Here is a 1,077,276-nt window from a genome sequence, read left to right as displayed (position 1 = left end):
GTCATGGCATTCCTTATCCGTACTAGTCAAACTTCATTAATCTTCCGTGCTTTATACTTCGAATGTAATACGAATTTCTTGATGGATCGACGCGACGCGACGACGCGGAACGCTCGCCTCGATTCTCCGTTATAGACCCTATTCGACTCTTCGTGATACGAACATCGCAGGACAAGTTTACGACGCGGAAAAATATAAAACAAGCGGAGGAAACGAGTCGTACGCGAAAAGTACTACGACGCTTTTACCTCGCGATTATTCCTCGAAAATCGCTCGACGTACCAATGTGCTCGGCTTCCCCGAATATCTTATGGTTTTATGTTCCCTTTCATAGGAAACTCTCATCCACTATCACTGTTAGTTTTATGAAAACCATAAAAGTGGTCGCGACGAAACGCAATAAAAGCGTCAGCTTCCCTTTCAGCGGTCTAGCAAAAATTTCGAGCGAAAGAAACGCACGAGTGTGAATTACCGACCGGCAGCTAGGTGGTATCGCATGGGCGAAAAATCGATATTGTCGTTGTTCGTTTTCGAGTGTTCTTATGGCGGACGCTTTCATCGCTAAGCAACGAAATGCTTCAATCGTTAAATTACGTTCGAAAAAAGAATTAATCTCAACGTATCGATCAACGAAATATCAACGATACAATATATAATACGAACATTTCCACTTTCGCGTTAGAGTACATGTAACAGAGGAAAGAAATATCGTTTCGTTTTTCGAGCGTTTTGCTGCGTTCGACCAACCGAGTACAAAGAAAATCAACATTCTCTAGAACCGACGCGTATCTCCAATTCGTAGAAGAGCCAAGTGGATTTTATCGAAATTAAAACTGTCCTCGTCTACGCTTCATTTTATCAAAAAAGCCTTTATGAACGTCCACTTCACCGGAAATTGAGGGCTAAGTCGAAAGTACCCGGATATTTTTAACGCTGTGATTTCGTTTAGCATCGTCGTTTCCGCGAAAAAGTGTCGTCGTTCTTTCTCGCTCGCATTATTTATTTTATTATTATATTTTCCCATTTTTGTTCTATGCGTATCTGTATGAAACCCGACGACCGCAAATCCATTTCTATCTTCTCGTATGAATAATGGCGGCAATGTTGTTCCAAATTGCGATCGTAAAAGGAACTCGATGGCACTAAATCTTTAGATTATATATTGCAATCGACAGTGTATTATAATCGGAAGCGAGGGAATTAAAATGAAGGGAGAGAAAAGAGAAAAAGAAATCGATCGTGCCAAAGGAGACGCGACATCCCGGAAACTATCACGGCCGCTGACACTTAATTTCGTTCTGCGTGCGAAACTCTCGAATACCGATATGTTGAACGCGTCCCATCCGCGCAAACAAGACCATCGCGGATCCATCGAGAAACCGGGAAGCTTCCCATTTTTCTACATCGATTCTCCGGCAATTCGTTTCCTGCGTCTACCCTCTGGAAATCTTTTCATCGTTGTTGACTCTTGTACTCGAGTATGGTTTTGCAGGGATTACAGTTTACTCTCCTTCCATTACTTCCACTGACAGACGCGTATCTCTCTTACGATTCCAAGCCATCCGCGATACGATCCAAGAGCCATCCTGCTAAGAAAAATAAAATTTACTCAAATATCAAAGCATATATCGCGCAAGGACTAGGTATAAAGCGATTTTCAAGTATCTTTGGGCGGTCTTCGTTATCTTCGATTGTTCGTTGGATTAGGCTGTTTATCAATTTGCGTGAAAACGCAGCGTATCGCGCTCGTATCCTGGAGATATCGCTCGTTATATAATACGTCGTTAGTGGACACCTGGGGTGACGCGTCTCAAGAAACAGCTTTGCTTTACGCGTGTCCGTTCGAGATTCACCGACACGAACTTACGACGTTCGCCGCGGAATTACGCGCGTTCCTTGCATCGATCGTTGCGTTTGTTTCTTTTCGGATGACGGGAATCCGAGCTGAATTACGCGAGCCAGGAGATGACCGTGTCGCGCGCGATAGAGACAGACTTTCGTAGAAACTTTCTGTCGCATGCAGAGATTAATGGTGTGCGTCGCGCTTTGTGTTCCACCGATCTATGGGTGGGTTCATTCCGTAGGTGTCGGATGCACCGACAGGATGGTAAACGAACGGATTCTACGAGATTCCAACCGGCAGATCTTCCTCTTGCCCGTTAATAGTCAACGAGGTCGACGATCGGGAGAGAAGGAAAATTAAATCCTATTAGCGAGAGAAATATAGAGCCGGCGTAGGGACAAAGCGAAGGAGAAGAAGAGAGAAAGGGTATGGAACGTGGACGAAGAAGAAGCAGGATAGCGGTGAAAATAACGGACCAATGACTAGATAATTCTAGCATGTTTCCGCGAATGCACCTATTGCGTCGTATCTCTTGTGCGAACTGTATTAGATCGTCGCGAGTATAATGAGATTTTTTGTTTTAAATAGAAAAATCGAAACACGTAGGAGGAATAACTATCTCCGGATGTAATACACCCTCTCCTTCGTTGGAACGGAAAATTATCATATTGGGAAAAAAGGTTGTCTCGTTTCTCCAGATGTATTACAATTCGTTTTGCGAGCAATTCTTCTTGCGAGACACATCGCGTCGCCTTATCTTCGTTCCAGCATTATTTGTCATCCTCGAAACGACTTCCATCCTCCAATTTAAAGAAAAAAAAAAAAAAAAAATGATGGTCGGGCTGGTTTCTCCATGGCAGGTAACATATACGGTCGATTCTTGACCGGAACTTTCCGCTCAAAGCCTCGGTAGAATTTCAGCTTTCCTCGTTGGCTGTAGTAGTCCGAACTTCGCCGTTATAACTGCATGCACTATACGAAGGAACGAATGTTGCATCTTGTGGAAGTAAAATCGAAATGGGATGCGATGGAAAAATGGTCGGACAAGCCTAGCCAGATTTCGAGTCCCAGAATTCGTAATTATCGAAGCATATGTTTCGCTGTAAAAGTCGTGCAAAGGCGACGTGCCCAAATGGAAACGTAATTTCTCCCTTCTTCGTCGTTGGCAACTCGTGATTTACACGGCGATACGTTCGCGTTTGAAATTCCAGGCATCTCGCCAAACAGAGCGCCGTTACGACGAACAATCCTGTCACGATCGTACGGATAAACGAAGAGAGAGCAAGCCGAGCCTGGCGACGAACGCACCATCGAAAGATTAACGAGGATCGTACAGGCAATATTTGGTTCTGCGATCACGAGAGATCGATTGATATGGCGGCATTTCTGTTTCAACGAGGGCTCGGGTATATTTGTTTTCTTTCCTCGTCCCTAACGTCGGCGTTATCACGAAGCCCTCGAAGGGATTTTCAAGCCCCGATTTCAGCCTCGGACCAGCTCCCTCGACAACGTTTTACGCGAGGGCTCTACGATGGAACTAATTTCACGGCGAACCGCTCGATCCCTCCGATTCGTTATTAGATTTCCCACGGCTAGTGTACACGAGCCGAATGAACCGATCCGTGAGCCAGGCTAAGGAACGGGGGAAAAACGGAAGGAAAACTGGCTAGGAGGGGCAAATAAAACGGTATTCCGGGCGAGGAAATGTCGCCGGAAGAGAAAGGAAAAGCTAGTGAGAATAAGAAACGAGGTGGCAAGGCGTGAGGGGAGGGTGAAAGAGTAACTGGAGGAAAAAGCGTAAAGTTGGTGAAAATATAGCTTGGTGTCTGTGGCGAGAGGAAACGCTATCGCGTGGTACGACGACGTCTTACGAGGATAGACACACGATGCTGTAATAAACGATCAGAACCTTAAGCCGAGTAAAACTCGTTAGAATCCTATTAACGCGGCATAATCGAAGCGAACGTGGTAAAATATCATGAGTTTGCAACGAGTCTGAAATTAAATCGAATTTTACGCGTTTCGACCGCGCTCGAATTCGAATAATCCAGGAACAGCGTAGCGTCGGAATACATCGCGGCAATTTGCATGGTAAGTTATCTAAATTTTCGTTAATTCAGTTTCCCTGTCGCTGCGGGACGTCCGGAGAGGAGATAAATTTGCAACAGCCGTAAAGAAGTTGGGGGAAGAACGAGGTGGCAACGAATTCGAACAGAGAAGATGGGACAGAGACGAACCGGGAGACCTTACGGATATTCTGTACACGTCAACGGAGGAGGGTTGATGTACAGACGAGCGGGCAGAGAGGGGGTATCAGGGGTTGCCGGGTAACAGAGAGGTGGGATAAGAGTTCCCAGGGGTGCCTAGCAACAGGTTGCTACCCTAAAATTTCGACCGGCGGGAATGAAGTGGCTGGGTGGGGATGACAGTACCTATAAATGTACTGGGTGGTCTTACTAAAATTGTAAGCGGTTCTTCGCCGGAACGAGACCAACTATGATAAATTCTGATCAAATGAAACCGCGAACGAACAAACGGTGGAACGTGAAAAGGAGCGTAACACTTTTTTCTTATATTTTTAACGGCGATTTCTTTGACCAAAAGAAAAGGTTTCTTTCGCGATTCGTAAGGATTCCTCGAGCTTTAAAAGGAAATACGTCGCTGTTCGAAGTACGTTTTACACTAGATATTGAAATGGCGCTGTGTGTTCGATAAATATTCGCGCGAATTCTGTCGACGCACACGCCTCGATGCGTTCCTCGTTACTCTGCCGAAAGCCGTTGCCGGAACAGGTCTACGAGCGTAGATTAGCGCATTGTTGTTCGGTAGTTCTGCCACCATAACGTCAATTGCACTATTATTGACAAAGCGACGCGGCGACAGACTGTCAGCACTGGTATATTTCGTGCTACGTGCAACTTTACGACTAGCAACATAGAAAATACGCGAATTTCCAATGAAAACGGAGAAAATAAACGAGAAAGTCGATATTTTGCAACGTTTCCACAGAGAAGTCGAGTATGGGAAATATTTGATACGAATTTCGATAAACGTTCCGAGAATGTATTTAAAAGACGCGTAAATAAGTTTGAAATTGTAACGAGTACGAGAAAATGGAGATTAGCTTTACAACGAGACGGACGGTGTTCTTAACGTTTTTAACGTTTCGTACGATGACAATTAAAAATGGATAAATTGGCGTTCGAGATTATCGACAGTGCGGTTACGATTGGATGACTATTACTTTCGGATAGATGGACGTAAGTTGGTTATACGTGTAATGGATTGAAATTCATTTTGCGCGGGCAATGGAAGAGCCAGATATTAATTCGTTCGTGCAAATAACGTGTGTTGGCGCGGAAATCATCGTCGATGAATATTCCGCGCCGCGATTCGATCTACCGGTTGGCCGAATCAAACTGAGAATCACGTACAGCTGCCTTTGTCGAGATCATCGTACGGATCGAATAATTTTTCGTCCATCGGGAAGCGCTTGGTACGGAAACACCGTCGTTTTTATCAAAAAGCTTTATACCCGTTGTTTCGGATTTTTTATTACAACGGCCGTGTTCAGCAACGCTGGCGTAATGTCGGAACGAGGCGCGTCGCGATAGCGATCCTCGATACAATTTACTTATAGCGGAAATCGAAGAAACTCTTAATGAGATTTCAAAGCTGCCGGATGCACGCAACCGTGGATTCTGCCAGTTACTTGTTACCACGAACCCCGTGGGTAACGTATATAATTTTCGAACGAACGTTGGAACTTTGGAGAGGATGGTTAATCGAAGAAGTACGCCGATATCGATTCGACGATCGGTCGACGACCAATAAAGATCGAAATTTGCGATGCGTGCTTGCAGCAAAATATTTGCTTCGCCCTGGCTGGCATCGGTTCGTTTTCGATTCCTTTTGAGCTGAAAGCAGACGAAGGACATACGGCCGCTTGCACATGGGTTCGCTATGAAACGTAATAAGGACAAATGGCCAGGATGGGACTATGTATAAAGAAACTAAGTTGCTGGAATAAATGGAACACACTTTAGAGAAGGCTCGAGGAAAAATCCATAAGGATAACAAGGGTTTGCGTGGCGACAGATGACTAAAATGGAATTTACGGTGGCCACTGACTCTTTCCTCTTTTCTCCGTCTCTATAAATTATAATTATCGAGGCCGTGGACATCGCGATAATCGGTCTGCTTGCCCGTCCTTCGCCTTTATTTTAACTACCCCGATAAACTCCGGCGAAGAATCGTCTCGACCCCGAAAAATTCGTAAAACGATATCTACGCATCGTTGCGTATAACTCTTCCGTTGTCTGCTCTGTTGATAATTAAGCTTCTGATATTTTTAACCCGAAGGTACTTTGCTCGTAACGCAGGTTCTTAAAGTATCGCGAATTATTTCCAAGCGTTGGTTTTCGTGCTGAAAAATATTCCACGAAAGCGTCTCAGTTAGGAAAAACATTGAACGCTTTTTACCGTTTTTCCCTGGGGAGACGAAGCGGCCCCAAACATCGTATTCCTACAGGAAGGAGATAGCATCTCGAAATATTTCCATCCCGTTGAAACGTTCGTCAACTTTGAGAACCGCTTAGACGGGACAACGAAGAAGTTTTAACCGCATGGTAGGCCGTTGTCTGACTATATACGGAGCCTAGTCACTTTCGATAGCGACTAGCACCGAGCGACAAAATTATGGCAAGGAGATAAGTTGGTTGGCCACGACGAATATTTCTTTCGCTCGCCACCGTTTACGAGTACGTTATCGCGATTGCTAGGGAAAAAATTAATCGTCGTCGTGCCCGCCATACGCGAGAGTCGACTGTTTTAATATATAACGACGTCCGTATTTGTTGTTAATATGCTATTGTAGTTCTTTTAAATAGGTTCTACGATCTTGGTTGAGAGAACGAGAGAATGGAAGAGTCAAAGATAGGGAGAATCGAGTGTCCGAGGAAACGCGAAATCCAATATTCCGAGGACAGTTGTAATTGAACGAATATTTCATACACGAATTCACCGTTAGTTAAATTGATTTCAGCGGCGTGATATCGGAGTATTCCATCGTGGCTCGTCGATGATAAACATAGTTACGATTAAATTAAACGAAACGAGCCGGCTGTCTGACGTGCGTGTTTCTTCGCGTCGGAGCTAGGCGACCGGACGGCGAGCAACGTTATCAAATTATTCCATGGAACGGAGATAAGCTGATATCGGCGATCGTATAAAATTGGCGTTAGAAGCGTATAAAAACTGGTGATCGGATTCGGTGTATAGCTGTTCTATATCGGAGCTGGCGCAGAGGCAAGGTAGAAACGAAATTGAAAAAGGGAAAGCCTATCGATGGTCGCCGGTATGCGAGGAAGTTGGGCAAACGCGCGAGTACGAGCGGTAGATCGCGTGACTTGACGTGCTCTTGATACTTTGAGATTAGGCTAGTCAACCTAACCCAATTAAGGAGAAACGGTTTTACCGAGTTTCTTCCTAATCTTCTCGATCCTCGTACAGTCTGTCGTCTCGTCGGATGTGCTAATTTCGCATTGACGGGGCCTTTGAATATTCAAGCGACTTTTCCTCTCTGTTCGCCTTCGTCTCCCGTTTTTCATTCGTGTTAAAAGCATCGTCGCTTTGTAATTTTCGAAACGGTACCGTATAAGGATTTGCAAAGATTCGTAAACGTTACGAAACGAGTCGGACACTTTTATTAAAAAATGACGGTGGTTTTTCTCTTTCCAGGATGTTGGGTGGCGTGGGAGGCCGGCACATGTCTACGCGTCGGCGTGGCAGTAGCCCGCTGGTGCGTGGAGGTGCGGGCCTCGTTGGATACGCTGGACCGGGGGCCTCTGGAAATTCCAACGATGCTGCTATACCACCGGATGTGCAGAGATACGCTGCCAGAAGGCGCGGGGCTGTTACCACCAGTGATCACAAGAGTTGCGCTCTTGTGCAGACCCGTATTAAACTCGGCGATATCATGTGAGTTTTATTCGCTTGATACGTTTCCTCGCGAACGGCCTCTCTTCCTGCGTAGTAAGCCAGGCAGGATGGCAGGGTGAGATGGTAAGGTAGTTCGTGCCCTACCGTCGGTATCGACTTACCGGGAAGGCTGTGCAAGAGGATGCTAAACTGGTCGATAACACAACAGCCCTCTCGATGTTCTTCTTTAGTAGATTAAATCACTTGGTCAATGATATCGAGTCCATCTTTATCGCTTTCGGCGATCGGATTGGATCGGATAATTCCCTATATTCGTCGTGGCAAATCGTAGGGGGCGTAAGAAACGCTCCGACGTTTTTCCAGGTCGGTATTTCAGAACGTGAAACACGAAGAGCCGTATAACGTTCGGCCTATCTTGTATCTAGTCGGTGATGCGGGATACCGCTGATTACGGACTAGAGAGATAGTAGTTACCCTCGTATCGAACTTATCAACGAGTAGTATCAGGTTATCAGCTATCGCGAACGGTATTCGCAGAGCAGTGTTTATGGCGGAGTGTAATCGGTAGGAGGTATAGCAGAATTCGCGAGTCGACCGATCATAGGTTGCTTATACCACTGACAGTAACGCGAAGGACCTGTGGTCTCCGTAAATTTTATCGCACCGTCGTTCTCGCTGTCTATGCGACGTTTGCAACGACGCTTAATCGGCGTATCGTAATCGATTCATTGCCACGAAAGCGTTTCACGCGGTACAAGATGGCGACAGGCATAGGTTGCGGCTGACCACATTAGAGTATGCACTACTGCGGCTGAATTAAGGTCTAACGCGACGAGGTGTCTGCACTCCCGGCGCTTTTTACGTTATCGATCAGCCTTCGATCGTTTGGCTATTACTTATTATTTTTAGCACAGACCGATGTTGTCCGTTCCATTAAATTTAATTACGATTCCTCTACGCATCAGCGTAGTTATTTCCAAAACAATCCTTCGATGAATCAAACGACCGAATCTTTCTGCGTATTCTGAACTTCTTATAGATTTTTTTTTCGTAATGAACTCTAGATAACGACGTGTGTAAATAACGAGAATCTACGTTACGCGCAAGCAGATCCGAGCTGTCGCGAACAAAATCGTCGTCAAGGTTCTCGACCTTTGCTATTAAAACGGTCGCTAATATCGATTTCACGATTTCATTCCTCCTCGATTTTATTCTTAGCCACGTTCGGTTTTTCGAATCGACGTTATCCTAGTTGCCATTCGTCGACGAGCGAATCGATGCTGGCGCACGTACCATCGTCGATCTCGCAAAGACGCGTGCTGGTTCCGGCACACGCGTTTCTCGGATTCTCGGTGATACCGAGTGGCTACAATCGCGCAGAGTTTCCCAACCAAATCAAAGCCCTCCGAAATTAGTGTCGTGCAACGAGGTGCGAAACCGATAAACCTGTTAACGTCGTCTGTTTCACCGACGTATCGTCATTCGAACGTATTAAAACGAACGCGCAATAACGAAATCAACGAGGGAACACGAGGCAAGATATTTCATAGAAGTAAATAGGTCGCGATCGAATCCGTGCATTCTTGGCCGATCGCCGTTCGATACGAGACTTTGACTCGGAGGGGGCAGCGTGCTTTGCAACCTCTTAGGGATTTCTGGTTACACGGTCGGTTTATCGATGCGTTGGGCTTGGCGAAGAATAGGGCTGGTCGGTTCTCTGTGGAACCGCAAATAGATTCGGGGACGTCCGACATACGACCGTCGCTTTGTACGCGATCGGTAGGACAGCGTACAGCCAAATCGTGTCTCGGTCTCTCTCCTTCTATGGTTGCTGATGTGTTACTGTGCGGTGAATCGAGTCGGGGTCTCAGAGTCGCGAAGTCGAGTCGACTCGGTCGTGTGTTTCAGGCTGGTTGCCTGCTGCCGCCGTGAATCAATACCCGCATTGCGCGTGCCACCTCTCTTTCTCTTTCCTTCGTTTTCCTTCTCGCTCTCTTTACCCCTCCCAGCCCTGTTCCCTGCGTGGCCGTCTCTGTCTCGCACGATGCCATTCTCCCTTTCCACACCGGCTCTCTCCGTCTCTCTCCGTCTCTCTCCGTCTCTACCTTTTTCCCTCTTCTCTCCTTTCAACCCATCTCCACGTGTTTTTCTCCCGCTTTCTCCTTACAGTCGTTGGACGTCTTTCGACCCTCTTTCGCTATCGCAGCCTTCCTTCGTTTCTCGCGCACCGCTCTGTATCTTTGCTCGGCCGTCTCTTTTCCCCCTTCGCTTACCGTCTGTCTTCGTCGCTCTATATTTTCTATCTCGATCGCGTTGTCACAGTGTCCGTTTCATCGACCCTCTCCCTTTCTGTCTACGAACGCGTTCGTTCGACTTTCTTCCTGCTTGTTCGGAGAGAACGGACGTAGCAAGAAGAAGTAGGGGTAGGAAAAAGGGGCGAGAACCGGAGACAGGCGAGCAGAGAAAGTGACGAGCATGGGACGTGTAAGGTCTGATCGGTGGTGCACGCACCGCGGAGAGGATTGGCCGACGACGCACGGATCTCCGACGGTTATGCGAGTCTGGCAACTATGTTTCTTCGACTTTCACCGAGTTTCGATCCTGTCACCGGTTCGAACAAATCGAACAGAAACAGTGGAAACAGAATTTGCTAAACAAACGAAGGTGGTGTAGCAACCGTTGCCAACTCGTACGATAAAATCCTAGAAAGATCGTAGCGCGTGTCCTACCGTTCGTCGTACTTATTTGTTGCCGTATCTAAAATAGCAACAAGATCTTCTCCGAATAATCGTGGAATCGGAAAAAAATAAGCGTCGAAACGGAAAGGCCAAGGAGACAGATAGGACGAAAGCTGCTCCGACATACTCGACGCTGACTTCTCAACGTTTAACCGATATTCGCAGAGAAGTCGGAGCACCTTATCGCTATGCTCGAACGTTCAAAGATTTTCGTGGTTGCGATGAAAACAAGCGCAACGTGGCGAGGTCGGTAAACTCGAGAACCGAGGTTGCTGGCTGCGGTGGCAGGCATAGGTTGGCGCAACCTCTTCTGGGAATGATATTTTCTCATAAGACGGCGAGACCGTAACGGGTGTCCGGCTACTCGGCCGGATTTTATTTCGAAAAATAAAACGATGCTCTCTCAAACGTTGCTCCAGACCCATAAATCCTAGGGAGAAACGCGAGCTCGAAAGATACGCGGTTGACTCGTTATACGATGTCCACCGAATAACGAACGAGTCGGGAAAATTACCGATCGACAACGATATACGAATAACAGAAGCGTTTCGACTCGAATTTCGTCGTATCGAATATTCGTGGTTACTCTCGATTAATTCGGGTGCACGGGATCCTGACAACCAGCGAGAAAACATCTGATTATCGTTCACGGCTACCAGTGGAGGTAGTCGGTTTTGCGGTATTAGGACGGCGTTACTCGCGAGATGTGGAATCGATGACTCAGCTGTACGTGAAAGCAGCGAGACGACCAAGGTGTCGGCAAAGGAAGAGAGTTTTGCGAGGACGTGTGAGCATCACGTGTACCGATAAGTACGTTAACGCGAGAGAAACGGATTAATTTGCGAATGACCGATCGGAAGCGAAAGAGATGGTACGACGCGGAAACCTTATGGTTCTATTCTCGGTATAAGGAGACGTAAATCCGTTTGACTTTGCTTCGATGCAGAGCAGCCCTTACGTTAGAAGACCGATAGATGACGAAGCTAACGGGGTTCAGATGACTTGACTTACGAAGCCCCGATCGTGCTCTCTCGGTGCAACGCACCGTTTTCCTTTCGCCGTGCCCAGCAACGAAGTCGTCGCGAATGCAGGTCACAGAATGCGCTCTACTTTTTCTCGACGTTGCTCCGACGTTGCTCGACGCTCGTCGCCGAGTTACGTTGGCTGTCGGTCGATTTTCACGGTTTAAGACGATCGTAGGAGAACGACGATGTTACTCGGGTTATCGGAAGGTCGACGCGGAGGCCAGCCTTGCTCTTGATCGGTGGAGCATCTTCGAGCAATCCCTTCGCGTGCCTACGTCGGCCGCGGCGACTCGATCCAAAGCGTGCGAACGACGGAGAAGGCGCGAAACGATCAACGTCGGATCGATCGATGGATGGATACGGAATTAACGGAGCGCGTTTTTGTCGTGGACGATTTTAGCCAGGCTGCGCGATCGGCCGTGTTACATCCGACGCCCTCGGCCGATCTCGATTGGCGACCGACCCAGTGACGTCACCTGTACGCTTTGACAGACCGATCGAATGATTCGATTAAAATTCTGCCGGTCCGGCCCTGCCTCTGATTAACCGCAATTCGACGGAGGTTGTCTCGTTTCGCCTCGCTTTACCTCTTTTCGTCTCTCCGCACCTACGGTTACGTTGTTTTCGTCGTTCGGCTCGCGTCCTTCCCGCCCCTCGACCTCCGCATCGATGGAAATTCACACCCCTTCGACAAGAGGGAAAGCACCGACACCGGAATAACACGAAATTTCGTCGCGACAGAACGCGCGACTGCCGAAAGAGCTTTCGGTCTCGTCGACCGAGCCTTTCAACGAAAGTGGAAAATCTTATTTTTCCAAGAGACGAAACCAACAGAGCTCGATAACGCGGGCATCGCTTTACGCGAGTCGTGCGCGCGTACGCGCTCGAAGGTCGAAGCTGCGTCGCGCTATAAACAGCACGGCCGCGATTAATAGGTCGAAATTAACCCTTCGAGCTCGAATATAGAGTCGCAGCCGATAAACGGGGCAGCGTAGCTTCCGTACAAATTTCACATCGAGCGTATTGCGCCGTACGCTCTTTGCTTCGAAACGATCGTGCTCGCGACGTATCGCGGTTCTTCGCTCCGATACAAAGTCGTAAACAAGTTGCCCCGTTTTAAGGAAATTTATACAGGGTGGTTGGTAGCTGATGGTACAAGCGGAAAGGGGGTGATACTACGCGAAAAAAGAAGTCGAAAATATAGAATAAAAATTTTTTTTTTAATTTTTTCCATCGAGACAACGATCTACAGCGAGATGCGTTATAACGAGACGCGATAAAGTGCACGCGTACCGAGCGAAAATTCAAAGTCGATTTTCTCGAAAACGAAGCCTCGAACGAAAAATTGTTATTCTATATCTTCGACTTCTTTTTTCGCGTAGAATCACCCCCTTTCCGCTTGTACCACCAGTTACCAACCACCCTGTATATTCACCGGCAGGATAAGAAAAGAGCCTTTCGTCCGTTTTTCTTTCGAGTTTCGTCGATCGCTTTGCCTCGATCCAAGCGATATCGGCTCTGTCTAGTGGAATAGGGTGAAAACAGTCGGACACGCGGACGCCGTCGAGAGTAACTCGCGTCGTCGATGTCATCGTCGTTGTTCTTACGCGTCGACGAACCGTGTACAGTCGATGTTCGATGGAAACCTATGGAAAGCCGTACTTTGCCCCGTCGCAAGCTACGACCTTTCACGCGAGGATGAACTCGACCTCTTGTCGAAAACGAAGAACCAAATTCGAGCTCTGGTTCGAAGAATAAATTACGCGAGGAGACGGAAAATTTCAGGCCAAGGTTTCTTCGACTCTGATAATTCGTTCTTGATCGAGGCGCTTCCTGGAAATATTATTTCTCTTTCTTGGAAGTATTCGACGGGGATACTTTGGATATTATCCAAAGTACGGAATGCGATCCGCGTTGCCGACGGAATCGAGAAATAAGGACGACGAATGCGTGGATTTAAAGATCAGCCTGGTAGAAATTCGAACGACGTGTTTTAAAGAGAAATCTATTTTCCAGTTAAGCAACGTAGGAATGAGCTATCGATCTAACGGCGGAGGGGGAGGGGCAAGTAAATTTTTTATCCGCCTCTGGCTAATCCAGTTTTCCCGGTATAATTTTCGTCTTAACGACGGAAAATCATCGGGCTACGCGACTCCTACGCACCCGTGCACGAGCATATCGGGCAAAGCGATGGCGTGCACGAAAGCGAATAAAGAAACGACAGAAACGTTTCTTTCGTCGAGTTATCGGCAAGCGAATACGATACAAATAGAAATCGTGCAGCGTATGGATAAGAAATGAAATACGTTCGAGGATCGTTCTTTCGTCTCGCGAGAAGAATCGTTTCTTACGCTCGCTGAAATGGTAATCTGGATTTTCGTTAACGACAGTCTGGTAATTAAGTCGTTCCACTTCGTCGTGGATCTCGGCTTTCATCGGCGGTTTCCGATGTTATCGCTCGGTTAATTTCGTTCGTCGCCAACGGCGAAAAGCAATAAGGCAGAGATATAATTTTAATTATCGCCATTTCGGGCCGTGTGTAGCCGTCAACGAGGGAAAGTCGTCGACCAAGTTCACGATGGCAAATTCGACGAACGTGACGCCAACGTGACGGACGTATCTCGTGTCATTCTTCGCTATCTCCTCTCTCCGAGCCGTATCGCTGTGATTCTTCGAAAACGACGCTCGTGTTCCGCTGGAAAGTTTCACGGCCGTTTCAACCGAGATCAACCAGCGAGGAGAACGTGGCGGAAACAGCGACCGATGATTTTTCCAATCGGACTTACTCGGAGCACCGCGACGCGACACGCTAAGAGCAATAAGCAAGAGTAATATCTCGGAAACGATAATACCGATGGTATTGGTATCGCACGGCGTTGTACGGTCGTCGTTGGCTTCGTACGCGCGACCGTCGCTCGCTATAGAACGGATTGAACGAGGCGAAAAGAGCTGTTTGCGAGCGAAGGGTGGATGTAGCGAGCGCGCTCGTCGGAGGAGCAAGGGGATGGCTGGGTAGAGGTAGTCCAGGAGAGTTCGACGTCCCACATTTTCTCCAACCCCTGCCAACACCGAGACCGCCACCTACGGCTCCTCTTCCATCTATTCCACCCGTTCGCCCTTCTCCCTCTACTCATCCCTTCTAACGGCCTGCTACGCCACCCCCTCTTCCACCGCCACTCGCTTTCCCAGTCTCGACAGCGTTTCGCGATCCCATCAACGAATAAAGGTCTACCAGCACATCGGAGACACGACGACGTGGCGCGCTTGCGACGTCGCGTTTATCGTCTTCTCGGGACGAAATAGAATAGTGGAAAGGACGAAGGCGATGAACCGCGGTGGTAGGCCGGGCGAAACGATCGCGCTCCTCGCGAAAAGTCTATGCCTATATCGTCGTTGTGCCGACGAGTAACGCGTGCTTCCGCGAAAATACCTTCGTTTCGAACAGTTTGCACGATAGATGGCCATTCGTTGTTCGATATTCGCGATCGATAGGAAAATTTGCTACGTGCCGAGCCGTATAAACCGAATGAGAAATAACAAAGGCGGGTCTCGATGGAATCGAGTTGCTTCGGTTTACACGGTGGTTCGTTAATCGTCGTGTTTACCTAGCTTCGGGTTATTTTGGCGACGAGGAAAGAAAGTAAGTCGATCTACGTGCAAACGTATGCTTTCGTTTCTACCTGGATGGTCGAGGAGATGGGAAATTGTAGGCTGAGATTTGCTTTGTTTAGCGGAAGAAGGAAAGAGGGGAAGAAAAAGAAAGGACAGGAACGGATGTAATGGTGCATCGAATGCATCCCCGTAGTCACGTTGTCAAAGTGCACGCGTACTTGGCATCGATTTCTTTCGCCCTCTCCGTCCTTCTCTGTCGCTTTCCTCCGTCGCTCGTCGCTTTTGTCCCTTTTCATCCCAGTTTCGCGAAAATACTCACCGATGCACTGTGTACGGACGGCTGCATAGGAAAAAGAGATTTCTTCGTCTCTGGCCGGCTAGTCGGTCTCGTTCGTCCGGGTCGCGGCACGAAAGAGCACAGAGACCGCGGTAATTAAGATAATTGGGCTAATCATTTTTCGCAGAGATCGATATCACGCGATATACTTACCAATGGCTCGGTTTCGTTCGCTTTCGCTCTACTCGATTCCAGCTTTCCGCTCGCTCCTCCTTGTTCGAAATAGCGTAGAACGTTGTCACCCACCTCGTGCATTCGATTGTTCCAAGTAACCAGCAAGGATAACCGCATGGCGAATCGAAGCCGCGTTTGCCCCGCAGACGATAGCGCGTAGTAGTTAACCGTTTCATTGTTCCGTACGAGCACGCGTGATCCGATCGAAACTTTCGTACCAGCTGAGCCGTAATTGCAGAATCGAGCCGTTCGCTTAACTTTGTCTCGATTTGGGGCGGCCCTTTCGCAATATCCCCTGCCTATTCCACTTTGCTAATTTCCACTCGATTCTTTGCTTCCGTGAAATTTCACGACGAGCTGTGTGAAGTTTCGATCGTCTGGCGATCGATTTGCTCCAAATTTCCGAAAATTTCCCTCTTATTTCGACAACGCGATTCGATGGAACGCGTGCGATTGCACGTTTCTAGGATCAAATCACGGCCAGGCAGGCCAGTTACATCGAAGGCTCCGAGAATTAATTCTACTCGAATTAACATTAACAAGACTGCAGGGTCGGAGTCCTTCGAAACGTTCGTCCTTATCCTACTTGCGGAAACTCGACGTTTCCTACTCGAGAATTTTGATAAAACCGCCGAGTACGAACTCGCGAGTAGCTTGCGAATATCGGAAACACGATACCGTGGAAGCTGTTGAAAAATGCTCGAAGAATTTCGCGTGTTTTCCGTAGTTTTGGAAAAAAAAAAAAAAAAACAGGCGAGTACAGGCGTACTCGCGCAGAATGGCAAGCTAGCGGAATACAATATGGGTTATGGTGTTTATAGGCTGGCCGACAGACCGTTGGGAAGCGGCAGCAGGTTCGAACCTGGGCAAGCAGCCATTAGCAATCGATACTCGCGTAAACATCGGACCGCTGCGCTCCAAGACGAACCAATTAATTTGCCACTTAATTAGCGTGCCGGTCGGAACTGCGCATTCGCGTAAATGTTTGCACGCGATTGCCCTTTCATCCTTAAAAATCATTATCGTTATCACCGCGTCGTTCGACGTTTATTTCGGAACGCGAATTGCGCGTCGAGATCGGTTTCAGATTCTCGAGGTCGACTTGGTTTCGATCCACGGCCTGTGCTGCCCCTCGAAAGCACGAAAAAGCACGAATTGCAAATTAATATGGAAATCGAGGACGATCGTGGTAAAAAGTTCGATGCTACGAGGCGATGTCCAAACGGGCTGGAATCCTTGCGACGAGACGTCACGGCCGAGATCGCGCAGAACTTTCCTCTCCGTCGTGTAGGATACATCGCACCCGGTAGCTGACTCCAAACGAGGACGAGCGTGTTTTATAGCACGGACCCGGTTAAAGGATGTCCGAGGGGTTCGTTAGCGATCGTCACGGTCCTGATACGCCTGAGCCGTTCCACTACCGATACAGAGATAAAAAAATTACGTGGAAACGAGATCGTAACGATGTCGAACGATGTCTACCGATAGAGATATTGCGAGTTTCGCTCGATAAATCGGTGACTCCAATTTGAAACGAAGGGATAATATCACGAGCGATCGGTGTCGTTGGACCGGTTCCTCGGCGGGTTTCCGCAGCGGATTTCCAGCTGATGTGTCAGCGAGGACGCGGATAGAAGAGCGAAGACGACAACGTTGCTTTGTGTGGTAGAGAGAAAGAGAGACAGAGAGAGAGAGAGAGGGGTAGTAGACTATATCGCAACTAGAAAAAGTACGGCGATGAAGACCGTGGCGAATGTCCCGGCGTTCGACCTGCAGGTGCAGAAAACTTGACCGAGTTTTCGAGGTACACGCGGTGCAGGGCGACCCAGATTTCAGCCCGTCGCTCCCTCTCCGTCGCTCGCTTCGCCGTTTCCCCTTGTTAGCAGCCTTTGCGTATGAAAACTCCCATGCCCGCGTCGAGTGCGTGTCACGACCCTCCCATAACCTATAAACCCTGTATATACCGTGACCATCGAGGCTGAATTTATCTCGGCGCGCTCGTTCCCTCGTAACTCGAGCCTCGCGCCTCGATCGTATTCGCATTTTTTTTTAATATTTTTCTATATATATATATATACATATCTATATAGATAGGTAGATATTATGCATAGACGGGTCGGTTTCTAAACATTTCGAAGAACGTTGTACGGCGCAATCGATGAAAAACCAATTTTAACGAGATTTTTCGAACGAATGCAGGGTCTGACGCAGTTTGAAATTTGTTACTCCGTCGGCTTCTCGTTCAAAGTTCGTTTTTCGCTAGTGTTTTTGCGCTTATAAATAGAACGTATTTATATCGCGTTTAGCGTACGGCAGAAAAACAGATCGATGAGCGACGACGGTCCGTCGGTTTCCCTCGGATATCACTGGCAGTGATAACATCGATCGTCGTTCAACTGACGTCACGTGTACGTTGAAAACGTGTAAATCAGCCGGCCGATCGTATTTTATCCCTTTCGGGAACCTGTTCTCCGTGGATTCTCCGTGTCCGATGGACTCTGAAAATCTGCTCCCAAATAGATAGTCGCGCACGACTTCCTACCAAGCAAATAGAGCACAGAAATTGCCGCGTGTAAAAATTGTACGAGCAAAGTTTGCCACGTACGTCGGAAAGGCAGCAAACAGAGAGAAAGAGAGAGAGAGAGAGAGAGAAAGAAAGAGAAAAAGAGGCGTTTTAAGCTTCTTTCGGCGCTTGGACTTTACGCGCTCGTAAGCCGCGAGAAATTCGATTAAGCGTTTCTTCGAAACGATCGCGAGTTCCGTCATCGCCTAACGCGCGCTAGACGTCTTTCCGGCGGTGGAAGATGCTACGAGTTTTCTTCGACGCGCTATCTGCGACTCGTCGGCTTTCATTTTGGCACGTACATAGAACGTAGAACCGGCTGTCGCGTTGAAAACTTTCGGACGGTCGATCGAGTTTCGATCGGACGTTCGAGAAACGTAAAAGTAACCAACGTCGACGAAAATAGTTTGGGTCGGAAACTAGATGTTGGTAACGTTTAGTCGGTAACGGTAAAGGCAGATCGTTCCCTTTATTTGCTTCTACGCAAATTTTTATCAACGTCTGCTCCGATCTATCGAGGCGTCGGTCGAATCGGTTTCAGTCGCAGATCCGAATGGAAAACCTATAAATGGCCAATTTATCGGGCTTAATATCCAGGGTGTTTCGTCGAGTCAAAAATGGAAGTTATTCGAGGAAAAGTCACTCGGTGAAACAACGTGGAATCAATCGCGGTGCTTCTCGATCGGCTGATCGTTAATTATAAATACGAGAAACGATCGTTCGTTGGTTCTGGAACGACCGCTGGTTTTAGTTTAGTTAGCAGAGTACGAAGAAACGCGAGATTTCTGGCAAGTTGGCACGAACGATCGGTCTTTCGTATTCCTGGAAGCAATACGTTCCAAGGACGGTGTTTCCGCGAAAATCTAATGGGCTGTTCTAATATCTCTGGAACGAGAATGTCATGCGACGGAACTGCGTGGGCGGCCAGTGCAGAAGCGATTACGATGCGTCACCGAAAACCCGCGGGCGTCGTATTTTATATTACAGATTTATTTCGAGGTCGGTGACGACGTTGCAGAATCGTTGCGCTACATTTTTCTCGGTAGAACGGCGTCACCGACCATACGACGATGGGAACCGGCATCGGTCCGATGTCTGCCAGCGAGCGACCGAGTTACGATCCGTTTGGCCGTGTGCTCGAAAGGATTATACATTTTCTTCGAGAGCGTGAAGATCGAACGCGTTTCACCGCCGTGATCGAAGCCTGTCTATCCGATCGAACATCCTGGCGAGTGTTTTACCCGCTTCCATTCAAATTCCACGAATTTCCAATCATCGGCGTAGATCGACTCGGTACGCGCGCTCCGAGTCTAAATAATTCATTTTCCGAACGGATTTTACACGATCGTTTGGATACGCGTTCGACGACGGCTGGACGATGCGAACGATAGCATCGCGATGTCGAAATATGGCAGTCCGATGGTGCATCGTAAATCGTCGATCGTCCGGTGGTTGGAACGAGGCAAGTTTCTCGAATTGCACGAGCAACGGGACGGGGCGAGGACGAGAAAAGATTCAGGTGGTTTTTAGTACCTGTCGCGCATCGATCCCCACCTAGCAGCCAACCGGTAGCCGAACTTGGGCAAGTTTAATCGATGGCGTCGCGACGCGAATTCGGCCAGGAACGAGGAAAGAGAAATAATAAAGCGTGCGGAACAAAAGAGAGAGAGAGAGAGAGGAGAGGAGCAGACATATTGATTTTATCGCGTTGGCGTTCGCGTGCACCGGATAGTATCGTCTCGGTCCGCGAGCAAGTCGCGCGTATCGCGAACGATAGTTCGCTAAACGACCCAAATAAAAGCGGCGAGAGAGGAGCATGCCGGCGTGGTCGACTGGCTCGACTTGGCTCGATTAAATCGTACAAATTTTGCAAAACCGTACGCACGAACGAGCGTCCACGGTTTCGTACGCCGGCGGTCGAAGCGACCAGCGAGTCACCGGTTACGCGGCGGCCAGCGTAACATCGCCGAACGTTTTCCTTCGAGATGATAAAACGACGATCGATGCCAGGAATTGAACGTCGGACGAACGATGCGCACGAGCCGAAAACGCTTGGAGCAGAGGCGTACGAGTCGATAACCGGAACGATCACCTGCATTCGAACGAGAAACGGAGACGACGACAAACTCCGGTTCGATCTGGTGCCGCTTATCGGTCGCGGTGGTCGAATCTCTGACACGCGTAACCAGAGTCGGTTACCCTCTCGAGGTTCGTTCGAGGAATCGAAAAGAACGACTCGCTAATCTCGTAGAACGTACCGCGCGATCGGTCCAACACTATGCGTTCGCGCGGAACGTACATAGCTGGTAACGTAGCGTAAGGTAACGCGATCGGTCAGAAGGAAGGAGGAAACGGAAAACGGGAGGAGGAGAGGATCGGCGAGGGCGAGAGGGAGAGACGAGAGCGAACGAACGCGCGCAAGCAGGAGAGAATCGTCGAGTGGAAGGCAGGGAGAAAGAAAGAAAGAGAGAAATGGGGGAGGAGGAGGGGGGGGGACGGACGGCGGAGGGAAGGGAAGCAGCGGGAGAATCGGAGGGTCGTACGTATCGCATCAGGGTGTATGCACCGAAGAGGGGTAGGCCGCGGCGGGGGTCACGGAGTGCGCTGACCTACTGTTCCACATTCGTCGTACAGAGCAGCCTTTCCGAACTTCGTAGCGGAGCGAACCCAGAAACCCAGAACTCTGCCTGCCCCTGCACACCCTTCGGCTTCGCTGTCCCTCGACCGCTAACCCTCTCTCGTTCCTTCCTACGAACCCGTCTCTCTTTTACTTCCTCTTTCTCGTTTCCACTCCCTCCCCGCCGCTACCGCTATACCCTTGCTTCCATACAGTCTCGCGGATTTAAAACCGAATCCTTTATACCGTGGAATCGCGCGAAACGGCGCAGCCATCCGAGCGCATCGCATCGCGACGCTATGACTCTCTTTCTTTTTCCTCTCTCTTGCTTTTTTTTCCTCTCCCCTAAATAAACGAGCGCACACACGGGCACACGCACTCCAGCGAGCACTCCAAACCGTGCGTTTGTTTCTTCCGCCTAAAGACCTGCCGACTCTGTCCGCCCGAGATTACGTCGACGATGGACCGTCGTTTATCGGAAAATAACGACTTTACGGCGTTCCAAGATTTATCGACGAGCCATTGATCGCGTTTGTTCTCGCGCCGCGTTGGTAATCCGGTTCGATTTCGGCCGGAAGCTACTTTGTATCCGATAGATAACCCGATATACGGCGCACCGAGAGAACCTTGATCAATTAGAACCGATTAAAAGAATACACGGAATTATATTTCGATCGGTGACGTGTGATCGCGAGTACGTAACCTGTTTCGCATGAGACTTACATACTCGTAGAACGCGTTACACGCGACGAACAAGTCTTCGAAGGAAATGACAGGGAAGGAGACGAGTCGGTTTATCGAGAAACGGGAGGAAATCGGTCGTCGGATAAGCGAGAGGTTTCTTTCGGCAACGAGACCAGGAGTCGTTACCTGGTTTCGTTCGCAAGGGCGATTAGCGATATCGGTGCTATGGGATCGTTGAACCAGCCGATGTTTTCCTCGTAGCCGACAGCATGTTAAATAATCATTGTCGGACGGTGTTCCGTGATCTTGAAGCGCCAAATGCGAATCACGATTGCCGGTATTGGCAAAGATGGTTTTCTATGAATTATTCGACAGGCGGAAAGGGTGGACGGGGCGCCGGCATTGCATGGAACGTTCGTGCACCCCGAAAGCTCGTCTCTCCCTTCCCTGCGTTTGCAAGCGCAGTGGCGCATGTCTGTTGACGGTGCCGGCAGTATCGGTTCGACGTACACCTACGAGAGCGAAAGCTCACTTACGGTCACGAATTCTTACGCACACCGGCGATCCAGCCGTGCGTTCCAACACCTGGTCGCAACAACGGCTAAACGTCTTTTCTTACGCGTCCGTTGCTGTCGAAAATGCCTCGCCACCGAACCATCTTCTTCGATCAGTCGTCTCGCTCGAGTCGTCTATTTCGAACAATTTTCTAGCGAGAAACGGAGCAACGGAGGGGAAATTATTCCGCGTGGTTCGATCGTTGTCTCGGTAAATGGAAAAGTCGTGGAAAAAGGCCGTCTATCTTACGAGAAACCGTATCAGGGCTTTGCAGAGTCGTTCGAATTCAAGCGGTTCGAGCGTAACGCGTGACGTAAACGACACGTGTTTCCAACGGACTAATAAGCGTTGAACACGTTGCGCGCGAACTATAAGCGAGAAGTAGTTTACAAACTTTGCACGCGGCTTGATTTACGACACGGTCTTACTCTGCGACCACAATAGTAGAAAAAGTATGCTCGTTACCTATCGACAGGTCGTTGGAATCTACCGAGCAACGATCATAATTCAAAACAACGTAAACAATGTCGAAGGAAGAACGCCAGGTACATGGCAAACCGATATGTAAACTGGTTGGAAAGACGCGCACGCGAAACAACGACATCGACGCGTGCTTTCGAATTCCCGTCAAATTTCGAACGAAACGTTTCGGAGGGTGCCTGGTGGATGGCGATACGCACCTGTTCCTCCCCACTTGGGGGCGAAAGGCGAGGAGAGACGAGGACGAAGCAACGTGGCGAACGAGAGCGAACTCGTGGATTGAAAAGAGAGGGTAACAACTCGGTTCTGGGAAGGGACGGGAGTGAAAGAGGAGCGCGCGCGCGCGCGCGCGCGAAAGACAGAGAGGGAAAGAGAGACGGATATATAGCGAAGGGGGAAAAATCGCGAGAGAAAGAGAGAAAGAGAGAAAGAGAGAATGAGAGAATGAGAGAACGAGAGAGGAGAGGGAGGTGGAAAGTAGCGGACAGAGGAACGGAAACGCTGAACCGCGGAATTTCGAGGCGGACGAGGAGAGAAGCTCGCGAGGCCACGAGGCTAGAGAGCGACGAAGAAGCGGCGCGAAAATCGGTTGAAGAGAGGAGGACGAAGCGCGGCAAGGAGGAAGGAGGCGGATCGAGAAGAAGCGAGAGGGTGAATTCGCGGAGGAGGACGAAGAGCCGCGGAGCCGAGAGGGAAGCGAGAGGGAAGGATATCGAGGGAGAGGAAGAAGAAGAGAGCGAGCGAGAGAAAGGGGGCGCAAACGGTCGGTAGTGGTGGCGGCGAAGGAGAAAGAGAGCGGGAGAGAGAAGGCAGGTACAGCGAAAAGGGACGGAGAAGGCGTGTGTAGGTGGTGGTGGAAGTGCGAGAGAACGTAGTCGAGCGACCGTCCCGCTGTGGCCACGAGCTCCGACGCTCGGGGAACGTAGGTAGTGCGTGAACTTCCGGCCGAGTGAAACGGACAAGAGAGAAAGGGGAAAGGAGCAGAGAGAAGGGCCATTCGATTCCCTTGGAAAGTTCGTTCGGAAACCTCCCTTTGGCTCGGTTGGACTCTGGGATCGCGCGCATCGCCGATGATCCGCGACCACGGGCCTTGAAAAGCGCTCGCGGCGCGCCGACGACGACGAGGACGAGAGACGAGAGGGCGCGAGCACGAAATACGAAGAGAGCGTAGTTTGTTTCGTAAGTTGGGAAACGCGGGGGAGCAGGAGCAGGCGGAAGGATCGGGATAGGCAGCTGGATAGGGATAGGGATAGGGATTGGGATAGGGATAGGGATAGGGATAGGAATAGGGATCGTAGGAAGGAGGACACGGAAACGACGCGGACGCGGACGTGAACGTGAACGTGGACCCGGAGGTGGACGCGTGGACGCGAAGCAGCGTGAATCGGATCGAATACGGTGGAAAGACGAGAGCGGGCGAGTGATTACGCGACGAGGAGAGGGAGAGAAAGTGTGCGACGAGTGTCGGTGAAGGGGTTTTCGTGGTCGCCGCTCGGTCGCCCTCGGGGACGCTGAGGGGCGCGAGTGCGTTTGTTATGCGTACCAGAACGTGGTACAGTGGCGGTTGACGGCGGCGGTGACGAAGACGAGGACGAGAACGAGGACGAGGACGAGGACGAGAATCGACAGGCGAGGAGAAAGTACGTGGAGGAGAAGGAGGAGAAGGAGGAGGAGGAGAAGGACGACGACGACGACGACGACGACGACGACGACGACCACGTCGACGAGGAGGAGGAAGAACAGGAACGGCAGGATCGGAAGCAGCGACCGCTTCCAAGGAGGACGTGGACGCGAACGAGGAGGCGGAGGAGGAGCTGGAGGAGGAGGAAGCGGCGGTGGAAGAGGAACAGGTGCGAGTGCGAGTACGAGTGCAAGCGCGGGTGCGGGTGTGGGTGCGAGTTCGGGATCGGGACCGGGATCGAGATCGGGATCGAGAACGGAAGCAGGAGCCGAGGAGAGAAAGGAATCGACGTCGTTGCGAGACCGATCGAGAGTGCGTTCTTGTGTGTTGTCGCACGGGAGGAGGGGAGGGAGACTCGAAAGGGAGGAAAGGCGACGACATCGGCGACGAGGAGGAAGAAGGAGAGGAAGAGAGGTGCTGGAGGAAGACGAGGAAGAAGAAAAGGAAGGTAGTGGTTGGTTTCGCTTGTCTCGTCGTCGAGATCCACGGAGTTTAGAGCTTAGGAGAGAGGAAGAGGCACATCCCCCCTTCTCTTCTCTCTCTCCCTCTCTCCAGTTTGTCTGAGTCTCTGCGAGCGATCGTATTTGCGCGAACGAGCGGTCAACAGGAAGAAGAAACGATCGGAACGACGCGCGTACGTCGACGGTTCGACCACCGACCATACGAAGAAACGAAGAAACGAAGAAACGAAAAAGGATATCGAAGAGAAAAAGTGGTACGTGGTGATTTTTTTCCGTTTCCGTTTCTTTCTGTTCGTTTTTACTGGCAAGGGCTACTCTGTGTTCGTCGTGCAGACGAAACCTTTCGTCGAGTGTAGTGTGGTTTCTTAAAGTGGTGCCTCAGCACGAAGAGGGAATCGCCAGCAGGGCAGAGGCTCGAACGCATGTAGGAACATGGCCGCAACCAGCCCCTGCCTCCCTCTAGAGGTGAGTTCAGCGAAACCGGGACGGCTCTCGTTCCGATTCTTCGCTCTAGCGATTTCGTTGCCAGATCGTTCTCCGTCGTCTGCAACGCTCTTTCCTTCTCTGTCGCTCGAACGTCGTCGACCAACGTTGATCGTCGTTACGCGTTACGATCTGTCGCTGTCGGTACATCACCTTCGATACCGTTCGCTTCGCTTTCTTCCTATTTATCTTGTTCGACGTCGACGAACCTTCCCGTTCTGGATGCAGCCGTTTGCTCGTGCTCCGCGTTCGAGTCGGACTACCGGTGTGTTCGTTTTACCGCACCAGCGTGTACCGACTCGTCGCGCTCCGTCGACCAGCTTCTCCACGCTTCGCTCTGCTCGATCCGCACGAAACGAATCGCTTTGTCCATCGACGTATCAACTCGAGAGATCCGTTGCACGTCGTCGAGTTTTCGCAACTCGAATCAACGATTCGAAGCATCGAACGCGGTGCCGTTTCCCATTTGACCTCTTTACGAGGCAGCGTAGCACGGCGAGGATCAATCGGCCCTTATCCGTTCGACGTATAAACATTTCAAGAACGCCGGCTTACCTTACCTTCGAGTATCTCGTTCGTTCGTTCGTTCGTTCGTTCGTTCGTTCGTTCGTTCGTTCGTTCGTTCGTACGAAAGATTCGAACCAAAGGGAAACGAACGTCCGAGATCGATACTAATTCCGATTCTTTGAAAAATTCTGTTCATCGACTCGATGCTCGTTCGATGGATCAGAAAAAACAAAAATTACCGGCAAACGACGTGTCACGATACATCGACGAGTCGTTTCCCCGGCTCTGTCTGTCGTATCGCGTTGACCCCGTTTATCCCACCGTTCTTATCGAGCTTTCATCGCGTCGCTTATCAGCCACTGCTGTCTGTTCGTGTCCGCGAATGCAACGTAGCCGACCAGTTAAAGGGAACGCCACGATCGCTACGCGGAAGTCGCGAACGCTCATTCTCGCCGATATTTTGCGTCTGTCGTTCGTCTCCCCGCGTTGCTTTCGATATTCTCTCTCTCTCTCTCTCTCTCTCTCTCTCTTTGCTACCTTCCTTCGTTAAGCATCCGTCAAAGAAGCGATCGTATTTCCCGAAGGAGACAGGAATCCTCGAGTTTCTGCGACAGACCTACGCTCACGCCTACGCACAGGCTGTCCTCTTTTTGCCCTTTAATCGTATCGATTAAATTCTGATGCGTCGCTTAATGGATCGAACCTTTGAACCTAACTTCTCCGTGAATAATTGCTTTAACGTTGTTCGGTGTTACGGTTGCGCGACTCGCTGGAAAAAATGTTGAACAAGTATTTTCAAATTAATACCGTCTGCGAGGAAAGGTAACGTAAGGAGAGGTACGTGTATCGTAAAATTTGTACCGTTTAAAGGCAGAGTCTGGTCGCACGCTCGGTCGCAGCGACATTGCCGTAATACGGCGAAAAATGATTTAAAGTTTTTGCCATGTTACCAGGTCGTAAGGACGCGCGTTTAAACGGCCAACGGATCCCGCTAACGAAATATCTAGAGTACCGTGCTACTCTCGTATCAGAAAATATCTGTAAACACGAGCGTATCGACATTCAGAGTCACGATCGACCAAGAAAATTAACTGCCGAACCATTAGGCTTTCAACGTGAATTCCATTGCCCGCAAAGAATACTTGGCTGCGGTGGAAATCTCTGGTCAGACGGTAGCGTTCGATTTTCGTCGAACGAGAATTCCACTTTTATTAGCGTCGTTTTACGACGGAGTACGCGCGGCAGGTGTCCGCGTCGCGTAATCGTCCGTGTTAAATAATCGGCGAGAGAACGAGATCAATTAGAAACGGGTAGCGACGTTCATCCTGCACCGCGTCATTTTTCTTTCGTGCGCTCGCCACTTGCAAATACGTAAAGGGCATCCGCTCGGAATTTTTCGTCGAGCCGGTCGTAATTTGGCAAGCCGCGTTGGAAATTTATTTTATACGGAGCGATTTATCGTCTTCGTTGAAACGTCGAGCGATCGCAAGCGTTCGTAGCCACGCGACCGATCGAGCTTCGTCTCTGAAATGCCCGGGCTAACCGGCTGCTGCGACTGCCTCAAATTTTTACGCGTCTCCATCGAAAATACCTGAAAACGAAGGTCGACGACCCGAATCCAAACTGCTTTCGACGTGTCGCCTCTGTCTTTGACTCGATCGTCGACTTTGAATCGGCGCACCATCGTGCGCTTTCGAAGACGAAATTCCTGGCCTGATATTTGGCGAAACGGACGGACGGGGGGAAGAGGAATCGCACGAATTGTTGTTAAGGCGATGCCTCGAGAATATCGAAGACAGCGCTCGAAGCAATTCGAGTTTGGAAAAGTACACGCACGATGTTTGGGCTTCGTGGAATACGTAAAAGTGAAAACTCGCTGCATCCGAGCAACGAGCGAACCGTCGAACGCCAGGATAATTCGCGTGCGATCAAAATTTCCACGCTCGTATGTATAACGTACAGCGTATAGATACGGGCAACGTAATATCCGTTTTGAAAGGTTGTGTCGAGGATTGCGAAAGGAGGTCGAAGATCCCGGTTCGAGTGTCCGACTGGACGTTAATTTATTAGAGATCCGTAAGGCTGGTTTGTCACGTAAAAGCCGGCGTTACGTAACTGTCAATTAAATAATGGCTGGAAGCGTGCCGGCCGGTCGTTTTGTCGTTCGTTCGGTTAATCGCGTCCCCCGTGCATCCAATCTCGATTCGATCGATCTAATGGACACGTTCGAGCGTGACTATTTCCAAGATAATACCGGCGAATCGCGCGAAAAAGCGAATCGCCTTTCCATTCGTGTCACGTAAGTCGTCGCATTGTTTCGTCGGCGGTGAATTTTTACGAACTTCGACTCGAGATTCTCGATTCCTTCTCTTTCTCGTTGGAATTGTTTCCGCTAACCTGGTCGTTGCCAGAGAGCGCGCGCGTGTGTGTGTGTGTGTGTGTGTGTGTGTGAGAGAGAGAGAGAGGCGAAAATTTCTTACGTAGGCGAGAGAAGAGTCTCGACGATCTCGAGGAAGAAAGCTGGTGCCTAACCGACGATCCAAAAATTGCATCGGACGTTTCGGAATGGCGAAGGAGGACAGCCCCTGTGGCGGAACGCTCTCTCGCCCCCTCGTCGCCAACGTCTCGGATCGTAAAAAGCCGCGAAATTGGGTCGAAATTTCTAGGAAAGCGTTACGTCGACTCGTATCAGGCCGATTGTCGAGGCTGATTGCTTTGCCGAGATGGGCCGAGCTAGCTGGCACGGAGGTTGGCAAGAATGGCGAAGGCAGTTGGTGCGCGGCACGTGTGAGAGCGGGCAGGCTTGGATTCGCAGTTGGTAGGACTGGCTCTGACGCCCGTAAAACGGGGAGTACGACGACGCTGGAGGAGTCATGGACGAAGGAAGAGGACGCGCGACGGGGGTGGAAGAGGATCGCTCGAGCGGCCGAGGAGGGGCCGAAAGGGCGGTATGAATGAACGATCGATAGATATATAGTTACTTGCTGCCAGGTATCCACCTCTCCGTGTATTTTCTCGGCAGACGCGAGACTATTCTTCCCAAAAGAATCTCGATTCCCTTCCAACGACGTGGCTTTTATCCTCGGGGTTTGCCTACAACGGGATTAAACTCGCCTGTGTATCTTCGACAGGTTTTTTTCCTTCCGAACGGTTTTCTTCTCTCAAAACGCAGACTCCTCTCTGTTCGCTGCGCTCTATTTTTTCCTTCTTTCGCTCTTTCGCCACTTTAATCGACCGTTCGACGCGAACCTCGCAGGAAGTTGCCTGGTTATGAGGCGCGTGTCATTCCATTTTGCGAGTTGGCTTGGTCGAGCGAAGATTTATTCGTTCGAAACTGTCCAACGACGGAGGAAATAAACTCTAACTGTAGAAAGTGGCATCTCGATCGTGGTATCGCCAGAGTAATTACGAGTCGCTGTCGGTGACAGCGCGTAGATCGGTCGCGGCGTGTTTCGCGTTCGGTGGAAGCAGTCCGTTGGCCCGCGTAAGTACACCGACGTTACGCTGGCGATTCTACCATGAAACTAAATGGTTGCTCGGGCCGGAAACTTTGGCAACGGATCGGTCCGCTGTCAGAACGAACCGTGGCTCCGTAGAATCCGATCTCGTTTTGCGTTTCAAACGAACGGAGATTACGCTCGAATTTCATCGATCGCTTTTCAAAGCGATCGCTGTAAATGGGCAAATACGTTTTCACGGGCTGCGCGATCGCCAGCGTTCTTAGACACGCGAAAGAACGGAGCGCCGTACGACTCCCAACGACAAATTTAATAATTCGAAAGCCGGCACGAAGCCTTCGGTTCCGCCCTGTACCGGTGATCGACTAGATCGATATCGCGAAAGTTTCTTTGTGCAGCAGGTCAGCGGTAGGACGCGTAGTGTGCGTGCACACGTTTCGACTATACCAGGCTAGTTCGCACATACACGTCCTTCGTACATAATAAAGCTCGCATATTCCCTGGGGTCGACTATGCCACCGTAGGGATGCCTTTTACATCCATGATGATATCGCGCGCGCGCGTGCGTTTAATACTCACGGCTAGATCCGCTTCGTTCGTTTAACCTAATTGCCATCGTAGTTTCGTTGGATACAATGGGCGTCGGGCATACACGTACGTAGACATCGCGTGCAGTGTTTTTATTATCACCGGATAAAGAACCTCGAGGTTAGTTTCATCGGATCGGGCGCCGGAGAACGTTTCAGGAAAGAGGCGAGGGTGAAAGCGGCGAGGGTGAAAGCGGGGCGGTATCGTGGACGAGCGGCGCGTGGCCGTCAACATTTTCCGCGCAACTGCTACCCGTGTCTTTCGAACTCGTTGGTTTGCGAATCCGACAAAGTCAAAGGTCCTTTGCCTAAGTAGGAAAATCGTAGATCGGAGAGAGTCGAGCGAAACGTGGCAACCTCGACCGGCATTCGTCCACGTTTCCACGTTCTTATTTCCTGGAATATCGTGCGAGATGCGGAGAGTTGAAATTCCAGCGACAAAAGGGGCAAGCTGACATACGTAAGGCACGTTGCGTGGCGAAGGACGCGGGTTCTCGCTTCCCCTCTGCCGATGGCCAATGGCGCTCGAACGCTTGGTGACCTCGTGGCGTAGGCGAAAGAGAATCCTGCCAGCGAATGCGTATATTATTGCGTGTTTGCGTGTGTGCGTACGTACACTGCGCATACGTCGACTTCGCCTGTGTTCCGGCTCGTCCAACTCTCTTCCACTCCGCCCCACGCCTCTCGATCCTCCGTGCCCTCCTCTTGGCTCTCTTCTTCTATCTTTTCTCGTACCACTTGGCAAAAGCTGGAGACACCGAGTCGCCCCGGTTGACCTTACTATTGACAAGGGCGACATCCCTGATTTATAAACCTTGGGCAGCGTAAGCAAACGAGCGTCGCGTTCTACGATACGAATACGTGGTTAGAGCGGATGTAGAGACAAACGGGGGTGAGACTTTGTTCTTAAGAATTCTCCGTCCTCGCGCTCGTTCATCCGGAAGGGGTTGTTCGTCGTTCGACTCGCGTCTCTACGAACAGCGATAGGATTAACGGGGATCAACACCGGAGGGATACCGAAGTCGCACGTAGCGAGGAGTATCTCGGTGGAAGAAATCTTTCCGATCGAATTTGTACAGCGCTTCGCCGCGAAAGAAACGCAATTGATCCGGCGCTACGAGCGCGGTGGAAAGTTTGAGCAGCGGTAATTTATCGTGCGTCGTATCGGAAAAGTAAGAACGCTAATGTAAAAAACTGTGTCGGCGCTTCCTTCTCCCTCCTCCCGCGCGCTATCTCCACGATCTAAATAATCGTTTAAGTTACGTCGGTGTTATAACGTCATAGTTCAAGGATTTGAAAAGCGCGATTCAGCGTTCCAGCGACGCGTCTGGTTTCGTGGAACGTGGACGGCACGCGTCGCGTTCCCGCGTCCAACGATTCGCTTTCGGTTCGGCGAAGCCGACTAGCCGCGCTTTCAATTAGACGAATCGCGATTCATCGAAGGCCAAGAGTCGTATCATTCGTGCTAGAATGTTATAGTTCAAGGATCCCGTTGTCTACATCGAATGGCCTCGCCATCTATTTATTCGAGTTGCATTCCCCAGCGTTTTCTAGAATTCATCGCGTAACGACAATGCGAATCGACGCGCTCGAAACGTTGGAATTTGTCTCGGGATCGAGGTAAAATCTTTGGTCGAGAATGCTGCGTTGCACGATCAAGTAGAAAGAGATCGATTCGGAGCAGACGCGTCCTGCCAAAAGCGCTACGAGAAGCCGATACGTTTGGAAGGTGCGGTAGAAAGGGCAGCGCTTGGCACGTCCGGTCTTTTAAGTAGTACAAGTACGTGCGTGGTCGGACTAGCGAGAACAGCTACGGAAACGAGTTTGGCACACGCGTTACCGTAAGTACCGACTTTGCGCTCGTAGTTTCTTTAATGGGTCGTTGGAATATTCAAACCTTCGCGAACATTATCATTTACAGCTTTCCCCGTTGCGATTGGCGAGATTTACAACGCAACGATAACGTTCCGCCAAGCCGAACGTCGCGAAATTTTAATAAAAAAAAAGGGGAAAAAAGTGGCAACGTCCGTCGGGTTGATATCGAACATTCTCCGGTTACGGGTCCCTTGTACGTATAAAATTTTAGTTGAAAATATTTGAGATAGATTGGTAGGTCAACCGGTCAACTTCGAAGGGGAAAAGCGGCACGGTAAATCATCGGACTAGTTGTTTGACGCGCGCCAACTTCCCGGCGAAATCTAAATTCGATTTTCCAACTTTATCGCTGTGAAAACAAACTCGTAATCGTTTCCACGTCGAGATATTGCGCGGAATTTGCACGAGTACGTCGCGTTATCGCATCATCCATTGACTCGGCAAAAATTGTTTTTAGTCGCAGAAATTTCTAGGAATTATACGTGTAACCGAATTTGCATATTCTAATTAGCATCCCTCGGCGAACAGTGAACGGTCGGTTAATCGGTTCCCCTTATCAATGAATACGAGCTTCTTGGAACGGTTGTTTCACGGTCGCGTGTTTCGCTCATTCACTCGCGTCAGTCACCAAATCATCCGTTCGAATACGTGGAACGACCGTTGCCGCCTCGTGCTTTATTTTCCGATTCACGAAACCTTCCTTCGACCTCCCGCCACCTTCCTCCCGCCTCTTTCTTCCGCTGCGAGTCACGTAGGATTTCGCAATCCTCGAGCTGCCACGCGCGTTTCCCGCCGACCGCCGCGATACGCGTAGGAGGAAATTTCGAGAGGTAGCCAGCAACGTCACCTCTGTAATGCCTGTCTTTGGTTACGTGTCCTAGGTTCGATAGGAATCGAACGGCAACGTCTCGCCAACGTTCGGCTTCGCTGGACGAAAATAGGTCACTCGGGTCCTAGATACATAGGTATCGAAGTGGTTCGTCTTTGGTAGCTCCGTACGTATCGTCGATCAACGGCCGATTTTACCGATGTCCGCTCTAACCGAGGAATCGAGGGAGGACGAAGCGGCGGCTGATCTTCTCTGGAGCTCTAAAACGAAACGTATCCGCACTGGTTGGTGCAACTTCTTCGGAAATGGCGTGTGTGGCGAGGAGCGTGGGCGTGGGACGAGTCAGACGTCTGGCCATGACGTTGTTCCATCCCCTTCCCTTCTCTTTCTCTCGATTCCTCCTTCTCGGTCGCTGTTCGTCCGAAAGAGTTAAAATCATAGATGCGCGTCTCGCAGCAGCGTTTCGAGACGTTCTCGGGCGCCAGACGATCTCGCTCGTTTATAGCCGTCCCCTTTCGTCTCGACGTTACGAGCCACATAGTTATACGGCTTTATCCTCGGTCGTGACTGGTGCTCGAGCACTCGCCAATCTGGAGACACCCCTGCCAGGAACCCTCTTTCCCTTGCCCGAACGTTCGCTCGTCCTTCTTTCAGATTCTCATTCACTTTTTTCCATCGCCGTTGCTCGTCGTCGAATCGGCAAACCGTCGGCCACCGCGAACGATCCAAACATCGTCCTCGCTAGGAATTTTTGTGTCGCGCAAATCGAATTAATTCTGCGATCTGATCGGATCGACTCGCACACGTCGAGCAGAGAACAGTTTCGATCGACAGTTTCTCGACTGTTGACAAGTTTACGCGAAGGATTTCTTCGCGTTTGGGAGTCAGGCGAATGTTTGCAGGGCCAGCGATCGCGCCTCTCTTTCGCGCGTTTGCCCTGGACTTGTCAGGGCTGTTTCGCGCCTCGGAAATCGTTTTTCGACTCGATATCACCGGCTGCGACATTCGATTTCATATGATTTATGGCATTCCACCGTGTAGTGTCAGTTAACCGGTCGTAAATTACCGCGACGATATCGATCTTTCGCGCGTAAATCAACTCGCATCATTTTCAAGTAGACGTGCAATTTGTTAAATCATTCGATGAAAATGAACGTTCGATTTTTCGTTACACTCGTTCGTAGCTTTCGATCTACGAAAGTACGTTCGAGGAACAAAGAGTCGAATACTCCATGGGACGATCTAACGTCTAATTCGTCGTAAGAAACTGCCTCCGAGAGTCTGTAATTCGGTGTGTATCGGAGCGTAACGGTTTCTCTCGAGTGTCCTTTACGATCGCGAGCAGAAGTTTATCTTCGGGACGTGGCTGTCGCAAGTTTGGAAAATCTCGAGGAAAATTTGAACGTTCGAAACGACGGCTGCTACAGTCGGAACGCGATTCGCGTTTTCGATCGACGCATCGCGGCGAAGCTAGAGTACGCGGTGTAATCGTTGCTGACCGACGAGCTGCTCTAAAACGCATGCGTTTAGACGCAGACGATGCGTTTATAGCAGCGACGACGAATAAACGCGTTAAAACGAACTCGTGTATCCGCTTTCTTCGCCACCGTGGTCAATTAAATTTGCATGTTACTGCCACTTTTGCAAACGCTTGTTGCCTACGCTCTACACGCGTGAATTTCTATTTTCTTCGATAAAAAAATTGCTTCCTCGCGATCGACGATTCATCCGCGAATATTCGATATCCGTTTGCTACTCGAAATTTCGTCTTCTTCCACGAACGTGACATTTTTGTCGTACTCGATAACAACGGCAGGATCATCGTCGATAATTTATTCTCGCCGCCCGAAATTTCGATTCTATCGGACGAGTGGCAAATTTCCGTTGCAATTAATAACATCGTCAGGTTAATACGAGAGTGATGTATATCGTAGGTATGTGACAAGAGTCGGCAGGAAGGTAGAGAAGTCGAGGGGATGCGGCTGCGATTAGGCAGTGCACGTAGATCGACGTACTCGCACACGAGGCACACGAGGTGCGCTCGTAAACGTACGCAGTGACATAACGCGCGATCGCAGAACAATTCGCCAGGGGTGGTGGTAGCGGCAGGGCAAGGGCGCGTTAGGGGAACGGAGGGGAAATGTCGAAACGAAACGGATACACGTATTCGTCGCACACGTGTACAGCTGACGTAACCCCGGTTTCTGGGGGCAAATAGACCGAAAGGTAATTTTACCGGGCTATGTAGGCGGTTATTATGGCTAGGTGGCTCTTTAACGCTGGCCTTCCCTCGCTTTCCAACACCCGTTTCTCACCGACGTCCGCCTGCGTTTACACGGGTTTAACGCGCAGACAATGCTATTAGCGCTATTTATGGTGCCTCAGCTTCGTATCAGGCTCCGTCCGCATTAGACCGTGGGTATTCCAATTGCGCTCCATCTCTCCGTCTCTCTCCTTTTTGTCCACCGGAGCGTAAATTTGGATAAAATCTGGCTTTGCCCGGTAACCGTGTTTTCGAAGGATCGGTATCGGCGAAGTTCCGAGATAATTTCGAGATTTCGCCGAGATTTCTATTAACGTTTTCGAATCGGACCTAACGACGTCGTCACGAGGCAGTCGTAATAGCGTCATCGATCTGTCCCTGTTTTTGCATCAGGGTAGTCGATGCATGTTCTTGGCGAACGATTCGGTAGGAATTCGCGTGGACGAAATACGGCGAAGTTAGAACCGACGCGAACTTCATCGCCGAGTAGTCGAGCAATCTACAGGCTGACGCAAAGTAGCAACGTATTGGTCGCTACGTTGGCAGCGATAGCTTCCGTTGACGAGAAGCTATCGCAACTACCGTTTCAGTGACGGTAGCGACGTCGCGCGACAGACACAGTCGTCCGTTGAATAAAGTCTGAATACGAGAGACGAGCCGAGAGACCGCGCGCAACCGGTGATTTCTATATCCTCGTTAAAAGAATCGATAACACCTGGCGTACTATCGATGGAGCAAGTATAGTATCCTTTGCGACATGGCAAAGTTGCGAGTCGAGGCGTCGAATAACGATTGACAGCAGCATTGACGTTCGACGTGTCTCTCCGCTTAACGTCGTGCAAATTTCATTTCCTATGGTAATTTCTCAAATAGAATGGTTTCCAGACGAACGTCGAACGTTCTTCCTGTCGTTAATTTCGGCTTCCACGCGTCCTACTCGTCGCTACGCGTTTGCAAATGGCATCTCGTCGTTGAACGAGGTGCTGGGAATTTCTTTCCTCTGGAAGTTTATCCGGTACACGTGACACAAAGTGTCGTAGCATCGGATAGGTGGTACCGCGTGACGCGTGTCCGTTGGCGAAAAGTCTTGGCACGCCGTGACCGGCTGATGCGATTACCGCGGTCGATCGAGTGCTGCCTGGAGCGTTTCGAATCGAATAATTAAGACGAACGTTATGCGGGGTGATCGCGTCGCTCGACGCCGAGCATAAGCGAACCGCTGCATCGAATTCCCCCGAATGCCGTTGCCCACGGCCGTACTACCTCGACCTAGATTTACGCACTCTAGCCACCGGTGTACTGGGACGCTTGGACGTTCGTACAACCGCGACTGGCCCAACGACACCAGCTTTTTCGCGTTTACGAACACGTACGGTCGATCGGCGGATCGCATCGTCGAACCCTAAACGCCTAGACCCAATGTTACAGTCGCGTTCGTGTCGTTGTTTGGTTCTATGGACACGTTGCCTCGTCGGAGGTAGTTCGAAATTTCGAAAACGCAAAAAAGGAAAATAGCCGTAGACAGGCGCGGTGGTAGATCGGAAGGAGGTAGTAGGCAAAAGCCGGTTGACGGAAGAATCCTGCGAAAACGTAGAGAGCAGGCTGGAAGGTACGCGGCCGGTAGTGGCGGTCGTGATGGTTGTGGCTCGGTTGACGTCACCGGACAAAATGGCGGAGAGGTGACGTCACCAGGAACCCCCTCTCTCTAGGTGGCTCCGCAACGTCGCCGACTGTAGCCTCGATATCGCGGAGATGCCAGAGAATCGAGGTGTGTGTGTCGGAGAGAAAACGCGACGGGGAGAGAGAGAGTGAGAGAGAGAGTGAGAAAGAGTGAGAGAGAGAGAGAGAAAGAGAGAAAACGCGAGGACGGTGGAGGTGTCGAACGGGTGGGCGCCGTGATGCTCGCGTCACAGCGCTTTCGGTGCTCCGGTGCTTTTTGGCAAGATCGTTTCGCGCATTTAGAGGGCGACATTAGCCGGCTTTTCGGGTAACGATCGCGGTCGCAGCGCGGCACAGCTGGCTGCCGGGAGACGCCCCGGAGACGCGTTCTCGTGGAGAGCGACGATCGCAGCCTGTGAACGAGTCGGCGACGATGCTTCGACCGGTGCTCGTAATCCTAAGGATCGTACGATCGGCATTGGTAGCGTGCACGTGGTGGAAAAATACGGGACGAGGCAAAGGGTAGGTAGACGGACGTTGGCAGAGGTTGAAAGGTAGGAAGGTAAGCAGCAGACAGCAAGATGCCGGACACACAGGCGGCAGATATACTGCGCACGTGGCGCAGAGCGGCGATTCGGCTGCGCGCCAGCCCGAATCCCTGCGACCCAGGGTGGTGCGACCGGCGCACTCGAGCTGCTGCGATTCTTAGTCGGCCGCCAATTTCATCCCCCTCTATCTTCTCATCCCTCTTGCCTGTTTTCTCGCTCTCTCGCTCTTCCTTCGCCCTCTACCCTTTCTTCCGCTCGAATATATTCCTCTCGACCGTTCTCGGTTTAACGTTAACCTCTATTCGGGCTGCGCCTCGTACCGCGTGGGAGCTGCTTCAAGGATGAATCAGGACTCGAGCGCGATAACGCCTACCCCCCACCCGCATCGCGCTTATTCCATATCGCGTTTTTCCAACCCTCGACGATTCCTCCGTGATTTCTCCACGATTTACCTTTCTCTTTCTTCGGACGAGTCTCGTCGCGCTTCTTCCGCCCGAGACTCCGCTTTTCGAGAGTAATCGCGACTGGCACGAGAAATCGAGAAATCGAACGTTCGCGATACCTTGCTCTCGCGGATGTTTGACTTTCGCTCGTAAACGGCACGCCTGCGCCGATTAGTCGCGTTATAGATATATCGTGCGATATTACCGTGCTTGTTTCGAGAGCGTCGAGGCTAGGAAGTTTCTCGTTGCGTGCAAACCCGGTTGCTTAAAAAGCACGACACGGTTGATATGGTTGATAAACTTGGCCCTAATTCGCTCGACTTTCTTTTACGCGTTACCGAAAACGCGTCGTTACGCCGGGAATAACGCCCACCTATAACCATGATGTGTACTGCAACGGCTAGAACGTCGAGACCGTTGGTCCGTCGATCGTTTGTAGAAATTAAGGGTAACAGGGATAGTCTCTCGTATCAGTGGCTGACTAAACGACTTCGGGAAGGGTTAACGCGAGAATCATGCACACCGATACAACGATTTTCAAGGAGATCCGTTATAGCGCGGCGTCACGTCTTTCATATTGATTTCCCGAAAGATATTAATAACTCTCGAGAAGTATCGTCGATAACTGATGAGCCATAATAAACTTTTAAGTGCCGTCCCAGTTGCTACGAATAGACACTAATCTCGATGCTTCTCGACGCTGGAACGCTGTTCCGTCGACTAGGACGTCGGACGAGACGCCGCCACACGTTTGCTTTCTTTTATAGCGTCCAGATAATTGTTCGTTGCCCGAGAGCAGAGATTCAAAGGACCGATCATCGAAAATCGAAACGAACGAATATCGCGCACCTCGAACGTTTTCTCGCGATAGTTCGGGTCGGAAAATTCGATATCGCGCGTATTTATACCCGCAACGAGATGAAAAAAATGGCCTTCTCTCACGACTGCTCCCTCGTTAGTTCACGATCTGGAATCGAAGGCCAATTATTTTTGCGTGCACCTTCCTTGTCCCGTTCGCCGGTTCGCGAACGTTCCATCTTCTTCGGGCCGCGTAACCCGACCAGCTATTTTCACGTTCCTTCGCGAATTTTTCTAAAGCAAATTCGCGAGCTCTGCAAATTCGTCGGTTCGATCGGTAAGAGCCAAGGATGGTATTTGTGCAGCAAAAATACGCCGTTCCACCTTCCTTCGTTCCCACGTTTCTCCGTCCCGGTAAACATTTTACGACCTTTCGCATTTAAGAACCGCGACGTTCCCCTCCGTTCTCCTCGACAAACTGGACGACGTGATCAATCGGTTACGGTCAACCAGACTTTAGGTTTTGCGTCGCTGGTCCGACCGTACGTCGGCCAATTCTAGCCAACTACGATCCGCGGCGCCCGATATATTCGATCGATAGGATTTCAGCCTTTCGCGGGAAATCGTCCACGCCGAAACGATCTCGAGTTCGTTGATCCCGTTGGTAACGAGTCCGTGGACTTTGCCCCGCGTCGCTCGCAGAAACGATCGAATCGCGAACATTCGGACGACGTAGCGCGCTTGGGCATGCGCGAACGAAACGATCGAGATCGTCGGAAAGACGAACGCGTCGAAGAGAGAGAGAGAGAGAGAGGCGAAAGAGCCCTTGTATTAATTACCGCGAAGAAAAAACACGGGTGGCCGGCGACACGAGGGTTTGGCACGGATCTCGGTGCTCCGGATCGCGGCTCGGTAACCGGTAACCGGTAAAAAGTCCTTTTGGACGGCGTTGCCTAGCATAAATCGCGATTAACCTTCGTCACGGGTTTTTAACTCGGATTTTTAGCTCGACGACGCAAAGTTAATTCGTCCTCTCGCAATTTCGAACGGGAGAGCAGCATGGTGTCGCGACTCGTTCCTCGGCAATTTACCGAGAAATCTCGGGGATCCTCGGGTCAGCAACGATTTCTATGGTGAATCGCTCGGAGGCACGACGTTCCTCGGGCTCGATCGCCAGCCATTCGCAGGAGCGAAACCCGGTTGCTCGTGCAGAATCGGCCGTTAACCGAGGCCGGTTTGTTCGACGGAGAAAAGCGCGAACGATTTCGACTCGACACGCGTCCGATCGGTTAAATCCCGAAAGTCTTCGCCCGTGCGTAATCGGCGATAGGTTACACCTGTTGCTGGCGTAACGATCATCGAGGCGGCTCGAACGAGGACCGAGCGGTGTTAGGCGATGCGACGCGTCGTTCTCCGCCGTCGAACTGTTCGGAGGCGGACCGTGCTAGCTCATTTTCGAGAGTACTATCGATCTTACCGATATACGGGCTACGCTCTATCAATTATTCGCGCTTCGATTTCAATAATTCAGAGACGTTCCGTCGGGCCGAACGGACGAACGAACAGTCAATCTGACAGGGAGTCGCTTGCAATTCTAACGCGCTTCCTTCGCGTTTAACCAGCCTGTCCGAGGGACCTCGTACGGAGAGGAAACGACGATTTTTGACGAGACGAGTTATTTCGATTTGCGCAAGACGGATTGGATTTCAAACGTAAACGGTCGAAAAGTCGACTTTCTGGTTCGAACGTGGTTAATTAAACGTTGACGCAACGAATGAGAGTATAACAGCGATGATTGCGTCGATAGGTAACGTTGTTATCGTTATTGCGACACCGTGGCTGACTGATAATGCCGTGTTGATGCGTTTCGCGTGTACGAGGTCGGCGTAGGTGGCAAATTACCGCTTGCATCGACAATGGACTTCGTATCTACGGCTTGATTAAATTAAATCGTTATTAATTGATCGACGAGATTGCGCGCATCCTCTCGTTTCGATTACGCTGTTCCTGTACGCGTAGAGCGTAGATTTGAGAAACGCCGAGGACATTGGGATTTTTAGATCCCGAGAAATCGTGGAAAACACGTGCCGGATGCCGGTCTCGTGGAATTTCAAGTCGTCGCAATCAGACTACGTTCGTAGTTTGCGTTGATCGAACGGTTCGAGCAACGGTTGTATCGACGAATCAATTGCACCGATTCGGTGAGTTGAAACGCGTTTACGCGATGTATCGTTTCACGCAGTTTCGCCAACTGTCGTAGTCTCTGCCGTATCACGAATCATCGTAAAGGATATAACCTAACAAACACGAAGATGGTACCCCGCTGGGGGTAGCCAGCCACATGATAATCAAACAACTAAAAAATTCTACCAAATGTCCAAATTGGACAAATTGTGAATGTGAAATATTAAACAAAAAAAAAAAAAAAAAAGAAACGAATCACGCAAAGACGTCTTGATCGACGAAGGTAAATCGCGAACCGAGTTACAAAGGGATACGACCGAACGAATTCGATGTCGGATGTTAAAACGGCGAAACGTGGATACCATTTTTTAAAGGGCAAACTCGTCGTCGTTAGAAATTTTGCATTGTTCGATCACTCTCGTTGTAGAACGAAGGACATCGAAGGCATTCTCGAGTTCCAGCGTTGTCGGAAGAACTTAAGGAGCACTTTAGCGGGTTCGCAGGAACATCCCCGGTGTGACTACCGTCGATCCAGAATATATTTTTTCGCGCGTTGTGCAAATTCAGCAGCCAATCCTACTTTTCCTAGAATCGGTGAATTGAGAGAGGAAAGGTTGGCTAATCGAAATGCTTCTCTTATGGGTATCCGTTAGGTATCGTCGGAGAAACGTTGGATCGTCACAGAGGAACGATATCGACGGTAAACGATCTGCTCGCGGTTCGACGCAACAAGGAGTCGATCGTCCTGTTCGTAAACGAGCTAGATCTCGTTAAGGATGGAAACGCTGATCGCGGCTGAATAGAGAGAATCAAGGCTCGATGAATAGAACGTAATCTGGCAACGAGGCTAGCCAGCTACGTATCGAGCTAGAAGGCACGCAGCACGCGACAAAATGCACGGATGTCCTATGCGGTATCCTTGTCGCGAGTTATTGCATTACCGGCTACCTTGATTGCACTTTCCTACGAGTAGAAGCCACGCACGTGGCAGGCTTCTAGCTGCAAAAGTCTCGGCTAATGTAGTTAATTAGCCCCAGCGGCGTATTATATGCTCGCGCTGGCCATTAACGACCTCTCTGGCGAAACACTTGGCAACTACCATCCGACCAGGCGATTCTTATCCTCCGAAAAATAATCACGCTCTGTACGTATATTGCTGGCGTATTTGATCGCGTCGCAATGCCTCGGTAGCGTGACTTTGCATTTCTTATCTCGACAGGCGGAATCTCTCGCCGAAATTGCTCGATCGAATGTCGCGTATCACGAAAGTCGAACGCGATCGCGTCCGCTTCTCGCGGTCGCGTATTCGTTTCCGTGTTTGCCGGTGACACGCCGTGAACTACAAGTTTGCAAAATCGATGGTATCCTCTGGTGGCAAGGTGTGCTGTCACATACGCGTGCCCGATAACAGCATATCGTGAGTTTCGCTCGCTGGCTAACACCTTTTATCTTGCGTGATTTGCAGGTTGGCAGCGCAAGAGGCGGCACAAAGGGACCCTGGATACGCGAGTCAGTACAGGAGAAGGCCGAGGTTGGCCGGACTGAGTGGTCTCGGTGACTGGACTAGCTTTGGAGGGGAGGTAAGAGGCGAACTCGGAAAATCTACGTGCCAGTTTCTTTGCTTCGCCGCGGGGGGATCGGGTTATCCCTGGGCATTCGCCCCCCCCCCCCCCGAGGGCAGGTATCGTCCGTCTTGCTTGTTCGTGTCGTAGCGAGGAAACATTCGGTTTCTCGGGGATAAGCGGTCGTTATCGATCGGAAAAGAATCGCGTTCGGTTTATAGAGTATCGAGGAGGGATACAGATGGTAAGAAACGGGGGGTAGGATGAGATTAAACGGAAGGAAAACGTTGTAAACAGGTACCTGGTCTGGTGGACATGGCGCCAGGCCGGGATCAGGGCGGAGGGGCGGGTGGCGGTGGGGCAGGTGGCAAGGGCACTACGTCGTTGTTCATCCTGTCGGAGGATAACTGCATCAGGAAGCATACTCGCTTCATAATCGAATGGCCGCCCTTCGAGTACGCCGTCCTGCTCACCATCATCGCCAATTGCGTAGTCCTCGCCCTCGAGGAGCACCTGCCGAAGCAGGACAAAACCATACTCGCGCAGAAGCTCGAGGCCACGGAAATCTACTTCCTCGGGATCTTCTGCGTCGAGGCGAGCCTCAAGATCCTCGCCCTTGGCTTCGTCCTCCACCGTGGCTCCTATCTGCGCAACATCTGGAACATCATGGATTTCTTCGTCGTGGTGACCGGGTGAGCGAATCGTTTTCTATTATTCTACTCTACCGATACTCTCCCCTTTCTTCTCCGGGACGATCTTTGACAACGGGAGATCTCGCTTTTCCGTATTCCGTCGCTCTCGGTTCGAGTTCGAAAGCCTCGTCGATCGATTTCCGCGCGTGCGAGAAAGAGAGAGAGAGAGAGAGAGAGAGAGAGAGAGATGTAAAACAGCCGAGGAATACGGAAAACAGGGACCATCCTTAGTTAAAATTCGCGAAAGCTCATCGCTCGAGTTTTACGTACTTTCGTTTCCTTCTACTTTTCTCGTTACTTTGTTTCATCGCGAGCTCGCTCATCATTTCATTCTCCATCCCCCCCGTGTTCTTCTACTCCGTGCAAACGAACGAGCGCATTCTTGCTCTTTCCACTTTTTTCCATCCTCCGCTGTCTCTTTGTCTCTCTGTTCGTCGTTGGACGCTTCGTCCCGTAAGAAAACGCACGGAGAGGAAAACAGTGGACGAGGAGAATGGTCTCGTACTTGGTCAGGCTTTGATCGAATTTCCAGCGCGTTCCGTTTCGATGATTTCGCGTTAAACGACCACCTCTCTTATCCCTCCGATTACGCTCGCCTCGAGGAGCCCTGTTTACGGAGAAAGCCTTTCTTCGCGCGTCGTTCGCCGCGTCCTACGCATTTCGATTTCCTAGCCGACGATCGATTCGACGTCGAAGTGAGAAACGTTTACGCGCGAACGAATACTCGATTGAAATTCAACGACGACGCGACGAAAGGATCTTTCTCCGCATTGATTTAAGATTTAAGGAGATCGCACGTCGATCGGTTTTTTTCGGCCGAGCAGATAGATTCTAGAGTAATCCTTGGATTAGGTCGATGACCGTGTTCGCCGAAACAAACGTGGACGTCGACCTGCGTATGCTACGTTCCTTCAGGGTCCTCAGACCGCTAAAGCTGGTTTCGAAAATTCCAAGTGAGTCAGTCACAGTTCTGCGAAACGGCAAACGATACAAACGCCATAAGTAACAGTACAGAGTGCAGTAACAGAGAACAGTCGAGCAGCAGATTGATAACTAACTAACTAACTAACTAACTAACTAACTAATCCCCCGTTGTTCCTGGCAGTTTGTGTGCGTTCGACTAGTCTCCTTAGTTTTATATACGTTTCATCTTTCTATAACAGATTTATTAGTTTCTATCCTTTTAGTTTCCTTCTTTAGTTCTCCCGATTATTTATACACGTTTTTTCACGTCGTTTAAGCGTTCCGTTTTTTATCGTTGATTGACCACCACTTAGAGGCTATGGGTGTATTAGAAACAGTTGATTGACGCTAGATGATCGTTGGCAGTTTGATGATCGATATTAATTGAACATAATATCTATATATATATATATTCTGTGTCCACGTGGTTTGCGTAATTCGAGTGTCTTATACGTTATACATATATATATATATCTATGCGTATTATTGATATTCTACTGTCTCTATAGAGGACTTGCGTGAATTAGTCGCTAGTGTTATATTGCGTTACTATTTGCTCTATATCTTCTGTCGTTATGTTCAGTTTTGTGCACAAGTTATTCGTACATTTAGAGAGTTTCAAAGTCGACAAATTAGACACGTACATACGCACACGCATACACACACGCACGCGCACACACACACGCACACACACACACGCGCGCACACACACACAGACACACACACACACACACACAAGCACGCACGGACACGCACGCACACACTTACGTAACACACGAAGCGTACGGTGCGAATATACCGGCGCGTCGAGTCATCGACGAAATCTTTGACTTTTCATTAGGGAAGGAAAAGTTATCGGACGTGCGGTGAATTTTCGTTGCCGCGATGCGCGACGAGTATCTTTAATTCGCCGTTCGAATCTTTTTTCGTATTCTGCTCACGTAGCGTCTACCACGACAGGTGTATCGAAAATTTCGAGAAAATATTTCGCTCGCACACGACGCGATAATAAACGCCCGAAGACGAACGAACGACCGAAGCAAATTCGATTTAATCGGTGTAAACGGTCTCGCCGACGTTTCGATGCTCGTTGGACAGCGTACGGATTATATATACGTTAGACTTCTTTCGATTCGAAACTTGTCGCGTAACGCGGAATACGCACGCGTATACTTGATACACGTACACACGCAAAAAAATGAACACGAAACTACTGGCCTGCAGGTGTCTCTATATTTAGCAAACTCTATCTTTAGTCACAGTCACTGATTGATAGAATTGACTATACGTTGGTAAATAGGTACATGTTCTAGAACAGTAACGTATTCGAGCAAGCTCGTGTTTGCTAGAGAGTGGTACCTTTAGACATCCTCGAGAGACCGAGTCATAGTCCTACACAGACTTTTAGACTTCGACCGAGATATCCTCTCTCTTGTCTGCTTTCCCTTCGATCACGGTCCTCGAAATTTCTCTTCCCCACGATTACTCCGCAACACGAATCATAGCGTGCGAACGAATTCGGACTCCTCTTACCAAAAAGAAAAAGAGAAAAAGAAAAGAAAAAAAAAAAGAAAAAGAAAAAAAGAAAAAAAGATACCAGGATGCAAATTCAACGTTCGAGAATGAAATCAATTTTTCTTCCACGCTGACCAAGATTCTGCGATGATTCGACGAAGATTTCACGAAGATTTTACGAAGAATGCAAACTCTGCAGTATGGGAAATCTTCCTATTTCGCTTCTAATTTATAGACATTCCCAATTAGCGGTGTATTTTAGGGCCCGAGCAATCCCAGCTATATTTAGGACGCCAACGCTATCGACGATCCGTCGTGGTCGTTTCGAACGATAAAAGCAGAACGAAATAAGCGGATGATTAAACGAAACGATCCGTCGATATTTTTGCGATCGACAGAGAACAGGGGTAAAAGCTTTGTACGACGAACGAGTTGAACGACCGCGACGGATGTTACGTTTATTATCTTCGTGGAACTAGAGTTATAGTTAGCAGAGGATTGTATTCAACGGCATCTAGAATTAGAATCTCGCGTGAGTAACTTAATAAGAATTTCCTCTCTATCCAAGCGTCGAAATCCTCCTGATAAAAGAAATCATTAAACGTTTAATCTCTTAGCGTAGTTGCTCCATCCCGTCGAATCGTTAACCCGTCTCCATGCTTTCGATATTAAGCCGAATTGATCGAACTTGGAAACCGTTTTCTCCGCCTTTCGCGATTATAGTTTAAAGGGTGATCCAACGATGCGCTAATTCGATAAGCTAATCCGACGCTGTGAGAATCGAGAGTCGAGCTTTTTGTCTTTGAATTCGACCGTGTACGTACGATCGAGGTGCGCGAAGGGTTGACTTTCACGTTCAGTCGCCATCGATCGCGGCACATACGCGGAAATACACGACGAGTTAAAAGTTTTATTATTCGCGCCTTCGCTCAAAAGTCCTAGGGCTTCGAAAGTTATTGTATTTGCTTGAACATTGAAAAAAGGTGGAAAGTAGCGCGATACGTTGATAAGTTTATCGAAAGATTTAAACGAAAGATCGCGTTGTATTATCCGTTGTTTATATTTAACGTTATCGATGGTACAATTATTAACGATAGAAGATGTCTCCTAGTACTTTTGAGCGTATATCGGATCCGCTTATCAGCACGCAATTTAGTCATAGTCGGCATAGACGTAGTAAGAAACGGTAAAGAACGGTCGCGTTTAAAGTCGCCACTCGTAGAATTTCATCCCCTGTCCGGCCGACCTACATAGTTTGGAAAGGCTATAGAGAACGTACGTTGAGATAAAATTGATTTCGTGCGGTATATATTATAAAGAAGAAAAAGAAGCGAAGATATATCGGTCCCCGACGAGCTTCACCCCGATTAGACATTCTCCCATTTTCCCATCGGTTAGGTCATAGAACGCTAGTTACCACATAGTTGTGTAGCTTAAGTACTTAAGTAGCGTGAGTATTAGTGTAATAGAGTAGAAAGTAGTAAAGTGTGGCGGGGTGTGTGTGTTTTGGGGCAGGTTCATCACGGCGTTCTCGCAAGGCATAGAACTGGATATGGATCTGCGCACGTTGCGTGCGATACGCGTGTTGCGACCGCTCAAACTTGTCTCCGGCATACCGAGTGAGTAGCGTTTCAATACAATCGGCCATGAAAATCCAGCCGAATCGAACGAAACGGCCTCTCCGTCATTCTTCCTTTTTTTCTCTATTCTTTATTTTTTTTTTCTTTTTTTTTTCTTAAATTGTCACTCGCTCGTCAAATGTTTTGGCACTTTTCGAACGATCAGTTCGCTTTCGAGTCGCTATTGAAAATAATTTCCAGCCACGAAGAAAATTAAAGTATATCGCACGTTCGATTCCGTTCGGTATACGGAGCGAGCAAATTTTTTTCTTAGAAGAGAAAACGCGAAAACACGAGGCTCGGTGCTCGAGGAACGCGCATTCTGATTTCCCTCTGCCTCTGCAATTCGGATACTTCGGGGATCGATCGGATCTTCGATTCTTCGAAACGTTTCCATTGATCGATAGCTGCTACGTAGATCCGATTACGAGCGAACCGACGACTAAACGTTTCAGACATAAAGCTCGTAGTTCAGTTGTAGTATTAACGTTATTTGCAAGTATATATTTTTATATCTATATATCTACACGTAGATGCCTTGCAACGTTAGAACGACTATTTTGTTTTACGTAGCACCACCCAAATAGCTATATCTTTTGAGAGTTGTATGCTGTGTCCATGTAACAAGAACGAAGTATCTCAATTGTTTAGCCGCTGTGGATCCTCGTATCGATAATACAAACGCCTTTGTTTGAACACGATAGTCGAGCGTTGATTTCGTTTCGGGAGCTTCGCTTCGGGAAAAAAAGAAAAGAAAAAAGAAAAAAGAAAAAAGAAAAAAGAAAAAAAAGAGAAAAGACAGTACGGCACGCACGCTTCCCCGAGCAGCGAGGAAAAGTAAAGAGACGCGAAACGAGTAAAAAGAGAGTAAATAAACGCTTGGAGGGCGCGGTGGTTGGGCCTGAATTACTCCTGTCGAATTTCTTTCAAACAGGTCTCCAGGTGGTGCTCAAGTCTATTATCAAGGCAATGGCGCCGCTTCTGCAGATCGGTCTGCTGGTGCTCTTCGCCATCGTGATATTCGCCATCATCGGGCTCGAATTCTATTCGGGAACCCTGCATAAAACGTGTTACAGCATCAGGGATATCAGTGAGTAAACCGTGTCGAGAGAAGCGTTTCTTTTCTTTCGTTACCGATACGTTCGGAAAACAAGAGCCGGAGAGAGAAAGCGATCCGTCCAAGTACTAGAGTCGTTGACGAATGGAAAGGATGGAAGGAAAGAACGAAGGAGAACCGATCGGTCTGACGTTCACTCTGTTGTAGATGTAATCGTGAAGGAGGGCGAACAGGCGAGCCCGTGTAACACGGACAACAAATCCGAGGCGCCATTCGGGGCCCACGTGTGCGACGCGAACATCTCGACGTGCATGGATCACTGGGAGGGACCAAACTTCGGCATCACCAGCTTCGACAACATCGGATTCGCCATGCTCACTGTCTTCCAGTGCATCACTATGGAGGGCTGGACTGCCATATTGTACTGGGTAAAGCAAGAGATATGTCCCTCAGTGTTAAGAACTCTCTGTCTCTTTCTCTCTCTGTTTCCTATATACGTACGTTTCTCTGTTGCGTGTCGTCACGTCGCGCACGTATCCCGAGTCAACGCGTATCAAACTTTCTCCGTCTTCGCGTTTCCCCGTTCCACGTCCAGTCGACTCCCTTTGTTTCCCTGTGTTCGCATCCGTCGTTCGTTTTTGCCAAATTTCTCTCCTTCGGTTCGAAATCGACCGCACAACGAACGCTTGGTTTCGCCAAGGGGAAAAGCGACCTGGCGTTGCGAGTGGTCGTCGATTCGACGAGAGTACGTTCCATTCTCTCTGTCGTTTCACTTACCTACCGTATACACGTATACCTTTCTTCCATTGCTTGCCGTCGTTCGCTACTTTTAATACGTCTGTTGAAATTTCTAAATGTGATCGTATATTTTTACATCCCTTCGTAACCGTCCTTCTATCCTCGTCCGATCGTCCCTTGTCTGTGTGTCCGTGTTTATTTCTCACCCCCTTCTTTTCACTTTATATCTGTGTCTGTGCCCTATGACGTCTCGCTTCCGCCCGTTTCATTCTTGTTCGTCGGAACCGAAGAGAAATGCTTGCAGATGTTTTACAGCTAACACTGACCTACATGTTCACCTTGCTCAGTATAACACTGTCAGTTTCAGCCCTCTTTGCAAATCTTGGTGTTAATTGCATTTCTTTTTGTAAGCTTCGTACTCTGCGCTACCGGAACTCGAAGAACTTCGAACCACGCGATCCTCCGTCAGAGGATCTTGAATTTCTTCGATTCGGTTCCGCGCACAACGATCGATATCTTTCATTTCTCGGTACGATGGAAATTCCTTGTCTATTTTTTTTTATTTTTTTATTTTTTTTGTTTTTTTTTGGCAAATCGTATCTTACAAATAATACATGCCTGTTGTATGAGAAATGGCACTGCGATATCCATGAAACTGTTGACCGTTGTCTCTTTGTATAGTGTTAATATGTTCTCTCTTCTTTCTTTATTTTTTTTTTTTTTTTTTTCGTTTTCTAATCACTGTCACCTTAAGTGTTGTGTGTAATCAACTAGTCGTGTTACTCGCGATTCGTAACGCTGCACGATGAGCGTACGGATCGACGAGCGTGTACCTTGAGTTTCATTCTTACAACTTGAAACGAAATTGGCCTTCGCGACGAGGGAAATTAGTGCTGTTTCTTGCAAGGAAGAGTTAAAAACGAAAGCTTCGATTCTTAAGAGATAGATTCCCAGCGGGACGAGAACAATTGAGAAAGGGAAAGGTGGGAGGGGGGGGGGGGAGAGGAACGAAGGGTTAAATGTCTCGATGTTTGTACGTCGTATGCCAACTGTTTGGTTTCGATCATCGCGATCGATGCGCGTGACAGCTGCGTGGAATCGGTGACTCGCGCTCGCACACGTAACGTGGGCTTCACGTGGCTCTGGTCAAATTTGCAGACAAACGACGCTCTTGGCAGCACGTACAACTGGATTTACTTTATACCATTGATCGTCCTTGGCTCGTTCTTCATGCTGAACTTAGTTCTCGGTGTCCTGAGCGGGTGAGTATCTTCATTTTCGATTATCGCGATCCTCGTTCACGTTCTGTCTCTCTGATTTACCAATTTGCCGGATCTTTACGAATTTTACGAACGCGTAACGAATCCACGGTGAACGTTGAAACGTTATTTGCGTCCTTACCGAACTACGTAAAAGAGGACCTTGGTACTTGCGCGTCGAAGAAACGTGTCTCGTGGATTCGTCGCGTCGACGAGAATTCGTTTGTTCGAAGTACGAACGGCTCGACGACTCGGGTCAGGCCGTCGCGGTTCCAACGAAGAACGGCCGATTACGTTTCTTTCTGTTCGTCAGGGAGTTTTCGAACGAAAGAACACGCGTCGAGAGGCGGGCGGCTTATCAGAAAACAAAGAGAAAGCGTCTATTCACGACTGCGTTCAGTGCCTACTTAAAATGGATCACTCAAGCAGGTTTCGAAACGATCGATCTTTCCTTAAGTTCGTCGCGCTAGCCGTTTACTCGCTGGGCGAGTAGGCGAGTCGCCGGTAGCAGTAGTAGAGCCAGAGTAACGCGTCGTCGCGCTAACTACCTACCGCTAGTAGTACAACCTGTAGTTGTTCGCCCCGGTAGACGCCGCGTCGCGGCTAATACGATACGCGTTGCGTAAAACGTCTCGAATCGCCCCGTTTATAGAATCCTCGCTAGATCCGCTCGCTAGGTTAGAGTATACTCGGCGACAACCCGGATATTCGCTGGCTAAAGTAACGCGCTTAAAGAAAGAAAAGAGGAAAGGCGTATTTATGTGGAAACGATCCCCTGTCGCCCCATGTAACGCTGCTCTATCATCTTTGTAACGCTTGTAGAGAGTTTGCGAAGGAGAGGGAAAAGGTGGAGAACAGGCAGTCCTTCCTGAAATTGCGAAGACAGCAGCAGCTCGAGCATGAACTGTACTGTTACCTGAATTGGATCTGCAAAGCAGGTTAGAAAGTCAACATGCCAGCTACATCGTTTATCGATCTTGCACCCTTTACGGCTAACGTCTTTTTTAGGCTCTAAACTCTCGTAGCTTTTGTCCTTTTTGTATCGGTCATTTTACGCATCGTCTAACGATGGGTCGATCCTTTTTCGTTCGACCGAGTTCGCTTTCGTCTTCTTCGTGTGTTCCACCGTATAGAGAGTAAATATACGTTGTTATTTGTAGAGGAGGTAATACTCGCGGAAGAAAGGACCACGGAAGAGGAGAAGAAGCACATATTAGAAGGTAGGTGGCTGGGTCTCGTTGCGAGTTTCTCCCGGTCGACGAGAACGTTAAGGCGTATCGAGCGAGTGACAGAGGAGAAAAAATGTACGTATGTTTGCAGGAAGGAAAAGAGCCGAGGCGAAAAAGAAGAAGCTTGGCAAGAGCAAAAGCACGGACACGGAGGAAGAGGAAGGTGACGACGACCAGGACGACGGTGAGTTGTATTTTTCCCGCTCGACCTTACTTCTAACGCGACATTATCTTTGATTCCTCTTCGATCGAAGATCGAAACGTCGATAATCTTTGAAACGATTCGGTCTCTAACGAAGGATCTCGCATTGACCTTCGGTAAACCGACCGTCGTTCGTGCGTCGTTCGTAATCGGATGGAAGACGTTAAAGAATATTTTTACGTCTTACGATCATTCCCTGTTCGCATTGGGGAGAGAGCGTCGTTTCGAAACGTTCGCTCGCTTTCTCTTTCATTTCCAAGTCTCCCTCGGCGTTACTTTCTATTTTGCATATTCGTGTTCATCGGCGTTGCAATCGACGCGTTAATAAACCAAAGTCGGATGGTCTCACGAGTAATAAGTTTACTGTCCACGATCGAACGAACGAACGAACGAACGAACGAAGAAGAAAGGCAGAAGTTGGCGCGAGCGAGAATTGCTCGTGGGACGATCTGACGTTCCTTCTGATTTCTGTTTCGCATCCGATAAAGAGCGACACTTTAATTCCCTCGACCACGGCGACGAACATTCTAGACACACGCTATCAGATGCTCCTCTTGTTTCAGTGCCTAAGAAAAAACTGAAAGGTAACTACAACCAGACAGTGTTACGATTCGCAAAGAGCAACGTAAACGAGGCTGTATTCGTAACTTGTTTTCGTATCTGTTTCCTCTGTGTTTTTCCTTTCAAAGGTTCTTTCGTTTCACCTGTGACGCACGCGACCAACCGCATCGGTACTCGCAACACGCACATACGCCCACTCATGTACACACGTAGATCAACGAGATCGCGATCGTTGGAGATTTTTGCACGTGCTGAGCGCGAAACGCGAATTCGAACGTGATTCTGACGACACGTGGACGGGCGAATCGTTTCCGAGACGTATAATCGACTTTACGTCGTTGCATATCTCGCATCTTCGCACCGAAGAATTACCGTCGCGCAGTTAAAGTACATACATATCCATATACGGCAGCGGGAAAAGACAGCGCGACAAAGCGAGCGTAATCATCGTAATTGCGAAGAAACTCAAACGTATGTAGGAGCGAGTCGGGTTCCAGTCGTCTTCGAAATTCTCAACACTCGGAAATTACGACACACTACTCGGTGAATCGAGACGTTTTATCTTCCTTTTTCTAGGAATTGCTTCTGTTGGCTGGTGTAATTGTGTATACTTGTATCTATGTATATTTATACTTAACGATCAGCCTGGGACATTCGCGAGAATCGCCGATACCCGTCGTTCTTTCCGTTCGTTGACGAGTATTTCACGTTTCATCGATATCGATAAAACGACGAGTGGCGAATGTGCCAGGCGAACGTGTATCCACGTGGTCTAGGTACGTCCAGCAGTGGAGGAGTACCGATATCGATGTTTTAGTAGTGTACGGCGAGAAATCTGTTTGACGAAATAGAGCGCCGTAAGAAACTGGTTAAGTGGTAGCGTTCGACATCTAGTCGTAGATTAGCTTCACGCATCGTCGATCACGAATAGATAGAAACAGCCGCTTGTGTTTAGAGTAATCTCTAGAATAGATGTGTCTCTGTCCGCTATATATCCGTCCGCTAAATAATCGAAGAACGAGAGAAAAAAAGGAAAGAGTAAAAGACAAAGATAAACAGGATCTTCCAGACGAACTTGGTAGAACCTATTATCAGCGAGAGTTATGGAAGAAAGTTTCTGGAATCGGATCGCGATATCGAATACATCACCGAGTGCCGACAAACTTCTGGCGTTCTGCGATGCAACATTTTTCCGGGAAGAAATTCGTTGTATCGCATTACGATATATATTATCGGGAAAGCGTTGGTTAAATAAAGCGTTGGTTGGATAAATTCGTTGGAAAAATTACTCGATATCTTTGTTGTAGCAAACAAAAAAAAAAAAAAAAAAAAAAGAAAAAAAAGAAAAAGAAAAAATTGAAAAAGAAAAGACGACAGGCACGAGGAAAATCGGTGGAGCGGTATCGAAGAGATACGAGTATGCTGAAATTATTGTTAAAACGATCGATGTACGGTTTATAGGGTTTTCGAGGGCTTCCTCGACGAAAGAAAAGGGACCTTGCAAGCAGTTTTGGCTGGCCGAGAGAAGATTCAGGTACTGGATACGAAAGTCCGTAAAATCGCAAAAGTTCTACTGGTTCGTCATCGTTCTTGTGTTCTTCAACACCGTCTGCGTAGCCGTGGAGCATTACGGCCAGCCGCAATGGCTGACCGATTTCCTCTGTAAGTAAACAATTCCGGCAGATCCAAACGATCAGTGCAGGGTAATCTTTTCGTCGAGTAGTTAACTCAGCGACAGTGCCGCCAATTACACACTCTCGCTATCTTTAGTACAGTATAATATAGCGTATAGTATAGCGTAGCGTAGCATAGCATAGTATAATATAGCGTATATAGTATAGCGTAGCATATACGGTATAGTATAGTAGAATGTATCATCGTGACGTAATTGGCGCTCATTGCCTCTGAATTAACCAGCAAAAGAATCATTCTGTACGAAAGCAATTTCATTGGTGTCTCCGGTTTGTGAACGGTGTTAAAACGGATGTTGACAGACTTCGCAGAGTTCGTGTTCCTGGCTCTGTTCATGTTGGAGATGTTCATAAAGGTGTACGCGCTCGGTCCTCGCACATACTTCGACTCGAGCTTCAATCGTTTCGACTGCGTGGTCATCTCAGGATCGATCTTCGAAGTGATCTGGTCCGAGGTGAAGTCCGGCTCTTTCGGCCTCTCCGTCCTACGTGCCCTTAGACTCCTGCGAATTTTTAAGGTCACCAAATACTGGAAGAGCCTGAGAAACCTCGTAATATCGCTGCTCAGCTCGATGCGTAGCATCATTTCCCTGCTCTTCCTGCTCTTCCTCTTCATTCTCATATTCGCGCTGCTCGGTATGCAGCTGTTTGGCGGCCAGTTCAACTTCGATTACGGCACGCCGCCCACCAACTTCAACACCTTTCCCATCGCGCTGCTCACTGTCTTCCAAGTAAGTTTCGTTCGACCGCTATCTAACTCGCGTATTTGCTTCGAACGTTCGACTGCGAAGGAAAGAGTTACACGAGACATGGTCTTTCCGTCGGCGCAATCTTTAGACGAAATGTTTGGACGAAAGTAGCTTCGATAGTTGTAGAAAGAGAAACGACGCGTTGTCGGCGATGCCGTTTGTAATTCGGTGTAACTTGGTGCACGCAGATCCTGACCGGAGAAGATTGGAACGAAGTGATGTACCAGGGTATAGAGTCGCAAGGCGGTCACAAGAGGGGCATGATCTACTCGTTGTACTTCATCGTGTTGGTGCTGTTCGGCAACTACACTCTGCTGAACGTATTCTTGGCTATCGCCGTCGACAATCTGGCAAACGCACAGGAGCTGAGCGCCGCCGAGGACGAGGAGGAAGTAGAGGATAAACAGAAACAGGCGCAGGAACTCGAGAAAGAGATCCAATCTCTGCAGAATCCGAAAGACGGTGGCGCGCCCAAGGTAGAAATTTGCCCTCCGAGCCCCAACCAGAATTTGTAAGTGTCCCCTTGGTTTCTACGGAATGTGAAACACGCGGTGCGAACGAATCGCTGCCAACGGTAACTGTTGCCTTTGAATTTCAGCAAAGACGGAAAAGGTGGTAAACAGTCGTCCGAAGAAGAGAAAAAGCAGGATGAAGACGATGACACGGGACCAAAACCAATGCTGCCATACTCCTCCATGTTTATACTGTCCCCTACGAATCCGTAAGTTGACCGTTCCGATAGCCCGTTTAGATCTCTACGATTGGTATGTAAAATACGAAATTCGAAAATTCGTGTTTGACGACAGCGTAAGAAGAGCCGCCCATTGGGTCGTCAACCTGAGGTACTTCGACTTCTTCATAATGGTGGTGATATCTCTGTCGAGTATCGCGTTGGCCGCCGAAGATCCCGTAAAGGAGAACTCGCCGAGGAACGAAATTCTGAATTACTTCGATTACGCGTTCACCGGTGTCTTCACCGTCGAGATGATACTGAAGATCATCGATCTAGGGATTATCCTTCACCCGGGCTCGTATCTGCGCGAGTTCTGGAACATTATGGACGCGGTGGTTGTGATATGCGCCGCGGTTTCGTTCGCCTTCGACATGACCGGTAGTTCGGCTGGACAAAATCTCTCGACGATCAAGTCGTTGAGAGTGCTCCGAGTACTTAGGCCGTTAAAGACGATCAAGAGAGTGCCGAAGCTGAAGGCGGTGTTCGACTGCGTGGTGAACAGTCTTAAAAACGTCATCAACATTCTCATAGTGTATATATTGTTCCAATTCATATTCGCTGTGATCGCGGTGCAGCTTTTCAACGGCAAGTTCTTCTACTGCAACGACGAGAGCAAATATACGGAACAGGATTGCCAGTGAGTATTTCGTTTCTTTTTCCTTTGCCGGCGAAACCGATCGACCAACGTCGTCGAGGTACTGGTCATTTTTATCGTAAACATTGTCCTCGTTTTTTTTTGCGACCGTCCAAATAAATTCTAATCGTTAAATTTCACCATGCTCTCCTCGCTGTGCCTCGCAGGGGTCAATATTTCGTTTTCGAAGAGGGCGCCCTATTGCCAGAGCCAAGGAAACGAGAGTGGCAGTCGCAGTTTTTTCACTACGACAACGTGATGGCCGCGATGCTGACGTTGTTCGCGGTCCAAACTGGCGAGGGTTGGCCACAAATCCTGCAGAATTCGATGGCGGCCACGTACGAGGACAAAGGCCCCATTCAAAATTTTCGTATAGAGATGTCCATTTTCTACATCGTCTACTTCATCGTATTTCCATTCTTCTTCGTCAACATCTTCGTGGCCTTGATTATCATCACTTTCCAGGAGCAGGGAGAGGCTGAATTGCAAGACGGCGAAATCGACAAAAATCAGGTTGGTTGGCTGGACTACCGTTAACCGGATCTCTATGTCAGTCGTATACTAACGAGAGGATGTGCTGGCTCGTCTAACGCTAAGAGAAAAATCGGATACGAAAGCGTGGATCGATCGACGCGGTAGAATCGTCGCGCGTAATCGATTTATTCCTTTCGTTTCCATTCGTTTCAGAAATCTTGCATAGACTTCACGATACAAGCTCGCCCCTTGGAGAGGTACATGCCGAAAGAACGAAACAGCGTAAAGTACAAAATCTGGAGAATAGTGGTATCGACGCCGTTCGAATATTTTATCATGGGTCTCATCGTATTAAACACAGTACTGCTCATGATGAAGGTAAGCGTCAATGATCAGCTGGTTTGCTGCCCCTCTTTCTCTTTCTCTCCGAAAACGTCTCGAAGAGAAGCGTAATTAGATTTTCTTGTGGACGTTACGCGCCTGATAACAGCGATAACGCACGACGGAGAAGACCGAATAACGAACGCCTGAACGAAGCACGCGTTTCGTATCCTTCGTGCGTAGCCGTGTAACTTTACGAACAACGATCGATTCAACGTTTCTTTCCCCTTTCTCTGTACTCGATCTTCTCGGGTTTCGTCGAGTCTCGATCTCGCGTTTGGCAACTTTAACCAATCGAAAAGCAGCCTAACACCGATTCTCGTGGTTTCGAGAGTCGCGAGAACGTATCTATCACTCGTCGTTATCGACAAACGTGCACAATGGAGAGTTCGAGGCAACTGTAAGATATATAACGTTATATCTGTACGAGGACATTGTTGTTCTTGCCTGCCAATTTACTTATTGTTCTCTGTATAATTGTCATCCCTGTACCCACTGATACGTGTACACAGCTGTGTTGAATACTCTTGCGTTTCCCTCTGGAAAACCAAACGCTCCTCCTTCTCTTCTTTCTCCTTCTTTCGTCATTTTGAATCCATTCGGAGCAGACTTTAGTTGAACAATCGCGATTCACCACGTGTCTCGATGCTTTTTACTTTATGCTCTTTCCCGTTCGTTCCAGTATCGGGACACTTTTATTTCCATGCCAGGCATGCGCGAGTGCCTTCGCATCTTCCGGCACGCTGCTCTGTCTCGCTCGTCCATTGAATTTGCAATCGGTTCGAACGACTAAAGCCGATTGGATCTTCCATGGAAGTAGCTACTTTTCGAATATATCGATCTCTTGTAATCGGTCTCTCTCTCTCTCTCTCTCTCTCTCTCTCTCTCTCATCTCGTACAAGCGACCGAATTCGAACGCGTTGAAAGGTAAAGGAAACGTTTCACGGCACTCGCGCTCTGCTCTATCCTATCCTACCACCTACCTCTGTCTCGCGCGTTTATCCTACGTTTCTTTTCGCTTTCCTCCGATATTTTATTTTCCCTTTGTATATCGGTTTTTTCCGTTTCGCTTCTTTTCATTTCGTTCGATTTTCATTACGTTCGGTAAAGTTCTGCGTTCCGCGACCGTTTTGTTTTCTCTGTGCCGTTCTTCTTCTACTCCTTGCTCCTCTTTTTATTGCATGCCCGCTGCTGTGTCCTCGTCTTGATAGTAGACGTACTCGAAGATGCGTGGAAAAACCGATATCGAATATCGATGTGTTCCCACGACCACACACACACACCCACACATACACACACGACGTGCGTTCGACTCGTACGCCTTGACAAGCCCATGTTTGAACTGGTGGCGGGGTTCGAAGCGTTGCACAAGTAACTGGCTTGATTCGATCGAAGATCAACGAGAATAGAAAGTACACGGTCGAAATAACGAGAGAAAACGCTGCGGCATACGACAGCCCTGCACGCCAATCCACGCGCCTTTCTTTACTCTCTCTCTCTCTCTCTCTCTCTCTCTCTCTCTCTCTCTCCTCTGCTCTTTTCGCTATCGTTTTCTCGATTCGTTCGTTTCCTCGAACGCCGGGTCTGTTCGCCTGGCGCGCGCACCACTGTCTTCGCGGTCTTCGCACGAGCTGTCTCTCGCGTTCCAGCGTTACACTCGTTAGAAGGCCGATCGTTGCGAACGCAGAGAGATACGCTTCTTCTCGCCACGGTCGATCGCGATTACGTCGCAGACGCGAGCAAACTCACGCTCTTCGGTGTTGCAGCGCTCGAACAACGCGATCGTAGAAGTTTTAGAGGACGCACGCGACACGTGTACGATGATGCTTAGCGACTCGGCTAGTCGAGTCGATCCACGCGATACAGACATACATCTGCGTATACTTCCGCAGTTACCGAGGTCGAATCCACGCCAAAAGTTCGATCGGGTACACAGCATCGCTCGTTTCCTTTCGACTCCTTTTCGTTTTTGAAAATGCTGCCTGACGATGCGAAACAACATCGACCGATCATTTTCTACACCGTACTGCACATGGTTTTGTGAATGCGAAGCACACACAAGCGACACACGATATTTAAATATCGCGGCCAAGAGAAACGAGATCGTCGTTCTTCCGTGACATTCTCGTCGGTGCGTCGTCGACTCTTTCGAGTTGGACGATCGTCGACGAAAGTCGAGGGAAGAAACAACGAGGCTGGATCTCTTTGCCCGAAGGCACGTATTTGTTCCCGACACGTTCCGCAGCACGTATCGCACACAAGATGTCACATCCGTTGTTCGTTACACACGTACTTACAAAACTGCGTGTCGCATGCTGGCTGCTCGCAAGCGAATCCAACTCGACTGGACTGTGTGTCGAGCGAACCAACCAACACGAGGTCTACCGAATGTGTGTGTGTGTGTTTGTTCCAATACCAAAGAAAAAGACACGTTTCTTGCACGGGGCGCCCGCACGATTCGATCCTTCCAATCCCCTCCTCGAAATCGAACAGACGAAAAAGAGGAAAGAAAGATTATTTTAGTACCTCGAGCGAACCGATCCTTTTCGTACACCGTCCGTCCCCTTTCCTTCCACGAACCACCGTTATTTTTTTCTTTCGATCGTGCCTTAGCTCGCTCTCCATATCTTAATTCCTTTCGGTTCGTCGTTTCGTTTCCTTTCGTCGTTTTTCTTTTCGCCGACTTACGATTCGTTCTTCCTCTAGTTTCTCACGACTCTCTGACTCTCTCTTCCAGCACACCAAACTCTCGTATCGCTCCACTCTAGAAACAAATCCTAACGCGAACGACCGAGAGATACCGTTTTTTTTGTAGTCTTTTCGTAAGTTCCTACTTTGTCGAAAACGCGGAATCGTTTGCCTGTATTTGCTATTAATTCGGACATCGATAACCAAGACAATTCGCATCGTTTCAAAGCCGCGAATTCTATGAAATAACGCGATCGTTGCAAAGTTTACGATCAGCGTCGTAGAGCCGCGGTTTCGTCCCCTCGGTCGTTGCGTCTCGTCAAACGCGATCGATCATCGTCGGAGCTCTCGATGTGCGATTGATCGCCAGGATATCGCGCAATCGGTACGAAGATCCAATTTTTCCACGTAATTTCATTCTAGAAGACGGGAAGATCGCCGTGTCGCGACATCCAGTTTGTACCGGCATGGTCATGTGCGCAAGTTAGCTCCACGCTTGATACGGTACCGCCCGCCTAAAGCCACCCCCGCCCCCCTCACTTTACCGTTATAAAAGAGGAAACAATCCCTTTAATGTCACCGTTACCGTACACACCCTGTACGGTCGTACAGATACACGTATCTAGGTTAACGCTAATATTATACGCCTATGTGTCTCCCTTTTTCTGTCGACTGGAAAGTCCCTCGCTATACATATATATCTATATCTATATATCCATATATATACGTATACATATCTATATATATATATGTGTATATATATATATACATATATACACACGTCTTTTATATATTTGTAATACCGTGTCACACCGGGGGAACCGTCCAACGATACGCGACGCTTCGATCGTCGTCGCGATATCCTAAGCCAGAGGATGCTAAATTTATCAACGCGCTAAACTTGGAACGAGTCGATTTCCAGCACGTTCAACGATTCTTCCTCGACTTTACGGCAAAATACGTGCACGTACGTCGTCCGTAGATGGTGTTCGGCAAGCGTGTCGATGGACGGATCGCTTGATCATCGAGAAGAGCCCTTGCCCTTTCTCCGATTCTCGGTGTTTTGCCGTTGCTGCTGGTTTCCGGGAGACACGGAGAAAGACGAGAAACGGCGAAAGGGGGGAATCGCGGTGGTTATAGAAGCGTCGATTCCCACCGTGTGGCTCGTGGTCGGAATACGCGGCAATTCATAGGCTTGTACGTCCGTTTGTCTGTCTCTCTCGGCCGTGTGTTTGTCAGTGTATGCATTGCAGTTCCATCGGCAAAGCGACGCGTACAAGAACGCGCTGAAGTACATGAACATGTGCTTCACGGGGATGTTCACCGTCGAGTGCATACTGAAGATCGCCGCATTCGGCGTCAGGGTAAGCTCCACTATACCAACAAATCCCACCTCCCCTCATCGAACAGATTATCGAAAGAACGTACTCGCTTAGAGTAGCCAGCTCGAGCGTGCGATCACGCTTCGAGCGGCATTTTCCTCGAAAAATGATGTCTGCGACTTTGTCTTCGTCGTATTCGTCGTTCCGCGCCGATAATGTTTGCACGATTAAAAAAAAAAAAAAAAGAAATCCATTTAGCAACGACTTTAGAGTTACCAAATTTGAGAAGACGATCGCAGAATCAGTTTTCGAAGTAGACTGGTAAGTTTCGCTTGTTAGAGTGCAATTAGAGCTCTTTTTTTTTTCTTGGAAGAATAGGTAGTATCTTGTCTACTCGAGTACTCGAAAATATCCGTGTATCGCAAGGATACGTGTATGTACGAGTGTAGTAGATCGCTACTTATTGTTGGAGAACCTTTCGTGTCCAGAGCCGAACAGACGCTAAACGTCCGTAGCACACGCGCGTCTTTTATCGATCTTTTGTTCGATTCGAAACGGTTGTCCGTTTACGTGGAAACTTACGTACTTTTGCCTGCTTCGTCGATATCGAGAATCGGTAGATCGCAGCGGATGCTCCGGCTCTGAACACCGATCGAACGCGTTGCGCGTTCGTGTACACGCATTCTCTTGTTGTACGAGGATCGTGGAATCGAGAAATATGGAAGAAAAGTTCGTGGAACGTTTGTCTTCGAAATTTTTCGATCCGCGGTCTTCGTCGATTCGACGCTCTCAGAATCATCGAACACGAAACATCGAAATAGAATTTTCCAAAATCCGTAGTGTCTGTAGATGCAATTGTACGCGTAACGAGAACGGAAAACGCGTTTAACCGCGAGTTGTTTCGAAAACAAGACGTGAAACGTTAGTTTCGAAACTGAACCGCATCTACGTCGCGTCGTACCTCGCTGTTAAACGCGTCCTCGAAATACCGCTATGAAAGGTAGTTTATAAAACATACACGCAACCCACATACACGCAACACCACACTACACGACACACTAGCGTTTCACATTGGCCGGTATTCAGACACGAAGATACAAAAATCATAACGATCACGTCAATTTGTTCTTTCGTTCATATCTCTCACTCTCTCTCTCTCTCTCTCTCACACACACATACACTCTCTCTCTTTCTCTCTCTCTCTCTCTCTCTCTATTCTTTTTTCGGCTCGTTGTTTTAATTTTTCGACCAAACTTTTCCCACGAGATACTACGTCGAACGGAGGGGACCGCCTCGAGGAAGTAAATCCGGCTAGCACGCACGATGAACGTAACTCTAAAGCTCCCCGTATGCTCATTGCCTGGTTGCATCCGCACGTAATCACCGCACGTTGATGTATTTTTTTATTCTCGCATGCGTGCACCGTTGCTTGGACTCGAAGCATCGATTTCTCTCGATCGTCGTTCTTCGCTAGTTATCGTCCACCGAGATAAAAGCGAGACGATAAAATCGACGAAGGTAGTACGCGGACGATCGCGTCTAAAATCGATGTTCGACGTCGAACGGTGTCTCTGTTGTTTGCAAAGATTGCGTGTTATGGGCCAACGACGGATATCACTGTCACGATCGCCGCTTCGTCGAGATACGATCGTGAACGACAGTACCGAACGAACGTCGGTACGTTCCGAGTTTCGATACGCGTCGGTGGAGTCACGAAACGGTAAAACGAAGTACAAACTCGTACTCGTTCGTGAAACTCCGTTGGCGATGGAACGCGACGTAACGTTCGGTGCTTCGACATGGAACGGTCGATTTCAAAGTATAACGAGAAGAACGGAAGGCTCGACGACTGTCACCGATTTCCGCCACACGCATGCCGTTTTACCACCACCGGGAACGACCAGCTACGGGTTCTACGCACACCCATCGCACACACAGTTACACACACGTACACCAAATGGGTCGTTTCGGGTGCGCCGATGAAGCGCGCGGGAACGATCGGTTACTTGGAAAGATCGCTCTGTCGAAGATTGGTTAGACTTGCTCGAATACTTTGGGGAGGCGAAAATAAGAGGATAGGTCGATCGAACGGTTGTTCGATCGAAAGAGGGAGCCGCCGGTTCCCGTTTATCGCAAAGGGATTACTTCGATCTTGCGAAAATTGCTTGCCGCGCGAGCCACAGTCGCGAGTATCGAAATTTCCTCGCGTTTCTCTCCTCTTTATCGCTAGAAGCTGTCGCGCCGATGTATCTGTGATACGAGAGCGCGGTAAAAAGTGGCAGAAATGTAGAAAAGAGTCGATGGTGATATCGAAGTAACCCCGTTGCGAGCCAACTTCGAACCTCGACGAACGAATCGAGCAAACTTTCTTTCGTTCGAGGTTTCAATTTCTCTCTCTCTGTTCTTTCTCTTTCTTGTTCTTTTTCTTTTCGTACGACTGCTTACGAGCGAGAAACGAATGGGAAGCATCTCGCGCGGAGAAAGAGAATTTGCTCGAGTCGTCGAACGACGAAGGAAAACGGAAGAGTAAAACGGCTGGGGGTTTGATACGAGGTAAACGACGAGAGTAAGGAAAATCGAACCGATACGAGTAGAAAATGTACGCGAATTATTGGCAAACACGGCGTGACTGTGTGTAGCCCGTCTGGAAAGTTGACGAGAAGTTGCGTGAAATCGAGTTTAACGAACGGAAGACTCGCGACGTAGAAAAGAATCGTAGTGGGGAAATAAAGAAAAAAAAAAAAAAAAAAGAAAAAAAAGACGGGCAACGATACAAAATCTAGGCTTGTGTTACGTCTGTGTGTTGGGTGTATTTTATAGTATCACGAGGCGCCGCCAAAACTTGTGGACGCCTTGACCATCGTGAACTTCGCCGTCACATTCCTTTTCCTCATTGAGTGCATCCTCAAACTCGTCGCCTTCGGATACAAGGTATAGAAAAATCCTCTTAATCACTAACTCCACCAATTTCAATCACACGCAACTATATATTTCTATAGCCTATACAGTGTTACCACATTTTTTACTTTTTTTTTTTTTTTTTTTTTTTTTTACGTAAATCTCTTCTTCGAATCTGTTCGCTGTACCGAACTTGGTACCAGCCTGCGCGTTATCGACATCGCGCGAGGGAAATTCAAACGCCGGTAACTGGCGAGAGGATTAAGCGTTCGCGTGGCCGCGATTTGGAGATCGAACGATCGTCGTCGATCGAGAAACGTACGTAAAACGAAATGTACGACTAGCGCCAGAAAAGAGGAATATATCGAGCGTGTATCGTATCGAGGAGCGATCGAAACGTTGAAATTCAAGCGAGAGGACCGTGTGTGGCTTTCTCGAGTCGGTCTGTCCGCGTAATTCGATCGACGCGGTGACAAGTAGACAGTTTTGTGAACGTAAGATCCCCCCTGTTGTTTGATCTGTTTCAGAGTTACGATGCAAGTGCGATCGAAACGTGTACCGATTAACTTCGAGCGGTACTCGTAAAAATGGGGGGAACGAGTATTAATAATTGGTCTCCCACTGTGGTGAAATACTGCGAAATGCTCGTAGAAAAAAACCTTATCCGTGTGCGTAGCGGTCGATACTGCCGCGGCGAAGAAGCGACCGACCGAGATAAAACTAAAGTATTTACCTCGTCAGCGAATGACCAGTAGAATGTTTTTCGTTGGTTTTTATCGACCATACTCGACTTGCCGTACGCTTGCCGTAAAGTTTAGTCGCTTTGTAATTTCTCCCACCTTCCTGCTGTTTTTACGCGTACTGTTCGCAAACGGTCGTGAAACGAAACAAAGTTCGTCGGTATACCTTTGAATCGCCCTGTATTTAGAAGTAAAAGCTAGAGGTAAACTGTAACTGGCGATAGTACCGAGAAGCTGCGATAGAGTTGAGATTGTTACGCTGATTAATCTCTACTACTGGCTTGCGTATATTTTTCTACCATTAGACGAAAGTGACCTCTTTCCTGGCCCCCGGGAAAAGGTGGAAAAAGTAGAGCTTCTCGCGATAGAACCGCGTCTCTATCTCTCTCTAGTTTGCTTGCTATTATACCTATTACGGCATGCTCCCGTAGTAGATACATCTTTAGAAGAGATCCCGTCACTTATAGTTCAGCCGATCATCGATCACCGAACCGTGCGACTCGGCTATCTCGTAATCGCCTAAAGACCCTCTCAGCCAAGTCTCTTCATCTTGTCACACAACACTGTAACTACGAGCGAGAAGAAATTGGAGAGATATCGTTAGATTATTTCTTTTCGATGTTTTATCTCTTAGCCGACGACGCGTTGTAGCCAACCGTACGACTCTCTATCGCATCTATCTACCGACGAACGATACCTTTTTTTGTTTTACGTACACGACGTTACTACGGTATCGGGTTACATCGACCGCTTTCGTCGACTACGCGCATACGACAGACCACTTTTTTTTCCCTATTTCTTTGACCGACGTATCGTTCCAAAGCACAGCTCTGTTGTGTATTTACCTCTGAAACCGACATTCACACCCGTGAAAATGTGCGTAGCGATGCACACGTGCGCATACACGAGTACACACACAGCTACACACAGAAGCACACTAGAATACACTAGGAGACACGAAGGACGAACGAATGGAAAGGTCGGTCCCGTTGTCGCGGGTCCGAGCTTCCTTCTTTTTCTTTTTCCAACCGAGTTTTGGTAGTTTTTTTAGCGCTAGTTTCGCGAACCATTTACACACTTGCAAACCGTCTCCGAGTTTCTTCCAACGTTCTACTCGTTGGAAATCCGATTACCGGTTCTCACGGAGAAGAGAACAAAAAGACGAAGACGCGGACGAACGAAGATCGTTTGGCGAGCGAAAATGGGTAAATAGGTTGGAAGAAGCTTGGACGCGAAAGGATAGGCAAGATCGATAGCGCGATGGTTTCTAATCGATTTCTTCTTTGATCCCCCGCGAACAGAATTTCTTCAAGGATGCCTGGAACATGTTCGACTTCGTCACGGTGATCGGCAGCATCGTGGACGCCCTCGTGATCGAGTTCGGGGTACGTAGAGCTTCGGCGAGAATGGCCGTTTAAAGTCGCTGAGTCGAGTAAATGTTCAGAGTGAAGTAGTTTTACGAAAGGAGAAGTAGAATGTCCAGGCGTTTGATTTACCTAACGAGAAACCCGATTATACGGAACCTTTCGTTCCCGTCCTCTTAACTGTGTTCTCGATCCCCAATGTTTGCTTGACTGTACATTATCGAGTGTTGTCTTTCCTTTAACCCTTTTGCTGCTTCTTTAGTTTCAGCAAAGTGTACAAATATAATAACACGTTAGCAGGTAAAATCAACGATTTTATTCGAGCCCCTACAATCTCATGTATCTGCGTAGCTTTATGCTGCATTCATACGCTACACATGCACACTGTACATTGTCACACCTGTACGTTATCACACCTGTACGTTATACGATTACCAGGATTACACACGTATACGCAGTATACATGTACGTTACGATGTCAGAGTGGCCTTTCGAAGGGAGGAAACGCTTTCGAAGATAAATCATTTGCAACGACGGTCGACGGTCGAAAGAAAAGAAAAGGAAAGAAGAGAAGGGAGAAGATGTTGTTTTTCGAGAAAGCTTCGCCAGCGTTTTCCTTCGAAAGATTCGTTCTTGTTCACTGCGTATAGTAAAGACGACGTTCTTTCGAACGATCAACGTAAATACAGCACTATCCATCAAGTATTTCTTTACTCCTCTGTAGTAGAAGTGTATTTACCAAGACCCGAAGTAACATCGTGCTATACTTCCACATGCCGTAATTATAATCCAGTAAAAGCGTCAGACACATAGTTGAGCGTCGATGCCACATCGAGGCTGTCGAGTCGAGATCTCCCTTAAATGCTTGCACTCCCAGTAGGTTTGCTGAATCGACAACGATTAACGTGATATTTTGGCTGAAACTTACTTTTAGATATCGAGGTAAGCCAAAGCCATACATACCTTTGTCCACCAAGCTTCGCGTAAACGACAGTTGTTACAAGCGTCAGTCTCAGTGGCCGCCAGACTAAGCTTCGTTTATATCTATATGTATATATATATTTATACATATATACATATACATACATACAAACATGCATACATACATACATACGTACATACATACATACATACATACATACATACATACATACATACAAACATGCATACATACATACGTACATACATACATACATGTAAATCTCCGCTAGTTTGTTCTATATTCGCATATTAAGAGATCAGTGTGCATACCGTCCGGTCGATCCAATAATCTTGCAATATCGTGTATTTTTGTACTAGGAGCGGTTTTCGAGTATGCCCAGTGGCGGCCAACTAGGCGAAAAAAAGGTATAACTTTCGTCACATTTACACCCACAGACGTAAGTTGTCGCCGGTTATACGTTTAAGAAACTTCGTTCGATCGATGTATCGAAGACGGAATACGTAATTACACGTACGAACGATTCTTTGTTATCCCGAAGAACGAACGATCACGGTTGCTCGTTCGTTGCACGTATAAATTATACGATACAACGAACGATAGAACGCATAAACATTCTCGAGATCCTTCTTACTACTGCACACGACATATACTCAACGCGAGTACACAGGGCAGCAGCACACGAGAACAAACCAACCTCGAATGGCATATGGATGCGGTATTAACGCGCGAATCGAATCTTTCACCTTGCTTCACCGTGCATTCGTCGCTCGATAACAGAGGCTTGACTGCGGCAAATGGGTTTAACGAACGACCTACCGAACACTCTCGTACACCAATCCGCGTGATTCTAACGCTTTAACGAAAACACGTCTCGCGTTAAAATCACGTTCCGATAAATAAATATTTCGATGCCCGGAAGGCACGTCGGAGCGAAAGCGCCGCAAGATCCCGCAGATTCCTTCGTAGCTTCGTTCGCGCATCGAAACGGTGTCGAAGGCGGCGTCTAACTGCGTTTAAACGCGTTTGAACGGGTTTGAAGCAGGCCAACGACACTGTGCACGTTGCACGCGCGAAGCCTTCCTCTTATCGCGATAAGGAGCCGGCATCTTTGGGGATTAAGTGCAATTTCCTGTGTCCTCCGCAGGAGAACTTCATCAACGTCGGCTTCCTGAGACTGTTTCGCGCCGCCAGGCTGATCAAACTACTCAGACAGGGCTACACGATACGAATTTTACTCTGGACCTTTGTACAATCCTTCAAAGTAAGTGGACGTCGAATGTTCTTATTCGATCGAATCGATTTAATTCTAAACTTATTGCAGGCTCTGCCTTACGTTTGTCTTCTCATAGCGATGTTGTTTTTCATCTACGCGATCATCGGTATGCAGGTACGTACGTTCCCGTCGGAGAAATTACTTCGATGTTCGTTACACGCTCGTCAGCAGTTTTCTAATTTCGTCTTTGATATCACGGACACGACCGTCGAGTCGTACCGAGAGTTTCCAATGCGCGACAATTCGAAAAGTCGACATCGGAGACGGCTCGGTCGGGAACAGGGCGAGTCATGCTATTTACAGGAACAGAATGTTAAACGATACTCGGTCGTGAGTGGGACCATTAGTGACCATGAAATTCCGTTGTCAGGTCTTTGGAAATATATCGAACGATCCAGGAACAGCGATCGATGATCACAACAACTTTCAGTCCTTCTTCGCTGGTCTTATGTTGCTTTTTCGGTGAGTCGAGCAGCTAAACGGAGCAAGTTCCAAGTTGGGTTAAAGTGAACTTTTGTCCACGAGAAAGCTACCGATCGGTCACGCGTTTATCTGGTTTGCCTCGTGAAAGAATCCCGCGTTTCTGCGAAAGAGCAGCGTGTAAAACGTACAGAGTCCGTAAGACGAGCGAAAACAGCCAAAAAACACGAACGATCGGTAGCGACTGACCATTATGGTAGAGTACTGGGCTGTTGGCATGAGGTTTAACAAAAGTAAGCTGCTCGACGTGTCAATCTCTGTTGTAATCGAACCCTGCAATTAGATTTCCCCTAGACAGTTGTTCCATAGAGATGCTTGCCCTAGTTTATTCAAGTTGATCAAGTTATAGCGATGTTTAAGAGAGAGAGAGAGAGAGAGAGAGAGAGAGAGAGAGAGGGAATCTCTGCAAAATTGAATTTTATAAAAAAATTGGTGAACGAAATTCTCTCTGTCTCTCTCTCACACACACACACACTCTCTCTCTCTCTCTCTCTCTCTCTCTCTCTCTTTCTCGAGGGTATCGCGGTGTCAAGACGAAGAAGAGAGTTAAAAAGACCGTAGATCGTAATTAATGTGGTGGATGCGTATTGTTAGAGAGTAGATCGACGCTATCGCTGTGTACACTGGTTAATCGTAACGTGAAATCGTCGTAGAAACTAAAGAACGTGTACGATCACTTGGTCACTCGGCGAGTGTCGAACGACGAACGTGTCAATTTCGCGGTGCGTTAAAGTTAAATCGAATCGAATCGATCGGAAGGAAAAACGTTGCTAATACCGTGCTGGCCCTTTGGCCACGGTCTTTTTCTTTCTGTCGGACTCAGGTATTCGGTAACATCGCGCTGGATGCTGATAGTTCTATTACCAAGCACAACAATTTCCAAAGCTTCATTCAAGGTCTGATGTTGCTTTTTCGGTAAGTAACACGTCACAAACTACGATTAAAGAAATACAAAAATGAAACCAGCTACTTACGTTTCGTTCCCTTTGTATTTATTTTTCTTTTCTGTCGTTTTATATTTTCGTCGGTGTTTCGTTTGTTTGCGAAAAGAGCACTGCGCTGAAACTTAAACACACGCAAATTTCAAAGTCAGAGGAACTTGAATTCTCGAGGAACTTAATTCTCGTTGGACGATGTTTCGGAGAATAAGAAAGAAAGAAAGAAAGATATGCGTATAAGGATCGAGGTGATTACTTTTACGTTCTATCGGTTCAATTAACTAACACACTAAACACGAACAGGCTGAACTACGCCTATTTCGTACAACTTCAAACTGACACTGTAGTAGAGCAGTCGAGTAGAGAATTGAGTTACTAAAACCAGTATTCGCTTTTGGTGTTGCATCTAATTACGAGGAAACCAGAGTTCTATGCATGAACCGTCTTCTCAGTGATATATTCGATAGATTCGATATATGACGTATCGAAACACTCGTGTAACTCGAGTCTAACGTTAAACGTTTGTAGTTTGATACCGATAAAGTGGAAATATTTACAAAAGTTCCCGTTGACGACGTATCGTATGCTTCGAGTTGAGTAATTTGCATGCAAGTTCCGATCGACGAATTCTGAAATTCCATTATCCACTTCCATTTAACGGCGATCTCCCAACGAGAAAGACATAGAAACGGAAGCAAGACGAATTTCACGAGTCGTCGATTACAGCACAAATGTCTATCAACTTTCGATGGCTATAGCTTTCAAATTGTAGTATAGAGGTTCGACGAAGAGACGCCGTCGTCTTCGAATTTCCGATTTTGACGAAAGTTTGTCGATGTAACCTCGTAAAAATTCCAAGCTTTCGAAACGTTTCGCCCCATCGTTCTCATCGTTCTCATCGTTCGCGATATTTATCGCGAGTATTGCCAGCAATTATCGTTGAAAATTGTACGCGTGCCAAAAGTTTCGTAAAAGTCGGACATTCGAAGATAGGAATCTCTCGTTAAAAACGATTTATTCGCGAGAAGCGATTGAAACGTGAATTATTATCAGGTGTGCGACTGGCGAGGCATGGCCGAATATCATGCTGTCCTGCGTGAAAGGTCGTCCGTGCGACGTGAAGGCCGGAAAGCAAGAACCTGGTGGCTGTGGCTCGAACATCGCGTACGCCTACTTCGTCTCGTTCATCTTCTTCTGTTCGTTCCTAATGCTGAATCTCTTCGTTGCCGTCATTATGGATAATTTCGATTATTTAACGAGAGACTCGTCGATCCTGGGCGCTCATCACTTGGACGAGTTCGTTCGGATCTGGGCCGAATACGATCCAAACGCAACGGGCAAGATTCATTACACCGAGATGTACGACATGCTGAAGAACATGGATCCACCGTTGGGGTTTGGTAACAAATGTCCAAACAGGCTTGCCTATAAGAAGCTCATCAGGATGAACATGCCGGTGGACGTCGACTTGAAGGTGAACTTCACTACCACTCTGTTCGCCTTGATTCGCGAGAATCTCAATATCAAAGTGAGAAGGGGTGAGTGTTATCATCGGCTTCGTTGATAAGCGTTAATAAGCCTTATTAACGTCGGTGTCGCGTTGGGTGATCGAGCGATTCGCAAAATTGAAATTTCGTCATGTCGATCGACTTTAATTTGTATTGCGAATTTTAGCAAACTATCGCAATCGCTTTCGTATCACCGAACGATACCGATGTAGGCTCGATCCGTACGTTGGAACGTTGCTTCACGATTCGTATTCGCTTTTAGCTTCCGAAAGGAACCAAGCGAACGAAGAACTGAGAGACACGATCAGAAGCATTTGGCCTCTGCAGGCAAAAAAGATGTTGGACCTTTTGATACCTAGGAACGAAGGTGAGAATTTTATGGAACTTGGAACGGTATCGCTGTTCGAGACACTCTACAAACAAGCGTCTTAATTTTTTCGATTTTAGAATTAGGCAAAGATAAGATGACCGTTGGTAAGATATACGTCTGCCTTCTGATACTCGAAAGTTGGAGGACGACCAGGTTTGGTCAGATAGAATCAACCGGACAGGTGAGTTTATCGTTGGTTACGGTTCGAGTGTAACTCGTACGAAAATGAAAGTCCCTAGCGATATTTCCCTGTTCAAACAACGAACCTCTGTGTTGCACTTCCACGTGGTTTGTTCGTCGCCTTGCTGATCCTCGTTAGATCGTCGATTTGCACTGTTTCCCAATGAAAGTGGTTAACTTGGTTAGAACGAAGCGAGTCGACCAGGCGAACCTCGTAGGAATGCAGTCGAGGATTGAGTTCGAATGGATGTTTGTCGTTCGCTTCTTCGTGGTAGGATTTCACATGGACGGTGTGAAAATCACGTTTCGAATAGACGATTTCCAAGATTCCAAGTAGCTTCTTGATTGCCCACGAAAGCTTAGCATCGCAGAGACTCGAAAATTCCCCGAAACGAACGGATAAGACGAACGGAACTACCTCGAGGACGATTTTCATCGGAAATATCAAGATGCCTTTGGAAATACGGACGCGATTCTAAGCTTTCTTCCCGTTTCCCAACATTCTCACGCTATATTAATGTGTGCTCAGTAGTGCTGAGAATTTCTCGAACATTCTAACGAGTAAAGAATATTCGAAATTTGTTTGCTGAACTCTTTATCCCAGCGTAGCCGTGCTGCGACGAATAAAACGAACGAGATGTCGATAAACGGAAGTGTGGTTGTTCGGATAGCTTCGAACGGTCTCGCTGGGATAACGAATCGGCATGATTTATCGTTAGTCGAATATTACGAACAAGGAAGACGTTCAATCTCTGTCTGTTAAGTTGAATTAGCCGAGTCGATATGTGTAGAAGCAGTTCGATGTGTCACCCTTCCTGAACGTCACGATTCAAATTTCATGCAAATGACTAAACGTAGATTATCTAGAGTCGATACGTCGATCGCTGCTACGCGTTAATTATCGGGAAGATCGATAAATTCGACGGCCGTAACGATACGACGACGATCCGAAATTTATTTCGGTCGATGTTACGTAGCGTACGGCGTATCGACGCAAATACGGATTACACATAGAAAATTAGGACGATATAAGTCTTGAATGAGTTACGATTAGAATATTAGAAAAGAATCTGTGTGTTGAATTTATACGTGTTTCCATTGAAAAGTCATAGAAAGAGAGTACGACAACGAGGTTTGAACCTTCGAATTATCGATAAATAGAATTACGTTGTTGTTCTTATTGTTATCGTTACTATTATCTTTATTATTATTACTGTTATGGTTATGATTATGATTATGATTATCGTTATTATTGCGACATTAGCGTAGGAGTAATTTATGAAAACTGGATATTAATCACAGATACTGTATTATGTTTATGTAGTTATTATATACCCAGACAAGAGGATGTTCACGCAGCTATCAATCATCTCTTTGTGTCTTTTCTCTTTGTTTTCCAGAACGATAACGATCTTATCGATAACGATAATGCCGGGCAAAGTCCTGCAGCCCAGGCGGTAGTACTTACTTTTTCTCTTACTTATCTTATCATCTTAATACGGTCTTTCCGTTTTATTTTTTCTTTGTACAGAGTTACATTACGTTTCACCAATACGATCGTTCACGTGTTTCGTCGTTCGCTGCAAGGTGGATCGTCGAAACGTTTTAACGAAAATTTCAAACAGATACGTTTTAATCGACAGTGCATACAGAAGCGAAGTAACGGCGAAAACTTTGCAGCGAATGATCTACCTTTCTTGTACATAATAACATTAATGATACGTTCCTTTTATATTTCAATCGCTATCTCCTGCAGAGACACAGTAGCCTATCGTGTACCGTATCCTTTGTACATATTACAAAGTATACTCGATCGATCGATTTCGATCCTTGATAAAAGTATAATTCTTCTTTTTCTTCTTTTCGTTTTTCTTTTTCCTTCGTTTACGAATCGGCGGTTGTATCTCTGCCCTTTTTCTTAATCTTGTACGTTTCTTTCTATGTATCGACACAGATCCACGATACAGACGCGTGCACACACTATGACATCTATCACACATGTACATTTTCGTTAGAGTTACTTTCCTCTCACATCGTAGACCTTTGTTCTTTCCTTAACTGTTCAACTGTCACTGAATCACAGATCGATAGAGGATAACGCAACGGCAATTGATGCGAACACCGTATAATCGCCGCCGCGCACGTTATCGGCAATTCGAACTTTGCGAAAAGAAAAAGCAGAAAAATGAAAAGGATGAAATCAACGGCAGTTGCGTTCTATATAGAATCACAATCACACGAGCGAACTTTTCTTCTTTCTTAGGCACTTAATATATTAGTGGAAGTAATTGCTAGAGCATCTGTCGAGTTTACACTATATAGAACTTTTAGATATTTTAGTCTTTCCTTTTAAACGAATTTCCTTTCTTTAATGGCACGTTTCCTCTTCAAACAATAAGCAACTAGTCTAGGATAATATTTGAATCTAGTTAAATTCGTTCGATTCTATGCATCGTCAACCTCTGATCGACGTTTCGTCTCTGCCTCTTCTTTCCGCTTTCGACGAAAGAAGGTTTTTACTTTTAACGAAAAACCGTACTACGAAAGGTACTCGCGACGATGCATAGAATTGCGACGTTTTGAGTTTTCTAGTGGTGGTGTCGATGTCACGTGGGCGATCGTTCGCACGTTGTTCCCACGTGAATCGGCTCTTTGCCCCGAGAACACGATATAGCTGTGTGTAAGTAAATCACCTAGTACGTGGAACCTCCTATAGAAAAATACCGGAGACACTGGATCCTCGAACATAGCTCGCCTTTTGCCTCGAGTATCATTCCATTAATTAGGTCGCAATTAGTGATCACCAATTTCCGATTTCATCTCTTAGAGCGATAGTTCTCCAAGCCCAAACGTATTTGATAGTTGGTGTCCGACATAGTCGATCTTAGATCAAGCATTAAAAGTTGTTTCTTTTGGAATTTTTTCGAAACGATGTATATCCTTGTTACGAAACTTTGCTACAGCTCTGATTGTACCTTTTCTTCTTACTTCTTTTCCTTTCTATTCTCTCGTTATCGCCGCCCCCTACAGCAGCTCTTAGACAAAATATCGAGGAATTCACTCTCGATTCGAACCAGATTCTCCGGGACCGTGTTCTGGAGAGAACGAACGATCGAATCGAGGTGCGTTCGTCGAGTTAGATTTTCTCGTTATATGTATCGAACTGTATATTATTTTCTTTCTTATCTACCTGTTACTCTCTCTAACGACGTAGCGTAGTGATTACTCTTAGAGAATCTACAATTTCCTTAGACTCGTTGCCTTGCTGATTCTCTTCCGATGGCTTACCTTCTCACACGGTTTTACAACAAGGACACACGATTCAGCATCCCGTTACTCGGTTACACGCATACAACACGACTACGACTACCATATACTCTTTTTTAACTAGCTAGATTTCAAGTTTTTCTACGGAAGATTCGGTGACGGCCTGTTTTTTTTTTTTTTTTTTTTGTTTCTCTCGAAACGAACGATGCTGTGAACAACCAAATGTTTCTTTTTCGCGATGCAACCACGATCGTTCGCCGGACCACGTAAGAACGTATCGTACGAGGTACGATGGTTCGAAGTACGGCGAATATTCGCGTTGCTTCTCGATCATCGAGGGGAAAAGGGCCTCCGCGAGGATGCGCTTTTCGTCGTATTTAAAGTATCTAAATATTTGTAGACCAAGTATTTGAGCAGTTAAAAATTCTGTCCTATCGTATTCGGAGTATTTGAACGAAGATAATCGACGGTAGATGAAACCTAGCCAAATATGGCGTACGTAGGCATGTTGGTAATTCGAGTGAAATGTACACCCGCGTCCAGTTTATGTGTACGTATACGATAAACGAATAGAGTTAGTCTAGTACCCCCAAAGTAGTTCTGTTCGCTATGGTTGGCTTGTGTACTGTGTTTGTCCACGACCTGTTCGCATATGTATGTATCGATATGTCGAAGAAAATATTCGCCAATCGTGCATCTTCCTCTGCGACCAATTTACAAATTGATTTGCTCGAAGAATTACAGGGGACTAGGGAATATTGCGCGCGTCCATCCAATATCGAGGAATATGAACGATTCGCTTATTACGTTGCATGCCTACTAACGTTTGCATTTCTACAGTACCGTAACCGTGACGAGTAATTAAATGTCTTCGTTTGCATATAGTTCCTTACGCTCACTTGTAAACACTCGACAAGTAAATAAGAAAAATAATTGATATACGTACGTAAGAATCTAGCTTTTGAGAAACATATACAGGCTTTGCCAGAGTGATCCACCGTCACAGATTACAGTTACCACTTTTACTACAATTTCTTTCGATGCTCGACATTTTTTGCAATTCTCTGCACACGCATCTCAAAAAGCAAATAGAAAAAAAGTAAACGAAAAAAAAAAAAAAAAAACAGAAACGTGTACTTTCTTGCCGTTGGAGGAAAAAATCTTTTTCTTAGCGACACTCTCAAGTGCACCATGTCACGTAATACTCTTTCTAGCATGGCCTCTGTTTTTTGGCGAAAATTTCTCTACTGCCGTTTCGTTGCTACAACTCGTGCTCTATCTTAATCGTTCTTTTTTTCCTTCTAACTCGAAAGCACGCAACAGAGAGATAAAACAAATAAAAAAAAAAAAAAAAAGAAAAGAGGTAAAGCGAGGAGAACGAAAGAAAGCCTGTATGTGCCTGTACATACTGTACGATATTACGAGTTGGTTCGAAGATCGAAACGTCTGTAAACGACGATCGATAAAACGACAAAGTAAAAATATAAAAACACATACATAAAAGAAATATCGATCAACTCTGATAGTCGGTGTGGTTTCGCACGTTCGACTTTAGCAATCGGCCTTATTCAACTGCATACTGGACGTGACGGCGGTAAATCATACCGGAAATAATCACGCAGCCGGAAGTAGGGCGAACAGCCTCGAACACGTGGTACGGCCGACGCCGGAAACGAAGCTCGATCAACGCAAGGAGCACATGGAGGAAGACGACGAGCACAGTAGACGTCAACGTAGCATCAGGTACTTGGTCTCCGTTTTAATCCGAATCGGGTATCGACTTCGTTTTGCGACAGACCGTATTTCTCCATTGAACGCTGCATAAGAACGAGAACTCGTGACAACTTAAAATGCCAGTACAGAGAAACTACGGATACGTTGGAAATAATAAGGGGGAAATTCGATTTGTGTCGAAACGAAGAACGAAACGGAAAGGAGTATTTGTAATCGCGACGACGATTTTCTTGTTCTCTTTCGGTTTGATTTCAGAAATAAAAAGGTGAACTGGAAGATGTCCCACCAGTACGATATACTAGGCAGCAGCGGAGAGAGTAGCCAGGGAGGGGGTGGGTCTGGGGTTGTACCCGTAGTTATTGACGAGGATCGCGCCCCCGAGCTAGAGCCATTGCTGGCTGAGGTGCCCTCCCAGCAGGATCAAAACTACTACTACCACCATCACCATCACGACCAATACTACGATACCGACAATGATCTATACTATGACCATCACCACCACCACCACCACCATCACCATCACCATCATCATCATGCTCACCGACCACCCTCGTACTATCAACACCAGAATACCTACGCACCTCGCTCCTCGATCCGTTATCACAAGGTCTCTCGGCTCGATTCAATTAAAATCCTCCTCGATTTCGAATGAATCTCGATTCCCACGAAATCCGCCTCGATCGGTTGCGATACAGAACGAATCGACTTAGCTCGTTGGGTTTATCACGCTCGCGAGCTAAGGGATTTCCACTTGCTGTGCGCTTGGTTCTACTTCGCCTCGGGACACGTGTCTAGATCGCGGTAGATCGAGGATACTTCGCTTCGATCGGGATGTACAGATATTTTCACGTCGTTGCGATTTCTAGATCGAACCGACCGATTGTACATAGATCTCGGTGTGTGACGTTACGCTTTATTAGACTTAGATCGATTATCGTTAGAGCGGGATATATCGTTTGTTTCGTGGAATTAGTTTGAACGATGTGGTAGTAAGCCGCGAGTGATCTCTTATTTACCGAAGATTAGACGAAGAAGCAGCTCCCTTAGTCTAGTTCGTGAATAACCAAAGAAATTCCTTATAGACGGACTCGAGGACACCCTTAGATCGGGATTAGATTTTAGACGACTAGATCGTATTGTAGTAGATAGACTGGCGTTCGCGAGGTTAGCGAAAACGTTGTTCGATTCGCGCACGGTTGTCCGAAACACGGCTGAGAAAGCACATGCCAGGCTATGTGACTCGGCAAAGATCAAGATCGATTTACGAATCGATGTTGAACGGCCTTCGCCTCGGCACACGCGCAAATACGAGGAACAAACAAGAAGCGAAATTCTTTAGCGAAAGTTCAACGCGAATGTTTAGAGAAACCCCACCCTTATCCCTAGCTGCTTTCAGCCTTGAGATTACACTCGAGAGTAACGAAGCACTCGTGTATTCGTCGACGATTGCCTCGTTCTCCGTGTGTCTCGTTGTTCGTTATAATTCCATGTATATCCGTGCGCCGGTAAGTAAGAAGCATCCGTGAGACGAGCGACGGCTCGTCGCAACGGTAGTGCAAACACGACTAACTGGTTTCTCTTCTTCTCTCACCTAAACCGCTCCGAACGAAACTAAATCAGCAAAGCATGTGCATGCCCGAAACTTTTATCTCGCATGCTTCTACACGCGCGTACATGTGCCTGTATATCGACTTCTCTGCTCCTCCTCGCTGACTGTTCTTCTCATGTTCGAAATCGTCGAGACAGTTTCTCGAGACAAAACCAGACAAACGAGAAGAAGACGAATCTCGGCGCGAATTTCCATCCGGTATCTTGATCGATGCGCGTCGCGTGTACACGCGCGGAGAATGGCTCGCAGACACTTTCGATTTACGCTCGTTGCTCTTTGCGTTGCTCTTTGGGAAACTCGCGCGGAGATTCGCGTTCCGGAGGCAAAAGGCGTCTCGATTCGGAAAAAGACGTTTTGTTCGAGTCGCGAATCGTTAGTAACGAAGGCAAAGAATCGGCGGCACCCCGACTCTCCTTAAACTCCTGATTTATTCCGTTTCTCGGGGCGGTCCTCTAATCGACGAGTCTGTTCGTTTAGATGGAGCTTCAGGACGTTGTAGTTAGCGACTCGCGTGCCGGTAGTCTCGAGAGTCTTACCCACGCCGGCAAAAGACTTCATCCACCCGTGCAACCTGTTAGACATCCATCGCGTTCACCCAGTTTAAGGTAATAACAAGACGCAAGTAACTATGAGATTAATGGAAAGCATGGAATTCGTGTAAAATACGAACAGGTGTCCTGACGCTTATCGTCGACAGGAGGACGATACGCACGATGATGCGAATATGAAATTAATTCGTCGTTTTTTCAGGAGACACTCGCCAGGTCGACCTGGATACGATCATCATGGTCATTATTACCACGAAGGACCAGGGTTTAGCGACACGGTTAGCAACGTCGTCGAGATTCAGAGACACACGCATCATCCCCATCCGACACAGTACAATCATCGGCACAGGATCCGAGGTACAAGACAGCAATGATAATTTCGTCGAAGAAAACACGGTGCAACGATAAGTCCTTTTTACGAAATCCAACCTACGAATCTCTTTTGCGAACGTTTCTCGTACACGGATCGTATTTCAAAACGATCGTAAAAGTCTCGAACGAACTCGCTCCGGTCTCTGTTCGATGCTGGCACCGTGGAACGGACGAGAGATTCGTAGTTACGATTTAGAAAAAATATGAATGTCGCTATAAATGGTTTACTCGCAAGAGGCAGAAGCTCTGTGTCACTCGATGTAATATGTTTCTTCGTTTTGTTCTGTTATGCGCCTACAAAGACTATTACGACCACTGCGACTATTACGACGATGGTAATTTCTTTCGCAACTCCGTTTCATTCCCTGTTCCAAAGCAATCTCATTATTATTATTATTATTATTATCATCATTATCATTATCATCATCATCGTCATTATTATTATCATTGTTCTTATTATTACCATTATTACTATTGTTATTATTACCCTTATTATTAATATTATTATCATTATCGATATATCATCAGCATCGTTATCTTCATCGTCGTCGTCGTTGTTACCGTTATATCATCATCGTCATTATCATCGTTACTTTCATCGATTATCGTTTGGCTTTCACGGTTGTACATTTTCCAGCCACATCGTTCACCGATACAACAAACAGATACAGATTAGTACGCAATCGACACAGTATCGCACAAAACAGACACTCGAATACGAACGATCATACTTTTCCTCGTTGTTGCTGTTCCAAAATCTCCTTTACGATCGGATACGTCGAGAACGTTTCGAAAATTCGAAACGCAAAAATTCGAAAGAAATCGGTTCTTCTCGACCGTTCTTCGTCGACTACTATCTAACACGTCATTCTGTCTTTCTTGTATTCGTTGATTACTTACTCGCGATTCCTTCTGATTCGTTCGAGACACCGCACTGCACGAAATGGATAACACAGGCTTTCGATATCGAGCACTCTTGCACACTGACGACACATGCACTCTGTCCCTCCCATCTAGAAACATCGTTGATTAGACGCTCGTTGGTTGTTTGTACTTAGCTATATAGTATAACTGCACGCACCGCGGTCCCTAGAATCCTTGGTGGAGCTAGAGAGTTGAGCATGCGGCATGTTGTCCGATGTGGCACTCTGTTAACGAACAGCTAGACCGACTCCGACTCTAGTCGAACTCCACCGTTGCTATAAAACGACTCCATATCTATAGTATCGATGCCGGTATCCTCCTAGACGCGCGAACAACGTTCGTTCCCTCGGCTACGACCATGTTCCCTCCGATAGTCCTCGAACAATCCCGTTTCGTCGAATGATCTCCTAGGGCAGGTAGAAGATAGCGATCGCGTAGAGAGACTGGGAACGCAAACGCTAACGACTATATTCGTCAGGTCCGTGGAGCGCTTCGACCAGTCCAGCGAGGACGCCGAGTCCCATTCACCACATCGATCGAGGCCGGCATTACGGGACGACAAGCTTGGAACAACGATCGAGAAGCCCGAGTCCGATCGGTGGTCGCCAACCTGCTCATTCCCACCAGCACTATCATCGGCATCATCCCCATCAGCACAGTTATCCGGTGTTAGTAACCAGACGGGGACAGGGTCGTCTACTGCCTCCAACGCCCAACAAACCTTCGACTCTGCAACTGAAACCGGCGAACATCAATTTCCCCAAGTTGAACGCTTCGCCGACTCACGGCTCGCACATGCACGTGACGCTCCCGGCTGGCATGCAACATCCGCCACCAGGACAACATTTGCCACCGATGCAACCAAGCCACTGTCCGTTGAGCTTCGAGCAGGCGGTGGCAATGGGCCGCGGCGGCCGTCTCTTGCCCAGTCCTGTACCAAACGGGTACAAGCCTCAGCCGCAGGCTAAGCAAAGGACACCCAGGTGAGCGTTCCTTCGATTTTCTTCGAGTCGTTCGATATAAGCTAGACGTTGTACGAAACATCGAGTCGCGTTATCGCGCGATAGCTGTTCCCAGCGGCCCAATTCACGAATTCCATGCATCGATTCCATGAATCGAGTCGTGGAATAAAATATTTAAAGCAAAATGCAGCCATCGAGCGTAGAATTAAAGAAGGAAATAAAACGTGAATTTTCGATAGCCAAACTGGGGACACGATCGCGTTAAGACACCGCGATATGGAAGATCGCGTCGAGGACAAAAGATCGCAAGTTAACTATCGTCGGATCGTTACAGATCGAGACACTCTGACAGCGACGAAGACGACTGGTGCTAGCCAAAGTGGGACCCTGGACGGTGGTCCGGTGACGTGGACGCCCCCAGGCGTCTTAGGGTTTGCGCGTGAATCTTCCACGTCGGGAGGCGCATCGATTTAACCGCGAACGCGGAAGCGATGAAGATCGATCGATCAGCTTCGAGCTTGGCAACTACGTCAGAGTTAATGTCCGTTCGTCGAGTCGGACGAGGCAGGTGTACGAAACGAAGGTGAAGGAAGCGGAGGTGAAGGAAACGAAGCTACGTGTTACAGCAACGTCGCTAACCAGTACGACCGAGCAGAAGAGACGGTACACCTTGAAATACGATGATCAGCTGGTTCGAAGGAAGACTCGACCGAACGGATCGAATCGTGTTTCTCGAACGGTGCGGAAACAGGACAGGCGAAGGATTTCAAAGGAAATGAAGCGACCGAAACGAAAGCAACATCGGATGATCGTTACAGGGATAACAAAGCAACGTACGTATAACACTAAAACGAGCAGTCGTCACGGTGGCCACCATCGAACAGTCTATGTGCCACGAATACGATGATCGTCGGTTTAACGCGCAAAACGATCAAAACTAAACGAAAAATACAGAAAGAGAAAAAGGGAAAAAATATTCGCAATCTCCGCCTGTCGTGCAGTATTCTTAGGAAGAAGTTGAAGCGTCGTCGGAGTTACCATTCGTGGGAACTTTCTGAACTTTTCTTTCGTCTCGAACTCCGAGGCTTCCTTCGCTGTGCTCTTTAATCGACGGACCGAGCCGAGGAGGATCCACTTTTTATACGATGAATTATACGACGAGGGAAGCGCTCTTGTACGATTGAGCGCGTTCGCTTCGGATCCCTCTCCGCGCGAATCTACCAAATTCTTCACGGCTGTATCGAACAGTCGCGCCCTACGCGACGCCCTCTCACCGACTCGGATACAGCGAGTTTCCACGTGTCTCCCCACGTTTGGAGGAACTGGTCGGCGATGCGAAGGCGCCTTCGCCAACGAAACATCTCCTCTTCTTGATTTTTCTATAAGCTGCGCCCAACTCGAGCGACTTGTCAGGGAGGTTCTCGATGCGAACCAACAGGCGGAATCGATCAACGGGAACGAATTTCGTCTGACGAGTAAAGCGTTTTCGTACGTGCAAAAATATTAAACGAGATATAATCGTATAGGCGTAGAAAAAAGGCACCGTTCGATACGTTCGATGCGATATAGACCACGAGGCACAAGTTCTTCTTCGCGAGTCACTGTTAGCGCGCAGTTGGTTCGATTTCGCTCGGAATATCTCTCGTCGCAGTAGCGTTCGATTTACCGAACGAGTAGGCAAACATCTCGATCGAACCTATCGAAATTTCTTACAGGTCCGTTCTATCGTTGATCAAGCCGCGGGCAAGAAAGAAAGAAGCGTATCGGAAAAGCGGATGAGAAATGCAACAAGAACCGTGGCTACGAACATCCGATATCTCGTACGTTTGCAAATTGGTAGCCGCGGTTCTTGCGCCGGTGCAACGTTCTCTCTTTAGTTTACTTTCGCGAAGATTTACGACCAGCCGACAACGTTGCGCAAAAAACGAAGCACGATCACCCTATAAAAATGTATCGAACACGAGGAAAAAAAAAAGATACCGTTGCTAAAATTATGCAAATAATCGGTTGCTGATAGAGGGGTAGAGCTATTAAAAAAAAAGTAAAAAAAAAAGGAGGTACTCGAAGATATACATGCTAAACGATACATCGAACTAAATACGTAGGAATTTTTACTAAATCGTCAAGATCGTTTCGATTCTCTTCCATCGTAAGAAGCATTCGTGGCTCGCGACTGCTGGCTGCTTTGTCGCGATCGCGACCACCGATCCTCCGTTAAAACGCTTAAACGAAAGAACACGCGGTGCGTACTGCGTTGAACGCATAAACGAACGAACGAACGAACGAACGAACGAACGAAGGACCGGCGAACGAGACTTTGCTCGCGAGAAGAAAACAAAAAGAAACGAACAACGTCGAAATGAACGATCGCGGTGTCGTTGTTCCGTATTCTCGTAGCTCGTGCCAATAAGAAGTCGACGGAAAGGAAAGGGAAAAATGGACCATTTATCACGATCAATCGTTGAAAGGAGAAACCAAGAAAGAAAATGAAAAAAATCTAGCGAAATAACGGAGCGGCGGAGAGCGCCATGTTCGCCTTCTTCTCGAAAAGGAACAAGTGCAGAGGCGACTTACAACTCACGAGCATATGTAAATTATCGCATACTTTTAACTTTAAAAACGTTTACCATCGCTGCTACTACCGTTACTGTCGCCATCTACGAGAAAAGAAACTATTCCACTACTATTATTACCGCGACTACTATAACTACGACTACTGCTGTAACTTACTAATACTATCACTATTATCGCTATTACTATTACTATTACAATTTATTACCGCCGTCGATAATACCGCTACTATTACTATTTACCACTGCAATTACTATTACCAGTGTTATTAAATACCATTACCACCACCAAACACCGCCGCCTCTACTGTCGCTGCTGCTGCTGCTGCTGCTTCACTACTTACTATCACTACTACTACCACTACTACTACTACTAATATTACTACTACTGCTACTACTAATACTACTATACTATACTACTATTACTATTACTACTACCACTACCACTACCGCTACCACTACTACCACTACTACCGCTGCTGCTGCTGCTGCCGCTGTTGCTACTACTGCTACTACTACTACTACTACTACTACTACTACTACTACTACTACTACTGCTATTACTATCACTACTACTACTGCTACTACTACTACTACTACTACTACTATCACTACTACTAACACTACTACTATTACTACTATTACTACCACCACCACTACCACTACAACCACTACTACTACTACTACTACCACTACTACTACCACTACTACTACTACTACCACCACCACCACCACCACCATCACCACCACTACTACTACTACTACTATTACTATTACTATTACTACTACTACTACTACTATTACTACTACAACTACCACTACTACTGTTACTGCTACTACTACTACTACTACTACTACTACTACTACTACTACTACTACTACTACTACTACCACTACCACTACTACTACTACTACTACTACTACTACTACTACTACTACTACTACTACTACTACTACTACTACTACTACTACTACTACTACTACCACCACCACCACTACTGCTGTTATTACAAGTACCACTACTACTGTTATTACTATCGCTGCTATTACTACTAACTACATTATGACTATGGTTACTATTACTGATAGCATTATTATTACTACTTTTACCAACGTTACGAATACTGAAACGTTTTATTAAATCAAATGCATTGTTAGTACCGTTATGACTACCATTAAAACTGTATAGTTTATCGTAATCGTCGTTCTTCGGTGCAAGGTGGAGAAGATACATCGATCGATCGATTAACCGTCAGTCATACGTACTCGACGTACAAATGCATTAGAAGAAAAAAAGCGAGAAAAAAAAGAATAATTGAAACGAACGAACAAACGTCATTTCGAATTCCATAATGCGCTTAAACGAAGGAATAAGGCAAAACAATAGTGGCCGGAAAAAGCATGTACACATGTATACATAACATATACACGTATGCGCATATGTTACATATAAGAGGGACGATCGCTAAATTAAAGTGCGCGGATAGTCGGAGTTATGTAATTATAGAAACAAGAGAATTTCAAGCGGAATGGAAGAAGCTGAAAAACACGTATAACATACTGCCAATCATACGGAGTGTTTTAAGCAGAAACACACGCGAGATACGTGAATGTATATAAAAATAACATGCGTCTTTTTTCACAGCACGTATACACACAGGCATCTATGCGTAGATAGATGTAAATAAGAAAAAAAAAATACGTCGGGGGTGGTGCGATGGAGCGTGAGAAAGGGAGAATGCGTGACTGTGAACGAAAGCAGGATGAATGGAGATAAAAGTCTCGTGAAGCAAAAGCAACCGGAAAAAAAAAGAAGAAAAAAGATGGTTCAAAAATCATATTTCAATGCCACTTCACGCTTGTCTGCGTAATCTGCGTGCGTGGATTTCGACTGAACATGTGCAACTATGTAATACTATCGTATAATTAATGTAAGTATCTAAGGATCGGGAAGAACGAGAGAGAAAAAGAGGCGGAGCGAAAGACGAGGAAAAGGAAAGACGATAGATACGTGGACAATACGCGAACGGTTCTCGTGGCTCGAGGTTCTCGGTGATCGAACATCTTCCTTTTCCATTGGATATAGCGTGTTTATCATTCTTTCTATATTTTTCTCCTTGGACTTTTTTATTGGCGGTTTTTACATCGGTCGAAAGAATCGAGAAGAACGATCGAACTGACGAGTTGAGATCGACATCGAAACGAAACAGGAGACACATTCGCGTTCGTGTTATAGATATTTAATTACGCTCTACAATGCCGAAGAAAGTGCCATTACGGTAAAAAGATAGGGAAGCGGGAAATAAAATAATATATACGAATTAAAGAAGGAAAAAAGCGTATAAAACTATGAAAAAAGCATCGAGAATCTCGCGAGGGTGAGTTTTATGATGTGCAGTCGAGCGTGCTGAGCGTGATTTTTTCCCTTAAGTGCTTTATAAACTCAATCGTATTTCGTATCGTCACGTTTAAACGTCGCTGTAAAGAGAATGCATAAATATAATAAAAAGGAAAAGAGAAGAAACGAACGAATGCGTGGGAATTTCGGATACTCGGGCATGCCAACGTTTACACTCCTCGAAACAAGGAACGAAATGGAAGATCGTTCTAACACTTCCGCTTTCGTTTTTCTTATCGAAGAAGATGTTTATCCCTCCTTTTCTTCTTCTTACTTTATTTATTGCGTCCAAAAATTGCGCTTTACTTTTCTTTATCCGCCACCATTGTCTTTATATTTATTCGCCTAATTATAAATATTAAATATTTCATTTTCGTTATACCTTACGGAAGCCTGTTTTTATTTTCTAATTTACACGTTATCGCAAGTTATCGAAGAAGCATTGAATTTCACGTTTGCATGCTTCACGGATACGAAAGTGTTAGAAAACGTATCCCAACACGCGCGAGTGAAGTAAAATGGAATATTATTAAAACTGTTTTTCTGTGATAAATCCAAAGAATCTAGCCAGATCGACGATGGCGTTGCGTCGATAAACAATGTTCTAGCTCCAAAATGTGTTTGTACCAATGTCGAGTAAGAAAGCGTGAGGAAGTGTAACGAACGAAAAGTAGAGTATCTGAGCGAATGAATGGAAGATTGCGAAAGAAAGGGAAGAAAGTGCTAAAAAGATCGACTGCCGAGGGTTGGACAGAGGGGGAGGGGGAGAGAGAGAGAGAGAGAGAGAGAGAGAGAGAAAGAGGGCGAAAGAGATGAAGAGAGAGAGAGAGAGAGAGAGAGAGAGAGAAGACGAAAAATAAGATCAACTTTCGCGTGCGCGTGAGCGATACAAGTCGAAATCTTCAAACTTACAAAACTCTTTAGCATCGTAAAGGCAAAGCATATGACCAAGCTCTTAACGATGACTTAGCGTAAACGACAAACAAGTAAATATAAATATAAATAAAATATGAATATAGGTATAAATTGAGATATAAATATACACTACACACACGCGCGCGCACATACGTACGTGTGTGTGTGGGGAGGGAGGGGGCGGGGGGTTAGTTGTAATTCAAGAGTGTACGTATAAATATACATAATAAGTATAAATATATACATACATACATACATACATATAAATAACTACGAAGCAAGCTAGGTTAATGAACGGTTAATAACGATAATAACATAGTAATAACGATAACGTTGATAATATTGATCACGATGCTTGAGAACGATACTTGTAACGATAAGTGACGCACGATTCGAACAACTTTCTCGATCCCTGTCTCGCAGTATACGAAGCAGTGTACGAAGCAGTGTACGAAACAGTGTACGAAGCGGTGTACGAAGCAGTGTACAAGAACAGCAGAACGCTGCGAGTTGAGATAACAAGTGGTCGGTAATGAAGCGAGAATAGTAGGCGCGAACAACGATGCTGATTAGCGTAGTGGAATGGAAGCAGAGATATTTGCGCGGAGAGGAAAGACGACGGAACGTGTTGAAAACAACGGGGATCTCGAAAATGGCATTTGAACGTTTTACGAAAGAACGATGGAACATTTAGATGGATTCGATACTGCTAACAAGTCCAAGTGGACGTTAAAATCGGTCAAATTATCAATTTTTCCAATTTATTGTATCTTTCTATTCGCATTTCGTGAAATTCAGCTACGCGTGGTTCAGTTTTACGAAACGGGTGTACACGAGGGTGTTAGCGAGCGTTACGTGTTGGGATTAATCGTAAAACGTTTGCCGTTTGCCAGCTATCTAGTCGTCAAAGTTAAACATCTATTCGTACTACAAACGCACGAATCCCTGTCGTCGATCCAAAGATCGAGTTCTATTCGAGGCATGGATTAGCACGAGCTTGTTCCGTCAATCGTTGAAAGCGGTGCTCGAGAATCGTGATTATCCGATAACGACGGATACAGCTATATTCGACGAGGCGCGTGTAAAATGGTCCGATCGTTATTGGATGAGCATGAAGGGAAGAAAAGTAGAGGAAAGCGGGAAAGCGAGTGCGAGTAAGAGAGGAGAAACGACGAATGCTAACGAACAAAAGGAGATAGAAGGAGATAGAAGGAGATAGAAGGAGATAGAAGGAGATAGAAGGAGATGGAAGGAGATAAAAGGAGATAGAAGGATAGAGATGGACACTGGTGAAAAGGGAAAGGCTAAAGACAGCCGTTGAATGGGCAGACGGGTATCGCGATGAGACACGCGAGGCCCGTGATCTCGTTCGGGCTGAATTTGTAATAAACGTGAGACACGTAAAGACACTTCTCGGCTCGTTCGTAGAAACCGCGTTAGCGATTAAAGAAACTATGCAGAGTAACGTGAACTCGCGATCGGATTGTGTATTTCCATCGGTTTCCAGGCAGCAGACACTTGGAAGCGTCATTTATTTGGTCGATCGTGAAAACTAGAGAATCTATATATGATTTCATTATTTGTGTTTATTTCTAATAACGCTAAGCGAATAAAGGATATAATAAACGACGATGATAGGAGGGCGTCGAACGAGATAACACGTAAATACTACGATTAAGAGTTTTTCTACTTATCTATGCATATTATGCATGTGTGTGTGGGTGTGTGTTGTATATACATATACATATGTATGTATATATACGCATATGTAGTGTTGTGTATGTACATATACATACATATACATATACATATGAACAATATACATGTATAAATATGTACACGTAAAAGATAACGCGTATATGCATTTTACATGTATATATTTATACGTAAGTACATGGATACGTATATATGTATAAATATATGCATACTAAGCGAGTACGAACGAATAATGAAAGCGTATATCGATACTAAATGCCCCGTTGATAATAAATAATCACGAGAAAGAAAAGATATAAAAGAAATAAAAGTTCGTCACTAGACCTCTCGGCTGTTGGACGAGCCGACGAGCTCCGTAGAGTTTCATACTTTTGCAAATAATCGAAATCCCGTCGATACACTATTACACACCGATCTCTCTATGTATAAAATAGACGTATAAATATATTTGAACGGTTTAAGAAGAGAACATTCGTGTCGATCCGAGTCTGAATCTTCGTCTGATCAGGCGCCTTTTGCAGCCCGCGCGGTTCGAACGAATCGGAGAGACCATTTAACGCGACGGATGTACGTGCATGTCGATGTATTTGTTCGGGTTTGACCAGTCGACGCATTTTCCAGCATCGGTTTCGCGCTGCGAGTCGAATCAGCGTGGCGCGGACCAACGTCCGCTCCGTCGAGTCGAGCGATCGACCCTTCCGATTTTTGACTCTTTGAGAAGCACAGGGATTGTTTTGCCAATGCCGTACTCGTAGCATATAGTAGGAAAGAAAATGACGAAAAAGAAAGCTGATCGTTTCTCGATTTAAACCTCGTTTCTTCGCTGTAGAATCGCTGCTAAGCATCTCGACACTCCGATTTCCTCTCAAAGGGTTAAACGATCGCGCGACCGTCGCGGTATCGCGTTTGTTCGTCGACGTTATTTCGCTGAAACTTTGTATCCAGATGTCGCTCGACTAGACGGTTTCGCGTCACGAGAATGCTAAAACATACTATGTACAGAAAAGAGCGTAAATGTATTTTCCAGAGAGAGAGAGAGAGAGAGAGAGAGAGAGAGAGAGCGAGAAAGCTTTGCGTAGCTCGCGTCGAGACAAAGGCTGGTATCCTTTCGGAATATCGAGGAGGAGGGTGAACGGTAGTAAAAGAAAGAGCGATAGGAAAGGGGAAAAATCGCGATAAATCATTAAATAGTAACAAGAGTTGCCTTAATATTACACGTTCACAAAACTAGGATACGCGAACGAACAAAAAAAAAAAGAAAAAAAAAGAAAAAACAAAACAAAACAGAGGAGCGGAGATTATAAGAGAAGAAATTCGAACAGTCGTATCTTCTGGTCGAACGTCACGACGAACACGCGACGGATACACGGCCGGTCGCGAGTGGCGTTTCCTTTCTTTCGACGACATACATACGTATTCCATCGATGATTTTCCATACGAATCTCGTCGCCAACACCTCTCAATTTTCGTCGATTTAACGATAGCGTAGCGTATTCCACCAACCTGTTCGTTAATCAACTGTAATTTTCTTCCGAATTGACGTTGATCCGTGTACGAGGCAACCGTTTCCGTGTAAACGTTTGGAAACGCGATCGCGACCGGTTCCAATATCGCTTGTAAAGAAAACTTACTGTACGCTGTTGTTCGCGAACGATGTACTTCACGGAAAACATCGAATTACGAAAATCGAAATACTATTTATTCCTCTTGCACGTTCGTTCGATCCACGCTTGTCCATCCATCGTTCGTCCGTTCTACGTCGCGAACCTTCATTCTTTATATTTCGCGTCAACGTCGCTGGCGAACAATAGCGTATCGACTCGGTGTTGAACGCACGTAAGAAATCAAAAAGAATGTGACAGTGAAAGAGAGAGAGAGGAGGGGGAGGGAGAGAGAGAGAGAGAGATAAAAATAGAGAGCAACATGGGAGGAAACTCGAACAAGAGAAAGAAGGAAGAACGAATCGAGAAGAAATTGATACGGAAAGCGAAGCGAACAATGGCTGGCTGTGTATAATGAGGCGTGCAATGAATCTCGAATGCGTCTATGAAAAAAAATGAGTGCATGAGAGTCGAGAGCGTACCTAGCGACGAAAACCTGGCAATGAATGACAGGCTACGTGACAGCCGGTGCCTGCTTCAACAAACGACAGAACGAACGAACGAACGAACGAAAGTGCGTGCGTGTGTGCCTGCGTGCAAGTGAAAGAGCAAGAATATACGCGAGATCGGAAAAATCTAGCGAGCTCGAGCGACAGAGTACGAAATCTGTAAACGTTTAATAGTCGCGTGTACCATTGTTATAAAAAAACAGACGTTATGTAAAAGAGGAGAGAAAATAAGTAAAAAAAAAAAAAAACCATTGAAAGCTTTAACTTTGACTAAACTAACTTTAAAAGGGTATATAGCGATATAACGCAGTAATTGTTGCTGCCAGTTGTGTGAATGGCGGACGATTGGCGGATGATTCTGCGCGAAATTATTACCGACGATCGATAAAAAAATACATTCGTATATGATAATATAAAAATATATATATATAAATACATGCATATATATGTATATATATGTATATGTATATGTATATATATGTATATATGTATAGTTTAATCTACCTCGATGTACTACATTCGTGTTTTGACGCACGTGCGCGCGCGCGCGCGGGCATCCAAATTCAATTCTTTCTTTGATATTCTTACAATCTCGCGGGTATATCTCGTTCGCGCAATGTCCTGCCAATCTCTGCGTTACTGTAAACTTACTGTATATTACTTATACATATATACATACACACATGTGCGCGCGCGCGCGTGTATGTATGTGTGTGTGCGTATATATATATGTATATGTACATATATATATATACATATATACATAGATGTATGCATATGTGAAAATGCAAAGGAACACTCGTTTTTCTCAGAGAATGCAGTCGAATGCAGATTGTACCTTTATACGTATTTCATTGTTCGCGCGCACCGTTCGCGTCGCGTCGAGAACACGGGCGACGATTAGCCAAAACGAAGAAGCCGTATCACCAATATTTGTCGATCGGGAACGAGTTCTTTTTTTCACGATCGAAACGACCCATTTTTATCGATGAAAAAATCGAGCCGACACGTATTTCTTAAGAAGCGCATTCACGACAACGTTCTCACCGTTCACGACTGACGAACAATTTATTCTCGTAGTTTAAAAGAAGCACGCATCAGTTTCGCGTGTTCGTCGTGACGCGAACATTCGTTTGTATCATTTCTCTTCTTTAAATGAAAAATAAGTATTCTATATGTGTGTGAACGTATCTGCCAGTGAGGAACTCTCGTATGTTAGAAAGAAACAAGAAAGAAAAACGAGGAAACGAAAGGATAAACTCGATTATTCTTTGAAATTGCGAAAACGACCGGTTCGGTGTCGAGCATGAATGTGTGAGTGAAAGTGCAAAGAAAGAAAGCGAGCGCAAGAGGAAGAATGAAAACGAAGACGTAAGCATGCATTATTACTTATGTATTATGCAGTAAACGAGGAAAAAGATACTTACCTTATACATATATATATATATATATATGTATACAAATATATATATATAAATATTATATATATATACATAGCTAGTTCAATTTGCAAATTAGTGTGTATCGTCGCTTTCAGATGTCATTATTTCTCAAAACTTAAACCCAACAACCAATTTCAAGTTCATTCTTTTTTTAAGGAAAAAACCAATAAAATAATGTGTTAAAATATTTCAAGATACTCGTGTTTTTCACTTAAGCTTAAGACATTACGAAGGCTAATTAAAACTTTCAAAGTTTTTCCACTTTTAACGGATACGCGATCTCTGCGTTTCCGATGTTTCGAAATTAGTGCAGGTACTTCAAAGAGGGCGCACTGAATTGTTTTTTTCGATCATCTTCTTGTATATTATCCGAGGCTCGACAGATGGCAGCACCAAAAGCCTCGTGAAGTTCTTTTATACGAAATATAAAGATAATCGCATAGAAACAACAAGATTCCTTCCGAACCCGCAGCTTTCGCTTAGTAAAAATGTTTATTTTTTATGAAAACTAAGTAGTATATACTTGTAACCTTCCAAATATAAATTTTTACTCCATTCGTATTTCATTCAATCCTAATCAATTCCCCCGTTAACAAATACTTTTCTCTGCAAAAGTTGACGTAAATAGTACCAACAAAAAAAAAAAAAAAAAAAAAAAAAACACGTTGATAATTCAAAGCGTTAAGGAACTAAAAGAATATGTAAAAGGTAATACTTTATGCGAGTAACGTGAAACAGTTGTACAAATCGAACCGATATTACTTTTGAGCGTTTTATTATGTTTACCATGATTTTAATCGATACAATGATTTCTGTGGTATACTGTTGTACATATCGAGACGTGATTTCAACTTGCTTTCCGTTTTTGAAACTTTTAAAGATATTTACTTATTTTCCGAATATATTTGAGAAAGCTGGCGAGAAAAGAAAAAGAAGGAATATCGGTTTCGAAAAAGCGCGACGTTTAAAATTTTCACATTACGAAATTTTAGTAACTTTATAAAATTGTAGATTCGCTATTGAAACGATCGAGATTTCTTCCCCTTTTATTAATTAGAAAACGAATCTCTTCGAAAACGCTTCGAAAGGAAAGCAAGTTGAAATTTCATCCGACAACGAGAAACATAAATGCAATAATAACCAGCGTCGGCGTGCGGTTCGGTAAATTTTACAGATGACCTTTTCTTTCTCTGGTTATCTTGAACGAAAGTTAGACGATTGAAGGAAGGGATCGAGCGGAGGGGGAGCGGGGAATATGAATATATAGTATCTTATATCGTGTATCCATAAATGTTAAACGTTATTTCTTATTCTTATTTTTTTTTTTTTTTACTTCGTCTTATCGATCTCGTACTCGTGACTCGTTTTCATTTCGTTTTATTAAATGTTAGGTAGAGCTTATTAAGGAACGCTTGAAGCCGGTCTCGCGGCGAACTTCAGGCGCTCTTTTGTCGTATACTAGCTGTGCCAAACGCACTTGTACTGGTCGCATGGTTGGTGAAAAAATTGGCTGAAGATTGACTTTTGAGACGAGGACATGAAATTTCCCTTTTTCTTACAACTGTCTTGTCTGTGAGTTCTTTGAGTGAACAAAGTAACGTAGTCTAAATTTTAATATATATAATTTTAACAAATAAATAAATAAGTAGCAAATTGACGAATCGCGTTAGGAGTAGAAAAGGATATAAATTAAAGGGGAATATTTCTCAATGTTCGATCTTCAGTCGATAGTTTCACCAGCGACATATTATTTAACAACAGAATTTAACCACCTAATCTTCTGCAGGATACTCGTAATTCTCATCTTCGCCTCATCTTCGTTTATACAATAAATGGATATCCTTTTTTCTTTTTTCCTACGTGCTAAGTAATAAATCGTCGGGCCGCAATTCATCACGACAATCAATAGTTAATAAATCCATAAAAATTATCTAGCTGTTGATCGACTTTCTTCTGTCTTCAAAAGGTACGTCCAACGCGTTTTGGGCATAATAATAAATTTCAATAATAATAATAATAATAATAAAAATAATCCATGAGCCTAATAATTAAATTGGAACGCGATCACCACAATACGAAGATCACAAATATCAATAATATTAGTAATGATAATAATAACGGCGATAGTAATAGTAACAGTAGCAGTAGAAGTAGTAGAAGTAGTAGTATTAGTAGTAGTAGTAGTAGTAGCAGTAGCAGTAGTAGTAGTAGTAGTAGCAGTAGTGGTAGTAGTAGCAGTAGTAGTAGTAGTAGTAGCAGTAGTGGTAGTAGTAGCAGTAGTAGTAGTAGTAGAAGTAGTAGAAGTAGTAGTAGTAGTAGTAGTTGTTGTTGTAGTAGTTGTAGTAGCTGTAGTACTAGTAGCAGTAGTAGTAGTTGTAGTAGTAGTTGTAGTAGTGGTGGTAGTAGCAGTAATAGTAGTAGCAGCAACAGTCGTAGTAGTAGTAGTAGTAATTAATAGCGGCAGTACTAGTGGTAGTGGTGTTAGTAGCAGCAGCTGCAACCGCAGCAGCAGCTGCAAACGGATGCGGCAGCAGGAGCAGTAACAGTAACGGCAGAAGCAGTAGAAGCAATAGTGGTATCAATAATAAGGAAAGTGGCAGTACCAGTAGCAGTCGTAGTAGGCATAATGGAAATAGTGGTATTAAGAACATAAGCAGCAGGAACAGTCGTAATAATAGCAATAGAAGGATTTGCAGGAACAGTCGTAGTAGTAGCAGCAGCAGGAACAGTCGTAGGAGTAGCACTCGTAGTAGTAATAGCAGCAGCAGCAGGAGCAGTCATAGGAGGAATAGTATTACTAATAGTAACCTCAGCGTTCGTAGCAGTAGTAACAGTTTTCATAGCAATAACAGTAGTAGTAGCAGTAATATGGTTGGTAGCAATAGTGGTGATAGTAGTACCAGCAGAATTAGCAGTACTAATAGCAGCACGAGCAGTCCTAATAATAGTAGATTCAGCAACAGGAATAGTCGCAGTAGTAGTAGTAGTAGTAGTAGTAATAGTAGCACCGTTCACAGCAGTAACAATAGTTTTGGCAGTAAGAACAGTATTAGTAGTAGTAGCACGGATGGTGATGGTGTTGGTGATAGTAGTATCAGGAGGATCAGTAGCGGTAATACTTCTAGTACTTGTAGTAGTAGTAATCATGGTAGTTGTAGTAGTAGTAGGGGTAGTAGTAGTAGCAGCAGTAGGGGTAGTAGTAGTAGTAGTAGTAGTAGTAGTAGTAGTAGTAGTAGTAGTAGTAGTAGTAGTAGTGGTAGGGGTAGTAGTGGTAGTAGTAGTAGTAGTAGTAGTAGTAGTAGTAGTAGTAGTAGTAGGGGTAGTAGTAGTAGTAGTAGTAGTAGTAGTAGTAGTAGTAGTAGTAGTAGCAGTAGTAGTAGTAGTAGGGGTAGTAGTAGTAGCAGCAGTAGGGGTAGTAGTAGTAGTAGTAGGGGTAGTAGTAGTAGCAGCTGTAGGGGTAGTAGTAGTCGTAGTAGTAGTAGCGGTGAGTATTAGCAGTAGTAGTGGTCATTAATAATAATGATGATGATGACGATGACGACGATGATAATGATGATAATAATAATAATAATAATAATAATAATAATAATAATAATAATAATAATAATAATAATGATAATAATAATAGTGATGATAATAATAACAATAATAATTATAATAATACTAATAATAATAATAAACAACAGCGACCATGATAATAATAAAATAAATCTCGTTTTACTAGTTAGTATCGTCGTTACAATGATGTACTTAGCTATTACATTTTTGCCTATGGACTATTCTCTTTTATATACCTCTATATGTATAGCTACAATATATAATATTTTCATGTTGAAAAATCGTATACATTAGTGTTGTGTCGCGGGACCATTGCTTCGTTTCTATTCTGTTTCCCGATCGTACTTTTTTATCTGCTTGCTCATCACGTTTCTATATGTTCATCCCTTTTTCCGTTCACTGTCTTTTCATTTCGACCATCTTCGCTCGATGAGTCTCGCTGAGAGGGAGAAAGGTGGCGTCGATGCATAGAAGCGTTCACGCTTGATCTTCGCAAAACAGTGTGGAACAAAAAGAGGAAACGATGAAGTGGGAGAAAAAGAGGACGAAGAAGCAGTTGTCGTACAAGTCGAAGAAGTGAAAAAGGTAAAGGACGATAAACCGACTAGGAACGGGTATCTGCCGTTTCTGGCCGCTTCTTTCTTTCGCAAGCACAAACAACCAACCCTTTCGCTTAATCCTATCACGTATATTGCGAATGTTGGGTGAACTTCTCGTATCGCGGTGGTGTGTTGTTCGTTAGCTTTCGATCGTAAACCAAAGCTCGACAACGTATCGTTCGTTCGTCGAATTCTGGTGCGACTTTCTTTTTACGCGTCGCTTAGGAACGTGAACGCTTCTCGCTTAGAGAATCTGTATTACATAACATTAATAGCTTAATATCGATTTTTAGTTCGTATTACTCGCCGCGTTAACGACGAGCCTCGGATCACAGATAGTGAGGTGATCGGATTGCGCGAGCATTTTCACGATACATCTTATACATATGCGTTTCTACATCTTAATTTCATTCTCGTAATTGTCTGTTTCGCGCATCTTCTTGCGATTCCTCTAAGTATTTCAAGGCGACAGCTCCTGAAAGCAAACAGTACCGGCCGTGTACGCGAGCGTGATCACACAGTCGCGTGAAAAAGCACTATTAACAATTCCTCGCGATTCGTTTTTCCACTCGTTAAGTTAACTCGAGCGTCAAGAAATATCCGATAGTGTCCACTTTTTCAAAGAATCGAAGAAATAAAGCGACGAAGATGATTTGCAACGTTATTGCGTCAACTAGAATTTATCCGAAATATCTTTTTCCGGCGACTATTCAGATTCATGCACGCATACGGTCGAAGGAAAACTTGGTCGGAACGCAATCTTTACGTTTCTGCCCAGTTCATCGTAGGAATTTACCATCGCAATGATGACATACGGAGTAATACAGATACGAAAGTATAGAATATATATTTTTATACACATGTATACGTATACACAATACATATGTACCTACGTACGTACGACCAACTAAGGATAGACAGGCGCAATCGTATATTTTAAATGTCGAATCCAGTTGAATCGCGTTGTCTCGCGCCGCTTTCGAAACCTATATTTCCGTTCGACCGGAAGAAGCGCAGCAGTATCGATAAAAATCCGACTTCGATTCGTTTCTCTACGCTCCGACGGATTAGCCGATTAGCCGATTAGCCGATTAGCCGATTAGCCAATTAGCAACCATGTAAACGACGACGTTTTACTTCACTAGAAAATATACTTTGATTTGCAAAAAGTTGCGTGATCGAAGCCGAATGAACAAGTTTGGTCGAGAAGAGTGGCCGAAAGTTTGGCGCTTCGCGACTACCAATCAAATGGCGCAGTTCGAATTCTGGATTCGACACCTGTGTCTCTGTACGTGTGTCGGCTGTTGAAATCGACGAAACAAAACAAAAGAGACAAAGGAAAGAATTTTTAATAAGATCTCGTGCTGAATCGTTGTTTTACAGAGAAAAAACGAAGAAAAAAAAAAACGAAAAAAGAAATGTAGAAAACGGATCGAGTTTTTCGGCCCGCTCATAGGTACAATCATGCACACAATTTTTCAACGTAACAAAGTGTACGATACTAAGCTTTGTACAGCGAGGACACCGACAAATCGTCTTCTTATATACCTATGAAACACATGCGCGTACTCAAATTTCAGTAAATAAATAATAATGCTGGAAAATTATTACAATGATCGTGATCTGTTTCTTAGCACAGAAACACTAAATGGTGTCCTCGCGTTCGAACGAAATTGAACAAATCAGCACTCAAACATCGTCAACGTATCGCTATAAAAGTATAATTCGAAGCGAAACTTAAGACTCGGAACTTAAACCATAATCGAACGTAAGAAACATTCGCTAGCATTACACGATACTCGGGATACTGCTGGGATTAGATTTAAAAGGAATTACATGAAAAATCTAGCTGGAAAATTTCTAGAAATGTCTGTCTCGTCGAGAAATAGAGAAACGAAAAAAGAAACGATATATATATATTTCTTTATGTACGTCCAAAATATTATTCTCTTAAATCCTTACCCAGCAAAAAATTACGCTACGTATTATAATGGGGGCGGGGGGGGGGGATATACATAACATGAGGGTAAAAATGATTACAAAGACAAAGTTAAATATTTAAAATCAAATCGTCCGATCAATCGTAGGGTATCGGGATAGGGACGATAATAAGAATAAAAATATCTGTACAAGCTACGTCCATCTACGTATGCGTGTATGTAGCATACGTAAAAAATAAAACAATTAGTTGATTGTATACGCTCTCTCCCTCTCTCTCCTTAGCTAGGCGCCTGTACGCTACCGTATTGTCTTAATAGAAGCGAACCTACGTTTCTTAAGAGCACATTGCCCTACGGATTCTTATCGTTCGCCGTCCTTTCCACTCTCTCATACTCTCGCACTCTCTCTCTCTTTCTCTCTCTCTCTCTCTCTCGCTCTCTCTCTCTCTTTCTTTCTTTCTTTCTTTCTACCCGCCTTTTCTCTTTTAATTCCTCTCACACGTTTCGCTCTTTAAATCCTCTGTAAATAGGTGACGTGGATGCCCGTGCACAGTCACTCGATAAGGCAAGATTAAGGTATCAAGATCGAAGGGCAGAAGCAAAGAAGTTGCGAACGCGCGTATGAAATCGTTCCTGTTCGGTGCGCGAATCATCGAATAACTAACATTCTCTCATGGTCGTATTTATCTCGAGAAATTGCTAAAAGTGTACTACGGATTAATTCGCGATAGACTAATTAATATCGTCGCATCCTTCGGTGCGTTTGGCCTTCTCTCTTGACGGAAAAAGAGAAAAATGTTTCAAAATCGGAAACTAATGTTATTATTAATCGTAGGAACACCAACGAACATTATTTCCTTGTGTGTGGCTCGGAGGTGCGCGTTATCGCAAATGTGTATACGTATGTTGGTGTATGTGGCTGTGTGCCGACGAGAGCGTGTGCGTGTCGGTAGTGGGTGACGACGTGGTTCCTGGTTGTCCGGTAGCGGTACGTCTGCTCTTTTTTTTCCCCTCTTTCTCTGACATACACTCTACTCTATGCTTTTTTCCCTTTTTTCTCTCTCAATTTTGTTGCTGCGTTTTTTTGCATGTATTTTGTTTTATTAGTTTCGTTACCATGCTAGGTCGTTCATCCCAAAAGTAATTTTAGACGCGCGGTCGTTTTTCATTTTCTCGGTCGGAATCAGAGTCCGCTGAATCGTGGAGTGGCGGAAATTCCGGCACCGCCTCGCGTTGTTGCATCCATCCGGCCGCACCGGGCCCTCCGGTCAGTGATTTTCCCTGCGTCATTTTTTTTCGATTTTTTTTTCAATTGATTTTTAGCTCTCTGTCTTTATTCCCTGCAGGTGGCGACAAAATTGCGTGTCATTGGTCACTAAGCATCGCCTTCGTTTCACAACTTTACGCATTTTTTTGTCAGCACAGACAGACGTTTTTCGAATAACCATGATATACAAATTATATGGAATTTTACGAAAGCGCGGGCTATTTGAATTGGCTGCTCGTATCAGGATATCGATCTACCTTCTTGCTTCGCAACGTCCTTCTTTTTTTCTTTTCTTTTCTTTTTTAACAACTGTCTTTTCTCTTTTCTTTCCTTATTTATTTATTTATTTATTTTTTTTTTGTTTCATAAAAAGAATACGTTCGACTCCCGTTACGAGCACGAAAGGATTTGCTACATAACACGAAAGATTCTAATGATCGAGATGATGATTGCAGAACAAAGGAACAAACAGCAAAACTAGGAAATCCTTTCACTCTAATTTGCCAATGCAACAAACCGGCGCCTATTCTACTATCTACGCGAAAAATGTATAACTCTGCAAATGAACTAAATATGAAATCTTTGACATCCGCCCTCTTTCACGCTCTCTCATCTCCTCTTTCGCCTTTTATCTATTCACCCAGAAAACCCCAGCCAATCGTCCCGCAAAAACAAAAAAAAAAAAGAAAAAACAACAACAAAAAAATAATAATAGAATATGTAGAAGTAATGATAAACGCACACACGTACTACTGTGTAAGACCAGTATAAACGTATAAACTGTAATTCTACATGCAGCCATGCATGCCACGATGATGTCTCTCGAGGAATTATCCATCCGTAAAGAATTCTCTGATCTGCGTAATTCTTTCTATATCACTTTGTAAGTCAGCGTATGTGTGTCGTGTATTCTTAAACGTGAATGTGTATATGTAACGAATACATTGCAGTGCGATGCGAAACTCTGTAGAAGATATTCTAATTGTAAGATTAAGTATCGAAAGCCATACGAGAGCGACAAGAAACCGCATGGTGCGTTCTTCGAGGATGTATCTGCATAGCACAGATAGTCTATAAGTAGCTGTAGCACGGACAGAGATCGTCGTACTCGTTCGCCTGATCTCGTGCTATTATGCGCAACGAACAGGCGTGGTTGATCGCGTACGAAAAACTGCTAGGGGACGATTTGTTTCGAAAGTAACGTGACGATACGCGTTTACGATATGCTTGCAGTCTACTTGCCCGTATTTCTGCGATATCGTAAGCTGCCTAGTTTCAAACATCGATTCGTTAATCCTTTCGGAACCATCGTTATCGGTCAAATACAGCGAACCGTTAGCGAAATAAAAAGTAAAAGGCGCGACGGAACGTTCGTTCTTTGATCGACCGTGTTCCACCGATACGATTGGCTCGGATTAATTTACTACTCGCTGCCACCAATTCGGTAACCTACCTATAAACGAGCTACCTCGTGCTTTTCTCGCTCAAAGAAGGCCTGCTACAGAAGTTTTATTGCACATTCGGCAAAGTCTAAATCTAGAAACGAGCTCGAAGGCGAGAACGTCGCTGCGAAAGCGTCTCAGGCAGAACAACGAACGAACAAAGTTCGATAAAAATTCGTCGCTTTAAAAATATCTCATTTCCAGTTGATTCGTTAATCGTCAGTTCCCGGCTTCGAGCGAGGCGACAAAAACGACACGATACGTGAGAAAGGCTCGAAAAATCAAGCGCCAAGAATAATATCAACAAAAAAAAAAAAAAAAAAAAAAGAAAAGAAAAAAAGAACGCGTATAAATGTATTTATATAGTAATTATGAGTATATTGCACTATCTACGAGTCGATGTCTCGATTCTATGCGAATCAGTTTGTTCGAAATTTCGTCTGTCTCTTTTCGAAACTCGTCGTTTCGACCGTTCGAGGGAAAGAGACCTGTGCTTGTTGCAACGAAGGATGATACATCCTGAACGGCTCGTCGATTTCTAATCTCGAACATCGTTCGCGAATCTCTCTCAGACATACTTCACGCATTCCTCCAATCTCTCGTGAAACGCAAGCGGATTCACGCGTTCGCGTAAAGCCAGCACACGTCGAGCTCGATGACGAATCTACGATCGCAATTGGATTTTTCGTTGGCACGGCGCGTCACTGTGAACACAACAGAAAGCACATAAGGCTGAGATCAGTGGACACGCACCAGCCGTCTGGCTTTTTTTTTCTTTTAATCTCTCGTTTACTTTAGCCAGGTCGCGCGATTCTCGTCTTTTCCTTTCTTTCCGCGATGCTTCTTACTTGCTCTCTCAATTTTTTTTTTCTTTCGCTCTCTAATTGCGTACTCTTTTTGCGTGAAGTCTGATTCGATGTCTCTCTCACTCTCTGTCGCCTTCTATGAATTTCGTTTCATCTGCATCAAGAGAGAAAGAAAAAAGGATCTAAGTGAATTTAAACGGGACGAATTTGGATTCAGCTTGTGTTCGAGAGCAAACAGCCGACCACCCTAGCAGTCCACCGAACCGTACATCTTCCTCGGAGCAACGAAATTCACCAGTGAAATCGAATAGAGAAACATATTTCTCGCAGGACTGTAGCAAAATCGCATAAACAGAACTCTAGTTCTAGTGGATCGCGAGTCGCGTTCCGCGAAGATGGACGGTTCGTCGACGAAATTCGTGTATCAGCCAAATCGTTAGGTGATGGAGAGTAGAAGAGACCAAGGAACAGACGACTGATCAATCGTAACGATATTATTACAGGTGCAAGACCGTGCGAACTGTGCTTGTAACAATGCGCTTGAAAGCGCGCGGCCGTCAGTGCATTTTTGCCAATCGATCCCCCTTTCCGGGTCGCCTTACCTTCTCTCGAGATACAAACTCGCGCCATATCTCGTTGAAATGAAATTTCCCCCTTCGCTATCCCACGTAAATACACCGCGGATATATATCGTACGATATGTGATCGCGAAATTACGAACGAATCGCCCAATTAATAAATCGAGTTACGTACGTTCCAAGTTGCGTACTTTCTATATAGGAAAAATCGTGAAACGAGTCCGAATATCGAGAGAAGTAAGTTGGTATCTACTGAGAAACTTTAGATTTCATTCAAGAGTTCTCCGACACGCTATAGTTGTAGCGTAAATTATATTTAGCGAGTCTACGTTTAAAATTATCCGTTATCAGTAGATATCTTCCCGACAAGCGTACGAAAAGCAGGTGCGATTATCCGACAGTCGATATTACTTGAAAAATTACAAAGAAAAAAAAAAAAGAAAAAAAAAGAAGACAGAGATGTATCAAGCTCGTGATCTTAAAGATTTGTTCGTTTTTTGTCGTTGAGCCAAGAAAATACAGTTGGAAATCGTGCGAACACACGTTAGACACTCCGCACCCCAATTTCTTGTTGCAACAAACACAGTTCTTTGCTTCGTTTTGTTAGATTCGGGGTACCAACCAACAGCGATTAAAAATCGGGGTTATAAAAAAGATCAAATGAAACCACAGACAAAAGTGTAGCAACGGGAAAACGGATTATAGATCGGCGAAACGGGCGTTATGTTAGACAGATCCGACACGATGTGTAAAAAATAGTCTTGGTGCTTATACATTATACATATAATCGTGTGCAAGCAATTGCCTTTTTGTTATGTATGCGATTATGGAAACGTTAGTGCCAGTTGCAGCAGCAAGGGCGTTTTTATCATTGCTACGAGGTCTTTTTTTTTAGTGCCAATTGCCGGTGAAAGCGCAATTCGAAGCACGTTTATTCCGTACTCTAAACTCTTTGGGTAGATATAACACGTAGGGGGGAAAGAAGAAAATTCAAAGTTGATTTGGATGGATATTGAGTTGGTGGAGAATTCAAAGCGAGACAGAAGAAGCACGAGCGTTCGACTCGAGAAAATTCTTGGACGTTCGCGGTAACGAGAAAGAAGTGAAGAATAGGCAAGTTCAGACGTAGCCGAACCAGACGAAGGTAGAAAACGAAACGAGAAGCAGAGGTGATTTGAAAACGCGGCAGCTAGGAGAAAGCATGCATTTTAGTCGCTTCATTTCGAGCGGGTTCTCGCCCCTGGGACTGGAGCCATGGCCGAACCGGATGAACCGCGAAATTAATTTTCCTGCGAACTTCTCCGGTTTTCCTGGTCGATTCGAATTTCTGGAAATGCAATGGTAATGAGAAAAATACGAACGGAGAAGATAACGTAAGAGCGGAATAGCTCTCAGTGCGGATCGCTTTAAAGACGATACACGTTAACCAAACGATTCCTTTTGCTTTTTCGATTCTCCCTTTTCAATTTATATATACGATAATATAAAATATCATATATATATGTAAATCGATAGAGGAGAATGTTTTAAGAGCAGCGTGAATAAACGAGGTATTGCAAGTATTCTCGACATAGGTAATAGAACAAAGCATAGAATGAAGATGCACTTTTCATTCGATACAGATTCGAACGTCCGGCATCAGAACGTATTTTGAAGCGAGTCAACGATGACGCGGTGCAACATTTGTAACGAAGTACGCACAGACAAACGGCTGGCGTATCGACAAGGGGGATATTTAATCTAGCAATTGAGAATATCTACAAATTTCCCAGCTAGTCGAGCAACCGGCTCGCGCGTTTGTATATGTGCATGAATTTAATTCAACGTCACTCTTTATCACGTGACACCGTCGAAATTGCATGTCAGAAAGATTTACTGGATTCGAAGAACCGGACGCAAGCTGTACGATACATTTTGTTCCTTTGTTTTGAAACAACGCGAATACAAGGGGAAACCATAAGGACAGAAATTGCTAACGCATAGTTACAATTTCAAACATCGATCCTTTTGTCCTTTGACGCGACTTTATTTTTTTCACTACTGTCCTTCTAAAGGCTGTCACTGAAAACCTAATAAAAGGAGAAACAACAAACGAGATTTAGGGAAATCATGACACTGCCGTTCGCTTACGTGCCAGATACAGAGGAATTTTGGATCTCGGAAGATACAGTCCCGTTGCGTTTCATCGGTCGAATAGAGGCAGCTCGTTAGAAGCAGGGCCGCGCACCTACCAAGTCTATTAATATGTGAGGGAGCAGCCCTACCTAAAAAGTGACTTAGCAACTCCAATGCATACTAAGCAACCCTTATGCTACTGGCTGCTGCTGGCTCCGTGTGCACTCCCTGATACTCTTTCTCCTCCAACCTTTCGCTCCTGCCACCACTATCGGCTTCCTCTAAGCTCGTATTTATGGGCCAGCAACAGCATATCCAATCCAGTCCTATATATTCTAACAACACGCACCTACTTGCACCTACAGACGCACGCGCCGTTCTTTACAAGCTATCATAACACGGCATTCACGCGCGCTCAACTCCATACAGAGTGTTCGATCGATAATAGAAATCACCAGCCTGTAATTACACTTATGGTGTGTATATATTTAACGTTTACACTATTTTTTATGTTTTTGATTTGCTTGAAACTGAATCACCCTGTATATAAGCACGAGCTCAAATTTTCTTTCACCATCACCAATACCACATTCGCTGCATCTTCCTTTCGCCTCCTTGCTCTTTCTTTCGTTCCCTCGTTCTCTTCCCCATTCAAACGTCCTTTCTCACAATATGTGTGAATATGCGGTGAGATGCGCATGCGTTTATAATAGAAGCACAATGCTATGGCTTGAAAATGGATGGAAATCGAGAGCAGTGTTCCAACGTTATTACATCCAAATACGATGATTATTCGTTGAAGATGAAAAAAAAAAAAAAACGAAACGAAACGGAAACGATACGAAAAGAACCATTTTGCCGTCTCTTTCCATTCATTCGAACCACGCGAAAGATCCCTCGACATCGGGGTTAAGCGTTATCAAGACTTATCTAACATGCTCAAAGAATGCAAGAGGGCATTGATGAAAGCGAGGCAATGATTGCTGACTACGAGGTAGAAATGAATTTACTTAGAAAGAGAAGTTCTGACGGTTACCTGGTGCATAGGATCGTAGCCCATGGAGCCGTCGTTGTACGGCTGCGAGCCGTAGTCGCTACCGTTTATGCCCATCCCGTATCCGGCCATGTCTTGTGGCCCGCCGGGTGGCGCCGGCGACATCATCGGCGTCGGGGTGCCTTGACTGGCACCACCCATACTGTACGGCGACGCTCCTGCAAAAGCTGCTGTAGAAACAATCGCGGTGCATACAAAATTCGAGGGTGCGTCTTTTAAGTTCTTCCGCCTCACTGATTAACATCTTCGTTTATCGCAAAAAAAAGACGTGAGCTCGTTTCTAATTTTGTATCTCGTGTAATCGGTGGCGTCGTCGATGCTCATCTTTCCCTCGAATTTCATTGACTTTTTAACACGATACATATATAATTCCCAATAGGACTAGTTACAGACGCCACCGATTAATTCAATCGACATACGTATCGTGAAATCGTCTTTCGACGATTCCGCATCGAATGAACGAATTATCGGATGAAAGCGAAATTTCAACGAATTTTCCATTATCGAGAACTACGTGTAAAGTATCGATAGGAATATTTGAACGACAACGGAATAACTTGGAAATTAGCTTGGTTACTTCAGAATGTAACAGCGGTAATTTTTCCTTCGAAACGCGAAAACATTTCCGCTATCCGAGACGAAGTACTGGGTTCCGCAGTGCTGGCGCCAGTATCGCTGGAATTCCGTTTCTTTAATTACGAGAAGACTGCGGCCCGTTTACCAGGAGCGTGGCTGAGGAAAGACAAATGCATGGAGGGTGTCGAAAGAAACGCGAGAATGCCGGCATCTCATCGTCCTCCTGCACTCGTGTATTCTCCTACGCTCTTCTCATCTTTCGTTCCCTCTTTCTCCGTATAATTGGTAAGTTAAAAATATCTCGCCTTGCCCTCTAAAATAAAGAAACGTCTCGGTTGTTAAGAAAAGTACGCGTAATCGCGACCAGCAAGTTGTGCGAATGCGAAGAATTTCCAGAAGAAACACCCTCGGAATTTTTATTCTAATTTCATGGAGAATGCGAAAAAGTAAATACGAATGAACCGAGATGACGTGTCGTTATCGAAGAAAATCGTGTCGTGTCGTGTTTGCGAGAGATACGTTAAGACAGTTGCATAATTTAAGATGGTTATACAGCTCCAAGTTGAGCGTATCTTTTTATATAGCGAAAAGAAAAAAAAGAAAAAGGCTACGAACCCCAGTCGATAATTTTGTTTCCTCCTAAAAGATTTATTAGTCAGCCGGAACGACAACGGTGACAGAGCCAGAGTAACGAGTAACTGAATCTCACGATAATTTACGATAATGAGAAACCGCTATGCCACGTAAACTTTTCCTTTACACCAATATCGAGTTTGATATAAAAATGATCGCGACGATGAAGAGAAGATGATGCGAAGTAGTGTTACCGGTGTTGAGTGGAAATTTCACTAAATAATAATCTATCCGAGTATGTAAAAGGAGTTTGCTCTCGCGCAGTTGTCGTTTTCTCAGCAACACTCCGCCGGTATCAACTGTGGCTACTAAAAAGAATCGTATTTTTCAACCGTTTAACTTTCATATTATAATTTATTGTTCATTTTTATCGATATCCTTAATACGAGCAAGCTATCGAAACGAACTCTTCAAGGAACACCCGTCGCTCATTTGCGAAGGACGGAACTTACCAGCTGCCTTTTTGGCTGCGTACAAGTTCGCCTCCTCCTGTGCTTTACCTATGTTTTTCTTGTAGCGTATCCTCTTGTTGCCAAACCAATTGGAAACCTACAAATACGACGAACAACTTTTATTATTATCATTATTTAGTATTATTTAAAAAATGCCTTAAACTAATCGGTTATCGTATTTAGTAAATCTTCGGCCGATGTTAAAAAATGTTCGATCGGGAATAGTTGTTTCAGTAACTTCCGTTATTTTAAAATAATTATTGACACACACACGAATTACCGTTACGCGGTAGCAACGAGTCCAAGTTACAAGAAATATTTTGATTTACTTTACCTGACTCACGGTGATTCCACACTTTCGTGCGAGCTCTTCTTTCGCTTCTTCGCTCGGATACGGATTACTGAGGTGCGAATAAAAGTATTCGTTTAGAATTTCCGACGCTTGTTTGCTGAAATTCCGTCTCTTACGCCTGTAACGTAACAATCGATTTCCTTTTCACAACGGATAACACTCGCCTTTCACTTACTGTACACTACTACACAACATCGGTCCTAATCCATATGATTTTAATCAACGATGGTTTTGTTTGACAATATCAGTGCCCGACAACGTTCGACCGTAGGAGACCTTGATCAGGCTATAAGCGATTACGTTTAATTCAAACTTAATCCAATCTTAATTACCTCAAAATCTGTGTCTTTATCTATCTAGAAAATCTACTGACAGATGAATATTTGTATTTTACATTCCTTTATAGAAATATTTCTTTCTATTCCTATTTCTTCTTTCGAACGTGCCTATCTGCTACTAAATCGCCTATCGTTATACGTTATTGATGATGTATATAATTCATAGAGAATATATGTCGTTCAAAACTGTTGCCGATAACCTCTTGTCCTACAGGCTAACTGCCGATTGGTCAGGCCACAATAAACAAGAAGGTCGATCACACGTCGAGCCAGTTAGCTGTTTAGTCGTGTGTTCGAACTGGCGCAAAATTTACGCGTCTTCTAACATGTACATTTCGGTGTAACGAAAGGAATTGTGAAATAATAAACACGTTTGTGCGCGACTAATACTTTCAAGATGTCCGGTAAGTAATTACGATCGATTCATTGGTGAAGAAAAATGATTTATTGTTTGATAGTGGATAATGTAAAAGTAGCAATTTGTAAATTAATACTTGGTTCAAATTAATAATATTTTGAGAAAACTCGTAGAAAATTAGTAATCTTCAACTGTGTGATATTTTTCGAAACAATGAAACATAATAGGAAACACAATATCGTTGGCATTCGTTATTATGAGAATCTATCGAATCACTATTCGCAATAGTAACATACTTCTTACTATATTCTCACTATCGTCAATATTAGATTTTCTTTTTACTGTCATGATAGGTATAAGGGTTGTTTAATTCTTTCAGGGGATTATAACCTAAACGTGTGAACGTAACAAAGAATTACGCGTAGATAAAGTAACAAAATATCGAGGACAATCGAACCAGGAGTCTGACTCGCGTTGTTTACGTTTGTCGCGGCTCAAGTACCACGATTCAGGCTCGTGCTTATTGTTCTTCGCTCAAATTTCTTATCACGAATCTCGCTCGTTGTTGTAGGACGAAGAATTAAGACAGTGTCGATGCGTTTAATCAATTCATCGGTGAAAACCACGTCGGTGAAAACCGTGACGGAGATTTTAACGTAATAAAAATAAATGAACAACGTTTATGGAACGAACACTCGCCTTGCGTCGAGGAATCGACTCCTCAGAATCATCACCGCCTCGCAGGTAGACTGTTTAAGCTGCATTTGAATGCTGGAGAACTTCTTGTGAATAATCTGAACCATCCTCTCGATCTCCTTCGGCGTGATTGGCCTGGTACGACTTTGTTCCCTCAGTAGATTCATTACGTGGGTTGTGAACTCGTTACACGCCTGGGACAAAATGAAAAAATCACCTCGTTATTAACGAACACTCAAGGACCGTGTTTCCGCGCTTCAAAACCTAAAATGGATAAAAATCGAGGGCAAACGCTAACGGTTCAGGTAAGAAGAGGCACGCTATGTATCGTCTAAAGGACTTCACGAGTTTTCTTTGGATACAGGAAAAGCGGAAAGAAAGGTCGTCTCAACGTGAAAAGTCGGCTTGGAAGATCGCTGACGTTTCGAGGTAAGGACGAAATCGCAAAGAGAAGCGGAGAAAAGCCTCGGGAGAAGCAGGACGGAAGACCGAAAAATGAGAGAGAAGGGGCGAGGATCGAGAGTAAAAAAAAAAGCGAGAAGAAAGGCGCGTACGTATAATGCATTATTCCTGGTGGCTGCTCGGTTTAAGGGAAAAAGGACTTTGCTCGATATCAGTATTCGAGACGAGCACGCTACCTTCGGAAGGGAGCGAAGAAAGGACACGGGCGCCTGGTGGAAAGAAAGGGAGAAGGTAAGGTGGTAGGAAAAGGAAAGAGGTAAAGGGAGCGAGCGAGGGGGGCGAAGGGTACCGGAGGAGGGTGGATTTTCCTGAGGGAAGGCGTTAGAAGGAAGAGGTTGGCAGGGGAGAAGTCGGACAGGGTGGCTCGCAATTTCGAAATGGATTCCACTCTGCCGCCATACCCTGGTACTCTCCTCGTCTTTCTTCCATCCACCCCCGTTTCTCTTCGTTCTCTTCTCTTCCTTTCTGCTCTTCTCTCTCTTTGCACGAGCGCACCACCGACTTGGTGGGGTGGATCAGCTTCGTTCCTGCCTCGCTGTTCACCTAGGACGAGGGGTTTGGGACGATCTCGAGTAGGTGGATTGGATGGAAAACCCACTGAGAATTATGCTCTTCTCCGCGTATTTGTGTTTCCTTCGATTTTCAAATTATCGGAACGACGAACCAAAAAGTAATATTTTCTTAAGTAATTGAGCGGGAATTTCTAAATTGACCAGTGAACCGACAGGTGTTGTTGCAGCGCTCTATCGAACAAAGGGCAATCGCGAGGCAAATGCCAGTTTCTCTTTCAAGCGAAATATTTGTCGTTCGCTAAGGAAAAATACCGCACGCAAAAGATATAGTTAGAGATGGTAATGAAAACTTGCGCCGCAAGTAGGTGGTACTATAGATGGCTTATAAAAGGCGAGGTAACGCACGAAGACGAAGGGAGGAACGAGGTCGTGAATTCTTGTACAACCGTATCGTATCAATCAAGACGTGCTAGATAGTTTGAGGAAGGTTAGGGAATCGCGAAACGTCGATATTCATCTCCTGAAACGGCAAAGCCAACAAGTGTCCCGATGACGACCGTTAATTCGTCTCCGTGGAAAATGAAATTTCTCGTGATGGCTCTAATTTTACTGCAGTTCCCTCTATTAATATGCGTGTAATATTTCGCGGATATAGCGGATATAGTGAGGGTTTTGGCTCGCGAGCGTTATCGAAATTCCAACCTGCATGCTGCTAAATATACCTGATCGTGGTTACGTCTGCCGCGGTTGTTGTGCGGTTACCGCAATATACGATAGCCTTCCTTTCTTACGTAATCGAATTTAGCAAAGTTCGCGGTAATTTTCATGAACGGATTGCCGCAATCCCCATTTATCCTGAATTATGATAACGAGACAAGACGAGAAGAAGGAAAAAAAAAGGAAAGAGGAAGAAGAAACGGAAAAACAAAATGGATTGAACTTTACGAAATATTAGGAAAAAAAGTGTGTACGACTTTGCGTAAATTTCGTTCACCGAAGAAAAGACGATGGTTTAACGCGCAGAAAGCTCGCAGAGAAAAGGTTAAAATCTGTAGGAAGAATCGGGCAAAACAAAGGAGGGCATGCACCAGTAAGATTCATGCCAGACGGTATTTGTTGGCCGTGATCACGCGATCTCGTAAAACTCGATGCGGTTCTATTCTCGTACTTGTCACGCCATTTTGCATAGTCAGGCAGACGTTCACCCTAATGCAGTGACTCGGGCGGCGAGTTTGAATAGTAAATTTCGGTTATGATAAAACTTTTGGCCACGACGATATCAACCGGTAATAACGTTACTTTTAATCGCGGCAATATATTCTACGGCAGAACTCGATACATTGTATTATCCGAGCTCACCAAACTGCACGGCTATCCGAATACCGTTCGGAACAAGGGTATACGTTGTTCCTTTAAATAACAATCGCGAGCTTGCACGCGATACGAATAGAGCGGCGTAAAAAAAGAGAGAATTTCTCCCACAAGTGGATTTTATTTTGCAGCGAATCTGAAAGAGGAACGAAAACCGAATTTAACGTCGGACAAAGAGATAAAAGATCGGCTGTGTGGTTAAAGCTAAACGCTGGAAGAAAGACGAAAAACGGAAGTAAAACGAAACCACCATCGAACTCGATAACGTTTGACTCTTAGAAGAAGGGAAAAAGCAGGATGGGGTTTAAACTTGTTGATGACCAGGCTTATCGATAGAGCGTCAACTACCCCCCGGTAACTGGAGTTACAGCGGCGTGTGTGCACGCGAGCGCATACATCTCGACACGAACCGCGTCCATATTGTTGCGTCTACAAAGAATTCCACACGCGTCCATATACAGGCCGGTGGACCTCAAAGCAAGGGTGTGCGTATTTACTGCGGGGAGACATCAAGACCGCTGACACACGGTGAAATATGGGGTCGAAACGGGTGTGGCAATTAAAGCACGCTCTCACCCCCCACTCTCTCTCACTCTCTGTCTATCTTATTCTCTCTCTCTCTCTCTCTCTCTTTCACGCTGAACTCGAGCACGAGTTATTTGGTATTTATGTACGCGCGAATACACGAGCCGAGCCAGTACGAATGACGGGCCACGGTTATTTGCAAAGTATGCAAAAGGGAGAGAAAACACGAGAGGCGTTAAAAAGAATTATGCTTTTATCGTTGATAAGTGAGTGGTGGCGAGTGGGAGAGAGATCATGCGCGTTGCACGCCACCGATGCTTTTCGTTTCAATCGCGCGCATATTAATGAGCTGGAATTGAATGCGTTACAACGAACGTTCCGTGGCACGGTGCTAGCAAATAACGTTGAATTTTCGCGACAGAAATAACGAAACTGGAAACCGGATACGAAATAGCTTGCATGAAAAACCAAATCGATATTCCGGTTGATATACGCGATGATTGAATATTCGTGCAGGCGATTTTAAGGATCTTCGAACGGTCTAATCGATCTCGCAAAGGAATCGAGCGTTAACGGATTATCAGAAAGGTGGAACGTTTTACAAAAGTATTAGGACAGGCTGGTGGTAAAGTTTTACAAGTTCGTCGAATTTCGAGCGCGAAACACAATAGCCTGTAGGGAATTTCCTGACATTATAGAGATCCGCAGTTCGTGATACAGCCGTTAACCTGGCCGACACGCGAGATTTTACTTAACACGAGTGAGTCGGTTCATTAGCACGCAAATCGTCGAACAGAGACGAGTCTCGTACTCCGCCGCTACCCTTAAACTGGCCTCTTATCGCTTAGCCCGAAGGTAGAAAAAAATCCCGCGGAAAAACTACACAGTGACCCCTTATATTCGATTACATCGAGCATTCGGAAACACTTTACTTTTTCCAGAATTTAACGACGAGCGCAGAAAAAAGAATACCTGAAATTCCAGTAACAGTCTGCGATGTATGGAAGATAAGAGAATGACCATTTACGAACCTGTTCGTATTTCTCCAGCTCCTGATGGTAAATCTGCCTAATTTGGGCAAGTTTGGCTCTGTAATCCGAATGTTCGATGGCGTTGTCGGGTTGTCCAGGTGGTCCAGCCGCGGCTGCCGCCGCGGCAGAGGCTGCAGCTCCCGCGCCACCACCCTTTTCCGGTCCTGCGACACCCTCCGCGATCAACATGTTGTCCAACCTCATTAGCTGCGGGTCGGGCGGTTCCTCTTCCTGAGTATTTCGTAAAGATAGGACTGAAACAGTAAAAAATCGTCAAAGCTTTGATATAAAATGTATCATACTTGTGTCAATTATGAACGATCGAACGAGCAAAGTTCGATATGAACGTAGAAACATCGCACCGGATCTTTCCCTAATTATCAAAATCTTTGACTAATCGAGAAAAATATTAAAAGCATCCCCGTGTGGTTGCAGGCGCATCGAAGTGGTTGACTTTGCTATCGTGACAATTTTTCTCGACGGACGAGGAGCAACGGCGAACCCCTAGCGCGAGATCGTGTTTCCACGAGAAAAGAGACAGAGCAGGTTGGGAAAAGTCGCGTGCGTTTATCGATCATAAAAGAATCAATTTTACTTCGATGTTCGCTCGTATCTTCATCCCGGTCTCTCGATCCTTTCGTTCCTTTTGTCTTAAGGGCCGATGCACGCAGTGCTTTAAAACGGGGGTGGTTTTCCACGGTATAACAGTGGTTTTATCGTACTTTTACGGCGCATGATGGAGCTGGACGACCCATAAAACCACAGAGAGCGAGGCACTTTCTCTTTCCTTTTCTTTCCTTCCGTTGTTCGCCTCGTGTGACAGTTCTTCCAGAAAGATGCATCTTTCGACAGTTTTCACCCCCTTCTTGCTACATAAACCAACACGTGCACGCACGAGTAAGCACGGCGAGGGGATGAACGACAGCCCAGGAAACTCGTGCAAACTGCCGCGAGATATACTTCCCCACGGAACCGATTATTCTTCCTGTGATTTTAAAAAGTGACGAGTACGTTGTTTGTCGAGCAGGAAAGTTAGCCAAAACAAAGACTCGGGCGTGAAAGTAGCTGTTTGGAGAGAAACTCGTCGCGGGACTAAAAAGGCATGCGAACGTAAACGAAAAGACGAATGTCATTGAACGATTGTGACTATCGATAGAAGAAACGAAAGAAGTAAAAATATAAAAAGCCATTCAAATAGCTTGACTCAAGTAAGAGTTAAATAAAATACTAGGTTGCGTTTTTGAACGAACGACGCGATGTTTCGACCCCACGTATCCCCCGACTGAGATTTGAAGATTGAATTAATTACATTTGCGGTTATTTGAGCGGCATTTAAATTCGTTAGGACCTTTCTCTCCTGACTCTATATAGTTCCTGGTTACTGGGAAAAAAGTCTCCAGAGACGAAAGAGAAACGAAGAAGGGTGTGAAAGTTCGCCGGGATTCGTGGGACCGTGAAACGAATGCGCGGAACTAATGCATTTATACGAAGTGTAACAATTAGGTCTGCCGCGCCGGCGAAGGGGTTGAAGTTTCAAATTCCTCCAGGGACTTGACTGAAAGGGCGAAGACACAAAGTCGATCACTGGGGAACCGTTTCTTTGAGAAAGATGTTACTACGGTTACGCGCTGACTCTGTCAGTGCCTTCCCGTTCGTTAACGAATCTCCCTTACACAAGGGAGAATCGTCCTCAAACTTCCCCCGTTGATTCTCGAGAAAGCTGAATTTGGAATCCGGTTGGTTTAGCGGTGGCGAGCTAACTTTTTAAGATCGTTACGAAAAGTTCTATATATTCGATAACTAAAAAGAACGTTTGCAATGCGATACGGAAGATGTTGCGAACAAGTAGTCGCCAGTTTTCGAGGACCAGTTAGGGGGAGGAGGTTACCAGCAGTCAGCAGGATATCGTTAAAACTTTGCTGGCTGTGGTACAGCGGCCGAGAACTTTTCACGCTACTGTTGGTAATTAAAAATGAAAAACCTTCACCCGCGTCGTTCGCTCAGGTAGCAAAGAAATAAAACGTACGTTTACGGTGATGCTGTAAGGAGGAAGTTGTTCCATTGAAAGTTAAACGATCGTCAACTATCGGCGGTACTTTCGTTTATTTCATGGCAGGAGAGGTTAGCTACCGAGGTCTATCGAAACTTGCAACATTTTTCTGGTCGAACGCATCTTGGACAATTCAAATGGCACGTAAAGTATGGAAATTATCTCCAGTTACAAAAATAAAATCCACGCGGAAGCGTCTTAGAAACGTGTGGGGTTATATTTTACAGAGCGGAACAAGAGTTTGCGCATCCGTGAAAGGGAAACATGTGCCGCGGCGTGCAAAATTAAGCGCTCGACCGAAATTATTTTCGGGTATCGAGCGGGAAGAAAGTAATCGGGGGTGGCTTACGGGCAATAATCTGGCTATTAAGGGGTGTAAGGGGAGGCCCTTGGTACCGAGTCGGCAAGGCGCAGAGACTGCTAACCTCCAGCGGGGGTCCTTACAAGCACGTAAACTCAGTTTTACTAGCAGTTAACATTTTACGACTCAAACGGTCTGCCTGACTCTGTACTCCCTGTTTCTTTCCCAGTCCCGCTCACGCGAGTACGCGTACTTTCCTGTTCCCCTCCTTCTCTGGCTTCCCGTCGGCCGTAGCACACGGATTCGTCACACGGGTTCGGGTGAAACACCGGCTATACAAAGCCGCGACGACGTAACGTTCGTCGTTTTCGAGGGTCGTTAGCGAGCGAACTACATTAATATGACACCCCGTTGAAGATCGAGCTAATTGTCCGACTAATTCGCGTCCTGTTACGCGTCACCACGACCAAGACAAAGTTTGCCTCGTTTCAAAAATCGTCCAGGCTCTGTCTGCTTCGTTCATCGGTCCCGTGGCAACGATAACCATGGAATTTTTATGGATCTTTTCTACGTAATAAATCGAACCAACTAACGTTCTCCGTACTGTTCGATCGAAGATAGACGAACGATCGTATTTTGGTAATTATCTCGCAACGGAATCACGTGGATATATTTGTAGAATAAACGTGTCCAGCCAATGCGATAAATCAGATTGAGCGAACGAGCTGAACGGGGCGGGAGATTCAGGCGAACGGTCCTAAAATATGCAAGGGCTGCGTACACAGGGGCGGAAGAACGAGAGAAGGGAGAAAAGAGAAAATCGAAAATCCCTCGTCGAAACAACCCTTGGGATAATTTAGATTCGCGAAGCGGAGCCGAGTGGTGCGGAGGTATGGCAACAGCCAGAGCTGGCGGTGGAACGCCGCTGGTGTGTATTGATCTAAACGGGAACCCGTGAAAGCAATTAAGATAAGGCACGGTAACAAAGGGTTGTCGGCTGCTACCCGCTTTTCACCGTAGGAAAACAGAAAGAGAGAGGAAAGAGGGAAAGGAAATAGAAAGAGCCACGAGCTTGGTGGAAGTAGATACGCGATAGAGAAAGAACACAGGTCGAATCACCAGAGGGTCAAAAAGCTTTTCGAACGCGCGTATCGTTCTCGTACCGAGTGAGATTTCCTTTGCTGCCACGGCAACGGGAATATTTCAATTCGTTAAATAATCGTTCGATTCGTTGCCTTTGTCAAAAACACGCGGTGTATCGTGTGCAGCGAGTAAAACGGTATCGGCGGGTGTAAACAAACAAAGAAGAAAATCAGTTATGATTAGTCGACGCTAATTTGTATCGTGGCAAAATACATGAACCAAACTCGCAAATTTTACCTTTGCAAACATGGAAGTAATTGTAATTAATAAAGTATGGCTGGTGGTGGGAGTATAATCGGAACTTGAATAACGACCCTATCGATTCTATCAGGGTTGGTAACGTGACACGGGGACCGGCGTTTATTTGAAATATGAATTCGCTAGAAAATCTAGGTAGGCAAACGAATACTACCGCAACACTAATCCGTTCGTCGGTTTTATAGGTTTTGCGTCATACACGCCGTTAGCATACCCTTGGTATGATGTTTCATATCGTGTTATATGCAAAACATACATTTTTTTTTTAAGAATATCGTGTAATCAAACGAATAAAGAACGCGAAGGAATACCGGAAACTGTAAATAAACGGAACCGGTCGTGTAAACCAACAAACTAAAACGCGTACAAAAAATTTACCTACGACGGTCGATATATTTTATCGACAGAACGTTCGGTTTAAAATTTAGCAGACAATCGCGTACCACCACCGTAGACGATATTTTCGAGTAACATAAAATTATATTCGGAGGGGAACATTAATACCAAGTAGATTCCACGATCCTGACCCAGTTCAACGGTGCTTCCAGACGTCTGCTCGCATCCGAAGGAATCGATTCCCAAAATCCATTCAATTTTTTCCTCCATCTCTTTTTTTCGCCCTCGACCTTCTCGTAGTTCTTATACACAGCATCGCGCGCGAACCATCCCAAATGTAAGACATACCAGACCGGAAAAAGGTAGAAGAGAAGAAAAGTAAGGAGAGGAAAAGAGAAAAAGGGGCTGGAATGGCTGCTCTTTTAATTCGAGGGTGAATCCGGCCGGCAGGGCTGAGCTTCTACAGGGGTGCGAAGGGAAAGATCCTAGAAGAAGACGACTGCGCGTTACCCCAGAGATCTGATATCGACACCGAGCTGTAAGAATATCCGGCCCTCTTCTGATTTACGAAAGAAATCGAGCCAAGAGGTATTCTACCTTGTTGATATCGTGTTTCGCTTCGTTACGGACGCTAGTTCTGCTCGAGTGCTTTCAGAAAGGTAGCATCGTCGCGTGTCAAGCATTATCGTATTGTCAGATCCTGAGAAAGACGATCGTTGCTACAAGTCCTTGAGCCATTTCCTTTGCGTTCTCAAAGGTAGAATCCTCCTCCTTTCCTTACCATTTACTGTTACTTGCACAGAATATCAAATCGACGCGTCGTCTAGTTAATTTGTATTTTATTTAACGAACTACGATCGCGTGAAAACACGTTGAAAAAAAAATATATATATATATAATAGTGAAAGAAAAAAAAAGTTAATGAAACGAGGCGTCCAGCCGAAACCGGTTTTTAAAAATTGCATACCACCGGCTATATCGCGCAGGATGTTAATATAACGTAGCGCATCCCGCGATACGCAATCTCGAATTCCTTCACGTAATTCGACGACAGAAGAAATGGGGGAAAAAAAATAAAAAAAAAAAGCAACAAGGACGAAGAAGTAAGTAAAATATTAATTTTAATCCAGTGGTGTTATAATACTGGGCGTAAACCGAGGAGCGTGTTTCCGAGCGTGGAAAAAGCGAACACAGAGACCAAAGTTCCTGGCCACATTCTAAATTTCTTTGCACGGATAATAATAACGTTTCGGATAGACGACAGGGTGCGCCGCGTTTCCGGCTGGGACGCGCGTCCGCTCCTCGTTTCCCGTTCCTCGTGAGGCAGAACTTTTCTACGATTTCTTTCGCGCTTTGGCAATTTCGTGCTTCCGTTTCCCAAAAAGAATCCTGTGCGAACGATTTCTCGCGCACGCTCGTTCGTGGCGATGTTTTTCCATCGCCGTCACGGCTCCGTTTTCGCCTCGCTCCGCTTCGTCCCTCTACTTTTTCCCTTCTCCCTTCGTCCCTTTTCCGTCTTTTTCTCATCCAGGCGTCGTTTCCTTTGCGAGTTCCGCGCGTCGAATTCGCTCGACCATATCTTCGATGTGTTCCACTCGTTCTCTCCTTTTGCTGCTTTTATTATTTTCTTCCTTTCTCGCGCCACTTCCGCCGCGGGAAGGGGTACTCGTCTCTTTTCCGCTCGCCGCCGCGGCTTTTCCAACCGCCGTAAATCAAATCACTCCAAGAGAAAACGCGGCCAAACCTACAATACGCGCGAAATCCCAGGGTGTACCGGGTGTCCCGAACGACCCTCGATCCCACCTCGACTTCGTGCCATACCGCGGGTCGAGCGATGATCAAGAAATATCTCTAGAATTTCGCTTTTCGATGACCTCTCCGCGTGACACGAAGCGTAAAATAGAATATCCAATTGCACATCACGGCTACCTAATTACATTCTACGAACTGGTGGGAAAACAAAAATATCCGAAGAAAACGATCAAAAGTATAAATCTTTGTCGGGATACTGTGAGTCTCTTATTACATGGTATCCTGTAAAATCGCGAGGAATATCGTATTACAGCGGAGGTTGACAGTGAACAGAAGGAAAAGCATACGAGAAGCGCGAAACATCCCCTCCAGTGATTGCGAAAGAAAAGAGGGTGGAATCGCCGACGGAGGAGACTGTGGGATCGAATAAAATTTTACGGCCGCGAAATCGTCCAATAATTGTTACGGCTCGCTTTGATCGCGTAAAACACGTCGTAAATGTCGAAAGGGACGACCCCCTGGCCGACAGGAATTACTCTTAACCCCCTTACGGGGGTATTATGCCGCATTACTGGCGATGCTGCGTTTGCGTTTGCACGCTTCCTCGCTTTCTCTCCCACCGCTGTCCGCCGTATCCTTTCGAAAATCTTATCCGTCGGCTCAGGCTGACGGTTCGATTACATCAACACTCCATAAAGTAGTCGAAAGGAGCAATAACCTTCGCGTATTCCGTGCTGCGGCTCGTCTAATGTCAGCGAATCTTACTCGGTCGTTAATTAACTACCGGTGGAAACGACGCATTTACTCAGGCCATTTCGATCTCCGCGATCCTGCACGACCCTTGGCTCCCAAGCATCCACGATATATTTAGATTTGAATTTCAAAAGTGATTTACTCTACGTTACTGTCTTATATCTTGGCGTATAAATAGATTCGACAGTTTGTCGTAAAATATAAAGAAATATAAAAAATATACAATTGAGACTGGGTCCAACTTCAACTTTCCACAGATCGGACTAACGACAGTTGCTCTGTCTCTATGAAATCTTATCATCGAAAGTCAACGTCCAAACTTTCTAAACGAAGAACCAGCGGTTCTTTCGCCGTTGCGAATAAAGCCGTTGGCGGAGAACGTAGCCGCGAAACGAGCATCGGAAGCGTCGCTTCGCAAAAGTTGACGCGATGAACTTCGAACCCGACGCTGGCCACATGTTTCTTTTCAGCCAGACTAGGAGTAATCTGCTGGGTTAAAAAAAACACCGTTAATATATTCAAGCAAAATGATTACACGGTGTAGAAATATCTCAAGCGGGAGTCCGCGGCGCGCTTACGTGGCCTCTGCTCTGCTCGGTTGTCCGTTTCTCTCTCTTATTTCTAGATAGTAGACGCTGCGACTCGAGCAAACGTCTCTCGGTGTGTTAGGCCGTAGGGCGTGCGCCTGTGTGCAAGTACACCAAGAGGTCGGGCAAGATCTTTTAATGAAACGCGGATGTTAGAATGGCAGGAATGCTGCAAAATGGTCTAGGCGTGCTATGTACTCTACGTGGAACGTACACAAGCGCGGGATCCGGCTGAGCACGCTCGAGTACGCGTAGACGGCTCGCTCGCGTGTATAGGTACGGGCGTGCACACAAAGGTGGCAGAAGCATCCACGTAAAGATATATGTATACGTATACGACGAGCGAGCGCTCGGTAGAACGTACATGGCGGCGTCTCGAGGCAAATTAAGCCCCTCGACTCCTCCGCTTCGGCTTCGTTATTGAAGTGGCATTCCTGCTTGGGAACCCTCGACGACTCGTCTCCTGTATACGCCACGACAACGATAACTAGACTTTTTAATAGCTTAATAACGACCGAAGATATTCGCTACGGGTTAACGAGGAACGAGAGAGCCGCGGATCGCGCACGATTCCACCCTGTCCCTTGTTACCACACGACGAAATTTACTTTCTCCGTCGACCATCGTCGACCAATGAGCTAAATAATCTTTCCGCCGCACGATCTTCTTCCTTTACGACACGGATACATCCGAATCTCCTGTGTCGTCCCATTGGTCTTCTTTCCGACAAAGCCGGTCGCATTTTGCCAATAGCGACGCCCGATGAACGACGACCGAGTAGTCTGCCGTGTCGTCCCGTCGGTCTTCTTTCTAGCTCAGCTACCGATCTTCTCAGCAGCTCCGTGTTATTCTGCCCTTTTCGAACGACCTTTTTTACTTTCGTACCTTCCACTATTGTTCGCGAGGAATTTCATTAAAAAGACGCGAGCTTCCTTTCGGTACTTAGGCGACGAGAGATTTTCCGTCGAACGAGCTGCGATCGAGCGTTGTAGCAGCGACGACGTTAACGCAGCTATAACAAACGACAGGAGAATGAAAAGCCAGTTCATTACGCAACGAAGACGAAACAAAGATATAGCGTAACGGAGTTACGGAGGATGAAGGCGAGGGACGAGAATGATCGCGGGTACGACAAGAACGAATACGCGAGAAAAGAGAAAGAAGGAGTATTAAGAAAATGTTACAAGATTAAAGGAGAACGGGATGCGGGAGAAAAAGGCGGGGAAAGAAGGAACGCGCTAGCGGATCGAGAAAGAAATTCTTATTGCCTGGCAAGTCCGGCTTTTCCGCAATATACAGCACAGGTGTACCGAATGTGTACACCCCATCCCACCGTCCGTCGTACACGCTCTCGTCCGTAAGGGTGGAAACAGCGCTCCGTGCACGCATGGTCAGGACCGTATTCTGTCTAGTGAAACCCATTACTCTTTGCTCTTGTTTCGTTTCTCTCGACCATAATATCCAGCCTTTTTTTCTTCTTCCTTCTTTTTTTTCAATGCGATACACTGGACGTATCGTTTATAAAAAGAAAAGGTACAAGTTATCGTTTTCCCGGCCGTTATTGCGCTCTTTCTTCGCCAGGTGACTGAAACGCGTAATTCACAACGGAAGCTACGTCGAACGTTTACTTCCTTATCCGTATCGATACGATCGGACAAATATCCAGTAACAAGGAACCGAGTTTTTAACCCGATGAAATTATAGCCCCGACGACGGAAATAGTTGCGATAGAATGAAAGAGTGGAACGCTGTTATTACCAAGAGAATGGTACACGCTTCGTAAGTGGAACGTACAAAAATAGCAATCAATTTATATATTTAAAGCCGTTGTAAAATTCAGCGCAAGTCGTAATCGATGAAGCGAAGTTGACAAGAAGCGGCCGTATACACCGACGAACCTAAAGTCTACGAACCGCGTGATCTATAGCGCCTAATGACTTTATAACCTGGTTTATTTCAACGGCGAGGCAAGCATTCGCGAGAAACCGGTAAACCAGTTTTCGCGGACACCGTTCCAAGCTGTGTAAATCATTTGGTCTCGGTAACCTAACTGGAAAACCGAGCAGAGGACAGGGGACTACCGACTTCTACCGAAGGGTCACCAAAGCGTAATCTGCTTCCAACGATCAGAAATAGGAAACGAGGGAATAACTTCCGATACCGATCGAGTAAGTGCTCTTCGATAAATTTCGAATCGCCGCGAAACGAAACGAAGGCCGTTCTCCTCCGATGACGCTTCCTTCGAAAGGACTGAGACAAAGAAAAAATTTATATTTTCGCGCCGATCTTTCCCAAGAAGAAGAAAAACTATCGGGGTTAATTAGATCGAGTAGATGTCCGTCGATCGTAGTAGATACGCGTATCCAGTCACAACTCGTTTTTGCCTCGATACCGAATCGTTCGCGACGTCTCACGAATTTCGCATTAAAATCTGCTCGTTTCTCCTAGAAGCGTATATTTGTTATTTCCTGGCTGGAAAAATCCTGCTGAGCCGCGGAGTATTTCCTTTCGAGTTCTCGTTCGGAGACCGGAGAAAGAGAGGGAGAGAATGTTTCCTCCGTCGTTCCTTTTTCAAAGGGTGGGGGCGAACAGCACATCGAGCAGAAGGAGAGAGAGAGGGCTAGCTGGCTGGTACGCGAGAGGAGGGCGAGAGGCGACAGGGGTAGACCGACGTTCCTGGGGGTGGAGGCGCAAGAGGCAACGTGGCGTATTGATCGAGTGGCTCTCGCGTCGACCACCACCGCTTTCGAGCCACCCGGTATAGGCGAGCGTCTGCGTTCGTGTTCCTAGACGAGGATTCGTGCGTGTGTCGCAACGTCGTTCAAATGCATGCTCGTGCACCACACTGTCATGCTATTGTTTATGTAGCCACCATAGTCACAGGGTGATTCAAAAATTAGATTTTATCGGATCTCGATTCCCAGACGTTTTCACGTACAGCGAGCAAAAGATGTTTGAATTGTACGCGTTGCGAATGTGAAATAGCTTATCAACGAAATATATTTACGCTCTGTATCGTGTTTTTATTTGAACAAAGTCGACGATCATATCTTCGAGATTCCGTTTAATCGCCGATACGATATTTGTCCTTGTTATTAACGTATATTTAGTCCCTATCTTTATTCTCCATATCGAAGACGAAATAACCCTTTGGTATTTTAATTACAAAAGATCAGCTCGAGAATCGCAACTCTGGCAAAACGTTACTCTGCGAGACAGCGAGGCCTCCCATTAACTTTGTTCCCAGTAGAATCGATCGTGCCTTCGGGAATCGACGATACCTCTCTAAACGTATCTTTGACGTTTGTCAACTCCAGAATCAGCGTATACGTTGCTGTATATACACGGATATACGTGGATCGAGGCGCGTAACCGCGGTGCACCAAACTGTACACGAGCGTGCTTCGTGTGGGGAGGACAAGAGGCAATGGTCAGAAAATAACTCAGTCGCGGCGTTCCCATGTACACGGACGTACGTGTGCGTATGGAGGTTGTGAGCGTTGAAAACACCATGATCTATGGTGTGTGCATCCTACGAATAACGCGGTGATACTTGGCCTGGAAAATCTGCGAGGCGCGTTCGCACGATCGGGCAGAGTTTTGCAAATACGTCGGCTCGCGAAGTCGCCTTAGCAACGGTGTAACGCGTTTCGATATCGTATTTAAAGATTTTTAATTACCGAAAGAATTAGTCTCTATAGCATTAGGATACGCGACATACAGAGTGAGGTTCGATTTTGTAACGGAGATGTTATTAGCAATAAAACGTTAACGTTGTAGCGTCTGTAAACTTTATTCGTAATCGGAGCATCGATTCTATCAAACGGATCGAACACTCTGCAGAGAGGACTGGAATTTAACGTTCCGCGAAAGTTATCCAAATCGTTGAAAAATTCAAAGTTGAATTCAACGAACCAGTTTAGATACTAACGCATTTCGTTCATTCCCATACGCGTTCTCTCGTTAACTCGAGCAAATAAAGAAATCGGATTACACAGGCAGAACGGTGTGCACGATTTTTACGATAAGTTTTATAACTGGTAAAATCGTAAAACCTGTACTCTTCGGTAGGTTTTGAAAGTTTCCACGTAGACGAGCGGTATCTGTTTTCGCGGATGGACAGGATACGGAGACTTTGGCGTTTCATTTTCATGCCGGTGGCTCCCGTGGGCGTCATAAACGCACGCCTCGCGTCTGTGCATCACCATTGGAAAAACTACCCTCACCTTTTCGACTCTCGCACCGATTCGGTTTCCAACTAACGAGACGAACCCTCGCCCCCTCTTACGCGTCAAACACCGAAAACCCACGCTAAACGTATCGATGATAAAAACTTTGCCCCGAGGGACAATCTCGTTATCCTCGCCATCTATAAACTATCGCGAAACTTTCCTCTCGAAACTCGTTTTATCCGGCAAGAATTAAAAAGCGACCAAAAGATTGTTGGCTACGAGAGCCCGTCTCGTAACTTTCGCCCAGTTACCAAAGCACATGGCGGAAGACCGTTTGAAAAATGTTATCGTAAACGTACATTGTTAACGTTTTATGAAACAAGGCGCCCGAAGGCGGTACACGCCTCTCTTTGCGAATTCTTTCCGATTGTTGTACGAGTAGGAAGGAAAAAATCGGATAATACGGTCCTTCGTGGAAGCTCTAATGGAGCCATAGAGATCAGGCATGGCTTCTAGAGAGACTAGAGAGGGTAATCCGTCCCTGAGGAAGGGTGGACCGACGCCACTGTCGGCTCAGCTTCATCCCCGCCAGCCGTTCATCGAAGGGGAGGGCAAGGCGCTCGATATCAAATCGTCGAAAAACCATTGCGAAGGTATCGAGGTCGAAACCATCGCTACGAAATACGTTAATCCATGGAATCTCACAGCCGAACAATTTTTCAATTTACCTTGCCCATACCGATTAACCGCGATGGAAACGATAACCTTACCATCGTTGGCCGGTAGCAACGATCAATTTAATTCTTATCCGATTACTTCCGAGCGATTACCTCGTTGGACAAACCTTTTGCAATTGCGGCCGAAAGGGGCGTGATTACGGCAAAGAGGAAAAATTCGCGTTCGTTGCGAGAGACGCGTAGAGCTACGATATTAAAAATTTGTGTGCTAAGCGAAAAGACGTAGACGAGGATACGTGTCTACACGCACGCAGGTAGAAGCGTCGCGCACGTAAACGCAACCCTCTTTTGCGGTTGCAGAGACATTTTTCTCGTGGCATCCCTGTACATGCATAATGCATGCAGCCAGGATGCCGCAGACTCTTTACGCGTCGAGAATTCGAAATCGTTCGTGGCGAAAATTCTCGCTGTGGGAGAGACTTCCCGTTGACTCCTGTAACGACTGGCTTTGCCGTCGGATCAACGAAACAACGTATTCGTCGTATCTTTGAATTGCCTACGAAACACAGTTTTGACACAAATAATAAAACGAAATACATCGCCTTTGACTAAAATTTCATGAAATTTTCTACGTTCACGATACTAACGTCCTTCGCCGTTTGAGTAAAAAAAGATAATACAGCGTCGTTTATCGAAGATTCGTACCGCGCTCGGCGCATTAAACGATATCAAATATTTTCACTTTCTCTTGGCGCAATTTTTATGGAACGTCTATCCTGGCGGATAAAATCAGTGTCTCCTACGATCGCGTTATGCCATCGTGGTTTTCGCGCGTTGCAATACAAATAGAAAATCGGTTGCGATAGAAGCGAGGAATTAAAGCAGGGCCGTGATACGACAACGGGGAGCCCCGTACGCTGGAAACGTCATATTCGCGGCTGCCGTTTCTGTACCAGACACACGGGACCTGTTGCTGTCGAGTTTACGGTGTTTTTACGAGCGACGTTACAGCCACCCCTGAGTACGGGGGCTGAACACACCCTCCCCGCAGGAACGATATCCCTCTTCTCATTGCTAGTACCTCTATGTGAAAGCTAGAACTGGAGAAAGGGAGGAATAGAAACCGAAACGACTATCCGTTTATCTCTTCCCTTACAACTTTCTCTCTCCTATTCGATCGAAAGAAACGACTGGACGAACGATCACTCGGACGAATCGTCGCTCGACGATCAAGTCACAATCGCCTGTTAATCAAAGATCGTGCGTAGATTACCAAACACGGTACGCAATATGCTTCGTCGTATATGGTATATTCTTCGAGTCGGCAGCGATATGCAAATTCCGGGCGTACCTTTAGCCTAAATTCGTCCGGTCTCGGGCGATTTCTCGAAGGAGATCAAACTCGCGAGCAATTGAGTCACGTCGACGCGACTCGACGCGACTCGACGGCACGAAATTTCGTTGCGACGGTCTACTCAAGGCGAGAAAAGTCGAAGGGGAGAGATTCGGTGCGGCTGACTTCCGACGAGACAGTGCCGCGTATATGGAGGGTCGGTAGAAACAAGCGATAAGTTTAGCGAGAGTTGAGAAAGTTTCTGGTCGTTGCCGGCACTGGCTACGAAACTTTCCAACTACCGAGTTTTGTCTCGCGCAATTAGAAGTTCCCTGTATTATTCATAGCTAACGTTGCTCTTCCTCGTTCCACGGTTACTCCTCCTTCCTCTGTCTAAGCTTCTTGCCGTTCCGCTTTCGCCCGATTCTCTTTCGGCATGGCAGCTCGGCACTGGATGTCCCGACCGCTTCTTCGTAACGCGCAAAACTCAAAGACAACCACGAAGAGGCGCAAGTCGCGCACGGTTCATGAATTTTAATGAAATCTCCGGCCAGAGATGGAAGCTCTTTCGTGTTTCCCTCTGTCCTCTCTTCTACGCTCCTCTCTCTTTTTCTCTTTTATTCGCGCGAATACACGCGCGCCTGTTGGTGCTTTTCGTCCTGATCTATGCTCTTTACGTGCTGCTCGATATTCGCCGCAACATAGCGCCAGCCCGCCTCCTTTCGCAACTATTCCGCGAGCCTGCGGCTCACGAGCGAACTCGCCAGCTCGTATCCGCTTGTATTCCCATCTCGGGCATTAGTGGAATTCAAAGCATCGAAATTCTAATCGCATCCGCGAACCGCGTATTATCAAAACCTATCAGATATCCGTAACGTTAACGAGATAACGTACGCTCGGCTTACGTCGCGAAACAACCGCGAATATTCGAGAATCGGCGAACCGCAGCGCCAAACATTCTCGATAGAGCGACGGTGTGTGTCTCGGTATCGAGACGATAAGTTCGAACGATTGGCTGAACGTCGTGTTCTCGTTCGATCGCGCGCGAAGCCTCGCAATAACACCGCTCGAACGTTGGCCGATCGATCGATTAACGACAAAGTAACGTGCACGCGATAAAACGTAGTATTCTAGTCGCGCCGATGCTTCTCTCCTATACACGCCAGCAATTCATCCCGCGATAAAATTATCCTGATACGCTTTTCCAATGAAAGACGTACGACGTTTCGCTCAAGGACGAGCTGTCACTCTCTTGTCATCTTGCGCTGCGACGGAATTGAAATGGAATTAAATTAACGATAACAGTGGCGGCTGTATGTACGGCACGTAATAAAGTACGTGTACGAGCGCGCAGCCTCTACTTGTCGTGCTACAGACTAGAGTAGAAGCTCGGCATCGCGTGTCTTGGATTTTCTCCGCCGAAACAAGGCACAATGATACTTATTTCGTGACGAGAAACACGCGGTTATTGTTATTCCCGAGGGTGGAAAGGGCATTCGCCCGTCACCTTGCGCGTCCAACCCCTCGAACTAGGCGTCGAGGCGATGCAAGTGCACGATTCTGCCGCAACTACGAAGAAATCGTCGACTTCTTTATAATACTCGTTAGCCGAATCACTGGAGATTAATTAGGACGAGAACGAATCGCTAATGAGAAAATATGGTTAAACGAGAAAAGACTGGAGCGAAGAAAGCGGCGACCGGTAAGGAGAAACTGATTAGAATTCGAAGAACGAGAAGGCGACGAATCGAAGAAAAAAGGGCAAGGTTATATTCCATCGGGAACGAAAAGGGCCTAACGATCCACGGTACGAGCTTCTCTTCGCCCCATGCAATCTCCATAGAATTACCATACGATTAAGAGAATACCGACCTCCGGTGTACGTACACTGGAGCCAACATTAGCCCTTGAGAGTCTTCCAATTAGCCTCTCGAAAGATCGTTCGTCTCTTGTCTATATAGATCGCGCCAGAGTTACCGTAGAGGACATAAGATGTCGGATATATGCCAGCCAGATAATCAGGATACACCAGGATACGCCAGGATACGCCAGGATACAGGATAAGTGGCGTAAAAAGCTGGACGCCAACGCGAAAGGTCGTATTTTTTATAAGAACGAATGTCACTTACCTCCGATTGTCTTTTAACATGGTTGCAAGCGTTACAACGTACGTACATGTTTAAGTATATCCACGATGCAGAGAAATCGAAGGTACGGTCGCTATCGTTGTCAGATTGTCTTATCGAAAAAGGTGAGTCGTAAAGGGGCGTACTATACCCTTTGGATTAATAATCACCGACAATAGCCAGGATTGCGTACCTAGTGGAAACGCGTGTGGGCCAGGGTGACGTTCACACGCAGGCGCGTGTTAAACACGTGAGGGCACGTACACGCGAGCAGAAAGGAGTATATTGCGTGGCGGACATGGCGGTACTCCCGGTGCGTTCTCCTTCTTTCTTTCCCCGTCTTTCTCTCTGTCTTTCGGTTTACGAGCTTATTTTACTGGATTTTTATGATATAACGTACCCGCACCTAGCTCGAGCCCGAAGTTTATAGGTTTGCGAGATTTTATCGTGGCGTAACGTATGGTTTGTTAAATCGACCCCCTGCGCAACACACGCGTGCCCGCCGATTCATATACAAGCACGCTCGGAACACGCACGATGAATTCCGCAAAGGGGCCTCTTGCCGGTAGATATTTATCGCGCGGTACGACGACCCAAGTGGATCGCTTGTTTATTTTTCCAAACCCTTTCGCGTTTTTCGTTTTCCGGCTCGAACGCCAGAACTCTCTGGAACTCTACGACCGTCGTGCTGAAAATCAGCGGACGAAGCTCACGATTAACAAGGGAAACTTGCGAATAACGATACGTCGATAGCGGAGTTACCGCTTGCTAACGTTTCGCTTGGACGGCGATAAAACCGAGTCGTACCGAGTAATTATACCGCGTATTACGTGCGCGTATATTGCCGCGCGAATACTTTTACGCGCTGGCACAATGCGTTAATTGTACATTCAGCGACGTATTGCAAGATCGGGATCGCTATCGATCGGATTGCAAAAGGGTGAAGGGAGATACTTTTGCGAGGGCGATGACCATAACGACGACTTCCGGTCAGCAACTCCGCGCAATTAAAGCGACTTAAGTGCAATTCCGTTAACGGGACAGCCAGTGTAACTGTCGTGTACGACTTGACAGCACAATGCCTATTCGCTCTCTTGGATTTTCTTTTGTTCTCTCGGTATCGTTACTTGCGTGTACGCGACTCGCTACGTGTCTTCCTCCTACTTTTTCCATCGCGTTTCCCAACGAAATCCAAGCTCACGTACTCGAATCCGTGACGTTTTGCTCGTAACCGAACATATGGTTGCTCCAAAAATACCAACGATGCAAGGTTATCTCGGTGCCGCGGGTATTTTTGGATTTTCCCTCTTCAACGATGTTCCACTTGTTTTCCGAACAAAAACGCCTGCGTCAAGCCTCGTTAACAAATACGCGTGTATCTTATCTACGACCAAGCATTACGGTAACATTATTGCTTGATAATGCAATAAGCTTTTATCTTCGCCTATAAATATGCGACGTAGTGCAGTGCGAGTAAATGTTTCGTGCAATTTCCTGCATTTACGACCTGTGCCCGAATACTTTCCTTTCTTTCGTTTAACGTACTTCTTCTTCGAACAAACTGATTATCGCTTAACGAGCCTACGATTACGAAACGGTCGCCTATTGTAAGTTTAACCTTAAAATCACAATAGCTTCACTTTCGCCTATACCTGACTTGAAATTTCAACGCCATAAATTTCTCCGATTCTTCGAACAAAGAGAAGCATCGAACAAATACGAAAGCTTTCCCCGTAGCAACAGGAACCATCGCAAACCTTCTTGATAATAAGTAATAAAAGCTCTCGCCTCGACGTTCATGAGTAAATATACCGAAGCTTGGTACAACCTTAAAAACTTTTCGTAATAAATCAGTGCACAATACGACAGGCTGGAATCGGACAAATCTCGTTAGTCGAGTCGAAGAAGTTTGTGCCCGAGAGAAAGAGAGAAAGAGAGAAAGGGAGTGCGAGAGTGAGAGAGCAGAATGGCCGGTTCACCTTGGTTGCTGGAGCCCATCTGCATGCGGGGACCGCGGATGAAGAAGAGGGAGAAGAAAAGGACAAACGAAAGAGAAGAGGAGGAGGAAGAAGAAGAAAAGGAAATCGAAGCTAGGGGAACGACATTCCAACCGGGGTCGGGACGAGAAGCGTCATCTCTTGGAAAACCGACGCTATCTTTCTATATTTCGCCAACTATGGCACCAACGATCAAATCTCGTCGATCGAAACACAACCGATTCCGCCGATTTATTTAGTTCTTCGGCGTGATAATCGATACCTGCATACGTTTTCGGGCAGACAGAAAAATCTGAACGAAACGGACGATCAAACTAATTAGAGAGTCTGTCTGTTTCGCTCGCCGGAAAATTTCTCCGTTCGAATTACAAAACGGATTGCGATCGGATAACAGAAATCGCGCAAACGCGGGAATATTTTAATCCCGATCCGCGATATAACCTCCGTAAATCAGATTACAGGGAATAACGCGTTAAATCATAATGTACGACGCATATTACGTCAAACGAGTAAATTACGTACGTTATTAATTCTTCAAATGCGATGCTTCATTTAGCGGCTGTCCCTGTGACGAAGAACATTACGAATCGTTAATACGAACGTTGATAATCGTAATAATAGATCGCAATCGTATCGGGATAGAAGAGATTTCATCTTATCTTGGCAAACTTGGAATAAATCTTTCGGCAAATACGATAGCCGGAAGATTGCGAGAATTTTTACCAGATACACGATCGTAATAAAGGGAAAGGTGCAAATACAACAAATTTTCATGCGCAAAAGAAAAAGAGAACTACGCTTAAATCACCATAGCATAGCGTGTAGAATCGCGTGAGACAAACAAATACGCGGAACGTTGCGCAAGCCTTAATTAAAGTGCGCGCTGTCTAATTAACGTACAACATACAGTTTACTCTTATCAGAACACGATGTTCATTAGGAAAATTGTAGAGTGGCCCGTTAAATTACTTTTCGAACCTATCGATAGAATTGAATGCGTATATTGCCATTGTGTAAGCTTCGCTCGTATCGCGTTAAGAAGTTAATAATTGAACGGCTATCTTTTACCATTAAACCGTTCATATGTACATAAAGGAATATCTTTATTCGTAGACAGAAGATTCGTCGAAAGATCTACGCAGTTTCGTCAATCGCGGAGACGTATAGTAAGCATTTCGCGGGAACAGTGGCACTCTGGCCCAAAGGTGCTCTTGCGAAAACACTTAAAGCATGGCTGTGCGAAATAAAACCGAATTACTACTGGAAAGCGTCCAAATTGAATATGGATTTTTAATTGTTACGAGAGAACGCGACGGCGACAGCGTCGTTTCAGAAATACGGAGAATCGAGAGTAACGCGGTGCCGCGCTTCGATGCGACGCAGTCTCCGTGTCGGTTTAATTAAATGACGATAAATCGAAAGAGATAGGGAAAGAGTTGACAGCGAGACAGGGGTGGTAGAGAGAGGCAGAGCTGCATAACCGATTGCAGTCAAGTTGTATTTCCAAACTCGCGTACGTTACGCGCGCTGACAAACAATAAATAAAGTTGACCGCCAATCGGACAACCAAGCTAGCAATCGATAGCGACCGGTCTTTGATTAATTACACGGCCACACGCGACCGTTCGTAGGAATTAACTATTTGCTATTTTGAAATTTAGCCCGATATAATAGGACGTAGGTAGAATGATTTGTCGTCCCGATTCATCGTTCACATTTCATTTTACGCGATACCCTCGCACCAATCGTATTACAAATTTGACAAAAGAGTGGAAGCATTTTTTAAAAGGATATCGCCCTCCGAAAATTACTGTATCTCTCGCGTTGGATCCACGTCGATAGCGGCGAGAATATTTTTAGGTGGCAACGGTATGTGGCGTCGACGATTATACCACCGCTGTGAGGAACTATCCGGAGGAAAGGTCTCTGAACGTCGAAGAAGAAGAAAAAACGGATTAGAGGTTGGTAGAAAGACAGGTTCGAGAAATCCCGCGGATTTTCAGCTCCCTCCCCTGTTTCCCCCTCCACTCTGTATCTTTCTCTTTCTCTTTTTCTTTCTGCTACCCTTCGGGATCTTCGTACGCCCCATGGGAAATCGGCCTAAACGGAGTCGTCCAAAACAGGTTTTCAAAGATCTCCACGTTTCGAAGAATAGCTATTTCGGATGACCGTGACAAATCGTTACTACGAGACTAACGCAACGAAACTATGAGTCACGATACCAGATATTCAAATGAACAAAAACCATTAAAAACAATATAGTTCATCCTCAACCGGTCAGAGAGAGAGAGAGAGAGAGAGAGAGAGAGAGAAACGATTCATTTTTTGTTTCGATGAGCCAAGCGTTTGTAGTAGCTGAAAGATAGGGAAAAGATCGAATCGATCGGCGACTACAATAACAATCGAATATAACATTGGTAATGTCGGTACAAGCTGGTACGACGTTTATCAGTTGTGGATAAAAGAGAGAGAGAAAAAATATCGAATGGGGAGAAATCTGAGTTGGTACGGTCCTGATCCGAAGTTATCCGAGCTCCGCGAGAGAGCCGATTATATTAAATGGCTGGTAAAACGGTCTGCTTAACATAGCGTTTATCTGCTCCTCTTGGTTTTAGTACTTTTTCACTGCCTCGTCAGCCATTGCCCATAAACTCTACTACAAGCCTTGCCTCTTTTTCTCTCTTCATCCCCTGTCGCTCGCTCTCCGCTACCCCGTACATTTTTCTCTGTACCTTCGTCTGACCTACGCGTACATGCGCAACCATGTGTCTGCGCGAGAACACGCGTGTATACTTAGCACGACTCATAAAGAATATAGAACCATTAAAACGACTCATCCTCTTGAGTGTGCTCATCATACTTTGACGCCTTTTTTGTTTACATAAATCCTCTTTACGCTCTCGACTCTGTTTCACGTTTTATATCAGCCATCGAAAGAGTTCTTTCATGAATGTAATTAAGAATGGCCATTGAAGCCTGGCCGAAAGTATTGCCGAACGTTTTTCTAGACAACTGTACTGCTGTTACGGGATAATCGCGTAGAACGTAACGTTTGATTCCTATGTTCAAAGAAAACATTCGTAAAAAATGCAAACGGCCGATACGTAATCAATAATTACAACAACCTTGAATTTTTAATCATGCACCTACAATACGATAGAAACATACGTGGCGTCCGTTTCTTTCTCGACGAACGAAACCACGATCGAACGATTTCTACTTCTTCGAATGTTAGGAATAAATCGAGAGATAACCAACCCTGCAGAAATATGATCAACGACCACGTGCTTTTTAACCTATAAAACGGGCATCGTTTCGCAACGAAGAGCAGCGTGCCTTTTCCCAATCTTATCAAAGAAACGTATATAACGGGCGCCGTACGTGGAATGTCGTCGATGTCCAACCCTCCACCAGCACAATACCACCCTCGCCGCGAGAAAGGAGAAAACTAGCGAGCCGCTCGAAAAAGGGAGAAACGAGAGAGAAAAATAGAAAAAGAGAGTGTGTAGAGATATACACATATACTTACAGCGGAACGACGTGAAAGAGGGTGGCTTAGCATGAGGGGCGTGGTGGCCCCACCACCCCCATCAAACGACCAGGCAGAAACTACTTTTGGGGTAGCCGACCCACACACCTCCTTCTCCAATCCATCCCTCCCCCTCGGTTCCTCCCCATCCCCCGAAGCAGTTCGAGCCAAGCCAGCCACCCCTCGCACCCCAAAAATAATTGCACGTTTCGTGGTCTCTTGATCCGCGCGTAAAAGTAATCCAAACATCGCATAAAAATTATGTTTACGAGTTTCGAATGGGCGCAGGGGTCGACCCTGCAGGGTAGACGACACTGCACTGCACGCCGAAAACATATCAACAGTCTCTCTCCTCTCGCCTAGATAGGGATCTCTTTCTAGGAATTTCTCGGATTGTTTAGAACTCGAATGTGAACCACCAGAGCGACCGCGCGAGTTACGAGGTGATCTTCCGCACTTTTATGGAGTGTTCTCTTATCTTAGTGGCGTACATATAATCGGAAATTATTTACTGCGATTTTCGATAGACTAATTACTAATATCAGTAATTACTAATATAGAACCGGATTTTCTTGTATTATTTAAAGCTACCTGCGAGAATAACAATAACTGTGATCTTTAAGGTTTATTGGTGAAGTAATATTTATCAGCGTTATTTGCTTCCTTGCAAGAAACTAGATCAATTAACAGCAACAACAATAAATAGATAGTAAAACTCACCTGTTTTCTCTTTGATTTCACACAGGACCGAAAACAAGGCTGGCTTCATTCTGTGACAGTTTAATGTATGTTTTCTGAAAGAAAGAATATAAATTATTAATTGCATGATATAAATTAAATATTGAGTAATTGGCAAAAAATTTATATTGCTTGATATCATTCATTATAAAGAAATACGCGTCTAAAATTAATATAACATTACGTATGCGTAACATAGTTGAACATAATAGATATAAACATTTTGGTAAACTTGTATAATCGTGCAAGTACCAATAGTGCGAAGATAACCGTCTTATCGCGTATTCGGACGCCTATATATAACTTACTGTTGTAGCTTGTCATTACCAGTATATCTACTATATTCGTTACTTAACAGTTTGCACTTAACAGTTACCAAGCTATAAAATGATAAAAAGACATTATAAGAATAATATTTACTCTCTTCGACCGAAATCCTAATATAAAACATTATAAAGCGATGAACATAACCTGCATTTATCGTTATTTGATACGTTTACTACATGCTTTAACAGCTAATAAAAAAATTCTAGAGTAACTGATTTCAATGTAATGTTGTAAAAGAGCCATTGAAAAAATTAAAAGAAGCGTGTCAAATAAGTAAATGAAATACTGCGAAAAAGTTGATGAAAGAATTATTAAAGTAATGATGCATCTTAGAAGTATTAAAAAATGGCGGCTGATCGGATCACGAATGGGACCAACCTCGCTTGCGCCTCGTCCAAGCTTTGATCAGTGATGTTCATAATTTGCTGAAGAATTTCACTGATGTCCTGTTTTCTAGCCTCGACGGCTTGATCCGGACCTTGTGTCGCAGTTCCATCCACAGGCCCCATACTACCGTATCCGGTCGTATTTTGGGCCCCTTGACCCTGGTTTCCTCCCATCAAACCAACACCTGATCCGCCGTGTTGCAGCATCCTGCCAGTTTCATCCATCAACTGTAGACTGCAGCACTAAGAATATTATTCGCCTCTTTCCGTCTTTTTTTTCCTCTTTTTTCCTTTTTCTCTTTCCTGTAGCAAGAGTAAATTTCGTTCACACAACACTCGCGGATGTAAGTATATCGTATACCAGGTGTCGCAGAAAAACACGACTGTACAAACAACCGTCCCGCTCTTTCACTTTATGACGACTCCTGTATCTCGAGGAAAATATGTTTCACGCACGTGCTCTATCTCTCTCTCTCACACTCGTGCGACACTTCATATGGAAGCCCGAGCAGGCATGCACTTGCAAAAATAGAATTTTTCATGAATAATGTACCAAATTTCTTGAGAATACGAAGAAATCTATGAGAATGAGAGATTCCCGTAATGCGCCGTACGGTTGGCTTGGAGGTTATGCCGCCGTGGCCTTTGTCTCTTACGTATCGTTTGGCGTTTTAACTTGTTCTGCTCCTCTTTCCCGGTTGCTCTCTTGCTCTTTCTCTTTTTCTCTCTTGGTTATTCGTTCGCTTGCTCGCTCTTTCGCTTTTCTTTTTTCTCTCTTTTCTTGCTGTATCTATCCTTCTCTTTCGATGCCCTTCGGTATCCTTTTTACTTCTATTCCCCCTCTCTCTCTCTCTCTTTCTCTCTCTCTCTCTCTGTCTCCGTTTCTTTTCTCACTAATATATATTTCCTTGCTGATTCAAGAACACTCACGTTGCGTCTAGTAATCGGTTTCTAGTTTGCTATACACACTATAGAGATGATGAAAATGGTGCCTTCGGCAGCTTTAAACTTGACGGATTGTCGGATTTTACGTATACGCGGTTATGTCGACGGTCGGCGTCGCGCCCGGTCCGCACTCTCCTTTCACTCGTTCTTTCCTCTGCTCAGTAAGGATACTCGTACAAGCTGAGGAAAATCGGCGTTCTTCGAGCCATCCGCGCACGGACGTCACACACCAACTCTCCGCCTTACAAGGCAACGCGCGGACCGACCGTTTCTGTCGCTCTTTTCACTCTTCTCGGCCGCGAGCGACTGCTACGCTCCTGAAGCACGCGCGTGTTCGTGCGTTGGTGTGTGCACCGAGCCTTGGTGTGCGTACGTGCATGCGCCAATCGGCGGCCATAATAGCCGCCTCGACCAATCAGAATGGCTGATTCATTTCCTTCTTTCTTCGTTTAAAGCGGTTCATTCGCTCGCTCTCCCATGTTATTGTCCGCGTGCGCATCCACTCTATTTATGATGCGATTTCGCCGCTTTTCCTAATCCCGTTCCCTTAACCTGTATCCGTCAACTTCGAATTTTCCCCAAATTGCATAAAGCTACCTTGAAACTGATCTTTCCAGACACTATTCGTTACATCGGAGATAGAAGCTTTCGTAAAACAACCTCCTTTACCTTGTATTCCAGGAGGCGCAAACTCCGCCCATTCCTTCAATTTCTTTTCTTTTTTTTCCGATCACCACTAATGTTCAATCGTAAACGTTTGCGCCATTATTATGTAAAGTTTGACCAGAAAGATTGAACAAAACCAAATATTTGATGGTACTTTTGCCTTGTTGAATGGCGTATAAATAAAACGAAGGTACCTACTTCGTATACTTGGGAAATGTAAATTATGAGGACGGCATGCGCAAGTCCATCGTACAACATGGCTACGTAATCAGCCATTTTTATAACGCGGGAAAACTCGAATGCTCAATTATAATATTTATTTAGCGACGGTTGAGTTAAATTATTTTAACCTGAATATTAAAATGTAAAAGACAAACGTTTCATAATATTATTTGATAAATACGTCTAAACATATCAATGTGTATGATTTATTATCTTAACGTTCGAACATATTATATGCTGTTTGTAACGGACATTTTAGGTATATATATTTAGGTTTTTTTTCCCCATGTTTATAAGTTACTCGATATTTCGAATTTCAAGGCTTATAGACGATACGATTGCTTTATTATATTGTGATATATTGATTTATTGGCATTGAAGTGGCTTTATTCATTGACTGTGATAATATATATTAAGGACTAATACAGTTCATTTACATTAATAAACTTTAACGATAAGGAGCGCGTGTTGCCCGACAAAAAATAGGTTACATGTTTAAATATATTATACTTCATTAATTAAAAATCGCTAATTGATTGATTTAAACGATATTTTACATAAATATGGATCATGAAAAATATTACGACAAAAAATCAGATGGAAGCTATGTTATACATTTTCTTAATAAAAAGGGATTAAATTTGCAAGAGGTTAATAAAAAGTTTTCTGTTTTTGGCAAAGTTTTATCTGTGGATGATAATGGAAAAGCTAATGAATTATGTTTTATAAAATATGGAACAGTTGAAGATGCGATAAAATGCATTGACGGCTTTAAAAATGACAAATCTATCAAGATTTTGCCACATATACATAAAATAAATAATACTAATGGAAAGCGTTTGAGCCGTAATAATACTACAGGCAAAATATCGCACAGTAGAAAAAAAAGAACATCTAATCAAGATTCTTCTAAACATTGTTCTGAGAAAAGTAATCTCATTAGTAATTTCTCACAAATAAAACAGTTTCAAGACACAGAAACGGACTGCCAATCCGGTGCTAATATATCAAAATCATTATCTAGCGATAGCAACTTTAATAATGATACGGTAGATGATAAAGACAGCGTTAATCGTCCTCCTCCTAAACAAATATCATCTTCAAAACATATTTCAAAATATATAAACCTACAAAGAATTGCATCAAATAGTTCAATTTCATTAGGAGTTACTAATGGAAATGTAAAAGAATCAAAAAAGATATTTGATGAAACAGAGATTCCAGCTTTGATGTCTATTGATCAAAAATATATGCAAAATGGTAAAATCATTCCATCATCCTCAAAAATTATTCCAGCAAAAGAAATAATCGTAGCTAATGTCAATCCAAGTTTAAGTATACATTATATATTACATCTTTTTAACAAGTTTAATCCAATAGCGGTATCATCTATGATGCTAATACCAGAAACTGGTATATCATACTGCTATGTTTATTATGAAACATACAGTGAAGCATATGCAGCTATGAAAGAATTTGACATGTATCATCTACATGGAAGAAAGCTGATTGTTTTAACAACAAGTGAATTGATGAAAGAGATCTCTTTATTATAAATATATTAATTCTGTTGTGCATATATTATACAATAAAGTAAATATGAATAAAACCTTCTACTTTAATACTTTATTTTCCTTTTTTATTGGTTTCTATTTAATAAATATAGTAAAGTTTTAAAACGTAAATATATAAATATTATCTATTATTAGCGGTTACTACCAGCGTTTCTTGCAGTATGACACGAATTAAAAAAAATGTGGAAATAAAAAGAATTCCAATGTTCACGAGTTTGCGCGTTAAGCTGTAATTTCTAACCTACGTTCTTTTAAAGCGTGGAAAACGTGTCTATAGTTTACGATTGTGAGACGTTTACACTCTGGTACTAGCAGTAGTAGGAAGTAATTGCACGCGTGTGTGCTGAAGAACATGCAATTAAAAATGTCAAAACCATTTAAAGAAAATGCTGTGAAGCAATTATTGCTGCAAGAAAATGAGTTTATTTCGAATATATTTTCAAAAATGCCATTGCCTATGTCTGAATTAGGTAAGAATATAAAAAGATAACGTAACCTTAAAGTACTCATGATTTTTGCAATTATAATAAAAATTGTCATGTTATCAGTTTCAGATGACAAGAATAAATTAGTTACACACGAGAAAAAGAACATGTCAAAAGGTATTTATTCTCTGCTATTGTTGTATATTATTTAATTTAGTTTCAAATTTCTATCTTCTATCGTAGATAATATTTCTCCAAATTCAAGCGGAAAGAAAAAGAGGGCACAAACATTTGAGGAGTTACATGCTAAATTGGAGGGATTAAAGAATGTTAAACGATTGGGATATAAAGAAAAGCAATTAAAAAAAAATTTGAAAACCAGAATGAAAAAAATGTCAAAGAAAAAAGAACGGATAATGCAAAAGAAACTAGTAAAAATAGAGCAAAATGGGGATACTTTGTCTAATATAAAAGAAGAAGATAGTGAAGTACCAAAGGTTCCAAGACCAAAGCCTGTGTTTAATTCAGAAGGCAAAATGGTATTCAGTAAATTTGATTTTTCTGAAATTGGAACAAGAAAAAAGCTGCCTAAAAAAGATGCAAAAAAGATGTTACTAGAGTTGAAACAAAAAAAAGAAAAGTTAAAAGCAATGGAACAATCAGGTGAAAAAGAAAGAGTAGAAGAAATTAAAGAAAAGGATGCATGGCAGACTGCCCTGGCAAAAGCTGGTGGTGAGAAGGTAATAAAGATATATTTAAATTTGAAAATTTTTTTTATAATTTCAGGAAAAGTAGATTTAGAATAATGGTTTACAAATAGCATGTTGAGTAAACGTTATACTTTTCGATAGGTGAAAAATGATATAGATTTACTTAAGCGAACATTAAAAAGGAAAGAAAATAAAAAAAGACAGAGTGCTAAAAAATGGGAATCTAGGTTAGACAATGTACAGAAAGGAATTCGAGAAAAACAAGAAAAAAGACAGGATAACATTATGAAGAGAAAGAAAGAGAAAAAGATGCATAAATTAAAAAAAGCGGCTAAAAGGGGACGGATTATACCTGGATTTTAAATATAACATAAAGGATTATAGATAAAAGACATTTATTTCTAAAAGAGTTATTTTATATGGTATGCAGTTTTATTCTGCATAATTTAATTAAATTTTTACATTCAGACGAATTCAACATTTACGTAAATGATATTCATTAATTGAATAATACTCCATAGGACAAATTTGTACTAACTTATTGTTGATATCAGAATACAAGAGAATTGTTTTCAAACAAATCATTTTTTGTTGTTTATAATTATATTATATACACTCATAACTGTGGATTAATATCTTACACTGACAATGCAAAAATCAATTGTAATGTGTACATGTTGTATAAATTTCGTAAAAACTGAATGTAGGTGTTGTATAGACAGTGTTTTATAATCATTTATTTACATATTGTGATTTTTGTTTGTACATGGTATTAACAATTTTTTATTTACACTAACGATGTAGCGTTTGTTGCCTCGTTATAAGTTTTTCATGATATAAAAAGCGGCATGTTCATAGAATCTTGTACAGTTTGACAGTATAAAATTTAGTCATTAATTTTATATACGAGTGCAAAACTTGCTTGTAAAGATCGATATTCCATATAATGACCTTAGACTTCAAATTGTTTTGTATCGAAGATCTCCTTACGATCAGTTTCATTATTGTTCACGATCTCATATACTAATTCGTCGTAATACATATATATCTTATAAATCTCTTAATAGATTATGGGTAAGTCGAGTACGAGAGCTTCGATGTAGCCGCCCTCTTCCACTTCCTGCTAGGTATCACCAAGAGCAGAGGATACAGCGTTAGCGTGTGTTAATGCTGTCCATAGAGGGCTATGATCCACGGATAATGGTACCACCGATTTAGATGGTCGTGGAGACCTAGATAGAAAGATAAATAATTAGCTTAAATTACTATTCTTTTACAAATATGGCATCTGTTATAAATACATAATAGATATTTTCGCAAAGTTGCAAGTTGCAACTCCTAACGATATATCGGTAATGCAGGAATTCTAAATATTAAGAAAATTTTCTAGAAACAAGTCGATGGAAAAAGAAGCAATCTTTGTTGCGAATGATACATGATTCGTATGAATCTTTTTTCTCATGTTTAATTTAAGGAAATAAGAATGATATTTCAATATGTATTACACGTACAGAAAATAAGAATCTGACCTAGGCGGTACCAAAACTGGATGCTAATCTGGGCTACTAAGTTCCAGTGCAGTGCTCTGTTCAGGATCCGATCGTTCTTCAACGACAGTGTCTAGTTCCAGTGATGGAAAAGCTCTAGATCCTCGATCGCTTCGTAACGATACTGTTCTCGTTGGACGATCAATTCCAGCTATCACATAAAAATATATATGAATATGTATTAATATTTCACAACAACAAAGGTACTTGATTATATAGAAAATCTTGTCTAACAATTCTGTAAGTGAATTTTTAGATTACCAATAATAAAGATTAATACTGTCTAAATGCATTCTAATGTCAAGATTATGTGGTAAAAGTTATTAATTTGATTTGTACAGTTATTAACAAATTGTTGTATACGAAATGCATTGAGATATACGCTGCATAGGCTTGCATAGCAAACAATTTAAAGTCATGCGACTAGAACTATGTTAAATACATAAGAAGTAAATACATGCCTTTCGATTAAGATTAAAATGTAGCCAAGCTGCATATATTATTTGCATAAAAATGCTCAACTTTTCTTATTTTCGATTTTCATGATCGCGTTGGAAATCTTAAGCTGCTGAATTATAATATTCTTAACAAAGTATTATTTAAGTACGTTTGAATGTAGCCTGCATGATCAATCTCACACGAATTGTTTTTATCATTTTTATTCTTGTCCACGCTTCTGGCGGAACTTCAATTAAGTTCTGTAAGTTGTCTTCTAAGTATGCAGCGGTAGTAGTGGCGGCGGCGGCAAATGATTATGCATTAAGTAAAAGAAACTATGGTTGTTCTGTGAAATTCTAAAATCTCTAGAGACCAAGTCAAGCAACAATCAGGTTGATAAAAGGCTTTACCTAAATCCTCTTTCGATGCTGCACTTGACGGGATAATAAAATAACAAGTATATATTTCAGTTTGAAGATTTTTCAAATGTTTAATTTATATTAGGATGCTGCAAATTAATTTTACGATCTAGGTATACAATAAAGTTCGAAGAGCAAATATTATCCTTTGTACCATCGTCCGATAACTATGTATTTCCTATTAATTAAAACCTTCATGCTTGTATAGAGTAAGTAGTAACTAAACCGTCTATTTATCACATTTCAGGGGCCGTAAATCAAGAGTTAGATTGTCATGACTGGTCGCGGTAGTCGTGTACCTTCAGAGTTAGCCACATATCATAGGTATCATACTGCGTCGGTGTTCGACAAACGAAATACGTATGTCGTGTTCCATGAACGTTTTACGTTCATTGTTACGAGTGTAAAGTAACATACTTAGAAAAGTTCAACGTTATATTTCGGGATTAAAAATTAGATAGAGTAAGCAATTGAAAACTATGAAAAATCAATAGAAACCTATAGGTTTGGCCACTTAGTTTCTCGATACTTTGTTGAAAACTAAACGTTTTTAGTCGTGTAAACACGAACTCGATTAAATTCGAAATATCTAAAATCGGTGTATGAACTCGGATATTCAGGGCAACATTCGATCTGGTTTAATGCTTCTTCCACTCTCTTTGTATACGTTGCACAGCCGTGTGTCTGAATGCGTGTATATATATATACGCCCCGTTTACAAAGGTATACGACTATACACGTCTACGTGACTATATGTAGGAGTCTATTTGAATATACAGGTACGGATAAGTATGTATTCAACGTTTCTGGGGAGAAAAGCGACCACGGAGTAGCGGTTGTTAAAGAGGTTAGGGTGCTACACAATGCGAACGCAAATGTTTTGTGACCTTAATCCATTTTCGTTATAAAATTGCTTTCAAGGATGTGTACGCTTTAATTCCAAATTTAATTGTAGCAGTGATTTTTAAAATAAGGAGAGGGTTGACTCGATTTTATCGTTGAAACTTACCTAAACGGTGGACAGGACTAAAACGAACGAGACTGAGTGCTCCGTGATCTAGATCACAATTCCTTCTTCGTGCTCGCTCTCTGGCGAGCTTTGCTCTTCTTCTTAAACAACAGATGACCATTAGAGCCAACAATGGAAATCCGAGTATGCATGATACTATTGGGATGATGATACTCTCTGGAGTTACTAAAAAAAAAGCAAAATAATTTGTAATTCACTCGTGAAGATGTGTCAGAAAACGTTTACGTGTCAATTCTATTGGTTTCACTATCAGTCGAGTTACTACTAGATCTAGCAACGAGTATTCTTAACGAAGTTTTATAATAAATTTATTTACATTTACGACATTTATAATAAATGAATCTTTTAGTAAAAATTGGAACGAGTATTGTCAATCTTCTAAACAACAGTTTAGACCCCAAGAAAAGAAAAATGTTTCATTCAACAGGATAGAATAGAAGGGATAGTATAACGGCATGGTTGTATAAATATACGTTGAATAATATAGCGATGTAATACAAATATTTTTTATTATAATCAAGACTATGTTATCTCGTGTAACAATATCATTTTAAATTACAACGTCAAAATAATGCTTTAATGTCACTTTTCCAGTTATGCGTCTAGACGATTTGTAATTGTATTAACCTTTACTCTCCATTACTCTTAGACCCTTGAGATTGGGAAGCAATTACTTGCTTGGTTGCTTCCTTAAGTACGACGAAGATATTCTCTGTCACAGAAGGACTTTAACGAAATATTTCATCCTTTCGCAAATCTTTGAACTTTGCAAAGCTATTGGCTTCTGCGTCAGGAAATCTGATAATTTGATTTGTTTCCTCTTATATAGTTCATGATAATTAAATTTTCGCGTTATCAAAATATGAGTCTTATTCCCATGGATTCAGTAAAATTGAATATTATTGTTATGAGTATTACATTAGTTGAGAATGTGCATTACGTTTTATAAAAAATTTATGCAAGCGTGTTTTCACCTGTTGGATAAACTAGAATTGTTGGTCTCTTGGATTGTGGAATCGTTGGCATTGTTGGTCGACCCCCTCTCACTTCGATCGACATTTTGCTCTCGATCTGGAACAAGATTAGCTGAGGGTTAATCAGGGTTCTGGTATAACGAAAAATTGATCGATAATAACGATTACATCTTTTTCGCAAAAATCGTTCATTATTCAAGTGTCTCTGTTGTTTGTTATGTTTTATCTCATAGAAATGAAAAATCAAAGTAGCCTCTAGCGTTCCGAGATCTTTTAATTTCATCTTTGTTCTTTCTATTTTTTCCAACGAAATGTCGAGGTCGAAAGAAAGACTGCAGCAAAAAGTATCAAATTCCAGTGTTTTGCTTTGAAATTTCTTCCTATACTAATTATACCTGTACACCCTGTTCCTTTATCCATTCCACGCAACAGAATTATACATACTGTGTGCTGTTTGATTTCATTTTAAAAACATTCGTCTCGATTTTACCACGCAAAGGTAACAATTGTAAACATTCCGTGACGTCGATATACGAAAAACATGTTATTTTTCTAAAATAAATACAATTTACAATTCTTAAATAAATACCGTTTCGCGACAATCTGTGATATATATAGAAAATATATATATCATTTTATATTATATATATACATATATATTATTTTATATATAGATATATATAAAAATATATATATTTTCGTTGTGAAAATATAGAAAGTAAACCATCGCTAGTTCCGTAGAATTAGTTTAAACAAAGCGCCAGTTTATGTGCCATCAAACATCGCGTGATATCTTTATTTACCTATTTTATTAAAATAATGATTTTTCGCGGTCGTTTAAATTTTACGTACACGTACCAATAGTTACAGTTTCTGCCGTTACGTGGCGCGCACGTAGTGATTAATCAAAATGGCGAGTGTAAGCGCGGCGTGTATAAAGTAACGGACGGTAATAGGTTTATCTCGATGAGAAGTGATTCTGTCGTGGTAATATTACGTGTTCGGGTAATATTTTCACTATGACAAATGTTTCCGATCGCGTATGCTCGTGTGGCGACTGTTTCAGTGAAGTGATCAAACGAAAACACATCCACTCGTTCCCGCCACTTTTAGTGTTTCGAGCTTGGAGGGATCTAATCAAAAGCGACATGTAATCGAATTTTCGAGGTAAGATATTCGCTGTTACGTAAAATAAACAGGCATTTACGTAATTCTTTAAAATTGAAAATAAAGCTGAAAATTCCATTGGCTAACGACGTATAAATGCGTACAAGAGTACGTAAACATTGTCTTGTCTTAGTAGTCGAGAAGAAAAGGCTATTTACTTCGGTTCCTTTATTTTTGTGACGTTTTCCCGGTTGTTCTTTCCTCTCTCTGTGCTCTGAAAAGCAATAACGTGAGCCGTATCGGTGTGAATATCAACATAGACAGAAAGCAAAAGCTCTGTTTTCTGCACAGACTTTTAGAATTTCTTCGTTTTTGTATTCCCTGCGGTATTGAGAGTGGACTTAATTCCCATTGGCCGAGATCCACAAAGAGTATAGAGGGCCATACTGGTCTCAGTCTTTCGACTAGAGACGCGTGTGTACTCCAAAGAAGACGAGCAAGAAATTAAGTTAGATTATTCCTTTTCTCGTATCTCGCTATTAAATTTGGAAACGTGAGATCGCAATAATCAAGTATATTCGTCCTTGTGTCGCAATTTCGATTTTTCAAAGATATGTATAATACGTATTGCATGAACCTGAATTTTCTTTTATTCTATGAATTACGGTATACACACTATAACTTAAGCAACCGTGTTCCTCGCGTGTTTAATTAATTCGTTGCAGAGAAAATGGTACTAGACTGGTTGGAGCAAGCGAATGAGTTTAATTTCTCTTCTACTGCGTTGGATGTAACTCGTTAGCTATCGAAGCAGCACAGGAGAAGAATAGCTCGTTATTTTTAAGCCGCGTCAGATATCAGGCATTTACTTTTTGCTTTTAATCTTCGATTAGTTTTTGTCGTACTGGCATGTCGAATATTACCTCCATAAATTGTCCTACATATTCGAGTTCGATTGAAGAAGGCTGGCCGGGCAGCAGCCCTTTGGAGGGCGAAACTCGATGGAGGCACTCTGTTATCGTATCTCAAAGGGCCAGTTCGAGAAGGACCACCTCTCCTTTTTTCTGCGATTACTTTATCTATCGAAGGATACCATCGTGAAAATAGCTCGACCTATCTCTTTGGCCAGTTTTCCACCTACGTCTATGATTAAAATCACGTTCCTGTATTTGCGCCCGCTATATATACATTACGATGCTTATAAGACGCGCCCAGGAAACACCGTTTCCGGTTAAATGCTAAATTTGTTCAGCCTGGAGGGTATTCGATCGAAATTTTTGGAGTGCCTCCAGAACAAAGATCGCGATGTTTCTTCCAGTTCTTCGTTATCTTTGGACTTCCGTTGTAAGACGTTCCGCGGCATACGAAATTTATCCGATGCGGTGTGAAAATTCACAATCGTATCCAACCGAATTCAGGATTCCGCGGTGTCCTTGCGCGAAAGTAGGTCGTTCAATTTTCAGCGAGGCGCAACTCCAGCTGACGATGTCTTTATGAAAAAAGCAGATGAAACTGTTTCGTAATCGGCAAACTATTCGACTCGATTTCGCGAGTTCTAGGAGTTTCGGAGCGGTGGGTCGGTTTAAACGTCGGAGACTCGTCGGGATGCTTATCGATCTTCCAGTATGCAGACCCACACTGAGTTTTATTGCTAGCCGCCAGTCTGTCCTCGCCTTCTCTTCGCAGAAAACGATGTTCAAACGCGTAAAAACCGTGGCCATTATAGCCGCGAGAAGAAGTTTCATCTGCATTATCCTCCAATTATCTCTGCCTTATCGTCGTCTTCGCAGCGTGTCGTTCCCTTTTCCGTCTATTTAGCAGCCTGGCTTCTAGCACAGTTAATTTAGCAAATCTGTGGCTCACGAGGAAAAGCAGATTCGACTCGAGTCACGTTGCATCAACGTTATTTACATACGTACCTACATGCTACCGTGGCGGAGTACATACGCCGATATACCGCGCATTATTGCCAAATTATTTGGATTTTCTCGTATACGGGCTCGTTATAAAGCGAATAGATTCGTATTAATCATAGACTGGTGAGTGGCCGCTCCAACTGCGCTTGAAACTATGTTTTAATGCAGCCCGTACACCGGTGCGCAGTTATTCAATGGTAATATGCGAACAAGCGAATTTTAGTGAATTTCAAAAGCAAACACGCGCGTGCATGCTTACAATGCACCCTATCAGGATTGTTTCGATTTTCTCCGGACCGTGCAACGCGGCTTGTCGAATAATTCCGAATAATTCAACCGCGATGTTAGCCAAAGGATTACACCGATTTACCGTAATCAGCGGAATGTTATGTAAAAGCTGATACTATTTCATTGATAGGCTGCCGCGTCGGTATTAAAAGACGTTACAGACGCGCTGGATTTTCGCTTCATTTTCATTTCAAACGATCATTAGCACGATTCGTGGCAGACTAGAGATCGGTACGCGGATTACGCTAATTTCTCCAGTCGTGCTCAACCGTCCACGTACTAGCGCCATTCTTGGGAAATCCGTGCGAGATCTCAGCTCGAGTGCCACAGTTTTCCATTGAAGACTGTTTAAGGGGGACGGAGTGGCCGATCGCCGTCACTTTTATTCTCGGAGCTTCCATTAATTAAACCTCTCGCGATTACACAGCAGATAAACTGCCTCCGCTACTTTCCCTTCTCATTCCCGCAATTCGATCCCTTTCTTGTTGTTCGTGTACCTGTTTTTATGCCAGGCCAATCTTCCGTTAAATCACAGCAACGTGAAATTTCATCTTTGACCTTTTCAAAGGACTCGTAGGATGAAGTTGGAACGTAACTCGTCGTCGTCGTTTAAAGCTTCGTGTCGCGCAACGAGCGGAAAGTCGTTTTGTTAAGCTCCATCTTCATTGACAAGCGAAGCTTCTAATTAAACTATCGCGTAGAATTCCTACGAGATTTACGGACCACTTTGAGCATTGCAAACATAATTTTGTTTGGTTAAAATGTTATCGATAAAACGTGTCGATAAAGGCTTCGCAGTTGTTAAAACAACGTATCGACTAAAATCTAGTCGATTCGCAAGAGGACCGCAACGAATATTATGCGTCGCTTTTGATGAAGTTTCGTACACGGTAAAGGAGCAAAATGTGGTTAGTCCCTTGTTCGGTTATTTTTGGAAACTTTCTATATTTACGAAATAACGTTGCAAAAGGAATTTTTCAATAATTATACGATGAAAAAAAATATATTCCTCGTTATAGTATTAGGTTGTCTGAAAAGTTTCTTTCAAAAGGTTTCTTGTTTTATATCAGTTTATTGAATTATGCGCGAACATAATAACAGAGATATAGCGAAATTGATCATACCTGATTCAATAAAATAATATAAAACAGAAATTGTTGTTCATCTATTATCACCTTATGAAACTTTTCGGACAACCTAATAAGTTAAAATTCAGCGAATAAATTTCTCCCATAAATGTAAAGAATTTTTTAAAGAAAAAAAAACAGGATATCACTGTTTCATCGAGCCAAAAATATTAATAAGACTCAGAAATCTTTGCGGATGTTACATTTGGACGTGCACAAAATATCTTTCCTTGTGTATAGATCGTGTGGAATGGTACATTACGGAAACTTGTGCCGAAAGGGTTAAGTCTAATCTAACAGCTGGTATTAGTATACATTGAAATTTTGAGACTGGCGAACCGCTCGGTGACATTAATGGAACTTTAATTTCAGCGTTAGTGCTCCCTTTAACCTTTTATCGCCAGATGAAATCCTCTAGAAAGGTCATGCACGATTAGAGACAAAATATTCTCGCGAAACTAAAAAATAGGACAACGCGGTTTCGAACCACGAAGGATAGCATAACTTTTGTTGTTAGATATTTCGATAATTATCGAATATTGAAACATAAAGAGAATATTTCTGCTTCTCTTTTCTCTATATTTTTCATACGTTTGTAAAATTTGATCATTTCGCAACACCTGACAATATCCGCTTGTTAATTCCACGAAATTTAACGCCAGAAATTTTATTGATCGAGCACGTGTAAAGCACTCCAACTCTCCGAGCACGAGAAAAATTAATTAACGGCTTGAAGTATTGATTGCATAGTTATAATTGGATAAAGAATGCTGTCAGCGAATTAATCGAATTTCTTGCCCAGTCGAATTTACAGTGTAATTGAAAGATTACGCGGAACAGGCATACAATTGGGTTAAGATATCCAGAAAATCCTGCTTTCATCGACTCTGTCTACGTAAAAACGAGAAATAAGCAAGCATCTTGACACAAGGAGAAGAAAATTCATTAGTTAGGTAATTATAAAATTAACGATGTTTTCAACGCGTTAAACACAAACTCACTAGATCGTCGTTCGCAAAACTGATAACTTGCTGCGTAGAACGATCTAAATAATCACGACAGTTTATGGAACGTGATGTAAAACGCGAGAGGGGATTACTTAATCCCAGCTTTTACGAACCAAGTCTAAAACCCGATCGATATTCGGTATCGTGTATCAAATTGCGTTCTCATTGTGTCGTCGTTGATATCCTTGCGGTTATCTTGTTAATTAAGCATTTTATCAATTATAAAACCTCATCACGCCGATCGAGTAGACGTCAGTCTTTCGGTTAACAGAAATATGCGGATGGAATTGCGAAAGATACACGTTTGCTCGTCTATCGACGCGTTTTCGATCGATTTGAAAAGTTAGCGAGTACGTTGCGGTTAATCGTATAGACAAGTCGATCAGCCTTCGATCAGCGAAACGACTCCAATCGGAGAATTTGGATTATACTCTAACTCGTTTCTTTCGATTTCGCGTCAGTTGAAGCATTGCAGCAAGATCGATCGGAGTATGTTTGCAGCATGTGCGAAAGAACCGTGAAACGTGATACGATATATGCCAGAAGGAACTTGTCTTCGACCCATATTCTTTCTCAGCAGGAAATTTGTCCTTACATCGAGCTTTCGCGTTTCCCTTTCTCTTCTTCCCAATACGAACAGATAGAAAACGGCGAAGTATCGATAAAACAGTCGCAGATAGCCGGAAAATCTGAATAATCGTAGGAATTTCTCATGTACAATTTCTCCACTCGACGCAGCCTATCTTCAATCTGCTTCGATTTCTTGTAAATAAATAGAAAGCCTGGACTAACCCCCCTTTGAATTTTTATTTCGAAACATGCATAGCGGCATATGCTTCTTAGGACGTTTCGATTCGAAGATGTCTCGCGTAGCTGTTTTGTCACAAAGAATTAACACTCTACGACGCACATAATGTAATAAACAAATTCTGGACAAAGCAATTTCGCTGCTACGAGCAACCTACAACCGGCGACAAGTTCAAACCTTTCGGTACCCCTCTCGATCAGTTTAAATAGATGACCATGTTCTCCAGAAGTCAGTCAGTCGAACGAATCAGCGTAACAATCAGTATCGGTAGCGCAGTATCGCGCAATCTTACAACGAATATCGTCAAGCGAGCAACGCTTGCGATTAACTTTGTATTTTACATTTTAAAATATCTGTAAATATAGTTAACGAAATCAATTCGTCTCGTTGTTAATTTAACCAACAGCACGTCACACCGTCCACCACCGTCTGTTCAGATCCTAGTTTCTCTGGCCTTGGCGATTATTTCCTTCTGGCAATCGAAACCAGGTGGTGCCTATACCAGTCTAGTAATGACGTTTAGTGGAATTGGTTATCGGAGGTCCTTTGTCTACTTCTTGTCAGATGCAGATCCAACGATTGTAGTCCTGTAGCCTCGTAGCTTAGGAGGACAGTAATGGCGGCGGTGGCCCGAATTTCGTTATGAATACACCTACCTAGCTATATCACTGCGATAAGGTTCTCGCTTTGGCTGCTCGATGAAGACTTTTTACAGAGGAAATGGCACAACGACGAGCTACGCGCCAACGAACGGACTTTCGAATATCTTACGAGGGTTCTTGTTGCTCGTTGAAGCGCGAACGAACCGTCACGCTGTTGTCTGTAATTCAACGGACCGCGTGTGCCCTGATTTCTGGTCCGCAATCGGAAATGCATGCTCCCAGGACAGCTCTTCTCTTCCGCTCGGCTCACAGATTCGAACGCTCTGATCGGAAATTTACGCGTTTGATTCAATCCCATGGTCGAACCACGGTTGCTTCGTCGAATGGATAATTTTCAAACGATTCGACGAAATATATTAGAAGCAACTCGATCGGTTTAATTAAACGACGTTGGCGTTTTCATAAGAAATTATATCCCCGATGAAAGGAATACTCGTTGTAGTTTGCTTCTTTGTACGCTCCGTTAGCTTATCTCGGTTTTCCTGACTACGGTAAAAGAAGAAAAAATATCTTTCAGTTTGCACGACTGCCATCTCGATATTTCACGTGTCTATTTTATAGTTATATATTATTTCCCCGTGGCAATGGTATAGCTTCACGGTCTCTGGAGGTTCTCGCGTTAGCCAAGGGACGACAAATTTTCAAACTCTTTGCGACTCGAGTCTCCGAAGACGAAAGATTCTGTGCTCGAATTTCTGTCGTGCGAGAAACAACAGAGAATTCCTTATATCCGACTCGCTACAGATTTTAAACAGAAAGCCACTCTATCTTCTCGCACAGAACATTGCGTGCTCGGTATTTCGAGAACCGTACTCGACCTCTGTAAAATACGGTCGACTCGATTTAAAAACGTTCGCACGAGTTAGTTCCTTCCGTGCGAGATTTTCTTAATCGCGCGGTAAATAATTCCAGTTATTCGATCGTACACATTTTCATCGACCATCGCTCGAAATATCGAGGAACGGGGAAGCGTTAGGGATTGTGATGGCCTGTGATATTACGCTCGCAAATTGATCGACACGACAAGGCAGCGACGTCAAAGAGTGCGAAACGAAGTTTTATCGACAGTCCAGTCGATATTTTAGTTTGGTATCCACGTTATGTCATGACGTCGTTCTTGAATGAACGCTTCGCGTTTTTTAACGGGTGCACTAACATTGGCCGAGACGTTCGGTATTGGTGGAAAATCGACGAAAAAATAATCGTTTGTATGTTTGTGCGCGCGAAGTCGATGCATTTTCAAAGCACGAAAGAACGTAACGATTTATTATGAAAACATCGACCGTTTCTTTGTCAGCGATCTCCATAATACGTTTGTTTAAACGCGTTTCTTTTATTTATGAAAGTTTTTATTCTCTGTCGAGAAGGAATAAAAGAGATCTCGAACCTGTAAATCTCGGGCGTAAGAGCAATATTTTCATCGACAAATATTTTTCTCGTCTATTGAATCGCCGCGAAGAAATATTAGTTGGAATAACGTGTCGCGTCCATTCGGAGGTGCATTACGCCGAATCGCCTCTATGCATAAATCCAGATTTCTGGTCGTAATTGGTAGGTACGTCGCGTGAAACTCGAATTTCAGAAGTTTAGTCGGAATATAATCGTAGCATGGTCCCTCGGCGTGTCCTAACTCGTAATACCGACTCATCGCTCATTTATAATTTTAGTTTATCGCTTGAAACACAGTCGGATCTCGTTTCGCAAACTCCGAAAGCACCAGCTAAAGTCCAAGACACGCTTCTCTTGGCGAGGTTAACGTTCAAACGATTCAGCGTCAGATCCCGTTCAGAATTGTAACGATAGACGAAAATCTGTTCGAGACCGCTGCAGTCTCGCATTCCTTGGATTGAGAACGATGATATCGACGCTAGACGTTATCCCGATCGTTGTTTTACAACCGTGATTATCATTATTGAAACAAACAAGTGGGTCTTTCTTTCTTCGTTGCTCTTTTCAACGCAGTTTTATACCATTTTTCTCTTCTTCGGTTTATGCGAAATTCACAATTCGTCAAAGCAAAGTATTTCGTTCATTGGTTCGAGTTACGGTTTCCCGAACGTGATTCGAAATTACGATTTTTATGGTAAAAATATCTCTAGACGTCGAATCGCAACCTCATAGAAAAAAAAGTCTGCGACTATGGATTTTTCGACCGACTAGAAAAACCAGAGTGGCGATAACTCTTACGCGAAGCACGAGCCCAGAGCCTAGAGGATATTTCGCTCGTTCTTCGGCCGGTACATACGGCCAGCTACGAAGCACGTGTACGTACCAGGTGCATGTATTAAGTAGAGAACAAGTACAGCGTTGGGCACGTATGGTTGTACGTAAGTACGCGCTATAGGTACCACGTGTGCCGTGGCGTAATTTTCGGAGATCGTCGTAAACCTTGGATCCATTAGTCGATCCCAAAACGTTTGTGTAACGTTGGAGTATTAATGGTTTTAATAGCCACTTCGCCACATCCTTCACGGTTAGTTTGCGTGAATTTTCAGTTCACACTTTCGATCGATCGTTTACCGTAATCTATTTAAGTCAATCACCCGTCTATTCACCGACGAGTTTCATATATCTTCGTTCGTACGCTGAAAACGAAAAGTATCAGATAGAATATTAATCTCGCGTTGGCAAATAGTGGCTCGATCGCGAGACGCTATTAATTTTAAATACGAATAGCTTGCTCATCGTGGTTCCCAGCACGCTGTGCGCTCGTTCCATTAGCACTCGAATGGTTAATTCGACGAATAATCTGGCGAGTGAGCGAGTAATTATCTGCCATTAACGTCTCATTGTTCGAAGATTATATTCGATTATTTAACTTATTTACTGGCGAGTTTCCCTGTCTCTGTCGCAATCGCAATATTCGTTTAGATTTTGCCGAATGACAACGTAATTCGCAGCGGATAATAGGTTATTTGATATATTACGATTCCAATCGATACTTAATCTTCGTCGTGTCAAATGAGAGAGAAATACGCGCGTGTCCTCCAATATGTGTCGCGTTGTTCGTAAATTGTCCAACGAAGAATTAAACGAAGTGCATTGACGCTAATGCGTCGGTACTTTCCGGAAACCCATCTGAGTACAACGACGGTAATATTCTTTCCATTTGGCCGACTCGAAATAAAGTTGCGCGAGGATATATCATTAGGAAAGAATGCGCGTGCCGGAAATATTAAATTCCGACTCGTTCGAGCGAAATTAACTCTAATATCGCGGATAAGGTCTTTGCACTTTTAATTCTGTCTGTCTGTCTGTCTGTCTCTCTCTCTCTCTCTCTCTCTGCCTCTTTTAATTCCACCGCTTTAAAAGAGTAACCTTATCGGTATTCTTTCTTTCTCAGCACGTATTGAAACTCGTGTAAAAGTAGTAAAAGGATTTCGATATAACCGAGGGATATCGCGATAAACGATACTAGTTCTTCGATGAATCTTTGATTTTTATTCGGGGCTTGGCAAAAACGAACGCGGTACGGGATATGAAACTTGAAATTGAACAATTGGAAAACGAGAGAGCGTTCTAGGAATAAAATATCTATCGTAGCTCGTGTTTGCAATAACTCCGATTATAACGACGCGCTGTTTCAAACGCGTTCGACTAAATGGACCCTTGGTTCTCTCGTAAGAAAGAAGACCGCACACTAGTGATCCAGCTGCAAATATTTATGGCCCACTAGTCACGCCAGTGTTCCTTGGTTCGATTAATTGCGATTCATAAATTCTCAGCCAGTTTATTGGAATTTTTCACGACGAAGATTGCGAAGGTGGAATAGTGTCTCTGTGAGAAGTATCGTCGGCACGTAAAATTGCAAATTTGTACGCGTATTCTCGTTACCTTTGCAAATCTTAGATCGAGTAGTTTCGTTTGGAGGCTCGTTAAGAGGTGGACGATTATAAAATAATCGCAGCAACTTCTTACACGGTGCACCATGAATTTCAAGCGTTCTATGGAAAGAAAGAATGGTATGGATAAAAAGGGATAATAATAATAGGAACCGAGTAGCGGCATCAAATAAGCTTAATGGACTACTTTTTACGTTCGTCCCAGCGACGAGCATTTAGAGGTTCACGGAAACGCCTGAAGATGTGTCAGCGAATATAAACGTGGCTTAATCGCGTCGCTTCCTTCAACGAGGAGAAGGAATAATTTTTTGCGTTTCTATAAAAATGTTAAATTTATAACGTAACTTTTTCACATACTTGTCTCTCGAGTCGCATTGTCGTTCATCTTCGTCGTTACGAAGAACATCGATAAAATTTTATGCGGTCATTTCTATTTTGTTCCAATTTACGAGGTTCATTTTCAATCATATCTGGCCGCGTTGTTCCGTATACTTTGTCGTCGGAAGTTATATGCAGTTCTATGGACTATTGAACTCGAACTAGCTGCAAGATTTCATTCAACGTATCCATTCGCTAAACAATAATCAAGTATGCGAATGATATTCCGGAGAACAATGCTTGATCAGTTTTCGTAGCGAGTACGCACAAAGAGGCAGTGTAGCTTTGTGTTTAAATTATAGCGATAAATTTACCGGCAGAAATGCGAAACAGTTTGTCTCGAGAAAGTTAAAGTATGGTGGATGTACGATTCCGTGACAGGGCGTATCTCGTGAATAGAATTCGCGTGCTGTTCAAATAAATTGCTTTTACCGTTAAACAAAGCTCCGACGCATATTTTATGAATGACGTTCGAATCGTTACGAAATTTCACCGAAGGGCACTATTTTTTCTAGTATATTTTCGTTTTTCTATCGCGTTATTCTCTACGCAGGATATGGTCGGTATCTCGATTAAATTTTCGTCGTTTCAAACTGTCGTTTTTTCATTTATTTATCTATGTTTTTTATCAATTTCGAACGAATCGCGCAGCTCTCGCGTCGACAGACAGAAAACCGTTTTCTCACCTTGTTTTCCCATTCTCAGAAACATGTAAAAGGCGCGATAACAAAGTTTTCCGACATCGTCTTACTTCGGTGAAATCACCGAAATCGATTGTCGTACGCGTCGCTTCGATAATACATGCAAATTCGAAGCATTTTCTTTTCCCGGAGATTACTCCTGTCCTATAACAACAAAGCGAGATATAGCAAAGAATGGAAGATGAAAAGTAAACAGAAAATGGGTACTAGGCTAACTGGTCGGTGGAACGAAAGAATTTGGTCACGGAAAAACGAGACACGTCGAATCCCTGCGAGATGATATTTCTGAGTCTTGTAATAGCTCAGGCATTATGAGAAATGGAGGCGCGAAAGTTGAACGTTTATAAGATAAAGCAGAGATCACGGCTTGAATTCAGAAACACGTTTGACGCGCTGTGAATCACTGATGTGACTCTCCACGGATTTTCGACGAGTAATTTGCATAAAATGTTCAGGGTCATGGTCAGAATAAGAAAATACCCATTTCGGCCACTAACTTTTACAATATCGCGATATTTCATTTATTCATTTCTTCTACTTCTAACTTTTTTCCAAGCGAATGCCGAAACAGAATTACCCTTTGCGAAGTGCTTATTCGCCATACAATAGCACTCGCGGTAACACAAGATAAACACGAAATAATTCCATCGTTGTAAAAAGATAACACGTTGTCTCTTCTCACGAACGTATTCCAAGCTGCTCGAACTATTTCAAACACAACGCAGTTGTACGATACATGTGACTAATACAGATTTTATTTGCACGAGTAAATATACAGGGTGGTTGGTAACTGGTGGTACAAGCGGAAAGGGGGTGATTCTACGCGAAAAAAGAAGTCGAAGATATAGAATAAAAATTTTTCGTTCGAGGCTTTGTTTTCGAGATTTTTCGCTCGGTACGCGTGCACTATATCGCGCCTCGTTATAACGGATCTCACTGTAGATCGTTGTCTCGATGGAAAAATTAAAAAAAAAACAAAAAATGTCTTTTTTCGCATAGAAGCACTCCCTTTCCGCTTGTACCACCAGTTACCAACCACCCTGTATAATTCGAATTTATATCCGATACATTGGCCACACCGCCGAGTTTAACTTCACATCTATTGTGTGTTGTCTATGCGATCGATCGATTTCTTTAAATTTATCCTTTCGCTAAAAAAAAAATGATTTAGTAAATTTCACGAAACCCTGTGTGTAATTTATTACGCTCGTAACAAACTTACGCTTGAATGCGATGTTTATACCGAAATTGGTTGATACCGTATTTATTAAAGTTTCCAAAGAACGAACATATTACACGGAGAAAGTAAAAGATGGTGTGTACGGAGAAATTACGAGTTTACTTGCCACGTGTCAGAAAATTTCTGCCCTTGCTATATGTTCTACCATTGGCCTAGATAACTTCACTTTCTAGGTATTCTTCCTTTATTCGTCTTTGACCTGGCGCGTGGTCGCGCCACATTTTTGGAACCACAATTATCAGCCCGTGAGATTCCTTTATCAGCGTGTCCTTGGAAAGCTAAACCAACCATTCTCGACGCTTGCAGCTAAATTACTCGGTGGAACCAGTGGAGCGTGATTCGTCGAATGGTGCTCTGAGCGCGTGAAAAGCTCGCGTTTTAAGAATGCTTCTATATGTATAGCCAGAGGCATTTTTTACTATAGTACAGGCCTCAAAAAGAATGTACCGTGTTACCCTTGAATGAGTGGAAGAGCAAGGAAACGAACAGCTACGCGCGTGTTAGGATACGTTGTATCGTCTCGTTAGCGCGATTCTGATTTACCGAACGCGGTCCAACGGTTTCGAAAACTGGGTTAACGAGATCGTAATATGTGGAAAAAAGGCTCTCGATGCTCCGCCGATTAGCGCATTAAAAGTCATCAACTCGGTATATCTGATTCGATTGATCGAAGCTACGTATGTGATCGTTTCGAAGATTAAAGCCTTCGTCGACGCATTTTCGCGAGAAACACGACGGTCAAATCGAAGGATAAAAATCGGCAACCCTTTAACAAATAATCTGAATATTTTGAGAAAAAAACCAAGTGTTTTTTGAGCTGAGGATCGTTCTAGGCACGATACGAGGTTCCCAACGAGTTCCAAAGTAGATAACGTCACGGGACGGATTCTCGATAGGAGAGCTTAGGGCACGAGATTTGAATAGGCGCGAAGAAATCCATCGAGCGAGGAATAAAAAGGACGTTGAATCGGAACAATGAATCGCTGATATTCGCTCGAATAAATCTATCGGGTTCTATCTTCTTTCCACTAGCGAACTTTGACCTGCAAATACAATAGATCTCGCTATGACAAATCGAGGAATAAAACGAGAAAGATTCGATGCCTTCTGTAGCCCAACGAAGATAATTGGCGCATAAAAACTAACCACATTGATACAATCGCCTCACCTAAACACTAAATGAACTTTAGCCGACTGATTCGCCTTTGATAGTTCTATCTCGGTAAAAGGCGGTAAAGACGCAGATCAGAAATGCGTTAATTAATCGATATCGATAGAGGAAGTAGATATAAAACCGAGATAAATCGCTGCTCCAAGCATTATACAAAGAAGACAGATAGTTTTCTCTCCTTGTTTTCTCAAGCTTTCCCGTTTTCTCCTGGCAAGAAGAACGAACGCTTTTCATTCTGTCCGCAGTCGATCGCACCTTTTCAGAGGCGAACCACCGTCTAATATCGCTGACTGATGCGCCACGATGATTACGCGAAAAGATAGACGAACGCGATATCGTATTTTCATCGCGAATCGACCGCACGATGCGATCGGTTAGTAAAACATTACCAGGCGACCAATTCATTTCCGCGTGTCCAGCCGATAGGAAAAAAGGAAGTCGATGGGAACGAGGAACGATACAGATGGAAAAGACAAAACAGGACGAACGGAAACAGTTGGAACGTTTAGTTTCATCTATCTCGGCGTTCCACAACGGTTCGCTTTCCAGTTGTCCCTTTTTGCCACGTGGAAAAGCCTAGCCGATTCTATTATATCGTACTCGGCCATCGGTCCACGTTGCGCTACTTCCCTTCATTCCCTTTTCTTCTGCTCCACCGTCTCTCTCCGCCTCTCTTTCTCACTGCGTATCTGCTGTTTCAGTGATATCGTTTATCGGGTTCTGCGAGTGTCCGTGATTTTGATTGCGCCGGTTCTCGTGACCGATTCAGATAGTCGCTATCGGTGCAGTTCGTTTAAAGTAACTAAGAGCTTCCTTAATGGACCGTGTTAAGATTCGCGATCGATATGAACGGTGTCGCTTTACGTGTCATTAACGCGCGAACGCGCCATCTGTAACGTCGCGATTTTCGCGTTATATCCAATGAATGCGCCCACGGTAGATATCGTTAATTAGGTCTCTTTCCTTTGAAATACTATTTACGGATCGTCTCGTTCGTGGTAATTCTCGCAGTTGTAAACGGTACTCGCGTCCAAAACCACGAAGCCAAAAAGAGGAAGCAAAATCGTTGAAATAGAACGCTGTTACCGTAGTCTCGTTAGTCCCTCTCACGATGCTCGAAATAGGGGTTGAAAGCGCCCTTGGGAGAGCAACTGACAGTCTTTCCATCCCCGTTCCTCTGCCTCTTCTGTTTTCTTGCTTTCACTCGAGCATTTTGTAAAGGATATTTCTACCCAACCGGGTCGTTCTCGAATCCCATCTACGTCAAACGACATTCCGTTTCCTATTTCATGGCGTTGCGGACCGACGCTGGATTATTGCTAGAGTTTGATCGTTGAAGGTTCCAGGCTTTATTCGTTCTATCCTTTCCTTTTCTTATTTTACCTTCCTATCCGTTGTTCGATATCAAAGGAATAGAAAATAGGACGGGAGGAAATTTGGAAGCTGTGCGGTTCTCCTGGACTTTTCGAGCAGCCGTAATTAACCGTCTGTACATGTACATATGTATATGCACGTATGTATCGCATTCGATTGTGCGACTTGTACCGAAATGCCAACGAAACACAGGGGATCGGTTTCCGTCTCGAGCGAGGAGACGACAGCTGCGTTTCTATATCGCATCGGTGGAATTAATTAAAATTTATCCGAATCGATTCCTTGGTTAAGCATATTTCTGCCGCGTCTGCGTCGAAACAGTGAATATCGAAGAATGGCTAGAAGCAAGGGAGAAAATACAATTCCCGATTCTCGTAGTTGGCGAGGCATTGTTCGTTCAAATTTTTAATTTAACCAGAGCAAACGTGTAGCTACCATATCGCGGCGTTGTTGTATTTTTTAGCTTGTTCGGAGTGCTCGTCCCACGTACGAACTAGCTCGTACAAGGACGACCTGAAATTCTGGCACGGATGGTAACACATTCTTGTCGAAGGTTTCGTCTCTACGGAAAGGCCGTCGCCCTTTCATTCTGAAATATGTAAGAAAGCGTACCAATTTTCTGCTCTGGATCTTAGCAAATGCTCTTTAGCAAAAATTCTCTTCTTTCCTCCTGCATCTTTCACCAACACGACGCATTATTAATTAACCGTTCTCGCTCGCGTCGCTTCGTAAACGTACATTGGCAGGCGTAATCGTTTTTGGTCGGGGACATATTTTTCGATGTGCTACGCGTGCAAAAATTCCCGAATCCCTCTGTTACTTAGGCTATTTAATATTTAATGTTGAATATTTAATATTCTTTTCGCGCTCGAATCTTTGTCATTCGAGGGCTTTCAAGGGATCAATGAGAATATTCATGAGCCTTCTCTGGCGCATTATTTCCTCTTAAATTCTTCAGAATCTGATTTTACTGCAGGTTCAAAGATTGAACTTTCCGCTGATCTTATCATTCACGATTCCGTCGATTCAGACAGTTCGCAGAATTAGAATTTCACGTTTATTATTTAGATCGCTCGGATTTCTTAGATCAAAGTACCTTGGGCTTCGATAAAATTCGTTGTTCTTTATCTTCGGAAAGAGAAATCCTGTTCTGTGCATCGATTGCCTCTCGTTCGCACTACGTGGTGCGGTATCCTTTTGACAATAGCACATAAATGCGACATTTATTAGCACGTGAAAACAATTTATCCTCCTTTGGAACGAAGGCGAATTTGTAATCTCAGTCGCGATGCAAACTACTCTCCTTTCTCTCTCTCTCTCTCTCCTACTTTCTCATTTTTACGTGCAGCTTTATTAATAACCTCATTCAGAGAGTAAGTGCTAAAGCCTGTAATTCGTTCACGTTATTCTATTGTTCAGTTTCAATTACAAGCCAGAGGAAACAGATGTCTATTTCTTCTTTTCTGCTGTTATTTCTCGAAATATGGAAGTCCGCGGGAAAGAAATGGAACAGAAGATTAATAGGAACAGAAAACGAACGTTGCGTGTAAAGTATTGGAAGGTTGATGCGCACGTAGACTTTCGAAAATTGTAGATTATCGCGCTCGTATGACCCATAACTAAGCGAGTTTGTACCAATTGTACGTGTTCTCGCGTTTTTCCGGTTTCTATAATTTACTTCTATCAGCGTATTCGACGTTACAAGGCTTTTCTTCGCGAAAAGTCTGTTCTTTCTTTTTGTTTCATCGGACTTGATAGTCGCAAGATCGTTAAAGGACTAGAGAGTTAGTTATCAAGTTGCAAGGTATTGGATAAGAGAAATATTCGTTAGAAATTTTGATATTGTGAAAGTGACGTATTTCGTTCGGATAATTTCTAAAATTTACGGATGCTGACGAAAGCTGCCGTCTTATCTAAGCGTATTGGATATAATTTCCAAGATGGAGGAACGATTAGATGGTTCTAAAGTAGTTATATCGTAATCACTTCGGACTCCTACCAGACTCTATCGATGTTTACTTGGTGTTACTGGCGAAAAGCGCATTGCAATTTGAACGAAAGCTTGGTCTACTTGTTATCGCGGTTTATTCATTCTCACTTAGTTTGCATTTCACTCGGAACGTGAAATATTTACGTTGCGGTACACGAAAAGTTTCAAAGCGAAATTTGGGTTGTAAATGGAAGAAAAATCCAACGCGAACCATTTGAAACTCACGAAAAATATCTTTCTGGGTTGTTCGGAATTTTAGTTGGCCGTTTATGGCACGGACAGACCCATTTCCCTCATTAGAAAATTCCGAATTACCGGTCCTCCCAGGGCTGCAATTCGAAATTTGAATGACCGTCCGTTTACGACACGGACAGATCCCATTCCTCTCGTTAGGAGATTCCGAATTACATGTCCTCCCAGGGCGGTAAACGTAATGACTCGAGGTCAGGAAAGAACCCAGGAAACGACCAGCCGGAAGGGCTCGGTGGCGAGAAGAAATCCAACGGCGGGAGGAGAGAATCAGGAACGGGGGAGTTAGTTCATCTTCGACCATCGGACAGTACAGACTTAGGATGACAGTAGTCCTCGCTTAGTTCGGCTAAGTGCTACAACTAGTACAAATAAAGTGCCGTCTAAATCCAACACTCGAGTTATTTCATCTCCCCCACCTTGAACGTTATGTCATACGAGGTACGCGATATCGACCGATCGGTTTGACCCGACCGATTGCTCTTTAGTCGATAATACGCAACACGGGCAAATCGGCGAACGGTCGAGTATATTTTCGGCAGCAGCTACGACGTCGCGCAATCTTTTTTTGCGTTTAGATGATCATTTCTCTGGACGAGCGAGTAAATAGAAATAAATTACGGAGGAGGAAATGGAACAAACAGAACGATATATTTAGGGAACTGCTCGTCGGTTCGTTACTAATGTTTACGATGCTCGTGATAAATTAAGATTGAATCAAGGTGTATGTACGTACTCCGAGGAAACTCGATGGCGCAACGCGTATAATTTGCCGAGAAAGGGAGAATCGAAGGAACGGAAATCAATGTGTTTAGTTTCTTGTTTCGTAGAGACGAAAGTTCCTCCACGATGGAACGATATAATTGCAGGGCGCGGCGTGTTTACTGTCGGGAGAAGAAAATAGAAAGGGAAAGCGGAGGAAACCGGAGGCAAACGAATGAATCCGAAATCTCTCGAAAACAAGAACGCTACTAACAAAAGTTAGCGATTTAGAATCTTATTGCTACCGTTGCGAGCATAACGCTCGTTAAAGCAGGCCGATTCTTAGAGACAGAAAACAGCGAATGCGATTCCGACTAGTTGTTAGCAATCGGATCCGCCGGTCTGACGAAGTTTTAACGAAATTCGACCTCCGACGAAACGCGGAAACAAAAACGCGAGCCAAATTAAAGCTCCGACTCGGCTTTCTCGTTTCACCCCTATCTCTGCGAAATTTAATCGCTCGCGGATGCGAAATCTTCCCGTGTTTGCAGAAATTTTCTATACGCGTATTCGGTATAAGGCGCGCTCCGAGTTTCCGCGACTTTCTGGTCGAAATGAGCGTGACGCGATACGGCGATTCGCGTAATACGAGGTGATCCCTTGAAAATTCTGCTCGCGGCGGAGCCACGTTTTTCCTTTCTTGGACGGAAACCATGCCCAAGAGTGTACAGAATCTCTGAATTCGAGAATCGCGCACCGCCACTCGCTAACCTTGTGACCTCGTCTCGGTCAATTTTAGATGGAATTTCACTTAAGTGGAGCTCGAAACTTGAAACCATTACGATAGAAACAGGAAATTACTTTATGAAACCGTAGCCTGCTTAGCAAAGAGTTCTACCATTTCCACCATCGACTAGTGAACGCGGAAGCACGATGGACGTAAAATTATCGATTGACAAGCATCGGTCGGTTCGTGTTTGCCGATTCCTAAGCGATAACGCACCGTTGAATTAACGCGAATGCATATCGAGGTGCGGCCGGTGGTCGATTCGCGCAATAATATTCAAACGGTTCTTCTCGCTGCCTACGTATCGATTTCATTCGGCTGGAAAGAACGAGAGCGGTCGAGTTTCAGATAATTAAATCGAATCGACGATGCACATAGATAGCGCACCGCGTCCCGATCTGTACCTGGTACTCGACCAACTCTTTCCAAGAATATCTCCGACTAGTTGCATCGACCGTTGCATTCTACGTGGTATACGCGTTTCCTTTTCACTGCGGGTCGGCTCGATCGAAGTCGCTCGTGTCCCTTTTAATTTCGAACGCACACGAAGATAAATAGCCCGAATCCTGTTTTGATAAAGCAACCTGCTCGTAGTAGTCCAGATCCAACGTATCAAAAAATCCGTCTGTACAGCGTTTATTTATTCAGGAGTATCGCTGGAGCGGCAGCGATCGAACAGCCGGCTGATTAACATATTCGCATAAACGGAATTCTTTAGGAAGAAAAGGAAAATATTTAGGGAGTATCTTCTGTCTGATCCATCTAGGGTGAATATCCAGGAATATCTGCTCGTACAAGTAGAATCCTAAAATTTGTTCGAGGGTGATCAACATTTTATTATTTTTTTTCTTTACGCATCGTCTAGTAGCAACTATATTTCGGAGTAACGAGAATGACGGAATACCCAATTTTCGTTTAGTAGATATTTTGCCCTTAGAAAGAACTTGATTGAACGGGTGGTTGCCTAACATGATACTAGTAGAATTTAATAAAGGTAGAAAGAAGGTTTCGAGCGATTCGTTGACGTAGAGGTGTGGAGGGTGCGTCGATGTAATCAGGTCGCGATGTGCCCAACCACGAGGTTCGAAAAAGGCAGACAGAGCCGTGCGTTTTAAAATGTTGGAACACATTTGGATTATCTAGTTTATTCGCCACGAAAATTCCTCAAAATCAACGCGATATCGATCGCAGTCGAAATTTCCGCGAGGCTCTCGTAACGTTCTCTTTCTAACGACGCCAACGAGTACTCTGGAGTAAATAAAACGTGGAAATTAATGCCATTCGAGCGATAAAAATAAAGTATAGGCAGGCTCGTCGCTAGAAATTCGTAAACGGGCAAATTTCCAGCAAACGGAATAAGTTCGATAGACGCGAAGGTGGATTATTGTATATTATCGATAGATCATGGAACAACGGCGAACGGAGAACAAAGCACGGGTGCCGTATAAAACCCCCGGTGTCGTGAATTACCAGTGAAATTGACTATCGAAAGCCGATACATCAGTATGAAATGCGGGGACCCGAACAGTTGACGCTAAGCTGCGTCGATGAAGTGAAAAGAATATGAAACGATGGTTCCATGCATACGAACGACGCGGCACACGCTAGCTCGCGACGAGCACAATCGATTCGCTAAACTCGAATACCACCGTATCTTTCGAAAACGTTTGACAGCGGTCTCTCTCGTCCCTTTTTTGCGGCTATCTCGCGCCAACGACAACGGAACAACGAACGCGTTTAAGCAATGCTCGTACCTTCGTGTTTTAGCTGGCAGACAATTTATACGGTGTAAACTGGCCGGATTGTGCACGTTTTTTCGATGCTAAATCCCCGGTTGTTCATCGTTCCAGCGATCGAGTTTGGTCGAACTTGGTCGGACTTCTGTTGGCAATGCAGAGATTCGTTCGATTCATTGACCGGTGAATATCTCGGACGAACAGTTGTTTCTCGGCTTGGATAGATCAACGGATAATTCGTAGATCAGGCCGAGATGGACGTCTTTAAAGTTCTAAGTTCTATATACGATCTTCGTCTATCGATAAATACGACCGCTAAATCTCTTTCGATGCGTTGCTTGTTGTATTACTGGCAGGAAACGTTTTCCGCTGGTATTTCAAGTATTTCAAGTTTGTTCCGAACTTGGATTTTAGATTCTTCTCGACGACACGTGTTTCTATTTATTCTATTTATTTTTGAATCGATGCCACGTCGTAGGAAGATCGAGAGGCGTACATTGCTTGCTCGCTTGCTTGTCAGCGGCACGATGTACCACGTCAGTGTGTCTGGGAAAGTTGGTCGAACCCTGGGACTTGCGCGATCTCGTTACTTCGAGTCGAGTCACGTTTCGCGTCACGTTTCGCGTCCTGTTCGAAATACTTCACCGTGACCAAATTTCACGTATCGCGCAGGCTGGTCCTATCCATGGACGATTGATCGTGGCTTCCTTCGACCTTCCAGAAAATTTCATACGTTCCGCTCACCAGCGAAAACCATCGTTCGTCGTAGCTTACGCGAGCGGTCAAATTGTTTCCGCGAGCATTTCGATGATATTCAAATCGGTAGTCGATTATTTTCGGAATTTATTTATCGTCAATCCGGTCCAAGCGAAATAAGTTTTTGGTATTTCGAAAACACTTATCTGCAAGTTGGGATAGCGACGTCACGCGAAACCTCGTGTCTTTCGACCGATACTGGGCGACTCGTGTTTCGCGTGCTCGATCTGCGACGCCTTTAGGCCAACTGCTCGTGAAAATGCGGCTCTTGCTGCGCGCCACGTTCCCCGCGCCTGCGCCACCATCAATTTCTTCGATACTCTCCTCTACGTGTTTTCGATATCGCGAGCTTCTGATTAATTCATCTTCCTTCGGGTACCTTGATCGACGATTTCCTCGAACTGCAGTTCTTTCCGTCGTTGCAGCCCCTTTCTGCCTCGTTCCACTTTTTCGATAAAGCTTTCCTTTAACTTTGGACCCGTGTAACGATGTAAATCGTCAAGATGTAACAACCGTGTGTTGCACGTACAATCGGCAGTAAAATATAGCAGCGAAAGCGTTAAGATCTTCCGCTTCCGTATCTCGTTAAGCAGTCCTTGCTCCAGTAACTCGTGGAAAATAGGCCTGTTCGTATATCATACACAACTTTGCTCCAATTATTTCACGAGGACGACCTGGTTTCAGGGCGAATTCGCGAAACAGACGTCGGATACAGTTCATCTTGGACGTTTCCACTTTTCGTCATGCATACGAGCAAATGAAATCACAGAAACTACGTAAAATTTTCTCCAACATCGTTGGTATTGGTCGGTGATGGATTCGAAACGCGAATAAGAACAAATTGGACGAAATAGGGACGGAAATGGTTGCAAGAGCGCGGCATTCTTATTCCTTCTCGGTACTAACATACGTATATTTCCGGCTGTGCATATCGATACGAATATATCTCCTTTAAAACGAAATATTTTGGAATACGCGCGGTATTTCCCTGTGCTGTGCTGTCCCGGAAATATTTTTACCGAAACGAGGAAAATACAGATGCGTTAGACTCGCTCGAACTGGATTATTACTCGCACGATCGGAAATACGTTGCGTTTCATCAACGATGAAATATTTAGGCGAGACCATTAACCGTAATGCCCCTCGAAGCCTTAATTGGCTACCGACAATAGGTGCGTGCGCATTAACCGGTTGGACGCAGAGAGGAACGCGCGATGATTAACGCACTGTATATCGATTCGGTTAACGAGGCGTCTAGCTCGTACCATTACGTTATCGTTTGTTCATCTTTCGCTTACGTCGTCAACTTAATCCGATGACGTTTGCGTGACAATACGAAAACGGGTACACCTGCGGCAAAGCACGGCCTTCTATGCATACGCGAGCGTGTACCCGTGCTGACACGTGCAACCGCGAAATCACTCGAAACGGACGGCATGTGATAGGACGCTCATACCGTAACATCGTATTCGCCTTGGATATTCACCTCTGACCACTGGCCCGAATATAGCGGCTGGCGAGAATATTTAGACATTTACCGTACCGAACTTTTATATCTATGTACTTATTGTATACCTATATCGTATCTGTATATATGCGTGTACATGCATGCATGCGTATATCGTTCGAACAGGACGTGCATGAAACGCGTAACTTCTGAAAATCGAGTCGAGAATAACGAGTAGAATTACGAGTACATTAAATGGAGCAGTAGTCGAGAATAACATAAATTCGATGATCGAAACATCGAAAGTTCGTGAAACTTTGCAGCCATGTACGTTACACGTACATGCGAATAATCGAGAGAACAATGAAAAATTAAGCGGGTCGAAGTTGCGCGCAACTTGTTACCGCCTCTAACGAGCGAGTATAAAATATTCGATCCTAAATTACCGATCATATCGTCCGATTCGTTATCTGCAATTGATCAACGACATGCAACGTTTCATTAATAATCTTCGTTAACGCATTAAATCGTTATTCGTTACACGGTATTTGCTCGATTAAAACGATGGTCGAGAAGTCGGCCGAAAACCGACGCGCATTTCGAATTCGATTTAGACGATGCACTTTAGAAGCTACACAGGATATATACGTAAATTGGATTGTCAATGGAGGGATGCTCGTACTTGTATTAGCATTAGACTCTGGTTGCTGTAGGGCCGACTATGCCGATTAACCGTATCTATTTGCTCGACTACAAATACGAAATACAGGCCTGCCTGATCTGCATTCGATTCCATTAACGAACTAGTTATCCGACCGAGGATCCTCGTAAATTTTTACTCTTCTCGTCTCATTTCTTTCCAACCTTCGATTCCAGTTATCGGATATCGCTATTTCGGAGATGAAAATTCGCTTCTAAAATCACTTGGAAATTTGACTGCCTCGAAAATCATATTCCATGATATTCGATTTCCGAACGTTCCGGCTCGTAAAAGTTCCATTGATTTTTTTTTTTTTTTTTCGTAATCGTTATTAGAAGCGGAACGAGAAAAGGCACGTGGAAGACAGTTGGCAGAATTTCGGTTTGGCTCGAGCCACGAGCGTGTCATCTCGATTTCTGACTACTGTTTGATGGCTACAGTTTCGTGATAAATCGTAAACCGTACTAGACGACTCTGATCTTGGATTCTCCGGATTCTCCGGGACTGGAATGAAACTAGAATTTCCTCGAAAATACGTCGCGATCTTTGCTCGAAGATTTTTCAACACTGCGCTGCAAATAGTTTAATAATAGCGTCGAAATAGCGGAATCGCGAGGCGAATCAAAGTATTCCCGAAGAGGAAGCGAGAAATGAAAAAGCGAAAGGGAAAGAAGCGAAGTTTATAAGCAGGTTTCGAGAATACGCAGAAAGAGAAGGCAAACGTCATGGCATTGATATACGCGACAGATGATGCAAGTGCGAGACAGTCGGTCGCGTTGCGATAATCGCGTGAAATGGACGTTATACGGCCGTAATTGACGGGACGTTAATTGCATTACTAATCGTGTGCTTCCGAGCACGTAGCACCGCGCAAAGATCGAACACGCGTGCACCAGTACTAGGCCAGAATTACTCCGTGCGCTGTTTACATATTTTCCTTCGTGCTCGTTTCTGCCCGCATATATTTACTTGCTTTTTCCGTTACGTTTTTACGTCAAAGGATGAAAAAAAGGTAAGGTTACTTTTTACCGCCGTGTGGCGAAACACCGCGAACGTTGGTTCACGAGTAAACGAGAAACTCCTTTTTACTATTAATCTTTTACTCCAAATATCAATTACGTTTCAGTGATTTTTAATTTAGCCGTTGGCAGCAGAAGAGATTCGGCACGCTTTGCATAATATTTTTCTTTTTCCTAACAGTTATAACGCCTACGTGACGACAGTTTTTCATTTCATTTTGCGGTAAACAGACGCGTATCGAGTTAGTATCTAAGAAAGAATGACGCGAAAAAAACGTACTCGTTTTTCAACTGCTTTTTGTAATTTAACGAAGCAACGATCACTTTAAACGAATCACGTCCGTCTAACATTAAATTTCGTCCAGGCGTGAAACAGCGTCAGAGATTGCGCAAATATCGATTTATTTTTTCTTCGATCTAAGTTTAACGCGCTTTCCTATTTCTGTCGTTTTGGCGCACACGCAGACAAGATATTCGTCGCTCGGGAAATACCAGTACGTTTAAAATGAAACGCTTTTTTCAATTTTTTGTACAAACATTTTCTTTCGTTATTGACACTCGCGAACAGGTGTGCTATCGATCTTAGTTATTTAAAGTTCGGTCTTAAGCTACAATTGTTTCGCCGCCTTTATCGTTTTCCGATTTCCTCTGCTTTCGTCGAACTGGACTAGCGATGGCTGTACACGGCTCCCGATCGTTTCTTCTTTCGATCTTCGCTCGATTTCCAACTTTTGTCCAAGTTTCCTTACTGCACCAATCGTAAATATTCTCGTGGCACATGATCGACGGTAAAAACGCTATTGGAATCGTATAAAATAACACGCGAGAAGCCTATCGTTTCGGCGATGCTTTGCGAAGAATCTTTCTCACACTCTTGACACGAACGATGAGCGAGACAAAATGAACGCCCGCTTTTTCTGTGAAATTACGAATTTAATACGCTTTGATCGCCTGTATTCTACGGAAGACGCATTTGCCTTTGATTTATACTTTACGACAGTCATAAGCGCCTGTGCAAACATATTCCTATTAAGTACGACGAAATCGCATTGATTTCGCATCATCTAAATTGTCAAAGCACGGCAGCAGTGTATTGTATCGTTGTCGAGAAAAATAGATGCACGAAAGCGGCTTTTATCTTTGTCCCGAAAATATCTGCCAGAGAGTCGGGGATTCTTTCCTCTTGCACTGGAGAGCTACGATTAAATCCTGAGGAACAAGGAAGTCGATAGCAGGTTTTTAATAACGCGCCTATTGTAAGGAAAATCGAAACGTCCATTACCTAGCGTCGATCGCGCGATACGCTACGTTCGATCTTTCTCTATCTTATCCTCTTCTTCGATATGAAAGCGATCTTGAGCAGATTGACGATGGGCGCCTCGAACGCGATGGAAATGCAGAACGACATCAAGTAGGAGGCGACCAGATTGCCAAAGTACAAGATCAGCTGGAAAACCATATGAAAAGTGAGCATTTCGAGAAAGTACGAAGGTAAAAATAGTTGTTTATGTCTGATTCGAACCATCCGACACTTTGAGATTCACCCAAGCACACATTGTCGCCGTTCGGACCCGAAGACAGCTGGCTCGTTCTGCCTAGACTTACCACGATATTGTTGTGAAGATGGAGCGGACCATCCATCTGGGATACAGTGACCATCATGATGACAGGATGCACCAAGTACGCGCAGTAAGTCAACCTCGATAGCGGATATATCAGTTTGAGCGACAGCAGACTGTCGATCATTCTAGCGTACCCGGTGCAGCATTGAATCACGATGAAGGATACACCGATCGCCCAGGCGGTGTGTCCTAAGGCGGCGTACACGGAACTCACCGGCACGGTTAAGTTTCCGGGATATAGACCGTAGACTACCGAGAACATTATGGCAGTAGATAACACCCAGCCGATTACTCGTACGATCTGCAACAGTGGCGTTTAAGCTCGCTAGCTCGATCTCGTCTCGGTTACGAGTATCAGCTGACGACCAAATAATTTATCAAAGATTAACTGGAACAGGTTTCCTTGATTTTAAACTCGTCGGGATATCTGCCACGTTGGTCCACCAAGGGGAATTTACGTTTCACTTTCCGAGATCAAACGGAGCATCTTTTACCTTATTAAGGTGCCGGATTAAGCTACTTACCAGAGGCAATTTCAATTTGCAATTCGTTCTGAACAAAATGTAACCGGTGATGATGCCAACGAAGTAAGGCCCAGCTCTCAGCCAAGGCTTATCGTACAGCTCGTCGAAAAGCGCAAACGGTTCTTGGATTCTAACCGGGGAAGAAACAAAAAGAGAGAATGAAGATTTACGCGGCAGAGATAGCCGGCAAGTGCGGTATAAGTGGAAAGTACGGGACTCGCTAAGTTATTATAATTAGCGAGTAATCGCGTTATAACCGTTCGCAAAGCTAGAAATCTGACGTTTAATTATAACGGGTCGAAATTTAAAGCGGTGGTGTTTCATTTATAAATGGAATACCGTTAAATCCAGTCTAAAAGTAGGTGGTTGAAATTACACGTTCTGACAATGGACACGACACGCGACAAAAAAGGAGAAAAAGAGAGAACGAAGGGGTTTCACTGCTGAACAGAGGTAAACCGGAACGTTTAATCGACGTTAAACGTGCAATCGACAAATTTTTAACGCTTAACGAATTAATTACCTGGCGATGTAATCGTTGGAATAGGCGACGGAGAAGGTGGTAAACCACGAAGAGGCGATCAACAGCAAAATCACGACGACGATGGCCTTCAGGTATTTGATAGATAGAAGAAGCAAAAGTATTCCGAGAACGTAGAACTGTGTGTCGTTCGCCATATACCAGCTCCACAGCATACACTGGAAAGTTGTTAATCAAGTATTCATAGGATAATCACGTCAAGGTTCAACGTACTGAGAATAGGTCATACTATCGGGGAGTATCGGAAAAAAAATACTTGTTCCATGGAAAATCTATAGCCGAGAAAAACTTGATAGCTAATGGATCAAACGTCGTACTCGTTCGATCAAGTAGAACCGTTTTCATAGACGTTACATAGACACGACGATCTTTTCCTCTGGTTTGACAGTGGCAGCTCGTAATTTCTCGCTACGGATCTTTGAAATGCGAGGAAGCAAACGGTCGGCTGTTTAACCAATGATTAACCCACTCTTTCTCATGGACGATGAAATTAATTCTAGAACGGTTAGACACTCTCCGCGTTGTCCCGGCACTTTGGAACTTTCTCCGAACGATAGAATTAATTATCGGAAAACGATCGAGACGCTGACACCTTCCCGCCCCGTAATCTCCGCGACTCGTACTTCCTCCTGGAAATTTTGCCGCATCCTCCTCTCGCTATGCATCGTCGTTCTTTGATTTAATTGTATTTGCGTTCGTGTTAAGAGCTACGTCAATATTAACCAACGACTCTGTTAATTCGCTAACGAGTCTATTAATTTTCTAAATGGTAAAAATGTTGATCCAATATCCTTACCATCTCGGTACGAGGGTAGAGCGAGTTAAGGTACAATGCGTTTCTCCACCAAAACTTTTCGCACGTCAAATGGTCGACGATCACTGGCGAGAACACCGTCCTTGATAGCGCATACTTGATGGCGATCTCGTTTATTCCCAGGACAAAGAGATACGCCGGTGTCAATCTTGGTAAAAGAAAACGAAAAGAGATCGGTATGCGAATTCGCTTGACCGAGGTTTGACAGTCGTTTATTGGAAGAGATTTCTCCTTATTTGAAATTTGTATGCTCGATCGAATCGTGTATCGGATTTTATCGTGGATCTCTTCGTTATCGACTTGGAATAGAACCACGTGCGAAACTTTTACAATTTTAATCCGTTCTGTTTTCGTATCGTAGAATAGTTCGATCTTTTTTACCTGATAAATCTGTAGAGGATCATGATGATAAATTTGGTGAAACACGTCTTCCAGAAAATGCCCTTGTCATTTTTCAAGCTACCGGAAGACCGATAGAAGAGGATCGTAACTAACAAGCCACTGAAACAGTCGCATTCGTATGGATTAGGCGATTGATTATCTCGTAACGAGGATGCTTGTCATCGGATGTGTCTTACCTGATGAAGAAAAATGTGTCTACGGAGAAGGTGGCGTTGCTGATAGTTTGGAACATAAAATTCCGCTCTGTCACCGAACGCAGAGTTTTGTTCTCTGTAAGGCGATAGAGAAAGTCATCTCATCTCGAAATTATCAGAGAAAGTTCGAGGTAACGCGTTATATCGAGACGAAGAAAATTCGATTACGGTGAACCAGCAGACCGGTACACGTATTCCGTTACGTCACAATATGTCGCACAGAGAAATTAATCGGATCTATATTAATAAATAATTTTTCCAGCCGTGAAAGCTACTCTAAATTCTAATTGCTTGCAATCTTTTTCCATCGAATCTCATCTATCGTCGACGAGGATGATTCTCGGTGTTCTTAATAGCAACGTCGCAATTACGACAATTATTATTTTCACGAACGACTAATAACAATGTTCCTTGTACTCGTAAATTATAGCGATCAGAAAATCACTCGAGTTCTACTAAAACATAGTGGCCCAAAGTGGTCCAAACGGACGTTCACCGATATTACTCGAACGTCGTGATGTTGTTTCTGAAAAGGGATGATCACTTTACCAGCAATGGAGAAGACTTGAAGATAGGTGTGCACCATGACCACCCATCCCAGCGAGAACACTCTGAGCCCATGCAGACAAGTCAGGCTGTCTCTCGCGGCAGGTTCGGTGCTAACGATCTTGCTGCCGTTCGCGATAGGATTGAAGGCTGTTAGACACGTTAGCCAGAAGCCTGGAAAGAAATGGACGAGAAAGAAAACTGTTAGAGGATCCAAAGATTATTAGCGAGTAACGCGAACCGCTGAGCATGCGTCACCTTTCTTGCTCTCCTTTTCAGAACGATCAGGCGATTCTTTTTGCAAGTTCTTCCCCTTTTCGATCAGCTCCTCCCCGTTTTCTTGGATCACTTCGCCATCTTGGTTTAGATTCTTGTTGGAAAAATTGCTCAGTCTCTCGTTGTTATTCGATACGCTAGATGATTCCACATCCTTGACATTCGGTTGTACTCCTGTTCTGTACTCGTACATAGTCGCACAGATCATCAGAAATAGTAGCGCGCCTGCAACTCCGCTGAAAAACCAGTCGGAAATATGTTTCGCGAACGTAACGTGCAAAAGCAGGATGAATTAAAGAAACGTATCCTCTTTAGAGGATGATTCGAGAAAACTAATCGCGTAATCTCCGTTGGTTAACGTAACCTCCATAAGCTGTCTCTTTCGCGATGATAATTTTAATGGAGCAATCTTTTTATCGGACAAATTTACATTTCTTCGAGTGGTTAAAATTATATCGAGGAGATTACAGCGAAGCATTAAAGCGTATATTAAAATGTAAAATTGATGGTAGTACCGCTAAACCGCTCTTAAATCACGAAGGGATATAGGAAATTTCCCGTGGCATATTCGTTTTCCGTCTCCTGCTCCTTTTTCCACGACATTTCGCTGCTCGCTTTAAAACGCGATTAACCTACGCTGATATCCCTGTAAACAGTTGCCTCCATTATACGTATAAATAATGTAGTATCGTGGACAAATGGCCTAAGAAATATCGGGTGAACCATAAACAATGTTGCGAGAAAGCCTAAGTGCCGACAGGCTCATCAGTGTGTCGTGGACCCTTCGATCGAACAGTTACGCGAAAAAAGGCCTATGCGACCATGTTAAACCTTTCGCTTCGAGCGCAGCATATATCCGGCATCCAAATGATGCATATAAATACAAGTGCTATCTGTAGTCAATAGTATATTTTTTCGTTATCGGCGGAACATTTTTTGCTGATTTTATTGACATATTGGATTAATCACTTCTTCAAGTTACTCATTATCGAAACAACATCAAAACGTTTCACGCAATATATTTCAAATATCCAGACGATCGTATACTGTTTCATGCTAAAAAATCTATTAGATCCATTGACAATGAAACGATATTTCATATACGGTTCTTACAAGAATTATAGTTATTTAAGACTTAGGAAAACGTGTATACAGCAACCACGCACACTGTGCGTATTTCTGGCGCGCGTTTCCGTTCAGTAACAGTACTTCGACAGACTGGACTGTCGAAGCGAAAGGGTTAAGGGAGAAAGACGAATTAACGGTCGATAGTTAGTCGAGAAATCAGAGTGTTGTCAGCGTCGTCAGAGAGTGTCGTCAACGTTGTCGAGGAGGATGGTCCGCGTGAGAGAGAGAGAGAGAGAGAGCGTTGGAACCGTGGTGACGAGAGTTGTAAACGAACTATTTAGTTGTCTTAGTCATGGCACATTGCTGTATTTCCATTCCAATCCATTCCAAATAAATAAGAAAATCTTACAATAATAATTCGGGTTTACGAACAGCTAATCGCTCGTGTTTTTTAGAAAGTAGAACTGAGCATTAAACGAATTACGAATTGTACGATTAAGCACATTTAGCCGCAATAATTTTTATCATATTGATCAATCAATTTGAAACGCGAGGTAATCTAAACGAGCATGACCAAACGTGAACACTGCGAATGCAATTAACATCTCTTTAAAGCAATTGGGTTACGTCTATCCTCGATAGCGATGTTACTGCTATTAAACATACGAACGGTTTTACATTATCGAAAATTTATGACCCAAGTTCCAATGCGAATTGACAATAAATTTAGACTTTAAAGATCGAACAAAATTTTTTCAAAATTAAAATAATGGACGACCAAGGAGCAAATTAATCGCGTCGTTAATGAATATTCATAACGCGGTTACTTGATACGTAACGGTAGATTTCTCGCGGAATTTTTAGAGATAGCTACGTAACGTAGATTTCTAAGCATCGATAGAGGCCAAGTATATCGATACAGACGAAGGAAAACCAATAAAGTTTGCGAGATTTATGTATAGCGCGTGTTCCAGATTTCTGGAACGCTTCCCACAAAATCGAACCACCTGCGGAATCATTACCCGTCGACGGTGACTTTACGTCGGTCATAAAGATTCGTAACGACTCAATCACTCTAACTGGAAATTGGTCGTTTCGAGGTTTATTTCGTAGCTCGCGATTCATCGAAGAATTACTTTTGAATATACGGTAGAACATTGATCGTCGGAACGATTAACGGTACGATCGATCATCGGATCACCGATTAAGAGAAAATTGAAATGGGGGAACGACGATAAAACTTGAAAGAGCTTGCCACATTTTTATTAGAAAGCTTCTGTTACTGCTTGATACGGAAACGTTTCATTTTATACGACAGCGAGATGTACGATAATTAATTTGGATAATTAACGTTCCGTTATACTAAGAAAAATCGCGATGAAGCGCAATCGGGTTCACCGTGCGATATCGACTTCGTGACTTTCTTTCCTTGCTTAACCTTTTTAATCGACGTGCAACGACGCTTCGCGGAAAACATTCTCCCCATCGAGCGTTCCTCCTCCCGGGGGAAAGCGAACAATAAATAATGCTCGTCTTTCTCTTTCTCATTTTTTCCAGTTAAAGTAGCGAGCTATGGCAGAGAACAAAGAAATCGATACTCGAGGGATCGACTCGCGGTACAACTTGGAACAGAAGGCGAACTATGCCAGAACCGAGTAATCGTAAGTAAAGTATTTCGGTTTGTCAAAGTTGGTGGAAGAAAGAGAGCTTATTCCGCTTGGCGCGGGACAAACGACAAAAAGTTCGTCATTTTTCTACGTTAATAGGCCCTTAAACGCGAATCACGATGCGCTGGGGGAGAACAAAACGGGGGACAAGTTTTTCCCTCGGCTTTAAGGGGACTCTCTCGTCGTCATTTTATATTACGATGGAAGGCAGCGGTATAAAACTTGCCAGATTTAAATTATGCCGTGACTCATTTGCATTTCTCCTATTTATTTCGAGATTTTTCCGGAGTCACGCGGTAGTTTGTTCGCATGTCCGAGGAAAGCTCATCGAAGGAAAATCGAGGAAAAGAAAGAAGAGCAGGATTACCGTGAAAATTGGTAAAGCAGTTTCATCCTCGTGTCCGAAAAGCATCGAAACCGGCTGGAAACTTTCGGTTAATGCGTTACTTATATAGGATCGTTTCTAGGTCGAAGATTAGGTACCTTTACCAACCTTTCAGAACCTTTATCCGAATCTCTCGGGGGCGTAACCGTAACGCGGCGATAAAAATTTTCAATTTATCCAGAAATTGAACCGTGCAACGTCTTTATCCCTCGAGAAAACTGGCTACTCCGAGTCGAATCGGAGATCCAATATGACCATCTCCATTGACAACACGACGCTTGAGAATCCTAAGGATAATAAGCGCAATTTGATTTCGTCCGTCATGGTTTCCTACGTACTATGTTCGTCATACTTTGTATCCCATGAATAAGATTTCGTTCCGCACGGCGTTATCTCAGTACTTTTCCTTTCTCCTTTAATACATGCAAATGAAAAATTGTGGCAACACAGTTTTTTGTTGTTGGACAGCGTGGAAAACTTTTCATCTAATTTTATTCATAAATGTAAATTATCTAAGAACGCGCGGAGCGGTGATTCGCTTATTCATCGAGTCGGCCCTTATTATGCGTCGTTTCTTGCATTTTCGTGTAATTAAATTCGGACGATTACGCGTGCATTTTCATTGCAGATTTGCTGGCTCCTTTGCATAACGAGTGTATATGTTATTCGATGGTACGTTAGAGCGAAGTTAGCGGTATTAACGCGATAAAACTTCACCATTCTGTAGTCGTATTTCGATAGCCTTTATGTAATTTCTGCTGAAACGATCGTTCGATCCGGCAAGCAGCTTTCAAAATCGATCCAGCTGGAGCAATGCTAACCTTAATGTGAGAAAACCGATGGCCGTGGTACCCTCTTCTGGACGTTGAACGATTAAAATCGGTAGAGAGACGCGAATCGAATCAATTCCGCCTTCGAGTGGAATGCACACAATAGCGAATCTACTTTCACGTGTCGACGCTTTCAGCCTTTCTACGATCTTGCGTAATACATTCGAGGCACACGTGCGACCGTGCACACCTGCCGATACGCGCTCTAACACGAACTTCCAAGCAAATCGATCGCCGGAAGAAGCGAAACTCCAGAATGTATCTATTCAGAAGTCGGACAGGGTGTCCAATTCGAGAGCTTTGATCTCAGTGGATGCGATGTAAACACGGGCTCGGAATCTCTCTCGCGTTCATTAAACTGCAAATGCAATGCTCATTGCATAATTGCTGTAAACCGGTTCGTTGCTAATATAAATACGTGGCTCATCGAGAGGGGGAGAGAGTGTAAAACGATGATCGTAAATGGACGATTAAAACCTACATATTTGCGCAATCTGGAAAGCAACGAAATTGCTAATACATCGATGCAAATACCGATCGTATTTGCAAAAATCGCGCAGTTTGTTCGAAACACTTTCTTCGAACGTGGTTACGCCGAAACGTACGTACATTTTTGCAACGATTAAGCTACAAGTAAATAGGTCGTAAACTTTTGATTCGGACTATCGAGAAAATCGATCAATTCGTACAATTCTACGAAAAGTTAGTAAGAAAGAGGATCGTAACCCTGACCTTAGACGAAAGCTGAAAGATCTAGCGACTGTTGTGGATGGAGCTTAATAATCTCGAGGTGCACGATCTTATCTAAACGGAGATCGTTTTAAGGCCATAAGATTGTAACTTGCCTTGGAACTTGGACGCGCTACTTGTTGTATTATAGTTAACAGGTATATATGCATCGCGTGCAAGGACGCGACGAGGTGCGAATTCCTATTTATAGTTGGAGCAGGTTAACACTGACGTAATTTGCAGTTAGGAGAAAATTACAAGTTCGAAGGTAGCGAACCCTTCGGAAGCATCTTGCTGCTAGTTCTGTTCATCGAGCGACCGATCAAGTACAGCCGAACGATTCGAATATTTATGACCCAAGTTTTTCGATTAAAATCGGACTTTTACTATTTTTAGCGGAAGTAGAGCGACGCGGCGAGCTTTCTCCGGTATTTACGCGATCGTCGATCTTTCGTTCATTTTGCATAGTTTCTCGTTTTACCGAGAGCGACTTAAGTCGTTGGCATGCGATAAAGGCGCTTCCTCTCTCGGCATCTATCAAAGTTCATCGTGGCGAATCAAGCCGCTGTTCGAAACTTGCGAAAAATTCTGTACAAAGTAGCGAGGTATTCGGCGGTTGAATGTATACGACGTTGCTTTGTGTTCGTTATGATTTACGCAGAGTAATTCCTTTTAGCACGAGCTCGTTTCTGTCTTCGATCGAACAACGATCCTCGAATGCATTTAGAGATTCGCATCGATTACCAATCTCTCGCTTTCTCCCGTTCTTTCCACCGGTGACATAACGTCGTTTATCGAGATTTAATTGGCCCGGTGCAAGGACGCAGCGATAGAATCGCTACGAGATATTATCTCGGATCCGAAGGCAAGTTTCTCCAGGAAAAATCGGCGGATGACGTTCGAAAGTTAAGTGTCTTTTGGTACAACTTTCGAGTTGAGTTGTTAAAGTAGCGACGCAGCCGCGTTGCATAATTCGCGATCCGATGGCTTTGCAAAAACCGTTCTGGCATCGCCACAGACACGGCGAATATGAATCTAAGTTGTGCAAGTAATGCAACCAACGATCTGCGTGCAGCGTATTTTTCGTATTTTTCTTCTGTTCGCACTGTCATTGACGCAATCGTTGTTCTATGGCGCTTTCGTGTAACTGTGACATGGCTCGCATAATATTCCATCGAGGCGTGTTCGATCTTTTCTTTCGATTTGTCGCAACTACTCAAAAGTAGAACGGATGTGGCAACATATTTTTTTCGAAGAGATCTGCTTTTTCAGAAAATTGCCGAGTTGTGTACGAAAGGGAATGTCGCGATGGACTGAATCGGTGCGAGCGTTTCTGCATCGGGCGAGCAAAACGCGTTCTAAAAAAGTTTTGCAGCGATGGTTTACGCGGAGACCGTAATTCCATTCCAGAAGAAAGTACAGAAAGCGTATCGCGCCCGTAGATGAACGAGCTTGCGTACGTGCACCGTGATGGATCATTAAGCGTGCTATCGTACGGACGATAAACCTGTGATACAGGCTCGCTGTAACTAGACAAATTTACAACGTCGTACAATTAAAAATACTACCACCTGCTCCAGTGCCTTCGACGCTGCTTTTAGGAACAAGAAAGTTAACGAACTATCGGGTTATACGTGTGCAGGATCAAAAACCCTCGAGCTCGCTTCTCTTCGCGTATCGTTTAAAAATAGGCACTTGTAACCGACGATCGAGAAAACTTAATTTTGTTTCGTTTCTTCGCGCGAATTCCTCTTTACGCGAACGGAGACGCGCGTCTAATCGGACAACGAGGAAAAGTTTTTCTTATATAAGCCAATACATTGGAACATATCGTAATGTTAGCGCGAGTTAGCTAGCCATCTCGACACGTAGTTACGTGAACGCGTGTGTAAGTTATTCGTGCTAAGTTATCGAAGTGAATGTAACCATTGCGCAAATTCCGGTCGTGTAACCGAAGAAATCGCGGCAAAAAATATATTTCTATGCGTTGTTAGGTCTTCAATGGAATTTCGTAATTAGCGTAATTTCGTTGAAACGCCGGTCGCTGATTGCGTTGCACCGAGCATGCTCGTATTTCGAATTCTGAAATTTCGTAATTTGACCACGAAAAGTTAAACCGCAGAAACTCGTGGTTTGCTAATGGCTTGAAACACGTCGAACGAGCTTTGCAAATGCAGCGGGGTCTTAAAAATTGTCTCGTCGGAGTTTAACTGCAGGTAAACCGCGCCACTGATCTTTTACGAGTATTTAAATACATATGTATGTCCTCATCACGTAGTTGCTTCATACGCGGAAACGTTCGAATATTTTTTACGTAAGTAAACAGACGCGAATTCGCGTAAGAGTGTCATGCATGGAAATTCTTGTTGATCGAAGATACGTATCCCGTAATATCTCGCGATATCTTGTTCCACGCGGTTACGCCGTTTCTCCGACTTCTCAGCTACTTTTATCCGTCGTTCGAAGTTTCTTTCGACCTTTGCAATTATTTGCTCGTAATCTAAAGCTGATATAAGAAAATGTGTCGGTTTGTTCGAGTTGGCGATCTAGTGGAACGAAGCCGATAAACGCGGCAGCCTCGCAAACGAAAAAATAATTGAGATCGCGCGATAGATTATCGGATGGTGGAGTTCGATGGAAAATTTGATCGGTCGACTTACGATTTACGCGGGCCACGGCGAAAGAAAAGTTCTTGCGTTACTTACAAGAGAACGTACGACTTGGGATCGCGCCAAGGGTTGTAATTGCTCGAAGGCACAGATTTCACCGCAACGATGTGGATCTTCGGGCCGGTCGATCGATAAGTCGAGTTACCTTCTCGTTCGACTCGATCGGCGTTCGCTCTTAGCATCGAGGTCAGGGATGCTTGGTCGCACGTAGCTGGCAGGCAAAGACCCAAAAATACTTGTCTCGTCTGAAAACAAATTGGTTCTAGTTCGATCTACGATGTGGCTCGACAAGCATGGAATTACGTCGCCGAGATACGAAGAAGCAGGAAAAAAACTATCGAGGCGTCTTAATTAAATTTCAGACGCTGAATCGCAAGATAAATCAGAGCAGGAAGATTCAATTTCAAGATTAATTAAACTTTTATGCCCTCGCATTTCGCTCGGTTTACTTTGCGCCATGATTTCCAAACTGCCTCGAAGTTCGACGGGCTTTTAAAATTCAATTTCTTTCTAGGTTTTCTTCCTTCGTTGCTCCGTCCGTTTCTGCTACCCGTTTTTCCAGCGCGATCATGCCACCCATCGCACGTCTGACGGGAAAGTCGCGAAACGATTTCGAACTCGCCCGACGTACAGCTGCATCTGCCCTCGCGATAATCTTCCCATGTAGAAACTCTTCCGTATCGGTCGCGCTGTAAACGATTTCTAGGAACCACCTTAGTGGACACCGTGAAACACTAACTATCAACTACTCTGTTACGGGAGAAGTCGTTGATTTTCGCCACGCGAGAACTTCCCGCGTCTTAGATTTCCCACGTGCTACTCTTTACCTCGGCTTCTCGATCTTCGAATAGCATTCCAAGAACGATAGCCACCTTGCAGCGTTTCTATCCTGATTAGCTTGATTCTCGCGCCGGACGCGTCGCAACGAGGAAGGAAAATAACTACGAAGCACGGGGTTGTTTCTCTAGAATCGCGAAATACGGAGCGTCGTGTAATCCGATTAAGCTAAACGATGCAACTCGGATTCTCGGTAGCGACAAAGTTCTTCGAGTATTTACGCTACGATCAAAACGCTAATAATCGCCAGGTTGTCGCGGTAGTTGCGTTAATTTTCCCTCTTGCCGTATAAATAACTCGCTTTATTAATCTCGTCGCGCGGGCGAAGACGACGCAGTCGGCGGATTCTTCGACTCGTAAATATTTAACAGAGGCTAAATAATCGTTTGCGATTAATTATTCGTCGACTAATTCCGTTCGGAGGATAAACGTTTCGTGCGTTTGCCGAAGCCGGTTTCTTCGAACTATGCGTTTAATTAATCCGTCTAATAATTCATTCGCTGTCGGAGTTATCGCGCTATTCGACTTACGAAGGCTGGTTAAAGGATGGTTTAATTAAACGAATTAGGAATACCTTTGTGCAAAACGATAATTCCGCGCGAATTTATCCGACGAAGACAAGAGTTAACGATGGAAAAGTTGAAACGATCGGGAAGAAACAAGCAGAAGTACTTACCGAGAATTCGAGTTCCTTGGGCAACGTCAAGTACATCCTCGCTACGTGAAATTTCAACGCATAGGGCGGAGTATCGTCGAGTTCCTGGCGAATACTTCCTCTGGTGGCATTTAGCTCTTTGCAGAGGGTGCTCGAACCAAGCCAGAAACCGTTCCCGAAATGGAACTGCGACGAGTAACGGCCACTGGCGTCCGACACTGCGAAGAAAGGAGCACGTTGAGGAATCAAACGCGATAAAGAAAGCGTTCTTCCGGAAAAGAGAGGAAGATAACCGCACGTCGCAAACACCGTCGTTTCTCTGCAATGAATCTCCGTCTCGAATAGGTTTACGAATTGCCTGCTGAAAGATAAGATTTCAAAGTTGAAAGAACAATAGCGACGAAGAGATTTCAAAAGGTTTTTTCTATCGTGAAAAGACGTGCCGCGCCGAGAGAAGATCCTTTTCCTTCTCCTCTGTTTTCATTGTTTTTGCTCGAGACTCGCGCGAAAAGCCCGGCATTCTAGTTTCCGACGGTTGGATTATACGACCACGCCTGAAAGGTTCATTGTCAGTTACGTAAAGCCAGATTGTGACCGCAGTAGCGGAGAAAGTACAGTCGACTGCCATTACGAGAAAACACGACTCACTGGCGACAACGCGTATTTAAGCGGACGTAATTTCGCGTGAATCTTGGATCGTCGAGATATTAGAAGTAAACGATAAAATCGACCAGATGGAATCTCGCGTGCAACAGTTGGGATGCTTCTCGAGAAAAGAATTCTAGCAAGCGGGAATCGCGTTCGACGCTTTTCTTCCAATTTTCTAATGTTAGCTACGTTCGAATTGACAATTAGAATGGCTTTTACAGAACTTTGTTCTTTCCATATTCGCGTAATAAATAAAATTCTCATAAAACCGTTCAAATATTTGACTAGAAACTACATTCGTATTTACTACGTGTATATTTACTAGGCTCTTTTTCAGCAAGCTATTCAATTACACTTTGTTCGTCGAGTGCACAGACGATTAACAGTTTGCGTCGGAAAAAGGAGGATCGGTGAACAGACTCGAGCTTTCGAAACACTGCGGTGACGGGTGGTGTCGGTCTGTTTCGACGTACGAGCAAAGTAGTCTGCGACATTATCGTCCGACGTAACAGCTTGTGTGCGTTCAATGAGAATTTGTCAAAGGAGTAATTTCTGGAAAATCAGCGTTCGCCGGTTACTCCTCGAGGGCTACGTTCACTCACCGAGTTTGAAACGAGTGTTCCATAATTTCTTAGCGTCTTTGCGAGCTTTTAATCGTTCCCTGTATCTACGCGACTACGTTAAAATCCAATTTTTAACTGGAGCGTCGAAATACGTACAATACGCGCATAACGCGTGTGTTTCATAAGGCTCGTTGACTCCCTGAATCCCCTCGTACGAGCTACGAGTTTGTTAATTTTTAATATCGATATTTTTCACGATATTGTCAAATGTCAAACGTAGAACTCGTAGGATATAGTAACTGCCTTTTATACGTTCGACGGGGCACCGCCTACGCGCGATATTTTGCGCGTTCGAAACAGATAGAAATTATCAGTATGAACGAAGTATTTGGGATATCATTACGTCGGTCGGAAATCATCGTATTTTATTTGTTTACAACTTCGGCGATGTCTGTACACCGTAGGCAGATAAAATTGCTGCGTATTTGAATCGAAATATAAATAATAAAGCGATGGTGTAATATTGTTGGAGAAATGAATCGTTCGATGAATTATTCCGTAATAGAGAGAATCTCTCGAACGCAGCATGTTGTACGAATATCTGATAAAAGGAGCTTGCAATGGGAGCGATCCTCGCAGTCTTTTTTAGACGCTTTATACAATTTTTCGAGCTTAGAAAAAGTATTTAATATTGCGAGTCAAATCGTAAAGCCATTGAAAGAGTATTTCGACGACAAACAAAGCAACAACAAAAATGAAAAATGAAAAATAATATAACAAATAAATAGGTGAATAAATATAACGAATATAATAAGTATAATAAAATAAAAAATATAACAATATCAAAAATGAAAAATTTAACAGTAGAGAGATAAATGAATCGCTACGCGAATAAATGGAAAAGAATAACAGAAAATTCAATAAAATCCGAATTATTTCTTTCCTTCTGAAGAACGAAAAACGACAGATCAGCTTAGTAGATTAAAAGCACAAAACTCGTAAGTCGTTGGAACAGGTTCGTTGGTTGAATCAGTGGCGATGAAAAAAAAAATATAGCGATCGTATGGCCATGGAGCGGATCTCTCGTGTTTCTCTGTTCCTCCACGACCAGCATGTCGCAATGAATGCGACGTATCTCTGCGGAAAGGGGTCGAACAGTGTCAGAGAGCGTTTACGTCGCGTTGGAAAGTGAATCTGCCTGTACGAGTGCGAGAAAGATAACGTCGTATGCGGTTTGTCGGCTATCGAATCGGCGCGCATATTCGCGTTGCAGTTTGACCGACCGTTTCGCCATAATCCGATCTTTGCTTATTGCCGGAAGCAATCGCGAATCTGGAAAATCATGCGATTCTATTGGATTCGCGCAATCCAGAGCACCGATCGGTTCGTCGAATGATCCTTCGCGCGTCTTTCTCTCTTTCTACCAACCAGTAATGATCGCACGACTTCCATCGTGATGGAATTTGGACTTCGAGGTAGAAAAGTAGCATTTTCAGACTGTTTTGAGACGAATCCTATCGTTTTAAGATCTCTGTATCGATGTCCAAAGCGAAGTAACGGTCGTCGAAAAAAATGCGTCTGATCGTAAATTAGGAACTCGAGACCTTCGGATTGAAAATCGCCAGAAATTCTGCCAATTCTAGCATTCGTCGAGGAATATTCAAAGATACGAGCGACGATTCGGCGATCGTGCGTTAAGTGCGTTTAACAAGGAACCGCGATGATCGAGATAAGCGATCATTGCGAAAAGACCGGTGTACGGAATTCACGCATAAATCAAATTATATAAAGAGTTAGCTGTTCCGTGGTATAGAAAGCAAATCTATTCGTAATGCACGTTATACCGTTATCGGGCGAATGCCACGGTTTATGGAAATAAATCAATTACGTAATGCTGGACGGCGTCGAGTGGCATTAATCCAGCGAAACACAAACTTTCGATTCACCCGATTCAGAGTCACTCTGGGTCAGAATTAATGGAAAGGGAATATTTCGAATTTCCAACTTTCTTCGACGAGTTTGCCAGTGATCGAAACGACCACCCACCCTGACGTTGGCTTCGTGACACGGCAGAAGCGGGAAACTTTACAACTACGAGGTGTTGGTTCGCTTCCATTGCGATTTACGATAATAACTTCGCGTTCCTAGCTCGAGACCTAAATTTCGCAGTAACTTGGCTTGGAACATCGTAATAGACTGCCCATTCAACTTGGCTTTTTGCATCGTCCCGAGCCGCAAGAATTCTCTCATTGCTTTATCCACGGTGGAATAAGGTCGAAAATTCGTTTAACGATAAAGCGTTCGTTCCGGTGCTATTAGAGGAACGTGACAAAAGCCTTGCGAAAATCAAGCGGTAAATTGCTGTTTCACATCGTAGTAACGCCGATTTAGCGATCGGCTCTGCCAACGACACGCCGCTCGCAAACACAGCGAAACACGACTTTCTCTGAACGCTCGTTATTAATTGCGGGCAACGTGCGAGTACCAAAGTATCGGTTCCAGAAATGTTCGACACATACTAAAACGCAAACGTTGCAACGTCGCGAGTGCGATTGTTAATCGCGTGACACGACGGTGGATCTGCGCGAGGCGGGAAACGACCCGAGCGTTGGCCTGCTGCTTTCTCGATCGTTTACCGATCGTTTTCGAGCGAGCTTGTTCTACTCACTCTTGGCGGCCCATAGCTTTCCATCCTTCAGAGACTTCAGAAACAATTCTAGTTCGTTCCTGCAGTCGTGGCCGAGTTTACCAGGTACTCTGGACCACTCGAGGGGATCGTAAAGATCCACCAGCCATTGGATACTGTTCGCCGTCTTCTGCAACTTTTCTTTCATAAAATCGATATCCAGATCTTCGTGTTCCTCTTGCTTCTCGTCGAACAACTTCAGATACTTCTTCCAATCAAGTTCCGGATTGTTTTTGCTGAATTCGATTAACGGGCCGCGCCTATCTTTCGACGTCTGCTTCTCCGCCTCGTAATCGGTGCTGTTCAAATTTGTCACCCTGGCCGTTATCGACGACGCGTCTTGAGGTCTGCCGATTCGCAGAATGTTGGAATCGTTCCTCGAAACTGGACCCGCGTCCACGACGCAGTTCAGCACGAATAAAAAGCAGCCAAAGTAAAGCGACATTTTTCGGCCGATTTTACGAAACGGTCCGACCGTCTCGTATTTTGTATCGCGTTTTCCGATATCGATCGACGCTGCGCTTCTCTCTCGGTTCCTAAACATGTCGTCGGTTTCTTTCGTCGAAATCTCCAGACGTCATATTAAATTAGAACAGCGACTGAACTTGCCTCGATGGGCAATTTTCGTTTCTCGATTGCTCAGCTGTTCAAATCATCGAGCATGTTTAAGGACGCGGAAGGTCGATCGTGACAGGAATGCAACCGGGTTATCCCAGACAGTTTACGATCGTAGAACGAGACTCACTTTCGTTTCTCACTAACCACCGGTTCGACTCTATTTCCAATGCGAATTACCGCTTAGCGTAACAACGATCCAGTAACGACAAGAAAATAAATCGCACGAATAGAGCCCGGATTCGCTTATTCCCTCTCGAGATATTGGACACGAGTGAAAAAATCGAGTCTCCGGGGGGCAAAGTTAGACGCACACACGAGACTAAGGATCACGCACTGAATGAAGCGAATCGAGTTAGCAGTCACGTTTACCTGCCGACTTGGGGCCCCCCTTTCTCTTCGCGATATACTTTACCGTGGTAAATACATTTCCTTCTTCGGCCCTCCGACAACGGTCGCCGACGAGTGGCGTTCTGTCTCTTTTGAAAAAGACCCCTTCGGAAATCCCGACGATCCTGCTATCAGGATTCTCTCTGTATTTAGGAAATCCTTTCGCCTTCTTCTTCGTTTCGTGGCTCGATTCGTTCAACTTTACGATCCCACTTTTCCATACGAAATACTACTTTCATTCTGTAAAAAATTATACTCGGTAGTTGTGCTGGGTATGAACGCTACTCGATGCAATTATCAAACAAATTACAAGACTTTTACACAGGTCTTTGCAGCATATGGAAACACCATAATTCATGGATACTTTGCGCGAACGTAAACCGTTTTTTCGTTCGTTAACGGTGTTTGGAGAAAGCGATGAATATTACGTTGATTACTCGAGTTATAGTTTCTAGAGTGGCTCGTTACTATCGCCTCGGCGAACTAACGCTTACCATTAGAATGCACGTTTCTTTTTTTCCCATCTGTCATTCTTCCGTCCAAACGCTTATTACTTTCGCAAGGTCGAACGTACATCTTCTTTAGAAATTTACATATAAAGAAGTTCGTGGCTCGTAAATCTTCACATTTGCGTCGTAGTGAATCGTATCGTAGGAATATGGGAAAGATGTTAGAGTATTTCGTCACTGGCGAAGTCACTTTTTCGAATCCATGTAAAGATTAAAATACTACGTATGATAAGATAGGAAGATAGAAAAGACAGGACAGAAAAAAGGGGCAGGTTTTTCGCTGCAACGGCGGCCTTCCTTCGATCAGCGACTTCTTTCTTCTATCGTAGAATATTCGGCGTAAAAACACGCAACTTCTGCGGAAAAAAAAGCGAGATGCGGAGCCGGTGACAAATTTTTGCGAAAACCTCGTAATGTCTAAGATAAAGGCAAAGAAAGGGAAGCGCGCAAATTTGCGCGAGAGTTCATCGAATCAGCGAGCCATCTGTTTTCTTTCGACTTTTGCGCGAAGTGCTCGGATTAAATCCCACGGGTGCCTGAAAGAGAAGCGTTTAAACGAAGTTCACGTTTCTAACTTTTAGATCTTCTTGGGGAAATTGCATCTTCCACTTGCGCCCAAAGCCCGAGACGCGGCAAAGGGTTTGATGAAATCTTGTTCCGCGATAATAGAGAAGCTTCTGGCTGCGTAGCTCCTCGAAATAAGATTTAACAAACGAGGTTTTAAAAGAAACTTTCACCCAAAGTGAAACTGCTTCTTCGTTCCCTCGAAATATTTGCGTTTTCATCGAGTAGCTTGCCAAGTGCCTCGTCATTGTCAACCCCGCGTACAAATCGGGACATCGCGAGACCCTTCGATCGCGTTCTTCAACGTTCGTTAGGTCATCCAGGACACGGCTGTTGCATATTTTCACTTTTATTTGACATTTACGTAACGCTAGCGCCAGTAAAACCGCCGCGAAAGACTTTCGACCGCGGCTCTCACTCGTCAGCTCGATTCTCGTTCGCGTTACGAAGCTTCCAAGGTTTCTCCAAATTTCTCGATCGCTCCCTCTTCCGACGATTTCCCGGAATCATCGGGGTTCGGTTGGTTCCACGGCACGGAAACTGCCTCTCGAGGAGATCCGGTTGTCTGTTACGCAACGGAGCTTTCTACGCTCTCGGTAACGACTCGCAACCGGTCCCCTCATAGGAAGCGGCAGCTGAGTCTCGGAGCCGCCGCTTTAGCGACTTGGAACCGGCGAGAAAGCAATTTACCATCGATTCGAATTCGTGTTATTGCTACGCGGGGCAACGCCGCTACCCGCGACTACTGCAACAATCGCTCTTTTTTTTTTAAAGTCGATTAACCTTCGACGATCTCGATCGAGCAGTTTTGCAAAATTGGATTCCCGCCAATTGGAATTTAGACTACAGCGTTTAGCGATATACAAAGTTTTAGAAAGCATTGCAAAATAGATGGGTTTGTACGCGAAAGGCATCGGAACAAACGGAACGCGTTTGAGTAACACGAGCTCGTGTATCGAATGATATTTTGGCGTGGTATTTTTCTGGCGAACTTTTTTATTCAGACAGAAACGATGTCCGACGTGAAAAGCGTGAAAAGTGAAAAATCGCGCGCGAGCAACGGTAAATATTTCGCTGGAGTGTCGTATGGCACGTAAGATATTTTTTGGCAAATATTGCATTTACGTACATTAAGTATGTAAAAAGAAGAATATCAAACATCTTCTCGACGAGAGTTTCATTAAAAAGCAAATATTAAGAAAACGTACGAAAGGACTGATTAGTAGACAATACATATAAAAGACGCGTGGATGTAATTGCGTTTGCAAATACCACGTATCGCGGAAGTGAAAGGCCCAAGTATTGTTAGAAAATTCTATTACTATTTCCAAGTGTGTTTTTGCATACCGTGAATTTATCTCACGCATAAATTCAGGTAGCGAACTACATGTTCTGCAGATGGTACTTTTTGCCGTTCTGAAATATCGATCGTGTGAAAAGTTATAGACGCAAACGATATTCGCGCAAACAAGATACGTACGTAAATTTTCAAATTAAAATTTTCGAATTTATACACATTTAGTTTGAGTCCAGGCTGCTAGTTTGTAATCTTATCATTCCTATATTCGTCGTAGGAAATCGTAGGGGGCGTAAGAAACATTCTGATTTTTTCCAGTCGATGATCTTATCGTGTTCTCCATCGGTAACGTCGGTGCCATCGCTACAATGGTAAAAAGAATCGAGCCTTGGAGCAATAGAAAAATGTAGACACGGGCAGATAATATTATTTTATCACAAAGTTTAATTTGTAACTTGCAATCGTTTCGAAACTAAATTCCATTTTGCGATTAGATTTTTTTCTTATATCTATCAAATTCCAAATATAAAAGCATTCTGTACAATTTCTGATACATTTTGAAAACGTTGCATCGAGTCAGGATGGCCGAGCGGTCTAAGGCGCTGCGTTCAGGTCGCAGTCCACTCTGTGGGCGTGGGTTCGAATCCCACTTCTGACAAGTTTCTTTTTTTCTTTCCACCTCGACGTTTCTATCAAATCATTATTCACTACAGATATCATCAACCTCTTCTATTTTAAACTGCGTTACGAAACAAATTACGATATCGTATATTTTTTAATCTCTTCAATCCACGTAAGAATCGCTGCACGTTCGATGAAACGAAAGCTAAATGAGAAAAGAAAACAAACCGATGAATGGTCGCTGTCGAAGTGCAAAAGATCTTATCGCGTGTAAATATTATCGCGTTACCAGTTAAAGTATCGTGCTCTGAATCTCATGTATTTACGATTTTAATGTTTACGATAACGAGTAGCGACGAAGATAACTGTTTCACGGCGCAAACAGTTAAACAAGCAGGAAAGAGGAGAAAATCGAGAGAGGAAGTACTATTCGCCGTTTGATCGATGACGTGCAAACTCGAATCGCAACGTCGCGAATTTGTAGCATCGTCGCGGTCTTCGGTACAAGAGAAATACGAGGATACTGGCAAATTCTTAAGCGCAATCCACGTTGCACGACCGATACGCGAGACCAAGAGAAGCGTCGATAGGGCAAACGAGTCATTGACTGGCACGGTCGTAACATTCGAGCCAGCGAAAGAGACAAAGACGAGAAGGAAGCGAGCCTGGTCTCTGGTTTTGTTCGTAGATATCGAGAATTGGTTGTGCGATTCCATTTGCACACAAAGCGTAGAAAATATCGCGCCATTTCGAAAAGGAAATCGCGACACGTTCGACTCACTGGTTTACGCGTGTCGATTAATTTTGATAGAGAGATCGCAGTTCCCATTTATTCGTTTATTCGTCGATCCTTGGCTTACGCAACAGTTACAATTATAGAACACGATCGTGAGTAGATAAAATGCAGAAGAGATTCCGCACAAAGGTAACATGGGAACAGAAAACGTTAATTGATCCATCGAACTCACTTACGTTAACGATGTTACGCGAATGGAATGGAATTCGTCGTAAAGATTTCGGCGATAATCTTGAAACGAAAAGAGTCTCGTTTTAAAGCAGTCGAGGACGCGTGTAGGTTGAAACGCGATAAATTTTCAGTTTCCATGACTACGCTATTAGAGACACTTTATTATAGACGATACCACGATATCACCAGAGCGATCTAAATCGTTGCATTGCTATTGCGATTTGACCGGCGTTCTCTCGACCCCGTGGATATTTTTTCGTAACGTCGAACGTACGATCACCAAGCGGGACGACAGGCGACATACGGTCGTACACATTCGTGAAAGTTACATCGCGGAGCCCGCATTGCGCGTCTCGTGGAAACTCGTTACACCAGGCTCCGTATAAACAACTGGATTTGTAGCTAACGACGCTCGGCACCGCGATGCAGCTCGGCGATTAAGATTGATGCGCCGTGTTTCTATGCACGGATTGTTTACACGCTGCAGGCGCATGATTTCGCAGGTTTCGCACCATCTGGCGCACAAGTAGCGGTGTACCGTCGCGACGAGCTTCCTCCCGCGACCGCGAGGACCCACTTTCCAGATATCGCAAATACACGTTCAACGAAGCATCGATAAACGATGTCCGGTCGCCTAATTGCCCGTAATCGCTTGGAAATCCCGAAAACGTTTCCCCGCTCCTATATGCTAATACCGAGAGCTATCATCGGGAAATACAACGATTACGAGCGATCCGGTAACAGATCGAATCCGAAATACCATCAAACGTTACATCAAGGAGAAGCGTGTTTTACGCGTCAAACGCCTACGACGTCGTTCCGATGAATAGAACGTTGGAACAATCGATATACAGGTGTTTGTAAGTGTATGGATTTTAGCTTAACGCGAACATGGTAGCTGAACATTCTTTGGAATTGGCCATGACCCGTTTTGCTACTCGCTACGCGACGGAGGCAACGAAACGGTATCGGTGGCGATCGAACGTAATTAAATGGCACGTCGGTTCGCGCGTCGAGGACCATCTGGCGCCTGCTACCAGTGGAATATGCGAACGCGCGCGAGCATAGCGGTCCATGGGTCGCGTGTTCCGCAGCATCGAGCTCGCTCTTTCGGTACCGAGATTCCGTTTTCAGGGGACCTACTTTCAGCGGATACCTTCGCGCGGTCGATGAAACATCGCGTCGTTCGATTAAATTCCACGTTCGCGGCTGGACGAATCGAGGAGGCTAACCTCCGCTAATCTCGCGCGCCGTACGATCGTTTGAATAAATTTCAATGTTCTCGCGTCGCAGGTTTACAGCGGCGATTTGCCTCGCAACGAAAACCAGGTACCGTTCCCACGAAGCAAACGCGTAACGAGCAAACGCACGCATATTGAATTATATTTGCGGCGACACTGGATCGGAATGCGATTGCACCGATGACGAAACGCGGCGAAAAAAGGCTATTAGATTAGCGATAATTTCGAAGAACTCGTAGGATGCGTGGTTTCGTTGCGAATTTTCAATTTTTCGGAACAATGGAAAGTGCGGTGAAGCACTCGGCCGATAAATCATCCACCCATGAGGTTTAACCAGGTTGGCTCCTAAGGCGGTTCGCCTGAAAGATAATCCTGCTGCTTGGAAACGTGCTGGAATCTCGATAAGCCGCGCCGAGACGAGCCTCTCGTGTACGTGCACGGGTGATTGTTAAAAACTTTTTTTCAAGATGAGCAGCGATAACCGGCGGATAGTTGCACGAATCAACGCTTAACCCTGGATTTTTTCACGCCGGTTCCTAAGGGTCCGGCGAAACTTCGTGTCAGCTCCAAACACCGCTGTCGAAGCGTAACATCGAAAGCGTGACCGCGTTGTTCGGTCTAATATCGTCCGTATCCTGTCTCTTTTCGATGAGCGTTCCACTTAGTTTTATACGAAAACGTCTCCGTTGTCTAACGTCGATCGTAGTTCCGCTCGGAAACGAGCGATCGTTCGACGATGTAATCGCGACACGGTGACTGAAATCTCGCGAAACGAACACCCAAGGCAGTGGAACGCGCAGCTACCGCGGCATCCTCGCTGGAAATAACCACGCCACGGCAACTCGGTCGATTCTTCGATATTCTCGGTAAGTTTCGCGTCCTCGTTCGCGGCCGTGGAACGATAACCCATGGCTCGAGGATAAAAGGCAAGATATTATCTGGCCCACGAAAACACAAACGGAATTTTCAACGACACGGCTAACTACGATGTTGCAGATATAGGCGTTGTGTAACGACAGGGACTTAACCGGATAGGCGATAACTGGGAGAAGGAAAGGATCACAGGCTGCGGATATCTCGTAAGTACGAACCGCGAAGTCTTAGCTGCGATTCGATGCATTGCCGGCCGCTTCTTGCCGCTTTAAAGGGAATGGGGGAACCTCGTTCGGCCAATTTCGACGAGGAAACGATCGCGATGCGTTTCACGGGGAAAATATTCAACGTTTCTAGAGATAGACACGGTCCGTGGATGGTCCAAATAGCTGGTCGATATCCTGGTGACCCGATTGACCGTCTTCAACGCATGACCGCGTATGCGGAATATTAATTATCGCGTATTCAGCGGCAGCACGCCGTGCCGGCGAATCGTATTGACACGGCGGAAGTAGGTCCACCGGCGATAAATGCCACGCTAAACGTCATCGCGATGGCGACACGAATAATTTGGCGCGATAATTGTCCGGCTAAACAGTGGCGAACGTGGCGAAGAACGCGGGGCAAAAAGGCATCCACGGAATACCGGCGCGAATGTACCGTTTACGAGAACGGAACGGAACGGAACGGACGCGATAATAGGGAGCGAACGAGCGTCGAGATATCCGACAGGGTTCTGAAAGAGAGCTTCGCGTCGTTCAATCGTATTTGAAGAAACGTTAATTGCATGACAGTGCGGAAATCGTGGCTGCGTCGTTGGCGCGGCTGAACGGTGCAAGGTGCTCGAGCCGTGCGCCTGGAAATCTGCTTAGCTCACGCGTGTATTCTTCTCTCTAGTCGTCTCGGGCTAAAATGTTTTCGCCTATTATCGACGAATTATCGAAGCAGCAAGCTGCGAGCAACGACCGACTCGAGGTTGTCTCGCGAGTGGCTAAATTAAATCGCGCGGAGAGGATCGCGCGATCGGAAGTCGATGATACGTCGAGGGTCGATCAGCGACGCGCCGTTGTTGATTTACGAAGAACGAAACTAGGGTATCGTCGACCGGGGGATGCGTCGCCGAAGCGATAATGGAATCGAAACTACGCATTCGATCGAAGATACATATGGCACGCGGGCGCCAAGACGTATAAAGTATTCATCGCGCCGATCGGTCGTTTAGCTCGGACGAGCGTCATTAACCCGAATAATCTTCTCTCGTATCCGTTTTTGCCGCGTCACGAAAGCGGTCGAGCCGATAATGAGTTCATCGACGATTACGGCAGCGGTACGACGCGGTTCGCGTGCAAATACGCTTATGTCACCAAGTTGGCGGCCAGCAGGTTAGTCGTTTTCGGACCATCTTTATTTCGGTCATTCCGCTCTCCTCTCACCTTCTCCTTCTCTTTCCTCGATCTGTTTCGCCGTCCACGTTGCTCGCACTTTACGTTTACGACTCGTTTGCGCAGCCGAGATCTTGAACTTGACTGGAGTCGAGAGCCCTGAACGCGGCAGCCTTGCCGATCGTTACCGTTACTCGTCATATCAAGCGAATTCCCGCGCGGTCGAAACTAATTACGAGACTTTTCCGCGTCGGCATCGTCGCCAGATCGAATCGCCAAGACCATATACCGGCCACTGCGCGACCCTTCCAGCGGATTCTTTATCGCGCGTGGGAAACCGCGAATAACAAGATTCTCAATCGTCGGTTTGGAAAAGCTCGCGTCTTCTTCTCTGCCGCGCAATTTCAGCGCATTGCGCGCTATGCAAGCCATTCTCCAGACTAATAACGAGGATTAATTGGTCGTGCATACATGGCCGAGGTTAACGATCCGTACTCCCCTCCAACCTGATCTTCGCTTCCTCTGTCGTTCCTTCGGTTCTTTATTTAGATACCGTTCATTAATCACACGTGGTTAATTCTTATTACCTCGTAACCACGTCCGAACGAAAATACATCGCGATAGATAGCCGCCATACAACGTTCCAATGTTTGCAGTCTGACGCGCGTATTTCTAGTATCGCGTTCTACTAAGGCGTTATCCTCCGATTGAAATAAGTCTAGCGCGACGAACGAGGTCAGTGGAGTGGATCGCAGGAAGAAGCGAACAGACGCGGAAAATAGAGTTTCGAGCGCGACGAACCGGGTGATATCCACTCGATACCATAGCTGTCTCTGGACGAACGCTTCGCGTACGTAGATTTATTTCGTCGAACGTCCAAACCATCGTTGCAAATCTCTGCCGATCGTAGATTAACAGACCAGCCACGAGTTCGACGATATCGCGCGCGTTGGTCGTTTGTCCGATCGTTTTAATCGCCGTTCGTTTAATGCCTAACGTTGATCGAGTCTGCCACGTTTGTCGCCACGATCCATCACCCGAGATACTCGTCTCTTTGCAGTCGATAAACGCGGACAAATTGCTATTGTAAACTGTAATAAGGAGAAATTGCGTGGATAACGGTATGGACGCGAAGCACTCGTGGAAACGAAATTCAATTAAACGGTAAATTAGACGATAGTTCGCGGGATCGATCCGCGCGTCATTTCCATCTTGACGAACGCTCTGCGAGTAAATTAATCCGATCGCCGGTTAATTTCACGGTCTTTTCGACGGACGATCGCCTTCGCGAAAGGTTAGCCACGATGAGCCTGTCCGATCGTTTCGTTGCTACGCACAACCTACCGTTGCGCGCAAACTCTATTATCCGGTAAATCGCTGCGGCGCGTTCCGGACGATTCAAACGCGATTCGAGGGACGGTGGCGCGTCGAACGCTTTTTCAATTATCGAATCGTCGATTCCGCGAAGCCTCGTTCGTTGTTTGCTAAGCGTTATTTCACTCTCGATCGCGTTGCGCAGGCGGACGTTTAGAACCAGTTCGTAAAGTTTGGAACAGATTCGACGACTGTCTACGCTACGATGTCTCGCTGCATGGGAAAATCAGGGTTCTAAATCACGGTAAACCTGTTGTTCGATGTACTCGAAGCTTTACGAATTTGCGAGCTGCTCGTAAAGCGAAACGATCGATTCGATGGAGTTGTAATCGCGCAGGAAGGTACGATGTCCCAATAACGCGGACGAAACACACTCGATCCACGAAGATCGAACGAGCGAGTCGGTCGTAACAGCGATCGTTTCGATAAAAACGTCGGCTCGAGCACCCTATCTAAATATACACCGGCGATAAACGTCCGTCGTAACGAAAACAGCATCCTGCCGACAACTCGTGGCGAGTCACGTGAAATTCCCGTTCTAATTCTCCCATGATCTTCGATCTCGACGATCCTCGGTACGCGTTCCACTGTTCTCACGCCAGTCGTTTTCTCGCCCCTCCTCGTCTCCGAGATGATAAAACTGGAATTCGTGGGAGGACGAAGGCTGGGTGCTAGCAGGCAGACAAACAGAAAGCGGGAAACGCGGAAATCGCGCGGCGAAATCTCGCGTTCGTCGGCTCCAAACGACTGGCCCATATTCCACCGACTTTCCAACCGACGTACAGTTATCTGGACGCGGTTTCTACGCACCGGCGCTGCGTTCTTTCAGCCGATACCCGAGATTCTTTGGATCTCGTAAAATCGACGGACAACTGTGGCAACGGTTTCGTGCCTCTGTTCTTTCCTTCGTGTCTACTCGACTGCCTCGTGGGCGCGGTGGTATTCAGATTCCTGCGTCTTCTTCGTTTTACAGACGATCCGATGAAACGTATTTTCATAGGTCTTCGTGACTTTTCCGTAAAACCTCGAACCACCGTAATTTCTAACCAGCGCACGAGGCGATTATATCAGAATTTCCAAGTAAAGATACGGGTGGTCGAACGCGGACAGGCATTCCGTGGAATCTTGGCTTCGTTTAGAATTTGAAATTCGCGGATCGAAAGTGCGCAGACCGCCTCGATGTTCCGTTAGTCGAATATCACCGACGTGTAGCTCATCTTTCAATTTCATAGACAACGAAGTCACGTTACCGTGCCAACTACGATTGCCAGCAACGAAAGTTAAAAGGCGACCGCTACGTTTCGTGGCACGACGGCGTGTCCCCTGATTCGCGATCCAGCATTTCAAGCAGCTTGCATAAGCATCGTAATTTCTTCGCGCGGGGCAAACAGAATCCCGTACGAAGCGACATTTCCGAGAAAGCGTTGCTCGCTGAGGTGGCCGAACGCCGCTGACGCGTAACCTGTTACGCACGCCCATCACGACCCGTGCACGCGTACATATTCCGCAAATTTCCGAGCGTTCGTTTCCCATCAGCGGCTATTCTAATCGTTAGGCCGTGACGCGTTCCGTGTCACCGGTATTTCAGCTTCGTCCACCGTTTGTCCCCGTCCATCGCGGTTAATACTCGACGCACGAGAGTTTTACATTCGACGTGCCAACGAACATTCGGTTTCGTGCGAACGACCAGTGCTGTCTTTCTCTTCGCTGTCCGAGCCGCCTTGCCCGATCGAACCGATATACCAGCGAAATTTGACAACTTACGAGTTACCTTTGCCTCTTTCCAGCGCTATCGCGTAGTCGCATATCGTTTTCACGTATACCGTTGCCGCTATTCGCGGTCTGACGATGCGTTTTCTCTGCTTGAAGATATGCGTGCGTGATCGAGAGAGAGAGAGAGAGAGAGGTTCTCGAGCAGAGGAATGTCGAGAAATCATACGATTTCGTGCTTTCGACGTCGATAAGCGGAAGACTGGCGATCGTCGACACACCTAGTTGAGATTTCCGATACGATCGCGGTACAACAGGAACACGAGAAACGCGCGCATACAGGCAACGACAACTATTTCAACCGTATGACGCTAACTAAGCGAACGGAGTAGGCGTTCGTCCGACAGACTCGACATTACCGAATGACTTCCGTAAGTTTCGAAGTAACGGTCTCTGCCTTGCACATTTTAACCCTTGAACGCATATTCTGGCCAGTTAGAAAAGCGAAAACTGCGTTTTTTACGGTTTATGACAATTCGCGCTTCGTTCAAACGAGAATCGAGAAGATATAAACACAGGGGACGTTAAATCGCGGTCGGTACCCTGCGTAGAAAGCGAGAGCGGAACCGACGACAAACTAGCCGAGCATTCGGAAATCTTAATTAAGCGTATCGGGGAAACAGTGGTAAAAAGACGGGCCTCGTAAGAGCCTTTACAACTGGCGATATCATTTCCACTTGCCACCGGCTATACGGTCAGCCACGAACCAGTACAGTTAACTGCAAGACCGGGGACTTGAAATATTGCGCGGCTTTTTTGCCGCCGTTCGCGCGAGAAACTAATGGATTGTACGCTGGCTGCGCACCGAGGGCGCGCCACCGACTTCCATTCGAATGCGCGTTTAAGCGTCGTTACCGGCAAAGCCGGTCGTTATTCGTGTAACACGTAGCTCGAGTAACCGATACTCCGCTCCCTCCTTCCTTATAAGCTTCGGTTAAAAATCGTTCGATTCTCCTCTGTCGTCGTTTTCCTCTCTCTTCTTTTTTTTTCCATCGGCGGCCCCTTCTTTCGACCAGCGACTCTTTCGGATAACTCGAGGCGACGAATAGCAGGTCCCCATCCCGGTTGCGGCGTGATACGCGAATAAGACAGAGAAACGGCGGAATAAAGAGTAGCAGTCCGTTATTTAAAATATCCCGGAATGACCTCGCGGGTCGCGCAACTCGCAGCTCGCGCATTCAGTTTCCGGAAAAATGTCGCCTCGACTGTGTTTGAGCCTGGATCGTGGCACGTTCGGAAGTGGCGGAGGATCGTGAAACGATCGCGAATTAAGTTACGCCGCGAGTGTTCGAAGTTAATTTGAGTTCGATCGTACATCGATCGAGTACGTGGTTAGTTTCTAAAATATGCGCGCATCATGCTCGTAAACTTGGCAAATAGTTTCTTTCAACGAGATAGGATCGACCAGATATATAAATAATAATTTGACCTTTGCCATTCGCCTAAATCTAACGTAAGCGCGGGTTACGTGGCTTCCTGGCATCGGACTCGAGCTTCCTCGTAGTTACCTATAAAACGTTCGCCATAACTAATACCACGGTGAATTTTAATGCTTCGTAGGTTAGGCTATGTAGCTACCGATCTCTTGCCACGACTCCGCCGGAGAACGGACACGTTCGACTCTTCCGCTCTGAGAAAAACACTTGTTAGATAGCCCTTAAAAGCCTCTTGTTAGATTAGTCCTGTAAATCGCAGGAAGTCTACCAACGTTTTCCATTCAGCTTCGGTTAACGAGCATCGCTGACCGTTTTTGTCATTTGATAACGGGGCAAAACGATGCGGTTTGACACGCCGCTTTCCACCCACTCCTTTACGTTCGATGTCGATGGCTCGTGTCTCGCAACGAAGATGCCTTGGTCGACTACAGCACGGGTCAGCGCCGCGTGCCTCGCACAGAGGAAAACTCACGCGACAAGAACGCCGTGTTCTCTCGTTTGTATCGGCGATGTTGACAACGTCGTGTCGGAAATCTTCCGAAAATGTACTTTAACCAGGAAGTCGTACCCTTTATGTGGAAGATCAGGACGTAACAATGGTATCTTCGGGTCGAACGCGTAACAGGCTCGCGTAGAATCGCGTTTACGACGAATAGGGTAATAATAACCGTGGATCGGGATCGTAAAATTCTTGGCCGTTGCTTTTATCGTTGATACGCAAGAGTTGAATACTCGTCAGTGACCTTGCTGACTGAACCTATACTATGCACGAACGTAAATCCAATCGGCTTTAACGGATCAGGCCTAACTCGATCTTATACGCATTTTCGACCGTAGCTCGTTATTAGGCAAAGTGCTCGCATCTACCGATCGTATGGTCCGACGAATAACGCGACTCCATCTCCCGTATTGTCCCGCCAGTCTTCTTCTCAGCTTTGTGCGCATGCTAACGCGTCGAAGAGAAAACTGTACGTACTTAAAAAACTAACATGATTGATGAGGTAGGGTATAACGATTTCTTGATTACATCGAAGGTTGGCAGAATATATCGATAGATGGTGCGTTAATAATCGTACGATTAACTGCAACGAGGTAGCCAAACACCGTATCGCGAGATTCTCAATACGTGGAACTCCGTTTCGCGCCGTAGATTTCTCGCTCCAACGTTAACTTTTTTTCTCCGTAATTCGGCGACTGTCTATCGAATCACGGAATAGCTTTATATTCATATAGGGTGTCGCGAGATTTTCTTGTACTTTTCAATCTGGCGAGACTTGGCTAAGATTGGGCAACGCGAGTCGATAGTTACGTCGCTTCGAAAAACGAAGCAAGATTTTCCCTTCGTAGTCAGATGGGATGGTCCATTCCGACGCGAAACCAATACAATGCCCGGAGCAGATCGCTGCGATAATTCCGAACAACCGTTCCACTGTAATTACGATTTCGATGTTCGGTCGACGAAGGCTGGACAAAGTCGAAAGCCTCGGACAACGAATCGAATGTGCCTGCGATAGGTTCGCGACGATACGGCCACCCAGGAAGACAAAAGGACGAACACACGGGGTCGAGAGAAAAACCTGCTGAGACGCGTAGCGCGATTCCTGCATAGTACACACCCACGCACGCGGCCGCGCGTTGCGTCGTCCCGATTACATCGTGGTTTCACGGACTGGCTACGATCGCGTAACCATGCGTCGAGTCGATTAACCTGTCGGTTAGAATCGCGCGAGCGAGCCATAGCTCCGTTTCTATAACGCGATTCGTCGCGTGGGATCCAGCGAGCAGGGTGCTCGACTCGCGCGTACGCGTCTTGGGAAATTGTACGTTGCGCGCGCCACTGCGATGCGCGTACACAGGAGTGCGAGTTTGACGTAATAAATTCCACCTTGGCCTCCTATAATTAATACGAAATAAACAATTTCTTATAATTGGATTTCGATGTTTGAGAACCTGGTGTCCTGTTTTTCGAATCTGTAGTAGCGATATCATGTACTCGATAGACGTAATATTTCTTCCTCGTGCGTATAATTAAATTCTAATAAAATTCTTATCGATTCTAACGGCCCAACGATCCTGCTACGAAGTTGACAAATATCTACTTAAGATTCGCGACAGTGGTGTTTCTTCTCTTTCAAACAATTTTCCGACTTTACGTCTCTTCAAAGACGCTCGCGATTCTTTAGAAACATCGACCGCGTATCTTCGTTCTCAGAGGCGTCTTCACCGATGAATGTTCTCGCCAAGTGACGTAACTGTCATAGACGAAGATTTTTTCGATTTTGAAAGAGAGAATACGCGGATGAGTAACGAGCGAGTGAGGCAGCTGTCGGAACGTTGAGAATCGTCGAGCAAAGCCAATATTTTTCTCGTGGCGTAGAAACCTGCTTCACGCAGAGAACAACCGTTAGAGCACAACTATATGCATATTTTCAGGAAGCGTTCCGTGAAGTATCTAGAAAACGCGCGGAAGATTACGCGAGAGGAGCAAGAAAACTGTCCCAGTCGTGTCAAACGTGTTACGGACTGGTGTCAAACGTGTTACGGACTGGGTGTCAGGACGGCTCGAGGACGTCGTCGTATCGGAAAATGCGCGATTAATTCCAAGCTGACAGTAATTAAAGACAATGATTACAGCTTAACGGCACTGAAAACGTTCGGTGTATGACGTTCCATTACTTCGCGGAGAATTCCAGCCACTGCTAACGATTCTTTGTTTAATATCATAAGACGGATGTGCGATTGCATCAAGCTCCGCTTTACTGTTAACCGACCTAGAAAAGAACGGTCGCTCGTTCGAAAGTTCGCTGCCTTCCAATTACGTTTTGAACCAAGTTTTTGATTAATCGACGCGCCGAACTTAGAGAGATGTAGCAACGCGTTGATCGACGAAACGCGAGCATCCGTTTCCCTCCGTTTCTTCCTTCTGCCATTATCTTCGAGCATGGGAAATGTAATGCCCCGTGATACGACCTCGCGCTACAGCATGACCCGTTGTTATTTCCGTGAACATTGTGTGGAAGCGACGAACCATGCCGAAGAAACAGGACCACGGCCACGGAGGTCGTCCCTAAATACCTGAATCTCCATTTCCTGCGCTCTGCGCCGCGCATCCCGCTTCCACCTCTTTTACCTAATCACCGAATTATGTAAAACGAATCAGGCGTGTACGTAAATACGGTTTCGCGTATGGTGATTGTTAAACGCGTGGCTCGACTCGAGAAGCGGGAAACCTGTTTGGCCTGTGAATAATGAAGGCAAAAAGCACGGCCAACTTTAATGAAAATATAATGAGGTTTTCGACGTACGAGCGTAATTCCATTAAATTCGCCGAACGAAAGAGACCCATGGTATGTGGCTTCGTTAATCAAGTTTCTCGGTACACGTGCCGTTACGAGCAGCAAGACAAATTGAAAGGAAAAACCGTGCGTCCAGTTTCATTACGCGTTTTACCGCGCCGTATTATCGAGGAAAAACGCTTACTCGCCGCTTCTTGCCGGATATTAATTTTCTTCCGAACGAGTCGATTCGTTGTACGCACAATGACACAATTACCACGCGTCGATGCGTAACTGTACGAGTCGTTCGAACGATCTTCTTCGAGTACGATCGGTCTGGTTGTTACGAGGCGTAGAGAAGAACCGAGATAAAACGCGAAGACCTCGCGTCTCGAGTTAATTAGCGAGACACCTTCCGTTCGTACGGCGCGTCGACGGAGCACGCGGCCCTCGTGAAAACGAGAAGCGACGACCCTAGGTCGCCATTCCGTACGTCATTAACGCACGCGCTCGCGCGCTTCCAACGCGCCTACACGCTGCACCCTCGAGTTGACGTGGGATCGTGCGATCGAGTCTAGTTAATTGCCACTCAGAATGCAATCTTGCGAAATTGCTCGCTTCCATGCATTCCTTTCAAGGACGGAAAAACATCGGAACTCTGGAGCGGTGAATCGAGGGAGTCGAAGACCCTCCGCGCCTCGAGCTTCCACTTTTTTCCCAAGCTTGCCGCGCTCTTCCAACTCCGAAGATTACAAAGCGAGTGGCAACAGATCGTATCTATTCCCGTAAATATACCGCGACCGTGAAATCAACGTAAAGGTGCTCGATACGAGCTGGCAGATTGCAGCGTTATTTGCAAAATCGTCGGGCGCCGCGATTACTTTAAATCACATCATAAACCGTGCAGTTGCGATTTACGTCCTCCGACGCGTTTTACCGAAGCGCAAAGTGTATCCTTGCTCTTGATACGCGGAGGAATACCAGAAGACTCGAACGCATGGTGTTGCAAAATCGGTCGATCTCTCTTTTCTTCCTCGGACCCTTCTTTCGTTGCATCGCAGTCGTGCGAAGGCAGGCCGCAAAAATCACCTTCCTCGCCGTACAAGGTCTGCCTGCGCGGCTAGAAATATAACTACGAATAGCACGACCGACCACGCGTGCCTTTGGAGGAACAGTCGCGGGATCGATTTTTATACCGTTTGGACGCTCGCTGGATCGAGAAAAGATTCGCAAGACGTCGAACAAGAAGCCGATAAATCACTCTCGCTGCTTCGAGAACAAAAGCGAGAACAAAAGAGAAAAATCGTTCCATTTCTTTTTTTTTTTTTTTTTTCTTTTCCCTTCAGTCCCACTTGCCGCGTCGAGGGAGCGTACGCGGCGCGGCAGCTGGCAGGATAATTGCCGATTAGAGTAAGAAACCGCTTTCGAACGAAGCCGAAGGGTTGGGTGATTTCGAGTAAATTCCCGTCTGCTTGTAGACAAAAAATTGTTAATTTAAGAAACGTCTGTAGCGACTAATTTATCGATGAAGACCGTTGGCGAGACGAGCCGTTGTTAATCACGACGAAAGAGGCAGACGTAATTTTACACGATCGCGATTTACACGAATTCGAAGAACCGGTAAAAGTAAATAAGTAATAAGTGGATGTAGAATAGGTAGATAAGTGGACAACGTCCAACACCTGTTGTCAAGGCACAAGTCTCTCAAGAATCGGACTTGGAGCCTCTTCGACAGTGACGGTACTGTTACTTCGACCAAGATCCACATCCTTTAAGGTCACCTACTCCTAACTGGACCTGGCGTTCATTATCGGATGTCGAACGGCAATTCGAACGCAAACGTTCGATCATATCGTCCTTTGGATATCGAATGCGACGAAATTACATGCGCGTTCTCGAGGATGAGCATCGATTTGATGATGGTGATAAAAGGACCCTTCCATATTCAGCAAACACTCCGTATTTGTCGATCCTTTCTTTCCTTTTTTAACAGGAACGTTGAATCGCGAGAGGGAATGGAGCTCGGAGAAGGAATTATAATAATTAATGGACAGAAGAGGAGGACTTCTCGTTCGAAGAATTGGTCCAAAGATACCGTGACTGTTATCGATTTGTCTTCCAGCCGAGAAAAACCAAGACATCCGCCGCGTTCTCTTTTTCTTCCTCCCTCTTCTTCGTCCTGCTGCGTCTCAACGTTCGTTACATCGAGCCTCGCACACGATGCTAAATCGGTGCCAAACGATCGAACGCGCGACGAACCCTCGTCACAAAATTTCGATTAACCGACGCTCGACTCGGAAAACCTTCGTTCGCAATATCGAAGAAATATTAATTTACTCGAGTGTTTGTACATAAAGAGAGCAAAGATGATTCGAAGCTTGGAAAGTTGGAGGAGACGAGGTGGAGATCGCGTTCTCGAAAGTCAAGGCCATTCGTAGGTCGCGCAAGGTTGCGCCAGCAATAGCTGGCTTATTAGAAGCTATGCTTCATATACGGATTTTTCGTAGAATTTTTCCTGGAAATCCGTTCGTTCAATTTGCAATTACGCAAATGATGCTGCCGTTCGATTTAAATATGCTTTACATGAATTACATCGTATCGCACGGATCACCTTCCTGCATCAGTTTTCGTTACGGTCTTTGCGTCGAAGAAATTCCTGTTTCGCCAACCTCCCCTAATTGCCGACAATTTCGCTAATTAAGCTAATCGAAGCTGCGGTAGCGTGAACAGCAGCTAACACGGGTTACAATGAGTTCTTGCTCCGTGAAAATACGCGACGTAATTTCAATATTTGGACGTGGTTCGTTTCGCGTACCAGCAAACTCCCGCCAAGATGTCGGATATTTGCATCGAACGGACGATGATTCTCGTGGAGGATGCTCAACGAGATAGAATGTATTAAGGATATTGTAAGCGCCGCGATTCTTCCTTCCAACTCGCTTCATTTTTTCCAACGCCTTTAAGCGAAGTACGAATTATTCGTTCCCCTCGATTCACCTTGTTCGCTCGTTAACACCGGCGATGCAGCCGATCGCGCGGTTCCCCGAAAATTCGTCGATCAACGCGGATCGATCGGACGAAGAATCGCGCGATTAATCATCGAAGCGTGGTCTTATCGTAACCGAGGCAGCTGCGATTAACGACGATCGTTAATCAGTCGGATCGTGTCCTTTTCTCTCGTGGCGGAGACACGCGAGACGATGTTCCACGTGCGTCTGTGGGTGTCGTGGGTGTATTCGTAGAAAACGCGGTATGGATAACCGGGACTGGTGAGCGAAGCGAACGGCGAAAGAAGAAGGGAGAGATCATAAATCTGTATAATTGACAGGTCCCGCAGAAAATGTTCATGCTCCATAGATGCTCGAACAGATAGCTCGCTAATAACGCCGCGCGAGATGTACGAACATATATAATAGCCGGAGAAAAAATTCGTACGTCGACTTAGTATAATACGAAATCGTAGGACGCTCAGTGGCTTTGAGCTTCCCTTAAAGAAACCGCTGTCGCAACGAACGATTCCCTTCGCGGCTGTATCGCCGACGATCTCAGCTTTCGCGTTTCTCCGAAAGAACTTGGGCGTCGTTTTCGAGAATGCCAGAATACCAGTTGGCCGTGAATCGATAAATAATTAAACGATCCAGCTACGCGATACGAGATCCGCGTAGCTGGTCAATTACGTCCACGCGAATAAACCAAGTCGGCCCGCGCACGTCGAGATTCCTCGGCAACTGCAGCTGCGAACACGCGTTACACGGTGTTGCTCTATGCCTCGTAAACGAACGAAATTGACAGGGCAGCGTGGCGCGGTGATGCTTGAAAATTATCGTCAGCTCGTGCAACGCGCGCGCAGATACGACGATCGGAACGACGAAGGCTAATTTAATTTTAGATCAAAGATCCATGGGATTGTGCGGAAGGAAACCGAGAGTCTCGGCGCGTACGCGTTACTCCCTGAAAAAGAAAAGAACACCTCTGAAATTATGTACCTGTCCATTAGGCGGACACTTAACTCGGTCCTGTGTGCATACGCATAATTTTCCACGCAACACGCTGCCCTTCCTCGGCGGCATTCGCGCCCCGTTCGCGGTTACCCAACTAAGAGGCTAATAATTTCATTCAAGATCGGGTATAAACCCGTCCGAGGGAATAGGATGCGGTCGTTGCCTCGTTTCAGCGAATTCTCCGCGTCAGCTGCTACAGGCTGCTCCAGCGAACCAGTAGATTTGTGGGAGAAAAACATCGTGCAAACCTGTAGAATATGTTGCGCGCCCGTATCTCGAGCAAAGTACAAACGTTCCAGAGTACTCCCGGTAGATCGGAAGAGAAACAGGCTACCGAATAGCCTACGATACATCCACGTTCCATCGTGGACGCGTCTTTTCTTGCTATTTCAATAAGCGCGAGCGAGCCGGATCGAATTTCTCGGATTGCTCGAGCTGCGGTGCAAACGGTGAAATCAGCCTCGATTTAACGTCGGTAATCGACCGGAATAAGCGAAGAAACGTGAATCGCTGGTGGTTAGCGCCACGCGTGCGCGATCCTCTACGCCTTACGGACGATCGCGGATCGGCCGAGGCATCCACGAAAACGTAAGTTTGCTCTGACATTAGTCACGAGGGCCGCATGCAGCGAGTTCGTCGACAAGGATCAGGTAAGCCGGGCGATGCTCGCGACGAAGGATCGCCTGGACTCGGCGTCGGATACAGCTTCCTCGAACTACTTCGCGTGTGTAACGCTAACGAACGTATAATTACTCGCCCGACATTTCCACCTTTTTTTCTCCTACTTCTCCTCGCCATATAATAAACACATCCGGGAGCACGGAGGGACGAAGTCCGTCTGGTGAACGCGTCGTAATCGCGTCATCAAGTTCCAAAGTCACATCGTCGGGGAAAGCGGAGGACGCAGGCGAAAGTATCGGAGACGAGACGAGTAGCTGTTGCCAGGATGTCGACGATTACGGTAACCAGGTAATTGAATCCCGTCGATCGCAAGATCACCTGCATAGAATGCAATCGACGTAAATTCGCGACGGAGCGTGCTCGAAACACAAGGATGAACGAGCTGGAAAGAATCAATTAGATGGACGCGGTTCGATGGATCGACGAATCGCCTTTGGCCCGAGTACTAGACATCTTCGCAAGGCCAATAATTCATTGTTCAAACGTCGATTATGCTTCTCCGGGGCGGTTTATTTACGATCGAGAAGACGCAACTCGTCGACGAGACTGACCCATTAAAAGCGTCTACGCCTGTAAGGGCCTGCTTGGAGCGGGATAATTCGTTCGAATCGCCCGGAGAATAGCACCGATGGCGCCGTTCCCCTTGTAATCGCATCTGGATCGGCCGACAGCTTCCTGTGCCTGCGGTTCTCCGCTCGAATCTTTGCAGCGTGGTAACGCGGTAAAAGCGGACATCGACGAGAAGCCACGTTCCGCTCGTTCGCTCGGAAATTTCTAATTTTTCTCGTAACAGAGAACGGAGGCTAGCTGGCGGGGTAATTATGAGACATTTGACGCCGAGCATCACGAACATTTGCAGCGGAAACGTAGCATTACCGTCACGGTTATAGCTTCCCTCGAGACTTCGGCGAGTATTTCTCGGTTCGTCTACCTCGAATGACGAATCAATTCTGAAAAGCAGAAGAACTGGAGGCGTAGATCGACGATCGAAAGTATCGAATATACGCTCGAGGAAACGTCGAACGACGAACGCCATTGTAATTTCGAATAAAGTCGAAAGACGAGGAATAAATAATAAGTCGACGAGTAAACAACGACGAGTCGAGATCGTCGCGTAAATTCATCGAAGCACGTGCACGCGTAGTTACTGCTCGTTTGCGATAAACTATGCGCGTACAGTTTGTCAGATTGCTTTCATTGGTTTCGCCGACTCGACAAAGTAGGGCAGGTCGAAAGCGTGAAATTGGAAAAGTATTAGCATCGACGTGTAAATGGCGGTGTCACAGAAACACCGATAATAGGAAACGACAAAAAGGCGTGCCACGGAATCCATCTTCTCGGTCCATCTCGTTTATTTATCTCTTACCTTCAATTTAGCGTAACGATCACTCTTCTTTTGACGAGTAACGAGATCTCCATTATCATTTGCGATTTTAATGGGAGGACAGAGCGTGCGAGCAACGCTCGAACATCTGCAGTTTGTACGATTTGTTCGTCGTTGTTCGTGTTTCCAGCCTCGGTTTCTTTGGTCTAGCGTTGGCGCGATTAACGCCGGTCGTTAACGTTTCGTGTTCGACTGGGAATACCGATTGCTCGCGCGGCTCTATCGGGCCTGGACTCGCAGTGACCGTTACCTTGGGTCGACCTTAGTCGATTTATCGAGGCCGGCGAAATCAGACGTTCGGTATCGGATTCAGGTCCCGTTCGGTGAAACGCTCGATCGAGTTTGTTTCGATTTGTCGAAGGCGATCGCGTGGTACGTGTAACGTCCTTGAACGTGCACGCGAGTATTGCCACACGCCGAGCGGAGAAAATTCCTAAGAAATTGAAGGATGAATTCGAGGAAGGCGAAAAACATCGTCGATTCTTACGATTCTAAGATGGTAAATTAAGGCGAGGTTGAACGCGATCGGAAGAAACATTAACCGGTCGTTGGTAGGATATAGAAATCCGCAATTATTAATCGGGTGGTTTTGCCGGGACGCATTAGCCAGGAATTTCGCTGTTAATCGGAGGAAAAAGATAATCGAGTCGCGTTAAAACCGATAACCGCGTCATACCCGTCAAGTATTTTATGATATACATATGTTCACGACAGGGAAAATAAATGGCAGATCACGGGGCAAAATGGCAAGCTATGAATTACGTAATTATCGCGAATAACACGGATCACATCCGGCAGCAAGAAATCGCGCTCTAACGAAGGAAACGAAAGAAAGATCCAGTTTGATAGTGTGTGTGGTATCTGTCGTTACCACTGGTTGTAATATCGAGAAACGGTAAAATTAACCACAAATATGCATTACGCTAGCCATAGGTACGCGTATGCAGACCGCTTTACGATCACGAGCGCGAATCTCATTTGCTCTGGTTCCAAAACGTTCAAACCTCCTTATCAGCGAGAGATCGCATTTACCAATTTATAGTAATTTTAAAAGAAAACCAAACGGACATTGTGGTTACACGATTCTCGATCTCGAGTAAACAAAGACGTTAGTCTGGTGAGAAACGAGGACACGGTCAGCGACCAAACGCAAGAGAAGAAAAAGCCCTAGCCAAAGATATCGCGGTGTAATACCATTGCCAGGCAGAACGCTACACGACTTCACGAACGGTGAACACATGGACCGAACCAGAATCGTAAGCAATCTCCGGGTTGCGAGTTCTCCGGGCCGAAATAACTCGAAATTAATCGGTCGTGACCGGTAGCCCGAAGAAAGAAGAGAGGTAGGATGGAAAACGTGTCCGCGTCGGAAGCTCGTTCGTTCGTCTGTCGACGTAGCTTTTATCCGGTGACAAAAAACCGATAGGAAACGCGTTCCGCGTGCAGGGTAATATCTCTGGGTCTGGTAGGTGGGACCAATTGCAACCGGCAAACCTAATCGCAGCCTGGTCGCAATCGACAAAACGATCGGTAAAACTATACGTATCCAACTGGCCATCGGGAGAGTCGACGAGCTCTCTCGAAGGTTGTTATGTGGAACGGCGTTGATCGCGGTACAGTTACCTTAACGCCATCGAGCACATCCTTGCGGATTCTTTAACAGAACAGGCATGCGAACAGTTCGTCGTTTTATTACAGCTTCTTAACGAAACGGGAATAAATCGGCGAATCCGCGGGCTCTTGCTCCATTATCGTAAGGAGGTCTTCTTCTTCGATCGCACGTATTATCGATCTTATCTTTCAGCTTTTACGATAGTTCGATTTACGTCGTTTCGTCCAATTTTCCCTAATTGGATACGAAACGATCGACTTTGCCGATTTCAATGGCCTTGGTATATGGTGTCAAGGTCAATGTACCGAGCAGTCTCATTTACGTAGACAGCGTTGGTTTTTGCTTTTGCAGGTATTGGCGGATGTCAAACCTGACTGGATACGATAATCGCCGAATTTTTTCAGGCGACATCGGACGTTTATTAAAATACCACGTTGTTCGCGTGGCAAGAAGAAAGACGTAACAGTAGCCCTCGATCAATTTGAGTCGTCTTTTCTTGCAATCTCTGTACAGGTGTTCGTCCCAATAATACGCGTAACGAACGAAGGTGCTGGGAGAAAAAAGGCTGACGAAGAAGCGCGACGACAGTCGGCGGTATCTTAGCCCAGACCGCACACGGCAATCTTCGAGATGATATTTCAATTACGGCGGACGCCGCGAGTCGAACGGAAGTTGCCAGGATGGGAGTGAAATTAAAGATGATTCGCCTGGTTGGAGCGTTATGTTCGACGCGTTGAATTCGAAATTGTTCGCGCGATTTCGATCGAAGAAGGTTCTCCGATGGCTTGATCGGATTCGTAGTTAAGAAAATACACGATCGCTAGAGTTTCGTCGTTTTGGCCGCGTTTCACGTGGAAGAGATGTATCGTCTTTTGATCGCGGAACACGTCCGTTGAGATGGTACTCGTCGAAGTTAAAATTAGCACGGGTGGTCGGAGAAATGGAGGCGAACGTAATGGAGCACTCAGAAGTAAGGGAATGAAATTTGCAAACGATTCGGTCGTAATCGCTTTCGAAATTGTAGACGGCAGATGCGAGTTGGAATTAACACAGGAAACGTATCTTACGATGAATGTACAACGGTTCTAGAGCAATTATCGTTGTTGTACAGCGTACCGAAGCTATGGGAATCGAAAGGAAATTACTCGCGAGCGAGACGGAAGATTTCAAAATCGAGAACACATCGGTTCGAATACGCGTGATATTCAATATCAATGGTTCGTCTTCCATTCAAAATCGTGATTTAACGACCACGGTGAACGCGGTGGTAGCCGTTGAAGCGTCAAGCTGGAAAAAGCTACTCGGAACCGACGAACTTCGGCGCTCCAATTCGACACGATCTTCGTGCTTGAACGATGATTGGCCGCATTCCGTGTAGCGTGCCGTTTTTGCGGCAAATAAGTCTACAATCCGAGACGTCGGCGACAAATTTGCGGAGAAACAACTACGAGGCGTGAAGCTGTACGTAAAACGCGGCGAAAGAACGACTCCCGGTGGAAAAAACGAAGACGCTACCCGATGAAAAACGGATCTAAAATTCGCGGGATTTATCTCCCATAGTAACCGTGAAATTCTTCAATTATGTACGCGATTTACAGCCGGGCAATTACCCCCGGTGCATCGTCGATGCTCGTTTTTCCAACCTCTTTTTTCCCTGCTCTCCTACCACAAAGCCAGCGTAGCTTCTTTCTGTTGGTTTTGCTATTGTCTTGGTCGTCACGCAACTTTTACCCGCTACACCGTGAAGCATAGAACGAGTGTCTCTGCTCCGCCACATCCCTCTGCGATCGAGTAAAAGTATCGTTCTACGTCGACCGAATCGTCGACTTAAACATCTCGTTTTACCGCGCACAACCGTATCTTCCTGAATCTCCGTTGGACGTTAATTTCCTATAATTATACCGGTTGTGACTCGGCCACGAAAAACAAGAGTTCGGCCATTAAACCTAGCTGCGTCTCGCGCCGATCTCGACGATCTATTAGTCGCATCTACATCCGTGGAACAGGGCCGATAAGCGCGCGACGGTGTCCTCGACTAGTTACGTAGAAATCGAGCCGCGTATCTCGATCCACGAAGCTCCTGATGTACCAAAGAGAAGCGAGAAAACCGAGAGAAGCTTTGGAGATACCAACGGTAAATCCTGCCCACGAGCGTCGCGCCGCTGCGATCCACAGAGGTGACAACGAATAGATAGACTCGAACGCTTCGACCAGACGAATCGAGCACGATCTAAGAAGCGGCCCTCGGATCTCGAGCCTCGAGAGAGCCTTCTACCGTCACGTCCGACCGTGATTAATTAAGCGTCAGCGGATCCGGTGTAGCTGCAGAATGTCCTTGTGGCTGAACGCGAGGACAAAAATCGTCGTGCCGAGTCCTCGGGGTCGCTCGCTCGAAGATAACCAGCGCCCACGCGCTTTCTATCGAAACGCCCGATAAGATGGCAAACGAGATGTCATTTTTCTCACTGAACGGGAGGAAGAAGCGGTTATAGAATTTTAATAGGCACGGAAATTGATTCGTATCGGTGTGGAATTTTTCCGAGAAACCCGAAAGCGGCTCGTTCCACCGATTTAACGAGATACAAGTGACAAGGTAACGGCTTGCAGCTTGCACATAAGCGGGTTTACATCTTCTCACTTGTACTTGGAGTCTTGTTCCTCTTCTTCGGTCCCTCTTACCCTTCGTACGTTGTACGTCTACGCGATAATAGTCGTGCGAGTTCAGGAAGGTCGACAGGTGATGCTTTATAAATCGCCAACGATTAATTCACGTGGCATACGCGACCCGAATACGAGCGATCCAATCTGAGATCGCGTGACCAACAGACAGGTCTATTAAGAAATAGACCTTGTCGATCACATGCTCGAGTATTTTTTCCTCGTTTCATCGTTGATGAGACGTCGTGCGACCTAGAATATCGCTTTGGTCGTTGATTATCGTCTAGGAAGTCGATTCAACTGTACGTAAATATTAGACGCGTGATATTCCAACGACGCGAGAGATTGGAAACATGGAATTTGCTACGTTTCCACGAAGGGAAGCGAGTTTCCTAATCTAATGTAAAGCGGTTTTTGCACGAGCACGTGCGTATAGTATTACGTTTCGAAGAAACGAACCCATCGATGCCGCCTCTCTTCGGCGTGGGGCCATTTCCTCGGCCAATGGAGAGGATGTTCGATTTCGTGGATTCTTTCTACGCGAACCTACTCGCGGAGCGATTATATTTTTCGAGAATCGTATTTAAAAGGCAATAATCGAGGAGCGATCGTCGGTTAATGCTTAGAACCTGCGTACCGCCCGCTCTTTACATCCGACAGCAATTTAAAACAGTCGTTATCGAGATCGGCACAACGTACGGTTGTCGGTTAAATTCCATTTCCAGTGACGGATAATCGATTTCTGTCGCAACCCGTAAATTCACAGTTGTGGAGGAGGAATGCAGCAAATTTAAAGAATCTTTCAACAATGTGCCGTTCAAGCAGACAGTCAGGATCGTAAAGTTCGTGCAGGCTCGTCAGCGAGTTCATTAACGAGGTTTCGCTGCGTCCGAAAATGCCGCGCGTGCAGATTGCAAATATATACATATATATATGTGTGTCTCGTAAGAAATATCTTCGCACACGTGAGAAACGCGTAGCGGTATCTTTCGCTGGTTGGGCTGATTTTTGGGTCAAGAATTTTTGGTGATTCGTCAGATTCTTGTACGTTTCGTTGTAAATTATTACAGTGTTCCGCGACACGAAGGCATTAACACGGTAAACATGCTTCCGAAAGAATTCCCGGTAACCCGGAGCCATCTTCCACCGCGTTCCGTCATCCGCTACGATGGCGGCAAATCACGAACGCCGGAGGACGAGCCGCGCTACGATACAAGCTGCGGAAATCACTCAGCGACGAAAACGAAGAAATCCCAATCTCCGTAGATCTTATTAGCGAGTACCGTTGCCGGTGCTGCGCGTCACGGGAAATCGGCAGAAAATATATACGCGCAGGGGAGGCAGGCAACGCTTAAGGTCGTTTACACCGAGTCGCGAGGGAGGGGCAGTTGCCTGACTAGGAGAGATCGTTTCTCCATTAAATGGAAGCGGCCGACCTCAGGCCCGATAATGCCGCATGCAGTCGCCAGGATCTGCGATTTACGGCCAGTTATTCGATCGTTAGCGGATCGTCGAGGGAGCGCCGACAAACGCGCGCTCGCAGCCACGAAACTGTAATAGTTTTCGGAAAAACGATCGACTACCGATTAAACCTTCTTCGTATTTTTCTTTACGACGGCAGAATTCACCGACGAAACGGTTCTACGAAGATGATTCGAATAGAACGCGACTGGTAAAAGGTTATTTACACCGCGGTGGATAAGAAACGGCGGCGGTCGGACCGCGGGATCGGCGCGTCATCGAAAGAAAGCATCCACCGTCTCGCTGATCCCGCGTTGCGTTGAAAACCGCGAGGGCGTGCGACCGTGGGCCAATTATTCAGATCCCTGGTGATTACGAAACAATCGAGCGATGCCGGTACAAAACCGACGACTAAGCGGCGAGCAAACCACGCGGAAACTTTCCGTGCGAAACTTGCAAATTTCTTTTCGTCTGCCTGCCTCGCCGCTTCTCTCAAGCGCTGCCCTTGATAGCTGGCAAAAGTATAGTTCGCGCGTCTCTATCGAATAAAATAAAACAAGATATCGCGTCGAGGTACGCGTAATTATACGCCGCTGTTTCGCTCTTTTTATAAATGAAATTAGCCATTGAAACAGCGGCAAACGATTCGAGAGTCATTCCGTTTGATATATTATGACGCAGGATGGTATTCACTTAGGCATTCGCCGCGAGAATAACGCACACACGGCGGTCAATAGTTTTACCATCTGGCCTCAAGTTGGAACAATGGAAGGAGAGAACGTTCTCATAGCTCGGTGCCACGGTCAAAGCAATTAGCATCTAATATACCTCGAACTTCATTAGCGACGTGTTCCTCTCGCGGTTCTCGAGCTCTTTGCGATCGACCTCCGACCGGATGAAATCTTCGACCAAGTTCAAAGAGTGTACCGTCTTGCGTAATAAGAGAGGAACACTCGGCGAAGAACAGAGGAAAGTTGGAAAAGCATGGAAAATCATCGGCGATATGGAAGAGACGCTCGAGCTGTGACGCGCACGAGAACGAAGAGGAAAGTACCGTAACCGCGCTCGGTCGGGAGGACGCGTGGCTCCTATCCGCGCATTGTCCGCGAGCGTGTGCAGCTCGCGGCTCGAGCGGCTTCAAACTGGGCCCTGTTCCCTCAATTAATAAAAGTACTGCAAAAAAACGGGACCGTAGTTGTAATTAAAGCGCGATACGGAAGACGGTGTTCTACCGGGACGGTCTCTCGACCGAGCTGAGAGGAAGAAAGAGACGACACGGGGAGAAGAAGCGTTGGACACCGGTCACGCTTCGTGCCGATTTAACTCGTCCTCGGTCAGAGCGAGAGAATCGGCCCGTCCGAGCGAAACGGACGATCTACACGCGGAAATCAGCTACGATGCCGAACGTGTTCGAGGGTCGCTGCCGCCAATGTCCTTTGGCGAGTTCGACCACCAAAGAAGGTGAAGATTCCTCCTCCAGCAACATATTCTGATCTATTCGCGTGGTAATTACAGCTATATACTTCTCGGCGAGATTGCTGCGAAGACGATGATCGTAACTCTGAATTGCTGCCGCGAGGGATATCGGCGTACAGATTCAGCGAAACAGAGGGAACGCCTTTGCTTCCCCCTCGACGAAACAGCAGCGGTTTTCCGCGACGATCGAACCGTGCCTCGTTTAATTACTGTAATCCGAAACGCGGTAATTGGCGCGGTAATTATGCAGCGAGATCGGCTTAGCACGCGGCCACTATCGAGAGAAGGGGCGGCGAGGTCGATCGGTGCTCGAACACGGTGGACACGCGGAAGCGCGAACAAGAGGAAGGAGGAAAAGCGCGTGGCGACAGAGGAAGAGACGCGAGGGCGTGGAGAGCGGGAAAAGAGCACGTGCAAGAGCACGGAGAGCGAACGGAGGTAACGAGGCAACGAGCCGGGGCGCACGAGTGAACCGGATGGCGAACGGACTTTTTTGACCGAGTAAATACTCGCGTGACACTGGAGCACGACGGTGTACCGTTTTTTCCGTGGCGACCCCGTCGTTTCGCTTACCATTCGCGAATAATAACGCGGAATAAAAGTTGGCGACGCGGCGCGCGTCGTCTCGTAGGCTAGTTCGTTCTTTCTCGCGCCACTGACGGGATAATCGACCGGAACAGAGGACTCTGTATTATTATCGTTATTGCAAACGGAACGTGTACACAGCCGACGGAGAATGGAGTGGGATAATGAAGCGAATTACCAGCTGGGAATCATTGTTGCACGAGGGTAACGACTGCGAGCGGATTCGAGCGAAACCACCATAAGAACGCGTATAAATCTTCCAACGTGGATGCGTATAATCTCCGTTTCGATAGCAAAACACGCGCGATTCTTTTCGCTCGCGTATCGCGCCTGATTTCGCTTAATACGGCGTAAATAAACGATTTTCTCATTTTCCGTGTCGATTTCAAACGTTGTTAGACGTCGAGATTCGTCCGTGTCGCTAACAGCGATCGAAGCAATTTACAAACCACTTTCGTAGGGGATCTTCGTGGCTGAATTCGAAGGAGAAAAAGGACCGGAGCGGCTCGTGCGCTCCGCGTTCCTGACCGCAATCGACAAACGACTTGCTTCGTGTCCCAAGGAATATCAGAAGCTCGGTATTCCATTGTTCCTGTCCACGAGTCGATCGATCGGGCAAAATGTACGTTTTCCCGCTCGGCCGTTCCATCGGCGGAATGATAAAGTCATTCGAGGAGGCGAAAAGAGGAGGGCACGCGCGGAATAATTACGACGCTTAGATACGTTACATTATCGTTACTAGCGAGCGGTCGAACCAAACCGGTACACGCGGCAATTTATACGACCAGCCGGAAGATTTATGTGACACGAGAAACGTGTAATATCGCGAGGCGCGAATACGCGCCAACTATAGTTTTTTCCGCGGAACGAACGCGAACGCGATCAGGCCGATCGATCATACAAAGAGAGAGAGAGAGAATGGAATGGAATCGTGGAATGGCCAGCACGTTTTTCGTAAAGTACGCGGGCTGACTGGTAGCTACGCTGATCGATCGGTGTGGATCGATCCATGAACCGAGCTGGCATTTCCAGATATTCTCAGGATAGTTAGGTCTATATTTAAACGCGGAAATAAAAGCGAACGTTTTCGCGGTAATGCGTACTTCGCTCGCTCGATTCGTTCCAACGTACTTGAGAACCGGCGATGATCCTCTTTTTTTCGATGCTGAAAGTGAATGAAATACACACCGCGCCGTAGTCAAAGCAACCGTAACGAGTAGAGTCGATATTAAAATCCGCGATACCGTTAGTCGATGGCTCGTACACAGGCAAAAATGGCTCGCGTTACGACCGATAGCGAATCTTCGAATCAGGTTCTGCCATCGTCCTTCCGGCTGCGTAATGATTCTACGAGTACGGTTAAAGCACGGTTATGAGTGAAAAAGACGAAAGAGCGAGAATTACGGAGCGGTCCAGGACGAGTGATAGAGGCGGAAAAATAATCGGACGATGAAGGAACGAGGGGACGGGACTCTCTCGTGGACCGATGCAACGTGTCGAGCGTGACACAGGCTCGACCGGATTCCATCCCGGTATTTTCCTCGGCGCTTCTTACGGTGTTCGTTCGTGCGTGAACCGTGCTTCGCTCGGTAATATGTAAGAGGATCGGCCGTTTTATTATTACTCGCGAGAAACGGAGGATAGAGCGGAACGCGCGCGCCGCGCAGCCAAGTCCGACGAAGATAAGGGGCCGGCAACCCCTCTTCTGCAAACGGGACGCGGCGTGCAGGGGAAAAGATCGCGAGCGATGAAACACGAGGAGCAAAACTATCGAACGGTTAAGAAGTTTCGAGCATCTTGGACGAGCCTGCCGAGAGTTTGCGCAAATAACGTGTCGTAAAAAACAAGAGACGCGAGACGGTCGCGATGCAGGAAGTCGGAGGCGGTTCCTATAACGCCGTTCTCCCCGCTGTTCTAGAGCGATCCTAGAAGCGCCAACCCATTAAACTAACCGTACATCGCGTCGTTGCTGTTGTATGTTTTCTTTGGTAATGCGACCGTCTCTCTCTCTCCTTCCTCAAACCAACGGCTATTTAACTACCGAGTCGGCAATCTGGCTCTGATAAAAAGCGCGAATACTGTCGGGAGAAATTCTATTTTTGAAACGTTTCTTTCGCATTCCACCACCCCCCCAGAACGTCGCATTACCGGTAGCAATTTGCGTTCCCGCACCGTCATCCTTCCACTCTTCGTTCCAAGCGTCCACGAGCGAATATAACCTACCTGGACGACGATAGAATAGGCGAGAAACGAGGAAGGAAAGAAACGAGAAAGATGAAGATGAAGAAGAAAGGTCGAGGGGGAGACGACGTTCCGATTTTCACAGACCTGTTACTCTCGTTCTTTTCAAGGGGGAAGGCTACGCGGAGAGACCAGTTTGTTGCACGGGTTTCTGTAACCCAAGGTCCTTGCGTCTCTCGATCGACCTTGGACGACCTTGGACAGACCGACGACCGGTGGCTGTTGCTACACTCGCCTTTCGATTCCCGCATTCGACCGTGGCTTATCCCGTAATCGGCCGCGCAAAATATCCGTCGCACGCCAGTCACTCGTTGTTGCAGCAACGAGTATTTTATCAGCGATGAAATCGAGCGAGTACGAACGAATCGACGCGCTTTCCCGTTTCGCCGTTTCCACTCTTGGAGCGCGCCGCCTGGTTTCCACGTGGTTCTCCTCGCGACTTTTCAGACGCAGGGAAAATTCCGACGCTGGAATTCAGGAAGGATCATCAGGAATGGCGTTCCAGATCGGATCCATATTTCAAGGAATAAATGTACTCGGTATACCCAGAGATTAAGGAAATTTCTTGGTCGGACTAATCGAGCCACGCGATACTTAAAAGCGTTACCGTGTCGTCGCGTCAGCGGAAATTGACGACGTTAAGCAAAGGGACAGAGACGACTAAAAAGCGCTTAGGCTCGGATTAACTCCTTGCAGGAAGATTTAGAATCGAAATGCTTCTCCGTTGGCTCGTACGGTTGGCGTGAAAGAGGGCGGGAGAGGAAATTGGCGGCTGTTTGCGAGACGAGCGGTATCTTATTTTTCCTGCTGCCAAATCGTCTCTCTATTCAGCGAAACGATTAGGTAATCGAAGGCCACCTAAGCGCTGAATCGCGTACGCCGAAAGTCACGCGGTTCTCGTTACCTCGTTGCGACACGGTTCGTCGTATGCGTAGTATCATTATGGTTCCGTTATCGGCTGAAAGTGGCGAGGAAAATTGCCGGCTTCCACGAGCTTTGTGTGCGTCCTCGCTGCCAACGTACGTACGCCCCGGGCTCCTAATCGTTCCTGATGTTCCATCGTGAGATACAAGTTCCTGAAAATCCCGACACGACCTCCCGAAGATGAATTCCCTCGACGATAGCAACGAACCATTACCGCCGGATAAAAAGCATCGGACAAGTCGAAGTCGATGCACGAAAGCCGCGTAATTATCGGTTACGCGTTGAAAGGCTAGATTTCAGGGACGATTCCGACCGACTGCCTCTCCGACGGCTAGAAAGTTGTCGCGAGCGTTCGCGACTGCGTTTCGTTTCCTGCGCGAAACGCTCGCTCGAATCAAAGGCTAATGAAAGTGCACGACTCGTCGTGCGTTTCTCGCGGCTGAGTATCGAGTATCGAATGGCCGCGAGAAACTGAATAAGATGGTACTTGGACCGGACGATGAACATATTCGCTTGGGAAAATTGCAGCCATTTCAACGGAGTCGGTATTGCTGGCTAACTTATCGCCCGCAGTTTCTATAGAATTAGCGTAACGTATATGCGCGGTTATCGCCGACGATTTCTTCCAATTGATCGTTTCAATTATCGTTTCTTGCCTTTTCTTTATTCCACTGTGCTCTAATCGCGTTGCGCGTCTATTTTCGACGATTCTAAGCAAAGATAACCGATCCGTGTATGCCGCTTCTCTACGTTAATCGATTTGTTTCCACAGCGATAAACACGCTCGATCGAGAGAGCAACGACGATCGATGTGCCTGCTTGTCGGCCGAAGCCACCACTCGTCCATCATCGATCGATCAAAGTCTCGTGTAATTCCTGATTCTTATCTGGCTTAAAAAGTTTGCCGCCAACGACGACGTCTTTCGATCTTCCTCACTCTGTTTACTTTCGATCTTCCGTATAAACTGGTCGCAGACCTCTTCTCCGATCTCAGGTCACTCGAAACAACATTGAGTCTGGCCGCGCGTAACAAGTGGTCCGGTGTGCGTGCACGCACTCGAGCCTTATATTCCAGACCTAGCCTCAACTAACGCGACATCCTCGAACCGTGTCGTCCCGTTCGCGATACGCCTGACGTGGACCGACCGGTGGTGACATCCGAGACTCACCGTAGCTTCCTCCTCTTTACAGTTTCCTCATTCCATCGCGAACCAGCGTCTCTCTCTTCTCTCGCTCCTACTTCGCCTCTTTCACTACCCGCTTCCCTCGATCTGCCATCTTTTTTTCTCCTCTTCTCGTTCGTCTTTTTTCTGCTGCTTCTATAGCAAACGTTTCCTCTTCTGCGGGCTGCGACGGAGAGAACGATGCGGTTAAGACGAATCGTTCGTCATACCGCGGTTCGAATAACGCGTCACCGCAATCTCGGCTCGCCGTGGCCACGGAAAATTTGCATTTACTTGGAAACGAGTTACTCCGTACCTCTTCCGTTCTACGATTGCGAAATAGAAGAAGATTCAGCGTCGCAGATGCTGTGAATATCGCGAAGCGTGAAAAATCTGCCTCCAGAAGCGGAATTCGAGAGACAAGAGTAGACAAGGTACGTTCGTTTCCGCGGATGCTGTCCAGATGCTAAGAGGAACGCGCGCCTAGCGTTTGAATAATCGCGTGCTAGACAGATACGGATCGAACGCGATACTCCTCTCGTTTTTCTTCGACAACTTTAATCCTCGCGTTTCCCGACAGGATACGTTCGGAACACGCGCAACGTTTTTCTGCTGCCTCTTCTGCTTCCCCTCCCCGTTCTTGCTTCTATCGTGATAAACATGTACGAACCAACGATTGCCCGGACGTTGAGAGAATCGTAAGGGACGCCGATATCCCGATTCAACTGTTCCCGCTATCGATTCAGGAAGGAGACCGTACTTGCGGGATGTTGTTTCGAATGGATTCTCTGTATCTTTCGATATATCTTTCGACATATATTTCGTCGAACTTGTCGGACAAGCTTGGCTGTAAAAATTAGTAAGACGAATAAACGTAAATGTTAAGTAAAATATTTATATCGGAGAAGAGACAGAGAGTTGACTGGAGAAATCGAGTTTGCTGATGACGATGACTCGAGCCAATTAGTCTTGAGCGTGGAACAGTGGGTAGCATCGAGGATTCCGTTCACGTGCCTGTCCTACGAAAGCACGTAGTTCCAATTTAAAGACTGAAAGTTTTACGAAGGCGAAGAGAATAACGAAACGACCAACTATAATTCTTGAGAGGAGAGGAAAATTAACGGACTTGGTGCTAGTAAAACTCATACGGGAAATTTGCAGGAGTGTGGCGAGTCAGTAACGAAGATGATTTTACGAGGGTAAAGAGAACGATAAATCCTGCGTTAAATTATTAGAAGACGATAAACCTGTAGGTAAAAAAAAAAAAAAAACGACAAAATCAGAGATCGGTCAGGAAATAACGAGAAACAAGAAAAATTGTTCCGATTCGAGCTTCGGAAATCGTTTGCAACATCGTCGTGTGTTTTTACCGAGACGATCGAAACTTCCTTTAAAATCGTACGAGATGTCGATAAAAGTCAACGCATGCAGCTTGTGACAGAATTCTTTGCTTGCACCGATGTTGGATGAACCCGTGAAACTGGCAGCCCGTTATATCACGCAGGCGTAATTTTCTCGGTGAACAACGAGGCAGAACGCGTGCAGGGTTAACAACGCGAAGAAGGATGAAAGCGAAGGGATAGAGAGGAGAGAAGAATAAAAAAGAAATTTGATGAACGGACAGTCGATGAACAGGCAAATAGAATCGACGTTCACGGCACACTTGTCCGGTCGACGCGTTCTGCTCGTTCGAGTCGACGAGCGGGAAATAAACGCGGAGAAACTGATGAGAAGAAGGAAGGGAGAAAAGGAAGCGAACGAAGACTGGAAAAGACGGCTATGCGGATTGTTAAATAGTTCGCGGCCGAACGAATCGTTCGAGACTCGTTAAACGTGGTAAAGAAAATACAAGCGTGACCGCACTCGTAAAAACGGAGCAGAAAGGACTATTTTCGATTCACTACGCGGACAAATAGCTGCACGCAACGAGTTTCCTCCCTTTGTTCATTTTTTCCGCTTGTCAACGATGACTTCCCGACTACGCTTCTGATCGAGAATCACCGGTCGCCAGATACTTGTTTTTTCCGTGATTTCGATACTCATAGAAAACGTGCTTACTTGTTCGGAGGAGCAATAGTCGGACGAGCTTTCTCATGAACACGGTTTACAGGCTCGATACCTTTCATCCGGCGCGCTAGCTAGTTAACCTTCGAGGCCGACGTGTGTCTGACCAAACGGTGACAATCTACTTTCCGCGTAAGAGGTCTCGTAATGCTTCGATAATATGACGCTTACACTGCCAAGTTTGTCGCGTCTCCCTTCTTACTTCCGAGTGTACAACAGTAAACATCTCGCCACGACTGTGTCTTCTTCTTCTTTTACCGTAGCAAGAAGCAGAAACACTGGTTTGGTATCTGGTAAAAAGGGCGATGCTTCGTCGATTCTGTAAAATTTGTAAGTTCTACCGTGGCTGGATCTGTGACTAGAACAGGTTACCATCGTAAACCATCGTGTTACAGACCAAAGCGACGTTTACTTTCCAAACGACCGCTTGATATCTATAGGATAGTCTATGAAAGATACTTCCATCGAACTGTTCTTAGACTTTCGTGTCGAAGCAGTCGACTGCTCTTCGAAATGTACCTTTCCCCTTATTTTTTTTTTTTTTTTTTTTTTCGTACTTACCAGGGTTCGATAAAGATATCTTTGGATTCCTTGGGTATCGGTAACAGTTGTTCGTAAAACTAGCTACATACGCAAAATACTAAATAACAAGTTTACATTCGCTCGTGGAATAAAACCAAGTGGATCTACCACTCTTAATTAGCTTCTTCCATTAAAATCGTCCTTAAAAGCCCCGCCGAGTATCCTGAATCCGCTGAGTTTTTGCCAAACATTCTAGGAAGTTTATAGCAAAAATTCCGAAGGGAACTGGCTTCTGTTGTTTTCGAGATGGCACGAACAGCGGAGCAGAACGAAGCGGAGCGAAGCAGAGGACTCGCAGGGAGGAAAAACAGCCGAACGAGAGAAGAGGACGATCGTGGATGCACGTGGGCTTCGACACGGCCGCAAAGAGCCGGCAAAAAGGCGCGACGGAGAGGGCACGGTTGGTTGGTGGCACATAATGCAACCGCATCGAGCACGATTCGAGTGGCTACGCCGATAATGGCCGTTGCCAAGGGGGAATAGCCGAGCAACAGTGTGAGCATTTCGTGCGGAAATCGATTACGCAGATTTCGCGACGATACAAAAAGAAACGGAACGCCGCGCTAGTCCGCGCTGCATCGCGGCGTGAAAATGCGCTCTGGAATCCAACCTGCTGCCCGCCACGTGACGTTCCACCGGCTGCCAATTTCGTCTCGCTTCGAAATATCGCGCGCGAGAATTGTACCGTTCGACAACGTGATTTGAATTTGGGCGCGACTAAACTGCGACACACGACTGTTACCGATTAGAGGATTAACCTGGCTTTCCTCGATAAGTGTGTTTACCCTAGAAAAGGTCCATTTCGGTGCATACATAGCGAAAGCGTTTGCACGTTTGTCAGAGAAAATCTTCGTAAATATATTGTCTTCGTTGTACGAGTCTCTTCGAAATTTTACCGAACCTGTGGCTTAACGACGCTATCGTAATTATATCGATAAAATTTGAAATCGAAAAGATTATAAAATACAAACATATATTTATCGTCCTTTTTTAATAATCCAGTTTCTTTCCTGTGTAATCCATTCGGTGTTCGTTGCAATATTTACAAGGCTGTATACGAAGGTAGACTGATGTAGACGAATAGTGGAGATGTGTATCGAAGGGTATAACGAAAGCTAAGAAAACCGTGTTCATCTTTCTTCTTCGCGATGATTCTGGACCTATAGTCGCGAATCTGAACGAGATAACGCAAGTTTTTCCAACTGACACACATCTACGTATCTCGAGCAGGCGAATCGTAAAGTCTGGAGCTTGTCGAGAATATCCGTTTACGGGTAATAGAAATATCCGGAGTAAGAAGAGAGGTAAGGCGGTACAAGTGGCATAAATTAATTTTATTAGGGGAGAAAACATTCGATATCGGCGAACGACAAAGAGACTCGGCCGGAACATGTTCACCGTATCGCGTTACGACGTTGTACGCGTTTCTTCCTTAACGCCGAGCGTTCGGTATCGTGCGAACGACACCCGCCACGGTAATTGCTCGGACGCGGCATGATTCCGTCGTAAACGTTAATAATCGCGGAACAAATGGAAAGCGATAGGCAAGTAAACGCGCGAGGCTGAAAGCGGCAGGACGCGCGAAGCAAAAAGCTAGGCATTTACGAGCCATCACCACGGAAGACGGTAACGCTCTTCTTGTCGCTCCGAGGTGCCTCCGGTTTTTGCGCCTCACGGGGCAGCCGTAAAACGAAAGGTCGTTCGCGAACAAGCGATAAAGCCGCACGAGGAAGTCGATCGGTAATTACGGCATCGATTAATTTTTTTTTAATCGCGCCTCTGCCACGGATTTAATCGATAACCTAACAGGTTTTGTGCAGATTTCTTTCGAACGAAAGCGACGCGGCGATCGGAAGGAATCGAGCAATCGATTTTCTGCAACTCTGGGATACCGACAACGAGTCGACTGACCGATCGTTCGTTAAAGCGAATCGTCGCGGAGGGTAAATGTCGTGAATTTATACCCCGCTGCGATTACCCTTCTCCAATGGAGCGTCATAAAGGATAGCTTGCTCGAACGGAACGCGGATTCGCGTCGTACAACCGATTCAATAGACCAGACGATGCATACCTTCTGTGACTTCCGGCCTCTGTACACCACGGTGCAATCGGGTTGTAACCGCGTAGCGCGGACATCCTTGAATCGCATTCATCGTCTTCTAATTACAGGTCCGCGTTATAAATCACGCTGCAGCGCGAACCAATAACGGTTTCGGCCACGACGACGAGTCACGTTTGCACGGGATGCAACGAATTGCACCCGAGGTTAAGACTCTATACTTGGGACCTACCGTCTCATCCCACGACATCCGTCAAACTGGATCTTGATCGGAAAACCGGTGTCTATTTGCGAGTACGTGCAGCCCTAAATTTGACTAAAGCTGAGGAAGAGCGAGCATACCATTACGATCCAACGCGCCATTGCGAGCTCGAGGAGAAGGAAACGTATTAGCTAAAAGTTGGAGTATATCGTTGGCCGGCAGCCAGCCGCCGAGCCGGCTCCATAGGATATCGTGCTCCCTTTGAATCGAGCGTTAGAATGGGCCGAGGGAGAGACGTTGCCGAGGAATAGCTCCTTTCGAAGCATACACGGAGGCGGATAAGCGATTCGACGTAGCCTACAAAGCACCTAACTCGACTTCCGGGCTGCTGGTAGACGCGTGCAAAGGGCTGCCTCGGCCTTTTACGCCGCTTCGCCGCGCCATGTATGGGGAAACTCCAGCGAGAATCATTTTCATGTCCGGCTCGTGCGGGGAGACGATCCTTGCTCGTTTTCAAACGGATATATCGATTATCTTGCCGAATGTCGCTGAATCGAGCAAACTGAGATTCGAAGCAAACGTTATTCCTTTCGTGGACGACTTTGCCAAGTTGGATTCGAAGAGAATTCTTGCGCGGTAACGATTCGTTCGGAAACGACGTACCTCTTGCCGCTTATTCTATGGCGAATTCAACGTTTGGAATAGTCCAGTTCACGGACTTAGTCACGGTACTAAGAAGATGGCGATGCCAGATAGAAATAAAACATATTCCGGGCACGAGAACAAGAGATACGATAGAAGTCGATTTATACAAAACTTTGTCGGAGGACAAACGGTTTATGTAATTGGAGGTCGTACGGTAGAAGAAGGTCGTTGCTACTTGCCGACAGTGTTTAATTCACGACCTCGCTACATCGTGACCAAACTCTATCGTATTCCGTTTTATCGAGCCCTGAAATGCGACAGCAAAGCGCAGCGCGACTGGTTCTGGCGTTTCACGGCGATCAATCTGATCGTCGAAGCGTTCCCGTTTGCGAGCTGGCAGCTCGCGACGACTCTCATCCGCGCGTACCTATAAATAGACCCGTTCTGACTGAACGCGTGACCTTGACGAGAAATCGCCGATAGATCGAGCGGAATCGAGGCAGCGAAAAAGAAGGCCAAGAAACCGAGAGGAAGCACGGAAGAGAAGCAAAGAGAGAATCGAGAGCATCCCTATCGAGCATGTTATTACATATTCGTACGAACTGATCAGCGAGTATCATGAACGGAAATAACGCGAGGAGCTGCTGCTAGTGCGTGTTATCCTTTTTGGAAGCTTCGAGAGCTAAACTCGAGCGTTCCGACGTCGAACCGACGAGGCGGTCGGTTTGTTGGTCTGGGCGAGGCTGCCTACGGCTAGATCGCTCGAGGCAACGTGTGAGAACGAAGGTGCGCGACGACGGAAGTCTCCGAGGAGGAGAACACGCCGGCCTGATAGCAGTAACGAAGCTGGATAAGCGAGCCTTTGAGCCGTGTTTATCGCATCCTGAGGAAAAATGGAAATGGAGTGAAACGGTAGGCGAACGAAGCGATACGAGCGGAGAAGCGAGCGCGAAACGACCGGTGTACGAACGCCGGTTGTCTGGCGCTGCGGCGAATTTGCCGGTCGAATGGAAACTCGGAGAGAAGTTGTCGGACAGTGTTTCGTTCGGAGGTTGCGATTAACGATGACCTTGGGCAATAAACTACGGTCTAATGAGTAATAACAGTAATTAGCATCGGTGACGAGTGTTGAAGGAGATTAACGGATGAGCTGCTTTGGTCGGAGGAAATCGCGTACCAGGGAAGATAGGCAGGAACAGACTCCTCTGCGATCGTGGCTGCTCGTTGTTTGCGAGGACGGCGGCAACGGCGTCGTGCCGGCACTTCGCGAGTCCTTGACCGACCCTGAACCTCGAGGAAGAGTGGAAAGCCGGCTAGTACCTGATTGGCTGCCGCGCGCCACACTCGATGCCTCTCGAACCGGCCAACTAAAATATAGTGATTACGAGAGAAGCTGGTGTGGGAGGAGGCGGCGTAGGAGGAGAACGCCGCGGAAGAGCCAAGAAACGACCGAGCCGACGGCCGATCGAAAGGAACATCTTCCGACGCTGTTCCTGCTCGAATACGATAGTCCTTGTTATTTCCAACCGCTATCGTTTCCATTTATTTATTACGTTTCGCGTACTTTGTCGAGAGATCGAAAAAGATCGTTTCACAGTCGCTTCTTACCTCGTTGGGAAACAATTAGAAACGCAGTACGATCTCGTTCGCCTTTGACGCTCCTGTTTATCGATCGATAGGCGTGCCATCGATCGCCTCCTTTGTTCGCCACCTCCGACAAACACGGCGTTTCCTCGCGAACCCGGAGAAGAATGGGCAATTAAAGTAACGCGATAAAGAATAATCATAAGAACAGCACGGCCGACGTCGGATCGCGGAACCGACTATAGCGGGATAACGTAACGTAAATTAAAAGTAGCAGAGAACGACCTTTCTCCTCCTTTCGACTTCCTCTCTGTACACGGTGCCGAGCATCTCTCACCGGGAGATTCCCGTTGCGGGAGCCTCTTTCGTCTCCTTCTCTGGGTAATTTCGGTGATGATCCCTAGTTTTCTAACGGTACCGCGAGAGTCGAGTCAAATCGGCCAACCGGTAGCCACCCGAAAATCACTCGACGACGTGCCGTCGATAATTTCGTCCCAATTCGAACGAAACCGAACGAAACTCCGCGTGACTACGCCGAGAGATGGGGGGCACATTATTCTCGATCATCCAAGCGTTGCTCGAAATACCGGCGAATCCATCATCGAAACAGCGAAATAAGAAGATACAAACGAAGCGTCTGTGCGACGGTTTCCGAGTCATCCGACAGAATTGTCGTTCTTCGTTCATCGATTGATAAAGACGCGCTGGAATTCGCTCTCATCCTCTTTGGAAAAATCACCTAAAGCGATTTATATCGTGGAACGAATCGTGCCTCTACAACGACAAAAAAGAAGTTTCTCTTCCCTTAATCCCCGATTATCCACGGTGTTCGGGACAATGCTCCGATCCGGTTATTATTTCTTCGCCGTACGCACTGCTCGATTCCGTCCAGCTTCGAGAAACCATCCGAACGGATGCCATTATATCGATCCGATTAATTATGGGAAAGAGCTAGGTACGCTGGCACGTAACGCGCTTCGTATGAAATATTGCAGCGTAATCAGTCGCGCTTCCGACCCGGCTTCACGCAAATCTATTTGCACGCGTAACGATGATTGAGACGCACAAAGCACCAGAGGTTAGAGTCGTGGCATTTTTTCGACGAGAGGAGGAGGCGCGGAACGAGCAATGGCATTAACCGATCTCGTTTGTACGTAGTTGGTAAACGCAACCTCTCAAGGCCTCGCAATATACGCGCTTTTTCGATTCAACGAGCCTCGACTACTTACGTCCAAGCACCGCGAATCAACGATCTACCAAGCGATGCTTGCTTTTTGTAGTTTTCGCACCAACCGCCGTTGGCTCCGCTACTCTCCTTCCCTTTCTCGCTTTCTCTCTTCTTCTCTCTTTTTCTCGTCCCGTCGATTCGTCTCAGAGGCAAAGCTCGGAAATCGTAATCGAGTGGCATCCATCGCAAACGATCGCGAACGATCGCAAACGAAGCCGCGCTCATGCCCGAGGAAAGGTAAACGAGACGAGGAAAAGAAAGGAGTTAAACGGCGGGAACGGAAGGTAAGATGGGTGAAATCGCAGGGGGCGGGATAATTAAGAGGTTAACCCGCGGTGACCTCGTCGACACGGCGATTCTCCATATCTGTAAACGCGTGGTACTTAGTTACACGACGTTTCCTCGGGCGAACGCGAGGACTCGGAGGAGCTCGTAAAGCATGGAACGGCGGGGCCACAGCCCGAACCCGTATGCCCGATCATCGTCGTGGAATAACTTCGCACGACCCACGGGGAATCGTATACACGCCCGCGTGCAACGATGGATGAACGGATAGACAGATAAATAGATACTTTATTACAGGCTGTAAGAACCGTAAGACCAATCCGCCGCGGGATGGATCGATGCGAGCCCTCTACCACTGGGACAGCGAATGGATGTTCGAAATTAAAGGTATGGGCGAGTGCGCGTGACAGATGAATGCCTAGATAAATGAGCTGATTTTATCCGACGGAGATTCGACCGGCGGCGCGATGGACACTTTGACCCGGCCACCGGACAGAACAGAACTTCCTGCGATTCAGGAGCGTTTAATTGGAAATCTATCTAGCCGCCGCGACGTGTTACGTCCACGGTACGACTATAAGTCCACCGGAGGGAAGATTCGACCGGCCCGACGCCGACAAAGAGAAATCGTCGAGAGACGAGCTGGACGAGGAAAAAATTAGGCGAAAAATGCGCGGACACGGTACGGAGGATCGCGGTCTAGCAAGGCATAAAAGTCTACAGTTAACCAACGGTGACTGGCTGGGACAGAGGAAGGGTCATTTGCATGGTGGCCACGTGGTCGCAAAACTCGACGTATGCAAGTTAGATCAACGAGCATAAAACGCTACAGTTAGGCACTTAGGCTGACCAGCGGCGCTGATTTCGGCTGATTGTTTTCCACGGTTCTCTTCATGGTACGCTGATCACGCTGTCACCGGGCAAACCTGTTCCGCGGACATGTCGCTGTTTGTTCTTAATCACGAACAATGCCGAGACCGTATCTCTCGCCAACGTCTAGGCGTTGCTTAGACCGTAGTCTCCAAACCAGTGACACGCGATCGCCTCCTCCACGCGCTCGTCCTCCAGCATTCGTCGTAAGAAGGTTACGTGGGATCGTCATACTGCAATTACTAGATCGCGGATATCTGTGCGCATATGAGAAATTTCAAGATGCAAAGATATTCAGGTTATAGCACTTTCCCTCCGAAAGAGAAAGTAAAAGAAAAAATGCCCTGATCGAAAATAGAGGACCACCGTGTAACGCATTATTGCTGCCTAACTGCTTGAAACGTTACTTCGCTATTGCTCGATCGAGCAACGAGTGAAATTGATCTTCTTTTACATCGCGTTACTTTAATTACATTTGCAAAAACATGGAATTGCATAAATATCCATGGTATAACGACGCGATCGAGCAACGTCTCTCCTCAAACTCTAAATCTATCGCGTCGTTTCTTCGAGTAATGGCCATTCGACGTTCCTTCAGTCCGATGATACCGGAGTCACGCGAAACGACTTACACGCGTCGCGTGTTTAATTAACGACGCGATTCCACGATGTCCAGAGAACGCGGGCATCTCGTTCGTTGAGACCCGTGACCCAGCGTGGAACGCGCGACATTGGTCGACTGTTAAACAGAGGGATCGCGTGTAATAAAGAACAATTAGGAAGGACGAGGAACGCAGGAACGCGAGATCACGGAACGAGATGGGACTCGCTCGTGGTCGGGGAATGTCGAATATCGCGCCTAAATCGGTGGAAAACCGGGAAGTTTCCTTGGTTCGTCCGTTGGTCGGTGAGCGCCGAGATCGTCGAGAACGTTGCGTGTACATAACGACGACCATTAACGACGAACCGCTTCGATTTGCTCTCGTGGCGTTTCGTAGAAGAAAAAACCATTATCCGACAGAGGCGTAACGAGTCTACGTCGTTTCGTAGAACTCGAGTCGCGCAGGCATCCCTCTCGAAAGCTCGTGATTCGTTGCATCACGAAAATTTACTCTCGAATCCAAGCGGTTTACGAGCACGGTCGCGCGGCAAACATTTTTCCCGCCCCATAAATATCCCGACGCCAACGTTAATGCGCTATACATGCTATTCGTGCTGCAGGACCACGACTCTCTTATGACGTATACGTCCGTTAACGATCCACCTGCACGGCTAACGAGTAGAAAGAAACTTGGTACTGGTGAACCAGATACGTTGTTCGCAATCGAGTCGTAAATCAAGGTCGACTCGTTGTTCGATTCCTTCGTTCGATCACTGCTCCAGGTTCGCTCGCATCTCCTCGAATTCGATCGTTCCTCGAAGGTAAATCGCGATACTAATAAATTTCCATTTCGACGCAAGAGTCCCGTCGACGAGCCATAACCGGACATCGATCTTCTTGTCTACCTATAGTCACGATAGATACGTGGAAGCAACACGTGTTCTCCAACTAAAAATCCGACATCGCGTTCGAACGTCGAGCTTGACCTTTCCCGTTTGAAGAACGTACGATCGATGGACGTCGGCGGTTTGGATCTTCGGACGGATCTTCGCATGGGAGATTTCCACTCGCTTTTCGGTCAGCTATCGTTGCTTCGCATCGCGATGCATCCTATCTGCAGGGCGAAATACCTTCTTCGAGAGTATTTCTTTAAAATAACAGTTTCATGCAGCGGTGATTGTCATCAAGGGCCATTACGGAGTTAGAGAGCCGGTTGGTATCCTCGTAAATGGCGCAGTTAGGATATTCACGGTAGTTTGATATCTACGGCGAAGGGTTCGATCGGAGGTGACGTTGGTTCGGTCGCTCGAGGCGATGATCATCGTCGTTTCGTAGGAATACTGTGATCAGGCTCGAGGCTCTCGCGTCCGCAAGATAGCTCGTTAGCGACAGTTATGTTTATTTAGTGGTCGATTTATCTGAATGGGAATTATGTGGAATTGCGTGCACGCGTGGATTGTACACGCGCGCCACCGCTGCGAGCCGAGCGGGACGTTACGCTCGCCTCTCGCTTCGCTTAATAGCCTTGTTAGCAGCGAACCGACGCTATCGAAACAACTGTATTTGCCCAATGCTAGCTTCCGCGCGGAATACGCATGGAATGTCCAAGATCGATCTTTTGCTCCTTCGAGGAAGCGAAGAAATGGAAAAAAGACAGATGGCGTGGGTTGATGCAACGTGCGTAATTCGATCGTGTCTTTTTCCTCCCACACTTCCGATGGAGCTGCGGCTCGAACATCTTGCCGATGCTTCTCAATATCGTGTTTCAACATCCCCTCTCAACGACATACAGTAAGAGAAGTTCGGTTTCGATTATTGTTCAACGGCGGGGGATAACGAGCAATCGACGTAAGCAGGCATACCGTGCGCGCTCGGTACAAGAGTCAGCGAATACGGCCATACGGAATCGCAGAGACTCGCGGTTTCTAATCGGAGATCGCGTCGCCTCGCACGACCAGCCATCGTCTCCATCGTTGAAGTTCGCCGCCCGACGCACCGAATTAATCTTGCTTATTACCTCGACTTGACCCTCTGCCACGAAGTACGAACGTCGCTCGGGCTTCCTGGTTGCGATCATCTTGCGATCGATCTTGGAAAAATCCTTCCCTCCCTCCGCCCCATCTTCTCTTACTTTTCTTCCACCCTCCTATCTCTTTGCGGGACAGCGTGATCGCCGATACCGTCGCGTCAGCGGGATAATAGTTGCAAGGTGGGTCGTCGAGGGCGGCCCATTTCTCGAATTCTTGGTCGGTTGGCTGCAGCGTTTCGTCGCCAAGCAAATGACGCGGCGAACGATTCGGTAGCGGTTGACGCGACCGTCGCACGGAAGTCGAGGCGAGATACGAAGAGAAGGAGGAAGACCAAAGTGAAGAAGAGAGAAAGGGAGGGAAAAAGCGGTAAAATGTCACTGTTCCCTAATTACGCGAAATAACTAGCCTGTACTGGGTTCGAGAGGAAAGCGAGAAGACAGAAGGGAAGGACGGAGAGAAAGAAGAAGGAAGAACGAGATAGAGACGCACGGAAACATCGTAGCCACGAAGAAGCGAGAGATCCCCCTTGGATGGAGCCACGGTACCGCTAGATCTCGCGGCCAATCGCGCGACCTGTTTACGCGAACGCGTCCAATCACCGGCTAGGTTTGACCGGCAAGCAAACGCGACCACCACCCGACCAACTCCGTTTATAAAGTGAGCCCGATGCGCCGCCTCGAAGACAGAGCCGTGCCGACAGCCCAACCATCAGGAACGTTGTTTTTTTTTCTATCCATCAACCCGTCCGAGACGAGTGTTCCGTCGTGTGTGATCGACCGGTGAACGAAAATTCGGTGAAGGTTTCTCCGTCCTCTCTGTCCTCCCTCCTTCTTCTCCTCCGGTTCTCCAAAGATTTCCGGTTCCGCGAAGTTTCGGCACAAGTTCGAGCGGGAATCCAGTGATAACCGAGAGTGATAAGAGAGAGCTGGTGAACCGAAGAATTCAAGTTCGATACCGAGTGAATTTCCAACCAAGGTACGTGCGTACCCAAAGTGTTGTCCAACCTATTCCTGGTGGAATAAGTGTTCGAACGCATCGGTGTCGAAGATTCTCCCAGGTTGATAAGGAATATTCGATGATAAGGAGTCCACCACGATCGATCGAAACGATCCATGGATCGATTAATCACCGCGAAGACGTGATAAGCAGAGTGACGAGTCCGCGACGGCATTTACGCGATGAGAATCTTCCTCGCCGTTGCTTTCGGATACATGTTCGTCCATTGGATGGCTTGGCACGGTTTGCGAGAATAGATAGAATGTTTTGAAGCAGAAACGACGCGATGGTGGTCGTAAACGGTGTAATACGCGACGCGAAAAATATTCCAGTTGTAAATCGTACGAATGCGATTTGTTCTTGCCGAAGAGATTCTTCTCGGAGAGCAGAGGTTAGATGGAAAAACAGATAGATGGATAGACGCGAGCGATGATCGATCGAGTCGGGAAAATAAAAACCTGTGCGATCGGCGCGATGCCTCGTGGTCGCCATTCCCACGGTTCAGAGTCGAGCAAACGCGGTTCAAAGTCAGGGCCGTGTTGAGCAACAGTCGAGACCCGTAATATCGAGCGAACGCGAAACCGCGCATAAAACCGAAACGCGTTGCTCCACCACGCTCGTTTCGCCACGCCGGTACGCTTAAATTGCCTGCTAAAACTAGCTACGAAATTGCGAACGTCCAACACTCGCGGACGATACCGATCCGACCATTTTCATTGCGAGTAGAGAGAGAGAGAGAGAGAGAAAGAGAGAAAGAGAAAGAGCGAGAGAGAGAACAAACATTTCTCATAGACAACGCTACTGTAAGCTGCGTCGTGTCGTGTAAATAACACGTCCGTGTTTCGAATAGATCGAGTATTTTTAGTCATTTCAATGATACATCGAGCTATTGAATCGTTTGCTGTATTATGCCAAGCGAATCGTTGCATAGAAAGAAGACAAGTATTTCGAATAGGTGGAGTATTTTTAGTCGTACACGGACACTCGGCCGTCAAATCGTTCGTATTCTCGATAGACGTCCGATTTCGTGTCGGCCCGCGACGCCGGTCGAATATTCATGCTGGTACCTTGTTTCGACTGGTCGGAAGTCCGTCGACCCTTCGAACAACGAGTTAGTCTTTCGATATGTAAATTCCGCGAAGCCAACGATATCGCGTTAAATATGATTCCAGTTAGGAATTTCGGAGAAGAAGTTATAAAAATCCAAGTAAGATAGACAGATCTTAACGAGAGATACGCGAAGAGAGCTTTTCGAAGAATCGCGCAAGTAGTTTCGTACCGCGAAACGTTTAGGAATGGAAGTCCGATGTGTCGCGAGCAGGTGCGCGTTTTCTAAGGTAGAAGCGCGGTCCAAGTCGGTGAGTTCAATGCCAGAGAGGCGTGACGCCTGCCAATACTCGCAACGCCGGCGTCGTTATTCCGCGTACTCGCACTTTCGCGAAGATCACGAATCGTCGAGTCGAGGAAGTGCTCGCGCCTCGATACTATCGTCGATCGTCCTTTCTGCCGAATGCAAGTTGAAACGCAACGAGACACGATCGACCGTACGCGATTCTATCGTCCCTTCGGTGAGTCATTAAAGATAGAGCGGCGTTCGCGTAAACTCTTCTGGCGGAACGTTCGAACAATGGTTAATGTTATTCACGACTGAGAAACGGAGCAAATGAAAGATCCGAATGAAAGTGTAATTGTCGGGTGACCGGAAACGTTATTACGTCCATTATGGTTCTCACGAAAGGTTCAACAACCATTAAATCATCGGGTATGTTCGTATATTTAATTACATAACTCGAGCACACTTAATTACCTTTTTGTCACGCACATCTTACGCCGCGTGAAAGAATCCTGATTAACTCTGAAAACAATAAAACTAGAGGTTTTACTCTACCACGGTGAAACGATCACACGTATACACGTACGTATATCTCGTGTATCGGAAGAAGAAGGATGCACAGAGGGATTCGCATAATGTTATAGCACGTTATAATTTCACAGTCTCGTAAGAGGACGATGAATAATCTCTCTCTGCTCTGTACTTTCATAAATCGCCAGTCATCGTCGGTCAGAAAATTTCAGCGAGATCCGCATCGGCTCGTCCAGGTGCTATATTTAAACGACCAACGATGCGATGCTCGAATGGTCGCTGACAAAAAACTCTAATTCGTGTCCCCAAGATCTGACGCAGCATCCACGGTACTTGCACGGAGAATCGTTTCGTCTTGAAACGATCAACGCATCTCGGAAGATGGTAACGTTCGCGGGACTGCTGTTCTTGCACGATATAAAGTCCAAGAGAGAAGAGACTCGCTGGTAGAAATAGCGTGCGCGCGCAAGCTCACCGCTCCGTGACGGACTCCTTCTTCATCGCCGCCACCATCATCATCACCGCGATCATCATCCTCGTCGTTGCGATCGTCGCCGTCATCGTTCCTATGCTTTTCTTAAAGCAGCCCCACTTTTTGCCTTATCGCCGCTATGAATCGCCGAGTTACCAGCACCAATCCCATCAACGAAGTTGAACGAACTTGAAAACCATATTCGCCGCTTCACACGGGCTTTGCAAGGGAGTTTGCGAATTCCCATGCTCCTTGCTAGTCTCGTATTTTCTTCTAACATCCGTCGTCGTTCGATTCGAGCTTTTACGCGTAATTGCGTTTGAACAGGAAACGATTCGTTTCTTTCGCAGCTTTGATCTTATTCGTTAAATCGAGCGATTCGAGCGTTGCCGAGCGAAGATCGTTTCGCTTCGCTCGCGCTTTCGCTGCCGCGATCCTGAATGGCCAGCGAAGAAGAAAAGTGGAGCCCGCGAGAGGACACCCCGAGGTGACAAGCGTGACGTTTTTCATTTGGCGATTCGCGCGAATCTGCCATTCGAGTCGGCGGTGTTCTCTTCTATCCTGTCGGTGCCTTTCCTTTTTCCTTTTTCCCCGGACTCGTAGCCACGACCTGCCCCACTATCTCGCGTTCAGCCGATGGAGGATCTTCCAGGCGCCGCCTGGCCGTTGACCCCGAAGCTGCCTACGGCCCTGACCATCTTAGTAGCTCCGCGCTTCGCTCGCTTAGATCATCGTCGAACGACCTGCTTCTTCGGCGACCCTTTGGAATTTTATCCCGCGGAATCTTTTCAGTTAATTAACGTTTCCTCGTCGAGCGTTCTTCCAACGGCAATCGCTCGCCTTCGTCGACCTTCTCGCCTCGCGCGATCCGCGTCAACCGGTCCGCTCGTCACCGAGAAAGATACCAACAGGTGTGAGACATTCCGCTCAGGAAACTCTTATCCCCGTTGCTACTCCGCTGCTACTCCGCTCTGTAAATCTGACCAAGAATCTGGCGTATCTTTTTCGGTGATATCTCTTGGAATATCTCGGATCTTAAAGAATTTCGGGCTCCGGCTAACTTTGAACTTGCTGCGAGGTTCGACGAACGAAGTTCGTTTGGCTGGAGTCCAACGTTCGACAAAGACGCGATCGACTAGAAATAGCGATCCGTCAGTTCGCCACGGTATAGTCGCCAGGGGAATATATATGTGAACCGCATAACGGATGTCGGATTCATAAATGAGACGCGTGGAATGTCGTAACAAACGACCGGTTAGAGAGCGGCAAAGAAATTCTCATTTGCGAACAATGAGGACGGGACACAGGTTTCGCGGACGCGCCGAACAAAAGTCGGATTACGATCGTATTAGATTGCTTCGATTTGTGCGTCTCCGTGCGACGACCTCGCGACGTCGTTCGGGTGATCGTGAAGAAGGATTGCAGCTTGGACGCGTTCACGGAAGACACGAACGTTCGCAGAAGGTATTTAAGGTATCTCATTATGGCTAACAATATCCTCGAACGCGCTCTACCCATTATCTCTTCCGCCCTTAATCAGTAACGCTCAATTTCTAACTCGTAATTTGCGCGGACGGTGTGTACACGCTCGAAAGGAAGAAGGTACGCAGTCGGCGGGAAAGTGAAAAGGAAGCGAGCCGAAGGAGAAACCAATTACTCGAACAGACTAGATTAGTTCTCTAAAACAAACGGACCTGCCTGTCTGGGAAAAGCAAAAGGAACGTAGCTCTCGACGAAGTTTCGATCAACGACTACGAGAATAGAAGGAAAATGAGAAAGATGGGAACGAGGATCGTGCTGAGAGTCGATGAAAAGTGTCGATACGGGGATCGAAACTGAGCAACGAGCAGTCGAAGGTAAACTCGTAAAGGCGAACGAACCCGAGGAGTGAACGCGAAAGAAAAGGGGGAAGAGGACGACAGGAGCTCATTATTGAACACTTAGCACGTTTTAAAGCTACTTCCTGGCCATACTGCACAGATAGGCGTGGACGCGCGCCGCCGCATCTCTTCGATTCGCTCGACACAACCTTTAACGATTCCACGCTGCCTGCCATCGTCGGCAGTTCCTCGCGATTACAACCGAAGGCGAACACCTGTGTTCCCTGCACGGTCTAAAAATAAGGCGGAACCTCCGGATAAAGTATTCCACTCGCGTTCGAGGAAAATTACGCTTTAACTTAAGGCGATCGACCGTTTAGATTTCCTGCTTTCCTAGTCCCGCCAACGATCTCTCGCGAAAGGAGCCTGCCCGCCAGTCAGCCTTAATCAGCTCAGAACGCTTCGTCCTTCGGAATAAAGTAAAAATAAAGCGTCGGGGTGTTCCCTGGCCCGTCTGAGAACACCTGCACGATCGGTCGTTTAGGGCGTACTGAAAAACGAAAACAGGAAGGATTAACAGCCTGTGTAATTTCGGCGGCCTGTGTAATACACGGAGAAAAGAAACACCGTAATCTCGAAGCGTTCACTTTGCCCGTGGTTATGGGGGCAATACATCCGGCAATTTTGGCCCGATTTTCAATCGCTAAATGGAGATCGCCGATGAAGATCTCCAACGAAGAACGCGCAAAGTACAGGATCGACGATGAACGTTATGCACCCTCGCTTGATCGCGTAAAAATCGCCTGACGGAAACTCGAAATGCAGAGAATACGCGATATCGCGTCAGATGCAGCTCGCGGTTCGCGTTATTTGCAAATTGCTCGATCAACGGTACCATGTTCGATTCTCGTGGAGGAAGAAGGTCGCGATGGAGGTACGCGACCTGGATGACTGGCACGATCAGGAGAAAAGGAAAGAAAAACCTCGTACCGATAGTTTGGTCTTCTCGTCACGAACAAATATTTGAACCCGTACGACTGGTAATGTTGGAACGTTCTGTTTGAAAGTCGTTCCGGTGAGTGCCCTCCGTTCGTTTCAGCCACCCTCGCTCGTAACTTTCCGTGGGCCGAATATGTGGGTAAAACGGTTCTACCGGTCTCCGATCCGGTTCTTGGGCCGTCCTTACATTTCGATAGACTACGCCACGCTCCACTGCGCTAAAAACACGCTTTAGCTCCCTCCCTTCGTTCGATTTTCCAAACTTTTCCAACGACCGTTACGCTTATCGGCGTCCGCCTAACGTTGGCGGCATTCTTTGCTCGATTTTCACGAGTCGAAGAATTACGAGGCCGCAGGAATATACGGCGGAAGAATCGATTCGACCGCTTGAAAGAACGAGCGTGCCGAAACCGTTCGCTGCAAATCCGTTAGAAGGCCGGCCATCGAAACCGTGTCGTTCGCGGAAGGAACGCCGGAAAGAAAAAGCCGGTTCCTGTTCAGCGATCGCGTTTGTTCGTCGACCGCAGGCGCCACGAGAGAAGGAAGTGCTACAGTTTGACCGTGATCTTTCGACGCCGATCTTTCGCCGTTTCTTTCAAAAGCGACACTCTACCTACCCGAAACCATATTGGACTATCAGGCTTCGCGATCCCGGAAAAGTCTGGCGAAGGAGTAGATTTCGCAATGAGCTTTCGCCGTATTCGGTTTATCGGAAGGATCGAGTAGCGCGTCCCATAAATGGCAGAACGAAGACGCAGGGGATTAACGGGAAGGAACGGATACGGACGCGGTTCGGACGAACGCGAGCTGATATCGTCGAACGGTAACCAAGTTTTTGCGACATCTACACGCGATAACAACCGCCTCGCAACGGCTTTTAACTTCACGTGGGTGTGAAAATGGAGCACCTTGGACGTAGACGTCCTCGTTACCTCTATTGCACCGTATCGCGACCAACAGACTCTAACGTCTCTGGGCTTCGAAATCGTTTCGCGCAGCAGCGTTTAAAAATCCAGACGAAGTATCGTCTTCGCCGAAGTATCGATTCACGAAGCTGATTTAAATCGTGCCGGGGAAAGGACGTATTCTCGGCGTTCGTGATCCAACTTGCACGATACGTTAAGTAGCCGTGATGGTCACGCGGCCTATAACAATGCCATAAACGAAGAAGAAAGATACGAAACGAGGGGAAGAACGAGACGAAGATGGAGATGGAAAAGCAAACGGAGACACGCGATTCCTGGAGAATATCGACTGTAAGGAGTTTGTGGACCACGCAACGGTAACCGCTCCTCTGGAGCGCGAATCGCGGAGCTTGTGTTCGAACACCGTTACACTTATGAGCGCGAACTCCATAAAACGCCACGACCTTAGTTATCGGAGTTGGCCGGCGAGGCCACGGCCACGGCCGCCAACGACGCCCACCGCTCGCCTTTATTTTCTCTCGCCACTGTGTTACCGTTAACCGTTGTGTTTCCTTGCGAATCTGATTTCGCGTCCCTCTCTGCTCACGACTTTCTCTATCGCCAATTTGTGCAAATCGGCGGCTGCTCGCAACTGTCGTCTTCCGGCGAAAGGGCACAGGCCAAGAAGATGTAGGACGAGAAGCTACGACGTAATGCCGAATCGTAAATTGAAACGCGCCAAGTAACGATAGAAACCTAACAGGCGATATCAGAAAATTCTATTTAACAATCGGTAAATCGATAAAAGTAAAATGAAAGATAAACGTTACAACGATAGAAAGCATAATAGAAGCAGATAATGACGAAGAGTTCTACCGAAAGAATCGACGAATCTCTTGGCAATTTGTGGACTAAGATTAAAAAACGCGAAGGATTGAGAAAACGAAAGATGGAAACCAAACCGGAAACGAGGAGCCGCCATCGCGGGTGAATCGGTTCTCTGCCATCTATATACAACATCCTGTTGATTCCTGGCAGGGCTCGCGAGAGGCAACCTTGTCCTTAATGGCAATGCCGACGTCGAACGAGTATTTATCTGCGATCTCGTTCGAGCATAGGAAGGAAGACTCGGAGGGGAAAAAAGAAAGGACATTCCAGGCAACGATCTGTTAAGTGGCCGTTCGCGATCGAATTTCCCATTCGATCGATTATAATATTTTGAACACGGCCTCTCTGTCGTTGCCGAGCGTATCGAGTACGCGGTTATCGACGATAACGATCATGATAATGGACCATCAAAGTTTTACGACTGATTCGACCGTTCGCTTCTGGAAAATGACATTTGCTCTACGAGCTTTTTTCGCGACTCTCGTCTATCGAACGATACGCATACGGTAGCCAGCAGTGCATAGCTTCCCGTTTCTGCCAATAACGCCACGCAACGGTGCTTCTGCCTCTGGTCGCGGCATTTGCGAACGCCGATATATAAATATCGAGCAATGGCAGATGGTGTACGAGTGTGTCACGTTCCGATTGCCCATTAACGGTACATCTTATGGATAGGATAGGATGGGATAGTCGTGGGATCGCGATCGCGGTCTTTAATCGACCGTTCTGACAGATGCCACATAACTTCACGCATCGAGCATTCTACCGATGGAAAGCGTTTCTCGTCGCTTCGACCTACCACCGATAGATCGTGTATTAAAACGTTTTCGTCTAAACGGCGATCCGAGCGAACTCCCGCCGGCTGAAAGTAAGTAATTACCGAGTCGACAGGCTACAAGCGGGCGTACGTAATTGCTAAGAATTTACGACGCCACCGTGGACGATTAATCGAGCAAAAGGAGGAATGTAGCCGCGGGGGGATCGTGCACTCGAATTTAACGGGGGTCGCTATTCGATTCGGCTGGCCAGTTTCGACGATTTCTTGGAAAACGATCGTATCGAGGCGAATAAGCGTAGCGACCTGTAACGACACAGCGGAAAATTAATAACGCGATCGAAACGGCGATAAGCGTCTCCTTTTCCTGTGAAATCTCGAGGGAAGAGCGAAGAAGAGATAACGAGTCTCCGGTCTTAACGCGAATCTGTGATTTCTTAAGGTAAGTAGGGAAAAATTAATTGCTCTGATTAATGCTGTCAGATTGACTACCTCGTAAAAGATTAAAAACACTGTCGTCGACCCTCATCGATCGCATCCGTTTTTATCTTTCCCGTTGTTCGTACGATTCGTTGCTTCGTTCGTCGTTTCGTCGTTTCGTTCTCGACCGCGTACACGACCGCGTAAGAAGACAATCGGCGGTGTCGAGTGTACGCGCGATTCCACGAACAGGCTTAATTAAGTAAAACAAGTAACTGTATCAATTAGGGACACGCTTTAGCCGATTGTTCCGTCCGACGAGAATATTTTGTGATTTATAATCGTTCAAGACCGTTACCTTTCTCTTCTCGCGACGAGGTATATCGCGGCGAAGGAAGAGAAAGAGAAGGAGAGGCGAACGCGAGAACCGCGACGAACCGAGCCGAAGAGAAGGGACGAGATAAAATCGTCGATTCTAATTCCACGCGATGCGCGCCTAACTGTATGCAATAACTGTGGCACAAGGTGAACAATCTTTGTCGACTTTAATGCGACTTTAACGACAGCCGCTCGCACCGTTACCGGTATAGGAATTTCCTGAGAATCAGTCGACAGAGAATTATTGTTTTCCCGCGGATTACACGTTGCAGCTTTATACCGTATCCTACGATCGTCGTTGCCGCGGAGATTCATCGCGTCAACTAACGTTTCGGAACGGGTTTCCGGCTTAAAAGCCTGGCGGTAGGCGTGCGCTATCTGGATCCGTGACGATTCAAGAGTTTGTCGTTTCGATTTACGTCTCTGCGAGACGAATCGCGTCGAACTTGCATGGACACCGTTGTATGCGAAACCCGCGATATACGCGTCATTTTTGCAGACGTGTCTATCAGACGCCGCGTTTCCGCCTTCGAACGAGACGATGAGAAGGTTAGCGCGTACGGAATGACACAAAGAATCACGTTCTTTTTATATCTGTACATTTATTCTTCAACGGTACGTGTTTTCTTAAAACCGTCGCGTTCGCATCTCAGCCGTATCGTGTTCGTTTAAAAAAGGACGCAACCGTAACACGAAATTACGATGCGCGTGCGTATCTTCGAATCGACGCTGCTGCAACAAGCGTAAAAGCAGACTCGTTCGAAAACGATCGGCCGGCCTAACGAAAGAATTTTAGCCGAATCGCCGGTTCGTTCCTTGGCCCGGCAGGGCTCTCGCTTCTCCTCTTTCTCCTCGATTTTACGACGAGCTCCACCCCATCGTCTAGAGGCTGTTTATCATGGCGAGGAACTTTTATCGACCTTATTTTCATTAGGAGGGAAAAAAAGAGGCAGGTCTGCCGACCTCGCAACGTATAATTTAGGAACGATCGAATCTGCGCGGAACAGGGCCCACTAACGTGTTCTATCTTTCGCATGACGATCCTGGGAAGGAGCGTCGTTCGGTATAATTTTATGTTTGACTATCGAAGCACCGAACATCGAGCGCGCAACTTTCGTTCCTGGGCGCGCTATTAATATTCAACGAACGGCGCGACCGGTCCCTCCGCTTGGTTGCTTCTTACACGACGAGTCGCGTCCGTGGCAAATTAAATCACGGCTACATCGATACAAACAGAGATATTGACCGACTTAGACCGTTCCGTATCTGTAAAGTTGCATCTGCCTGAATTTCATTAATTATAACGCTAAATGGAACGGGAGAGACTGGATCGCACACTCGACCGCACGGTAGTATTCTCGCTCGCTGTGCAACCGTAAAGGGAGGCTGATTCTCCTTCAATACCGTTAAAAGCAAGCAGACGCAACTTCCATCGTCCCGTTCCCTTTTCCATGGTAAACCTCCGATCGCCGACGCTTCGACGCGGCAGAAGTTCTTATCTCCCGTCGAATCTTCGAATTCGCCACGCCCTCCCATAATTTATGGATAATAGAAAGAGAGGATGATCGATACGAATTTTTTGCGCATATCCATATCTAATTAACGCTACCGAATTTATCGACCCCGACGATTTATCGACGATCGTGCCCCGACGCCGTGACTCTGCGTTATCGACCGACGTGCGAACGAGACTACGGTTGCGCGAAAATCGCACGGCTATAGCGACGATCGACGAATCTGTGGAATTTTTCTGAAACCCGTAGTTGTCGCTCGAAGCGAAGAAATCGAGGCGAAGCGTCAGCGAACAGTCACAACCGCAAATCGACGCTTCGAGTTTAACGGTAAATCGCGTAACAAATCGAACGGCCGCGACCGATGAGAAATGGTCAATGAAACGCGGCACGACTAGTTTGGTAACTCGAATGGTCACCCGATTAAAACCGTTGTTCGGTCAACTTTTGCTCGACCTAATTCCAACCGACCCTGTACGAAGTTCAAGGCGAATTTCGGGACGAAAGTGGGCCTTCCCTTCTCCTTCCAGCGAAATACCATCGAGCCGGTAGAACCGCCGCAAAAGGAAGTAACCTTTCTCGATTGTTCTCCTGCCGCGAAAAGGTCACGAACCTCGGTCGGTATAGAACAAGTTCTCCATCACCCGAACAGATCTCGTAAATAACGTATCTACATATGTAATAATCATTTTATTACGCCGTTTTATCGGTAAATCCATCACGGGGTTCCTATCGTCAGACAACGCTCGCGAGTTTCTATGATCAGGCAATTCGCTGGATTTAAATGCCATCGAAAATGGCATAGAAACTGCTGAAATCGTTTGTGTATTCATTTTCAATCGCCGTATTATCCAACTCGAAGGCAAGCGCGCAAGATGTGTGACGAAATAACGAAAATATGTAGCGCGCGATACGAGAAAAATGCATGTCACGATCGTGGCAATGGAATGAAATACAAATTATTAAAGATCGTTAACCATTTCCAATTCGATGGCCAAGAATATTACGTGGATAGTTGATTTTATGTGCACGTGAGATCGCGCGCGTTATTACGATAATTTCCATAGAGTGGCGATTCTTCCGCGAGCTGGCCGTGTCCGCGAATAGAAGAGGAGAATCCGCCTCGGGGATCGGATGAACTTGACACCGAGATTGCTTGTCTACCCTCGGCCGTCAGCCGTCGACCACCCAGATGGAGCAGTCTATTAGCTCTTAACTACGCGATTATTTTCAAAGAACGTTCGTTTCGTTAAAAACGATCGGATCGACTGGTTTGTTGAGTTGCGTACAAGCTTGCCACAATTTCAGAGGGGATCGTTAAACGGAGCATTACCTTGATCGTATAAAATGCTCTCGTGGGCTACTCGTGTTTGCCATAGTCGCTTGGATTCTCCTCGACTTCGCCACGGAACAGAGCACGACGGTACCTACGGTTAGACACTCCTTCTCGAGATTCGTTCCTGTTGAGGTTATTCGGTGTGTAAACAGAGAAAACACGTGGATAAATTGTAAGGTAGAAAATATATTTAAATAGAAGTGTAATAAGTAAAAATACAATTTGAGCTGGTCCAGATCCGCACGCTAGCTGTGTTACCTAATAACTGAAAACCCCGAAGCCAACGTCGCCTGTCTACTGTTTATGGCCTGACTTCGTCGCAGTCTTTTGTCTACGCGCTGTCGATGGCTTCAGTGTTTGAGAAAACTAAAAAAGACCAGATGTAGAGTTTTCTTAGAAGTGGTAACCACTTCAACAGTTCCATTTTCTGTTTGTAGCTCCAAATCTTGATCGTCGAATGTAACGGTCGACTGTTTTGATAATCGCCGTTTCCTGCGATCGCAAAACGAACGAAAGAAAAGGCATCGATGGAGAAAGGAGACGAGGCTCCCAACGTTTTCTCCTCCTTTCGACTCTAGTGTCGTGCTCGTCTTCGCTTAACGGTATAAACTTCCTCGAAACGAGGTCGAAACCGAGCGTTCGAAAAATCTTGGAATTGCGCAACCAGGCTTGGGTCTCCGGCGATCGATCGTTTCGTGAACACCCAGTCGCATCCATCGACTCATAATAAATCGGCGTACTTTCTTTCCGCGCGATGAACCGCCGCGTACCGTTAGCCTCTTCTTTCCGATTCTTTCCAAGAAACTGCAGTCCTCCGTGCAGAGTTTTAGATTCGTGGAAAAGAATCGTTCCGGTCATCCAGACTATCCCTGAACGTCAGTTAACGCCCGCGTTTCCCAACTACCTATATCCTGTTCTTTATCTTGCAGGGATCATTCTTCGAAGAAATTTCTTTGGTCAACTCTTTCGCAGCTATCGACGCATATGTTACGTCGCATTAACTATATTCTTCTCTCCACTTCTTCTTCGCGTTCGTATCTTTTACAGATATGTGAGGCTGATGGAAGGAGAGTGAGAGAGTGCGTTTCGTCCCGGGACTACCGGTGGACTCGTCAGTAAGGCTATGCCCGGTAGTCCCTGCCTTAGACGTAGAGGGAGTCTCGCTAGGTGCGGTATTTCTATCAATCGCTCGTATATTCAACCCGCTAGCGAGTTAGACAGACAGACTCGTTGTCGTCGTAGCCCTCTAGTGTTGGCGGTTGGTACCCGCGGATCGCCCGGGAGGTGTTGCGCCGCGTTGATGCCTCGACCTGTCGGCGTCCTGTTGATACCGATCCGCCACATATGTCTTTTTTTTGGGAGGGGGGGAAATGCGTGTGCTAGTGATGGCACAACTGAACATTGATCGCTAACGTTAGAAACAAGCAGATCTGCTCAGTGGGTGTTGTCACGTGGTCGCTTCAAGTAGCTTGTGTCGGCTCCCGATTGCGCGTGTAAGTTCGTGGTGCGTTTTTCATAATTCACCTCGGATTTGCACGCCTGCACGGTCGAGTCTTTCACGTCGCTCCTCGAACTACCTTTTTTTGGGATACTTCATTCATAAAAAGCGTAGGATACGCAAGAGGTAATAAAATTATATTCGATACTAAAAGCAAATATTAAAATATGGTACTTATTTGGGATTATACAGGCCAGAGGAGAATAGCTGATTCGATACTATAACGGAGTATACTTTGTTTCCGTTTGACGCATGTCTAGCTCTATTCGTGAATACATCGCGCCATATTAACGTTGTCCAATACTAGCGACGCAACAGGTGCATCTTTGTTTTCGTGCGGCTTTAAAAACCACGTTGTATATAGTCATACTGTAAACATCTTTATGGATGAACAGACTTCTCAGAAAACACTCTTGCCCGCGACGTGCAACATAACGAGAGAGTGCTTCAAGGACAAGGTGATGACTCGTTCGCGGCGCGCGAGATGCTCCAAAGAAAATGTGTTAATCTCTCGAGCGTTTTGCCGGTATACCGTTCTAACGGACTCGAACTTCGCAAGTGCGTCACGTTTGCTCGTGCCTCACAGAAACGTTAAGATCGCTACTGTGAAAACAGCGACGGTGACGTGTGTCGAAGGTAAACAACGTGCAACGTGGATCCTCCGTCGCGATAACGAAGCCGATAACCCTATGATCCGATTCGAGACGCGGAAACATCGAAACTGGCTTCTGCCGTTTTTGTCGCGATTAAACTCGACGTCTCGCGATATTATTTTCTTCGTTGATTCTACCCTTTCAATGGCATGGAAATTCTACGAGCTTACTATTCGTGGTACTCGATTGACGAGTCTCCCAAATTGCTTCGACCAGCGATACATCCACGTTCTACATAATAAATGTATATAGGGAATGTGGTTGTACTCGTAAATCGACCAAGAAGAAAATGTAGCGTAAATAGTTAATCCAAACAGCGAAGCGAGATCCTTGATTATAAAAGGCGACGTTCAACTGCGCGGACTCGGTTGCCCTTTAATTTGGTGTTTACCGCGAATGGATACGGAACGGGATGCCTAGGGAATGAGGATGTTTGTTCACAATAGCGAGCATGGTTGCTCGTGGCTGGAGAAGGTACGTAGCGCGCCTGCGGATTGATTACAAGGCATGCAGCCCTGCTTGCAGCGCGCCGCTGTTGCTTTGCCACGGAGCTACGAAAGAGTAATAACGCAAGTGATTTTGGTCCAGAATTGCCACGTCCTACGTAATTCTATTTAACCGCCGTCCACGAAATGGATGCAATCGACCGGATTCTGTCGGCACGATGACGCGATTCGTGAAATGCAACCGTAAACGACGAGCATTTAAAATTGTGAAATATACGTACGTATAACCAATGCCATCTTCTTTTCGTATAATTTTATAGTCTTCCTTTTGTACAAATGTAATCGTTTATTTGTCGAATACGAAAGTAAAGAGCAATAGCGACGAATAGACCAAAGAACGGTTAATTCAGTACTGTATCTTTCAATTTCGGTGAAGACAATCGATTTCCGCGCGCCATTAAGCACGCAGAAAGCAAGGATCGGTAGTGAACGAGTCGTTCTAGCATCGGTCCAGCTCGTCCTCGGCAGAGAGGAACAAAAGTTTATTTGAAAGTTTTTCTACCCCGGAGCTGGACGTGCCGATCTTGCCAGACGATCCCTCGACTGTTCTGCAATTTCACGGCTGATATCGGGTATTACGAACCGTTTGCTCCTTTGGATTCCTTTCCCGAGATGATAACGAATATGCACGGGAATGCGAGCTTGCCGATTTTTCCTGACATTGAAAAAAAAATGTCGCGATGAACCGGGAAACATCGAAGATGCGTAGTTAGCGAACGAACCGTAGAAATCGACATGTTCTTGACTCTCGTCTAGTTCGATGCTTTCTTGGTTTTTCATTCGCGTTTCTACCAATTAACTCTTTCTTATGGACTCGATCTTCGCTCGCGTTCGACGAAACTGATCGACGATGGAAAGATCGAAACGCGTAACAGCGAACTCGCCTTCGCGATACTTGGATCGATTAGGGGGCGTTAAACTCGTTTTCTCTTCGTCTTTCGACATCGAAAGCGCGTGGCTTGTCAGATTCTTGTTTAAACAAAAACTAGACGCGCCGAACCACGAGAGGCACGTCCAACGGTGCCCTTTGATTTCCAACGATCGCCGCATCCGCCATTCGTGCTGCACGCACGCGGTGGTGCACGCGTTGGTCAGTGCCGCGAAACGAGCGCACCATGGTTCGTGCTTCTTTCACGTGCTCTGTGCGAGCTTCGTCAACCATCCAGTTCATTAACTCCAAATGATCTCTCGTTCCATAGCGCACGAGTCGTAATTGCGTAAAAGCTATCGCGGGTAATAAGAAGACAGACTCGCTCCTTGCCATCGTCTTTGAGAACCAGGATATATCGATTTTACCAGCCAGCTCTTTCTTTTCTTCCTTTTTCCATGCGCGACTGGTTTACAAACCTCGAGTGGTTTACGAAAAGGAACGGAGCAGTCTCGCAAAGCAATCTTCGCTTAAAAAGAACGCGTAATGTTGATATCGGATAACCTCGCTCCTCGTTTAACTGGATATTGCGAGCAATATCGAAGCTAACAACTAAATCCAGGATATTTAACCTCGGTCGTGTTGTTTCACCCGGCCCACGGCTATATTGCCGAACTTTATCAACGAAATTGCCAGCAATTTCGTTCTTTTAGTACGTGTCGTGTTCTTCGTGCTTCGAGGATAACATAACATGATACGTACGTTTTGATGGAGATGAGAAACATACCGGACAAGGTAGAGTCGCGTGCCCGACGTTTCTGCGGCTTTCGAGTTACGTAAACGCAATCACGATTACCTGCAAGTCTCGTAAGCATGGTGAAAGTACATCTTCCATCTTCCACTCGACACTGACCCGCTTTTTCAGCGACCGTGAAACAGACTCCTGAAACTTTCTTTACGCGAGCTCGTGCGGTTTTGTACGATGATCCTGAAAGCTGATGAAAACGAATTCGTGGCGCCTACACTGGATGCGTGTTCCGACGAACTCGGCACGTCGTATCGATATGTAGACGTATTCGAATGTGTGCATTTCGACCTTCGGATGCTCCGTTCCTCGAGACGTGCATCTACCGTTAGCATCTGTCGTAAGTCGAAAATCCACGCTTTAGCGTTGTTTCTCAGTTTCCTTCCAACTTGATCGACTTTAGCTCTTTATCGATATTTATCGATTCAGGTGTCCAGATTATGTTAAGTATGTCGTAGAAATTAGCAGGTATCCATCGACGATCTCGATGGTCGATCAACATCGCTAGATATATTTCAATGACCGTAGAAGAGAAACGAAGATAATTACGCGAGCTGATAAACGAGCCAGTCATCGTATCGTCGTCGTGAGTCGAGATCAACCGGTAGGTTAATCGCGTAGTTTAAACGTTATGCAGGCGAACACGGTTGAAACGTCGAGAGAAACTGGATTCCGAGACCATTCCCGCCGATACATCCGAGTCTCTCGAGCTTGACTAATTGATCGGCGCTCGTTGCACACTTCCTTATGCCGAGTAATCTACGCTTATCCGCAGCCGTTTAACTCGAATTATGCAAAAGTCCAGCCGGCTCGCAAATCATCGAACAACGAGCTCGCCGAGAAAATTACATGGCCAACTACGAAATCATACGCGATTTCCTTTACTGCCGGGTCATCGCTTATCGCCTGGCGAGCATTCCCATGGACGTTCGATTACAGGCTGTTTCGCGGCACGTGGGAGCCGCTTCGAATGCGCTTTCACGAAGTAAAACGAATCCATGAAATCCTTAAACATTCTAAACGATCGGAACATTATCTTTCGAACGAAACTTCGCGCCTCTTGTAACACCCTGGATGTAGACTTTCCTACGAGCATCGACGCGCATGGGGTTACGAATAACAATCGCTTTTCTTGATAGCAAATCGAGATAGAAATTTCAACGAAAGGTCTTCCCTCGACCAATTCTTTGTAGTTCGTTAAAGCGTTCCACTTGTACGACGAAGACGAAGGTGCACAATTGCCGTGAAATCTTTAAATATCGTAAATTACGAAAGGGATAGCTTCGACATCCTGTACATAGACTATCCTACAAGCGCACACGCGCATAGCGTTGTAGACAAACGTTGCGTTGCTTCCCTTGATGGCAAATTGAGATAAAAATTTCTTCGAAGTGTTCCGTCTCGAAAAATTCTTCGTGGTTCGTTAAAGAATTCCACCCACGCGACGAAGAAAGGAGAGAAGAGGGAACCTCGAGCAGTCGACTCGATGGCCGTGCATCGTCGTCGGCGAACGTCCTAAGGAGAATCATTAGTTTCGAATCTCGACAGTGTCGGGACTGGAATAGCGAATTTAAAAGAACTCCACCGAACAAGCAGTTTCGTGTAACCGAGATCCACGAATGACTCTCCCCGGTGGATCCTTTCGTTCTTCTCGCGTTCCGAGCTGCATTCTTCCTCCTTGTTCGCCGGCTTGGGCATCCTTGTCACGGAGCTCGGTGTTGCGGTAGATCGTGTCCTTGAGCGGTACATCTCCGGCTCTTCCTCGGGCTCCTTTTTCCTTCCTCGTGTTCTTTTTCTACCGCCGGCTGCCGGCGTTGCTTCGTGGCGGGTTTCTTTCGCTCGCCTATTCCTGGCCACTCCATTTGCATGGAGCGCAACAAGAAGAAGACAAAAGGAAAGAGAGAGAAAGAGAGAGAGGGGGAGCGAGGGAGAAGAAGAAGCAGAAGAAACAGGAGGTGGAGGGAACGGAGAAAAGTCGAGAGATCCGCTTAGACGGCTGGAAAAATCGCGAAACACGAAAGCGAGCCGCTCGTGCATCGAGGGAAGAAGACAAAATGTCGCGGGCGATGGTTTTACATGGTCGTGGCTACGTAATATCTGCCGGCCGGCTGCACGACCGGATGCTGCGTCTCCGGCTCCGAGTTGCCTCGTTTCGCGGCCGAACACCGTGTCTTGAATTTGCAACCGGCGTTTCCTGCGCGCTCCGAGCCATCTGATAAGCCGCCCTCCGCCTCCGACTCCATCCTTTGCTCGTTTGCTTCTGCCTTTTTACAAGATCGTGCCCTTCGACTCTTCTTGTTCCTTGCGCGGGTCCCACCGCCGCCACCACACCGCGGCTACCGATCATGCCGCCAATAATCTATAGCTGCCTCGCGACTCGTGGCAACTATACGATTCCACCAAAGCCATCAACTCGTTCCGCGACACAGGTTCCACGGCGACAGAACCAACGGCACAAACTCGACGACCACCCTTGCAGTCGCACCGCTGCAAACACACCGTCATGCACTTTTACCTCGCGCCGTTCACCTACCAGAGTCACGTTAGGTCGCGACAGTGGCACCGATCTAACGGACCACCCGCGGTCGTCTTGCTTGCAATTCCACATATTATACCTACTATTGTACATCTACGTAGCAACCCTTTACAAGCAACGGCTCTCGCTTGCGGTTCCTCGTCCGGCCAGGCTGCGTACCATTGTCCTATCGCGAACATCCGCAACTTCTAGCTGTATAACGGAGTCCCCTGGTGTTCTTGTTCGGTCGTTGCGAAGTAAGTGGTAACGTTACGAATCTCTGTAGACTGCTTTCTCGGCGCGTATCGCGTGCTCGATCCACGAAGCGTTCTCGGTAGGTCGATCAGAGGCATCGAATCTCACTTCCAAGCACTTGATACTTTCTCACCGAATGCGCGCGTTTAGCCTGCCATTTTGAATCGTATAAACGCTTCTATCGGTAGCGATGACATTCACCGTCAGTTGCGGTCAGTTGTCCATTGAAAATTCAACAGATTCCCGGTAATCCTGTGCATTCCATCGTAAAGCGTTCCGAAGGTGCAGTCACGCGACGTATAGCGCCATTTCGATTCGCTACGTCGATAGGCTACTTTATCCGGGCGGCAAGCGTTCCCGCGCGAACATCCATTCGTCGACTAAACACAGTAATCGGACGAAAGAGGACGATCCAAAACGGAATCGACTCGCCACCACCTTCCACCAGCTTCTTCGAACGATGAGACAGACCTTCGACAACTGCCAATTTACTTGATTCTCCAACGAAGAACGATCTTGTCTCGTAGCTCCTTTCCGCGCCAAGCAATCGGGCGAACGCTTCATCGAACTCTGAAATCACGCGATTCGAATCGTCGATAATAAGCACAGCCAGAGTACCGATCGCTCGCGTGCAATCTGACGGAAGAAACGGATGGAAACTCGCCAACTTTGCGAATCGATTCCACGATTTGCCATTCCCAGAACGCAAGTCCAGCGGAGATCTACGAGAGATTTATGCGCTCGGTGATTCTGTTTGCGCATCGAGGCGTGACGAAAGTCGTAGAATATGGAAGAAAGACTCGTTCGACGTGGATTCGCGGTTTCCAGCCCGATACGTTGCCTGGTTCGTCCTCGGCGGTCGATCGAAGGGCTATCGGAGGTTCGCGTACAGAGAGTGACGTGTTTTGTGCGATTGAAATATTACGGCGTTCGGCGGGACGCTTTCGAGGATCGTTCGGAGGAGAAGGAAGCTAGTCTTGGCGCACAGCGTTCACCGCGATGATTAAATTTACATGAAAAACGAAAAGCCCGAAGCTGGCAGGCCGACGTCTCTGCCTGGCGGATGTTACGTCGGCGTTGACGTGGCAGCGTGAAGAGGAGCTGACAAGCTGGAATAGAGTTCTCATCCGTGGATCCGCGCCGGTTCGACGAGCGTTCACCTTTCAAAGTCGATTCTCGTTTCTGCCGACCCGGGAGTAGCTCGATCGCGTTGCCCCCGTCCAATTAAAGCGTTTTCTCGTTAATGACCGCGCGCTCCCGTCGCCCTATCGAATAAATCAAGCGAACGCGCGACCCCGAATAACATTCGTGGCAAAAAGTCGACAGCGCGCAACGCTACGAGCGCGTTCGATTAAAATCATAATTAACGCAGAAGCGGCAGGGCCTATTTGCGGAACGAAAGATAATCGGACGTGGATCGAGGTCGAGGCGGACGATAGCGCTAATCCGATGATCTTGAGTAAATTCGAAGGCGTAGATCGAAGCGAAGAGGTCGCGGTCGCGCTGCCCCCTCGTATTATTATTCCCGCGGTACGAGAGCGCGCAAGGGAAGCGAAGGGCTTCTTCTCTAGCGGGACGAGGTCGTTGCTCCGTGCATCTCTCACCGGCAGAAGGTATAATCATATTTCTTACCGCGTCCCCTTCGTCTATCGACTCCCCTTCGTCCGTCCACTCTTATTTCGTTTACACCGTCTCGCGTGTCTCGAAACGGCCATGAAGACAACCACGATGCAACCGCTAATTACTTCGAAGATTTATCGAGATCGGTTGCCGCGCCTGTGTACCTTCGCCGGATCGATCGTTATCACCGAGCCTTGTGCTTTTCCGTCGGACAACGTTCTGCTCGCGACAAAATCGATCGTAGTCTGGACTTGGCGCGAACGAAGAGTAATTTCTCCCGTTCCAGACGGACGTTGCAAGGTCGATGTTAAAGCGATGTGAAGACAAGATGTCGCGGTACGCTTCGTCGATTCCTAGGTGTCTACTCGCGGAGAAACTATCGGAATTAGAACGTCTTCGTTCCTCCAGCCGCGCGTGATATAACTAACTATGTATGATCGTATAGCTGGCCGCGTGCTTTCTCACGGAAGACGAACCCAGATTCCAGAGACGGAACGCGCGTTTTATACGATCGACGAAACGGCGGAAAAATCATCGAACTCGGTTGGCGGAGATCGCGACCGTGCGGAAGAGCTTCCGTGGAACGAGATCCATTGCACGGTGGAGGATCGAGGCAGCCAGCTCGGCACCGATTTACGTGCCTTCGTTGTTTATGAATCTCTTATTCTCCGAAAGGAAATCGCTGCTCGACCGCTCTACCCCCTCCGTCCATCGTCTCATTATTTATGAATCTACTCGCGAGCTACCGTTCGCCGCGGTGCTCGTCGAGATGCACTCGTAAATCAGATGGTTGAAGTTGACCGTTGCAGGGATCGCGGCGTGATAACCCTGCGAATGCCGGGCAAGCCAGGCCAGGCATCCCTCTTCGATCGATGCGATCGCTCCGAGGCTACAGCTACCGACTCTATGTCACTGACCATAATATTCTCGTCGACCGTTTACGATCCGCGCCGAATGAGCGTCTATAGGAAATGGTCCGCGTCGTTAAAAGGAAAATTGAATACTCGTCCATGGTTGGTTGGCGGAATGGCTGTTGGAATGCGTTCTGTTGCTGCGCAGGGACGCGAGAGGGCGGCACGATTTACGAGCGAACACATCGTCTTCCCGTTTGACTCGCACCTACGTAACTTCCATCCATGACTCTCGACGATGAATTTGTTTATCGCGATCGGCGTAGATCCGATCTTTACGCTGACGCGAACGTTCGTTCGCGAAGGGAGGCTGCGTGTCGTGACGGAGAACGCGTTCGTGGTCCAAGCGGTCTTAAGCGAAGACCGAGTCCCGGTTCGGGCTCGGGGCTCGCAATCGGCGACGATCTACCATCGAGTAAAATATGTAAATGACGTAGACCATGCCGGAAACGACGGGTGGGACGAAATTAGCCGACGGAAACGATGGTATCGCGGTTTTTAATCCGCCATGCTCTATCCTCCGCGAATTCCCTTTCGCCTTCGAGCATACGTTTCCACGGAACGCGAGCAACGAACGAGCCCGCTAATCCGCGCTGCTTCGCGCCTCGCTCTTGACCTCGTAATTACACCTCATATTTCGGACATCTCGAACGAATCGATTAATCGTACCAGGTGCTGATGAATTTGTGGCGTTTCTCTTTCGAACGATCGATTCTGGACGCGAAAACTAAAACTTAGGCAAAAATATACGTCGAGGCTTCTCCGTCGTTCGAGTTTATAAGATATACGTGTCGGAGTCAGGTTGGCGCTTTGGGGCGTTCTATGAACCTTATATGGGGCATTACAAGAGGCTATGAGTAACGGCAATAGGATGTCCGAGATGATGGTGACAACGAATCCACGATTCGATTCGATAACGAATCCACGGTCCACGGGATGACCAGTATCGGCAATTCGCTCAACGACTAACTAACTAAAAACTCTGCCAATCCAGACGAACCTACCCTTATATACTCCTGTCCACGCTTCTCGGGGTCAATCCTTGTTTTTAAGGAGAGTCATAAAATCATTCCGTACCTCTGTCAGGTACGCGGCCCTCCCGTGGCCGTGGCTACGTCTGGTGACCCGTTATGTTACCTTAAACCTGAACCCATCGTCGTAACGCCAGGTTGAAACATCGAAAGTTGTTTTCCTTATTTTTATTGCTTAAATATTAAAATCTTGACTATGGTGATGGGAGGTCTTTCCCAGCATTCCCGACGGAAAGTCCCGCTGTCCTTCCATCTCCGACATACGTATAAGGATATCCAAGAGCGAAGCTCGAGTAACCTGCGAACGTGCGAGTATCTCGCGCCAGTGTTGCTGCGTTGTGCGAATAAATTATCGAAACGTACCGTGAAATGACCGAACGTACGATTGGAAAAAAGGGTCGATGTAAAATCGATGGACTCGAAGGACTCGTTAGCGAGAAGGCCATGGTGCGCGGTGATCGCTGTGCGAGAAAGACTACGCGGAAAGACCACGGACGACCATTAATCTAAAGAGCGGAGACGTTGCAAGGAGCATAAATCTGCATGTTGCAGTAGCTGTGCTCGCGCAGCATCTTCCCGCTATCCGTCCAGGACGCACGATCGCGATCTCGCGATCGTACGCTCCAAGAGTTTATCTCGATGCGCGAACTAGATTTATCCGGCTAATGTTGGCCCCGTCGTTTTACACCGCCGTTTTACATCGCCGTTTTACACCGCCGTTTTACACCGCCGGTTTACCCCGTCGAATGGAGACCGCTGAAAATCGTTCGAATTACGTGGGAATACCTGGCGATGGAGAAACGATGCTCAAAAATCTTCGAAAATAATCCCGTGAGCAATTTTCTCGAGGCACGTCTCCGCACCGTTACCATCCGCGTAATTTGTCGGTAATAGGCGGTAGATAACCGTCGATCGACACACTTTTGGCGGTGCGGCTACGGCTAGATGGGACGGGAAACAGATACAAAGTGCTTAGGATCAATTTCGAGTCAAAGACCTCGAGAAACAACTGCGTGGATTATTCTATACTCTGTTGGATCGTGTCGCATTGCGTCAGGTCATTTTATACTCTAGCTTTTCCAGTCTACGATCCCTACAAAAGGTATTCGTACACCATTGTATTTACTATTGTACCATTTACGTACTAATCAATTAGATCCAAGTATATTAAATTACGTATCGATCCTCGGTACTTTCGTACGATTATAAAATTTTGATACTGTAGCGGCACGCGAACTAGAGGACGATTCGAGTCGCGTTGTGTCTTGCCTCGGAGTATTAACATCGTTAGGACATACATAGTGCAATAATAAGTAAACTCCGGGCAAAAACAATGTCGCCGCTACGTGTAAAACCGTCTAACAAAGGCGAATGGAAATTTACCGGTAAGGTGACGAGTTTATCGATCTGAATCTCGTGCGATCTTTTTAGCGATTTATACACAGTCTTTAGCGTATTTATTAATTGTTTATTAACTATTTTAAACACGCTTGACGGTTTTAACATCGAGTCACCTCGTCGTTTAAAACCAACGACCAACCATCCTGCACGATGCTGTGAAAATGAAACGTAGAATCGAATAAAAAGATGCTCTTCCTCTTCTCTTTTCCGCGACACGGTAGCACAGATTGTGAAAGTTAAATCGCAAATCGCGATGGTTTAACGGACGGAATAAAAATGTGTGCGACGATTCGCGTGTAAACGATTCGACGGACGTTCATTTTCGGTACCGTGAACGGAGAGGTGTGCCGGGTAATTGATTCTTCACGGAACCCAAAGATCCCATCGCGTAATGGCGCGGACGGATCGCCGCGAGTGCTCCGCATAATTCGCCGAGAACAGGCGATCGTGACTTTGTAATTAACCGCCGCCGAGAAGTAGCCGATTCTAATAAATGCCGTGATCCGCTCTCTTATCTCGTCTAATGATTAACAATTTACCGGAATCGCTGGATTTAATTAAAACGACATGGAACGCCGACCCCTGTTCCTGCGTCCCAGCGGCGGTCTCGCGAACGCGTCCTTAGGATGCGCGTCGTGGTGTAGAATGTCGCTCGATTCGACACAGTGCTCCGACTACAGTCTCGGTTACCAACGGCAAAACCGATTAACTCGGAGCTGGACAAGTCCGTTCGCGTAGCCTGCCTCGGGCAATTTTCTCATCCGTTACGAATATCGTCTGCGAAGCATTTTTCAAACGTTCTTCGCGAAGAACGCTGAGCGCTCTGCGAATAGCCGTGGCACGTTGAGTCGCTCGATCGAGTCTTCGCGCGGTGCTCGGTTCGCGTCGATGAAAAATTATCGCTATCGCCATCGAGGAGAAAAGATTTCGAGGCAACTGTCGGAAGAGCTGAAACGAACGATATCGGCGACTGAAAATCCTCTTCTCCCAGCGAGCAAATGGATTTTCGAGAAATTAATTAGCGGATTGTTTTACGATCGCGCTAGGGAACGAATAACGCGCGGTCGGATTCTGAGATGCGCAGGCTACACGCGTAGGCAAGAACCTAATTGGAACTATCTACTCGCGAGAGTAATTGCTTACGGTAGCGGGAGAATGCGAAATTATTAAGCCCGCTTTAAAAGCACGATGACGCGTAGCAACTGGACGTTCTAAACGCAGAAACAAAAGGTAGAAAAATGCACATAAGCGCAATTACATCGCTCATTACCGTTCGTCATTCTCGTTCGAAGCTTCGAAAAAATCGCTGGCGAAAGAACACGTGGCTGAGGATGCGCGTCGCTTATGCATGCAGACGTAATCGCCGCTCACCGTTCGTTCGTTTAACGAACGCCAGATAGATAACCGTTTAATTGCCCCTGCTCGAGTTCGCAGGCTTTTTCTGGGTCGAGGGAGGAAACGCGCGGTTGGCGACCTGTTTAGTATCGACGATTCGATCGGTTTCTGGGTTGGGAACGGCCGCTTATTGGCCTTCGAGGGCCACGGATCTCTAAAACTAGTTCGTTACCGGTGGACGAGTTAATAAGGGGGATAGATTCGCTCAGGGCGATCTCGTCGACGTCCCAAGGATACGACGGGGGAACGCCTCCGCGAGAGTCGAGTGCATTTGTTACGAGATCGTTGTGCCTAGTCACGAGGCTGGCCACGAGAAAGCCAAGACAAATGGAAATTCGTGCTCTCCCCGGGACGCCAAGGAGGAGGTCATGATTCACGAAGCGATTTCGAGCGAGAAGGAGAAGAAGGCTCGAAGGTAATCCTGGGGACCCATGCCTTTCATAAACAGGATAATTAACTGACCAGAGTTGCAGCCCGCAACGGTGTCCGAGTCCGGATATCAATTACGCCACTCCGAACTATCGCTGGGCCGATTCTACCGACCGTTTCTATACGAACGAATCCAGTGGTGAATCCGAGCTGCTAATATATTATTCCGGCCGATGCTATCCGTTTCGATCACTGGCCGATTCGTTACGATTTTTCTTACATTTTTCACGCTTTCGTTAATCGACGAGTTGTTAATTAACAACGAAACGATAATAACAGTTGCTTTTAACGAAACTGTTCGCAAACATTAGCGCGTCCTGTCTCCTTTATTCACCAGGCCGAAACAGTTTGTTTCTATCGCTCGTGATCGATAAAAGACAAATTTTTCTACGAATTAACACGATGTTCGGACGTGGAAGAGCCAAAGAGTTCAAGCTTTTTGGCTACGTGGAATATTATAGGTCCGTACACTCGATCACCAATTCGTATACCAATAACGTGGAATTTACGTATTTTACCAATTAACCGCCACACTTGTCTTCTTTTCGTGTTTGCTGTTATTCCAGATAAAGTCGTACAATTTTAAGAGACGATATACTTGCACCTTGCTTGTTAATCTGTTCGACGTTTGACTTTCTTCAACGCAAAGACAGTACGTTCGCGTTTTGCATTTCGGTATTTCCCTTGCATTTTTCTAAATTGGCTCCGTGCAATGTACTTGCATACACACCCTTCGCTCCGTAAATTTACGGAACGTCTGAAACGTAGAATTCTTATTGTTCTCTGTCGAGTAATCCGAAATTCGTAAAATCGATGAACAATGTCGGAGCGATTTTGCTTGCATAGAAACGTACTGACTGAGATAGCGTTTTGTAAGGACGATATCCTTCGTAAAAGCGGAGGGTTAAGAACGAGGGGTCCGGAAGCGGCGTCGTTCGCGGAACGAAATACCGGAAGCCACTCTCTATGCTGGCAGGGCCTTGAAAAGCCGTGGAACATCTCGCGAGAACTCGTCGGCCAGGTTTCTCGCTCGTATCGCCGGTAGGGACCGGTTGTGACGTAAAGGTCAGGGATACGTGTGCACACGAAACGACTTTTCCTGCGGGTGGAACGCCAGTTAGGACAATGCGCTCGGAGAAGTTCGCACGTCTGCTTTCAGCTGTTTCTCTCGTCTGCACCTTTCGATCTTCCTTTCTCCCTTTAACGATAAAACATATGACTATAGGAGTTCGTAAAAGATCGGAGAAAATCTTCGAGAAGAATTTACACAAACTGAGAGAATAGCTGGAACACTGCGAAGAGCTTAAGGAGGATTAAGGACCTTTCTTAATCCCTCCAAATGAGAATAGGAATAGAAGCCAATTGTCTCCATTATTTACGATTCCTCGCTCGTATATCAGCAATTTATCGATCAGAATTCGTTAAATCGGACAATAACTGAAATTTCGTTCGAATAAACGAACGAAGTTCCACTGTGCTCCGTTAGACCAGAGGAACCTTGCCTCTCCGATAGGAAATCGAAGTTATATGTCTCGGTGCGCTGCCACATGTGGAAGGAAATGTCCCGGTTGTTTGGTGGTGACGTGTTACGCGACGCGTGTGACGTTAGAGCACTTGGACTGTCCCGTACTCGAGATGAAAGTAACGCAGTGTCGAACGGTAACGCGATAAAGTACCGCGTTCCCCTCGATACCGACGTTCCTAGAAAACCCAGTGTTCTCAGATAACTCGGTAACCAGCCGCGCGCCGGAAGAAAACCGCGCTTCTTCTCTCGGTTTCTTTCGCGGCGACCGCAACGAGAACATTAATCTTCGTAACAGTGCATCAACCCGTCCGCCGAGAGAAACACGCGCATTCCTTGTCGTTAGCGGGTGCAACTTCGCAACGCTCGCAACTTTATCGCAAATGTCAGAAAGAAATTCGCGAATCTGCGAAATCAAATGCGTATCTTCGAGTCGTAGGCGCGTAATCGGCGTACTCTCGACGATTCTCGATAGCGATTCGCGACACGTTCGACGCGATTTCTACGTGCGATAATCGTTAATTCCGACAAACGACTGACGACGTCGTTTCGACCAATACGGATAGATAGATTCTGACGAGTATATGCAATTCGATCGTTCGTACGTCAGGACACGGGCGATTCGCCGGTACACGTATCCGCTGCAACCATAGTCTAAAACGTGTGTACAACGAAGAGATTGAAATCGATTGCACCGAAGCTCGAAACCCGTCGTCACGGGGCGGTCCGGGGGAGGAGACGAGAAAGAAACGAAGAAGAGGAGAAGGTGGGGATCCAGGCTGAACCTTTGACCTCGGTGCAAGACACGACAAAGCTCTCCTCCTCTGTTACACGGTCCTCGGCTATTGCAGGCTCGATGACCTCGAACCGAGGCTACGAAACACCGAAGCCTAGACTCCATCGTCCGAGGTCCTAACGCGCCGTTATCGCATTACGTTCGTTTCAGCTCGAGCAATCTCGCGTCATTTACGTGCTGCCGCAATTACCAGAGAGCACGTCGCACGACACTGAAACGTGTACACCGAATCCCTTGGATTTTAGCGAAGGCGAACCAACAACTCGCGTTTCAATCGCGCTTCGAACGAAGATAACCGACGGATGAACCGCGGGTGAACGAACCAGCTGCTCGCTCGAGGCAATAACCACGTTTCGAACGATCGTTCGAGGAGGAAACGAGTCGGTTGATTTTGGAAGGATCTAACCAACACGCGGGAAACGAAAATGAACGGCGATCGGCGTAATCACCGGTCTCGAAGCAGGATTTACGTGCTCTCGAAGCAGGATTCCGGAGATCGACAGAGAAGAAGAACCTAGAACAAACCTGCGAAATGGCGAGCCTTACACGGCAGCCTACCGTAAGTATCGCTGGATCGCTCAATCGACCGGCAGGAAAAACGAGGATCGAGTGGAAGGGGGAGGCGAACGATCGCGGACGCGCTATCCTCGCTCGAAGACGAAGAAAGAGAAATAGAGGGAAATAGAAGAGGAAGGGAAGAGAAAGAAGCTGGGTAGATACAGGAGAGAAGAAACAGGGAGAGGTGGAAAGGGAGCAAAAACCGAGGGAAAGAAGAAATCCAGGAAGCAGTCAGTTGTTGAAACACGAGCAAAAGGTACACGGGAAGCCGGTGACTTGCGTGCTTCCCGGCCAGCTTGCACGGGCGAATTACTCGACCGACGCCGGCAATCTCGAACGACTTCCTCGAGCTGAGATCGTCTCTTAACACTTTTACGAACGGACTGGCTCGTCGAGCGGCTATCGACTTCCAACGATTTATTCTTCGCTCGATTGATTTACGAACACTGTGCGCCTGCCGTGGAAAACGAGTTATCGGGAACCTCTCACCTCTCGCCTTTTACCTCTTATCTCTTATCTCTCGCCCCTCTAGCGTATGCCATCGACGTTTTGCCAATGCAAAAGGATAGAAAAGAAAGAGATCGCGTGGCAAACCGACCGCGTTACGCGCTACGGCGGTAAACGAATTTCAAATTCACGCCATCGATTAGATGCTCGTTTGACTCGTCTTGGAACGAGCGGAACTTCGCTTGGTGAACTATTTTAAACGCGCAAACGTTTCATTACTCTGTCTGTCCCTGTTACGCGCGCGCAACGTTCATTAAACGACTCGCATAGGAGCGGAGGCACCTTGGGAACGAAGGACGAGCACCAGAGAATCGAGCCGAGCGCGAGGGGGTAATTGCGCTTCTAACCGATATCCATTGCTTCTGTTGCAGATGGGCTCGTCCGCGATCGGTACGATGGCGACTGTGGTCGCTGGCGTCACGCTGCTGGCTTTCGCCACCGTCGCTCACGCTGCTCTAGGTAAGTACCTGTACCTCTGTTAGTCCCTCGAAAGTACCGAACCAGATGCTCGAGAACCACTTGTAAACAAGTAATTCCAGTTACGCCGTTCCTCGCAACGTTTTCAAAGGAGTCGCGTTCACGTTTCAGCTAGGACAGCGTTCGAGAAGCTGACAGACTACGATTACCGCGGAACGACGTACTACAGCGTGAGGAACCTGTCTTTGTACGAGTGTCAGGGCTGGTGCCGCGAGGAGTCCGAGTGTCAGGCGGCGGCGTTCTCGTTCGTCGTAAATCCTTTGGCGCCGATGCAGGACACCCTGTGCCAGCTGCAGAACGAGACAGCGGCGACGAATCCCGCGGCACAACCGCAGAGAGCTGCGAACATGTACTACATGACGAAGCTTCAGATCAGATCAGGTGAGCGGACTCGACCGACAACACGCTTCGAAACTTCGCAACGCGAGATCGATCGAACACGGCCGAGAGAACGCCTGCTAAATGCTATTAGGGGCATTTTTTTCGACCAGAGAGTCCACGATGCTCGTGCACCTGTCTAGAAGATTCGACCTTGAGCGGCTGATACACTCGGGAATAATCGAGCCACCAGCACGTCTCCTTTAACGAACGTTAATACGTCGATACCTTCGGCCGTAACCTTCTACCTCGCACCAGACGGTAAACTCTTTCGAGAGGTCGGTGAGGGAACAAAAAGAAACTAACAGGGCTACAGGTCGAAGCAAAACCCCGCAATATGAGCGGCACTGCCGGAAAGGAAACAGGCAAAGAGAGGCACCGGGTACGATAATCCGGGTTTAAACGCTAGTGGCAAAGTCGTCCGGGAGCAGGTAGATGCGCAAATAAGCACGGATACCGGTAGCCGTTAGATCGCGTTGCACGGTAACCTAACACAATATCGTGGAGACAACGATGCCAGATCCTTTCTTTCCTAGATTCCACCTTTTCTTAAACTTCCGTCTTTTTAGGTTTTGAAAATAAACAAAAAAATAAAGGATAAAGTCGAACGAAAGATCGAAGTTGACAAAAATACAACAAGAAAAACGCGAAACTGAATTTTAGTGAAACGTTCCTAACGTTTAAACGTACAGTACGCTCGTCCCTTGTTCGTCGTACTCGAGAAACGAGCGTGGAGGAGCCGTCAAACCCCTAGACCCTAATGCAAAAGCCGTATCCTGCGTGGGTATAGGCGGTCAAATTTTCACCAAGGAAAGGTACGATTTTACAGAAAGGGCAGGTCGAGTGGCAGTAAACCACCTAAAAGATTTATCGGTACCTTTCGGGTAGTACGGAAAATATCTTAAGTACGGTCGCCGTTGTAAATATGTACCTGCAGCCACTTCCAAAGTGTCGAAAAGATCCCAGGGGTGTCTAAGAAACCTCTAATATTAGTTTAACGAGCCTGCTGGTACCTCCGATAACGCCAACTATCTTGACACGATCGTAAAATTCACAGCGACGAGTCCCCGGATACTCTCAGCGATACCTTCCAGGTTTGGGCCTGGGTCACGCTCCGAAGGACAACGCACGTAAAATCGTTCGTTTTCTCGAAACGCGCCAACGCTTTTCAAGCACATTGACGATCCTGTCGACTGGATAGAAAATAGGTCATTATACAACGAATAGTCTGCGAACGTTGATGCGTATTGATATTTTAGAGAATTTATAACTAGAGAAACTGAACGTAAATAGAGATCTGTTTCGTCTGCTAAATATTTTCCTCGCGTCTATAAAAAAAGAAGCGATCGCGGAGCGAAGAAAATTTAGTAGCGACTTTTAGTATCGAAACGACACGTTTTTCAGCTGGTAACTTCCGTTCGAAATCCTTCCTCCCTTAAAATAACCGAGAACAGACGAAACAGACCTCCGTCATCGAGGTCTCGACACGTTAAGAATTTGCATGGGCGCGGTCGATCGGCCTCTCGACGACAGAAACTCGAGCGTAAGCACTTGGCTCGTGCAAAATTTTACGCAACGAGCCCCGTTCCGTTCCCGTATCCCGAAGTTTAATTCGAGAAAATAAAGCAACCCGCAACGGCGATTAATTTTAGCGAATTCGCGTGAGTCACAGATAACAGAGTTCAACGTCGGTTCGCTCTGTATACAAAATATATTCGGCGAATAAAAATTACCGCCCGTTTCCTCCGTCGTCGTACGCGCGTTTCGGTCGTCTGAAAATAGCGAGCGACTGAAAACAAGCGGCCGGCGTATTTTTAAACATTCCAACTGTAATATTCGTGGCGCGATTGCAATTACACCCGTGTTTAATTCTCTCCACTCTTGGCAAACCTTTATCGACGAATGATCGGATTACGTAGTCGCAAAGAAACCAAAAATGAACGAATAAATAAATCGGAATATGTAAAAAGTCTTAAAAAAAAAAAAAAAAAAAAAATGGAACAATTATATTCCATAGGGCGTCATTGTCGAAGAAACGAGGCTAATATATCGGCTGGTATATTTCGATGATCGTCGTTCGATCGTACGAAACGAGGAATTCGCTCGACCGTGGTGAATCATCGGTGTCGTCGTGACGCGTCGATTCGTTGGCATCGGTCCCCGGTGTTCGTCGACATTAGCGCCGGTTTCGAGGGCGGAACAAAAGAAATTGGAACGGTCGGCCGGTCCTCGACGAAGTGTATTCTCGTTTCTCGGCTGAAAGTCGCGCGGTCGTGCGTCACGAAGCGGCGGATCGTTCCATCTGCCAAGTCACATGTTCTCCACTCGTGATTTCGGCATCGAGGCAACGCGCGCGCGCTTCAACTCGTGCCCGTCTCGCGGCCGTCACGCTCGCGTGATCGGCCAACCGAGAAATTCGCCACACTTCCTCGGACTGGCCGGATATAGTATAACTGTTCTTCGATCGACGATCCGTGCCCCGAGCGTACGCCTCGCATTCTTTTCGTTTTTCACGCAGCCGTGCTTCCCTCTCGACGAATACGAATTACCATATTTCACGGACGTTGTCCTGTCCTACACGCAACTCCGTATCTGCTTTGGAGTTAAAAATAAGAACGACCTTGAAGTGGCCTTGACTTTCAAGAAATAGTTCGAAAGAGGAATCTCGAGTAATTCGTAGAAATATTATTTACACTGCGCTGCACATTGTGTGCACTGTAGACGCTTTGCCGATAGGATTCTTGAAGTTTGAAATGTCGCAATGTCGAGGATGCCAACGTCGATCGTTTCTCGCTTAGCTACAGGTGTCGATATATGAGGCTCGTGTGGCATACTCGAGCGTTACGTAAGGAAGAACTCCCAGCAGCCTGCATGTGCTTCATCAGGTGTGCAAACGTCGCGTCTGCGGTCAGGCGTACGCACGTGCTCTGCCTCTCTATAAACAAAAACATTTCGCTCGTTATAAAATTATACAACGACGATATACGGCACGAGACACTGTTCCTCTCGGGTCTCTTTTTAATTTCCTCTACTTGAAAGTGGAACGTTCTTAAAGTTTCTTCGCTTTCTCGTCCAACTTTTTCAGAGAACGTCTGTCTGCGACCATGGTCCTTCGAACGTGTTCCAAACAAGATGATTCGTGGCCTGGACAATGCTTTGATCTATACATCGACGAAAGAGGCTTGTCTCGCGGCTTGTCTCAACGAACATCGATTCACCTGCCGCTCCGTCGAATACAACTACGTAACTTTACAATGTCATTTGAGCGATTCCGATCGAAGAACGACCGGCCAGTATGTGCAATTTGTAGACGCCCAGGGCGTGGATTATTTCGAGAATCTATGCTTGAAAGGTACGACGCAACAGACGTTCGTGTATCAAAATATGTCGTACGAATCGACGAGAAAAGTTACTCGAGGTATCGCAATTTTCAGGCAAAGAAGCGTGCAAGTCGCAGAGGAACTTTCAGATGCCACGAATCGGAGTGGCCGACGATAAGGTCGCGCAATACGCGGGATTACATTATTACACGGACAAAGAGCTGCAGGTTCAGAGCGAATCCGCGTGTAGGTTGGCTTGCGAAATTGAGAACGAGTTCCTCTGTAGATCGTTCCTCTATCGCGGTGCTCCTCAAGGATCGGCATACAATTGTCAGTTATTCCATCTGGATCACTGGACTCTTCCTGATGGACCTTCCACGTACCTCAATGCGGAACGACCTCTGATCGATAACGGAGAAAGAGTTGGAACTTATTTCGAGAATTATTGCGAGAGTAAGAGAGAAATTTCAAATTTCCGTTATATTTCTTCCATCGTACGATCGAGCCCGTCGTTCGATATATTTAAATTGATCCACAGAGGGTACAGGACCATTAGCGGATCCGCCAGTCGTTTTCGAGACCACGGAAGACCCCACTATCAATAACCTTACGAGAAACGATATAAACTGCGATAAAACTGGTACCTGTTACGACGGTATGTACATATTAAACAGACATTAGCTAAGGAAGGAATATGCTATTAATCGATTGAAAAATGACAAACTATTCTTCGGAGCTATCCCCGTTATCGTGAAGCTGAAAATAACGGATCGTAAAATATTATTGCAGTATCGGTGGACTGTAAAGACACGCGAATTGCCGTCCAAGTTCGTACGAACAAGCCGTTTAATGGTCGGATTTACGCTCTCGGCCGTTCGGAGACCTGCAACATTGATGTGATTAATAGCGATCTCTTCAGGCTCGACCTGACCATGAGTGGGCAGGACTGTAACACCCAGAGCGTGGTAAGTGATTGGTATTACCCGTTCACACTCTGGCCATGTATCCGCTCGAGTCGTTAAATCCTGTTCAAACTCTCTGTTCACTATGGCAGCGTGACGGTTTTCAGACTGGCATCTACTCGAATACGGTCGTCCTCCAGCATCATTCCGTGGTGATGACCAAGGCGGACAAAATTTACAAAGTGAAGTGCACTTACGACATGTCCTCCAAAAATATCACATTCGGGATGATGCCTATCAGGGACCCGGAAATGATAAGTATCACCAGCGCGCCGGAAGCCCCTCCACCAAGGATCCGCATTCTGGACAGCAGGTCCAGGGAAGTCGAGACTGTTCGTATCGGAGACAAGCTAACATTCAGAATCGAAATCCCGGAAGATAGTGAGTTTTTATCGTCGTTACGTCGAGATACTTTAATGTTTCTGATCGTGACCTTCGTTTTTTTCGATCCATAGCTCCCTATGGAATTTTCGCAAGAAGTTGCGTCGCCATGGCCAAAGACTCAAAAAGTACCTTCCAGATCATCGATGACGAAGGGTTGGTGATCTTTCTATGCAGAAAATATCGTCGCAACAATTAATAAGTTACTTGAACGAGTAATTATTTGATTTTCAGATGTCCAGTAGATCCATCCATCTTTCCAAGCTTCACGCCCGACGGAAACGCTCTTCAATCTGTCTACGAGGCATTTAGATTCACCGAGTCTTACGGTGTGATCTTCCAGTGCAACGTCAAGTACTGTTTGGGACCGTGCGAACCGGTGATTGAACGAACATCGAACATAATTTATATATCATACATATTTCGTCGACGGCTGACGAAGATGTTTAATTGATTATAGGCTGTCTGCGAATGGGGACGAGAGTCGGTGGAATCGTGGGGCAAGAGGCGTCGAAGAAGCATCGCGAATGCCACTGAGGAAAAAGCAGAGGACATGACGTTGTCTCAGGAAATCCTTGTTCTCGATTTTGGCGACGAGAAACAGTCAGACTTCTTGAAAAGTGACGCCAGTATAGACTTCAACGAAGCCGGTAATCGTACGACAGACGATTTCAGTTGTCTCGAAGTTTTCGTTTTTCTTTGCAATTATTCCGATATATTATAAAGGATATTTTCTAAAAAATATTTATTTTCATCTTCCAGATAAAACGGTAACCATAATAGAACCCTGTCCAACGAAGACTTCGGTACTTATCCTAGGAGTGACGTGCGCCCTGTTGGTTCTTATTTACGTTTCCACGATCTTTTGCTACTACATGAAGAAATGGCTGTCACCTCGCAAGATGATGCCCTGAAAAATTCTCATCTAGGCTGGGGATCCACCGAGTTGCTCAGGTGGTGACGAAAGAAGCGACAAGGAAAACTCCAGATAAAGTGCAAACTCACCTCGCGTAACGCGTCATACGTGTTACATGATAGCATGCGGTGAACCCGATGGACACGTGTTCGCGTAGACGCATGGAAAATTTGCAGTTTCGCGCTGTCATTCTCGATATTACTCACGGTTCGCGCCTCTCTCACAAAGCTAGCAGCCGTACGGTAAAAACATTCGTGTTTCCATACGGGCTACGCGAACATATTTTTCATTCAGACGGCGCGGTTTCGGGTTTGTCGCGATGCTTCGTTACTGTCGAGGACTTATCATTTATACATTAGGCGAGAACACGATATTCGAACGTTGCGTTTAACTCGTGAAGCAATTTAATTAATCGCAGTACAGATGCCCCTTACCCTCGAAGCTTCCAAGCATAATTCACGATGAATGTAACGTTAGAAAGGCGAGGCAAAATTAAACAGAAGAGGAAAAACAAGGAGTATCTCTAAAAAAAGAAAGCTAAATCGAAGATCTATTGTTCGCCGTTAAATCGAGGACTTGCACATGGCGGAAGTCACAGGTCGGTTATGCAACGCTCTGAAGAAAATCATTTCATTGACGATGTTAAAGCACACTCATTATAGAACACTTTAAATATAATTTCACACGGACACGCGACATTAAACGATGTGGCGTGTGACGAGAATCACGAGGCTCGCCGCTTGTGCAACGCCTCGAAAGGGGGATTAGTTTTACATACAGCTGAGGATCGATGTCGTATACAACGACAGAGGCAGACACGTTGGTTTCAGAATATCTTACGGGACAAGCTCTACACTTACGCATTTTACGTCTGACATTCCACTCATTTATACATAATATTTATCATACATATCGGATCTTTTAGATCGCATGGGTCGAAGATCGCAGGGATCTTGCGTGCAATATTTCGTAGGGAGTCGCGGAACATCCATTTTCTCGACAACGATGAAACAATGGGAGATAAAGGAATCACGCCTCGCGTGGACGTCCCTCTGACGTCGTGTTCCTCGTATCGAGAAAAGAAATGATACATTTGATCGAGGATCGTCGATTGGACGAAAATTGTTCCCCGATCCGCGATTACTACGTTCTTTTCGCTAAGAACAACCAGGGACACCCTGACGACAAACGTTGTAATAAGTACACTTTATTTAAGGACATCTTAGACACAGCTAACTGTCTTATCTCTTAAGGGCTACTTCTGATCGGGTTGCAAGGGAAATAAGATGTAACGAGCGACAATTCTTTCCCCCTTCGTTGCTCGGTACAATCTCTGTGAACTTTTCAGGTTGTTGCCGAACGAGATAGGTTTCTCGTCGATCATATATCGTTCGGCACAGCCCTAGCCACGTTTTATATCCCACGGAAATCTACTTATAACCCGTATCAAGACTAGCGATATTTAAAGGTTCACGCTTCACTAACGTTTCTAACGATACAACTAGCGTTTAAGGTAGAAAATAAACGAAGCATGTAAGCATAGGTAGAAGCAAGAACAAAAGAACGAACGAGAAAGAGCATTTTTTCATCACGATTAATAGGTACGCCGTTGAAGTCATGCTGGCGCCTTTATCGACCGCACAGAACTGTCTTCCCTGTTTTTATGTAATCAACTATCAGGATCATTGAAAAATTACAGTTACCGTGGCAGTACAAAAAGACGAACGGTAAATTCAACGTCCCCGGTAATTGGAAGATTAATGCACTAGAAGTCTAGCATGAACTCCGATCACGAAATTGAAGTTGATGAAAATGTCGATCGCTCGAAACAAACTGCGAGAAAAACCGAGCTTTCGGGATTATTAGGTGCAGATAATTTGATCCTCGATATCGAATCACAGATATTCCAATGCCGAATCACGCTAAATTTCCATTCCATCTTATAACTATAGGTCGTCGAAACAAACGACACCATCGCTCCAAAATGACAGATACGAGTGAATCGTTTTAATGAAAATTTCGTGTAGGATCGATGTTGAAACATATTTTTAATAAAGCCCGAATGATCCATATCTTACGTAATTCACACGCATGAGGAGTTATATGTCAATCATAAAGTGCATGGAATATTAGCAACATTGATCATACTTCTGTATAAATTGCATCAAATATTCTCGAAGCATTGCTTCAGAGGATCGAAAAGGAAGAGGGAAGGGACAATACATTTGCAACAAATGCAAGCAAGCATCCATAAACTTTCTCCGTATGTCATTCTTAATTGTTCCTGACTTCGTTTATCGGCGTGATGATTAAAGTGGATTTTAAAAAGGGTCGAATCTCAAGGGTAGAAATGGAAAAATACAAATGTATATATTATTGGATCGTAATAGGTATTGAGATGAAGAAGACATACATACACGCATCAATATCACATGTATTTGTACTCTATTTATGTACGCGAATGTTCTAATAATTAAACGAAGATCAATTTCCAAAACACCCTGTTCCTCTTTCTTTCTGTTCCACGGTCAATCATTCGTGGTTACGTTACGCGAATTGCTGTTAGATTGCAAATAATCTGATAAATTAGTGATAAAATTTCACAGATCTCCGTTGCAATATGCATTCGAAATCGCTATCGGCAATCGTACCACAAGATTCCTCAACAACCAGACGTGTAAACAAATTAAAACAATTGGTCGACGGCCAACGATCGGTTCGAACTTGTGATTAATCGAGCTGTGTAGAAGCACGTACTAAAGATGCACGTGTGTGAGTTTATTATTGCGACAAGTAATAATATGAATCACTTGATACGGTTGCTGTCGATGAATAGTCAGTTGACTCTAGATAAAAATAATTACGGAATTTTTGTCTAAAAATAGACTGCAATTGCATCCATCGAAAACATATTTTTAAATCTTCTCTGTAACGTTAACGTAAATCGATCGATCGAATTTTTAAAATTCGCGTCGAATGAATTAAATGAAAAACATATTTATCCTTAATCGAGAACAAATTGTAATCGACGTGTAAATTTCAACGTATCCGGTGTATTGTAGACGTTCCGCAGAACTGCATATCGATGACGAGTCATGTTTTAATGAGGTTTCAAAGGCTAGCATTAATCGATAACAAATTTAACGAGCTTAACTGCTCTCGACCCTCGAAGACAGCGGTTATCTAAACGATAGATATTTTCAGCTGCTCGTTAAAAGAGATTTTGCAATACCAATGAAACGACTGAATCATTTGAACGGCGAACGAATATCATTGGCCACATTTAACTTCATGGTTAATCTAATTTGAGGATTAAAAGTACATTTGAAAGCGCTGAAGCAACATGAGCGGTCTTAAAAAGTTTAGTGTGATTAAAAAAACCCTACTATACATTGATATGTAAACACCGCAAGAAAATAAATGAATCGATAATATCATTAAATCAAAAAAGTGAGAAAAGAATTGAATGAAAAATAGGATCAAAAGTAGCATTCAAACGTCGATAAAGCAAATAACGGATAATACGTGGCTTTTAATCCTTTAATTTTTTACCGCTCGGTCGATAAAGCAAATCGCGAGGCGGTAACCATCGAGGTCAGAGGGAGACTACACCCGTAACGATCCCCGTGTTCGAATTCAAGGTTTTCGCGAAAACCAAATACGAAAGATGCTAGTAATCGTTTCGAATTGTGGTCATCCGCATCGTCGTTGTCTTTCATCGTCGTATCAAAAGCAAACGCATGGCAACCTCGTCAACCTCGATACGCCTTCGCCAATGATAAGATAAAGGTTAGCATGTGTACGTTTCTCGTATAGTTGCAAATGTGGGCGTTATTGTATTTCACTTACTCGTGTGCACTTCGATCCTTGCGTTCGTTCTCGATAACGTTTCTTTCTACGCGTTGTTGTCTTTTTGTTCTTTTATTCCATCCTTCTTTGTCTTGGCGATAACACGAAAGAAAGCGAGTGGATTGTGCAAAGGAACGAATCGAAGAATCTCGATGAAACGAGAGTTTGCGAGGTTAGCCTCGGGCTCACACAGGTATGCGCAGGTATGCGCGAGTAGGCGCCATCGTGTGACCGCCCACGGAGAAGGTATATTTCTGCATTCGTACGTGGGCAAACGAGCGATGCGACCAACTGTGACGCTTAACCTACGTATACGTATAGATAATAATCAGGGCTGCTTTTATCTGTCAAGGTACGAGGCGACATGTTTCGTTCCCTGATGCACTAAATTCATTTCGTTACGAATTGTTCAAGCTTCGAAATTTTGCATCGAAACCCCGCTGTGATTAGAAATTCTTACGGACACACAATCTGTTACGGTTCATCTATGCGACTAGATTTAAAATACACAAGCGTTCACACATATGCACGTAGAATAACGTATACAACGCAAACACCAACACGTAGCAATGGAACTGTATGTGCTGGTGCACGTGTGGCGCTCTCCCAGTTAGCATGTACGTAAATAAACTCAGGTTATAAACTCGGACCTGCAATTTTAGCAAGTGTCGCTCTTCATTCTGGACAAAAGAACTTACATACGTATTATCGTCCTAAATTGTCTACAATTATTCGTTATACTACACGATGTAGAGTATACGGAGTTGATACTTCTTTTCTCCAACTCCGATCATAAGGCCCAAAAACGAAGACAAACGAAGGTATAATTAGTTGAATGAAGGAACAAAGCGTTGCTTGACAGAGGCTCGTTCGAAACGTATACGTATACACAGCGAAGTGATATTACGTACTGGACAGAAGCCAATTATACGAAAACTTGGACAGTGCAGCCTCAGACAGGATTCGATCAATCGTCCGAGCAAAATAAGTATCATAGGCGACTGTTTGTCTCGTGTTTGCCAAGAAGCCTTGAACGATGCCTCTATACGCGTGTAACGCAGACAAAGATAACGGAGAGAACTGTCTAATGCGTTTTTTGCAAGGAATTGCAACCGGTACGCCCTTTTCTTTTACGCTGGTATTCTCACGTGACTTTTGCCCCGCAAGTAAGGTAGGTAAGGGCTATATGAGTATAGTATGGTACACAGAACTCAAAGGTGAGGTGTCGCAAGTCGGAGCAATGGTAAATAGAAGCGTCTTATCTCGCTTACTCTTACTTTCAATCCGGTGACTCTGTCCTTTGACTGTCGCGCGCGAGCGCGCGCACACACACGCACACACACGCACGCGCACACACACACACACATATACACACGCGCACAAGTACAAATGCGTGAAAAGAGAGCAAGGAAAGCGAAGGCTACGAAACCGAAGCAAACGAACATGGGGGAGAAAGAGGGAAAGAGAATGGTCGGCGTACATCATTTGGGCGCCGAGAAGTCTGGCGCGACCAGGCCAAGCCAGGCCAGGCCAGGCCAGAGGCGCGTCTCTGGTTACGCGACCATTTGGGGCGCCAAGCATGGAACGCCGCAGAGACGAGAAGAGCGAGAGGATGGGCAGATAGAAGAGGAAACCATAGAAAGGCAAAGAGGGAGAGAGAGAAAAGAGGGCCCCAGGAGGACCAGTGCTGAGGAAGGTAGGCGTTCGAGCATCGTCGTCGAGCTTTGAACCGGGGAATCGCGTAGGGTGACGTTGAGGAAGGAGAGGAAGGGAGGAATCAACGATGGGGCCCCTGCAGGCTACATTCCAGCGGGACGCGAGTTTTCAAACATGGCTACCCGCGTGAATGTAGGTCCACGACCGATCGTATAACACGCACACACGTTCGACCTTACGAACTACAAGATCCCTCTTTCCTTCCTTCTCCTTCCTATACTCGGTCTTCTCCGTTTCGCCTGTGTAATCTGTTCGGAACGATTCCCTCTCATAAACGTGCTCCTTCCCCCTAATGCTTGCTCCGTCACACGCTTATACAGACACTAACCCACAGAATCCCCCTGCCCCTTTACACCATCGGGTTGTTCGTTTCCCCTCTCCCCTCGTAGCAACCCGGACGGCCAGGCCGACCGAGCTGGCGACACCCTGTCTGGCAAGACCGGCCGGCGGACAAAGGAGGGGGAGCCTGGCCGCTGCGTTGCCACGTCCTCGGACTTCGAGCTGCACCTACCTTCGGCCCCAAGGACAAATCCGATGAACGTGCCAGCCATCGTGGCGTACTTAGGCGACTGTCGGTCTGCTACTGCTATGCCTCTTACCGATATTATTCCACGATCGGCTCTGCTCTCGTTTCTTTTCCATAGACCCAGAGCTCGACTACGATCATGAGACGTCCGATGATAGAGGAAAACAACATTGAGTTCGGTAAAAAAGGAAAGAAGATACGATCTCGTGATTTGAACGACAAGCATAAAATACCAAAAAGATGAGACACGCTCGCGAAACTATGCGAAGGTCGTATCGCTTCAGGAGGCACGTTCCTCTCGTCGCGATGTTAATGATTGTCAGATGTATTTAGAAGCGGTTCGGAGTTGGAATGATCGACGGAGCGAGAATAAGCAGGCAGATTCTTAGAAACGCAGTAGGGTGCTCCTTCGTGGAACGACAGGAGGATCGGTCGAGTCTCAGTTTCTGCTAGTGGCGCGAATCGTGGAAATTTACGAGGCCTCGGTTCGTTTCTTTCTACAAGGCCCGTCTCTCTCACTCCTGTTTCTCCAAAGTACATATATACTAACACGAGGCTTGCGTCATTGCTTGCAGGTCTCTCCGCGTCCGTATACGTTGCGGCCTACGTGCGGCTCAGCGACATGGCAACCGCGCGTAAAGCTAAACATATTAACTGTCGGCTCACGCCACAAAAACAACATGATCTCATTCCACTACGTATATGCGAGGAACGTGTGATCCGTATGCACGCTTCGAAATCTCATTCAGTGATAACCAAGAAGTGAATAGGACGAGCATTCGAGAAACGAAAAATAAGAATGCGACGAAAACTATGAATAGCCACCGTAGTGACTGGTAACGGTAAGTCGGTAGAATGCTGGTAATAACCAGGAAAGAACAATACAGATCACATTACCCTACCGGGATTATAATGGGAACGGTACTTCAACCCTAACGAGACCTACCACTACCTGGCAAAGCTGACACGGCCACAAGCATTTTTCCTGGAAGGCAAAATCCCCTTGCCTCACCGGCCTTTCCCCTTATTCGATGCCAATAAAACTTCCTAGACGACGGTCGCTGTGTTGGCGCTCGGTACGGCAAACTTTCAAGAATCGTACCGTATGCGAAGTCTGACGTAGGTCTTCAACGATTTAACCTAGATAACACGCCTAATCTCAGCCGCGCGAGAAAACATCGTAGCTCGTCGGGTCGAGTCGAGTCGAGTCGCGCGTCCACAATTCTTTTGACGCTTTAATTCGATTCGAATCGATTCGATCGCAATTCACGGACATTGGAAAAGATTCTGCGTAGCATATGCCAGTATAGCGAGTGCCGAGAAAAGATATGATCGAGTCGCACTAGGAGAAAGGCGAACAAAAATCACGGCTCCATGCTGGCTAGTGCGAGCCGAGAGTTGGTAAGCAACGAGCGAGTGAGCGAGCGGGCGAGCGAACGGCAGAGGCAGGCAGGCAGGCAGGCAAGCAGGCAAGCAGGCAGGCAGGCAGTCAGACGAGTACGGCAGACAACATGGCGCCGAGAGCGTCGTCACGCTGGCGTGACGTTTCCCGCGCGCGTCATTAACGGAAGTGAGCACACAAAATGGCGGAGTTTTACGGAGCTGAGGTGTGAAAGGGAGGAGAGAAAGGCGAGAGGGTGCGACGGGGGGGAGGGGCGGGTGGGGCGCCTACGGGTGCGGGCAGTCAGGCAGGATGACGAGAGCCGTAGAAAGAGAGAAGTTGGTGGAGGTTAGGTCGGTGGCGCAAAGAAAGAAGAATGACTGGTGGCCGACGGCGGTGGACTAGCGCCTGTGCTACTCGAGTGGGATGCGGGACGTCGAGGGGCGCTTACTGAATACGGAGAGTAAAGGACAGAGAATGGATCGGTGGTAGGAAAGAGAGAGAAAGCGCGAGAGTACGGTCGATGCGGGAGTGGGGGTAGTACGGTGAGAGACCGAGAGTGCGGCAATGAGAAGGGAGACGCGCGGCAAGGGGTGAGCGAGCGAGAGCGCGAGCTTGGGACGAGGGAGGGGAAGGGAAAGATCGTTTCAGTGGGAAGCAGCCGCATTCGTCGCCGGTGGTGGGGATGAAAATTAGTTACGGCATCTACCAAGACCTAAAAGGAACTCCGTGCGCGGCGCGGCCAGGCCACTTCGTGCAATGTTACGCGTTAAGGTACCCCCGTGCGTCGTTGGCAGTGCCCGGTTTCGAAGCTCATCGTCGTGTTCTCGTTCTCGTGTTCGACGTGACGGTCATCGTCACGCTGCGAAGGAGTTCGGTTCGTGAAATATAACACGCGTTATGGCTCATGGAGTAAGCGAAGTGCTCGGTGAGGGAAACACAGCAGTGAAAATGGTGCATCAAAAACAGCAACAACAGCAATCAGTGCATCAACATCAGCAGCAACAGAATGCGAGGAAATCGGTCGGTGTGATGGGAAGCAGACGGATATTTGCTCCGGCCTTCAAGCTCAAGGTTCTCGATTCGTACAGAAACGACATCGACTGTCGTGGAAATCAGCGTGCCACCGCGAGGAAGTACGGGATTCATCGACGCCAAATACAGAAATGGCTGCAGTGCGAGGATAATTTGAGAAACAGTTGTGCCGAGACTGGAAATACCAGTGGTGGAGTGGTCTCGACAACGGCGATCTCTCCCGTGGGTGTTTCCAAGCCGGACGGTACCGTGACGGAAGCCACGGGGCCTGCCGTGACTCCAGCAGCGCCGGCCTTGAACCTCAGCCTCGCCAGACTGCACGGCGACGAGCTGGCTACACAGCAAGGGCCCCCACCTCTTCTTTCTCATCCTCCTCATGGTGGTTCACCCTCTTCGCCCCAATATGCTTCCCAATCTGGAACGGCGACGGCGCCGGTTTTGCCCGTTCGTCTCGGATATCAAGAATATTCCGGCAGCAATTCCGAGCAGCATCATTCTTGTCGGGAAACGGAGGATCGAGTACAGGTAACGGTGGACGTTCACGGTTACTCAGAGACACGCGCAGATCAGGAATCCACCTACTACGTTCTAAATTCGGACGGCCAACGAGAACACGAAAATTCTATTGACGGTCGAAACGAAGCGAAAGTGTATCAGACTCTGACGGCGTATCGAGTACCTGTTCATCAGGAACATCACCGATACGGTGCTAACGAGGCTAGCAACGAGATTGCGATCGCCACATCGTCGTTACATCGACATCGTTCTTCGACACCTAGTGCTACTCATCATCATCATCATCGATCTCAGCAAAATTACGGGGACGTGGATTCGTCGTCGTCGATGGACGGGAAATCATCGTCACCGCCGTCGTACGGATCGCTGCTAGCGCCGTCGATGATAAAGACGGAACGAGCGAGCCCAGACTCGGCGGCGACGCCAGGGCCGTGCGAGTCGACGAGTTCCCCCGGTGTCTCGAGGGTCCCTCTCTCGCCCATTTCGTATCCAGCCAACGGCACCGGTTCCAACTCTAGCTCCAGCTCCACCACGTCCGTTCACTTGGATTCCCCACGGGCCTCCGCGAGTCCATGCTTGCACGTGCACGTCCACGAACACGCACACGCACACGCGTCACCAACGTTGGATTCCGAGAAGCCAATCCCGTCCCTGCACCACCGATCGGCGCAGCAGCAACACCAGAGAGAGTCCAGGGAAACGACGACCACCGCGGTTCGTATCCACGCAGAGAAGGAAACGGAGAACATCGCTGAAGAACCGGAAATCGGTAGGGCGATGGTCAAGGAAGAGATCCAGCTGGAGGAGGATGTCGCAGCACCGATCGTGGAAGAAGGAAGAGAAGCCGTTGTCGCGTCTTCGTACGTCGATTACCAACGACCACCTGCCGCTACCTCGACACTCGCCGACTCCTGTCCGATAAGCCCCGTACACGATCGAGAAGGGTACTCTTTACCCTCGAGCCCTCAGGAACCAGTCAGCTCCGGTAGATCAAGCACAAGTTGCTCCGACAGCGAGATGGACCCTCTCGACTGCTCTTCCGGCGGCCACAATTCATCCAACGACCTCGCTCGTCGACGATCTTTCTCCCTTCGATTCAAATTGGACGTCCTCGACGCTTTTCATCGAGACGTCGGCGTGGCGGGCAATCAACGTGCCACCGCCAGGAAATTTGGCATAAACCGTCGTCAGGTACAGAAGTGGCTCGGGCAGGAGACGGAACTGCGAGGCGAGATCGCCCTCCGTGGAAACTCCAGACAACGGCTCGGCCCTATCCAGGATGCCGCTTCCGGTGACTCACCGGTAGATCTGAGGACGTCGAACTACGTTTCGAGCTTATCGCACGATCGAATTGAAATCGAGTTCGAGCGATCGCCTCCGCCTCTTTACTGTTGCGACGTTGGTTCCTCCTCTTCGCACCATTTTCCGTACTACCAGCATCCAGCCGCGGTCGATGTATCTTCCGAGAACGAGCCCGTCGTTTCTTGCAATCTCGCCTGTTGCATGGACGGCCACGTCGTAACACCGGTCGCTTCGTGCTACCAGGAAACCTCCTTAAGAGGATCTTGCTACTCCAACTCGCACACCAGACTGTACTGTTATTCGCCTCGAGAATATTCCTCGGAGATCGCCTCGGCTCCCGAGCACTCGGAGGAATTGTCCCCTGCGTTTAAGAGACAGCACTGCACGCTTTCCTGCTGTTACGAAACTCTGCCGTCGCCGAAGAGGCTCTGCCTGGAAGCCGAAGACCCGATCAGGACGAACTCCTGTCACGAAGTGCCTCCTCAGGAAACGCCGCTCTGTTTGGTGAAGCCAAAGAGGCTCGTCGTCGCCTCTCCGTCGAGGACGGAGCCGGTATCGAGCACCGTGCCAACACCACCGGCGTCCACCGCGCCTCCGCCACCGGGACCAACGTTGAAGAAGGACGCAATTCTATTCAAGCCGTATTTGGACAATCCTGTGACCAAACCCATCAAGGAACACGCGATCCAAAGAGGCTTGTCGCCAGTCAGTAGCCACAGTATAATCGTGAACAACAACAACAACAACAACTGCCAAAGTATCTGTAATTTGAACGAAGGCAGGGGTCACGACTATGCTCTCGAGCTGAGCCTGAGATTGCCGGTATCCTGGAGGGCTCACCCAAGTCCGTACACTGAGTTCCCACAGGTCAGGAGTGCGTTTGTTAGGTATCCAGCGAGTCCTCATTACACTTAATTGGTAAATCACGTTTGATCCTCGATTGCGCGAAACAGGAGCGACGGTTTGTTCTATCTTGACGGGATATAGTATCCATCGAAATTAATCGAATATCAAGGAGTCGATATTTGATATGAAAGCAATTTTTTAAAGCCGATATCTCCGTTCAATGTAACCGTTATCGATGACATTTAATTCGGAAACAAAAAAAAAAAATTATAGTTAATATTTTATCCGTATCGAGGACGTTTCAATCGATTCGTAGATATTCGTTGGATAGCAAAAGACCTTCCACAAAGGATTTAGCCGGGCAGGATCGATTGGTACGTGATCTACGACACGTCGTATGCCACGTAAGCGTTTATCATTTCTTCGATCATCGGTGTCGCGTTATACATCACGATAAGTCTTAATCGACCATTGGACGAGCCGGGATATGGAAGGAGATTATACACGGTCGCGTCTTCGTTCGGCATGTTCCAACTTCTTCGGATCTGGCCTTTTTTTCTCCCGCTGCCCTCCGCAAGGTTTCTTCACTTCTCCCCTTCTACTCTCCCTCCTTCTCCCCACCCATGAAAATCGTCGAGAAGTACACACACGAAGAAGTTTTTTCTCGCGCCGGCTTTATCGACGAGATTAGCTCGTTCGACGGCTATCGGCTAGGCCGTTTAGAGGTCGAGTGTGCTCGCTATAATTACGGAATTATGTCAGTCTCGGTATGATATCGATCATGAGGAAAACTCGGTAGCGTGGTCTCGCGCGCGGCACCGTGCCGTTCCGCAACGCAACACCACGAAACCGCCTTTATTTCGCCGCCAATTGCCTTCGCGGAAAACGCTCGATTCGTAATCGACCATGGGAAACGGCTACCGGTTTTTCTTTTTCGAGCCCGGTTCGATTTCTCGGTAGAAGCAGATCGGTGTCGCGACACCGGACTTTTCCACGAACCGACGCCGCTCCTCTCGTTTCGCGTTCAATCGAGGATCGATCTCTTAATATCGTTTAATTGCTCAAACAATTTCTTCCATACGCGCACCCGTGTGCCACGCATGGTGCGCAAGTATTACGACAGGGTTTCGTCTCAGTTTTTCCTCTCTAATTTTCCGGAACTCTCTCCCCTCTCGAACAGCCAGGCGATTTATTTCCTTAGGTATCTCGTTTCCTTCATCCTGGATCGAATTTTCTGTAAATATGTATATAGGATGGTATGGGAAGATCGAGCCGAGTAAACTCGGATTTCGAACATATCGATGCATCTTTGATAATAATTTGGCTCGATCTCCTCGCTAGCATCATCATTCGTGGTTATTTTTGTATCGAATGTGCGATCCCGAGGAAGAAGGAAAGGGACGAAATGTCGAAGAAGGACTTCGCGAGAAATTCGCCGTACACGTTTCCCTTCGAGGCCGCCATCCGTGCCTTTCTTCTCGCTGATCCTAGAACAAACGTGTCGCCCAATTTAGAGCAAACTTACACGTAGACTTAGTCGTATATAGAGCTATATTTTGTACAAATTTGTGTCTCGATTCCGCTAAGAAATCGACAAGGATAAAAAGGGAATGTAAAACGGCGAATCGATTCCGCGTGGAGAAACTTAAAAATATGTATTTGTTGCGATAAAGTAATTGTAAATATTTTTATTGCTATTGATCGATGAAATTTTGACGATCCAATGTTCTACGTCGAAACGATTCGTTCGTTGATCGCACATATACGTATACTCCAAGTCGGGATACGAGACTGATCGTACGGGGAGACTTTCAAAAAGACACACACACGAAAACGTTCCGTAAAATCCGCGTGCCTTACACGATATACATATAATATAGAAATTAGAATCACACAGGGACTCAACGTCGTTATAGCATCGAGTGTTTAGAAAATATGGTCGCGATTCTAATTTAGGTTAGCGCACTCGTTCGCGGTACAAAACCACGAGAGTAATGTTCTTAATTATTCTTATAAATTATTCACGCGTTTACATCGTTTCATGCGTTCGTTCTCCGCTTGGTATTCCGCCGGCTTATTTCGATTCTCGAGTCGATAACGCGTTCATTTTTATCGTCGAACGACCTTCGAGCTATCACGGCGAAGAAAGTTTCTGAATCAGCGGTCGGTCGCGAAGCGAAAAAAAAAGAAAAACTCGGAAATGCCCCGTTCCGTTTTCTGTGTCTGATAATCGATCGCTATCTGCCCGAATCGATTGGAACGAGATAATCTACGCGTACAGCGTGTGCCCCACGGTCTGCGAAAATAGAGTACGATCCGGCGAGAAAGTTTCCCTCGGATGGGAAACCGAAAATAGCGTTCCACGAATGTTCTGCGATCCGGCAATTGAGCACGTCGCGGCAAAGAAGGGCAATTTTGTAAATTACCATCGCAGACAGAGCAGTTACGTCAATGTTTCAATATTCAGACTCAATCGAGCTCGTTCCAAGCGCAACTAATCTCACGCGTTGCGATAGCCGCGTGTATTATCAGCCAGAAAGATGCACTTGCGTTCCTCGTGGATAGTGCTACGCACGGGTCAACGGTATTTACCTGGATTCATGCCTTCATGGAGCAGAAACTAAATTCCTCCGGTTTCCTACCTCTATTGGTAGATGGAATTTCATCTACCAAACGTACCGCTAATCTCTTTCTTTTATTCATTTTCTAACTGAGATCTTTTTAACGAATTTCTTTGGCAAAGAATAAACCTCGAGAATCGAATATCGCCAAAGTGGGAGAAGAAACCGTATTAACCTTGTCCGCGTTCGCCGATAGGGTCAAGGTGGCAATGTACAATAAAATATAGCGTAATCTTAAGCCATAATGAATTACATAATGCCATAACAACGTTTTACATAATAAACGTACTGTCGAACCGACTGACGAGAGAGAGAGTGTGTGTGTGTGTATGCGCGCCCGCGTGTTGTGTGTGTGTGTGTGTGTGTGAAAGAGAGAGAGAGAGAGAGAGAGCGTGCGCGTTCGATAGCGCGAGAAATAAATGCGTGATTGCGTGTATGTCGGCGCGCGTTTTGAACGTGCGCACGCGTGTGTTCCATGTGCACAGCCCACAAGAGTCTATTAAACGAGGCATAAAGCGTTGTATAAGCAATATTTTTTAAGTGCATCAAACTGTGTGAACAGAAAGTAAAAGAGAGGGGAAGGAGACACGGAGAGAACGAACGGTTGGTTCGAAGTGGGGAGAAAAACTTCGTGGGCGAACCCCCACGTTTTAAACCCACGTGCAGGGAGATGATGTATATACACAAACCATACATACATACACACACACACACACACACACAGAAATAATTACGTTGTAAGCATAATGCTCGTGTATCTTATATGTGTAAAGAAATATATATATATATATGTAGTGTTGAACGATAGAGACAAAGTGACTTTATATATATATATATAAATAAATATGTATATGTATACATAATTATTATATTTTAATATGATCAAATTGTATGTAACGAAGCGCTTGAAAACTCGCCCGGTGCCTTTTAAAGATCGCTCGTGCCTTATAGCTTCGCTGGCGCGAGAAAGAATCAAGGACCAAAATGTCTCGCGTCCTTAGAACGAGCCACGTATTTTTACGTCCTCTCCGCGGCAAAGAAGCGTTCCCGTGCGGGTTGTTGGCAAGGATACGCTCCGCGAAAGAGAACACCGGTGACTCGTCCAAGCGTGTAATAATATCAGTATTCACATTTATTCTTTTATTTATTTGGTCGCTAATTCGACGCGTCAAAATCATCATCTTGTTTCTCTTCTCTGTTTTCTAATCGGATAAACCAGATCGATCTAGATGTCGTATAAATTCGATAGATCATACTTTTGTTCGTTTCTTTTTTTTTTTCTTCCCTCCTTTTTAATATATATCTTCCGCTCGTCCACTGTACATCTCCAGTCATTCTGATCGGTTGGCATTTAATTCGCATTCGATCATAAATCATCCGGATGATATATGGAAAACTGTGTTAGTCGAACGTGAACTCGTTCTGAGGGTTGATCGAGAGCTAGAAACGAACGAATCGGATTCCCTCGCCAAGAGAGGCAGCTCAAAGTGTGATAATCGTAGAATCGTTGATACCTAGCCTCGAGGGCTTATCCATTTTTTTTTCCTCTCTTTGTACGGTCGAAATTCTCAGCGGACGTTAAAAACAGCGGCGAAAGCAACGATATACTGCGCATCGCCCGATCCGCATATTTCTCAATTTGTCGGCAAAATTCGACCGATTACCAAGCATATCCGCTATTGTGATTCACCGAGAACAACGTAGCGACAGCGTGAGAGGGAGAGACTGAATTTATTCGGAGAGAAAGGGAGAGAGAATGCTTGAGAACGATTTTAATGTACGGTGAGACAGGCATCATGAATCTGTCGTTTATTTCACTTTTTTTGTACGCTCGAAGAAAGAAAAATTACTGTATTAAATATTGTATTATATACACACGCGTAGATTATGAGAATTTGAGAGAAAATATAAGAGACTATTTTAAAAGAAACCTTCGTGTATTATTTTCATTTTTCGAAGTAATTAACAACTTAACGTAACAACTTAATTATAGTGGCACGACCTTTCCCTTTAACCCTGACTCCACAGTACGTGTTTATCGTGGAATACAAATTCGCAACCGTTTTTGTATCACGTTTTGCCGCCATCGAAAATATAATGCAATCAGTACATCCTTTTCTTTTATTTCTTGTAGCTTTAGATAATTCTAATCGTACGAGATTACGTGATTGTGAAAACGCATTTGATTATGTATATACATTTCTCAGAGGCGCTTACACGCGTGGCAGACTGAGCGTCTCGAGATAACCGGGAAACTGATAATTTGAGAAAAGTTGACAGAGTCGAACAAAGATACATACACACGCCGATTTACAAGTTGACTTCGAGGGAGCGGTACAGTCTTTGATCTCGATCTTGTTTCATCCCATTATTTATTACGCGACGTATCGATACATCGAGGACGAGAATATAATTAGAAATGCATTCGAGGAAATAACAGACATGGCTTACAAAGTAACTTTTGTCTCATCGACCCCACAACTTTCCTTTGCCTTATGCCTTTCTTTTTTGTGACAATAACGCGAATAATGTTCCAATATTTTGAGAAATAACTCTAGAAATAAGGTGAGAAATAAATCCAATCACTTATGTCGTTTGAAGAGGTTTGATGTTGAAAGCTCGTACGAAGAAAAATGTCGCAAATCGGTATCATTCCTGCTATTGTTCCAACGATTGTTCTTCTTTTCTTTTTCAGCAAAGATGGTAATCTTATCTAACGAAACGTTTCGCACGCTGAAGAAACTCGTGAAATACTACTGCAACGTTCTACCTCGAATTACGCCAAATTCAACTTAAAACCTACAACTGCGATACAAGCTTGCAATATGCCGACGTCATTCGGTTCGAAATTTCGTCATATTCTGAAATACCGGCGTTACACACGTGTTACATTTATCGTTAAAGTACACTTCTCCGCGATACTTTTAAATAATTCTGTCGCATTTGAACGAGGACTGAAGTCATATCGAAGATAAGGACAAGTCAACTTAGTGATTCGTATACTGAAAGTAGTCACGTCGGATGCACACTCATACAGTCGTGCGATCTGCAATCGATGCAACCGATGCATTGTTTCCGTTATCGTGGTTGATTGGTAGTATCCGAGGATCGACGATCGCACACGTACTCGCTAAACTTTCTAGGCACGCAATCGCACGCCTGCCTGCACGCCATGCAGTTGCTGTTCATCGGCTATGCACTTGTGTCGATAAATGACGTAAAAGATCTTTAACTTATCGTAGTTGTTTTTTCAAATTGCTAAATGTCTTCTCATTCTTAAAACTCGACGAGTTTTTTTACGATATAAAGACTACATGTTTATTTATAAATCACCGTTAATGCAGCAGGCTAATGCGGGGAGAAAAATTGAATTGCTGTTTTTATTGACTGTTTCCTTGAACTTATGTAGCAGGGGCTAAAAAATGTAGCGCGGGCAGCTGCATACATGCATGTGATGCGATACATATATTCCTATATATCTCTAGAGTAGACGTATAATTGGATTGGAATACATGATAATTAAACCGGAAGCGCGATTAGTTTCGTGCGATAAACTTGTACTAATTGTTGCATTCCTATCTAAATGTGACTTTAACAGCTTATTTAAAATTGTAATGTCCCGAATGACGTTGATCAAACAAGTTTTGAATCCCTCTGCAGGTTTATGGAAGCTCTTAACGTCAATCGTATAGTCCAGGCATTTTTGTTATCGACGGTGGTAGCATAGTTGCACTGATTTATCGATACTACTCTCTACGATTTTTTGAAAGATTATTAAATATCTTATCGTTCTTATTGTAGGCCATATTGCGTTCTCCCGGTACGTAATTAGCTTAAAATCACTTGGCATGATTAACATTGCAAATGGGAAGAAAATGAAATCCGCGATAACTCTGTTTGTAAGTGGTGTTCATTCTAGCCGATAATTTCGGCTGTATTAAGGAATAAACGATGTTTATCGATAGTTCCTAATATTAAATCGCGATTCGTTTTTATTGAGGCCACCGTGTGCGCGCAAAACAGACCTTGAATCAAAGTATGACTGATGCAACGCTTCAATCAACGCCAATAAATGTCACCGACTGTTACAATGCAATTAGGAAGGGTACAGTGGTATATGCACACGAAAATTCATACTAACGTTACATATTTACTTCGATCGTGTAACCTTGCAAATGAATCTGTTCGAATTAAAGTTACGATTGCGTGGACCCAGTTAATTTCCTCTCAGTAAGTTGTACAACTGCATAGCACTGTATCTTTTGCTAAATCGTTTCGCATTCAAAGGTAATAAGCTACTGTCTACAACGCTAAAAAATTCACGACAGGATTCCACGCGTCTGGCGTTCTCAACCGGAAGTTCGAAAGGGATACCAAAAAGTTTCTGGCTTCATTCCAATAGACGAATAACGTGTCTTCTCTGTTTGCGAGTTAAAGATCAGCGTGACGACAAAGTCTCAAGTTTCGCTGATTATTCTTACCGTGTACTTCTTGTCCGTCCGCCGATACCATCAGACAGTGCTTGCTTATAAATTGTCAGCGACTTTAGAAACCGCCGACCTGGACCGTATTTTATCAACCATCGTCCGTACAACAAAGTTGTTTGAAAAAGCTGGGCATCGTGTTCAATTTACCGGTATATAGATTGCATGTTCTCAAACTCGATTAGAATCATAGTAGAGTCATCTGTTAGACGTAGACGTTAAAGAGAAAAAACGTAGCAGAAACATTCAACCATTATCATTTTGATTGAACAATAATTTAGTGCTGAAGGAGGGAAAAAGAGAAAATCTCTCTCAAGAAACGGAAAAAGAAAAGACCAGATTGCGTAGCTAATCAAAAAGAGGAGGAGAAAAAAGTAGAGAATATTAATTCTGAAAATAGTTGGAAGACAGCGTTTACTGCGTTGTGAAAGTCCAGCCTGAGTTTATTTTTACCCTAGACGAACGTGTGCCTTCTCTCCATCGTTTCTCCTGCTTGTTTTCGTTCTCTCGTTCTCCTCGGAACATGCCTCTTTTCCCCACTGTCTTTTATCTCTCTTCTCCTTTGGTAGACAATAATTTTCGAGAGACAGATCGTACAGTTCTTTCGATCGATGATTTCGCTGGTTCGTTAAACACAGGACATTTTATGATGATTGTCATTCAATGATTGTCGTTCAATCGCCGATCCCATTTGTATATCGTAATTTGTAAATCGATACGTGTTACAGGTTTCCTATACAAAGACCATTGAAAAAAAGAGTTGTAAATGACGGAGCGCTATGAATCGCCCGAAGTGAAGGCCGTAGTGACCAAGGAAGAGATTCACAAGAGATACCAAGACGCTGCTCTGATTATATTTAAAGTAATTATTTATTTACGACGCACAGGTCTACCAATTGAAAACGTCATATTTAAATTGTAATTAAATATAGAAACAACATTTTATTAATCTTCTATTTCAACTTAGAATCGTCTTAATACATAAATTGTATTTTAAGAACACATTGTATATGGTTTTGTACATTGTTCCGAGTAATAATTATTTCAATGTCTCGTAAATCTCTACATTTCAGGAGCAACAAAGTAAAAAGGAACTTGTTAACTATTTAACCTTTGGGACGAGTCGCAGAACCATGGAATATAGTAGCTACGGAAACCAGCCTGTTATTGTGCGGAGACCAGTCGGCTCTTTGGCAACTCGTAACGATAGTACCGTATCCTCGCAAATATTAAGGATATATCGAAAGCCTCGAGATAGCTGTGCAATAAACTAATTTATAACACAATTATGGTTCTCGATTGTAAATTAAACGACCATGTCTCTATTTTATAGTTTAGTGTCTTTAATGTTTTCGCTCCCTTCACTTCCCTCTTTTTCAAGTAAGGTAGCAATCAATTTTCGTTTCATTTCCTACCTATGATATTCACATTGATTTTATACGATATCCAATACAATCGTAATTAATACGTTTATATACATAAATGATTCTTTAAATATTTATATAATTATATTTATACAATATATTTCCTTCCGGGTACAATATTGCGAATTGAATTACAATCCGATCGATCTGTAATAAACATGGTCCAATATCGATTCGATTTTAGCACAAGTCCAACGTTGCCATTACGACAGAGTTTGAGTATGTTCGTGCGTTACAAGAATATAAGCAACAGTAACAGCTTTGCGTTTAACCGATATCATCCAGGAAAAATTAGAGGGTCAGTTATGATTTCGTATAAAATAAATATACGACAAAGCACATAACATTAAAAAGACCCGTGGTAAAGCGATCTTGATTAAAATACCAGTAATACTGGTGAGAGAAAACAGCACTTAACTCACGATTTCATCGATAATTAGTCAATTGGCTGTTTCATTGTGGGTTATGATGTCACGATCAAATGTAAAAAATTGTCAGGATAGCTCATGTGTTCTGACATCCATTGGAGGGGTGTTTCCAAAGGTGGGCTAATACCATGAGTGAACACTGTAACTATACAAGAAAAACGATACATATAACTCATAAAATATTCACAAACAAACAAAATATTTACCATTTTCATTGTCTGGGAATACTTCGTTCAGCAAATGCCTTAACGTCTTCCTTTGGCCTTCCTCGTTTACAGGTTTTACAAGTTTTTGTACGTATTTGTCCTCGCTCGTATAACATCGAAATGGTATATACTTAAAACCTTCCTCCGTGTTACTGGCCTCCATAAGTTTTCGATTTACAGACCAGAATTGATCGAACTTATCGTTGAGTAAACCAGACCATAATTGATTGTGATCTTTCTTTTGCATACTGGATACAACCTGGCTTCTGTGCTTTAATACATCTGCTTCCTTTACACAGGAGAGAAAATACGCTTCCACTACTTCTCTATAATTGAAATTTAAACGTCTCGTCAAATCGAGTATCTTATTAGAAACAGATATTCGACTATTTGCAGATATACTCACTTATTTTGACAGTGCATCAGCACATTTTCTGGGAACCTATCAAAATGAACGACGATATTCCAAGGTAATTCAACGTCGTTGGAATAGATATCCAAAAGAACACCAATCGGATAGTGCCACTTTAGGGGGATACCATTAAATTCTAACCACATCTCGTGCTCCTGCTTACTGTCACTTTGTATATGTCTTATAAAATGTTTTCGTATCTAATAAAAAAAATGTGGAAAATGGAGCAATTAAAAATTATAGAGATAATTGTTATTGATAGCACTTTACTTACATCTTTTATATTATTTATGTTATTTATTTACCTTATCTGTGCAGAGTGGGAAATAACTTAACCTAGGCACCATAAGATAAAATGGGTCGGGTCCTTGTAATTCACATATTTCTTCGGAATCAAGCGTAAAACAAACAGGAATTTTACCATCCCAAATTTCTCTCAGTACCTCCCGGTCATTCGCCATTATGCATACGGCAATAAATAACCTCTATTCTAATTCATTCGAACTTTTAATAACAATCGAGTATCTTGAAATAAAAGGTTATGTTTTTCGTCTGCTACAAAAATTAACTAAGTCCATTCAGATAATGCCAGATAGTGTCCAAAGATGAGTAGGATGGTTGTCAATGAGCATGAGAGAAATTTGGCCAAAGGTACGCTCCACGAATTACCGCCTCTAACGGTCAAACGGCCGAACTATACACACATTTCTTCGCCCGATGCTTTTGGTGGGAGCATACACGGCGAATGGAGAAACGTGCGTTCGTACCGAGCCGTACGGAGTTACCCGAAAGTAAGCGCTTAGTCTATAGTGAGATTCGAAAGAAAGCGATAGAACGCTACGCCCGTTACTATGATCACGATTTTCACGTTATTTTCGTCACTTTTGTGAGAAAAGAGTTGTTCCAGATCCATCGGTCGAACAAAGAAGTCAAATTTATAGAAGATTATTGTAAACCTGCAAATGGAATTAAATAAAACGATCTTATTTTGCAAATGAACAAAGCGTTTAATAATTTAAAATCCTTCCGACGTCCACAATCCTCGCGTAAAAGGTATTCGAATCCTTGTGAAATTTCTAGTAACAACGTCGTCGTTTTATGAGAAAATCGGGGAGCAAAATCTTTTCTGACCAGTTTTGGGATTTCGTATCAAGAGAGAACATGATAACGTACGAAGTGACACAATTTCGCGATCATTTTTTAATGATCTGACTACTTATGATATGCCGATTGTCGTTACTGTCCCACTTCCCCCACCGAAATGGCACTTTTATACTCAATACAAAAAAAGCAATTTATTTCTAATTACTAATTAATTTTCTAAGCAATTATTATGTTTATTCTTCTTTATCCTTCACTGGTCGTTGTGCCGGTACGAATGTACACTTCTCCTTACGCCGTACATACGCTCGTTTCTCCTGCCAAGAACGTTGAAGAAGAAGCGTGCGTATATTTCGGTCGTTGGCCACCAGAGGTCTTTATTCTTAGTGCGCATTTATTGGCTGACTTTTTTAACATTGTACAGGCGATCTCCCTATTCGTCTCTGTAGCGTTTATAACACGCAAGTCTCTTAATGTCGTTAAGTGTGCTTTACAAATTGATCGTTACTCATAGAGCCGCTGCGATCTAGCAGGTATTTTCATTCATTTATCGATTTATGTATGCAACGAAATATGCATCGAACAATTGATACGCCAGAAATCGAATACGTACGTCTGCGCTTAAAATATTTCCAAGCGTTACCAGGAGATGGCAGCACAAACGTAAAAAATCTAGTTGATAGGCTAGGAATCTGTGACACCGTCGGTCGGATAGCTCGGATAAAGTTGCGATACAAAAATACAGTGTACATATCTACGTAAATAGATACATAAATGTATATAAAAAAATATTTTTCGTGTATTTATTTTAAACATACATTGGTCAGGTTTCTGTCGAACATTTACGTTCTTCGTAAAGCTGAACATTTTCGATAAAAGATACTATTTTGCGATGAAATTGTCAAAATCCGAAGAGGAACTTGAGCATAAAAGGAAGCGTGATAACGCACGAGAGTATCGGACACGTGGTTATATCAAATATCAAATGTAAATAAGCAAGGCAGATTTCTTATCAGTTAAGCGATGTCGGGCGAGTGAACGTATTATCGGTCGAACCTTTGAACTTTGAGAGGGCAGTAAGAAAATTCACTCTCTTCGTCCCGATAAAAGCTTCTGCTTCGTTTCGACTGCTTCGACAGCCGTGCATGCACGTCCATTTCACCGATCATTAACACGCGTATCATTAACAGTCGTAACGCGACTAAACGCAACATCGATTTTAACCACCTGTTGCTCCTTCAGCTCGGAACGAACAGTATTAAATCTCACAGTGCCATGTGTTACAACGCGTTTAAAGAGATAAAGGAAACGTCGCATTTCCGATGGTTAATCCTTTAACCGTTTATCTTGCATAATCCATCGCGTAATTTGCAAACTTTCACGTATAATGTGTGCATTAAACGTGAACGTTGTTTTCCAACGTTTAATTCAGTGTGGCGGTAATACTCGAAATGTTTTTACGTAAAATCGTTGTATCGTTGTGTCGTAGGCAAAGTATGCCGAGCACAACGCGCATTACAGAAATTCCGAAAGAAAACACTGGTAAAATACACGATCCACCGTCAAAGTGGCTAAACTGCGGCATATCTCGTAAGACGCGCTAATCAGTAGGAAATTCCGTGGCTCGATAATCGAGGCATACACGTTGCTTTATTTACCCGGCAGCGATGGTGGATTCGTAGCGGCGGTAGTATCGGTCGACAGTTTAGTTTATCGTTACACCGTTTTTTCCAAAGGCAGAATTTTTGATCGATCAGTCCGGTAATAACTAGCGCGCCTTCTTACGTAGAAATTGCAAATGGGCGGGCGGCACGACATCAATTTCGCGTACAGCTGCACGCAGTGCCGCGTGTGCGTGTTTCGCTCGCTCGTGTCTCCATCGACTGTCTGACCCGACTGTCTGTCCCGATAAACGAAACCTTCTGATAAATTCCTCTTATAAACAGCAGCTCGAGACCGACCAACGATCCGGCATGAAAACTTTATCGCGAAGCACTTACATCATGCCGGGGAGAGGGATATCCAACTAACGTCGTATTACTAATACGCGTATTATAATCGACGATAAAACTGTCACCGAGAAGATTTTTCTCTTCCGTCACTTTTAATTAGGCACGATACGACAACGATGACGAAGAAACGTTTTCATCGCGTTTACAAATAAAACGGTTCGCATACACCGCAGAAAAGAAGTTGCACGCGGTTTTACGTTTACGAGAGCTCTACCGACAGAAAATCGCTACAGGAAATACGTTATTGTTATTAATTGGGTTATCATATCGGTCGATTTATGCGTATTCGGCGATCAAAAAGACAGTACGCCCACGCAGCCAGACAATCTGGCTAAGGTCATCGACGAGTTTATTGTGGACTATGGCTCTCGATCGGAAACCAATGCCTCTCGGCGATAAACGTATGAAAAAACGATCTGGAATCTGGAATCAGCGAAGGGTGGACAAAGCGGAGTACGTATAAATATATCCGCAGTGCGGATAAAAGCGACGTCTTTGTCAAGAGAGGCGCACCGACCTATCCTTCAATAACGAGCACGGTTTGTTAACAAAAATCGCCAGAAGGAAAATAAGAGGGCATTTATTCCTTCCTCTTCTTCCTTCGTTCGCCACTGTTCCATCAAAATGGAATTTTAAATTGTTTCTCGCTGTTACGCGAAATTTAATGCTCTCGACGACGTTGAGATCGTTGGTCGACAGAAATTTTAATATCGTCGGAAATTGTATACGCACGTGTCTGTGAATTTGAGTATTTGAATGTTCGCGTTTAAACTCTTCGAGTACTGGAATATTCTTCGAATTTGAATTTCTCAAAGAGAGAGTTTCCGAAGGAAGAAATCGAACGACGATGCTTTCCGCTGCAATCTCCGTTCGATCTGCTTCTGACTGGTTTTCGCGATAAAAACGTGGCAATATAAGGCAACGAGAAAAGGGGAGAATCTATCGCTGGAATAAAAGTCATTTCGTCTGTGCTGACACGAACTGCAATAAAAGCTCGATTTATAAGACAACCTTCGACCCCGGTAAATGGTTCGCAGTTATCGTTACCGCGTTACAACGTCGAGCAATACGATCGCGAATATAAATAGCAAAGTTCCACGAGCTTCCAGTAAAACCTCGTGAAAGTTGAATTGGAAAACCGGAGAAGTTGAAAAAAGTCACCATCTACCACGACAGATAGGCGCAGTTGACCAACGACGAAACAAAGAGGCGGTACGACGGCAAATCCTTGGGGAATTTCGCTCGAAGGATCTCTGGTTCGAGTTTCGTCGTAATTTTCGGCTCGCAGTTGCTGCCTCGCAGGCAACCTTTAATTCCGAATAAAACCGATGTTTTCGGAGTCACTGGCCGCGCCCACTGAAATCCTCGATGCCACTGATTGCCAGAGGAATGAGTTTCCGGCTAGTCGATTTACTAAACCGAAATTATACCAGCGAAATCCACCTTGTCGCAGTCGATATTCGCCAGAAATTGGTCAGAAAGAAAATTAAGGCGATCGGATTAAGGTGATCGAGGTTACGAAACGGGTCGCCCGACTTAATAACGAATCGAACGGGACGAATCCGCGGCTATTTGGATAGTTGGAATCGGAACGAGGTTACGCGACGACGCGTCAAAGCGATGTAGACGCGAATAGCCGATGTATGAGCCGGCGCTTCCGGTGTCCCGGTGCCGGAACTGCACGCCCGGCCGGTTCGCTGTCGCGACGAGGACAGACCGCTCGCGGCAGAACTCGCCCAAAGTCATTTCACGCCCGGCGGAGCGCGGAAACGGGCGTTTACTCGAGATTTTCGTTCATAAATCAAGCGTCGAGCTTTCATGCAGCCCCTCTTTTCATCGACCAGGCACCGACCCACTCTCACGGGGGGTTTACGCCGCCATTCAGTCGCTTAATCGACGCTCTTGTTCGTCGAGATCGTAATCGTGGAATTCGTCCATACACCGGAAACGGAAGAGTTGCGATCACGGCGCAGTTCCGTCGTGTGGCCAAGAAGAATTTCCAAACGGAAGTGGCAACTTGTACCTTCGCGTCGCGGGTTACAACGTTGGCAAACGGACGGAAAATATTCGCGCTGCCTGGAAAGATATTCCGCAGTTGCGACATCCAAACGATCGATCGTTGGTGACGGTGACTCGTGAACGCGCTCTGGCAAACCGGAAGAGGCATCGAGTTTTTTCATAGTCGTATTCACCCTTCCCTTCGGAGGAAAAGCCACTGTGCGCCGACTGCTCACCGAGCGTGGAAACTCGTAGAACGTGATATTATTTTGATTTAAAGGAAATCAACAGGTGATCGCCGACAGACGGGTAGCGAGTGTCGAAACCCGTGTAGATAGAGCCTCTGCTATCCTCTACCTGTTTCGGATCATTTTCGATGTTATCCCGCAACATATGCCCGACAAGGGGCAGATGGTAAAAAAGCGTTGAGCTGGAGCAGCAGCGTGTGACACGGGACAGTTTAAAGGACCCCGTTGCTGCTCATCGAGCCAGCCACCAATCACTGTTCCCTTTTGATTCGGCGACGCTGCACGAACGCGACGGCCGTTGCACCCTAATTATTATCCGTGAATGCTCCTTTTAACGGGGACGAGCGCGTCGGCCAAGCCTCCGATTAAACGATTCGCCGAAGCCGAAGCCAAAGCCAAAGCCGAACTCGCATCACCGGGGGGCGCGTCCCGTCTCGCAGGGGAAAGATCTGCCTTCCTTCGAAGCAACGTATTTCTCGAGAGTTTCTATCGTTCTTCTTGGAGAGGCTGCCACGACCGCGTAATTTCCCTAGAACGAGACGGAAATCTCAAAGATTCGTAAGTGGTACGTACCTACGCTCGTCTCGTCGTTTAACGAACACCACGACCGATTTAGCCGACGTTCGTCGATCCCTACCGCGTCGATCTACACCGCGGCAATTTCTAGGTCGTTGTCGCTTCACCCGTTCGCCATCCAACGGAATTTCCAACGGATGGAAACTCGATTTCGCCGTAGGCGGCGAGTATTACTTCGCACTTGCCTGCGATCTTCCACGCTTTACTACGCGATACTTCCTCCTTCTTCGTGCTCGCCCTTGTTATTATACCACCCGGCACCATTGCCGTCGTTTCACGCGTCCATCGACGATGTATCGCCCGACTCGATTATTAAAGAGCGAGCAAAAAAGACGGATCCCTTCTCGGGCGTTCGTATCGAGAGACGTTCGAGGCATGGTCGAACGAAGCGATTCGATTCTAACGACGACGACGACGAGGAACGGTACGTGGACGGAGATCGATGGGGAGCGGTGGTCGTGGAGCAGCGATCGTTGGGCAGCGGTCGATAGCTCGAATTCGAGCTTGGCCAGGAAACGAGAGAAAATTTATGATAAGGACGGGAAGATGGTGCGAGCCGTTCGAAGAGAAGGATGATGACTCCGTCCCACCTGTACGTACACGAACGCGTATCGGTATACCGTGTGCGCGACACGCGCGCCCGTGCATGCCAGCCCCAGCTGCCATCCATCCCAGCCGCGCTCTAGCGAGGAGAAAGGAACGTACAGGTGCAATCGTTAACTCAATTGAACTTTGATAAGTAAGTAAAAGTGCGCCAACATACGCGTGTGTTTACTGGCGCGAGCGCGACTGCTTTATCGTCGCGTCTTTTATCGCGGTCCGCCTCCGTTCGATTAATTGCTCTATCCATAAATGGACGCGTCGGTGGTGCCGGACCACCTCGTGCCTCCCGTTTCCATAAATTCACGAGGCAGCAAATTGCGCGCACCAAGCTTTCTTCCTATCTCGCTTCACGGCCAACGTCGTTTCCTTCGGACTCTTTAAAAATTGTCCTTCGTTTAACGATTATGACGGCTGTTACTCGCTGCTTCTTAACTCGTTAATTACTCGTTGATCGCTCTCACTTATTACGTACGCAGATATACGAAGACGCATTAGCGGGCGAGAAGCTTCTCGAAGGTTTCGCAAAAGTTTGTCGATGGGAAATTTGAACGCGTCGGTAGGACGTTTGTGCGTCATCGCGTTGACGCGAGTCGAAAAACCCGAGTTCGCAACAAGTTTCCATGACGATCGCTCGCTCGAACGGTGGTCGGCAACGGCGAATAGAACGAAACGGAATGGAAACGGAAATCCGGGAAGAGAAGTCCGAGAAGAAAGGCCATCCACGCTCGCGTGGGACAACGTGTCATTAATTCGAGAAAGCACTCGCGCCGCCTGCACTTGTCCGTCCAGGAAGAAGCACCTGACGGTGAGCCACCACGACACAGGGTGGAATTTCAACAGTCGGAAACATAGCGACGCATAGTGATTTCGAGGGTAGCGCCGACTGGAGGCCCCGTTCGATAGATGATCGATAATGGGACGCAGGTGTTTCTCTCCGACTGGCATCCTCGCACTCTTCCAACGTATCCTCTACCTTCCTCTTCTCCTCCTTCTTCTCGCCTCTTCCGGTATTCGTTCGTGTCTTCTTTCGTCGTTACCGTCTTTGGATTTTCTCTCTTTGCCTTTACAGGGGCAATTTTAAAAGGATGGTTCATCCGTGGCGACCGATCTACGCTTCTAACTAGAGGAATTCGCGTATTTCCAAGGAATACGCGTTGAATTGCCCATTTCTAGAAATACGTGCTACGATCTTTACTATTTTAACGTGTAAAACACGGGTCTCTAGGTTGCTCTAGTTCTGGACGTAGAGATCTTACGTCCGATTAGGTTGTCCTAGTAGCGCCGTCAAAGACGTACAGCGCATAGGACGACCTGACTCCGGTTTTCCGGTGTTATGGATTTCCGAGGAAAACAAGCTTTTGCGAAATTCTGAATATCGACGAATATTCGGCGTAAAAGCAGGCCGCCTCTTTTAATACGGTAAAAGTAGTACAAAGGCAGATACTCGATCGTTATACCGATACTTTAAAGTTGTCTTGACCGTACGCGATATGCTTCTGCTCTTAATGAGAAATGGTTTTAATAAGATCGGGCAATTCTACCGACGCGTCCACTAGCACGCTGCAAACCGAGTGCGCCCTCCGTTTCTTCGTCTATTTCGTGGATAGCGCCACAACAGCGAGTTAACCAGCTAGATAACGAGATGGAGTTGCGGGGTGGGTGGAAAGTTGCGTTGCTAACGCAGAAGGCAACGAATTGGAGGATCGAACTCGAGTATCGGGCCTATCGATTGTTTCTTTGCTGCCGTATGGCATTGTGCTGTCGCGGCAAGACGAAGAACGAGTGGGTTCGTCGGATGGTTTCTTCGGTCGTTCGGCACCGTACACGGCGAGTGTAGCTTCGTGGGGTGGGAGTCGAGGGGTGGTGGCGCTGAAGAAAACGACGGTTGAAAGTCGCCCGGTTTCTCGTGTGGGACCTTCAGGTGGACGTGAAACTTTTTAGCTCTCCACGGCACTCTCGATGCCGCTCGGGGTGTGCACCTGCTATACACCTGTTGGCCGTTGGTTGCTCCTGCTGGCTGCCGTGAAACAAATGCGACCGCGGCTCTCTCGCCGCCGCACCGCGCCGACTCCTCTAGCTCGTCCGTTAGAGGGAAAAATCGCTTTGACCTTCTTCGCCGCCACCTTCTCTCGCCTGTCTCCAAGGAGGCGCCCGCGCCTTCTGCGTGGATCACTCCACGACTCCACTCCCCTTCCTTCCTGCCTTCGTTCTCCCTTTTTTATTTCCACCGCTTTCAACGTGTTTGGTAAATTCTCGAAAGTTCCTACGGCTCGTGGCGAGGCGAGCAAGCGGGAAATGTCATCGAAGCACCTACGTATCGAATCGGTATTAAGCCGGCGCGACGTTGAGAAATGGAGGCAGCGGATAATGCCTATGCGATGCCGAGATTTCTCGATAGAACGCTCGTAAAACGGCGACTACCGTTGCGAAGCGTAACTAAGCGTCTCCAGCGACGAAAATGAGGGGAAAAAGGAAGGAGAGGACGATTGCGTCGGAAGAAATCCCGGCTGCTCCGATTATGTAATTACCCTTGACTTCGTTTTGGTCGGTTCGGTCGATCGGCAGTCTTGTCCCGTTGGTCGGTGCTCGAGCATCGAGCCGATCGGAATTAATGTAAAAAACACGAGGAGCCGAGTTAGCGGCACGGTGAACGGAGAGAGGCGGTCGAGACGATCGTAATGGTCGACAGTTTCCGGCCGTGGAACATCGCCGCGCCCATTCTTAGACCGTTTCCAGCAAAAGCACACAGCTAACAGTCGGCTCAACCGGGATAATTATCGGCAGAGTAGAATCATCGGGTATTTTCAAGTGGGAGGAGTACGAGTACGTGCAGGCCAAAGTGAAATCGAATGGAGGCTCGCGAGCGGGAGCATGCCATGACTACGGAGCAGCGAACTAAAGAAGAGGAGCAATACAAGAAGAAGAAGAGGAAGAAGAAGATGAAGGCGAAGAAGAAGCAGAAGGGAACGAAGAAGAAGAAGAAGGAGAAGGAGAAGGAGAAGAGGAAGGAGGTGGAGGAGGAGGAGGAAGGCCTGATACACTTTTAATACGGGACCAAAGGAGCCCCCTGCACAGCAGGTGCACCGCAGGTGATTCTGCTCGTCCTTCTCTCGCTGCGCAGGCTTCCTCTCACGACTTCTCGACCGGCCTGCACCCTGCGTACGCGATCTCCCACAGTGGTAGACTCGTCTTTTTTCCGCGAGAAGCACACACGGCGATCCTTTTTCGTGAGACTTCCTCCTCCTCTTCGACTCTTCTTCCTACGTCTCTTTCTCTCTTTCGCTCTTTCGCGAATCGAAAACCAAGGGTTCGATCGGCCGCTTACATCTCGGACCAACGACTCGCCGTTTTCACGAAGAGTCGACGATCGCGATATCGATTAAACGGGTGATTTCTACCTTTTATCGCGGTCTCGAAGTCGCGCCAAACTCTTCCTTCTTTCGCGGACGTACCCTCGTTTCCTCAGAACTTTCGGACAAGTAAACGTTCTGAATGCAACGTATCAAGTGCTATACCGTATAGAAGGTAGGACTAATAACGGAAGAGACTCGTTAGCGCGGCAAACGCAAGGAGGGTTCGAGTGGAACAAGGTCCCGAAGGAGTTGGCTACGACGAAAGTCGGAGTGTCGGCGACGCGTGGGAAAGTCGAGGGGCGCCAACCGTTTTTCGAGAGAGTAGAACGGCGAGACCAGAGACGCTGGGGGTGGACGCGTAATTGATACGCTTCGCAGGGCCGTGTTTTGAATTTCATTAAGACCCTGACGCCATCTCGAAATCCATTCCGCTTCACTGGTTCGTCCACTCGAACGATCAAGAATCCGCTAGCCAGCCACTCTCATTCTCTCTCTCTCTCTCTCTCTTTTTCTCACTCTTCTGGTAGCGATCGAAACAGTCTCACGACCGAAAAGTGCATCGCTCCTCGAGCTTCCCTACCGGAGGATTAGCTTCCCTGAACGCGCAAAAATCGTATGGGAAAGTTTAGGGTGAAAGAGGATAACCCTCTGATAGTTTTTGCGCGTAACCTGCGGAGGTCAGGCGGATTACGTTGCATACTCGTGAGATTTGCTGACGAGTAACCGTTTATAACGAAATGTCACGAATCTCGCCCGTTAAATATCGTTTAAACGGTGCTTTTCGCAATTTTTGGAGATGTACACGTCTGGAGAATAGGCTTTCGCGCGTCGATAAAAATAAGACTTGCGCATCTTTGCGGTTACGTACAATACTAGAATATAGGAATAGAACTAGAATACAAAAAGTTATATCGGGCAGGAAATTACATCTTTGCTAAAGGCGTCGTTCAAAGTTCGTACTATTCGAAACAAGGATGGGCAAGCGCACAAACATCTCTGTTAAACGCTAATAAATAAATGGCACGTTTGTGTCGATAGAGTGCCCTGGCAGAGTACCATAGAGGATTTCGTTTGTACATGTCCAACCATATACGTACGACCATACACCGCTGAAAGGATTAATGAAGTTGCAAAGCGATGGAAAAGAATGAAAAAGAAGTGGAAAAAGCCATCGATATTTCAACGGAATGATGCCTGGCGATCTCTGTAAGGAAAGCTCGGATCGAATCTCCCTTATTCCGGTCGCGCCGCCGACGCAAATGGGCATCGACCGGTCCGCAAAAAGACAGTGACGTTACGGGTTGTCGAGGAGCAGGCGCGTGCTGCTCGCGTCCGTCAAATTACTAAGCTTTTCTTTCGCCAGCGGCGAATTCGTCGCCCCGACGAACACACTGAGCATGTGCACTCGTGAAAAATGTCGGTTGCACGCGAATCGTGCGACGCGGCTCATTGTCCGACTCTGGCTCACCTGCTGCCCTGCCGATGAAGAAATTCTGACAAAGAACCTCACAGGTGCCATTCGTTTTTCTCGCAATGTTACCGAGGTGCCTAAAGCATACAATTTTATAACTCGCTGGCCGCCGCGTTGCGCAACGATCGACCGGCGAAAAAAGTGTCAAACTCTCTTCCTTCGCTTCGCCCGAGTATTATCGAGCGAAAATCGCCCGGAGATCCGCGCAGGATTCTGCTTCGGGGCCGCTAAAGGACTGGCACGGTGGAACGACGCGAGGGACGTGGATCGTCTAGCGGCCGCTACCTCCGAGATCAACGCCGTCGCCGAGACGCAATATCCCCACGAGTAATTGCGTATTTAATGAGGAATGAAGCAGCGATCGCGGGCCGCGCGTGTCGGTTAATTACAGACAGGGTCGATGCCGAAAGGAACGGAGGCTGGTGTGGTGTCGGTAGAGAGCTCGGAAAAGGCGAAACACGCGTGTCACAGGCGTGCAAGGTGCACGCTGTTCGCGTTCGATGCGTCTTGCATAGCCAACGGACCCCCATAAAAGAGCAGCGCAGCTGTGTTTTTTTTCGAAAAAATCCGAGCCGTGTGTGCGGGGGCATGCGGTCGATACGAGAAGACAGTCACGAAGAAAGAAGAAGGAGGAAGAGGAGAAGAGGAGGAGAAGAGAAGAAGAGAAGAAGAGAAGAAGAAGGAGAAGAAGAAGAAGAAACAGAAGCGCGGAAGGAGGCCGAGGCAGGGAGAGAGGCAGAGGCGATGGAAAAAGAAACGAGCTGTCGCGAGCAGAGGGTTGAAGAACGGGTTGAAGAAGTGGAAAAAGAAGGACGAGAAGAAGCGATGCAACAGGCCGAGGGTACCGGCGGCGGAGGTGAAGGAGGATAGCGAAGGGGCAAGGTGCTGCCAAGGTGGCGGTTAGGGCAGCTGATCTTCGAATAGCAGCAGGTGAATGCGAAGAAGCTCGCGCTCGTAGAACGAGCGAGACAACCGAGATGGTAGTTGCGGTAGATGCGCCGCTGGCTGTGGAGGAGGAAGAGGTAGAATCCACGCGTGCATAAAAGGTGTTTCGTTATTGTTACCAAGCGCGCGCGCTACCCGGCTCCTTTCGATTTATTAATCTTGTTCTCGTGGCAACGAAGTTTCTCAACGCCCAGACCGATCGAATCAAACTCCGACGTATCCTGTCTGCCGTCCCCGATTCGTCTATTCGTAATGTCAAGCCGCCAGAAATTCGTCGTTCGTTTAAAATATACTGCAGTAGAATTTCGTTCGTCCGAATCGACGGACGAGTAGTTCGTGTAACAGTTCGCCGTTTCCGTCATCCGTGCTCTTTTCAATTATGTAGTCGGGAACAAAAACAAGTGGATAGCTATCGTGACAATAAAACAAACGACTACGTTCAAGATAAATACATTCCCGAGATAGGAGTTAATTTAATCAGAAATTTCGAGTAAAATCTCGTTCGAACGAATCAAGTAGCACTGTAGCACATTTTAATCTACCCGCCACGCTTGTTATCTATCCACGCGTCGGTTATTGGCAACGGAACCGGTCATAGGGTACGTTTTCAAATCGCCGGCGGTAAAAAATCTCATCGAGAAATCGACAGATACGAATTACCGATCGCTATCTAAAAATAGTGCCCGATTCTTGCAGCGTGGATCCCGTTAGCGCCGCGCATGGAGAAACACGCGTTTCAAGCGAATCGCTGATGAATTTATGACCGGTTCCGCGGCGCGAAAAGGCTCTCGATGCGCGTGCACGTACTCGATCAACGACATTCTTTCCCATGCCGAGTCTTCCGTAGACGACGCGAAGGACGAAGCCACGTCGTCGAGGGTACACCGATGCCTGCTGCTTCTCGAAACCTTTTTCCCCTGATTGCGGTTTTCAGGCTCAACCATCGTTCGAAACTTATCCGTTACGTAATTCCGCGCGTCGAGCACAAACTACGTGCTTTTTTAACGGAATTACGTGGTAGATACGTATTTCACCATGTCGCTACTCTCCTCTTTACGCGATTGAGATTCTTCCGCGCGATATTCAACCTTCACCTTCGACCAGATATTCTTCTCTTTCGTTCGTCAATTTGTTTCTGGATAACGACAGAAAATCCGTTCGTTCCATCGATCATGATCGATTCTGATATCGACCATATTTGCATGATTATATGTTAATCTTAATTCGTTTCTATACAAGTTTGCAATTAAATGTAGCGTGAATGACAAAAATTCGTAGCTTGCTTCGCGTTTACTTAGAAATTACTGCTACCAATTAGGAATTGCGCTTACCAAAGGATATTCGCAGCCGTTTAACCACGGTGAGCAAAAGATTCGTTGCGAAAGTTTAGTCCCATCAGTTTCACGGTAGAAGTCAAAGGACCGGAAAAGTAACCTCTTGGAAGTATCCGCGATCGGTGATCGTCGTTTCCTTGCGGTCACTTAACACCGAGAAGGAGTAGCTCGCATCTACGCGCTCCTTCTCCTCTTCTTCTCTATTTGGCGGAAGACGAGAGGGACGAGGAACATCGTGCGTAAGACCGTGTAACTTTCTTGCGAACGCTCGTTCCCATGTCCTCGACCGTTTATGGGGCTTTCCGTTGTCGCCGCTTCCCATGGACTTCCTAAACATTGACTTCCTCGAAGGAGCCAGCAAGAAGCAGATGGCCTATTAATTCGACGACCACGAAGGAGAACCCACCACCTTCGTGCACCCTCTGCGGCACAACTTGCGTCCAGGGAACACCATTGGCCTTCTTCCCACAAGTGTGTCGTGCACTTGTTCCGTGGCGTGTTCGACCGTTAAGTTTCACAGATTCCTTGGCCACCTTGCGCCCGCACTTCCTCCCCAACGGCCAGTCCAACTTTCTTCCTCCACACCTTTCAAACTTTTCCATGGAACTTGACGGTACAACCGTTACGAACGAACGTATTTTAGTTGGAACTGGCCGATCTCCGTCTTGGCGTATGTCGTTTTCGCCTATCTTTCGGTATCTTTGCCATTTTCGTTATTAGCCGAACGAATGAGAAATTTGAAGAATTTCGGCTGGTCTCGATTCGATACACCCAGCCAGAAGATGAGAATCCCCCCGGATGGCTGCGGCGAGCGTAGCGCGTTTCTTTGCACTTTCTCGTAACATCACGGCCGCAGGGAAAAAGTCGAGAGTTCGGGGTGAAAACTATCAATATACGATAACTTCGGTGAAATTCCTGCGAAAGGTTAAGTCGAGAGAGCGATCCGTCGTCGCGTGTGTTCGCGATCGGAGAAATCGTCGAGCGCCTCGAGTAGCTAGCTTACGCAATCGAGCTACTGTTACGCAATTAATCTTCGTTGTGTCGTTGATGATTTCTGACGTGGCCACGTGAACGGTCGTGACACCGTAATTTGTCACCATTAACAGGCACCAGCCAATTTCTATCTTCGAAAGATCGATTTTCCAAATCGTGGGTCCGAACTTAACCTAAATTCCGGCGTGAAAAGAAGCCGATCGACTCTGTATTTTTAGCAAGACTGGAAAAAATGACCCGTGGACGCAAGATCCGAGATCAGATCTTTAACTACCTGGCGCCAATATGTTTCTGCCCGACGAAGAACCTCCGTGGCCACGGCTGACGTTGTCCCTGGCTATTCTGCGGTTGATGGAAGGTCTGGATGAATTGGTGGAACGAAATAATGCGATCGGCAGGGACTGTGAAGGGTGAAAAGGGGCCACGAGACAACAAGATAACCGAGCAAGAGGACGGAGGAAAGGAACGAGAAAGATGAAAGAAGGACGGAGATGAAGAGGACGAGAGAGGAAAGTGGTGTTAGAAGGTTACGCGATAGCATCTACGAGGGCTCCTGTTTTCAGCGTGACCGGTAAAGCACTCGGATCTTTGGGCCGACCTTTGACGATAGGCGACCAGCAAGATCGCATTTACACGTGTACACCGATCTTCTACCGGTATTGTTTTGACGTACAATTACGCTTACTTCTGCTTCTTCTATCTAATAGACGGTCGTATCTAATTGCACCGTCGACGGTACGTTACGTTATAGGAGACTGAGAAAGAAATATGTAGATACCGCGAGTATCGATCCACGAAACAGACAGATCAAATTATCTAGCAGTTTGGAATTCGTAGACATAACCGTCCGCGAAACGATAGCAACGCTCCAGCAATTTCTTGGACAATTGTACCATTTCCCGTTATATCACATGCGCAATTATATTACTTGCTATTGTTTTCTTATTATTTTACAGTATTATTATCGCTCTTACTAAGATCATCGGACTTTAACACGGTGGAGGGACCGAGACAGAAATATGCTATGGGGAAGACCGCTATCTGATATTTATGAAAGTTAATCCTAACGGTAGATGAGACCTACGAAACGAAAACAAGTCAGTTTATTCCGAGAAGGTATCAGATAAACGCCATTATATCATAACAGGTCTGAGAGACTCGGTCAGTCGCACGACGATACCTACTCACGAAGGGTTAAACGATTCGATAATGATAATTATACACGACGCTTTGGCGTAGCTGTTCGTCAGAGTGTTAGAAAGACCTCTTATGGAAATCAGGCGTACGCGTGCAAAGAGAGTCGTAGCTGGAAGCAATTGGGAAAATTCCATGGATGAAAGTCGACCACGAAGGGACGGGTCAGGTGGGCTGGTTATCTCCGTTGTATCTAGTCAATCGTTCGTGGCAGATGGTAACGACGAACAAATTCGGATATACGCGTTCGCCGCGTAATTATTGGTCGCGGTAGATGTCAGATAAGATGCACAATCGAATTATTAACGAAACGGCGCAACGGCGCCCGCGCAAGAGAAATCGGCCGGAAAAGGAAAAAAGAGGCGGACAGGCGGTGGAACTTGTTACATCATCGCGCTTCCTTGACCCTGGGTCCGAAACTCGTCTCGCGATACTTTTGTATCATTCCAATAAACTGGTTATGCGTCCAGTTCGAGGATCGCCATTACGTCAGTGAGCAAAAGATAGCGAAAGGAAGTTTGCTGAAAACGTACCTTTGCGATTCGAATGCTCGACTTTGTTCGACAAAGTCGATATTTCTTTCCAACTGACTGACATCGGCGTACGATGTTCATCGTATTTGAACGAAATTTTAATTAGTGGCCGATCGGATCGAAAAGTACGCAACCAGGTGGCGAAGAGAATGAGCGGACTCTTATTACGCGTTTAAATAAACTGCTACTTTTCTCCATCGGAAAGTCCATATAAGCAAAATTCTACCGTACATGTGCCAATAAAATCTAAGGACACGGATACGTAGAAAGACCAGGACACTCGCGTGAGCGTATCTTTCCGCGGCAACTCGGCGGAAAGAGCGTGAAAAGGAGATCCGAGATGGAAACTGGTTGGCGTGTGCACAATGGCGGGCAGGGTTACGTAGGCGCCCTTGGGATCCCTATTCAGGGTCAGCCTCGTCGAATAGGAGCTCAAAAAGGATACGATGGGTTCGGTATCGTGATGTCCGCGTGCACCCACGCGAGACACAGGGAATCATCGTGAAAAAAAGGGACGGAGTAACGGTAAGGGAAAGGTAACCGTCTTTATTCCGTCTCCATCTATTTCCATTTACGAGAATTTAATTTAACGTTAAAGAAGCGACGTTTATTACGTCGGATATAAGTTTTTAATCGATCGATGTTCTTATTGATGAGACAATTTGAGAAGCTCGGGGCGGGCAAATTAAATTACTGGCTGGTAACAGGAGGCAACGTGGCGAAAACACTCGACGATGGTATCGCGACGTGAACTTCGCGAAGAGAGATGGAAGTAGAAGAAGAAGAACGGCTGTACATTATGGATGTGCATGATAAACGGCCGTTCTACTATCGTTATTTATTTGACCGATACCGGGCAAACTGCGAATTAAACGACCAACTGCTCGACGCGGTTGCGGGAGTAGCGGTAATTGAGATAAACCGGCCCGCTCTTTGTATCTATAGTATACAACTATCAGCGCGCATACTCCGTTCCAACTTTATCGCAAGAATTCTAGACACGAACGTCGACGATAAAAAGCTAGCAACGAGTTGAGAAAACGGCGTAACGGGACGAAATTGTTGCTGACCGCGATATAAAAAAGTTATAGGGGTATCAAAGTCACGAGCTCTGTCAAAAAATCGAGGCGAGAGATTCGCTATGCCTTACTCCTTCCTCCTAACGTTCTTCGCTCGCGAGACAACGTTAGCGCGCTTCCTTTGTTCGTGTAAGACCAACGATCCGAACGAAATGGCAATAGAACAACGACGTATCAGTCGGTGAGTAAAAAAATTGTTAACGAACGAATGGGAACAACAGAAACGACCAAGTTGCCTACTAAAAAAGGCAATGACGTGGTCCACGATGGCATCGATAACGAAGACGTAAGTTTCATGACTTGCCCCTATTTTTCGGTCGGCGTACATGCTCGTCCACCTGTTGCTCCCTCCTCTCGAACACGAACGTGCAGACCCGTTTCCTAGAGGTACCGCGCGTGTCCTGGCTCGAAGAGTGAACGTGGAGGATCACGAGCCGCTTTCGAGAGGCAACCGTCGCTCGATCGTCTAGTTCGGAGGAACAAGGAGGGGAGAAGCTGTTGAAGAGAAACGACGGAGAAAGGATCTCGAGAGGAAGGAGACGAGCAAGCCGCCCCCAGCAGAGCATGCAGCCTCCGCGGATCGTCCTGTCCCACGTCTGGCTACGCTTTGCTCGGATCGAGTTCCCTTTTCTAATTTCTCATCTTGTATCTCCAGATCGTAACACTGAGCTCTGATGAGTTTGAAGTAACGCGGCTAGATTTACCAACGGAGAGAGGCTGCAAATGTTTAAAACAGGTTAGAGAGAAATTTGTCGTTATTTTATAGAAACTTTCAGAGATGATCGAAGAGGCGTGCGATCGGAGAAATAAAATCGTAGACGATAGCCTTGTCGATAAATATCTATCAAGGTAGCAGAACTGAGTGGAGAAGAGGAGAAGTTTAAACAGAAGTTAAAGTAGAAATGAAATAACTTTGAAGAAGTAGTTCGTGGTTGGTCCAGACATCGCGGAGTATATCGTCGAAAGCGAGGCAGACGCGTCCTGGCTCCTTAAATCAATCATTTTGTGGGCGTTTCAAGAGTACAGCGTGCTTTCGTTGCTCCATTCGGAGCAAAGTGGTCGGAGGGAAAAAAGAAACGCAAGTGGGACAAGATGGAACGGGAGGGAGCGAGAAATAAAAAGGGAACGCGAGGAGGAAAAAGTGAAGAAGCAAGAAGCCGCCCCCAGCAGAGCACGCAGCCTCCGTGGCTGGTCCTGTCCCACGCAATATCACGGTTTACTCCGCACAAGCTCCGCTATACTTCTACCTTGCGTCCCCAACGGTGTCAAGATAAATAATCTTCGCGTCGTTACAGTCTTCTAAATTTCTTCCTCAAACTCATCGAGTACCGTACAGTGAAACGTGTACACACATATAAGCTCCATATGGAAGACGACCGTCTGTAAAAAATTTTCCAGTCTCTTTCCAACGGACGAAGAAATCCTCGGGTCAGGAAAATTTGGCGGAGCATCAACGTTGAGCGATCGTCGATCGGCTGGTCATAGTCCCAAAGGACGGTAACGCGAGTCCTTTTTTGGCGTCCCGACTGACCTAATTGGGACCACCATGCTCGTGTCCGCTCATTCACCGATCGCGGCACACCACTGCTCGTGTAATTAACCCGATTTACTGCGGTAGGTCTTTCGAAATTTTAGCAACCGACTGGTATCATCGGAATCGCCAGAGAACGAATTCTTCGTTCTAAGAGCTAGGAAATGTGATCTCGTCGAATATATGTATATGTACGTTGTTTCGCCACGGGCGAAGGTTTTTCCAAGGAAATTTCGCGCGGTTCGACTCTTTGCGCGGGAGCATTTTCGATAAAATTGGAGAAAAAGTACGCTTACCGGCGTGATCGAAGGTGGTCAATGACTGCTAGGTAATTTACAGGACATTTCGACGAGCGGGCGTCGCGAGACGTTGAGAAATAAATTTTGATTCTGTCAGCGAGGATGCGGCGCGCCGTGAAAGCAGCCTGGAGCTGGAATAAATCTCCGAGCCGCGATCGTCGTTGCTTCACGAATGACAAATGCACGGCCGTATAAAAAGGGAGGCAAACCTGACCGAGACGAGAAGGTGAATCGAGATGGCCGGATCGATCCGAAGCGCGTCCAGCCTCGCGATTAAAATAATCAAATAAACTGGAGGGAACGTCGCTGAATAACGGTACGTTGTCAATCGCGTTGATCGCCAACGAAATCTTGCGTGGTCGATCGGACGATAATCGTCGACTTTCTTCGGAAACGAAAGAGAAACGCACGAGAAACGATAATGGATCTTTTCGACGATCCAGAAAAAGGGGGAAAACCGTTCAACGAATATTGTCGTGTCGATCGCATCGATCTCGATCCAGATGTGAATTCGAGGGAGAGCGGTCAACGAGACTCGACGAATGGCAGTGGCGGACAAGCGCGATTTTCTGCGCAACAAATTAAAGTCGATTTAAATTTAAACTCGGCCAGCAAATCTTTCAGGCTACGTTAAATCTTGGGAGACTCGCGGGATCTCGCACGGTGAATGTAACGCGGTACGAAAGCACGCACTCGTGCGTGCACAGAGACGAGTTGGACGGACGCGTGTGTCCGTGTGCGTACACGCTGCTCGCAGCAATGCACACAGAGGCACACGCACACGAGTAGCGAAACGCATTCGAAGCAGGGGGCAGGTCTGCCTACGTCTTCCCGGGGTATATTAGGATGATTCTCCATCTGCGATGCATTTCCCCGCATTACACGACGCATGCTCGCTCGTTCAAGTCCGAACAAAGTATCGGGTCCAGATCGTCGACCGGTTGCGTGTCTAGGAGATCTTGGAATTAAATCGTCTCCGAGTCTCTAGAATTACGAAATTACGACTCGATACGGAATCGTTCTAAGTTCCGACATCGCGGTTCGTTCAACCTCGCGATCCGTTCGGCAATTTTCGTTATTCGTCGAGATTCTCGTTCCACCAAATCGGCCGCAGTTCGGGACAGTTCGGGCAAAGGGGAAGACCTCACGGACAAAGATCTTCCTCGCGCATACAAAGTCCGCACTTGGGACGACGATCGGCGGCGAAATAAAATTTCCCTCGATTCCGTTACGCACCGCGTGCGCGATCCACGCAGCGCCACCTAACCGAACGAACGCACACGGCCAGACGACCGCGCTCGAACGCGAGAACCCGATGTGTCCTTTCCTTTCGACCGTGTGGGTTGCCCTGTGGGAGTCCCTTGCGGAGCTTTCTTATTCCCGGCTGCTCCTTCCTCTCCTTCTCTCTCTTTTTCCCAGCCGCCGCCTCTTCTGGAGACGGACGCAACGGATCCGTGTGCGTGAGGCTTGGCCGCGCGACACGAGCTCCCGTACGAATATATTACTACCGCGTTCGAAAAAGAACGCAACCGCAATAACTCTTTCGTCGCGAGGCCGCGACCGAGCGCTGCCGTCTCCTCTCTCTCTCTCTCTCTCTTTTTTCCTCCTTCCTTTCTCTCGACAATGCCCACTTGTTTTTCGTCCGATCGACTGGCCCGAATTAAAGGCGACGCGAGCGCCGGCTGCCCCCTCGAGTACGGCCAACCACGAGTTTCGACGTTTAGAGAGAGGATGGACGTCGATCGATCGGAGATCGCGCCGCGGTAGGTCCGCGACAGCGAATCTGGAATTCATGTAAATAGATTCGGCGAACTTGATCGATCCCTTCCATCGTACTCGTCGCCGTGAGTAGACGCATCGTCTCGTCGGTTGAGAAGCAGCGGCTCGTTTCCGCAACCACTGCATTTTAATCACACGTTTCTATTAATTGCACGTAATTACCACGTTCCTGCCGCGACGCATCCAGGTCACGAAAAATGTCTCGCCTGATAAATGATTCATCGAGCCGTAAGAGAGAGGAACCGAGAAAAAGAGACGATCGAGGTATTCCTGTCGCAGCTGCATCGCGCATCGGCAAACCGAGACACGATCGCGATCGGTACACGCGACACACGTAGAAACGGCTCGGTTCTTTCCTTGGGATCTACAGCGGTTCGAAGAGCAAGGGGAGAAAAGGAGAGACCGAAGATGAGAAAGAGAGGCATCGAGGTAGAAGAGACACGTCTCGGCTAGGTGGAAGGGATAAGGGTTGAGGGTGTGAGGTGGTGGGGGCTGTTTGGTCCGGGTTAAGTTAGGTTAGGGGTCTCCCCACTCTAGCCGCGTGGCGACCGCCTCCCAGGGGCCCTGGGGGCCCACAAACGCCGCACCATCGTCGGCCCTGACGAGAGAGAACGCAAGTGGGACAAGGATAGAAGCGACAGGAAGAAGCGAGAACGAAATCGAGAGAAGGAGAAAGAGAAGACGACGCCACGAGAACCCACGTAGACAGAGAGAGAAACCGAGGCCGGAGGAAGACAGAGACGGAGGGAAAAAACGGGAAAGACGAACCGAAAACCCACACCCGAGGCAGGGACTCGTGAGGAACCTCTTGGTGCTCTCAGTTCGAACCGAGCATCCTTGGAAACTGGCGGTTCGATTCAGACTTGGACTTTTCGTGACTCACTCGCGTTGCGTTTCTCTTCTTCTCCTTCCTCTTCTTTTTCACCTTTTCCTCTTTTTTCTTCTTCTTCCTCCTCTTCCTGCGAGTTCTTCCTCCCTTTTCCGCCACTTGTCATCGCCCGTCGTCCTTTTCGTTCCTCCGATCGTCGCCTCCTCGTTCGCTGCCTCGTACGCGCACGTGTCTTGGACGAGAGCGTGAAATTGCCGTTATCAGACGAGAACGTCGTGGAAAAGTTGAAAAGCACGCAAATCGGGCGCTGCCTCGGCCTGGACATCCGACAACTGGACGATTCTCGCCCCTTAGGACGTGTATCCGAACGAGCACGTGGTGCCTCGAACCTCTTCTACCTGGTGTTTGCGGTCTGCTACCTGGTCGGATATGCCGCCTGCCGTATAGCCGATTGTTTATCACCGACGATTCCGTGTCAAGACTGACTTCCGGATTCTTCTTGAGGATTTTTCTCGTCGTTTCGATCACCGAGGGAGCCCGATGTATCAAAGGAAATACCGGCGGATCGCCTCCACTCGTTGTTGGTGAGTTTCTAAGATTCTCTTTCCGCTCTTAGCGAGCTTAAAGACGAGTCGGCAGAGCTCTTGCTTCCAAATGTCGTGCCTTTCCCCCTTGCGAGAGGGGAGATACTACGCGGTGACGCGAACGTTTCGAATCAGTCGCGTCTGATCCATTCCATTGATACATATTCTTGACAAGCGATTACGTAATCACGTATATTTATCGAAACGTCATCTATTCAAACGCAGTTGCGACAATCGATAATTTCGCTGTAATACGAGAATGTGTCGCTTGGGAAAGGAATAGTACATACATAGCGATAGTTAAATAATCTACGCGCGGAAGGGTCTTCAAGTGCGTAGCTCGAGCTCTGGCCGAGGATTTCGTGGCTGTCGTTTTCGATTCTCTTCTCCCTTGTCGTTCGACGTTTCGAAAATGATCCGAAGATTTATCGCGATTGAATTTTCGAGAGAAGCTATCGATCTCCCGGAGGTTCTACGAAACGACAGCTTCGAAGGACCTTTCAAACCAGTTTCCCAAATTTCTGCGGACGGGAGAGAGAGATGCGAAGAACGAGTCGCCTGTAAAATGTTTACGGAACTCGCAAAATTCGACCGAAGACGTGCAAATTATAATACCTGCTCGCCTTCCACCGATGGCTCGTCGGAAAGACGAGCAAATTCTCGGAACTTGATTTACCGCCGGCAAATAAATACTGCGGCGAAGGTGTCGCTCGCTCGACGACTGCCAAATCCTTCGACAAACGATTCCATGAATTTCGTTTTGTCGGTGAATCGGTGCAGTCGCTTTTACGGGATGATTCTCTTGACAGTTAACTCAAAAAAGCACATTGTACAACGCACGATCTCGCTTCTATTTTATACGCATACAGATGCACCGTTTACCTAAACACGAGTAAAGTCTTCAACGTGTGCGAAGAAATAGCAAATGGATAAATAGCGATAAGATGGAATACCAGCCTTCGGTGTTCCACTTTATCTTAGTTCCCCTTGATCGAATTGGCTGAAGGCTCGAATCTCTGATCGGTGCGGTCCTTGCACTGGGACGATATTAATTTCTAACAAAGAATCGCACGTATCGGTACGGTGTTAACTCCGCAGTTTTTCAATTAGATCGAGAATCATCGTGTATCTTAACGACGCAACAACTAGATATTTCTCGGTTATCGCTGCTCGCGTGATACGTTCGATCGTCGGATAGACGTGGAAAAAAAGGGAACAAAACGGAATGAAACCAATGGTAGAGAACCGGGTAAGATCATAGATTAGATTTTAAACTCTACGGGAACCAGACCTGGGCCCGATTTTGACCTCGCTTTAATTAATGAAGATTGACAACGAGCACGGCTCTATCCTTTACCCCGCTTCCCTTTCTTCGATCCTCGAGATATCACGAGCGGGAAAGGAACGGCCGAGACCAAACATGGAAAGACCCACGCGGACCAAAGATCTACGCGCCCACGCCACTGATCCGGAATCTCGTGCGTGTATTTTAATCAGCTGTATAGAAAGCACCAGCCTGAACCTTTCTAGACCTGACTGTTTTCCCAGGTTGCTCGAAAATTCGTTACCTGGTTTTGTGTATATACAACCATCGTTTCTAATTCCAAACAGCCGCCTGTCCTGCGCTATTCGTGCGACGGTTGTACGTACCCCATATATCGAAAATTCAATTCTCTCTTCCCTCTTGGCCCGTTGTCGCGAGAAAAATAGGGGGTGACGAACGTCACCGCGGCGAGATTCGCCGCAGCGTGACAATGACGCTCTACGGAGGACGAATAAAAGAGAAAAATCGGCCAACGATGCATCCGAGGAAAGAAGATGGGGGACTGCTCATCGTAAAACCCCTATAGTAAGGGTATTTTCGAGTCCATGGGGGGGACTAGGTCCCCTAGGACAATGTCCCCATGCTCCCAGGATGGGATTATCCTCGGATCAGGTAGGAGGAGAAAGGTCCCGAGCTCTCGATTCGGTGCATCGATGCAACAATATGACCCGCAGGTCATGTTCAATGGGATTGCGTAAAAATCGGTCAGGCTCGTTGGTATGTGTGGGAGTCTAGACTGCATTCGGATCTTTCGAATCGAGTTCGAGAAGAACTGGGAGGCGGGGATCGATGTTCCGGCTGTAACGTACTTTTGCCGCTGGCACCGGAAGCCCGCTAACAATTTCGAGGCTTCGACACCTGCATGCTGGTAAACGACCGATTCGTCCTGAGAACACGTTCGAATGGTTTAGGTCGTAGGTAGATGCGTAGGTAGGTTCACAAATATCATTCCTATCTTAGCGATGGGATAAATTTTAAAGGGAACTCTCTCTCTCTCTCTCACACACACTTTCTCTCTTTGAATGTCGTAGAAGCAATCTACATGCGAAATTAGGAAAGGACTCGTGTTGGTTGCCTGAGTATTGCCGGTGGGAAAGATACGGCGAGGTGCGTTATCGATCAGGCGTTAATGTTTACGTGTTTCGAGAGACGAAACAATAATTTGGGATACACAGGGCGGAAGATAAGAAGCTCGAGACATAGTTCGGGATTGTACGACGTCGAGTCAGAATTATTTCCTCCTTGTTACGTTTAAAAAGATCGTATCTGGACTTCGAAATGGCAAGGTTATGTTATAAACGTTACACAGAAATGAAATGTACCGATGCACGAACGATCCTCAGAGACTCCAGATGTTTTGCTACAAGATACGTACGACTGTAGGTGCTATTGCTTACGCGATCGTCGATTGCGTCGTCGATTAATACGTCGATCTATTACCTGGTTAATATCTCTTGCGCGAAATATACGTTTCTCGCATATTAAATCGACCCACTCCCAACCACGCTATTTCATCCTGTCCGTTAGACAAAAGTCCCTGGAAACTACATAGCAGGAAGAAGCTAACGTATTTTTTCAGCCTCCGACTGGTCCTTGGTCTGGTCCCCGGTTCCGCGATCCCTTGACCGTTAACGTACAGAAGACGAAATAAAAAATTATATAGAAGGAAGCGATCATGTAGGAAGTTAGTCCCGCGACCGTTAGATCCGTTCTTTTCGGAGTCAGATTCACGGGCCTAATCTTCGCTAGACAAAAGGACACTTCACGTGTCCCGGTCGCAGGACGAATCGTCCCGGTCCGGGATACAGGACGAACCGGTATCCTGTCGCAGGACCGTTGGCAGCCAAGTTTCGCTTCTCTCGCGCGGTCGAACGAAGAAGGATAACGGGGCACGTGGAAGGGAATCGAAGGAAAGTTGGCCCCCGAGAAGATGCATATGTATGTCCACGTAGACACGCATAGGAGTCCCCTTTTGTGCTTCGTCGTGATTGTTCCATTGTTACGGGGGAATAGAAGAGACAGGTTTCATTTATGGTCACGTATGGTAATGACTGGAAGAGGAAAGAGAGGAAGAAGGGGAGACAGCCAGCGAGAAAAAGAAGGTTGGTCGTCGAGGTTCGTGCAAGTGAGTAAACCAGGCAGCCCAGTCAGGCAGGATGAGGAATCGTGTCCCGGGATACGAATATAAATTTGCATATTTTCGGCCCGCATCCTTCGACGCGCGTCCCACGTGGGAATCCGCCAACTTCTGACTAACCGGTGAGTCCGTGAGCGGAGTGACGATGCTTTAACGGTTCCTTTTGTCAAGGAACCCTCGTCGCGAATCTTTGTCGCGGTGTATCCTCGTTTTAATAATGGCATTATCTAAGCGTACCTCGTCTTTCTTCGTTTCAACGTTTCAACTTTACAGAGAGTATCCGTTTCGCGTTCCGTCTCGATATCGTCCCTGAAGAATTTGGTACTTTTTGGCGACCGATAAAACGAGGATGGCAATACGTACGTGGAAAGCTTTCAGAGGTCGATCATCGATGTCGATGGCCTCCATCCGCGCAACGTCAACGCACACCTTCCTCCGTTCTCCGCATTGTTCGTGTTCCGATAGTTTCTTTTTGTCGGTCACCTCCATTCGCTCGTTTCGAATCGGAACGCGTTAGTAAAACTCGGCATCGGAATCGGTGTAGCCCCACCGCGCTCCGATTCGGAACTCTGATTGCGCTCGACGCATCCTGCGTTCCAGCGACTTTCTTGCCAGCCGTCTGCATCGATTGCGCTTAAATGTAACCTCGGTCTCTCGGCGCTGGCCTTCGTGAACGGAGGTCGTGGTCCAATGTGAAACGCACACCAGCAAATCGAACAATGAATCGTTTCCAACGGTCCTTTCCTTTTCCTGTATTTACCAACATGTTAGCTTACGCTGAGAAGATCGTACGATTGTTCGACTTTACGTCCAAAGATCTCTTCACGACCCTCGCGTACTCGTTTAGTTTAAAACTACTTTACCTAGAAAATGTTTCGACAATGAACGCACGATATATCTAGTTCTCGAGATGTACTATTACCTTCGTTGTAAACGCATTCTCCAGTTTATAAAAGTACGGAAACACGCCATAAATCGTTCAATGACTTGTTTTCGTAGCTCGTCGGACCTTTCCTCTTTTCCTCGGCTGGTAAAAGCGAATTGCACGCAGGTCATAAAAAGGAAGGTCCTTTGTGAGGTGTTTACGGGCTGAACTTCGAGGATGACGGCTGGTTCGTAGGTGACAGCGAACGGTTCGCTTCGTCGTTGACGCTCGTCGAACCTCTCTATAGCCTCGTCGTATAATGGACCACCAAGACGGTGTTTTCACCGCTAAGACGCGCAATTAGCAACAATGCGGGAAACCCCCTGCCGAGAAAGCCACCGTTAGCCGACGACCTTTTCAACCCGCATAAATCTTTCTCGAGAGTAGAGTCTCTTCTTCGTTGCTTCTTGTCCCCTCGATCTTCGTGTATTCGCGTCGCGCTAGGACTCTACCACCCATCGATTCTGTTTTGCCAACATCGTGATATTAGGATTCCAAAGGAATCACTTCCCTACCAGGAAGAATTTCAAGCCAGAACTTGGCTCCCAGGGGTCTCGAGACGTCGAGTGCCGAGATACGTGCGTGCAAAAGGCCCGAGACTCGAGCGTTACGCGTACCATCTGCTAAGAGAATCAACGGAATCGGCGAATCCTCCGTCTCTTTTTCGATTTGGCCGTTTAAACGATCGTTGCGCGTCTCACGAATCAAATTGCCTCGCGAGGGGAAATTGATTGCACGTTTCTGCGAACAGCGTGCGCGCTCGATCCGGCAAAAAATCGCGCTTCCGGCCACTGGTCAATGTCACGAGTGCGATTTCGTAACGAGCCGGTTCGCGAGCGTATCGCGCCTTTATGGCTACTTCCCGGGCGCGTTTAATAGCAAGGTGGTTAAGTGACTCCTCTCGGTTTTCAGACGGTCGGTCTCTCGCTCGCTCGTTCGCTCGCTCGCTCGCGCGTCCTTCTCCCGTTCGGGCTGCCGGCTTTTTTTCTTTGGTTTCGCGTGGAAGATGGAAGGAGGAAGGCCATGGTGGTGTGGACGGAGAAAGAAAAAGCGGGAGGGGGAAAGGGCGATCCTTCGTGTGTGGTCCTCGTGGAGTCCTCGGTCAACTCGGAGCCGAGGTGTCGCGTTGTGTGTGGTATGCTACGGTGTCTTGCGTCGCGCTGCCGTCTCGTCCCACGTGAACCACCATAAGCATCGAGCAGTTCGGCCATCTCTCTATGCGCGTACTTACAACAACCGGGATAGCTTGTAAGATGAGTTCTGTTCGTCCCTCGCTACACCGACCCCCTATAGAGCTTCGCAACGTCCGCGTTCGATCCTTTTCTCTTTTCGTCTTAGCGCGTTCGGTGCCACTCTCTGCTCCCTGATCCCGTACACGTTGTATATCGACCCAAGAAGTCCCTAAACCGGCCAATTTGTTACGATATAGAGAAACATTTACATCTCGACTAGGTCGAGACTCTCCTCGACGAACGAACGTGCGATTGTCGTAGCGAAGTGACATATCGTTTCTTTCCATGCTACTCTTTTCTACTCGTTGGGTAGTTGAATAATCGCTTCTCTGATCGGAACGTTTGATCTTTTTATCCTACCATCTTAGCGAATCGAAGAGCTTCGCTTAGGAAGAACCAATTAGCTAGGGGATTCTCGCAAGAGCCGATGGGTTCGAGCGGATTTCTAAGGAACGGTTACGACGACCACGAGCCACGTATTATCGTCCAACCTTGCAAAATTTACGAACTTTCGGCCGGATTCACTCACGCACCTCTACAGCCTCGCGAATCTGTGGAAGTTCGTTTACGTTCGGTGAACCGAGATTGCGACGATCCGCCATTGGGACGCGGAGGAAATAGCGAAAACGCGGAGTCCAAGTTGGTCGTCGTGATGCTATTTTTAATCCGGGAGGACCGTGTCATTCGGGAACGTGTCCGCAACCTTGAGCAGCGGAAAGAAAAGAGGAGAAAGAGGGAAAGGGAGGCACGACGAGGAACCACGAAAGCTCGAGGGACGAGGCGTGTGCAGGCTCGATGTGGGAGGTCCTCCGGTTTCGTAGCTACAAACCGTTCGAATCATTTGTCAATGCAGCCCAGTTTAGCGATTCGTCTCACCGACACCAAACTTCCACGGTTCCGTTGCACGCTCGAGCTCCCCTCCTCGGTGCGGTGTGTGTTCTATTCATTGCACGGGACCGCGTAGGTCCGGTCGAGACGCGGCAAAGAAGCCTCGAAGAATCCTCCCACCTTTCCTCTGCCTTCCTTTCTTCTCTACGCTCCGATCGTGGTGTGAAATTCGTGATTAATTGTCAGGTCTCGGGGGCGGGTTGAACAGCGAGATTAAAGACCCTTCGGGAGATGCGCGAACTCTGGCTGCCTCGTCGCGTATGCTGGAGATCGAAGGTCCGAGGGATTCTCAGAAACGTCCGATCGACCGTATTCGAGAACCGATAAATTCTCCCTGCTCGGCACTCGGATTTTTCTTCGCCGCTGATCTCCATCGATCTCGGATGCTTGTTGACGGAAAAATTGGTGAAACGACCGAAGAGGAATTTCTGTACGACAGAAAGCCGAGTAAACAGGGGAAAGTTGGCAAATATTTTCCTTCCTATCCGGTGCGCGCGTACTTGCATTCCTTCCAGAAATCGAGAAACGTGCGAAGGACGTTTGGATGTTCGGAACCGGCACGGCCCACGGGGAGGGGCCCACGAAACGTGTTTGAGGAAAGTAAAACTTTGCCTGTTTATTTTTGACCTCGTGAACCATCCAAGGGGTCCCGTCAGGTTCTCGGACAAGGTAAAACTCACGGTCTCCCCTGGATCGTTCGACGACGTTCGCGACGTTCACGACGAAGAAAATACTCCGAAATAGCCGTACGCGTTTCTGCTTGAACGATTCTCGACAATTTCTATCTTTTCATCGAGTAACTCTGCACCGGCGTAACTTTAAACATTTAAACGCCGAAAGGCTAAACGGCGAAGAAGAAAACAACGTATCGTAGCCGAGGCAGCGGCAAACCGTTAACCGATCGCATCGTTACGACGCTGGAGGAGCTTTACAACTTCCTAGTGAGGTGCGGCGGGGGTAGGCTCGCTATCGTAGCGAATGAAACACGCGATGAAGATGTCATCGGGGTCACGGATAAAGGGCAACGGAAGTTTAAGCGACACTGTGTAGTCTCGACGGGGGTCTGCCGGTGACTCGTCTCTGGACCTTAAGCCGTCGTTGTTGACTCGGAGGAACGAACAACGGATAGAAACGGACAGAGAAAAAGACAGAGAAGCTAAAGCCCTGTTCGCTCGGCGCCAGGGGCCTATTAAAAATGATGCTTAAAGAACGAATTATGGAAATGAGCCGTTATACCAGCTCTGGGTTCCCATATTACCGACGACTTAGTCCGCTCGCGTTGAAATTACAGGTTGCGCTCGTCTCCCTCGTACTTCCCCCTCCTGTTCTAAGTCGGGAACAGGCCGAGCCCCTCGGGGAGGAATACATTACGTTGATTTTCGGAATTGAAGATTAAAACCTCCCGCCGCGGGGGCTTCTTCTCGATCTTCTTCCTGCCTCGGCGAGTGGAACCACCTATCCCGCGCGCGCTCTCTCTCTTCACGTGATCTAAACGATCTTCGCTCGTCTTGTCGGTTCTTGGATTCGATGCCCTCGGACTAGCAACTTCGTAACCGAGCCGCTGTTCGCGTCGTTCCCGTAACTTCCACGCATCCGTCTTCCTCGCCTCTTCGTAATTGGGCCTATCGAACGAGATCGCGCGTCGCGCGCCCATCGCTCTTCGTATTCGTCGCGTGAAACACAGCCACGTTTTCCACGAGTCTTTCGTCGGTGTTCGTACGGCCAGAGAAACACGGTTCGGAATAACGGTCGAGAGCAGGGGATCGACAACGCGATTCGGTTCACGCGCGATATTTAACGCAGAATCGGTGTATCGCGCGTGAGAAAGTCTAACGGTCGAGAGCGTTGTTCGCGGCTCGCGATTTCTCGCGGTCTTCTAATCACCCGAGATCTGGAAAGGTCGACGAGATTTTCGAGAAGCTCGAAAAGGAGAGCGCGTCGAGTCGATGGCCGAGACGAACGCGTAAAGCGAGAAGCTTTCGGGCCGAACGTTGCCGTCGTATTGGCTTCTTCGAGTAAAGTTCAACGCGTCCGATCGAACTCGACGTCGATTTATTTACGTTCGCGTCTAGACTGGAATTCGATCGAGGTTCAGTCGGCTCCCGCTCGGCCTGTTATCGCGTGCTCCATCATCTCGAGCCGACTTACAAACATCCTTATAGAAAAATAAAGCGTTATCTCGCGATCGTCCCCGTAGCGGCGCGATACATAGCCGTTCGTTGCTGCGTTTAAAGAGGGCGATAAGATAGATGCGATCGCGTCGTTGTTGTTGCTTGTACGACTCCTCGTCGTCGGCTGTGAACTGGAAAGCGTCGACGCAACGCCAACGGAAACGTTGATAACGCGGATAAGAACCCGCGATCTTAGCCTGGTCATCGATGTTAACGAGCTTCTAAAGACAGGTGTTGCAAAATCGACGGCAAACAAAGCGTGCGCAACGCGAAACGTAGGAAAGCTAGGAGAAGAAGCAACTTGCGAAAGGAAGCGCAGCGGGCGAGTGTCGCGATCGACGGCGCCGTGTTCCTTATAAAGCGGTCACGTGACCGCACAGGCTCGACGAATCAGCAGACGGTAGCGCCGTCGCCGGGAAGGGAACGGGAGGAACGCGAAGCGGGACCACGAAGAGGAGAAAGAAGAACAAGAAGAAGAGACAGCCGCGGAGGAGCGAAGGGCTGGGAATGGGAGGGCAGTGAAGGGGAAGGGGAGGGAAGGGAAGGGAAGAGAGGAAAAGAGAGAAGAAACGAAAGTTCGCTTCTTTCTCGGTAGCAAGGTTCGAGTCGGCAGAGAGGTAGAGGACCCCCGGCGTGCTCTCCTGCTGTGACCGGTAGCTATCCTCTGTCCCGTTCGTAATACCTACGGAGAAGGTGTGTGCGTGCATCGTGATCCAGAGACGTGTGCACACGTACACGGTGCACGGTGGTTGGACGCGACTCGGTGTGCGCGATCGAGGACGCTCGTGACGCCTGGAAAAGGACCGGAGGCGCACGCCATACCGATATTAATATTCCATCCTGAAACGTGATAAATCACCAAAGGATACGTCGTTCATCCCCGGCGGCGTCCTCGTCGCCCATCTCGTGTTACCCCGCAAGGTCACCGCGGTTCGACTCTCCCGGCCGTGGTTCCGTGGATTCCGTGCGAGTGACGCGATCCTCGAGACGGGTTCGACCGAACGATCGCTCGAGAGACGACAATTATTCTAATTGGTTCGGCTACCTGGCTGAGACGCCCGGCAACGCCTTCCTTCTTCTCGCGTTCGAGAAAAGCTAGGGAATAATCCGACCTGTTAGACCGATGGAGGGTCCGTGCTCGGCATTCAGACGAAATCGTTCGACGATGGCGACTAGGGTTCCTCGAGTTTGCTTAATAAGTAGACGGATCCGGTGGTTGCACTCGAATTAGTCCAAACTCGGTTCCGTGAGACAAAGCTGATCGTCGACGGTCGTGAGCCGACAGCCCGACGTTGGTCACTTCGCTGAGAGTTGTGGGAAAGAAACGGAAACGGTTCGGCTAGGAAGCACTCGTAGGCGAAATTTGCCGGGAATGAGATCGATCGAACGGGGATCGAAGTAGCGTGGAGAGTCATCGAAGGTAGAGGAACCGCGGGGGTTTCACGGAACACATCGGCGTTGGCCGTCGCGAAAGACGAGAGGCCACGACGGTCTTCCCTCGACGGCCGTGCTTCTCTCACGGCACTCGAGGCTCGCGTCGGTATCGGTTGCCGGCGAGGCAGCGAGAGAAAAAAAGAGCAGAACCACGATCGTTCCGGCCCCCAACAGCGCGATCGAATAAAAATGTGCGCCGAGGACGTCTACGTTAGACGACGCGGTACCCCGATCGAACCACGGGAATTTCAACCCCCGCTGCGCCACCGACTGCGACCCTCTACCGTCCTCGCGAGCTCCGATACCCTGCACCCTCTCCGTTCACAGGGTATTTCTGTAGCGGCAGCCACACGCAAAGTGCCACGCGTTCTATATATGCGTTTCGTTGCTTTGGTGCGAGTTAAAACGCCGCAAACACACGGGTGCCGTGTAAATTCTTGCTTGGAGGTCCGTGAACCGCCGCGTCCTTCTCCTCTACCTTCGACCCAGCATCCAACAGACGACCACGGATCTTTAAACTAGCCGATGAATCGTGTTTCCTCCGTAATCCCCTTGTTGCTCGAGGAAAGCTATAATTCGTGTGCGAGGCCTTGGATACCGATCCGGTGCCCGTGTCCATTAGTAAATAAAAGACAAGACCAGCTACCGAAAACGATTCTCTCGTTGGCGAGTCGGGGATCTCGGAAATTCCCTCTGGGCCTGTGGAAGACGTTTCGCCGGTGGAATACCGAAATCAAATCTAAATGAAAGATCGGAGAGGCTGACGGCGGGGGCAGAGGGTGGAGAAACCTCTTTCGGCGTTCCATGGACGCGTAAGCTGCGCGACAAGGAGGGGTACGCAGAGAGTAGAGAGAAAAAAGAAGAGAGAAAGAGAAGGAAGGAGAGGTGGAAGGATCAAGGGAAAGGGCTATCTCCGGCGGATCTCAATCTAAAAACTCCGAACATATTTTCTCGAGTTTAGAGCCGGGTCCGGATCTCATTGGTCCCGCTGGAATCTCCGTCTTTGGCTGTCCGTCTTTCTCCTTCAACCTTTTCATCCTTTCCCTTCCTTTTCTCCGTCTCTTCTACCTGTTCGCCGCGTTCTTCGAGATCAAAGCGCGCCGACGCCGGCAGTTCGGTCCGTGGGGTGTCATGCGAGACGAGGGGTGGCGATCCATCCGATGCAAGGGACGAGAGAAAGCTGTTGGTACCATATTCGTTAATATCCTTGCGTAGGGCCGCTGGGGGTATCTAAGGCCGGCGGCCGGTATCACGGTTCCACGCAACGATTCGCGATGTCGAATCGTCGAAAACGCCTCTTAGAAATTTTCGTTCTCGCGCGTTTCACGCGATACGATCCATCGATGGTGTACCGTCTGCTATACGTTTTATGCACGGCTGTTCGTGGTCGTCGATGATAAATTTATTCGTCGAACTTCGCGTCTCCAGATATCCGAGATCTTAGACAGATTGGTAACGCTACTCTGCCAACATCGCGCGCGATACACGCCGTATACGGTTTCGTCGTCAATGTGGAATGGACGTCGCGACTCGTCGACTTGTATATCTGTACACGTCGATCGAATTGTCGCGGAAAAAATGAAAAGCGACGTGCCGAAAATTTATAAGATACGATCGGATGGAAGCGGAGACACCAGGTATATACCGGACGTTGATCATCCTCGAGTTAAGATCGACGGACAATGGCAGCCCGCGCTCCTCGGGAAATCCTTAATTTTTTTCTTCCTTTTAACGTCTATCTTCCGTCTGGCATCTGCCGTGTCGCCATCAGGATGTCGCTCGCGCCACCACTCTTTGTCCCCTTATTACGTCCAACCCCCTAATGCCTTCTTGATCGTTTCTTAATCTCTCCACGAGCGTAGTTTCTTTCATCCATGTGTACAATGTGTACGATACGGCTTCTTGCGACGTAACGCAAGTTGGACGGTGAACGATACGTGGAACGAAGCGAACACGTGATTCCGAAGGGGGGAAAGAAGTAACTTTTTCGAATCGCTCGTGCGCCGCAACTATATCGGTGATATCACAGCGTGACAACGACGCGGAACGACATCCTGCTTGTACTACGTCAAAATTCGTATCTTACAACGAGCGATACCGGAGAACCACCCGCGGTCTTCTTATCTAACAAGCAGCGAGATGTGCCACTTCTCACGTAGATAGGTTTTCTCCTCTTACGAAGATCGCGAGCATCGGTTCTTCGACGATCTCGAGTAGCCCGCTGGCATGATCGATCGTCCAGAAAAATCCGATACACGTAACGTTAGAAAAATGCAAACAACACCGCGACATAAAAAATGCGTCGCCATTCTTTTCTACGCTTATCTGGATTACCGTGTTATTTAGCGCGTAGATCCATCGAAATGGAATGTTTTCGTCGCGATACAGATAAGAAAGAAGAAACGATGCTATGACGAAAGTTTGCCTTAAAAACCGTTTGAGAACCACTGCCGCTGATAGCAACAGGTGGATCTTGATCTTGACTCTGGTGCTTGTTTACCAACGCGCACGAGACCAATTCTGACCCGCGATTCCAGATTAGATCGCCGTTCGATTAGCATCCTGACGAAGAAACGTCCATCGTTTCGCGTCGATAAATTACTGCGTGAAGGCCGGGCACCGTTCGATCCGAAATTGGCAAATAGGTACTTGCACGCGAAAATCCAAAATTTTGCCTGTAACAAAGGAAACGTGGTTGAAAATTTTCTCATGGAGCGTAAAGTTCGTCCGCTTTTGAAGGCTCACAAATCTCGCCTAGTTTCCCCGGTTTTGTTCGCGAAAGATCGAACCGTGGGGAACAAGCGAACAGCGACGTTCGATTTTTCATTTCACAGAGAATGGTCCATTTATCGTAACGTTCAGGGTCGGTTGGCACGCATCTGCTGCGGAAACGTCGCTTTCCTCTCGAAGATAGTTTCGTAAGCGATTCTTGTTTGCTCGTTCGAAAGCAAAAGCCAGATGATTCTCGTAATCGTAACCTTGACACACTATAGTTTATCGATATTTTCATTGACATTTGTAAGATATTTTCGGTAGCGTTGAGAATCGTCGCAGATACGATCCGAGTCGGATAAATCTGTCTGTAATACCAGAGATACGCGATCGCTCGACCCATGATCCAACCCACGATGATTATTGACGGCTCGTTGATCTTTTCAGTCGCACGCAAGGTTGTTTGCGCGCGATGATCGAACGCTGGAGGATCGGAATAAATTCAAGGTCGGCCCATCAACGGAAACAGGCTCGAATCGATCGTCTCGACCGGTCCGAATGCACCCACGGACATATTCGACTTTCGAGCAGCTGCCCCCTACTCGCATCGAACGCGATTAGTTTCGTGTAATCTGTTCGATACCGCGAATCCGGCAGCGCTTGCGGGACAACTAGCCGTCGCGATTGGTGGTCCGTGACGAGAACACTTGCGTAACTCGAAATTTTTTCTTCGTTAAGATAGCTCGAGACCCGACGTCAGACGTTTACTGCGACGCACCTCGCCGCTTGTTCCACTGAAACTTCGTAGAGGGGGTCCGGTTTTATTTGCCCGTCGCTATTCCGTGTCAAATTCCTTCCTCTTCCTTGAAATCGTCGCTGTTCGAACGTGCTCGACGTGTTTTATTTCGCAAGTTCTTTCGATAGGCTCGGCCACGTGACGATCGATTCACGATCCCTCTGTTCTAACTTTTATCGAGGCGATTCTCGGTCCGAGAATCGGCTGGTCCCCGATTATCGTCGATCGAATCGCGATCGTTAATATCGTTACGATACGATCACGGAAAAACACGCGTTCGCGCACGATGGCGACGAGACCTTGGTCCAACGAAGGATTTTGAAACGTAAGCGCGAGGGGGCCCACCCACGGTGCTACCGCGTGCTACTTGCGATGCTGAAATTTTGACTCGTGGGAGGGAATTACTCGAGTCGAGGTCTATTGACTCAGCTTGCGAGCGCCCATTCGCGGCAAAGCGTTAATGCGAGTCGCGATAACGTTGCGCAGGCATCTCAGAGATACCTACGCAGAACTTTGTTCTCATTCACTCGGCGGGGAAAGGGGTATACTTTGAATAGGATTCACGGGTGCGAATCCTAAACGATTGTAGCACCTGTCGCCGTCTTTTTCCTCGCTCAAGGCACAGAACCATCGGTTTTCGTTGCAACGACTGGTTACAGATCGACTCGGAAGCTGCTACCGATGATTAAACGTGGCGTCGTTCGAATAATCCAGCTGACGTCCGAGTTTCAAGAATTCCGAGTTATTTCAAGATAGCTTCTCGACGATTCTCTACGATTCCTCGAAACATTAGCTGACGTACCGTTACTCGAAGACACGACAAATCGGAAGATTTTGGGGATATTCTTTCGTTTTTTTTGAACGTGTAAATTTGGAAAATGAAAAAGAAAAGTTATTCGACTAAGAGTAAACGTTCGTATAAATCGTGTTTGTCAAAGCGTATCGTCTTTCGAGATAAGCAACCGACAAACAATCGTCGATGATCCTGTAAATTCCAAATGTTGGCAAAACTGGCGCCGTTTTCATCTTCCGTAACATAACGAGTTATCCAACGTTGCTTTCGAAGATATCGGTAAGTCCACACGGTTCCGTCCACTGACGCATTGCAGTCGGTTGTTATCAACGTGGATGTATTGGTGCGCCCGGGCGGAGAGGCGTGGGACGTTATCGGCGACGATAGCGCGGCTATATATAAAGCGGCTGGTTCGTCGTTGACATTAGTTCCACGTTCGTTGCAGCCTTTTCGCAACAGACGGCTTCCTCTTGTTCTTCGACTGCCTTTCTTCTCCCTTCTCTGTGCTACGCTGCGCGCTCTCTGTCTATCAGTCTTTGGCTCTTGAGTTACTCGACGAGGATCATCGATACGCGTCTGCGCCAGTAGTCGACCACCGTGGTACGCGATTCATCGACGTCCCTGGGGGGTAACTCCGACCACCTGATCATCGACGCGTCACGCTGCCAACCGGAGCCGAGATCTTCGCTCCGAGATAAAGAGGGAAGTCGAGGCAGAGAGATCCAACGACGAGATACGAGGAAAGAGAAACGAAAAGATGGAGGCGACGTTGTTCTAGCGTCAACAGGAACCGATCTGTGGAACGTTTGACAGACCAGCAGTAGGCTGTCAGAGGGGGCTGTTCCGTGCGCCACGGAAGCCTCAAGTCGATTCGATCGGGCTTGCAAATCGAATCGGTGGTATCGTTCGGCGAAAGCGACGGCCTCCACGAGGAAAGGGTGCTCGCGTTTGATGAGTCTGTCACGGGCCAGCCTAGTTATGTTCTCGATCGAGTACAGCAAACAATTCCTGAGCTACCGTATACTCAAGTCGAACCGGTTCAAGTACATCTGACGATACGGACTCGGACTAAGTGTGATAAAAGTGTGCGCGCTACGGCGAAAGTGTGTATGTGAGCGTACTGTGCCGTGCTCGACTTGTCGTTGGCGACGGTGTTCAGGAAAAGGAATCGAAAGCGCGACCAGGTTCGAAAGAGAGCCCACGAGGATACGGCAAGACCTGGAAAGTCTTGTTCACGATTTTCATCGATGCGCCGATCGTTCTCTCGGTTCGTTACGAATTGAGATAAACGAGACGTCACCTTCGAAACTCGTTGATAAGACGACATTTTCGAAGGCGTTCGAGGTCGCGATTCGAGGAAAGGACGATTCCGATCAACGGGTGGCACGAGTCGATCACAGCCAGATAGATATAGGCAGCCGATGAAACAAAATTACATTCCTAAAACTTACGTATTTCCTTTCCATCCTGCAAATCCATTCCAAATTCTATCAAATTGTCTATCAAAGTGAACGCGATAGTTGTTCGATTTTTCCGATCCTTTCTCACCTAAGTTCTCGTTGATCCAGACGACGTACACGGCGAACCGGTATCAGGAAAATTTGCACGTTTTTCGATCAAATTGGCGAGTTCCTCGACATAACGAAATTAAAGGCAACAGATAAATACAAGAAAGAATAAAACATGATCGTTTACGTTCCGGGTAGAATGCCAAGCCACGTTGGTCCGTACGGCTCTGTTCGCTATCCGGGCACGCTGCTAGGAGTGGTGCCGGGTTTTTACAGCCCGATTTCCGGTTACTCGACCAGCCCAAACCCCAGCTACTACGAGAGCCTCAGCCTGCAACAACAAGCACCGCTGGACCTTCCGGTTTGGCCACGAAGCATGCCGATCGAGGAAGAACTCGCAACTTCCCCGTCGGCCGTGATACCGGGTTTGGGAGTCTCGCCGGATGGTTTGGCAAACGGTGGACCACCTAGTCCAGCTCACAGCGACTCGGACGCCTCCAATTCCAGCTTGGAACTTGGCTCCATTCGACGCGGCGAAAATGCTCAACTAAAATGCAGGTAAATTGTACACCGCTATTTCCATTCTAAAATAGTCCTAAGCTAGAGTTTCGTAACAAATTTTCAGAGACAGTTCGTGACGCTGTTCGTTCGAGTAAAGATATTTTGCCAACACCTAGTGTCGTTACCGTACGCTCGTCCGGAACGGAATTTACGAATACGCGATCGTTATCTGAATCGAACGCGGATATGTCAGACCCGACCGAGTCTGAAACGCCTGTTTATTTTCGGTTGTGCATCTCGTTATCAGAAAAATAGCCTGATGCGCAATTACGTTTTCTTTCGCTCGTCCTTCGCCCAAACGACTCGTTTCGAGCGACTGTTCACACGAAGAACGGTTTTAGTCGACGATGGTCACCGGACGATGAGTTTCTACGCGAAACGCGCGCAATTCACGCGCAACTCTCTTAAGTGACGCTAATTTATCCGCGGCGTGCGCGCGCGGTTACGTTCGCAGCACGCGTCCCATTCCGGTTCTAACCAGTTTCCCGTATCCGTCGCGATATCAAACGGCATTCTGCTCTTTTTCCACATCTTTCCTTCTCTTTCTTTGCTCTCCCCTTCCCGCTAGATTCGACCGAGACTCTAAGAGTTGTCTAGCAGCTCTTCGATCGAAATTCGCGCGAATCGATCGAGGGAAACACCTTATCGCGCGAGTTTCACAAACTCGAACAAGAATCCAGCAAGCGAGAACCGCAAGTTGGAGAAAGAAAAAAAAGACAAAGTATAAAAATAAAGTAAAGCCAGCGGGGGGTGGGGATAGCGAGATATCGAAGCGGTTAACGAAGCTAAGTGATTACAATACTAGAAACAAATGTCAAATTTCGATAACCCTGAAACAACGATACGCGATTACACGGTAAGATGGCATTCAGCTTCGTCGAGAAGATTTCGGCTGGCGAAACGGTGCGATCGTTTATCGCGTCAACAACTCGTTACGTGCTCGCGCTTTGCATGTGGTAGCCTCGTGCACTCGGGAATGCCTGCTTTGTTATCACCGTGGCAATCGTGGACGATGTTGTCGTCGCATCGTTGTAATTGCGACGCTCGTACGCGTCACACGCCGAATCTTTCGTTTTCCTTGAAATTCGATAAACGCTGAATTTTCCGTGAATTCGCGGGATCGCGAACGTGAGTCTGATAAAAACGAGAAAATTCTACCGGCGATTACGCGAGTATGTAAGAGCGGTTCCGAGGGATTAGCTGACGTCGCCTTGATCCACAACCTTTTACGCGAGCATATCGTTCACGGATGCGACGTCGTTTGCTGTGATAGTATCAAAGCCCATGTGTCCAGATAAACTGGTGTCAAGCGACGCCAATTGCACAACGGACGGAATTGGTATCAATTGGTCGGTTGAACGGATGTTCTTGACGTAAATCGCGCGTCGATATTTCAACCGAACGCCCGCGTCGCGTCGTTTCAATCCCACTATTTACGTTTATGTACGTCGACTCTGGTTCACGTGATAGCGTGCTACTGGCGGCGCAACCTTGAAAACCAGGGAACAACTCGAGTCGATCTCGAAGCGAACGAGACTTTTCGTAGGTTTCACGAGCGTTCCTCTCGAGTTCGAAGCGTAGGGATACAGCGACGCGCGAATCGATCGAACGATCAAGATGCACGGGGCGACTCTTCTCGCGCGTGTTGGTTATATTTAGAAATTCCCGGTATATGAGCGACAGGGTGAATAAGTAATATAAATAGATCGATTGACGGGAAGAATACAAGATTCGAGATATTGGCCTTAAACGATAATCATCTTATGAACGGCACGATTGATGGGAACGATCCAGCGATCAAAGATCAATAGCCCTAAACGTTTCGCGACTATTCCCGTGCGATCGCTTAATACGTAGTTACTTACGTTCCCGATGCTGACGGACGACACAGCGAGTCGAATTAAAATCGTACTGGCGAGACCAAAGGCTAACGCGTCTTGCTCCAATTCGCAGATGGCAAAATTGTGGTCGTTGGTTCACATCCTTGGAACAGCTGGCAGGACACGTTGCGCGACTTCATGCTGCGCCCGGACCACGTGGTCTTTTTTACTGTGGCTGGGAAGGGTGTGCCAGAGGTGAACGTGGATTTAACGCCAGGTAAAACCTTCTTTTTATTTTTCTAGAATTTAAAACCGATCGAGTTTCGAGTTTCGAGTTTTACCTCGCTACTTCTTTCGTTATCCAGGTACAAGATGCTGGTGCACGTTCGAACGCACACGAACGAGAAACCGCATCACTGTTTCCAATGCGACAAAAGCTTCAGCAGAGCGGAAAACCTAAAGATTCACGCTCGTTCTCATACCGGTGAACGCCCTTACGTCTGCCCCGTTGAAGGCTGCAACAAAGCTTACTCCAACTCCTCGGACAGGTTCAAGCACACCAGAACTCACGCCGTGGACAAGCCTTACTGCTGCAAGGTACCTGGCTGTCCCAAGAGGTACACCGATCCTTCCTCCCTGCGTAAACACGTGAAAACCTACAGACACTACGTGAATAATAACGACAAGGTGCAAGAGAAAAGTTTCGAGGAAAACAATTCACAGGAGAAGGCGAGATTCGATACCGTAACGCCGGAGAAGCAGAGCAGCAGTACCCATTCCGAGTCGTCCGACAAGAAAGACAGCAGCATCGAGAGCAGCGTATCAGGGTCTAGTCCAAAGGCCAGCAATAGCTTCGAGGAGCAAAGGAATTTCGTCGAGTGGAATAACATGTACAACCTGCAAGACCAGCGCAAGGAACAGGAGCACATCACGCCGAGAAAGACCTACGAACAAGAAGTGAAGATCTATCCGAGAATTTATGACGAGAGTTACATAATACCGGACAGAATTCAGGTGAATCCCATGTACGTATCCAACAACCCGATCATCAAGGAGAGCCCACCTCAATCGGTTCAGTCGGTCTCGCCTCGAACCAGTCCGCACCATGTCCCCGACACGTTGCCTCATATCGGAATGCAGTCGACGCCCATCAAAATCGAGGAACCCATCGAATGCCCCAGTAAGGTCAGCACGGTCGATTACAGGAACATCGAGTCGATTATCAACAGCACGCCCTGCAAAAAGGAAAACGTCGTTATTTGCGATCCAGTGAGACATTCTGTGATAAAACGAGCTGAAGACCTGAAAATGGAGGTCGAGCAAATACCGACCAAGGAGGATATGTGCAAAGACACCACCGATTGCTGTTGTCGTCACAAGTGTTGCGTGCACAGTAACGACAATATCTTGGAGAAAACGAAGATCCTGTCGGATTTAATCCTCAAGACGCAGAATCCTCTGTTCAGACACCTGTTGGGCACGGTGGATCTGCAATACGGATTACAGAATATGTGGGGCAACATTGTGGACACGAACAATACATGCGGACAAGACCTTCGAGTCAAGAACGAGAATGTGGTAGAGATGGAGCAGGATCTTCCATTGGATTTGACAATCAATAAATAAGGAGAATTTTTCACATCGTATCGAAGTTAGCGTTGCAACGAGTAAAATTAGAACGCTCGGAACTATGTAGAGGTATATTTTTCTCGCAACGAATCGATGAATTTTTTGAAATTCTGGAGAAGCCTTAAACTACCGACCGTGGCCAGGGTTCGAACATCTTCGAGGCCGTCCTGGAATCGAGTGCCTCGAGTCTTAGGTCGTAACGTCTTATTCGGTATTTTCTATAAATCCAGGGCGACTTTGAACATTGGAGAATTTGAATTTCTACTCGGGCCATGGTTTTTACTTCCGTCATTTTACGTCAAATTACTCTTTCGAGATTAGCGAGGCTGCGTAAAACGTTTGAGGATTATTAGTTTTGCCTAGTTTATTCGATTCGATGATAACTAAAAACTATAAAAGTTGATTAATACTAGAGACAGATAAAGGTTGATAAAATATATCGGTTTGAAGGAAGGTTTGTTGTTGGCGAAAAGAAAGTTGTCCGTTTTCGTTAGACTGTGAAGCCAAATATATTGTAATACGTTAATGTCTGTCGAACGATGAAGTTAGTCGAAGCAGAGATAGTTTGATATCGAATGAGGTTTGCTCAATCTTAATTCGTTAATAACTCCTTTAGCAACGTAATTAGAAGAGTCTCAGATTTAGATTTACGGGTAGTTCGAACGATCGTCTAGAACGAAATCATCGTCGATACCTGTATATACACACGTTAAACCAAAACCTAACAAACAAAATAGAGTAAAGTAAATGAGAACATAAAACGTGTTTCATAAAACTCCCAAGTAATATTACGGTCAAACGACCGCTGTATCATAATGTGTCTGAAAAAAGTGATCCGATATGTAATGTTCAACATCTATGTATAATATGTATATAAAGTTGTATTATGTATAAGGTATTCAAGATGTTAGACGTATGAAGGAAAGTACTGCAATGAGAAAAGCGTGTTTAACGACATTAAACTATTCAATAAAAACATTATTTATGTAAAAAATGTTTATTCTTTTCTTAGCACATAACAAGTTTTGTCTTACCCTCGATGTTGGAAGTATTGTATAACCGCATTTTTGATAATATCAGCAAAACGGTCACGTCTATAAAAAACTTCTCTCTTGTTAAATATCGCCAAAACAGGTTGATTCGATATTGACACCACTCATTTAATACGTGGGAAATTATCATAATTGATAAACGTTATCTTCGAGCAAAATAAAGTTTAACATCGTAAAGACACGTGTTTAACTCATAATAAAAAAAAATTAATAGTAGCAGTTAGGAAGTAGATTCAGAATGAATATGGCATCGATTTTACGGAGGTGCAGCGTCTCTGTTGTTAGCTGGATTTACAATCTTATTATCGGCGATAATAATGACCATATCTCTTTAAGTAGGTTGACAAAAATACGCAAGAAAATTGCGTTGCTATATATAATTCTCACGATATATTATGACTCATTAAGAGTTCAGACATGCCGTCTTTAATGATTTTCAAACTTTCTAGATCGGAGTTTATCGTTGCTATAAGTTGTGCCATGCCCTGTTGCTCCATTGTTAGGTACTAATAAAAAAAAAAGCACCGATTACGTATGTAGTCTGCGATAACTTTTTCGTAAACATTTTCTTTACGTACCGCTTTTATGTCATCCTGTGCTATGGGGTCCATCGCATACCTTTCCTGATTTTGTGTGTCTATATGATTTCTCATTCTCAATTGAGAAAGCATTTCACTAATTCTACCTTTGAACTGAGTTGGAGCGCTAACTTGGGAATGCATAGATTCGAACCTACGTGTTAGAACTTCTTCCTCCGGTTGCAGAGACAACCCAACTTTACGTGTAATTTCTTGACGTACCAGTACCTAAAGAAATATTTAAATATATAAATTGAATGTATGCTAATTGAAATAATTACCAGAAAGTACATTTACATACCTGCAACACCCTGTGTTGTAGTTCTAACAGAGTCCTCCGATGTTCCTTTAATCTAGCTTGTATCGCCGTATGTTGTCTCTGTAATCTTTGTATTTCATCAGCCGCCATGTCTAGGAAATTTCTATGCCTTGTTGTTTCTTCTTCTTGACACTTTAACCTGTGTTTAACTTGTTGGAAGCCGATCATTGGCACAGGTATATAAAGTTCTGGATTGGGATTGTCCAGTTGAGCCTGTTTCCATAATCGTGGATCGATTGAACAAGGCGGATTGTCTAAGTATTCCTTAAGCTGTGCAGGATCTAATTTTACTAAAGGTAACATATCTTCTACACCATTTTGCACTAATTGTTGCTTTTGCATCGGTTGCGATAAATACGCAACTAACTCGCTGGCAGGGATTTTTCTTGGAGCTCCGGTAATTCCTTTTTCAGTGATAAAAATGGTCACCTGACTTTTGTCTTCTCCAGTTGCTTTAATATTGTCTATTGTAAGCGATAAATTCGGTTTATTTCCCAAAATATTATTCATAAAACCGATCAATTGTGCCTCGCCCTCTTTAACATCCTTTTTCTTTTTATTGAAACAGAGTACTACCAGACCGTCGTTGTTATCAGCATCGGGCATCCGACTGTACCCGATAGCTTTGAATCTACATAGTGGATTTTCTTGATTAAGCTCTATAGGTGGAGCATTCATATAATAATAAGCTTTTCCAGTTCCCCATAAAGCTTGTATGAGGTTCCATCTCGCGATAATATTGTCACGTTCATCGTTATATAACTGGCAATTAAATACGGCATTGTATAACGCTTCGGATATGGTATTAACGGGCTGTTGCTGCTGTTGTTGTTGCTGAAACTGTTGTTGAGTCTGTGCTAACCCAGATCCAAACCCCGCAAATCCTGTACCTGCATAGATAATTTAATCTGAGTAAAAAATACGTTGATAAGTAAAGGAATGGCGCAGCTACCACCAACCTGTACCAAAACCACCAAAGCCAGTGGTTGTAGTTGTTGCCGTTGGTTTTGCGCCGAAAGCACCAAAACCTGTAGATGTACCAAAAGTAGGGGCTGTACTTGTAGTACCAAATCCTCCAAAGAGGGAAGGCGCAGAGGTGGTTGTTGTAGTCCCAAATCCACTGAAACCACCAAAGCCTAAAGAGGATGTTGTAGTGGTTCCAAATGTACCGAATCCAGTGGTAGAGGCTGGTGTGCTACCAAAAGCAGAAGTGGTGCCGAATGCAGTGCCCGATGAAGCAGGCGTACCAAACACTGGAGTAGTTCCAAAACTAGTAGCGGAAGCAGCAAAAGTAGGTGCCGAGGCAAAACCACCTGTTGCTGTGTTGCCAAAACCAGTTGCAGCTGGTGTACCAAAAGTGGTACCACTTCCAAATCCTCCTGTTGCTGGAGTTGAAGAGGAACCGAAGAGACTTGGCGCTGAGGTAGCCGGCGTACTAAATCCAAAAGATGGCGTTCCAAACCCTGAAAAAGTGTTTGGTTTCAATATTTAATAACGATACGGCATATAACTATATAAGCAATATATATAGAAACGAGACGTTCGAGGTACATAAATACGTCGGTTATGAAAAAATGTAAAGATATACATATATATATATAAATATATATATATATATATATTATGAAGTTGTACAATTTTCTTACTGAAAAGTTGACTTTTGTTTTTACTGATTTGAAACTGCTTCAAGTAGAAAAACTAGTATATGGCAGAAATGTCTTGCACCAGATCGCAATAATAATTTGCGCTGTATTCGTTCGTAAAGTTTAACTACACGCGTTCAAACGCATCGAAAAAATCATATAATTCGTGTTCACATGATAAAAATTTATTAAAAGTTCCTGAATTATAGATAATTGCATAGCAAAAAACAATATGTCGTATATAAATGAGCAAAATCAGGTAAGGCTGTTAATAAAGCAAAAGTATAGTGAAAATCTAATTCGACTAATGAAATTAAATAGGGAGGCAAATATGGACAACTTGCTAAAAAATTATTAAAGATAGCTTCAATATCTGGTAGGAAGGTTGCACTTCGTCATGTTGGTGAACCTATCGATTATTCTACTGAATTGTTGCACGAATTTGGTACTACAGATATAACAATTGGAGTATGTTTTAGAATTTTTTTATACATTTTATTACATTCTATATTATAGCATAAATTATAACATGTTCCATTGCAATTTGCGAAGGACGTTACAGCAGATGTTATGATAACAACAATGGGTAAAATTCCAAGTGAAATGTTTTACTTAGAGGATACAGTTGCTACCGTAGTTCCACAGAGAATACAAGAAACATCTACATTTGCAAAAGCTATTGTGGCAACGCAAGAGTATTATCGACCAACGGAGTCCTCCAGCCATTCGCCGGTCTTAATTGCTTTATTAACCGCTCTTTTTATAATATTGTTATTATGCTGTATTACGGCATGTATCGTAACTAAGTCAAAGAGGAGAAATAATTTCTTTGGGAAGGGAAACATGGAATGCGAACCAGGATGTACAGGACTGAATCAGCCTCTGCTAGGAAAACTTTCAACCACTACAAATAAAACCAGCATTAGCTCTTTGAGAAATTAAAACTGATTTTGACACTAACTTGCATAAAACTTGCAATAACTTTTTATCGAATAAAACACAGTTTTGAGGAATTATTAACGTGCGACGTAAAAGTGTAATGCAAGCTGATTATATTATGAGTAGGCATTGTGATGAAACAACACATTGAAAAGTGGAGTGTTCTTCGAATTGATATTCCAAGAATATCTACAAAGACAAGTTTTGGAAAAGTTATAAGACATATGATAGATTTCGGACCAATGGAAAATACAAAATGATAACTTTAATGAAAATACGTTTGAAAAGGTCACATGTAACTATAGAACGAGCGAAATGTGACTTAACCTATAAACTAGACAACTTACCCGGTTTTACTGGTGTCGCCGTAGTGGAAGCCGTTGCACCAAAGCTAAACGCAGGAGCGGGTGTCGAAGTTGTTCCTCCGAATCCCGTACCAAATGACATTTCTCAAATTAAACTAAATTTAACGTATTACGAAAACAGTATTTACCGCGCGCGCCTTATAATTTCGTATAAGCGACAATGTAAGGAATATGGCGGCTGACATGCGCCGCGAATACGAATTTCCGTTTTGGTGCAGACACGATGTCACGTGATCATGCTAAATGCTGATTATTCAAATCACAATACGCGGCAAAATCATGCTCTTAAATTGTAACTAAGTTTATTTGATTTTTTAATACAATTGTATTTCATTTGTACTACATATTTTTCATAATCGCCATATGGATCTATGATGTATTAAATATACGTATTTCTTTAGAGAATCATACGTGTCGTCCCCTAATATCTCTTAAACAAAGTTCGTTTGATTTCCTGGAAACTTTTTAAAGTTCACGATAGTAAAATTGCGATGCATTCACGCGAATTAAATACTTCCGATTTTAAATTCGAAAGCACGTTGTTTCGATTATGTAACTGTAACACAGCAAAGATCCGTGAACGATTAATGGATTCGAGAGCGAACGCTTTTCCGATAAGCGCAGGGTTATCAATAACAGATACAATATGAATTTTTAACGAATTTTATAATTTAAAAACTTAAAAATAAATATATCTCCATATTCTAACGTATATATATATGATACTTTCTTTAACAGTTTGATAAGACTAGTATATGTATATCGTATAATAATATAGTAGTCAAGCGCAATTCGCGCGACAGTCGATCGAAGAAATATAGTAAAAAATACGTGGATGAGCGCGATAATGATTATACGAGAAACAATTCAACAGAAGTTCGTAAAATCTCTCTAAACGTCGTATATACGTGGAATGGTGAAATTGAAACGCAAGTACGAAAAAGTTGTGCTTCGTGGCTTGTTCAATCTACGTTATACATACACGTAAGTCGTCTTGTGTACCGATAAAATTTGAATTGCAGTCAAATCACATTATTTTCCCATTGATAACGTGAAATAGTTTCTGAACTCAAGATTTTCAAATATTTCAACGTTCGTGTTTGTAAAATTTGAACTTAAATGAATTTAAATTTAACTTGATCTTGAATTTAAATCGTAACGTTAACTGAATTGCACATTTATAAATTCAAGGGGCTTTTCCAAGCCGCCACTCTGAAGAAATCTCATTCCGTTGAAATAATCTCTTCTATAGACGAGATATGAGTGGCAAAATAACTCATCGACGATGCAATGATAGAATTGAATTTTTATCGCTACAAACACGATTTCCGGTTTGTTTCCGATCACAAAATAAGAACATGCAGTTCCATTGGAATTACGCATGTGTACATTTAACACTAGTTTTAGAAGAGAAAGAGAAATAGAGCGTTTTGTCGCGAGCTTTTAGCCCGTTCGTACGTTCGTATTGCTTTTGTCATCCTAATCGTCGGGGCTCTTGTGTTCAGCCAACCTGGTCCGTTTCTAAAAAGAAGAATTCAAAAACGATAATCCCTCAGATATCATGCGGGGTAAACGTAGAAAGTTTCTTTGCCCATTCATAAATAATTAATATTTGATCAGACTCGAGCATCCGAGCACCTTTACGTTTAGATCAGTCGTCAGAGGGTGCAATCTGAAAGATTAAGCGTTAACCGGCCATAAAGCACGTCGATCCACCTCATCAAGACTCCCAAATTATTTATGAATGGCGCAATGTTTGAAGCGTTTAAATCTCGTTAGCACGTTCACTGTTTTACGTGTGTACCTTGTTGCCCGCGATCGAACACCAATTTCGCGTACCGTGCAACGTTTCGTACAATTTGGGAGCAGACTTCATGAGGTTCACATCGATTCGCTGTCTCGGAAACGACCAGGTTATCGTCTAACGAGATTTAACTGCAATCGTTGCAAATCATGCGTAGACTATGTAAAAAGATTTAGGCCTGCGGCAAACGAAACGTTCGTGATGCTTCTTACGTTTTGACTAAACGGATCGCGATTCAAATTATACAATATCCCGTAATTTAAGCGATCTTCTGTACCTCGTGTGGAACGTGTATAATATTCGCGAATAAACGAAAACGTTCCTCTCTTTTATGTTTCTCTATTCGTTTCTTGGACCCGTATAAACGTGCGCGAAGAAATTCGGATCGTCGTGCATTGTCGCGTTTCGCACCAATACAATGCATGATAATAATGCACGGACAATCGAGTATTTTGCATAAAGTATTCGAAAGTCAACAGGAAATATTTTACGAAGTGTTTGGTCCGTGTTACGTAATCGGTTTATGCGACCAATGCGATTAGTGTAAATTTATCTAACCATGATTTAATTAAGAATCGATTCGTTCGATAAAACTTCTCTGTACAAATATCTGTATAATAATAAAATCTCGATAACAGGTAACGAAAAAGATCGTTGTAAACGAGAACGGCGCGATAGTCGTAGGCCAACTTGCGATCTATGATACCTAACAATATCTCGCGCGTATGCATTTGTTTTACACAGAGAGCTACTAATCGTACTACGCATACGCACACCTATTACTTTGTTTGTTATATACATACATCCAACATTTATACGTTTAGACACCGAGTACACGACACAGAGTGCGCCGCCTCGGGAGGAGGCAGCGCATCCTACGAACTATGAACTTAGAAACAAAGCTGTCTCGAGCTAACGAGTCGCCCGTTTGCATTTCAGAACTTTGGTGCGCCGTTTCCCTTTCGAAGTTTCACTAAAAATTGCAACGAGTGTCATTCGGTGTGCGATAGTATGTAATAGTACTTTGCAAAAAAGAGACAAGCAACGAGAAAATACGTCGCGTGATTCGATAGCCTCTAAAAAGAACTTCAAAGTAAACGTCGTCGTAAGAAGAGAACAACATATGTACTTTTATCCATTTAGGTCCCAGTTTCTTAAATTCGTTACGATCCAGCCAGAAAGGGCAGAAACTTAACGCACGGCGAATCTACAAGTACGATCCTGAAAACTCAAAGTCAGAAGCAGAAGCTCGAGATGATTGAGTATAAACAGAAATACCCCCACCGATTGCGCTATCCGAAGTCCCCTCGCCGGTTACAAAATCGGCGACTATCAACGAATCCTTCGGAACGTTTCCGCTGCCACCTTTCAGCGCGTCTCGCTCGGCCAACGTCTGTTTTAGAAGTTTGATCTTCTCTTCCTTCTGCAAAAGAATCGTCCATTCTTCGTAACAGCCAATCGTTGACAACTGTAATCTCGAAGCCGAACAGTGAAAAGTTTCCTTACCGCGGCGATCAGTTTCTGAAGCTCGTCGTTCTCGCTAAGCAGCTTCTGATACCTTTCCTCGTCTTCCTTCGACATGCCCACGTCCGGATTGTACTTGGATTCGGCCTTGTCTTTCGGATGCCTGATCACTTCGATCACTTTAGGCACGAAGATCAGCGCCATGCTTAAGAAACAGCAGAAAATAATGGCGAGTGCAACGAAAGCGAAATTAGCATCTTGCTGGCTGGCGATCACCATCGTCACCGGTGCTGTGATCAAACAGAGAACAACCACGTTGTATATCGACATGCCGACGTATCTGGAATCATTGATCTGTTTAACTTTGATGCTCCTCGTTTCGTACGCCAAAAACAGCCCGAATACCAGGATTATTCCTTTGTAGCTGTAAACCAAACCTGAAACAAGGACGCAGATGATAATCTTTGCTCGGTAATCAAAGATAAGTTTCACGTTGATCAGCTTACCAAGCCAAATATTATTGTGTACGCTCTCACAATGCTCTAACTCGGGTCTGATCATTGCATCGTCATCGCCAAACCAAGACGACTCCAACGGAAAGGTTTCCATCTTTCTTTGCAAAGGATCGAATACTTGCCAGGAGACTAGCAACGCTATATCCACCGCTAACAGTCCGCTTACCATCGTATACAGCTTCCACGGTTGAACTTTCTTCTGTATGGACGAAACTTTTTGTTTAGCCATGAACAACTAGAAAGAATCGAGAATACGTTAAAGTCGAGGGTCATACGAGCAGGATCTGCAAACCATGCACGGGGCGGGCACACTGCGTGACTAGAAACATTAATTAGATCGTTAATCGGTTAATCGATCGCACGTGATTACCGTGGGTGACTCTCTAAAACGATTTCAAGCAATCGAGCGCGTTGAATCGTTGTTTCCGGTACTTACTTTCGCTTGATCGGCTTTCGTCTTTGTCGTGAGTCTGTGGACCCGCCACACTTTGCTAAACATCGCGCCGAACGCCAGAGTAAATCCCGTGGATAACATCCAGGATCTGGCCTGGCAGATAGCTGGATATTCCCAGGGTGCAACGAATCTACCATCGATTCCCAACAGAAACACCGACACCAGACACGCTATCACTCCAACAAGCATTATTGTATTGCACACAGGATGCGACGACATTATAACCCTAGAAAGGGGGATACCAGCGTTCTCAAATATTTAGAGAAGAAAGAAATAAATATGGAACGAGCAGATGTACCTTCTGTGCCTGTTCCATATATTAAAAATTATTAATGCCAGCGCTATTACGATTCCCACCGAGGATATAGTTCCCATGCAAATAAACAAAGGCAACGAGACTGTCCTTAGAACGGTCTTTACGATGGTCCTATCCTGAGGTATTTTACCACCGATCCACCTTTCCATATTCCTCCAAGTCAGATTGTCGCTTTGCGTATCGTAATATCCCAACTTAACGTACTTTCCATCGACCACTTGCTCGATTTGGGTCAATGCGATTCTGTCACCTTGCGAACTAAACGCAACGTATCCCTATAGCACATACAGGATCGATTAAAGATCGGCCTCTTATTAAAGATAAAGCCTTCGTTTTATTTCTAGTTCTAGCCGAGTCACGTACAGATACCCCTAGAAACTGAGTGGAGTTGATCGCCGAGTAAATTTCGTCTGCTATCTCCTTGTTGGTGTAGGTGAAGTTCTTTAGACTCTTCCCTTGCTTACTCAGCTTCTCCATCGTTTTATTGAAAGCTGTAGTTCAAATACGAAGAATACAAAACTGTGGTAAAAATTCAACTCTTCTACGACCGGCACTTTTACGTAGCAATTCGAATTCATACCTAACGCCACCGACCAAACCGCGTCGTAAGCGAGGGGCGCTTCTTGATATCCTTCGGGGTAGTGATTGTTATCGATGTCAAAGCTGCTTTCCTTCAGCACTTTGTTTAATCTCTGTCTAAAATCCTCGGAAGTCATCCCGCTGATTGTCGTGTCGTTATTTTGATTCCACATGAGAGCCTCGGTCGTCAAGTGTCCTTCAGCCGCCCGCCTCATTTGTTCTATCGTGCACGTGATTCCCTCCGTTTCCAAGTTCTTCTCGAACCAATTATCCTCGTACCAACCGATGAAGAACCACACGTAACTTTTGCCGTAGAGATTCTGATGATACAATTCGCAGAGAACTCTTCTCGCGGCCACCACGTAGAACAAACCGACGATGATTCTGGCATCTTGGCGACGCAGATTTCTCACCGCGTCCGACGGGTCGGACAGGAAGCTCTGACGCGTAACTATTTCTATTCCCGCTTCCTTGCAACGTGCCTCTAAATCTTCTACGGTCTATAAACATAGGGGAAAACAGAACGATAAATTACCATGTTTGAAGGTTTCGATGGATTTGTGCGAGAGTGAGATGTTACAGATATGAACACTTCTTCGGCTTGCTGCAAGATTGCCACTCGAGACCAGCCAAATTTTTGCAGCAGTTTAATTCTCGTGGGATTGTGCACCGTGGCTGACGGGTGTGTCCTGAAAAGTGTCGGGAACCGATTTCGATCCGACAACGCAGGAGATGATGCACCGTAACACAACTAAAGACGACACCAGTCAGTTTCCTTTTCGTATCTGTTTATTTAAATAACAAATTTCATCGACACTCACCACTACCAGGTTCCACATCTTCGCTGCTTCAGCGACGGTCGTACATACCGTACTACATCCGGCTAACAACATTAATTTGTGTGGTTTATAGTATAATAAATTGTACATCACCGAGGCACCGAGTCCTGGCTCGCACTGAAACGACGATATAATCAATTAACGAAGTTCCTCCGTCGTGATTTCCCTACGGTGCTTCTCAAACTTCTCGACAAACATTTTGTATACCTCGCTATCGTTCGAGTGAAGCTTCAGTATGAATCCAGGTAACAAATTTTTTTCACGGTTAACATCTTCTAGAGCCAGGTTCACTGCTGGCATGCAAGCCTGTTGAACGAAGTATACGTTGACCGATGCAACTTTTATACATTTAGCAAAGAATAAAAATTAATACTCGCCTGGCCACCCTGCCATCCACCCTTTCCTCGTATGGGAAAAATGCCACCGATATGCAACACATTGTCGGCGTCGTCGGGAGGTAACGAACCCCCGATCGCTCCCGTCAACGTTAAAAATATAACAAGCCCTATCATCACGTCGTTTGCCAAATTTTGTCATTTATTCGATCGAGCAGGCTTAAACCTTCTATACTTTCTGTTTGCCCTACGACACACCCCAACAGCACGATGCCGAGTATCGTAATTTCTTTACGTGAATCACAGCCATCGTCGTTGACCGTTGATCGTTTTCGAACGACAATCACTGATCCGTGGAACGATGATTTTACCACCGTTCGGGACTTTGCGAACGGAGAGCGATACACTCGAGGGAATGTTCCGATATTCTCGGTGTCCCTAACGAAACGCGACGTACGCGGCATTAAAATCGTGTGTTCGCGTTCTCCATCGCGTTCGCCCGGTCTCGACGCTCCCTCCTGCGCGATACGCCGTGAAATTTCGCGTGCGAATGAATTTACCGAAGACGGAGAGGAGTTCGCGTGAGCTTTCTATTGATTTCATCCCGGCTTTCAAGGATCGTAGTGGGGATAGGGTGGCTCTGTGCCCTAGGTTTCTTCTAGAAGATCGATATATAAACGATTAGAACTTACGGTTCACTCGTGACCGAAGGTCACGTTGAAAATCGAATCTTCAGATTTTCCGTGCTTTTAAAAAGACGAGCGATCGCCCGTTACCGAGATGATTAGCAGAGATTTCGAATTGAGGTGCACTAGCGACCATTTTGGTTCGGTCGGTAAAATCGCATCAGGCAATGACGTTGTTATGATCCCGTCATGAAGTGCCCTAAACAGTTCGTGTTGTCGCAACGTGTGGAGTTCGTCGTTGTAAATAAAGGCCTGTTAATTTTTATTTGAAATAATGGCAGCACAGCGAGCATTGCCACAAAGCAAGGAGGCTTTGTTAAAGTCTTATACAACGAGATTAAAAGAGGATGTGAAATCCATGTTGGAGAATTTCGAAGGTATACTATATAACCTCACTTTTTGCACGGTACATAATAATAAGAGAATCGATGGTTTTTTTTAATGAAAAAACGATGTTACGTTATGCAAGTATAACAAGTATTGTTTGATGGATATTTTCGTTGAACTCAAACGATTGGTTTTATTCAATATACTAATGATATTTAAAACCTAACCTCTAATTACTCGCGAACGTTCAGTTAGTTTGATTGTTATTTTACAGAGATTGTAAAGCTAGCGAAAGGAGAAAGCGATTCCCAATTATCTCGGATGACACAATGCGAACAAGATACGTATGAAATGCACGTCAGGGCGGCGAATATCGTTCGCGCGGGAGAATCCCTGATGAAGCTAGTTTCCGATATAAAGCAATATTTGATACTCAACGATTTCCCATCTGTGAACGAAGCCATAGCACAAAATAGTAAATTATTCAGGACGAAACAAGCAGAATGTGATCAAAAGTTAGCGTCCTTGCGAGACGACATGGCCGCCGATTTATACGATTTGGAAGAGGAATATTACACGTCGATATACAAATAACACAAACTTCGGTTAGGTTTTTCAAGGATGTACAGTTGCGTACTTGTCTGGACCACGAATTCACCGAAATGTGATTTATTTGTTCAATAAACTGTATATATTTATTTAAATAAATAAGAATAGTTTTGATAGTACATTCTTACTTCTTAATTGGGAGCCTGACGAGACACGCGAAAAAGATAGGCTTGACGATATAATAATTCGGGCATACTTGTTTCATTTTATTACTTGAATACCTTAATAACACACAGACGATACATCACACAATACTTCTAACTGGTAAGTATACTCAATAAGGTAATTGTGGATTCAAGCTTCGGATAATGATAACGATAATAAGAATAATGAGAGTAATCATAATCATAAGAAGAACAATAAGAATAATCTTAGGATAATACTATTTCCTTCTTTTTAATCCTTTACTTGAACGACGATGCCTCTCCATACTGTACAGCAATAATTTACAGAAATAATACGGAGTTCCCTCGACCGGAGCAGCGAGATTACCGACATCGATTCGCAATCAATCGACCGATTGGGTTAAACGCAAAAACGCGTGCTATTAGAATTTGGAATGTTTCGTCCATCGTAATCTCGCTCACTCCGATACGTAGTACATACTGCGAAAATACAAACTGAGCGGTCGACACGGTTCTGGTTCCTTAAAATATTCGGAAGCAATTATTATATGTCGTTATTAGAGAAAGTAAGAAAAATATCACAGTGTAAAATGCAACGCTGTGACACAGACCCATCAAGCATCGATCAAACGATAACGTGAAATCAAATGAAAATAGTATGAGAATACTAGCGTCTACTAAATACAGCGACGAAAACTGGAACACAGTTGTTGTTTCGGTGTATAAATGCATCGTTATCGGTAATTATTATCATCGTATCGCACGTTTACCCTTGAATCAGTCCGCGATCACGCGATTAAATCTTAGTAGAAAGTTAACCATACTGCCGCAATCATACTTCGAACATTTACGCGATTCAACATAACATTTTTAATTTCTCGACGTTCGTGTAACCACTTCAAACATAATACGGACAACAAAAAAGAAAAACAGAAAAGCACGCGTAATAAGTCGATCTCAAAGCAATTTAATTGTTCCGTGTACAAACTTTGCGAAACTTTGAGATCGATAATAATTTAATATGTACAAAATTTGATTCGCTTAAAATTAACGCTCGTATTCATCAACAAATCGATATTTTCCCTCGTATCTTTCTTATTGATTATTAGTTTTTTTCTTTTCTTTTTTTTTCTTTTTGCTTGGTCCACGTCTAAATGTAAGAAACGAAAAGTGAAACAAACTCAACAAAACAAATATCGTGTATACATCTATCGTCTTATCTTGAGCATTCGTAAAGGATATCTGTATGATCTATCATACATTTGGTATAAATAACGAATTTCTCGGAATTTACAATTGCAATGTTATTCCTGGACCAAAACTTTCGCTTATTGTACATATACATATTATTAAGTATATCAAGTAGACTTACATTCTACTTTGGCTAAAACTTTTACAAAAATCTAAACTCCGGTGTTCCAATGTTTTCTTTTTTTCTGCAACGATTCTTTCTTATTGCGTTTAATTGTTTTTGTTTTTTTCTTTTCTAAAAATCCTGCATACAACTCTGGCCTTTGACTGGCAGCTTGAACGTTGAAGGGTTCAGCATTAAAGTAATCTCAAAAAGGTTACAAAATGTTCAGTTCCATCGTCGACTTCTCTTCGTTTGTTATAAAAATGTACCAAAAAGGTGATATGCTCGTTTTTTTTTTCTTTCTTTCTTTTTCTCACCGATCACTGGGCTCTCCGTTTTAGGTGCTATCGAAAAAAGAAATGCACTGACATATCTTGGCAGTTATAGTTACGCGTCACTTAGGAAAAGTCTGTTCACTTCGTTATCGTAATAATACAAAGAAATGCATATACTTGGAATGATACCGTCTTTTCGCTTAATTACCTAAGAAAAGGATTGCCTCTGCTTCGACGCGTTCGCGAACGAATATTTACTCCCCTTTCCTGCTTTTGATTCGTACCCTATGTCGGGAAAAAGTATTGCGCGCAGTTCTTACGACAGCGAACTATCTACGTAACACACGTAACGCTCGCTCCGACCGCGAACGCGTCGGGTGATGCGTATCTCGAAAAGTTGCAGTTCTGCTTATACTCATAGGGCGAGCAATCGTCACGTTGAAACGTTCGAAGGAACTCTCGACATGCTTCTCTTCTTTGTTCGTAACGACTTGTTTACTTCCTTCTTATAAAAGACTGTTTCCGCGACTCTGCCTACGAAAAAAGGAAAGAAAAATACTTTGCCATTAGTCTTCTGAGTAGTCGGGATTTTCGGATCGCCTGCACTCTCTTCCAAGGAGAGAGAGCTCTCCTTTGAGCTTTTTAGCGAGTTTCCCGCTTCACGCGTCTTTCTCTGATCTTCGAGTTTTTCGGTCGCGTCAGTAGAGGAGATCACCGGTCGTTTCTGAGCCCCACGCGCCCCCGTCTTGAGCCGGTTTCAGGTAATCCACTTCGGTTTCGTTGTCCGCTTGGCTCGACGCGGTGGTTGTCGGCGTCGACGACGATGTCGATGTTGCCAGCAAGCTCGAGGATACGGCTCTGGTCACGCCCAGCTCGAACCCTTCGGACGTCAAGTCCACTTTGCTAGGAGTGTAACTGGCAAGGCCACCACCACCACCTGCGGGGAACAAGCACTAGCTTTCAGCACGCTACGCGATCTAGGCGAGTTGGACGAGAGAAACGTGTACGACGTATACAGAGCGAGGGACTAACGAAATGTTTCGAAAGTGATATAGCGGCGAGAAAGACACGGAAAGTTTTTTCAACAAAAATAAGGAAAAACTGTCACTAAGTGAAAAAGTCGGTGTAGGGAAAGTGAAGCGTTTCTAGAAACTATGGAACTAATTTATACTAGAGACTCTTTTACGGGGTCGACATTCAAAAGGAATTGCAATTGTCTGCAGCGGTTCACGGGAGACATAACGTGGTGTATGAACGTCGCCTCTGGAAAAAACCGAAAAGAACGAGATACGTTGTTAGTGAAGGAACGAATGTACTCGATAAAAGCTACGTTCTTTCCTAAGTAAAAGTAAAAAAAAAAAAAAAAGTAGTCTGATCGCGACGCTGGTTCGTGGTAACGAGAAACAACGATTAAAATTACCGAGTAGGGTCGGCATGTTGGTCGTCGAATTGGTCGAGGACGTTTTACCGCTGATCAGAGTTGATTGCTCGACGGAACCGGAAGTTTCGCCATCCACGCTGCTCTCACCCTCTAGCATCGACGCCTCGCTCGGATATTCGAAGGTACGGGTAGCCGTATCATCAAATTGTATTCGATGCTGAAACAAAACGCAATATATCGGTCAGTTCGATAGCACATCGAATTGGCAAGCTGTTCGATAGAGAAGTTTCGCGTCTAACGGAAATGCACCGAATTCAACCATTTGACGAGACAAAGGTCTCTTGCAACGATCGAAATATATCGATACCACGCGATTATTGCGAATCAGACGGTTACACGACGCGGAAAGGACCGTGTCTTTTGCCGGTTACAAATAAGACACGGGAAGAACAAACAACGGCACACAGCCTGGAATAACAGTAACCCGTCACACTCGATGCTTTTTCGACTGCGAGCGAGGACATCGCCTCCTCGTCCGTTTCTTGTCCACGAACGCGATCGTCAAAAGAGAAAGCAATTCTTTTTCTAGAGAGTCGTTGGAGCTCGCCGTTCATCGTGCATCCGATATTTCGGTCCACGAGGACCTTCAACGTGCCAGCAGACTATCATAGCCTTGTTTACTGAAAAAAAAAGTGGAGAGAACCTTCTCTTTTGAATGTTCGTGGGACGGGCATCGATCAGTTCGTTTCATAGTGACGCTTGTGTCCGCGACGATAGCGCTACTAGATCGCGGGAGCAAATAAATCCTTGGTCTTTGGACTTGCCGAGCTGGTAACAGTATCTGCGATTATTTCGAGCAGAGGATGACTACTCGCTGGTTAACTGCGTGTACGGAATTTTCAAAGCCGCGAAACTGTTTCGGACACAACAGCAGAGAACGCTGGTTCGTCGTTTCACGAACAAAGGAAGGAGATCGTTGAGAAGAGCGGCGACAATGGCGAATGCCTTCGAACGAGTTTCCGGCACGCACCAAACAAAGCGTACACGCGTTATCCTTTCGCGTATATCGTTTCCCAATGAAAGAACGTTCGATAGGATCGCACGCGCATGCTTTACGAGCAAATTTTTAATCCACTCGTCGACGAACTGTTTGAAAAGAGCACTCTGGCCGATCAAGGTCAGCGACGTCCGGAACGTCCTAGTTAATTAATGGTGCCAGTTAATTACGAACTGCCATCCGTCTCGGGTCATCGACAGCGATCAGAAGAACTTGCATCGTATAATCACCTGTTTCCAGCCGGTATAACAGCCTATCGACTGGTTAGCAGAGTCTCTTGTTCGAGCATCTATCGACTCGTTCGAAAGAAAATATCGCTCGAGTTTAATAAGCGTTTGTTCTCGAGCGTAATTTTTTCCGTAATAAAGTTTCTTTCGGCGAAACAACTTGAAACGACTTTGAACGAACGACCGGAACGTTTAGAATCCGTGTACGTACGCCTAAGCAGAAGCGACCATCGCAGCGAACGCGAAGAAAAGGTTTTCTTCTTGGCGCGAAAATCGCGACACTATGTCGATAAACAGAACACGAGCGTCATTGGCAAAAGGCAAATATCAAGATGGAAAGTTACATTCTGGACGTTTGGCTGGCAGGGACGAGCGTGTTTCGCGTGCAACGAGCGTCAAATCGTTCCTCGAACCGAGATACATGGGAGCCATCGGAGGCTCGCGCTCATTGGTCGCCGGTATATTGATTTTTAGGAAGAAAACGGCGAACCGAACTACCCTCGAAAGAGCGTAAACCTTTTGTTGCGTCGCGCGTGTGCTTTCTCGACCATAAAATCATCCTCGAGAGTACGCTGCCGGTGAATATCCGTTTAAACCTTGCACGTATAACCGTTGGCGAACGTTTGGGAGGAGAAATTCACGGACGAAACCGAGGCGCGCGAAACGCGTTTCTAAACGCGTAGAAACAATGTACAATGTCGCGTGATTTCGAGAGACAGATTCGCGTTTTTCTGCGGTCTCCTTAAGAAACGGACAAATAGGAATTTCGATAACGAGTCGTTTGGTTTCTGCTTCGCATCTTTACGATCGATAAAGAGAGGAAAACCGCCTCGTTTAGAGATCGTGTTCGCGTTGCACATTCGTTCCTCCCCGACAAGCTCGGGAACCTCGAAGAATTTTTCGACTTCGATGGCAACGACTCTCCGGAGGAAGGAATCGGTCGTAGAAAAAGTGCGTCTACAATGTCGCGGACAAGCCATCGCTACTTTCGACCACAGCCGGAGAAACAATGCGCCTCTTATCGTCCTCGAGAAAGGAAACCGTTTATCGCGGCGGACAATAGAAAGAGGAAGCCAGGCGGACTTTTACGTATTATGCGTTACATTTTACGTCCCACATGCGCCGCGTCGCTTCGTAATGCCTTTGAAATGCCGTGTCGCGTCGCTTCGCGGATAGCAACGTGGTTCGCTCTAAATTTTATTTCAAGATTATTCGCAGTCGAAACAATGTCCGACGCTGCAACGGAGAACCATGCGGGACTAATTCGAGAAAATGAGTCGACGAAGTCGTAATGGCGCGCGATAAATTATTCGCGCAAGTTTCACGGACGTAGCGCTTAACCTGGGGGATAGGCGATCGTTCGGGGATAATTTGCAAACGCGAGGGAGACATAAAGTTTAACGCGGCGCGAACCCTAGGATAGGTCGACCAGTGAAACTCAAAGGGGAGACGCGGACTTGTAAAGTCTTTTCTCCGCGTCGCTTTGGCCAGGTCGTGCACGGCAGGCAACATAAAAGCATCGAGGAATTTATCGTCGTGACGCCCCGTTCCCGTGAACACCCGCGTATCTCACCGCACGACCGCGTCAAATGGACGCATAAAGCATGTTGCACGCGGTAAAAACTAGACGCGTACGTATCCGTTATGTCTGGCAAAACCTGTGATCTTTCTCGCGCTGACAAGATTAAACGGCCCATGAGGTATCGCGCATTCGAAAAGCGGACAAACAGCCAATTGTTCTTTGATTCTCCGTTTAAGCGATCGCTGTTCGAACGTTCAACTCCGTAGCGTCAAACCGCGCTGAACCACAGGCTTCGACTTTTCGTAGAGATCCTTTAAATATGATCTCAACTGGTTCGAAACGAATTTTTCTTTCGATAAATCCAATGATACGACAACGTGAACTTTCATGCATATTCTAAATGTAATTTTTACTCTTTGCGAACTCGTTGCTCGTCAGTCCTGAAAGGGTCAAATTTTGCGATAATCGATACCCATCGATAACGAGATCCAAAGTTATTCGTCGCGATTAACGTTATGCACGACGAGCGATTCGCGTGAATTTTTCAAAGATTATTTACACCGGTATTCGGCGTCGATCGAATGGATCGTTTCGAATACCGTTACCGTATAAACGGTCACATACACGTTCGCATGCACGGTCCCACGAGCACGTTAGAAGCAAATTGCCCGCGTCTACGAGTGTTTACATTATTTCTTCATTTGCATACGCGCCGAGCGACCTGTTCAATGGCGATGCACGCGGGGTGCATTCCTCGAAAAGAACTTACAAAGCGATGGTGTATTTACGAGGCAACACCGGCTGAATTTATTAGCGTACAGAGAGTCTCGATCGACCAGCCAATGTCACAAACATTTTCGTTGTTTCTTACAGCATCGAAGAGATCCTTGGCGAGCGCAGTTGTTCGTACTGCGACGGTACAATTTTCATTTTTGCAAATCGTTTTAGATCGTTTTCGGATAAACTAAAACAGCCATGGATTGGAATCGTCTTCGAGCGACATTGAACGAGAAACACCTTACTCGCATCGATGTTAACCATGCGAAGCATATTACGACGACCGAACGAAAAAACGTATCTCAGAAGCTCGTAGAGACAAACGGCTAGGAGAAACGCGCCTTACAACGATAAAAACTTCGATACTCGAAATAATCTTTTTTCTCACGAGGTTAGCCAAGTTGAACGCGGAAGATGGAATGCCCTGTACGCAGCTCTTTTCGACAAGATACTAACGGTCCGTAAACGCAATTACCCGTCGGGTTTTCCGCAACGTGGTAAAATTAGAAATTCAAATTCACCTTTTTTCTCCCTGCTACCGATCCGGAACAACGTTCCTGCGCGGTAGCAAGCGAAGTAGAAAAAAATCCCGCCGCGCTTCGTCCAGCCCACGAATTACAATTGATTTTCGTATATTTTCCAGCGGCTGCGGCGTTGAAACGCTCGCAACTGTATTACAATCAAAGCCGAGGAGAATTACCGGTCGTGCAATTTTCTCTAGAATGGTATGATTTCGCAATTGTTGCGGGAGGTGACGGCACCATAGGGTCGACGACCACGATGACGCTAGAGCGTTAAATAACCAAAATATGCATACAATAGGCAGACGTTGCTTCGCAAAGATATTCTTCGCTTTTTGAAATATTATCGTCGGACGTAAATCACCTGTCGTTGGACGTGACAACACCGATCGAACTCCAACTTATGAAATTCGACGATAAAACAATGGCGTAACGATCTGTTCGATATAAGCGAAGAAATCGCGTAAACAAAGTTTCAAATCGTTGACCTACCTTTTAATCAAGGACGACGAACGTTGCAAAATCGCTGACGAATCGTTAACAAATCGGCGACGAGTCCGCGAAGAGAATCGCAGGCTAGCCGATTCAGCGAATAAAGGTGCTCGGTTACGACGTCGCATCGTTCGCGAACGTCGCGATTATTTGGAACCGATGTCATTTGCGTTTTATTCGAGTCGATTATGCAACATGATTCTGCCATCGTCGTAACGATCCGTTATCGCGGTACAGCTTCCGAGAATTTTGTTAATTGTTCGCCGAAGCGATCTTTAACGCGCTTGTTTGCCCGTCGTAGATGTTTACGCCTTCGACCAATTTTCATGCACACGTTGTTTGTATCGCGACGATTCGGTAATCGCGTTGATAAGCGGCGTTATCAGCGTGAAATTTTAAAATATCGCGTTTAGCTGTAATTTAGATAACCGTGGAGACACAACTAAGTGTTTGAAAACTCCTTGTTTCGTTTAACACGCCATTAATCGTAGTCGTAAGCAGGATTTCACGCGGAAGATAGATGGCTGCGAGGAATCGACGTCCATCGGTCGAATGGTCGATGTCGCTTGTCGCGCGGTACAAAGACCGCAGCCCTGAAGCGTGCGCGAATGTGCCATCAATCGCGCTCGCGATTATTCGCATTATCAGATGCTGCACGCGTAATGGCTTTACACCGGAGCGCCGGTCATTACCTTTCACGGATCGCTATTAAATAAAAGAAGCACGAGCAACGGTGATGTTGATCGCGGATTCTCGCGGAACCACTTACCACTCCATTAAGAATCAAGCGATGATATTCCTTTGATCAACGTCTCAATGTATTAAACGGTTAATTAATTGGTATATAATTCGTTCGTCAATTCGATGGTAGGCATCGGAACGTGTCTTAAGATTCGTCGATATGTTTCTTTGAAAATAGTTCGAACGTTCCTCTCGAACGTTACGTCGATACTCGAATTGTGCCTACTACTTGCCTACTATCAACGTATGGATACGTTAGATTCTTCTTGTAGCAAATACGCAAATACTGTTAGTGAAAGAGATACAACGAGGCTATAAAATCGGTCAGGCGGTGAAGTTTATGCGTTTCGATGCTCGAAACGATTTGAAATGATTATAACGTATGATGCGAAAGAAAAGAACGGATTCTAGAAACAGGCAACTGGCTGTTTTTCGTACGGCGAACGTATCGATTCGAAAATGATTCGCAGCTTGAGATTCAAAGCGCTCTTCGATTTACGACCTCGTTATACTTTTCCTAGCAAACGTAAGTACGTTAAATGTGGCTGATTTTAGCCAACGTTCGATTTGATAATTCTTGTCAACGTATGTATGTTGAATTTTTACGGGACGCCAGATATTTGTGTATCGCTGTACGTTACGGGAAACAAGAGAACTGTATTCCCGCGGTTGCTACGGTTGCGTTATTGTTCGCGCGTCTTCGATTTCAGGAGAGAAATTTCCAACGGTGCTGAAATATTCGACCGGGAACAGGGTCAGTGAATTTCGCACGAGCCTCCTCTTTGTTTCACCTATTTCCCTATCGAGCGACGTGCACGCACGCCGACACATGCCGCGTGTGCTTTATCGTCGAACGACTCCGTACGTGGCTAGTATCGGTAATAAAACCGATTGTTTGCGAGGTGAAACTGTACGATACGCGGCCGGAGGCAAAGTGGATCGTAAAGAACAAATTATCTGCAGCAGCGTGCTGCGACGACCGCCGGTGTTTGTCAGACGAGGACGACAATTTCGCGCTCGAAAGTTCCTCCTTTCGCGTGCTTTTTCAGTGCACCGAGTCGGAAAATCAAGCAATTTTCTCCTGCACTTTGATGCAGTACGTGCCGTGTTCGTCTCGCTCGTTCCGACGAAAACCTTCGTTCCGGGAATTATACGCGTGTCTTCTAAAACGCGTTTGGAAAATACCATCGACGCGTTTCGCTATTTGGATCAGGTTGCAGTAACGAAACGACGAGCGTAACAGGCGAGAATTTGCGCAAAAATGCTGCGGGTTACGTAGCGAAGCAACGAGCTAGCCATCGGGTAATTTGAAGAATTTTTCTAACACGGCATGCAAACAGGGTTGCGCAACTCGTCATCTCGCGCCGCTGTTTTCAGCCGTGTAATTTTTCACCGTTAGAATTCCTGTACGTCCAATAAAATTAAAATATAGCATAGAAGCAATCGCCGTACGCGTTCTCCGTGACTAGTCGCGATTTCTAAGCTAACACGTTTCGAGTGCGCGGAAACGCTTTCGCGTCGCGAAGATAAACTTTACGCGATACTTACTTTTATGGGTAGGTACGCGGCTTTGCTTTCGGTCAGCGCCGTTTTAAGGTAATGGTATTTAAGCCGAGCTAACTGTGAAACCTCCGACCGCCGACGTACCGTCCGATTCGCCAGCAGTTCGCGCAACTTTGTCCTTAATCATCCCGTTATCCTATCGAATTCAATTTCGTACGAGCCTAAACTCTCTTTATAGACTTGGCAGCGTGGTTCGAAGTAGGAATTAGCTGGTAGCTTGGACGACGCCTCGTCGAGCGAGGAACAACGCCCGCGTTTTCTACTCGAGAAGAATTATTCGCCGATAACTCAGGCCACAATGGAATTCCACGTCGTATAATAGCTTGTTCGCAGTTTCTATCGATCCGATACGCTCGACGGACGGCGGAATAAATCCGAGAAAGAAAATACGATGCATCGGCGAACAATCGATTCAGGAGATATCGGTTTTCTCGAGACGCGACCCGAAAGATCGATCGCTGGACAATAAGCGTGACGAAGCGGCACTCGAGTCGTTTCGTTTCGATCGCTTTTACAATGAAATATTGCGCACCGGTTTCTCCAAAATCCGCCTACCCCCATCCGCCAATCCAACTTTCCAATATGCAAATTGCCTCTTTTACCGGTTTTGATTTTTCATAACGCTCGTTACGTAATCCGTTATTAAAGGTTACTGCCTGTGCAACGTTAATTGGATACCAAAATTGAAACTTAGGCGGAGCTCCGTGAAATCGATTTACTCGACGGTGACTCAAGCATCGATGCATCATTATTGACTCAGATCGATAGAAAACACGTTGCGTAAGGTTCAATTTCCAGAGAATCACGATCATCGCTTCTCCGTCGTTTCGCCCGTAAACCGATCGAACAAAAGAAAAACGCGAATCGTTCCTCGCCTTTGACTTTTAGACACCGTCGCCTGTTGCGTAAAACAAACAAAGATTTCCGCCGAATCCGAAAGCAACGCGTGCTTGTGCCTCGTGAAAGACATATCGTGCTGCTCGGTTTCGCGACGACCATGAAACGGAATTTGCGCGTGTTTCGCCGCATTCCCACGAGGCACGGTAGATTAACTCCTTGGACGAGTCGCTGCTCGAAAATCATTGCCGGTTCGTGCATCGGCTACTACTTTTACTTTGCAAATCGACGCTGGTAACAGGTAGGCTACCTACGGATCGTCACGGGAATCCGCGTGTACTCGAGCCCGTGAGAAAGTCGTCCATCGACGCGTTTCCATCTTTTAACGTGCTAATAATTATCGACACCGACAACAAGACGAAAACAATCTACGATTTCTGTGCTACTCGGTTTCTGTGCTTTTACGTTTACTTTGGATCTACTTTAAACGGTCGACACGGCGACGCGGATCCGCCGTTTCGGCCTGCAGCAGCATATGCTTGGCATCGTAAGAGGAACAGACCGGCAGACTGCTTCCCTGGAGATTCGCAAATACCACGATGAGTCACGTGGTGTCGAAACGTAGAATTCCATGGGATAAGACGTCGTAATCGCAGTCGATTAACCAGAGACGAATCGATCGTCGAAACTGTACAAGAGCAATTTCATCTTTAATGGCAACTCGCCGGGAGAAGCTGGGCCGTGAAAATTAATGACGCGCCTGTACAATGTTATAGCACATTAATTATTTGGAACGATTATCTATAGTTCGAAAGGAGAGTATCGTTTAATCCGCTTTCGAGCTAGAACGAGCCTTCGGGTACCGGGGATACTTGTTCTACCGAAACTCGTTGATCGGTAAGTTTTCGCTTTGGCGAGTAGTTCGTTGAACCTTCGCGAGTATAAAAATCCAAAGTACCTGCATATCTGGAAAAGGTAGGATCGTGGAGCGAAAAAGTTTTTTTCGTATCTTGTCACGACGCTCGACAGATACGACTGTGACTGAAAGAATGACGCGATAAAAGGAAACGTTCAGCGTGTAAATCCTAAATTGTATAGAATCAAACATGACTCTGCATAACTACCTTGCAAATCGATATACATATATACATATACAAAGATAAGCTATCAGGATGATGAACGGTTGCTGGATCTAGCATGCAAGCTGTAATAAGTTTATCGGTGACACAACGCAAATAACGTCTTTTGATTTTCATCCGGTTTAATATACAACGATACCGCGGCGTCTTATGATTTTCGACCGAGAGACGTAACGTAATTTCGGCACGCCTGTTTTCAGGCAGGGACGAAAAATGCATTAAAAATTCGGGTTGAGGGAACAGGAAATAAAGGAGGGACCGAACGAAGGGAGAGAAGAGACGAAAGGCTCGGTGCGCATTGTCCTTGAATATTTTACAATCTCTCTCAGGAGGGAAAGCGCATTCCCACGGCGAGCCAAGGGCCTTGGTTACAGTATTGCGTCGCTTGCTTTTTCACTTAAACCAGCTCCCGCCGCGCGATCCCAACTATAGAGCTGCAGTTGATTAGATTAGATAGCGTGCCTTTTCGTCCGATAACCAGATGTTAACTTATCTTTCGAAGAGAAAAAAAAAGGAGCAAAAGTAATAGAACGTATCGGTAAACGCGACATCCTTGTGTTTAACAGGCTTTCGTATAGTTTTCGAACTTAACCCAAATTATCGCGCATCAGATAACGCTCGATCTTGTAATACACGCGCGTCGCAGATCAACAAACAGATTATTCCGAGCTTTTTGCGTCATTGCCTTTTCGTGTTTTTAGTCAACGTTGTTATTGTTAGATCGCGGATTCTCATGCGATATTATTAAAGAAATTAAACAAAGGGTTACTTGACGTACTTTAGACGTACGTTTCCACAGACTTAAATTTTCCACAAATGCATAAACATTTGATCATTTGAGGACTCTCGCGAGTCAGAAAACTGGTCGAAAATACTCAACCACGCGTTTTGCTTACCTTGTGATTTCGCGGTGTCCTCGAGAGATTGCTGCGACCGTTGATGAGGACGTTATCGTTGAAGAAAGACACGTCGCAGGGCGATGGTGGACCACCGGCGAGTTCCCATTCGGCGTCGTCGGTCGTCGACGCGTCCAACGTGGTGTCCAACACTATGATGCCACCGTCGCCGACCTGCGGGCCCAGCAAAAAAGAGGAGTGAGCTCTCGAAATCGGAACGTGATGCGTGGAATCCGGCGAGGTGACTTTCGAGTCTCGTCGACCGAGTTCCGAGGAAACGCGCTGCCTCGCGTTTCTCACCTCCGATCGTTGCTTCGTCGAGCCACGAAAAATCACCTCCGGCTACGAGTATCGACTTTCCTTAAAAAATTTCCGCGTATATCGACGCAAAGCCCGTTTCGAAACCGGCTGTCCAGAGTCTGTTACGGCCAAAGTGGATTTCGCGATCGTCTATATGCACGTTGGCGCGTGAGACGCGCCCACGTGCTCGCTTGGCTGCAATTTGCGTGCGCGATGCAAACGTGTTCGCTCGCTGAACAAACAGCGCCAGGTGTCTCGAAGAATAAGAAAGACTGTTTAAAGCGTCTCGAAGAACACTCGACGCGCAAATATCGAAAGAGTATCGAGATGTCGAGGCGAGATGTCGAGGCGAGATCGAGTGTGCCGCAGATTAACGCAGAGACGACTACAAGCGTCGTAACTTCCTCGATACGCTTCCCTCGAGCCCTCGATGTCGGATACGCTCGCACGGGACGACACGCGTCTCGACCGCGCGTTATTCATCGACATCCGCTGCCTTTCAATTATTTCGTGAATGAACATCCTGTCGATTTGGAAACCGAGTCGAACGAAAAGCGACACGAACGCGTCTTTGACACGCACCATCGTCCGTCTGTCCTACTATTTCGAGTTCCACTACTTTTTCGCACACGGCTGTCTCTTTATCTACCGACACGAACATAAAGATACGAACACGCGACTGTTTCCACGCGTATCTCTCGCGATGACGCGTTTAATCCCGAGCGCGTGACAAAATCTGCGCGATTCACGGAGTACGTCGCTCTATCGTTTCGTTGAACGATCGATAGAACGGAATCGCGTTCTTCGACAACGAGACGACACACTCGTACGAGCAATTTCTCGTACGAGTTGCCACGAATCTCTGGAACCGTACGCCAGAGAAGAAATAATCGCGCGCGAAACGAAACGATGTGTCGATTTCCGGTCCAGTTCCGACCTCGGGTCTTTCGAAAGTGATTCTTTCCTGTTCGCGACAATTTCTTTCGCTCGTTCTTTTCCGTTTCCCACTCTCTCTCTCTCCGCGCGACCGAAAGAATTCGGGTTGAACGGCGAGATCTAAGAAAAAATGCGGTCACGGATCATAACGCGAAGCCACATTACGGACGAGCAGAAATCGGGGCCGCGTAACGCAATATCTATCTGGATTTGAATATAACGTGCCGCGGATGCACTGGAACGAAAAGATATCGATCACGGATCGCGGTGGATCATCGATCACCGGATGGAAGACACAGAGTCGTCGCTGTGCGATCCAATCTGGTTTGCCGTTTCAAAAGCTATGGCGTTCAGATTATTTCAATTACGAACCTGTGTTCCTGGTGAAAGAGATACGACAAGGTTATAAATTAAAACGTTAAGTAGGTACGTCGATTGATCTAGCTGCGGTCGGACAAACGTAGCCTCGTCGGTAGATTGCGAATTCACGAGAAATTTAGACGCGTAACGATCTGCAGTGCGTACACGATATCTAAAATAAAGTATTTGTTATAATATCGTTCGATATCATTTTTGAACCGTATCCCTTTATTCGTGTTGATAAAAATTTGCATTTGCATAAATATCAGCGATCTATCTTTGAAGAAAACCTAAAGTAGAAGCGCCCATCGAATCAAGTTTCTAAACGTCGTTCGTAGATCGAATCGAATTCCTGCTTCGACTATTTAAACTCGTGCACTTTCAAGCTTCGCTTGTTTTACAACCTCGCGTATCTCTTCCATCCAGACAGACAACTTACGTTTGGATGTGTAATAAAGCGCGAGCGAAATTAATCGATCCGTGGCGTTATCGTCCGTACGATAATGAACGTTCATTGATGCTGCCGTGAGAAGAAAGTAACTCAATATTTCCGTTGCTTCCGTGGCGCGGTTGGTATCTCTTTGTTGTGTCGGCTATATTACGCAAGTGATTGCACGCGATAACACGTCGTGAGAAAAATCGTTCTGGCTGCGTTTATCGCGCATTCTCGCTCAATAACGAACCAAGTAGGCGAATTAACTTGGACACCTTGGGATTAACACTAATCCAGTAAATAGAATAAACGTTTAGACCGATCTTGGTTTATTTCGTGTACCGACAACATTTCTAATTTACGAGATCTACCGACTGCCGACCATATGAACGACTTTTAATCCGACGCTGTCGATGGTCAAACGCGTTCGCTCGAGTTGGCATATTAATTGGAACTAAGATATGGTAAACCAAGCGTGCAGTATGGCTCAACCGACTGTATCGAAAGGATTTCCAAGGATAAAAAGGTAGTTTTTAAGGGAAAATACGGAAGATAGGGGAAGGAAAGAACGACAATGAACCTAAAGATGAGGTGGCTGACTTCATGAGAAATTCCCAGGACGTTTCTTTCCATTATTCCAAGCGTATCGGGGTATCGCCTGTACTGCTTAGACCTTGAACCCTCCGAGAGTCCAAGACACTGTCCTAACGATCGTATAGGAACAACCTCTCTTCGAATACACCTGCGTTCACGGAGGTGCAAGCCCGCATAAGTTAACCCTTTGTCGTGTTCGAACCACGTAGGAGAGTCAAAAAAGGCGGAGAACCGGATGTATGGGGTGTCTCGAAAGTAAACCTCGTGTCAATAGCATATTTGATTTCGAAGGTTTGCGTTTGACCTCCCTATATAGATACGGCAAAGACGATTGCTATTATTAAAAAAAAAATAATAAAAATAAGAAAAGAAAAAGACAGAGAAGATACGATCGCTGTAATACGCGTAGCTACTTTTTTTTCGTCAGCTCTACCCGACGTTTAACGAGCTCGTTTCCTGGCGAGAACCACGGCCAGCTTTGCAGACGTCACACACTCGTGGTCTCTAAGCAACGAGTTTAACAATCTAGCTCAAACAATGCAGCTATCTACATACATATGTATGAAATTGTAATCTCTCTACACAGACACGATTGCACGAGAATAATTAATGTCATGTTAATTTCGCTTTATTTGACTTTATTAGGCGCGTGCGTTAACGATGATTCTATTAAACCGAGGACTATAAAGATTTGCTATCTAAGTTCGTCGGAAAAAACTTCGCGTTCCCCTCTGCAGTACGGAAACATAGCCAATTTCGTATAAATTCTCGCAACGTCAGAAACTTACGATTTTATGTTTCTATTAAAAAGGAAGTCCACGATGATAAGTGTACGATACGTTATCACGTGGAAATTACACGATGACACGCGCAACGGATGCACGTTTCGTCACATTCGTTGCATGTGAATTCTCGACGAAATTCAGTCGTTCGTGGATTCGTCTCGTCACGCGAAATTCGTCGCGACTCGCGCTAACTCGGAACAATATAAGTCGCGACGGGCGTAGAAAACCGATTTTATCTTCGATACCAGTTCCTCAAAGTAGAAACTTTCTCCCCTTTGTTCTACCCTCGGCAGTCGTCGCGTTTCTTCGCTTCGCCGTCGATTTGAACGGCCGCCGTCCCGTGGGACGTAGGACAGCGAAATTATGCAAGAGAAACCACGCCCAGTCTTGTTCTCCGTCTATTCGCGGATTCGACAAATTTATTCGTCGGCCGGAACGTTCTCCGTTTAGTCGTGGTCGCCGCTGCTGACTCGAAATCCTATGAATCAGCCACGATTTCGCGACACTGCGAAAAATCGAAACGCTGCCTCGTCGCCGGTTTTTCACGGAAACAGCGATATGACTCGTCGGTGGATCGTGGCGTCGCGTCGAGTTTCTAAATTGGAGCTCGCACAGTCCCGACGGCATGATTCATACAGCGTCGAGATTAATCCATGGAGGTCGTTTGCCATAACCTCTCCGCGATTTCCATTTACGCGTTTGCCATTTTCGCGTCGCTGATACCGTAGATTCTACTCTGTAATGGATCGAGTTATACAGATACACCGAGGGATAAAAAAAACGTCAAGTCGATTTCGGGTCTAAAATACCGGCCATAGACTTTTTCGTTTCTAACGCTAGTCGAAGATCGTTAAAGTCACCGAAGGTGATATACAACCCGGCGATACGATTTTAATTGGTCGCTGTACAGCTTTTATCTTTGACTACCGTAAGCGTCCTGGTATTTATTAGGCTCTTAAAACGAATATCTTCCTGTTCGTTGATAGAGACGCGTTTTTGCCAAAAACTGGATCCATTACGTAACCGGAGAAGCAGGGTGAGAGGGTCGAACGAACCGTACAACGTTCGAGGCTTGCATGCAAATGCAAATTCGATCCACGACCAGCTGTCCGCTCGCGTTACCACTCGAGTTTCTCCAGAGATCGTTGGTCAAGGCCAAACGAGGTCAGGCACACCGAATTTCGTTAGAAAGAAGAAAACGGACGATCGGCGCGCGTTCACGACGTAAATTGAAAAAATTCCATCGTGCGGTATAAGCGTGTCGATGATGGCATTCGGCTACTTTATCTTTGGCTTTATTTATCCAACGGACCAATTAAGAGAGCTGGAAAAAGCGCACGAGAAACAAACACGTAGCGGGTACATCTCGGTAAATCGATCCTCTCGAGTTTGAATTTGTCCACCGAGGGAACGGCCGATAAATCTCTTGGATCGTCCGGAATAACCGAAGACTGGCCACGCAAGCCATCGCCGCTTATTTACTGCGTCGCCGCGATGATAAAAACGTGAATCGTAATGGGGTTAAGGAATGCAACAGCTGGCTCGTTCGAACCGTACCAGTAAACGGAGAAAAGTTCGTTAACGTTGCCTCGTTAATCCTCCCATGATCGCTTTTTAGCTCCGGGTGCCGCGATTAATTTCGCAAATGGACTTTTAATAAATCGGAGAGGACGCCGCCCGTGCGTCGCATCGCGAGCCAGCTTTCAATCGCGAAAAATTCGCGTCAGCTCGGAGATTACCGACAGAGTTACGCATTTTACGGTTTAATATCCACGCGGCGAACAATCGGCGACGCAATAATAACGTTTGTTCAACGTATCGATCACCGGAATTAACGAAACGATAAATCGATAGCGCATCGATGGTATCGCTCGTACCGACCAACCGGTTCTCCACCAGTTCTGGAAACGTTCTCCGACCGGTCAAAGTCACGCGTTGAAAATTACAGAGTACGAATCGCGATCGTACGACCGACGATGAATCGGTGGATCGGAGCTTCCCACTAGGAATTACAAAACTCCGAGCAGAGAGCCGGTCGAATTTTCAACGATCACGATGACACGATTCCGAGCATCGATTATGCAAGAATGCATTGTTCGCCGCGGGCGGAAGAGCAGATAACGCGAAGGAAAGAGAAGCTATTGTCGCGTGGCCTACATACCAAAAATCTTAGAGGCTGATTCAGTTGCGACACGATCGTTAGAGCGCAATGTTCCTTAGAAGGTCTGCCTGAGGAGCGAGTCTGAAACGCGATAACGGGCCTAGCCAGCTTCACTCGCTGAAGCGGTACGTACAGTCTCGCGTCCCTCTAGGACGGCCATATACGAGAATTCCCATAGCGTGGTATGGAATGTCACCAGCCACGATGCCGCTGCCATTTCTCAGTTGGCTGATCGGCTATCCAACTTCTACCTGGCAATTTCTTCCAGCAACTACGACCTCCTGTGACCGCCGACCGATCGAGACGAACTGCGAATTCGATCCCCTCTCCTCGAAAGGAGCGAAAAGAAACGTCTGCATCGAATTCTCGAGACAACCGAATCTCGCTATTCGAATCCGTTCGTGGCTAAACTATCCTCTCGATCAACGATCATCGATGACAACGTCTAACGCGATAACATTGCTACGTGCTGTGTGTTTACAAGCAACGGTAAGACTACGAGAATCTAGAAAGTATCATCAAGTTGGACGAATTGAAAATGCGATCGCGGATTAGCAGGATAAAACGGCAAGCCGAACTTGAAGACGAGGTGCGAATAACAGGCTATCGGTGATAGTTATCGAAAGAAAGAAGGTCAAGGATACCTTCTCCAGGCGTAAACTCGATTACCGTACTTGCATGCAATACGGTAAACCTGTCGACGAAACGAGCCAACAGTGGTTCTTCGAACGATACGATGCGCGTTTCCTTTCTCTCCTGCGATCTCGCGAGTATATACCAGCGATAGCACGAGCTACGCAAAATCATCGAAGCTTCTCGATCGAATCGTATTGCCTTCCCTTCCCTTCCAACACGCCCAATCCCTTATCGATGGTAATTTTGAAAAAAATACGATCGATGAAACAGCATTTGACGCATCGGTGGTATTCAATAACGTTCTTGTCTCCTCTTAATTATCAGTCGATAAGACAAAATAAATAGCTGCCTGACTCATCCAGATATATCCTAAATCGTCTAGGTATTCGAGCAAGGATTGTATTTATACAAGAACAACTGTAGCCGTGTGTTTATCTTTCTTCGATGACAACTTGTCGAGCGTTGTACGACATTCAACGATAAATCGATCGGAATTCAATGGAACACGAAACATGCTACTTCGATCGTAGTACTTCCGTTGAAACGGAGGACACACCGCAGAGCGTGCAGGCTCTGTTTCTACAAGAAATTAAAGAAACAGAAGACAGTTCGACACGTTTCGAAGATCTTTAACTCTTTTTTTATAACGAAAGATAGGCAAAACGTGGTCGCGCGCGTTTCGTCGAAACTGATTTTCCTTTCCGAATATTACGCGTGCAACGTTACATCGGTCGGTAGAGCATTTAACGCATAATGGATTCGTGATAACAGTAATAGCATAGAAAGCAAAGGAACGTATTTAACGGTTATGTAATAGCGCGTAATCATCGGTTGTATTTCCCTGCGGGTTGTTGCACGGACAAGACGAATGCCTGCTAATCGTACGTTTATGGTGACAAAACTAATGTATCGGCCGGCTATTGTAACGTAATAATAATATGCGCGAAGGAAAACGAGCATAACTGGTCTCGTAACGAGTTTGGTTTATCAGTTAACATCCACATTCCTCGGTAATTAGCGTAGTCAACGCCGAGAGGCTTTCGAGCCTCCCACCGAGTTGAAACTCGGACAACGACAACGCGGAATTCTTGATTTCCGTTGCTGCTACGGCACGATTAAGACGCAGAAATGCCACGTAATTTCTGCTTTCACCGGGGATAAACTTTCGGAAGATTGTGAAAGATTTTACCGTTACGGGAAACAGCGTTATTCGAAATGTACACGGATCCTCTATCGCGCCCAAGTGGAAATATTTACGAACGTATGCTTCTGGATAAGCTCTGTTCGCGTAACGTCGAAAGAACTCGCGAGAATACAAATCTTATCGTTATTATTGGCAGACTTATCGTAGCTTATCGAGCATCGAAAAATGCTCTTCCTAAAATAGCGGGGCAGCTCGGTTGCGTGTAAAATACAACCACGTGTATACTTTCCGTCCACGTAATACCAAGTTGGTAACGCTCTGTTCTGCAATTAATTTCTTTCCGGCTGCATTACGAAACGCTCATCGTTTCAGTCGGCTACCTCTAGGAATGCCACGAGACTACACTCAGCAATTCTATTTCATTTTCCTATTTTTTTCCTTTTTCAATTACATCTATCCCGGTTCTGGCTTCATTCCCGTCGTTTCTCGCTATAAAGTCGTTGGCAACGGGCGACGAAGAAAACGCGCGATCGTCGATGCAACGTCGCATTTCGTACCTCGATCGGTCACGAATATTCGTTATCCGCGTTTCCTCTTCTTCTTTCAGCGTCGTAGATTAAAAAAAAAAAAAAAGAAAAAAGAAAAAAAGAAACAAAGAAGACGGTCTTCCGAACGGAGGATCGTTCCACGGCCTAATTCCGTTGGCGTATCACACGGTGAAGGGAGCCTTTTACCTCGTTACGTGCGCGGATCCCGAACCATTGTGAATATTTTCGTCGATTAATTAGGCCAATTATTAAAGCTCGCTATAACCGACTGCATCGTGACGCGTTACACGCGTTGCCGAGGTGCACCGCTCGAGCTTGCGCAATTATTACGAGGTCGTCGAAGGTTAATTAACGCGACCGACGAGTGTTGCACGCAGTACTATCGCGTATCTCGACCGATCTGCCTACATTCGAGCCTAAACCAGAATCTCCTCCCACTTCGTTCGAACTTTTGTCGCCCTTTTTGTTTCGGCATCAAACGTACCGGACAAACTTTCGATCGATTAGCATCGTTTACCGGCGCCCATTCGATTTCGTAACTCGATATCCGAGAAGCGCGCACGTCTATGCAATTTCGTTATCGCCGAGATCCGTAGCCACTTAATTTCTGTTTAATTACCAACGAGGAAAGGTTATATCCGCGGCGGCAACAGCAGCAGCAACCAGCGGTAGCAGCTTCGGAACCGCTGATCTACGCTGACACACGCTACGCGTATATACGGCAGCGTCGAACCGAGCTAACGTTGTGAGACAAGGAATCCGATATCCGCGACATGTCATCAATCGAATTACGCAGACCGCCGCGAAATTTTACCTTTCCCTGACTGCCGAAGGTAAACATAGTACAAGCGTAATCGTACACCTCCTCTCGCAGCTACGACAAAGATAAATTTGCAGAGGCGTAACAGAGGCTTCGCGAACGTGCCACGAAGATCGCACAGGTATCGATAGGCAGGCCGTTTTGTCCTTAGATTATAATCTAATTGTATCGGGGACAAGCAGGGGCTTCTCGAGTTCTAACGTCAGAAATTTCCATAGATAGCTGCAGATCCAACTTTTAATCCGTGAGAAAGCTACTTACGACTAGAGATAGTCTACGGAAATAGCGTAGACGGAATAAGACACGTATGCACGTGCTACGCGAAAGAACGCGCTACCTTCGCGACTCCAGAAGGCCTTTCGGTCGACCCAAGGACGACGGAGCTTGACTCGATCGAATGGAAAGTATCACGAGGAGTGTCGTTCGATGCATCGCGGTAAACGTTCAAAAATCCATCGCGTTCTTCGCTCCGTATGGCTCGACGATGATTTCGCGATCTGGATGCACGCTCCAGTTTCCCGTTCGTTAAACGGTCCTTCCGTGTATCAGGACAGCGCGGTTGTTCCCTCTTTTCCGGAGGTCGATTCGCGAAAATCCCGTTACAGCTATTAGACGGACGTCTCTCGACGAGATGTTCGTAGATGAAGATCACGCAACAAAAAGTCGATAATTCCAGGAACAGTGATGATAAATTGCAAGGCGATGATCGTTAGAAAATTACCGAGAACGGCTGAAAGAAATTGTAGAGCGATTCGTATACCGGACGATCGAGCTTCCGCGTTATCTAATACGAGAAAGTCAGCCTCGTCGCCACCTTCAATTTGCCGATCGCGATCTTAATTTTCTAGCTTTTCGATGCAACATCGAATACGCTCGATTTCACCGGATTAAACCCTTGTCGCCGGGTTAATGGTCTACGTTCTTTAAAGTTCAAAGCTCCACGACAGACGAGTTCGATGTCAGGAGTCGAATTACGATCGAATAGAAGAAGCGCGTATCTGTCAGAAGAGTCGCGTTACCGTTTCGATTCGGTATGGCATCAGCTGTGAGACAAGTTTACGACGAGTCGAATGCGCGACATCCTTCTACTCGACGCTGTGGAATGGAAAACTAATAAATGTCGTGTACGAGCTGGTTAAATGTGACCGCGTGCCACGAATGCTCAGACGTCACTTAAAATTCTACGTGTGCCGCGGCGCGAGAGCACGTACGCCTCGAACGCAACGCCAGCAACGCTTTTGTTAACGTAAGTCATATTAAAGAAAGTGAAATGCTCCAATTATACGCACACGTACGAAAAGAAAGTGGTCCGTGACAGGGTACCATTGAACCGTGTCGATATCCAGCTATTTACAATCCGATCACGAACTCTTCAGTTTCCAATTGGCATATCTCAGACCGTTCGAGCAAAGGAGCATCGTACGTTCGAAAGGTATTTTCCTTTCGAAACGTTCCTTTTAATGAACTTGTGCAACCGACGAACTTTTATTTTAGTTTAAGAAAGTGTTTCGGTCCTCGCGCGTAATCAAACTGATATCTTTATTGAGACGTTGCCCGTCGCGAGCTACGAGCTATCGGTTCTAACATATCGTAAAACAGATAAATTTACTAACTTTATCTATCGAACCACGGGTTGATTAATCGTTCCATTCGATGGAAAATTATACACTTGTGAAAAAAAGAACTACGCAATTTACAACTTGTACTTGTACTTGTATACACCGATTATATATACAACGATATGGTTAAGTAGAAAAATATCGCTCAAGAGGACCCTAACGTTGAATAACTCGGTTCGCGACTACGATCGAAAACGAACGATTGCCCGATTTCACCCTTCGAGACACACAGTTTCGAATATTGGCGCGGTTTGGAGAAACTGCGATAGAATGAGAGGGAAACGAGCGAGATTGGAAGTAGTCGTAGCGATGACTCACCTTTGGCTTCTCCCGTTTCTTTTTGATAATAAGTCCGTCGTTCTCGATATAATCCGGCACTTCCTTCCGGTTACTGAAATTGAACACCATGGTGTTGTTTTGCTGGTTCCAGGGCTTCGTCTCCCACAGACCGGCGCCACCCGTGCCAGACTTTTTCGCGGGTTGAATCTCATCGGCGCTCTTTAGGCTAACCACAACCTTGGTAGGTTGTTCTATACTTTTCACTCGATTGATCAGATTTTTCTCCAACTCCCGATTGCTCAGATTCTGCTGAGGATGCTGCGCCTTGGTAGACACGAGCGGTCTTATTATCCCGATTTGTTTTTGGGGCGGAGACTCGACCTTTTGGCATCTTATCGTTTTCAACTCGTTCCCTTGCAGATACGAGGTATTGGTCGGAGACTTGATCAGACCCAGGCTGCAGATAGCACCGATCGGTTTGGTTTCCACGTTTGCTTTGGTATCCATCGTATCCTCTTTATTGTCCTCGATTTTCCTGTCACACTTGTCCAGTTCTAACCTCTCCTGCAGCCTCGAGACGGTCTCTTGATCCGTTACGACGTTCGTGGAACCCGCGGACAAAAACGACTTGCCCCGAGGAGGTTCCAGCGACAACGACTTCGTTTCGGTCCGAGCATCCGTTTGACGTTCGTCCGTTGGCTTTTGACCATTCTGCTTGAATCCTGGCAAGTAACTCTTGTTGGAGATCGGTTTGTCGTTGAAACTGAACTGCATTGTGACGCCGGTTTTCGCGATATTCTCCAGTGCGGTCTTCGATATCGTCTTTGGGGCATCGACCTCCTCCGCCAGTTCGTCGTCGCTGTGATTCGCATTGTTGATCGGTGGCTTGTTCTCCTCGGGCTTCTCTTGATCCGCAGGACTGTGCTGTATCCTCTCGGAAGGCTGCTGCTGCCTCGGATGTTGTTCGACGTTGACGATATTCCCGTTCTCCTCGAGTTGCGACCGCGGCGTGATCTTACAGGGTTCGGTCACCGACATCTGTCTAAGTAACTCCCTGCTGGGACTCGGCGGTGGCTTGTGCACGGGGCTGGAATTCTGCCTGACGAAATCCTTCATCGGGGACGGAGGGCTGTGAACGCGTGGTGAACTTTGCCTGAGCGTGTCCTTCATCGGGGACGAGGGGCTCTGCAACCTGGGCGAGGAAATTCTGGGGGAAAGAACGGGCGTTACAGGCGGTGACTTGACGTTGATCTCCAGAGAGGATTTCAATTTACTTAGTTGTGGCTCGGGACTGGGCGCGGGCGAGAATTTCAACTTGTAGGATGGCTCGGGCGACGGGGATGGGGAGTGCGACTTTTCGATTTGCTGGAACTTGCTGACCACCGACGACACCGACTGCACTATAGGATCCGTAATCACTCCGTCGATGTGATACTCCTGGCCGTCTTGGCTCTCGATCAGCTCGGCCGTGGGTTTCTGCGGCAACACGATTTTCTTCGGCGATCCTGGTGGCGCTCTGGAATTCCCATTGACGAACGGTTTAGGTTGAATCGGTGGTTTCGGCCCTACCTTCTTCTGCGCCTGGGCTTTGAACGTGTCGTTGATCGTTTTGAACGTGGCCACCTTCGCGGCCACTTCGCCCTTCGGTTTCAACTTCTTCGCGGACCCCTCGAAGATCCTCATCGTGGTCTTGACTAGATCCGGCGGCGGCCTTTCCGTTTCCGCCAGCAACGGTTTGATTCTTTTCGGCTTGTTCACGGGTTTAGGCCTGTCCAGCTCGCCCAATCGGCTCTCTATTTTCACCGAGCTACGATCGATCAGAATAATGTGATCGTTGACCGGGTCCTGCTTCAAACCGTTGGTCACCACGCGACCGGATACACCGTGGGTACTGCCGACTTCGTCCGTCCCGTTGTACCTCATCAGAGTTTCGACGCTTCGGGCTCGTTTCATCGACTCGTTACCACGGCAAGCGTTTCTGTACCTGTCGGTTTTCGTAGCGGCACCGGTAGTCGTCCTTTTCGTGTACTTCCTCGCGTTCTTCTCTCCCGGTTCGTCGTCACAATCTAGCAGATCCTCGAGACTCGCGGCGCGTCTGAAACGTTGCACCGACACGCGACTCTTGTTCATCTCTTTCAGTGTAAGGTTAAGGTATTTGCTCTTGAGTTTGTTCACGATTCCCGGTCCGTATTGCAGTTCTTCCGAACTGTCGCTCTCTCCGTCGTCGCTGGTCGACGCGCGATTCCTCGCCATTTCCGTTTCGATTTTACCGGCTTTCATTTTCGATAAATCCGCGAGAAGCTCTCTCTCCACTTTGTTCGTTCTACACGCGCGATGATCGTCGCAGCCTGCCAACAAATCGGCCCCTTTTCCGTCTTGTTTGGAATCCTCGATCTCCGAACTGTCACCGTGTTCCGATTTTCGTTCCATGTCCGTCGACGATTTGCTTAGAGTATCGTTCGCAACATCCTCCGAGTCGGAGCAGAACGACAGATCCACCTCGAGACGCATGTTGCACGCGACTGTCGAGGCAACGTCGGTGGCGGCGGTCGTTCCGCTGCTGATGATGGCGCCACACGCCGGTCCTCTCGAGAAAAACGGCGAAGATGATACAACGACACCAGCTATGGCGCTTCCACCACTACCACTGTTAGCACTCGAGCTGTTAACCATATTCACACTGTCCTCTCCGCTGCTCGTTGTCCGCGATCTCGATGGCACATTGCCGGCTATACACTGTTCTTGACTACCGGTCGGATCGACCACCGATTCCGATGTCCCGCCTGTCGTCGTCGTTGTTGTCGACGAGCCGATCACCGCTGAACATAGCTTCACACTGGCTCCGTTACTCGCGAGAACCTTGTTCTGTTGCCGACGACGCTGAATCAAGTCTCTTTTCCACTGTGGCACGTTACTGCCGTTCGTTTCGCCGGCGCTTGTCGTCGTGTTGCTGGTGGTAGCCATGTTGGACGCGCGATGGGCGCGTTCGCAAACGCGCGCCCGAGTCTACGCGACACCACACGTCCCCTCGGCCTCCTTCGATTCTCGCGCTGTCAAAATATGTCCTTTTTCGTTTCAGGCACAATGCTCGGCGTTCATCGTGCTCGTACGAATCCTTCCACCGATCGGAACCACCACCAGCTGCGTATGCCCGTTGGAAAATCGATGTCTTTGACACATATGTATGCACGTTTTCACGCGCACGAGGTTGACAGAAGACACGTTTCGTTTCTCCGGCAATGATTTATACGATCATCTTTCCTTGTGTCTCCAAAATTAGAGAGCAACGATATTCTCGACGAATACGTCGTATCACCGACGAGTCGTAACAATTAACGGAAGATGCAGCTTTTTCCTCGTCGCTCGATTCGATTCGACGTTTCGACGTCCGAGTCGACTTTACTTTACTCGAAGAGTAATCGGAAAAAATCAAAGGCACCTGTCGTGAGAAACGCACACGCATTCACACTTGCACACGCGCACAGCACCCGAGAGGAATGAACAGCACAACTCCACGTACCGTGCACGTACTATTTCACTCCATGGTAACTATCATGTCCGCTTCCTGGTGCAGCGTCGTACCCGGCGAAGGCTCGCCAATCGTTGGAAATCGAAAGTACCTGCCCGTGAGGACGCACTCATGCACGCACTCACTCACGCACTCATACGAAAACGCCGACGAAAGGCGAGCACGGCCGTCCTCGTTCGTTCGCACGCACTCCACTCCTGCCCCTGTACAGATATCTCCTCTCTCTCCCGTTTTCTATGCATCAGCCCCCTCTCGCGCCACCACAGAACCCATCTGAATCTCTCCTCTCCTTCACCCTTCTTCCTAGCCCCGTTTACCACCGCTCGCTCCACCACCCTGACGTTATACTTTCGAGTAAACGCGGCTACTATCGAGTATCGCGAACTGACATCGAAATCTTGGGGTTACGAGGACGTATCGTGATTCGAACGTCGATTCCACGGGGCGGGAAATATAAAGCGAAATGGGGTTGATATTCGTGCTTGACGTGATACTCGAATTTTCATTTCGTACGAAACAACGCGTAATACGATTCGGACGTTCCAACGAATACGTATCGTCGTTTCAAAGTTAACGTAACATGTGAAATTAAGTGATTAAACGTTTATACAAGTTGGTCGCGTTGGTTAGTATCCTTTATCGTTAAATGAAACTAGTGAAAAATGTAACATACGTCGAGGGAGAAGTGCATCCGGCGAACGATAATAACGAGCATGAGAAAAACAGGACGGATCTGAGAATCGGAACGAACGATGACCTAAAACGTGGAATCCCGAGCACTCGGCTCGTTTCCTCGTGTTCCGTGACGGGCGAGTCCCGCTCGGAATGTTTGTTCATTGCACGCTTTACGCGAAACACTTGTGTGGGTGTTATTATCTCGTTACATCGTAGACTGGTGTTTTATACGCATGGGTTTATATAGCCCTGGCTGGTTCACGAAATAGTTCACTTCCGGCGTCGGCATTGCTATCAGAGCGTGCGAAGATTCATAGTAACATCGACGCTGACGAGAAAAAGCAAACTGTCTTAAACATACTTATCCGAGGAATCGATTAATTTTACGTTGCAAAGGTTGCTCGAAGGGATCGATTCTGTTGTCGCAATAAATCGTTCATCGATCGTCGAGACCGAAAAAAATGTTTACGAATCGATTAATCGGCTAAAGCATGCCCTTAAAAGTTTCAACACCTTTATCACTTTTCTCGCAAGGATACTAAGTTATCGATTAACCTTTGCATCGAGATCAATATGCCCTCCTTACGATCGAAAAACTATGTTACGACACGCGTTAGATCGCGTTTGGATATATCCATCGACCAGAACGTTTGAGAATGTCCGGAAAGGATGATTGTTGACAAAGGCGATGAAAGGTTCAATTTTACGAGAATAGGAGTTTTCATGTGTTTTATACGCGGTAATTGCAGGTATGACTTCACGAACATACATTGCGCATGTACGGATGTATGCGTCTTAATTGTATGGGAAATTCGAGCTAATTATGAATTATAATGCAAAACATAACGCGTATATTGTGGAAAGTGAACGATGAAACTCGGTGTTGTACGCGCTTTAACAATGTGAAAAAATTCAAGGAATGACGTAATCGAATCGTAGAAATGCCTACAAATCATTAAATGGAATGCGCTCAGTTTATGAAAGTTGACATCTTACGTTTAACATGATCCAACATGTAACAAGTGATGTAATAATAAATAATTTATTATCAGTAGACTGCGGATTTTTATGCATTTATAGGAAATTTAAAATTGGAAATAAAACATTGCGCAGACATAATATGGAAAAATGTATAAAGTATCGAAAGTATAATAGCTTTCATAATACCTGGTAGGTAACACAACTTTCTACCGAATCTTGTAGATTTTTAATTATATTCTGAGAATTATGAATTTGCATAAATATCCACAGTCTAATCATCAGAATATCTGGAATGTGGCTCTGGTAATTCTTTCGTGCGAAACATGGCTGTGAATTCTTATACGCGTAATTTTTACGTTCTAAGTAGTTCGGCAGTTGTACAACGGTTCTCTATCCTCGATATTCGCGTAAATCATGCTTCAATGCTGAATTGGTATTATCGTCAATCGTTCTTTACTGAAAATATCGCTGAATATTGCCATCCACTGCTTTTAATCCGAAACTTGAAACTTACTAACGTCTGACGTTACAAACCGACCGTTAACCCATATCTGAATATGTTCGAAACTGGTACGACCGTACACTATTCTACTGGTTAGAGAACCTAAGTACTTTTGGTGTTTACAAAGTATGGAGTAACATGGCCGCCAGTTCTCGACGCGTACGGAACCAGTTTCAGTGTGAAACCGGTTTGGAACTAGTTTCCATTGGTTTTTCGGCCCCCTGCAAGACCGTGCCACGACCGAGATTGGCACTCGTGTCGGACTTCTTTCAGAGATTAGAACGGAGGTTACGTTACGAGAGTGTGCTAATATGGCCGATATTACAGAACAGAAAGGTAAGAAAAGCAATTTTCAAACAAGGTTATATCCTATTATTGCCCTGTATTCATCGTGAATTCTACGCTGCGCCGAATGCCTGGCGCTCGTGTCGTACGCGAGCGTGGTCATCTCGCTGCTCCTTTTTGAAACTGTTCAAAATTATTTTATGTTGTTAATAAACATATCCATGACTTACTTGCTCTCCTTATTCCGATTGTTGTTGTTCGTTTATCTAAAACACGTTTAATACACTTTGTCATGTAAATATATTCTTAAAAAGGGGAAAACTTCGATGAACAAATGGAAATCAAAGTGGAACCGGCGCTGCAAGGGTATGTTGAAGAGGAACACGAAAACGATTTTCCCAGTTCTGACAGTAACAACGTAATTCCTTCTAGTGCTGATGTCGGTGCTTTAAATTTATGGACCAGTAAGGCCACCGCGTGTCTTATTAGCCAGTATAAGAAATATCATTCGAAGGTAGGACAGTCGACTCAGATTCGAAGTTTACGTGAAATGTTCGAGATGATTTCTCTCGAGATGCAGAAACATGGCTTTTACTTTAGTCCGCAAAAGTGCGAGAACAAATGGCGTGTTCTCGAACGAAAGTACAAGAATCTTGTGTTTCGAGAGCTTTTAAAAAAACCCGGTAGAATGAGACATTACGGACAATGGGAACACAAAAGGGCGTTGGATGAAATTTTTAAAGAAAAGAAGAAACACATGTATTTGGAGGAAAGTGATTTTCCACCGCCATCCGGTTCCGCGAGATATATGTTTATTTTACCAAAATCTATAAACGAGGAACAAAGCAATATTAGCGTCGTCAATCAGCAACAGGAGGACCCTCTTGCGGCGCCGTCCTCGAACTCCTCTACAAACAACAAGAGCGAAGCAATGGATCAGAAGGAAACCCCAACGACGCTTTTCGACAAATTTCTCAACGAGATGGCAAAACATTTCGCGATCGCGGAGAAAAACAGAGAGAGGAGGCATAAAGAAGAAATGGCGATGCGGCAAAGCGAGTTGGAAGTTCAAAAAAGACTATTAAAATTAAAAGAACAGAAAATGGAGTTACAGAAATGTCAAATCATCGCTGCTGCGCAGCATTTACATCTGAACATGTAACGAAAACACTTGAAAACGTTGATCAAAACAAATTAATCTAAAAAGTCAAATTTAAGAACGAGTGATTCTAAATTAAAGTCCAATATAGATTTTTGTTACGTCGTTTTTATATAAGATATTTTGTTATATCGTTTTTATATAAGATATTTTGTACGAATAGATTTATCAGAATAATATAAAAACAACTTAATTATTAAAATATGTATACATATTTACGTCTACTTTTCAGTGTATGTACACTGTACACTTTCTTTTTGAATGTGTTGCGTCGTGATTGCTCACTAGTTGCGCGAAACAACCTTCAGGTGGTAGCACCTACCATCTTGCCAGTTCTATAGCTGCATATCATTAGGTAATCGATGTACGCGAGTTCTGTTTTTTCGACTGTCGAACCGTACAAATCTGGTTGTTCGCGTGTTGTTAGTGTTTTTCCATTTTAAGTTTTCAAAACGATCGATTAAACGAATGTAAATCGTTGATCAAGAATAATAGATCAAAAGGCCAACACGCTGTCCTGCAGGTTGTAATACGATGAAAAGAGTTTAAAAATTGTTCTGTTTGTAGAAACCCCGTACAAGCGAGTTTATAGAAGAAGTACATGTATCTCATACGCTATACATACATATATGTACTCGTACATCATGTTACATGGCGCAAAGATATGTTGGAGTTTGGTTTTATTGTTAAAAGTTACAGGGCGGTTGTTCCTGTTCGACGTTAAGGATTACTATCGTTATGTATGCTGCCTCGTGCTCCTAATGACTCAATTTATTAAGCGGCGGTTCAAAAGATTGCCTCCCTAGGCTTCGTCGCATTGATATTGCACCTTCAAAGGATCATGCAACGCGTAGGGCTCGACAGAGATTTATAACGCTTAAATGCAATTTCATTATTCTATCTTATCGGATTAACACAGATCAAGTCTTGCACTTTCATTTTATTTATGGATGTTTCATGCAGATGTGGACCATAAATTATATCAACTCTCAACGGAAGTATAATAATAATACGACAGAGACGAAATTGTTTTGTGACTTTACGCATCGTGAATTATATTTGAAACAAACAAAACCCGTCTGCGTCATTCTTGAGAGGACAGAAAAAGATGTATCATCTACGAAATGTAGAACGACGCTCATTAAGCTAAAAGCAACAAAGCAACGTGGTAGGGAAAGTTAGGTCTGGATTGAATCAACTCGGTGAATCGTATTCCCCGTAATTAACATTCTCGGTACGAAGTCATTCAATTCGTGATGTGATTAATTGAAATGCTACGAGAAAAATCTCGTAGAAAGTGAAATGGAGACGTTCGATGACTATGGAGCAGGCCAAATTTGCATTGACAGAACAGGTAGAACAGGGGACAGGAAACTTAGTTTCGTGAAGCTCGATCATGGTGATGTCGAGCATGTATCGTGATTCTGTAGTGGACTGCCTTGGTGTCACCTTACTTACATTACGCCTTGCATTATCCAGTGCATGACGATTGTACGTTTGGAATTTTGAAAAATTCATTCCTGTTACGCAGCATGGATTAAACGACAAGTCACTTTCCCCTATAGAACAGTCTGCTTGCTCGTTCCTAGCTCTCCAGTTTTAATCTAAATTCAATGGTAAATATTAAAAATCCGTATCTAAATATTTGAAACAATTTTGTGTTTTAATGTTCCGAACGATACTCGCGTAATCGCAATTTCCTGCGAAAGGCATTAAAATATAGCTTCAAGAAGTTTACGGGAATACCGAGAAACCACAAAGGGCAAACAATTTTACAAACCGTGGTGAATGCTTTTCGGGAAAAAATCGGTGAAACCGGTTACACCCGGCCGTATGAGTATTCGTACGCACTGACGACACATACATGGTGCATATGATACACACACAGGGGCGTAAGAGTTATACGCGAGCACGTGCAGGTACGTGGCAATAGGTGCACCTTGGGTAGTAGTACACGGAAGGGCGCCGGTTCGCTTGATACGGGAGTGAGTACGGCGGGTAATAGCGCGGAGGCGGCAAGTCGTCCAGTCGAGCCGCGACTACCGACCGGTGAGCATATATTTTTCAATTTGCCTTCGATTTTCACGGACAGAAGAGAGACAAGGAGGGATTCGAAAATATTGCATCGTGTTCGACATGAATTTTAGTTGGAACGTGCAGGGTTCCGGTGAGAAAAGTAACCGCGCGAGGATCGATCTTCGTCTTGGCGAAATTTCGCGTGCACACGAGTAAACAGAGGGTGAAGGAGGACACGCGATTCGTTGGTGCCTGTCGACGCACGCGTACACGTTCTATCATACACGATATATCATAGGCAATGTGCATCCTAGCGATTGTGGCATACGTTTCGCGTGACCCGTGAACGTTCTGCCTGTAACGCGCTACGACTCTCAAGAGTTCTCGAAATCGGGGCTGATCGTTCCAATTGTTTAGCCGTGCATCCATTTGGTCAGACTCTGGGAGATCGTTCGAGCTAGTGGCATCGAAGTACCAACGATACCGGCTTCGTCGATGGTAATCGTCACTGTGACTGCAGCCCTATAAATTTACGTCACGTCTGTGTAGCGTGTCACGATCGTATCCTTGGACGTTGGTGTCCGAGAAAAGAAGGGAACGAATAAGAGTGAATCGATTTTCAACAGTACCGACGAATACCTATCGAGAACTATCTCGATATTACGCTGGTTCCGTACGAGAGATATATAGCTTAGGAGAAAAGGAGAATCAGAAATGTCCGAGCGCGTGGTATAGCGGACTTTTCTTCAGTGGCAGATGGCTTGAAATCGTATGCACCGCGTCCTGGTCTTTGCATCGCGTTTTGCAGCACGTTGCGAGCCCTGAAGGCTCTGTCTAAGTAACAGTACTTCCTCGCGCTCGGTGGAGTAAGCCTCTCTCCGAAGAACGGGACCCACACTCCACGAGCCCGCTCTCTACACGCTCCTCGCCTCTCGCCCCCTCCCGTCTCTTCACCGAACATACTCTTTCTGTGTATTTCCCTCTCCTTCTATCGTGCCCGAAGTAGTCTGGTCGGTCGAGCACGGGGAGTCTCGTGAAACCAGTCCTCGTACGGTGGACCTCTCGGTTGGGACCTGGCGAAGAGAGGAGGTTGTTCGCTTGTTCCTCTACACCGGCACCTTTTGCACCTGCCGTGTGATTCCAAGTTTTTTTGCCTTTCCAAACCGATGCCCTCTGTGCTACCTCATCCGAATAGTAACGAGATTTTCCGTGGATGCTCGTACACGCTTCGCTACAGTGAGACTCCGATCGGCTTCGCGTGAATGCGAAGCGACGCGTAGCGTGTTTATTGCACAAACCAGTCCTGCTAGACGGAAGGACGCATCGGTCATTTGTTAAGTGGCACGCTTTTGTACCGAACGCGGTACTCCAAGATCGCAGGTGTACCATTTGCTGCAACATTTTCGGAGAGCTTACCTTCCAGTGACTCTGTTGTGTATGCGACGTGTGATTTATAGGGAGGAATGGAATAAGAAACGTTTCGTTCAAAACGGCAGAAGAATCGAGGATTTATGAAATTAAAGAAAACGTCCGTGTTACGATATTTTGTATTTCTTAGCGTAGACGTGATGCTCGCGTCAGGGTGCGCGACGTTTAATTCGCCCCATGTCAATTTTTGGAGGATTTCGAGAATCGAGAAAATTCTTACGTGCGAGAAGATCAGCGACCAGTAAATATCAAGATCGGTAACACGTGCGAGCAGAGAGACTCGCGTGAAATCACAGTCACCATGTCAATCGCTGTCGAAGCGTATCGGAGGTCGAGGTGTACTTTGGAGAAATAAAATGAACGAAAAAGCTAAGCACTCTGTGAAAGTTTAGAAGAATCCGTCGTGGTCACCGAAGCCGAGCGATTATCAGTTTGGCGAAAGAGAGGTTATGTGCCTCTCTCTGGATTCGACCTAACCTCCAAGTGTCTCGGTTACGAGTCCCACTAATCTAATTCGTGCCTCTTACTGCCGCGCACTCGATGGAAGCGCCGACCGTATGCTACATCGTGTAACTTCTTTTTATAGCTATCGATAATCATCGTGCGATCTCGAGGATTTGGGATCGAACGGAAACAGTACGACGCGTCGTCGATCAGCGTAAGATATCGACCATCGCCATTGTTGAATTTTGAGAAATCGTTTAAAGCGTCGAATCTTGTGCTTTTCGTTACATTTGCTACCCCTCTCGGTCACGGCAACGTCATCGATTTAGTGATCGGTGAAATTCGATCGATATTGCTTCGCGTATAACTCGATTCGTGCAAAGAATAACACGGTGCTGTGGTTAATCGGACCGAGATCGTAAAGATCGAAAGCAAACACGTTTCGAGTCAGTGTTCTTTTCCTTCTTGCGTGTGCGTGTTTGAGCTTGTGCGTTTCGTTTTTCTTGTTTTATCTCCGATCGCTCTTGCCGTGTGCCTGGACGCCGAAACGAATCGATGGATCGACGCTGAGGGTCGTTCAGAAGAATTCACGAAGAAACAGCCAGAAATGAAGACCACACAACGCGCATTAAGGTAAGATCTGTGCGAAAGTTCCTCGAGAAGGGAATTTACTTATTCCGGTACGCTCTATGCTTTTCTAGAACGGTTGGCAATAACAGTACGCGGATCATCGTCCGCGGTAAAAGCTCGTTCGTTTAACGAGGGCCGTAACGAGTCGCGTTTGTTTGGACCATTGGAAAGTCACGGTGTATTAACGTTGAAACAGACATAAATCGAATTATCCTCGAACCGTTTGTTATGGCTCATTTTCTTCGAAATCTCTGTTAATAATCCTATCCGTTCCTCGCGCGAGCATGCGTCGTAGCGTGCAGGAGGATCAACAGGGCAGGAAAATCTCGTGTCGAAACGTGTCGTCAAAGGGGTTGAGTCGTGCAACGATGAAAGTGCGTCGTTTTAAATCGTTGCTTTCTTCGTCGTCGAATTCAGCGTGTATCGCACTTTACGAATAAAACACCTCATTTCCTAAGAATGTCCGTAGGTGGTAGCGGTTGGCATTGAGATTTGCATCATCCTATAACATCCAGGCACACTTTTTCCTGCTTCTTTGTCGCCGGATCGTAAACAATTTTACAATGACGCAACGGCAAATTTCTGGGGAGGAGGTTCGGCTCGGCCACGACGAGCAATAACGCGTCACATTTCGAGCGAATTTACATGCAGTGTTTTCGAATTGATAAAAAAAGAGCTGTATTCTGACAAATGATCAATGCGATCATTTTGTTTTGTGTGCCGTTCGTTCGATGCCAGGTGGAGCGCGATGCAGACTCCCTTTAATCACGAGATTAACTCTGCGATCTGTTCGCGAGCCGTGTGCGTCGGTCCACTGATAAATTGACGAGTATCTCGGCCACAATCGCGATCCAATTACATCGGTAGCCGTTTGTTAGGACGAACCACCGCTACGTGTTTGGCGAACGTCGTAAAACTCCGGGAATCGTTATTGTCGTATTCGTGCCTCGGTTGTACATATTTGTATGTCATTCACCTTTAAAACGACGTAAAAGAAAAAGGCGCGGTGGAGTGGGTTGGGGAAGGTAATTTCGGTGATCGATTCACACCTTTGATCGGGAAAGTGACGTTCGTTTATCGGCTTAGAGGGGCAGATAAGATAGAACACGATCGCACGAACGACTATGTAAATGTTACTCGGCGTATTGTACGAAGGCTTTGCATGGAAAATGTCAGGTGCTCACCGACTGACGACGAGTCGAGTCGAGTCGTTGATCGTGGTTGTGTCGTTGTCGCGACTGCCGTCTCTGGAACACCTGCACGGACAAATTGAAATGCTAATTTGGAAGCTGCCACCTTCGGAGGCTGCCGGGGCTTCCCGCTGTTTCGGACTAGCTTGATTTTCCACGTTCGCCCCCTCCATCCAATTTTCCCCATTCTTCTCGCGGTCGTCGCGTATCTGGACGATCACCAGCTTCTCGTTAGTCGGCATTTTTATTTTTTCAGTCTGTCGTAGTGCTCGGTGTCACGATCCATCCGTGACTCTGCGGCAACCTTTCTCCGGCAAGAAGATCGAATTCCTCGGGCATTCGTCGGCCGAACGTTCGTTTAGAAACAATAACAGTATCATGGCTGGGCCTTCGCATACGAAAGAGGCCGGTTATCGCGACCGATCCGAAAGTGGGGCTCTCCCCGAAAAAGGGAATAGAAAGCGGGAAAAATATCGAATGAGAATACCGACCGGCTTGGTCGTTGGGTCGGTGAACTACAAAAAGAAGTTTCGACGTTTCAAACATAAATCTTTCTCGATTGCGCTTTAATTTTTCATTGTTACGCCGGCAAATTACCCGCTGGAGGTAGCGTCCGCGTGCTTCGAATAAATTAACGAATATTCGGCGGCAATTCGTTTCGCTCCGAGTTCGTATTCGCTGGCGAGTAAGACGGTAAAAATAACGTGTCGGCCGCTGATGAACGCGCCAGCTCCAGTAATTGTGGAATCTGTTGCGACGTCTGGGAAAATACGCTTTCCTTCTTTTCGTTTCGCGAAAACGAAGCATCGATAGTCGCGTAGTGGGACGACTCGTTCGATTCTCCTCTTATCTTCAGCTTCTCTCTCCTCCTCTTATTCCTCACCCTTCTCTCTATTCTCTCGTCGAACGAAGCTCTAATTAAAGCATTTCAATTAAGGAGATCAACCGGCCATTGTACCTCTCCAGCGACTCGACTCGACTCGACTCGACTCGATTCGATGAATTTTCCCTCGACGTCTCTTCAGGCTTGGGAAAGTCGTCCTTGATGCGATTAATTGCAGAAAGCGGATTTCTCTCTTCGTCCTTTTCTCCCCTTTGCCTCTTTCTCTTTCTCTTCCGGAGCAGCACGCCAGGAGAAACACAGCCCGGAGTTTCTTCTTTCTTCGTTAACTCTTAATTGATCGAATTTCGTTGCAAGATTTTTCCACGTAGAACAGCCGTTCCTGTTTAATTTCGTTGCACGCGTCTCGCGGACGTTTCGCGTCCTTTCGACAGAAGCTTCCTCTCGCTGATCGAAAGCGACGTTGAGGTCTGGTTGGAACACGGTAATACGATTGTTCCGTTTGAAGAAAGGTTTCCTCTCTTTCGTAATAGGAACGCGGCTCGGAATCCGCTCTCCCGAGCGACTTTTACGCGATGTTGTTAAGGTTTTATCTCGTAATAGCGAGAGAGAGAAAGAGAGAGGAAATGCGTGGATGAATGTATAATAGAAAAATATATTTAAGCGAGTTTAAGTATAAGTACACTGTGTATGCTAGTCCAGATCCGCACGCTGGTGTCACGTAAAATAACACAAGAGAACAACAACAAAAAAAAAAAAATAGAAAAAAACTTTATTTTTCTTCTAACACAATTCACAATTTTTCTTCCGAGCTCTAGGCGTGACTTTCCAAGACTGAGGCTTACAACTCGACTTCCGATCGGACTCGGTTATTTGTCTTTTGTCATTCCTCAATATCCCCACTATCCTTGAGTTTGTTAGGCATCCGCGATCGCCGCCACGCACGCCTTCTCCTCGAATATTCGGCGGAAGGATCGTCGGGATATCGATGGCTCGTTAGGCACTTGGGCGATATACATTGTCGCCGAGTGCCGCCACATCTTTATCTCCGATTTTAAAGTGAGCCGGTCGTGACAGCGACCTGGTCTCTGACGTGGATTGACGTTACACTGGCAGCGTTACTTTACGAAAGAGTTTCGAAGCCACGGGTCTACGGGTATTTATACAATTGCGGGAAAACTGGCCAGTCTGTATCCCGTTGCATGATTTGTGCGAGGCACGTTCCTGCAAAGCTACGAGGCTGAGAGGCCCTTCGAATTAATTTAGCGTCAAACGATACTCAATGACTTCGAGGACTAAGAAAGCTAAACTTTAGAAAAGACGCGGAGCTTCCCTCGGAGTGGGACCAACTTCGACAGATGTACGAAGCAACGCGACTGATAACGACTTGGTTTTGCTTTTCGAGTCGGAGGAATTCGAATGGTAACGACGATTTTTCCTCGATAGGGGGAAATGTCCGTCAACGAGGGAACCCGGAACTATCATCCCGATGAAGAATAGCCAACACCGTTGTTTAGCCCGTTAATCTCGAGTCATTCTAACGACGTGCAAGCGGTTTCAACGAAATCTCATTAATCTAACTATTTCCACGTGGTACGATGGGATAGAGTTAAGGGCCATAACCGCGTAAGTTATTGCGCGTTACTTTGAACGTTGCGCTGTGCATCATATTTTACTGCTGGCCCGTTACCGGCTCTCCGCCGATATATTTAAAAGAAAATTCGCTAAACAGTTTGCGAGGAAATTACACGCACGCGAGACACGTGGAGTATAGGAAAAGGGTGAGGCGGCGGCGACGAGAGTTTCAGAGGAGCTTGTGCTCCGTTTTTAAGGCGTTACGGAATAGTTTCTGGGAAGCGATTGCGCACCGAGCAAACTCGCCGCCTTTTCAACAACCGGTCGTCGAATGGCGTGAGTTTGTTCTTCTAGCGACGCGTAACGATCATCGTCGTCTATTCCGTTCGACTTAAACCGCCTTAAACTCGCCATGACTGCAATACCGTTTCATTCGCGTTACCCTTTCGTTCTGTTCGTAATTACTACGCCATTGTGCGCGTTTAGCGTAAACCACCGGAGTGACCGGCGTTGATCTCGATCTGTTCCAACGATCCACTGCAACATAGAAGACTCGTTCCACCGTTATCCTCACTCTTTGTCAGCTTATAGGACTCGTCGAGCCGAGTTAGTGGATGCTGCCTTTTGGCCACAGACGCAAAATACGCGATATCGAGTTGCGTCGTAAGTCTCGTCATCTTTTATCGAAACTTTGATGCGAAATCGTAGAAAATTTGTTCGGTTCGATCGCCAATTTATTTGGATAATTTAGGACGCACCAACGACTTAGGTTCATTCGCTTACATTCTTCTTACCACTGCGCCGAGTGGGGCAGCATCGAGCTGATTCTCGCGTCAGCAGTTTAAGACTGCAGCGAAAGTCCTTAAACTTGAAACGCGCGAGGTAAAAATGAGAATGGCGTTGGAGATCCGCAAGTTTCCCGACGATTAAAAAAACGATATCGATGTTTGATAACATTGTTCGGCGAGTTGTTGCTCGAGAGCACGATCCTTATTGCAGGGGTTCGGTTCGCGGATGATTTCGTGCGTGAGTCACGAGTGATTCACCTCGCCGGTAGAACCTGTTGTTGGCAGAGAAATCACGTACCGCGAGATTGTTCGTGCAAAGTCGGCTTCGAAACAATCGTATCTTGGATGCATTCGCAATCGCCTCTGGGTGTTGACCGGTCGTCCAAAAGGGTTCCAACTTCTCGTTCGCCGACTACGTGGTAAACTTTGACTCGGCAAATTTACATATTTACGATCACGCGTCAGAAACGAACAACGGGGAAGAACGTTCCTTTCGACGATCTCGCGATCGATTTATCGCGGCAAGTGTCGAACGCGAGGATAAAGCTAAACGAGCTTGTGGATAACGGGGTTAAACGGCGGGTCAAGAATTGTTTCTCTTTGACGTCGTCGGCATTGATGAACAAGGAACAATACGATGGAGATTGGACGCTTGGTCGAGCGGAAAATCCGAGTGGAAAATGCTCGGACGACGAATAAAAGGACGACTACAACCGGCCGTTGATTGGAGGGTTGCTCGCGTCGCCTCCACGACTACAGCCGAGCTGTGAAAATTCCACCAAGGAAAGCCCCTGATCGAGCGTAATTTCCGAACGGAGCCGTAACTGGGCCAGCCGTATCGCTTTGATACACCTTATTCACAATGGCAACTGCCGCGTAACTTTTACGTAACGACTTATCGCCCGGAGCTTCGGCCGCTTCTGTCGTCGCTCGAAGAATCGTTCCATTGTTCGCCCCCATCTTTCCAGTAATCCTTGCTTCCACGTCTGCTTCGTACGTACGTGTTCATCCAGCTGCTCCGTAAATCTCGCGATAATTACACCGCGGATAAGCGACTTCGCGTCTGTTTGTCTCAATCAGAGGATGGATAGTATCCACATCGACGAAAGAATCCGATCGAGCCGACATTGTATCGCATTGTTCACCGCGATAACAGAGGCCGCATAGTTTCATAATTTGATAGATCGACTGGATACCGTGCTAATGGGATACGTCCGATCAGGGAACGTGGCAGAGGAACGGTTCGTCGAGGAATTCGTTATCGGTGTACGTTCCAGAGGCTGATCCGTCGAATTATAATCGACGCGGATGCTTTTCTCCTCGTTCAGCACGCGTCAGGTTCGTCCGTGCGTTCTTTCGAAACGTCAACGTTTCTCTCGTATCGGCAAATGGAGAGAAAAAAAGCGGAGAGTGCGAACGATGTTGCCGAGACACGTGATTCTGCGTATAAAAGTCGAATACCACGCGACGAACGTTGATTTTCAGAAAGTCGGCTAATAAGATTACATGGTTATCGGTCGTGGAAGGCATCCGCCGGACAGAAAAAGCCACGCCGTGAAATTGCGTCGTCGTGAAATAACCGTTTCGACGCGAAAGCGCCTCCACGACTTCCTGTTTTTCCTTTTTCGTCTCCCGTGTGGCTCCGGTGATCCGTGACGAGACGCGATTTCAGTCGGGATCCGCCGATATCCTCGCTGAAATTCTCCAACGCTACGTTCCTGGCTGTTGTTTCGCCGCGAATTGATCGACCGTTTCAACGGATTCGAGAAACGTCGCGTACGAACAAGTACGTGCGTCCGTGCGGTCACGTTTCGACGGAGAGTCCAGCCTTGACACACTCGCACGTTGACGTAACGAAAGTCGCGCTCCTACGAATTATTCCTATTTTCCACGAGTAATATGTCTATTTCGCTTCCTACCGATTTTCCAGAGCTATTCTCCGCCGGAGGTAACTTCCGAATGACGTATTTTCAATCGCGAACCGTTAGTTGGCTGGTAAAACGTACGGCAACTATTCGCTACACCAACTCGGCGTCTACATCGGACAGAACGTTATATATCGTTTTCGTTTTATACGTGCCCCAGAGCGTAGCAACGTTTCATCTTTGGTATCCGTTATCGGGCCTATTTTTCTCCGCGGTCGAAACGCTCGACAAACGTTGAAATATTCGTCCAAGAGCGAACGTTTCAAAGGCGCAGCAGTTTCTTTCTGCGCAATTTCCACGATATTCGACCGAGCGAATAACCGTGTGGGTAGGATCGCGGCGCGACGCACGTGGAAACCGTGAAATTTCGCGATGACGTCAATCGGTGTCAATCGATTTTCAGCCGGTCCGAAGATACCGGTTGGTATCATCGAGCGGCTATCCTCGTTTCGTCTCGCTAGTAATTAACGCGAAACCTCGTACGAACGTCGAGCTACGAGCGTCGAAATGAAAAGGAAGCCACGGAAACGGCATTAAAATTACGACTTTAATAACGCTATTGGAAATCACACTTTGCCAACCGGAAACACAGTTTGCCGAGATCGACGTACGCTGTGACCGGCGTATTTGCGACTTCGCCGGACACTGTAGGGCGGGCGGTCCTGGTGCGTACCGGAAATTAGGTATATCCGTGTCGCACGATACTTTGGTAAGCCGCGTTCATCGCGCGACCTCGATATCCGTCCAGCTTTAGCTCGTTAACCGAAACGAACGAGGCGTATAACCGTTTGCGTGTTCCGTAGGTTTCGATGTGACTGGAATCGTTCGTGACAGAAAATTCTTATATCCGTTAAACGTTACATTCCCGTTTTACTGCTATCGTGTTCTAGTTGTTAGCTGTATTTAGCGGTATATTCCATACGAAGTTTGGCGAAAGAGCGTTAGAAAGAAGGTAGACGTTCGACGAGAACGTTAACACGTTCGGATTCATCGGGAATAGCTTGGAGTTACACGTTTCGCGAGTGTATTGGCAAGCCGGGTCGTATCGTATGGAGACAAAGCTCGCTTCGATCGAGATGGTCGATATGGCTTTTCATAAATTTACATAACGTGTAGTCCGTTGCTTTGGCCCGTGAACCGTGCACCTCTTAGAGGCGCAAACGACGATTCGAATTTTAAATTCTCAAAGGTCGGGGGATCGTAAAAATTCAAGCAGGTAGAAGAGAATCGAACGAAGAGAGCTCGTGAGTGGGCCGTTGGAAGTTTTCAGTTTGCCAGTAATTACCGATCGATCGCGAAACAGGCAACGGTTCTGCTTAGTTGGATCACTGGAGGCTTTGTCTCGGGCGAGTTCCGATGCCGGTCCAGGAGGCGATTAGGAGGCAGGTTCGAGTTTCGAGCAGTCGCGTTTCGGCGAGATCAATCGTGCGAGACTCGTCCTTCGGGACTTTCTTGTTGCTTTTCGTTCGTGCTGTTCCATTCGCTCTTCGTTCGACCTGCAGGCTCGCGTTCTATCGCACGTTTCAACATCCGCGCAACATCCTCGTTGATCCTTTCTCTCTCTCTCTCGAAAGTCGGTAAATCCTTTTTACAACGACAGGCTTACGCTACGTGTAAAAGCGTCTCGATACGTTTTTAACGCCAAAACGCGTGGTAGTTTGCCATTTGAAGACATATCCGCTCGGATACGCTTTATTTTTGATGTTCGAGTTCGACGATCCGAACGTCCGATCGTCAATTCGTGTAATTTGCGTCCGTTACCCACCTTTATACGCGTTATATATAGACCAGCGTCGTTACGCCGAAGCAAACGCGATACCTTTAGGCGTCGAGATACTCTGATTAATCGAACGTTTAGTCCGATAAACGATTCGTCGATCTAACAGCGATATTCGTTAAGCGTAATAAGTCTGAAGTATTAATCACGACCGATGCGGCGCCGCTCGTTTAACGTCGAAAGCGTAGTAATGGGTTTTCCATTGGACCAACCGAACCGTGAAAACCGCCAGTCGTGATAATCATTTTTACTCGACGTATAATACGCGATGCTTCTTTTTAAGAAAACTGTAGCCTCTTGGGAGAGCGGACTCTGGAGGCCGATTTTGCGAACGTCGACCAACGAACGGCTTTGTTCTTCCTCGTTTCTATTAGTCGTTTTCACATCGTTAGGACTCCGTTTAGGGAGCATCAACCACCGTGTCCGGGTATGTTTAACGATCGGTTCCGAAACCGTTCTCGCGCATATCCGTTTAACGATCCACAAAATCGCGGAACGTCGCTCGTTAAAGCCCGAAAATCGAGGCTCGATACGGTTCGGTTTTATTTGCCTTCGAATTTGACATTTACGCGTCTGCGCGACCCGTAAAAATGCACCGGTTCCGCCTTCGTGACCGGTTACACTTTCACGCGCGGAAACTCGTCGGAAAATACCATCTCGTTCGATCTCGAAAAATCGTCAAATCGGAGGACTAATATTTTCGCTGGAACGGTAGTTGTCATTGGATTTTAACCGCTACCGGAGGTGTAGATGCAACCATAGCAGAGAGAGTTATCCGGTGGAAGAGCCACGGTCGTCGTCGAATACGTAACGTGCAAATTAACGCGATTGTCAATAAGAACGCGTAGCGCTGGTGCGAAGTGGTTTTCGCGTTTCAATTTCGTTCTAACGTTTCTCGGTTAACGTAGCGATCGTAGACGAAAAGGAGGAAAAACGGAGGAGAATAAATCGGTGTACCGCAAATACTCGAGTATCTTATACCGTGGATGCATTAGGCCGTAGCATAAGTACGGCATAAACGCACGTGCGATGCACTCGTGGCTGATTGGTTTACCACCTGCGGCTACTTCGCTCTTTACGCCTCGAACGGCCTTTAAAGTTTCCCTCTGGCCACCCTTGGTTGCCCTCGTCCTCCGGCTCCCTTTGTCTCTCTCCACGGTTCATCAGCTCGGTTTATTTCTTTCGTTTGGACGCTCTCTCGGAAGTCGATCGACCGTCGGTGATATCTCGATATCGAATCGATTCATTTCAGGGTCGAGTGCTCTTCGTACATTGATTTTCCCGAGTTCGGTGGCGCCTGTGCTCGCTCCTCTCCGCGGATTCATCGCCAGAGCGAACGCGAAACGCTCGTCTCGTTCGTGGGAACTTAGTGGATCGTGGCTCGTAAGTAACGCCTATTTTTTCCTTCCTTGGCAAAACAAGCCAATTATCGAGCGGTTTCTCGATCGCGCCGTTCGATTCGAGAAAGCGTAACCGCTGTCGAATTTACGACGTATCCGGTTCGTTTCAAAAGCTCTCTCGGGCACCGTGAAAATTTTACCACGGGTCATGGGAAAACGCGGCAGGATTCGATTACCGCGGATGGAAGTCGTATCAACGCGGAAAACGATACAACGGCGTTTCCTGCGCGCATCGATGCGTGCGAAAAACATGCTGCTGTATGACGTTGCGTGGCCAACCATCGTGGAACGCAGCACGTCGCGTTTCAGCCACTTTATCGATTACGCTGTTACCTACTCCTGTCAATTTTCGCGAACGTCCGCGGGCGGACAGGCTTCCGAGCCTGTTTTCGCGAGCTTTTCCTCTTTTTACCGACGCATCCAGGCCAATCGATCTCCCCGCTTCGTTTAATTCCACTCCGATCACGATTCGTTGCCCGTCTTTCGATCCCAAGTATATTATGCCTTTCGGAGATTGCGTTTTTTCGATTGCAGCGTATACGAGTTTCTCGATGGGAAATTCGTTCTCGCGAAAATGCTCTTCGATCCTTGGTAACCGGATTTATTCAAAATTATTCGCGACACGTTCGTGCTTATTTCCTTGGAATCGTAGCGAAGACTACAAAGGCGCGGAAGGCAGAGAAAGGGGACTTGGTATCGATCGATGCCACTCGAAAGCGAAGCTGGTTGGCGCAGTTTTCAGGTTTCACTTGGCTAACAGGCGTCCTACGGGCTATTCCGTGGACGACGCATCGCAAATACGGCAACGGTCACTGAAAGAGGAATAAAACTCGCAGAGAGCCGTTCAGATCGCTTTACAATAAACGCGGGAAAAGTATTCGACTGAAAACGATGGCGAAGCGAAAGAGGGCAGGACGAGGAAGGCTCTTTTATTCCGTTCGCGTTTCAACGGCCACGTCTCCGATCTCTTTCTCGCATTCAAGTTTAACGTTCTTATCGGGGAAATTTGTTTTCCAATATCGACTTACGTTCTTCCTGTTCGCTGTCCGTCCGACAGGTAACGATAGCTTGGACGTCAAAGGACAACGTAGCTTCCGTCCGAGCGAACGCGACAGTCGGAATGAAAATTCGCTTATGCTCGATGAAAGAGATACAACGAGTTTGTCAAATGAAACGTACGTGTTTTACACGCAGGCAGCCGCAATGGCCGCGTTTATTTTTTAATTCGATTTCTATCGTTGTCAGCGCTGGCAAACACGCTCCGCATCGCGGGTCCAATCAAGAAAGATAAGGATCGAGAATCGTGTGTTTCAAAGCGAGAGTAACGGACCGCCGTCGTGCCTACCTCGAATTGCTTCGTGTCACGAAATCGGACTATCAAAAAGACACTTTTTTTTTTTTTTAATATGTCGTAGAAAGAGAGTAATTTCCAAGCCGGTTCCGTACGAACGAAGCTTCCAATTCCTAAACCCTGTACGTTCCTCGAAACGTCTCGAATTACTCGTTCGCATCCCCGAAACGCGTACGCTTTGACTCTTGATCGATCTAACGACTCCACCGGGAATCCGTACGTCTCGTTGTATTCCGTCGCGTGCGACGAAACCGTGCGACTTGGCTTCGGGAAACGGTGTCCGCGATCGAGTCGCTGCGCCGTATCGGCCGCGTGTACGCCGCGTTGACGCGAATTCGTACGTAAGGGAAAACTAGCGGCAGAAGGCGATATATTTTTTTCTCCGTCTGAGCAAATAGTCGCGGGAAGGAAGGGGAACGAACCGATCCACCTTCGATTTCCAATTCCACGTACGAGTATTTATCTTTGGAGAGGAATGCAGTGGCAGAACGCACAGCGAGATGTTATCGAGGCAACGCTGCACGGTCTTCTCCCCCCGCGTTTTCATGCTTGGCGCGATAAGAACTTCTTTCGGATGACTCGGCGAAGATGCGAGAGAGCTTCTTCTCGTGGTCGCTGGTTTTCGCGTTTCCCTGGCGTGACCGCATGATCGACGTCCCTCTCGGGTCGACCGGCTCGCAGACGTCGGATGGGAAAAGAAGCCAAGACCCCCCGAAGACGAGAGGATACTCTGTTGAACGTTGCTGTGTGCAGCAATCTTCGAAGGACGCGGAGTTTCGCAAACCGAGGTATCATTTACAATTTAAATACGTTGATTCTGCCACGTGTGCGCCTCGGCGAACGTCTTCCTACTTCTTCGTGCTTCTTCTTCCTTCTCATTTGCTCGGCTCCTCTCGGAGCGCAACTCGCGGATTCGCGGCCGATTTATGTTTATTCGTCACACGGCTACAACGCCGTGAAATCACGATCTAACCCTCCGATTTATGGCCGTATTCAAACGAGGGTGAGTTTTATAACGCGCAATCGCGCACGTGCGACGCGGTCGAGTTACTTGGACTCTCGCACGATCGCTACAGTTCACGATACAGTTCGCGGTCTCGCGTTGCTTTTTACATCCGTCTGGTTTCCACGCGCGATCGTTCAGCTCGAATCGAGGCTATGTTCGCGACGCGCGTTCTATAGAAATACGCGCGTAGATGGTTTCGGGCGTTCTTCGCCTCGGTTTCCATCCATCGCGTCGTGATTCTCCTTTGGCAACGAAATAACGGCGTATGGTTCTACGCGATGGTAGTTAGGAAGCGAAGTGAAGCGCTCTCTCGGGATGTATTTTCCTCTCGATACGGCTCGCTGGAGGACGTTGGCTGGTCGTGCGGCGTACACGATCCTCTTGAAAACAACAGGAACAACAGGAGATCCCGTTGTTGCTGGCGGGTGGAGTCGAAGGTCGATTTTAATGGGCAGCCGCGGCGGTAGTGCACGTAAGAGTGATATACTGCCAAGAGGAATTGCTTTTAATTGCTGTTGGGTGTCCGTGACCGTAGTGGAGGCCACTTCTTCGCTTTTTCTTCTTTTTATTCTACGACTTCTCACTGTCCCTCGTTCGTGTTCTTTTCTTCGTCTCGAGAGTCTGCTCGCGATCGTCGAATGTTGCCGACCAAGAGAATATTATTTCGCGTACGGTCGCAGTTTCCAACAAACTCGGCGCGAGTCAGGAAAACGAACAAATTTTCATGGAATAATTTTCACGTCCATCGATATCGAAGCTTTTGATCGTCGAACGAAGGAAAGCCTGGCAATATCTCTCTATGCGACACTTATTGCGACCTAGTCCCTCTCTCTCTCTCTCTTTTTCTCTTTTACAATGTCCATTGTGGCTACCCGTACCTCCTTTTATGAAATCCATTTGCAGCGGGCCCGCATTTATATGGAAATCGAATGCACATATCGTTGGAGCGGCCACTTACGTTCGAACGCTATCCCCCCGGATACAGTTTGACCAGTCATCAAAGTCAAAGGGGGAATAATCTGATTCACGCGGAGCTACCGGCATCGGTTCCGCCCGTTGTTTAATAGCGGCGAGCGGGCACGATCGCATCGCTCCATTATAAATTCCTCGTCGCATAAACTGCATATTATCGGAGATTAACCGTCGAGATTAGAGCTTCGCCTCTCTAATCTATTCGGAGCGCTCGTTACCGCGTGAGAACACGTACTAGTTTCGCGGAATTAGAATTCTAATCTCGCGGAATGCAACGCTCGAGAAAATGTCCATCTTCCGAAATTCTACGTCGACGTCGAGCCTTTACCTCATGCCGGTGCTTCGACACGCTCGCCGAGAATATCCGACTTTCGTTGTGTACAGCGTTGCACGCTATTCTGCGCGCCGCGATACTTTCTACGCGTATCAACTCGATGCGAATCATCGCTACGTGTTTCCTCTGCATCTCTTGCTTTTCGGTTCGCGTTCTACGTTCGAATCGCCGCTATCCGAGGGAACGCGTTAAGAGAGGCGCTTCATTGAGAAAAAATGGTGGATGGGGAGAGGAAAGTATCTTGACTATTCCTGGCGCATCGACTTAGGACGATCGAGCTGACAGTGTTCGCAACAAGAGTACCGATGGATCATCCTAGATGACTGTGCAAATCCGTCGATCGGCTGGAAACCGTGTAACGCGAGAAAATCAAGCGAATCGAACGTGAGCAACGTCAGAGAGGTTGGTACCTACTGCGACGAACGAGCGAGGTTGCAACCTTTCTCGATCCTGGTGGGTATTTTTGCGTTACCGGAGGAAACGCGGAGAAAAAATTGCTGCAACAAGCTGCGACGTAATCGTTGCGCTACCCTCGAGCGTCGTACCCTCGAGAGAGAGAAGATCGGCGTAATAAAGCGAAGCTTTTTCCAATCGCGATCATTACGCTCGTTCGATCGATGAAAAGACGTCTTCTCAACGTGGTCGGCCGTCAGTGAAATTAGCGATACACCGTCACGATCAGTCGCGTTGTAAACGCATAGATTCGTTCGATACGATCTGTCTCTTGTTCGATTTTGCGCGAGAAACGAAGAGCTCGACTTTTTCCCGAGTTTTATGCTTAGACGAACTCTGCGCGAAAGGTCGATCGAAGCTGGTACGGCCGATCGTCGAAGAGGAAGCTCGCGTAACCTTGCCATTGCGTTTCGTATCGATCTGCTACGCACTCGTGTCGTTTGCGAGGCGAAAGTGAAAGCGAGCGAGAAAGAAGGGAAAAGCTCGCGCGACCGGAAAAACTTGCGCCAGCTGAAGCTGTAAGCGCGATGGCGCTCTTTCTATCCGGGCCTAACGGCTCTCTGTGGAGGGAATTCTCGCAAACGCGACTGGATTACGCAACAAACAGACAGGAAGATTTATCGGAAAGATCGTGTTAAGGTACGGCGAGAATTTGGAGAGAATAAAATGTTGAACTTTATTTACATATTAATTAAGTTTAGCTTTACACGTGGGTTACTCTCTGAAGGACTAGAAGACACTCGCTTGCTTGTTTTCTTTCTTCTAGTCATACACTCGCATACAGTGACATACAGTCTAGGAAGGGGACGCGCACATGTGTCTGCTCGTTCTTCGCTCTCTCACTCTCACGCGTACAATACAAATGTACCGTCTATTCCGCAGATCGAAAGAGTGAACGGAGGATTTTAACGACAAAACTGTCGATTAACGTTACGTTGACGTAAGGAACGTCAAATAAAATTGTAAACGTCCCTGTTACGAACTAATATTATTTCGATCATTTGTACAGCGTGTGCTACGATTAATTCGTACGACGAACGTTCTCTATCAACGTTACGTTAAGAACGATTAGCGGAATCTGTCGCCATTTCCAGAGCAAAGTCAAATTAACGACAAAGATTGTTTCTGGCTTTGTGAAACAGATGACATCTGAGAAGAAGCACCGGCGTTGAGCGTGTTTCACTTCGCAAAAGGCGGTATGTCGGTCGAAAGAGATCCATCGAAGACCTTCTGTCCCTTGACACACGCGGCCATAAATAGACAGCCTTTTGCCATCTGGCTTTTACGAAAGGGAAAAATATGCGAAATAAATGGAAAAGAGCGTAGTCTCGTTACCGGAGGGCGGTAAATAAAATATCGATCGGTAGTAGTCGTAGCCGAAGTGGAAGTCGAAGCAAGGGAGAAAAATGAAAGGGCAATGGAGGCCACGAGAGGGATCGCGACTGGTAAGTTACGATAATGGCGGGCATCGCTAAGTTATGTCAGGATGAGACAAAAAAAAAAGACCAGAAAAAAAAGAGAAGAAAAGAAGGAAAGGGCGACACGAGAGGAAGAAACCGGCCTCCGCAAATAAACGGGATCGTTGGAAAAGAGGCAGACATCGCGACGAACGACCGAGGAACGAAGGATGACGCGAGGGAAGCTGCGATTGGCAGACTCGAGCTGACGCGCCAGTACGAAACGAGAGAATCTTCTCTCGGTAGGATCGAGCGTAGGAACGTCGCGAATACATGCTCGGTACGACCGTGATGACTATCATCGAGCGCAATTATCAATGCTCTCCGGACTAATGAACGAAAACGAATGGTAGGTAAGTTAAAGATAGCTTTTAACGCGCTTCGCGAGCTCTTGCCTTGACCCGCTTCCGTCTACCACGTTCCTTCGTATTAAATTGGCAAACGTGCTCCTGTTTCTTCCGAGGCGTTTCAAAGTGGCGACAGGCTCGATTTGCGATCTCGATACGATACTAGGAGGGAGCACGTTAGGGAAAGTAGCGGCGAAGAAACGGCGCGATCGGCGATCGCGTTGAAACGATGGCGAAACTTGCACGAAATTGGTTAAGTCGGACGGGTCTTGGAACGGCAGAGGCGAAAGCGGGCAGGACGATCGGACAGAGAGAGGTAGAAAGGGAAGAAGGAAGAAGGAACAGACGCGGCAGGAGGCCTCCTGCGACTTTGGAGAACTCATTTGCGAGAATCGTAAAACGATTACTGCCTGTTTGCTTCGTTCGGCGGCTCAAGTCAAACAAGAAATTGCATAAAATCGCAGTCGGCTGTCGGAGGGACGAGTAAGAGAAAAAATAAAGCACGAGACGGAAGAAAAGGAGAAGTAGGAAAAAAAGGAGGGGGCCTCGGGAGGTGACGGTAGGGATTTTAGTGGGACCGCCGTGATGAAATAAACGTCACGAGCACCGTTCCAACCATTGAAAACAACGACGAAGGCGCGCAGGATGATGGCTATCGTAAAAGGAAGATAGCGGGAAAGACGTTGAAAACGGTCGGTCGCGAGACAAGGAGGCGAGAAGATGGCGCGTTGGAATAGAACGCGAAAGAGGGATGGAAACGAGGTCGGAAAAAGGCTGGCCGATTTACTACTCTTCTTTCGAAAGAAACGGGTGTAGCTTGCGCCGTGATCTTTACGAAAGCATCGCGTGCATCCGAGGACGAGATTTTTATCAAACGTCGTCGACCCCAGTTGAAACTCTATGCCCTAGAAGTAGATCGGAGAAGTCGAATCTTTCACCAAGAGACGATAGAGACGAAAGGCTCGATGGAGCGTAACGAGATGAAACGCGACGGCATAGCGGAGGCAGAAAGTAAAAGTCGCTGTTCGTTGTTTCAAGTGGATGTGTCGGATACGATAGCGAAAACCGCGGAGAGCGGTGATCTGAAAATGGCAACTAATTGTTGCGCTTTCTCGCCTCATCGTACGTAGCCGCGAGCCGAAATGTTTCACCGGCTGATCGCTTCGGAACGGCGTTCATTTCCATTCGAAATTGTTTGCCTTTCGGTTTTTAATAAACTCTGCTTTATCCTCTTTACGTGTCGCCTTTTTCTCTGGAAATTTGCATTTTATCGCTACCATTGGTTGGCTTCGTATCATCGTCGTATAATTTACGACGCGATGTTTCTCTCGCTGGTGAAAAGACAACGTTCTTCCGACAATTTACTACGGTTTACGAGGAATCGTGCGAATTCGTTGTCGCTTAATTTCAAGGACCTCCAACGATCGGCATACGATGTTTTCGTTATAAATTATTTGTCGCGAACGATCTCTTCGACGTCTGAAACGCGTATGTCTCGCGTCAAATATATTTTAAAGAGATAACGATGGCAAGTCGTGGAAACGAACTTGGACGTTACGACGAACGAGCCAGCAGGCTCGGTGCGCGCTCGATCGCCAATACAGTCGTAGTCGACCTTTATCGTCCTTCGACTTACGAAATAATCGCGCGGTGGCGAGCGCACGCGGCAGGATTAATCGTCCTCACCTTCGATCGCCCCTCCTCGCGTGGCACGAAGGTCCCGATTGGACGGGAATCGGCGTTCTCGCGAACAAGCGCCGATCTGCACACGGCCGATTTCATACGTTCACCTTTTCCTCGGCAAATGCCAAGTCCTCGAGAACGTGTTCTGCCTCTAACGCCGATATACGTGCCGGTCGCGCTGCGGCGGAAAGAGCAGAGGGAAGACGGAGAGATCCGTTCTTTTCCGACCTGCTTCGACCGCGCACCGCCGCATTGATTACAGCCCCTGGCCATCGAATTAGGACCGCGTGCAACGATTTTCATTCGAACGCGTTTAGTCCACTTTTACGAGCAAACGCCGGCCAACGAAATTCCACGGTGCCCGGAGAGAACAGCGAACAGATTACTTTGCACATTTGCGCGTTTCATAGTGGAAACTGCGCGTTCCATGATGACGTAACGAGCGTCTCTGGTGATCGCAGGCTATCGCTCATCGATAATGTTGCGAGAGGAATCGAAAGCTCCCAAGAGACGATTCGATCGACGTATCGGAACGGCGATTACGGCGACTCTGTCTTCTTCGAATCGAACTCTCCTTCGATCTTCCTTTCCACCGTTGAAAGTCCGAATTAACTCAGCGTCCTTAGTATTCGAGACTCGACTGCTTCTGTCAGAATAAGGTTCGGTCGTCGCAATAAGAATAGATATACTTTTCAAGGTTCTACGAAATGTCCGACGTAGCGAAGCGCAGGAACTTTCTACGTACTCGCACGTTGCGTTCCATTAGCGTTGAAGGAAGAAGCTGAACGCGATAAACCAATTCAGGCTATAGAACGGCGGCTGGTTGAGTCGACGTTTCACGGATGAAAGTTCTTCGCTACTTGGAGAGGATCGTTTATTCGCCGTTTGTCCACCTGGCCGTTATCCAGGCGAACGGAACCGCTTCTGTTCGACGGACGCGTGGTTAACTTTGCTCGAAGCACGCGTACGCGCTGCTTACCGCTGCGACTCGCCAACTGGGTCGGCCAAGTTCGCCGATAATCCGCTCGAGACTAATCCTCGAGATCGTTCCTTAATACCGAGACGCGGCGGACGGGTTTGTCCGGACCACGAGGGAGTTGTTTGTCGTCCGGCGTGTTCGGGGATTCCTTATTCCCGGACAAGAGGCGTAAATTTCGCGTCTTCGTCGTCCGTTAAAAACCTGCCAGCAGTTGGGCTAAGCTTCCAGGCTTGGTTCGAGGCTCGAGCTTTAGCGGCGTGACGCAACGAATCGATCGGTAATTCCGTGATTTATCGTATTACTTTAACGAGCGTACCGTGATCCGGGAATTCTGCTCGTTACAGCGTCGTCCAAGACGTGCCTCTTCAAACGAACCTCACCCTTTCCACGTAACGCTATCTCGTATCCGATTCCGCGGCGAAAAAAGAACGTTTCCACGCCGGATGAAGACCTGTGTACACAAAGACGGTATGCAGTCGGTACGGACGCCGGTATGTAAACTCCGCTGCACTAGGGGAAACGTATTTACGAAGCACCGCAAATTGCCGGCTCTCGTTTTTCTTCGCCATGCGTCGTCGTGGCATCTTCGTCAACCGTATGGACCAGGCTGCAACGAAGAAAACGAGACGCTCGTTACCACGTATATTCCAGAAAAGGACGATCCTCTCGCGTAATTGAATATTTCTTACGGGACGCCACAACGGGCTACGATACGATAACCCAAGTAAGAGTATCGGATCTCTCGTTGAATATAAAACGGAGAAAGATCAAATATAAAAGCAAGCTTAAAGATCTCGTACGTAAGATTTTACGCGTTCTTCTCGCGTAATCCCACGTACAGCGCGCCCTAATCCACTGGGATACTTTGCCACAAACATTCGTTAAATACCTCTTCTCACTTGCGGAACGGCGATCGCTCGGGGCGAGCACGAAAGCTCGCGCCACGAAGCGGCTGTTTCTTCAGCCGCCGCGAAACGTACCCTTCGAATCTATTAGTGGAGGAAAATATAGCGTGTAGCGTTCGGTGCTTCCTTCCACGTCAGGATACGCTGCGCGTACGCTTAACGAGCAGTGCCCTTCTCGGCGACCATCGCCGGTAAACCCGCGCGCCATAGCCAAAGGCATGGTAAATCCTGTCGGTTGATCGCGTACACGGAATATTCCATTTGCCGCGGCACGCAGCCGCGCGTGTATTTCGGAAATCGCGAATCCCTCTGCCGCGATGCTTTACGATTCTCCATTCCCTTTCCTCCAATTACGCGGCTTCGATTCCGGCCGCGCTCATGCCAACCTACCGCCAGAGATACGATGCTATTATTCTTGACGAAGCGTACACGCTCGAAACTCGAAACCGTTCCATTTCGTGTCACGGACGATGGCCATTCGCGCGGATCAAGGTTCCGGTCGAAGAGAACTTCCGTTCGGTTGCTTCGATTTGATACTCTCCCACCCTCACTTTAGTAGCTTCTGGGACACACGAGATACCGCACCATGCGAACGACTATGGAGGCGGATCTGCATCCGGTATCGAGGGACAAAGGACGAAACCTTTTCCGCTTCGAGCCACAGGTTGATCGTCGTAACGACGAGCGATCGAAGCGTTGCTGGCGGTCGTCGAAGGATCGCTGCAACACGGTTGGCGCGCTCTCTTCGTCTCTTCTCTCTCGGGGTCTCTCGCCCTATGGAGCGAACGTCGTCCTTGCATTGAAAAAGCAGCAAGGTCGTTCGGGACTTATATAGCACGGTCCGGCAGGCTACGGTTCGAAGCCCTCGCTCTCTCTCTGTCTTACTCGCTCATTCTCTAGAGAGACGTCCTTTTCGATTCTCCCTTTCGCTGTCTCTCTTTCTACCCCTTCCTACCTATCCATTGGTCGGTGCTTCTTTTTCTTCGCCCGACTCGACACTCGTACACCGAAGGTGTCCCGGCTCCGTAACTCTCCGACACCGAGCAAACTGTGCATTACTTATCTTCGCGGCTAGACGCTCCCACACGAAGCCCGACTCTGATATACGAGAGTAGCGACGAAATCGTCGTCGCGGGGTAACCGGAGAGAGATAAAACGCGGAGTAGCCGGAGGAGAAGCACGCGATTCGCTACAGTCGTGTTGCTTTTCATCGCGATTTTTCTGTCCGCCGTAACGAGACGTTTACGATACCGTGCACGACCACTGCGCGTATATCCCGTACGTGCTCTTACGCGCTTCTCACCCAACCGAATCGAATCGAAGAGAATCGCAGCAGCGACCGTTCTTCGGGAATTTGTCTTTTAACTTTCTCACGATCTTAGTCGCACCGACGGAATCGATTTGCTCGAGGAAAAACGCTCGCCACGTCGAGAAACGACGTTATTATCGGCGTCGCACGCGCGTAAAATAATCTGTCGGAAATTTTCTCGCGATTTTACGAGGTATAACGCGTCCCGGTCAACGAACGCGCACGGGTTACGAGCCATAGTCATCGGATACGTTTCCTCGTGTTCGTTCCTCGTTTTCCAACGTAACGTCCCCGTTCTCCTAGGTACGCGAATACGTTCGGAGGAAAGTTTTTCGAAGAACGTCGCTGCTGCCCGGTGTACGAGCATCGCCGGAGCATTCAGCGGGATTTATGCCAGCGAGTCCATTTTACTCGTCTTCATTTCCCATCCGCGCTCGTTCCAACGACGGCTTGATCGTATCTGTCGTTCCTTGTGTTACCAGCTTTGAATTACGACCACGGTTACGACGATCCGCATCTTTTCTCGGCTTCGTGCTGCAACTGCATCGTGGACGCACGCCACCACGCTCGTGTCTCGAACCCGCCGTACACCACGATCCACCAATCGCACGTTTTTACACGCCGGATCAACGTAATACGATCCGTTCGAAAGATTCCGTTTCTTCCGCAACGACTCCGACGATTTCGCTACCGCTTTTCCAACGAAGGTGCGCATTCCCCGACAATATCGCACCAGTTCGAATCGATACGAATTAACTTTTGCCGGATAACGGCGTCGAGGTTGCAGGGTTTCGAGTAAAAAGCTCGATTATCGCCGATGGTTGAGCGCAATAAGCGTTTCGAACGACTGTAAATTTCGTCGGCGCGATCGCACGAGTCCTTTATCGCGCGGTAGCGGCCGGTTTATTTCCACCCAGACGGCGGAGAAACGACTTGGCGCGGAGAAATCAAGAACGTCGAGCCGTCGTTGCGTTGCAAGGAGAATATCGAGGCGCCTTTATTATCTCGTGTTGCGAATTCGAAAGAACGCGGCAAGTGTCACGCATAATAACGCGATACGTGAGCCGACTCGTCGATCGATGAACCAATTAATCTCGGTAGAGGTCGTGCTCGTTAGAGTACCGTGCCTTGATCGGTTCTCGAGGTCGACCTCTATACTACTACTCCTCCATTAGGAATCGTCGCTGTCATTTTGCCACGATCGCGGGAACGGCGGTCGAACGACAGCGTCTTACGACGAAAGAATTCGCTATCGATTCGTTGCGCGTTAATGGGCAGAGCGCGTAATACGCGTAGCGTATCGGAGACGCGAAAAATAGACGCAAATCGATGACCCGAATGACGAGACTGGACAATGGTCGTCGGATCGTTCGAACGGTTCGGCATTGGCAGCAATTATCGACGAAACGATTTCCACGGCGTTCGATGCGCGTACAGATGGAGAGTAACGATGGCGTCCGCGAGGCCTCTTCGATCGCGCAAAATTTTCGATGCGCCGGAATCGAACTTTCGAGTTTGCCAAGCTTTCTCGGCGCGATCTACCATCGGCTCGCGAAATGGCGTCGGTTCGCCGCTACGAGAAAAGAGAAGATGCACTCGCGCGCCGTTCGACGTGCGATTATGATCGCTCGTTTCTTTCGAAAAGAATCGAAGGCGGCGGATCCGCGTAAATTGCTCGCCACAAGCTCGTCGGACCGTGTTTAACGCGTCAGCAAAGTTTCTGGTCAGGCACGTAACCCATATTCGGGTGTCGCTTATTTGACTACTTGCGAAGAATCGTCGTAGGTGTTTGAAAAGATATTCCATAGTAATAAATTGTTAATTGTTAATTCTAATAAAAGATACGAAAATGGTTTATTAAAAAAATTATTTAGAACGTAAAACTTTAAAGCATTCTATACGCAGTTGAGGTTGGTCGGGACATTTTGGACAATAAGTTGTTGTTTTCTTCGAATTCTTTTGCGCCTTTGTTCGGTCCATTCGACGTCTTTTATTCGCACAACATGGTTTGCACGCGCGTTTAATGCTTCTTCCGGAATCGTTTTTCCGAACGGCGATATTATGCCGACTCCGTCGAAGATAAGAATCTTTTGTATTTTCAGACAACTTTAATAATTTTGCAACTAATAATTGTCAAAATATTCTAGCATTTATATTTTTTCTCGTTGCAATTTTGTAAACCGTCAAAGCGTTTACAACAGAAATTCCCAGAAAGAATCGAATGCCAAGTTTTCCGTACCATTTGATTCCTTTTCTAATTGTGGTGGCATAAGAAACCATTTGGTCGGAACAATCTATACCACACTTTCCTTCGTTATATTCAACGACAGCTAGTGGTTTTAACGTTGCGAACAAACGAAACGAAAGATCATTCCTGAGACCACCGTTTGAACGACTCGCATTACTAAAATATCGATGGGAGCAGAGAACGCTTGGTACCGCTGTACGCGTGGCCTGACGGAGATTTCTTTGAAAACACGCGTGGCAGTCAACGTATTAACAGAGACGATAAACGAGTTTGCGGGATTTCGTTTTCGCGGCCGGCGCGAGCGTGTTTACGATCGTACGAGGCGTTGATCGCGTTTATGCGCCGCCTCTGTGTTCCTGCGGCGGCACCGCGCGCGCATTTTCTCGTTCCTTCTGGTCGCCTTGCTCCTCTTCGTATTTCCGACGATTTATCTCGGCTCGTTTACCCTTCGCGTTTGGTTTTCGTTGGTTTGGCGGTCGACCGTGCTCTTTTCGGCTTGCCGTCGTGTGTCTAGAAACAGGAGTCAAGGGCGACAGACCAGAAGGCGCCTGGGGTTGGCTCCACGGCTGCACATACAATCGATATAGCCACTAAAGTTCATGGCGCAGCAACCACCAACCACCAACCACCGACCACCACCACTACCTGCCACCATTACCTTCCTGCGGTTCGAACTGCCTTGCTTTCATTCCCTGCCAGAAGGTTCTTCCCGTTTTCTTTTATTCGCCCGCGCGCGCCAGTCTCGCCTGACCTTACCTACCCACACAGTTACACGCGCTTCCAACGTACGTTGGATCGTTCCGCCGTTTAACCTTGAATTTCCTCCGCCACCCTAATCGGCCTACTTTTTCTTCGCAGCGACGTCTTTGCGCGGGGCGCGTCGTGGCACGCGTACCCACGGGGTTACGTTCGTCTCGAATTCCGCGTAAATCTCGCCGACTCGCGGTCAATACGCGCGTACAGGCTTGTTACGTCGCGACGTTACTTAACGCGCGTTACTTAACGATCGTCGCGTACCAGAATATTCGAGATAATTAGGTTTCGATCGACCGAATCGCGCGCAACGAATCTCGCGTAACACAGTTTGAACGTATTTTAACGCGATCGTTCGTCGCACGTGGCTCCTGCCGCTGCATCCTTTTTAACGATCCGCCAACAGCTCCAGCCGATCGCTCTCCTCCGAGTCGAAATTTCACACGGAAGACGATCTGCTACGATTATCGATTTCGCTCGATCGTTGTAGCGAACGTCGGACGTTCTGATATCAAGCAACGAACAGATCGTGGATGTTCGTTCGTAATTATCCAAACGCAACCGGAGAAACGGAACAGGCATTAATTAGAGATTTGTTTCGCCTCGTAAACGTTGTAACGGTTATTGCAGCTTCCACGTTTTATATATTTTGGGATATCTATGTCCCGTGCAGTCTCGTACGTTTAAATGTCGCGTAAATGCACAAGTATCCTAGGGAGGCGGAAATAAATAGAGCCAACGTAGCGAGAAGCGAAGTTCAAAAAATTTCTTCCGCTTCCTCTCGAGTATTCGAATAGTATTCGAATATAACGTCGTCGTTACGCGGCTTTTTCGCAATTTTAGCGAGTAAACGCAGACGAGCGAAGAGGACAAAATCGTCGACGATATCGACCATAGACGACAGAGTTTATTTTCTCTGCTTTCTTTCGCCTCGATTTCCATTTCGTTGGCCTTCCATGTACGCGTCTCCTTTTTTTCACAGTTTTTGTTCCGGCTTTTATAACAGAATCCACGCTCGAAGGAAGCGGCGCAAACGCGCGTGCTTGCTTTCCGTTCGCTTTGCATCGTTATTTTCGATGCAGCCTCTCCCGAGTCTTCGCTCGCGTCTTAATTAATCAGCTAATTAATTAGATTCCCACGTTGTTTGCGAACGAGAGCGATCCGAAGCTTCGCGAGGCGTCGTCGAAATCATCGGACGGAAAAATATTTCGGAAATCTTCTCACAGCGGTTGCCGTTCTTCGGAGTTTGCACGGCGCGAGGATAACTTTCGATGGAAAGTTTCGACTAGATCGTAGACGGTTCGCCTTCGGTTCGATTACGCAAGAAGGAGACCACGCGAGGAGCAAAGCGTCGAGAGACGGAAACGAGAGGACGGAGGACGTCCGCGGCAGCGAAGAACGTTGAACATCGCGCACCGGTGAGATACGAGACTCGGATAAAGGCTCGAGGGAACTAATCCGGGCTTATCTGCCATGATAGATTATGTATTTGCCGCGTGGACGATAAATCGCATGCGCGCGAGACGTACTTTCGCGGCCGAGCGACCGATCTTTCGGCATAAAAAATGTTTAACGACGGCACGACGTCGTTTCGCTCGACCGTCTCGATGTTACCCGGGATACTAGACGGAAGGTAAATGATCCGACCTCCTCGAGTAACCAAGAATCAACGTCACGGACCACGATACCGATCGGTAGAGCTCGCTTTTGTTTATCTCGCGTGTACATCCAAGTTGTCCGACCGATAGGGACCCGGTTGTTTGGAAGTTTCGTGAAATTACGCAAACCTACTACCTACGTATCGCAGGTGGAGGCGGATGGCAGATCGAAGGTACGGAGGATCGTCGACCATCTTCCTTCGTACGACTCGTTGGCTCGCCAACGAATCCGGTATTGCGATAAAAAGCATCGAATAGGAGATAAGGAGAAAGCTAATTTGCTAGGAGTCGTACGCTGAAATACCGATGGAAATACGGAGCCGTAACTAATCGGGCAAAAATCCTAGCGACCACCGCCACGCGTAGTTGATCGCTTTCGATTCCATCGACTTTCGGACGAAACGGGGTCATGGTAAAAGCTCGGACGATCGGTCAGCACGCGGCGAATCGATTGCAGCGAGTCCCGTGCTTCCGTCCTTCTTTCTTTCGTCGAGTTTCAATTACGAGTAAAATATCGCGCGAAGCGTATCGCGTGTCGGAGAACGCGCCAGCCAGACAACGTTCAGCATCTCGGTAACGAGGAACGAATCGAAAGTCGCGGTGCGCGCCTTACCGCGCTCCGATCCCCGCCAGCGTTTCCGTTGCGTTCACCAATTAGATAGCAACGCGTAGATAGCGGCGTTAATCCCGCCGCGGTATAAGAAAAAGCAAATAATTAATCGCGCGGCACCGTGGATATATCATCCCACGCTTTTTCCAGGTATCATTGTACGCGCCGCGTATACAGCCGTCGCGCCGCTGTGTATCGGTTTCGCGATGGATAAAGAAAATATAGGGACCGCTCGAGGACCGGCAAAATTTATTGCTCCCTGTTTCTCTTTCTCTTTCGCTCCCTCTCTGTGAAATCGGCATCGTCGCTAGCAGTATCGCGTCCATTGGAAAAGTCTAGCCTAAGAGGAGAGGAGTAGAAATGGTAGGAAGGAAGTGGAGAGAGACGGACAGACAGACGGACGGAGAGAGAGAGAGAGAGACCAGCGTCCAGAGCTGTACCAATAACGATGGTAACAATGTTGACCTCGTAGGTCGGCAGACACACCCTTGCAATATACTCGTTTCTCCTCTCCGTTGTTCCCGACGTTCTTTTTCGTTCCGTCTCTATCCTCGTTTCGCGCATCCTCGCTTCTCGTTGGCGGAACGGTCGCTGGAGCCCCATGGGTTCTATAATAAGACGTATTCTACGGTACACCGTCTGGTACTGCACGTGTACCTGATTCCATGATTGGCCAGTACCCCGCAATCTGCCTCATACGTGATCTATGCTCGTTTTTTTCCTCTTCAGCGCCTTCTTCTATATCCATCTCCGTCGTGCTTGGCGCGCGTATCCACGCGCATTTTTTCCTCGGCCTCTTTCCTCCGTGCTTTCCTGTCACGGCTCGTTGCCTCTATCCACTCTCGGCCATGGGACACGAGCGTGCACGCGAATCCAGACCGCGGATTAGTCGAGTCGCCCCGCGTGTTCGCGCGATCAAAGGGAAAACGACGATAGTTATTCGCATAAATCAGCGCGGTCTCGGCGGTGCCACCGATCCGCGAGAAGAATCGCGCGCGAATACTTCGCAAAGCTCCTCGTTTCGACCGATATCTTACGTTCCTGTCTCTGCGTGTGATTTTTTCCCAACGAGATTTCGAGCGAATCTCGAAACAACGGCCACACTCCGACGATTTAAATTGCAGAATACTCGCAGCTTTCTTTTCAGCCAGGCGAAGAAACTCTCGCCTGTTTCCAGTTCGAGAGGCGTTTGAAAGAGAAACAATGCTGTATAAATATTCAGCCGCCATTTCACGGCGGAACAACGGCTACGTGTCCGAATGTTGTCGGAAGAACGAGTTTGAACGGAAAGGGGAGGAGGCGGGTGCGCGGTGCGGTTTCGCTTAAATTAAAACGTATCGAACGTCCGCCAACGAAGATTCCTAACTTTATAAAATTCGTAAAAAGGAGAGACGGATATTATTCCATTTCTCGCGAAGCTGCACCGAGTCCGAAGGACGTAATAACCTAATTTAAACTTTGAAATATCTCTCGCGTACCGAGCAATCTCGATGGGGCTCGACCCGCGTCGAGATTGCTCCGATTCTTTGAGACTTATCTCCGACACCCACCGACCGTTCTTCCCCGTCGCGCTCGTTCGATCGAGATTCCCTTCTCTGTGAAACATTCGGTGCCGATGAATTTTTAATTTTCAATTAGCGCCTACGCGCTTCGCAAACTCGGAGGATGAGAAGAGCGCGCCGTATCGCGATTCCGCTCTTTATTCGGAGATACGATCCGGCCAGAAAAGGCAGAAAAAGGAGATCGTCGCTTCGGCGCTTGGAAACGACTCTCTTAAATAATGGCCGGAACAAATTAAAGTACGCTCGCGTGTATTCATCGCGCGTTCCACGCACACGTTACGCGAGGCGACTGTCGCTGCTTCTTGATCTTGGCAGTTCTTTCCCGAATAGACTTCGTCGGGCAATTATCCGGGCGGAGGAGACGACCGTAACTGGCTGATAAAGTAGCCAGAGTCAGCTTTTTATTATTTACGGTTTAATGGTGTAGAAGATACGTGAGTCGGTCGTTATTAATCGTCGTTAATTGCGATGAATAATCGAGCTGGCAAGACGGAGAGGGGACACGCTGGAGAGAAGCGCAGGGGTTGACGAACGATCGGTTATAGTCGTCGCGACGTTTCGTCGTCCAATTAGCGAGCCGATAGCCGTGCAACGAGTCCTTAATAAACCCTGAAACGCTCGTTTTTCTTCTATCTCGAGGATGAACCATCGATCACCGGTGTACGTCGTCGATAATCGTCGTTGCCTCGTCCTCCCACTTCGTTTTAGCCTTCTTTCTCTCTTTCCACGAGGAGTAAATGGAGCAACCGAGCGAGGGAAAAGCGACGCTCGAGAACTCGGTCGAACGCTTGCCGCGTGCTGTTCGAATCGCTTTCGAATCGCCAATGAAAGTGCATCTACGATGCGATAATCGCGCGATTCTCCGCGTGTGCTTACGCCGCTCCGTACGGTCCAGATATTTCTGCAACCTGTAACGGAGCACCGATGCGACTCGTAAGACGTTCCAACAGCTGGAAATTATAATCGTCGATCGCGTGTGGTACGCGGCGGCCAGTTCGATTTCGATACGGCTCGCTTTCGATTTCGTCGATCTATCGCCGGCGATGCCATCGGTGGACGTACGCATCGAGTCTCGATCGAGCGGATTCGCCGCTGCCAAACGGTCGTAAATAACCGGAGGGACTCGTGTTCGATCGATTCCTGTATTACTCGAGCACACCAGACACCGCGTTAAATCTCTTTCCCTCTACATTATCTTGTCCGTTTAGCCGCGACGTGGCGCGTGCTCGCGTGCGCTAGCTCCTGCCAAGGCAGATAAACTGGATAAGCTCGATAGCGTTTAACAACGCGCGTTGCGATTCTATCCGAGCGACGTTGTTTCGTTCGCCTCTCTACGTTCGCCGATAGCGAAGCTTCTTTCACGGGGCGAACGAAGAAGCTTTTAAAGAGGAAAAGGTTATCCCCGCCGCTGGCCGTCTTTTGCGTGAAATATGTTTTTTCGCTATAGCAGTCGCCGTAAGAGTCCGTCGCGTACCGTGACGAGCATTTAGCAAAAGGCACGATCCGTCGTTTCTCGATCTTTGTTCCGCGTCCTGGCACTTTCGCGCGTTCGGACGTGGCGCCGTGCTGGTTTCTCTCGCCGAGGTGGGACAGATCGGCGGCGTTAATTGCCGCGCGAGTCGCATCGAGGGAAATCGACGGCATCGACGATGACGCGCGAAGAGAGAACGCGGCATAATTGCGATCGCGATACGCCGGTACGCGCCACACAGCTACGAAACGAACGGAGGCGACTCTTTCGTTTGTTCGCCGTCCGTACCGCGTCTTTGTTCGCCGCTTTTGTTTCCTTCGAACGTTCGTCCGTCGACCAACTTTCGCTCGTTCGAGACTTCCTTTCGTCCGTTGGCCGTTCCATAGACGCTCGCCCGATAGACGATATCGTCGTGACGTTTAAACCACCGCCGACATCCGCGTGGTCTACCCGCTCGACCACGCGAGAACGATCGATCCGCCTGTTTGCGAACATCGATTTTCCCGAATAAGACGACAAATTGGTCGCAAGATGGAGAAAGTCAACGTGCAGCTGGTTGGACGTCCGGAAGGCAGCTCGTAATCGGACCGTGCGAATCTCCTTTGTTACGCGCACGTGCGTGTCCGAATAGCCGGCGGAGAAGCCGTGCGAGTCAGCGCGTACTCGTAACCTCTCGTTAGTCGGTCGAAAACGTTTCGCGCGCAAATTGCCCGCGCTCGTGAATATTTTTTACGAGGTTCGAAGCGGCGAACGAGATTCGAAGGAACGATCGCCCCTGGTGTTTGTTCCTTTCCTCGCGCAGGCTGCAATTATGCCGCACCGATTACGCAACGGACGCGGCAGTCTCGTTTCCCGTCGATTATTCGCCTTTTCTCAGAGTTCCAGCGAATAGGGACGCCTCGACGAAAGGTAGATTCAACGTGGAAGAAAGAGGTGTTGTAGGAGGCGGTGAAGGAGACGGACAGTTGCGACACCCTGCCATGGTCTACATTCGTCTCGATAGTTCAAGAGTGCAGATAGTTGCCTCTCCTTTTCTCCTTCGCCCGACTTCTTTTCTCTCTCTCACTCTCTCGCCTCTTCGTCTCTCCCGACCGCTCGTATCGCTAAAACGAGATATAGTTTAGATCGTTACGCGCCATGGCTTTCACTTTTCCTGCCTCTCGAACACCCACTCTCCGACGACGTGCTGTGGGAGAGAACGAACCGCGATCCACAGCTGCCGCAATCGTGGCTGCAATACCGTCGCTGTCTTTGCTTCCCGTCTCCACGAATCTGCATTTTCTCTTTATTCCCCCTTCCGTTTCTATCCACTCTACCTTTCGTGTTTCCTCGTCCACCGTCTTCGAATACGTAAAATTGCTTACGCTATACCATTCGAATCGTATTAGCATATTTGCGAAAGGCGAAGATCGGATTGCAGGAAAGAGGGATCACCGAGGTCTCAGCAACGAGGAGGAGACGGCTTCCGATCCTACAGCACCGTCGCCTTTTCCACTCCCAACTACCGAGCGGAACGCTCCTCCCTGTCCGCCAGAGACCAAACTCGAGGCGAGCGTCCAAGAATCGTAACCGCGTCGACCTCGACCCCGTCGGCCCCCACGACACGCAGAAATACGATTCGAGAGTAAATAACATCGGCCGGAGAGACGGCCGCGCGAATAAACGTCGTTCGTCGTCCTTGACCCAGTGATCCCGTCCCGAGGCGGATGCAAAATTTAAGACGCGGCTGAGCAACGTCCAACCGCGTGGCGTCTTGCTTCCGTCAAGGGTGACGACGATATTTTCAGCGATGCCGTAGCAACCGCGTTTCTCCGCTGCGGTTTCTTCTGGCGAGACTCGGTGGCTCTGTTTCACTCGTTTGCTCGACGACATCGACCGCGAAAATGCGGATTTATCGCCACGCTGTGGTCCCCGTAGCGAACCATGCGAATACGTGGGTACCTACTCCCGCGTCCTCCGTCGCTTTGATAAATCATCCAAGAACGGCTGGACGCTGCATTAACTCTATTATTATTTACGACCGGCCTACGAGCTGACCCCCGCGTTATTTCTCGGTATTACGCGTTACCAGGCATTGTAATTCATTGTCGAGGCTTTGTGCGCGTTCGATCGCGCGATACGGCCATTCTCGCCGTAGTACACCGTCCACGGTTTCCTCCCCTTCCTTTTGCCATGCTTTTTTTTTTCTTCTCCTTCGCCAGCGACCAGACGTTACGCGCGCTGTACCGCCGCAAAACCCCCAGCCGCTGGTCTCTCTACGAGCACGGTCGACGATTATCTCGAAATCGCGCCCGACGTTTCGCTCGTCTTTCGCGCAAAATTGCCAGGCTGGATCCGCTGATTTGTCTCGGCGCCGCCGGGCTCTTGCTAATTAAATCGTCGGATCAAATCGGGCTCCGTTCAGCTATCGCGCGTGTCCGACTCCAACGCTCGAACGATTCGACGCGTAAACCCCGCGAGCAATTGTAAACGGCAAGTGGAATTATACGAGCGGTTTTTATTTTCGTTTAACTCGGCCAGATACGACGTGGTCCGATTCGCGCGCGTCGCTCTCGTTTCGCGATTCCTCGTTTGAATATCACCGACGTAACTATCTCTCGTTTCCTCGTTGATCGCTTAAGGGCATATCCCGAGATAACGCGATGTCAATTTTATATCGAATTTCCATTATCCCGAATCGAATCATTCCTCGAGCGTTTAGTCGTTGCGAGTTTAACGTACGAGCTCTGAAAAAAAAAAAAAAGAAAAACGAATCTTTTCTCGTAGCGGTAAGCGTCACAGTGCTCCTTGGCCTTCGTAGCCGAACGAGTTAATCTTTGCGAACCATCGTTTCGCCTCTATATCGTTCCGTTACGTTGCGTCCTTGCCGCTTCGAACGAGAACAACCACGCGACCGGCGAGCAAAAAAGCTGGCCAGCGTTCTCGTCGGACTGCAAAATTTCGAGACGAATCGGAGCCGCGTAGATCCTCGGGGGCGGCACGCGAGACCCGAGAGGCGAAGGCGACCTCGTGAAAAGTAGGTTTCGGGGAAGTACGCCGCGTTCGGTAATGGAGCTGCGGTATCTGTAGCGATAAAACGGGCTTAAAAGTCGCGGGACGAGAGAGAGAGAGAGAGAGAGCGAGAGAGAGAGAATGGGAGGAGGAACACAGAAAGACGGAAGACGACGGCGGATAAACGAGAAAGGGATAAGGAGGAGTACGGGAGGCCGCGACAGGCTTATGCACTTTTCTGGTTGTGGGGCGGTTGTCGCCTTAACGAGTCGGGAAACGGAAACCCGTCCCGGAACAGATCCGGGAACAGGTTTTCTCGGGGTCTGGACGTAATCGAAATGGCCGCGCCGCGTATTTGCATACCAAATCGTCGTGGAAGGCGTGCACCGCTCCCCTCGAATCAATTAGACGGACTGTATCGTATCGCGAGGTCGTGTCTCGAGCGATGCTCGAAAACGGCAACGACAAGGGCGACAAAGGGGGAAATTTGGACAGAGACTCGTTCCGCTTGACCTGGTTTCCAGTATAAATCTTTTTATCGGCCAGAGAGCTTCCTTCGAGTCGAAGGACCGCTTTTCGTAGAAGACGTACTTACGTATCGGAAAGTATTGGAAAGGAGCCGAGGCGACGAGACAATCGTATTCGTCGATTCGTACGTCGTTCGCTCTTCTCGCGATGAAGCGAAGCGGAGAAAAACGGAAGCGTCGTTTCGATCGTTCGCAAATGGTCGCCGCTGAACGTTCCGGTTCTCTCGTCCGCTTTCGAGACGGTAGCCACGGGGCAGGGTAAAAGGAAAAAGAAAAAGAAAAAAGGAACAGGAATCTAGAAAGTCGAACGTGACAGCCCGATCCGTCGAGTGGCATCCGATCTTCGATGGAGAAATTTTACGCTCCGTTAGATCGAACGCCACCGGCGAATAAGCGATTTTGAATTGTAAATGCGCCCGGCGAATTAATCCCACGCCGGCGATTATTGGAGCAAAAAATCGTATCGTCGACGCTGTTGCATCGTTGCATATCGGCGCATCGCAACCCGTCCCGTTACACGACGCTATGAAATCCGGTAGCGCTTTAACCATCGAATCGATCGAGGAACGTCGACGTGCGCGTCGTTTGCATTCCGGAACCAATCGGCTGGAAATTATTTCCACCATCGACTGCCTCGAATCGCCATGGAGATTTAAACGGGGGAAGGAAGGTAGAGACGTTCGGAGGAACCGGCGCGAACCAAGGGGCTTGTAATTTTGGTCGGAACAAGATACACCCGGTGCACGCGGTACGTGCACAGACTGTAAAGCTTGGATTCGATAGGAAAGCCGTATATCGCTATCCCGGCACGATGGATTTTTATCGCTCGTAGGTTTCAACGAGGAGCTACTTTATACGAGCGTACTCCGAGCGCTAAACATAACTCGCTTTCTTCTCGATGTATCTCTCCTCGAGGCCTCCCGAGGTGCAATAACGTTTACCCGCGTCTCGTTTTTCATCCTCCGGCACCGTGTATCTCCACCGTTCTTCTAGAAACCGATCGCAACGGCAAACACCTACTCCTATATCTACATACGTATTTTCTTCCAACCCTTCGGACATCCGCCCCACCTCCTTTCCTCCCTTTTGTTCTTCTTCGATTTTCCCTCCCGCCGCCCCAACCGGAACCAGCTTGCGTTGCACGACGCCGATATCCGTCCGACGAAGCTCTAGAAACGAAGTAGCGACACGCGAGGAATCTCGCAGAGATGTATTCTCCGTGGAATTCCGCTTTCGCGGTCGAAGCGGCAATTTCATGCAAAATACCTATTCCACGAGACGAGATCGCGTGCTTCGCTGTTCCACGTTTTCCAATGCGAATCGAAGATACCGCGTGCCGCCTCCATCGAGATTACCTGCTTTTCTTTTCTCCGGCTTCTGTCAATTTGCTTGTCCGGGCATTTACGACGAGTAAATTCTCGCACTCGACCGATCGTACAACTTCTCCATATCGTAGAAGCTACCGTACGCGTCTTTGGTTGTCACGTGTCGCTGCGGAAAAGTAGGTCGAACGCAACCAAGTAAATCGGTAATCGGACGTAATTAAACCGTCGATTGGTAGAACGGTCGATTAACGAGTAAGAGAAGGAACCTGGCTATCGGATAACGTTACACGCATTGCTTTGTGTAAACGACCACGGATTTCCTTTCCACTTTCTTCCAATTTATCGCTTTTCCCGACCGATAGGATCGACTACGTCGCTGCCTCGTTTCTCGCGTTCCGGTTTCCTTCTATTTACCCGCGGAGATCGTGTCGCCGCGTTCATACGTCGTCCGACTGACGGGATCTTATTCGGCCTCTTTTCGAGCGCCTCTTCGGCCCATTGTACCGTCGACCTCCTTGCACGCACCTGGAAAACCAATCTTCCTTCCACGTTCGTCGTGCACCGTTGCATTCTAAGCGCGCGCGCGTAGATCCGCAAAGTTGGCGATCCCGTGACCACGATATTCGTCATCCCGTCAGGTATTTGTTCCACGCTTTGACGTTTACAAATTTCACGAACAAACGTTCGACTACGCTTTCGCTTTCGTTCGCGACGACAACGTCGCGTAGTGGTTCAGGTCTTTTTGTGTTATTTATACCGACATATTTGTGGGAAATCTTCAACTACACCGTTAAAGTGGTTATTAAAACAAACACCGGATACCTTTTCCCCTTAATAAATTCCCAAACGAAATACATAAACGAAACGCGATGCGGAATGAAAGAACCGACGAATTTCTTCGAGATTTGCAAGACGATTATCGCGATCCCACGCGCGTTGCCTTTCGCTGTGCGCAACGTCGAGATTAATTTCACGAGCTGCCCAACTTCCGGCATCCGGTGGCGGCCCTGCGCGTGACAAGAAGCAGCGGATGGTCTAAAAGCCTGGAGAATTCCGACGAGCGAATAGAACGCGTCTAATTATTCCGAAAACCTATAACGTGGTTATTATCAAATGTCGTATCTACCATTAAAAAGCTGCAGTTGTTGTTCGAGGTTCGTGATCGCAGTGGAACATTAAAGGAACGAATCTCTCTCGCGAAGAGGATGTTGCGCAAGCTTCTTGCGTCTACCTGCTTTTATCAACGTGAACTTTCATATCGAGAACTTTCATGTCTCGGAACGACGACGAAAATAGATCGCGTAGAAATTGTTAAGGTATAGAGAGGATTTTGAGAAACAAATGGTTTAAAATTTATCTACAAATTATTCGGCTCTACGTGTACGTTACTCTCTGAAGGATTCGACAACCTACTCGCTTCTGATGTGTCGAGGTTTGTAACGGCACAAGAGTTAGAATTCGATTCAAATCGTGTTGTTGTTTTGCTTCGGAGTATAAAGTTCGTTAGGTTACGTATAATGTAAGAATAAACAAACTCCGAGCGAAACAACGTCGCCGCTTCGTGTAACCGTAAAACAAAGACAAATTTGAATCTTCCGACTTTCCCCCGACTACTATAAACGGACGCGATCGCAAACGGATTATTACAAACTGCGACCAAACGACGTTACGCACACCGTTTCGCGACTAGGACATTGTACTGACAATTTTAAATACATTAACGATTTCACCTACCAGTAATCTCATCGTTCAACCTCCTACAGGTTATTCGATGTGTAAACAGAGAAACTCGTGGATAAATTGTAAAGTAGAAGATATATTTAAATAGAAGCGTAATTATAAGTAAGAATACAATTTGAGCTGATCCAGATCCGTACGTTAGCTGTGTTACCCAATAACCGAAAAGCCCGAAACCAACGTCGCCTGTCTACCGTTTATGGTCTGTCTTCGTCGCAGTCTTTTGTTTACACGCTGTCGATGGCTTCGGTGCTCGAGAAAACTAAAAAGACCAGATGTAGAGTTTTCTTAGAAGTGGTAACCACTTCAACATGATGAATCTGAGGTGGATAGGTCGTGATAGCTACCGAAGGTACCCTCGAATATGTTCGACAACCAATAACGTTTATCAGACTCTATCAATTAACAACAATTAACAACGGTTGACGCTTAACGACGATTAATAACAGCTACGATTAATCGAACTCAAGAGTGGACGACTCGTTTCTCTTCACCATTCGCACATTAGGTTCAAACCCGAACGGATTCTTTCCTTCGTTGCCCCTCGATATCCACGCTACGCGCGCGTTTATTAGAAGATCGCGACGGTTGTCGCGTATTCTACCGAATATTCGGCGAAAGAACCATAGGGATATCGATGGTACGTTTCGGCTTTGAAGGTGTAGCGCTTCGTGACGCGAAGCCGTTGGAAATTTCCGTGATCGAATGCCGTCACAATTCTGATCACTTCCAACGGCTGTTAATAACTTCTAAACGCTTTTAATCTGTCTTTTAATCAACCGAGACCTGGACGTCCTTCAACGCTCACATACACTTTCACGCGTACAGTATAAAATGTTCGTTGGCTGGACCGCGAGCTCATCGAAGATGCTCGATGCGTTTTTCGTAAATTGAATTACGGCTGGACGTCGCTTCGCGTTTCGATCGAACTGGAAATACGCGGCGCTCCGGTGGACCGAAAGTGATCGGACCGTACGAAATGTGATCGAGTCGAGTTCGCTCTTGATATTCAAGAACGAACGAAATAATTTTCGGCGTCCTCTATCACCGACAAACTAACCGAAAAATGGATTAAAACAACAAACAACGATCGGACACATCGGATCGTATTTGCTCGACGATGGACTCGCGAGTAGCGGAACGGACGTCGATCGAAACGATTACATAGACACGGTGGAACTGGATTTTTAGGAAGAAAATCGGATCGTCGCGTCGAGTACGAAGGAACACCGGTGCCGTTTATCTAGAGTCGTGTCACGCGATGAAGATGTTCTCGGCGCATAAACGTTTCTCGGAGACGCGCGAGGACCTCGGGGTACACGAAGAGGCGGCTCCCTCGATCCCTAGCGAGGTGTCTACCAGGAACGGGAATAAAGCAGGGAGGGACAAAGAGAAGCTATTAAAATTCGAGCAAACAAACCGCTTCTCCGGTGAAAGAGATGCGGCGAGGATAAAAACAAAGGGAAGAACCAGTCCATCGGGTTTCTTGTCCGATCTGGACGCGGCTCTCTCTCCCCTCTTCCCTCCCCCGCCCTCCGTTCCTCCGAAAAGGCGCATTCTCACGACTTTTCGTGCCAACTCGACGATCGACCATGGACCGTTTCGAACCCCGTCCACGGCGAACGATATCGGGCCGGATACGATAATTTCTCGGGCAACGAACGACCAACTTGACGGAAGACAATCGCCAGATATCTTTTGTCCTCTGGCGTTTTTTTTTTTCTCCCGATTCGTGGTTCGCCAGTCGTTTTAAATTCCGAAACGAAGGCCAGCGATGTTCGCGGCGTGGACAAAAACTTGCCGGAAGAGATGTTCGAGTCGAAGGATCGCGTCAACGCGCCGAACTTTCTTCGGTTGTATCGTCTCGAAACTCATCGACGATACGGCTGGCTCCGTTATTAGCCGATCGTTGCGCGTCCCTTTGCCTTTTTCCGTCTTCCATCCGTGCGCACGATCGAGAAGCTCGCGAACGAAAGTCGCTCGCCGATCGAGCGCCTCCGAGCGAATCGATTAGCCTTTTTTCCCAGGACACTCCGAATTGCTCTCTGGACCATCGTGCTTCCTGTTCCTCGATCGCTCCACCGCCTTCGAGGTGAACGTTCTTGCCAAACGGCGACCGAATAGGACGATGCTCTCTCGAATTACGAGCCGTACGAGCCAAGTGCCACCGGACTATGTAACGTCGATTCGAGACGGAGCAACAGCCGGTGGCTCGAAGGGAAAGAAACGAGCAAAAGGAGAAACGTGGGGTGGAGCAGAAGGCAATTTGCGGTGACCGGTTAGGTGGACGAGATTAGCGCTGCCTTCTTCGCTTTAGTCGATATACGCGGCAGCTCCGATTTTTACCGCAGTCTGCCGAAAGCCATCGGAAGGGAGAAAGCGTCAGTGGGTTAAGGCCGACGAGCTACATCCGCGTGGGCGTAGCGGGAACCGTCCATTTCCATAAATATTTATGAAAGTTCGACTTGCATCGAATCGATGTTCCTGTAGCGGATACCGTCGCTGCCGGTGACCGATTTATCGGACGATATTTCCCAATTTAATCTGCCACGATAGGAAAAATGTCGCGGCGATTCGAACTTAAAGTTGCCGTAAAAATATACAGAAGCAGAGAAAAACGAAATGGAGCAAGAAAAGAGCTCGTTCCTTCTGTTCTCGATACGCGCGAGTATAGGATCGCAGCGGTCGATTCGACGAGGTAGGGATAGGAGCGTGGAGGCGGCCGATTTCAGGACGGAAGTGGAATCCTGGAAACCAGGACAACGATGTCTCTTCGTATCTTTCCGTCTTATTGTATTTGACCAGGTGAAACTGGAAAGGGAACGGCGGCTAGGTAATTTCAATTATGTCGGTCCATTTAATTACCAGCGTCGGAATCGTGGCACGCTGTGCCCGCTTTCGAGACAATTACACCTTCTCTATCTGCCGAAGACAAAAACGTGGATAACCGAGAGACCGTCTATATTCCGTAGCACGATATAAATTTCGTCTCTTCCATTCCTCTCTCTCGTTCGAATCCGTAACCTAAAGGGCTAATTAGCGTGTTCGATCTCCGTTTCTCCCAAACTCCTGCCGTTTCTATTTGCGATTCGCGTAATTAAACCAGCTGTTCTCGTTGCAAACTCGCAGAGTATGAAACGCACCGCATCCTGCCATAGTATCGACGATGCGTACAATTGGAATTTCGGTCGATGGCAGGTTTCGCGTATCGCGTTCGTACTCGCCGGTGTGGTTCGCTTGTTAAACTCGTGCACGCCAGGTTGATCGATATCGTCATCGGACACGATCGAGCGAGACGAAACGACCGGCGGTTCTGCTATCGACGGCTCAACTCTCGCAACTCGGCTTGGTATTATCGATATTAGCGTTGATTACGTAAAAGTAAAAGAAAGAAAAAAGGGACGAAGCGAGGCAGTTACGCGAAAGACACGCAGACGCTTTTCGTTCTCTCGTTTACCTCGTTAAACGTTGGACAAGCGCGGAAATAAAATTACCGGCTTTTTTCTCGGCGCGATCGTTTTAATAACAGTGGTAAATAACGCGACCGAGCTTTCGCGAACGCGTAAAACGTTCGGCGATGTAATTGAATCGCGAGGTCGGCGAGGAACCGACCGGACCGTTAGCGTAGACACGTCGATGGAGCAGCTGCTCTGGAAGCTGCTTAACGTTGTTAAACTTTCAGCCGTCGAGCGAATAAAGGAATCGAGGCAGCCCGTGCTACGCGAAACGAATCTAATTGTACGTCAAAGTTTGGCCCTCGTTCGTCGAAACCGTCAAACTTTGTCGGCAAGAATTTCTCTGTATTCGAATTTTATTATTTTACGTTGCTACGTTCGTTGCAACGTTCCCACAAATGAAATATTCTCTCTCACGTTTGACGCGTAATGGAGACTGATAAGTCCGTATTCTGCAAGGTAATCGCGTCGAGCGCCACGTAACGCAACGACTCGACGACTCGAAAACGCGTGGCATCCAGAGAAAAATCTCTCTTTCTGTCTGTCGTAATCGCTTTGATCGTCGAACGAGCATGACACGGCTGTTATCGAGGAAACTAGCTGCAACGTAATGACAACCGGTTACGAGCAGCGTAGAAACGCGATATTCCAACGTACTATGTTGGAAACATTGTTGCGGCACCTGGATCGGATATTGATTCGCAAATATAATTGTTCTCGGTTTAATGGCTTGCTGAAACTCCGAGCAACTCGCTCGTGTCGAACTTGTCAACTTGTCGGAAGCGTGCAACCATTCCAGTCGATATTTCGCGATCGAAAAGGGAAAATTACGGGGAATATGATCGGTTACGAGACGCGCAGTTGCGCGACGCCGATCGACAATTATTCGACTGATTACTAAACCGGAGACAAAGCGAGTTCTCTGGCTGAAAATTGAACCTCCGAAACGGGTTTCCATTTAGAAAGGGCGAACGCGTTCACTTCGGTAACTTGGACAATTCTGCGCTCGGTAAATCTCCCGTCGTTTGTATCGATACGCGAAAACCTTTGCACGATATTTCCTGCTTCGCGTATCGACGATCGTCGACTCGTCGAAATGAAAAGGAAAATTTGATATCTTTTGCTTCGTAGTTGTTTCATCGTGTCGATGGAACAGCCGAGTTTCTTCCGGAAATTACACCAAACGCGATTTACCGAAGGAACGATCGCGCGAATATGCGACGCGTGGAAACTTTTTCCCAATATTTCATCGACACTCGACGATTCTCATCGTCAACGCGACTCGTCTTACGTTTCCACTCGTGACTGCAAAGTATCGCGGCGTAATCACAGCAACAGGAAATGTAACGTAGAGTGGAAAAAAGTGTATCTGACAGGAAGCTTTCCTCTTATTACGGCAGGATGAGATAATTGGAGCGTTACTCGCCGCCAAGTGGTCGCGATTTTAATTGCGCGAAACGCACAACGAACGAACGAACGCAAAACTGGCACAGAAACTGGCTGCCACTTTGTTCGACCACGCTTCTCCTCTTACAATTAGTAAGAAGCGGAACGAATCCACTATGGGTGATCCCATTGCCATAGAAAACGTTTCGCGGAATATCGGCAAACGATCGTGGAACGAAGACTCGACGGTTTACACGGAAACGATCGATGAGCGATCGAGCGTAGAAACGACGGGACCAGCAGCTGGATCCGAAGGAACGACGTCGTCGTTTAGTGGCAAAGGTGCAGGTCCATCGGAACTTGGATTTAATTGCTTCGTTACCGTTACCGCTCCTGCTCGTTTCCAGCCGAGCAAAAAGCAAAGAACAACGCGAACGGCGGATGGAGGGAGAGGGTGGAAGAGGGAGGAGACAAGAAGCTATGAATGAAAACGAAGTGGGCAGTGAATGGTATTCCGCGGCCGCGAACCACCGAGCGTAAAGATCGTCGTTACGTATCCGTGTTTATGTCGCGTCGCAGGCCGGTTCTCGTTAAAACGCAAAAGGGCTAGAGAAGAGGAAAAAGCTTGTTACGTCTGGACCGTGTACGGTGTCGCGATTAATCTTGTTAATAGGGGAAGATAACGAACGACGGACAGTCGATTAGTCTCATTGATTAATACGCCTTCGATAAAGGCTGATCGATTAGCTCTTGATTAAACAGCCCCTTATCGATGCTGGAGCGTTTCCAATAGCCTCTTGCTTCGTGCTCTGTTTGTTTCGATAACGTAACGATAACGGTGAGAACGTCGTCGTTGCTCGTAGTACAACGATCAATTATTAGCCGCACTGCTAACAACGTTGCGTAGGGCATCGTTAAACGAGACGATCGTGAAATTTGTCTAAACATCTGCCCGATCGTCGCGTCGAAGTATCGCCGATAATTTATCTTAATTACCGAGAAACGAGTCGGCAAATAGTTTTAAACGATCAGCTTTTGCAAAGTGGTGGAGATAAGGTTTATCGGATTGGATCGCCGCCAAGGTGTACAGAGTGTCTTGTTTCGATCAATTATCGGAAATATTTTGAAAGGCACGATTAGCGGAAGAAACTGAAAAGCGTAAATAGATTAAAAAGGCTGCACCCCTCTGCGCTATCGATCAAGCTCGTTCCACTGAACGCGCGAGTTTCAACGTGCAGCGACTCCAACTTTTCCATCTATTCTTCAGCGATCGTTCGATAACAACTTCGAGTTCCAGATCGTTCCAAATTATTCACGCCGTTATGGACGAAGCGACGCGTCCGAGGGCCGGTGTAAGGCTTCCTCTCGACCTTCTGCGTCGGTCGTTACGGTAATTCCGCGACCAATGTGGCTGGGCGGCAGCAAAACCCGTGGAAGCCGTCGATATCACGGAATAAAATAAGATCGTGAAGAAAGAGGAGGAGGAGGAGGAGGGGGAGGGCTCGTAAACGCGAAACGTACAAGACTCTGATAACGATAACGTAGCCGCATAAAGGCATCCTGGCTAGTTCCTGGTCAGATAATATTTGCCGAGCGACCGTCGCGATTTATCTGAAATTTACGTATACGCGCCTTGACCTAACCTTACCTTTTCGCTCGACCGACCGCTCGTTTTACCCGAGACTCGATCAGCGTAGAAATTTTTATCGATTTTGCTTGCAAGATCAGATGCTTTCGATTTACAGGCATACCGACGTTCTAACGCATAAATACCGTAATATAATTCGGATATTGGAAACGTAGAGCATCGGCCACCGTACGGAGGATAATTTTATCCTTTTCATCGCCAATCTTTTTCATCGCCAAGCAGAGTCCCCGACAATGTTAAAATAACGGAGGAATTACTGGATGGGAGATCGAGCTCTTACGCTCGATAATGACGGTATTTAACAGCTATTGGCGAGAGAAGCCCCGCGTAATATCGAACGGTGAGCGCGGTAATAAACGCAAAGCGGCCGCTTCTTGCCTTAAAGTCGTTTAATCGTATTAAATTAAAATGCCTAGCCACCGGTCGAATCGTCCAGAAGCAGACGACCGTGTGGGAGTGAGAGCGGGATGATATAACGTATAAATGACAAAAGGATGACGATAATCGACGGTGGATATGTTCTGGTATACGGACAGAGGTTGTTTGCTCGTCGTTTGCTACCGCGACAAACCAGGGTCTCGCTCGTCAGATAGTCGGTGAATCAACACGCTTCTTGGTAACGAGCACGCGGTCCACATCGTGTCCTGCCTTCATCCTGCCATGATCCTTGGGATTTGTAACGGAAGAATTCGGGGAGACCCAGCGTATGTTCTATGATTGATTGTCAGTCGGTGTGCTGTCGATAAAATCAGCGGTGAACATTTTATACATTTCCCACCGACTGACTTTATACATTTACGATGCAAGACTAGTCGTTGGCTGTTCGACGATAACACGATATCGTCGATACGACGAGGTTAATGGGTTCGTTTGTTGGAAATTTATCGACGACCCGACCAGCGACCTATCGGCCGACGATTAAGAACGAACGTAATTCTAGTTCCTAAATAGCAAAAACAGTCACCGGGTAAGTTAACTTTCGTGTCATCTTTTCAGAGGAAAATTCTAGAAACTCTATCCAATGCCAAGCAGTAGGCAATAATACCGCGAAGCTTATCGAAGAACGTTTCTACCGCGTTGCCGATCTTCGCGAAGGTTGTAATACGAGCTTCCGTTCGTGATTCCATCGACGTCACGCTTTTCTCTGGAATATGCATTACGAATTAGTAACAGACGCCCACGAAACAGCTTCGTGACGCGTCCGATTTGCCCCAAACACCCACCGATGTTACGCGAGAGGAAGAGACGGATCTCTATGGACCGACCGCGGCATTCTTTTTCCCTGCGGACCGGTACATTACGCGAGCGAGCGAGACACGCCGATCGATTCGGCACATCGCGCTCGTCTTTAACTTTCGCGTATTTGCAACAAGGCCAAGACCGCGTGGAACGTCGTTAGAACCCGTTTTTCGAAACGACGTAATGCGTTTTCCTTCTCGGTTAAAGCTACCGAACTAGGTTGAGTTTGTCTCTTATTTCGCTCTCTGCAAATCTTCGTCCAGATCAAATCCATTTCAATCGCGGAAACCTCCGTGTCTTTTTTCTTCCTTCAACTTCTTTATCTTACCGTTCCGTAATTTCTCTTGCCGTAATTTCTTTCTACTCTTTTTCACCTGCACGCCGTCTTAAACGGCGACTACGCGAAGATTTAATACGTCGCAAGAACAGTCAGGCAAAGTAATTACCTACGCAACTTGGAGCTTAAGTTTCAGCAAAACTAACGGCAACTTGTGGACACCAGGGCCGGAACTTCTATTTCACCGCGTGGCGGACATTCGTTTCCGTCTGTGCGGCCGATAACGCTCTCGTGTAAACGAGGCAAACAGAGACGGCGCGCGGCTTTTACGCGCAGATTTACCACTATCGCGCGCCCATTAAATTTACGTCCATCCCGGTGTCGCCCTTTTTTCCGCCGAGCTAGCCCTCCCACTCGCCCTTTATTTCAACTCGTCCGCACGAGTGGGTGTGTGTCGTTTTCCCTGCGCCTCGACTCACTCGAGCCGCCTCTCTCGCAGACGTTTTGCCAACAACCGCCCGCTCCATCCGCGAGGAAGAGTAAAAAGCGTCGTTCCGCCTGCAAAGATCACAGAGGTTTTCTTCGTTGGCCGCCGCGATTCGCCTCGACGCTGTTCGAGCTCGCGTCGTTCTCGTCGCGTATACATTAACGCGACAGATCACGTAGGAGGAATCGTCCTTTGTAGGGAACGCCACGTTGCTTCGCTCCCCTTGGATTTTATCGTGGCTATGGAAACTAGCTGGTAAACCAGGATCAGGCGCGTAAAATTAGAGAATTTGTTCGCGTCTCTTGGTCGCTGTTCTTCTTTCCCGTCCAACGAACTACGAAATTTCTCTAACCTAGGCGAGATTGGCAACGACGCTGTAACGAATGGCAACTGGATAATAGCGGAAAGGATCGGAATAACGAAAATATAAAAGCAACTCGCCGGTAAGACGAGTTTGGTTACCCGCGATCGCTATGTCTGTGCTCGGAAATTTCCGTAAAATCGATCAAACGCGCGATTATATATCTTTTTATTACCGCTGTTACGTCGGGCGACGCTCTATCTAGACCAGGCCACACACCGCGAGCAAAACGGGAACCAGATGTCCGCTCGTCCTTACTGCGTACCCTCGATGGTCTCAAGGTCCCATCGTAAATCTCGGGAATTCGCTAGCTACGGTCCTTCGGACCGAACAAACGTCTCTTTACCGAATCATTTCCAAAGCTTATCGTTACTACGGGAAAGTTAGTTTTCTCGCGTACGATGTTTCCCACTAGCAACTCTCTCTCGGGGGCGGTTAGCGCCCTTCCTCGCCAACCAACCTAGAACGTCAACCAATTGACAGCGAAGTATTTCCCTCGTTCTCCCAATGAAACCTTGCCCTTGACAAATCAGCTCTTTCTTGTAGATTAGACCCACCCACGACCAGCTTTCCTCCGACACAGCATCGTCACTTTACCTCACTTATTCTTTGTCGTTGGAATAGTCAGCGTGTCATTACCGGGTTTCTATCCTTAAATCAATCACTTATGTAACTTATACGCACGCATCAGTGTAATTATCTTCTCTACAATGTTGTTGGAATAAACATTAATTTACACCTGTTAATTCGTATAACCTCGATCGAAACACCCCTATTATCGTAACAGAAATCAGGGGATCAAATCAGAGGTTTTCCTCCTTTTCCGAACGTCAGGCGGCGAATGCATGACGCGAGCTATTCAAATATAAATATTCGTTCGAAAGTAAACCTGATAAACCGTCGCTGTTCAGGGAGTTCGACGACGAAGATGTGAAACTTGCTGGAAATGAAAAACCGAAGGACAGCGGCGAACGGGAGCGCAGTTTGCCGCGAGTTCCGCTAGCTTGGGAATACTCGAAACTTCTGGCAAGTCAGCGAGGACAGGCAGGCGAGTTTGAAACGATCGAGAAGTTTGAATTTCAATTTGAAACTGAAGGAAACGAATCGAAGAGATTCGTCGGCCAAGCGCTGGAAATCGTCTCGAACAGTTTCTCCTCTCTCGTTCTACGATACTCTCGTTCGGTGCAAGTGCGAACAGGACGAGCGAAAGAAGAGGTAAATTCTCGGAACTCGTTCGTGGCGATCAACTCGATCGGCGCATGGAAATTTGACGTAACTCGGCGAGAGGCACCTCGAGCGTCGCACGGTCCAGCGAGCGAGCAACGGCTAATGCACGCGTACAACGCGCCCCACCGCGCTTCGTGTAGGAGTAGAAAGTTGCTATTGTGCCTGGATCTGGTTTTATATAAATAGCTGCACTCTCGGGGCTCGATCCGTGCCTCGAGTTTCCGCCGAATAATGAAATAATACGTTTCTCGTTAAATCGCTTTACCATCTTCTCTCAAGGAGGTCGGCGTATTACGTCGCCGCTAATTTCATCGAAAACGACGATCGATCGTTCGCTTATCTCCGTTCTCCTGTCGATGGTCCATCGCTTACGAAGGCTGAGCGCGCAAAAATAAACCCGCTCCATCTCGTCTCATCCGGTCGCGGCGAATATTTCTTATCGCCTCGGGGAAATTTTCACAACGTCAGAGTTGACCCAGAGTCGGTGACTTTTCCCCGTCGAACGAGGAGGAGGAGGAGCGAACTGCTTGAGATTCACGAGTTGCAGATGGAAGAACGGTCGTGGTAGTTTATCGCGGTCGTCGCTGATGGTTCTCGCGCGTTCATCAGGCGAGTAACGGCCCGTGATGCGATGACCCGTTGTTTCGATGGAGAACGCGCACTCGAAACGTGCCAGGCATTTCCGTGGAACGGCGCACGGGCAATATCGGCGAGTCGAGTGTTTTTCAAACAAGAGGAGAGCGAGCGAAGGCCGTCCGCCGCGAAAGTTTCCGCTGCGCTGCTTTTCCCTCGATGCGCCGTATTTTCGTGCCCTCGTTTCCTCGCAGGACCGAATGCCGCGGTCACCTCGACGATTCAAGGTCGAGTCAACGCGCGCCAGATTCCAATTCGCTAAGATCTCTTTTCGAAGATTCCAACGTGTCGTCTCGCGTCTCGTTTCTTTCGCGCGTTTGCCCGCCAACGAATCCCGAGGTTCGCAGCAAAGTGGCCAATACGAACGTAACACCGTGCGATTCGATTTGCCTGCTGTTCCCTGGCAGCGGCGCGGGTCAGTTGGCTAACAGCGGTTTCGCAACGATCGCGTTTCACGGAAGCCTCGCGGTCCCGTCCGATTCACCGAATAGCCTGATCGGACCAACATATGGCTAACGGTGGCGGGTCGTGGACGTTGGAGGCCACACGGCCAAGCTTCGCGCTACGCGTGCGGTTGCAGAGCGCGAGCCAGCGATGCTTGTTCGCGCCACTTTTTCCCCGAACGGATCGGCTTGCGCTCAATTTGTTGCCATAAATAACGTAGAAATTCAGGTAGACGAAGGGGAAGGGGAGACCGGGGGATCGCGTACCGGTCTCTCTGGATCTAGTCGCGGTTTCAGCTCACGACGAGGCAAAACCGCTGCTCGATCGTCCAAGTAATCTGTTGGAAGCGTGTCGTACGGTCGATTTCCCTTTCAGATCGGCGATCGTATATCTCTCGGGCCGGCCGCGTGATTAGAATCGTAAAATCGTCGTGTATCGCAGCGGACGGCCGAGTCGGTTTTATGGACGCTCGTTTTACGCGCGCCCCACCTAGCCAGCGCCGCGGTTACGTGCGTGTCCGTGCGCGCGCCTTACCGGTTTTCTCGATTTCTGCCATCCAATACGACCCGTTATTTCGTCATGGATTTAGATACGCGAGAAACGAGCCGTTTCTTAACGCTGCCCACCCAAGGACGGCTCTTTGCAGCCTGAATCGCGACACATCGATATCGATAAGGTATCGAAGCGTTGCCCGGACTCTGTCGCTTGTACGCTCGCGTACGCGTTGCGCGGTTTTTCTTGCCAACGATGTTTTAATGTCTCGACTCTGCGTAAAAGCCGCCGTACCGCGAAGAAACGTAACGCTCCATTTAGAAGGAACGAAAATGACACGATTACCTCGCTAACACTTTCACCTACCGCGAGCGTATCTGTACCACGCTGAACTTTACTCGATGCTGGGTGAGCCGCGTCCATCCACTTTGTAAATTCAAAACCGTGTTTTCGACTTTCTCTTAAAAATTGTACGTACGTTTCTTCCTTCTACCCTCGTACGATAAATACGCGTACGATGGCAAATTACGCGTTCGTTTCTTTTGGACAGATCCGCTCGACCGCGGCTGCTTAGTTTGAATTTCCAGGCAGTCCGTTAGTCGGCGGTAAAACGAAACATCCTGAAAACAAAAGTGATCCGCGCGATGAAAAGGCCTCGAGCAGATATCAAGGTATATAGGCTACTAGGTCGAACGTGCTTCTTCTTGGTTAATCGCGGTTTCTTCGCCCATACTTTTCGTCCTCGTTCTGGTCATTGTCGCGCAAGGATGCTACACGTTTGCATCGGTTGGAAGTAAGTCGTGGCATCGATGCTCGGAAGGCCGAACCAGCGACGCGTCTTTGCCTTGGTCGATAAATGTCGGCTAGCCGCGAAATCGAATCTTGGACGGGGAATCGCCGAGAAAAAGCCGATCGTCGATGTGGCGATACGAGAAAACCGATCGCGTCGAGAAACTCTCGTCCTATTCCCGGTCTATTTGTTTGCGTGGCCGTTATCCGCGGAGGAATCTCGTCCGAAACCGTTTCGCTGTTTTCTCCGGATCCGGGGAAATTTCGTGGGAACGAGCGAACCGGAAAGATCGTCGAGCGAAAACGCTTCTCGAGGAAATGTCGCGTAGAATCGTACGGCGGAATCGATGGCCGATCTCTTCCGAGACGCTCCAGCGATTCGTCGGTATCGTTGTGTGAAATTTGCGTCCTAAGTATTATATTTATATCGGGAGAATAGCTGGGAATGTACTTGTAGGAAAGTGGAGATCGTTAACGTTGGCGAGAGAAGAAACGTTTCGAACTACGTGTACGCGAAGCCACCTGCAAACCGATAATACGAGGGAAATATTTAATAAGTTTAATTACTTCCCGGATTCGCGGCGGTTCTGCCGGAAGTCGGTAAACGAGCGATAGCGATTGTCAGGGTAACTGTCGGAACAAAAGGCAAGGAAGGCGTTAATCGCGGTTTCGGTTCGAATGGATTCGCGAAACTTTCCTCGGTGATCGGATGAATGGAAAGGGCGCAAAAAGAAAAGAGAAAAGAAAAATGGACGGGGAAAATTAATTTCCTTAACGAGATTTCGAGCCGCGCGATTAAACGCGGCAGAGACGTCGACCGCGATATTCCAGCGAGGATAAATTATACGTGGAGCGTGGAGAGGTTCCTCGCGACGAGCGGTAGATCCGGGGCAAGCAAAAAAACGTGGAAAAAAAGCTTATAGAGGAAACGGCCGATAAAAATGGCCAAGTTCTTCGCGTCTAAGGAATCCCGCTTGGCAAGGTCGGGAAACGACCTAGCCGCCGGCTATGGCACTCTTTTGCCTTCGTATTGGTACGCGAACGTGCATCTATTTCCACGAGTGCTCGCGCCAGAAAGACGACCTAACCCCTCTTCGCGTCGTTTCGCGTCGATCGCGATACGAACGAGCAGCTTGCTACCGATTAATTGGGAATTTATAAAAACTCGGGAAAAAGTGCAAAGCGAGCGAATAAAGCAACGCCTATCGTATCGGCTATCTGTCCACGACGCAGAGAGTAGGAATATCTGTAGGCGAAATATGCGATTTCAACGGCCCTGGCCGATATTATTCGGAGAATAAACTGGAAAAGCCGAAGATTAACGTGGCTGAGTTTCCAGATCGACTTCGTTATCCGGTTACGCGCGCGTTCCAACGATCTTACGTAACGTCGGGGAAGTAGCGGAGTGACGTTCTGCGATCGCCTGGCAACGGTCGAGGCAAAGCGCACTATCGAGAACATTCGGACGATTCCGTTTTCCATCCGAAAACTAGCTGTAACCAGGCTGTAACCCGTCGACGGCCGATGGAAACTCGGATACGAATTTTAATTACGCCTTTGTCTCTGGCTCGTAGATCGAACTGTCGCTTTCGAACACGGAGCCTGGCATTGTTCCGCGAGAATCGCTGTCTACCGTTCCTCTCCGATGGACACGTTGAACCTTAACGAGGTTGCAGCGATAGCGATATTGTTAATTGTTCGATCAAACAATCGCCGGTACGCTGTTAATTCTCGCAGCGTGGTCTATCGTACGATCTCACCGCGCTGCAGACCAAGTTCGACTCGTTGGCGATCGGAAATCGCACGCAAATATTTGCAGCAAATACGGGCGATCGCGGAGCTAGAGGGAATCGCGCGACCTTTCCGGTCAAAGCTAGAGGGTTATCGTTTCGGCGAGCAAGTTTAGACCGGTTATCGGAAAGCGCTTGAATTCGTCGAACAACGCGAAGAGTTTCGCCGAACTCTGTGCGCGCTCGCGACTGAAATGCTGTCGCCTCGCTCGCGTTTTCATCGCGTTCGACGTCACACACCGAATGGAAATTCCAAATGGAAATAATCTCCGAACGACTCTCTCGCCGTCGAGAGATTTACTCGAATTCGTATTCGCACAGGGACACCCGGTAAACGGAGAGTTGGAGGTTGCGTCGGTAATCGCGCGGAGACGTTTCTCTCGCAAACCGCGTTAACCCTCGTTTAAATATCAAACGAGTTACACGACGCGGCGTATCGGGAAATTTACAGCGCGAGGTCGCCAGCGAAACGTTCGAGGAAAGCCGATAAAATCGAGTGGTTCGAGCACGGCAGCAGTTAGGATAATTAGCTAGAGTCGCGGTGAGACGAAGGAAATTAAGTCGGCACGATCGGATGGTTCGCTCTCGCGTTTTCGATACCGGTCGGAGTCCGTTTCAATTTTCCAGGTCTAGAGAAACGTCGCCGATGAATCTGAAACGTCTTTTCGATCGATCGTACAAAGCACGCCCTTGTCTCGTTCTTCTTTAGAACGCCTCGATATTCTATGCGGAGAACGTTCACGCGACAGCTTATTGGAACGCGACGTCGCTCGATTTCCATTTATTTCTACCGTGTATTATCGTCCAGAAGGCCACTCGATCGTCCTCTTTGACGCGTCGCGCGTTGCCGCAAAACGCGGCGTACGTTACTTTTTAGCGAACCGACCGTTCTTTCTCCGTAGACGATTCTAATTAAGTTTCAGGAAAATTCCGTTGGAAAATTTAGCGAACCAATCGGGTCGCACCGACGAAACTCGAAACTACGATCGTTTCCACTCTCGTCGAAGTTTCTCGTACGAAACGCAGAATTTGACGTAACTTGCAGTAGCTTTCGAAGAACTTGCGGCGAAAGCCACTCGATCAACGATCTTAGGAAAAGGCAACCTAATAATTGGCAGGACGAAGAGGTAGGTGCAAGAGGCGAAAGCAAGAACGTCGTCTGGAATGTTTTTAAATCGACGGTAAACGTCGCCACCGATTCTCCTTACCTGTAAAGGCGAATTGACACAAGGAATTACTCGAGAAGACTATTAAGTCGACTCTGTCTGTCGAAGATGAAACAGGAGGATTCTCGGAAGACGCCGGCTGTTCCCGTGGAAGTACTCGAGGCTAATTGCCTTGGAGCTCGATCAGCATCTTCCCTCGGGGAGGGTACATTACGGCGCGAGAAGGAGGCACGCGTTTCTTCATAAATCTTCATTCGCGAGGTGTCGTTAGCCTGTAAAATAAAACGGGCAGCGTGCGCCAACGAATGATTAATCGCAACGGACGTCGTTTGTTACGCGGACACCACGGAGAAAATAGTAACACGGTTGCGTAATCCGAGTCTCGCGTTGTTTGGACTCGGCAAATTACGCGGACGTGTCTAACGTGGCGAAGACGCGACGAGAACAACGTCGCGACCGGCCAAAGATCATTTTTTAACTCTCGTTCGCCACGTTCCCCGCCCTTTCCTTCTGTTTCGTCTTTCGCGTTTCGTTTCGTTTCGTTTCGTTTCGTTTCGTCTCGTTTCGTTCCCTGCCGATCTGTCCCGTTGGCAAGGTTGCTCCAGTCCGTGTCACGACGAAGATTAACGCGCCACCACATTCATCAGCCTCTATCTCGTAACTTTCTACTTGGAACAACGACGAACGATCGGCATCTTAACTCCTAATCGATCGTTATCGTCGGGTTTGCCGCGGTGCTTCGCTACTGCGTTGTTTATCGGAAGGGAACTTTCTTCTATCGCTTTCGTCGAATTACGTCGTCGAGGTTTTGCCAAAGGATATTAAATTGGATATTTGCCACGACTCGCTCTACCAAGCATTTCGCGTTACGTCTCTCCGCGTAATTAGATCGCCGGTACGATCTGTCTGGTACGAACGACGCTTTGCCTCGTCGTTCCAATTCCATCGGCGAAAAAGATTCTTCCGTAGAACACGAAGAATCAAGAAACGATATCAACAGAGCTGGCTGGAAATGTAGCGCTAGTCGCGTAATTAAGAAAGAAGGGGAGTCGTTTATGGCGCGGAATGCAAACGACTTTGGATGGCGCGTAACTATCGTCGGTTAGATGAGATCTAGAAGAGTGCCAGGGTCGTTCCACGGCCTCCTATTCCCGATCGAGACACTCGCCGACCGATCTTTATTCCTTCGTTTTCGCGACGACCGTGTGTCCCGAGAACGCGTCTACAGCGATCGCGTAATAACTTGTGGTCGGAGAAGCGGTAGACCGACTCGTTTCCAGCCAGTTCGTTCGTTTCCCGCGTTTATTTCCCTCGCCCAGTTCCCTCCTTCCATTTGTTATCCTTTCACGATGACAAGGCGTGCGCCTGTTTCTTGTTACAGGTGAGTCAGGACACGGGGAATTTTTCCGACATTCCTTCGGTCGACAGGTGTGAGTAACGGCGATTCGAGTTTCCAGTTTTCCCCAAACCGACGATGCTTCTCGAGCTCGTCGCACGGCCAGTAAAGACAAGTAAGATAAGTACGCGTCTCGCTCGATTCTTTTCGATTCCAGCAACGTGCGAAGCAAATGTTCTTTCGCCTATAACTGGATTCGTTCCGACGATGTTAAAATTTCGTTAAAAATTTCAATGAGATCGAAAAGGTCAAAGTGGCGAAGAGAAGAAAAGCGGTTTGACCGTACGCAAATTACGCGGCGAAAGCGCGATAACTTGATGGTGAATTGGCAGACGGTACGTTCGTATTAGGACTCGCTTCTTCCGCTCTACGACTTGGTGCGTATAACGGACAGGAAACTACGAGCGTGTACATCCGGAAGCGTTGATGCGCTCAATGCCTCCCTTCCGGTGGTACTACGTAGTCGACATTGCGGACGAGGCGAACAGAGGCGACCCATCGACGACGGCGCCCGGCGTCGTTGCTACCACCTGCCTCTCAGCCTGCTACGCAGATGGCGGTAGTCGTCGGTCGACCGAAACTTACCTACCATCGTTTTTACCCAATTCCCATACGGAATCGTGTACACCGTTCAGGAATAGATTTTCAATTTACTCGTTTCGAGAATTCGACGGTTCCATCTGTAAATCTAGAAAAGACGTTTGGCTGGCCAACACGGCGATACTCTGTCGTCGTCTCTATGTATAAATGCGAGATATACTTTCCGCGCAATGTTCTTTCGCAAATACTGCGAGAACGAAACTGTCGTAGCAAACGCAGGTGTGTCTGGTGGAAGGAAAAATTACGCGCATAGTTGGAAACGTGAAAAACGCGTGTAAACAAGCATCGATCCATTTAGTCTATCGCCGGGGATTCGCTGGACCGCGACGCGAAGCGTACGTTTTTACGCGAACGAGCGCATCGTAATCTCGCGTAAAAAGTAGCAGAGTGGATCGAAAGTAAAAGGATATAGAGAAAAAAAGGTAGAAAGGTAGGCGGAGAACCGGACAGAAAAACGGTTTACGACGGTCGTGCTTAAAATGCCGAGTACTCGGAAAATTAGGAGTCTGGCATCATCGGCGTAATGCGCTCTCCTTCTCTTTCTCCCTTTCTCTCTTCCTTTCTCTCTCTCTCTCTCTCTCTCTCTCTCTTTCTGTCTCAGCGTGATAAATTTCATTTAGCTGTGTGCCGCGCATAGCGTGCGTGAACGGTGAACAGAAGAGAGCGTTTCACTCGGACGCTGCTTTAACGCGCCGACCGAGCGACGATGGGAATTTGCAAACCGCGTTGTCCGTGATGAAACCGTGATGAAACCGTGAATTCGCGCGAGTTTCGTCGGGGTGTGAATTACGTTAATCGCAATATACGTACACATGCGTGGCCCGCGTTGAAAAATAACCACTCGTTGAAATCTCGCCACTGCGTTCCGCGCGAGTGAAATTTTTCAAACGCGAATTATTTTTCGTAGCCGATCGCGAAAACGGAAAACGGAAGCTCGTAAAATTGTCGAGCGCTTCGAGGTCGACCGTACGCGCGTATCTCGACAAAGAGTTGACATATTTTTCATAATAATTAATATTTTTGATAATTGGGAATAAACTGGCTGTAGGGAAAAGCAAAATATCGCGTGTAGATGCGTTTCCAGTTGGATCACGTGCAAACTTTACATCCGTGCAAATATCGAGGAACAACGAGCAACCGGATATGCCAGTCGATCCGTTGTTACTTTCCATCGGCAAACGTATGGTAGAAAAACGACTGGCCCGCGCACACGAGCAAACGTTAATTACACAACATACTCGATTAATTAATATGACTGCGTTTGTTTCCTGTTCGTTTGCCGGCCCTCGGAGTTTCGTCCTCTACCGCAAACAAAGGCCGACAAAAACCACGACGATTCGCCGATAATAGACGCGACGACAGGTAGTGTTTTCGTCTCTTTACCATCGACCCGGCGACGTCCTTTTGGCCAGACCAAAGCGTACGCGCAAAATACAGAGCAGTACGCGACTGTTTCATTTTATCGATGAGAAGGAAAGCGCGTGCCTTGCTATTTATTTCCACCGCACTCTCCTGTTCTTCCTTCTGTCTGGCGCTCCATGGGACGCCGTACCTGTAAAATTACGTGTTTGTAATTCGACGCAACGGTTAATTCCATCGGTTCGCGTTTGTCAACGATACATTATCGATATCGATGTTATTACCATATTTCGGATGGAGTTAGGCGAGTCCCCACGAGACCCAACGTGTCCCAACGTGTCCCAACGTTCCCCGTTAATGCAAACACGTAATTGTACCTGTCGAAATTCGTTCGCTCGGCCCTTCGCCCCTCGTTTCCCCGCTCCGATCCATCGAATCGCGCTTACCCATCCGCATCGTCGAAAATTCCGAAAGCGTGTTGCATCCGTTTTTTGTTCCGCGTTTCTATGCCGCGTCGACGCGTTTCGAAACGTAACTACGTTTGTCGAATATTTGTAAATTAATCGCGGGGAATGGCGCGATATTGTACTAGTCAAAAATTCCCCATCCGCGAGATGAGTTCCGCGCGCGAACTTCTGGTTGCAATTTCGCGGAAAATCTTTGTCGCCCCGTGTGCCACTTCCCATCTCGCGCAAATATCTCCACAAAGGATTTCGTTTCGCGACGAATGCGAGTTCCCTCGTTCGCTCGTCCCTGCTCTCTTTTCACGACTATACGCAATTTGTCTGTCTTACCCGACACTGGTATTTCTCATCCTCCTCGGGCTTTCTCGTTTAAGCGATTCTACGATAGTTTGGCGTGTACAGGCACGAACGACCGAATGAAATGCTTTCGTTGATTTAAGAATTCGCCGGCACGCTCCAGATGCTTCTGTCGTACGAGAAAGTACTCGCGCGATACTCCGGCTCGACCTGCGAACGCAGTTTCCGCGAAGAACGCTCCGAAGATACGAAACAGGGGCATCCCGTTGGAGTTTAAAAACGAACGAGGTTTGTTTCTCGCGGGGAACTGATTTTTCAAACTTTGACGTTATGTCGCGATGCATAAAACTGCTGCCTAGACGCTGTCGCGTATCTGCGACGTGCGTTTCCCAACGAGAAATTCAACTCGTCCCTGGAGCAAAAGAGGAACGTTGCGCGTGAAAAGGGCCGAGCGTTTGATTCGCGCGTTCCGATTCATCCGCATTTGTAGGCCGAAAGTGGAACATCCTGTGCATCGGGTGAGACGAAAAATCGCAAATACGGAAAACACGCGACGTTACGCGTAGAATCGCTCCACGAAGCTCGATCCACGAAGCTCGATCCACGCTCGTCCCGAAAGACGACGAGATCACCCGTGTTCGCGTCACTCGGGCACGCGATTTAATAGTCTTTTCGGGCGTCGAAACGCAGTCATTTTTCCTTTGACACGCGAAGCCGTTCGAGTAACGGACCGTGTGTGCGTAGGGAAGAGATTCTCTGATTTACGAGCGCGAGACGCGCGTCAAACTCGGCCGTAAATTACGAGGATGCGAACCGAAAACACTAACGGTTTCGAGCGCCATTTTTCTACAGCCGATGGCACGACCGACGCTCTGGTTAGCCTCTGGACGAATCGAACGCCGCGATCTTCCATCGTTGCCTGTATCGCGAGCAATCGATAACCTTTTGCAACCGCTGAACGCGACGGATTAATCGTTTGACCGAGGAAAACGCGACGCAACGACGCGACAGGACAAGACGATCAAATATCGACGTGCTCGTTCGTCGGTCGGTTCGAGTCGACGCTCCACTCGACGAGGTAATTAACGTCGAGTCACGGTATTGTACACGGGTCGGTCACTTAGCTGCCGGTCGAGATCCTAGATGATCGGACAAATCGTCGGAATAAAGCGGAGTTATCGACGAAACGGCGCGAGATTTGGATAAAACGCGTAAAACGAGAGATTCGATCGGATACGTAGGTCGTAACGTCGGTTTGACAGTCATGTGCAAATGGTTGGCTGCATGCGATTTGGAAATTTGCCCGGCGTCGGTCAGTCTATTCTACACCGCGTGTTTATGTATTTTTAAGTCATAGCACGTTCCTGATGCAACGATGACGAAGCGAGGTTGTTTTTATTAAGCACTACCACGCGATCGATCGTTCTCTATTATTTCAAGACGGTCCGATGCGGTTGCCGCAGTTCGGTTATTAAGCGTTTCGACAGCTTGTCCATAGGGCGTGTTCCTCTTTGGCATCCGATTACAGTTTCGCCTTGCGTTATCCATTCGTCAAATTGCCCCGAATAAGTTCCATTACAAAACGATGGTACGCTCGTTCGACCGCCATTTCGCTCGCTTCGTTCATTCGTTTTATCGAAGCGTACGCATCTTATCGCAAAAATAGCTCCATTCTCGAGCTCGTACGTCCCTTTCGGAAGGGACACGCTTCTAGCTGTCGACGTAGTAAAATTACAGGTCGATGCTCCGCGCGGAAAGCGTCGCATTTCGCGTGTTCGACGTAATGGTTTTTCGTCAGCTCGGAGATATTTCACGTTCCCGCAGCTTGATCTTCCGGCGTGGCGTGGACTGAAAGCAGGGTAGACGATATCGGCGATGGATCGCGGTAAGGGGCCAATATTTTCGACGTCAATTTGCAAACGGGCCGAAATTTCCGCGCGCGATTTCCTCGGTATCCCAGAACTGCGCGATCTCTGCAGGAAGCGACGTCGCTTCGAAAAAATATCATCGGCGTAGCTGGTAGTTGCGGGGTAACGACGATAAGGCGGTTAGCGGACGACATAAAAATAAAATGGTCGCTTTACGAGCCGTGTTAAATACGTTGTCACCGACCATCGACCCTTGCCACGCCGATGTTTTCCCATCGTCGAATCGATTCAACCGGTTGATTCAACGTCGATTTTAACCTAATACGATTAGGTCATCGAACGAGCCGCGATTCTTATCCTGGTTCGTAAATTTGATAAGAAAACGCTTCAGCGCTTAGATGTCCGATAATTTATTTGTCGTTTATATCGTTTATTATCGCTTACGCTTAAAAACTTGACAACGTTTCCGAGAGAAAAGCTTCGATAAATTAAAAATTTGTCGAACGCCTATGCGTAATTCGAGAATCGAGACGATTTTATTTGTTAACAAATGCTAAATAATTTCGTGTACTGAACGATCCGTAGCGCCGAAAAGATCAAAAATATCCGATCGTCGAATCACGAACGTTTCGTATTTCGATAATACGACGCTGCCAAAATTTTATGGCACTCCGCCATAAATGTTTGAAAAAGACATCGGGCTGGATCTTCGAAAGACTATGAGTCGATTGAAAAAGAAAGATTTGCATAATAAACGTTGCGTACCAGATGATCATCGATCGGTGGATGATTCGTTGCGATGCTACTCGCGACGTCTTAGGTACATCTGTGTCGGCGTACCGATCGTCGTGTCACGTTTGATCGACATTCCCCGAATTGCGACCGGGATGCCGCGAATCCCTTTAGTCTGCGCGAATCTCGCGCTCGGAATGACGCTCCAGGAGCGATTATGCGACGCCTCGGTGCTGGCGACTCGAAACTCGCTGCCCTTATCGCTCGATGCGTGTCACCGAGTATTATGGAACTCGACAGAATTTCCCGTGGGATTGGGTCTGGCTGATGTAAGACGGCTGAGATTACCTTCCTCGAGAGAGGGATTAAAACATCCGCCGTGTTCAACGTCGCTGATAGCCGGTTCATTTGCAGGGGGAGGGGTGTGTGTGTGTGTGTGTGTGTGTGTGCGTTTGGAGAAGATAAACGGCGCGAGATTGTCGCGAGACACGAACCAAGGAAAACTGTGAAATCGGCTAAGACCACGCGTAGTTTCATCGTCCGTCGTTCTGCGTTTCGTTCGTTTCTCTTTGCAACTTTCTTAAAACGAATAAATAGTCTTGCGAAGTACGGCCAGCGATCTACCGTGTTAATGGTCTTGAGCGGTTAAGATCCTCGGAACGATCTTAGGTTTAATTCAGCCACTACTCGGCAGAGAGAAATCGATTCATTGCGGTTGAAGGAAAAAGTCGATGGGTTACTCGGTCGTTTGGTGTTCCTATCCTGATACGGTTGGACGAACGCGCACAATGGGCACAAGCGCGGAAATGAAAATGGAGTCCGTTCGATCATCGCCGGAATTCGTGAACGACACTTTCGATGAAATCGGTTACCTCCGTTGCGAGTCGGAAACGAGCGTCTCCCTTAACCAATAGACAGAGAAGGGTCGAAGCGTTAATCGCGTATTCCATGAAAATAGTACGGCGTAACCACGTGCGATCGCTGGAATCGTTTCTCTTTCAACGAGAACAATCCTACAAACGAGATGTGATTCCAAGATTAAAGAGCCCGATAACGGTTCGACGTGAACAAATCGGATAAGTGAGAAGTACTAATTTGAAGAAGCGACTGCTTGCAATTGTATGGAATGTAGAGAAGAGGAAGAGGGAGAGAGAGAGAGAAAGAGAGAGAAGGGTGTGGTGCAGTACGAGGACAAAATCGACGGTCGTTGACTTTGCCTCGAGAATCGCTAATGCACTTGACAACTTGCCGAGTCTGCCTCGAAGGTGAGTTTATACGCGGGAGAAAGTTTGGAGAAGCCCGTACGACTCGCGAGTATTCCCCGTTTTCGTCCGGTGAAACGCTCTCGTGGAATTTTGCAACCCTTGGTTCCGAGAAGTTTGACCGCGTCGAGGCACCGTCTTTCAGGAAGCTCCGTTGTCAGCGTATAATATACGCATTTGCATGGAACGCGCTTCTTTCATCGCATTGACAGCGCCGACGAAAATGAAAAATACGCTTTCCATCGTCGACTATTCGCTGCATATACGGTACGCGAACCGAATGACACAGTTGTGTGCACGAAATCCGATGCTTAACCGTGTATGCGAATATACGGAAGTTACTTTTCAAGCTGAAGCGGGTTTTCAGCTTGTCACCCGTGTATTATCCGCCTTGTAAAAACCTGGCTTGTCGGATAATTAGGCGCGCAGGTGGCATTTAATTACTCGGCGAACGAAAGTCCTTTTCGCATTTCCATTTGCCGCTTCAACGGCTCTTCTTCGTTTAAAGGCGATCAACCAGTACGTTCATCTTGGTTTCAACAAAATTCAAAAGCGAATCGCGAAGAAAGACGAGATCTTCGAACGAACCAGCCAAATAGATTTGGAGCGTGTACGTAGACTTGGCAAACGGAGGATGCTGACCTCGGTTAGGCAATTTAATAAATCGGAGATCGTTTCAGCCTCTCGACACGCGCAAGCTATACTAACTTTTCCTTCTTTTCTTTCCGATCGTGTCTTGTTTTCCAGCATGGCGAAACAAAGGCAACGTAACTTCGAGAAGAACGAGCCTATCGATCGTCTAGCCGATCCCAGCAAGTCGATATTTTGCATAATACTCCTGGTTACCCCTGTTTCGTTGTTCCGATAAACTTGTTGGTCGCTTGGCGAAAATGGCGTTGTTTGGCGCGTCGTGGAAGCAGTCGGCGATGGTTCCTCGCATTCGCCGCAACGAGGATGTATTACCGCCGTTATTGTTATCGCGGGAATCGGTAGGAGGTAGGAATCGGTAGAGGAGGAAAACGAGGGCTGGGAGGGGCGTCGGGACGCTGCCGGAGGAGGTTGTCGAGCAGCTGCGGCCGATGTCCGCCGGTCGGGGCTTGCAAATACGACGCACATGTAGTATCGGCGAATATTCGGCCGCGGCAGTTGCGCGGCGAACGTGCACGAAAGCGGTCGCGAAACGCGCTCCGTCTCGACGTTTTCGCGCGTTCTTTTCTCCCTGTCGCCCTTCCGTTTTACCGGTCGCGAAACGTCGTTCCATCTACGAGTAGTACGAGGCAAACGGTTGCGAACGTAGACGCTTCGAGAAAGAAACGGAAACAGCGGCGATAATTCTGTGAAGAAAGGCGAGGCTAAGACTAATAAAGGGTCGTTTAAATTTAGCGAAGAAACGCAGAAGGAGTCGACGAGACGAGAAACATCGTCGAGTATCGAGTTTGCACTTCGTTTCGATGGAACGCGTAAAGTCGAGCGTGAATGTCACTTTGATTTTCAAGTTTCGATGCAAGTTCTCGGTGCATTCGTCGAATGGTGAAGTGGAAGCGATTTTAGTTGGCGAAATAGTCGTATTTCGAGACAATATACGGCTGAACGATCGTTCGGCTGTGCAACGAATCGCCTCGCGTCGGAACACCGGTAGTGGAGGTTGAAAATGATCCGCGCGACGAAGATTCCCGGAGGTATAAAAACACCCGGGAGAATCGAAAAACCGCCGTGATTCGCGGTTGAATCGGAGAAGCAATTAAAAATCCTTGGAACAACGTTATCGGACACGGACAACCACGAAACCCGAGTTCCGCGAAGAAAGAAACGAAAAATTCGAAAGTCTGTAGCGCGCGTCAACGTGGCGTCGCAAGGAATCTCATCGAGAATCGAAGAACCTTCTATTTTCCGCGACGTTGGTCACGTCCAGAGCGCGAGCCACGATATAATCGTTCGCAATCTTATCGCGGTAACTTTGCAGCGAGGAAACGCAGCTGGCCCGTTCGATTTTCTTCTATTCCGAGTTCGCGCTGCTTCTTCGAAACTACCACGGAGACCGATACGAACGAGGGGAACGAGAGAAAAGAAGGTTACTCGACGTGTCCCGATTGAAATTAACGTCACGTCCGCAGCTCCCCGCGTTCTTCTACGCTTTGTTCGCAACCACTCACGTTGGCCGAGCGATTTCGCTGTTTTATACAAAATTCACTGTCCTCTCTGAAATCGTCGTCCCTTCTCGCGTAGGTCGCTCCGCAGGTCATCCTACCAACGTCCGGTCTGAGTTTCTTTCTTCCGCCTCGAGTAGAATAACCGAAATTCCTGCTCATCGACGTTTTCTATCCTTTCGCTCGTCTTTTTTCGACCTTCTTCCTCTCCTCGGTAATAGACTCGTCTCGGTGGTCGCCGTTTCGCAAGGACTCGGCTTTCGTTGAAAACGCAAGGATTCAGCTTCCGCTGAAAACGCAGGGGTTCAGCTTCCGTTGAAAACGCAAGCATTCAGCTTCCGCTGAAAACGCAAGGGTATCACGGTTATCTTCGGTATTTACTTTTTGGCTGAATTTTCCTTCCTTGGTTCTCTCGTCGAAATTCTCGTAGAATCAGATTATCTTCCAACTATACGAGCCTTCATAAGCTAAACTACGTTGAATCTTTTAGTATTCGTAACGCGCGAACGAAAGATAATTCGATACACAATCGATGCATACTCGATGATTTCGTTTATCGCGACTGTCGAGTACATTCTGTCGCCCGTATATATTCTCTTCTAATCTCGTCGCGTCTTTCACGCCCGACCACGATCTCGATATTCCGTTTGTACGCCAAGTTCGCGTTTCCCCGACTAACGAGGCGTGTTCTCGTTCGATCGTTGCACAGAAAATGTTCGGTTTCCGAGTTCTTATCCGCGAAAGTATCGAAACTTCGTTCCCGCAGTTTTCACGTTTGCGGCTTCGTCGTCCACAACCGCTAGTTTCCTTTTCTTTCGTCGCGGCGAGTAGCAGCTTGCAGCCAGCTTTCGTCTATCCTTGATCCGTTCGTTCGTTAAAATCTCGTCGCTACAGGGACCAATTTAATAACTTGGCGAAGCGTATTCGGCGCGTTAATCCGTCGATCGAGAGTGGTTTCGTCGAACACCGTGCGCTCAAACGGACGAGATTCCTTTTCATTGGCAGAAAATCGAGAAACCGGACGAACGAACGTTCTCGATGTTCTTTTTTCACCGTGCGAATCCATCGTGTCTTCTGCCGGTAAATGGAAGCAAAACAAAAGACCGAAATGAAATATGGTGTTTCTCGTTCGATCGAAATACCGCGAGTTTGGTGGGACGTGCGCGACGAGATACCGGGAACATTCTGTCACGTAACGGCGTGCTTCTTTCGTCTTTCCTGACACGCGCGTTTCGACTCGATCCTGTTGCGCGGAATCGCGCTTTGATTCCCCATGATACGTTCTTTCGCAGCGAAGCTACTCGCAAGAGCCGAGGGAACGCGACAAAGTTACCAAAGCCCGTCTCCGAAGTCTGGCAAGTTCCCCGTTATAACGAACTACCTTTCCAGTTGCCTACGACTCATCGACACGCGGCGACGTCTTTATCGTCTATCGTCTCTCGGATGTTTCGAGCTCGCGCGAAATTACGAGCGACCGGGTAAAGTAGAAGCGTCGCGCTTCAGCCGGTAGCTGCCATCGGAGAATCGACTTTTCTCTCGCTTCCTCGACGTTCCGACGCGTAGAACGAAAATTGGCGAATCGCGGAAGCCTCGAAGAACGTCGAGATACCATGGAATTCGCCAGGAACGCGCCAAACTCTCTAGATTCACGCGTGGCATCGACAGCGTACGGATGTCGACGAGCCTGCAGCCATTTGTCCTCCGCATTCACCGGTAATTTCGACGACAGTCGGACCGTGTCAACCTCGCAATTCGAATACCCAACGCCGTTATCACGGTTCGTATCGTAATCGAGGAAACGAATAATCGAGGAAACGTTAAACAGGAAAAAGACAAGGCTGATTCGTTTATCGTTAATTAGTCGCTTTCGCGCGTATTCCCGCAGCGGACTTGCATTTTTCCTTCAAACGAATTTTCTTTTTCACCTACTTTTTCTCTTTAACGATTATCGCCGCGTATAACGTTCGATTTATCTGTAAATTCAACGGATTAAACCGTCGATGATTACAGCTTCTCCGTAATTGCTCGTAATCGTTGGAAATTTATGCTCGCGTATAGAGATACGCGGACACCAATTATAGCGGAAAACGGCGTCGCTCGGATCGTAGCTGTTGTATTCGCGCAACATCTAGTTCGCTCGTAAACGTCTAGAAATTCGCATAACTGCGCGAAATCGTTGACTACGACAGCGATTTTCGACCGTGAAACACGACTCGCGAGCGTGTCGACGAGCTGGAAGGGTTCGTTCGATGCGACTTCACGGATAATTTGTTGGTTTTGAAACGGTCTGCGGGTCTCCGTGGTATCGTATTTGCGAAACTCGTACGAAACTCTGCGAGTTTCACGGGGTGACGTTGCCTCCGTTTAATTTTCTCACGGAACGCGACGTTGTCCGATAAAACGTAGCTTCTTCGCAGAATTATTCCTCCCGATGGTTATTAACGTAAATAGTTTTCGACGAGTTTGCCGTGCAAATTCGAACGAAGCGTCGATAAGGCATTTTCAAAGATCCGCTTGCTTTGTTTAAAAGCAGAGACGAAAGCAAGCTTTTGCGAGCGAAGAGAAAATCGCGATAAATTGACAAAGTTTGGAATTCACGGAAGCAACTCCACCCCCTCCCCAATTACTGGAATTTACCCAATAGTACCACAAACGGTCTTCAGTTTCTTAAGCGCGTTGTTTCGCGGATAAAAAGTTATAGGAAAACGGTTGTTCGATGGATCTGGAGGCAAGAAGCGGCCACGGAGAGAGACAACCCGCCCTTAAACTCTATCGAAAAAGGGCGTATCTGGCGCTGTTCGACGTTGCAAAGTTTCGTAAGAAGATAACGACGGAAGCTAGTGGAAGATGGATCGAATCGATCGATCACGGAATCGCGGCGATCCGAGTACTCCACTCGGATGTCGGATAGCCGAGCGACGCGCACCACCACTACACGTGGCCTACTCGAAGAAGCATGTGCAGAACCAGTATGCAGCGAGTTTGGCGAATTTCAACCGGCACGGCGCAGTGGCAGCAGCGGCAGCGGCTGTATGCGCGTTCTCTGCTTCCTCCTGCCGTGGCTTAATCGGGCTTGCGGCGTCGTCGCCGCTGCTTCCAGCGCTGCTGCCGTCGTGTCTCGCGGACGTTGCTGCGGATGAACGTTCGCCGTCGTGCGTCTGCGTGGTTCGCCCGCTGCTCGCCACGAGATCGGGAACGCGATTTCGAAAGACGGTGCACGGTGAACGCGGCGAGTTCCGTCAGTCGGTTCCTCGACCATCTACCACGAGGACCGTTTGCTTCGCTGGTTGCAGTGGTTGGATCGCGCGACTCGAGCTTCGAGAACGGCGACGCGCTATCGTCGGATCGAGTCATCCTAGAGGAATTATCGGAAGGAGGAAGAGGACCGACGTAGCAGCATCGAGCAGATGAGTATCCCATTGACGAGACGAGGGAGAATCCGACGATCCACGTTTGTCTGCATGATAGCGAATCGGGCCAAGTGTTTGTAAACAGGACGTAAGGGGTGAGCGGTCAGACCGTATCAGAATTTGGACATAGAACGGAACTGAAGCCGCCGTAACCGCGCTGACTAGATCGACGAACAGAGAGCTATAGACATCGATAAGTCGGGGGATTATCGGAAGAGAAGCAGGAAACAGACGAGAGAGAAAAACCGGCCGTAGCACACAGCTGTTTAGCACGAAGCCGAGAATCTCCGACCGTCTTTAGAGCGTACAATCCTCGATAACAAAGAGCGCACCATACTCGCTTTGCGTCGCCTTTTCTCGTTTTCGTCTTTTCTCAGCGAAGACGCATCGATCAAGGCTCGTAAAAGCGGACGACTCTTGGCACGAAAGCCCTTCGATGCAGCTTTATTCATTTCGTTCGCACTTTTCGTCCGCCTTATCTCTCGCTCTGTATCTGTCTCTGTCTGTCTGTCTGTCTCTCTCTCTCTCTCTCTTCCTTCTTTCCGTTACACGCGATCACGCGCCTCGTCTTCTTTTCGTTCGCTTCGTCCTCCCACCGCGATTGCATCAACCACCTGCCTCCTTGCTACTCTGCCGGCTTTTTCGCGCGATACTCTCTTTCTCGTTCGTTTTTTCCACCTCGCCTTCGTCAAAACGATTCGATCGTTTTTTTTTATCCTTTGTATTTTCATTCTTCGCTGTTTCATCTTCCTTTCGGGAGTTGCCCGTTCTTTCCTCGTCCAAGAAGAAAAGAAGGTCCATTGGAATCGCGGTCACCACGAAATACCAGCTCTCTCGCGTTCCGCTCCACCTACGATCGAGTTGTCCGGCTTTTCATCGCGCCGAGACCAACGAAAAGGAGACGAAATTCGCTCTCTGTCGCGGAACACAGGCGACGCGTCATTCTCCTTTTTCGTTCGCGCAGGATGCATCGTTTCTGCTCCGGATGTCGCCACATCGCGATGCCGACGAGACCACGACCAAAGGTAATCCTCTTTTCGCTTCTCTATCGATTTGTCAACGCGTGTGCGCTACTCTATCGGGGAACGAAGTCCGCGTCGAGAGGAACGTAACGAGACGACGACGAGTTTCTCGCGGTCAGCGTGTCTCGCCTCTTTCGAATCCTTTATCCGCGCGCGTTTCACGAGCCCGTTAGGCAGGCTAATTGCGAAATCCTGTACGCGAGGACGAACGTTTCCTCGCTCCGCCTTCAACCTCGCGTTTTACATCCACCGCCGCCACAGCCGTCATCGATCTTCCTGACCTTTCCCGCGCTATCCTCTCTCGTCGTCCTCGAAAAAAACGCTGCGAGCGAAAGTATTTAGCGAGCTTCCGTCGCCGCTACAGGTTCTTGGATTCGTGAAAATGCCCAGAAAATAACAGTTTCATCAGCGCTAGATTCTCGAAGCTTTTACCTTGTCCGCTATAGTCTTCGATGACCTGCCGACTTTGGCTTAATTTCATCGGACGTATCAATTTCGGACTTTGCCTCTCGGAGCAAAGGACATTGCGAACTAAAGTCTCTGTCGTTGATAAGATTTGTGACGCGAGGTAACCACGCGAGAGTCGCAAAGTCGAGGAAAAGACTCGTCCGAACGAGCATGGTTCCGTTAGGGCCACCGACTCGCGATCTTCACCGTCTCGTCGCTTCGCAACACCGACAATTTCCAAACGCACGATTTCTATTTCTCGCAGAGTCTACCCTCTCGAATCTTCCTCTCCGTACGAGAGTTCGCGTCTCGTAAATTATTCGCAAAGCTCGGAAACTCTCGGGGCTTTTCCTCTTACCAAAAAATTCGGTCTCAGAGATGAGAAAGGAGACCCGCGTTTTCTCCGAGAATCGTGGTTCGTAACGATCGAAGAAAAGCGGCATATTTGCGTTTCGTAGGGTGGGCGAAAGACGCGCGATTAACGAGGGAAACCGGCGGTCTGATGGAATTACAGGCACCAAGCCAAAGTGGCAGATGGCGAGGACTTAACCCGAGAATCCTCGAATGGGCGATGACGAGAACAGGCTGTCAAAGAGGAAAAGAAAGTGGAATAAGCAAGGCAAATATTTTCTGGTGGTGCTTTAAGAACGGCTATAAAGGAGAAGAAACGGTAAGGGGAACTGTGCGAGTACCGCCTTCAGTCGCCACAAGGTCGAGAAGAACTCTTCGAATATACGTCATCCGCAACGAATTTGGCGAAAATGCCACGCGATCCAACTTTCCCCGACGCGCGATTTTAACTTACATCCGTTTTTCCTTCCAGCTTCGCCTTTATACGCTTTACGATATCGCGGTCATCCGTAAATTTTCCCGCTCCGCCAGATGTTGCGTGGCAATTCTCCTCCAATTGTTCGACGATCTGCGATTCGTTTTAATAGAACGCAGCTTCCAGTCGTTATTTGTTCGCCGCTGTATACGTCAAGGGCCGTTAATTGAATGGGATCTGGAAATCGATGAAAATTCGGCGTGCCAGATTTTCTCATATACGCGCCGATCATCGAGCGTTATCGATTCCGTGCGTTCCCAGACGCGAGAGGTAATTGATAGATCGTGCTCGAAATACTCGTTCCGGCAGTGGAGGTGTCATCGCGAGAGGTGTATCGGGAACTTGGGATTAATCGTCGAGGTCGTTTCGTTCCAACGACGACCGCGTCGGAACAAAAGATCCGATCAACGAGCAAAATGGAATTTCGTAAATTTCATCGCTCTTCCGTGAAACATAAAACTAATTTCGTCGTCGATACTCGTTATTACGCTGGCCGTTCGGCGGCAATCGTCGTCGATAATGAAATTATAATTAATACGACCGGCCAGAGGGAATAATTGCGAAATTTTCCTGCCAATGATCGATACTTTTGTACTGCGAGGATCCGGGAACGGGAGAATCGCTCGGTACAGCCGCACGTTCGTTTCCATTCCTGCGGCAATTACGGTAAAACTGTCTTTGTCGTTGCCTGTGTTCGACCATGCGACGAATACCTTTGCTAATCCGTAACAATATCGTTCGCGTTGCAGGTCGTTTAATTCGGCAAATTGATTCGCCAACTTATCAGGCCACGCTCGTTCGTCTCTCGAGCGCACAGTCTACAGGAACACGCAGCTCTTTGTTCGAAAAATTACGGATACTACGTCGTATATCGAGATATACGGACGTTCCCGTTCTTACGTTTACGATAATTAGGAATTCACGTCTGCCAAGTAATTTATTCGTAGTCGCAAGTAATTGGCGATGAACGAGTTTTATAGACAACGTGGATGAGAATTGGCCGACGTCGTCGATCGGCTACACGGGACGAGCACCTTTTCGCACAGTTCCTCCGACAAACGTTTTCTCCGGTGTCGTGATTCGGTGCCGCGGTGGAATGCTATTAGATCTCGCGTCGTTCGATAGAGAATCCAAACGACACCGAGCAATCGTTATCGCGTGGAGAATGAAAATCGATCGTTGCAGGTAAGGCAAATCGCGAACGAGCCTGTGGGAAAATTCTGCGACCACGTTGGAAATTAACGTCACCTTCTAAACTAGCCGCTTCTTGTCGCGTTAACGACAGCCATGCTACCCTTAATACGAACGTATCGCTTAATGGCTCGTGAAACGCGAATCTCGGTATTCGGCAAACACGTTCGCCTCGCGTTATCCCGTCGTAGTCGCCGAATGGCCGAGCCAAGTCGAGTAAACGCGCGAACAAGAGAAAAGCGAAACGGTCGTGGTGTACACGCGACGTTCTATTATCGCGTGGCCCGAAGCCAACGCTTGGAAAATAAAGGAAAGGGACGAGAATAGACGACAGCTTGTCGATCGGATCGCAGAATCGGCGAGTGATCGAAGATCGTCGTCCGATGGAGGAAAAACGAGATCGTTCGGAGCGAGGAATGGACAGGTTCGATGGGAGGAAATGTTTGTTTCCGAGGAGAGCTTCGATGACCTCTGCAATTAGGATAAACGCGATCCGAGAAAAGGCCACGTACTCGGCTTTTTACGAGCATTCGTAAGAGCAGCGTACGACGAGGCGAGCGTTTCCGGCACGAGGTGGAGATTATGCAAAATTGGCGAGAGACGCGGCCATCTCGATGTAATTCGTTGGACGATGAACGGCGAGTGTTGGTACGGGTCGCGTAGCAGCGTGGTCGTCGCGATCGGTAATACCGTTTGGAAATTACCGGTTGTAAAAAAGCACATTCGAGAATGACCTCTTCTCTCGCATAACGTCGTGGCATTCTCGGAACTCGAATCCTCCGACGTTTATCAGGCTAATCGATATTTCGGTTACGTCTGTTGGTGCAATTTTTCCGAACCAGCCAACTTTTAATCTTGCGGTGCGGCAACGGCCTCGAGTGCCGTCCGGTTACATCCCCGTTCGAATCACCGATTCGTCGAGGTAGTTAAAAGTTATGGTTTGCGCCTGGTCGTAGAACCAAATCTCCGGTTTGGCCTCGATCAAGCCAGCTGCGATGTCGGCGAAACGTTTCATCCAAGTGTTACACGTACGCAATCTGTTCCGTAGCTTATATCCGAACGATCGATCCATCTTATTCAGCGTGTAACGCGCGTCCATATCCCAAATTACTTTTTCAATTAAATCGTCGGAAATTCGTAGTTGGGTCGACTCGTAGTTTAAAACGCCGTAGTTCGACGCCAGATGAGATTTCCTTCGCGATTTTTGAAATCCTACGATCCGCGCGAAACGTCCTCCGCGAGCCGCGGCGCGCGACCTGCGATTAAAAACTCTCGTGCGAATGATAAATAAGGTCGTTGGAACGCGCGGTCGGCATCGGCGCCACGAGGACGCGTAGTCGCTCGTTTCGAGGAAAAATTACGCGAAGGCTGAAGGTGGAGCAGCTGCTTATTTTCACGGCACGCTGCTGCGTGCTCGGTTTCCTCGGTCGTTCTCGTCGTCGTCACAGATTAATTTTAATCGCGCGATAAGCTCGGTTTGTCGATCGAGATCGTTCGCGAAGTCCCGAGACGATCGTACTAAATCGCGAGGATCGTCGATCAAACTGCGTTCGTAAACTTTCTACGTCCGCTCGCGGAATGTTCTTTGACTCACGTGCGATTCCACTTGAAAGCGTATCTTTCGTCGGTAATTTACATTTAATTCTACGTATCGCGTCTGCTGCACAGATGGAAGTCGAAAGTTCAAAGACCTCGAAGAAACTCGAGGAGATGGTTTCCACCGTTCGGTTCGTTTATGTCCGAGCTGCTTCGCAAAACGTACGTATTACTTTTAATAGAGACGGTACCTGTGTATTAGCCGTGTAACGCAGGTCGTGACGGTCGAACAACCTCTATGATGTAATTTATTGGAGCGGCGAGTGATTATTTTCAGGCTATGCAGAGGCGATCGTTCGGCCCCCTGAGAAATTGCATTTCCTATCCCGTTCTTTATCCTTCTGACAGAGCCGACAACCGTGTATATTATAATTTTTGACTGACTAGGGCGAAATATAATTTCCGCCCGTCTTGCTCCCGCCCCTGAATCTATAAGAGTTTCTGATTCATCGACAGCGGAAGCACCGTCGTTCGAAAAGCTTTTACCCCTAGCCTCTTTTACCTTCCTCTACCTGTCCTTCTTTTCCTTCGTTCCTTTTCGACGTTTCGCATCGACTGCCGCTTGTTTTTAACGTATATTACCTTCTTGCAACGAGGTTTCGCGAAATTAATTTACCACTTTTTCCGGATACCTCGCGATCGGTCACTCCGCTCGTACCAATTCGAAGCGGATAATCCGATTACGTTGAATTTTACTGCTCGAATTAAAACGTCTATTACTTCAGCCAGATCGAAGTGGTAGGTCTATCGAACGAAACACTTTCAGACACGTAGACAAACGCCCGATCCTCGTAGCCACCGCCTGTCATTTTGATGTATTTTCTCTTGACCGCGGTTCACCGTCGACCAACGTTATCGATCGATGTCCAGCGATGAATCACGTCTGCCCACGAACCGTTCTATCTCGGTGGAATCGAAGATCGTGTATCGAGGTATTCGTTCGATTCGCCGTGTATCGGGTGCACGGTTGGTAGTCTTTTGTCGGTCTTTCTTCTAACTCGTTGCCTAAACGCCTCGATCGATCGACACTCCGGTTACCTTCGAAAAGGCCACAGGCAAGCGACATCCTTTCTATTCGAAACGTTTTTGCGATCGTTTCGAGAGGTAGGTGTACGGACGGTCAAAGAGACTTCGCTTAAAACACCATGCTTCGTTCGGTTCGTTAACAGCGTGCCTAATAACAATGCAGTTCTTTAAAACGCCTGGTCCTTTCGTTTTACGCGAAAAGACCAGGTAAAAGCGGGAAATAGACGAAAGAAAAAAAGGGAGCATAGGTGGAACGAAAGGGTCGAGGAAAGAGAAAGGCAGGGTCGTTGATAGGACGCCGTTACGGTTATCGAGATCGCAGCTGAAAACGGCCGGAGCTGCGCGTAGATTCACCGGACCTCCGTTTCGCACCACCTGGCTACGATTCACGACGAAAGACGAGTGGGTTGGTCGGTCTCCCTAGATCGCGATAGTCGGTTTCGCAGGTGCGTGCGAGTCAAACGAACGGGAGGGTTCTTCGTTCGACGTAGCGTACGCCAACCCTCTCCACGACCGAAACAGAAACGCGAGAACCGAGCCCCCTGTTCGCATTGTCAGCGATAATTGAGACCGATTTGCAGAAGTCGTAAATGAAGGCCTGCAGGGCTCGTAAACCGACGGAGAAGGGAAATTCGCGCGATACACGCGACTATATAATACGAACCAGGGGATAGTTTGGCCGGAAGTTGCAGCGAACGGACATGTGGCAAGCTGAGAAACGGTTTTGTTTGTCACGCTGCCACGATCGTTCGCGGTTAATGGAGAACCGTGTCCAACCAGCTGCGTTACTCGTGCGCTTGCAGGCGAGCAAAAATTGCGCTATTAGCAAAACGCGGGCATACGATCTCGAGGATTGCTGCAAATTCTGCCGATGAAGCGTAAATCCTGTGTGGTCTTAAATAAATCAGCTGTCAACAGCGCGTTAACGACGGATCAGAGTTGTATCAAGATCTCGCACTCTACTAAACTACAGGGTGGGTGGTAACTGGTGGTACAAGCGGAACGGGGGTGATTCTACGCGAAAAAGAAGTCGAAAATATAGGATAAAAATTTTTCGTTCGAGGCTTCGTTTTCGAGAAAATCGACTTTGAACTTTCGCTCGGTACGCGTGCACTTTATCGCGTCTCGTTATAACGGATCTCACTGTAGATCGTTGTCTCGATAGAAAAAATGAAAAAAAATTTTTATTTTATATTTTCGACTTCTTTTTTCGCGTAGAATCACCCCCTTTCCGTTTGTACCACCAGTTACCAACCACCCTGTATATGCGCCTTGAAAATTCTACGGATTTGTTCGTGGCTGTTCAAGTACGTTAATTGCCTCTTAGGCACTCGCGTCAGCCAACAGACACTGTATCTACGTGCAATTACGTAGCTCGGCGATCGTGCAACGTCACTCGTCCGAGGGGCTCAAAGGCACCTAGGAAATGAGATATTCGTAAGCGATCTTTCGCTAGGAAATATTTTTAACCGTCGCATGTTTGGAGAACGCGCGGAACGAATCGACCGGCAAGAAACAACTGAGAATTTATCGATATTAACGTTACGAATATTCAACGGTCGAATAAAGTACAAACGACGAGGGCTTGTCCGATGAATAAGTAGAGCGTTGAACGGAGAGGGAAGTGGCACGAGTCGGTGCGTTTTTCTTGGTTCGCGACACCCGCCTATGTCGTGCGAAATACAGTGGCGAGTAAGCAAGTACGTAGACGGACAAAGCTGGAGGAATCGATCGTCGCCGACAGAAAGAAAGAAGCGTCAACCGTGTCGGGTGACTCGGTCGGTGACTCATGCATAATTTATTTCAACTTAATTAGCGAATGGTCGGGTCTCGCGTGCAGGAAAAGCAACATTTTCCATAAATACATCGAGCCTGTGTTATGCAAACGATACCTAAAATTGTAAATGAAACGTTACTCCGTTATCCCGCTTGCTGGATTTCGTGCGGTCTGTGTATCGATTATGTTCGCTGCTCGAAATCGTTGCATACTTTTACGAGTACAAATCTCGAATACGAATAGCCGAGTAAACCGTAGAGCGCGGCTGCAGCCTTGCACGAACGCAGCTCCCCGTATAATATTTGATACGTTTCATTTGAATTTACGCCAGAGATATTATGTTGGATTTTTCGCTCTCGCAACGCTGAATTTCACGCGGTCCAATCGCATCGCGCGGAATTTCCGACGCGCGTCAAAAAAATCACGAATATTCCGCTGCGAATATAGAATAAAATCGCGTAATTCGTTTTCCGTGTTTCGAGAAGGCGGTACTCGATGCGATTAAAAACGCATAGATTCGTCGTGACCTCGGACAAACAACGAATTGTTTTTATTGGATAAAATACGAGCAGAGTTATTAACATGTCGGAAAATTCGAGAGCTCCGTTGCGAGATAATAAACGGAAACAAAGTTTGCGCACTGATAAGCGAAATTTTATCAACGGAGTCGTTCGAATCGCATCTTTCGAAACCTGGTATGAATTTTTACGGTCGTAAATCCGTGTGCCCGTGTCTTTCGCAAGCCGCTTGCTTTTTCAAATTTTCCAATTTAAAACTTTAAACGGGCCAGTTTCTTCCACGAAGAATTAATTATTCCCGAGGAAAAGAGATTTCGCGTAAATCGCGAGAGCGAAAACGCGGTAAAGAGAGTGGGAGGAAGTCGTTCGGCGACTTTAAAGCGAGCGTAATACGTGCGAATTTACGAGACGATTTACGGATACGCGACAAAACTACGGAACGAACCTCGCAGGTTCTCGGTGGTCGCGAGAGCCACGGAAGTTTCGCAGATGCTCTCTCGAATTTTTTCTGATATTCAATGCGTTCGGTGTGCTGCGCGATCGCGGTGAGTCCTTGCGGTTCTTATTAAATTTCACTCCGAGCTGCATGACCGAACGGAACTCGCGGGACGAGCGGATAAAAACGAGTCTCGTCGGTCGATCGATTCGCCGTCGAACGATAGAATAGCATCGTGTTCTCGTTTATTCGAATCGAGAGTCGGTTTTCAAAGGACTCGGCTGGCTCCACGCTCGAGAAATCCTCGTTTCCACGTAGCTCGGCTAATCCCGATCGGATCGAGGAACACGCTCTGCGTGGTCGCTTAAATATTTACCTCGCATCGATTCGCAGTTTCGACGACACCGTACACTTTTCGACGATCTTCCTCGACCGTCTACGAGATCCATTACCGACCTGATAAGTAGGAGATCTCAAAGACGGTTCCCTAACCGTGCATTTCCACGTTTCCTTGCTCGATCGATCGATCACGCGACGAGTAGGCGTTCGCGTCGCTTCCAACGATCCGCGTTTTACCATTCATCGACGTTCCAGCTCGCTATCCAGATAGAACTAACGATAAGACGTCCGAGATGGAGACGCGAGCAATCGTGCGAACAGAACGGGAAATAAAAACGATCGTTCGATTTCTGATTTCAGTTTCGACGAGACGTCGATGGACAGCTGTCCGTTGGCAGCGATCATCGAGGCAAGGCCAGGCGATTTGTCCAAGGATGGCAACGAGATGGAAGTGACATCGCTGGAAGAGGCAAAGTCGGTAATAGCTGCGCTTCGAGCGAGGCAAAGAGCACAGGCGCATCAAATGCTCGCCTGGCGAAGGACCCTGAAATTGCAGGTAAAAACGAAGCTAAGCGGGAGGGGGGGGGGGGGAGAAAATACATCGTGTGTGTGCTTCTACCTCGGAACCTTGTCCGTGCTCGTTGATCAAAGCTATTATCCGGTAAAACTTTGAAGAGGAACCCGAGCCCGCTTCCGGGACAAGCCAGACGTTTCGTGACGTTCGACTATTTCCCTTCGGACCTTGCGTGATCACGGACAATCTACGTGTTCGTGGCGGTGCATTCGCGAAAAAAAAATCCTCCCTCGAAATTCTGCGGAGATCTGCGCGGCAAATGATCGACAACGATCTCTCCAACCCCAGGAAGCACAGATTACGTACGGCATGGCAAAAGTCTCGGTCTTGGCGCGAGCGATAGAAACTGCTGGAAAAAAAGTAGGAAACGCGAAAGCATTTTCGTAGAGGTATCTTGCAAATGCTGAAACGAGACATCGATCGATCTCCTCTTTAGATACGAAGAATCCGCTGAACAAGCTAATTTCCGACACGATCGTTGTACGTCTATCAAAAGAAAGACGCGGCCGAAGTTACTCTTTGACTTTCGCGATTCCTTTTTATCGTCGAACCTCTCGCGAATTATCGAGAATTTTGAGAATGAGAGTTGCTCTCAAACGGTTGTTTCTCGAGTAACACTGTGCAGAAAACTTTAGTTTATCGTTCGCGCGGGATTATCATTTCTCGTCCGTCACTTTCATCCATTATCGCTTTTATCTCTCGACGATTTCTTTACGTTCGGCTGATTCGATCATTGATCGCTTTCCTGCCTCTAATACGCTCAGATTAATTACAGATACACTTGTCGTTGGACCGAGCGCATCTCCTGGTCGCTTTAAAATTCTGTTGCCACGTCGAACGCGTGGTTCCATGCACGACGGGGAATAAGAAATTGCCGGAATACAACGATATTAATCGCATGCAGACGAGGCGATCGATCTTCCTTTCGTTGCCCAGCGATATCTAGCGTGCGTTCGTTAGATGTACCGCGGCGGCTGGCGCGTGCATGCTCTTCCGACGATTCGGCGGAAGAAGCGTAAGAATATGGATGGAACATTGGGCACGTCGGTGTCGCGCCTCGACGGCGTAGCGCTTCGTATCGCGAAGCTGCTAGAAGGTTCCGTGGCACGTGCCGCCACACAGACATCTACGCAGGTCACACTGGTTACCGCACAGAGAGTGGGGTTCAAAATCTCTTCAGGGGCCATGGGTCGCTGAGTCGGTCAGTCTGAGAATAACTAGCCGACTGTCAACATTCCGCAACGCTCGCTTGTATTTCCTGTAATTTTTGTTTAATAGATATCACGTGATATTATTTCAACACAAACATCGTGTCTTCCACAGATTATTAATCTCAATTTCGAGATTAAATTCTAACAGAAATTGTCGCGAGAATGAAACTTAATGTAGCGAGACCGACCAAATTGCATTCGGTGGAAATCAACTGGCGAAATCGAATTAAAACGAAGACGAAAGGGAGAGACACACCGCTGGCGAATACAAACAACCGGTGCATTAACGAGCGAACGCGCCTACGTTCGTTTCCGCCAACTAATTCATCGACCGCCACACGACCTCCCTTTATGCGAATACAAAAAGGACAGAAATTAATCAGATCGACCGCTCATAGATACGAGTTAGAGCGACCGATGCGAGTAGAATAATCTCGTGGAAAGTCTCGAGGAAAACGATCGATGGCGATTTCCATGCGAACTGCAGCGTTACAACGACGCTTAGTCGAGGGAAAGATAGTTAAATGTTTGCGACCATGTCGGAGAGACGCTCAGGACAGGTGGAGTAGATGTATGGTAAATTGCTACTGTCACTCGTCCTGTTCCGGCTGCCAAGACGTCGTTTCTTCGATATTAATGCGACGCGAGAACTCTAGCCCTCGTTGCAGAAACTGACCCGTTCCTTGTCTCGTTCCCTTAAATTCTGAATGTCGCGTGGCGCCAACAATCCTCTATCGACGTTGGTTTTTGAACTTCCTTCGAAATACGTGCATTCATACGTATATGTAGGATTAGGGTTGGAATTTTGGGGCGTTCGATGAACCTTTACTCGATTTACCATCGCGAATATAGCTGATGTTTATTGGTATAAATGTTTTTTTTTTTTTTTTTAATATTTATTAGAATTACAATCAATTCTCGCGTTGAGAATTTTCAGTAGTTTTTCTGGCTAATTATTTATAATAAGTTATTACTTATTATAGATAAGTATAATTTGTACGTAAGTATTATAAATAAGTAAATATTACTTAATTTAAATAACTAGTTGAATCTATCGTTTAGGTCTAGCGGGTAGTGTCTCTTCAGCCTGCGGATATGGTCCGTCGTATTAAATAGTCCAGTGATTAGGGGATTTCGGTGTTTGTTGACTCTTTTGCTAAATCTGTCGCTATATTTTGCTATTTCGTCTTTGACTGTGGGTATCTTGAGGTCGCGGTGTTGTTTCGTTGGTAACATAATTGGTATAAATGTGGTCGCTACAAGAGACTATGAGTAATAGCGGCGATCGGATGGTCGAGATGTCGATGACAACGAATTCAAGTTCGATAAAAAAATCCACGGTCAACGGGATGACGAATGCGATGAGATACACGTATAACTACACAAATATCCGTACAACGTAAAACTTACAAGTAAATGTTATCTGCATGAACTGACATGCAGTCCAAGTGGAACTGCCCTTATATATTCTTCTTCCCACCTCTCTTTATTTTTAAGGAGATACAGTCAGATACACGTCCCTCCCTTGACCGTGGCTACGTTCAGTGACCCGTTATGTCAGTTTGAGCCCAAGCACATCGTCGTAAAATCGGATTAGAACATTACAACTATTTCTTAGTTTTATTACTTAAGTGTAGCTATAGTAAAAGTCTGGACTAGGGTATTGGGGGCTTTCCCAACATTCCAAAAGGGAAGCCCCGATGTCCTTTTGTCTCCGACATAAATGTCGGAGATGAAAGGACACCGGAGCCTTCCCTCTGCAACTTCGGGAAAATCCGTAAAATTGTAATTAAAGTTTACAGTTGTAATTAAACAATTTTTCGTCGTTCTACCCAATTCTACTTGTTTGCGATTTGTGATAATAAACTTGGGCTCAAGGCGCCGAACGTAGCCGCGGTCAACGGGACGGGGCTCCGGTGTCCTTTCATCTCCGACATATATGTACACGAAAGAAGAAAACCTACGGAGGAGAATTTCTTTAAGCGAGTCGCGCAAAAGCTGTCAACCTCGTAAATTGAATAGTGGAGAAAACCCTAGGAATTTACGATTATTTGTACCGTCCTGTTGCGGCATAAGCGTATTTCTGGTAGTAAATCGTTTGTTTTTTACATAGTCGTGTGTCGCTGTTAATCGCGTCGGTGTCTTGGAAACGGAACCGTTGAATTTATAAAACTTCGATCGATTTTACATTTAAAAAGCTCGGTCGTTTTCGTCGCGTCGTAGCCATCTTCGTGCGGTTATTTCAATTTATACGAGGACGTTAGTCTACGTCGAAGGAAACTCGTGAAATGCGAGCGGTCGTTCGATCGCAGGCTTTTCATGGCGTCGATAATTCGTAAAGAAACGGACAGCGAGCACGCGACCGTCACGAGCGCGAGATACCACGTCGTAACAAACGGTGGAAGAAGCGTTTAATTACGACATAATGATCCGTTATTAGGCGCAACGACCTTTTCGCGTGCGACACACGTGACCATGTCACGGCACCGAGGAAATTTCTCGTTCAGCGTTGCACGCCGCACGGTGTTCCTGCATAGCGTTATTTTGCCTATCGCCGGTCTTCGCGCCGCTTTTAGTTTACCCTTCGTGTCCCTTCACGCTCCCGTAAATTTCTCAATCGTCGTCCCACGGACCGTCTCTCCGCACGCGTGTCGAACTCTATGCGCGAGAGGAGAAACGCTTCGTTTCTCGTAAGTCGCAGCCAAGTTAAATACCTTTTCTTTTTCATTGTTATTAACGCGGAGAAAATCCGCACGGACACCAGGTCGCTTCTGGGGAAAAGCGACGTGGCAGTGAGGGACTCCAACCGACTAAAACCTCCACGATGACCGTCCCGGCTGCGATCGAGAGGGGCCCGGGAGCCGGTGTGAACGACACACCGGGCCCAAAGTTAAATACCTAGAACTCTACTTAGACAGACGGTTTACATGGAAGCAACGTACCAGATCAATTCTAGACAAAACACGGATAAAAAGAAGACAGATGTACCGGCTAACCAGTCGGAACTCTAAACTCGGAATGGAAAATAAACTAAAAATTTACAAAACGATAATAAAACCAATTTGGACGCGCGGAATACCACTATGGGGGGCAGCAGCAACGAGCTAAGCAAATAAACTACGATCTACAAGCTGTCTAAGCTACGATCGAAGATACTCGGAACAATAGTCAACGACCCATGGTATGTCACGAAACGAGGATATACGCAAAGACTTGAAAATACCAAGGGTCAAAGAAGAAATCGGCAGGTACGCAAAAAAATACAGGAAAAGAACGGCGACACATCCAAACTATCCGGCTGCTGAATCGAGCAAAACTCTCGTAAAAAGAAGATCGAAGAGAAAATCCCACTGACCTCGTTGAAGAAATAAAATAGACAAACTCGAAGATGGTATCCCGCTGGGGGTAGCCATCCACGTGTCAATATTTAGCAATAAAGCTAGAAAAATTTACCCAATGTCCAGCTGGACGTATCGTAAGGTACAAATTAAATAATAAAAATAAGAAGTTGGAGAGATCATGGCGCGCGTCATATCGAAAAGAAAACGAGAAAGTCCGCTGGGAGCCCGTTGTCCGATCGAAGCCGAAAGGACAATTTGCTTTTTCAACGAGTGCGAGAAGCGCAACGAGAGACTCGTAAATCGATGACGTGCGCCGTCGAAGAACCTACGATACTTGTCGCGTGGGCCATTCCACGGCACTCTACCATTTACGCGAAACAATGCCGAGAGTAACGGACTCGTCCTGTTTTCGTAGAAAAGAAAGAACGAGGAAGGTGGCCGGGTCTATGGTCCGCGCAAAGCACCGGACGCGTTTCGCATTTCGGGAACGCCGAGCTTCGCGAAGAACAGGTTTGCCGGATCGTCCCGTAAATCGAAGCCGACGCGACAGAAAAATTCCCGAGAACCCTGCGTTTCAAATGTTTCGCGTTACGTACTTTTACCGGCTTCTCCTATTTTCTACGCGGACCTGTCGCGCGCCAAGATCGGTTCAGCGAAGAATTAAAACTCGAAACTGGAAGAGATTAAAACTCGGACACTGTTGTGGCGGCTACGAACTTTGATCGAACGAAGACAGAGACCGTTGAAGGCAGCGAGGACGATCGACGATCCAAAGACAGTTTGCAACGTCGAAAACGAGGTTCCTGGCGCGGTGACAACGTCGGACCTCGCTCGAGTTACTCGAAAATTGACAACGGTGCTGGACGTTTATAATTCAAGACGGTTGTCGGACGACGTCGTGACATCGGCAAAGTGTAAAAGTTGGCGCTCGAGCGAACGGCGAACTTTGCTGGAAAATTTGTTCCCCGAAGTACCTCGTACACCGCGATGGAAAATGAGACGTAACGAAGAGGTTGCTTTGATAGACGAAGATCCTTACGTACGAAGAAGAAGAAGACAGGGAGGGATTGTTTCAGTTTCTCGACGATAAATACCGATCGTTCGCGATCTAAGTTTTAAACGTAGACGCAAAACGTTCCTTTGGTCCCAAATCGTTGTTATCGTCGTACAGAAACCAGACACCGACCGTATACGTACAATGTTACTTATATCGCGTGGAAAACGTTCGCTGTATTTAGCGTGCACACGGTTAATCGAAAAGCGAAAGAGAAACAAACTCGACAATACCGTGCATTGGCATAATGCATACGGTAATGCGGTCGGGGCAAACCCTCGGGATCTCCTAATTAATACCACGTTAATAGGCAAATCGAAGATGCCTTGCGACTGGCACAGTTGCGCGTAGCCGCGACGCTCCCTTTCCCCGTAGGGTACGATCGTTGGACTAATTACGACGACGACGAACTCGATGCATGCAAATTCCATCATTATCGATTCGCAACGGTTTTCTTGCGAATCTTTTTGCACGGTCGGTCAGTTTCTTTTCTTCTAACGCACTGCCGGAAGACTCTGGAGAAAAAAGAAAGGGTCGTTAATCAAGCGATTCTTATTCCTTAATTATCGATAATGAGCTAACGTGATTAATCGTTGGTTGATTACCAGCGGAGAAGAGCGAGCCGAAGCTCTCTCGACTAGTACAAATTGCTGATTAATTCAACGTCGATAAAGCCACGCAGAAGTGGTACGTTTACCACGGTCTCGAAACTGCGCAGCGGTGGCTCGCGCGTACGTTGCGTGAATTCGCCAAAGTCACTCAACGGGTGATATAATTGTTTCAGGAGGACCTCGTGGCACGGCTGACAAGGGAGAAGGCAGAGCAGCTACGGACATTGTCCTCGCAGCTGTTGCTGTTCGAATCGAGGCTTTGTCGAAAACAGAAGGAGATCGAGGCTAGTCTGGCGCAACGAGAGTCCATTATTCTCAGACAACAGAGGGTGATTCGTCAATTGCAGAGCAGATTGGCGGAAAGAAGTACCGGGACGAGAGATTCGCCACCTTGCGACGCTCTGGATAGATTGGACAGTCTCGGAGACAGCGACAGCGCCGTTGTTCTCGAGGAGGCGGCGGACGACCTAGCGCCACCGAGGTAAGCGTACGCTTCGTTTAAGCGAAACACGCGCGAATTTTCTCTCCCTTTAAACTGTCGTTACGTCCATTTTTGTTATGTTTACCAGCGAAGCTAAAGATAGAATCCTTTGGTTCTACGCGATGATTAAATTTACTTGAAAAACCACACCGCTCGTACGATTTGATAGACGCGAAATATCCGCACGCGTTAGGAACGATACGTTTGAAAGTTTTCGAGTAAATATAAAATATCCTTCGCAGGTTTCGCTCGAACATCACCGACGTGACGGTGATCCGATCGGTTTCGGACGCGGTCGAACCGTCGAGCAAGTACTCGTCGATGCGACGATGCAACGGTTTCCTGAGGAGACCGGAGATCTTGGAGACCGTTTACTCGGTGGAGGAGGACGGAGACAGCGAAAACAATCAGGACCCGTCCGAATCGACGGAAAACTCGGAATGCGAGGAGAGACGGGCAAAGAACTTGGGAAACGGAAAGGGCAGACTTCAGGATTTGTACGGCAGCTTCGAGAGACTCGCTCAAGAGGCAGACTCCCCGCCCAACGAGAGACCAAGGGACGAAAGTCAGCAGGCGCAGGTAAGAAGATCTTTTTGTCCGAATATCCACTTAGTCGCAACCGTCTTTCGTATCCACCGTTTCTTCTTTCGACCTTTCCGTTAGTCCATTACGCGCTATAAGTCCGTACGCGCTATACGCGCCACTATCGAACTTGTTTTGTCGACTCGCGTTCGAGCAACGTCTTGAAACATACGTATACGAGAATTTTCTTCTCCCTTCGAGAATCCTCTTTCCGACTTTTCATCCTCTTCGACTCGTTTATCCGTCCTATCTTCTTACATTTTTACTATATTTGCGGTATTTTCGGAATCCTTTGAAATCAAACGTTCGTGCAACCGCGTCCATCGTACTGTCGATTCTTTCTCGCAAGCCAGTCGCAATTCTGAATCTCGTGCTTTTCCAGGTCACGTACAACAGGGTAATGAGCAATCACCGATCAGTGACGAAGCCAAAAGACGTTAAGTACAAGAGGATAAACAAGGCGAAGTCGAAAAGCCTGGAAGAACTAAGGGGACGACTGAGAAATTGGGTGGAGAAAGGGAACAAAATCGCTATATCGTTGGATCAATCTTACGCCTGAATCTCTACTTTCTGAAAGTATATTATAGAAATTGTTGGAAACGGCGATCGAGATCGATCGATCGTTCGTCGTCGTGCGCGCGGCAACCTCGACCGTCAACGATATGCTGGACGTCGACGCGATCGATCGCCGTTGTATATTTAATTAAATTTCTCATCGCTCCATGTGATATTTACCGTAGTGTCTCGAGAATTAATTAGAAACTTTACGCACCGCGGAATACGTTGCGCGTGGACAATTTTAACATTTGTGATATATATAACGATTTTATGATAATGCAACCACGTTATCTAGTGATAATTATCGTCGTCGCGATCGCGGAACGGTAAGAGGAGTAACGCTAATGGAGGAGAACGAGACAAGATAATCGAGAATATTTGCTAATCGCGTAAACGTAACTTGTACTATGGCAATCTCGCGTTGCCAAATTCTCTGGCGTACAATCTGCATCGTAAATCGAAATTGCCTTTCTCACCGCGAACGAAACTAAACGCGCGCCCGATATAACCGAGTCGTAGCTTCCTTCCTTCCTTCCTTTCCACGCGTTCGCCAAATCGTCAATTACGACCACCGTGCTATATCCATCAACTGACGCAACGTTTGATCTTCCCCAAAAAAGAGAAGAGCATACGCGCGATCGCATTGTCCAACGGACCTGAGCTCGATTTTTTTATCTATAAAAATTGCTTAAACGCCGGTCACACGCTATATGTGGCTCTGTCGCGTCATACTCCCTTATCCGCCTGTATATCTTCGCCTATACGCAAAAAGAACAAACGGGATAAAAGCTTTCAACGCGTCATACGCGAAACTCGTACGATATTCTCGAGCATCTTACGAGATACGATATCTTCTTTCTTATGTCGTTCAACGAACATCCTACATTTTATTCAGTATCGACAAATGTGCCACTCTATCTACTTTTCTATTAAGATTTCGTAGGGCGAACTTGCTCATCGATTCTATCGCCAGGCTGATCGAAACAACCGACACTGTGTACCGTAGCGAAAAGAGACGCGATTCGAGTTAACGCGCTTACCGTACTCGTAAATATCGAAAATTATTATCGAGAGGTAATACTATATGAAATATGTGTATACTGAACGATAAATGCTTTAAAAAATCACGGTACTTAAAGTATCGATGAAAATATCTTAACTCGACCACTATATTCCGTTACCGCAATTGTTTCGATCAGTCTGGCTAGTGAATTTCTTTAGATAATCTTCGAGATTATCTGATTTAATCGACGGAAGATAATCAATATCTATATACGTATATGTGATGCATTTACCGAATCTAATGCAGCACGAATTATTTTTCGAGATTTACGAATGTCTTTTCGATGCGATTAAAAAATGTTCGTAAGACACGAGTTACACTGTAGCATAATATTTTTCGATCGTTCTTTACGCCGTACCAACGACACGAACTCGACACTTTATTTATTTATCGACCATGTATGTGCGGCCGTCGTCTAACCTTTCTGTCTCATTCTATTCAAATGAGAAAACTATTCTTGCGGGTACCTGTGTAATGTTAAAAAATACATAGAAACGTTTTCTATTTCGCGTTCCGTTCGAGGCGAATTTATATTTAACCGGTGCGTTCTCGAACGGGATAAGGGTACAAGAAAACTATCGACAATCCCCAATTTTGAAAGAAAAAAAAAAAAAACGCAAAACATATTCTATTAGAGAGGAATCTACAGACAGTTCTTTTGTAAATAAGATGAAATGAAATATATATATATATATATATATATTATGATATGTAATAGCTTAAGGTTAAGACTCTTCGGAATTCTGCAAAAGATTATCATGTAGATAGCCGCGTTAATAAGAACAATAAATTTTAACGATAGAGAATCAAGTTTTATGTTCCTGTAGGCTGCATAACAGCCATCGACAGATCTCGTGCATAATATATTTGCGCGCTTATAAATACATATACTTATAAATAAATCGCATATAAATATATAAATATATATAAACGAAATACTATATGAAACTGTAATTGAGTCTACTTTGCTAATGACGAAATGGGAATGAGAAAAGAAAAAAGTCGGAATAATCTGAGCAAACTGACACTGATGAATCTGTGGTATCGTATTTACAGATGTTCCAATATACGCGTGAACAATATAGATGCTACAAAACTGATACAGATATCACAAATGGTTTATAAAGAAAGTCGACTGTCGTTCTAATTTATGTAAACGATGTATCGTGTATACCATCGCTTTCTTAGAAAATTAGTAAACTGCTACCGATATTAATAATTACCGCATTATTATTTTAATTATTATATTAAATCGCAAATAAATTATAATACAAAAACTTGTTGCGTGTGTCATTGTACCCTTTCAATTTCAAGCATGATGGGGAACCATGGAATTAAACGATATAGCTTTCGAAATATAATCTTGTTTCAATTACAATGTCGCATATATTCGTTTAGCTCTAACAATTTGTTTAGAATCGTTACCTATCTTTCACAGATCTGAGGCTTTCATACATCCTACCTATACAAAAATCTAATGATTTCTTTAGAATTACTAAAGTTGTGGATTAGGTTTTTCTTGATTTTCTTCATATCGATGAAGTAATATTTTCTGAAATATTGTAAAAGCATAACATTTTATACTTCCTTTACGACTATACGATCTATCCTGTTCTATATTTTAGTTATAATTTCGTAAAGACTTAAACCTACAAATTTCATGGAACACCTTTGTCTTAATTTAAACCGGTATGTGCCATTGACTAAATATAGGATAGACCTGAGTCTGCTGTCTATTACTATACCGTGTTAAGTCGATAATATCGCATGTGATACGAAAATGGCAAGGGGGTCTAGTGACCTCCAAAACGTGAGACACGAAAAAGCATCGCGTGTTACATCTATCTTGTACCTCGTTTGTGGCGCTATTTTAGTATTGGCGCGTTTTGAATCGTTCTACCAATCAGATTGAATTTGGTAACCACCTTCAAAACAAAATAATATGGCTGGTATTACGCATAACGGAAAGTTAACCGGGATGCGTTAATAAAATTTTATAGCGATCAAAATCATTTGATCCTTGTTAGTGACATGATTATTGTGCTCATCCATGTGATCTATTTCTTTGGCAAGTTTGTATATCAGAATTATCGAAGCAAAAGACAAAACACAATGGATAATGATACGGTTAACATGGAGCTAGGACGCAACATTTCTGAAAGTGATCGTAGAATGGTAGATCCTGAGACACCTCAGACTTTTGAAGAAAATATCAAATTTTTCCCGCCGGCGTACATCCAAAGATATGCTGCTGTCGCCGATGTACTTAATAGTGAGAGATATCGAGGAAAATTACGCAAGGTATTCCGCTTTCATATCTTCGCAATAACTTTACACGTGGATTTTTCTTTATTGCTAGAAATATACTTATAAATCTTTCGCGCAATTTTATATATGATATAATACCATTTATTTCGTATTACATGTTTGATATTTGCAAACATGGATTTAACAAATTTTTAACAGATAATAAAATGACTAATCTCCTTTGTTTAGATCGTTGACTTTGGATGTGCAGAACTTGGTTTTTTAACACACCTAAAAAATACAGGAGGCATACAAGAAATATTATGCGTAGATATTAATAGACCGCTTTTAGAAGCTTATAAAAGTAGAGGTGCTCCCTTAGTATCTGAATATTTACATAGAAGAACTGCACCTTTTGTGATCGAGATAAGCGAAGGTTGTGTTACTCAAAATGACAAGAGGCTACAAAACACAGATGCTGTAATCTGCATAGAATTGTAGGTTGCTATATATCGTGTTGTTTTTAATTTTACTTTTCAAGCGATAAGAAACTCGTATAATATTATTTCATAGGATATAATGCATATTTTAACACTTTAGGATCGAGCATTTGTATCCAGATACTTTAATAAATTTCCCTTACAATATTTTTGGCTATATCAGACCAGTATTGGTAGTGATAACAACTCCAAATGCAGAGTTTAATACGTTATTCCCAAACTTTTCTGGATTTAGACATCCTGATCATAAATTCGAATGGACCAGGCAACAATTTCAAGATTGGTAATGATTTTGATTTTCTGTTTAATTGTAAATTTTTTATTTATTTTTACTATATATACAGGCTGGTCTATGAGTCAGTCACCATACTTTGCGAGCCTTACCCGATGATCTGATAAGAAGATGTTTTGAATAAAAATTGAACAATTTTCAACCGGCTACAAAATACGGTATACAAAATTTCCAAAAATGCTTTTTTCGACCAAAAGTCAAGGTTACGTTATTTATGCTTTTGTAATGTGCATATAATGAACATTTTTCTCCTTGAGACGTCCGATTTAATCGAAGTAAAATTATTTTTAACGGTAGCGCCCTTCTCGATTAACCATCGTTTCAATATTTAGTGTCATTTTAAGGTCATAGTATAGAAGGTCGTTATAAACTCGTATTAACGTCAACTACGACGGTATGAAATCAAAAATACGTGGCATTCGTTTAAAGAAGTCAAGGTGATCTTGACTTTTTCTCGAAAAAACGATTCTTTCGGAAATTTCTTGTATTGAAATTTGTAGCCGATTTAAAGGCGATCAATTTTTATTGAAGATATTTTTTTATTAATTTGTCCAGTGTCTGAAGTATCGTGGCGATCGATTCATCGGCGTATTAGCCCGTACATAGCAAATAATCATACATGTCATAAACGTAATTTCTGTTAACAGGGCTCAAAATATTATTTTAAGATACCCCAATTATGTAGCAACATATCATGGGATTTGTAAAGGCCCAGAAGGCTCAGAACATTTAGGATATTGTACTCAAATGGCTGTTTTTCATCGCATCGGTGAGATGGAAGAAGCGTATAGCCCTGGCATTGAAAATTTATTTAAAGTTGTAGCTAGATACGAATACCCGTTTCAAATAGATAATCGCTCGGATGAAGAAAAGATTGTTGACGAAGCATCGTACTACATTAGACATTTATCGTATCAAGACGATATGGAAGAAGAAGTTCCATTAAAACTAATATTAAAAATGTTACATACGTTTCCAATTTCTATGGATGAATTGGAAACAATTTTAGGGGACGCTGGCTGGGCAATTGAAGAGCGTGAAGGTGGCCCTGTTGTCTTAGTACCACCACCTACTACATATTCTGATACTACAGTAGGTGGGCCTCTTTGGAGTAATGACATGTATGCTTCGGAGGAAGATGAGTGGAATATGGAATCCGAACAACCTACAAATTACAGCAGAGACGAACAAGAAGAAACGGACAATGAAGATTGGAACGTAGAATCAAGTATCGTTATACCTGCTATGTCACAAAATAATTCTGTGCTTGAAGACGATGCTTATCTTTATGACGAAAAGGATGTTTTACACAGTAATGAATTTGAAACGACAAGAAGTGCCGAAATTCCTGATAAATACAGTGAAATTAACAACGAAGGAAATATAGATTCAATACTTGGCACAGATAATTTCAATAAATCATTTGACGATAATGATCCATTGTACTTAAATGAATCAACAGAATTATCTGATTCTCCCGTAACAAGAAAACTTAAAAGTTTGTATATAACATCGGACATACAAGATGATGCTATATCAGATACTGCACAAAAACTTAATTGTACGTTAGATCTAGTTTACATGTCCCTTTCACGGGCCTCTACTTCGCCTGAGCCATATCTTTTACACGCCGTTAAGATGGACCAACAATTAACAAACGATAGTATATGTAATCAAAGCATGAGTGATCACTGGATGTTAAACAATTCGCTCCAACAGGAAAATATATCGATTAACACCATCGCAGATGTAAATGATGAAGAAAGCAAGAAATCATCATTAAAATATGATCTTGATGGACATGATCACTTAAACGATATTTATTCAAATACATTATATAAAGAAGATAAAGATCCTGACAATGATACTAACACAGCAGCAAGTACAAACCCTATCGATCAAAATCAAATGCAAAGTATCCAACAGAGTAGTAATGTCTCGGAGCATAATTGTCATCTAAAAGATCAATTGCAATCAGATAATAGTATAGTTTATGCTAATGATATTGTAACAGACAATCAACCACAGTTTACAAGTTCACCAAAAATGGAAACTAGAGCAAGTAGCGTGGGTAAAAAACGAAGATCTCTTGATTACAAGAAGGAGGAGGAGAATAATACTAATTCGTTAAATATATCACAGAAATGTCAGTTCACAAGCCCTGGTAGCAATAATAGTAGAAATGAGGTACTTTTACAAAGTAATATTGATACAAATATAACTGCTATGTCAGGCATTAAACCAAATACAATAGGAAAAAGGTATAGTAAACAAGATACTTCTATGTATCAGAATGATATGAATGTAAAAAGTGGGAACGAGTTAATAAAGAACTTTGATCAAGATACGCTTAATAGTAGCGATACAGCAACAATATGTCCTACATTAGATGATAATAAACAAACAATAGAGGAATTGCCTGAAACGAATTCTTTAAGTAGTAACAATGGCACGAAAAGTAATGAAACATTACAAAGGGAAATTACAGATCCTTGTGCTACAGAAAAGTTGGTAAAGGAAGAAAAAGAACTTCCTGTAATAAATACCAATAACATACAATCAGTAAATTGTGATACAAAAATTCAATTGACGAAAAATTCAATTAATGAAAAGACTGATCTAAAATCTGAATTACATAATGATCATGATTTAAGGAGCGTTGTTACCGAAATGTTTTGTAATGATGCCAAAGATACAAGAGATATTGAATCCACATCAGTATTAAAAAATGAGAAACAAGATGAATGTAACGTAGAGAATCGCGAATTGAAACCTTCTCCAGAAACTGTGGAAACACCTTCAAATAGTTGGTCTTCGGAAGTAATAGATTCCGGATATCCAAATAGCGCTTCCGCTCAGGATATGACACAGGAATACGCTCTATCAAGTGTAGCGCAAGGTCATATATCCGATTCTGAATACCCAAATATAGCAGAAGTTCTAAGACCCGAAATTCCCGATGAGATCGAAGTTGAAAACGGTGACCTTGCAAATAATAACAGAGATGGTGAAGGTAATAATATGATTGCTGCAGAATTAAACGAGCTGGAAGACTTACAACCCTTCATTGAAGTACTGGAAAATGATATTGAAAACGAGAATGATATTTATGGTATAGAGAATGACTTCCCTATATGGTTGCTAGGAATATTAAATATGGCCAACCCAATTGATGAGGACATGGGCATGCAGAATCACAGGGAATTGATGTTTCCAAACAGAGCAGCAGGTAATTTTATCAGTATATACAAATTGTCAATAAAGATAATGATTGATTTTTATATAAACAGGTGACAACGCAAGGTACGTAAATATGGAACGCGATGAAGGTTTTGATAATAATTCTGAAGAGAATAGTGATTTAGAAAATAATGAAATGTAAATGATGTTAATGAAAATGCGCTAATGAATAGTGTCGAAGACGATAATGAAAATGCGCTGATGAATAATGTCGAAGACGATAATGAAAATGCGCTGATGAATAATGTCGAAGACGACAATGAAAATGCGCTAATGGATAATGTCGAAAACGACAATGAATATGCGCTAATGAATAATGTCGAAAACGATAATGAAAATGCTTCTAACCGAAATAGTGAAAATGAACAATGGGTTATAATTACACGTAATACGCGATATTGTTGAAATAATAATATAGATGATTTCACATATCACTTTACAATATGTTTGCAAGGTTTGAAGATAAAAATTTGAAGGTAATTATTTTTTAACAGTACATACATGTGTGTATTCTGATCGTTCACTTATGTTCCTCTTTTTTTCTTTTAAATGTAAATATATCTTAGAATATTGTAAAATCCATAAAAATCTTTCAAGGAGCTTGTTACGAAAGTTTCTTTTTCTTCCTTTTATACATATATATAATATAAGAGATGAATTTTTTTTTATTGTCTTTTTTCTTTTTTTATCACATAGAAATATTCGTGATACACTCGTTTTTCCATTTAATCTATCGAGAAATCAATGTTCTTGTAAGTAAGCGTAACACAATATTTCAGTATCAATACATCTGTATGCGATTGTATACTAGTAATAACATTTGCTTGTTACTACTTGAAACATTAAGACGTCGAATTTAAAAAAGATATATATTTTCTTACGATTTTCAAGACTTCTCATCATATCGTTTTTAAGTACGTAAATAAGATTTGTGATGCGCTATTTTATCTAGATATGCTTTATGAAAGTTTATCAATATGTTACATTTCTGTCTACTCGCACTTATTTAATAAAATGCCTCATTAATTTATAACAATGTTTCCTGATAATATATATGTTGAAATCTATCTAAGACTGAAATGGCATTTCCATTTTAAACAAATAAAACATATCACATATCCTCTAATAACTTTTTTCAATACATTATTATATTATTTAAGAACCAGTACTACTAGTTGATATTAATGGCATAGGACACTTAAGAAATAGACAGATGATATCTTTCTTTATTTCAGTAAAAGTGGAATGACATTACAAGGTGTACAGTGATACATGTGTAGTAACCTAAAATCTTTACATGACTTGTTAGTAATTTATCTTTATATATATTGTTTTTTAGTATTTACAGAAAGTACATCTTTTGTTTCATACATCAGATGTAGGATTATTGTTAGCTATTGTACGAATTTCTAAAGTGATCATAATCTTCGCTTCGAACGTGTATATGATACGTAGTAAATGTTACGTTAACAATAATGCAGTTAAATTATCGTCAACTGGGAAAAAAAGCAAAACAAAAATAATCATTACCAATCTCTTCTATAAACTGTACGATGCAAGATAACGGCACGATATTTAATTTAGTTCTTGGTATTCTAAATTGATAACTCACAGTACAAGAAGTACAAAATAAATTAATCAGTAATTCCATTAAATGAATGGCACTAATTAATACACACACATACACACATTCACACAAAGCTAGATTTACAAACTAAAATATCTTTTTAAACATTCTTGAATATTTACTCGGTCTTATTGTTCACGTAACAGAAATGTTTATTACACATTTGGTTAAATTCTAACTTCAAGTAGTGCCTTGACATAATTTATGGCCTTAGATCTAATTTATGTAGATTCTGTCAAAGCAAGAGACAAATGATAATTAATATACGTTTAAGCATCACACGCCCGTACATGTCGTTTACTGATTGCGAATTAATCAAATTTTCAAAAAAAAAAAGGGAAAAAAATGAAAAAAAAAGAAAAAAAGGAGATTAAGGTAAACGGAAAAAATATTTTGCATTGTAAAAGACTATATCTAGTCTTATATTAAGTTATTTTGTTCAGCTGCCAATGTACCTGCAAAACGTTGCAGTATTATTTAACGTGATTATTAATAGCATCAGCAGACAATAAATTGCATATAAAAATTAAACAATGTGAAATGTTTCTCTTTCATGTAATTTACGTTACTCGTTACAATTTAAAATTAGTTGTAAGACGCATACATTAATAAGTGTCATACATATTCTTTAATCAATAGCCTTATATATATACCGATTAAAATAAAAGTTTAATAAAAAAAACGCACATGTATTTATGATTTTGGAATGTCATTATAATAAATCCGTACAGAAAGTAAATGAAAATTACAGAAACATTATTTGCTTTACATGATCCAATTTACTAAATGTGGAATCTCTGATTTCCGCAGTCTGTTACGTCTGTTAGTTGCCTGAGAGAGAGAGAGAGAGAGAGAGAGAGAGAGAGAGATCGATAGATAGAGAGAGAGAGAGAGCTATTTATATACAGTAAAGTCTATAATAGTATTTCTATTTTCCACGTCTTAGACTAGTTTCATACAAAACGTAGTGAACTTATCGCTAACATCTATTGTAATCTTTTTTTGCATCTCCATATGTGCCCTATCACTTAATCAATTGTTTAATATAGGACTTCCAATTTCGTGTGAAGTTCCTTATTAATACATAAAAACCGGATTTCAAATAAAATTAATAATTCACAAACCAAGTTTAGGTAAAAATCAATATACTGAAACGATTAACAAATGTAAACAAGTAATATCAAGATTAATATCAGAGTTGCAGGATAAAGCTGACATCGCTAAAAGCACGCGATTAATAGTGCACGCGAGGAACCTGACGTAAAATATACCGAATGTATATTATAAACAGGTCAAGTAGAATACTACATGTAATCATGGACGTACATTGTGTATTCGAATTTATATTTCAAATAGGTCTTTTCTCGTAATATACGAATTCTTCCAACACTTCGCCTGGTTAAAGTAACTTCGTTTGAATAGATGTGTATAATATATTATAATTAGGTTTATTTTTCTACTTCAAAATAGCGTCCCTCGTTATATTTATGCACTTTAACTCGAATACTTACTGAATCACACAACTTCTTTAAGATTATCACGAGTCTCGCGATTACGGGAATGTATCAAATGATGCATTTCACCTCCGGGTGCGCTATCTCGTCTAAGATCTTTCATTAATGACGGAGCTATTACTTCTCTTTTATTCGCCGCTTCTTTTATACTCGACAGTGTCTTACTAAGCCATGGCCAGCTGTTTCTCGCTGCTTGAAGTTCAGAAGCAGTCGCATGCAATTGATGTGTTAAATCCTACAAAGGAAATTAATCTTACAAATGTAATTCTAGATAATATCGAGAATTAGTAAATAACATGCTTATTTACCTGGTTTCTACATTCAGCTTCAACATGGGCTAGCTTTGTTTGAGCTAACTCCAATTCTAATTCTCGTACTCTCTCCTGCACTCTGTGCAACATAGGATCTATTCGGTTTTCTAAAGGGTGTGCAATATCTGCTAATATATTGGACGAATCCATTATACAACTTTTACACTTTTCACATTTCGAAACCTTCGTCTAAAGGGTAAAATCATTTATAAATTGTCGTACAAGAATTCCATGAGAATTAAATGTTTTTTACTTACTCGCAATTCACTAAGTGTTGTCTTTGCAGCATTATAGTCATCTTCCAAACGTTGACAAATCTAAAATAAATATTTCATTTATGATACAGTACAATAAATTCAATAGTTTCATATGATAAATGTGATTATTTACATATACGTACCTGTTTGTATTCAGCAATAATAATATTGCTTCGCCTACTTTCCGCATCTGCTCTTGCTACTTCTCGTTGTAGCATTTCCTTGACTTGAACCAATTCGGCTTCTAATCTTTGTTTTTCCTCCTCATTTCTCGCTACTGTGCCCCGTAACTGTTCTACTTCATTGCTATATTCATCCGCATTCTCTTGCGCTTCTACGCCATAAGAAAAACTTACACGTTAGCGTTTGAAGCAAGTCTATATACGTACATTTGTATGTTTCTGATATTTTATATAATAAATATTTATATTAAATTTATAGTTCTATAGTAGGATAAAAATATTACAGTATTTGTAATCGTGATTATGTAAGAAGCTTACAAATAAAATCTTACTCTCTATCAATGTCTTTATAGTATGGCTCATGATTCCGACAGTGAAACATTGGAAACGAATGACTTTAACGTAATTGGCCGACATACGATATCTTGAAAAAGCAGATACCACCACATATATTCTCTATGCAGAACATACCATGGCCAATTTTAAACTGCTGGCACAGCTGTTAAACTTATTAAATATGTTTGTTGCCTGCTATAGCTCATAAATATACAGATAATGCCTCTGATAGAATTTAACGCGTTCAAGGTATAAAAAATCGCGAACAAATATAAATTTAAAGCATTTAATATATAATAGTTTTAGGATGCCCTGTACATACTCGTTATTACTGTACCTAAATAAGATGATTTGTGCGCGATAGCATATTTATCATTTTAGATAATGAATTTCAATTTATCAAGCCTTGTAAGCCTTAACAACTTTGTATACAAATTCTTGCTAAAATTCCATTAGTATTACATTAGAGATGCACTAACTTGCAAACAATTTAATAATAATATACCTAAAGTATAATTTATTTGATTCTCTAATGAGCAATTGGTAAAATAAAAGCTATAAGCTTTCATATAACAAATATAAAACATTGCATAAAACAATTGCGATTAAAACAAAAAATGAAACTTTTTCATAAAGTGTGAGGAACAGGGTATACACAGGTAAGTTGACAAAATTAAAAACGCTATTCTAAATGGACGATTTATTTCTAACAAGAAAAAATAAATAATTTTTTTTTTATAAAAATTGATATACAAGACAGTATACAAAGCAGTATGGCTGGATAAGCGCGAAAAATCGTTATTATAAACAACACAAAATTATAAAAATTTACAAATATTACAACATAAATAATTCAATAAAAAAATGAGTATAATTTTTGGACAATGCTTTTTTATAACAGCTGATTTGCGCTTCGTTAGTTTGTACAAAAGAATATCAACTTTAAGCATAAGAGAATCAATCAAAACAGAAAATGTATCGATCTTGCAAAGAGTATATTGCTATAACATAGTAGCTGTGATATTTCAGCCAGTCTATCGAATCTGAAAAAATTCTGTCCAAAATTTACAACTGTAATCTCTTATTACTATTTCGTCTTTGAGAAAGAAATTGAAGGGACCTCTTTGGAATTGACATAAAATTGTCTCACGGGAAATATACATGGCAATAAGAAAAAAATAAGAAAAGTATTTCATGATTTGTCAACTGGTTGAAATCTCATGTTTGTGCATAACTGTTACTGAACTAATATTTTATCAACATATGTACACAGCTTGTGGTTAGCTTGTTACGAAGATTGACAATACATTCGAAAAATTATACAAGATTAAATGGAATACCAAACAGGAATAAAAGAATCTGTTTATGAGTAGAAGAAATATTTCTTCAAAACAATAAATTTCATTAAATTTTTATCGAATATCTACTACATAATTCTTGATATACCAAACTGTATTAAGAATTTTATTCCACAAGTTCGTATTATGCAATAAAATGTTTTCCAACAACGTAGATCATATTGTAAATATCAAATATTTTTTACAACTATTCACTGAAGTGTCTTTACAAGACTATGTAGGTGGACATAATTTATGCTTTGGTATATAAGCATGAAATTATGTCATGCAAATGTAAAATATATTTATTTCATAAAAAAAAAACTAGATTGGAATTAGGTCATATTATAAGTTGCCAATTTTCTTCGAAATTAGTACTAGATAAAACAGAGGTATATTATTTTGATTTTCATTCATATTCTATGTATACTTTCATCGAAGTCAATGAAAAGAGTAGGTATCTAAATGTCGAAATACGTATTTACATTTCAATTCTAAAATATGGCAACAAAGACGAACGTGTAAAGCTTCAGCACAACAAAGTTAAATTTATGATCGCTCGACCATTTTTTTCATCTCTATGCAGACTATACATGCATATAAAAGAGTATTGTAGTTTGTATTACTTTCAGATGTACTAAAAATTATACATGTATTTGCGTGATTCAAACATAAAATATGAAATTACCTTTCAGTGTCATAAATTCCGCTTCATACTTCTTTAATTTCTTTAAGGTAACTGAGCAGGCTAACTTCATGACATAGCGCGATATTTCTTCGTTTCGACAACGTTTAGGTAAATGCACCCGAAAATATTTTAATATACTCTCAAAATCTAATTGAAGTAGTTCCTTTTTGCACAACTATAGAAACATACATTTTTATAAATGATATATTCTGTAAAACGTGTTGCGAGTTAAAGACGGTTACCTACCATTAATAATGCGAGAGCAACCTGGAATAATGTATCAAGTCCTTGTAAAAGGAATACGTCCAGAATATGGAAAACAAGATAAAGTGGAAATCTGGCTGTAAAAAGAGTTAAAAACCATTGTGCAGCGAACATATGTGTTTCTACACCACGATCGCAAAAATGTTTATAAAGTTCTGGCAGCTGGTCCTAAAAGTACAATAATAATTGTAAGTAATAAATATTGTAATTGTCCGTAATTAATTAAAATATATTACGAACCTCTATTAATCTATTAAGCTGATAAAATCTCATATGAAGGTTGTCAAATCTATCCTTGTACAAATCTCTTAGACCATAGTCATACATTAACTTCACCAGAACACAAAAAGCTTGTTCCTCCGGCATCTATAAGAAATACCTAATGTTTCTCTTGTCATTGCACACCCTAATAAATTACTATCAAAAATGCAGATATGCCTCTTACAAATGCCAACCATTGGATGCCAATTACTTACGTGAAGGAGTAAACTAGCAACTAAAAAGCTAAGTCCTTGGCAATATCCAACTTCTTCATCGTACACTGCATACGCTTTACTTATTCTGTACAAAGAATCTTGTCCCAAACCACCTGTTTCTTTGAAAAAGTCATGGGCAGGAAATGTTCTATTAATATCTCTTAAAATAACACTCTCGCAACTGCTTTCCTATAGATGTAAAACAATATAACTATTATATACGTTTTCTGTCACATACTATTTTCATTTACCTTAGTAATTAAAGTCCTGTATCTATCCATCATTTCTTGTGAATTATCGCAATTACTTAAACGTTGCCATACTTCTCCGCGTAGTGCTTCAGGAATACCTTGCTTTGTAAGTTTTATAAGAAGTTTTGGACGTTGTTCATTAACTTGCCAACTGTCTAGTACTTCTGCCCAACTAGCTAGTTCGTCTGCAGAACAATCTTTTGATACTTCACCTGTGCCACTTAACATCGGTTCATCTCCATCTGTCAATGTAGAAATATAATCAATATACTTTTTATCCTTCTCATTAAATAAAATAATTAAATATCTTATTTTAACCTGAGTCTATTTCCTCCTTGGGTGTAAGCGTGTCAATGCTAGTTAAAGAAGGAGATCGAATCAGTGATGCTAAATTAAGGGCGAGATTTAATCTGTTTCTATCCAGCTCTCCTGAAGTTTCTATACTTTGTACTTCATAGTGAACTTCCGTACCATCTCCGGATATTATCTATATAATGATAAATACGCATGAAATTTGTGACATTAGAATGAATAAAGAACTAATATTTTGGATGCCTTACTTCTTTTGAGTTAAGGTAAAATTGTTGTACAAGATTTCGTTTATTAAAATACCAAAATCTTTCATTTTGTGGAAATACTTTAACTAATGTCTCTATTATAAACCTGACGGGTTCTCGGATACCACGTATTACTAAATCAACTGCAACTGTCATATAAATTTTTCCTTCTCTTGGGGTTTCAATATTGAGAGTTTCTAAAGCTGGATCTGCAGGGTCCCAGTGCCCACATATGTTGTAACATTGTTTATCTTGAACTAGTGGACCAGCATTAACTTGCTACAAACAATATCATTTTTATTATTATTGTAAGACCAGAAGCATTATTAATTATAAATATCTGGCTTTTAAATAGTGAATGTTACCATTTCAAGCAGGCGCATATCACTATGTTTAACATTGCGTCCAGGACTAACAAGGACTCCAAAGCACCTCTCAACTTCAAGAGTAATTCCTCCTTCTTTGCTAGAAACTTGCTGAATACTTAAACACACTTGTTTAGCTACGTTATTTCGAAGTTTAAAACAATTTCTATCCTTAGGAACTATACTGAAACCTCCTTTTCCATCCTCTTCTTTTATTTCCATTGTTACTTCAAAAATAAATACACGAGAATTAGTTTTTTCACTTCCAATGTTAAACCCATTGAAATCACTTCCTGTTAGAGAGCTAGTCATCGAACGTGGTATTCTGTGGAAGGCTTTAGAAAAGCAAGCAGAAACTTGTCCTACCTATGACGAATTGCATGGATAATGTATTTTGATTAAAACTTGATATTATCGTACAAAAAAAACATTGAACATACTGCTTCTGGTATATCGCACCGGAAAACATGACACTGATAAATGGCAGATTCCAATGTATCCCCATGTGACCATGTAAAAGCAAAACATGCTGCGCATGGACCAACACTTTCACCACGCGCATAAAATAGGATTCGTTGTACTTCATAATGTGCAATTGGTTGTTGAGTAGCAGCATCATATAAACTATCATACAAACATAATGATACATGATGTACGATGAAAAAAACATTTTATTACTATTTCTAATAGTTGTACATACACAACAGAACCTTGAGAACTACTTGGTACAGAAACAGATACTTTAATTCCCAAATTAAGGGATTGTTCTGCATTTAATATGTTCATATTGCGCTGTATTTCACATTCTGATTTAGGCGCGTTTATCGTTGCCGATCCCAGGTAAGTCACCCCATTAAAAATAGTACATTCTTGTTGAACATTAGCGAGGGAATTTATTTCTAAATATAAAAAATGATATCTCATACTCTGCAGAATACCTTTTATGGTTGATAGAGAAATAATAATTTGTACCTTCATCAATATAATCTTCTGGTTTCATAATATCCTGTTTCTCAGATGCAACCATACAAGAACTTACATCATAAAATTTACTTTGTCCCACTTTTTTAGATTTTGGTTGATTTTGTTGCGCACTGCTCACAATTTTATAATCATTGCTTTCCATTTTTGAATCTTCTGTCAATACCTATGGATTTTTATCAGTGACTCAGATAATTATTGATATGCAGTTAAAAAGATAATGTACGTTAAGAATTGATATTTCTAAATAATATAGGTATGTCCAAACCTCACGAAGATTATTTTGAAGATCTTCAAAATTGCCGTTATTGGCAATTTTCAACATTGGTAATTCACTGATTAATGTTTGTTGATGTTTGCCATTACCTCTGTCATTTACAAATTCATATTCATCACTTGTTGCCACTGATTCCATTGATTTAACACTCATGCTATCCTCCATAACTATGTCTATAACATAGCATATAATATTACTGTGTTATAATAATGTAATGTATAACATATATGTATATATATACGATCAAATATTCTTTAATTTGATATTTTTGTGTAAAGATTACATGTAGATATGTGAATACATATATATGTACACACACACGCGCACACACGCACGTACGCACACGCGCGCACACACACACACACACACACATCTTGGAATATACATTCCAATATATAACAATAGATACATAAGGAAGAAGAAAAAATAAAACACAGTAATATATGAGTTGAATTAATATTAACAACTACACACAACTGCATGATAAATTTAAAGATAAAACTAACTGCATGTATTCACTATACATAGAAGATGCACATTGTTCGTATTCTATTTAGAGAATGTCGTGAAATCAAAAAACAGATATGTTTCCCACAAATGATTGCACTCTACTCACTATATTTCTCGAATGTAATTTAATTTTTATTTTTAATAAGCAGAGAGTACCATTTGAGTAATAAATTCGGGAATGGGAATCCGGGACGGAAGAATTTCACTTGTGACAGAATTTCCTAACAATCGAGCGTCAACCTCATAATTTATCAATACGATTCATTCGAATACGAAGAAAATAATTCAGTGGATCGAGATTGATAAGCAAAACAAGCTTCGCGCGTACAAAGTTCGACACGGCATCGTTAAAAGCACACTAACTCGAATTCATAATGTCGATTTGGTTTGTCAAGTATTTCGGATCATCTGAATTGCATTCTTAAGCGAACTTATTGTGCCTCGGTTCTCGGTGTCGTACGGTTTTAGTTACCCGCTTCTATTTACACCCCCAGCAAAGAACAGGGATTACCCTCTTGGTGAATCCAAAATTTGAAGAGACACCGGTGCCTCTTCCTACGTTGTTGTTGATTAAAATCACGGACACACCCCGTTTCCACGATCCACGCATCGATCTACCCACGTTCCAACGATTTTTCCAAGTTATCGGTGAACATTTACATGATTTCGATCACGTCAGAAATAATTTCGTTTGACAGAAAAGACAACCTTGGTGTCGGCCATTCGAGCACTAAGGTGCCGGAAGTCTGCTTTGTTACAACGAATTGCGAGCGAACCACCTCCAAGCGCGCAACAACTTTGAACTAACTTTAGTTACCGTCTCGCCTATACTTGTTAAGATTCTTTTTCTTAATCACATCCGTAGGTTTTTCTATTATGTAATTATGGAAGAAGAATATATATATATACTAGTTTGTGCTGGAAAAATATTCAGAGATAATACCATTTGAACGGCAAATGTGGAGTTTTTTATCCGATATTACTATCTTACCTATTTGCACATTAGAATAAAATAATAATGATAATACGGCGATAGCGAACGTTTATTTCAAACATTATACGTTCGATGATCTATTTATCGTCTATTTTCTTATATTCAATTAGAGCATTTTTTAAATTACTAACTTCAAGCACCTATAACTTAGTTACGTGAATAAATTCACATGCTGTCATAATATCTGTATACAAAATTTAATAATACATATAATTGCATTCAAATATTTATTATACTATGTGACATGGTGCAACATTCTACTATGTAAATGACATAGAATCATCAGTTTACATTTAAAGTATTTTAAAAGCGACCGACTTGACGATAATACTTTTTAAATAATATTAATTCGTATAATGTCGTTTAATACTTGAATTTGGAAAACGTATCGACTTTCTTTCTAAACGTCTGTTTCTATTGGTTAAAATATTGCCCGTTATTTCGGAAGTTATTCGATGCTAGCGACAGAATAGTGGAACGGTTTGTCAGAAATTCTTCTGGTCGTTTTGGCAGTGACCAATCAGGAAATGCGTTTCGCTCACCGCGTGGTAATCTCGAGGCCAATAGAATTTCCGCTCGAATATAACTGCAAAGAGTCGACGACAGGTGGAGTTGCAACGTTAGTGAACAAGCTGATATCGAGACGCGTCAGTTCACAGAGGACCTCCGTTCCGTCGGATGTGAGGAAACTTTTTTGTCCGTAAATTTGTCAAGTTCTCGCATCGAGACTTTGTAATTTCGTGGTTTCCCGAAGGAATGATTTTGTAATCATGAAAAGTGTAAGACTGTGCGAGGTTGGCTAACATCGATAAAAGCGAGAACGAGCCGACGACGAGTGAGTACAATTCAAAGTTGATGACTCTCTTTTTTGCTTCTTTTTTGGAACGGGCGTCGCATATCATTGATAATTTCGCGGTCCGTTACGATTTTACTGGCGTCGGGATGTTTTCTTTTTCCGTGCTACGTTACAGTTTGACAGATACACGAGATAAAGCCCGTGCACTCGTTGGAAAGTTATCGGCGAGATGAAAGGAGAGGTTATAAAGTCAAGACGGAAATTGTTCTGCACCTGCCATCATGAGACGATTACTGTGAACCATCGAATCGCGTTGTCTTTCGTATCGTTTCTTGTCACGATGCGCTTCATCTTTTCAACTTGTGCCTCGAAATTGGCGTACCCTTAAAAAAATTGTTGTCACAATACGGTAGATCGCCTGGCGTTGTTTGCATTTGCTCTGAAAAAAATCGAGCTACGTACAGTGTGCCGACGTTATATTTGATGTATCACGGATAAAATCGTTTGACAGGTGGTAGAATAACGTATCGTTGTGTGTTATCCATCAGAAAATTCCGAAAATATATACCCGTTGATTTGTCACGGGAATAGACGATATATCGCTTGTTTATTGTCGCGTAATTTTATCCGTAGAGAAGCTCGATGTCTGTTCGCAAATATCACTGCGAATGTGTACACGTCGCTTCTATCCGTTCCTCGTTCTAGACACAGAAACGAACGAAAATAATACGAAATCAGATTCGTACGGTGTACACGGTTATCGTTTGTTTCGCGCTTTTTCCTCCCCGCATACTCATTAGTAGGTTATTCGTGGCAGAGCATATTCGTCTAGCGTTCTTCTCGATCGTGTATGCACCTTTGTGTGTATAAACGGTGTGTAGTAGTAGTGACACGTGACAGCCAGTTTGTTTAAACAAAACGCATCGGTGGAAACGGGCGCATCCGTGTCATTAACGCGGCGCACGAAAAATAAAACAGGTAGGTGAGATAACGTCGAGAGATAGATTTCGAGACGCACGATTCCTAAATTTTATCTTTTTCCGTCGCTTTTTATATAATATATAATATATACATATTGGCGGTTGCGTGTGATTATGAAATTAAACGATTCGTTCGTAATTCGCGATCTTCTAATTAGGACTCTGTTGCATTATTATAATTGCCAAATATACATTGCCCAGAGGGTTCTGTTAGTTCGGTCAAGTATTTGTAGGCGCGTGGGTTCGTTTAATTCGATTCGAACGAATGCGCTTCTTGTCCCGGGATCGAGCTTCGTCTATACGGTTCTATAGGGTGGTCCATCTGTAACGAAACTGTTACGTTTTTCTTTTTCCGGTATATTTTTACAGTACGTATAAAGTTACTACGCGAATTTGATAATACTTTTTTCCTCGACAGGCGATAAGTAAAACTGGGAGTGAAGTTTATTATTTTTCTATATCAGTTAGACCCAAGTTAGGAGGAAATTATTACGAGTAATTTGATAAAATGAACGTAGGTAATGATTTTTTGTAATTATCAAAAAATAATGTAGGATCTAAGAAAACGTTAATTGCTCCTTGTTGCTGTTATCGATGATGCATCGATCGATTTCAAGTTGCTCTTTATCTTTGATCGGTCACGATGATCTATTTATGATCGATCGAAGGATTTCGTCATTTGCAGTGCTTACGTGGAAACTTATTTATTGTAGAGACGATAACAATAAGACACGAACAATCAAAGAAAGGAACAAATCCGAAGGTCTGAAGCAGTTTCTAAAAAACTGCCTCTTATCTTATCGTTCTAAATTAAAACCACGCCTCCTTCCTCCGAGTATAAATATTCTAATATCGTTCGCGCCAAGTAGTATAAATTTTTCCTCCGCATTTTGTGCCTTCAGCCTTGCTCCAGACTGTTATCGTTTCGTTGCAACTTCAGTTTTATTTCAGTGGATCGCGTTAAATTCGCTTTTTGCTCTTCGTTAACGAGCAACGAGTTCGCGTGTAAAGTTTTATTCGCTCGTGGACGTCGTTGTTGCCCTCGAATCAAAACTACTTAGACGAACGTCGTTCAATGATCTTGCACGCGCGTAAGTTCTCATAGGACAGATCAAAAGACAAACTTCATTCATTCATCGTTCATTTCTCAACGCATTTCTCAACACGTTATATTTTCGCGCGATTAATTAGAGACGTTACTAGATTCTCTTTCGCCAACGTGTATACGTCCGGTTCAAGAAACTTATCGTTTCAAACTATGTCTCCAACTAAGATTTTTTAAGCCAAAGTTAGTTTTTACTTAACTTTACACCGCGTTCGATTTCACGCTATCTACACAGCATAATGACACGTGTATGCGATAGTATTGTTGGTGCAAACGATATAGCGAAAAATGACTTTTTGTACTACAAGTCGGATCGCGAGATTCTCTCATTCGATCCTCGATTGGTGTAACGAACCGAATCAAAATTGACAAGAATATTTAAATATATGCTTTATTTGAAGGAAAGATGGGACACGCAAAGAAGCAGGGGATTGCTAAAGGAAAAAAAGATCATCGTACGAAAGAAATTGACGAAACGCGTGACGGGTCAACTCGTCTTCATCGGTTAAACGTCTGATCGATTTCGTAGCTCTGCTACGTCTGTCTCGCCAACTATACACCGCGAGTTCGGTGTGAATGGTCGGACGTGATTGACGAAAGAGTCATCGAGGACCGTTAATACGTAATTCGTAGTACTAGGCGGAGAGCTCCGGTGGTCGTGTCGAGTGCTGCGGTCACCTACTTCGCAACTTGAAACCCAACACCAGGAAGAGTGTGCTCGTTTTCGCTTGCTCGCGTTCCCAGCCGCAATTAGCGTTTTCAAAACAATCGACGTTGCGCCGACGGCGACAGGTCTCGCGACCACTGGTCGCTCGATCCTGCTATAGGTCTTCAAGTCGCGTGAACGTGCCTATTGGAAATGTCGATAAAGGTTCAGTGACATTCGTTGGCGAACGTTCACCCGCTAACGCTTGCTACACTCTGTTATTTGTTCACTGGCGCTTTTAGTTCCTGGAACTTTGCTCTTTTGCTCGTACAACGCGAATGTTTGTCGTCTATGGTCGTTTGATAAATATCCTTAGATTATGTTTCATAGAAAAATAGGATATCGAAGCGTGGATCTAGAGTACGAATAACGTCGAGATTATATAGGCCGAAGAATATCATCAAAGTACTATATATTATCAGCCAACAGGATGTAAATAATTCGTACAAAAGGTAGTAGGATTGAGGTGATAGGTCGTGACAGTGATAGGAAGAAATACTTGAGTATATTTAACAATATATATGTCGGAGAAGCGTCAGCAATAGGGTTGTGGGCGTTTGCTAGATCTTCATTGGAATTGGCCATCGCTGTGTTATAACGACGGTACGGCCTGGTAATACGAGTATGGATACTACCGATTCGACGATCAACCTCGGTGGTTGGGCACTGGCGATACTAGCGACGTTGGTCTTAGGTTCCATAACGAATCCACGGTCAACGGGAGGATAGATATACTTGCTCACACAATACTCACAGATCGTAACGAATTTTCGTCCCGATGATGCCACCGAGGAAAACTATGATGGGGTGTGCCTAAAGACACGAGGTCATCGAATTCGTCGAGCATAGGCCTCGTTCCGAAAGTAAGGGAAATTGACGTCGCTGTCAATTGGTCAATTTGGGACAAAGACTGCCCGTCCGTTTGAAAAATCTTAATTACCGAAGAAACCCAAGTTTTATAGCGGGTCCTCGGGCTAACTAAACTTGTGCTGTGTAAGTGCCTCAATATCTGGTATTCATTGTCCGAAGGAACCGTTGGAATGTTTTACTGCCAGGTACCTCTATGGGTATTTCTTTTAACGAGGGTCATACTATCGCTCCATACCTTTGTTAGATGAAGAGCTCGTCCCATTGACCGCGGCTACGTTCGGCGGCTAATGGTCGCCTTGAGCCCAAGTTTATCACAAATCGCAAACAAGTAGAATTGGGTAGAACGACGACAAATTGTTTAATTACAACTGTAAACTTTAATTACAATTTTACGGATTTTCCCAAGGTTCCAGAGGGAAGGCTCCGGTGTCCTTCCATCTCCGACATTTATGTCGGGGACAAAAGGACATCGGGGCTTCCCTTTTGAAATGTTGGGAAAACCCCCAATACCCTAGTCCAGACTTTTACTATAGCTACACTTAAGTAATAAAACTAAGAAATAGTTGTAATGTTCTAATCTGATTTTACGACGATGTGCTTGGGCTCAAACTGACATAACGGGTCACTGAACGTAGCCACGGTCAAGGGAAGGACGTGTACCTGACACAGGTATGGAATAATTATATAGCTCTCCTTAAAAATAAAGAGAGGTGGGAAGAAGAATATATAAGGGCAGTTCCACTTGGACTGCATGTCAGTTCATGCAGAAACTTTTACTTGTAAGTTTTACGTTGTACGTTTACTTGTGTTGTGTTATACGTGTATCTCATCGCATTCGTCATCCCGTTGACTGTGGATTTTTTTTATCGAACCTGAATTCGTTGTCATCAACATCGCGACCATCCGATCGCCGCTGTTACTTATAGCTTCTTGTAGCGACCACATTTGTGCCGATAAACGTTAGTTACATCCGCGATGGAAAGGTTCATCGAACGCCCGAAAATTCCAACCTGACTCCGACATATTTATTACGATATACTCTATACGTACACTTTGCGTAGAACTCGCGATTATTATTAGCGGTTCGCGATTCGCGATCACAAGTTCGACTTCTGGTCGATGCGTTTTGATGCGCGGTACAAGTTCGGGCGATGATTGTTTAAGATGCCGAGGAACTCTGATCGATTATTGCGAACTATTGGACTCGGACCGACGTGTAACGACTCTGACTGACTGTAACGACTGAGTTTTCGTCACGATGATGCTACAGAGGAAAACTATGATGCGGTCTAAGGATGCGAGATCATCGGATTCGTAGAGGAAAGCCTTAGTTCGGAAAGTGAAGGAAATGGACGTCGTTGTTAATTGGCTAATTTTGTGTGTGTGGTTGGAAAAGGATACTAACTGTCCTTGAGAGAAAGTTGATAGCGGGAAGCATCGTGCGTTAAGAAAACAGATTTCTCGTATCTTTCCGTAGTAGGTGATAGATTTAGGGTCTGTTGAGGGAAAGACTATTTGTCCCTTTGGAAAATCTTAGCTAAACATATCCTAAGATTTATAGCGGATCTTTAGGCTAGCTGAAAATATTCTGTGAGGATGTATCGATATCTGGCAATCGTGTTATCCGAAGAACAGAGTCTTTGTGTAGCGAACCATAGGACAGAAACCGTTGGAAAGTTTATTGTCGAGTACCGCTACAGGATCAAACACGCGGCCTAATCGCGATACTTAACGAACCGTGTAATTCGCTGTTTAAAATAGACACGTACAAAATATTCGGTGTAAAAATATTCGTTGTTGTTTGCTTTAAGCGGAACAGATTGGCTCTATAAATTCAAAAATAATGCCTGAAATTAGAATGGACACGAGCTAGGCGCGAGCATCTATCTGGAAAAAATTGCACAAGCAGACCCAGAGACCTATGTAGCAACGTCTCTGATCGCTTTTTTTTTTATAGTTGTGCAATGAAAGGTTCCAGATGCCCGTGGCCCTGGGATTACCGCGGGCATTATCGTTCAAAGCTCGAGTATTAATGTCACACGCACGCGCGCGCGTCGCGTATGTAATAGATACGCGAAACCCGGTCACGATTCTTCGCAGCTTTTATTATAGAAAGACACTGAATTTCGTTTAATTTGCAGTCTCGACGAGGATGGCGAGCACGAATAATTGCCGTTTGTGAGTGTCGGCGCCGAGAGAGAGGATCGCGGAAGGCCACGTTCGTGTTGGTACGAGAGAAGAGCAGCGATGTCGGTGAAGCTTCGAACGAGATCCGCCCAGCCGGCTTCAAGTGTTCAGCTTCGTCCCTCGGGATCGACCAGCCTGTAAAAAAGTTGGATGATCGTTGTTCGACAAAGAGGATCAAAAAGAAACGGAGGGCCGTGGTACTGCCTTTTCGTAGCGGAGTAGAAAACGCGAAGAGATATTTTGGTAAATAGTATCTTAGGTAATTGGTGAAACGGTATCACGGCGCGAGACTCGACTAGTCGCTATCGGCGATAAAACCACGTTAAATGGTCGCATTTGGCGCACAATTTCTACTTTTCTCGCGCGTGCCGTGTACCGTGTTCGTTGTTTGCTCGTGAAAATCATCGACGATTTCCGAGTAAGAAGCTGGAGAATCGCGAACGTTCTCCGGTCGAATTTAACCACGATTAAGCGACTCGTGGTGAAAGTGAAGTGTCTCGGTCTCGGTGACATGGCCTTCATGATGAAGAAGAAGAAGTACAAATTCTCGGTGGAGGTGAACCTGGAGGAGCTGACCGCGGTGCCATTCGTGAACGCAGTGCTGTTCGCTAAGCTCAGACTTCTCGACGGTGGATCTTTCGTCGATCATTCGACCAGGTAAGCGATCACCAAAATTTTCCTTCGTTCTCTCGTTTCTACGTTCGCGATCGTTTCTCGCGAGTACGAAGAATCCTCTTGGTATTCGCGCGAGATGCTACTGTCGCGTTAGGAGGAGAAGTTTCGCGACGATGATCACGATCGATTCGTTTCGATCCGCCAACACGTTCCAGCGACCCAGTGTCGTAGTTGGAAGTACGAACGGCGATCGTGTCTAGTCCAACGGGCGGCGAATTTTTTAATTCGCGATACAATAACGATCGCGTGTCTGTGCAGCCGTACAGCTCGTTAAAATTACTTTTTCAACCAAGTCCGGAGAGTAATTACTCCGTAGGAGGCGGTTGTTTCGTGCGAGAACGAAAGTTGTTCCAAAGCGTTTCGTCCGATCTTCGCTTAATCTTTTTTTGAAAGCTCGTTTACGTGCTCAACGACCACAGGCATAATTCGGTTCTCGAGAAAAAAGAACTACTTTTGCCGCATGTTCTTTTCTCTCATTTTTCCATACGGTAACTTCGTTATATCAGAGAGCGTAGACGGTTGAAATTTAACGAGCGAACAAACAATTATCGCGAAATAACCGGTGTGCCGGTTGAACGAACGTTCGCTACTGTGCACCGTTGAACAACGCGTTTTACGACGCGTCGAACGACACGCTTACGTTTGCCGCGAAGAAGCTCGCGTACGTCTATTGGATTATTTAGTTTCCGTACTTGAAAGGACAGCTACGAAAGCGTGACGGAAACTCGTTTAAACCGTATCGGCCGTGAATGAAACGCGTGCCGTGGACGCGGATTAGTAGCTCTCTTGAACGAAGCGTGGATCATCCGAAACTCGGTAACAAGGTTCCGCGCGTGTTGCGATTCTTTTTTATTCTTAATTACCAAGTAACGTTGACACTTTATCGAGCAAACGTGGAATACGAAGAAGCTGACCCAGCGCCGCAAAGTCTCCATATACCTTGGCATTTCGCCATTTTACCAACTTGGATATGATTAACGAGCTCTAACGTAGAACGTATAATACGTACTTTGCTTCGTTAATGATAGGGGGGGATACGTACGTACGCGGTAAGGGGTTTTAGCGAGTATCGAACGAGCGATTTTCTGGATCCGCCTCGATTCGCTACTTCCTAGCAAGGCGAAAAATAGTACGGTGTTTACGATGTAGTCGCTTTTAAATAGCTGACAGTTGCGTGTGTCGACCATACATTTCGCCCACGCCCGCCAACTCTAAATTCGTCCTGGAATTTCTCTAGCGTTCTCGGAACTCGCCCGGGATTTCCGAATCGACTAATCAAATTTCTCCGACGATCGTCACCGCGATAGACCTTGAACGAGCGAAAAATTCGATGGTGCTCTCCCAAGGAGAAAGAAACCTTTTGCAGTTTATCCACAGCTGGCTTTTCTTTTCTTCCCGTTCGATGAACGTGCCTTGACTGCCCCGAGTACCTACGCGCTTTGCGTTCTACTTTTGCTTCGCAGAAACCAGAATTTCAGGGGAATCTTTTACCATTTCGTTTGCACGATCTCTCGAAATCTTTCGCGTTATTCCGATGCATCAGCTACTTCCATCGAAACGTACATCGAACGTAATAAATTTCGTAGCAGCGTAGGATGGATCGCGATCGATCGACTTCGAAGAAGCTCGTAGAAGCGTCGATAAATTTTCGTGGAAGAACCGTACCCGTAGCTAGCTACGCGTTGGCATCTGATCAGGTGTTACAAAGCAACAGTTGGCTGATAGCGGTAGCGCTACTCCACGATTGTTTTCCTCGCGCCTGTCTAACAATAGATCGTTTTCTAACGTGGAACGTTAGTTCGGGTAATTCGATTATTAACCAAGACGAAGAGAAGAGAGAGAGAGAAGAATCGTCCGCTGGTTGAATCTATCTCGCTCGATATTTTTTAATTTAGTAAAAAACCCAAACTCAGGGCGAAAACTGAACAGAATCGCCAGAGCGACGTAACGCGTACTTACGCGCAACTGGCAACCCGAAGGAACGTTCAAACGCGACGTTAACGTTTCCTCCGGGCCGTGTCGCGACGGTATATCGATATCTTCGCTTCGCAGACACGATTCGATCGTGTTCTACCTTCCGTCCATTGTCGGTCGATATCCAGCTGCGATATTTCACCGAGCTCGGAGTGCACGGTATTTACATCGAGCGCGCGTTATGCACGACATCGTGTATTCTCTTGGGAATAGAACGTTCCCGCACGTGTGCAAGATGCACGCGACATAAATTCCAGCGGCCGTACCGGTTCGTAAACCATATTTCGTCGGTAGCCGCGGTCTGCCGGACGCGGACGCGCGTCTCGTTTAAACCAGCGCGGACGTTTCACGGCAAAGGATCGATTTTTCCCTTCTTCTCTCTCTTCTCTTTATGCGTATCTGGTTTATTTAGCTTGCGTAAAACATCCTGTCGTCGTACGATGTACAACGTAATACGTAGACGCGCTAGTAAATTTGTTAGCGGATCGTTTCGAAACGAACAAGTTGAAACGAAGGGAATTCCTTATTACCCTCGACGACGTGCTTACCGCGACTTTTGGCGCTTGGTTCCAGAGACGCGTAGCAACTTGCTTGAATCTTTAAACGAGAAAAGTAAATCACAGATGAACGTGTTTTGCTCTGCGAACCGTTCGCTCCTAAACGCCGAGAGGCGCATAGGACGATTAGGTTTTCCATAGCGGAGAGACAACGTTCGAGGGAATCAAGACTGTACGAAGAAGAAATTAGCACAGTCTGCGGAGAAGAATACGTCAAAAACTCCTGTTCCGGATTATCTATAATCCCTCGACACAGGGTTGAATCAACGCGAATCGTCGTTTCGCGGCTATGAAATCAGCGATGAAAATGAGTCACGTACGGAGTATATTGTTCACCGTTGCAACTTTTCAGACCGTCTGTCTTCCCCTTCGTCCCTCGCTCGTGACGCCTTTGAAAATACCGGAAGCTGGCTGGATCGGTGCCAGAACGGTCTCTACATCTCTGGCGAACGACCCGATCGTTTTATTATTTCGCGATCGGTGTTCGTTCGCATAGCTTTCCCATTTTTTCGCCATATAAACCTACCGCAGCTTGGGCAATTTTTCGCGAAACGAGCCAACTTTGGCATTTTCCGTGGCGACGCGACTCGACTCCAGTCGATGTCGCAACGATCAACGATTAATTAAACCAGCACGTTTTTGGTCTTTTTTCCGATTGACAAGTTTAATCGCGGCAATCGGCGATAGCTGGGCACGTAATTAACCGCTTGCTCGCCGCTAGTCCCAGAAGCGTGCGACCTCGAGGTGATCTCGATCGATTCGCTCGACTTTCCACCGAGTTTTCCCGAAAGAACCAGAGAAGGGAAGGAAAGGAGGGGGATCTCGGAACGTTCTCGCGAGAACGCGTCGCGCTGCCGATGTTTCTGTGATAGGATTATCTGGGAAAACAGAAGCAACGGTATTGCGGAAAAGCAGCGTTTCCGGCGATCCCTCGTCGATCGATCGGGTCTAAGCGACGAACGTAAACTGATCATCACGCCTTAACGAAATTGCTGAATATCAACGAGATACATCGCGTGTCTTCCCTCCTAGCCTTTTTGGTTCCCTCGATGGAAATTCCTCGTGAAAATCCTGTTACCTCGATATCTCAATATCTGGAAGATCTGCAGCTTATTCGCAATGGATGCTATTCCGCACGGTTGATAACGAGATCTTGATCTAATTGTATACAAGTTTCTTGTCGATTCTTTGATCTCTCTACGAAAAATGATGCAAAGTAGGCTAGGGAATCCGTGTTTTTCAGCACTCTCTAGCGTTCGTGAAAAGACAGCGTATCCGCGAAGAAGTCATTACAGGAGAAACACTGTTCCTTTGGATCTATGTCAGTGAGAACGATTTAAGTTTCTAAGAGATTTCTCTCCGCGTTCCTGCCGTGTGTAACCCTCTCGATTTCAGCCGGTGACGAATCCTTGGCTACCGTCCATGTTGTTACATCTCGCGAACTAACGAAAATTAGCGGCGGGAACACTTTCGATCGTCGATTTTACGCTATCTTGCAAGACGAATCTCTCGAATATCCGAATCGTTCGTTTCCAACGACGCTGTCGCTTCAAGAACAACATCTCGCGCTTATAGTTCCTAAACACATTTTCAAACGTTATAAATTTTCCAAAATTTCGGCTTGGACCAGGGTTTCGACGATTTCGTTTTCCAGTTTCGTTTTCCAGTAAAGGAAACTCGAACTGGCCGATGCGAGCGTACGAGATAGCGTAATCGCCGAATCGAGGGGAACAGCGTTACAACGAACGACTGGCAAGGCCGATACGATTCATCGTCGGAGGGAGCGGTGCGCGCAATCAGATCGAGATAAGCGATTTCGATTTAACGTCAGAGACGGTCGGCTGGTTTCTCGGCAACAAGGTCTACCTTGAACCATGACCTTCCTCGGAATCGGCCGCCGAGCACCGAATAAAAGTCTGGAAATAGTGCGTCCACGACGATCGGGCAACGAGATTGACGGCGAAAACACGATGGAAAGCGGAAGACGGCACGAATTTCCCGGTTTCGAATGCGTCGATACGCGAAAGTCCTATTCACTTTAAAATTTAGCAAAATATCCGCTTTAAGAGATCGAAAGCGCCTCGAAACGTCTCGCATACGATATCGTAGAGTTTTTCTCGCTAATTTCTCGACGGTACCGATCGATGGTCGGTCGATGAAGCGACTGGATAAATAACGAGACTCGAAAGCCGCGCGAAAGAAAAGCGACAGTGGGAAACGTCGAAAGAGAAACGCGATTCTCTCGCCACCGATAGCGTTAGAAAGTACGGCGATTCGTTCTCGTCCTGATTCGCGAGGCGCGAAAATTGAAAGAGAAAAGTTTGGTCGGTCGATGGATGGGTGAGGAGGAAAGGAATCGGGGAACGTGCGAACCAGTAGTTGATCGTGTCGAGGAGAGGCACGGAGCAAGGGAGGTGGAAAGAGACGGAGATGAAACGAGCGGAGGTAGTTGACTAGAAGAGAGAAGGAGAAGATACACGAGGGCACGACGATAATGGACAATGTCCTGTCGTCCGGTGTGTCCCGGGCATGGAAACGAGTGACCATCGTTGGAGGACCTGACACCGCCTCAATGTGTCGTGATGAGGAAACACCCGATTACAACGCTCCGACCGAGGCACGGAATATTTCTGCGTGTATCCACGGGAACGATTATGTCGATACTCGTCGCGCCATTGGCTCGTATAACCATGCACATATTTGCCGAGAAGGGGGTAGAGCAGCACGAGCCATAGGGTCGCAGATATCGAGGGATTCAACGTGTCACGAGAAGCTTACCCTGATTTTTATCGACTCGAGGGGTCACGTTATAGAAGTGTCTTCGAAAGTGTTCCGCCGCTTTAATCGCTCTCACGTACTAACTGTTCGCAAACGCCGATCACCGTTTATATTTAGGATCGTCGTATCCGATCGACGACTCGCGAGGGTTGAAATTCGAAAAGACTTCGCAAGCGGTTGCTTCCTGTTAAGAGTCTTCCGGTTACGATACATCTTTTCGTCGACCATGAAAATCTAAACGGAAGATGTCGTGCAACGAAACGAAACTTTCCAAGTTTGTCTCGCCTCCTGGCTGTCGAATACGAATACCTGCGTTTGATGTATCTCGGTTCGACGACGAACTTGCGCGAATAGCTGTTAAAGCTGCGCACGGCGTAACACCAGTAAAACCAGTTTGAAAGTCAGGCAAAAATTACAGCGACTCTTGGTCGAAACTCTGGTCAGGATGGGCCAGCTCTTGGAACGCTCGCGTTCTTGCTCGCGACATAAATTTCGAATACGAGGCGCGTGCATCCGACAACGCGGCATCAAGCGGAAAAACCAGCCGGCGGCCAGCTATTATTTCGTATTTCCTGGATCGTCGGACGCACTCTTTCGCGATGCGTGTTATCGCGCGGTCGTTAGTCGAAATACGTATAACCAAAATCTGTATCGAATTACGTAACCGGAAAGGTAAAGTGCCTGGCGCATATTCATACGTCGAAGCGTAAAATCGATTATTATGCGGCTACTACGCGTCCAGTATAAAACGCAGAAGAATCAACCAACGTGTCGTGTTGCTCGGGTGACCGGCTGTTTAAAAAAAAAAGAAAAAAAGAAAAAAAAAGAAAAATAGCCACTGTATGACAAGCAGGTCGGTGAAATTTTGTGCATCTGCACGCTTAGCGTGCTGGCTGGAATGGCACGCGAATCTATTTCAGTGCCACGAATGGAAGTGGAATCTGCATCGTTGAAATTCGTAACGGTGAAATCGAGATTAATCTATAATATTATGCGAAAAAGGTGCTGCCGACTTTTTCACCTTTAAACGCCGGCGTAATTTTCGCCTTAATTTACATCGCAACAACCGCTTTCCTTCCTTTCTTCCGATATTTGCTAACTTGTAGCTCCGTTGTGAACAGGCGCGTGATCGTCGTATCCGCGTTTCGATCATTTCAACTTGTTATTATTATCGACAAATTCCATCTCTTTGTCGAGCACGTAGTTACTTTCTGAAATATTACTGGAATTGTCACGATGGTTCCGTTCATCCTGGAATTATCTAATACGTCGTGACACGATCGTGGCCGAGGAACTAATCGTAACGATCGTAACACTCAACGGCGGTAACTATCGGTGACACTGTCCTCAGGAAATCACGTGCCTCTTGTACGGATTGAGCGTCACAACCAGAAGAGGAGCTGTTTCGCGTGGGTGGTCCGTTCGATCGTTTGAAATTCCGCGATGCTCGCGTCTGCGCCAACGACCGTCCACCAGCCGCTTTCCTATCTTTCCCCCTTCTCCTTTCTCTGCTGTCTTCCTCTTCATTCACCTTTTCCACGGAGGCTCCTCTCGTTTCGGCAAGAGGGAAAAAAGAGGTGTGGGTGGGACACGTTAGCCTACATTTCGCGTTACTTCACCGAACTAGAAGAATGACGCGAGATCCGAAACGGTCGGGAACTTTGTATTCGGTGGCCGAGTTGGCAGGAGATTTCATCGAGGTGGACCTCGATCGATCCGGTCGCCCTGAAGAACGACTCCGAGCCAGAGAGAAGAACCGTTGTCCCAAACCGGCTTCACTCTTTTTTGCATCGTTTTTCCTGGTCTCGCGTGACGCGTTACGCACGCTTCCAGCTCGGGCACGCGAGGCAGACGACTAGTATCACGTCCGTGAATTTTCCCATCGCGACGAGAAAGTCCGCGAAATGGTCGGGAGAATGGACGTGGATAATCGTAGGTAACGAGGAAATTCCAGTTACTTCGAAAAATGGAAAAAAGCTAATTGGACACTCGGTCGTTTCGCTCGTACGAAAATATTCAACGTCCTCGAAATACATAGGTACGCGAAACTGGATTTTTCTCGAGTTTTCATCTTCTTCGTTTCTCTTCCTTTTTCTTTTTCTTTGTTTATTCGACCGTTCGCGGAGAGACGCGATCGCGAGGAGGCGCGTCGTAAATTCCCGATACGATTAGACAATCGACGCCACGAACTCATCGATCCTCTATTTCGATTAGGATAATAGAGGTGGTTTTAACGAGTAGAGTGCCTGATCAACAGTTCAAAGATATTACATGTTTCCAACAACTTTGCAGAAAAGATAGTTACGCTGATGCGTAAGGTATAAGTTAAGTAGATGACTGATCGAAGGGTGGAAACCCGGTAAAGAGATGTTGATTGTTCTAAAGATGACGAATCGGTGAAAACTCTTGCTCGGTGGTGATCGACCATTCGTCGCCTGCGAGTGAAATCCCGGGAAACATGGGAAACCTACCTTACCCCTATTTTTACCCGATGGAGCAATAACCGTAAGGAACCTTTAGACTCGAAGAGGTTTTATGCCAACTAAATGCCTTAACGGTAAATCGAAAAGGTTCGTTTTATGACAGTTCCTTAGGATTATTGCGGCCCGCTTAATTCTATGTGCACAGCTAGTGGTCGCCTCGACCGTAGAGTCACCGGACGTAACGTTCTTCTTCCTTTTTCCATAGGAGAGAATCTTTTGTTTCAGAAAATTGAACACTCGTTGAACATCTCGTCGTTTAAAATGCACTTCTTCTGCGAGTATTTCTCACAGAATTATTCTGAGACGTTTATCTCTTGCCACTATAACAATTAACGTACACGTTGGACACGCGTCGGCTTTTTCGATTTTTCGCTTTCGTCCGGTTCGTCTGTCGGGAACGAAGTGCTTCGAGGCAGAACTTGTTACCCCACATTTTCCCCTCTTCGACTTTCTTTTTCTTCGCGTTTCCTCTTCACCGTGTCCTTCTCCCATTTTCCCTCGCAGGCCTGATGATTTCCCTTTCTCGTTCTTCTTTCTGGAGCTTTGTGCCGGGTCGTTCTGCGTAATTCGCGGCCCTGGAAATTCGTCGTCTTCTTATCGGGGGAAGTTGGCAGCGTCGTTCCTTCCATTCTCGGAACTTGTCACATCCGGCTTGAAATAACGCCCGCACCTAGGAAGCACGTTTTATTCGCTTTTAAAAGTCGTAGGCCGTAACACGAAAGTAGATCCGACGCGTTCCCTTTCTGTTCAGTTATTCCGTTGCTCCGAGCTGCATCGGTTTAACCGGCGATCTAACGAATCGTGATTTGTTAAATCCGATGTTTCTTTCAAAATGAAAGATCGATGCTTCGAAATGTATAAGCTGGAGAAGCGTAGGACAGTAGATAAAGTTATTGATAGTTTGAAATAAAGGTCACGAAGAGCGTATCATCAGCCACCTTCTTACGATTTTCCATGCTCGTCTCGAGCCAAGAAAATGTACGTAAGGGCCATCTCGGAAATTTATCTTGTCTTGTTCGATTGATCGAACGTATTTTGTTTGGCGAGCAGACTCTAAATAGGGTACTGAATCTCACGATAACTTCTAAAGAGCGGGAAACACTAAGGAATTGCTGAAATCCTTACAAAATCGGATTATAAAATTTGCAAACCACATTCGTGACACGATCAGTGATTGATTAACTTCTGTAAGTATCGGAATTTATTTTTCAAATTGTTCCGATGTCGCCCTGTTTTGTGCAAGTAAAGGATATAAAAGGGAAGAATATAAAAGACTGATGGCGCCGAAATTTTAAGATTTTTCTAGAAAGAAGTAATTAAAAGGCAGAAGAAAAATACAGTACACGGCTGACCACTCATCTTCCTAAGAATCTTGGCGAAAACATGTAGACTTCGACGATCGAGTAAAAAGGATTGTACGTTCTCGCAGCCGCAACCAACCGCTCAACGCGATTCGATGTTCTTCCTTTTTCTACAAGAAATCAAAATCGATGCTAACGAAAGGTATTTTGCTCTGCTTATTAATCGCGAGTAAAGCGTACGATTACGAGCGTATCTTTTTGATAAAATAATCAGCTTATTTTTATTCGGGCTGATTAAACGAGCCTCGATTACTCTCCTCTATCTCCTGGACTATGTATCAACTCGCGATCGCTACCTTCCTTCAATTTCTTTACGAAACACGATTAATACATGGGACGAGAAATCAGGTTGCGCGCTCGCAAAAGCGTTTTACCTTTGATAATTTTTGTCGTTGGAGAGAGCGGCTCGCCTGTTGTGCAATTTTCCTTGCTAATGCCTCGGCAGCTCGAAAAATCGGAGCGCAAACGAGCGTGTGAATCGAGATACGTGGCTCTTCTCGGTGGTTGAAGCACGGCTTCCTGAAAACGTTCCTCCTGTTTTGAATATTCATTAGATACACATATCGGTACGCGTCTCAAACCGAGCAGCAAATGTACCGTCTAATTTCTTAATTGAATTTAATTCGCTGCGTTAAGCGATACGATTATAACGACCAATTGTCTTTTCGTTTATCCGCGTCTGCTTTTACGATATAACGAGAGAAATAAATTCTGTTTCGTTGATTTCAACGTGATAATCGAGTAAATCGGAGCTCGTATTTCCGAGTCAGAGATTTCCATTTTAAATAGATAGCACGACGATTTATTTGAAATAACCGCAACGTTATAGGTCGGCTCGTGTTTATTCAAGTCTGAATGAACTCGTTTCGCGAATACTTCGCTTCCTTTATCTCAGAGCCCACCCTTCGTTTGCACTCGTGCGTGCTTCAAGCTCGAGCTTCGTCGGTGCTCACGAGCAAAGCTCGCGATCCGACACCGTCAAACGAAGCCTTTCTCTCCCCTTACAAATTTTACAAATCCTCTCCTCTCTCTTCCCCCTCCCCCCCCCCAGTCATATACCGACTCTTCCGTTCAGGTTCGCGTTATTTTCTGGTCCCGTTCACGGTATTTTCATTAACGGTACTTTCACCCTTTTGCAGAGTTTCCCTGTTTCTCAATTTTTCTCTGCTGGAATTTTCCCGGTGTTTCCACCTTTCCGTCCATCTCTCGTGTCCTCATTTCCTCTCGCATTTCCAAAATTGCTTCAGTCAACGAACCACGCCAAAGCCCACGCGTAGATTTCGACTAGGCAGAGGAAGGTAGCCACGCCAGGAACGAGAAGCCAGGGTCGCTCGACAAAGTGCAATGCCAAATAATTGCAGGGTCGGAGGGATTTTCAGTGTCGATCGTTCGACCTTGACCGAACCTCCGTTCGTCTCTGTTACCGAATACTCGCGGCTGTGCTCAGCGTTTGCGCGGCCGCGCAACTCATCCTCGACAGACTGAAATTCCCGTGGAAATGAATTTTCGCCTCCTGTCGCTATCGGCCCATCCTATCGTTCTAAACCCAAGGAGCTTATTCTCCGAGAGACTACTACGACGGAATAAATCGCGCTAGAACGGTAAAGAGGATATTCGCCAGGGAAGGGAGAACAGTAACGCAGCGGGGTTTCGGCCGTCGATTGTTCTCCACGCGATACACGAGACAGAATTGCTTTCAGCGACGCTGAAACTTTCTCGTGGCCCTCCGCAAAAAGGGTTGTTTGTTTCGCGAGTGCCCCTTCATCGCAGGGGCGTAGCCGGTCGCGCCAGAGCCCGGTTCCAACCTATTATTTGCACCACGCGCATTTCCAGCATCGATTGCTCGACCTTGACCGATACTTCCACCCCCGGTCGTCCTTCGATATTCGGGCAACTCGCAGCGATACGAATTCGCTCCAACTCGAAGCGGGTTACGTCCTTTGTGACTTTCGTGTTCGCGACTCGTAAGGATAAAAAGCGTAGAGAAGGAGGGAAATTCGTACGTTTTAAAGGAATTTCTTCTTTAACGATTCGACATCGAAGGCGAACCGTACCATGATACCGATAAAGTCGTTAGAAACTCGGCAAGATTTTCCACCGAACGGAATAGTTCGGTCGTTTATTCTAATTGACATTCTCTCGGACGTGGTCCGATTCAATTTCAGCCAACAGATTCGAACAAAAGGTTACCGATAATAACGATCGCGTGCTGGGCGTTGATCGACGGCATCGAGCCTTCATTTCGGTTTCAATTTCCCGGCCAGCGCGCAAACATCCAGCCTCGCCGCCGTTTCTCTTTTTTCTTCCTTTTTTTCGTGAACGCCCGATTGATCCTAGGATGGCTGCAGGTCCAACCTGACGAGCCACCGCGAGAAATCTCTTTGAAAGCTACGGCAAGCCGAGTGCTAGACATTGTTTAGTCAACAGTCGAGAAACTTATCGATCAGTGCGACGCACACGCACGCGACGCCCCTGTGCATATGGTTCGACTCGATTTCGAGCGTTGGTGGTGGCCGCGCGCACATACCCCCTTCCTTCCGTTTAACTCTTGTGCATCCCTTTCGTTCGACCGTGTGCGTATCAAGCGCAAACTCAGCCAGACGGTAGATAACGAGTTTCCTTCCACGAAAAGAGTTTCCAATAACGATGCCAGCTGGAAGTTAACGGGCCGCCTATTTTCCCGACTCCGCGAACGAAACTGGAGCGTTTCGCGTCCTCCTATTTCCATCGATCACCTCCATATCGCGAGTTCTGCCTCTTTTTTTGCCTATCGATTCGGCTTGATCCCGAGGAGGAGCCAGCGACTTGCAAGTTGAATGCTCGGCGAGATGCACGGCGTCTCGACTCGTACAATAGATCGAACGTAATTAACGCTTTCGATGTTCGAAAGCGATACGAACGATCGAAGAGAGGCAACGAGATCGTGGATCCAATACGAATCTTATTTATCCGGACTCGTCGAGAGACAAACGGTTCGTTTAGCAGGAGTTTGCAGATCCTTCTAAATACGCGCGATTACTTAGCTCGTACTATGGAAGTTTATAACGTAAATAAGTGGAGTCAGTTGGCAGGATTTTGGACGATAAAGATCCCAGTTGTTCTTCGACGCTGTCTCCTACTGTCACTTCCCGTGTCTTCCAAAAACGTCTGCTTGATCTTCAACAACCGTAGTGAGTCCAGGCGACTCGTTGGCAGCTATCGTCGCTTAACTACTTCCAATCTCGCTACGTTAAGTACGTTGAATTAAGTAGCGCCTATAATTAAAAGCGATGTTTTTACGATATGAATTTTATCGCTTTCGCTCGACCGATAATCCGTTTCGGATAGATACTGCGACAACGGTTATCTAGACACTAGGTGCAGCGGGTCGAACGGTAATTCATAATTTATCTGGCTTTTAAAATAGCCAAGGTCGGCCGAAGCCATCGACAGCAAAATTGAAGGTAACGCGCAATGCAAGTTCTAGACAGAACTGTCTACGGTCGTTTCTCCTGCAATCTCACCGGCGAGGAATCAACTAGGTTAATTCCTAATTGGTAACATTGGCAAATTCGCAAAGTCAACCAGTTACCCCGATTTATGATATCGACCTTAATACATAATCCATTTCCACGGAAGTAGTAGACGGGGCGAGTTTCAAGCGCCTCTGGCGAAATTTGAAATGTAAAAATCTCGGAAAATCGAGCTTCGGCCGCCGCGGTCTCTCCCCTCCGCAAATTCTCTGCACAGAGCGATTTACTTTCGCTCGACATCGATGCTTTGCCGCGATCGTTCCCCTAACTTTGATTCGTCGTCTCGTTCGTTTTCGACTCTCCGGCGAGGCCAGTGAAATGGTAGGCTGCACACCACGTGCGTTATCCTCTTTTTTTCCTCTGTCAACGGGACGGTTTACGTGGCTTCTTCCCACGGCTTGCCAGCTCTCTGATTCCTCGTTTTAGAAGGCCACGTACATTCGACTCTTATGCCGTCATTTCCGCGCGTTTCAAGCAAGTGCGAAACGATTAACACTAAACCTACCAGCGGCGGTCGAATTCACCGCTCTCCAACTTCTACACAAATTTAACCGTATTTAAACTTTATCATATCGCTTCGTAATTTCCGACTTTTCCTAAAACATGCGTACGATATATTTTTCGGTATTTACTTTTAGTTTGCTCTTTTATTTTATAGAGAAAAATTTGTATTCTGCCTTGCCTACCGTGAGCGGTCATTTTGACCGCCCGACAAAATGTTTTAGTTGTTCTTAAAATAAATGCAGTCGGTACAAAGAAAAGGCTATCTCAAAGTTAAATGACAAACGAAATTCCTCGGTCAAGATGCTGCCAAGACTTATCAACTTAGGTCCGTGATGATCCTAAGGAACCGCCATAAAATTTAACATGTTTTACAGTCTATTGTTACGAACATTTTAAAAATCGAGAGGTTTCTTAGGATTATTGCTCATTGCGATAAAACCCGGGGAAAGATTTCTCAACTTCACCCTCGAGTAACCGTTGGTGAAGAACGGCCAATACTTGTCAATATTTTCGTGTAAATATCCCGTCACAGACCATATTCTTACTTGCTATTGTTCTTTCGACTAGAATACATCTCAGTTTGCCAGACAATTAGTCGACGTCTAAACTTGTTATCTGTAAAACTCAGACGGAAAGCATCTCGGAGCGTTTTGCGCAAAGTTGTTATAAAAGGAAAAGTAAAGCATATCAAATTTAACAATAATTTTGTATTCCGTACGTGGTATTATTCTTTGATAAATATTTACCCTAGAAATGTCAAGACTTCAAAAAAAAAAAAATTATAAAAAAGAAAATAACGGACATAGAGGAAGACCGTTCAGTGTGCGATGAGCAAGAAACTTGAGCAATTGAAAACAGCATGGAAACACACGGGGAGTTATTTACAACCGAATCGGAGTTGAATATTATAAATAAGCGTTTACTCAAGGGCAAAAAGGAAAGAAATTATCGTTGACGGCAAAGGGCGAGACTGATGTACAGAAACAACGTATCGAAACTGGGTCCGATGGGACAGTTTGGATAGAAATAGATGCAAGTCCCAAATCTGGCAAGACATCGGTTCATAATATTTTTACGGATATGGTTAACGGCATAAAGGACAAGTAAAGACAGCATTTTGTCTTATCATTGATCACCGTATAAGAGATCATACGATAAAATATACGGAAGAAGAAGCACTTGGAGTATCGGGGACTACGAGGAATCTAGATGCAACAAAACTATGTTAAGTAATGACTGGGTAATGAACCCAGTGCAGAGATGTTGACTGATCTATAGTCGTAGAACCAGTAAAGTTCGGTGATGATGCTGTCGCAGAGGAAAACCCTTGCTGGGTGTTGGTCGCTCCACCACCGGTCGCTTACGGGTGAAAATCCCAGGAAACATGGAAAAGGCCATGTTTCGCCATTTTTTACCTGATGGAGCAACAACCGTAAGAAAATCTTCACTCGAAGGTGCTTTATACCACTTAACAGCCTTAACGGTCAAATCGAAATGCTTAGTTTTACGACAGTTCCTTATGATTATTACGATCCAACTAATTATATTGACGTAGTGAGCGACCGCCTCGACCGAGGTATGGATTCCGGGATACGCAAAGAATCACCGGACGAAGCGATTTATTTTGTCGGTTATTTTTCAAATAATGGAACGAATCGCAAAGGAACGTGTCTAAATATCTGTAAAGCATAAAGCAGCGCGATTCTAAATTGCGTTAGGATCAATCATCTATTGAAATACCAATCGCGGTTGCAAAAATAATTCAGTCGCTAGAAACAATTTTGACAAAATACATTCGTCTCGAGCGTGTTAACGTTCTGCCATGTTCTCCCATTCTTCTACGTTTATTTTTTCCTTCGTTTTAACAAAGTCTCGCCTTTCTCGTGATATCCTCATCCTCTCGGTTTTCTCGAGACCGAGGCATCGTTTGATATCGTCTTTAACGAGACACGCTCGCCAACCTTCCCTCGCCCTTTGCTTCAACGGTAACGAGAAAGAATACGAGCGCTGGTATAGTTTCAGCCGGTTAACTGGCGCAATTAAAATACATTAGCCTACCTAGGACTTAGCCCGAGTCGCTGGCTTTCGGACCAAGGGAGCCGCGCTTGTTCCGAGAAGCTCCATTTTTGTTTTGTTTCTCTGAAGTAAACGAGGATACGGAAGATGGCCGCGTACTTCAGGGAATTGCGAGCTCCTCCTCTTGCAGTGGGCCGCTTTACGGAATTGAAACGTTTCCTCGTCCCGTCTTTTCGTCGTGCTGTACACCACGCGCAATAAAAAAGATATTTTTACTTTTCTGATAGTAGATCTCTCGCTGTAACGCAGGGAACTAGCAACGACCGAAATATAAATCTCGTTGCAAAGAAATTGGGATAGAAGGTGGTACCTGCGTAATGCGAGAAGAAGAACAAGCATTTCTCTATATATTTCATACAAAATCTATGAAATGGCTCCAAAATTTTTCTGATTATTTGCAGTGAAATTAATTATCCTTATTTCTATGAAAAATTTATTTAAAAAAGGACGCATTCCTAAACTAAATCGCGCCATTTTCTTCTCCCTCTTCGGCATAGCACCCGTTCAAGGAATGCGAAACGCGATGATTAATGGAATTGATAACACGATTACGTTAATGTCAGAGCTGTGCGTTTTGCCTTCCATCGCGGTGAACATTCGGGGAACGTCAATAACGTCGTGTGACTGAAACCGCGACGCGGTTTCGATTACCTGTCGTCTCGCGTATATACCAGCCAACGTGTCTCGTATTCGAGCCGAGAATTCACCGAGAAAACGCGTCTAACGGAAAACCAGTGTTTAAACGCAAACGATAAGCTATTTTCGGTACGTTTTGCCTTGCCGCTACACGTCCATTCTCCCTGTCTTGATGTTTTGTTCTTTCGCCTTCCCGTGCGTTTCTGTGCGTGTTCGGCTCATTTAACCGAACAGTACCGTACACGTTTTCCCTTCGAAACGATATTCTTCGGAAAATAAAGCTGGTCTCCACGTATGAGCGAGATGCTGCTTCGAGTCTATGCGAATTTTAAAAACTGGCAAAGTACTCGCCAAAAAGTCGTACGTATTGGAATGTGCGATAGGTTTGTTCACGTTTCTTTAAAAATGCAGCAAAAATGTAATTAACGAAGTAAAAAGCGAAAATTAACAATTAAGAAATTCCGGTATTTACCTACGCTATTTACCTATTCTTCGAATTACTTGGCTAATGATTATTGTAGAAAAAATTTTGCAAATATTCAACCAGTATATAATAACATTCGAATACCAACGCAGTGCAGCAAATATTCCAATAATTTCAAATTCGCAAGGGGCGAACAAACTTATTACACAACCTGACGCTACATCTCAGCTGCGAAGTTTATTAAAAAATAGTAACCGCTGTACGGACGGTTCTTGCGTCCTCGTGTTATATCTGCGACGAGAGGATCTTTAGTTCTACAACGGGTCAACGATATTCTTCGAAGCTGTTCGTCAGCCAGAAATAACATTTTTGAAGCAGCCGTCACCGACTTATTCGCTGAATTCTACGGAAGGGAATTTCCTCTGTTCTAGATTCCGTTCTAGGTGATTTTCCTCGGTTTGCTCGCGTCAAGAACGACGCGATATAAACGAAGGAAGCAACGCGAAGTCGATCAGAAGTCGTCGGATCGGATATTAATTATTCCATAATGACGGCGTATTGCCGCGACGTTGTTGATTTGTCCGCTTTGTAGTCGGTTTACCGGCTGCCTCGCTTTCCTCGATATCCACTGTCTTCTATTTTCCAACGAGTTTCTTCTCCGCCTCGCTCAAAGACGAAACTAACTCTACCTTGCACTTGTTGCACCTCGTAGTCCGCCTTATTCGGCCTCTCAAGGGGAAACCTTGACGCCTCGCGAGAAGTATCGTCTTCTTAATCATTGCCCGATAAAAATTCCGATCGATTCGCGCCTGTTACTCGGACGAACATGGTCGCTGCTAGTATCAAATGTTTTTACAAACGTATCAATATTATGTATTATCTCCGAGCACTATCTCATCTGGGTTTCATCGAGGACTTCTTTCGCTCTGTCTAATCGCGGAAAGTTGTCGACTCGCGCTATCGAGTTAATATATCGATTCTCGGAAATAAAATGACAAATGACTCTCTATGAAACGTACAAAAATAGAACAGCCAACCGGCTGTGAAATATACCGCCAAATAAACGAACCACTAAGGCGAACAGCGAATTCTTCACATCGTCGACATCGTCTGAACAAACATACACGAATGGTTTTCGCAGCTGCGAAATTACAAACAAGCCCAGTGTCTGAGACGAGACCAGACGATTCTCTTTTTCGATCGGTTCTTGCGTTGTCTTACCTTGATCGTCGTCGTCGTCGTCGTCGTCATCGTCGTCGATCTATAATTAAATAACGAAATCGTTCTTCGAATCGCGTTTCGAACGTTCGATATCGGTGAAACGGGTTAAGGCTTACCGCGTTTCGAAGAAAGCGTTTAATTAATCCTGTTCACCGATGACCATACCGTGGCCGTTCGAGTTTCGTTGTATCGGTCTTGCGTAACGTATTACGTCCGCGCTGGTGTTACGGGCACGTAACGAAACGTATTCGAACAGGTTCTCTTCCCCTCGACACCTTTCGCTCGCTTTAAACTTTTTCGATTCGAGCCGCTGTTTCTCGATCGCCAGAGATTCACGAGAAAACTGTATATTCTACGTTCTACGGAACAAATCGGATACGACACGGTTACGAGGGACGAAGGTTCGCGTACATCGGGTTCTGGCGATATTTCTCACCGGAACGACGGATACGTTCTTCCTATCTAAGTTCTACGTGCACGCGTTACGACACGTCTTTATCAATTTATCGGTGAGAACGTTTGCTCTACTATGTGCTCTACTATTCGTGCTACTATTCATCGAATCTGACTTTTGTTATCCGAATTATCTTCGAGCGCGTTTAAACGAATGCTATTATGTAACGCACTTACGAAGCGGTAGATCGTTTAAGTCTTTTACCGATGCGAAAACTTCCTTCTTCGATAGGTTTGTAATCGATGAAATTGTGTAATATCTATATACACGAGTGTCTAACATTGTTAAATAGTGATGGCGATAATAATAATAATAATAATCTTGGTGTATGGCCGACATAAGCAGAAATCAAATCTAAAAATATAGACGATAGTGATAATAATGGTCAGCGAAAATGCGTTTCTCGCGTTTACCGAAAGATAAACCGGTTTACGGAGAGGAAAAATCGCAAAAGTCCTATTATCGAGCTGTCTCGAGGTGTCGTGGAATCTCGGCGTCGTCGATCGAACGTTCCTTCGCTATTCGGTGAATCGTCGCCATTCGTTCCAGACCGCTCCATTTTCGGAGCTCAGTTTGAACGCGGCGTCTCGTCGCGGCAAATCGAAATGCTGATTAATCGAGAAACACGGCGTGGCTGTGGTATCAGAGACAGACGGAAATAGAGATCGAAGCACGAACGGCGCGCCGTTTCGGGCATCCGTTTTTACTCGATCGCGTTTATTTCTTCCCGTTTCGCGATCAACGATTCGCTCGTCGCGTTTTTCTTCCTTCTTTCCTGTTCGTTTTATAAAACTGCGCCACGACCCAATTCGGCATCCCGTTTCTCATCGCGATTCCTTCTCCGTTCATTTTCCACTCTCGTTCGGAAGAGCGACGAATGCCTCGACGTCGATTCACGCACAACCACCGCCGATTTGTTCCACGTTCGTTCGTATTCTTCCTGCCTTTTTCTTTTCCTTTCGAGAACAAAGGCTGCCAGACGTTTAACCGAAAATGTACGCTTCGTTTCACCGTCAATTTTATTTAACGCCAAATTAACCGCCAAGTTTAACGGGGAACGCGATAGAGCAATCAGCTCTGGTGCGCAGGTGGAGCTTTCAACGACGATATACAGGGTGGTTGGTAACTGGTGGTACAAGCGGAACGGGGATGATTCTACGCGAAAAAAGAAGTCGAAAATATAGAGTAAACATTTTTCGTTCGAAGCTTTGTTTTCGAGAAAATCGACCTTGAATTTTTGCTCGGTACGCGTGCACTTTATCGCGTCTCGTTGTAACGGATCTCACCGTAGATCGTTGTCTTGATGGAAAAATTAAAAAAAGGAAAAAGAAATTTTTATTTCGTATTTTCGACTTCTTTTTTCGCGTAGAATCACCCCCTTTCCGCTTGTACCGCCAGTTACCAACCACTCTGTATATTTAACCGTAAAGATTCATCAACAGCAACAACAGCCTGAAAATCATCGTCCCTTTGATTTCATAATTTAATTAGCTTCGTCGTCGTAATTTTCGTTGCTTCGACGTCGTTCTAAACCGGCTGTCGTAAGATGTTAAGGAGAGGCAATCGAATCTCGCGAGGAAATATTTTCATAGCCAGCGTCAACTGGCTTTGAATCGCGATTAAGGAGTCTCCTTTGCACGTGTCTTTGCTGCATAAACGATGACGACTACCGTTAATAGGTGGCGACATTGTGAGATCTTACGTAGGCCGTGCTCTTCTAGCGGAGGCCGCCGATGCGCTGTTTGTTTGCGGACTTGACACAATCGTGTTGGAATTTTCTACGAACAACAGTGCTTTTATATATCGTCCGAGTCTGCACGTAACCCTGACGCGGCCCAAGAAACCGTACTTTTCTTACGGAACGTTGTTCGTCGCATTTTCAGTCTCTTTGGTATTCCGATCTTGCTTAAATTGCAAACGCTCACGAGCAAACGACGACGTCCTTCGATTAATTTGTACGATCGATGTTCCATTAGGAGCCGCGCTCTAGTCGAAAAACATTGGGATCGAATGGCTAATTAATGGGTGGAAAGTAGGTCGGTCGTATGTTGATGAGCTTCACGGATGGTTTTAATCAACTCGCTGCGACGAAATCGTACGATTCGCCGTACGACGTTGAACGAAGTGTCTCAGTCGTGTGTAACGAGATAATCAAGTTCGATCGTTAGAGGACATTTTACCTGCTACGAATAGGTTTCGCTCTATTGCTTTGGCCGACTCGTCTCGCTAATTATGCGTATCGTGGCCGGCGCGGGTAGTTGACTGGAATCTGCGTCGAAATTGGGCCACGCTCTCTACGAACGCCACGGGGTTCTACTTTAAGCGTTGCCACCGCTCGCGTTTTACCGACACTTGAAAGCACTTAAGGCAATCTATACTGTCGTCGGGCGAATTCTTCTGGTGTCCTCGCTTCTCGCCGCAAACGTTTCCGACCGTCGTCGACGAGAAACCGCTTATTAAATCCGCTTGAAAGTCGTTAATGTCGGGCTAGGCGAAATTTTTCTTCCAGTCGAGTCGAGTCGAGTCGTGTCGAGTCGAGTCGAGGAGAAGCTCCGAATGACATTCCGCGGTCTGCACAGTGTGAAAGGACCGCATAACGTTTTCATAACTCGTCAGGATTTGTGTAACGTCGCAAAGTATATACGAGTCTCGCGTCTTTCTTCATTCAACACCGTATACCTATAGTTGCAGCATCTTTGCCATGTAAAACACCTGTCGCACGTGCAATTCCAAGAATCGCAAGGAACCCGTTTCTTTCGTTCCGAACCGACGAAGAATTTATGGAAAAATCAGCTTTCGCCGAGGATTCGCGGAAGCCGATTTGGAAAACACCTCCGGCGTAGAAGCGAGGCGAACGCTTCGTTAAAGAAGCTTGGAACTCGTTTTTCGTTGGTGGTTGAGCGAGGTTGTCCTGGATCGTACAAAGTTACCGTGCGTGCCAGCGTAACGCTAATTATAGGCTCGTAATCGTATGGTAGCGGCGCAACGTGGAATAAACTTTGATACGTTTCTCGTTTTTTAAACACGATCGATTGCCTCTGCCGCGAATAAACGAGACGTACCGTGCGTTCGTTTAAAAATTGAACGTTTGGTATCGTTTTATGGTGCGACATTGACCTTAAGTAGCAAGGATGCACACGTTACGTGCCACGTATTAAATAGCACGTGCCCCGCCGTGACATTTATCGTATCGGCAATTACGTGAAATTGCAGAATTATTGAAACGCGCGTAATTTTTCGTTACGCAACTCTCGCAACAATTTTGCCTCGCAGTTCGATAATAATAGATTTTATCGACAACATACTAAAACGGCGCGTAAGGATATTTTCTGATGCTTCTTGCGGCGATCGGTTAGTCTGGTAACGAGACGAAACCGAAGGAAAATTTTACAGACTATCTGCTTCAAAGAGTACGCGCTTTATCGGCACGTAGGATCTCGTTATAAACAAACAATTTCCAATTCAAATTTTTCAACTCGAGTATATTGTACAGCCTGTGATATTAACACGTTGAATGCCATGGGGGTCACCGGTGACCACGATGAGATAAATTCATTAACGATGATTATACGTTGTAACTTATCTCTTGCGGATAATATTTCATCGCGTAATAACAAATTCACCGTCAACCTTGGCCAAACCTTGTAAAACTGGCGTGGCATTCAACAACACGTGTTAAAATATCGCGTTCGTCGTTGAAAAGGAAGTTGGACCCGACAGGGTTGAGGCGTGTAACGTTGTCATCCGCGTTCGGAACAGAGTGGAATCGAAGGTTCGTTCCGAAGAATGCAACGATTCGCACGCCAAGCGGTATTACGCGGTAAAGAGTCGATTACGTAACGATTAAATCATAGACTGCTCGAAGATCGTCTATTTTTCGTGCGGCAATTACACACATACTCGTCCGAACCGGTAGATATCTTTCCTTTTCTATTTCTCGTTGCTCCCGATCGCCGATAGTCTTCGTGTTCGCAAGGTTGCGGAATCGAGCGATCGACGAGTAAACTTCTATTTGCCTGCGCCACGCGACGCGTGCCCCATTATTCTCGAAGAATTCCGAATATCGCGCGAATAGTAACTCGATTCTCACGTTTTATTTCTCTGTTTTCTTCCGAAACGAACTATTCGTGCGCGTTTCGCGAACAATGCAACGGTATTTCGCGGTTTTACGCGCGGAAACAAAGGCTTTCTAGTTCGATAGAGGCGATTACCTCCCACGTGCTGCGGCTATTACCATCGTACTTTAAAATCTGCCAGATTGATATCTCACAGAAATTGCCAGGCTGTATCTCTTCTTATATTTCCATCCGAGTCATCTAAAATCTACAACCAATATTTTACGAGTTCTTCGACTCGGTTAAACTCTCCTTCGTGGGCCGCAGGCGCGTTCCATTTTTCCATACTTTTGTATTTTATCGAAGAAATAGAAAAGAGGAGAGAAAGAGAGAATGCGCTGTATAGCGTTCCGTGTAATACACCTTAGGTATATCGGATACGAGATATTTAACGGTAGAACACGCGTCTGAAAGTTCTTTGACGTGGTCGAGGTGCCAGCCTGATGTATCGAATTTCTTTTTCAAACGCGAACGATACTGCTATCTATCCTGCACCGGTATATACATCAATAACAATCATATCACGATAGAACAGAGGATTGTAATTTCCACGAGGTTCCATTAGGAGAAAGTTATTGATTCGGTTCGACGTTCGTGTCACGGTCACGTGGGTGAACGTTATCGTAAATGAATTCGCGTGGCAACTTTTCCTCTCAGACTCCGCTCTTTCGTATCGCGTTCCACGAGCCACCGATAATTCAACGATTCTCGCAAACGTTTCTGTCATTGGCATCGCTGTCGTTTTCACGATCGCGCGACATCGGTGTAGAACACCGTGTCTACGGAAACGTTCGCAGTTCGTATCACGCGTATTCGTGAAAAACGTATCGGCAAGAAAGTAGGAAAATTTAGAACTTTCGTTAAAAATACCTAAACGTTAAAACCTTCGGCGAATAACGAGGTTCAGATTTTTCAGAAGACAAGCGCTGATATTTTTATAGCCAGCCTGCGGTCGATACGCTCGTCGAGAAATTCGTACTAAGAACGAGCGTCCAAAGGCTCCGACTCGAGATACGTAGCCTTCTGGCAACTTAAAATCCGCCGCTACTTTTCTCGAGGATGTGAATGTTTAAAAAAGGTAGCCCAGGAATTGCCACGTTGTCGGAAATCGTTTTCGTGGAGAGAAAATCGTATCTCGGCTGCGAGTCTCGACGGTTGTTTGCTTTATTTATTAAGAAGTTGCGATCGATTATAAAGCACGTGCGAAGGTACTTGCCGATAACCGCGTGAATTATTTGAACGGTCTGGCAAATGGTGTAGCGTCTGGGAATCAACGAAAACAGACAAACAGTTTCGCGACGGCAAATTATCGATCTGACTCGCGAACCAGATGCTTCTGAAAATTCAATATATCCAGTCTAGACGTTTAAAGGTTAACCTGTTTTTACGTCTGTTGTGTTATCGTCGTGTAAAATCGAGGCATGCGTCCGATGCGTACGTTCGTCGTACGGCTCTGCCAATCTCTTCGACGTTCCACGAAATTTCCATTTTGATAGCGTTCGCGTGGATACGCGCCGGCTACAGCGAACGGAACGGCAGCAACCTGCATTTCTCGGCAAACAGACAAATTTTCGTTCAACGAATGTACAACTCGATCGGAAACTACGCAAAGCCGGATTATTCGCTAAGCCGTATTTTTATCGTTCTTTTGTTTGCGAAACGCGACTGACCGAACTCGTAAAGAATTGCGGACAATTGAGACAAGAGGAAGCAGAAAATACAGCGGTACACGTGCAACGAGAGGAGAGAGAAGGACGTCGAATATCGATTTAAGCCAGGAAAGAGAAAATAACGGTCTTCCTATTTTAACAACGAGAACGATAATTAGAGGTAGAAAAGAAGCAAGTCAAGGGGTTAGATTGGTTAATTGCACACGCAACGGTTTCACGACAACACGCGCGAAACGTTTTCGTGTCGCGTATTCGCGTGCTAGTCGCAGGTTTCCTTGAGATTCGCGCGAAAGAACGCGCTGCGTCGTACTCGCGATAGCGGCTCGGCCAAACACTCGCGTTGAATCTAAAACAGATCGGGGAATTTTCGGTTGACGAAACCGGGCCAAAGGTGCGAACAGCCGATCTTTTTAGCCTTGATTAGAATGTCACCGACCGTTTTGGCATTCGTCCCAAAGCCACCCGTTCGTTTCTATCGCTTTCGCGTTGCGGGCCGCTCTCTACGATAATTTATACGCGCGTCGTCAATTCTCGCCTCTGTTTCACCGCAAAATGTCTCGCGCTCCGTGCTATTCGCTGCGTATCTCGTATACGAAAAGTATCGTTTCCGACGTGCTCCGTAGCGAGAAAGCAACGGTAGATACGCAAAGGAAACTCGCTGTAAAGGTATATCCCGATTAGCATCGATCGAGGAATTCGCAACAGCGGGCTTTCCATCTGTCTCGACTCTGCTCTTCCCGAGTACCTTCACTTTGCATTGTTACGTATTCATAAGCGACGTTACGTAAGCGGTTCGAACGAATAGTTAGAATTTCGCCCGGAAGCATTGGCCGTGGCGAAACGATGCGCTTGGAATCGCGCGTGCCTTGCAATTGCTCCGAACCGGAAGGCATGTCTTCGACTTTCTGCTTCAGAAGTGGTTTAAAAGTGGTGGCAAACTTTTATTTTAAACGAGTCGAAGGGCGGGATAACGTAGTTCCTCGCATCAACGTAGCGGTAAGTTCAAAGTTGGAGTTCCGAGGATAGTCTCGGGGATAAGCTGTGGCATCGAAGACGATGGAAAGCGTACGCGCTCGAAGCTAACCGCAAATCCAAACGTATTTACCCGACCAACGGGCAATCGCAATCTGCCACTAAAAGACCGGTAGAAGCCACGAAATTAAAGAGTTGTTCGAGTACTTGCAATTACGACAGCGCGCGCTTCAATTCCAACGAATCGTTATCGTAATTCCAGCGAGACAGATTGCGTTCCAGGAATGTTTTTAAGCACCTTAACGACGAAGAAGAATAGATTCGACGAGAACGAACGAGACAGACGTAGAATTTTTGGCCTGGCTGTTGCCGCTTTATCTTTTCATCGCCTTTATCGATAAATTTAATCCGTTACGCGTGTCGCAAAGACAGAGAACACGCGAAGATTTGTCCATCGCTGTTGTCGCGAACGGTAAGTGTCGTGAGAAAGAGTCGTCGATTCGTATTGATCGTGCGAACCTGGGCAACAACAATGTCTCACACATTCAATTGTTGCGTTACGTTAATAACGCGCAGACGTCGCGCGGCAGCGGGTGTACCTTAACCGATGGTAATTATCGTTCGTTTGCCAGCGAGCACATCGGCCGCCTATGTGTCGAACAATGCGGCATGTGACCGTTGTTACTGATAATTAGCGTGGCTGGTGGTTGTTCGCGATAACCGCCGATAACGCGATAAGAAAACACATTGTACTTACCACGCTGTTATCGTCTTTATTTCGAACCTCGTAAACTATCGCGCAATTAAATCTTATACAGCCAACCAAGCAGGACGATCTTGATCGAGTTTGGCGAGGTTCGAACGCGAATCGGAAAATTTACCGATAGAAAACAGTTCGAACGTCGTAACGACTAATGCGTGCATGGTACAGCGTCGAAGAAGGAACGCTGTTAATTTATACCGTTTAACCTTTTCAAGCTTACCGTTTATGCATACGCGATATCGCGTTGACTTTACGCCATTACGATCGTATTCCAGTATCGAGATGTAGGTATTCTGTCTCGAAATATGCGAGTCTGGTGCATTTAATTGTCCGCATCTTGTCGATTCTACCCTGCGACGATAGAAGCACGCTGTTAAACGAGAGATTCGTAACGTATAACGTTAATAATATACGTTACAAAATATGTACTTGAAAGCGATTTTTAGACGCAAGTAAACGTATCAAAAAGACAATTGTTTTCGACGAATTAACATACAACGATCGATCGATCGATCGATCGATTCTTCTAGCACCTACGCGCGTTGCTTCCAAAAATGTCCATATCTCTCGTCGTTTGCACTTTTTTATTTATCGTCTATCGACGTCCTACATCGTCGTATTCCAAGTAACACCGATAACCACGAAGTTCGCGCTCTTTCTATTTAAAGAGAAGCTGTCCTCTTAGCAAACTGGTGTGGTTATTCAACCTGTTACCAACTGCTGCATTAATTTCAATGAATTCTCCGCGTTGAAAGTCGATACTGGAAAGCAAACGGTTCTTGAAACCTCGAGATCCTGCTTGTGACCGCGATCTCGGACGGAAGGTCTCGGTTAATTGTCAGCTTATAGTTAGCGCGTCTTATTATTAGTGCGTACACGTGTTCCTAGCAGCGGAAACGGTGCTCGAAAGCCGCGTACCTTTTCCTACACGGACCCGCCTCCGATCTAACGTATAACGGTCTCCCACGACGACGTTTCCCTTCGACAATTTAGACGCCTGCGTTTCGATTGAAGTCAACTCGATAATCGTCCGTCTTGACGAGCCGACTCGAATTCTTCCGGCTCGTGTCGATCTCAATCGTGATTCTCGATCCCCGGCAGTCACCGACTTTCCTTTGTTGCGGCCCTTCTCGCCGATATAGACGAAAGAAGCATGCGACGCGTTTCGCCTCTTCTCGCTTTCTGTCCGACCATCTACCATTCGATACCAGCTGCTCGCGTATTCACCGAGTCCTAGTCTTGGCTGTTACGTTTCCACTGGCTTACGTTTACTTCAAAGTTAAAGTTTCTCTTCGTCTTTACCTAGAATAGCAATCGAGGAAGCATAGAATCGTCTTCCAATGGCGTTATAACGTAAACGAACGCGCGTCGATTATCGATTCTTCGACAGAGCGGTGGATAAAGCGATCGAGAATCGTCCGGGAGAGACTTATCTTTCTGTCTCGCAGATGTTCCGCGTCCCTGCTAGATTTCTGTATAACCACGGGTTCTTCCGCGTTTGTACGAAATTTGCACAGAACGTATAATGTCGGAGATGAAGGGACATCAGGCCTTTTTTTTTGAAATTTTGGGAAGATTCTCAATACTTTGGTCTAAACTATTTGTTATAGCTGTACTTAAATAATAGAATAGTGGGCTTGGACTGGAGGTGACACAACTGGTCGCCGAACGTAGCCACGGTCACGGGATGAACGTTTTTACCTAACAGAAGTACCAATATCGAGGGACACACGTTGTATTAAGAAACAAGTCCCGGGCAAGAGCAATATCGGGTCTACGCGGGTCTGCGTAGTAACGGCGCCTGGGATTTTGTCGATATCCCCGGTCAATATGCAATTGACAAATGCGATCGTATCGGTCTTTTATTCTTGTGATCACCTTGGACAGTTTACACGCATCGTCTTGTCTTTGCGTTTCAAAATATATTCTACCGGACAAAGAGTTCTCCCCGTTGACCGTGGGTTCTCGTTATCGAACCTAAGAACATTGTCTTTAACATCTAAGAGTGTCTAATCACCACGGTTAATTGTCGAACTTTGTAAAATCAACATTTGTGCATATAATTGTGTAGGCGTGCGTAAGGAATACTCAGATGTTTTAACGAACAATTGCTTATTAAGAACGAATTAACAGTCAGAGTCAACAAATAACGATTAACAGATACGATTAACAAGCAACAATAGACACCAAGAGTTCTATCGACGCGTTGCTGTGCAATGGTACTGAGGAGTTATTTATTTCACGGCGTAAGACAGACTGACTGCCCTTTTGTTCCGGATCGAACGGATTCTTCCCTTCGTTGCCCATCGATATCCCCCATTAGCGTGCATTCGTTAGATGTGCCGCCGCGGCTGGCACGCGTATGCTCTTTCGAGAATTCGGCGGAAAGAGCGTGAACATATCGATGGTGCATTGGGCACGTCGGTGTTGCGTTTTGACGGCGTCGCGCTTTGTATCCAGAGCCGTTGGAAAGTTCCGTGTCCCGTGCCGCCACAGATAAAAGTGCACAAAATATCCGTAGAATATTCGGTTTCGTTCCTAGTAGATAACACGAATCTCTATTTATTTCCGTTTCTCGGCTGTGTCCACAAAGATATAAATTCGCAGAAAGATCCGCAGTCCGATAATATAACTCCATTAAGATAATTCCTAAGTACGATGATGTCGGAGATGCGAAGTTGCCGCTACTGTATCTAACAACTTGTTCGAGTTTCTCTTTAGCTGCGCTTTTAGATGGTTACATCTTCTCGTCGCCACGGTATTTCTATTCTTGTTCGTCCAGTTCCTTTTGCAGCGTGTGAGACCGATTGCAAACAGTGAATCGTTATCAACGCGCGATCCCATTACCAACAGCAAGCTTAAGCTCGTCCCAGGATATCAAACGAGATCGCGTTCTTCTGGCTAAGGGAACTGGTCAGCCCGGAATCGTGCGCCACTTACGCCTCGCCCGTGCCATTTGCTTTCTCGGTGTTTCCAACTCCATTCGAAATTGTACGACGCGCGCGTATCCTTCTGGCCAGAAAATCCAGCAGCTTCGTCGCGCGTTTTCTTCCTTCCCCGTCGAGCATCGATTACGCGAAATCACGCGATAACAGACGCGTTGCTGGGTTCGCGATCAACTTTTGGTCGCCTCGACCGATTCCGAATTTCATCGAGCGTCCAAACATCGAACGCTTGCGATTCAGATCGAGAAAATCGCGGGCCTTCGTTTCCAGTTTTCGGATGTTGGCCATGGGGCGAAGAAACTTTGATCGTTTAGAAATTCGTCGTTCTTCGGCAGTTTCGTTTCTAATTCCAAAGATGGGAGACGAATCGTCGTGGCTGTTAGTTACCCTCAACGATAGGTCGGCGATGGATATTTTTTCATCTATCGGCAAACGAAAAATTAACATCCGGTCGTTGGTTTTTATCGTTTGAACTTTGGTCTAGCGACCTTATCGTATGCGTACGGTGACCTTGCGATGTTATCGATTTCGTTTTATTATTTCCCGTGTTTTGTAGTCGACACGAGCAATTTACAATTCAAAGGTTCCTTTACGAGGAAGACGTTATAACGACGCGAATGCGTGGATAAGCGTCTCGTTCCGGAGATTAATCAAATCCGCTTAGTTCACCACTGCTTTGGTGCCGATCGGAACGGATTAAACGCGAGGACGGTGAAAAACAAGGAGACAGCGCGTCCTTTTGTCTCTAAGAGCGAACATGCTTTAATTCGAAATTTCACGTGCTGGAACGACGCTGCTTTCCGCTTGGCTCTTTGAAAACATCCGTGGCAGGCCTTGGACGTGATCGTAACGGAGATTTATTAATTTCCTCAGCGGTAATGAAGCGTCTTTTCGACTCGAACGTAACGAAATTGCGAATCTGCCAGAACCAAAATTCCGATAGCTGGCAGCCGTTCGTTTACAGTTACTTGCATTCTCCAGTTAGAGAAACGGTCCTCGTCATGGCACGTTCGTCGATCGACGTTTGGAATCGAGTCGTCGTTGCGGTACTTTTATATATATTCTGCGGAACGTTTATCCGAAGAACCATCGCAGTCGCAGTTGCGAGCGTAAATTGCAATTGAATTTAGAGATTGGCCGGAACGAGGTTCCAAATAAGTTCGTTTGCAAATGACCGCACCGATTGCGTCTCTATGACTAAAAACTAAAGTCGAGCGGGACGATGAAGCTACCTCGGAGAAAAAGCTGCGAAACGGGCGCAAGTCCGGGTAAGCGGTAATTATCGTACGTTAGCGAGTTATCGGTTGCGAGCGTCGCTCGAACTTTACTCCAGTGGAATTAATCCTCGTGGGTCCTGGAAAATTTCACCACCAACCCTCGCCAAATGTTCTTTAGCCCAACTTTGCTCGGGATTCTTCGCGATAGTCCTCCTGTACGACCACGATAAGCTTGGCAGCGGGTTTGCGCGTGCATTCGTCAGACACGGTGACAAACTGTCCGTGTCGTTAGTTAACGGGCCGTGGCGTTCAACGAGCAAACGCTGCTCGGAATTTACTGCTTCCAGGTTACGTAATCCGCGCGTGTTAACCATATCCGATGGATCGCGGATCGAGTACGAGGATTCTCGCAAGGATTCAACGCGATTCCTCGTTAACCGGATCGATCCACGCGAAAGATCGTAAGAACGTCGCTAATAGAAACTCGGAATAGTCGAAAAAAGAAAACGTTTATCGAATACGTTGACCTCCCGCTGCAAAGAGACGGAGTCGTTATGCCCACGCCCATTTCTTTCTTCGTTTTACCGTTCCGGACTTTCTGGAAAAAATCGTGAAACGTTTATCAGGGTAGCTTTGAAATTCGCTCGATCGAACAATTTCAAACAAATGTCGCGGAAGGAATTATTTTTAGCTTAGACCGTTTGACATTGGTCGCGGCAGATGGAGATTTATCGTTGGTTAGACGTTAGACGTTAATTTATTAGAACGGATCGAGGGGTCGATAAGACGGAATATTTGAGGAGAAGGCGCGGTTCTCGATTCAATGGGGAAATTGTGTCCGCCCGTGAAATATCGCGCGATTGTGTAGCGCGTGACGCGTGACGGCGAAGGCTCGCGTGCAAGGTGAATCAGAAATAATCGCGAGATTTCGTTGTCCCTCCGTCGCAATATCAATCGATTCGTTGTTTCGCCGATTACGCCGGACGGTTAAACGCGAATGCATCGATCAAAACGAAAATAACCGTGATCCGCCTTCGGCCTGAATAAACAGTCGATTGACTGGCATCCATCGAAAAAAACCGCCTCCGCGGAGAATCTTAATCACAGGATATTCTTTTCGAGTCAGTCTCGTTTATGAAGTCATCCGATCGCGTTTGCTCTATACCATGTATGCGCATCTACGTATACGCATCCGTATGCACATCGTACGTGGAAGATGGCGAAGCACGTTCGATGTATCGAGTATCGAGTTATTTAGAACGCTACTGCAGGAACGTTATCTATTTTTTAATTTTTATCCTCATCGAGTCTCTGATAACTCGCGAAAGACTATCTCGTTCTTCTTACGCGCATATTCTCACCACGTGCGAGTAAATTTCACATTGTGCGAACGTTATCTCACGCATATACCGTTCGTCATTCGTATTTATCGAAGTTACTCGGACAGCTTTTATCGTGGAAAAAAAGCCCAAGCGTCCACCATCCTACGCAAAGTCACAGAGTGGCTCGAAGGAGGCATCGATAGCCGCGAATAAAATCGAATCGAACCGCGTTACGCTATTCGACCGTTTGCGACTACCTTGGCAACCGTATCGCCGATTACGAGACACGACCGAGCGATCACCTGTGCGTGAAAGTGCTACGAGAGCCGACCGTTCGCTCGCGAATAGCTAAGTACACGCGAGAACATGGGCTTGCATTTTCATCCGAACTCGATTGCGAAACTGCGAATGACACACAATCCGAACAGCCTTGGAGCAGCCTTGCCCACGGCTAATGCAACGGTCGAGCTCGTTCGTGATCCGTGAATTATACCCGGTGACGTCGGTGAAAGTTATACCCGTGATCCTCGTATCGATCGTTCGGCGATCAGTTTCGCGAAATCACGATGCGTTCCACGCATACGCGAGAAGAAATTTCGTTGCTGCGATTTTTCCAATCCACGCGCGCTGGGATTTCGTATCTCGACCGAGGGAAAATTGCATTTCGTTCTTTGAAACGCGTCTGAGTGGAGAAACGACCTCGTTTCGTCGTGCATCGCCGTCGTAAGGCTAGATCGAAACGTACGGATGGTTTGCAGTCGAGGCTCGACCTATTAAACTCGTAATTGTAGCCGTGGCAACGGCGGTCTTTATCGCTTCGTGTTTAAGAAATTAATCGAAGGTTCCGTCGGTGTTGGTCGTCGATTCGGTCGTTAACTTTAAGGGGTCCACCGGTACGCTCCATGTTCCCGCTTACGAATCTGACCGCTTAAAGGTTACTACAAAGCGGTCACCATAATCAGCTTAATAGGTCTCTATGGACAGTGCTTAATCCCGACAAGGACGTCGTACGCATTGTCCGGTGTACGCGAATTGATTTCACGAAATACTCGGATCGACCGGAAAAGCGCAAAATCAGGGGAACACGGCCGATGGCTTTTTTCCGTTCGGGCTGTTCGAAGATTTTACCATTATCGGGGAAAAGCTCTTCCGATTCATTTTTATTTTGCCGTGTACTTGAAATTTTCGCTCCTAACGTATTCGACGAATTCGACGTGTAATCGAATCTCCGAGTCGAATTTGAACGTTTTCGTGTTTGTAAAGATTCTTGAATCGGATTCTGCAATTCCAGTTTTATCGTTTATTTCGATTTTCCAAATCTGATCGAAAGATCAGAAGTTTAAAAAGCGTGGAAGAGGAAGGTTTCGCTCGCTTGTTTTTCTTTCGAAGCACCGATGACTCCGCCGGTTGGACAAGCAACGTCGCTTTTTTTCGGCGTCGCGGCGCGCCACGAGCGTCGACCGCTGACATATTTGGAGCAACGACTCGGTCCAATTGTCCGCCGAGCCATCGTCGTTGCAGCGCTGGCTATCTTTCGCCGTTGATTTTTTCCCGTGCTCCAGTCACTTGCTTTCTTCCCGTCTCCTCCTCTTCCGTCTCCCCGCCTCTCGCTTCTCCGTCGCCTGCTATCGATCTAACGCGTTCCGTATCGCCAGATCGAAACAATTATTCGAAAAATGAATTCCGCTTGCTGGTAGAAGATGGGACACGGACAGAGCCGCTTTGTCGCGTATATCGTTCTTCCAGATCGAAGAGATGGCACGGTTTCTCTTATTGGATCGGATCAAACGCAAACTGCAGGACGACCGAGTACGTTCGAGCGAATAATAGATAGTTGCATAGTTACAGGTTCGATATCGTTGGGTGCAATTTGCACTTGGCGTAGGAGACGAAACCACGGAGCGAATTCATGAAATATTCAAGACGGTACGTTATTCTTTATCCGTATCGTACGTAGAGAGACAAAAGCAAAGTGGAAAGCGGCGAAGAGGGTAAAGGAGCGCGGAGATTCGTCGCGGAGCACGGCCACGAAGACCTGTTGACATCCCACGCTGATATCAACCGTGGTAGAATCGTCGTAGGAAGAGCAGGATCGACGATCAAATTACCGAGCGCGCACGGTGGTTGAATTTAATCGTCGCCTTCGCCTTCGATCTACTCGGTCCACGGGTTAAATTCATTCCGTAGCTCTTATCTTCGTCCGTCGAACTGAAAATTGTGGGTATACGATGGAAAGTTCGCCGTAGACGCCAACTCCTGAACGATCGTCTTCGACGGACGACCACGATCGGCGGGTGCTTGAATTTTACCAAACGAACGTTAAATCGAGCAACCGGATCGCTCGAGTCGGACGAAATGCGTAGCAAAAGGAAAATACGGATTCGCTTGGGAAATCGCTTCACGCCGTTTACGGTTTCTTTTTTTCGCGTACAAAGTTTCGTCCCTGTAATCGGAGAATCGATTACAAGGCTTCTTGCTCCCCAAGCTGCTGTGCAATATCGTTTTACGAGCGCGACGTACGTTGGATGGACTATCGTCCGGCACGCGAGCAACCATGTTAAATCGTGTTTCCGGATTGCGTCGATTCCCTGGATACACGTGTCTTTTATCAAGGAATCGATAAGTTTTGTAGCCGTGTGCCGCTTACTTTCTGTTTGCGAAACCGTTGCCAAGCAACGCGCCCTTAATTAAATAACCAAAGACCAACGACAAGGTGTCGAGCGAACGTTCGATTGGAAATTCGACATCCATCCGAGAAGCGGGAACGGCAAAAGTTACAGCTTTCTCGTTAACCGAACTCTAACCAGAGGGAAAACTTTACGACGCTGTTCGGTCCACGTTTGTCGATTCTCTTCGATGGAACGTCGATCAACGGTGGCGAATTTCGTGTTCGCGTTGACACTGAAAATTCGTCGGTTCCCAGGGCTGTGGCTATCTAAATTTTTGGACACGTCAGAGGATAGGTCGACCCGGTTTCCACGGTAATTGGCTCGCGCTTCCCACCCGACGGACAACGGTTTGTCTCCGGACCCGTGCGAATCCCGTAGCTGGGCGGCCGTCTCGCTGCGTGGTTTCGTTGAACGCCTCTGCCGTGCTTTCGCAAGCTGCCACGATATCCTCGCGTTACGTTCGGATAACGGAATTCGTTGCCCGGATAATCGACTCGATAGCGAGAAAGAACGATCGTCGGTTTATCCGATCTTTCTGGTTATCCTTCGATTTGTGGCGGCACTCGACGAGAAATACCGCCACTCGGCGCTAACTTCCACCGGACGACGGTAGCGCAGTGGTTAGCGCCTTACATTGCGAACGTTCTTCGGGACCCGGGTTCGAATCCCGACCGCTCATAGTTCAATTTTTCTTCCACGCATCTAAATTAGAAGAAAAATAGCAGTACCCCGGCAGCTACATCTACAGCCAGCATCATCTACAAGTATCACGGACAACAACTACACCTCAGATTCTTGAATTTATCGTGAAAAACGAAAAGCCTACGTTAGAGACGATATTCTGTACGTTATGTCGGATAGCTACTCGAGCTTCTGTTAGGACGTAGCTGTAGCCGGAAGAAACCGCGAAACACGTTCTTTCATCAAAAGCATCGCTAAGGGACCTTTCGCCAGAATCCGAGAAGAAAAGTAGTCGATTCTGCTTCGCGTTCGTTCCATCTCCGGAAAGAGGAAAAGATAGGTTTTAGGGCCGAACAAACAGCGCGTAATTGCAACGACTACTCGTTGTTCGTCGGATTACAGAGCGCAGTTGCAGATCCAGCGGATAAATGCTAAATTTACGCGAAATTTATTCCTAGATGACGTCGATTTTCGCGCGTGAAATTACGCTCGTCGCGAGATACGATCCGCGTTTAACTCGACGACTGCGGTATCGCGAAAGTTTACGGCAGACTGTGTGCACCAGAGGCAGATGAAAAGCATGACGGAATTAGGGTCGGCTGGTATCGCGATACGGAGCGTGGCTCGGCCAGGGTTACGAAGCTTCTTCTTTCTCGTTCTCGTCGTCGAGAAAGGTGAGAGGAGGTCGGTCTTGTTATATCGATATTCAGGGGCTCGTGAATGCTTTTGCCGGTAGCCTACGTGACCGTAATTCCTCGACTGGATGCCTCGTCACGTTCGTAGTTCGTGGGAAATCCTTTTTTTTCCGCCGGTCGGGATACGTTCCGGAAATAGTGGCTCCTTTGATCGAGCTAAAGACGAAAGCGACGTTGCGCGGGGGCGGAAGGTAAATTCCGCGTTTCGCGCGGTAGAGTGCGACCAAATCGCCTTCACCTTGGTGAAAACACGGGAGGACCGAGGACTCGAATTTCCTCGGCGATTCGTTGGCCCAGCTTCTCCGACGACTACTACTCGTCGGCTTATCTGCGATTCTTACGCTCCGTACGATCGTTAAACGTAATTAACCTTGCACACTGTGACCGTGAAATTGTACGCTAGCGGGCGATCACGGTTCGATTATTTTGAAAACGTCGCTTCGATAATTAGCCGCGGTCTCTCGTATTTCGTCGATCGAGTTTGAAAATTTTGGTCGTGCGCCGAGTCGACGAGTCGGACACGTTGCGCGATCAGACCGTCGCGAGAATAACAAAGAAAACGACCACGCGCTTCATTCGTTATCGGTTATCAGCAGGCCGCGTCGTCGCTCGCGTCCTGTCCCTATAACCCACTATCCGACATTTAATCGCGACAGGATGCGCGTTTCATCGAAACTTTCGAAAATTGCGCGTGACGCGCTCGGCTCGTCTCGTCTACGCGTCTTCCTTCCGGTCAACGGAAGTTCGTTTAAAAAAGAAATTAAGCGTGACGAAGCTAAGACATTTTTACTCGATCATCGATCTTCCGCTTCCTTTGCCAAGTACTATTTATTCTTTGAGCCTGCAGTAGCTGCTACATGTCGCGAAAGAGTAAAGTATTCATCGTGATTAATTGCCAGACATTTTTGATAAAATCTGTTGGCGAATAACTAAAACTGCCGATTCCACTGAAACGGCAATCCTATCGCAGACAGCAATAACAGGGTGACTTTTCCAGCGACCGATACGCGCATCCGGATAACAGTGGACTAAGGCAAACCCGTTAAGCCGTGCGATCTCGTTAACGAGTCAAATGCGCGCGACAAACGTACACACGGTCGACCGATGCGTTTACAGGCGACGATGTCGGTCATCCGTTGGTCGATTCTGCGAAAACTTCAAGTACGATTCGGTATTTCCATCGTTCAACAGGATGACGACCGCGCGTCTTGGAGATCGCCTTTGTCATTGCGTTCTCCTCGACGGCGTTTTGTTCCTCGGAAGTTTTTCCGCTCCCCGTGCAAGGTCGATACGACGGGGTGGGTCTGGACGAGCGAGGAGGGTGCGTGTGACGTGAATGGCGTTTACGAGCCGGAGTGTGCTCGAAAGGAGCGCCAGGCAAATGGGAAAATCCACGAAAACCCCGTTGCATTTACTTGCCATTGGAACAGCGTGTCGTAAAATCGTTGTTATCCGAGAATTTGCATTTCGTAGCAGGCCGAGCAACTTTCTTCTTCTTCTTTCTGCGTATTTTGCATAGGTAATGCAATTGATCGTGAAACGTAACAACGCGCACACGGTATATCTTTATCTATCTAGTTCGATTGCAACGACTCGACCGAAGGCCATCGAGAGACAGAATTCTCTGTCCTCGAATGAAAATAGAATAGGAGGGCTGGTTTATCACACGCTACTCGCCAAACACGTACGAGCCGCTTTCTAGCTTTGGCTCTACGCGTACTTACATTGCGACTTATATGGAATTCGTCGCGCGAGACATAAACAACGACGGCGCACAATTCAGCCCTTTGTACGATTCGATACGTGACGATGACGCGACCGCCGAGCGGATGTTCCCTTACCGGAAGCAAAGTGGTCTGAATATTCATTTAAACGACCGGTTGGTAGATGCCGGTGAGAACTTGCCAGATCAGCGGTGTCTTGCGCGAGACCGTGAATCATCGTTGACCGTGAATTTCGTTTAGTCCCTTTGTTCCAACAGCGACCACTTGCAAACTGGTCACCGAAATTCGTTCGCGTTTCGATGCGTCGCTCGTAACCGCGTAGCAAAATGAAAATGCAATTAAGTGTCACGTCCGCCCTGTCTCTGCACGCATATTCATGTGTTTCTTTTTCGTTTCAGGGAGGAAGTGCAGGAGCATACCGTCAGATGGGACGCTAAATTCGAGTTTTTATGCAAAATGAGTGCCAATGCGTCCACCGGTGTTCTCGATCCGTGTATTTTAAGGATATCCGTGAGAAAGGTGACTCTTTTGAATTTGCCCCTGAATGGACCCCAAGCGTTTCCCTTTTCTACCTGTTCTAACGATAGATCATTTTCGTAGGAACTGAAGGGAGGCAGGTCCTTCCAGAAGCTTGGTTTCACCGACCTGAACCTCGCCGAATTCGCAGGAGCTGGACTCTGCAGAACGAGGTATCTTCTGGAAGGCTACGACTCGAGACACAGACAGGACAATTCCATGTTACGCGTTGCCATCAAGATGAACATGCTGTCCGGAGATATTCTGTTCAAAGTGTAAGTTGCAATCGACGTGTTTCGTCGTCGTTTTGTAATCTAACTTAACGATTAAACTCGACGATCATACTCGTGGTTAGACGGAATGACGAAAGCTGAATCGCATTTTCTAGGCCGTCTCCGTCGTTGAAGCAAACGCAGCTCGCAGTACCTGGCGTACCAGGTGTTTCCGGTGTGACGACGGACGAAACTGCATCCGAGAGGTGTACCAATCGAGAAGATTACGTGTCCACTGGTTCGTTAGCTGGAAGTATAGCTAGTGCTAGCAGCGGTTTTGGTAGTCTTCCCAAAAAGAGGCCTGCCCTCTTTTCCTCGGGTAACGAACGAATCTTGTTTCACCATCTTTTCATGTTCTTTCGCCAAATCGGACGCGAGTAAGATAAGCGAAGAACGACGATTCGCGGACAAACGATAGGGAATCGAAACTCGGTGACAGAACATGACAGGAACGGGGATGGTAATGGGTGGTGCGGTTTCACGAATGGTTAACACAACGTTGGTTTTTCAGAGCTTCTCAGCGGGGCGGAGTCCTACGATCCAATGACCCTGAGCGAGATCGTACCGTCGGCTCTTCCAGTGGAGACTCTAACCGAAGCGCACACAGAGTCAGGCCATTCTCGCAATAGCAGCAACACCAGCCAACTGAGCAAAGGCTCCGGCTATGGATCTTTAAATTCACACAGTCAACACAGTAGGCAGAGCAGTAGTGGTGACAGTGGCCACATTAGGTAAGGCCACGCGGTCGCCCCAGGATGACGAACGAGACAGACGAATACGCAAACGATAGAAAACTCTTGTTTAGGGTAAACGAGACGGAGATTCGAATTAGTTTCGGGAATTTCGAGCGAAGAAAGAGAAATTAAGCCCCGATCGATGTCCAGAGTTCTCTTCTCGAATCTTTCTATAACAAGTACTCGTCGAATACTTTTCTACTACTCGGTAATCGCTTGATACGTATCCTACCATCTTCGAACGTGTCCTCGCTCCGTCGATCTCTTTCAAACGAATCGTTTTTTTCTTTTTTTTTTTTTTTTTTTCTTTTTCTTTCGTTAATTTGAAAATCGTTTTGCCCCGACGTTCGATAGACATTGTCGCGATCAGCGTGTTTCCAACTGTCTTTTTGCTTTTACTTGGACGATGAGTGCGCATGGTATTTTGTATGGGATCGAGTAAGAGGAACCTCTTAACGGAAATACAGTCGTTCGTACGAGTCACGGGATACCTCCCTCGAATAAGAACGCAACCAAGAACATCACTCTGTAACATTCACTAACAATTTCTTCAATCGCGCGCCACTAAATACCATGCAGTCGCGCTTGCGATTTTGCTTTCGAACTCTACGCTTACGTCTATATTTTAATCGAATCTTTCGACAGAATCTTTTCAAATTTCATTATCGGTAACTTTTTAGAAATTTCTCTTCGGAGAAGTTTCGGTGCTTGCCTCTTAACAAAAGGAACGTCAACGCGTACACCATCGAATTCTCTCTACTCTATCGAACTTACCATTCGGACTCTTATCATCTTAACGCGTGTTCGTTGAACGGTTGTTAACAAGAAGGCATCGATAACGATTTACGAGGGAAACGTTAGATCTGTTTCTTTTTTTTTATTTTGTTTTCTTTTTTTTTTTTTTTTTTTTTTTGTTACTTTCTTGAGACTCTGGATTTTCTCTATTCCCAGATATATATATATATACATACATATATTTTTATTTTTATTTTTTTTCTTTGCGTCTCCCACGTCTTCCCATTTTCGTCTCTACTTCGTACTGTATATGAGTTTATTATTATTTTTGCATGCTTGAATATTTGTGTTGTGATCTTTATAGGTCACCCTCCTGGCCGGTATGGGCTCCACGTATCCCCAATGTCTCCCAAAAGTCCTCGAGCCAGCAGCCTGCCAGACCCGAGACCTCTCTCGACTCCGAATCCCCATCCTCGTCTTCCTCCACGCTGCTGGACCCACGAAATAGGTTCTGGTCTACGTCCAGCCCTCTTTCGTCGCGCGAGGGAAAATCGATCGCGCGGAATCCTCTAAGATCGAGCATAGCAGCCGTTCCTCTATCGAACGACCAAAGCGAAACGAATCGATGGAAGAACGGCGTCGCTTCGAGCCTTAACGAAAACGTCGGTAACGACGCTGGCGTGTTCAAAGTGCCTGGACCACAGGACGTTCCGCGGCACTTGCGAAAAAACGTCGAGAGGAATAGCTTCGACGCGCGAAACGAACGTAACGCGACGAATTCGGCGACGAACGATCGGAACGAACAATGGAACAGCGTGATCGTGCCGACCGCGAAACCGAGAATCGGTCAGCCAGGTTGGAGAAGTATCTCGAAAACCTGCGACTGCATCGAGAAAGGCAAGATCAGCCCGGTTTTGCGGCTAGCTGACCAGGCCAGAGCCGTATCCTCTCCCGATCCCCTTCATAGGCCCGATAACCCCAGAGCCTCGCTACGTTCCGCGACGACCGCTCAGACCCTCAGGTAGGTTTCATTCATCAGCGACTTTCTCTCTTATAATTCTTTTTAATTAAATCCCCCTGTCCTTGCGTTCGATGATTTTCTGCGTTCGATCTGTTTTATCACTCCCTCTGCTCGTTGTTCTGCGTTTAACCGGTGCGTAGCGTAGTTCGATAGGTTTCGCGCGAGCAACCCGCGGTAGTCGTCGAGCGCGTCAACTCGATTTCTGGATGGACGAGTACGTTTTTTTAAATCGACGATGTCTGGCGTTTAGATATCGTTCGTTTAAAAGTTGACGCGACTCGTCGAAATCCGAATCGTACGTCGTAGCATCTCGGGTTACGGAACAAGGACTGACGGTTCTTTTCTCCCTGCGTTTTTCTTAATTTTTTCGGTCACGAGCACACGCTTCAGTTTGTTGTTCTTTTTATAATTTATCGCAATTATATTTTTACGTAAACTCTGGTCGCGTATTCTTAACGTATACGCGATTTTTCCTATTCTATCGTTACGTTTCCTCGAAACGATGCTCGAAATTAACGACACTCAACGTCACAGGCATTCCGATCCATACGATTTTTAACATCGTTATCGACGACGCATCGGACAAACACGTTAGATACACTCGCTGCGACATCAGCTTTCGCTTTGCTTCCTCGATCGCCCGAGTTTCCCTCTACGGATGCTAAAATTCGACGATTCGAACGAGCGGCGTACGCCGTGCCTGTTCGTTAACCGCGACTTTAGTATCGTATAATCGTAAGACGTTCTCTCTGATCTCTCGCGCGTAAAAGTTTACGGAAGGCGCGACTGTACCTGAACGCGACGTACGTACTAGAAGGAGGATGTTGGAACAGCGTTTCGTTAAACGCGCTCGAAGGGACTGTTTGCATCGAAATTTCTGCTTCTCGGTGTTTACTAATTCCAGAGAACGAAGAACGTCGGTCGGCCGAAAGATGGATAACGACTCGCGTATCCGATGTGTCGGATACAGTTGCGCGATAGACGATGGTTGGAAAACGTCATAAACGATCCGTTGATAAAGCGAACACGACGATCTCGAGCGATCGAGCAATTTCGACAAGCTGCGTCGAACGTGTATTTCGCCGAACGCTTCCACGGTCGACGGGCTACTCTCGACTGTCGTTTCGAACGACAGCTACGACGAACGATTTTCGAAGAAAAGGCAGCTGCGACCGTGGAAGCGTGCGCGACGTACATCGAAGAGACACCGAGGAGGTGAACGGGTGTACAGGGAAAAAGGGAAAACGAAAGAAAATAGGGGAACGAAGCGAGTAACTTGAACGAAGGATGAGAGGAGGTGTAGCTTTCCTTGCAGTTTGGATGGCTTTGTGAATCCTTGCAGGGGTATTGGCGGAAGTCACCGGAAGTTGCTGGACGGGGCGGGGGGCAAGCTGGCTACGGTCGCCACCAGCCCAGCGGACTCCGAAGAGTCCTCCTTAGGGGTACCGGAAGTCGCTCCACCGAGCTCCCAGCACCGAAACAGCATAACCCCACCGTCAGTCCATGCTTTCGACTTAATTCTCTTCGTTTTTCTTTTCTTTTCTCATTTTGTCTGGTCTCTGTATGTATTGTCTTTCTCTCTCTCTCTCTCTCTCTCTCTTTCTCGCTTTGCACTTTCGTCGCGACTCGCGGACACGTGGATACAGACGACGTCGACGCTCGAGTCGGAATCGGAACTGGCGTGCCCGTCCTTCGTTCCGCGACGAGGTTGCGAAAGTCGAAGCGTGTTTCGAGTATCGGAATTGCGATGTTTCAGCCGCTGTTCCACAAAGGAGCGGGCTAAACGTACAAAATGACATACCAGTGTCACGTACTTTTGCATAAAGTCGTGATTCAGCGAGATTACGGATAAATACGAGGAAAACAATTACGTAAACTCGATTTATGCGATACTTAATGAGTTTAATTCAATCGTTACAGAAAAAGAAAAAAACGCCAAGCTGACAGTCTGGTTGAATTTTTTACGTTTTCACGATCGGCGTTGAATGACTGCGTAGAAATATATGCAAACGTATTACGTTGATGTCTCCACGTGTCCGTCTGCGAAACTTCTAGAACTGTTAGAAAAATTATCCGAGAATATTTCTTAAATTCGATCGAATTTAAAAAGCGAACGAGCTTTGGCAAGTTCCGAACGCGTTGCTCTCTCTCTCTCTCTCTATCTGTCGCGCTTCGATCGAGAAAATGGTTTCTCGATCGATTCCATGCTACCGATACTTGTAATCACTTTTTTGCACGCATATTTTTTATCAGTTGTAAACGATATAAAAGCGTAATTTCATTAGACCAAGATAAAGTCGCCTATTAATCCCGATCGATCGATCGATCGATCGCTTTTTCCTGCGATGGAAAGAACCGCTCGAGTTACATATCTCGCGCGAAACTATCGGCCATTCGTTTTCTTTCGCCACAATTACGATATTTCGAAGTTTTGCCGAGGAAAAAGTGCAAGCGCGAAGAGTCGAGCACTTGCGTAACTCGGATCTGTCCGTAACCAGATTTCACCTTGTAACAAATCTCTGACATTTAGAATATTTAATATGCCACGTCTATAAGATTTATACCGAGCGGTAAATTTGTCAACTTCTCCGGTCGCTTTTGCGAGTTACTTCGGCGAAAAGTAAGGACGGCGTAAGAGCGGCGAATTTGGACAGGGCTGGCTCGATTCGCCGGTTCCACTCGTAACGTAACGTCGATCTGGTGACGGTTGGCTCGTTGCATGCGAACCCAGCATACTCGCCTTGGCACATATTCGATCAGAAAAATTAGCAATCTCGCCGCTTGACACACACCTTCCTGTTTCGCTTGCTCTCATCTATCTCAGCCTCGTCCCAAAACGTCTACCGTGTTCGATCGTTACGAGACGCCTTCGAAAACCGACCACTCGCTTTTGACCTTTGCTTTTGTTTCGTTAGCGTCGCTAGCAACAAAACAGCTGTCGCGCCGTTCCTTGATCTTTGTATCGAACGTGACGATGTTTTTGCACGAGGCGTGGTCGTGGAAATCATTCGCGCCCAATTATCCCGCGAGGAAGACGAGCGCTGGCACGGAATCGTCGTTTCGCGAAAGCCGACGCTGTCGTAAAATTGTAAAGACCCAAGGACCGCGTTTCTTAGGAGCAATGATAAATATTTATCAACTTTGTCTCGATACGTTTCATGGCCAGATGTTCGTGTTTTCTTCCTTTTTTTTTTTTTTTTTTTTCCCCTCCTTTTTTGTCGATCGTCCGACCAACGACTATGTCCTTTGCGGCGATTTACTTCTTGGAAAATCCAAGAGGAAACGGAAAGAAGAGGCGCGTACTATTCCGTGCCGGTGCTCGAAACGGTAGAAATTGGAAGATCGAGGAGGAAGAGAAAAACGGTGTATGGTAATCGTGGATTCGTTTGTTCCCTAGAAATCCTTCCGGTGGTTCCGGTCTCAGCGAAACGGGATCTCTGGACCGAGCAAAGGCGGCGTTGGAGCGTAGGAAAAAAGCGGAAGACGGCGCGGGAAATCCGATCCTGTGCAGGGTCGAAGTGACCAGGCCAAACCCGGATTCCCTGATCGACGAACTGATCAAGGCAACGAACTTGGAGCAGACGGATCTCGAGAGCTCCGAGAGTACGTCGCTATGCACCCTCTGTTCTATTTCGTACTCGACCCCGTTCTTTCTCTTTCATCGACGAGTACGAACGGTCTCGTTGAAACGCGATATAAAAAGTTATAAGTGGTCGATTAAATGTAATTTGTTTTTCGACGTCAACGAGACGCGATACAAACAACGCGTAATCACGTCTGCGGGGAAAAAAGCTATCGACTACTTTATTTTTTTCTTTTCTTAACGTCGTACGTCTAATGCCTGGCGTCTAATGTTTCTGATTATGGATGTTCGCAGCAACCGGACTCCAGCTATTCATAGCGAAAGACGGGACGACCGCGCTCGGTAGCCACGAGATCAAAAGTCAGATGCCCGCGGGTGTGTTCAAGCAGGTGGTGATGGAAGAGAATAATAGGTAACACGAAGCTATGGCGGCGAGAAGACAGTACGCGAGACAGGCCAGCGCTACGTTTTCGCTGGCCCTGGTGCCAGAGCTCGTCTACGAGGCCTACGAGCCCCGGTAGTTGCGAGGACAACGAAGCTGGACGAGGGAATCGTCGAGAGGACGGTGAACGCGGCGACGATGGACTTAACGCCGGTGCACCTGCATCTCCTATCTAAATTATTCGTTTCGGTCGCCTATCCGCCCTATCGGCGTTCGGCGCTTTACGCTTCTCGTACGTCGTACCGGTAACCAGATCGATCGTCCTTTGCGCTCAAACGTTGCTAAATCTTTCCTTTTTATATATCGAATCTAAATTTATGCGACTAATTTCGCGGTCCGTGGTAATTCAAACGGGACGAAACGCTTCGAGTCGTACAGGACGCTTGGTCGATGAAAACCGGCCGGCACGGGTGCACGCAACTCGTCGACCACGCGACGCGTATTCTCTTCCGCCAAGTCGAAGCACAATACAAAATGATTCCTCTTTTTCCTTTCTTTTTTTTCCTTTCTTTTATTTTTCAATTTTCTTCTCGTCGACCGTGTTTCGAGAGGAAATCGGAAAGCGTTGTTCGCGTAATTGAACGAAGACAGAGATCGGAGATAATATAGCGTATTAGAGAGCGCGCATCGATGTGCGAGAAGAACGAGAAAGAGAGACAGACAGACAGACAGACAGACGGACAGAGAGACAAAGAAAGAGGAAAATACGACGAAGCGCGATCGGCGCTCAATGCGTAACGTTTTAACCGTTCGATGTCGAGTAGCGTCGAACAATGCGCGTGCACCAACGCTTCTCTTTTTTGCTACCTGTGTTCACGGTTCCTTTGTCGTTCGCGTAGACGACCGCGCGGTATATTGTAAAACCACGACCGAAATCACGCGCGTTCGTTTCGATCCTCGAGAGGGATACTCGACGTCGGGCAACGTTTAAAAAATAAAGTAAGAGAAAACGCGCGAGTCTCGCGAGCGTAGACCCGCTGCACGCGCGCTAACGTACAAAAAACATTTTCGAACGATTCATTTCGGCTATACTTTTCCTTTTCGTCGAGTTTTTCTATCGTTTAAGGTACAAGCGTTTCGTATGTACGTATGTTCATATATATATACACGCACATATGTATATCTATATATGTGTATGTGTGCGTGTGTGTGTATATATATATAGATATATATATATATATATAGATATAGATATACAAATATATAGCGTTCTGTCGTTCAGTTGGTTCGCTGGAACCGAACGGATTCCGCGTCGGACGTTTCCGTCGGTGTTTCGATGATGTATTTATTTTTATTCATGGATTTAACTCCACTTTGTAGTACGTATTTCCGTCTAATATATTCTCGCGAACTGAATTTTGTCGCGACGGGTCTGTACTTTGTAGCCTTTATGCCGGCTCCTTTCTTTTTCTTCTTGTTTCTTTTTTTGCACTCGTTCGCGCGGCCGTTTGCGTATGCGTGCTTGTATGTTGCGTGTATGAGAGAGAGAGAGAGAGAGAGAGAGAGAGAAAAGAGCGTCGTTTCCTGCTCGCTGTCGCGAGAGGAGATTCCATTGTACGAGAGACACTTGGAATCGGAGAAACGAGATTCATCAAGTGCCACATTATTTAATTTTCGAGGCTGGACAGTTTTTCGTGATATTACTCTATAATTGTCGTATTCTCGTCCTCGTACCTTTTCCGCTGTCCCGTTAAGCCAGAGATACGAAGCGAAAACAGGGGAAAGAAACGCACGGAAGGAAGAAAGGAAGGAGGAAAGACGAAGAAGAAAGCTGGAGTTTGATTTTTTTTTTTTTTTTTTGGTTATCCGGTGCGATCGGTGACCGCGTTAGTGATTCGTTGTATATAGAGCGGTAGTAATCGTTACGTAGGTAAATGGCTGGTGTTGTATACGTTCGTCCTCTCCCTCGATCACTACTCGAATTACCTGTAACTGCTGCTAGCGTACCGGAACGCCGGACGGCGTCTACGAAGAAAAATGGCTAGAAGCGAGAAGACGACAACGTTTCGTGTACATAAGCGTGCCTGAATACGTCGAGTGTGAATGAGACTCGTAGAGAGACAGAGAGAAAGACGGCAGAGAATAATCGCAGTACGCAAGGAGGAACGAGGAAGCCGTCGAGAAGACGGCTGGAGGAAGAAGAAAGAGGAGAAGAACGACGGAAACGTTGCTCCTTGTTCGCTACGTGTGCGACGCCTCGCGACCAGCCGCTCCATTTCGCCAGTAGACTAACGAACCGAGCGAAGAAACGAAGCAGAAAAAGTAACGATTAAGACAAGCGCGATGGTAGCAATCGCGCGCGTAAAAATCAAAAGCTTTCGCTCTAAAGAAGAGAGTCTAGCCTCTTTGTTTCTCGTCTCTATTTTATACGAGCTTCCAGAGCGAGATAGCTCTCGGCTAATTTTAACCGTTTCATCGTTCTCGCGCTGCAATTTTATTTTAGCTCGACTCGCGTTTGATAGTTTGCATATCTTCGACGTTCTCGATAAAACGAACCAACAGTATTCGCGCCTACGCTTGTTTCTCGCTAACGCGCGTATCGCTACGATCACTGTCCACGATTCCCTACTTTTTCTACTTTGTCATGGATATTACGGGCTCGCGTGTAAGTCGCCAAGTCGAAATTGTAAGCTCGGAAGGTGAATTACTCGATACGGTTTGATCCGATCGGACGCTGCAACGGCGATATTTTACGGACGTTACAGAGCGACGCGGTAACCTATTACTTAACGGAAAAACCAATATTACTTAACGACGCGCTGGATAATTGTACGCGTCGGAGTTCCGTCGCACTCTACCTGCTATTTCCCGCGATAACGCGAATCGTCTATCGAACGGTGTAAAAAATTGCCCGACCAACGCGAGTAAGCGCGATTGATCGACGTCGAACGAAACTGCTAATCGAGAGCCCGTAACTCCGTCGTTGCCCCCCGCGATCTTTCCTCCTCTACGATCATTCCGTTCCTGCCTCTTTTCCATCGCGCTGTTCGCCGCGGTATTCTTCTCCGATGCTCGTCCGACTTTCCTACGATCGCCGCGTCGCGTTGTTCCCGAGTCTCGCTGCGAGCTGGCCGATTTCGTTTTTAGGCGGCAGAGAGAAACAGGCGCGAGTCGCCGATCGACGCGCGTCCTACGCTATTTTTTCAACGTACGTCGATGAGGAGACAAATTTTTATTTAAAAAAGACGCACGCCGTTCGGCGATCCGCGCGCCGCGTCGCTTCGTTCTACCCGCGCAAATCCCTTCGCGGTTCTACCTGTTCGCGTTCTTCTTCTTTCGCGTCGCGTGGATGTTCTTTTAATTTATTCCAGCCGGCCGAGTCCGGACGCGCGAGCGAAACGAGCGTGTTATCGTTCGCCTCGAAGTCCATGGTCCAAGCATCGAGCGGTTCGTTCGATGGATGGCTCGTGTCCCGATCGCGAAATACGCGTCGAAGACCTAGGTATGTGGAGGTCTAAGTCGGGCCGAGAACGTCGCGGGAGTACGTGATTTCACCGGCCGATTTCGCGCTGTTACGTTCTTCCCTGCGAACAAAAGGAGTCCTTCGAATTCGAATAACCAGTTTTCGTAGGAACGGGCGTTTCTAACGCGTTTTGTTAGCCCGGTCCGGTCTTTTGTAACGCGACAGGCACCACGCCGCTCTTTATGCTTCCGAAGTCCGGTGGAAATTCTCGAGACTGTCCGCAGAGTTCGAGGTAAAAGGCGCGCGTCTCTCTCGCGCGTACGTCGGACGACGCGGTCGACGACGATGGTCGCCACGCCACACGCGGTAAAAAATTGTTGTTGCGTTCCTTCCTTTCTTTCTTTCTTTCTTTATTCCCCTCTTACCTTGGACCGTTCGGCCTTATTCTCGTTTAAGCGTCGTTTTCCTTCTTTTTCCATGCAGGAGTCGCGCGAAAAACACCCGGCAGATATTAACGTTGTGATAATTTCTAATATTGTAACGATTACTCGCGTTGAGTCGCCTCCGTATTACGAATTATATTACACGAACGAATTACTGCTCTTTTGACGTGTTAGAAGCTGACTTTTAGAACGCCGCGGATAACGCGGCTCTCCGGCGGCCTGTAACGTCCGTTTCTCTCTTTTTTTTTTTTTTTTTTTTTTGTTTCTTATTTATGATTGTTGACGTTTTGTCCGATTCTTACTTTGTGAGATGGATGCGAAACTATCATGTGCTGATAATAATACATTGAAAATCAGAAGATATCTGTGTTGTTTTATCCCCAACCACTTTCTCTGTCATCGTCCGCGCGTCATGGTTCTCCATAGTTACGGGATGCACCGTTTTCCCGATAGACTAACTTTGCCATATCGCCCGAGGCTTCGGCCGTATACGCGTAAAAACAACGCGTGCCATTAGACACGGTTCCATCGGATCGACCGGTGGACTCGTAAATGGCGAGATTGGAAAGATCCAAGGCGATGGTACGAAGATTTGACGAAGAGCGTCCATCGATTAATCCGGACCACGCGGCGCGTTCAGTCTGTTCTCGTCGGTCGGACAACGTTTTTTTTTTTTTTTTTTTTTATTTAGTTGTTTACATTCGCAATTTGTCCGATTTGGACATTCGGTAGAATTTTTTGGCTGTTTGATTATCGCGTAGGTGGCTACCCCCAGTAGCCATCTGGGGTACCATCTTCGTGTTCGTTAGGTTATATCGTTCGTGGGTCGGACAACGTTACACGGAAAGACGCGACGAAAGCGATACGTTCCGTTGCTCGAGGTTCGAGGTAACTTTGAGCGAATCGCGCGCGTATTTCGGCTTGCACGTTTTCCCTTAGGAAATTTGGACGAAACAAGGCGGCGATCAAACGAAAAGAAGAAAGGAACAAACGGAGCGAAATTTGACGCCGGTGTCGTTGTCGCGGATTATCAATGAACGTATCGAGGAAAAATCGATGCACGCGAACCAGGAAGAGGAAACGGCTTACTTTCTCCGCCGTGGACAGATCCACGGCTCTGACTTAACATCCGTTCGTACACACCGGCGCTCGTTTTACTCCGAGCGTTATGCGAACGCTTTCACAACGTAACTCGCTTCTGTTACGTCTAAATGAAAACAAACGTGGATCCGTACCACCGAACGTAATAGGATGCGACACGAAGAAACAACTGGCTGTATTCGTGAAAGGCTTGCTCGTCCTTCTTTTTTCGCATTTTACATCCAACCGATCCACGTTTTCTCGCGGATTTATCTACTTTCTACGCTACGTCGTGATTCTTTCGTCTCTCCGATCCTGCTACGACGTTCGATTTTCGATATATTCTTCGTAATTCGCTTCCGATCTTGTTATTTCGCTGTCGTGCGTCGACGACGTGTCTCCAGGGACGAATCGCGCAGCGAGATATGAAAAACGAAAGGGAAAAAAAATACGTCGACTGCATCGTTGGCTCTTGCAACGATGCTGTTGCCAGAACGCGTTTCGTAATAATTTGAATTACTGATTTCGAGCTACATATATCGATGATCTATAACCAGTTTTTTTTGTGCCAATCGTCGTTAACTCTTTTCGTTCGTGCGCACGAAAAAAAAAATATATATATATATTTTTATATGTTAGGTTAAAATTACGATTTCATTTTTATATCGTTAAAAATGCGAAGCTACGAACGATAAAGGTTGTTTATCGTACAGCCTAGTTTTCTCGTTTGACTCGCCCGTTCTTGCTTACCGACTCGATGACGAATTTAATTTGTTCTCTGCCCCCCCACGTCGCTGCGTATCACCGCACGAAAGTTTGAAACGTTATTACTTTGCTGTCAAAGAGGTTATATCTCTTCTCGGAGGGTGAGCATCCCGCGTGAGCATACCGAGGACTAAAGAAAAACGCGAGAGGATTTTCCAACCACCGTACTGAAAGACGCGTTGGTCGCTAAGGTGTTCCGCGATAGCGTGTAAATAAAAATTAGGTTAGAAAGCAATCGTCCTTTGCGAGCGACATTTTTTCGTACACCCGACTGAAACGCGAAATTGCCGTTTTTATCGCGCGTTACGAATATTGTGCAACTGGTGTTACGAGTATTAATAACGACGTCGCGCATTCCTCAAAAAACGCGCGACTTCTCCTTTGCACCATTCCCGATCACTGTCCCGAGTACTCGTTACCTTTGTAGAAACGTCGCGAACGCGGCATCGATTTCTAGCGTTCGTTCGTCGTCGCGAAATATCGCCGAACTCGACCTGAATTCTAGTTTCCGAGATTTATCAATTTTCGAGATATCGATAAAAAACCGTCTGTACGGACCTTTGCCTATACGACTGTTCTCGCTGTATGGTGGTCGACCGTCGAGCAGCGACCATGACGCAACGCCGATATCGGTTTCCATATCTATAGGGTGTCCCACTCGACGTATTCGACTACTTTTTCCTATACGCGTAACCGGCGATCCATCGGTATTACCTTTCGATCTGGATCGGGTCAATGGCGCGATAATAATCCGGTTGCCGCACCGCGAGACGTTTAATCGCCTCGAACAACGAAAGTCGCGAACAACGAAAGAGCGACGAAAGTCGCAACGATCCATTTTGCGTCTCCGACGTTCGATCTTCGTAGGGATTCGTAGACATCAACGGGCTGTTGAACGGTCAACGACGACGACGACGACGACGACGACGACGACGACGACGACGATCGTATCGGTAACGCGTGTACGACGGGAACTCGATGTACGGTACCGAAAGCTGCGTATTAACATCTCGCAGATGGATAAATACGGCGAGATAAAAGAGATAAAATCTCATGTCCCAGGCGTTTACTTTATCGAAACTTTTTCCTCTTTTTCTACGCTCCGACCGACAGAGGCTGCTTGTATCGAACGCGACTCGCGATCGATACATTTGCGATATATAAGCGCAAGCGAGGCGTTTGTCGAAAAAATCGCATTCGGCGTGCGAATCGACCTATCGTTGACGGGAGAAAGAGGAGAAGAACGCGAACGAATTTTGAGTGTAACGTCCTCTCGTGTCGCTTCTGTACGCGCTGTGTAACGCTCTCGGCGTTTCACGCGCCATACCGAATATACTTGGAGTAAAATTACGTTTTATCCGGATACGAGGGGAAATACGAAATTGTAACTTCGCGCGATAACGAAAAATAAACGTTCGTTTCCCGAGAAACGCTGAAACTCGACGTTTTCAGATTTTTTTCTTTTTTTCCATTTTTCGTGTACTCTTCGTACGTACGTCTCGAGAATCGCCGATAACGGTCAATAACGCAAAATAAATAGTTTCGTTGTTCGAGTAAATGTTAAAGTAATGACGATAGTATTTAAAATTTACGTTTGTTTGCGTAGCGTAGTTGCATCACGAACGGAAATGCAAATGGGTGATTTTTTTTACAACAACCTTCCAACGTTCGTCGCATCGTTAATGCAAATTAATATCGATTAGTTCCATTTCTCTTAATCCGTGCGGCGAAAAAAACGCTCTGTTTTTGCGGCATCGTCGTCGATTATATTTCCAACATGGAACACGGCGACAGCTGAAAAGTTAAAGTCAAAGTCTAAACGTCGGTCGAGTTTTCACGCGATCGCCACTCTTTTAACCCGATCTATCGAAATTCTATCCGAAACTTTGCCAAGATCGGTTACGTACTATCGTATCGGCGTACGTATCTGCTGCTGATAGTTTTTGCCAATCTGCCAGTACGATTATTTAATTTTTTGATACACCTGGTATACGGTACCATGTGCTCGTCTCTTTCGCGACATAATTTCGCGACATAATTTCAGGCGATCGGTGCAAAGTTTAAGAGGCCGTTGCATCTCGATTTGATCGCTGTTCGAACGTCCGTGGGAATTTCATTGCGAATATTGCTTGGCAAAAGGAGAGGGCAAATTTTGCAAGCAGAATGTTGTTGCACGAAGCGGACGTGTAATCGTTGCGCGTCGCAATCCAAAAACATTGGAAACGATTTATCGCGTGCCATTCTCCTAACAAAAACTCGCTACGTACGTGCATACTACCGCGCAACTCCTATTCGCCAACGATACGAGGTTGCATCGTAAGTTCGTTTCGACGTTGATGTTCCGATGCGAGCATCTTTATACGCGAGACGAACGGAAGCGAGGAAATCGGAGTTGGAAGTGGACGTCGTCGAAGCTCGCGTATAAAAAGCACCGCGCGAACGATCTATGGTTATCGGAAGAGGTCGCGGATAAACGATCCATCTATAGCTCGCTCGTAGCCAAAATTAAGAGAGAAGAGAATAGAATAGCGCGATTATCGCGTAAACAGTTTGCACAATGCGGTATCGCAAAGACGCGTTACTTGCTGAAACTACCGCGCACGTACCCTGCTGCTGGTACGTAGCCAGTACCGGTTCGCGTAATTCATAGATTCGCGTGGCAGACGCGCAGAGGTCGAAAAGTCGATTCGCAACTGCCGATTGGACATACACGCGTGCAAGAAATTCTAAGCATCGGCGCACGCGATCGAACGACGCGCGTCTATCGTTGCTTGAAATTGCGAGAAAGAGAAAAGCGAGGAGCGCGGATAACCTTTTTGCGCGAAGGAACGAGAAGCAGAAGGACGGCTTGGAAAAAAGGGTTACGTTGTGCTTCGGGCTATAATCCCGCCGCGTCGACTCTCGCACGGCGAACGCGATAGCGAAAGAATTTCTCTGCCGCTTCGATCACATCCCGCCGCGTTCTACACGAAATCTAAAATTAACCGTTCGCACGATGGCTCGATTCGCGATCGTCGTGAACGAGTTACGAACGCGTATATTCGCTAAACTTTTTCCTCCTGTGACGCACATAAATTAATTTATGTTAAACGTGTTTGCGGCACATCGAACGATACATCGTGTTTACTTCGAACGCGAGGTTCGCGCTGCACGGCTATTGTGGTTTTTGCTCGACGAATTAAGGGAAAAGAGGTCGACACGCCGGTTCGCGATCGCTTCGAGCTGTCTCGAGGTTTCAAGGTGCAACGAAAAACGTTTCGCCGCAGCCGTACATGGACCAAAGAAGCGAGACGCTCGGTGTTCCGCCATGCTCGATCGAACGTCGATCAGCCTTGTCGCGAAATCGCCGATCGACGAAACGTTCGTCCGTCTTTACCGCGTGTTGTCGTTCTCGCCTCTTGTACCTGTTAGGAGAAACGCGAGCAACGCGTTGATCGTCGTTCGTTATTATCGTCGTCGTTGAATCGATTACAGGCAAAGCGAGATCCTTTTCTGCCGATATTCCACGAATAACTTGCGAAAGCGCGATTCGTCGCTATCTTACGCGTATCCTTGACATTATTCGTTCCTCTCCTCGAGAAAAGGTGTAGCCACGTTAGGTGGATTTGGCCGGCGGATCGGGTCTCTATACTCCAAATGGTCGGGACCATTACATAAACTTTCGTGTTTTCGCGAAGACGGCAAAAGGGAGTGGCCGTTCGAAGGAAAACGAAACTCGCCAACGATCCGTGTCATCGACGGATCGCGTTCCAGATACAAAAACGGATAATTAAGATCGCGTTGTTACGTACGACGATGTTACAACCTCGCGTTCGACACAGAAGCGACGATCGTTACTTTTTTTTTTTTTTACGTTAATGATTCGTAAAAAGAAAAAAATCGTATGAAACGAGCGGTCGGCGAGGCGGAAACGTGACATTTACGTCGTCGCGTCGATTCACGTCGATTCACGCTTCTTCCGAACCGACAAAAGCTTCTCCATCCATCGCGTCCCAGCAACGCGCAACTACGTCAACGATGTCCCGCACAAGGTTGATCTTTTTTCCAGTTACGTCGACGACGCTTCCAGCGACTCATCGCGATCGTTAATTTATAAAAATTTTGCGGTTTGACAGGATTCCTGTTTTTTGACTCGACTGTTATTCGCGTCGATTTATAACCTCCATTATATTCGCTTATTTTTACAGCGATTTGCAGCCCACGTTCCTTTATAACCTTGCGTTATTTTCGTCTTATTACATTGTTTCTCTCCTTCGTTATATTTTGTCTTTAATTTGGGCAAATTTTGCAGAAACGTTTGTTCTTGCGAGAAGCAACTTTTTAACGAGTTCGTATTCGTTTTACGTGGAGTCGAAAGCGAAAGCGCTTCTATCTGGCGGATCGATCGCCACTCGTAGAAATCGCAAGAATTCGTTCGGTCGAAATAATAACAAAAATAGCAAATGAAAGTGAAAAGGCGAACAATTGGGCGAAAAATCGGACGAATCGTCGAGTTTTTCCACGACCAGGTCGTGCTACGTTCGAAATCGACGATATATCGCGCAAACACGATGTACGCAATCTGCTCGTGTTCGTCGATGTGTTCGGTCAAGAAATAATTTTTGCGCCAACAGTCACGATAACTAAACGCTCGGGATTAGTGTTCTCGCCCCCCCCCCCAAAAAAAAAAAATCGTATTAAATAGAAATATTTTGCACGTACGAGCGTCGATTACGTAAAGACACGGAAACGAAGACAAGACAGCCAAGTATTATTTTCATAATATATGCGTCGTTAATCATGAATTCGAGGCGTACGAAAAATGTCAAAGACTGGCGATATTTTTCGCTGGAGCAGCAGGAGCAGGAGCAGGAGGAGCAGGAGGAGCAGGAGGAAGAGGAGGAGCAGGAGGAGGAGGAGGACGGGAGAAAAAGAGGAAAAGTCGACTGGACTTTCAAAGTCGAATTTCAACGAAACCTCTCGGAGCGATGTTCGTCAAAAACAGAGAGGACGACGAGGAATTTGAACGATCTTAAACGCGCACTCGACGCTCCGAAGACAATACGATCTTGTTAATCAAACAAAAGTCATCGTGCGCGAGTAATTTTTTCATGGCTGTTTCAACATTCGGCTTCGGAACGAGCGAGCGCAAACGCGAGAAACGGTGGTCCGCCGAGGACGAATTCTGTTCCCTATCGGAGTCGGATAAATTTGTAGGCGCGTGCTACGTTGCGGCGAAATTCGATGAAGTAACGAGCCGACCGAGACTTTACCTAATCGCGCCAATAAAATAAGAATGCTAATTGCGCGCAACCGGCGAACGTAAAATCTCGTGGAAGGAGCGTTAAACGCGCGCCCGAGACCGAGAGTGAAAGTTTTTGAAAGAAAACGAACCGCGATGGGCAGGGCGCGGGACAGGCGAAAGAACGAAGAAGCTCGCTCGTCCGATTCGGAGATTCTATCGCGGTTACGCGTACCCGCGTCCGTTCGACGAAGCGACATAAACCGAAAAGCGGAGCAACCGCGTATCGTGCGATGCTCGCAACTCGCGTAGGCGACCCGCTGGCATTAGAAAACCAGTCGTACCACGTATCTGCCGAGGTTTTGACTCCTTTTTCGTCGAGTCGCGTACTCGCCGATTCGCGATCTCGATTCGTCGTACCGCCGACGGAGTTGCCAGTGACGAACGAGCTCGTCGACCGTCTCCGACGATGCGTGGTACAGCGAACAGGTAGTATTTCGACAAATTAGAGGCGACTGAACGAAGAAGGAGGTGCGCGGCGTGACGTCGGCGAGCTCGTACGAGTCGAGCGGAGAATTTTTGAATAAATCGACCGATTTTGAAAATTAATTCGACGAAAACGCTCCCCTCGTCCGTGACCCTAAGGAAGCACGAGGCGAGAAGAGGAAAAAGGCGGTACCGATAAAGGAGAACGGACAGAAAAATATCGCAGGTAGATGGAACATTTGCAACGAGGATTCGTCGGTACGTCCTAGGGATAATAGCTGGTGGAGACAAAACGCGTAGTAGGGTGGGGGGTGTGCTGGTGTGACTTCAAAGCCAACAACGATGACGATGCAGACCACGAGGACGGCTTGCTTTCCATTTGGATTCTGTGATTACTCCTCCTGTACGGCAGTCCTTTCCCGTTCGTCGTATCTCCATGGTCGGTGCTCTCATGCAAATAAATCGTGTGTTCCTTGCTGGAAACGCGTTGTCTCGCCGCGATCTCGTCCAACGTCGTTGATTCTCTCGAGCTTCGTTCAACGAGCGAGTCGCGTACAACCCTGTGTCGTATCGTCGATTCGAACGTAGTATCGAGACCGCAGCAACTCGACTTCGTCGCCACGAAGAAAATAATGCTGGTTCGCGCGATCGCCGATTTTTCTCGACAGTGAATTTCGATAATCCAAGTGTAAAAATTACGTCGCGAAGCATGGAGCGTGGCAAAATTTCCTCGTGCTCCTTCCTCTTCTTCTTCCTCTTCTTTTCGTTCTTATTAACGACCTTTTGCGCGTCCGTCCGAGCGACCGCGCAAGACCCGGTCACCATGAGGCAGATACTTCCAGTGTACGCGATTATGGAGAACATCGATCTTCTGAATTCCAGCAGATGTCGGACGGAGATAGAAGAATTTCGTAACGCGGTGGACGAACGAGTAACTTGGGGTCTCAGAGGTTAACAGAACTTTTAAGATATTTCCGTGTAACAAAATCGCCATCGTCGTATATCACGTTCGCCGCTCTGTTTCGTAACGCGTCGTTTCTGTTGTTCGCATGCATGGAATGCGTTAACACCGCGGAAAATTCGACTCGGTAACAATAAAAACAAGGGTTGCGCAACCGCGAGAATTCTTCTCGGCGTGATTACATCGAGTTACATCGCATTACGCGGCGATTGTGTCAGATGCGTAATTTTTTGTCCAGCCAACCCCCGATCCCGAGACTTTCTTCGCGCGTTGCACAAGAAACTAGTTTCTTAGGTCGGAGCGCGTAAAAGCGGCGATCGTGATCGCTCTTGTTCCCCTTTTCCCCGTCCGATCAGATGCAACTGGCCGCGTTTAAACGCGAAACGCCGAACCATGCGCTCGATTTTACCGCCGTTTCCCGTTCTCTTATCGCCAAGCGTAGCACGAGCCGGCCCGATTATCGTATCATGTATTTTTCAAGCGATGGACACCAGTGGCGTGCCACCCAGAGGATTTCTCTATGGGAATAATCTTTGGTTAGGAGATCAAAAAGGTTGCTATATGCTCTCTGAAAATACCACGCTACCTCTCTCGGAGAAGACACGAAAGAACAATTCGATATACCGGAATCCGAACGAGGAGTTTCCACCTTTTCAGCTTCGTTTCTTTGTTGGACGTATGTGGCACAATAGCACCGTGCAATATCATATAGAAACGGAAAAGGAAGTAAGCACGTGGATATTTTACAGTTTGTATCTATCTATAGCTCGAATCTATAGCTGCGACGATCGGAGTACGGAGTACGCGCAACGCGCGTTGCCGTACCGGCGATCGTTTACGTTCGCCCCGTTAAAATAATCCACCGGACATTTACATACGTTCTACGAGCTTTTATCGTCGTAACGGGCTATCGCGCGTTTCGCACATTTCACAGATTTCAGAGATTACGCTTTTTTAGAACATGATCACGCTTGGACTTTGTTTGCCGGCATCCTGCAGCAAACGCGATGTAGCCACGATGCTGGATAAAGTGTTCCACGACGAAACTCTTTTGATCGGAAAACTTTTTTCCACTGGCTTCAAATTGATCGAAGTCAACGATTTGGTGAACGATCGTCAATGGCTGCTCTCTGCGAAGATGATCTCCATCATGTATGTAAATTTCGAACGTACAACGAACGCCTAACTAAAGCGATGGAAAATGTTTCGGACGAAGCTCGAACGCTTTCGAGGTGAAACCTAATTTCACGCGATTAGCGTTTTTTTTTCGTAGAGGACGGACGAAGGTCAAATTTCTTCTCTCGAGTAGAACCGCCTGTGTATTATTTCGCGCGTATCGACTCTTTCAAACGCTCCGCGTCGACGATCGTCGAGGTAAAAGTATTCGAAGGATTTGTCGTATATTTTTCGTTAAAGAGTAATCGATTGAAAAGTTTTCGACGCGTCAAAGTCGGAAATATCTTCGGGATTGTTGACTTTGTCGGTATCGAACCCCAATGTTTTCTTAAGCGGAATGTTCTAAAGAGTCGATACGTGATAATGGCTATAGCAATCGCTTAAGAAACAAAAGCCGCTTTCTTCTTTCTCTACGAAACTCGACAAATGCTCTTCTTTTTGTACGAGGCAAAGTTGATATTTCGAATATTCGCGTCGTGTATCTCACTCGTTGATTTCAAATACATTCGACGAATCGTCGATTCGTTTAACATCGTACGTTGATGCTTTTTCGCGTAGAAATTTGTTCGTTAGGAAAAAGGCTACCCGCGTCGAATCACGTCTCCCTCTGAAACCGTTCGACTTTCCTTTGAAACGTTTTTCGTTCGAATCGTTACTTGCGCGGCGATTCGAACGATCCCAGTCGCACGCACTGCCCTGTATATCGCGATCGAACGTTCCATGAAACATCGACTAGAAACTTTAAAACTTTGATTACAGGGGATTTTTGCTATTGTTAGTTGCTATCGCGATAGCAGCCACGCTATACGATTTGTTCGTATACCGACGGGCAAAAGAACACAGGAAAAAGGAATTTCTTACCTTTGAAAATAACAATACGAGCGGTAAGCGATACGCGCATCGACGCTTGGTACTATTTAACGCGTAATTAATAATAAAAACAAAACGCTCGAGTAACCAATTCACGTAACGTACGATCAACTGTGAACAGAATTGAAGAGCGAAGCAGAAGAGAAATGCGATACCGATCACGAAGAACCGGTACTCTCAGAGTCGAAGCAGCAGAGTCGTCTCATCCAGTATCTTCTCTGTTTTTCGCTTGCTTCCAATATACAGCAAATATTTCATCGCGAGAACAGCGAAGATAATACGCGCATGTTCCACGGCCTGAAATTCTTGGGAATGGTATGGATTATTACGGCGCACTCCGTCTTCTACTCGCTTCACACAATGAGTAAGAGATGAATTTTAATCGATTTTAATTTCGCCGATCCGATCCCATTCGATTTCCCATCTTTTTCACCTTTTCTTTCTTTCTTTTTGACGAAACGAATCGCCTACACAGGTAACAAAGTCGTTCTCTATACGATAACCGATACTATGCCCGCGCAAATCCTAAGCAACGCGACGTATTCCGTGGACACGTATTTCTTCATAAGTGGCTTTCTGTTAACGCATATATTTCTGAAGCAACGAGAAAAAGACAAGAGAATTCCGCCTATTACAGCAAGGACGAGTCAACTTATTAGAATGCTCGTGAAACGATACGTCAGGTATGGTATAGTGTTATAGATGCGCATCTGGTTCGATCGACGAAATTTCAACGATAATGAAACGAACGTTACTTCGAAGGATTACGCCTGCATATTTCATCGTTATATTGATCGTGATACTGAATTTTGCCTGGCATGATCGGGTCTCGTTAGTTCTTCCTTTTGAGCAACCGAGTTCGAAATGCTCGAAATATTGGTGGACCAATATACTCTACATCAACAACTTCTACAATTGGGACGAGTTAGTACGTGTGATTATACTCGATAATTTACTAGACGATAAACGTCGTTTGCGTTACTAGAAAAGAATCATTTCAGAAAAAGTAATACTTTCAGTGCCTGACCTGGAGTTGGTACCTACCCAATGATATGCAGTTCTTCATATTTGGCAGTATTCTCCTAATGTTATCCGTCACGTGAGCTTATAATTTGCTATTTCTAATCGTTCGCCGTCTAGTTTTATCCGATCGATAAACTTAATCGAAGGTTATTTTCAGACATTACAATATCGCCCTGGGAATAGGCGGTGTTACGCTGCTCTCGTCCATAGGATCAAGCCTTTACATAGCGTACACTCTCGATTACCAACCTTCGTAAGCAGAAAAATAATAAAGAAAAATAATACAAAATGTTTCCAACTTTATCTACCATAGGCAATGCATAGAACATGTACATTATACATATATTTACTTTCCTAGATTGGACGAACAATATAGGACGTTGACGTACCTTTATGTACGGCCTTGGATCAGAATACCGCCGTATCTCATAGGAATGATCACGTGCCAACTTCTTACAAAGTGGAATTACAAAGTGGATTTATCAAAAGTAACATATTCCGTTTCTACCAGTTTCTTCGTTATACGTACATTTCCGCGCATCGTTAAACCACACGATCGAATCTATGTTTCAGAGAAGCTTGATCATTGGTTCGACATTGGCTATTTTATGTAATTCTGTGATTCTATTCGGCACGGTGATCAGAGACATGCCCTTGAGCATATCCGTCCTTTATATAGGCTTGAGTAGAGCAGGCTGGGCCATGGGCATTGCCTGGCTCATAGTTACGTGCGCGACGAATCACGCCGGTAAATCCACGTTTCTTTAAATCGTCTTCTCTTCGCTGAAAATACTACGTTTCTATCGCAATATTTTTTTACGCTTGCAGGTATGGCGAGGAAATTCTTGTCGCTAAATTTTTTCGTTCCTTTGAGTAGATTAACCTACTGTGCCTATCTGATAAATCCTATTCTTATACTTTCGTTACATTCGATACGTGTTTATCCCTTTATCGCCGATGAAATCGTGATTGTAAGTATAATCGAATAATTTCGTTCGAACAATTCCGGCGTAATTTTAATATGGCCTAATAACGTTTTCTCCTCTTTCAGGGTGCTTTGTCCCTTGCAATGGTTATCTGTACTTTTATCCTTTCGATTCTGATATCCGCAGTAGGAGAAGTGCCGTTTATATTGCTCCTTCGATTACACAATAATCCACAAGGAAGAAAGAAATGAGTGCACACTAATAAATGTCTCCGAGTCCTTTGATCGATAAACTAATGGAACGAAGTCTCACACGCATACACACACGAAACTTCCAAACATTCCACTTTATCACGATGTTGTCCCGGTTCGATGCAATAATTCATCGTTTCAGAAAACATTCGTAACTTTATTTACTATTTCGTAATACCTGGGAAGGCGAATTAATTTATAGAATCATTTGCGCAAAAGTTGTAAACGTTCTTCTTTATCAACGAGCATTTTGTACATAGCGATATGATTCGAGCGAAAAGACGAAGCTCATATACAAATAACTACAGATCACTGAAGAATGAGAAAGAATCTTTGCCGTGCTATGAGTGAACCGGCGAATGTATCCTAGGTGGTGCCGGCGACGTCATTGAACGATTTGCTCGACTAGCCTGTTCGCGACGACCTTCCTCCAGTTGCTTTTCCAGTTGTTCCTTCAAGACTAGTAGTTCTCTTGTTCGTTGATAAACAGGATCCTTCGAGAACACGGTGAAAAGAACGCGTAACCGATGATTTAAGTTCACCTATGGAAATTAAATCGCTAGGACGTTTTACATACCTGCTGTCGCATACTGGGATTCCATCTACAATACAGACTTTTCCACGGCTTGATATACCTCATACTAGCGATTGGCATTAGAACGAGCTGGTAATTAGGAGCAGCCCAGTACAAAGGATTTTGATACAAGGATAACTGACTATTCGTATACGACCATAACGAGACAGTTTTTTGTTTCACTTGTTCGTGAACTCGTTCGCGTTCGCTGTAGACGTATTTATAAACGGATAGTTATAACAGACACACAACGGCTTTACGGAAAATATTTCGCATACCTGCTAAATAGAAATGTGCCAAATCTACAAGAGTATAAATGATCGAGTATAGTGATTAGAAAGTGTTCGTTAAACTCGAATGCATTGGGAAACTGTCGACTTATTTGCCACACACAGTCCATAAACTGTAAAAATACTGGAGATCTATCCGCGTCGCTATGATGTTCGACACCATGACCGATCCTCTAAAATACATTATTAGAATTGTATATCATTTTCACTTCGACGTGCGTGATACCTAATTTAACTACGTATGCATCGTCGCATACCTGCTGAAATTTATGACCAAAACTTAGCCATTCCTTTTCTATAAGCACTTCAAAACCTTTGATGGTTCTGTAATACGGATCTAACATTAACATGGCGAGAGCCGTGAGCTGTAAAAAGTTATAAATATTAAGAATACATTAAGTTTTAAGCGCACTTCGTTGTTTCTTAATTACCTGTGCTGTTCTATCCCAACCGTCCGAACAGTGCACTAGTACCGAAGTTTTATGATTTTCAACTTTATCTACAATTCGTAGCGCTCCCGCAAGTACATATTTTATATGTTTCAACCAAACGGTAGATTCTATTCCTGATAGCCATCTGGCCTCGTCAATCGTTGGAAAGCATAATTCTAAATGATAATCGCTAATATCGATAATAATTTCTTATTGTCAACTTAATAAAATTATTAGCGACTAAAATTATATATCTACCTTTTAACTTTCTCAGGCTCTCTCTCATTACATGTATATTGTGAATATCAAGAAATACGAGCTCTGCATTTTGATAAGCGTCCTCGCTCTCGTAACCACCACCTTTAGCTTTGTTCGCAACTGCGTTAGGCATTGGTCTAGCGTCCATAATAAAAAGTTTGTGACTTTGCGCATTGGCATCCATTATTAGCTGAACGTATCGTTCGTCCTCGCGACTACGCTTGCCACCAACGCCTACCAACGGTTGAGCGCAACGAGTTATCGTTGCCTGACTCTCTGGGTGGATCCACGATAATACCGGGAGCCTTCCTCTACTTCGAAAGGCTGCCGATGCTTGTAAATCTTCGTCGGTTGCTGCCGCAGGTACTGCCCATACGACTGGATAACTATCGCATACTGAATACGTATCGTTGATTTTCGATATCTTCCACATATCGTTGTTTACACCCTGAAAATAATCGTGACGTCAATACGTCTCCTGGTTATTAATTAACGTCATAACAATCTTTACCATTCGTTTTAATTCGGCTATAGGCTCGTAAACGTTCCATCCATTTTCAGGAAACGTCTCGGAATATTCGAACGCGAAAAGAGGTAATTTATGAGACAGAGGAAACGAATACTGTTGAAGTTTCTCAAAAACATCTCTCCTGGAATGATTCTCTTGCTTGTGAGCGAATCTAAGATTTCGCATGTCTTTACAGAACACTTCGATGCCATAGGAGTTTTCGCCTTTGCTAGAAGCGCCACCGACTTTCTCTATTCTACTAACAACCCCTAGTGGTACCTCGACTACGTAAGGTGTCTCGCGGTCTACACTCCGAAAATGAAGCTTGTAATTTGTAATGCTAAGAATTCCTCTGACTGGCCCTGAGTAAGGACATACGTAAGTTACTTCGTGAGCAATGCCTTGTACACGCTCTCCGTTTAAAAGAGGTGGACCTGTTTCACCACCGGATAAATTCTGTAAAAGAAGAACAAATATGTTGACAGGGCAAACGTTAAATAATTAAACGAACATCTGCTACTTTAGCTAGGTATGTATGTAATATATATATATATATATATATACTGAAAAAGTAAAAGTGACGAAACAGAATTTCTCAACAAGAGATGAAACGTACCAAACGAATGAAATCAAAAACATATTGTCTGGAAAAAAAAAACAAATTCTGATAACATGTAAATGCTCGAGAAATTAGGAAGCTACATTAACTCTAATCATCTATATAGAACTCACTTTTACTTGATTGTCTTTTCTAGCTTCTAAAGCAGAGACAATATTATTATCTGTCGAAGTAGAGCTTGAGGAAAAACTTTTGGAATGTGACGCTTTATCCCAGCTTTCCTAGAGAAGTTCAATGCTTGCATACAGTTGGATATAATTAAGTCTAATTTAAAAACCTGTACTATTGATTAAACCAAAGTATATTACCGATTCTTGACCCATCTTAGAATTAAGAGAGCTACTCTTGCTATCTGAATTGAGGGAATCGGAGCTGGCATTTTTAGAATTGTTTTGCTCGATATTCAAAAGCTCGGCGCTACCTCTCTTCTCCATATTTCCAACTTGTACAGTTTCTTATATTTTCACATCTGGTAAAATATTCATTACATAATTCCACTTACTACATTTTTTTTTAAAATGACACCTTCAAAGACAAAGTATTAAATTTTATTACATATTTATAAGGTATTAAATCGTTTGTTTAAAATTTTTGTTTACATCAACAAATTAAATAATAAATATTTAGAAAAAGTACTTGCTGCGATAGTAATCAAATAATAAATCGTACAACATTTATAAGACAAAATATAATGTATAAGGAACACTAGAGTCACACATCTTCGTCCAAATCACTTAACCTCAAAATCCTGAAAACCTTATCGCTCGAGTCACTGTAAATATAAATTTCTCTAAACATAATTGCACAGAGATAACATTTGAGTATTTACGTAGAACGTAAATTTTAAATACAAAATAAATTCTAACACTGATGTAAACAAAATTTTCTATATTTTATGCCACACCCAGAAGGGTTATAATTATAATTTTTATACATAACAGGATACACTGATCTCACTATTGTTTATATATAAACAGTAATCCCCCAAAACACTAACCTCGTTCATAACGTATTGTACGAAGTATTCTATTATGCTCGATCCTTTCAGTGTAACTCGTGTTTGACAGATATACTTCACTTCAGTTTGGAAACTGAAATATGTTTTTATATAGAAAAGCGCAGGACTGACGTACTTAATATACTTCGCACTACGCTCACTTTAGCGCTGATGACACAACATTATCAGCCAAGTCGTGGCCGATATTATCGGCTATGGCTAAAACATGGTAAATTCTTTCTAAAACGCCTGAAAGTGCGATACAATAAAGAAAAGTAAGCTTCTTATTTTGTATTTTCCAATATCAACCCGATGTACATACTTTACGCGCTATCTACTAATTACTATACTTACGAAGGTACATAAAATATATTGATTCCACACGAAATTGTTCCCGGATTAAATCGCGATCAAAAGTGCTTTCGAAAGGTACTGTTTGATTCACAAAGCCAAAAAAAGAAATTACATTACAAAGCACTCGAATGAAAATTTGAACATTTGAATTTGTTTAAATTAAAATTCAATTACAATTTAAATGCACTTCAATTTAACATTCGGACATTACTTTTACGATACCTTTCCCGTACAAGACAGCCAAATTAAAAAGAAAAAGATATTACGTCAAACCATAAACTTTAGGCTACGATCGACGAACTACATAATTAAAATTTGTATGCACGCTTATCGCTTAAATTTGATTTTTTTAAATGGATGCTGAAATCAGATTAAAATTACATGCTGCAAAATAAATGCATCTAGATTCGTATCGTAGCATAGATATTTCGGGATAATTAAATCTTGTTAGTCGGATGTTTAATCGAACTGTACGTAAACTGCTTGCCACTCTCCTTAGAGGAGTTAAAAATCGTAGATTGCATTTTATACAAGAATTTATATATATCGATCAACGCATATAACTTCATCCTTCTTCCCTCTTCCCCCTTATTTTGACGATAAGTTTGTAAAGTTTTTGCGTAAGAAGCGTTCAAAGTCGCGTAATATTTAAGCGACAGCCTTGATCCGTTTAGGTATACTTAAATTAGTAAAATATATATTCTGGGTTTTCTCAAATGATATCAAAATCTTTCGAATAGGTTCTACGTTAATTATTGGGGAAAATTACGAATTTATTTATAAAAAAAAAAAAATTGCTCAACGGAACAAAATATAGTTGTCAGTGTTCGACGGTGATGCAGCGATTTCGATTAAGTGTATTTCACAATATAGAGCATATTTGTAACATGAAATATAAAACTCTCATCATCAACTATATATATCGTTAACTTTAAACATGGTCAACATATAAATATACAATCATCACGGTAAGTTAAATGTATCCATACAATACATACAATGAATCTATACACGGTACAAGTAAGACCCTACATCTGCTGCTCCTCCCATTTTCTATATTCTGCTTTTCTCCTGTCAGCTCAGATACATACATAAATGCATACACACGTATATGCGAAGTATATATATCTCGGAATACGTTGCTAATACACAATTATACAAAACGCTATAGCGAAATTCGCGATCGCGCGTGTTATTCTTCTATATTTTTTTTTTTTCATTTTGTTTCTCTTTTTCCCTTATAGAAATTTACATTTACCAATGGTACGTAGACATGCTACCGATAAAAAAAAAAAAGAAACAAGATAAACGAAAATATATATATATATGTATATATATACATATAATGTACACATATATAATATACATATATATATTGTATATACATCGAAAAAGTTTCATTTACATGAATTACAAAGAACGGAGTATTGGTTCAACGGATAATTCTCTCTCTCTCTCTCTCTCTCACTCTCTCACTCCCTCTCACAATTTTTCTCATGACATTTAGATTGCTTATTACATGTATAGTAGCATTTTGGCACTTATAGAGAAGAATTTTGTAGACTGTAGATTTTACGCGGAGACGGTGCTATATCTTGTTTGTTTTCTTCTTTAAATGGATCGCAGAATGATTTAGGCCAATACCGAAGTATTTTGCACTCGTGTTTTGTCTGTTGGGTGGTTGCTGTTTGCTGAACATCCGCCAATGGCAACGAAAAAATGTGTACGATATCTTTAGGAACATGCAGAGAAACATCCGTGGTATCTTCTCCGTCTGTTGGTCAGTCTCCAGCCTCGACGGGCTCTCTCTCCTCTACTATTCAGGCGAATAAAGTCATCTCGACGAAGAACCCGAGAGATCCTCGTAGAGTCCTGCTCGTCGTTTTCTCTCTTGATTCGCAAAGTGTGTCTGTGTAGGTGTGTGTGTTGTGTCAGTCTTATCTGGTAGTGTACTGCCAGTCCGGTCACGTCATTTGGGCGGCGTTGAAGCCTCGTTTCCTCGACGTGGTGAAGTGTTGCGGGTTGCTGATCTGATATTGTTGCACGTATGGATTGTTCCTGAGGACATTACCACCAGGCGAACCGGCCGAATATTGCGAAGGTACCGTGATTATCCCGGTTTGTTGCAAATACTGTTCGCGATAGAGCGCCTGTTGCGTCACGTATTCTCCGTTCACAGGATTCTGAGCACCGTAATGAACCTTCACGGTCTTCGCGGATGTCTGATTAGCGTTGCATTCCTTATAACTATCGGGATAACGCAGACCGGTTGGAGAGGATCCAGGCGGCGTGACATTTTTTAAGCTCTGGGTCGGACTCTGGGTGATCGACTCTAACACGTGCCTCGGCATACTTGGCGATGGGCAGTGAGTATCTTGGAGACCGTCTACGCGATTCGCGTTTCTCATGTAAATAGGTGCGCTCTCCGGTCTACCGCCGACTATATTCCTCATTCCTTCTCTGTCTTTCGCGCTTAGACTCTGCCGGGACGCGTTCAACCCTGAGCCACGGTTCTTCATCGCGGACGGGGACGCGTTGTTCAGATCGGACACACTCGACCAGGTTACGCTCGCTAGTTCCCATTGACGAAGAAGATTGGACACTCGTTCAGCTCTGGCTGTCGTGTCCAGACTTTCGTCGTAATCTGGTCCCTGAAAATATAAACGCATAATATTATACAGGATACAATTACACGAGAACCATATCTCAGTCTCAGTTCTAGAAATCAGGATCACGTTAGGATCATCAGGAGCAACCAGTACACGAAAAGGAATCAAGCGAGAAGGAACGAGCATCTTCGAGGCAAACGCATGAGCATTAAATATACAGCCGATGAAATATCGAACAAATTCGTATGCCACGATCGATAAAACATTCGACGGACTGACCAACGCGGCACACGAATTAATATTATTATTGCGACGAGGTCACCGCAAGGTCTACGAAGCCTTAAGGGAACGTTTACTCTACGTGCCCTGATTCCAATACGTATGTATCGACACGATAGGGAATACACCGTGTAATTTCAGGCTGATCCTGATCGTTTTTTAAGTCGAAATTTTCATCGCGTCGTGCATTTTCTCTTTTTTTTTTTTTTTTGGACGTTACATAAAAACCAGCCGACGAAAAGTATATTCGAGCGTTGCGCAATGTTAGAACTCTCGAAGGAGCAACTTACATTCTCGATTTTCTCGTCAAGCATCTTGAAGAAGTCGAGTTGGCTGGTGGATATCTCTCTGTAAAGTTGAAAAATGATTAATTCGTAAGTTATTCCGCGGTCATTTTAAAACGATACTATATATGTTTCGTTTGTAGCGACAATTTAGCAAGTACATGAATAATATATTACGCGATCGACAGAAATTGGAGTATATACGGGCGAATCTATCGAAACGTACGCTTGTTGCAACAGAGGACCGCTCCCAGGTGCGTTCGGCTTCTTCTTGGCTTGGCTCTTGACCTCGCCAGAACCATTTTGTTCCTCGTTTCTGTTCACCTCGACCCCATTGTTATTCGTTTTGTTGTTCTTCGTGCTACCGTTACCATTTTTCTGTTCCACAGATGCAGAACCTGCAACATGCGAATCGTAAAAACGATAAACTTCAAATTCACAAAGACCCTGAAACCTAACGTAACGTAGTATAAGTTTGAAAAATCTCGTTACGATCGCAATTCTTATCTTCTCTAACGCAAGCAAAATTCAGAAAAAAAGCAGCGAATTATCAACTCTGTTACCATATGCTCAAAGAATCGCCGACATAGCGATAACGAAAAGTCGCCGATATAAACTTCGCCTCGGAGTTTCTATTTTTCTTTTCCACTCCGGAGAAAATCGTAAACGTCAGACTGTTAACCCTCTGCAGAACCATCAAAGCCGCCTGTAACTTTCGTTTCTCTTTAGTTGTTTAACGCGCGTGGAAGGAAGCCTTTTGTCAAAATGAACAGGCTCTTATTGAGAACACTTCGACCATAATATAACTTATGCGTAGCATAACGTACGTTAGAAATTCTGTTTGAAACGGTAGTCGCGTCGTGTCTGCTATCCGATTCCATCGAATAGCTCGTGTCATCTGTTCGGGGCATCGCGGTAAAAGCAGGCGAGAAACTAGCCACGTATTCGATGCGAAACGATAGAAACGATAGAGGAGAGAAGCCGTCTGTTAAACACGCGAGGGCGAAATTATCGTTTAAAGTGCGAGTCGAAGGAACCGTATCGAGCCGCTTGCCGTGCCTTTTTCTACCGCGAACAAGCGCGTAAGAACGTAGAGAAAGGAAACGAAGGGAAGGAAAAGGAAATGCTAGAAAAAGCAGAAGGAGAGATGGAATGTCGCGTAATGGGCCAATAATGGAGAGAAACCAGTGCCAAATGAAAACGGTACGACGCTAAAGCGAGACTATTTCTCGAATCTACGCAGAGCGGGGCGTTGAAAAAGAAACGACATGAAACGCATATAAAAGATGCGAACGAAGTGCAAGGGTCAAGATTGCGCTCGTAAACACGTTTAATCTTATCTCGGGCAGGCTTGACACTCTTAAGGGCTGTCGCGATTGGGAATCGGTCCAAACGGAATATTCGATTAAAATAGACCTGGCCGTCAGTTATAAATGAACAGCTGAAAAGTAAGTGACGCGCATCAACCCGTTACGCCTCTCGGTGCGGCTTTCAGCGACACACATACGTATATGGGGAGGCAGCGCGATACATTCACGAATTACGTTTCAATAACGGAGTGGTAACAGCTTTTCGAAGCTTGGCTGGAAAGCTTGAAAAATGGAACGCGGTTAATTAGAAAATTACTGCTCCAGACCGTTAGATCGTCCGACGCTTCGTTACCGCGTAATTTGTCGGAAGACAAATAGTTTGTACAATTAGAGTTCACGCAATGGGAGGCCGCGTTTAGGTAAACGAATTCATGCGCCAGAAGTTTATTTGATTCAACACCGACTAAAATTTCGTTCAAATAAATGGAGTCTCGTTCGATGCCTCTCTCGTTGCGAGTCTGTCGATAACTCGACGCGAACCATCAAATTTGGTTCGCGTTAAGCTTTCCGAGTAAATTAACTGGTTCCAGGCATCCCGCTCAATTAACCGCGCATTATCGTATAAACGACAGAACAGCGAGCATCGATCCGCGGAAACTTGACCTTAGAGTGGCAGCCTCGGTGTACTAAATATCTCGTGTACTCGGCATAACATGCGAGTTACTCAACGCGCGTAGATAAAACAACGAAAACAAGGCGAGATAAGGCTATTGGCGCCAAGGAGCGAGTTCGGCGCCGATCTATCCGACAAAAAGAGATTCTTCGTATTATTATTATAGCGAGCCGATTGTACGAACGCTCTCGTCGACATTGAATTCGACGATCGACGGAGAAGCGCCAAATGTCTGCTCTCCGGAACTCGATCGACCATCGGCGAATCGGGGCGAGTTTCGACCCGGTTTAGCGGCGATCGTTATTTTGAATTGTAAAGCGAGTATCGTAAGCGGAAACGGATGACGGATCGTCTCGCGAAGGCGATCGGCACGCACACGCACGCGCGCTTGCACATGTGGTCCATTCATTGGCACGCGAGGCGACCAGAGACGGGGCGCGAAACAGAGCAAAAGGAGAATGAACTCGGATTACAATGAAACGCAAATAAACCCGAGACACGCAGAGAGCCACGGACGAGCAGTGGCGCTCTCTTTGCACGTGTGTAGGTCAGTAGGTGGGTCCTCGGCTGACTGCGCTCGCCGTTATCGTCGTCATCGTCAGGCTGAAAGCACGCGCCTATCGCGATTATCCGATCGCATATTCGACGGTTGTTTCGCGATACTTTGACGATACCCACGCGTCAACCTCTACGACCCATCCATGTGTTCACCCGTGTACCACCTTTGACTCTTTACCCGTGATATTCTCTAAGAAAGAAAGGTGCTCACCGTGTGCGACGATGCAAACAATTATACGAGAGATACGTACAACAGCGTCAGGTTTTTTAAACGATCCGATTCTCCTGAATTATCAGAGAAGCGTGAAAATTTTATAACGCAAAACGGTGCTCGTTGCAAGAATTACGAAAAGATTTAGAATTATCGATCAACTTCTTAACGCACGAATTTCCCTCGATTTATTAGCGGCGGTCTAACTAGATTTTTACAATGGCGCGCGCTCTAAACGGATACGCTATATATCTTGCATAAATAGATTTAGTATCTATACGAGATATCGAAATAGTCGACTAAATTGTAACTTATGGCGGTGTATGATCGTATTTTGCATACGTAGCGTCAGCGAACACTTGAAATTAACTTGACCAGCTTAGGTAGTTTGTAAAAAATCGTATGCATCTGCGAAATATAAAGACCTCTGCCGCTTCGAATCGTCTCGAACGTCGTTTATTATTCTTTCCACAATGTATACATACTCAGCGAGTCTTGAAATACGTGGAGGAAATTTTGCCAAAGGATATCGCTCGAGAGAGGTGGTTGGTTGAACCTTGACGGTTCAATGAATTTCGGCTTGTGCAGGTTCCTCGCTCCAAATATAGAAGACCGTGGTATCAGTTAATTTCGACTAACAAGTGGTCAGCGAAGAGCCGAGGTTAGCTACCGATACAAATTCGTATCCTGTTTTAAGATAGCAGCGACGAGGGGCATCTATTGGACGATAGAGTGAAAATCGACGCAGCTGGGCTCGAAGCGTTCTTCTCTCGCGGATTAAACGAAACTCCGTGAAACCACGGGAGTGACTGCTATCGAGAAATAGGAAACCGACGAAGGGAAAACAACGAGAGGAGGAAAACTGTCGGCTGGTTGTTTGCGATCGAACCCCGCCTATTACACGATTCGCGCTGCGTGCGAATTTTGTTTCGTTCCTCGTTGGCCGAAGCCTCGCGGCACGAACACGAAAGAACGTCGCACGATGGAAATTGCTGTGCGTTCGAGCATCGAAATATCTTTCTAGCCAACGTTCGAATTACATGAAACCGGACGATAAGAAATTTATGGCGGATAAATTCGAACACGTGACGAACGCGTGTACGCGTTAACCCGTCGATTTGTTGTTCGTCGTTGGTATTACCATAAATCTTCGTTATACGATCGTGCTACCACATAATCCTGTTAAAGCTTTAATACCATTATCTAACCTCGTGTGATCTGTTTACTTACTTGTTACGCGTGTAACGCTCATGCTTCCGAGAACCCATACAGGGAATAAGAGAATCCTAAATCTAAAAAGCGTATTTTCCAGCGACCGTAGACATCGCTGGTTACGATGCCGTGCCTCGTACGTAATTGCGGCTCGCGATGTTGGAAGCCTCGTCGAACGAACCAAGAGGCTTTTCTAGGAATGTACATAGCTCGCGATCGAATACACGTGACGCTTCGTCGATAAGGATGTCGGTTACGACTTCGCGTTCGTCCGTAGAATTATCGATCCTACGCTGAATTCCTGCGACGATAATCCTGAACGTCGCGACGATATCGCAAAAATAACTCGACTCGTTAACCTTGCGGAGATCATGATTACAGATACATCGCAAAACCTTGTTATAAAAGTTTCCGAACGAGCGCAGCGTAAAGCTTGTTTTGACGGAGAACTGTCCTCGCGTACATCTTGGATATGATTTCTATGAATGCGAGACGTTTCGATATCTCGGTCAGAGAACGAAAGAGAAAGAGAGAGAGAGAGAGAGAGAGAGATCGACGAGAATACGACGACGATCTATCAGGAATTTCTTACGACCGCAACCTGCGCAGGATAAAAAGTCAGATTCCTTTCGAGTAAAAGAGATTCGTCTGCAGTTCGCGAGAATGGCCGTTTAATTTCAAACGCTTAAATATAGCAGAATCAATATGCTAGAGAAAAATATGCGAAGCTAAAAATAGAGTTAGAACGTATCTCGCGAGAAAGCTTCGAATAATCCCACGATGAAATCGTATTTGCATTTGCGAGTTGGAAAGGCCGAGAAACCGGTCGGTTGCTAGGATTCAACGACGTCTGTAGACGCATCGGGAATATTTCAAACGTCCCGGCCGGGTGACGGTAACAAAAAATCAATCGACGGCAACGACTTTCATTCATTCGGTTCGAATCCGAGTGGAGTTCGGGTTTCGAGCTGGCACCGTGCCGAAGGTCGACGTACGTCCGATCAGGCGGAGCAAAATTCTAAAATTCCATAAAACGCCCCCGCGGCACCGAGTCCAAGCGGCAATTTGGTAGAGAGACGTGCGAAAAGTGAAAATAAATCCATGACGCGAGAACGAGCGTCGAACGGTCGTTCTCTCGCGACCATCGCTCTTTTCACCTGTCCTATCTACCTGCGTTACTCTTAATCTTCGAATCGCCGCGATAGAATGTCGCATCACGCGTACGTTCCGAGAATTCGCGTTGGCGTTTCCTTTGGTTTCTTTCGTAGAGCGTTCCGTACGATTGGGAAATTTTGTGACTCTGATAGAAATTTCGACGCTGTTCGCGTCAAAGCGCGAGTAACTGGGCTATTACTCCGTACAGAGACAAGGAAATATTCTTTGTTCGATTCGATTGTCGATAAGGAGTTCGTGACCTATAGCAGCGGAAACGATGATTATTATCGTTCGAACGACCGAAAATCTCTCATTCGTCTTCTTGTCGGCTTTATCACGCGAAAAGCGCGCATAGCGTGCACGTTCGATAGACATACGTAGACCGCAGGGCGATGACATTAGATCGTAGGATTCATCGCGATAAATCGTGCAGCTTCGCGTGACCCGACAATTATAAAATTTATGAAAACTCCAGAGAAACGTGCGCGTTGGCCAGGTATACGCGTTTGATATTTCGGTCGCGACTCGCTGCATTCGCTTGGCGATGTTCGCGAAATTTCGCCGTACGATCATTAAGAAACTCGCCAAGTTTGCCTTGTAAATCTTTATCCTTTGAGAATATCAAGAAGATACCTGTAACACGGTTTATTTCCAACGCGACCTCGCGTTCTTCGTGCCATTTGCATTACCTTTTTTTTATCCCCGCGATACACGTCTAAAAACCACGTCTGTGAAATAAAGATCTCGTTATAAATCTTGAGTCAAGTTGTTGTAAAACCATCGATGAAATAAATTAAAGCGTAAGACGTCTTTGTGTCTTGGCCGAGAGAATAGGAGCGTCGAAGACGTTATTTTACCAAAGATACGCGTCCTTGAAAAGCGTACGATAAAGAGCGACCAAGAAAGACCGGAAATCACCGGAGATCAAAGACCTCGGCAACGGACGAACTTTATAATAGGTCTCGTAATTCACCGATTACCTTGTCGACGTAAGAAACGAGGCTTATCGTGAATTCCAGCGATCGGCGTCATCTCTTTCCTCAGCGTCGCGAGTGGTTTCTGTAGCACGATAAATATGTCGAGGACACGAACGCGACGCGACGTGGCGCGCAAAGTCGACCAGTCGTGGAATCTGGTCGACGTGAAAAGCAAAAAGATCGTAATACGGATTGATAACAGACTCGTTATACACGTGCTCGGAACGTCTGGCCTCTGCATCTTAGCCAAATTCGATTCTCGACGTTACTACGATACTTTGAATCTTCGAAAGATATTTAAACCGCTAGAATTTTTTCTCTCCTTTTTGCCGGATAATTGGACTCGAAACCTTACGGTGTCGCGAACGCGTACAATTTGACGAAGATCTTATTTTCCGCGCTATCATAAAATTTAGCTTTCACTTCTCTAAGAAACGCTTATGTACGAAACCAATGGAATTTTTCGGATAGTCAAAGTTTCAGTTTTGCGATAGCCTGAATGCATAAATTTCACGCATCCTTCGATGTATGCAAGATTTAGCGTGCGAAGTCGAGCAGAGAATATTTCAGGTTTAATCAACAAACAACGTAATATATACGGATCGTCGTAAAATATGCTATACGCAAACGAACTCTATCCTGTCCATAAAAGTAGGGGCGCCGGAAAGTTCAGCTGGCACTTACGCGCGTTCAGCCAAGCTGCTTCTTAAACGCGGCGTTCACTTTTACAGACGACTCTTCCAACCAGTAAGAACGATAGAAAGAAGAAAAGGAGTACAGGAACGTTTTTAATCGAGTTGCTTAAGAGCTGATTAATCGGTTGTTAACGCAATCGAAACGGGTTACGACTATCAGTAACGTAGATTTTCAGAATCGAACGCAACACCCACGAGCGATGCGATTGGATAAGCCAGCGATAATAGAAATTCAAGTTGCGTGATTTATCTCTTCTACCAGAGTTCTAAACGCCTGTACAGCCGATGTAGCTTTGTCGCGAAGGCTATTTCTAAGTCTTTCAGATACTATTAGGTTGTCCGAAAGGTGTCTTTCTCTTACAGACGCGTCTCTTACAACGACGCATCCTTATACAAACATGAAACCCAATCTGTCCAACGTTGTAATCTTTATCTTGATAGAACAAAATGGATGTTTCGACCGTTTGCGGAGAGACGCGATCGCGAGGGAGCGCGTCAACGGGAGTCGTAAATTCCCGTTGCGATTAGAAAATCGACGCCACGAACTGATCGATCCCCTATTTCGGTTAGGATAATAGAGGCGGTTGAATCGAATATACACTGAGTTAACAGGTTATTAATTACAGTTTATTCCAATAACTCGTAGACTAGATAGATATTAGTCAATGAAAGTAATTAAGATCTTGATTGATAGACAAAGTTACTGTGCAGAGCAGGCAACGTAAGTTTGTATGGTGACGGGTCAAAAAATGTAGAACAGCTAAATTTCAGTGAAGATGATGCTGCGGAGGGAAACTTGCGATGGGTGGGTCCAAGGACACGAGATAAGCTGATTCGTTAAGGACAAGTTAGGGAAATACCATAGACTTCGCTGTCAATTGGTCGATTTACCAGGTTGGTGGGTGAGGAAAGGGTGCTAATCACCCGCGAGGGAAAGTTGCTAGTGGGAAGTACCGTACGTGAGAAAACCCAGATTTTCCGTATCTTTCCGGAGTAGACAATAAATTTCGAAAACAATTCGAGTCAAAAGATATTTGTTCGGTCTGAAGAACCTTAACTAGAAAATTCCTGGGATTTATCGTGGGTCCTTGAGACTATTGAGGGTACACAATAGGAGAATGTAGATATCTGACTGTCATGTTGCCCGTGGCCCTGGTTTGTGTAGGGAGTCATCGGACGTAACAATGGATTATACGTAATTGGATAAAATTATATAAAACGAAAAACATTGTGCATCAATTATTTCCTTATAAAACGAAAGAAACATTTCGGACGACGGCGATAAAGTGCACGCGTACCGAGCGAAAATTCAAAGTCGATTTTCTCGAAAACAAAGCCTCGAACGAAAAATTTTTATTCTATATTTTCGACTTCTTTTTTCGCGTAGAATCATCCCCTTTCCGCTTGTACCACCAGTTACCAACCACCCTGTGTAAAACAGATTTTTATGGTAATCTCTAAAGATCAGATCTCTATGTATTAGGTCGTCCGAAATGTTTCTTTCGTTTTATAAGGAAATAATGGATGCACGATATTTTTCGTTTTATATTATTTTATCCAATTGTACCACCAGTTACCAACCACCCTGTATATATTATATATACAGTGTTTCGTATAACAGGCGTAATATATTCATAAAAGATTCCTATTAGCGTTCGAATATGTCCCTGAACCACTGTATACGTATATACGTATTTCGAAGTAGAATGGATAAATTAAAGCAACGATAGACGATCGAGTCTGTTTACGGATTGCAGATTCTGACGATAAAGATCGTCTTTGTATCAGGCTGGATAGAATCGGGCGAGTGATCAAAGGGGAAGTTAGCTCGTTAAAAACGTTCGCTAGCACGGATCCAACGATCCTGCCTTGTAATTAGTTGATAAAAGAAATAACACGACGAACGGAACCACGTTGGCTCGCGAGGAACTGTGTCACAAGTGTACAAGGAATATACGACGTGTACACAGTCACGTAGTTGGAAGCGAACGCGCATCGTGCGCCGAGCGTACATTAGGTAACGAGGCTTCGTCGTGGAAAATCTCACTACCGTTCGTTGCACGTTCAATATAAAAAAAAAAGACGAGAAAGACGAGATACCTTTATCTTTATCCTCTAACACGCTGTATTTAATCGAGCGGTTACTAAAGTTCTCGTACACTTCTCGTTGCAGTGTCGAAACGTCGACGAATTAATAGCGTAAGGTTAAAACGTTAAACGAAATGAAACGAAACGTCAAACAGGCAGAAATTAATTAACGCGAAACAAAAAATTCCATCGCCTTTGAAAAACTCGAAACGTTTATTCCACAAATAGGAGAGGTCGTGGCGTTTCGATGCCGCCAGAACGTGGAATTCGAATTATGCGCGCGATACATATGAAACGCGAATCACGGACACGATGTGCAGCGTTCGATGTTGAATCACGACGACGAAGAACTGGTAGGGACAAGGTGGAGCGCCGTAAAGAACGTCGATTTTAGCAGTTCCGTCAAGAAAACGAACACGATGTTGGCGTCGACTGGAATCACCTATATTTAGTGTCGGACAGAGTGTTGACGCACGTAACTTTACGTCACGTTTTCTGTGTACCGTGTGTTCCGACACATGACTGCTTAAATATATTTACACGTAAGGTCGCGAGACCGTTCCTAATGATATAGTAACTACGTGGTCATCGGCTACTACCGAGAGCGTGGCCCACTTTGTGGCTATCGGGCTTCTCGATAAATTTAGGAACGACGCGCAACCTAGACGCGGATGCGTAATATTCTTGCGTCGATATTACATCGCGCGTATTTCCTACTATGCTTTAATACGGCTTTTTATCGACTATTTTCTCGCGAACGTATCGCAGATGTTACGAAATCTGCTGGAATAACGCGCAAACAGTTTCAGGGAAGCGTATGGGTTGATGGAGGGTTAAAATAAAAAAGGGGCACGGGGGTTAGGTTACCTTAACTCGAAGCTAAATGGGACGTCACGACATTCCATTCGATGGAAGAACACCTTCGGCGACTAATCGTTAAACTAGCCGAGCCAGAAATATGAAAATTAAACGGGAGGAGCGAACTGGATAATTCCAGTTATAAAATGGATAATCCGAAAGTTCGAATCAGACGGAGTAACTTGTATCGTTGCTCCGAAGCAACGCACTTGTAAAACTTATAATTGATCCAAGTGCCCTTCGGAAAGTTTCCCTGCTATTCGTCGAGATCAAACGAATGTTTTCTCGATTCATCGATGTTAGAGTAAGGAGAGGCGATTGGGGTTAAGAGGAAACGAGACGGACGAAGAGGAGAAGAAGGAAGAGGAGACGAGGATGCATTGCGTAAAAACGCTCCGTTTCCACGAGGTCGTATAAACATCGTCAAATTGAACTAAACTCTAACACCAGACATGCGTCTGCCTTTGCCATTAGTACCATCGCGCCAATGTATTTTAGATTTGCTGAAACTTCTAGGATTCTCTGCTGCACGCATGTAACGAAATAAAAGTCCAGGCTTCTCTCAGAGGCGAGAGGTTTGCGATTAAAAGTCGAATAAATCGAACGTGATCGAAAGTTAGACTCGTCCTTCATCGACGTAACGAAATAGCCCATCGATCGATTCAGGTTACGAACGAATTGCTAGCCAAAATTCGGTTAACAATCGTTGAAGATTCCTAGGGTTACGCGGTTTAACGAGTATCGGGAAGTGGGCAATTGATTTTCGAACAAGTAGAAGTACCTTAATTTTTCTCCCGAAATACTCCGTTCCCGATCTGGCTCGTTTTGCAAAAGTTAGCGGCGGGACATTTGTCCCAGTTCGGTCTTTCATTTCCTTTCGAACAGCTCCGCATGCGGGATCACGAGAAAACGCGGCTGAGGTATTGGCAATCGATTGGTAATTATTCTTCGCGTCCGGTTCCATTACGGTTCTACGATAGACGTTCCAGTACAATGTCTTTTGAATAATCATCGAATAAAGGGGAATCAAAATCCTACAGCTTCGGTACGTTAAGAAAGAAGAGCAGCAAAATAATTTGAAAAGAATTTCCTAAGTTAAGGAACAGACAGTAGGGGCAAAGAGAAAAGTCATCGAATATCGACCTATCTACGATTACGAATCTTCGAAATATCCGACGAAAACGTAATCTGCTATTTTAGAAGATTAGGAGGTAGCGTAATCAAAGCGACGGGAAATCGATTAATCCGATTATCGATTCCGATGGAAAGTAATCGTGTCTAAATTCGCGCGTTTCTCTGCTATTTTACAGCAAGGTCGAGCGATCGAATCGTACTGGCAAGAAGGAAGAGCTTTTCCGACAGTATCCACGCGTTCCAGTAAGCGTCGTAGTATAGCTACGTAGAACTGTTGCTTCGTAGCCAAGGTCGAATATTCGTCGGGGAAATGATCGATTAAACCCTTGATCCACGGACGCCAGATAAACGTAAGTTTTTCCATGAAATGACAGACGATGCGTAAGGAAAGAGAAAAGATAGGAAACGATGCTATGCGATAACACAGGTGATAACGAAAGAAACGTCCTATTTTTTTTTTTAATCGATCGATAAATGGCGTCCGTGAAACGTTCGACCGTTTCAAAAATATTGGGTAAATATTCCCAAGTCCTACAAAACGAATCTACCACGCTATATCACGTTGAATCAGTTTCTAATAATAATATCGTTCAAATGCCAGAAACCGGAGTAAGACTTTTATTTAGCGTGCAACTTTCGAAACGTCGATCAACGTGTTCCAAGCGATTCCAATTACTTTCGTTCGATGTATAATGCACTTTTCTCGGCGATAATTTTTTCAACGAGCGACCGATAAACGAACTTGGAGAAAACGCTCGATTGTTTCGCGGAGAAACGAGCTCGTTCCACGAGGACCACTTTCGCAGCGTTCTCCTCGATTCGCCGAGGCTCCAGCTCGCTTCCTTTCACCCCTCGCGAATGCAGAACTAGCCGAAAGATCAATTGTCCGCTTTGAAATAAATCGGTCGTTGAAACGCGCATTGCGCTACGCCCTTATCGACAGCGAGGGAAACAAAGATGCCGAGAGAGGATGTAGAGGGAGAGAAAGGAAGAAAGCAGCAATAAAGGACGACGATTCTTTTCACCGTGGCTATGGGAAACGATTAACAAAGTTAATAATATAACATCGATGAAAGGCGTCGCTTTGAGCGGTCTCAGGACGGACCAAGCTCGCTGGTGCACGACAAACTTGCACGTAATCAACCAGAGGCGTAATTAACTGCGACGCAATTAGTTCACCTTCGACGCGATGTGCACCCGCTATTTCATCGATTCTCTCTCTCTCTCTCTCTCTCTCTTTCTCTCTCGAGTTGATCGATGCATTACCGAATTCTATTTAGAAGAAACATCAAAGATACTAGCGTTTCCTCGATTAATAAAATCGACCGCTGGTCGCGATAAGCGAGTCTCGAGCACTTTCGCTGGAACAGCCTTGGATCGTATCTTCTTTTATCTGAACGCTAAAAACCATCGATTAAGTGGAAATTGTTTTTGTACAAGATTCATGAGAACGAAACCGTGTCCTACGTGACGATGATTCGAACGACTAGAGTGGAACGAAGTAAGAAATTTACGTCTTTAGAAATGATTTAGAAGGATGCTGATTCTTCAGCATGAAGGTAAGATGACGAATTCGAGAGGCGAGAACATGGAAGGTCGATGATGTGGATCGTGGTGGCCTTGCCAAGTCTCGAGGACGTACCAACCGCGAACGGAAGTAAAATCGTCCGTAAAGAAGTAGAAAAGAACGGAAACTATATCTCAAGATTGCGACGGTAGATAATCTTTCGTCATGAAAGTTTCATAAAGTCAAAGAGCAGAGGATACAGGTATAAACGTAAATCGAATTACGTTCACGATGTTGCCGTAAATCGCAAAACCACCACGGCGCTTGGCCTTGCTTCGTGACCCAAATTCCCGCAGCAACTTCAGCCTAGAAGCCGCGCATGAAAAAAAATAATCCCAGTGAGAAATGACAGAAACCTGTTGGGCTATTGCCGGAAGACGGCTATTGCCCACGAACGATTAACGTAATATAGAAACACGATGGAAGAAGCACGCGAGCGTAAATGTGACAGCGACGCATTTATCTTGCATCCGCTAGGGAGGAAGGATGATACGGAATCGCAAAAATTGCCAGTAAAAACAAGATAAGAAAAGAGATCGAATCTCCGATGATCTTTTCCGATAATTAAGATATTCATTACGAGTCTTACCAATTCCTATTGCGTACCGGTATGTAATTATTTCAACGCTGAAATTTCGCGAGCAATAAATATATATCTCGTAAGAACAACGCTAATTTCGTGACATTATCGCAATTCGTCTTTGCTCGCAATCCCAAGATAACGCGTGCAATTAGTCAGTGTAATTTTATACGTGTTTGCTCGTCGTTAATTAGTTATATAACGACGATCGAGTGTTTCGTCGAATTGCAGCCGCATTTTTTTTTCTTCCTCTATTTCTTTTTGGAAATTTCCACGCGGACACGGCCTTCGTAATCGCATATTCCTAATTACGATTCGATACAACAACCTGAAAGCCCGAGGACGAAGAAAGCATCGGTATTGACGATAAAAACGCAAATACAGCGAGCGATCTACCCTTTTATCTGGAAATCACGATACTCTACGATACTCGGACCAGAAGATAATCGAATGGATGGAAGAAGAAGCAAAAAATGGAGATGCAAAGCGAAAGGATTTAATTCGATTTGCCCGTTAGGCAGATTCTTTGTGACGACAGGTCACTCGGTAGATATCTGGAATATATTTCCGCGATGGCTAAACCTTCCTGTCGAGAACAACGAGCTATTGACCCACGTATTATTCGCTGTGTGGGTGTCGTGTGCCATAATTCGGTGGGATTGACCTGCGCTTAACAGATTCATACTGTGCGTGTACTTAAACGCACGCATAAGATGCCGCAGGTAAATTGAATTTTATTCGGAAGCTTTACCCTGAACGTTTAACTTATATCTTCCAATCCTTTGCGTTTTCATACCTTGCCAGTTATCGTGTACTTCGTATTGTCACAGTTTAACGCTAAACCTACCGACACTTAGCGTATACCTGTTCCTACCGTGTGCGGTCAAAATGACCGGTGATTAAAGAAATAATAGTTTTTACGATTTAACATAGATAATGGTTAATTCATAATTAAATGTATATAAAATAATGAAATAAAATATCGTTCAAATTTACTTTCGTTTAATTTCAATTATACACTCGAATAGAATTACACTTTTATTTATATAGAGGTATATCTTATTCAACTTCGCGGCATTTTTTTACAAATTATCTTATTGTCAAATGTACATTCGTCGCACAAGTATTTGCCGCACCTTAAACAAATTTTAGTAATTTTGTAACGTTTACAATTTTCTACTTGACAGGTTTTTTTGTAGTAATAAATCTGAACCTGTTGATAGTTCTATTGCATGGTTTTTCCCGCGATTCTATATATAAAAGTAATGTATGCACCAGGTTTATGACAGTTTTGTGAATTCTCTGTAAATTGGCCCCATACTGTAGATACCATTGGAAATTTATTGGCTCGTAAACGTTGGCTTCTTTCGCTCTTCTTACAAAGCAGTATAAACCTCATAATTTCAACAAAGTCATTCCTGCTCATCGTTTTTGGAAAAAACAGCAGGTCTCCAAAGTTTATTCCACAAATTTTTTGCCTGATATGCACCGCGGACATAGCAGAGCAATAAATGCATCTAGTTTTGTTGCATCTAGCTCGCTCTTAGTTTCCAATACTCTAAATGCTTCTTCTTCCGTATATTTTATCGTATAATCCCTTGTACGGTGATCAATGATAAGACAAAATGCTGTCTTTACTTGTCCTTTATGCCGTTAAACATATCCGTAAAAATATTATGAACCGATGCCTTGCCAGATTTGGGACTTGCATCTATTTCTCTCCAAACTGTCCCATCGGACCCAGTTTCGATACGTTGTTTCTCTACATCAGTCTCGCCCTTTGCTGTCAACGATAATTTCTTTTCTTTTTGTCCTTGCGTAAACGCTTATTTATAATATTCAACTCCGATTCGGTTGTAAATAACTCCTCGTGTGTTTCCATGCTGTTTTCAATTGCTCAAGTTTCTTGCTCATCGCACACTGAACGGTCTTCCTCTATGTCCGTTATTTTTTTTTTTATAATTTTTTTTTGAAGTCTTGACATTTCGAGGTTAAATATTCATCACAGAACAATACCATGTACGGAATACAAAATTATTGTCAAATTTGATGTGCTTTACTTTTCCCTTCATAACAAATTTGCACAAAACGCTCCGAGATGCCTTCCGTCTGAGTTTTAGAGATAACAAGTTTAGATCTCGACTAACTGACTAACAAACTGAGATGCATTCTAGTCGAAAGGACAATAGCAAGTAAGAATATGATCTGTGACGGCGATATTTATACGAAAATGTTGACGAGTATTCGCCGTTTTCCACCACCGGTTACTCGAGGGTGGAGTTGAGAAAGCTTTTCCCGGGTTTTATCGCAATGAGCAATAATCCTAAGAAACTTCTCGATTTTTAAAATGTCTGTAACAATGGACCGTAAAAAATGTTAAATTTTATGGCGATTCGTCTGAGTTGATACGTCTTGACAACTGATGGCTATCTTGATCGAGGGATGGATAGTTTTATGACAAGATTACGAGTGTAACAGCTGTTATTATTTGCTATTACCGATTTTGTTTGTCATTTGACTTTGAGACAGCCTTTTCTTTGTACCGATTGCATTTACTTTAAGAATAACCAAAATATTTTGTCGGGCGGTCAAACTGACCGCTCACGGTAAACAAGACAGAGTACCAATTTTTCTCAGAAAATAAAAGAGCAAACTAAGAGTAAATACCGAAAAATATGTCGGGTTTACATTAGAATTAGAGTTAGGGGCGTGAAACGAATCTTCGTTCGGACTACACGTTGTCGTTATGCAATAGAGAAGACATTGACTAGTGCAAATACGGTTATTATAGAATTGGACAAGTAACCGTGGTAATTAGACACTCGAGAAACTAATGACAATGATCCTAGGTTCAATAACGAATCCGCGGTCAACGGGATGATAGATGAACATGCTCGCAATATCTAAGTCGGACTCTTTGTTAAAACGTGGAATATCCACCGAGCGTACAGACACAAAGTAACTCGCTAATACTACCTCACGAAAGAGAATGACTTTCCGTCGCGATGATGCTGCGGAGGAAAACTATGATGGGGTGTGTCTAAGGGCACGAGATCATCGGGATTCGTCGAGGATACCCTTCGTTCGGAAGGCGAGGGAAATTGACGTTGCTGCTAATTGGTCAATCTCCATATCGGTGGTTAGAAAAAGATGCTAGCCGCCCTCGAGGGAAAGTTGCTAGTGGGAGACGCCGTTCGTTGAAAAATAGGTCTCTCCTGTCTTCCCGTAGTTGGGACAAAGACTGTTTGTCCGTTTGAAGGACTTTAGGTAATTAAATCTTAGTGTTTATAACGTCCCTCGGGCTAGCTGATCACGTACTATGGAGACGCGTCGGCGTTTGGTAACCATCGTACCCGAAGAATAGGATCTGCGTGTGGCGAGTCACGGGATAGAAACCGTTGGAACGTTTACTGTGCCTCTACAAATATTTCTTTTAAGGAGAGCTATAGAATTACTCCGTATCTTTGTTAGACAAAGCGTCCATCCCGTGACCGCGGCTACGTTCGGCGACTGGCTGTCCAACGACCAAAGCTCGTTATCACGAATCTCAAACGAATACAATCGGATCGAAAGACGACAATTGTTTAATTACGCCTATGATAGAATGTAGATTACGGTGTTAGGGGATTAGCCCGAAGTTCCAAAGGGGAGGCTTCCATGTCCTTTCCTCTCCGACAAATATATTGCACGCATGTTTTAGGAAAGGTCGGAAATTACGATGCGATATGATAAAGTTTAAATGTGGTTAAATTTGTGTAGAAGTTGGAGGGCGGTCGATTTGACCGCCGCTGGCAGGTTTAGCGTTAACCGAGTTATATGGAAAGGAAGGAAAACCAAATTGGAAGAACGTAATCTTCCACATGAGATATACAAAATTGGTCGTTAATATGTACATATGTATTGCGTATGCTTTTCCCTAGTGAAACGAAAAAACGTCAGTGTTTTATCAAGTTCGTGATACATTGCACGTTGCCTTTATGAATATTCTATTAGCGAGAAAAATAGCAACAATCTCGCGGAAACTAAACACGTCAGTTTTGATAAAAGCAATTCGAAGAAACGATTGGTCGTGTCGCGGAAGCGTCGCATTGGCCGACAAACGGAATACTGATTTTGGTATTCCATAAATACCTGTGGTCAATTTTCAACGATCGTTTACTAGGCAATATGGAATCGTTATCGCAGCAGGTATCGTGATTTGTTAAAGCGTTCCACGCGTTTCCATGCGCGCAGACGGATGTTAGGGCACGCGACGATTGCCAGCGACCCTGACGCGGCGAACCGATTTAACGATCGTTCGTCGTCGTAACGTCGAGTCGAGGTGAATCGAGTCGTAACCGATTCGTTGCTCCATGCACAATAGATCGTTTGGTTCGGTCGATCGGGCACATCGTCGACACCCGTAACACGGAATTCCAATAATAACGCGCCGTCCAATCGTCAGGAATGCGATTACTCAACGTTTCGGATCGCTCCGTAACACGTCGATGCTACGATGAATACTAATTTTTCGCGTGGTTTCACGTTCCTGCCCAATGTTCTTTATCATTGTCAAAGTTCACCTACAGGTATAGAAGAAATCGACCGACCGAGTGAATGTTTATTTGCTCGTTTACGAACGTCGGTTCTTTGGTGCGGCGGAAATTACGCGCCAGTGCCGGTTGTCAGACAGTCAACGTATCACCGACACCTCGGCGATACGTCAGAGATAGGAAGAAAGGTGAAAGAACCCGGTTCCCTTTCCCAATATCGTCGATAATTGCAGCAATTGTACCTTTAAACGGTCTACTAATTTTTTCACGTCGGAAGACACGATTATGGAGCTTCGTTATTTCCGTCGACGTTTAACCTGATTCCGTTCCCTTCGACATTAACCCTTTTATTTGCTGTCTTTATCCCTGTGTTATTATAATCCCGGATCAAGCGAATTGCATTACGAACCACGTAGGCTTCGGGTCTTCGGTAAGTAAATAATTGCAACAGCCACGATCGAACGATAAAGCTGAATAATAAGCGACGTGTTGCGTTTATTCGTCGGCTCTCGAAAGGGCTTGAAAAGCGACACGAATAAACGCGAGAAACGAAAAGAAAAGACGGTCGGTGTCGATACGTATAGCGGGCTGAATTTTAATATTCGAAAAAGTGGATGGGAAGGCCGATCCCTGCGAGCCGATATAATTAAATTGGCCAGCGGTAAACCGAACAAGGACGGGCATGCAAATGATCGATACGAAGCCGCGTCTTTTGATAATCTGATTCAGTAAAATCCTGCGTGAGAAGCTTATCCGGACACGCAGGAAGGCACGTGCCTTCTGTCTACAATTAGATTTGTCCCTCGGCAATGACGCGAAACAAAGTATCAACCGGCGTTAATTTTAGCCAATCGAATAGAGATAGTTCGTCCAGCTATTGAAAAATTTGCTAGACTTGCGATGTTTGTACAAATTCGTATCTTTACGAATACAACTAAAAAATTGGCGAGGGAATGAAAGATAACACAGTTTTACTATATTTTCACCTTTCTCTGGATATTTTACACAACCAAAACTTTGCATATCGTCTGCATTCTTTGTACTTAAATTTCCCATTAATGCATAAACATCCGCTCATCAGCGATCAATTCTCGAAACCTGTTAACATCGAAAGCCATCGATTTCGTTTCTAACAAATTTCTTAATTTCGTTACTCGGCCGTAACGTGACGTACAACGTATTTTTCGAAAAATAAACGAGTTTGCTTTGCGAGTTCGTTCGTCGTAGAAAGACATTTATCGCAAGCATCGCCTCGTCGTTTTTCCGCAGTTTTCGATCTACGAAATTGATCAGAATAGCTTGCGAGTGATTCAAACGATGCAACCTCATTAGCATGTGCGCAACCACGGATCCTCGGTGACGTATAAAGTACGCGCGAGTCATCCCGATGAATTTAATTAACGTCTCACACACACAGCGAGAATCGAAAATTAAATGCAACGTAACCTTCGTAAAAGATGCAAACGCGTAGACGATGACCGCGATCGTTGGTTATTCGCCCGCGAGAAATTCTACGCGCGCCGCTAAAAATATCAAGGAAATTCGATTCTTGATGGACGAACACGACCGACTTGATAGAAAATCGAACAGTGGGCCGCCACTAGTTGATTCACCCCGTATACATGTGCCGTTAATGCGTCTTGGCAGCAGACGGGGCCAAATATAGGACGGGACTTTCTATTCATTGTGACTGGCCGTCCTCGAACGAACGCGTGTACATTCCGCCTAAACATGACGTTCGGCCGAATCCTTGAATCGTACGGTGACTTAAACTTCTGAGAGACGCGTGAGAAGTCTCCTGGCGCCTAGACCACGCGGAACTGTACGGCAAAATTCAGTAAATCCCAGGAAAATTTGTACGAAACGAAACTTGTCCACAGTTTCATCCTATGTATTAGGTCGTCCGAAAAGTTTCTTTCGTTTTTGTTGAAGTGGTCACCACTTCTAAGAAAACTGTACATCTGGTCTTTTTAGTTTTCTCGAACACCGAAGCCATCGACAGCGTGTAGACAAAAGACTGCGACGAAGACAGACCATAAACGGTAGACAGGCGACGTTGTCTTCGGGGTTTTCAGTTATTGGGTAACACAGCTAGCGTGTGGATCTGGACCAGCTCAAATTGTATTCTTACTGATAATTACACTTCTATTTAAATGTATTTTCTACCTTACAATTTATCCACCAGTTTTCTCTGTTTACACATCGAATAACCTCAACAGGTTATGGGCCCAGGGCTGTAAATTGCAAGGCAGCAACGTGAAGTGAATAAATTGTTAAAGTGTTGTGCTTAGTAAAGTAAGGGATAGTGCTAAAATGGAATCAGCAAGTGCGAAGATCGAGATGTTACGTGGCGAAGAAAACTGGCTCCAGTGGCGTTTTGTTATGCGTACACTTTTGGAGGAAGAAGACAGACCATAAACAGTAGACAGGCGACGTTGGCTTCGGGGTTTTCAGTTATTGGGTAACACAGCTAGCGTGTGGATCTGGACCAGCTCAAATTGTATTCTTACTTATAATTACACTTCTATTTAAATGTATCTTCTACCTCACAATTTATCCACCAATTTTCTCTGTTTACACATCGAATAACCTCAACAGTTTTATAAGGAGATAATGGATGCACGACATTTTTCGTTTTATATTATTTTATCCAATCACGTACGATCCATTTTGTTTCGTCGAGATGAAGATCACAACGTTCGACAGATTAGATTTCATGTTTATACAGAGATGCGTTGTCGTAAAAGACGTGTCTGCAAAGAAAGACACTTTTCGAACAACCCAATATCATATGCTAAATATTCCAATCACTGCTTTGCTTTCAATATTTCGTATATCTTTGCATATCGTGTTTGCGAATTCTCAACTAAGCGGCGATCAGTCAGTTTGCAACCGATCGATTGATATCGCGAACCTTGAACGATATTAACGCTCAAGGTGGATGTAAATTAAAGATGCTGAGTAGTAGTATATTTGGGTTATGTATTTGCAAGTTAAATACAGAATACGGTGCGGTATAACACGAAGACTGTGGCGCTCTGACGAAGACTGTTGTAAGACTCTGTTAATACTGACCTCAAGAAGCTTCGCCCGGTCTTTATAGACTAACTTCCCTTTCCCGGCTTTTCCTTCTTACCGTGGATTTTATGGGATGGAAATCTATCATCTCGAACATTATACTTGCGTATTCTTGTGGCTGCGTATCCTCTGGTATTGCTAATTGATACCAGATTTTACTTTAAACCTGACCCAACACTTAGAGTGTTTCTTAGCCTCTTTCTAGGTAAGAAATTCGGATTTTGCCAAAAGATTGGCAGATGATCATAAACGGACGGCCACTCCAAGTGTCGAACATACCGTACGTTTTGAATTTCCAAATATTTCCAAATATCTACAGTCTGGTGATATATAATAAATCGTTCGTTCGAAGAATCTGAATAGAGTTACATTTCAACAGAGCAATCTGCGCGCTTCTAAGCTATTAAATTAAAACGCATCGCTAATTAAATACGAATGTTACGCGTCGTTGCCCGCTCCTATCGCTTCATCGGAAAAAATTTGTATCGCTCCTCCATCGAGCGCCTCGATTCCAAACGATAGGTATTCTAGAACAGAGAGAATAATCTATCGATTCGTTGGACTAAAACGCCTTAATCTCGGACTAGATGGTAACGTTAATGCGATCGTTCTCGATGGAAACTCGGTGGAATTGTGCCGGAGCGGAGAACCGAAAATGAGCCTTTTCGAGCACTTGGAATTGATCGAGTTATACCGGGTACCAGGCAGCACGTAAATCCAAGACTGAGGAAAGCGTGCGCTCATAGGGTACAAATTACTCTTGATTCAATTTCCCTGGATTCAATTTACTGGAGGACGCAGCTGCCTCAAGGTGAACGACTCGTGACGAAACCGCGAATCCATTGATTTCCAACGGAGCAACGACGACGTTGCCCACTCGGAGGTAGAGCAAAAGACGGAAGAAACGGCTAATTCCTCGGTGAATCGTGATATTCGTAGAGCTAGCGAAGTCTTCGACTTTATCTGTGGGAGGTCGAAATTGACCTCGATATCGCTATCTCTTCTCCATTCCTATTCTATTTTATCTCGCCACGGGGTACGTACATAATTCTTTTTTTTTGGGGCGTGCCGATAAGAATTCATCGATAGATCTCTCGTCGTATACATAGGAGCCCGTTATTATCGCGTACTCGCAGCAATATCGGCTGAAAACATAATACACGCGCGTATACACGCACAGCGTCATAAATAATGCATGAACCGCGTTAAAGATCGATCTGTTAACCACGGTGAACGGAAAACGCGTAAAAAAGAAGCTAAATGTTTATCAATATCCGATACCGCGTTTCTCTCTTTCCGACGAGTTGCGCGTTCCTTCAATGCATCCATTATATCCAACAACTATTCAGCTATGAGATTTCAGAGTGTGCATTCAATGCTTTCCGTTCATATTCAAATTCTCTCAACGTAAGCTATTCTGCTCTGTACGAGTCATCTTCGCCGTATGAAAAATTATTCACCGCTTCTTCCGTCAACTCACCCATACCGTTGTTCACGTAAATTTGAAAGATACATCATCTAGCGATATTATCGATATTTCGTGACTAACTTGGCAATCTTATACATATATCGTAGTTGATAAATATCGACGTTTATCGATACGGTAGTCTCTCCATAAGCTTCTTCGTACAGAGCTTCGAAGCTAACAACAAGTGCCATTAACGGCTAATACCGCGTCCTTTTAACTGCAACGGAGGAACAAATAGAGCAGCAACGGTCGCTAATCGACGGTCGAGGCAGCAACGATCAACGAAGGGAACAAATATTTTCAACGACGCAGGAAGAAAAGAGACACCTCGCCATCCAACCCAATCCAATGGTATCATACGGATACGAGCCGCGAGCTCGAATTACCGCGATGTAACTGGTTTCCGTGGAAATCGATACTCGGACGACGATTGATAGCGATTCCAGTATTCGGTCGGCTCTCTTTCTATATGAGTAAAATAAACGTTTGATATATGAGAGAAATAACGTTTTGGTCTCCGCAACATCTATTAAAACGCTAGGCAATTTCCGCGGAGAAACGTAATAGTCTAGGCGACGAGGAAACACGACCACGTGAAAAAAGAGAGAAATTCCTCTCTTTCTCTCTTTCGTCGTATCTAGGAGATCTGTTTGAGAAAACCGGAACAATCCGTTCGAGCGATAGACCGGTCTCTTTATCGAAATCGTACAACAAATGAAATTGTATAACTTTAGCAAGGGCGAAGGATAAGGAATACGTCGAATATTTACTGTAAAAAGTAGTTACATTGTGAAAAAAGACGCGTCTGAGATCCATCAATCATACCAGCAGGCGGAAATAATGATAAAAACGGATTATTTGGGCTGCTGGCAAACGTTCGTCAAAATAAATATAACCTACGCTTATCTGGATGGTTAATCTCCGGGCCGAAGGGAATTTTTCCGCGACAAACTTTTTTGTCGTAGCTCGAGAATCGGAGGAAGAACATTGCGACGGAGAACTTTTTCTTCTCAGAAATTTCTACCCAGAATGGGGTACTTTCTAACCGGAGATGCACGAGAAGATAAAAATGTAATCTGAGAACACGAATGTTTCGAGCGATTTTGTCCTGTCGACTTTTATAGATATGAAATTAAAAAACGCGATAGAGTTGGAAGGAATAAAAAAAAGCGACGCGATACGACGAGCCTGTGTATAACAAAAACACCGCGTTTAGGTAGCCTATGGAAACTGGAAAAAGATTCGTCGAAGCGAATACTGGTGTTCTAATAGGGTGAAACGTTCAGCGTTTTATGACGCCACGTTCGCGAGACCACGAAAAGCGATACCGCGGATACAACGTGAGATTTTTTTCCAGGCTGCAGGTGGCCTCGATAGTTTCGCGTTTTCGTCAAATATCGAAATCTTCCACGAATGTTCCTCGCGTGGGTGTGTCTGCCAGTTGAGTTCTTTCGACGAGGAAGACGATCTTCGAACCGCATTTATATCGCAAACACGTTTGTTCTCGTCCGACGAAAGAAAGAAGAAGAAAAATAAAGAGCTTTTCGATCGAGGAAGTACTTCGATATTTTTAAGTTGTTTGCACATAGTGAGCGAAAACTGACGGATCGGCGGTTTCTTAAAAACATAGGTGCGAAATTTGAAACGTCTGAATCTTCCCGTCATTCTTTGCGCGATCCTAAATGCTTCTCCTCTACATTTTTTACATTTTTCGTCTGTTCTACATAAATGAAAGTTTAAAAAAGCAAGGCTGATAATGCTTTTGTACACAACATTGGTAGTTTGGTTAAATATCCTGTACCTTTCGAGTTAACCTTTGGACTCATTATAACATGCAACCTAATAACGAAAACAAACCGAGTCTCGGGTATTATTGTAACGCACATATCAATGTCGTGTTTTTGACCGCCCAATCGACAACGTAAATAGATAATTATTACGCGCAGAAAACTTGTAAATGCCGTTGAATTTACGAATTTTCAAGGTTTTCTGAGAATATTGCGCGCTATTCCTCTGATTATATTCTCAATGCCGGCGAACGCGAGAATAAACATTCGCCGATCTGAAATCAATAAACAAAGCACGGTTTTTACCAAATAATCATGATTTCAGATACGCGGCATTTAAATTGCGCTGATTAATCATCTTTAATTACACGATGCGAAGAACAATGCACAAAGCGACTGAAATTCGATGACACGAACAGATAAGGATAAATTCGAGTACAATAAAGATTTTTATTAGCCGATAAGACCGAGATATCGTCAAATACCTTGCCGTTATCTTCACTGCGCACTTTTTCAACTGCGCGGTTTATTATTCCAAAAAATATACGCAGAATATGCAATTTCTGTCCTCTCTTCTTTTTCTTTCGTCGGAATAACGAGTAACGAGTGTTCGATAATCTTAACGTGCAATACGACTTTCCGAAAACGCATTAAGGATATCTGCGTCACTGGTTATACCGCAAACACCGCATCTGTTTGACGAGTCATCGTTAATTAGTAAAATCAACGTGTTGCTAGATACACTGTTTTTGAAATTTCCTTTTTCCGCATAGAAAAATGTAAATGCGAAAAAAGGAGGAAAATTGGGCTAACAGTGACGATTAAATAGGTGAGATCTCTTTGAAAGGCTGACGATACTGAAAATAAAACGTTCGTTTGTATCTTATTAACTCTGCTGTGTCCTTTGGATCGTTTTCAAATATTTTCGATCGAGTCTTGTCTTTTCATTGTTAGAGAGTTTTTCAAGTTTAAAAAAAAATATGAAAGAATTATAATTTATATGTGCCTTTCCTTGCCTCGGCTCTGTATTAGATAAAATATAAAAAATAAAAATTTACGGACCGTAACAGAGTTAGCTTGATGCGTCTGAGAGTGGATATCAACGAATGCGACCGCGTAAGAAGGATGCCCGCGCGCAAACCGCAGTCGCGTATCTTTTTCGAGCGCCTACGCCACTGCGTGAAATACATATCACGTTCTATGTATAGTCACATGGGTATCACGAGCTACGCATTTTTCCCCCGTTTCTCTTCCCCGGATATGCACGCGGGGCGTGCCTCAAAGGGGAAAGTGACGTCTAACAAAACCCGTCCGATTAGTAGATCGAACGCAACTCGATCGGTGAGGATGCTTCCTGTACAGCGCAGCCTTCACGCACCTCTTCGATCGTCACTAATCCGTTACAACATAAAGAACTTCGAACTTTCTCCCGATCTAAAAACAAAAACTTAAACATCGATAAGATTACTCCGTGAGACGTTAATATCGCTCGATTAAACTTGAATTTAAGGTTCTGCGCCAAAGAAAAACTTCGTCGCAAGTTGCAACAGCGACGAGTTATACTCCAGTTTGTCGATATATACAAGACGATATACTAATATTGACAAACAGATTTGACACAGTATATCGTATGCTACGAATGCTACAGGTAAAGAGTTTCACGTTGGAAGTAACGTAATCTCATTTACGATCGATTGTAGAAATTACCTGAAATAAACGTCAGCTTTACATCTCGCTTCCAAGGTCGAGTTGACGGAAAACGCTGACACGACTATAGTCATGTTGATTTAACTGAATGTTTTAAGACGGAGAATGTTAAGATTCGAAAAAAATTTTTAATTTACTACGTAATGAGTTACTACGTTACGTACGAGTATTTTCTTGTCACAAAGGCTCTTCCACAGTTATCAATATGCGATTGACAAAGAAAAAAAAAAATTGAACCGCTTAATAATGGCGCGCGGTTTCTCATTTTCTGACACTAAATATACTACTGCTGCGAATTCAAACGCAACTGCATCGAAGCGGTTACGATGAGATCACGTGCCACGCAGTAAACACCGACTTAAATATAAAGTAGATCGCTTGTACGATTTTTCTGAGGGGTTAACAGACTTAGAATAATGTAAAAGCCGGATATGTTCTGCTGAAGCAGCTGTGAGTCACGCAGCTGCAACAGCATCGTCACCACGCATTCCAGAATTCTCTTCTCCGAAAGACCGCGAAATACGAGACGGGCTTAAATTAGAATGCAGCCTAATTCGAGGATAGAATTACCTGCATCCTGCAACAAAGTTGAACGCGAACACGTACTTGCTTAAACTATACATACGATTCCCGTTGCCGATCGTAAAATATTTACAAAGAAGAATTTTAATTTGTCGCGTACGATCCTCTAAATTCAAGTAGCGTAAATCTATAAATAGGCATTCTTTCGCGGTGACAACCGTCGTCTCGTTTCCCCACTGAGCTCCGATTTCAAGGAACAAACGTGACCTTACCTTTCGTCCTACGGGCTAAATGCGATATATTCTGCCTGAGCACTTTCAGCCACATCTTGGCGGCTCCCTTCTGTTTGCTCTCAAAATCCGACGTCCTGGCAGGACAAATGTCCTCCAATCCAAGTGAAATATCGGATCCGATGATTCAACGCAGTATAAAAACCGTTCACTGTCACCGACCGATGGTGTTGTATTCTTCGGAGCGCCGGTTACTTAACCTCACTTTTTGCAGTATTTATAACGTCGCGTGTATCGATAAAATCTCGATTAACAGCGATCGATAAACGTTAGATATAAATAGGAAAAAAAAACTACTTGCAACAGAATTTTTTCAACGATGAGAACGAACGATGTTCGCACACGAAATTGCTACGAGAGACAGACACTGACGCTAGAGAGGCGCGACCCTTTTATACGCCGAACAACGATCACGTAGGCAAGTCGTTAGCTGCTCTACTACCGAGCGCGATAATATCGGCTCCGGGCCTTGAAGCTTGTCTTATTTACCAAGTAGAGACGTATCGACTCTAGCGTATTTTGACGAAATGTCGGCCAAATACTACGAGAATCGAACTTGGACACACGACACGTTTTGAGATACGAAAACGTTCCGAACGTCCGCATACACGAGGGACACTTTAATCGTTCGCGGCACAAGCTCCCGCTTAAACGATGGCAACGCTGTAAACAGTGTAAACTGGCAACCAAGTTGCGCGCGCAACATTATGTCGTTGGTAGAAAATTGAAAATTAGAAATGGAAACAGCGTATTTTAAAATATATTACCGCGAAATATGTATGTTATTCTAAATTTAACTCGTCACACGCAATTGTTAATTAAGTGGACATAAAAGAATAAAAATTAGTTGAACATTTCCCGCACTTCCTTTTATATATTAGATTATACAAATATATTTATGCATAGTATATTACGTATATATGCGAATTTTAAGAGAATGAGATAATATACAACAAATTCTCGTAATAATGTACGTATATGTTCTCAAACTTATGTACTTATGACTCTGTAAATAACAGTGACAATATTATTTACGAACTTTCCCTGGCATAACATATTTGCAATAACTGCAGATAAGATGCAACAAACATCGGAATATTAATAGCTACCTATTTGTATTTTCTCGAGTATAATGTATGGTTAATGATCAGTAAAAAATAATACTTTCATCTTGGATTTTCTTCTCGCAAACAATGTCTATAGTGGATAGTTTTATTTTTAGCGCAATACTGTTATGACATAACGCGTTGATGTTGATTTCAGCACAATTTTACATTGTTTGTTCCTTTTCATAATAGCATAAATGATAAACGATCGAGCGCGATTTAGGCCATTGCTCAAATTGATAACTAAAAATACATAATCTTGGTGCATGCATGAATTACTAAACGGCAGTATTCTCAAGTACCGTCAGCGAAGTCATCGTAATGATATAAATATCAAAATTATCGTGCGATATATTTAGATCGCAGACGTCGAAGCCGGTAAACAACAAACCACGATACATACGATTTCAAGACGCGTGGTTCGCTGATTTGTTTTCTTTACCTTTTCGCTTCTTTATTAGCGTCGCACATCGTATCTCACTATCACGAGTTTACAAACCACTACCGGCCATTAACGAAAGAAGGAAAATACATAGAAACGAAATCGTTTGAGAATCAATGGATACGACGAACGTAAAAAACACCAGAGTCATTTACGTTAGCGAATCTGGGTCGCATGATTCCACAAAGTAGAAAATCTATGTATACTTGATTGCCGTTGATAATTTATTGCTAGTGAAATTAGGACGGCAAACATAGCTGGAAATAAACACTGGTTTGTTTGAATATTCGATTATCAGGATTTACAGAAGTACAGAATCCAATTGAAAAGATAATAGAGGGATAAAGAAGGGGGGATTTTTGCAAGCGAGACTAAAAGTACGTATGTTGAAGATGAAATACATACGTCCGGTGGTTATCGAACAGGTCGTTCTCAACGAATAAAACAACAGGCGTGCGAACAACGGTAGAACAGGGTTGTTGAATGTCAATTTATCGTTCAGAAGGTTACGCTCCCCTTATGCACGACCTAACCCAAAGCCTAATCTACCTCAAGTGATGTACGTTAAGAACGAAATCGATCGTTCCCGCACGCGTGCGTATATAGGTGTGCGTGGCCACGTACGCCGCGTACTTGTTGCCGCTCTACTGAATTCTTATTATAATTCCAATATAAAATTCTACGATAACGAGTTCGATGAAGCATCTTATCTACTGCCCTTTTTCGTCGTAATGCCACTTGTGACACATTATTGAATTACGCGTTCATCTTTCGCCGAAACAAGTGAGGAGAATAAGATATCGATGAATCACGTGGCAGTTGATGAGGAATTTTCGGAAACATCGGGAAATTCCTAATTAGTAGAAGAAGATGCAATACGCGTCTTTAGAATGAAATCAATGTTGTAATCGATATTATGATTTTTCTGTCGGGAAGTATCCTCATTAAACCTTATCTGTTTTATCTAACAAACTGCCAGGTAAGATAACACGGAAGATGTTTAACGATAAATCACGTTGCTGCTTTGGAATACGAGTGGACGATTACCGCTAAACCGAATGAAGCAAATACAACAGCGTAAGCGTGCTGAGAGATTTAAAGAATTTACTGGTTCTAATAGGAAGAAGTTTAAATATTCCGACTGAGTGAACGTACAACGGATAGACACACGAGAGTCGCACGAAAGAACCTCGATGCGTTACGTTCAAGATAAACAGAAATGAAAAGCTACTACCATGGTAATTATACAACGAGAATTGCGACTTAGCCTCGAGACGGATCCGTGAGATCTAAATATGGGCATCTACTCTGCTACGATTGGCGGTTAAGTCCCACCTGTTCTGGAACGTAATTTCAAACTGGAGGCTCGCCAACTTATCTTCGATTGTCACGCACGATAAATATCTTTTTTCTTCGCGTTCCAACATAACGGGTAACAAACTGCGACTTTAATTTCAACAAGTTATTCACCATCTCGGAATAACTATGTTACGTGCATTAATGTACGCGACAATCGGGTCGATCAAATCATTTTATATAGTATACTTGCTGTTCTATAAGAAGCGAAAAGTCATATTAAAGTCATATTCGATTTGATCTTGAGTAGCTAGGTATACGCTGTATATTCGTGAAGCAACAGTTTTACGACAGAGAAAAGCACCGGTATAATCGAGGCGACTGTTCAATCACCTTTCATCAGGAAGGAAATCTGTGGATGGGTGTCGATGTTCTAGATTGAGACGCATCTGTTTAATTACCGTCATCGGGTTAACAATTACACGGCAGACCTAGATTGACGAGAAACGGCGTTAATTACGCGAACAATGTCGATCTCGCCCGCGTCTGTCGAACGACGAGGGAATCTTGCCAAATCGGTTATTACATATTTCCACTGTGGACGATCTAATCTTTCGACTAAGCGACACAATCCGTGCAACCAAAAAGGTAAAAACAAAAATAGTAGAAGGAACGAAGCAAACGAAAAGGAATTTTATTTCAGGATGAAAATAATAATTATCGATCGATTACTCACCGACAGAGTCTCCGTTTTTCTTGCCGGTATTGTTTTTGTTCTTCTTATTCTTTGGATAGATATTGCCGATTTTGCTCTGTCCACAACCCATCCTGTTTTGTTGCTGCCAGCGATCACACTTCAACTACACTTCTCACTGACTCTAAATACTTTCCTTTTCTAATTGTTCGTTGCGCGCCGTCAATAATATTCTCGATAAATTGATAAGAGTCCCGTTAGATAAATAAAGAACGAACGAACATTTCTTCCTTCGAGTTAAACATCTTTCTAACGTTAATTCTCTTCATAGAACAAAAAAAATAGGTACAACGATACGGTTTGCGTACTTGTTCTTTTACCGAATCGCACACAACACTTTATCCGCGAATACTTCTATTAGGCAGCGAAAGAGTTTTATTACATGTGTACATATATATATATATATATTATATATATTCTGTTTCTACACGCATGTATATATATATTCCGACATATTTCCAATATGTATAATAGTCGAAAATTCGCGTAATGAGACGCGTACGCCACTTTGTATATACGTTCGTCAGAAATTTCTTAAAGCTCTTATAGATGGTGTGACAAGCTGTCTGTGTGTACAACGTGTAGATAGGTATGTATGTACAACAATTACGTGAGATCCCGAGAGATATGTATGTGTAGCGCGACAAACGAAAACAGATTCCTATAGAACGCGATATGCGGATCTCCTTTTTCTCTTTGAATAATGAATCAACGTGTGTTCAGTCTTTTCGTGAGACAAACGCTAACGTTGGACCAGTGATCACCAGTAAATTCGTATTGTCCTCCTTCTCCTTCTTCTTCTTCTTCTTCTTCTTCTTCTTCTTTGAACAAATCCACCGCAATCTGATGCATAGATAGATCGGTTTGAATTCCTCGGTTGATTATTGATTATTAAATTCAGTCTTTTTTGCACAACGTCGATCGGCAGATGGCAGAAAAGGAAAAGCAGTCTTTCAGAAGTAATACTCTCACCGACGATATTAATGGGGAAATGCGTTCCCGTTATTCGATTGAATGCATAGAGAAAAAGAAGGGAAGCTTTACTAAACAGCTCGGGGCCTATCCGCCCTGGAGCCCTCGACCTTGTCGTCTCTGGCTACCTGAGCCGAGGCACCCAATCCATTTTGCATTTCCTATTCGCTCTACCACCCCATCATTCGCAATCTATCATCTATCCCATGTCCAAAGCTGCCAGCCGTACATTCTTTCGTTCTGTCGCTCTGCACATTCGTTCGCTCGTTTGTCTCCTTGTTATTCTCGACGACGTACTCGTTAGGCAGAGAAAAACGTGTCGGATAACTTTATCGATTCACCGAATTCGATCCGTCGATCAACCAAGCTCTCTTCTCCATTGTAAAATCGAGCTACACGAGAGAAAACTTCTTACTCTTTCTATTCTTTTCCACCCTCGTGCGGTCGAAGGCGACCGCAAGAAACACAGGGATGATAGTTGGACGATGCGTGGTTTAAGAGCGTGGTTGGCACATGTGTTTCGGTTACAAGGACAAACTGGCAAGGTCTTGAAGCAACGCTGCTTATGGGCAACGGCTGTTCCAGTTTTTCCAGCGGCCAATGTCGTTCGTTGGATCACCACGCAACCGCATTCAGGTAAAATAAAATAATTGTCGTAGAAGGCAGAAGATACAGGTGTGGAATAATTAAAGACAGAGACACGATGCTGCTTTGTACGAGGGACGAAGCTGACTGAAGCAGAACCAGAGAAGGAACGAGGTAAATTCGTTCGATCCCCTCGGTCTTCTCCCTCCGTCTCCTTCAGAGGTGAACGTCTTATGACCTGTTACTACGATTTACTTATTGAATTCGGGCCTGGAAAGAAACAAAACAACACACTCGTTAGAACATTACTATTTCGACGAGGAAACGTATATTAGAAACGTAATTATACCAGTAATTATTCCCATTTAATGCGTTTACAGATAAGCAGCTTAATTACCAGTTAAAAGAGGAAAATGGAAAAAAAGCGAATACTATACATTCAACGTTAGTTCGGAAAGAAAAACATAATCGAACAATTATTCTTTCTTTTTTTATGCCAGATTCGATACATTTTTAGGTTTGATACTAAATATAGGTTAAATGTACTTTAAATATCAATAGATTTATAAACAATTGAGCATTTATAAGGGCAATCATTTTTTACGTAATACGGGACGCGCTGACGAATTATAAAAGTCGAACGATCGATATTAACTTTGGCACGATATCTGTTGTGCTTCAACTTTCGACGGGCGCACACACGCGCCTTTAAGAATGAAACGCCACACGAAAAAGCCGCAACTGCGAAATTTGTGCATCACCGCGATAATGTTGCAAAGATGATCTACACCACACGTAGAACCGAATCGCGCGACACCATTTTTCCCATTTTTACCATTTTTTCCCAAGAAGTACAATCTTCTTTCCAGCATCGTTTTATCACTCTGAATGGTATCGATATGTTTATTGTTATTAGATATATCGATAATGCGTGATTATTTCGACCAGATGACCGTTCCAAAGCAAAACATCGAAATATCGAGATTCAAACGTTAAAGAGAAAGTAACAATACGATGTTTCAACGACTACATGTTTCGTGGCAATTACAAGATGAAAGCGCGTTTAATGCATATCGATATTCGAATCAACACTCGATATTCCACGGCATAAAATTTATGCGCGACGATTGCTTTTCCATTTCTCGGCCAATGTCGTTTCCTTCGATTCTCCTCTTAAACACAATTCACTAGTTATATATTATATTAGTCAGATTTCCTTTTTTGGTAAATAGCGTTCTGAAACGTGTATCCACGCGTAACAACTGTACAATTAATCGAAATCTGTGTTATTGTAATTATATCGGTGTATAGCCAACCCTTATCAATCTCTTCGCGATAACATTTTTCTTCTAATTCAATAAGTTACTCATATTATGTAGTGTATGGCGAAAAGCAAAAGATACTTAAAAGCACAATAAATTGTAACGATGTTCGCTCGGACATTCTGTCAAAGTTTAAATGTTTCGTGGCGATAACCGATTTTCCATTCGATTTTATCCATTCAGCACAGAAATGTAGCACGCTTTTCGAACTTTCAGCCACGAATTTAATATAGTTAAAAGACACAACAGCTAGCAGATTTACAGGGAACAAGTGACTCCGATCGGTCAAACACGCGATACTATTTTTGCCTAATACATCGCGTTGAAATATCATACAAGAAATATGAGAGGCGAGCGCTGTCCCTGAGTGATCCACGTCTACTTTCGACTATTGTCACACGCGACACTGAAACAGCGCGGCATAGAAAAACACAGGGGCCGTTTCTTCGAGGCAAATATCCACATAATGTCGTTCCCCTTTGGAGCGACCGCCCGAAATTCGATTTGAAGTCAACTAACCTCGTTTCACGCAGCACACCGACCGACCTCGACGTCCACCTGTTCACGATGATCGTACATAAATGAGACTCTTCACCTATTCTATGACTCGTACCTATGTATATGTACACGAATATAATTTGCGTACCAATTTACGACGATAAGACTTAAAGAACAAACACAGACACTCGCAGTACGAAGTTTCAGCATCGACTACAGCCGGTCGAGGCGCCAGCTGGATTTGCGCATGCGCGCTCCCTCCGTCTATCTCATGTACGCTTTAGACACAACGAGTACTCGTGCATCAGCGTAGTGGGTTCTAACCTCTACGTACAGGCGTTCTCGTTTGTACGCGCACTCACCAACACGCCAGAACCTTTTGCTGCATATACGATACACATATATACTCGTTCTATACACTGATCGTATCTCTTTGTAGGGGTGCGTTCGCTTACACGGGCTCTAGATCATTCTCGACATAAGATTATCTTTATGAAAAGCGAATTACAATATTGTTTGTCATCGTAAATTTTAGTTGGAAGTGAACGCAATGCAATGCGCATAACAAGTAAATATGATAAGCAGTACCTATACGAGTAACACAAGATAGTTAATCTGGCATTTGTAGATTTGTGGGGTAAAGGGAGGAGAAGCGGAGAACCTCATAGAGGATTACTAGAGATCCACGATGTGATGACCTTCCGACAGGGATTCTTGGTTTCCGTGATTGCATTTATAAGCTACCATCGCCATTATGGTACACGTGTACTCACCGGATTAAGTCATGTTTACGTATTCTAAGACTGTCGTTCGAAGAGCGAAATGACTATGCCATCAAATTAAATAATTTCGAATTATTTACGTACATGATCCAATATTGTACACCTATTCCGCGAAGTTATACGCAAATATTGAGTTTCTGCAAAACATATAAACGTGTACTACTTTACAGCGAATACTTCGCTTAAATTCGCTATAACGATACACAGATAGAAAGGAAACAGCTTGTTCGTACTTACTCGATTTTATTTGAAACAGTTACCGAGAAAAGAATAATTTTCAATGGGTTCGAATAAATTCGCAATTCTTCGAGCGAAATATGTCCACAACACCTTTGTGCCCGATGCTAATGAATTTCACAGTCATTTAAATTTAACGCGATATTTGATTCAAATGCAATTACATGGTACTTACGTATATTGCCTTTCAAAGATCACAGTGTACTCTACACTACATAGAAAAGCATATCTAGGGCAGTGGTACTCATTGGTTTCTTTCGAGTGATCCTTGAATTAAAATATTGCATTTTGATTCGATCAATGACATTTATCTTTTATTTATATAATGCTCACTGATACTACATCTAATTTCGAAGACGACAATTATCCGATCAAATTTTTAGTAATCTCAATTGTTTATCGAGGTAATATCGTTAACACGGATCAGTGAGTACATCTACTCACCATATCAAGAAGCATATGATTCTAAACGAAACAAATAACACGTCCGATCGACTCCCGATATAACTCGTGTAATACAAATTAAAGTGAATTGTACATTAATTGAAATGCTCGATCGTACAAAATTATCACTCGTAAACGTTGTATTCAATATATTCTGATTAAGGATACATAAGACAGTACTGATACGATGAAGTGTCGTTATTGCGTCGCTTCCCGAGTCCCATCCAAGAAGCAATGATAAAGATTGCAAATGGTTTTTTGTATCCACAAACACGTACAAGTTTTATCAATAGCATATTACTTTCAACGTCAATATACTAGGCTAGTCGATAAAATATATCGAAACTCCGTTAGAAGAACAACGAAACTTATTACATGAAGAATCAACTTTTTATTTTTGCTTCTTTTCTTTTTTTTTTTTTTTTCATTTTTTTGCCATCTTCTTCGGTTGAATACAATGATCAATCGATCGTCATGATCGATCGCATTAAGTATCTCGAATCTCAGCCACGCTATCTCGTTACAAGACATACATTTCACTCGATAGCAGCTTCAGCATAATATGACGAAAACGAAGCCGAAATCCTATTACAATACGTGCCATGCGACGTCTGTCAATCAAACGAAAAATCTGCCATCCGATCGTTTTTTCGTGTCAAACCCGATTGAGATTCGTAGTAGAATTCGAAGAGGGCAAAATGTTCGATAATTCACTTATGCATAACACAGTTAACAATGCCGATATACAAGACATATTTCTGAAAGTGGAGAAGTTCCACTTTGTTCAAAACCTAACCTCGTCGATCTTTTGGATCAATCAAAATCAGAAATTTCATTGACGTGTTAAAGTTAACTCTAAGAAGATTCGTAGATCAAGAGCTGTTTCATTTCTTTTCTTTAACGTTCTTTTTCGTTCCGTTCTTTGCAAACGCTAGATAATTTAAATTAGATCGTTCATTTTGAACGTTTTTAAGCCAGTTTCGCTTATCGCTTTCGTCACCTCCGATTTGATTCTACGCTTCGAAGAGCCAACTCCCGTTAATTTTAAAATGTACATAACGTAATATGTTTCTCGGTGTTCAGGTCGACACAAAAACACATTCGATAATCTGCAACCGCATACAAACCCTTCTACATGTACGATATACATTAAAGCAATATACAGAGGAATGTCTTCCGAGAAAATAATATTCTAAAATTTGATAGTGACATACAGGAAGATTGATTAAGGAGGACGCAGAGCGCGAGGGTCGCAAATTCTACTGTTTGCTTTCTCTTGTCTTTGTATTCATCATCTGTTCACGTGTGTTACACATTACACATATCTAAATAAACACTTTTTATTCATACTATCTTACTAGTCTTCGCAATAAATTAAAGTGTAAAAACTAAAATTAAAGAAAAAAAGAGAGTATTTTACATCATTGGTTAAATATTAGCACACTTCGTCAAGACCTAATTCAAGTTATATCGTATCACAAGAACAAAATGGTTTAAAGTGTAAAACGCAAGTAAAAAATGCAGGAATAGGTTTTTTACTTCTATATATTATACAGCCTAACCATTGTACATCGTAGAGGATCTATTCGTATCACTCGAAGGTTTTATCATATCTAGAAAATTGCACTATAAAAGATCTCGGAAAGCCATTTAAAAAGAGCTATCCCCCGCACCTTGCACGACATCCTCCTCTTTTACATATCTCTTTTTTTTTCATTTAATAATATTTTTGTAACATCATTAATTATGTTTCGCGGTTCGCTATTTCCCTGTTACGAGAAAGCGTCATTAACAATGACAAGTGCGTTCCTTTATTCCGGTGAACGTGTTCATCGGTAATTTTCGTTCCGTCCTCATCGTCGTTTTTACATACATTCTCTCTTTTTCTCGCTCTCTTGCACACTTGAACACGTTTTCTCTTTTCCTATGATTCACATATTCACTGTTCCTCGCAATCATGCACTCTCGACAAAATGTTAAAATCCAGCACTTATTTATTAGTATTTTTCCTCTTTTTCTTTTTTTTTTTTGTTGCTTTTTAATTGCATTTCATCACACTTGGATTATACATAAATAAATAAATAGTAAATCGGGATACCACGTGCTTTAGAAACAAGATATCACTTGTTTTAACTAGTGAAATTTCGAAGATTTCCTCTTAGGCCTTTTATATGTTTCGGAAACATGTCACGGTTTGACGAGTGTCGCATCGATGTTAAATTTTAGGATACGCCCGCGAATCAATGATGCAAAATGTTACGTAGTCGGTATGGTTTATCATCGATCGCGTAAGCGTGCTTCAGACGCCCATCGAATAAAGTTTCACTAATTTCTCTTTTTCGCTACTGCGCGTTCCCCCAAAATTATACGATACGCAAGTCGAAAAGTTCACTCTATTATTTTCTTTTTCGCTGTATACCTCTGTATACTCGCAATCCGCATATACGTTTCCCCTATATGATTATTTACTGTTGATCGGGCCGTTATCTGAAACACGTTTGGTCATAACAAAAGTTTCGGTTACCTCGTAAAACTGAAAGTCTTTAATGCTATGTAACAAATACTTTACGAATTCATCACTTCGAAGTGAAGTTCGCGCCCCTTCCTGCATTATGAGCCTCAAATACAGTGAAAAAAAACTTACAAAAGAAAAAGAGTAATAGTAAAAATGAATAAATATTAAAATGCAAGGAACAACAGTCGACTACAAAGTTAGGAAAAAGAAATGGAAGTTAGTCGATAACTTGTTCAATCTATGTTGCAACACGATATTACTTCCTCTTTTTACCGTCGATGAGTGTAAATGATCCTTTAGGCCTTGATTCGTAACGATGCTCCAAATCAAGCCAAAACAAATGACTCGCGAGAATGATTTATTATAGTCTATAATATCGATGAAGTCTTAAAGTAAAGGCCAAGTATACATATCACTTTTTATTTGACTTTCAATTTGATTTGTCATTTTTTTCATGTTCTTTTTTTTTTAATACAGTACAACCTTTTGGTATCGTTGGACCAAAAGAATCTTTTTCGTAGAAAAAAAATTTACTGCGTACAAAAAATCAGTCAAATATGATTATTATTATAGAAAACAATTACTACAAAAAAAGAGGTAATCGTTGTAAAATATCTATTACTACAGGATATCTAGTTAATCTGTATTTAGAGTGTCTACATTTCGCTCTTTTTAAAAAACAATATGCGCAAATTTCCGATAATTTCAACGAAACTTATGTACATACTAACATTAAACTATAAATTATAAGTTATATGAAAAGGAACAATTCTTATGTGAGCATGTTGAAGACAATACATGAAGGAAGTAGGTACAAAAATCACTTCGGCGTTTGCAAAAATACTTCACAGCAAATGACGGCCCACGTAGATTTAAATGCCGTTACTTCTATTACTTACTTAATTTTTACATCCTTCATAAGGATTCCACGAAAGTACAGACCTCTACACCAACACGCGTACACGTGCGCTCGTTCTTACGTGTATACACTTGTTTACAAATACGCGTTTATGCACGCGAACAATAACTCGTTAAATAAATGTCCTTTTTTCATAGATACTTGGTAAGTATGTAAAGATAAAAGCTACATATGCGTTCTTGCCATGAAATACATCGGATACGTCAATTAATAAGATGAATTTTTGTGTCCTTATATTTTTTTTCCTTTTTATATTAGTTGAATTAAGTATTGTATAATCACATTCTACATCGAGCGAACAGTTGCAACACAGTCAAAGTGTAGTTATAAAGAATCGCGTAGATTGTTCATAGCTAAGTTTATTACGATTTCGTTTCCATTTTTTTTTTTTGAATATTTTTAATTTTATGCAAATTGCATCAGACTCGTTACTTCGGGTAATACTTTTATATGTTCCCACCGGAAGGATAAAAGGAAAATGCTCCAAACTGAAAATTCACTGGAGTTTTTGGCGAAGCACAAGTGTATACAAAATCATCTGATTGTAGCTGCGTCCTATTTAAGTTTGGTTCAGATGCTGATCTCGTTATTTTAGGTAATCCTCGTGAAAGACTTTCTAAATTAGCTAAAATTTGACGAAATATTGGTCTATCCTCCCTAGAAAATTTGATGCAATCTTCTGTCAGTCTCTTCAGTGCCTTGGGAGTATCTGAACGCAATTTATTTAAATCCGGACGTAAATTTCCACGTCCAACCATAAATAATATCTGATCCTTGTTATTAACATGCGAATATGGTAATTGACCGGATAGTAATTCAAATAAAACAACGCCAAATGCGTAAACGTCAGATTGAAAACTGTATGGATTTTCTTCTTGCATTCTTATGACTTCTGGTGCCATCCAGAGGATAGATCCGGTTGGTTGATGGAATTGTTGAGAACCGGACCATCTAGTTTTTGCTGTGGCCAAGCCAAAATCTCCAATTTTTACAGTAAGATCGTCGTGCAGAAATATATTGTTACTCTTTAAATCTCTGTGAATGATATTTTTTGCATGTAGATAATCCATGCCCTGTGCAGTTTGTCTTCCAATTTCTATCAGTGTGAATAAATCAAACTTTGTCTCGAATACATGTAAATGTTTATACAGAGAAGAACCTTCGCACCATTGGGTAACAATAGCCAGTTGTGGTTTGCTAACGCATCCCATGAACAAAAGGATATTTACATGCCGTGTCTTACGTAAAACTGCAACTTCATTTTTAAATGCTTGTAACTGAGCAGCAGTAGGTATTTTGACATTAAGCGTCTTTACAGCTACAGGACCATGCCAATGAGCTTTGTATACTGTTCCAAAAGAACCTGATCCAATTCGAGCTCCAATTAAGATTTCATCAGCTGGAATTTCCCAATCCTCTATAGATTCTCTAGGTGCTAAAAGATTTTTGGATGATTCATCGGCTGATCTTGCTCTTGGTCTTTTCGGCCTTAAAGTACTAGTAGGACTAGCCTGTGTTGACTGACTATGTTTTGTTGGGCTACTACCTGGCGATACTGCACTTTGCATGATACCAATGGGACGACCTAAACTCTGAGATCTACTGTATTCGTCTGAGTTAGCAGATTCTCCGCTTGGTTTCACCATATTGAAACAAACATTAGGCGCAGAGCTGGAACGATCTTGCTGTCCCAAAGAACGAGGATGCCTCTGGCTTCTCGATGGAGCCAAAGACGGGGACATGCTTCTACTTAATCCATATCCTGAAGGAAGTTGCAATATCCCAGCGGTACTTTCAAGGTTATGTGCTAGTAATGCTTGGTAATAAGCATCCTGCATACGTACTTGGTGACACAAAGCAGGTACACCACCAGCACATCTTTGATGAAATCGATAATTGCATGTTCTACAGTAAAAGCCTTGAAAAAGGAGTTTTCTACAACATTCACAAAATGCTAGTGAGAAGAAAGTCTTGCGCACAAAGTTATGAGAAATGGAAGTAGTTATTGGAAACTTATCCAAAATTTCCACAGATATTTCGTCGCAGTCAAGCAACGAGATGTCTGTATCCCAAGAAGTAAGATATTTCGAGTTGTCTGTACCCAAAATATATACAACGCACATTTCCGTGGTCAAATTCCTTAATTTCATCGCTTTGGCAAGTGCATCTCTTAACGAAAGTCCTTCACGAACCTGTACACTTGTACGCTGTTGATTAGGTAAATATGCCCTGAGCAGAGACTTCATTGGAGTTCTTTGACCTCTTGATGCAGATGTATTAGCATCACGAGATTCACTCTCTGACGTGGAAGCACTACCAGATACTCGACCAGCGTTCAACAATTCATTGAGCTTCTGTTCCTTAGATTCTAAATCATGCAACTTGCTAGTTAACTCTTGATATTCATTTAAATATATCGATGGTGGATGTTGGAATCCAGCAAACCGATTGTTTAGAGCGTCAATGTTTTGTCGAGTGACGTGTATCACATTTTGTATATTTCTCAACTCATACCTCAACGGATCTGTATCCAAATAACCGTCCTCAGAATCGCTCAGTTCTCCCGATTCCGGGCCGCTACCTCGTGAAGAGGACATAGCTAACTGTACAGAGTGTAGCTTTTTCCTCTGTCGGCGATGACGGGAAGATACAGTCGAGGACGACGAGGACGAGGAGGACGGCGACGTAGCTGTTGTCGCTGAACGTATCGCCTCGCACCTACGACACGAAAACTCCGTGTACGCGTTCGCACGGACCGCCGTGTAATACCTCTGCTCGCCGATCACGGCCATCTTCTTGCTCCGTCGGGCAGCATCCTGAGCCGCTGCTGCTGCACTTCGGAACACCTTGGTAGCTTTACTTTGCTACCGGTTACCGCCGAATTTTTCTCTAGTTCAAGCTTTCACCACGCCGCCGTCGCCTCACCTCTCACCGCACGACGACACACGACGACGCGTCCTCTCACGCACCTCTCTTTTTCTTTTTCTTCTTCTTTCCTCTATATACCTCTCTCCTACCTCCTTCTTTCTTCTTATGTCCGCCAAATCGAACCTACTTTCCGATGCGCGTCTCCAAACCACGCTGTCTTTCCTGACTTTTCGGCCATTGAATTTCTACTATTACGTCGCGCAACAGTTTTCCGTGTTCCGCACAAAATGCGGTCCGAACCCCGAAATCGGGTACAAAATTCTTTCGTTTCGACCTCCTGCGCAATCCCCCTTCTGCTTCTTCTCTGGAGCCCTTGCGAAAGAAAACTGGCACAAGCGTTACAGGACCGTGAGCAGAGGCGCGGGGCTATGTTTCTTGAAGCGCCGGTGCTGCCAGTCTCTTTGCGTACAACCTTCCGCCCCCTCCCACTCATTTTCTTCCTCTTCCTCTATTTAAATTCTACCTGTTTACTTGCACAATACGTTTTCAATGTTTTCGCAATAAATATTACTTTCTTCTTTTTCTCCTTTAGATCTTCAACAGTTTTATGTCATACTATTTCGTAGTTCAAATAGTATAGAAATTTGTTTAATCTCAGACGTTTCAGCAAAGAAATTTATTATTGAAATATCGGAATAGAACTTTGCGATAAAATAGAATTTTGTTAATTATTTTAAGATCGACATGTTACACCGCATTGTTTTCAGCTTAAATAATAGTGATACATATTTGTATGATTTCCTTTGCGAATTTAAATAATTTTTATTACAACATTTGACAGCTTTATCAGTATGATTTTATCTGACCATTGCATTACAATAGATCTATTTTGTTTTTCACTATTTAAAGCAAAATACCCATAGATCGCCTTACACTCTCTCTGAGAAATAACCATTTGGAACAGGTCTATAATTCAAGTTCAATTTTTCTGTAAACATAGCTACTCGCGTTGCGTTTCTGACGTCACTGCAGACTTGCGTTGACGTCAGCAGCATATGGTACGGTTACCTAGGTAACAGAGGTCCATCCTAATTGGTTCAATGCTTGCGTACATACTTACTGTGCGCATATCTACTAATAGCAAATAATTGAAAAAGTATTCAAAATATATCAGAATGACTTGCGAATCAGCAAAATCAATGTCTTTCAGTATCTTCTACTTATTCATTTACGCTACAAGGTTACTTATATTGATCAAGTCATTGGTCTTTTATAATCTACATTTGTAGTTAATCTGTTCGACTTTGTACTAGTTGTTTTCTAATGAAAAAACGAAAATGGTAGTCGGCAAAGTGGCCTTTGTAACAGGTGTGCATTAAAAAAAAAAAAAGAAAAGATACAGAGAAAGAAGAAAAAAATTAGAGAAAGCTTATAGTGTATATGAAAATAGAATTTACTTCAATTACAGGTGCTGGTAGCGGTATAGGTAGAGAAGTATGCCGTATTTTGGCGAGGCAAGGAGCTAAGGTTATTGCTACAGATCGGAACTTAAAAAGCGCTGAAGATACCATTACTTCTTTAAATGGTTTGAATGTTAAACATTATTTTTTTCAATTATCTATTTAAGACAAAATTATTAAAGTTCTACGCAATTTTTAGATTCCAATCATTTGGCATTAAATGTTGAAGTGTCAAACGAACAAAGTATTCAAGAAGCGTTTAAAAATGCAATAAGTAAATATTCAACTGCACCCACTATTATAGTTAATTCTGCAGGAATCACACGTGATCAGTTCATTTTAAAACTCACAAGTGAGGATTTTGCTAAAGTACTTGATGTGAATTTAAAAGGAACATTTTACATAATTCAAACAGCAGTAAAAGAAATGATTAATGCTAACGTGAGTACAAATGGTTCGATCGTTAACGTAAGCTCTATCATTGGAAAAATTGGAAACATGGGTCAAGCTAATTATGCAGCATCAAAAGCTGGAGTAATAGCTCTTACACAAACTGCTTCTTTAGAATTTGGACAGTACGTATAAGGAGTACTTATAGTATATGTACAGTATTTTGTTCAATGATTTTATAATATTATCAGGCATATATTTTTATTATAGATTTGGAATTCGTGTTAATACAGTGTTGCCAGGTTTTATAGAAACCCCTATGACAAAAACTGTACCTGATAATGTAAAGCAGTTATTTATAAAAAAAATACCTCTTCATAGAATGGGGAAACCAGAAGAAGTGGCAGAAGTAATTGCATTTTTAACATCTTCCAAAAGTTCCTATGTTAATGGTACTTCTATCGAAGTTACAGGAGGGATGCATTAAATTTATATAAACTTCTTTAAATATACAGATTTTTGTAATTTTTATAACTCATTTGATAATTGCAAATTTTACAAACGTTAGGTTAAAATAAATATTTTCAATTAGTATTTATTTTTTCTTCTTCCCTTTAAGTTTCTTTGCATGTCTATGAGCTTTATAATGCAATTTTCTCTTCTCATCAATGATTTCTTTATATTTACGTTTATTGAACTTAGAAAATTCAGCATCAGCCATAAGTTCATCGACAATTGTCTTCTTACGTTCTTTCTTAGTAACACGACCGGAGTAGTAATCCAAATGCGAATCCATAACTTTACCAATTTGAAAGTACCTTGGTATTGTTTTAAGATCATTCTTTTTATAGAAATGTTTTGGATCCAACGCTGATCTCATTCTTATAACTTGAAGATCATGTCTGGCTTCTGGCGTCAGTTCAGGAGCAGGCATATTAAACCAATTTTCGCCTTTAGTTTTAGCACGCTCTTTGCGTCTTCTAGCTTTTAATAATCTATCACTTAGCATATAAGGAGGTACAGCATGTAGCTGTTCAAAACCAGGTGTTATGACACTTTTTTTAAGTATCTGATCTATCGACGTCAATTCTTTTGTCAGTTGGGTTACATCTGGAGCAGGAGTTGCTCTATGAATCCATCTTTTTGAGGATACTGTTTTGTTTGACCAACCCATATCTTTTTCAAACTCCTCCAGATCGATATCCTTAGTTGGGTTGCGAACCACTTTCTGTATTGGAATCTCATCTTGGATTAAATCTTCCTCTATGTCAAAAAATTTGACCGATTCTGTACCTGATAAATCAATGTACGTAAAAGCATATTATTATTGTCATAAATTCTTAATCTCTAAAAATAATATGATACAGTATAGATTTAATTACCGTTATTTTCAAATTCTAAGTCGTCCTCATCGCTGTCTACTAAACGATCTTTTGTCACTAAATCTGCTTGGCCTTCCGTATCAATTATTATATCCATTATTAAAATTATTTGTTTCTAAAAGTGAATTAGAAAATTAACTGTTTGCTTTCTCGATATATCTTACGTGAGTCACGTGTGCCTGATACGTTCTGCGGTTTACTTCAAACCGTAGAAATGACTTCTTTAAACAACTTTAAATATAAAAAATATCTTAAACAGACTTAAAAAGATTTGTTATATAAGTAACAATATAATCTTTTTAAACATTGAAACAACCACAAACTCGGAAACGAAATAATTAATAACAGACATTTATGCTAAATGCGTTACCTTCAGCACTTGGCCGCGTGGTGCAGCACTAACCCGAAAACAATTAGAACCATAAGTGTGAGCACTCTCATTTTCTCTCTGGTATTACATATTATCACACTCTAGGTCGATAATTTTCGTAATATAGAAAATATGTAATACACTTGAAAGTTATGTAAACTTGACAAAAATTATTATCCTAGAGAGATTCGTAAATATCTGTTTTCCTTCTAGGCTTGTTGATTGTATTAAAGATATATATATATATATATATATATATACATACTAACTGAGTTACCGAACGGGCACAGTCACTTCATTTCTGAATATACCGTTAGGTGTCGCCTCTTTTAAGTGTTTAAGTACATACTTTCCTTTCCACTTCCTCTTTACTTTTCCCCTCTTGGATTTGTTAATCCCAAGTAAGTATTTATTTCTTTCCCACTTTTTATTCCTTTCTACCCCTTTCACTTCTTCCCTCGCTTTGACGAAGACAAAATTTGGTGATACGATTTTAGCTACTACTATTTATGCGTAAAAAACATTAATAATGTTTTACAGGTGATATTATTCTTCGCTTGTTCACTATACCAACTTATATTCTTCCACTTTTTATCAGCTTTCTCTTTCTACGGTGCCCTTCGAATTCGAATCCACTTATTAAGATAATAGAAAAAAAAGGCTAAGAAATAACTCTAATCTTAATTTGGCATCTAATTACTAATTACCACTACAAATAATTCAATTCTTTATTAATATTAGATACACTATTCACGATCATGAAATAAAACGATATACTACGATACGATTCTTCCCGTCCCTATCGTGTGGAAGGCTGATTAATGAATCTACGGAAGAGTTTTTGTGGGATTACCTGGAATAGGAAAAAATAGGAGAGATTAGGAGGCTAACGTTGCTGCTGACGTCTCTGATCTTTATCTCATGCGGGAGTTGCAACAGGTATGACCGCCTCAAAGACGTCCGCTCCTAAATAATGATTGTAAAAGTAATTCTAGCTAAGCAGCGGCTCGACAAGGCACAACATACCATTCTCAATTTGAAGTAAAGGCCAAAATACAACGCTACGCTTAATGTATATATCTCAAAATCTAGAAAGACGGCCATGACTACTTCCTGAATAGATAGCGTATTATTACAGCTACAACTTCATCGGCTTCGCCAAATATAGTATCGCAGAATTGTGTTGCGTTAATTTTTTGATATTTTAGCTGAAAGATATTTTACTTTAGTACATGGTGCTTATCACATTAATCACGAAACATAAACGATATATTAAATGCAGCATAGTTTAAATAGCTATATTAATTGCCTATAAGGACGTATAGGTATATTTCGTTCGAAGCTACAGATTCTGTAATAACGAAAGTACGATGACCGCTGAAGAGAAATCCGTTTAAAAAGGAAGGTCAATCACTGGAAGGCCAACTTTGAACCTTCGACGAAGCGACGAATCTAAATTTTTCTTTCAATATTCGAAGATCGTCGAAAATCGTCGAAAATAGTCGACAGAAACTTGTTCCTTTCTCGTAAGAAATGGATGAGACGAAATTCGATTTGCTTCGACCAGTTTCACTTTACGACAATGCAACACTTGCGATATTATAAAATCCGTAATTATATGATCTTTTATTTCTCTTTACCGTGTTATTTATAGACTAAACTACAGGAATGAAACTTTGAATTGGTGATTTTCTGTCATCGTAGAAACCAAATCGACATTGTCATGGTCAGAGTTTGATTAATATTCTACGAAGACTTTACCAAAGAGCAACAAAGATACGCAAAGTATCGCAACAACGTAAAAGTGCAAGTGCATTTATAAAACAAGCAACTACACTTCGTAACTGCATTGTGCCTATTTTTCACGCGATTCACGTTTTATTGGCACGTGCCGCGAATATAATTCATGTTAATGGCTTTCTCAACGCGATATCTGTCGAAAATGTAACATTAACTTTCGACCAGGTAAGAAATCATCAACGATTGCAGAAGGCTGATTATAGGTAGTAGAAAATTTGCATTTTGCCAGTCATTATGGTTTTTGGAGGAGGCTGTGTAGGATTACTAACGGAAATTATACGGTAGGACAGTAAAGTCTTGTAATGGTAAAAAAAAGGAAAACGAATTTCAGCACGACTGAGCAGCCAATGACAGCGTTTGACGAAAGTTTTGCGCCGGAGAAAGAGAAACACTCCTCTAATAGCATGAAATTTCTTTTGTGAAACTTTTATGATAGACTGTGCCGTCAATTTCAGGCGAATTCACGCAAAACCTCACCGTACACTTTGTAAGTCGTCGCATCGTACGCGACTCTATAGTCGATTCCACTAAATTAATCAATTTATTTAACGAGTATCATATACTGTGATCATCGTTGGTTCGTTGAAGTTTCTTATGTACCTTCGTAAAATTCATTATCTATATCGACTAAGCGTTCCTAATAAGGTATTCGTGGAAAAAGGAGAAAATCTATTTTTTGCAGCGTACCGAAATGTTCTACGTAGAAAAGAAACTGATACAAGAGACGACCGTTGTTTAAACATCCTCATCCGTTCTGTATGATAAATCTGGTATTACGTAAGCTTTACAACGTTAATGAATAACATCTGGCTTCCTTCTTATCCTACCTTCTTTTTATACCAAACTCGAGAAAGAAGAAATTTACAACTTTGTTTAGTAATTTACCATATTAAATTACGTTCTTGGTTTCCTTTGAGCGCGTATCATTACCATATTTTATAGACGTAGCGCAGACGGCCCTCGTACAGAATATACTGAAATATTTATAAACCTAAATATATCTTTTGTGAATGTATTTCATCCGTTTTAAAAAATACGAAGAAAACAGAGATGTTTAACAACTCTCGTGTGAGAACTATCTCGTCTTTCAAAAAAAACGATCTCTCACTGCCTCTTTCATTTTGTCAACGGGCATGAAATTATGTTAACTAAGAATCTACGTGACAAGTTGTATTAAACAAGACGAGTATCGGGCTAAGGTAGCCACCGTTAGCGCTCACTTTTCGATATGGGGAGGTTTCTCCCCACCATTTTCTCGCACTTTCATTACTACCGAGATATTCAGCCGGCAAAGCAATTTTTCTACCACTGCTAGCCTCGTCGTCCTAGGTGATTCTTGGGCGTCGAATAAGAAGGAACCACACGGAAGGGAAGTCACACTGTCAGGAGTTGGAAGCCTAGTCCCAGATCGTTCAGGCAGTCGTGCCGCGGAGTTCATACTCTCTCCTTCCGTCCACTCTCGCTACTTTCTCAAAAGTATGATAACTAGGACGGGAGGGCCTCGAAACGAAGGGCCCATCGCCGGATGAATCGGAAAATGCAACCAGAAAGATTCACGTGACTCTGAGAGGAGTTGAAGAGATCAAGATCCGTCGTTGTCGGCATAGACGAGGAAGGCTAGCTGGGCATCGACTGTGATTACGAGTATTTTTTCTGTGATAGTTTACGATTTCTAAGATTTCCAGCGTGCACGAAAAACTCCGATCGGATATTCATCGAAACTACGTTAGCGAGATGCGAGATAGTTAGTTGAAGTTAATCGACCTGTGGACGATTCTATTTCTCTAGTGATTTGTGTAAAAGCAATTGAGACAACGATGAACCAAAAGTGGTATCTCGTCGTTCTTTTCGCGAGCTTCGCGATCTGCGGGGTGATAGCTTCGACCGTTCCAGAGAATTCAGTACGAGACTCTTTGGCGGACCAGCGAGTAAGAACTTTTACCGACGTCGATAAGATTCCGGATAGAAATTGGACCACGTTGTCGGAAGCGTTGGACCTCTTCGATGTGCGTTATCTTGCCAACAATTGGACAGAAGGGAAATACCCTGTTCAGGAGCAGTGTGCCAAAGATATTACGAGGTATATCAAAGGATTGAAGAATCACGAAGATTGGGCTGTAAAAGGTACGTCGAACTGATCGAACTTCTTCTAAAAATGTCGATGGCTTCGGTAGTTGGTTCCTGTTCAAATGTTTGACCATCGATTATTCGTTTGGAACTAACCGTGAGCAAACATTTTTCTCTTTTCTCGTGTACACGCGAGACAACGGTATTTCGTGAAGCGAGCAAAAATTTATTATACGAATAGAAAGTGTACGGAGTTACAGCGGCCAGAGATACGATTAACACGGCGTATGATTTCGTTGGCCTTTAATAGAAACAAACGTTTTCGGAGATCACGATGCAAATACGAGAAAGGAAGAAACGGACTCGAGCATAACGAATTTATCGGAAAATTAACGACATTTATTAAAATCTCTCCCCATCTCGGATTTAACGTTTCTTATGAGATCACACGACTGCAGTAACGAATGAAATTCCACGCGGTTTAATTCACTTTCATCGGTAAGGAAATCGAAAGTCGATGGGTCACCGGTAACGGCGGGAGCTCGCCAGAATCGTCCTCGCTAAAACGCATCTGCCTTCCTCCCGGCAGTTCCTTTTGCTTCGCCTACTTTCATCGAGAAATTTCACTTTTCGCGACACAAAGAGCTACGCCATGGCTACTTGCACGACCGGCACAGGCTCGGCCCGACAACGAATCGCTTTCAATGTTTTACCGCTTGCCTCGGTCAATGCCACTTTTCGCAAGAGTCTCGTAGTGTTCCACTTTTCCGTAAGTATCGGCATTAACACGACCGTCGTGGCTTTCTGTCTCGGGGCTTCGAATATTACCAGCGCAATTTACGCAGAAAATTGGTACACGATACACAGATGCACTTTAGTTCGAATTTTTTCCAAACGGAACACCGACCTGACATTTGCATCGATTGCGACACATTGAAAAAGAATGCCACTCAACATGTGTACTTAGATACTACCATCTACGCAATATCTAAGAATAGAATACGCTTTCCTACTGTCCATATATTACCCGTTACACTTTTCGGGTCGCATTTTCAAACGCTCTCTCGCCATTTGGTACGATCAGGGTCGCACCTGATACAGGTGAAAGGGTTAAGCGCGTCAGGATTGTTTCTCTCGTCTAGGTCTTTTCAATTTTAGACTCACGAGGTTCGATTTTACCGACGAACTTGGGAAAACCAGTGCCGCTATTGGTTTGCTCTGGCGTTACATATATCGCATCGTTGAATTTTCACTTAAGAAATGGACGGAAATAGGATCACGGAGAACGAATCTTTCGTACAACTAAATAAACACGTACGCAGTTGCGAGACGTACTCTCGGCGTCTGTTAGAAACGACTCCTGGAACATTCTATGCAACTGGCATAGCGTAACATTGAAATTCCGACGATTAAACATCGTACGATTATTTTCGATTATTTCGATACTTCCGAAAGCAGTGTCGGGACCGATAAACCGTACAATTCGCCTAAAGAGGAAGAAACTGGTTTTCGTTCTGGTACTTTCGACATATCCTGCTACGAAGAAGAAGTTGGTGGATGTATAGAAAATGAATAGCACTTGATGACTCGAGAAAGCAACGCTTCACCTTCGAAACAGTTTCCATACGAGGGACTATTTTCCCAGGAAAATTTCGCCATTAACAGGAAACGAACCCGAACGAGAAAGATGTTTATTTTGCTTAAATTTCATTTTTCTAAAATTCCCCATCGAGATAACCAGATAGAAAGCGTTATCTTACTCACCGTTAATTCGATCAAGCGAGAGTAAAATTACGTTAGGGTTTATTATTTCCGGTGAGAATTCTGTTTGTTCAATTCTGCCCAATTTCCAAGCGAAGGAAAAGTGCACGAAGCGAATTTCATGACTTTCTCCTCCCGTGACGCTCTGTGTTCCATTATCATTGTAGGAAGTTCAAAGCGCAATTACACGGTGAAAAATACCTCGAGGCTATTAGAGAGAGAACAAACAGCGTTGGAAACGTCATCTTTATGACATTCGAAATTTCTGTTCGTAACGATGCCGATTACTATGCAAATATTCGTCGTTTAACTTTCGATTGCATTCAACGTCGATCGACCTTCCCAGCTTCTTTAATATAACTTTACGATATTCCATGTGTTAATCGTATCTATTGCGATATTTAAAATTAGTTCGTAGATTTTTTTTATTTTATTTGAAAGAATTTTACAATCAATTCTTATTGAGAATTATAAGTAAATTATTCCGGCGTGCTACTATGTCGCGCGTAGTTCGTAGATGTAGGAAAAAGCTTAACGAAGAAAATCTCCAACGTAACGAAAACGCGATAGGCAGAGTACGAATTTCTCCATTGTTTCACTTGTGTTTATAAAAATACAAATTTGCATAGACACGCGCGATCTAGCTATGCTGAGATTCGATGCTATTTCTAAAACAATGGTAGAGTTTCTTGGACGGTAGCGCGTCATGCTGCTTAACTCGGCGACAAGCTTATGGATGAGTGTTCTCGGGACTTCCGCGAATATCCTTCGCGATACGCGCAAAGGTAACGTTAGAAAGTTTCAAGGAAGACTCGCGCACGAAGAAACACGGTCGAAGTAGAAACCGCGGCAATTATCGAAATTACGTCACACCAGATACAAAAACCGCCCGGAGAAAGGATTACGTGGAAACCGGGCTTGCAAACGCAACTTTCACGTAACGCTGGACTTTTCTTCGGCTGTTCTCGATCCTTTATCATTCTGTTTCTCGGACTGCATAAACGCCGTGATATAATAACGGTTCGTGAACAACGTCGTTGGAACAGCAGCGTCTCAGTCTGTCGCTTCCTGGTTCGTGGAACACGTCGTTTCACGATCTATCGACATCTTCGAGCGGCCAGTTCTTGTATAAGACACGTAAACGCGTATACACCCGCTTTCGACGAATCATGAAATGCTTGAAATGCTCGTTTAGATTATAATTACGCGCAGTTTACGCGTATCGGAACTTTTCTCGTGTCTGATTTAACGTTTCGACCTCAGGATTACATAAACAGATATTTCCTTATGTACTTTCTATTATATGTTTCGCTTCTAAACAGGTTTCCTTCCACATAAACTTGCACGGGCAAGTAGAACGCGTCCTACGCGAGTGCTTATTCTATCCTGTTCGAAACTTGCACCAATTTCAATGAAAATCAGCCGAATTGCCGCAACTGCAAACAGAGGCCGATCTACTTGATTTTCGTCTCTTTCGTTCGACGAGGTAGCGTTTCTTTCTAAAGTATGCACGAAAAGTAGGAAGCATGTACGTATCTGCGTTCAAAGTTACGTAACGACATTCCTGCCGAATACATTGCTAGCTGTTTGTCTTATGTACGTCAAGACCCTTTAATTAACGACAACTAAAGCCTGTTAAATAGAGAGAAAAGCACGCCTCCGTACGAATACCGTTTATCGGTAGAATTCCAGTGTTTAGAGTTATTTCGGCATTCGATCGAGCATTAAATTGCCAAGTTTATGAGCCATGTACGAAGTCGTTCGATCGTTCGTAGCATCCAACAATGAGTCGATAGTTCGCAGGCGAGTTTCGATAAATTTTCCTTGCAAAATCAGCCGATCGAGTACAAGCCGCTGGCTAACGTAACCAACGGACGTTTTCGTTCATCGATCACAGATTATGGAACACGTTTGAGTGGCCGTTTCACTTCCCACTCGTTAGAAAACAGAGTCGAACGCGTTATAACTTTATGCTGGTGTCGCATAACACAGCTTGATGCAACCGATCGATGGACGCATCCTCGGGCCATGGACTTTATCATTAACGAAAGAATTAACGAGAAACAGGAATCAAGACATCGCTTTTAAAACGGTTTTTTTACAATCCGTTATAAAAGGTCAAAATGATGTAACCAATACCGATAAATTTACCTTCGTATGTATGCATGTATGTAATAGGAATATCCCTAAATGATTCATATGTTAAAATGAAGGAAAGTTCAACCATGCGTATATTAATATTGCAACACAAACGACTACGTTAAGGGGAACCTTTCTCTTTCCAAATTACTTTCCCTAATCGATCGTGCATACGTGCCATTTAGAACGTTTAGTCGATCGGAAGCAAACGATAAAATAAACCGTTACATCCCACGATCCATAGGAACGATTACTTCAAATCCCAATTTCGATTTAATTGCCAGATTCTGGATTAACTCGCTTTAAAACTTCGTCTACTTATCGATCTTCGTTCCATCAAATTTTATTATTTGTTTATTCTCATTCCAAGAATTTTAATACAAATTTCAATGGTGGTTTTCAATTTAAGCGACGGTCGTAATTAATCGTGACTCGCCATTCAAACGTGCAAAAGTCGGCGTCTTTCCCTCGTTAGCGTGAATGCGCCGAGAAATTTCGTTACATTCGCTGATCGACGAATAAGGAGTACACGCAACGAACTGAATCAGAGTTTTTTAGTAACTCTCGTTGCGATAGCTCTTGAACTTTATCAAGGAGACTGCGGCCATAAGCGTGTTATTCCAAGCAACAGACCTTGCAAACCGGTCGCACTCCCTGCATCGAACTCGTGGAATTCGCTTTGTTCCGTCCTCTAATTTCTCTTCCTTTTTTTTTTCCACGAGACTCTTTTTATCCACAGAAATCGATTCAATGCCATTGTGTGTCGCCATTCGTTAGCGCATCCCACGTACGTCCTGAAAAGGTAACTGACATTATAAGATAGCGTAAGTCACGAACTGCTGAATATTTTGAACGATAACGAGTAAAAATATCCCTTGTATGTTTCTTGTTCTCTTCCGTATTTGTTCGAGTACAAGGATTGAACGAAACTGAAAAGGAAACGAAACAACCGCTGATAAATTAATAGGGCGAGAGTAAGCAAGATGGTTCCATTTTTTCGCGAATCAACGAAGAAACGACACGAGTCACGCGTACAGATTGAACTTGACTTTCGTTGTTCGACGAAGGATTGTGTCAGAGATCACCGCACGTACGCAAAATCCATTGTTATTCTAATTTCTTTGCGGTTACGCGTATACGATTCTACTTTTGTGCGAATGGAATCGATAATAGGATGTCTCTGAGTTGCGTTGTTTGTCGGGTTACGGTAGCGTTTGTAAAAGTTCCATTGATCGAATCCAAATACCAAATAGGCAAGGTCAAGAATTACTTTCGAATTGGAATTGTCTGATTCATAGATTAGTCGAATAAGACTAGCAGCGAAATAATAGAATTAGGAAAATGGAGAAGAAGCAAAGTCTCAGTGGTAATATCGAACCGGTGAGACGATGTACTCAATTGTACAGGAAATCAATTACAAAATGTTTCGGAGGGAAACGTCGGTATATTTGTTTCTGTGTAGAACGATGACATTGCGATTTATCCTACAACTGCAATTTACGAATGATGTAACGAATCGTGATTAGTAATTACGATACGCGCCGTATATACTACATAGCGATCTATGGAAACGGTTTGAACACCACCACGATAATGATTAGGATAATTAGATAATATTACTTTCTTCTGGAATATAGAAAGTTCTTGTTAGAGAACAGCTGGATTCCCAGCTCGCGATAGATGTCGTAATCTTTGGTAATGAAAATTATGTAGCAGAACCACGTCTACGGTCGAACGTCGGTTATGAAAGTGTAAATGAATACCGCGCACTAATATTTAGCTTACGACATCAAACGATTCTCTGTTACTGAATATTAAGTATGAACGCGGGAAATCTCTATCGTATAAACGAACAATTATTCAGCAACGATGAAAATACCGTGAGCATTGGAATCCTTCGTCGAGTACGTTTATATGCTACTCGCATAAGTTTCGAGGCATATCCAAACATTAGCTTCCATTGGTATTTCATCCAAAGTAATCCGGAAATGGCCACTCGTCGAGCAGAGAGAAAGTGTCTTGAACGATGAAGTAGGTCATCGGCTAGCTAACATGCAAGTCATCCTACACAGCAAAAGAGTACGCTTACCGGTTTCACAAAGCCTTTAGAAGATCTTGCTTTACTAATCGAAAGATCACATCAAATTTTTCTTTTCTTGCAGCGAACGATGCTTCAGGCAGATATACCAACGGCTTCCTATGGGGAAACTCCTACTATGTCGGTTCAGCTACCCAGTGTGCCTACATCAACGAAGACTATGGAAGAAAAATAGTGAAAATGCAAGAGAAACCGATGGAGGAGGCGAAAGAGTTTAACAGCGAGCCGCAAAAAAGGCACGGCGGCCTCACTGAAAATAATCTCTGGACCGGGACAAGATCGAATAAGTCGCCTCACAAATTGGGATTTTATATGATGACCATTTCAGTGAATACCACTTTATTTCCTACGGTAAATAGTTGAATATTATTTAACAACTTTCCGCTTGGATAATCGTCTGTAATCGTTGCTTAACGTTAATTGCAGACAAGAATGATTTATCTAGGAGTATGTTTACCTTTCTCGTGCAACGCTTCCGACGTTTCTGTGATAGCAAAACTCGCTGCCAGCGAACAAGCGATGAAACATTCGACGCTTCACAAGGTTCGAGATCAGCATGATATGTACGATATGTACGAGGACCCAGTCTTCTGGATTCTATCGTACGTTGAATCGTATTAAAACCAAACTAGAGAAATATTAAAATAAATGAAAATTAAAAACATTGGGAACGTTTCAGTGGTGTGACCGTTGTGGTTGTCTTGCTGATGGCAATTGGGACCGGATATGATATCTATATAACGAGAAAATATACTCGAGGAAGAAAAGTGATTTACGATTTGGAAAGGCACGCGAAACTTGACCAGTTAACTGGCAGAAGTCAAAAGTCTCTCAATACTGGTAAGATAATTTCTTCTCTTCGAACGTCCTTCTTGTAATGTTGCTTTTCTTGACGCGGCTTCGAGAAAACGCAGTATCTCTCTCGTGCTCGTTCCCTTTACCGAGAACAAAAAGGTGACTAACACTTACAGACGATCACAAGACAAGGGGACAGTAGCAAAGACAGTGACACTCTTTTATCGTTATATTTCGCAGCTTTTCAAGGTAAGGTCTACCTTCCTGTTCCAGCGGCAGAAGCTATCATCAACGGACCCCAATCCTTAGCAGTTAATAACAACAACGATCACGAAGGTAGTCTACGCTCAGACAGTCCGAAAGTACATAAATTCAGTAAGCGATTCTTTGTTTTAATAAAACACCTTGATACGTAATCACTACAAGAAGCTACAAGATATTAATTGCTAATCTTCCATTATTTGGATGCTAGGTGTCTTCGAGGAGTTGCTGCTTTCTTTCTCGGTTCGAGCTAATGTAAAAATTATTTGTGACGATAAAGTCGGAGGTGATACGATCAGTACCATTCATGGCCTCAGAGCGATATCTATGGCCTGGGTTATTCTCGGTCACACTTGCATTATCATCTTCAAGTACTCGGATAATATGGAATATCGAAAAATTGTGGAAAGAAAATTCCTCTTTCAAACTATAACGAACGGAGCTTTCAGCGTCGATACGTTTTTCTTCATGGGAGGCTTACTCGTGAGTTTCCTCTACTTCAGGACAAACGCGAAAGGAGACTTGAATAAACTTACGCAGGGCACACGGGGCATCGTCGCAGGTGGCCTCAAGTTCATCGGTCTTCTCATGTACCGATTTTGTAGACTCACAGCTCCCTACATGTTCATACTCGGAGTTAATCAAATCGTAATGAAATGGTTTCATTCGAATTCCGTGTTTGAACCACCGACCGCGGATCATTACAACTGTCCCAACTACTGGTGGAGGAATTTACTCTATATCAATACTTTATTCCCGGTAGACCAAATGGTGAGTCGCCCGATCGTTTTTCAAATTTTTACAAAAAATTCCCACTTTAACTTGAACGAAAAGAAGAATATATCTATTCGCGCTTCGTAGCTTTGTAGTTTCATAATAATTGAAGATTAATACCTAGTGTATCGCGCATTTTTTCAGTGCATGATTTGGAGCTGGTATGTTGCGGATGACACTCAATTTTACATTATTGGCGCCGTGATATTAGTTTTAGCGACAAACCACTTTAAAATTGCAACCTTCGCGATGACTACTTTACTACTAAGCTCCTGGATAACAACAGGATACATTGCTTTGATAAATAATCACATGCCAAGCTCGGACGACCCGTTGGCGCTTTTCGATAAGATCTACGATAAACCATGGACTAGATTAGGTCCTTATCTTATAGGCATGTCGGTAGGATACTTCCTTTTCAAGACTGATTGCAAAATAAAAATGTCCAAGGTACATTGAAGTTAATAGTCGTGAAACAATTAATAGTCGAATAACGATAATTTTACTATGAATTATAATTTCATCGTTTTCAGACGACAATTTGCATAGGATGGCTCCTTTCTTCGGCATCTCTTTCAAGTTTATTGTATGGTCTGTACGAAACAGAACTTAGTCCTATAATGGCAGCTAGTTATTCTTCGTTAAGTCACAGCATATGGGCGCTTGGTTTATCGTGGATCGTCGTTGCATGTAGCACAGGTTACGGAGGTAAACATTATCAAATTAAAAATAGCTATAGAAACACAATTTTAATTATCTATACCTATATATATAGGATACGTGAATAGTATTCTGTCAGCACCGATTTTATATCCAGTTAGCAGAATAACGTATTGCGCTTACTTGGTACATCCGCTTGTGATTCGAATGACGCCTATGAACTTGGACTCACCACTTCATTTAGGAAAATATACCATGGTGCGTCGATATAAAAGTAACAAATTTATCTTCTCTAGATATTTATCAATAGATTTAACATAACGATACATTTTTTTAGATGATCACTTTCTTTGGAGCACTGGTTTCATCGTATATATTATCATTTATCATATCGGTATCCTTCGAAGCTCCTATTGTGAGCATGTTAAAGATACTTTCCCCCAAGAAACGGAAACGCATACAATGATGCAATGACGCGATTATTTGGCATACTATATTTCTAACTAAAATTATTTGTCTTTATTGTATGTAATTAATGTAAAGAAGAAATTAGGAATCAGTGAGAAAATGTAGACGCGTGCGTATAAAAATTAAGCACAATTATGCATTATTACACTATTCTGCATAGTAATGTAAGTATTTCGCATAGTGTTAAGGTTACTATGTATTATTACTTATAAAATAAATTATTTACCTTTGTATATCTGCATTCTTCATCGTACAGAAGAACAAAATCCTTATTTATGTACCATTATATTTTATTTGTAGATATAACATAGAAAATAAATAGTATATCTTTTGTGTTTACATAAAAAAAGTTATTCCACATCTTATACAATGTTTTCAGTAGATGTTAATAACTTTTAACACTCTTAACGTATAATAATAAAAAGGAAAACAATATAACTCATACACCTCCTTCTACTGCAACTTCTGTATTGGCTTCGACGTAATGCGGTCCTTGAGTTACAAACTCCGCGAACCTTTGCATTATATTTGCATCGAATACATTTTGTTCAGCTTCGGCTAGCTGTTTTACAATTGCGTATTTAGCTTCCTTACATTCTTTAAATGATTCGACGTTCCTGTCCAACAGAAATTCAACCAGACCTGGGTAAGAGGACATGTATTCTTGACCCCATACTTGAGATGCCACAACTGCCATCACCTCTAAACTTGCTTGCCTAATATCTGCAAATGGTTGCCTACACAATGCCAGAATCATACCCATAGGATCATCGCACATAGAGTTAAACCATGATTTTGTCAGTGACATAATTCTGTTGTCTTGTTCTGTTTTTTGTACATCAAGTATGAGAGCCAAGTTATTAAGCCCACGAATTCTTAATGCTGTAGGCATTCTTTGTATTATGTCAGCAATTTTTTTCAATGCACACGGCATTGCATCTCCCAAAGCTTGCAGAGCATATTTACCTTCCGCACGCATAGAAACATGTCCCAATGTGTCTAAAGCAACACCAAGGATAGTTTGATCACCACTCTCTATTACTTCAAATAATGCAGAGACGACAATTGGATATTTTGAAAATATTTCGTTAGGCCAATAACGTGCAACGTTTCCAAAAAATTTCATTAATCCAGGAATCAACAAATTTGACAATGGATTTTCATTGGCCTGTGTTATTTTTTGAACAAATTTTTTTATGACTTCTTGTTGCTCTAAGTAATTTAATCCTTCCTCTGTTAATGCCAATTCTGTCAAGATTTCTAATGCATTTATCTGTAGCAATATATCTTCATTTTCAAGCACCTCGAACAAACTATTTAAAAATCCTGATTGAACAGAAGCTTCTAGACCTTCTTTTGAAGATTTTGCTACATCCACAACAATTTCGTATATACGAAAACTAACAGTATCGTTTTTTACTAACAATCTAGCAAAACTTCTTAATAGTTCACCTGTATATAGAATTTGCAATCCATTTGGATTTTTACCAATTTCTTTCATTATACGCATTGCACAATTAGCTACCACCAGATTGTCATCTCCGATCCTATTTATGACAGCAACCAGTAAATTGACATCTCTGAGCAGCAAAGGTAACTTTTGGGGATTAGAAACAATGCAGGAAATTTCATGCAACGCAAGTGACCTAACTACATCAGCTGGATGAATTATCAACTGAGATATTTCTGTTGAATATCTTCGATATACTTCTCCAGGTTCTAAAATGCCAGACAATGCCTTCAAAATGTCACATACTTGATCTACAAATTCTCTGTAAGGGAAAAGTAGTAAATAGTTTTATAGTTATTTAATTTCTTGATGTTCTTCCACTATTGTATTAATATTATAATAGATTATCTAGCAAAAACGCAATTCTTTATTTATAATATATTTGTAGCTTTTTTCATCCTTCTTTTAACAAAATATATGAAAAAATAAAAAGAAAATATATTTTAAAAGATATCTTAAAGATCACTAAAAATTGTTTCATGAAATCAGTATTGTTATGATACCTGTCATTTGAGGTTAATTGAGCAAACAATAGACTAAAATCCGCATTGCGAGAGATCTGCTCAGTTTCTCTATTGCTTAAATTTCCCAATTTTATTTTTATATTAGATAAAATATTATGTTTTTCTTCTACGTTATTTAGTTCGCAAAAACGAACAATTGCCAATTCCAACCACCCTGCCATGGCCGTTATACTGACATTACTTTTTTGAAAGTATTGCCAGAGAGGAAATAAGAGTGCTCATACTTATGGATCCGGTTGTTCCCGAACCAGTGCTGCTCTCAGCGGCCCAGTGCTGAAGGTATATTGAAATTATTACATCGCACTACTGATCCATTATCGTTTGAGAAGAAAGATTTTCTTTATTTCTCTAAAACAATTAATTTCTTTCTCTTAGGCAACTAATTTTAATTATTTTGCGATTTTGTCATTTGCATAGGCTCTTATAGCGTGGAACCACAGCGGGTATACCTCGTTTCTGTCACAGCTAAATAGGTTCTTGTATATGCTAGCGTGAAACTCCTTCAGCACTTAGCCGCGTGGTGCAGCACCTATACCTTGGGACACTTAGAACAATCGTGAACCTCCGTCAGAACCCTCATTTTCTCTTTGGCATTATCAAGTATTACTAGTTGAGCTTCACAATGCCAACAAATCAAATACCAACTTAAAACAGTGATGACTTTTAAATATCAGATCTGATTAGATAGTGTTCAAAAAATGAAATCAACTTCTTATCCATATCTTCCAGTATTTAAACTTCATTATTCTTTAAAATTTTATATTGTTTTATATATAATTGCAAACTATTATAATATTGTACGAGCATAATAAAATTACTATTTTATTTTAAATAATTGTAATATTTACTAAAAAAATTGTTAACAAAATAATGAATCAACAATATTTCATACATTATAAAAACCACATATCATTAAAAAGAAAACAAAATATGTAATTATTTAGAATCTTGATCACAAGTTATAATATAGTGCTATAATAATATATAATATATAATAAGGTATCATCAAAGAGGAAATTTCCTCTTAGGTATCATTTAACAAATTAAAAATAAAATCAAAATGTTGAAAAGAAATGAATGAGAAATGTATGAAAACATTTTTATTTTTCTTTTTTATTCAACTATCTTAAACCTATAATTTTAAAAACTAGTAACTAAAGAAAAATTTAATGTGTGCGCATGCAACGAATATTCACTATTGTCTCGTATATTACGGTAAAAGGGATCTTTTGAAAAATACTTAAAAATTCATCAAATTTTGATAAAGAAAAAAACAAATGCATATAGTAGACAAAATTTTTAGAAGAAGAATCTTGTTTTTTATTATATAAAAAATTCTATTTCGTTAACATATTTACTGTTTTCTGAGGGTCAATGAGCTTTCGTGCTTTGCACTTGACCCAGGTTCTACTCGGACCATATAACTTCTTCCGTCAGTACATTCTTGTACGTCATAAAACGTCGTACTGTATGGTTGTGTTTTCGGTTGTTACTCTTTCCATTAACACAAGGTAATAAGGATTGAATGTACATAATGACATTTAAAAGTTTATCAAATTTTTTGCAACCGTACAAGTATTGTACCTCTATGATTTATGAAGCCAAGCATGCACTATTGTAATGACATATCCCGTATTTTTATGTTACCTTATCAGGTCATTCAGTGATACCTGTTACTATGTCCTATTATACACTGTGTGTGTATGAAAATTAGCTCCTTCTACAATTTTCTTATAAACAATTACTAATACTTGAGTCAAAGTTAAAAAGATCGTTCATACATATACACGCTTACAAACATACATGATTAAATAAAGTTGTAAATATATGGTATTCAAAATTACATTTCTAATACATTTTAATAAAGTTACTTGAACATCGATTTTTTAAAAATATACTGTTATTGCTAATTGTCAATTATATATATTTCTCTATATTTTGTTAATGAATTATTGTTATGTAACTAAATATACAGGAATAAATTCTAACTGTATAACTAAAAAAAGCTTTTGTATAAATAAAATAAAAAAAATTCTTATTTTTCAATACTCTCTAAATTTATAAATTATTCTTTATAGTATTGTGTAAGAAATGGCGGTAGATTTGGATCCAAATGATCCTGAAGTACGATTATCACAATTTCTTTATGTTGGTAAAGAATATCCTGATTATCAGCCTGGAAACTGGTTTGTTCATGATTATTTTCTGGCTAAAAATGTCCTGTCTATTGAAGAATTAGCTGAAAATACAGAGAAGCAATTATTACCAATTGAAATCATCACAAAGGTAAGATCTCATGATAAATATTAAAATCAATTATATATAATTAATTTATGATAACGATTTAAAACATTTTATCTTTTACAGGCATTTGAAAGTAATCTTGTCCCTAATCCAGAAACATTGGTATTTGCTCTTGCTGTTTGCTGTAGACAGATGAAAAGTGAAAGTTTACGTCATGCAGCATATACAGTTTTAAACAAAATTTGTATATCACCACAGCATTTCATTTTGTTCATAAAATTTGCTTCTCAAATAAGTAAAAAAAAAGAACTTGATGCAACTGGTAGTTCAAAACATGGATGGGGTCAAGGTTTAAGAAAAGCTGTAAATAACTGGTATTTATCAAAAACACCAATGGAATTAGCAAAGTGTGTTACAAGATATAAAGGCAGATATGGTTGGAAGCATAAAGATATCATAAAATTGTCTCATCCTGTACCTCTTAATCCTGGTATTTGTCTAATTTATTTAATATTTATTAATCATATATAAGTAAACATAATTTTAACTAAACAGTACGCTGCTAAATAGGGGGAGGAATGGTCCTTAGATATGTAATACATGGTTTAGAAGAAGTGAAAAAATACTGTGCAGAAGATCCCACACTTAAAGAAATTCTAGATTATATTGAACATGTCGAAGACTTTAAACACTGTACGGATGAAGTACGAGCAGCAGGTCTTTTAGAGATGTACAAACTAACATTAGATCATGTACCCGGACACTTGCTAAAATCTAAAGAGGTATAACTAAAAGACAACTAAAATTCTTTAGAAAATAAGATACACTTGGTTTATAATTATGAATAATATGTAGGTTTGGAATGCACTAATACCATCGATGAATTTAGTCATGCTTTTAACGAATCTACAAAGAATACACAATCTTAAATTACTGAAACCAACCTCGCCAACAGTTTCCAAAATAATAGATCAAATCACTAATGAAGAAAATATTGCCCGAGATAAGGTTCATCCAGCTTTAGTATTAGTTACAATAAGAGATTATGAAAATTCTGGAAAGTAAGTCGTAAAATAAAATAATTTCCAGTGTGTCTTCCTTTTCTATATTTTATTAATATTATCTAATATGTAACTTTTGAAGACCATTAACGTACGAAAAGAGAAAAATCAAAGAACAAATTGATAAACCATCACCAGTTCTGTCAAAACCAAATTCTAAAATCATTGATGCCCTTTACAAAATGTTGAATATTTCCTTCCTTGTAAGTATAAATAAAAAATGCTCATAAAGCATTCATATATGTATTTATTTACTATATTAATTATTTTTATCTAGCATATTCAACCAACTGGTTTACGTTATATGGTGACGATCAATACGAATAAAGCAATGTTGGAAACAAATACTTGGCGTAGCGGTAACGTGAATGGTGCAGAAGCTGCGTGCATGATTGCACTTGCACTTCTTCGTAGTGAGAAGAGCGTCACCATTGTCACGTTTAAGAATCTTGGAATTCATGTTATGAATATTGATAAAACTGCTTCCTTTGGTCAAGCTATGAAAAGATTACAACAAATGCCTGGTGGAAACATAAATTTGGCTAAACCAATATCATGGGCTGCTCACCAAAATTATAAATACGACGTATTTATTAACATTGTAGATCAAATATTTGAGAAGTTTGATACATCTGAAAAAGCTCTTGAGGCATATAAAACAAAACTCAAACTTACGAATACAAAGTATGTCTTTCTAAATTACTTTTTTGCAAAAATTAACATACGAACATATTGTACATTATTTAATTCTTTTCAGATTAATAAATTGTGCTGTGTGCTCTTCGTCGACTTATCGTAAGCAGAAGAGTGACAAGAATGTTTTGACAATTAACGGCTTTGATGCTAGTGTTCCTGTAGTTATACAGGCTTTTGCAAAATCTCTATTTTAGTCACTGCATGCGTAACAATTTCTTCTTTGGCAAGCAGTACTAGCTAATCAATTATTACGCTTTGAAAATGACATTAATTCAATGTTTAAACAGATAAGTCTAAAATAATTTTTATGAGTCCATCGATTAAGAAATACTTCAAAATAGTTAGATTACTACAAATCAGACTCGTAAAATAGTTTCCAATAATCTATAAATGTTGCTAGTCTGATACTTATACAGTAGTCAGAGCATGCACTAGTTGAGCATATAAACTAATTGAAATTAAACTTAAAATCACTATCAACGTGCAACTTTTGCGTATTTGTAAGTACCACAAAAACTGGTAAATGAGGCTTAAACTTTTTCATTTATTGAAATTCTGCTATTAAAACGAAGGAGATTATTAATAAATGATAATGTTTGACTATTCAAAAGGACACATTCAGGTAGAATGTAAAAACAATTTATCTTAGAATGCCGAAAAAATTATTTAGTCTAAACGAATTCTTTCCGTACTGAAATATTAATATTGACAATTCACATCAATCATTTTAGTACAAAACTGTACTTCTACATTTAATGTACATTTTTCCTTTGTTTGTTTAACCCCTTTCCCTACGATTTAAGTTCCGAATGCAGTCAAGGAAAAAGAGAATTTGTCGCATGTTGCCCGAAGGACGTACCACGGTTCTCGCACGTGTTCTTCATGTTTGGCCCGAAGGACGTACTATGAGTCTACCACGACGTTGTAGATTAAGGGGTTAGGTTTTATATGATGAAAGGAAGAACGATTCGGCACTTAATTATTTTTTATTACTAATTCCTAATCCTATAATTATATCATGTTAATACTAACACATTACTAAACATTACTAAATAATTACTGCATGTTTTTAGTGTTTAGGGTGAGCTGTGTAACTTTTGATAGTAATTTTATTTGTCTTTAGAGAGTGATCCAACAAATTTTGTAAATATTTATTTAAAAGAACGATACAATGATAAATGAATTAATAATTGACAAGTAAATGAATGTGATACACCTGTGATCAACCACTTGATTAGATAAATGAAAATGTTTGAAACGGCATGGGCCATCTTGTATCATTTAGAAAACAGGTACATGTTTACTAATTTATCGCTTTCCATTTGATAAAATTAGTTGCACAGCTAAAAAAATTAGGATAAGACTGCATATTAGATACAAAATAAGTATCTTGAATAACCCAAGGTGCATTTTTAACTAATGGTAAAAGATACTTTTACTTTAATATTGCCTGCTTATTTCCACTGGTTGGCGGTAAAGCTTTCTGTAATATCTTTAATAAGATATATAGATGTAACGTGATCTTTAAGATGATACATTATTGAAGACTGGTGTGCTTCTGGAAATTCCAATAAGAATTTGAAAAAAAAGATAGAAATGTTGAAAATTTTCCCACTGTGATATGCATTTAGCCCCAAAGAATGTAGATTTACATTAGTATAATTTTACTGTTATTTCATATTTGCCATATCCAAAGTAAATGCGACAAATACTAAATACACTACTAATATAATACTGTGATACAGAGTACATTGTTATTGTTCAAACTAGGTGAAAAAGTAAGTAAATGTAACCAGAGGCGCACCATGTATCTGCTTCATTTGTTGATTAGTATCTATATCTATTAGCACATCAGTTTTTGTTAAAAAAAAATGTGGCAGTATCGAGAGATACCTCTGCTTCTATTTCGATCCTTGAATTACCCTCGTGGGATCCTTTGATTTCCAAAGCGAGAAGCAAACTCTTCTTAAGAAATGTTGCTAAAAAGTACAGCGTGGATGGATTCTCAGGTCTGACAAACATTTAAATTAAGTGCTTAAATATTCACGTGTTCTTTCCAGCCTACTTGGTAATTCATAGATCGACGTTAATTACATATTATTAATTTTAATACATATAAATCTGCAAAGTATAAGAACATTATAGTTTCTTCAAAGAGAAAAAGTAAGATTTAAGCAGAATTATGTTTGTAATACCGAAAATAATTATTGTATGAGAAGTTAAATATTTCCGAATGAAGTTCATTCTGTAATCTTCAGCCTTAGCTGCGCGACGCCTTAGAAGACTATCTAAAAATGATAAGTTATTAAAAAATAAAAATATTTTTAGATAAATTTTTGGTAATAGACATTCATGAAGTTTTATATTGCATTTGGAAGATTACTTATATAAAGTATTAACACTTAGCAACCGCGCGTGCCACACCGAACTATACTATTCTCATCGTGCTCGAACAAGTCAACACCACTAAATTGGTGTATTTTATTATATACTGTACTTTATAAAAGCTGAAAAGGTCCAATTACTTGGAAACAATTCCATGTAAACAATAACTGATAATAATAAAAGAAAAACGCGTTCCTAAGGTCTAAATGGGAGATGTCCGATCGACCGTGTAGCGATTTACTTTAATGTGGAGAGATCTCTCCATTTGGTTGGCTAAGTGTTAAATTTTGTCGTCTCATAAAAGGGAGGAAATTAATTTTTTTCGTAAAAAACATTACGAAAGATAGGCGAAAAAATATCTTAATAGTCGCGCATCTAGTTATTATTTACTCATTAAGAGTAATAGAATATATGCTACATCTATACTTGTAGCTTATTTTAATCGTTTACATCACGCAAAGTAGTTTAACATACATGTTTTTATTTAACGATCGAAGAGAAACATATAAATTTTAAAATAATCATTAATTATGTATTATATCACTGTCATTTTACAACTGCCATTTTTATTGCATATTATATTTTACGATCTTTAATTGACTTGGCAATGGTATTGAAACGTAATGATTATCAATATTGTAATCATTAATCATAAAGAAAGTATATACTTTTAGATTTTTTAATGCTTTTGATGAAATTATGAAGAAAATTTCTTTTCGATCGTATAGCTTAAATTAGGCATGTTCATTGTCTATCGTAAGAATACGTCCGATGTTAAAAACGGAATGTTAAAAAGAAAAAAAAAAGAAAAAAACATAAAAACTACCGCAATGCAAAAACAGATCCACCTGCAAAGATACTGTACACGTGCGCTTTTCTTTTAAAGTCCACACAAGAGTTCAGGTTGTACTGTTCTACCTATATGAAATATGAAAAACAATATATTGAATGTGTTAATGCTAGTTAAGAAGAAAAAAGAATATTTACCGTAAGAAAAAAAGAAGAAATGAAAATTTTACATTTCGTAATGAATGATGTGCGTAACGCATAAAAAGATAAAGCAAGTTCAAACAAAAAAGTTAGCTTCCTTATAAGAAATGATCTGGTTTTTCGACCTGAGATATTTAATTTTCATCAGGAAGCACAAATTATTCATTTCATGAATATATATTCATATAAATATTTTACACACGAACATACTGTTGATTAATTATCGGAGTCTCGACTTATACATAATTGTAATGACATGTTCTTTAGGATTAATGAGATTCAAAAAAGGGAAGAAAAACTTATTGTACCTGCATTTTTAGTGTACTACCCTCCGATGATCCGTTAGAAAAGTGCTCACCATCTATCACATATAAACCTTTTTAAGCAATGCCAAAAAAACTGTTAAATGTTACGATTGTACAAAAAGAATTAAAAAATACCTCGTATATATTTTGAATATATCGACGGATTCACAATTGGGTTGCACTAATTATGCCTCCGAAAATGCCTACTTTTCGGCCTTACTGTTTTTATTAAAGGAAAAAGTACTCTAAACTTGCAAAGTAGACATTCATTTTAAGTATTTTTAATATGTATAGTTATCAGTTATTTATTATTCATTTCGATATCTATTGCATTCATAAATGGTTTTACTCATTTCGATCTATGTCTATTGTATTCGTAGAAGAAAAAACATCGCTAATGTACGATAATATGTTTTTGTGCTAATCAATTATTATGCGAGATATGACGTCCTTTATTTTGTGTGATTGCGTTCGTTGATCGACAATAGTATTATTACTTTTTAATCTTGTCTCTAATATAGTTACTTTTCGTAAATTATAAAACCAAAATCTATACTGTAAAAAAAAGTCATAGGAAATTTACCATAGAAGATTCGACTACAGAAAATGGTTGTTACGGGATTTCGACGTTATTTTTGTACCTAAATCTGTATGTGAAAAAAGTATTTAGTGACTGAATTGCTTCAATAAGCAAAAATATTAAAAAATTATACAAAAGAGTATATTATACTACTATTATTACATCTATTAATATTATATTTCGATTAAACTCAATAGGTATTTAAAACTATAGAAAATTAATCCTATCTGTGAATTTTCAATTGTTTTTGTTATGATATTAAATCATATCTTCAAATAAAATTTGTTCCAAATCTATTTCTATATATTATTTCTTTTCAGATACCTAGTATATTATAACTGAAAAGAGTACTTTTATTGTAATTTACTGAAAAAATGTTTATTTCCGTGATACTGATACATATGACATTCATTCACACAGAACAGCTATATTGTACATAGTACGATATAGTTTATCTACAGGCAGTAATAGGCGCAAGTCATACACGCTTGCACATTCACTCTGTCCTCACACAGCACATTGCAAAACCTGTAACGCGAATTACACAACTGCTTATTCCATTATATGTAATGAAACATACAAAACAATTAATTAAAATAAATTAACGCGCAGTATCTTATGTGGAAACTAGTGAAGCTACTCTCGGTAATAAAATTCCTTCAATTAGATATATGTTCTTTTATCGAGAAGATTAAAATCATGACTGTTATGACAAATACGCTATAGTACAATACATAGATTGATCTCCACAGTCATGTATTGTTTACTTCTGATGTAACTTAATGGATAACAAACGTTCGTCGATCAGTCTTTTATACTCGACATATCAACGACGTATTAATCTCTGCAACATTTGCATGAGACTGTATTAATTCAGTCTAAATTAGGACGAATACAAGTACTGATCATATTTTAGTTAAAGCTCATCTTTCAGATCTTCTTCATCACCTCCGGTTGGTGGAACTCCACCACCTGCACCCTGATACAATTTGGCAATAATGGGCTGAACAATATCCGTAAGTTCTTTCTTTTGTTTCTTATATTCTTCTGGATCAGTATCTGGATTCTCTTCTAACCATTTAATTTTTTCTTCGATAGCTTCCTCCATTTTGGCCTTGTCGGAATCGCTAACTTTTGAGCCAAGTTTCTCCTTATCAGCTAATTGATTTTTCAAAGAATATGCATAAGATTCGAGTTCATTGCGTGCTTCTACTCGTTCTTTTAATTTTTTGTCGTCATCAGCAAATTTCTCGGCATCCTTTATCATCCTTTCTATGTCATCGGGAGTAAGACGATTTTGGTCATTGGTAATAACAATCTTTTCCCGATTTCCAGTTCCCTTGTCCTCAGCAGATACTTGTAGGATACCATTAGCATCGATTTCAAAGGTAACTTCAATTTGTGGTATACCCCTTGGTGCTGGTGGGATGCCAGTAAGGTCGAATTTACCCAGAAGATGGTTGTCTTTTGTCATTGGACGTTCACCTTCGTATACTTGGATAGTTACTGTATGTTGATTATCAGACGCAGTAGAAAAGATTTGCGATTTCTTGGTCGGAATCACGGTATTCCTGTAAACAAATAAAAAATACATTTTTTATACAAACAATAAAATTATGCAAACAAATAAAATTATTTATATACATAAACATAAACATGAAAGATAGCGAATATTTTCTTACCTTGGAATGAGTTTAGTCATCACACCTCCAACAGTTTCAATACCCATAGTAAGTGGGTTGACATCTAGAAGTACAATAGCATCTGTATCTTGCTCTCCAGAAAGGACACCAGCTTGCACAGCAGCACCATAAGCGACGGCCTCGTCAGGATTAATACCCCGTGACGGCTCCTTGCCGCCAAAGAATTCTTTAACTAATTGTTGAACTTTGGGAATTCTAGTGGAACCTCCAACGAGTACAATTTCATCTACATCTTTCTTATTCATGTCGGAATCTTCTAGTACTTTTTGTACAGGTTTCAAGGTACTACGGAAAAGATCCATGTTCAACTCCTCAAATTTGGCACGCGTTAAAGTTTCGGAGAAGTCTTCACCTTCGAAGAATGATTCAATTTCGATCCTCACCTATGACAAGATAAAGATATAAGTTATACAAATATTATTCATAGATATTACTAAATCATTTTCGAGCAAATTATAGTGAAACATACTTGGTGGCTAACACTGAGTGCTCTTTTAGCTTTCTCAACTTCGCGACGCAATTTTTGTAAAGCTCTACTATCCTTGCGAATATCTTTGCCTTTTTTCTTCTTATACAGTTTGGTAAAGTGATCCATTACACGTTGATCAAAGTCCTCACCACCTAAATGAGTGTCACCGTTTGTTGCAACAACCTCAAACACTCCATTATCAATTGTAAGCAAACTGACATCAAAGGTACCACCACCCAAGTCAAAAACTAACACGTTCTTTTCTCCATCTTTCTTATCCAAACCATAAGCAATTGCTGCAGCTGTAGGTTCATTAATGATTCTCATAACGACAAGTCCAGAAATAGTACCTGCATCTTTAGTAGCCTAAATAAAAATAATCACTTATTTACTTATAGTACTAGTTCAGTACTTATTTTAATACATATTTAATCACTAATATCCTAAATAATTTGTTCTCTAAACTACATATCTCATATTTACCTGTCTCTGGGCATCGTTAAAATAAGCTGGTACAGTAACAACAGCATGAGTAACTTTTTTGCCTAAGTATGCTTCTGCTGTCTCCTTCATTTTACCAAGTACCATAGCAGAGATTTCTTCAGGTGCGAACACTTTTTCCTCTCCATTAATTGCCATTCTTATATGTGGCTTGCTATTTTTCTCAATTACTTTAAATGGAAAGAACTTGATATCACGCTGTACAGTAGGATCTGACCATTCTCTACCAATTAATCGTTTGGCATCAAAAACTGTATTCTCAGGATTTGTGGTCAGTTGGTTCTTTGCAGCATCTCCAATTAAACGTTCACCATCAGCAGTAAATGCCACATAGGAAGGTGTAATTCTGTTTCCTTGATCATTGGCTATAATCTCTGCCCTTCCATTTTTATAAACTCCAACACTGAAATAATTCATTCCTCAATAAACTTTTCCATTAAACATCTATATGTACATATGTCAGTATTAAATGTTATTTAAACTTAATTACCAAGAATATGTTGTGCCTAAGTCAATTCCAATGACAGTCCCAATATCTTCCTTCTGTTTCTCTTCTTTTGTAAAAACAAAAGTTACTAAGCCTAGGAAAAATAGAGCTTTAACTCCCTTCATGTTTTTTCATATAAATGCTCTTCTGTAAAAGAAATATACAATTCCTGAAATTTGTACTCTTTAAATGCATAAATTATTTAATATGTAGTATTTTGATATAACCTTGCAAGTTTGCGTTTAATTATTAAAAAATATGACAAAGAACATGAATTATTGGTACATAGAAAATTCTAGTACCGACGTAGAAAGTATAAAAAATTATCGCATAAAATTAATGCAATAAAAAAGTAAGCACTATATAAAAATTTAAGCAATATTAGGTAACAGCATCATTATTTGTAAATGTAGTTAACAAGAATAATAGATCATGAGTAAAATCATTAATTCGTATAACGTTTCATTTCGGCAAACATATTCCGCTAGCTATTGTATGGTACATTATAATTATAAGACATTTAAAATACGTTCTTTTACATTCTGTTAGGAATTGAAGTTAACGATGTAATAATACTTTATGCGTTTTAAAGAAATTTGTGAAGGAATTCTTTTATTTAGAATAAAATATAAAAAAAAACCGCAATATTTTATAACAAGACGTGGCAGATAATGAAGTGTTCTTAGGGTTCTATGAAGCTTTAAACGTAACACCGTTTTCGATTTATTAATATTTATATTTATCTAAATAATATTTGGCTATATTTGCTACTTACCAGATTAAATATACGTGCGCCTCTTTCTTCTTTTTGTAAGTAAAAAACTTGATTATTCTCAGCACAAAATTACCGAACAACACGAATAACCAGGAATGACTGACTACAGGCCTATCTCAGTACCGGGATATTAACAAGCTGAATACGTCGTGGCCTACGTTGATTGGTCTCAAAGCATCCGTACTAAAGGAAAGGCGCATGTTGGTTGGTTGAACTACATACAGTTGGCTGCTATCGATAGGCCCACGTCACAACGGTACCGTACTTCTGGAAATTTCGAGTACTCTTATGATTGGAGGAATCAATGCTAAGAGAAATTCATGTAACACGCGAAAACCATATTCATTCACTCGTTGTCATATCGTATATTAAGAAAATATTCGTATACTTAGAACGTCTGTTATATATAAAGATCTTTATTGTTTTTTTATGGATAGATATTTAACTACATTCTAATTATTCTTTACATAAAATGTCCATAAAAATGTATTTATATATTCTACATTTATTCGTCGATTTATCATTTACATTTATTAGATATTTTTAAAAAGATCTATTACGTATAGATATTATAAGAGAGACATATGTACATATTAAAGGCATCATTAATTGGAAAAAATAATCCTTTGATATGATAACCTGAATATCTAAACAAAAAGAAGACTCCTTTCTGTATTCTTTGTTTTGACGAACAATCGTTTCGACGTTTTATGTATCTACTGCAACGTAATGGAATGTAACGGTAACGAGACTTCTATTTTACATCAATTAACTATGTACATCATTTTTTTTTCTTCTATCATCATTGGAACATTCAGTCGTCATTTCATCGTTTTATATCAATTTTATGAAATAATGAACAAAAGAATGTATAAATATATTTACTTTATTTACCACACCAAATATTAATATCATATGTCATGTATATTTAATCTTGCATCAATGCCCTCAAACATTTAATTACATAATTACTCATATTAATATTTACTTTTTGGTTGTAACATATCTAAAATTAATGGTGTAAAATATGTTATAATACAATCAGCACCTGCTCTTCTCATTGATAAAAGAACTTCTTTTAAAACATTCTCTAAATTTATTGCACCATTTTGAGCACCATGATAAAGCATTGCATATTCTCCTGAAACCTGATACACAAACATTGGATACTCTGGATGTGCATCTTTTGTATGTCTAACAACATCCAAGTAAGGTAAACCTGGTTTGACTATAAGCATATCAGCTCCCTCAGAAACATCTCTAGCCTAAAGGAAAATATGTATTTACTAATATTTAGAAATTAATAGATAATTAAAAGTTCAGAAAAGATAAAAGCTAACAGCCGCTCTAGCAGCTAATCCGTTACTTCCTGGAGGTAATTGATAACATTTTCTATCTCCAAACTTAGGTGCAGATTGCGAAGCATCTCTAAAAGGTCCATAAAATCCTGATGCAAATTTCACAGCATAAGATAAAATTGCAACTTTATTCATTAATCCAACTAATGCTAGTTTCTTTTTTATTGCACTTATCCTTCCATCCATCATATCAGATGGTGCCACAATTTGAGCTCCTTTGTAAGCAAATGGATAATAAATAACATCATTTATATATATTTTAAAAAAACAACAATCTTACCAGCTTTTGCATATGCAAGTGCAACTTCAGAAATTCGCTCAATACTGGCTTTATTGTTTATACTCCCATCTTCATTTAAAACTCCACAATGGCCATGGATAGTATACGAGCATAAGCATACATCGCATGCTATTAGTAGATTTGGAAACCATTTTCTTATTAATGGTACAGCTTGAATAATGGGATTCTGTGCACTATCTGCATTACTTCCAATATGATCCTATTAAAGATATTGTTTTTTAATTACTTTACTTAGATCCTTTATGTAAAAGGTTACCTTTTTCAAGTGTTTTGATACTCCAAATAATAATATTGACTGTAAGCCTTTTGAAACCAATGGCTGTAACATTTTTCGCAAATGATTAATGCCATACCGATAAACACCTGGCATGCTAGCAATGGGATCTTTAGCATCTTGTTCATCTCTGTAAATATGCACCTTCTATATACAAAATGAAGCGTTATATAAAATTATTAATTAGACGTTAAAGTTTCCTTGCTTCATATCTCTGTACAAATTTTGAGAAAGCACAATTATGTATATTTTTTAAAATTAATATAATGTTACTTGTTATACACTTATATAACAAGCAAAAAATTATTTTCAAATAACATCAAATTGACCTCAGGAAACATTTGACCCCTCTTTTCACTTATTACTTCCCATCTGTTATTTTAAAATGCAAATATTAACATATTTCATAAAAAATCTACAAGCAATAAGCATAAATAGACATGCTTACCATATATACGTAAATGAATAAAAGCGGTAGATATGAATTTCACTTACGTGATGAAGATTGGATACATGAGAGCATTAACCGTAATCTCTACATTTGGTGATTGCCATTGTCGTAAAACAGGATGAAAAATGCCACTGTGAAGAATATGCTTTGCTTCTACCTCTACCATTTTATTCCTGTACAATAAGTCTTTATTTATTTTAAATTAATTCCTGTTTCATAGAACATTCAACGGTTAAATTTCAACCTAACCTGTTTACTTCTCGTGGCCCAATTTAATCTCAGTTGTGCGTGTATCGTTTTGCTATTATGCAGTATCTCTATCCTTTTGAATTTTATACAATGTATACTTTATTATTTTTTATTCATGAATATTTAATTTATTAATCTTATATTATCGTAATTTATAATTCTAATTTACTAATCTTATATTATAGTAATTTCATAGATTTAAAAAAACAGAAACATATTAATATAGAATTAATTACACTATGCTATCTTTATTGTCTCGTAAATGTTAATTCTTTGTAAAAATTTTAATTCTATATTGAATAAAAACAGTTAAACCACTTACATATATTTTTCCCTCAACCGTACATATATTTTTCTGAAAACGGAACTGTAATATGAATTGCAAAATGATTGTCATGATGATAAGCCATCATCATCATGATATGTGATAATTCTTACTAAAACATTTGATCCTTCTATAAAAGTTTGTGATAATATTTTGCTGAATAATTATTTGTACATTAATTATATATAATTATTTGTTAATGTAAAAGCTATTACTTATATGTGTATGCGTAGAAACACTAAATATTATTTCATAATTACGCGCCAATAGTCCTTAAGTTTTCTATTTCATAGATTACACAGTCTATAGAAGAGATGATTTATTTGCAATAGTTGTCATCGTTATACTTTTTTATTATTTCACTTTTTATTATTACTGTAGTTTAGAAGAGACGTGATTTCTTTATCCGATTTTCTTTTTTTATGCGTTTTTAATTTAGTATACTCTTAATTTCGCAATAACTTCCTGTTTAGGCTTACTTGTTTTCGATCTTTTCCCACTCAATTCACGCCGTTCGAATAGTTTGGTTACTCACTGTACTTGAGCTCCTATTCTATATACTCTGTAGTTTCATCTGTGTTTTCTTAGTCATATGTTTACGTTACGTTACGTTATATCTACACGTGCTTGTGAAGGAGGAGGTTGTTCACTTCTAGTTTCCTTTATTGGTAAATGTATTCAAGCTTAAAACGAAAAATTTGATAAAAACTAAAAGTATCAAGTAATTCATAAAGCTTTGAAAATGTCAGGGTGCATAATTGATAATCTAAAACGACAAGAAGACGAAGTCTTAGCAATTTCAAGTATTTATAGCAAGAATGAATTTTCTTATTGCAAAAATAATATAATATACTGCTACTATAACGTATTTGTTAATATCAGTGACGGTTTATTAAAACTTGAAAATGTTGATGAACAAAATTCTCACTCATTCCATCCTTATTTCATCAAATATTTGCCACCTATTAAAGTGCGCTTGGAACTGAGTGTTGATTATCCTACTAAAAGGTCGCCAAATTTTTGTATTATTTCTTCCTGGCTTTCACCTTGGCAAATATCTTTTATTTGTCAGAAATTAGATGAGATATGGCTGGAAAACAGTGGTCAAGAAATATTGTTTTTGTGGTTCGAATTTCTAAGGAATGATACCCTTCAATTTCTGAACATTAAAGACACATTAGATATTTCATTTATGTATACGACATATTGTAATTCAAATTCAATATTTCAAAATGATGTTAGAGCTGTATACAATAATTTATCTGGTGATCCATTAGAATTTTTACTAAGTCATAATAAATATGTAGAAGAGATAGAATTTCAAAATAATTACTTTGAGTGTATTATATGTTTTGATAGACTTTGTGGACAAAAGTGTATAAAACTTAAAAATTGTGGACACATATATTGCAAAAATTGTATATCTGAATATATTACTATAAAAATTAAGGAAGATAATGTAACTGGCATTACTTGCCCTGATTTAAGCTGCAATCTTGATATTACAATTAATGAAGTTAAAAGACTTTGTCCAGAATCATTTTCACAATATGAAAAAGCTTTACTACGTGTGTCATTGAAATCTATGAAAGACATAATCTTTTGTCCGAGAATGTCATGTCAATGTCCATCTGTGAAAACTTATGATGACACACTAGGAATTTGTAGCAAATGTGACTATACATTTTGTACTTACTGTTATAAGGTATACGATTTTGTAATATAAAAAAGATAAGTACAATATAATAAATGCATACTACTTAAATGTATATTTTAAGGTATATCATGGGGTTGAACCGTGTGCTATGTCTTCAGATAGCAGATTAAAACTTATTGAAGAATATAAAAATGGTAGTAAACGTGAAAGAAAACAATTAGAAGCAAAATATGGAAGAAAACAGATACAAAGAGTTGCAGAAGAATATTTAACACAAGAATATATAAAAGTATGTATTAAGTTTTAACAATAGTAAACTATTTGTATTTGTAGCAGTTTTATAATGTAATAATATTGTTTACAGACAAATACCAAGTCATGTCCAAATTGTGGAACCATAGCTGAAAAAAATGGAGGATGCAACAAAATGACCTGCAATTATTGTCAAGCTTCTTTTTGCTGGCTTTGTGGAGAGCATATTAATGCACAAAATCCATATGACCATTTCTTGTCTGGCAATACTAATTGTTATCGACAATTATTTGAGCAAGAAGAAGATATTTAACTATAACATAAAGAAGGAATATAAATGAGAATTAGCATGTAAGTTCAGTTTAAATGTTATTGTATGATTAATTAAAATATATACAATATGTATAAAATAGAATATTTTACATATTTACTATTTTTAATGTTGTAAAGCATCTTTTGGCATATGAACCTCAACAGTAGCTTCTGTTACAAACTGTTCAGCGATAACAGAGACTGTTAATTCATCTCCCTGGCAATGTACTATGTTATCTAAAAATAGTTATAAATGTTATGAGACTTTTAACATTTTAAAGAACAATTAAAACTTACCAGCACATTCCTTATCACAATCTAACAGAGTACGTTTTTCAAAAAATCGTTCCACATTCAGTTCTATAAGTTTTAGGCCAAATATCCAATATCCAAGACCTCCTCCCAGTACAATAGCAATATTTATGTATACATTATATGTCATAATAGCTAACATTAAAAGATAACCAAGAAAGGTATGTACAAACCAATGAAATACTTGAAAACTCCACGTAGACCATTGCATACTAGTAGAACAATATATAACAGTAACTTATGGTAATATTAATCTGCTTCTATAATTTAATAATTTATAAAATATAATACCAATGTAAAGAAACATGTTTTCTAATAGATCTTGAAGATATTTTAGACAGTAAACAAGAATTCTCTGATATTGTTGGGCTTTGATTTTGTATAAGGGTTGAAGTACTTTGATGTAATTTAATTTGTAAAACTTTCATACCCTCGTATAATATTGCAAGTGCAAATAAACCTAAGCAGGTGCAGAAGAAACTGGAAGTTGTAGTAACATTATACTTCGGTAAAAGAAAGTTGCCTAAATTGTTTCCAAACCAAAACCACATATTCATCTACAAGTAAATTAGTACTTAATAGGATGATTGAAAAACACAATTATGAGGTTATACGTACTGTAATTAATCTTATTCTCCTTTAACATGTAGTGAATTTTAAGAAAATTATTCAAACTGATAAGAATTATAAATATAATTGCCCTCTACGTTCTAAATGGCACCTAGCTTTATCTAATTGTCCAGTAATGACTCAGTTGTATATTATTTACAGATAATACAGCTTAAATTCTATAAGCAGTTATAGTACTCTTAGCTTGTACGCAATTACAATTACAGTTGTCATTTTAATTGTATGTTTATCACAAATAATAATATCAAGTTACACCCAATATCGTATTAAGAATACATATACAAAATATACTATAAAATTTTGAATATAGTAATAGACATTCATATATGTATATATAAATAGAATATAAATAACTATCTATATCAAATGTGAGATACAATTGCAGTATAAAAATATTAGATCTAGTGAGTTTATTAATTTTATGTTGTTAAAGTTGCTAGGAAACAGGTCACGTGATACTAATATAATATGCGTATCGGTTTAAAATCTTTTTGATTGTGGACAAAGTTCTTATCGGAACCAAAGGAAGAGCAGAAAAATGGCGTGGTTTAACGCTTATATTCTATTTAATTGAGTGTCAGTTAAATAAAGCGTAGGAAATTTGCGGCTGAAGTAGTGTATTGGAAATACATTGATCGTTCATTGGTCAATGAAGTAGAGAAAAAATTGTTTATGAAAATATAAAAATTTGACTAAAATAATTATTATAAATATTAACGTTCATTCAACAGGTAGTAAAATTTCAGTATCTTTATATAAAAAGTAAGGTTCTAATTAGAAAGGTTTAAATAAAAGAAGAATTTCTGAAAAGAAGCCGGAAGGTGGCGGATAGAATAAAGTACGGCAGCGCTATCTACATCGTTGGGACGAGCAAGCGTGGCTAATCAAAGCACCAAAAGGTAAGCCGTAAAGGCTGTTTATTTTTGGGTTTTCATTCGTCCTACAAGGTTTTTTCTCGAGTAATGTGCTTCCTGGCCGTGTCGGACTGTACATCGTGTTTGAAAATCAGTTGACGAAGCAGCAATGACCACGGAAACGTAGGTGAACCGCCGGATAGGCTGTAACGTCGAGCATCTTGCCTAGTAAAGTGAAAACTCCATTTGCTCCCCTCACCCTGATCTCCCCATACCTAGCCTTTCGTTGGCGCCTTTCTAACCAATTGCCAGGCGTGCACTAAGTACTGACGTCGTATGTACGTGTGGATAATATACGGAGATCTGAGAACTTTTTTGCGCACGTACCTTTACGCATTATATACGAATCCTGCGCTCCTTTAACGCGGTGATCTCTTCTACTTCGTAGGCTGATAGGAAAAATATTTCTTTCATTTTTTTTATTCATAGGAAAATGAGCAGTTCTGAGGAGGTATCCTGGATTTCGTGGTTTTGCAATCTTAGAGGCAATGAATTTTTTTGTGAGGTAAGTACTTTTTTTGTCATAATATTTCATTTTAATTGTATATATCTTGACCTAGTTCACATTTTTGAGGTTAAAAGTTTTAAAGTTGTTGATTGTTCAAAACAAATTCCATGTCTGTATCACAATTCCATATAAATTTTTATTTTTGTACAATATTTGATAATATTTACATTTCAAAATTCAATGATTTGGCAATTATATTTTATATTATATAAAATTGTTAATACAATCTTCTTATAGGTCGACGAGGACTATATTCAGGACAAGTTTAATTTAACTGGATTAAATGAGCAAGTACCACATTATAGGCAAGCATTAGATATGATACTTGATCTTGAACCTGGTAAATATATTATTTACACCATGCCAGAAAATATCAAAGTACTTTTAAGCTTGTTTCTATCCTGTAGATGATGAATTGGATGGCCATCCAAATCAGTCTGAATTAATTGAACAAGCAGCAGAGCTTCTTTATGGACTGATTCATGCACGTTACATTCTCACTAATCGTGGCATTGCTCAAATGATTGAAAAATATCAAGCTGGAGACTTTGGTCATTGCCCACGTGTATATTGTGAATCCCAACCTATGTTGCCTCTGGGTCTTAGTGATGTTCCTGGAGAAGCAATGGTTAAAAGTTATTGTCCAAAGTGTATGGATGTTTATACACCCAAAAGCTCTCGACATCATCATACTGATGGAGCATATTTTGGAACAGGGTTTCCCCACATGCTTTTTATGGTTCATCCAGAATATAGACCTAAACGTCCAACAAATCAATTTGTACCTAGGTAAGTTGAAATAAAACTGATTTCCATTTTAAAACATTTTTGCAAATGTGTATAAAAATTTGTTTGAATTTTAATAGCAAATATATAATTTTGTTAAAATTACGTAAAATAATATTTTTACAGGTTATATGGCTTTAAAATTCATCCTCTAGCATATCAGTTTCAACAACAGTCTGCATCAACATTTAAAGCACCATTGCGAGCTGTTAATTATAATAATGGAAAACGTTAAGAACATTGCAACATAGTCTAGAACATTTTTTCATTACTCAAAATACAATTCCTAATTTCGTCCCTAAGGATTAAATAAAATATTATTTTTTATATTGATCTTTACACATCTTCGCAGGGCGCTGAAATACTAATCGTTTTGTTTAATCATTCTGTAATTTAAAGTTTGAATGCGACACTCTAACTTTTCGGATTTTTCCACGGTATTTATAGCGTACCGAAAAGATTAAGAGCGATGTACCAAACTATCAATGTTCACCAAGCGCCATGTTCATTTTTATTTCAGCTTTAGTAACAATTTTCTTTCGTATCAAAAATCATACTTTTATGGTTATATCAATTCTGGTCGAATGAAACAACAAAAATGAAATACATACTTAAAATAATTACTAGGGAGTAAGGATGCAGATGAGAATTATGATAAAGTGTATCTGTTTAATTGTTTTACATCTCCGTAATTGCTACCTACTAGTGTTTAAAACACAAGACCGATCTCGAAATACAGGAGCAGGTAGCAGCGGATATCGATTGTTTCTTTAAGCAAGAAAAACGATAATTATATAAATTGAAAATTTGTTAAATATAATTTAATTTAAATATTAATTAAGCTGCTTAAAAAAGCAATTTATTTATACATGATTTATCTTAATAAATATTAAGCTCACAGATAAATAAGGTATGAAGCAAATTTAAAAGTAAAGACTGTATATTATTCTATAAAATCTTGTTTTCTATCGCAATTCTTCGAAAACGTATTATATGCAAGATTTAGTGGCCAGAAACAAAATCTCAGAAATTTTCTGAATATGATATATATTTAACATAAACAGTGCATATTTTAATATAGTAAAATAAAATGATTAATACAATTTTTTTATTACAATTATTATAAGTGTTCAAAATTGTTATTTATGTATTAAACCAAATAAGTTATGTATTTTTAAACAGTAATTTTTTAAACAAATATAGTTAAACTAAATTAAAATTATTTAAAAGTAAGATACATACAAGGTACATTTTATTATATATTTTGGATATCTTAAATAAGTACATTCTCGCATTTTTTCATTATCGATCCTCAATATTGTACATTTAATCTACTTTAACAATTAGATAAAAATTTAAACTTCATTGTAAAACATAAAATTCCAAAATAATTAATTTTTAAAATTTCGGTGAAGTGAAATTTTCTCGTAAGATGTAAGCATTTATAATGTTCAGAGAATATGTATTAGTAAATGAATTGTATTTTACGTTAAAATTAATCATTGTTTCTCTGTCATTTATTCTATATTACTGAATTTTCTTTCAAGTATAAACACAAATCATTGTAATATAACATAATATACTGTAACACGTCATTATGTAAAATATTAAAAAACATTATTTTATGTTAATTTTATTATATTAATTTAATAAAAAAAAAACACCTTTTAATATTTAATATCAATGATACATTTGGAACTAATATACGTGAAAAGCGCTAATGCAATTTTGTGAAATATCCCTAAAAGTAGAATGTTGCGTATTGCAACACTGTTAGCATCGACCAATCAACAGCTGTACTTAAGGTTTGAATTTCATGACGTAAACGAAAAACCAGTATGATACAAACCAAACAGTTTAGAATCACAAAAGTCAATTATGCATTTTGATGAATATATTCTCAAAGTTAAGTGTTTCTGATAATATTTAATGAAATGTGTCTCACATTTTTATTAATGCATTCAAAAACTGTTTGTTGAGTGTTACGGTTCAAGCGATTTTTATAATTATAGGTACGATAATGCTTTCAGGCCAACAAAGTGGAAATAGTTCGAAATGTTTTGTTTTATTTAATCCTCACGATATTTTGATAATTTTTAAATATATCAAAGGCTCTGGATGTCTAATAGTTTTAATAAATTTTAATATTCTGAAGTAATATTATACTGTACATATATTTACATGTTTATTATTCTTTTTCTATTAGTGTATATTAATTACAGTATTTTTTTAATATCAGATCTGTCAGCATAATAGATGCATGTTGAACAGTATGGATTATCAAAATCATACCATTTCACGACCAAAATTTCAACCAATACGTGTGAAAGAGTTATTGCATTTTTGTGAAAGTGATGATGATGAAAGCGAAGATAGACCACAAGACTCTGATAATGAATCAGATTCTGATGATCCTCAACCTCTACCACAGGATGATCATGTTGAAGATGAATTGAATAAGTCATTATCTTTATTTAATACAACATGTAATGAGTTAGATGGAACTTGTAAGGTTTCAGAGATAATTGTTTCTTCAAAACCTGAAGAATATGTGTTAATTAATAATGTAGAATCTAAGCCTGAAAGTAAATTAACATTTCACGAACATGAACATGATATAATTGAAAGAAGTGTAAAGTGTGAACAATCAAACCAGATGCAATTAAGTATTGAAAATCATGCACAAGAAAAGCTTTCACAAACTGAACACAAAAATAAATATATTACTAATATAGATAATAAAGGAGAATTAAATCAGGACCAACTTTTAGACCAACAGAGTATTTCCAAAATGAACAGTAGAAGGGAATCTATTACTTGTGCATCTCAATATTTTGAAAGTATATCACAGTCTGGAGTGGATAATTTGCAGAATACAAGTAGTAAGAAAGTAACAATAGAATCAAGTTCCATAATAAATGAAGAAAAAGCTCATAGTGAAAACGTTGCTTCCACAAGTAAAACATTAATATCAGATACAGGAACATATATAAATTCTAACGATCAGTGGATATTACAAACTCCTTTAAAACATGTGCCAATTAATTCTACACGCCCAGACCCATGTTTCTCTCGTAGAAATATTACACAAACACCACAAAACAAAGTATCTGATGTATCTAAGAATCATGGGTTAACACCAGCTACAATCTTATCTCATTGGTCTCTAAATAACATAAAACAAACTCCATTACAGAATAAAAGTGTTAATTTTAAAGATTCTATGCAAACTCCAAAAAATTCTTATTATTTTACACCAAGCATAGGAAAACATGAAACTCCAAGGTATATATATATATGTATATAATGCAATGTAAATAATTTACATAGTTATCATTAATTTCTTTTATTTAAATATGTATTATTTAATTATAGATATTTGGATACAGAAGGTAAGGTAAGAAGACCTTTATCAGATACAGGAAGTTTGGTACAAAATGATGCTTTCAGTAGACATTTATTACAAGGATCTCAACTTCCTAAAGTAAATGAAGTAACACCTAAAATTCAAGAAAAATCGTTATGTAAAAATTTATATAAAACAGATTTGCCAAAGCAAATATCTGAGACATCAGAAAATGTACATCTAGAATCAGATGTTAACGAAGAATTAAAAGAAAATAAACATCCAAATAAAAATAATACATTGCTGGATAAAGAAACAGTAAATAAAATACCAAATAATAAACAGGCTCCATCTAGTATTAAAGACAATAAAGATATCTTGAAATCAATGTGCAATTATCCTCAGAATCAGCATTCAGAAGTCAATAATCAAAACCAACAACAAGACTTAAATAAAATTGTAGATAAACCATCAAATGTACAATTCTCAATCCCATCTAATGTTCCTAAATCTAGGCAAACTAGAACTCTTTTTGTTAAAGGAAAAGAGTATTTAATTTTGGGTGTACTTGGTCAAGGTATGAGTGGAGAGGTTTTGAGAGTACAAGACTTATCTTCTCTTGAGTTGTGTGCTATTAAATGTGTTAATCTTAATCGTATGGACAAGGACTCTGCACAAGGTTGCTTAGAAGAAATTTCAATGTTACATAAATTACAAGCACCATGTATTGTTAAAATGTTTGATTAGTAAGAACTTATTTTACAAAAATATATATTGTACATATTACATATACTGACATTTACATTCAAGTTTCTCATTTTAGTGAAATTAAGTATCCTATGGTCTATGTAGTAATGGAAATGGGAGACACTGATCTCAGTCGTCTTTTGAAAACTATGTCACAAGAAAAACAGATTCCTCTTACAATGATTTTATATTATTGGACAGAAATGTTGACAGCCGTTAAGCATATACATGAAAATGGTAAATATCTTACTATAGGATAATCACTTATTTATTATATAATTTTTTATGTAATAGATTATATTTTACATATATACATTTTTAGGAGTAATTCATTCAGATTTGAAACCAGCAAATTTTTTGTTAGTACGGGGACGATTAAAACTTATAGATTTTGGAATTGCTTCTAGTATGAATGCTGATATGACATCTGTTGTGAAAAACTGTCCAATTGGAACTTTGAATTATATTAGCCCTGAAGCCCTAATGGATATTGGTGGAAATTCAGATTCTCCCTCACAGAATGTTAAATATAAAGTATGAAGATGACTTTTTAGATATAATCAAAATCGGAACCTAAAAGATAATAAAACAAATATATTTATTTTGTAGATAAGTTTTAAGTCAGATGTGTGGTCTTTAGGATGTATTTTGTATAGTTTAGTATATGGTCATACTCCGTTTCATCATATTCGTTCACAATGGGCTAAAGTGAACGCAATAACTAATCCGAAGTTAAACATTCCTTTTCCTACAACTTTGCAATCAGAAGATGGTAATAAAGTTATGCCGTCGCCACCAATCTTAATTGATGTAATGCGTAAATGTCTACAACATGATCCAAAAGCACGACCAACGGTAGCTGAGCTTTTGCAAGTGGAGTATATACCCACTAAAGAAGAACATATATCAGCTACAGTTCCCGAGATTCCAGCAAATATTTTAGTGAAGATAAAGCATACATTAAGTGAAGATGAATGGCGACAATTGACATGGGTTTGTAGTAGTTTTTATATAATACATTGTATGTATGATAAGAAAAATAACTTTTTTTCATATAAACTTTGTATTTTTCTTTCAGATTTTGGAGAATGGAAGATTTATATGAAAGTATTCAGACTAAATACCACTATTTATGTACATAGATATTTTTATACATAATAATCGATAATAATACGTGGAGCGCTTATTTAAATGTATCATAGTTAAGTATGGGATTATTTCAATACTTGTTAAATACTTAAATACTTGTTAAAAATATAAGATTGTATCATGATACGATTTTATTATGAAGTCCACTTATGTTTACCTATATGATATATATTAAGTAGACAATACGTTATAAATAAAACACGAGTGATCTATTAAATTAAAATATCTTTCATTTTATTATCACACATTCATGCATACAAATGACTTTATTTAACAAAAATGGTATCTATTGTGCTAAATAGCTGCATGGTTGGAAATCTAAAAATACATATCTACATGTTGCTCGTGAAATAATGTATTTTGAATCAATTCCATTGCAATTACTTTTAGACTTTAAATAATACAAAAGTATGCAATATCTCATACTACATTTTTTAACGTATAAAAAAACGCAGGAAGTTCAGCATCATTCTTTTTTTTGCGTTTTCATTGAAAAAACAGTTCCGTTCTTGATAAAGATGCATATTGCACAATACAATTTTAATATTGTCAGTCAGTGCATTGTTGTTAATTGCCAATATTGCAATAATCTTTCACCTTTTGGTAATGACATTGAATTGGGTCTTTCGAACGTTAGCATTATATCTTTAACCTTATTTTTTAACTCACTATCGAATAAATGTCCTCCAGTACGTTCTAAAGCTGATGCCATATCATACTCTACAGAAGGGAGGGGTTCACGAATGAAACGTGCAGCACTAGCAATACTTGGTACTATATGCCACTGTAAGGCTTTAATTTCCCAAAGACTACTAAGGAGTGCGTTACTTAATAAAGGATCTCGTTCTTCCATTAAAAATGGGTCTCCAGCACCATTATTTTCTTCTGACGAAACCTCTCCTCCTTGTGGATGATCAATGAGACGTTTCAAGCCAGGATGCCTAAGTAAAAGATTCCCAACAAACAATAAGATGATAAGAATATCTTCAGGTGGTGCTACAAGAGTTAAACGCGCGAGTCTTTTTGCGAAAGCAGCAACTAATGCTTCTGGCAAGTGTCTAAAAATAAAAAAGTATGTGGTAATTTTTATATAATATACAAAAATATCATACATTTTGAGCACTTACGTTGAACTGAGGAAAAGATCGGACAAATAAAACAAACGTGCTTTGTATTTTGTATGAAAGATCTCTGGTTCAAACATAGAATAAAGCTTGGTAAAAATATTAGGATATTCCAAATTATGTTTGGTAACTAGTAAAAATACACCTTGTAATGCAAGTAAGCCAATAGGCCCATCTGCATCCAATGAATCCATAAGAAAATCTGTTAGTAAAACAGGTTTTTCTAAATGTGGCATTACTCTCTCTAAAAGAACTATTAATAATTGTTTATGTAACTGTGGTGTCAATTCCCAATGCATGACACAAGCCCAGACTTTATTCAATGCACGTCTTGCTCCAGCTTGATCCCATATAAAATTTTTAGTAGCTAAAAAAAAAGATATGAATATATAAAAAATTATAATTAGCTTAAATACAAGAAAAGACTATAGAAAATATATCTATTACCTTGCTGTGGTTTACACAATAAATTCTTATTTTCACACATCTCATTTCCTGAAACATGATTAAAATTTAAGTTAGATATTAATGTTAAAAGAAGTGGTAAAATCATATTTAATCTATTTAATTTATACCTTCAATTTCTTTTGGCAATGATAATTTATGTATAAGTTCCAACAAATTTTTAATATAAACTTCATGTGGCTGTCTTTTTGGGGTAAGAGATGGAAGACATTTCCATGTATAGTAAAGAGCATCAGGATATTCTATAATTTCTTGAAATCTACATATTAAACTGGCATTGTCCTCCTCCGGTGAAAGTAATTTCATCAAAATGGGCTTTAACCGATGAAGTGGAAAATAATATCCCAAGTTGCCAATTGGTTCCAATGGATTTTTACCTTCTTCAGCCATCAGTTTTATAGCAGTAGTGAGAGCTTGTAGTTGAATGCCAGGTCGACATTTTTCCATTGATGTAAGTATTTTTTCCCATATTTCTTCATAACAATTCCTCAACCAGTTGACATATCTTGCTTCAGGACTTGGCTCTGTTTCAGAAATCTTATGGAAAAGCTATTTCAAGTTTTCAGGCACATACAAAATTAAAAAATAAACATGTATCTTTTATCTTTATGCTTATACTTTGTGTCCAAAAATGTATTTTCACAAAGTATTAATACATAAGAATTTACAATTCTTATCAAGAAATTCAGAGATGTATTGTATAATGTCAAATATTGCCAAACAGTAGAAAATACTAAACTATTTGAGGATACCTGAAATAGTAAGGGATATCGTACGTTCCAAATACATATCACCTCTTTTTAGGACTTCAACGAATATTGTTTCTATTGTGAGCAGGCAGGACGAAGTGGATTCCTGATAGAGTGATCAGGAATTTTAATAAATGACATAACCTTAAAAAGTTGATACATTCATCAATTTGAAACAATTTTAGAATTCGTACTTACATCCCATTGAGAAATTATATCTACTAAATTATTTGCGCGTTTTCTCGAAGTTAAAAATTCCTGAGCTTTTTGCCTTAAAAGCTTTGATGACATTTTTTGACTGGAAGAAGCGCCGGGAAGATCTGATGCATCCGCCATCGTTGAATATAAATTCGGTAATAGCAAGGCAGAAAATTATCAAGAATACCTACGTGAATGTATTCCCTTTTGTATCTATATTTTTCTTCAGGATCAGAATCTAGAGTAACTTATTGCAAGAAATGTGCTAGTTATTATTAAAAGTGGTAAGATATCCGTGTTAATTTCTCCCTTTTGTTAACATTTTGAGTTTTGTAACACTGACTGTTGACATATACAAAACGTAATATAATAATTTAGAAATCCATTTACGAGCAAGTTCAATCGAAGTATGTATTGAGTGGCTGCTTAGGGATTTTGGCAGTTTTGGGCTGGGTTGTTTGCTCATGAAGTACAGAGACATTTCATTCGCGTTTTGTAAATTTATTTTGTGGTTCTTAAATAGAATCGAAACTATTGAATTATTTAAAAATTAATGAACTTCTATGCAGAATCTTTAGAACAATGTATATTTAAATAATTAATTACAAATTAAGAAGATTTTAACATTTTTACAATTATCGGGATTTGACCCCTTGCTCAACGATAAAACTCTCTTTACGTTGTTTGATTTACACATATTTTCGATTTTACATGATAAAATGCGATTTATTTCATATCCAATCGAGAAGGTTGTTAATAATTTATGTTAATAGATATAGATCTGATTTGTCTTTACAAGTGCTTATGGTAAAGAAAGTAATCTGCATAATATGCAGATCAACGAATGATTACAAGTAGTTATCAGTAATAATCAATAAATTTATTATCGAACTTCTTTTGTTCATTGTCTCGACTACACTACTGTACAATTCATATTTACCGCTACTAGATTGCGACAGTATAAAACATTCTTAACATTTACCCTACGGGGAGCCACTTAACCTCTTCGGTACAAACACGGTACAAGTGTCGGTTATAGTCGACATCCTCTGCATATTCATGGACGAGCGTCGACGTTGCGTCGATTAAAGTTAACAATAACAATAACAATATGCAAACGTTTTTGCTCGTGGTCGTCAAGTAATATTTATTACTTATTAGTGAGACTATTACGGGCTCTGCTCGGACCAGCGTCATATCGGAGAGGTAAACAACGTATATGGTCATTAAATATATTAAGGGCGGATTCATATGACAATCAAGTTCACCTGCCAGCGTTACAGGAGTATTTCGTTTTAGTAGAAATACACGCCAATAAAATTTCCTCTCTGGTTCTAGTAACGTTGTAATATACCGTAAGTAGATATCATATTAATATTTATTTGTAAATAAGAAATACTATCGATTACATATAAAAGATACTTTTTATAAAGTGATACGTGATACAGAACTGAATATGGAAAAGCTTAAAGCTAAGTATTTTGTACATTTGTCGTTATTGATATTTCATTTCATAACCTTCATGGCTGTATCTTGTATAGAATCAAAATTTTTATGATAAAAATGCAAAATGCAAATTTTCTTTTCTGAATATTGGTTTGATAAACGAAATTAATTTAAGTTGCATTTAAAGCTTATGTTTTATCCTATTATTAGATTCATATATTTAATTAGATTTTAAAGAGATCTCGCTTTTATTAATGTGAATATATATTCATTGATATTAATCAAAAATTAGTTTTTAAAATTGTAATTGGATGTATTTATTTTTTATATTTATTATTAATATTCATATAAATACAATACCTTTTGAATAATTATTTATTTCAAGGTAAAAAATGCTAGAAATAACATGTAATGATCGTCTTGGTAAAAAAGTTAGAGTTAAATGCAATCCAGATGATACAATAGGGGATTTAAAAAAATTAATAGCAGCCCAAACTGGAACTCATTGGGAAAAGATAGTTTTAAAAAAGTGGTATACTATATTTAAGGATCACATAAAATTACAAGATTGTATCCTTTCAAACAAAATATATTTTCACAGAAGATAATTATTAACAATATAGCATTTTTCTTAACATAACAATTCAGATGAAATTCATGATGGCATGAATTTAGAACTGTATTATCAATAATTAATAATTAATATTATATAAGTTAATGTTATGTATATATATAATAACAGTAATAGTAAATTTTATATTTAAGCATTTTTGATTTTGTATTTTACATGATATTTAAGTATGTAATGTATATAATAACTATACAATAAACAAACATAAATAGCAACAACAAAAACAATCTTATCTTAAATTCTTGATACTAATTGCTGTTTACAATGCAGAAGCTTACTAATGTTATTGCTATTTAATATCTAAGTATTGCTACATTATTTTTACAAATTTAATCTCTAGAAATATATTGTTCCTCATATTGCAAAATGTAATATCAACTCTCAAATACATTTCAATTTCTATGTGTACAAGTGATACTAAAATGGAGTAAAAAAACAGCTTATAGTATATTTTTTTGAAACTTAATCATCTTTTTATGTGTATTACTAATTTAATAGCGATATTAAAAAATATATGATTATTGAAAATAACAAAAGATACATATTACAATAACTCATTGTTAGTTAATTTTCTATTAATCTCCAGAATTCGAAGAATTAATGTGGCCTCTTGGACAACTTATCTGTCCTGTTTATTGAATTTTCAGGTTGAACTGTATCTCTACCTCTGTTGCTTAAGAAGTCTCTTATATGTTGCACTATCAAGTCTATTGCCACTGTAACCGAAAATAAAGTAAAATAAAGTATAAATCAGTAAAAATAATTTTGTAATAATGGGGAACTTGATTTCTTTATTATTTTTTTATACAGTTTAGATAAACAATATATCAAATTACATAATTCAAATTGTAATTATCTTGTATAATAATAACAATTTTAAAATTATTTGAGCGTTTAAAAAATCAGAACACAGAATAAAAGAATTAGTACCACACTGAATAATATAATTAAATGTTTCTGAATATGGCAGTATGTGAATAATGTACTAATTTAAATTAAAAATATCACATTTTAAAGAATTATGCTAATATTATATTTTATAGTCGCTGAAATTATTATATGTAAAATATTTTATCGATTTATATTACTATACTGGTGCCTAAAACATTCAATTGATTACGGAATAATAATATATAAAAAAATCTAAATTTTTGGGAACCCATACATGCATAAATGTATATATGTACATACATGTATATTTATAAAGGTTCTTATATATAAATTAATACTTAAATCTTTTTATATATATCTATATAACATAGATCAATCTTATATGTAAAATTGAATAATTATGCAATAGTGGAATTATAGTGTTTGGACGAGGTACTTTGTATAATCATGCACTATGTCCAAGTTTTAGGAACAGTGAAAAATTAATTTTTCCCATTTAAGGGTTTAATAGATGCACACATACTAGAAGCAATATTGTTTGCTGCTTAGTATAAATGTAATACAAATACAGCTGTATAAGTATATAAGAGACATATGTATTAAAAAAAAGTCTTAAGATTACTGCAAGCTTGATCCTAGATCAATGTATGGTGTATAAAAGTGTAGTGGTTATAAGTGCACATATCATGCTAAAATCATCTGCTGAACGTGTCGGATGAAGTCGAAGTACGCCTATGTTGGTGGATGTATGGATGCTGTCTGGATGAGTTTTCAGCCTTTTTCAAACGCAAAATGTCCCAGATGTGGTGCACTATAAGGTCTATTGCCACTGTAAACATACAATAACCAAACCATGTACGTTTTTATATGACCTCCACTTTGCACTAACTTAAAAGATAATTTGTCTAGCAGCCTTTACATACCAGGCAGCACCCATAAATGAATGTATATGTATATATATATGTATACATATATGCATGTGTGTGTGTATATATATACATACATACATATATGAAGAGGAAAATTTTCAGCTGCCTTATCAATCAAAATTTGCATTTGGAGTGTACACTTTAGAATCACCATTAGAATAAATATAATTATCATGATCATAGAGTTGTAATTGATTTTCATATCTAATCAAATTTTATGAAACTGAATTTTGGTTATGATATAATGTAAATTAATTTCATGAACAAGTTAATAATAACTATTACATGTTTAATACCAAACGCAGTAAGGAGTTAAAATATAAATAATTTACTTTCCTAAATTAAATTGTTGCACATGATCCTTATTACATTATAACGATATCATGATTTACCTGTATTGTCTGCACCTCTTGGTATAATAACATCAGCAAATTTTTTAGTGGGAAGACAAAACTCTTCAAATGCAGGTTTCACAAAATTCATGTATTGATTCAATACATAATCTAAATCCCTTCCTCTTTCTTTTATGTCTCTTGGTACTGTAAAAGTTGAAAGTATTCATTCATAATATTTACATATGCAACTCTAAAAGAGGAAACATGACAAATGCTTTATATTATTACCTCTTCTAGCTAATCTAGTATCTGAATCAGTATCCACAAATAGTTTCATATGAAATAAGTCTCGTATTTTAGGGAAATAAAACACTAAAATGCCTTCAAACAGAACTACATCAGCAGGATAAATTGTTGTAATTTGATCTTTCACTCTAAAATCCCACAAAAAATGATTAATTTTATTTTTATTAGTAATTTATGTCACTAAAATTGTTTTAAATGATACGTACAAACTGTTTGTTCTATAATCATAGGCTGGTATTTCACATTTTACTCCAGCTAGTATGTCTTGTAATGTTTGAAGAATCAAATCATTATCAAATGCGTCAGGGTGATCGAAATTATATTGACCTTTTTCTGCTTTAAGTTTTTCGGCTGACGATAAATCTCGATAAAAACTATCTTGTGAAATACAAACTACTTGTCGTTGCATGTGATCCATGTCTACTTGCCCTAGTTTTTCCATTATACGCTTGCACACGGTTGACTGAAAGGACGAAAAACATTGTTTTCATTAGCTCTTCGATCGGAAAATTAATCAAAGATCTTATAATTTTCAAGTACACGTTTTTTTTAGAGGTTAAGTTAGACCGAAAATATATCTTGCACAAATTATTTAAATATAATTTAGATATTTCGGAAACACAAAATGATACATTACTTACTTTTCCACTGGCAGTGCCGCCTGAAACTCCAATTAGAAAAGGTGTTTTGCTTTCTATACCATTTAATTTTCCGTTAATACCAAAAGACATCTTTCGCGAGGTAACAATATTCATCGACATATCTGCCATTGTTAAAGATCTACTTAGACCTTCGGAAACGAAATATAAAGATCTTGAAAATGACACTCAAAAAATGGTTTTACCTATAACACGAATGACTCCAGCAGATGTTAATGGAAGTTGCAGATGTAACATATAGCTTGGTGTAAATCATTAGATCCAACAAGCGCGCGCATCAGCAAGCGATATTTAAATACTATCAAAGAGGAATTTTCTCTCTGATGCTATATACATATTTGCATGACGTGGAAAGATTAAAAATAACCGAACTAAGTTTTTTATAATGTAAGTTACCTATTATAATTTAAATTTAGTATTTGACTTAATTATTTTAGTATATACATTAATATTGGATTTCTATCCTTTACAATATTTTTCATTCTCTAAATATAATTTGAAGGACTACAATTGATTTCACTAAAAATATTTCATTAAATTTGTTTTCATAGCCTTAATTATGTGTTTAAATTATTTTTTTCATTGATAAAGCAAATAAATAAAGAAGTAAGTCTTCATTTTATTCTTGTTAATAAATCATAGTTTGTACTGTTATTATAATTTCATATAAAGAATCACACTTCAATAAAAAAGACAACGGTACTTGTTACGTTTTTAAATTAGTTATAATATAATGTAGAAATCTCTAGAATATTAGAGATAACATATAACTTTATCTTAACAAGTTTTATCGTAGTATTGTAGTATCGTTTTATCAAGTAGTATCGTATATTATTAACAAACGTTTGATCGTAAAGTTCTGAAACAAAAAACAACAAGTTTTTTGACTGTCGAAATGGAGAGTTACGAAATTTCGAAGATAAGAAGAAGGCATCGATGGTGTCGTCATGTCGTGACTGATACGATACATGTCGTATTTGCACAACTGAATGTAGATATTGGGAAACTGAGAATTTCAATACGCTAACTAGTGACAGAAAATTAATCTGCTGAGAGTAAGTCGAATATCCACATGGTCACCAATGGTTAAATTTGACATGTACATACATTTGTGAAAAACGAATGTTTTTAAACTTGTTTTAATGCTTTTAAATTATTCAGTATAATAAGAATCATATAATTATTTAAGCAGTTACAAAAATTTACGTAATAGAATTTTCTCTTGGGAAAGATAAAAGTAAAATATATTGCTATATGCAAAGAAAAAATGTGATTATAGCGAGAGAGGCAGTATACATGACCTCGTGACTTCATACTCATACCACTGTAGACTGTAGACGTACAGATTGTAGATAAACGTAGGTGGGGGACAAATAATGGAACAGAATTCATCAATGAATGAAATTCATGTTAAACAGGGGGAGTTTCCTGATATAAACTCTGTACGAAGTAGATATTATGGTAGATAATTATGTAAGAAATGATTTTGTACTTCTGCTTTATTTATTAAAAAGATAAAGTAATGTGGGATAAACTTATCAAACGTTATGTTTGTGTAGCAAGTTATGAGGTAACTTTCTATGCTTAATACATGTATTTGAAGTTATAGTGAATTTTCTATTTGTCTAATATTCAATTATGGAACAAATTAATAATATTCTTCGCGATGATAATTTATATAAGGTATAATATAAATTGTTATTTGATTGATAAAATATTCAAAAATTGAGTGAGAACAAAGGAGTAAACTGTGCATATATGTATGTTTATTAGGATTATTTATTTTAAAAATATCTACTTACAGGCTGCTATACAAGCATTACATGGTTTACAAAGCAATAGTAATTATTTAAAATTAGTAACAAAAGATAATTCACAAGCAAATGCTGTTCGTAACTTGCCTGATACAAAGAAATATTTAATCCGGTAATGATCTCCTTTTTATGTTGCATTAAATAAAAAATATGTATCTTAAACATCAAAACAATTTGCTAACGTAACTTTTGCAGGTCTGGTATTACACTTGAAAAATTAGATACTTTGTCAGTTATACATATAGCAGGTACAAAAGGAAAGGGTTCCACTTGCGCATATACAGAAGCTATTTTACGTGAACATGGTTTTAAAACAGGATTCTTTAGTTCTCCACATTTAGTTAATGCAAGAGAACGTATAAGAATAAGTGGGCAACCAATAAGCAAAATACAGTTTACTCAGAACTTTTGGAAAATATATAAGAAACTGGAAGATACAAAAGAACATGAATCTGATATGCCTACATATTTTAAATTTCTGACAATTCTCATGTTTAATACATTTTTAGATGAACATGTTGATGTTGCTATAATTGAAGTTGGAATTGGAGGTTTATATGATTGTACAAATATTATAAGAAATCCTGTATGTGTAGGCATAACTAGTTTAGGATTAGATCATACTTCTTTACTGGGAAATACTGTTGAAGACATAGCTTATCAAAAATCTGGAATTTTTAAATCAGGAACTGTTGCTTTTTCTGTTCCACAATTATCTCAAGCAATGCGTATATTGGAAGAACGAGCAATTGAAAGAAATTGTAAGTTACGTGTTATTCCATCTTTTGATGAATATAAGTGGGAAAATCTTTCACCTATTTTACAAATAAAAAATAAAGTTCAGCAACAAAATGCATCTATAGCTATTCAGATGGCTACTGAATGGCTACTGACTAGGAATAAAGTTGCATCTGTATCTATGGACAAGATCGCAATAGCATTGACCTCTTGTAAATGGCCAGGTCGAATGCAAATTTTAAGAAGTAGTATTGGCGATTTTTTTTTAGATGGTGCACATACCATTGACAGTATTGAGTGCTGTATTTCATGGTTCAATGATACAAGTAGTGGAAGTAAAGGAAAAAAGGTTCTAATTTTTAATACATCTGGTACTCGAGATCCAATACAACTATTAATACCATTAAGATCTTTACATTTTTATAAAGCATACTTTGTACCAAATCTTGTAGGAATTAAAAGTTTAGACAATGAAATGAATAGCTCATCGACAGATGAGCAAAAAATAAAATGTGAAATAAATTCTAAAATATGGGGAATGAATTCAGTAGTTGCAAATAATGTTCTTGAAGTTTTAGAAGATATAAAAAAGAACTTGGTACAAAAAAATAATTGTGAAAGGTATCAAATACTTGTTACAGGATCCTTACATTTAATAGGTGCAGTTCTTGCTATTTTAGATCCGAATTTGACAATGAATACAGAATTTTAATATGTATTTTAAAAATTTGGGATTATATGATATATTTACGAAATATATAATAATGTTTTTAAAAAAGAAAAAATGTAAAGAACATTCTTTTTATATAAACAATAGAATTATGTATTTAATAACTATATTAACAACTGTATCAATCCATAATAACACAGTAATGAGATATTGCATTGTTATTCTGATGATAATCGTAAAATACTTATTGATACTTTTTCTTAACAATTCTTTTGTACTTCAGTATAAATATATTTTTCACAAAACTATAAGTAATTGTAAAGTTATTTGTACATATAACAAGTTAGTGTTACATATGTTTATGGAGTGAACGACACAGAAAATACATGATGTTAAAATAAGAACTAGAGAAAATGCTTAAAATATTTTGGTATGATAATCTAATTCTGATTCTGCTTCCGTGTCAGATAAACTTAAGGAAACGCCAGTTCTTCGTCGCAGACGATTTTCGTCAGGACTCTGAAACATATAAAAACAAGTTTTAGATGAGACGAAATATTGTATTTGATTAAGAAGCACCTATCTGACTTCTGCTAATATTTAGTACTTGGTATTATCTGAATCGTTGTTGACTAAATGATAAGATAAAATTTTAGAAGAGCTATTGCCTGAAAAGATTAGAGATCGATACCTGATCTAGAATACCAGCAGTGGGTTCAGAGGCATATCCTACTTCTTGTGCATCTTCTTCTAGATCTGCCTCGTATTCCTCTAATTCATCGGTATCAGAATCAATTTCCAAATCTACATATATACTTCCTCTGGAGACTTTACACACCATTTGAGCTAAGTCTGTGAAGGTATACGAAGATACTGTTTGCTGGTTTGCCGCTTGGTGTTTGGCTCGCAATGCACGGGCATTTTCCCTATCTGCATTAAAACGTGGCAAAACCCCAGCTTTCAATTGTACTTCAAAATAAGTTTTTCCTGTAAAAAGTATACTTCATATAATCTACTTATCTATAATATTTCTATAGAATGTAATATTTACCGTGTTGATATCCGACATCTTTAATCTCATCAAAATTAGCGAATTGAAGAGTTTTATATTTATCTATTGGTGGCCTAATATATTCGCAATAATCTGAGTTTTTAACTTCCTCCAGTTGCCGTACACAACTCACGTATGCTAATCTCGATTGTATGTCGGGTAAATTCGGAACTTTGACAGGCGTTGCGAAAGGATTCCATCGTTTCCACAATAACCACCAACCGGATAAAGAATCTCCATAATTTGTTAAATCCGTATCATCTTGTGATCCAACGTCAATGGCCAAAATATGATGCGCTCCTTGCCTCAACATTTCGTCAGCTTGAACAAAGAGATTATAAAGCCATATGCTGGAAATTGATTATGACGTATAAGTTATTACAGCTATGATATGATAAACAATACAGGTTTAAGATACCTGGCACGTTATTAACATAACACCCATCGACCAAAAGATGCCCGTCAAGAGGGTCGCAAATAGGAGGAAAGACCCCCGCAATGGTCATACTGGCTCGAATGTATCTCCATAGCAAACCTGAGTTGACTTAGCTATTCAGGATTTGACAAATGCATCTTTTATCAACGGGAGTGAGCTTTATATCATTTTCAAGATTATATTATGCTTTGAGTTACAATAAACCGTGTTCTGAGCTTATATCAATGAAAAAGACTAATATAATTTCATCTATTCATTGATACAAAGTTGCTTTTAATGTCCAGGTAATTTTATAAAATTAAAGAAGAAACTTATAAACGTTTTCATCTAAGAGCGTTTGTGCGTTCAACTCAAAGTATTTTATAGTATATATGTCAATAAATTTTATAGAGACACATAACGCAATTGTTTTGTATCATATAATAACAAAGTTAGACGCACTTTTTTAATGTAACGCTCAAATTACCTGGAAGGTTATTGACGTACCCGCCGTCGAGCAGGAGATGGCCGTCAACTGGGTCACACATGGGTGGCATATAACCAGACAAAGACATCGAAGCCCGAATGTACCGCCACAGCGATCCTAAACACGACGAATTAAGTTCTTAAATGTATGTTTGTATTTCTCTTTGAACTTCGTATATTCTTCTATAAAATACATGATTACTCCTAACGCAAGAATCGATAGCTTCAAAGCTGTTTGTTACCAGAATTCATAAAAAACATCTCAAACGAGAAATAAAGTTTGACATTTGTCAATAAACGATACATAACGGAGAGTACGTCATTACAATGATTATCTAGAAAGCTCACTCCCGCTGTTCAAGCTTATTTCTACGCAATGCTCTACAGTAATGCTTATTTGAATTTAAAAAAATAGGTCTTTGAGTTAGAAATGTATTTATAAGTTCTCTATAAATTTCACCAAAACAGCGAGAGAGTTTCCAGTTAGTTAAATCCAAATCATTTAAATTTATACCTTAAATATATATCAAAGAAAACTGGAAACTGTCAGTGTTTTAATAAATGTTATACTACTTTCGTTTGTGTACAGACCGTGTGTATGAGTGCGCATACAAGAATCAGTGATGTCTGTGGTTATTGTAAAATATGGTAACCATAAATCTTCTATGTACGTATCACCAAATGTTGTTTGAATTGTGCTATTGAAGTCTTTTCCAGAAAACATGGATGTTACTGGATATGTTAAATCCATTATTTGTCTCCACCATTGTGTCATTTTCTATCAAAAAAAGTATATGTTCATATAAACAAAAAATAATAAATTTTATGATATGATATGATATGATTAATTTTATGACATTTACTTTAGACCATTCACGAGCTTTCTGGGTTGTTGTTGTTATATTTTTTTCCATACACCATAAAGCACCCATAAACGCTCCAATACTAACTCCACCAACCATGTCTATAGGTATACCAGCTTCGATAACTGCTTTAAGCATCCCTACATGGGCTGCACCTCTAGCACCTCCACCTCCAAGTACAAGCCCAACGGAAGTTCCAGTTAACCAGCGAGCAAGCCTACTGAAGTCACTATGTATGTTTGGCTCGGACATCAGAACTTTGGAATACAGCTCATTCTGAAAATTGAATTATTAACATGCTTCATATGTAATGAGACACTCGGTACTTTTCTTTATAGCTTACAATTCTATACTGAGATCTTCTTGTAAACATCCGTTTAGGACATTGAATGTGATGATGACTAGAAACCCAAGATCTCATATTCAACCACTGCACTGTATTGGTGGGTCGTTGTCCACTTTGTTCTTTATGCAAAAGTACTAATTCTTTTTGCGTTCTCATTACTAAACGTTCGACTTCACGTTCAGTTCTGCCTATGGATGGAGGTTTATCTCCTAAACCTACAATAAGAATACAGTCGGCTTGTCGAACACATCGTTGGGTCCACAACGTGTGCGTTGGATCACATTGGTATAATGAAATTCGGTGTTGATCCTCTTGCTGCGCAAGCCATGATGTTAAACGGTATTCATTTGCAGGTTCCATTATAGTGCTACCTAACGTCTATTAATTAAACAAAGATACAGGCATTTTGTATAATTTTATTACTTGTACTGGAATTAAAGTGATTTCTTTTTTATATTAACTGCTTACTTTTCGAACCACATCAGAAGTAAGGCGTAAACATGGCCCAATTGCACATAACGAGTGATAAAGTTCATACGTAAATGCTGTTAATGGGACATCGTCGGATACCGGGACTATTGCAACAGTTGAGAAATTTACTTGAGCTGGTCTTGCATCAACTGTTGCAGCGGCCCGTCTATAAATATATTCATATGTATAAAGGAAATTCAAATTACTACAAAAAAGGAATTGTATAAATAGTAAACAAAATATTATAGATATTTACTGTGTATCACTACTGCCATTCTTTGTGTGCGCTTGTTGCCAGGTGCCAAGTATACGATGTCCAAGTAAATTTATAAGTCTTGTAACTACTATTGGATAACGAAGTTTTATAACATTAAATAGTCCTTCCGGAAGTTTCGCTAATTCGGAATCTCGTACTGCCATTACTGTTGTTGATCGTGGAGTTTGTGTAACCATTTCTACAATACCAACAAGATCGCCTTTTCCATATTCTGCAACAAGTTCTTTTTTCCCATTCATATATGTGATTACCGACCGAAGTCGACCACTTAACACAATAAATGTTGAATCTGATTCATCTCCTTGTCGATACACTGCTCTTCCACTTTCAAGAAATAGCCAATCAAGTGCAAAATCAACCTTTTGAAGAAGATAGGATAAATTATCGGTATTAAGTAACAAGTGAAATAAATGGTACAATAGTTTTACCTGTCTTACGAAGGGACTAAGTCTTCGAACAACTGAATGAGCAACATGTAACACAACAGTTGGCTGTTCTCGCATAATAGCGAAAAATGTTGGTTTACTAAGAAGTGCTATGCGACTAGAATGCTTTGCTCTAATGGTATAAAAAGAAGGTTCTCCAGTCAATACAGCTAGACCACCAACAATCTCGCCTTGATGAGCGCTAAACATATGAACTTCTTGACCTACATCTCTACCTTCTGAAACGCGTTGACTGATTATTAACGAACCAGATACAACATAAACAAGCGCAACATCCTAGGGAAAAGGAATGTAAAATTCTATGAAAATATAGACGTTTATGAATAATGTATAGCAATATTTAAAAAATGTTAACCTTATGAGATTCTTCCTTCATTAAGTATGTTCCAGCTGGTACTTCTCTGATTTGAACTTTGCCATCTTTGAGTATTGTATCATCTTCTAAGCCAAGTTCCCGAACAAATGCTTCTGTAGCCATTTGCACAAGCTGCGCTTCATCGAGTTGTTGTTGTATTGGTTCAGTAGTAGTAGACCTCTTTTTGCTTGGATGTGAATTTCCCGTGTGTATTACATCTGGTTGTGATACTTGTTGTGATGTTATAGGCGAAGAATTTGGCCAATGAGAATCACATTCTGGTACCATATCTGCTGTATTCTGACCTGATTGTGGACTTAAATTTTGATTTTTCCAATCAAGATTAGTTTTTGGCCTATTATGGAACGAATATTAATAACAATGCATTTTTTATTTCCTACAATTTTTTCGTTAAACTTACCGTCGACCTATAACTATAGGTACACTTTGATGACTACTTGTAGAAATGTCGCGATGAAACACTTCATTTCTATCATTTTCTGATGAGACAGTTGCAGTTGTATTGGATTGATTTTCTGTATTTTGGGTAGAAAATGTTTCTTTAGTTCTTGATCTAACTGGAGATCCTGAAAATGGGCTTTGTTTCTTTTTGTGTGGTCCTTGATTAACTAATTCTGCAGATAATCCAAGATATTGATGTAAAGCTGTGAAAGTGACTCTTTGAAGACGGACCATAATGACCTGGATAACTCGAACAAATGCATCAGGATGATCTTGAAAAACCTACAAGGTTTAGGAATAATAATTTTAATTTATTTTAGTCTGTAACGTGTAACTTGAATTATACCTCTTGAAATGCACTCATTGGTAACTTGACTACAATAGAATCCTCCACAGTTCTGGCTGATACTGTTTTATAGGTACTTGTATGCCCAGTAAGTACATCCGTGAAGCTAAGAAGACTAGTTACTGATTCTCCAGTTTTTACTAGCTTTAGCGATATTTGAGAACCATCAGGTCCTGTGATATAAACATTAACTAAGCCTTGCTGTACGATAAATAAATTTTCATCTGGATCTCCAATTTTAAATAAAGTGCTCCCAGCTGGTAAATTCATAATTTCTGTATGCTTGCATAATTTAAGAAATACTGGTTTCTCAAAATGACCAAATACTCTGATACTTTGTAACATATATAAAGCATCGGGTGGTACTTTCTCTCCAGGACCTAAATCTTCTTCTAAATATTCGGCAGGTGGTTCTAAAACCTATGAAAATATTAAAAAAATATATATAATAATAAATACGAAAATAGGAATTAAAATAAGAAATTTAAAATTCAAATACTTTTAGTTGTTGTGGCGCTGTCTCTTTTTTAAGTTGCAAAAGTCTTCGTGCAAATCTCATAACAGCCTTTCTTTTCTTTCCTTGTCCAGTTGCATGTACTTGTCCACTGATGGATTTCACTTTGCGCAACATTTTTCTTCCATAAAAGAGTACCTTGTCTCTTTTTCTGAATCTGGGCTTGCCTGTACCTACCCCAACAAATTCTTTCACTTCTGGGAGGAATTCTTTGTTTTTCCATTTTCGAAGAATAATTATAGATGCAGTCAATAAAATCACAAGAGTCGATATTATGAGTATAAACAGAGTTTTTGATATTTGGTATTCTGCAATTAACTGGCCAATCCATCTTGAAAATAAATAAGAACCTAGACTTTCATTACATTTATTGAATAGTTCTACCACCTATAAAAAATAATAGTAATTAATTAATAACTCATTTCATTTCATTTAATTTCATTCAATAATATTAATGATATTCAAACTGATTATTGCGGAAACACCTTTATATGAATGAATCTTATACGTCAACAAATGGATAAAAAAATTACAAAATTATGAACAAAATATAACAAATACAACCTCCATAGTGGGCATTCATTTCTTCCATCAGAATGTAGTAGAATGTTAAACAAAAACTGCGTCACAAATTCATAAGTGAAAGGCGACGGAAATGCAAGGTAGATGGATTAGAAACAATGTTCTTGCTCTGATATAAAAAATTACTTATCTACATTGAATTAATGACCTTTGATACTTCGCTCGAGTCATCCAGCGCCATTTTAGTCAATTTACAAGCTTGCAACTTATAAAGCTTGCAATTTCGCTTTTACATATTTTATATATTATGTGACATTTTATATTATTTATGTAATTACTATTATTAAATATTATAAAAGTCGAAACCGTTTTCATACGTATCATCTGTTTTATTTATATTTCATATAATTTCCGTTCTTCTAAAATCAAAATATCGAAGTTAAAACTTAGTAATTTTGTATTTTTTACGTAGTATAAATTACAAATTAATTTCAGATATAAGGAAATAATATTTTTGTGCTAAATTATGAATTGATTGATTTATTTTTGATTTATTTTTCAGAATAGAGGGAATTAAGAAAGGAAAGATATAAAACGCTTAAGAAGCTGTTATTTTGTTATTAAAGCAATATATAAACCATTTATCGTGTAAACCTATCTAAAAAAAAAACAAACGAATAAATATATGCAGTAACAATTTTATTTCCTTAATTAGTAAACCAATTTTTAACAAACGTTGTTCAACGTTATGGCATTGTTATTATTCGTTGTATCAAAGAAGAATTTGAAATATACCCGCCAATATATATTTGACCAATGGTAAAATATTTCCCCACTTAACACTTATTTATATCGGAAAAGTTCGATAGAGTGCGCTACAGCAGAATTCTGGGCGGTTTTTGATGGACAGTTGGGTCCAGCCAGTCAGTGGTTACGGGCCGACATGTTGGAGGTATTTCAGTGATCGTGCGCGGTGGGTATAACGCGTGATTTTTCATGCGTTTTTTGTGCGTGTTCGATATATAAGAAGTGCTTTTTGGATTGCGACGCTACATGTGAAGTGTCGAGTGAGACCAAACCTGCTTGTGCCTGGTTTACCCAGCCCAGCAAACATGAGCTGGGGTACAGAACTCTGGGTAAGTCTACTTGAGACTGTTTCTTCCTCCACCTATCTATCTTTATCGTTTTTTCGTTCTTTTATGATATACTCATATACGACAACACCGAATAGTATACACGTTGAAGTGCATCGGATGCTGACCCGTTGTTTTCGCCAACGCGTAACAAGGATACCCCCCAAAACCAGTTCACGGTGGCAAACCACTCACGGGAGTTTTGCCTTTGCGGTTGCTAGCCGCGGGCGACGTTCTTCTCTCCTTTGGTATATCCCCTCCTTTCTCTGCGTACCCAACCCCGGGTCTACTCATCGCTGTGCTTCTTCGCTTCCTTTCTCATGAAATCTTCGATGACTACCGGTGCGGCGGTGTATGACAGTAACTTGTCATCTTACTACGATCTACGATACGAATTCCGTTACCCTAAAACAATACGTTTGGAGATTATTTTAAAGTATGTTAGCCTTCGTATAGTACTTTACTTCTTTTAGTATTATACGTTCATCATACATTATTTATTCCTGAAATAATATTCGTGATACGCTTTTGTAAAATATACAGTTTATTGAATTTTATATTGAATGTCTAGTTACAGCCCGAACTCTGAACTTTCAGCTACCTATAAACGTGGTATACTTTTATCTGTGTATGCGCGCGCGCTTGTGTGTGTGAACTTGTAGTGATTCTAGCAAGTACACCCGTTATTCACCGAAAATTAGTCATTTAAGTAGGATTTATAGAGCAACTAATAATTGCTTCAGGAGTTTATTTCGAAAATAGTCGTTCTTTATCAGTGTGATCTTACGTGCTTACTATTTTCTCCCGTACGTTTTCACAAAAGAATTCACGCGCATCTAAGCTTGTATGCATAGGACTGAGAATCATGCCACTCAGGTTCGTCATCTTCCTTACTTTCTGTTCTCTATAAATAATTCATTCACGCATTCCAAGCCGTCGTTTTTGTTCCCCGCGATCTCTCTTGCTCGTACAGGTTCGGTGATCGATGGATTTCTTGCTGCTCGGTCTTTGCCACTGAAAAAGATTAAAATACATATTTGATAAGTGTACAATTTATACACTGTGTTACCTCGTTACTCGCGTTAGTGTTATGTTGCAGTGGAGCTGCCAATATCAAACACATCTTTGGCATTACGAATATTCTTGAGTTATAAATCGATATTCAAGATTCACGGAAATGTCAATGTACATGCGCAAAGTAACGGTTATTTTGGATATACAATAGCGTGATCTAAGTGTGCAATACAGAAGACTATGAGTATTCAATGATAACCTTGCTTTCGAGGGTATAGTGTAAGGCACGGTGTGCAATCTGTAAGATTATCGCAACTATTGTTTCGATGCGCGATATATCGAGATTAGGTTAATCTGCGAACGTTTCGATATGAAAGCAGCATAGATTGATTCTATATGTCATTATGTATTACGATTCATTGACGTTCTGCTCATATTCCCTCATGAATCATGATACAGGACGCGTTCGTGTTTAACCGCTAACGGCTGCTCGTGAGCATATGTACACGTACGACACGGGCGTGCCTCGCCATGCTCTTGACAGAGAAAGGGAGAATACAGAGAGAGCTTTGCTTTCAAAATTTCCAGCTGAAATATCATTTCTGTCTATACAAATGTCTGTTTCATCTTTTTCGACGAGTTACGAGATCTTCGTCATCTCATACGGTATATTACTAACCAATAATATCAGTGAATTGACAAGGTACAAATTGTAGGTTATGATAATACTAGTCTCGATAATATTAATAATACTAGTTCAATCGTGCAAGTGGTCTTTCGCAGTGAATGAAATCGAGTAATCGTGGAGGACATTCAAAATATCGATAAGTCGCACTCGGCCTGTAGATTTTTCAAATTTGGTTTACGCAGACAGGATACGCAACGTGATAGCTATGTTTCTTCTGTATTGTTGATTTAACGATAAAACTTTATTGTTTGAGAAATTTGTCGATCGATGAAGTTTCTCTCGCTTATACCTGCTCTGTCAAATATTTGCTCCAGTTAAAGGCGAGTCCTTGCTTTTAAAATCGATTTGAAGATGACTAATTGAGGTAATTATTTTCCAAGTTGCGTATGTATGCGTCTGTACAATGAGCGTAACATGATCGTTTCTTTGATCGTGTTCGCGTCAAAGTGCAGTAAATGCAAGTCCTTATCGGTCTTGTAGGGAAAAACAATTAACCGCGTAACGACGATTTATTGCAAGAGAAACATGACCGTAATGTTCGTATATCGTATTCGTACCGATGCATGAAACGATTTTCTAGACAATGAATTTTCAAGAAGTATTCTAGAGAACGAAACAACGCTCTTAATTTTGAACAAATTCTGATCTCTTAGATAATTTAGGTAGCGTAGTATAATTTTGCGTTAAATTATCTAGATATAATGAAATTCAGCGATCTCTAGTTACGTAGTGAATCTCATAATGTGATCTAGCACGTATGTGCTTGTTTTTATTGCTTTTACATATTTGTCAATAAATACTGCAATTCTGTGAGTTTTTATTTCGTGTCGATAAGCCGTTCGCTATACCGATCTTGTTTCTAATCACTTTCAGATCTCGTGATTTGAAAAATGGACTTGATCTTTCTCTCTCGATATCAAGTTAATTTTAAGGTATAAACGTTAAGTTACAAACGTTAAAACGACGTGTTCCACTTAGAAAAAGACGTTATTCTATGTTATTTTATGCGATTATTGTACAAAAATTTCTGAAAGAATATCAAAGTATTTTCGATACACCTTCGAGTTAATTTACGATAGTAGCGTAGCAATGGAATTCACGAACAAATCAAGGAGAACAGGAGATCTGTCTCGAATGCTTCCTGATCACCTACGCGACTTCTTTGCATTGGGATCGTGGAAAATGGAAGTAAGACGATGTAGGCGGGAAAAGCACGAAGGTTACGAGCACTCGAGTTACTTTCTCCAGCACGACGAAATCAGGAATCGTTTTCTTGTACGTGTACTACAGGGGGATACCGCTCCTCCGCACTCTGAATTACAATCTCGCGGCGGAATGACGTAAGAAAATTGCCGCTGAATTCTCATTTCACCTCGATTTTCTTCGTTAATTTCACGAGCTGTCCAAATTTTCTAGGAACAAGCGGCAGTTTTAGCTTTTTCAATCTCATTTTGTTCGGTCTCGTAGCGATATAAGAGTTTTCTTGTCGATCATCGAGTAATAAGTAACAAAAGAATGAAATCTCGCGCGATTCCACGAGCCATCGGTTTCGAAGAACGAAAGCGACTTTATCCGTGTTCTCGATTTACTTATGAGCACAACTGACTCTTTCCTCGAGCCTATCGTGGGTCTGTTTCACGAAGAAACGCGTCGTTGTTTCCTTCTCTCCGATTGTCATCCAATGACGTCGGTTTTGCAAGGTGTACCGCTCGATGAGCTGTTTCCGTTGAGTAATAGTCGAATAAAAGCAGCTCTTTTTTTTTACTCGTTTCTGTAGAACCAACAATAAGAAATAAAACAGTCGTTGACGAAGTAGTAGAACGCTGAAGTTAGATGACTATATTAATCGAAGGTCAGATAATATGATATTCTAGATTGACCAGCCAACGCCAGTTGTTTTATTTTTACATTTCCATTATTTTATTTGGTTACTTTGGATCTTCTAACTAGTGATATTCATTTCTGAAATTTTCTATTCGAAAGGCACATCTCACGACTTCGACGTTGTTCAAGTTCCCAGTTGGCAAGTTTCAGGTATCAACGAGTTTACCTCTCTCTCCATTTCTTCCGTTGGAAATCGTACAGGCAATTGGAAACGTAAATACCAGGCTCAACTTTGTATGCTAACCGATGATTTCATGGTACGACATTCTTCGCTCGTGTCTCAGACAGAGAGTAAGGTCAGGTGTGTTTCTCTGTTCGGAGTTGGAGTATCTAAAAAGGTACCAACTATCTCGGAGAGGATAGGCAGACGCTGAAGGGTGGTTACGTGTCTCGAGAATCGATATCGACCAGCGAAAAAGAACGGTCTTGCTGGGAAGGCGTTTTCAAAGGAGAACCCTGTAGGCAACGAAGGCGAAATTTTCGAGCGTTCAAGTGGTGCAAAAACTTCACAGACAATTTGTCAGCCAGCCGGCTAATTGAGCGTAAACCACTTAACAACGTGGAACGAAAAACTTGACCGATTAAATTTTACAGGTATTCTTCGTCGAATCTGTTGAAAATCGACGATCATTTTAATCTCGAGTTAAATTTTCGTGTCAAAATTGGCGCTTAAACCACTTCTTAGAAAACATATTTCTCGGATCTCGGAGATATTTGAGTTATTACGTGTGCTGGAATAATAAATCCAATTGCCATGATGCAGGCTTTTCGTTTGTTTTGCGATTACCAGAAATATACAGATGTTTGTCGTGTAAAGTTCGTACTGGCTTTCATTGAAACAGAGTTACGCTCGTCGCATTACTTTTGTTATAATTATATATGATATATACACATTAGAAATTGCCAGTTCTAGTGCTAACTATTCAGAAGATACACGCTTTCCCACCCAATCGAATCTATTTTTCTAAAAGAAGAAAGATTCGTCGCAAGGACTTGCCCTCACGTACAAGCTAGTCGTTGAAAGTTCTCAATGGATCATTCGTAAATACGAACGAGATACACACAGTGTAAGTAAGATTTATCGAAAGGAATAAATCGATTGAAATCGTCTGGTACGAAATTATAGGACGAAATAACACGACGGTGTATAATCGCTTCTCCATAGTGTAATTGATAAACGAAATCATCTTTTCTTGGTACGTAACTTGCTGTTTCACTGGATATCGTTCTTATCTGGCTTGCCCTTATCGTTTACCTGTCGCGTTGTTCTTTTCCTACGAACTACGCTCCGTTATCTCCTCCCAACAGCGAGATTCCCGACATTTTTGTTACAATCTTTTTCTCTCAGCGCGTTCCAATGAACCTCGAGCTCCCTCTAACCGAGGAATCGAGACGATTATAAGTTCACCACGACTCGGTTTGCTCGTTTAAGAGGAGCATTCTCGAGAATAGAAACAGGGGCAACGATTTACACGCGGTATGATTGTTCTTCTTCGCGGTACTTATCGATGTGTATCTACAGGGAGCGTCATAGATATGCGTCGTTGAATTGTACTAGTGTTATCGAGATGCATAACAGCAGAGAATAATACGTGTATATGGAAGTTGAACGTCGTTAGGAGAGCCGAAACGATAACGTCGGCTACGATGTGTTTTCTTATATTTAACGTTCGATATATGCTTAATAACAGGTTGATAAAAGTGTCGTAAGAGTAAAGGAAGTAAAGTTCCATTAGTATATCGAGATTTTCAGATAACAGCCTAATTTATCGCAACGATCGTTTTGTGAGTCACTAAAACGGAATTTCATCGTAAAATGTTTCAAAATTATTTGTATTGTCAGTTCTTATCGCGAATTTGCCGAGCGTTTTGATTCAGATAATTAAAATCTTGGTAGAAATACCTGGAGAACGTTTGGAAAATTATTGGCGGCGAGCAGATAAGGAGAGTCGTTCGTTAAAGTGCAAAGTCACTCGGCGAGACTGCATGGTTGCTTTATGGTGTACAATGGAATCCATGAATTCGAAATTTCAAGCGGCGTCTGAGACTTGCGGTTCCCACGTCCCATGGACACAACCGGTAGCTAGCCTCGAGCATGGACGAAGGAAGATGTTTGCATGATTACACGCTTTGTGTCTCGCCCCGTGTTCAGGAATTCTCATAATACTCGAGACTCGAGAAATCGTTCTCTGTGAGTATTTTTCTGACCGCGATTATGCGCTCTTTACTTTAATTACATTCTATTATGCTGATAGAACTTATTAACTCAATTATCCAATAGACGCGCGTCTCAGGTGAAAGTTCGAATCGTTTGCAAGAACCTTCTTCCACGCACGAGCATAATACTTTGTTCTTAACTTTTCTCCATGCCATAATTAGGGATGCCCTTCAGTTGCTTCGTTCTTCTCTACTTTCTAACTCGTTTATGTTCTTTAAACATTTTGCCACTGTTTTATTACATTCTCGCGTCGCTTCTTTCCACTCGCTACAGCCATTGGGTTCTTCGCCTCTGTCATATTTCCACTTGCTTCGCGGATATGTATATTCCAAGTATTCGAAGAATTCTTGAAATACCACCGCTCGGGATATTTCCTTTTTCTCTGGTAACAGAAGCGTTCGCTGTGACATCTCCTCTAATGCGGTCTCTCTATCAATTTAATTACGTTACGATTGTAAATTCCATCGAGGAAGTATTCGAATTTCGCCGTTTACTTTCACTCGTCGAATCTTACGATCCGATTACAATTTGTAAGAAATTTCTGCTCGTTCTAAAGATCCTAAATATACTAAGACTCGTTCGTTTTTTACGAAAGAAGACCTCTTGTTCGTTCCGGTGCATGGCGTTCCTTGCGATCGCGCATCGCTCGTTATCCGATTCACCGGTTCTCTTCCATAGAATTTCGAATTAATATCGCGAGGAGGTTCAGGTTCGGCAGAGCCAGGCTCGAACGGGTCTCGCGAAGCTCACGAGAGGACCTGGTCGACGCAAAGGTGGGGAACGGTTCGCGGTGGCGAAGAAAAATCACCGGGATTCTGGCGGGACTGCTCGCTCTCAGGGAGGCGCTCCTTCTTCTTTCCTTAAGCAGCGTGTCCCTTTTGCAGCCGGTTTTCGCCGTGACGCTGCTATATGCCGAGAGTGCATTTCTTCTTTGCGGCAGAACACGCGTGCCGAGGTCGCTCAGCGAGACGCCGACCGGGGAACTTGCACTTGAATTTTTTCATTCTCGCCCCGAAAGTTCATCGTTTCTACCTCTGTGAATACTTTCTTTTCTATTTTCCTTCTTTATCTTTTCTTTCCTATTTTCTATCCATCTTCTTGTGGATCTTCTTGCGTTTTTCCAACATCGACCTTTTTGCTTATTAAATGGGCAACCAGTCGTACGAATTAATTAACTCCTTGCCAATCATTTAATAATTAATTTCAATTATTAAACACAGATTGTTTATTTAACAGACCGTTGCTGCAACGAGTAGCCAGTGTTTACTGAAATTGCTATTCAAGGAACAGCGCAAGGGGTTGATCACGATGCGATGGAATTAAAGTGAAAAATTCAATCGTTGCGAGAAAATAAAACGAAAGGCGATAATTAAAGAACGAAGACGTAAGAAAGGAAAAAAGAAAGTCGATCGCCTGTTCGGTCGATTCCTCGCCAAATATCTCTTGGCCGAGCCACGTATTTTTGCCCGCATGTATGAATGTTTCTTCGAGAGCCGGCACGTATATTCTGCGTGTGCGTGGACCGTGAGGCAAAGAAAGTGCTCACGAACTTGCCCCACCCACGCATTGCGCCAAATCTCTATAAATATACCGTAGAGGCGAGAGAGCACGTTTACGCGCACACGAATCGTGCAACATAGAATAGGAAAGAGAGAAGCTTTAAGTTGTTCGTGGGTGTGAGCTTCTAAAAACGATACTTGTTTCGTTTTTACGGTGTTTTCACGCTGACGAATTAAACGTCCATTCGATAGACTCTCGTATGGTGCGGCTACCTTATACGATTCGCCGAGCGGAGGCGAGTATGTTTCTTTATCTACTACTTCGTCGAAAGACAAATTTTTACGCGTCATCTTTTTCAGACATTAGCCCGAATTAATGGCGTTTCTTGAAGGTTCGTGTCGTTGTAACATACTTTGTCTTGTTTAATATGTATTTAACGAACAGACGACAATCTAATTGCCCGCCTAATCTATTTTGTGGCAGCAAGGGTTAGAAAGGTCTTCGTGGAGCAATCTGTCGGAGGAATTGTCATAATTCCTAGACTTTTTTTCGATCTTTCGAAATCGCTTCCTGTTATTCGATCATTGACCCTTTTCTTTCTATCGGGCAATTGCCTGGATTTTGTTCCTCGCGGTAGTCGGTGTATCGGAAGTGAAACACGGCGAGTCTGCTTCGTTACAGGTCCGCGCTCCACTTTGAGAATCGATAAGCTACTGGTCTCTAAATGAAATTCTACGACGAAGAAGGGCAAGGTTTTTCACATTAGCCAGTCGGAAGTGGACCGGAATTGTCGTTCTCTAGGTATATTCGAGACGCAGCGTATCGTAGAGAGAATCTCTCTATATACACGTTAAAGCTGACGTCGTACGGTCTCCTCCTCCATGGGTCGATCGATAAACGCAAAACCGAGTTGCGCCTTTTTGCGCCGCTGAGAAACAGACGGACTATTGTACTTTCGAGTACAATTCGTACCAATTCCGATTTCGCACCAATGACGCTTCGTGATTCGCCAGATTTATGTTTGAGAAGCTTGGTAGAAAAGTGGTACAGGTGTGTTCTTTATACGAATGTGCACTGTATAGATGAACTGCAAACTACACGTAAGATCCGCATCCATTTAGAGGATCTTGTTATAAAGTTTCGAGATTTTATGAGTTCTCGTAATAATACATTTTAATGCGCGATCACTGTGATGTATATACTGCGCGTGTCCTAGAACGGATAGTGGTAGAGTTATATTAGTAAAGGTTTCCAAGATTCGCAAGCGTCTCTTTATCGATCTAATCTATTGTCCGAAAGAAATCCGTAAAAGAATCGCAGCTATTTCTCCGCACAGAAGCTCGTAATTGGGATATCGATTTTTAATTGCAAGTACGACGCGATTCTTATCGTGCAGCTGCGATTTATTAATTGTTCGTTCCCCGAGGCGTATGCATTTTCTCGAAACAGCGTCGCAACGACGTAGCGTAGATTCTTAGGATTTTCAGACACGTAAGAATATACATTGTTACCCGTCAGAGTTTCGTAACGGACTAATCGGAATACTTAGCTCGTCAATTGAGAAACCGGCATTCGTCGGATAACAACGAACTTGGTAGGAAGATCATATGCGATAATCCTAATTAGAATTATAAGGTAACACGCGAAAACTACAAGCCTCGTAGCCTTCGAATATGTTCACCTTCGGCTATGAAATTGCGGTATTCGAAGACATTGAACAGATGTATAGGTTCAACCTTCGCTTCGAGCTTCGATCGAGTTCGAAGACACGCAAGACACGATTCGTTCGATCTTCGTGAGGCGTGAACTTTAACATTTAACGTTTCAAGGATCTGAAACGACTTAGGCGGCGCAGATTCACGAAAATCGATGGTGAAGTGTGCCGAGATCGGATGTCACCTGGCATACTGTAGTCGTTCATGGTTGTGACCCGTTACACGGCTAGGATTTGACCGTTCGATTCCTTTCTCGTACGCCACGCAGTTTCGTAGCCCGTGTTTTGCCTCGTTATGCATGCACGTAACGCATTCTTGCGCAAGCAGAAGCAAACGTCCGATTTTCGATCGTAGCAGTGTCGTATAACGAGTGAGAATGTATATGCGTTTTGTATGCTCGATTCTTGTCGTCGGCTTGCCAAATCTTCGTTAGGGCATCCCCAATATGCGCAGCGCGAGTAACATCAGTCAGGCTCGTGGAAAATTAGCTTCTAACTTTAGTGCACAATTATATCGTGCTGTGTCTTGTATACGGCGTGTAACGTGTTGGCTGGCAAATATGATGGAGCCAGCTACGATCGTCGAGAAGCCGGTTAGTTATTAAGTTCTTGCTTAATACCGTACGTGCGGTGAATTTGTCGCTTTTTTCTCGTCGATCGTGGTATAGCATAGCTTGAAAGTGAGGTAGGCTACAAGGTAAAACTGGAATGATAAATCTACGACGAAGTAAATCTTTAGCAGAACGAAAGTGTGTGGCGAGTTGATATTTATTTGAACGACGAGAGTGAATTAAAGTTATGAGAGAAATCAAAGACGCGTATTCTGTTACATATGCAACTTTATGAAAAAGAGAGTAGACTGCCCAAACGATAAAAAAGCCCACGCTTACTAGGCTTCTATCTAGTTCTAGTTGGATTCTGTTGCTTCAACGGTGTTCCATTTGCTTCCGCTTCTTTGGTATATGACAAAATGTGCCTTGATTTTGTGAATCCTAATTTTGTGAATCCTAACGTAATTTTGTGAATCCTACGATTGCGGGGATAGTTGGAGATACGTTTCTTTTTTATCTTTGTACTATTGATCGCAAAAGTCAAATTGCAGATAGAGTGAGTAATAATTACTCGATATTTAATAACCGAGATATATATTTTAAATAATGAATAACGTGTGGCTGTATAGAAAGTGTTGAATTCTTTGTTTTGTTTGTTATATCATGGGCTAGAGTCGATAAAAATCAGAATTTAGAAAATGAGCTTGTACAAATGGAACTTAATCTTGTGAAAATGTCGAAATTTATAGGAAACCGATAAATTGTTCAATTAATAGATTTTTCAACCTAAATGCTTAATAATGTTAAAAAAATACGTGGATCTTAGGACACACATTTTTACTCAAATTTTATTTTTAAATATATCACAAGCAACTAATGTTTTCTTTGTCTGTGCATTGGACGCGTGAGCAGCCTTCACGTTCGTCGTTTTTGGAACATTGAAAATCTCTACGCCCTGTACCCGAGTCATCTTATTTTCGAGGAATAACTTTAAAGTCGCATCCGTATTCCCTCTATCTAATTTCCTCTCTTCCGCTTTGGAATTTCAGACATTTTTCTACGAGGAAAGGTAGAAGAAGGTTCAAACGAACATTTTCTCATTTACTATCAGTTGCCAACAGATTGAACTTGCAGATAAAAAAGATTTGGTTTGTACTGGTCGATGGCTGATCGGTTGGTACCGGTTGGTAATGATTGGATGGTCGGCTGTGAACGACAAACGCGTGGAAACGTTTCAGACTATGGCATATATAATATACGAAGAAAATTGTAAAACTGGCCCTGGTAATTACACTTAATAGGCTAGATATGGTATACATAGTAGAAAAGGAACATTGAATTACCCGAGAAATAAAATATCAATTCATTTTTAACACTTGGAATATGAAATATGGAAAACGTTGTGTATGCAAATAAAAGTATGCCGGCTGGTACTGCACGATTCTCCCCTACTACTATTTTTATTTTTTCTCAAATTCTTAGGGCTACCTTTGTTCAGAGATACTCCTGATGCTCTTCGGAGTCTCCGGTGGTCTTCGCTTCAGTGGTGGTGAAGCAGTTACAAATCATATCGGCTATCTGAAGACTCACAGGTGCTCGAGTCTCCTATGTGGTATAATATCATGTTGCTGCATTCAGTCCCTGGGACAGAACAAAACGGATAACATCGGATGAATCAGTGTTGTGCACGAATTGCATTGACTCGAGATAACAAGACCACGACCCCGTTGCCGGCGATGAAGCCGTGTTCAAGAGGAGAGAAGAGTTTCCAAGGGTCCTTGTTAAGACTTTCGAGAACATGGATTTCGTCCTCTCGAACAGGAAAATACTTAACGAGCAGTATGCCGCAAACATTTCGTTTACGCTCCATTCGACGAGAGCAAACGCTCTGTACTTCTTTAATTTTATTTAAATATCGTCGGGAGACCTCTGGGTTCTATAAGTATCAAAGCTGCCAGTAATTATGTACTTTGACGATTCTCGATGGATTTGTATTTAAATTTCGGTGGAGCATAATTATTTCACCCTCGTTGTCGATTCTCTCTTTTCCGTTTCCACCAAAAGCTGCAAAGGCCGCAGAAGCTTGATTATCTACGAGTATTAATATGCTTTTGATCAGACATGCTATCGCCGAGTACAAAATCCTGAAAATGCATTACTCATGCGATCAAAGTATAAATACTCGTTATCGAGAGAATACGTGCATAAATACGATACCAGAGCATCGGTTCTCTTATTTTCGTTCTTCTTATCTCTGATCTGTGCCTTTTCTAAATGCACAGCGGGATGTTCACGATTCATCGAAAGATCGCGCGTCAACTCGAAACGTATGGACGTGAAAAGCGTGCTCGTTTTTCCATTAAAATGGCCATGGCGATACGAGAACGTGTCCACTCCACGACAATACCGGTCATAGTTGAATAGAGAGGAAGAGAGAAAGAGAGAGAGAGAGAGAGAGAGAGAGAGGTAAACAAAGTAGAGAGTGGAAAAAAACAATGAGCCTGAATGACAGAGTGCGCGAGCGACTGCTCGTATTATCTGGAGAGGGAGAAAAAACAGTGCGAAGGTCTGCCGAGTCATTGACCGCGTCCAACGATAGTAACGAAATGTTCCGGTGATTCCGTGCTAATTAATTCGCGTTGCATAGTTACGATTGTACACGCTTCAAGTAGCCGCTGGCACTCGAGCTTGTGTCTAGCTTGAAAAGGCGTAGACGAGACACGTGGAACGTGTCGTCGCGTCGCGGCGTCGGTAGCATTGTCGCCGAAGGAAGAGAACTCTTAACCTGCTGCGGGGTTGGGTATGACCCCTTGGCTCGTCCACGCAGCCAGCCTTTTTCTTCAAAGAACAATTGAGCGCGCTTCTCTTCCGCTTCTTCGAATCCCTTTCCGTTTCAAGCGTTTTCCATCGCGAACCTTGTAACCCACGGGAACGACTATTGTCTTCGATCAGGGATCTTGTGAAATAGAATTACATATTCTATTTTCCGGTCAGCGCGGTGCGGAAACGAGAAAGATAGCCAGTAGGCGACTAGTTCCAATCTAGATGACTGGCCTGGCTCGCGCGAGATATCAAAAACTGTAATGTATTATCGTTTTCATGGAATTGATCGAACGGTACTTGAAATCGCTTGCTCATTGAATTCGACCAGATTAACTTTATTTCCAAGGGTGTAAAGTACAAGTCCGATCTTTTATTTTTCTAGTCTGTCGATGTGAATTTTTAGTAGATCCGAAAATTCTGGGATATTGGTGAATGACCGTACTGTACTATAAGATTCTTCATTGGATCGAATAGTTGAAGCTTGCTTGATATAAACATTTATAAATATAAACATTTCTCTGGAAGAAATTCAAACACGAAGGTTAGTCCGACACGCGACCTCGTTTATTTACGATATAACATCTTATTTGCAGTAATTATAAACAAAGTTTATATAAAATACAAAACAACGAACATTTTCGAAGCTTCTTCGCCTTGAAAGACGGAAATACGCTCGATACTCCCAATGAAACGTTTCTGTTTTTGCGTAACGAAATGCAAGACGACTGCCAGATAGTATTAGTTGCAACGATCAATAAGCTCTGACGTCCCACGGTTACTTCTCTGTGAAGTGTTCCTTCTCTGTGAAGTGTTTACGCCGTTCGTGGTTACCGACTACGTCGAATGCCTATAAATAAACTACTTGGCACACCGGTCATTATGCGGATTGCCGATAACTCTGTCTAAGACTGGCGAATAATCAGGAAATCGCGATACGCCTTAGGAATAATTTCAGGTACAGATAAACGGTGGCCTATTGGCACGATGTATCGCTCGACCCATTTTCCCCCGAGGATTAACGCGACGAATTGAACGCTCATGGGCTTCGTTTCGCTCTCAACAATGCAGATATTTCGTAGTTGGCGATCGCACGAGGTTTATCTTAATCGTCGAAGAAGATGAATGGACTTGATCGTCGTGGGACTCAAGGTCTTTGACCTTAACCGCAGCAAGAAAAATATTAGCAAACTATAATCCGTCGGATAATTACGTCTGTCCTTTGGCATAACGGAGATCACGATAGGCCAGTTAGCACGACAATGGTCGTTGACAGGCTGAAATGTATATCATGCATATGAAACGCATCGTGGCCTGCGCAGAATCTCTGCAAGGAAAGTTGTTGCCCCGCTCGAGATACAGGTTTTCTATTATTCAATCGATCTTTATGCATTTCTGCGTTTAGTTAATGGCACGTACTGGTTACGAAGGAGAAATGAGAAGTCGAATCTGTCGATTTATTGAGCTACAAAAAAAGAATTCGTGGAAGTTAATCCCGTGGCCGGTACCCGATCGGAAAAAATGAGCTTTAGTCTTCTTTTACGTTATACGTATACTGGTTACTGCTACACGTAACGCAAAGGGATAATAGAAGTATTTCGTTGAATATCAAGAAAAGAGAAAGTTCATCTAAACGCACAGTACTCTCGTGAAATCACCGAATCGATGGCATAATTGGACGTCTTGCGAGACATTGTACCCATCTTTGACCCACGATTCGATTTATAGATAAGATATTCTGAAATAACTATGACGTTTGTGCCATGCGTGGGCGTTCCTCGCTCTTGGAATTAAGATAGGATCGATAAGATGGCGTAAAGTAAAAGCTCGGACAAAGCGTCGTATTGTTTTGATAACGGTTTGATCTTCTGTCGCTTCGTAAACCATCTCCGCCTGTGGACGAGCGATAAAAGGCGTCAGTCGGACCACGCGACTTTCTCGTTGACCGACGATGAGTCGCGATTGAAGCTCTTTGTTCCGTAATCCGCATCATTCGTCTCTCAGCAGAGGACGAGTTTACCCATTACACCGTCAGCGTACGATCCGCGATAGTACGACCTAGGGTAACATTCCTGAGAATTTGCGAGTGTGCGAGTATTCTCGATCGTCTATCGCGCCGGATCCGTTTCTCGCGTACTACGATACGATTTCGAGCAAAACTGGCGCGAGGCTTTATTCGATAAATAACGTCAGTCGTTGGAGGTTTTTTTTATCGCCATTCGAGAGATACGATCGACTTAGGCGAGCACAAGTTGCATAACGGTGTCTTACGGATACCGATAAGGCTGAAATAAACGCGACGTTGTAAGAGCCGGCCAATTGACACGAGGCTTAATTAGAAAATCGTGCGAGCGCGATTTATCTTTGGCGACCGGGACGATTCGTCTTCGATCAAGCGAGCACTTGTACGGACGTGAAACGATTTATGGCGTCTATTAAAAGCTCGAGAGCAGGGATCTGTCAGTGGTGGAAAAAACGTGTGAAAAGTCCGTGGCTAGGAGTCAGCCTTGGAAAATCGAGTATGGAAGTTATGCGCGCGTCATTCGAGCGGAGCAGCGAGCGATCGCTAGGCTGGCGCGGAGGAACGACGACGTCGTACGTCCTCGGAAGGTCACGCAAGAGAGAAAGGCCGGGTGGGAAGGAAAGTCGTTTGAATTTCGGCGTTTGAGCGACGAGTGCACTCGCTCTCGTTCCCCGTACGGCATTTCAAAGGAGAGATTCAAGGGTACCTAATTCTGGAGTATTTTTTCGCGTCGTCGAGAAGGCCCTGTCCCGTTTCGCGAAAGCGAACGATCTCCTAGGGTGGGGAACCGTAGCGTTCCGAACTGGTACTCTTTGGAACACTGTGAAAACTGAATGTGAATTTGAAGTCTACTTGGTTGCAAACGGCCGAGAACCACACTCCTCTGTGTGCCAGAGTCAAGCATGCTATTTTCGCGAGACATCCGAACGCACAGCGTAGCGTTCATCTCTGTGCAGATTATTCACGCTGGATTGCATTAAAGACAACGGCGCATTCTCGGCGTTTCTATCATGCAACAGCCTCGTATCGTGTATCCGTCAACGGCTCTTGCGACTACCTTAGCAATTAGTCTTTTCTATGCTTCTCTTTTCTTTTCTTCTTCTTTTTTTCTTTATTCTCGTTACGCGTGTGTACGTATGCTTGCGCGCACAGGCGCATCTAACTAAGTATGCACCACCTTGAACATGTTGCATGCACCCGTATGCACCGCACGAGCCAACGACACTAGACGCGTACGTACGCTCGCTGTTGGTTCAACGTTCCGTCTGCTTATTAAATGCAGCCACCGTGCTCTCGTGTTTCACTGGTTACTCGTTAGTACACACGAACGACGTGTTACGAACATAGACGAAAGTGTGGAGTATCGTATCTACCTTTACCGAAGAACAAGAGTACGTTAGCGGGCTATTCGCATCTGTTCGTCTTCGCCGACCACGTTGTATTGTTTTCCTTTGGTTCGTTTTCTCCTGTTTGTCCGTCAGTGTGACTGCACATTTCTGGCTGAGCGGTTCAAGCACGAAACCGATTCTATTTGCTATCGCGTTTTATCGTCGCTAGTGGTAGATAAATAGTAGGTTGTGTGGTTCAAAACTAAGATTTCTATTTGCAAAGTTGGCAAGACCAGTATGTTTTTTTCGAACTGTCAGACATCGTGAGACAGGGTGTAGCGAAACATTTTGTCTCGCCTCGGAGCCACGCCCTATTTATATAATCCTCGATTGCTCTTCGTCAATATTTGACCGACGTCCCACGGCGTATAGTACTCGAAAACTCCATCTAAACTTTAAATCATCGTACTCGATCGTCTCGTTCGTCAATGATCTCTCGTCGTATCGACGATCCTGTTCGTTTCCTCCTGTTTTCAAACGTATATATACCTAGTGGAGTAGTATCGTGCGCGTACTCGTGTTTGTCGCGCGACAAATTTCTCTGTCTGTTCCTCGCTGTCTGTCTGCTTGTCACCCCTATCCTTCTTCCATCGCCCTCGTTTCCCTGGCCCTCTCTGTTGCTCTTTGAAGTTGCGTGAGTATACACAGAGAAATGCAGGATCAATAGGGTGGTGGAGGGTACGAAAGCACCCCAGCACGATTTCATGACTCATAATACACACTTGTTCGAGTCGTGCAGCGTTTCGTTCTCCCTTTATCTTACACGTGTCTCTGGTTTCCAAACAATTTTTATAACACGAAATACTTTGCAATTTTTGTTCCATTATTCTTTGAATTACGATAACGCGTGTCCGAGCTGGAATATTGATTTTCCACGATGTTCGTCTTCCCCACTTTTCCCACTGTCTCACGGCGAACAACGCTTTTTTCAGCTCGCTCTCGCCGAATTAATTAACACCGACCTGCTCTTGGAAACTTTTTCAACCGGTCTTTCGGCGAGCCGCGTACTTTCGGTGCCCTCGACGCGATCGCGTTCCCATTTCACCGCGACGAAAAGAAATTTTAGTTAATCAAAGACTGCCCACTGGGCTTATGCGACTCTCCGAGCTACTCTCTGACTTGCACGTTTCACGGTTTGTCTTTGTACGCCGTAATTTTCTGGAAAGTTTTAGAAACTACCTTTTTAACGTCTTTTATTTCTTACTCCGTTCAATTAAAGTCTTTGAAGTTGCATGATAAACCGGTTCTAACGAGCAAGGATATTTGTATAGAATATAGTAGACAAGAATCGGAATTATGCCTTGCTCTCGTGGTAGGGAAGAAACGTGATTGCCTGCCAGAAATCTTTCTTAACGACTTCCAAGTCGGAAAGAATTGCTGGAAAGGAAAGAAAGGAAGGAACGCGTCTGTAGATGCCGTGATCGAAGGCAGTCGAAGGTGTCCCGAATATCGGGGACCAGTTCGACAAGCCGAAACTCGAAGCCTGAAGATATCGTAAAAGCGAGAAAATAGTGTCAGGTATGGCGGTGGTTGGACAAAGGCAACTGCCATGCACGTGCATAACGGAAATAACCGACCTGGATAGTCTACGTTTGGCAAGGTTAGGTCGACGTTGCAAGTGCTTGTCTGTGAAAAAGATCGGACCTAAGGGGTGAGTCATAGAGCGGCCGGACATGGCGGTGCACGTTTTTCATCTATCGACCTGCGGTACAGAAAACGCAGGATTGGTCGTGGGGAAACTCGGCTCAGGCCGCTTCGCCGGTGTACAACCGTGCGTATACATCGTGGGGAGGCTTTGCTCGCTGAAAATCGATTCCAGATAATGGGCTATAATTTCATTCGCGTCCTACCGAATGAAAATCGAACAACTCGAAACCGTATTGATGAAACTCTTCGATCAATCGAAGTGGTTGTACGCTGTTCCAGCGATTTTACAGAGTGTTTGCTTTCCTGCGTCCTGCGAGCTGAGAATAATTTTATGTGAAATGGTAGTTATATAGAAAGTTGATTTTATTTTCAAGTCACGCGTAATTAGTCGACTAATTTCAAACATGTTGAGTTATCTAAAGCTAAATAGATCCGGAGCGATAGATGTATAAATTCTTCTACGATCTCGTATATATTTAATATGGATACTCGGTCGCTCTTTGTATCTCTCGATCGAAGCAATATCCTGTTCTGAACGTAAGGTATTCCGCTTGAACCGATTTACGTAATATTCGTGTTTTTCCCCCAATAAACGACGAGGCTCAGTTCGATAATTATAATTAGACCGCCGATATCGGAGGCGGTGCGGCGTGAAAATAAAATCAGTCGCTGGTCAAGATAGAGCGAAGTGGCGCGAATCGGCGAGGAAAAGGATAAAATGATAGGTTTTTCTGTTCCTGTACGTTCGGAAGTCCGAGTTCGACTATCACCTGCGTTACTAGTTCTCCGTTATTTAGTTGCAAATTGCCCCGGTTACGACGTCGATCGCGTACAGTTATCACAATGAGAAAGTCGCGAACGATTCGGGAAAATTATGTTTTACCTGGCGTAATAGCTGGTAAATTATTGGCGAATCTCTACGATCGAGTCTACGACATATGACTTATTGTTAGGTATCTGATTCGAGCGTGTTCGGTACCAGATATAGTATCGTATCACCGCTCGTCTGTATCGCTACTCGGTACACGTATCATGTTATACCTGCTACGATTAGCTTGGTCTCCTGGATATTCCAGTTTACGACGACAAAACGAGTCTCGAATCGATATCGCAAAGACTTTGTCTCTTCCTCCGCCACTTTGTAACTTTAGATTGTATATGTACTTTGGTTAACATCTTAGGTGTTACGGGCGGGCTGAAACGATGATTGACACGATGGAATAAACATCTACGTAGAGTAGCATTTTAGAATATAAACTAATCCCGTTCGAATCTAGTCCGTGCTATATATCGAAAAGCGACGCGACTTCAACCATAACCACGTCGTGAGAGTAAGAATGTTCATATTAGATTCAATAGAATACACGTGCAGGTTCGACCACACTCCGTTCGAAGAATGTTTGCTGTGCGCGTGAAATCACGAAGCATGTACGGTACGACTGAGAGTCCAATGTGAATTGTTAAAGAGTTCAAGGTTTAAAAGAATCGAGTCGTGTTGATCGTAGAGTTCTGCGTTATTTCGTTACTTCATTACTGCGTTATTTCTGTTATGCCGTTAAATATAATTTCTGTTATACATCGAACGATTAAAAACGTGCTCACGACCCAATCTTCTTACGATGTATTCTATTACATATCGTGACACGTTTAACATCGATTAATTGCGTAAAACGTATGATTTGATGACTCGCGTTTTTCCTCTGCCTGTATTTTCCATATCTTGTCACCATCAACACGATGTCAGATAATTACTTTAATCAACTTTAATGCATGTACACCAGCTAGATACATCCTGGACGTGTGACATCGATGCGTCACGAGATCTTGTTCGTTTCTTTCCTTTTTTTTTCCTTTTATGCAACTGGTTCGAGGTGGATCTCGAAAAAGGAAAGAGCTGCCGATCGTCGATGTCTGTACACGTAGACGCGCGTCTTACGATCTGTGCGTGGCCCTTGAATGGCTACTTGTTGGAAATGAAAGTAACGCGTTTCGAATGCCGGAGCATAGGCGACTCGATCTGGCTTCCCTCCCGTCCCTTCCGCTCTTTTCCACTCTCTTTCCCCGAACACGAACGGAGTAAACGTTGCCGCCGTGTACCGTAGAGCTCGATTTGTCCTTATGCCGCGACTAGCGTAAGTGTTGAAAGACAGGATCGTCCTTGAACGATAAAGCTTCCATTCCGTAACTCGGTGCGCTACGGCGAATGTCGTTTTCTTTCATGTTCCCAGAACCTTGAGGAATTCTCGGTGCTGTGGCGCTATGCGGTTTAATCGGTTTCGGGTCATCACGCGAAGCGAATACTTTTCAGAAGAGAATTCCACGAACACGATATTCCACGGTGCGGTACCCGGATACGTTCCTCTCCACGTGAATGAATTAAACTTTCGATTGATGAGGCTTCTTGCGTGTAGCCGGTAAAAGAAGGGGTCGTAAAATCGAAGTTACGTGTTTCGAGTGTCCGGCATAAACGTTGGAGTTACGACGGTACCAAGTTTACGTTTAGGTACTCGTTGAAACACGTAAAAAAGGATATTCAATCTGGATATCTGTTATAGGTGGCGCTATGCGACATCTCGGATAATACGATTTATGATCTCGTTGTACATATTTCTTTCGCATCGTCGTTCGCATCGATCATCGTGAGTCTACGTAATACGCGCGCTCTCCATTCACGAGGCTCGTTCAAAATGTGAATGAAAATTCGTCGGCGGAAGAAAGAGCTGGTCGAGGCTGTACGGTAGCGGTACCGTTGCGATTCATAAGTCCGATAAAACAGTCAGAACCTATGGGTCTCTGGCTTGGTGGTGCCCGACCAGTTGGAATCGCGGGTGTACGTTGCGGCAATGGCAAGCAGAGTCCAGTTTCACTTTTCGTGCCGAGCCGCTAAACGGTCAGAAATCTTTCCACCGACAGCCTTGCGAAATCCTTCATTGTCCTGAGGAGGGCAATGCGTGTATGTGTGCCAGGAGGTTTTCTCAGTCGTCGACCGTGATGAATACATACACGCCGAGTACTGCCTAGCGTGCACACCGTCGCCGTTCGACCATGTCCCTGCGAAGAAAAATTCTCTCTTTCTCCCTTTGCTGTTGGCAGACGACGTCGAGACGTGGAGATATGTTCCGATCTGCAGCGGCACTCCACAGTAAACTTTCCAACGGCTTTTGCCACGTGGCTCGCTACATAAAACCCTATTCTTCGGGTAAGATGATTGCCAGATGTCGATACATCCTCACAGAATATTTTCAGCTAGCCTAAGGACTCGCTATAAATCTTAGGATCTGTTTAGCTAAGATTCTCCGAAGGGACAAATAGTCTTTCTCTCAACAGTCCCTAAATCTATCACCTACTACGGGAAGATACGAGAAATCTGTTTTTCTCACGTATGATGCTTCCCACTAGCAACTTTCTCTCGAGGACAGCTAGCACTTTTTTCCAACCACCGACACAGAATTAGCCAATTAACAGCGACGTCCATTTCCTTCACTTTCCGAATCAAGGCTTTCCTCAGGGAATCCGATGATCTCGCATCCTTAGACCGCATCATAGTTTTCCTCTGCAGCATCATTGTGACGAAAACTCAGTCGTTACAGTCAGCTAGAGTCGTTACACATCGGTTCGAGTCGATAGTTGGTAGTTCGCAATAATCGATCAGAGTTCTTCGGCATCTTAAGCAATCATCGTCCGGACTTGTACCGCGCATCAAAACGCATCGACCACAAGTCGAACTTGTGATCGCGAATCGCGAACCGCTAATAGTAATCGCGAGTTCTACGCAAAGTGTACGTATAGAGCATATCATAATAAATATATATATGTCGGGTTCACATCAAGAATAGGATTAGGGGCGTTTAACGAACTTTCGCTAGGATTAGCCGTGGTTGTTATACGATAGCGGTAATGTTTATTATCACAGTCGTAAGTATTACAAAGTTATCGAGTAACCGCGGTGATTAGACACGAATGACGGTGGCCTCAGGTTCGATAACGAATCCACGGCCAACGGGACGACGAATGCGATGTGATACACGATCCTGGTGTCACTCAACGTGCAAGTAGTACTGCTTTCGATAGACTCAATCACAGTCCAACTGAACTGCCCTTATATAGTCCTCTCCCCACCTCTCGGGTTAATCTTTGTTTTTAAGGAGAGCTATATAATTATTCCATACCTGTGTCAGGTACACGTCCCTGCCGTGACACTGGCTACGTTCAGTGACCCGTTATGTCACTTCGAGCCCAAGCCCATAGTCCTAAACCTTGAGCACCCATAATCGAATTAGAACATTACAACTATTTCTTAGTTTTATTACTTAAGTGTAGCTATAGTAAAAGTCTGGACTAGGGTATTGGGATTTTTCTCAACATTCCAAAAGGGAAGCCCCGATGTCCTTTCGTCTCCGACATATATATCGTTAAATATATTCAAGTGTTTCTTCCTATCACTATCGCGACCTATCACCTCAGATCATTGGAACGCCATGGTCGATGCATCGGCTCGAGCAACGAGTTACGGCAGCTTTTTCGAGCGCCTCGGAAGAAATTTTAAGAAGCCATGCTTCGTCGTTCGACCTACTGTCCCTCGAGAAACAGGGCTTCCGGGACAATCGATGAACAAAAATTGAGCTACGCTTTGGTACGATCGCGATTTAATATCAAATTTTTGTCTGTACATTTTTTACGATAGCTTTTGAAAGTGTATTTTTTATCGCCCTGATAACAAATTGATATTAATTTCGCAAGAAAGATAAATTGCTTGCTTCAAGTATATATATGTACATATAGGGTGTAATTTTAAACGAGAGATCAGAGGTATCTGTTATGTAACGATAAAAATAATGTTTAACGAAATAGAACAACGATATAAAATGATACGAAATTAATAAATAAAATAAAATTTTCCCACCTAGCTGCCGTGTATCTCACATTCGTTCCTTATCTTCGTATCCTAGTCACCGTACACTCGTAAAGACGTTACACGTTCCACGTAGATTCTTGCCACGTGTGCCAAATTTCCACGTGGCATCAAGCGTCTCGCCAGTCTCACGTGTATTCTTCAGTCCGTTATAACTCCACAGGAATTTTTCAAGCGAATTCGCTCTTCCACGCTCGAACGTAGTATCATCCTGCCAGATATTAAAATCTATATATAGTTTTGTTCTTTCCAATTACGTTTGACAATCTCATCGAAAAAAAAAAAATTCTATTGGCTCACTGGCCGACGCTCCCACCTAAGCACACAGAATAAAATTACCCTCTATAAGACCGTAATAAAACCTGTCTGGACCTATGGAATTCAACTATGGGGAACAGCAAGTAATTCCAACATTGAAATACTTCAACGCTTTCAATCGAAAACGCTAAGATCCATTATAAATGCTCGTACGTGATCAACGAACTAATACATCGCGACCTTAAGATATCAACAATCAAAGAGGAAATAGCAAAATATAGCGACAGATACAGCAGAAGAGTCAACAAACATCGAAACCCCCTAATTACGTCGGACCAGATTCGCAGGCGGAAGAGACACTGCCCGCTAGACCTAAACGCTAGATTTAATTAGTTATTTAAATTAAGCAATATTTACCTATTCACAACATTTACTTAAAAATTATACTTATCTGTAATAAGTATTAACTTATTATAAATATTTAGTCATGTCACTGCACCACGCCAGAAAAAATTACTGAAAATTCTCAACGCCAGAATTGATTGTAAATTTTATTAAATAAAAAGAAAAAAATCTCATCGAGCTTCTAAACTACGTCAACTGATTGTGTGTGTGTGTGTTTTTTTTACTGCAGGACCAGTACGAGAATCTGTCCCTGCACACGCAGAAAGGGATAGAGTTCCTGGAAAGGTATGGCCATTTCATTCGTGACCGATGCGCTATCGAGGTGGAATATGCTGCTAAACTCAGGTAAGAAATACTTGTGCGTATTAGAAGCGTGTTTTTCAGGTGCATAGATTTCTCGCGAGAAATTTATCGTTGGTGGCTGTTTTTGTTTAACCGAGATGCACGCCTCTCTTTTTCTACGTAAATTAACAAAGGGGGCAGTATCCGAGGTTAACGATTTCAATAGGACATCCTGTATAATGAGCGTGTCTCACGCACCCCATGAGTTCACGGACACAAGATGTAGTCAGTAATATTGTATTAAAGGGCCCCCTTGTTTGTTCCGTGAATGCCGTCTACTGTTGCACACTTTTGTTCTATCTGGTGTCTCGAAAGCAGCTTATTTTCTCCTCTCTACCGGTATAATATAAACTGGTTTATATAATATCCACCTGATTTAATAAAAAATAACTTAATAACAAAAGAAAATATCGACTAATAAAGCCAACGTTATTTGTCGCATTTTTTAAGAAGAAACGATTGGAATTTAGCTACAGAGGTAGCGCGATTTCTTTTGAATTTGGCAGGGTTTAATTGCGACGAACGTTATCGGTGTCCCTTAATCAGTTGACGCATATGAAGTGTAGAGAATGATTCCGCGTGCTCGTCACACATCTATCCAAGGCACGTTCGTTCCACTGCATATAAATTATCACGGGCACGTTCCTCGCCTTAATGCGCCGTAATTTCTACGATACATGCTCGTGTTACTCGTACAAATGGAGTACCGTTTTACCGCGTGGCAGTTTCCCTCGATGCACCGTTGATTTTCATTAAAAGCATTCCGAACACTCTGCAAAATACGGTTATATTCTTTAAATCTAGCGCACTTAATTTCTTCGAGTTTCTCGGTTAGTTAGAGAAGTTCGGTGCAATGTACGACGAATTATCGGATACTAACCCAGATCTAGAAAAAAGAGCCCGAGAATCGTAAGACAGAAATAGCTTGTCATGTCCCTTTTCTTCTATCTCAGTAATTCGAACGTAAAAGAGTTCACTTGTGTCCAAAGCAGCTTTATCGACTCTTTCTTAGCTACCGACCTAGACCCTCGATATCGAAACGTAAATTACTTGGAATGTATTTCCGTCAAGCTTTTGAATAACGATCTCTAGATCTGGGCAAAGGATACCGGGAATCGACTTGAAAATAACTTTCCCAATTTTTGAACAGTGACCCAGACCTACGAAGGGGAATTCAAGAGGAATCGAAAATAGCTTTTCCGATCCGACACGCGCACGTACATACTTGGACTTGCCTCCTAATTTATGGTTCCCGTTTCTTGGTATTTTAGAAATCATCGGCCGTTTTCACGAACCGTTTTCCGGTTTCGCGGCACGTTGAAGTCCGATAAACCGTATGGTTGATCTGGTATCAAGGACACGTCAACTTCCGGATGATAATGCATTTGGTGGCCGACACACATTTATCGCTCGCTCGTCGCCCGAGTGTTCAAATTAGAATGACTCGGCCGTAGTTATTTCTTGCTGCACGAATGACTAAACGCAATCTGAGCATGGAATTCTGGAAAACGTCCAGCTTTATTGTTCTACGTGAAACACGAGCTTCATCATCGTTTTGTCGCGCGGTTTTATAATGCTCAACGAGATTTATTTTTCCTTACGCTATTATGGAAATTCTAATCTTCGCGTTGCTATCAACAACGTTACGATCTGTGCTCAGTTCCAAAGGCGTCCGTTTGAAAATATCTTTAAACCACAAATAACTAGAAAAGGACCGACGTTGTTTAAACGTCGGATCTTTTCTTTTTTTTTTAATCTTTCACACGAACCAGAGATAAATTATTTCCTTAGCAGGAGACGTTAGGTTTCTTCTTCGTACGTTGTCTTCGGCTTGACTATTGCACGTGATCGGCAATCTTGTTTCGTTTCTGATTTCAGACGTCTCGTGAAGAGCTATCAACCCAAGAAGAAGGAGGAGGAGGATTATCAGTAAGTATGAGCCAACTCAGAGGCGTAATACCGGATCCACGCTCCGTAGTAATGTTCCTCGACATGAATAATGCTTCAAAATAATTCCTACTGTAAAATACATTCTGCCTACTTTTTCTGTCTTATTTCTCTTCTTCTTGGCATGTAAATTATATTTTAGTAGGTCGTTCTCAGTCAGAGATAAATGATCCGGTAAAGAATATATTTCCTGTGTTTTTCCAAAGCGACTTTACTATTTGGCATTCGGCCCATCTTTTTATATTCTTAGTTATTTCGTGAACGTCAATCCTCGATATTTATTCCTCGTAGTCAGGATTGATCTCGCAACTGATCGCGTACGTCTTGCAATTCTTAAGAGTTACGAATGCTTCCTAGACTTTCGATTAGAATGCAAACGCGGCGCCTGAAAGTAAAGAAAAATTCTCGAGCGCCTTTGATATTCCATGCGTGGCATGACAGAAAACAGTAGCTAATCTCTTATCTGAGGGCGTGGGTAGATTGCATTATAAGTTGTAGTCAGTAACTGGCTCGTTACTGCGCTCATAGGCTTGTTTCTTTTCATGCTGCGGTTCGTTCTGCGTCATATTAATTTACGTAAACCAGAAGATTTATGACCTTGCGTCGTATAATTAAATACGAGACGATGTATGAACTTTGACCGCAGGTATAGTCCATGTCGAGCGTTCAAAATGGAGTTGAACGAGGTAAACGATCAGGCAGGACAGAGGGAAGTAATCGCAGAGAATCTACAGGCAAACGTGTTAAGGGAATTGAATATTCTCGTGAAGGACTTCAAGGAAGACCGTAAAAAGCACCTTCAAGAAGGCGCCAGATTAATGGCGAACCTGACCGGTCAAATTGGGAATCTGGAGCGTGCTAGGAAGGCTTACGAGAAAGCTTTCCGTGAGGCGGAAAGAGCAGTGGAAAATTATCAAAGGGCAGATGCTGATTTAAATCTCTCGAGAGCGGAAGTAGGTGGATGGTTTTGATCCTCGTTTCACTTTTGCACCTGAGAAATTTCGAATTAACTTGGCTGAGTAGCTTTTAACATAAAACTCTAAGCGAATATCGATCCGTGGATACTTGTCGAGGAATACAAGTTGCGTGGTAATAATCTGTGAACTCTGTATGGTTTATTTTATGCTCAGGTCGAAAAGCAGAGGATGAACATGACCTTAAAAACTCAGCAGAGTGAAGAAGCGAAAACCGAGTACGCGAATCAGTTGCAGAAAACAAACGACATGCAGACGCTGCATTATCACACGGCTATGCCAGAAGTGTTTCAACACCTGCAGGTATACGACATTGTTTGATCTATTATTTATCCGTCTGGAATCCAGAATTCCTATTCTTTGAAGATGTACACGATTTCAACGCTCTATATATCTTGTTGTAGGAACTCGATGAAAAGAGAATAAAAAACATGCGAAACTACATGCTAAAGTCTGTAGAAATAGAACGAGCAGTGGCTCCGATAATCGCTCAGTGTTTAGACGGTATCGAGAAAGCGGCAAACGAGATCAATGAGAAAAAAGACACGCTATTGGTAATCGAACGTTACAAAAGCGGCTTCCAGCCTCCGGGAGATTTTCCGTTCGAAGACCTTTCCGTGGCTAAAACGTATGACAGCAATAGTCAGTTGTCACAACCCGTGATGCAGCCGATACACAATCATCACCTGACAGCGAAGGGTACCGTTTCCGGTAGTAAAATCAAGAAGAGGGTTGGTCTGTTCGGCATATTCAGTAGCAATAAGGTAAATGTTGTTCATAGCGATTCCACCAGTGTAGTTTTTATTTGTGTCATAAGTATGTTTGTGATTCGAGCATTGTTCACGTTTTTTACTCTTTCTCTCTTCAAAAGTGTAAAAACGTCGAAAGTAAGAACGAAAGATAGTTACAATATGCACGAAATATTCTTTATCTTTTTGTAATTACCTTATTCGATGCTCATATTCGCATAATTATCTATCAACAGGCCTGAAATACGCACACAGATCTTTTGCAGCATGAGTGATTCGTGTAATTTTTAGTTTTCTAAATAATCCCAGTTTTCCGTTAATTTTTAGCGATGTTATTATTCGTTTAAAATTTCCTTTTTATTTCGTGCGATCTTTAAGGCTAAAGGGATGGAATAGGGATATAACGTTCATTCTATCTAGTTCGAACGATAATTTAAAATAGTATCGTGTTAATTTTCGCGTAGCCAGCATAACTTATCTTTCTTCTGTACTTTTTATTAATTTGGTGGATGGTTCGATCTGCCTGTGTGGTCTCTTGTTTCCAATCACCCGTGGACTATGAATTTGGATACTATTGTACTTAGTAAGTACACTACAAATCGCTTGCTCGCCTGCCACTGTGTAACATCAGCATTTTGTTCTGCATCGAGATATATATCAGTAATTACGTACGTTTGTTAGATGTGTCTTGTTGGCCGAGTACAAACTCAGACATCGTTGAAACAGTAAATGCCATTTTGCGTATTACGGAATATGTAATGTCCATGATATTTTCTTTACTGAGTTTTTACTCAACGCTATCGCCTGAGCCCCGTTTTTCCGATTCATTCGCTGAATGATACGCTTTTGGAATTTGTTTCATGCGAACAACAGAAGTTGATCGAGGTGGGCATAGCTTTGAAGGTCTGTCTATTTCTTTACTGTTGTCATTGTCTATTGTACGACAGTCCTTATTCACAGAGTCCCACGGTTTTGATGATTGACCACAGAATACTCGCCTTTATGTATATTTTTTTTATTTCATTGATATTTTGTCCAGCTCTAAGTATGCTCGTGAAAGTGACGCATAATATAAAACGTTGTTGAATTTGTATATATTAACTCTTCATTAGTAACGTAGAATTAACTCTACTATCATATATATGATAATCGCGTGCTTTCTTCTCTCTTGTTTTCCATCGTAATTCATTAAATATTTTGCTAACATTCACCTTTGAAACTTGGATACTTAAATTGAAACATTCCAGAATAATGTGCCTGGATATGGCGACGGTGCAAAGGAGGACTGCAGCGATCTACCTCCGAATCAACGCAAGAAGAGATTACAGCAAAGGCTGGATGAAATACAAGCAAAAATTCAGCAAGAAACCGCAGCTAGGGACGGCTTGATGAAGATGAAAGGCGTATACGAACAAAATCCTGCGTTAGGTGATCCGATGAGCATAGAAGGACAATTGAATCAATCGAGCAACAAACTAGATAAACTCGGTGCAGAATTGGCAAAGTTCCAAGGTTATTTCGAAGAAGCAATGCGCGCCGGTGTCAGTTTATCCAGGTGACCTTGCAGAATTTCATAGACTCTTTTCACGATCTACTTAGTTCATAGTGTAAGTTGTATAATCTAAAATTTCTAGTCCGAGTCAAGCACCACGAAAACCGACTAGTAATGGTTCCGCAACAAGGCCGTTAAGTTCAAGAAGATCCAGTCATTCAGGAGGAGAGGAAAGTCTGTCAAGATCGGCGTCTGATTCAAGTGTAAGCAATGCGAACGCTAATCAACCAATACACAAGAAAAGTGCTCCGGGTACGCCGCAGCCGACGCACGGGTAAGTTTTAATTAACTAATTCTCATTTCGAATTCTATCAATTCTATATCGGGTCATATTACGAAATTAATTTAGGATCTACCGTGAAAGACTTCCTTTTTGTTAAGTCGAGTCGTTGTGATAATAATGAGTTTTTGAATCGGTATAAATACAGATTAGAATTTTTAACTAGACCAATTAGACACGCTTTTCGCTTTACGGTACTGATGCACAGTTCCACGAATAGCCCGGAATCTGGTCTTGGAGAATCGAGGACATCCCTTCCTGGTAGTGGCGGAGAAGAATATTACGTTGATGAAATTGATGCTCAACCGCCATTGGGAACGTGTAGGGCTCTTTATCCTTTCGATGGTACGTACACGATGCATCCAACAACTTTACCAAAGTATTCTTAATTTATTTCTGTTAATAATCCAAAAAATATATATATGAATTGAAAATTATATTTTTAGCGACTAGCGAAGGTTCAATACCGATGTACGATGGAGAAGAATTATACATGATTGAATTAGATCAAGGGGATGGATGGACGCGTGTGCGACGCATTTCACAACCAATCGAGGGCTTTGTACCTACATCTTACATAGAGTGTCATCTCTATAACACTTAGCCACTTCTTTTAGAACGTTAAACAATTGTGAAATGAGGAAGTTTCAAGGTTATTCATACTATGAGTTCAATATGGTACATTGAACGATTAAAAATAGCAATGAGAGTGTTGTTAAGGGTTTTGTGTTGGTTGAATGGCACAAGGTTTCAGCATATACTCTGGTCAAATCATGGGCCTAAATGTCGGTTATGTCGTATAAATAAAAATTATTATGTGCCAATGTTCTGATTTTTGGAAGAATCTTATGACTTTGGTTGTCGAAGGTTCAGTCAATTATGCCCAACACATTTCCCTCTAGCTTCCATCAGTTTATCGAACAAGAGAGAACAAAGAGAAATTAAATTTCACTTTTAAGATCTAGCTTCTTTTATACAAAAGTGATCGACAAGCTGAACTCACTTAGTACTAAATAGTATAGTTAAGATCGTACAATTACTTAGAATGATGTTATGCCCAACCGTTTTAAGGAGGTTTCATTGTACACGTTCAATATTTGCGAAGTACGATACATTTTTTGAAGAAAAATGATAAAAGCACCCTGATCACTTGGATGATTCTGGAAACGCGTCTCTGTAATTTAGATATACACAAGTAAATAATTTGCAACTTCATTAATGAAAGTAAATACCTGTCGTATAATACACATACATACACACACACACATATATATATATATAACATGTGCTCCGCCTACACATCACGGATAAAAATTACGGTCGTTGTAATTGCACGAGTTTTTATGTGCTTTTTTTTATTAACTCGGTTGTAAAGTAGGCAACTCACAGACGAATTCACACTATCTCTGCCGAAGTTCAAGAAACTGATAAATACTATAGTGCTTTTAAATTTAATTCTTATTTAAATCTTATATATATTATAAAAATGGGGAAAATGCATTATTTGTTTTATGGCACACACATATATATATATGTCTGTTTCTTGCTTTAGCCGATGATAGAAATGTGATGTCGCTTCTTTACAATTATTTTTGAATTATTTTTTATCTTCTATTGTTCTTTAGTAAGTTTATTAATTGACGTTCGTCTTTTCTGTTCTTTTTTTTTTCTTTTTAATGCAACAGGAAGGTGATTAGGTGGTGCTCTGTACAGCAAGTAGATTCCGAAGATTGGTCGGTTAAGTTTTGTTTATGATATTGCCTGGATGTGAATTTAGTTAGAATATATTTCTGTACATATTGCAAGGGATATGGGAGGAAGAACGAAATGAATGGTACGTGTGTGAGTGCCAGATTCGATGTGTATCCTGCGAAGCGATACATTTGTTTCCATTGCAGATATAAGTACGAAATGGTGGTGTTAACATTTTTGTTTGAAAAAATGCCTCTATTTCGATGCTGGAAGAAATTCTTAGCTTCGCAGTTACAAAGCCTAGATTCGTCCTAGATTCGATTGCGATGTATCGAAATCGTGTAGTCGTATATATGCTCGCGTATTAAAAATATGTATATGTATATGTATATATATAAATATAAATAAATAAATAAATATGTATATATATACATATAGATATATAAACTATAATCACTCATTAAAGTATAGCTTCGGTATATAAGGTACGCAAGTACACGAAATTAAACAAAGATCAATAGCTCTTTCTTGAGCCGCAATTACTGCTGCCTATTCATTCGCTGTAATTTCTTTACCCCCTGACATACGATTATATGTTTCACTGCATTTTCTGAGCAACCAAGAATAAGCATGCAGTACGTGTCTTCGCGCGATATTTTTTAAATTTATCATTAGTTGTCAGAATGCGAGCTGTAAGATTTTTGCGAAAGTCAACAGTATTTTCGCGTGCGGTTATCGGTTTCAATGAAAAGTCAGTCGCGATACTTTTCGCTTGAATATCGATCCTTGATAGGCTGTATCACTTGATGAAAGTGTAATGAGAAAATTATTAGATAACGATAGAAAAAAGAACGAGATCCGTATGTCTACCTTAATTCTTAACATTCAATTGCGCGTCCATTCTATGTATATTTTGTGATTTTATATTCATGAACAAGTATTGTAGATAATTAACTCCGTGACTCATTATACGTTTAATTATTATTATTAATTATTATTATTATTATTATTAATATTGAAAAAATATAGCTACTAAACCAATATAACGTGGTTTGAGACACTAGTGTGCAAATCCAACGTATCCATCTATTACTCCTTAACATCCTTTTCACCATTAGAAAGGAAGTGAGTTAGAAGGAAAAATAAAGGAGAACTGTGTTTCTTAAAGTATATTGTAACATTTCGCGGACAATTGACTAGATCAGAAATACAGAGCAATACATTCTGATACCTGTTGTGCATATACACAGAGCTACATTACAATTAATACATAATACAGTTTAATGTACATATCGTTTATATAAATTAAATACAATTGTTCCTGTAAATTCTTACCAGTCCATAAGACACGTATCTAAACAAAAGAAAATAATGAATTTTTGTATATTCTAATCGGTACATTGGATTTATACTTCTCATTCTCTTCTTTTTCTTTTCAATGTTTTATAAAATCAAAAGTATTGATCGATTTATGGCGAAAATGTCAGTAATAGATCGCCTATATATTGGCAGTCGTTCGATTTATTACATAATATGTCGCAGTGTGTCAAGTCCACGCATAAAAAATAATAAAACATATCTTAAATGTACAGGATACTTATTTGGAGTTAGTAAAAATATGGTAGTAAATTGAATCGGCAGCTCGCGATGTTACACATACATGGATCACAGCATTCCGCGGGCCAAATGAGCGAGCAGCATAATAATATCTAAAAAAATCCACACGGTACAAAACGAGAGTAAAAGAAGTGACAATCAATCGCTATCCACGAGATCAATGAAGAAAGTTCCAGGTACGCGGCAAGTCTATCCTTAAGTACAGATTATAAGAAACATCAACTGGAGAGAGTTCCATTTCCTGATGATTCTTGCCGCATATCATCACACCTGTTATCGATCAGTCATGTGCTTTTTTTGTCACTGTACAAAATACTTGCTTTTGTTCGGAATTCGCGTAACAATCTGCGAACTTTTGAACAATCTCAGTCAATAGTAATGGAAGCAAACTACGTCCATGTAGAACGATTATTCGACGATCAGCTGCTTTGGCAGATATTATTGTTTTCTTTGAACTATGGATTCACTTCAAATAGTGAGGTCCTCCCATTCTTCGACTTGTCGAGGGGTCAGTTCAATTTTAATTCGAGTTAAAGTACTTAGAAGATCGTGCATCCTGGCCGTTAATGGATTGGCTTGAAGATCAATAAATTCCAACGCGGGAGCGTGCCTGAGTCTTTCAACGTCTATGTCTAGAAAAATAAAATTATCAAAATTACCAATAATATCGATAACTGAATCATTTAAATATCCTTTATGTAACAAAGTAAGTAATGCTTACCAATGATTGAATTGTTGTTAGCAAGAAGCCGCTTGAGTTGCGGTATCCGACATGTAACGGGTGGCAAAGCAATGAATGTATTATGCGATATATCCAACCTTTCTAAAGCTTGCAATTCAGCAAGTTCTTCTGGTAGCTTACTCATTTGATTATGACTCAGGTTCAGTTCTAGAAACGATTACGTGTTTGAATTTGTATTACAGTGATACCTTTCAGCTTAAATAGAAAAAAAGAGATAAAATTTTCTTTAATTATCGAAAACAAGATAATAACAGAGACGAAAAAGAAATTAACAGTACGAATATTTAATTAAAAACAAGTATTAATCAACTTACCAGTAATCAGAGAGAACTTGACTGCAAATTTTGGTGGAATTTTTGTTATCACATTCCCTGACAGATTACATCTTTTTAACTCTGTGTGTCTCATTAAATGATAAACTGCATCAGGTACCTGCATTAGTTGGCATTCTGACAGATCTGAAAAATATAAAATGGTAACATTAAAAAGTGTTACGTAATTACTTTGTTTCATACATGAAAAAAAATATTTTCCGAAATCTATATCTGATCAAATTAAACACATCAACAGTTATATAAACAAGACATTATTAACGTTATATTAAACATATATATTCTATGTATTACACATATATATTGGAACTACATGTCATAAAAAATAGTGATGTGTTCAATTTTCACAACTGGAGCACGAAGATATTGCGCCCGGCCGTATTGTGTTCTTGACAGATCAGCTGTCGAACTGGGTCAGTGTATCAATATTCCACGACGATAACAATAGCAGTTTGCACACTTTTCAATTATTGTTTCTTACTTTCGAAGCTACAGATCGAATCTAATCTGATTAAGCACATAGAAATTATATTGAAAACGTGAAAAGCTTGGATAAACACATACAATTTTTTATAAAACCCGCGATGCACCTGTAGCAGCGAAAACTAGGTCATGAACTAAATTAAAGTATCTACAATGACAATTAATTTAAACAGACTAGTCTTAAATGTTTGCGAGAATCGTGATTTTGACAGTCTATGAAAACGATTTTTTAAATATTTTACAAAGTACAATTTACCAAGATTGTTAGTTTCTTGTGCATCCTCGCAGCGCAACACTACTCTCGTGACGGCGTTCGCCATCTTGCTGAGGCAAACTGACTCAAGTTAGACGTCTCGCCACCTTTATATGAAACATTTATTTTCGACGAATTTCAGAAATAAATAGCACGCGTTTGATGACCTTGGCATTCACTTTACTTTCCGGAAATTCGTGCTGTGATATTGTGACGTGGAAATCAATGACGATAATGTAAAATGTCTGATACATTCTGATATTCGTAGTATCATATTTTCTTAATGACTGAAATTTAAATTTGTTGTTATCTAATTTGAATTTTAATAAGACAAAAACAAATTTTAGAAGCGTTTTAGCGATGTGAAAATAGATGCGGGACACTCGCTTGTTCGATATTGCGCTAGAAAATCTTGTCGCCATTTTTCGGGCGCTTGCGCGTTTAGTTCTGATTTTGTTATGCCTTCTTCTGTTTCGCGTCAAGTAATATTTTTATGATTTATATTATTGCAAATGCTTATGTACGACTTAAGCCGATTAATTTTATTACCGAAGCAATATATTTATAGTTCACGATACTTAACATCGTACGAGATAAAATATTATACATTACTTCATGAATTGATTTATAGGTACAGTATCGAACATTTGAAAACTTCGCTACAACGAAACTATATTTCGTTCGTACTTATTTTTTAACATCATTATCTGTTTTAAACTTTCAAACACAATTTCGTCTTTTATTATATTTCAAACGAAAAGATTTTCAACGCTGTTAACTGAGTCAACTACCTGACTATGTTTTACTGTTTGTATTGACAGTGGCGATGACTTTTTGCTATAAAGTAGTAAATGGCTTTGGTGGCAAGCTACCATTTAAGGTTACGTTTCCATACATGGTGGCGCCTCGCGTACCTGTATTCATATAGCGTACAAGGTGTATACACTCGTATTTTATCTCATGGCTATGAAAATATACAGTATCGTCCATGTTTTACATATGAAAAAATAATGCTGTTCACATAAAAATTAATAATTCTTCGATTTCTTATGAAATAAGTCTATTTCAATCATACGCATTTATTAAATATTCATAATACGCTCACTAATGTAAATATTTTTTACGGAACAGGGTTCAGGTCGAGTGATAAAACTGCAAGCTGACTCACTTATTCAAGCACAAGTTTTATACTTTGGACAAATAACGCTACGAGTTAACTAAGTTTGCATGCATCGGTAAGCCCGATTTTTTATTGTCGGATCCATATGACAAAAAATTTGAAAGATGAAATTCTAGTTTTATTGAAAGAAGACAATGAGCAGAAATTGCACATTCAAATAATGAATGTATTAAAAAATAATGGGACAACAATGAAAATAACATGATGACGTAACAGCTTAGTAGTTCATTAACACTTTGTCGTGGATACATGTAAAAAGATCAGGAAGAAGAAACGACTCTCGTGCGACATGCAAAGCGCGAGCATTTACTTTGCCAGGGCCTCGTAGCGGTTCACTATTCCGAGATTGACCTTTCGTATGCACAAATGCCTCCAAAACGTACAATAGATCTTCCTGTTGGCCGACTGTTGACTCACAAGTTGAGTCATCCATATATCGTACAATAATATCAATAGCCAATATTAAAGTGTTTACAAACTTAAAATTGTTTATTAATATAGTTAAAATACAATACAAAGTATTGTAAAAAAATGAAAAAATTGCAAAGGAAACATAACGGCTCGGACGTCATAAAAATGTTTGTATTAGTACTGCAGTTATACGGTACACGATGTAATCGTATTATTTTAAGCTTCGTTCATAAAGACAAAATTTGCAACGTGTTCGGATCGATGGTTGGATAGCTTAAGGAACAAAGACCGGATACAAGAGTTGTGTAACGCAATGTTTATCCAACCAATTATCTATGCTAGAAGCCGGAGCGAGCATTTCACTTTTATTCGAATTGATGCACGAGCCGCTACCGCAGCAAAGAACACGACCACCTGTTACGTATGCTTGCCTAATGCATCATACTAACATTAGATATCCCTATCACCTAACGAGCTAACGTTATAACATCTCTTTTGCATTTTCGAGTAGTAATACTATGTCGGTAAAGATGAAAGACATTTATATAGAGTAGAATAGAAAGATACTTTTAATTATCTTATGCCGAACTTAAAGAAATAGAATTAGAATGAACTCTTAAATGACAAAGAAATTCTTGATAACACAATTCAGTGCTGACTATAATAAATTACATCGCTTCTGGTTGTTGCTCCGATGTTTCTTGTCAAAACAATTTTTCTCAAGTATCGCTACAAGTGTTGTTACAGAAATGCGCATTCGGACGTAGAGTGACTCCTTGAACGTGGCTGCCAAGTACCTCTCGCTCTCATTTTCTCCGCTTCAAGACTTTCGCCAGTTACCGATTAGAAATCTCGTATTTACTTTTGACGGCTTGACAGTAATGTTCTTAATCACGATAGAGCTAAGAGAAAAAGAACGTAATTAAGGCATTATAAGAGTGCGCCTAAAATAATTAACAAACAAAGAAACAACGAAGAGATAAGGTAACACCCGATACAGACCGATTCGAGACAAACTTGGATGAGGCGACATTGAGGAAGGTCTCAAATCTATCCGGATAAGCAGATAAGGCGAGGACTGAGACTCGTTCTTACTTCCAGGTTGAATCAGGAAGCGAGTCGCATGATCTATACGGTGGTTTGAAAAGTAAGTATCGACGCGGAAGACATTAGCGTACTGGTGAACCTAGTTTGTCACGGTAGTTTGAAAATCGAGCTCGTTACGGTTACGGGTCAGTCGAAACAACGAATCAAGGCCGGCTAGAAACGCGTATCGAGTTGCCAACTATATTAGTCCTCTAAACTCTAACCAAGCGAGTTCTAAGGTCGCTCGATACGACACGACGTCTATTAATTTATTATTCGATCGTTCGTAATTTATTGATAATGTCTCCTGCGGCGGCAAAACGATCAAAATTATATTGCGATGGAACAATTTCTTTTCGATTCCATATTTATCATGTAAACAATTTAGTTCATGTTATAAGCGAACATCAAGTTGCTTTCACGATTTTGCACACGTTAAGAAGATTATTTGCGATGTTTGAGTGCAATAGGGAGTCGAGCAAATTACATTACCGGCAAATGTACTGTTGCGAGTCGATTATACCAGTAGGAGATCGGGCCATGCGTTACAAACAGCTAGCGAACTTAAACAACCTGCATAAGATTTACGATTTATCCGATCTGCGATATACAGTTCGTGCTTAACTGCAAGTACATGTACAAGCAAAAATTTTCAGTGAAATCGATTAAGAAATAATCCACTAGACCGGATTTGAACAAACGTGAGCGTGGAGGTGATAAGGAATTAGTCTGAGTATACTTTTCTGAAAAAACATATACAATTTTAGCATTATCCGATATCTTATCTGAGCTTTTATTATCATATACATGAGGAAAAGTGCGCAGTCCATTATGCGAATTGTTCTCTGTTTCGTGAAACGATCATAGCGTTTTTATTCATCGATCGTACAGTAAGTATAAATCGAGAAGAACATCTTGATCTAATTTTTAGAGAATCATGGAAACGCGAATATTACTCGACGAATGTTCCAGCGCGTTTTCTTTCCCCAAATGAAATTCTCAGCCGAGCGAAAGTGTAATACCTCAAAGGCGGAAAGATATCGTAGCGTAGAAAGTATCAAACGCGAAGTAAACAATTACGTTTCGCTAACCAATTCTACGTTAGCGAAGTAGTTTCTCGAGTCAACGCTAGTAAAGAAAAATACTACTTTCTGTCTGCTCTTTTATTAATAGTTTTTCATTTAAAAAAAAAAAAAAAACTATGCGTTTTTCTCTTAAAAGAGTTATTTTTATTTTTCTATCAGAAAAGGTTCAAAGATCAAGTTTTTCTGCAGATTTATTGTTTTACATTCGAAAATCCAACGAGCAAGTCGAAACTTTGTCGATGTTAGGAGGCGAAACAGATTAGAACGTCATCAAAGATAGGAAATCATACGATGATAGATTTGACCCACCTAGATTACAATTGTCCTGCGCCTCTTCGCACCGGGAAACTACCCTAATTATCGCCCGACCCGCCAACTGGACGCAAACAGCCATAGCCACGTTCCTCTCTCCTTGCTCCTGAGAAATCTGTTGCACATCGTCACCATTGTACGCGGGTGGTCTCATCTCTTCTACGTTTGATTATGTACGACGGACGTGGAGAAATCTTTGTAGAGTTTTAAACGAAAGCAAGGAACTCGTCTAGAAATTCTATTTATTCGGAATCGAACGATCACTGAATCTCTTCAAAGTTGTCTAATCACTGTCGAACTCGTTGCACAGTGATCAAGTACACGCTTTTATGGTTTCTTCCTCGAAGTATCGATAGCACCCTTGATTCTCTCCACTTCTTCCTCGCGCATTAAAAAACAATCATGTTTCGGGACGCAACCTTTTGATCGTACACAAAGAACGCTTGAAACGCACTTTTCCGACGAGATACTTGTTGCCTGAAACTATCGCGTCTAATGCGAACTTCTAGCGTTGTCGTCGCAAATGTTGTCGGTATGTTTATCGAGAAAACAACGGAGAAACGTTGACTTCTGAGAACATCGATGAACCGATCGCGTCTGAGACGAGATCGTCGTGTCCTCGATCTTTCACGAAGCTGCGAGATTCCTGCGATTTTCTGTTTTTCCCCGCACTTGAAGAACTCTCAGAAGGTAAGGGGAGAGATATCGAAACGAGAGTGTTTCAGGTGACGCTGGCTGGCACTGAAGTGCAGAACTCCACGCGGTGCTATTTAAGCCTTCGTAGCAGAGTCTCCCACCAAAGATGCATCTCGAATCAGCTGACTACTTTGTTTCAACTCCCTCTCTTTGTTTGAAAACAACTGTAGGTGCCACAACGCATATGCACAGCCAGGTGCACTCGGCCTGCAACCTGTCGAAATTGGAGTTAGGATTTTCACGAACGTGCAATCAAGGTGCCAGCTATCGGAACACGTCTCGTTTCAGAGTTCGCATTGTCATTGTCCTTTCAACGAAGAAAGAACAGGATGAATTTTCGTGGACCGTTTGTGTGTAGCTTTTCCGCGTTACGCTTCTTAAGAGTCGAACTACGTTAAACACGGCATTGAAGTTTCTTCGTACAGAAATAGGCGCGTAAATACGACTACTCGAAGGCCTTTGTGACATAGACGAAGGAAGTCTGAACGTAAGATTGACGGAAACAGGAAGGGATCGTCGCAGGGAGAAGCGTAATACTCGATGCAAAAGTTCTCGCGGAACGGGATGACTCATCTAATTGCACGTTCTATCGAGATTGAGGTTCTTTTGATCGTGCCTGCACTCGGAAGAAACCTAGATATCGTGCGTGTAAGTTTGGAAAGCGTCTGCACGTTTACGTGACTCTGCGAATGACGCCGGCCAACTTCCTACCAACATTTCGTTACGAGCTTCCAAATTCTGTTCCTCTTTCGACTTGCCGCTTTAATTAATTCCACGTTTCTTTCATCTATAATTCATGACATGTTATAAAGAACCGTCTGAAGATCGTACGATCCGTGGCGAGCCAATTTTTCGTTTCATATTTATCCATACGTCCAGAATTCTTACGCAATACTGTAAAAGCGAACGAAATTTCTCAGATGCGTACGAAGCGTAAAGGGGAAACGTTCGATGATAGATTAGCTGAAAGAAATTATACAGCGGATTAAGAAATTATTATACAACCGCGTGTACAGACGATTCCTCGATTGTCGTTGTTCAAATATTTTTTTATTCTTTTTATTTTCATATATATATATATATATATATATATATGAAATACATTCAATATACATTCATATATATATATATATATATATATGTGTGTATATCGAATCGCGTCGTTACATAAATGTGCAATTAGCGGCGTAGCTCACGCGGTAAGGACGAGGAAGCGAACAAGGTTCAAAATGAAAAATGTTCAACGCACACGAATTTCATACGCTTCCGCTCCTTTTTTCGTGACGAAAGCGTTGTTCCGTTCTTTCCGTTCACCTTTCCATTCCTGTTCGCAAAATCTTCATTCGAAACATCGTCTAAATCCAAGGTCGAAAATACGACGAACCATCCGTTCGGCACGATGCCTACTGCGCCATTGCGAACGTTCATTATTGCCCGTCCGTTCATCGGTGGCGAACTTTTCCAGTAACCATTCTGTTTCATTTTTCTTCGTATGTATCTCTTCGCAAACAACGCGATACAAAAATGGCACGTTTCGCACGACAATGGAAACGAACACGCGTTACCATTCGGAAAATTTCTCGACGTATTTCTTTGGAACAGACTATAAAAAGAAAATCGATCGACAGACTTGCTAAATATATGTTCGTTATCTTGGACAAGAGTTGACGATCTATGGGAAAGGATATCGAACATTTCATCGAGAAATATTCGAAAATATAAAATACAATTAATCTTCCGTTAAGTGACGGTTTACAAAAAAGATTGCATACGGACACGTGCGTCGTCGTTTCATCGTGATAATAAACAGCTAGAAGGAGCATCTGGAATAAGTGATACTGCCAGGGCATCTTTTCAGACAAAAGAAAACATCGAATGCGCGTGTTTTGGCTGAGGTCGCGAGATCGAAAAGCGTATTCGTTTCACCGCATTAAACAACGTATTTCTACGCCTTTCTCCCGAAAGAATCTCTCGTTCGTTCGATCACGCGGTATTCTGGAAAAGAAAATCTTTATGACTCATCCGTTACCAATCGTATCGAATATTCTCACCAAACTATGGAAAGAAGAAAAAATAGTAGATTCCGAATCTCCGATTATTCCTGATTTAATGATGAACTAGCGCGGAGAGGTACTTAAGAAAAATCAATCGCGTCTTTAGTTTTCCATGCAGATCTTTTCTCTCCATTCATTGCAGAGTCCAGTGCCCAACAGGGATAAAATGTTTATACGATTCTTCGGTATGTTTGGCACGTGGCCAGAGGATACTGCGCGTGCATTTCATGGACGAGAATAGATTCGCGGGCCAAAATCCCCCATGACTTTTCAGTCGTCGTATTCGTATTGACTCTCGCATGAACGTGCGCGAGATATAAGCTACGCTGTATCGTGCTGAGATCGATGCACGCGGTCCATGCACGTGTATACCCTCTTTTTCTCTCTTCCCCCCAAATGATTTCTTCCTCTTCTCTCTCTTTCTATATATATGTAAATGGTACATTTTCATATATCGACAAGGAAGATGTTCGCGGTTTTTCAGTCTCCAACGGACCCATTTCATGTTTAAAGAAGGATCCTTGATCGACCTTTTAATTCGTAATAATGAACGTAAAACATTTGCTCGATACGCGTACATACATACATTCTCTTTGTGAATTCGATGACTTTACGTTTTTAAAACGACGCGTAATTTTACATCCGGTCAAGACCGCCGAGTTCTGATTTTACGCCAACTGTGATCTGCCAACACGTGTCGGAAAGAAACATCATGTTCCACGAATAATTCGCGCAGTAAATTTTTCTGAATCTTGGGAAGTCGTACGCCCGTGTGCAAATGAAAAGTATCGCACGGGGAATACAATAGGGTTGACCGCGGGCGTTCGTTGATTCACGATCAAGTGAAAAACAAAATGACATCCGAATTGTTGAAAATTTTATACTACAAGCTATCTTCTTCCTTGCTTTTACGATGCAATCTGGCCTCCCGCGATTATAATCTGCGGAAAACCTTCGCAAAACGTCTCTGTTTGACCGCGAACATTGGCCCTATAAAATCTTTGGCTCTGACGTTGACTCTTTGTGCGCTCGCAAGTTACTGCGTCTCCGTTTTTCGAGTATTTTCATATTTACCAAGAATTCGCATCTTCCACGTAGTTTAAACGGAAAGATCATCGTCACCGATAGATATAAACGGACGTCTACCCGATTTCGCATTTATTCGCATATATTTCTCGTTGGACGAACGAAACATTTTCGATACTTAAATCATCGCTTGGAACAGCGTGTTTCAAGAGAATAATCGCTCAAGAAACGGTTTTCGTTAATCTTGATATTAGTCTTAAATAATACGAGTACAAATTATCACTGAACACTCGTTCAATAATCTATATTGATTTTCTTATATTTATTTTACATACTAACAATAGATCGTAATATCTTGTTAAAGCCATGAAATATATGTATATATCAATACCTCGATGTTATCTATTCGTGTTATCTATGGATGGAATTCTACCGTATCGTGTATTTCATTCATACTCGTATGTAGATAATACTAACGTTGATATTTTTTAAATCAGTCGCAATTAATGTATTTCGTTGCAGCCGGCTTACAGATAAGTAAAATACGATTCAGTAAGAAACAAAATCTATTCTGAATTATTTAAATCTCATAATCGAAGGTCAATCGTTATATCGATATGAAAGAGAACAATATCTGTTCCGCAAAACTATCGAATACTGTAATTAAATATCTAATTACTCACTACCTTACACTTAAACTCAAGACACTATTTTCCCGTTTTTGTTATCCTAATCATTCTATAACACAACTATTTACCTACACCGCCGAAAATACTCTATGCGTAAACACAGCTGGTATACGTTGTACTCTGTTCTCTACGAGTATACATAGAATCTGTAAATACAAGTCTTAATATTTGGTGTTCTCTGGTAAACTATGAAGGTATCACGGTAAAATTTACGAGTATTATCTAGAGGCCTATTAACATGAATGTCGCTGAACGATTTATAGAGAAATTTCAAAGCAACCATATAATACGTACAATTGTAAGTACGTATATATATGATACAGATACCTGAACGGATATTTATAATCGACCAAAGTTATCGACGATTTCTGTATTAAACAGACAGTGAAGTGAAATAGAATGTACGCGGGATTGGAATGTATATCGATAGTTTTGTTGGCATTTTCTCATTGAAGTTAAGCTTGTTGGGACTCTCTGTTTCTTTGAGATCGGTCTAATGCTTCTTGCGCGTGTTGCAATCCAGCGCAATAATGCAATAGTAAGACACTAAGTGCTTGCACTCGTAAATCGCTTTGTGCAATTAATTTAATACTGTCCATTTCTCCGCTTTGTGATAATTCCAATCTTGAGGCAGTTTCCGCGTCGAGCGCAGTTTTCAGCTTCCCCATCTACGTTAAATGTTAACATTAAATATACGATTAATTGATATATGCTTTGTTAATTTAAAGTTCAATGTTATTTTTACCATGACATTGATTTTTTCAACGCGTTCTAGTGGCTCCAAATGTTTGTACAGAAACTTGCCGGTATCTTTAGCTCTAGACATAAGACCATCGTCCAAATCGCCAGCTATTAGAGGAGCTGCCACGCTAGGTTCAGCACCCTCCAAGAGATCGGGACTTATGCCCAAGCCACCAACCAATGAATTCTAAACGTTTCAATAATTCGATCAGATTCGTCGGCAATTTTAGAATCATTTTTAGATCTTGACCCTAAAGAATAGATGCACCTACCTCGATTGTATATGATAGTAAAGGTGTAAAGAAAGCATCGTTTATCACTCTATGAGAGATTGTATTAGTTATATAGTATCAATACAACAATATCTTATATAATAAGCATGGCGATCTCGATGTGCATCTGCGTGTCTGTTCTCTCCAAATAACAGTTAGTGCCATGAGCAATAAAGAATAGTGTGACTATTTGCGATAGGAAGGAAAAAATAGAAAGCTGGTACAAAGTTCCAAAGACATCGCACGTACAATGAACGACAAGCGAATCAAATATAATTGAAGCTTCAAAATGACAGTCAATATCTTATTGTTAGTCATAAGCGTGTTTTCTGCCCCTTACAATTGCTGGTACAAAAAATAGAACAAAGAACAGAAATAGAGCAGAGAAGGCCCAAAATTATATTTGATATAATTAAAATTGCTATTGATATTTAATGCAAGGAATATCAATCTGAGATCCTTCTCTGTTCCAACTGAACAAATTTGTGTTATTAAATTCTACCTTGCGGGATGCACAGGGACTTGGGGGAAGACTTCTAGATGCCAGACCAGTACCGGAAGCCGGTGGGGCCAAGCAACTGGTACTTCCAGCCTTCTTCAGGCCCAATAGAGTATTAGCTATACTAGCCTTCATGGCCATCATAGTTGCACCCTGATTAATCGATCAACGGATTTCAAATTTTTAATACCAAATTTAATTTCTATTATAATTTCATTTAATATCAATATTAATAATTTTACTTATTCAATCGACAACACCGATAAACTATTAAAAAACAAAGAGAACAAGGAGAAACGATACATCACGCAATCGCGCCCTCTACCTCATTCTTGATTATTTTGTGTGTAAGGTTTACTAGACAATAATAAAACAAATGATCTATTCACTTACAAAATTCACAAATACTCAACATTAGAAGCAAGGTCAAGGTGCAAACCTACAAAAAACCTTCACCTCCCTATTATGCAGATGACCAATTTTATTACCAACAATAAGGTGAATCACACTTAACAGTTGTTTCCCTATGTACAAAATACCAAGAATACTCTAAATATTTCAAATACACATTAATTGCCCAGAAACTGCAATTCCTTGATTACAGCATTACATACTGTACAGTCAAATATAACTAGTAAAGCGTAGATATGCATAGTGATCGTAATTTTATATTTCTTTTGTAAAATTCCACTGTAACGACAATTGCATAATAAAATTTTATCTTTCAAAATTAATGTACAATTTTTTTTAATAAAAATATAAATTATATATTCATATATATTACATATTCGATAAATTTCAATTCAGAGATCTAACTTTAAGTTGTAAATAGTCTTAAAATCACTAAGTGTCATATTAAATCACAATGAAAAAACGAATAAGAATTTATATTTATTTTATGGAATTGTCAACTACAGCATTTATTGCTGTTTTAAAATGTTGTGTAAATTTAAAAATCAACAAGTTGACAATGCCATTTCTGTGTAATAAATACTTTTATTACGTCTTGAGTACCTGTACATTATCTTCACAACTGGTTAGAGAAATCTCTGGACCTGATTCCCCAATAACAGTAGTAGATTCTATTTCGTCTGCTTCCAATGCCATTGTTGTTATACTTTCGGCTCCGCATGTTCCTGATGCTTGACAACGAACTTCACATTTCTTATGACACACCATACCACAATCTCTGCACTGCACTGCGTCCTTCAGCCAAATCTATATAACGAAGATATATGTAATTGTATTATTTACTTTAAAACGTACACATAAAGAAGCAAATAAGTGTGAGAACATAGACCTTCTTTGTACAAAAATCGCAGTGTGTTGCTCTATGAAAATGAGTTCTAATAAAATCGTGCAGCTTTTTCTCAGAAATTTCTTCGCTCAAAGGTGGTTGTGTTTTGACAGCTTCTGTACTTTCCTTTTTCCCTGAATCACCAGTTATATGACGATTCGGGTAACTAGACTCCCATAAATAAGATAATAAAATATCACCATAACAAAGTGTTGGGTCGAATCCTGAATATCCTTGTAGTTTTGGATGTACCGTCGCCAAAGAAGCTTTCAGAACAGTATATAAAATTAGTAAAAAATAGATACAAATAAATATGATATTAACAATTATACATATTTAATAAGAATACTACACACCACTATCTGGTGGTAATAAAGCATAGCATTTAAGATAATGACCAGTGGAGGATGTATAACATTGTGCCAGAATTAATTTCATAGGGACGTTAATATATCCTAATAACTTTGCTTGAATTTCTCCTCCTCTTACACGACCCCATACTCCTATATTTAAGTACTGGAGTTCTGAATCAATTTGAAAAGACCTAGTTTCTTCGAAAGTGATTAAAGATGCATATTCTTTTTCTTTAGTAGTATAGTATAAGTCTGATATATTTGTTACATAGTTATCGTCATTAAAGTAAAATTGAGAGCTACTCGATATTATCGATTGATTCGAAGTAGTTGAAATCTTTCTAGAGGGGGTAGCGTCTGGTGTCTGAGTAGTATCATCGGTATGTGCGCTGCTTTTTCTCCTTCTAAATAGTCTACTACTCATTTCCAATTTGTCAGAAATTTCATTTTCACAATCCTTTAAATCCGAAAATTTTATTTGGCTTTCAAATTTGATCTTGCTGTCTTCGGCACTGGGCGTATCTCCCTTATTAAATATAAAATCAGTTTTTAATGTTTTCTTATCAACTCCTCTTTCTGCTGATATCCTTTCACTATCCAATTTCATGCTAGCTTGTTTGTCCGAATCTGCTTTAGAATATTTTCTTTCAACCCTTATGATAAAACGCCTCTGCACCGCACTTTTTACAAATTTAGCTACTTGATTCATGTTAGACACCTTTTTGCCATCTACTGCTATTAAAATATCCCCTTTTCTCATCTCAGCGATTGCAGCAGGACTTCCAACTATTATAGTCTCGACTAACACACATACATGACCTACTTCTGGCACAAATTCTTGCTTAAACACTACGCCAAGTTGCTGAGAACCAACTTTACTAATAATTAAGTCCAACACCATATAAGGAACTCCAGTATATTGAGTCAGATATACCCAAGGTGTTGAATCTATGCTTATTGTACAATATACTTCAACTTGTGATCTATCGTCTGCATTAAGTATATTAGGTCCAAGATTTAATCTAGTCACTTCCACCAGTGATACCTCCAAATAACCTGGTGTCAATTGTATATTGGCAACCTAAATAAGAGTTTTAAATATTTGTTAAATATATTCTTTTTCAATACTTTTATGACTTTTTAAATAAAAATATATATTTTACTTCGGATAAATCTACTGCTTCGTCGTTTAGTCTACGGAAAAATGGTTTGTAACGCATTTTATAGCGAGGTAATGTATGCTTCCTACGCACAGCTCTACGAATTTGTCCTGTGATCAAAGAAATGATCTGTGGCTGTAATTGACGACCTTGAAATTGGGATTGTACTTCCAATTCAAGTATAGGATCTGAATAAAAACTTAAGGACCAGTGAGTATATGGAACACGTGTAAACTGCAACCTAGCTCTGCCACTGATACGTTTCACTAAAAAAGATGTTGCTAACTATATTCTACTAGAATTTATTCAAAAATAATATTTAGAGAAAATAATTTCTTACCTTGTAAAGCCATATATGCAGTCTTTCCCAGTAGCATTTTAACATCTATCGATAATTGAAAATTTCCAGAATAATGTAAATCTAAAGATAAATCCAATGTCTCCAATAAACCTGTATCAGCATCTATTTTTGAATCTGCAACTTCTAAACCTTTTATTGTGGGAAATTGTGAACCCAGATTCAAGTCTCTTAACTGAAAATATATATAAATTATTATTGATGTAACTTTAGTGCAAATATTAAATAATACTTCTAAGTATATACTTTACCTGTACACTGTCTAGCAATTTGCCAGTGGTAGATTGAGTTAATAATTCTTTGAACTCATTATTTAACTTTCTATACAACCAAAGGCGTACTCTCTCAGCATTTCTAAGTTCATTAAACAAAAATTGCAATGTTAAATTTATTGCCAAGTTTTCATTGCCTTGGCACATACCCTGGCGTGATATGCTTATGGAACTTGTTTTTTCATCTTGAATTTTGTCAAGTAACTCCTTAGGTAACTGAGCCTTGCCATGGTGTTTTAATTTTCTTGGTGTACTTTCCAAAGGTGCTTGCTCCAAGTATTTTTTGAATAAATAAAATTCCAGCACAAGTGTACATATTATACCACACACAAATGTAATCACAGATATGCAAATATATTCAAAAATGTCCATATTAATATATCATCTATTGGAAACTCAATGATTTCCTTGAGTAATACCAATGTCTTCACTACTAAGAGCGAAAAATATTCACACAAATTGTAGAAACAATTACTCTCTTATGAGACAAGTATGAAACAACAATCATGTAAAAATATTATATCTTAAATTTTTTTAAGTAATATTTCTAAGATAAGTACATTGTCTACGTTCATACTAAATATTAGGAACTCCTATAATATCTACGATCTTTAATCGATCATAAACAAAATATCGTTTTTGTAAAGCTGTATTACATTGTTATGAATCACCCTCGTTTCACGGATCGGCAAATATTCAGAACACTTTCACCTACCATTATAAATCAAGATTATGACATTTTCAGAAAAATATGAATAACCTTTCTAACGATTTAAAAAATATTCATGTTCACAAAAAAATATCCGTACAATACATATTAGAAAATCTAATAACACCAATGAGCATGGACAAAATGTATCATGACAGTTTCCTATTGATCTCGGCAGCCATGTTAATGCCAAATAAACTTGTCAATTTGACAGATTCGTCGATTGTTTATCTGAAGCATGATAAATAGAAATATTGTTTATATTCTTTGAATCCCATATTAAAATAAATGAATCGATTATAAATATCATTATTACAATATTTTTAGGTTTATTTGATATACGTAATAATGAAAATTATAAAGATACTTCTATTACTATCGTTATTATGTTTATCAAGAAACAAAAATTTATGATAATAACTAATATTTCCGCAACAAAGTGGAAAATAAAAGAGCATAAAAAATATGATAAAGTACTTTATAAATCAATATTTAGTAAAATAAGTTATATATGTTAAGAAGTTGTTGAATTTTCCTTTATAAATAGATCTGTTATTTAATAAGTAAATTTTTATATTTTTTTTATTAATAAAAAGTATAGTAAGTCATTTAATTTCATAATACTTTGACACATGGCATACATGTATAAGTATAAATTGAATAGCATAATCAACACGTAATCAGCTGAGAGCATATCTGTATAAATTTGTCTGCAGACTACAGAAAAACACATTTTTTAAGCTTGAATTATATATGTAACTTATAGTGTTGTAAATATTACTAACAACAAATAAAGGTTATTATAAGCTTTAAAAATGAAAAGTTACTAATTTTTATTTCTTACTTAATATAAAATAATAAAAAATATATGATTAATCTCTATAGTTATTAAAGAATATTATAATATTAAAGAATGGCAGCTTTAATGAAGAAAAGGGTGTTGGCAGAATTTAACCAGAGTCAGGTAAATTAAATGATTTGTTTCAAACAAATTTATATTCGATATTTTATTTAATTAAACTTGTTTATAGGTTATAAATGAGCCACCAAAGAGATTAAAAACATTACACCTTACATCTAGTTCAGGTAGTAAAAATGGGATAGAAGGAAGTTCAGCATTAGCTTACATTGAGTGCCTTGAGAAATGTAAATGTGGTAATGATGCATTACAGCTTCTTGTTCGTATATCTGATACGATTGCATATATTTCTCCAGAAGATGTTCCTTCTGTAGTAAAGAGGTTGTCAGAAAGATTTGCTATAGAAACAGAAGCAGCAGTTCGTGCCAAAATTCTTTGGATATTTGCAGAATTAGGAGATGTAACAAATGATTCTGTAGAAAAGACAAAAATTGTTAATGAAACTGCCGAACTTTTAAAAAACGAAGAATCACATAGGGTAAAAAGCCAAGGGTTAGCAACATTATTGAAGTTGGGAGATTATCATAGGTATCATATACATATTTGAAATTTTTTTTTTTAACATTAAAGAAGAAAAATAATTCATTAAATTTTAGGACTCTTGTATTGAAAATTGCCCGTGAGCATTTGCCTGATACCTGGCATGGTGTACAGACACGTTGTCTTTCTATTATTGGTAGATATTTGACTGCAAATACTACAGATGATACTTTATCACTTGTTAGCAACTATGCACATTCTCAAGATCCAAGGGTACGTGCACAAGCATTTGAGACGATGGCTGAACTTCATTCTTATAGAGGTTGCAGATTACCTGCAAGCTTTTTTGGAGAAGCTTGTACTGCACTCAGAGATGATTATGAAATAGTTCGTAGAACTGTTCTTAAATTAATATGGCTTTTAGGCAGAGAATACCCCGAAAAGTAAGCAACATTTAATATCTATTTCAATCTGTTATCAATATTTATTGTCAGCTATATTATCTGTTTATATCATCTGTTTTATAGTATTATTATGGGAACAGATGGAGAAGATATACGTATGGTGGATTGTGCATTTTCCCAAATTTGTAGCCTTATGGGTGACTTATCACCAAGAGTTAGAGCTTTAGCAATGTCTCTTCTAGGAACAATGAAAGGTGTCTCACAAAGATACATAGAACAAGCATTGGATAAAAAGCAAAAAGTTGTAGAAGCAGATAGACCAGAAGTAGAAGAAAAGAGCGGATCATGTGGTGCATTTATTCATGGTTTGGAAGACGAATTTCTGGAGGTAATATTATTTACTTGTTTATTATTTAATTTATATTCTGAGCAATTAAAATAAATACATTCAGGTGAGAACGGCAGCGGTTGAAGCCCTTTGTACCTTATCTTTAGAGCAACCAAATATAGCCAAAATTTCATTGGATTTTATGGTTGATATGTTTAATGATGAAATTCAAGATGTTCGATTAAGAGCTATTGAATCATTAAGAAAAATGTCTGCGAGTGTAACGCTTCGTGAAGATCAATTAGAAACAATTTTAGGAGCATTAGAAGACTTCTCGGGCGAAGTACGAGAAGGTCTACATGCTACTTTGGCTGCTAGTCGGCTTGCTACAAGAAATTGTCTCCATATGTGTGTAAACCGTCTACTCGATAACTTAAGTCGTTATCCACAAGACAAAGAAAGTATTAGAAATTGTTTGGCAGCATTAGGGGCCACGCATCCATATTTAACATTACCCTTAGTGCCACAACTTCTTGGACGTCATCCGTTTTTCGATACACCGGAGCCAGATGTCGACGAACCTTCTTGTATCCTTCTAACGATTCCCTTTACAAAATATAAATTATACTAGCAATCTTATTTTTATTATCCTCAACTATAAATAATAGATGCAAGCGTGTTAGTCCTAATATTCAATGCTGCACTTCATTGTCCAAGCATGCATGCTCTTTTTACAGAGCATGCATCTAAACATTATCATTATTTACGCGATACTATGCCGCATTTAGTTCCTCGATTGCGACCAACCATAACAAGTGGATCAAATTTTGGGAAAGAAGATAAAATTGACGAAGAAGCTAGACGTGGAAAAGAATTTCTAGAAAAAGTAGTTACAGGTGTAGAAAATGCAAGGCCTGGAGGTAGAGTGCACACTCAGCTCTTAGAAGCTGCAGCTGTCGATCTCGATCGTTTAGCAAAAATGGATTATCGTATGGAAGGAGCTGCACGTTTTACTGCTTTATACATAAGAAGTTTACTACTTTTGAAATCTGTATTAAAAGAATTTTCAATATTATCAACGAATTCGGTATCTACAAGCCCCTTGCCAAATACAACTACTAATGTTTCGGTTCTTCTTCAGAATACTCAAAAGTATATTAAGCAGCATGTTTGTTTTTGTAACATATATACATACATATATGAATATTTACTCATAGATAATTTATATGAATGTTACAGATTACAAAGACTATTTAGTGGATTAGATGAAAACGAAATTATATTAGCCAATGATGTGTGGTTGAAGGCATTGGCAGTAGAATTAATTCGAGTTACAAGAAGCATGACAGGAAGGAGTGCTCTTCCACTCGCGCGTCACTTTTTATCTGAAGCCGATATTCTATCTCAAGATCCGACAAAATTACCATCTTTCTCTAGAGCTCTGGTACTTCAAATTCCAACTTTAGCTGATGTAAAGCCAGGATCTTTAACACGAATGCTTTTACCATTATTATTAACACCAGCGTCACAAGGGGAAGAGCGTCTTCCAAGGCCATCAGTATTTACTCGGTTCTGTAGAGCAATTATCGAAGAACCCAGAGGTGATGCAGATGCAGCACTGAAGTTTACTGGAGGACTTCTATTAGGAATCCCATTGACAGCAAAAATACTGAATTTACGAGATCCTAGAATGTTACGCATTAAATTGAGGCATCCTGATCAACAAGTACAATTACTATTACCGCGTCAGTCGGATCTGCGACTACAGAATATAGAACAAAATGATTACAGATTAAAAACTATAGTTCTACTGTCCCATCAAGTTTGGATGGAAGCTTGTAACGTAGAAATATCTCTTGCACTACTTGTGCCATCTTCAGCTGTATGTATGCATTCCCCCCTTGATGATCCATGTGTAATAGATCTTTGCAAACCAACTAAAGTATCAATTGCACCAAAACCTATAAAGCGAGGTATCTAAATGTATCTTTATACAGCGTCGTTTTATAAAATCTTTTATTGTATATAAATTCGAAATATATTGAATCATATCAACTTATGTATAACACAGATGTCAACAATGTTTTAATACTACTATGTTTGATCTTTTTTCTTTTTTATAAAAAGTAATCATAAATACACGATTTAAACAGACTGAAGGAGCACGAGAAGTCTATCTTGTTTTAATAAAAATAATGTGTCATTATGGATAATTTATTTAATTTAGATATTTGTTGACTACCGCCAAGTGGAAAAAGAGCTTCCGCTATAACAAAAAGTACATTAAACACTTTTTACTTTATGAATCTAAAAAGTTATAAAAAAATGTAAAAAAAATAAGAATTTAATTTTTAACTTACCTAGTAAATACTGGAGATTTTGGTACATCTGTGGTTTTTTGTGCTAAGCTACTGAAACTAAGCCCACCTGATTGACTCGCTAGAGTTTCAAATGTGCTACTACCACCACTTACATTTCCAAACACTTTTGGCATGTTGTTATCAATTGGAGCAGGACTTCCTCCCATAGTAGGTGGATTTCCAAATGCTGTTTTATATATTATTAGTAATTAAATTTTATTCATAACTTAAAAAAGATACGAAGTATAGAAAAGTGTAATGTTTATATTATTTTATATATATAATATATTTTATAATATATTATTTACCTGGAGGACTAGTATTGACTCCAAATGCTGTCGTCGCAAAACCGGTGCCAAAGACTGGTTTTGGTGCTCCAAACGTTGGTGCTGATCCAAATATTGGTTTAGCATTAAATGAAGGTGTTTGCCCAAAGGCATTAGGTTGTGCACCTAATACAAGCTGTTCTACACCCATTGGCGACGTATTAGTTGCGGTATCGCCAAATACAGATGGAGATCCTTCTGAAGATAACGCTGGAGTGACATTGTTTGTTGCACCACCAAAAAAGGATGTAGAGCCCGTGTTTGATGTGGAACCAAATATTGAGTCAGATTTCTGGGCATTATTATCAAAGACGAACGTTTGAGGTGTTCCGAACGTATTTATCGAGGAAGTATTTCCTCCGAAAATAGAACCTGATGAGGATACTTGAGTGTTTCCACCAAAGATCGAATTAGTATTAGTTCCGCTGAAGATCGAAACGTTCGTTAAAACTTTAGTCGTTTTGCCAAACATAAATGTGCTCTGAGCATTTTCAAAAGGCTTAAAAAGAGGTGTAGCAGTAGCTGGTTTTCCAAACGTATCATCTGTTGGAGGAACTACTGGCGTACTTGGAAACTGAGAGTTCATTGTAAGGGAAGGTTTACCAAAAACTGGAGCAACTGTACTTGTTGCAACAGTTCCGAATGTAAGTGTAGGTAATGTAGCAGTAGTAGTAGCAGTTATAATAGTAGTAGTAGTTGTTGTTGTTGTTGCTGTAATAATAGTGGTAGCAGTAGCAGCAGCAGCAGCAGCAGCAGCAGCAGCAGCAACAGCAGCAGCAGCAATAGTATTTGTAGGAGTACTAGTATTTGTAGTAGTATTTGTAGGAGTAGCAGTACTAACAGTAGTAGTGGTAATAGCAGTAGTAGTAGTTGTAGTTGTACTAGCAGTAGTAGTAGAAGTAGTAGCAGTAGTAGTAGCAGTAGTAGTAGTAGCAGTAGTAGTAGTAGTAGTAGTAGCAGCAGTAGTAGTAGTAGTAGTAGTACTAGTAGTAGTAGTAGGAGCATTGGCGGAGCTTGCTGTAGGTAACATAATGGGACCTTTCTCGAAAGGTCTTGATAAAGTACTTTGAAAAGGAGAGATGGTAGCAGAAGTTGTTGTCGTATTTGCTGTTGTACTTGATGTTGTGAAGAAACCACCAAATAGTGGCATGGATGAAGTAGTTGGAGTAGAATTTGCTATTTCTTCAAATACAGAAACATTCGATGTATTGTTCAGAATGTTGAACAAAGGTGTAGCAGAAGATGCAAGTAAATCTTGTACAGCACTTGTTGGAAGGCTAGAAGTTGTTGCTTCAGTATGAGGTACTTCTACAATTGTAACAGAATTGTGTTGTGCAGAAATTTGACTTTCATTAGGTGAGAGAATTTGATTAACGTCAGATCTTCCAAACGTAGCTTTGCAGTTATATTTTCCATCGGTACTGGGACTATTATTAGTAGATATACTAGGTGCTTGATTAGATGTCTGAAGTCCTATAAATGACCCTGTTAAACTTAATACATCTTGTGTTTGAGATTTTGTCGCTGGTGATGTCATTTTTAAATTAAATGGAGTAATAACGTTTGATGATGATTTTGAAGCAAAAGAAATTGTTTGTGCATTCGTTGTTTGTGATACAACAAATGTACTCTGTGTAGTACTCTTTATTGGTGCAGGGATGGTAATTGGAGTAGCAAAACTAAATGTAGATACTGCTTTGGTTTTTACTGCTGTTGTCATTGGTAATGTCACTCCAGTATTTGGAGTAGTTTGTATCTTTTCTAACGAAGTCTCTGGTGGTAATGCATCTTTTAATGAACTACCATTAAACAAGTTATTTTCTGTTTTAATAGCATGCAACCAAATTGATTGGATAGCTGGATTTTGTGCTGCTGTTTCTTCTAACTTTTGCACTGATGTATCAAACGTAGTAGTATCAACCTTAGGAAAAGCTTTTATTAAGTTAGACGAAGTATGAGCAGGAACATGTAATTGCATCTGATTTAATGCAATAGTATCTTGTTTTGCTTTAGTACTTTGAGGTACTCCAGTAGTTGTTGGTATACTAGATATTTTCTCTGCTTGTACAGGTTTATTTCCAGATATAGGAAAAGTAATGCCAAAGCTAGGTTGCTTGCTTTGTATTTTGTTTTGTATTGATACATTGTTAGATTCGCTTGTGCATTCGCTTGTACCAATTCCTGCTACAATGCTAGCCATAGAATCTAAAGGATCAATATATGTATTCTGTTGTTTAGTAATTGTATTTTGTTTGGAAACAGATTGATCAACCTTATTTTTTATATTAATGCTGGTAGTATTTGGAGAGGTTAAAGAGGACAATGTTTCTTCCAAACGATCTTGAATATTTGAAGAACTAACAGGTCTTATAATCCTTGGAGTAGAAGCAGATAAATGTTCTCTTAATTTAATTTGTTTTTCTTGAGTAAAACTCAAAGTTTTAGAAGCAATTGCCTTGCATCGCGCTTCTATGATTCCTGTATTTCTTGGAAGAATGGTTGAATATTTTGACGATGCGATAGTTAAATTAGATAATGAATGATTTAATCCAAAAATACTACTATTACGAGTAATTAATTTCCATCGCTTTTTAAGATGTTCCATTCTGCTTTTTTCTTCTTGTATAATTTTACTATGTAATATAAGATTCTGATATAAAAACTCTAAATGAGGTATTTTCATTCGTGACGTTTCTCGAGATTTATGATTTGACCATTCTAAGTCTAAAATTTTACTAGCTTGAGTTAACTGCGTTTGAGTGTAATAATAAAGTTTTTGTAGATCAGACATTTTATTGTTATCTCCACAATTTCTAGTGGCAAAATCGTTAGTTGCTGCATTTTTTGATTTTGTTTCTTCAACCCAAGCAAATGATTGTAATAATAGCGCTTTCAAATATGCTATGTCGCTAGATAAACTATTTGTTGTTTCTTTCAATTCCCGTAAAAACTGATCTATCACAATAGATGTGTCTACAAGTTTTTGACGTTCTTCTTCTGTATCATACTCTAACGTTTGTGGTTCTAATCTTTTACGTAATTCTTTCTCAAACAAATTATGTTCTTCTATATATGCATGATTATCTTTAGCATCATCATCTACAAATGGTTTTGGTTCCACAGACTCTTGCATAATTGTTTCTCTAATTGACGTTAATTTAATATCCGGTTTTGCAATTTCTTGAGGTTGAATTTCTCTAGTTGGTTCCAATTTCATCCCCATACTGATTTGTTCAGGTTTCTGCTCTTGCTGTGGTTTCTCAGTTGGAGGTAATGTAAAACTAGATTTCTGAATAAATTTATTCAGAATATTTCCTGCAGAAAGAGGTTTTGAACGTTCGAGAGTATTTTCTGGTTGCTTAACTAGTGGTGTACTAGTTGCAGCACCATTCATAATAAGAGATTTTTCAGGACTAATGTTTGACTGTGTTTGCGGGGGTATTGCAATAATTTCTGTAGGTGGAGAATTAATAGAAGTACATTTGGGACTTAGATTCACCATATGAAAGCTGCATAATTGTCCAGATGTTGCAAGAATATGAAGTATAGGAACTGGATGGGGCAAAGTGGAATCTGCCCCCCATGGTAATTTTCTAACTGGAGATTTATCAATAGCTAAACCTACTGGATAGCTTTCTGTGGTGTGAATCAATGGTAATTCAGCTCTGCCACTATCTACCAATTGCCACTGATTCCAAGTAACACCTTTATCTGTAGATCCTAATATAGCTATTTCACTGCTATTGCTACTAGCAGCAATAATTAAGCCCCATTCTGGTACATGATCAAAGTAATAACGAGGAATTGTTCCTTCTCCTTCTGAATCTGTTATTGCATAAGTAATATCTTCATAATAAGTAAAAACAGCATTTGTTTCGCCTTTAGGGGCATCAATTACAAGAACATTAATTCCCTGTTCATTACCCAAATAAGCAGCACAAAATTGATAATTGCTAACCCATAAAATACTAATAACTTCACCAATGTATGGATTGGGGCCAGGAATTATCCTTGCTATCTTTAAATCAGGTTTAAGTTGTACTATACTACCATTTTTACAACCCACAACAATTTGTTTTCCTTTAGGGCTCCATGCTGCACATAAGGCATTTATATGTTCATTGTTCAATTTTTCTTTTAATTCGAAAGTGTCCAGTTCGGTTGTAGCCTTTTTCTTTTCTTTTATTTTAAAACTACCAATTGTATAGTCGCTAGCTACTGTACACAACATCCTTGGTACGGCCGGATTCCATCGTAGATCATACACAAGTATATCTCCGCTTAATGTAGAAATTTTAACTTTATGTAGTAATTGTAAACTCTGAGAAAAAGAAATATGATTACAATATGCTTCGAGTTACTCAGTAATAATTCAAAAGAAAGAAATTTTATATAAAATAGATTAAACGTACATTTTTTGTAAGTGCCTCTGCATCATAAATTAAAACCATAGGTCCATGTGCCACGGCTAGATAGGTACAATCACAATTAAGTGTTAGTTTAGACACAACTAGAGGCACATTAAATTCTATTTTCCATTCTGGGTCACTGTCTTCTCCTGGTTTCAATATAATTATTTTATTATTTTGTCCTGCATACAACAATCCTCTCCTTTTATCTGCAGCCAATAAACTGCATGCAGTTGGTATGGATGTGAATGCATCTAAAATTTGGGAAGTGTTTGACTGTTTAAATTGAAATTCCTGAAAAATAATTGCATTAATAAAATAAATATCATACAAATATAATAAGAAAGAAATGTATATACATATGTTTCCTTATACTTGAATATAACAAAATAGTATGTCATAAATATTTGATTTAAAAATATATTTTGGTAAGGTTATAGGCTGCATGTATATTGCAAGTATTGACAATTGCGTTTCTAGGAAATAACATATAATACCTGGATGTCCTTTGGATCAGACGCAGCTTTCATGTTTAATTATTTTATAACAGTCTTCATAAAAATTAATCCGATAGGAATTAAATTTCTTCGGATTTTTGACAAGATTAAATTTAAAGTAAACGAAAGCAACAATAGTTGCACAAACGTTGATTACGTAGATTAAGATTGTACACATTCGGTGTTTTTCATAGAAGAAGCTCTTAGCTCCTCTAGCGGCATCAAAACACAAGTTTGGGAATATTTAAATTAAACAAACTAACAAAATTTAGCATTAAATATTATTATAATTTCAATATCTTTTTGATTAATGATCTTTAGTATTTTTTCTGAAATTGTATATTTTCTTCTCTACGAAATAGTAGTGTAATTTTAGATATTGATTATTACAAAAAATAATTATTATTAAAAATTTATTTTTTTTATTTCCTAATACTTCCTGCATTTAATACAATAGTTATACTTAATCCAATTACGTAAAATTCTAAAATTTATTTAGGATAACGGTCATCTTTTAAAAGCACCTAAGAATAAGAATATACTGTTTCTTCCGTAAACTTTGATTTAAACTTCAAATAAATATGGCGCCTCGCATGATTACCAAAGATGCTAGAAATAGGTACGCGGTTGTACATGACCGTGGCTTATGATGTTCGCGTGTAGTTTGGTTAGAATTAAAATCAAGTGGAACATTTGAGTTTCCACATTTAAAGTAATAATTGTTATTGTTTTAGTTTCGAAAACGAGATGGAACCTATAAGTACTTAAGTTTATATTTCATATATGCGTTTTTCTATTCACTACTATAATTTTATTTCACATGCGTACGTTTAAAGACTAACTGTTTGATAATATTTATAGGAAAGAAATATCGTGGACGAGTACCACTTAATAAAGAAAAATTAGCGAAACATGATAAAGGCGGAGGAATCGATTTAAGGGCGACATCAACTAATATAAAAAATAAAGTAATAAGACAGAAATTAAAAAAAAAAGAGAATACTTTTAATAATGCAGTAAAGAATACTGCGCGCACTGAATTACTTTTGACAGAAGATTATGGTTGCTTAGAGGCTGATCCTGGGGAAGTAACAGTGCAGTATAAACAAAAGCAAATTGCAGACAATGTGGATATAACTTCTGCAGCTAAGCATTTTACATTAGATTTAGAGTTTGGCCCATATTGCATAAGATATACAAGAAATGGTAGACACTTAGTACTAGGTGGGAGGAGAGGCCATGTAGCGGCTTTAGATTGGGTCACAAAAAGTTTAGCCTGTGAAATAAATGTAATGGAATCGGTATATGATGTATCATGGCTTCATATAGAAACAATGTTTGCTGTGGCGCAAAAAGAATGGGTGTTTATATATGACAACCAAGGAATTGAAATCCATTGTTTGAAAAAATTGCACAGAATTAATAAATTAGAATTTTTACCTTATCATTTTTTGCTTGCCGCTGGATCTAATGACGGTTACTTGTCATGGTTGGATGTTTCTATAGGCAAATTTGTAGCATCTTTTAATAGCAAATTAGGAAAGATTGCAGTAAGCTTGAGTATATTTGACACTTTTCTGTAGGGATACTATGTGATATTATAATTGCTTATTTTTTAGGTAATGACACAAAATCCTGCTAATGCTGTGCTTTGTGTGGGTGATTCAAAAGGAGTGGTTTCTATGTGGTCTCCAAACAGTAAGGATCCTTTGGCAAAAATGTTGTGCCATGCTCAAGGAATATCTGCCTGTGCAATTCATCCTTATGGAACTTACATGGCAACTAGTTGTCCGAACAGATTTATAAAAATATGGGACATCAGACAGTTAGCAGGTCCCGTGCATAATTATCGCGTACGCTCTCCTATTTACCATTTATCTTATAGTCAGACTGGCCAAATAGCAATGGCAATGGGAAATGTTGTTGAAGTTCATCAGTAAATATGCGATAATTTATGTCTATATGATAATAAGAATGATATATAGATTTTTATAGCTTGTCGTTTTTATAGATTGTCGGGTGATGGAATGAAACCCTATTTACGTCACAGAACCAAGTCGTCAGTGACAAGTATGCAATTTTGTCCATACGAAGACGTTTTAGGTGTTGGTACAGTGAAAAATGTATCTTCGCTTCTAATACCTGGAAGTGGAGAACCTAACTTTGATGCTCTTGAATGTAATCCATTCCAAACTAAAACTCAGAGACGTGAAGCTGAAGTAAAAGCACTATTGGACAAGATTCAACCAGAACTAATATGTTTGGAACCACTTGCTATAACAGAAGTAGATGTATCCACTCTTAAAGATAAAGTAGAAGCTGAAAAGAAACTCTTGGTGAGTATTTAAAGAGTTAAATTATTTAAATTTCTTAGTAATCATATAAATAATTATTTATATATTTTTATAGTATCTCAAACCAAAGAATATAGATTTCAAACCTCGTAGAACGAAAGCTAAAGGAAAAGGAGGAACAGCTAAAGTGATTAAGACTAAGAAAATTCTAAAAGAATTGAGTCGAAAGGTAAGTGATTTTTTTGTATATGTATATTAGAATGCTAGGAATTATGTCTTTCAGGAAACTATCGATCTACTTCGCCAAGCAGACATGCGACCAGATATCAAGAAAGCAGGACCTCAGAAAGATTATGGAATACTAAATAGATTTTTACCAAAACCTAATAGAAGAACAAATAAATAGTACAACGTTGTTCAAGCTATTAGAAAAAATGCATTTCTATTTTATATCTTTCTGTAATTTTTTAAATATTAGGTTGTCCAAAAAGTTTCTTTCGTTTTATGGGGAAATAATAGACGCACAACGTTTTTTGTTTTATATTATTTTGTCGAATTACATACGGTTCATTTTGTTCTGTTGAGATAAACACCGCGACATTTCACAGACTTGGTTTCACGTTTGTATGGAGGTGCACTGCTGTAAAAAACAAGTTTGCGAAAGAAAGGCACTTTTCGAACAACCTTCCGTATAATCTAAGTAAGATCTTGTTAAAAAAAAGTAAACTTTCTTAATTAATTGGTACTGAATTTATGTGTATGTATAGATTGTTATACATAAAGAGTATAATTTATTTCTCATGATTCTTCATCGATAGCATATGTATCAATACAAAGTAGAGCAAAGTGCGGTATAAATAAAATCAAGTTAAATAATTGATTAGACATATGGTATTGAAGTATCAAGGTATTTAATAAAATAAGTAAGCATCCAATAGTTTAATTGTAACATATTCTATAATTTAATAACTGTTGTGACTACAACTAATTTTGGAAAAGAGTGCGAGTAAATTCGATATAATCCAAGGCTCCTGTGATTGGTCGCTCCGTTTTTGGATCGACGTAAGGTTTCATACGAGCAACACAGTAATCAGCCATCTCCTTGGTAAGATTCTAAGAATATATGAAATATTGTTAATATACACCAAATAAATTGATAATTGTATATTTGGAAATTCTATACTTACAGCATATAATTCTTCTTTCGTAACATATGGCCGATCTGCCGCAGTAATAGCACGGAAAGCATTTTCGATTTCTTCGGAACTTTGTACATTCTCGGTTTCCTTGCTAATCATAAACGCCATGTATTCTTGTAACGATACGTAACCATCTCTATTCGGATCAACGATATCTGCAAAATAAACAAAAAGATAGCATATTACACTGTTTCAATATACAAACAAGAACTTTTATGCTTTTCATTAATTATCTAATTTATCTGCATTTAATGATGTGATAAATATGAGTATAAAATATACCTAAAATGTTTTCGAATTCTGGATCAGGCTGGCCTTCTTCTACCATTGGTAAATCGTAACCAAGGGCCCTCAAACATGATTTGAATTCCTGGTGATTTAGACGACCGCTCTTGTCCTTGTCGAAGTGTTTGAACATCATCGAGAACTCTTTGAGTGCGTCTTCAGAAACACCAGATTGGTTACGTGCTTGTATTTGTTGTTCCAAGTTGTGTTGCATGCGCATTCCCAGTTGATCTAATTGATCCCATTGTTGTGCCAAGCCTACGGTACTATGTTCCGTGTAACGATTGTCCAAGATTAGATGTTCTTCCAAAATAGCTCCCAAGTCTTCGATCTTCTTTAGATCTTGACGACGTGCACGAACCTCTTGAGTCTTTCTCTTTGTTGCTTCCAATTGTTGTTCTAATGATCCTGATCCTTCCATCATAGACGTTCTTGTCTCCGCTAGCCATTGATGGAATGCATTAGCATGTTTAGCAAACTCTTTACGCAACTTGTCATTCTCTTCTTGCCGTTGAGCTTCTTTCGCAAGCTCCACGTCGCGTTCTTTAATTATCTTCTGTAAATTACGCCAGGTATCTTCTAATGCTTCCATTGTGAACCATGTGTACGGATTGGGGCCAACATTGAAGCTCTTGATTTGTCTGTCAAGGGCAGCTAAAGCTTCGAAATCTGCTTCTGCCGAGGATAAACTCGCTTGGAATTGTGCATGTGCTTCTCTGAGGGCTCGAATTTCTTCGATACTGTTACATCGCACAGGGTCTGTTAAATCTTCTTCTGCGTTCTCAAACCACGAGTTGAAAGCAGAGGCTTTCTTAGCGAATGTCAAATACAATTCTTCAATTTGTCTGAACTGATCTTGCATTCTTAGCAAGCGTTGCTTTCTCGCGTCAGAATCGGCCAGGAGCTTCTGCCAGCGAGCAATAACATCCGCATGACGTTTTTGAATACTAGGCGTCTGATCATGACCAGAATCGACTAGCATTTCCTTCAAAGAAGTGATGTTCTGAATTCCTTCGTGTTCAAAGGCATGCAATCCGGCATCAAAGGTTTCCTGTTTAGTCAGCAGTGTCTGAACGGTAGACAAGTCTCGTCCGAATTCCTCTGAGCGTACGTGAGTTTCCTTGTCAGCGATCCAGGATTCAACTACATCTGCCTTCCACATAAACTGCAAATAAGCCGAATTATCATTAAGTCGTGTCTTCCTTCTAGCAGCAAGAGCACCAAGTTGTTCCAATTTGTTACGAAGTTGGGCACATCTTTGTCCTATAGCGTCCGCACGATGATTTCCAGCCTTGATCAAAGCTTCTCCTGCTTCGCAAATGTCTTTGCAACGTTCACCATGAGCTGCAAAGTCAGTTTCAAATGCGTCATGTTTTTTCAGTAAGCCCTGAACAGCAGCCATAGTGTCACCATAATCTTCGACCGATAGCAACTGTTGTTTTTCTGTGATCCAAGCTTCTTCCTCTTCTACTTTCGCTAAAAATTGTTGATAAGTTAGGGACTCATCCAGTTTCTGTCCTCTATTGGCTGCTAGCTGTTTTAATTCAGCCCATGCTTGGTTGAGTAGCTTTAGACGTTGCTCAATTTCGGGCACTCCCAAATTAGAGACGTCCATCAATTTCTCCCCTGCTTCTTGAACAGCTTGTATAGCAGGCTCATGACTACCTAACTCTGCCTCCAGTCTCTTGTGTTTCTTCTTCAAGTTTTGTACGCCAGTGAGATCACGACCATAGTCGTCTGATCCAACTAGAAGCTTTTTCTCCTTGATCCAAGACTCTTCATCGGCGATGTCCCTGAAGAATTGATGCAAAGTGTTTGCTTCGTTCAACCTTGCCTGTCTATGAGCAGCGAGGTTACGAATTCTCTCATAACGCTCGTTTATACTCTGTCGTTTCTCTTGGATACCAGCTGCGTCAAATTGTCCACTTTCAATCAGCGAATCTGCTTGCGCATTCATGTCCTTGATCCTTTCTTCGTGTGCTTGAATGTCAGCCTCAACCAACTGGTGCTTTTTCATTAAATTTTGTACAGAAGCTAGATCTTTGCCAGCATCTTCGGACGTAAGCAAGCTTTCCACTTCGCCAAGCCAGAAATCTAGATCTTTAACAGCAGCAATATATGTACGCTGTTTATTGGCTTCTTTCAGCTTCATCGACTTCTCCGTAGTCTTCTGGGTAAGATACTCCCATTGATCGGCAATTGACGCTAGCCTCTTTTGGACAGCGTCCTCAGAACCAGCACATTGGTGTTTCTCGATTAAATTACCTCCCATAGCTAATACAGATTGAATTCTGTCCGCATTCGCTGCCAATTCAGCCTCAAATGCTTGGTGTTTCTGATGTTTTGATTGAATATTAGCTGGATCCTTGTAGTTCTCCTCAGTAGCGAGCTGCAGTTTCTCAGCAATCCAATTTTCCATTTCATCGGCATCTCGGGAGAATTGTTGTAGAGTTTGAGACTCTCCTAACTTGGAACGTTTCTCAATAAGAGCATCCTTCAAATGTTTCCAGCGGTCCAGAACTTGGCAACGTCTATCGTCAATTGGTTTTGCAGCATAATGTTCGGCAGCGATTAACTGATCAGCCAGAGTCTGCAATGTGGCAATCTTCTCTTCGTGAGCATTGATAGCTTTGTCAAAGTCCTCGTGTTTTTTAATGAGAGCCTCTACGTTGTCACTACTATCAACAGTGTCTGCACTGCTTAAGAAAGCTTCTCGGGCGCTCATCCAGTTCTCAGCTTGTTCGCAATCTCTGCAGAACAATTGTAGCTCCAAGTTTTGATCTAACTGCATACGTCGTTGAATCCAAGCTTTCTCTAGTTCTTGGCGTGCTTCAGCCATAGATTCGAGTTTTTCTTGAATCTCGACACTGGCATAGTGACTGGATTGTAAAAGCTGTTGACCGAAAAGTTCGAATGCCTGGAAAGTACCTGCTCTGGCGTCGATCTCCATGCGATGTTCCTATAACATAAACGAAATTAGGGTCACATAGATTCACGTATACTACTTTAACATCTTCGATATAAATTCACACGCATATTTTGCACGTATCTCAATCCACTCGACAATAGAGACTACGATAAGCGGAAAAGGCAGCGATTACACTATAAGAAGCGTTGATAGTACTCCATAAGTGTTAATAAGGCGGTGTCTTCATTACTAAAACATCGATTTGCCAATCTGTTCTTTTCTCATAAAACAGAGATTTAGAAACAACAGAAAAAATATACCAAAAGTGATTAATTATAAAGAACGTATTCAGAGATAAAGTCGCACAGTTTTGCTCCATGCTCTCTTAAACTTTTCAGTACCTCTGGAAGTATGCCGTATCGTGCGTCTATCTCTGCTCTGTGATTCTATAATTCATGAATGACTCGTGAACGACCGTGTAAGCATTGGACCATTTCAATATCAGTAACTTTTTAATTGATCAACTCACCTGGTGTCGTTCTAGGAGAGCTTCCGCACCGGTCACATCTGAAGCCAGCTCCTCTGACGCGACTAAACCCATCATCGAGTTGATCCAAGCCATCAGATCTCTGTAGTCACTAAGGAAACGTTGCAGATCATAAGAATCCAGCAACTTTTCCTTCCTACTATTAGCTTTTGCCGTCAGTTGAGTCCATTCTTCGTTAATCTCTTTCTGCTTGGCGTAGGTCTGTTCAGCAGTTTCAGGATGTGATTGCATCAAACGATTAGCCGTTTCATCCAGCTGTTTAATTTTATCTCCCAAGGCAGCCAAATCTCTTTCCAGACCCTCGTGCTTGCGCTGCAAAGCCTGAACGCTCCGTAAATCCTTTCCAAGATCGTCGTTGTTCAGTGCAGCATCCTTCTCTCGAATCCAGTCCTTGGTCTCATCGACGTCACGATGGAATCGTTGAACCTCGTGAGCGGAACCAAGTTGATTAGCACGTTCCGCAGTGAGAGTTTGCAAGCTGGTCCATTTTTCGTTCAGATCCTGTATCTGCGTTTGAATCTTCAGAGCAGCTTCTGTCTGCCCAAGACTCATTAACTGTACGGCAATCTCGTTCATTTCAGCTAACCGAACCTCATTGGCCTTCAAGTCTGCCTGGAAGTCATCGAATTTCTTCTGCATTACCTCTACCTGTTCTAGATCCTCGCCAACGTCCTGAACTTGAGCATGATTCTCTTTATCCTTAATCCAAGTGGCCAATTCTGCAGCTTCTCTGACAAGTACATAAGCCTTGGCTGTTTCATTGAGTTTATTTTGCCTTTCGCGCGCAAGTCTCAAAAGATCATCATACTGAGCTTCTATCTGAGCTTGCCTGGCAGCTATGGAACTTTGTTCTCTGGCAAGATTCTGTTGAGAAGCGCTTAATCCCGCTTCGGGCTCTACCCTCTTTACATAGGCAGCTGGAACAAAACCTTGACGATCATTTACTTCAACTTTCCACCAATCTTTGTTATTAGAATTCAACAGAGTCAAAGTGTCGCCCTTCTTCATGGAAACTTCTCTTGGTGACTTCTCTGTATAGTCATAGAGAGCCACCACACACTCTTTGCCAGTAATATCAATAGTAGGAGTTTCCTGTTGACGACAAGAAGCAGCCTGGTCTCTAAGAGCAGCTATAGTACTTGCAAATGCCTCCAGATCACTGACCAATGCCTCGTGTTTCTTTAAAAGAGCCTCAGAACTATCTTCGTCTTTTCCATAGTCAGCATTCATAACTATGGGTCGTTTTTCCTTCATCCAGGATTCAGCTTCATTAGCATCAGCAAAGTACTGATGTGCCTGAAGGGAGTCATCCAGGTCATTCTTACGTTGTCTGGCTTTCTCTTTCAGTTGTCCCCAATGCTCATCCAATGCAGCCAAACGTTGGCTAATTTCCTCTGCGGCGAAGTGGCTTTCTTGCAACATTGATGCACCTGCTTGACAAACAGCAGCTACACGTGGTTCGTGATTATTTATTTCTGCTAAAACAGCTTGATGCTTCTTCTGTAGATTTTGTACACCAATGAGATCGCGTCCACGGTTGGTGGACGCTGCAACTGGTTCTTTTTCGCGGATCCAAGCTTCTTCGTCTTCTATATCTCTGAATAGCTGTTGTACCTGCAGTGAGTCGAGAAGTCGTTGTTTACGAATGCTCATGGGTTGTTGAAGTGCAGCGTATCGAGCTTGTAGTTGTTCCTGTTTAGCCTTGATATTGTCTGCATCAAAATGTCCTGATTTCACAAATTGATCTGCAGCTTGGGCAATGCTATCGATTCTATCCGAATGGGATGTGACGTCGGCTTCCAAAAGAGCATGCTTCTTTTGAAGATTTTGCACACTGGTTAGATCTTTGCCATAATCTTCAGACATCAGTTGTCCTTCTACTTCTGACAGCCATAACTCAATATCCTCGACGGTACGATTAAATTGTTGTTGTTGGGAGGCTTCTTGCAGCTTAGCACCTTTCTTTTCACTGGCATGAGTAAGACTTTCCCATAGAGACATAATTTCATCGGTACGAGTGCGAATTCTATCACTGGCATAGTGACCACTCTCAATTAATTCTTGACCAGTAGCTACCATCTCTTCCATGCGAGTTCTGTTGGCGTTTAATTCTTGCTCAAAGTTCTGATGTTTCTGCACTTTCCCATTTAAGTTAGTGGGATCCAAGTAGCTATCATCAGTGGCAAATTTGAGCTTCTCGTTTACCCAACCCTTTGTTTCATCGCAGTCGCGTTCGAATTGCTGTAGTTTGTATGCATCCTCTAAACGGCGTCTTCTTTGAGCCGATTTTTCAAGAAGAATGGCACGTCTTTCTAACAGAAGTTGACGTCTTTGTGCCACATCGTCAGCTGCATAATGTTCCCCTTCTATCAACTTGCCGGCAAAGTCGTCCAATATCTTGACCTTTTCCTCCTGAGCTGCCAAAGACTTGTCGAAATCTTCGTGCTTCTTAATAAGAGCTTCTACGCTGTCAAGGGAATCACCCAGGTCTTCGTTCGCTAAAAATGCTTCCTGCTTAGCCATCCATGCATCCGCTTGTTCCGTATCACGGTAGAATAGCTGCAAGTCCATGCATTGTTCGTACAAAATTTTTCGCTTTTCCCAAAGACTCAAAAGTGACTGCTTATCTTCGGCAAGAGAATTCAATTTTCTGGTTACTTCTTCCGCAGCATAATGTTTTTTTTCCAGTAGTTTGTTGCCAGCCAAAGTAGTCGCATCGAAGCTGTCGGCTCTAGCATCAATTTCTCCCTTGTGCTCCTGATGTCTTTCAACAAGAGCTTCTGCACCAGCAACGTCTTTAGCTAGTTCGTCTGCCGATATAATCGCGCGCATGTCGTTCATCCAAGAAACCAAGTCTCTATAATCAGCCAAAAATCTATGCAAATAGTACGATTCATCGAGCTTCAGACGGCGTTCTTTTGCTTTTGCCGTTAAGCTCTCCCACGACTGCAAGATCTCTGCGCGTTTAGCTTGAATCTGTTTAGAATGATCTGCTTGATGAATGGCTGCAAGACGATCTGCCTCTGCTCCCAATGTATAAACTTTATCCTCTAAAGCTGCCAAATCACGTTCTATGCCCTCATGCTTTCTTTGTAAGGTTTGTACGCTTGCAAGGTCGCGTCCAAAATCATCTGAAGATAGAACAACATCCTTTTCTGCGATCCAAGCCATTGTTTCATCGGCATCTCGATTAAATCTTTGAATTTCGTGTGCACCAAAAAGTTTCTCTTGTCTCAAAACAGCAAGCTGCTTCAATCTTTGCCAGGATTCGTTGAGTTCCTCCTTCCTACGCAGGATAGTATCACGTTCAGGATGCCCATCCAAAAGAAGTTTATCTGCCAGTTCGTTTACTTCTGTTACTCTGTATTCTTGGCTAGCCATATCCTTTTGGAATTCGTCAAATTTCCTTTGAAGTACTTCAACGTGTTCCAAGTCGTGACCAAATTCGTCCGTTGTTACAAATGCTTCCTTGTCATGAATCCAGAACATTACTTCGTCACAGTGTCGAATAAATTGTACAAGTACCAGGGCTTGTTGTAATTTAAGACCCTTGTCTGCCAATCTAGAGAGCAGCAACACCCATAACTGGTGAAGATCCACTGCAAGATAAATTTGATTGTTAATTTCAAGCTATAAAATAATAACATAAACTCAATATCAATGGAAACTTACTTAATCTCTTACTAATAACATCGCTTGCAAAATGGTGTTGAGCTATCATCTCTGATCCGGTATTATCTAATGACACTATAGCATTAGAATGAGCTGCAACTTCCGCTTCGAAAGCTTGATGTTTCTGTATCTTTGCCTGAAGGTTGGTAGGATCTTTGTAGCTTTCATCCGAAGCAGCTTGCAATTTTTCAAAAATCCATCCTTCGAGTTCGTCCGCATCTCGCTTAAAATACTAGAAACGAACGAGTATCGTTACCAACGTGAATAATAAAAATTGAACAGAAATAAAACAACAATCAAAAATATACTTGAAAGCGACGGGAGTCCTCAAGTTTATCTCTCTTGTTCCTAGCTTCTGCCTTGAAATTCGCATATCGACTGAGAACTTGCTCTCTCCGTTCTTGAATGTCCTCAGGATTTTCCAAGATTTTCACTTCCTTTGGCGTAATCTGATCCATTTCGAACAATGCTTTTCGTTTGACGTTCTGTAGACAATTCTCTACCGTCCAAAATGGCTACAGGGTGTGGTAAGGTTGACTGATACAGTGAAATCAATAATTAAAGCTTTAACAACGCGTTCGTCTTTTGACATCGATTCACAATTACGAGCATGGACAATCGTTTGCATAATACACAATGTAAAAACAATATAAAAGTGATACGTACCTCGCACAATCCTTCCAAATGCAATATACCGCTGACAAGTGACGTTCTCCAAGGTTCGATATTAACTGGAATCATCTACGTGTGTAACGAGCAGTGAAATACTTTCTCTTAAAGCTACGTCACCGATTGGTCGACCAATAATACGTGGAACCAATGAAAGCTTCTCTTTAGGTACGTATCTTATCAATTACCAGCAATCACCTTTATATATAACTATTACGTCACTGAAGCGTAATCATTCTAACAAGCAGTTTCTAAACACCAATAAGAAAGTCACAATTTGACAGTTTAATTGTATCTTATCTCGTCTTTACTTCGATGATAAATTGATTTTAAGAAGCTTACTTGTTTCATTATTTATTCTATGATTGTATTTAATTTTATTTCAAAAGTAAAAATTTGATTCGATTTTAAATATAATGATATGTATAATTGATCTTTCTTTTCTAGGAAGAAGGGTATAAAAAACATCAAAATTATGATACAGTAATCTTTTATTAAATTTCACCTACAAACAACGAATCACAGAACGTTACATTACAGTTCCTTACGTCAATCCATCGTGTCTTCGTATTATTTTACAGGTAAATAATTATAGATTTATCCCTATTACAGTAAAGTCTTATTTGTTAAAATATCTTGTAGCGTAGTCAATCGTTATGTATATGTAAATTTAATTTACCTAAAAATAGGATTTTTTTTGTTGCAATGTCCATTCATTGTTTATAAGTGGATGTTATGTATAGAAGTGGTACTATTTATAGGTACTTGCTTTTTTGTCCATTGTACTCTGATGTATTTCATTTCATTCTCTCTCTCTCTCTTTCTCTCTTTCACTCTCTTTCTCTCTCTCTCTCTCTCTCTCTCTCTTTCTCTCTCACTCCCTCTCTTTCATTATATTCATCTTATCTTTTTTTATTGTATTTTTTAAGTATATTTTTCATCTGATACGTGTATGCAAAGTGCGATATGAAAAAAGTCTTCGTGTACCAAAAACGCTTCTCAATTTTTTTTATCTTTTTTTTCATTACTATTATTATCATTATTATTATGTTTCTCTTGACAAAAGTTACAAAACTCTATGCTGACAAAGGGGGGATGATATACAGGGTTAAAGGTTTTCTTTAAGTACCCGGACAAAGTCGATTGTATTACAAATACAAATTGCTAGAATTTTTTTCTTTAATATGTTTTCTTTGTTAGAAGGCAACACGTCTTTGTTAATTACAAGAAGGCAATTCGCTTTGTATCATCTGGTATGTCTGGCGTCCCAAGACATTTCTTCTTGATTCGAATAAACCGCGCGTATTAATTCTTTTTATGTTCATTGTTCTTTTTCCATCGTTTCCTTTTTTAAGTGGCAAAAAAATGCAAGGGACCGTTTACAGGCATTATTGGCAGCACTTGATCGTTTTTTATCTATTATTTACTGTATTACCGTTTTCTTCTCTGAATTGTTTGGAGATGATCGTCAAGAAGAACAACTTGCAGCGAGAGGTAACACCTTAGAGGTATGTCGCGTTCGTATCTCTCGTGTTCTACCTGTCTCTCCTGTTTCTCGTTTTCTTTTGTTTCTTTTCATTTATCCACGATTACGAAGATTAACCAGCGTAATGTTCTTCTAAGTATGCTCTCAACGAATTTTTATGTACAAAACTTATTTCTATAGGATACGCTTGCACTCGCACGTCACGTCCGTATTCAGGGGCGGGCTGCTGCTCAATAAATTAATTTTCTCTCTAACTTATCATCATGTTTCGAACGCTCTGCCCCGTATATCAAGAAGGCTATTATACTCTAAACGTTTAGAAAAGTACGATATCTCTGATTCTAGCTGAGCATGAAAATCACGCGGATGTGCGTCTTTTTTCCTCGCGGGCCACGTAATCGAATCGCTGACCGTGCAAATTGATTCATTATCGTTTGATCCTAATGTGGAGAACTTATAAAAAAACATGCAACACAAAAGAGAAACGATAATGCTTCCATAGTGATTGCTTTTTATATGTGTATATATATATATATATATATGCATATATATATATACATATGTACACATATAAGATATATAAGACACGAATAGAGACATCGTACGGATAGACGGTTATTTAAACTTCCTTCTACGCAGACGTGACAGAAGAATCTCATAGACACATTAACTCGCTCCATTTACTACATAACATACAATATATATTCATATAATATATATATAATATTCAATAATATATATACTAAAGGTGTATTTTTATATATACAGAGATATATGTCTGTTTCAATAATTTTTTTTATGAATTAATAACACTAGCTTGCTAAATAACATTCTTGGACCTCGTGTGTATAGCCAGCACCTTACATTGTTGAACCCTCAGCTCAAATAGAAGAGTCGCCCTTTTTTGCTTATATTTAAAAAAATATAGTGTGTGTACAGTGTGTGTCTGTGTAGACGTGTAGTGTACAGGTGTGTGTTTGTATATATGTGTACCTCTCCCTGAGCTCGCTCCGTAAAACTTTTTCAACATCTTTATCATTTCTGCACTCGTATTTTTCTCCTTTCTGAATCTTTTCACAGCCCTCATTTCGTTTCGTTTTTTTTTTTTCTCTTTAAACTCTCCACGTTCGCGTGCGTGCACATTATATAAGTTCTACTTCCCCTTTGCTTCCTTATGGTTCCCTTCGTCGACACGTATGTAACAATTTCTGCTTCTTTTTCTCGTTCTAGGTAACATATATAATCGTCTAATATACAATAAATAATTTATCGCGCTCTTGAATGTACAACTGTTCGCCTATATCCCGTTTACACGTTAAGTAATAGATTCATCTTATTTTTCCCGTTCTTCGTTTACTCTCGATTAAAATACATTTAATAACATTTGTGCCGTAGCATCTTTAAGAACTAAATTTTGTACAAATTTGAACGAGCTCAACGTATACATATATATGTATAATATACATTTATATATATTAGACGTTGTAAAGCTTAATACGATTACTATCGACGTACACCGTCAAAGAGTAACAAAAGAAGAAAGACCAAAGGAGGACGAAATTTACGATATACATATAATTGTATACGTATACCGTGGCAGCTGTCGCGTCGACAAAAACAAAACGTTCATCCTCTTGCGGGTAGCGTTGTTGCGCATGCGCATCCGCTATTCGCGAGTTAATATACATATCTTTATAGGTATATACTTATAATACAAGGAACAAACGAAGTCAGAGAGAGGGCATGCTTTAGATCGTCTGAGGGTTGTGCCAAGTGGGCACATTGTGGCAGGAAGAGCTGCTCGACGATGATAATGACAACGATAAGTTCTCGCGTAAGATCGCGGCACGAATACACGAATCACTCTTTTCCCGTACAGCTCGTCTCTCGTGCTGCTGTTCCCTCGAAGGACGAACCCTGTCTCACGCGCCGGTACAGTCAATTTCTATAATATCTTTCGGTACGTCCACAAACTGATAGACCAGCCTTTGTCCGTCAACTTTCGCCAGGATACCGCGCTGATAATAATAACGCAGGGCTCTGCCCATGGTTTCATAGTTCATGTCCGGTTTATTCTTGTGTAAACCCCATAGACGAGAAACCGCCTTGCTGTCCACCAGTTTGAAGACACCTCGTTCGCGATTCGTCCATTTGATGTATCGGGGGCAGTACTCTCGGTCCTGTAGCAATTTCAATAAAAATTCCCATAGATACGTCGTCGAACCTTCGCGAGATTTCCTTTTCACCGCGGCGCCATCCCCTTGACGCGGCTTTTTTAGTTTGTTCTTTTTCGACCGTGGGGGGAAACCTAATTCCAGCAGGTACAGGTCATCGGAAACTGAGCTGGTTGCTGCTTGAATCACGCTCGTTGGAACTCCACCGGGTCCCCGTGGTGGGCTAGGAGTGCAGGGGGTGGCAAATTGGGCTCCACTGGCGTACATCGAATTTACGTAACTGCTATAGCTCTCAGACACTGTAAACAGAAGAAAAAAATATCATTAAATACAGACTTATCGATCGTCTCTTGATATAAATTAGTAACGATATTTTAATTGACTAATATTTTCATATAAATAATTAAACTGAAAGTTAACTGCGCAGTATAATATGTATCATATGTGTTTATTATTTATAATTATAAATGTGGTCGTCATTCACGTTTGCGCAATTTCCGTCAGATGGCACCAGCATAGCTGTTGCCATTAGAAGGCAATGTAGGTTGCCATCGAATTAATCACAAATTGAATTCGGCCATTACACTTTTTGCTTGTGAAAGAAAGGATCGATCCATTTGTACGTAAAAAAATGGAATTTTATGCGACAGCTAATACTTTTTTAACATGCTCATCAGATACGCGTCACAGCATGGGCATATTATGGAATAAGTGGATTTTAATCACGCTTGATCCATTTTTTTTTTAACTCTATCAACTATTCATTTTACGAACATAAAAGTGCATTTTTATGTTTTCCATTCAAAAAATTGCAAATATTTATTGAAAATTTGGTGTTTTTAAATGTCCAATTTATAAACTTATTCTCGCAGTAACTTTAAAAAATACAATTCTATTCGTAGTTCGAATATAGTTCGGATTTATGACTCATCAGACAGTAGTAGTTGCTCGTTCTCGTAGGCCACGAATTCCATTACATATTCGATTTGGTTGTTTGTTCTATTTCACTGATCATAGACAGCCCTATTTCACTGATCATAGGCAGCCCTATTCCACTGATCACGGTCTAACGTGTTTAAAATCTTCACTAGCAGTCAATTCGTTGCGCGGCATCAATATTTTCGCAATGCGCCTCAAGTATACATCGTACTTAACCGTGCAATGAACTATTAATAGCTGTCCACGGAGCATCGTTGTCGGTGCTTTGCCGTTTCTGTCACCGGATGATTGATGCTTCGGGATGAGCTCTCTCGCGGCTTCGTCTCGATAACCTTTTTTCTCTCAGGCGGTCACGATCGATCTCGATTCCGTGACTCGTAGCGCAGGAAACGTGCATACGCGCGACCCGTCAAATCGGATACGCGATCTGCGGACGCTGGAAACATCGTTTACGCGCCCCGTTGTGGGGAGGTTAGTTACAGCTCTCGGTTGTACATAGTCGTGGGCGTAACGGCGACTAACGCGATGCACTTTTTCAAACTAACTCCCCGCGAACAGTTCTATTAATGAATGGATCGATGACATCGACCATGCAACTACGATGCTAGGAAAAAAGCAAAATATGGAAATGAGTTGTAAAGCTATCTCTAATCGTAGGATTTGAATTTCATAAACGACTATTTGTATCGGATAGTTTATCCGAATTTACTTCGATTTGCACGACGCCACCGTTGTCGTTGTTAAAATAAGTAAAGTATATAGATTCTGACAGAAACTCGTATGGCGAAACGATTCCGTGGCCTCTGCAAAAACGTGGAACTTCAGAGATGCCTCGAAATAGAAAGTATTCTTACGCCACTGGTCGTGTGGCTAGTGCCATGTGTGAGCGAAGAGAAGGAGAAGAGGTGGTGGTCGAGTAAAGAGAGGGTTAAGCGGAGCCAAATGGAGAGAGAGAGAGAGAGAAGGAAGGTAAGAGGGAGAGTACGGGAGTGAGATACGAGAAAGAGAACGAAGATCGAAAGGGTAGGGGAACTCTGGCTGCAGTATGATAGAGGACTGACCCGAGCCAAGGTTGCACGGGTGACGCCATCAAGCTACTAGTGCATAATAGCGCCGCTCGTTCTGAGGCCGCCGCGACTGCGCTAAAATCGGAACTCGTTCTCTGCGTACCCTCCGCCGCCGCTCTCTGTGCCTCTTTCTCGCGTTCTATACGTCGTTCCCCGTAGTTCCGCGGAGGCGCGCCACGCGGTTGAACGATTCCTCTTCTCTATTCGAAGAGAGAAGCGTTTTCTGCTTCCGAGCCGGTGCCAAAGAGGGAAGGTTAAAGAAAAAGGGAAAGAGAGAAAACGAAGCGAGCAAGGCAGACAAAAAGATGGGGAGGCAGGGAACCAAATTCTCGAGCTGCCTCTAAAAATAAAGAGAACGCCCCGTTGTTCTCAGGATCCGTGTACATAGGTTATACAAGAGAAAAAGAGGTAGCAGAGAGGACAAAGAACGAGAATAGGAGGAAAAAGAGAGATACAAAGTAGGAAGAAGGAAGGAAGGGAGGGAGCGAAAACAGACAGAGATAGAATGAAGATCAAGAGTAAAAGAGCGGCCGAGAACAGCTGGAGTGGATCGTGTTTACGCGCCGTATGACTGGCTAGATGAGTCAATCGTAGACCCGTTGTCTAGGAGTCGCGTGGTGGGGGAGCTACTACTTCACTGACCTATACCACGGACGTCGTATAGCGAAGGGAGAGACCGCTAGAGAGACGATGCATCGCGTATATACATGAATGTTTCGTGACGCATAGAACACACCGTCGCTGCCGTCTTACTCTTTCAAACAAGAGTCAGAGTTCCAGCGTGAGATACAGTTTAACCATCATCTATTGACACTCGAACGTTTGCGTAATAGAAAAGCTCGCGCTGCTTGGAAAAGGCTGTTACACGTCAGGTCGAACTGTAATTCTTCGCCTTCTATCTTACAGCTATTTCAGTTTCATTCTTTCACGTTCTCGAAGCAACTTAAGCAGGGAAAAAGAGGAATTAAAGGGGAAAATTTGAGAAGGAAAGAAGACGGACGAACAAGTGGCTTCCGCTCCGATGATAATGTTTTCGTCGACCACGTAGTCGATCGTTTCTTTCTGACAGCGTTGGCAGGAAGTTTAGACGAAACAGCCGGTAACGAGTCGATAGTTAAAAATACGTATAAAAGAAAGAGAGAGAGAGAGAGAGAGAGAGGAGTGGGGGGAGAGAGAGGTTAGGAAGGAGGATCGAAGTGATCCACAGAGTCGTGGCTCTCATGTATTTTGCGAGAATTTCGCGTTAGCCTTGCGGCCGGAAGTACAAGTATAGCAAGAAGGGAGGGATATAGGGAGAGCGCGAGAGAAAAAAACGGGGAAGCGGGAGGAGATGATCTCGAGCGCCTCTGGTGGGGATATTCAGGAACGTACGAATCGGTAGTGGTAGTGGCAAGATGGGGTAAAGAGACGTGTAAACCGAAAGTGAAGACAACGCAAGAGGAATCTCTGCGTCTCTATACGAAGAACGGATTCTCACGTACACTGTCGTAACTCGAATAATTACTCGAAAAATAAATTCCACGCGAATGCATAGGCATAGGTAGACATACGTAGACGTAGACACGCACACAGAACAGAGAAACGTTAAAACGGATGATAGGTGATTACGACGAACGACTATGAACAGATGCAACCGGTAGAGACGATAGTCAGACGATCAATTTCAAGTATTGCGCTGTTTATATCGATATCCCTTCGTTTATCAATCGTGGGAGTCGAGGCGTCGGAGGTTTGCGCGAATTTGATTCTTTTTCCAAGGCAATGAAAATATACAAGTTGTAAGCAGCTGATATACGGTGTACGGGCGAGCGAGAAAAAGAAGAGTCGAGAAAAGCGACAGCAGATATTTACATACATCGGGGACGTATCTATGTATGTGACGTTAATAGCCGTGAACCCGTCATTTAGCGAGACGTCGCTGTATACACATACCGATACTCGCATTATCGGCAATTCATATAGCTAACTAATTGAAGACTCAGATACGCGCCAGAGTTATCGTACGATTTCCTTCGGACCAGTTACTGTACCAATAAACGCACCGTTATTTCTTCCCCAGATAGTGGTTATCTCCTCGGCGATATTGTTTGCAACTGCGATCGAAGAATATAATGGAAGAAAAAAAGAACGATAAGGACACGATCGACGATGTTGATAATATCGATCGACGCGTATGGTATTTAATCGACGATAAACAATGATCGGCAAACGCTCTTATCCTCTTTCTCCGCTGATTTCCGTCTGATGGCGACTCGCGCGAGAAGAATCATCCTAGCTCGTTATTACGACCCGAAAACATAAATTTCGATTATCCGTGTGTGTATGTGCGCGCGTGCGCGCGTGTGTGTGTGTATGTATGAGCGCGCGCGCGTGCGTTCGTGTGTAGGAAAGAAGTTGCTCACACGGACGACGAAAGAAACACGTCGTGGAGGATGTGACTGTAAAGCGAGTTCTCACGTACCAGGACTTCGAGGCGGAATTCCGCGTGCACCTAAGTGCACGAATGACCCTCAACCCGTCGAGGAGCGCAGCGGCAGCGGAAGAAGGATGGTGTGACACGGTGTGAAGAAGAAAAGACACCGAAACTGTTCGTACAGCATAAACAAAGCGGTCGTGGATACCAATATTTGTTTATGTGTGCATATGCACATACACGCACACAGTGGTGCATGCGCGTCCGATACACAAAGACGAGATATAGGTTCGGGAACGATGTGTCTATAGCGGTATATAGGAGAATGCATATGCGCGCGTATCGAAGAATACGTCGAGAAAGAGAGAGAGATAGGGAGGAAGGAAGGTGAAGAAAAAGAGGATAGGATAAAGATGAGACTGGACACACGTAGAGTGTTGGTGGAGCATGGTAGCGACAGCGAAAGAAACAGAGAGAGAGAGAGTGAGAGAGAGAAAGAGAGAGAGAAAGAGAGACAGAGAGAGAGAGAGAGAGAGGCAACAGCAGCAGTTCAGCGGGTGGTGGAGAAGCGGGTAGGAGGAGGAAGAAGACGAAGAGACGGAGGAGCGAGAGGTGGATGAGGAGGATGAGGTCGAGAGAAGGGGAGAGTTGACCTTCAGCTGCGCCGGGAAAGTCAGGCAGTCACTGACCGACAGACTAACTTAACTACTCTATCCTTCTCCTCCTTCTCTCTTCTCCACCACCATTCGCGACTGGCTAGTCCGATGCACCGTGTGCTGTACACATCCACCGTGTCTCCTTTCTCGTTCTATCTCTGTTTCGCCCACGGATGGATTCGAGCCTCGCTCTTCCTTTCAACGTCCTTTCTTTTCCTCTTTGCTCGTTCCGTCTCTGTTTCTCACGTTCCTTCTGCATCTCTCTACTACCGCGTGTCTCGACGTCGAGCCCGTTCTCCTCTCTTCTCTGCTCCCATTCCCTTTTTCTCTGTCTCTCGTTAGACCCAGACCCCCATCCCGGCCTATTATGTTACCCTACTGCCTCGGGATACTATCTTTAACCCCGAAACCCGTTCAAATTGCGAGCCGCTTTGCGCGCACGTGTATGAGCGCGCCACTCTCCGTACGACGTTCGTCGTCGCTCTCTCCCGGAAAGCACCCGGAAAGGGAGAAAGGGTGCGCACATCCCACGGAGAAGAATAGAAAACGCTGCTCCATGTCGCATGGGAAATGGAAACGCGAAGCGCGAATCGGAATTCGGTTTGCAAACTCTCTTCGAGAGACGTGTCTACGCGTACACGCGTACATCTAAAAACGCGCACATGTGTACGCCAGGCATACGTAGACACGTACGTAGGAGAGAGGAGGACGAAAGGAAGAGGACGGTGCGAAGCGAGAGAAAGAACTCGGTGGCTGGGGTCCGAAAAGCTTCGCTTTCGTCGGGATCCGAGCCGAAGGACGTCGAGGTAAAAGTCTGCTCTTTGATCTTTCCACGCAAGAGGCAACGACGCGTCGAAAAATGCCCGTTCCCGCGCGTTCTCGCGCGCGATTGCAATAGACACCGTGGGCGGAACGCATTATTTCTCGGCCGTTTCTGTATTCCTCGAAGCGGCGACGCCCAAGTGGGGGAATACCACAACGCTTCTGGCCTGTCCGAAGCTTAACGAAAAGAACGAGATTTACGTCCGCAGAGTTCTCCGCCGCTTTTTCTACGCATCCACCTTGGCTGCCTATAAAACGTACGTCAAACGTGTGGGCCTCGCGATCCTCCGCCGATCCTACTTCCCCTCTACCGCTTGCAAAACCACTCTTCCCTCTCCTCTTCTTGCCTCACCACCCCCTCCAGCCCCGTCTCACGAAACGGAAATACTTGGGAAAAATAGCAACCGAGAAGTTACGCTGAACGTGTTGCGGATACGCGTTTCCACTACGTGTGTAACACGGAGGATGGAGAGAATGTATTTTTGAAAACATCCACGAGGAGAGAACGCGTTCGGGATTTATTTCGACGACAAGCTAACACGCTGCCGTGGCCGATTAATAAAATGCCGATAAATTTCTTAACGAGCGCGGAGCAAATCCGTTCGATACGGAATATAGGAGGAAAACAGCCGCGTCTTTATATACATCGAGGTGGATATTTCTTCGGATCGAAGTATCGCGAGCGTGCATCGTTTGCAGGATACGTTTCTTCGCGAGTTCGTCGATCGTTCGATGGGATTCTTATTACTAGTTTCCTGCTGCACGTATCGCGGTAGGTAGCTCTTTGTAGCTGGCTCGTTGGTATCCGGAAGTCTCGATACTACGACGTCCGACGACCAACACGGTGCACCTATGTTCCTCGCAGCCCATTATTCTGCTTATAGGTGGACGTATACGTGTCTGTGCATGCTGCTTCGAACGTACGTATAGCTGCAGCTTCGAAAGTATCACGCGTACCTACACCACTATATAGTTTCTATTTCAAAGATGCACGATGATACGTATACATCGTTACGCGATGCTGGTCGCTCGAGATTTCTGGAAACTAAAAGACCAGCGGTTTAGCCATGCATATAGGCTGCATTATAAATGCACAGGGCGTGCAGACGCGCGTTTGCATCTCCAGACTGGTCTAGCGCGCGTACTTAGCTACTTGGTAGTCATTAACTCTGTCGTCGGCAGACGTCGTTCGACAGAACATCGGGGGAATAAAAAAGCAGTGCATCGTTTCATCGTTAGACCTTGAATAAACACCATGAGTCGTTCATCTCCTTTACGAACTTTTCTCTTTTCATATTCCAAGTTTCTAACTTCTTGGAAACCAAGATTGTTCGTCCAAAACCTATACTAATAGAATTAAGCGAATGCGTGGTACTATCAAGGAGTGGAAATTAAGACGAAACGAAGATGAAACGAGAGTGAAATAGAGGGGAACTCGCAGTCGAAGAATTACGTCGCGTTAATTCCGGAACAACAGTGCCCGGTTTTAGATGGTCATCCCGATACTTTCGGGACATCCAATCGAGAAACACATGGATTCGCGAGCGAAAGAGGCGTCTATATTCCCGGACCAATCCAACGCGCGTACTGCCTACGTCGCACGCATTCTTTTCGTTCGCCAGCGGACAGAGGTCAAGACGACGACGGCCGAATGGGAAGAATGCGTGACTCCTCTTCCGTCGTCGCGGACACGACGTGTGCGAGGTCAGTGACCATCGGCGCGCACTCTCGGTGGGCGCAACTTCTTGCAAGCGGACGAGGAAAGAGAGAGAGAGAGAGAGAGAGAGAATGCGCGCCTCCTCGAAGAGAACCAACGGGAACGGCAGACACACGACCAACAGGGACAAGTCAGAGGGAGAGCGAGACAGGCAGAAGGAGAAAGGGAAAGAGAAGTTTCGCGGTGCAAAATACCCACGAGGATATTTAATAGTCGGCTGATACCGAATTTAGAGGCGGGACGAAGGTAATACCGCTGTCTTCTAGACCGGCGAAAGTGTCGGTTCGTATAAATTCCGACTGGAGGCAGAGAGCAGAGCAGCAGCAGCAGCAACGGCAGCAGCAACGGCCAAGGAAACTGGAACTTCGACCCTTTGATTTCGTGCCTCTTAATTGAGATCCGAGCGTAACGAGCCATCGCGACCCGTTCCTCCGGCTTGATTTATTTTCGGCTCTGTACACATATATTTTCGCGTAGCTATGGCGTTGGTTCCTCGAGTCTTTCCTCGACGCCGAGCACCGAGCTTGAAAGAAGGGATCTCGAGTAGTTTATTCCGGGGAGAAATCGTTGAAAGAATCGGGATTCGGAGCAAAATTCTCGTACGCATTACGCAAGGAATTATCTGATAACGAGGTCGACGTCGTTGACGCGTTCGTACCAGCGTGCTAGCAGGATCGACGTCGCAGACATAGTGGTGCACCGTTGAAAATCAGACGGTGTTATCGCGTGACGGATAACCCAGGATAAAATTGCCAAAATTGTGCTTTTCCCCTTCCCCTGTTATCGTTAAACGAGATTTGATAAAACGATCGCGCAAGATGATTTGGTTCAGTGGCATTGACATGGATCATATGGAAGGAGTGACTTATCAATCGGTATAATAATTCCAATAATAAGATAACGATTGCAACGAGAATGTAAATAAGTTGCTGCTTCGCGCGACGTTCCGATCTGACCGTTTGTTCGCGAGTTTCGCGATATTACATAATGCGACGCAAGGAGGAAAAAAAAAAGAGAAAGAAAGAGGAAGAAAAAAAAACAGGAATTTAAAATCGGAGAAATCGAAACGGACAGAAAGGTGCGCATCCAGCGAAAGTAGCGGGATTTCCACGTGATTTTCGATGAATTCGTCGATATTGGGAAATGCCTTATTCGTCGAGTGTTCCGAAAACGTGGTTGGTAGCGCACTTAGGATGAGCGGAGAAAGCTAGTCGGCATTGATAAAGGCGACAACGGGATCCGGGGTCCGCGTTCGATGCCACGAAATGACGTATATCGGCCAGTTGGTGGCAAGGCCGGACTCGCGGAGATTTCCGTTGTAATAATAAAGCGGATGGGCGTTGCAGTGTGTACCGACGAAGAGGAGATCTTGCTCCGGGGGAAAGCAGGCGTAACTAAAGGCACAACTAAAGAGAAGGAGAAAGAAAAAGTAACCGTTCGAAGGAAAGAAAGAAGAAAAGCAGGGGAGAAACGAAACGAAGGGAAAGGAAAGGAAAGGAAAGGAAAGGAAAGGAAAAAATGTAGCGAATAAAAGAAAAGCGAGAGAAATAATATAGAGGACGGAAGATCGCGTGACACGAAAAGTTTCGTGCGCGCGGAACTACCACGTTCGTAAGTACTTGATGCCCGTTCACTTTCTCCGATAGTACTAGAGACAGCCCACCTCCTCTCCCCTTCCCGCATCTTCCTGTTCCTCCCCACCAGACCATATATATCCGCGGGTCTAGGCTAGCTCAGTAGGTCTAGGTCTAGGCTGGCTGCAACGTCGCGTGTGCGTGCAGTATGCACCGACGATGCAGCTGCGTGCATTCGCGCCACCGAGTGCCACGAATGAACGCGACACAACCGGAGAGAGAAGAGACAACACCATCGTCGTATATTCGTCGTGCTCGCTTGCTCTCGGTTGTTCGTGCTCTCGCGCTCGTCCCTTGCAGCACGGTGCGCATTATATTTAGACGCGAACGTGTGTGCGTGAATTCGCGTCCGAGAGACCCGCCTCGGTTAGACCGGCGTCCATCGTCGTCTCTTTTTCGCTCTCTCCGCCTCTCTTCTTCTAGCTTTCGCTTTCTCGCTGTTCTCTGTTACGCGCGTCTCTTTCTATCGCCAGTTTCGTTCCCCTTTCTCTATATGATGCTTTTCTTCTCTGTTCGTCCGTCGATCTCGCTTTGTTTCTCCGTTGACTGGAACGACGACGAGACAACGGGAAGGAGAGCCGGTCCCCATGGAGCGGAGTGGAGCTGAGCGGAGCGCCGGAAATGAATCATTTGAAATTGTCAATTTTCGAGCGTGGTTCATGCGCGGTACGCGTGAGGAGCGTACACGTGCCTACGCATCGTCGTATGCTGCATGTTGGCCCTTCGCATTGAAACCGAGAAGGGAGGAAAAAGAGAGACAAACGGGCGATGAGAGGAGAGGAGGAGGCGTTAACGATCGGAACGCGGCGAGATCACAGAGAGATGCGTATTACCGAGGAAGTGCTTTAACACCCGCGGAAAAGATCGTCAAAGGATTGCGTCACACGGTATACGGATGCTGGCCTACCGGTATGAGAACCGACTTTTTCATCGCTCGCAATTCGTGCCGCGTTGCGTAACCCCTTCTTCTCTTTTCCTTCGGCTAATCTCCCTTGCCGCTGTGCTCTCCACCGTGCTCTTCGCGATAACGGTGTTGCCTCTCGCGCGCGTCCGTCAAACCAGCTCGATAAAGAGGCGATGAGCGTGAAATCTGCTGATCGAAGCGAAAGAAAAATTCGCGCGTATACCGTTTCTCTTTTCGATCACACGTGTCCACGCGTATACTACCGTCGTACCATGACTTTTCGCTCGATTGCTATTACGAATCACCGTTCGAGTTTGTTACGAAAATATTGTGACGGATATCGCGTTGTGTAAATATAACGGTGACGCGTTACGTAAAAGTCAATCGGCCTTTTCCTGCTGGGTATGCACGGCACTCGCGACGTATATGGGACGAACAGGGCTCGTTTCAAAGAACAGTGTCGAAGGCCTGCGCCCGAGATAACGAGAATCGAAGGAGGAAAACAAGAGAGACGGCTGTACACCGCCCATGGTCGGATGCACGCGAGCCGAGATCGACGAACGAGGAAAGGGAAGAAAGGAAAAGGGACGAGGAGAAAGGCCACGCGGAAGAAAGCGCGTCGTACGAGAACGAAAGTGAACGTACACTCACGGGCATTTTATATTGCGCGTATGCAAATATGTACCCTGCAAGTTCGCGATTCACCGAGCAGACTTTTAACTGGAAGGTGGGAGCGGGAGCGGGACCGGGACCGAGAACAGTTCCGTGTACGAGCGAGGAACGAGGAAGAGGACGGACGAGGAGGACGAGACGCGCGGCAAGACGACGTAGAAGCAAATAGAAATGTTGCCGATTCGAGGCGAATCGCGGAAACGAGGAGGAAACATTTAGAGGAAAACCTAGAGTAGATAGGTAACAACGATATCACCGCGAGATTACACGATGTTTTTCTTTTTTTTTTCACGAAACGTGACACGAAAAACAGTCGGAGGAACGTGGAAGGAGATCGCTCGGAGATTTTTGCATCGCGCTACGTGGGATCGAAAGAGCGAGTGCGAAAGGAGGAAGGACATTGTCGCACGTAAAAGATCGTACGCCACGAGGAGAACGTACGATCGAATAACTCGAAACACTGAGAAAGAAAGGGAGAAAGAAAGAAGCAGTTACAGGGGGGACCGAGAAGAGCGGAAAGAAGGACGGAGGAACGTGGTGACGTCGCTGGTGACGAGTGCAACGAGGAGCACGCCAGCCGCGATGCATTCGTGGAAGAACGGAGTGCGAGCGGGACGGAACGATCACACGAACGCGCGGGGAGACGGAAGAGAGGTCGACAACGAGAAGAGGGGTGTAGCGACGTCGAGAAAGGACGCGGTGGTAGAGCGTGAGCGCGGAGAGCGTCGGAGAGGGTCAATGGAGGGAAAGAAAGAGAGGTGCAGAAAGGCAGAGGGAGGTCGTGCGAGTAGAGAAAAAGAGAGGGAGAGAGAAAGGAAAGACAGACGGGGTGAATTGCCGGCGACAAGGTCACCGTCTATACCTCGCTAAAACCGCCGATACGTGCCTTCGGCGTTATACTCGCGTGGTACTCTAGCTGCAGTTCTTTTCCCTCTCCCCCCTTGCTCCTCTGTGCCACGATCCCAGCCCATCGTACCCCACCGCGCCCCTTCGCGACGCGTCGTCTCTCTCTTCCACGCTCCCGATCTCCTTTCTTCCTCTTTCCTCGATGCAGCCTCGTGTATACATGTGTATCACCGGCTCGGTGCGTGTGTGCACGCCGCCGCGCGCATGTGAGGGCGTGCGTGAGCTAGTATAATAGGAATAAGGAAAGTGATCCTCATGACGGACTATGCCGGGACTCTGTGCGTCGTTGCAAGGAACACGCTGGAAATTCGACTGCGACCAACCAGACGAGAAATTATTTGCACGCGGCGAGATCCACGTCGGTGAAAATGTTTTCGCTGGCAATTAGCGGGACCAGTTAAGAAGTTCGTGGAATCGATGTTGGAGGGAGAGGATCGATATCTTCGACGATGACGAGATCGGCGACATCTCGCGATTCACCCACCCCTCGAAAATAATCGTCTAATCTACGGAACTGTCGCTATCGAATCTCGATCGAGTTGTTATTGTCCTTCGTTCGATGGCGATAAGAAAATCGGATAATCGGAAAACCAATGGGGATCGATCATCGTCGTATTGTCGCGGTATTGTCGAATCGGAGGTACGAGAAGCGAAACGTCGCGTCGTTGCACAGAATCTACGTAAATCGTGGTGGAAAAAGGTGGAAAATATGCGCGAGACAGGGAGAACCGGGCGAAAGGTTAAGACGAGCAAATCGGACGTGGCGCGATAGTGGTCTTCGAACCGGTAGTAGAAGAAAACGGGGAGGGTACACGAGGCCTTGAAGAGGCATCGTTTATTCCCCGCTCGCAATGCTCCCCCTGCCACGCTTGTTTCATCCTTTGCTCCGATTAATTTTATCGTGACAACATCATCGGTGCATCGCAAATATTTTTCCCGCGGATTTGCTGGTCGAGAGGGATCGCGGGGAACAATTCCCTTCGGTTAATCGATTCGGCTCACCGTCTCGTCGATAAGCCGGATCAACCAGCGATGACTTTTACACGCGGGACGGCCGCAGGACAGGGAAAAAAGAGCGAGAGAAGACGGAGAGAAAGAAAGAGAAGTCTGTCCGGTTGAGAACCGTCTGGTGCAACAGCGCTATGCATTTTTGCCGGCGGCGGCGGCGGCGGCGGCGGCGGCGGTGGCGGCGGCGGCGGCGGCGCTCAACACACATTCAACAACCTCGACTGAGTATGCAATAGTGTGCATGCTTCTATTACGTGTATGCGTGCGTGGATACGTGTGCGTGAACGCGCGCAACACACCGCACCTACACGGTCGCGGACACCGACAAGTGCACACACAGAGGAACTCGCTCTGATAATACGTACACTGCAAATATACAATACTACAATACATACGTCGGTAGGGGCAGAGACCCAGGAAGGACGCTTACTGCGAGGCTTGGCTGGCTGGCCGGCTGCCTGTTCGCCCGGCTGCCAGCCTCTGCCTCTGCCTCTGCTCTGCCTCTGCCTCTGCCTCTGCCTATCTGTAAAACCCGTGTCTCGCTTCCTTCTCCTTCTTTCTCCTCTCTTTCTTTTTCTTCGTCCCTATATCCTTTCTCCCTTCACCCCTTTGCTCCTTCCTCTGTTTCCCCCTTTCTACCCCGTGTACTTTTTTCTTCTCTGGCGATTCTTCGTCTTCTTCCTTGCCTACCAGCAGGGGGGCAGCGGGCCGAAAATCGACGCGCAAAATATCGCGCCACTTCCGGACGCGGCCATTTACAAATTCACCGGGACGACGGTATGCGATCGCTCTCTCTCTCTCTCTCTCTCTCTCTCTTCCTCGTTCTCTTCCATGCTCGTCCGCTAACTCGCTCGCTCATACGTGCCTTTTTTCGTATTCAGAGGCGGGAACCACCGAACGTTTACCGGGTGACACGCTGAGTTTTTGGACACGTATCCCGGTAACCGCGAGACAGCCTTTCGATTCTCCTCGTCACGCAGTCGGGAATTCGTTTTCCGGTTTCGTCTGGCGTGACGTTGTGTTCGCGCAGGTTGAATGGTGCGCGTCGTTGAAAGTGAAACGTGAAATGTTATCGCGTCGCGCGTGCGTTAACGTTTCGTTCTTTTAACAGCGCGCCCATAGTTTTTAGATATGTTTCCGAGACCGAAAATTTTTAGTCGAATAATTTACCGCCGCAAACCTTCCCCTCGCGGTATCGTAACGAATGCCGGAGTTCAATCATGCTCATAAATATTCAACGGCGGCTCCCTGTTTCAACCAACTACGCGCTTATTGTCGAGCCCGTATCACTTTCGATTACGTTCTGCACGTAATCTACGTACTAGTAGGAAAACTCGCAAAATAGGAAAATTATCAACGAAAAAGGCGTATAACACGCGAATAACGATAGTCTCCCTGGAGAATGTCTCGTTCTCTATGAACGAAAGAAGACGCGAACGTGCGCAGCTCGCTCGTGTAATACTGTACGCGGTGTCGATTGCTCCTTTGAAAATCGTGTCGAATTCACGGCGGAACGTTGTTTCCTGCTTTCGCGGCGGTTTTTTAAACTCCGTGGTGTCTTGGCCTACTATAAAATCCGACACCGTTTACGTTTCCGGAGCGCGAAGAAGACATTAATCAGCACCCGATGCGATGGCAGCGTAACCGTCACGTGCGATCGGTGTGAATGCACTTTTTGTTTCAACACATTCGCTTTCTATGTCGTTTTTTTTTTTCTCCTCTCGATAATCTCACTCGCAACGAGAAAGAAACTATTTGCAGCAGTCTTGTTTTACGAATCGATTAACGTACGATCGTCGCTCGATAATCGTTCTCGCTTTCGTAGACTTCGAACTCTGATATTCGATGGTGGTACGGACGAAAGGAATTTTCGCGATATTCTATTTTAAATACGGACGCAGGCCAGTGTTATCTTTCACGGAAATATCGGGTTTCGTAGCGAGGAGGTGAGCGCATGGAGCGCTATGTCGACGGAAAAGGCGATTCCCCGCTACTAGGCCAGGAAGTAGACCGGCGCACCCCTTCCTAGTCGACCTAGACCTACACCTAGACCTAGCCTAGCCTAGCCTAGCCTAGCCTAGCCTAGCCTAGCTTAGCCTATCCTAACCTGTCCTAGCCTAGGTTAGCCTAGCTTAGCCTAGCTTAGCCTCAGTCGTGGCGCTTGTTTCGCTCCTTTTGTTTTTGTTCGCCGCCTTTGTTGCACCTGCTTGTTCGCTGACTGCCGACGGTGGCGTGCTGCTTTCTCGCCCGTTGGACTTTTCCTCTCTTCGCGCTGAGAAACGAGGTGAGCGGGGCTACTTAAGCAAACGCTACGGCGCACTTTCGCGTTCGAGTTACCGCGAGAAACCGGACAACGAGTTTACGATACGATAATTTCGTGCTAGTTGTATGTCAACTCGCGCCTGGGGAATTTGTTTAGTTGCCGTAACGCGGCTGGTCGCGCGTTTCGTCCGGCAAACACAAACCGAGCACACGGCACAGCCTCGCTTTCTATGCGTTCCATCGGCGAGCACACTTTCGCGTAACGCGTTAACGATGCAACCGATTTCCCTCGGCAAGAGCGTCCGATGTATCGCCGCGTGAAACGTCGTTCGTACGAAAGATGCCTTTGATCGATCGTATCTCGTGGATGAGGTACGTACATACCTCTGTGTCGCGAGAAAAGCCGTGAAATACGTTCTGCGCACAGATCGCACCTGCGAGGTGTGCGATCGAGAACGTACGAAAATAAATCGCAACGCGGCACGCGGTCGTCCTCCGGCGAATAATCGCGATCGGGGAGAAGCCTCGAAGCGAGGAGGATCGACCTGTGCGAGGAAACCAAGTACCGTACGAACGACAGCGTACGTATATAACCATACGCCCCGCCTAGTCGACCTAGACCTAGACCCAGTCTATGCTCAGAATCCACTCTGCATCGTGTTTCGTTCCTTTATTTTTACTCGCTGCTATTCGCTGCTATTCGCTGCTACGCGAGGCGTTACGTAACGACACGCACGACCCTTTCAGCACGGCCATCGCCTGACAAACCGTATTTTCTCCTCCGCAATTTTTTTTCCCACTACACATACATTCGCATATCCTTTCTACCTCGTCTTCGTTTCTTCTTTTAATCCAAGCCGTCTTCCGCGATAATTTATAGCAAACCGAAATATCGCAGACCGATGTTCGAGATTTCGTTACGCGGCTTCCGAAAGAGAAAAAGAAAAGAAAAATAGATCGGTCGCGACTATCGTATCTAACCAGGTTTCGATCTCGAGGATGTCGCAATCATACTGAAAACTATCTCGATCGTTTAGACCGGTTTCTAACGGCTGATAACGAGCACCTGTGTAAGTGGCTTCGCTTACGTCGTAGTTAACCGTGCGAAACGTTCGCATCTTAATCTCGTAGCAACGACCGGGATTTTTTCCAGACAGGTTCGAATTGCTTTCTGTCATACGTTGACAATACACGCTTATCCGGCTTACATCGAGGGAAACACCTGTCGAATTCTGCCTTCCGACCGACCCTTCCGATCGATCGGGTAGCTTGCTTGAATTATTAAAAAGTAGATAAAGCACGCGTTTTATTAGGACGAGAAAGCTGGCGGAATAGTAAAATTCGCGGAGTTGGCGTGACGAGTCGAGGACCTAGCTAGACCGTGAATTTTGTTCGGCATCGGTGTTTTTCTCTGGTCGGGCGACTCACGGTCGCTCGTTGTTCGACATCGATCGCCGGAGCAGCTCGCCGTGCGTTCTATTTTTTCTTTGATTTCCCCGATACCACCTTAAACCACCTCCGCCGTCGTCGATTCGTCGGTCTCTTTCCCTCTTTTTCCCACCTTTCGTTTTTCCTTGCCGCTGCCGCGTTCGGAATTACGTCGGCGGGGCTCGCGTCTGGCAATCTTTTAAAAATATCCGGACGAGTACTTGATCTAGGGCAACCAGGACATCCTCGATCCGCGCGAGGTTGCTCGGCCGAGACTCGGATACGCGCGCGCGTTTCCCTGCATTTTTTTCGGCCGACGCAGTTGCCAAAAGTTCGCATCGCGCCGCGCTGAAAAATTCGGCGCCGAATCACATGACAGGTTCCGGGAAACCGTGTTACACGTCCTGCTCGAACAGAAATAAGCTTGAAATCACGCGTAGCTGTTTTCGAAATCGTTCGTCGAACGACGGATCAAAGGAACTCGGAACAACCAAGGAAGACGAAATTTCGCGAGAACCAGCTTTTTCTCCCGATACGACGACGATCGGGTTAGAATGCCAATCGTCGATTCCTGGCCGATCTCGTTCACCGTGTTAATTAATGTTAACGAATTCTATCGAAACATCGGACGTCGTTTTGACACGCGGCCGAAGCAAAGTCGCGACTCCGCTGCGACGGTGTACAACTTGGCACCTTTGTACTTCTAATAATGTAATTCGCACTAGCTTGTGATTCTGCCGTTGGAAATATAACACCGTCACATTCGTAGAACGCTACTGGTAGGTATACGAAATCGTAAGGCCGTCGTACGATACGTCGTAAACGATCGTTCGCCGCTTCTTCTTCCAATCGGTCGAATCGCGAATATCGCGAATATTACGTCGGTTCGTCGCGTACATTGCGTTTTCATGACACAGGACGCGCGGTAAAAATATTTTTGCAGTTGTAATTCGCGCCACAAAGAGCCGTTAAAATTTACCGCGATCTTCACGTTTTTTATTTTTTATTTTTCTTTTTCTATCAAACTCGATCAAACTCGTTTTAATCGAGTAAAAGTAGGGAAAAAGCTCGAACGACGAATAGATTGTCCCGCCGTGCGATCGAAAGCAGCGCGCGATCGATAGCCCGAGTCGAATAAATTATAAACGCGAGGAGCGACGCGTTTGGTCGATTTTCGAAGGCAGATGGAACGTTGGCACAAACGGGCTGCAGCCGGCTCGCAACCAACGAGAAGGGTTGATCGGGATTTGATCGGCTCGCGGAGCCTTGTAACGCTTTACGACGATTCGTCCTCAACGTTAAAATGTGTGCCACGTTGTGTGCCAGCGCGCGACGCGCGAAACTTTCGTTCCCGACGTGCCTGAAGGGTCTTTCACACGTTCGGCGAGCCTCTGATTCTGCTCGAATCGTAGTTCGATGATGATCCGTTCGAAAATAACCGGCCGATGCCTATTCTTCGCCGCGTTTCTATTCCGGTCGGACGGTGGCGCCTACTACGATCCTCTCGTCGCTCGCTCTTGTCAGTTCGTCTCTCGTTAGCCCGTTGGAACGCCGTTTATTTCGTTAGTTTTATCCATCTCGCGAGAACAAGTTCTCGCAGTAAGAAGAAATTCGGAACAAACGAGACGACGCGTTTGTTTCTTTTGACAGGCGGAAAGGCTGGCTAGCGTGGCTTACGGCGGCTTAGAGTTCCCAGGCTATTTCCGATGCTTATCTGGTACGTCGTTCTAGATAGAAGCGACCGATGGCGAATCTGGTTTGGCAAAATCGCGGAAAGACTTCGGGCCATTTGGCAACGCGCGAAAGTTCGCGCACGCACCGGCCCGGATCTGAATTTTAGAATGTCGCTTATTCGAAGAACGGACCAGGCGACGCGAGTGAAAGAGCGACGCGGTCGAGCGCGATCCTTGATTCTAACGCGGCTCGCTCTTTCTCAAATATCGAAACTTAGAACCGTGTTTCTTCGCTACCACCTCCTCTGTACTCCATCGAAAGCAGCGAAGATCGTGTTCGCAAACGTTAGAAGGCGACTACTAAGACACCTACGAACCTCAAAACCGGGCATTCCGTCGTCGCCTGCAAATTACCATACCGTAAAATATTCAATTCGAACGATGAAATCTCTCTTTCCTCCGAGATACTCGTTTTCGATAGTATCTGAAGCGTGTTACTTCAGTCGGAACTTGTACTCGGCTGAGAGATACGGTCGTAAGATAACCAGAAACGATAGGAAGCTCGGACCTGACGTGCCTACGTAAATCAAATTCTGTTTCCACCTACGAATTACCATAGCGCGATCGGTAAACGCGTGGAGAAGCCGATCCGGCCGTATCCCTAGCGTAACGCAATATGTCTGCCGTAAATCGATCGGACCTAGCAGTAACGGAGAGCCGCGTCGCGGTCCTGCGATCGAAGGGCCCTTTAAGAGCAGGTCGAATTTTCCCTCGGCTTTCGTTCGCGTCCACCGTGGTCGGCCACCGCAATGGGAACACGGTCGTCGCTGGTGGGGCGCCCCGCAAAGTTACCAAATCGCTATGGCGTAACATTTTGCTTATTCACGTTCGATTATACAATCCGGCACACTTTTACTCGGCAAGTCGGCCTCTGCCTCTCGAGAGGGCCTACCTGCCACACGGTGTGTCACTGTGCGCAGATTTTTTTTTATCCGTGCGATCGCTTTTTTCTCTTTTTTTTCTTCTTTTTTTTGCGAAACATCAACAGATGTTCCTCCGCGATTAAACAATTATGGGTTTCCAGCGAACGTACCCGATGGACGATTCTCGACGGACGATATTTTATTCGCGGCGCAGATTTTCCCTGCGATCGCACGAATCGGCCCGCTTTCAGCTGCCTGTCCCAATTAAGCGATCACCTTTAGAACGTGCAACGAGACAACCGGTCATTTCGAATTCCACGCTTTTAACGCTCACGCTACGATTCTGCGATACACGCTGCTTTGGAAATACATATAATAATTGGTTTCAAGCATGTTAAATTTCATTGGCGTTCGGTGGTATTATACTTCGATACGAAAATATGGATACTATGGTGAAAAAAAAAAAACGTTTTCTTGGAACGTCGAAGTACGTTTCTGTACTAAACGGATATAGCCGGTGTGTGTATTTTAAAGGCCAAAAACACCTGCGTACGTATACCGTAATTGCGAAAACAAAAGATCCGAAATTTTCCATTCTATTTTGATCTTTCATCGGAAAAAACATTTCCATCGATCGTTCGACGAACGTTACGTTCGGCCTGAGATCAAGCCGTGCTATAAGCTGTTATAAACTAGGAAAACATAGAAGAGTTTGCAATCGGGCGTTCGTTAGAACGAAAGAAACGAGGTTAAACTGGTTGCCACGCTTCGTCAACACTTTCAATCAGGGAAAGTCCGGCGCGGACGTTCCTAGCGTAGTCATTTGAACAACGTCGAACAGGAACCGCGCTTACATCGTAACGTTGCAATGGATCGAAGAATCGGCTGTACGTAATGCATAAAAATCAATGCAGTTTCCCATACGGTGGTCTGTATAATTGATAATGACGGCGAATAATCGGTAATTGAATCGGTTGGAAGCGAAGTTTCAGCCGGTGAAGCGGTTCGACGAGCTTTCCATTCGGTGGCTCGTTTCGAGCGAGACTCGCGCGGTGCAACCTTGGCGGCGATCCAATTCGAGCACGGCTGTTTGAAATCACGACAGGGCCAGGTGTGTGTCCCGGCGAAATCAGCTGTCGTTTCGTCGAACGCGATCGGAGAGGCGAAAAAGAGGGGCAGGATTGCGCGACTCGCGTGCGATTACCGCTCTTGGCAGATTCTGGACCCGGCTGTTCTCTTTAATCGCTTCGCCGCGCTCGTTTCGCGCCACGATCGCCTCGAAATTCGAAAACCTGCGGCAACCGCAACCAACGTCGCAATCGTGTGACGATCGAGCGACTCGAAATACGCTTCGTTCGATAAAAGTAAACGCGAATACCAGCGGCAAAGAGAATCGCGTGCTTTTAACGCAATCGCGAACGCCAAGTATCTGACACCGTTTAGACCGGCGTTGTACCTGTAGCGTTGAATCGACCGGTTGTATCAAGGTTGATCGTTACACTGCTAGACGTCGTTATCGAATCGCGGACGTTCGTGTATTTAGAGGAAACGTAAACGCAGAGAATACTCAAACACGTGGAAGATATTCGTTGCGACGTTCGCTCGAAATTTCTTCAGTTGTATCCGGAAAAACCTAAACCGACAGTGTGCGATAATTGTATATATTTTAATGCTAATACCGAGAAACTTTTATTTCTCATGCGTATCGATTCGAATGGTTGTATTCCGCTGTTAGCGCCAATAAGGTAACGATTTTCTCTACGAGCGTTCGCTCGAAAGGGAAATCGTGGTCGGTTAAATGGGACGTGCTTGAGAAAATCGCGCGAGACGGAGCGAGAGGAAAAAGGAAACGTCGGAAGAGATCGGTCCGCGGATCGAGACGATCCTATCGACGCGCGCGACGGCCAGGAAGCGAATCTGGGCCGTTGAATCAGGGAAAGGCAAGTGGGTCAAGAGAACGAATGGCTCGGCTGATGTCGGCGTTGTTGCGATTTCTGCCGACGTAGATGACGAGGCTCGACACAGGGAACGACGAGCGTCCGTAGCGTGTAACAGACCACGCGAAACTCGCGTACACACCGTATGCGCACACCACCTTCCCTGTGCTTTTTTCTCCCCTTCTCCATCTCCTTCTCCTCTTTTAACTCTAATGGAACCCTCGGTTATGTCGAAGCCGCTGTTGCCGCAGGCAACTCGCTACTCCTTTCACTTTGCATCTACAACCTGCCACGAGGAAGTGTCGCGCTCTTTCTGTCTCTCTTCTTCGTTTTCGTCCAACTAGACGAGCTAGACGCGTTTCCTGCTGCTGGCGTTCACCGGCGACGTGTGGTTACGTGGAAATCGAGCACGAGCTTGGCTCGACCGATATTTCTAGCGCCGGGTGCTTTTAATTGGATCGTTCTCGCGGACGATTCGATTCGATCGGGCCGAGCGCACACCCAGCGCACCGCGAGCTTCGTCGCCTCGATCGAGATTTCGTTCGTCCGCTGGGTAATCCATGTCGCGGTTTCGTTCGAAACCGGCGCTTACACTCGCAACGTGGGGCTTATAGGTCGTAGGAAGAACGATGACAGGCTAGAGCGCGGATTAGGTGTATTTATCGGGATTCGTAATGCGGTCGAATCGGCAACAGCCGCTCCGGTTGTTCGACTAAAGTGTTACGAGCTATTTTCACGGAACTGCCGGAAATATCAGCCGGCGGTTTACATCGCAACACTTTGCATAAACGTGCACGTTCGTCCAACCAGTTCGTTTCCGTGTCTACGCTCGTGCGTTTCTATTGTTAACGTTGCACGTCGTACGCACCGTGCCCGGAAAGCTACTCTCTTAATCGCCATACAGGCATTTGGGAATTCGAGCGACGAATTTTAAACTTTAACGCGCACGAAGAACGCTCTTCCGTGTGTTTAAGGCGCTACGATTCGGTCGTTTCGTTCTTTGTAACGATTTTGAAAGCGACGTAGAATCGATTCGTTCGAATTATCGCTTCCTGCGGGTTCTTCTCGGTGAAATTATCTATCGAGCGTAATTACTTAAGAGGCCGAGACACTTTCTTTCCTTCTCCGTATTAATCGATACCCAGAGCGAGCCGAAATAAACCCGAGCCGCGTCGACGTTGCGTCACGACTATCGAATCTCTCTCTCTCTCTCTCTCCCTCGATATCGCCGTGAGATACTGAAATTACCGACTTATTGGTGGTCGGCTTCGATCGAATTCGCCAAGACATCGAGATCGTCTGGTACCGCTGTACCTGCAGCCCGTGGAAACGAGGTCGAGAAACGTCTTATACTTTGCCTTTTGTTTAACTTCCATTTACACACTTTCGCAAAAGAAAAAAAAAAGAATAGAAAAAAAAAGAAACAACGAGAACGCAAAGCGTAGAATTTCCCTACCAAGGAGATTCATCGCAACTTACCAGCATTTCCGAGTAAATCGTCGATCTCGAGCGAACGCGATATTTTCGCAGAAATTCGACCGAAATTAAAAATTTCAATTTCCCTGGAAACGTCGCAACCGCGATATTGGCCACGTTTGCAATTGCGAGACAGAGGGATTTTGTCGATACGACGTAGACAATTTCTACGTATTCTATCGTTTTCTTTGGGAAAGGCGAGATCGTGGACCACGGTGACGACGAAAACGGAAAGAATAACAAGAAGAAAGAAAAAAAGAGAGAAACGCAGGAAAAAGATAAAGCAACTTACGTGTAGGTGGCTGACGATAATGCAAGTGTTGCAGACTCTGCGTTTGGTGGTGGTGGTGATGGTGGGGCGGTCCCATTGTCGGGCCCATCGTATGGTTCCCGTGTTGATGGTGAGGCGAACTCCCTCTGTGCGGATGGTACTGGGAGGGATGATGCTGATGAGGATGATAGGAGGGCGGCAGGAAGCCTGCCGTCGACGGATAAACGCCAGGACTGTGACAGGCTGACCTGCCGAGCGCTGCTGTCGGACATTCCACAGAGATTTCTAATAAGAAACTATATAGTCGTTTACGTTCGTACAATGACAAATATCTTACCGGGTTTTTCCCACTCAACAACCGCAAGTATCGCCTACATCGATCTATCGTTCAATTTGTTCGAACCTTTTTTAACACGTTCGCCGTCGATGCGATTTTCGTTGCTAGAATCGTTTCGTTCGCTAACTATTACAACGAGTACCGTACTTGCGACGTTTTATAGAATTCATTTTCCGTGCATTTCCTATAAATTCGTTGCACACGATGCGGTATTACAACAAACGGTTTGCGTACGATATTCGCTTCTACGTTTGATACAAAATTACTAGGAAACGTCGTTCCACGGTTTGATTTGTAATTCGCTAAACGTAGCAGCGACGGAAATTCGCGTAATTCTCTCAACTTTTATAGCAGTTGCACCGCGACGAATCACAGATTTTAACGGAGATAAATACGGTTTCGAAATACCGTCGGATAAAATATCCATGGAATCGGGACGATCTATTATCGTCCGCTTGTTGTCTAGGTCGTTCGTCTAGACTAGACCGAGAGAAAAGATCGGTCGAACGAGATCGTTACACGACGAGACTCCGTAGTAGGATAATTGGACGTAGGATATACGTATGCGCTTACCTGACGACAAATGAGAATGATGGGACGCGAGACTTGGCTGAAGGGACGAGTTAGGGTTGAGCCTCGCTTTCAATAAAAGATTCGCGTCCTCGTTACCGCCCGAGGACGTGCTGGATTCGACGTCGCTGACTCCGCTGTCGGCGGGGCTCGCTGGCAGTGATCCGCTTCCTGTTTCCATGCGATGAAACAAAAATAAAACGATACAAACGTTTCGTTCGGTAGTCGCGTCCAGGTGACTGACCTCGAGGAAAAAAAGGGAGCCAAGCATAGATACTAAAACGCGCGCACAGCTGGCCTCGTTGATTTTGCAACGTTTTGCACGCTTCCACTCCAACGTACGTTTCCAGCGAATAATTACGCGATAACGCGAAACGAGCGCGGACGGTTTCATCCGCCGATCGAGTTCGCGAGTACCGCTGCATGCTGTTTCGCAGAAACGCAGAGCTCGATGGTTGCGAAATTTTGCAAACGAAATTTCACATCGGCGAAATAAACGCGTACGACGGCCGTTAAATGGACCGGATTGAAATTCCGATGAATCGAAATTCCGATCACGAAACGGGGTCATAGTTTAAGGTAAGGTAAAACGGCTGTGTATCGAGAGTCGGGAACTCGAAGGCGCCATCTGGCCGAATTAGCGGCGGTCGCGGGTCTTTACGCTCGGTTACTCCGGTCTTTGTGTTTCGCGAACGAATTAAAGTCTCCGAGGTGGTCCAGAGCAGCGAACGATTCGGAGCATCGGTCGCTTTATCGAGCACCGTGCCAGACCGTCGAACGTGTTTTCGCGTGCGCCGTCAATTAAAGGCATCTTTATGCAACGGCCGAAGGTCATCCGGTCATTGGGTATGCATATCGCTCGTGCTTCCCACGGTCTCCTTCTCTCCCTCTCTCTGCTCTGCTCGCAGCCAGACAGCCAGAAACAGACAGAGAAAGCGAACGATCTGAAACCAGTCGTAAAAGGTCCTCTGTGTCGCGCGAGATGTTAGTCCGTCTGTATCTCCGTAGGTCTTTTTCCTTAGGTATCCTTTTTCACTGTTCGGCGCCGCCTCCGTCGTCGACGTCCACGTCGTCGTCGTCGTCGTCGTCGCGTTACAGATGCGGATCGACTATAGGTCTATCTCAGGACTAGCGGCGATACTCGTCGATTTTTTCACCATCTTTTTCGATCGATTATTTTGGTAAATCGACCGGACCGAGCGAGATACTCGTGAACCGGATCGCAGGGAACACGTCGCGAGTACTACACCCGTGTCTGGCTTACGCGACGAAACTTTGCAAAGCGCCGAATCACGTGCAGGCTTGATAATATAAATATCTTTTTCCTCTCTTTCGCCTTTCAACGCGTTTTTATACGCTCCATTTTATCCCCTTCTAATCCCTTTCTTCTTATCGTTTAGAAGATTGAAATTATTCGGTAGACTTCTAGGAAGCTTGCGTGCAAACAGGGTAAGAAGGTGGGGGATTTTCGGGTGGTCTCGTGTCGCACAGGTGAGCTCCGGTGGTGAAATCTTGGCTCATCGGCGGACGGGAAGTCGAGAAATCGATATTACCGGTCTGCGCGGCGGCTAAACAGGAATTTTCGCCTTTTTATTGCCAGCTCGTCGTCTCTAACGATTAACGTCAGCGGCGAGGGAATTGCACGCTGGTGGAGCGGACGAGCTAGCGGAGAAACGGCCAATGGGAGCGAGCGTAACGCTTTACTCGCGGCGACGTGCCCATGAAAAACGTGGCGAGAGAGGAAAGTCAAACGTTTACCGGCTCGGCTCGGCGCGCCGCGGCCAAGCCACGCCGGAAGTGATTTCCTGTCGGCTGTTTACCAGCCAGCCGTCGATATTGCTTTGTAAATATTATTATTGGCCGAGCAGAGCGCCGTTCCAATGGAAAATCGATGCACGTACTCTCGTTTTACGCGACGCAAGGGGAGAAAAAACGAGGAGCGATGGAAAAAATCGCTCGTTTTTCGTCTCGTTACGACCTTGCACGCGATTCGATACGTCTTCCTCCAGACGTTCGCACGAATTGATTTCACTTGTTCCAGCTTGCAGGAACCCGCGATTGCTCCTCTCCGTTGCTTTCTCCGCGTTTCTATTGTAGTCGCAACTGCGAGGTTTCGACGAAAGCGTGCAATACGTTGCATACGCGTTACAATTATTTTTCATCGATAGAAATTGTTCGCGGGGATCTCGTTGGAAACTCCTATGGGAATTATATTCCAGTCGTTTAGAGGCCACGTCGATCGATCCGTTCGTTTCTTCGGAATTTCTCGCTTTAAAGTAGCGCGACGGAATTGAAAAATCGATAAAATTTGCTAAAAACGTTCTCGATCGACTTGGCTCTGGAAAGACTCGCGAAAGTAGTTTGAGATTGACCTGGCGTACTGGTGGTGGCGATCGTGGCAGTGGTGTAGGACGGCTGGCCCATCTGAGCATGGCCGGCCAAGTGGCGGCCGTATCCATTTTGCACCCCTAGACCGTGCTGCTGGGGATGCTGCGAGAGAATACCGTGCAACAGACGAGTTCCCGTGGTGGTGGTCGTCGTACCGGTCGATCCTGGTTCTGCTTTGACGCTCGCCAGACTCAGTTGTTCCTTCTCGTTCGCATCGTGTGGCTGGACCTCCCTGGTGTCCACTAGAATCACACAATCAACGTCCACAAAATGTCAGCTTTTGTTCCATCGCTATCGAAGAGCAGGCTTTTCGCGTTTTACTTTCACTACGAAAGCTAAGGGTTCCCCGTCGAAAATATACGATTCTTTGTCGCAGCGATCACAGGTTGATACTCTCGACCGTCTCGATTTCGTGGAAGCTCGTGTCAAAGATTAGCAAGTGCCTGGCGACTCGCGCGAGCGTACGCTCGTTATACGCGTTTCTATCGCGATCGATTACGATTCCGGTGAAAACGGATTATACCATTAGACGCTGGGAGCGGTTAGATCGCTTCCTAACGGTAGCCCCGAGAGAAGGCTAAGGAAGCACGAAGGAAAAAAAAAAAAAAGAGAGGCATGGGAGGTGTTCTCGAGGGGTATAGCGCGGCGCTGCGGAGAGGAAGTGAAAGCCGGTGTGTCTCTCCTTGACCCACTGCAACGTTTCTACCTTCCTTTCAGGCAGTGCCAACCTCGCGGCTTCATTAAGCAATTTCTCATGGCAGCAGCCGAGGAAAAATCGCCGTGGAAAATCGACTCGAGCCGGCACGCTCGATGACTGACGCGATTCCACCGCGCTAGTTCGCGCTTTCTTCGCCTCGTCACACTCTCCTCCATCTTCCTCCTCTTTTTTTCGCTTCGCTTCGGTTCGCTTTCCGACCACCGCTTCGTACCATCGTCGGTCTCCTCTCGTAAAACCAGAGGGATCACCACGCGAGCCAGAAAGAAGTGTGTCGACCGCTTTTTATCGCGTTTACCTTTCGGCGCCCACACGGTTAAACGCGCGCCGATCGGTTGCGTAATTCACGATATTTGCGCCCCAGACGGGTCTGCGTGTCCGATGAAAATTCAGTGACGAAATTCGAACGAAAACAGGATCGTGTTGTATCATCGTATCTCGCTCGTCGTCCATTCCTCGCAGATATTCTACTCTTTGCGAGCTTTCGGCTCTTTCAAACGACCCTGTGTTTTAATTAAAATTAATATTATCGGTACAAGTTTGCGTTATTTTAGAAAACTTTTCGAACGGGTACAAATCGTAACGAACATTTCGTAGAAACTCGATATTTTCGCGTGGAACGGATACGTTGACTTTGCCACGATATTTCGTAGAAATTCATTTTCAAAGACTCTCGCGACTAACCGTACATCGCAGAATTTTCCATCGAAGATACGAATAAACTATCGTATCGAGTTTGGTTTATTTTCTGAAAAGCACCTTCGGGTCTCTCCGGCGCGTTGATAAAGCGGTTCTACCGGTGTTGCAATTTTCCCCGTGAAATTAAATAGTAAAATCGAATCCCCGCGAAATGTAGCGCGCGAGAAAGTCGGGAGAACCGGAAGCAAGGTTGAAATTCTAGCGGACGTAGCCGCGTTTCTCGAGGAAGTCGATCATCGAGAGGCGATCGACGATAAATGGACCTCGCCATCTCTCGACGTCACGGACGGATCCGTGAATTGAATCGGTAATTACGACCGCGTAGATCGAGCCAACGGGTGTGTTTAGCTGTTGGCAAGGTAGTCGAGCAAACGATCGGTTTCTTCTTCTCGCCCGGGAACAGACTGCTGTTTCAGGTCTGCTTGTTCATCGAGTAACAAGAGCAAAAGAGAAAGAGAGAGAGAGAGAGAGAGAGAGAGAGAGAGAGAGAGAGGAGACGAGCACAAAGGGAAAAACGGAAGGCGAAAAACTCGAAGGATAAGGGAGGGAATAACGAGAGGAGTCACGGACGTGGAGTAAAACGAGCCTGTGCGCCTAGTCGTCGTTTTCTGGAACGCGACGATGGGCCGACGTTTGGCCGTCGTAACTTGGAATATTCGTTCGTACGCGAGATCCGCGATGCGTTCTTCGTGTTCGATATGCGTCGGTTTCGTATTAGATCGTAAGCTACCGCGAAATTGGATAGACGAGCTTTTACCGACCTGCAAACCGGAGAAAGCTCGCCACCGTTTACTTTTACTGGTTCTACCTGATCGGATGCGAGACGAGCATCGACCATCCGTTTCTAACGAGTTGGTTACGCGGCAGAGGATCGATCTTTGGACGAAGAGGAAAATATATTCGCGAATAAAATTTGCTCGACGCGAACGAACGCGAGCCAGGGAAGATCGTATCGTTCGGGTCAGGGTTTAAGAATCCCGTTGACCTCTGTTAACCCCGAAAACACACCCTCGACGAAATCTCTACTTGCGAGGGTGCATTTCAGATGCACCTACCCCCGTGACTGGATACGCAGAGCGAGAACTCGTACGCGCGACCGTTAAATTATTCCTGACCGCTCGACGTTTTCAATTCGAAACGAAGTTGTAAATAAATGGCTTGTTACCGAGGCACGCTCGTTTTCCCTCTGCCTCGTCGTCCACGTTGTCCGTAATAATATTGATTCGACTCGAATACGTCGACAATTTTGTCCTCGAACCTACCATTTTGCGACGACCGTTTCCTCTTCACAGCCACGGAATATATAGCAGTCGGAGGAAACGGACGATGGGTCGTGCAAAATTATTTCTGCTCCTAACTTCTTGCCAGCCCTATTGCGACCGAGTTAATTTTTCAGCAGGCGACCGACGTAACAAACTACCACGCGAACGAACAAATTCTCCAGCCTTCCACAGACAGAATCCTGACTCTTCGCGAGGTTTTTCCGCGATATTTAATCGGTGGATAATTTCGATGTAATTCGACCGCTCTGTCTAGACTAGTGCAAGGAGCGTTAACCGATGCTTAAAAAGTTTCTCAACCTGCGTTCGATTCCGATCCGAGTAAAAGTCGGTGCGTGTAAAACGCGTTTAAAATACGACGCGAGATAACCCGAACGATGGCGAACGGTTAACCGCGTCCGCGCCCAAGCTCCGATCGAAACGACCGTTTCACGACGGCGGAGATCTCGAGGATCGTTTTCTGCGATCTTCGGGCGTCTTTGCTCGCGCACGGTCGTTCGTATCGGCTCGTTAGCGACGCGTCGAGTTCTCCTGCGGGTTCCGGGGGGCTCGACCTTGCTCGACCTTGACTCGCCCTCGCGTCAGCGGAGAAGGGTGGGTGTCTAGCCGCATCGACCGAACACATCCCCGCTTTCGACTCGCGTCGTTTCGAGAACCGAGGAATTTTCACCGATGTTTTCGCCTTCCGTCTCGTCTATTCGGCACACGTTTCGCCACCGAAACCCGCTTCCGGCGCATCGACGCGTCGATCCGCTTCCGTCGAGTCGAGCTCGTCACCGCGCGATGCTCGAGTTCTCGGCATTCTTCGGCTAGCTTTCGATCAGCAGTCGAGGGCTGATTCTTTCGGCCAATAATTTCATTGCTTGTATCTGAACTCGCGTGTGTACGATGGATGTTTGAAACAGTCGGCGATATCCGTTGACCAGATGGTATTCGACGTTACAGCTATCGACCAGCAATTTACGTATATTTAAATAGATACGAGTAAACATAATCGGAGCCATATATATTTACGATAGAATTCGGCGTTAATCGACTCGACAGGAACATCGGTAATTTCCGTCGCTAATTGCTGAAACGACAAACTCCGATGTTGACACTCGTAATTTTGCCACGTACGACGATCGAGATACGCGGAAGGATTACCTAAGCGAATCATTAACGCGGAACCATCGAGGTTTCAACGAAAGAAACGTTGTTCCAATTATTCGTTTCTTTGGCGTTTCGCGAATCGCCAGCGACCAACGATTCTCCATCGTCCGGTCGTGCACGACGATCTTTAGATTTTTAGATTCCAAGGGATCGAACGTCGATACAAAGGGACGAACGAGCGGTCGCACCTCTGTTCCGCTCTCCTCGCTTCCTCGAGGCTCGAAGCGCGTCGTCGAGAGGACCGGAGCGCTTGGCGATCGGTGCGGCTGTCGGGCGATCGCCTCGATCGAGCGCCGAAACGATTCGGCCGCACACGCGCACGCGCAGTACGTAAGGTCAGCGTTTGCCCGGGCCACGCAACTTTCTCGCCGCGTACACGCACGCACGCACGCACGCACGCTCGCACGCTCGCACACACCTTCCGGCCGTGGCGCGCATTGCGTAACGGTAACGACTCTCTCTTTCTATGTGACATCACGCGCGCGCCCCACAAATATGCGCGCGACAAAGGTGGCCGCGCGACCGATTTCCATCGATCCACTCCGTTTCGCCTGGAATTCTGACGAAACGGCCGATTTAATTGGCCACCGTTCGACGCCGGCCGAAACGAAAGTAAGTTTGACCGGGAATTTTTAATTTGGCGGCCAAGCTTTATGGAAACAAGGCATCGACGGAAACGCGAAAATTGCGTCGAAGAATTTACGAGGAAAGACGCGCGAATTATCGTACAAGTAGTACTCGCGCGTAATCTTATTTTCCAACGTAAAGAGTTTCTTAATAATCGGACACCGTGTATTTTGGGATTACGCCGTGTATGAATAACGCGTTCGAACAGCTCACAGTTAATCTCGTTTGCCTCGTGCTTTTTGTTCTCGCGCAAATGGTAGCACGCGGATTCTACCTATTATTGCGGTATTATCGTTGTATCGTACTATCCGTACGTTTATATCTAACGAACGTTTCATCTTCCTCGCAGCATCGCACGAACGACGATCAATTTATCAAACCTATAGAATTCTTCGTTTCCATTTGCTTTATTGATACAATAGAATCGTTCGTAACAGCGATGCTCCGACAGTTTCTCGGTATCGTGATATTCTTCCTAGCATCGAAACACGAGATTGCGTTACTTTTGCATCACACCCTGTGCGAACTTCGATCGCTATCTTATTTTAATAGAAGGAGAAGATTCGTCGATCGGGGCAATTTCGCGGCGTATACTTTTCCCTAAGATCCGAAGATCGGGGATCGAACTATAGGCGCCTGACATTTCGATGCCACGTTCACAGCGGCGGAATCCGTCGATGACCCGGATAGTCGGATCGCCGCGGTTGCTAACTTCTCGAAGAAGACGAAGAAGAAGAAGAGCGTGGAACCGCTCGTTGCGCGCTTCGTCGCTCGTTTACGCCACCCAAACGAACGTATCCTTGACACGAAGACGTCGATCCGTCTCGAAACGAGTTCTCCCACTCGTTGCATATTTTCCACCCTTGCTTTGCTCTCCGGCAGAGACCTTCCTGTTTCTTCCACGAGAAGACCGCGTCAGGTTCCGTAGGAATCGTTCGAGTTGGCGCGTAGAGAACGTTCGGTCGCCGTGAGATTCAGGGAAGAATCGACGACTGACATGTAACGAGTCGGAGCAACGGCACAAAGAAATTACGGCCGTGAAACGATCGCGATGTTTTCGTGGCGGTCGCAGGTGCAGCTGCACGCAGGTGTGGTCGGCCAAGAATGGAATACCGGCCGTGGAAATCACGCCTCGAAAGTGGCAGTGATTAACCCTTTTTCGACCGCGCGGCACTGTTTCTTCGAACTTGGAACGGTTCTGTTGCGCCAGACGGCAATTTTCGGGAAGACTGTAGCGAAGATTTCGTTTAAAACGTCGCGACTCGCGGTAGGTCGATTCCTCGAGCAACGAATCGATGGAGAAACCTCGGCATAACCGCTCGCCGCTTTCTCGAGAAAGACGATCTATACGCGCGCACTGCAGCTCGATTAATTTCGTTTCAGCGTCGGTATCCCTGCAGAGGTTAATACTCGTTTCGTGCGAGCGAATACAAACACGGCGCAAGTGTCCGATTCAAGTTCAAAGTTAGAAAGGCTGGCGATATCGCGTTCGTAAATAGCATTAAAACCGCGTACACAAAAGTGCACGGCGCGGATGATGGAATACGAGTTATTAACCGTGGATTCTGCTCGATCGTATCCAAGACCGGCCGAAACGGCTACAGAGTCGAGCGGAATACACGAAACCGCAATCACGGACAGTTGGAAAGAATGAAAAAAATACCTTCGGTCTTGATCTCTTTCGTATTCGCGAAGGTGGTGTTTGGTGTAGCGCGATGCAATCGCGTGGCAGGCAGAACCTTTGATTCGTCGCGGTTGGTTATTGGCTGCGTTATGTAATTTCGTGGCACGCCATACTTTCTCGCTTCGATCCTGCTCCCGACTCTCGATCGAGTCGAGTTGAAAAATGTTAGCCGGTTACGGGAGCCGAGGATCGATCTCCAAGCGAAATTCCTGCTAACTAAGCTACTCGCGTTTCTGTTTCTTTAATACGCGATCGTTAGAAGATTTCATTAACGACTCGTAACATCCAGTCTTGCTCGCCACACGGATTACGGTTATTATTCCGATAATCGATAAAGACCTTTTTACCTGATTCTAATTGTAGTTTCGCTTTCTTACGCTTACGATTGTTACGTACGACAAACTGTATGCGTAATATTCGAATTACGCAAAGTGGATACACGAAAATCGACATTAATCGGTATATTTCACGGCGGAGGTAATTTGTAAGCAACGGCGCGTTCGAATATCTTATAGCGACCTTTTTTCGCCAACAAATTGGCACTTTCGTGTCGCACTTTCTACAATTTGTCAATTGTCATTCGAGATTATACTTTGCGCGATCTTTCCCTAATTACAGTCTCAGTGCCTGAGACGACATCGACATATTGGCTAAGCGCGTCCTTAATGAACGACGCGCGGTTCTACGATTTAAGGGTTGGCAAACAGGTATCGCGAATTCTAGCGCTATCTTTTCTCCGGCGTGTTGCTATCGCGTCATTGACGATGTTACAGTTCGTTGTCTTTTCGATCTCGTGCCAACGAGAGTTCGAGCGCTCGATCGTCGACTCGCGGACTCCTAACGCTTCCGCCTTGCGAGAACCAGAAGCGTGATACCGTTATTGATTTTAGATAGTCTGTAATTACGCCGTGCGATGTTTTCTTTCTCGTCTAGCGTGCCAAACTGTCTATTTCCAAATTTCAAGGGGAAAACTTGACGCGATACCGTGCACGAAGTTTGTAAAAACGGCACCGGCCTTGGCTAACCGATCGAACTGCCAGATCGTGTCTTGTCCGATTCTACGAATTCCGTCTAATTTTACAGCCGAATCGTCGAATCGGCCGATACTTGTACGATCGAAGTAGAAAATAAGAAATATTCTAAACAGGTTGTGCAATACGATGGAAGAACGGAACGGTATGGCGGTTACGGCGAAGCGATCAAAACGAAACTCCTCGAACAATACGATTTTCGAGTCACGTTGCGTTATAGAGGATTAACGTAACGATCACCTCGGTCGAATTCGAAGCTACGTACTTTCATCTTTTCGCGAATACGAATAAAAAGACAGGCGACAATCGCGCGTACGCGGTAAAATCTCCTCGGCTAATTAAAACGTTCGCCGTTACAAAATCAATGGAACGTTAAAGAACGACGACGGACAGCTTCGCGACTCGTCGACGATCATCCGACTCGACGACGCGTCGTTGATTAAACGAGTTTAATTCCTGACGAGAGTAACGAGAAGGGGGGGAACGATCGGTCGTGTAACCTCTTGCACCGCGAATTGCCAAAGCCGGAAATTTCGATACCGGAAACGAAGCGGCGGTATGGCGCGGTGCGGCGCGTCTGTGCATGTGCGCGACCCACTTCCTCCGTCGAAACCGAGAGTGCTTCTGCCCGTTCGTGTGCTCGGCCATTCGACCGTGTGCGTGGCTCTCCGTGTGCTCGTGTGCATGTCACGGCGAGTGGGTGTTTCACGTAAAAGAGCACGGCCGTTATCGCGCGGAGGAACGATCGAGAGCGACGAGCTCTACACTCCCGACCAAACAGGAAACATTCGATTCCACGGAAGTCTCGTTACGTGCGCTTCTCCCTATCCCATTCGAAAAACCGTTCTTCCTCCATTTTTTTCCACGTTCGATCACGCGATGTAACACCGAGCTGCCCGTTTTCACGTTTCGTGTCTATAATCGTCGGTTTATAGATTCTTTTTTTTTTTTTTTTTTTCTTTTTTCTAACCGGCTGCTCGTACTTTTCCGTTTCTTGGGAACGGAATTCGCTCACGGTTAGGTTTGCGCTCGATGCGGTTGGAATCGAGTACCAACGAGATCGGAGAGATCGTCCCTTTTTAGGTATCGGCGATCGATAACCGAGATCGAGATTAACACGGTTTGCGCAGAGTGTACAGAGAGTTTTGCGTAAAAGGGTGAAGGACGTTGCGAGGAAACTATCGTGGCCGATATTACGATAAAGTTAGTTACGGTACGACGATAGTTTAATAAAAGGGAAACGCGTACAACGTTTACGTAATTATTCAAATCGTGCGTTTCAATCCGAAGATGCAGAAATGTACAAAATACGTAAAGTATTACTCGTAATACTGGCGTTATATAAGGCTTATTTATCGAAACCAAACGAATGCGTTTCAGTGGAACCAGTTTCTTCTTAAGCTTCGTTTCTTTCGTACGTATAAAAACACGAATTTACATAACATTCGTCTAATCACGGACGTAACAGCCGTTTAACTTACAATGCGATAGTCGCGAGCGTACGAGGCTATCGCGTTAGCTCGTGCGCTGCTTTAATTTCGTGCCAATTCGATCGTCGAAAGATCTCGGAAAGAAAGAAAGGAACGAATACCTGCTTCCATTCTATCAGGAACCGAAACGACAGATAGAATTATGGAAAGAACCGAAGATCGATTTACACCTAGTCGAGAATCGTCGAGAGCGAAACGAGCGCGAAACTGGGAACTTTGCTCGAACGAAAGGGAATTTCACGCGGAAACGCGTTGCCGACTGAAATCGGTTTCCACGTGGAAATGAATTCCGAGCGAATTGCTCCATCCAGGTGCGTGGGCCGTGCGCTAGCCTATCGCTTTGTAATTCGAGTTACTCAATTCGAAAGGCTGGTGAACGAAGGCAGGAGGTAAAATGTGGGTCAGCGTGCGCGTGCAACCTCTAGAAGGGAGGAAACACGGTCGGGACCGTATCGAAACATCATCGGGTTCCATTCAACCGGGAAACACGAGGAGCCACCCCTGGCTTGTGTGCAGCCTTGAAAACGCACGACCATCGAGGGATATTCGCAACCTACCTACCTACGCACCCTTCTTCTACTCTCCTCTCTCTCTCTCTCTCTCTCTCTCTATCTCTCCCTCCCTCTCTCTACTTTCTCGACCGTGTTTCACCGTGACATTTCTCTCTTTCCTTCTTCCGCAGAAAGAGGAAACGACTGCGCCGCAAACTGCGTCCCTGACCTATTTCCAACGGCTGAATGGTCTGGACGTGGAGCGGCAGCCGCGCACGCTTCTTCGTCCGCCATTGTGTTCTAAGGACAGGATCGTTCCAACACGCACACGCCCACTTCCTTCGTGGACCGGTAGAACGTTCAAGAGAAACGGCAATGGCAACGATTTGTTAAGGTTTCGAAAAAGGTGGACGCGAAGGTAGCAACATCGGCGCAAAGGTTACCGGCGATGATTACCGTAGCGTGGCTGGAAAGTTGACTAACGGCACGCTTCTCTCCGTATCGCCGCGTCATATCCATTCGATTTCTACGCGTCACCATTTTCACCAACGACCACCAGCCTCTCAAGACGAAAATTTACCGGATACCAAACGCTCGCGGTGCAGTCGAATTTGAACGTTTCGATCCACGCGATATTTAACCACATCGATGGAGATTCGATCGCATCCTCGCAACATCCGCCAGCCAACTTTGCAACCACGAACGGTACGCGTCTTCTCGCGTATGTACGAGCGTGTTTCGGTCAGCTACGTCGCGTTAGTCGCACCACGTAGAAAATCCACGACGACGATCCTCGAGCCATCGAGAGAAAGAGAAAGAGAAAGCGACGAGGCGAACCGTTAACCAGCGAAACGCGTGGTCGATGAATAGATCGTTCCACGAGCTTCGCTCGGAGTGAAAATTCCTTTCTCACGGGGGTGGATACCCTCGCCGCTCGTTAATGCGTGGTCCGTTAAAAGCCGGTGAAAGAAACTGGGTTATTCGGCGAGGATCGATGTTTCGTTTCTAACGGTACGCGCTTAGGATCCAGGTAAAAGAAAACGCTACAACACGAGGGATGACGCTGCTGGACCAGATGCTTCTCCGTGCTTTTAAGCGTTATCTCTTCGGACGTTCTTACGGTTTTCTCGCAGCACACGTGAAACCTCGTTGCCTGTCCTTTTTGATCGAGTACGATCTCTAAGAATCCCAGATAGAAACATCTACCACCTAGGCTGCGGAGAAAGCCCGAGAAAAACCGTTTCACCTGGAAAACCCTTCCGGCTGGATAAGGCGAGTCGGTCGAGTCGAGTGAAACGGAACGAAGGACTTCGTTATCGTGGACATTAACAATCCGGTTGGCTTTTTAGGAGCAGACGCCGTTAAAGGCGTGGTTGCGTAACCTAATGGCGAAGAATCTAATTTCTTAATTGCGTAACGCGGCTCCAAGCAATACGTGTCCCGGGCTGGAATTTCGTGGACTTTCTTTTCGCTATCTCCCACCCTGAGAATCGGTCGGTCGGTCGGTCGGCCGGTCGGTCGGTCGGTCAGGCCAGAAGTCGAAAACCCCTGTAGACATCGACGGTGACTAACGTAACACCCGTAATGTAAAATAACAAAAAAAAAAAAAAAAAAAAAAGAGCGAAAGGAGGAGAGGGAAGAAAGAAGGCGACGGCCGAGTCTCGAAGAGAAAGCGTCGCGACGATTCGTCGAAAAGGTCAGTGGCCAGTTTACGAATCACCGGGTCGAGGTCCACCGCGTTCAGGTCCACGCGGACGTTGGATGGCGTTAATTCGTCGACGATCGAGCGTGGAGAAGCCGAGCGCGGAGGTATGGGGAGAAGGGAAAAAAGATGTCAAGGACGACGGTGGCCAGGAACACACGGAGAACCCGTAGGTAGGACGCGTCGTACGGTCGAGTCAGCTCGAGGAATTCGTCGCAGCGGCGGCATCATGGCCGGGACAAACGACGGAATCTGCTTACCATTTGATTAGAAAATAGTACTCTCGTTTTGCTCGTGCACGGGCTATTGTATAACGAGACCGACAGGCCGGTAACGAGCCTCTCGACGCACGTACGATCGTACGCGGGCAGAACCGTGTGTTCGCCGTTCTGTCCATTACGTAACGTCAAGTGCCGTAGCGGTGTCCGCGAGATGATATAATAACGGCGTACACGCGGCCCTTTACGCGTCGTACGTGTGCCTCGCGTAACGGATGGTTAACAGCTAAATTATCGGTCATTATACTTGGCTAGAATTTTTTCCATCGACGTACGGCTTATCGGTTACGAAGCTCGATACTACGAGCTTATCGTCGCTCCTTCGTCCGTCCGTTCTGTATCGACGTTTCTCGTTCGGATTTCCTGGTGACTTTTACCTGGAAACGACGACGACGGTCTCTACGGACGCATCGCTCCACGAAGAAAAATAAATCGGTTCGTATTCGCAGAAAGTGGAATTTCCAAACGGACCAGCGGGACTCGACCGGTATCGCGATCTACTTGAAAAATCAGCCGAAGCTACTCGACCCTTTTCCCTTTTTCCTTCGTCGTTCGTCGAGGCCGCGTTTCATCGCTCCACCGATGGGACGAAGGGAAAGAAGAGAAAAAGAGAACGTGAAAAATAAAGGTGAACCCGATTACGCGATTTCACGTTTGCCCACGCCGCTCTTGCCGGCGAGATGGACGCGAGCAGAGGGACACACTCTACACCTCGTTGCTATAATAGTCTAGGTAGCTCTAGCGTAGGCTCGCCTAGCCCACAACACGCTTTACTATGTAGGTCAGGGCTGGTGCATTCAACGAGCGAGCTGCTCTTCCTCTATGCACCGTTCGCGTAGATACCTATAGCTAGCGATCGAGCCCTCCTCTCCTCTCCTCTCCTCTCCTCTCCACTCTTCTTCTCTCCTCTCCTCTCCTCTCCTCTCCTCTACAAACCGTGGCGTTCCTTTCCTTCGCTTCGCCGCGCATCTAGCGGGTGTTTCGTTTTCTTCTATTATCACCGGATAGTACGTCGTTATCTAGTTTCTAAAATCTCCGTTAGTCTGAAACGCAACTTTTATCTCTCGACTTGGAAACATTTCGGAGATCGAATTTTATCGGTACGTTCGACCGGTGCATTCGAAGACTGAATGAACGCGAAGTTGGTTCGTGATCTATTTAAAGGTGGTTAATTGGGACACCAGAGAGCGGTAACTCGCCACGGCCACCGATCGTCGGGCACAGCGCGTCTGTTATATACATCGTCGAAATTTGCGATCGTCGTTTGTAATCGCGGATAGATGTGCCGATCGAACACGTTGCGTCGTGATATCACGCGTGGTTATAAATATCGAGATCGTTGAATTCCCTCGAGATTTCGTAGCGTTTTTCCCTCGACGATGAAACTCCTATTATACCTGTTAGGAGATAGATGCATGTACGAGCGTATTGTACGAGCGAGGATCGAAAGAGAGGTACAAAGACAAAAGGAAAACGCCACGAGGCGAGCGCATCGCGTTTGTATCGAACGCTACGAACCTGCGATAAAACAAATTCATTGCTGTTCGAGATGTACGAGAGAATAGAGCGCTGCTCGTTGATATTTCCAGTTATTACGTTATACATGAAATAATCGTTCTGTTCCAATAAATGTTCTATTTAATAAAACGTTATACAGTATTACTCTAACGATAGCCCGATTATTTTGTAATTTCTCTATCGCGCGTTATCCGTTTCCTACACGCAGAGATTTCTAATATCGCTTGTCCATACGTTCGGGAGCTCGTTTCCATCGATACATTCGCAATTATCGATCCCGTATCGACGTCTAATCGAAACGAATAGATCGGTATCTGTGCTGCGCGGCGAATGATCGCGAAACGCGAGCTTCCCGCGGAGTTGAGGATTAATAATGCGGTTACGATGGCTAATTAATCGCTCAGCTTCCGAGTGATTCTTCCAGGGCCGGGGTGGTATCGCAGTCACGTTCGTAATTAATGCGCCCCTTGTGCGAGATATCGATCGCTCTACAGGGTGTCCCTTTGAAGCGGCGATGGTACCGATAGCGCCGGTAATTGCCCCGCTTCCACGTACGTATACCTACGCTCGTGAACACACCAACGACCTACATGTTGTGCTCGACGATCTTTCCGCATCTGCATCGAACGAACCGATCCGATTTTTACCCGATTCATTTTGTATTTCGCTTGCCTTGCGTTAGAATCCCATCTACCACGACCCACTCGTACGATCGTTTCAGAGGCCGAATTGATCGATTAACTTCGCTGCACGTTTGCACGATCGTCGTGCTCGACATCGACGAAACGAACGAGTCGCTTTCGTAAATCGATTCGTCGCGACCGGATAACGCACGTAGCGAACGATTCTCAGGTAAACTTAAAAACCACGATGTTTCTGTAACATCGTCGGCTCGTTTAGCGATCGACTAATGGATCAACAAGTTTATGTTCGCCCGACAGGACGAGTTGGCTACGACCGCGAAGCTTGTTTCTTCGAAAAAGAGTCTCGATCGCGCGATAACGCGAACAGCGGTACTCCGATAACACATCGACCCGACGATCGAAATTTTATTTCGAAGCATCCGGCACCAATTTCTACAAGATCCGTCTATTCCCTTCGATTCGATTCGCATCGATCGCGTTGGCAAAGTTGTACATCGACGATTATATACGGCAACAGTCAACGGCCGTGAAAAGATGGAAGAATCGCGTCCCGTGCGCGATATCGATCGCGGATCCAATATTTATTCTCGTAATAGTACGGCGGGTGTCGCGTTTCCATAAGCAGGTTCGTCGCGGGGATAAAAGAATCGCGGCCACGCGAACGATCCAAGAGCCTAGGCGCGTTGATAACCTGCCTCGCGATGCAAATGACCCATCGTAGCCGAGCGTACGAGCATGCTCGATCGTCCCCCTTCGTTCAATTCGGCCGCGGTCGACGCCATAAAAACCGCAGACGATTGTGTCAAGGTGAGGTCAATTACTCCTCGAGAAAGAGCCGGTTAACCGGCGCATCTCGCGCCATCATTCCGTCGTCCTTCTAACGTCGAACGGCTTTAAATCCAATTATTCGTATGAAAATGGCAATGGCGATAGCGTTGGGCGAATCAGACGGTAAGCTTTGGTTTTTCGCGTGGAACTTGGAATAGATTGGCATTTAATCGATCGAAATTATAAATGGTAACGAAGTTTAAGTGGAAATGACGTGGTAAGATATATCGTTTCCGTAGTGGACTCTGAGCGTTGAATTTCGTTAATTCCCGACCTCGTGGTTAGTATTTGCAACCTTGCCAACAATATCGGATCCATTGTTCGTACGAGTCGAGCTACGCTTTTAAACGTCTATTCGGTGATCCAGTTTCTTATATCGGATGTCCGCGTCCGTCGAGCGCGATGTTCGATTTCCGAGCAGCACCGGGAAGAAAACGAGGAAATCGTAACGCGAAACTATATCGCGGTTACCATACCAGTTACTCGCGCGTTCCAAATTCCAGAAATATTCTAGAAACTTCGTCAACGAGGCAGCTCGCGACTTTAAAATATAACGTAAATCATGCAGAAGATGAGAAGCTGCGGTCGAGTATCGTGGAACGGATCGACTTGGATCGATCACGCGAACGGCGCACATATTTTTCCTCTATTTTTACAAAGGACTACGCTCCACTTTCATTAACCGTCATACGTGCCAAGTGTCAAGCGTCCCTGCAATTGGGACACCCGGTAGACGAAGGTAAGCGTCTCCGTGCCAACGTTCCAATAACCACCCAAGAGCACAAGGACAGTCTACCCCAGTTTTCCTATTGCGACCGCCTACGGCACGTCCTTCACCCCCTCTCCTCTCTCGCTCGCTCACTCTCTCCTCTGTGCTCGGTCGCTCTTGGTCGACTCTCTTCCGGGCCGATCGGCGTGGAAAATACCGCGGGAAATCGATCTCGACCGGACGGAGAGGAAATTCGTGAGGCGTGAGACCACGCCGCGCGGATAAAAGGGTGGACCCGGCGTGGAAAGGCCGACGCCAGAGAGGGTGATCATCCCCTTCGTCAAAGACGGACCAAGAAACCGCGTTGGTTTCAAGGAGGAAAAAAAAAAAAAAAAATATAGGGATCGCTGCTCGTTCGTGTGTCGAGCCGAGCTTTCTTTCAGCCCGTAGACGAGCTATAAAAATAAAAAAAAAAAAAGTTTCACGCCGTTCGAGAGCGGGAAAAGTCGGGAGCGGCGTTTATTTAAGAACCACGAGGGTTCGTCTATTTGAGATTTTTGTCAATCGAGGAGTTTGCAGCCACGAGATGCCCTTTCACGGTAACACGAGTAAACTGAAAATACAAAGATCCGCTCAAAATCAATCGCAGTCCAGGTAACCAACGGTAAACCGATATTCGTAGTTACGAAACTTTTGCATTTTTCAACATCGAACCTACACCTACGAACATCGTTCCATGTTTTCTGACAAATTCCGCCATATAAAAATTGCTTCCGAGACACGAATTTGTTATCAAAAAGGCTACAATATCGTGGAGAAAGCGCGAAGGCGAACGATTTCTCGGACCATCGACGCGAGTGTCGAAGAACGATAATTTCGATGTTCGCGTAGATCGGTCGAGTTTTAGAATCGTCGTTGAAGTCGAGCAACATTTTTTTCGCTAGATTACGTTATTTGCTTATCGACTAAAACGTGCCAACTATTCTCTCCGATGGAATGCCGACGCCTTGTTATTGTTTATGCGCAACGACTGATAACGATCCGTTTCTCGCCTGATAATTAGCGAGCATAATCTTCTCCGCGTGATCTTCGTGAATATCTAATCAAGTAGCTCCTACCATCGTCGGAAACTCGCATCAAAACTCGCACACTCGATCGTATTTCGTGTCTTTTTTTTTTCCTTATCGTTTATCGCGATCGATCGAATATAGGTCAGTTTCGCGAACGCGTTTAAAGACGATTCGAAGCTACGTAACGGCCGAGCGTACGATTCGATAGGATCGATATCGACGAGATCTAGCGCCGTTCCAACGAAATCATCGACTCCGCAAGCTGGCGAAGTGCACACGAGTTTCGACTTCCATCTCGTTTCCCTTTTTCCTCTTTCTTAGAATCTACTTTCTCGAAAATCTCTTTCCGCTTACCACGAAGAAAGAAAATCAAAATATCCACTCTCTTTCTCAATGATTCGGAATATATAAAAAAAATTTCTAAAACCATCGCGAAGTACGTCGAACGAGCGTCGTTCCATTAATTCGACTTTCTATAAGCGGCACTCGACGGAGAAAATTTTCCTAGCAACTTGGTGAACCGTGAAAGTCGAGCCAATCGAGTAATTTCGCGATAAAACGCGCGTTCGAGGGACGTGTTTGCCAAAAATTCATCCGGTCGTGTTGGGACTGTCGATCGTTCGTTACAGACTCCTTTGGTTTTTCCTCGAAGATTCTATTATCGAAACCCGTATCCGTTCGATAGTCTTCCTGTTTCGAAGTAGTTTATTCGCGAGAAAAGACGAAATACGTAAAAGCTGGTGTTCGACGATATTCGCAGAAGGATAGTAAAATCAGATCGAATATCGAAATGAAATATCGAGAATCTGTCTTGCGTAAAATAGAAGTAAAGAAGTTCGAGTAAAGTGAAGTTAACGAAATTGTCGTGGTCGATTATAACTCAACGACACCGATTTAAGATTAACTTCAACGTGGGTAAATCAACGCGCTTTCCGCGATTGTCTTTTCCCGCATCGTCCTCGTTGAGTGCACAGTCGGAAAAAATGTCCCTGTCCTTAATGGCTTACGTTTCGTTTCTTAGATCGCATCGATGTATTCGAATTTATCGTGTTATACGTCAGTGGAGGAGAAAGGTCGATTTAGCCTAGGATTCATCCAGGAGAAGAAAAGGAGGGAAAGGTGTCGGTATGGCGCCGCGGCGGAACGCCTAGGCAGAGGCGAAGGTACGAAGGAGGGTAACCGCAGACAGGAAGTTAGTCCTTCCTTCCTCGCCGGGCCAATATCCTGAATTACAATGAGGCGACGCGTTTCCTCGAACAGTCGCAGGCTATTTAAATACAGCCAGCGACGGTTTCCATATATCGCCACGATATATAGCTGTCCCCCTCGGCAACAGCGTTGCACGGAAGGAGGCCGAGCGCGAAACCGTCTCTTATCGCAATTCAAACAATGACAAAGTTCGAGGTAAAAGAACGATGTCTCGTTACGCGTCCGAGATCCTCGAGCCAGCAGCCATCATCCGACTAACGTGAAAGTGTAGCGACGGTGAACACATCGGCAAAGTGAGAGTCTTGGAGAAAAGTGCACAGACGCGCGATGACCGAGGAATTCACCAACGTCGAATTTGCGGAATTTGTGACACGACGCGTAAGAACATCGGCGATGGTAGTTGAACGCGTGGAAAAACGATTAGACGAAAGTATCTATAACGCTGTTACGGTATTAGTTGCGAGAAAATTGCCATTGATATAGAAGATAGGAGAGGAGAGAAACAAGCGGCCGATGAGACAAATCGAGCGAGCCGAGACGCGCGAGCGGTAATTAAACAAATTCGATTTCGATTGCTCGATCGATGGAGCAGAGGCCGAGTAAAGGTAAAGGCTGTTACTTTCGGATACCTGCGATACGAATAAGAGTGGAAGAAAGAGCGCAGATTCGACAAGGTGTTACCAACGTGGAGTAAAGTCTAGATAACAGAAAGGGTTCGTTTCTCGGTGATTCGTCGACACGCAGGGCGTTCCCGTTTCTTTCTTTCTTTCCTTCTTTCTTTGGTTGGCTCGCGTTGATCCGAGAACGATCTCACCCGTTGCCCGATTAACCCCGCGGTGGCTGCTCAATCGACAGACACTGCTTTCTTCCCCTTCGAGGCGATCGAACGGTCTTCATTTCCTGATTAACCCGGCGGAGGCCCGCCTCTCTCTCTCTCTCTCTCCCCTCTCCTGTCCCTCTCTCTCGAATATAAAGGAAGAGAGTGCAGCCGGAAGTAATCTGTCTTCCTCTGCTCGTGGCGAGGCACTCTCGCGAAAAGAGAGGATAAGCGAGGGCTGGACGGAAGGAGAAAAGGACGGAGAGAACGTCCGCTCGAATTCACTTGGAGTGATTTAAAGGCTGGAATTATCCTTTTCTCCCCTTCCTCGAGTATCCTCCTCTCCTTGCTAACCATTATATATCTTCTGTTGCGTGCCTCCCTCGACTCTTTTATATCGCAACGTGGATGATCCTCCCTCTCCCCTGCTCCTTCGCCTCGGCCTCTTCCTTTTTCTTTTCTGCCTCGTCCACGAGAGCAGAATCAGACTCCTCTCTTTACCACGTGTTTCTACGCGATTACGTATATTATACGTATATGAATATACGCGCAGGGGACAAACCGGGCAAGAAGAGATTTTTTTTTTCTCTCCTTATCAGCAACCGATCTGTATCTGGTTTTGTAACAATCAGACGGGTCGGTGGTCGCGTAATTTCGCATCATCTTATCTTCGCTTGGCTCGTAGTAGCCGATATACACCGATAAAAAACACGCTTCCACGTCGTTCGTTGGCACGCCTGCACCATTCGCGAAAATCCGTTTCTTGTTTTTCTTTTTTATCCAACAAACTATTAATAATCCGTTCGACTGCTTTGCGTAGAATCGTCGGCCCACTCGGAACTCGACGAGCTCTCGATTAACAGCAGATGGATATTAGGTTGCTCGATACGTCTTCGAAGCGATGGGAATAATTGCGGCGGCGATCAACCGTTCCGCGTTATCCTCTTTCTTTGTTTCACTCGTCGAGTATAACGGGCGATAGCAAAACGCAAGCAGGAATTCGAGTTGTCATAGGAGATAAATTTATAATCCGTCGACCGGCCAGCTACCTGCTCCGTGAAAGGTTTCGAAAGCTTTTCCGGATACCGCGGCAAAGAGGGGGCAGACCGCAAAAGCCAACAAGCTGGTCATCGGTAGCACCGTATTTAACTTTATAGTACACGCGGCCGAATTTCTTTCTCCTTTCCCTCGACGACCCTTTCTAACCTTTCGTTCCTCTTTTTCTGTCGGCCCTTTCTTCAAAGAATATATCCGGCATATGCAGGATGTTATAAAAAAACCATAAGATTTTGGAATTACGGTATTTACCGAAGATTTGAAAATGTCTAGGGAAGCTTTCAAAGCAAACTTTCTCTATGCCGTTTCTAAAGTGCGGCAATTTTAATAAAACCAATTCGGCCGATACAATTTATTGGCTGTGATAAACGCGCAACGACTGATTTCGTTGTGCTATTTATGGACTGCAGATTTTCATACGAATTTGCATTTTTCTAAACTAACGACCAACGAAATCACGCAGCTTAAACGGCGATCTGTTTTATCAATTTTATTATACTTTTGAATATCGCGTGCATTTGATTCGAAAATAAAAACGAGTCTCCTCGCTTTTATACGATTACACAGGTTACCGGAATAAATTATCGCTAAATGGAACTCGCATCAAAGCAAACGCGTAACTTAGTTCCCGAGTTTGCCTTAGTCCAAACCGTGAGTCATTTTTTACCAAATACCAGGCGATGTATAAAAAATATTTTGAGAAAAGACAAGACCCTACGAGCAAGGACGAATCGTTCGGCCGCTAAGACTTTAAGAACGTCGAGGCTTTTCTTTCCAGTCACGACAAATTCATGGAAGGGTTCGATATTCGATCTTTCCATGTAAACAAACCTAGATATTTTTTTACGCGAGACGAAAAAAGCGGTGTAAAAAACGTGAATGTTCTGGCTGACAGACGCTTTGCTTTTTTACGGAGGACAAGGATCAGCGATTCCTTCTTCGTATCGTATACTAAACACACGCGTGCCGAGCTAGTGGTGTCGTTGATCGTCGATTCCTAACAACCGTCTATATACGTAATTCTTTGCCTTTTCATTGTCAGACCGTGCACATCATAGCCGTATAAAATTTCCCCGAAAGCCTCGAAGTTTTCTATTTTCTAATGTTCACCTTGGTCGGTAAATGAACTGGGTGCGTGAATCTGTTCGATACGGGGCCGGTTGTAAAATCGAAGGTTGTAAAATCGTCTTATCCGGAGGGAGAAAAGCTCTGGAGGGCACGCGCAGGTTGATTCATTTGTCTGGAAAACTGTGACGAAAATGGAAACAAGAGAAATTTTTTGAAAATTCCCGGTCTATTTTGCACTCGACCACTCCTCTTGCCTTTTCTGGCGTTAGAGTCTGAATAAAAAGGGATCTTCCGTTGACAAAATCCTGGGGTGTCCTGAAAAGGATTAAAAATGTTTTCCCTAATTTCCAGCTTTCGTCACACCCTACAGCTCCTTTCACCCAAAAGAATCCCCTCGCCGTTTACGGCCCTTTCTTCCTTCGACTTTTCAAACAAAACAGTAAATCTACCGACTTACTTGCGACAGATAGAATCTACCAACTTCGTACGATCTCGTATAATTGAAGAAAACAAATTTTAGCCAAGTACGCAGAACAGCGAGTTATCCTAGAATGGACCCACTAAGAAGACGGTACCGTTGCACAGCCTTAAGAGTCTTAACAGCCTTAACAGCGGTACGAGAGTTTAATTTTATCGGGGCTGGAGCAGGTCATAAGGTATTATCCTCGTTCCGTGACAAGAAGCAGTGAAATGTTCAAGGGGCACGATAACGAGCGAAGAAACTGCAAAATTATTCGACGAGTCGAAATATATATCGTGCTACGAGGTTTACCGTCGCCCGAGTCCCGTCGTCGAACGACCTTCGCGGGTTCGCTTGCGTAATATTTTTATCGGTCGAAATTACACATACGTTCACGCATGCACGCACGTACTCTCTTTCTTTGTCTATCGTTCTCTCTCTCTCTCTCTTCCCCTCCTGCCTCCCTCTCGCGAGCCCGACAGCTACCGAACACGAGAACAGTCGGGGGCACGTATTTTCGGTCGAATGCGAGTATGTACGCCACGCACGCTTTGCCTGCTTTTTTCTCGCTTTCGCGCTTCATTTTTATGTACCGCCGGTGGAAGAGATATAGCCGGCTCATAAAATCGGTCAGGTGTTGAAGTTTACATGTTCCGAGAGGCGAAACGGTAATTCGAGACACGTAAGGAGGGTGGCTGCAGGGGAGGGGGAGGGGGGAGGGGGAGAGGAGAAGGTAAGTAGCTCGTGTCTATTCATTAATGTCCTTTTCGTTATATGTAGCATGCGTGTAAAAAATATGCAATTTCCTATTTTTCGCACAATGCGTATACACCTGTCTGTAACTGGTTACAAGTACGTATTAGGTCATCCATCGATACGTAGGATAATAAACAAAGTAAGAGCTTTTCGGTTAACGATTAATTATACCGGACGGTATACCAATAATTATGCCGGACAGTAGTTAAAATATCCTAGGATTTTTCCCAGTTCCAAGGTATGTTGAAATATTCGAAATTCCGCTTGTAAATAAAGTTATATTATACAGGCTGTTACGAAATAACGATTAACAATGATAAAGAACAAAAACTTTAGTTCTCCTCGCTTTCGAAACGGGCAATAGGTCATTTGATATATCAAGTTGGAAATGTATTTCGCGGTCTAATATTCAAGGTGTTTCTCTCGAATACGGCCACATCAATCGGTGTCACCGATTAATTTATAATCTCGCTGTATCTCCTCCACCAGTAAGAGTATACGCGTGTGTCTGTGATCCTTCGATCATGCGTACGCCTACGTATTGATAAGATTTCGCGGTAGAAGGGAGGGGACGCAGTCCTAACCACGTTCGAAAGTCTGAATTTGACCGCGAAAACGATCGATTAGTCGAAAGATTCGCACTTCCTGGTTCCCGGCTCTTCCATTTACGGTTCGTTAGATAACATCGTTGACAGCTGCGATGAATACGATTATCGAATCGAAATTGCCGAGATTATCGACGATTGCGTGCGCAATGCGGGAGGATAGATTTATTTTATAATTGCGAGAGAAATCTCGTTACATTCCGCAATTTCGTGAAGATACGATAAAAAAAGGAGAAAAAAATTGCGATTAAACAGATGGACGATTAAACTGCCACGAGCGTTACGGTTCTAACGAAAAAATAAGCGATTCGATTCCGAAGCGATTGTATCGATACCTTCGAAGGCGGCGCGTAATGGCGGCGAAAAGGCGCGAAAATGCCGGAACCGATAGGTGTAACATTACGAATGTTTATACAGTCGTAGGAAATTTATATACGCAAGAATGTATATACATCTTCTTTTGGATCCTATTTCTCTGGTCATATTTATATAAGAAATCTGAAGGTGCAAAGAAAAATGCTGGGAAAGTTCAGGATACGTAAAAACGTATAAAATATCCGAAGCGTATTCCGTAGATGAAAGAATTTTCTATCAAAGTCACGCTTTTTCCGTTAGATAAAGATACGAATTTGCATAAATATTCGCAGTCTAGCCATACTCGTGGACATTAAAATTTACATGGACATCCGCGGTGTAATGAAAACTCAATGTGAAACTCACGGTATCTTCTCATAAGATTCTTCTTATACGGTTTGGTACCGGGTGGTCTGGACCTCGATCTCGTGCTACCGTCTTTCTGATTATTGTCGGAACACGAGTCGTCCGAGTCTTCGGAACAGGTACGATCCTCTCTTTCCTGGGAGTATTCTGGGGTGGACGTGGCGGCGACGAAGCATCCTCGTAACCTGAGCGCTGCCGCGGCATTCCCGTAGTCGTCGATCGGTTCTTTTCGATCCTGATCCTGATCGTTCTCCTCCCTGGAGAACTCCGCGTAGTCGCCTACCCGAACGCTCAAGTCTAATGGTTGATCCTCGAGCATCGTTTTTATCTTTGCCAGCCTCGTTTCCTTGCTGCCAGTCTGTGCCCACGAGCTGATCCACGGCTACCACAGCACAGTTGCCATCTTGATCTTCAACGATTTGTACTTGACACTCGTTCGATACGATGTAACATTACACTCGCCGGTCGATTCTCGATTCGATGCGGCTTTCTTCCTCTTCTTGGACGTTTCTTCTATACAAATTTCACCGTAACACGAGAGAATTTCACGCGAGAAGAATCACAGGTTCGATATAGACGCGATTTATCGTGCTCGACGAGTTAGACTCGAACGCCGGATCGAGCGATCGGATTACGAATCGATTTAAGAAAAAAAGCGTCGCTAGAAAGAATTATTTTGGATAAAGTCGGCGAAGACGCGATAACACGAGTCGAGTGGAATAGAGATGGAAAAGGAAGAATAGATATCTTCGTGGGAGGTAGAACTCTTCCGGCAGTGTCTTCGTCCCGTGTGGTACGCGTGACGCACAGCGGATACTCTACCGGCAGTTTCTAGCGGCAAACAGTTCTCGATACTAGCGACGTTTCCGTGTTGATCACGTTGTTTCGGATAAAATCAACCATTCCTCTCGTTACTTCTTTCCGTTTGTCAACATAGATAATGATGTACGTAATCGGTTGCACTTGTCAAGAAAAAAACGGAGAGTGACAGGGGGCAGACAGGTTACAGACGGACGTTACGTAGCAGCCAAGAGGTATCACGCTGTTCTTTTCGATCGGGGATCGAATCCAGAGAACAGAATCGATTTCACGTAACAATCGCACTTTGAAAAATGCTCGTTCGCTTCACTGTATAAACTGCGTTCCGTGACTACGTATGTAATATATACACACATATATATGTATACACACATATATATATACATATGTACGCGTGTGTCGGCGAGTATCACGTAGAAGCCAAGAGGCAGAAAGAGAAAAACGCGAAACAGAGAATTGCCGAAGCGTATCCACGTTCTCCGCACCGAGGCTACGGTTGCCGGTGGCACACTGACTGACTCGGAACCGGGGTAGCCCGCTAGTCCAGACTCGTTCACTCACTACTCCAGACCCACACTCCAACTCCGAGCGCCGGACTCGCTCTCGCTCGTGTACACCGCACACAGTACTCTCCGGCCGCTAGAGCCCACCACCTTCGGCACTTTCCGCCGGCCGACTTCGGTTCTTTTCGGTTTCTACACTGCCTCGATCAGAGTCGGCGGCTTCACGTACATGCCGGCACCCACACACAGTCGCGAGCCGTCGCTCGAGATGCGCGGATGCGTAGCCTACCGCAATGTTCGAGCCGGTGATGCTCCCTCCTCCGCCACACACACTTTCTGCTCTTTTCTCTCTTTCCATCTTTCCTCTCCCTCGCCTTTTTTCCCTCTTTTTTACCACCTCTTTACCTCTGTCTTGCTCTCTCTCTCTCTCGCTTCGTTTCTTTTCTTTGCCCTTCGAGCAAACAGTCTCGCGTGCTTCTTTCTTTCTTTCCTCCTTTCCTTCTTTCCTTCTTTCCTTCTTCCTTTCTTTCTTTCTTTCTTTCTTTCTTTCTTTCGCGCTCTGCCTTGGTTGTTCGCGATGGTTTCGCAAGGGAAAGCTATTTTTTCGTCTATTGGGATAGGACACACGAAGAAGCAGCCAACGAGCGCCGTCTTCTCATGACATTAACCTTCGATCCTCGACTGTTAGAAACAGCGGGCGGCGACGTGAAATATGGATTGTTTTAACGGCGGCTTTTTTCAGACCAACCTACTCCACGTATCGTAGGAAGGAGAACGCGGATCCTTTGCTCGTTCTTCCGACCATTCCATCGCGACGAAACGATCCGGTGTCGTCGGATGAACCAAGCGTGTGCAAATCGGTACACATGTACGCGTAAGCGTTTCGACCAGTCCGTTTCTCTCTAATCCCTGACATTGTCTTCTCGAGGATGAATTCGAACGGTAACGAGCAACAGCGGCTCTCGGGACGGTATAGGAAGAACCGAGCAACGTGAAACGAGACTGGAACGATTGCGTATGCACGGTACACACAATAGGTGAACGTGCGTACGAGGTCGCGGCGGAAAGCAACTTCCAATTCGACGTCTCGTTGCAGCCGGTAAACACAGGTGCAACGAAAACGTCGGAAGTGTTTTTGCAACGGGGCATACAGAATGAACCTTGAGAGTGACCGATTTCGTAATTTCTCTCGGCTCGCCGTTCCGGCGTCGCTTCCATTGTAACCGAAAAAAACGTGATCGTGTTTGTTGGGTTTAGGCGAGCCTCGAATCAACATCGTAAACCGTTCCTTCCACGATCGAATTACATCTGTTTCTTTTCGTAATTACTCGTTGAATAACGTGTTCTCCGCATTATGATCTTTTGCTCTTTGAAACCAGTTAATTCGATATTATTGCGAAATCACGACTCCTCCATCAATTTCTCATTAAGAGAAATATCGATATTTTTATTATCGTAGCAGGTATTATCGTACGTATTACACGAGGCACTTACACGGACCAGCCGCACATCGGGCGAAGGCTAATCTTCCTTCGGATTGATTGCTTCATTTTCGAAAAATTAATTGAAAAGACTAACCTAAAATCGTATTTTAATACTGAAATCTAAAGGAATCTCTTTTCAGAAAATAGAATCGATCAGTTTCCGAGAAATCGTGGAACGACGGTCAAACGAATCACGATTTTTCCATCGCAGACTGACAATGTATGCACGGCAAGCCGTCAGGGCCATTTCGAGATTTCATCCTAGAAACGTAACGAGCCGCGTACGAAGGGCTTGTTCGCCAACCAGAAGCTCTCGGATCCGTTTCCTCGATAAGTGAAAACAGGTTGGCCTTAATTGCACTTCCTGCCGTCGAACCTGCGATTGCATTGTTGCCGAAAAGCGTTTTTCGCAGACTTCACGCGCTGCGATCAGCGAGCCTGCGGAATACGAGATCGTTCCAACATTTACAACGAGGAATTCGTTACGCGTGCGCACCGACGCGACGATCATCGTCCATGCATTTGCATAGAAAACTGAAAACACACCGACCGCTGCGATAAACTTGCTTTCTCGTCGGATCTCGGTTCCAACCATCGCCGAGTCTCGCGATCGTCTTTGATTCGGATTTACGCTGGTCGATTCTTTGGTCTTTACGACTCCTTAACCGTTGCTGCGCGGTCTTAGACGGAACCGTATTTTTCTCAAAAGCCAGCCGGCTTCTCGGTTGGAACGAAAGCAAGATGGAGGCAGGGAAATTAAAAAATCGCAGCAGGGTTAAAAGAGCGAATTATCGCCGGATCGATATCGAGCTCGTCCGTCAAGTTTGGATAACCAGTCTCGAAGTTTTATCGTCGTTTGCACAGCGACGGCCATGCGTCAACGACCCTTTCGTAAAAATTCAACCGGTGAATTTCGAAAGTAATTTAGAAATTCATCGTGCTTGAGTTTCGCGGAACTTTAAATTTGAATTCCATAGACGAGGGAATATTTGAAAGTCGAAAGATTAGCCACCGAGGGCAGGAGTGATTTATGGGCGCGAAATTCGCTAGGTCCACAGTCGGAGAACGTTCGCATCTGCGTTAAAGGGGTTGGTAGCGCGACGTACGCGCGTAGAAACCGGGCTCGCTATCCTCGATTTGTCGTCCCTCGCCACGATGCGGAGTCACCGCGAAGCCGGGGACAGGCCGAGAGTTATTTTCGCGCAAAAACGGCCGACACTGCCGGCCTGGGAGAGAAAACCTCGTAACTCTCGCCGATCTTGGAACGGGATGACGCCCGATCCAGGAAAAGTACGATTTCTAATCCATCACCGAGACTCCACCGGCCCCGTCCTGTTTCCTCGACGCCACGCCACGCCACCGAACGTCACTTTCCGCTTCTCCGTGATGCGCGCTCTATTTCCGATGCAACGTTCCTCGTGAATCAACCGCCGTCGTTTCCCACATTCGTCCTTCGCGCGACTCAATTTTTACCTTTCGCGGTGTCTCCTGTACACGAGACAAACTTCGATCTTCGTTTCGATCTTCGATCGTTGCTTCGAACCGGGATTACGTTGTTGCACGTACGTAGGTAAATTGCAGGAGAATTGCGTTTATCGGAATTTCGATAAAAACGATCACACCGCGCAAAGTATGGTACGAATCATCGCGAAATGCGTTTTGAAAATTTCGCAATTTTTACTCTACGTAGCGCGTTCGAGCGAGTAACGTCGAAAGAATCGCAGAGAACCGGTAAACCGCGACTACACGAAGCGTCGTGATCCGTTGAAAATTGAAATTCGTACGTGTGCGAAATGAAAATTTCTTTCGGAGAGAAGCAGAAAAAATAATATTCTCCTTTTTCTTTCTACGCAACAATTAACTTGTTAACGTGTGAGTTTCTAATCGAGAACGATATCGCGTTCATCTGGCGCAAATTCGTAGCATCACTTTCGTTTTCGCGGTCCGCGTCCCCTGTCGATTTTGTTTTTGTTCCACGGCACAATTTTCCACGAGCCGGTGTGTCGCGTTCTCTTTCCTCCGCTTTCTACCGGCGAGACCCATCCAGCCTTTCGAGATCTATCGATCGTTCGATCCCGCGTTTTTAACTCGCGAAACGCCGCCGCGATCGGACGAACACGGTCGAATATCGGTCGAATGGCCACCGTTCGAGGGAGAGAGGGTGGCAACGAGAGAAAAGAAAACCGGAGGACGCGTCTGAACGAGTTCGAAGAGGGGAACACGAAGAAAGAGAAATTTCGTTTTTTGCAGGACAGCGAGCAAGAGACGCGACGTTTCCTGTCCAAACGACAGCGAAGAAAGTGTATCTAGGCCTTTTTCCAGCCGCGCGTTTCCCTGCCATTAGAATATTCAGCCTGGCGCTTCGACGAAGCGTCAACGCGCGCGTTTCGTTCGTTACAATCCCTCTCCGCAATCATGTTCGTGCGCAGGGAAAACCGAGGAAAAACTAGGAAATGTGCTTCAACTTGAAAGACATCGTCGTAGAACTTTGGTCGACGGCGAAGCGCAAGAAACGAGAAGGAAGGTCGAAGCGCAGAAAGCGAAATGAGCTCGCGAGTCTCTCCCGAGTTTCGACTCGACTTTCGTTCGACACATGCGCGTCTCGGTGCTCGCGAGACGGCGGCGATTTTAATTTCTTGTTATCGTGCGGTGGCGGCGCGGAGGCGAAAGAGACGAGGAAGAGGTATTAGCCGGCGATTCAGGCCGAGACTAACGCGCACTTTTCCTCCGCTGCGCGTTTCTCTGGTTGGCGCTTCGTCGCGGATGATTTCTTCGTGCATCGTCGGCGTTTCTTTCTCCATCGAACGATCGCGTTCGACGATCGAACTTTACGTACAGTGTGGTTGGCACGACCAACCCCGACAAAGGACGGATATCGATTGGAAAGGACGGCGTGGTTGTCGTCTCGACTCGATTAGAACGGAGAGGAGCAGAGCGGAGAGTAGGTGGCCGGTTCCGCGGCCGGTTGCCATGCCGAACGAGCCTGCGCTGCTCCAAGTGCCAGAAACCGTGAAGGAGGCCTCTCGTGATCGCGACTTTCCAAGGACACGAGGGTGCGTGGATACGTGGCGTGTGCGTGTCGGCTCGTTTTCCTTTTCGCGGCGAAAATCACCGGCGAGAAAGAAAAATCGGCGCGCGCGGCGCTGTGCCAGCGAAATCGCCGCCACGTTCCATATAACACACAACAGCCAGCTATTACGCCAATTTCCCTATCGCGTGGATTTTTTTTTTTTTTCTCGCGGACGAGTCGTCCGCGCGTTCCGCCGCTTTCTTTATCGTCGGCCGTTCGAAACCTGGCGAGCGTTAATAATCCAATTAGAAGTACGATCGACGGAGAGAGATAAGACCGGGTTGGTTGTAGCTCGCCAGACTATGCGAACGATCCTTTCGACCGCCGAAAGAACGAACGGTCGGCTTTAGGCTGGAAACGCTGTCGCGTCCTAATTAACCTCTATTCCGACGATTCTTTTCACCATCGATGGTAAGACGAGCTTGCAAATAGCTCAATCTCGGTGTAAGGAACACCAAATGCAGAAAAAGAAAAAGGGAGAAGAGGAGGAGGGGGGGGGGAGTAGGGGAAGCTACGGAGCCGGCATTAGGAGGAGGAAAAGGGAAGCGAAGGGCAGACGAGGAGGACGAGCACGAAGACGAAGAAGAAGAAGAAGAATCCCCCTTGGCTCACGTCCGCGAGAACCGGAAAGATTCCCTCGATCCGCTACGAACGGCTTCCAAGGTCCGCACTCCGTATTCGAACGACCCCAACACACATACGCACATGCACACGTCTCAACCATGACGTATACACGCGTATACGTGCAAGTAAGCGTACAAAAGTGCGCGCACGAAGAGGAAGAGAAAGAGAAAGAGAAAGAGAAAGAGAGAGAGGGAGAGAGGGAGAGCGAGAGAGAGAGAGAGAGAAGGAGAGAGGTAGAATAACGTAGAATGGCGCACTCACGCACTCGCGCCCTCTCACACGCGTGCTTTAGACGCACGTCCGGCCAAACGAGCCGCGAGGTTATTGTTTAAAGCGTTCCCCTTTATTGTGTCTACAATGTGCTCGGTCACACGCGGCCGGAACAGCCAGCCGCCACGTTGCGGCCCTCCTCGTCGCTAAACGCTCTTTTTATTTTATTATTCTATTCGGTTGCTGCACCTCGCGCCGCTGCTGGGCGTTGCCCGACTACCAGCCAAAGCTCGCTGGACTTTTCATCAGGATCCTCTCTTAATTACTCGGGGCTGACTCGGCCACGACGATCGAGCGTTCGATACGACGTTCCATCGATAGACTCGCTGGATCGTAAGCCGCGTTGCGTCTCGACGGCACGCGATAGTCGATAGGGATAGTTACGCACGGAGAATGGAACGAAAGGTTTAATCGGTAAGGCAACCTCGTTGATCCTAGAAATACGCGTACGTTCGCGATCGTTAGTCACGCGCCACGAGACTCTCCTTCGTTTCGTTGCCAATTACTATCAAACGTATTAGACGCAAAGACGACGAAGTCCGCGATATCGTATCGCAGAAAGAAACGTCGTGGCAGAAAATGGAACGAATCGCGAGGAAAAAAGCTGTTACATTTAACGACGAGTATAGGTGATTCGCGCGGCATTTACGCATGGCAAATAATTCGCCGGTGCGGCTGTGGACGCCGGTTACGCGGGACCGTAAACGCTTTATCGAGGCCGCATCTCGCGAGGTAGAAGCGCACCTGCGCTCGAAACCAGACGACGAGCACGACGAACACGACGACAACGACGAGTTCCTGTTGGCGGAAATTGCCGGTTTCCAGGCAACAGCGTGGACACTGAGGCAGGTCCGGGTAGCCGATTATTGTTAAAACATTCGGTATTGTGTCTACAAAGTCGATCGGGAAAGGCAGGAGTTTGGCACCGTTCCACGTACGAACGTGGTCGAACGTGCGCAACTTTGTTCTCTCTCTCTCTCTCTCTCTCTCTCTCTCTCTCTCTCTGTGGATCGAGTGCCGCTTCTTGGCAGGAAGTCGAATCGCATTTAATTTACCATACGCTCGTCGTTGGCCACAAATTCCTCTTCAGCTATTTATACGTTCGATGGTATATTTAACTGTACGTACACCCTACACGGACGAATTGTGATTCGTAATGGAGGGAAAAGGGAAGAAAGAAAAGCGCTGACCCGATCGATGATTAAAAACGAGTTACGATCGTAGGTGAACTGTAGTGAAAATGCCTAGCGAGAGAAGCTTGCCAACTGGCAAGCCTCCATTCTTCCTAGTGGCACGGAAACACACGAACCGTGGCCGTTCTTCGAAGGATTTCCCTCGAGAGTGGCAATTTTCTGGCGCGAAAACCTTACTTCCTTTATCGTCCGACGAGCGTCCATCCGCGAGCCTAGTGGAAAGACAAATCCTATCCCGAGACAATTGCCGTCGAACGTTGCAAATCGCTATAGAGCAGCGATGCAAGGTTAATCCTATCCGCGTACCGCGACCAGCGACGAATTCTCCTCGTGTATACTCTTTGCAAGTGTACTTTTGAACGTCGAAAAGGGGGAAAGCCTGAACGGATAAGAAAGAGAATCGAGAGCATCGCGAAGGATTTCTGTCCTGTGGTCCCATCGAGGAATCCAACGTCCCGGAGGCGCGCGTCGCGATGCCCAAAGATCGTGTCGTATCTCTTTCTCCATGCAACCACGACGTGCAACACGTTAAGAGAGAAAGAAAGAGAGAAAGAGAGAGAGAGGAGAAGGAGACGAGACACACGGACGATGGAGAAACGTCCACTAGGAGAAAACGCGAGCGTAGAGTCGCGTGCATGCATGTGCGAAGCTAGCGGCCGGTTAGCATGTGCACGTCTCGACCGGCGACTTGGAAAGGGGAAGTCGTCGACGGTCGAGGATCGAGAGAACGAGCTGAAAAGAGGAGGAGGAGGAGGAGGAGGAGGAGGAAGAGGAGGAAGAGGAGGTGGAGGAAGAGACGAGAGGAGGAAGAGGACGAGGAGGAGCAGCAGCAGCAGCAGCAGCACCAGCACCAGCACCAGCACCAGCAGCACCGAAGCGCGAGGAGGATGAGGTGGACGAAGAGGGAGGTAAGGTGGCGGTAGGAGGGCTAGAAAAGAGGCGAGAGGGAGGACGGACAGACGGACGGACTCGAGAGGTGCAGCGAACTCTCCCAAGGCCTGCGTACCCCCACCGAGCGTGCAACTGCAACTGCAACTCTTGCGGACCGAGTCGAAGGAGCCGAGAGTCGACGGAGCGTTTGCCTGCACGACGTCTCTACACACACGTGCACGCGCGTGCGACACACACCGTACGAGCGTGTGTGCTCCTCTCTCTTCGGAACGACGCGACTCCGTGTAGCGACCGAGGAAACAACCGGTCAGAGGGAGACGGACGGACGGACGAAAGAATGGACGGCTAGAGCACGCCGGAGAAACTGCTACCGAGAACACCGACACCTTCCGCGAGTCTTATTTTTCACATCCTGTTCACCGGCGACCTATTTTTAAGCCGATGCCCCTTCGGTCGGCCAACAGGCTGGAAAAAAAACCCTTGGGAAAACGGGCCGGACGGGAAGACCGCTCGCTCGCTCGCTCGCTCGCTCGTTCGCTCTCAACCCTACCGGATCTTCCGAATACGTAAAGGTTTCTTCTCCGCTATGCGCATCGTCGTTTCTGCCACCCTTCGTTCCCATTTACCGACACGCGACCTCCGTGCCTACCAAAGCACGTAGAAATTTCCTACTCCCTGACGCGTTTCACCGCGATTCCAACGAACCTCAGTGTCTTCGAATCTCGGTGTCTCTTCTCTCTGTTTCCACCTATTTAGACCGTAGGCGACCAACACGAACAAAGAGCGAAGAAACGATTGTTTATTGCGAACGAAGAGTGGAACGGAACGATAGAATCCTTGGGAATAACCGAAATTCACGCGCTAGATCGGAGCACCGGCCGAGTACGATGGCTCCTCGCGGCGACTCCTAGGAGGTATCCTTGAAATCGTATCTCCTGCTATATCCTCGGCGCGTTACATGCCTGCTCAACCATTGACGTCACAGAGAGTGCAACGGCGGCGCGAGCCGAGCCGGCGAACGTCCGACGAATTTCAATCTCCCCGGAACGATTTCGAACGCGTCGCGCATTTCCAAGCGGCTAGATGCGACGTACCGAGAGGAAGAGTGAAAAAACAGCGAGAACACGAGCGAGAGGAAACAAGAAAGCGACAGAGAGAGAGAGAGAGAGAGAGAGAGAGAGAGAGAAAGAGGGTCGTTGAAGCGAGCGAGTCCCCTTTCGTTCGCGTAAAAATACGCTTCATTTGTGTCACGGTGCGCTCCGCTCGCTCGCTCGCGGCTGTCATGCACGCTGCGTCATGCGACGCGGTTAAAAGTGACTCAGGTTTTATTTCCTGCTTCGAGTTCTAGTTACCACGGCTAGTCGCGCGCGACAGATAGCGCGAATCGATAGCGCGCTCGCTCTCCTCTCCTCGTCGTGTACTATACACGAGTGGCGAAACGGCCGAGTACGTTCACCGGTCAACGAGCCGCTTTATCATTCGTCCGAGTTCTGGGTCGATCGCTAATCGCCGATGCACGCGACGATCGCGACACTCCCGTCGATTCGTCCTTCTCTTCGTCGTGCTCCTTTTTTACCGTGCGTTCCGTCCGATGGTTGCGCATCGTTAAATCCGTTCGCTGGCGTAACCTGTCGCGGAATTTTCGGACAACGAATTAGCGAAAGATAAGAATCCAACGATCCTCCTTTCTCCGTCTTTTCTCTTCTTTTCGTTTGGAACAGTCGTTTCCTGAAAATCACAGTCCCGCACGCCCATTCCAAACAACGACGAACGATGAATCGCATCTTTCCTCTTAATCGGTCCGATCGACCAGTTGTTAGTCGCAGAAGACACGCGCGCCACTCTTGCGATAGGAATTTTGTTCCTCGGCTCTGAATTTGGTATAGCTATCCCGTGGAATGGGACGAGATTCTTTTGTACGGTGCCACCGATTCTTTCGCATTCTAGCGTTACTTCCATGCGTTGCAGCCGGCATCGCGCGAAGGTGACACGAGTGGGTAGAACAGGCCCTCTACTTCGCTAGTTGTTACAGGACTGCGAATATTTATGCAAATTCATATTTTTACGAGCGTGCATAAAGAAACGGAAAAATAAGCGAACGACGATCCGTTCCACCTACGTGCGCACCTCCTTTAGTTTTCTATATCTAAGGCAAAGTCTATTTATATTATTAAACGAGCGGAAAGTGTTATCCGGTCTAGACGATTTCACGAAAATTAAGAGATATCTACGAAACAATACTATCTTTGGACTGGCGGAGATACGTCGCATCATCGCCTCGATCCGCCACGATGTTTGTTCGCCTCGCGATGGCTGCCCCCGGTCGGCTGGAAAACTCCGGCGATAAAGTTGCGCTGGTAATTCGAAGATAAACAGCTCGATGGGTGTCGTGCTTACGTAATAAGGATTCTAGACGCGCTGCTCGTATTTTGGAAAAGTTGGTTCGATCGCGGCCATTTGACAAGAGGATCTTTGGATCGTCGGACGCGAACGCGGAACGCGTCTCGAAGTTTCGAATTTAGATCTGGATTTGGATTTAGATCCGTCGCGCGATGCGCGAAACACCGTAGACTGTGGTTCGTTGCAGGGGGAAGTGGCGGATTGACCACGTTCATTGGAAAGGTAAATATATTTCTAGAGGATATGCAATTGGAAATTAATGTGTCAGTGAATGTATAACTAAATATCGTTGTCGTTTACCGAGCAGGCGAGAACGTTTCGACAGGAATTTACCACTTTGAAATCGAAATTAATTTAAATACGATTATTCCTATCGTTCTGTAACAAAGCGTTTGAAATTATCGTCGCCAAAAAGTATGCTCCGTGTCTAATGAAAAAGAGGGGAAAACGATTCAAATAAATGCCGGCCAACCAGTCGCTGTATTTCGTTCGCAGCATCAATTCTACGAAGTAGCACACGACGCACTTGGTGCAATCGCAAGGTGGAAATCGCCGATAGTACGCTAGCGATTCTATGTAGCGCAAATCGAAAGTGAGATCGAGATCATCGACTACCGTGTGCGTGTGCTCGAGCCAGCGAGTCCAGTTAAACAGAGACAGTGGCAGATAGGCAGGTAGAGGGCCTCGCGCGAGATTCTCGACGACATTTTGGCTCGGCGAACGAGCGCTCGCGCGCGTGATTCTCCGTTTCCATTAGTGCACGCACGTGCGATCCTCGCTACGTGTACTTACATACGTGCATACGCGGGCAAGCGAACGAGCGAGCGAGCGAGCGAGCGAGCGAACGAACGAACGAACGAGCTGTTCGCCACGCTAGCCCTGGCCTAGATAAGCCGGCTACTCGGCTTTGCATCGTTGCATCGCTTTAAGCCCGACTCACGCGCCACCGATCTATCGTTGTCCTTTTCCTTCCGTGGCCGTTCAACGAGTCGATGTCTGTTTTAAGCTACTCCGGTACGTTCTCCCAACTTCGTTGCACGCGTCTTTCAACAGGCGTGAAAATGCGCGATGACTGTCACGCGTGATCACAGCGTTACCCGCTGATTTCCGTGACTCGTTCTCGCGACACGGTTTCCTATGCGATCGATACTCTGTAAATTACATCGCTCCTCCGCTTTCTTTCCTCCCCCCTTTTCTTCTTCTTTTTCGCGTTTTGGTTGGACGGGACGCGCGTTCGACACCCTAAGACGCGTATTTTTAACGCTGGTCGATATACACAGTTTCGTACGTTGCGCAAAAGCTACGTCGATCGTGGCGAGAAACGACCGATCGTGGAGGAAACGTAACCGACGCTCGTGCGTTAAACGGTCGAGTATCGGCGAAACGCTGCCGAAAGGAAGAGTGTTCCTTGGTAGAAGTCGATCTGCCTGAAAATGTCAAGTATCGAAGATCGATACGATGGGAAGGAAGATAGCGGACGACGTAAACGAAGAAGACAGGAAACGAGAGGAAGTAAAAAGAAATCTCGGTCGACTTAGCTCGAAGGGGATTCCGTAGCGAGAAGTTGGCTTAAGGTCGCGTGAATCCGTGCACCGCAACACAGCGGACAGTGAAACTATGCCGTTTTTTCTCCGGCTCTTTCCTTTTCTTCGAGCGGCAGTCACGTTGGCAGAGAGACGGATTCGCCTTTCCCTCGATGGCGAATCTACCTCCGGTGGAAGGCCACTTTTCCCGACGATACGTGGCAACGAAACCGACGCTTTTCGGTCAGAGATCCGCGAAACTAGAAACGTTGGATCGGAACCCGGTCCAACGCCTCGCTAAACGTACCTGCCAGCCACCGTTAATGGATCTACCGGGTATTAGATAACCAATACTTTCTTCTTTTCGAATCGACATTTATCTTCTGACCGAACTTTTCGAAGAAACGTGAAATTACGTTAAGGACGAATGACGAAATATTCTCGTGAATATTTCAGCCGTGCCGTGGTATTTCGATTGCGTACGCCAGGGGTTAATCGAACAACGATAGATTTCGAACGTATCCGCATTATGCGATTTCGCAAGAAGATATCCATTAGCTAGCTCGGTGGACTAAACTGGAAGAGGAATAGGCGGAGCGCGCGTTGACGCGCGTACCCATCGTCCGAGATGTACAATACCGTAACCTCGATTCCAATGAAAACGACGTTACGCCATTTTCCCTGTCAGTGAAATGCGATCTATTTTCACGGAATTTGCCGTGGCACGGCAGAGCTCGAGCGATACGCGCCGCGTTTCGCCGCCTCTCGTTTCCAGCGACGTGAAACCGCGATAAAAGCGGTCGCATCGAGCTTCTTCTCGATAGCACGCTATTTTTCTCAACGAAGAAACAACCGACCGGTCTCGTAGTTTTTCAACGATCCGGCGGTGTGACGCGCCGCGAATTAGGTCGAACCGGCTGGAAATCGCTGTGCGCTTCTAATCGCGCGATAATATCGCAATTAACGCGATTACCAGCGTAGTTTGGACGAACCAGGCGACGGCACGCGTCTCCGTTTCCATGTCCGATCGTCGTTCGACTAATACGGCTGGCGACCGTCTCCGTTGGCGAATTCCTAAGGAAAATCGATTGCGTAACGCGTATCGCATCGCGTCTAATATCCCTGACATCGAGTACGACTAGCATCGACGTCGATCTCGATTTAAAACGTGACGAAACGCGCGCGTTACATTTGCATAATCTCTGGTCGACCCACGAGACGACGCTCGTACTACGCCTTTGAAAAACGCTTCTGCCCGGCAGGCCGGCTACATCGCGCCGTATTCGCCGTGCAAGCATCGTTATTCAATTTCCACGAACGTAATCTGCCTTCGCAGCCGAACCTCCGCAACGACCGCAACGCGCGATCTATGATTCATCGCATCGAGAGCTCCCTCTCGGTATTCGGAACGATACGATAGAACGCATCGTGCAGAGAGGAAAGCGCAGAGACCAAAGAGCGAGAGCGAGAGAGAGAGAGAGGTAGAGAAAAGTTGAAAAAAAAAAGAAAAAGATCGAACGATCTTCGCGCATGAAATCCTGGAAAGTTGGACGAGCGTTGGCCGACTCGGTTTTGGCGGGATGCAGCGCAAGGAGAGAGGCACGCGCGGGTGCGCGTGCAACTGCACGGTGCGGTGCATCGAAGACGACGCGGTCGGCGCATGCGCCGCTCGGCCGATGCACGTGGTAAGTACAAGTATGTCAAGGCGCGACCTGAATTTTCCTACTCTTAGTGCCCCCTACCGTACTCCGTGCCCCCTCCCTCGAGCACTCGCTCGCACGCTGCCACCACCGTTGCTCCACGTTTACTCGATGCAACTTTCCTCTCCCTCCGCTCCTCGGCCTCCTGAGTTGGCCATGCGGCGCGATGTAGCGCGGTGTGGCGCGAGCGCGCGCGCGCGCGTTCCGTCTACCTGCGCGCGAGAGAGTGCCGGTGCTGGTGACCACCAACACGCACGTGCGTGTCCCGAGACGGGCATGCAGACCGCGCGCGCGTTCCTATGCACGCGCGACGGCACATGACTTTTCACCGATGCGTCCGGGCCCCTTCCCCCAGCCTCTTCCTCCTCTCTCCTTCTCCTCGCCCAATGTCATTACGCCGGCATTGTGTGCGAGCCACCTTTTTTCTGGGAACGCAAAAATAAGGAGTCGCGAGGCCCTGCCGTGTCTGGAGAAGCCGCGCGATTCCATATCCTCCGCTACCCACCGCCTCTTCCGCCGAGCCGATCCTCTTTTCTGCGTCCGCTGTCGGCGAGGAAAGGGGACGATGCAGCGCGACGGTCTTTCAACGACGACGAGTTAGTCGCGTATCGCGATACAAAGGATTTTCAACGTCCGGGCAACAGGTCCCGGTCTACGTGGGTCGCCAAATTTTTCCTTTTCGTTTATCCACGAATTCATCCTTCCTTTCTCCGCTTCTTTTTCTCTTTCTTGGTTCTGGAACGTTAAAGACGCAGCCAGACGTTCCTTCGCAACGCGTCCGATTTCGATTCACCGAAGACGTACGCCGTATGGTCGTACGCTGCGGGTCGCTGTTTACAAATCGAACGCTCGAGGCCGATCTCCGATATCCTATTTCAGATGTCGTTCCTATTCTCGGCCAACTCGTCAGGCCGAGTTTTCCTCGTCAATTTGTCACGGAAAAGGAAAGCGTTACGGTATATCTAGCCGATCGATCGATCGCTCGATGTCGTCAAAGCGAGAGGTCCCCTAGAAAGCTGTTGTCCCGCGCCTTCCAGGGATCCCCATCGGTCGCTCTTTTCCCTCTCGTACGAGCGTCCTCTTTTCCCGCTCGTTTAAACTTCGATAACTTCGATAAGTAAACGCAACGAGCCAACCGCGCTCTTTACTCTCGTTCGTAATCCTCGGACGTTTTACGTCGACAATTCTTCGTCTTTTTTCGTCGTTTCGACGGTCTATCGTCGTTGTAAATTTCTATGGCGATCGTTTCTCCTAGGAAAATTAGCCTAGTTACGATCGTAGCACGTTCTATCGTCGAGAAACCGCTGTGTTGACGGTGGCGTCGAGCGTCGAGATTTCGAGAATAGGGTCGGTCGGGTATTACGTGGAAGCGCGATCGCCCAAGTATCCACCGGCAACAGCGAAATTACGCGATCAGAGTTCTTCGTGCACTTCGCGACGCCTGAGCGTTACGACGCTTTCGGGCCGTTAAACGCTAACCTGTTCGCCGATGGTCGCTGCTGCGTGGTCGAATCGAGTCGGGAACGGTCGAAAATCGCACGCGTACGAGTACACGGCGCATCGATAAATTTTCATCGTTTCGAAGCGCGAAGTAACGTAAGAACTACGCTGCAAGATAAAGAAATTTCTTTTAGAAGCTAATTTTCAGGATCGACGTTGCGAAGATTGCGACTGTATTTTTAGACGATTACGACGTTTATTTATAACAGGACGAATGCTTCTCGTATTTTGGTTTCTACTCGGGAGGAATCGAGTAGGCGCAACGAAGAAGGCGAAAAGAAACAAACGCCTGGTGACAGAGACAACGCGTACAGCATACCTGGTCGATGCAGAATACGCGACTGCTTGTTTCGCGTGCTGTGACGTTTTTACGAGCGCGTGACGCTTTTACGATCGCAGTCGGTGCAACGAACGATTAGAAACCGATCGGACGGCGTCTTCCCAACGAGTCCGCTACGGATTTCCAGAAATTCTTTCGCCACCGTCGGAGAAAACGCGTCGGAGATCACGCTACCGGGCGTAAGTCGCTTCGCGCTCCGTTCTTCGTCGTCGATGCATCCCGAAGCGAGAGTTTTCGACGAGACGGTAATCCGCGCTTCGTCCCAAACGGTCTGCCACGTTCCGACGAAACGTGCACGCGTCTGCCTATTTGTTTCGTCAGGTAAAGAGACAACGAGAAGAAAGCGAAAGTTCTTGGAATCGACCCGTTATCGATAACGGTACATGATGCGTTGCATTGTTCGTTTCGTCTCTCGCCTTTCGTTCCTCGTCCCTGTTTTCCGTAGTTTTTGTGGGAAATTTAACGCCCGTCTTCGGTCTCTTTGCGACGCTTGCCCCTTTCGGAACCTATTTTACCAAGGTCGTTCGGAGCGCGCGTAGACGCAAGGCGCTTCACGGGAGCTGTATCGAACGACAATGGGCGGTCGTTCGGGTTTCAAGTTTTGACAAGGTCGAGGACGAGCGTGGTACGACGAAGGAGGAAGGATGCGACTTTTTTCTCTCGTTCGTAAGGTGCGGTTACGCTCGAAAGATGTAGGTGTTTGCCTGGGGTTAAACGGTAAATCGAAGGAATATTGATTCGAGATGCGTAGGTGGGTGCTGACCTACCCCTACCCCCATCCTCGTCCTTCGGACGACCTTCTGGGCGCGTCCTACCCCAACCCAGACATCCGTTCCGCCGGCAAACAGCTTCTCCACCAACACGCCGAAACCCTCGGCAGCAGCCCCTTTGCGCGCTTTGCCCTCTATATCCCTCGGCGGGAGCACGCCAACCCTCGTCAGGAACATTCTATCGAGGCCACCCTCGCAAAAACTAATCCAGGGTCGACACTTCAACCACCGTTCCATTTCTCCCCTTTCTCTGCCTCCAACTTTTTCTCCGGTGCCACCAGCAGCTCGAAAACTCGAACGTAAAAGAAATCGAAAGTGGCGGAGGGAGCTTCGTCCGGATGATGACACTCGGTGAGAACGATGCCACCGTCCTTCGCGTCCTCCAGATATTCGTCTTTTTGTAGCCAGCCAGAATTTTATGGAAAATGTATGTAAGAGAGGAGAGACGATGCCGCGTTAGAATAGAGGGGTTGATATAATCGCGAGACGTATGGCACGATACGGTTATTGTGTTTTTCCAAGACTTCCTTCTTTTCTCTCGAAAAGCGGATCGGTACGAACGTGTTGAATCTCATCCGATGGAGATACGGTTATTGTTGTCGCGAGCATCGAATATTTCATCTTATAGCGACAAAGCGAAGAGCCGAATTAAGAGGCTTTTTACTCCTTCGCGACACAGTTTCTTCGCAGAAAGAAGATAAAATCCTTCGCGGATTTTGGCCGATCGTATCGATTTTCTCTGCAAAGGTATTCTTCCATCGTCGAGACACTCGCATTCGGCGAAACGAAAACCACGCGTATACTTGCGGGATTATAGGAAACAAAGAGAAGGGTAGAAGGTCGAATTCGAGACGAGTAGACGCACGTAGTAGACCAGCTACGGCAAAGTAGATCGGGAAACGGAAGATGCGCCATCGATGGCAAGCATTCGAAAACGCCGGATCGATCGTTCCGGAAACCCTCCAAACCGCGAGTTCCTCGAAACCGTTGGGCCGCATAGCGCGAGCTAATGATCGCATGCAGTACGCTCCTGTAATTAATACCTCGCCGAAATTAGGCTACCCCTAGGATCCTGTTCATCGATCTCCGCCTTTCGAAGCAGCGGCGCACCGCTTGCTTCTCGTTGGAACGATCCAACACACTCGCTGCTCTTCGAATACCCAAAGTCATATCGAGTTTACCAGCCAATTCCGTTAATCGTCCGCGAATAAAAGTTACGCCGAAAGATAGGCGTAAAGATAGGTTCCTCGTCTTTTCCTTTGCCGCCGACTCGTCGAAGCATCGCGCACGATCGAACGCGATAGAATACGACGAACGTGATCGAGTCGCGAAATCGAGAGCGTCTCGCGTCGGTAACCGGATCCGAAGGTTACGCAACGTCTCGCAACACGGCCAGACTTTTCTGCACCCGGGAGGAACCAGCCGTGGTACACCCTACCAAAAGCAAGATACTCGGGGCCGGCTAATTGGAAGCGGATTCTGACGCAATTCCGTGCAACGATTCGGCGTTGGAAGCGTCGGCGGGCAGCGCAGGGGCGGATTGTCGAGGGTCAGGGTTCCGCCCCGTGGCGTCGTTTTTCTCTTTCTGGCACGCGCTTCTCGGTCGTGCCGCTGGAAACTGAACGGGGCCCCCTTAGTTCCAGCCTGCACTTGCATCTCGCGCTGCCGTTGTTCGTGTCCGAGCTGTTTGCAAAGTGGCCGGCCAGTGGCGCGAGCGCACAGTCCGGCTTGGATCGCGGCGAGCACCGAGACTTTACGACTAACCGGTGTAATTTCGCTGAAAGATTCACGAAGATCCGGATCGATGCCTTCTCTCTCCCTTTCTCGCCTTCGTTCCGCCGATACTAGTTCCTCGCTGGCGCAACCACCGCATCGAGAATATCCTCTCGCGAGATAGAACTCGCGCTTCGGATCTTGCACTGCGGGAGTCGCCACACGTACATTGTACGCGGTTAGATAGAATCGAATATCGCGCGACGGACGGACCTACGTACGAAAGTTTAGCGAACTGGCAAGTCAGAACTGGCGAACAGAATTGTACGAAACGTCGGTTGAGCTGAAAATTTTACGCAAGAGAGAAGACGATGCCTCGTAATCCTTGGCAGAATTCTATTTACCCGAGCTGCGTTTATTGGAACGAAAGTTCGGGATTTACCGGCCGACTTTCACGAACCTGTTGACCGAATCCCAATCGACTGTTCGCCCTTTTCTGCATTCGAGTAAATAGAGCGCCACGGTGCACGGAACAAAGGGAAGATGTGTAGAGATCGGAAACGACGATCGAAGAATCGCAACTTAACCCCTTTATCGGCGCGAACGAATCATTGGCAACGGGTTAATTAAGAGTAGTGGCAACCTTACACCACGATGGGATTATTAAAAAGCACGGAATTAAAGCGATGCGCGAAATTATTCAGTCGATCGCGCTCGCGAGCAGCCAGAAGCGGAACGTTCGGCTCGGTAACGAGGCTCTTTATCCGACGCTATCTGCTCGTGTTTTTTCTGGGTTATTTGGACCGATATTTTTTCATCGTTTTACAGCATCCTCCGTCCCCCGTATGGTCCCGCGCGTTCCCCTCGCTTTCGACTGCTCCAAGTGTCGATAATGGCTGTGCTACCTATCTGAGGTCGAGGGTCAGCCCTCGTCGATGCACTTTCCGTATTTGCAAAGATACCAGCGTCCATCGGTCTTTCGCTATTCGTTGGACCAAGTCGTGTAAATAAGGAAATTCTTTTTTTAATGACCTTGACGGGAAAAGTTATTGCGTTAACGTTATTTATTCCGGAATCGAGACTCGCCGATCGCTGCGCCAAGCTTATTATTAGCTCGACTCGAAATATTTTCCGCGTTCAAAATTCTTTTTCAGCGCAAGTGAGTATCGAGTGTGCTTTCCACGATGGTAGAACGCCATCCATTGGAATAGAATTTTTAATCATCGATCGATTAATTTCTTGCAACCTCAAGAACACGCGTGTGCACACGTGTGTTACATGCGAGATACAAAACGCAAAGATTCGATCGGTCCGATCTGTTTCGCGTTACGTTATCGACTCTCCATTTTCCATCCCAATTTTCATAATTCGCGCGTCGAAAGTCTTAATCTGCTCGCTCGCGCGTGAATTTCTATCGTTCGAATAAGAAGTCGCAGATGTTAGACGGACTTCGTTTAACGAATTCTTCCGTGCGATTGGTTCGACGATCAGCGTGTTGTACAGGTGACCCGAGCGAGCGAAAAACAATCGTCTGGAAAAGAGACTGAAAGCCATCCGTGGGCCTAACGAGAGGCGAGAACAGGAAGCACGCTGGAATCAGAACTCCGTTGCGAGAGTGTACGAGAATTTATCTGTCCCTGGAGTTCTGTTGCCAGGCTTGGGGTCGTTCGTGCGACGATACACGCACGTCCGCATGCGAGAAGAGCGTATCTGCGAGTTTAGCCAGGGCCTCGTAAACAGCCTCCGTAAACGCGAATCGTCCGAGCCATTTATATCCCATTACGCGTTTACAGGTTACGTAACGGTGCGACTTAATCAAAATTCTGGCCGTCGATCGCACGATGGCCATGTCCAATTCGAACGGAATCGGAACGAAGACAAGAAGAGGAGAAATTTCCGGGAAAACCGGACTCCACGATCGACGTGAATCCACTGGAATAAAATATGCACGGAAGGCTGCGAAGAAGCTGAGAGACGCGGCACTCTGGTTGTCGCCGATCGGCCGGTTCGATCGCGCAACGAACGGAAGGCGTCCGTCTCGCTCGGCTATCTAGTCGAACCGGCAGAAAAACACGCACCGCGGGCTGTGGAATTTACCGTAAGCTTCGATTTATAGTCGGTGCAAGCGCGATCTTCCACGTCCACGAAGATCAACCCGTCGACGCCAGGCGCTGTGAGTTTCGCGTGGAACCAAAATTCGAGGTAGTCTCGCTCGATATATTGTCCATTTCGAGTAAATAAACGTTGGACAACGGAGACGCGTTATCGTAAACGGACGAATAATCGTCGGCCGTGACGAATGATTTCTAAAAATCGTGGTATCGTTTCTTTGAATCGAAATCGGAGAGCAAGATACTCCAAGACGAGCGGCAACTTTTTTTTACGTGTCTGATTCGACCTTGTTCCCCGGTAATCGGCAATAGTCATAGTTTACGTCGCGCGGCGCGATACAAATTCTTTTATCTCGGTCTCACGCGACCACCGGCCACGGGGCCACGTCTCTAATCTTCCGCCTCGACCAGATACCGTGTTTTCTCTGAATCACAGTGACTCGTCATCGAGTCACGCGCTCCACGTCCGGAAACATCGAGTCGTCCGTCGTTAATTACCGTGACCTGTTCACGATAGTCGTCCACGTGTTCGCCGGTATAGCACGCGTATACGCGCATCCGTGTTCGCGTAGCAATATTCGTGGAAATCGGACGTGATTATCGAGAAACGGGACGACCCATTTGCGAATCGTTGATTCTTGTCTGTTCGAATTGAATGAAAATTGTTGTTATTATTATTATTATTATTGTATGTTTCATTCGTTCATTCATTAACGCGGAAAATACGCGAAAAGAAGTACGCGCGATAAAAAGCTAGAGAGAGCGGACGCATAGAGGAGCAAAGGATGGCAATTTTTGGGAATGGGAACGAAAAGTTGCGAAACGAAGCGCGCGCTTTGTAGGAAAAAGATGCAGAAGACAGAAAAAGATAAAAATACAAAAATCGGCGGTGAAAGTAGGTGGCGAGAGAACAAATGCCGACCGATGCTTTGGAAAATGCACCGTGGCGATCCGGGAGCGGATCAACCTTTACGCACGAATTAGCGAACAAACGACCGAACGTTGCGGTCCTTTGCCGGCTAGAGGACGCGGCCCTGAAATTTAGGGGTTGTTTCCAGGCGATTTGCGAACTGCGTAGCGAACACCGGCAGAGAGAGAGAGGGTCGCCGAGAGGGTGGTGTACGGCAGACAGGGCGTGGTCGTCCTTGAACCTACCTATACAGCCCTCCGACGGACGATCCTGTCTCTCTTTCTCATCCTCCTTAGCCGCGTACGACCCTCCTCGTTCTTCCTCCCACCCTTTCTCTGCCTTTCACTCTTTATCCCCCTTCGAACTTCCCCTCACTTTCTCTCCCACTTTCACTGCCTCGTTACGGTTCGCCCCTTGGCTCGGCCACCCTTTGTTTGCTCTGCATACGAGGCACAGAAACGAACAGTTACCCTCTTGATGTCCTTTTGATAGGTTCACCGAGTTCTCCGCTGGCATCGCCGATAAAAATTTCAATTTTCGATCGGAGCTCGCGAAATAATTTCCTTCCCTCGCCGAACAGTCTAGCCGGACGTTACGTCGAACGTAATATCGGTGAACGTTAACGTCGACTCGTTGTATCACCACGTTGGACGGAGAAATTAGTCTCTATAATCGGTCGTTATCCAATCAACCTTATTAACGAAACTTTTCGACGAGTAACGAGTTATCAAGTAACGAGATATCAGCGGTAGGAAATTCCACTACTCGTCGGTGACGAGTTTAGGAACTAGACGAGTAAAGATCTACGTGCCGATGTAAAATAGCAAAGTTGCAGGATTTGCAAGAATACGTATCGCGCGTATCGCAACGATACGTATAAAAATCAACGACCGCGCAAAACCCGATAAATCTCAACAGGGACACACGTTGCTACGATATAAGGTTGGCGATACTCCGCGATAAAAATACGTTTCTCGTACTTCGATCTCGTTACAGTTGTATAAAAAGCGAGACGAAACGGGATAGGGAAGAATTGGCTGTCGCGACACGGCCAGCAACGTACGTACCCTAGGACATGGCACGACGTCTCCGTGGTACGTGTAATTATCGGTTTGGTCGGCGAACCGTCTTATTAAGTGGAATACGCATCGAGGCGTCCCAGACTGGCCATTAAACGCTAATAAATGATTTATCGAAAGACTGGCCGTGCCCGGTCGGTTCTAATTTATTTTCTTGCCGATGTCGCCACCCTACGTTGTTAAGGTAGGTTAGGCAAGAAATCGTCGACGTTACTTTTTGCGCCGACCATTCGTTTCTCTTTCCTGTTCCTTTTCACCGGTTAGCGTCTCTCGCGTCGATTCTCCGTACATTTTTCGCCCCGCGAAGGCTCCGTGAAAATCGTTCGTCGTTTCCGCCGTCTTCCCCAGAACGCGCGTTGAATTTTCCATGACGCGGACGTTCCCGTCGACGCTTCGCGGCTGCCCGATCGGAACGATATCGAAACGAGATCCTCGAACGCGTCCAATTAATTTCATCGTTTTCGACGCGAAATTCGCGCGTCGATCGTCGTTTACGGAGTTTCTGGAAGTTTCCTCTTCGATTGTCAACGGGACGGGACTCTTCCACTACGCAGGTGAATTTTTATCTCGTCTTTTAGTCGGCGGTAGTGGCCAGGAACGGTGTGCTTTTTGCCTTATCGATACGATGTCACCGATTCCAGAAACGCCGAGTTCGTGGTATTTCGATCGCTGCTTCCGCGAAGCCGCCGGATCGAGGAAACGTGGTCCTTTAGTCTCGCGGTTACGAGGCGTGTAACATGGAGCGTGCGAGCGAGCTGGTCGAGACGTAAGTGACAAATCGTTGGATCGTTTCGCGCGTCTTATCAGCGACGTATCAACGACGATTCGATCGATCAAATTCTTCGCGCAGTTACCACGTTCTCCAACGATTCCTCTTCTCCATTTCGCGGACACGAGTTTCTCGAACACGAAGGAAAGAAATTTTGGCAAAAAGCGTTGGAACCGTCGAAAAAGGGCAAACGCGATCGTTCAACTTTTCCGTCGGGTCATAGCGGTGGTATGACGCGAGCAAGTATCGAATGAGGAGAAAGAACGCGACCCCGCAGGTCGTCGAGAACGAAAGAAGAAAGAGAGAGGGCCGCGAGGCGTGGAATTCGGCTGGAATTCTAGCGGCGGAGGAACCGGAGGTAGAGGACCCTTCGTAGTCATGGCGACTGCCGGGTTCCACCGGCTGATCGATCCACCACGGTCAAGGTCATCTACGAAACCACAAAGCAGTCCTCGCTCTCATCACTGTCTCTCCCACCATCTGCGTAACGATGGGGTGCCGTCACGACGGACACACCCCTTCGAACATTTTCCACGGGATTCGTCTCGATCGCGTCTAATTGCGTAAACAATCGCCCGTTTTCGTTTCTGGCGCGACTCGTCCGCGAACCGTTTCGCGTCACGAAATTTCGTCGTCGCTCCGTTCTCGCGTCGCTCGCAGGTAAATCGAAGCGTCGGTCGATGAGAAAGACGAGCGAACGGTGGAAAGGAAATTTTCAAATATTTTCTCTCCGACGTTCTACCGACGTACGCGCGAGTTTTCAGCTACGAGCAATTCCCACTGCGTAGAATTAATCGCGTTACTCGTGCGGTGCCTCGTTGCTCGCTCGTCGAGCGTACGAAATCATCAACGAGCGATCTACGCAAGAACAGGTGGAACGCGTCGTGTTGCAGGATATACGTGAGGCGCGCGAACACGCTCTGTTGTTCACGGTGTCGATTCGAGCCTGTTCCGCGCGTTCCACCCACGTACGAGTCTGGGCCGCTGATATGCATCGTTCCGGGAGCCGAGGTGGACCGTGAAACGGCGGAAGTGAGCGGAGGATCGCGGCGGACGCGCAGCTATGCCAAACGCGAGCTACGAGGCGACACCGATTATATACGAAATTTTCTTCTCGCCGTCTATGTAAATTCCGCGTAACGATCGCGATCGTTTATCCCCGATATAAGTCTGGAAATTTATGCCAAAGCGTCAAAAGTTACGTTCGACGAGGAAAAAATTCTCTGGCCGAAGCTGATGGCACGTATCGCTTATCCACGCTTATTCCATTGAACAAACAAGCGGACAATTTGACACGCGGATTCGATACGCGTTCGTAGCGAGATAGCTTTTAGCGACCCAAACCGACAGCGTGACCGGTCGATCCGTTCGTTTCGCAGCGCCGTTTCGCCGCGAAGGCACTTAGGCGCGAGACGTGGATTCACGGTAGCCGCGTGAAACAGCGCGAGTCTAGGAGAATCGTAACAGCGATAACGAAATTTCCAAACGTTTCGCACGACGCTTCTAGCGGGTATATTCGCGAAAGTGGTTACCTGTACGTGGTCGGATAGCAGTGACGCGTACGGCGAGTATCTCGCGAATAGGAAGGAAGCAGAGTGATCGTTATCGATAACGTTCACCTAGATTCCTCGTAAATTCGCCACCCTTTCGTCATCGGATCGTTTCCTCGCGGTAAATTCCAACGTTTATCGCGTTGCGTCGAGCGCCGTCGCCGCGCTGTTTCTGCGGTCGTCTCCGAGGAACGGCAGAGAGATTATCGAGTGCGTCACTGCCGACTCGTGGAACGGAAGCGGTATTATATCGGGGGATCGTAGAAACGCGCGAAATGTTTTCTTAAAGAACCTCTGCTTTCCTCCCTCTCTCTCTCTTTCTCTCTCTCTCTCTCTCTATTCTCTCCTCTAGTTCGGAACGAATCTGTTCTTCGCTCGATACCTTCTCAATATCAAGTATCGAGCGGCGTATTCGATTGCATAGGAACGCGAACGTCGAGTACAGAGCGTTTCGGTCGGAAAGTCCCTTAATTAGCTCGTTCAGCGACAAAAGAAGAGGAAATCAAGGCGGATATCGGTTTCTGTGACTAGTAAGGCTAAGGTTGCAGATTAGATTACTGGCGCGAAAACGCGATCAGTCAGGAACGAACGAACGTTCTCTCGTCTAAGATAACTCGCCTCTTACAAACCGACTCGTTTCGCCGCGGACCGTTCTATTTAAAATTCGTTCGGCCGACGATAAACCCTCCGGCAATTAGATAACGCGACTGTTTCGACGTTTATTTCTCTTCGTTGCCGGGCGAGTCGAACGTTCGATGCTCGATATCGTTTTACCGTACGAAACTGAGTCGACGAAGAGCCACGGATACATCGATAGGACTCTTATCCGATTCGCAAAGGTCTTCCTTTTCCAAATACCGCTACTTTATTTCGATCTTGCGTTATCTTTGTCCGGAAGATTTATAGATCTCCGGCGAATCTACGTGTTCCATTACGTTACACGAACGTCGTTCAGCGTGTTTATTGCGTAAGAAACGAACCCGAGTGGATACGCGCGTCTAGGCAACGCACACGGTACCAACCTGTCTGCGAGACGCGAACCAAGATTTACGAAAATTTCTTGTTCAAACACGTATGTAAACCTTTACGATACAGAGACGTAACGCGAATATTGTTCGTTAGCGCGTAGCGTCACGAGCGATGAAAATTCCACGTTAAACGTGTTAATAAAAAAAAAGAAAAAAAAAAAAGGAAAAGAAACGAAACGAAAGAATCAAATTACACGAACGAATCCACGTAATCGTATATTTCGAAGGAAAGAAAAGTAAGAGAAACGTAGATCGAAGAACGATATCCCGAGAGGAAGGAACCGAGGTGTCTGGCCGATGTCTGCAGTTTTCTCGGTGACCTTTGACCCCGCGCGCAGAGGACGCGAGTCCAACCGACCAGCCTCGCGACGCTAGACGTCGACGATTCCGTATCGTCCTAATAATCGTCTGAGAAAGTCGTGGAGGGGTAAAAGGGGAGTAGGCGAAGCGGGAGCAAGAAGAAGCGAGAACGACGAAAGGAGACAGCGACGCGGGGGTTGCTGGCTGCGGTGGAGGCCGTGGCCGTGACCTTGGCGCGGCTCGGGGGGGAGGCGGTTTATCGAACGTCAAGACTTTCACCGTTCCCCTGCCACCCTCGCAGTCGCGATCTTTCTCTCTTCTTCGCTCGTACGTCCGTTCTCTCCGTGTTCGCCCGGTCTGCCGCCTCCGCCATCGCCGTGTCACTACCACCACCGACGACGTAACCGCCGCCACTTTCCCCACCGTGGCCCATTCACGCAACTTTCTCCATCGAGCGACGAGTTCGGCCGCCCCGCGGCTCAACCACCCCAGCCACGCGACCATCCCTCCGAGAGTCTAGACGGTTTCCTTGCAATCATTTCCTCCTACCGTCCCTCCGGTCGTTCTGCCGTAGACGAAAGGACCGACCAGCACACCATCGCCGCGTCCTTTTCTCGTCGAATGGCCGGCACAATTTCGTTGCAGACTATGAAACTGGCGGATCGTGGGCGGCGGGCGACGCGACTTATCCGCGGAAAGATTCTCTCGGGTTTTTTTCCTCGCGCAGGAGGAAACGCGCAGACAGGCTACGGTAGGATATTTATATAGGTCGAGACGACGCGTTCGCGATCCCGCAAATTCGATCGCGAACGATTCTTCGGCGATCTGTGTTCGCAAACGGATCCTATAATTTAACCGATTAGAGTCGCGATAAACGGTGAAATATATTGTGTACATCGACGGCTCGATGACGCGCGTTATCAACGTCTTGCTCGAGGATGAAGCGGACGCAAGGTTCGGTGTACGTTCTTTTTCGTTTCGGACGAGCAGCCGTAAAAGGACAAACCAGAGATAGCTAGATGGAATAGGAGAGGTAAAGTAGGAAGACGATTACGATGGGACAGCGACGTGACGGCGGTGGGAAATCCCGCGAAGAAAATCGATCGGGATCGTAGAAGGGGTCGTTACTATTCGCGTCGGTGATTACGCGGAATTTTTCCTCCCATTAACGTGCAAAGACGCGCGCGCTGGCGAAGGAACGTGTGCGTGGAACCGGTTTTCCCGATAAAATTCTCCCCCGTTCCGCAGGAAACGAGCGAACTGTCGGGGTCGAGCGTTGAACGAGTCTAGACGGTTTTTCCTCTCGCACCCTTCCACGACCGCCCCCGGCGGCTTCCGTGCCGCGAAAGTAAACCCATGAAAATAACGTTACGTCGTCTGGACCGCTTCGAGCTTCTTTTCAACCTTTCCGAAGGTCGTCTCCTTCGACCGTCTCTCGCCGCGATTCCACGAGGGCGATTGTTTGGAAGCGTCGCTTCGTGCCGAACGATCGTAACGACCTTTCGTTCTTTGACCGCCGGACGGACGATCGAAGCGTTCCGATTACTCGCGACGATACCAAACTCTCCAGAGCTAAATTCACCAGCTTCGATTTTTTTCCCAATTTCTTAGCTTCGTTATACAGGTACGTGGACGTTCGACGTTAGAATTATCCGAGAAACGAGGATCTTTGACATTTTCCTCGGGGAACGGAAAGATTCTTAAGACAAACGAAAGAGAAACGGGCACCAAGTTGGTCGTAGTAGGGTTAACCGTAAAAAAAAGAAAGACGAGAAGAACGCACAGCCGGAGATATTTTAGTTTCGAAAAGGAGCACGGCCGAACAGAAAGTTGATAAAAGCCTCTAGAACGAACGTATTTCGAGAAATTCGAGACAATAGCGTCTTTGGTTTTTACGGAGATTCGAAGAGGCGGTCGCTGGGCCGACATCGATCTACGCCGTCCTTGTCCCGGCCAAATCCATCGATATCACCCTTCGAATCGAAACGGGGCTAATCGGTAGTCGTCCGCCTGTTCTTCTCGAGAGGTGGAGAACCAACGGGGAAAGTGCCCTCCAGTGATCCATTGTTCCCTACGTACCCCTCTTCCTCTCAGCCTCTCCCTGCTGCCGTTCCACAGAGATTCGAAGATTGGAATTCGTCTAGAAATTCTTTCTCTACGCGTCCGTCGACGAGCTCGTTTATGGCAAAAGAATCTGCGTATATTTTAACGCTTTACTTTCCCATTTGGTTTACATCTCCGATATCTCGGCGGGATTGTATCTTTTCTACCGAATTTCAGATATTAATAGACGATTTCCAGTGCTCGCGAACCGAGGATAATCTCGACGGATGATTGGTTTTCGTTCCCGGCTCGGATAATCTCGATTTCTGCAGGCTTACAGCGGTTCGCGTAATCTACCCCAAAAATACGATAACAGCGGTGTTCTTCGATCGACCAAGGTCGCGTGCCTCCGTCACCGATTCCGCTCGAAGCGCGTACGTCGAGTTCCAGGTCCTTTCCAGTCTTAACCTTTTGTTCGTCGCTCGTCGAAACGAAATGTTTCGAGCGGTTACGCACGTCCCCGTAAAGCCACGATTCCGATTAAACGCGCTTAAACGGTGCTTAACGTGCACGAGTCTCTCGCCATTCGGAGAATCGAAGAGGCGAGCCGAAATTCTGCGAACGACCGACAGATCGACGTACTCGTCGTGGTAGTAACGACGAAGCAGATATAGGGGAAAAACATAGGAGGAAAGTGCGAGGAACTGGGATTTCTAAGCAGCAACCTGACGCGACCCTCCGGGACCGATCTCCCTCCAATTTATCCCCGAATATTCCCTCGAAAATCTATTTAGGTTTGCGTAATCGATTATGACGCACCGCTAGAAGTCAACAGGACGAGGAACAGGGGTTGAGATATCTGACGATCGAGGGTTCGAGAAGGGAATTGGTGCATGGGACAGCAAGAACGTCGCTCGTGATTTCGACGTCTTCGTGACGCCGGACGAATACGTCGTACGCGAGACACCTGCACACGGTGATCATCGTCGTCGCGACGAGTCAGTGCTTTTTACCTTAGAAAAATCACGTCGTCGTCTCGAATGACGCGCGATCGACGAATTTGTCTATCGTATCTACTTCTTCGATGTACGGTAACGGAGCACGAAGCGTCAAAATTCGACGTAGACGTATCGCGTGTGTATACGTTTGACGGTAGAAAATGATTTGCACGATCGATTTACAACCGGTATTATCGCTACCTATGTTCGCGTTATTTACGAGGGTCGACCAGAGACGAACGAAGCAAAGGGCGGTTTCCTCAGATTTTCAGAAAATTGACGAATTTGTGACTCGTCGAGCTACGACGTATACGGAGACACAGTGGCACGTAAGGTATACGGAGCGTCGGGGGTGAATCGATAAGGTCGCTCCAGACGACCTTCGAGGACCAGCCCAGCTCACGGGGTGTATAACCCCGAAAATCCAGCCGTGATAAAGTACGAAAGGCGTCACGACGTCAAGGTCTTCCTTTCTCCCTATCGGATACGTGTTTTGCCTCGGAATCTCGATCGCGAATTTGTCGTTCCGACGTATCGAGATGGAAACGAGCCGTGTAACTTAACGAAAAACGGTAAGCACGCGATATCGACCTACGAGTCGGTTATCAAAGGCAATTTTCAAGTTGCATTTAAAGCGGACCATCCGCTTGGCTACGGCTGCGTGCGGTGAATCTTCACAGGGAAAACGACGCGAAAATACGCGGAACGCGTATAATAGGTATAAGAAAATATAGGAAATATGCAAAGCAGAGTATTCGTTAAAACTATTCGCTAAACGAAATAAACTTTTGCTTAAGTTTCATTATTTGTTTAAACGAGAAATGATACTAAACACTGTGGCGTGTAAGATAGCAAAGTAGGGGAAGGTTACGATTAACGCGCGTATATAAGTTAAAGATATAAGTACGAGGAAAAGAAATAAACGAAAGCATACGTTCCAACGAGCGTGTTACGGAGACTCGGACTTGTCGTTTGATCTTGTACATAGAAATAGTATAAATTTGCATAAATATCTTTTAACCACGACCGTGGATTTAACTCGAGAAATGGATATTATCCGTTCGTCGATGTCGTTTCCACCTTACGTGCGATTCGACTTTGAACATTTCGGCCTGAATCACGACTTAAAGGGAAATGTCCGTATCTTTAGGAGATACGGCGGCAAAACACGGGAATGAAATATCGTGAAAGTGGCCATTATCGACGCATCTTGATCGCATTATGGAAGCGAAAGTGTACACGCATCTAGCCGCGTTTCTTTCGTCCCGGAAAAGTAGGTCACGAATTTTTTCTACGCCATTACCTTCTCTCTGCCGACGACCAAACCACCCCTACTATCCGTCCTGCCCTACCTCACAACGCAACCCTCGTTGCCCTCTTACGTCTGCGTGCCATCCATCGATCTCCTGCCTCGCTAACGACCTACCGCTTAACTGACAGCCAAAATACCAGTGCTTCGATTATAACCGTTTAATTTCTTCGTTGTTCGAATTAAACGAGTTTAATTCGACAAACTCGACTACGGCTACAACGGCGTTCGACGTTCTCGGTCCTATCGGCTAATTTCCCACGCAATTGCCAAACTTCTATTGCGAATACCTGCTATACGGAACTGTAAAGGACACTAGGAGAAGGGTAAGAGGACCTTTTCGTACGATTTTATCAATATCGGTTACTAGCGAAATTCTACGAGTTATCGATACCAATAAAGTGCCTTGTAGACGATCTTGTCGATGAAAGAAATCGAGCGTCGTAATTGAATCGCAGAAACTGCGCGATCGTAAGTCAGAAGTCTATCGCTTAGACTTGCAACGCGTCAATTCGCTAATATCGTTACCGGCTAAATTATCGTGCAAAAGGATGCGGTTGGTCGCATCGATAAAACTGGTGCGTTTTGCGGTGACGCGCCATCGACCAAGTGATTCGAGTTAAAATTGTACAACGCGGAAGGTGTGAAATTTCTAATTAGTAGGCGCGTAATACGTTGCAATGGAAAATTCGCGATCGATCGAACCTACGTTTCTTCCTATCGCTTCTCTTGCAGCTGTGCACGGCACGGCGAAAAAAATGAGATTACAAATGGCAAATGAGACCTCTCTTACGCATCGCCAAACGACCCTTTTGCTACCATTAAGCAAGCACGAACGCGAACAGGTTCGTCGCTTCTTTTCCCGTCGTTTCCTTTCTCAGTCGCTCCCTGTTCCGCAGGCGAACCAAGGCGACGAGTGTATTTAAAGCCGCGGCGAAACCTTCCACGCATCCGGTCCCCAACGACGACATCGAGGATGGCCCATCCGCACTCGCCATCACCGGACAAATCCGACGTGTTCGTCGTTCGACGGCAAAACCGGAATCGAAACCTCCATCGAAATTTTATCCAAGCGAAGGAACAAACCGCGGAATAAATAAATAAACAAAGCGAGCAGGTAAACAAACAAACCGACGTACGCGGAAACAAACGAGCGAAAAGTATAAACGAACCGACGAAAACTGTAAACCAGAAAAATGTTAACGAAAAGCGCAAACAAAATGGGAAACGTGCACAATTATGGAAAAAGTAAACGTATCCAAGGAGTATAACGAAGATATACGCAACATTGTGCTTAGACGAGTCGTTAGCTAACTAAATTATTATCGCGTATTATCATATTATATTAATTACATAGAACGTAGAGAGCGTAGATATTTGTGCTGCAACCAACGCCGATTCTGAATTTTCGTGTATTACGTATTCTCTGCGATAACAGCGGAAAATATACGTTTCGATTATCGGTAATCGATAAAAAAAGAAAAAGAAAAATACGACGCAGGAAGGGTTAATACGGTGCACGCATTCGAGGGAGTCCGCGTCTGGTTTGCAAAGGGATGACCCGCATTTAACTATGTCGTCTCGCTTTTTCCTACTTTTCTCCATGTTCCACGCTTTGCGAGACACGTATTTTTGCTCGGCTGATTTTTTACCGCGCGCTATTCGCGCTATTTTACGCGCGTTACTCGTGGTGCGAACAAGCGTTTAATAGACGGCCAGCGTCGATCTCGAGCGGAGCGCGTTTCAACGACATTTGCATACAGATTAAATTCTGAGAATAAGGTTAAGGTTACAGCTGTTCCACTTCACGCTTCGAACCAAGCTGAATTAGCGTGGCTCGTTAGCGCGTGGATGCTCCGCCGACGATGTGCAACGAGGACCCGGCGCACGAATAAATTCATCTCGGCTCTCGTTTTATCGGTCGGTTATTCGCTTCGTCCGTCGAATCTCGCGTTTATTCGACCGCTCGTTCGCTTTCCAAGGAGCGTAAATTTATTTTTATTATCAAACGATAATAACAAAAATATGGTTTCGGTGTAGCAGAGCGAACCGCGTTTCGAGATAATTCGCGTTGAAATTTACAGAGACGAGAAACGTTGCAAAATTTCAGATTCGAACAGTCGACGAAAATCGTTACGTACGAAAGGAAAATTCGAAATTTCGTTAACGCGTACGAATTACGTCTTAACGCGCGCGGAAGCGTGAAAAATGAAAATCGTATCCGTGACCGTGTCAACCACATCGTCCGTGGTCGTTGTCGTCGAGCCAGCCAGTAGCCAGGCGATGGAGATCGAGAAAAGTTAGGTGGTGGAAGACCGCGTCGAAGAAGCAGATCGATCGGAGGTTAAATTTTGCCGTTACGATCGCGTGCAGCGTCGACGGGTTTCTAGCATCGCTGGGAGAGACGATCGAATCGTTGCATTATTGACGAGATCCTCGAGGAGGGTCGCTCAACTTTCGTTATTAGCCACGAATAATTCGTCATCGTCGACGCTCGTCTACGACTGGAAACTTTTCATCGTCCGCGTCGTTTATTTTCTCTCCGTTCTTTTTGTTCGTCTCGTTCGTTCGTTTCGATGCTTTTAACCGATCGTGCCCCGTCCGACTATCGCTACTCGAAAAAAAGTAAGCGCGTTGCGTAATTTCGTCAACTTCCAGCCAATGGTGAAAACTGTATGAGCTCGACGTGGGCGGACAGAGCAAGGGGTGAGTCGGTTGTTCGAGTCTTCAAATCGAATTAGCATGTCTGAGTGAGTTTCGATCGTTATTACATCGGCTCTCTTTAAGCGTAACGAACGACCCTTCTCGTCGTCGTTTTCCCCTTCTGCTTCATTCGCGCCGGCGACCACTCGTCTTGCAACTTCTTCGAGGTACGTGTTTTTCAGACCATCGGTTTCCATAAGTAATCGGGGCAAATCGAGAACGTAAACGGCGACGAGAAGTCGAAAGGAAGGTGGCGCGCGTACGAGAAACAAAGGACGCGAGGTGCTAGCAGAAGCGAACGACAGCCAAATTCGCAACGGTAGCTCGTTTCGCAAGCTGGAACGCGTACAACCGAGAGAGTAACAGTTCGCGAATGCCTTTGCAGGACTTTCGCGAAAGATACTTTCGCGCCGTTATCCGCGTCGAGCGGTTGCCGCTCTTCCGTCCAATTCCGTTTCCCGTGGCAAAAGGAAACGCCAGGCGCTCCACGATTCTTCGTTCCACCCGCGATCGCGAAACGACCTACGCCGTTTGCGTGCCGTTTACCATTGACCTCGCGAAACCTCTACCTCCGTCTATCTCTGTCAGGCGTCTACGTCCACCTTCTTGCAAACACGGTGTACAGACGCGAGACATCTGCGTAGATTTCGAGAACTAGGTTGGCGAGTTGCATTCGCCGAGAGATCGTGAAACGCACGCTCGTCTCCGTTTCCAAACGCCGAGCAAATGGCAAGTAAGACGAGCGCGACGAAACGCTTGATAAATCGCCGAGGAACGATCGCCGATCGCGCTGTCTGCGAATACGTTCGTCGGTGAGTATGCGGCTTAACGCGTCGCGTCTGCCTGGTGCGCATTAGCAAATGCACCGGCGGGCCAATCCAGCGTTAAACGCCGACTTTTCTCGCCTGGCTAACGATCTCGAACGAAACAAACGGAGAGAAACGAGCGTGTTCACGGTGCGGGGAAACCGATATCCAGCCGCGAAGGGTTAATCTTTTAAGCAACGCCGCCAGAAGCTGCTCCAGTTCACGTGCCACCGACTTCTTTGCCCCGCCGGACTGATTATTGGAAAGCCGATTAACGCCAACTGGGTCGACGCAGCACCACGCCGCTGCCTGCTCGTCCGACGCTTGTCGAAAAATCACGAGTCGCGGCGCCCGTCGACGACCAACGGAAAACACCACCAACTTCTGGAATTCGACGACAAAACCGACCCGGTCACCTCGATTCTTAATACCCCTATCGAACCGACAACCCCTCCACCCTCCTCTGCGGTCTCCCTGTTTCCTCGACGGACGGCCAATCTGGGTCAAGCACAGAGTCACGGTCTTCCTGGATTTTCCGATGACCAACGTTTTTTCACTAGAAGCGAGTAGGTTGACGTAATTGTTTGTATACAGATAGGTACGAAGACGCTTATGACTCGTCGCGTAATTATTCGAAAACCTCGTGGCCGTGGTTAACGGAGCTACGGGATTCGAGCGATCTTTTGGACGAATCTTTCTTTCTTCTTTCTCGGAAAGTTTCTTTCTGTCGCTTATTTACGTAGAAACGAAACTGGAAGATGGATCGCCGCGTCGGTGGTCTCGCGGGCATACGCGCGACCAAGAATATTTAGATTAGAAAATGCGTGGCTGTACGAGCGAACCCGCGCGTGTCTGTGCCGGAGGAAAAAGTTGCCGAGTGTCAGCCGCGAAGGAGAAAACGCGTGAAAACGACGTTACGAGACGCGGCCGCGAGATGTACGAAAGCAGAGGGAGAACCAGATAGCGAGCCAGATTTCCTCGTAGAATACGAATTATATAATTCGTTCGGTAATAGCTGTAAATATAAACACGTTCGTTCGATGATAATTTGCAGTAACATCCGATAAAAAAAAAAGAAGAAGAAAAAAAAAGGAAAAAGAAGAAAAGAACGGAGCGCCATCGAAATTTCTCGATATATTTGTCTCGGGAGAGGTCATCGCCGCCTGCGATCCCGATAAAATTTTGCATGCAGAAAATATCACGTCTGGTTCGTCTGGTTGTAGCGCCTGCGCGACGATACTCCGCTAATTATTACATAACGCTTGAATCTTTCATTATCAGATCTCTGGAAAAGGAAGGATCGTCGCGTCGCTAACGCATCTCGGTAATTACGTCGTTACGATATGATCCGGAACAAAAGCAGCCGATCCTCTTACTTTTCCTACGTACGACGCGCGTCTTTCCGCATAAATAATTTCGCTACATACGTCCATTTTCAGACGCAGGTGTACGTTGTCGCGGTAAATTTACTTCGCTTAAGGGCGAACGCCAGAGGAGACGAAGGTTCTCCGAAAGTAAGAAACGAGAGCGACTAGCGCTGACACGAGGCTGAAAATCCGAGTATCGAAACGTTACGCCACTCGCGCGAGTTGCGTTATCAGATTTCTTAGCGGAGCAACGATCTCGCGGCGACAGTTAGCCAAACCGCGACGCGCTGGAAACGGGGACGACGGTAACGAACGCTGGTTCTCCATATACGCGACCGACATATTAGAACGCCAATTACCCAAACAATCTACGGTAACAGCGTACGCAAGCCGATAAATAACCGCTTTCGGTTACTTTGCGACGCTTGAAAAATACGAGAAGAAAAAAGAACTACTACGGACTACGGACGTTTCTACGGATTCGCGTAACGCAACTTCCAACCACTGGATCGCACGACGATACGTCGTGCGCGTATTACGCGCGTTCCAGGCGGCTTTAACTTCGTCGACTCGAAACAAAAGCGACTTTGTCGAAACGAAACGCGACCGTCGATGCTCGAAGGAAATCTTTGACACGGAACTCGAACCAGAAATCGCACACCGAGATCTCGATAGTCGTGTCTGTCGGTATCTTCCATTCTGCCTGCGACTTTTCTAAAAAGTAATTTTCGTTGGGAAGAAAATCGCGACCGGAAAGAGGAGAAGCAGCGGGGCGCGGAATGCGAATAATCGAGAGTGGAAGAATCAACGTCCGGCGTATCGTAAACGAGCGGCGGTCTATCGTAAATCGAAACGATATTAATAGCCATGGTTGCGGCGTTGCGTGGCTGGCGATCGAGCGAGCGAACGAGCGCTCGTCTAACGCCGGCACTCGTACGCGAAATCGCCGATAAACTTCGATAAATAGATTGCGTTTTCCGCTATCGGCATGCAATGCCTGACACGCACTGTGTCAAGGCCCCGGTAGACGTGCGCGCCCGATGCTAATAGACTCATAGAGCGAGCGAGACCAGCCACGAGCAACGGAGAGAGGCAGAGGAACAGAGGTACCGGCTCTCCTAGCCTCTCTCCAGCTGCTTACTACCGTTTCACTCTCCGCGTGTGTCTAGTCAGGGCTGTACCGATTCGACCAGTGACTCATCCATCGCGCCCATTCGTCCATCGGCTCCTCGAAATATTTAACGCGTTCTTTAACGCGTTCCACGACGTTCGAATTTCCGCTTTCGAGTTCTCCGATAGCTCCGATAGTTCGTGGGTTTGGCTTTTACTTGCAAACGACGATAGACTCGGTAACACCGACAATGTCGCTCTTTGGCTCGCGATTACTCGTTAGTTCGCCTTCTCTGCGAAAGACAGACGACGGTTCTAAGATGCAAGCATTTCGCGTACGTAATAGCTTCGATCTTACCGTAGACCGGAATTGCAGTTGCGTCTGTGGCGGCACGGGCCACGGAACTTTTCAACGGCTCCGGATACAAAGCGCGACGCCGCCAAAGCGCAACACCGACGTGCCCAATGTATCATCGATATCTTCACACTCTTTCCGCCGAATTCTCGGAAGAGTATACACGTGCCAGCACAGGTGGCACGTCTAATGAATGCACGCTAGTGGGGATATCGATGGGCTACGAAGGGAAGGATCTGCGCGATCCAAAACAAAAGCAGAGTCAGTCTGTCTTGCGCCATTAAAAGTGTAACTCCTCGGTCCTATTTGATAGCAACGCGTCGAACGACATCTCGGTGTCTATCGTATTTGTTAGTTGTTACCTGTTGTCTGTTAAGTGTAATTGTTGATTATTAATTGTTAACTCTGATTGTTGATTAGTTCTAATAAACTGTTGTTCGTAAAAACACCAAGGGTAGTTCCTTACGCACCTATCACTATACCACCTCACGTCTATCCACCTAAAAGTGATATCGCGACCGAAGGGTTCGACCGATTCATCCGACTTGTTCATGCTGGTAATGGTTACTCTTGATAATCAGGATATTCTCGAATTGAAAGAACCGGTTTGAAGCAACGTCTGTCTTTCTATCTAAATCGTTGGAATAATAACGAGCGGTAATGTGCGCGGATCCTTAAGGAACGCTCATTGTGGAGATAAAAAGGAAAAGGAGCAACGTGCGCTCCGAACGTACGATACCCTGCGTTCCTTCCTCTATCTTCCACTTAGTTTTATTTCTATTTGCATCTTCTAGAGTTTTTGCAAATTTCGCAGGTGGTGCGAGAACACCGAATCGATCGGTTCGACCGACTCGACGTACGCAGAGAGTGGTACGAGTACTTGCGCGTTGGTTCGCGAATGGTCACGGCCCTGCATCTGGGTCTAGGCGAGCTGTGGCGAGCGCGAGCGAATCGAAGATACCGCGAATCGGTGGAGCACGAAAAGGACGAGTTCGGGATAGAGACGATGCGTTAGGCGAGAGACGGAGAAATACGGAGAAGGCGGTAGCCAGGGCGGCAAACCGCGTAATCAATGACGCGCGCTCCGCGCCGACCTAATTTACAAAGTTCTTCCTACACGTCGGATCGTATCGTCGTTCGGTTTGTACCCCAACTTCGATGTACTCGCGAGCCGGAAGCGTCTCGTTTCTCCCTCGCGTTCGATTTCCCTTTCGTCTACGCGCGTATCCACGTCACGTCCGCGAAACGTACCGCTCAGCCGAGTCCTTGAAACACACGCGTGTATTAGGTCGTCCGAAAAGTTTCTTTCGTTTTATGAGGAAATAATGGACGCACAACATTCTTCGTTCTACGTTATTTAATCGAATTACGTACGATCGATTTTGTTCTATCGAAATAAAGATCAGAACGTTCGACGGATTAGGTTTCATATTTGTATGACGATGCGTCGTTGTAAAAGACGTGGCTGTAAAAGAAAGACACTTTTCCGACAACCGATACCTTCGATAGACGAGTTAGAACTCAGGTTCTAAGTTTTAACGGAAGAACCGAGCGTACTGTGTACGCGTAAACGATCGTAATCGAAATAAACGATGGATATCGTTGGAAACGTCGTTCGTGAATTCACGTTTCGCGCTTCTGGTCGAAACCTTTCGTCGAAATTACTTTGCCTCGTTACAATTACTACGTCGCCGAGAATCGACGGAGAGGAAATTTCCGTATCGGTTTCTATACCGAGGAAAATCGTTGCAGCTTTCACGAGCCGCTCGACGTCGGGTGTACCGGGGGCTCGCCAAACACGGAGAACCGCGTGTGGCCGTTTTCGCGATGTCCTCGAAACGATTCTCTCCTTCTCCGTGGCTTTCGCCACTCGATCGACCGCCACATCCGTCGACCGTCGTCGATTTCAGCGACTCGGCGATTGCCACTTCACGACGACGAACCACGGATTTTAAACCAGCGTACAGTTTGGAAGGAGGTATCGAAAAGGTTTTAAGAGCAACGAGCGAAAAGCACGAAAATGCCAGCGACCGCAAACTTCCTAAGACGTAACGGTTATGGATTCTGGTTATTTGGAGATCGGTGGATGGATCGAACGTCTCGATCGTTTATTAGGATGGCGAAATTTGTCCGGCACTCGGAGGAACCGAAAAATTATCGAAGATCCAGAAATAAGCGGAACGACTGACGAGGTTTATCCGGCTTTTCGCGAAATTATTCCAAGCGCCGTCTGACGACCCAATTCGCATCGACGACCGCGTCCACGTGGTGTTCGGAAATAATTCCTACGTTGTACTATCGTGGGCGCGTCGGATCGACCGCGGAAGAAATCTCCGGTTTACTTTATATACAGTCAGACCTACCGAAATAGCTGTCACTCGAATTAACCACGCGTCCGATAAGCGTCGTATCGTGCGATATAAATTTCTTTAGGAAGAATAATCGCGCGTATCGTACCATCGACGAATGACGCCCAGCGAGAGTAAAAAATAGTTGGCTTTGAAAAATTACCGTCGCGTCCCTCCTCGATCGATTTCCAACCAGACGGACTAATGGCGAAGGAAATGGACCGTTTTCAACCTTTTTCCGTCACTTCGACACACGTATACCGAAAAATGACAGGCAGCGTTTCTCGAGCGAACGACGCTCGAACCTTCGACGAACGACGCGCGAAGGGCGTTCGTTAATTATTCTCGTTCCACGACGCGGTAGTGTTTCCTTTTTTACTTCACGGACGACCCTTTCGATAAGTTTTTTTCAAAGTTGCCCTAAACGCGCAGATGGCTGTCGGAGGGTTCCAAACCGAGAAGAAAACGCGACGAGAACGATGGAAGGCCGGAGTAACGGGCGATTTCCGGTTTACCAGCGGTTCTGGATTCGTGTAACGTTATCGTTGGACCGATAGCCAGCGCCGTGGAAAAGAAACGTGGGCCGATTCCGTGGGAATAAATCATCACGGAGAATTAGCACGAGGACGTTGCCCGATGTACTTACTTTTTTCCGATCGATCGGTGCCTCCTTTTTTCTTTTTTTTTCTTTTTTTTTTGTTCTGCGTAGAACCGAGTGCTTAACTAACAAAGACTTCTTATCACGACCGAAATAAAAAATTGATTAACCCAAATACAGCGAACCAGTCCAACCCACTTTTCAACGCGGTTCTCTCTCTCTCTCTCTCTCTCTCTCTCTCTCTCTCTGGTCGACGTGTTTGCTTTGTGCAACGCTCTTGTACCGTGGACCGGCTTTTCAAAGCCGGAAGAACTATTTTTCCACACGGCTTTCAAAACTATCGCGCGAAGCCGAGCTCCGTGGAGAGAAACGGCTGTCGTCGACGCGGGATCAAAGGAAGGCGCGCGTACCTCGAGTTTCGTCAAAGAGCGGAGAGGACGGCGGGTGTATCGCGTCCCGCTGTGTTTCCGGAAGCAACGTTTGTTTCGACGTTTTCACCGACGATAAATCCACCGCCGATAATCCCGTTCGATCCGATATTTGCATGATTCCGCGGAGCAACGACACTCCATAGCCGCGCCTCGTAAATCCCCTCTAAACGTACAACCCTATGCCCGGGCACGTTCCTCGCCGCTTAAAAACCCATCCGCCAATGGATTCCGCCAGCCTGTTGAATATGCAACGAGGTAATTCCGGCGGAAAAACCATCCGGACGACCGATGCGATGAAAAGAACAGCGAAAATCGTAAAAGGAGGAGCGTAATATTGCCCGTTCGACTCCGACGATAGCGAACGCAAGGGGGAAAAGCGCAATTTCTATTATCGAGGCGATTACCAACGTGTTCGAGCGGCAGGAATCTCAACGAGGTTGGAATCTAGATCCGGACGCGCGAACACGCACGCGGATCCCTCGTTAGTCGGTGGGCGGCCCTTCAAGGGCGCGACCAAGTCCCACGACCAGGCCAAGGGTTCTTCCTCGACGATCGTCGAGGGGCTGCCACGCGAGTACTGTACGCGTTAACGCGCGATCGTGACACGAACCAGACTTCCGTTCTACGCGGTTCTGTCTCCTCCTTGCCGCTTCTACTTAGCCGATAATCGTGGTTTCCCTCGTTCTCGTATCCGACCTAAGCTTTTCCTCTTCCTCGCGATACGCATCGCGACCTGGTCGTATTTAATCGAAGGATGTACTACCTTCTGCCATCTTGGCGCGTCTTCGCCGGCTGACTTATCGCGCGAGGCGTTGAAAATTGCGACACGGTATCGCGCATCGGATGGGTCGGATAGATTTAGATAGTTTCGGGATTAAGTGGTCGTCGTTGCCACCGTACGTGGCAATCGCGTATATAAATGTAGGCGTTCGCGGAATCGCAAGGGGACCGCGATCGAATGGAAGAGAGTTGGAAAGCTGAAAACTAAAAACAGTCGGATTCTACGAAGATGCCGAACAGCGTTATTCCGGTTCTAAGATCGATTTGCGTTCCAATAGCACGGCCAACGAAAGGAGCGAAGAAAACTGGCGAGCGTGATTTATTTACGACCGTTAGTCGTGAAACGTATTTGCGGAGCGCGTTCAATTATTTCGTCGCGAATCATCGATAATTTATCCGCGCGGAAATATCCAGACGAGAAGCTCTCGTTTTCGCAGGAGCACTTAGTCAGTCGATCGATTATCCAGGGGAAATCGTTCGACGCGCATAGAGGCTGAACTTGCCAGGCAAAAATAATTCTATCGCGAAACGCGACGCGTCGTCGCTGCATCCCTCCAGATTCGTCTAATTTCGAATTTAATCTCGTACGTATGCGACAAACGGTCGATTTCCTTCGAGAAATCTACGATCTTCGGAAGTTTCTTCCATCGAAGGAAACGATCGGAGCGCGAACGAATCCGAGGATCGAGGAACAGCCTCTGGCAGGATCAGAGGGTGAAAAGATAACGGAGAAAGGTTCGAGCCGTGAGTTCGATCGCGTGGGATATTCGCTGACAGTTTTATTGTAATTCTAATGCCTCGTCCACGTTCGCTTCCAACGACGGATTCTTTTATCTGCGCAGAATTACCAAGCCGACCGACGTTGATTTATAGACGGGACATTACGCAAGCTCGACGTTATCATCCAGAGAGCCCATAAAGAGATTAGAGAGAGGGAAAGAGAAAGAGGAAGGAGCGTAACCTTTTCCTCTCCGCGCTTTCGCAAATTAATGGCCGCCGAACGGTCGGCTATCGCGGCACCAATAAACAATTGGCTCGGCTTTTCCTCTTGACCCAATTAGACGGCGGCGTTCCGGAACGCGCTTCATCGGGTCTTTTTCCCGTTTGGCGCGACACGTTTCGCGCGATCGGGAAACTATTTCGTCGTGGTGGCGCGTCTGCTCGTGGAAAGCTCGTGGTAGTCGGAAAGACGCGGATCCGCGAGCGCGCGGTCGATCGATTCGCAACGAGCCTAAATCACGACGGCGAAAATCGTGGCGCAGGGAGGACCGCCTTCCGGAATTCCTGCGGCGGACGCGAACGCGAGGGCGGCGCCTAAAGTCGACGCTATCGTCGATCGTTTCGAAGCGTTAAAAAGGAAGCGCTAAACAAGGTGAAACAAGGTCGTCGAAACGTTGGTTCGAAAGCTGTTGGATCGATTTTGGGCGCAGCTCGATCGTGCCAATTGCGCGTACATTACGCTACAGGATGATGACGCACGCGTAACGCGGTAAAAAGAACTTTTAACTCGCGTATCTCTTTGTACGATACTGTTGATCGCCTCTCACTTTTCCCCATCTTCGATCGTTTTCCACGTTTTGCGTCATGCCGCGGCTCTGCGGCTTGTTAAGAACGAGATAACCGTCTCGGCACCGTACAACGTCGCGAACAACCGAAAAATCGAACAGGATGAAGAATATGATCGCGACGATAGGATCGGCCGTGAACCGTGCTCGATTACGAGCAGCGATCGACGCACGTCCCACGTACACGGAGAAACCGATTACACGGTTCGCGTATCGTATCCTTAACGGCGCATTCTTCAACGGAGATGTCATCGGCCTAACAATACGCCGATCGTTCGCGCTCCCGCGCCTATCTCCGTGACACGCCAACAAATCGCGAGAGATAAAGCAACGGAGCGTCGGTTTCCGCGACTCCGCGCGGTCCGCTTCCCCTTGCGCGCGTTCCTCCGCCTCCTCGCCGACAGAGAAACGTCGTGCCTTTTCCATTCGCGCCTGATCGCTCGTACTCTGACCGACGACGAGACGAGGAGGCTGGCAGCAAGGGAGGAAGAAGGAGAAAAGAGGGTGGGCGATATCGGGGCTAATAACGTAAAACGACACGGAATTTGGTCGTGCAACAGGCACGCGTACGCGTATCGCAAGGTATGGTACGGTGTTGGTCGCCTCTCGAGCTTCTCCTCTGCGTGTACACGCCATGTACACAACGATGTACACGTGTGCGTGTATTTACACGCGGAGACAGGGCTCACAGGTTAGCCTCGGCCCACATTGGCATAACACTTTCACTGACGTAACACTTCACTCTAAACTGTTGCGTTGCCATACACGTATCCCTCCCTGCCTCCCTTCCTCGCGTCCTACCTGTCGGCCGCGCCGTGATACTTCGCGATGGGAATGATGCCCTCGTAACCGACGTATCGATACTTTTGTACTCCAAGACTCTCCGAGTCTTCTGTTTCGTTTCTTCTCTTTTAAGGCTACCGACGACTCCAACGCGCCTCGACCATCTCTCTTCGTCGCGTTTTACAGCTTCCGATCGTTCCTTAAAACGTATCTAACGGGTGTCCTAACGTTCATGGCCAGGCGTGCATACGCCGCGAACGTGCGAATAATCCCTACGATTCTGCATATGTGCGTGGAATTTGTATCGATTTTATGCCCAGGTTAACCTTCGTCTTCCCTCTCCAAGCTGCCGATACGATTTTTTCGAGAGATGCACGCAGCTAGACGGACGTTCGATACACGTACGACGATTACGAAACTTATTATCCTAGAATACTCGAGTTCCGCGAATAACAACGTCCGACTAATAATTACGTTCGTAATCTACGTAAAATACGGCGCGTGATTATCAAATTCTCGTTATTCCGTATCCTCGACAGCATCTATCGACTTCTTTTTCTTTTCCTCGGTTCGAGAACGGCACGCCTGTCGTCCGATCGGCTCTTCGTTCGCCGAAGAAATCGCAAGTCGGATACACGTACGCGCAACGAAAAATCGAACGACGACGCGCGTCGGTTCTCCACAGAGATGGAATCGCGTTGACATTTACGTCGGAGAGGCGGTCGACTCGATCTTCCGCGTACGAGACGAAAATCGTTTCCCAATTATTATCTATGACGCAATGGCTGGCGATGTGTGCGTGTCTCGAACGAAAAAACACGTGCACCTTTTAAAATCGGGAAATCCTTGAGCGGTAATTTACATACGTATCGCGGTTACTGGAAAAACGACGGAGAAAAACTCGAGGAACGAGCGGCAACAGGATTTTCCGGCCGTGAAACTCTCACCCGGCTTTTACTCCGCTCGAATCGTTATCGAGCCTTTGCTGTGTTTCGAAATAGCGACAGGGATAGAAGAAAGGTAGCCAAAAACATGTAGAAATAAAAGCATTCGTTCGAATGGAAGTAAAATGTTATTTACAGCGTTCGCTCGCGTAACTTTACGCTGGCCAACGAAGCACCACCTTCTTTCGTCGAGTTTCGCACTTCGTTCGCGCATCGTCAAATTTTCGTAGTCGTACGAAGGTATTAGCACGAACGGTACTTAGACAGATAAGCTTAACTGTAATTACCGCGTTTCTAATTACCGCGTAAATATCACGATAAACACAATGGCGTAGAAGTAATTTTCGATCGTTTCGTATACTCTTCTTATCTGATTCGAATTAAGATCGTTTTTTCCTGGTTGCTTCGCATCCATCTACGATAATTATCGGGCGAATTAGACGTCCGTAAACGTCGGTAGGTAGACGGACAAACAGAGGAGACGAGGAACGAAAATTTCCATCGTTATTAGCCAGTTAGCGTTTGCGAGAGACGACAGAGTCTGTTCCTGGGGCTTTCCAAGTTTCGATAAAATCGGTGGAAGCTATTCGGCTGGTAAACAGCTACCGATCGAAATTAATACGGACGTCTAACTCGGGCGCGGCCCGGTAACCATCGCGCTGTCCAGGGAAGGCCAATTACGACACCGGAAGCCCAGTTATTCGCAAAGGCACCTGCTACGGTTGGACACCGATCGACGAAACAAACCCGTGTCTCGAGACGGAGCTACACGATCGATCGACCGATCGATCGTTTTACCGGCTAACCGTAACCCAATTTCGTGCGTCGCTAGAGAACGCGTGTTGCGTGTACACGGTTTACAACGCACACGCATACACGCGTACATCGTTGACTCGTGTAGTATAAGGAAATTCCCGATCTCGCGAGCCGTGATTCTCTTGCGAAACTGTTTACCTGCCGGCGTATGGGATAGGTCCAAGGATAAAAGATTACACGAGTCTCTCCGCGACGTTAGTCTCTCGTCTCTCCAACGACACGGTTCGCCTCCCTCCATTTTTGTTTATACTTTTCCGCCGCTGTTGAATTCGATCGGCCTACTTTCCCGTCTATTCTGTTACGACGGTTCGCGGTGACGATCGTGTAATGTCCGTGCAACGAGACCGATTTTCAATAGCGAGCGTTTCGATTCGTAGAATCGGCGTTCTATCGGCCATCGACGACGTTTCTTTTATCACGAAGAACGTGGCGCTCGAACGAGCATCGACTAACCGAGATACGCACTTTCCCAAGTCTTGGTTCGTAGGAGAAAATAGCGAGAGAATCGTCTCGATACCCAGCGACGAATTCCTCTCTTCGACGACTTAGTAGCCAACGACGTTTTCTTTCTCTTCGAGCGTCGAGTCGTGTCGCGTTAACTCTGTTTCGTACGATCGGAAAGAGATAGAAGAATCTCGATAAATAGTTCGAAGGTTAAAACGAAAGAAAGCGAGATTTTAAGCGCGACTTTTCAAACTTGCGAAACGTCCGACGCTCGCGACGCTTTCAATGTCAAAATCTTAATGATCGAGCACCGAAGATTCGTGCGAGACCTATCCGAGACTTTCGACATCCGCATAGCGTTGAAAATGTTCGAATCGCTCGAAAATTGAGATTCGAATGCCAGAGATCGCCGAAGAACGCCAGATCGTCGACGCGTCGTTCTCATCGAACTCCGGAAAAAAAAGCGCATTCCGACTGCGGAAACCTTCAAGGTCCGTTCATTGTGTCCGTAGAACGCTTCCTTCCCTTTTTATTTAACGATAAAATACCGTGTTATCCGGCTACGGGTCCCGCCGGTATAATTAAGCGCGAAGGACACGCGGGTCGGTAACTTAATTCCCACGAGCGGCGTGCACGCGGCTTCGTGACTTCTGCCATGCGTTTCCTCGCCGGCGTGTTTCCATGCAATTTTCCTGACGGCCCATCGCCGGCTTTCGCAACGAAGATCAACTTTGCACGACAAGAGGAAACGGTCGAGAAACAACAATGCCAACCGGTTCCTCCTGCAGCCGAAAATAATTGAGGATGTCTCTCCTCGATCTCGATCTCGTTATCGCGTTGCCTCCTTTTCTCTTTATCCTCGAACGTATCTCGCAGCGAACTGTTCGCTTCTGTTCGAAAAATCTTGTTCGTCGTTAAAAAATTTGTCGAGTTAAATCGCGTTCTTATCGGAGAAAATTGTTCCTTTCGCGAGTGTCTCTCGTTTATCGTCGGTGCCGAAAAACACGTGACGTTAAGACGCGTTTCCACCGATCCAATGGGTCACGTTTCAGCGTAACAACAACAAAGCATCGGTGAACGATGAGACGACAGCGAAGGCGCGAGTTCCAGCTACGTCGGTTTCGAGAATGTCGAAAAAGCCGCGGGAGATCGTTCGCCGGAAAAAAGGGACTCCCTCAAAGGGACTGTCGAGGAAGTCTCTACTGTAAACAGACCGCGTGCATCGGCTTCGAGAAACTAGGGACGCTACACGGGGGCCAACGATGCACGTGTTCCCCGTTAGTACGCCGTAACTACCCTCGTAAAACCGCGTTCTCGTTTCCGTGTGTTGTGCTTTCGAATTTTTTGTCAACCCTTCCGAGTCGATCACGAAGACGGCACGTACACCTGTCACCAGCCCTCGTCTCAACGATCCCCAAGATTTTAACGCCGTGCATGGGAACACGCCGAGGATCACCGTCTGTTTATGTACATACGCGTTCACTCCCGTTTCGCTTTCGAGAACCCTTGGTGCGACGTTTCTCTGACTCTACGACACCGGACGGACCACAACTACGACTTGACGCGCATGTTACGATAATTACGCTGATTTCGTCCGCTCTGATAGATCGTAAATACGACGCAAGTCGGAAACCGAGCTAAATTGAAACGCAAAGGATCGCGATAAATTGATAAATTGATACGAGATCGTAATCGATATCGCAAGCCTCGTTAGGGGTCTTCTTATCGGGCAGCGGATGAACCAACTCTTTGTTTCTACGAAACGATAAAACGCCGTGTTTCGTTTTTCTAATTTACGCTAAGAAAAAAAAAAGAAGATTTATCGTTTTGTCCCACTGATAGAAAAAATATGTATCGTGCGAAATAAAGTAGGGAATAACGCGATATTAGCTCGCACCGATACAAAACGCGTTCTTCCACCAGCGAATACACGCTGCGCACGTAGACGGTGTTCCCTGGCTATGAAGGCGATCTACAAATATGTTTCTTCCGCAGCTTCCTCCGTATCTCTTGCCTTTTCGAATTATAGGCGACGCAAAAATTGCTCGACAGAGAAACAAAGGCAGAAGGTTTGCGTTTCTCTACAGCGAGGGAAAACATGTTTGTACAGGCAGTGGTAGATTTCCAACAGGTGGTTCTGGGAATCGCGTCGAGCAGACTCGCGGGTCTTTCGAGTTCGAATTTCCAGCCGCGTCGAGTCGATCGAAGAAATTAGCGAAGCGTCGAGGAAGCTGCGGTCGGGTCGGGTTCGCCGCGTCGAAACCAAACCTCGGGTAAATATTATCTCAAGCTTTATACACGGCGGAGAAATCGGAAGGGAACGGTCCGCGAGTTTCTGCCCGGCTTCCGCGTCTGCTTTCGAAAACGCTTTATTCGTTTTTCCCTTTCGGCGTACCGCGTACGTAGTCGTGGACCTTTCGTACGAGAACCAGCGACGCTTACTTTCCACGTTAGAAAACGCGGTGATCTACATGGGCGAAACCGATTCGAACGAAGCCGAAGAGAAAGATAGAGGATCTCGTGAAAGTGGAAAAAAAAGAGGGTTAGGTTCGTCACGGGGCTCGTCGCGCTTCTGTCTCGTTGCGTATTTACGCGCCAATTTAGTCCTTTCGCGAGGAAAAGCGGCTACGGTGACTCACCGCCTAGACTCGTTCGCCGCGTATCGAGTCACTCTACAGACTCGACCGGTGCCCTAAAATCGACTCTGCGATTGCTCAAGGAATTCCTTCTCTAAAAGGGAACGACTACGCGCCTTCGTATATTATGATTTTCCGATATCTAGATTCGTTTTTCAACCGGTACGACCACGTATACCGTGCTTAAACGCGAAAGAGAAGAAACCTAACCCTAACCTAACGCCAATCTAAAATCACGGAAGTCGAGTTTCGATACCTTCGAGATCGAAATTTTCTGCCAATTGTCTCGCATCTACGAACGAAATATCTCGCGTGATATTCTGCGTTTCTGACGATTTCCGCGAATTCTAGTGGCGCGACGATCGAATATGGCGCTAGTTGGAACGAGTATCGCCTCGGGAGGGGTTATAGGTAATGCCGGAGTGCCTCGACAGGGGGCCCTGACCCCGATTGCAGAAAATGTCAACACTCTGGTTACGTGGCCGCACTATCGCCGTCCGCGAAGCAAACGCGCGCACGAAAACGCTCGCAACGGCGAACGTGGCGCGTGAAAATGCGCGAGAGGGGGGAAAATACACGGTGCGGTGGGTGTATGGGTGCGCGAGCGCGTGCACAACACACGTAACCGCGGTACGCTTTGGTGTCTTTAAAGTGGCCATCTTGACTTCACTTTCAAACGCTTCGTGTGTCTTGCTATCGGACTGCAGACAACGAACTAGAGAGAAAAGAAGACGGAAGGATACGGGAGAAAGCAGAAGAAAGACGGAACACGGTGTACGCATTGTGGCACCGTGTGGCAATACGAGGAAGCCGATTACTCAACGATCCAGGGTCCCTCCTCGTTCAACGCTGGTTACACGTGATTCCGACTAAACTCCACGTCTTGCGTATCGATTCGTACTCGTCGAATCTCTCTTGCCTTATTTCTTTTTCCTTTTTTTTTTTCTTGTTTCCACGTTGCTTGATCGAACACGAGATCGAAGCGAGTTTTCTGCCACGATACAAACGACGAGTTACCCGCGAGAAAATCTACGTTTAGCAGAGAAAATTCTAGAATCTTGGCCCGAGGGGTTAATGAAAAAGTAATTGGATGAAAAATTGCGTTTCGTATCGCTGTGCGATTTTGAAATGACTTTTTCACCTCGTAGTAGAATTCCATTTACGGCAATAAAAATGTATTTAGCGCGATTAACCCGTGTGCGACGTAAAGGCTAGCCCGGTGAAGCATTTTAAACATCATCGGTTCGAACGCCCGAAATATTCGTTTGAAAATGTGAACTGTATTAATCTGTACTGAACTCACCGTCAATCTTCGTTATCCCTGTCATTTTCCCAAACCATCGCCGTACATAGACGTCGAAATTCGTGATAAAACGCGACCAAGATGCGAAGAAATAAATTCGAGTGGAAGGGAGTGGCGGCCGGTCGAAGGGAGTAAAGGAGGAAGATGCATCGATGGCAAAACGGTGGGATATCGATTCGCTGCACCTGTTTTTCTTCGACGAACAGCCATAGAACGAGGGGAGAGAAAGGGGGACGAGAGAAAGGGAAAGGGAGAGAGAGAGAGAGAGTCGACGCCGGGTCTCGAATCTATTTCCGTGGGGCCCTAACCCGAGTGTCGAGAGACGGAAACAGACGGAAACAGACGGACGGGGGAAGAGAGACAGCGCAACAGAGAGACAGGGGAAGAGGAGAATTTATGTGTTTGGAGAGGGTCAAGGGAACGAGGGTAGCGACAAGTGCAGCAGAATCGTACAGCTGGATGCAACAGGGGGTAAAGAAACGCGTTCCCCTGTCACGCCTGCGTTATCCAAACTAATTTCTCAGCGTCACTTGAAAATCGATCTTTTTTAACCGCGTTCCAACGAGTTCCTAGGAAATTTGAGTTGTCGCGCGACTCGTTCCGCGAATATTCGTGTAATTTCCGTTCGATGAATCTCGAGCTCTTGAGAAAAAATGCGAATGTTTGGAGAAAGGAAGGTGAGAATTCACCGATATTGTCGATTTTCACGCGTTCACCGGTCGACGTATCTATCGCGAGCGTGACGACGCCAACGATTCTACGTGAAAATCCACTTTTTCGTCGGTTACGCAGGATGCACACGGCGAAAGTGATGCGTGTCGAAGAGACGAGACAGTGGAGTCCGACAGAGCGAGCAAAAGTGCACGCGAGAGTATACGCGAGAAGTTCTTTTCTCTCGTGCTCGTGACTCGAGAAGTTCACTCGGTAGACGTAGAGATTCACGGACGTGAAGTCGGAATTCGTTTCGATCTAGCTAGACACACGGCTTGAGAATCGAGTTTCTCGCATTATGCGAGAGGGTAGCAACCGATAAGGAGGCTCGAGTATTTTTGCTAAAAAAATCGATCGACCGGCGTAACTGGATCGATGCTCGCTCTTCTGCGTCGGTAAGCAAAGCGGAAACGAACTACCGGCCGCAAAATTCTTACCGACAGTAATTGGAACGTAAATACGTGGACGACGCGAACGACATATTTTCGTCAATATTTTACTGGAACAGCGTTCTAATCTGTATTTATAATAGTTTTGCTAGAAAGTACACGGTTTCTCACTTTCCAACCGCTTTCTAAAAATGTGAAAAGAACAACGGCGAGCACCCATTCCGATTCGTGTTCTAACGGCACGTAATTGGCCGTCGCGGCCTGCGGTTGAAACGGAGTCGCGAAGTCTACCGCGGATCGTTGAAACGTAAGACGCGCAGTGAAAATTTCCGTTCCACTGTATCGTCGCAACGAAAAAGAGAGAAGGAGAAAGATGGAAACAAAAACGAGCAACACGAATCGAGTAAACGTTCGAAACTCTTCGCGATCTTGAATTTTCGAGAACTAGAAACGTTGATCCGATTAACTTCTATTACCGTTTAACCAGAGCCACTTTCTTCCTTTCCTTTAGACGCTTGCAATTTTTCTTTGTTATCGTTAAACACTGGCAGACAGAAAGACTCACCCGCCCCTTTGATCGTTTTAAACGCTCGGGTTAAAGGCTAAGCGTCTCACGCGGCCTACAAAAGGTCGTTACCACTTTAGCAGTGTCGCGCATAAGATACGTTTGTAAGACGGTTGCATGCACGTACGTACGATACACGCGTTAAGCATCGAAGCAGAGCCGAGGACGCGCGAGCGTCCCGTTGTCGCTTCAGCAGGTATGTTCCGAGTTATAGAACACGACACCTAACGCTCCAAGTGGCATAATATTTGCGCCGCGCAAGCCTTAAGGTCGTGTAAATACGTTCTTCCTCGGCGGTCGTTGCACGTTTCTACGTCTCGAGGCTGACTCGAAGCAATCGCGAAATCGCGTACGCACGTAGTGTGTTGTTACGACATGGCTGTAAATTGTAAGAATTGGGCCACTGCGAACACCAGCGCAGAGCTTTGTGTACGTGCATGTCATACGCGAACGTTGGCTGCTTTTTTTTCGCGTCGACGCAAGAACGCAGGCGCAATTATCGCTAACGCGGATGTCTGGTCGCGATTCGCGGGGCCTTGGCCGGTTTCCCTTTCGGAGTAGCGAATCGGCATTGTTTAAATACCAAGTGTAGTTCGACCACGAGTCCTACTCCCGATGTGTACGTCGTTCGTTCGTATCGATGTAAGATACACGCTCTCCCATGGAACGACTACGAGAGCAATTTCTATTGTACCGACAGGAAAGACATTTACGATGGTAAATCGAGCCGCCTGAAGCACCGGTAAACGAACGAAAGTATCGATAATGTAGGACACCGGAGATATAACTACGGTCGGTAACGTAGATTGGAAACAATGGTAATGTAACATACGACGGCCGATATAATAGATGGAACAACGATCGAAATTGCAAGATCGTCGAAACACCAACGAAACGAACCGCGGTCGATCGTTGATTAAAATCGCGAAACGAGTACGTGGAAGAAACTTACCTTTACTCGTTTCAGGTTGAATATTCTCCGTCTTGATCTCTGCCCTCGTTGCATACGGGATGGAAGTTGGAGATGCTTGCGACGAAGGAGCCGCCAATTTTTCTGTTACGAGAAGAAAAAAAAGACGTTGGTTGACGATGATAGTCCCCGTGCTTGAAATCTCGTCTACTTACGAAACTCACCTGCTAACAAAGGGTTGGCAGCCGCGATGTTGTACCTCTGCCGTCGACAGGAAGGGGTTACGGAAGTTGTAGTGGACGTGGGTTGACTGGCTTCAGCCAAATCAGCTTGCAGTTCTCGAAGGAATGTGTCTAGCGTGTCAAAGGGTTCCTCACCTGTGACACCAGCCATTCCTTCGCCCTCTTCCGCCGGCATGTTCGGAGCTGCCGGCGTCCCCACAAGAGCACTCAATTCCATCGGGGAAAATTCTACCGATTGCCCTGTGCTGCTTTCCTGGTGAATCGATAAAGTCTAGTTATCACTTGTTTTCGCGCGAAATCGATCCTTTCGCTCGGATGAAAATCATCATGGCGGACGAACCTGGAGACATTGCGTTAAGTCGACCATTTTGCCGTCATTGTCAGGGCACCAAAGTAACTCGTCGTCTATGAAGGGCATGTTTGACTCCTCCTTGGGCACGAGGGTGGAGGTCAGCGTGAGGGTTTGCGATACGGGGACCGGCATCGGGACCCGTACCCTGCGGCGGGGCCTCTTTAGCCACCCCCGCGCTTTCTAACATCCAAAACCACCTCTGAAACGTCCCCACTTTTCGTCTCCTTCTTTTTCTGCTCCACAGATTTCTCCCTTTCGATTTACGCGCTACTCCGATTCCCCTGCAACAAATAAATTACATTTGTCGTAGAACGAAACTCTCAGCGAAACGGAAATCATTAGTTACGTTCAAAAATTACTTTCTCTCGTTACACGGAACGGGTATGTTCTTGCGAGCTAATTCAACGATCGTTTCGACAGTGGTCGCCGCGATTGTCGATCTTTAGCTCGACGTATTCGTCGATAGCGAGAAACGGCTCGATAGGTTTAATTATTGCGCGAACCGTGAAACGGTCCCGATCGATCATTCAGTTCGTCGATGCAAAGCAAACCGATTCCAATAATTAGAAGTTGATGCATGTAGAAGCATGTAACGGGACAGGTAACGCTGGCATTTCCATGAAAGTGAAAACATCGAGTGAAAACTTTCTTTCTGGCTTGTAGGTTGTTTCACTTCCTGTGCGCGTAACCTCACTCTCCTGCCGCCGCTGCATTTCTATGCAGCTTCTACACGCCGCTGTCTTTACGTAATCCTCAGCCGCGAAAGAAAGTTTCCATCGTTGCGAGGAGGTTAACATCCTCTAGCCTACCTATTCAAATATCGTTCGCTGCCCCATGTAATCGGGAGCAACGCGCTGCGTTGAAAACGAGGCGATCAAATATCTATATACCCGCATGGAAAGAGAACTCTCCAATGAAACCTTATTATTTCCTTTCTTTATATAATCAATGGAAATTTGTACGATGCAAAAACGTCGCTAGGAGCACTTGTTTTCTCTTAGATCCGAAACGTACACATGGATGATATTGTTTTCAAAGCGGAAGTATAAACATCTATTTGACTCAAGGTGTGAAATTCAAATCGCCCGCCGAAACCAGTGTCGGACAGTCTTAACATGGCAGACGACGAGAGTAGCTCGACGTCCGACGAGAGTTTGGACGCGAAAAGTGAGAAATTTAATCCGATGAAAGCACTTTATTCAAAAAAGATTCAACTATCGGCCAGCAAAGCACCGATTTACGACAATGTTTCCAAGTTTGAAGCCGTAATGTCTGGCCTGGCTGGACAAAAGAAAGTGCGTATTACGCTACGCGTGCCGGTCGCACGCTGTCGGCTGAGGTCCTTCGTTTTCGTTTTTTTTTAATCATTTCAGAAGAAAGGCGAAACGCCCGACGTAACGCGAGGAGAATGTTCGAGACAACGATTTTTACCTCATCAAGGTAAGGCGACCGTTGTTACATTCCGTGCATCGACGTATTTCGTTTATCGTTATTCGAAAGAGTGAGGTTATACCACTTGCTCGACCCAACCTTTGAATGCTTGACGAGAGATGGCGACCGTGTGAAACCCTTGCATCGCATCGTCGTCGGGAGGTCGCAGTTTCATTCATGATAACTCGCACGTGGTATCAAATTTCAATATGCTTACGGTTAGCTAACACGAACAGTGTACGTACGCGGAAGTGGAATGGGGAAGTCGCGTGAGAGCCCATGACGGTTCACGCGTCCTTCTTACACCCGAAGAAACGTACTCCAAGTCTCGTGCAATTTTTCGTTCAATTAGAGTATATTAACCTCTCTACTTTCAGAAACGTGCCGTCCGGACGATATATGCCAGTATACAATGAGTTGTACGCTATTTACACGTATACTACGTCTCTGCGGTATCTTTGGGAAAAATAAGTCTTACGCGTGTCGTTGGATCGATCGCTCGGAAGGGAAGTGATACGGTGCGCGGTTTCATCGAAAGACTCACTGTTGAGGTAGTTTGTTCCATATTTGCGAGATGCTCTCGAATGAATCATTCAGCCATGTTTCTTTTTCTTTTTTCTTAGTTCCCCATCTAGGTCGGTTGTTACTAATAGCGCGAACAAACGACGCCGACTGTGGACTCTATATCCCAAGATATTGGCACGCTTTATTTACGAACCGGCAAATACCACGAAGGTCGTCGGTATGCCTTCGCGAGGCGCGCGCGTAGTTGCGTGGAATTTGACCTCCGCGAAAGTGCGTCTCGTGGAAGCCCCCTCGGTCTTCATTGTTTCCTTCCTCGCGACTCGGTCCTTTTATCGCGTGCCTCCGCATCACCGCATCATACCTAGTGTCGCGAACCATTCGCCGAGACCTTCCCCCGGGTACGTATTGTGCAAACGCATCGTGGAATCCGCGGCAGAAGGTCCCGAAATGTTTCGCAATCGCGGAAGCCTTCCGGCGATGATCGACGCGTGTACAGGGTTATCGGATGCGCTATATTTTTCTTTTTTTTTTCTTCCTTTTTTGTTTTGTTTTGTGTTCAAGCATCATGAAAGGGGCTGATTAGAAAATTATCATCAGCGCTATTATTATGACGGATTTTTAAAACAAATAGAGATCTCGGTTCCCCTGAACTATTATTACGCTATGCATCGCAAATTCTTATCGCTAAGGACTTAATAGAGAAGCGTTGGTTAGTAATTTTGAAATTTGAAATGGCACGCCGGATACTTGGAAATGGACGGCTCTGGTATTACATCAGACGAGTACCGAGTATGTATGTATGTCGAGTGGCGTTGTACGCCCGGTCGAAACTTGACCGAAGCCCGCGTCGCTTCTTAACCGTGATTCTGACACGGTGCCAAGCGAGGTCGGCTTAGATTTTCAGTGAAAGTGGCGCGGTTACCGAGGCGAGCACCGCGACGAAATTTCGGCACCGCTATCTTCTCATGGCCGCCAGGGAGACTCAGGGTGAAGCGAAAGAGACAGAAAACGGGAGAGAGAGACGGGGGAAGAGCGGCGCGGCATAGAAAGCACAAGGGAAAGAGGGAAGAAGGACAGGAGGGGTTGGCGGGGTTAGTCAGTGTGGACAGAGAGGTGGGCGCGTTCCCTTCGTGTCGCAGCGGGTAGCCCGGGGGGTATGTATCTATTGGCCGGCAGCCAATTACACGAGGCAGCCGATAAATCACGGATCCCTGACCCAGTGCAGTTTTATATTTACAGGCGACGCTAGTGCGCGAGAGAGGAGGAGGTACGGGCGCGCGCCTCTGCCGCTGCCGTCACTCGCCGCGGCATTCACCGTCTTTCTCTTTCGTTCTTTCTCCGGCGTTCGTTCGCATCTCTCGGTCCCGAGTGCGCCGAGAGCGATGTGTCGGTGTGTAGGGCTCTCTGGTGTGCTCGGCGATGCTCTCTCGCGCGCACGACATCGTGTGGAAAGCCTCGGCACACACGGAAAGGCGGAAAGAGAGAGAACGAGAGGGAGAGGGCTTCTTCCACAAGGGGGTGGAGAGAGGTTGGTCGTTGGGCTGTATGAGTAAGTGGAGTGGGGTGTAACAGCGTATACGTACGTAATGCAGCACTTGTTGCGCCCGGGCGTCGACCTCGGACTCAACTCGAGGCTCCGCGCCGGATTGACCGTCTTCTAGACCGAAAATTTTGCACGGTGCGTCGCTGCGTAACCTCGCCGAGGCCCTTTGACTTCCGGTTCACGTCTGGTTATCACGAGATTCGAACGGAATGTGGAAATCTCGGTGAAGGATCTCTGGTCATGGATATCGCGAGGAAGCGACAAAGTCACGGACGACCGTGAATCGGTACTTTTGATCTTGGCGAGCGTTTAGGTTCGAGTTGTGAGAGGAACAGATCGTAGATGTTTCGGTGGTCTCAAGGAGAATCGGTATCGTCGAAAAACTCGGTACGATATCGAAGAGGATCGCGGGCGCAACGAGAGTCGCAGCAGCACTTGTTGCGTCCGGACGTCGACCTCGACTCAACTCGAGGCTCCTCAGCTTCGGCGGCCTCCGAACACGTTCGGCCGGAACTCTGATTTTCATGATTGCGCTTATGTAGAACGTAATCGAACGTTATTATCGTCGCTTAATTCGCCGGGGGCTTTCTCGCATAACGCTCGTAATCTTCGCGTACACGCTCGCGTACTTGCATTTTCCCTCTTAATCGCTGTTCCACACAATGTCCCTCGAGACGCGTCCGTATCGCGCTATCCCCTTCCTCGTACGCGAAAACAGCAGGAAGTTGGTTCGAGCAATAAACTTCCTTCCGTAGAATGCGACGAAACGCGGCTTGAAAGATCTTTACGCGACCTAGGGCAACGTGAGTCATTCGTCGTTCCTCGACTACCATCGACGAGTTTGAAAACGTTAAAAGGTTGACTCGAACATGATCTTTCGATTTCGTTACTCTCTTCTGGATCTAGATTCTGTCGTCGTCGTAGTCGTCGTCGTCGTCGTCGTCGTCGTCGTCGTCGTCGTCGTCGTTGCTTTCGTCTTTTGTATTCCGTGCTCGTCGCAGAGGTCGTCGTGGACGATAACGAGGTTTGTTCGCGGATCGCTAGCAACGCACGAACGCCATCGAGTTTCGTCCGTTGGCCGGCAGAAACACGATGCAAAGCGAGTCCGGCAGTCGTTCGCCCCGAGTAACGGAATACACGTCGTGCTGCCGATGTTTTCCCTTCGATTCTCGCCGCGTGTTGCGCAATATTTATACGCGCGCGACATATGCATCCACCACTCGGTAACTCCACCACCGAGGCCGACCGACCAGCGCGGAGGGGACTTCTTTTCTTCTCCGTGGCAGTGGCTGTGCAACGGCTAGCAAGCAACACCGGCAATCCCGTCCAACGCACGATGCATCGCGGCGTTTTTGTTCGACAACGTTATCGGATACGGAAGCGTTCTCCGGCTAGTCGCGAATTCCTCGCACGAACGAACCGAGGAACCGAACGAACGCAGAGGCGATGTTCCTCGTTTTTCGAGCAACTTGGTTCGATGGTAAACGAGCGACACCCGGTAGACTGGACGATCCAATTCCTCGGCCGTTCGTGTGCACGTACCGCCGCCTCGACCTATCCCAACGTAACAGATGACTATCGAGCACGTCGAAACGGTGGCGTTCCTCACCCTCTTTGAATTTCGAGTGGCACCAGCCCGCTTTCTTCTCGGTCAGACCGTCGTCCTATCCGTTCGATCGAACCAGCTTTTTCAACGAATCGAACGAACGAACCGCGTAACCCGAGAGATCGAAGAATCGAATCGGCGAGAAAGAAATCGTGGATCACGATCGTACGTGGAAACGCGTGAAAACGTATACACGCCGCAAGGGTTAATCGCGTCTGTCGCTGACTCGCCGTTCGAAGAAGAAAGAACGAACGACAATAACGCGCGCAGCAACGACTCGTCGAAAGGAACGCGGCAAACTTCCTAGATGCATATCGCGATATCATTGAGAACAATTCCAAATTCAGCGATCTCTCGCCGATCTACTTTTTCTGTGATCCGCGCGCGGGTCGTTCGCTGCTCCTGGGGTAAAAGTGATTTCTCCTTTCTTCTGGAATCTCACCGAGCCTCTATGGACTTTCCTGCCGGTCGTTCTCGCGGTCGATCGCTATTTCCCACGACGAGTCGGGGAAATACGACTTCTCGTGGCTGCGAGAGGAGAGAAGCGTGCAGAAACAGGAATCGTTCGTTCGAAAGCGGTAAACCACGAAAACAACGTCCCACGAAATTCTCGTCCGTTCGCCTTCCTCTCTAAGCGCGTATCTCCTTCGGCTCGTTACCTGTCCGCTACTTAGAAGAAAACAAAGCGGAACGGGAGAGTGGGAAGGAGAGAAAGGGGGAGCGAGGGGGACAGGCGAGAAGGGATCGAAAGGGCCTGGTCGCAAAAGTAACAGTACCTACGGATAGTTCGCGTAAAGCAAACTCTCGCGAAGCGAACAAGCCAGCCGGCGTTTTCTCGTGTGCGTTTCTCGCCTATGTGTACGCGTATTCTCGTACATGTATACACCGTCTTCTCCTCCCCTTCTGCCTGCCCACTCCCCTTCTTCTCGTGTACACACACGAACGAAAAAAGCTGCGGGTGTGTAGGAGAGCGCGTGCGCGCACGTGTAACGTCGGTGGAGCGTAGGTACGTGTCGCGTGCGCGAGTATTCGCCTGTGTACGTGCATGTGTATACGTACGTACGTGGCGTGTATGCGTGTATAGAGAGGTCTGGTGGCTGCTCGGCTGCCTGCCTCGGCTCTCGGGTGCGCTGCCCGCCAGGACGTTGAACCCAGCGCGACTCAACCTGGGGATCATCCGCGGGTACAACCAGCCCTCCTCCCTCTCCTCCTAACCCCTCCACATGCCCCACCGATACTTCTCGCTGCTCTACCTCCTCCTCCTCCTCCTCCTCCTCCTCCACCACCTTCGCTACCGCGTCTCTCTTCTCGGTCTCGTGCCTTCTTTTCCTCTCTCCGATCGTCTTTCTCTCGCTCTTCGTCGGCCGTTGCTTCTTCCTCTTTCCTCTTAGTAGCCTCGCCCGTTTCCCCGCGATATTTCGTTGCCCAGAACCCCGCAACGGGGTACCGCCAGTCGCCCCACCTGCCCCGCGTACGAACATTCTCCAGGGGCCGTCGTACCCACCTGCATAGGATCCTCTCCTCCTTGGGACCAAGTGCTCCTTCGCACGCACGGTAAACATTTTTGCAGGTGAACACGTGATATATGTTGCGCGGACGAGTCCGTCCGATCGGGCGTACACGATAATTGCCGGGTCCGACGGTATGCTTTTTCATCGGATCCAGCTCGGTCTTTTCCTTTTTACGATTGTTCTCGACCGATCGGTACCATTTCGGTGGTCTTCCGGTAAAATGGAAATTACGCATGTACGATATAACGTATATAGGAATACACGTAGGAGAGCGATTTTACTCCGATTCTTTGCCGTAATCGCCGAGTAAGTAAATTTTCGACGAGACGCGAGTTGCAAGTTGGAAAGGAAGAGGTGGAAGATAATACAGCGGGGCCGTTTCGCGCGGTCTGTGCCATCGTTCTCGACTCGCAGTTGTAAAGCTAACGGTTTCCTCCGCGGTTCACGCACGTGAACGCTGTGGAAGCGGCGGGTCTCGCGTTATCTCGTTCGCGCCGCCGGTATATAACTGAAAATGGAAAAATGCTGCTGGACTGGTCGAAAGGGGAGAGGAAAAAATAGTGGCACGTTGGAGGTGGACGAACGTTTACTCCTTACTTCTCCTCTCTTGCACTTTCTTGCTATGCCATGCCTCTGCTTTCTCGAGAGCTCGCGAGATCGTCCGGGCAGATTGCATCCTCGCGTGGAGAACGAGAACCGACAGTGGAAAGCGACTATCGTAAACACGGAGGCGACCCTTCCGTGCCTCGAGTAAATATTCCGAAGCTTTCCTTTATATCGGATGGAGATATATCGGCGTAAAAGCGGCAGATGCTCCGGGCGTAATTTCGATAATCCGTTTTACGAGCAACGCCAGCCTGTTCGACTCGCTCTATGGCGATCGCGTTCCTTCGGTTCCATATAAACTGTGGGAAAAACCTGGGAGGATCCGCGCGTTCGCCATCGCGATTAGCCACGCGTGTACCGTAAACGAAGCAATTTCTAATTTCACCACGACTCCGCTGCCGCTAGCTTCGCCGTGTCTCCCTTTCGCCGTCCTAAGAGACGAAGACCCCAGCGATCGTATTTTCCTCGAAAATTCATGGAGCACGGTTCGATGGACGTATTTTTATCGGTCTCGTGGTAGACGATCGGTTCTCGGCCAGGCTAGTGGTTCTCGTTCGGGGGCTTCTCGCAACTTTTTATTTTTAGAAATCACCCAACGCACCGTGTACCGTAACGCCACGCCGTGCTCTCGAAAAATGGCTCGGTCGCGCGAGTGTCGGCGAGCAGAGCGTTAGAGGCTGGTCGGTCGTAGCTCGCCGAGTGGAATTGGATCGCGACGATAGTGAAAGTGGCGCGTGGTGCACGCGGAAAGGAATAAAGAAAGGTGGAAAAGAAGCGAGTAGAAGCGAGGGGCCGGGGTAACCGGGGAGCGTAGGTTTAAGGTGGATGAAAGTTATCGGAGAAAGCCAATTGGCAGCGTCGATCTCGCGAGTGCACGATCGCCACTCGAGCCGCTCTTTTCGCGCTCGCCGCCCGTCTCCGCACGCAACGCCTATCGACGTACGCTGCGTTCGAAGGTGCTCGCGCCAACACGAGCGAGACCTTGCTTGCATACTCTCCTCTACTCTCTTTCTCTTATATACGAGTACACGCGTATTGGTATACGCGTCGTTATACGCGTTACCGTACGCGTCCGTGTGTGTGTGTGAAATCGCGCGCGGCCGCGGCACGATACACACACGGGCAAAATAAGTGCACTCGTGTGCACACCGTATGGCAGAGAGGGAGAGAGAGAGAGAGAGAGAGAGAGTGTGTGTGTGTGTATAGAGCAGAGCCAGCCTTTACGTAACTCCGCGGCGTTCCTCTTTCCGCGCCCGGTCGGCCAGGGCCGAGCTACCTTCTCGCGAGGCCCCCTACCATCGAACGTCACCGCTCTATACACACGCACGTACACGCACGCACACGCGCATTTCCCCGATCCGAAATCGGTTTTTATGGGAACGCACGATGATATTCCAGAGGCTGGTTGCTTAGAGTTAGAGAGCCGCCGACCGACCGACGACCAGTCATGCACGGTGAATACTTTCGCCGTTGCGAATAGTCAACGAAACGTGCAACGTATAGAAAAAGTTACGAGTTCTACGAAATACGTGTTCGCGTGCCTCTCAGCCGCTACGTAATTTATCGTAATCAAATATTTATCGTCGTAAATAACTGTCGCTAGCGCGACAATGCGGTATACCCCACCCCTTCCCTCCCTCCTTTTTTCTTTCTTCTTTTACCTTAGAGACGGCGCGATGGCCTTATCGATAGAAGGAAGAGAGGCTGGAGGGTATTCCGCTCGCGCAATTCGGTTCGCTTCTCTCGCATACAAACTCGATTTTTCTTAATGGAGCCGCAGCTCCGTCGGTATCTTCGACATCGTCCTCGTTGTCGGCCGCCGTATGCGTAATGGCTCGTCGTCTCTCGTCTCGCGGTGACGGCGAAAACCAGCAAAAACTGAACAACTAGAAGCGCGATGTTATCGGCGAGCGTTCGTCTCCGCGGAATACAACGATGATTCGTCGACGAACCGACGAGTCGCGAGAGTCACATAAATTCTTATTAGCACGGCGTTACGACCGCCTGGAAAAATTCTGCCAGGATAATGTCGAACGCGTCCGCTCGTTAGCCTGATAACTCGCTCTCGATCGAGAGATATAGCGAATTTCACCCCCGTCGCTCTTTATTCTCCTAATATTTTCGTTTCGTTCACCCCTGTTTCTTCCGATCTAATCTATTTCGACGATACATGGGACAGTTATAGCCTCCGTCCAAGATTTTTCTTCGGCCCCGACTATTATATAGAGCGGGGCGGCACCGTAAGAAGAATAAATTCCGAATCAGCGACTTTTTTTCCTTTGCGATGTGCAGAGCCTGTGACTGGCAGAAAGACGACCGGACGACCAGACTGGAGTATAGAAGGAAGAAACGTCCTCGCGAAAATGCAAAGAGCCTTCGGCCCGTTAGGTATGCTACACGGATACATGGAAAGTCGGACCCGCGTTAAGGTAGGTCAGGCCCTGTAACATTTTTCCACGAATCAGACACGTTGTTTCGAAGGAAACGATTGCCGTTTAACCGTTACGATCGATACGGAATTCGAGGAAGATCGTAAGTAACGTTAGGAAGTCGAGCAACTTCTTCGCGAAATCCTCCGATCTAAATCTCAAACGTGTAAAATGAAGAAATAAAAGGAAAACGTGAAAGAAAAAAAAAAAGGGTAGCTTTAAAGGCACCGAATAGAAGAGAATACGTGGATCGACTATCTTGATTCGTGCTTGGCGGCTCGACGACCATGGAAATTCGAGGGTAGTCCTGAAAGCGGCACTGTAAACACCCACGCCCCCTCTCCCTCCATCTCTGCCTGACCCTTGGCATTGTGCGCGCACGCACATGCGGCTGACACACTTTCGCGATCGGGAGACACGTGCGCGAGCCCTTCGAAGGTAAACGAGGGCTGGAAACAGCCGAAAGGTACGGATAGAGGGAGAAAGGAAAGCATTCGGGTCAACACTCGTCTCCATGGAGACAACCAGGGCCTTTCTCCTCTTGTTTACGCCCCTGATCTTTCCCTTACTTCCGAGGGACGCATCAAGAAGACAAGGTCGACCATGGAAAAGTCAAAAGACTCGCTGCTCTATGGAACATGGTCGTTTCGCTCGCTATGCTCAGGAAGCGCTCAAGTAGGCATGTACCTTTGTGCCAACACAGACAATTACTTTCTAAATCGTTCGTCCATTCTTCGTCGTTTAATTACGTCTAATTACGCCATCGAAGGGTTAATAGAGTATCTTCCGGGAATAAGTTGCACGCTAGGGATTATAGCGACGGAGATATCGCAAGGTTAGAGGAAAGCTTGGTACTTTATCTGGACGGTTGCGTAACGAGAAAGCGAGGACGCGCGCGTATCAAACGTTTTTAATCTGGCCGTGGCGGCATTCTTCTTCGACGGGGAAACTGAATATCGCGTGTGAGTCACACGGCGATCCAATGAAATCACGCGAAGACGTTTCTGGATCGTATTAGTCGCCGACAACGATCGCGAGCCATTTTTCTCGCGACCGGAAAATAAATCAACGTGCAAGGTCTTTGTGTTTCGTTTTCTTTTTCTTCTCCTAGCGTATCGTTGTAACGGAGAGAAATCGTGAGCGAAGTCGCCGGCGGCTCGTCCCGACCGAATCAAACGACGAAAGGAGGAAAAATGCACTTCCTGCCACATCCAGTATCTCGTTGCTTCCTACTTCCATAATTAGCGGCGCATTTGGCGAATGCGAGAGAGAACGGGATTTCTGATCCGAAGCAGGAAGCGTTACGCCGACTTCTCTTCTACGTTTCCCGAACTGCTCCAAAATGAAGCGAGGCTGGCCTAACGCGTTGTCGAGATACGACCAAGTTCCAGATCCGGGATAAAAATAAACATAGGTTCGCGTTCCGATCACGTACCGGCGAATCGGTCGGGGAACCTTTTCGAAGGGGGCTGTTCGTTCTCGTCGTTCGACTCCTCGACCATCATAGACATAGCGATATAAGACATTTAAAACGCCCCAGCTTACTCGGTTAACTTCGTTCGGACGGAACGTCTGACAAAAAAAGAAAAAAGGTTAATCATCGTTAAATTGATGTAATTGATCTTCCTGCGGAAGCGCCAGTCTATATTCGATATTCTCAATGAGCGGAATCGAGTTCCTAATTAAACTCCTTTCGGATGTCGAGCTTTTAATAAGAGACGGGAACGTGTTTCTCGATTAATTACTTTCATTAGCTTTCATTCGCGGCTTTGTCCGCCCATCGTCGTTCCAACGACGTTTTATTTCTACGACAAAGTCTTCGCGCTGTCTCCTACATGCATCAGCACGCACCGCGCGCGTTTCATGAAACCACCGTCCTTGGGAACAGATCCTAATCGCTAACCTTCGGATGTGCCTGCATCCGGAAAGAAGATTTCTATCTGCGTCGATCGATTACTCGGCCTTCGGCTGCTCCTCGAATCGCCGAAGAAAGCGATTGCCATTTTCCTTGGAACCAGTCCCATCTCGCGTTATTTTCATACATTCCAACGTAATAGCTTGTATAATGCACCGTTGCGTTACGTAACGAAGATCGCGAATGGAGAAAAAGGAAAGAGGCAGTTAACGAATATGATTCGCGCGATTTCTATTACTTCGTACGCGTTCGTCGTTATCCTCGCGATCACGCTCTTACGCTCCATCGTTTGTCGCTGTTATTCTCGTGGAATTTCGTTCGAGCGATTTCTCAAGTCGTTACGATCGAAAGGAACGGAAGTAAATCCGTGCGATTCGTCCGACTTTGTCTCGATGCCGGCTTAAGAGGCGCTCTAAATTTCCCGATCCGTTCGAAATCTCTGTCACCGAACCTCCGGGTTCCACCCGACCGATATTCGATATCTGTGAACCGCGGCTGAATGCACAAGAAATTTCACGTATTCGATCGCGGTGACAAGACTAGATCGAACCTCGAACCCGACGGTCGAGCAAATCTACGAACCAGATGACAACGCTGTTATCCTTCGCGATTAATCGACGGATCTGGCCCCGTTGGACCAGCGAGGATATGCCCCGAAGGAATCTTGAGGACTCCTAGAATCGATTCTAGCTTACAGCTGCCTCGACGTCCCTCTTCTCAATGGCGTTTCGCGCACGTACGATACACGTGCACAGAGTCAATGACGAGCAGCAAAAGAAAGGTATCGTAAGGTTGTGTTTCGAATTCTTGATCGAACATTTCGAACACCTCGCGATTCCATTCTGCCGGCTAAATCAGATCGATTTAAGAAAACAGAGTTAAAAAGATTTTTGTTTCACCCGAAGAAAGAACAAGTTGGATCGAAGAATTTCAATGGAATTTACACTGAAATCTCGAACGATCGGGCTGGAAAGAATTTGATTAAACTAAATTAAAATGTTAAAAATATAACTCGATTTGTTCGAACATCTCGCGGAGAATTGTACTGAACACTGGATGCGTGTAAAAGGAAGGGAGAGGGGAGAGAGAGACAGAGACGGAGGAGCGAGTCAGAGTCGGAGTCACGCAATTAGTTTTCATTGCGACAAAGCTGGGTATATATCAGTGCGAAAGGCATTGAAGGGGGCCTTGCCACGGTCTGCACTTCCGCGTATCATGCTATCTTGCCTCGCGACATATCTACGCGCGACAAACAACGGAACGGCGTCCGTATTCTCGTAGACACGCTCGTGGTTACTGTCATTAATACGATTGTCGTCTGGAAAATGGAAAAGTTCGCGCGTGCACGTACACTTTCTCCCTTCGATCTGAAACGATTTTCGTCGTTCGTTGATGCACGATGTCTCAAAGTAGAAAGTTCAACATCGACGAAGATTTAACCTTCGAGGAGGCTTCGTAAAAAGAATCTTCTTTGTCGAATAAAGCTGCACATTGGCCATGCGACCTTCTTCACGGTTAAAAGTTAATAAATCAGTGACAGATAATCGAGGTTGAGACATTGTATCCGAACGGAGCACGTACACGTTCGTCGGCAATTTGTCGTAATTGCCGCGTTAATGCTCTCCTTTCTCCCGTTCTTTCGCGACGCAAAAAAAAAAAGAAAAAGAAAAAAAAAACGTACAATTAGAGCATGTAGGAATTATGCATGCGTCGTTTGGTGTGGTGCGCGCAAAAAATGACGCACCGTCTTTTGCCGGGCCGAAACGATCGATCAACGAAGGAACGAGCACAGGCAGCCGCGCGCGATGTTCATCTTCATCGCAAGTACGGACACGTACGATCTGGAATAGGCGAATCGAGATGCGCGTTACGTTCGTGCACTTATTTTCGAGGGAGGAGAACGACGACGTCTCTCTCTTTCTCTCTGTTTCGCTTATTCCGTCTCGTTCTCGTGCCTGTTTCGCGAGAAGCCGGCTTTACCTGGAACGGTCGAACCGCCACGACGAACGGGTAACACGAGACTCGCCACGATTTAAAAGGAATAATCGTTCGTCCTTTGTGCCGAAGGTCTACACCAGGAACGCGCGCGGCATAAGGGGACACGTGGAGGCATACGTGGCTGCCTTCGACAAGCACTGGAACCTCGCGCTCGAGGACTGCTTCGAGGTTTGGACCCGTAAAGTCAAGAGGAAAGCACCTGCTCTTGGTAATTTCTTCCTTTTTTTTCTCTTTCTTGTTTTTTACCTCTCTTCTTTCTCGTCTTTCGTTGATTCTGCGATTTCAAGTCGTTTAGATCGAGCCGCTTTGATCGAGCGACCAAATTAACGCCGCGTCGATTATAAAAATGTAGTCGTGCGTATAAGACGATCGTAAATTTGACATCGGACGGACAGAGCGGGTCGATTATTAAAACAACGTTGTCGTATCAATTTGATGGGATTTCCGTTTATTTCGTTTGGACGATAGCGTGGAGCATCTGCGATGAATCAGAAATCATTGGGATGCTAATACGGTCTATAAAAAGCGGTTGAAAGCTGTAACCTCCGACATTTGTAACGTGGCCGCTGGCTCGTCTTGCCGTGATCGGAGCGCGACAGGCGGTGCGCGAGGCGCGATACGGCCCTGGAAAAATTCAACCTCTGACAGTCGCTCAAGGCTATCGCCTTGCCGGAGAATTCTAAACAACAATGTGGTGGGTTCAATGAAAAGTCGAATAGCCACGACTGAAAGCTATCGGCCTTCTCCTGTCCTTTTTACCATTTCCATGGAATCACGTTCGACTTAATAAGAAAGAAACGAGAGTCCGTTTCGATCGCTACTATCGAAACTATCGGTACGATTGAAACACGGTTCGAGTTTTCTTTCAACGAGCAATTTCAGTTTCTACGGTGCATTAACGTATCCTGATACTCGACGCGGCCGATACCGTGACACACGAAGCAATTCGTCATCTGTTCAGGGTTACATTATTTTTAACAGCATAACGTTTGCGTTTCGCAAAAACATATTCGGTATCTATTAATCGGCCTCGAAATGTTTCCATCCCACAATATATACAAATTGGCATGCAAATTTTTAAATTATACATAATGGACGCGTTGCGCCGCGTGCGTCCAGAATTTTAATACATCGTATCAATAGGCGTAGCAACGTTCGCATGTATTCTTCGAGACCAACGAGAATCCAATTTAGTCCTTCCTACACTTGTCCGACCATGAATGACTCCTACTACTGTCCGTGTCAATGAAACGTTCGCGCGCCTCTTCCTATTTACACGGTTAATCGATGTACGAATAGCACACGGTACGGTAGCACTTTTCCTACCTTCCATCTGCGCGCCTCTGATTCTCCACTCGTCCAAATCTATTACAAGATCGACCGTAATTACGCGTTTGAATATTTTAACACCGATGCTCTATATGAATGAAACTCTGCCTAATAACAACGAGAATAGCCTTTCGGTTCGGTTCGGTTCGGTTCGGTTCGGTTCGGTTCGGTTCGATGACCTATTTTGAATAATTAGCCACTCCTCTCGATAATAGTACATACGAGTGACGCGAGAATCGATAAAATTAATCAACGGCTTCCGGCTGGCCGTTGCTTATCGTTAGCCACCTTTATTTACATGAAAAGAGAGAAGCGGAGGTAGTCAAGGGTCGTTGTATCGCGAGGGATACATCCTTAGGACGCCCCTTCACGCTAAGGGGCAAAGACCGACCTTGACTACATAGTGGTTGCTACGTTCGATACAAGGCCCATGTGCTTCGCGTCGTCCGTTTCCCTTTTTTCCTCTCTCTCGCGCGCACACGCGCTCCTTCCTTCTTCTGTTCATCGAACGCAAGAGGTCGTTCTCGCTGCTCGCTCTTTTCCTCTTCGCTTCGCTCGCGTCCTCTCTCCGTTCCTCTCTTCCTACTACTCCCGTTTTCCTCTTGCTCGCACCTCTGCCCTTCCGTTCCATCTTCCTCCTTTCCTCATTCCGCTACAACCCTACAACCTTCGGCACACGTTTTCATTCATTCACGTGGGTACGCCGCACGTGCGTCCGCAATTGCAACTTCCCTCGAACCTCTCTTATCGAGACCTTCGCCTTCCTCGCGTTCTCCGACGCTTATCCAAAGATATCCGGTGAACTGGTCGCACTGCGTTTCTTCCAGCAACGCGTTATCCTCTGTTCGTTTGCATTTTTGTAGGCCGTTAGCCGGTAACCTAAATTCCTATCACGAAACTCGTGCAAGACGAAAATTTTCGGAACTGGAATTTCGTTTATCGCTGCGTGATCGTACGTACGATTCCGCCAGCTGACTCGATATCGTCGTACCTTTTCCAGCATGATAAAAATCTCGATAGCTGTTTCAATGTGCTCGTAAATCAACGAAATGATTCAACGATTTTTACGTTGTGGGAGGACAGTAGGGTGGGCGTCGCCGAGGGATGATTAATTAATGCTCGGTCGAGAACGAGACGGAGAGCGAGAAAAGATAGAAAAACGAGAAACAAGAGAGAGAAAATATAGGACGACTGTGTGTTGTTGTTTCGAATGTAAAAGGTTATCCCTCCGAGAACACTGTAATCGCGGTACACCGAGAGAGTTCAGGGTTAGTTGGCCTACTGACGTACTTTAGGATATCCTGAGGGGTCGAGAGGTCGTTGATACGAAGCGGCGAGGGTGGCAAGCCGAGCGACCTTGAAGAGCAACTTCCAGGATCGATGTCTGCCGAGTACACGTGTCCCAGCGACTCCTCGCGCTTGCCTGCTCTCTCTCCTAACCGTATCGCCCTACGCCCTTCTGCTTCCCCTCGAGCTTGGCGGACACGTGCCAGCACATAAACAACCTTTCGAGTCTTACCTCGTGACCCATCGACATTCTCTTCGTCCGCGGTTTCCCCGTGACGTCAACCTCCGCTGTTTTCTCCCTATCCCGCTCCGATTCCCTATATAGGTTTCTGCTCTCGTTTCCACGATCGGAACGTTGCAATAAAAAAAGACCCATTTCGAATATAAACTAAATCGAACGATATGTTTCGGTGATACGTTTTCAAGAATCCGGAGCGACAAGCTGTGTTTGGCACGACCAACCGTTTTCGGAAGACCCTCGATAAATTTTCCGAGTATTAACTTTTAAATGGTATCGCGTTCTCGATCCATTAGGTGCTCCAAGCGGCGTGAAGAGGAAAGAAGACACCGCGCCCAAAGTAGTCGTGAAGAAGATCGAAGGAAAGGAGGAGACCTTGGAGAGACACGTGCCGCAAATGCTGCTGAGGGGAGAACAGGTCGCTATAATCGTCAAAATCAATTGAGTCAGTGAATACGTCCTACCACCGAGAAACTGACACTGGTGACGTCACACGATTCCACGTTGCGACGTATCGTATCGCCGGACGAGTAACGAGCAACGCGACGCGATACCTTTCTTTTTTACAATAAAATTTTAATTTTCGACACTTTGCTTTCTTCTATCGATTCTCCCTAACGACGATCCCCCTAGACCGAGTTTCCAGCGTGCGACGCGTCTAGGAAATTCAGCAGGAATTCAGCAAGTAGACGGATTATTGTTTCTGACCGGTGCCTGCGATCACGTTCGCTCGGAAGGAACGAGGGTGACGAGCTGTTCGATAAGAAACAGAGATAGGGAGAAGCGAAAGAGAGGCGAGAAGCAGCGGGAGAGACACACAGAGGCGGGGAGAAAGAGCACGATCGGTGCAAACATCCACGGGTCTCGCTAATCTGCGACTAATCCCACAGCGTGACCATCGACGAGGAAATTGTACAAGAAGAAAGTAAATTCGTAATTGTTCGGCTGCACGCTGTCGTTGCAGTAACTAACTCGCCGCCGCGGTCGCTTTTTCTCTAAGGCGGTGCTCGTTGCACGTTAACCGGCTCTTTCTCTTCGTTTCTCGCGTGCTCGCGAATTGCGCGTCCCGAGAAATAAGAAAGTTTCGACGAATTACGCCTATAGACGGTACAACTGTTTCTTATCTCGCCTCCAATACCTCCATACCATCGACCGTAAATTCTTCGATTTAATTGCCAGATTTCATACGAATCGCGCCGCCTTTGAATCCGTTCTCCACGCAACTAAAGAAACTACCAAAACCATTGGCATTCGTCCATTAGACATCAACATCCTCCCACGCGAATTTTCTTTCCTCCGTGTTCAACAGCTACTCCGAAACGAGAGTAACGTGAATTTTTCCTCTTCTTACGGAACGGCCGGACGATAACGCGCGCCTCCTTCGTTTCTACGTCGCAGAAAAGCGCAACAGCGTCGCTTGGGCCACGGTGAAAGCAAGAACCCTGTCCCCCCTTGTCCCCTAGATCTACCGGGGGGCGCGCAATCCCGGCAGGCCCTCTCACTTTCGCTCTCCGGAGAAAGTCTGGCCGGCGTCACCGCTGGCCGCCCTCCACTCTGCCCCTCTGCAAACCATCGTCACCACCGCCGCCACCGCTGCCACCGCCGCCGCGAGCACGCCGGTCCCTCGCGCGTCTGACCACCACCTTCCATCTGCCTCACATTGCCTCCCTGCTCTCCTCCTCTTGGCCCTTCCTAGACCGCCCCTGACTTCGCAAAAGCGCTTGCTTGCATCGCACTCGGCAAGGCGAGCACGACTTCTAGCTTCGCTGCTGTAAACACGATAGAGAGACCGAGGCCTGACGGCGGAACCAGAAGCGAGAAGCACCGAGCCGAGCCGACAGAAAGAAAGAGAGGGAAAGAGAGAGAGAGAGAGAGCAGAGTCGGTTCTCTCTTCTCCGTTCTCCTTCGCGCCACTTGTGCACTTCTTCTACGGTGTGCTCTCGAGCCGACGGGGGTTAATGCACTCCTAGAGCAAGCCATAACCTTAGTCGGGGCCCTGGAGAAGCGCGGGAATCTTGGCGGAGTCGGACGCACTAGGCGCGCTAGAACCACCGAGCGCGCCCGATGTTTACAGAATCGTCGCTACGATCGTTAATCGCGCAACACGAAGATTTTGTCTAAGGTAACGCGAAAAATCCTATGGATCGTGGCTGATCTTTGCTGGGCTACACGCAGGCGGCAGACATTTCGATTCGCTGGAATTTTTAACGTTCGTCGATTGCTCCGAACTTTAAAACTTTACGATTCGTATTCCGATCGAATCGTATTCCAATATGCACGAACTATGTACATAGCGTTGTGATTTCGACCTGTTACCGCGGTGATTAGAGTCGTTGAAAGATGTTCGTGCGACGATTCCTCGACAGAAATTGCATCGGTTGGCAGCAGCGAGATACGCTGCAGAAAAATACGCGGACGGTCATCGAGATTCGTGGACGCGAAACCTTGGAACTCATTGTCTACGAGCGATAATTGGATGTACTTGACTACAGTTTCGTATATGTGTGCACACGCTACACGCTCGCCTAGAGAGAATAGTTTATCTCTCGCCTGTATCAATCTGTCTCGCTCGTTCGCGCTAGACGATAGACTATAGAGGTATACAACGGTCCAGGGCCGACAAGCGACCGCCTTGGAGGCGTAATGACGATCGTAGAAACTCTCGAGGCCGGTCCACGAGGGCCGATGGTTTTATGAATGCGCGAACGTGATAGAAGACTGGAAGAAAAACAGACACACGTCGATACCGTGCAGGTATCGGGTTTTATACTACTACTGTTCTACGATTCGATTAATCGATCCGGCGATTCGTTCGATAAATTCATCCAGAATATTTCCTATAAACGATAAACTCGATCGAGATTCGCCGTTTATTCACCGCATTATTCCGTATACGATGGGATATATTCGATATCGGAAAATGTTGATTTAATTTGAGCGTGAAACTTTCGGAATCGAAGCAATTTAACGCGTTCGCGTTTCGTTTGCACGCAGTTTGAAACGGGCGGAATCGTCGCGGATTAATTTTATTTCGATCGAGTTACTTGGAGATTTCGTAACGCGTCGGTTCGCGTCGACGATCATCGTTTCCAAAATATTTACTGAAAAAACAACGATGTCGATACTCGAGCGTTTTAACTGATATTGCAAAACGATTTGCAGTCTATAAACAAAGCGAGGTCGCGTGGCAAAATGAAACGAAACGGGAGACCTCGCGGAAAATTCCAGATCGCACTCTGTCCTCGAATTTAAACGATAATGAGCGGGGGAACGGGAGATTACCGCGTTCTATGAACCAGCAGCGAGTTTCATTCTTAAACGAACCGTCGATCTTTATCTACGCGCGACTCTACTACGCCACGAGATTGCCTGCCAATCTACCTTTTATCGAAGACGAAGCATGGCCGTTCCGCGACAGATACGTCTATGCGTCCAATTTCAAATCTGATTTATTCTCTACTTTACTCCTCGCCACTCTATATCGCGACGTTTACCAGGTTTATCTCTTTATTTATGGTTATTTATTCGTTGAAATTAACTAGCAAAACTGCTACACGATAAAGCTGCTTTCCAATCTGTGGCCCCTTTATCGAAGACGAATTTCCACGATGAAACGTATCTTCAAAAATGGACGTACGCTCGCGCATCAAATTCCGATCTATATTCTACTTCGCTTCTCCGCTGCAAATTGCTATGTTTATCTATTGCACTAAATTAGATCGAATATCGTTGTACAAGCATCGACGAATTTCGTGGGTTAGGATGACGCAAATGACGGAAAAGATCCGACGCGTGAAATTTCACGGACGGGAATTCGGCAAATTCTTCGACACCGGAGTGCCAGAGCGATCTTGTACGAACGTCTGCCATCGCTGTGACGACCAGTGGAAACTCGAGTCAAAGTCAACGAATGCCCGCCATCGATTCGAACCGAGATCTTCGACTGTGATGTTTCCCGCGCTGATTGGGAACCGCGTGGGCTCGTAGCCATCCACACGCCTGCAGGAGGCGCACACGTGTCCGATCCGCGGGCAAAGTGTTGAAAATAACCTCTTCAGCGTCCCTGACGAGGTGGGAATGTTGAGTTTGCCGCGAATACTATTCTGTTAGCTCGTGATTTGCACTTCCTAGTCGAAGCTCGTACGCACCAATACATCGGCCACGCGCATTCTCTACGCGGTATGCACATGTACGCGATACATGGAAGGATGAGAGTGTGCACGAGAGGCCGAGGAACGTGTCAGAGTGTTGGTGAGCGTCGGACGAGAACGTTCGACGGTGTCGGTGTAAAACTAACAATAATAATAAGGTTGAGTCATGTGGGGCCTTCGAGAGCAAAGAAGGGCCTTGATTTGTGCCCCGGGCAAGGCGAAGCTCTCTGTCTCTCCATCGACCGATCGTTTCTCTCCTTCCTTGATTCGACGTGCTTTTTTGGAGCTCCTTGCCTGCTCTCGGGGATTTCTACGTTACATAGAAACCGATTCGAGGGCAAGCTGGTCGTAAAAATCTGTGTTTCGATCGATTCGATCGAATCGCGCTTAAAGAGACCTCGCGTTTCACCGAATAATCTTACCTTCTCGAACTTCTCGTCATTCGTTTTCAAATATACAAATCCGAGCGAATCGTTTAGTTCGGGCAAAGAACAGTGTGTATCCGATCCAGGTCGCCTAGTTAATAACGCGTACGTTTCACGATGACCGGTAAAGATATTTGCATTTACGCTTATTTTCCCAACGAAACGTTTCATTTTCATAGTATCTGTAGTGGTATCTGCAGTCGAAATATGCTATGCAAATTACCTTTTGTAGCCATGGTAATTCTCGGAGCGAACACCTCGTGACAAATGGATCTCGATCGTGCTCTGTCATAGGTATTATCGATTAACGTACAACTTTCTCACGATAAATTGCGAGCAGCAAAGTGTCCAACTGTTCGGTTATCGTTGATAAGCATGCGCGTATGTGTCGTTCGAGTCCCGCAGCGAGTTTAATGGTTATTGGCAAGTCGGACAACTTCCTCGAAGGCGACGGACACTCTTCAACGCGTTCGATGGACCTCGATCAGCCGGGGACGATCTATAAAAGACACGTTTTATAATACGCGTGTGCTGGAACAACGGGCTGACAATTCCACGCGTGGAACGCCGTCACCGGTTGACTGGCCAACAATCGGGCTAGGAACGCGATTGGGTGCTTCGATCAATCTTCGAATTCGAACGAGCCTTTCTTCCCTGGGCTTTTGGAAATCCGTTCGGACGTTCGACGAATCCAGTAGAGAAGGTCGTTCACGTCAATCGTTCGAGCGTTGCGCGATCATTGAATCACAGGGACGAGATGGAATAATGATTTATTTTTATTCCTTGGTGAAAGCGCGATGTGACAGCTGCGTCGGTGAAAAAACTTGTCACTTTATCTACGTTACGTAGCTACGGTATCATCGCGAAGAGAATGATCTGTTCTCTGAATAGCGGCAATTATTGTGTTTACATTGGGCTTTAACGACACCCGCGATGTGAAACAGCGTTTTCCATGCAATTATGTAAATACGGGACAAGTGTCATTAAAAAGCGATTTCGATTATTCGCCTTACTCGATTATCGCGCGATGGAACAAAGCCGGTACAAAGATCAATACGCGACATCGTGTCGAACGAAGACTCGCAAGATTTATTAAAAGATTCGAACTCTCGTAAAGTTTCATATCGTTAACGTTAAAGTACAATGGTACGGTATTGTTCGCAATTTAATACGAAACTTTCGCTATTTTATGCACAATTAGATCCGATTGTTTACGACCGAGTACGCAACGTTTCGTCCACTTTAATTACGCCACGAATATTAGCTTCCTATAACGAGCGTTTCATTAGCGATATCGTTCACCGCGGATCGCGCACCGATACGACTAGCCACGGAAATTACGAGGTACTAAGGATAACGACGAACACGCGGGAAGAAGCGAAACGCGCGTATTTACAACAGAAATAAATAGGACTCGTAAACGACGAAACCATTCTGGTCGTAGTTATATTCGAAGATCGTTCGCTACTCCTCCGATATATCTTTGTCATTATATATTTCGTTGCCTTTACGCGTTCCCGTGTCGCGAAACCGGTTTCTCTCAAACATCATCCGCAACGATTCGATCGCGCTGTATCGCGTACTCGAATTTTGGATCAACGTTCTTAATTCGCGATCGACGCAACGATGGAAGCGCTCGAGCGCTGAGAAAGAGAGAGAGAGAGAGAGAGAGAAGAACGGGTAGCAGAAGCGATAGAAGAAGAAGAAGAAGAAGAAGAAGAAGAAGCAAGAGGGCATTATGCGTACGAAAAACGGTCAGTTGGACGTCTCGATCGGGTCACGTCGTCGTACGCGATCCTGATCGTGAATAGACTACGAACGAAGGAAGCAAAAAGGGAAAGAAGAACGGTGGAAGTAAAGGAATCGCGAAAAGTTACATCGAACAGAGTATAGATAGATAGTGCGACTGCGAGCGGCCTTCCAAGCTCACGCAGCCTTCCGCTTTTATTGCGCTGCGTGAATCGTCGCGGTAGCGCCGCAGCTAGGGCTGAGAGTGCCAACTTGAACGATCTCTCACCGATGGTCAAGCTGTGACATCACTTCGCGGCAGAATCTCCTGCTAGAATTCCATGCACGCCTTCCAACCGTCTATTTTCATCTTCGCAGACTATTTAGACGTTGACCCGGACGCCGGTAGGGCGATAGTAAATGTTAGTTTGCGTAGTTTCCGAAGATCGAACACCATGAATGGGCAACCGGCATTAATCTCGACGAACAGTGCGTGAAAGTGGCGATACGCTACAGCGAGACGAATAAAAGGTTTGTACTTGGCAGAATATCGTAACACGCGCCTGCTTTCCGTACCCTTTTGGCAAGATTCTTCGGGACGAAAATAATTTCGGTTGGCGGATTGCATAATGAATGGTGTGAAATAAAATCGCGCGGCACGGTATCGCAAACAAAATGGATGCGAGCAAACAAGCCGCTCTTTCTGCATACAATTAGCAAGATAACGAATTACACGTGCCGCGATAGGCTACGACCGACGTGGTAAGGGACAATCTCGTCTAACGACTTGTAAATTCTATGTTCTTGTTCGTGGAAACGAATATCAACGGTTGCTGATAATTTACTTTCGCGTATCCTTCGCAGGAAGCTTGGTTTATCATCGGTACGCCGTCAGTTTATCAAGCATCGATTGTTTTTCCGCACATGTCACACATGCTGTGTTTCATCGCGTTGACGAAACGTTATTTTCTTTGCGTGTTATAAAAGTCACACCTACACGATACAAATGCGAGCCGCATTAATGCAAGCCACTCGGTTTTAACGGGCATATACTTAATCGTACATTCTGCTGTTTTGAAGGTAAACGGTTTCAAGGTGAGCTAAACCCAGCCGAAGAGTAATTGTTTAATCGGCGTAACAATAACATTTGATTCAGCATTATTCCTGTTTCATAGCAGTTGCGCGGCAATGAAACAACCGGCGAGCCAAAGACATCACCAGGAACCGTTTCTTAATTGGATGACTGAAGCAACAACATATAAACCGAATGTTTATTAAACCGAAAAACCGATCGTTCCATCGGTTCATCCTTTGAGAGAACGATCGTGCCTGTTATGCAGCTGCATTAACCGCTGTATACTCCAATATGTATATGTACATGTATGTGTATAATACAAGCGAATGATTCACAATCCCCACTCAGGTTGGCAATTGTGGGAAAGATCTTCGAGGTAGCTCCTTTTCGAGCAATTAACCCACCTTCGCGGTATCAAGGCGGATCATCAACGCGGCGACTTTGACCACGATGCGAGCAAACGTCGGAGAATTTTCGTTTCCTCGTACGTTACTTCTCGTAGGTTTTCGGGCTACCCTTGACCATGACCGCCTTTACCACGGTCTCTCTTTCTCTCTTCTCTTCTGTGGCTACCTACACGCGGCCCGATCGTTCTCGGGTGTTACGTCAAGCGAACGCCAGGGCACGAGGGCCCCCGGCTCGAGAAAGGTTAGGTCCACGATCTACGGGCCACGGCGTGTTCGCGAGTCTCTCGAAGGTCATTGGTACGTATGAACGAAGCAGGGGCGGATATTCGGAAAACGAGGAGGGGAGCTATGGAAGGAGAGGGCCCCTGGGCGGGGCTCCCTCTTCGAACTTGCCAATATATCCGAGAGAGTCAAGGCTCTGGCCTAATTCGAGTTCGTAGACCTAGACGGACGATAGGTCGCACGTACGCGGGACTCCTTCTTTTTCTCTTCGTCTTCGTCTCTCTCGCTAAAGGTCATTTACTTTTACCGAGGCACCTTCAAGGTGTCACCTTCGGGTCTTCGAATCTCCTTGTCCTTGAGTTAGGGTTCGAGAGGAAAGAAGAGATGGCGTTTCTCGCTTACGTACCGTAGAAACGGCTATGCTCGCGAGGTTTCCTGCTTGGTCGAGGCGCAGGTGCAGAAACGCGCGCTCGACCTATATCTCGACATCCCGGTTTGCCCTTCGAGCGCGAACGCGCGGACAGATTGTTAAATAAACGCGTGCCGCGATAATCGGGCGACACGCAGAAGCCATCAGAGGGCGATCAGGAGGCGACAGCGTTTGCTTTCCATAGCCGGTAAAAAATAATTGCACCGCTGACGACAAGCGTCACTTGCACAGCCATTATTTTTGGATACCGTGCACGCGTGTATGTACACAACGAACTGGTTGCGTGAAAACGTAAACACAAATGTAGACCTTGCTCTTGAAAGCCAGACATTACGTGCGTCGCGATCTTATCGAACGCGCGTAATTGATGTCATACAAAAACACAACATTATGGAAATAAGGATCGATCGATCGAGAAAAAGAACAGGATGCACACTTTGCATTGGAAACTTCGAACTTCGTGTTACCGATTCCAAAGACGCAATAAGCGATATCGAAATTCGATCAACGGATCTAGATAGCTGCGAATTTCAATTCCTCGGAATCTTTACGAAGACGAAGACTTTTCCGCTGGTAACAGCCATCGATCATATTCGGTTCGTGAAAAGAAGGGAGCTGGAGAAACGGAAAGAAGAAGGAACGAGTAGTCGATCGTAAGTTTTCCACGAAAGAGAGGATTAAGAGACATGGTGAATCGAAGCGGAGTGGAAGGCAAGAGGATGTGGAGGAGGAGGAGGAGGAGGAGGAGGAGGAGGAGAAAGAGGTTACGGAGTTCTCCACGTGGTATCAAACTTCAGGGACGCTGGTTTATATGGGGCGCGAGGCTACGGGGCCCTTATGCCGCGTCGGCATCTCGATATTTATCGAACGTATGCCGACGCGGTACGATACTAAACACACCAAACGATTTTGGCCCTCGGCCGTGGGTAACAGCGAAGGTCGCCGCGTAACCGGTCACGCTAGAGAATTAGAGAGCGATCGAGGGAACGCGAAACTCGCGCGCAAACTATAAATCTCTTAACTATATTAAAGAATCGCGAAGTCTTCTGAGTCGAAGCCAAGCGAATAACGGTGGGAGGAGGCAACGGGAAACAGAGGCGAACAGAGACGAAAGAAAAGGAAGACGGAGATGGACGGTCGCGAGGGCCGAAGGTTGGCCCGAGCTGAAAATACTTGCAAGAAATATAGTTGCGTCTTATTTCTGCGCACGTGAGTACGTGCACAAGTGCATACGCGATCTACGTATTCGGCGTTACGTCTGTTTACATGGATCACCAGCGTATACGGCGGTATGAAATTACGAAAAGCCAACCGACCAGTTCTGTTCGATCATCGACGAGTAAATCGCGTTTTATCAGTCCCCTTTAGAATCGATTCGATCCGGACGATCTTCCAATCGACTCGATCAAATTCACCGTGTTTCCCTCGAATCGACCATAGACGCCAACCACTCCAGGTTTCTCCTGTTCAATCGTACCTGCGATACGTGTACGTTTCGCAAAGATAAGGATCGACGCGTGCATACAACGAGTCATTCCCTGCCTGCGCTATCTTCGCTCGAATCGTCAGAGACGGTTACAATAATTTTATATAATCGATACAATAGTAACGCGAGCTACGGTACGGTCTGTGCGACACCGACGGAGGAAGGGAACGGGATTGAAAAGAGAGGCGTATCGATTCGTAAAACGTTATTTACAATCGCGTCCATAAAGTGACGCAGAAAACCCAGCGTACACCATAGAATTTAATCGTTTTTACGTAAACCGATATCTCGTGGTACACCGAACTATAATGCGTGATCACTTCCTTGATCGTATGCGATTACCGTCCGGTTGCTCGTTTTCACCCCGGCCGAGCGAGTCGTCGCCACCGCCACCACCGCCACCACCACCGCCACCACCACCGTCATCGGGTCCGCGAGATTCGCTTCTGCTCGGAGAAAACATTCTGTTAGGCAATGCCGACAAAGACGTTCGATCGCGCCGTTTTCGTTAAATCGCTGTTATTGCTTCGCGTCTCGCGCTCCACGTTTGTCAGACCAACTCGTGTAGGTGGCATTCAAACGCGTTCGACTTTACCGCCACCTCTAACTGTCACCAATCACGAAAGCGAGCGTGCCTCTTCGTTCGTTCTTCCATCTCTTTATATACGACACGATATATACGGTATACTAATTGTTTCAGTCGATCGATGTTAATTACTCTTACCTTCGTAAGACGATTTACGATGCCCAACGTGGATGGAAATACAGACGATACAGACTGGACGTAGTCTCGACGCACACCGGTTACTTTCGCACACACTCTACGAACGACAGTCTCGTATCCGTAAGACAGGTCTGTTTTTCCCGCTTTCCACTTGGTCGTACTCCACTTCTTCCGAGTCACAGATAACGTAAACAAACTTTTCGTGCGCGTGCCTGACGCGCACGCAAGAAAAAACAGACGAAGTAAAACGTCCTGAGACGCGAGGAAGCCGAGTCGCGCACGATTTACGATATTCCGGTAGAGAAGCGCGCACAACCACGCATCGATACAGTTATCGTGTAAAAAAAAAGTTTGGTTTTCGATGCGACAATGGCGGTCTACACGCACGCACAATCGGTAACTGTTCTTGCACGAGCGATCGAGGAAAAGGCGGCCATAGCTCTCGACGATCCAACGAAAACAAGCGATCTCGTAACGTGGAATACGAGGACGATGCCGCGCGCAACGATTCGAGTCAAAATCATCCGGTCGGCGCAGAGTGACGCGCAGCCGTGGTACACCGTCGGCCGCGGGAAATTCAGGAAGCTCGTGTGCCGCTTAATGGTGGCGATACGATTATACGCTCGCGATGCTTCGCGTTTCACGGTGGTCTTTTTTCCTCTTCGACTTCGCCGGCTCTCTCGAAATCCTTTCTCCTGCACCCGGAGGGGTTCGTAGCGAAGGGGAAAGAAGAAGAAGACGACGACGGGTTGCGTGACACGAGGCGTGCGAGTCTTTGGCCGAAGCGCGAGGGAACACTGAACGTAACGCGCGAGCGGCGAGTCTCGGTTTGCCTAGCCTAGCCGCCACTAAACGCCACTATCCTAGGTTAGACACGCTCGCGACACTCTCCCTCCTCCTCCTCCCCCTCGCCATTCCCCTCTGCCATTCCACTCCTAGCCCGCGCGTCTTCCTTCTCTTTCGTACCAACAGTACTCTCCCTCTCTCTCTCTCTCTCTCTCTGTCCGGCTCTCGCCCCCTTCGTCCGTCTCGCTCTCGCTTCATCGATCTTGCGTCTTTGTCCGACTCTATGGATCTATGTACATAGAGTACGGGGGGGTACACACGCCGTGTGGATTCGGAGCGGTTGGCTGGTGGGGGTTCGTAAGGCCATAGCCACGGCCACCGAGTCGCACACTCTCGCAAACCCAGCAGGCGCATGCACGCACGTATACACACGTTGCGAACAGCACACATTGCCGAAGCGACCGTTGTCGCTCCGTTTCTCGCGTGTGCGGGCTCGCCAGCGCGCACACGTTTCTAGCCTCTCTAGAGCGCTTCGACGATCTCGTGTATCGTCCGTGTATCGCTGTCGCACGGAAGCATTTCGCGGGACTATTTTATAACCGGAATCCCGAGCGCGAGCTAACGAGAAAGTGGAATCGCGATGTCTTTCTTGTTTTTATTTCTACGTATACTGTTTCGTGCCTGTTGCGCCGTAGGATCTTTTAAAACGCGAATAAAGCCATCGAATTTGAATTAAGAATAGCCACGGCGAGTCCCGTCGAGGCTTGGCGCGACACGGTCGACTCTAAACGCGATATCACCTCCGTGCTACGAATATAAGTGCACACATAGATTCGCGCGTGTACACGTGAGAAGTTTAGAGCGAGCCGTAGCCGAGACAGAATATACATTCCATGTGTAATTTGTTCTATATTCAAGAGGCACTCTAGCGCGTATATGTGTGTCTATCGCGCGTATGTACAACGGAATATATGTCTTCATGGACGCGAGGGTGTACAAGAATGTAACCACCGTGCGACTCAATACAACAAGGCACACAATGTCCTCCTCCACTGACGTCCGTTTCTCTGCAAGCGTGTGCAGAACGCGTTGGCATTCAAATGACTATTTACACGCCTTGTTATTACGATGAACAAAACGAAACGCACGTCGCGGCGCTCATATTATCGAAAACCGTTTGAAAATCATACGAGCTGGCAAATCGTGCGTTTACTTATTCGTACAGCGAACAGAGAGCAAAACTCTTCGCACACGGTACACAAAAACGAACCGTAGCTTTCGTTCGACAGCTCCTCTGAAGCGCGATTCGCACGCAAAAGCGGAATAAATTTTCCTCCTCTTCGCCGGCGAATTTATATCTGACGGAAACGTTATCCAAAGGCTGATCGTCTTGTTATCTCTGTACGACACGGTGAGCCAAAGCGAATGCCAGATTAAGAGGCTATTAATGATCGTACGAGCCGATACGATACGAAAGCGTTGATCGCTCAAGTACGGTTATCGCAAGTTATTGCAAATTGCTGTAATTAACATCAGAAGGTGAGCGCGGTGAATTTGCTCCACCGTATTTCTTATCTCTTTGAAAAGAATGGAAAAATCATCGCGTTCGTTTTTTCCGACAGGTAACGTTTGCACGTACGACTCACGCCGTGTCGTAGGGAAAAGAAAAAGGCAAACGCCGGATCCAGCGTATGTAGGGCTAAGGGTAAACCGAGTAGCGAGACTCCGAGTTTGGTCAGACAGGCAGCGTTAATCCACGTTCACCGGTTAGGTTCTCTCGATGGCTGCCACGGATGGCGGAGTCGATTCCCGAGACTTTCTAACGAAAGTGCAAGTCTTTTCTTCTAACCGGCTACCATACCGTGCAACAGTCCTCGACGCGACTTTCGCGCGTTTTCCGCGGTTTCCCGCCGAGGACGAAGACGTTCAACGCTTCCGGGCTGAGTCACCGCGTCTCTCGTAAGAAATATCTTCTCCGGTCGTTTAATTAAAAAAAAAAAGAAAAAAAAAGCGAGAAAAAAAGAATATAACGAACCTTTTAATTGGCTCGCGTTTCTATTCGCGTGACCGTATCTTTCGTAGAATCGCTCGGTTAAATAACGCGATTGTTAAAAATATAAAGAGAAGATTCGAGAATATCAGTCAAGTGGCCGATAGTGGAAAATATGGAAAAAGGCAGAATCTGATTTAGGAAGTGACGATCGACCTTCGTGTTGATTCATGAATCTGAAGCAAACATTTCTAACGTTAAAACGTAGCGAAAAGGCCGCCTGCGGCACACAGTCAAGGTCTCGGCTCTCCTCGACTTTGCCGTGACATAAATATTCGGGGGCCTTTTGGGCCCACGTTGGTTCCTCGTGTCGAGGCACCCGAACTTGCCGGTCGAACGGGAGAAAGAGAAAAAAGCGCGACAGAGACAGAGGGCAGAGGAGAAAAAGTCCTTTGAAGAAAAAGAGATAGAGGAACCTTGCTCGTAATCGTCTTTACCGGGAACGAACGACCCTGAGTAGGAACTAAAAGATTAAGCCATCATTCCGCCACCAAAACCTTCTCCGCTCGACTATTTTCGAAGTGCTAACAATTCTATTCAACGTGACGAATCGCTATCGCATAAGCGTGGTCGTTGCATAGCGACGTTAATACAAATGAAGAATATAATTAAAAGTATCCTTCACGCTTCTATTCCCTATACACACAGGCCAATCTACGTTACGTACATCCTTCGCGAATAAAAAGCTCGGCGACCGGTAGATGGTAAATTTCTGTGTCTGACTGCACACGTAGCCATGTGTGCACAAAGGAAATAAAAGAGCGTTTGATCGCTTCGTTCTGGTTGCTCCTAACTCCGTGACATTCAAAGCTGACGCATAAAGAATCGCACGCGTTCTGATAGCGCGGTTTGCACACGCATTAAAGCATCGCACGACTAAGCCGCGCGCATACATGCCACACGTTCGCGCCGACTCGTCATCGGTGTATGTTCCGTACTAGACTTCATAAACTTTCACTGGCCTCTCACGCGTTCATTCTCTCTCTTTGGCCGTGCGTGCTCGGCTTCCAAGTCATAAATTCGGTAACCTCTGCGGGTACCGCCTCCTTGTGTCCCCGTCCTTGCGCGATCGTTCTGACGGGATCCAGAACTCTCGTGAAACTTGCCACGTTTCTCCGCTACCGGAAACATCCGTGCATCGGAAAAGAAGCAATGGATTCTACTAATATATAAATAAATGCACCTCAAAGACTCTGCGTATCCCCACTTCCGTTCCTCTTTCTCTCGCTTCTCTCTCCCGCGCTCTCACGCGTGGGACGTTGCCCCATTAGCGAAGCAGATATAAGTGCTTGCGAGAACGTAGTCAATTTAACGAGGTTAAAAAAAAAATCCTCTCTCCCTCGTTTCTGACGCCAGAGGTTCGCGTACGGCTTCCCAAAGACAGCCAGACCGCACGCGGTTTGCGTAAAACACTGGCGTACTGCCGCTCCCGATCACTCTCGCTTTTCACCTGGCCGATTGACAAAGATTCCACCGATCGAAGAGCGATCGTGATACACGATCCGATTAATCCGACACTCGGAATACGTATACCCGTTGTTTGCCATTTTCCAGCGCAATTCGCCGTTACTTCCGAAATTTCAGCGAGTCGACGTTAAATCGCTGCCTTTGCGCAGCGTTCAGGAGAAAGTTGAAACGGTCGAAGAACTATGACGTTCTCCTACCGTTTCCGTATCTCTACGAGAACCATCGTTTCATCGGCGAAGAATATCAAAATCGCGAGTAAAACATATCACGGACAAATGAAACTGAGTTTAACCGTAGTGGCGAAATACTCTTACTTTTTACCTTCCCGAAGACAGACCGGCGAACGCGGTTCTCCTCGATTGGTTCGTACAACCCACTCGGTCCAAGATCGGTGTTAACGTACGATTAGTGGGCCAGTGTCAGTCAACGACATCGTTTTGATGGTTAGCCGGTAGAAATAAAGCCGGAGAAGGAGACTGACTACCGCTCCGGTCGCCAAATACCGCACACGGTGAACCGTACATACGGGGCCACTGGCCAATATTTGGGCCAATGTTAACGTTGGTCTCTGTGCCGATTGCCTAATACCGGCTCGAGTCACAACGCACCTGATAATCAGAACGACGAGAAGGAACTTTCGTATACGAAATGCGTTACTCAACCTTCTACGTAACGATCTTTCGTGGACGTGTAAATACGCGACCTCAGAAGGATCGATCGATCGTCGTGGCCATCGGTCGATAGGCGATCGATCACGACTACGATAAAATTTAAAATCCTACGGTATTACGTCATCGTTTAACAGCGAAAGGAAATTGTGACGAAATCGGGGCCATCTTTCGTCATCTTTTAAAGATGTTTCGTTTAAAACTAACTTTCTTTAGTTTAACTAACTTCCCGATATGAAAATGAAAATTATGTCGAAAAAGAAAGCGCGTTAACGCTCGATGAAGTGGATTCGCGAGCAAAGTTGATTCAGTTTCAGCAAACTGCCGTTTCCTTAGCGGAAGATGACGAACGCCTCGCGTCGTTTGGCATTCGGAAGCCATTATCCAGGTTTAATCGTACCAGCGCGGCGTCACGGCAAGACTTTCAAAATCTTGTTCTTGGCACTCGATCTACCTGCTCAATGGCTTGTAACTGTGGCCCTTGGAATTCACGCGTGTCATTGTGCTTTCTTCAGAGACAACTTCGGCCAATTCGCGTCCACTTTGTGCGATACATTCTTATTATCCAGTAAAATCCTTCTTACGATTAATTCGCAACGGGAAGAATTTTTCCAGCGGTCGCTCTGAAAGAAGTTGTATCGTACGAATCCGCTAGACTCTCTCGGAAATACGCTCGCGGACACGAGTGGCTCGCGTTCGTTCGCTCTTAATGTCCGTGCCTGGTGACCCGTGGTGCAAACTAAACCCACCGGAGAAAGTTGCCAGATACTTTCTCGTAGCTGCGCTGCCTCCTTGCACGTTGGTCGATGCAGTCACTTAAACGGTCCCCCGTATCGATTCGATCGTTCGAGCCAAACGTTCCAAGCTCGTGACACTCACAGGTTCAACGAGTAAAAAAAAAGAGAAAAAAAAAGAAAAGAAAAGAAAGAAAACAAACATACGATAAAAACTCGACGTTTCACCATTAAACGGCTAATAAAATAAGCCCGAGCGTTCTATCGGGAAAGATTGGAACGCGTATCTCGATAAATATTTACGATATCGCGTATCGAGATAATTCGAATATTTTCCATAGAAAATCGTTCATCTTTTTAGAAAGTTTTCTATCGTTCGGTTAAAACACCAAGCACATTCGTTGATTTTACGATTAGAAAATACCGGCGGAGTTTGAATTACGAATTCTTTTAAGGTCGTCGTCAAAAGAGAACGGCGGAGAGAGAGAGAGAAACGAGACGAGAATCAGTCGTTCGAAGGGAACGCTACCAGTAATATCGGGATGAATAGCGCGGATGCGCGGCAAGAATGGATCAAGGGACTGGCAAAAATATCGAACCATTCTTGGCCAGTCTTACGAGCTCGCGGCATTCAACCGCTTCGCGGACCAGCGACTTGATTTACTCGTTCGAGGGAACGAACTCGCCCGCACTTACATATACTTCAGAAAGGTATAGCCATGGCTCTATGTATAACCGAGCTATTATACACGCAGGTACATCGTGCGCATAGTCGTCGTCGGAGGAAAATCTTGGTCCTCCTACGCCTGTTCGTTAACTATTCATGCGCGCACCGTATAGCCCGCGGTCGACCGTGATGAATTGGAAGTTACACGTGCTGGAAAAAAATTATTTAGCCAGCCGCCAGCGCAATAAGTCATCCGTTTCGACCGTTTCTGTTTGAGATAAACCGCCCTGGACTCGGTTTAACGCGTGATAACGAAGGAATACCGATTGGCCGACTCTGTTCCCATCGATTATCCATCCTGTACGCACGATATTTTCTTCCATTCTTTCGTAATATCAAATTTGACACTCGAACGATTTGTCAGGAAACGCGAGAAACGTCAAAGTTGTCTCGATGGCACGCGTCTCGTGCGCTAAAGCGGAAAAACTTTGGCCGCAAGAAACGCGGCAGGTATTAGCCGGCGCTGAATGCGATTGGATTCTTCCCAAGGAGTTCTAAACGGAGAAAAAGGAAATATTTTCGTGGATGCATCTTCGAGGATGCAACCAACCGTGACGTAGCTTTCATGCTGCAAACCCTGTGACGTCACTCATTCGATGACGTGTGGTCAACCGCGGTCAATGCACCAGGCCGACGTTTCTTGCAGGGCACTATAATGCTCGGTTCACTGGCATCGTGCTTGTGTGCGTTTGTTCATGTACACAGGCTGCACCGCGGTGCATGTACGCGCGTTACACCGCAAAATACCGGGTGTTCGTAAAATCTGCAGTCTCTGTGCCTTGTCAAAGGAAACCGTTGGCGAATCGAGTCGTCACATCTTGAATATTTTTCCGATTTGTCCGGCCTGTTTCGTTTCACGTTCGAGTTTTTCCTGTTACCGAACAACCGATATCTGTCCTTAACGAGCGAGCAAGCGGACGGACGAGCGAGCGAGCGAGCGAGCGAGCGAACGAGCGATCGCGGCTGCGTTAAAAATTCATACGCGATGACGTCGAGCGTTGCTTGAAATTCTTGCAACGTGCTACGCTTATGCCAGCATCAAAAATTCATGCACGTCGTTGACGCTGCTACCCTATATCCCTGTTTAACGAAGGTACGCTTCAACGTTTGTTCGTTCGCGCCTTTCTGTGTTTGCTATCTACGGATACCGTAAATATTACCGTGCAACCAGATGAACTTCGAAGATTAAAAACAGACAATCTCCTCGTCTCGTCGACAACGAATATTCTTTTACTACCAGACAATGGCCTAATTACGTACGAGGTTCTTTTTCGGTCTCATTGTCGTTTAATCGTCCAGTATCGGTGACAAAAAATGCGCACCCACGTGCGACGCCTACGTTAAAACGATGCTATAGGTATAGATCGGACAGTAGTAGGTGACGCGAGTTATCGAGCAAGTAGAATGGTCCGCAATATAGTCGGCCAAGTTCCGATAATCAATGATCGTGTGCGCGTGTACCGGATACGGGAATTGTTTACGAAGTGTGTAGAAGGTAGAGGAAAATCGCGATACGTAACGCGTGAAAGACAAGCTCGAGTCGTTGAGCCTTGGTATACGAGTAGGTAGATGGTATACGAGTTGTCTACGAGACGAAGGAAAAAGAAAATATACGGAGAAAAGAATAACAAATAGAAAGATAGAAAAAGGTTGGAAAGCGTACGTCGTAAAGCGAAGAAAAAGAAACGAGATTTATGGGATTTTGAATCGCGCGAGATCGGTATCCGCGACAGAGAGAAACGGGGAAGAATTCGGCAGAACAAATCTGTTACGTAATCCGCGAACGGTTTTGCTTTTGGCGTTGTCTTCGAACGAGGCATAACGATCTCCTCTCGTTTAGTCGTATCTTATCAAGATTCGCGAAATTTCGCGCAAGAACGATGCCTTTCGTCGATTCTTGTCTCGTCGAAAAATCATGTAATGGTGTGTCTAGAAAGCATGTAGCGAAAGGAGGTGTAACGTTCGTTGCATAAGAGCAAAAAACCATTGTGGACTATTAATCCTCAACAATTCTTACCGTCGCTGCTAATATATCCTTCGTTAGCAAAGAAATCCGTATGCCGTGTGAACAAACGACGGACACGGTCGTCTTCGTGCTTTCTAAAATCGTGTTGGCGATTCGATAACCGGAGTCTTGTTAACGCGCGGCGCGATTTTCAAAAAGACGAAACGTCCGGCGAGCGTGCTCGCTAAGAACCAGACAACTTTACATCGCTTGCTTTATTTCAGGAACCACGAAACGTCTGTCTGGTTGTCGTATACGCGCGACATCCTGAGCGTGATTTAAAAACGCTGAGAAGCACGTTCTCCCTCTATCAAAGAAAAAAAATGCGCACTGGTCGAAACGAAATTTACGAACCGATCGTGGAAGAGGCCAGTTCAGCACAGAACGCACAGAAGCTGTGTCAGCTAATAGCAAAGACGACGTAGAAGAGGACGTGATCCACGAGGAAGGAAGTCGGAAAAGAGGAAAAACCCGGCCGGGCTTCTCGTTTCCCCTTTGTCGTGCGAGAAGAGTGGCTTTCGTGAAATTCGTCCAAGTGAGTCTCGCAGGAGAGACGGAAAGGGAGACGTGACTTTAGCCATAAGCCGTAGGTAGGCCGCACAGAGCATGGACAAGCAAGTCGAGTTGAGAGGCGCGGACGGGCGGTCAGAGACCCCGCAGGGCCGGCGCAAACAGTACAGCATTACCCACTCGCTCGTTCTATCGCAACCTGGACCCAACAATGCTCAATAATCGTCCCTGTGATCGCGCCACCTTTTAACCGACAACCTGGAAAAATCGTCTGCTCTTTTTCCATCGGTTTTGCGCCTTTCTTTTTTTTTTTTTTTTTTTTTTACAGCCCGCAAAAATACACGTCGAAGAGAAGAGAGAAATACCAGACGTTGCGTCGTGGTTTTTTTCTTTGCGAGATCAAGCGAATCTAAAGAGTGGAATTGTAGGAAGAGAAAAGAGTCTTGGAACGATAAGACGGTGGAGAGGGATCGTTACGAATAACCAAGAATAGATGGATGGTAAAAGACCGTAAACGATGAATTCGACAGCGATTTCGTTAATTTCACTTTTCATCGAACGTGCATTTTTTACTGTTCGCGATCGAGCACACAGGAACGAACGAGCGAGCGAGCGAGCAAGCGAGCGAGCGTGTATGCACAGCTCCACGGGACTTTCTCTGTAATTCGCGGCATAGTCTTTACGTCTCCTCGGAATTATGATTTCCGCGATTCGTTATAAATACGTTCAACGTGACGCTACATAATCATAACGCTTACCCGTTTTACGCTAACTTTCTGTAACCAGAAACCGCGCAATAATGTTCCTAATTTCGTCGCTACTTTCTCCCCTCTCCCTGTAGACTCCTTTTATTTTTCGTTCTGGTATAATTAACGAACACGAAGAGCTCCGCGGTTATTAACATTTTTAATAGAAGCATCGTCGACGAGAAAGAACACCGAGAGATTAAACGAAGATACGACGCATCGTTAAGACGTAAACATAGCGCGAGAAGCTTCTACAAAGTTAATTATTACTCGTCTCATTGATATCGTAAACGATTTCAACTTCGTACATAGGTGTATACATGGTATAATTTTTATGCAGGCTGGTGTAGAGGCGAACGAAAAGTCACAAGGCATGAAAACAAGAAAGAAGTCTAACTTCGTAAGAACGTAAATTCCGCGAACTCTCTAGTGCGACTATAGGATCTGCGTGGCTGGATTTCGAGCTAGATAGATGGTGCGAAAGATACCCGAAGGAAAAGTTAAATATTGACTGGCGCGGCTAGCTTTAACTTCAACGTGGAATCTTACGCGTCTATTTTAGTTCCAAGTAAAGGAATAGGCTGTTCGTTCCAACGTGTTTTGCTAGGAACATAAACAATGTACCAAGAATACTAGGCGCGATAGAAATCGCACGGTTAATGCGTTTCGATGGCACCCGCGGTGCGATCCACGGAAACGCTTTGGAAAACTCGCGAAAAAGAATTGGGACGCCGTCGGTCGTTTCGAAGAGAACCGACGCTTTTTCCACGATTCGCCGAAACTTTCGACGATGTCCTAGTCCGTCTTAAACCGTATACGGTCAATGATCCCTTCCTGCCCCGATTTCACCAATTTCGCTGAAAAAAAAACAGAAAAAAAAAACGCCTTCTCGTTGCGCTACTAGCTTCGTCTAGTGGCTTTGCGTTTCCGGTTGATAGCTCGCGGACGCGATCGATTAAAAATCCTTCGAGAAACTCATTACCGAAAGATAAGGCGAATTACGTATTACAGAAATTATTAACCCTTGACGTACTGCTCGCAACGTATGACTAATTAAATTAGAAACTCACGAAGCTCTAGATACAATCTTTTAGCCTAACATCGAATGGTTCGGCGAGTAATACGCGATTCATCCTCTGGATACTATAATATAAAGCGTAATGATCCTCACTCACCGATCGAGGACGCGCCCGTGACATCTGGATCTAGCTGATTCGCGTAGCTTTCTTCTACTCGATCGTCACCGAGAGACCGTCGGTCCTCTCTTCCGGTTCTTCGGTGTTCACTTCAAGTCACCAACTGACAAACCACCCACACACTGCACCGTCCTCGTCGGAAGATTCGTAATCTTCCAAGTCGCGATCGTTCTCTGTTACGGTCGTCGTCGTTCTCCACTCTCTGTGCATCCAGCAGGATCGAAAGAATATTCGTGAAACGACGGTGGAAGAGGAAATCGACGGGGGGAAAAATGGTCGCGGCCGTGCAACCGGCACGGTGTCCTTTTGCGATGTCACTCGGTACTCGATGTATACTGTATAGGTTGGAGCCGTGTATCGTTCTGTTACGTTCCGGCGGTTTAGCCGGCACGTGGTCGCGTACGAAACACTTTCAGTCTGGCCGTCGAGAGAGAGAGAGCCCACGCGTCTCGTGTGCTTGTAATCGCGCGTTCGACTGAGCGGCCGAGTACTCCCGAACTCCCCGGCTCTCGCTCGTGCCGCTCTTCCTGCTCGCGCTCGTCTCCTTTCCTCTCCCTCTAACGCACGCCGACTTCGATGCGTCGCCTCTCTCTACCGCGAGCCTCCCCACTCTTTCTTCGTCGCTCCAAAACGCCTTTTCGTGCATTTCTCTCCAATATTTCGATCCCTCTTGCTCCTTGTCTCGCGATGTTCATCCTTCCTTATCACTACGACTCTCCTCATCTCTCTCTCTCTCTCTCTCTCTCTCTGAGACTCGGACTTCTTTCTTCTTCTGTTTTCACATTTTTGCAAATATTACGATTATCCGGTATCTATATACGATAGCGCAAGTGTGCCGGTTGTCGATAGCCGTAACGATTACAGCTTTGTACGTTTTATCCGTAATTGTTAGCGACCAATGGCAGCATCAAACGCTTGTATTAGCTCGTGTTTCCTATTAATTGAGAGTTTACGCCTCGTTCGAATACTTTCCCTGCTTTCTTTCGCGACGTGCACCGTATTACGCCACTGTCAGTGCCGCTTAAGCGTTTTCGATTGATCGCCTCATCCTGCGTTCCACGCTTGTCGTTTCCTCGAAGCTCCGAGTTCGACGTTAAACTCGGTACCACGCGATTTTCTCAAGGCTTTCGTCCTCACCGACTGCATAGAAGGAAATCGTACGAAAGCCCAGCGGCTCGTAATCGTCGAAAGAGAAGCGTCTCGTCCATCTTCGTTCTCGACACTCTCATTTTCTTCCAGCTCGCTATCTCGGTACACTGGAACAGAGGATTTATTATCTGTTACGTCGTGTAATGTCTTTTGAGGCAGGTTAGGGTGCTTAACTCGACATTAGCCGTTGAGGTCTGCCCCCTACGGCGGCACTCTTCTGCATTCTGCCGGTGAAATCGGTTGACGCGCGATCAACCACCACGGTAGCAGTAAATCACTAACCGAGCATTAACTGTTGCAAACGGTTGAACGTTTTATTGCGTATTTGCGTCGAACGCGCGACGATTAAGTCAACGCTGCCGAGTTAGCTCGTACCGGCCGAGCTTCGATCGCCGCAGCTTGCCAACGGTGTTAGAGAAATCTCAAGAAAAGGGTGGACACGATGCGATATCGCTGCAAGGTCGAATGGAACTTTTAAACGAGCCGTATATGGGCCAGTAGGTCAAACAGACATTAGTATATACATTAGTATATACAAAGTAGATCACGCGTGTGGAAATCGTGTCGCTCGACGTTCGTCGATACGTTGGACGATATACGATGCACCGTACGCATCCATTAAAATTCGATAAGGCTCCGTTGATTTCCAGCCTACGCTATCGATCGACGAAGCCAGACATCCGTCGCAAACACGGACATTACATTTTTTCGTTGCATCGTGATCGTTGTCGTTTTAAGGAATCGACTGATACGAATTTACCGAACGGGAGGATCCATCTTGGACGCATCGAACATTGCGATCGATAGCACGCGCGGCCTCTTGCGTTTTCACGAGCATACGGTCCGTGATACGAATGAACGAGTTCTTCCGTCTTTTTCCTCTCTGTCCAGCTTACAAACGATAAAGATTGATAGTGGTAATCTAGAGATGCGCCATAGTAGAATCACGAAGCGGTAGGATAATCCCCATAGACGATTCCATCTACCTGAATGTTAAGATTTATGTGTCTAATATGACCGGTATTAATTCATAAATCCGGAGGGTATTACCATCTACGAAACTCGCGATTCATAAATCCCGAGATTTATGCGCGCAATACTAAGCGCGAGATGGAAATGCTCGCTAGCCCGTTCGCTCGCAATGTGTGCAGTTAAATTAACCTTGAAGCGATTCAGTTGCTCGGATAAAATTGCAAATCTTTTAGCTACTCGCTTTTAGCGTTGCCCGTTATTAAATATTCCGTGTTCACCGTGTTCACAGCGGCGGCGACCACCGTGGACACCGGGTGCGCGTAAAATCGCGAAAACGATTTACTCTCTTCTCCACGAAGCGAATGCTTCGAAGCGCCGTACGCGAGAGAACTGCTGCATGACTTCGATTAAAATTTTTCGGCCAGTCGAGAACGCGCGCGCGCAAGCGGGGCCGCACTCGTTCCCTAACGGACCAGTATATATTCGAAAAGAAAAAGAAAAGAAAAGAAAAAAAAAAAAAGAATTTCCAATTCCACCACTGTGACATCAGAGGCAAAGATCTTCGACCGGAGGAGGAGATGGAGGTCGTTGCTAGAGGAGGAGGTGGTGGAGAAAGAGAAAGAGGAGGTGGAGGAGGCACACGGGTTCGCTTTTGCCTGAGCGTACCCGTTCGTTCACCCTAGCGGGGGCACCAACCTGGCTTTACTTCAGTTACACGCCGAGAGAGCCGGCGCTGTATATAGGTATATAATACATTCTCGCGTGTACTTACATCTAGTATAGGTAGGTATACGGAGTGTACAGAGAGTGTCCCGGTCGAGCATGATGCGGTTCCACGGCCCTTTACGAGCGAGGCGGGGTACCGACTTGCCCCGTTCTCCAAAGAGAAAGATGGAACACGCTATGAGAGAAAGGGATAGGGGGCAAGCCCTTGTGTTCGATCGCTTTCGACGAGCCATGGATCGTACTTTCAAAGAAATTTTATACTCTGATACAGACATTACGATAGGGACGAATTTTCTTGTCATTGAAAACTTTCAACGATCTACTTTTATTTTATCGGCTGATGTAAGCGAGTGGAATTATAATTAAATGGAAAATTACTTATAGATTTATTTTTTATTTGTATACGAATGATATTTTATTTATTTTTCCGACGATGCGCGATTTGCATTACTCGGCGTGTCGGGGGGTCCTTGACCTAGCACGTGGTGATTCCAAAACGCTGACTACTGATAATAATGACGCTTATTTATGACAGGAGCGCTAGAATATACCGTCATAATCCATCGGACGGTGCTATTTATGAATTTTAATACCGCACTGTTTCGCACGTAAAAAAAATTTTACGATTCTTTATTTATATTTGCAAAATCTTAATTTTCTAGTGATAAATAAATACATATACCTACATATCATTGTTAATTCTTAAGAAATAAATAGATTGCGTAATATTTCTTTGTCGGGGAAGCTAGATAAAGGTTAAAGTTAAACGAGAACTACGATATTTTAATTAAGAATAACGACCAGTATGTGTGCTGACCATTCTGATGGATACTGGATCTGTCACTGTATCTGTTGGACTGGATGTCTGTTGTTGATGCGAATAGCTTACTTCCATATCAATTTCGTCTAATTCTTCTTCCTCTTCTTCATGGGTATCTGACTCTTCTTCTTCTTCTCCTTCTCCCTCTTCTTCTTCTTCTTCCTCCTCCTCTTCTTCTGATCCTCTGAACTATATACAATTAATAATTTCTATTTTGACGTCGGTTAACAAAAACATACTAAATATAGAAAACTAATTTATCATAAGTTTCATTTTCCAAGCGATATTTGCTTAATCTATATTCGTCGACTTATTCGACAGTCGGTAATGACGTTACTAACAATAAGTAGGATCGTCACATGCGATAAAGAATTTAGCAATTTTGAAAAGTACGTTTCTTTTTGCTCCACGCATCTGTATGAACCAACGTATTAAACAACAAAAAATCAAGTACGTATAAATTCGTTAAATAACGAAATAAAGTATAATACGTATTACGAAAGCAAATGTGAGGTTAACTTACGTCGCTGACTGTTTTTCCGATAGGGATATGGTCATAACGTTGAACTCGGACATGTTCCCTCTGAAAGACAGATAGAGATAAAAGAACAATTTAGATAGAAATAGTTCATATTTGTAAGACAAGCTTATTAGATTATATGTAGTGTACTCGCCCACGCTTGATGTTCCGCTTCGAGCGCAGCTACTTCGCTCTCATCGTCGCAGGGTCTATCGGCATTGAACCATAGAGGATCTGTTGCTCTTGGTTGTAAATTTGGCCACAAAGGGATAATCGACATTTTAGAACTTCTTTCGCTGTTTGTCGAGAACGTTCGTATTTCCGTTGTCAAACTGTTAGAAATACACAAACCGCTACGCATGCGCGCGAGTTATGTGCTTGAGTTTCGGCGCTTAAGACTTCCAATTCAAACGCTTTTAAATGTTTCAAGAAAGAATGTATTCGTTCGCGTGGCGAAGAGAACAATAAATATTTTCATAATTTCGCAATATTAATCTTTTATGTCGTTCTTTAAATCTTCGTGTATTCTTATTAACTTTTACATTGCAATTTTGTCTAAATTCACAAAACGTTTTGAACACAGAGCGTGACTTATTACGCCACCTGTTGTAGAATAGATGTAATGGTGTCATTGCTCTAGCGTCACGTGTTTACCCGCCGAAACCATTACGCCGAGTCTTCGTTATGTTACATCTACGGCGATGGAGGAAACCGTGAATGTTATGTGCAGTTTATTAATGGGTCTCTGAGAGATTGCTCGACGGTTCACGCAGAGAAATCTGCGAAAGTGTCTATTTATCTTATTGTAATCACGTTCAACTATTTTTATAGAAAGGAAGCATTTCTTACAACATAACCTGGACCATTTAATAAAGGTATGTTCGAGTATTGTTAATATTATTTTATACGTCGAATTAGGACGTATTTGATTTAATTGGTATAGATAATGTAATCTTTTTGTACATTTAGTTTAAAATTCGCATCCATATATATAAACAATTCCCAATCTTGCGATATAAATTAAACATGAATGACCCATATTGACAGCTATATTCACATTACTAGTATGCAGTAAGATAGTCATGTAATCAAACCTTCGCGTGTTTCAGCGTTAATATAATTTCTATACACTTTCTAAAGTCTGTCATTAGTACATTGATTTCTCTACTTCTGTCTTCAACTTCTAACATTGTGTTCTTAGAAAATGAAAGGATTTCGATTTTTCTTCTATAAGTTTATGTATACGACATATGTTTCGCGCACATGATACAGTGATAGTTCAAACTGATAAAAAGTGAATGTATTATTGTCGTCGTCAGCTTCTGCGAGAACGTTGTCAATTAGATCCTTGCAACTTTACGTACTTCTTACGATTAGGAGCAAAATATTTCTCTTTATAGGTTAGAAGATAATCGATAAATTAATGTTTCCAATTCGAGTCAATCTTCGACCACAAATCTCAGCGCCAATGTACCATGAGTTAGTTAATCGCAACTAAGCATCATCGATCCAATTGAAACCAATATCGTTCAATTCTCATTGTTTTCGATTTTACATTACTTATAAATTTCAATGTATTAAATAAATTATTAAGATTTCACAGAATATGGATGTTTGAAAAGAATGTAATGTAATATAACGGCCTGATGATTAATAAAGTGTACAATGTCGTTGAAAATCTTTTGTTTCACGCTTTTAAACAGAAGTTGTACTGCGACGCTATAATGGAATAAATCGATAATCGAAACATCTTCCGAGAAAATTATAAAACATATTCTTCCAATGGAATCTTGGTATTTCAATATAAGGATTCCAACGGAGCATCTTATACCTATGCACAATGGCGTAGGAGTCACCGAAATACAGGATAGCGTAGGAATTCTGAAGTAAATATTCCTTCCTAATATTGTGTTTGATTAAAATATTTGAATTATTTTCTTTTTTTTTTTATATTATGATATGCAAACGCAAGTAAAAAATATGATTACCTATATTACCACTAATTCTATTATTTTCTTGTGAAATTTCCTGTTTTCGACGCAGTCATCCTTCGTTCTAACCGCTTGTGGTTTCGGCGGTGAAATTATTCACTAAAAATAATGCCCTCTTATATTATCATAAAATTCCCCTCGAAAACAAAGGGAAACTCGTATCATGTTCAGTATTAATTTGACCTACAGTATTACCTTCCATGTCGTAGAATTTCTATGCTTTTTCCTGTTATAATACCAATGTTGTTAAAAACAACCGGACTCATTTACCCTCGGAGATATTATAGCATGTATCGACTGTAATTATTCGATACATGAATGTCTTTTTTAAAAGTTTAAAGCAATATATCCTTATTACCGTGTAAAATGTCATAAAGATGATACATACTCTTCGATTGCAAAACTATGTTTGTAAACAATTTCCTACCCTTTATGTATATACTATTCGAGAATGAATAGATATAGAATCTTAATCGGGTGATAAAATAACTAAATAGATGGCCAATGTCTAAAGATAAGAAAGCGAAACCAATCGACTCGCGATTCAAACTGAATCAAAGTGATTTATTCCGGTTGGGCAGTTTAAGTATTGCAAAGTATTTTTAATGTTCATTTAATTACGCGTGACCTAGAATACTGTTTGTTTTTAGTAAATTTGTCAGTAAAATTATGTAAATTATATATCATTACACGTGAGACCTTGCTTCATGAACTTTTTATCTCAACGCTGTTTAAAAGCCTACGATATCTCTGTACGAAAATTTTAAAATTGAAAACAAAAGGTATGAGAAAACAGAAAGGTTTCTCGTTCAATATTAATAACGTGTTTTAGGGCTGAATATAATACCTAACATTCATTATCCAAAGAAAAATGTTTATATACCTTTTAGACATATTGTTTACCGAGGTACTCACGATTAGCAGTACAAAATAAAATGCATTTCGTGACGCTCTTTACGGATTATCGTTTTCAGTACAAAACATATCGCGTTTCTCTTCCAACGAGAAGTATAATCTTCTGGACGCATCGCGTTTCAAAGCATTCACATTCAGCGTTTACAATTGTGATTTCAAGAAAAATGTATTCCTATAATTGGTTAAATCCTTGATACACCTATAACGATACAAGTACGTTTCTGTACTTCTATCTTTAAATGTACGTAAAATGTATTTCGGCGATCGTAAACGCGCGCGTATCAGTTTCGTTAAATTTCTTCGACCTTTCACCTTACCATACCATAAACAATCTATATTTTAATAATTTTATTCCCGACAATGTAATAAAAAATATAATTCTTTTCTACGAATCGTCAACGCCCGATAACATCATAATCACACGTTTTGAAAGCTATGGAATTTTTTTATCGCAGACCTCAATTTTAATAGGTGAACGTAATGAATGCTAGAGTTTAATCCTACGACTACAATGTACAAGCTCCTAGAATGGAATGCTAGCTACTAGATCTATGTGAGACCTCACGAACTATCCCGAAGAAATCTACTTTAGAAAGTACGCTGGCTTGTGTTTTTTTCTCTTTCGTTCTCTTTGTTCGTGTTGCCCGATTGCCAGTCATGAACTCGTTTCTTCTTATACTTCTGTTCCAAACTCGTTCACGGCTAGCTTGGCAGATTGCCGAAGGGGAACGAATGATTTTACAAAAGGATCACAGTATTAATTAGAAAAAGACGCTGTTGACCGCTCAAAAAGTATGATCGTCCATTCATGAACGATCGCGGTAGCGGTTTTTCGAAGTTTCATCAAATTTCTTGTTCTTGAACGGTTAGTTACGTAACATCGTTTCCTTGACAAGAAGGAAGTGAGGAAGTAATTTAACAACAAGTCAAAAAGTTTATCCGTTCCTTTTTAAACGAATAAACAGGTTTGTAACATCGATGTTTCGTTAATGCATATAATTACAGTTTTATTGATGCGGACGTCGAGTTTGACGTTTTAAGCATGCACACGAAGACTTGTCGCTATCATGCCGCGTAATGCGGCAAATGTTCTCATTACAAAGTCAACGGATCGAGCATTTGAGTAACAAGTGTTCTTAGAATTATGATTCAGTTTTACAGTTTATGATAATAAAAAAAAACGACTATTGCTAATTTGCACTGAAACATCTTTTTTATCACTCGTATGATACGATATTTTCACCCCGTTTCCGTTAAGTTTATACCGCATTGGTTATAGTTCGATAGTATGGTTCTGAATGATTACTTCGACCTTCCAGTTATGACATGTTACTTTCACGAATTAACAATAAGAAAAATGACGATTGTCCTCTGTAATGGTAGCTTTTTGTGCAATGCGTAAAAGCTGATAACTATTTAATGACATAAGCATAACTACTTCCTGCTAAATGTTAGGATTTTCACTTGTTAAAGTATTTGTAGAACGAAATATTGACAACTTTAGACCGATCAAAAAATCTGCACTTCTTTATTCTTTCTGAACAGATCATTTGTGTAACAAACTGTTTGTTTTATCGAGTTTGGAATATTTGCACCTTTTCTTCGTAGATGTCTCACGATCATATGGCCCATATGATGATGAACGTATCGAGTGGGCATCCAAGCCACGTTAATCACGCGTCTCATGAATCTATGGATCATTCAAATATGGATAAAAGTATGATGCACAGTTCTATGGATCATACTAATATGGATCACGGGAGTATGAACCATGAAAGTCACCTTACCGCTGCCTCGGAAGCATGTGGCAATATGGGGATGCACGGTATGTCGGTATGTATCATCCACAGATAAAACTCTGATGCTGACTATCGTATACAAAAATTTCGTTTATAGATGGTCTTCCATGGAGGATACTGTGAAAACGTATTATTCGAATCGTGGAAAATCTCGTCGATCAGTGGTCTCATAGGATCGATGATCGGTATCATGATCATGGCCGCACTTTACGAGGGATTAAAGTATTACAGGGAATATTTATTCTGGAAAATGTATAATTCCCTTCAATACAGAAGCGTCACGATGCCACAAGAGAAAAATGTCGTAGCCGAGGATAACAGAGTCGTACAGTAAGTTTCGTGCTCTCAGATGTACAATGGATGGCAGTTTAGGAATTCACGATTGTATTAATTCGATATTTTTTATTTGAATACATAAAGATTGCTGTATGATTATATATATATATATTTTTTTTTAGTATGGTTGGAGAAGTAATTCACAAACAACCGTAAGTAGATGAGGAGTGAAATTCTTGATTTGTTCTTTTTTTCTATTAGTTTTGAAATTGCTTTTCTGTGAAAATCCATTTTTTTTTTTTTTAATTCTATTTCTTGGAGAAATACGTACATAAACGATTAAGGTATTAATGTCGCACTGGATCGTGGGATTTTCTACAACCGACGTTATCTCTAACATTTTATGGAACCGCCTTTGTGGACCTTTAGTAGTATTTATTTAACATAAACATTCCGAGTATCAGTATCAGTATCTTGCTCTATCTATCGGTATTTGCCAGGCAAAATTCTTGATATAAATTTCTCTCTTGTACTGTCACACGATCGGTATCGAATTGTCAGTCGAATTGGTCAAAATGCGAGGTAATACTGTATAATCTTCTTGCGTTATTTAGTTGCAATTTCGTTTAATTCTATGGTTAATATTGCTTAGCATGATAAATTAATAGCATTATGCATATATTTTTTGATGTCCAAGAATTAATCCATTTCATATAAATTTGTGCAGGCCCACAATGTTATCATGGATGCATACGTTCCAAACGTTCTTACACATTGTGCAAATTGTGCTGTCGTATTTCCTTATGCTGATCTTCATGACTTACAATGTCTGGTTGTGTTTTGCTGTAGTATTTGGTGCAGCAATTGGTTATTTTTTGTTTGGGTGGAAAAAATCTGTTATTGTGGATGTTACAGAACATTGTCATTAGTTGTTTATGTATTTAAAATACATTGTGTTTTTACAACAAAAATGTACATCACTGTACATTGCCGAAAAGTTCATTCTGACCGGAAGAACTTTGAAATAATTACATGTAGTATATGTGTGCAGGAAATATAATTATTCTAAATTCGTATTTACACAAATATATAAAGAAAATGTTCTCAGTTTAAATTTATTCCTATGCATATAGAATGCAATTTTCAATTGTTCGTTGAGAAAAATAGCGCATGACTTAATTATTATTGAATAAAAAATATCTATAAAATGCAAATTTGTATACAAAAATACTGGAAGGTTAAATCTTTGATTTGGATAGCCATAGCGCACCTAATTTGTAAATATTGTTAAAAGGTTTAAATGAGGAAAGTATCGTAAGATGGACGCACACTTTTCTCCAAACTTTTATACGGCCACTTTCAATTTTTTATTGTAATGTATTTTATAAATTAATCTTAACGTTTGGAAAAAAGTGTGCAGTGATATCTTGAACATTGCATACATGATGTATTGTTATAATATAACGTTATCAACGATTGTATTATTACCAAGTAGTCCATAAACTACTGTTATTTGTAAAATATAACATAATATCACATGAAATACAAGAAAAACATTTTGCCAATATATTTTATCATTTTTAAAGAAGCACAGAGCTCCTCTACTTTTTTTGTTCTTGTTTCTGTTGCAAGATCGATTTTTTAGATTGTAAAATTTATAAAATGTAGATATTAACTAATATTTAAGACATACCGTAAAAATCTTGGCTGACAATATATAATAATTAAATAAAATAATTGAATAAAATATTTTTATAAAATTATTAATGAAACTCATGTAGTACTGATGACGTAAAATATATTCAAGTAATACAGAACTGATATTTTATATTATAACAGTTGGTGAAATGTCTTCACCTTGATATGATTAAATTTTATATATATATATGTATATTTTGCACTTAAATCAACAAATTGTTGAATAAGAAGCCACAAATTTATATATTCGATATGTAGCTATACAAAAAGCACCAGCATGCATGTCACATTTATAATTAATGCAAGCCTTGTCATTGAAAATAATACTTAAATTATAATAATATTATATATTATTTATTTCCTGTATGTAAAGCATCGCTAAAGTGTTAGGTAGCTTTTAAGTAAGTTACAGTGCTTTAGAAATGCGTTCATACGTTTTATACGTACAAGGTTGTACAAAAAGCTTTATTTGATGTGTTTATAATATTATTCATTTTGTAGGAAAATCTTTAAACACCGATTGCAGGACATTCCAAGAGCAGCAGAGTATGTTTTTTTATAGTGTAGATATTTCAAAATCATATATATATATATGTATATATAAAGATGATTCAGAGGATTTTGTGATAAATATATATTACTACCACTGCCCTTAGTTTGTGCTGCGAAGATAAGGCAAATTTAGATTACAAAGCTAAATTACATTTTATATCTATTCCTTATTTGTAAAGCAGTTGATGATCATGGTTATTACTATTATTATTTTATCACAAGCCAATAATGTCTGAAATACTTAAAATACTGTCTGTAGCTCGCGAACTGCACAAAGCGTGATACGAGCAGGACGTTCAATTTGACCTTACAGTTTACAGTTGTATTCTGGAAATATCAACCATAAAGTATTATTTTTTTCCGCGTAAATATAACTTCAATTTGCATATTTTAACGAAACTGAAAAATGTTTGTAAGAATAAATAAAATCATATGAATTTATAAAAATATCTATATACGTTCACATTGGCAACGGAAGAAACACTTAGTGTCACTAAAAATAAAATAGACAAAAACTACTTTCAGCATTAAAATTCACCTTATTATGAGGAAAGTATTGCAGACAGGCAAGAAATCTCTTCAAATAATTTTGTTAGACCTAAAAGAAAAAGTATATTACCAGCAAATCTGTCACTACAACAATGATACTAAATATTTCTGTCTTCGTTATCAACTCAGTATGTAATTAGGTGTTTGAATATTTTACATTTTTTGTAATTGTGTTGCCAATGATCTTACTCTTTAAACATTAAGTTCAAATCGTTCAACCAGAAATGAATATTGTTTATGTCAAAGGAAACAATAGAATTATATAATATAATATCCTTATATATCCTAAATACATTAATCATAATTTATAAGTGTTGGTACAATTTGCGACATGTCATACTCTTTTCAAATATAAACGAATTCTATATGTCCATACCAAAACTGTCAGTATGCATCACAAAAATTATTTGTTTACCTCTTTCTCATTCATTCCAGTTAGATTATGATTGTGAATCTTGAGAAATATGTTTCATGCATTATGTTGTGAAAACATAAAAAATATTTAAAATCTTGTATCTGTAACCTACTCAGCACCAGACACAGGCATACAACAACTTGAACGATGAGGAGATTGTTGTTTTGAAAGATCAACAGTATCTTCTACTAATGGTCTTTCTAGTCTAGCTTCAAGTTGTGCCCAAGCAGCAACAGCTGCACCAAATGCTGCTTCAACATTGGTTGCATCCTTTGCAGATGTTTCTACTAATGGAGGGTCCCCATTTTCTGCACACCAAGCTTGAGCTTCTTCCGTAGAAACTTGTTTCTCAGAATCTGGAACATCCACCTGTAAAAATTATTTTTGTAAATATTACTAGTAATATTACTCCCTTTTTCATAAATATTCTTGCTTACTTTGTTCCCAACAACTATAAATGGAAATGTCGATCCTTCTTGAACATCAGCATAATAAAGGAATTCAGATCTCCAAAGTGCTAAATTTTTAAAACTTGTTCTATCATCTACCGCATATGTTAAAAGGCAAATATCAGAGCCTCTATAGAACGGAGTTCTAAGGGTCTTAAATCTTTCTTGTCCAGCTGTATCCCATATTTGCAATGTATATGCCTCTCCATTAATATCAATATCCTTGTTTAAAAATTCTACTCCAATTGTATGAAAACTATGTTCATCAAAGTGATTCGATACAAATCTATTCATAAGACAAGATTTGCCAACACCACCATCACCCAGAATCACCACTTTTAAAAGTGTAGATCTTTGAGAATTACGATTTTGTAGATTACCACCTCTAAGTGTACCTACTGTAGCAGAATTGTTTCCTGACATCTTTCAATCTTTATCTTTTTAGAATAACGAAGAAACTATATGTTCAAAAATATGATATATATGTATATCCTTCATATATCACTATTTTCGACATCAGATAATTCAATTCTTCATTCGTTAAACATCGAAAGTATCAGGGATCCTTTGTCAATGTAGGAATCAGCTGATTCTGATACCAAATAAGTCAATCCACTTTTCTCATATTAGATACATCTTAAGCCAACAATATATGCTCACTCAGGATTTGCGACTTCGTATTATTCGTGTGCAGCAAATAATTGTATTATTTAAAAACACTTTAATATCGTAATTTTCGTTTTACGATCAAGCATAACCTTCTCATTTTATAGCAGCAATTTAATGTCAATTTAAATGGGGTTCATATTATTTTGACGAATGAAATTGTAATTTTCAATCTCACAGAGGCCATGTACTTTATCTCCTTCGATGTTAACTTAATTATTCGAACAAAGTCGCGATACCTTGAAAAGATGCCCTTTGGTACTGAGTCATAGCCAACACCGAGTAAAATTACAATTTTCTTGAACAAGTATATGTCGTACGTTCACTCCAAAGCGTTTGGCAATGGTAAGAATCATGAACGACTTTTTAACTTTTCTGAACAGCTAAAAAGTATCACTGGTTCTGAGCATTTTTGTTGTGCGCAAAGTATTTGACACTTTGCAGACGACAAAAGAAACGCCCATGTTGGATGTTAAACATACAGGATGAATATGGCTACCAGAAATTATAAATAATGTTAATTCTGTATATATCGCATAATACTATACCATATGTATCACCTAACAATAATTTATCTAACAACTAATAATAAATAAAGTAATAATAGTTATATGTTTATTATTACAATTTATTCGAGATATTAATGTATATATGCTTCGATTCATTAATATGTATATTATGATCAAAATGTTTTAAGATTATAAGCTGCTACAAGCTATTATATCGCAATAATAAAATATCTTTTTTATATTCTTCTGTAGAGTATAGCTAGAGTATAGATATAATGCTATAGAATGTTATCGAGTAACTAGAGTAATATATTATAATAATATGATAAAATATTACGATTCGATCCATTAATATCGATCAATGTTACTAAAATAAAAAAAATATCCTACATAAATTATTGCATAAAAATTATTGTATATAATTGTTATAATTGTGCACAATGCCCTAGCTGTTTTTATGTAATTTGAATTTTATTTACCATGCAACCAGAAGATGGTGTTATAGTGCATGAGAGATTCTTTCTTTTACATTTAGATGTCGTATCGAACTGACAACACGAAATAGTGTTCTAGTAGGTGTATTATTTATCTAAATTTCATATTTTTACTATAACTTTTATAATTTGATTTAACATCGAAATTCCCTTATATCATGGAAGATTCTAAATTGTAAAAATACATATTTTTCACTTAGTTTTATAAACCCTGTATATTAGGCAACATCACCTTTTATATATTTTATATTTGCAATCAATGATTATTAAAACAAATATGTTCCGTTTTACTCATGTAGTTTAATATTTCATATCAACTTATTTCAGGTGAGGTTATAGAAAATGGCAAATCCTCCTCCAAATGTTGGTCAATCTTATTTTTGGGGCACAGGAGTTTCTCAGCCGCAAAATATGGGATATTATTCGGTGCCACCCCCAAATTTTCCACCTCCAAATTTTAGTCAGCCACCACCATCCTATAATATACCGGTCTCTACTTTGCCTGAAAATAAAGGTGCAAATTTTATTCCACCGTATCATGCTATGGGAACATGTTATCAAAATGAAGTTTCAAATTCTTATGATGTTCCTTATCAAACTCCAACGGAACTACAATGTAACAATCAAAATTATGGAATGTCTAACTATTCTCAACCTGTAAGTAATTTTAACACAAATTGGGATGATGGAAGTGCATATCATAACAATGACAATGCAGAATGGAAGTCCAATAACTACTCGTCTGATTGGAATAAACCACAAAGTAGCAAAAATTCTTGGTATGAAACAAATAAAGTGCAAGAAGATGATAGAAAATCATCATATGTAAAATTTAATGATTCTCAAAAAAATAAAAGGTTTGAATGGAGGTATAGAGACAAAGAGTCTTCTAATAGTTATTCAGTTAGTAAAAGACGTTCCAGAAGTCCACAGAATAGGTCAAGGGAGAGTAGATCAAGCAGATCACCATATAGATCGAGGCATGATTCCCAAAGAGAGAAATATTCAAAGTATCCAAAAAATAGATCGGTCTCTAGAGAGCGTTTACATTGTGAAGAAGACTCTGACAGAAGATCAATACACAGAAAAAACAATTTACATACTTCACGCTCTCAGAGATCATATACAAGTTATAGAAGTAGGAAGAGATCTAGATCTCAAGAATCTTACTCATCTAGAACTGCTAGTCCAAATAATAATCCCCCCATTAACAGGGATAGAACTGAAAGAGAGTTACTTCTAGAAAAATATAGGTACCTCAGTAATATAGTACATCTTTAAAAATTATATACATATATGTACATTTATACAATTTTAATTTATTCTGTGTTATATCTCAAGGCAAGACTATTGTGCAACAAGTAAGGATATAGAAAGGAAAATGGATGAACTATCTGCAATGGGACCTGAAGGTATCATGGAAAATGCAAGAAAAGTATGGACACGTACTGCACCAGCAGATTTATATTATAATAGAGATGAAAGCAACCCAAAAATAATGAGAGGTACACCTAAACTGCAAGAGTTATGTGAATTATTTAAGAAAGTATTACTAAATAGAGCTGCAGCTGCAAGAGCTTTACAGGTATATTTATTTTCAAGTAATATAATATATGTAGAAAATTTTTATATATTTAAAAATATTTTTAATCTTTTACCGTATAGCCTCCTTATGAACCACCCCCAAGAAAAACTAGAGCTCGTTTATGCAGGCACAAATCTGAAGCTTGTAGTAGCTCTTCTTCTGACAGTGATAGTTCAATGGATGAAGATGACAGAACAATGGAAGAATTAATGGCAAAGAAACAACATCCACAAAGATTACATCCCGAAATGTGGTTTAATGATCCAGGAGAAGTAAGTATCTTTCTTTTTCAATCTTTTGTAATGTTTCGTGCGATTAACGTTAAAAAAAATTGTTTGATATTACAGATGAATGATGGACCATTGTGTAGGTGTAGCGCAAAATCAAGAAGGTCCGGTATTAGACATGGAATCTATGCTGGAGAGGGTGCAATAAATAAATGTGATTTAAATACAAATAATGCTGATAAATTATATCATTATCGAATAACAATTAGCCCCCCAACGAACTTTCTTACTAAAACACCAACAATTATTAAGCATGATGAGCACGAATTTATATTTGAAGGGTTTTCTATGCTCTCACATTTTCCTCTCGTAAAATTACCGACTTGTAAAGTAATAAGATTTAACATTGAGTATACAATCCTTTACATAGATGAGAAGTTGCCAGAAAATTTTATTATTGAAGAATTGGACTATTTCCGTAAGTTTTCTTTCGTTATATTTACTACATGATTGAATGTATTTCATGTTTATAAAAAATTCTTTCTTTTTCAGAAACTTATTTATTTAAAGAAATATTAGAACTTACAGACTTTGATTTACAAGCTGCACAAAATAAATCAGGTTGTGGTCAGTTTCATTTTATGCCAAGATTCGTTCGCGATTTAGCTGACAATGGACAGGAAATACTATCCATGAATGAGGTTTTAAATTACTTAATCAAAAGTAGTAAATTGTTAATAGATCCAGACGATCTACCTAGGTTAGTAGAGATGCCCCAATATAAATGGCAAAATTTTGCGGACGAAGTAAAGGGTATGATTGTTACATATCCTGGAAAAAAACCATGCAGTGTTCGTGTAGATCAGTTAGATAGGAACCAAGCAGATCAGCCACCTGGTGTAATTGCGTACCCTGAAATTGTACATTTTGGAATTAGACCACCACAACTTAGTTATGCAGGAAATGCAGAGTAAATATCTTTTGCTGTGAAATTATTTCTTTGACGAAAGGTAATATTTAAATTGTTTTTATTTATTTCAGTTACCAAAAAGCTTGGCGTGACTATGTAAAATTTCGTCATTTATTGGCTAATATGCCAAAACCATCGTTTGAAGATAAACGAAAGTTAGAAGCAAAAGAGAATAAGCTCCAGGAATTAAGAACCCAAAGCAAAATGAAACGTGATGTTACTGTGGATGTTAGTTCTGAAGGATTTTATAGAACTGGAATAATGTGTGATATAGTACAACATGCAATGTTAATTCCAGTACTTGTTTGTCATTTAAGATTTCATAAATCTTTAGATAACTTAGAGTGTACCTTAGGCTATGAATTTAGAAACAGATATCTTCTTCAGTTAGCTCTAACGCATCCTAGTTACCGTGAAAATTTTGGTACAAATCCAGATCATGCACGGAATTCTTTGACTAATTGTGGAATAAGACAACCGGAATATGGTGATCGGCGAATACATTATATGAATACTCGAAAACGTGGTATTAATACATTAATCAATATAATGTCAAGATTTGGTGCGAGAACCGAAACTGAATCTTCAATAGCGCACAATGAAAGGTTGGAGTTCTTAGGAGATGCAGTAGTAGAATTTCTAACATCGATTCATTTATTTCATATGTTTCCTGACTTAGAAGAAGGTGGTTTGGCTACTTACAGAGCAGCAATTGTTCAAAATCAACACCTCGCTGTATTAGCAAAGAAATTAAATCTAGAGGAATACATGCTCTACGCACACGGAAGTGATCTTTGTCATGATTTAGAATTACGACATGCAATGGCAAATTGTTTTGAGGCATTAATGGGTTCATTATTTCTTGATGGTGGTATAGAAGTTGCAGATAGAGTTTTTGGCGAAACACTTTTCAAGACTGAAGAAGATCTCGGAAAAGTTTGGGTAAATTACCCAAAGCATCCTTTGCAAGAGCAGGAACCAACAGGTGATAGACAATGGATACCAAGTTTTGAACTATTGCAAGTAAGTATTAAAAAATATTTCGTATTTAATGATATATTGACAGCTTCTATCTTATTTTTAGAAATTAACAAAATTTGAAGAATCTATTGGTATTGTGTTTACTCATATCCGTCTTTTGGCTAGAGCATTTACCGATCGCAGTATAGGATACACGAACTTAACGCTGGGTTCTAATCAACGTTTAGAATTTTTAGGAGACACTGTATTACAATTGATAGTTTCCGAATATTTATACAAATATTTTCCAGAACATCATGAAGGGCATCTATCTGTAAGTAGTACTATAATTTTTTTTCATAAAGACATGAGAAAGTACTCTCATATTATATACAATATTCTTATATTTTACAGTTATTACGAAGTTCTCTTGTAAATAATAAAACTCAAGCTGTAGTATGTGATGATTTGGGGATGACTCAGTATGCACTTTATGGTAATCCAAAAGCCGAATTAAAGACAAAAGACAGGGCAGATTTATTGGAAGCGTTTCTGGGAGCTCTTTACGTCGATAAGGGCTTAGAATTTTGTCGTGTCTTTTGTGACGTATGTTTCTTCCCACGTTTACAAGATTTCATTATGAATCAAGATTGGAATGATCCAAAGAGTAAATTGCAGCAATGTTGCTTAACATTAAGAACAATGGATGGTGGAGAACCTGATATTCCTGTATACAAGTAGGTCCAAGTCACACAACTTTAAATGTTTTTATATATATTACAAAAAATATACATAATACAATATACAATATTGTGATTCAATTTTCTTTTTAGAGTGATTGAGTGTAAAGGACCAACAAATACAAGAGTTTATACCGTTGCTGTATATTTCCAAGGAAAACGATTAGCAAAGGCATCAGGTCATAGTATTCAAGAAGCAGAGATGAATTCAGCAAAAGAAGCTTTAGAAAAATCTCAAGGTATTAAATTAAATATTTGAAATGAAATTTGGAAATATATAACTTTTTACTTTATTTTACTTATTCTTTTACAGATTTGTTTCCACAGCTAGATCATCAAAAACGTGTAATAGCGAAGAGTATGAAAATGCAACAGTGGCCAAATAAACATAAAACAAGGGGAAGATCCATGAAACCTACAGATAGACACGATGATTCTGATACTAGTCAGCGATCTAAAAGAAGCCGTAGCGAAGCGTAACCGACAATGAAAGTTAATTTGTTGCAGTTGAAGTGTTATTTTATATTGGATGTATGTATATAGTAATTGATATTGTATAACTGATGATAGATATAATAAACCTTTAATAATTATCAAAATAAATACTACTGTAATATAACAAATAATAAATATTTATTTAACATGATTATTCAATACTTAAATTTCCATAGGATTGTAAGCAGGTTTTACTAATGCAGGGTTTTTCTGATGTAAGCAATCTTCATTCTGATCTATAATTTGTTGACACATTTGCATGTTGTTTACAATGTGTTGTAGAGTCCAATGCTTTGTTAATAAAGCATGCTGTATATTAAATAGACCATCTTGTAAACAAAGTATTTGAGTACAAGTAGCATTGCTACGAAGCTTCAGCCCTAGCTCATGAATAATGGTTTTCAGGTACAAATCATATTCATTTGTGCAAACAATTTCTACAACATTATAAGAGATATAGAATGTAATTTTCTTACAAATTCTATTATTACTTCAAAACTTTATTTAGTGAGATATATTTACCTAATGCAAATTCTGGGGGTGAAAAGTCTACACATCTAATAGTATATACCATAGGGATATTAGGATCCGCTGGTCTAATTGGGCCTTTAATTGCTAGTTCGTATGCAGCTTGACTCTGAATATCTACACCAGACAATCTATAAACATATGAAAATATAATAGAGTTATATTGTATATAATTGTTTCTAAGTGTCCATTAAATCTCGACATACTGAAACATTTTTTTTTGATGAGAAGATTGCATCGAGCTACATAACTTGTCAAGGTGGCCGCGTCTTACGTGCGCGTATGTAGATTTTTCTACTACTTTTCCAGTATGAAAATAATTATCTGTTGCCTCTCCTAATAATCCTTTTACCCTGTAAAACCTTAAACTTTTGGATGTTTTTATTTTATGAATCAATCGATTACCCTTGTTAATTCCACAAAGTACAACACCAGATATGTCCTGGTGCAGAATTTTTGAAGCAGCAAGTTTAAAGTCATTTGGTTGATAACGAGGTCCTGTTATTAATGGATGGTCTGCGAAACTATTTCGAACAACCACTTTCATATGCTTATTTGTTTCTCCTTCTATAGCTACATGCTTCATTGTTGGCCTCGTATACATGTCATTTAAATCTACAAGCAATAAATTCTTTAAATCTATTAAATTTGGTTTACTTTCTGTCTTAGTAAATTGGTTAAATTCTATCAAACAAGAAAATGTTATAAACAAAGGATATATCATAACCTCTGCATAAGTTGCTGATAATCGTTTCTCTCATTCTATTGTAGTGTAAAGATGCAGGTTTATAAATTACAACTACACCATTTAATGCGTTGTATACCAGTCTCGCGTCTGTTACATATTTAGTCACTGTTTGTACTGCTGACATACTGAATATTTTATGGTTATAATAGCACTTATTAATCTTTATGAAATAGTAAAATGTGTTAGAAACACGTGCAAATTGATATACAAGTATCAAACCGAACCATTTACTTTTTATACGTTTGCTTCACAGTGTCATTTTACATCTAAAACCTAACACATTATTGCACACGATATGCACGTGAGTTGTATTTTAGTAAACATCATTTGATTCACATATGATCTGTATCATACATATATACTTACGTCTCTTTTTAGTGAGGACATCTAACGTACGGTTTTATAAATGGCTGTAGTCACAAGTTTAAAGAATTTTGGAATTAGAGCTTTCAACACCCGGCGTCTTATTTTTAAAGGTATTTATAAAAAAATGTATAACCTGATTGAATATTCTGATAAAATACTTAAACAACGATTAATATGTATTGCTTTCAAATATGCTTTTGATATGTTTGTCCGGTAGAATGAAAGTAACGAGCTAATGCAGCGATAGGTTATGTTGCTTATGATACTTGTTTCTTTTCAGCGGTGTTCTCAAATAATAGACAGCTTGTCACGATGTCAGAATTACTGGATAAAATAGTTGATGTGGATATCGATCGTTATGGAAAATTTAAATACATCTTGGTCAGCGTTTGTGACGAACGTGTAAAAGTCAGCAAATTCATCGTCAGAGGTTATGCTAGAGCTCAGTGGCATTGTAAGTAATCATTATGAAATGTTTATAATTTTTTGATGTTTTTGCGCTGAAACAATCCTTTTTGCTTAAAATATTATTATATGAAATATCTTTATGCGAAGTATCTTCTTATGTAAAATATGTGGTGAGTATGAAATGGAAAGTTATAAGACTTATAAATATCTTAGACAAAAATTTTATTTATAGTTGTAAATTATTTAGAAGGTTCATAGGTTAGTGTTTCACATATATTCTTGTACAATCATATTCATATAATTTATTATTTACATAAATAACGATATAATCTGTACAGTTTTACATACATATGTGCCTATACACGTGCAATAAAATCCATAAGTCAGGCACAAATCATTGTAAAACATGCCTTTGGATTATCTTATCCTATCAAGGTACAATGACTTTTGTAATCTATTTAATTACATAAAACATTCATTTCACAATTAATAAAAGACAATACGAGATAATACCGAGATATTTTCTGCCTAAAAAAATAGATTCGAGATATTCGATTTTTTATAGATTGATTTTTATGATTGATTCTGTCAAGTATGTAGATGAATGGATTTTACAATGTGTCATTTAATAATCTTATTATTCGATAATCGTCGATTTGCACATAATTTAAAGGGCAGTACGATTTTCATTTATAAGAATGGCGCGGGTAGGAACTGCATAACCCGTAGTGTATTCTCAATTGCGAAAATCGTCTCTCGATCAACCTTACCAAACCTGTGGTAAGACAGTTTCAGCAATTAAAAATTATTACGCTCTATCGATATTATACAGAGAATAAAATTTGTATAAATCTGTTTTCCCACGACATATATACATGACGTTAATGAAGGAAGGTAAAACGATACGTAAATATTTAAAATACTTGAAATTTCATAATTACTCGCGTATTCATCAAAACCTCCTCAATCGTCAATTAATCAACGAAAGAAAGAAAACATCGTGGTCAATTTTTCTAAACGTTGCTCTTCTTTTCGCGTTACTAAGAAGCTCTTCTAAAGCAACACCAAGCTCTCTGTATATCGAAACCCAATTTACAGTTCTTATGATTCGAAGTTTTCACGTTTCTCGCGTCGTTATTATTCTTCGTCGATGATCGCGACGATGCATCGGTCGTTTGCGCCTGGTCTCAGGTACTGTCGCTTTCCTCGTAGTGCTCTATCAGATCCACGTCGATATCCCTGGACTCTTTTAGTTTCTCTTTAATCGGTTCTAATTTAGTTGTCTTATATTTATGTTCGTTATCCTCTTGCCTCTCGAGATTCTCTGTAATCTCCTCGTTCGGCTTCCCTAAAACTCTCGGCTCTCTGATCGGGGACGGGAAGCCCACTAAATCCGGATCAGTGTTGCTATGCATTAACGTGAACGGTAACTTAAGCGACACTTCTCCGCCCATTGTTGAAATTAGTAGCTTTACCTGTAAGGATGATAAGATGAATCGAAGCCTAATGTGATTATTAAAAAAAAAAAGAGAAAAAACATCGGACGTTCATTGAGATTCGTATTTTTACGAATAGAGATAAAAAAAGTGGGACTTAATTAAATAAAAATTTGATTGCGATATTTTATATACGTAGCTTTGCATATTATTCTGTACATTCTGTACCCGTAAATGCATAAATATCCGCTATTCGATGAAAATGATTGACTGCTCTTACGAATAGTTTAAGTTTCATAAATTACCTCGCTCATACGATCCACACGCGAAGAAGCAATTTTCGCTTATAATATCTTTTTGTTTGTAAAGGTGGCTTACCTTCACGTAATAGGAAACGTATATGGCAAAAACGTTTCTATCCTCTGGACCGTTTCCAGGGCAAATAACGGTGGAGGCTAACGTCGCCTCCGCCTTCGTGTAACTGTCTTCCAAAGCAATCCAATTTTTGGTCGAGCCTTTGATCGGTCTAAGCGTGTAGCTTTTCCTCAGCGAAACTCCGGGACCTATCGGGCATCCCTCTTGCGACGACAGCAAGGCCACCACGTTCTTGAATTTCCCATTGCTGAACATGCACACATCTACGTGTTGCACGATGAAAACCTGCGGAACAACCGGTAGCATTAGTGGAGAGAATCACGCGAAATATCATAAAAAGATTATAATTATATTATAATTTCGTGAAAAGATTATAACAGGTACCGCTGCTAGAACAATGTATAATTCACTTTGTTTTATAGTGGTTGGAAGGTTTAATGAATTCTAAGAGAATCCGTCAGCTTTGTGGAGTTTAATACGCGTATTTAGAGAATTCTGAGAGTAAACCTTTTAATGGAGGAACGTAATGTAAAGTAATGAGATGAAACAAGTCTTGAGAAATAATTTCTGCTTGGTTTTATTGCTTCGTTTTAATTTATTCGTTTTATACATTATGCAAGGGAAGCTTCGTTGCGTTTAAAATAAAGGGCAGGTTAATTATGACGCTAATTTAGTAGAAAGACTGGTATTTGCCAACCGAAGAACAAATACGACTACGTGTTTTAAGTCTAGTGTATGTAACTTGTCGAGTCTACTCTGTGTCAGTCTGTTTGTCAAACTGTCGGAACAAAGTTAACATAGCGGACCTATTCGGAACCCGTACACTAGTCATCACGCTATCGAACCCGTCTGTTCTCGTTTTCAAACAATGTTCGTCACACTCGCTAATGAACTGTGGCGCAAAGGAAATTGACACGGACGTGGTCGCTTTACGTTCTCGGCTCCTTCTGTCGCCTGAGAGAATTCACTAGCCAACCCTATTCTCTCTATTCTTTCGCACCTCTTCTACCTTTAATTCTCTTATATTCATTATTCTAATTTACAATCCGATCGATTTCGTCTATACTTTTTAGCTTTTTCTATATGATTAAAAAATATGCCAAGAAAGTATTCGAAACTTGGGAAACTTGGCACGAGTTGTAACATTAAGTTGATAGCTCTTCGAAGCCTCGATGGAATTTTTTGTTTTAATATCGTACTTTTTATTTGCTCTACTTCGGTAAAAAATTTTACCGCTAAATATTTCTTCCTATTAAGTTTTATCGTTTCTATTATCATACGTCTCTAGGTTCCAAGCGATTTGTTTTACAAAGATTCGAACAGCTCTTAGCGTTCTTATCGTATCTGAATCCCGGAGCGTTCGTTAAAATTGATCTTTTCATTCAAATTACAATGTTCAATCGGATTCCACTAAAACGAGAGAAAAGAATAAATTTGTCTCTGTTGTTTTCGGTCGAAGTCGTTCATTATTAGCATCTCTTTATGTTTTCTAGCAGGTGATATACTATCCCCGACTATTTTTAAAGAGGTAATTGTAACTCGAACTTTCTTCGCGATACGCTATTCGCCAATACTTTGGAATTAAAGCGTGAGTCGGTATCCAGTGTCGAATTGGACCATTTTCGGGTCTCCTCAAATACGATGTACAGTTATATCACGGGCGCATGTTCTACGAATGAAATTTTGCTCGAATTAATATTCTCTGGCCCGTGAATGTTACTATGCACCATCGTATTTCACGCGAAACTGTCTTCGTGATGGAAATAATTATGTAGCTTCGAAGGGATTCCTCGAGCTTTCAAATTCTATGTAAATTTCCCTATCGTTCGAAAACCCTCTATTTCATTATCTATGTATTTCTGTTGTAATGTTGGTTAACGATAGCCAGTTTGATCGAATTTTTGAGAATTCTATTTCGTATTCGATTATTTCCTTGTGCTCCGAGCGAAGCAATAAAGCGCAGTAGAATAGGCAATCGCGTGGTCCGCCGTATCGTACGTACATTACTTTATTTACTCGATATGCCACGGTTTAACCCACTGAACGCACACATTTTTTCGGTTTATCGATAAAGGTGATTAAATTTGCTATTCTAAGAAACACACCTTACAATGAAAATGGATGACGAATATAGTTTTTGTAAGTTATATGCGTAGTTTAGTATACGTATAAGATATCTTGGTTCTTAAATCCGTAAAATAATCGTTTACATCACCGGCGTGTGCGTTAAATGATTAACATTGTTTTATAGCAATTGGTTGCGAAGCGGTTTGGCTACTAACGATGACGCAAACGATGGTGGATTGTCTTTCTTTTCTTCTTCCTTTTTTTTTACGATTGAAAATTACGAAATGAATTAATAATCTGGCATCTCGTCGAGGCTATTCTTATTAAAATCAGCTGTCGTTACGTACGCGAATGACACACGTCGTACAGGACGCAGATTATTATTTGTAATTTTAATTTGCTCAGTTATCGAAAAGTTACTCGCGGTAGGGATAAAGGAGGGATAAATCGCAAATTGCTTCTCGAGCCAAACAATCAGTCTCTTGTTAGCATTCGAATCTGTTCCCGGTAATCCGGCTCATACATAATACAATCGGTTGCGCGACTAAGGATGCGCCTTACCTTGATCCTCCTCACAGTTTTGCTGCTGTTGTTATTGACGTTGACGTGCACAGTTATTGGATCTCCGTGAGCGTAGATCGCACGATCTAGTCGTGCTTCCAAACCCACGCGTCCATCGCTCAATAAGAACGGTTTCTCCACTGCAGCATGTGGCCCTGCGTTCTCTGAAACAGGCAATTAGAGATTTGTAACAAGTTGGAATAAGCGAAGCATGAAAAATAGAAGTCAGATGTGACTCGATGAATTTGTCGTGTCTAAGCGACGAGTCAACTTACATTCCTCGATCAACATTCTGACTGCCACGTTGGTCATACTATATGACCAGTCACGGTTTCTTCTGTAACGCCACGGTGGTCATCGGTGACCGGAGCTCTTCAACTTCTCACAATTGTAAAAATTGTATGAAAATTGACAGTTAGGGCATTTCGAATATAACCGATAAATAGAAGATACTTTGAAATAAAAAGTGCTCCATTTAACGATTAAACGTTTTTATTAGAACATCGATAAAAAAAAAATGAGAAGGGTAATTTACTTTGAGGGGTAATCTACGAATATTATTACAAACACATCTTAGAAAATAATCGTAAATGCCGCTTTATGATCGTACAATTGAAGTGTGAACATACCTTATTATTATACATAGAACGAGCAAATACCGTTTACTGATATCTTCTACACGTTTCAACGATATATTCCGTACGTTTTGCTTGCGACGAAATAACAAACGCGAATGTTTTGTTGAAATAAACGAAGCCTTGTTACAATATGTCGCGATCGACTGTTACCAAGGCGCCACGGCGGTCATCCGTGACCACCACCAATGAGATAAACGGTCCATTGGGGAAGAACGTTGTCTCACATCGTCGATTTATCGTTATTTTGCCATTATATGCTTTGAATAATAAAAATACTGCCGTGGCGTCCTGAGCGAAACGCGCGATTTCGGCATGGCAGTCAAAGTGTTAACGCGTAACGATCACAAGGATGATCCTCTAGAACATCTGGCCGGTCCTTTATCGACTGACCATCGCAGACTTAGCCTGTCCAACGTTTCTCGCCAATCATACTAGCACACACACATTCGTAAATAGCCTTTCACAGATAATTAAACAGGGATTTAAATGATTGATCAGCCCGTATGCAATGACTAATCGCGATCAGCTTCAAAGCAAACCGAACACACTTTGATGCTTCATGCCACTCATCCAGAAATAAAGAGCTTACCCTCGTCCTCTGTGATCTCATTTTCCATGAACGAGACTCTCGTTTTACAAGCTTGACCTCTGGATCCAGGAGAAGGACTCGCTGACACCGGCACGCTATATACGCTGGTAGCTGGCAACGGTGGCTTCGTAGTTCGCTGGACGACACGGATACCCATCCTGACGGTCGTTTTCCGATGCAACTTCTCGTCCGCTCGTTCAGCTAAATGTCATCGTGTCCAGCGTTTAGCAGGCAGTTACGATGTTATTTACGGAGTATCAAGCCAGGAAGGTTGTTCTCGGGTAATCGGAATTCGAAGCGATCGTTCGATCGCCCGATCGTACGATTCAGTTTGGAAAACGCGACCGAGAAGACCCGATTTAATTTGCTACGTGGGCGCTAACGCGCTACCATGGCGTTTTAAATCGAGAGTTTCTACGTGATTCTAAGCCATTACTGTCAGGAGACACGAAATACGATCTGGGAAATCGATGACGAAGTTCAATCAATGAACAGCGAGTAAATTCATCGATCAACGCTTGACGTTTACTTTTTTTTTTCTTCTGTTCGTTTATTCGTTCTTTGCTCCCTCGTTTACCGATTCGACCTTTTTAATCGATAAATTTTATTGATCTTCCTGGTGATTTCACATGGAAACACGACGTGTGGATAGCTGAATGATCCTTTTATATCGTACAGCTTTTATAGAGTTTCAAAATGAACGAATTTCACAGCGAGAAGAGCGATCTATCGTTTTCACGCGTTTCTTCGTAAAGGTTCGGTCAATTCTGTTTTATCCCCGTAAACGAAGCTCGACTCGGTTTACTCACCTACGTAAGCTCTGACGTCGTAGCTAGTACCAATGGGGGCCCCATTGTATTCCTTAGCAGGCACCAATTGCACCGACGGGGGTGCTAACGGCGTGATTTCCATGGTAAACGCGTGAGCATTTGGACCTAATCTTTTCACCAACGCCTCCTGCAATAGAACATCGAAACCTTATCACCTGTCGCGAACGATTCGTTTCGTAATGTATAACGTGTCTCCATCGTCTCGTTAAATTAATATCGATGGAAAGAGTTAGAGAGACTGACATTCTGGTGCCCAGTTCGAAGTAACTCACACCTTTGAATTTAATATATTACCATTTCTAACAGTATATTTGTGTTTAGAGATTAAAAAAATTGACGACGGTAGTCACGAGGATCGTAAGCTTAATAATTTTACATCTGCGCGGCAATTAATGTTCGACTCAGAGATCCAGAGATCATTCCGTTTTCGTTCAGAGAGATTCGACGGTTTGCGTGATGCTATATATTTGAACGTTTCATTACACGATGACGGAATAATCCTCCGAAATTTGTTCTGCTTAGTCGATCGATAGAGGATTTACGCGCAAATTATCGACGTATATTAGGCTGGTCTTTGACGTATGTTAATCGACTGACTATTTCAAAGTTTATCGACGCGCAAGGTTTATCGATTCTCAGTAAAATCGAGTCTGTATTTTTACGCGATATTCATTTATAATTGCTCGACAATTTTTTTTTCATTTAATCGAGCGTATTTGCATAAGGCTCGTTCAGAGTATTTTATCGTGATCAATTAACTATTTGTGTAATAAACGTAATGGTGGCAAATTGCGCGTCGAAACGAAATTTATCGATCGCCGAAGCGATTCGCGAACGCAAACGCGTTATGGATAATTCTACGCTTTACGCGCGGGGTTTTTACAAAGAGAGAAAGGTTGTACGAGGTTTATCACGACTAGGTGTCAAGCATTGTCGAGATATGCCATTGTTGTTCAGCCAAGTACATCGTTTCACGGAGAGCGAAATCGTAGCGCGGCGAAAAGGTTTCAATGGATATTTGACATACACGCGTACATACAATGCGTAAAAGACCGCATTCATCGGCATCGGAGACGAAGCCTGGTAGTTACAACGTAGTCTCACCGCGACGTTTTTCTAATGACATCTTCGTTTAACGCGTCAATTCTGTCGCAACGAATTAGATTCTACCGCTTTACTCAAAGACAAAGAGACCGACAACCTGGAAAATCAATATACCGCATGAAGATAAACTATGCGGTACTTCCTAAGAGTATCAATTACTCCCACCCGTGTGAAATTCCGCTTTAAGATTTTATTTCCCATCGTTTTTAGCCTCTCTACAGCAGATACTTTCTCGTCGAGGTTCTTCAAAGAGAGCAGCTGCAATTTCTCGCGGGAAATATTTCATTCTCGGAATATTATTTTTAGAATAGAATTTTAGATAGAAGGATGCATACCGCTTTTTACTACCACTCGGTCAATTCATTTTTCATACGACTGACTCTTATTTCTGAATTCTTTCTTTCCATTGACTCGCTAGGTATAAAGTATCCACGCGTATTTTATAACATTTAAATTATTCGTTTCTATCGAGACAGTATAATTTTCTGTGCTGGACTGGGTTAAATGCGTAGTAGAGATACTTGTATATGGGCATCAGTGTGTGGAGCTATGTGTGTGCGCGGCGTCTCGAAAACAGATAAACGTAAACTATTCAGTCGGTTAACAGTCGGGTATAGAAGAAAGTGCTGAGACGCGTGCAAGTGTGCATCGATGAATATATAAGAAATCGTCCATAAAATAAATATATAACTATTCTAATATTCTAATAATAACTATTCCAAGCGTAAATTCAGTGTTCCTGTAACGTTATTTCGGCTTCAAAGATCCACAATTCTCAACAGCTTCGATCATTTATTTCCAAAAAGTTGCTCTATCAGAGAAGCTTATGTACCGTAACGGTATATGAAAACGTTCCCTAAAGGTATATTTAGTCGTATTTACCAGACCAGTGACGCGCATCGTTCAAGACTTCACACACTCTTGATTTCTTTTCGATTTCTCTCCGCTTGGATTCCGTCTTTTTTTTTTCAGGAAGTACTTAGCGCCTTCTCGTTCGCTTCTCCTTTACTTTCTCCCTGTTTCTTTTTTGCCTATTCGCCGTAAAGCTGGTTCGTGCTCTGTATGCATGATTGATGTGCGACGTAGCGGCTTTCAGCTCTATCGCATTACCCCTTTGAAACCCGTCGGCCGTGGAATCGTAACATTTGTAGTCCACCGTGAAACCATATTATCCAGCCGTTTTCAGTGCATCCATGTTGCGCCTCAATCACCGAGAGTAATCCTCTAACGATAATATCGCCTGAGGAACCTGAGAATTGCGCGCTTCAAGATTTTCACCACGTCTTTTCACCCTCCGATAGACGTCCTCGAGAGATTGCCAACGGGCAAATAAAAATTCTTATAATTTACGTATACAAATATTACGTGTTCGAGTAGTCGGATAAATTTTGCACTGACAAAGCTAGCAAAGCCTATGAGACACGCTCTCCACGCTTGTTCTTTTCTCACTGAATAGAATAGAATAGGAAAAGAAATAAGAACACGATAAATAACATCTTTGTCGATTTTCTGATTTTTAATTATTAAACGAGAAAACGTTATCTTATAATTAAAGAGGGAAATTTCAATACGGCCATTGAAAACATCGTCGTTTCTGAGACTTTCCAATACTTTGTAACTTTTTAATATTCGTACAAGGAAAACTGGTCGTTTGGAGTACACGTAAATTTTCCAATACTATAAGTATGCGCGATATTACTTGCTTCGCTTTACTCGACATTTATCATGCACACGATATTAAGAATCATTCTGGAACGAGCAACCTTTATCGTACACGTACTTTTCCATTTCTCCGCTCCTATATTATGGAAGATGGTGTCGCTCGTAATTTTTCGTTTCGCGTGACGCTCTCTTCCAGCTGCCGGATACACCAGTTTTTACGCGTGCTTCGTCTTCATTCGCATGTGCGAAAGCTTGTACACTCTCGTCTTACGTTCTTACCTTACCTCCACCTTTATCTCGTCTTGGCTGATTTTCCATGGAAGTAGGCACGATCAAGAAACTTCCACTCTCATTAGCAAAGGAAACTTTCTAATTTTAGGGTGGATTAGTAGAGCGTCTTATACAATTGGACGTCGTTATTCGTGCTAGAGATAATTAATATCCGTCCTTGAAAACGATGGTTCCTCGTTAGTCAGCAGAGGCTTTGATAATACTTGCAATCTCTTCGAAATTCCTTTTTCTTTTCTCTATCATTGATCTTTCACTTTTAACAACTCTACCAGATTTTATAGTATCAACCGGAATTTGCCGAAGTGGCGCTCGGAAATTGCTTTCTTCTTTCATTTTCAACGATTAATAACCGAGTGAAATGTTTTCTCGATGTTTGAAATGTTTTAAGTGGTTGATTACTTTTTAAATGTGGCCAAGTATTTTCAGATACGCGTTATTTACTGCCTGTTCCATTTAACCGGAATAAATAAATAAACAAAATAAAATCACGTAGGGGTATTTCGTGGAATATTGCGTGAGATTAATATTTCGAAATGTTGATCGTCGAGAGTTGTCTCTTCGTTATAGATCGGCCTCTAGATACGTAGGTACATATTGTCTTTCGGTTACAGAAGGCTTAGACAGAGAGAGAGAGAGAGTTGCGTTATTTCGCGAGCATCAGCGAACGACCCAGAACTTACGTACAGATTTTCATCGAGTCAAAAGAAAAAAAAGAAACGAGAATTTTACGTAATGGATGGTTCGTCTCGCGACAATGCTACACAGTCTCGGTAGCTTCTTATTCGTTTCTCGACAAGCGATTTGGAAGGTTCTCCAGGCGGAACCAAATTATGATTGATCACCGAATCCTAAAAGTCTCCAGTCATAATGACTTTCCATTTGTGTTCGTCCTCGCTTCTCGTACGACTCGATTTTCACTCGATAGTATTTCTTTTGCCCCTCGAGAAAGAGATTTTATCGTTCGGGACGATAGTCGAACGTGTGACGTTCCCAATTTCCCAAAAAGATTCTGACGACTTTCTCGCCCGATTAATTCTGTAATTGATTTTCTTGGCAAAGGACGCCAAAAAAGGGTGTTCCTGAAATTTAACTTTTCTTTTTTTCTCGTTAAAATGGCTAAGCATTCGACTTTCCTTTTTTTCTTAAATCAACATCGACTCGTTAACACGGTTCGTGTTTGTTTTAAAAAAGCGGGCCAACTAGCTACCATTGAGGAAAATTAGTCGAACGAGAATTAATTTTCGTGGAATGCAACAACGCCGTGCGACAATAGCCACGGGGCAAAAATACATTTTCGTTCGTTCGGATGGCAAAACCACAAATTCTAGCGACGTTCTCTGCCAGTTAATTAATAACTTTTACCGTATCCGCGATTCTGATTATCGTTTATTTATGCGGCAGCGATACCACGCCAAGCTTCTCGTGCTTAGCGTCAGTGTTTCGCGGGATTCAAACGATCCCATTAGTCTTAGTATTTCTTGCTTTGCTCCGCATAAATCGTGGTTATTACACACAGCGACGTGGCAATTTTTTCTGTGACGTTCGTAGCGGTAATTTTCGACCGTCCAAGTGATATTAAACATTTATAAATGACCCGGAATATGATTCGGCCGAGCTCGACAGTGGCGAAAATAAAAGTCTTGTCACGATTCGTTACCCAATATGCACTGCGCTACTCCAAACCGCAGCAAAATGCAGGATAATTAAAGCTGTTTGTTTGATAAATAATTTACACACAAGCAAATATCTTCAAAGCGGGTATAGCGTTTTAAAATATATTTATGAAACTCGCAAGAGGAAGACGATAAATACTTTGATGCTATCGCGAGAGTAGTTCGGTGTTCAAATACTCTTCAAATTTCGTCGAATAAATGTTTCGTCGTTTTCTTCTTTTCCAGCTGTTCTTTTTCCACAGTCTACAGCAGCCAAGCGAACGAAAAATTTCGTTTATCGTCGTTCACCGTTAATAAAGCCTTATGGAGTTCTAATGAAACGCAACCTCGACCCGATTTCATGATAATTGCGAGCTGGCGAATATTGTTATCGTGTACACCGTGTTACCTTGCAACGTTTACTTAGGAGAAACAGATGAACGTTGGAAGCACGCTGATTTCAACTGCCTTTTATTTGGCAGTCGATCTAATGCATCTGAAGGAAAGGAATACCATCAACTGCGGTATGAGTCGTCTCGTTTGCCATTGAATCGATCGATACGATTTAAACGCTCTCCTACCTTTGCCGTCATGAATCGCGATCAATTAATACAGGGAAGTCGTGCAGCAGTAATTTTGCGGATAAATCCAGCGTAACGCGATACGGCTGACTATGCCGTGTACAGTTGCAAAAAGGAGATTCGCGAGAGTAATTGAAATGGATGAAAGTAGAAGTCAAGCGAGAACAGTTTTCTCGACGTTCCTTTGGCGATAGAAAGGAACGAGAAAAACGCTGAAGAAGCACGTTTCAATTTGCGTCGTGGATTCGTTGAAACGAACTTCATTCTGACGAACGATTAACGCAAATAAAGAACACGCTCGGTATCGTGTAAACCTCTGCCACTTGACTGTCCATTCTTGTTTTATCTCAACGTGGGAACGAATGGAATTTTATCGAAAAACAAAAAAAAAAAAAAAAAAAAAGAAGAAGAAAAAGATTGAATGTAATTTTATAACACGCAACGGTGCAATAAATCGTCTTTCTAGTCTGGTTTAAATAAAAGTTTGCGTAACGAGGAAAAGAACGATCTCGAAGAGGATTCGAGGTCAGTCGTATTTTTCTACCTAGTTACTTTCGAGTTATTCTTCTCTTTTGCTTCGAGAACAGTTCACAACGGTTATCGTTTTCCATCGTCGTACGTCCGTTGTTTCGCGGTTTAAAAAATCTCTTCGAGAATTACTTTGTAATCGGAGAATCCAACTTTGGTCGCTTGAAATTATCCAAAGAGAACGGAATCTTGTTGGCGAAATGTTGAAAAGTCAGTTTCGATAATTGGAAACACGATAATCCGTGGGAACGAGAATTCTTGATATTCTACATCGAGATGTTGAGTGGTAAAGAATTGTAAAAACGTTCGTGCTATTGGTAGCGAGTAAGAAGAGCGAATGGGAAGAGAAGCGATAGGAATAATACGCGAGTAAACTCTACGAGGAATTTGGAATGGAATTCGGGATGCGTGTAATGTGGAATAATTGACTAGCATTGGACTGTAAGCGATCAAACGATCGAAGGAGCGAGAGAATCGTTTGAAAGTCGAAGGAGGAGAATTTTGCGAAAATCGTGAATTGTTTATTATTTATCCTGTTTATTTCTATTTTATTGAGAAAAGGAGGAATTATATGTAAATCAGCGAAGAATTAAGGAATTTATTTGAAAGCCAAAGAATTTATAATACAAAGAATCATAATATCATTGTCGAATATAACTTCATTTATACTCAACGACTCGATCGCTATTCGCTTCGCGGTCGAAAATATTCTATCAAATTTCGATCTACGACAACGAGCTCGTGGAAAGATGATGAGGAAAAAGCAAATTCCCCGAAGAATTGCCATGCAATCAAGCCGTGATATAAATTCCATGCTCGTCGAACGAGATCCTGCAGTGGTGGGTAAGACCAGCCTCGCGTATTACGACAGGTCGCGGCCTTGACACTAACCCTGACCCGCAGCCAGGTCGATTTGGCGCGTCGTGAAAATTATTTATCAAGTCTCTTCCCTTTTCCTGGATATTTCACCTGGCTGAGGTTTTTACAGGCGCCGTGCGATCCATTATTCATTCGATCGATGAATTAGACATGAACGACGATCGTTTCGTAGGATATCATTGAAAGATGAGCCACTTCATCGCACCTTCGCTCGTGTTACGAGTCTCGAAACCACGTCCCCCGCGATATCAAGGAATGCTTCTTTAATTTCCCTCGAGTTCGTTCGGTTATAGTTAGCACATCACGCCTAAGACATTTCGTCTTATTCTTAAAGCCAGAGATCTCAAGTTCCTCTTATATTAGGTTGTCCGAAAAGTGTCTTTCTTTCGCGAACGTGTTCTTTGCAACAGTGCACCTTCGTACAAACGCGAAACCAAGTCTGTGAAATAATCGCGGTGTAACTCGCGATTATAGGAACTTTGAATTCTACGAGAACGTAGTTTCTTAATCTCTTTGGTCCTCTAATTTCCCAAATTTAGAATATGACGTATATTTTAATAGGCAGTGAAGCGTAATATTCGTAGCTTGTGGCGTGAAGAAACGAAACTAATTCGGCGGGAGACGCATCAATTCTTATTTCATACATACGATCTCAAAGTGTTTTCACTCTGCTCGCGATAGGGACGAGTACACCGTACAATTTGAATCAACCGATGGGACACCTTTGCACCTGTCACAGCTGTATCTCTGCGAATCCGTACGCGGATACCCGATATCCGGCGTCGTTTCGCAATTCCGCAGATGGCGGAGGAAGATCCATTGCGAGAGAAACGTGATCTCTGGTGAGCACAGTCGGAGAAAAGCAATTTCATCGCGATACGTCTCACCATTTCACCGTGTTCCTGCTGCCGTCGTTTATGAATACGCGAGGATCGATACGCCAGGATGCCTAGGATCGAAAGAACGTTTCGTTCGTTTTTTAATGTTTATCGAAGCTCGAAGCGACGGTTAACCGAAGCTTTCGATACCGTTCGGTACGTTGGGTGACGCAAAGAAGCTCGATCCTGGCCAGGAGCTGACCTTGGCCTGCAGCGAACGCCGTAGGAAAAGTTGTCTCTGGTATGGAATTTTCCGACCTTCTTCATCATGGATACAATGCTTTTTCAACAAAGAATGCTTCGATCGACGTATCGTTTATTTTTGTGCAAAATGATTCGGACGTTGAAGGATAACTATGAAACTGCAGAAACAATGGCACAGAACGGTATACATGTGCTTTTTAAAAGGATTTTTCTTACTTCAGGAAGACCGAGATATTTTAAGAAAAGTTTAAGTGAGAATTAGGCGAATATTTTATAATTAAAGATGCGCGTATAAAACGTTTAAACGTAAAGTCAGAGAAAAGAGTTAAACGAAACGGAGAAAAGACTCAGCGTACGTAATTAAGAGCAGTGAACACATGCATATTCGCCGCGCTTCCATTCTGCACCTTTAGGAACTGGATAAAATTATTCCAGGGTAGAAATATAAACGAGACAAAGTTGCCAGCGTTCGGAATATACTTTCGGGAATGGCTGGACCTTCTCCGGCCAACGAATTTATTGCGAACGGTCGGAAAAAAGGATGTAAGCAAACTAATTTGCCGAGTATGTTTTCGCAAGCTTTTAGTTGCGACAGATGCTAATCGGATACATTCATTCTGTCAACCACGTTCTAACGAGGATTCAAACATCGAATATTTAGCACGAATTTAACCGCTATACGTTTATATATCCCATCGCGTTCTGCGTAACACCATATTCCTGACTTGCAAAGTTTCGCCAGTAGCATTCAATTCAGTCGTGCAAATTCTTAATCTCAAATTATAGCGCGTTATGTCTCGTTTAAAAAATCGCTCGGAAAACAAACATTTCTATTATTAATAAAACAAAATGTTACGTCGGGCGGCACTCTACCTAGACCAGGCTATACACCGCGGGCAAGGTGGGAACCAGATATCCGCTCAACTTTACTGCGTACACTCAATAGTCTTAAGGACTCATCGTAAATCTCAAGAATTTGCTAGCTAAGGTCCTTCAGACCGAACAAACGTCGTTTTTCTAAATCGCTTTCTAAAGATTATCGTCTACTACGGCTGACAGGGGAAAGTTAGTTTTTCTCACGTACGATGCTTCCCACTAGCAGCTTTCTATCGAGGGCGGCTAAGACCCTTCCTAGTCCACCAACCTTCGTTTATCCAATCGGAAGCAATGTCTATTGCCCTCGCTTTCCTAACCAAAATTGTCATCGCCAAATCCGACGGTCTCGTACGCTAGACACACCCATCTCGCTAGCTTTCCTCCGACACAGCATCGACACTGTAAATTACTTATTCTTCAACGTTAGAATAGTCAACGTGTCAGTACCGGGTTAGTCTCCCTTATTGCTACGTCAACTATAACAAAAAACTCTAAGAGCCTTGCTCGATCACCAACGAATATTGTGCCAGTGTATCGCATCTCTATACGCCAAATCATTGTCTACGACGTATATCACAAGCAACGGTGTAACTTAAGTGTTAAAAATATATAGTTTATAATCGTGTTAATGGCAGTGTTATACCCTCTCAACCACCCCTATTATCTCAATGGAAATCAGGGGATCGATCAACTCGTGGTGTCGATTATTATAATCGTAACGGGAATTTACGACTCCCGTTGACGTGTTTCTTCGCGATTGCGTCTCCCCGCGATTGGTCGAAAATGCACAAAAATTCGGCTGTGAAACGGTTGATAACAGGCAAAAGCTTGAAGTACGCGAACACAGCTGAAAGCCAAGTCGTCGAAATTTTCATTCTTATTTCAACCAGTCGTTGGAAATCAAAATGTATCGGGTGAAACCACGGTATTTCGTGGCGAAAGTTTTCTTTTTACCACTACTTTCGCGACTGCTTTCATTGTAATTTTCGCAAAGCGCCGTTAAAGCTTCCCATTCGGGACGAAAGTTCTCGCAATTTCAACGTAACAGCTTCCGCCATTGTGCCTGACTTGCGACGAAACAATGGTAGCCAGTTGACGAAACAACGCCAGAAGGAGAAACAGCCGACTTTTCATCAGCTAACAATAAGACGAAAGTCTTAGTAAATTGGGCGAGAAAGTTTGTTTTCCTAGACAACGCGACCTTAGCTTGACTACCGTACGTTGGAAATGGTTTTCGTCAAGTCCAAGTGTTAGCTCGTCAACGCCTGACGTGTATGTGGTTTTTCCATTTATGGAACTCTTGAGAGGTGGTCAGTGAAAATGAAACAGCGACGAGGGACGACAGGAGACAGCTTTCAAAAGGTTTCTAGTTGAAAGGAACGACGGACCTTTTTTTTTATCGAGAAATATCTTTTGAAGATAGGCAACGACAAGCGCCAATCTTTGTCGTCCCGTTCTTTTCCCTGAACAACGCTCGCTGCCTTCATGAAGTTTCTATTGTGTCGTATAACGTTTTAAAATGATCGTCCGACATTAGCGAGACTATAATCCTGATTATTTTCTGTCGTCTAATTCTTGGCAATGATAACTCCGCGAGCAAAATGGCTTCCTTACTAATTACAAGTACTAGAACACACTCCCTTGGTTTTGTAGATTGTTCTTGGAATGGTTTTGTAGATTGTTTTTGGAATGGTTTCGTAAGAAAGACGCAGCGCTCTAAATTTGAGATTTGCCTGTCCGATCTTGAGATCATTTTACCAAAGACGAATATATTTGTCGTTTCGTTAATTGGGAGCTTGTTGAGTTTGTAAATCTTTAACGATCCTTAATTAGAGCTTTACGTACTCTTGTAAAAGCACCTGGTAATTGCGCGAAGAGATTTCCGCAGAGAAACCGTTCGTGAACCAAGGAATAGTAAATTCTCAAAGAAGAAAGAACATGGTCGAAGGAGATATTCGATGGAAAAGTTGATAATTTCTCAGGAAATTTTCGATTACACGAGGTAAAAGCGACGAAATACGCTGAAAATTGAACGGCCAGCTACCCCATCGGAAACTCGGATAATTGTGGCTGCTGGTTGAGGATTAAAAGATCGCGTATCAATTTTGTTTCCGTACGGAACTAATAATTCGCTCGGTTCGTTACAACGGTCAACCAATGGTGGAAGGTTTGAACGAACAAGGCGTTAAGGGATCTGGTAGATCGTTGATCCTCTCGGAAATGAACCGTTAAGCTTATGGAATACGGGATGCATGTTATATAGGTCGTAAGCCTTGTAACTGATACGCGCGACGTCACCGAACAACGCGCATCGAACCGTTCTGAAACAACCCTCCGCTGCTTGCCTTTCGCCGAAGAAGCTCTCGTGACTGGTTCTAAAAGGTTACCCTAGTAGAACTCGTCTTTGAAATCTTCCTATTCAACCGAGAAAAAATTCACATCGTAAGCGCTTGCATCGTGGAAATGCACAGAGTAAAGCACGATAAAGTAGACGATTTCGATCGATATTTAATATTAATTTAATAATGAGAGGTTCCATAGAGGATAGTAGATGAACGGAGGAAGATACAAAGAGAGATTTCAGGTAACGATAAATTCTAATTTTACGGAAATATTTAGAGACGCTTTGGAAATCTAAACGATCTGCGCTTGACAATCTGTCTATTCCTCTTCATCTATTATCTCTTCTCTTATTCCATTGCTTCTCTATTCGATCATTCTCCTCCTATTTCGATTCGTATCAAGTTCATCGCTACTCGGAATATTTCCTCTGCGTTATTCGCATCTGTGCGCATTTCGGAAATGGGAATTACGTTCGCAACATCGCTTAACCTCTTTACATGGTTTAGCTGCATAAGCAAACATCAAGCAAATTTTCAGGTAGCGTGTGTAATATTTCGACAAGTCGCTCCCAAACGTTCTTCATATCGCATATATTCAACTGGCTGGAATACACGATAAACAAGGTATTCGCGTGTCCAACAGGGGCAAATAAATATCGAAGAGCGACGAACTCGCAGAGAAAACTCGGAGAGGTTTGCGTTGACCGATTTGCCGCTGGCCCCGTACAGCGGAGAACGAACGTGAGAACGTTGAGAACGTGGAGGATGTCAAAGACAAGGCAGCCGAGCTCGCTGTGATAAATTCAACCTCAGCAGGAAGCTTTTCCGTTAACGTCTAGTTTTTTCAACCGAGAACGTTTCAATCACGACGCTCGATTATCGTGAGTTAGGAGAAACACGAGCACAACTTACTCGAATTAATTTATCGCGGTCGAACGTTTCGCTGTTAAATGTTTTATTTGAAAACTTTCTTCAAACGATTTACGTTATAGAGATCTGCTTTTACTACGTTTATACTACGTTTACAGGCGGCATACATGCCAATAATTTGTAATTCGTCCTGTTGCTTCGATCACGGTTTCTATCCTCTTTGATATATTCCATGTTATATATGCTTCGCGTTTCATAAACATCTATTTCTATCACAGTGACTACGATTGTACGAATGGCACGACGTATCGATCGACGTTTTTACTTTTGAGAAATTTTCGTCACATTCGGATGGAAATATCTCGACATTAGGCGATCGAATTTATCTCGTTATGGTTGATGAAATAATTTCACCTTGTCCTAGCAAGTTTCTTCGTGCAACGGTAGATAATAGATTTATACGATCCAGTTTATACGGTTGTTAAACCTTTTCCTCTCTTGAAACATTGAACGACGTATCGGCAAACGAGTGTCTAGTTTCAATTGTTTAAATTTGCCAAATCCATAGTTTCGGAAATTTGTATACGGTCCGGAGCTGGTGAAGCTTTTTGCTAGGAATTACACGCTCGAGGAAGCGTTATACGGTCTGCTAATGCAATTTGCAATCGGTGTTGCGTATGTAAGTTTCTAATTATCTAGGCACGAAAACAGCTAAGCTAAGCCGCTTGGCTTATTTCATTAATTGATTACGAACTTACGGTGCCGCGTCGTTACCTCGAATAATACGACCCTTTTACCGTTTAACCGACTGAGAAAATCCAGCACCGTCGCGATTTTACGTTTTCTCTTCGTTTTACCAATAATTATTCATCGATTCCAACTTTTATGCATTTTTATCTTTCCTCTTCCTTTTTTATCATCCGTCGACGCTTAAATCGCGAAGCAATTTTAAATAGAAGATTAAACACGGGTAGAGAACGATGAGTTTTTGTACGGATAGAAAAATAAAGGAAGATCCGTCGAGAAATATGAAAAGTTACATCCCTTTTTTTTATATTCTGTCGGAAAAGATCATCGATTATCGAGTCCAAAATCAGTGCGGAAATTAAGCTGTCGAGCGATGCAGGAATACTAATTTTCCAGTTTTCTGCGATTTTACGATACGTTATGGAAACATCTGCGGATAGGAACACGGGACACTTGCACCATCGAAGGCTTTATTAAATTTTCATTGATCGTAAGCTGCTGGCTCGCCGTGTGTCACGTTGACGGACAAGATTTCACGAGTTTATGAACACCCTTGCGTTCAATCTCATCCGGCAGGGTTCCGCTCGTTAAATCGCTCTGATTTTCTAAATTTAAGTCGACCGTCTCTAGATACAGAAGCAAAATGCGAACTCGTAAACCTTGGAAAGAGAGATAAACGTTTAATTATCTTTATACAGACCTGTAACGGGGTCGTTTCTTGTTGATCAGCGCCGGAATATGGGGGGTAAAGTTGCGCGAGACACATAACCGCCTCGTTACAGAATTTCAGTCCCATTACCTCTTCGTCTTCCCTCCCGTAGCGAAAAGTCAACGTAATTTGCCCGTACACCTGGAACATCAGACGGTTAAATTGGTAAATAGAGAGGTAAATAATCGTGATTCGGTTCTTTAGAATTGTGCGAATGCTAGTCTATTCGCGGTTGATAGTTGTGCCAGGATTTTCAAATTCTTCGCACAGTTTTTCAGTGGAAGCTCTAACGAATTGTATAGAACCACTGTGCTGATTCCCAGATAAATAAAAAATCAATATCGAATTTACTCGCGGTTGGGTTTCTCGACCTTCCGTGAATGTTAACTATTCGATGATCGTACGATATTTTTCAAATTTTACTCTAACGAAAGTTATCGGATCGCGATAATTTATAGGTAAATATAATTCAGTGGAGGTGGCAACTTTTTACCAGTGGATGAAAGACGTTTACGTAATACGGGTATCTGTTGGGTTCGCGGGAAGTATCGAGGATGTCGTCTCAGGGGTCGTGAGCTCGTTGCCATCTTCTTCAAGCTTCTTCTAGTCTATAAATTGCCCACGGAGTAACTCCGGAAGTATCTTTAATTAGGTTCGACGGAAAGATGTCGCGAGAAAGTTGTCGATGAAATTGAGGTCAGAGAGATAAAATGTTTGAGAAATTGGGCTTGCAGACGAATTCTATCCATTGAATTAAACCGATGGAAAGTTTCTACAATGGTAAGTATGATGTCCTACGTTTCATTCTCCTATCTCAGCGTGGCATTTTCAACCACGTTTAAGCGGAATATTTGATTGTTTTCTTCATATTGAAAACTCACCCTTTTCTCTTGCAAAAATTCAGGATCGACCAATAGTACGCCCTGTAGTTTATCGATTTTCAACTCGCTCACGATCAGATCTCTGCTCGCCAAGTAGAGGGTCAGCTTGTTGTTCGGTGATGATTTCTTATATACCCTGTGGAGCAGAGGAATGTAATTAGTCAGTCGTCAAAGGAGTACTTTTGTCAGTAAATTAGACCATTGATTCGTCATCGAATTTCGCGGCTCGTTCGGTTTCCACGCGGAAACAAATGGAGGAAAAGGTAGGGTCGAAGCGTTAGACTCGACCCAGACTATCGGTGACTCGATTCGGCCAAATTTTTATCCCACGCTTTCGATTCTAAGCATTCGCACTATGAGTAGTCCTCACGGACAAAGATTATCGAGGAAAGAATATTTTACTGGTGCGAGATCGATCGGTCCGCGACTGAATTGATAATGTGAACGAGTTTTTCGATTCACGAATCGTGAAATATTTTTAACACCTATAATCGAAACAATGGGGGTTAATAATTCGATCGAGCCGAGAGTGAACCGAGACTGTGAATCGAGTCAATACTCTGCTTATAATCGTAAATATCGCAGGACCGATTGTCGTTTATTTTTCATTATTGTTTGCTCGCAATTCTCATCTGCATCGACGGTTATATAAATTAATAATTCCACTGGGATTTCGCGCCTCAGTAGATGTGGACGCGTTTGTACAATGTCACGTGCGTTATCGATACACCGAGCGTTTCAGCGTGTCCTTCTTTTCATCGATTAATGCTGCCAACGTTTATACTCTCCGATCGAAGGTACTAATATTTTTCCAAGCCACTACACAAGCGTCTTAAGTTAGATTTTCCTTGAGAAAATATTTTCACGCGTTACAATCTTCGCCAAATATTACAAAGCACCTTCGTGTAATATACACTTTGTAATTTGCGTGAGTTTTTCCCGGTGCTCGATAAATACTCGTCAGAACTGTGTCGCGACATTTATGCATGGGACGATTGGCGAAACGATTATGCAGCGAAACGCGAATATATAATATGTATGGTAGGTGTTACGCGAAGAAACATTTGACACTACTGTAAACGGATTTTTATATCGTGGTTCTAGAAACTTTACTCGTATTTGCTTTCCAATAACGATGTCTATCTTCTGAACGTAACGAGTAATGACGAAGAATTCAAAATGAACGATATAGAAAACAATAACTCCTTTATATATTTTCAAAAGTATTAATCAACATGTAATGGAAGTAATGTAATATTTTTAAATTGACTCCGTTATAACAACACTTTGTCATTTTCATTCACAGTGGGAAGGATTAAAGGGATTGGATGAATTAAAGAGATTTTTTAATCATACAGGTGATTAAGGCAACCAAAGGTGATTAGGATGACGTTGCTAATAATCCCATCGATCCTCGTAATACATACAATCTCGAAATGGCTGATTGATGCGCCACCGGATATTTATTCCACGGTTCAATCCAAAACCGCATTGCTACCAGTTACCACACCAACCGGAGTATGCGAATTCCGTATGAGCGAGAACGATTGCGTTGGTCCTTGACACCGTTACGAGATTTTCCATAAAAATCGTTCTTTCGATCGAATATTCTTCAACCTTGTCGCCTCTCGATTCTTGCCTTTGAAAAGTTTTCTACAACGCCAATTATAAGAATTCAGATCGCGCAAGCCTTCGAAATCTTGCTCCTCTGTGCTCCAGAGGAGAAAGTTTAGATCGAAAGTAACTTTCGACTGTGGAACGTAAGAAGTTTTGAAAAATTGTCAGTGTATTTTTGTCAAACAGTTAATAATACAACCATCTATGCTCGGTTTGAGATACTCGGTTTATTTAAAAGTTTTCAGTTTAATCAAACTGACGAGCAAGTTCGAAGGCTGGTTTGTCACGAGCGACCCTCACTCTTTTTGATTAAGCTGAAAACCCGTGTTCGTTGTTATTTAGTTTTCACACAATCCCGGAGAGGTTCGACGACTAGGTAGACAGGTCACTTCCTCTAATATTCCAACCGTTCTTTGCTCATCACAGAGTGAGTCCCGGTGCTGTTTGTTATTGGAACGCGCTTGTTACTCTCTATCGTTTCGTATTGTAAGATTTTTATCGTGATCAAGAAAATGTTATCTATCAAAATACTATAATCTACTATTTTCAGTTTTACAGTTCAAATTTATGGACATTTTTTATTAAGCACTTTGTTAGGGAAATAACGTTACGACGACGTCGTTCTTCCTTTGAAAGCTATATTTAAAACTCTAAATATATAAGAAAGTTAATTAAAACGCTACATATAATCTACTATCTTCGAACCTAGGTTTCAAGCAGAATTCATTACAAAGGATTCTTTTACGGAAATAATAACGCAATTCTGTTCTCCTCCTTTCTCAACCTGCATTAAAGTTCTATATAATGGGGATACTAATTAACATACCTACCATAATCTATTACTTTCAAGCTCGAGTTTGCAACAAAATTTAAAAGGCTTTGCTAAGAATACCAGTTAGTAAGCCAACGTCGTCTTCCTTTGCAAGCTACGTTACAATTTTAAGTACGCAGTAGGAGCTTGTGCGAGGAAACTTGAAATGCCGTAAATAATCATGAAAGATCGAATTTTCTTTCCACGATAAATTTTTCCTAACCGCTCAACGACCTTCTCTCGTATTTTAGCCTCACCAAGAAGCCAACGCGTACTCGCGTCTTTTCTGTTTGCTATAAATTATCCCTCTTGCGATACCAGGTCTCGCCACGTTCCACGTTCCCCGCGATGCAATTACATAGTTACGAGAAAGAATTATTCTCGGAGATGATATTTTAGTTTGTTTTTCTATAGGGGATACCTAGCAGGGTTGCCTGTTGTTCGGAGTCTGCCAAAGTTTTACGACGCAACGAGCCACCTCATCGTCGAGGATTTTTCCGCTTGCTTAACGCTCGCGTTTGTTTATGTGTCGGAGATCGTCGTAAGAAGATCTGTCGTTACATAACGTCGGCCACTCTCCCGACAGAAACTTTCCCAAAACTTGGTCGTGAACAAAACGGTCTCCCAACTCCTCCGACAGAGACAACTTTCGATTTTCTCACTAAACGCAGTGTTCTCTCTCGTTTCAGATTTCGCCGTTGAGGTTTACCTTTGACTACTAATCGCATCCGATGCGTTGTCACTCGGGTTGTCCATTTTTCTGAAACATAAAATTTCAGTGGATTATCCGAGCTTTCGTGCATATACGGTGGCTCATGAAAAGCCGGTAAACTCTTGTATTCGTGCACAAACTAAAGTTGTTAGCTTTACATAAAATAACCGGTACCACGCGTTAGCATAACGTTGTTGCATAAAATGGCCGGTCGACGATGTGTTATTAAAGTTCAATCTGTGTTCAGTGAGTCTTCATCTTCGATTTAATTATTCATATTAATATTTTACTAAGCGTATGCTTACGATAAACTTCACTAAACCACTATAATCAAGATAGTCGTTTATCATTATGATGCCAATGAAATTTCAAAGAGTAGTACACAGAATATATTTATACTTGCCAACGTTCAAATACTTTTTCAGAGTCTCCAACGACGAGCCGCTGTATTAGAATCGAAGAAAATATATATCGTAATATCATCGAAGTAATTCATCGTGTATTTTCCGCTAACCATTTACACGTAATGTCGTGTTGCTGGTTTACACTCATCCATCGTGAATGTCAGCTTCATCGAGTCTTCAAGTAGAAAAGCTGCGCTATGTTACTATAGGGCAATTCGTTAACCTCGACTCACCTCCGGGATCTAATGTAATTTCCTTTGCACAAGACTATTTTCCCTCGACCAATTCCTTCCTTTTTCCACCTTCTTCCGTGTGAACGTGACAAGTCAAAGAAGTTTAAAGCCACGCAGATGTTTTACCATCCGCTACATTCCTAATCCTCTAGAGGCCAATGACTAAATGTACTCGATAGTTCGTATCATTAGAATTTTTTCAGTTTTGGTATGTCAAATATTCTTTGGTGTTGTAATTCAGTCTGTCGGACAGGAAATTACGATTCAAATTCTGAATAGTTTCCGTATGTAGCTTCTTGAGTATAAACCAGTTAGGATAAAATGTCGAACGTTGCTCTAGGCAGAAATGCTTCATTCGCAGAAGGTATTGCTTTTTCATATAATTTATGTATTAATATCGCCCGAGGCTTCTTTCACGATATCTTTATCTTTTTCATAAACATGTATACGAATCGCGTCAGAGGTAGTTTAACGATAAAAGCTTCTCAAACACAGATATCGCGGAGAACCTTAAGAGAAACACGTAGTTAAGGGTACAAATTGTGTGGGTAGTCTCTTTAAATAAAATTTCAAATAAAAATGTTCCGCGCATTGATCCAGCCCGTACGGTGTTTCTACCACGGATGCTTTATTTGTTCAATATTTATTGTCTATTTCCGCTTTAAAATAAGGAATAAAATTGTATCAAAACATTTTCAAAACATTTAATTCGTTCCTATTATCGTTGATATATCGAAGCACGTAATAAACACATTTTCGACTAACATCGTTATTTTTGTTAGTGATTTTGTTATGTATGTCGTATATTACATTATACGATATAGGGTAAAATTACCTTCAAATTGTATGTTGCAGCAAAAGCGATAGTGGTAGTGGTGTAGCATCGGTGTCAATTCGAATCCATTAAAAGTCACTGTTTCACGTGGTGAATAATTCTCGTGAAAATGATAAACTTTGGAGAAAATACTATGAGTAAATTATACACTGAATGCTCCTTTTTTTTTTATGAAACTAAGTTATGAATTTTGTCTGCCTAATTAGTTCATTCGAGCACTGTGCGTCGTAGACGAAAACCTCCGCGGAGATTACCAGTGTCAACTGCTATAAAAACTTTATTTTCAATCCCGTCGTTTAAAAGAGTGCCCGCTCACATAATGGAACCTACTTTCCACTTTTTCTCCATTTGATAAAATTGTACGACCGTGCGAAGCGTTCGTAGCAGACTCGTATGAAAAAATTCACGTCCAAGGATATACGGCGACAAAGGGAAGGAGGTCGCGAAGGAATTTACGCATTTTTCCTCGTGACGGAGTGCTTGAAGTGATTTAATGCGGGCTTACTCGTAGTAAGTCGGAGCAGCAAGATATTCGTTCTAACTCTGACGTATCTACTTAACACACGTATGTACGTGCGTTTCGTGCGTGACTTTTTGCCTTGGCAAGGGGGACAGAAAAATCTTTATACCGTGTCTTCCATAACAAGAATTGCGCAATTTAGTTTCAAAGTTGTAACTCCTTTTAAGAAAAAGTTTCACGGCTCTGACGTAAGAGTTGAACGGGGAAAGGATTCGCGGATTATTCGGTCCACTTGCAAGGTCTACGGTTCGAATTCCGGCTTTACTTTTAGTGGATTTCCATTGAGTGTTACTACAGAAGGATTAGGTATCGCGAGTAATTATGTGACTCTTTCTCTCTGTTTATGGGAACATAAACGAGATCTAGTCCAATTGGTAAATCGGTAACTAGCTTTTATGACAATGACTCGTATCATGAGATTCACAACTTTGTAATTGAATTAGATGCTACAGCATTGAAAATAGTTTTGCGTATATCTTTGAGACTAAAGGTGAGAAAGAATTGCGTATACGTAAATTTATGTAAAGTGGTTCACAAGAGAGTTCGTTCGTTATCCTTCACGACGCATAATTTATCGCGAACGACGCAAAAGCAGCGAAATCGATGAATTAATCGCTTCGTAAATAATTATCGATTTTTGTTCCACGATCTGTTGATACTTTCTCGAAGCTCACAATTTTCTGAAGCCTCGTCTTGCATTTTTACTACGATGGAAATGAAATACTATATAGGAACGGCGCGTTTATTTCCGCTATAAATTACACCAAATGCTGGCACGCTCGTATCTTTGAAACGACGCGCGATAAACGCGGGAATGACGAACGAGTGATTCCAGGGATGAGATGATCCGAGCGGAAAACGTCGCGCGGATAACGTTGCACGCTCGGTCGTCGAGGAATTTTACGCAGACCCGTAAAACATTACGTGGTTCTTGAATCTTTACTTACGAGACTAATCGGTAAAAAGGAAAAGGCCGACCAACTTCGTCATAACAAGGGAGCAAGCATTTGCAGAATGTCAGGGGCGAGCCGCGTAATTTCACGGTCGCTGCGATTCATCATAGGTCACCGTGTCTTGCAGGAAGCTTTAATATATTCCAATTTCTTGAATAAGTCATAATCACCGGACAGGAAGTAAATAACGCCCGAAGCCCAGACGAAGAACAACTTGGAATAATAAGAAAAGTAATAAGAAGAAGTTATTATAAAAGTTGCCGCGAGCCTAAAATGTTTATGACGTAATTTAAGTTTGTTTCTGTTGGCTTTTTACCAGGAAATAAAAAGAATATGGGTACCCGCCAGCATCTTTAATTTCAAACTCGAGTCTTTCGAAAATAATGCATCACACACAAAAGTTGTATTCGACATTTCTGAATTATTTCTCCACGAAAGATCATCCTCTTTTTCATCGTTTTTTAATATTGCTAGGGCATTCCATTCTAGTAATAGAAATAATAGCATAGCCTGGAATCCTCGATTAGGAAAAGATCGACATTTTAAAGAGGATTTACTTATCTGTTCGACGTCATTTACTGTTTGACAACTCGTGACGCGAGGTCGAGGGTGAGTCAATTTACTGTATCGTGTACCGCGCGATTTACGCGCATCCTATCTCATTTAGAGGTGAATTTCGCAATGCACCGCCAAGAGCCGGTGTCTCGTTGCACCCACTGCGTTGTTTCAGGAGCCACTCGACCGCATGCGAAATTCTACAGCTAATTCACGTTGCACAAAGCGCCCGAAGACCTTCGTGACGTGTGGAACGTGCGCGCGGAATTTATGCCACGTAGGAGTACCGTTGAACGTGCACGGAAAGTCCACCTACGAACCTCTTTGCTTCTTTCCTTTTTCTTTCTCTAACCCGTTTCGAAACTTTCGACTATAGGTATGATCGACACCCACAATCCTTTACTAGGATTGCCACTCCCTACGATATTCTATTTCGGTGATCGTGGCACACGTTGAAAGCGAGAAGTTTAGAATTTGCAAGTTTACATATTACAAGAATAAAATATTCCATGGATTATAAGAATTAAAGAGAAATCCAACTTTGAACTTTATTAGCTAGGAGAATTCGTTGGTAAAAACTATGTTTCAGCGAAGGAAATTACCATCGATATCTCTGGCATCAACTTCATATTTTCAGATTAATTAATTAAACATTAGCGGAAAGTAACAATAAAATTAACATTCGGTAAAAAGGTTTTCACACTTGTGGCTAGTAATTAGAAATATTCGCAGCTTGGTCGCATTTATTTCTACGCGCATGGAAGGACTATGTCGCTTTTGCCAAGCGGTTTAATCCACTGAAACATGCAGCGTATTACCTCGTCTGTCAGTCTCGTGTATATCCTTAAAATTTGAAATTGAAGATGTCCGGAACATCACTCGTTTTTCACTTCAATTTCCTAGTGTCTTCTTACATCTTCGTCAACTCCTAACGGGAACGCTTCGAACCGCAAAATATTTCCTTGAAAGTCTCGCAAGAAGTTTATGGTCAAACGCCCGAAATTCATAAAATTGTGTACGTAAATGGCTGTATGTTGAACCGATGGGATCACTGTATCTTGTAGCTTTTTTCCATCGAGGAACACGACAGGGAGAGGATATAGCCGACTATCTGTCGAAAAGATAAAAGATGATGATGTCTTTCCACCGTGAAAAAGACTCGAACATTTCCACGATGCGCTTCCTTGCGTACATACTTCTACGCATTCGAGGAGCAATAAATACTTTCGTTTTAGTGATGGGGACAGGTGCGAAAATATGCAGAGGAGAGGAAGAAACAAAGTGTATACGTAGATGGGACAACCATTATGGGAATTACCATTCGAGGTTGCGGACGATATACAGAACAGAATTCGCGCGTGACTTCTCTCGAGACAGGGCGTTTTGATTTTTATCACATTCACTGTGTACCCGATTTTCATTTCCTACAATACTATATCGTTGACAGTGACATGTTAAATGCTTATAAATATATAAAACACGCGATACATTTATAATTCGTTCAAATGTATGAAATTAATTATACATTTCGTTATATGTTTTAATTGAAAATAATACGATCCACGTGAACGAAAATCAGTGGACTCGCTGGATTGGAAGATGTGGGTTCGTTCGGTTCGTTGACGTAAAATGAATTTTTGCTAAGCGCTATCGATTTTCAAGACTGCTGTTCTTTCGATACGATTGGTTCTTTCCTTTTTAAATATCCGTTTGAATTTTTCTTTGAAATTCGACGTTGCAATGTTTCTACTGACTAATTTAATGAAATTGCCTATTTATCTCCTTTTTACGTTCGCCTTCTTTAGAGGGAAGGATATCGAAGGAAGGGATTAATATTAATTGAGTGAAACGGTTCAAGGATAAAACGAATCAATTCTTCTACGTTTTTGCAGCGAGCTTTTACGCTTTCGCGATAACAGTCTGACCTTGTCCCCGTCTTATCTGTACCGGGAACTTTTTTTTTTAATTCACCCGGCGAACACGCATTAAAGAACTACTTTGTATCGAATGAATCGGTGCACGAAATGAAATCTCCTGATTTATTGAGATTTCTTTGCTTCGCTCGTTGCTATCGACGCAAGTTTCGTTCTTTAAAGCGCGCAGAATGTTGGACCTCGAGCCCCTTTTTATTTATCTCCGCGTTACATCGTGCCATTGTCGATCGATTTTATTACGAATTCCGTGAAATCGGAAACCCTTTATTTTTTACTCGATCGCGTTGACATCGATAGCTCGGAAATGTTCTTTTCTAACAAACCGTATTTCCAAATGTATATCCAGTATTTTACAATTTCGAAGCGAATGTAATAACTGTTCAAAGACCTTTTACCTTCTGTAAATGTCTGATCGTTTTTACTTACGTCTACGTGTAAAACAAACAGCATATCGGGTTGACCCCTTGCCATACTTTTGCGAGTCTGAGTCGCGATGAGAATTTTGAGCCAAACTTGAATATCACGAGTCAGGCTCGTAGTCTTAATCTCGGGCCAAGTATGGTTGTATCGAATGGTGTCTTTTTTCTAAACACGGCCGCGCCTATCTTCGCACTCAGTCGCACGATCTCATGTTTCAAGTTGTGACACTCTGTCTCCGTCGCTTTGGTTCTTTTCCTGACCATTCGGGTGCAATATTTTAGCCCGGATTCTTCCGAGTTAAATGGTATGGCAAGGGGTTAATCCATCCCAAGCGGGATTTACAGCCTTTCCTTCTCGTTTGTAACTACGTTCTGTAATTGCTTGAAAATCCAACGTGTTACGGAACGCGTCGTGATCGTTATGCGTATAAAAATAACTGGATTATCCGAATGACGAAAACAAATTATGGTTGATGGTGGTGTAGATTCGCGATCGTTTTTGTAACAGATGGCGAGTTCCTCTTTGTAGCGGGCAAAACAGCTAATAAACGGTATTACGATGTTGCTGAATGGATACAGATGCGTTCGAATTATCGCGTCTCTAACTAATTTACACTTAATCGTGATCGAAGCAATAGAGGGCGAGTATTACGGTTGCTCATTATTTGTATTCCGTTTTGGTCCTGGTAATACGTGCTGGATATAATGAGCTATACAGAGATTCGCAATTACTGTAAAGTTCCAATTAATCAGCAGTCACGATGGTTGTAGATAAATATGTTAATTCTTTTTTTCGGGTTTGTTTGAGAAAGCATAAAGTAAATCTCGATCGCTGATAATTCACGCCATAATTATCTACAAGCTAATGAGCTAATTAAAAATCGTTTAAGATCAACTGGAAATTATTTATCGTATAGACAGAACTGATTTTTCTATCGTTAATGAGATAAATCAATACGATGACTACAAAATCAACTAAAATGCTCTAAACTATATATACTGTACTGACGTATACATTTTTGGTGTTTGCGCATTCATGGAAAATATGAAAATACGCAAAATATTTCAAGTAAAATGCAATATTTGCGAGGTAAAGCAACCTTCTGTCGCCAATAATCCATGCAAGCGGTTAATGTAACTGTCGCTAACGAAATAACGTAACAAATTAAAAAACGGAACGAGTAATTGGTTGTAAACTCGGCCTCGTCGATATCCTTTTTATTAAATCGGTACTAACAAAAATTCTATATTATCGACGAAATCACTTACTATCAATACCAAGCAAAATTCAATATCAATTATTGCGCGAATGGCTAATCGTATCAATACTTCGGATCGCCGTTGAAGTTAACGCGTAACGTTACAATGGGAAAAGAGCTCGTTCCATCGAATGGAATGTTGCCCGAATAAATGAAAAACAAATTAAAAAGATATTGCGATTCTGTTGCAACGCGTTGGATAAATTTACGAACGACGTATTGAAATAACTATGAAAATATGAGAAATAGCTCGCGAATTACAGACACTCGTATACAGGTAGTATACCTATTCGTTAGGCCAGATGCTACGATATTTCCTTTATTTAGGAATATCACATATTTCCTTTTTCCTATTAATAATGAATCGTCTACTGTGTTCCTTCGTACACATACATTTTGTTCAGACACAAAATACCTGCTACATTTCACGGTATTAAATTGCTGGTGCCGGAAACCGTCGTTGAAATCTACCGCTTTGATACCATGAGCGCTTTGATATTTAAAAACGTTGAAACACGAAACATTGAAATCTTGTAACGTTACAGATTTTTATAATTTTTCAAATATTCAAGACTTCAATTATAGTTGATATTCGAATTTAGTTTCCCCCTTTGAACCAACGAGATTTCACTTTTGCATATGAATAACGAAGTTTGAAGTAATCAACGTATCAAAAGAAATGATTTATTTTTGAATTAAGAATTTATGATGGCTCCAGAAACCTTCTCAATAGTGTCATAAACACTTTATCAAGATCTTTGGAAATTATTTTCAAAGAAGAAAACTTTTTTTTCTATTATATACGGATGTTCTTTCTTTATTTTGCTGGTCGCGTTCATTTTTGTTACACCGTGTAATTTCTATTTTCACCAAGGTTTTTGCTTTGCTGGTACCGACGGTGGTTTTCTCTTTCTTCTCCGGCGGACGTGAATTAGATAGTCGCAATTAATCAGGCTCGTATCCTTCGAAGCTTGTAACTTCGGTAAATGACCATTTTGCCCCTGAACAGGCTTCTATTCGTAATTTCTGAGCAATTTTTATATGCGAGATACGATCGCGAGAAAATTACCGCTATGAATATTTAAAGGTTGGGAGGATGACCCGTGCCGAAAAAGAACGTCGAATTTTACTAAGTATACACACAGCCAATTCTTCCTTTAATATTTGAATACATTCAAGTGACCTCAAACACGACACGTCTGACTTTGAAGCGAGCTTAACTGGAATGACAATGAGCTTCACGATCTTCTGTGTTGTTCAAATGACTGACCGAAATGGACACGCCCCCGATGACGTTTCGTGACTATCGGGTGAGTGTAATCCGAAATAACGCGACTTAGGCGATCTGCTATGAACTTCGATTGATCGTAATCGTAAATGACAACACGATCTCAATTATTTTCGTGACTTTGATCGACTAAGATAAATAGTCACGCGACGTTGAAGGATCGCCAATGTATTATATTTAGCAGAATAATTTGAGAAACATTGGACGACTGTTCTTCGTTAGCTTTATGTAGTTTCTTTAAGAGAGCAAGTAGCGAAATCAAAGTTGTCACTAAAGCCAACTATACGATAGCTTTGGTCACGTTTCGCCATTATTATCTCGGTTCGAGAGTATTGGACACTACGCCGAAGATTCAGCGGTTAATATGTTGATAATTAATTATAATAAAATCAAATATTTGCGACCGAAAGTGGGTGTCTTTCTGTCGATTTAGACATTATGTTCCTCGTTCCATATATCCTCCAACATATTATACGTAGATCCGGTTTCCAGGATTTCCGGATAAATTAATTAACCTAGTTTAACAAATGCCGACGCCACACCTGCGACTTTTAACTTTTCACTCAGCGGCAGCATTGAATTTTCCTCCGTTATTCCTGTTGCTAAATCGAGTGCGGAATTTGGTTCCACGTCTGTTTGTTTTGCTGAGAACTCCACTTTATACCAAGTTGTTACACGGAGCTTAGCTACGTTCAATTACATTCAACCAAACCACCAGGAATATCATTCGAGCAACATACTTCGCTTTCAAAGCATCGCGATTCTCCGTTGACACGGTTAAATAATCGAACTTTTCACGACAGAGCTCCATTGTAGCTGGATCACGACACCGCGTATCTTTCGCGCGAGCTTCGGTCCGTCGCATTCGACGTGGTCTGCTTTCCCTGATCCGCGCACACCAACGAACCACAAATCAATTAGTACGTTTAATTAGACGTTCTTGCGCCTCGTACCCTCTACAGGCGGAATATTTATCTCCGCGGTAAAATCTGTGGGCGGTAAATAAGCTGTCTGGTAATTTTCTCACGTCGATATCGAAAGTTTCTTGATAATATCCAACGGCGATTCTGATGTCACAGCTACTTTAAAACGCGTATTCGCGTCGCGGTATCTTCAGCTGTAAATTTGTGTTACATATTTTCATAAATTCATGTCACATAAATTCAGTGATGGCTCGGGTCACCATCGTAACTTTCGATATCTACGATATGGAAGGAATATGTATTTATTAGTTTCGAGAATCGACGTATTTGCATTTTCCTATGTTATTTTAGAATCGACAGAATGCTGGACGTTTAATTCATATTTAAATGCTTCGACGTTTCTCGATCAATGGCGATACACGTACGGCGATTACAAGAAATGCCGACAAATACAATTTATTTTTATTTGCTGAATAATCAGGAACATTGTAGAAACCAGTCGTTTTAAAAGCATGCCACGTCACGGTATTTCGAAATACAATCACATAAAATTCTCTCCTCGACGGCCAAACGACAATTGGATTCGAGCTACTCGCGAATACCGTGACACGAGAGCATCGTATCGATCATTTAGCTCCTCTGCTTTCGACTCGCCATTTTATGGGTTATGTTGGCGAAGGATCCACGCTATCGGATGTGTCCCATCAGCGCAATTGGGTTCCGCTCGCTATAATCGAGGAGACCCAAAACCTCCACGAAAGCCACCGTAATGGTAGATCGATATACTTTTAATGGAGATCCTCCACTTCGATAGTCGCCCCTGACAATTCGACGATTCTACTTTTGACTCGTTTCGTTCCAGTTGGACTGGAATGTCGAATGAGGGTACACTCGAGCCAGAACGAGTTGTACTTGAGACGTATTAATCCGAGTTCGTCGATCTAGTACGAATTTTATTTCTTTGCGACGCTGTAAAGAAGGGAATGAAAAATGGGATAGGACTGTTAAATTGTGTTTCGTTCAGAGCTAATCAGTAAATTCCTTGGTAAGGGAAACTTTATTCCCCGAGTAATTAACTTCTCTCGCGTTGCAGACTACCGAGCTTATCTTTCAGTCAACTGGTTGGTATGATGAAAATGTAGATGATACCGTAAAGCCTCGATAGTTTACAAACGCAACTATCTTCTAACAAGATTTACATTATGTAAAATCGCAAGTGACAAATATATATGGAATATATGTATGGAAATAGATATGGAAATGTTCACTTTCCTATGGCTTTGCCAAGCAGGTAGGGTCAAGGGTCAGATGTGGCCCGCAGTTTGTCATCGCTATTTTAGATGCTAGAATAGCAAAGGTTAGGTTGGAAATTGTATATGTAGGAAGAGATAGCAGAATGAGTGCTTGCTATGAGAACTATTTTCTGTGAAAATTACTTCGGTAGTTAGTAGGAAAATACCGTCTTTCTACGTTTTCTCTTTCTTTTCTTCCGTCAAAATCGCGGTTCTTCTCGCGGAAGACGAGACACAGAGAAGTAGAAAACCGGATCTTATTTGCTATGTTCGACGGTGATCATTGGTCGTGACATTGGCTCCTTTAGGAGGCTCTCGCTCGGAACGGAAACGAGGTAAAAGGTCGGCGTAACGTGGAAATTGTGTGTTAATAGAATCGCGAGCCGGACATTATCGAATTGGTGTTCTCGTTGCGAGACCTCCGTTTCCTCGATGCTTACATGTTCGAGTTTAACCAGTGAACGACGTCGCTTTGTTAATTCCTCAATTTCGCGATCGTTTCTTCGTTAAACAGCGACCTTTTCGGTGGCTATAGGATCTTGATGATTTTTAATTTCGCGATTTCATCGATCGTAGATTACAGATTGTGTTCGATCGACTCGCGATCTTGTTAGCGAGTCTCGAATGAATCATTGGCAAACGTGACTTCCTTCGCGCGATTTTTATTCCTATCACGTTCAAGTATATTTTTCATGGAATCGTACCACGCAACGCCATTTTTATTCCGATCGGAGCTGCCATTTTATGGCATTTCGCGTTTCACAAAATATATGATGAAATTATATTATTATTGTGCTATAAAGTTTGTTATTTTTTAGTCGTTTTAATTTCTAATGATTGAGAAATCGATTAGACTTGTTCTCTCCATGTTTCAAATTCTACCTGTTTGACGCAATCGCTTTAAAGGTTATCAGTTTACCAGAGTTTCTCGGGTCAAGGTTATCCTAGCATGATAATGAGTCTTACGGTTTAACACGCCGCGTAATTAATTTCTTCGAGCATTTTTCGGTAGTTCCGAGAACGAGAGTTCATTCCTTTTAAACTTTCTTCGTATTCCTTACAGTATTACCATATTGTAAACATTAAGATAAAACGAATGTAGTAGCACAGCGAGTAGTAGCTGTAACACAATCTGTTAGCCAAATTTTACGATGCAAATGTACTCGAATATCATATACACCCTCTTCGCACTGGAAAGCAGATGGTAGACGGGAGCTCGTAACGCGGAGCTGGCTAACGACGATAACAGTAAGAAACAGCCAATTCCAGTGAAAGCGTATATCGTGCGAGATACAGAAAATTTGATCGCCAGTGTCGCCTATTAGTCTGATCACACCATGCTTCTTTTCGTCTTTGATGCCTCCTCCGTGTCTTTCCGCGATTTCTCGAGCGATCGGGCAATGGGCGTGGCCGTGATCGTAAATCGTTAGGGAAACCGCGGGAATCATCCGTTTCGAATCATCGTCGACGATATTAATCGGCAGACGTTGTAGAAAGGATCGCGTGCTTACCTGTCTTGCGTGTCGGTAGGCTGTAGCTGTGGCAACGATTGGGTCTGCTGTAACCTTTGAGCTCGATTCTCCAACGCGTGTGTTGTTTCCTTTTTGCACGGATCTCGCACTGCAGACTCTGCGATCGTTTCCACGACGTGCCTTTTCTTCTCCATCTGCGACATGATAATGGAAATTGCTTTTAGATCGCGTAGATTGGGTAATTGAATTCGGAAGAGTGGGCAGATGGGTAGTTCTTGTCGTAGATTGATAATTTGATTCCGTTTAATATAACGTTTTCGGTATCCTCGCTTCGTTACTTCGATATTTGCTTCGAGGATACTGCGGTTGGTGGATCGTGGTTGTTTGTACATTTGCAGGAAGAATTAAACGTGTGAAAATGCACGTTATACGTGAAAATATACAATATATATAACGTAATCGTCGATTATAACGTTCAGATTATAACGATTCAGATTATAACGTTCGATTATAACGGTGAGACAAATACGTATTTCAATTGCACTGCTTTGAATTTTCTTTGAACTGCTTTTTCAATGAATTTGCATAAACGGTTCGGTCTAGTGATTGGTATGAGCATCGCAGTAATGCTATATGTAATTTGAAGATGTAATTATTTAGAAATGAATTTGAAATTTGAAATTGAAACGACGATTTATCTCGAATATATATTTCCGTTTGCGACTGTGAATGATTCGACCATGCTGTATCAGAAATGTGACTCGATTTTCAATCTGTACGTGTCCGTAATGGTTTCCGAATGTCTTCGATCCGATTTGAACGATCTTAGGATCACGTTCGAATGATTTTTGAATGATAGGTTTTCGAATATCTTCGAATCAAAGAATTCAAAAGCTAGCAAGTTATTACCGTATGGTGTTTCTCATTTATGAAATGGTTTCTGTACCGTAATGGGGTAAAGAGACACCCGATGTTCCACAGAATCCGACGACAGCTCCGTGATTTCTGCTTCCACGTGTCTCTCGTTCTCAGCCATATTTCCGTTCTCTTCTTGGCCACAGAGGCCTAGCAAACAATGAAAGACCACGCACAAAACTTACGAATCGTTGTTCGCTCGACACTCGACAAAATTGTTTAACCGAACACACGATTTTCCACGTTCATCGATTATCACGCGCTTATCTCATTATTCTGATATATCAAATTGTTCTTTGATTATCGAATGGAGACTCTGGTAGCGAAAACCTTAGGAACCGTGGTTCAAGGTCGAGGATAAACGAACCTGTGTCATGGACACCGAACGAATCGATTGTTTCAATTAGTCGATTGAATGCAGGGTAATCTAAGAAGGGCAAATATATACTTTCGTTGAAAGGAAACCGCCAACCGTTGTCGAAAGAAAACCGTCAATCGTTGTCGAAAGAATCAGGAGAGAGAAGGTATGGCGTTTAGGTAGATAGCAAATTTGGTGTATTAACGTTCGGACTATCGAACAAACTGACCGATGTCGCGTCTCTTGTTTTCGCAAACTGTTAAAAAGGAGCAATTTACGAAAATGCTCGCAAACAGTATGGGAATGGATGACGGCGAACGTCAGTGAGGACGCATCTTTATAAATGCGACGGAATTTTCTCTGAAACGAGTTTCCCTACCTGTGGCTCGGTATGAAACGACTAGTCACGAGTCACCAGAGGATGGTTCCGCTCTTGTAGAGTAAAATTTCCCTAATCGTCGATAAGAAGTTTCGCCGAGAAGAGTCGATCGTTGAGTAGTAGCACTCGCCGAAACGGGCCACCTTGTTCTGATAAATCTGATATCGTTTGGATCGGGCGTATCTTTTAAAAAACTTGCTGCACCAAACAAACTCTTTTTAAGAGGCGTTCCATCTTGCATTTCTCCATCTGACTGGAAACCCACGAGTATCATACGTTCTCGTTGAAATATCGTCAAGCCGTACGAGAAATTTATGTGACCAGAAGAATAATTTGTTCCAATGGAACCATTCTAAGGATGTCTAATATTCTGCCGAGATCGGTGTGCTTTTTGTGTCCACGGAAGTTGGGTTTCGCCTGAGGACGGCCATTCGATATCGTGTCCTGGCAAGCCCTTCCTCGTCCATTCTCAACATAATCAAAGCATGTCACATGCTATCTGCAATATCTCTTGCTCCATCATCATAGCGTTGATCTTTCGAATTAATTTGACGTAATTCCTATTTAATGGAATTCCTAATATAGAGCACGGGGGATGATACATTGGAATAATAATGAATTGGGGACTTCGTGTCGTAGGAGTATCCGGTTCTATGGGTAAAATGGATAAAATGGTTGAAGAAAGCTTTCGATAAGCTTCGATAATATTCGACGCTTTCTCGGAGGCCTTCCGAGCCCCTCTCGTTTCAACTCGTGCTTAGAGGAAAGTAGCCTCTGTCTCTCATTGAAAACTCTTCGGGGATGGTCTTGCTTGCGTCATCTGTATCCTTTATTCGGCACGATCAAAAGCGAGTATGGAACACCGCGAGTGGTTCTTTGTTATCTCTAGTCCCTCCACATAATTTCGTAAATGCTTAAACGCGTATTCGAGAGATAATGGAAAAATCGCGGAGAAAAATTCTTTGCCGCTCGTAGTTTTTAGAAATCCTCAGAGACGCTATCCTCTGGGAACGTTGTGAGGAGGAGCAACGCGTTGTTACGGTTATGATCCGTCTACAAAGAGTTTTCGTATGTCGCAAGAAATCTTCCGTTTGAAATCAAAGCGGACTGTTCACGCACTTTCTCTGAAGATAATGTGACTAACGCGATAGTCCGGCAGAAAGTTCTTCGTATATTTTTCTGCGTGCCACCTTCGTCGTTTATTTAACGTCTATGAAAACGCATTGACTACTTGCGTAGTGTCCTTGCGTAAACTTAAATCGAGCTAAATACGATTTGCTTCGGAACTCGAAGGTTTTTGGGTAACGTGCCAAAACTTGTAGAGTTTATTTGATAGCTTTCGTTCGAGTGTTTATTTCATTCAATTATGTGATTCTTTAGCGATAGAAGGATGAATCGGGTCAAAATGCAAAAGTAGGAGGAGTATAAACAGGATTTTCAAAGTAGAAAAAGAGAAGATATACTTAATAAAACTGTTGATCGATTTCACGATATTTGAATCATTCGACTTCTTAATCATCGAGATTTCGATTCCCTTTTACCAGCGAAAGTGGTTAAAACATTTTAGAACGTTACGAAAAGAACAAAGTGAATTGCCATCAAGTCAGTCTATCGCTTTAAGGTCAGCGGTTCGTCCGTTGCTCTCGATTTACATAGAACACGCTGTAAAGCCTCGAAAGAACGTTTTAAGTCTGGCATAATGTTGAATTCTCGGCGAATCATGCCGGGTAATCCATTGCGAATTTCTTCACGCCCCGTCAAGTCTCAGAAGAACCGTGAAATTGAACGTAGTACGTCAAGCTTCTCTGGTATTCTCTTTATATGTTTCAACTCTTTCTGCTCGCGTTTATACTAGTACGATTATCTCTATGTTCTGTCTATATTCATTCTTGCATGGAACTCCGCTTTTTCCAATTTCAATTTGCTACGATTTTGTTCCAGTTATCTCCGAACGGTTTTAAATGCTTTGCGTCACAAATAAATTGGATGTTTAAGCAAATTTGTATTTTTACGAATTAAGCTAGAGAAGTGAAAAGTAAAAAAGATACAGTTTAAGTATCTATTGTTAGAAGAACTTTGATCCAGTCGTTTCATATATCTTTATATATCATGTGCATTCCGTGTATTTTTCGCATTTTGTATGCTCCGTTGTCGTGACAACGAAACTGAAGCATTCCAATCCTTTTTCACGGATTTGTACGGAGAATTTCCCATACAAATCTCAACGAAAGACACCGCGTCTCGGTGGAATGCAACAAAAAGGTGACGAGTTCTAACTCGAGACTTTCTTTCCGGGAATCCTCGATCTCTAGATTGCTCTTTCTTATTGTATTCAAACAAAACTCGCTATACATTTGCATCCAAACTCATAAATGCTGCTTCCCAAAGCGGATCAAAGCGTAAGAAATATCTAGTATTATTTTGCAGCGATACGTTTCTCGAAATTTCACACTGTTGTTACACATTGTTTTATTTGCCTCGTTTTATTGGGAATTTCAGTTTTACGAAATACGAAAGTCATCGAACACTTGTAGATACCTTTGGTGAATATGTTATGTGCAATATACGAACATTTAGAAATTTCGTTAGTACTATTACTCGCGACTGTCATGACTATATTTATCAAACTCGATCAATCTGCAAAATTTACATAGAAGCCACAAGATATTCGATGCGAATATATGATATGGAAAATAATAGTTCGACCTTCTGTCTGTGCTTCTATCTCGCTAATGAAAAAGATGTGAAAAATAAGGATGGAAACAGAGCGCTCTTTCAATTGGCCACGGATGTAAATCTATCGAGACAGAGTCATGGCAATTGGAATTCTCCCGCATTGCTGGGAATACCTTGCGGTTTTACCGATTTAATCGTCGTTTTCGTTCTCGTTCGCCTCCCTTTATTCATCCTGGAACGCCATTTTGTGCCGAAAAATTGTGTATTAAAAATAAAGGGAACAAATGAAACGAAGTGGACGATTCAGTGACAAAGCTATCCAACGATCTTTGATACGGAATATAGAGAACCTCGGATTAGTTGCCACTTTTGTAGACACATTGTTCCATTGATTGAGTTATTCGACGCTTTGTGTATCACTGGATTACTCCTCGAAAGTTGTTTTTACAACGGAAAAAACTACCAACTACACGGATTCTCGTGTTTTAGTATGTTATTTAGAAAATAAATAATGAAGTATTTCTGGAAGCTTTTGTTTCTTCGATTAAATATCAGAACGAGTGCTACTTCTTCGGATATTTTGTTCGAAGATCATAGAAGAAGAAGATAATAAATTACATTTTTATGCTCTCGTCTAGTCATCAAGTACAATAGCACAAATACGATAGTACAAATTCATACATTTTTGCGTATTACGCGAGTTCTTCGCATTTTCATAGCTCTTAATTTTTCATAAGTACATAAAGATGCGCAGTCTAACAATACAAATATTATAATTAAATAGAATTACCCGTATATAAAGCGGTTGGGATGGAAACGTGGTTCGAATTGTTTCAGTCAACGAGTAGAATATTTGATCGTTCGCGCGAATTTAACCTATTTTTTTAACATCCTACAATTTCCTTGATCAAATGTTGGACGATTGTGCCGCGCACTTTTTACGCTCGTATAAAGTTTCGTTGATTCTCGCTCTCTAACTAACGAACAACGATGGGAGAATGTGATGGAAGGTCCGATGGAAGGCAAGACAAGTCTCGGTCATTAAAGAGAGCCATCAATCAGGCTCGAGAAATTAGCTGGAAGACAGGAAAGTATATAACGCGAAAAGCTGATTCCAGTCTATTTTTGTGCCACTGCTTAGCACGTGTCTCGTAAAAGCATCACGAATTTTCGAGGATTTCCACTTTATTCCTCTATGAAATGTGAATGTGATACACGTGCAGTCGCGTACACGCTGGTCCTTGTGTATCTCAGGGAAACGAAGAAAAGATTCTAGTCTAGAAAGGAAAACAGTGAAAACGCGTGGGCGTGGTGATAAAAAGTATCGACGCGCGTTCAACGAGATAAGGATCGTTAAACTAGAAAAATTGTTTTACGGCGAGGGTACATGATTCGTAGATAGAATTCTTTCTTCGAGAATTTGAGGAAGAAGATGAAAAGAAAAGATTTTAGATTTCCTCGGCCTATGGATGTCAGAAATGCTTCTAATCCGTGAAAATTTATATAAACAATTTGGATATTGTCTAATTTGTTGGAGATATAGCGTACGGTAATTGGTAATTACCGTGCGTGTACCTTTGGTTTTCTTTTAACTGAAGCATAGCACTAAAAAGTATAAAGATATAATGGTCACGTAAATGTACAATCAAAAGTTTGGAATCACTGTTCTACAGAACTGTAAGTTCTCAAAGAAAAGTTAAGTTACAGTTTTGTTACCTTAGAAAGTTCTTTAACCGAATATCTATTTGAAACGTTAAAAACAATTATTTTTTCGTACCTGTGACAATTTCGTTTCTGAAGAGGTTAAACGCAACGCGTGTGCCATTTGTCATTTGAAAACGAGCAGATGATCGTTACGTAAATCGTCCAGGTACATTCGATCGGTTACAGACCGTTGGTTATCACACTGGAAGTACTTTGCGTAAGATCACGTAATACTAGCAGCCGTAATCGGACACAAAGCCTATCTTGATTAACCGATTGTCAGGTAAACACGGTTCCGTACTCCATATCCGTTAATTATCCACCGGTGTCTCTCAGAGGCTCAGTCGAGTAATTAAACCATAATTATGAGGTAACAGATTTTTCGACGATCCTAATTGTCACAATCGATGCATTATGTAAGGCAAAACATAGTCACCGTGATAAACGGCCAAGGTCTCCGATATGGAGTTACAATTTAATCGAGTTTGTATCGGAGAACTATCGATTATTAGATGCTCGTTAAAATACGAGGTCCTCTTTCGCTCCTTTTTCTGTTTGTACCTTTCGCTGTTCGATTCCGGCGAAAAAGTTGCCGTGTTGTTTTTCCCGCTGTGACTCCAGCATCACAGACTTCGCTTAACGAACCTCTACCTCTCGAGGAGAAACACGTTTCATAAAATTCTTTTATCGAAGCATCCTGGTGAGTGGAAGACGAAAAGCACTCGCTGATAGATTAGTTGCGAAAATATTGTTCGCGCAACAGGATCGCATTCTGTTCTTCAAGTATAGCGTAGTTAAGAAAATTTCACGTAGATCTAACAATCTGGAAAGTGGATTCTAAGAATAACTGCTATGCAATTTGCTATTTTCTATACAACGCACATATATTATGATATTTCAATTCACAAACGATCTTTTTATCTACTTTTCTGAGATTCAGGCTATCGTATAAGATACGTACAATTCTGCATGTTAATCAAATCAAAAAGACAATTATCTTGTATCTTTTTTTTTTTTTTGAGAAATGTAATATATCTATGTAACCATGGAATATTATGAGCTAATTCATGAAACGATATCATACACTCAGGATTATTTGTTCGCAAGTATCTTTGTTATATCTTTCGAAATCATGCTTGAAGTTGAAGAAGAGCTAAATGTACACGTATTTCTCGACATACCTCGAAAGTATCATTTACAATTTCATTATACCTCTTCCATTAACTATACATTTTTTACCTTAAAGAAACTTTGTCCTCCTGTCGGAATACAGATAAACCACCATTACGAACAGAACAAACTTGCTCTCTGATTCAAATTCTAAATAGGAATACCGAATGTAGGTCTCTAATCCAGATCTGTCTAACACGTAGCTTGAACTTAGGCTACATTTCGTTTGCATTCAATATCGTGGCTGATGAGTCGTCAACTTTGACGGCTAGAACTTTCTCGTTAGTTACCTCAGGCCGATCCTTGCAATTTACGTAGATGTTCTCGTTACGCGAAGTTGAGTCGACGATAACACATCAACCAGTTGACGACAACGGTCGAATGTTCACGAAGGTGCCTAAAACGCGTTGAATTTACGACGGAAGTTGGCTTAATCAATTCCTCGCGAATAGAATGAGCTGTCGCGCGCGAGAACGCCCACGAAATTTTCAACGTATAATCCTTACGCGAGAGATTTCGTAATTCCGTTGCATTACGCTGGATCGTGGCAGCCGACAGTCCCGCTATTTTTCCAAGGGATTAAAACGATTTAGGCTGATGATCAAACCCGTTAATAATTCAAGCGCACGACCCTCGAGCTCGCTATTAGTTAAAAAACGTCCTCTCGATGATTAACGACCGATACAGTACAGAATTGGGTCGAAAAATTTTTTGTACTTTTTTTTGGTCATTGAAAGGAAAGAAATAAATTTAAATATAATTTCTATTAATTAGTTTTTAATGCAATTTTCGATATTCATTTATCTGATAATCGATTTAAACTATCTACCGATTGTTTCATTTTTATTATGAAATTATACTTTATCTGTAGTGGGATTATACGGGTTTTAGATTCGGTGTATCGACTATTTTTCCTGTATGAAAGTTTTATAAAGATTTAAACGAACTACCGAGCGACTGTGAAAGTTGCCATCGCTATAAATTTTATCATCTAACACTTGTACGAAATACGTAAATCTCTAACGATGCATTTTGTAATGTTTCGAATAATTCATCGATCAAGTTTTCAACAGTAGATAATTTTTCAAGTAATATTACACCACTTTTTTACAGACTTTCATTATTACAAAATATATTTTTGTCCATCTCGCATCATTTTATATTCTCTCTCTTATCATGCTTCGAAAAGGTTATTCTTTTTCTGGTTCAAATATACGTACATTTCAACTAAGACTTATGATTTATGGAAATCCCTGAATAAAATTGCGAATATATAAATCTGATGACAAAACTTTCCGACTAACTTAACACAAACATACATTAGCGTTATATAGCGATAAATCGGTGAAATTCTACGCAATTAGCGATTAGCTGGACGATTAGATCTCTTATTTAATCTTCGATGCGTTCACCTGCTTCTCTAGCTAAACTGTCGATGGTCTTGTTGACTTTAGGATGTTTAGTGTAAGGTGAACTCTCAGGAGAATTTCCCTGATCTCCAGAGATTAGAAAGCATAATTAATCGCGAATTAATTCGAAGACACGCGTCGCGAGACTAACGGTGAATCGAATTCAGGCAGCAGAGACCATCGCGTCTCTCTTATGGTTGATTCGGTGAACTATTCGTTTCTATAACGGCGAGCTATCAGACAAATAAATTTCTAAAGCAGGGCAGAACTCGCCTACTCGGTTTTTGGGCCGTCTTAAAATTCCATAAGCCATGGTATCCTGTTTGCTCATACATTTTTCATGAGCGTGTTTGCGCAAGAACAATGAGATGCTTCCTGATACATCGAACGACGTCATGAGTCAGGATTATCGATACCAGAGTGCACTTTGCATACGTAAAATCGCTTTCACGGTTTCCTTGCGCGGTTTGCATCGTCGAGCTATAACACGACGTATTTATTGACCAGGGAACGAATACAAACAGTGTACGGCATAACTCAATTTATCTGAACTCATTCGGAGACAAACAGTTTGTATAACTGGAATTTGTATAATAAGAGTTCACCGAGTTTCACACTAGCGAAGTATTTGGACACCTGGTGTAATTTGATCAAGAAGTTGATATCTTTATTATATTTGCAATGTTGCGATGGAAGAATTCCGTTGCCTGTTCTTTGCCTCTTTCTACAGCCGCGATCAAACGCTCTATCAGGTTTAAACCGAAAGAAGCAATTCAGCAGACACGCGCAACAATAACTTTAATTCGCGTGTCTCCACAAGACAAATTTTCACGCACTTTCGATTATATACTGTGACAAAAATAAGCATTGTCGTACCCTTTAAAATGGAATAACTTTTGTAAAATTGGACCAAACGATCTGATTGTTGTGAAGGATAGAAGGTTTAATTTGTTGGATGACATACATAAATAATTAAAAAAAAAAAAAATTGATCAGAATCGCGAAAGAGATCTGAAAGTCAACCAACCCTTAACATCCTTTTCATCTGAGCTTGCAATGAAGACTCAAAAAGTTCATCTTGTGGATCTGTGTCAGTCATACACGCGCTGAAGATTTGATCGAAATAAATCAACGTTGTTATGAGTTGCTGCGAACGGTTTAAAGTGGTCAAAATCACAGTTTTTTTCCTAGACTTTCGGTCTATGGTTCTACGACTATAATAAATCTAAATCTTTCGATACCTGTCGTTCGTTTCTGTACCAACTGATTTTGATAAAATATTAAGCACGTAACATAAATCTACACGACGTATTTTCTAAATTTTCATTCAGGTTCAGATAAAAAAAAAGTTATAAAAAGTTCTAACTTCTAAAAAAAAAAAAAAAAAAACATTAAGTCGCTTTAAAAAAGTTACTCCATCTTAAAGAGTATACCGATATTTATGTTCGACAATGTAGGAATTATTCAACATTTAGGAAGTACACGGTTGCCTGGGATAAGTTTACAGGACTAAATTAAATTACAGAGTTTCGTTTGAAGTATATTTTGTGTATTTACAATAATTTAAAAGCGTATGTATTCGTTCATGTAATAGAAGTTCAGGTTCAGTTAAGCAGGCTCAAATAGTAGGAAGCCATTTAATCGGACACGAAGTAAACTTTCGTTCGGAAAAATGCAGTTCAGATAAATAAAGTCCTACTGTACCTATCATTGGTAGTTTATACCGATCTTCGAATCGTCAAAAGCTTGCTCTTCGTCTAAATCGTTCAATTTTTATCGAAAATTTTCCTTACAACGTGATTAAATTAGCTCCTATTCTTTTTTCCTTCTTTTGTTATAGTAAATCAATCTAATGGCTCGCCTAACTAAGGATTCGCGTTCCATTATCGCGATATCATTTACAAAATGGAATAATCCGTTATCAAGTTTGACAAGCGAAAGGGGCTCGAACAACGCGGCGAATAATGAAAACGCCGCGGGAATTAAATGGGAAATTACCTGTCCTTTCGGCTATACCGTTGCGAGCGCGGAAAAAGTACGTCCAAATATATCTTTTAACTACTTCTAGTACTTCCAAAATCTGTTTCAACAGCAGATTTCTATTACGAGGTGGGAATTCCGGTTTTTGGATTTTGACTTCTCACGAACAAGACCACGTCGGTTTATTTTACTTACGAGCACTGTTTACACCGCGCCACTAGTTGCTAGATCACTGACGCTACACTGTAAACAAACCATCTATCGAATACCGCGATCTTTATTACATCGGTTCTCGATCATCCATCTTACGTATCGATCACTTTCTCGAAAGATTGTCTCACAACTTTTCAACTCTTCGAAACATCGTTCCCGCAAAACCTTGAAACGTAAGCCTTTCACGAATAAGTTACGAATCTCGAACCCTAATTCGATCGTTGTTCTTTATTCATTTCTGTTGTCGCTTCTAATTTTTGTTCTACGTAGAACTTTGGAAAGATTCGATAACGAGTGATTAACGAAAAACTCGAGCGATTCTATGGGATATGTCCTGAACGTTCATTGATTTGGCGCAGTTTATGATTCGCGATTGACGTGCTTGATGGAATTTTACGAGGCTGGTTGTTTTTATTTGTCCGCGAAGCGCGGTTTTTTCGCCAGGGCCGCGAACAAGTGGTAAAGCTCGGCGTTACGCCCGACGTCCGAAGTCCAGCACGGCTCGCCGACTACTGAGCCATTCGACGCAGGCGTCGAGGCGCCTGGTCCCTTCACGCGATCTCCTGCTCACTTTCTCACCGAATAGCTCTTTTTCAAACTACCTGTTTACCAGTTGCGCCAATTTTACACCAACTCTAACTGTTATTCGGAAAGTCTAATTGGTTACGGTACATTTAATTATCTTTTCGTTGGATGGACAAACGATTCTTTTCCCTTTCACCAAAGAGAATGTATTTTTGATCAGATAACGAATTTATCAAGCGCGAATCATCATCAACGATCATAATCGCTTGAGTGATCAGCCCGTGGAGGAAAATGAAACACCAGCGTGTTACAGAAATCACGTTGCAGAAATTACAATGACGAATTATGCGTGGCGTATCTCCAAATAAAGCATACACGATTAAACTTTTAATTATTGTAACTGAAGTTATTCAGCCGTGATGTACGTCATTTAAAATTCGCTTGTTTTCATGTTTTTTTAACGAACAATATTTATTTATCTCGACTTTACTTTTTCCCCGTTGGAATAGTACGATTTATGAATAAAAATGAGTAGCTATTTTTTAAACTTTTTAAATTTTCCAATTTTGCAACGATCACTTAAGAAACAAAAATTCTTTCGTTTCAAACATTTTTTTATCGGAAATCTTTTCTCTCCGACTTCCTACTTTCATTTTCTGTGTTTTATTCGTTATTGGTGATATCACGGTCGATCGTATCGAATAATTCAGTTGGTCAGAATAAACGGAACGTCCTGCACGAAAGTACCGCGTGGCAATCCGACATGGCGATCGGAAAAAGCAATTGCCAAACAACAATTCCAGGTCAAACAACCAAACTTCCTAGTATCGTGAATAATTTCATTCGATATATAAAAATATCGTCGTACCGCATATTACGCAGAGTTGTACTACACGTACATACTTCTCATCCCATTCGAAACGTGTTTCTTCAAGGTAATTCGCATTCACCAAACTTATCCACTTTCACCGTTTTGACCATTCTCGTTCCGATCTGCATTTCGTATTCTTTGCTCGGGATTCTTCGATGATGATTTCGAGATTTCAACCTTGACGAGGCTGCCAGGGAGTTGGAGGTCGCGTGCGTAGAAATCGTATCATTTCAGTCAGCCGAGAATACCACGCGAGTAGGTAGGTTCTCATCCAGCTCTTTTCCCCAGATTCCTGCCGTCTTCGACTCTGCTCAATGTTTTCACCCTCCGCAACCTTCTGCGTGATTATCGATTCTCCGGTTCGTGTATAGCACTCGCCTGTGTGTCTTTAAGGATATAGCGAGAGAATCCAGCCACGTTCCAGTGAGAATTATCGTAGAGTTAAATTATTTAACGATAAAATGGAAATGAATGATCAAAATTCTACGTGTAACTTAAGGGATCCTCCCGAAGTGGCGCCTGAAAAAAACCAATCTTTTTTACCTTTTTCCTTTTCCCTACATTCCGAATCAAACTACCGATTTTTCTAAACGCATTTCCCAAATCCCATATCATCTAAGACATCGCGCGTTCCGATTAAACTAAAGAAAAAAAAATATATATATTTTTTTTAAGCGAAAAATATGCGTATTTATCTCACAGGCGAAAATCGTTATTCCACAAAATGAAATGTATTTGTCAGAAATTTTTCTGGCAATTTTGAGAATTACGTTTTAAAATTTCATGGACATATTTTCCAGATGCTACGCTATCAGAAAATTCAAAAAACCATCGATTTATCCAATTCGGCGTACCAGTAAAACTTCTTAACATTTTTGTCTGCATTTTTCGTCATATGGTTATGAATTAAAAGACTCGTGGAGCGTTATTCGATCGTGAACGTTATTCTGTGAAATTATTTTCGATTTCACAGAAAAACCAGTTCTCGTGGAGGAATTCAGGTTTGGAACGGCGATAAGCTCGATCAATTTGTGCGACATGCATTATTCATTAACCGCGAACCAATGTAAGTCTGGGGAGCGTGTGAGCAAACGAGAGCACGATCAAAGGTCATCGTATAATTAGCGTGGATATTGATATAGAGACGTAAAACGCCTGTTTGCTATCAAAGGTATTAAGCGCGAAAAGCATAGAAAAATTTCACTAAAATACAATCGATCGCTTTTGATATGCAATTATATTTCAATTCATAAGCTCTTCGAGAGATTCCTCGAATTTCTCGCAATAACGGAACCGTGGAATCATGTAGCAAGTCAAACGTTACAAACGGATGTCACAGGTTGCATTGTTGCGGCAGATAAGCGTACCATATTTGATTGACGCGGCGTTTGCTGCAAGGCGACTCGTGTTCTCTAATTGACAAGATCCCGGAGCTTCGAGCCGAAGTAGCTGTCACGACGCGTTTGTTTCGAACACTAAAACGCGTTAATTTATCAGCGTCAAAGACGTGGAAGGCAATTTGAAAATCGTCTCGTCTATTTTTCAAGAAAATACGTAAGAGAATAATCGAACGATGTTCTGTAAAAACCTACCAATCCTCGATGATGTGAAATTAAGTAAATTTAGATTGAATATATTAATTAAAAAATAAAAAAGAAAAAAAGAGAAGGTAATGCAATTGGCCCCATAAAGCCAATTCTACTTAAGAAGATTAAGAATCGTTCAATATGACCGAGTCGTGTTATTCTTGGAATTTGGAGGGAAAAATTAAATCAGAGAATTAATTCACCATCTGCTTCGTTTTTCAATGTTCTTCGGAGGTTCAAAGATAGATATTTGATGGATTACAGAGAAATTTTGTAAGATAGATATTTCATGTATAAGCTTGTAAAAGAAGGAATGACATTGGAGGAGAGTTGCTGAGGAAGAGGAAGGTCCCGGATGACTAATAGCTATCGCATGAAACATTTAGAAAAGAAATGACTCTTCAAGGATACTGACATTTATAATACATAATCATAATCGTGGCGCATGATGTCGCGGTAGGCTGGTATCTAACGTTGGTTATTTTGTAATTCGCGATGTTAACGATATCACTACAACTTTTTAAAGGTTTTAGTTAAAAAAAAAAAAAAAAAAGAAGCAAAATTTGTCGATATCTAATCAAAGCTAGATAAGTTCGATAAAATTTCCGGGAGATGTTCCGATGACGGTCATAGCTTTCATTTCGCGGCAAGTTTCAAGAAAGACGCGCGGATGCGACCACGTTACGGCTAGAAACTTGGATCGAACAGCGAACTTGCTTGACGTCGATTTCCTGGGAGTTTCGACGTGAACGATTTCTTGGAAATTCTGGCATTCATTTGTTCGCGTGTCCGATATTTCATTATCGAGTACTACTCTCGCTGCGGGATCGTAAACCTCGAAGCTCGATACACCGACTTGTGTGAATGGCTCGCGGCTTCCGAGATTGTCAAACTTCTCCGGATACAATCTGTACATAGTGTGCAGGTACGTCGGTCGTGTTTTCATCGGAATCGATTCAACTACAAAACTCGCCCGCCAGGCAACCAACGTCCGGGAAGACGAACAATAACGATGCAAACGATAAAACCATCGAAATGGACCAATGGGGTGAATAGGAATCGAGCGTACCTACGATTTCCTCTTCGCAAACTTCGGTGTTAGAGACACGATAACGATAACCAACTGGACCGAAACGGAGGTTACGAGTTGAAGAAGGTTGTCCAAGCGTTGTAGATTAATTTGACGTTTCTATATAACTGAATACATACAGTCAGGAAATATATGCGACTTTAATCTCAAGAGGAATTTTAGTAAGAAAATACCGAGTTTGCGCCAAGTGTAACATAATTGTTGAAATATAGAGTAACAAAAATTATCACCGTACACGCAGCAAAATAATACGAATTACAGCCGCAAGCGGAAAATATTTTGCTGTCTTTCGCGACCTGCCTTTTCTAAATTTCCTTGTTCGAGATAGTAATTCCGGAACGCTGTTTGCGCACAGTGAGGTACAAAGCAGATATTACGTCTGTATAACAGCATTCACGTCCCAAGACAATGCGTTACCTTGTAAGTAAGCATTACCAATTTTTCATTACTAATATTAATTTTTTTATTAGATTAAATCGAATAATATTTTCCCATAGATAATTGAACCTCATAGCCCGCAAATTCCATAATAATTAATTCGCCATTAAGTTATTAATTTCCATCAAATTCCGACGAATGAATCTAAATAGCAGAAGGGAGGGAGTTATCCTGGCTCATATATGAATCACGAGATCGCGAACATGCTAAACTTCCGATGCAAAGTTATGCCCTTTGAAGGTTTATCTTGTTATCAAATTTATTAACAGCTGAGATACGCTTCTACGTTTATAGGAAGGTTTCACGCGACCGAATAACATTGGATATTCTCCCACGTTTCCTTTGGATACTCGAACGATTAAAGCAGCTTCTGACGAGACAAGATCCTTCGTCTAATTTCCCGTACGATTCTCATCCGTAAGAGATGGACTTCTTCGTAGAGTGGTCTTTATTCGTTGTCTAAGGATATTCTCACGGCCTGTCCTTGACACTCGATTTCAGCGTGCTTGAAATATCATACTCTACTTTCCCTTAATCCTTCCCACAGTAATACGTTCTAACGATAGTTCCCACGCTATGCCGATTTCTATTTCACACGTTTACTGCTCGTAAGTATCTGAACACTCTGGCCGATTCTTGCTAACAAAACGTGAATTTTCCCAAACTAATTACATTACTGATAAACAAATAATTAGAACGAATGCTTCCTAACTATTTCGGAATAAGCAGATTGTAAATGTAAATTATCTATTAGGAAATACGGTAATAATATATATTTTTATTTATCGTATGCAATACTACGTACATTAATTTTTTAAAATATATATGTGTTCGGATACTTTTCACGGGGAGACTCTAATTCGTTGCTTCGTAACCGGTGAAACAGTTCATGGTAGGTTGGGTAAATTGACCCCAAGAATCGCGATACAAGAGGCGGGATATTCTATCGAAAATAAGGATAGCCTCGTCGGTCATTTTTTCATCCCCTTTTCGACGATCCTTCGTGAAAAGGAAACCGAGCAAGTATTCGATTACGTGATAAAATATTGCCACACGAAATCTCGCCAATCATCGTGAGAACCACCCTCGATCGTCGGAAGCAAAAGCTACAGATCGCTTGGAAAAACTTCGATTATCGGCCAAACTCTTTCGTCTCCCTATTTATCCACGTCTTGCGGCCATCGTAATTCATCTCGCCGTCAATGTAATTTCTACTTCATTTCCGTGTTTCATATTTCAGTTAGAAATACAAGTGTTCGCTTTCTTTGGTGTCATAAAAAAAATTCGCTGGATCTATGACGCACGTTTTCTACAGAATACATCCGTTTCTTACGTATCTACGAGGAAATCTGCTCCGTTGTAAAACTTCTCGATTAACATTCGTCTGACGTCAATACGTTGAATGCAGGACCATTTTCACTGTTCAGACTACGCGAATCATCGATCGTCCATACTATTGCAATTGTATTATACATCGACTGATTATATTTTGTAGCATTTCACGATCGTGTTCCGTTTTACACGAAATAATTACAACGGTCCGATCTAAATGAGAAGTTCAGCGTGGGTCATCGATGGCTCACGCGGTATTCAACGCGTTAAAGGACGTTTCGCGTAATAAAAGCGTCGTCTCGTTTTACAGTTTTCGTTATCCGCCGTTTCTTCTTCCGATTTCGCGGGATTACTTTGGCTTTTACGTCGCTGTTCTAGAAATAAATTAACTCTCCGGCTATGCGTTTCATCAGAGAGAAAGTTTTATTGGCCGGGCACAGTGATCCTCCGTCCATAATCGAGTAACCCGAGTTTTAATCTCATGAAGATTTACTTTTATCCTTTGTGTGCAACTTTCCACCTTGCAGATGGAATTTGATAATAGACACAGTTCTCTGACGTAATAATACGCCACAGAAACGAAACGATATTTGTAATAAAAAGTTTTGAAAGTTTTCTTTAACCTTTCTCATATGTTCGAATTAAGAGCGTATCTTACTCGGTATCGTGGGCGCCGATCCAGATGTCCGTCAGAGGAAACGAGATTACGAAGTTTTACGTAAGCCAGTTGGAAAATCGGCTTGTGACAAGCCGTCGGCGAAAGTTAGGTTTACATCACTGCGGCCCATGGAACCGCCAAACTTGAACCATTCTCACGTAAAAAAAGACATCTTAATACGGATGGAACTTATTTTACTTTTCTCTCGCATCTTTACGTCTTTCTCTTTTGTGCCCTTCCGATCGGGTTTGTTTTCTGAATAAACACGAGCTGCAGGACACAGTTGTAAAACCTAACCCAACTACACCGATGGAAAAGTCGTTCGGTGTACCTTGAACCATTTCTCCTATCTTTGCTAGGTTTCTATTATGTAACGGCAAAGTTTGTTCAGATGCTCGTTCATCCGGTAAATACCGTGATTAATCGAATGCATTGAAAAGCATCGTCCATAAGACGAGTTTTCAACGCTTCGGCGATTTAATTATCAGCAAGTATTTCTATCGATGGATCAAAGTATTTGTTCCATTCTCGGCTGGTACACGCTCGAAAATTTTAATCGATTTCCAAGGACGTTAAACAAATTGCGCTAGAACAGATTATCGCGAGTACAATCGCGATCAATCGTCCCGTTAATTGCTTCTTACGGCGAAACGTGTGTCTCGATGGCGTAATCTTCTTGGATCCGGCTGAATAGATTATCGTCATTAGGCGATTAGCACGACGCGGATCGTTCGATCGCCCGATTTAATCCATACCTGTTATTTTTCATTATTTTCGGAGATCAAGCGAGAGTTTGAAACATAAACTGAAAATGTCGAGACTGCAGCGATGTTGTTGGTTCGATCGTTTGTAGGAGAGTGATCGTAATCCTTCGACCGGTAGGTTGACTTTTTGCAGAATTTTTCGGCGGTAGCTCGACGAGTGTCATTGTACATCGCTGTATATATTATCGGAGCTGCAAAATTCCGCGCAAGTCCTTCAAACATTTATGATTGAATTTGCTTGCAAAATATAAATTTCACGCGTGGGCGAATCGAACCAAGAGTCACGATAACCTTTAATCTTCTAGATGAACGTTGATTCTCGTCCGATGTATTTTAAATTGCAACTTCGCTCTCGTTGGTATAAATTTCCGGTCTCTCTGAGCGACCTACGATGTTGTTTCCAGACTTGGCGAAACGAGCCCCAAAATTCTAGCAAACTTATTATCAACTGAATATCCGTCTTTAATTCACGACCAACATTTTCCACTCCTCGTTTCACGACTTAATCAATCCGGTGAGCGTGTCACCCTAAAACTGCTAATTGCAAATGAATATCGCCAGAGTGCTAGTGGCATCGGACCTTAATTTCGAAAATTTGAAAGCGGCATTGAGCGTGTCGCGGGCGAATTCACATCCCAAGGACGGCCATATCCCTTCACGGTTACAACCTTTCTCCCTTGCTCGGGATAATGAACTTGAGGGCGATGATTATACCGTCCTAATTAACTTCCCTCGACCTTTTTCACGCCTGCAAACTCGCTCGCCGATAATTGGACCGTGGTTCGAGTCGGCCGAATCGCAGCGTGCTGCAATCGCGTTTGCTTGTCTCTCGATGAAACGTTTTCGACAGGTTGGCTGGAGCTACAGCACGGCGGAGTGCAAAATTCTCGTTCGACGATTTGCTTTAGTCAAACGTTCGTAAACGTCCATGCGTAAAAAAGAGAGAAAATCACGGCGATTTCCGAGTTGCGCGATGTTCGTTCGCATGGCGAACGAAATCAACCAGTCCATTTCCTTGTCCCATTTCCTGCTTTATTTCATTCTCCCGTGGCAGTAGCGACCTTGGAGAAAAGCTACATTCGCGGTGGTTGTCGATGGATGGACCGGAGATTCGATCGTTGTGTCTTCTCTTCTGGTTTAATCGTGGTTTTTCATCTCGTTGCGTGATATTTCGCCGAAAGGACGATATTTCATCGAATCGCGCGTGTAAATCGATGCCATAAATCTTGAGTTGCAAAGCTGGAAGCTCGTGACAGCGAAATTGACCCGTCTCACCTGCATAAATCAGTTGCGCGTTTTCGCGCTGCAGAATATCGTCTGGCGTGATTATCGAAACTTCTGGACAGGTTTTCATCGTGGACACCTTAGACGTTTTGCCGAATGCCATTTTGATCGGATAAAATGTCTTCTGTTGCTTCGACTAGCGACTTCTTTTTCGTAGAGAAGGCTACAGTTGCCATTATGATAACGACATCCACGAACTCGTCGTTCGCATTTACTGATACCTTTCAGATATAGAAATCGATAAACGTTTCGAGACTGGTACAAAAATAATTAAATCTGATTCTTCCTATTTTCTCGTATTTTATATTTGTAACAATCGAAGCTAACATGTCTCTACATTTTTTTATACGAACACGGGTACTTATGACACAACGAATTTGAGATTGTCTAGATCCTAAAATCCTGTTTAAGATCTTGTCTAACAAATGTTTGCGGATAAATTTTGAATAGAACCACGTATATTATCGTATATTTACGACGAAGGATCAAAACAGATTTTTCTGCTGCGGAAACCAACTCCGGCGAAGCCAGAGCTCTTTCACCTAGCAACCGGAAGCTTCTCGGCCCTCTACCTTTACCGTGTTTTGCACTTAGCGATTTACCCGGCCGTGCTTTTAGTACCCACCGAGAGACCGAGATACCCCTTCCTTATCGATTTCTGGTAATTTCCAACTCACCCCATTCACCCTTTCTGACAATATTGCGGCTGATATATACAGCGTACGTTCACGTCGTCGATCTTCTGGTGGCCTATAAATGCCGTTGTGCTTTCTAACGACATCACTCGCTACAACCTTTATTTTAATCACAGATTTACGCATCCACTGTCCAGCGCCTCCGGATCCAGCGATAGTCGGGTCGAAGATGAATTTTTTAACGAAAGAAAAGTCGAAAATCTGATCAATTAGGCGATTATTTAGGTGTGTTATGTCGCGTAAGACATCTGCAGTCCATCCCTCGCTGCTGGACAGCCAACGGTCTACGTACCGTCACTCCGACCCTCGATAAATCTAAGGATCCACCATAAACCTTTAACTTTTAACTTCGTTGTGTCAACGTATGATTTTCGGTCAATCTGTTTGTCCCGAAGGATTTTTTAATCTTAGAAATATTTTCGGTGCACGGCTGGTTTTTAGAAAAGTCCTAAAAATTACGGAGAAAGCGGGTAGTGACCTAACGAAAAAGTAACGAAAAAATCCGGTTTTTCCCTTAAACAATGACACCAACTAGCAACGTTGGTAGGAGGTTTCCTTTCCCTCTCATCTCTCGTTAACACTGACTAGAACCAATGGACATCGCAGATCGTTGCCCTCGCCTTGCTAACGAAAAGCGTGAGCAACGAATCCGCTTTCTTCGTTCAAAACACCACACCCACACCGAGCTTTCCTCCGTAATTGCATGAGAGCGGAACGTCAGTCTCCTCTACTGTTACGTCAACTACAACTAGAAACTCAACTATAAGGGCCTTGCTCGACTACCGACGAATATTGTGCAAGTGTATCGCATCTTCGTACGCCAAATCATTGTCTACCACGTATATCATACGCAACGGTGTAACTCTTAAGTGTTGAAAGTATATAGTTTATAACCCTGTTAATCGCAGCGTTATACCACTTCAACCACCCCTATTATCTCAATGGAAATCAGGGGATCGATCTATTCGCGGCGTCGATTATTATAATCGTAACGGGAATTTACGACTGCCGTTGACGCGTTTCCTCGCGATTGCGTCTCCCCGCGATTGGTCGAAAATACAAGGTGGATGATAGAATTTAGATGGATGTTTCAGTTCAAAATTTGTCGACGGTGATCGTGTGAAGCGCGATTCGCCGTGTTAACGAAGTTACCATCTCAAACAGCAAGGAAAGGCTGGCAGTATAATTTTAAAATAACCAAATAGTCTTTTCGCACGAGAATTATCCAATACCGACCGTGTAGTCCTATCTTTATTTTTCATTTTTATTTCTTCATTATTCAGCGTCGACGTACTCGGGTCGCTTCCGCCTCGCGTCGAAACTTGGAAAAACGGAAGCACGGAATTAATGGGATACGCTGCGTTTAGATGGGTCAAGATAAACGTTTTTTCGTCAAGGTTTTACTACGGACGGGTCGTGGTCGCCTCGTTTGTCACGCGTGTTACCAGTCTCCTTCTACTCTTTTTTCTTTTCCGGTTCTTCGTCCAATCAAAAAACGATAGCACCGAAGAAAACCACTCGACAACGTTGTTCTCCCCCCCCTTTTTTTTTTAAATTTACTGCACGATTTATAGCGATATTTCATCCCTTTCAATCTCAAACCGAGACCGAGCTTTTTCGTCGATTCTGTGTCCACCGTTTCTGTGAAATTTATGTGCGTCGTCTGAACGTCGGACAATGAAATCGCGTTTAATATGCACGGGTGTTCTGTCATCAGCGATACCGGCGAGTATACAACCAACGTCAACAGAGAACCACTCTTTTGTCACGTTTTCTTCTTCTTTTTCCCTTCCCTTCCCGGATCTGGATAATTGATTTCCCGCTACTCGATAATTCCCTTCATTTATTTCCCATCTTCGCGTCTAACTTCGTTCCAAGTTTCTTCGAAATTATTTACGACCTCTGGTTTACGAACTTCTTCGTAGGACGTGTGTTTCACAGCGTAAGAATACGACGAAAGTTATTTTTTCTCCAGGGTTAACGAATATTACAAAGTACAGTCGTCCTACAAGGAAACGATTTCCATGCGAAAGAAACAAGGGTCACGTACGAATATCCACAGTTCTTGGCGAAATATTCATTCGTTTCGTGTCTTCTATCTTTGGAAATCGAACTATAATGTAAAACCTTCCTTATCGAAACAACGATGGGAATCGGATTGACAACCTGGATTCTCGTTGCATAAAGAAACACACGTGTTGGCAGATAAGGATAGCTTTATTAAAGAATGATTCTAGAAAGCAAACAATCTGTGCGTTTGCAATTCGTTTGCTCGATACTGTGTTTACTATGCAGATTCGTGACGTCGATATTGCGCAAGGATCAATGGAAAAGATAAATACGACGCGCTCGTTGAAATTAAACGAGTTCGTTCGCGTTCCTTCGAAATGAGAATCTTTAAAGAAGATCTTTAAAAGAGAAATCTCGCTGATCGTATCAGAGTAGAGATTACGATCGTGTTCAAAACGGCCAACATATTTGGTAACTTAGAGTGTCTGTTAATAATTCGCCGAGAGATTCGAACTTCCGCGTTCCGTTCGAATTCTCCGCTGGGAGAATTCGATCCGTGTCGGAACTTCGGATTGCGAGCGTCGCGACGTGTTTACGTTTCACAAAGCTCGTCGTGACCACAGGCTTTGATTAACCAGAATTCGACTCGGTAGCGTGGTCTTCGCGCGGAGCCAGTTGTTCCTCCGTGAAACAGAGAATTTCTAATTCTCGTCCGAATCTCCATCTTTCTGGACCGAAGATTTCCTCAATTCCGAAGCTTTCCCGCGCTTTGGATTAACCTTGCTCTTCACAGAACGTGTTTCATTGGTTTTAAAGTACCTTCGTTTTCAAGTATTTTACTTCCGTTAGTCTACGATGTAGACGGTAGATTGGGTTCTACGGGAGATATAAAAATTGTTGGAACCTTGCCAAGAGTTCCAAATCCTTAAACGTAGCTACGGGGTTTATTCGAAAAATCACGAAGTTTATATATTCTTTTTAAGTTGTTTAAATATACAGAAGACGTATTACTTGTTGTTGTTTGTTATTGTTGTTTCGAAATTATGTTTTTACTTAAATCTGCCATAAATGTGTAGTAACTGATGGTTTCTTAGAGTAAGGACGAGTGATGATGGTAGAGTTCAAAGTTTAACGTATTTTAATAAGTGATATTCGATAACGAAAGGACAGACTACAATATCGTCGCACGCCGACTCACACTCCGTGTCCGCTCAACTCGCACTCTGCTTCTCGACTGACTCTCTGGCCGTTGTAGCACTCTATTGTCTTTTGCTAGGCCCACCGCACACGTGTTCTACAGACGCTCGTAGCCAGGGTCACGTAGGTCTTTTCGGCAAAGCTATTTACCTGAAGGACCCGGTAATGCATTGATGGAGCCGACAGCGCCTCGGCTCTCCCGACATTGTCTGTAGTTAGCTCGACGTTTCCTAGGTCCTTCTCCCCGATACTACAAATGTGTAGAGGATTGTAATATAGAATAACAAGAACTTGCCGTTGCAACGCGTCAGATATATTTAAAAGAATGAAATAAATTAGTAAATATAAATAATGGCGAGACACGTCCGTACAAACGTATTCGATAAGACAGTGTATAATTGCTCGCTGATAACTCGATCGATAATTCGTAGATACTCGGTATACAGGGTGATTGGTAACTGGTGGTACAAGCGGAAAGGGGGTGATTCTACGCGAAAAAGGAAGTCGAAAATATAGAATAAAAATTTTTCGTTTGTGGCTTTGTTTTCGAGAAAATCGACTTTGAATTTTCGCTCGGTACGCGTGCACCTTATCGCGTCTCGTTATACCGGATCTCACTGTAAATAGGGAAATTAAGGATCTCACTGTCTCGATGGAGAAATTAAAAAAAAAAGAAATTTTTATTCTATATTTTCGACTTCTTTTTTCGCGTAGAATCACCCCCTTTCCGCTTGTACCACCAGTTACCAACCACCCTGTATACTGATTCGCTCGCGATCGCGTCCGTTTACTTATACTGGTCGGGGCAGAGTCGGAAAATTCAAATTCGTCTTTGTTCGACGGTTGCACGCAGCGGCGACATTGTTTTGCCCGGAATTTATTTATTGTTACATTACGTGTATCCTAACGATCTTGATACTCCGAGACGAAACAACAACGTGATTTGAATTGTCCTCTACTCACGTGCCGTTACAAATGCATAAAGTCCACAACGTATCGTCCATAAAGATGCACAATGAGGCGAAAGTTTAGCCCAGCCCCAATTTTGATTTTTACTTCATCGTCTTCAAAGCGAATGTCTTAAGAGACACGACGACATTTGCAACGAAGCATCCGGAGATTATTGCGATGCATGGTGCAGGCGTACAATCTATTCGGTTATTGCAAGACTTTATTCGGTACGCGTGGCGCAAATTATTCCATTAGTTAGTCACGAACTTTCGCGCCGTCACCGCGAAATTAAACAGGGAACCCATAATGGAACCTTCGTTTCGACTTCCGACTGAAAATGTCAGTCAGTTTTGGATCGTCAAATACGATGGAAATGTTGATCTTCCATTTATATATATATATATATATATATATATATATATATATAACTGGCAATCGTACGGTTATTTAATTTCTAGCAATCAGAAAGATATCGGTTTTCCGTTTCATCGACGAGCGGAGATTGCGGAAATGAATTTTCGCGCGAGATATCGCACAATGAGAAATCCAATTTTTACATGGCAAACGGATACGCGCAAAGGGAATGGTCCATCGACTCGATGTTCATCCTCAAACCTGACAGATATCAAGCTTTTTATTTCCAAATTTTGTCACGTTTTATATTTTTTGTTTTTATTTTTTATCAATACTCTGGACGGTCTTTAATTTGCCAAGTTTTCAAGTGGAATAAAATTTCTCGAAGCGGAACTAGTGTACGAGCTGTAAAGATTTAATCGGCGCATTATGCGACGAAACGACTGGATCGAATTCCCTTTCGTTTCGTTCGTCGACTGCCTGTTTCTTTGTTTTAATGCCTTCGTAAAAATGTTATCGTCGTTGGATTACCTCGGCCAGTTATAGCACTGGGCGAAAGTTTTCAACGATCTTAAATATTATTGCTTTTATAACGACTAAACATGTTTATCGAGAACAACGCTTTACGAAGCTACTACTATTTTGTTAACGCATATCTTTACGAGAGAAGATTTTTGTTCACGATGTTACTCGTAGATAGAGAACGTATAAGATTTATTTGTAACGCGATGAAAATCTTTCGCGACGATATCGATGAAAGTTCGATAACTCTTACGTTAATTCGAAACATTAAACTTTAACAAAATCTGAAGAAATAGTCTATACATCGTTCCGATTAGCGGAAGATAATTTCTTCCTATTTTAAATTAAAGTAAGAGCAGGAAAAATTAGTTCAAGAGTATGCTCGTGTACTAATATTTAGATAACGAAGCAGCTCTCGAGGCGATCCTTGCACCATCGTTCTATATTATTTGTATATTCCTTTAAATATGTCCTTAAATATATGTTATTGTACGAGAAATCAATTTAAGAAATGGAAAAAGAATGACAATTAAAATCTTGATTCTTAAATTAACCTTCGTACTAATCGCATCCTCTTTCTTTGTTGCTTTAGCCAACATTTTTAACGAGGTTGCCGATCATGTGGATACGATTCGTTATTTGAGCTGCAAGTGCCACGGGGGTGGAAGAATCGAGCACGACCCGGACGAAAAGATCATCAAAGTCTACGGATACTCCCAAGTAAATGCAGAGATTAATGAGTTCTAACGAACTTCTCTGTCTAGCTCGATCTAATCGGCTAACTCTTCGTTCTTTTACATGCTACTAATTTACTAATAACCTACCAATGTTCTAACTCCGACATCGTCCACATCGACGCTCCTCTATCAGGCTCGTGCGACTTTCTTCTCGTTATGTAATTTTACTCGCGTCTAGAGCCGGAAAACTCGTCGATAATACGAAGATAATGCGAACGAGGATTTTATTACGTCCATGTATCAGAAAAACTTCGATAAAACCAATAAATCGCACAGATTTTCTCGTTAAGCGAAGCTCGAGGCTGAATCGAAATTAGATGAAAAGTAAATCCGCGAGCGTGGTAGATAAAATCGAATTTCGCCTGAAACTGTGTTTGTAAGGAAAACTCGGAGCGCCGATGATCATTCACCGGGTTCCTGATCTTAAACGGCCTACGTTGTAGACTAATTATTCCACTTTGAAGACTGGGATGGAGTAGGCGCGCGATAAGATCAGCGAAATTCGCATAAAACCTTATCACATCGCAACCATGATATTCGATGGGTTGAACGAGGTTCATTGGGAGGGGCTGTGGACTTTGGAAAAATGGCTTTCCCGAATCTGGTCGGAGAGACCTCGAGGGGAAGCAATTTTAACGCTGCCTGGGGGTACCGTGTCTTTTTTTCTTTATTCCACGAATCAGAGTGGAGTGTACTTTGGAAACAGATCGCTTCGCGTCGTCCCTGCGTTTCGTGGATCAAAGCACTGTACGGAATTCGTAAACTGGGAAGATCCACGGTTTACGACATCTCTGATAACAGAAACGAAAAAAAGGCTGCTTTATTTTCAGGGCTTCGGAAAGGCAGATCACGAAATGACTGTTGGTCTACTGAAAAAGAAGTACCCCGACTACACGATCACTTGGTCCGACGATGGATATTAGACCGAAGAAGGATTTGTTCTGCGCGTCGCACAACGAGAGAGAGAGCGTTAAATGTGTAATTGAATAAAGAGTGTCTATGGCTTCTATTGCCGTTGCCTTGATTCTGTAGATTTCCTATTTAGCGGTAACACGAGCTAATACGATTCAAAACGTTTAATTATACGTCGTTTAATTGCTAATTGCGACTAACAATCTACTCGTTCGAACGGCTACGAAATTAATTTACCGATGTAACTAGTTCTAACTGATAATTCATTCGATTCGGTTAATTTGATGTCGTCGAGCTTGCGTTCTTTCTTAATTAAATTAGTTTGGTTGATAAGCGTTTCGTTGAACGATCCGAACGCGTGTTATGGGCGACAAATTCGAATCGGAGCATTAAATAAGAACGATAGAAGGATAGACGTGACGTTGAATGGAAGTTTGCGTGCTGGTTTACGAAATACCGAACTGTCAAAAAAATCAGTGTGTTCCTTAACTGCTGTTTGCGTTTCCCTATGGCGAACGTAGGAATTATCACAGACGATTCGTCATTGATTGTATCACCGAGCTACGAAATAAACGTGACGTTTGTAGTGGCAACCTACCAACGTCTTGCTCCTTTATCGATATAATTCTTAACAACTTTTGTATCTATCGCTGTTCCGTATTCCATACCCGAGGTACGCGAACGCGACCCCTGTTGTCATCATCAGGGATACCTGATATCAGCAGTCATCCAAGGACAAGCTGCGAGACCTTCAAATAGGTCAGCCTCTCCACTACGTCGAAAACCAGAGTACAATGTAAAATAAAATAGAACCCGTATCACTGAGTCCTGTACTTAATTTCTTCTTACGAAATCTCTCGTGCGTTACTATTTCCGTTGCGTTAACAATTCCTAGCGTTACCATTGTATTATATTCGTATATCTCGTAGTATATAAGATTTGTAATAGTTGTAGCAAGTTGTAGCAAATAGTTCTTACATTCTTCATTGCTGAATACAAGATTTTGAACAAAAGTTCTTAACACTCGATATTCCATATACTATCCCATTCGGTTTTTATTTTTATTTCTTTTTCGAGCAACTAGAAACAAGTGGAAATTATAGATTCGGTGCTGGCGAATGTGAATCACGAAGAGAGCCATCGCTCACAGCCCCTGAACGACGCAGCAGGGAGGACATATCTGCATGCCGTTGAAAGCCATTCGTTGGCCAGGATTCTGGACCTTCGTTAGCTGCCTTTTTCGCTAAGCTAATTTCGGCGACGGCTCAGTGGCGAAAACGCGTCGTACCGGTCGTAGAAATCAATTTAGAAACTTTTTCGCTGGCTGTACGAATCCACTGTCGCGGACATATCCTCTGCGCTGTCCTCCGAGAATCGTAGAGCCGGCCAGGATAATAGGGATTACTCGTATCGCCTGTCACAGAGAACGCGGAGACTCTCGAGTTGCACCAGAAAACCACGTCCGCTCCAATTCCGTGAAAACTACAGTCGAACGACGCACACTCGAGTTTGCCCGCCCTCCAGGATTTTTGCATAAACGATTCGGCACACGATATAAATCTTAAACGACGCTCAACCATGTTCCGCGCCTATTACCGGGCAACCACCCGTGCAGCCGTGCTGTATGATCGGCGTACAGGCGTCTTACCGCGTGTTCAACTAAACGTTTGACCATATCGCCTCGTGGTCAACGGATCGTAAACTCGTAACGTCCGTAAGGAAATCGCCGCGAGAAAATCGATTCTATGCTGATAAAAACCCGTGACACGGCGCTTTCTCATATTCTACGTTTTGGGGGTTTTCTGGCCGGCCTGACCCCTATACCATTTCCGTGCCGTATACGACGTCATCGATTCAATATACCAGTATCTTGTCGGTGTTATAAAGATCTATTTCTGTATAACCTTTTTTTTTTCAAATCCTCCATATGTACCTATATATATATATATATAGTTTTAAAACAGCTTGCAAATAGATTTACAAACATAATTTATAAGTATTAATTACAACAATACAGTAAAACTCGCAGTATGACGTATATAAGTTAAAAAGTATTGTATTTTTGCGTAGATTAATTATTTTTAAATAGTATTGTATAAATTGTTAATTTGTATGAATATTATAAAACCGGCGGCATTATATCGATTACGTTATATCGATATTAACGATGGAGTCGTGCGATTTGTATAATTTACGTGCTTCTACATTACTAAAACGTTTCAATAAACGTTTGGTCAAACTTAATCAACTGCTTGATCGTTTAATGGTCTCTCCGGCGATCCTAGAGTGACCAATCCAAATGCTTTAACGAGAAGCAGAGCGGTGGAACTTTGAAACAAAGTTCGGAAACTCGAACCTCGAAAAACAGCCCTGGTCAGGATTAGATTAGTTCGTGGAATTTGTTAAAGATTGAGAAAATTTTCAGAATTTCTGCCACATAACGTGGACATAACGCGATGTTTGAAGAATTTCTTTGAAATTTTTAGAAGTTGACATTTTTCGGCTTCTTTAAAAGTTCTAGACCAACAACGACGATTTCGTACCAGGAGAACACGATGGCATAGGAGGTGGCACAAATTCTTGGGAACGACTTGGATACTCCGAGTATCGCAAAAAATGCAAGGAACGACGTCGTATCGCTATACTCGCTAGAATTCTAAAAAATGACGTCAAATTCTCATAATTTTCGAACGTCTACAGACATTTATTTGGATTCGTTTATTTATATCCTCGATGAATATTCGCAAAGAAAATTCAAAGTTCTTCTGATTTTTTTACGTTTCACTTATTCTAACTTGCGAATGTAACAACTAAGAGGAGTGGAAGATGGACGGAATTAAGGATAAACGATAAGACACTCAGGACAAAACGATAAGGAATATTGGCTGGCACCGATAGACTTCAACTTGATTCAAATGTCTCGCATCTTGGTTTATCAAAAATGTTAAGGATCGCACGGTTGACGAAAATCTCGTTCGCTTATGTAAATCGTCGCAAAGCGATGTTCAATTTGGTCGAGCGGAAACGAGCGGAGACTCGCTAAGACATACGCAAATGGGAGGAATGAGAGCGGAAAGCGGACGAGTACTTGTCCGAATTACGTCTTACAGCGAGCTTCGATGTGACGTTAATTGGTAATAGGTTGTGTCGTAACACAGTCGGAGTCTACTCCAACATCGAGTACATCGCAGAAGCAGAGAATTCTACATTTCATGCGCGAAATGTCTTGTTCTATACCTTATTTAATTTCATAGGAGAATTTAGTTTCAATTCGAACCACTACTGTATCGAATCGATAATGTTGTACGCGATACGAATATGATATAGTGCGAGCCACAAAACGTGGGACACGGTAAAGAATCGAACGTCCGGTGTCACGTTCATTCTGTACCTCGTCGGTGATTAAAGTTCCGACTCGGTCGATAAAACGTTAATTTGCGTATCTGCGACGGGACAGTAACTCGATCGATAAAATAATCTGCAAACTCGGCTTCGCGCTATTTCCTTCCAACGATAATGCAGGTTACTGTTTCTCGCGCTTCGTTATCGACCTAATCTACGATTACGTATGCGTTCGATACGTGTTTGCCAGATGGCTGCATTTGAAAGAACTCTTAAAGGCGCGTATTATTTAAACCTTCTTTCGCGTTTCTCAGAGAAAGACTTCTCGAATGGTACGAAATAGAAAAATTCTTCTTCGAAATACGTACGCGATTATGCGCGTATACACGATAGCCTCTCGGATCCATTGCAAACGCGTTCATTGGAGTTACGATTTTGTTTTTCCCGATGCACACTGTCAAACGATCTCGGAAAACAAATGCAACGTTTCACTTGGTAACCAGGCCCATTAGTCGCAATTTGGACATGTCAGACGCCCAATGAAGGCGTTACAAAAATTTCCAGTAATACACCAACAGGAATAACAATGTTTTCCCGGGCCGCCAAGTCCATCGTGAAAACTATCGGTCAGCGAAAATATCATGCTGGTGAAGAGAACATCAAGGTATCTCGAATACTATAAAAAATAAATCTAATATACGACGCGTCCTCGGCTGAAAGACATCTCTCGATCAGACGTTTCGCAGTTAAAAAATGGAAAATATCTTCTCATACTCGTATCGTTTGTACAGTCGGCGGTTATTGGAGGCGCAGGGGAAGTAGGACGATCTCTCTCGCAAATGTTGAAACAAACCTCGAAGCTCGACGTACTCGCACTTTATGACGTGGCCGCGTTAAATAAACGATATTTAACACCGATGAAAATCAAGAACTTCAAGGACAGTAGCACCGCCGCAAATACCGCGGTAAGATTTTCATATTTCCTTTGTCGTCTTTCTCGTAGATCGCCTTCCTACCGAAATCTCTCGAATTGAAATTTCCAACAGAATTCGCGGATGCTGACGATGCTGGAGAAATCGAGATCGAATAAGAGCGGCGAACATCTGCAAACATCGTACTTCTCGAATCGTGTGTCAAATGCAAACCAGGTAATTCAACGTTTTCTGCTAATATATATACACAGAGATAAATAAAACAAATTAAACAAATAAAAGTATCGTACAAAGAATGCGACCGAAGAGCTCGTCAGAAGCCTGCGTCAGCTGCCTATCGCCGAGGAATGCGCTACGAATCAGTTTGCGAGACCAACGATGGAATCGCAGGTAAGAATCTTTGTTTAACGTCCTTATTTCACCTAAGGATTGACGAAATTTCGATCGAACACGTTTGCATCGTAAATCGGTACTTGAATCGAAGTCGAGTTTCGCGCGTATTAATACGATTTAAACGCGATCGCGCGTCTCGTCCACTTGTAATCGCGTCGATGGCGACCATTTGGATGAGGAGGAGGATAGGGATGAGAAGCTGACGAGGCGGCGCTAAAATATTCCACCGGTTGACAGAGTTTCGTGTGATTTTTTATACTTCGAAAGACGGTCGAAAAGAGCAAAGACAAGTTCGTGCGTTTATATTCTCGCGGTGCAACTCGACGACCACAGAGGATCCGAAAGTTTGAAATACAAGCAACGTCGCGGAGGCTCGAGTCGACACGACAAGTTAATTTTCCAAAGATCAAAGAAGAACGTCGATTAGAGTTCTGTTACGAAACAGAAGGCGGTAGGAGCAGATGTAACTGGTGAAAAAGAAAAAGAAGGGAAAACATCGAGGGATTGCTTTTGCCTCGAATCGTTGCTCGGCTAACGGCATGCGGATCACGTTCGTGCGTCGCGCGCCTCTTTTTGCCATATCCCTGTCCCCTAGAAAATGCATCATGACGAGAGACGATGGACGGGGCTTTGAACACGTTAAATCCGCCAAATAAACGTCCAAGTATTTGCGATGTTACTTAACCCTTTCGCTGTTAAAATTCCTAAAATTCCTTACGATCGACTATCGCGTTACGCTTCTTTGTTGTACGAAGTTTGCCTTGGAGAAAGTGTTAATCCTTCAACAGTGTAGTCGGAGGAAATATAGCCAAAGCTTTAATTTGCTCGATTTATTCCATTCTAACGCTCGTTGCTTATTAGAAAAATGTAGTTTTGCGTGCGCGACATAAAAAATGTGGGTAATCTTGACGAAAATTGTTTGTTCGAAATTTGTTGTTACGAAATTTGTTCGAAAATTGGAAAAAGTTAATCTTTGCGCGGCAAAGAAAAATATTGGAATTCTGTTAACACTCTGACTGCCACGTTGGTCATACTACATGACCGGTCACGGTTTCTCCCGTAACGCCACGGTAGTCATCGGTGACCGGACGGCTTCAACTTCTTACAATTGTAAAAATTGTATGAAAATTGACAGTTAGGGCATTTCGAATATAACCGATAAATAGAAGATACTTTGAAATAAAAAGTGCCCGTTTAACGATTAAACGTTTTTATTAGAACATCGATAAAAGAAAATGAGAAGGGTAATTTACTTTGAGGGGTAATCTACGAATATTATTACAAACACAGCTTAGAAAATAATCGTAAATGCCGCTTTATGATCGTACAATTGAAGTTACGAGTGTGAACATACCTTGTTATTATACATAGAACGAGCAAATACCGTTTACCGATATCTTCTACACATTTCAACGAAACATTCCGCACGTTTTGCTTGCGACGAAATAACAAACGCGAATGTTTTGCTGAAATAAACGAAGCCTTGTTACAATATGTCGCTATCGACTGTTACCAAGGCGCCACGACGGTCATCCGTGATCGCCATCAATAAGATAAACGGTCCATTGGAGAAGAACGTTGTCCGACATCGTCGATTTATCGTTATTCTGCCATTATATGCTTTGAACAATAAAAATACTCGCGTGGCGTCCTGAGCGAAACGCGTGATTTCGGCGTGGCAGTCAAAGTGTTTAAACGTAAAGAGTGGCCTAACGCTTTTCGTTTATTCTGAATTCTTGATTATTACACGACACTGTTAAAGGGTTAATTACCATCCTCTATCCCCTCCTTTACCTCGAGGAATTATCCAAAGAGAAAAGTATAGAAAAGAGACGTAAAACGTTCGATGCAAAAGAACCAACGACCTTGAAATCGTCTCTCCGTCTGTTCTCAGGGGAACCACGCGTGCGCTAACGATCTGCGAGGTCCTAGAGTTCTCGGTGAAATGGGGCCCGCTACGTTCCAGCACAGTGGCCGCATCGTTTCCGAGATCTGTAGACAGTTTCCCGATTTCGTGAACTACTTCGTCAAGACTCGTTCTAATAACGACGACGTCGCTTCCACGCGACGATGGTACTCGAACATCGCGCTATCTTGCAACGTTAAAAGCGAACTAGACTCGAGAAGTCCGATCGCCGAGTTTGCCGTACATTTCGAGAAAGCTTGTACACGGAGAAACGCGGAGAAAATTTCTGCGACGACGAAGAACAGCCACGCGCTAGAGAGAATGGATAACAAGAATCGTTCGACGAAGAAGGATGGCAAACAATTGAACGCGACGTCGTCGGAGCAAACCATGAAGAAGAAATTGTTCAAAGACAACGAGAATCGAGCGGCGTCGCAAAGGTGCGATCGGAAGAGAAACGAAGCGAGAAAGTGTAACGAGTCGAAGATCGTAGAGAAAACGACGACTAAAGTGGAAAAGCGATCGAGAAACGTAGAGAAGTCGAAAAACTGGACGATTCCAGCTGCTTTGTCGGACAAGAAGCCTAAGATGTTGTACGGTTTGGTTCGACAGAGACGCAAACCCCTTACGAATTTCTTCTCGAGATTCTTCGAGGTTCGGAACAACGACCTCGCGGACGATTATTACGGCAAGTTGGGCGGTTGGAGAATCGACAGGATCGATTGTGCGGCGAATCAAAAGATACTCGGGGAATCGAGTCGGGATAAATCTCGTAGAAGGAGGAGTTATCGAGAGAATAGATCGAACGTTTCGACTTCCGTAAGCGATTTAGCCGCTGGTTCGTTAGAGGGAACGGAGAGCTCGATGATCGTGGAGAACTCGAGATCTCTCGAGCAATTGGAGAATCGAACGATAGTGCAACAGTCGACAGAGAGTTCTAGTTGCGACATAATCGAGGGAAGAGCAACGACAACGAGCAACAGCGAGTCGGAAATCGATACGAGCGAAAATGAATCGACGCAAAAGATATCGTCCAAGATCGCCTTATTCCTGGAGAATTTGAAGATCAACGGACAAAGATCGCATTCGCTATCGAGTCTAGTTTCCTACAATCTCGAGTCTCTGTTCACCGACGTGGAAGTGGCACCGATTTTGAAGCACCCTACCCCAACGTCTATTTCATTCTCGTCCAGCGACAGCGACTGCAAGTTGTCGATGAAAGATAAACTGAAGAAAATCTGCGGCAAGAAGAAGTCGAAGAAGGAAGATGAAACATGTAAAAGGAAAAAATGCAAAGGGGTGGATGCGGCTAAGAGTTGCGGTAAGAAGAACGAACCGCCAACGTGCAAGAAACGAGACGAGTGTAAGAAACGAGACGAGTGCAAGAAGCAGCCAACCTGTGACGAAGATGCGGAGGATCCCTGTAAACCTTGCAGATCGGAGGAACACCACGGGCCAACGTGCAAAAAGTACAAGGAAGAAGCGAAATACGATCCTTGTGACAAACTTTGGAACGACGAAACTCACGGCCAACGGTGCAAGAAGCAACAGAAGAAGAAGAAGACGACGGCTGATACGTGTTGCCAGAAGAAGGAGGAGAGTTACGATACGAAGAAAAAAGAGAAACCAAAGAAAAGCGAGAAAGCCAAGTGTCCACCGGTAATTCGGGCACCAGGATGTCCTCAGGACGACGATAAATCGGGTGGAACCGGACGTGGATCTTTTCGAAGATACTCTACCTTCGACTCGAAAATTAACGCGAATAATGATTCCGATTACAAGGATATTTGTAAGACGGACGAGTCGAACGACGTTTCCATCAATTCGCAGCGTAGTCGGCAAGAAAAGACGAGGAAAGTTGGTCTTCTCGACTCGAATGCCTTTGACGTTTCGTGTCCTTATCGTAACGAGAACTTCCGAAATTATTGAACGTCGGTTATCTAACCGCGAGTTATCTCGCGTATATTTGTCCCGATATCTTGGAATATTCGAACGAAAATTATATGTAGCGTGCGTGAAAGTTGTAACGTGAATAAACGTATTTTCCGAAAGTCACGTATATAGCTCGATTCCATTTTATCGACACGCGTTTCTTTCGTACACCGATTGTTTAAAGAAGGTACAAAAAATCCATCTGTGTGCTTTGATTTTAATTCCAGCCGCAGGTTACGCCAGACACCCTGGCCAGACACCATCGGAACGGTAACGCTGTCCAAGTAAGTTTCAAAAAAAAAACAAAACAAAGTATCTTTGTTCAATACATTACAGTTTATCATCTCTCGAATCGGTCGCGAGCACTCGATAACGATGATCGAGCAGCGCGTGAAACCGTGACTCGTCGCTATGGCTCCACCTCCCTTCTGCCTCTTCCTCATTTCCAAATTTAATCGTGAAAATTGAAAAAAAAAAAAAAGAAAATAAATCAATCGAAATGTCGGATCATCCTCTCTCCCCGCAGAGGGCGAGCATCGGTTCGCTCGGAATCAAGGGATCGAGCGCGCGAGCCTCGGACCGAAGAAACAGGGGCCCTTTGTCAATGACCTCTAACTCGATCTTCAACCACGTCACGAAGAACCAAATCCTCGACGGTCTCGCCAGTTCCTATCGAGACATGGTACTCTTGGAACAGGACAGAATCAGCAACGACGACTACTTCCCCCAAGGCGAGGAATACGAGGACGAGATTGGTTTAGACTATGGCCAACTGCAGAAAGAGTTCCCCAATAAACGCGTTTCCAGAGACGAAGACATGGACTTGCGTCCACGGAGTCGTTCGTACGATGGCACGTCGTTTAAGGATCTTTTCGAGTCGTTGTCGTCGAAGAACGACGCGTCGAATCCCCTTAGTTTAAGCGTTTAAATGGCAACCATTTGAAATTCATCGAAGATACGAGACGTTTGTTGCCTATGCGTTTACCATCGTTCGTCTAATACTACTATAGAAGATCGTCGATAAGATATCGTTTCGCGGCGGATTTCGCCTTGCGATCGTGATAGCCATCTCCTTCGAATACCATCATCCTTTACTTTCCATTCGTAACACACGTTCGATTCGGTCGTGGGCGAAGGAGGGAGGTGGGCCAGAGGCAAGGCGTTTGCAACGAGCGATCGGAGGAGAAACGAGAGACCTAAGCAAAACGCGATATGATGTATCCAGGGTGTAGGGAGAAAGAGGCGGCAGCTACGATTGGGCGAGCCGGACTGCGGCGAGGATCCGCCGGATTGGCCGAAAAAGAGCCCTTGCCATCCGCCAAAGGGCCCCTGTAAGCCCATGGGTCCACCGGGCTATCCCGCGAAACCGAAGCCGGAAAAGAAGCCGTTTTGCGTTAAGTGTCCAGCGAAGAAACCGTGCAAAACGAAAAAATGTTAGGCGTTGGGCGTCACGCGCACCGAGAGACAGAGGGTACGTGGAGATAGCGGCGGACTAAACGATCCTCTATCGATCAAAATCTCTGTTGTCTGCGTCGTAGGCCAAATACGATTTAAACGCACCGTTGCTGAGGCCTCTTCTCAAGCTTTCCACCGCGATGCTTGGTAACTTCCGAACCAGAAGTCGATACTCTTTGGGATCGTACGTTCTTAATGGGCGCAGTTGGGCGTCGTCGAAAATACCTAACGCGAGCCTGGCGTTCGCGAGGAACTTTACCGCTACACCCGCCCTATCGAAGGATAGCGAGAAGATCGTGCGTTTATCGAAAGGATTGACGAGACGCTTGTGGCAAGAGCAAGCGAGATTCTTTCGAAACGATTGCATCCTGATGGGCAAAGCGCACGGCAAAAGGCCACCTCGTCCTCCCTCCAAACTCTCTTCCAAGTCAGTTCCCGATTGTAGCAAAGGCCAGAGTTCACGGAGAAGGTCTTGCAGACAATCGTACCAACGACAGAAGCCGTGTATCCCACAGGATAAATGCGTGCCACCCGCTCCACCGTGCTCTCGTCCACGTCCGAAGAACCCCAAGTGTCCCCAGCCTGAAACACCTTGCCCACCCCCTTGTCCCATGCCCTGTGAAAAACCCGCGGAGGAGAAGCATCTGCCGCCGAAGATATGCTATCGAAAGTGTCCTCTGCCTCCGAGACCACCCAAGCCTCCCAAGTGTCCCAGGTGTCCAGCTCCATTGCCGCCTCCACCGCCACCCAAGGTACCTCGACCGCCCAAATGTCCGCCACCCTGTCCGCCACCTCCCGCACCACCGCCACCCAGGTGTCCAAAAGTGCCAAAGTGTCCCGAATGTCCACCGCAAAGAGAGTGTCCGCCGCCACCGCCTTGCGAACCTTGCCCTTGTCCGCCGCCATGTCCTCCAGCCTACTGTCCACCTCCACCACCGTGTCCACCTTGTCCACCACCCATTCCGTGTCCCAGACCACTTCCTTGCCCACCTCCCCCTCCACCCAGAATCTGTCCACCTTGTCCACCGTGCGCGGAGTGTCCCAAACCTCCACCCTGTCCACCTCCGCCGCCGTGCAGTCCTTGCCCCTGTCCTAAACCGCCACCGCCTTGCCCATGCCCGAAACCCTGTCCACCTTGCCAACAAGTAGCCAAACCGCGAGTCTCCTGCCCCAAGGACGTCCCGTCTTGTCCCAAAAATAGCGGGAAAAATCCGCGAAAGAGGAACCGAAATAAGCCGAGGAAGAGGGGGATGTCTACTTATCACGCAGTATCCAGGTTCGCGCCTCTGAGCATCGATTACAGAAGATTCCACGTCGACTCGACGTTACTCGGTTCGTCCGACGAGTCTAGAAAATCCACAGCGAAACCACCCAGTTGCAAGGATTTGGAAGACATTTGCGAAGACAAGAGACGCAGCTGCGTGAAGCCTTGCGAGAAGAAGCCCGAGAAGAAGAAGAAGAAGAAGGACGTGTGTGCCGGCAGAAAGCCGGTAAAATTGCGGGAGAAGAAGAAGGAGAAACAGGACGAGTGTGACGACAGGTGCCTACCAAAGGGAAAGTGCGAGGTGCCTGAAATTGCTAAACCGCCGAAAATGGAATACGGGCCGACTACTTGTCCAGCCCCGAAGTTTGTCTCGCCTAAACCCTGTCCGGAAATTCCCGAGGCGAAGTACGAAGTAGAATCGTGCGTGGAAGTTCGAACGTCCGGTAAAGCGAAAAAAGAAATCTGCGTCCCGCCGCCTCTTCCCGAACCACCGACGGACCCGGTGATTCTTTGCCCTTGTCCACCTCCACCGAAAATGCACCCTGGACCTTGTCCTTGTTACGACTTAAAAGCGGTTAAACCGTCCAAGCCGACGCTGCCACCGTGTCCGCACAAGGAGAAATACGTTTGTTGCAAAGATCCGTTTTATTGTCCACCGGAGAAATTGGAGTGCAAGAGGCGCAGGCCTTGCGATCCCAAGAAAATGAAGAAGAGGAAGGAGAGGAGGGACAAATAGCGCAGGTAAGAGGCTTTCTATAGCGTGGCGCTTCTGTCTGCCAAGTTTCAAAATATCTGGTCTAACTATCCTACGTGGTAAAATTGTCCATCTTCGAACCGTTGTAGCTTTCTGAAAAATAATCATAGAACAATCGTTAGGCGACTGTGTTTCGAAGCGAATGCTCAGATTATTATTTAGGAAGCTATAAGCGGTCGAGAGACAGGCGATATTTTATTTTACTGCCCCGCGTGTAATACTCTTTTGATATTTAAACTTCTAGAGAAAGCGAATATCCGGACAATCGGCGAAAATGGAGAAGCCGGAAGAGGATCGCAGTTTCTCACGGGGTCTATCTGACGTTGATTTCCCGGATCGATGTTCGTCAACGATATTTTCAGTCGCTTCGTTCGTTGGCTCTCGCTTCGAGGATCGATCTGGCGCCGATCGAAATTGTCCTTCACCTATTTGGCCTGCCTGTGACCGCTCGAAAGATCCGAGGAACGAGACGCAGAGGGCGAACGAGCAGACTTGTTCGTGTGTGTTCTTTGTCGCGTGCCTGACGTCGCGTTTTCGTCTTAAATTCATTCGTTGCGCCGTCGAGTCTCGTCACGTACAGCCCCGACAATCGTGAGGAAGGTGAAAAGCCGTCGTACAACGTGGCAGACGTCTCGAAAATTTTTCGTCCGTTCGTAACCTCGCTGGAGGGTCGAGCTTCGTAACTCTAACCTCGGCTGGAACGACGAATCAGCCTCGTCGGCCACGCGACACTCGATGCACATTCGATTATTTTTTCTAAGAGAAGTCCAAGTCTAAATTTGGATAGGCCTCGTGGCCGAGAACTGTCGATTCTTTGTAGAGAAGATAAAAGGACGCGAGGATGATAGTCGCGTGAACTAGGCTCGGGAAAACGCAGCAACAAAAATAATCCGTGTAGTACTCGTCCCTGTAACTTGATCCAAATGCCACGTATCTCAATCGCAAGGCGAACGTTCCGCCAACGAAACGGAGAAAATTGTCGAATAAATCCAATAGCGAGAAGAGATTCTTTTTATTTCAATTAACCATCCATACTTTATCCATTGGACGGATGAATCTTTAATTCTTTTGTTGAAACGCAACTTAGAAACGATCATCGCAGTTACAGATTCTTCCAGAGTTTCTACGAAAATGCTACTTCTAGTTACTAATTTATCCTTAGCAGATATTTAGGATCGATAACGTATGCGTCAAGAGCGGTGAAAATGTTAACCAGCTTCATTCGCGTCGATACAACGTTAGTTCCTAAGCAACCTTGTACCAACAAGAAGATTGGACAGATTTTTCGCCAGATAACCGGCGAAGGTTGGAGAATCGAATTCGAGATCGGGAATGGTCGCGTCGATGTCCTTTCTGCGACGCGCGCGATCCGGAAACGATAAATTCCTCGGTCGATTCAACGAATTTGCGAGTGTCCGATCGCGTGGGCTCGTCTGAGCAATAGAGCACGCGGAAGGAGAAATTGCCATCAAAAGCGGTTCGTTACAATAATATCGACATTTATATACGAGTTGGCTCCAGTCAGAGGAAACGAAAGTGGGGAGGGGGATAGAAAGCAGGATGGAGAAGGAGGGAAGACACACCGGGGTTCTTATCATTTTATTATTGGGGTGAGCAGCCCTTCGTTCCAAGAACGACGCTTTACTTTTACCTTCCATTGTCTGTCCCCTCTCGTAAAGGCTTAAGGGCCGTTTCCAAACGCTCGGTTCGATTATCATCCGTGGATTCTCTTTCTCGTTCGTTCCAGACGCTTCGTTCGCTACTTTCCTTCTCTTTCTTCCATTCTTTCCAGAGACTCTCGAATTTATTCGTACGTAAAACATATTCGATAATCGTTCGACGAATCGAAGCTCCCTTTGAAACTGTAACCTGACCGTTCGATAAATCTGTTTGATACAATCCGAGTCTCGTAAAAATGATTACCGTATAAACAACGTTAAAAGAGGATCACAGTGTTTGACAGAGGGCTGTTTGAAATTTCTCCCAGCGGATCCCTTCGATCGGTCGCGATCTCTGAAGCGGGGGACGCTTTTGCCCGAGTCTGTACCGCGGCAAATATCGCGAGTATTATCACGGACGTTCACCGTGATTGGTCGGATTCGAGGGTGTCCTCTCTTTTTCCTCCCTTTCGTTCGACCAATAAGTGACGTTTCCATTGGAGAAAGGGCCCGAAGGAAGGGAGCGCGACAGAGAACGAGAACGGGGGATTGAAGCGTAGCTGAAGGAGACGATGAAAGAGGAGGAGGTGGTGGAGGCGGCGGAGAAGGCAGCAGAGGGTGTTTGGGGTCGGGGGTGGTCGCGAGGGTGGAAGCTGCGAGAGGGCAGAAAACTCCCCGCGTGGAAGAGAGTCGAACAGGTCGAGGCTGCGGATGGAAACGAGCGGGATGGATAAACTTCGAAGCGAAGCGAAGCGACTGTCCCCGAGGCTGATGCATAATTCAGGAATCGTCACCGGCGAGGATATTGCCAATTTGGCGTCGATGAAAATACGATCGGATTTGTCGGCTACCCCAGAATGGCTCGTCCGACGTACATCCAGTGAATTTAACACCTTCGCCCAACGTGCCGCCAGCGTACCGTGCGAAATTGCATCGGAGCCAATCGCCGGATCGCTCTAATATCCTCCTTGCTTTCACGCCGTTCTCCCCGGTTAATGGCTTCCCGTAGGGGCGCTTATCTAAACCCCGACGTTGTCCGCTCTTCTTCCAGATCGAGATTCGGCACCCGTGCGCCTCCAAATTTCCCGAGGATCCATGAGAATTTGCAAACTAATCTTCACACGGATGGAAACGAACTGTACGCTTTAGAGCGTTGTAAGGCTCCTTGTACACGAGGGACACACAGTTCCTTTGTTATTTTATTTATCAAGTTCTCTGGATATTTTCGTTCGCAAGATCGTTCGACGAGAAAATCGTTTGGTTTAGCAAATTAATCGCTGGAGACACGCAGATCAATTTTCGATGAAATCGATGTTGATATTTATTGATTTAAAATCACGATTACGCGTGTCTACCTATTTTCATTACACCGCTTTAATTCCAGTGTTAAATAAACGTAACCATGTGCACTTTGAAGATGTTGTCAAAAGTTACGTGGTGTGCGAATCTCTTCGTATAAATACGTGTTACATTGTCGGAACATAGCATCGAATAGACACGACTATAAAAATGACACGTGCTCGTGTGCGACTGACCAAAGTACACGATCTTTTCAACTATTTCAGACAAACCTTTCACGCCATTCATATTTCATCCCTAACTAGGATTTCCATTTTCGAGAAACGCTTTCTTCCATCCTCGCTGATACTGATCGATGGAAGATTATCGGTTCCTCGTTGGTTTTCTCGTGAAGATTTTTCGAGGGTGTGTCGCGCGGCTGCCACATCGGGGGGATGATCATTGAACGTTCTACGATTTTCCACGAACACAGGGATGCCCGACTGCCATGAAATATTTATGGACCAGGACCACCGACGTACAGTCACGATGAAAAGAATACATTCGCCGTCGATTCAATTTGTCAACGCGCGCCGTTAATTACGTTATTATACGATCTTCTTAGATTCTGAAAGCGCCCGTATCATCAATAACCCATAAATACTTGTCTCGCCTCGTTGTCTCCGCGATGAAAGAATCTTTTCTAGGATTATCGAACGATTACGATTTTTTTTGTGATGCGTCACCATATATACTACGAAATATAATACACATAACCGCACCGATCATTTTGATCTTTCGCATTTGCGATTGCAGAAAAGCGGTCGGTTGGTACTGCAGAACCTCGTAACTCAAAGATCTATATCTGTTTTATCTACGAAACTTGAAACGCTGAAAAATCCTCGTCGTACTCTTCTTAAAGCTGTCTCTTTACTATCTTAATAGGAAATACAGGAATACGTACGTGTAACTTCGGCTTATTTAATTGATTGAAAATCGACTCTGGAATATAGATCGGTCGGTAAAACAGCAAGTATCGATCGATTCGAAGATTTCTGTCGTGCGACTGTCGATCATTGGTGATTGCTTGCGATTCGTAATCGATAGAACCGACCGATCGAGAGGAACGGCGACCTGGAAAAAGCTTGATCGCAAATTTATTCGTCGGACAGAGTGAGGGCTCGCTGTCTTGGCCAGCGGGCACGAGAAGGCGGGAAGAGACCGGGATTTATGGCACCGGATGCGCGAATACGGTGGAACTTCCTTGTATCCGGTTTGGCGAAAACTTTTCTCTACGTACGCCTGTTCCATGTTTCCCCCTTTTTCCTACCATCCCCTCCATATACAGCCTAGAAACGCAGTTCTTTTATCCTCCCCCTCCTCGTTGGAATTTCTATCGGGATCAGCAAAAAGTTTGATAACGAGTAAACGTTACAGTCTCTGTGACCGAAATAAAAAATGGCTGTTTTATTGAAAGAGAACCACGTGCGATTAAGTAACGATCGTTTTCACCCTGTTTTTTACTCTCACGATCGCACAGTGTCGGAGGACCCCCGAGAATCCTTAGAATTATTATTATCCACGTGTTTATCACTAGGAATAATAGATAAATCTGTAAATTTCGTTTAATTTTTGTCATAAAAGTATGAAACCGGTATAAGTATCCGCAGTCTAAGTATTATTATCATCAGTATGTCTCGCAGTAGAAAGATATCGAAACAAAGATCAAACGTTCGAAGTTTCCCCCTCTTTTATGCCGAGGAAAGAAGCAACGACTTTTAAAACGCAATTTAAAACGGCGTTGCTTGTCGCTTTTGTGGAAATAATCAAGCACTCTCGGTGCTCCGGTGTCCCAGGTGATTCGATCGGTTCCTCGGATCGTGGAACTTTTTAAACCGGCGTCCGGTTTGCAGGGGAGAGTCGTGGAAGGGAATTTCGAAGGCAAGGGAAAAGTGAAGCGATCGGCCGGGAGGTTAAATTAGATTTCGTACTTCCGAGACGCTACAAGAACCTTAAAAGAGGAGGTAAGCGTGGACAAACGTCTTCCATTTTCCAAGAGCTTCGGAGTTTCTTCGTTTCCTCTTCACCCTCGGCCGTTCCGCCCACCGAAGAAAAGATTTTTTAAGAGTATCTTTAAATTTTCTTACCACGTACTCTATTCACTGTGGTTATTGGTACAGATACAGTATCCAAATAACTTCGATCGTTTCTCCTTCTCTTATCTATATCGTGCCGCATTTTCGAATAACGAGAATTTGTTGGCTAACGATTATCTATATTCGAAGTGCATTCAAAATTTTCAACATTTTTCATGTTTTTGGTCAAATCGAGAAACACGAGCGTGCTTTATACGTATATAATGACGATGTTTGTCGACTGTTCGGTTGTTATCGTCGAAAATTGTGGATCTTAATAGCCGAAATAATAGTAAAGGAACACTAAGGTTACACTTAGAATTTATATTAAAATAGTTTTAGATCTATTTAATAAACGATTCCCAGGATCTTCCTCGATATACATTTGCACGCGTCTCGGCACTTTCTTCGTCTCACCATCTTCCATACCACACTGCCAACGGAACAGTTACATTCGTCTGTTTTTCGAGACGCCGCGTACACACATACTTCCACACACTCGTATTCACATACGCGTGTCACTACTACGCGGCCAATCTAGTCTAGCACACAAAATTAGTTATATCTATAACACGTGTGAAATATTCATAGTAGAATATTTATTACAACGTTTCATACAAATATGAAATAAATTTCTATTTAGGTAACGTTTCTTTAATTTTGTTTACAAGGATAGAAAAATGTACAAACATTTATAGTCTACTCGTTGGACAAAGCGAAGCACGATCTCGTGATTTCAATTTTTTGATTTACCGGAAGAATTAGAACCTACCCCAATAACGATATCGTGCCAAAGTATCGGGTGACCTTCCTCCGCCTCGAAAATCTATTACCCACGAACGTATACTTCGTCAAGGAGGCTCTTCATGGTTGCACTCGACCGGCTTAGCCGGCTCTCCTCTCGAAAAGTCGAGGGGATCGCACCCTCGAAACGTAGCCGATGCGAGTGTCGATTTCTCGTCGCTCGTGGGACCGGCGTTCACTTGGCAGTCCACGCGAAGAAAGGGTGCGCTCGCCAAGAAAATTTTAAGGACTTGATTTTCGAAACACTGGACACGTTATTGTGTCCAATGACAAGCACTGACGAGGAAAGGGAACGAAACAGTGAACGTGCGACCCGGAACTTTGACTTCTCGCCCCGGAGGCCAATGTCGTTGACGAACCAAACGGAAACGAGTGCTGCACTTACAGAAATGAGTAACGCGCAAGTGCAGCGCAAATACATACGTTCGACTGCTCGTCGAAGCGTTCTAAATGAAAAGTCCTGGAGTATCGTCGGAGAAATTCGCAAGCTGTCGCATCGAGTACTCCTGGGAAGGACGAATTTCCTTGAACATACTCCGAGTTAAGAAATAGTTAATGCTAGTCAATAATACGTATGAAACAGTAGACAATTAAGGAAAAACATACACCAACGCTTTCCCTTACTCTCGTAGTCCGAATAAAATCGCAGTACGTTGGTTAATATACGGACGAGCGTACGTCGACGCGATATATAAAACTTCCAATAAACCCGACTAAAGTTAAAAATACCGCGTTGTATTTTAATTCATTTTCTTCCGCAAACCATCAATATCACACGCGATCCCAAACTTTCGAGCGATAGTGCATATCCAGGCCGAGTCACGAGCAACCTTCGACTTTTTCCACGGTACCACGAGCTAATCACCGCCCCTTAAGCTTATCCGTCCGTCCGATTACGTCGAGCGGCGGAAAGCTGACCGGAAAATGAGACTTCGATAATCGATGCCCGGTACATTGGCTCGCTGTTAACCCCTTGATATTTAACCTCGTAATTAGCGCGATGTCAGCCATAGCAGGGGTTATTCCCAAGTGTCGTCGACGAGTCTAGTTGCACGAGTTCGTGTTTTACGTTCAACGGAAGCACACCTACACATACAGCCCTTCCCCTGGTTCATCGTGGCGCGAGAAAGTATTCGATGGAGGATGGAGGAGGAATTGGCGCGTTATGAGAGAGAGAGAGACGAACCGATTCGCAGCCTCTGCAACCCCTCCGCTGGGGGTTTCCGCGGTAGCGTGATTTTCTGATTAGCAGCGGGTCGACTGGTTGCGGTTAACCGTTGTTAGGTTACCGCTCGATTGGTATGCATGGGCTGGGACTCGTGCCCACGGTACAGCCCCTGAACCCAACTAACCTTCTCTCTCTCCTACGCCACCGACTAACGGCTACATCGGCCTTGCTATGCTTCCTCACCTTCTGCATCGTTCGAGTCCGTTCTCTGGTTTTGGTCCACTCTGCTCCGGAACTTTTCGTGCCCAAAATATCCACCGGATTTCGATATTCCTCTAAAAATTCAAATGGACGAATGTATTTACGCAGAGAATTATCGATGTGTGTTCGAGCTGTGAAGCTCTACGTGTCTCGAGACTTATGACCGTTGTCACGAGTCAGTAAAAATAACAACCTACTGGTTACGCGAATAACGTACGGCGACCGACCAGTTGGATAAATCGAAGCGTTGACTTTTCATCGTATCGTTCGCCAGTAATTACTTTACGACATTCTGTCAAAGTAATATCATTTTTCCTGTACTCGTGGTCTAAGTTATAAACTGTTAGCAGTCTTTCAAAAGATAGCCATCTATTTTAGTAGCGCGAAGAGTTCGGTAAAAACTACAAAGTATAATATCATGGTAAAATTATCCTCTCAGGAGGATGACGGTCGTATCCGAGGCAAGCCGCAATTTTTCTAGTCGCAAGAAATTTTCTCTCGGAGGAATCTTTCTCTTCTGTCTCTTTGGTACTTTTGCCAAGTAGACTAATGTGGCCTAGCGAATGAAACAGCTTCGTAATTTACAGAGAAGAAGTAGAACCTGGTTGATACTTAACGTGACGTATGTGTCAAGGATAATCACGATGCATCAGGGAAACAATTACATACTAAGCGTTGGCGAAACGATAAGAATTACGATTACGTCGAATCGTTCGTGACAAGTCGTAGCCATTTTTCAGCGGTTGACTTCGCTTTGACACCGCGCCACTCGTCGACCCTCGCCGCCGTGTAACGCGCGTTACAAGAGGGAGACAGAGGTTTATGTAACGACCACCCCGTCGATACACCGTATCGAGTATAGGCGGGACGAGGATCGAAGGATAGGGTACCGAGGGTACGCTCGAGACAGAAAGAGAAAAGACGAGTCGCGGTGGCTCGTATGAATACCTAGCAAGGAGTTGGAGAGATTGGGGGGTTACAATTTCCCATGGATAATGGCACTTTGATTACCCCGTGACGCCGTGCGTCCTGTCAAGTGGCACGCCACCCATAAATGGCCAACGTGGAAAAAAAGAAGCGAGGAACCGTCAGCTCGTCTGTGTACAGGGTGCATTTTCGAACTTGCTTCCTCTTCATAGAGAACAGAAATATGATTTATTTATTCATTTATTTATTCGTTAAAAGGGTATAAAGAATCCTTTGGTGTACGAGTTAATGTACGATCGTGCTAATAACGTATTCATGAATAGAATATGAAAAAGAAGCTATCTAAAAGGGATATGTAAATGGGAAAAGTCGATCATCTCGTAGAACTTGAGGAGAAAAGGAAGTGTCAAGTCGGGCCAAGAAACGTATGAGCCGATCAATAGTCAAGCCGATAAACTGTATCGCCGTTCGATGAAACGACGTACGACGATGTATCGTTTCAATGAAAAGAAAAAGAAAAAGAAACGAAGGAACAGGGGAGAAATAAAGGGTTAATCGTTAGTACATTAGCATAGGAAATTACGTCGCGAACATCGAACCACTTAGAATTTTCATCGCGTGGCGATTACTTCCTTCCGGTCGGTTTATTCTCTTTCCCCATGCGATTTCGAGGAATCGGCACGTAACGTGCACACGTAATTTTTCGTGGAACACTAAAGATCCGAGATAAAGCGTACTTTTATTCGTTTCCGCGTGTTCCTCCTCATCGATATTTCCGGGTCACCCGGTGCGTACACCAACCATCAAACTCGTAGTCTGTACTCGACCGTTAAATACACTATCGAAGAAAGATTTTCATTTCGTGGAGCTCGAGTGGCAGCGCTCGCTCGACGGCTCTCAAACATGCAACTGGTAGCGAACGATTCGGTGGCGCAACTCGAGTGCGTCTTTTATCGAGGAGGGTTTCGCGAGTTGACGACGAAAGCCGGTGAAACGACCATTGAAAGGTCGCCGCTTGGAAATGCTTGGGCCCCGGAACAATCGTACTGTGGTTATGAGAACCTAACCACGTCAAATTCGATCAAACGTTTCGTGGTCGATCGGATCGAAACTTTTAACTTTCCGAGTCCTCTTGAGCAACAACTCGGCGAGTAATAATATCACTGAATTGATAAATTACGAGTTATAAATTAGAAACTTCTTGTACATATTTTTAGAATGAAAGAAACAAAGAAATGTAAAATGTCCTATTTAGCGTTTCTTCGTTTCTCTAGATATACTCGAAGCTACTGGCTATCGCGAAATGATAACTAAATATTTTTAATTTAGCGGAGAAAATGAAAAAGGGCGCGAAGAAAACGATAAACCTGCAGTTTTCATCAGTTTCGAAATGGTACGTAGGACGTTTTCAGGAAAAAGGATAGTAACGCGTCTGTTAAGCGTAAAACGTGGATGGCAGAGACATCCAAAGAGAAGAACAGCTCTCTTTCTAAACGATACTTTTAAAAGAACGTCGAATAAATCGTCGTTCGAAAAACAAAATGATCGCTGATTTACGTACGGAAAGAAATCGCGAGCGAACCAGTCTCGGGACCGAACACTCTGATTTCTACCTTTTCGAAACACTGTAATTTCCTCGCGAGACCTCCGACGCCGAGCAACCTTCTTAATACCGGTGTCATGTCTAATGATAGCTTTGTGAAAATCGCTAATAAGCAGTACTGCGAAATTTTCGTTGGTTTACTGTTTTCTGGGTGACGCACAATCAGATAAACCTGGATGCACCCGTATCTTCGGCTTTTACATTCCCTCCGGGGGAATTCGGCGATGCATCGGCAATAGAAACCTTCGAATACGTTTGACATCCAATTTCAGGCAATCATCGACAATTTTTGTGGCAGATCCTTCGAGTTTCGTGCTAATGCTTTGTGATCGTATGTTGAGCCGGACCCGAGATTGGTCTACGTGTCATTCGCGTCATTTTTTAACGCCTCTAGTGGCTACAAAAGATATTGTACCCTTTAAATATACGTCAAAAATCTATTGCTTTTCGATAAGTCACCAGGAAAAGCGACGAAAATTCAGCTAGTCAAAATTGAAAGATTCGAGTGAAAGACTACGCTTCGCAATGTTAACGGCATATCGTAAAACGTGTGGGTCGAAACGTGAATTCCTTGGACGAATATGCACGATATGAACTAGAAAAATGGTAGCTAAGCGACTGCTATCGTACGAAATTTTGAAATGGACGCTTAACCGAAGCGTTTGTCGTTTAGACTTGATTGGCTTTCGGCGATTTCTATCAGCTTGGAAACTTCGAAGAGAAGGATCGTTGGAACGCGCGGACCACGAAATGTGCAACGTGGTGGCACGTGTCGTCACGTGTCGTTGACTACGGTCAAAGCCCGATTTACTCCTGGCCTGTCCACGTGTCCAAATGAGCAACACTTTGAATAATACTCACGTTGCGCGCTCCACAGCCTCGACGCTCGAGTCCCCACGGACATGCCGCGGTGTCTCTATATTCTGTAATGCATAAATCAAGCACCGGCAAATGGCATTCCTCGATCGTGTATTACCGTAACACCTCACCGGTCCCTGTCGAATATTGGATACGCGGTTGAATAGCGTGGCGCCCGATCGCGATTACGTTGCCATCGGCAACCTACCGTTCTGGCGACTCCACGTTGCACTCGAAACTACTATATTCGTAATTATACAATTCGAACGTATCTCTTGTCTTGCCCGTGAAATAGTATTTATAAATTAAGTGATTTACGAAGTTGTCGTGTTTTATGCTTTACAAGCTTTCAATTTATTTATTTGCGGGAAAATTCACTAGTGAAACGTATATTATATTATATATTATATATATACATATGTGTGTGTGTGCGAGATACGTAACTGCGAATAATAACAGCGAGATATCGACTGATAAAAGAATACCAGTGGATGTACAAACATCAGCATGAATTAACGTGTGATTGAAACAGTTGAAGTAATCATACGAACCAATGTAAATCCTTCGAATTCGAGAAACTAACGAAGCTTAACCCTTTCTGGTGCAATTTGCATGAAACGTTTTATCGTGACCGGTTGACTGTGCGTTAAACTGGTCCGTATTTCAAGTCATGTAATTATGTAAAACACGGTATTATCGAACGTTTGGTTTCGAGCGATTTAACCGACGATTCGAACATAAATCTGTCCGAAGAAATCCGAGAAACGTGAAATCCAGGAGAAATCTTCGCTAATCGAAAAGGTTAGCCACGAACCAATTAGATATCCTGTGGATAGTTTCTACGCGAATTGTTCGCAGGTGGTCGCGTTGGTCGACGTTAATGGGAGTGCTACGAGGAGAACTGGATCCACGGGCGAATCGGTGCGGAATAGGAAACGACCGAGTTTACGATGGAACGCGGAAGAGCGGCTACCGTTGACGTTCCACAGATTTTCTCCCAATTCGAACCGATTTTTCCTTGTTGCACGCCAGAATCATCCGCACTTTCGTCGATCGAAATCGCACCAATCGACGATCTGTTACTAAAACTGTTATTTCATTCGAACTCTCGCGTTTCGAACTGAGAAACTCGCGCGTTTGCTCGGTCGACTAGTGAAACTTCCCGACGCAATCGACACGAATTGTAAATGTTATGAAAAGGATCTTACGATGCCAATTCAAAATCAATGATAAAAGATGCTAATAAAAAAATCATACGATGCATACGATGACAATTCCGAAGAATCCATTGTAAAATTACGCTAACAAGTAGCTCCAAGTCTAGTTCGAGCTAAATGGTGTACCAACATGGTGTAACCAACTGGTATTGCAACTGAAACAACAGCACGGTTGTATTCAGACTTTGACGACCATATTCTCGGTCTCGAAGAGAATGGATGCGCGTAAAGCCGAGAGCAGCGTGATCGAGAAGGAACGGAAAGAGACGCGAGGATGGATGAACCAAAGGCTGTACAGTAGTTAAGTAGCAACGCCACCATTCGAACGTCGAGTGTTAACCGTCAGACAGTTTACGAGGCGATTCGAAGCTCTTATCCGTTAAGAGCGAACACGACGACACGAGTGCGAAGAGGAGAGCGCCCTCGATGCAAAATGGCCACGATACGGCGAGGGAGAGGGTTGAGAATCGCGATACCGACGCAAGATGATGATTTTAAAAGCACGTTGAAATCGCTGCCTCCGAATCCTTTGCAAACAGAAAACGAAAAATACTCGATCAAAGGCCGATGAATTCGTATGACGACGGAAAATTTCACTACGAAGGCGAAACGTAAAACTTGATAAAAAAATGCTTCGTTGGAATATAAGAGAATGCGCGTATACGTTTCGTAGCGCGTACTTATTGCATAATCTAATTGTTTGCTAATCGTTTCGAGTATCTAAATAAATAATCTAGTAGTTAAGAAGTGGAACATTTTTTAACGACCTTGGTGAACGCGCGAGGAGTATTAACCGTTCGAAGGCGGACGTTTGAGAAAAATGAGACGCGTAGCGAGTGTTCGCATTTTCTTCTGCCCCTTTTCCCCGACTTATCGGAAATTTCCATGCGACGGTCACGTAAACGCGTTAAACTCGTGACTAATCGTTCCTCTGTCGGCAGACGAAAACGGGAGCGAAGATAATGGCAGCGCGACCAAATAGCTTCCGCCCAGGCGATCACGCAGCCGCGAGCGTTTTGCATACGTTTCGTTATCTAATGTCGCGAGGAAAATCAATCATCCAGGTTCGGACAGACCGATATAGCAGACCAGAGATCGTCGTTTTGTCACTGTTACGATTTGACAAAAGGAAAAGAAACGAGCTTCCACCGGAACGATCCTCCCATCGTTGACGATAAATGTCACAGGCGAACGAATTTATCGACAATACGTCGACGATAAGCGCCATTAACAAAATAACTAACGCTTTGTGTAAACGATCAACGTCAGTCAGGTCTCGTTATACCGGAATTCAAATACAAGGCAAACGAGGTGTATTCGATCGTGTTCTCTTTGAAAGAAGGGCGAACAATCTCGTCTACCATCGACGAGTACCGATTTACGAGCCTAGCGAAACTTGGAGCTTCGTGATTTTCCACCTTTCTACCGATTCTCTATTCTCTACTGTCAAAGATGCCGTCAATATTGTATACGCACTAGGTTTTGCGAAGTTTTCTTGCAGAAATCGAAGTCGAATTCGCTTTGAAGGAACGAGACGTTTATTTATGTAATCGTTTGGGTGGCGAACGGTTGGAGGTTACTCGACATTAGCCCGAAAAACTAACGACTTCAGTGAGAACTTTGAATACGACAGTTATTGCCAGTTTATCTTCGCGAAATAATGGCGCCTTTTTTCCTGTAGACGCAATAAATGAGCAGCCGACGACACGGTTAGTTGTTCGATGCTTTCCCTCTTCGTTTCTTCTTATTCTTTATCCGACTGCGATAAAAATCTCTATAAAGATTCTATCGACGCAATAAAAAGAAAAGCACAGTTCAAACAATTGATACGGTCGTGAAACGTTTATTATGAAATTTCGAATTTCCCTAAAGTCGATAAAATTGATCGCTTTTCGTTAGAGGCAGTTGATTAATAATTAATGGTAATCGAGGAGTTTCACGGTGTGTGTCTCAGGCTCGTTTGAAATGTATCACGCTGCGCGGTTTCCAAACGGAAACCAGGCTACGTAGCCGAAGAGCGAGCGCGAGCAGGCGCGAAACCCGATAGCCTGATTTCCGGAAACCGACTCTGCGGACCACACCTTACGGGAATCGTCAGAACGTGACTAGTATGGGAACCGAGTTTGGTCAGTCATGATATTCATGGCCTGAGACCACCTCGGGGCCAACACGGCGACCCGATACCCTGCCAGTTATTTGATCTGAGGACTGCAAATTTGAATATTTCGGAAAAAGAGATTCATGTATATTTTATTCTCGTTTGTCGAAGGCGAAACGACATCGCGGGCGGTGTCGGGGCATGTGACTGGACGACACGGAACTCCGCTTCAAAAGGATCATCGACGAGTCAACCTATGAAATTCAACGTTGTCGCGTCACCAGGGATCGAAGAAAATTCCTCGAAAATTTCCTCTGGGCACGGTTACCGTGAACGTCAATCGATATGGACTTTGACGAAATTTCAATTCGATTCAGTGGTTACAAAAAGTATTTGAACGGCGATGTAATTATTATTGCGCTAATTAATTACGTTCAAGTACGTTAAATGTCTTGTCGTCTACTTTCGTAATATTTACTTTCGTACGAAAGTTTGATGCTATTGGAATGAAATGCAGAATATCGTCAAGAAAACATCTCCTTAGAAAACACGAGCGTGCAAATACTTTCGTGGCCGCCAAGTGTTTCGAATCAATTTTGGATCGGTTTAAGTTCGAAAATCGACCGGACGATTTAGCTTCCTTTATTCGAAAGATGATTGCACGATCGTAGCGTCACGAACCGGAGACGGAAGAATCGGCGGCGTTAATCTCAACGCAAAATCGAGAAACCGCGAATTTCGTGTTGCGCGGCCGGTAAAGGAATCACGCGCGTCTCCGCCAGACTTTTTCGCCCCTCCATATGTTGCAAAAACGCATTATGCAGGCTGCACGCGCGTGCACTTCGCAGCGTTTCGTGATCTCGGTTGGCCAGCTGCCGGCCGGTGCTCTTCTTCCCGCTCCGGGCGTCATCGACCACCGGTGATCCTGTGATTTCCTCGACTGGCAGACTCAACAGGGATGAGAGCAAGGATAAGGGCAAAAAGAATACCGGATATCCGAAACACATGACGGACGAACCGCAACGCGATTATTCTCGCAACTGTTTTTCGGACTCACGCGAGTAAGATGAGAATGGATGCGCGCGCTCAAAGGGTTTCTCGAAAGTGCAGTCGAGTATTGTTACGGATATATCGAGAATGATTTCATTTGTGAATGCGTAGAACGGCGTATCCTTTAATTTCTTTATAAATGTTGGAAAGTAGAGTTTTATGCCTTTAAATTTTATTTCCCATTACATCGAGGGATTGTTCTACCGTTGAAAGCATCGAAAGCTTTTCAAAATTTTACACTATCGTTCATTCTTGTCACTCTTCTCAAAAAAAAAAAAAAACTTGTAAATGTTACCGAAACATTGACAAACGTACGTGCAAAACGCTGACACAAGAAATTATACACTTTGCTTGTAAAAAGATGTCGAAGAACAAAAGGAAAGAAAACGTCTTTCGAGCGATCAATTTCCTCGATGCAGAAACCCCGAAGCGAATCGAAGCCCCGAGCAACGTCACGCGATCACAAGTGACAATTACAAAGTCTGAATGCGATGCGTTTGTCGACGATATCCCGATCGACGTTCGGTTAGAATTTCAGCAATTCCGCGTCCTTTGGCAACGCGATTCGTCACGCGAGTTCGCGCGGCAACCTGTTCTCGGTCCTTTGTCCGGCGAGCAAATAGTTTCACACTCGGCGAATTTTGTCGAGCGAAAATTTCACGGTCACGAAAGTGGCGCCGGCCTCGCTGAGAGGCATCGAGGCTGTCGATGAAAGGCAGTTATGACAGGCCTCGGCTCTTGTTAGTTTTCTGCGGACTGTATCTGTCGTTTGAATGGGATCTCGCAGACACGCTAGCTCATTTCCGACGAAAACGTCTCGCGCTCGGACAACGATTTAGCAACTGGCGATTCGTTGTTCTTCGCCCTCGATGAGTCGATCAGTGGCGAAGCCACCGGTCACGCGAAACTTCCATCGTTAAATTTACCATCGTTGTCGTTTTCAAACGAAATTGAGAATCAAAGCCTGATATATCTTGGAAAGTTGGTCTTCGCGGTGTTAAAGTTTAGAAAACTATGATCTCAGCAAGTTTAATGCTCGTTCGTAGGCGTTAGAACGTTTCAGAGGAAAATAAAACAACGAATTAACAGTTATGTCGAGTTGGCAGAATTGAATTAATTAAACGCGAATAAAATAGACCAAATCTAGCGTAGAAGAAATATAACGGAATACCTGATGTAAATACGAATACATTAAGATGTAACAATTGCAATGGGAAATCTGGTAATACGAATATTAAAATTGAATAAATCAGCAGTCAATGGATACGGTAGATATGGAACGTTCAACTTTATTATACGTATGTAATTAATAGGGTTTTTAATACAATACCGAACGAATGAATTCTTTACGATCTAAGCCTCCAAACGAGTTACCAATTTTTAGATATTTTCCTATCTTTAGAATATTTCCAATATTCCTAACGTGTATTATAATTTATCGGTTTTACCTCGTCCGTCTGCAAGTGTCCCATTACTACTTAAGAACGGAGGTGTATGTAACCTTCAAAGCTGTATGTCAGGCACGTTAAGGTCGAAGCTTGGTATCGACCATAACAACTATAAAGCAAATCTTCCGGTTCGCAAAGTTTATACGAATGAAATTGCAGCGAAGTAGTAGGAAGTTGGCGAAACGAAATTAGTTTTCTGCGATTTGTCGCAGAAGCGCTCATTCGCGAGCAACTCTGCCGCGAATGTGGTGCTTAAAATTCATACGGTGAACTTCTCCGCGCTCAAAGCGACTCGATATCAACAGCTCTGTATCCCTCAAAGGCGGCGAGAAACGCGTTGATTGTTCGCGCGGTCGCGGTTTTAATACCGTCGAAGCTTCAGACGCCCGATTATGGATTCAAAGCGTCGCGCTTTTGGGGGCAAGCAATTCGCGCTTTCCGCGTCTCGCTCTTTTATATTCAGCCGCCGTGAGACGCTAGTAATTGGTACGAGCTCCTTGTCACCGACGAGACTTTGCTACTTTAAAACCCATTATTCGCGTCGCTATGTTTCCTCAGCGTTATTCCGCGTGTTTCCTAGTTATAACTCTTCTTGCGCGTAAAAAAATTCCTAATTGCTCCTTCGATCGTAGAATCGTCGAACACAGAGACGTTCGCCGTCCATCGAGTAACATTAAGAAGAAAGGAATTCCACGACGATAACTACGGAAACGAATTATCCACGGAGGACAACGATCACGAGACGTTTTCACCGCGATCGTCGTTTACCTTGAAATATCTTTTCACTCGACCAAAAATTATATCGAAGAACGCGGAAGAAGTGGTTGAACGTCGTGATAATATCACGGAGTGAAGCCATTTATCGGTCTATGCCAACGTTTCGCAGTCGATCCTCCGAATCGTCCTTCGTTCCCTTTTATTCGTTCCTTGATTACTTCGAAATAAAACAGCGATTTCGGCCAAGTCTCGAAGGCCGCAACAATTCGACTTACGTAGCTACGTCTAATGGCCGGGGCAATCGAGGAAATCTAAGTGCGATCAAGCGGCACGTGGCGGCGATATCATCAGCAAACGACTTACCATTGTCACGATATTCTTGCAGTCGGTGTTCGCTCGACGAATCACGTAGCGCATCAACATCGCCGCTACTCCGTACGCTCCAAGCATTTCGGGAACCTTTTCGTCGCTACGCGAGTAAAACACGTCTGTGAACGAACGACGAAGAGATGGAGATTTCGAGAAACGAAGAAAAAGTAAGATCTCGTTGCTTCGATCGAGCAAATAATTCTGATGGTTGGGATATAGAATCTCTTCCTCTCGGTATTCGTGTTTCATCGAGCGACCGGTGTAACGTAGTACTCGCGCAGATTCCAATATCCGTCGGGCAATCTCGGAGCAACCGGTCGACGAGCATCGAATCGAATTAGTATTCGGATATCCAGACAATCGCGGGTCTAGACTATGCATAGAAAGCACGAATGGCTATGTACGTACGCTTTGTATTTGTACGGGTGTCCAGTTCAATATCGGCTAGTCACGCGAAATCAAACCATCGTAACTACGAATGCACACAGTGCCCGGCCGCACTACCTGTCCCGGCAATAACGACGATAACGCACGGCTGAAATGTTATTAATTTTAATGCTACGCTCGAACGAATCGGCCCGAATCGGCAGCGCTACCTCGTCCCGATGCAGACACTTTTCTCTCCTTTTTCTTCCTCCCACTCCTCCTTCTATCTTTTGGCTTTTCTTTCGCGTATTCGCCCGTTCTTTTCCCCTCTATCTCTATAGGTAGAGGAGAAGGAAGTTTCTAGATTTTAAAACGTAGGAAAAGAGATGTCTACGTTAGCATTTGACTCTCTCAGGCACAGATATCATCAGACACGACGGTAGAATTTTCCTGCGAATTCTAACTCACGATAAACGTACCGGCGTGAATAACGGTACAGGTGGCTGATGTAAATATCGTAAATACAAGTATCCGTAAATATAAATATCAGAAAATACACTAAACCTGTTTGTCCTTTAATTATTAACCATGTAAAATATAAATTCTTTCTTACCAGTAGTAATAAGTATTGCTCTGTTACCATTTGATATTATTAATATACCCATTTCCTGACCCTCTTTCATTATTTCGCAGCCGTTTCCTTCCTCCCTCGTAGTCTTTCGATTCTTAGCTCGGTTCTTTGGCCGCCACGCTAATGACGGCCAGCCGCTGCGGTGCAATCGGCGCAATTACGATTTTGCGCAGCGACCGCGGCCCGCGAGTACATTTCCTTCCCTCCCCTGTTCTTCCCGATCGAAATCATAGGCCGATCAGTGGCTGTGGTTGAGGGGTTGGATCGCGAGCGGTATCTGTGCTCGAGGATCAACCGCGGCCGGTATTAATTTTTCACGGAGATAACGGTAAATTGGAACCTTCGGCGAGCGTTCTTGACGAAATACTCGCGGCCACGTAACTAGATCGCGCGATCTTCGATTTCGAACTCGCGATAGATCTAATCTTGCCGTCTGAAATTGGCTGGCCCTTCGATTCACTCTGCCACCTGTTTTTTTTATTCATCGACGAATTTCGTGCGTCAGAGAGGAACGAAGGAAGCGAAAGTTAAAATTAAGAATAATCCCTGCGTTGGTAGACACCGGTTGCAGTTAGTTACTCAGCAAACAACGATTCTGTTTCGCAATGGTAAAAAAGCGAGTGGGTAAACGCGCAACTCGTAACTCGTAAGGCCTCGTTGAACTGTTCGATGAAAAAATCTCTATATTCATCCGAGGCTATCGGTAAAGAACAATGCGTCGATAGATATGGATGGGACTGGTGAAAGCGTAGGAAGAAGAAGAAGATCCCTTGGAAGGAAAAAAAAAGCAAAGACGGTGAACGGGTCAGGATGATTGTCAAGGATAGGTAGTAGATACGAATTGCGGCAGGATCGTGGACGGATGGTATGAGTAATTGGCCTGTTCGTAACGATCATGAAGTATCGGTAGTGACGTTAATGATGGAAGTACATTATCCGCCGGACAGAGCGGCGGCGGGAGCGTAGCAATTTCAGTTGAATTGATAGTCAAGAGGAGAGCATGATTTTTATTACTGCGATAACTGCGAAACGATCGTAATCAGTCGTTCAATGGATCCGGGGATACGTTCGACGTGGAATCCGATCGACGGATCGAACGAAATGACGGGGCAATCAGGCCGTGAGCCAACGAGGGTGAAACAGCCATCGGAAACTCGTGCTGGCGGATACCATTAATTTTATTACCGCGATCGCGCGACTCCAACCGACCAAATTTCGTCACAATCCATTTTTCCCATGGTTACTGACATCTTCGGTCTAGCATTGTATTTACAACGAAACTTTCGATGAACGGTACCAGCTAGAGTCGTCGATGAAAGATTCTTTCAATTAGGTTAGATCATGCTTGTAAAAATACGACTTTACGTAAACAATCGCAGTTTCTTTATTAGATATTAGATATTATATCTTGCATCGTATGTTTCCTTCTACACAGTTTGTTTTATCTCGCGTGATTTTACCGTTGCGGTGTCGTATCGTCGATAGACAAGCGACGATATCTACACGTACGATGCAGGTAAAACCGCATTGAAAGCGACGTATAGAAGAATTCGTAGGAAAATAGGATTTCCCGGATTCAAGATGCGTAAACTTCGTAAATATATAGCTATTAGCGTAATCTTAAAGAAGAAGGGTCGGCAAGTGTTCGGTAAAAACGTTTTTTCCTCCAACAACAGGGGGAGAATTTCACGGGACCACTGTGTGTAATCGTGAGCGCAACTTTGAGGAAGTATCCTCGGACAAGGTGACAAGAAGACGTTTTTAGTGGTCAGCAACAAATTTCGGACGATTAAAGAGTCGTAAAGCGAGCGCGGTCGAGTCAAACACGGATATCCTCTTAAAGGAATCCTCTGCTCCGCCATGGATCTAAATAGAGCCATGATTAGGAGAGATTAAGGCGAGACTCTGGTACCAACGAATACCCGTTCTCTGTTAAGATAACGCGAGTGCCTTATACTAATCGTGTCCCTTCCTCTCGAAGATAGAACGTTTTAGGCTGGGACCTCGTGCCCGTGGACCCGTCGCGTCGTTCCAACAAGAACAACCAAAAATAATCCCAGTCCCTCGTCCACTCCAAAGTGCGAAACGATCGATTTACACGGCACGGTCTTAAACGTTCCTTTATACCAATTATCCGTGAATCAATTTCTAGAGAACAAGTTTCAACAACGTGAGAATAACGTTCACAATACTCCGTGAAACGCGATTATTTCTTAAGCAAGTTTTTCTTTACGTAAATCGACGAAGACGAATTTTAAGAGTAAGAAGATCTTCTTGGTCGCGCTCGATCGATGTTCAACGAAGGAAGAAGAAAATTGAGAAAAGGGGAGAGATCCAGAGATTACAGCGCTCTTTGGAAGTCGGTCATCGTTTAAACGTTTCTTTACGTCGATGATCTGCGGATCGACTGGAAGGAAAAATCTCAAGGATAAAAAGCTTCTGCTTAGCGGTTGCGTCCAACCAAGAATTACGAAAGAACAAGGTTAAAACGATAAAAGAAAAATTCGAAACTCGCAATATTCTTTGAATATTTAAAAGACGACTGTCCTTTACATCGCGTCTTCGCGTTAATTATTCGTTGATCGAAAGACCCGCTGTCTGGTCGCACTTGACTAAGAATCAATAACGAAAGTACAAATTTCGAACAATAAGAGAGGAATCCAAAATTTACGATACTGTCTGGAACACGGTCGTCTTTTTGGGGAAAGTGTACCACCATTATACCTTGGCGTCTCGAAACTCGTCTTGGGCTCGTAACTCCGTTTCATCTACCGATTTACGAACGCTCGGTCTTATCTACTTACACGTCGATTTACGATCGTAGCCGACCGCGAATCACCGCCGGGATTTCCGTGCCCCATCGGTCGCGATGAAAACCAAACTGTCGTCATTTACGCGATTTTTCTGATTCCGAAAGGCCGCCGCCGTGCAACAACGTTTCGCAATAACCGTGCTCGAAGGAGGCAAAGAGGGCGAAATATGTCACGGCGATAAGCGTAAATATTCGATTCCTCGACTAGTATCCTTTGGATCAAAAGATCTCTAGAAATCTCGCTAGATCGTCCGCCTGAATCCCTCTGACAACGTTCAGCTTTTCAATTTTGCCTTCTCTGAAATTTACTTCTCTCTGCCAGTCTCTTTAAAGGCAAAGAGAAGAGAAAAAGAAGAAGGAAAGGAGGACAAAGTTGTTCGGTTCGAGATTTATCCAGTTTTCGTTTGGCGAAAACGTCGAGAGAAATAATTTGTTCGAAAAACGCGTCTCGATGGGTTCGAGGCAAGAGGCGAAAGACAATCGTAGGAGGCAGAGAAATAATATTACACCGGGAACCGGCGATAAGACCGGAGACGTGGAGGGAGGCCGAGATAAAAGGACGAGGAACGAACAAAGCGCGATTACCATTTGTCATGCCAGTAAACGATGCGATGGACGAGCCGTTATAAAGTATAAACGCTACGCGCGAAGATTACGAAAGTCTGTCGCGGTGATAATGCGTTTCGCGCGACACGCATGCGAGAGAAATGGCCAGAGGAAACGACCGTTGTCGGATAGCTGCAGACCTATAGAAACTTATTATCAGATCCTTACGTTACGTTGCCACATCTTTTTTCTCTCCCTCGTATCCTCCCGAGAAATGGAGTTTCTTCGTCAACCTCGGTGATCACCAATCGAGAAGATTACTTATCATACGTATTTGAGAACTTGTATCTCGTTGAAACAAATCGGGACGAAAGTGCAATTTTTATAGAGTATAAAAGGAAGATAGAGGGTGTCGAAGGTGTGAAGAAAATTCTTTCTCGAAATTGTGTTCGTTTTTCGAAGAATCTGAGGGATACCGGTGAATGGAGACGTTTAATTTGTGAACAGGTCCTCCTATCGGTCCGTTAACTCGCCTTATAAATTAGCTACAAGACCACGTAGCCAGATAAAGTAGTATACGCGTGCTTTCCACCTCGGATCGCCCTTTCTTCGAACAGGTAAATGTACACGAAATTAAGATATCCGCCGCCGAGGCCGCTAGACTAAATCGTTCCCATTTATATAAGAGCTCGCTCGCGGAGATCTCGGCGACGATTTATGTCAGCGCCTTCGAGCGTTCGTACAAATTTGTTCCACGACCTCGTGGATTTCGTCATCGGTGCCGGCGAAACGCACGCTCGTCCAACACAAAAAAAAAAAAAAGAGAAAAAAAACACCAACCTATTCCCATAAATTACCGCGTAATTTACCGACGTCGTATTAAACACGAATTAGTCACTCGGATTCGGATACACACGTGTCCGGAGCGGCGTGACCTCCGAATTATCTCCGATCTTGGTTACGCTACGTTCCACGCCCGCTCTAGATCCCGAGTTTCCACTCGGAATCGAATTCTCCATTACGCCCACGCTACCTTGAATCCAAATTACTTCGAGCCGAGTGTAAGCCACAGCTTACGACAAAATTAACTCGCGTTACGCCTACGCTTTGCTAATGTTTGATTTATGGATCCACGGTAAGTCGAGTCGAAGTCAGTCGGTAGATTCGAACCACGCTAAACCCGAATTACGCTAGCCGCGGGCCATCATTTACGCTGTGCAAAGTCGATGCTGTGCTGGATCCAAGTCTCGTTTCGTGTACGTAGACCGTCCGAAATGTAACGGTATCGTCTATATGTCGATTCAAACGTTTCTTAGTTCTGTCGCAAATTTTATGTCGAAGTGTGCTTCCTCAAATATCGATAGAAAATTGAAAACGGTCAGCTAACGAATCGATAGGTTTCTGGACTTTCTGGATACGTTTAATTAATACGAGTAAGATTTCTGGATACGTTTTTAAGCCTCCAGCCCATAGAACGTTAATGCAAAGAACAGTTGAGTTTCAGACGGAAGAAGTCAATAGGAAAAACCAAACCGAGTGAACGTATATTTTTTAAGTAACTGCAATTTGTTCTATGTAAATATATATGACATGGAATTACGGTAAAAATTATATAATTCGAAGCGATTTAAAAAATACAGCTGCTGCTAGTTTTCAGGCAGATCATGTATGCCGAACACACGTTAAATCCGAGCTACGCCGGGTTTAAAGTTACACCACGCTGCAACATGGTGAGAAAAAATCGAGCAAACAGATTCCGTGGAGATCCTGAAGGCATCTTATAACACGAGGTACATGCGTGGCGCGAAACGCTTGAAAGAAGCTGTCAGCGAAGCGGATTCGACGATTTGCGCGCGGATGAATCGAGGCGTCGCGTTGCGTCGCGTTTCCACTGGCTTACGTAAGTAAACGGACCGCGAGAAAATACGACTTCTCGCCTCGAACCTCGTGTAATCGAATCTAACCGGCCCGTCTCTTTCTCTCATTACCGTTATTACGTGTCGTCGAGTCGGTGTATCGTTGACAACGTAATCACTGCGATTACCTTCGTTCGCTTTACTGATTTTCATTCGTCGCCTTCTCGATCCGCGCCACGATCGCCTCGAGGTCGAAAGGAAATTCCATTCGATCGACGATACGCACACGGCCAGACGTTTAATTAAATAATTGCAACGGTGTGATCGAACGTGCATTTGATTTACCTATGTCTTTTGTTTTGCCATTATATCGCACGAAGATTATAGGGGAAAAAAGTGACAGGTATCTACATGGGAAATATAAAAATTGTAAAATTGGAAAATAGTAAAATTGTATGTAGCATAAAATATCTAACAAGTATGGTATTCGTCGTAACGCTTCGGGAATACCGAAACAAATCTCTGTTATCGTTTTGGCTCTTTGATTCTATTGGTAAAAATACGAATTTGCATATGAAAATATCAGCAGCTTGGTGATAATTAAATTTACGTAAGAAACAAGATCTTTCGTGAACAATAGCTTTTGGTTTAGTTACTGATAACGCGTAAATATAATTTAAGATATATCGAATAAACTGGAAATATCTGTACGAGTCAGAATCGATCGAACCCTCGTTGTTTCAGGCTTGATCGTCTTCTCGCGATCGATCGATCGTTCGAATTCGTGAAACTGCATGGAGAACGATTAGTCAACTTCTCGGGTTCGAACTTCTTTTTGGATGAACGAGAACAAGCGACCCACGAGTCCTCGCCGGGATACCGTAAAGTTTCGTCTTTATTACCAGGTGATGTCGAGGGCGGATGCAGGATGCGGGAGGGGGGATGATTGATGCAGCCTGGTTATCGGGGACACGGGCCAAAGAAGATAGTCGATCCACGGGTCTCATTACCGCGACACGAGATGCTCATATTATCGTCATTTTTATTAAACACCGCTCGTACATTTTCGCTGCAGTCCGACGATAATGTAGCCGACGAGGGAAACGTTCGATGAAATATTAGTCGTGTTCGATCGCGTCGTCGACGCCATTTACCTCCGGCGAGAGACGCTCGATCGTCCATTGCGAAATCGTCAAAGCTCGACGATCCTTCCATCCATCGGGTTAACCCGAGATTCGAGAACGACCGACACAGTTTTACGATTTTTCTCGGAACCGTGAGGCGAAAAGGAGGCTTCGAAAATGGCGTGGAGCTCACGGGGGTCGAACGATATCGAACTAACGACGAAGATACGAGCGTTATTAATCCCGCGGAGGATCATAAACTGGGCGAGGACAGAAGATAAAAGGCAAGCCAAGCAATCGTGATGGAGAAAGAGATATCGAACGAAGCGTCTAACTCTTAAATGCATAGTGTTGCCATTTAGTATTGTAACTACTATAGCAGAAATGTGATTATTGCAGAGTGTTCTCGAATGGATTTAGATTACCAATATAAAGCTTCATAAATCACTTTTAATTTATTGCCTTATTATCTTCACGAGCAGAATAGTTTAACATTATTCATAGCTATTTCTTCATTTTGATATTTGGAGCGTTTATTATTAAGGTAAAGTATTTCAGAAATTATGCTATACAACCAGTAAGATTAAAGATAAGCAACGTTTAATTTATTTATATATACTAGATGTTGCTTGTATAGCCTCTTTTTCGCAAAATTACTTTCCTACCTGTGATTTCGTCACAGGTAAAACGGCAATTTCGTTGTATGTGAAAAAAATCGCGTATGTATTTAAGGGTGAAGGTACACTCGAAGCCTGGAATCGAAAAGCTGCATGGCCACGCTCGCTTGCCTCGTAATAATTTACTCGGCAATGCGTATAAACCGCAACATGGCGGACCAACGGATAATTAAGTAACAATTAGACCTCGGACGTAGGAACGTGCCTTGGCCGAAGAAAAAGATAAAAAGCGAAAAAGGCCGGCATATGGCCGCTTTATGCCATTCGAGTTCGCGCTGTTCGAAAAGCCTCGAAATTGACGATTCATTCGGGATGCTTGACTTCTGTCATGCCGCGCGCGTTCTCCACCCCTCTCACTTGCTCCATCCGGCTTTCTTTCTTCTTCTACCTTTCCCCTATTCGCTCTGTTTGTCGCCGTTTCTCCCCTGTTGGCCGTCACCGTTGTCATCAGTCAGCCAGTCTCCCCCATATTTTTTTCATTATTCGTTGCTCGCGTGGCCGTTCGGCCGCGAAAACACGGCACCACAACCCGTAACCGCAACTTCCTCGATCCTGCCTTTCCATCGGTCTAATGCCTCTCATTGCTGTTCCAACGATGCGTGATCGGCGTACACTAACGACGGTAAAAGTTAAAAGGATTCGCGATGACTCTTGGAAACGGTAATGATCGCCGAGCAGCGCCGTAATCGATCTCGAACGCGCTACTTTGAATTCGAGCGGCAATAGTTTAGCGAGTTACGTCATCGGATATGTATTCCGCTGTTCGGTATACGAAGAGTAGCATAGACGTTGAAATAGAGTGGAAGTAGGTATGTAGGATATATTATACTCGTTGCTCGATGAGTTAGTTACTCGTAATCGGATGCCAACGATCGAAAGCTGTATTCGAAACTGAACCTCGTCAGGGACAAGCTTATTCATCCGTGGCGTGTTGTAAGTTTCAGCGATACGACTATCAGAATCGCTGATCCGTAACTCGTTACCAAGTCGTTGAAAAATCTACGACAATTCGTTTTTGGAGATTCGAGTGGTTTGTTTTCGTAAAACATACGAATAAGTTTGGTACGCGACGTTCGAACGTTGATAGATTGTTCGAAGAATCTGGATTGACGTGAAACTTGAAAGGATATTTCAGGTCCAGTAAACAACGAGTTCGCACAGATTACAAATATTTCCAATTAGTTAAAATTCAAGCAACTGGAATAGTGTGAACGAGCCTTTAAGTACGCTTTATCGTTTGTTCGATTTCTATCGATAGGAATCTGTTAAAAAATTGTTGATACGTTTGAAACGATACGCTGGTTCGTATTGTATGGTCAAAGACAAAGGGATTAAAACGAGAGTGAGCGTGAAAATTGGAATTACGAAGCTCGTTTCGAAGCGAGCTTATTGGCTAACTTGCACGAGTGGAGGCACGGATGAATCGTGTAACGGTGAAAATTTTGCAGATTCACTTTCGGACGAGTTTTCCGATAATTCAATATAATAGAAACGCGACCGAGCGGGCGCATGGTAATTGGTGTTAACGAACACGCTCTGTCATTCACGACAGCGAAAATGACTGCGGCCGAGTGGAGTGTTTCCGGCTCACCGGCCAACTTCCGCGGCAGAACAATGGGAGCGCTTAACGCACCGGCGAAAGTCGTTAGTCAGTGTTATATTCCGCGTCGGTATGCGCGCCGTGCCGTCCAAATGCGTTAATCTAATTTTCTGGGCATCGATTAACGCGTCGGCCCGGCCAACATGGCCGACCCTGGCCGCGCGGATAAACGATCACGCCAATGAAAAAAATGGAAATTTGTATGACACGAAGATCGTTTTTCCGACAGAATATCGTCCCTGGATATCGTCGAGCGAAACAAAGTAACTCGAACGCCCAATAACCTCGAAAAATTACGATAACGTTGTCAGATTCTCAAGGATAGCTTGGATTCTCAAGGATATTTTGGGAAAGTACAATTATCTAGGAAAAATTTTGATAATTTTAAGACGAATAAAGAAATCCAAAATAAAAAATACGCGATTAAACCAGAAGAGAAGAGAAACGAATCGATTGCATAATCCTGGTTATTTAATCGATACGTAAACCAGTGACGAAGCACGCGATCCGAACAGCGATAATGAAAATTTTCCGACAATCGACCAATCTGTTCGAAAACGAGAAAGTTTTCCATCGAGGCGTCATTAAACGCGCCATCTGCTACACTCTTTGCGTTTTTTAAATCATCTTCGAGGCGCGGCATCTACAAGGTGGGAACGACCATTCACCGGTTTCGTTTACGTTACTCGTGGAGCACCGCAGGGGTGCCCGTTACCTTTTTATTCGCCCCACTCGAGAGCGGATCGTGAACAAATTGCCGCTACCGAACATCGTCCTCTTTCTTATGAATAGCTGGCCGTTGAGAAAAGTCCAAGTTCGTGTGTGGGTGTGCGATCGAGTCCGCGTGTTTCTGGAACCTGCTGTCGAGATCACGAAGAAAGCCACGGGCGGTACAACCGGCGGAAGAAAAAGGAAAAAAGTAGACAATGTCTCCAAAAATTGGTCGAAATTAGTGGAAATCCACGTAGTTATATAGAAGCTGACCGAATCAGGCTCCAATTAGACGTGGCTCCATTCACGTGTATCCGTCAGACTGCCCCCTGGGCATCTCGAAATATCTTTTTAATGGACGGGCGCCGCGTGATCGACCCGTTCTCTCCTCCTAGATTCCGTGTCCCATTCTCTTCTCGCCATCCTTTCCTACGTCACATCCGGCACGATTTACGAGGAAATTAAAAGATCGACACGACCGACGACGTGTTCGTTAACGAGCGACGCGGCGCTGGCGTCTGTTTCCATGTCGAACATCGATCGAGGATGCGTCGATCTCGCGTCGTCTAGACACGTCCCTCTCCATGAAAACGTTACTTTTTCACTACTTGGATCTTCTTTACGACGGATACGCGTTTCATTTCTCACGAGACTGGCTATGAATCAATTTCACGTAGCTAGACAGAGATAGGGAACGTATGGAAAGAGAGAAGAGAATCAGAGAAACGAAGGAAATCCATTAACGATCGATTAGCAAAACGGATCGAATAGAAAAGTTTTGGTGGCGAAACGATGCGTTTAAAAAACGATTTGCGGCCGTACAAGCCTGTGATTTTGGTCGATAAATTAACGGGCCGCTGTCAGCCGCGGCCGGTGATTACCGCGGATTCCAGTGCTCCACTTTACCAATTTTCTCGATTACCGGCATGAAAAGCCCTCTTAAGTGGACGCCCATCGAACTAACCGGAAGGTTTTACCTCGTCCCGGGACACCTCTTGAATTATCCGGACCGTTCGACCTCGATTTTCCTCGCCTCGCTCCGAGATGTCTCGGAAATGCCTGTAATTTCGCTGACGAAACACCTAAAAGCATCTTCGAGGAAGTTTCACCCGGCTTTGGTCGTCCCTAACAGGTGCAGCAGCTTGTCCGATCCAGAGCCATATAACAGCGAAGAAATTTTTCATAGTCTCTCGATCGCATCTCTCGTAGAAATAATTAATACAAAGTTTTAATCGTAAAGTCACGCTTTAGATACGTAGGATTTTTAAGAAGCGTATGACGTAAAGTAGAATTCAGCGATGACGTATTTTATTCCGAATCTTTGAACATGCTCAGCAAAAACAGGTTCAACGACAATTTATTTCAACCACCGTGACGCTTGTATCCAAGCGCGGTACGATCGCGAAAGATTAATTTAATGCTGAAATCAACGCCAAACAGTCTGGCAGATCCATCGTTTCGTATGTTTCTAATGAACGATTCGAACGCCTACTGCAGAAAAATTACGCACACCAACGTAAGGTATGGCTTTACACTTTGTACGGCAACTTGCACGTTGCTATATTCAACTTTTGACGCTTAGTCATGCTTACAAACAAAGGCGATCGTAAATGCCGATCCACAATGGAGACCATCCGGCATAAAACTCGAGAACAAAAGCAAGGGAAACAAGGAAGAACCTAGAGGCGCGATAAATTCGTGAAAATCGAATTAACCGTACGCGATTACGAATAACAAATCCATGGCGGGCGTTAATGAGCGTCACCGGAAGCGTACGCGTGCACGCGAAGGAGGGGAATTCCGGGCAGGCGAGAAACACGAAGCAGGAGAGAGAGAGAGAGAGAGAGAGAGAGAACGGCACCTCCTGCGGCTGGTTCGCAGCTTCCGGTTCGGTTGGGGGCTCACCGACGCAACGCCAAGGGGACAGAATGCACCGGTGGTGTACCGCGATAAAATCGTCTAATTGTTTCGCTAAGCGTATGTGAATGTCCAACACGCGGGTGTTCGCTCACGCACCGCCGTTTCGTGCGCAACGTATTTTTCTCTCTGCTCTTTTTCATTTTTTCCGCCGGTTTCCCCCCGCCCCGCCGTCTTCCCTTTCCCTACCATGGCCGTTCGACAAAACAACAAAAGAATCGTAATCGCGGAGGTGACGCGAGAACGATCGCGCGACCCATGCTCATGCAAATGATGGTGGCGGCGAACGAGTTCGCGGGAAATCGTTCCTTTCCGCGGCGTTCCTTCGCCAACGGCCCGAATTAGTTCGCTCCGTAGACCGTAATGTGTATTGTAATTAACGTAACTATGTAACCAGAGATAAGACCGTCGCCCCTGTACCCGCTCGCCTCCGTTTTACATGGTAGCACGGTGCCACGACTTACAAAACGCGAGCACCCTTAATGAAGATAATTCGCTAGCCGAGTGGTAATTGCATTTCGTATTATGTGTATTGCGTACGATATCAAGATCGTAGTTCCGTCCCTCGATGGAAACTGCACGGATAGATACGTACTTATGCGAATTCAGAAGTAAAACGTTTCCCGAGGCGATTCGACGCGGCGATCTAGCCGCGATAAATCGTAAGATGTTTCAATCGCCAAGTACCGGCTACGGGGCACCGTATCGTCGAGTTAATTACGTTAAATCGGACGTTATTAATCGAAACGTGTTGCGCTAGCCATGGTCGTCGCGGCAACAATAATAATAATACGGTAATATGGTCGAGCAATAACAACAGTTGTTTCAGTCGGATCGAGGTGGAGTCGCGGCGAATAATAGTGGGAAATTATCGTTGGAGTTCTCGGAGCGATGGAAACGGCGGGATCGACATGTTAAGCTACGTAATGAAAGAGTCGAAACGTAACACAGAAAGTGCGAGTTACCTTCGATGAAAAAGAACTCGATGAAGTCAATGACGTTGAACGGGCTCGCGCAAGAAATAGCTAGAAAATTGATTTTATAGCCGGGCAGACGGATGGATAAGAGTTCCGAGTGTCGTTAACCGGAGAGACGTTCGTTCCTTGGACTTTCGAACGTTCGAGCTGGAATGATAATTGGTCGATTCAATTAAGACGCGCCACAAGCGTTTCGGATCGCCTAATTAAGAGATAGCGCATGGGAGGAGCTACGCGCACCCTTTTTCCGTTCGCGAAACCATCAATCCGCACGGACGATATAGGCACCGCGCGGTTTCCTAAGGATAAATCAGATAGAGAAGAACTCATCGAGGAAGGAGGTGGACGCGAGCACAACGAGAGAGCTGGAAGGGCTCTGCTACATAATTAGAAGTTGTACCTCCTTCGCGGCCGCGATAAGCCACGGTCATTATTTCCGTGTTTAGATAGTCCGGCGAATGGACTCTGCCCGTGGGATCAGCGTGCTCGTCGAAACGACAAGAACTACGTCTAACAGTCCATTCAACGTGTCCTTAAAAATCGATTCTTAAACAGCAATTTCTAGTACAAATTATACATCGCCAACTTTACGAGTCGATGTTACGCTTTCATGGACGGAGGATATGACTAATGGAATGATAATACGACCCAGTTAACCCATTAAGGCGCAAAGTTGCGTTAACGTCTATCGGATTCGCCTCGTAATTACGAAACGAAATTTCAAGAATTTGCTTCTACGACGCGTCTGTTATTTCGATACGCTTTTTCCAACTTGATAAAACAATAATTTGCTTCGTTTATATTATTTAATCGAATTTACGCAACTTCTCCCCGTTATGCCATCGTTTGGTTCTCGATGCGTTAGATCTCCAGCGCTCCGTGAAGATCGAATGGAAAAGAGATATTTCTCGGATCGAATATTTCGATGATCTGTGTTCGTCTTGGACGAGTTCTGAACAGGCAGCGTCTTATTGCATCCAGACGCAGCGTGGTTCCCATGCGAGATATAGAGGCGGCGCGTACGTTATTATAAAAATTAAACGACGTTCATGCGATTGATTATCGAAATTATATATCATCGAATGGTCCGCTGGCGGATTTTCTGCGGAACGACGAGGCGGTCGGCGACCACGGTATACGAAGAAAGAGACGTGGATGGAGGAAGAGAAAGAGGGGAATGCTAGAGCGGAGCGGCTCGATCGACGTAATTGTACGCGATTCAACACGGACCGATGAAGATAGAGCTCTCGTGTGTGGATCGTCCGGCTCTCGGAGGGCTTAATAAGTCGTTTTCGAAAGATAATCCGCGGCGGGTGTGTCATTTGATTTCTTGTAATTTCGTGTTGGTCGCGACGCGGAATGCCGCGTAGATGAACACTCTCGTCGTCCCCGTCGTGCGCCGTAGACATCCTACGGACACACGCCTAGATACCCATTCTGTGTATGTATTCGCGCGACCATCTCTGTTTCTAACGTCCCCTCTCGACCTAACTCTTCTTCTTCGACAGCGATTCTCACAGCGAATTATAATTTTTTTCCCGTATCTATGCAGCTGAAATTCGTGATACGTTGAAACGTACAGGATGGTTGGTAACTGGTGGTACAAGCGGAAAGGGGGCGATTCTACGCGAAAAAAGGAGTCGAAAATATAGAATAAAAATTTTTCGTTCGAGGCTTTGTTTTCGAGAAAATCGACTTTGAATTTTCGCTCGGTACGCGTGCGGTACGTTATAACGGACCTCACTGTAGATCGTTGTCTCGGTGGAAAAATTTAAAAAAAAAAAGTAAAAAGAAAATTTTTATTCTATATTTTCGACTTGTTTTTTCGCGTAGAATCACCCCCTTTCCGTTTGTACCACCAGTTACCAACCACCCTGTATATCAGGTTGTCGGGAAAGTGTCTTTCTTTTACAGATCCGTCTTTTACAACGATGCGTCTTTATACAAACGTGAAACCCAATTTGTCGAACGTTGTGATCTTTATTTCGATGGAACAAAATGGATCGTACGTAATTCGAGAAAACAATATAAAACGAAAAATGTTGTGCATCCATTATTTCTTTACAAAACGAAAGAGACTTTTCGAGCGACTTAATACATTTTCCGAAGTCCTTTTTCAGAGAGAACCTCCTATCGCATATGCCACTGCGTCGATTATACGATCTGTTTGTCTTCCGATGAAACTAGACAAGCACAGATTCTCGAGAGTATCGCAACGCTTGTGCGTATCTTTTGTAAATACGTTCTGAACGTATTACGCATATACGGACATACACAAAGTACTTCCGTTTCAGTGACAAGCATAACGTTACTTTCCGCGACGAGGTTCTAAATACTTTGGCGAACCAATGTAGTCCGACCGCAAAATACAGAAACGACTCCGTCGAGTTGACATCCGTCGCACTTAGCCCGACGCACGTGGAATACTAGAAAGTTTGAGAAACGCTGGTCTAGCAGGTTCGTTTTTCCCGTTCCTTCGCCCTCCGAGCCACGAGATTACACTCATTCAGAGATTTCGGCTGGTTCTTTCAGCGGTCCCTCTTTTTTCCTCGGTTGGCTGAATGGACCGTGGTTTCTCGGCTGGATTTCCGTCCTTGCCCGGCGACGCGGCGATCGAAACATCGCTCGTGGCCCCGGGGAGTCTTTCATTCACGTCGCTCCAGCGAAGAAGCGGTCTGAAACGGCGTGCAAGAATTACCAGCGTCCGAGAAAGAGAGAGGGAGAGAGAAAGAGAGAGAGAGAGAGAGAGAAACGGAAAGGGAAAGACTGCTAGAAGGAACACCGTGGTCACAGTTGCACCACGAAATTAGCTCGTCGTGTACCTGTTTCATCGTCCAGACGAACCGACGGACGACCCGTGTCCCCTTTGCGTGGGACGATTCCAGGACTTTACCTGGCGCCAAGCTATTTCGTCCCGGATTGGAAGCCCGGGGAATCATACGGTCCGAGAGCCTTAATTGACGCGATGCAACAATCCAATGGAATGAACCATCGAATTCCAGAGTGTGGTTCGGCTTTATCGATCGTAAACTCACACTGCGCCGTGGAAGATCGCTCGCTGCTCGCGACAAGACTCGATTACGTACTTGGACGAAGTACAATACGGTACAGAGCTGGGAATAGCACTATGGTCACAGGGGATACGCGTTTTGACGAATCGTTGTTCCGACGAATGGGACATTCGAAGGCCGAAATGCGTACGAGCCCGTCGAAATTCAAATCGATCGATTCCACCTGCTGCAAATTTCTTCTTCATCGTTATCCGGATACGCGTAATTAACGTCTGCTTTATCGTAACGTATAACTTATTTCCGTAACGTTGTCTAGCGTGAGAAGACGCAAGACAAACAGTATCGAAGTAACGAGGCGAAATAAAAGTGCTATGGGCAACGCGATCGCTTTCTCCTTCTTGTCGCGTTCTCCGCTTGTAACGCATGACCGACGAAAGGCTGCTTACGACGAATATACACTTTTTGTACTACGTAGCATCAAAGAAATGGTGGAATTAGCCGAAGAGGGAAGCAGAGTCGTTCGAAGAGGACAATCCTGTCTGAAACTGGATGTGCCTAATTACTCGGTCGTAAAACGAGCAAATTATTACATCCACGCGTTCGTCCATCGGAGGAACATCCATTACCGGAATCTCTGTAATAACATGTCGTCTTTGGAGGATGAATCGTGGTCAGTCGGATAAAGCAACGGGTTTGGGGTTCGGTACGCGGGGCACAGAATAAGAAGATCGTCGGACGAGGGAGAACGATAGGAGGATGGTTTCGAGGGAGAGATAAAGCAACCGAGCTTTCTGCTCCGCTCGGTGAAACGTGCAGATAGAAGGAGCGGAATAGAGCGAGAAGGGAGGAAGGAAGAAGATGGGAACGATTCAAATTAAATGCCGTTGAAACAAAAAATGATCGAGTAATGACAGCACTGGTGCCTTCGCGGTGGCTCTGGCTATCTTTGAGCATACGGTCCGGAGAAGAAGGGAGACCGTGTGATTACCCATCGACCAATAGCCGTGCTCAGAGCGGCCATCATGGTCCAGGGAAGACGTGCAATCACGCGGTTCTCCAGCATCTTCCTCGCGAGCCACGGGATGGTTTCGTCTTTCCTGCAGGCACGCGTGTTCCGGAGTCTGCCTCCTTCGATCTAGCTTACCAACGATGTATCGGCGTTCGAACGTCTGAAACGTTGCTCGATTTCGAGACGTCCATAAAGGAACGTTGGGATTCGAGATTGCGACTCGAACAGGTCGAAACTCGAGCTGTTCGGCAATCGGTTGATATTTAAAGAGAGGCGGTCGATTTTTCGAAAAAATTCAGATTCAAAAGTTTACGAAAGATGAAACGCGATAGCTCGAAACGAGTTAAAAGCGTCGATTTCTATGTAACGACGCGAACGTCGACTTTTCCCTCGTGACAAATTGTTGTAGCTGCATGGAACGGCGGCGGTGTTGCGTCACGTAAGAATAACTAGGCCTCGAGAAGGGGACGTCGCGTTTTGGTAAGGTGTAACACAGTTGCGCAAAAGCAAAACTAGATAATGGCCGCTTTCACGTACCGTAGCCTCGCACGGTGGTTCGGCGAACGTATGTAATTTAACAAGTACGCCTTATCCGACAGCCATCATTGATGAGCAGTGAGCCCTATAACGTTAATTATTTTCACGGTTCTCAACTCGTCTTTTAGAGGCTCTAAGAGGCAACGGCTATTCATCGGAACTGGTTCGAGGTTGTTCGAGTAATTAGCCTTGCTTCCGGACAACTGCCTCGAAATAATTTGAAATCGTCCAACGCTGCGAAGGCACAGCGGCACGTACGAGAAAGAAAATCTGTATTTATCGCGTAACAACGTACGATATCGGTTGTTCTAAATTACAGCTTCAAGAATACGTGGACGACGTCGACACAGGCGTCGAGAATTCGCAGAGGTTGAAGCACCCGCAATTACCGCGACTCGATGAAAACGCGGTAGCGTCTCAATCGGGAACAATTAAGTCTAATGAATTCCAAAGGTACGGGCATGAAACTCGCGTATTTGCATGATACATTACCGCAGCACGATGCGCGTCGACTTGAGAACCGGCAATTTATGAGCGCATATTTTTCTTTTAACGATAACACTTAAGCTCGTGTGTAATTGCATCCTGTACGCTTAAGGTCTGTCCACACGCGGCACCAGTTGGCCGCCGATGTCGTGCCATATTTCACGCGGACATTTCAAATCGCGTAGTTTTCGCGCGGCCTGGCTCGAGTTCCTCTTTCGCTACCTCGACTAACTCCGTTCTTTTTATCTCTCCCCTCCTATCTACGAATGATCACCGACGATTTCACTCGGCGCTCGTGTGAAACGCGGATAATGACGAGCAACGTCGAAGCCAGGATAGCCGGCGCTTAATAACTCGTTAATTATCGTTTTAGGAAATCCGCGCGCACATCGCCGAGCCGTCCAATTACTTTACGTAACTCCCGCGCCTTCATTTCTCCGCTCTGGTCGCGGTAATTGGTTTAATTGCGTTTCGCAAACGAGAAAAAAAGGAAACCGGCGCAGATTGGAAAGAGCTGGCGGAACAACGAAGAAGGGACTTTTATCGCGAGGTGTCTTCGCGCGTATTTCCATTCCAGGCATCTCGCAGAAACGTAGGTAGTACACGTGGTACACATTTCGCATGTTCCACGCGTCTACGATAACGTCGTTTCCTCGAACGACAAACGTCGATACCAACGATCGATGGATAACGGCGATCGCGCGTTTCCGGTGCGCGCGAGCTATTGAAAATTCGTTTTGCCCGCGATTAATTGCAAACGGAGCGGTGTTCCACGGAAAAACTTTCTCCTCGATGGTCTTTGATTTCTCCGCGATAAAAAGGGAAAAGGAATGGTTAATTATCGCGCGCGAAACGAACGACGAAAAAGCTAGCGGCCACGGTAAACCAACTTTTTCCAAACGTTACAAAGCGAGCGTCGTTCGAAAGAAGAGATTCCTTCGTTCGCTCTTTCTCCTTTTGCTCGGTGATTTTCCTTTTTCCAAGGATTCCGTGACGTTGTTTTCGTAAACGAACGAAACGAAGGAGAACGCTCGTGTGTGCACTTCTGACGGCAATTAAGAACCGCCGCTTTTGATCGCGATTCGTCGACCTCCTTCTTCCTCCCGGTATCACGCGATTTCCACGGCGGCAGCGTCGTACGAAACTTTGTTGCGTTTCAATATTTTTTCTCCTTTCGGTGGACGGCGAAACGCATTCACGGCTTCCTGCGAGATGGTATCGCGTTTAGGCGAGCTTTAGGTTATCATTAAGTCAGTCCTTGGAGGAATTTTCTGTCCTCGTAAACGCGACGCTCGGTAATCGTTTCGATCGTGCCTCTCGACCAGCTATATCCAACCAGAAAGTTAATTGCCTTCCAAGAATACTCGCAAGGGTCGGCCCGTGTGGTACCCGCTTGGAAATATTTCAATCGCCTGGCAGAATGTGAAAGCACCGACGATTGATATAGGGAAAAAGTTACGCGCCTTTTAAATTTCATGCACGCCGTTACGGCTGCGGCGATTTTTCTGCGTTCGTACGTCGCCTCGCTGTTCGTTCTAACGTTCGTTACATTACGACGGCTACTTGACTTAACCGCGCTCCTATCTATTCACGATCGCAATGGAAAGTTTCGACAACGGTAATTGGATTAGAAATTTCTAAAAACGGGGAAACAAAACCAAGCAGAGGTACCTGAATGAGATTTCGCTGTAATTGGCCACGATTCGCGGTACAGAAATCCCTTGGCCTGGTTTAAGCTAAAAAACACGTCAACGCGTGTGCACATAACGGGCACGCGGTTGCATTGTTTTTCTTTTCTCTCTCTCTCTCTCTCTCTCTCTCTCTCTCTCTCTCTCTCCCTCCCTTTTCATAACTCATCCGCGATCCATATTCATGGGGGACGGCCGCGGAGGAAGGCGGAATGCGCAAGAAAATGAAACAACGAATTAGCAGCAGCGAGCCGAGTACACGCTCGTGTTTCTGCTTATGTATAAATATACCGGGGCACGGATAAGATCGCTCGTATTTAGCAACAAAATCGCCGTGCAATGCGAAAAGTTTTTCACGACTGCCGTAGCACATAATGAAGTATAGTTACTTCCTGACATCAAACTAATTCGCCGCCATTACGGTGATTTATATTATATGAAATTGCCCGGCCCCGGCTCTTACGCCTAGCGCGATTCAATTCGCTATCACGCATTCAGCAAACCATGAACGCACGAACGCTCGATAATGACGTGAATCTGCAGCTTTGACCAGCGAGAAAGAACACCGACAGTTACGAATTTATAAGTCTGGTCGGCAAGAATTACCTTCCAGTCCGTTCCAATTCCTTAACGAATATAAATATTTATCGTACATTACGATACGCCGGTTTTACATCGTTCGCGAGTTTTTCAGACCCATCTAGAGTGCGGTATTTTTCGTTTTCGTTGCTCGATTCTCGAATGGTCTAGTTATAAACGGAAGAGGGCTGGAAAACGGAAGTTGCACGACGTCTCTCTTGGTGTTCGGACAATGCCGCGACGAAGGAAGTAATTCGTGGAGGACTTAGCCCGTGGCGGTGTTCAGGCTCGGCCTGTTCAAAGGCGTGCTACGCGTACGAGCATTGTCTTGACAACTTAGCGGTTATTTTACACGCTGTTAGCTCGGTAAGCTAGCCACGAGTTTACCGCTGTTTCTATGCTAATGAGCCACACCAAGACGAACGAAGCTGCAAACACGCGGCCAGCGAGAAGCAGCGCGGCGGCTAAAGTCGCGGGAGCAGCAGGACTCTTAGACCGTGTTTCCCTGCGAGTCTCTCGAACAGCTCTAGTTAATACAGAAACTCTCGGCCTAACTTCGCCCAAAGGGAATAGTTGCCGCGATATACGCGTGTAACTTCGTCAGAAGAGCCCGGGACCACCTTGCTTTCCAACCGTCACGCGCAAATTTAGTTAAAGATGGAACCGCACGACGTACACTCGAGCTTGCCCGATCGATGTCGCGACTTCGATGTATTCGGCCAACGAATTTCTCAAGCAATTATCGCAACCGATGTCCGTCTCTATCGATTTACTCGCTTTCGTGTCACTCGATAGCCAAGAAAACGTACCTACTACGACGTAAAATAATCAAAGAAAGGAATAATCCGATAGATAGGAATATAATAAGATTGATCGAAAATAAGCGATAAATTAACGCGTGTTCATGGAGCAACGACGACGCGATCGGCCATTTAATCGCAAAATCGATTCGTTTTCGTTCGAAGGTCAAGCTCTTTAACTTTTCGAAGATATCGGACAAGAAAAATCAACGAAGACGATAGGTAAACGTGCAAGTTTCGTTCACGATCGGTATCTCGTTTACACGGACTTTCCTTCGATGCCTCGTGTCTGGCTTGCAAATCCAAAGGGGTTGCGTATAGACACAGGTCACGTGCACGTATTGCCCAAGTACTCGTTTTGTCACCAGCGTTACCGCGAATAAGTACGAGCAAGTTTCTATATTAGTTTAGTTGCTCGGGATTAGCTGGTTCGCCCTTGCGGGTAGCTCGGCTGCTCGCGCATATCTATAAGGTTCTCGCGTTCCCTCAACTGCACAGGCAATTTTAATTGCCACGATAATATATGCGCGAAACATTTGCATCTGTACGTCGTTGCCGGTGCCTCGTAATTGTATATCCCTTCCGTTCAATTTCCACTTTTGCGCCAACCCTCGACGCGCACCGATAATATCCCGCGTGGATTTTATTTATGTAAGAAATCTCATCCGCGCGTACTGCATGAAATATCCATTAATTCGTCGACTTGGTTGCCAAAAGGCTAAGAAAACTCGCGACTCGCTTTTCTATCTCTTCGCTCGCGTGTAAAGTTTCTTTAACTTAGAGCGCGAGAGTCGTAATATTTTTTATCGTTACTTTATCTAGTGCGTTTTTGCTGTTGCACAATCCAATTGCTTTTAAATAAGTAATTAAATCACGATTAAAACGCAACGAGGAGTATCGGTAGCATCTTATTCCACGTGTTATAATTCCAAGGCAATCGCATCCATTGCTGAACGCAGTTTCGACTTCCCAGCTCCTCCAAAGAGATACTGCACGACGATTCCTCGGAATTGACTCGCACGACCTCGAGCATTACCGTAATCGTCGTAACTACCTTAAAAAGCGGTCTCGCGCGCCATCGGCTAACGCAACATGCAGATTGTCGGTTGTTCGATCCGGCAGGGGATCCCGGAATTCCTGCATTGGTCGGCTACTACTGGTAACGGCCCGTTCCCTGTGGTTCGGGCCAGCAGTGAAACGAGAAAAGAGTTGCATCGGGACCGACCCGTGAAACCGTAGAAAATTGTGCGCGATCGTATACCTGGAAACGATGGTTCGTTTCGTGGAATATCGGCGATGCGGCGCTATAGAAACTTTGCAGGGTAAAAGAACCGAGATTTTATTTATTTCCTTCGTTTCGTAACGACGCGAAACACGTACAGAGGTTGTTCGAAATCGTACGATTCTAAAATTCACGGCGGTAAAATACCTACCCTAGCGGGCAATAAATACGCAAATTTCAGTTGAAAGGTTCGAAACAAGGCATCGAAGGGTAGAGAGAAAGAAGAGAGAGCTTTGGACAGACAGAGGGGAAGTGTAAAAAGCGAAAAAGAGCTGGGATCGACGAGACGCGACAAGTAACAAATAATCTTGGTCACGATTGAGGGGCGGGCGGGGCGGGTAGGTAGCTGCCGTTGTTCCTTCCTTTGTTTCGAAATTTCCCGAACGATGGATGCCCGTAAAAGTGCTTCATCGGCGAGCTAGCACCGGACGTGCGTGTTCCGCGCCCCGCGGGATCAATGGATTCGCGGCCGAGGAACAAAGGGCCGGGAAGGCGAAACGGCCGAAAGGGGACGAAGAAAAGAGCGAATCCGACGCAGCAACGAGAGAAAGAGAGAGAGAGAGAAAGAGACAGAGAAAGAGAGAGAGAGAGAGAGAGAAAGATACGTAACAGAGGCCGATAGAGAGGCCGAAAAACGGGAGTAGATCTGTCGTGGCGATAGAGCTGGTCTGCGGCCACCGCTGCCCGGGCACCCATGAAAAATAACGAAAATTTAGTCGAGGGCCGGCCGCAAAGCGATTAAGTCCATTATACAGTTTTATCAGCATGAGAAAGATCTAATAGCGAGCGTACACCTCCCTTCTCGTTCAGCCCTCGCTCAACTCGCTAATTCTCCGGTGTCGCGTGTGTATGTACGCGCGAAGGAACCCCCTCGATGTGTCATACGCGCGCCACTTGTGTCGCTCAACGCCTCCTCGTCTATCGAACGTGAACGATGAGTGCGAACACGCCAATGGCCCAGACCAGAGCATACGTGTATTGGAAAGCGCGCGTGCGCCACTACTTGTGTGCGTGTACGTACGTTACAAGTAGTTAGTTACACGGGACATAGGCGTAGAATTTTCGAGATTGATACGCCGTCACAAGGTGATTAGCGTGTCTCGTGACACGGTGGTCGAAAAAGCGCGTAACAATTCTCCGCGATTTCTGGCTTCCACGTTGGCCGTAACGCGACCATTACGGTCGCGGTTTAACGGCGCCCTGATCGTTACCGCGAAACGATTAACGTGGCACGATTCGATCGTGGTCGTGTACTACGCTCGATCGACGCCGGCTCGGTGCCTTTTTATTCGAAAGAGGAAGCAGGCGCTAACGATTTCGCAGCGTTTATTCCAGAGGGTATAAAACATCGTTGTATGGCGATAATTGTCAGAAACGACGCCTATGCGACAGAAGGTACGACACAAAGCATTAACCATGAGAGAACAGCTAGCGCGCGTGCGCGCGCGTGTGTGTGTGTGTGTGTGTAACAGGCGGAACACACGGTATAACTAACGAGAGACTTCAACCCCTGGCCGGTGGAAACACCTGCAGGAAATCACAACCCCCGAATGCAAATATTATCTTAATTGCTATAGAAAAGTACCGCCATTACGCGGAAACGCTTTTTTCTTTCAGCTTTGCGTCGCGTTAACGAGTGTGACCGGGTCGAGATTGCTCCGCCGATGAACATAGGGTGCGCACTTATCAACCCCTAAACGAAACCGTCCACACGTTGCACAATCCCGAGCGAACGATGACTCGGTAGAAACTGGAGTGTGAAACGTTAAATAATAACAAATCCCTTCGTCGATGGCCATGGGAACAGTTGCAGATTTTCGATCAGAAACGGGCTAAACGTAAGATGCGAGATACCTTCGAAAATTTTCGCGAATACTTGCACGGCTGTTTGTCATGTAGAACGTTATGCGGCTAAAAGACGGGCTACGAGGCGCAAAGTGGCTCTTACATTGGTTTCAAGGTTATCTAGCTCGCTATCAATGCAAATTGCCCGTAATGGAGGCTCTTAGACGAAATCGGATACGTACGGGAATAAGGGAGCTGGCGTTTGTCGGTTCTCTTTAATCGTCTCACCTGCGCGATTGTGTCGTCGACGGAAAATCTCGTATGCTATCAAAACGCGTTCGCGTGTGAACGCAAGAGCCTTTAATTCGAAGGAGAAGAAGGGGCCGCAGAATAAATGGAAAATTTTTTATCCGCTTATTACGATGCGACGGTTATTAAGTTTGGCAATTACGACACGGCCGAGACGAATTCGTGTCGACACCCACGATGACGAATCGCGTATTTGGCAACGCTCTTTAGGCAACTTCCGCCGCCGCGTATCCTGTCAATAGCGCTTCTCCGCGCGTTGCCTTTAATTAATTTCTCATGCATACCGGCCCGTGGAAACTCGGATAGCTCGCGCGAATTCGTGCATAATGAGTCGACGCGAGCACCGAGCGAAGAAATCGCGGCAGGCTATACGTTCGTTCGTTAACGTCCTCGGCACAATTTCCATTATCATCGACTAATCGTCGTCATCGGCTGCTCGACTACGAGACGCTTCTTAAACTTCTTAAACTCGCGTGGTAAACGCCGGAGGGATTCGCCGTTTCTCCGTTTCGTTTCGCGATCGATCAATTCCAGTAGCCGCGTAATCGCAGGAAAATCGCCTAGCGATCGATAATGCGTCGTTAACGCGATCGCATAGCAATTTGCATGCGATCAACCGGGTTGCAAAAGCCCAAGTGGAAAATGGGACGGTTGTAGTAGCCGCAAAAACGTTTCGTTGAAAATCATCGAGTACCAAACGTTCGTGTTAACAGTGGGCTCGCGTAAAGACACGTAACGTTCATGCACGATGCAATTTGCATCGGCAAAACCGCGGCGTTTGATGGCGAAACACGACGTAGTTTCACCTTCGATTAAGCCCGCGTTTACTCGCGACTAGCTCGAGCAACATCGTCGTTGCTTTTCTCTTTCGTGCGCCAAATTTCCGCTATCGCACCCGCGGGAACGCATTGCGATCTTAATGAGCACTTAGCATAACAAACGTAAGATCGGATCGGGTTGCCAGGTTGTACGGTACACGCACGGCCTGGTTCGACTACCGGAGCGCGCGCGCGCGTTTGTTAAAAGGGCTGGCGAACGAAGGGAAAAGGGACCGGGCTGGAAGGAGGGGCGGCAAGGTTCGGGAGGAAAAAGGTGAAAGAAGCGGACAGAAAGCGAGATAAAAGTGGAGGGGTGGAAACGAGGGAAGGAAAAAAGGTGGAAACGCGCGACGTTTAAAGGCGGTACGAGGCGGAAAAAGAAAGAAGATAAAGAGGAAAAAAGAAAGAAAAGGAGAAATAGGGAATCGAAAGGAGACAGGCTTTGGTTTATACCACGCGATGCGCATGCGAGCACCTCCGACTTATGGAAGTTTAGCCGTTAACTTAACCGGCGTTTACCTTAATCTAAGATCAGCTCTGGCCTGCCGCGTGCACTGCTCGGTATAATGTATGGCCGTATGAATATGCATTGGACACGGTATGAGGTCTACCACCGATGTAAACGCGCGCGTACGTGTGCCACGTACAGCCACGGCTACGTTTACCTATGCAACCGTTCGCCCCTGCGAGTCTGCCTCGTTCGTGTGTTTGCTTACGCTCGGTTTGCCGGCCAGCGTGCACGCGGTCGAGCCGCGCGCGCCTTCCTTTTATACACGAGTTTGAACGGTGTGTGCACGGGCTGATCGCGAGCGCGCCGCCAATCGCCTGGTGAGAAAACCGGACAGGAAGGCGCGTAAAATCACCGCGATGCTCGTTCGACTCGCGTTCGTTCGTACGAACTTCGACTTAAACGTCGGACACGTAGGTATACGAGATAGCCGCAACGCTGCAAACGAGAATCGGAAGAATCGAACCGAGTCGTTTACAGGGTTGGGCCAATCGCGTGCCGCGATTAATCCCTACGCATCGCGTGGTCATTTAAACAGCGTAAACGTTGCTTTCGTCCCGAAGGTTGGTCGGTCGTAATTCACCGGCCAACAGGATTTCATTTTTGCGAGCGGATCGCCGCGTCGGCTCGTGCTGCGCGAGAGAGGGTTCGCGCGTAGGCTGACCGCTCGCCGAGAGCGCAGGTTGCACGCGCGAGACACTGTTAACCGCGCGTGGGAGTAATTTGTGAGCTCGCGAGTGCGTTTCGTGCGTGCCGGCCGATACGGCTCTACGGAGGAAGCAAGTGGAAGGTGGATCCTTATCTGGTCGAATTTTACGACCGTTTTAAAGGATCGTTAATTTTCGAGCGTTTATCGCCTGCCCGCCGCGGATCCTTCCACGTCGCCTCCTCCTCCCTTTACGAACGATTGTCGGCGGTCGACCGATTCCCCTTCTCGAGATGAAAATTCGAACATCGATCTTCGGAACGTTGTCCGCGGTACGCCACGAACGAACCAAGAGCGGACGTTCTAGGTATTTCAGGTATCGCCGACCGGACGACCTTTCGTGACGCCATTTGTCGCAAGCATGGCCGCTTTTACGGATTTTCATTCGCTCGTAAAGCCAATTTTACGACCGATCTGTAACATATTTTTTTGAAGAGATTTTCCCGGCCGATCTTCGAAACGCGAACGACGTTGAAATTGGGTTATCGGGCTGGAGTTTATTTTAACGGCTCGCGCCTCGAGCGGGGTGCTCGTGTCTTTGGAAATAGTCGAATAAGAAGCGGAATGCAAACGCGAGTATTTTCCACTGGACACGAGTCGCGGCTATATCGGTAAATCCGCGAATCTCTTGGACGAGGTTCTTGCCACGCGTCGAGTCTAAGATCTTTGAAAGCCCTTCAGAGCAATATCCAAAGCTCGTTCTAGCGCGAACCACGGCGCAAGGCTACGGCATTCATGAGGGTTAATTGCAAGTTGATGAAAACAGTTTTAACGCTCTTAACTTTTCACTTGGTGTCTCAGACCTGACGGCGAGACTCTCATGTATATTTAATAACCGACACGTGGATACACTTGTCTAGGCTACCAACGCGATACGTGTATCTATGTTAATTCGCCGGGAGCGACGCCGAGCTTTAAAAAATTCAACGACCTAAGCGCATTTCTTCGCACCTAGCTGCTTCGCCTCTTTGCTTTAACTTCCCCTCTGATTTCCCTTAGAATCGATCACGGCCGAATTCAACCGCGCAAGAAACACGAACGAAATTCCCGTTCTTTTTGCAGCCGTTGTGGATGCACGTTACACGGGGAGAGACTCGTGGAAAAGTCGTTGTTCGCGGCGCCGTTGTTTAACGACGCGAAGCTTTTGTTTCGCCGCCTTCTGGTCGCGACGCTCGTGACTAATTCTCGTGTTCGTTTAACGAGCCGCCCACGAACGAACGCGTTAACCTTTCCACGTGCACTAGTCGCGCGAAGAACGCGCGAGCGGCTGTACGGACATCCGCGAAAGGGCAGCGTAGAACGCGAGGCGTAGGTGGCGCGAACGAAGGGAGGAAGGAAAGCCGAGCGTTGCCTCCTTGCAGCGTGTCACGGTTTGATAGTCTCGTTACAGGCTCCGTTAACCCGTTTTTTCATCGGACCAAGACCATCTCATGCGGTACCTTATTCGTACAAACCGGGGAAAAAGCGAGGGAAACAACAGCGAAAAAAGAGACGTTGATATACCGTTTGGTTTTTTTTCCACGGCGTGCAATACCTAATCGTCGCTTAATGGTACACGTCACGCAGCGTAGTTAGCGCAAATAGCTCAACGTTTAACGACGGGGGCACTTCCGAGACGCAATTCGGTCTCGCGATTTACCCGGCCGATAAAACGATCCGGTCGCCTCGGTCTCGCGGATTTTTCAGATTCTTGCATACTATACGTCTTCGCACGGTGTACCTCGGGCAGAGAATGCGTGGACAAGTTTCCAGGCGAACATCGAAACGCGCATACGTTACACGGTGGCGTGTCGCGAAGAGGATCGCCCGGCGTCGAGTACGCGCGCCATATGGGCTGTTCGCATAAATAAGCGCAACTATGGGCGGTCAGCTGCCCTGATTAAGCGACGTCGCTACCTCTATTTTCTACGATTCTTCCATTTCGGTTTACCGTCGCGTGGCTAATTCGATTTGGTGCCGGGTCGCGTTCGTACGACGCTGTAATTATTCCTCGGCGGATACGCTTGCGCGCATTGTTTCCGAGCTTGGACGAACTTGCAGCGGCGATTTCGAAACGCTCGAACGGCTCGCAGAGAAGCGACGGCGGTTCGACCGATTCGAACGGACAAAGTCGACGGACGCCGCAACAGCGGCGAAAAGGGACAGAGGAAGAAGAGCGTGGAAACACACCTTCGAACCAGATGGTCGTTAGATCCGATTCGGTGATCGATCGATGGTGAAATGTTCGATGGAAAGTTGCGTTCCCTTTCGAAGGCATGGTCGTCGCCGTTTACCAACACTCGTTCGTTTGTACGCGTTGCAATCGTTGCGTGGCTTCGCAGAGATCTTGGCGAGGTTGGTCCAACCGAGCGGGGTCGATCGATCGAATCGACTAAACGACGACGATGGAGGAAAAAGAAGAGCGGCGCGCTCGTGGCTTCGTTCGTAAGTAGAACCTTCCGCCGTGGCACGGACAGAGCGCGAGGCAAGTAGAAGTGGACGGCGGCCGGTGGATTCGCGGCAGAAGCTCGAGGTAGGACCACCCTTCGGCCTCGATGGCTCTTCAACCCCTTCCAGGTGGACGCGTTGGACCTCTCCTCCCGCTCGACTGCTCCGGGAAGCGATCTCGAACGGGCAAGGAGAGAACGAGAGCGGCGGAAAGCGGTCGAAGTGGGAGCGTTCGTATCAATCTCTCCTCTAGCCTCTTCTACCCCTTCTCCCTTTACCCTTCTCTCGGTCGGTTGGCCCTCCTCGGTACCGAAACCCCTCCACTTTGCTGCGCTCCGAGCGCAACCTGACCCTCCCTCCCCGCGCTATAATGAAAGATATTAACTACAATTTTATATCGAATTACCGCTGAAACACATTTCAAATTAGTTGGGCGTAGCCGCGCCACGTAGCGGAGGCGCCGAGGTTGCCGTGTCGCCGATTGGCTGGCTAGTTAGCGCCGCTTTCGAGGATTGGTCGAGCAGAAGGAGCAGAGGGGAATGCTCAGGGCGTGCCACGACGCCGATATGGCCGCCCAGGAACGTACGGAGGCGCCTGGTCTGCTCAGTGCGAGCAGATCAGTCGAGGCAACCCGATGCACACGCACGCCTCGCCCCAGCCAACGCTCCCGACGCCTCATCATCAGACGCAACGCATTCTCTCCTTCGACGATCGCTCCGATCCGAGCGCGATCCCACCGAGATCGATCGCGTCGAAATCACCCGCGAGTTCGATTGCACGCGTGTTTCCTTCGTACGTGGTGCCGACGAGATCGACGACCAGAGATCGAGAGAACCTGGCCAAGCGCGAGTCGCGCGAATCCACAAGACCGGGCTCGAGGATGACGTCCGCTAACGGTTACGCGGATCGTTGGTGTTCCATCGGCGAGAAGGCAGACAGTCTGATATTGTGAACCATCGAGTTTCGAGCGATAGCCGGTTGATCGATGTGACGCAGTTGATGGGATAAAAGAGACGTTGAAGTTCGGTGAACGTGAGACGAGGAACAGAGAGAGGTAGTAAACCGGTTCGGTGACTGTCCGTTAATCGCGGTGCGATCCTAGTGATTCTAGCCGGTCGAACGATCCAGTGTCTTATCGATGGTTGGAAGGAATCGCGTCGGCAACACGAGCCAGCTCTATTAAGCGTTCTCCTTAGCAGAACAGGTATAACGAGCGCGATTAACGCGGCGGCGATTGGTTGACGCGACGGCGAGTTCTCGACGGTGCACCTTGTGTACGTGTACGGGTCGTTTGGGACACGCACTATCGCGGGAAGTAGCGATAGACGGAGAGAACGAGAGAAAGGAAGAGAGAGAGAGAGATAAAGTCGGATCTTTTATATAAAAAATAATTAATAATTAAACGGCCGAAGAAAAGAAGAAAAAGGAGAGCGGAAATGGCCGGCGAACTGGCTGTTACGCGCGGCAATTATGTTAAGTGGCCAATTAGCAATTAACCAAGGAGACCAGCGGAGCGGCCCCTTAATTGCAGAGAACAAGAGGACGACGAAGAAGGTGGAGACGGAGGTGGAGCGACCGAGTGAACGGGAGGAAGCGCAAGGTGCATCGTAACCATCTCACGCGCCATTTACTCTCTATTCTCGCTCTGAAATCGACCACGAGATTCGTCGAGACTCTCCGTCCGAGTCTTCCACACCGACGAAAGTTCGACCGCACGTATCGACGCCAAGTATCGCGTTCGAGAAGAATCGGCGAAGGAACGGAAGGAAAGATCGTGCAACGTCACCGGTAAATTCGAACGATAGCGATCCGATCAATGGGAGGAATGTTGGCAAAGAACGCAGAGAGACACTGGAAGAAGAGAGAACGGCGTACCGAGGGATAAATCGGATACAGTGAAGTGTAGGTGCCCGCGGGGATTCGGTGAAACGAAGTTCCTAACCCGAGGCGACGCCGTCACCGTCGGCAAGATTCTGTCTCCCAGGTACCGGGCGAGTCCTGGGGTGGCGACAGAGGCACCTGCAGGTGCCCGTAGCCCGAAGGAACCACCTACGTGTACCGTGATGACGGTCCATCATCATCAGAATCACCACGTGGCGGCTCGCAGCGGCGTCGCCGTGGCCAATAACGGTCTGAATCTGAGCAGGATGTCCGGCCTCGAGGCGCACAGGCTGGAGAACATCGTCGAGAGGAACGGAGTGAGCGTGGAACGTCTGTCGAATGGGCTCGACGCCAGGAACAACAATCACAGCAACAACAACGGTCTGGTGGAACGCGGCGACGCATCGACCACGATGCCGCAGAGATCGCGATTTATGATCACCGATATCCTCGGTGGCGCGTCCAGCAAGATGCACCAGGCGGGTCTGCAGACTCAAGAACCGCCCGGCAGTCCGCCCTCCACGCCGAGGGACCTCAGTGTCAGGCATCAGTCGAGAACGTCCTTGAACAATAGCAACCTCGACGAGGATAGCGACGCGAGTCATCACGACGGTGCTTCCGTTACTTCTAATGGTAAGCGGTCAATTATGTCCTTATCTCGGTTTCGTCGACGCGCGTAAATATTTCCGCGAACCAACCTCGATTAAATCGTTACGCGGAATAGCTTCGGAATCGTGTCCAGCGAAATTCGAGAGATTCGCCGCCTACGGTATACGCGACACGAGCCTCTAATCGTTGGTCGTCCGCGTTGGCTAATTGGCCGACCGACGGTAGAAGGAGACGAGAAACGGAAAAGAGAGAGGGAGGGACGGGGAGGGAGGGGCGGTGGGGAGAAAATAAAAGAGGGAGACACAGAGAAGCGAAGGAGGCGCGAAATTAATTTCGCCACTCGGTTTGTTCACCTGACCGCTCGCGTGGACTTTCACGAAGGTGTCAAGGACATTTATGGGGCGGACTGTCCCGACCGGATGTTCCACTCGGTGAGAGATCGTGTCGGCCGTCGGTGGTTGTGCGAGCTCACGAAACGCAACTCGGACCGTGCTTCGAGAATCGAAAGATATTTCCCGGGAGATGGTAGAACCGTCCTCCTGCTACGGTCGCCCCATTCTCCGTCTTCGATCCGCCTCTGTCCCGACGATCGTTTAGGGTTTTTAATGGTCTGGAATCGGACTCGGGCGCTCCAACGCTTTAATTACGTTACCCTCGTTTGTTTCCTTTAACTCTTGTATTCGTGAGCCGCCGCCTTCCGCCGTTTAGCACCCTCGGGGCCTCCCAGTGCCAAGCGAATTTACCGTTCTCGCTCGCACTCTGCCGATCCGTTCAGAGAGGCAAGTAGGTAAACGTCTTCTCCGCGAGACGACCGCGAGAGAGGGGACGCGCAAGAAAATCTTTTTACCGGAAAGGGAAACGCCGCGTATACGTGTACGTTCCGTGTTAAAGGAACCATTTTCCACGAGATAAATCTCCACGGTTAAATTACAATCAATTCTTAAGAGAAGAAAAAAGAGAGGGAACGGCCAGTCGGTGTCTAACGCTTCCTTCATTCATCATTTCTGACCTGTTACGGACCTATCGCGAGTTTACCTCGGTCCTATCCTTTAATTGACCGATGCTTCACGGCTATTGACCCTTAAGGATGCCGAGGCATCGGCCACTGCGTAATACGTACCTACTGCCGTGATCGATTTGCCTTTCGAAATTTCATAGAACGCCGCGGTTTTTAACGATCCAATGATTTTTCGTTTTCGGCCCTCGTCCACTAATTAGAGGCCATCGCGGTTTTTTCGAGTTAATGGAATCCCGAATAATCGTTACCCGGTCGAAGCTCGCCATTTCGACACTTCCGTCCATTATTCTACGCTCGTTCTCCTTTATAGATACTATGACGTACCTGTTTTTTTATTTCCACCGATTCGCCGACCCGTAACTCGAAATTACAGCCGTAATCTCGAGATCGTGTTCTCCTTTGTTTATACAAACATCGGACGCCACTTCCTCCCAGGGAGAACGTTTGGAACCGCGTTAGCGATTAAACGTCGGCTACACGGTGATATTTCTCTAGTTACGATTATTAGAGAAAAAGAGAAGAAAAACGCTAATTACAGGCATTTGTCAGTTTCCAGCTAGCTTCGGAGCCGCATTGACAGAGGCATTGGGAGAGCACGGCTAATACCAATCATCTCGAGACGATTTCCGTCAATTTACAACCAGCTTTTTACCCTTCTCTCCGCGTTGTACATTCCCGTTTTACGTTTGCCGTCGATCGGCGCTCCACGGTACTTTCCTTCGAGGCTAAGTTCATACGCTTACATCGTAATCGGCTTATTTTGCACAAAAAGTACATTAAGAACAATTACGCGCATGACTACGGCTACGTGATTAGAGACACGGTTCCGAGCACTAATACTGCTTCTGACTGTGAGAACCGAATAGACGGTTTCTCGCAAAAACGGAAACAGCCTTTTATCCTCCTCTAAACAATTACTCTCGCTAGGTAAAATCACGGATCCCTCGTTTCTTCCCTCGACATCGATCTCTCGTCGTCTAACCGTGTTATACACTGCGAGAAATTGCAAGAAATCGGGACACCTACGAACTTATCCGCCGTTTCGCGATTCGTTCGTCAGCGATCAGCGATCCTCAACGTGACCGAATCGTCGGTCTCGGAAATCTCGAGAGTAACGCGAGAGTAATCGCTCGTCGATAGTCGTCGTCGTTGCCGGATCCGCGTACCCGCGGCGAAGCGTGCGATTCGCGATAAAAGAACGGCAGAGCAACCTCCGCAGTCTCGTCTACTCTAACGTACCGAGCGATCGTAGATCGCGATTCGCAAAGTTGAAATATTCCTGGGAAAGCGTGTGTCGCGATAGCTGGCCGATATATCGTTGTCGACGTTTTTCTTTCCACCGAATAACGTATGCTCGAGGGCCGTTATCAGTCGCGGTTAACCTCACACGCGGCTAATCGTCGCCTCGGCGTCGACTAAAGAATTAATGAAGGCCAATTAGAAGGAGTAACGCCGTTGTAATTGCCGGTGAACATGCTTTCCGGATGATCGAACCGGTGATTATACACGATCCATCCTCTTGATCTATCAGCGCTTTCGACGCCAACATCCTTACTTCCCATATCTTTTCTCGCCTGATCAACTTTTTCCACCCCGATCGTTTAACAGGCGCGCCGATCTTCCTACAAAACGTCGATTCGTAATTATTTCGCTTAACCCGTATATCCCTTGATAGGACGTTCGTCTTCTTCGTATCGTTTCTTTTACTTTTTCGTTGCCTGTGTAGCTGCGCACGAGCCAAAGGACAGTTCCAGTCACGTTGTCGTTTTGCCTCGGATTATCAACATCGTTAGGATGCAATACATCGTGCAATAATAAACCAACTCCGGGTAAAACAATGTCAATTGTTCACACAATGTGTGAGACAGTATAAATGAACGAACACGATCGCAACGTGACCGATGTTTCAGTCTCAGTCTCGAGCGATTTTAGCAGCGATCAACGCACAGCCTTTGGCGAATCGGTTAGCACCGATCGAGTCAATCTACGGTCGACTCTGTATTTATAATTATCGAAAAATATATTTGACGGTTTTGACATCGAGCGATCTCGTCGCTAAACTACCACACGACCAAACCATCCTCGACACCTGGCTCAACGAGGAAGAACGAGTATCGAGATACGTTCGCGACGATATCAAAGTAGAATTCCTCTTTAATACTGAAAAAAAAACCGTCGTTGTCGACGCGATGTGTTATCTCGTACAGCTGTTTTGTGTGCATATCTAATCTCGCGGGAGTAATTGTCGGTACATGCGCCGTTGTCCATCTTGCTCGTTCATTCCAATAAAGAATTAATGAAAGCCAATTAAGAAGAGTAACGCCGATGTAATTGCCGTCGGACACGCTCGCACCGCGTCGGGCTCCACAATTTTCCACGATCAATCGTAGATTTTTATACGCTTCTGCGCGTCTATTATTCTTTCCGATAGAACCTATACGATAAGACGCTGCGAAATGAAAAATCAAACTCGTATTCTCTACAGCTTTTATGTTGGCGTTTCCACTTTCCTCGCTGCCACCTATCACGCGTAATTTTACTATGAAAATAGAGACAGATTCGATGGTAAATCGTACCTCGTAACTCGACTTCTGTCACGTTTGTGCAATTTCATAATTTTATTAAAGCAACTGAAAAAATGGAACCTATAATTACGGTATAGTTCCACTCGATAGACATCGTAACGATCGTTGTTCCACTTTAGATATTTAAATATCGTTGCACGTTGTGCGCGTTCCGTATACCTTTAGATCTTTAATTTCCCATAAATGCATAAGCATCCGCGATCTGCTCGCAAGATATCGAGTACAGCAGTGCGTTCGATGGAATCTTCGGAGAGCGGGCAAACGCGTGAAATGCTTCGCGAAATAGAGAGTTTCTCGAGCGCGTGTACAAATCGTTTGTAATCGGCTTACAAAGCCAACATTCGTTTCTGGCACTCATTGTTGTTGGTTTCTGGCGTCGGGCCGGAAGGATCCGGGGGCCAGCCAGTTTCACGCCCTTAAAAGGGAACCGACTTTTCGCGCGCGACTAATCCGAGAACCGGAAATGATTGGCAACCGTTTAGATCTCGGCGCGGATTAGGAATTCTATGAGAGGCGTCGTAGCCGCCGAGCCGAAAGGCGACTTCGACTTCTTCGTTCCTCTTTGCTATTTCTTTCTCTTTTTTTTCTTTTTCTTTTTTTTTTTTGCGCCCCATACGAGAACAGCCTGACAAACGAGAACCGGCTGTCACCTTTTTGACGAGACTATCTGCCCAGGATTAATCCGTGCTCCGAATAATCGAGGCCTGGTACGCGCTTCTTTATAGAAACGTCAAAGGATATCGCCATGAACATCGTAGGAACGGGCTTGAGATTTCTGAAAGAATCAAAAGGGAAAAGGGTAACCGAAGGAGCCCTTCAAAGTCGACTCTCAACGATTCGAATCGAGAAGAATTAATTGCGAGAAAATAGATTTGGAGATTAGGAAAAGTTTCAGCCTGCGAGTAGAATTTCCTGTAAGTGCCCAGACACGCTTTTTGTTCCACGCAACGATTTCTTACCAGTGAGATATCCTGCATCGAAGTATGTCGTGTTTGTGCATCGATGGGAAATTAAAAGATGCGTAAAGTGGTATTTCAACGGATGGAAAGAACGTCTGACTCGATGCCGCTGTTTTATTGGTTGGTTCTAGCCAAAGAAACATAAATTCGCGTAAATATCAGTGGGAAATTCCATCTTGGAAACTAGATCGTTGGAAACTAGTCGGTCGATGCGTAAGAAACATCGTCGTGGATTCTATGCTTTTGCAACTGTGGTAGCACACGCGGACGACGAATTGTCAGATTTCCTAAACATTCCTCGGCACTGAAACGCCAGTGAGCTACATTGCTGTCGTTGGGATTCGTGCGGTTGGTTTTCAACGTTCTCTTAATGAGATTCGCGATCGCAAATCCTCTTAACTAGCTTGTTCCAACGTTGACAGCGCTGACCTCGCTTTGCGCTACCTTTAAACAGCCAACTTCTACATTGTTTGCTGCACTGGAAATTATACGACTGGAGATAAAGCGATCGTCCAGACGATGCAACCTGCTAAGTAAATCATCCATAAAAAAGTATAAATCGAACGAATGGAGATCGGTGGAAAGAAACGTTGCGAACACGAGGGTGCAAAGGCACCGCCGTCATGGTGCTTGAACTTCGAAGGACGCGAGCGGGAACGTTGATCGCGAGAGGGGTAAGGTTAAACTGTCGTCGCATCGTAGAAGCATAACGACTATCGAGGAACGTCGTTGTACGCGAACATCTCGTCAACTTAATCGGGTCAGGGTGTATTGTTTCAAACGGCTGACTTTGCAAGCGCTCGAATAATTAATCATGCTCGCTTAATCTAGGATCGGCCACTTTGTAAACACTGGACGCTTTCCACGTGTTGCGAATTAACCGTACCGATAGTCCAGCCTGATTACATATCTCGCGATATTTCTGTGTATCGTGAAAACTCTATAACGCTATGATCATTTTTCAACCGAAGAGTTTATTTACTATCGGGCGAATCGCTAAACGGTGTGCCTTCCTTTCCTCGACACCTTACAAAAATTTCTAACCACCTCTTCCGGTAATTTTCGGTTCCTCCATTCTCTGACGGGCTTATTATTAACTCGATAACGAGGAACAGCCATTCTCGAGCCAAGTGGAGCTCGGCGCCGCAAGAAAAAAAAAAAAAAAAAAAAAAAGAAAAAAGAACGCCCCATTCGTCGACGTCACCGAGGTTAATTGGCACCGGTATCTCGGTTTGCCGAAATTTCCTTCCACGTATTACGCCCAATGCAGTCGCAATTAACACGCGAGTATAGTCACGAACGTAACACACCCACACAACCGCTGTCGCCAATGTGTACCACCGACTACGTACAGGAAGGTAGGAAGGTGGACACGTGTACACGAACCCCCTAGAGCAACGTTGACGACTGCTAGGAGGCCACTTGGCGAGTCGCTAACACGACTTTTGCGTGACCAGGAGGCCGGCCTTGATATCACAAGGACCGAGTTTCGGCGTGGCAGGAACGAGCAACGAGTGTCTACGTGCTGCCATTTCAGCGACCAACTTTCCATTATTCCACCTGTACTTTGCCCTACGAATTTTTACACGCTAACACCTTCTAGGGACCGTCGCAACCGCGTCCCCGATGCTTCCCTTTTGTTTGTTCGACGTCGACGCTTCGCCTCTTCCAGCTCGAGTCCCTGTTACGACTAAACGAACGATCCAAATTTTAGGAAGATCAAGCTTCCGCCGGTTTTCGGTCAACGCGCGCAGAACGTTCGATTCGTCGATACAAGTAAATCCGATTTGAAGCTGAAACGAGTCGCGACTATGCGCTTTCCCGTCGGCCACTCGCAATTAAGGCAAGCTGCTCGTTGCTCTGTACTTTGTTCCGCTCGCAACTCTGCGGACCCGGTGTCCCCGTTTCACCCTCCATCTTGTTCCTGCCTTTTCATCGTCCTCGGCCTCGTGTATCGGAAACGATGTTTCTCCCGGTGATGGAATTAATTTCCCCCTGGCCTCTTCCGGGGACTGCGTTCGAAAACCTGGTCGATCGAATCGTCGACGTTACATCGACGTTCGAAACGATAATATCGCCGGTCCGTAACGAATAAGAGAAAATACGTGCGGTCGACGAAACTGCGTAAAAGTTCTCCGGTATCCTAGCTAATTACCTCGGAACGATCGCATGGTGCAGTAGTCGTATTCCTATTCACCGGTCACGCGGAATGCACCGATGAAATTCGAGAAACGCGTTCGTTATGGACCCCGCGAAACCTTAGGCTCGCATAATTCGATCTGACAGTAACTCCCGATTGCATTTTTCCCTATAATGTTTCCACGCTGCGACAGATCGTTCTGCGAGCCGACACTCGACACCTCGCCGTCCTTATTCCGCCGCTGAGATCCCTTTAAAAACGAGCGCGAGGCTTCGCCTGGACGAAATTGTTCGTCAAACGATAAAAGAAGACGAGAAGCGTTCCTACGTTCATTTTCCAGCGTGTCGATCGCTGACCATGGCAATTAAGAATTCGACTATGCACGTCAGGATACTAATTCGACACCAGCATCGGCGTAATTTCTTTTTCAAATTCTCGCCCTGACAATTTATCCCCGCCGGGGTGACTGCAAATAGAGTGGGCAGGCAATAAAACGTTAACCCTATAACATTATCTCCGGTGTTCTCTACCCCCAAAGGTGGTGACACGGTAACACAATACACAAGAGGGGTCAAATTCTACCCCCGTCGGGGACCACCACCCTTGTACACGATACGAGAGAGGGTGCGTACAGGGCAAACTAAGAAAGGGGGTGTGTGACTCGAACGGAGAAAGCTAAATTCCTACGCTAAATTCTCTGAATCTCTCAGCTCCATTTTTATCAAATATCCTCCCCACGACCTGTTAATTGCCAATGACAAATTGCAAACTACACATTAGCTGAACATTCTTCGGCTGGCTAAACGGTTTGTGCATGTACGAACGATTATACGTGTACGAAGAATAAACGACGAGATCGTAACGTGAAAATTCAACGTGCTGACAGAACTCGGTATAGCTTCGAGTTAACCTGGACAGATCGTAAAAGCAGCGATAATAAAAGTTTCGCAAACCGTTGCTCCGCGTTGCTTTATGACTGGCGGAGATAGCTGGAAAGAAAGACGAGGAACGAAGCGGAGAAAAGAGGGCGGACGTATGGGGGGGCGGCACGGAAGGGTGGAAAGTCCTCCATTGTGCGCCGGTAGCTACGATTTCATTTGCTTATTGCTTTATTTCGTCGCGGGCTGAGCCGCGCGGCTAACTAGTCCGCAGGTGTGCGTTTTTACCCGCAAAGCTGGCGCAATGCCGTTAACATTCGCGGAATGTAGACGTAAACCGCACGTAACAGTGCGCGATAAAAAGCGCCACGCGGCAGAGGCTGCGATCGTCGCGTTCGATGAGAAACGCTTAACTCGTCTCTTTCATCCTTTTATTTTAGTAATATCGAGGCATAACGTAGTTGGTAGATTTTAATTGCTACGCGATGATACGTCTGGTACTTGTCTTAATTCGTACTTTGCAGTATCGTTGTCTCGATAGTTGATGGTTACATGGCTATTTGTTCGCTTTTGTCTTCGGTCTGTCTTTGAAATAAATTCTTTTCTTTGTCATATCAAAGCGGAATTTTATAATTTTACAATTTTTAGTTTACTATACAACGATCTATTTAATAGATCGTTATAGGATCCCAATACCAAGGTCGTTGAACGATCGACACGCTCCTCCTAAACTTTTGCACGAATTCGAACATATGATCTACACCAATGTAGACTAATCCATCCGACAAATAATCGGCAATTGCAAGACCAAGGCCGGAAACGTGGAATTGCCGAATGTAACCTACAAAGTCTCACGGTAGATGGATTTAATCGATCGCGGTGGATCGGTGAAAAATACGCGTGGTTGGCCTCTCAGAGCGACGTAATCGGTCGGCCGAGTATGTCCGTTCCGCCGTAATCGTCTGTACATCCTGCAGGTGTCGCGTTTCGTTGTAAACCGGGCAAACAGTACTTCGCATGGACTTAAACGAAGACGATACCTGGTCAGCGACGTGGACGCGACCGTGCTGGCACTAATTACGGCAGCGAATAATTGCTCGATAAACATCCTGTTAATCTCACTTTTATGTTCCATACATTGTACGGTGTCGGCGTGCTGGTGTAGCACGCGAGGGCCTCGATTTCCCTCTCTGTTTTTCGCACACGAAACACGACAATTTTCATTGGCGCATACACGCCGTGTATCCGGTACACCGGCATGTTTTTTTTTATGTCCGTTGCGACAATTATCTGTACAAACTTAATTAAAGTAACGCGACTCTACGACGGTCGTGTAATCTTCCTCTTGTCTTTACGGAAAAGAGGGACAGAGTAACATTTTCGAGAGTTTCGACGCTGCGATCCATTAATTTCGAAGCGAATTTACGCAGTGAGAAATCGAGCGAAACAGTGAGAACAATAAAGTTTTCGTGGCAAACATGTCGCTAAACAATCTCGAGAGTCTCGACGCTTAGATTTCAAACTCGTACGACGAAAACAATAAAGTTTATGGAAAACGTGTGCTAGGTGGACAGCGCGAGATGTATGTTGTTTGTTGGAAAGTCGCGAAGAAGACGGTGGCCGGTTCTCGAGGAAAAAGCGAATGAAACTCGGAGCATCTTGTAACAGAAAGAGGTGGTGGAAAGAAGTCAAAAGAATACTGTCACCGGGGAAAGGAAGAAAAATGAGTACTTTGGAACGGTTCCGGAGTCGCTGTACACTCGTGCTTCCATGGTAGAAAAGAGTCTCTTCATTTTTCATCGAATTAAACCGATGGTTGATCAGAGGAGGAGAAAGAGGAAGATAAAAGGATAAGCAGTAAAGATATCTTTCAACGTCCGGCTTGACGTTGATCGTTTTCATTTGGCGAAGTCGTCGTCGTCGTTTCGATCGCGATCGTACATCGCAGAAAACGTTTTTGCGAATCCCCTTCGAGAGCATCGGCTCCTATTACCGGTCGAGGCAAAGTGAAACATACTTACAAAGCGGAGAACAGGCTCGTAAAGACGAGCCAACACACGGACAAAGCTCGCAAGTACGTGCTGTGGGAGTAAGCGGTGGAAGAAACGTAGTAGCAGAAGCGCTTTTACGCGGAAAGGAGAAGAAGAGAAAGGAGCGGAATACGATGGTGACGAAGGAGACGGAAGGGAACGACCGTGTGTTTCGCGATAGTTCTCGGGTTACTTCAAACTGTGTACGCGAGAGGATAGCAGAGGGGCTGAAAAAGTTCCAGCCCAACATCTCGGAAGTGTGTAAAAAAGAGAACTGCGTTGGTTGAGACCCGGGCTCTAAGTGTATCACATAGTAAATTTAGTTTTCCAACCTCCGTTTTATCGTCTTCCCTCTTTTTCTCTTTCTCTGGAACCTCGCGAGTCGACCTCGAGCTGCAGTCTACGATGAAATTCCTGCACGAGCTTTTCCTCGGGGATCGTCGGCCATGTTTCCCAACATGGCGGACCAGTCCTGGATCCGTTCGAGCGAATCTGGCCGATCAAACGGAGGCTAAGAGCCACGCTTTCGTTCGAGTTAACTCGATCCACTGGCTCTCTACCATCCCACTTTTCCCTCCCTCTCTTTCCCTCTGTCCCTTTCGCGCCTGCACTTCTCTCTTCCTAGTCCTCCCCACCCCACGAGTCTCTCTTTCTTCTTTTCGTTTCTCCACATCCTTTCCCCTACTGCAGCCCTTCGGTGCTGTTTCTTCCGCACCACCCACGACCGTTCCAATCGATGAGCTCGCGACAACAGTCCTTTAGATACTTTTAGAAGCCCACAGAACATCTCCCGTGGGGTTGCAGCCGGCTGATCGGTCCCCTGACGGGATTCCCCCGAACTTCGCCAACCGATCCTTCGGTTCTGCATCGGAACGTAACGCTCTTCCGACCGTAATCCCGTCTATCGAGCTGCATTTTCGTATCGATCTGTCAAAGCATCCACGAACTACGGACAACGATCGCCTTTCGTCGCTCGAAACGTCTCCTGGAAGACGTAGGCGATCTCCGAACGAGCGAAACAATTTTCCCGCAGTTCGTCGTAGATTCGCGTTTATCTCGATCGAGTTAATCGATCGCTTGATACGCGTTTTCCTGCGATCCAGACAGGCAAATTGCGTCTCCCGGACGATGAGAAAAATAAAGGAGCGGCGTTAACGAGATTCGAGGGAGAGACGAATCGAGAGGAGGGGGTGTTGCGTGGTTCGCGTCAGATTTGATCCGGGAAACGAGCGTGTGTGCGTGGAGAAGCGCAACTTGCCGACGTGTATCGAGTGTAATCGGTTTCCTCGGGGAATCCCACCCTCTCCGTGGGTGCCAGCGAACCGGGGGGATAATTTGCGGCGTCTCGACGCGGCTGCGTGGTCCAATCCGCGATACCAGCCAATCGGCTCACGGCTGCGCGGACTCGAACGGAGAACAAAAGGATCTCTGCCGATAGAGAGAGAGGCGGCCGTGATCGCCATGCAGGGACCAGCAAAAACGCCAGCTACGTATATACGGAGCGCACCACGGCATCGATTACTTCCCCTACGGGTTGCGATAAAGCCTCTTCGAACTCCGACCTCGCAAACTTCCACGGCCCGGCTCATGCAATCTCCACGTTTACTCTCTTCCCAGATACGAGCTCATCTCTGATTACGTGTAATTAGGATTTTATAATGGACGGTAGGCGTTCCTACTAGTTCCTATAGCATTTGGAAGTAACTTAGGATAATGAAACATTTCGTAGACTCTGTATCGTGAAAGTTAATGCGTTGTGAAAGTTAGATCGTAAGAAACTGAATTTTTAATCGTCCAGACGGAATATCTTCAATTTAGAAAATAACAAAAGAATCTTGCCGTTCGATTAATATACAGGGTGGTAATAACCACGCGCGATCGATTCTACGTATCAGAACAAACATAAAAATCGATACCCGAAAATGTCGATCGAGCGTGTAACACGTACTTACACGAAATATTGGAATATTGATTTTGTTCGCTGCTTTTTCCCCTTATAACCGTAAGCGAATATTTGAATCGAAATACAATTTTAACCGTTGATATGGAAAGCATGTATTTCTATGTATTAATATAAGAAAAAAACGAGTAATAAAGAACATTAAACATACAGAAACAGCGAAGTTGTCATTTGATTTCTTCACCCTTATCCCAACTGACAGAAAGCCGACTCGCTCAGAGTGCAAGAAAACGAGAATACGGAAGATAATGTCGTTCGAGTAGCAAGAAAGGATATAGACCTTTCACTCGATAAATAGAAAGCATCTAGTTTTTAACGTGGCTAATCAATTGAGTAACGAACCGCTTGATTCGCAGCGAGACTTAATCGAACGTTGTCGGGGTTTCAGGTGGCAAGGAGGACGATCCAAAGAGTTCCTCGTCCAGCACGCTCAGCTCGGCGCAGAGCAAGAAACAGCGAAAGGCGCGCACGGCTTTCACGGATCATCAGCTTCAAACTCTGGAGAAGAGTTTCGAGCGACAAAAGTATCTGAGCGTGCAAGACAGGATGGAACTGGCGGCGAAGTTGCAGTTGACCGACACCCAAGTGAAGACGTGGTACCAGAACAGAAGGTAGGATTACCACTCGCAAAAATGTATCGTTCGTTTGACAGATTACAGCTGTCTAGGATGACAATGGCGGTGGATAAACAACTTCGGAAGCGGCAAACAACCCCCTGTGACGTGATAACGCTGTACGAGGATATAATGGAAAATAGCGTTCTTCTTCCTTGAGAACCGTGCGATACGAAACAAGCCTCCGCCGAGTCTAAATTGGTTAATAATAAACTGCCTCGCGTAATGATACACTGCGCGAAACAATTAGAGAATCATTGGTGAGAAAGGTTTTTAATCGCATCGAGCGAGGAAATCTTGATCGATTGACGCGTTATGCCTAGCTATAATATCGTAACTACTGGATCGTGAATATTTATGCAAATTCATAAGGCAGCAAAAGCTAGATAGTGATTTATTTCTTTCACTGGATGATACAACGAATATTCTGCTTTGAACGTTTCAAGGTTTCGTATCATTCGCGCGGCAATACGCATTTCTAAGTTCCCCGTAAATACAAATTCACGATAACAAGCATCGTTGACTTTAAGAAGATCGTCGAAGAAACGTACAGTGACACGATGGATAGGTAGAAAAATGATGACACGACGCGAAGAACGATACGCTAACTGTTTCGAGTAGCGTACTTGGATAACCTCGGACGAGAGCGAGCTTCGTCGAGTTCTAAAGAGAAGACAAGCAGATAAAGGAGGATGTTGTGGTTCCGACGTTTTAATAAACTACCAGGATCCTTTTGCCATGTTAACAAAGAAACGCGCGAATCACGACCGTGCTCGATACGCGATGAACGAAGAAACCGGACAGACAATGGAGAATTTACTTTATAAAACGTTTGAAGGAGCAAAGTAAGAAGCGGACGAAGAAGGCGATCGATCGAGGGGTGGTTCGACACTTTCGTTACTCTGTGCATGTCAATCGGAGGATGCTGCTCATCAAGGCATCTCGGAATGAGTAGCATAGCGGCGAGGCCTTTCGTGACAACCCGTATCGAATCCGTAAATGGAAATCGCGGCGGCCAACAAAGGCGCTGTTTACGTGGTTAAACGCAAGGATCACCGGCCGTACGGACGTTTCTGCTCCGATATTTCGAAAGTCATGTAGCTCTTCTGGCGAGCTTCGCGAACGTCGATAATCGTAGCAGCGTGAACGATCCTTTAAAAAACAGCGACTCTTGGGAACCGTGGCTTTTTACCGCGAAAGAGTGATACATTTCGGGCACTTGACAAAAATGAAATTCACCGCCTAAGTCGTTGCTATCGGATCTCACGAATCAACCAAAATACCGTTTCGGTAATTCAACTTTTCGAAGCTACAGACTTTAAGTTTCAAATGAAAATTTGGAGATGATTTAGACGCTCGAGGATTTCGAAATTTTCGAATCTTAAAAAGACGAAATATTAGTTGGAAGACTGGAACGTTTGGAAATTTAAGAGTTCAAACGTGCAGAAATTTAAAAAAATTTCATTACTCGAGAATCTAATATTAGACGGACGAAGAAGAATCGGAAGAACGAGGGTATAGGCCAATACGTGTAATCGAAGGCTCGATTTTCGAATCCTCGGCGGCATCCTTTGTATTCGAACAGCGCGTTTCTACCGAGTCATTCAGTGGCGCCTGCAATTTCGTCCTGTCGATACTTCGCGGTCCTATCTTTCCTCGATCACCACGCTCGTTAGTCACGAGAATCCGGTATTTAAGATCGAGCGAGGAAAATTAAATTCGTAGGCTTCGTATTGTCTTTCGCAGCAATCCGTCCACGCCGTTGCGATCGCTTTTCGACCGGCTGCAAACGGGCTTCGAAAATAATTCCCATCCGACAAACTGTTTGGTTGAAACTTCTTTGGACCGGTAAATAATCCTTCCAGAGTCTAACGACGTTCTCAACGGTGGAAGAAGAATTTCTAATCAAAGCGAATTCAATTAAACTCGACGCTGCTTGCATTTTAAAACGTAGCCATTGAAACGAACGTGCTTCGAGGATCCGCTCTTTTCGTCCTCCGGTTGTTCCAGCGCGTTCAAAGACCTCCAAATTTATAGAAAATGTGAATTTCAAAGCGTCCGTGGTTTAATGCACAAAGGAATATTCAAAAAGCCGAGAGAACGTGAAAGCTCGAGCCCAGGGTGTCACGCGACGAAGAAATCAGTCGCCTGAGCGTTTAAGGGTTGAAACTTGCCCGAATCATCGCCTCGTCGGAATACACGTTTCGTTTATCACGAACAAAATTTCTTTCCAATGACTTTCCGTCCTCGAAATGGCTTCACGCCAATTTCCACCCCGTCGTTAGTTGCCGGTGGCTCGGTGCCCTCCGAGGGTGATTAGCTTCGAAACACCCACAACTCGTGACTACGCGACTTCTGTGGCCGTTTAGTTTGGACAAGCGGCCCATCGAGCTCAAAGAAAGCGAATCGTTAATGAGAATCTCCGAGGCCCGTGATGGTTCGCGTATAGCGGCGAACAAAAAGCGAAGAACGCGGGACAAGGGGGGCAAATCTTAGACTCTAAACCGTGCCATTAGACTGTCAATTACGAGGCGACCGAACGCCGTAATCACAGACGTGCACGCTGTCAGCTATATTGCATCGACCTGTATTTCGGTGTCCATTCAGTCTCTCGGATCTAATTGCGGCCAGCCTGAAATCGTTTCCCATCTTGCGAGCAAACTGGCCGCGTATTACGCGTCTATCCCGCAACCTGACAATTTGTTAAGAATCGTTGCCAGTTGGCGAGAGAGAAGCCGTGAGAAGACGCAACGATCTCTACGACGTTCAAGGTTCTTAAGTGTAACTTTCGTTTAATTATATACATGTCGGAGATGAAAGAACACCGGAGCCTTTGGAATTTTGGATAATCCCGCAACATTGTAACCTAGAGTCTACTATAGCTGTAATTGAACAATTGTAGTTATTCAATCCGATTGTAATCGTTCGAGAGTCGTGATAGTGAGCTTGGGCTCGAGGCGACAGTCAGTCGCCGAACGTAGCCGCGGTCACGGGATGAACGCTTTGTCTAACAAAGGCATGGAATAATTCTATAGCTCTCCTTAAAAAGGAAATAGTTGTAACACTCGACAGTAAACATTCCAACGGTGTCTGTCCCGTAGCTCGCCACACGCAGACCCTATTCTTCGAGTAAGATGATTGCCAGATGTCGATGCGTCTCCGCAGTACATGTTCAGCTAGCTCGCGGGCCCTTTATAAATCTTAAGATTTAGTCAACTAAAGTCCTTCGAACAGACAAACAGTCTTTGTCCCAACTACGGGAAAATAGGGGAGACCTATTTTTCAACGAGCGGCGTCTCCCACTAGCAACTTTCCCTCGAGGGCGACTAGCATCTTTTTCTAACCACCGATATGGAGATTGACCAATTAGCGGCAACGCCAATTTCCCTTACTTTCTGAACGAAGGCTTTTCTCGACGAATCCGATGATCTCGTGTCCTTAGACACACCCCAATATAGTTTTCCTCTGTGGCATCATCGTCACGGGAAAGTCATTCTCGCTCGCGATCTCATCGATGAAAAGAGTAACCCTTTACGACCAGTGAATATTACGCGTCCGACTTAGATTTCGTGAGTACGTTCATCTATCATCCCGTCGACCGCGGATTCGTTATTGAACCTAGGATCATTGCCATTAGTTTCTCGAGTACCTAACTACCACGGTTACTTGTCCGGTTCTATAATAATCGTATTTGCACTAGTCAATGTCTTCTCTATTGCATAACGACAACGTGTAACCCAAACGAAGATTCGTTTCACGCCCCTAACCCTAATTCTAATGTAAACCCGACATACGTATGCATACGCGTACGACACAGAAATAATATTCACGAATGATCGAAAAGGATTAATTAACGGAGGAGAAGAAGGACGATGACGATACGCGTGCCATGATTATCGCCGGTATGGATGAAAGAACGAAAGGCTGGTAAGAGGGCGCAAAAAGCCGGGAAAATTAGTGACGCTTCTGTCAGCCGGCTTCTTAAGTGCCCGCTTAAACTTTTGTTGCTCGGTGTACGCGGCCGCGGTGACTCGGCGCCTTTTCGCGGAGGCGCCGACCACACCTCGGGCGCCACCTAGACGCATTTCGGATCCCTTTTTCTCGGCTAAACTATCACCTTCGAAAGGTGGCAAACGATTTTTCAACGCGATTACTACCTTCAGCCGTCTCTCCGTGTACGCGTACCTGCGCTTTCAGTTAATTTCCACTGGAAAACGAGCGGTGATCGACGATTAATTAACCGTTTGGAACCTGACGCGAGCCTCCGCGACTGTGCGGCAATTGGCAGATCGTTCGTAACGAGATCGAGAAGGAACAAGAAGAAGAAAAAGAAACGAGGCAAAACGGAACAGGTCGTTGCCGGTAATGAACGTTCCACTGGACCGGTATTTACCCCGTTCTTGAATCTACGACGGTAGCAGGATCGCCGTCTAAAACCGTCGTCGAGTTGCGGTGATTTTCTCGCGGTGGACGTATTTTCCGCGAAATCGATCGTGGCCCGGCAGCTTCGGTTAAATTGCCTCGTCGAGTCCCGATAAGCGATACGCTCGCCACTTTTTCTTCGCTGCATGCCGGCCATACGCAACGGCGAAGTTGGTTATTTAGAAGTCATTAGGACTCGTTACGTTACTCACCGCGCACAGTCCCTACTTATCGGCTAATTACGTACACAGCCGTACACGGGTCGGTGCATCGGTGGATCCATAAGTGGCGCGCACACACGCCGTACGGCCGATCGTTGGCGCGCTTTCGGTCTTTAGCGTCCCCTCGGCACACTTACCTCCGCGTTCAGAAACTGCATTCTAATGAAACGCCACGAGACCCGCTCGCTCGCTCGCTCGCTCGCTCGCTCGTTTATGTAATTCGCGACGCGCATCGAGATTTATGTATTCGGACACGTAGATTTATGTATCCGCGGCGGATTTATGCGCTCGTGGCTGGATTTATCGCTACAAAGCCACTACGGAAGCCCTGCTACTTTAATTAGTTCGAATCGCGGCCTTAACCCTCCTCGATGACGTTTACCCTTCTTAGCGGAAAATTCTATTCGCATCGACGCAACGTTACGTCTATCCGGATTAGTTGTAATCTAATCGTTTCCAAATCGATGGACATGGAACGCTTTGACGTTACTGTTACGTGGAATTGAGAACACGAGAGGTAGGAGAGGAAATATTCCATGAACGTTCGATCGTCGAGGAGAAGTTGCACGATGACGCGCAGGTAAAAGAGGGTGGTGCACGGGTAACGATTTCGAAAAACTGTAAGCCGAGCTGGAAAGCAGCACCGAGCCACCGCGTAATACTCTAGAATTACGAGTCACGTCCTGAGGGTAGTATTTCCTCGCACGCACGCGAATCTGCCGCGCTGCCGAATCCGCCAAAGCTGAGACTTTGCCTTTACGGTAGACGGTACGCGCAGAACGTCATCGCAGACAATAAAGTTACACCGATACGACTAAAGTTTCGACCGCATCTGCGATAAAAAGAATCTTCGAATCTATCGTTTAAAAAAAAAAAAAAAAAATAGAAAAGTCCAAATTCTCAAAACAGTTGCTCGCCAAAGTATTCGCGCATTGACAGAAATCTCTCGCGAACGCGTTACGCGTGTTACGGGAATTACGATGTCAACGGGGATCCAAGGGATTCGAGTTATTATCAATGTAATTACGGCGGTCGTGGCTCATTACGGTGGTAGTGAAATTTATAAACGGTTTATGGTATCATCGTCGCTTTTCTCAGCCGCTGTATCGTACCGTTTGAAAATCATGCTTTGGAGAGAGAAGAACGACGAAGAAGAATCTTAAGTGGAAAAGAATTCCGTTGCGTTAAGAGAGACGAAACTATCGCGCGTTAAATGAAAATACGAGCAAGTGAAAACGTCACGAGCGATCAGGATGATTCCGAGAGGGAGGCAAGAGTCCTTCACACGGTTTTGCGCTCGTTATATGCCATCAACGCTAAACACCATCAACCATGAACACGCTATAATATTTTACTACATGGCTATCTAGAAGTAATACCTCATACACACATTGGATAAGAAGCAAGAGTGATACGCGTATAACGGGCCGCGCAATAGAGATGCCGGTACGATAATAAGATACCGATAAGTCAAGAGGAAATTAAAAATTGCCCTCCAACACGCTACGCGTTTGCGTCTAGCCAAGAGTTCGATTCTACGCTTTAAGACTAATTACGTGTTTATTCTCTTACCTTTTTGGTCGGACAAGGAGGCCGTTATCGACCATCTTCCATCTTCCAGCGAAACATCGAACGTTTGACGCTAAATTTAGATGTAAAACTAAAACAGTGAGTCACGTACTTGAGAACATTACGCTAACGAAGTATAGTATATAATGGTCGTTAAAACGAAACGAAACAGAACGGTATAGAATTTTACGACGTACGAAACTAATAACGCGACGATGTTAGCGCCCTGCTGGTTAAGTTACGACTAAACGACTCGACCAAGGACTCCAAACGAATCGAAATTTGTTTTTCCTTTGTCCTTCGGTTATTGAACGAAACGATAACGAATATCGTTCGAACGTCTACGTATCACGCGTATATGAATATTCCGCTCCGTCTATATATACCGTAAATACTACGTTTCATCGTTTAATATTTTTGCCTTGTAGCCGGCGTCTCGTTCCGATCGTACCGTTACACCGTCCGTGTTTCGAATTAACGAACCAATTATTCAGCGTGCCGCAAACAAGGGTACACGGAAAAGGACACGACCAACGAAGAGAAAGTTCTCGTAAATATAGCAATTACCTAAAGCGTCGGATCGAGGCGCTGCTAAACACGAACAGGCTCACCCGAGGCGATCTGTTAATTAGAGACGCGCGCAAAACATTTCCATTGAAACGGTAAATTAGGTGCAAATTTAACCGCGGGACCGGCTGAAAGAAACACGAGGAGAAATGCAACGAAGAAACAGCAGTTTTTTCTCTCGTTTCTTTTTCTCTCTTCTCTCCTCTTTTACTCGAAGCCACGGCGCCGTAACAGCATGGCGACATCGCTAACGCGTCGTGATACATCGCAATCGTGAGAATCCGGCTTCGTTGTTTCTTGAGGCTTCTCGACACCAGCCGGAAGAACACACGAGCTTCCCACGCCTCTGGCAAACCGCTTTATAACGGATCGTCTTGATTTCTCGGCTAGTCAAATGCACTGGTTTCGAGGCGATCTTTTGCCGAGGCAACCAGCCATCCACGGTCGGCGTGATTGAAGAAAAATTCGTGTCACGAAACCACCGAGCACCGACACGATTTCAAGTACGGAATGGGCGGTGGCCGAGGAATTTCGCGAAATAGCTAGAAAAACGAGGCTAACCGGCCGGTACCCGATAACCGAGGGGAGTGTGCGGTGTAACGATATATTTGCATGCGCGTTTGTCCGCCTATATGGTGCCTGTAACGTTCCAGCTAAGTTTTCCATCTAAAAATACTAAATAGCACGGCAATCTTGCCTGAGAAAGCGTGTCTCGTACAATTCTATCGTTATTTTCTCGGCTCGTTACAAGCTACCCTTTAGGCGGTCATTTTTTCTCTCTCTCTCTCTCTTTCTCTCTCTCGCTCTCTTCTCTCTTTTTCTAAACTTCGTACGCTTCTAAAGGGTGAACACGACTCGATAATACCGGCGATCGAGCGTTGCAGAATGTAAACGCGTTCCGTAATGGCAAATGCTAATTCGAGTTCTTCTCCTTTTATCCCTTTGTATCGCGAATGAAAATTGATACGTATATTACACCCGTCTATCCGGTGGAACATGTGTTCCATAGTCAGTCGAGCAAATAATAATTTGAAAATATGTCGCCCTATTCTTTGCCTCCGTTCTCTGTCTGTCGCCATTATTATCGCAAACCGAGCCGACAGCTTGGTTGCATTAGTGTCGCGAGGACTCGTAACCACAAAACCACCGACCAGTCCCAAACACCATTATAAATGCATTAACTCTCTCCCTTGGCTTTATCCTCCCCCCTTCTCCCCTCCCCCACACGCCTTTTAAACGTGCGTCGTTCGCGTAATTCTTTATCGTCGTATCGTTAGAAGCGACGCGTTATCGAAGAAAAAATAGCAAGAAATTTGCCGATTGAATTTCTAGAAGAGCGTGGAAAGATGCGACGATCGGAGAAACGTTAGCCAGAGTCACCGAAGGAACCCTGTTGGGTTGGGGTTTCCTTCGTCTCCGAAAAGTCGACGATCGTTAAGCCCGATGGAAGCCCGATCGTTACACTTTTCTTAACACTTCCCTCGGACCTCTCTCTCCCCAGTTTACCCTTCGTTTTATTCGAGGCAAGACGAAGGCAGCTAGCGGGAACCTTTCGAGAACGATAAATCAATGACTCTTGCTCTTTCCGCAGCTACTTCCGACCCTTGCCCTGTCTCGCTCGCTCTCGCGGTTATTCAACCGCCGCTACAAAGAGCAGGCACAGCAATTAAGGGTGTTTTAGAGTGGCTGCACTCGAAAATGACCGGCCACCCCTAGCGGCGGTATTAAAAAACATTACTCATCATATAATCGCACGAGTGGTTTTCATTGCAACTTGTCGTCTCCGTTCTTCACCCCGTAACTCACCCTCTTCTCTCGGTTACACGGCGGCCTCCTCTCTTTCTCTCTTTCTCTCTGCCGTTTCGTTCTCTCGTGCCTGTGCATCGGCCGGTCTCCTTTTCGCCAGCATGCCAGCGGAAAAATGAGAAATGATCGTGGCTCGATTCGGGCAGGGTCCTGTTTAAAATTCATGAACGATTTTACTGCTACCTCCCCTATCGTCGAGCGTCACAAAAGGCCGAAAGCTAGGGGGCATATCGAGAGAGAGAGTGGCCCACATTTTCGAGCGATGCACACAACGCGTGCAGAGTAAGAGAGACAAGTCGTGGACGAGAGGGGCGGCGAAGAGGGAGGCATGCACCCCACGAAATATATTAATTGTCGAATTTTCCGTGCGAGCTGCATATCCGTTAGAGCCGCTTTGTCCCTTGCCAGCCACGGATCTCCTGATTATTAATTACCCTGACAACGAACTTCGTCCCCCTGCTCGCCCCCTCTCGCCTGGCCTCCCGTGAAATTCGCGGCCTCGTTTCGAAGGCACAACGTTTTTCCTCTGCTATTTTTTTTTCATTTTTTTAATTTTTATCCCGTGCCGCCGGTTTTTATGGAAAAACGTAACGAATGTCCCCGTCGACCGTTGGGGGGCTCGTTAATTATCGTCCCGAATTCCGCAGCTAGCGGATCGTCGGCTTTTAATTGAGAGGGTAGCGGACCGCCGAGCTGATTTATCGTCGTAGATAATCGTGACGTTTGACGGCGCTCGTCGAGCCGGTCGAGATTGCCCGAAATTCTATTCCCGATTTCGCGATTCGAAGCTGCCAAGTTTTCTAATTATCTCGCGGTAATTACCTCGAACGGGTCGATCGATCCTCGATTACTGGAGCATGAATCCATATTTAAACGGGAATCGATTACGCGTATAACTGCCGTTAATTATTATAACCAGCATGCACGGCCAAATTATTTTTGCATCGATGAAAAATTGTTTTATCAGCCGTTCGCGTGCACTAAATTATACGCATAGATACTCGTCTGTACTTTGCTCGTGCTCCGTTCATTTTTCCAACGTTATCGACTAACAACGTTGATCTTCGTTTTCGCCTACGACGCGCTGCTACGTCTCGGGGACGTTTTACCATCGTGTACGCCACCGCGCGTGTATAGTCCACCAGACAATGAGACGTAACATTATGTTTACAGTAATAACAAACGAGTAATACGCTGCAACTCGAGCGAGAGAGCTAAATCACCACGTGTCGGTTCAGACGCGAGACTATAATTTTCCACTCCGCTCTTTGATAATTACGCGCGATGCAACGAGTTGCGTAATTGGTTCAATCGGTGCACTGCTATCATCGTCGCAAGCCTCACGGACGCGTTTCGCCCTTTTCGTTTATCCCGCATTTCCATAATAACGCTGATGAAAAGCGTACAGCACGAAATCGCGCCCCCTTCTTTTCTTTTCGTCTTTCTTTTTTTTTTTTTCTTTCTTCCAAGTTCATAGTCGGAAACATTTCCCTATCTTTAACCGGGATCGAACGAATGCTACCCTTTTATTTTACAAATGATCGCAATTTTCCTCGAGTCATCGTGCTGGTCCCGCGACTCACGACGACTGCGTACACGCGTATCGCGGCATCGTTCATTGTTTTTTTCACCCCACGCGATAGTTCACTCTCTAACCTCTCCGTGCACTTTGCCTTTATCGGGCCGTGCGCGTTGTCCATCGGCTGGTAACCCGTGGAAAAGACACACCGACACATCTCCAAGCACGTCCAAAGGCGCTTTAACGTTCGCAACCACGGCGTAGGAAGTTGCGCGCGTGGCATGATACGCGATGATTAGGCGGTGAAACTCCACGGGCTATTTGTTAGTATAATAAGCCCGCCAACAGTGTGGCCAACGTAACCACTCGACGGCACGCCATCCCGTTTTAGCGTAATTGTCCCAGATCGAGATTTACATACGCGGACAGAGATTGGGAGGCGATCGAATCAACCGGGGAACAGTTAGGGGTGAATTCGAAGAAATCGTAAAAAAACCACGAAGAATTTTCCCCCTGTAAATGCCTTTGAATATCGTTGAGGCGTTACTTCTCAAGCGATAGCTACGAACGATCAACGACGAAATTCCCGACCATTCGCTAATAATGTTGCAAGAGGCGCGTCGATAAGATGTAAACGTCGTACAGAGCGACGAGGAATCGTACGATCGAAATTAAGCTCCTCCCTGTATTCTCTTTGCAGAACGAAGTGGAAGAGGCAGACGATCGTGGGCTTCGAAATAATGGCGGAGAACAATTTCGCGGTGGCGGCTTTCCAGCAGCTGTACGGAAGCGGAGCGGCAGCGGTTCCTGCGCATCCTGCGGCAGGACGATACTGGCCGTATCCTAGTGCACACGCGTTACCAACCAACGGTCTCTTCTACCAGCAAGCGTCAGCGGCGGTCACCCTGCAGAAACCCCTTCCCTACAGACTGTATCCTCCGACGATGATCCTGGCAGGGCCTAGCAATCCCCTTGGATCTCTGACAGCCAGCTCCAGCCTGTCGAATCTTAGCAACTATTACAGAGACAGTCCAGAGATGCCGGATGGAAGAGACAGAGAGAACATGGAGAGATCGTCCAGGCAGAGGGACAGAAGCAAAAGTCCCGTGCTCAGCGACAGATCGCCACTGATGAAAGAGGAAAGACTGTACGCGCCAACGATGGTGCAAGCCGGTTCGAGTAACAACCTTGGAACTCTGACGGCGAGTTCCAGCCTCTCGAACCTCAGCAACTATTACAGAGACAGTCCGGAAGCGGTGGACGGACGAGAAAGGGAGAACATGAACAGAGCATCGAGACAGAGGGACAGGAGCAAGAGTCCCGCGTTGAGGGAAAGATCTCCTATATGCAAAGACGATAGACTCTATCCACCTACGATGCTTCAGGCAGGGCCTAGTAATACCATTGGATCATTGACGGCGAATTCGGGTCTGTCGAGTTTGGGCAGCTACTACAGAGATAGTCCCGACATGATCGAGGGAAGGGAGAGAGAACACTCGAGAGCGACCAGACAGAGGGACAGGAGCAGCAGTCGTTCGCCGAAAAGAGAAGACAGTCCTCAGAGTATAAGAGCGGACAGCGACGACGAAAGTATACACGATATCTAGGGTATAGATGCCGAAGGAAGGTTCGACGACCTACGAGAACCATTAGGAAGCAGCTACGTCGAGATCGAGGAGGATCGATCAGGCTCTTTCCAAGAGGAGGACGATTAATCCTCTGGAAAGGTTGGCGCGTTCGACGGAGAGATTCAACTTCCACGAACTCGCGATATTTAACGCGGATACGAGCTTTATCGGCAACGCGTTCCAATCTTTCGCATCAGACCAACTGAACGCGAAGTCGAACGTCTATCGAGAAGCAACGCGGAGAGAAGCGATCGAGTTAATAGAGCAGCACGCGTTGCTTTATAGCGGTTACTCGAATCCTTACTACGTTACGTAAGCAAGAACGCGCGTATAAAAAATTTTCTCGCCGGTTCGCTGTCCAATGGAACTGGCAATGGATTTCGTGAGGTGGAACACAGGAAGTGACATGGCACGGGACGTCCGGGATTTCCTAGATAATGAGAATGCGCAGAGGAAGCGTTATGTGGTTAACCAAAGTTTCGCGATTGGAACATTTAGCGAACCAACGGTACGCTGAAACACAGTATTCATACTCGATGTAATAATCGTTATACCGGTAGATCGGAAGAGAGCGAATCGACTAATCGACGACGTCTCGACAGATTTATCGTAACGCTCACACGGTTCGTCGATCGTGTGTGCCTGTCTGTATATCCATGAGTGTATGTGTGTGTGTGTGTGTGCATGTACGAATGCGCGTGTGGACGTAAACGCCAAAAGGAAACGGTTGTTAATTGGTAGAAACGTCGTTGAACGACGCGAAGCGGCTACTTTTCGCGGTGTAAATAAAAACTGTTCACCTGTCTGGGAAAGGGGAAGGATAAAGAATAGGTTAGAGAGTCGGCTAGACCTACCATCGAGAACGACTGGAGTCGCGCCAGGAAACGAGCCAATCGCGCACGAACGCGAATCTACAATTAATATGACATTAGGGGGACCTGCCTGCGGGGGAAGAAATCCGAAATGACACGAAATTACACGCGGTCGCTGAACAAAAAAAAAAAAAAAAAAAAAGAAAAGAAAAGAAAAGAAAAAAGAACGGACGGAAAAGAAGAAGACGCCGGAGAATTTCGGTATATACATAGCGTGGAGGGACCGCTAGGCTGTTCGAACGATCAAATAGCGTTTCTCGCCACGCGACATTTTTGCTCACCGTTGGTTCGTTTGCGAAGCGCCAACAGAAAATTGGCCGATTGATATCGGCGCGGCTCCTCCATTCTACCACGCGACGAGCTCGCGGCGTAGGGAATAAATTCCCGTTGTAAATACGATTAGAACTCGATCCGCGCGATTCGCCGCGACGTATCGTCGATATAATTTAACGGACAACTGTTGTAAATAGGTACGTTCGAGGATGAAGTCGTATGTAAGTCGAATAGTAGGCCGGTTGGATGCGTCGAAATCGCAGATACTTGTAAGGCGTAAGTCGAAGCCAACCGTGATAACAAGGTATTCCGAAGTATTTTTCAGATTCCAGTATACGTAGAAGAACGCGCGGGACGTGTTTGAACCGTCGGAAGGTGTTGTATCGTTTAGAATCGTTTGATCGTCGCGTGGAGTGTTCAGAGTTACGCTATTCGTGGAAAGATGTTTCGGTCGGGTGGCTGAATAGGGAGAAAAGATCAAGTTCGACGGTGCAGACACGGTTGTTGCGTGTTCAGCGATGAAATACCAGTATTACGAATGCATAAAATTAGGCTGTACGATGGCGAGAACAGGTGTTGTACGAAGTAAAGGAACACTTTAAAGGAACGACGACGTTTGTTGTAAATCCGACGAGACGCGATCGGAGAGTCTCACGGTATCGTGTGACTTAACGTTAAGTAATGCAGCAAGAAGTACATAGTATAAATCATGCTTTGTAAAATAATGTCTGTATAGCGAGAATTATTATATGGAAAATATATTATACTAAATTTAACGCTCAGCCTCTCTTACTTCTCTCTCATCTTTTCTATTAAACGGAATATCCTATCCTTTCGCTGGTAATAAGTTCGTTAGTATTCATAAGGTTATAGATGTTATCGAGGCGAGCAATGTAGCAAGAAACATTTTGATTGCCTGTCCGCGCGACCAACCACTCGTAACTCGCAGATTTAGCGAATTTCATTATTTCCAGCATTATCTTGCACGGCGGCTGGTATACAATTTAATTGAATTCTCGAATTAGCACTTTCTTCTTAGTTCGCGAAACTTAACGACGAGCCGGAAGCGATCGTAGATTACAATTAAAATTAACTGGATCGTTAGACGAAAACGAAAGGAAGAAGGTGTGTCTGTTCCATCCTTTCTTTCTTTCCGCGAGTAAATCGCCATAATCAAACTATCGTTTGCAAGTTGCGATCCTTCGGGGTTCGCCTATCGATCGCTACTTCCCACGGGTAACGCGCGCAGAGCAGATTCTCCTTTAAACGAAAGACTCAAACCCTTCGAGCAGTTTTTCACGCGACGATGAATATTTCAAGACGTTACGATCGGGTTAATGCCTACACAGAGATCGCGTCCACCTCCTGCTCGCTTATTTGCATTCCCATTTGCATACGCACTTACGTAAATTGTTTGATCGCGTTTCGCATCTTACGGCTAAACAAGCAAACGACCCAACGACGTATCGATAATCGCGATAGTCGAATAACGTAACCCGGTCGTACGAAACTTTTACAAGTTGTACGATACCTTCGTATACTTCGCGAGGGTGTCGAGTCCTATTTTTTCTTTCTTTCTTTTTCACTTTGTCTTTTTGAGAACGCTATATCCTACACAGAACGGTATACAGAATGAGATTGGATGGACAAAGTTTTATTCGCGATTCGCGTGAAAGAATTTCGAGCGTAAAGACTATTACGACGCTGGCTGTCTCGTCTCCATTACCGAGCGAATTTTCGGCAGTCCGACCGTGCCACGGTGTGTAATTTGCTAGGGCCTTAGTCGTCGAAGGTAAAACCCGAGAAGCGTGACAGCGTGCTCGGGGCTTAATCGCGTTTGCTTATTTCCGGCGTTGGTCAGCCGACGCTGCAATTATGTAGGAGCGAGCTCGAGCGCTAACTGCTGCATAAGGGCTTATTTTATTCCTATTAGGGTAAAACGGGTAGTCAGGACGACGCGCATTCTCGTGTATCCCCAATTACGTGAAATTAATTTGGATCCCATTAGCGGTGGCCCACCGCTGCCGCGTCAACGATTTTTCCCAACGGCTCCCCTTCGGTTTCCTTTCCCCGTAAAACATACCTTAAACGTAAACCACAGATCACGTAAACGTTTCTTACTTACGTTTACGAAGCGTACGTTTACGTTTACGTTCGTTAACGCGAAAAGATGGCTGCGAATATTATTGGATTGGCGCTGAGAAAGCGCAACCACGTTGCGCTTAGAACGATCGTTGCTCGGTTTTACAGACAGTCGTAGTTGACAGGAAACGCATCGACGAGGCAAAGATTTCGTCACGGATAGGGTGTTAACGATCTTTCGGTGAAAGGATAGAAACCGCGTGGACGAGGAAAGTGAGATATTTATTCTCTTCTTTTTTTCCTCTCCTTTTATAATACTTTCTATGGAAGGCTTGCCGGCGGAACGAGCGTCACTTCCGTGGGACAGGGCTTGAATGCAACACACTGTTAAATATCGCGCACCGAACGTGTGCCTCGTAAAATGTTTTAAGAAAGCGCAGCGAGCGCGCGCGCGCGCGCGCGCGGTTTGCATAATTGCAGACCGTGGCCGAGAACGGATGCGCTTATTAGCTGAAAGCGGTAGGAAATCACAGTTTCATTTTTTCGCGTGAAGGTTCCACGCGGTTCGTTTCGCGAAGGTACACTGCCTGATGGAAACCGAAGAAGAAGAAGAAGAAGAAGAAGGGAAGAAGGGACTGGCGAGAGGATGTGGTTAACCCACGGTCAAATCGAGCTTTTGCCGGGCTTCTGCATCCTGAAACGGGCGACAAAAGAGAATCACCGGAACAAAAGTACAGCCGTATACTGCCCCCGCATCCTGTTCTCTCTCGATCCTCCATTTACAGTCTAGCTCTGTCTTTTCGACAGATCCGAACGTCACCATCTACCGTCCGTCTACTTTTCCACGTTTTGCTGCGGTACGATGTGTATCGGTGTCGTAACAAATACGCAGCGTGCAACTGAAATTACAGTTTATCGATCGACAAATTGGACAAAATGAAGAGTTAAAGAGATAAAAAGAGATATAGATACGAGGCGTCGGGGCAAGATTAATGGATTATCGTCCTGCTATCTTAGCGCTGACAATATGTACGTACGCTGGCCTCTGGCTTACCCAGAACGTCGAGACGCGACGTCTACTTAATATTAATAACGCGTCGCCTGGAAACACAAGACGAGCGAGGCGGAAGGCGATTAACCGGTGGGCATTTAATAAAATGCAAATAACCGGTCGCCGATCGATTATCGCGGTTAGCGGTAAATAAAGTTATTTCGACGACATCGGCAAATCGCGAACGGATCGAACGCGGCACAAAAGGTTCCGCTCGTATTACGCGGCGATCGAGGGGGAACGCGCGATCGCAAATGTAGCAGAGGGAAAGATACGACAGCGGAAGATCGAACAGAAACGACGACGACGAGGACGACGAAGACGAAGGAGAAGAAGGAGAAGAAGAAGAGGACGGGGAAGAAAGAGAAGGGCAGAGAGAAAAGAGCGAGGGAAAAAAGGTGGATCGAGGTGAGTAACAGCGTATAATGTGTCCAAAAGGCACCTGCTTCTTTCGAGCTTACTATCTTCCCATCGAATGGTCTCGAGAAAAGGAGCTAGACTCGAGTTAGCCGATGTTATCTCGTTCCGAGACCAGCGAACCACTTATATCGTTAATTGCTCCCACTTCCGGCCTCCCTTCTCCCTCTTTGTTTCTCTACCTTCCGCCTCGTGTTCTCCCTCGACGTCCATCTCGCTCCCGCCGGTTTTATCTGTTGGCCGATGCGTGTGCTCGCGCGAGTGCTCGTACGCTGACGCGCGCGCGCGACCGCTAAGAGCACGCATTATGCCCTCGGTTAAACTTCGGAAAGGCGAGCACGGAAGCTTATGCCCTTTTAAGCGGTCTCGTGTAAAGTGGATGTTCAGCCGGCCTCGAGCACAATGTATTTTAATCGCCTCGTCACGAAATTATTTATTGCGGATTCCGTTTTACGAGGAAATCAGTGGTAATTGGGGAGGCTTAACAGGGAAATACTTATAAACTTTATTGCATGTAGATCGGGCGCATAGCCGCGGAAACCTCGAGGGTACGCGAGACCTGGCGTAATTAATTGAAGAATATCCAATGAATTCCTCTCGCGCAACCTCGGGGCGAGCTCGAGTGTAAAATCAGTATGGAGCGATGACGATCAACCATAATTTATACCAGATTTTACGAGGGTACGTTAAACAGTTAACAAATTGGCAGGCAAGTTTCATTATTTCCAGATCTTGCAGCTTCGGTGCTTCTTTCGCCGGCATAACGAATACGTCGCGCCACGTAATAGGCGTAATAATTTCTGCGAAGAACCTGCGAGCAGAAACCGTTGCTGCCGCATTTCGTAAACAGCTCGTAGAAAAGCGAAAGATTCGGTGGTCGTAATACCTCGAAGAAGCGACAAAAGCATCGATTCGTCGACAAGAGGCGCGAGAAACGTCGCGATCAACAACGATCCGCACCACGTATAATGGATCGCCGAAACGTCGAAATATGGGTAAGTAGTGGCGCGAAATTCCTCTCGGCAACGTGTTAACGATCTTCCTTTCACGACGTCACGGAGATTCGTCGAACAAGATTAAGACGAAACCAGTTGGTCGAGTCAACGTGACAGGATGAACCAGCGTGGAGGGAGAAAAAAGCGAGGGATCACCAGGCGTAATCGTGGCAACCACTTTACTCGCGTAAACGTACGCCTGTTCGAAAAATCAACCAGCCTCGCCTTCTATTCCCAGCATGTTGGCGAAAATTGGGAATAATATCGAACACGGGCCGGTAAATTGGTCGGTAACCGAGCCATTCTGCTCCAATGAAATTCGTCGACCGAACGTTTGCCGTGTCTCCACTCTATTTTGTACCTATCAGTGGTCGTATCGAGGTCAAAGTGCCGCGTATTTAAATAATATCGTGGCACGTCCGCATCGTAAATTTCTATTAAAACACTTAGAATGCTTTTAGCCGTTCGTTTCGTTTCGATGTTGTAAATAAAATTTAATCGAACGACATATTTCACAGTCAAGAGTGAAACTATGTCTCGCTATAATTCATCATTAAGGATACGATAAATTACAAAACGTAAAAGTAAGATCCGCGGAACGAGATGTTTATCGTTAATCGAATCCTTTAATTGCGCGCCTGTTTCGAAACGATAACGTGACGCGTGCAGGTGTACGAGGAGTGAAAACGATATAATCGATGGTAGCTTGTCATTATCGAGTATCGTATATTATCGGCGCTCGTCAATGTGCCAGACGAGTGAGATTTGTCGCTTGCATCGTTGCCCATTCGATGACAAATCATCGTCCGGCCAATTCGACGATTCTACCGCGATACTCTAATGTCACCCCGGTTGCCTGCCTTTATTAACCCCTCGAGAAAAAGCTCGTTCCTTCCCATTGACTTAACGAGAATATGCAAATATCATTCGCCGAATGGAGATAAGAGCGTAATAAAGTATAATTTCTCGGCGAATCGTTTATATTTTCTCCTTGAGTTTCTTTATCGTGAAATTTATCGAATTATGTCATACTGGCCACCGACAAGTATAATCGTGTTATATAATACAACTGTATCAATTTTCTATACGAAACAAACATAAACACGTTACATAAAACTTCGCCAAAATTCACTCTTCGTTCGAACTTTAATTGTACAACCTAAATAGACTCTAACTACGATCCGGGTATTATTTATCAATTCGTTAAAACGTGTCCATCGTAATTGTATTATCCAACGGTCGCGTAGGACTTCACGTTGTAAGCGGTTTTCGACGATTATCGTTGGTATCGCATGTAGCGGAGAAAAAAATAATTCATTCGACGCTCGTAAAATTATCGAAACGCAGCTCGTTCTTTGCCGAGCGGCCACTTACACGCTGTATCTGATGTGGCCGTATTAAGGTAATGAATTATCGTGGTCCGATCGCGATAACCGTCGAATGTTTAGCCAACAGTTTTCTCCGCGTAACCCTTGCAATTTGCGTGCGTGAAAGCGTGTGCCCACGCGAACAGCCGTCCTGTGGCTGAAATAGACGCATCGCCGTGTCCGAGATAAAGCCCGGGAAACCTACGGGGAAACACATGGCCGCGAGAATTTAAATATTGTAATTAAGAGGAGAGGCTACGCGTAATCGAGACCCGAAGCCCGAGCTTGGTCGAGCACCGAGCATCGTTTCGGTGGGCGAGCTTCGGCCGAGCATATGGCCCGGACAATTACCAAGCAAACTCCGAAAACACGAGGGACACCGTCCCGCCTTATCTTCCTCCTCGATCCCGACCATTTTTGGGCCCGTCCTGCTCGTCGGTTGAAACGCTCCTCCGAAGATATAACATCCACGTTTCTCGTTTCTTGTAACGTATTTTTCGAAGCAACGGTGCTCGTGTGTTCCACGCTGCATCGGGAGGAAATATCGTCTTACAGGATTCACGTTCAAGAGTTTTCCCGTGTCGCGGCTAATTGTTTCTCGGGACATGATAAAGTCGAACGATAAAAAGAAAAGCATAGAGAGAAAGAGAGAAAGAGAGAGAGAGAGAGATGAAGAGGGACGACGATAAATACTCGAAATCAGCGTTGATTAATACGCGGACGTAAAGAAATTTCACGTGATAACCGGCGAGTTCGATTCCAGATTATAGGTGAGTAATGTCCCTGGCAACCGTTCGGCAGTCAGCACGACGACAGAATCATTACTTAAACCGATACACTGCGCGCGGTGGGTAGAAACTATAAGTACACGCTGGATGCCCAGTTTACGTGCGTAAACCCGAGGTCTCCAGCGGCGGTAAATTGATAAAGTGGGTGACAAGTCGTTAAATCACCGGCAGGTACAGTCATCGAGATGCGATTGCATGTGCAGTCGCACTCTCGCGTGTGCGCGCGACTACGGGCCGAAGGGACGAGAGGGAAAGGCGCGGTGTCGAAAGGCAGAAAGAGCGAGCGCGATCGCGAGAGGAACAAGAGGAAGAGAGAAAGGACGAACGGGCGAAACAGCGGTGAAGAGGAGAAAGGAGGAAGCGGGAATCAGATTTACCAATCGACGATATATTTCAACTATCAACATTTTTGTAACTTATCGTTTTAGCGCGCGGAAACATTTGCATACGAGTTTCGTAAATCATTTATAAAATACGTTGCCAGGAATTTACGACTTTTGCCCGCGACTGCTTTATGAACGCTGGTATTTTTTTCCTTTTTCGGCCGAACATTCCCTCGTTACCGAGAAGTTGATTCCCTCGTTAGTTGGAAATACGTAATTTCGATTAGCGTGTCGAGTATTGCACGATACGGACGAAACGGTTCTGGATTCGGCACGGAGCATCGATTCAGGGAATTTCGTTGCCTTGAGGAGAGGCAGGTCCGATAAATTTACGCCATGCAAGGGGAAAGTGACGCGGCAGGTGGAATTTAGCGAGAACCGCTGAGAACACGGATTGTTTACCTGGCTGCTTTCCTGCGGATGTCGCGATTCGTGTTGGTTTAAATCATTGCCATATTTTCAGCCCCCCCCCTTGCGCGTACATCATACGCTTTCTCTTGCCTCTTCCTCTTCGACTTCGCTTTCAACTAAATTTTAGACTACTCGAGAACCGCGGCGTGATCCACGCGATCGTTCGATCTGTGCTTCGTTCTTCCTTTCATCGATTGCCCGCGAGTCGAAACGTTTTACCGCGAGCTGTCGACTTTTCGCCTCTATATTTTCTCCGGCGGTCCCTTTCGAGCGGTGCTTTCCTTTTTAAAAAAAAAAGATTACTCGCGGGTCAGTTCCATCGGGGCATTTGAAGAAATTAGCAGGTGTGTCGCTTAAAAGCCGCCACAGCTGCCACGGAACGTAGCTAATTTTTTCTTCTACCTACCGAGCCAACATTCCCTCGAAACGCAAAATGGAAACGGATTCCTTTCCTTCCAAATTAACGAACAATTACTATCATCTTAAGAGATGACTCGGCAAACGAATTCAAGATCGTGATATTATCCACCGAAACGACTTCTGGGGCACCGACGATGAAAGACCGAAAAGACAGCCGAACGAAAACCATAGCTATCACAAAGCGAGAAATAGTCGAGATCCTCCGATGTCGAAAAAGAAAAAAAGAAAGAAAAAGAAAAAAGATCGAAAGAAAAAAATCGGCACGTTTGTTGTTTCATGGAATCGAGGAAATTGATTTCCAGTTCGATCTGTTGTCGATTTATTCGCTGACGTTATTCGGTATAGGATTTTGAATCGCTGTTCGCGATATTAGGAGCGAGGCGAGCAATCGCCGGTGGGAAACGGTTTCTGGGAAATCGAAAGGCGAAGGTTCAAAAGTCGGGCGCACGATGATGGATGAAGAATCATTTAGAGAAGAAGCAGTAGGGTCTTGCGGGGAGGACTATTAATTACGACAAAAGGGGCCGCGGTTCGGCATCGAGTATATAAGCGGCGGGACTGAAGAGAGCGAACGATTAGTTACTTTAACCAAATTATCTCGCGGACAATGGGGCCAACAGGTGAGAAGTCTTCTTTTGCTTCGTATTTCGATTCCGGAAGATCGTTGCCCTGTTCGCGAACCGATGCACGGAAAAGGCGTAATCACGTTTTTTCGAATTTCCGCCCCCCTCTCGCTTCGTAATAATTTCGCTTTGACAGAATCAGGTTGTACGTATTTGTAAACGAACTCCACTTTGTATTTCAGCTTTGGTTTAAATCTTTCAGATCGAAGATTAGAATGTGAGAACAAATTACGTGTAATTTTTTAAATTTTTTACACGTGAGATGGTGTTACAGATTGCAGTAACTAATGTTTCCTTAAGTAGCCACTGAAAGAACAGCGCATGCGACGACAAGAAATTTCACGAGTAAAAATACTTTCGATAAATGTAGAGTAAGTTTAGTCTGTTAGGTAGAATATTATTCGTCGGTATCTCTTCTCTCCTGCTGTTATTTTATCCGCCTAATCCGTCAAAAATTCGCGTGTTTCATTTTCGTCGATAAATAATTCGTTAAGACACGTAGTCACGAAACGGACGCACACGACGAAAGAAATCTCATCTCGCTAAACGAAGCTTCCTCTTCGGACACGAACGAAGACGGTTCACACAGTCGAACCCCTATCCGAGCCGTGACAAAATGTTATTCACGAAGGCTAGGCGTTAAAGGTAAGACCGAAAGGCATTCGACTTTTCCATCGACCGTGTGTTCAAAGTGGACCAAATAACCGAACAACAATGACTCGGCAACCGGGGCAAAATGATCTTCATTATACCAAAATCGGTAGCCAAATTGAGCGCGCACTTTTAAAGAACAGTAGGTTATCCAATATGTAGGATGTCGTGACGGCGCGGCGTGGCAGCGCATCCGAGACGGTTTCAGCGGACTTGGTCGTTTCCCATTGTGTCTCGAGTGGACAGGATGATCGTCGCTCATTTGTTTCCTGGCGGGACGGCAAGAGGCGTCAAGACGGCAAGAGAGCAGCAGCAACAACGCGAACGACGATGACAGGAACGGCAGACAAGGCTGCCTGTAATTTCATACGTCAGCGCCGAATATTAATTCGAATTCCTCCCTTAGACCGCTCGTCCTCGCAACGAACCGAGGCAACGGCAAGCGGAAGGCAGGGAAGAGGGGCAGTTTTTGTCCGGTAAATGAAATATCTTCGGTAGCTGGGCGTCCTGCGGCGATCGAGTTCGCTTCCACCGGCTTTTGTACCGGCATTGGATTCTTCGGGGACTCCCCGTAGCGGATAAGTGGAATCATTTCAACGATCCACGAGGATCGAGGCCGCCGCTACGCTCGACTACCGAATACCGTCTCTAATACGACTCTCTTTGACCGGTGTTCGCTGCTCTTAAGGAATCTATCTTGAAAATTGGATCATTTTTAGCCGGCATCACTGTGCTCCGTCGCTCTCTCTCTCTCTCTCTCTCTGTCTCTCTCTGTCTCTCGTACAAAGTTTGGCCATGGAAGGTTCGCGATCTTCGTGATCGAGAAAAAAGTTGCCAAGCAGAAACGTTTCTTGAGGTCAAGCAATGAGGTCCGATCTCGTACAGCAGGCGATGTAATTAGTAGAAAGAAATAAGGAAAGAAAGAAAGAAAGAAGGAAATAGAATGTTATCCCACCCTCGTGGTCCTGCAATTAGCATCACCGTCGCTGCACGTTTTCGTTGAAGGTTGCGGTGACGCGATAAATTCGTAACGCGACAACTATCGATTTAATTAAAGCAACGGATCGGATCGTGTTGATCTCTTCGAGCGTACCATCTGCACAGGACGACCGCAACCTTTTTCAGGTCGAGAAATCGAGGAGCACTCGACTCGATCGTACGCCTATCGACGAAGGGGTCGTCTTCTCTTCTCGGACGATAACGCAGCTCGGGGGAAAAGGAGATGCACGGCAGCTGGTTATATTGGTTCCTCTGGAACACACGTGGATGGTCTTTTACACGGTCGAGGTTCGAGAGACGAGAGACGAGAGACGAGAGACGAGCGGCTCGAGTTTATACGGTGTGTCCGGTCGTTAGAACGAACAGACCGATCGCGGCAGATATCAGAAAAGCACGGGCAACGTCGTCGTACACTGAGTGGCCGCGCCAAAAGAGAGGGCGAGAGATAATTAAGGCGGTCCCGTAGTAAATACTTGCTCGTCCGTGTGCAACGGTGTGCGGCTGTGCGCGTTATATATATCGAGAGCAGTACATGTTCCGTGACACATATTGATGATGGTGGCACTGCCATCTTTTAACTACTACTCGCCTCTTTTCTGACCTTTCCTTTTTCTTTTCTCGCCGCCGGATACATATCTTCGATAACGACGAAGGAAGGAAGGAAGGGGTGGCACGAAGGAAAGGGGAAACGCGAAAAATCAACGATCGTCGTGATTCTCGAATTTTACTGGCGGCAGAGGAAATTGTTCGCTCTGGCCTGTGTATGACGGATGTCACTCGCGGGCATCCGATCCGGGACAAACATTTCCTGTTGCATCGAGTAAGGCGAAACAGCGAATAGAAGAAATAAAGTTTAATAGAAATCTGCATAGAGAACATCAGAGACTCTGTCGTCCGTGTGCGGCAAAAAATATGATTAATTCGCGAAATAATAGTGGCACGCCGTTGTACGCTAAATGCTGCATCGTGTGCGCGTTATATAATACGCGTATATACGTATAAAGATAAGCGTATAACACGATGACACGTATTGATGATGCCAGGCATCGCCGTCCTTTTCTTTGCTCAAAGCAGTTGCACTGCCAAGGGAGATCGGCGAGAAACGACACGGGGATACCGATGGGGAGGAGACCGTACTAAGAAGACAATTTGGCAGCGTGCCGGTTGTTAATTTTAATTACAAAAATAACAGGACAAAAACTTTCTCGCAGCCAATCCAAAACCGACTCCGGTGCCCCCGACGCCTCTTATAAACGAGCTCCGACGAAACTGTGAATTACGAATTTGCTGTTGGACCGAGCTCCCGGCGATCCCGATCCTGCCAGCTCTTAAAGCCAAATCTTTTCCGAACTATTAGCGTTATCCGATTTCTCCTTTTTCTCCGTATTTTTTGTCACCGTGGCGTCGTCCGACTTCTCTCGGTTATCTCTTCTACTGGTTATTGCGTGGCGATCGTCGCGTAATTCTCCCGGGCGACCAAAATTTCCACCGTTTGTCCCCGACAAAATTACTTTCTTCCAAAAGTACCGGCTTCGTTCGTTGGCCGATGTTAACGCGGAAGGTTGATCCTTTGAAGGACCTTCCGACGGGTTTTCAGCCGAGCTAAAGGACGTCGCAAGCTGCACAGACCGCTGCGGAATAATTTGTCAAACTTGTCACCGAGGCAGCGGCGCGACCATGGTTTCGCCTAATGAAGCGTCACGAAATTCCTCTGCGAAACACATTGACAATTTATCCGGCCCATTGCACCCGAGTAGCACGTTATGGGAACGGTCTTATTTCACGGGACGTTACGACAATTCTTACCTCCGTTCCGCGTTCCCTTTTTGCAGAAACTTGAGAGCGCGCGCGCGATCGTTCGCCTCGTGAACCTACAATAAGTACTACATAAGCTCGTGAGCGCGCGATGAAACGACGCGCATGAGGACGTTGAAACGCGCTCCTTCTCAAGAACGCGTCTCCTCGGATCATTAAATTAATTACTGTCGTGTTCTAAAGGGAACGATGTTCCACTTAACGTACCTTGATCGCTTCTTTCCGTGGATTTTAATTAGCAAGCGTTGAATTATGCACCGCGTTAACGTACCCGTTGCAGTTAGAAATTAATGGCCGCCGTTAATTCGCAAAGTCAATAGTGTGAATTTCCGATCCGCGTTGAGGACACTAAGATAAGCCGCTGTCGGGGTCTAATTGAATTAACGGCCGCGATTAATTAGAACTCGCTGCCATTACTCGAGTAAGTCAGGCAAGAGGAACGACCTTTGTTCTCGATATCGATTAAGGGACGCGATAACGAACGGTATCTCGCGCTCGTTAAACACGCGATGCGAAATCCTTTTTTCCTAACTATCGAACGATCGATTTCTTAAGGGACGTACGAGGCGCGTTCACGCGGTTTCCAGATCGAAATGCAACCTGGTGAACCGCGTGGTTTACGACGCGATCGACAAAGACATATCCTTGTCCCGGTCGATGCTCACTTAACAAGCCGGCCAAAGCAGCTGGTCCTAAGTGAAATTAATTGACTCCGATAAGTTAGCATACAGATAGCAGACCGTGAAGGCAAGTAGCACGGGCCACCGCCCGCGTACGTGCGGTTCTCGCGTGCATTACACGCGTGTGCGTGCCCGTAGAGAAGCAACGAGGCGGTGGTATGGGTGCGCTATCCTGCTGTACGGTCGCCTGCATAAAAGGCCAGGTCTGCACATTGCCTTTATGATGCAAAGAAGGCCAGCATTAGCTGGTAACAATGGCTCGACCAGTACCTCGCCCCCTCTCACCACCTTCCCCCTCTCTTCGCTTCTCCCTCAACCCCTTCAGCGCCCCCGCGGCTCTTACACTTCGTTCTTTTCCTTTGGTAACAGGCTTGTTAAAGTAATAACTCTAATTACACACCGTACGAATACACCTTCTCACCTTTTTGAATGGACTCCACGGAGAAGCGTCTCGTTTCTTTTCTCCCCTTCCCTCTCGCGTTCGGCTCTTTCATTATTCCGTATCGTGGCCGAGTGGCTCCGAGTCGAAAGTTCCTGTTACTCGCATCCGGTGCAAAATAAAGTTGAACTTAACGCGCGGTTACGCGCATAATTTATATCCCATCGCGGAGGGAAGCGCGTTAGGGGCGAGCTGAAAAAAACCCGGGGAGAACTCCACGTAACGCGTTCGACCGATTCTCTTGGATGTTCGAAGGGAAAATAGCTGTTGCCAGCAACCATCGATAACGCAACAAGGAAATACGATTAGTGGCACCGGGTAATCCGAAAGATGATGATAATACCAGCCATCGTTATACTTGAAAAACTTTGTGCTACCGATGATAGTATTCTAAAAGTGCCTCTGCCAGTTTCACAATGGTTACTTTAGCCGCGATAAAATCAGTCCTCTGTTCCCTTGCCCTCTCGAATTCTTGACAGGAACAGGGTAGCAAAGAGAAGCGAGCAAAGATCCTCCTACTACTACTACGTCCTCTGTCGGCAAAACAACACGATGTCTCGCTGGGTAGGTGCGCAAACAATTTTTAAATCCAATTAAGTCGAGCTTCAAGTCGGTCGGTCGGCGGTCGCAACAATAACACTTTGCCTTTTACAATGCGGTGGCGCGGTTGCTTAATACCGCATGTGCCACGCCTCCTAGCTGCCCCCTCATCCCTTCTTCGTTTACCCTCTCTAGTCGACTGGCCAAACCCCACTCCATCTATCGCACCGATGCCCTTTTGTTTCGCGGTTCATTTGTCTTTCTTCCTCTCCATCCTCCTCCCACTTTTTCCTTCGCCTCTTTTCGTACCTTCGTATCCTTCACCCCCGCTATTTCTCGGCCCGGGTCCCGCTTCCTCTCTCGTTTTCGCGTTCTCACTCTTTTCTCTCTTTTCTGGCTGGCTGGCTGGCTGGCTCGGCCCATCCGACTACGATGGGGTTCTCCAGCAGCGCTACGGTCCACTCGCAGCCCCCGAAAGGACCGTAAAACGATAAATTAAGTCGCACCGAGAGTAAGAAACACCGTAAAGACATCGTTCACGGCGTACCGCGTATTATTACCGATCGATGAGGAAGATGCCATCCCAACGAGACGCGTTCACTAGTTCGTCGAGATTTACGGCAGGTGAAGTAAGTACGACTCGTCTTGTTCGCCATTTGAAACCGAGTATATGCTTTTACTTGCCAGACATCCGAGTTTTCTCCTCGATAATCACCGTATCGTCGACTCGACCGATTTCATACTCGACGAGACGCAGGTACTCGACTGAGAACCAACGCGTTGCCTTTTATCGTAGAATCGTCTGTAATTGATTGATCACGATTCGAGATATAGGTCGCCGTTAGAAAGTATATTCCCATCCGAATGACATCGTTTGTAATTGGACGATCCATTCCGTTCCTGGTAACAACAGGGCCCCGTGAGACAGAACGTGGTCCGATATCTCCCTCCTTCTCCTCCTCCGCACCCCCCCTCCAATATCGTTACCGTCGATTGCTCTAAAAATGCCTTTCGTAACGATTGGAGGAAACGTTTAATTTTCGGCGACTCGTTTCAGTTTGTGAAAACGACGTTGAGACCGATCGAGTTAGTAACGATCCAATAATAATAATAATAATAATAATAATAATAACGAAAGTATAGTCCGCGACTGATCACGATTTCCAATTGAATGCTCCGTGAAATCGTGTGCAATCACTGCAGCGAACGCAGTTTTCGTGGACAAAATGCGGCCCCGATTAAAGTAATGGCAAAGTCGGTTTCGCCACGATTTGTCGTTACCGCTGTTATTTCTTTTATTTTTTTCCTTCTGCTTGGTAGAAAGCAAAAAATAAGACGTCGATAATCTGGAAACGTTTGGTATCCGAACAGGATTTTCGTCCAAGCGCATGAAGCAGCGGCCACGAACGCCAGAACCATTCCTCCTCCAAATATGTCATTACCATTGGGCAAAACGATATTACCCCGTAATCGCGAAGAGCGGTCCGCAGAGAGACACTTAATTTTCGCCGATTCGTATATCCGTGGCCGTATCAAAAAGTGGCCGAAGCTCGTTCGAGATTGATAATAAGGGCCTCGATGATTGGCCAGGAGCGTTTCGTAGGACCTTCCAACGACACGATCGTTCGCAATCACACAAACAGCTTTTTCCACGAGTCAAGCGCGATCGGTGGTAAATTACGCGTTCTCCTTTGCCCTTAATAACGACGGAACAATCCGAGCCATTTAATTTCCAGGTCTCTTAGGTTCCCCTGTACTCGGTGCGAGGGAGGACTCGTCGAGCCGAAGGGAGAGTCCGTTCAAATGACAGTAATATCGTTGCCTTGTGGTTTTGTGCACCACGGTCTGATTATAGTCCACTTCCGCCGCGTAAACAACGGTCTCGGGACAAACCTCTTTAATGGCCTTTACCCCTCAGCAACGGGCAGTCCCAGCTGCCCGCGAGTATTGTGGGGTAAATCGTTCTACCTTGGCGTATACACCCCTGATTTTGTACTTGCCTTTTGTGATAACTCGCTGAATTACACGAACAGCTCGGACGTTTCATGACTTACGGCTCTGGAGAGTCTAGACTTGGCGCCGCTGACAACCAAATCCCGAGCGGTCAGTCCGCTCCGTGTAAACGGTACTTAACGGGCAACGAGAATACCTAAAGTTGCGACTTGGGGATCGTTTGGGAGATGGTGGTCGCTCGTACGTAAGCGTTGCGCAAACTTTCGTCGACGACACGAACAAAGTATCTATTTCGAGAAAGGAAGACATCCGAAGACAAAGTATACTACAGACTCGAGTCATCGACAAAGGGAAGAACAGAGTCCAGAGACACGCGATTAAAACGGAGCCACGAGAAACATAAAGGAGTGAAAAACGCGAGGGTGGCAATTAGAGATTTCAATTTTCCTTTGGGTACCATCTGCACAGCTGCACCGTACGCCGGTTGTCTAACGTCCAATTATGCTTAGCGGTAGAGGCTGAGAAAGGAGATTTGTCCTGTAGGGCACGAGCGCATTCCGCGTGGCAACGAGCTTAAAGGTACGAGGCCAAGATAATGAATTGTGTTTCATTTCAGTTGGTCCGAAAGGTATAATTCCGGCCGTGTGCCCGCCTAATTAGGCGGAGACATCTGTAGCCAGGGGCTCTCAAACACCGCTCCACGATTATCACTTATCGCGACGTTACTTAATTAAATTTTCACTGGTAGGATGATGGTTGGACAGCGCGTACCAATATCGCGTAAATTAAAATCGCAAAACAATATCACGAAATTCGGTGCGTAACGCGGACGTGTCCCTGATCGAACGATAAACGAAAGTAACGTACGACGTTTTCGATCTTTATCGTACTCGAGCCCGATTGGAACGCGTTAAAAACAACATCAAGATGCGTCCCGAATCATCGAGCATTCGATCCGAGGCAGATAAGCATCGATACGTTCCGCCAAGGTGTGCGTTCGTTATATTACACGCAGCAAGGTCCGGGCGAAACGATCCCGCGTAGGAAACGTTCGCGCGATCTCCGGGCACGTCTCTGCTACTCTGGCCTCTGTAATTTTGCACTAATCCCACTCGCCGCGAGGAGAAAATGTTATCCCCGGTGCCAATCGCAAACGTAATCTTTCTATCTATTACAGACGACGACCCGGCACCGCGCGCGTTCGTATCTACGTCGATGCGAACTTTTGATCTTACCATCGCTATATTACATCATGCGCGGGGACTCCGATGCGGTGTTGCTCTCTCGTCTCGGTGAAGTCACGTCTTTATCTGTCGTCCAGGTAAAATTCCACGCTACCATCGTGGGTGCCGTACCATGGCAATCCTCGATTCGTAAAGTTTTCGTTGATTTCCACGGCATTGTACCCGGCGTACAGGCAAACGTTACTTTCCACGTTTGCGGGAATGTAATCTTCCACTCTATCGCAAAAAGGCCGGCTCGCGCGCGGTGTTCGTGTCCCTGTTAATGCACGGCAATTCTTCTGATCGCTGGACAAGTCGCGGTAATATTGCTTCCCACATGGAAATGTGAAAGTATTTTCATTAAGATAATCGAATAGCTGGCCTCAATTTATAATTTTTCCTTAATTCGAGGACTCGACGCGTTGCACGAGTACCGACACACGAGCATAGCCGAGCGTGCCTTGACGTCTCGCCTCGTAATATATGGAAATTAAAAGGAAATAAAGAACAACCGAAATCGTAAAGAAAGAAACAGCTGAATTACCCTGGCGCGTTGCTACGTTCGCGAAGATGAACCTTCGATCTTATCAACGTAACGTTTATGCATGGATCTGCGCAGGTGTTCGACTCCCTTTAGAGTTAATTTACAACCGCGTACCAATACCTCGCCGCTGAAACCTGCGGTAGCACACGTGCTAACGGTTCGTGCTTTTTTTTTTTAAACACGTCCAATGATATTGTCCGAGTAACGAATATTAGCTCCTCGACGATCGATTCCTCTGGAATCCGGAAGACAAATTGCTTTCATGATTATTCCCACTGGTTTAGAGAGGTTCATTAAGTCACGTCGACGCGGTACTCGGCATCTATTTCCTCCGTAAGCGGCCGTTTACAAAGTCTAGCCCCCGATAATTTCCTCGGTACATTAGACCAGTTACCGAGGTATTGTGTCACGAAAGCCACGTTCGAATCATTTGTTCGTAGAGTTACGGGTAGCCAAAGTTGCGGAGCCTGGTATAAACTGTGTGACAAATCGACGACCGTTAACCAGCCGAGTGCACAGACCTGTGGTCATTCGAATCGAAAATTTGCAATCCTTTATTTAGTCAACAAGCCGAAAGGACACCCGGTTCCTCCTTTTGTTCGGACATCCTCCATTAGGCTGAGCGGCCCTTAAGGCAACCACACAATATATACATCCCCGTAGAGTTTTCTCGGTCAAATTCGCCGATCTCCGAGCGATTCGCAACGGACGAACACCGCGTCGAAAGAATTTCTCCTTCTTCGGAGAATTCTTTCTAACGACCCACTAATATTCCTCCGTAGACGTGTCTTCGCAAAGTCACGTCTCATTCTGCCTATTGTCGCAACTTCAAAGCATCATTTATTAACGAAGCAACAACAAACGAGACACATGTAAGAAAAGTAATGCGAAACCACAGTGAAACACGCTTCTTCCTGTGCTCCGGCACAACGAAGCTTTTAAAATCTTCATAGAATTCTGGTTCCCGTTGGCTCGCGTCACAGTATACGCGCTAATCGTTCGGGACAGGTCGACACTCGTCTCGTTTCCCGTAGAGAGGCGAGGACGAGTGTGCCGGTTTCTCCGACGACGATCTCGTATCACGATTTCACGTTTACATACGTGTACCTCATCAGGGATCACCGAAGTGATCGTACTGGCCCGATCGTGTTACGGGATACCCGTCCCTTCCAGTTCGTTCGGCCAGATTTCTTGCATGATCGCACCCGAATTCGTCCGTCGCGGACATGTGGACACCTTCCTCCTCGTTCACGATCGGCTACAATGTATATTAATGATTCTCGTTAACTACTCACGCCGATACGACGTAATCGACAGTCACATTACGCCGGGAAACGCCCTCGATACATCAATCCTCCTCGATCATCCCTCTATAGTCCAGCAATTATAATTCTCGAACTACGCGTCGTCGTATAGTAATTTCCTCGCGAGCGAGTCTGATTTTCTAGCTGATACGACGGAACGAGATCCTTTAAAATATTTTACGGTCTTTTTGTAGAAACGATCTGTTGCGGTCGCGGCTCGATATTCAATAAGGTTGTCGTGCGAGCGTCGCGAAAATTTTTCTCCTGTATTCCACGTAAACCAAGGATTTCCAAACGCGCGAGAGGCCATACCATGGAAGCCTCTTACGGAGTTCCACGAGTTCATCCTTTCGGAAGAGATACCATGGACCTCCCACGTTGGAAATACGATACGCGGACCCGGGTGACGATCCCGATCACTAATTGACCGTGCCGGCCTCGGCGGTGATCTTTAAAAACACCCGTCGGATCGTAATTGTTCCAGACGTGAGACAGCGTATCATCCTAATTTAATAAGCCACGCAAGGCAAAGGTGTAATCTTTACCGAGGAAAAATATCTACTTTCCTGTAAACGGTGGTAAAGAATGGATACGTATCTTCGTATGGAGAGGAACTCAATTTTTCTCGTCTATAAGAGACTACGAAACGTCCGATCGACTAAACTGTTTGTTCTCTGTGTCTTAACTACCCTTACGGTATTCGTACGATAGAAGGCAGCTCGGCTAAAGCGTTAACCTTGAAGTTGTTTGGCGTGGGAACTGCAAGATCGAACGAGATTCGGTCGTTTTCTACAAGGGTCCGGCAGGAATTCGACGATTGTTTTCTAACGTAGCCGCACGATATTCAGCACGGTAGCAGAACGGTCCGTGAGCGCCAATACCACGCAATCACGGCGAATTACTCGACCGATTGGATCGTTTATGCTGATCCTTTGATCTCATCTTTTCCCCCCCTCCTGTTCGTCGATATAATCCTCCACGATACGGCTAGCCATGGATCCGTTAGAGTTTATCTTTGACCAAATAAGGACGGAATAAAATAAAGAACGATGCCCGTTCGTAGATCGGACTGCGGTCAGGGACAATCAGCCTGGTGAATTACCGATATGATTGCTACTGAAATATTCTTGCCGACAAAGGTCGAAACGTCCGGACGCTTCTCCATAGTTCGTGCACGCAGCAGCAGCAACCTCGAGAAACCCTTCTGTTTGCACAACTCGTCGTCGCACGAGTCTCGTAGAAACAGGTACAGGCGAAAATAAAACGTTCCGATTACGTTATTGCTCGTAATCCTTCTTCATCGTAATCTTCAAACGTTTGCAATCTTAAAATACTCTTTATAGCTTTCTATCTTCTAAACAATCGAGTCACTTACTACCCTTACTTTCCTTTTCGTTTCTTAACAAGCTTCGTCTTCGTTCTACGACACCTGACTCGCTATGTATCATCCCCATTCTTGGTAATTCTCCGAGCTTTAAAATCCCTGACGTTCCACGACAAAAGGGTTCTTCCAGTTCTAAGCGTAAAAAGACGTTTACAAATTGTAAAACAGCGATCAAAGTACTGTGCGACCATGTTATTCGCAACAAACGCTGCTGAAATCAGTGTACTACGCGATTAGCGATATATTTCTTCCGGTGTTGTTGTATCCGGGTGTGTAGCGATTTCCCATCCTGGAAAACATTCTGTCGCACGGTATCGATCGTGTAACTGAATTAGAGGACGAGATAGCAGCTAGCAATACCGCTTTGGCAAAGGAATACCTTCATTTTCCCCTTTCGTGTTCCACCAGCATTTTGCCGAAGGCAATTTTCCAGTACATGACAATGGCAATCCGCGTTCGAAGATGACGATAAGAGTAATGGCGCGACGAGACTCCCTTCTTGCTGTCATTATCGTTGCTGCTTTATTATCGCGTCGCTGGGTAGTCCGCTCGTTATTGCCCGCCGTTAAACGAGAGCAAAGGACTATAACGAAGCGGCGGCTACGAGCGGAGCTGAACTCCGCTGCCGTGAATTAACGCGAGCATAAATTCCCATAGACACCTCCTTAATCGGCGTGTTCCTCTCCACACCTGCCCCCTTCCAGGGGAACACATTCACGTCGTGCCAGGTTATACATGCGCGCTCAAGGTACCATGAAGACGTTGCTGACAATACGGCTAATGCATGATACAGTAACTGATACAGTTATCTGTTCTTAATTGTCTACGGCGAACGAATGCATATGTCGCGGGTTATGGGAGATTTTATACGTCGATAACGCGAAACCAACCAGTACAGAGTTAGATCGCGTTGAAAGTTCATCGTTTGTCCGCTGGAGCAACGTTTAACGTACGGTTTCTCTTGCACGCGTTATCGCGAAGCCAGAGAAATTTGATCTTCAATTGGAATTTAAGATTCTCTTCGTCTCGCACGAATTAAAAAATGCAAAACCAATGGAAAGTTCGATGATAGGAATTCTGTCGTACGTGGTACAACGACGAAACGGTGTAAAGATACGCTCGAAATCGGGATCGTGGTTACGCTTTATGTCGTCAAGTTGTAATATCCTTCGTTCGCGACTCGTACGCAAATTATTACGTATCGAGGGACAATGGCGGTCTCCGCCTACATAGTCGATTGAATTTTCTGACTACAGGGAGTACGGAGCGAGAAATTAGCGTGGTCTTTGGTCGCAAGTTTAAGCGCGGAAACCCCGCGGGCACGCAGAAGTATTCGCCGTGATGGTGGTTGTAGATGGATTCGCGGCGAAGTCGGTGCGGAACGACGGCAATTAATAGCGGGTGCCTATAGGGTGCCTGCGGAAGTAAAAATAAAATGGCACGAAGCTCGCCCCTTTGGCGGCACTACGGCGGCGAGTCATTAAGAGGACGGGGGAGGGGAAAAAAGGAGGGGAAGGCATTGTATAATATCTCGTGCGTTACTGCGAAAGCGAAGCGGTGCATGTGCACGCGCACACGCATTCGCGGCTCTTCGAGCCTCGGCTTCTTTCTCGCTCCCATTTGGCGCGGTTGCAACGGCACGAGCCGAGTAATAAAGTTTCTAATTGCCCATGATCGCTCGCGTTGCGTGTTTGTTTTTAATCGATGAACAACACCGGCGTGATTACGCGATTATTAGATTCAGGAATCGGAGCGGATCCGATAACTCGACTCGACTCGACCAACTTGCAAATTAAAATAAGCTCGACGAGAAAGCTCGTCCGGTGTTTCGTTCCGAAATTAATTTTTGCTTGGTGGCAGGAATGTTGATTTGACAGGCGATCCAAGACGAATCGTTCGAAAATGATCGAGGAACACGGCGCGGACGAAATCGGGGACTGATCAGCCGCGATCACGCAGGCAGCCTCGCTTAATGAAGGTAATTAAGTTTTTCTGCATCTAGAAGTCACCACCGCCGCGTGGTTGATGGATGCTTTGGCCGATCTACACGTAAGTGGTAGCATGCAAGGGAGTAGAGGAGCCAAATAGACCGAGAAGACGAATGAAAAATTAGCTCTTCGAGAGCGCGTTTTTGCCGCGACCCTTCGTCACTCCCGGCGATTTTATTCTCGCCTAAGGTGTATCGCGCATCGATGCACTCGTTGCTCCTTAGAAACGAAACGACCCCCGGTCTAATCCGATAAATTGCGCTTTACGTCCAGACTACGGATTTAAACACCACGCGATTCCAATTTTATACGAGCAGAAATTATGACGAATACCTTTTCCCATCCTGCGGCTCCCTCGGGATGGAAGAGTCGTTCTCTCGCCAACCAACCATGCCAATAATTCAAACCGTGCAACTTTTAAACCAATGGAACCCCGACGAATTATGCATTTTTCTATACCGTACGAAATTGAGAGCGCGAAATTAGAAAGACCGCGGCTGATTATACGCGCGTCGAGTTTCCTAGAGGGAAAAGGGTGAATCGATGAAATTCACCTCGGCGAGACTGGACGAACCGGCGCGGCGAGATCTCAATTTAGCCGCAGTTGCTTCCACTCCGAAAGATTAAAACGATTACCGAGATTGAGGAACGAGATGGTCCGAGATACGTTAACGGAGAGAGGAAACGATCGAGCACGAGAAGTAGGTAGCTGGAATTCTTGTTAGTCGATTACGTCATTAGCAGGAACCAACGATAACAAGAGTAACAAGAGATAAAGATGCTGCAGTCAGCAGCCAAGGGTTTACTTTCTGCGTTTGTTTGTATATTCCGCGAGGATTCTTTCACGGATTGAACCCAGCAACGCATAACTCTTGCATATAGGTATTTACGCAAGTGCGTGTCGGCATGCAGATCGTTGGTGTTTTATCAATCAGACGAAGTTGGACTTGCTACCTGCTGGAGCAGGTTATAGAAGAAGAGGTAGATATAGAAAACGCACATTCATCAAAACAGCGACGTTAAATCGTGTGTTCGAAAGCGACGGGGGTCGCAGACTGTTGCAAGTCGAAAGAAGATGCGTAATTTCGAAGACACGCTGTAAATTTCAAATTACGTGGAATCTGCATGATAGATGCGGTGATTAGTAAATGCTACCGGTTGCGGAAGTTGTGGAACTTCCAAGTACGTGGTCTGCGTGCGTATCGTACGATGTTCCCGATCCGCGTTACATTCCTGTAGAAAGGAAGCGACGAAGCCTGATCCTGGTCGAAGGATCGTAAAAATCGTGGGTATTGCCGGATCGACGAATTCATCGATGAGATCGAGCCGACGAGTCGACGAAGGGACCGGTTAAAGACGGAATGCGGTCTTGCCACAAGAAAGACTTTGTAACTGATCGGTCAATCGGTTCTCTCACAAGCTTGCGCAATGCACCGAAGAATGATACACAATATATATCGATACACTACCCCTTTCGGCGCTCTCTTTCCAGGGGACCACCGTGACCACACACCGTGATTTTTTCAGCCGTAATAACCTAGTAACGTTGAAGATCTGATTGATGTCTCTCTTTCGATCGTAAGATCGCTTTCGTCGAACGTCAGATGCAGACGTGAAATGGAGCTAGAGTAAAGCAACCTTCGAGACGAAAGATTTCTGTTAATCGAATGGAATGGAATTTGAGAAGAATCTCGGTATCGTACTAGGCTTCGATAACGATTCCTGTCATCGGAGACACTGCGATCGATCGGAAATCAAGCCTGCCGGTCGTTTGCGCAATCCACGAAGGCTAAATGCACGTGTAATACGTGGCAAGACGCAGAAGCACGGCGATCGTTCGAGTATTCGCTTCTTTCTTTATTTCTCCTTGCCGATCGCGGCCCCCTTTTCTCGTTCAAGCGCCTCGCAGCTTCTGCGGCCCTGGCCACACGTTACGGGCTTCAAACCACAGAGCCTAACGTTCCCATATGTATCATATGTTCTGTCCTACCGTACACCGTCACGCGCACGCACACGCACGCACGCATGTCAATTCTCACGCACTCGTGCACGCACATCGGCCACTTAAGTCTTTTATGGAAAAAACACCGGAATTTCTGCTGGAACAATTAGATCGTGTCCCGAGATTCCAAAGGTTGGAGAAATCAAATTGTCCCCCAGGTAATCAGACATCTAAGTAAGATCTAGTTGAAGGATCGTGCGAAGTTCTAACTTGGCGTTGATTATAATTTCATTTTGCCAGATATGTTTCTCATTATAGATCCGTATCGTAACTCTCAACTAACAATTAAATTCGAATTTACCTAAATATAATAGAATTATAATTTCGTGGAGAATTGTGTGACGAACGCGCGAAAGAAATAAGATGGCAGAGAGATACGGGAAACCATGTAGGGCACATACTTTAACTGCTACAGAACAGGCTGCGGTCATTGCGGCATTATATTCGTTTACTTTACGTTAATCATGGCGTTTTATGGTAATTCAATAGCGTCTTTCCCGTGCGTCTGTCCTCCCTTGTGTCTCCCGGATTAGTTCACAGTCTTTCGTCCCGCAATCGATCCTACATCGTCGATACGATTGCCGGTGCAACGAGGATCATGCACGTCGGTAATCCGATCGATCGATCGACGGATCGATTGGTCGTCGTAGTTGCCTCCGGCTAAACTCCATGGCTCGTCGATCAAACCTTGTCCTCTCGTAAGGAGAACCGATTTGTTCGTTAATAATCCTCCGTCGTTAGTGGTTAATTAATGCCTCTCGTAATTAGCCTCTCTAGGAGAAGATAATCTGTCGTTCTTCTTTTTATTTAATAATCGCTCCTCTACAACGATTAACCGGTTCTCGCTCTTTCTCTTCCTCCGCGCCAAGTTTAATGTCTCTTTGATCTCGGCTTATTGGCTGTTTACGATACCAATGATTTACGGCCGTTAGAAACGTCATAAATCTTTCCTTTCTCTCGACGCAGAATCGAGCGAATTTTTCCATCGAGGATCAAACGATTCGACTCGGTCGTATCCTACTTTTAATTGTACGTTGAAATCACGCGGCTCGTTACCGCCATCGGATGACCTCGTACGACGCCCTTTTAAACGCGCTAGCTGCTCCAACGCTAGTACGGATAATTCTCTAACCCACGAGGAGCATTAAGAGCGCGATCCATTACGAGTAATCGCTTCTGACAGTATCGTGGCGAACAAAAGTCATTGCTCCTCGAAGGACTGGCCCAAGAGGTTTTCTTGAATATTTTTCGACACATAATACTCTGAGCGGTTAGCTCGGTGCTCGCTCCATCAACTTCGATCAAAGCCTACGAGTCAGACGAAGAGAAAGAGAAGTCTCGAGGGGCTCGATAATAAGCTTAGACATCATCTCTTCGAGCCGAGAGGAAAGAGAAGTACGTGAGGGAAAAGAGAAGTTTTGCGGTTAACTCGCATTAAAATCTGTACGATATAATTTCCAACGACTATCCTTTACATCGGCTGTAAATCGTACAAGGAAAGAACGGTTTTATCAAAGTGCAACTATCTCGATAGTCTTTAAGAGAAATTTGAAACGGTATCTCGTAATGACGAACTTCTTCGAGCAGTGCGTTCGAAAGCGGATGACGTGTATCGAGCGTCGAATCTTTCGACGAAGAAAAATTTAAAGGATCGTTTGGTTTTTCACGGACGCGTAAAATGCAAAAGAAATCGATACCGAGAAGAAATATGAAGAAGGAGGAGAAGAAGGAGAGAAAGAAGTTGGCAGAGAAAAGGAGGAAGCCAATGATATTTTTGTGGTAGCGCAAAAGTTAAGGCCGTGGCCGCAGAGCAAACGTCGGTCGGCCGCAATCTTCGGTCAATTTCCGAGCAAGAGGCAAGCAATCTTACTGTGCAAACAAAAAGGTGGCCACTGTGGGGTTATCTTTCGAAAAAGAAACGAGATGAAGCGAGATGGAGAGAATCGCTGATCGACCCTTTGTCGGCCCTTCGTCCAGAGATGTTTCAGTGGCAATCGCATCGATAATTTCACTTCGTTTCTCGACTACCGCGCGCGCTCCTTGTAAATGCAATCCTAGTATCCCCGTAACCTTTTCCTCATCCGATTTTTTTTTTTTTTTTTTTTTTTTCAAAACTTCCCAACACGCTTCCAGTCTGCACGTCTGACTTCGTGGAATTTTCATTCGTTGCGATCACGTAAGATATCTAACGTGTTTTTGCCGTGAGAACATATAGATACGACGATTTCGTAGATGATCGGAAGAATTCGTCGTAGCTTCTGTCGTTTTGTTCTTCGAGCGAACAATTTCAAATCGTTTCGTCGATTAAAATTAACGACTATCCATCGAACTGATCGCCGGTATCGCAAGAAGCCTGTACAAGAAGATCAGGAAGAAATTGTTGAAGAAAATATAGTGGAAGACGCTTGACGTAAGTAAATTGCCGGAACTTCCACGCGGCAATCAGTTTTCCATCATGACTCTATTACCGGCCGATCTAATTAATGCCTCAGAATTTTTCTTATCGAAAGCAGATGATTCTGTGAGAGTCTAGGGTTAAGACATCGGCCGATCGATCTTTCCATACGCCGGTGAAAACAAATGAGCTTCGGACAGCCGAGGTTCGAAGCGGCCCTTTTGAGGCCCTTTGATGCCCGGCAGCTCTTGGGTCAGGCTACGCCATTCACGGTAGCCGTTCGGTCTCCTCTGACCTCGACACTTTTCTTATTTTTCTTTTACCCTTTTTTACTTCATCCCGCCGACCATCGCCTCATTCCCTACTGGAACACCGTAATGAACCTAGCGGAATGGACAATGGTCCTGCTACGTCCGAAGCCTGATGCCTCGCCACCAGAAGGGTTAATAACGATCCTCCGCGATCATTAGTAATTACCCTTTCCCGCTTCTACGCTAGAATCTCGCCGAATTTTCGTCCATTTCTCTTCTTCCTTTTTTCTCTCCTAGCAATTAATTTTCACCCTCGTTTAAGGTAAATTTTCCAAAAGAAAAAAAAAAAGAAAAAAAAGAAAGAACGAGGGAATCGTTTAGTTAACTAATTGTATTGTTACGTAGGACTTTTGTCGTTCACATAGGCACGCGTGTGAAATCGACGAAGCTATTTAACGAAGGCGATGCAATCAGTATCGCAAGGACTCATTAAGCAGGATCTCGTTTGAGCGATTTTTCGAAAGTTGCACAGCTCTGTATCCCGCTAAAGCGGTGCAATTAAAATCGCAGCTGTAGCCGATTGCGGCGTAAACAAAAGGGAGAAGAACAGCAAATTACAACAATAGCCCTTGCCTCGAACTCCATTGTCGATGTAATATTGATTAATTACAATGTAGAGTGTCGGCTTGTCAGACAGGCAGACACCTTCGGCGATCGTCCGCAATCATCAAGGCCTCCATTAACAACAAAGGGCCGTACCATATGTGTACGCGGTGGTCCTTACCTCAAACTTTATGACTTCAAGAACGAAATCGTGCCCCTGCGCTTTTACAGATGTAAAAATCGTGCGAGTGAAACATCTGTGAGCGTATCGTACAACCTAACAGCTGAACATCGTCTTTCCCGGATAACGAGATTTCGAATTTTTATTCGTCTCGGAGCAGATGTAAAAGTCATGTTAAAAAAAGGAAATATGGATAATGATAGTAAGGATTATACGCCCCACGAGCGTACCGTTGTTAAGACTACACGGCCTTAAATCCCCTTTAACAGGATAATAGAAAAGTTATCGGCGACGTTACAATAGCGGAGGGTGTTTGTAATTAATAGCCTTCCCACACACTGACGTTTCAACCTATTTTAGCGATGTCGGATATGGAGGGGAGGGTGAAGTGGCTACATTCATTGATATTATTACACGGCGCTTAGTTTTAATTCTACTACTTATTTTAAAAATACTTCTTACCAAGTATTCGAAATACGAATAATGTTTCTATCTTCGTTAGCGACTCGCTCTTTGATTAAATATCAGTGTAAGAAACCGATCGTTAATGTACACTTTTATAGAAAGTAAAATAGTTTATAGGCAAAAGCATTACAAATAGCCTTTAGAATCGGAAGGTGAAAAGTTCTTCCTGACCCAACCTTTTCCTTTCTGATCCTAAAGGATAATTAATTAAGTTTGACTCACCGCATGAATTACAGGGACTCGAAGTCAATTAATTAATCGTAACTTAGTCCACCCTTGCGAAGCGTGCTCTAAGGGGATTTTGTCACCTTTTAAAAGCAGTTACGAAGACTCCGGACTTTCAGAGGCATAATGAATATCCTTTCAAAGCAACCGTCCTTCAAGCTTGCATATCGATTTATAAGCTGTCAGAAGAAAATCTACTGTTAATAAATAGTTCTAAGCGTAAATGTATATTTCGATATTTAGAATGGCGTTACGTAAAATGTATCAGTGTGCAGATTTCTTAACAATGCCTTATATCGCGGATAAAGGTTAAGCCGAAAGATCTTCGCTCGTGCAAACAGTAAACCATGTGAGAAGGATACGAAGACCGATAGGAGAGGGTAGTTAGAGAATAGGCGGGAATAAAAGAAACCCAGCAAGAGTAATGCCTGGGGAAGCAGTTAAATTCGTTGCATGTGTGCCCCCAAGAGATTTCTACTCGCCCCTACACCCTTTGTTTCTGCGTTAGGTAAGCTTTTGTTTCGGTTATACGACCGAGGATACCGCAGGCCCCAGTCCAATAAAACGAAAAACAGATCCCCTTTACAATGCCGCGCATTTGCATAATTTCGCGTAATCTCCGCCATTTTCGCTCTTCGCGAATCTCTTCGCCCTTTTACTACGAAGAAGAGGGAAAAATTAATTTACGAGCACTCGCTTGTCTCGAGCACGTATTTAAATCCACGGGTTTTCGCGTCAATTACCGTTACCTCCTTATATATACACCTGCTATCGTACGATGTATGAGCATACAAAATCGAATGTTTAACATTGGACGAATAACAGCAAACATCTTAAACTTACCTACCGTGTCGAGTTATATTTTTACTCGAACTGGGACGGTAACTGCCCAAACGTCATTCGTCCGTACTTGTTATTGGCAGTAACGGAGCGCAGAGGTTCGTATAACTTTCGCGACTTGGCAAGGCAACGAGCAATAATGGAGAACGGAACTCGCAGGCGAGATGAATTCGAATGATTAAGAACGATTGGATTGTAGGTGCTCGCTTCAATTATGAGCAAGACACGCCATTCCCTCGTTATATCGCACTACTCTCGACCACAACGACCGAAGACGACGAGCATACCGGCGTGGACGCAGAGGCGCGAACTTTTAATACGTGTGAACGCTCCTTTATTAGTAGCGTGACCAATGAGCGCTGACGCTATTAATCAAACGTCTAACATCAGCCTGTGTGCGCTGTACACACACCCTACCGACTAGAGCGCGAACCGTTCTTCTTCCAATTATTATCGAACAGCGCAGTCTCGCGGATTTAGAATCTATTATCGATGGACCGATCGAATTCCTCGATGCGCGAACGCCGACCTAACTTTATCCCGCGCCTATCGGTGTCCCGTCTTTTCTACCATAGAAAATAACGGTGAAACGGTGCGAACGTTAAAATCGAAAAAGAAATCTTTTCTCTGCTTTACCGCTCGTTTAATCCAGATACGTATCTTTCCTACGAATTAATTATGGAAACACTTCCGGCGCAGCGAAAGCGGAAGTAGCGTGTAAAAGAAAGTCTAATCAGTGTAATGTATGTACGAACAATTCCACGTATAATTTTTTTTCTATGAATATCTATATCGGACTGTCGCAAGTATGTATTTCTTTTCTTTTTAATTAAAATGATTTACGATATCCAATTATGATAAATATCAACGCGGTATATTCAGTGATTAGTAAGAACCGTTTTGACTCGCCGAGTAGAACGTAACCTAACTTTTTTGTCAACGTTCAATTCGCCGCGCAATGTTCGCATCGTACCCGATTAATTAATCAAGTGTTTTCGCGGCGTGACACGTTTCTACCTGAGATTCTCGTATATCTCGTTTGTGCCTCCGTAATTAACGCGTTGAATTGTTCCCTATGATGCGATACGGAAACGGGAATATGTGTTAGTGCGATTGTAACGCGGCAGCTCGTGACTCGCGTCGATCGTATGCAAATCCAAATATAATCTGGCAGAGCCGGTGACAACGAGTAACGGTCGAGAAACCTTAGGTGATCCGAGGCGATCGAATTTCGAAATCGACACGACAACATCGCATAATGGCCATGCAGTTACAGGTGTGTCCAATCGTGATCGTTTCACTTTTTATTACTCGTGCCTCGAAGGTACAACGAACCGTGTTGCACTGTTCCTCGAATTAACTTGGACGCAGCAGAAAATTATATCGATGAGATGTCATTCCCACTTGGTTCGACAATAATATTTATCAATGAATGAAATAATCCATCTGACCTTTTTTATCAGAGTAATCGCAAGTAATTAGAAACGGTATAAATAGCAATAACGAAGTAGGAAACCTCGAAAAGTTTTATCATTCTATCCGATCGAGAGTTACAAGAGCGTTTGATGGAATTGCCAACGACGCTGTAGAACGTTCAATTGACCATCTGTCGACATGTGTGTGTTTGCGTGTCTCGTTTGAAAAGAAGCAATGAGAAGTCACGTAAGGACCGAGGAGGAATAAAAATACCTTCTAACGACAAACGTAGGAAGCGGAAAATTCAACGCCATTTTACGCACGCCGAGATCCGTAACCGAGATTACGCGGTAAGTTATAACGATCTTATCTTTTATAACTATGTTTCATAATGCCTCTGAAATCGCCTTTAATATGGTATGATAGCAGTTAATAGATGTAGAAATAACGATACACATATAATTAAACGCGAAGAAACGTATGTTTGAAGGAATTTGAAATACAGATAAGTTTCTGTTTTAATAATTTCGATCTGAAGAAACTGTTCAAATTTGCATCAGAATGTATTTAAGTGCATTACAAATACGTAAATACGTAGAAACGTAGAACCCGGCCCGAGGGCACTGCGGTCGGCAAGTATCTTGTAATCTGTTTATCGTGTTCGCCCAGTTGCTTTCATGATGTCGATACTCCAAATTAACGTTTTATTGCGGCTGCGAAGGATATTCGTTACCACTCGGAGGGAGCTCGCGTGTCGTTAATACCAAGATCCAGGATGTACGTTTAAAAGTGGGGCAATTAAGGATACAAGGCAACACAATCCCTTGCTGTAATTTTCTCATTCTTGAAATCCACGTTATTCTCTGTAATTACTTAAGAAATGGAAATGCTCGTCGTTCACCAGTGACACTGAAATGTTTAATGCATTTGAGATTTGCAGAGAAGCGGCGTAGGATGAAGCAAGAGGGAAGTAGGAACAAATTCATTAGACTCGTCGATAATTGCGAGGGAAATACCATCCGAAACTTCTCACGATAGAATCTTTAATGCCATCCCAAGCACTTTCTTACCGAATAATTTAACAAGCCGAAGCACCTTTAATCACGAAGTTTTTCCTCCAACGTCCAGGGGTTTCCCTGCCCCTTTCTCCGCCTTTCTTTTTCCTTCGTTCGTTCGTCGAGTCTGCAATAATTTCCTCTTTCAAACGAGCAACGCGAAGGGTGGGGGAAGATAGCGAAAAAACGTGGAAGAGAACACAGTAGTTGTTTAAAAGAGGTTCAAAGCGACTGACGAACAAATTACCGGGAAGTTTACCAATCCCGCACGCTTCTGCCCCTCCTCTTACTCTTTCTTTTTCTCTCTTTATCTCTCTTCTCGGCTCACCCTTCCCCGACTTCGTTGTACTCGTCTTTTTTATATATTAATCCCACCGCAACGACGCGCTGATAATCTTGGAAAGGGCTGTTTTAAATTGGCTCCTTTGACGCGATACGCCGCGCGATGAGTTTCATATCGGAATAATTTTCGAGTATCCCTCCCCACCCCTTCCCTCTTCTCGTCGTTTCCTTTTTCCTTCTTTTTTCAAACCGCCGTTTTTACCGCGAGGCGTCGACCAGCAACATCATCGATTCGCTAAACGTCACACTGTCGATACTCCTTGCAATTTGTCGGCAACGATGTTCTCTCGCCAATACGATCCTGTACTAGTCTCCGTAGTTGTCGTCTTTCCATTCTTTCGTTTTTTCTTTCGTTCGTTGGTCGTAGGGAAGGAGAGATGATATTTTCGTTATTTAAATTCGAATTTTTAAATTGCCGACCAGTTCGGCGATAGTGATTTGTCATTGTTCATCATCGTGCATCGTTTGCAGGACATTAATCACCGGTGAGAAGGGATTGCAAAGTTAAGCGCAACATTGATGCGTCCGTGAAACAAAAGAAACAGGCGTAGCTGAGCGGCATGATGAATCCACCGGTAGCCAATTAAGTCCCAGGAGTGTCGTTAAACTACTACATACTCGTTAACGTTAAAATGTCGCTCAGCGAATAGGCAGGATGGTTTAAAACGAGGAAACGGACGTGAAAAATGACAATTACCGTGCGTTGCAGCGTTATCCCGTCAGGAAACTGGCAGGAGTCGCGAGACGACGAAACTGTTACATAAAATTTCGCAAAACGTATGTTTGCGACAGTGAGTTTCTAACGATTTCGTCGGCGCTCAAACCGTGTGAAACGTTGGCAGAGAAAAAAGGAAAAAACTAGCGTAAACGACGAGGTATAAAACGAAAGAGCGAATTGTTGTCGCGGTGATGCGCGACGTCGCGTTTTATTGTGACATTATCGAACGCCTAGTTTTCGAAGCGTATGCCGTACGCTCCGGGCATTATTATTATTATATTCGGATCGTAACTAGAATAATTCGAAACGAGGAAACGGACGTGAAAAACGACAATTATCGTGTAACATAACAACACGGCATCAGGAAGCTATCGAGATTCGTGCAATAATGAAATTATTACATAAAACCACTCGGACCGTGTATTCGCGACGATGAAACGCCAACCGGGGTTCCTGTTCGTACATTCGTGCACGGAATGTCCTATCTTTGTTAACTTTCCTACGTAGCTCGAACTCTCTACAGGACGGTTTTATTTTCTTCTTTTTCTTTCTGATGCATATAATTATCGATGCTTATCGATGGGCAAAAGGGACTCGTCATAAGCGGACGAAAAGAATAAGCATCGTTGTACTCAAAGCGTAAGTAAGCGTTCATACGACTAAATTACAATTTCAATTTGGTGTATTACACGGCAACGGGAAGCTGTTCCAGGAAACGGTAACTTATAATTTTCTCAGATCTTGATCATCAAATTAAGGCCATCGTTACGTGTGGAGGCTACAACGGCAGACATAAATACCGAAGATCGCGTCTAATCAGCGCATTGTTTCCCGAACGTTCGAGTCTCGTTTTAGCGCGCACCGACAGCCGGTAGGCGAGCTAAATGCGCAGAAGGCTTTTTAATTCGCGTCTAAACAGTCGGCCGATTCCGCGGCGAGAAAAGAAAGTCGCCTTGACGACGGGTTTCTTCTATACAGGCGGATATTTAAAATGCGAGGAAATGAAATTGCCTAGGTGAAGCTCGCGCGCTCGTTTGAGAACCGGGAAGATGGTAAAATAAAGTAATTGTTGCTATTACCGGGCGACGATGCTCGTGTTGGTAAATTGCAGGTGTACATGCATATACATTATGTATAACACGCCGCGCGTTGATGCAGCTGTAGGTGTGCACCGAGGATTCTCTCTCTTCTGCGCGGCTTGTGAGAATCCGGGCAATTACGTGGCTTCGCTCGCTACGGAATATCTGGCTTGTTTATAACGAATTAATTTAGATGTCTTAATTGCCATCGGTTAATTGTTGTGGAACACGGAGCGCGAATATCGCGGCGGATCGTCGCTTCAAAGACACCCGGAATTCGCGAAATGGGATTGCGTTGCTTTCACCGAGTTCCACGCTTCCGCTCTGCGCGATCGTTCATTAAACTCCGCCTGCATGGCTTACTTTTCGTCCAAATATTTCTAATTGGCGAACGCCGCTACTTTTTCCAATCTTTGCCTTTTCCGATTTGTACTTTAACGTGTGCAAAACACCTTCTAAAGAATCACGCGAATAGTGTTTGCATTAAGTCTGTAGAAATATGACGCGTTGCCCGATGCTGTAATTATATTAATTAAAAGCTAACGGAATCCACGGTACGTGGCAGGGGTTAAAGGAGTCGAGATCTATTAAAATTACTTACAAGGTACGTTAAATTTTGTAAATTCCTTGGTCATTAGCGACTCGAGGAAATGATAAACTTAAATGCGTACGCGTCGGCGATTACAAACGCACATTATTCTCGCTTTCCTCCTGGGAAAGTTAAGGCATCGAGCGTGTTAATTATAATGAACGTTAAGTAACCGGTGTATACGGGCGCTATTATCGTTTGTACCGAGGCAACAAAATCGCGCAGTCCTGCATCACATCGGGGAAAGCAGTTTACAGCTTGTTACTTATCGCGATGAAGTGCACTAATGCGGTAATGCACGAGAAATCCTATCGACCGGCAAATCTACCATGAATTGAACATAACGATGTTCGAAACGGTACAATGCAACATCGTAATACATTTTTCGCAACTTTTCGCTTACAC

General features: G+C 44.5%; 60 protein-coding genes, 1 long non-coding RNA gene and 1 other non-coding gene across 141 annotated transcripts; 33 read left to right on the top strand and 29 right to left on the bottom strand.

Annotated features, from left to right (window-relative positions):
- Window positions 1-42,207: 42,207 nt before the first annotated feature.
- On the top strand, window positions 42,208-82,576 carry cac (calcium voltage-gated channel subunit cacophony). 9 transcript variants are annotated; one of them, XM_076617297.1, is made up of 30 exons: window positions 42,208-42,598; window positions 46,592-46,695; window positions 47,630-47,785; window positions 47,960-48,180; window positions 49,649-49,752; window positions 50,572-50,687; window positions 50,910-50,969; window positions 51,070-51,162; window positions 53,203-53,403; window positions 53,736-54,163; window positions 54,370-54,692; window positions 54,780-54,902; window positions 54,988-55,551; window positions 55,716-56,061; window positions 56,236-56,400; window positions 63,234-63,344; window positions 65,353-65,436; window positions 66,715-66,762; window positions 67,503-67,619; window positions 67,680-67,745; window positions 68,935-69,026; window positions 70,103-70,587; window positions 70,820-70,924; window positions 71,005-71,108; window positions 72,508-72,564; window positions 78,195-78,322; window positions 78,468-78,622; window positions 78,940-78,972; window positions 80,040-80,544; window positions 80,858-82,576. In XM_076617297.1, the coding sequence occupies exons 1-30, from the start codon at window positions 42,222-42,224 to the stop codon at window positions 80,895-80,897; spliced, it is 5,511 nt and encodes a 1,836-aa protein (XP_076473412.1). In that variant the 5' UTR covers window positions 42,208-42,221; the 3' UTR covers window positions 80,898-82,576. The 9 variants fall into 9 exon arrangements, with proteins under 9 accessions (XP_076473412.1, XP_033184145.2, XP_033184149.2 ...); XM_033328254.2 differs by lacking the exon at window positions 63,234-63,344 and adding an exon at window positions 60,345-60,455; XM_033328258.2 differs by lacking the exons at window positions 63,234-63,344; window positions 66,715-66,762 and adding an exon at window positions 60,345-60,455.
- exd (PBX homeobox extradenticle) lies at window positions 80,243-136,618 on the bottom strand. Of its 6 annotated transcripts, none has more exons than XM_076617301.1 (8): window positions 134,797-136,618; window positions 134,074-134,147; window positions 112,340-112,593; window positions 108,442-108,632; window positions 107,029-107,164; window positions 106,695-106,791; window positions 105,016-105,203; window positions 80,243-80,296 (listed from the first exon to the last, which is right to left on the bottom strand). In XM_076617301.1, the coding sequence occupies exons 1-8, from the start codon at window positions 135,027-135,029 to the stop codon at window positions 80,258-80,260; spliced, it is 1,212 nt and encodes a 403-aa protein (XP_076473416.1). In that variant the 5' UTR covers window positions 135,030-136,618; the 3' UTR covers window positions 80,243-80,257. The 6 variants fall into 6 exon arrangements, with proteins under 6 accessions (XP_076473416.1, XP_033184916.1, XP_033184917.1 ...); XM_033329025.2 differs by lacking the exon at window positions 80,243-80,296 and adding an exon at window positions 95,367-99,052 and having other exon boundaries at window positions 134,797-136,617; XM_033329026.2 differs by lacking the exon at window positions 80,243-80,296 and adding an exon at window positions 95,367-99,052 and having other exon boundaries at window positions 105,016-105,191; window positions 134,797-136,616.
- Window positions 136,619-136,910: 292 nt separating this feature from the next.
- On the top strand, window positions 136,911-138,266 carry LOC117154153 (uncharacterized). Its single transcript, XM_033328866.2, has one exon. It carries the CDS (start codon window positions 137,201-137,203, stop codon window positions 138,191-138,193), a length of 993 nt encoding a protein of 330 aa, XP_033184757.1. The 5' UTR covers window positions 136,911-137,200; the 3' UTR covers window positions 138,194-138,266.
- Window positions 138,267-138,430: 164 nt separating this feature from the next.
- Window positions 138,431-139,928, top strand: Surf6 (Surfeit locus protein 6). The gene is made up of 4 exons (XM_033328669.2): window positions 138,431-138,681; window positions 138,760-138,813; window positions 138,880-139,376; window positions 139,488-139,928. The coding sequence occupies exons 1-4, from the start codon at window positions 138,564-138,566 to the stop codon at window positions 139,707-139,709; spliced, it is 891 nt and encodes a 296-aa protein (XP_033184560.1). The 5' UTR covers window positions 138,431-138,563; the 3' UTR covers window positions 139,710-139,928.
- Window positions 139,579-168,725, bottom strand: LOC117154043 (uncharacterized). 3 transcript variants are annotated; one of them, XM_033328672.2, is made up of 6 exons: window positions 164,858-168,725; window positions 143,755-143,851; window positions 142,760-142,945; window positions 141,742-141,759; window positions 140,858-141,044; window positions 139,579-140,578 (listed from the first exon to the last, which is right to left on the bottom strand). In XM_033328672.2, the coding sequence occupies exons 2-5, from the start codon at window positions 143,837-143,839 to the stop codon at window positions 140,899-140,901; spliced, it is 435 nt and encodes a 144-aa protein (XP_033184563.1). In that variant the 5' UTR covers window positions 143,840-143,851; window positions 164,858-168,725; the 3' UTR covers window positions 139,579-140,578; window positions 140,858-140,898. The 3 variants fall into 3 exon arrangements, with proteins under 3 accessions (XP_033184563.1, XP_033184561.1, XP_033184564.1); XM_033328670.2 differs by having other exon boundaries at window positions 140,876-141,044; XM_033328673.2 differs by lacking the exon at window positions 141,742-141,759 and having other exon boundaries at window positions 140,876-141,044.
- A 96-nt stretch (window positions 168,726-168,821) lies between these two features.
- On the bottom strand, window positions 168,822-187,385 carry LOC117153930 (nose resistant to fluoxetine protein 6). The gene is made up of 13 exons (XM_033328448.2): window positions 186,400-187,385; window positions 182,542-182,738; window positions 181,065-181,273; window positions 173,663-173,916; window positions 173,408-173,578; window positions 172,841-172,934; window positions 172,644-172,763; window positions 172,245-172,410; window positions 171,431-171,606; window positions 170,908-171,037; window positions 170,367-170,684; window positions 170,044-170,208; window positions 168,822-169,970 (listed from the first exon to the last, which is right to left on the bottom strand). The coding sequence occupies exons 1-12, from the start codon at window positions 186,959-186,961 to the stop codon at window positions 170,083-170,085; spliced, it is 2,523 nt and encodes an 840-aa protein (XP_033184339.2). The 5' UTR covers window positions 186,962-187,385; the 3' UTR covers window positions 168,822-169,970; window positions 170,044-170,082.
- A 2,982-nt stretch (window positions 187,386-190,367) lies between these two features.
- Window positions 190,368-190,450, top strand: TRNAL-CAG (transfer RNA leucine (anticodon CAG)). Its single transcript has one exon. It is a non-coding gene; the product is annotated as a tRNA-Leu (tRNA).
- A 39,419-nt stretch (window positions 190,451-229,869) lies between these two features.
- Window positions 229,870-271,746, top strand: tyn (trynity). 3 transcript variants are annotated; one of them, XM_076627925.1, is made up of 12 exons: window positions 229,870-229,953; window positions 263,073-263,160; window positions 263,290-263,559; window positions 266,642-266,908; window positions 266,991-267,329; window positions 267,415-267,531; window positions 267,666-267,841; window positions 267,931-268,219; window positions 268,294-268,375; window positions 268,454-268,598; window positions 268,680-268,869; window positions 268,982-271,746. In XM_076627925.1, exons 1-12 carry the CDS (start codon window positions 229,897-229,899, stop codon window positions 269,131-269,133), a joined length of 2,172 nt encoding a protein of 723 aa, XP_076484040.1. In that variant the 5' UTR covers window positions 229,870-229,896; the 3' UTR covers window positions 269,134-271,746. The 3 variants fall into 3 exon arrangements, with proteins under 3 accessions (XP_076484040.1, XP_076484041.1, XP_033185159.1); XM_076627926.1 differs by having other exon boundaries at window positions 267,946-268,219; window positions 268,982-271,745; XM_033329268.2 differs by lacking the exon at window positions 229,870-229,953 and adding an exon at window positions 233,557-234,042 and having other exon boundaries at window positions 268,982-271,745.
- Window positions 271,747-272,842: 1,096 nt separating this feature from the next.
- Window positions 272,843-288,741, top strand: LOC117154343 (uncharacterized). 8 transcript variants are annotated; one of them, XM_033329272.2, is made up of 4 exons: window positions 287,039-287,157; window positions 287,256-287,563; window positions 288,140-288,273; window positions 288,485-288,741. In XM_033329272.2, exons 3-4 carry the CDS (start codon window positions 288,178-288,180, stop codon window positions 288,683-288,685), a joined length of 297 nt encoding a protein of 98 aa, XP_033185163.1. In that variant the 5' UTR covers window positions 287,039-287,157; window positions 287,256-287,563; window positions 288,140-288,177; the 3' UTR covers window positions 288,686-288,741. The 8 variants fall into 8 exon arrangements, with proteins under 8 accessions (XP_033185165.1, XP_033185170.1, XP_033185166.1 ...); XM_033329274.2 differs by lacking the exons at window positions 287,039-287,157; window positions 287,256-287,563 and adding an exon at window positions 272,843-272,924; XM_033329279.2 differs by lacking the exons at window positions 287,039-287,157; window positions 287,256-287,563 and adding an exon at window positions 286,729-286,747.
- Window positions 276,918-284,857, top strand: LOC117154339 (uncharacterized). Its single transcript, XM_033329267.2, has one exon. The coding sequence runs from the start codon at window positions 277,508-277,510 to the stop codon at window positions 280,373-280,375; it is 2,868 nt and encodes a 955-aa protein (XP_033185158.1). The 5' UTR covers window positions 276,918-277,507; the 3' UTR covers window positions 280,376-284,857.
- On the bottom strand, window positions 288,733-290,577 carry Atg5 (autophagy protein 5). Its single transcript, XM_033329271.2, has 4 exons — window positions 290,187-290,577; window positions 289,876-290,081; window positions 289,470-289,795; window positions 288,733-289,408 (listed from the first exon to the last, which is right to left on the bottom strand). The coding sequence occupies exons 1-4, from the start codon at window positions 290,340-290,342 to the stop codon at window positions 289,299-289,301; spliced, it is 798 nt and encodes a 265-aa protein (XP_033185162.1). The 5' UTR covers window positions 290,343-290,577; the 3' UTR covers window positions 288,733-289,298.
- Window positions 290,578-327,173: 36,596 nt separating this feature from the next.
- LOC117154194 (uncharacterized) lies at window positions 327,174-333,267 on the top strand. The gene is made up of 3 exons (XM_033328964.2): window positions 327,174-328,821; window positions 330,778-330,921; window positions 331,010-333,267. Exons 1-3 carry the CDS (start codon window positions 328,439-328,441, stop codon window positions 332,268-332,270), a joined length of 1,788 nt encoding a protein of 595 aa, XP_033184855.1. The 5' UTR covers window positions 327,174-328,438; the 3' UTR covers window positions 332,271-333,267.
- Window positions 333,252-337,349, bottom strand: Nup54 (nuclear pore complex protein Nup54). Its single transcript, XM_033328963.2, has 5 exons — window positions 337,152-337,349; window positions 335,182-335,685; window positions 334,205-335,112; window positions 333,904-334,131; window positions 333,252-333,831 (listed from the first exon to the last, which is right to left on the bottom strand). The coding sequence occupies exons 1-5, from the start codon at window positions 337,249-337,251 to the stop codon at window positions 333,709-333,711; spliced, it is 1,863 nt and encodes a 620-aa protein (XP_033184854.1). The 5' UTR covers window positions 337,252-337,349; the 3' UTR covers window positions 333,252-333,708.
- On the top strand, window positions 336,098-336,807 carry LOC117154195 (uncharacterized). Its single transcript, XM_033328965.2, has 3 exons — window positions 336,098-336,124; window positions 336,187-336,333; window positions 336,418-336,807. Exons 1-3 carry the CDS (start codon window positions 336,098-336,100, stop codon window positions 336,805-336,807), a joined length of 564 nt encoding a protein of 187 aa, XP_033184856.1.
- Window positions 337,350-337,454: 105 nt separating the features above from the next.
- GABA-B-R1 (gamma-aminobutyric acid type B receptor subunit 1) lies at window positions 337,455-344,084 on the bottom strand. Of its 4 annotated transcripts, none has more exons than XM_033328960.2 (12): window positions 343,518-344,081; window positions 343,348-343,446; window positions 343,123-343,257; window positions 342,882-343,052; window positions 342,303-342,801; window positions 342,086-342,213; window positions 341,705-341,997; window positions 341,389-341,632; window positions 340,944-341,187; window positions 340,480-340,874; window positions 340,258-340,396; window positions 337,455-340,194 (listed from the first exon to the last, which is right to left on the bottom strand). In XM_033328960.2, exons 1-12 carry the CDS (start codon window positions 343,650-343,652, stop codon window positions 340,181-340,183), a joined length of 2,496 nt encoding a protein of 831 aa, XP_033184851.1. In that variant the 5' UTR covers window positions 343,653-344,081; the 3' UTR covers window positions 337,455-340,180. The 4 variants fall into 4 exon arrangements, with proteins under 4 accessions (XP_033184851.1, XP_033184850.1, XP_033184849.1 ...); XM_033328959.2 differs by having other exon boundaries at window positions 337,455-338,690; window positions 343,518-344,079; XM_033328958.2 differs by having other exon boundaries at window positions 337,455-340,396; window positions 340,944-341,151; window positions 343,518-344,084.
- A 251-nt stretch (window positions 344,085-344,335) lies between these two features.
- Window positions 344,336-345,216, top strand: LOC117154196 (mediator of RNA polymerase II transcription subunit 22). Its single transcript, XM_033328966.2, has 2 exons — window positions 344,336-344,538; window positions 344,763-345,216. The coding sequence occupies exons 1-2, from the start codon at window positions 344,436-344,438 to the stop codon at window positions 345,080-345,082; spliced, it is 423 nt and encodes a 140-aa protein (XP_033184857.1). The 5' UTR covers window positions 344,336-344,435; the 3' UTR covers window positions 345,083-345,216.
- bif (protein phosphatase 1-binding protein bifocal) lies at window positions 345,157-372,429 on the bottom strand. Of its 2 annotated transcripts, none has more exons than XM_033328952.2 (4): window positions 368,659-372,416; window positions 358,005-358,178; window positions 348,272-348,449; window positions 345,157-347,788 (listed from the first exon to the last, which is right to left on the bottom strand). In XM_033328952.2, exons 1-4 carry the CDS (start codon window positions 371,581-371,583, stop codon window positions 347,550-347,552), a joined length of 3,516 nt encoding a protein of 1,171 aa, XP_033184843.2. In that variant the 5' UTR covers window positions 371,584-372,416; the 3' UTR covers window positions 345,157-347,549. The 2 variants fall into 2 exon arrangements, with proteins under 2 accessions (XP_033184843.2, XP_033184844.2); XM_033328953.2 differs by lacking the exon at window positions 345,157-347,788 and adding an exon at window positions 347,797-348,114 and having other exon boundaries at window positions 368,659-372,429.
- A 1,572-nt stretch (window positions 372,430-374,001) lies between these two features.
- LOC117153860 (uncharacterized) lies at window positions 374,002-375,913 on the top strand. Of its 2 annotated transcripts, XM_033328320.2 has the most exons (3): window positions 374,002-374,642; window positions 374,906-374,957; window positions 375,024-375,913. In XM_033328320.2, exons 1-3 carry the CDS (start codon window positions 374,618-374,620, stop codon window positions 375,751-375,753), a joined length of 807 nt encoding a protein of 268 aa, XP_033184211.1. In that variant the 5' UTR covers window positions 374,002-374,617; the 3' UTR covers window positions 375,754-375,913. The 2 variants fall into 2 exon arrangements, with proteins under 2 accessions (XP_033184211.1, XP_033184210.1); XM_033328319.2 differs by having other exon boundaries at window positions 374,004-374,642; window positions 374,906-375,913.
- Window positions 375,914-377,768: 1,855 nt separating this feature from the next.
- On the top strand, window positions 377,769-464,304 carry LOC117153859 (uncharacterized). Of its 2 annotated transcripts, none has more exons than XM_033328316.2 (5): window positions 377,769-380,271; window positions 453,910-454,105; window positions 460,514-460,821; window positions 461,064-461,400; window positions 461,786-464,304. In XM_033328316.2, the coding sequence occupies exons 1-5, from the start codon at window positions 380,246-380,248 to the stop codon at window positions 461,960-461,962; spliced, it is 1,044 nt and encodes a 347-aa protein (XP_033184207.1). In that variant the 5' UTR covers window positions 377,769-380,245; the 3' UTR covers window positions 461,963-464,304. The 2 variants fall into 2 exon arrangements, with proteins under 2 accessions (XP_033184207.1, XP_076473491.1); XM_076617376.1 differs by lacking the exon at window positions 377,769-380,271 and adding an exon at window positions 432,222-432,347.
- Window positions 464,305-464,940: 636 nt separating this feature from the next.
- Hen1 (Hen1 methyltransferase) lies at window positions 464,941-469,578 on the top strand. Its single transcript, XM_033328487.2, has 5 exons — window positions 464,941-465,325; window positions 465,521-465,768; window positions 465,872-466,054; window positions 466,711-469,292; window positions 469,354-469,578. Exons 1-5 carry the CDS (start codon window positions 465,056-465,058, stop codon window positions 469,443-469,445), a joined length of 3,375 nt encoding a protein of 1,124 aa, XP_033184378.1. The 5' UTR covers window positions 464,941-465,055; the 3' UTR covers window positions 469,446-469,578.
- A 933-nt stretch (window positions 469,579-470,511) lies between these two features.
- On the bottom strand, window positions 470,512-480,048 carry GAPcenA (GTPase activating protein and centrosome-associated). 5 transcript variants are annotated; one of them, XM_076617372.1, is made up of 17 exons: window positions 479,945-480,048; window positions 478,718-478,899; window positions 478,441-478,615; window positions 478,169-478,367; window positions 477,909-478,092; window positions 477,469-477,834; window positions 477,107-477,382; window positions 476,865-477,033; window positions 476,547-476,788; window positions 476,296-476,484; window positions 476,060-476,185; window positions 475,802-475,987; window positions 475,556-475,730; window positions 473,156-473,346; window positions 473,013-473,072; window positions 472,753-472,944; window positions 470,512-472,679 (listed from the first exon to the last, which is right to left on the bottom strand). In XM_076617372.1, exons 2-17 carry the CDS (start codon window positions 478,889-478,891, stop codon window positions 472,446-472,448), a joined length of 3,138 nt encoding a protein of 1,045 aa, XP_076473487.1. In that variant the 5' UTR covers window positions 478,892-478,899; window positions 479,945-480,048; the 3' UTR covers window positions 470,512-472,445. The 5 variants fall into 5 exon arrangements, with proteins under 5 accessions (XP_076473487.1, XP_076473486.1, XP_033184381.1 ...); XM_076617371.1 differs by having other exon boundaries at window positions 479,709-480,021; XM_033328490.2 differs by having other exon boundaries at window positions 479,748-480,021.
- An 812-nt stretch (window positions 480,049-480,860) lies between these two features.
- On the top strand, window positions 480,861-535,812 carry LOC143302490 (early estrogen-induced gene 1 protein). Of its 3 annotated transcripts, none has more exons than XM_076617373.1 (10): window positions 480,861-481,065; window positions 486,829-487,531; window positions 524,701-524,821; window positions 524,903-525,093; window positions 525,207-525,409; window positions 525,602-525,821; window positions 526,924-527,580; window positions 528,923-529,075; window positions 530,978-531,183; window positions 531,458-535,812. In XM_076617373.1, exons 2-10 carry the CDS (start codon window positions 487,386-487,388, stop codon window positions 531,577-531,579), a joined length of 2,019 nt encoding a protein of 672 aa, XP_076473488.1. In that variant the 5' UTR covers window positions 480,861-481,065; window positions 486,829-487,385; the 3' UTR covers window positions 531,580-535,812. The 3 variants fall into 3 exon arrangements, with proteins under 3 accessions (XP_076473488.1, XP_076473490.1, XP_076473489.1); XM_076617374.1 differs by lacking the exon at window positions 480,861-481,065 and adding an exon at window positions 482,966-483,097; XM_076617375.1 differs by lacking the exon at window positions 526,924-527,580 and having other exon boundaries at window positions 480,863-481,065.
- A 7,083-nt stretch (window positions 535,813-542,895) lies between these two features.
- LOC117153952 (nose resistant to fluoxetine protein 6) lies at window positions 542,896-549,485 on the top strand. Its single transcript, XM_076617315.1, has 13 exons — window positions 542,896-543,953; window positions 544,446-544,690; window positions 544,923-545,116; window positions 545,900-546,024; window positions 546,132-546,374; window positions 546,486-546,693; window positions 546,773-546,938; window positions 547,030-547,109; window positions 547,191-547,286; window positions 547,392-547,521; window positions 547,607-547,781; window positions 547,862-548,004; window positions 548,085-549,485. The coding sequence occupies exons 1-13, from the start codon at window positions 543,713-543,715 to the stop codon at window positions 548,208-548,210; spliced, it is 2,172 nt and encodes a 723-aa protein (XP_076473430.1). The 5' UTR covers window positions 542,896-543,712; the 3' UTR covers window positions 548,211-549,485.
- mtm (phosphatidylinositol-3-phosphate phosphatase) lies at window positions 548,418-552,020 on the bottom strand. 3 transcript variants are annotated; one of them, XM_076617317.1, is made up of 11 exons: window positions 551,888-552,020; window positions 551,531-551,662; window positions 551,199-551,415; window positions 551,004-551,111; window positions 550,275-550,727; window positions 549,764-550,211; window positions 549,506-549,681; window positions 549,332-549,439; window positions 549,063-549,247; window positions 548,788-548,992; window positions 548,418-548,704 (listed from the first exon to the last, which is right to left on the bottom strand). In XM_076617317.1, exons 3-11 carry the CDS (start codon window positions 551,322-551,324, stop codon window positions 548,552-548,554), a joined length of 1,962 nt encoding a protein of 653 aa, XP_076473432.1. In that variant the 5' UTR covers window positions 551,325-551,415; window positions 551,531-551,662; window positions 551,888-552,020; the 3' UTR covers window positions 548,418-548,551. The 3 variants fall into 3 exon arrangements, with proteins under 3 accessions (XP_076473432.1, XP_076473433.1, XP_033184388.1); XM_076617318.1 differs by lacking the exon at window positions 551,004-551,111; XM_033328497.2 differs by lacking the exons at window positions 551,004-551,111; window positions 551,199-551,415; window positions 551,531-551,662 and having other exon boundaries at window positions 551,888-552,007.
- tow (target of wingless) lies at window positions 551,764-589,007 on the bottom strand. 3 transcript variants are annotated; one of them, XM_033328498.2, is made up of 5 exons: window positions 588,812-589,007; window positions 585,396-587,240; window positions 555,640-555,811; window positions 555,420-555,477; window positions 551,764-554,892 (listed from the first exon to the last, which is right to left on the bottom strand). In XM_033328498.2, exons 2-5 carry the CDS (start codon window positions 585,484-585,486, stop codon window positions 554,206-554,208), a joined length of 1,008 nt encoding a protein of 335 aa, XP_033184389.1. In that variant the 5' UTR covers window positions 585,487-587,240; window positions 588,812-589,007; the 3' UTR covers window positions 551,764-554,205. The 3 variants fall into 3 exon arrangements, with proteins under 3 accessions (XP_033184389.1, XP_033184390.1, XP_076473434.1); XM_033328499.2 differs by lacking the exons at window positions 585,396-587,240; window positions 588,812-589,007 and adding an exon at window positions 581,798-582,407 and having other exon boundaries at window positions 552,994-554,892; XM_076617319.1 differs by lacking the exons at window positions 585,396-587,240; window positions 588,812-589,007 and adding an exon at window positions 559,396-559,432 and having other exon boundaries at window positions 552,994-554,892.
- A 1,361-nt stretch (window positions 589,008-590,368) lies between these two features.
- Window positions 590,369-597,017, bottom strand: Raf (serine/threonine kinase raf oncogene). The gene has a single exon (XM_076617314.1). The coding sequence runs from the start codon at window positions 596,477-596,479 to the stop codon at window positions 594,134-594,136; it is 2,346 nt and encodes a 781-aa protein (XP_076473429.1). The 5' UTR covers window positions 596,480-597,017; the 3' UTR covers window positions 590,369-594,133.
- Window positions 597,018-597,711: 694 nt separating this feature from the next.
- Window positions 597,712-598,999, top strand: LOC117153961 ((3R)-3-hydroxyacyl-CoA dehydrogenase). Of its 2 annotated transcripts, none has more exons than XM_076617320.1 (4): window positions 597,712-597,923; window positions 598,006-598,140; window positions 598,215-598,590; window positions 598,676-598,999. In XM_076617320.1, exons 1-4 carry the CDS (start codon window positions 597,893-597,895, stop codon window positions 598,890-598,892), a joined length of 759 nt encoding a protein of 252 aa, XP_076473435.1. In that variant the 5' UTR covers window positions 597,712-597,892; the 3' UTR covers window positions 598,893-598,999. The 2 variants fall into 2 exon arrangements, with proteins under 2 accessions (XP_076473435.1, XP_033184393.1); XM_033328502.2 differs by having other exon boundaries at window positions 597,715-597,923; window positions 598,024-598,140.
- LOC117153960 (deoxynucleotidyltransferase terminal-interacting protein 2) lies at window positions 598,905-600,373 on the bottom strand. Its single transcript, XM_033328501.2, has 3 exons — window positions 600,158-600,373; window positions 599,788-599,902; window positions 598,905-599,698 (listed from the first exon to the last, which is right to left on the bottom strand). The coding sequence occupies exons 2-3, from the start codon at window positions 599,882-599,884 to the stop codon at window positions 599,001-599,003; spliced, it is 795 nt and encodes a 264-aa protein (XP_033184392.2). The 5' UTR covers window positions 599,885-599,902; window positions 600,158-600,373; the 3' UTR covers window positions 598,905-599,000.
- Window positions 600,374-603,248: 2,875 nt separating this feature from the next.
- LOC117154029 (nose resistant to fluoxetine protein 6) lies at window positions 603,249-613,163 on the top strand. 3 transcript variants are annotated; one of them, XM_033328641.2, is made up of 10 exons: window positions 603,249-604,081; window positions 610,087-610,373; window positions 610,449-610,624; window positions 610,702-610,862; window positions 611,058-611,192; window positions 611,290-611,849; window positions 611,997-612,302; window positions 612,386-612,560; window positions 612,628-612,770; window positions 612,850-613,163. In XM_033328641.2, the coding sequence occupies exons 1-10, from the start codon at window positions 603,775-603,777 to the stop codon at window positions 612,976-612,978; spliced, it is 2,379 nt and encodes a 792-aa protein (XP_033184532.1). In that variant the 5' UTR covers window positions 603,249-603,774; the 3' UTR covers window positions 612,979-613,163. The 3 variants fall into 3 exon arrangements, with proteins under 3 accessions (XP_033184532.1, XP_033184533.1, XP_076473226.1); XM_033328642.2 differs by having other exon boundaries at window positions 603,250-604,081; window positions 611,091-611,192; XM_076617111.1 differs by lacking the exon at window positions 603,249-604,081 and adding an exon at window positions 609,029-610,003.
- Window positions 613,164-613,249: 86 nt separating this feature from the next.
- LOC117154030 (26S proteasome non-ATPase regulatory subunit 5) lies at window positions 613,250-615,240 on the bottom strand. The gene is made up of 2 exons (XM_033328643.2): window positions 614,994-615,240; window positions 613,250-614,752 (listed from the first exon to the last, which is right to left on the bottom strand). Exons 1-2 carry the CDS (start codon window positions 615,173-615,175, stop codon window positions 613,420-613,422), a joined length of 1,515 nt encoding a protein of 504 aa, XP_033184534.1. The 5' UTR covers window positions 615,176-615,240; the 3' UTR covers window positions 613,250-613,419.
- Window positions 615,241-616,206: 966 nt separating this feature from the next.
- Window positions 616,207-622,380, top strand: LOC117154175 (RNA-binding protein RO60). The gene is made up of 8 exons (XM_033328925.2): window positions 616,207-616,525; window positions 617,093-617,300; window positions 617,382-617,748; window positions 617,829-618,040; window positions 618,114-618,319; window positions 618,402-618,522; window positions 618,597-619,003; window positions 619,077-622,380. Exons 2-8 carry the CDS (start codon window positions 617,106-617,108, stop codon window positions 619,207-619,209), a joined length of 1,641 nt encoding a protein of 546 aa, XP_033184816.1. The 5' UTR covers window positions 616,207-616,525; window positions 617,093-617,105; the 3' UTR covers window positions 619,210-622,380.
- A 1,257-nt stretch (window positions 622,381-623,637) lies between these two features.
- Window positions 623,638-627,366, bottom strand: Hsc70-3 (heat shock protein 70 cognate 3). The gene is made up of 6 exons (XM_033328918.2): window positions 627,211-627,366; window positions 626,439-626,582; window positions 625,931-626,351; window positions 625,448-625,813; window positions 624,958-625,361; window positions 623,638-624,846 (listed from the first exon to the last, which is right to left on the bottom strand). The coding sequence occupies exons 2-6, from the start codon at window positions 626,558-626,560 to the stop codon at window positions 624,192-624,194; spliced, it is 1,968 nt and encodes a 655-aa protein (XP_033184809.2). The 5' UTR covers window positions 626,561-626,582; window positions 627,211-627,366; the 3' UTR covers window positions 623,638-624,191.
- A 714-nt stretch (window positions 627,367-628,080) lies between these two features.
- Pbgs (Porphobilinogen synthase) lies at window positions 628,081-630,301 on the bottom strand. Its single transcript, XM_033328934.2, has 7 exons — window positions 630,166-630,301; window positions 629,844-629,916; window positions 629,639-629,767; window positions 629,126-629,273; window positions 628,849-629,068; window positions 628,551-628,783; window positions 628,081-628,475 (listed from the first exon to the last, which is right to left on the bottom strand). Exons 3-7 carry the CDS (start codon window positions 629,758-629,760, stop codon window positions 628,188-628,190), a joined length of 1,011 nt encoding a protein of 336 aa, XP_033184825.1. The 5' UTR covers window positions 629,761-629,767; window positions 629,844-629,916; window positions 630,166-630,301; the 3' UTR covers window positions 628,081-628,187.
- Window positions 630,302-630,756: 455 nt separating this feature from the next.
- LOC117154178 (E3 ubiquitin-protein ligase RNF14-like) lies at window positions 630,757-632,492 on the top strand. Its single transcript, XM_033328931.2, has 3 exons — window positions 630,757-631,873; window positions 631,947-632,114; window positions 632,190-632,492. The coding sequence occupies exons 1-3, from the start codon at window positions 630,911-630,913 to the stop codon at window positions 632,388-632,390; spliced, it is 1,332 nt and encodes a 443-aa protein (XP_033184822.1). The 5' UTR covers window positions 630,757-630,910; the 3' UTR covers window positions 632,391-632,492.
- On the bottom strand, window positions 632,122-633,666 carry LOC117154185 (high affinity copper uptake protein 1). 2 transcript variants are annotated; one of them, XM_076617426.1, is made up of 6 exons: window positions 633,320-633,666; window positions 633,132-633,258; window positions 632,875-632,913; window positions 632,687-632,785; window positions 632,509-632,626; window positions 632,122-632,390 (listed from the first exon to the last, which is right to left on the bottom strand). In XM_076617426.1, exons 2-5 carry the CDS (start codon window positions 633,256-633,258, stop codon window positions 632,514-632,516), a joined length of 378 nt encoding a protein of 125 aa, XP_076473541.1. In that variant the 5' UTR covers window positions 633,320-633,666; the 3' UTR covers window positions 632,122-632,390; window positions 632,509-632,513. The 2 variants fall into 2 exon arrangements, with proteins under 2 accessions (XP_076473541.1, XP_033184838.1); XM_033328947.2 differs by having other exon boundaries at window positions 632,687-632,913; window positions 632,993-633,258.
- Window positions 633,667-633,836: 170 nt separating this feature from the next.
- Window positions 633,837-636,376, top strand: CkIIbeta (casein kinase II subunit beta). 4 transcript variants are annotated; one of them, XM_076617425.1, is made up of 6 exons: window positions 633,837-634,062; window positions 634,143-634,230; window positions 634,675-634,750; window positions 634,991-635,093; window positions 635,143-635,542; window positions 635,666-636,376. In XM_076617425.1, the coding sequence occupies exons 3-6, from the start codon at window positions 634,679-634,681 to the stop codon at window positions 635,772-635,774; spliced, it is 684 nt and encodes a 227-aa protein (XP_076473540.1). In that variant the 5' UTR covers window positions 633,837-634,062; window positions 634,143-634,230; window positions 634,675-634,678; the 3' UTR covers window positions 635,775-636,376. The 4 variants fall into 4 exon arrangements, with proteins under 4 accessions (XP_076473540.1, XP_033184835.1, XP_033184834.1 ...); XM_033328944.2 differs by lacking the exon at window positions 633,837-634,062 and having other exon boundaries at window positions 634,175-634,230; window positions 635,161-635,542; XM_033328943.2 differs by lacking the exon at window positions 633,837-634,062 and having other exon boundaries at window positions 634,228-634,368; window positions 635,161-635,542.
- A 925-nt stretch (window positions 636,377-637,301) lies between these two features.
- On the top strand, window positions 637,302-641,004 carry Mps1 (dual specificity protein kinase monopolar spindle 1). Of its 2 annotated transcripts, none has more exons than XM_033328917.2 (7): window positions 637,302-637,551; window positions 637,779-638,824; window positions 638,915-639,631; window positions 639,709-639,869; window positions 639,955-640,166; window positions 640,242-640,625; window positions 640,711-641,004. In XM_033328917.2, the coding sequence occupies exons 2-7, from the start codon at window positions 637,800-637,802 to the stop codon at window positions 640,735-640,737; spliced, it is 2,526 nt and encodes an 841-aa protein (XP_033184808.1). In that variant the 5' UTR covers window positions 637,302-637,551; window positions 637,779-637,799; the 3' UTR covers window positions 640,738-641,004. The 2 variants fall into 2 exon arrangements, with proteins under 2 accessions (XP_033184808.1, XP_033184806.1); XM_033328915.2 differs by having other exon boundaries at window positions 637,302-637,693.
- On the bottom strand, window positions 640,994-643,738 carry LOC117154176 (nucleolar complex protein 4 homolog B). Of its 3 annotated transcripts, XM_033328927.2 has the most exons (7): window positions 643,509-643,738; window positions 643,318-643,439; window positions 643,123-643,225; window positions 642,481-642,894; window positions 642,353-642,400; window positions 641,909-642,272; window positions 640,994-641,839 (listed from the first exon to the last, which is right to left on the bottom strand). In XM_033328927.2, the coding sequence occupies exons 2-7, from the start codon at window positions 643,408-643,410 to the stop codon at window positions 641,335-641,337; spliced, it is 1,527 nt and encodes a 508-aa protein (XP_033184818.1). In that variant the 5' UTR covers window positions 643,411-643,439; window positions 643,509-643,738; the 3' UTR covers window positions 640,994-641,334. The 3 variants fall into 3 exon arrangements, with proteins under 3 accessions (XP_033184818.1, XP_033184817.1, XP_033184819.1); XM_033328926.2 differs by having other exon boundaries at window positions 643,318-643,738; XM_033328928.2 differs by lacking the exon at window positions 643,509-643,738 and having other exon boundaries at window positions 643,123-643,263.
- A 565-nt stretch (window positions 643,739-644,303) lies between these two features.
- Window positions 644,304-645,621, top strand: ubl (Ubiquitin-like protein 5). Its single transcript, XM_033328950.2, has 3 exons — window positions 644,304-644,672; window positions 645,149-645,333; window positions 645,412-645,621. The coding sequence occupies exons 2-3, from the start codon at window positions 645,156-645,158 to the stop codon at window positions 645,453-645,455; spliced, it is 222 nt and encodes a 73-aa protein (XP_033184841.1). The 5' UTR covers window positions 644,304-644,672; window positions 645,149-645,155; the 3' UTR covers window positions 645,456-645,621.
- A 276-nt stretch (window positions 645,622-645,897) lies between these two features.
- Uck (Uridine-cytidine kinase) lies at window positions 645,898-648,848 on the bottom strand. 2 transcript variants are annotated; one of them, XM_033328940.2, is made up of 6 exons: window positions 648,700-648,848; window positions 648,497-648,618; window positions 648,062-648,318; window positions 647,838-647,983; window positions 647,607-647,753; window positions 645,898-646,110 (listed from the first exon to the last, which is right to left on the bottom strand). In XM_033328940.2, the coding sequence occupies exons 1-6, from the start codon at window positions 648,749-648,751 to the stop codon at window positions 645,992-645,994; spliced, it is 843 nt and encodes a 280-aa protein (XP_033184831.1). In that variant the 5' UTR covers window positions 648,752-648,848; the 3' UTR covers window positions 645,898-645,991. The 2 variants fall into 2 exon arrangements, with proteins under 2 accessions (XP_033184831.1, XP_033184830.1); XM_033328939.2 differs by lacking the exon at window positions 645,898-646,110 and adding an exon at window positions 646,158-647,114 and having other exon boundaries at window positions 648,700-648,847.
- A 736-nt stretch (window positions 648,849-649,584) lies between these two features.
- Window positions 649,585-652,085, top strand: Fpgs1 (Folylpolyglutamate synthase 1). Of its 2 annotated transcripts, none has more exons than XM_033328929.2 (3): window positions 649,585-650,084; window positions 650,319-650,440; window positions 650,524-652,085. In XM_033328929.2, the coding sequence occupies exons 1-3, from the start codon at window positions 650,037-650,039 to the stop codon at window positions 651,776-651,778; spliced, it is 1,425 nt and encodes a 474-aa protein (XP_033184820.1). In that variant the 5' UTR covers window positions 649,585-650,036; the 3' UTR covers window positions 651,779-652,085. The 2 variants fall into 2 exon arrangements, with proteins under 2 accessions (XP_033184820.1, XP_033184821.1); XM_033328930.2 differs by having other exon boundaries at window positions 650,058-650,197.
- sws (patatin like phospholipase domain containing sws) lies at window positions 652,026-658,544 on the bottom strand. 4 transcript variants are annotated; one of them, XM_033328907.2, is made up of 15 exons: window positions 658,333-658,542; window positions 657,754-658,155; window positions 657,255-657,674; window positions 656,868-657,190; window positions 656,447-656,801; window positions 656,074-656,367; window positions 655,625-656,004; window positions 655,366-655,534; window positions 654,895-655,275; window positions 654,552-654,827; window positions 654,280-654,466; window positions 653,690-653,806; window positions 652,788-653,108; window positions 652,428-652,723; window positions 652,026-652,255 (listed from the first exon to the last, which is right to left on the bottom strand). In XM_033328907.2, exons 1-15 carry the CDS (start codon window positions 658,345-658,347, stop codon window positions 652,154-652,156), a joined length of 4,038 nt encoding a protein of 1,345 aa, XP_033184798.1. In that variant the 5' UTR covers window positions 658,348-658,542; the 3' UTR covers window positions 652,026-652,153. The 4 variants fall into 4 exon arrangements, with proteins under 4 accessions (XP_033184798.1, XP_033184799.1, XP_033184800.1 ...); XM_033328908.2 differs by lacking the exon at window positions 653,690-653,806 and adding an exon at window positions 653,206-653,322; XM_033328909.2 differs by having other exon boundaries at window positions 656,447-656,762.
- A 643-nt stretch (window positions 658,545-659,187) lies between these two features.
- Window positions 659,188-691,532, top strand: Cip4 (formin-binding protein 1-like Cip4). Of its 4 annotated transcripts, none has more exons than XM_033328920.2 (11): window positions 659,188-659,426; window positions 682,675-682,790; window positions 684,666-684,716; window positions 685,381-685,687; window positions 685,865-686,011; window positions 686,113-686,472; window positions 687,331-687,360; window positions 687,705-688,012; window positions 688,092-688,283; window positions 688,510-688,634; window positions 688,736-691,532. In XM_033328920.2, the coding sequence occupies exons 1-11, from the start codon at window positions 659,403-659,405 to the stop codon at window positions 688,891-688,893; spliced, it is 1,818 nt and encodes a 605-aa protein (XP_033184811.1). In that variant the 5' UTR covers window positions 659,188-659,402; the 3' UTR covers window positions 688,894-691,532. The 4 variants fall into 4 exon arrangements, with proteins under 4 accessions (XP_033184811.1, XP_033184810.1, XP_033184814.1 ...); XM_033328919.2 differs by having other exon boundaries at window positions 688,498-688,634; XM_033328923.2 differs by lacking the exon at window positions 687,331-687,360 and having other exon boundaries at window positions 687,738-688,012; window positions 688,498-688,634.
- LOC117154188 (uncharacterized) lies at window positions 659,421-665,849 on the bottom strand. The gene is made up of 3 exons (XR_013057931.1): window positions 664,913-665,849; window positions 660,318-660,437; window positions 659,421-659,828 (listed from the first exon to the last, which is right to left on the bottom strand). It is a non-coding gene; the product is annotated as an uncharacterized LOC117154188 (long non-coding RNA).
- Sclp (leucine rich repeat containing protein 20 sclp) lies at window positions 691,136-698,244 on the bottom strand. Of its 2 annotated transcripts, XM_033328946.2 has the most exons (5): window positions 697,480-697,614; window positions 693,412-693,695; window positions 692,655-692,798; window positions 692,320-692,487; window positions 691,136-692,230 (listed from the first exon to the last, which is right to left on the bottom strand). In XM_033328946.2, the coding sequence occupies exons 2-5, from the start codon at window positions 693,473-693,475 to the stop codon at window positions 692,067-692,069; spliced, it is 540 nt and encodes a 179-aa protein (XP_033184837.1). In that variant the 5' UTR covers window positions 693,476-693,695; window positions 697,480-697,614; the 3' UTR covers window positions 691,136-692,066. The 2 variants fall into 2 exon arrangements, with proteins under 2 accessions (XP_033184837.1, XP_033184836.1); XM_033328945.2 differs by lacking the exon at window positions 693,412-693,695 and having other exon boundaries at window positions 697,480-698,244.
- Window positions 698,245-699,206: 962 nt separating this feature from the next.
- Window positions 699,207-707,842, bottom strand: Pdzd8 (PDZ domain containing 8). 3 transcript variants are annotated; one of them, XM_033328911.2, is made up of 9 exons: window positions 706,879-707,842; window positions 706,610-706,802; window positions 706,273-706,535; window positions 705,113-706,190; window positions 704,760-705,022; window positions 704,474-704,677; window positions 703,463-703,612; window positions 702,693-702,875; window positions 699,207-702,615 (listed from the first exon to the last, which is right to left on the bottom strand). In XM_033328911.2, the coding sequence occupies exons 1-9, from the start codon at window positions 707,269-707,271 to the stop codon at window positions 702,403-702,405; spliced, it is 2,940 nt and encodes a 979-aa protein (XP_033184802.2). In that variant the 5' UTR covers window positions 707,272-707,842; the 3' UTR covers window positions 699,207-702,402. The 3 variants fall into 3 exon arrangements, with proteins under 3 accessions (XP_033184802.2, XP_033184803.2, XP_076473169.1); XM_033328912.2 differs by lacking the exon at window positions 703,463-703,612 and having other exon boundaries at window positions 706,879-707,838; XM_076617054.1 differs by lacking the exon at window positions 706,879-707,842 and having other exon boundaries at window positions 706,273-706,554; window positions 706,610-706,794.
- Window positions 707,843-708,199: 357 nt separating this feature from the next.
- On the top strand, window positions 708,200-711,798 carry IntS4 (integrator complex subunit 4). 2 transcript variants are annotated; one of them, XM_076617055.1, is made up of 8 exons: window positions 708,200-708,404; window positions 708,494-708,572; window positions 708,640-709,055; window positions 709,124-709,450; window positions 709,535-709,799; window positions 709,864-710,326; window positions 710,408-710,891; window positions 710,979-711,798. In XM_076617055.1, the coding sequence occupies exons 2-8, from the start codon at window positions 708,522-708,524 to the stop codon at window positions 711,718-711,720; spliced, it is 2,748 nt and encodes a 915-aa protein (XP_076473170.1). In that variant the 5' UTR covers window positions 708,200-708,404; window positions 708,494-708,521; the 3' UTR covers window positions 711,721-711,798. The 2 variants fall into 2 exon arrangements, with proteins under 2 accessions (XP_076473170.1, XP_033184804.1); XM_033328913.2 differs by having other exon boundaries at window positions 708,201-708,572.
- On the bottom strand, window positions 711,739-717,477 carry Nup214 (nuclear pore complex protein Nup214). Its single transcript, XM_033328905.2, has 5 exons — window positions 717,332-717,477; window positions 716,838-717,128; window positions 712,408-716,746; window positions 712,100-712,286; window positions 711,739-712,005 (listed from the first exon to the last, which is right to left on the bottom strand). Exons 1-5 carry the CDS (start codon window positions 717,362-717,364, stop codon window positions 711,978-711,980), a joined length of 4,878 nt encoding a protein of 1,625 aa, XP_033184796.1. The 5' UTR covers window positions 717,365-717,477; the 3' UTR covers window positions 711,739-711,977.
- A 457-nt stretch (window positions 717,478-717,934) lies between these two features.
- Window positions 717,935-720,807, top strand: LOC117154300 (WD repeat-containing protein 46). The gene is made up of 6 exons (XM_033329186.2): window positions 717,935-718,091; window positions 718,193-718,881; window positions 718,951-719,267; window positions 719,343-719,667; window positions 719,741-719,854; window positions 719,909-720,807. Exons 1-6 carry the CDS (start codon window positions 718,079-718,081, stop codon window positions 720,029-720,031), a joined length of 1,581 nt encoding a protein of 526 aa, XP_033185077.2. The 5' UTR covers window positions 717,935-718,078; the 3' UTR covers window positions 720,032-720,807.
- On the bottom strand, window positions 720,564-729,012 carry alpha-Spec (alpha spectrin). Of its 2 annotated transcripts, XM_033329184.2 has the most exons (8): window positions 728,903-729,012; window positions 728,545-728,773; window positions 728,237-728,468; window positions 724,547-728,163; window positions 724,419-724,463; window positions 721,107-724,068; window positions 720,813-720,979; window positions 720,564-720,738 (listed from the first exon to the last, which is right to left on the bottom strand). In XM_033329184.2, exons 2-8 carry the CDS (start codon window positions 728,692-728,694, stop codon window positions 720,610-720,612), a joined length of 7,302 nt encoding a protein of 2,433 aa, XP_033185075.1. In that variant the 5' UTR covers window positions 728,695-728,773; window positions 728,903-729,012; the 3' UTR covers window positions 720,564-720,609. The 2 variants fall into 2 exon arrangements, with proteins under 2 accessions (XP_033185075.1, XP_033185076.1); XM_033329185.2 differs by lacking the exon at window positions 724,419-724,463.
- Window positions 729,013-729,378: 366 nt separating this feature from the next.
- On the bottom strand, window positions 729,379-872,871 carry Eip74EF (Ecdysone-induced protein E74). Of its 7 annotated transcripts, none has more exons than XM_076617165.1 (8): window positions 872,167-872,871; window positions 834,221-834,513; window positions 833,863-834,133; window positions 833,681-833,782; window positions 758,553-758,810; window positions 756,184-756,351; window positions 755,295-755,558; window positions 729,379-732,864 (listed from the first exon to the last, which is right to left on the bottom strand). In XM_076617165.1, the coding sequence occupies exons 2-8, from the start codon at window positions 834,362-834,364 to the stop codon at window positions 732,314-732,316; spliced, it is 1,758 nt and encodes a 585-aa protein (XP_076473280.1). In that variant the 5' UTR covers window positions 834,365-834,513; window positions 872,167-872,871; the 3' UTR covers window positions 729,379-732,313. The 7 variants fall into 7 exon arrangements, with proteins under 7 accessions (XP_076473280.1, XP_076473279.1, XP_033184646.1 ...); XM_076617164.1 differs by lacking the exon at window positions 872,167-872,871 and adding an exon at window positions 861,299-862,146; XM_033328755.2 differs by lacking the exon at window positions 872,167-872,871 and adding an exon at window positions 861,299-862,146 and having other exon boundaries at window positions 755,295-755,534.
- Lsm11 (U6 snRNA-associated Sm-like protein LSm11) lies at window positions 835,333-851,239 on the top strand. Of its 2 annotated transcripts, none has more exons than XM_076617176.1 (5): window positions 835,333-835,527; window positions 835,609-835,672; window positions 843,747-843,883; window positions 847,866-848,004; window positions 850,947-851,239. In XM_076617176.1, exons 1-5 carry the CDS (start codon window positions 835,348-835,350, stop codon window positions 851,093-851,095), a joined length of 669 nt encoding a protein of 222 aa, XP_076473291.1. In that variant the 5' UTR covers window positions 835,333-835,347; the 3' UTR covers window positions 851,096-851,239. The 2 variants fall into 2 exon arrangements, with proteins under 2 accessions (XP_076473291.1, XP_033184660.1); XM_033328769.2 differs by having other exon boundaries at window positions 835,606-835,672.
- A 2,763-nt stretch (window positions 872,872-875,634) lies between the features above and the next one.
- Window positions 875,635-876,736, bottom strand: LOC117154091 (uncharacterized). The gene is made up of 3 exons (XM_033328770.2): window positions 876,529-876,736; window positions 876,378-876,437; window positions 875,635-876,043 (listed from the first exon to the last, which is right to left on the bottom strand). The coding sequence occupies exons 1-3, from the start codon at window positions 876,733-876,735 to the stop codon at window positions 875,822-875,824; spliced, it is 489 nt and encodes a 162-aa protein (XP_033184661.2). The 5' UTR covers window position 876,736; the 3' UTR covers window positions 875,635-875,821.
- Window positions 876,737-877,024: 288 nt separating this feature from the next.
- Window positions 877,025-882,922, top strand: Ctr1A (Copper transporter 1A). The gene is made up of 5 exons (XM_033328768.2): window positions 877,025-877,249; window positions 880,889-881,113; window positions 881,177-881,409; window positions 881,538-881,567; window positions 882,083-882,922. The coding sequence occupies exons 2-5, from the start codon at window positions 880,889-880,891 to the stop codon at window positions 882,282-882,284; spliced, it is 690 nt and encodes a 229-aa protein (XP_033184659.2). The 5' UTR covers window positions 877,025-877,249; the 3' UTR covers window positions 882,285-882,922.
- Window positions 882,265-886,176, bottom strand: Rab9 (RAS oncogene family member Rab9). The gene is made up of 2 exons (XM_076617175.1): window positions 885,007-886,176; window positions 882,265-884,938 (listed from the first exon to the last, which is right to left on the bottom strand). The coding sequence occupies exons 1-2, from the start codon at window positions 885,439-885,441 to the stop codon at window positions 884,678-884,680; spliced, it is 696 nt and encodes a 231-aa protein (XP_076473290.1). The 5' UTR covers window positions 885,442-886,176; the 3' UTR covers window positions 882,265-884,677.
- Window positions 886,177-886,672: 496 nt separating this feature from the next.
- drosha (ribonuclease 3 drosha) lies at window positions 886,673-891,815 on the top strand. Of its 3 annotated transcripts, XM_076617163.1 has the most exons (12): window positions 886,673-886,765; window positions 887,015-887,940; window positions 888,029-888,272; window positions 888,353-888,544; window positions 888,620-888,977; window positions 889,052-889,469; window positions 889,541-890,074; window positions 890,174-890,492; window positions 890,554-890,763; window positions 890,844-891,166; window positions 891,263-891,408; window positions 891,483-891,815. In XM_076617163.1, the coding sequence occupies exons 2-12, from the start codon at window positions 887,030-887,032 to the stop codon at window positions 891,647-891,649; spliced, it is 3,822 nt and encodes a 1,273-aa protein (XP_076473278.1). In that variant the 5' UTR covers window positions 886,673-886,765; window positions 887,015-887,029; the 3' UTR covers window positions 891,650-891,815. The 3 variants fall into 3 exon arrangements, with proteins under 3 accessions (XP_076473278.1, XP_033184644.2, XP_076473277.1); XM_033328753.2 differs by having other exon boundaries at window positions 889,541-890,492; XM_076617162.1 differs by having other exon boundaries at window positions 886,747-886,862; window positions 889,541-890,492.
- On the bottom strand, window positions 891,786-893,284 carry LOC117154087 (pseudouridylate synthase TRUB2, mitochondrial). The gene is made up of 4 exons (XM_033328764.2): window positions 892,920-893,284; window positions 892,399-892,807; window positions 892,187-892,323; window positions 891,786-892,101 (listed from the first exon to the last, which is right to left on the bottom strand). The coding sequence occupies exons 1-4, from the start codon at window positions 893,062-893,064 to the stop codon at window positions 891,827-891,829; spliced, it is 966 nt and encodes a 321-aa protein (XP_033184655.2). The 5' UTR covers window positions 893,065-893,284; the 3' UTR covers window positions 891,786-891,826.
- Window positions 893,285-893,318: 34 nt separating this feature from the next.
- On the top strand, window positions 893,319-956,987 carry LOC117154092 (14 kDa phosphohistidine phosphatase). Its single transcript, XM_033328771.2, has 4 exons — window positions 893,319-893,416; window positions 893,587-893,760; window positions 955,315-955,442; window positions 956,290-956,987. Exons 1-4 carry the CDS (start codon window positions 893,347-893,349, stop codon window positions 956,380-956,382), a joined length of 465 nt encoding a protein of 154 aa, XP_033184662.1. The 5' UTR covers window positions 893,319-893,346; the 3' UTR covers window positions 956,383-956,987.
- LOC117154085 (phosrestin-2) lies at window positions 893,959-940,945 on the bottom strand. Of its 8 annotated transcripts, none has more exons than XM_076617169.1 (11): window positions 940,251-940,945; window positions 930,588-930,983; window positions 929,681-929,835; window positions 917,552-917,602; window positions 914,415-914,550; window positions 913,525-913,674; window positions 900,190-900,337; window positions 899,381-899,581; window positions 898,154-898,317; window positions 895,529-895,810; window positions 893,959-895,189 (listed from the first exon to the last, which is right to left on the bottom strand). In XM_076617169.1, the coding sequence occupies exons 2-11, from the start codon at window positions 930,675-930,677 to the stop codon at window positions 894,902-894,904; spliced, it is 1,665 nt and encodes a 554-aa protein (XP_076473284.1). In that variant the 5' UTR covers window positions 930,678-930,983; window positions 940,251-940,945; the 3' UTR covers window positions 893,959-894,901. The 8 variants fall into 8 exon arrangements, with proteins under 8 accessions (XP_076473284.1, XP_033184651.1, XP_076473287.1 ...); XM_033328760.2 differs by having other exon boundaries at window positions 930,588-930,923; XM_076617172.1 differs by having other exon boundaries at window positions 930,588-930,706.
- Window positions 956,988-960,244: 3,257 nt separating the features above from the next.
- On the top strand, window positions 960,245-965,804 carry LOC117154244 (uncharacterized). Its single transcript, XM_076617027.1, has 6 exons — window positions 960,245-960,377; window positions 960,505-960,678; window positions 960,760-960,861; window positions 960,940-961,035; window positions 965,104-965,160; window positions 965,517-965,804. Exons 1-6 carry the CDS (start codon window positions 960,300-960,302, stop codon window positions 965,802-965,804), a joined length of 795 nt encoding a protein of 264 aa, XP_076473142.1. The 5' UTR covers window positions 960,245-960,299.
- On the top strand, window positions 965,404-969,339 carry LOC143302435 (uncharacterized). Its single transcript, XM_076617104.1, has 2 exons — window positions 965,404-968,336; window positions 968,594-969,339. Exon 1 carries the CDS (start codon window positions 966,472-966,474, stop codon window positions 968,329-968,331), a length of 1,860 nt encoding a protein of 619 aa, XP_076473219.1. The 5' UTR covers window positions 965,404-966,471; the 3' UTR covers window positions 968,332-968,336; window positions 968,594-969,339.
- A 46,354-nt stretch (window positions 969,340-1,015,693) lies between these two features.
- On the top strand, window positions 1,015,694-1,043,429 carry LOC117154067 (uncharacterized). Its single transcript, XM_033328712.2, has 3 exons — window positions 1,015,694-1,017,616; window positions 1,029,551-1,029,773; window positions 1,040,581-1,043,429. The coding sequence occupies exons 1-3, from the start codon at window positions 1,017,166-1,017,168 to the stop codon at window positions 1,041,485-1,041,487; spliced, it is 1,581 nt and encodes a 526-aa protein (XP_033184603.1). The 5' UTR covers window positions 1,015,694-1,017,165; the 3' UTR covers window positions 1,041,488-1,043,429.
- Window positions 1,043,430-1,077,276: the final 33,847 nt, after the last annotated feature.

This window comes from Bombus vancouverensis, chromosome 3, assembly GCF_051014615.1.
Source record: "Bombus vancouverensis nearcticus chromosome 3, iyBomVanc1_principal, whole genome shotgun sequence".
NCBI lineage: Eukaryota > Metazoa > Arthropoda > Insecta > Hymenoptera > Apidae > Bombus > Bombus vancouverensis.
The sequence above is the reverse complement of the archived record's forward strand: the minus strand, read 5'-3'. Positions and strand labels throughout refer to the sequence as shown.

Excerpts from the sequence above, each read along its gene's own strand:
- cac (XM_076617297.1), top strand. The coding sequence starts at position 42,222 with ATGGCGCCAGGCCGGGATCAGGGCGGAGGGGCGGGTGGCGGTGGGGCA. Across the intron at positions 46,696-47,629 it reads ACTTGTCTCCGGCATACCGA|GTCTCCAGGTGGTGCTCAAG; the intron begins GTGAGTAGCGTT and ends TCTTTCAAACAG. Across the intron at positions 54,164-54,369 it reads CGCTGCTCACTGTCTTCCAA|ATCCTGACCGGAGAAGATTG; the intron begins GTAAGTTTCGTT and ends TGGTGCACGCAG.
- exd (XM_033329025.2), bottom strand. The coding sequence starts at position 135,029 with ATGGATGAAACTGGCAGGATGCTGCAACACGGCGGATCAGGTGTTGGT. Across the intron at positions 134,148-134,796 it reads TTGGACGAGGCGCAAGCGAG|AAAACATACATTAAACTGTC; the intron begins GTTGGTCCCATT and ends TCTTTCTTTCAG. Across the intron at positions 108,633-112,339 it reads AGCTGGAGAAATACGAACAG|GCGTGTAACGAGTTCACAAC; the intron begins GTTCGTAAATGG and ends ATTTTGTCCCAG.
- LOC117154153 (XM_033328866.2), top strand. The coding sequence starts at position 137,201 with ATGGATCATGAAAAATATTACGACAAAAAATCAGATGGAAGCTATGTT.
- Surf6 (XM_033328669.2), top strand. The coding sequence starts at position 138,564 with ATGCAATTAAAAATGTCAAAACCATTTAAAGAAAATGCTGTGAAGCAA. Across the intron at positions 138,682-138,759 it reads ATTGCCTATGTCTGAATTAG|TTTCAGATGACAAGAATAAA; the intron begins GTAAGAATATAA and ends TCATGTTATCAG. Across the intron at positions 139,377-139,487 it reads CAAAAGCTGGTGGTGAGAAG|GTGAAAAATGATATAGATTT; the intron begins GTAATAAAGATA and ends ACTTTTCGATAG.
- LOC117154043 (XM_033328672.2), bottom strand. The coding sequence starts at position 143,839 with ATGTCGATCGAAGTGAGAGGGGGTCGACCAACAATGCCAACGATTCCA. Across the intron at positions 142,946-143,754 it reads AATTCTAGTTTATCCAACAG|TAACTCCAGAGAGTATCATC; the intron begins GTGAAAACACGC and ends CTTTTTTTTTAG.
- LOC117153930 (XM_033328448.2), bottom strand. The coding sequence starts at position 186,961 with ATGTTTAGGAACCGAGAGAGAAGCGCAGCGTCGATCGATATCGGAAAA. Across the intron at positions 172,935-173,407 it reads TCAAGTCTTCTCCATTGCTG|AGAACAAAACTCTGCGTTCG; the intron begins GTAAAGTGATCA and ends ATCGCCTTACAG. Across the intron at positions 172,764-172,840 it reads GACACATTTTTCTTCATCAG|TGGCTTGTTAGTTACGATCC; the intron begins GTAAGACACATC and ends CGACTGTTTCAG.
- tyn (XM_076627925.1), top strand. The coding sequence starts at position 229,897 with ATGGATCGATGCGAGCCCTCTACCACTGGGACAGCGAATGGATGTTCG. Across the intron at positions 229,954-263,072 it reads ATGGATGTTCGAAATTAAAG|ATGGGCTCGTCCGCGATCGG; the intron begins GTATGGGCGAGT and ends CTTCTGTTGCAG. Across the intron at positions 267,842-267,930 it reads ACTGTAACACCCAGAGCGTG|CGTGACGGTTTTCAGACTGG; the intron begins GTAAGTGATTGG and ends TCACTATGGCAG.
- LOC117154339 (XM_033329267.2), top strand. The coding sequence starts at position 277,508 with ATGGCTCATGGAGTAAGCGAAGTGCTCGGTGAGGGAAACACAGCAGTG.
- LOC117154343 (XM_033329274.2), top strand. The coding sequence starts at position 288,178 with ATGACGGAGCGCTATGAATCGCCCGAAGTGAAGGCCGTAGTGACCAAG. Across the intron at positions 288,274-288,484 it reads CTGCTCTGATTATATTTAAA|GAGCAACAAAGTAAAAAGGA; the intron begins GTAATTATTTAT and ends TCTACATTTCAG.
- Atg5 (XM_033329271.2), bottom strand. The coding sequence starts at position 290,342 with ATGGCGAATGACCGGGAGGTACTGAGAGAAATTTGGGATGGTAAAATT. Across the intron at positions 289,796-289,875 it reads CTGATGCACTGTCAAAATAA|AGAAGTAGTGGAAGCGTATT; the intron begins GTGAGTATATCT and ends TTTCAATTATAG. Across the intron at positions 289,409-289,469 it reads ATTCCCAGACAATGAAAATG|TTACAGTGTTCACTCATGGT; the intron begins GTAAATATTTTG and ends TTTCTTGTATAG.
- LOC117154194 (XM_033328964.2), top strand. The coding sequence starts at position 328,439 with ATGATCGTTTACGTTCCGGGTAGAATGCCAAGCCACGTTGGTCCGTAC. Across the intron at positions 328,822-330,777 it reads AATGCTCAACTAAAATGCAG|ATGGCAAAATTGTGGTCGTT; the intron begins GTAAATTGTACA and ends TCCAATTCGCAG. Across the intron at positions 330,922-331,009 it reads GAACGTGGATTTAACGCCAG|GTACAAGATGCTGGTGCACG; the intron begins GTAAAACCTTCT and ends TTCGTTATCCAG.
- LOC117154195 (XM_033328965.2), top strand. The coding sequence starts at position 336,098 with ATGTCGTATATAAATGAGCAAAATCAG. Across the intron at positions 336,125-336,186 it reads ATATAAATGAGCAAAATCAG|GGAGGCAAATATGGACAACT; the intron begins GTAAGGCTGTTA and ends GAAATTAAATAG. Across the intron at positions 336,334-336,417 it reads CTACAGATATAACAATTGGA|GACGTTACAGCAGATGTTAT; the intron begins GTATGTTTTAGA and ends CAATTTGCGAAG.
- Nup54 (XM_033328963.2), bottom strand. The coding sequence starts at position 337,251 with ATGTCATTTGGTACGGGATTCGGAGGAACAACTTCGACACCCGCTCCT. Across the intron at positions 335,113-335,181 it reads CTTTGGTGGTTTTGGTACAG|GTACAGGATTTGCGGGGTTT; the intron begins GTTGGTGGTAGC and ends TTATCTATGCAG. Across the intron at positions 333,832-333,903 it reads CACAGGATGACATAAAAGCG|TACCTAACAATGGAGCAACA; the intron begins GTACGTAAAGAA and ends TTTTTTTATTAG.
- GABA-B-R1 (XM_033328954.2), bottom strand. The coding sequence starts at position 343,652 with ATGATAGGGCTTGTTATATTTTTAACGTTGACGGGAGCGATCGGGGGT. Across the intron at positions 343,053-343,122 it reads AGATGTGGAACCTGGTAGTG|TTGTGTTACGGTGCATCATC; the intron begins GTGAGTGTCGAT and ends TGTCGTCTTTAG. Across the intron at positions 340,875-340,943 it reads ACACAATAATATTTGGCTTG|GTTTGGTTTACAGCTACAAA; the intron begins GTAAGCTGATCA and ends TCCTTGTTTCAG.
- LOC117154196 (XM_033328966.2), top strand. The coding sequence starts at position 344,436 with ATGGCAGCACAGCGAGCATTGCCACAAAGCAAGGAGGCTTTGTTAAAG. Across the intron at positions 344,539-344,762 it reads CATGTTGGAGAATTTCGAAG|AGATTGTAAAGCTAGCGAAA; the intron begins GTATACTATATA and ends GTTATTTTACAG.
- bif (XM_033328952.2), bottom strand. The coding sequence starts at position 371,583 with ATGGCTACCACCAGCAACACGACGACAAGCGCCGGCGAAACGAACGGC. Across the intron at positions 358,179-368,658 it reads AGAAACGGGAGAAGCCAAAG|GTCGGCGACGGTGGCATCAT; the intron begins GTGAGTCATCGC and ends CTGGGCCCGCAG. Across the intron at positions 347,789-348,271 it reads CAACATGCCGACCCTACTCG|GTGGTGGTGGTGGCCTTGCC; the intron begins GTAATTTTAATC and ends TGTTCCCCGCAG.
- LOC117153860 (XM_033328319.2), top strand. The coding sequence starts at position 374,618 with ATGGCCGATATTACAGAACAGAAAG. Across the intron at positions 374,643-374,905 it reads CGATATTACAGAACAGAAAG|GGGAAAACTTCGATGAACAA; the intron begins GTAAGAAAAGCA and ends ATTCTTAAAAAG.
- LOC117153859 (XM_033328316.2), top strand. The coding sequence starts at position 380,246 with ATGAAGACCACACAACGCGCATTAAG. Across the intron at positions 380,272-453,909 it reads ACCACACAACGCGCATTAAG|TTTCGACGAGACGTCGATGG; the intron begins GTAAGATCTGTG and ends TTCTGATTTCAG. Across the intron at positions 454,106-460,513 it reads GAAGGACCCTGAAATTGCAG|GAGGACCTCGTGGCACGGCT; the intron begins GTAAAAACGAAG and ends TAATTGTTTCAG.
- Hen1 (XM_033328487.2), top strand. The coding sequence starts at position 465,056 with ATGATTATTGTGCTCATCCATGTGATCTATTTCTTTGGCAAGTTTGTA. Across the intron at positions 466,055-466,710 it reads AGGCAACAATTTCAAGATTG|GGCTCAAAATATTATTTTAA; the intron begins GTAATGATTTTG and ends TTCTGTTAACAG. Across the intron at positions 469,293-469,353 it reads GTTTCCAAACAGAGCAGCAG|GTGACAACGCAAGGTACGTA; the intron begins GTAATTTTATCA and ends TTATATAAACAG.
- GAPcenA (XM_033328489.2), bottom strand. Across the intron at positions 476,789-476,864 it reads CAAGGAGGAAATAGACTCAG|ATGGAGATGAACCGATGTTA; the intron begins GTTAAAATAAGA and ends CTACATTGACAG. Across the intron at positions 473,073-473,155 it reads TTATTGCTGAATACAAACAG|ATTTGTCAACGTTTGGAAGA; the intron begins GTACGTATATGT and ends TATTTATTTTAG.
- LOC143302490 (XM_076617373.1), top strand. The coding sequence starts at position 487,386 with ATGGCCTTCATGATGAAGAAGAAGAAGTACAAATTCTCGGTGGAGGTG. Across the intron at positions 524,822-524,902 it reads TAAGGATATCCGTGAGAAAG|GAACTGAAGGGAGGCAGGTC; the intron begins GTGACTCTTTTG and ends TCATTTTCGTAG. Across the intron at positions 525,410-525,601 it reads GCCTGCCCTCTTTTCCTCGG|AGCTTCTCAGCGGGGCGGAG; the intron begins GTAACGAACGAA and ends TTGGTTTTTCAG.
- LOC117153952 (XM_076617315.1), top strand. The coding sequence starts at position 543,713 with ATGGAGCGTGGCAAAATTTCCTCGTGCTCCTTCCTCTTCTTCTTCCTC. Across the intron at positions 547,522-547,606 it reads ACAAAGTGGATTTATCAAAA|AGAAGCTTGATCATTGGTTC; the intron begins GTAACATATTCC and ends TCTATGTTTCAG. Across the intron at positions 547,782-547,861 it reads GTGCGCGACGAATCACGCCG|GTATGGCGAGGAAATTCTTG; the intron begins GTAAATCCACGT and ends TTACGCTTGCAG.
- mtm (XM_076617317.1), bottom strand. The coding sequence starts at position 551,324 with ATGGAGAAGAGAGGTAGCGCCGAGCTTTTGAATATCGAGCAAAACAAT. Across the intron at positions 549,682-549,763 it reads GAGCCTGAGAAAGTTAAAAG|AATTATGCTTTCCAACGATT; the intron begins GTAGATATATAA and ends ATTATCATTTAG. Across the intron at positions 549,440-549,505 it reads GTTGGGATAGAACAGCACAG|CTCACGGCTCTCGCCATGTT; the intron begins GTAATTAAGAAA and ends AACTTTTTACAG.
- tow (XM_033328498.2), bottom strand. The coding sequence starts at position 585,486 with ATGGGTTGTGGACAGAGCAAAATCGGCAATATCTATCCAAAGAATAAG. Across the intron at positions 555,812-585,395 it reads GAAAAACGGAGACTCTGTCG|GTTCTGCATCTGTGGAACAG; the intron begins GTGAGTAATCGA and ends CGCATGTTGCAG. Across the intron at positions 555,478-555,639 it reads GGTCCTCTGTTGCAACAAGC|AGAGATATCCACCAGCCAAC; the intron begins GTACGTTTCGAT and ends TCAACTTTACAG.
- Raf (XM_076617314.1), bottom strand. The coding sequence starts at position 596,479 with ATGGCCGTGATCGGCGAGCAGAGGTATTACACGGCGGTCCGTGCGAAC.
- LOC117153961 (XM_076617320.1), top strand. The coding sequence starts at position 597,893 with ATGGTAGTCGGCAAAGTGGCCTTTGTAACAG. Across the intron at positions 597,924-598,005 it reads CAAAGTGGCCTTTGTAACAG|AATTTACTTCAATTACAGGT; the intron begins GTGTGCATTAAA and ends ATATGAAAATAG. Across the intron at positions 598,141-598,214 it reads TACCATTACTTCTTTAAATG|ATTCCAATCATTTGGCATTA; the intron begins GTTTGAATGTTA and ends CGCAATTTTTAG.
- LOC117153960 (XM_033328501.2), bottom strand. The coding sequence starts at position 599,884 with ATGGATATAATAATTGATACGGAAGGCCAAGCAGATTTAGTGACAAAA. Across the intron at positions 599,699-599,787 it reads CTTAGAATTTGAAAATAACG|GTACAGAATCGGTCAAATTT; the intron begins GTAATTAAATCT and ends TTGATTTATCAG.
- LOC117154029 (XM_033328641.2), top strand. The coding sequence starts at position 603,775 with ATGAACCAAAAGTGGTATCTCGTCGTTCTTTTCGCGAGCTTCGCGATC. Across the intron at positions 612,303-612,385 it reads GCAAAATAAAAATGTCCAAG|ACGACAATTTGCATAGGATG; the intron begins GTACATTGAAGT and ends CATCGTTTTCAG. Across the intron at positions 612,561-612,627 it reads ATGTAGCACAGGTTACGGAG|GATACGTGAATAGTATTCTG; the intron begins GTAAACATTATC and ends CTATATATATAG.
- LOC117154030 (XM_033328643.2), bottom strand. The coding sequence starts at position 615,175 with ATGGCAGGGTGGTTGGAATTGGCAATTGTTCGTTTTTGCGAACTAAAT. Across the intron at positions 614,753-614,993 it reads CAATTAACCTCAAATGACAG|AGAATTTGTAGATCAAGTAT; the intron begins GTATCATAACAA and ends TTTCCCTTACAG.
- LOC117154175 (XM_033328925.2), top strand. The coding sequence starts at position 617,106 with ATGGCGGTAGATTTGGATCCAAATGATCCTGAAGTACGATTATCACAA. Across the intron at positions 618,041-618,113 it reads ACTTGCTAAAATCTAAAGAG|GTTTGGAATGCACTAATACC; the intron begins GTATAACTAAAA and ends AATAATATGTAG. Across the intron at positions 619,004-619,076 it reads CTCAAACTTACGAATACAAA|ATTAATAAATTGTGCTGTGT; the intron begins GTATGTCTTTCT and ends AATTCTTTTCAG.
- Hsc70-3 (XM_033328918.2), bottom strand. The coding sequence starts at position 626,560 with ATGAAGGGAGTTAAAGCTCTATTTTTCCTAGGCTTAGTAACTTTTGTT. Across the intron at positions 625,362-625,447 it reads CACTCAGTGTTAGCCACCAA|GTGAGGATCGAAATTGAATC; the intron begins GTATGTTTCACT and ends ATCTTGTCATAG. Across the intron at positions 624,847-624,957 it reads ATGACTAAACTCATTCCAAG|GAATACCGTGATTCCGACCA; the intron begins GTAAGAAAATAT and ends ATTTGTTTACAG.
- Pbgs (XM_033328934.2), bottom strand. The coding sequence starts at position 629,760 with ATGGTAGAGGTAGAAGCAAAGCATATTCTTCACAGTGGCATTTTTCAT. Across the intron at positions 628,784-628,848 it reads ACTTGCATATGCAAAAGCTG|GAGCTCAAATTGTGGCACCA; the intron begins GTAAGATTGTTG and ends TTGCTTACAAAG. Across the intron at positions 628,476-628,550 it reads GATTAGCTGCTAGAGCGGCT|GCTAGAGATGTTTCTGAGGG; the intron begins GTTAGCTTTTAT and ends ATTTTCCTTTAG.
- LOC117154178 (XM_033328931.2), top strand. The coding sequence starts at position 630,911 with ATGTCAGGGTGCATAATTGATAATCTAAAACGACAAGAAGACGAAGTC. Across the intron at positions 631,874-631,946 it reads TTTGTACTTACTGTTATAAG|GTATATCATGGGGTTGAACC; the intron begins GTATACGATTTT and ends GTATATTTTAAG. Across the intron at positions 632,115-632,189 it reads TAACACAAGAATATATAAAA|ACAAATACCAAGTCATGTCC; the intron begins GTATGTATTAAG and ends TATTGTTTACAG.
- LOC117154185 (XM_033328947.2), bottom strand. The coding sequence starts at position 633,258 with ATGAATATGTGGTTTTGGTTTGGAAACAATTTAGGCAACTTTCTTTTA. Across the intron at positions 632,914-632,992 it reads AAACATGTTTCTTTACATTG|TATGCAATGGTCTACGTGGA; the intron begins GTATTATATTTT and ends TTGTTCTACTAG. Across the intron at positions 632,627-632,686 it reads TTGTGATAAGGAATGTGCTG|ATAACATAGTACATTGCCAG; the intron begins GTAAGTTTTAAT and ends AACTATTTTTAG.
- CkIIbeta (XM_033328941.2), top strand. Across the intron at positions 635,094-635,142 it reads GATACTTGATCTTGAACCTG|CTTGTTTCTATCCTGTAGAT; the intron begins GTAAATATATTA and ends AGTACTTTTAAG. Across the intron at positions 635,543-635,665 it reads ACAAATCAATTTGTACCTAG|GTTATATGGCTTTAAAATTC; the intron begins GTAAGTTGAAAT and ends ATATTTTTACAG.
- Mps1 (XM_033328917.2), top strand. The coding sequence starts at position 637,800 with ATGTTGAACAGTATGGATTATCAAAATCATACCATTTCACGACCAAAA. Across the intron at positions 638,825-638,914 it reads GGAAAACATGAAACTCCAAG|ATATTTGGATACAGAAGGTA; the intron begins GTATATATATAT and ends ATTTAATTATAG. Across the intron at positions 640,167-640,241 it reads CACAGAATGTTAAATATAAA|ATAAGTTTTAAGTCAGATGT; the intron begins GTATGAAGATGA and ends TTTATTTTGTAG.
- LOC117154176 (XM_033328926.2), bottom strand. The coding sequence starts at position 643,455 with ATGGCGGATGCATCAGATCTTCCCGGCGCTTCTTCCAGTCAAAAAATG. Across the intron at positions 643,226-643,317 it reads ATATAATTTCTCAATGGGAT|GAATCCACTTCGTCCTGCCT; the intron begins GTAAGTACGAAT and ends TCACTCTATCAG. Across the intron at positions 641,840-641,908 it reads GATCTTTTCCTCAGTTCAAC|ACACTTGCCAGAAGCATTAG; the intron begins GTAAGTGCTCAA and ends TTTTATTTTTAG.
- ubl (XM_033328950.2), top strand. The coding sequence starts at position 645,156 with ATGCTAGAAATAACATGTAATGATCGTCTTGGTAAAAAAGTTAGAGTT. Across the intron at positions 645,334-645,411 it reads TCACATAAAATTACAAGATT|ATGAAATTCATGATGGCATG; the intron begins GTATCCTTTCAA and ends ATAACAATTCAG.
- Uck (XM_033328939.2), bottom strand. The coding sequence starts at position 648,751 with ATGTTACATCTGCAACTTCCATTAACATCTGCTGGAGTCATTCGTGTT. Across the intron at positions 647,984-648,061 it reads GATTATAGAACAAACAGTTT|AGTGAAAGATCAAATTACAA; the intron begins GTACGTATCATT and ends GTGGGATTTTAG. Across the intron at positions 647,754-647,837 it reads TACTAGATTAGCTAGAAGAG|TACCAAGAGACATAAAAGAA; the intron begins GTAATAATATAA and ends CAACTTTTACAG.
- Fpgs1 (XM_033328929.2), top strand. The coding sequence starts at position 650,037 with ATGTGGGATAAACTTATCAAACGTTATGTTTGTGTAGCAAGTTATGAG. Across the intron at positions 650,085-650,318 it reads TTTGTGTAGCAAGTTATGAG|GCTGCTATACAAGCATTACA; the intron begins GTAACTTTCTAT and ends ATCTACTTACAG. Across the intron at positions 650,441-650,523 it reads ACAAAGAAATATTTAATCCG|GTCTGGTATTACACTTGAAA; the intron begins GTAATGATCTCC and ends TAACTTTTGCAG.
- sws (XM_033328907.2), bottom strand. Across the intron at positions 657,191-657,254 it reads CAATGAGTGCATTTCAAGAG|GTTTTTCAAGATCATCCTGA; the intron begins GTATAATTCAAG and ends TAAACCTTGTAG. Across the intron at positions 652,724-652,787 it reads AGATGTCGGATATCAACACG|GAAAAACTTATTTTGAAGTA; the intron begins GTAAATATTACA and ends TACTTTTTACAG.
- Cip4 (XM_033328919.2), top strand. The coding sequence starts at position 659,403 with ATGAGCTGGGGTACAGAACTCTGG. Across the intron at positions 688,284-688,497 it reads ACGCCGCAGCCGACGCACGG|TTCCACGAATAGCCCGGAAT; the intron begins GTAAGTTTTAAT and ends ACTGATGCACAG. Across the intron at positions 688,635-688,735 it reads GGCTCTTTATCCTTTCGATG|CGACTAGCGAAGGTTCAATA; the intron begins GTACGTACACGA and ends TTATATTTTTAG.
- Sclp (XM_033328945.2), bottom strand. The coding sequence starts at position 697,636 with ATGAGACCACCCGCGTACAATGGTGACGATGTGCAACAGATTTCTCAG. Across the intron at positions 692,799-697,479 it reads GCAGGACAATTGTAATCTAG|ATCTGTCAGAATGCCAACTA; the intron begins GTGGGTCAAATC and ends TATATTTTTCAG. Across the intron at positions 692,488-692,654 it reads CAAGTTCTCTCTGATTACTG|AACTGAACCTGAGTCATAAT; the intron begins GTAAGTTGATTA and ends AATCGTTTCTAG.
- Pdzd8 (XM_033328911.2), bottom strand. The coding sequence starts at position 707,271 with ATGGACATTTTTGAATATATTTGCATATCTGTGATTACATTTGTGTGT. Across the intron at positions 704,678-704,759 it reads GCGATTTTTGTACAAAGAAG|ATTTGGCTGAAGGACGCAGT; the intron begins GTCTATGTTCTC and ends TTCGTTATATAG. Across the intron at positions 702,616-702,692 it reads TTGAAAAAATCAATGTCATG|ATGGGGAAGCTGAAAACTGC; the intron begins GTAAAAATAACA and ends CATTTAACGTAG.
- IntS4 (XM_076617055.1), top strand. The coding sequence starts at position 708,522 with ATGGCAGCTTTAATGAAGAAAAGGGTGTTGGCAGAATTTAACCAGAGT. Across the intron at positions 710,327-710,407 it reads AGATGTCGACGAACCTTCTT|ATGCAAGCGTGTTAGTCCTA; the intron begins GTATCCTTCTAA and ends TATAAATAATAG. Across the intron at positions 710,892-710,978 it reads CTTCTTCAGAATACTCAAAA|ATTACAAAGACTATTTAGTG; the intron begins GTATATTAAGCA and ends TGAATGTTACAG.
- Nup214 (XM_033328905.2), bottom strand. The coding sequence starts at position 717,364 with ATGAAAGCTGCGTCTGATCCAAAGGACATCCAG. Across the intron at positions 712,287-712,407 it reads AGTCAATACTAGTCCTCCAG|CATTTGGAAATCCACCTACT; the intron begins GTAAATAATATA and ends TATATAAAACAG. Across the intron at positions 712,006-712,099 it reads AAATCTCCAGTATTTACTAG|CGGAAGCTCTTTTTCCACTT; the intron begins GTAAGTTAAAAA and ends TTTTTGTTATAG.
- LOC117154300 (XM_033329186.2), top strand. Across the intron at positions 718,882-718,950 it reads GCAAATTAGGAAAGATTGCA|GTAATGACACAAAATCCTGC; the intron begins GTAAGCTTGAGT and ends CTTATTTTTTAG. Across the intron at positions 719,855-719,908 it reads TAAAAGAATTGAGTCGAAAG|GAAACTATCGATCTACTTCG; the intron begins GTAAGTGATTTT and ends TATGTCTTTCAG.
- alpha-Spec (XM_033329184.2), bottom strand. The coding sequence starts at position 728,694 with ATGGATCAGATTACGCCAAAGGAAGTGAAAATCTTGGAAAATCCTGAG. Across the intron at positions 728,164-728,236 it reads TGTTATTAGTAAGAGATTAA|TGGATCTTCACCAGTTATGG; the intron begins GTAAGTTTCCAT and ends TTTATCTTGCAG. Across the intron at positions 720,980-721,106 it reads AGAATTCGAAAACATTTTAG|ATATCGTTGATCCGAATAGA; the intron begins GTATATTTTATA and ends TTTATTTTGCAG.
- Eip74EF (XM_076617165.1), bottom strand. The coding sequence starts at position 834,364 with ATGCCGGTCCCCGTATCGCAAACCCTCACGCTGACCTCCACCCTCGTG. Across the intron at positions 755,559-756,183 it reads TCATTCTCATTTGTCGTCAG|AAATCTCTGTGGAATGTCCG; the intron begins GTAAGCGCATAC and ends GTTTCTTATTAG. Across the intron at positions 732,865-755,294 it reads TTATCGTCAGCCACCTACAC|TGTCTGAGAGCTATAGCAGT; the intron begins GTAAGTTGCTTT and ends TTCTGTTTACAG.
- Lsm11 (XM_033328769.2), top strand. The coding sequence starts at position 835,348 with ATGGCAGACGACGAGAGTAGCTCGACGTCCGACGAGAGTTTGGACGCG. Across the intron at positions 835,528-835,605 it reads GCCTGGCTGGACAAAAGAAA|AAGAAAGGCGAAACGCCCGA; the intron begins GTGCGTATTACG and ends TAATCATTTCAG. Across the intron at positions 835,673-843,746 it reads ACGATTTTTACCTCATCAAG|AGCCTGTGACTGGCAGAAAG; the intron begins GTAAGGCGACCG and ends TGCGATGTGCAG.
- LOC117154091 (XM_033328770.2), bottom strand. The coding sequence starts at position 876,735 with ATGCGTAGCGGTTTGTGTATTTCTAACAGTTTGACAACGGAAATACGA. Across the intron at positions 876,438-876,528 it reads AAGCGGAACATCAAGCGTGG|AGGGAACATGTCCGAGTTCA; the intron begins GCGAGTACACTA and ends TCTGTCTTTCAG. Across the intron at positions 876,044-876,377 it reads TCGGAAAAACAGTCAGCGAC|TTCAGAGGATCAGAAGAAGA; the intron begins GTAAGTTAACCT and ends AATTGTATATAG.
- Ctr1A (XM_033328768.2), top strand. The coding sequence starts at position 880,889 with ATGTCTCACGATCATATGGCCCATATGATGATGAACGTATCGAGTGGG. Across the intron at positions 881,114-881,176 it reads TGGGGATGCACGGTATGTCG|ATGGTCTTCCATGGAGGATA; the intron begins GTATGTATCATC and ends TTTCGTTTATAG. Across the intron at positions 881,410-881,537 it reads GAGGATAACAGAGTCGTACA|TATGGTTGGAGAAGTAATTC; the intron begins GTAAGTTTCGTG and ends ATTTTTTTTTAG.
- Rab9 (XM_076617175.1), bottom strand. The coding sequence starts at position 885,441 with ATGTCAGGAAACAATTCTGCTACAGTAGGTACACTTAGAGGTGGTAAT. Across the intron at positions 884,939-885,006 it reads TTATAGTTGTTGGGAACAAA|GTGGATGTTCCAGATTCTGA; the intron begins GTAAGCAAGAAT and ends TAATTTTTACAG.
- drosha (XM_033328753.2), top strand. The coding sequence starts at position 887,030 with ATGGCAAATCCTCCTCCAAATGTTGGTCAATCTTATTTTTGGGGCACA. Across the intron at positions 888,978-889,051 it reads TGAAGAATTGGACTATTTCC|AAACTTATTTATTTAAAGAA; the intron begins GTAAGTTTTCTT and ends TTTCTTTTTCAG. Across the intron at positions 890,764-890,843 it reads ATCATGAAGGGCATCTATCT|TTATTACGAAGTTCTCTTGT; the intron begins GTAAGTAGTACT and ends TATATTTTACAG.
- LOC117154087 (XM_033328764.2), bottom strand. The coding sequence starts at position 893,064 with ATGTCAGCAGTACAAACAGTGACTAAATATGTAACAGACGCGAGACTG. Across the intron at positions 892,808-892,919 it reads TATCAGCAACTTATGCAGAG|ATTTAAATGACATGTATACG; the intron begins GTTATGATATAT and ends TATTGCTTGTAG. Across the intron at positions 892,324-892,398 it reads CATCAAAAAAAAATGTTTCA|ATTGTCTGGTGTAGATATTC; the intron begins GTATGTCGAGAT and ends ATATGTTTATAG.
- LOC117154092 (XM_033328771.2), top strand. The coding sequence starts at position 893,347 with ATGGCTGTAGTCACAAGTTTAAAGAATTTTGGAATTAGAGCTTTCAAC. Across the intron at positions 893,417-893,586 it reads CCGGCGTCTTATTTTTAAAG|CGGTGTTCTCAAATAATAGA; the intron begins GTATTTATAAAA and ends GTTTCTTTTCAG. Across the intron at positions 893,761-955,314 it reads TGCTAGAGCTCAGTGGCATT|CCAACATTTTTAACGAGGTT; the intron begins GTAAGTAATCAT and ends TTGTTGCTTTAG.
- LOC117154085 (XM_076617169.1), bottom strand. The coding sequence starts at position 930,677 with ATGGCTGAGAACGAGAGACACGTGGAAGCAGAAATCACGGAGCTGTCG. Across the intron at positions 913,675-914,414 it reads AATTTTTGCAAGAGAAAAGG|GTGTACGGGCAAATTACGTT; the intron begins GTGAGTTTTCAA and ends CTGATGTTCCAG. Across the intron at positions 898,318-899,380 it reads TGAGATCACAGAGGACGAGG|AGAACGCAGGGCCACATGCT; the intron begins GTAAGCTCTTTA and ends TGCCTGTTTCAG.
- LOC117154244 (XM_076617027.1), top strand. The coding sequence starts at position 960,300 with ATGTTTTCCCGGGCCGCCAAGTCCATCGTGAAAACTATCGGTCAGCGA. Across the intron at positions 960,862-960,939 it reads GTGTGTCAAATGCAAACCAG|AATGCGACCGAAGAGCTCGT; the intron begins GTAATTCAACGT and ends TATCGTACAAAG. Across the intron at positions 961,036-965,103 it reads GACCAACGATGGAATCGCAG|CCGCAGGTTACGCCAGACAC; the intron begins GTAAGAATCTTT and ends TTTTAATTCCAG.
- LOC143302435 (XM_076617104.1), top strand. The coding sequence starts at position 966,472 with ATGCTTGGTAACTTCCGAACCAGAAGTCGATACTCTTTGGGATCGTAC.
- LOC117154067 (XM_033328712.2), top strand. The coding sequence starts at position 1,017,166 with ATGACGGTCCATCATCATCAGAATCACCACGTGGCGGCTCGCAGCGGC. Across the intron at positions 1,017,617-1,029,550 it reads TGCTTCCGTTACTTCTAATG|GTGGCAAGGAGGACGATCCA; the intron begins GTAAGCGGTCAA and ends TCGGGGTTTCAG. Across the intron at positions 1,029,774-1,040,580 it reads ACGTGGTACCAGAACAGAAG|AACGAAGTGGAAGAGGCAGA; the intron begins GTAGGATTACCA and ends TTCTCTTTGCAG.